The sequence below is a fragment of the Talaromyces rugulosus genome, chromosome V (genome assembly GCF_013368755.1).
Source record: "Talaromyces rugulosus chromosome V, complete sequence".
Classification (NCBI taxonomy): domain Eukaryota; kingdom Fungi; phylum Ascomycota; class Eurotiomycetes; order Eurotiales; family Trichocomaceae; genus Talaromyces; species Talaromyces rugulosus.
This window is the reverse complement of record NC_049565.1, coordinates 1903575-2877326: the sequence shown is the minus strand read 5'-3', so window position 1 is coordinate 2877326 and position 973752 is coordinate 1903575. Positions and strand designations below refer to the sequence as shown.

General features: G+C 47.2%; 333 protein-coding genes and 2 non-coding genes across 335 annotated transcripts; 174 read left to right on the top strand and 161 right to left on the bottom strand.

The window, feature by feature from the left end:
* Positions 1-4832: 4832 nt before the first annotated feature.
* TRUGW13939_09540 (uncharacterized protein) lies at positions 4833-6499 on the top strand (the record flags this gene model as incomplete). The annotated part of the gene is made up of 2 exons (XM_035492662.1): positions 4833-5206; positions 5266-6499. The coding sequence occupies 2 exons, from the start codon at positions 4833-4835 to the stop codon at positions 6497-6499; spliced, it is 1608 nt and encodes a 535-aa protein (XP_035348555.1).
* A 2543-nt stretch (positions 6500-9042) lies between these two features.
* TRUGW13939_09539 (uncharacterized protein) lies at positions 9043-10517 on the bottom strand (the record flags this gene model as incomplete). The annotated part of the gene is made up of 2 exons (XM_035492661.1): positions 9043-9455; positions 9512-10517. 2 exons carry the CDS (start codon positions 10515-10517, stop codon positions 9043-9045), a joined length of 1419 nt encoding a protein of 472 aa, XP_035348554.1.
* A 2472-nt stretch (positions 10518-12989) lies between these two features.
* TRUGW13939_09538 (uncharacterized protein) lies at positions 12990-22627 on the bottom strand (the record flags this gene model as incomplete). Its single annotated transcript, XM_035492660.1, has 7 exons — positions 12990-13736; positions 13804-14889; positions 14957-17568; positions 17650-17737; positions 18390-20934; positions 20997-21874; positions 21938-22627. 7 exons carry the CDS (start codon positions 22625-22627, stop codon positions 12990-12992), a joined length of 8646 nt encoding a protein of 2881 aa, XP_035348553.1.
* A 2454-nt stretch (positions 22628-25081) lies between these two features.
* On the top strand, positions 25082-28744 carry TRUGW13939_09537 (uncharacterized protein; the record flags this gene model as incomplete). Its single annotated transcript, XM_035492659.1, has 6 exons — positions 25082-25182; positions 25247-26119; positions 26316-26331; positions 26652-26693; positions 26778-27603; positions 27660-28744. 6 exons carry the CDS (start codon positions 25082-25084, stop codon positions 28742-28744), a joined length of 2943 nt encoding a protein of 980 aa, XP_035348552.1.
* A 218-nt stretch (positions 28745-28962) lies between these two features.
* On the bottom strand, positions 28963-29614 carry TRUGW13939_09536 (uncharacterized protein; the record flags this gene model as incomplete). Its single annotated transcript, XM_035492658.1, has 4 exons — positions 28963-29023; positions 29105-29240; positions 29395-29481; positions 29596-29614. The coding sequence occupies 4 exons, from the start codon at positions 29612-29614 to the stop codon at positions 28963-28965; spliced, it is 303 nt and encodes a 100-aa protein (XP_035348551.1).
* A 2295-nt stretch (positions 29615-31909) lies between these two features.
* Positions 31910-33237, bottom strand: TRUGW13939_09535 (uncharacterized protein; the record flags this gene model as incomplete). Its single annotated transcript, XM_035492657.1, has 3 exons — positions 31910-32033; positions 32093-32847; positions 32911-33237. 3 exons carry the CDS (start codon positions 33235-33237, stop codon positions 31910-31912), a joined length of 1206 nt encoding a protein of 401 aa, XP_035348550.1.
* An 895-nt stretch (positions 33238-34132) lies between these two features.
* TRUGW13939_09534 (uncharacterized protein) lies at positions 34133-36606 on the top strand (the record flags this gene model as incomplete). Its single annotated transcript, XM_035492656.1, has 3 exons — positions 34133-34180; positions 34232-34398; positions 34455-36606. 3 exons carry the CDS (start codon positions 34133-34135, stop codon positions 36604-36606), a joined length of 2367 nt encoding a protein of 788 aa, XP_035348549.1.
* A 438-nt stretch (positions 36607-37044) lies between these two features.
* On the bottom strand, positions 37045-38781 carry TRUGW13939_09533 (uncharacterized protein; the record flags this gene model as incomplete). Its single annotated transcript, XM_035492655.1, has 1 exon — positions 37045-38781. The coding sequence occupies one exon, from the start codon at positions 38779-38781 to the stop codon at positions 37045-37047; it is 1737 nt and encodes a 578-aa protein (XP_035348548.1).
* A 1057-nt stretch (positions 38782-39838) lies between these two features.
* TRUGW13939_09532 (uncharacterized protein) lies at positions 39839-40603 on the top strand (the record flags this gene model as incomplete). The annotated part of the gene is made up of 1 exon (XM_035492654.1): positions 39839-40603. One exon carries the CDS (start codon positions 39839-39841, stop codon positions 40601-40603), a length of 765 nt encoding a protein of 254 aa, XP_035348547.1.
* Positions 40604-41424: 821 nt separating this feature from the next.
* TRUGW13939_09531 (uncharacterized protein) lies at positions 41425-43904 on the top strand (the record flags this gene model as incomplete). The annotated part of the gene is made up of 5 exons (XM_035492653.1): positions 41425-41499; positions 41621-41652; positions 41734-43186; positions 43239-43547; positions 43605-43904. The coding sequence occupies 5 exons, from the start codon at positions 41425-41427 to the stop codon at positions 43902-43904; spliced, it is 2169 nt and encodes a 722-aa protein (XP_035348546.1).
* A 1044-nt stretch (positions 43905-44948) lies between these two features.
* On the top strand, positions 44949-45476 carry TRUGW13939_09530 (uncharacterized protein; the record flags this gene model as incomplete). The annotated part of the gene is made up of 1 exon (XM_035492652.1): positions 44949-45476. One exon carries the CDS (start codon positions 44949-44951, stop codon positions 45474-45476), a length of 528 nt encoding a protein of 175 aa, XP_035348545.1.
* Positions 45477-46846: 1370 nt separating this feature from the next.
* On the top strand, positions 46847-48861 carry TRUGW13939_09529 (uncharacterized protein; the record flags this gene model as incomplete). Its single annotated transcript, XM_035492651.1, has 5 exons — positions 46847-46991; positions 47057-47137; positions 47226-47555; positions 47622-48327; positions 48384-48861. The coding sequence occupies 5 exons, from the start codon at positions 46847-46849 to the stop codon at positions 48859-48861; spliced, it is 1740 nt and encodes a 579-aa protein (XP_035348544.1).
* An 860-nt stretch (positions 48862-49721) lies between these two features.
* On the top strand, positions 49722-51151 carry TRUGW13939_09528 (uncharacterized protein; the record flags this gene model as incomplete). Its single annotated transcript, XM_035492650.1, has 4 exons — positions 49722-49789; positions 49848-50028; positions 50090-50663; positions 50724-51151. 4 exons carry the CDS (start codon positions 49722-49724, stop codon positions 51149-51151), a joined length of 1251 nt encoding a protein of 416 aa, XP_035348543.1.
* Positions 51152-51273: 122 nt separating this feature from the next.
* On the bottom strand, positions 51274-52353 carry TRUGW13939_09527 (uncharacterized protein; the record flags this gene model as incomplete). The annotated part of the gene is made up of 1 exon (XM_035492649.1): positions 51274-52353. The coding sequence occupies one exon, from the start codon at positions 52351-52353 to the stop codon at positions 51274-51276; it is 1080 nt and encodes a 359-aa protein (XP_035348542.1).
* Positions 52354-52755: 402 nt separating this feature from the next.
* On the bottom strand, positions 52756-53709 carry TRUGW13939_09526 (uncharacterized protein; the record flags this gene model as incomplete). Its single annotated transcript, XM_035492648.1, has 3 exons — positions 52756-52801; positions 52859-53289; positions 53362-53709. The coding sequence occupies 3 exons, from the start codon at positions 53707-53709 to the stop codon at positions 52756-52758; spliced, it is 825 nt and encodes a 274-aa protein (XP_035348541.1).
* Positions 53710-54925: 1216 nt separating this feature from the next.
* TRUGW13939_09525 (uncharacterized protein) lies at positions 54926-56090 on the bottom strand (the record flags this gene model as incomplete). The annotated part of the gene is made up of 2 exons (XM_035492647.1): positions 54926-55935; positions 56069-56090. The coding sequence occupies 2 exons, from the start codon at positions 56088-56090 to the stop codon at positions 54926-54928; spliced, it is 1032 nt and encodes a 343-aa protein (XP_035348540.1).
* A 389-nt stretch (positions 56091-56479) lies between these two features.
* Positions 56480-58153, top strand: TRUGW13939_09524 (uncharacterized protein; the record flags this gene model as incomplete). Its single annotated transcript, XM_035492646.1, has 4 exons — positions 56480-56561; positions 56631-56737; positions 56821-57886; positions 57939-58153. The coding sequence occupies 4 exons, from the start codon at positions 56480-56482 to the stop codon at positions 58151-58153; spliced, it is 1470 nt and encodes a 489-aa protein (XP_035348539.1).
* A 704-nt stretch (positions 58154-58857) lies between these two features.
* On the bottom strand, positions 58858-62603 carry TRUGW13939_09523 (uncharacterized protein; the record flags this gene model as incomplete). The annotated part of the gene is made up of 6 exons (XM_035492645.1): positions 58858-59342; positions 59405-59500; positions 59557-61773; positions 61841-62371; positions 62428-62458; positions 62526-62603. 6 exons carry the CDS (start codon positions 62601-62603, stop codon positions 58858-58860), a joined length of 3438 nt encoding a protein of 1145 aa, XP_035348538.1.
* A 2919-nt stretch (positions 62604-65522) lies between these two features.
* On the bottom strand, positions 65523-69370 carry TRUGW13939_09522 (uncharacterized protein; the record flags this gene model as incomplete). The annotated part of the gene is made up of 4 exons (XM_035492644.1): positions 65523-67596; positions 67649-68438; positions 68492-68736; positions 68796-69370. 4 exons carry the CDS (start codon positions 69368-69370, stop codon positions 65523-65525), a joined length of 3684 nt encoding a protein of 1227 aa, XP_035348537.1.
* Positions 69371-71235: 1865 nt separating this feature from the next.
* TRUGW13939_09521 (uncharacterized protein) lies at positions 71236-73942 on the top strand (the record flags this gene model as incomplete). The annotated part of the gene is made up of 4 exons (XM_035492643.1): positions 71236-72757; positions 73221-73350; positions 73477-73764; positions 73840-73942. The coding sequence occupies 4 exons, from the start codon at positions 71236-71238 to the stop codon at positions 73940-73942; spliced, it is 2043 nt and encodes a 680-aa protein (XP_035348536.1).
* Positions 73943-74811: 869 nt separating this feature from the next.
* On the bottom strand, positions 74812-76440 carry TRUGW13939_09520 (uncharacterized protein; the record flags this gene model as incomplete). Its single annotated transcript, XM_035492642.1, has 5 exons — positions 74812-75200; positions 75269-75350; positions 75377-75644; positions 76237-76259; positions 76327-76440. The coding sequence occupies 5 exons, from the start codon at positions 76438-76440 to the stop codon at positions 74812-74814; spliced, it is 876 nt and encodes a 291-aa protein (XP_035348535.1).
* A 5874-nt stretch (positions 76441-82314) lies between these two features.
* TRUGW13939_09519 (uncharacterized protein) lies at positions 82315-82905 on the bottom strand (the record flags this gene model as incomplete). The annotated part of the gene is made up of 1 exon (XM_035492641.1): positions 82315-82905. The coding sequence occupies one exon, from the start codon at positions 82903-82905 to the stop codon at positions 82315-82317; it is 591 nt and encodes a 196-aa protein (XP_035348534.1).
* Positions 82906-85670: 2765 nt separating this feature from the next.
* On the bottom strand, positions 85671-87891 carry TRUGW13939_09518 (uncharacterized protein; the record flags this gene model as incomplete). The annotated part of the gene is made up of 2 exons (XM_035492640.1): positions 85671-87521; positions 87574-87891. The coding sequence occupies 2 exons, from the start codon at positions 87889-87891 to the stop codon at positions 85671-85673; spliced, it is 2169 nt and encodes a 722-aa protein (XP_035348533.1).
* A 409-nt stretch (positions 87892-88300) lies between these two features.
* TRUGW13939_09517 (uncharacterized protein) lies at positions 88301-90111 on the top strand (the record flags this gene model as incomplete). The annotated part of the gene is made up of 3 exons (XM_035492639.1): positions 88301-89274; positions 89347-89720; positions 89783-90111. The coding sequence occupies 3 exons, from the start codon at positions 88301-88303 to the stop codon at positions 90109-90111; spliced, it is 1677 nt and encodes a 558-aa protein (XP_035348532.1).
* Positions 90112-93395: 3284 nt separating this feature from the next.
* TRUGW13939_09516 (uncharacterized protein) lies at positions 93396-101526 on the bottom strand (the record flags this gene model as incomplete). The annotated part of the gene is made up of 11 exons (XM_035492638.1): positions 93396-94910; positions 95007-95538; positions 95592-96769; positions 96940-98107; positions 98286-99448; positions 99486-99758; positions 99853-100095; positions 100145-100255; positions 100332-100429; positions 100582-101313; positions 101421-101526. 11 exons carry the CDS (start codon positions 101524-101526, stop codon positions 93396-93398), a joined length of 7119 nt encoding a protein of 2372 aa, XP_035348531.1.
* Positions 101527-102771: 1245 nt separating this feature from the next.
* On the top strand, positions 102772-109071 carry TRUGW13939_09515 (uncharacterized protein; the record flags this gene model as incomplete). Its single annotated transcript, XM_035492637.1, has 1 exon — positions 102772-109071. The coding sequence occupies one exon, from the start codon at positions 102772-102774 to the stop codon at positions 109069-109071; it is 6300 nt and encodes a 2099-aa protein (XP_035348530.1).
* Positions 109072-110475: 1404 nt separating this feature from the next.
* Positions 110476-111333, top strand: TRUGW13939_09514 (uncharacterized protein; the record flags this gene model as incomplete). The annotated part of the gene is made up of 1 exon (XM_035492636.1): positions 110476-111333. One exon carries the CDS (start codon positions 110476-110478, stop codon positions 111331-111333), a length of 858 nt encoding a protein of 285 aa, XP_035348529.1.
* Positions 111334-111623: 290 nt separating this feature from the next.
* Positions 111624-112838, bottom strand: TRUGW13939_09513 (uncharacterized protein; the record flags this gene model as incomplete). Its single annotated transcript, XM_035492635.1, has 1 exon — positions 111624-112838. One exon carries the CDS (start codon positions 112836-112838, stop codon positions 111624-111626), a length of 1215 nt encoding a protein of 404 aa, XP_035348528.1.
* Positions 112839-113163: 325 nt separating this feature from the next.
* Positions 113164-113577, top strand: TRUGW13939_09512 (uncharacterized protein; the record flags this gene model as incomplete). The annotated part of the gene is made up of 3 exons (XM_035492634.1): positions 113164-113186; positions 113265-113447; positions 113517-113577. 3 exons carry the CDS (start codon positions 113164-113166, stop codon positions 113575-113577), a joined length of 267 nt encoding a protein of 88 aa, XP_035348527.1.
* A 125-nt stretch (positions 113578-113702) lies between these two features.
* Positions 113703-115024, bottom strand: TRUGW13939_09511 (uncharacterized protein; the record flags this gene model as incomplete). The annotated part of the gene is made up of 3 exons (XM_035492633.1): positions 113703-114562; positions 114615-114875; positions 114955-115024. The coding sequence occupies 3 exons, from the start codon at positions 115022-115024 to the stop codon at positions 113703-113705; spliced, it is 1191 nt and encodes a 396-aa protein (XP_035348526.1).
* A 573-nt stretch (positions 115025-115597) lies between these two features.
* On the top strand, positions 115598-117393 carry TRUGW13939_09510 (uncharacterized protein; the record flags this gene model as incomplete). Its single annotated transcript, XM_035492632.1, has 4 exons — positions 115598-115644; positions 115720-115972; positions 116045-116346; positions 116397-117393. 4 exons carry the CDS (start codon positions 115598-115600, stop codon positions 117391-117393), a joined length of 1599 nt encoding a protein of 532 aa, XP_035348525.1.
* Positions 117394-117864: 471 nt separating this feature from the next.
* Positions 117865-120479, bottom strand: TRUGW13939_09509 (uncharacterized protein; the record flags this gene model as incomplete). The annotated part of the gene is made up of 2 exons (XM_035492631.1): positions 117865-120096; positions 120201-120479. 2 exons carry the CDS (start codon positions 120477-120479, stop codon positions 117865-117867), a joined length of 2511 nt encoding a protein of 836 aa, XP_035348524.1.
* A 1184-nt stretch (positions 120480-121663) lies between these two features.
* TRUGW13939_09508 (uncharacterized protein) lies at positions 121664-129606 on the bottom strand (the record flags this gene model as incomplete). Its single annotated transcript, XM_035492630.1, has 6 exons — positions 121664-122512; positions 122613-122933; positions 122993-127563; positions 127636-129078; positions 129150-129207; positions 129274-129606. Coding segments are annotated over 6 exons (7575 nt in total), but the record flags the coding sequence as incomplete, so codon positions are not given.
* Positions 129607-130080: 474 nt separating this feature from the next.
* TRUGW13939_09507 (uncharacterized protein) lies at positions 130081-131568 on the top strand (the record flags this gene model as incomplete). Its single annotated transcript, XM_035492629.1, has 1 exon — positions 130081-131568. The coding sequence occupies one exon, from the start codon at positions 130081-130083 to the stop codon at positions 131566-131568; it is 1488 nt and encodes a 495-aa protein (XP_035348522.1).
* A 1383-nt stretch (positions 131569-132951) lies between these two features.
* On the top strand, positions 132952-134919 carry TRUGW13939_09506 (uncharacterized protein; the record flags this gene model as incomplete). The annotated part of the gene is made up of 6 exons (XM_035492628.1): positions 132952-133087; positions 133239-133448; positions 133506-133924; positions 134005-134173; positions 134238-134655; positions 134721-134919. 6 exons carry the CDS (start codon positions 132952-132954, stop codon positions 134917-134919), a joined length of 1551 nt encoding a protein of 516 aa, XP_035348521.1.
* Positions 134920-136566: 1647 nt separating this feature from the next.
* TRUGW13939_09505 (uncharacterized protein) lies at positions 136567-137366 on the top strand (the record flags this gene model as incomplete). Its single annotated transcript, XM_035492627.1, has 2 exons — positions 136567-137015; positions 137063-137366. 2 exons carry the CDS (start codon positions 136567-136569, stop codon positions 137364-137366), a joined length of 753 nt encoding a protein of 250 aa, XP_035348520.1.
* Positions 137367-138084: 718 nt separating this feature from the next.
* Positions 138085-139874, bottom strand: TRUGW13939_09504 (uncharacterized protein; the record flags this gene model as incomplete). Its single annotated transcript, XM_035492626.1, has 2 exons — positions 138085-139552; positions 139612-139874. The coding sequence occupies 2 exons, from the start codon at positions 139872-139874 to the stop codon at positions 138085-138087; spliced, it is 1731 nt and encodes a 576-aa protein (XP_035348519.1).
* Positions 139875-140564: 690 nt separating this feature from the next.
* On the bottom strand, positions 140565-141520 carry TRUGW13939_09503 (uncharacterized protein; the record flags this gene model as incomplete). Its single annotated transcript, XM_035492625.1, has 2 exons — positions 140565-141370; positions 141439-141520. The coding sequence occupies 2 exons, from the start codon at positions 141518-141520 to the stop codon at positions 140565-140567; spliced, it is 888 nt and encodes a 295-aa protein (XP_035348518.1).
* Positions 141521-143411: 1891 nt separating this feature from the next.
* Positions 143412-144447, bottom strand: TRUGW13939_09502 (uncharacterized protein; the record flags this gene model as incomplete). Its single annotated transcript, XM_035492624.1, has 3 exons — positions 143412-144046; positions 144122-144278; positions 144331-144447. 3 exons carry the CDS (start codon positions 144445-144447, stop codon positions 143412-143414), a joined length of 909 nt encoding a protein of 302 aa, XP_035348517.1.
* A 598-nt stretch (positions 144448-145045) lies between these two features.
* On the top strand, positions 145046-152731 carry TRUGW13939_09501 (uncharacterized protein; the record flags this gene model as incomplete). The annotated part of the gene is made up of 5 exons (XM_035492623.1): positions 145046-146110; positions 146202-146325; positions 146385-150751; positions 150827-151311; positions 151375-152731. 5 exons carry the CDS (start codon positions 145046-145048, stop codon positions 152729-152731), a joined length of 7398 nt encoding a protein of 2465 aa, XP_035348516.1.
* A 552-nt stretch (positions 152732-153283) lies between these two features.
* On the bottom strand, positions 153284-154606 carry TRUGW13939_09500 (uncharacterized protein; the record flags this gene model as incomplete). The annotated part of the gene is made up of 3 exons (XM_035492622.1): positions 153284-153701; positions 153781-154289; positions 154373-154606. The coding sequence occupies 3 exons, from the start codon at positions 154604-154606 to the stop codon at positions 153284-153286; spliced, it is 1161 nt and encodes a 386-aa protein (XP_035348515.1).
* A 420-nt stretch (positions 154607-155026) lies between these two features.
* TRUGW13939_09499 (uncharacterized protein) lies at positions 155027-155767 on the top strand (the record flags this gene model as incomplete). Its single annotated transcript, XM_035492621.1, has 2 exons — positions 155027-155147; positions 155223-155767. 2 exons carry the CDS (start codon positions 155027-155029, stop codon positions 155765-155767), a joined length of 666 nt encoding a protein of 221 aa, XP_035348514.1.
* A 185-nt stretch (positions 155768-155952) lies between these two features.
* TRUGW13939_09498 (uncharacterized protein) lies at positions 155953-159075 on the bottom strand (the record flags this gene model as incomplete). The annotated part of the gene is made up of 2 exons (XM_035492620.1): positions 155953-156669; positions 156727-159075. The coding sequence occupies 2 exons, from the start codon at positions 159073-159075 to the stop codon at positions 155953-155955; spliced, it is 3066 nt and encodes a 1021-aa protein (XP_035348513.1).
* A 469-nt stretch (positions 159076-159544) lies between these two features.
* On the top strand, positions 159545-161087 carry TRUGW13939_09497 (uncharacterized protein; the record flags this gene model as incomplete). Its single annotated transcript, XM_035492619.1, has 6 exons — positions 159545-159634; positions 159713-159778; positions 159878-159964; positions 160023-160145; positions 160216-160935; positions 161016-161087. 6 exons carry the CDS (start codon positions 159545-159547, stop codon positions 161085-161087), a joined length of 1158 nt encoding a protein of 385 aa, XP_035348512.1.
* Positions 161088-161506: 419 nt separating this feature from the next.
* TRUGW13939_09496 (uncharacterized protein) lies at positions 161507-162588 on the bottom strand (the record flags this gene model as incomplete). The annotated part of the gene is made up of 4 exons (XM_035492618.1): positions 161507-161862; positions 161921-162107; positions 162177-162322; positions 162393-162588. 4 exons carry the CDS (start codon positions 162586-162588, stop codon positions 161507-161509), a joined length of 885 nt encoding a protein of 294 aa, XP_035348511.1.
* A 300-nt stretch (positions 162589-162888) lies between these two features.
* On the top strand, positions 162889-165815 carry TRUGW13939_09495 (uncharacterized protein; the record flags this gene model as incomplete). The annotated part of the gene is made up of 2 exons (XM_035492617.1): positions 162889-163009; positions 163072-165815. The coding sequence occupies 2 exons, from the start codon at positions 162889-162891 to the stop codon at positions 165813-165815; spliced, it is 2865 nt and encodes a 954-aa protein (XP_035348510.1).
* A 188-nt stretch (positions 165816-166003) lies between these two features.
* Positions 166004-169054, bottom strand: TRUGW13939_09494 (uncharacterized protein; the record flags this gene model as incomplete). The annotated part of the gene is made up of 7 exons (XM_035492616.1): positions 166004-166896; positions 166968-167606; positions 167665-167888; positions 167943-168178; positions 168237-168495; positions 168565-168664; positions 168745-169054. The coding sequence occupies 7 exons, from the start codon at positions 169052-169054 to the stop codon at positions 166004-166006; spliced, it is 2661 nt and encodes an 886-aa protein (XP_035348509.1).
* Positions 169055-170056: 1002 nt separating this feature from the next.
* Positions 170057-173771, top strand: TRUGW13939_09493 (uncharacterized protein; the record flags this gene model as incomplete). The annotated part of the gene is made up of 8 exons (XM_035492615.1): positions 170057-170256; positions 170306-170456; positions 170512-171051; positions 171119-171738; positions 171790-171992; positions 172042-172514; positions 172564-172721; positions 172772-173771. 8 exons carry the CDS (start codon positions 170057-170059, stop codon positions 173769-173771), a joined length of 3345 nt encoding a protein of 1114 aa, XP_035348508.1.
* Positions 173772-174973: 1202 nt separating this feature from the next.
* Positions 174974-178803, top strand: TRUGW13939_09492 (uncharacterized protein; the record flags this gene model as incomplete). The annotated part of the gene is made up of 8 exons (XM_035492614.1): positions 174974-175147; positions 175220-175299; positions 175359-175634; positions 175713-176503; positions 176570-176700; positions 177193-177712; positions 177806-177930; positions 177985-178803. 8 exons carry the CDS (start codon positions 174974-174976, stop codon positions 178801-178803), a joined length of 2916 nt encoding a protein of 971 aa, XP_035348507.1.
* A 187-nt stretch (positions 178804-178990) lies between these two features.
* On the bottom strand, positions 178991-180459 carry TRUGW13939_09491 (uncharacterized protein; the record flags this gene model as incomplete). Its single annotated transcript, XM_035492613.1, has 6 exons — positions 178991-179329; positions 179393-179626; positions 179704-179800; positions 179860-179985; positions 180047-180190; positions 180260-180459. The coding sequence occupies 6 exons, from the start codon at positions 180457-180459 to the stop codon at positions 178991-178993; spliced, it is 1140 nt and encodes a 379-aa protein (XP_035348506.1).
* Positions 180460-181474: 1015 nt separating this feature from the next.
* TRUGW13939_09490 (uncharacterized protein) lies at positions 181475-182596 on the bottom strand (the record flags this gene model as incomplete). The annotated part of the gene is made up of 2 exons (XM_035492612.1): positions 181475-182214; positions 182278-182596. The coding sequence occupies 2 exons, from the start codon at positions 182594-182596 to the stop codon at positions 181475-181477; spliced, it is 1059 nt and encodes a 352-aa protein (XP_035348505.1).
* Positions 182597-183558: 962 nt separating this feature from the next.
* Positions 183559-184657, bottom strand: TRUGW13939_09489 (uncharacterized protein; the record flags this gene model as incomplete). Its single annotated transcript, XM_035492611.1, has 5 exons — positions 183559-183611; positions 183850-183977; positions 184039-184128; positions 184182-184569; positions 184630-184657. The coding sequence occupies 5 exons, from the start codon at positions 184655-184657 to the stop codon at positions 183559-183561; spliced, it is 687 nt and encodes a 228-aa protein (XP_035348504.1).
* A 1713-nt stretch (positions 184658-186370) lies between these two features.
* Positions 186371-186794, top strand: TRUGW13939_09488 (uncharacterized protein; the record flags this gene model as incomplete). The annotated part of the gene is made up of 2 exons (XM_035492610.1): positions 186371-186494; positions 186571-186794. The coding sequence occupies 2 exons, from the start codon at positions 186371-186373 to the stop codon at positions 186792-186794; spliced, it is 348 nt and encodes a 115-aa protein (XP_035348503.1).
* Positions 186795-187136: 342 nt separating this feature from the next.
* TRUGW13939_09487 (uncharacterized protein) lies at positions 187137-189522 on the bottom strand (the record flags this gene model as incomplete). The annotated part of the gene is made up of 7 exons (XM_035492609.1): positions 187137-187594; positions 187659-187719; positions 187779-188391; positions 188656-188955; positions 189012-189074; positions 189126-189294; positions 189360-189522. 7 exons carry the CDS (start codon positions 189520-189522, stop codon positions 187137-187139), a joined length of 1827 nt encoding a protein of 608 aa, XP_035348502.1.
* Positions 189523-191696: 2174 nt separating this feature from the next.
* Positions 191697-192932, bottom strand: TRUGW13939_09486 (uncharacterized protein; the record flags this gene model as incomplete). Its single annotated transcript, XM_035492608.1, has 4 exons — positions 191697-192199; positions 192250-192387; positions 192447-192797; positions 192857-192932. The coding sequence occupies 4 exons, from the start codon at positions 192930-192932 to the stop codon at positions 191697-191699; spliced, it is 1068 nt and encodes a 355-aa protein (XP_035348501.1).
* A 370-nt stretch (positions 192933-193302) lies between these two features.
* Positions 193303-195174, bottom strand: TRUGW13939_09485 (uncharacterized protein; the record flags this gene model as incomplete). The annotated part of the gene is made up of 3 exons (XM_035492607.1): positions 193303-194119; positions 194202-194577; positions 194631-195174. The coding sequence occupies 3 exons, from the start codon at positions 195172-195174 to the stop codon at positions 193303-193305; spliced, it is 1737 nt and encodes a 578-aa protein (XP_035348500.1).
* A 941-nt stretch (positions 195175-196115) lies between these two features.
* On the top strand, positions 196116-196960 carry TRUGW13939_09484 (uncharacterized protein; the record flags this gene model as incomplete). The annotated part of the gene is made up of 2 exons (XM_035492606.1): positions 196116-196169; positions 196220-196960. 2 exons carry the CDS (start codon positions 196116-196118, stop codon positions 196958-196960), a joined length of 795 nt encoding a protein of 264 aa, XP_035348499.1.
* Positions 196961-197729: 769 nt separating this feature from the next.
* TRUGW13939_09483 (uncharacterized protein) lies at positions 197730-200285 on the top strand (the record flags this gene model as incomplete). The annotated part of the gene is made up of 7 exons (XM_035492605.1): positions 197730-197996; positions 198081-198686; positions 198901-198932; positions 199005-199098; positions 199265-199302; positions 199363-199477; positions 199539-200285. The coding sequence occupies 7 exons, from the start codon at positions 197730-197732 to the stop codon at positions 200283-200285; spliced, it is 1899 nt and encodes a 632-aa protein (XP_035348498.1).
* A 1660-nt stretch (positions 200286-201945) lies between these two features.
* On the top strand, positions 201946-205614 carry TRUGW13939_09482 (uncharacterized protein; the record flags this gene model as incomplete). The annotated part of the gene is made up of 3 exons (XM_035492604.1): positions 201946-201997; positions 202070-204931; positions 204992-205614. The coding sequence occupies 3 exons, from the start codon at positions 201946-201948 to the stop codon at positions 205612-205614; spliced, it is 3537 nt and encodes a 1178-aa protein (XP_035348497.1).
* An 894-nt stretch (positions 205615-206508) lies between these two features.
* Positions 206509-208814, top strand: TRUGW13939_09481 (uncharacterized protein; the record flags this gene model as incomplete). Its single annotated transcript, XM_035492603.1, has 4 exons — positions 206509-207042; positions 207105-207741; positions 207792-208689; positions 208739-208814. The coding sequence occupies 4 exons, from the start codon at positions 206509-206511 to the stop codon at positions 208812-208814; spliced, it is 2145 nt and encodes a 714-aa protein (XP_035348496.1).
* Positions 208815-209300: 486 nt separating this feature from the next.
* Positions 209301-210427, top strand: TRUGW13939_09480 (uncharacterized protein; the record flags this gene model as incomplete). The annotated part of the gene is made up of 2 exons (XM_035492602.1): positions 209301-209830; positions 209893-210427. The coding sequence occupies 2 exons, from the start codon at positions 209301-209303 to the stop codon at positions 210425-210427; spliced, it is 1065 nt and encodes a 354-aa protein (XP_035348495.1).
* Positions 210428-212477: 2050 nt separating this feature from the next.
* Positions 212478-215538, bottom strand: TRUGW13939_09479 (uncharacterized protein; the record flags this gene model as incomplete). Its single annotated transcript, XM_035492601.1, has 10 exons — positions 212478-214004; positions 214062-214199; positions 214251-214291; positions 214349-214520; positions 214571-214650; positions 214703-214766; positions 214819-214846; positions 214950-215195; positions 215261-215365; positions 215477-215538. The coding sequence occupies 10 exons, from the start codon at positions 215536-215538 to the stop codon at positions 212478-212480; spliced, it is 2463 nt and encodes an 820-aa protein (XP_035348494.1).
* A 767-nt stretch (positions 215539-216305) lies between these two features.
* Positions 216306-217921, bottom strand: TRUGW13939_09478 (uncharacterized protein; the record flags this gene model as incomplete). The annotated part of the gene is made up of 9 exons (XM_035492600.1): positions 216306-216408; positions 216466-216649; positions 216706-216784; positions 216839-217195; positions 217251-217350; positions 217411-217454; positions 217506-217635; positions 217702-217749; positions 217866-217921. 9 exons carry the CDS (start codon positions 217919-217921, stop codon positions 216306-216308), a joined length of 1101 nt encoding a protein of 366 aa, XP_035348493.1.
* A 3105-nt stretch (positions 217922-221026) lies between these two features.
* Positions 221027-222404, top strand: TRUGW13939_09477 (uncharacterized protein; the record flags this gene model as incomplete). Its single annotated transcript, XM_035492599.1, has 6 exons — positions 221027-221153; positions 221245-221590; positions 221646-221774; positions 221830-221959; positions 222013-222251; positions 222305-222404. The coding sequence occupies 6 exons, from the start codon at positions 221027-221029 to the stop codon at positions 222402-222404; spliced, it is 1071 nt and encodes a 356-aa protein (XP_035348492.1).
* Positions 222405-224083: 1679 nt separating this feature from the next.
* On the top strand, positions 224084-227142 carry TRUGW13939_09476 (uncharacterized protein; the record flags this gene model as incomplete). Its single annotated transcript, XM_035492598.1, has 8 exons — positions 224084-224259; positions 224327-224339; positions 224401-224436; positions 224492-224553; positions 224620-224723; positions 224786-224863; positions 224918-226683; positions 226738-227142. The coding sequence occupies 8 exons, from the start codon at positions 224084-224086 to the stop codon at positions 227140-227142; spliced, it is 2640 nt and encodes an 879-aa protein (XP_035348491.1).
* A 470-nt stretch (positions 227143-227612) lies between these two features.
* On the top strand, positions 227613-228429 carry TRUGW13939_09475 (uncharacterized protein; the record flags this gene model as incomplete). Its single annotated transcript, XM_035492597.1, has 2 exons — positions 227613-228147; positions 228227-228429. 2 exons carry the CDS (start codon positions 227613-227615, stop codon positions 228427-228429), a joined length of 738 nt encoding a protein of 245 aa, XP_035348490.1.
* A 2745-nt stretch (positions 228430-231174) lies between these two features.
* Positions 231175-233847, bottom strand: TRUGW13939_09474 (uncharacterized protein; the record flags this gene model as incomplete). The annotated part of the gene is made up of 4 exons (XM_035492596.1): positions 231175-231363; positions 231416-233450; positions 233502-233518; positions 233590-233847. 4 exons carry the CDS (start codon positions 233845-233847, stop codon positions 231175-231177), a joined length of 2499 nt encoding a protein of 832 aa, XP_035348489.1.
* A 1380-nt stretch (positions 233848-235227) lies between these two features.
* Positions 235228-235761, top strand: TRUGW13939_09473 (uncharacterized protein; the record flags this gene model as incomplete). The annotated part of the gene is made up of 1 exon (XM_035492595.1): positions 235228-235761. One exon carries the CDS (start codon positions 235228-235230, stop codon positions 235759-235761), a length of 534 nt encoding a protein of 177 aa, XP_035348488.1.
* A 460-nt stretch (positions 235762-236221) lies between these two features.
* TRUGW13939_09472 (uncharacterized protein) lies at positions 236222-236656 on the top strand (the record flags this gene model as incomplete). Its single annotated transcript, XM_035492594.1, has 1 exon — positions 236222-236656. One exon carries the CDS (start codon positions 236222-236224, stop codon positions 236654-236656), a length of 435 nt encoding a protein of 144 aa, XP_035348487.1.
* A 192-nt stretch (positions 236657-236848) lies between these two features.
* On the bottom strand, positions 236849-238022 carry TRUGW13939_09471 (uncharacterized protein; the record flags this gene model as incomplete). Its single annotated transcript, XM_035492593.1, has 2 exons — positions 236849-237741; positions 237812-238022. 2 exons carry the CDS (start codon positions 238020-238022, stop codon positions 236849-236851), a joined length of 1104 nt encoding a protein of 367 aa, XP_035348486.1.
* Positions 238023-238551: 529 nt separating this feature from the next.
* TRUGW13939_09470 (uncharacterized protein) lies at positions 238552-240793 on the top strand (the record flags this gene model as incomplete). The annotated part of the gene is made up of 5 exons (XM_035492592.1): positions 238552-238994; positions 239057-239112; positions 239170-239473; positions 239811-239973; positions 240023-240793. 5 exons carry the CDS (start codon positions 238552-238554, stop codon positions 240791-240793), a joined length of 1737 nt encoding a protein of 578 aa, XP_035348485.1.
* A 100-nt stretch (positions 240794-240893) lies between these two features.
* TRUGW13939_09469 (uncharacterized protein) lies at positions 240894-241938 on the bottom strand (the record flags this gene model as incomplete). The annotated part of the gene is made up of 3 exons (XM_035492591.1): positions 240894-241292; positions 241377-241616; positions 241678-241938. 3 exons carry the CDS (start codon positions 241936-241938, stop codon positions 240894-240896), a joined length of 900 nt encoding a protein of 299 aa, XP_035348484.1.
* A 719-nt stretch (positions 241939-242657) lies between these two features.
* Positions 242658-244313, top strand: TRUGW13939_09468 (uncharacterized protein; the record flags this gene model as incomplete). Its single annotated transcript, XM_035492590.1, has 3 exons — positions 242658-242692; positions 242749-242909; positions 242971-244313. 3 exons carry the CDS (start codon positions 242658-242660, stop codon positions 244311-244313), a joined length of 1539 nt encoding a protein of 512 aa, XP_035348483.1.
* Positions 244314-244782: 469 nt separating this feature from the next.
* On the bottom strand, positions 244783-245274 carry TRUGW13939_09467 (uncharacterized protein; the record flags this gene model as incomplete). Its single annotated transcript, XM_035492589.1, has 3 exons — positions 244783-244841; positions 244910-245060; positions 245200-245274. The coding sequence occupies 3 exons, from the start codon at positions 245272-245274 to the stop codon at positions 244783-244785; spliced, it is 285 nt and encodes a 94-aa protein (XP_035348482.1).
* A 360-nt stretch (positions 245275-245634) lies between these two features.
* On the top strand, positions 245635-250190 carry TRUGW13939_09466 (uncharacterized protein; the record flags this gene model as incomplete). The annotated part of the gene is made up of 3 exons (XM_035492588.1): positions 245635-245652; positions 245712-246524; positions 246576-250190. 3 exons carry the CDS (start codon positions 245635-245637, stop codon positions 250188-250190), a joined length of 4446 nt encoding a protein of 1481 aa, XP_035348481.1.
* A 1052-nt stretch (positions 250191-251242) lies between these two features.
* TRUGW13939_09465 (uncharacterized protein) lies at positions 251243-254813 on the top strand (the record flags this gene model as incomplete). The annotated part of the gene is made up of 8 exons (XM_035492587.1): positions 251243-251339; positions 251399-251469; positions 251529-251759; positions 251823-251856; positions 251907-253127; positions 253598-253939; positions 253997-254349; positions 254397-254813. The coding sequence occupies 8 exons, from the start codon at positions 251243-251245 to the stop codon at positions 254811-254813; spliced, it is 2766 nt and encodes a 921-aa protein (XP_035348480.1).
* A 564-nt stretch (positions 254814-255377) lies between these two features.
* On the top strand, positions 255378-258167 carry TRUGW13939_09464 (uncharacterized protein; the record flags this gene model as incomplete). Its single annotated transcript, XM_035492586.1, has 1 exon — positions 255378-258167. The coding sequence occupies one exon, from the start codon at positions 255378-255380 to the stop codon at positions 258165-258167; it is 2790 nt and encodes a 929-aa protein (XP_035348479.1).
* A 583-nt stretch (positions 258168-258750) lies between these two features.
* TRUGW13939_09463 (uncharacterized protein) lies at positions 258751-259695 on the top strand (the record flags this gene model as incomplete). Its single annotated transcript, XM_035492585.1, has 2 exons — positions 258751-258778; positions 258833-259695. The coding sequence occupies 2 exons, from the start codon at positions 258751-258753 to the stop codon at positions 259693-259695; spliced, it is 891 nt and encodes a 296-aa protein (XP_035348478.1).
* A 2003-nt stretch (positions 259696-261698) lies between these two features.
* TRUGW13939_09462 (uncharacterized protein) lies at positions 261699-263644 on the top strand (the record flags this gene model as incomplete). The annotated part of the gene is made up of 4 exons (XM_035492584.1): positions 261699-261944; positions 262012-262315; positions 262375-262664; positions 262718-263644. 4 exons carry the CDS (start codon positions 261699-261701, stop codon positions 263642-263644), a joined length of 1767 nt encoding a protein of 588 aa, XP_035348477.1.
* Positions 263645-263867: 223 nt separating this feature from the next.
* TRUGW13939_09461 (uncharacterized protein) lies at positions 263868-265140 on the bottom strand (the record flags this gene model as incomplete). The annotated part of the gene is made up of 4 exons (XM_035492583.1): positions 263868-264050; positions 264108-264819; positions 264876-265018; positions 265084-265140. 4 exons carry the CDS (start codon positions 265138-265140, stop codon positions 263868-263870), a joined length of 1095 nt encoding a protein of 364 aa, XP_035348476.1.
* Positions 265141-266460: 1320 nt separating this feature from the next.
* TRUGW13939_09460 (uncharacterized protein) lies at positions 266461-267323 on the top strand (the record flags this gene model as incomplete). Its single annotated transcript, XM_035492582.1, has 2 exons — positions 266461-266720; positions 266783-267323. The coding sequence occupies 2 exons, from the start codon at positions 266461-266463 to the stop codon at positions 267321-267323; spliced, it is 801 nt and encodes a 266-aa protein (XP_035348475.1).
* Positions 267324-270352: 3029 nt separating this feature from the next.
* On the top strand, positions 270353-271327 carry TRUGW13939_09459 (uncharacterized protein; the record flags this gene model as incomplete). The annotated part of the gene is made up of 1 exon (XM_035492581.1): positions 270353-271327. The coding sequence occupies one exon, from the start codon at positions 270353-270355 to the stop codon at positions 271325-271327; it is 975 nt and encodes a 324-aa protein (XP_035348474.1).
* A 696-nt stretch (positions 271328-272023) lies between these two features.
* On the top strand, positions 272024-274170 carry TRUGW13939_09458 (uncharacterized protein; the record flags this gene model as incomplete). The annotated part of the gene is made up of 2 exons (XM_035492580.1): positions 272024-272557; positions 272623-274170. The coding sequence occupies 2 exons, from the start codon at positions 272024-272026 to the stop codon at positions 274168-274170; spliced, it is 2082 nt and encodes a 693-aa protein (XP_035348473.1).
* A 749-nt stretch (positions 274171-274919) lies between these two features.
* TRUGW13939_09457 (uncharacterized protein) lies at positions 274920-277800 on the top strand (the record flags this gene model as incomplete). The annotated part of the gene is made up of 3 exons (XM_035492579.1): positions 274920-275270; positions 275327-276148; positions 276196-277800. The coding sequence occupies 3 exons, from the start codon at positions 274920-274922 to the stop codon at positions 277798-277800; spliced, it is 2778 nt and encodes a 925-aa protein (XP_035348472.1).
* Positions 277801-278059: 259 nt separating this feature from the next.
* Positions 278060-279395, bottom strand: TRUGW13939_09456 (uncharacterized protein; the record flags this gene model as incomplete). Its single annotated transcript, XM_035492578.1, has 3 exons — positions 278060-278808; positions 278868-279102; positions 279159-279395. 3 exons carry the CDS (start codon positions 279393-279395, stop codon positions 278060-278062), a joined length of 1221 nt encoding a protein of 406 aa, XP_035348471.1.
* Positions 279396-279640: 245 nt separating this feature from the next.
* On the bottom strand, positions 279641-281293 carry TRUGW13939_09455 (uncharacterized protein; the record flags this gene model as incomplete). Its single annotated transcript, XM_035492577.1, has 6 exons — positions 279641-279692; positions 279745-279827; positions 279881-280223; positions 280277-280636; positions 280776-280859; positions 280923-281293. 6 exons carry the CDS (start codon positions 281291-281293, stop codon positions 279641-279643), a joined length of 1293 nt encoding a protein of 430 aa, XP_035348470.1.
* A 973-nt stretch (positions 281294-282266) lies between these two features.
* Positions 282267-288506, top strand: TRUGW13939_09454 (uncharacterized protein; the record flags this gene model as incomplete). The annotated part of the gene is made up of 8 exons (XM_035492576.1): positions 282267-282330; positions 282390-282703; positions 282911-283054; positions 283119-283199; positions 283813-284809; positions 284944-286499; positions 286550-288436; positions 288504-288506. 8 exons carry the CDS (start codon positions 282267-282269, stop codon positions 288504-288506), a joined length of 5046 nt encoding a protein of 1681 aa, XP_035348469.1.
* Positions 288507-290593: 2087 nt separating this feature from the next.
* TRUGW13939_09453 (uncharacterized protein) lies at positions 290594-292325 on the bottom strand (the record flags this gene model as incomplete). Its single annotated transcript, XM_035492575.1, has 3 exons — positions 290594-291576; positions 292113-292219; positions 292273-292325. The coding sequence occupies 3 exons, from the start codon at positions 292323-292325 to the stop codon at positions 290594-290596; spliced, it is 1143 nt and encodes a 380-aa protein (XP_035348468.1).
* A 1684-nt stretch (positions 292326-294009) lies between these two features.
* TRUGW13939_09452 (uncharacterized protein) lies at positions 294010-295566 on the top strand (the record flags this gene model as incomplete). Its single annotated transcript, XM_035492574.1, has 3 exons — positions 294010-294141; positions 294205-295345; positions 295424-295566. 3 exons carry the CDS (start codon positions 294010-294012, stop codon positions 295564-295566), a joined length of 1416 nt encoding a protein of 471 aa, XP_035348467.1.
* Positions 295567-297117: 1551 nt separating this feature from the next.
* Positions 297118-297999, top strand: TRUGW13939_09451 (uncharacterized protein; the record flags this gene model as incomplete). The annotated part of the gene is made up of 4 exons (XM_035492573.1): positions 297118-297185; positions 297257-297449; positions 297568-297742; positions 297947-297999. The coding sequence occupies 4 exons, from the start codon at positions 297118-297120 to the stop codon at positions 297997-297999; spliced, it is 489 nt and encodes a 162-aa protein (XP_035348466.1).
* Positions 298000-299539: 1540 nt separating this feature from the next.
* On the top strand, positions 299540-300118 carry TRUGW13939_09450 (uncharacterized protein; the record flags this gene model as incomplete). The annotated part of the gene is made up of 3 exons (XM_035492572.1): positions 299540-299720; positions 299788-300014; positions 300080-300118. 3 exons carry the CDS (start codon positions 299540-299542, stop codon positions 300116-300118), a joined length of 447 nt encoding a protein of 148 aa, XP_035348465.1.
* A 155-nt stretch (positions 300119-300273) lies between these two features.
* Positions 300274-301338, bottom strand: TRUGW13939_09449 (uncharacterized protein; the record flags this gene model as incomplete). The annotated part of the gene is made up of 1 exon (XM_035492571.1): positions 300274-301338. The coding sequence occupies one exon, from the start codon at positions 301336-301338 to the stop codon at positions 300274-300276; it is 1065 nt and encodes a 354-aa protein (XP_035348464.1).
* A 1455-nt stretch (positions 301339-302793) lies between these two features.
* On the bottom strand, positions 302794-304443 carry TRUGW13939_09448 (uncharacterized protein; the record flags this gene model as incomplete). Its single annotated transcript, XM_035492570.1, has 3 exons — positions 302794-303233; positions 303293-303824; positions 303880-304443. 3 exons carry the CDS (start codon positions 304441-304443, stop codon positions 302794-302796), a joined length of 1536 nt encoding a protein of 511 aa, XP_035348463.1.
* A 2289-nt stretch (positions 304444-306732) lies between these two features.
* TRUGW13939_09447 (uncharacterized protein) lies at positions 306733-308163 on the top strand (the record flags this gene model as incomplete). The annotated part of the gene is made up of 7 exons (XM_035492569.1): positions 306733-306906; positions 306955-306991; positions 307053-307156; positions 307216-307542; positions 307598-307665; positions 307717-307799; positions 307856-308163. 7 exons carry the CDS (start codon positions 306733-306735, stop codon positions 308161-308163), a joined length of 1101 nt encoding a protein of 366 aa, XP_035348462.1.
* A 599-nt stretch (positions 308164-308762) lies between these two features.
* On the bottom strand, positions 308763-309122 carry TRUGW13939_09446 (uncharacterized protein; the record flags this gene model as incomplete). Its single annotated transcript, XM_035492568.1, has 1 exon — positions 308763-309122. One exon carries the CDS (start codon positions 309120-309122, stop codon positions 308763-308765), a length of 360 nt encoding a protein of 119 aa, XP_035348461.1.
* Positions 309123-310152: 1030 nt separating this feature from the next.
* TRUGW13939_09445 (uncharacterized protein) lies at positions 310153-310527 on the top strand (the record flags this gene model as incomplete). Its single annotated transcript, XM_035492567.1, has 1 exon — positions 310153-310527. The coding sequence occupies one exon, from the start codon at positions 310153-310155 to the stop codon at positions 310525-310527; it is 375 nt and encodes a 124-aa protein (XP_035348460.1).
* Positions 310528-311327: 800 nt separating this feature from the next.
* TRUGW13939_09444 (uncharacterized protein) lies at positions 311328-314649 on the top strand (the record flags this gene model as incomplete). The annotated part of the gene is made up of 5 exons (XM_035492566.1): positions 311328-311739; positions 311817-312440; positions 312504-312554; positions 312610-313372; positions 313428-314649. Coding segments are annotated over 5 exons (3072 nt in total), but the record flags the coding sequence as incomplete, so codon positions are not given.
* Positions 314650-315903: 1254 nt separating this feature from the next.
* Positions 315904-317223, bottom strand: TRUGW13939_09443 (uncharacterized protein; the record flags this gene model as incomplete). The annotated part of the gene is made up of 4 exons (XM_035492565.1): positions 315904-316665; positions 316754-316914; positions 316978-317079; positions 317136-317223. 4 exons carry the CDS (start codon positions 317221-317223, stop codon positions 315904-315906), a joined length of 1113 nt encoding a protein of 370 aa, XP_035348458.1.
* An 826-nt stretch (positions 317224-318049) lies between these two features.
* On the top strand, positions 318050-320150 carry TRUGW13939_09442 (uncharacterized protein; the record flags this gene model as incomplete). The annotated part of the gene is made up of 9 exons (XM_035492564.1): positions 318050-318343; positions 318394-318495; positions 318550-318714; positions 318812-318899; positions 318955-319048; positions 319101-319168; positions 319228-319456; positions 319524-319763; positions 319835-320150. 9 exons carry the CDS (start codon positions 318050-318052, stop codon positions 320148-320150), a joined length of 1596 nt encoding a protein of 531 aa, XP_035348457.1.
* A 455-nt stretch (positions 320151-320605) lies between these two features.
* TRUGW13939_09441 (uncharacterized protein) lies at positions 320606-322351 on the top strand (the record flags this gene model as incomplete). The annotated part of the gene is made up of 1 exon (XM_035492563.1): positions 320606-322351. One exon carries the CDS (start codon positions 320606-320608, stop codon positions 322349-322351), a length of 1746 nt encoding a protein of 581 aa, XP_035348456.1.
* Positions 322352-322458: 107 nt separating this feature from the next.
* Positions 322459-323612, bottom strand: TRUGW13939_09440 (uncharacterized protein; the record flags this gene model as incomplete). Its single annotated transcript, XM_035492562.1, has 2 exons — positions 322459-323513; positions 323570-323612. The coding sequence occupies 2 exons, from the start codon at positions 323610-323612 to the stop codon at positions 322459-322461; spliced, it is 1098 nt and encodes a 365-aa protein (XP_035348455.1).
* A 453-nt stretch (positions 323613-324065) lies between these two features.
* Positions 324066-325649, top strand: TRUGW13939_09439 (uncharacterized protein; the record flags this gene model as incomplete). Its single annotated transcript, XM_035492561.1, has 1 exon — positions 324066-325649. One exon carries the CDS (start codon positions 324066-324068, stop codon positions 325647-325649), a length of 1584 nt encoding a protein of 527 aa, XP_035348454.1.
* A 632-nt stretch (positions 325650-326281) lies between these two features.
* TRUGW13939_09438 (uncharacterized protein) lies at positions 326282-328572 on the top strand (the record flags this gene model as incomplete). The annotated part of the gene is made up of 2 exons (XM_035492560.1): positions 326282-326548; positions 326611-328572. The coding sequence occupies 2 exons, from the start codon at positions 326282-326284 to the stop codon at positions 328570-328572; spliced, it is 2229 nt and encodes a 742-aa protein (XP_035348453.1).
* Positions 328573-329535: 963 nt separating this feature from the next.
* TRUGW13939_09437 (uncharacterized protein) lies at positions 329536-330538 on the top strand (the record flags this gene model as incomplete). The annotated part of the gene is made up of 2 exons (XM_035492559.1): positions 329536-329880; positions 329978-330538. 2 exons carry the CDS (start codon positions 329536-329538, stop codon positions 330536-330538), a joined length of 906 nt encoding a protein of 301 aa, XP_035348452.1.
* A 450-nt stretch (positions 330539-330988) lies between these two features.
* TRUGW13939_09436 (uncharacterized protein) lies at positions 330989-331934 on the bottom strand (the record flags this gene model as incomplete). Its single annotated transcript, XM_035492558.1, has 2 exons — positions 330989-331614; positions 331679-331934. 2 exons carry the CDS (start codon positions 331932-331934, stop codon positions 330989-330991), a joined length of 882 nt encoding a protein of 293 aa, XP_035348451.1.
* An 830-nt stretch (positions 331935-332764) lies between these two features.
* Positions 332765-334017, top strand: TRUGW13939_09435 (uncharacterized protein; the record flags this gene model as incomplete). The annotated part of the gene is made up of 3 exons (XM_035492557.1): positions 332765-333171; positions 333227-333553; positions 333606-334017. The coding sequence occupies 3 exons, from the start codon at positions 332765-332767 to the stop codon at positions 334015-334017; spliced, it is 1146 nt and encodes a 381-aa protein (XP_035348450.1).
* Positions 334018-334214: 197 nt separating this feature from the next.
* TRUGW13939_09434 (uncharacterized protein) lies at positions 334215-334697 on the bottom strand (the record flags this gene model as incomplete). Its single annotated transcript, XM_035492556.1, has 1 exon — positions 334215-334697. One exon carries the CDS (start codon positions 334695-334697, stop codon positions 334215-334217), a length of 483 nt encoding a protein of 160 aa, XP_035348449.1.
* A 355-nt stretch (positions 334698-335052) lies between these two features.
* TRUGW13939_09433 (uncharacterized protein) lies at positions 335053-336014 on the bottom strand (the record flags this gene model as incomplete). Its single annotated transcript, XM_035492555.1, has 4 exons — positions 335053-335431; positions 335492-335742; positions 335803-335903; positions 335981-336014. The coding sequence occupies 4 exons, from the start codon at positions 336012-336014 to the stop codon at positions 335053-335055; spliced, it is 765 nt and encodes a 254-aa protein (XP_035348448.1).
* Positions 336015-338912: 2898 nt separating this feature from the next.
* Positions 338913-339554, top strand: TRUGW13939_09432 (uncharacterized protein; the record flags this gene model as incomplete). Its single annotated transcript, XM_035492554.1, has 1 exon — positions 338913-339554. The coding sequence occupies one exon, from the start codon at positions 338913-338915 to the stop codon at positions 339552-339554; it is 642 nt and encodes a 213-aa protein (XP_035348447.1).
* Positions 339555-340314: 760 nt separating this feature from the next.
* Positions 340315-341449, top strand: TRUGW13939_09431 (uncharacterized protein; the record flags this gene model as incomplete). Its single annotated transcript, XM_035492553.1, has 2 exons — positions 340315-340530; positions 340613-341449. 2 exons carry the CDS (start codon positions 340315-340317, stop codon positions 341447-341449), a joined length of 1053 nt encoding a protein of 350 aa, XP_035348446.1.
* A 515-nt stretch (positions 341450-341964) lies between these two features.
* Positions 341965-343189, bottom strand: TRUGW13939_09430 (uncharacterized protein; the record flags this gene model as incomplete). The annotated part of the gene is made up of 4 exons (XM_035492552.1): positions 341965-342008; positions 342061-342617; positions 342675-343017; positions 343072-343189. The coding sequence occupies 4 exons, from the start codon at positions 343187-343189 to the stop codon at positions 341965-341967; spliced, it is 1062 nt and encodes a 353-aa protein (XP_035348445.1).
* A 2902-nt stretch (positions 343190-346091) lies between these two features.
* On the bottom strand, positions 346092-351733 carry TRUGW13939_09429 (uncharacterized protein; the record flags this gene model as incomplete). Its single annotated transcript, XM_035492551.1, has 4 exons — positions 346092-347450; positions 347505-350615; positions 350667-351618; positions 351666-351733. The coding sequence occupies 4 exons, from the start codon at positions 351731-351733 to the stop codon at positions 346092-346094; spliced, it is 5490 nt and encodes a 1829-aa protein (XP_035348444.1).
* A 576-nt stretch (positions 351734-352309) lies between these two features.
* Positions 352310-354642, top strand: TRUGW13939_09428 (uncharacterized protein; the record flags this gene model as incomplete). The annotated part of the gene is made up of 2 exons (XM_035492550.1): positions 352310-352871; positions 352931-354642. 2 exons carry the CDS (start codon positions 352310-352312, stop codon positions 354640-354642), a joined length of 2274 nt encoding a protein of 757 aa, XP_035348443.1.
* A 704-nt stretch (positions 354643-355346) lies between these two features.
* Positions 355347-356376, top strand: TRUGW13939_09427 (uncharacterized protein; the record flags this gene model as incomplete). The annotated part of the gene is made up of 4 exons (XM_035492549.1): positions 355347-355518; positions 355597-355821; positions 355876-355991; positions 356056-356376. The coding sequence occupies 4 exons, from the start codon at positions 355347-355349 to the stop codon at positions 356374-356376; spliced, it is 834 nt and encodes a 277-aa protein (XP_035348442.1).
* A 308-nt stretch (positions 356377-356684) lies between these two features.
* TRUGW13939_09426 (uncharacterized protein) lies at positions 356685-357745 on the bottom strand (the record flags this gene model as incomplete). The annotated part of the gene is made up of 3 exons (XM_035492548.1): positions 356685-357529; positions 357592-357634; positions 357740-357745. 3 exons carry the CDS (start codon positions 357743-357745, stop codon positions 356685-356687), a joined length of 894 nt encoding a protein of 297 aa, XP_035348441.1.
* Positions 357746-358357: 612 nt separating this feature from the next.
* TRUGW13939_09425 (uncharacterized protein) lies at positions 358358-361700 on the top strand (the record flags this gene model as incomplete). Its single annotated transcript, XM_035492547.1, has 2 exons — positions 358358-358626; positions 358682-361700. The coding sequence occupies 2 exons, from the start codon at positions 358358-358360 to the stop codon at positions 361698-361700; spliced, it is 3288 nt and encodes a 1095-aa protein (XP_035348440.1).
* An 856-nt stretch (positions 361701-362556) lies between these two features.
* Positions 362557-363677, bottom strand: TRUGW13939_09424 (uncharacterized protein; the record flags this gene model as incomplete). Its single annotated transcript, XM_035492546.1, has 2 exons — positions 362557-362989; positions 363055-363677. 2 exons carry the CDS (start codon positions 363675-363677, stop codon positions 362557-362559), a joined length of 1056 nt encoding a protein of 351 aa, XP_035348439.1.
* A 680-nt stretch (positions 363678-364357) lies between these two features.
* TRUGW13939_09423 (uncharacterized protein) lies at positions 364358-365481 on the top strand (the record flags this gene model as incomplete). Its single annotated transcript, XM_035492545.1, has 5 exons — positions 364358-364382; positions 364457-364835; positions 364883-365018; positions 365074-365312; positions 365373-365481. The coding sequence occupies 5 exons, from the start codon at positions 364358-364360 to the stop codon at positions 365479-365481; spliced, it is 888 nt and encodes a 295-aa protein (XP_035348438.1).
* A 357-nt stretch (positions 365482-365838) lies between these two features.
* Positions 365839-367675, bottom strand: TRUGW13939_09422 (uncharacterized protein; the record flags this gene model as incomplete). The annotated part of the gene is made up of 4 exons (XM_035492544.1): positions 365839-366198; positions 366276-366632; positions 366693-367394; positions 367457-367675. 4 exons carry the CDS (start codon positions 367673-367675, stop codon positions 365839-365841), a joined length of 1638 nt encoding a protein of 545 aa, XP_035348437.1.
* A 367-nt stretch (positions 367676-368042) lies between these two features.
* Positions 368043-369218, top strand: TRUGW13939_09421 (uncharacterized protein; the record flags this gene model as incomplete). Its single annotated transcript, XM_035492543.1, has 1 exon — positions 368043-369218. The coding sequence occupies one exon, from the start codon at positions 368043-368045 to the stop codon at positions 369216-369218; it is 1176 nt and encodes a 391-aa protein (XP_035348436.1).
* Positions 369219-369400: 182 nt separating this feature from the next.
* Positions 369401-370603, bottom strand: TRUGW13939_09420 (uncharacterized protein; the record flags this gene model as incomplete). Its single annotated transcript, XM_035492542.1, has 2 exons — positions 369401-369700; positions 369992-370603. The coding sequence occupies 2 exons, from the start codon at positions 370601-370603 to the stop codon at positions 369401-369403; spliced, it is 912 nt and encodes a 303-aa protein (XP_035348435.1).
* A 21-nt stretch (positions 370604-370624) lies between these two features.
* Positions 370625-370933, bottom strand: TRUGW13939_09419 (uncharacterized protein; the record flags this gene model as incomplete). Its single annotated transcript, XM_035492541.1, has 1 exon — positions 370625-370933. The coding sequence occupies one exon, from the start codon at positions 370931-370933 to the stop codon at positions 370625-370627; it is 309 nt and encodes a 102-aa protein (XP_035348434.1).
* Positions 370934-372243: 1310 nt separating this feature from the next.
* Positions 372244-373263, top strand: TRUGW13939_09418 (uncharacterized protein; the record flags this gene model as incomplete). The annotated part of the gene is made up of 1 exon (XM_035492540.1): positions 372244-373263. The coding sequence occupies one exon, from the start codon at positions 372244-372246 to the stop codon at positions 373261-373263; it is 1020 nt and encodes a 339-aa protein (XP_035348433.1).
* Positions 373264-374065: 802 nt separating this feature from the next.
* TRUGW13939_09417 (uncharacterized protein) lies at positions 374066-375320 on the top strand (the record flags this gene model as incomplete). The annotated part of the gene is made up of 3 exons (XM_035492539.1): positions 374066-374156; positions 374218-374498; positions 374598-375320. The coding sequence occupies 3 exons, from the start codon at positions 374066-374068 to the stop codon at positions 375318-375320; spliced, it is 1095 nt and encodes a 364-aa protein (XP_035348432.1).
* Positions 375321-376311: 991 nt separating this feature from the next.
* On the bottom strand, positions 376312-379845 carry TRUGW13939_09416 (uncharacterized protein; the record flags this gene model as incomplete). The annotated part of the gene is made up of 1 exon (XM_035492538.1): positions 376312-379845. One exon carries the CDS (start codon positions 379843-379845, stop codon positions 376312-376314), a length of 3534 nt encoding a protein of 1177 aa, XP_035348431.1.
* A 7999-nt stretch (positions 379846-387844) lies between these two features.
* On the bottom strand, positions 387845-389473 carry TRUGW13939_09415 (uncharacterized protein; the record flags this gene model as incomplete). Its single annotated transcript, XM_035492537.1, has 5 exons — positions 387845-388836; positions 388894-389131; positions 389190-389281; positions 389343-389363; positions 389443-389473. 5 exons carry the CDS (start codon positions 389471-389473, stop codon positions 387845-387847), a joined length of 1374 nt encoding a protein of 457 aa, XP_035348430.1.
* A 574-nt stretch (positions 389474-390047) lies between these two features.
* Positions 390048-393079, top strand: TRUGW13939_09414 (uncharacterized protein; the record flags this gene model as incomplete). Its single annotated transcript, XM_035492536.1, has 5 exons — positions 390048-390234; positions 390340-390862; positions 390932-391202; positions 391705-392997; positions 393050-393079. The coding sequence occupies 5 exons, from the start codon at positions 390048-390050 to the stop codon at positions 393077-393079; spliced, it is 2304 nt and encodes a 767-aa protein (XP_035348429.1).
* Positions 393080-393326: 247 nt separating this feature from the next.
* TRUGW13939_09413 (uncharacterized protein) lies at positions 393327-393719 on the bottom strand (the record flags this gene model as incomplete). Its single annotated transcript, XM_035492535.1, has 2 exons — positions 393327-393551; positions 393627-393719. The coding sequence occupies 2 exons, from the start codon at positions 393717-393719 to the stop codon at positions 393327-393329; spliced, it is 318 nt and encodes a 105-aa protein (XP_035348428.1).
* A 1485-nt stretch (positions 393720-395204) lies between these two features.
* Positions 395205-396835, top strand: TRUGW13939_09412 (uncharacterized protein; the record flags this gene model as incomplete). Its single annotated transcript, XM_035492534.1, has 2 exons — positions 395205-395736; positions 395799-396835. The coding sequence occupies 2 exons, from the start codon at positions 395205-395207 to the stop codon at positions 396833-396835; spliced, it is 1569 nt and encodes a 522-aa protein (XP_035348427.1).
* Positions 396836-397491: 656 nt separating this feature from the next.
* TRUGW13939_09411 (uncharacterized protein) lies at positions 397492-398624 on the top strand (the record flags this gene model as incomplete). The annotated part of the gene is made up of 4 exons (XM_035492533.1): positions 397492-397515; positions 397568-397756; positions 397815-398290; positions 398360-398624. The coding sequence occupies 4 exons, from the start codon at positions 397492-397494 to the stop codon at positions 398622-398624; spliced, it is 954 nt and encodes a 317-aa protein (XP_035348426.1).
* A 198-nt stretch (positions 398625-398822) lies between these two features.
* TRUGW13939_09410 (uncharacterized protein) lies at positions 398823-400491 on the bottom strand (the record flags this gene model as incomplete). Its single annotated transcript, XM_035492532.1, has 8 exons — positions 398823-398912; positions 398983-399060; positions 399120-399685; positions 399759-399863; positions 399913-400033; positions 400109-400255; positions 400335-400381; positions 400473-400491. The coding sequence occupies 8 exons, from the start codon at positions 400489-400491 to the stop codon at positions 398823-398825; spliced, it is 1173 nt and encodes a 390-aa protein (XP_035348425.1).
* A 656-nt stretch (positions 400492-401147) lies between these two features.
* Positions 401148-402656, bottom strand: TRUGW13939_09409 (uncharacterized protein; the record flags this gene model as incomplete). Its single annotated transcript, XM_035492531.1, has 4 exons — positions 401148-401407; positions 401466-402199; positions 402251-402618; positions 402651-402656. The coding sequence occupies 4 exons, from the start codon at positions 402654-402656 to the stop codon at positions 401148-401150; spliced, it is 1368 nt and encodes a 455-aa protein (XP_035348424.1).
* A 1387-nt stretch (positions 402657-404043) lies between these two features.
* On the top strand, positions 404044-404856 carry TRUGW13939_09408 (uncharacterized protein; the record flags this gene model as incomplete). Its single annotated transcript, XM_035492530.1, has 1 exon — positions 404044-404856. The coding sequence occupies one exon, from the start codon at positions 404044-404046 to the stop codon at positions 404854-404856; it is 813 nt and encodes a 270-aa protein (XP_035348423.1).
* A 554-nt stretch (positions 404857-405410) lies between these two features.
* TRUGW13939_09407 (uncharacterized protein) lies at positions 405411-405994 on the top strand (the record flags this gene model as incomplete). The annotated part of the gene is made up of 3 exons (XM_035492529.1): positions 405411-405746; positions 405794-405912; positions 405973-405994. 3 exons carry the CDS (start codon positions 405411-405413, stop codon positions 405992-405994), a joined length of 477 nt encoding a protein of 158 aa, XP_035348422.1.
* Positions 405995-406847: 853 nt separating this feature from the next.
* Positions 406848-407852, top strand: TRUGW13939_09406 (uncharacterized protein; the record flags this gene model as incomplete). The annotated part of the gene is made up of 1 exon (XM_035492528.1): positions 406848-407852. The coding sequence occupies one exon, from the start codon at positions 406848-406850 to the stop codon at positions 407850-407852; it is 1005 nt and encodes a 334-aa protein (XP_035348421.1).
* Positions 407853-408241: 389 nt separating this feature from the next.
* TRUGW13939_09404 (uncharacterized protein) lies at positions 408242-408845 on the top strand (the record flags this gene model as incomplete). The annotated part of the gene is made up of 2 exons (XM_035492526.1): positions 408242-408590; positions 408673-408845. 2 exons carry the CDS (start codon positions 408242-408244, stop codon positions 408843-408845), a joined length of 522 nt encoding a protein of 173 aa, XP_035348419.1.
* Positions 408358-408576, bottom strand: TRUGW13939_09405 (uncharacterized protein; the record flags this gene model as incomplete). Its single annotated transcript, XM_035492527.1, has 1 exon — positions 408358-408576. The coding sequence occupies one exon, from the start codon at positions 408574-408576 to the stop codon at positions 408358-408360; it is 219 nt and encodes a 72-aa protein (XP_035348420.1).
* Positions 408846-409894: 1049 nt separating the features above from the next.
* On the bottom strand, positions 409895-411136 carry TRUGW13939_09403 (uncharacterized protein; the record flags this gene model as incomplete). The annotated part of the gene is made up of 1 exon (XM_035492525.1): positions 409895-411136. One exon carries the CDS (start codon positions 411134-411136, stop codon positions 409895-409897), a length of 1242 nt encoding a protein of 413 aa, XP_035348418.1.
* A 418-nt stretch (positions 411137-411554) lies between these two features.
* Positions 411555-412608, top strand: TRUGW13939_09402 (uncharacterized protein; the record flags this gene model as incomplete). Its single annotated transcript, XM_035492524.1, has 2 exons — positions 411555-412071; positions 412130-412608. 2 exons carry the CDS (start codon positions 411555-411557, stop codon positions 412606-412608), a joined length of 996 nt encoding a protein of 331 aa, XP_035348417.1.
* Positions 412609-412895: 287 nt separating this feature from the next.
* TRUGW13939_09401 (uncharacterized protein) lies at positions 412896-417299 on the bottom strand (the record flags this gene model as incomplete). The annotated part of the gene is made up of 9 exons (XM_035492523.1): positions 412896-413570; positions 413633-413923; positions 413977-414159; positions 414208-414261; positions 414315-414427; positions 414519-414559; positions 414943-415821; positions 416234-416702; positions 416765-417299. 9 exons carry the CDS (start codon positions 417297-417299, stop codon positions 412896-412898), a joined length of 3240 nt encoding a protein of 1079 aa, XP_035348416.1.
* Positions 417300-421276: 3977 nt separating this feature from the next.
* TRUGW13939_09400 (uncharacterized protein) lies at positions 421277-423979 on the top strand (the record flags this gene model as incomplete). The annotated part of the gene is made up of 1 exon (XM_035492522.1): positions 421277-423979. One exon carries the CDS (start codon positions 421277-421279, stop codon positions 423977-423979), a length of 2703 nt encoding a protein of 900 aa, XP_035348415.1.
* A 1372-nt stretch (positions 423980-425351) lies between these two features.
* Positions 425352-426866, bottom strand: TRUGW13939_09399 (uncharacterized protein; the record flags this gene model as incomplete). The annotated part of the gene is made up of 5 exons (XM_035492521.1): positions 425352-425533; positions 425875-426147; positions 426198-426529; positions 426590-426802; positions 426859-426866. 5 exons carry the CDS (start codon positions 426864-426866, stop codon positions 425352-425354), a joined length of 1008 nt encoding a protein of 335 aa, XP_035348414.1.
* Positions 426867-427737: 871 nt separating this feature from the next.
* TRUGW13939_09398 (uncharacterized protein) lies at positions 427738-429037 on the bottom strand (the record flags this gene model as incomplete). Its single annotated transcript, XM_035492520.1, has 4 exons — positions 427738-428047; positions 428126-428221; positions 428281-428663; positions 428726-429037. 4 exons carry the CDS (start codon positions 429035-429037, stop codon positions 427738-427740), a joined length of 1101 nt encoding a protein of 366 aa, XP_035348413.1.
* A 2883-nt stretch (positions 429038-431920) lies between these two features.
* TRUGW13939_09397 (uncharacterized protein) lies at positions 431921-432331 on the top strand (the record flags this gene model as incomplete). The annotated part of the gene is made up of 1 exon (XM_035492519.1): positions 431921-432331. The coding sequence occupies one exon, from the start codon at positions 431921-431923 to the stop codon at positions 432329-432331; it is 411 nt and encodes a 136-aa protein (XP_035348412.1).
* A 28-nt stretch (positions 432332-432359) lies between these two features.
* TRUGW13939_09396 (uncharacterized protein) lies at positions 432360-433725 on the top strand (the record flags this gene model as incomplete). The annotated part of the gene is made up of 3 exons (XM_035492518.1): positions 432360-432412; positions 432483-432859; positions 432911-433725. The coding sequence occupies 3 exons, from the start codon at positions 432360-432362 to the stop codon at positions 433723-433725; spliced, it is 1245 nt and encodes a 414-aa protein (XP_035348411.1).
* A 441-nt stretch (positions 433726-434166) lies between these two features.
* Positions 434167-435979, top strand: TRUGW13939_09395 (uncharacterized protein; the record flags this gene model as incomplete). The annotated part of the gene is made up of 2 exons (XM_035492517.1): positions 434167-434184; positions 434240-435979. 2 exons carry the CDS (start codon positions 434167-434169, stop codon positions 435977-435979), a joined length of 1758 nt encoding a protein of 585 aa, XP_035348410.1.
* A 481-nt stretch (positions 435980-436460) lies between these two features.
* Positions 436461-437792, top strand: TRUGW13939_09394 (uncharacterized protein; the record flags this gene model as incomplete). The annotated part of the gene is made up of 1 exon (XM_035492516.1): positions 436461-437792. The coding sequence occupies one exon, from the start codon at positions 436461-436463 to the stop codon at positions 437790-437792; it is 1332 nt and encodes a 443-aa protein (XP_035348409.1).
* Positions 437793-437903: 111 nt separating this feature from the next.
* Positions 437904-438794, bottom strand: TRUGW13939_09393 (uncharacterized protein; the record flags this gene model as incomplete). The annotated part of the gene is made up of 2 exons (XM_035492515.1): positions 437904-438422; positions 438477-438794. 2 exons carry the CDS (start codon positions 438792-438794, stop codon positions 437904-437906), a joined length of 837 nt encoding a protein of 278 aa, XP_035348408.1.
* Positions 438795-439103: 309 nt separating this feature from the next.
* Positions 439104-441239, top strand: TRUGW13939_09392 (uncharacterized protein; the record flags this gene model as incomplete). The annotated part of the gene is made up of 8 exons (XM_035492514.1): positions 439104-439135; positions 439190-439215; positions 439282-439462; positions 439932-440047; positions 440154-440334; positions 440407-440554; positions 440605-440845; positions 440962-441239. 8 exons carry the CDS (start codon positions 439104-439106, stop codon positions 441237-441239), a joined length of 1203 nt encoding a protein of 400 aa, XP_035348407.1.
* A 593-nt stretch (positions 441240-441832) lies between these two features.
* On the top strand, positions 441833-442802 carry TRUGW13939_09391 (uncharacterized protein; the record flags this gene model as incomplete). Its single annotated transcript, XM_035492513.1, has 2 exons — positions 441833-442084; positions 442149-442802. 2 exons carry the CDS (start codon positions 441833-441835, stop codon positions 442800-442802), a joined length of 906 nt encoding a protein of 301 aa, XP_035348406.1.
* A 563-nt stretch (positions 442803-443365) lies between these two features.
* TRUGW13939_09390 (uncharacterized protein) lies at positions 443366-445322 on the bottom strand (the record flags this gene model as incomplete). The annotated part of the gene is made up of 9 exons (XM_035492512.1): positions 443366-443449; positions 443497-443653; positions 443699-444068; positions 444126-444374; positions 444422-444557; positions 444624-444678; positions 444740-445081; positions 445140-445230; positions 445289-445322. The coding sequence occupies 9 exons, from the start codon at positions 445320-445322 to the stop codon at positions 443366-443368; spliced, it is 1518 nt and encodes a 505-aa protein (XP_035348405.1).
* Positions 445323-445759: 437 nt separating this feature from the next.
* TRUGW13939_09389 (uncharacterized protein) lies at positions 445760-446651 on the top strand (the record flags this gene model as incomplete). Its single annotated transcript, XM_035492511.1, has 3 exons — positions 445760-445945; positions 446320-446402; positions 446459-446651. 3 exons carry the CDS (start codon positions 445760-445762, stop codon positions 446649-446651), a joined length of 462 nt encoding a protein of 153 aa, XP_035348404.1.
* A 352-nt stretch (positions 446652-447003) lies between these two features.
* On the bottom strand, positions 447004-449105 carry TRUGW13939_09388 (uncharacterized protein; the record flags this gene model as incomplete). The annotated part of the gene is made up of 6 exons (XM_035492510.1): positions 447004-447725; positions 447787-447919; positions 447984-448088; positions 448142-448645; positions 448719-449004; positions 449077-449105. The coding sequence occupies 6 exons, from the start codon at positions 449103-449105 to the stop codon at positions 447004-447006; spliced, it is 1779 nt and encodes a 592-aa protein (XP_035348403.1).
* A 671-nt stretch (positions 449106-449776) lies between these two features.
* Positions 449777-451824, top strand: TRUGW13939_09387 (uncharacterized protein; the record flags this gene model as incomplete). The annotated part of the gene is made up of 8 exons (XM_035492509.1): positions 449777-449842; positions 449905-450016; positions 450067-450279; positions 450343-450570; positions 450649-450909; positions 450984-451403; positions 451466-451554; positions 451618-451824. 8 exons carry the CDS (start codon positions 449777-449779, stop codon positions 451822-451824), a joined length of 1596 nt encoding a protein of 531 aa, XP_035348402.1.
* A 1212-nt stretch (positions 451825-453036) lies between these two features.
* Positions 453037-455685, bottom strand: TRUGW13939_09386 (uncharacterized protein; the record flags this gene model as incomplete). The annotated part of the gene is made up of 5 exons (XM_035492508.1): positions 453037-453080; positions 453152-453400; positions 453470-453734; positions 453800-454564; positions 454621-455685. 5 exons carry the CDS (start codon positions 455683-455685, stop codon positions 453037-453039), a joined length of 2388 nt encoding a protein of 795 aa, XP_035348401.1.
* A 1441-nt stretch (positions 455686-457126) lies between these two features.
* On the bottom strand, positions 457127-459709 carry TRUGW13939_09385 (uncharacterized protein; the record flags this gene model as incomplete). Its single annotated transcript, XM_035492507.1, has 7 exons — positions 457127-457240; positions 457300-458663; positions 458721-459015; positions 459077-459161; positions 459217-459331; positions 459393-459420; positions 459656-459709. The coding sequence occupies 7 exons, from the start codon at positions 459707-459709 to the stop codon at positions 457127-457129; spliced, it is 2055 nt and encodes a 684-aa protein (XP_035348400.1).
* Positions 459710-461256: 1547 nt separating this feature from the next.
* Positions 461257-464038, bottom strand: TRUGW13939_09384 (uncharacterized protein; the record flags this gene model as incomplete). The annotated part of the gene is made up of 4 exons (XM_035492506.1): positions 461257-462411; positions 462463-462820; positions 462874-463154; positions 463220-464038. 4 exons carry the CDS (start codon positions 464036-464038, stop codon positions 461257-461259), a joined length of 2613 nt encoding a protein of 870 aa, XP_035348399.1.
* Positions 464039-465615: 1577 nt separating this feature from the next.
* On the bottom strand, positions 465616-471798 carry TRUGW13939_09383 (uncharacterized protein; the record flags this gene model as incomplete). Its single annotated transcript, XM_035492505.1, has 17 exons — positions 471661-471798; positions 471558-471598; positions 471295-471336; positions 471173-471239; positions 471065-471105; positions 470459-471005; positions 470270-470396; positions 469388-469593; positions 468769-469326; positions 468378-468704; positions 468303-468328; positions 468160-468244; positions 467929-468095; positions 467044-467329; positions 466445-466959; positions 465773-466385; positions 465616-465693 (listed from the first exon to the last, which is right to left on the bottom strand). The coding sequence occupies exons 4-17, from the start codon at positions 471230-471232 to the stop codon at positions 465616-465618; spliced, it is 3636 nt and encodes a 1211-aa protein (XP_035348398.1). The 5' UTR covers positions 471233-471239; positions 471295-471336; positions 471558-471598; positions 471661-471798.
* Positions 471799-475190: 3392 nt separating this feature from the next.
* On the top strand, positions 475191-475742 carry TRUGW13939_09382 (uncharacterized protein; the record flags this gene model as incomplete). The annotated part of the gene is made up of 2 exons (XM_035492504.1): positions 475191-475625; positions 475731-475742. 2 exons carry the CDS (start codon positions 475191-475193, stop codon positions 475740-475742), a joined length of 447 nt encoding a protein of 148 aa, XP_035348397.1.
* Positions 475743-478153: 2411 nt separating this feature from the next.
* On the bottom strand, positions 478154-480013 carry TRUGW13939_09381 (uncharacterized protein; the record flags this gene model as incomplete). Its single annotated transcript, XM_035492503.1, has 5 exons — positions 478154-478205; positions 478270-479048; positions 479110-479469; positions 479540-479684; positions 479745-480013. Coding segments are annotated over 5 exons (1605 nt in total), but the record flags the coding sequence as incomplete, so codon positions are not given.
* A 495-nt stretch (positions 480014-480508) lies between these two features.
* Positions 480509-481772, top strand: TRUGW13939_09380 (uncharacterized protein; the record flags this gene model as incomplete). The annotated part of the gene is made up of 2 exons (XM_035492502.1): positions 480509-480854; positions 480910-481772. 2 exons carry the CDS (start codon positions 480509-480511, stop codon positions 481770-481772), a joined length of 1209 nt encoding a protein of 402 aa, XP_035348395.1.
* A 371-nt stretch (positions 481773-482143) lies between these two features.
* On the bottom strand, positions 482144-483351 carry TRUGW13939_09379 (uncharacterized protein; the record flags this gene model as incomplete). Its single annotated transcript, XM_035492501.1, has 3 exons — positions 482144-482633; positions 482705-483276; positions 483343-483351. The coding sequence occupies 3 exons, from the start codon at positions 483349-483351 to the stop codon at positions 482144-482146; spliced, it is 1071 nt and encodes a 356-aa protein (XP_035348394.1).
* A 1066-nt stretch (positions 483352-484417) lies between these two features.
* TRUGW13939_09378 (uncharacterized protein) lies at positions 484418-486674 on the top strand (the record flags this gene model as incomplete). The annotated part of the gene is made up of 2 exons (XM_035492500.1): positions 484418-485070; positions 485126-486674. 2 exons carry the CDS (start codon positions 484418-484420, stop codon positions 486672-486674), a joined length of 2202 nt encoding a protein of 733 aa, XP_035348393.1.
* A 110-nt stretch (positions 486675-486784) lies between these two features.
* TRUGW13939_09377 (uncharacterized protein) lies at positions 486785-487403 on the bottom strand (the record flags this gene model as incomplete). Its single annotated transcript, XM_035492499.1, has 2 exons — positions 486785-487015; positions 487080-487403. 2 exons carry the CDS (start codon positions 487401-487403, stop codon positions 486785-486787), a joined length of 555 nt encoding a protein of 184 aa, XP_035348392.1.
* A 533-nt stretch (positions 487404-487936) lies between these two features.
* On the top strand, positions 487937-488684 carry TRUGW13939_09376 (uncharacterized protein; the record flags this gene model as incomplete). The annotated part of the gene is made up of 2 exons (XM_035492498.1): positions 487937-488006; positions 488062-488684. The coding sequence occupies 2 exons, from the start codon at positions 487937-487939 to the stop codon at positions 488682-488684; spliced, it is 693 nt and encodes a 230-aa protein (XP_035348391.1).
* Positions 488685-488849: 165 nt separating this feature from the next.
* On the bottom strand, positions 488850-492308 carry TRUGW13939_09375 (uncharacterized protein; the record flags this gene model as incomplete). The annotated part of the gene is made up of 8 exons (XM_035492497.1): positions 488850-488861; positions 489110-490266; positions 490757-490821; positions 490894-490922; positions 490994-491675; positions 491736-491835; positions 491905-492175; positions 492258-492308. 8 exons carry the CDS (start codon positions 492306-492308, stop codon positions 488850-488852), a joined length of 2367 nt encoding a protein of 788 aa, XP_035348390.1.
* A 772-nt stretch (positions 492309-493080) lies between these two features.
* TRUGW13939_09374 (uncharacterized protein) lies at positions 493081-493548 on the bottom strand (the record flags this gene model as incomplete). Its single annotated transcript, XM_035492496.1, has 1 exon — positions 493081-493548. One exon carries the CDS (start codon positions 493546-493548, stop codon positions 493081-493083), a length of 468 nt encoding a protein of 155 aa, XP_035348389.1.
* A 1076-nt stretch (positions 493549-494624) lies between these two features.
* TRUGW13939_09373 (uncharacterized protein) lies at positions 494625-495629 on the bottom strand (the record flags this gene model as incomplete). The annotated part of the gene is made up of 1 exon (XM_035492495.1): positions 494625-495629. The coding sequence occupies one exon, from the start codon at positions 495627-495629 to the stop codon at positions 494625-494627; it is 1005 nt and encodes a 334-aa protein (XP_035348388.1).
* Positions 495630-496750: 1121 nt separating this feature from the next.
* On the top strand, positions 496751-497230 carry TRUGW13939_09372 (uncharacterized protein; the record flags this gene model as incomplete). The annotated part of the gene is made up of 2 exons (XM_035492494.1): positions 496751-496861; positions 496916-497230. 2 exons carry the CDS (start codon positions 496751-496753, stop codon positions 497228-497230), a joined length of 426 nt encoding a protein of 141 aa, XP_035348387.1.
* A 565-nt stretch (positions 497231-497795) lies between these two features.
* Positions 497796-498590, top strand: TRUGW13939_09371 (uncharacterized protein; the record flags this gene model as incomplete). Its single annotated transcript, XM_035492493.1, has 2 exons — positions 497796-497843; positions 497901-498590. The coding sequence occupies 2 exons, from the start codon at positions 497796-497798 to the stop codon at positions 498588-498590; spliced, it is 738 nt and encodes a 245-aa protein (XP_035348386.1).
* Positions 498591-500026: 1436 nt separating this feature from the next.
* On the top strand, positions 500027-500978 carry TRUGW13939_09370 (uncharacterized protein; the record flags this gene model as incomplete). The annotated part of the gene is made up of 2 exons (XM_035492492.1): positions 500027-500086; positions 500157-500978. The coding sequence occupies 2 exons, from the start codon at positions 500027-500029 to the stop codon at positions 500976-500978; spliced, it is 882 nt and encodes a 293-aa protein (XP_035348385.1).
* Positions 500979-501856: 878 nt separating this feature from the next.
* On the top strand, positions 501857-503242 carry TRUGW13939_09369 (uncharacterized protein; the record flags this gene model as incomplete). Its single annotated transcript, XM_035492491.1, has 1 exon — positions 501857-503242. The coding sequence occupies one exon, from the start codon at positions 501857-501859 to the stop codon at positions 503240-503242; it is 1386 nt and encodes a 461-aa protein (XP_035348384.1).
* Positions 503243-503609: 367 nt separating this feature from the next.
* TRUGW13939_09368 (uncharacterized protein) lies at positions 503610-504404 on the top strand (the record flags this gene model as incomplete). The annotated part of the gene is made up of 6 exons (XM_035492490.1): positions 503610-503618; positions 503685-503801; positions 503861-503909; positions 503973-504022; positions 504250-504284; positions 504344-504404. The coding sequence occupies 6 exons, from the start codon at positions 503610-503612 to the stop codon at positions 504402-504404; spliced, it is 321 nt and encodes a 106-aa protein (XP_035348383.1).
* A 643-nt stretch (positions 504405-505047) lies between these two features.
* Positions 505048-505792, bottom strand: TRUGW13939_09367 (uncharacterized protein; the record flags this gene model as incomplete). Its single annotated transcript, XM_035492489.1, has 2 exons — positions 505048-505430; positions 505489-505792. 2 exons carry the CDS (start codon positions 505790-505792, stop codon positions 505048-505050), a joined length of 687 nt encoding a protein of 228 aa, XP_035348382.1.
* Positions 505793-506176: 384 nt separating this feature from the next.
* On the top strand, positions 506177-508443 carry TRUGW13939_09366 (uncharacterized protein; the record flags this gene model as incomplete). The annotated part of the gene is made up of 3 exons (XM_035492488.1): positions 506177-506234; positions 506305-506456; positions 506530-508443. 3 exons carry the CDS (start codon positions 506177-506179, stop codon positions 508441-508443), a joined length of 2124 nt encoding a protein of 707 aa, XP_035348381.1.
* Positions 508444-509096: 653 nt separating this feature from the next.
* Positions 509097-512167, bottom strand: TRUGW13939_09365 (uncharacterized protein; the record flags this gene model as incomplete). Its single annotated transcript, XM_035492487.1, has 8 exons — positions 509097-510272; positions 510327-510432; positions 510487-510566; positions 510621-511009; positions 511065-511762; positions 511815-511900; positions 511970-512062; positions 512132-512167. The coding sequence occupies 8 exons, from the start codon at positions 512165-512167 to the stop codon at positions 509097-509099; spliced, it is 2664 nt and encodes an 887-aa protein (XP_035348380.1).
* Positions 512168-512797: 630 nt separating this feature from the next.
* Positions 512798-514205, top strand: TRUGW13939_09364 (uncharacterized protein; the record flags this gene model as incomplete). The annotated part of the gene is made up of 5 exons (XM_035492486.1): positions 512798-512800; positions 512861-513028; positions 513081-513911; positions 513967-514122; positions 514176-514205. 5 exons carry the CDS (start codon positions 512798-512800, stop codon positions 514203-514205), a joined length of 1188 nt encoding a protein of 395 aa, XP_035348379.1.
* Positions 514206-515361: 1156 nt separating this feature from the next.
* On the top strand, positions 515362-517387 carry TRUGW13939_09363 (uncharacterized protein; the record flags this gene model as incomplete). Its single annotated transcript, XM_035492485.1, has 2 exons — positions 515362-516795; positions 516851-517387. The coding sequence occupies 2 exons, from the start codon at positions 515362-515364 to the stop codon at positions 517385-517387; spliced, it is 1971 nt and encodes a 656-aa protein (XP_035348378.1).
* A 585-nt stretch (positions 517388-517972) lies between these two features.
* TRUGW13939_09362 (uncharacterized protein) lies at positions 517973-520418 on the bottom strand (the record flags this gene model as incomplete). The annotated part of the gene is made up of 2 exons (XM_035492484.1): positions 517973-519535; positions 519588-520418. 2 exons carry the CDS (start codon positions 520416-520418, stop codon positions 517973-517975), a joined length of 2394 nt encoding a protein of 797 aa, XP_035348377.1.
* Positions 520419-521945: 1527 nt separating this feature from the next.
* TRUGW13939_09361 (uncharacterized protein) lies at positions 521946-523020 on the bottom strand (the record flags this gene model as incomplete). Its single annotated transcript, XM_035492483.1, has 2 exons — positions 521946-522442; positions 522504-523020. 2 exons carry the CDS (start codon positions 523018-523020, stop codon positions 521946-521948), a joined length of 1014 nt encoding a protein of 337 aa, XP_035348376.1.
* Positions 523021-524181: 1161 nt separating this feature from the next.
* Positions 524182-524903, top strand: TRUGW13939_09360 (uncharacterized protein; the record flags this gene model as incomplete). The annotated part of the gene is made up of 2 exons (XM_035492482.1): positions 524182-524184; positions 524235-524903. 2 exons carry the CDS (start codon positions 524182-524184, stop codon positions 524901-524903), a joined length of 672 nt encoding a protein of 223 aa, XP_035348375.1.
* A 416-nt stretch (positions 524904-525319) lies between these two features.
* On the bottom strand, positions 525320-529632 carry TRUGW13939_09359 (uncharacterized protein; the record flags this gene model as incomplete). Its single annotated transcript, XM_035492481.1, has 7 exons — positions 525320-525814; positions 525867-526117; positions 526165-526411; positions 526467-526898; positions 526952-529222; positions 529282-529470; positions 529552-529632. 7 exons carry the CDS (start codon positions 529630-529632, stop codon positions 525320-525322), a joined length of 3966 nt encoding a protein of 1321 aa, XP_035348374.1.
* A 909-nt stretch (positions 529633-530541) lies between these two features.
* Positions 530542-533829, bottom strand: TRUGW13939_09358 (uncharacterized protein; the record flags this gene model as incomplete). The annotated part of the gene is made up of 2 exons (XM_035492480.1): positions 530542-533687; positions 533766-533829. 2 exons carry the CDS (start codon positions 533827-533829, stop codon positions 530542-530544), a joined length of 3210 nt encoding a protein of 1069 aa, XP_035348373.1.
* Positions 533830-533905: 76 nt separating this feature from the next.
* Positions 533906-534574, top strand: TRUGW13939_09357 (uncharacterized protein; the record flags this gene model as incomplete). Its single annotated transcript, XM_035492479.1, has 4 exons — positions 533906-533913; positions 534007-534349; positions 534408-534503; positions 534554-534574. The coding sequence occupies 4 exons, from the start codon at positions 533906-533908 to the stop codon at positions 534572-534574; spliced, it is 468 nt and encodes a 155-aa protein (XP_035348372.1).
* Positions 534575-534696: 122 nt separating this feature from the next.
* On the bottom strand, positions 534697-541808 carry TRUGW13939_09356 (uncharacterized protein; the record flags this gene model as incomplete). Its single annotated transcript, XM_035492478.1, has 11 exons — positions 534697-536258; positions 536307-537746; positions 537802-537862; positions 537936-538006; positions 538068-538175; positions 538323-538335; positions 538620-540602; positions 540655-541115; positions 541173-541368; positions 541426-541476; positions 541533-541808. 11 exons carry the CDS (start codon positions 541806-541808, stop codon positions 534697-534699), a joined length of 6222 nt encoding a protein of 2073 aa, XP_035348371.1.
* Positions 541809-542272: 464 nt separating this feature from the next.
* Positions 542273-545672, top strand: TRUGW13939_09355 (uncharacterized protein; the record flags this gene model as incomplete). The annotated part of the gene is made up of 6 exons (XM_035492477.1): positions 542273-542579; positions 542646-542832; positions 542886-542985; positions 543041-543166; positions 543222-545029; positions 545084-545672. 6 exons carry the CDS (start codon positions 542273-542275, stop codon positions 545670-545672), a joined length of 3117 nt encoding a protein of 1038 aa, XP_035348370.1.
* Positions 545673-546410: 738 nt separating this feature from the next.
* TRUGW13939_09354 (uncharacterized protein) lies at positions 546411-551190 on the top strand (the record flags this gene model as incomplete). Its single annotated transcript, XM_035492476.1, has 2 exons — positions 546411-551102; positions 551164-551190. The coding sequence occupies 2 exons, from the start codon at positions 546411-546413 to the stop codon at positions 551188-551190; spliced, it is 4719 nt and encodes a 1572-aa protein (XP_035348369.1).
* A 2244-nt stretch (positions 551191-553434) lies between these two features.
* On the bottom strand, positions 553435-555678 carry TRUGW13939_09353 (uncharacterized protein; the record flags this gene model as incomplete). The annotated part of the gene is made up of 1 exon (XM_035492475.1): positions 553435-555678. The coding sequence occupies one exon, from the start codon at positions 555676-555678 to the stop codon at positions 553435-553437; it is 2244 nt and encodes a 747-aa protein (XP_035348368.1).
* Positions 555679-560567: 4889 nt separating this feature from the next.
* TRUGW13939_09352 (uncharacterized protein) lies at positions 560568-561743 on the top strand (the record flags this gene model as incomplete). Its single annotated transcript, XM_035492474.1, has 1 exon — positions 560568-561743. The coding sequence occupies one exon, from the start codon at positions 560568-560570 to the stop codon at positions 561741-561743; it is 1176 nt and encodes a 391-aa protein (XP_035348367.1).
* Positions 561744-563314: 1571 nt separating this feature from the next.
* TRUGW13939_09351 (uncharacterized protein) lies at positions 563315-563677 on the bottom strand (the record flags this gene model as incomplete). The annotated part of the gene is made up of 2 exons (XM_035492473.1): positions 563315-563340; positions 563392-563677. The coding sequence occupies 2 exons, from the start codon at positions 563675-563677 to the stop codon at positions 563315-563317; spliced, it is 312 nt and encodes a 103-aa protein (XP_035348366.1).
* Positions 563678-563873: 196 nt separating this feature from the next.
* Positions 563874-564874, top strand: TRUGW13939_09350 (uncharacterized protein; the record flags this gene model as incomplete). The annotated part of the gene is made up of 4 exons (XM_035492472.1): positions 563874-564084; positions 564163-564354; positions 564418-564525; positions 564597-564874. The coding sequence occupies 4 exons, from the start codon at positions 563874-563876 to the stop codon at positions 564872-564874; spliced, it is 789 nt and encodes a 262-aa protein (XP_035348365.1).
* A 565-nt stretch (positions 564875-565439) lies between these two features.
* Positions 565440-566449, bottom strand: TRUGW13939_09349 (uncharacterized protein; the record flags this gene model as incomplete). The annotated part of the gene is made up of 3 exons (XM_035492471.1): positions 565440-565625; positions 565686-566248; positions 566302-566449. 3 exons carry the CDS (start codon positions 566447-566449, stop codon positions 565440-565442), a joined length of 897 nt encoding a protein of 298 aa, XP_035348364.1.
* A 490-nt stretch (positions 566450-566939) lies between these two features.
* TRUGW13939_09348 (uncharacterized protein) lies at positions 566940-568600 on the top strand (the record flags this gene model as incomplete). The annotated part of the gene is made up of 3 exons (XM_035492470.1): positions 566940-566999; positions 567052-567555; positions 567608-568600. 3 exons carry the CDS (start codon positions 566940-566942, stop codon positions 568598-568600), a joined length of 1557 nt encoding a protein of 518 aa, XP_035348363.1.
* Positions 568601-569793: 1193 nt separating this feature from the next.
* Positions 569794-571644, top strand: TRUGW13939_09347 (uncharacterized protein; the record flags this gene model as incomplete). The annotated part of the gene is made up of 1 exon (XM_035492469.1): positions 569794-571644. One exon carries the CDS (start codon positions 569794-569796, stop codon positions 571642-571644), a length of 1851 nt encoding a protein of 616 aa, XP_035348362.1.
* A 294-nt stretch (positions 571645-571938) lies between these two features.
* TRUGW13939_09346 lies at positions 571939-572031 on the bottom strand. Its single transcript has one exon. It is a non-coding gene; the product is annotated as a tRNA-Trp (tRNA).
* A 388-nt stretch (positions 572032-572419) lies between these two features.
* Positions 572420-573486, top strand: TRUGW13939_09345 (uncharacterized protein; the record flags this gene model as incomplete). Its single annotated transcript, XM_035492468.1, has 2 exons — positions 572420-573006; positions 573069-573486. The coding sequence occupies 2 exons, from the start codon at positions 572420-572422 to the stop codon at positions 573484-573486; spliced, it is 1005 nt and encodes a 334-aa protein (XP_035348361.1).
* Positions 573487-574264: 778 nt separating this feature from the next.
* On the top strand, positions 574265-574690 carry TRUGW13939_09344 (uncharacterized protein; the record flags this gene model as incomplete). The annotated part of the gene is made up of 1 exon (XM_035492467.1): positions 574265-574690. One exon carries the CDS (start codon positions 574265-574267, stop codon positions 574688-574690), a length of 426 nt encoding a protein of 141 aa, XP_035348360.1.
* Positions 574691-575104: 414 nt separating this feature from the next.
* On the top strand, positions 575105-577026 carry TRUGW13939_09343 (uncharacterized protein; the record flags this gene model as incomplete). Its single annotated transcript, XM_035492466.1, has 2 exons — positions 575105-575486; positions 575558-577026. 2 exons carry the CDS (start codon positions 575105-575107, stop codon positions 577024-577026), a joined length of 1851 nt encoding a protein of 616 aa, XP_035348359.1.
* A 127-nt stretch (positions 577027-577153) lies between these two features.
* On the bottom strand, positions 577154-578672 carry TRUGW13939_09342 (uncharacterized protein; the record flags this gene model as incomplete). Its single annotated transcript, XM_035492465.1, has 5 exons — positions 577154-577919; positions 577974-578097; positions 578162-578214; positions 578267-578369; positions 578438-578672. The coding sequence occupies 5 exons, from the start codon at positions 578670-578672 to the stop codon at positions 577154-577156; spliced, it is 1281 nt and encodes a 426-aa protein (XP_035348358.1).
* Positions 578673-579141: 469 nt separating this feature from the next.
* Positions 579142-581093, bottom strand: TRUGW13939_09341 (uncharacterized protein; the record flags this gene model as incomplete). Its single annotated transcript, XM_035492464.1, has 4 exons — positions 579142-579390; positions 579450-580247; positions 580295-580961; positions 581032-581093. 4 exons carry the CDS (start codon positions 581091-581093, stop codon positions 579142-579144), a joined length of 1776 nt encoding a protein of 591 aa, XP_035348357.1.
* A 203-nt stretch (positions 581094-581296) lies between these two features.
* Positions 581297-583213, top strand: TRUGW13939_09340 (uncharacterized protein; the record flags this gene model as incomplete). The annotated part of the gene is made up of 1 exon (XM_035492463.1): positions 581297-583213. One exon carries the CDS (start codon positions 581297-581299, stop codon positions 583211-583213), a length of 1917 nt encoding a protein of 638 aa, XP_035348356.1.
* A 347-nt stretch (positions 583214-583560) lies between these two features.
* Positions 583561-585288, bottom strand: TRUGW13939_09339 (uncharacterized protein; the record flags this gene model as incomplete). Its single annotated transcript, XM_035492462.1, has 1 exon — positions 583561-585288. One exon carries the CDS (start codon positions 585286-585288, stop codon positions 583561-583563), a length of 1728 nt encoding a protein of 575 aa, XP_035348355.1.
* Positions 585289-585695: 407 nt separating this feature from the next.
* Positions 585696-591016, top strand: TRUGW13939_09338 (uncharacterized protein; the record flags this gene model as incomplete). Its single annotated transcript, XM_035492461.1, has 5 exons — positions 585696-585880; positions 585962-586435; positions 586492-589261; positions 589321-589511; positions 589567-591016. 5 exons carry the CDS (start codon positions 585696-585698, stop codon positions 591014-591016), a joined length of 5070 nt encoding a protein of 1689 aa, XP_035348354.1.
* A 1072-nt stretch (positions 591017-592088) lies between these two features.
* On the bottom strand, positions 592089-593483 carry TRUGW13939_09337 (uncharacterized protein; the record flags this gene model as incomplete). The annotated part of the gene is made up of 1 exon (XM_035492460.1): positions 592089-593483. One exon carries the CDS (start codon positions 593481-593483, stop codon positions 592089-592091), a length of 1395 nt encoding a protein of 464 aa, XP_035348353.1.
* Positions 593484-594004: 521 nt separating this feature from the next.
* TRUGW13939_09336 (uncharacterized protein) lies at positions 594005-595495 on the bottom strand (the record flags this gene model as incomplete). The annotated part of the gene is made up of 3 exons (XM_035492459.1): positions 594005-594601; positions 594660-594866; positions 594920-595495. 3 exons carry the CDS (start codon positions 595493-595495, stop codon positions 594005-594007), a joined length of 1380 nt encoding a protein of 459 aa, XP_035348352.1.
* A 730-nt stretch (positions 595496-596225) lies between these two features.
* TRUGW13939_09335 (uncharacterized protein) lies at positions 596226-596495 on the bottom strand (the record flags this gene model as incomplete). The annotated part of the gene is made up of 1 exon (XM_035492458.1): positions 596226-596495. The coding sequence occupies one exon, from the start codon at positions 596493-596495 to the stop codon at positions 596226-596228; it is 270 nt and encodes an 89-aa protein (XP_035348351.1).
* A 696-nt stretch (positions 596496-597191) lies between these two features.
* TRUGW13939_09334 (uncharacterized protein) lies at positions 597192-598501 on the bottom strand (the record flags this gene model as incomplete). Its single annotated transcript, XM_035492457.1, has 5 exons — positions 597192-597300; positions 597357-597488; positions 597573-598103; positions 598173-598224; positions 598279-598501. The coding sequence occupies 5 exons, from the start codon at positions 598499-598501 to the stop codon at positions 597192-597194; spliced, it is 1047 nt and encodes a 348-aa protein (XP_035348350.1).
* A 2673-nt stretch (positions 598502-601174) lies between these two features.
* TRUGW13939_09333 (uncharacterized protein) lies at positions 601175-602460 on the bottom strand (the record flags this gene model as incomplete). The annotated part of the gene is made up of 7 exons (XM_035492456.1): positions 601175-601212; positions 601383-601533; positions 601601-601764; positions 601821-601885; positions 601936-602069; positions 602136-602386; positions 602445-602460. 7 exons carry the CDS (start codon positions 602458-602460, stop codon positions 601175-601177), a joined length of 819 nt encoding a protein of 272 aa, XP_035348349.1.
* Positions 602461-603681: 1221 nt separating this feature from the next.
* TRUGW13939_09332 (uncharacterized protein) lies at positions 603682-611347 on the bottom strand (the record flags this gene model as incomplete). The annotated part of the gene is made up of 12 exons (XM_035492455.1): positions 603682-603842; positions 603909-604013; positions 604071-604359; positions 604577-605442; positions 605505-605850; positions 606117-606626; positions 606678-606974; positions 607030-607400; positions 607456-608747; positions 608813-610532; positions 610585-610978; positions 611036-611347. 12 exons carry the CDS (start codon positions 611345-611347, stop codon positions 603682-603684), a joined length of 6663 nt encoding a protein of 2220 aa, XP_035348348.1.
* Positions 611348-612347: 1000 nt separating this feature from the next.
* On the top strand, positions 612348-614969 carry TRUGW13939_09331 (uncharacterized protein; the record flags this gene model as incomplete). Its single annotated transcript, XM_035492454.1, has 10 exons — positions 612348-612554; positions 612608-612724; positions 612784-612894; positions 612951-612988; positions 613044-613249; positions 613297-613722; positions 613775-614180; positions 614236-614256; positions 614314-614477; positions 614539-614969. The coding sequence occupies 10 exons, from the start codon at positions 612348-612350 to the stop codon at positions 614967-614969; spliced, it is 2127 nt and encodes a 708-aa protein (XP_035348347.1).
* A 1093-nt stretch (positions 614970-616062) lies between these two features.
* Positions 616063-616414, bottom strand: TRUGW13939_09330 (uncharacterized protein; the record flags this gene model as incomplete). The annotated part of the gene is made up of 2 exons (XM_035492453.1): positions 616063-616156; positions 616209-616414. 2 exons carry the CDS (start codon positions 616412-616414, stop codon positions 616063-616065), a joined length of 300 nt encoding a protein of 99 aa, XP_035348346.1.
* Positions 616415-618596: 2182 nt separating this feature from the next.
* Positions 618597-623355, top strand: TRUGW13939_09329 (uncharacterized protein; the record flags this gene model as incomplete). Its single annotated transcript, XM_035492452.1, has 14 exons — positions 618597-618865; positions 618917-619018; positions 619066-619749; positions 619810-619979; positions 620295-620476; positions 620544-620626; positions 620717-620835; positions 620896-621574; positions 621634-621826; positions 621888-621978; positions 622036-622123; positions 622189-622295; positions 622391-622764; positions 622849-623355. Coding segments are annotated over 13 exons (2769 nt in total). The 3' UTR covers positions 622393-622764; positions 622849-623355.
* Positions 623356-623762: 407 nt separating this feature from the next.
* On the bottom strand, positions 623763-624386 carry TRUGW13939_09328 (uncharacterized protein; the record flags this gene model as incomplete). Its single annotated transcript, XM_035492451.1, has 4 exons — positions 623763-623785; positions 623841-624050; positions 624244-624301; positions 624384-624386. The coding sequence occupies 4 exons, from the start codon at positions 624384-624386 to the stop codon at positions 623763-623765; spliced, it is 294 nt and encodes a 97-aa protein (XP_035348344.1).
* Positions 624387-624872: 486 nt separating this feature from the next.
* Positions 624873-625903, bottom strand: TRUGW13939_09327 (uncharacterized protein; the record flags this gene model as incomplete). The annotated part of the gene is made up of 3 exons (XM_035492450.1): positions 624873-625311; positions 625369-625804; positions 625858-625903. 3 exons carry the CDS (start codon positions 625901-625903, stop codon positions 624873-624875), a joined length of 921 nt encoding a protein of 306 aa, XP_035348343.1.
* A 502-nt stretch (positions 625904-626405) lies between these two features.
* TRUGW13939_09326 (uncharacterized protein) lies at positions 626406-627900 on the top strand (the record flags this gene model as incomplete). The annotated part of the gene is made up of 4 exons (XM_035492449.1): positions 626406-626640; positions 626718-626986; positions 627047-627168; positions 627231-627900. 4 exons carry the CDS (start codon positions 626406-626408, stop codon positions 627898-627900), a joined length of 1296 nt encoding a protein of 431 aa, XP_035348342.1.
* A 155-nt stretch (positions 627901-628055) lies between these two features.
* On the bottom strand, positions 628056-629683 carry TRUGW13939_09325 (uncharacterized protein; the record flags this gene model as incomplete). Its single annotated transcript, XM_035492448.1, has 3 exons — positions 628056-628682; positions 628735-629600; positions 629659-629683. The coding sequence occupies 3 exons, from the start codon at positions 629681-629683 to the stop codon at positions 628056-628058; spliced, it is 1518 nt and encodes a 505-aa protein (XP_035348341.1).
* Positions 629684-630041: 358 nt separating this feature from the next.
* On the top strand, positions 630042-631708 carry TRUGW13939_09324 (uncharacterized protein; the record flags this gene model as incomplete). The annotated part of the gene is made up of 2 exons (XM_035492447.1): positions 630042-630173; positions 630236-631708. The coding sequence occupies 2 exons, from the start codon at positions 630042-630044 to the stop codon at positions 631706-631708; spliced, it is 1605 nt and encodes a 534-aa protein (XP_035348340.1).
* Positions 631709-632382: 674 nt separating this feature from the next.
* TRUGW13939_09323 (uncharacterized protein) lies at positions 632383-633468 on the top strand (the record flags this gene model as incomplete). Its single annotated transcript, XM_035492446.1, has 3 exons — positions 632383-632720; positions 632784-632944; positions 632996-633468. 3 exons carry the CDS (start codon positions 632383-632385, stop codon positions 633466-633468), a joined length of 972 nt encoding a protein of 323 aa, XP_035348339.1.
* A 360-nt stretch (positions 633469-633828) lies between these two features.
* TRUGW13939_09322 (uncharacterized protein) lies at positions 633829-636972 on the bottom strand (the record flags this gene model as incomplete). Its single annotated transcript, XM_035492445.1, has 8 exons — positions 633829-634766; positions 634859-635193; positions 635248-635425; positions 635486-635501; positions 635562-635596; positions 635661-635673; positions 635735-635988; positions 636033-636972. 8 exons carry the CDS (start codon positions 636970-636972, stop codon positions 633829-633831), a joined length of 2709 nt encoding a protein of 902 aa, XP_035348338.1.
* A 475-nt stretch (positions 636973-637447) lies between these two features.
* On the top strand, positions 637448-638237 carry TRUGW13939_09321 (uncharacterized protein; the record flags this gene model as incomplete). Its single annotated transcript, XM_035492444.1, has 2 exons — positions 637448-637492; positions 637545-638237. 2 exons carry the CDS (start codon positions 637448-637450, stop codon positions 638235-638237), a joined length of 738 nt encoding a protein of 245 aa, XP_035348337.1.
* A 227-nt stretch (positions 638238-638464) lies between these two features.
* On the bottom strand, positions 638465-644484 carry TRUGW13939_09320 (uncharacterized protein; the record flags this gene model as incomplete). Its single annotated transcript, XM_035492443.1, has 2 exons — positions 638465-642014; positions 642617-644484. The coding sequence occupies 2 exons, from the start codon at positions 644482-644484 to the stop codon at positions 638465-638467; spliced, it is 5418 nt and encodes a 1805-aa protein (XP_035348336.1).
* A 2959-nt stretch (positions 644485-647443) lies between these two features.
* Positions 647444-649021, bottom strand: TRUGW13939_09318 (uncharacterized protein; the record flags this gene model as incomplete). Its single annotated transcript, XM_035492442.1, has 4 exons — positions 647444-647816; positions 648212-648301; positions 648501-648596; positions 648660-649021. The coding sequence occupies 4 exons, from the start codon at positions 649019-649021 to the stop codon at positions 647444-647446; spliced, it is 921 nt and encodes a 306-aa protein (XP_035348335.1).
* A 2618-nt stretch (positions 649022-651639) lies between these two features.
* Positions 651640-652359, top strand: TRUGW13939_09317 (uncharacterized protein; the record flags this gene model as incomplete). The annotated part of the gene is made up of 1 exon (XM_035492441.1): positions 651640-652359. The coding sequence occupies one exon, from the start codon at positions 651640-651642 to the stop codon at positions 652357-652359; it is 720 nt and encodes a 239-aa protein (XP_035348334.1).
* A 1135-nt stretch (positions 652360-653494) lies between these two features.
* TRUGW13939_09316 (uncharacterized protein) lies at positions 653495-654532 on the top strand (the record flags this gene model as incomplete). The annotated part of the gene is made up of 2 exons (XM_035492440.1): positions 653495-653804; positions 653868-654532. The coding sequence occupies 2 exons, from the start codon at positions 653495-653497 to the stop codon at positions 654530-654532; spliced, it is 975 nt and encodes a 324-aa protein (XP_035348333.1).
* Positions 654533-654675: 143 nt separating this feature from the next.
* TRUGW13939_09315 (uncharacterized protein) lies at positions 654676-656884 on the bottom strand (the record flags this gene model as incomplete). The annotated part of the gene is made up of 2 exons (XM_035492439.1): positions 654676-655382; positions 655561-656884. 2 exons carry the CDS (start codon positions 656882-656884, stop codon positions 654676-654678), a joined length of 2031 nt encoding a protein of 676 aa, XP_035348332.1.
* Positions 656885-657190: 306 nt separating this feature from the next.
* Positions 657191-659770, bottom strand: TRUGW13939_09314 (uncharacterized protein; the record flags this gene model as incomplete). The annotated part of the gene is made up of 6 exons (XM_035492438.1): positions 657191-657568; positions 657630-658727; positions 658783-659078; positions 659132-659359; positions 659433-659628; positions 659690-659770. The coding sequence occupies 6 exons, from the start codon at positions 659768-659770 to the stop codon at positions 657191-657193; spliced, it is 2277 nt and encodes a 758-aa protein (XP_035348331.1).
* A 489-nt stretch (positions 659771-660259) lies between these two features.
* TRUGW13939_09313 (uncharacterized protein) lies at positions 660260-660907 on the bottom strand (the record flags this gene model as incomplete). The annotated part of the gene is made up of 1 exon (XM_035492437.1): positions 660260-660907. The coding sequence occupies one exon, from the start codon at positions 660905-660907 to the stop codon at positions 660260-660262; it is 648 nt and encodes a 215-aa protein (XP_035348330.1).
* Positions 660908-663080: 2173 nt separating this feature from the next.
* On the bottom strand, positions 663081-664649 carry TRUGW13939_09312 (uncharacterized protein; the record flags this gene model as incomplete). Its single annotated transcript, XM_035492436.1, has 2 exons — positions 663081-664206; positions 664285-664649. The coding sequence occupies 2 exons, from the start codon at positions 664647-664649 to the stop codon at positions 663081-663083; spliced, it is 1491 nt and encodes a 496-aa protein (XP_035348329.1).
* A 2418-nt stretch (positions 664650-667067) lies between these two features.
* TRUGW13939_09311 (uncharacterized protein) lies at positions 667068-669051 on the top strand (the record flags this gene model as incomplete). Its single annotated transcript, XM_035492435.1, has 3 exons — positions 667068-667248; positions 667309-667885; positions 667941-669051. 3 exons carry the CDS (start codon positions 667068-667070, stop codon positions 669049-669051), a joined length of 1869 nt encoding a protein of 622 aa, XP_035348328.1.
* A 667-nt stretch (positions 669052-669718) lies between these two features.
* TRUGW13939_09310 (uncharacterized protein) lies at positions 669719-671669 on the top strand (the record flags this gene model as incomplete). The annotated part of the gene is made up of 3 exons (XM_035492434.1): positions 669719-670703; positions 671435-671563; positions 671623-671669. 3 exons carry the CDS (start codon positions 669719-669721, stop codon positions 671667-671669), a joined length of 1161 nt encoding a protein of 386 aa, XP_035348327.1.
* A 15091-nt stretch (positions 671670-686760) lies between these two features.
* On the top strand, positions 686761-687780 carry TRUGW13939_09309 (uncharacterized protein; the record flags this gene model as incomplete). The annotated part of the gene is made up of 1 exon (XM_035492433.1): positions 686761-687780. One exon carries the CDS (start codon positions 686761-686763, stop codon positions 687778-687780), a length of 1020 nt encoding a protein of 339 aa, XP_035348326.1.
* A 1371-nt stretch (positions 687781-689151) lies between these two features.
* Positions 689152-690558, top strand: TRUGW13939_09308 (uncharacterized protein; the record flags this gene model as incomplete). The annotated part of the gene is made up of 1 exon (XM_035492432.1): positions 689152-690558. One exon carries the CDS (start codon positions 689152-689154, stop codon positions 690556-690558), a length of 1407 nt encoding a protein of 468 aa, XP_035348325.1.
* Positions 690559-690939: 381 nt separating this feature from the next.
* On the bottom strand, positions 690940-692673 carry TRUGW13939_09307 (uncharacterized protein; the record flags this gene model as incomplete). Its single annotated transcript, XM_035492431.1, has 2 exons — positions 690940-692447; positions 692547-692673. 2 exons carry the CDS (start codon positions 692671-692673, stop codon positions 690940-690942), a joined length of 1635 nt encoding a protein of 544 aa, XP_035348324.1.
* A 2040-nt stretch (positions 692674-694713) lies between these two features.
* On the top strand, positions 694714-697041 carry TRUGW13939_09306 (uncharacterized protein; the record flags this gene model as incomplete). The annotated part of the gene is made up of 4 exons (XM_035492430.1): positions 694714-694803; positions 694921-695092; positions 695146-696234; positions 696293-697041. 4 exons carry the CDS (start codon positions 694714-694716, stop codon positions 697039-697041), a joined length of 2100 nt encoding a protein of 699 aa, XP_035348323.1.
* A 168-nt stretch (positions 697042-697209) lies between these two features.
* On the bottom strand, positions 697210-698386 carry TRUGW13939_09305 (uncharacterized protein; the record flags this gene model as incomplete). Its single annotated transcript, XM_035492429.1, has 2 exons — positions 697210-697950; positions 698060-698386. 2 exons carry the CDS (start codon positions 698384-698386, stop codon positions 697210-697212), a joined length of 1068 nt encoding a protein of 355 aa, XP_035348322.1.
* A 654-nt stretch (positions 698387-699040) lies between these two features.
* Positions 699041-701266, top strand: TRUGW13939_09304 (uncharacterized protein; the record flags this gene model as incomplete). The annotated part of the gene is made up of 1 exon (XM_035492428.1): positions 699041-701266. The coding sequence occupies one exon, from the start codon at positions 699041-699043 to the stop codon at positions 701264-701266; it is 2226 nt and encodes a 741-aa protein (XP_035348321.1).
* Positions 701267-704021: 2755 nt separating this feature from the next.
* TRUGW13939_09303 (uncharacterized protein) lies at positions 704022-705433 on the top strand (the record flags this gene model as incomplete). The annotated part of the gene is made up of 3 exons (XM_035492427.1): positions 704022-704159; positions 704225-704325; positions 704383-705433. The coding sequence occupies 3 exons, from the start codon at positions 704022-704024 to the stop codon at positions 705431-705433; spliced, it is 1290 nt and encodes a 429-aa protein (XP_035348320.1).
* Positions 705434-706068: 635 nt separating this feature from the next.
* TRUGW13939_09302 (uncharacterized protein) lies at positions 706069-708307 on the bottom strand (the record flags this gene model as incomplete). Its single annotated transcript, XM_035492426.1, has 4 exons — positions 706069-706933; positions 706994-707122; positions 707179-708047; positions 708107-708307. Coding segments are annotated over 4 exons (2064 nt in total), but the record flags the coding sequence as incomplete, so codon positions are not given.
* Positions 708308-709089: 782 nt separating this feature from the next.
* Positions 709090-711390, bottom strand: TRUGW13939_09301 (uncharacterized protein; the record flags this gene model as incomplete). The annotated part of the gene is made up of 1 exon (XM_035492425.1): positions 709090-711390. One exon carries the CDS (start codon positions 711388-711390, stop codon positions 709090-709092), a length of 2301 nt encoding a protein of 766 aa, XP_035348318.1.
* A 240-nt stretch (positions 711391-711630) lies between these two features.
* Positions 711631-714040, top strand: TRUGW13939_09300 (uncharacterized protein; the record flags this gene model as incomplete). The annotated part of the gene is made up of 5 exons (XM_035492424.1): positions 711631-712002; positions 712060-712415; positions 712802-712896; positions 712978-713235; positions 713292-714040. The coding sequence occupies 5 exons, from the start codon at positions 711631-711633 to the stop codon at positions 714038-714040; spliced, it is 1830 nt and encodes a 609-aa protein (XP_035348317.1).
* Positions 714041-714192: 152 nt separating this feature from the next.
* TRUGW13939_09299 (uncharacterized protein) lies at positions 714193-716950 on the bottom strand (the record flags this gene model as incomplete). The annotated part of the gene is made up of 4 exons (XM_035492423.1): positions 714193-714407; positions 714518-714658; positions 714722-715136; positions 715187-716950. Coding segments are annotated over 4 exons (2535 nt in total), but the record flags the coding sequence as incomplete, so codon positions are not given.
* Positions 716951-717535: 585 nt separating this feature from the next.
* Positions 717536-718251, top strand: TRUGW13939_09298 (uncharacterized protein; the record flags this gene model as incomplete). Its single annotated transcript, XM_035492422.1, has 2 exons — positions 717536-717736; positions 717808-718251. 2 exons carry the CDS (start codon positions 717536-717538, stop codon positions 718249-718251), a joined length of 645 nt encoding a protein of 214 aa, XP_035348315.1.
* A 17-nt stretch (positions 718252-718268) lies between these two features.
* On the bottom strand, positions 718269-720509 carry TRUGW13939_09297 (uncharacterized protein; the record flags this gene model as incomplete). Its single annotated transcript, XM_035492421.1, has 1 exon — positions 718269-720509. The coding sequence occupies one exon, from the start codon at positions 720507-720509 to the stop codon at positions 718269-718271; it is 2241 nt and encodes a 746-aa protein (XP_035348314.1).
* Positions 720510-721087: 578 nt separating this feature from the next.
* Positions 721088-721884, bottom strand: TRUGW13939_09296 (uncharacterized protein; the record flags this gene model as incomplete). The annotated part of the gene is made up of 3 exons (XM_035492420.1): positions 721088-721334; positions 721401-721485; positions 721629-721884. 3 exons carry the CDS (start codon positions 721882-721884, stop codon positions 721088-721090), a joined length of 588 nt encoding a protein of 195 aa, XP_035348313.1.
* Positions 721885-724953: 3069 nt separating this feature from the next.
* Positions 724954-726268, bottom strand: TRUGW13939_09295 (uncharacterized protein; the record flags this gene model as incomplete). The annotated part of the gene is made up of 3 exons (XM_035492419.1): positions 724954-725596; positions 725667-726098; positions 726165-726268. 3 exons carry the CDS (start codon positions 726266-726268, stop codon positions 724954-724956), a joined length of 1179 nt encoding a protein of 392 aa, XP_035348312.1.
* Positions 726269-727463: 1195 nt separating this feature from the next.
* On the top strand, positions 727464-727879 carry TRUGW13939_09294 (uncharacterized protein; the record flags this gene model as incomplete). The annotated part of the gene is made up of 3 exons (XM_035492418.1): positions 727464-727536; positions 727586-727751; positions 727807-727879. The coding sequence occupies 3 exons, from the start codon at positions 727464-727466 to the stop codon at positions 727877-727879; spliced, it is 312 nt and encodes a 103-aa protein (XP_035348311.1).
* A 241-nt stretch (positions 727880-728120) lies between these two features.
* On the bottom strand, positions 728121-729035 carry TRUGW13939_09293 (uncharacterized protein; the record flags this gene model as incomplete). The annotated part of the gene is made up of 3 exons (XM_035492417.1): positions 728121-728630; positions 728682-728925; positions 728998-729035. The coding sequence occupies 3 exons, from the start codon at positions 729033-729035 to the stop codon at positions 728121-728123; spliced, it is 792 nt and encodes a 263-aa protein (XP_035348310.1).
* A 178-nt stretch (positions 729036-729213) lies between these two features.
* On the bottom strand, positions 729214-731472 carry TRUGW13939_09292 (uncharacterized protein; the record flags this gene model as incomplete). Its single annotated transcript, XM_035492416.1, has 3 exons — positions 729214-730293; positions 730345-730908; positions 730966-731472. 3 exons carry the CDS (start codon positions 731470-731472, stop codon positions 729214-729216), a joined length of 2151 nt encoding a protein of 716 aa, XP_035348309.1.
* A 448-nt stretch (positions 731473-731920) lies between these two features.
* Positions 731921-733509, bottom strand: TRUGW13939_09291 (uncharacterized protein; the record flags this gene model as incomplete). Its single annotated transcript, XM_035492415.1, has 2 exons — positions 731921-732231; positions 732309-733509. 2 exons carry the CDS (start codon positions 733507-733509, stop codon positions 731921-731923), a joined length of 1512 nt encoding a protein of 503 aa, XP_035348308.1.
* Positions 733510-733937: 428 nt separating this feature from the next.
* TRUGW13939_09290 (uncharacterized protein) lies at positions 733938-738040 on the top strand (the record flags this gene model as incomplete). Its single annotated transcript, XM_035492414.1, has 7 exons — positions 733938-734198; positions 734262-734355; positions 734415-735036; positions 735109-735951; positions 736384-736627; positions 736700-737110; positions 737186-738040. 7 exons carry the CDS (start codon positions 733938-733940, stop codon positions 738038-738040), a joined length of 3330 nt encoding a protein of 1109 aa, XP_035348307.1.
* Positions 738041-739683: 1643 nt separating this feature from the next.
* Positions 739684-740972, top strand: TRUGW13939_09289 (uncharacterized protein; the record flags this gene model as incomplete). The annotated part of the gene is made up of 2 exons (XM_035492413.1): positions 739684-739783; positions 739837-740972. 2 exons carry the CDS (start codon positions 739684-739686, stop codon positions 740970-740972), a joined length of 1236 nt encoding a protein of 411 aa, XP_035348306.1.
* Positions 740973-741505: 533 nt separating this feature from the next.
* Positions 741506-742906, top strand: TRUGW13939_09288 (uncharacterized protein; the record flags this gene model as incomplete). The annotated part of the gene is made up of 2 exons (XM_035492412.1): positions 741506-742538; positions 742611-742906. The coding sequence occupies 2 exons, from the start codon at positions 741506-741508 to the stop codon at positions 742904-742906; spliced, it is 1329 nt and encodes a 442-aa protein (XP_035348305.1).
* Positions 742907-743068: 162 nt separating this feature from the next.
* TRUGW13939_09287 lies at positions 743069-743154 on the bottom strand. Its single transcript has one exon. It is a non-coding gene; the product is annotated as a tRNA-Arg (tRNA).
* A 2618-nt stretch (positions 743155-745772) lies between these two features.
* Positions 745773-747010, top strand: TRUGW13939_09286 (uncharacterized protein; the record flags this gene model as incomplete). Its single annotated transcript, XM_035492411.1, has 2 exons — positions 745773-745942; positions 746011-747010. The coding sequence occupies 2 exons, from the start codon at positions 745773-745775 to the stop codon at positions 747008-747010; spliced, it is 1170 nt and encodes a 389-aa protein (XP_035348304.1).
* A 666-nt stretch (positions 747011-747676) lies between these two features.
* On the top strand, positions 747677-751582 carry TRUGW13939_09285 (uncharacterized protein; the record flags this gene model as incomplete). Its single annotated transcript, XM_035492410.1, has 7 exons — positions 747677-747854; positions 747914-748541; positions 748603-748839; positions 748891-749658; positions 749714-750368; positions 750422-750560; positions 750621-751582. 7 exons carry the CDS (start codon positions 747677-747679, stop codon positions 751580-751582), a joined length of 3567 nt encoding a protein of 1188 aa, XP_035348303.1.
* A 328-nt stretch (positions 751583-751910) lies between these two features.
* On the top strand, positions 751911-754653 carry TRUGW13939_09284 (uncharacterized protein; the record flags this gene model as incomplete). The annotated part of the gene is made up of 6 exons (XM_035492409.1): positions 751911-752115; positions 752199-752269; positions 752881-753301; positions 753375-753581; positions 753643-754391; positions 754462-754653. The coding sequence occupies 6 exons, from the start codon at positions 751911-751913 to the stop codon at positions 754651-754653; spliced, it is 1845 nt and encodes a 614-aa protein (XP_035348302.1).
* A 64-nt stretch (positions 754654-754717) lies between these two features.
* Positions 754718-755617, bottom strand: TRUGW13939_09283 (uncharacterized protein; the record flags this gene model as incomplete). Its single annotated transcript, XM_035492408.1, has 1 exon — positions 754718-755617. One exon carries the CDS (start codon positions 755615-755617, stop codon positions 754718-754720), a length of 900 nt encoding a protein of 299 aa, XP_035348301.1.
* Positions 755618-757766: 2149 nt separating this feature from the next.
* Positions 757767-759900, top strand: TRUGW13939_09282 (uncharacterized protein; the record flags this gene model as incomplete). Its single annotated transcript, XM_035492407.1, has 8 exons — positions 757767-758239; positions 758294-758347; positions 758406-758715; positions 758788-758931; positions 758987-759172; positions 759226-759361; positions 759419-759713; positions 759774-759900. 8 exons carry the CDS (start codon positions 757767-757769, stop codon positions 759898-759900), a joined length of 1725 nt encoding a protein of 574 aa, XP_035348300.1.
* Positions 759901-760287: 387 nt separating this feature from the next.
* Positions 760288-761131, bottom strand: TRUGW13939_09281 (uncharacterized protein; the record flags this gene model as incomplete). The annotated part of the gene is made up of 3 exons (XM_035492406.1): positions 760288-760575; positions 760649-760853; positions 760905-761131. The coding sequence occupies 3 exons, from the start codon at positions 761129-761131 to the stop codon at positions 760288-760290; spliced, it is 720 nt and encodes a 239-aa protein (XP_035348299.1).
* A 1245-nt stretch (positions 761132-762376) lies between these two features.
* Positions 762377-764424, top strand: TRUGW13939_09280 (uncharacterized protein; the record flags this gene model as incomplete). Its single annotated transcript, XM_035492405.1, has 2 exons — positions 762377-763083; positions 763140-764424. The coding sequence occupies 2 exons, from the start codon at positions 762377-762379 to the stop codon at positions 764422-764424; spliced, it is 1992 nt and encodes a 663-aa protein (XP_035348298.1).
* A 1501-nt stretch (positions 764425-765925) lies between these two features.
* On the top strand, positions 765926-766690 carry TRUGW13939_09279 (uncharacterized protein; the record flags this gene model as incomplete). Its single annotated transcript, XM_035492404.1, has 1 exon — positions 765926-766690. The coding sequence occupies one exon, from the start codon at positions 765926-765928 to the stop codon at positions 766688-766690; it is 765 nt and encodes a 254-aa protein (XP_035348297.1).
* Positions 766691-767955: 1265 nt separating this feature from the next.
* TRUGW13939_09278 (uncharacterized protein) lies at positions 767956-769743 on the top strand (the record flags this gene model as incomplete). The annotated part of the gene is made up of 2 exons (XM_035492403.1): positions 767956-768509; positions 768567-769743. 2 exons carry the CDS (start codon positions 767956-767958, stop codon positions 769741-769743), a joined length of 1731 nt encoding a protein of 576 aa, XP_035348296.1.
* Positions 769744-770064: 321 nt separating this feature from the next.
* Positions 770065-771269, bottom strand: TRUGW13939_09277 (uncharacterized protein; the record flags this gene model as incomplete). The annotated part of the gene is made up of 3 exons (XM_035492402.1): positions 770065-770283; positions 770359-770997; positions 771120-771269. 3 exons carry the CDS (start codon positions 771267-771269, stop codon positions 770065-770067), a joined length of 1008 nt encoding a protein of 335 aa, XP_035348295.1.
* Positions 771270-771895: 626 nt separating this feature from the next.
* On the bottom strand, positions 771896-773448 carry TRUGW13939_09276 (uncharacterized protein; the record flags this gene model as incomplete). The annotated part of the gene is made up of 2 exons (XM_035492401.1): positions 771896-773316; positions 773388-773448. 2 exons carry the CDS (start codon positions 773446-773448, stop codon positions 771896-771898), a joined length of 1482 nt encoding a protein of 493 aa, XP_035348294.1.
* Positions 773449-774531: 1083 nt separating this feature from the next.
* TRUGW13939_09275 (uncharacterized protein) lies at positions 774532-777297 on the top strand (the record flags this gene model as incomplete). Its single annotated transcript, XM_035492400.1, has 6 exons — positions 774532-774707; positions 774772-774968; positions 775049-775118; positions 775173-775729; positions 776210-776784; positions 776851-777297. The coding sequence occupies 6 exons, from the start codon at positions 774532-774534 to the stop codon at positions 777295-777297; spliced, it is 2022 nt and encodes a 673-aa protein (XP_035348293.1).
* Positions 777298-777591: 294 nt separating this feature from the next.
* On the bottom strand, positions 777592-780236 carry TRUGW13939_09274 (uncharacterized protein; the record flags this gene model as incomplete). Its single annotated transcript, XM_035492399.1, has 8 exons — positions 777592-778091; positions 778139-778458; positions 778513-778825; positions 778883-779356; positions 779414-779495; positions 779552-779957; positions 780018-780088; positions 780156-780236. The coding sequence occupies 8 exons, from the start codon at positions 780234-780236 to the stop codon at positions 777592-777594; spliced, it is 2247 nt and encodes a 748-aa protein (XP_035348292.1).
* Positions 780237-782010: 1774 nt separating this feature from the next.
* On the bottom strand, positions 782011-783666 carry TRUGW13939_09273 (uncharacterized protein; the record flags this gene model as incomplete). Its single annotated transcript, XM_035492398.1, has 1 exon — positions 782011-783666. The coding sequence occupies one exon, from the start codon at positions 783664-783666 to the stop codon at positions 782011-782013; it is 1656 nt and encodes a 551-aa protein (XP_035348291.1).
* A 395-nt stretch (positions 783667-784061) lies between these two features.
* Positions 784062-785555, top strand: TRUGW13939_09272 (uncharacterized protein; the record flags this gene model as incomplete). Its single annotated transcript, XM_035492397.1, has 1 exon — positions 784062-785555. One exon carries the CDS (start codon positions 784062-784064, stop codon positions 785553-785555), a length of 1494 nt encoding a protein of 497 aa, XP_035348290.1.
* A 327-nt stretch (positions 785556-785882) lies between these two features.
* Positions 785883-786742, bottom strand: TRUGW13939_09271 (uncharacterized protein; the record flags this gene model as incomplete). The annotated part of the gene is made up of 3 exons (XM_035492396.1): positions 785883-786220; positions 786273-786519; positions 786563-786742. The coding sequence occupies 3 exons, from the start codon at positions 786740-786742 to the stop codon at positions 785883-785885; spliced, it is 765 nt and encodes a 254-aa protein (XP_035348289.1).
* A 1455-nt stretch (positions 786743-788197) lies between these two features.
* On the bottom strand, positions 788198-789212 carry TRUGW13939_09270 (uncharacterized protein; the record flags this gene model as incomplete). The annotated part of the gene is made up of 4 exons (XM_035492395.1): positions 788198-788238; positions 788297-788428; positions 788488-788506; positions 788565-789212. The coding sequence occupies 4 exons, from the start codon at positions 789210-789212 to the stop codon at positions 788198-788200; spliced, it is 840 nt and encodes a 279-aa protein (XP_035348288.1).
* A 486-nt stretch (positions 789213-789698) lies between these two features.
* On the bottom strand, positions 789699-790957 carry TRUGW13939_09269 (uncharacterized protein; the record flags this gene model as incomplete). The annotated part of the gene is made up of 4 exons (XM_035492394.1): positions 789699-789932; positions 789993-790554; positions 790609-790892; positions 790946-790957. The coding sequence occupies 4 exons, from the start codon at positions 790955-790957 to the stop codon at positions 789699-789701; spliced, it is 1092 nt and encodes a 363-aa protein (XP_035348287.1).
* A 448-nt stretch (positions 790958-791405) lies between these two features.
* TRUGW13939_09268 (uncharacterized protein) lies at positions 791406-792182 on the top strand (the record flags this gene model as incomplete). The annotated part of the gene is made up of 1 exon (XM_035492393.1): positions 791406-792182. One exon carries the CDS (start codon positions 791406-791408, stop codon positions 792180-792182), a length of 777 nt encoding a protein of 258 aa, XP_035348286.1.
* A 568-nt stretch (positions 792183-792750) lies between these two features.
* On the top strand, positions 792751-793717 carry TRUGW13939_09267 (uncharacterized protein; the record flags this gene model as incomplete). The annotated part of the gene is made up of 3 exons (XM_035492392.1): positions 792751-792915; positions 792975-793373; positions 793457-793717. 3 exons carry the CDS (start codon positions 792751-792753, stop codon positions 793715-793717), a joined length of 825 nt encoding a protein of 274 aa, XP_035348285.1.
* Positions 793718-794773: 1056 nt separating this feature from the next.
* TRUGW13939_09266 (uncharacterized protein) lies at positions 794774-796963 on the top strand (the record flags this gene model as incomplete). Its single annotated transcript, XM_035492391.1, has 3 exons — positions 794774-795868; positions 795928-796394; positions 796444-796963. 3 exons carry the CDS (start codon positions 794774-794776, stop codon positions 796961-796963), a joined length of 2082 nt encoding a protein of 693 aa, XP_035348284.1.
* A 120-nt stretch (positions 796964-797083) lies between these two features.
* On the bottom strand, positions 797084-797789 carry TRUGW13939_09265 (uncharacterized protein; the record flags this gene model as incomplete). The annotated part of the gene is made up of 2 exons (XM_035492390.1): positions 797084-797419; positions 797478-797789. 2 exons carry the CDS (start codon positions 797787-797789, stop codon positions 797084-797086), a joined length of 648 nt encoding a protein of 215 aa, XP_035348283.1.
* Positions 797790-798980: 1191 nt separating this feature from the next.
* On the top strand, positions 798981-799325 carry TRUGW13939_09264 (uncharacterized protein; the record flags this gene model as incomplete). Its single annotated transcript, XM_035492389.1, has 2 exons — positions 798981-799117; positions 799172-799325. The coding sequence occupies 2 exons, from the start codon at positions 798981-798983 to the stop codon at positions 799323-799325; spliced, it is 291 nt and encodes a 96-aa protein (XP_035348282.1).
* An 871-nt stretch (positions 799326-800196) lies between these two features.
* Positions 800197-801467, top strand: TRUGW13939_09263 (uncharacterized protein; the record flags this gene model as incomplete). Its single annotated transcript, XM_035492388.1, has 5 exons — positions 800197-800372; positions 800426-800541; positions 800593-800760; positions 800811-800942; positions 801016-801467. The coding sequence occupies 5 exons, from the start codon at positions 800197-800199 to the stop codon at positions 801465-801467; spliced, it is 1044 nt and encodes a 347-aa protein (XP_035348281.1).
* A 525-nt stretch (positions 801468-801992) lies between these two features.
* Positions 801993-803113, top strand: TRUGW13939_09262 (uncharacterized protein; the record flags this gene model as incomplete). Its single annotated transcript, XM_035492387.1, has 3 exons — positions 801993-802422; positions 802487-802947; positions 803003-803113. The coding sequence occupies 3 exons, from the start codon at positions 801993-801995 to the stop codon at positions 803111-803113; spliced, it is 1002 nt and encodes a 333-aa protein (XP_035348280.1).
* A 724-nt stretch (positions 803114-803837) lies between these two features.
* Positions 803838-805181, bottom strand: TRUGW13939_09261 (uncharacterized protein; the record flags this gene model as incomplete). Its single annotated transcript, XM_035492386.1, has 1 exon — positions 803838-805181. The coding sequence occupies one exon, from the start codon at positions 805179-805181 to the stop codon at positions 803838-803840; it is 1344 nt and encodes a 447-aa protein (XP_035348279.1).
* Positions 805182-808199: 3018 nt separating this feature from the next.
* TRUGW13939_09260 (uncharacterized protein) lies at positions 808200-808828 on the top strand (the record flags this gene model as incomplete). Its single annotated transcript, XM_035492385.1, has 2 exons — positions 808200-808397; positions 808445-808828. The coding sequence occupies 2 exons, from the start codon at positions 808200-808202 to the stop codon at positions 808826-808828; spliced, it is 582 nt and encodes a 193-aa protein (XP_035348278.1).
* A 111-nt stretch (positions 808829-808939) lies between these two features.
* On the bottom strand, positions 808940-810340 carry TRUGW13939_09259 (uncharacterized protein; the record flags this gene model as incomplete). The annotated part of the gene is made up of 8 exons (XM_035492384.1): positions 808940-809079; positions 809134-809447; positions 809499-809611; positions 809680-809782; positions 809843-809994; positions 810046-810086; positions 810139-810159; positions 810226-810340. The coding sequence occupies 8 exons, from the start codon at positions 810338-810340 to the stop codon at positions 808940-808942; spliced, it is 999 nt and encodes a 332-aa protein (XP_035348277.1).
* A 664-nt stretch (positions 810341-811004) lies between these two features.
* On the top strand, positions 811005-811472 carry TRUGW13939_09258 (uncharacterized protein; the record flags this gene model as incomplete). The annotated part of the gene is made up of 3 exons (XM_035492383.1): positions 811005-811028; positions 811089-811249; positions 811304-811472. 3 exons carry the CDS (start codon positions 811005-811007, stop codon positions 811470-811472), a joined length of 354 nt encoding a protein of 117 aa, XP_035348276.1.
* Positions 811473-811583: 111 nt separating this feature from the next.
* Positions 811584-812000, bottom strand: TRUGW13939_09257 (uncharacterized protein; the record flags this gene model as incomplete). The annotated part of the gene is made up of 1 exon (XM_035492382.1): positions 811584-812000. A coding segment is annotated over one exon (417 nt), but the record flags the coding sequence as incomplete, so codon positions are not given.
* An 83-nt stretch (positions 812001-812083) lies between these two features.
* Positions 812084-812667, top strand: TRUGW13939_09256 (uncharacterized protein; the record flags this gene model as incomplete). The annotated part of the gene is made up of 3 exons (XM_035492381.1): positions 812084-812275; positions 812350-812522; positions 812583-812667. The coding sequence occupies 3 exons, from the start codon at positions 812084-812086 to the stop codon at positions 812665-812667; spliced, it is 450 nt and encodes a 149-aa protein (XP_035348274.1).
* Positions 812668-813612: 945 nt separating this feature from the next.
* On the bottom strand, positions 813613-815337 carry TRUGW13939_09255 (uncharacterized protein; the record flags this gene model as incomplete). Its single annotated transcript, XM_035492380.1, has 3 exons — positions 813613-814572; positions 814635-814826; positions 814957-815337. 3 exons carry the CDS (start codon positions 815335-815337, stop codon positions 813613-813615), a joined length of 1533 nt encoding a protein of 510 aa, XP_035348273.1.
* A 1162-nt stretch (positions 815338-816499) lies between these two features.
* Positions 816500-817720, bottom strand: TRUGW13939_09254 (uncharacterized protein; the record flags this gene model as incomplete). The annotated part of the gene is made up of 1 exon (XM_035492379.1): positions 816500-817720. One exon carries the CDS (start codon positions 817718-817720, stop codon positions 816500-816502), a length of 1221 nt encoding a protein of 406 aa, XP_035348272.1.
* A 1417-nt stretch (positions 817721-819137) lies between these two features.
* TRUGW13939_09253 (uncharacterized protein) lies at positions 819138-823759 on the top strand (the record flags this gene model as incomplete). Its single annotated transcript, XM_035492378.1, has 6 exons — positions 819138-820507; positions 820978-822453; positions 822508-822602; positions 822945-822966; positions 823023-823132; positions 823242-823759. The coding sequence occupies 6 exons, from the start codon at positions 819138-819140 to the stop codon at positions 823757-823759; spliced, it is 3591 nt and encodes a 1196-aa protein (XP_035348271.1).
* A 717-nt stretch (positions 823760-824476) lies between these two features.
* On the top strand, positions 824477-825433 carry TRUGW13939_09252 (uncharacterized protein; the record flags this gene model as incomplete). Its single annotated transcript, XM_035492377.1, has 1 exon — positions 824477-825433. One exon carries the CDS (start codon positions 824477-824479, stop codon positions 825431-825433), a length of 957 nt encoding a protein of 318 aa, XP_035348270.1.
* Positions 825434-825801: 368 nt separating this feature from the next.
* TRUGW13939_09250 (uncharacterized protein) lies at positions 825802-829978 on the bottom strand (the record flags this gene model as incomplete). Its single annotated transcript, XM_035492375.1, has 9 exons — positions 825802-825882; positions 825950-826404; positions 826475-826752; positions 826803-826978; positions 827032-827057; positions 827111-827187; positions 827452-827879; positions 828932-829230; positions 829288-829978. 9 exons carry the CDS (start codon positions 829976-829978, stop codon positions 825802-825804), a joined length of 2511 nt encoding a protein of 836 aa, XP_035348268.1.
* On the top strand, positions 827472-828653 carry TRUGW13939_09251 (uncharacterized protein; the record flags this gene model as incomplete). The annotated part of the gene is made up of 1 exon (XM_035492376.1): positions 827472-828653. The coding sequence occupies one exon, from the start codon at positions 827472-827474 to the stop codon at positions 828651-828653; it is 1182 nt and encodes a 393-aa protein (XP_035348269.1).
* A 467-nt stretch (positions 829979-830445) lies between the features above and the next one.
* On the top strand, positions 830446-831590 carry TRUGW13939_09249 (uncharacterized protein; the record flags this gene model as incomplete). The annotated part of the gene is made up of 2 exons (XM_035492374.1): positions 830446-831142; positions 831211-831590. 2 exons carry the CDS (start codon positions 830446-830448, stop codon positions 831588-831590), a joined length of 1077 nt encoding a protein of 358 aa, XP_035348267.1.
* A 421-nt stretch (positions 831591-832011) lies between these two features.
* Positions 832012-832962, top strand: TRUGW13939_09248 (uncharacterized protein; the record flags this gene model as incomplete). Its single annotated transcript, XM_035492373.1, has 1 exon — positions 832012-832962. The coding sequence occupies one exon, from the start codon at positions 832012-832014 to the stop codon at positions 832960-832962; it is 951 nt and encodes a 316-aa protein (XP_035348266.1).
* A 162-nt stretch (positions 832963-833124) lies between these two features.
* Positions 833125-837173, bottom strand: TRUGW13939_09247 (uncharacterized protein; the record flags this gene model as incomplete). The annotated part of the gene is made up of 9 exons (XM_035492372.1): positions 833125-833743; positions 833816-834031; positions 834082-834505; positions 834569-834790; positions 834952-835001; positions 835301-835311; positions 835380-835798; positions 835856-836697; positions 836752-837173. The coding sequence occupies 9 exons, from the start codon at positions 837171-837173 to the stop codon at positions 833125-833127; spliced, it is 3225 nt and encodes a 1074-aa protein (XP_035348265.1).
* Positions 837174-837898: 725 nt separating this feature from the next.
* TRUGW13939_09246 (uncharacterized protein) lies at positions 837899-839870 on the bottom strand (the record flags this gene model as incomplete). The annotated part of the gene is made up of 2 exons (XM_035492371.1): positions 837899-838282; positions 838338-839870. 2 exons carry the CDS (start codon positions 839868-839870, stop codon positions 837899-837901), a joined length of 1917 nt encoding a protein of 638 aa, XP_035348264.1.
* A 1808-nt stretch (positions 839871-841678) lies between these two features.
* On the top strand, positions 841679-843616 carry TRUGW13939_09245 (uncharacterized protein; the record flags this gene model as incomplete). Its single annotated transcript, XM_035492370.1, has 4 exons — positions 841679-841934; positions 841985-842151; positions 842206-843479; positions 843544-843616. The coding sequence occupies 4 exons, from the start codon at positions 841679-841681 to the stop codon at positions 843614-843616; spliced, it is 1770 nt and encodes a 589-aa protein (XP_035348263.1).
* A 317-nt stretch (positions 843617-843933) lies between these two features.
* TRUGW13939_09244 (uncharacterized protein) lies at positions 843934-846215 on the bottom strand (the record flags this gene model as incomplete). The annotated part of the gene is made up of 6 exons (XM_035492369.1): positions 843934-844302; positions 844355-844769; positions 844817-845026; positions 845080-845237; positions 845285-845757; positions 845813-846215. The coding sequence occupies 6 exons, from the start codon at positions 846213-846215 to the stop codon at positions 843934-843936; spliced, it is 2028 nt and encodes a 675-aa protein (XP_035348262.1).
* Positions 846216-846829: 614 nt separating this feature from the next.
* TRUGW13939_09243 (uncharacterized protein) lies at positions 846830-847360 on the top strand (the record flags this gene model as incomplete). The annotated part of the gene is made up of 2 exons (XM_035492368.1): positions 846830-847252; positions 847319-847360. The coding sequence occupies 2 exons, from the start codon at positions 846830-846832 to the stop codon at positions 847358-847360; spliced, it is 465 nt and encodes a 154-aa protein (XP_035348261.1).
* Positions 847361-847951: 591 nt separating this feature from the next.
* On the top strand, positions 847952-848669 carry TRUGW13939_09242 (uncharacterized protein; the record flags this gene model as incomplete). Its single annotated transcript, XM_035492367.1, has 3 exons — positions 847952-847957; positions 848009-848273; positions 848572-848669. The coding sequence occupies 3 exons, from the start codon at positions 847952-847954 to the stop codon at positions 848667-848669; spliced, it is 369 nt and encodes a 122-aa protein (XP_035348260.1).
* An 840-nt stretch (positions 848670-849509) lies between these two features.
* On the top strand, positions 849510-851694 carry TRUGW13939_09241 (uncharacterized protein; the record flags this gene model as incomplete). The annotated part of the gene is made up of 6 exons (XM_035492366.1): positions 849510-849629; positions 849685-849767; positions 849818-850209; positions 850264-850662; positions 850723-851036; positions 851092-851694. The coding sequence occupies 6 exons, from the start codon at positions 849510-849512 to the stop codon at positions 851692-851694; spliced, it is 1911 nt and encodes a 636-aa protein (XP_035348259.1).
* Positions 851695-852490: 796 nt separating this feature from the next.
* Positions 852491-854983, top strand: TRUGW13939_09240 (uncharacterized protein; the record flags this gene model as incomplete). The annotated part of the gene is made up of 4 exons (XM_035492365.1): positions 852491-852545; positions 852712-853603; positions 853656-854166; positions 854219-854983. The coding sequence occupies 4 exons, from the start codon at positions 852491-852493 to the stop codon at positions 854981-854983; spliced, it is 2223 nt and encodes a 740-aa protein (XP_035348258.1).
* Positions 854984-855832: 849 nt separating this feature from the next.
* TRUGW13939_09239 (uncharacterized protein) lies at positions 855833-860672 on the top strand (the record flags this gene model as incomplete). The annotated part of the gene is made up of 14 exons (XM_035492364.1): positions 855833-855989; positions 856050-856274; positions 856331-856468; positions 857639-857817; positions 857882-858703; positions 858764-859256; positions 859305-859426; positions 859473-859566; positions 859619-859667; positions 859720-859811; positions 859866-860098; positions 860161-860203; positions 860258-860586; positions 860646-860672. Coding segments are annotated over 14 exons (3003 nt in total), but the record flags the coding sequence as incomplete, so codon positions are not given.
* A 781-nt stretch (positions 860673-861453) lies between these two features.
* Positions 861454-862269, top strand: TRUGW13939_09238 (uncharacterized protein; the record flags this gene model as incomplete). The annotated part of the gene is made up of 1 exon (XM_035492363.1): positions 861454-862269. The coding sequence occupies one exon, from the start codon at positions 861454-861456 to the stop codon at positions 862267-862269; it is 816 nt and encodes a 271-aa protein (XP_035348256.1).
* A 538-nt stretch (positions 862270-862807) lies between these two features.
* On the bottom strand, positions 862808-863887 carry TRUGW13939_09237 (uncharacterized protein; the record flags this gene model as incomplete). The annotated part of the gene is made up of 3 exons (XM_035492362.1): positions 862808-863624; positions 863690-863784; positions 863846-863887. 3 exons carry the CDS (start codon positions 863885-863887, stop codon positions 862808-862810), a joined length of 954 nt encoding a protein of 317 aa, XP_035348255.1.
* An 826-nt stretch (positions 863888-864713) lies between these two features.
* On the bottom strand, positions 864714-866535 carry TRUGW13939_09236 (uncharacterized protein; the record flags this gene model as incomplete). Its single annotated transcript, XM_035492361.1, has 3 exons — positions 864714-866001; positions 866066-866368; positions 866426-866535. The coding sequence occupies 3 exons, from the start codon at positions 866533-866535 to the stop codon at positions 864714-864716; spliced, it is 1701 nt and encodes a 566-aa protein (XP_035348254.1).
* A 6984-nt stretch (positions 866536-873519) lies between these two features.
* TRUGW13939_09235 (uncharacterized protein) lies at positions 873520-874937 on the bottom strand (the record flags this gene model as incomplete). The annotated part of the gene is made up of 4 exons (XM_035492360.1): positions 873520-873929; positions 873984-874275; positions 874341-874477; positions 874544-874937. The coding sequence occupies 4 exons, from the start codon at positions 874935-874937 to the stop codon at positions 873520-873522; spliced, it is 1233 nt and encodes a 410-aa protein (XP_035348253.1).
* Positions 874938-876218: 1281 nt separating this feature from the next.
* Positions 876219-879148, bottom strand: TRUGW13939_09234 (uncharacterized protein; the record flags this gene model as incomplete). The annotated part of the gene is made up of 3 exons (XM_035492359.1): positions 876219-876320; positions 876382-878970; positions 879047-879148. The coding sequence occupies 3 exons, from the start codon at positions 879146-879148 to the stop codon at positions 876219-876221; spliced, it is 2793 nt and encodes a 930-aa protein (XP_035348252.1).
* Positions 879149-880012: 864 nt separating this feature from the next.
* TRUGW13939_09233 (uncharacterized protein) lies at positions 880013-883083 on the bottom strand (the record flags this gene model as incomplete). The annotated part of the gene is made up of 3 exons (XM_035492358.1): positions 880013-881950; positions 882003-882772; positions 882867-883083. The coding sequence occupies 3 exons, from the start codon at positions 883081-883083 to the stop codon at positions 880013-880015; spliced, it is 2925 nt and encodes a 974-aa protein (XP_035348251.1).
* Positions 883084-884077: 994 nt separating this feature from the next.
* TRUGW13939_09232 (uncharacterized protein) lies at positions 884078-885727 on the bottom strand (the record flags this gene model as incomplete). Its single annotated transcript, XM_035492357.1, has 8 exons — positions 884078-884558; positions 884621-884912; positions 884966-885126; positions 885188-885278; positions 885339-885429; positions 885522-885547; positions 885604-885647; positions 885714-885727. 8 exons carry the CDS (start codon positions 885725-885727, stop codon positions 884078-884080), a joined length of 1200 nt encoding a protein of 399 aa, XP_035348250.1.
* A 1483-nt stretch (positions 885728-887210) lies between these two features.
* TRUGW13939_09231 (uncharacterized protein) lies at positions 887211-889806 on the bottom strand (the record flags this gene model as incomplete). Its single annotated transcript, XM_035492356.1, has 2 exons — positions 887211-888701; positions 888754-889806. The coding sequence occupies 2 exons, from the start codon at positions 889804-889806 to the stop codon at positions 887211-887213; spliced, it is 2544 nt and encodes an 847-aa protein (XP_035348249.1).
* Positions 889807-890274: 468 nt separating this feature from the next.
* TRUGW13939_09230 (uncharacterized protein) lies at positions 890275-891985 on the top strand (the record flags this gene model as incomplete). The annotated part of the gene is made up of 4 exons (XM_035492355.1): positions 890275-890277; positions 890336-890779; positions 890830-891026; positions 891082-891985. The coding sequence occupies 4 exons, from the start codon at positions 890275-890277 to the stop codon at positions 891983-891985; spliced, it is 1548 nt and encodes a 515-aa protein (XP_035348248.1).
* A 2004-nt stretch (positions 891986-893989) lies between these two features.
* TRUGW13939_09229 (uncharacterized protein) lies at positions 893990-896782 on the top strand (the record flags this gene model as incomplete). Its single annotated transcript, XM_035492354.1, has 5 exons — positions 893990-894085; positions 894142-894395; positions 894445-894556; positions 894605-895344; positions 895414-896782. 5 exons carry the CDS (start codon positions 893990-893992, stop codon positions 896780-896782), a joined length of 2571 nt encoding a protein of 856 aa, XP_035348247.1.
* A 1140-nt stretch (positions 896783-897922) lies between these two features.
* Positions 897923-899697, bottom strand: TRUGW13939_09228 (uncharacterized protein; the record flags this gene model as incomplete). Its single annotated transcript, XM_035492353.1, has 2 exons — positions 897923-898761; positions 898815-899697. The coding sequence occupies 2 exons, from the start codon at positions 899695-899697 to the stop codon at positions 897923-897925; spliced, it is 1722 nt and encodes a 573-aa protein (XP_035348246.1).
* Positions 899698-900344: 647 nt separating this feature from the next.
* TRUGW13939_09227 (uncharacterized protein) lies at positions 900345-901658 on the bottom strand (the record flags this gene model as incomplete). Its single annotated transcript, XM_035492352.1, has 1 exon — positions 900345-901658. One exon carries the CDS (start codon positions 901656-901658, stop codon positions 900345-900347), a length of 1314 nt encoding a protein of 437 aa, XP_035348245.1.
* Positions 901659-906279: 4621 nt separating this feature from the next.
* TRUGW13939_09226 (uncharacterized protein) lies at positions 906280-907320 on the top strand (the record flags this gene model as incomplete). The annotated part of the gene is made up of 1 exon (XM_035492351.1): positions 906280-907320. One exon carries the CDS (start codon positions 906280-906282, stop codon positions 907318-907320), a length of 1041 nt encoding a protein of 346 aa, XP_035348244.1.
* Positions 907321-908045: 725 nt separating this feature from the next.
* Positions 908046-909286, top strand: TRUGW13939_09225 (uncharacterized protein; the record flags this gene model as incomplete). The annotated part of the gene is made up of 3 exons (XM_035492350.1): positions 908046-908764; positions 908818-909066; positions 909133-909286. The coding sequence occupies 3 exons, from the start codon at positions 908046-908048 to the stop codon at positions 909284-909286; spliced, it is 1122 nt and encodes a 373-aa protein (XP_035348243.1).
* A 763-nt stretch (positions 909287-910049) lies between these two features.
* TRUGW13939_09224 (uncharacterized protein) lies at positions 910050-911932 on the top strand (the record flags this gene model as incomplete). The annotated part of the gene is made up of 4 exons (XM_035492349.1): positions 910050-910726; positions 910779-911087; positions 911139-911621; positions 911674-911932. The coding sequence occupies 4 exons, from the start codon at positions 910050-910052 to the stop codon at positions 911930-911932; spliced, it is 1728 nt and encodes a 575-aa protein (XP_035348242.1).
* Positions 911933-913862: 1930 nt separating this feature from the next.
* On the top strand, positions 913863-915587 carry TRUGW13939_09223 (uncharacterized protein; the record flags this gene model as incomplete). Its single annotated transcript, XM_035492348.1, has 2 exons — positions 913863-915021; positions 915082-915587. 2 exons carry the CDS (start codon positions 913863-913865, stop codon positions 915585-915587), a joined length of 1665 nt encoding a protein of 554 aa, XP_035348241.1.
* A 647-nt stretch (positions 915588-916234) lies between these two features.
* TRUGW13939_09222 (uncharacterized protein) lies at positions 916235-917932 on the top strand (the record flags this gene model as incomplete). Its single annotated transcript, XM_035492347.1, has 1 exon — positions 916235-917932. The coding sequence occupies one exon, from the start codon at positions 916235-916237 to the stop codon at positions 917930-917932; it is 1698 nt and encodes a 565-aa protein (XP_035348240.1).
* An 821-nt stretch (positions 917933-918753) lies between these two features.
* TRUGW13939_09221 (uncharacterized protein) lies at positions 918754-919833 on the top strand (the record flags this gene model as incomplete). The annotated part of the gene is made up of 3 exons (XM_035492346.1): positions 918754-918931; positions 919026-919402; positions 919453-919833. 3 exons carry the CDS (start codon positions 918754-918756, stop codon positions 919831-919833), a joined length of 936 nt encoding a protein of 311 aa, XP_035348239.1.
* A 500-nt stretch (positions 919834-920333) lies between these two features.
* Positions 920334-921729, top strand: TRUGW13939_09220 (uncharacterized protein; the record flags this gene model as incomplete). The annotated part of the gene is made up of 6 exons (XM_035492345.1): positions 920334-920384; positions 920452-920472; positions 920528-920596; positions 920649-920744; positions 920806-921433; positions 921497-921729. The coding sequence occupies 6 exons, from the start codon at positions 920334-920336 to the stop codon at positions 921727-921729; spliced, it is 1098 nt and encodes a 365-aa protein (XP_035348238.1).
* A 201-nt stretch (positions 921730-921930) lies between these two features.
* Positions 921931-925210, bottom strand: TRUGW13939_09219 (uncharacterized protein; the record flags this gene model as incomplete). The annotated part of the gene is made up of 4 exons (XM_035492344.1): positions 921931-922721; positions 922780-923366; positions 923438-923466; positions 923642-925210. Coding segments are annotated over 4 exons (2976 nt in total), but the record flags the coding sequence as incomplete, so codon positions are not given.
* Positions 925211-925772: 562 nt separating this feature from the next.
* TRUGW13939_09218 (uncharacterized protein) lies at positions 925773-927676 on the top strand (the record flags this gene model as incomplete). Its single annotated transcript, XM_035492343.1, has 2 exons — positions 925773-926036; positions 926096-927676. The coding sequence occupies 2 exons, from the start codon at positions 925773-925775 to the stop codon at positions 927674-927676; spliced, it is 1845 nt and encodes a 614-aa protein (XP_035348236.1).
* A 436-nt stretch (positions 927677-928112) lies between these two features.
* On the bottom strand, positions 928113-929266 carry TRUGW13939_09217 (uncharacterized protein; the record flags this gene model as incomplete). The annotated part of the gene is made up of 4 exons (XM_035492342.1): positions 928113-928185; positions 928243-928812; positions 928882-929171; positions 929231-929266. The coding sequence occupies 4 exons, from the start codon at positions 929264-929266 to the stop codon at positions 928113-928115; spliced, it is 969 nt and encodes a 322-aa protein (XP_035348235.1).
* Positions 929267-929717: 451 nt separating this feature from the next.
* Positions 929718-930465, bottom strand: TRUGW13939_09216 (uncharacterized protein; the record flags this gene model as incomplete). The annotated part of the gene is made up of 3 exons (XM_035492341.1): positions 929718-929907; positions 929967-930036; positions 930333-930465. The coding sequence occupies 3 exons, from the start codon at positions 930463-930465 to the stop codon at positions 929718-929720; spliced, it is 393 nt and encodes a 130-aa protein (XP_035348234.1).
* Positions 930466-931889: 1424 nt separating this feature from the next.
* Positions 931890-934899, bottom strand: TRUGW13939_09215 (uncharacterized protein; the record flags this gene model as incomplete). Its single annotated transcript, XM_035492340.1, has 8 exons — positions 931890-932076; positions 932127-932482; positions 932538-932867; positions 932912-933128; positions 933182-933804; positions 933865-934671; positions 934739-934797; positions 934860-934899. The coding sequence occupies 8 exons, from the start codon at positions 934897-934899 to the stop codon at positions 931890-931892; spliced, it is 2619 nt and encodes an 872-aa protein (XP_035348233.1).
* A 1478-nt stretch (positions 934900-936377) lies between these two features.
* Positions 936378-939361, bottom strand: TRUGW13939_09214 (uncharacterized protein; the record flags this gene model as incomplete). Its single annotated transcript, XM_035492339.1, has 7 exons — positions 936378-936877; positions 936951-937396; positions 937452-937706; positions 937758-937869; positions 937920-938936; positions 938993-939103; positions 939166-939361. 7 exons carry the CDS (start codon positions 939359-939361, stop codon positions 936378-936380), a joined length of 2637 nt encoding a protein of 878 aa, XP_035348232.1.
* Positions 939362-939838: 477 nt separating this feature from the next.
* On the top strand, positions 939839-943654 carry TRUGW13939_09213 (uncharacterized protein; the record flags this gene model as incomplete). The annotated part of the gene is made up of 12 exons (XM_035492338.1): positions 939839-940480; positions 940542-940922; positions 940986-941119; positions 941176-941283; positions 941356-941573; positions 941625-941655; positions 941906-942892; positions 942951-943136; positions 943200-943247; positions 943313-943415; positions 943481-943579; positions 943628-943654. 12 exons carry the CDS (start codon positions 939839-939841, stop codon positions 943652-943654), a joined length of 2964 nt encoding a protein of 987 aa, XP_035348231.1.
* An 816-nt stretch (positions 943655-944470) lies between these two features.
* On the top strand, positions 944471-948767 carry TRUGW13939_09212 (uncharacterized protein; the record flags this gene model as incomplete). The annotated part of the gene is made up of 3 exons (XM_035492337.1): positions 944471-944534; positions 944607-945780; positions 945833-948767. 3 exons carry the CDS (start codon positions 944471-944473, stop codon positions 948765-948767), a joined length of 4173 nt encoding a protein of 1390 aa, XP_035348230.1.
* A 311-nt stretch (positions 948768-949078) lies between these two features.
* On the bottom strand, positions 949079-951856 carry TRUGW13939_09211 (uncharacterized protein; the record flags this gene model as incomplete). Its single annotated transcript, XM_035492336.1, has 6 exons — positions 949079-949434; positions 949483-949632; positions 949683-950496; positions 950551-951124; positions 951188-951536; positions 951598-951856. 6 exons carry the CDS (start codon positions 951854-951856, stop codon positions 949079-949081), a joined length of 2502 nt encoding a protein of 833 aa, XP_035348229.1.
* Positions 951857-954350: 2494 nt separating this feature from the next.
* On the top strand, positions 954351-955400 carry TRUGW13939_09210 (uncharacterized protein; the record flags this gene model as incomplete). The annotated part of the gene is made up of 5 exons (XM_035492335.1): positions 954351-954428; positions 954492-954656; positions 954729-954810; positions 954868-955169; positions 955230-955400. 5 exons carry the CDS (start codon positions 954351-954353, stop codon positions 955398-955400), a joined length of 798 nt encoding a protein of 265 aa, XP_035348228.1.
* Positions 955401-955465: 65 nt separating this feature from the next.
* TRUGW13939_09209 (uncharacterized protein) lies at positions 955466-956085 on the bottom strand (the record flags this gene model as incomplete). Its single annotated transcript, XM_035492334.1, has 3 exons — positions 955466-955761; positions 955817-955916; positions 955981-956085. The coding sequence occupies 3 exons, from the start codon at positions 956083-956085 to the stop codon at positions 955466-955468; spliced, it is 501 nt and encodes a 166-aa protein (XP_035348227.1).
* A 120-nt stretch (positions 956086-956205) lies between these two features.
* Positions 956206-956725, bottom strand: TRUGW13939_09208 (uncharacterized protein; the record flags this gene model as incomplete). Its single annotated transcript, XM_035492333.1, has 2 exons — positions 956206-956391; positions 956459-956725. The coding sequence occupies 2 exons, from the start codon at positions 956723-956725 to the stop codon at positions 956206-956208; spliced, it is 453 nt and encodes a 150-aa protein (XP_035348226.1).
* Positions 956726-957471: 746 nt separating this feature from the next.
* TRUGW13939_09207 (uncharacterized protein) lies at positions 957472-958572 on the bottom strand (the record flags this gene model as incomplete). The annotated part of the gene is made up of 2 exons (XM_035492332.1): positions 957472-958109; positions 958191-958572. The coding sequence occupies 2 exons, from the start codon at positions 958570-958572 to the stop codon at positions 957472-957474; spliced, it is 1020 nt and encodes a 339-aa protein (XP_035348225.1).
* Positions 958573-959078: 506 nt separating this feature from the next.
* Positions 959079-961027, bottom strand: TRUGW13939_09206 (uncharacterized protein; the record flags this gene model as incomplete). Its single annotated transcript, XM_035492331.1, has 3 exons — positions 959079-960683; positions 960737-960947; positions 960996-961027. 3 exons carry the CDS (start codon positions 961025-961027, stop codon positions 959079-959081), a joined length of 1848 nt encoding a protein of 615 aa, XP_035348224.1.
* Positions 961028-966209: 5182 nt separating this feature from the next.
* On the bottom strand, positions 966210-968163 carry TRUGW13939_09205 (uncharacterized protein; the record flags this gene model as incomplete). Its single annotated transcript, XM_035492330.1, has 3 exons — positions 966210-966256; positions 966319-966447; positions 967179-968163. 3 exons carry the CDS (start codon positions 968161-968163, stop codon positions 966210-966212), a joined length of 1161 nt encoding a protein of 386 aa, XP_035348223.1.
* Between the last annotated feature and the right edge of the window lie 5589 nt (positions 968164-973752).

Sequence of the window (973752 nt, the reverse complement as noted above, 5' to 3'; positions counted from 1 at the left end):
TGAGTTGCGAGGATCAGGATGGCAATGTTCCAGAACAAAAAAAAGATCGCGACGAACCAGTACTATTGGAACCCCCACAGGTACCCGTAACGATATGCATGCACCTGCATGCACTGTGACAATGCCCTTGGCATTTTCCTTCTTTGTTAAAGGACTGTGGCGTACGGGGTATGGAGTATATATTATTGTAGTTTGCCGATGCGGCATTATTATAAAATTATTAAAATAGGTCGACTGAATACAGAGTACACAGTATGGATGAAACTATGATCACACCGCCAGGATATTCATTCAGGATTTAAATGGATCTTGCCCCACCGACGGAAACCAGGTCTGTTTGCCGTATCGGTGCAAGCGGTCGATCTTCTCCGTCGTTACAGCAAGAAATCCATTCAGTTTTACAGAGTTTATTATTTGGGTACTGTTGTCGCCTAATTAATTTACAGGGTACTGGCTTAACAAAAAGAAGTTGCGATCATTTAGATAGTAGATACTATTATTCTGCATTATTGTACAGATATCCGTGCTTAATTATTAATACGCAGTTCAACCCGCGTAGATAACCACCAATAAGCAGAGAGAGTTGGCCCCAAACCCCATTTTTTGAGTAACAGCCTAATACAGCCTAGCGTATACGATCCGATCGGGAGGCACTTTGCCTATTTTGGAATAACAGCTCTCTTTTTTCTTCGGATTCGGATCTACGAACTCGGTCGCTTATTCTTATTAGTCGTAGGTTTGAGCTAATTATGCTTTTTGAAAAAAAGGCCAAGACCGGAAGGGGTAATCGATGCGGGCACCCCGTGCGACCAAGGTTTTTGCTCGTATTTGATCCACTCGATGTTAAAAAACGGGTAGATCATGTTGAGAAGTTGGAAGGGGTTACATTGGTATTTTTTTACTGGACAGATGACATCTTGCAGTACGCAATCATGAACAATAATCATAATAACAATAATGAACAGCATTAATATTATTATTGTCCTGCTGAGTAACTAGTTCGTTGGTAGTCAGGAGTGTATGCACCCGCTGCATTAGCCGACCGCCAGTCCGGAGTACGTACCTAGGTACATATTTAATATTACTATTGATGCGTTAGAGACCGCCCTGCATGTCTACAGAGTCTACGGAGTATACAAAATGAACATGCGATTATTGTTTATTGGTAATTAAACTCTACTGTGCATGCCAATGAATGTGTCGGTTTGGCAGCCAATCACAAGCCGGCGATCACTTGACTACTTTTGAACAACGTCGACGTTTCCGCGCGTCGACTTCAAGTTTCTTGCTGCAATTCAGATTCGCTTTATAGCCCGTGCATCAGCAGACAGCTCTATGCACCGCTCTATTCTCGTTGAAATCGAATAGCATGGCGCTCTGCACCAGGATAAGCTCAGGGGTCAGAGACAAGTCCTATACAAACATGCGCGAGTCAAATCCGAAGGACCACGTTGGTCCAATCTCCGCCTATCAAGGGTCAATGTCACCTGGTATCCGGTTATCCTTGCTTGCGGCAGGTTGAAAGCTTGTGATCATCTTTAACGGTGGATCAACGGTCCCGGTTGCTCGTCACCAGCCTCCATCGGAATCCAAGGGTCATTATTGCTATTCAAACAAAAAGCGCAAGACCCACGTTCAGCATAATCAAAAAAGGAGCTCGAGCTTTTCTGAAAGCTAAATGAAAGATACCGAGGTTTCGAGAGGAAACGGTCGAGAGCTCCAGCTCCACCCCTTGAGTCAGTTCACAACGGCCAAGCTCCATGAGGGAAGATTATGTATCACCCCTGGAAGATATGTACGGCATAGCTCTCGACCCATCTTGCCACGACTCACTACGCGTAGCCAGGAACTTGGTCATCTTCCAAGTCCGGCTTGAGTCTTGACAATATTACTTTCGCCACAGCAAGGGTATCACACTAACTCGTCCAATAGAGTCATGGACCCTATGGACCCCTATGTGGATAGCCTCTTAAAACGGCCAACCTTAATCAATTGTGTGGACACTGGCGGCCACAACGGTCGGGGTTTGCTAAATATGCGCCAATAATACCTATCATCCTCGTTGGAATGCGACCACGTTTGCGGCCTACTCGAGAAGTGGGGAGACAAGAAAATTGATCCATCGCAAAACCAACTCTGCATTCCCCGCGGCACAACGGCGGAACCTCGTGGTCCGACCGCAACAGTTTCGTGTTTTGCTCTGCCAATTTAATATTATATCAAACTTTACAAGAGTGATCAGAAAAAAGGCAGATCCCGTGTATTTGTTCCTTGTCCCCGCAGAGGGATTTTCGACTTGATCGGCGATGGCAAAGAAGACTTGGTCTCGAACAATGCAACGATATACATGCGCTGCAGAGTCCAAACTGCAGGCTGCACTACCCAGTCTATGCACTGCCCGCCTCGCGCCGGCATGCATTGTACGTGCTTTGTGATCTATGTAAATTCTCGCCAGAACTCGAGAAATGACAGGCCTATCAGAAATTCTCCGACAGCTTCAATAACTAGACGCCTCTAAAAGTCCAAGAACCGGGTGGTTGGATATACGTAGTTGGACATATGGGTACGTGCGAGCTGGGTTTGTGTCTGCGTCTGCGGCTCAGGACTTGCCACCTCGGTTTTTTACTTGGACAGCTTGGACATTAGACAAGCTAGAAAGAAAATCTTGTGTCGAGCTGTAGTGTACGAGTCATGCTCAGAGCGAACTGTTGTGACCCGAGTAATGAAGGACAGCGCGCAATCTCCTTTCTTTTTTTCTACACATCATGTCGCACTGTCACACTCACACTCGCACACACAGACAGACACACACACAATGTTCAAGCTAGACACACTAAGTGGCAGGCAGAGCGAACCCGATGATCCTACGACAGGGGTACTTATGTCCGAATCCGGCTCGACCGGCAGATTCATCCTTGCCGGTTCTTATCGACAGCTTTTAAGGCTATAACATTCGATAGTTACGAGTCAGCATTCTACGGATATAGTGGCCAAGTGTTGGTTTTTAAAACCAGTCAACTATTAATCCTCGCGACCGTTAGACCGTTGAGATTCTAATTTAACAGCGGGCCATCCCTAGCCTGGTTGGAAATAATGGTACAATAACAAATCGGAGCAGCTAACCCCCCGCCGTTCTAGGCTATCGTTTCAAAAAGATTGCTTTTTCACGAGTCAGTCTCGCCGCACTTGGAAGTTAGGGCTCGCGAGTCGCTGGCCGCCCCAATCACGAACTCGACTATGCAGTCTATGCTAACATCAGGGTTACGTATTCAGTCAGGGATTTTGCGGATCTTCTTTTCTTTTTTTTGCTAGTTAGTTCTTTTTTTTTTAGAGTCGTCATGCTAGTTCTACGGCTTTGAGTTGTGCCGCGTTCAAACTGTTACAATAATCATCATATAGTCTGGGTATAATAGTACTATTACTATATCGTCCCCGCGGAACACGCCCCCTCTTCCAATTGGTCGTCTCACTTGATACAAGCAATTCGCCGATTATTGTTATTGTTATTATTATTATTATTATTATCTTAGCAGGATATAGCTAAATGCAAATTATCCCAGCAATAATGAATGCTCGGCCGTTTTCTCGGTCTCCGGAATGAACGCTATTTACCAATATCCTGGCAAATATCCAGCCCTAGATATTTTTATTTATTGATTACGTACGCATTATTTATTTTCTTTTTTTTGTGGTTTACCGCAGCAGGCGCTGAAAAAAAGAAAAATCTCTAGAAACATGTCAAAGAAGGAATGTTTCAAACTTTGCTAGTACTTCGGAATGCCAGATTACATTTCCACCGTATTGGTTCGGGTCTGAGAGAAGAAGTCTATTTTATGGAGAAAAATTCCTGGCAGTAATTAGCTTATAGTGTGTATGCATTCTGCGAGGGATAATGGTGAATGTCAGTTGTCAATGATCAAGTCGATCATGCCATGTGCCCTTTGCTTTTTGTCTTGGTCGAGCTATGTCTTCGGTAGCCGAGATTTATACACATATATCCCTTAGATATTATTCTATGCAATAATAATGTGCTAAGAGTTGTGCTCATTGACTACGTACATACATAGTAAAAACCAATTTATCATGCACCCCTTGCAGTCAAAATCCGAGGTTCGTTTTTTTTTTTTTTGGGAAGGAGCTTCCAATCGGTCGAAACTCAATTCCGATTTATTGTACACGTGATGTATGATATATTGGATCAATGGATTGGTTTTACTGTCTGGCATCTCTCCTCGTGCACTTCTTGACCGCCAGGAACTGTCAGTCGGACATGGATTGTGTCTGGGCGATGGAAGCAAGGGGTTCGTGATGTATCTATCGATAGGAGTGGAAGTGATGAGTATGGTGAACACCTACATGTACATGTAGATCGTCGTGTAGGTTGTGGTCATGTGTTTGCTTGGTTATGCGGTTCGTCGATTGATGTATATGTCAAAGTAGTACATGTAGTTGATGTGTGATATCAATTAATCAATTGATCATGGCCATATCTTATCAGTGTATGCATGCTAGTCATATCAGTGCTATGTATATAAATTTTTATATATCAAGTGATACAACCACCAAAACGTAATTGCAGAGACACAAACCAACAACAATTAAAACAAAATCACAAAGTAAAGAATAATATAAACATAAATACATTTAAATACATAATTAATTGACACTTTAAGAGAGAAAAAAAACAACAAAAACTTCCAGATGCTATCTAGTGTAGACGCGCTGATTGGCGACGCGGCGCGCGTCCCGCCAACTGACGTATTACCCTCCACTCTCTCTCCTCCCCAGTGCTCAGATTAAGTTGATGTTGATGTTCAAGATCGAAGAAATATATGGATCTCTTATCAGTCCTCCCCGATTTTTCCACAAAATCATACACGCACATCCTACCCCCGCTCGAACGCAAACACATCTCGACCGTCGATCTTATCACCCTCGACACGCTCGAAATCGCAAAGCGCGCGCATGTGCCGCCGGCCGATGTGCGCCGGTTAAGTGCGGACGTTGTCGTCGCGCTGCATGCTTCTTTGGGGTGGAGGACACATAAAGAAACAGAGACAGAGACAGAGACAGAGGCAGAGAGGACAAACAGAAATCAGCTGGATCTGTCGCGATGGAACACCATCAGCACGCTGGACGCGACGCTCGACGAGCTGCTTGGCGGTGGGATACCGACTGGTTATCTGACCGAAATCACTGGCGAGAGGTATATTAGCCCCTCAATTGATACGTATCTCTAGTATCTAAACTGACTGACTATTCCAGTGGAAGCGGTAAAACGCAGTTCCTGCTCAACCTCCTCCTCGCAGCGCAACTCGCGCCGCCGCACGGAATTGGCAAAACAGCCATCTACATATCCACCGAGGCACCACTATCGACACGGCGGCTCTCGCAGCTCCTCCAGAAACATCCATACTTGTCAAACCTTGAAAAGAAGCCCTCGCTGGGCAATGTGTTGTCCATCACCGCCGTGGACTTGGAAACCCAGGACCATATTCTCAACTACCAGCTGCCCGTGGCGATATCGCGGTTTAATGTTGGTCTTGTGGTGATTGATTCAATTACTGCGAATTACCGCGCCGAGCATGCTTCGAATAGTATGCAGGCTCTGTCGGCACGGTCCGGCGAGTTGGCCAAGTTGGGCCATATGCTGCGGAACCTCGCTGCGAGTGAGGATGTTGCTATTGTTGTTGCCAATCAAGTCTCGGATAGGTTTGATTCGCTTGATGGTCAGCAACAACAGCAGCAGCAAGGGCGATTACTATCAACCCCGAATAGATCACTACCAAAAAACCGACTCGTCGAGGACATGCCATCGTCCTCCCCGGCAACGCAGTCTTCTCAGCTAGTCGAAGACGATGCCTTTGACGGGGGGTACTTGATTGGACACCCCGTGCGCAACGAGACTCTGACTCTGGCGTACCAGGAAAAGTTCTTTACGGGATGGGGAGATGACAATAACTCCGGCGTGTCTGATTACTTTGTTTCTGAAGTGCAGAAAACGCCGGCTCTCGGCCTTGTCTGGTCAACACAGATAGCCTGTCGGATAGTCTTGAAAAAGGACGACGAGACGGACCAGGATCGTGTAGCAGCGGCAGCAGCAGCATTTGCGTCTTCTCAGCCAGTGCAGCCAGTGCATTCTGGTATCTCGACAGCGAGGAATATACCCTCGCCACTAAATAATTCACACAATTCACCCAGCAAAGAGCCTCAAAAAGGAGAAACCGACAAAAAGGAAGCAACTCCCCGCGAACCATCTCTCTCACAACCGGCTCCTTCTACATCTACACCTACTTCTACATCTACTACTGCCCCTGCAACAGCCACCTCAAACACGAAACGAAAAGTGAAACGACGCATGAAACTCGTCTTTGCGCCGTGGGCATCTGGCATAGTCAAGGATCCTGTTGATGACAGGAATAACAGCGACGAGGTTGAATTTGAGATTTGGGAGGGTGGGATAAAAAGTGTAGCTAGAGATGAGGTGGGAAATGTATGAAATGATGATTGTTGTAGATATGCATAGAACTGAATATTCAAATGTTAATACGATGGTGACATCATGCCAATATAGACTAGAGTGACAAACTAATATCATGAGACTTGGGAGCCCGCCCGAACATCAATTGCTACAAACCGCCCTGTTTCCTTGACGCGACCGAGACACTGTTATTTTATCAGATTGTCTGAATATGTCTGTATCTCTACCAGATGTCTACGTCTACCCAGAGGAACTTGCGAGTGGCCCTCGTCATTACTCGATGATGATATACTGCAGCGCCTGCGGAGCACTGATTGGCGGTGATGGGGTGGGCGAAGGTAGTATTCATTCAACACTCCTGAAAAGATTGTATCCATAGTAGTATAATCCGAAATAGCGAAAAAAGTTGATTCGCTGTGAAGCCAAGGAGGTAGAGAATACAGCCTTTGACGAACGTCCATGGGCATGGGAATCTATGTATCGGCTGAGTAAGTCTAGAGACTTCTTTTTTTTTGGGAGGCACAGATATCACCAATTATATTTGTCTAGTTGTCAAGGATTATGACAATGGTGATGGCCAAGGAAAATGTCAATACTGGCTTTCAGGGATAGGTTCTCTCGATGATAGTAGATCAATAGCCTCATTCGTCGTCCCACAAGACCGAAACGCTGCCCCTTTTGCATGGAAGTGGTATGAGGATATACAAGAGGGCCTTGACTATGTCTACTTGGCCGAATACCTGCAGCAAACCTCGTACTACCATTCTGCAAAAGAAATGGCCTCGCCGCGCAAACGACAAAAACACGGAAATACCCTGCATGCACGCTGCTGGAGCTTGATTGAGCAATTCATTTGTCGCAAAGAAGCAGAGGCAAACCTGGAAACTCTTTTGGAAGCTCTACGTCAACAGTTTCAAAAACAGATACTCGAACCACCTTGGTATATGGACGAGTGGGACGAGCCTAAAATTTGTCCAGAGTATGACGTTTCCAGTGGGTTGAAAGCCGGGCTTGAGTATGATTATGATCCCGAGACCTGGTACATGATGCGAAGTGACGAGACTTGGTGCAAGATGCAAGGTAACGAGACACGATATCTCTCGAGAGATCCAGTACGGATTTCGGAGGTGGAGCGTCTATTAAAGGGTGCATCGTTATCATCACCTGTTTCTGAGAAAAAAGCCATAAACAAGAATAAGTACCCAGGCCCTTTTTCTGTTGTCATTGGCCTCGCGCTGGAAATCCAGTATCTGATTTTGGACCACCTCGATCGCCACGACATTACCATGTTACACGCAGCCTTTTCAGGCCGATTCGAATAGCGTGTGTCGGATTCATACTGGATTCAGCGGGCGCCTCGAAAGTTGATTTATGAGATTCAGGATTTTATAACCAATCTAGAAGGGATGCCAGAGGTTGTTGTTGATTGGGAGGCTCTGTGTCTACAGGCGGAACAGCTTGTGCAGACATCAGAGCAATTGAGGAATCGACAGCGAATTTTGGATATTTTGGAAGGGACCAGGGATATCTTTTATGAGATGATTCATAAGGACTGAGCTATACTTTGAAAACTCAATTATGGGGGGGTTTTTTTTTTGCTTGTCATGTCCTTTTGTTGATTCTTAAAGTTGTGCTAATTCTTGATATTTTTATAATAATAATCGCTTCACCAGTTATGTTTCAAAAAAAAAAAAAAAAAGACAAGAAGCATAAATGCCCTTTATATTGTGAGAAGCTAATAATATTACTACAATCTAGCCTCACTGCAAGCTCTATACGTATATTATCAACCCCTTCCTAAAAAGAGGAAGAGGGAGGTTGGCGATATAGTCAGGGGGATTACGTAGCAAGACCTGTACATACGATATAATTGATGTACTTAAGGACGATTGGGATTCTAAACTACGTTCTATGTCCCCCCTGGCGTTTATGCACCGCTAAACTTTTAATTAATAAAATGAACGTTTCCCCCTAATAACCTAGGAAAAAAAAACAAAGTCAATATAAATAACCATACAATATAAAAGACTCCACCAATCGAGACAAGCCGATTTCCAAGACATCCGGAACGAGCGGATGCTACACACGTAACAAGCCTACAACAGCGTCGTATAAGACCTTTTTCCCCCACATTTTAATCAAGGTTTGTTTAGTTTTACGTATATATTCCTAACATATTCTTTTTATTTTATAAATATTATTCATGATGATGTCAACTTGACAGGAGAAAAATTTTTAATCAATTTTATCAACACTGTGAACCGTCAAACTGTCTGTCAAAAGGACTAATCTCATGACGAATCTATTAATGTCTATTATCTTCTCTCGTCTCATCGCAGCGTTCTATGGCACCGGTCTAAGAGACAAATCATAGCACGCCCGTACGCCTCGAGGGTAGCGCATATCTACAAGTGCGGACCCGGCAAAAGAAAGACATGTGTGTAAGTAAAAATCAGAAAAAAAAAAAAAACACGACACAATAAAAATACCAAACACAACTTTAACAGTATACTCTTCAATAGGTCGTGAAACGCTGCCTGCCTCAAAAAAGGTTCGCCCGATTATGACGCCTGGACAAGCTTGGCTGGAGGAGCGCCGAGGCCGTTGCGGTTGCGGTAGAACATGACGCCCTTGCTCTCACCCTGGGCGTTTTCGTTGGGTTCGATCCACTGGCACATGCGCGCGTTGGTCCACATGGCCGACAAAAAGCCCAGAGAGCCGCCCTCGGTGTTGCTGCGGTAGTGCTTGCCCATGACCTTCTTGATGGCCTCGGTGGCCTCGTCGGCGTGGTAGAAGGGGATGGTGCTGACATAGTGGTGGAGTACGTGGGTTTCGATGATTCCGTGGAGCAGCTGGCGACCAACGAAGCCAAACTCACGGTCGATGGTGGCGGCGGCACCGCGGGTGAAGTTCCAGACCTCGTTTTGATAGTGAGGCAGAGAGGGGTCGGTGTGCTGTAAGAAGGTGATGGCAACTGCAGATCTATTAGCACGGTTTCAAAAAAGTGAAGAAAGGAAAAAAAAAACTTACCAAGCCAGTGGTTGACCCAAAGGTAGGGAATGCCGTACCACACAAGCAAGTTCATCCAGCCAAAGTTGGTACCCAAATAGTACAGAGCAGCACCGACAATGGCCAGTCCCAGATCACTCAGGAGGATGAGCTTGGCGTCCTTGGCCTCGTACAGGGGGCTGCTCATGACGAAGTGGTTCACGCCTCCAAAAAAGCCATTCTGCTTGCCCTTGCCACGGCCCTCGTGTTGACGCTCGTGGTTGTTGTGTCCGGTGACGTTGGTCAAGATGTACAATGGCCATCCAAACAATTGCTGACCAACAAGGTGCAAAATAGTGGCGATGGGGGTCTCCTCCACCAACTCGTTGATTTCATGGATAGTCTTGCCGAGGCCGGAAGCGAATTGCTCGCGTGTCTTGGGAATCCACACCATGTCACGGCTGAGGTTTCCGGTAGCCTTGTGGTGCTTTCCGTGAGAAATCTTCCACGAAAAGTAAGGCACAAGTAGGAGCGAGTGGCAGACCCATCCCACGGTATCGTTGAGCACCTTGGACGGCGAGAACGACTGGTGACCGCACTCGTGAGCCAACACCCACAATCCAGTACCGAAAAGACCCTGCAAAACGGTATACAGAGTCCACAGTCCCGTACGAGCATACACGTCAGGCACCGTCTCCGGAGTCACGTAATTGTGGAACAGATAAAAGGTGGTGCCGAGGAGGACCAAATCGCGAAAGACATAGTACAAGCCAGTGGCACCGGAGCGCTCATAGCAGTGGGCGGGGATGGCGTCGCGAATCTGCTTGATGGTATAATCGGGGAGGGCGAATTCGTTTCCGAGAGTGTCGGTCATCTTGGAGCCCTTGGTCGCCTCCTGGTCCGAGGCGAGCGACGACAAAGAGGTGGTCGAGGGCGACTGGCGCGGGCTTTCCATGGGAGAGACCGAGGCCGAGCTGGCCACCGACGACTCGGTGGGCAGGTTGCGCTTCAGCGCAACAGGCTTCTTTGGGACGGCGGTAGAAGACATTTTCGTCTGTTATTTTCACGCAATGCACGCTGGGAAGAGGATAAACTGCGCATTGTTATTAGCGATTGCCCGAGACAACAACCAACTCAGAGTTGCTCACCAGAAGTACGGTCGATCACCAGTGACGAACAAAGTCGAACAAGTTAGATCGGCCTGTATAGCTTTCCTGAAGCTGTGAACAAGAACTCTTCTCAGGGGCGCGGTGAAAGAAGGGGTGAGATCTCGGACGGAGGGCGAGCGGAGTGATAAAAGTGAAGAAAGCCGGAGAAGAAATTACAATGGGGACGTATTTGTGGTAAGGAATAATGGTAATTCGGTACGGGGGTGATTACTGTAATTTTTCTCCTTCCCAAAAGAAAAAATGGTTTTTTTTTCTTCCCCAGTTCCGCGGTTGCGCTCAACAAAGTTGATTCGAAGCATGTGCGTGGTAATTGCGGTAATTTTCGACAGGGCGGACCAAAGTTACAGACGGTACGGTACCGGGCGGTGATTTGTCGGCCCGTGCGTGGGCGGCCGAGCCATGTGGACAGGACCCACTAATAGCCACGTCCGGCATCCGACTGGCTGGAGCCCGGACAATCAGGGCGGCGGCCAACTAGCCATAACCTTTTTTTCACCATTAACTCTTTACTAGTATCGTCGTCTACTCTGATATAGTCTGTAGATCTTCACTTTGTGGCGACTGCACTGTACAGAGTACAGAGTGTTCTTCTCCTGCAGGATGGCATACCAGTCTCCCAGATCACCCCCCAGCAAATCTCACCGACAAGAAACTAGAGCAAGTACTGCATGCGTTCGGGCAGCCCGTGGTTCGTCCATGTCATCAGATGCTCAAGCCTCATGCAGGATAACAGATCTCGGGCCGCCCCCCTCAAAAGAAGGCGCGTGAGCCTATTATTTGATATGTGCGAAGTAGTACTTAGAGCTACGAACCATGCAGACCAAAGCTGAAAATTCAGACGCAGGTTGCGGCGAGCCAACCAGAAGAGCGCCAATCCATGCATGTAGGCGAGATGCAGGCGAGATGGCTGGCTGACTACTCCAAATTTTTTTACTGCATATCAACTGGGTAGCAGGATTCGATATTCTCTGACCCTGACAAGAGTTTTTTTTAACTGAAAGTTCTGCTGAAACTCGACCGTTTTCATGGTTCCATTTTCCAAGTTTGTTGGTTATTATTACCAGTACGGTATAATACCAGGAACACTCGCTGGTAGCCAATCAGCATGCTGACATTTGCCACAAAGGGTTCTCCGCGTTAGGAAGCAGTTCTAACTTCTTAAGAGAAAAATTAATATATTATATATTGTTACATGTAACTGATTATTACTATTATGATTAAATAATACGCCGACTCGTCCATCGGCAATTTCCAGAGAGATTCTCCCCATCACATGCAAATTCGCCTTTGTGCGCGCCGTGATTGGCCCGCAAGGGAAGTGGCAATGTCTGTAACAAAACATTACTGGAATTTATTAAATCGAGTCAGTTTACTTGAGTACTTACATTCTGATCATCCTACTTGGCGACGCCGAGAATTATCAGGAGACACGAAAAAAAAAAGTTAATTGCACATGATTCGGCTCCGACTGCTAACTATTTGTTACAGAGTAGAAAGTCTGCTCGGCCCCGACTAGACCCGAAGCTTAACTAGCACATGCCCACCCAATTAATTCTTATTCATCCGTACAGAAACAAATACTACAGAGTACTGAAACTTGTCCTCCAGTGCTGGCATGTGATAACTCGACTGCGTGATCCTTTTCTCTCTCTCTGTGTACCGTATACGCAAGGGGATTTGCTACAGTAGTATTGTTCCATAACTAGGGGTTAGCAGTAGACTATACAGAGGAAAAAGGCGGTAAGCCTGATGATATCCATAGAGATGCAAAGTCACTCTGTACCAAGTATGGACTATGGAGATCAATGTGCAAGTAGTAACCGAACAAGTGTATACTACTGTATAGTAGTATTATGTACGGTCAATACGAGCGTATTTATTAAATAAAATCTTCCCCTCACGACGATTCTCACATGGAATTTTGTATCAATGAAATATAAACATTAGAACACATTGATAAACATTGTATTTAATATTTATTTGTTAACAATACTACCTTAACATCTTATATTAATATTTACGTTAAACAATCAAATACTACATACCTTCTTCGTTCACCTGCATAGTAAATACATAGTAGGTTCCGTTGGGGAAGCCTGTTTTGTTGAGGAACGGGGACATTCCGTTTTCTTTCGCCCCTCCCCCTTTGGCCTTGGCGTGCGTGGCAATAATACATAGTCCGTGCACCACCACCACAACAATGTACATGAAGAACTTCATGTATGAGATTGATCATAATAATAATATATATAGATGTGTTGTTCATTCCACTATATCATATCGATCGTCGACATGTATTTACATAATCATATAATCATATCATTATTACAACAAGAAGAGACAAAAAATAATCAAACAGCCAGTCGCGCCTCCGACTCAATCAGTCCCGGGCTGCCAGACTCTAGACTCACTGTCGTCTTTTTCAGGTCTGGCAACACCAGCAGCGTTTCGCCGTGGTTCTTGTAGTCGACTTCGCTAGGTACTGGGCGTCGCTGTGGCTGTGCGGACCAGGGCGAAGGCGAAGGCGACGCAGGACTGTTGGTCTGTCCATTGTTGCTGTTGTTATTAGCAGCATTATTAGTATTACCAACGGTCAATGATGCTGATGTCGTCGTCGTCGTCGTCGTCGTCGTCGCCCCGTCTGACAGATATGCCTTGATCTCAATCGACGGTAGCAGCAAATTACCCGCTTTCTGCGGAAGCAGCATCAACGCAAACTTGGTGTCTTCTCCCTCCTGCGCTGTAAAGTGGCCTCGTCGCCGTCCACCGATCAGCCATAGATCTGGATTGACGTGCATTTCATATGCGAATTCCAATTGCTGGCCGCCGCTGCTGCCGTTGGCCTCTTCGATTTCTGTCCTCTTACTGCACCATCGTCGCGTGTGTCGTAGAACAAGCTCTGCCGGAATCATGTGTCCAACAGCGGCGTATGCAGCAGCATGCAGCTGTTGTCTCTCCCCGTGCCCGGCAAGATTCTCTGTACACAGTCGCAGTTCAGCCGTGTGGACGACCTGAATCTCGGGTACCTCTACGGGAATGACGATTTGTCGAGCCAGCAAGGCTGGGTCAGGGTCTCCCAAGGTGAATATTGTGTTTGACTGCTTTTCATCAGCCATTGCTCAAATTGAATGTTCGCTCCATATCGATGTGTTAGTAGTCCCTTACCTGATGCCACTCCACAAGCCAGTCTCGGACTTCCTTTCTGAATGGCTCCCGTAGACCGCTCAAGACCGCTTCCCAGTGCACCTGATTATACGACAGAGCTTCCACCTCTCTTACCAGACCAATAGTCTCCATATCTGACGTCGACAATTGTGTTCGAAAAGCCTCGACGATATGAGGCGTCAACAGACGCACCAATGCCGTGAATTTGCTGTCGGTGATCGCCGCCACAAACTTCTGCTTGATCAGCAGCAGACACTCTTCGTCCAGACAAGTAAATTGCACTGTAAGCCGCAATGACCGCTTGGGATCATCCGACAGACGCGCCCCGCTCCCTCGTAACCGGATTTTGTAGAGTACAGAAGCCGGCTGTTTAGGAAACACGTCAAAGGCCACCGGACCTTGTACGCCGCCGTCGACTTGGTATGACGTAGACTCTGGAATATTGCACCCAAGAACCCGCAGCGGGATCAACATTGCTGGACTCACAGTAAACCGTGAGAACAAGACATCGTCCTTGAAGACATCTTGCACGTTGACACTGATAGGCAGCGTCGAAATGATCGAGCTTGTAGAAACGTAGGTGAATCGCCCGCCATCTGTTTCGTACACAACCTCCAACCTCGTAGATAGCATCGTATGCTCTTCGTCGACACTATAAGGTATGCGCAACCGAATCGACGACTCGGAGGAAAAATTTGTAAACTCCAAACTGCCGGATTCTGGATTCGGTGTCATGCTGATGTCTCCATCCACTACAGAAGCCTCTGCAATCCGCAACCGAAGGCCTGCTGTAGCAGGTCGTACGCGCACCACTCCACTAGAAATCTCATTACGCCCGCTGTCTATCTCAACCTCGACTGTCCTTAATTCCTCTAGGTTGATGTAATGTGGCGTTGCGAGCCTGGCGTCGAGCCCGCTCGCAGCGGGGTAACACCATATATATGGTTTTGTTGCTTCTTCAGACTCTTCAGGTTCTCTGAAGCCTGGCGGAAGAGCGGAGGAATGACTGCCTCCCCCATACGTAAACGCAAGATTCTTGGCTCGCATTTCGATGCGGTCAACAATGTACTTTCCTTGCAAAGTAGACTGCTTGAATTAGTAAAGTAATCAAAAATAAAAGTTACGAGAATGGAAAATAGAAAATAGTACTAACCGCTGAGCCAACCAGCAATTTCGAGGCCGATGACTTGATCACCACTTCTTCTGTACGTTCCAGCCAGACTTCGTGAGAAAGCAAGCCGCTTGCATTGACAAGCCTCACTTTAACCGACTCGATATTGATAACATCGCCCAGCAAGAATCGTAATTTAAGTTGCATCTGAAAGCCGTCCCGGTCGCTATAGTGCTTGATCTCAGGATCCACGTCAATGTCACCAAAAAAGCTTGAAAGGGGCATGTTCAGCTCCTTTGTTAGTTTCGCCGAGGCATCGAAGAGTTCTTCAAGATACCCATGCGCATTACTCTGGACGACCAGGTCCGACGAAGCAAGTGAGGATTTCTGCCGGGTGGACAGACCAGACTGTATATAAGACGCGTATTGAGACAACAGCCTCAACAATATACGCACAAAGTCATCGGTTTGCCCCAGCCTTTTCAAACACCGAGTATATAGCTCCAGGATTGTACCCTCCAACGTTGGCCATTGGCAGTTTTCATAAAAGGGCGCAATTTTGCGGAAAAAGACTGCCGCTGTTTCGAAATCTTCTTGACGAAACTTTAGCACAGCGATCTCTGCTAATGCGGTTTCTGCAGACCTCGTCCGGCTGGCAGCATCGTAATGGCGGAACATCTGGTCCGTACATTCCTCGATCAAAAGGTAGAACTGTTCTTTCGCTCGAAGCACGTCGCTCAGTACGGGCAAATCAACACCCGCCATTCTCAAAGCTGGGGGCAGATCTTGCGGTTCGCTTTGGGGTTCTTGACTTGACGGGGTTTCATCATCGAGAGAAACCTCCTCCATGCCCTCTTCTAGAACAGAAGTAGGCTTGTCGAACAGTACATCAAAGTCGCTCCACTTTTGGACCCAGCCACGACGTTCACCAATCTCTTCCAGAACCCCCCTGGCTAATTGACAGAGCTCGCCTCTTCCGGACGACAGGTCGGAACTTCCAGCCTTGGCAATCGGTGGTTTGTGAGTGCCGTCCGATTCTCCGTGAGACGTAATCAGAGAACTTGACCGCTTGGGAACATTGGTCCTGGTATCGGCCACTGCAGATGGTTCCTTGGAGCCTTTCGCTTGTTGTAGTGGTGACTCAGGCAATACCAGCGATGGCGACGTTGTTTGGAACAAGACCTGGCAAACTGCTGCATATGTCCATGACGAGACTAGGTTATTTATCACAGCTGTTTTCTTCACCACATCGGCCGCCGCCTCAGTAACGTCTGAAAGGGCGCATTCAATGTCATATCGAAGAGTCCGAGCAGCCGTGCTGATGAATTCCATTGCTCGCTCGCAGATTTCGGCTAGAAGAATGAGGTCTTCTCCTTTGTTGCTGCTCGACGCTCTACCTTGGTTTGAATTCCGCTTGTTCTGTAAGCACGGCGCTCTGGCGGCTTTGAGTAGTATATTCAATTGTCGAGAAAAGACATAGGTGCGGAAATCGAAGATGGATATGTTGTTTGCCAAAATCATTTCCCTGTATGGCTTTTTGGCTGAGTCTAGGGGGAAATGCTCCTCATCTAGGTCAAGTGTAGGTTTTTTGGCGATGTTGCTTCCTTTGTCACTCTCATCATTTTCTGTCGTGTCTGCCAATTTCTGTTTTTCAATGGCATCAATCGCTGCAACTGCCTTTTCTTTTCTATCAGTGCTAAAGTCGAGAAAACCGCCGCCGTGCTGATCACCAGTGCCGGATAGGTAACTTGTCACGGCACTTTCCAACCCGGCTGCGAGTTCGTCATATCCAACGAGTGCATCCTCTAACAACCCAACGTTTTCAAACCCTCTTGCCAGGCCTTCCTTGAGAATGAAAAAGGTACAGAAATTCCACCCAGGCAAGCTTCTCTGAGAGTCCTTTTCCTTGATATCTTCCTCGTACTGAGCGACCCGCAGATCAAACGAAGTCAGAATGGCGTGTTTAATCTTGTCCACCAAATCATTGAGCTGATCTATCAAATCCGACTGATCTTGACTCTGTTGTGCCTGTGTTTGTGTTTGTTGCCCTTCCTTGGGGGGTAGTCGAATCTGAGCTACCCGGTCCACAGCGCCCTTGGACGACCCATTGAAATCAGCCTTGACCTTTTCCAGAATCGAAGTCGAGCCGCGACCAGGCCATTTGGAAGCCGCTTTTTCAGGAGCATCGCCGTCTTGCAAGACATGCAAGATCAGCCACTCGCACGCATCGTGATTCCCTTGTCCTGCGCCGCTCGTCTGCTGCGACGCCGAGTGTGCTTTGATCCATTCGCGCAGCAGTTTTCTGGCTGATGTCTTGTACGTTTCGTTATCGTCACAGCGCAGCAGGTATATTCTTAAATACGGAGTTTGGCGCAATCCGGGGATCTGATGGCGTCGAAGAGGCGCTGCGGGACTCGATGTTGTTGTTGTTGTTGTCGTCGCTGCTGCTCCTGCTCCTGCTCCTGCTGCTGCTGCTGTGTCATTGGATACTCGTTTCTCTTCGGCGGCTTGGGATACGGCTAGGTCGACATTTAGGGACTCGATGGAGCGCGCTGGCCGTGTTGGCGATTTCCAGTGTAGGTTCTTTAACGGAAGTCTCTTTGAAAGAATCGATTGAACGCCTGGAAACAGACCGGACGGATCCGTGCATTCAACTAAAACCGCAAAAACCTTCTATTAGAGCCAAGGGCTTTTTTTTGGGAGGGGGGGAAGGTCAGGGAGGAGGGTGTGTTTACCAGTGACCTTGTTTAAACCGGTTGCAATTGACGGGTCCATCATGATCCCAACGAGGCCCGGAAAATAAAAGACACCATGCCGCTTCTCCTAATCAGAGGCCAAAAAGACAGAAGAGCAGTGCTGGGAAGCTGTCTGGGCGCAATGTCCTGTCTTGGGGCAGCTATAAGTAATGTGTGAGGCCAGCGTTGCCCGCGCGGCAATTACTCCAATGCCGCGCACGGGCCACATCCATGCTCTAACACTTACTACATACACTGATTGATGGAATAGAAATATTTGCTAAGACTCTGATTATAGACATGAAAGTGCTAGTATATACATGGACAAAACTCTCAGAAATTCTCGGGAATCATCGTGCATCTGCGCTAGACAAAACAAAAAGAAAAACAATAATAACCTTAGACCGTTATACCGTATACCCTTGTGACCAAGACCTGTAAAGCTCCCCAAACCAAGAACAAATCTATACAAAGTATTACATTGAAAATAAAAGGAGGGGGGGGGGAGAAGAAAAAAATTCAAGAAAAGACAAAAGATAGGACTATCATGTTGCTGCACCAACTGCACGGTGCATGTAACGATTCTTCATAAACTCATATCCATCCGAGACTCCTCGCCACAAGCCCGGCACGAAATTTCGTAACCACAGGCCTAAGAAGAGAAGCAACATTGGAATCTGCAAGAAAATTACAAAGTTAGCGTAGTACGAGAGAACAATTTGGAGTGTTAATTTGCTTACCCAGAAAAAGTACAGATTCTTATCTTTCCTAAGCCCTTTCATCTTGAGGGCTTGTTGTTGTCGTAGTTTTTCTTGCTGTTCGCGGGAGATGATAGTCTTGCGGCCTATCCTAATATCGGTGATCTCGTCCTTGGACATGGTCGAGGTCGAAGATGAAGAGGACTGTTTTGCCTCGAAGTGATCATCGAGAGCTGCTTCAGCTACTGCGCGAATCGCCGAGTGTTTCTTGAGCTCTTGGTCTCGGTCTTCATCTGCTTCTTGGTGTGGATAGAGTTCTTCATAAGCAGGCGGTCCTTGAGTAGTGGTCGCTGGAGGAGTGGAATTGCCTCCTCTTAGCAAGTCCCACCATCCATCCCTCGACGACCACGAAGAGCCTGGTCTGTTAGGAACCAAATTGGTAATCCGACGCATCATAGGATATGCTTGGTAGTCGGGCAAAGCAGGCATCGGAGGAAGAGCAGGAAGGTTGGGGAAAGCCCTTCCAACGCTCTGTTGGAACTGATTAATTTGAGTGGCTAGCTGATTGCGCCATGCCACCAAAGCTGCCTGTGTAGTGGCGCTTTCTGCCTTGACGTCGTGTTCTACTGAAGCACTCACACCGTCAACATGCACACTTCCTTCTCTGGATCGGGTGTAATAAAGCGAAGATGTTGCATCATGGTGCATACTCGACCTGCGAGAGGAGGAAAAGTAGCCCTCGACATCTTCTTCATCAGAGTCTGTCTCCTGGTCGTCTTCTGATTCCTCTTGAGCATAGTTGAATGAGCCAGATGCAGAAGAAGTCTCCCAGTGCGAGCTCAAAGAAACGGAACTACTATGGCGACGGCGGAGAGAAGGTGACGAGCCGGCACTGCGAGACCGGTAATTACTGGCAGGAATCAGAGCAGCTTGGTGAGCAGGAAGAGTAATGGCAATATCAGCAGGAGTAAAGCCCCTGACACTTCTGGTTCCGGCATTAGCACCAGCAAGTCGGAGGCGATGGACGATGTGAGCATGTCCACTCAAGGCTGCAAAATGCATCGCTGTGTGACCGTTTTTATCTTGGATATCGGGGGTTGCGCCTCTGGCAAGAAGTCCAGCAACAAATCTTGTCAAACCCAAGGAGGACGCAAAGTGTAGCAGCGTTAGGCCTGTGGCAGACCGTGAGTTGTACCTTGGAGCACGAGGGCTATCATCCAGATCGATAAACTCCAGGTAAGTAAGCATTTTAGAGTCCAAGTCACTCGTTTGGTTTTGGGCATTGTAGTTCGGGACCTGTCGTTGCCCGTTACTGCCTCCTTGCATGTCATTTTGCAAGTTCCACAACGCAGCCTGGTCACCGCCCATAATGCGTTGAGCAGTTTGGAATGCATCGGTGGGGCTTCGTAATTTCTGGCCCAGAATTTGGAGAGCCAGTCTGTACATTTGAAGCTCTCGATCATCTACATAGCGGAAAAAGTGCTGTTGTTTTGGAAGGATTGGCTGAGTCTGAGGAACCTGGCCAAAAGTTGGATGCTCGTGTTTAAAGACAACAGGGACGAGACCAGGTTGGAGTGCCGGCGGCGTGAGACAGTTCAAGCACTTGTCACCCCAAAAGGTCGTTGTTGTGGCAAGAGTGTCTCCAAAGACAACTTCCATTCCTGGATAGAATCCACTGCCCAGAAGAGTGACCTCGGTACCACCGGTTGTCGAGCCTTCAGCTGGAACTAACTTGTGGATGATTGTCGGTAGACGATTTCCAGCATTTGTTATATGTGGCCAGGCTTGGTTGACTGGACTGGGACCCATAGACAAGCCGTGAGCTGGCTCACCAAAGGTGTGACGTGAGTTCAAACCAGGCGAATTCGGGCGACTCGGGTGAGCAGAACCAGGGGCTGATATAGCTTGAGCCAGTTCGTCTATACTCTGAGTTTGCTGCAAATTGCTAAGGTAGGGATTGGTGTCCGTGCCGTTTGGAGTAGGTGGTCCATTTCCAAAGGGCCCAGAGACGCCAATTGGTGTAGCAAAAGGACGCTCACTCGGCGAGACAAATCCTCGAGAACTAGACGCAAACTGTCCGTTGACGGCAGATGAATTCGGGGAAGATGTTGACTGAGAGCCCTCTAGTTTTGTCATGGTTAGGCCCGTAGGTAGCTTCCCAGAGCTGCTGTGCTTTCGACGCTTGTTTGAAGGTCCTGGCTGGTCAATTGGTGATGCCTGCCTGGATAAGTTGCGAGGTGTGGCGGAGGACGACGATGACCCAGTAGGTTGAGGAATGGCAAAGGCACCTGGCGTTATTTGGTATTGAGATGCGAATTGCTGTAGGTTCTGCAGATCTGTAGTGGAAGCCGCCCGGAAGTTTTGTTGAGCAACAGCTGAAGCTTTTGCTGCGTCTTGACTGGATCCCGGAACGAAAACACCAGCACCGGGGAGTTGAGTACCGTCTGGAAGTGCAGAGCTAGGTGCTGTGGCTGTAACAGCGGCCGAAGATGCCGAGTGCGTCTTATGATCGTCTGTGATCATAATAGAATTGGTGATTGCTTGGGCGACCACATTGTCTAAATGGTCTTTGATTGTGAGAATAACCCTAAAATAATAGTTAGTCATCGTTTTCAGGTAGTAGCTAGATATTAAGGGATTTAGACTTACTGAAAGCCAAGCTTTTCATTCTGATGCCGACAATAGCACGCTATGCGCATTGGCAACTCAACCTGCATGGCGCCAGGCGGAGTGAAGGACATGGACGAGTCTTTGGGTGGTTCAACCCAATCTTTGATTTCGTGGGTGTTGAAAACAATCACTCTCTTATCTTCATCCTTTTGAAAAAGTTCATCCTCGTCGGGTTTTCTCTGTTTCTTTCTTGAGGCCCGCTTCCGTTCTCGCTGGATGCATCCCTGGCATATTTTCACGTCGCCACCATCTAACGGTTTGTCCTCATCGTCTCCTTCCATGGCCGATGAAGCGTTAGAGGCCCTTTTGACTGCTTCGCCACGAGCCCTTGCGAAAGCCCTTTCCAACTTTGCCTTGTCCTGCATTGCACTTGTGCATACAAGACTGGTATATAGCTCGAGAATCTCCGGCGTTGGGCCGATTTCGGGTTTTGCAAGAAATTTGGGTTTGGAAATAGTGTGTGTAGGTAGGCGCAGTTTTTGTACACCGGTAGGGAGCGGAAACAGGGTAAGTCGAATCGGAATTTGGGTTTCAACTCGAGACTTGAGCGATGTCGGGTGGACGTGCAAGATAGGACGTGTTCGACCTCGCGAAGCGGAATTGGGTATAGAATAATCTGTTGCTCCAAATTGCATTCCATTGGGGACAAAGTTTAGATTTGGCGGAGACAATGTCCCATTGAAGGGGGATGCGGTGTTCACAGAAACATTCCCAAAGTTATCGTCTAAATTGGAGGACGGCGAACGGCCGCTCCATTGCGAGGAGCCCGACCGCGCATGAGGGGGGAGTTTCGACGTCATTGGCGATGCCTCTCTTGAGCTAACAGAATAGAAAGGGGAACCGGAGGAATTTTGGCTCTGTTGAACGCAAGGAAACATCAGCTTTGTAGTGGACTTTATCAATACATAAGGTGAACTTACCATGCTCGGAGCTTTGTACTGATTATGGTGATTTGTAGCAGCGGCTGAAGCGCGCGCCTTCTTTTTAGAGGTTCCCGAGAAGAATATTCCCTCTGTAGAAAATGGAGTAGGACTGCTCGCGGCGCTTTCAAAATCAAATGCCGAGTCCATTACTCGATTACTGGACTCGATATCGGCGAAATGCGGGTTAAAGCCATCCATGGAGGTATCCAAGCCAAACAGGTTGTCTTGTCTATCAGAAAAGGCTTGAGGGTTCAGCCATCCGTCTGCATCGAAATTAATGGCGCTTTCGCTGTGAATTGCCGAGCCAACAGACGAATTCCGGCCGTGATCTCTGGGCGAGTCTGACGATGAACCGGGGCTTGAATTGTCTCCCGGGGAATCCGACGACGAGTCTAGAGCAAGTGTATGAGGTCTCTTCAAAGACCCGGGGCCCTGTGTTGGCAGTTTTTTGCCGTTAAACCCAGCTGGAGATGCGGACGATTCGACGCTGTTCCCGTTCCGGGACTCCGCCGCGGGAGGAAAGAATCCATCCAAATCTCTACCGGAGCCATTGGAGGCATGTTGGTAATCGCCGTTGTTCAAGAATTCCATGTCGCCATCGTGGTACAGACTGTTCATATCGACATCCAGCACAATGGGATCCAAGTGAGGAAATGCAGGAGACGACGCGGTCTCCTGCGGCCTCATCCTGGCAACCTGCTAACTCCGAGGGCCTGTCGCACACTATAATTGATTGTTTGCGGGATGGCGAATAATGAAATGCGATTGTTCTGTCGTGGGTAATCACGCGGGGACCCTCAATCCAGGCACCAACAAACAAAAAGGGATCGATCTGCTTCAGTCAGGGCTTTAATAGATCATGTCGCCCTTTAGGTTGTATAGATTTCCGTCCGGACGTAGGAACTGGCACTAAATTGATGATCGGAGAGACAGCAAGTCAGTTTGGTGATGGCATTGAAGTCGAGCGGAAGTCTCGGTGGGAGGCGTGTCGGTGAGGATGAGAACGGACAGGGGCGCTGTATTTGAGCCGGGCACGTTCAGCGACGGTCACGATGAGTCGAGTGTATTTGTATAGCGAGTGCTGCCAGATGCCACGAGAGGAGAGAAAGGCACACGATCAACAGCTCGCAACGACAACTGCAGTTGCCTAAGGACGACTTTGGTTGAGCGACTCCAGGAGGACTAAATTCGTGACTTGCCCCGGGCGGGCCTAGCGCGCCGCCAGGGGATTTCTGCCTGAGGCCGCCACTCACACCGCCCCGTCAGGCCCACAAACATTCTGGAGATTCAAGACACTGCGTCTGGCCCAGACCAATTACGATTACTACTCTTTTTGTTATTGCTTTTGCTACTGCCATCATTATTACTGTCGCACGGATTGGCGTCTGCCGGCTCAAAATGCGGTCTGGTGCTATTTGTCTTTTGCAATACAGGTGTTCATCGTGTCCTTCGTGTCCAACGCCGACGCCCGAGACAGCCACATCGAACGGATTCTGGTCAGCCTCTCAACAAAATACGTAGCTACTTAGGGCGAAAATCCGGGACGATGTTTGTATTCCGGAAGGATCGGGATCCCTGCCGGCTCGTGGTAGCTGCCCATAGTCAGGATGTACAGAGTATATACTCGACCAGCAACAAACATCTCACGAGACCAGTTTTCGAGACAAGTTGCGTGCGCTCTTTTGTGATATGGATGGTGATTAACAAAATACGGCCATCGCCATGGGAAATCGCTGTACCGGGGACATGAAATATAATACATGTATCCTGCTTCTCTCCATACAAGACTGGAGCCGAAAGGATCCCACTATCCACCTTTGAATACGCAATGGTTTACTTGATGTCGATGGCTGGGGCTTCTCCAGTTTATAAGATACTCAGGGAATGGAAATCGGCACCGGCTGTACAAAATGCCGGGCTATTGAATGTTCCGAGTTGATCTAGGCTCTAGGGACACCCACTTCCTCACTGATTCATTTGCTCCCTGTTTACTGTCGAAGTCGTCACCTGGCACCTGATCACCGTGACGCGCGGAGTATCTGAGATGCGCAAAAACACATTATACCGTTGTGATATTGACTGATGAAACAACAGCCCACAGCCCAGAACCACACCTCGGAGTCTCGGGCCAAATGATGCCAATAAATCGAGGCGATATACATCGACATGCTAATTCCAACCTGGCTTAATTTAAGTCAAACAGGTGGATTAAGTGTGTGTGTGTGTGTGTGTGTGTCAAAAGAATTAATAATGAACAGTGTAAGCTGCATACATACTCGGATGGCGTACATCCCGTTGGCAAAAAAAAAGGCACCATCATGCTAGCCACAAGTCACAATGTAATGCAAAGGCAGCTGATCATGTACTATTTAAACTGGTTCACAGATGGTTCCATCCGATAAACCGCATTCACGCGTAGTGTCGGATAAGCTAAGCAGCAGCTTTCTGTTGCATCATGCACTAAACTATACCAATTTACACTGTGCTAGTGAGACGATTCGAGTCTTGGCATTGACGGAGGTAAATTGAAGCAAGGTGTGCTATGCTATTATTAAGAACAATTATCATCTAGCCCAGCGGGGCCTGTTTCACGACTCGGATTTAGTATTATCAACACAACAAACCCGGCCGCTGTCGCCCAATCACGCCCGCAAACCGTTGCCGCCGAGAGCCACCGGCCTGAAACGACATGATAGCTGTATGTTAGATCGGTTTCTTCAGCCTGGACATTTTCAACCACTCATCAATATTCAAGTCGGTGCTAGTCACCATATGGCCGTCTTTCCGCTGCCGATTCAAGGTAGCTTAGTCGAAACACTGGCTGGCAATAGAGCACCGATTTATGCTATGCATCTTGACCAATTTGTTTGTCCCTTGATTTATTCCTCGGCGAAATGACAGGACCGATGGCTGCAGTCTTGGACAGGCCTCAAATTGTAGTGCTCGCTCGTGGGGTATAAAATATGGACGATTCCCCGACTTGCCAGTGTCGAAAGGAGCCCACAGCATCAATCAAATACCTCTGCTTCTTTCCTTACATCTTCTTGCTTTGTCGACCAAAGCCTTTTCCTTCCTTTGCATATTGACTGTGTCTTGATTTTATCAACTTGTTCATTTATTATTCTTAAACAATTTAACAAGATGCCGGTTGCTGGGATTACCTCGCTCTTTGGCGTCTTAGGGCTGGCCTCGACTGTTGCTGCTCATGGCTATGTACAGGGCATTGTTATCGGGGATGAATTGTAAGTGAAGTAGCCTGGGCAAAAAAAGTCAAGAGGATGTCATGGCTAATCTGGTGTATATCAGCTACACGGGTTATCTCGTGGATAAGTTCTCGTATGAGTCGGACCCTCCAGCAGTAATTGGATGGACCACCACTGCCACAGACCTGGGCTTCGTCGACCCCACCCAATACACTGAACCAGACATCATCTGTCACAGGAACGCCACTCCAGGAGCACTGTCGGCCTCCGTTGCTGCTGGCGGCACCGTCGAGCTCCAGTGGACTGTGTGGCCGGACAGCCACCACGGCCCTGTGATTGATTACCTGGCCAACTGCAACGGCAACTGCTCCACGGTCGACAAGACGACGCTGGAATTCGTCAAGATTGATCAAGCCGGCCTGATCGACGACACCGATGTTCCCGGAACCTGGGCTTCGGACCAACTGATTGCCAATAACAACAGCTGGACTGTGACGATTCCAACCTCCATCGAGCCTGGCAACTACGTGCTACGCCATGAAATCATTGCTCTCCACTCTGCCGGCAACGAGGACGGCGCGCAAAACTACCCTCAATGCATCAACTTGGAAATCACGGGCTCTGGGACCGACAGTCCCTCGGGGACCGCGGGCGAAAGCCTCTACACCCCTACCGATCCGGGTATTCTGGTCAACATCTATGAATCTCTGTCGACGTATGATATTCCCGGACCGGCACTGTACGGTGCTACATCGCCCGTTTCACCCAGCAGCTCTGCCGCTGTGGCCCACGCAGCTGCTACCACCGCAGCTACTACTAGTCCTGCTGCTGTGGTTTCGTCTCTTGCGCCTTCTTTAAGCAACCCAGCTGATCCTACAACTCTGGTCACTAGGACTGCGCCTGCTCCAGGCAGCAGCACTCAGACTCCTAGGCCAGGCCAGGGTGGACACCATAACAATGAAGGATGCCAGGCTTAGTGAGTCATAGTCATCACTAACCGATAGCATCCCAAACAAGTGCAGAAAATCTGGATGTGTTGTGCCGTGTGTCTCTAACTCCAGGTTTATGCCTCAATTCTGAAATTTTGCAATACTTTGTTTTCAGTTTCAACTCTTTGCATTTTGTGTGAGCAACTTTCATTTTTCTCATCAATGTCAATTAGCAAAATGAAGCATTATTCTACGCACGGTAAATCCGAATCAACCCGCCCTAAATGTAAAGTAAAAATGAGTCATTATTAATAAACAACCACAAGTAAGATCGACTCATCCGCGGTCATCAAAATGATGTATGATAACGTAGTGGCAAATGCGGAGTAAGCTAAATCCAAGCGCCCGTCGTCTTATTTATATGAAAGAAAGAAAGCATGTGGAGAGCTTCATTCGCATCGATCTGCGCCTTGCCTTTCAACAAAAACCTCGCGCATTTCGATCGCGCCCCTGTCCCTTTTTTCGACGCGACGGTCTGTCTCTTCCTTGAGTGTTTACTTTACTTCTTTATCTCGTCAGATATTCTCAGCGCGATTCAAAATGTTCAAGAAAAAGCCAACGGTGAATAATTTCATGCTACCAGCCCCGCAGTACCCCTCATATCTTCAAAGACTCATTTCTGACTCTTTTTTTTTGGAACAATAGATCAAAACGCTCTCACCTCTTCGATCCTCCGACCGACGCAAAATCGCCGATCAGATCATCAAAGACTACAAAATCGCCATCCCCGCAGCAGCTCCGGCAGAAGAAAACAACGACAACAACAACAATGACGACACACCAGCGAAAGAAACAGCCAGCAATCTGACGACGATAAGAAACGCCATTTTACCAGAAAACTCGCTCTCTGCTCGGTTCACTACCACGGCGGGTCCACAATTGCGAGAAGTGCAGGGCACAGTCTATGTCGGATCGCATCCCGAGTTTGCTGGCGAAGAGAGGATTCTATGGTTCAAGCTCGAGCAAGGGCCAGGCGCCGATGGACGGATTTATCCGACTGTGTACTCGCTATGGCATAGCCCTCGTCTGGTGCCGTTATTGTATACCCCCGGATTTGTCATGGGCAAGCTCTTTGGAGGCGCCGATTTGATGACTCCCGGTCTGGCCAACGATCCACCCTTTCCAAGCGGTGCAGTCAAGGGGTCGACAGTGGCAGTTTCGAGTTTGAACAGTCCGACAGTGCCGCAGTTTGTGGGTGTTTGTGAAATTGATGTTGCGTCGCTGGGCGATGTTCAGGGAAGTAAAGGTCATGCTGTCCGTGGCCTTCATTGGGAAGGTGACGAGTTGTGGTCATGGAGCTCGTCTTCAAGGCCGGGCCAGCCTGCGCCAGAGTTCCTCGAAGGATGGGACGAGGAGACTCGAGACGTGGAAGAAGCTCTCGAGGAATTGAAATTGGAAAACAAAGGCGGAGAAGAAGGACAGACGGTTGAAGACGAGCCAGAGGAGCCTGAAAAGGAGCCAACAGTCAAAGGTGAGCACAGTTTTCCGTCTGGCTCATTCTTCGTAATGTACTAACATGGAACCAAGAAATCGAGGAAGCCTTTGTGAAAGCTTTTATATACTCGCTATATCGGCTGAAAAAAGATAATCCGCATGCGCTAAACCACGGACTCGCACTCCCTATCCAACCATCAGCATTAATATCTAGTCACGTCACACCACACCTCCCCGTCTACTCGACACAACAAGCCCAATTCTTTCAAATCAAGAGAACGAGCTGGAAAAATGTCAAAAAATTCATCAAACACCTGGACAAAGAACGATTGGTCAAGTCCAAGGATCGAAATGGCCAAGAGACGGTCATTCTTGACGTTGATTTCAACGACTACAGAATAGCCCAGTTTATTCCCTACAGACTACCTACCAGGAACATTGTCGAAAGCTCCGGGAAAGCAGTATCTAGCCAGAAAACAGCAGATGATGGCACCGATCCATCTGTTGGACAAACACTTACTGTGCATGTCCTCTACAGGCCCACGCAGAAACTCACACCGACCCTTTTCCCTGCGCGTCAACCATCAGACCCCAAAATCTACTACAAATACTCAGAAGTATCGAGCCACTTGGATCAATATTTGTCGTCTCAACACCCGCCGCTAGTCTCCCCGACCAACAAACGGATCATAAAACTGAACCCCTTTCTGGCAAATACCATATACGCATCGTCGTCATCCTCCGGCGACGACCGAGCTGCCATTGCGCGAGGAGAAGTGACACGAGACGGCCTCCTCAAGCGAATTGTGTCAGACCATTCTCTCGTCGCGCCATATCATGCAATCCTGAAAGCAGGACAAACCTTGGAAGAGATCAAACCCAAATCGGGGGCTCCGCCCAAAGTCACCGTGACGATTGAGCGTCGGGGATCCAACAAAACGGTCAGCAAGGTTTCCGGAATCGAGGTGTTTGGGATTATTCCGTCTTTCTTGGCAGAAGAGCTGTCGAAGAAATGCGCGTCGAGCACCAGTGTTACTCAAGCTACGGGTGCGGTCAAGGGGGTACTGGAGATTCTCGTGCAGGGAGATCAACGAAAAGCCATTGAGACAGCTCTCGAACGGCGAGGAGTCAAGTCGCAGTGGGTGGATGTGGTGGACAAGACAAAGAAGAAGAAATAGATAAAAAAGCCAGTGGTGGGTTTAAATCTAGCCTACGAAAGGGACTCTAAATGGATTCAACTTTTTTTTTTGTTTGTTTCAACAAAGGAAAAATATCCTGAATGTTTCATTCAAATTGTTATTTACCACCGACTTTTAAATCGATGTGTGTACATGACGTTTCATTATTTATACCGTTAACGATTTGCACTCTATAACTTGGTCATATCATCAAAGCTCTAGTAGGACAAGTCGTAGACGAGGGTCGAGTCGACCAACTCCTCACGCCACTTCTGGGCACTAAATTGGGTCAAAAAAAATATTAGCCTGGGCCTTTTTAGGAGGGGAGGGGGGGGCGCGTTAAATGGGGCCAAAACTTACGTAGCACCGTTGCTCTTCTCATTGTAGGCAGCGAGAGCGGCCTCGTCCTCGAGAACAGCGACAATACCGGCGTTGTAGCCCTGGGCGGCGGCGGCGGAGGAAGGAAGGGGCTTGTTGGCCTCGAGGGAGGTGAGACCTGTTGAATAGCAGATTAGAATTTTGAGTTTTGATTTTTTTTTTTTTTGCATATGTATATGTAGGTTTGATGTATGTATGCATGTGCGGGGAGAGGAGGGGCTGGAAAAAGGGGCCGAGGCTGAAGAAAACAATAACAACAACATTGAACATACCAGGAACACGGCCAATGAGACCCTTGGCGGTAGCGACGAGCTCCTTGAGCTGGTCGTTGGACACACCGTCCTTGAGCTTGAAGAGAACTATCCAGATTGTCAGTTATTGTTGTTGTTGTTGTTGTCGAGCAGTAAGTAGCTCCGGGTGTCGATCTTGTATAGAGAGTATATACCCTCTATACAAGCGTAGTCAGGACTCACCAACGTGGTAAATGGCCATTGTGAAGGATGTGTAGAAGTCAATTGAATTAATTGAATTAAAAAGAAGTTTTTTTAAAGATGATGATCAATCCTCAAAAACAATGGTCAAGCACCTGGGTTTAAATAGTTTCATCAGAGAGCTTTAGCTACATACCCCGCAATGGTCATCACAACACCGATAAAGAGAGAGGAGGGGCAAGTTTTGTCGGAAACGGAGTCAACGCAATTCCCTCCGAGCTGAAAGATTACAGAAAGAGGGGTTTCATCGCTTCATCTGGCGGTGAAGCTGGATGGTGGTTCAGCTGCTGGGTCGTCTCTGGCCATACAGAAGAGGACAATGCATCGCAACATGTTAGTTCCTAAGGGTACGGAGGCGGAAACGGGGTGGATAAGGCTTATAACCCCGTTTGCTATTTAACTATTGACGCCATTCGCTCGCAAGGACGCGCAACATCTGGGCCATTTTTTTGGGTAAGAGACTAAATGCTGATTACTTGGCTCTCCTTGGCCTTCCTTAATGATCCTAGTCTATACTAACAGTAATACTCGCCAGCATGCAGCTCGCCCGTTGTAGCTTGCTGATAGTAGATACTACTCAGGGTATACCTCTTTCTTAACCTTATTTGAGGAGGGGTTCAGTCTAAATAGGCCTAGTGGGTTATCATTAGCACGAGTTGTTTACACTAGTAGCAAGTCTGTGAATTGTCTTATTATTGTAGATTTGATGCAATTGTTGTCTGCATCATAGATACTTGGGTATAGAGTGTATGACGCCGAGAAGCATCAGTTGATACCAGTTGACGTAGGCAGCAATGCCATGCAAATTCAAAATGCCGATTCTCTACGTTTGTCACTTACATCTTATTTATATCTACTCAACTAGCAATCATGAAGCTCAAATTCTCTAGGAAACAATCCCGCCCCATCTTATTATTCTCCCAGCCAAGCTCTTCATACATCACGCAGCGAGTTCCGCTTGAAATTCTGGACATAATCCTCGAATTTCTCCCAGCGCCGGACCAAGCTTGCTTTGCCTTGACTTGCAAACCTCTCTATGCTTACTTTCTCTCATTCATCAGAACCCAGGTCCCCCATAAACCGGCCTTGTGGCGGCTTCGTCTTCGTTTTCTTCTTCCACGGGAAACAGCACGACCAATCATTTGCCGCGATATCGAGGTTATCGATCAAGAAACAGAACAACCTAGGGTCCAGTTACTCCATAGACTTGAGGATAGTCGCTGGAAATTTTGTCGAGGATGTTGGAATCTTCATCGACACTCTGCCTGGCAACCACCACAACGGTTTTCATTCCGATCTTTTCTTACTACTAGTAGGAAAAAGCGCTGCAAGCCGTATGCTGGCAATATTGAGATCTGTCCCTGCTGGTCCATTCCTGTTCATCGGAAGCGCGAGTTTAAACAATTCATAACGACGACGGGAGAAAAATACAGTGGTGCGCGAGAATATTATCACAACAAACTTTTGTATCACTGGGATTCTCACGCCCCCTTACACCTACCTGACGGGACTATGGGACATGACTGCGTTTTTCAAGGCCATCCTTTTGCAGAGCTTCGGATCTATTGTGGCTTGATTTTCGGCCCGTTTCCTAAAGACTTTCAACAGCAGAGTCTGTACAAGTTTGAAATATCACTAAAGGAATTTCGGGAGGCGCAATCAGCGCATACGTATTTGGGTATACGGACTCCCTTGATTTGTCCACACGACGACCCCGAGGAATGGCTTCGCCGGTTTTTTGAAGAAGCAGGGTCGGATTTCTCTGCTTGGAAAGGGAGTCAGATATCAAGTGAAGAGGTGTGCTTTTGCGCCCAATCCACGGAACGGGAGAAATGGCATGTTAGTATTATTGTTGTAAGTGTTTTGGGGAGGTGAAAAAAAATTATGGCCGGCATAAACTAGACGTAACAAACCTTGATTGCACGGATCCATGAAAGATTGCGCTGGTGGGGGGTTTGATTGAAAAGTAATCTGGAATTGCTATTGACATAGGCCTATGTATATTTAAGCCAAAAAAAAGGGGCTACTAGTACTTAGTGCTGTGACGCGAGGCTAACTTGTGTGTACGTGTGTCTGCCTTGTTCGTAGCCTAGTAGAAGTTTTCTACAAAGAGAATGAAGAAAAAATTGTCGTTGACAATGAGAATGGGAATAGACACGGTAGCCAAATATAGAACATAACCATGACCCTCAACAAGAACGCCGAAGAATGAAGAAAAAACTCTTATGAAAAAACTCGGATGAAGACTCTTTTTTGAGCACCATGCTCTTTTTCCCCCTGTACGATAGCAAACAGCTCATTCAGTTTCCTTGGCGTCAACCTTCTTGGCAGGATGAGAGCCGTTGGATCCGTCCTCGTCGCGAGCTCGCTTTTGTCCAGATGACTTGTCATCGGCGCTGCTCTTGATGACGGGAACGCCACTGGATGGGATGTTAGTTGGGAGTAGCATATGATTAAAAAAAAAGACAAAGTAACGTACCGAGAATCTTTCTGGACAGGGTTTCTAGGGGGCGAGGCATCACGGCCGCCGCGTCCACGACCCCGACCACCACCCCGGTTGTTACGGAATCCCCTCCTCTGATCCTCATCACGTCGGTCTCGCCAGTCACGCTTGTCATCGCCGTGACGGCCACCTCGACCACGGCCCCGGCCACGACCACCAGCCTTGATCTTGCCAGACTGAATATCTTGGACCTTCTCGTCGCAGTACTCCTTCTTGCTTTTGATCAGCAGATCCTGGCCATTCCACTTGGGCTTGGGGTCCAATGCAAGAAATTTCTTCTGGGTCTCCTCAGTGTCAAACTCGACAAAGACGCTTCCTTTGAAAGTCTTGTCGTAGGCTCGACGAAGGCGGATCGCGTTGGTGCGGCCGAATTCGGAAAAGAATTTCTCGATTTCAAGCTGAGTGGATGGGCCTTCTTCGCCAAATCCTTTGGCATAGATGCTGCGGCCCATGGCTTCGTTTTCAAACACCTTGACCACATTGGGGTCGAGGAAGTCGTTGACAGTTTCGGGCAATGGGACTTTGCGACGGATCTTGGTGTCGTTCTCGATGAGGTCCAAGGTCTCGGAAGACTTTAGGGCTTCGACGATGGCGCTGAAAGGCTGGAAACGACGCATGCGCTTGAAAGCGTGAAGAACCTCAAGTTCCACGGCTTCGTTGGCGCTACCACCAACCTTCTTGAGGAGGAAGTTGTCCATGGGAAGATTGGAGTCGGAGAAGTAGAACTCGACCTAGAATCGCAAGTCAAAAAAAAATTGGCCTCGTGATATGTCACGCGATAGAACACCACAAACCTGCTTCCTGATCTCGTTGGGGTCGTCGGTTGTTTCCTGCGAAGTCAAGTCTGATTTGATGTTGTCGCGATAGTTACGGTGTTTGCGATCACCCTGGTGTCTGCCCTTCACCTCAGGCTTAGACTCCTTCGAGGCAGACTCTTGGCCAAGTTTGCTGGCGGCGGCAATGATGCGAGCTTCCTCGTCGTCAGCGGCTGCTTCGGGCTTCGATTCTTGCTCGGGCTTTTCGCCTTCGCCTTTCAACTCGGAGAGGAGGTTCTGCACGTCCTTCTCGGCATCGGTGTTGCCATTGGCAGGCGCCTCGGTGGCTTTGACTTCACCAGACATGGCGACTCACTTGCGCCGAAGAAGTCAATGGGGGTTATATTGAAATTGACTATGGAAGATCCAAGCGGCGACAAAGCACAAGAGTCCAAGACAAGTGCGCGCAAAGTAAGTCACGGTTGGAGGGAAGAAAGAAGATAAGAAACTGCGCGGCGGGGAAAAAATTGAGACCCAGGTGGAGCTACAAATGCGGTTTAGCGCGGATCAAGCTGCCCGCGGGTCCAGTCTTGGCATCTCATTGGCTGCGCGCACAGTTATACATGTACATTTAAACTTGAGCTATTATTTACTAGTGATTATACGTTTTGCGGCAAATAAATTCTATTGTAGTTTTCTTTCTCTTTGCTTGACTGGAGAATTTGTGGCGGTGGCGGCTCAAACAATGACCGCCAAGACTTGCGGATACGGAGATCAATTAGGGCTTGCAAGGTGAAAATAGATTTGAATATGTCCTTGGAATAATAGTCTTGCTGATTTAGTATGAATCTGGCACAAAATTGATAGCTCTTACTCAGAGACTGGCAAATTTCCTGCAGTCGAGCATATCACCAACACTCACTCTTACTCCCCCAGGAGAAAGAACAAAGTCAGAACAGAATGATGTGCTCAAAGATTAAGAATAAAGGACCCAACATGTCCGTATTTAGCAAAACCCAAGGCGGTAGGGCTGAGTCGCCGCATGGGGAAAGGCTGCGTACGCCTGGCCTGCTGCTGGGCTCTTTCTCTGCCTCCTCCGCCTGCCTTCCGCGCTTCCTGCACACCGACCAAACTTCATCTTCAGCAGATCTTACTGTCTCGACGACTTCATTAGCATCTACTTATTTCGCCCTGTTTGCTCAAAGTTTGCAGTCTCAAATGAGCGACGAGTCGGGTCAACCATTAGCAGCAACTTCCCACGATGGATCCCAGGGACGTGCCAATCAAGGGCCCCTGGCCTATTGAAGATGTGCGTCAAACAGAATAGAGTATTGAGACCATCGTGCTCACAAACCTTCAGATTGTCTACGTTTGCTTGGTCGCCCCGCTGATACTGGCTGCCTTTCTTGAATGGATACTTTGGCTCGGCGCCTTCTTGTTTGCCCTGTGTAAAGTGTATCAGAAAGCAGAACACTGGAGCACACAAGTGATTGCAGTCATTATGATGATTCTATTCACAGTTCTTCGGTCAGCATCAAACATGTCCTTTCTAACTGTCGCTGACCTTTTTTCCTTTTGTCTAGGGGCATCTTCCTCCCTGTTATGATAGTCACTCTGCCTCTACCCGCCAGGATAACACAGTACTTCCCCCAGAGCTTGGTCATGTTTTTACAGTGGTTCGCGTTCTACACTTTTTCCGTCCTCTTGCTGGTTCCGTGGATACTCTGCCTTTATAGGCTGACGACGAACGACATTGGACGGTCCAAGCGGATAAAAGAAGAGTTACATGCTAGCATTGCTCCCAAAGTCGTCGTGGTGATGCCGGTGTATAACGAAGAGCCTGGAGTGTTGATCAAAGCAATTAATTCTGTGGTACAGAGCGACTACCCGCCCTCATGCATCCATGTTTTTCTTTCCTTTGATGGGGAGCCAAGTGACAGTCTGTGGAACCCGATTGCCGATCAACTTGGAATTCCCAGATTTTTCAGGAGGAAAGCAAAGAGTATTGATGTTGTCTACGATTCTGTCCGCATCACCGCCAGCCGATTTCCTCATGGTGGAAAGCGGCATTGCCAAAAGAAGACATTCAAACTAATTGACAGGATATACACCGAGTACCTGGTACGAAACGATGACCTCTTTATCCTCTTCATTGACTCCGACTGCATTCTTGACAAAGTCTGTATTCAGAATTTCATGTTTGATATGGAACTGAAGCCGGGAAGTCAGCATGACATGCTTGCCATGACAGGGATCATCACGTCCACCACCGAAACCAACTCTATCATAACCATCCTGCAGGATATGGAATATATACACGGACAATTATTTGAGCGTTCGGTCGAGTCGTGTTGCGGCGCGGTAACCTGTTTGCCGGGAGCCCTGACCATGTTGCGATTCTCTGCATTCCGAAAAATGGCCAAATACTACTTTGAGGATCAAATTGACAAAATCGACGACTTCTTTGACTACCTCAAATGTCATTTAGGAGAGGACCGCTGGCTTACTCACCTGTTCATGGTCAGTACAGTGAGGCGTTATCAAATTCAGTTATGCACGGGTGCTTTCTGCAAGACCGAAGCAGTGCAGACCATGAACAGCCTGATTAAGCAGCGTCGTCGCTGGTTTTTGGGATTTATTTCTAACGAGGCTTGTATGCTGACCGATGTACGCATATGGAGAAGGTATACTTTGCTCTGTATCATTCGCTTCATGCAGAACACGATACGGACTACGGCTCTCCTATTTTTTATCATGGTTTTATCCGTGTCGACCACATCCAACAAATTTGCTAACCTACCGGTTGGTTTTGTTGCTTTATCATTGGGACTGAATTACGCCTTGATGCTTTATTTCGGATACATACTACGAAGGTTCAAAGCGTGGCTCTACCCATTGATGTTCTTACTCAACCCATTTTTCAACTGGTTGTATTTGGTGTACGGATGTTGCACTGCAGGTAAACGCACCTGGGGAGGGCCTAGAACGGATGCTACCAAAGCAGACGAATATACTTCGCCTCGAGAAGCGGCAGAGCAAGCTGCGGCCCAGGGTGACGATTTGAACGTTGATGTTTCCACCTTTCGCGAATACGGTAACGCGGCCGAAAGCATTCCACTTCATCCAACAGAGAGTATTGAAAGCAGACTGGATCCAACTCGCCATACACCTTATGATAGCCTTAATGACTCTGAGCTAGCACTCATGCGACATACCCGGGTGTCCATGCCGGGTATGCCTTTGAACTCACGAACCTCACTCGATTCCGCTGTGACGAGTAACTATTCAATCTTGCTTCCACGCCGTGTGGAGAGTCTGATGGATGAAGAAGAGCAGAGGAAGCTTCAAATACTTCGTGAATCCAAGCGAAGTCTCTCGGCGGTAGAAGAAAAAGATGGAGCACCATCGCCGGAAACATCTAATCCTCCTATAGACCGACTTGGCTGGTCGCCGCAGCCATCTCCAAGACTAACTGGAATTCCGCATGTCGATGGTCTCGGCGATGCTTCCGATCCGTATACAGAAACCAACACCGACCCATTGAAACAGCTTCCGCCGTTGCAGCTTCCTCCTAGCCCGCTAAGTCGAGGTAACCATCAGGGTGAGCTTCCCGAGGACGACAATCAAGAGCAAACCCCAGACTCTCCTCTGACTGGTTATTCTGAGAGGTCTTCCTTGAAACGAAAACGGAAGCTTCGAGGGTTGCTTTTTGGTAAAAAGCAAAGCGAACACTAAACTTTCAAACCGAGAAGCTTTGCGGGCTGTTTGGATACAGCATTGATTGCAGGTGGAGACATGGCCACCAGAATTCAGAGTAGATTAGCATTACTGCCTATGGTCCTTCATTTCATACAGATAGATCAGTGTCCACTTTCTTTGGGTCTATGGTTTATTGGGTTATCAGTATCAGTTTATCAAAGCAGTCGTTTGAAGCGCACAAGCCTGTACCTAGTTCTGAATTTTGCATTCTTTTTAAAAACCTGTCAATTATTCTAAACTATCCAACAGCAAGTAAGCATTTGCACCCAAAACCACCTGCAATAAACGACATTCTAAAACATTAAAGGCGATTCCTCACTGTATAATCATAACCCCCAGTATTTCCAGCCCAACTGAAAGAAAGTTTTCTGCAGTCTAAATGGTCTATAGTGACGCATGCAATAACCAACACATCTATCCAAACAATTTCTCCCTCTTCATAGCCACCCCACTCACCACAATCATCGCCCCAGCCACAATAACCAAAATAAAAGAAGTCTGAATCGCCTTTGTAATACCCGCTATCACCTGCGTCTTGAGCTCACCACTCAATTTCTCAAAAAGCACACTGCGTGTGCCCGCCACCGCGGCCCGGATCTGGTCTTCTGAGAACCCTTGGCCAGCCAGAACGCTGTCAACATTGCGGACCGCGGCAGATTCAAAAATCAAAACGGCCATGATTAGACAGATTGTCGTGCCCCCGATTTGGCTCACGTTTTGCACACTGAGCGAGTTTGTGACGTCTTCCGGGGAAACTTTGAGTGTGGCTACAGCGTATCCGATCTGCATGGTCAAGCCCGTGCCGATAGCGAGCACGACGCTGATGCCGTAAATGGCAGACGTTGACGTCTCCGGTTTGAGAAAAATGTACATGAGGGATCCGCCGATTGTGATTAGGATGCCCGAGACAATGTATATCGGCATGTAGTATTTGATTTTTGACAAGAAATAGCCACTTGCGAGATTAAACGCCACGGTCACGAGCAGGAATGGAAGAAGACGCACTGCTGCGTCTAGCGCGGTGTCGTTTTGCACGAATTGGAAGTATATGGGGATGAAATACGTGGGCACGTTGAGGCCGACAAAGCTTGCTGCCGAACAGACGGCGGTTAGAACCTGTGTTCGCGATTTGAGTAGATGAATCGGGAATGAGCGTGTCGAGGGTGTCGTGAAAATGGCAAAGTATTGTTGTAGTGCGTATGCGATAGTGAGAACGCCAAAGACTGTGATGGTAGTAATGGTGCGTCCGTCATGCCAGCTCCAGACTCCGCCGGCAAAGACAAACGAGAGCGCAAAGGACACCCACATTCCAGCGCTGAGGAGGCTGCCGACGTAGTCGATGTTTCTGATTCGCTGCCATACAGATATACCAACAGAAGAAGAAGATGGGTGGATGTTTGGTAGGTTGAAGATGTAGATGGGTGATGTAGCTGCACCGATCACAAGGTTGATATAGAACCCCCAGCGCCATGTAGCCGAAGAATCGGAAAAGGCGCCGCCGACCACAGGGCCCAAGCACGCTCCGACACCCCAAACAAACCCGATTCCGTTGATATATGTGCCTCTTTCTTCTCGTGTTGTCAGGGCTGAGAGGTGGTTGAGAACGCCGAGATACATGCCCGTTCCCCCAACACCGGCAATCACTCGGCCAACAATAAGAGCGCTCATGGACGGCGCCGCGCCGCAAAGTACAGAGCCCGTTTCAAAGAGGATTATTCCCGCAATATACAAGTATTTCAGAGAGAACTTGTCGTACAGCGCGCCATACGGCAGGATCACTGCGGCGGAACCCAGAGTAAACCCAGCACCAAGCCAGGCGAGCTGGCTGATACTGCCAAAGGTTTCGATGACTGCGCCCTGGACATCGGCTGCAATGGTTGTGTCGAGACCATACAGCAATGCTGTAGTGTAGAGAGCAGTGCAGAGGAGGAACCATTTAACTCCTGTAATCTTCCGCACGTTGTCGCGTGTGGACGTGGGATCATCGTTGCTTCTTTCTGAAGACCGTTGGCGCAAGCCCTTTTCGACTTGTGCCTCGCTAATCTGTCGTGCGAGTTGGTTCTCGTGTATACCGAAAGAAGATGCTGCTGTGTTGGTGTCGGTCTTCTCCATTGTAGGAGAGGACGAGAGATTGGACTCTGGGGTTGCCATTGACATGGATTTTTGATCTGAATATCAAAGTCTATACAAAACTCATCTCTATTTCAAGATCTCTAAAAAATATTTGAGCAAGGAGGTTAATTTAATAGATAGGGGGTCTTGTAGTTAAAAAATAATAATAAAGATTATATCATCACTGATGATTACTGAACTTGGCAATTTATAAGCCACGCTTTCTAAACAATGACACATCAATGATAATAGAAACACCGAGTAAAAGCTACCGGAATCTAGCATTGCAATTCTTGCATTATTGCATATGTCGCTTACCAGTTGACGACGTGTTGCATGCATCTCTTTCACTTGATTACATGTAGGAAACCGAGCTAAGCAAAAATGGCAACACCCTGCCTATTCTGGAAATACCTACCAGATAGCTCTTTTTCGAAACACGGCTGATATGGCAAATTAAAAACAGCGATTTTTTAAACCAGAATTTGTATTATTTACTAAGGAAACTAGGAGCTGGTTTTGGGATCCGATAGGGCATGTCTATGTCATTGCATCTCGTACAAAAATGTTATCACTGAAAGGACACATGCATACATTTTATCATTTAATATCAATATCAATTGATTATAACAACTTGAAATTGATAATTATGGCGTGCGCTGACAACATTGATATTTTTGGACTGGCCATGGTTGATTGGATCACAAGCTGTTAACCCTAACCTTTTACTAATCCAAATGTCAATTCCCAACAAATGGTAACCGGAATCTCTAACACGAAACAAAGAATAAGATTATAAATTAATATTATCCATATTATTCATATTATCAGCGGAAATAGAAAACGCCCTGTGACAACGTGTTTTGTTGTAAAGGGAGAAAAGAGAGGAAATCACTTTACCCCTTTTGGGCTAGATCCCTGATGTTTTCTGATGTGATAGGTCATATTGAATGACAATGCTCCAAAGCATGAATAAGCACAAGGCTTTTATTTTTCTACTTTTGTTATAAGGGTATTTCTCCCTTTACTTCATCTCTGCCGATTGTCAATTGTCAAAATCGTGGGTTTAAAAAATAAATTAAAAAAAAGGTTCGTCATGACCTCCCTAGAAGAAACCGCCCAGCTGTTCAAGCAGCTACACAAACCGGGCCAACCTTTGGTGCTTACAAACGTGTACGATGGAATATCTGCTCAGACTGTTGCAAAATTACCGACATCTAAAGCATTGGCCACGGCCAGCTACGCCGTGGCGCAAGCACACAACTTGGCAGACGACGACCTAGATCTCGAGACAAATCTGCGCGCATGCAAAATAATTGCAGACGTGGCTCGTGAGTTTAAAAAGCCGCTGACTGTTGATCTCCAAGATGGATACGGCGATCGGCTCGAAGAAGCTGTTTCTCAACTAGTCAAGATGGGAGTCGTTGGAATCAACCTTGAAGATTACAACAATGCAACAGGCGAGATTTATAGCGCGGAGACGGCCACGACGCGAATCAAGCGAGCACTAGCAGCAGCAGCAGATCAAGGGGTGAAGAACTTTGTGGTTAATGCTAGATGTGATGGGCTGCTCTATGGCTGGGATCTGAATGAGGTGATCAGCCGGGGAAAGGCTTACCTAGAGGCCGGGGCAACAACAGTCTTTGTCTGGGGAAGATCCAGGGGTGTAGCCCGACAAGAGGTAGAGACGCTCGTCGAAGCCTTTGGAGGAAAACTGAATGTCAAGTTCAAGGAAGACGGCCTCAGCATCAAGCAACTGGCTGAGATTGGGGTGGCTCGTATCAGCATCGGACCGACTTTGCAGCTCAAGGCGATGGCTCTGTATGGAAGTGAGGCGGATAAACTTTTGAGCCAAGTATAGTGTTTTAAAAGTTGTTCAAGGAAACCTCTTCTTCGCTGAGAGCTTGAAAGGCGATAAAATAAACTTTTCCGTGTTGCCAAGGGCGACCTTGGGTCAGCATTGCTAGGGTATTTCTGCTGGATAAAAAGATTCTGGACAGATATTTTAACAGCAGTATATCGAGTTTGATCTTGAATAATGTTGAATATGAAGTCATCGTATCCTCGACAGGCGGTGTGCCGGATTCTGCCGGCAAAAGCAGGCGGTGGGGCGGGATGGAAGCGTCCATGAGGAGCCAGAAGATTCGATCGCAGACAATGACTGGATGCCTCGTTATAAGTAGCAGTCACGACACGTATCAGCCTGTAAGACGTGGCAGAATTCATAACATAATAATAATATCGCCTGGCTTGTGATTATTACTGAGACGCTGCTGCGAACGAGTCAGAACTTGGACGTCGCAATTTTCTGGCGACTTGTCTGTCCCATTTGGATTTCCGCCGCCACCGATAATTTCGCAGTGCGATTTTTCTTCTTCAACTTCGTTCCCTTGTATTTTCTATCTATCCAAATTTAGAAAGTGAAACTGCTGTGCTGTTATTCTTGGCTCCAGTTAAATCTAGCTGACCGCCTGACGAACGGGGAACACAAAAAAAAAAAAAAGAAGAGAATCACTTACCTCACTGGCTCCACCTGCAAATTCTCCCTCCTCCACTTTTATCAAGTCAAAAGTCCCGCGCTTCCTCGCTTCCTTTCTCCAGCGTGGACTTGCATTCTCCCTTCTCTCTTGTATTCCTTCTCGAACCGGTTGATTTCGCACATCTCGCCTCGGTTTTTCCACTATGAGTGTCATCGGTATTGATCTCGGTGCGCAGAGCACCAAAGTCGGTGTGGCCCGCAATAAGGGTATCGATATCGTACGTCGCTGCCCCTCCGCCCCTCATTTCTGCGCATATCTTTCTCCGCCTGGCTTCGTCCCCTATCGTGCGCGCAATGCGTGAAGAAAGTGACTGAATACTGACTTGCGACTTTCTACAGCTTACAAATGAAGTCTCCAACAGATCTACGCCGTAAGTGTGCGATCCATTGTGCCGTTTTCGCTTGGCAGAAAGAAGAGAGAAAAAAAACTAACGCGGATTTTCCCCCCATAGATCCCTCGTCGGATTTGGTCCCAAGAGCAGATACTTGGGAGAAGCTGCCAAGACGCAGGAGGTCTCCAACCTCAAGAACACCGTCGGCAGCCTGAAGCGTCTTATCGGTCGCACCGCCTCGGATCCCGATGTCCTGGCCGAGCAGGAATATAACACCGTCGCTTTCTGCGATGTAGAGGGCCAAGCCGGTGTCGAGGTTTCGTACCTGGGCAAGAAGGAGAAGTTCAGCGCTACCCAGCTGGTGGCCATGTACCTCAACAAGATCAAGCACACCGCCTCCCATGAAATCAAGCTGGGCGTGTCCGATGTCGTTATCAGTGTCCCCGCCTGGTTCACAGATGTGCAGCGAAGGGCCATGCTGGATGCTGCCGATATTGCCGGCCTCAAGGCGCTCAGATTGATCAACGATACGACGGCGATCGCCCTGGGTTATGGTATCACCAAGCTGGATCTCCCCGGTCCCGAGGAGAAGCCCCGCAGAGTCGCCTTTGTCGACATCGGCGCCAGCAACTACACCGTTTCTATCGTCGAATTCCGGAAAGGAGAGCTGAATGTCAAGGCCACTGCCTGGGACCGTCACTTTGGTGGTCGCAACTTTGACAAGGCCCTCACCGAACACTTTGCCGACGAATTCAAGGAGAAGTTCAAGATCGACATCCGCACCAACCCCAAGGCTTGGGCTCGTACCCTCGCTGCCGCAGAGAAGCTGAAGAAGGTGCTGTCGGCCAATGCCCAAGCCCCCCTGAGCATCGAATCTTTGATGGACGATATCGACGTTCGCGCCATGGTCAAGCGAGAGGAGATGCAGGATATGGTCAAGCCTCTCTTGGACCGCATCTCCGTTCCCCTTGAACAGGCTCTTGCCGAGGCCAAGCTGAAGGTAGAGGATATCGACCACATCGAAATGGTTGGTGGCTGCACACGTGTGCCCGTCATCAAGGAGACCGTGGCCAACTTCTTCGGAAAGCCCCTCTCTTTCACTCTGAACCAAGACGAGGCCATTGCTCGTGGCTGCACATTCAGCTGTGCCATCCTGTCCCCAGTTTTCCGCGTGCGCGACTTTGCCGTCCACGACATCGTCAACTACCCGATCGAGTTCACCTGGGAACAATCTCCAGAAATCCCCGACGAGGACACAAGCCTGACTGTTTTCAACAAGGGCAACGTCCTTCCTTCAACCAAGATCCTCACCTTTTACCGAAGACAGCCTTTTGATTTGGAGGCTCGCTACGTGAAGCCCGAGGCCCTCCCTGGCAAGGTCAACCCTTGGATCGGCAGATTCTCCGTCAAGGGAGTCCAAGCTCAGGAAAACAACGAGTTTATGATCTGCAAGCTCAAGGCCCGTCTTAACTTGCACGGTATTCTCAATGTCGAGTCTGGCTACTATGTAGAAGACGTCGAGGTTGAAGAGCCTATCGAGGAGCCTAAAGAGGGCGACAAGAAGGATTCTGATGTAAGTTTTTCTCTTTTTTTCTCTCTATATTTCCAGTTACTAACTATACCAGGCCATGGACACAGATGCCGCCAACGGCGACGGTGAAAAGAAGACTCGCAAGGTCAAGAAACAGGTTCGCAAGGGCGAACTTCCCATCTCTAGCGGCACTGGCGCCCTCGAAGAGGTCACCAAGAACGCTTGGGGCGAGAAGGAAAATGCCATGATCATGGAAGACAAGCTTGTTGCCGATACCGACGAGAAGAAGAACGAACTCGAAGCGTACATTTACGAACTGCGTGACAAGGTTGAGACGACCTATGCCGAGTTTTCCAGCGAGGAAGAGAAGGAAAAGCTTCGCGCTAAGCTGACTGACTCTGAGGTAAGAATCTTTCGTTTTTCTTTGACTCACTACACAAATTGCTAACTCTTGTATCAGGATTGGCTGTACGAGGAAGGTGAAGACACCACCAAGGCCATCTACGTCTCCAAGATGGAAGAGATCCGATTCATCGCCGGCCCCATCATCCAGCGATACATGGACAAGATCGAAGCCGAGCGCCAGGCTGCCCTTCAGGCTCAACAGGAAGCAGTAGCCAAGAAGCGCGCCGAACAAGAGGCCAAGCGCAAGGCCGAAGAAGACGCCAAAAAGCCCGCCGAAGCCGCGAAGCCCGAAGGCGCAGATGCAGAAATGAAAGACGCGCCAGCCGCTGAGGGCGAGGTCGCCGACAAGGAGTAGATTACTCCTTTTTAGCATCTTGACCTTGACCTTTTTTTTTGGCGGGGATGAACGATCTTTTCTTTCTCTTTTACTTTTTTTCTTTTTTAAAAATAATGACACATGATATTGATTGCGATAGTGTAATGCCCCTTCTTCTTTTTTTCTCTCTTCTATTTGGCTGACAGCCATGGTGACTGACATGTGGCTTGGATCATTGCGAATGAAGTGGCTGATGGTAATGAAGTAACGCCTTGCTACAAAAAAAAAAAAAAAACAGAAGGAGAAATAAAGGCTTAAGGGCGTGCAAGGGATGGACGGGACTGTTCATTTAGTTATGAAATTAGACTAGACCTTTTATACAAAATATTTCTGCTATGCATTTGAATTTGTGACTGTAGATTGTTTACTTGGTATGAACCTAGGCTGGGAGATTTTGTATGAAGAAGCACGGAGCCCTAAGGAACTGTCACAGGGCTTTCTTGACAAAAAGTTCAAGACAGCTTATAGCCGACTAGAATAAAGATCGTTCCCTGTTTTTGGTAGTGTGGTGTTTGTCATATCCGCCAGGTGAGACTAGAGCTTGTGAAGACTCCCAATGCAAAAAAAGAAAAAGGAAAAAGTATGCATCCTGGAATTTAGAGTCAGAAAAACGAGGTATGATTAAAAAGGTGACAGACGATTGCGAAGGGAGGGTGACAAGAGGATCTTGCTCGGTATTTTATATGCTTAGATGGCGATTGTTAGGGATATCTTCCACATCCCGCTTGCTATGGCCCTCCTGACAACTTCAACTCACCGGCATCTCTCCTCACTTGGTTTCCTTTTCCTTCATCACCCCTTTCATTGCTCTCTAGGTAGAGTTACCTGCAGGTGTCTTCACATTCCTCACATATGAGAGTCAATTACTGAAGTGTGTGCATCCTCTTCCTTCTTCAGCGCTCAGTTCACACAATTTCTGACGGCATTCTTTGTGCCAACCTTGCAGTGACCAGTTGAGCCCCTCAAGCCCTGATATAAACATGGGCGAGCAAGAAAAGAAAAAAAGTCTCGACAGCAGCAAGCATGGAAGGAATCTCCGACGATGCTCACAGTCGTCGCCAATGTTTTTCCAATTTTCACCCACAGGCGGCCAATACGAGTGGTCCCTTTGATACCTGGGTTGAGGGTGAGGTCGACAAGATCCACAAAAGCATCGAGGGCAGTCTGCGTGATCTTGAGATGCAAATCAAGTCGGCCGTAGAAAAATTGGCGATCCTCTCCCACGCGAACTACGACATAGCTAAGGCCTTTGAGTTTCTAAGCGATGATGCTTGCCCAGGCGAAAAAGTGTACGTGAGCGAAACCATGGGTACACCGATACAAATATTGCTGTACAACCGCGTCAAACACTGGCTATGGCGAAAGGCAGAGAGAGCCAAGGTTGTCTCTTTCTGGGTATCACAAAAGGTCAAATTAGGCGACATATGTAAAAGTCGTATCTGCACGTTGGATAAACTAGCCGAGGCCTATAATGCAGTGCAGCACGAGATCAATATGATGGAAAAGGTGCTGGGCATGGCTATCACGACTGGTCCCCTCATAAAGAAGTAAGTCCGCGCGAAGAAGATCTTACTACTTCACAAACTTACTCGGAAACACCACAGCAGGAGCCTCTTGGGAGATGCATGGTGTTTAGAAAAGCCATGGTGACAGTACCGACTAGCATACAGGACTCGTTTCAGGCTTCTTTGTCTCGCTGGTTCAAAAGACTGGTAACACGACGTGATGATGATATCCCTGCAAAACTGGTTCCCAAAAACAATCGGAAGTTATTTCCATAGCGAGAATTGGATATTCAAGGAATTCAAGAAATCGTTCAACATGAATACAATGACAATTAACACGTGCGCAGGCAGCAGCCCAGCCAAGAGTCAGCACTCCTGTCCGAAATGCCTCTAGTCCGAAATAGGAAATCCATCAGAGGAGAGTAGTACTTGCACAGAAAGTCTTTTAATCTTTAGTTGTTATTCTTTTCTTTTTATGGCGCCTGTGATATGATATCCATGGACTCTCTGTCCGTTCAGCGATATTAACTTATTTTAACAGGGTAATTTAATGAGAGAGTCATTTTCCATTGAATTTTGACACCCAGGCACTAAATACATGCAAGCCCGCAATTTTAAGTTGGCAGGCCCTCGAGGTAAAAGAAAAGGAGGCGTAACTAATACTTTTTTTTTGGTTAGTTCTGCAAAGTATGTTCAGCGGTGCCCCTGGTCCAACCAGGAGTTAAGTACTCGGTACCTAACACCCCGAAATTAAATCTTTTCGTTCGTCCGTCGTACACAGGTGGCTTGACTAGTTACACTAAATTATTTCGCACTACTGTACTTACTTTATACCGCACTTCTCTACTCTCATTATACAAACAACTAACTATGTAGTAACTAGGGTGCAGACGAACAACACCAAAAATCAATCAGAGCCCTACATCTTTGATTTTTGGTGTTCAAGTTGATGTCGGGTCAGATTTGTGTCGTATCGGCGAGTACTGATATTGTGCCAAGGAACTATATACGTGTTCAGCCCAAGATAGAACTTGCCAATGAGCGCAGTGCTCGAGACATTACGTAGCAACTTCCAGTCGCTCAGCCGCACTAAGGTGCAATCTTCTCCAGCCATCTACTGTCCAGTGCCCAGATACTAGTGGTAGATAGTGTGCATGCTAACTTGCCAAACGCTCACAAGATCCACCCTCCAGGGACCAAGGCTGCAGACTAGGCGTTCCCGCCATGGCATTACCCGCTGGTGGGATTTTTTTTGGTCTTTTCCAGTTTATAAAAAGATCATTTGACATTTAGGGCGCTTCTTGTACACATTGCTGAGTCAGTTGCCACTTGACTGGTCGCCCATGCTCAATTCAAATCTTTTTCTCTCTTCTGTTTTATAACTTGTGCTATCCCAAGGCGCCGATTTCCCTCGCAATGAGGCTCTCACTCCTCTCCATAGCCTGCTTCGCGGCGTCATCATCACAGGCCCTTTCGATACCATCGCCTCATTCTCTTTCCGCTAGACAGGTCCCCAGTAACATTGATAGTTCGATTTTCCTGAGGAGGGGATATCATGCTTGTGAGGAAACCTCGCTTCTACGGACACGAAATGGTGTCTATTGTCAATGCTAATGTTTCTTGCAGCTGCCGTGCTGAATGGAACGGTCTATATTGATGGAGGGGAGTTTTCATATACAGCTGGAGGTAGCAATGTATACCAAGTTTGTGAGTTCCCTCCCAAAAAAAAAAATCACAGCCAGCCCGATCGATATTTTTCCTTTTGAAACGACTTGTCTAATGACCGAACCTATAGCATCAACCTTGATCGCGATCAGTCTCGCCGATGACTGGACCAACGAAACAGTGTCTCTCGAATCGATATCGAAGCCGAGCGGCGTCCCGAATCTCTCCGGCGGTGGTATATGGGTTGACAGTGAGAATAGCGTGCTATATACAGGCTTTGCTGGGCGCGTGTCCAGTTTTGGCGAAAGAACGTCCCAGCCGAATGGCCTCTGGAGGTTTTCTCCGACTAGTGGCTCATGGGCAAACCTGAATAGCACGGCGGATGCGTTTACGAATAACTACATACGGCCATATAATGGTCTGGTAGCGAGCGGAAACGGAAAAGGGTACGCTCTTGGTGGTGAGTAGTTTCTGGTCCAGAAAGAGAGAACTCTAGCTGACATGTATTTGCAAAAAAAAAAAAAAGGTTTTATCAATGGTTTCAATACCAGCGGGCTTCTAACCTACAATTTCACCTCCAACGAACTGACCAACACCACCGTCACCTCGGCAGCGACAGATGGCGGTATTGTGCAGATGGGCCGCATGATATTTGTGCCAAATTTCGGCCCTTCAGGCATTCTGGTATCCGTTGGGGGTGACCAGTACGAAAAAGTGAAAGCTGCAACAGACGACTTCATACCCATGGACACTGTGCAGATATTCGATCCAGCAAGCGGACACTGGTATGACCAGCCTACGACGGGCGATACGCCACCAAAGCGAAAGGAGTATTGCCTGGCCGGTGTCGCTTCGGACAACAGTACCTATGAGATATTTCTATACGCTGGCTGGGACGGTAAGCTCGGTGGCGGAGAGCTGCAATACGACTCGGTATATGTGCTTACGCTGCCCGGATTCCACTGGGTCCAAGCTGATTACCCAGAACATCACCCCCGACATGGCTTAACTTGCGAATCAATCGGGGGCGGGCAAATGCTTACCATTGGCGGTATAGATACGACTCAAATCGATAAAGCGAACCTGTATGAAGGACCCTTTGAGACGAGCGACCCTTTTACAAAAGGTCTCGGCATATTTGATATCAGCACTTTATCTTGGAAGACCTCTTATTCGTCCAGTCAAACCGTATACACACCGTCCAGCGATATCCTGGACTTTTACAAGACAAAGTAAGGACTTTTCTCCGAGCCAGTATGTGTGTGGAAATATGCTTACAAACCCACAGTGGTCGACTCTCAGCCTTGAACAGCACCAGTCTCAAAAGTCTATTCTCAACGACGAACTTTACCGGAGTCCCCACGAGCACATCAGGCTCTCCAGCATCATCGACACCATCATCATCATCATCATCATCATCATCACCATCACCATCACCATCACCATCATCATCCTCCGACACCAATTCCACGCACACAGGCGCCATTGCTGGTGGTGTAGTCGGTGGTGTGGCTGGAGTAGCGCTTATCGCCGCTGTTATCTTTTACTTCCTTCGACGAAGGAAACAGCAGCAAAACTCGTCCGAAAGTGCTAGTGTTGGAAGACCTGGCTACGGCGAATTTTACAAGGTTCCCGGTCGTGAACCTCATGGATATGAGTCACCGCGAGAACTTGCTAATACTGGTCTTGTTGAAGCTAGTGCTGGTAGTGTTGTACCCAGCGTTGAGTTGCCAGCATACAAAACGCGTGTACATGAACTTGGTTAATTGTAGTTGACCGGATCCTTTAAATCCGGAATACATGTTTTTTTTGGAAAAGGTAGTATATATATAAACTTACATATGAATAATAATAAATTACAATATTTTATGGCTCTGATCAGACCAGATCCGTCATCTTTTATGCATGCCAAAATGTCGACAAGGCTGACTACGGAAATATGACTACATTACCAAAAATCCCCCACAAGGGGTCCATTTTTGGTCAGCCGGTAAAAAGTTGACAGGTTAATCCTCGACTGTCGTCAGCTTCATTTTTTTTATCGTTCGAAGAGGGAGTTTGAAGTGAACAAGGAAGAAAGATGTTCAGTTGCGTGAGGCTCAAGTATGTATGTCACGGGCTAACCGTTTATAGACAAGCGCAACACGCGCAATAGAGGAATAATATTGTACCTACGGGAGTGCTCCTGCATATCATTTTGCTTACTTTCTACACTGTACCTGAACATAGAGGTGCTTGCTCTAGTTCATCTTGAAATCTACTTATCGTACGATGAGAAGTCACGTGGTTTATGCCACGTGACCGCCGGCGGAAAGCCCGTACGTACTATAATAACGGCGTTCCCTCTACCTCGGCATACGGGGTTGCTCGGCCCAAGGTCTTTTGTCTTATAAATCCTGCAGTCGCCACGACCTCACCGTTTGATTTTCGGTTGCACTGCTTGAGCTTTGGAACATTAATATAATACTCGGGAAATAATATTTTTATCCCTCCTGAAGAATATCAGAAACTAGGTACTACGCAATCCCAGGCTCTCGTCGGGGTTTCCCCGCATTTCAGTCTGCATCTGCTAACGTGCCTTTCTCACCAGCTCTGATCTAGTTGTAAATCATATAAACACAACACTATGGCCGTCGAACGTTTATCTTCAATCTTCAACCAGCTGAAGCCGGGCAGCTCTGCCGTGTCGGCAATGTAAGCAGGGTCTCCTTGTTTGTCACTTGCAGGCGCAATCTAACGAGACATTTTGCAGCACGCAAAAGAACCCTGACGATGTCGTTGTCACGCTCGCGATCCGCACTCCTTTGACCAAGGCTGCCAAGGGTGGATTCAAGGACACTGGGCTTGATTATATTGTGTACTCGGTACTGAAGGAGCTCGTCCAACGCTCGAATCTGGACCCGGCGCTTATTGAGGATGTTTGCCTCGGAAATGTCAGTTTTCTGATATATTTCTTCTGGCATCAGAATATAATAGCTGACTATTCATGACTAGGTCAACGACGGCAAAGCCGCCTATCTCGGCCGAGCCGCCTCTCTCGCAGCCGGAATCCCTCACACAGCCGGCGCATCGTCGGCCAACCGCTTCTGCGCTTCGGGACTCAAAGCCATCCAAGACATTGCCAACCAGATCCGCCTAGGCGCAATCGACGTTGGCGTGGCTGTTGGTGCGGAATCCATGTCGACCAGCGACCGCGGTCCGAACCCGTTCCACGAGGAAATCATAAAGAACCAAGAAGCCGCCGATTGCCTGCAGCCCATGGGCCAGACGTCTGAGAATGTTGGAAATGACTTTGGAATCTCCCGCGAACAGCAGGATACCTTTGCAGTCGAGTCCTTCCGGCGCGCAGAGGTTGCGCAAAAGGCGGGCTGGTTTGATGATGAGATTGTGCCTATTACCACCAAGGTCAAGGATCCCAAGACAGGCGAGGAAAAGACTGTCACGCTGACCCGGGACGAGGGTCCTCGGTATGGAACTACCTTGGAAGGATTGAGCAAGATTCGTCCTGCTTTCCCTCAGTTTGGAAACAAGACCACTGGCGGTAACGCCAGCCAGGTGACAGACGGAGGTTCGTATTGACCTTTAGGAAAGAGAGAATGAATGGATAGCTAATTTGACTTCGTCTTAGCCGCCGCCGTCCTTCTGATGCGCCGATCCAAGGCCGTCGAGCTGAACCAGCCCATCTTGGCCAAATTCTGCGGCGCCACCGTCGCCGGCGTGCCCCCTCGCGTGATGGGCATCGGCCCAACTGCAGCAATCCCCAAACTGCTCGGCCAATTCAACCTGACGATCGAAGACATTGAAATTTTCGAGATCAACGAGGCCTTTGCCTCGATGGCGGTCTACTGCTTGAAGACTCTGGGTATTGACCACGAGAAACTGAACCCGCGCGGTGGTGCTATTGCGCTGGGACATCCTCTGGGGGCTACCGGTGCTCGTCAGGTTTGCACGGTTCTGAGCGAGGCACGGCGTACGAAGAAGAAGGTTTTGGTTACGAGTATGTGCATTGGGACGGGCCAGGGTATGGCTGGTCTGTGGGTGAACGAGCAGGTTTAGCTGTCTGCTATATAGGTGTTTTAAAATATATGTACAAATCGTGAAACAAAAATCAACATAGTGATCATTTCGTCGTGTAAATATTTATATACTCATTTATATACTCTAGTAGATAGTATTCATTATTGCCTTTCGGCATTATCAGGACCTTTCCCCCTCTGCTGGTCTCTCTTTGCACGGTCCTCTGCAGCTCGAGCTAGGATTTCCCTACGAGTCAACGCCGATCCACCTTGATTTGGTGGTGATGGTGATGATGATGATAAGGATGACCCCAAAACAAACTCCCCTCCAGTCCAACCGCCATGGTCCACCCACTCATCATCACTCCGCTGGCCCTCCGTCTCCCAGTCCTGCGGATTATAAAACTCATTCTCCGACAGCCGCTGCCCGCCTCTCGTCCAATCCCCCTTTTCCACTTCATTTTCAATCTGCTTTGTCAAATCCCAAAACTTGCGATCATGCTCACTGTGCACGCAATGCGCCAGCTCATGACACAGTGTTTTGCGAATCGTTCTGTAATCCCTGTATCCATCGTATGCATCTGTGCGTAGCCGTAGCTCAATAACCTCGCCTTTGTTTCGATTCAGACCTAGCGTGCGCGATTCGTGCGTCGTGTGCTCGGCCGGGTTCATTTCTGTGAGTAAAGGGACTGAGAAGCGGTGCTTGGCCATGGCGAATTTTATGCCGGCGTCGTCGCGCAGCCGTTCCAGGAATTTCAGACTTCGTTCGGGGTTGGGGAGGTATGTTAATGGCTCGCAGCGACCGAATGTATATGTCGATGAAGACGGGGATGAGAGCGTGTGTATACCAGCCGGTGGCCGCCGCGTCACCGGCGGAGCACGGTATTCTCTCTGCGCGGCTCTGCGTGCTGCTAAACGCTGGTTGTTGCTGTCGATGGTGTCGTTGAGAGACTGTATCTCTTGCGGTTTTGATCCGAGAAGTGTGATTTTGAGTTTGGGAGAGTCGAGTGGTAGTGGTAGTAACTCGGTTAGCGAGCGTGAGTTGTCAAAGGGTGGCTTTTGTAGGCCGAGTTTTGGTGCGACTAGGAGTTTTTGGTTTGCTGGGGGGATTTGTTGGAGCGATGGCGAGGAGGAGATGGCGAGCGAGAGGTCTGCGAAAGTTGCGGATGCGGGGAGTGTCACGGTGTGTGGTGAGCCGTGGTGGTGCACGGTGAGGGATATGGTGTCGTCTTGTTGCTCCATTTTTGATGGTTGTCTGTATGTTATGTGCAGGGGAGATATATTACAGATTTGCAGAGAGAAACAGAGAAACAGAGAAAGAAAGAAGTGAAGATGTTATCTAATCGCCGAGATACGTAATCCTTCCGCGGCCTTCGAGAACCGCTGACAAATTGCCAAGACATGACAGCATTAAAGATTATCACACTGAGGTGCTCAAATACCAGCTCAAAATCACTATATACATCAAGCCAAATCATTATATACAGGTGAAGTGGCGAGGGTATCAAACAGAATGCGTATTGCTCCAAAAACCCAAACAGACTCCAAATCTAGGGAACCGCTTTCATATATGCATATATGCATATATGCAAATATGCGGTATCTGTGGTATTCTTCCAGGTACTGTAATCAATCATCATAACATCATCCGTCAAAAACCCACTGGCCCTGTTCGGGGTACCATGTATGGCTAGAAAAATCACATGTTAGCGGCATTCAAGGTAGAAAAAAAAAAGGGTGGTGTTACTTTTCATAGTTGGTCCGCGTAAGCGACTTGAGAGAGTACTCTTCCAGCAACATCTCCTGATACTTGTACGGCACCATGGAAACGACACCTTCAAACGAGCTCTCGCGCAAGGGAAACAAATCCTCGGTCTTGTACTTGTGGTAATTCTTGCACTCCAACAGGTCTGGCTTGCTCCTCGGATCAAAGGCGCTCAGCGCGGTGATGTCAATGTACAGTCCATTGGTGGTGTCTATCCAGCGCGCGTCGATGATGTTGTGCCCTGGACCGTTGTCGCGAAAGTACGCCCATGGGTTGATGTCCAGCATGTATTCTCGTTCGTATTTCTTGTCGGTGGAGACGTAGTGTGATATGGTCTGGTTGAACTCGTTGGCCAAGCGCACGAGGGTTGTGTCGAGTACCTGGGTATCGACATCCCAGTCCCACGGGAGGAGCTGTGAAACCATCAAATAAACATCAGCACTCATTTCTTATCGCAGAGAGTGAAAAAAGAGAAAGTGTCGTACCTTGCTATTCCACCACCATCCCAAAAGCGTGCCGTGCGCAATCCACGTCTCCAGTTTATTCTCTCTGAAAAAATCCAGATACGCCCTGACCATATGGTGCAGCGTTTCCACCCTCTCTTTGTCCGTCACCATCCCATGAAAATATCGCGTGTCGTAGTGGCCCAGTCTGTCGTCGGCGCCCTTTTCGTGGCCCACCGGTTCGTGAAAGTATTTTCCTTCGAGTTTGCGGTCCAGCTTCAGATGGTCCATGCCGGGGAGCACGGGGGCAGGGATGCTGATGGGCGCGCCGGCGACGGCGGGCGACAGCAGGCTTGCCAACACGCCCATGGCTATCCAGGAATGTATCATCTTGTCTTTTTTTGTCTTTGTGCGACTAGGCGCATTGCTTGATCGGATGATGGTGGTAGAAACGATGTAGGTAGGGGTCGATCGGCGGGGAGTTAGGGGAGAAAGCGGAAAGCAAAATGAAGGGAGAAGGGGAATAAAAAAAAGACCACGAGAGTTTGCAAACGACCAGCCTCGTCTGTGTTTGTTTTATCGGGCGTTAAGCATGGGATTAAAAAAAGCCACCAGTGATGAATGGGCGATAGCAGCGTCGCGCAGATATGCCAAGCCTTGTTCTCGGATTCTTGGGCTTTTAATCAATGAAGGAATCGGGGGAGAAGTGAGGATAATGGTCACACAGGTTGCAAGAGAAGAATCACCAGCAGCTAGTTACGGATTTTAGTCCCATGACTAGCGAGAAACCATGCTAGTACTCTGTACTCGGAGCATATTCTTGTCGTATTTGACGATTCAGCCGCAAGCGAAAAGAAATAAGGGATTCATGGATATTAACACGGGTGGAGCAAATTGATCAAGAGGGCGGCGCCCATTGGGCACAATTCTAAGACAGTAAGAAGACTAGGAAACTACTAACTAGGTCTATGGGGCGTTTTTTCTTGTTAAATGTTGGCGTTTTGTCTTCTCCGCACTTTTCGTTGGCGCAGCGCGTGCCTTCTTTCCGGAAACGGACTAGCGCGCCGTGGCTCGGCAACGGGGGCTTCCGGTCAGCTTTTAACTAGTATTTATGAGATACGAGAATAGTAATATTAATAATAATGGATGACGACAGGACTTTCAATGAGCTAAACCACTGAGGTACACTCACCAAAGAACTGTTCCCTTTGAGCAACATGCAAGACCCAGTTGCGCAATTAGCGTATGTAGTATATGCAATATGTGTTTGCGCGATGCTTTATTATTGATCGGCGACGTCATTCTTTGGCTGTGCTCCACCATAGCATGATTGGTTTGTCCTTATCAATCGGTATTACTCTGTAACCTAGATGAAAAGACAACTACGATTCTCGTATATACAGATATCAAAGCAAACCTTGCATACGCTACTAAAACCAAAAGACAATATACGCCTACCAGCATCCAAACCCGTGTCCAACCATACGTGTCGCTTACCTGACCTAGGAATATCTTCCATAAAACCCATTAACTCCGTCTTCCAAGCAATACCTCAATAAATAGAATCTATATGTTCTGCCAGCCCTTAAGATTGCTGACCACTGCTTTATTGATGATGTCCATCATCGCTGCTGACGACGCTGCCAACTTCCGACCAGCTGGCAGGAGTCGCCACGCCGTCAGTAGCATGGTCCCATTCGCTCATGGTGCCGTCGGAAGAGACTTCATCTTGAACATGGCTCAGGCTGCCAGGCACAGATGACGCAGTCGATATATTGTAATCCTGGAACGGATCTTCAGGGTGCGATGGCTCGGGAGAATGGACACTAGGCTCACTTGGGTGAGCATAGTAATACTCAGAAGGCCGAGTCTCTGCCTCGTTTTGGGCCTCTGGAACGGACGTGATTGAAAAGTACTCGGATTGGTTCATTTGGCCGCCACGAGCAGAAGAAACCGCAGAAGCACCAAGATCCGTGTCAGGAAATTCAGAAGTTGGCGTGAGATCAACCAATGACTCTGACGGATGATGCGACGAGGCTTCAGAAGCAGGCATTGCTAGACGAAGACGATCCTGCTCCATGGCCTCCATCAACTCCCGCTGTGCCTGGAGACGACCCTCTGTCAGAGGCTCCGATGATGATAATGATGATGAAGACTGCACAGCTCGGCGTTGAACCATTTCTGTTTCATCGGCCTTTTCAACTGCCGTCGACTGGGCAGTGCTACTACTAGCAGTATTCACAGCCTCGTTGTCGCGCTCTGCTGCTTCTGACCGCAGTCGGCCTTCCCGGTCCACCAAGCTATCGAAGCTGACGGCAGTAGTACTGCTGCTGCTGCTACTCGATTGCGTTCGTCGACGGGTTTCCATAAACTCGCGGCGCCGCAGGAGTTCTTCTCGAGCTTTGTTGCGTCGTTCTGCTGCGGCTTCACCGGGGTCTTCGGTCATGGATATATCTTGGAGGACTGACGATGATTCGGATGGAGAGATTTCATCCCCTAGGTTATACAGAGCCAAGGCGATCTTGCGGCGTGAATTTTGCACCCATCGTTGGAACTGCGGGCTTTCGTACACGGCAATCCCAGCAGCTACGATGACGGAGACGCCGATGATGATTCCTAGACAAATGAACAACCAGGTATTAGCTACTAAATAACAGCAAAAAGTTGACCATAAATAAAGTGATAGAAAGCCAGAATTGAGCTCGCATTGATGATAACTCCAATGCAGCCTTGGCTGCCTAGTACATACCTTTCGCCACTGGAGCCGGCATGACGACACTATCAATGTGACTCAAAAGTCAGTTAGAGCAGTTAACAAAGGTTCCAAAGTCTGAACTAATTCGAGAAAGTAGAAGCAGGAACCAGAAGAAGAGGTTCCAGGCCTTATTAGCACGCGGTCGAGATAAAAGCAGAGAAGAAGGCAAGAAAGCAAGAACTAGGCTGCTGCCAATGACCATCGTCCTTAACGCCGAAACACCCGAAGCTTGACGCTTATTTCCCCCGCACAGCCCCACCACGTGATCCCCGCCAGCCCTTATCCTCCGGAGCCCTAAAACGCGTCTCCCTTTCTCGGCATCTTCCCGCCATCAACAAGCAACGACCATAAACAACGACGTATTCAATTCCAGTTCTTAAACGCTGCATGGATTAGCTCTTCACCATGTCGGGATCTGCGCAGCGGAATTTGACGCTCACCGAGGAGCTGGAGAAGCTGGAACAATCCATCACTTTGACACTGCAAGGTAAACAAACGAACCCCCGAAAGCAAGCAGTATATAGAAGAAACATTTTAAACTAATTATTACTCGCAGAAATCGATAGCAACTTTTCTCGAGCCCACCGAATCGTCACAACCAGTATTTTGCCTGTGGTCGAGCAGTATGCAGAGCAATCAAAGGATGTTTGGGAAGGAGCCAAAGTAAAAAAAAACCCCCCCACCAAAGTTACAACGAATGTAAATCATAATCAGCAGCTAACCTTTTCTTTCCCCGAAACAAATAGTTTTGGAAACAATTCTTCGAATCAAGCGCGAATGTATCGCTGTCGGGGTACGAGGAGCAACCAAACGAGGACACCGAACACGAGCAGACAGTCACAGAAGATTCGACAATAGCAGACACTACCACGCATACTACAGCTGAAGAGGGAGAAGAAGGAGACGAAGAAGGCGCTTCATATGAGACTCCATCATCGGCACAACACCTTGATATTGGCGAGCACAACAACGAGCTCGACTTTTCGTCGCTGACGATATCTCCGTCGCATAGCACGCCGCGACCGACAAGCTATCATAAGGGGAAGAACGCACCTTATAATACTGGAGTCGACGAATCGCCGTCGCTGGTTGCATATCCCTCGCTATACCACCACGGTGCCGACAATGGAGATGACGTTTCAGCTCTTCCAGAGGAGAATACACCAGTAACACCCGGAAGATATACCAGCAAATACCACCAGCAAAATACCCCAATGTCGTCTCCCTTCATCCCTCCTTCTTCACACAAGCCGTCAACTGCGAAAAGAACAAACAATAACAAAAAACCAACCGACCCTGTCCTACACCATGTCCTCGACAAGACCTATCGCGTACAAGCAACACCACTATCCAAGAGCAGCAGCAGCTACAAACCCACAAAATTCACCGTTTCCACGCCCAAGGACAAAACCCCTCGCTACACATTCGACGACTCCCCCATTTCCAGTCCCGAATTAGAGGCTCCCAAACTCCACGAAGAAATCTTCTCATCTCCACTAAAGGGGATCATGTCAAATACACCGGGAACTGGCGGCCGCAGCAGAACGCGTCGACGCGGCAGCAGCACCGCCAGCCCTAACAAACGCACAACTCCCAGACCCGGTGTCAGCGTACTTACACCTGGTAAACCCAAAACGACAGCAACAGCAACAATAGCCAAAGACAGCTGGAACAGCGACGACGACGACGACGACGATGATGGCTTTGGAAAATATACTACCGATGACGACGACACGGGCGCCCCTTACGAAATGAGTCCGCCGAAAACAATGCAATTTCATATTCCGCAAAGCCGTCTAATGAAAACACCAGGTAAGCTCCTATCTTCCTTTTATTTTTTTCCGTGTTTTTAACATCTTTCCAGCCAAAGAAGCATCCAAACGTATTGTATCAGATCTTCTCGCCACAGCCGGCGGCGGCGGCAGTAATGAAGATGACGACGACGACGACGACGAGAACTATGCCGACCAAAGCTATGCAAAGCATCAATACTATCAAACCCCCGGTGGTGGCGACGATGAAGGGTATAGTCCGACTCTAGTGCGCAGTGGGGCTCGTATAGAAGATGATACTTTTTAAAGAGGCCTTTCTCAACCGGGGTATTTTTTTTTTTTTTTTAAGAAAAAAGAGTACTACCTCCATAGATATATTTATCATGTTATTTAAATTTCAAATCATCAAAGCGCTACCCGTTCCAAACAGAGCCACAAGGGGGACGCCTTTACATTTAACAAATCATAAAGTACAGCCGGAGGAACCCAAATTCTTTTCTCATATGAAGGCTTTCAGTCTTTGAACACAATACAACAAACAGGCAGATATAAAAAGGTGAAGGAAAAGGGGGAACAACACAAACACGATGGACCAGACAAGCAAGGGAAACCTCTCGATAGCAAAGAGAACGACCCGCGCTCCATCTTGCTTTCAACCATGCAATAAAAAAAAAAATGTAAAAATGAAAAAAAAACTAAGACCAGGAGAATAAAAATGGGTATAATCGTGCATGAACACAAATCAAGAGAAGACAAGATGATGGGCTGCGCTGAATCGGTCATAGAAGAAAATGGGTTTCCGGTAATCAATTGGTTGGTTTCATGTCAATCATTTCTGATCCAAAAAGAGGGCAAGGGGGGAAGTGAAATATGACCGTAAAAGGACAAGAAGGGTATTGTAAACAAAACTCAAAGTCAAGGTAGAAAGCGTGGACACCACGCGAACATCGCCTCGATTCAGTCGATAACAACTAGCCAAGAACTGAGAGGGTGAAAACTGCTGGTTCAATCTTACATGAAGATTTCCTGACAGTTCTCCACAATGAATCTCAGTGCTTCGTTCTTCCTTTGCACGTCGGTCATCTCACGAGCAATGTCTTGAGGCCACATGATAGTAGGGGCAAAGACAACCGCCACGTTCTGGCTGGTCATCAGGTTCTGCTTCTCATGTTCCACGACACGCTTGAGGTGGAAAACAAGAAATTCTAGCACGTCACGATGCACACGAGGAAGCGTGTCGAGAGCGGCGCGCACCGCCTCGATCCGGCTAGGCTGCGGCGTGACCTCGTTCGTTTCAAGCACTTGATCGTACGAGTCCCAAGTGATCAGCGGCGTGGGCAGTTTGCGGAAGTACTGCTTAAGAGCCGATGTCACTGCATGAATGTCAAGATCGGGGTCAGAGATATCGTAGTCGTTTGCACCCTCGAATCCTTCTCTGATAATCTGGGTGACAGATGCAGCACCGGATTTACGGTAGATGCCTTCTTCATCCATGCCTATAAAATTAGGTGTTAGTAAAAGACTAATACAAAAGAGCCTTTTATGAGTCGAAGTATACCTCGAAGTTCAACCTCCTGAATGCAACGTGTGACCACAGCAGGAATGATGCTCTTTTCCTGTTCCAAGCGTTGTTCCAACTCGATACCAAAGAGAGCTAGGGAATAAACCGTTAGCGAATATAAATGTATCAATACACAAATAAAAACTTACTTTCGCTCTGGCCAGCAGCGGCATCAGACAGACCCTGGGAGCTTCCATTCTGATTAGTCTTCCATGCAGCCTGTCGTTTCTGGTTTCCGAAAAAGCCAAATCTTGGCTCTTGCGTCTGCGAGCGCGGCATCTGGACAGTCCCATCGACATGTTGTACAGTTCCATCTGGTCCGAATTCTTTTTCGCTAGAGAATGCACCTTTGAGACCCTTTGTAACTCCCTTAGCAACGGTCTGGCCACCCCTTTTCCAGTTGAACTTGCGCGGCTGGCCTTTACGAATGCTCACAACTTGAGGCCCAGGTACAATAGTGGCTGGCTCAGCTTCATCATGGATGGTCATAGTGGACACAGAAGTGGCAAGGTCGCCATGTCTATTAGCATCAATCGAGCTAGTTGACTTGTCTTTGTTATGCGAGTAAATACCAAGTCCATTCGTAGAACGGGATGAATCCACTGCTGAATTGGCGTTGTAGATTCCCTGTATCTGGTGGACGAGCTGGTTGTTGAGTTCCGCCAGCTGGGCGTTTTTGGATGAGAGTTGCTCGAATTCCTGAAAGCTCTTTTCTTTCATTCGGGACAGGTTTGCTATCTCAGTAGCAAGCGTTGCCCGTTGTTGCATAAACCCTTCAATCTGAGGGGCAAAGGAATCCTTGAGGCCCTGGAGTTTTTCAGCAAAACTGCGCACAACATTGTTTGTCAATTTTGCCAGATCCATTGGTGCACCGCCATGTTTTTCCTTTTCTAGGTGTTCAGTAATGGACGCCAGTTCGCGCAGCACCACCTCTTTCCTAGTATCCAAGTCCACCATTGTTGAACGTTTCTCTCGCAGTTCGCTATCAGCTTGTTTGACATCAGCGTGGGCATTCAATGCTTTTTCAAGCTCGGCAATCCTTTGGTCCTTTTCAATCATTCGTTGGCGTTCTCTACGCAGCTCGCTCTTCAGCGCGCTAACGTCCTCACGTTGCTCAGGAGAGCTTGCACCGGGGCTTTCTGGGGGGAATGCTCCCCCGTTGGCTGGTGATTTCGGCCACTTGGAGTCTCTAGACAGCCGCGAGCCTTTATCACTAAAGCTGCGTCCATGACGCACCGAGTTTGAAACCCGCTTCATGAATGACTCGGAAGGCTCCTGCTGGTTAAGAGCTTCAGACCCTAGAATTCTAAGTAAATCTTCGTCCATGGAAAAATCGGCACCACCACCACTATAGCGTAGCAAGGCGGGGCCAGTAAGGTCCGCTCGCGATATCTCTGACTGGAAAGTTGCAACGGAATCATTGCGAATGCGACGTTCGTCTGGCGCGAAAGTCTTTGTCATATCCGTAAGCTCATCTTTATTAGGCTGGGCAGAGGGGCGGTCTGGCGGGTGACTCAAAGGGGGCAGCATCTCAGCTGGGGCCTGTGACTCCTCGTTCTTCTCTGGACCCGGCACCTCTCCATTCGCCATTTTCTCATTCTGAACAGCAGCTTTCGGGGCAGACCCAACACCCTTGCGCTGGATTTGACTTGTAACGTAGTGTTCCAACGAGTCACCTCGTTTCGGAGGAAATGGGATTGTGCCTGCGGCAACAGGTCTGCTCGGATCGGTAGGTCCATTCTGAGGCGGTTCGCGAAATTCATGAGATGTGCGCTCTGGTGGTGTCGAGGTTGAAGTTGGCATGGGTGTGAGTTTCTGAGACGCGATATGGGGGACCTTTGATGGCTCTGGCGGACTTGCAACGACAGCGCTGGGCGAGCTTGTGGATGACAGAGACGTACTCTCTTTGGTCGCATTGACGTCGGACTTGAAGCTGTCCGTCGAACTCGATTTTCTGCCCTTGGGAGCCTCCTGCAATTTGAAGTTGTCCTTGCTCTCGCTCTTGACATGGGCCGTTTTAGGAGGAGGGTCTTGCCGCCATTGACTCGAGTCCGATGACACCGGCTGACGACCCTTCTCCTGGAAGGCAATGTGGACAGCCGATTGCTGCGGCGTCCCCGAGCGCTCGCTCGACACCTGGCGAGACTCCTCGGAGGGCTTCACGTCGCCAAAGTAATCTCGGGGCGGCACATATGTTTCCTCCGGAACGTTTACATGGGGCGATGGGCGCTCATCGGGAGTAGGGTCAAAGGCGACCGGGATCAAGAATTCATCGCCAGCGTCAACCTCGGACCTAGTAGTAGATATAGTAGAGTGGCGATTGTGGGAAGAGGGACGATAGGCGCTCGATGGGAGAATGAGATTGTCTACCAAAAACGAAACCAGTCAGTCCGACGTGTCTAATAAGTGACTAGAGAAGAGCATGTAACTCACCTTGATTCTGCGGCTGCTCCGGCTGTGGAGCAGGTGAAGCCGCATCCACGCGACTGTAAATCGAAACCCGTTGCTCTGCAGAACGGCTGTGGGAAACATCCGGGGAGGCAGAATACTCCCTTAATGGCGGAGTCTCAACCTCCGCAGAATTGCCATCCTCTTCAAAGTTGGGCGGCAGGGAAGGCAAAGACTTGTCAAAGTTGAGTTTCTTCGCAGCGGTCTTCTTCTTGCGCCGCCGCTGCATCAGCGACTCGTGACAGTCCATACAAAAAATACCCTGAGAGGTCCTGGCGTAACGGAGATTTTCAATTCTCCTCTTGCAATTCCGGCATTTAAAACAGTTGGCGCAAAAGGCCTGGTCGCCGGTCAGGATTGCCAAGTCCTCGATTTTGTTTCCGCAGGAGCTGCAGCTGTATGTACAGTTGCTGCAGATCAACGAGCCATCGCCTAGGAGGAGCAAATGCGCATCCGAGTCGAGCAGGGTGTTGCAGGTGTTGCATCGGAAGCAATCGATATGCCATCTGTTGCCAGCTGGAAATAACAAAAATCAGCAGGCTGGTCGCAACAAAGAATCCACGCCGACTTACCTAATTCAAAGGCCTTTCCTTCCTCGAGAATCTGTCAAAAACAAAGACGCAGTCAGCACAGGTACACGACGGAGGCGAATCCGGAGAATAAAACATACTTCTCCACAGCCCTTGCAAGGGTACGGGATGTCTTCCTGGTCCATTGGGGACTCGGGGTTAGCTGCAGGGGATTCCATCTCGGGATATAGCAGCCGGTCTTGAGGCTAAGCTATTGTGTTGTGTGTATGTGTGTGTGTGTGTGTGTGTGTGTGTGTGTGTTTCTCCTCAGGCCGACACTCAAACACAGAGCGATTGTAGGCGGTCGCGCATGGAAGGACGGTCTAGACGAGGAATAGGCGACGAGTTATCGGGGAGGCGATTCTAGCAAGAACAGAACAATAGTCAGCCGCAAACTGTCGGAAGATAAAATGACGCATCCAGCACGCATAGGGCGATCAGGATTTATTCGCATGAAGGCAAAACAGGTGAGAGCGCGCCACGGAACTTGCGCAGCGGAAAGTTTGCGAGCAAGTCGGAACACATACCCAAGTAGTCGGTCTCTCTGCAGCGAATATAGCAGAGGGACAAATACAATAGTAAAGAAGAAGAGAAGGAAAAAAAAAGAAGAAAATAATAAAAAATAAAAAGTTCGAGGTTTGCTCCGTATGTGCAAAAGCTCACATCCGCTGGTGGATTGAACGAACCCCCTCCCCGAATCCTGTTCGCAAGGAATACTTGGACAGCGGCGCCCCCAAGTAACACGGGGGAAAAACAGAGACAAGACCGACGACGACGACTTGCCAGGACGAGAAGAAGAAAAAAGAAGAAGAATGAGAATGGCGATAGGCGAGAGAGTTGGGGGGTTCCTGGTGGTTGACAGGGAGGAGGAGGAGGAGAGAGCGGCAGAAGCGATGAATTGGCTCAGGCAGTGGACAACGTGCTGCTTCTTTGGGCCGGGGCCGCCGCGGAGAGAGGAGAGACAGAGGAGAGAGAGAGAGGGGGGGCCGCCAAGCTGCGTGCCTCCTTCCGTCTGTGCTTGTTCCGCTCTACTTCTTCTTTTTTCACTTTCTATTCTTACTGTGTTTTTACTTCTTCTTCTTCTTCTTTTTCTTCTGCTTCTTCTTCCGACATTACACGCCTATTCAACTCTCCTATTCTCCAGCACATCCTCCCTCCCGAACAAGTGGACAGCCTGGCAAGGGACGTGTGGCACGCCAACTAGTCGCCCAGCTAGAGAGGAACTACGGAGGGACTAAGTTATGTGGACGCACGGTGTTTCATGCCCATTTCAGCTGCGCTGCAGATAGCCGCCAGTCTGGGCTCTCACAAAGTCATTCTTTCGCTCTGACAAAGAAACAACAGAAGAAAAAGAAGAAGGATCTTTGTCAATGTCGCCAAGCCGCGGCTGATGGAGGTGGCGCAATACAACCCAGTGCGATGAGTGGTCAATTGGTTATAATAATGCTCACCTGTCAATAATAATACTAACGATGATAATAAATAGTCATGGGTAATGCGACTACTAGTGTAGTCTATGAGAGAGATTGGTCCGAGCGTGGGCGACGTAGCACTTGCACGTTGGCCTAATCATCGTCTACTAGACGACGCAACATATACAGTACGGAATACGGAGTACGAAATAATAATAATGCGACAGCTGTCACAACTCACCGGAAGAATGAATCCACCCTACTAGTGGTAACTACCTACCACTAATTAGGACAGATACAGGCCATGATGAATGCCAGTGGCTATGTCTTGTGGGGCAAAGAATGCGAGGCATAAAATCATCGACCATGGCCAAACGGGTTTAGCTGTGGCCGTGATGGAGATTGGAGACGCTCAGGGGCTGGCGATCATATCTTAGATTAAGTGCAGATACAGAGAGGGTAGTTACCGAATACGAAGGGAAGTACCGACCGAGTACGACGTACACAGTCAATGTTACTATCTAGTTATCGTCGATTGCGAATCTAATACCTGTAGAGTATGTACTCCGTAGAGTGTAGTTACAGGATCGGATCTACAGTATGCTGACTGTGACGGTGAATATGCCCGCTCCCGAGTCAATAATTAACCTGTGAAACAATCGCATCCATGGTTCGCGAACCCCCCTCTTAAATTGATCTCCACGAGGTAATAAGGTATACTCCGTAGTTGTTGTTCTCCTTAATAATTAATTTCAATTTTACGAACCGCTCCTTCTTAGTACTACTGCGAACGGAGTACATCCGACATGGGCATGTCGCTATAGACAAAAAAAAAAAAAAAAAGTCATGTCTGTCTGATCGACAAAAGCACGTTGCCGGATCCACAATCCACTTATCCAATTGTATAGTAGTATACACATATGGAGTGTATCTCTGTAGGGACAGTCCCCTGTCATGTGTGCCGAAACAAATAAGAATCCGGCTTATAACAGGTGGCTGGCTGTAATAAGCATGGGTCGGTCGTGTGTGGCTAATTACATGTTTCACATTGACATGCATATAAGTGCAGCAACTATCATTATTATAGTCTAGACCTCTAGACTCGATATTTTTATTTATTTTAATATTAATTTCTTTTGCTAATATATATGCCGTAAATCTATAGAATCTAGCCCGCATGCTGACAGGACGGCATGATTCATGCGTCATTCCCGTATCAGGCTTAGTCTCAGGAACATGAAACAATGTCCCCTCGTGCATTGATGTTTCACTTTTAGGCGCGTCAACAAGCGGTGTGTATGAGCTTTTTTTTCAATTAAAATTATTATTGACATGACTAGTAAGAATTATTGACTCTTTAGCCTGTAAGTGATTATTACTATGTATTTAGTAAGTTGAATTGGATGAATGGAAATAATATTCATCAACTCCTCCTATATTCTCACATATGGCAAGTTGCAACTCCAGGCTCTGATACTGTCCGAAACAAGATTAAGAGTAAAAGCATAGTACAGTGAAAGAGAAACTCAACCAACTAGCAGTATAACCAGTAGTTCTGTATTAGAAAAAAATAGGTTTGAGAAAAAAAAATATACAATCCCATGTACAAAAGACTTCAACAACCAACGCCCCCCCACCCCCCCAAAAAAAAGAACTCTCAAGTATTGAAGAGAAAGAAGAAAAAAATCAAGCACGAACCGCTGCCCCCTCAGATGACTTTTTCGCAATAAAATACGTCAACAGATTACGATGGTCATTACCCGTCGAGTTGATCATGCGCCAAAACGCCTCCTCGTCGTGCATCATCTCATGCAACTCGACACAAAACTCCGTCACGGCGCGCCTCACATCCGGTTGCGGCTGAGACAGACTCGTGTTTCCGAACTGGCCCAGTCGGGAAATCTCTGCGTCGCCGAGTTTCTTCTGATATTTGTTGAGTCGCCGCAGCAGGCCGGAGAGCACGTAAATGCCCATTGTAATTGCCCGGTAGCCCTCGTCGTCGTTTTGCTCGGCTTCGACCAGATCGAGCACCGCGGTCATGACTTCTTGTGGCTGGCAGGAGGATACGATGTCTTCTGCTGTCTCTTCAAGGCCGCTGACAATGTGGTTCGTCGTCAGTTCGTATTGTTTGCGCGTATTGAGAAGCGAGGTCATCACGCGCGGGTAGTACGCTGCAAAGTATGTCTCGTTGTGCGCAAACATCAGCCGGATCGTCACCAGAATCTGGGCCTTGAGATCCATAGACCGGCTTGCCGATGACCGCTTCTCATCGCTGGCGGCCGTCTCCAGAGCGTCCAGAAGCGCCACCAGCATCTCGTTGTATTTGGACTGGTCCGCGAAGAGCGCCCCGTGGTACTTGATCAGTCCTTGCAGCTTGCGGTACCCGTGCACATCCAAAGCCTTTGCCCGAATGCGTGAAATCCCTTTGTCAATCATGTCTTTTGCTTTTGTGAGGTCTTTGGATCTCGGGCTAATGCTTCTACGCCTCTCGCCCGCTCCGACTTTACCCCACGCTCGATGGCCATTCTCTGAACCGTCTGGTGGAAGCGCATTATCAACATGCTGCGCGCTCGGGCTGAGTGTCGTTTGTTTGTCATCGCGTGGCGCAGGTGTGTTGGGCTCATTCACCTGTATCTCCTCCAGCACCGGGTGATGATTGTCAGTCAACACCGGCTCTTCAGTTTGAGAGACCGTCTCGTCGACAGACTTTTGTGCGTCGGGGTCTTCGTAGACTCTAAGACCAACAAGTCTCGCCTCGGTGTGATTGACAGACCTAGGAGTCACGGGATTTGGTATCTTGCTGTTCTGGTCTTCGCTATTGTGTCGCGAGTGACGTGCATTCGGCGAGGCGATGACTGAAGACACACCCCTCGACTCAAGGCTAGTTTCTCGTGAGTGTGATATTTGCATTCTGGAAGGCGTGCCCTCCTGGCTGGCTGCGTTTATTAATGGTTCGCTTTCAACCGGTGCAGTCACAGTTTCCGTAGTAGCAGCAGGGATGGGCTCAGGTACAAAGTCACTTGTATCAACAATTGTACCCTCCACTGCCTGAGTGCCCTCATGTGAATGAGGTACAAATGGTTCGTCCACAATCAATGGCGCTTGTGCAATGTCCTCGGGGTCACTCTTTGGCCCAGCGATGGCCCTCGGGTCATTGGATTTCAGACCTGCAATGTCTAATCGTTTAGGTTTGCTCCTAGCAGTAGTACTCACTGGAGCGCCTCCAGCTCTCGACTTGGGCCGTCCAGGTGATTTTACAGTTGGCGTCTTTGCTCGGGTCCTGACCGGACTGACGTCTGGACTAAAAGTCTTGTTATGAGAAGCTGCACTTGGTGGTCTCCTGTCCGAGTATGGATCCGCAGTAGCAGGTCGTGGTATCTCCGGACGTCGCGCCTTGGCTCCTGGTCGCATTGGCGCCGATGACAGCGACGACAGATGCGTACCCGTGGGAACCGTCCGCGTGGTGCTGCCCGTAGGCTTGGAAGCCTGTGCCCGAGACGGAGGACGTGTAGGTTTAGCTTCAGCATATGTAGATTGTGCAGATTCAGGCCGTGGAGGAGCGCTCTTAGTGGCGCTCTTTGCCGCCGCCGCTCTCTTCTGGGCTGCGATGGTCTCTTTGAGGGTGAGACGATGACTTGCGGCAGAGACACTATTGGACAATCCAGGTCGAGAGCGGCTGTCTGAGGAATTGGTACCATTCGGGTTATTTGGGTCCTTCTCTAGCAATGACTTTGACTTTGTATCCAGTGTGGACATGATTCTGCAAAGCGCGTTAGCCTCCTCAACTCACAAACCGAAAAGGGCCTACATACTCATCGGCTTGGTCAGGCCATGACTGGTTAAAAGTCCAATAAGTCTCCCGCATGCTTTCTCTGACACCAGGATTGGCGTCTGCGAGACCTCTTTTGATGCATTTCTCGACCACGTCAAGGCCGCCGCCGTGCTCAATAGCGCTTTTGTGTCGAGCTTGTTTGCTGAGAAGAGTCTTCAACCAACCAGTCGCATATTGGCGCGGCTGGGTATTTTTATCCTGACAAGCAAACCAAATATGCTGAAGAATACGAGGCGCATAAGTGGCGTTCTGTATGATTATATCAACAGTAGCGTTGGCATTCTGCGCACTGATTTTCTTCATTCCGGCGCATAGCTTAATCATGTTTTGTAGCAGCATCTCCACCATGGGATCAATCCCCGGGCCACATATTCTAGCAAGGTCTTGGATAAAAAGACAGCCAGCTGTCGATAAAGTGGTTCGCAATGAGTTGGCAACTTTCAGGATTCCATCAAGAATGTTCTTGATGCCTGCAAAGAAATGCTGTGGGAATGAGTGAGGGGCATTTCCCCGGACAAGCTTCCGCAACGTCTCAATCGACTTTTCACGAGGGATCCAGTTTTGTTCGGATTCCCGGCCTTCAAAGTGATACGACATGTTTCGTAACATGTCATCAATATCGCGGTTTGAGTCCACGTCAAGAGGTTCGATGTTTTCATCTTCTGCAGCGGCCGCGGCAGAAGCAGCTAGAGAATCGGTACTGATGCTATGAGACAGGCCAGCTGAAAATTTATCCACTTTCAGGGTCGCATGAGGGGCGGGGCCGGAGTCTTGGGGAGCATGTCAGAATTATTCCCTTGAAAAATAGAAGAACCAATCTTACCTTCTCGAGAATTTCCGACGCGGCTTTGGGGGCGAGTAGAGAGCACTGAATTGGGTCTAGGAGGATCATCACGATGGCGAGAAACCGCCAAGCTGCTCGCCGGACGACGTGTTTCTGAGCGACTGCTCGACATATCATGATCCGAGAGGCCAAGGCTGGAGAGAATCGCCGAGACAATCGATTTCCGAACACCATTTTCGGAGAGTTGCCTTTTCAGGTCTGATTTGGCTCGGGAGGGAGCAGATCTAGTGTTCTAGATTAGCCTTGTGTGTTGAAGACGTTTCATCAGGTTTAGCATGCTTACTGAAATATTTCAATAACGGTGGTTTTTGCGGCTTCTCGCACGCCACTATCAGCATCCTCCAAAGCAGTAACGAGGGAGGGCACATGGGCGCGGAACAGTATGTTGTGCTCTCTGGTCATAGTTGCCAGCCATATCATGCTCGTCTCTTTTGCTCGTGGATTCTTTCCCACCATAGCAGTTCCAAGGACATGCTGCTCGACATCTTGGGGCGCTGCGGGCCAAAGATCGGTAAAGGCTTGGGCAGCCAGGCTGCGAGGGCGTTCCTTGTGATCACCTAGACGCTCGAGACAAATAGGGTACAACTGACGAGCATGAAAGGCGATCAAGTTGTGGAACTCTTGGATATACAATCGTTTCAGCAAATGACCCAGGGTAGAGAAACCGGCAGACGACAGAGAAGAGTGCTGCGCAGAGATGGCAAGTCGTAGGATGTCGAATATTGGGGGAACAGCCGCCTCGGGGACGTTCTTCTGTTTAATGTCGGATTTTAGGTTCGTGACGGCGGCGACCTTTGTGTCAACCGAGGTGTTTGGGTTTTTCAGGGTGACCAAGACCTCAGAGGCTCTGGAATCCATCTTTCATATATTTATTCACGCGGAGAATGACCACGCGGAAACGTTCATCGAGGGCTAACGTAGTCGCAATGCGGTTTTTTTTGAGCGCGACGTCGACGGCCCGGTACGTACGTAGAAAGGAGGTTGACAGGCGTGCGGTAGGACGAAATCGACGATCTTCCTAACTAGATCTATCAGAAACCGTATCAGCAAGGGTTGCGCTTCACGACAGCAAAAGATCCTCTATAAGTCAACGTGGGGCAGTCACCCCAGAGGGCTGTTTTGCGCTGCAGCAGGATGGACAGGCGGATTCGGGGGGGCGGCTTACTGGAAACGCGCTTGGCCCTGGACCTTCTGGTGATCGCCCGGTGTAAAATGAACACTGCGACACGTATCGATGATGATTGATTAATCGTTCAGGCGATACTGAGAAATCTCAAAAGGCGCTGGCGGTGGTGAGAGGAAGGAGGCGCGATGGACACGAACAGGGTGATTGATGTGCCTGACCCAAGTAACTAGTGTCGCTTTAGCCGCAGTTGGACCACGGTAGTAGTCGTAGTACTGTAGTAGCGCGACAAGACAAACGTGGATTTCCGTAGAACTCAAAATTTAATAAGTTGCGATGGGAATTCAGATGTCGAGGGGCGACAAGAAGGACAGACATGAGAGATTTGCAGCGGGCCTATGAAACAATGGCAGGTGTCGTTGCCTGGTGGGGTCGCTGCCCGGTTGTTTGTTGACGTCCTTCTCAATCGAGCTGCATGACTGATCTAGTTGAATTCAGGCGTTGCTGACGCTAATGCGCCTTTTGGGCATAATCTTTCTTGATTTCCTTTTATTAAGTGACGTATATTGCAAGTGGGTATTTTGGTTTCTTATCGCGATACTAGTTATACTTGTAATTATATAGTCGTAATTATATAGTCTTATCGCGACGGAGTATTTTTGATACAAGACTGTGAAATAGCTTCGTGCATTATTGTTCGATTATTATTCCAATGTCATCTGTCGTCTGCATGTTCCACTGTTCACTGTTTAAATGTTTTCAAACGTTCAATCTATATGTATTTCTCTTTTTCTATTGTTGATTCCCTCCTACAAACGCATAAGCGCACGACCGGCAGTATAGGGCATTGGAATTTAATTTTCCTATTCGAAGAAATATATACTTTCTTTTAAAATTCAGTACACTTCAGGGTCGGTTACTTCTATTCTATTGAGATTCGACAAGAGTTGTAACCTTCCTTATACACCACCCCCCAAACCCACGAGTTGCTGTCCTTCCAAATGAACTTGAATATAGCAGTTCACACCCAATCACTGTACTTTTTCGAAAAAACACATTCTCATTTCCTGAGGATCCTGCTTTGGCAACGCTTGGTATTGCACCTCTCCCAATTTTAGTACTCTCGAACAATCACCGTTTACAGTATAGGCGTTGTGGTGGAAGATGACAGCATGATTGGTCCTTTTTTTTTAATCTTTTTTTTAAAAAAAAGAAAAGAAAAGAAAAACGTTCTTCTTACTGTAGGAGGTGAGTGAATTTGCATCCAAAGCCCCATGTCCGATGTTATCTTATAGGCATACCGGACAAGTTGCTCCTCAGAACCGCTCGAGCAGCTAGTAATCAATTCTTTTGATCACGCATTAATTAGATCAAGCAAATCACAGGTTTTAGGAACGATTTTGCACACCAGAAAAATATGCCAATGAGAAGAAAAGATGAGGTCACCGGTACATTCAACTTGCCGAGGCGACATTTATTTGATTATTCATCGGCTACTCAAGAGGTTAATTCTACGACATCAAACAATACATACCTTCCAACAAATACACAATTTTAAATGCGCATTTACGCTTGACAACTTCCACTAAAATTCAAACAAATGTCAGGATCTGCGGGCATCCAGTTTGATCCTGTGCTTTCAGATGTTTTGTCTGCACGTTCATATCTAGAATTAGCGCACGAGGGTTTCCCTTCAACTCATGAGAAAAGTGCCAGTGTGTCGCGAGACAACCATGAGCCTCTCGTTTTGGAGGAGTCGATGGAGATTGATATAACTTGTGAAACACACCTACAACCGCAATTCGGAATATCATTGCAAATGGAAACGCCGAAAAAGCCGCAGACTCAGCCCGAGGTTAAGGAGACGCAACCTTTGGAGCGACCTGTGCGAAAACGAGGCCGTCCAAGGCTTAGTACGGCTAAAGATAATACTGCTATCGAGGTAATAGTCGGTGACCTGAAATTAAGCTTTACTACAACTGACACTTTCCAAAAGGGACGACGATTGCAAATCCGTCGCGCGCAACAAACTTATAGACAAAAGAAAGAAGCCACTATCCAGGCACTGAAGACCCGCGTAGAAACTCTCGAACAGACGCTTTGGAACGTTTCAAGCATACTTTCCGATGTCAATCGCGATGAGCCAAATGCTCTCAGTGCCATTGAGTCCGAAAAAGACAAACTTGCTCGTGCTAGACATATGGCGCTGGCAGAAATTCTCGGAACAGAGATTTCTGATAGAGACAGCCAAGAGAGTGAAAACTTTAATATCTTGAAATCTTTATCTTCGCGAGCAATCGACGAGAATGATGACTCTGGGAAGCAAAAGCCAAGTCCACACCAGCAAACAACATATTCACATGAACAATGGTCCTCTAATCTACTCAATCGTCTTTTCCCGTCAACGAATATCTATACGTACAGCCACCAAGAATCTAATTTTTCCCGGTGGCTACAGCGTTTATGTCTGGAACAAGTCTGTCACATGTTGACCGACTCTCACACTGACCCAAATACCATGAGCCGGGTCTTTGGGCTTTTCCCGTGCCTACAGGATATGCCTGGTGTTCGACGCAACTCTCTGCGACTTTTGAACTCCGAAAGGGATGGCCCGCTAGAAACGACAAATAAACTGCCATTCTACACTCTCGGTGGTGCGAGCACACACTATCCAAGGACCGGATCAGATGGTCAGCCGATTTATCCTGAAAATCGACGTAGACCCGGTAGGATTTTGCGGCGAATGGTGAGCATCCGACGCCGGGGTGGAATTCAGGATTGGGACGAGGATTGGACTTTGGATGTGGAACCAGAGTTTGACATGGAAGAGAGAAAGCCAAGTGAGCAGGAACTTTTACGTTCTTTTGATCTGGAAGGCGAATGGTATGACTGCCATGATGTGCAAGGATATCTTGAGCATTGCGGCATCGTACTAGATGGATCGCCGCTATGGCCGGAGGTTCCGGCCACAACTGTAAAGATCTTGCCCAGTCTCTCGCCCAAACAATCGCCATACCAGTCTTATGTTCCTATGGACGAAAAATCACCAGTGGACAGAAGCGGGTCGCAATTTCTGAGTAGCGAGTCGACCTATGTTCTGGACACTGAATGCTTCTTTGAATGTGAGTGGCTCTTCATTATTACTTTGATGCTTTGCATTATTTTGACATCCCTGACAGTGCTTCTGGCCAATTTTCGATTTCTTGGCAGAGCTCCTGGGTTTCACTTTCGGGATATTAATGATGCTTTACAGGCGGCTGTTCACCGGCGACTAGGAGACTGATCTCTCCTGGGGAGGGGAAGCTAGACATCTGCCTGGATAATTGAATGCATCTTAGGGGAAACCTTTCAATAGACATCAAATTTATTATTATAGGTTTTTTGGGCCTGTTACCTCTTTTTAAGGCTCAAGTGGCTAGTTTCTATCGAGGTGAGAATAGCGGGTGATAAATGATCTACAAATTTATTTATTTTACTATTAAACGAATATACACAGAGGTAAAAAAGCCAATATTAAAACGGATCAATAATCGAGATTCCGTAAATGACCGAAGGTCGAGAGTAAAGCAAAATGCTCGCTTCCAGTCTCTCAGATGCGAGATCCAGGAGGAACCCTGGCACTCGCCATGTTCAACTGTACCAAACCCATAATTGTGGCATACAACGGTCTTTCTGTTGGGATTGGCATGACGCCTACACTGGCCGCCACTATACGGTAAGCATATCATAGGTATAGATCTTATGTTAGGATGTTAATCTGACGCTTTCTCAACATCGCGTATCGAGAGGCCGAATTCGGCTTTCCATTTTCCCGGATCGGTCTTATTATGGAGTCATGTAGCTCGGTTTTCCTACCGCGTATGGCTGGCTATAGCAACGCAACATATCTTCTAGCCACAGGCAAACGATTCCCTGCGCAATCTGCAGTTTTGAACGGTATCTTTGCAGAGATCTTGGACGAAGCCAAGGACGTCATGCCTCGTGCGATTGAACTTGCGCAGGATATCATGACCAACATAAGCACGATGGCTTTGTATTTGAATCGACAGCTCATTTGGCGGAATCCTGATAGCGCGGAAGGGGCTCACCTGGTAGACAGCCCGCTACTTTATGATATGTTTGGTGGAAAGTGAGTGCCTTCGATGAGTTTTTGTTTTCTTTCTCAATAAGTGAATGTAAGTGAATGGAACTGATTTCTCCCTAGGGGCCATATGGAGTTTAGGGCTTCTTTCTTTGAAAAGCGCAAGCCCACGTTCACCGATGTTCTGTCTAAAAAAAGCCCCACGAACATACCCTTGTTGGAATGAACTGTCTGTACAGAGCAGGGCTCAGTCGCAGACTAGCCACGAGAAACTTTAACTGGATCCTGGAAACTATTCATTGTGCCACAGGTGAGTCTTTGTTACTACGCTATTATTGTTCTCGTATTGGGAAAATACCACCTCGAATTCGTTTTTCTGGACAGTAAAAGTTTTAATGAGCAGATAAAACTAATCTGAAAAGGTGTTGCGTATAAGGTATAGATGTGTTCGTATTCTTGAAATACCGAATAGATGAAGGTAAGAGTAGTGTACTTCTGAGCCGTGTTTGTGGTCTATTCTCTAAAGGTTCCCAATTTTACATAACTTTAAGGGCATGATAAAATCGCAAAATTATGACAGGACTTTTTGCACGGCGAACAGGATTTTCGTGTACCGTCCATCAAAACCTGCCTACATGAATCTTATTATCGTGACGAGTTATCACATATTACTCCGTTCAGTGAAAAGATGGTGTAAACCCGGTAGATAATGAGATTGGTAGATCCAGTCTGTAACAAACGTATCCCCAGTCTTCACTGTGCAATTTCTTTATTCTTGAGCAACCCAATAAGACGTGGACAACCATTTCTTTCACGCCCACATTCTCATTCTCGTCCTCTTTTTGAGTCATAATTGATTGCAAAAACGGTGCACATCTCTACATTCTTCGATTGTCCGTGTTATTCAAGGGATGCTAAACTAGATTTATGATTACTCCGAAGTCTCTTGTTTCAAATTTTCGTTACGGTGGTAGTTAAACTATCGAATATCGGCGTGGTATGGCAGGTATCGTATCCGCCACCGATATTCGATCGAGTAATATCCGCCTCGGCGGATATCGTCAACACCCCCTAATATCACTCTGGTTTCCCTCACTACTTATTCAAGACTCCAAGGGTCTTTAGAAAGATCTCACTCCACCTGCTGGCGGTGTTTACACTCACCCACTCCCACAGTCGCTTCCATCTGTGGGCCCTCTCTGCCTTGCTCATTTTTAATTGGTATATAGCCCCTGCAAACTCGTCCACATTCCATAGATTAAACTGCAAGCTGTCCTGAAGAAATTCTGCTGAACCAGCAAATTCAGATAAAAGGAGGACACCATGCCTTTCTTGCTGGCAGGCGATGTGTCCGAAATAAACAAGGTTGAGGCCGTCCCGAGTAGACGATATGATACAGGCGTCGGAGATAGCGTAGAGGGCTGCGAGCTCAGGTTTAGAGACGCCACTGAAGAGCGATTGAATCGGTGTGATATCGACTTCACCTGGATAGAGAGAAGAGGTTTGAAATTAAAACGGATAAAGAGCGAACAGCTGGGGCAGTATGACTTACCATATTTTCCGTTTACTCGTGAAACACTCTCATCGATCTGGGTGTGTAACAATTGATAGCTTTCCACGTCTTCCCGGCTGGGCTGGGGATCAGAATTTGTAAAAGTACAACCTTCCCAACACATTCCGCGTGCTTGGTAAGAAGAGCATCGATAGCAGATATCCGCAGTGGGATACCCTTGATGTAATCGAGACGGTCAACTGAGATGATCAGCTGAACATCCTTGAACCTCTCTTTAAGAACTTCCATCCGTTCTGTGGCGGCAGGCTCGGAGAGAGTTTTGGGAAACTCGCTAAGGTCAGTGCCGATCGGGCAGGTGAGAACGTCGACGGCTATTTCCTGAAACAGAACCTGAGACCCTCGAGTATCGAGACCCCTGTTTTCTACGTATTAGTTTACTACTTCCGTTTAATCGTGTAGGGAAAGTCATGTACATGATTTGACGGCAAGATTGCAAAAAGTTATCTGTATGACTCTGGATATGGAAACCAGCTAGATCACAGCTGAGAAATCCTGCGAGGATATCTTTTCTGACTGGTAGGAATCGGAAGAAATCGCTGGACGGGATAACTGTGTGCAGAAACAACCCGAGTTTAATCCTTTTTTTTATCCAATTGGAGTACCTCGCGGAGGTGTGATGGAAGTAGTAACAGGTGGTAGTCATGTATCCAGACGGTATCACCATCTTGCAGTTCGGATAGCAGAGACCGAGCAAAGATGTGATTGACTTCTTGGTAGGCCTCCCAATCTGGGTTGATCATGTGAATCTCGTGCATCTGGTAATGCAAAAGAGGCCAGAGAATCTTGTCTATATAGGTAGGGATTAAAAATTGCCGGCGAATGACGGTTAACAAGGACAAAAAAAAAAGGGATATATTGAGCGTACTTGAGAAGCCATTGTAGTGTTTATATGCAAGTTCCTTAAGGAAAACTGGAATAGCCTTGTTTTTAGCTAACTGCTTCCTCACTCTTTACTGATCTTCGTCAGGCACTTCAAGACCAGGTCAGCCGTACTAAAAGAAATTGGTGGAGTCAGATAGACTTCGAAGGGCGCTCACAAGACCTCCGCTGGAAGATGAGGTCTCATATTTTACGTCTTCTGTTCGCTCCAGAGTCACAGGAAGACGGTTTGAAATAACGAATACTGCAGGCTCACGGACTGTAAGTGGCATCTTTTGATTCAATCTACATCAGGCCACTGTACCGTCAGGTGTTGGGACTTCTTGCAAGGGTTTCTGCTGCCCTATAATAAGATTCCAAGGGTATGCCATCTTTTATATAAAATCCGGGCCCAATCTCCAAAAGCCGACCGCTGACGTAAATGCCATATAAGCATCTTTCGTTATATGCTTTTTTAGTGTGCGGTCATTAACTATGACATAACTAATAACGCAATTCACACTTAAGCCGCCATCTGTCAGGATCTCGATTTACTTACCTAATTCGGTTAAGATTAACTCTTCTAGATTAGCGGCTTGGCTATATATCACATCTGACCTCGGAATTATTAATGGGTGCTGATTTATCTCAGCACAGACGGTTCTAGTTTAGCGCCTTTTTTCTGCTGCCCCACTTGACTAACTGTTTGAGGTGTACGTGCCTGATTTACGTGGCCTGGTGAGATGTTTAAAGAACTTGTAATTTTGATAGCTTTTTCTGATATATAAAGTGTGAGGATTATTCTTAGAGAGTAGGCAAACATTCGGAATAATAGTAAATGTATAGTCCTATACAGTACTAAACTATCTACTAAATCTTTATATAACTCTCCAAAGATGCTATAGTATATATAGCCTAAGATAGTAGTACCTGTGAGGCCGTGAGACCTTCGGGACGCACCAGATGCCGCACCTCGCTACACTAGCCTCACAGAGGGTTGCCAAGCCACTAATGAAGCGGCATATATATTCTGACCTTCGCACAGGGGTTGCCGAAGGTCAGCAATCAGTTTGACTACCTAGCGAACCATAGCTTTACTATCGAATCCAACTCTTGCCTGCTCTCTATATAATATCCTCACAGTACCTTAGTAAGAATTATAACTCTATAAAGCTAGTATATCTATAGTAGCACGGTCTAGAATTAGTAGTTTATACCTATTAGCTGTACAATTTTGCTATTAAATGATTCACATTATTGTGACGTGCCTTTTCCAAAGATATTCGATTCCTATCTAGGGGTGCGATTCTCTAAAACAACAAGCATGGGAAAGGAATCTAACTACCAGGACCTGCGGGAAGGTTTTATCTTGTGTGCTTAGGTAACCAGCTTGACCCCTTATGGCCCCGGGGTGAGGCTATCCCCAGATCTGGCACCGCGGGTTAGGGTTGATGCCCTTCCTGCCTGAGGCCTCTCATCCGGCCATGAGGCCGCTCCTACCTTTAGAGATAGCCTCAGGCTCAGCTATCACATCACCTCTCCCTTCGGAAACACTTGCCCTCAAGTGTTGGTTGCTGGTCTGTCATCATCTGTATGCTCTTCAACAAATCAATCTTCCTCCATAGCTTTCATCCACGCATCCAACTGACGCGGTGGACCTAGCTTCTTAGGGTTAGCATCATGGAACGATTTCAGCGCCAGTAGAATATTCGAAAAGTATCCTACTGGATACTATACTAGATCTAGGTCCCTGCCTAGCCAGCTTATTTAATAGCACAGCTTCTTCCAGCGCATTTGGGAGTCTAGGATCCTATCAACTTCCCATTCCGAATTTCTGTTGACCTGAAGCTTAGGACATTCCTTTTTTAGTTGATCAGTAAGAGGCTCAGTCGAAACAGCACGGTGGAGCTTGTCCAGGGAAAAGATATAGTGTACTCATACGCCCTGCGGTAAATCCAATTCAAAGGCATATTCTATTTTATATAGTATCTTATATGGCTTTTTGGACTGATGGCCTAGCTTTCTGTCTAGTCATCCTGTATCCCATCCTTTGTTACTAATATAAATGTGGTCACTAACTCTGAAGTCTATCTCCTGTCTATACTTATTTGCTTGCCATTACTGTCTATTTTATGCTTCTGTAATATTATTATAGACATAGTTCTATATACGCTCTAAATGCTGTATCTATACTTAGGCTTCTTTCTTATTCAGTATGTAGCTTCTAAGTAGTATTAGTGGTGCCTAATCAAATGACATCTGAGAAGCATAACCTTTTTCTATCTTAAATGGGGATATCCCTGTAGATTTCTGTGGTAGTGACGTAGCTGTAAAGTTGATGATTGATAGATACTCCAACTAGTTGTCTATTACAAAGTTAATATATAGCCGTAGCTGCTACTGAAAATACTGATTTGTTATCTTTGTTTATCTATCTATCTAGGTATGCCATACTGTTGATAGCTTTATCTTGATGTGAAGAATTTGGCACGCCTCTCTCCAGAACTCAGAGATGAACTGGCTTCTTTAGTCTGATATAATGCTGTCTAGCAGGCCTATCTATAGAAAGATATACTAAATCTATAACTTTACTATATCTCTAGCTGTTACCTCTTTATAGCACAGTATAAAGACCGGTCTTTTAGTTAAGTGGTCAACAATAATAAAAATGTTATCAAATCCCTATTTATTCTGGGGCAGCTCCATGAAGTCTATCGATAAATACTGCCAAAGTCGTACTGGGATAAATAACGGTTGGAGGAGTCTAGGGGCCTTGTCCCTACACGTGTTCATCTTCTTACATGTCTTGTAATTGTCTATATACTAGTTCATATCATTGTTCTATGCCTCCTAGTAGAACCGTTCTTAGACTAGCTTCAGCATCTTTGTATGTCCTAAGTGCGCTATTACAGGTTGTTAATATACTTTGTCTAGCAGTTATATTTATAAATCGTCCTTCTTAGAAACATAGAGTCGTTTATTAAAGAAAAGTTGTCCTTTAATTACTCTATAGCTCTTCTCTTTCCTTGAGAATAAGACTTCAGCACCTTTCTCGGCCATATATTCCTTGTTGGCTGCCAATACCTTGGTAACAATATCATCCTCTACAGTTAGGGTGACTAGTTCTGCATATACTATCTTAAGTGCGATCTTATCATCAATTTTATACTGTGGCAGTAGCGTTCGGTTCTGGTGGTCAAGGTTTTTTGCCTTTTCATCTTCTCTCTAGGTGAGGGTGTCCGCCAATATATTCACTTTTCCTGGTTGGTATCTGAGTATAAAGTGGTATTCCTCTAAGAACTCGCATCATTGGGCTTGTTGGGTGTTCAGAGCTTTAGTAGTTATAAAGTACTTAAGAGCCTGGTGATCTGATAGAATATCAAAGGACTTCTGTCCTCTCAGTCTGACTAATTCGGACTTCTATTCTTTTAGAGCCTTTATTACTGCCAGTAGTTTCTTGTTATAGATGTTGTAATTATGTTTGGCTGGGGTTATTGATGTGGAGTAGTACGCGACCGGATGCTATTCCTTATCTTTATATAGTTGAGATAGGACTATAGCCACTACTCTGTCTGACGCGTCTGTTTCCACGTGGGTTTGGTGATTGGGGTCGTAATGGGCTAGTACTGGGGCTTTTAATAATTTCTTTTTCAGACTTTCAAATACTTCTTCGTACTCTTTACTCTATATAAATGGAACGTCAGTTCGAATGAGGTAATGCAATGGCCTTGCAGTTTGGCTGTAGGCCTTTATGAACTTCTAATAGAAGTTGCAGAAACCAAGGAATGACTGTACTTCTAAAACTGTTATTGGCGTCTTCCAGGAAAGGATAACCTTAATCTTTGCTAGGTCGACCTCTATCCCCTCTGAGGTAATGATAAAGTCTAGATACTTGGTCAATATGATATGGAACTCGCATTTTTTGATACTGGCTTGCAGTCCTGTCTCTTGGAGTCTCTCTAACATCTATTGCATATGCATCTTATGCTCTAGCTCATTCTTGCTGTATATCAATAGATTGTTGATGAATGCAATTATGAACTGGTCAAGATAGTCCATAAAGATATCGTTGATCAGTCGTTGAAACATCGCTGGTCTATTGGTGAGGCTAAACGGCATTACCTCATACTTAAAAGTGCCATACCGACAACGGAAGATAGTCAGATCTGTGGAGTCTGAGTGCATTCAGATTCGGTGGAACCCCTGCCTAATGTCTAGCTTAGTGAAGATCTTTGCCTTACTCAAGTGCTCAAAAACTTTCTTGATAAATAGCAGTGGATATTAGTCCTTTTTAATTAAAGTATTCAGCTTGTAGTAATCAATATAGAAGCAGAATCTACCATCAGCTTTCTTAGCTATAAGGATTGGAGACGTGAATAGTATATTGCTAGAGACAATAAATCCTTTATCTAGATTATTAATAATATAGTCTTAGGCTGTTTAGAGCTGTTCCTCTGATATTTGATATAAAGGACTATAACTTAACTCTAGGTCCTGATTTAACTTGATCTTGTGGTTATACTTCTAGTGAACTGGTAACTCGTCTGAGCAGATCTTTGAGAAGATATTGGTGAACTCACAATACTGATTTAGTAGCTGCTGCTTAATCTCTTTACTTTCAGTCAACTTAGTTATTCTTTCCTTCTTAGTTTCTAGCGCCTGCTCTATCTTACAAAAATTAGTTATAAAGACATCTGTAGTCTTACTTTTCATATAATAATAGAATCTGGCAGCTCCAATGATTACTATATCCATTCCATATGTTCTTCTTTCTAAGCGTTAGCGATGTGGGTTTCTCATCAGACTGACAACTGGTAATGCTTCTTTGGTACTGTCAAAGGGTCCTGTGACATTCTCTGATTATAAGACTTTCTCCATTTTCTACAGTTCTATCCTTGATTACATCCTTTACGTTCTTCCTATAACTATAGGCGCTTTCCTTTAAGGTTCTAGTTATAGGAGTAGAACAGGTTCTTTCATTAACTAATCTTGGCGCTCCATATCAGCTTAGTGCTCAAGATTGACTAGTCCATTTCTTCTTAGTATTGTCTTTAGTATGCGGATGAACTGTTCTCTCTCTATTTAATCTTTAAGAGATACATCCTCCGGCTATAAAAAGCGATGGTTTCTGTAATCTATCAACACATTGTACTTCTCTAGCCATATATAACCCAAAATGATATTGTGATGGCCTAATCATATTAAGAGAAAAGGTAGATGTCATTATATCCAGCTATCAACAATCAGTGTTAAGATTATAAGATGCGTGACCGGTTCCACTGTCTTCCTATCATATCCTCTCACCCCACAGGGTTCAGAAATGGGTACTGTGTATGTCTGAAAATGTCATGCAAGCTTCTCCGCTAAAAATATATCTAAAAAGGCAAATCTGTTGGCTCTAGTATTGGCCAAAGCTTTAGTACAAATTAAATATCCATTCTTAGCTAGCTGAATAAATACAGTTATACTATCCTTCTTTCTCTCTATCAGCTATGAGAGATCCAAAGCTTCGTTGTCTATACTTGATGCGCCTAAGAAGGAGACTTCTCCTAGGCATAGGTGTTTTCCGACTCTTTGCCTATGTTATCCTCCAAGGCCTTTAGATCTGGAGCCTTCTTCTTGAGGGGGCACTTGTCAGTATAGTGACCGCTCAGTTTATAATTGAAGCACTTGTCCTCGCTCATTAGCTTCTTTTTTTTTTCCCAGGAGAGCTGTAGTTGAGGAGCTTTATTCTTCGGCTTCGATCCTTCGGAAGTATTTGACTGGTGGCCTTTCTGGCTATGGCCTTTACTGCTCCTAATCCTATAGCTGTGGACGCGTCATTCCCCTTCAGCGATCTGCTCGAGGCAGTTGGCAGTAGTATAGCATCCTTGTACAAAGGTCTGGTATAACACTATTAGGTCGGTACTTTCTTTAATTATAGCGTGCTGTATATCGAACAAGAGTTTATAATAGAGTTCCTCCTTCCATTCTAATAAGGCGAGGCCAGTTTCCTGGGTAAGAAGCGTAAATTTTGACAAAAAGATCTGAAACTTCGAATCTCTCATTACTAGGCGACGGAGTTCCATCTTTGCATTGATCACGCGGTTCTCATCCATGTAGATTGTTCTCAGATACTCGAAGATATCACCGACATCCTGGTAACATTGTGTTGAGTCCTTCCAGAATCATAGGAGCAAGTGGTTGGCCGCTTCTCCCTTACACATTCCCTTCACGTACGCCATACGGGCCAGGGCTATTGGGTAATGGTCAGCGTTGGCTTCCAACTTATTCTTAATATCGATCTCCCATAATTCGTACTTGGGATCAATTCCATCTGATAGCAGCTGGCCATCTGGTAGCTTAGTGGTTTTCTTCTTGTGGTCTCCCCCGGCTAGAGAGGTATTGGCGATTGCGGCATCACGCTCTGTGATCAGTTCAGATATAGCCTGGCGATGGTCGGCCAGGTTGCTCTTGAGGTTCTGAATCTCCTCTCTCATAGAGTCGATTTCCTCTGTGTCGTTGTTGCTAGACTCAGCGAAAGCCTCTTCTAGTCGTTTCTCCTGTATGGAGAGGTGTTGGAATAAATCTTCAAACAGGCTTCCAGGGTCGCTTCTGCAAAGCTCAAGGAATTCATCCTTATTGAGTGGTCCTTCAGGAACATCTCCAAGCTTCAGTTCTTCGAGGTTAACGGTCAAGCAGCGACTGGGCTCTCCCACATTGTCGTTGCTGGCGCTCTTGCCATGCTGACGTCCGTCAGCGGTACTTGGTCTTGCCATCGTGCTGGCTCACAAGATTTCCAGGTTTCGAATGAAGGTAAATGAAGGTTCAGGGTCAGAGCGCTGATAAGGCGTTTGTCGTGGCTGTACGGACTGTGCTGAACACAAAGAGGTTGAGATAAAGAAAAGTCTACCCTCAACCAGAGCGCTGACTGCAGCTAAGTACTGGCTGTGCTAGTCATGAGAAAGATAAAGATAAAGTATAATGATACTTGTTGTAATGTGACGTGCCTTTTCCAAAAATATTCGATTCCTATCTAGGGGTGTGATTCTCTAAAACAATAAGCATGGGAAAGAAATCTAACTACCAGGACCTACAGGAAGGTTTTATCTTGTGTGCTTAGGTAACCAGCTTGACCCCTTATGGCCCCGGGGTGAGGCTATCCCCAGATCTGGCACCGCGGGTTAGGGTTGATGCCCTTCCTGCCTGAGGCCTCCCATCCGGCCACGAGGCCGCTCCTACCCTTGGGGATAGCCTCAGGCTCAGCCGTCACATTATGATTTTCTATCTTGTGGATAGTAGCAATGCTATATAGATAAAGATTATAAATAAATGCACTTTATCTAGCTGTATTTAATAGATATAATAAGGTCATATGCAGGCTAGTGATAGATAGTAAAAACATAATCAATTATTAAGATAGTATAAGTATGACTATACTATAACGTATTTTATAAGCACCGCGGGCCACATAAGCGTGCCGGGCCACCCTTCCGATAAAATCGACTTACATTGACCAAAATGTAATGATTTATCCTATTTACTATATAATTTCTATACCAAATTGTTTGGACAGTACGTGCGAATATGACCAACCTGGTTACAATTAGAACAGGTCCGCGGCGCGTGCCTGCGTGCCCCCAAAGCGACTTCTAGATTAGGCAATTGTAAAGCTTCCTGGGCTGTCAATGCTGCTGCAGCAATCTCACGGCTTTCGGAAACTGTTAAAATCCTAGGCCTGTTTATAGGCCTACCCTGGGTTGTACGCTTTTGTTTCTAGTGATTGTTTGCTGCTCGTAGATTGTGGTTTTCTTGTGCAAGAATAGTAGTAGAATTCATCGTTAAAGAGTAATCTTTTATTAACTGGTCTAACGCGCGCTTGGTGGGCGAATTTGGATTGGTTGAATGATGTCTTATAAGTTGCTCTATTGTTTTTGTTTGGCGGGTCAGGTTTTTGATATTATTTGGTGTTTTTGGTGACCAATTTGTAGAGGAATGACTTGTGCTTGGGGGGGTAGGTGTTCGCAATTAAATGTCAAGCTTAGATAGCACACGTTCTTGGTTAAATGGAGAAATGCCAGTCGCTGTAAAGCTGCTCTTAATATTTTGTATGGTATAGGCTTTATTCTGAATTTCTGAATATATTGTGAGAAAATTGTCTTTATTAATATAGTTGACACCGCAGCGCATTTGATTCTCAACTATCTGCCTATATAAGCGCTTAAGAACCGTGAAAATATCTACATCAAGTGGCTGAAGTAGGTGCGACGAGTGCGGCGGCATGTATATAGGAATAATGTTATTCATAGTGTAGTACTGATCGAATTTGGGTGTAAGATGGCTGCTATGCCTATTAAGAACTAGAACACGGTATTTTCCAACTGTAAACAGTCTTATATAAGGGTTAAATATTTTTTAAAGCTATTCAATCCCGAGTTCGTCAGATGTCTAACCGTTTGGAGACTTAGTAATTAACTAATTAGGGGGTAAGTAGGGTAAATTATACCAGTCAAGCAGCTTATTGACTAACTTTAATATAATAAGTAAAGGCAACACGATCCTACGCGTACTTATATATTCTACAGCTGTGACCCATTCCTGATTTCTAGGCTACAGCAGATGAGGTTTCTCTTTGCGATCAGAGCTGCATACAACTTTTGTAGTAGATATGATACCCATAGAGAACCCAATCTTGTTAAAATTCTAAATATCTTCTTCCTGGATTCTGTACTCGGCAAAAACACGCTCAAGATTATTAAAAAAGCTATTAATTATTGTTGGATCCTCGCATAAAGCGCGCTCATAATTATACTTGTGAATGTAGTGAGTCTGGAGATTATGCTGATGTTTTAAATAATTGGTCACTCAGCATTTACTAATGGTAGATGGTAAAGTAATGGAATTGCGTTTTGTAAGTAAGCAATTAGCTATTTGTTTAATCATTGACGGTCTGATAGGGCAGCCTTGCTTATCCATGGAAAGAATCCATTCGCGAAGCGCGATTTCTTCGGTTTCTGACAATTTGGTGTTGTTTGGACGTTTATATGAGCGGTGCAAGCGACCCTTGACTCTGGCTTGAAGCGTCGATCTTGGTACGCCAAAAGCACGCGCTGCTTCGTGTATACTGGTAATTTGTTCTTTTTTCAACGCGTTCATAGCAAGCTGAATTCTTCCTTCATTGTTTGATGGGATTTTTGCAGCGTTCTGAGACATATTGGTGTGGTGGCGCGATTTTCAAAATTATGTTGGGTTGAAACTGGGAGGAAATTGAGAGGGTGGCCCGGCACGCTTATGTGGCCCGCGGTGCTTATAAAATACGTTAATGGGCATCTCTGTGTGGACATTACAAGGGTGCACAGATATTACTAGAAAGTGGAGCCGATATCAACGCTCATGGTGGGTTTCATGGCAATGCTCTTTATGCTGCGTCAGTGGGAGGACATCTGGAGGCTGTGCAACGACTACTAGCGAAGGGAGCCGATGTCAACGCTCAAGGGATCACTAGATATAGCTAATTACAGCTTATTACGCCTTTGACTACGGGCTACTTGACTCCACTCCAGTCCACCTGGCACATCGTCTCCGGAGCCCAGCCTCTCATTAGGTTCTCGAAAAAAGCCATGTCGACGCCCTGGAGGGCCCACTGCTCTCCTCCAGCTGCCAATCCAGGGTAATAATCCTCATATGGCCAAAGAGAATCAGGTAGCTGCCCCAATTGCGCAGCCTCGTCCGCGCCAGCTGGGATGGATCGCGTGTTACCTGGCTGCGGCTGGGTGGGTGCATTGGTACCCGACATGGTCGGAAACATGTCGTTGCTAGCATCAACTGGTGTCAACACCTCTTCATCTGGTGTCTCGCTCGGCTGCGTCTGCGGAGACGGGCGCGTCGCAGGCTCTACAGCCGTCTTCGCTGGTGGCTTGGGTATCTCTTTGTTGATGCCTTCGCGGGCAATCTTGATGACGCCAAAGTAGGGAATATGTACGCTGACAACGACGCTCTCATCCAGATCTATGGCCGCCGTCTCAGCCCCTGCTGCCTGCACGCTGACCCTCCTAAAATCTTGTCGATCTCTGTCGGCCGTTTCCACGTCGATGGAGAGCAGCTGGCGCAATAATGCGGCACTTCGCTCGCTCAGTGCATCCGAACTAAGACGATTCGTCTCTTCCATATTCTTCTGCACTTGCTCAATCATAGCACGATCGCTGTGATATTGGTGCGCGAGGAGATTCTCGCTGTCGCCGCCTTTGCTGTTAAGGTGTGCTAGGAGCAAGGTCATAGCCGCCATAAGGGCGAGAAAGTCAACCGTGCGACAACTATAGGCGGCGCCGGTAGAGCTACGCAGCGTAAGGAAGCGTGAGAGCACCTCTCGGGAGGCGTTGACGCAGGTGATGTGCGCGTACTCGGACCGGCGATCGCCCGTCAACGATGACGACGTGCACAGCATGTACGGGAGATGTAGCTGGTTGAGGAGGTTATAGTGTAGCACTTGTGCGAATATGCGCCGTGTATTCCAAAAGCGCTCCTGCTTGTCTGCCACTGTTGCCACATCCAGGGGCGGGGTCAGCCACCAGGAACTGGGCAGGCTCCGTGCTGCGCTCTGCAATTCTGCATCTAGCTTCCGCGTCAAGGCAACTTCTTCCGCTGCGCTCATGTTCAGTTCGTTGCGTTCGAGGATGCGTGACGCGATAACGCAGTGGAGGCGCTCGAGCCGTCCCATAGGAGTGTCGCTAGCAAGCAACGCCTCGGACGCCATGCTGTGGTCAGAACAGCCCTGCGAGACGCCTAGAATTAGACAGAGATAGCGGTCAAGAAAGACGATACGAAACCACATCAATTGCGGGTGATATGATGTGCGCGGGTTTAGGATTGTGTACTGGGTTTGGTTATGCGGCCGGTTCAGGCCCATCAACTGGGCGATGCTCATGGCACGTCGTCCGGAGAGCCAACTGCGACGCAAGTTGCCAATATTTGCCTGGAGCACACTCTCAATCATGACACACTCAAGGCTCTCGATGCTACCGAGGAACTTGTCATTTGTTGTCACAGAACCAACAGCCCGATCGACCAGGCGTTCCATGATAACGCGCGGCAATTCCGACAGGCCGCTGATATCCTTGTGCAAAGTCGGGTGAAGATACTGGAGGAAAGAGGCGAGCAGCAGCATATAGCGCGCGATGAGCACGGGATGCGCATCCGGTTCCGGGATATCAAGCAGGACGGCCGGTGTCTTCAGGCCGATCTCGTCGAGCGTTGAATACGGCAGCGTCATGACCTCGTGGGCAAGAACCGACGGGTGGTGGCTAGCCTTGCAGATCTTCTCAATGTCGTCGCGTGGAGGCAACGACGCATGTAAGAAGCGTGACAGGCTCGGGTGCCTGGGGTGAGAAGATTGCTGCTGCGAGAGAGTTAACACTTTTTATGACATCACGTGGCGGAGGTGGACAAACCCCTCGCAACGGCTCAAAGCCAGTCGTCGATACGACATGGTCCGATCGGTGGTAGGCCGTGGAAATGCCGCTGGAGAATGGATGGGATATATGTGTATGGGTTTCTCGAGCATTATAGCTATGATTATTGTTCACGCTGCTCCGCATCTGGAAATGCGCCAGCTCTTCTGGGAATTCCTGGCGAACACACCGTGAGCCCCGGCGCAGACAGCCAACGCACAGGGCCTCGTTGCGGGGATCGGAGACACAGCGCATCTTCCGCCGCTTGCACTCCCAGCAACTGTGCGTCCCCTTGCGCAACCGTCGCTTGACATCCATTTTTTCGATGGATATGTTCCAATGTAGAGTAGTAACCTGTGCCAAAGAAAGAAAGCAAGGAGGCAAGGCTGCCGTTGAACACGGAGGAGGAGAAGATCAGGGAACGCGGCGGGTCGATAATAAGTAACTAATGTGTTCGACCGCCGAGCGCTATTCCAAAAATAGCTAGTCGCATGTCCATCAAGCACGTGACACGGCGGATGGAGATGGCCGGCGGAACAAAATGCGGCGGACGAATAGAGTAGAGTAGTACAATAAAGGCTGCGGCGGTCAAATTAATAATAATCAATAATGGATAATGTAATCTTTGTTATTGCAATTCGATCTTTGCATGTTTGCTTGAGAATTAAAAGAGCAACTCTGCTCATTCTCTGTTCTCCCCAAAGCACAGCAACGCAAAACGCCGAACATGTCGTTCCAAAATGCAGACTCCGAGGAAGGGAAGAGCGCCGAGGACGACTCCCAGCAGCCAGTTGAGCAGTCAGACAAGCTAGCCCCTGAATCTGATGATGCGAACAAGGACGCCGATGACCCCGAGTACGCAACAGGCTTACGCCTGTTTCTCGTCATTTTCACCATGAACATGAGCGGTCTCCTCACAGCCCTGGAGATTGGTATTATCGCAACTGCCATTCCCTCCATCACCGACACATTCCATGCACTTGACGATACAGGATGGTATGGAAGCGCAACTTTCCTCGTTACCGCTGCCACTTCAGGAGTATGGGGCAAGGCGTACAAGTACTTCCACGTCAAATATGTGTACCTTGCCGCTATTGCAATATTCTTAATTGGGAGCATTGTAGTTGCAACAGCTCCGAATAGTATTGCCGTCATTATTGGCCGGGCTATCCAAGGACTCGGTATCACCGGTGCAATGAACGGATCTATCATTGTCATCAACTACATCTCCCACCCTTCGAAGCACCCTATGTTGATTGGGATCTGGATGGGCATCTTTATGGTATCAACTGTTCTCGGGCCTATAATCGGCGGCGCCTTAACAAGCGGCGTCTCCTGGCGGTGGTGTTTCTATATCAACTTACCACTTGGTGTCCCTATCGTCGTGTTGTTACTGCTCTTTTTGCACATACCAAAACACATCAAACCTGAACCTGCGACCTGGAAAGAGATCTTCTTACAATTAGACCTTCCGGGTTTCAGCATCATCCTTACTTCGCTTGTATGCCTCACCTTGGCCCTGCAGTGGGGCGGCCAGAGTAAAGCATGGAATAATGGCTCTGTCATTGCCACCTTGGTCGTTTGGATTATACTCACGATCGCCTTCGTCATCGTTGAGAAGTTCCAAACTGCACGTGCTATGGTTCCTATCAGGCTCATAAAACCACGTGTGGTGTGGGCTAATGCCTTGTGGTCCTTTATGTAAGTCATCATCGATTGCCTTTGATTGTTGATCGGGGTTGTCTCTTGAGAAAAGGCTAACTGTTTGCAAAGCACCACCGCTGCTTTTTACCAGGTCATGTTCTATCTTCCGATTTTCATGCAATCCATTCACGGCCAGTCGGCCATTATAGGTGGCGTCAACACCCTTCCGTTCTTGGTGTTTTTTGGCGTGGGAACCATGGTCAGTGGTAAAGTCGTTGAGAAAACACGCTACCTGCAGCCTTTTCAGGTTCTCAGTGCGCTCTTGATGACTGCTGGCATGGCGCTGCTATACACTCTGGAGATCGACTCATCCAAAGCTCGGTACATCGGTCCTCAGGTTCTCTTTGGGTTTGGGGTTGGCTTTGGTAACCAGATCCCTATGATGGCAGCGCAAGGCTTATCTAAGCAGGAGGACGTGCCGAGCATCACTGGAATCATGTTTAGTAAGTATATAATAACAATTTCCCGTCGCAATAATAAATGTGTCCACTAACCACAAGACCAGTGGCACTATCGAGCAGCGCTGTCTATTTCATCGTAGCAGGGCAGTCTATCTTTAACAACCGCCTAGTACAGACTCTTGCAACTATTGCCCCTAATCTCGACGCTGCCCAGGTTCTAAGCACAGGCGCATCCGACATCCACAAAGTCTACAGCGGCGAAGTTCTAGAGGATGTGCTCAGGGCTTATATGACAGGAATCAAGGACGTTTTTGCCTGTGGTTTGGCTGTATCAGTAGCTGCTGTTCCCCTGGCCATGTTGATCCCATTCCTGAGACTGGGGGAACATAAAGGTGATGATCAAAAGACAGAAGAGAAGGCGCCAGCCGTTTAAACCTGTCAAAGGACCCGAGCAGCTGGTGATTGAAAAGACAGGGAGAATACTCGAGTCCGGCCAATAAAATGAATTGTATGATAGAATAGGAAGGCTGAGGTTCGGATTGCTTAGCGCATAATTAATTTATAACCCCTGTCGGCCACCCAAGCCAGCCCAACCACCCTCTCAATTTTCTTCCACTTTCCACTCTACATAAATTTAAAAATTGTATTAATACATTAATATATCTCAGTGTGGGCTGGCTTAGAAAGCCAGGAAACGTTGCCTTTTCAGGCGGATACACAGTTCTACTGGTACTTCTGTGTCCATAGAAAAGTGTATTGAATTGTCTGTCTCCCCTAAACAGGTGGCCCGGCCAGCGGGTTCTTATAACCCGCTGGTTAGTGGGTCACGTGCCTCGGGGGTCGGAGCCGGGTAGGAGCCTTGCAGGCCCCTATCCGGCAGGTTCGACTGCAACCATCCCAACACTCAGAATATTATAAAAATTCTGTTAAATAATAAAGAACTAAATTACCAGTATATAAAAAATAATATATCTTTTTAATATTCTAAAATTAATATAATAATTACTAATTATGTATATCTTAATATTAAGTGAACGCGCGCGCATGGATGATACTTTTTTAGAAGGGATTGTGTTAGGGTCCTAGTGTCACGGACCACAGGGCCGGGCCGAGGTGGCTCCGTTGCCACACAAAGCCACACCGCCGGAGCCGCATTATTTGTCCCCACTTCGGGATCCACCTGTCAACTAGCGCCAAGCGGTATAAAGCCGCAGTGGCAAACAACCCTTTGTTACTGGAAATTCCCAGATCTTTTAGTGCTCGCAGGCTATTATAAATAGAGGCCTGCTCCCCCCTGTAACTTAGTTATCTTAGTCGGTTGTCATCCTAGTTAAATTCATGACTAAGCTTTCTGTTTACCTTTCCGCTTCCACGCCGTAACACCTAGCAGGAACCCCCTCAGAGCCTAGTAGGTTCCAACACCCTCATATATAGTCCTTCCAGACACCACCTGTTTTACAATTAGTTAAAGATTGTAAGCATGTGTTGTTTTATAAGTTCCATTGCTGAGAGGCAACAGCTACTAGTTGAGTGGTGGTCATATAAGATAGAAGCACACTCTGTCCAATGTATATATAGTATATGGGTGTTAGCATCAGTAGTCGTGTCTAGTACTCTGTATGATCTAGCCTCTGTGGCTGAAATAGTGCGTCTACATAATGACGTGTACTGAATGGGTGAGCTACTGGACGGTGCTATTGCGTGGCCAAATTTAAGTTATGTTTGTTTTATTCGTTGCTATAGCATGGGCTGATATTTATATGTGCTTGCTATAACTGAATTAATCGCTTATATGTAATTAAACTTATACAGGAGAGGTATATCTAACTATAACATATGATTAGTTAAGGTGAACTCTACCCCTTCTAAAATGTGGATGTGTGGAGTATGGGTAATTATAAAAATGCTCTTACTCTGGTATGTGTGCATGGACCAGAATAGTCGTATTATGATATAACCTGGATGAGCCTTCTATTACTAGTTACATGTTTAGACCAGCCACTTATGTATTATTAGACGCTAGCTGTTCACTTGCTGCCGTTATTAAAAATAGGTTAAATTAAAATCTTGTATTACACGCCATCTCCTAGTTATAGAATGGATGGTAATTGTTTCAATCTCGGCAGAGATACATTAGTGAGGCGTTGTAACCGGACACCAAGACTTTATAGAGTACATCCCCTTCTCTTTGGTGGAAGGGTCGTGATGCAATCCACTCGACGGCGCTAGTTCTGTAGTGGCATCCGGCAGGGAAGGCAAAGCTGTTACTTGGCCTTCCAAATTGACGGGATTCTAAGACTCAGTCAGCTACTTCAACGCTGCGATAGGTAGTCGTAACCCACCCCAGTATTAGAATTGGGAGAAAAGGGTGAGGGCGGTTGTTGTGCTTTGGTCTGCTCTTCTTGCTCTCTCTTCAGTGATCCTAAGAGGGTGCTTAAATCACAAAACAAGTAAAGTCAGCACCTCAATACAAACCCTGTACAAGTCATCATTCTCCTTGTACCCTCACGGATGAGCTCCGTCTTACCCACGGTCGATAAAATGGGCACCGTGATTTTGCCAGCGAGACAATTTTTAAAACTGGCCGATGACGTATACTTTCTCAAGCAACGAGTCAGGCACAGCGCATAGAGCGATGATATCTTAAATGTATGAGCATATCCTCTATGAAGTTATTCGAAGACAAGTACGAAGGACAGGCAAAATGACGAGTAACAAAGGATGTCATGGTAAAGAATTACTTCTGAATTTGCCGTCACCCTCCTTCCGAAATAATGAAGCCATAGCATGACCAATAATATTGCTCGACGTAAGATAAACTTGCTTTACCTTCTTGGCTTTCTCTTGTACAGGATATGGCCAATATTCTTATCTCAACGTACAGATCAACAGATTGGTAAAAATTGGGTTTATGGACTTATTCAACGTCGCTCAGAGCTCAAATCACGATTTTCACGGAGATATAACTATGAGCGTGCTAAATATGAAGATCAGAAGATAATTCAAGAGTATTTTGACTCTGTACATAAGGCTATATTACAATATGGAATCTCACCGGAAGCTACAATTTTGATGAGACTGGCTTTGCTATGGGATTCTGTGCGACTGTAAATGTTATAACAGGAAGCGATCAATATAGCCGACCATCGAGAATGGATCATAGCAATTGAAGCAGTCAAATTTACTGGATGGGCTTTACCCTCATATGTGATTTTCAAAGCAAAGAAATATTATCAAGAAGGCTGGCTCGAGACTCTTCCATATGACTGGAAATTTAATATCAGTGATGATGGATGGACCACTGATAAGATTGGAATGGATGGCTTAAAAATCACTTCATTCCTCATACTAATTGGTCGTACAAAAGGAAGATATCAAATGCTTATTCTTGATGGCTATGGAAGTCATTTGACCCCTGAATTTGACCGAGCCTGCACTGAGAATAATAGTATTCCAATCTGTATGCTATCTCATTCTTCACATCTGTTGCAGCCTCTTGATGTCAGCTGTTTTGCAGCTTTAAAGTGACATTATAGGCAGCTTGTTGAACAGCGGATGAAGCTTGGATTTAATCGTATTGACAAACATGACTTTCTTACTAACTGCCTTCTTATCTCTTAATTAATCCTAGCTAACAAGGATCAACTTCTATCAACTCTCATTTCTATGTCTATTCACAAATTCTGTTCTTTCTGACCTCGATTCATAACAATCTACCTACGATTTTGAATCCATGATCAGCTTGCTCTTTTTGGCAATATTACCAGCAAATGTTTTGATCGGCACCGCTGCTAAAATCTCCAAGAGTGCGATATTCGCCTTCATTTCCCGAGTGATCCAATTTCTTATTTCCAAGGCCACCAGTGAGTCGACTCCATAGCGATACATGGGCCGGCCTGGATCAACCTCAGAAGATGGCATTTGCAGGATCTCTGCTATCTTCTTCACCAGGGCTTCAGTGATGATCTCAATGGCCTGCTCCTTGCTACCAGCTTCGGCTAGGCGAGACTCGAGCGATGCAGCTCCCCCTTGTTCAAAAGAGCTTGAGCCTGACTGGACTGCTACGCTTGTCGCAGCCAAGGGTCCGAATCGAGCATCGTTGAACCAGTAGGGGCGGGCCACACCATGAGTGGCGATAAGGTCTCCAGCTCCCAGACCAGTGCATACCTGAGCGGGACACGTATTATCTCCGTCTTGCTGGCGGATGATCAAGCTCTTCATAAGGGCATGGAAGGCAGGCTCGCGGATGCCCAAGACGTCTTCCCACTGTTGCACATTACCAGATCCCTGTTCGGCCAGTACGCCAACGTCACGCATAATCCCAAGGTTGACAGTCACAGCCCTCAACCCATGGGCACGACGGTAGTGCGCCAGTGCATCCTGATACGTGTTGCCAGCTGCGTACTGCGCCTGGCTAGCATTACCGAAGATGCCAGAGAGTGACGAGCAGATGATGAAGAAATCCAGCGGTCGATCATGGTCAAAGAAACGGTGTAGATTCCACGTGCCATGCACTTTGGGCCGTAGGGGGATGGTCCAATCCTCGTACGACATCTTTTCGAACACGATGTCGCGTAGCACCATAGCCATTTGGATCACTCCCTTAATTGCAGGCATCTCTCTCAAACATTGATCCATGGCAGCGAGGAATGACTTCTCGTCGCCCACGTCTCCACGGTAGGCCTTTATGTGTGCACCGAGTTCACAAAGCTCATCTATAGTCGCCCTGGCTTCGGCATTTGTATCGCCAGACCGTGAGATGAAAGCGATATTCCTCGCTCCACATTCAATAAACTCGCGTGCGAGACTGCGACCTAGCCCTCCAAGGCCCCCGACCAAGAGATAAGTGGCCTTGGGGTCAAGTCGGAGAGTATCCCTGGCCTTGCGCAAGACAGGAGCCTGGGCATCGTTTGCGAGTGACAGCACTAATTTTCCACGATGCTTCCCTTGTTGCATTACGCGGAAGGCCGTCTCGATCTCACCCACGGGGTATACGGTCATGGGGCTCGGCGTGGTGAGAATTCCCTGGTGGACGTGTTTAAAGACGTCCTCCATGGTCTTGCCCACGGCATCCAGGTCTTCAGTGAAAAAGTTGGCTATATTGATGAATGCAAACGTGGTACTCTTGCTGAACGGACGCATGTCCAGGCGCATGTTATTCGTGATGTCACGGAGCCCGATCTCGACGAAGGTTCCAAACGTTGCGAGACATGACCAGGAAGCACGCAGGAGCTGTTCGACGTCGAGTGGTCAGTAATAATCACCAATAATGAGAACCCAAGAGAAAAAGAGATGGAAATATCAAATAGGAAACTCGACGCTACCTACCTCACCCGATAGCGAGTTCAGAACGCAGTCTACGCCACGCCCCCCTGTTACTCGCTTCATAGCTTTGACAAAACTGGCATCCCGCGAGTAGAAGATCTGCGACTCAGGAACATTGTATTTGTCCATCACTAGTTTTCGCTTGTCCTCGCTGCCTACTGTCGCATAGACCTTCAGATTCAGTTGTGCAGCCAGCTGCAACGCTGCTTGTCCGACTCCGCCAGCAGCTGCGTGAATCAATACAGACTGGCCCGCTCGAAGCCTGGCAATGTTAACGAGAGCGTGGTATGCTGTTACGTGCACCATCGGTAGGGCTGCTGCTTCTTCAAAGGACATGCTGTCGGGAATCATCGCAGTTAGGCGATGGTCGATTCGGAGCTTGGTTGCGTGCATCCCATCTCCGAGCAGAATAACGCGGTCCCCAGGCTTGAACCGTTTAGAAGCTATAATGCCCGCCTTTACGACAATCCCACTTGCTTCCTGGCCTATCAGGGAGACTTCGACAAGACCCATGGACGCCATGACATCTTTGAAGCTGCAAAAATGGTGTTAGTCAAAACACTCATATCTAACAAAGGATAAACCTACTTGACCCCTGTTGCTTTCACTTCGACCTCGACTTCCGTTTCCCCAAGCGGAACCTCCATGCGGTCGTCATTGATGAAAGTTAGCGTATCCAAGAGACCAGGCTTGCCAATCGTAAGTCTGAGGCCATCCTGGTGGGTCAGAGACTGGGTGCGAACGGTATCCTCAAGGCAATCGCGAACCCTTTCGTTTCCTTCCAAACTGTTGAATATGCGAGAGACTTGGAGAAGGCCGCCTCGCTCTTGAAACTCGCTATCCGCAGTATCCGAAGTCACGATGCGAGCTGCGAGAGATGGCCCATGTTGTAATGCCGCCTCCCAGCCACTGAGATGCAACACCTGAAACTTGATGCTTGCAAGCTCACTCCTCATTGTTCGCGCAAGGCCGTCGATTACGGCCATGGCCGGGTCGTCGCCACAGTTTATCCAGAGGAGGCGCTCGCAATTCAGAATGAGCTTTCTGATACTGTGAAAGTCTGACTCAGATAGATTATACAACATCGCCTGCTCGAGCTCTAGAAGAGATATGAATGTCTTGCCATCGATCTCATTGGCGGCTCTGGTACTAATTTCACCCCACGTCGTGGTTGATACACCGTAGCCTTGGTCACTGAGAGCCTTACGTAGCACGCCGGAGAAGGATTGGATTCCGCTGGAAGATGTTGATGGCTCAATTACGACAAAGTCGCGTTTGTCCGATGTGCCGTTAGTATGCCCAATCTGGTGTCGCTTGTACAATGCCACGGAATTTTCAGAGCCTTCAACTTCAAAGATGCGACGGAATTCCCTGGCCTCTAGGACAGATGCTGCTTCTTTCAGATTGCTTTTGACATCGAGGACAACAGCTGTATCACCTTTGATCAGGCCAGATAAACGATCTAATACTGTTGCTAAATCCCCGAGAGTGCCGAAAAACTGAGGAATGACCAGCAAATCAGCTGGAGGGATGTCTGCAGGCAAAGGGTCATCCAAGCTACCCAGTGCAAATGCGGCTCCAACTATGTTTAAGTTTTCATTCTTTTTCACATCCTTGTTGCTGCCTGTCACAGCATACTTGATATGGCTTGGTAGAATGATCCCACTGGGTAGCAGCGACATGGTCGTTTGTGCAAGCATCTCATAATCTGACACGAGCTCGATCACAGTAGCCGCCGAGTTATCGTGGAGGTACATGCGGATAAGCTGCAGCGCTTGTTAGCGATTTCTCTGTTCAAAATGCAATCAGAAGCTGTAGGAGGTTCAGACGAAAGTCCAATGTTTGGAGCATATGTAGAGTAAGTCAAAAGAACAAGGGTATAATGGTGACCATTCAGAAGTTTAAAAGCGAGGGGTGAATTTGGTATTGAAATTACCTCAGCAGCCCTATTTTCTTGCGAAGCTACAGATATGACCTTGCTGATTTCTTCTGGCTTCATGACTTGAAGGCCGTAGTTCCAGCGGATTTCAGAGGTGATCTCGGCAGGGTCAACCTCAACCTGCGGGCCAACTTGCTTGCCTGCGCTGTCTTCCAGCTCCGAAAGCCGGAAGTTGGTGACGGACAAGTAGACCTTGGAAAGCGAATCATCGAATGTGAAGATATTTGAGGACAATCCGTTGAAGCTGTGCTTCTTAGATACGCACACGCTTGGCAAGATATAGCCAACATCCGAGGGAATGTCGAGGGATATCTCCAGCTCTCCGATGAAAGTGGGTAAGAGTGGCTTGGTGAACTCGAACCTTCGATGCTTGTAAGTGCTGCCAATACTACCCTGGAGGATAGAATCAAGTGCTGCCCCATGAATAAGGAATGGGCGGTCTGACTGGCCTTTGCTGAATGTCTCGCCAATGTCGACCAGCTTCACGTCATATGTTGTCTGGCCATCGCCAAGATGTGCTCTTTCAACACCCTGGAAGGGTTCGCCGTACCGCCAGCCCGTCTTTGCGAATTGATTGTAGAAGTCTCCTTTGTATATAGTATCAGAGGGCTCCTTGCTGACGCGGTGGTAGTCAGCAATCCTAGCGGCATCAAAATTGGCGTTCTCGTCGGCCATTTGGTCACTAGTGGTCTCAATGTAGTCAATGGCTATCAAGCCGCGGCAGTTATCTCTCAATTGATCCGTGCCCACACATGATGATATGGTGAACTCCCACCAGGAGGCTGGTGTTGAACCTGATGTTGCAATAAGATGCGGCCGCATGTGCATGATGACCTCCGTCGATACATCCTCAGGAAGTGCCATAGCGGCAAAGAATGAGACTTCCCGAAGCCTGAGGGATCGGGCTCTCTTGCCTGGCTCCACCAGCTGCTGTGCTCCCTCGAGTGCCATGCTCACCAGTCCGGCCCCAGGTAACAGTACGGTACTGCCAACCATGTGGCCGCGAAGCCAAGGCTCATCAGCAAGCTGGATGAAGTTACGCCATACGTGTTGGCTCTCATCCATCATCGGGACCTTGGCGCCAATAAGGCTTTTGGTTGGAAATTGGCGAGTCATGAGCTCCTTCTGAATGCGAGTCTCGTGATGGAAAGCCTTGGAATGGTTCCTATCAAAATCTCGGAGTCAGCGTAACTCCATCAGAAAGGGGAGCAAGAGGAGAAGCAGATAGTTTCAAAAAGCTTCTTCGAGCATTTAAATCCTCGAATTTCTTTGAACATTCTTGAGAATATTTACTCCTCCTCGGAGGTGCCAAAAACCTGATAGACCCCCAGAAGCTGACTCACCATTGGTATGGGGGAAGGTCCATTAGGCGGCGAGTATGCAAGTCGCCGTTAACCTTTGAAATGTGAAGCGTTATACGCGCGAGAAACAGCTCTGCTGCAAGCTCCAGACTCGTGTCAAGTGCGCTTTTTCCGCGCGTAAGCATGGACTTATAAGCAACATTCTCGATGCCATGATGATCGAGAATCTGCTGTACAGGCCCCCCAAGGGCACTGTGGGGACCTATTTCAATCAGAATGTCTACTGACTTGTTGCTAATATTATGTTTGGCATCATATTCAGCTGGGGAGACAAGCTCCTTCAGTGCATCTGAAAATAGGACGGGTGAAACCAAGTTGCGAACCCAATAATATGGCCCTAGAAGCTCAGGTTCTACCTCCTGGCCAGTAACACTGGACACCATGATTTGCGTCCGGCTACTATTCTCTTCACCTTCACCTTGGTTTTGTTGACATTGTCTGGGCTCAATGTCGGAAATGGATGCAGCGTAACTGCTGAAGACCCTGTTCATATGACTACTGTGGTAAGCCATTTCCACCTTAAGTCGCCGGGCGAACACTTTGCGCTCCTCAAAGATAGTCTGGAGCTGTTCAAGTGCATCGACATCACCCGAAAGGGTAACGCTCGAAGGTGAGTTGACGCAGGCAACGGTAGCACCATCGAGCTTAGACTGGGAAATCACACTGTCTGCTTCGTCTCGCGAACAGCCCACAGCCATCATGCCACCCTTGATATGTGGTGCATTAACCCGAAGATAGGCAGATGCCACACCCCTGAAGTAAGCTGCTGCAATGGCGTCCCTGTGGCTCAAAGCTCCTATGCTGTACGCCGCTGCGATTTCACCACTAGAATGCCCGACCACTTTTGAAGGCGTTACCCCCCATGATTTTAATTCATCTACCAGAGCAATCTGGAGCATTGAGCATATAGGCTGGCTAATCTCGGGCTGGGCCAGGCGGGAGTCATGTGTCTTGTTAAGTTCAGTGATGGGATCCCAGGGGCAACCCATATCTCGAAGGAAGTTGGCAGATTGGTCAACCGAGTCCCTAAAGACAGGGCGTTCTAGCATCTCCACCGCCCATACGAGCCCACTGAGCACCTTGTCCTGTGAAGACGAAACCGATTCGTTGATCTTTGTCACTGGCATTCCTGGTTGCATTTTCGTCTGGCTTGGAGGTTAAATAATCACAGAGCTCTGTTACAGTCTCTGCAGAAAAAGTTGCTCTCCATGAGAGACTTGATCTCGCCCCTGAGAGGGTATGGGCCAGATTGGCAAGATACAGCGGACTCATTGCTGCTGGACCAAGGCTATTCAGATGTTCAACCAGCGCATCGGCATTTCGTTTGAAGCCGGCGCGGTCATGGCTACTGAAGACGAAGAGTCTTTTCGCGCTGCGGTGCTTCTCGGTTATGGCAAAGCCGTTGAGGTTCACATGTCCGTTGACCGAGGGGGCGGCGTTGTACGCCTCCAGGACCTATATGACGGAGTCAGTATTACTAGGTTAGGGAGAAGTGAACAGACGAAAGAGACGAAAGAGGTGAAAAGTTCATAGAATCTCTAGTTCTTACCGCATGTCCGTTGGTTCCACCCATGCCAAACCCGCTGATACTCATCCGCTTGGTATGGGCAACAGGCCAAGGCATCAACTTGACTGGGACAGCAACATTCCATTCGTCGAAAGGAATAGCAGGATTGGGCTTCGAGAAGTGGATGTTTGGTGGGATAAGACCGTGCTCTATGGATAGAATGCCTTTAATGATTCCTGCTATACCAGCAGCTGATTCGAGATGGCCGATCTGATTTGCGTTGGCCTAGTTAGCATCATAAAACATGATGTTACCATCAATACTTAAGACTAACGTTAGGTTTTACGCTTCCTATCCACAACTTGCGCGGTTTGGACGCCCCCTTCCCGATAGTGCTATAAATTGCTTTTGCTTCGATTGGATCTCCGGCTTTGGTTCCGGTACCCTAAGACGGTCGTTAGCATCTGAAACGGGTCAGAGGTAAACTTATATGTGTGATAAGTATCAAGTCTTTCACATACATGAGCCTCAACGTATTGAGTCGAGTTATAGTCCAACCCGTTGGACTCGTAAACATACTTAATGAGAGCTGCCTGGGCTTCTAGAGACGGCATTGTCACTGCAAGAACAAGAGTCAGGAATTACCTCTTTTCTTCCAATTTCTAGATAATCAGAGATAGGGTCTACGTAAAGCGTGAAGGGAAAAAAGAAAAGAAAAAGAAAAGAGCCCTAGATAAAATGATAAAGAATGTCGATGCAACATTTGCTTACCTCCCTGTGTGAACCCGTCTGAGTTGGCACCGGTGCCCCGTATAATGGCGCGGATGGTATCTCCATCTTGAATTGCCTTGTCAAGGCGCTTCAAGATGATGATTCCGGCACCCTCGCCCCGACCATACCCGCCCGCAGTCTCGTCAAATGTCTTTGAATGGCCCGCGGGGTTGAGAAAAGACAAGTTACTGAGATGTGTGGTAAAGTCAGGAGTCAAGATAAGGCTCACGCCTCCCGTGATGGCCATCTCTGACTCTCCGGACCTAATGCTTTGGCAAGCCAGGTGGGTAGCTACAAGACTTGACGAGCAGGCAGTCTGGACTGTTGCACTAGGGCCATGAATGTTGAAGAAGTGAGAGATGCGATTGGAAATCATCTCCTCGCTTGTCCCGAGGAGATGATATTTTGGAGAGTGCATGAAGTCACGCTCGACCGCTCCTCGATAGTCGGACATACCCGAACCGATATAGCAGGCAGTCTGGGTGCCTGAAACATGTTGAAGAGACATGCCCGCGTTCTCAAACGCCTCATATGCAAGTTCCATTGCCATTCTTTGTTTCGGATCTAATGCGGCGGCCTCCGTAGCTGTTATGTTGAAAAAAGCCGCATCGAACACATAAGGGTCTTGCTTCAGAAAATGCCCCCCTTTGGTGGGTAGGGTGTTCAAACGGGAGCTGTTTGCGTGGTAGAAAGCGTCAGAGTTCCATCTGCTTGAATTTGGCGAGTAGGCGTCTTGGTTGGATCTTGTTAGCCAACTCTCAAGAAAATCACATATAGGGGATTTCAAGACACAGATCCATCAGAGAGGATTGACTGAATCATGTTCTTGACTCACTCACCTCCTCCATTCTTCAGCAACTCCCAGAACTTTGATGGGGAGCTAGCATCACCGGGAAAACGACATGCCAAACCCACAACGGCGACTGCTGTGCTTGCAGAAGGCATCTTCGAATCTTGATAACCCCCAGGCTAAGTTTCTAGCTTTTCAAAAGGAGTCTCGAATGTGATAACAAGTTATCTGTGTAAAGGACCTATTTCCAATCGGGCCCTAGCCTTCAATTTATCAAGAACTGCCACCTCAGCTCCCCCCGAGGATCTCGTTGCACTATAATAGTATTATGATACGAAAGTCGCCGGTTAACTCCAGCTCGACTCCGGCTTAGGGGATATTTTTAGCCCACCGGGTGCCGTAGTTGGCCGTACGTACACACTAATGTAGTCTTAGAAAGTAGGGTGGGCTTATCAAGGTGAAAATTGGGGACAGTGGGTTCATATCCCGCGGTTGGTAAATGGCAGGGGAGGATGTATTGCGTTAAGGGTGCCACTAGGTTTTCCCAAAGCGTTTTCCTAGTGGTGAGATAATCATGAGAGGATGCTTGAACCATAATGTAACCAGTGTAGTGATTAGTCCGCAGCAAAAGTAGTGAAGGGAGACTGGAGTATAGCCCGGCGCAAGAGACTTTCATTGCTGATATATCTTTAGCAACTAATGTATGACGAATAGCATCTAAGAAGACCGTTGGAATATCACAATTCCGGCTAGCCGCGATTATCGTACTGTTGGCCCGCTAATATAATATCATTGCTAGACTCGGCGGAGCAAGATCGATGCAAGGACCGGCGTAGTAAGACGGCGGAGAAGAGACTTTTAGCAGCAGCCCCCAAGAAGAGATACCGTTGAAAACCATCTATAACGAATCAATTTTGGCCACGGCCTCTATTCAGAACTTGAATGGCATGAAGGTGTGCTTCGAAAATTCGTAATACCCCGCAGTCTTCCGGCTTTACGACATGAGACACTAACAAAATAATTACGGGAGCTCCTGCATATAATTACGATATTACATCCGCTTACGTTGCGAACTCTGATTACGGCCCCCAGCTGAATATCTATGCAAACAAATGTGCCCCAAGCTCTGCATTTTTCTCCGCCGAAAGATAGGCTAGGATGTAAGAGTTGGGCTAGGTATTGTGCTTTCGTAATATGGGTAACAAACATATCCACAGTCATCAATTGATAAGTTCAACAATGGCCGGACCTTTTTTTGTATCATTCATATATACATACATACATATATAAGTAGTTAAGGAGGTTGAGGAAGCATTCCTATTTCTGCTTTCATCTTTAAAAGTCAACCAGTGACAACTTACAAGTAAACAGTGACTGTTACAAAGACATTACCATAGTCAATGGCCACGACTATTCTCCTCTTTGGAGACCAGACAGACCCGTGGGTTGCTGGCATTGAGCAGCTCCAGAAGGCCGCTAGCTCAACACCATGGTTACAATTATTCTTAGACGAGCTAGCCGACGTTATCAAAACGGAAGTTAAGGCTACTACCATCGATGCCAAACTACAACATGCCCTAGGCAATTTCTCGAGCCTTCAAGAACTCGGCGAAAAATACCGCAACATTACCGATGAACTGGGCGTGGTGCGAACTCTCCTGCTTCATACCGTAAGAACGGGATTCCTGCTCCAGTGGGTAAAACGAGAGCCAGATCTCCTCAACCCCAATAGACGAGCCGAGTGGCTGGGCTTATCAGGGGGTCTAATCAGTCTTGCGGCCTTAGCCATCTCCAGAGATTTTGATTCCCTATACGATGCATGTCTCGAGGTGACCCGGGTGCTTGTGAGGTTTTGCAAGTTCACCTCAGTGAGATCTAGGGCTGTGGAGGACGGTCCCGGTAACTGGGGCTGGGCAGTACTGGGAATCCCGAAAGATGACCTCGCGAAGACTCTGGACCAATTCCAACAGAGTATGGGCATTCAATCGATGAAAAGAGCTAAGGTGGGAGTGACGGGAGCTGGGTGGAGCACCATCATCGGCCCTCCGTCAGTTTTGGAGCTGTTCATCAAGCAATGCCCGACCGTAAAGAGTCTTGCAAAGAATCCGTTGGATATCCATGCCCTCCAACACACCCTCAACATTTCGCAGGAAGACCTTGATTACATGGTTGGAAACAACTCGACCTTTTTAAGCAAACCGCTTGCTTGCTCAAACCATCGCATCTGGGGCCTGGACGATCCTGAAGCCACTTACACCAACTGGGGAGATCTACTTAGAGCAGTCTGCTCCCAAGTCTTATCCCGTCCTTTGGACATTACACAAGTTTTTAGCAAACTCAACGCCAAGCTTGCTGGGAATGATGTTGTCAGAGTGATCCAAATGGGGTCCAGCAGTCACGCAAGTTACTTGGCTGCTACTTTGAAGGCAGCGCGAAGGGATGTTCTGGTCCAAGATGAACGGCTTCTTCTACATGGGGATGATGGGGAAGTGTTGTCACCACCGGCTGGCCGCATTGCCATTGTCGGAATGGCTGGGCGAGGGCCAGGATGCGACAACGTCGACGAATTCTGGGACCTCATCATATCCAAACAAGACCTCTGCCAAGAAGTTCCTAAGGATCGCTTTGACATAGACGATTACTTTTGTCCAGAGCACAAGAATGATGACAGAAAGTGCACTATGACTGGAAAATTCGGTTGCTTTATGAACAAGCCGGGTAATTTCGACTCTCGTTTCTTCCACATATCGCCCAGAGAAGCAATACAGATGGATCCAGGCCATAGGCAATTTCTCATGAGTACCTACGAGGCCTTGGAAATGGCCGGCTACTCAGACGGCCAAACCAGGACGACAGATCCCCACCGCATTGCTGCGTTCTACGGCCAGTGTAATGATGACTGGCACGAGACTGCACACGCCGCTCTCGGATGCGATGCGTATACATTGCAAGGGATTCAGCGTGCATTTGGTCCTGGACGTCTTGCATGGCAATTCAAGTGGGAGGGCCCGACCTACTCGCTCGACTCTGCATGCGCATCAACCACGTCCGCCATCCACCTAGCCTGTATGAGCCTGTTGTCAAAGGATATCGACATGGCCGTTTCGGGCGCTGGCAACATTCTGAGTACCCCTCACTCCTTCACCTGTTGCAGCAAGGCGGGAATATTGTCTGATACAGGCAACTGCAAGACTTACCGTGATGATGCAGACGGCTATGCGCGAGGGGACTTTGCTGGCGCTGTGGTGCTCAAACGCCTTGAAGATGCCGTAGCACATAATGACAACATACTAGCAGTGATAGCTTCTAGCGGAAGGAATCATTCTGGGAACGCGACGTCAATTACAAATTCTGACCCCGGGGCCCAGGAACGGCTGTTTCGAAAGGTCATGCGTAAGGCACACGTCTCTCCAGATGACATTTCTTATGTGGAAATGCATGGAACAGGCACGCAAACTGGGGACCCCGCCGAGATGAGTGCCGTCACAAATATTTTCAAGCACAGGCAGCTCGTTGATGAGCCTGTGGCTGTAGGAAGTTGCAAGGCAAACGTGGGTCATAGTGAAGCCGCTGCTGGCATGGCTGAACTGTTGAAATGCATTTCCATGTTCCAGAAGGACACTATACCACCACAAGCCGGAATGCCACATGCGCTCAACCCAAAGTTTCCCTCCCTCTCGGAGCAGAACATTATCATTCCATCGGAGGCTATGCGCTTCCACAAGAAGCAGGAGCCTAGACGTATTCTTCTCAACAATTTCGACGCGGCAGGAGGCAATGCTTGCATGATCCTGGAAGACTACGTCTCCATTGATAAGAAGCATGCCGTGGATCCTCGGTCTTGCCATGTTATTGCAACCTCGGCCAGAACACAGGCGTCTCACCGTGCAAACCAACGGAAATTGGTCGAGTGGTTGCGGGAAAACCCAGCTTCCAAGATTGAAGACGTTGCCTACACAACCACTGCGAGGAGGATGCATCACCCCTTCAGATCCGCCTACGCCGCATCTACTGTTCAAGAACTGATCACCAAACTGAATGCTGAAATTGAAACATCAGACACGACGTCATCAGCCTTACCATCGTCGCAGAGTTCGCCCATCGTGTTCGTTTTCACTGGACAGGGATCTCACTATGCAGGAATGGGGTGCGAGTTATATAATACCAGCCCTGCGTTCCACGAGACTGTCAACCTATGCGTGAGCATTTGTGAACAATACGGCTTCCCTCCTTTTCTCAGCCTTATTGCCAGCACCAATGTGGACATGTCAACCATGTCCACAGCACAGACCCAACTAGCTGTGCTGACACTAGAGATTGGCCTTGCCGCTTTCTGGAAATCGATTGGCCTGCAAGCATCCACGGTCATGGGACATTCATTGGGCGAGTATGCCGCTCTACACGTTGCCGGCGTTCTATCGCTAGCAGACGTCTTGTATCTGGTTGGCCAGCGAGCTCTTCTGCTTCTTGAGCGATATGAGGAGGGTTCCTGTGCCATGCTTGCCGTGTCCTTGTCTGTGACAGCGGTACAAGACTTCCTAAAATCTCGGTCACAATATTCCTCTTGCACTGTGGCCTGTATCAACAGCTCAAATGCCACTGTCATAAGCGGCACCGCCGATCAAATTGACGAGCTCCGGGGAGAGTTAACGGCCCCTTCAAAGGTGCTTTCAGTACCTTTTGCCTTTCATTCCATGCAAATGGACCCAATATTGGCCGAATACATTTCTCTTGCAGAGGGCGTAACGTACTCAGCCCCTAAAATTCCGGTGGCATCGACCCTGCTTGGATCCATTGTTGACACAGCCGGAACCTTTAATGGACAATACCTCGGACAGCAAACGCGGCAGGCAGTTAACTTTGTTGGCGCCCTTAATGCAGTCAAGGTGGAGTTTTCTGACCCTCTTTGGGTCGAACTCGGCCCTAACCAGGTGTGCAGCTCTTTTATCCGAGCTACCTTTCCCACGTCATCGTCATCTAAAAATATCATGTCGACCCTCGAGGCTCCGGGGGTTTCTGGCGGGGCTTGGGGCTCTATATCCAAATGCATTACTGCAGCGTACACGCATGGCATTGGGGTTGACTGGCTGGCCTTTCATGAACCTTACGAAAGATGCTTGAACATGTTGACATTGCCATCATACGCATGGGACATGAAAGAATACTGGATCAGCTACGTTGAGCCAAATAAAGGCACCCATCCATCGCTACACCCTGCCGTCCAGCCTGCCAAAACAGAAATCATCTCGACCTGCGCGCAATATGTTGTTCAAGAATCTTTACCTCCCAACAAAGTCCAGGTGACTTTCAGCGCTTCACTTGCAGAACCGGGCTTCAACACCCTAATTGACGGCCATCGGATGGAACAAATACCAATCGTTGCTGGAAGTGTCTTCTGCGAAGCAGCCTTTGCAGCTGTCACGTATACCTTGAAGTCTCTTGGTCGAGAAGAGGATGCTAATATCGTGAAGCTGGCCCTTCTAAGCCCAACACTATCACGACCATTGACCAAAAATCTCGTTGGCTCTGATGGAGAACTTCTCACAACTGTTGTCATGGAGGGCCCTTCCAGCGATAACATCCGAGTCTCGTGGAAAGCCGCCCCTAGTTTATCTTCATCAGAACATCGTACCTCCTACGATATCGGTAGCTGTACAGTGGTGGTTTGTAACAATTTAAATGGTCTACAAGCTAGCTGGGACCGAGTGTCTTATTTTGTCAAAACCAGGATGGACGAAATTATACAGACTGCCAAAGAGGGTCATGGCCATAGATTCCACCCCGATATCTTCTACTCTATTTTCTCCCACACGGTCGACTATGGTCCTACTTATAAGTCTGTCAAAGAGGCTTATATATCCAATGATTTTTCGGAGGCTGCTGCAGAAGTTGTGCTTCCGGAAAACCCATTTGGCACTAAATTTATATTCTCTCCCTACTGGGGTGATAGTATTGTGCATCTAGCAGGCTTTACGGTTAATTCAGATCCACGATATAACCAGACTGCAGCTGGGACAAGTTTCATAAACAGTGGCTTTGAGAAGTTCGAGCAGACAGCTGCTCTCGAGGCTGGTAAAACGTATTATACATTCGTCCGCGTCCTGAAAACTGGCAAGGATACCAGAATATGTGAGGTTTATGTCTTTAATTCGGACTATATGCTAGTCGCCCAGTGTTTTGGCCTTCGTTTTCACCAGATCAACAATGGTACATTGAGACAAACCCTTTCTGTGGGGAAATTAAAACCACCAAGCCCACCCAACAATAATGATGCACCTAAGGTGATCCAGAAGAAAGAACCTGCCACGGTACTACAGAAGACTATAGAGCCGCAGAAACAACAAGACGCCGAAGAAATTACAGCTACTCCTGGGATCGTTCGAATCGTGCTGGAAAGCATTGCCGAAGAGACGGGTGTTGAAATGTCGGAGCTAACCGATGAAACTGCAGTGGCTGACCTCGGTGTCGACTCTATCATGGCCATTGAGGTAACCTCTAGAGTGACCAATGCCACAGGTATGGACCTCCTTCCGTCATTCCTGATGGAGCATCCTACAATTGGCGACATACGTCGCGCGTTTGGTACAGCATCGCCGTCCACGCCCAATTCCGAGTCCGGCTCACTTAACGATGACACACCGGAATCTTCGATCAGCTCAGAAGATGCTACGGAGCTTGTTAATAATGACTTGAAAGTGGAGAAGCTCGACGTACCGGTTGGTCCAGAGGAGATCCGCGAGACCTCAATAGTGACGTCCCAGAAAAAGGATCGTGATGATGACTCTTCTCCTGCCCCCAGAGTCAGAATCACGTTGCTACATGGCCGTCCAGCTAAGAATCGTCAAGGTCAACACGCCCCGCCGCCATTTTATATGATTGCTGACGGCACGGGCACAATTGCGAGTTACATCCATATTCCTGCATTCATCAATTCTCAGATGCCATTTTACGGAATCGACTCACCTTTCCTCCATTGTCCGAGTAGACTAACAGTCGAGGTGGGCATTTCGGGCATTGCCAAGCTTATTGTGAAGGCGATGGTCGATAAACAGGCTAAAGGAGTACCCTTTTGGGTTGGAGGGTTTTCCGGTGGAGCCATGATTGCTTACGAGGTTTGCCGCCAATTGTCCGCAGCTGGACACGTTGTCGAAGGTCTTCTGCTCATCGATATGTGCTCTCCGCGTTCTACGAAAGTGCATGACAACATCGATCTCGGGTTGGTCATGTTCGACTCTATATCCAGCAAAGATGATAGTGGCATCTGGAACTCAACCAACAGAACCCATCAACACCTCAACGCGGTGTTTGCCTGCGTCGCTGAATACAATCCGACGCCTCTACAGGCCGGAGAGCGACCGCCAGCGGAATACACGTCCGTCATCTGGGCGCAGAAGGGCCACCTTGAACGAGCCCACAATCCTCGACTTTTGCAGTTGATGGCCGATCAGGGTATCCCTACTGAGGCCTATCCTGGGTTCATGGAGGATCCTAAAATGGGCGCTGTTGCGTGGAGTCTGCTCAACAAGACCAGTGCAGACCTCGGGCCTAATGGCTGGGAAAGATATGTCGGGAAGGAAAAGCTCTTGTGCCTGTCTATTCTAGCCGACCACCTCCAGATGCCCACTCCCGGTTATGTGCACTTGCTTGGTGAGGCTATGGAGCAATCTTTTTCATACTTCAGACAAGCAGCGAAACAATAGACTTAGAAGTAGAATGATATTTGAAGATTCTTCATTAGTAACAGGCTTCTCTCATAGAATAGATCTATCATCTACCTAGGTAAAGACTGAGTTTATACGTACATAAATTTTTGATATACTAATTTATTATTTAATATTTAACAATCTAGTATATATTGGGTTAACTATGTATATGTCAAGGTTTGGACAACGGACGCTTTAAGGCACGGCTTAACCACGTGGCATATTCCGCCTTTTGCTGCTTATAGGCTTATAGCTCTCTTCGGGTGACATTGGTAAATTAGGGTCAGAACTCGAACTGTACTTACGGCGGACGATTAGAGATATTAGACAAAACTTGTTATTTTACATTTGCTACATAAGGCCATATATTTTTTATTTTAACCTCATATATATTACTTACCTAATTCTATAATAATAAATTAATCTAATAAGATAATTATAGGATATTTTCTATATTTTTCAATATATTACAATAAATAATCATAATAGTAAAGATCTAGAACACTTTGATTCGCCTTAACAAAGCTAATGTGTTTCTCAAAGCCCAATCAGAGCACCACAATTTTATGAATGGCATTATAGCGATCTTCTGATGGATGTTAGAATAGTTCAAAGAGATTATATTTCTATAAATATATATTCAAGTTATTACTTCAAAACTGCTCCCCAAAGTTACTATCATTCTTGGGGATACGAACTTCTTTGCTGACATCACGCAAAAACATCGAGAGCTGACTTCAAAATTTTTTTCGACGAGACTAAGTCAAGCTTTATGGGATGGGGCGGGCCCTGCAAAGTGGATGCATCACTATTACCTTGTGATTTCAAGGAAGAGAAGAAGACAGACGGCAGATTGCACGTTCTTGAAATAACTGTCGTGCGCAATTTTGGGAGCGGAAAATGGACTGATACAAAGTGGAAAGCGAATCGTTGCAGGGGATGGAAGCGGCAGCAAATACCAACTGTACCGAGCGTTCAGGACTTTTCTAGAGAGAAAGAAACGAATCTTGTGACAATTCGCCAACCTCAATCCTGAGCATCTCGAACTTGATTGAGGAAGAGCGAATGGCATGGTCCTGCTTGTAAACTGAGAAAGCTACATGTGAACTACAATATCTTCAAGGCTTTTATGCTTATACTGGGCACCCCCCGCCTCGCCCTCTGTTATCAAGGTATTTTAATGTTGAAGTTGATAGATAGCTTTGTTGTATATATTTGATAATGTAAAATAAAATACACGTAACGGGACAGAGGCTCCACTCCAAAGCTTAGCGTCAACTTGACTTAAACATCCAGGCATCAACAGTCAACCCCACAACAACATTGGATGTATATAAACCAGCATCCAACGAGAGAACTCATTACTACAATCTCTACTTACTCTGGCAATCCTGTTGCAAGATGTCCAACGTATCCGCCACTCCCTCACCTCTTCCGGTTCACATAAAGTCGCATCCAGATACCAGCAACAACTCCAATAAAAAAGAGGACATAACTGCTCCTCCCCCCAAACCAAAGCTACGACTTCATTTGCAAGACGCTCGTCATGCTGCAACTGCATCATTTTTTCGGTTCATCCCAGACCTCCAAGCCGTGCTAGACTCCGGTCTCGCGGCGATAGTCGAGCAACTCTACACCACGCCTTCATCTTCCAGCAAGACGCCGACATCATTCACACCAGAAATTCCTCCTACTCGCTCCGTGACAGTCATCCTGCAAGACTTTTCCGGCGTCGCCTATACCAATGGCACAGATCTAGACGACGACCACAAGGAAATCCATTTCTCGCTATCATACATCGATCACGTGTGCAACAACAACGCCGACCCTCTCAGCGAACTCAAGGGCGTACTTACCCACGAACTAGTCCATTGCTACCAGCATACCACTCCTCCTAATTCAAAAGATGTTCCTGGCCCTCCAGGCGGTCTGGTCGAAGGCATTGCCGACTTTGTGCGCCTCAAGGCCGGCTTCGTGCCCCCGCACTGGCAAAAGCCGAAATCTGCCAGGGATCGTCCATCAAAATGGGACGAGGGCTATCAGCATACTGCGTTTTTCCTGGCGTGGCTGGAAGATGAGCGTATCGGCCGTGGGGCAGTTGGATTGCTCAATGATCGATTGTTGCGGCTGGGGTATCTCGGTGAAGCTACTGAGGAAACAAGGCAGCACGAATCAAGCTTCTGGAAGGGGTTGTTTGGGGTTGAAGTGTCGCAGCTTTGGGAAGAGTACGGGAAATACCTGGACAAACGTAGTTCCTAAAAAAAGCGCTGGTGATCGTACTTATAAATGAGGGATATTAATGATCTGATGATATTCGCATTCATGCTCTAAATGCTGCCTTGTAGAGATTCAATAGTATACAGTACATTGCGGTAATAGCCCGTTCCCATACAGCCCATACCAAAATATGCAATTAACACAGAAGGAAAGAAAAAAAAAAATGAAAAGAAAAAGAGACCACAGCACCGGTAGATCCAGGCACCATAATAACAACAATAACGAAGATGTGAGAACCTTCCAAATAGGCCGATCAAGAGTCTTTAATAATCTTATACAAACACTTCACCCCAATCAACATATACAGGCTTCCAGGGCTTGGCGTCTTCATCCTCCGTGGAGCTGGGCATTTGCACATCCAGCGGACTATAAAGATACCAGCCCTTCAGTGCCGCAACAGCCGCTCGAGTTCGAGCTTCGATAAGACTGGCCCCGGAGCCCTCGCCCAGTTTGTCTTTGCCAGAAAAGATTCCTACTACAAACACGGGGGCTCTGCTGTGCCGACCGGTTTCAGTGATAACCTTGGCGACAGGAGCCTGGAAGCTCTCGCGGGCGCATAACTTGGCCAAATCGCGGGTTGGCTGGGTAAACGCAAACAACTTAGAAAGATCGAGATGCCGAGAGAGAATGTGTTCTTCGAAGAACCGCTTAGCAGCAGCGCGGCCACCATGCAAATAAATAGCTCCCACCACGGCCTGGACAAATGTTGATGTAGCCTTTTCAGCCGTCACACCTTGGATGCTTTCGGGATCGGGGAGTTTCGCGTCGATTTTTTTCGGGTGAACAGTCGTGAGAACTGGTTCGCCAAAGGAATCGCCATAGACGATACTGGATGTGATTCTTGTCTTAATCTTCCTGTGTTTTCGTGTAGTCTTTGAAGGATCTATGGCGATTTCGGTGCCTGGTTCCAATCTTTTGAATTGAAGCAGACCAGGATCCACCTCAAGACCAGGGGCGGCAGCCAATTCGATACCCCATTCGTGTGCTATGGCCGCAAGAGTCTTCGGGCCCATGAATGCATACATGGCAGCAAACAAGACGGTCGAGGGGAGTCGGGGAAAGGTACAGATCAGGTGTTCGGAGGTGTAGTATGAGAGGAGGTCAGACCCAAGCACCGACAACGAGTCATTGTTGAAGCTGGGATGAGGTTCAGCTGAACTGTCCATCAACGCCCGCGCCAGTGTTTCAACGGGAAGCTTCTTGGGGAGGGCAAGTCGCGCATGGAGAGCGAAGAGTTTCGGCGAAGTGCGAGGCAGCGTTTTTCTAGGATATGCAGGGTGAGGGTAATCTGGCTTGTGTTGAGGTTTGGGCGGAAGCGTCTCTGAGGACGTGTTTCCAATTGGGCGATCTGCTTTCGTCCGAGCAGCTGCTGATGCCGTTGACTGCCACCGTAACCTGGTATTGACCTGCCGATATAATAAATCACCCGGAGTGGTCCGCGGCGACAGGACCGAGCGGCTCCATCGCTGGGGCTGCAATCTTTTCATGGGGCGTCCTGAGCACCTGGCGGATACCTAGCACCGAACAAAGGAAATCGGAGAAGAGGAATGGCTCGTGGAGAGGGAGGACTGTCGCGGGTTGCGGAGGCGTGATGCGAACAACAATGGGAAGAAAAATGTCAAGCTTGCCGGGGAAGTCACGGGGTCTGCCCGAAGAGAAAAAAAGGATGCTGGCCGCTAGTCCTGTTGTGGCCTAGCGCGCAAGTCACGGGCGCCGCTGACCCCGACGTTACCAGCGTCAAATGAACGTCGCCCGATTTCAATCGAACTCCTGCTACACCACCACCTTGCTGAATCAATTCCATTCGCCACGATGGGAGGCGGTCCAAAGATCCCGTGCGTGTCTTCCTGACTATCCGGTCCCATGATTTGCAACCCCGGAATCGCTGACCAATGCGCGTTGCGTTGTAATAGGTACCCGAAGGAAGTCTGGTCTCCAGCTGGAGGCTGGTACGCACAGCCAGGCAACTGGAAGGCCAACACAGCCATCATGTTCGCGACCATTTTCGGAATTGCTGCAGCTACCTGGAGCCTCAGTGCGGAGCGCGAGCACCGTGACCGCATGCCAGAGCCGGGCAGATTCTTTCCCAGCCGAAAGTTAGTAGTGCATTGAGTGATATCATCTACATATACGTGCAACCTTTTGCTGACCTTTGCTGGGCTTAGCTGGAGCAAGCAAATCATCGAACACGAAAAACAACAGAACGCCGCGAAGAACGAGTCATAACGGAAAGGAGACATATACAAGCTGCAGGACTGCCATTTTCGATTTGTTTTTTTTTATTTAGAAGTTTTGCGCAGTGTGCGCTTTCCATAGATCACCTCAATTCACCGCGAACAATGAGGGATGAATTAGTCTTCCAGCCAGTCATGGTCTGAGGAAGACTGTTCGAGCGTTTTACATAATCGCTGTGTATAAATACGGAGTCGTTCTGTGAATTCAGTCCCGTTCCATGTCTCTCTTCCATCCTCTGCCATTGATACAGTAGGCACGCCAATTTGCTCCACAACAAATCCCGCAGCTACAGTAGCACAGATCACGGCCTTTGGCACTTGGCCGTCATTGCCCCATCTGGTCTTGATTTTATCCCATGGGCTGGAAGCTGCCAAAGTTGTTTCAATAATTTGGTGCCCTTGTCGCCCTTCACTAATCATACCTTGAGCTAATGCTCCAAGGAACGAATTTCCAGCACCAGTCGGGTCGATCACTTTGGAGGCCTGGTCAGCCTGCGTTTCGTGGTATGCTGGAAGCCAGGTTCCTTTTCGACCTAATGAATAAGAGTAGCTTCCATCTTTCCCTGCTCTAATGACCAGAGTGCCCTGCTTGTCGAAGCCAATTCCCGAATGTAAAATCTTTTGAACTAGCTTGCGATCTTCCGGGTCTGCTTCATTCCAGCCCGGGCGTCCAAACATCATTCCCAGCTCGAGCTCGTTGGGACTGACTATATCGACCATGCGGGAGGCAGCCAGGAACTTGTCTTGGTCTTCGGGTGTACATCGATCTGGAACAGGTTCCCAGACGAATATTGGTTTTGTCACAGATTGAATTGACGTGCTGTGGTTCTGCAACTCTTCCCTCTTGTGAAGGATTTCCTCTACGATATGGATACATCGCTCAGAGGAGCAAACCATATGGAAAGTTTTCGAGAATATCTGCGCTTGTGAGAGCATGAACGGCTCTAGTCGTAGTTTCGGAGTTAGGTATTTGAAATCTGAAAATGTCAGATGCCACGCACTTGTATATGCGACTTGCCTTGTTCTCACCTCTTTTCTCGTTTGCGCCGTATCCATTCCATGCTCGAGTTGTCAGACGGCTTTTATCCTCTCTAATGACACAGCCCGTGTCCCATGTTTGAATGGTGTTTATCACGTCTGCAGGAAAATCCGATCCAACATCGACAATCCAGCTCACGGCCTTCCCGTACTGCTTGCCAGCAACCATGCGGGCTCCTAGGACAGCGAAAGACCCTGCTCCTCCGAGAATGCCATAAACTGGCGGTCGGGAACCCTCGAAGTGAATTTCATCTACAAGAAATGCAAGTCAGATGGTTTGTTCTCGGAGAGAGATCCTGATGTGGATTTCGCCAAAAAGCCGAGTTCGTACCTATAATGAGCATTCCTAAAGTACAGAAATCAACATTATCCTGCTCCTTGATTGTGCCATCATCCGACATGGTGGATAGTGCTCTTCTGCCTTTCTACCCCTCTTCTTTATACCGTTTATTTTCTGTAGTGAATGGGAAGAGTAGATGATGACTGGATGATGACTGGATGATGAACCGCACCCAAAATACTCGACCAGCAGGGTTATCTAAATGCAAAAAACAGTCGAGTCTATCGAAAAAGTCGACTCAGCAGTGGACGCCCTCTGGGTCCTTGGTAGAAATGCATGTCTTCTTTATCGGACCCACTGGGATGTTATCGCGCCTCAGCTCTTGGCTGTTCCTGGCCGAGACTTGGAGGCGGAAAGCTATTTTGCCGTCATCGTCGTTAACGCTAGGCTGGCCGTTTCGGAGCTCCTTCTAGCAACCAACCTCCTATTTGCGTTGGAGACACCTCACATATTACACTCTTTATTCCTGCGTTGGGTTCGTTCGAATTTTAGGATTCAGTACATGGTGACAGGATACGGGCGTTTTGACCTTCACCTGGCGCCGCAGACTATATACGCACCTCCTAGTCGGGCTGCCTAACTCAGCTGTGTCAACCTCACGAAACCGTTTACTTTATCCAAAACATTTGCGAAAATGGCGGCCGGAAATCAGATGCATAATATGACGACCCTCCTCAAGAGGTATGTTCCTGTGCATCTTGACATGTGTTTTTACCTAGGCATGTGAGCAGAAAAGCTAACGGGCTACGATACCAGGCTGGAGGCTGCAACCTCTCGCCTCGAGGATATGGCCGTATCCTTTGACGGAACAAGCCCTACGACTCATGGCAACGTCCCAGTGCCTATTCAACCTGCAGCGCCTGAGCCACCCAAACAAGTCGTCCCACCACCAGCACCCGCCCCTGAACCAGAGCCGGCGCAAATCCAGGACTTTGACGAGCTCATCAAGACCGACGTGCAGGCCTTTGTCGATCTTGGAAAGAAAATCGGGGGCGTGGTTGGTGAACAGGTATGCGATGGGCGAAAGAAGTATTTTTTTTTTGGAAAGGGGAAGGGCTAACAATCAAAATCTTCTTACTAGGCTGAAGCAGTCTTGCAAGCGTTCCGAGCTGAACGTACCTTCATCCTCGTCACGACCAAGGCACAGAAGCCCGATTCATTGCCGCCGGCGCTCATCACCGAACTCCACAAAGCCTCCGATACCGCCAACATGCTTAAGGAATCCAATAGACCTTCTCCGTACTTCAACCACCTGAGCACCATTGCCGAGGGAATCTTCGCCCTCGGATGGTTTTCCGAGCCCGAACCTGCGGAAGTCGTCAAGAGCATGATTGGAGGTATTGAATATTACGGAAACATGGTTCTCAAACAGTACAAAGACAAGTATGGCTGTTTATTCTTGTTAGGTTGATCAATGCTGACCCGTTGCGCAGAGATCCGTTGCATGTTCAGTACATCCAGGCCTACTATAAAGTTTTCAAGTCCCTTGCTACATACCTCAATAAGCACTACAAGAAGGGCTTAACATGGAACAACCAAAGTGGCACTTCTGCATTGGATGCGCTCAAGCAAATTCAGTCCGGCTCATCCAAATTTGCCCCAGCCCCCGTTCCAGCTCCAGCTCCAGCAGCAGGCGCACCTCCTCCTCCTCCACCACCACCTCCGCCACCTCCTCCACCGCCTCCCCCTGCCGCGGACCCAAGCTCGTCTGGCGAAGGAGCAGACATGTCTGCAGTATTCGCCGAGTTAAACCAAGGCGACTCTGTAACGTCGGGCCTCCGCAAAGTCGACAAGTCTCAAATGACGCACAAGAACCCAACCCTCCGCGCAAGCTCCGTTGTTCCGCAACGATCAGACTCAACTAGCAGCTTGGGATCACCCATCAACCGAGGTAAATCCCCCGCACCAGGCAAAAAGCCCAAACCCGAGAGCATGCGCTCCAAGAAGCCTCCTCGCAAGGACCTTGAGGGCAGCAAGTGGCTCGTGGAGCATTTCGAGGGCGTCCCCGAACTCGTTGAGATCACCGCACAGCAGAACCAGTCCATTCTGATTTCGCGCTGTAACAAAACGGTCATCAAGATCAATGGCAAGGCCAACGCCATCTCCATCGACAACTGCACGGGACTTTCGGTTATAGTGGACTCGCTGGTTAGCAGTCTGGATGTCATCAAATCCAACAAGTTTGCTCTGCAAGTCGACGGTGTGGTGCCCACTTTGTTGCTGGACCAAGTCGACGGCGCAACCGTCTATCTGACCCCTGCAAGCATGAACCTGGAGGTGTTTAGCAGCAAGACTTCCAGCGTCAATATCCTGCTTCCGCCAAAGGAGAACACCGACGATGATACCAAGGAATGCCCGCTGCCTGAGCAGATTAAGAGCTATATCAAAGACGGCGTCTTGGTCAACGAGATTGTCGAACATGCCGGTTAGCTTAATGTTTCTGAAAATGATTACAGAGGCTTTTGGAATGTAATGAACATTGGTTACCGAATTTAACTCTCTCTCTTCGAATGTTGATGTTTGTGTGTGAGTGTGTGTGTTGGAAATAAGTTCTTGTCTGTTTGTCTGGCTTGGTACTTGTTTTTTTTTTTGTTTTTTTTTGTATTACTATCATGTAATTTTGAGATATTAGAATATATGCTAGTAAGACAAAAATGTCCTTCCTATGTAAATCTTTTTACCAATCGAAGTTTTAAGTTAAAAATATGTATTGATATTGATTTGTTTAAATATTGATATTAATGTCGACGCCGAGACGTCAAATGTTGATAGACTTGACTTGCTCCTCGATAGAGTTATTATATGGATGGATATGGATACAAAAAAAAAAAATAATACCCAGCTCGCTGAGCCTTCCAAGCCTCCCAAAAAATGGAGAGGAGGAAAAAAAAAATTATTCACTTATTGTGTACGAGTCCAATCCTTCAGCTTCTGCGCCAATAGACTTTCTCCGCTTTCTGATGATGATGGTTCCACCAAAGAGCCAAAGAAACCTCCGTAGCCAACGTCTCCCTTTTGGAGTTTGTTGTATAGATCGCTGGTTTTTTTAGCATCGGCATCGGCATCGATATCGGTATTAGTATCATGTTGTTGCAGACTCGTTGGCGAGTGAGGAGGGACTGTTGTGGACTCAGGAGCTATTGATGAGGAAGAGGAGGAGCGGCCGGAGAACGGAGATGGTGTCTTGTGATAAAATGGGTCGTCGCCGGGTAGGGTTGGCTGTTCCTGCCAGGGGCTGCCAAAAGGTGCTGTTGCTGTTATTGTTGATGAGCCAGCATCATGTATAAGCAAAGTCCGCCTGGGATTCGGGGTGGATAATTTGAATGGGAGAGTAGCCGCTGTGTTTGTTGGTGATGCAGGCGGTGATTGTTTCGCATAAGGGGAGGAGGTATGAGGGGGAAGGTGGAGGGTGTTATTGCTGTCGTGGAATTGAGAATCTGGGAGTCCGGCTACCGTACTGCGTCGCCTGAATGAATTCTCGGCAGGTTGACGAGAATTGGCATTGGATAAATCCTTGACCGGCCTATAGGGACTGTAGCGGGGCTCTGGATACTGAATCTCATTGCGCAATTTCTCCTTGCCATCGGGGACTCGGTTGGCAAACACAACTCTGATAGTCGAGTAAAGGTAGAAGCGGCCCTTGGATGTGCAACAGATATTCAAATGAATGAGATATCGCAAAGTAGGCTTGTCCTTGGGATCGCCAGTGGAATTCAAAGAAGCTTCAGGGCGATCAGTGCCGAAATTTTTACGCGCTGTCAAGGGCATGTCGATGATGGGGCCTGCTGAATAGCTTCGTTGCCGAATAAATGTTTTCGATCCAGGTTCCATACCATCTAAATCATATGGCACAAGGAAAAGTTTGACGGCAGTCTTGTTGGGATTTTTTATTACAATCTGTAGCTGGCCGCGCTGAGGAATACGATAGGAACCCCCTGGAGGCGTTTTCAATCCTTCAGATCGGCTCGAACGCTTTTCTCGCTTGCGAGGTTGAGCGGACTCGTTTAACGAAGCTGCCAGCACGTGCGAATCTTTGTTTTCCATCGGTAGATGCTCGTAGGAGTGCTTCTTTCTCTCTTGGCGAGCGGTGCTTTGTGAGATTGCGTGCTCAAGATCGATCAACCCTACATATGGACTAGGATTATCATCTGATATAGATCGGCCAGCTCCCGAGGTCGGATAACTATAAAAGACCGCTGGAAACGGTACTGCAATATGGGGCGGGCATTTCAAATTTGCTTTGCATTTGCCTTTTCCCAATACCCCGATCTGAGCGGTGAAATCCAGAGGTTTTGAAGGACTGGTCGACATCCTTCCACGTAGAATAGACTCTTCGTATGATCCAACCATTGAGGCGTGTATACGAGGAGACAAATCCGACGCAAATGATGGCCGTCGGGGCCGGAATTGGGCATGCGGCGATGACGCAAGTTGAAGGCTGAACGCCGAGGACCTTCGGGGCTGATGAGCCTGAGAAGGCAGGCTTTCTTCCCTTTGGAGGGATGCGAACGATTTCCCGAAACCAGCGTTTCGCGATTGCGACGGTGGCGATCCCCGATACTGCGCAAAGGTCTCTGGAGGCAGTGTTCGACGGCGGTTGCTCTTTTCAAAAGTCGACAAGTCTGGTGCATCGACCTTTGGTGAAAAATCGAGATCGGCATTATTTGCCTGATGTACTAGCGGGCTGGTAGGCGCTTTGAGAATGTAGCTTGAGGAAAATGATCCCAACGAAGGGGCGCGCGATCTCGATCCCGGTACGATGGCCCGTCCGGCCAGCGGGCTTGTTTCAGGGTCCTTGGCTAGTGGATGTGCCGGGAAAGAATGAAGATACCATGGTGTCGTAGGAGACGTGCTGAACCGATGACCAACGACATGCTCGTATTGAATATTGTTAAAGCGCTGGTGGCCGGGATGCTCGGGAGTTCGATTTTGTAGGCCTTCTGTGAAATCGCCAGAGTGCAGGGCCGAGCGAGGTCGCTCGATTACGGGGAAGGGAACAGCAAAGTCTTTCTCTTCCACGCCAGACATATCCTGTACGGCGACGTGTGGTGGCGAGTATGCTGTGTCGTGTTGAATTCCCAAGGGTTTAGTGTAAGAGGGGTGGTGGTGTTCTAGATAAGCATGCTTTTCCGGCTGTCAAATCAAAGTTAATCTCTTATCGATGAGTTGAAAGTGAAATGAATAATGAAGAAAAATTGAAAAGGAGAGTTTTCTAAAAAGCGCGAAGAGGATCATACCGAGAAGGGTGATTTCCAGCGAGGAGCCTGCCTACGCTTGAGAGACTGGATGTACTCATTTCGCCCATTATGGTGACCGCGAAGGTGGGCTGAGTGATAGTGATCGGGGTGGCAGTTTGTCGGCGAGGTCCCCGTCATCTCGACATCGGCAAGGCCATCGTCCCTCCATTGCTGAGACCACGAGGGACTGCGAAGGTGGTCATCATTGTCGCTGGCAGGCGACTCCGGCGGCGGAGCAAACGATGATATCACTCTGTCCGGATCCTGGAATATTGGCATTATGAGCCGGGCACAGGGAGGGCTCTGCAGGGAAATCGGGACCGCGCGAATATCATCGAAACACAGGCGCAGGAAAGAAGCCGGAAGGTCAGTAATGGAGTAATGAAGTAATGACTCAAGGAGTCAGTCACGATTTGAGGCGGTGGCGGCAAAAAGGTCGGGATTCAAGCCGGAAGTAGTTGTGGAGATTCCGTTGCGCAAATTTGGAAGGAAAAAGGAGACAGACAGACAGACAAACAAACAAAGCGGCAGTATGGGTATCACGCAAACCGGACAGGACAAGAAAGAAGCAGGGATACAAGAAGACAAAAAGAAGTCGCTCGCACGGACACGGGCGATACTATATGCATTGGCCTGAGAAGATTAATCCTGAGGGTCGGGAAGCGACTGCCCGAAATAGCGCGTAATGACGGATGGCGCCGGTGGGGCCTGACGTATCGCCGATCGCCCTACGCGTTAGTCAGCCGCGCTAGCCGGGCACCGCGGCGAGGGCAGCCAATTGCCGGCCGCGCACCCCACCGGCCGTTGTAATAGAATACGTACTATTAAATACGACTACGTACTATGTATCTATGTAGATGTACAGGTGGACAGGTCATACCTGCAACTGTGAACGCGCCGCTGCCCAGCGCTCGCTAATAGACTCGCAAGCCAGCCCTAAACAGTCGATACTAAATTGCTACAAAAAATACGGAGTACTACATACTAACGAATACTAACCAGTCCTAGCGAGACTAGCAAACGGCCTGCTGGTACAAAGTTACAACTATTGAGGACCCACGTAAATGAACACTCTCAGCCAATAATAGCTGTTCCCCGTGACGGAAGACAAGATGACGCTTAGCCCATTGCGGCTAGTCCATAAAACGGGGCCGCTTCCCGCCGTCTCGCATGACCAACACATCGTTATGTATGTATGTATGTTTGACCAACATCTCCTTGCGTATATTGCCTTCTAGATGAACACGTCAAATTATTTAGTCTATCTTATTGTCTAGCTGGACGCCCCATCTAGCCTTGAAGAATTCAGGCATCTGATGTTTCAGACACGCATAGATTTTACAATCCGTTTACGCAACTGTTTATTGCCACGACTACGACGTAGTTATTCCAGGCCAAATCACGGATTAGCAAGTTTCAGTGCGGCCTAACCATTTGCATTTGCACTCTCGAATCCTTGAAACTTAGGACAACTCGGCCCTCGCCAGTGTTAAAGATGCTATCTCGTGTAACGAACTGGCATGTAGTATCTCAAAGATCGATAGCTTGGCGCGGCTCGTTGCAGCCAGCCAATTCCGCAGCTCGACTGCGACAAGTGAATCGACACCGTGAATCGCCAAGGCCTGGTTCAAGTCAATAGTCTCATCGTTGATATTGAAAATAGTAGCGAGCCGCGCAGCGATTGCTCTTGCTACCTCCCCGTTTGCGAGTCCGTCTTCGCCCTTGGTAGCATTACCGAGCGCCTGGACGAGCATCGCTGTTGGACTGAGGATTTCTGTTTCCAAATTTCCTGCCCCAAGGGCTGACATGTTACGCTGTTGGCCCGATGACCGTAGTGTCCCAAAGCGTTTGTCCCGACGTACAATGCTATCGTCTGCCAGCTCCCTCCATGGCTGTAAACCAACAACCACTTGGGCTTCCCCTGGAGTGACCTCTCCCCGGCTAAGGGCCTTATCCAGCAGTGTAAGAACACTTTCAATAGGAATCGATGTCGAACCAAGTGCGTCAATGCGTGCCTTTGCAGCGTCATTATCGGCAGCGGCAATATATCCCACGCCGCTTACGGCGCTGAGGTCGATGCTAATGGTGAATTGGCCCTTTGCCGCTCGATGGCGGGCGAATGCATCTTGGAAAGTATTACCGGCAGAGTAGTTGGCCTGCGAGACGTGGCCCGCCACTCCAGTCAACGAAGATAAAAGAACAAAGAAGGAAAGGTTAGGTGATAGATGCCTGTCCAAGTTCGTGGTACCGGCAACCTTGGGCAATACAGCTCGTTTCCACTGGTCAAACGTCATGCTCTCGAAAACCGAGTCCTACAAAGCTCCATCAGACAGATAGCTCAAAAATTTAACGCAAAAGTAAGGAAAAAAAAAAAAAAAAAAGGAAATTTTAAACAGCAAAGGGAACTCTTACCTCAAGAACCATAGCCGCGTCAACGACGCCTCGGATAGGCGGCAAGGAATCGCCAACATCCTCAAGGAGAGCGACAAGGCTTTCCTCAGATGACACATCACAGTTATGTATCTGAAGATTACGGGACTCATTCTTGGCTCTCCGCAGGAGTATAGCCGCATCAGGATGCTTTTCGGCATTGCGAGACACGATGAGCAAATTCCGAGCACCATTGTCCATCATCCAGGATGCTATAGCTCGACCGATTCCACCTAATCCGCCGACAATCAAGTATGTGGCATCCTTAGCGTCGAATGAAAGCGGCTTTAGTGAGGAGGTAACCTAACAGCAACATTCCAATCAACGCTAAATCATGTTATCAAAAATAAAGCAAAACTTACGTTTACCACATCTTCCTGCTGGATAACAACTAGAACTTTGGCGGTATTGCCTTTCTGCCCTTGCTGTCGAACCGCTTCGTCTAATTGCGAAACTGGATATTGAACAAAGGGCAAGGAAGTAGACATGCCGCGACCCATTTTGTTCCATATTTCAACTCCGGCCACTATTGCCTCTTGGAAAGCGCGGCCGTCATATTCGGCCAACTCCATTATATCAACATTGGCATATGTGGCGGAACTCTCCAATATTTCCTGGCTCAATGGTCGTCGACCTTGCTTTGCACCAATCCCCCCAGTCTGGATGAAACGCCCGAAGCGAGTAAGGAAATTCCCCAAAGAGTTATTGGATCGACTGGCTGGCGAAGTGAGAATGACATTCATGCCGTTTCTCTTGCTCTGAGTGTTGAAAGATATCGTATTGCTAACATCTTGAGTAGAGAAGATACGATGTGACACCACATGATACTTGTCTTTCAAAATACTGCGCTCCGTTTCCTTATCAAAAGTCGCGAACACATCAGCGCCAATATTCTGGGCTATGACAATTGCTGCTTGGCCGACATCGCTCATGCCAGGATGTACCAGTACCGACTCTCCTTGTCGAAGCTTTGCGACAATAATCAATGCGTGGTATGCCGCGGCATATGCGACCGGAATAGACGCTGCTTCCACAAAGGACATGCCTGGGACCTTGACAACACTAGTCATATGTGTCTGCGCGATATTTGTGAAACGGCCTTTTGTCAAGCCACCCACCCTATCACCGACGTGAAATCCACTTGCTTCTGCATCGGCCCCAACTCTAGTGACAACACCACCTAAATGATATGCCGCTATTTCCTCGCCATCATTTGGTACGGTTCGAAGATCGACATCAAAAGCCTTAACTTCAATTTCCAACATGTCGCTGGGAATGTTGGACTTTACTTGACCATTTTTGATGAATATCTTGTCTGAAGGCTCCCATACTAGTGTCTGACCCCGCTGGTAGAACGGTTGTTGCTCAAGTATAGGCTCTGGGACTTTCAAATTTCCTGGAAAGAACCTGGGAACATGAAGCATGGAGTCTTTGATGGCGTACTCCCAGTCGGAGTTTACATGATCCTCAGCCATGGCATGCGTTAGTACATGGATAATGTGATCAATTTTATCACCAGTCCAGGGTCCGCCATTAGTCTGCTCAAAGTCCAAATGAATCAGCGGTTTTGTAGTGTCCTCCTGCCGCAAAGTTCGCAATAAGCCATAGGTCTGAGCATATAACGGGGCCTGCTCGTCAACAGAGCCTCCAGAACTCAGCCACAATATTCCACGACTTCGAGCAATCAGTTGCTGTAACTTCTCATAGGAAGTCTTATCTATATTGTCCAGAAAGGGAGCGGTCATATCGCCGGTAAAAATATAGACTTTGTTCTCAGGCTGTACGTCATCCCAAATTTTATAATTTATAGCAGTACCGCTCTTTTCCAGGCTCCTGTCGACAAGTTGCCTGTTCCATGCTTCGGGTACCGGAACTGTGTACACGACAGTCACAGTCGGCGGCAGAGTAGGCGTTCTGGTAGCAGTCGAGAGAATTACACTCGAACACTGAAATTGCCGCTGCTCGCAATCCCCGATTTCAAAGTCCACACCAGTGAAACCTGTCCTACGAAGCACCTCGTTCCAAGTCTCTCTGTCGACATTGGGACTCATGGTACGAGTCGGCTCTTCACTCAACCACCACCCTGGCAGGGTTCCAAAAATGAGCTGCATGTCGAGCTTGTCCTGTGTTGTCTCAACTAGGAGAAGCTTGCCTCCTGGCTTGAGCAACTTACGCACGTTCCTCATCGTTCGATCCAGACTTTTAGTGGCATGAAGCACCATGGATGCAACTATGAGGTCAAATTTTCCGGATGTGAAGACATCGGACTGTTCAATAGGGTTCGTCTCTATATCCAGTTTCTGGAAGTCAATCAATCCATCCCACGCAGCAAATTTCTGGCGGGCGGCCTCGAAAAATCCGGAAGATACATCAGTGAATGTATAATGGCCGAGGAGAGTACCTGCACCACTAGTTCGAGCGCCAAAACCCTCGAGGATAACCTGTGTTGCGCCACCAGTGCCGCCTCCGATTTCAAGTACCTGGGCACCAGGGTGCTTCACGGCGAAGAGCTCAACCATTCGAGCTACATGTTTGTAGCTGCGAGATTTGAGCTTGGGTAAATCCATATAGTATCTGTTTAACAGATCTCCTTCCATCATTAGCTCTAGCGGTGTGATTCGTCCGCGGAGGATGTCGGTCAGCTTTGCCCCAACCCGTGCGGTGAGTTGACAAGAAGCATCTCCACGGGCTAGTTCGTCGAACACCACTTGCTTCATACCTCTGCTTGCCCGAGACCATTTAGTGCTCCCTACACCAAAGGCGCCTTTCTTTCCCAGCTCGACCACAGTCACCATCCAGCGGAACATGATCTTGTGGTGCCATTCCCAATTTTCTTGGCTCTCCTTCTCGATTTGGGACAACGCATCACAAATGTAGTAGTACGATGCCCGAAGCATCTGCTTCTCAAAAGCAACCTCGTCATCAGTCAAGTTGATGCGCATGGAATCTTTGATTGCCTTGGGAACATTGTGGAGCACATCTAGTTCCCAAAGGCTCTTGCATTGTGATATTTCTGGTTCTTTATCGCCATCTACGCTTTCAACTCCACGAGGGACTGCCTGACAGAAGAGCTTTTCTATTCGAAGATGGGTTACTGAAGCGTTTTCAACTCCAGCATGCCCAACTCCTACTTCAGAAGTGAACCCCTTCTTTTGCACTTTCTGCAATTCGCTAAGTACTTGCAGCTTATCCCCTGTTTTTCCAAGTATTTGACTTGAAATGAACACACTCTGGATAGATCTCGGAAGGACCATTGATCCCTGATCTGAGCTATCGGGTAAACTGATGTAGGTGGATTGGATGATGCAATCCAGCGTGGTGGGATGAACGAGATAACTATGGGAATCGGATGCAACGTCAGCAATACGCAGATCTGTGATGGACCTGTTGGCTGCCGTGCGCCCAGCGATCAAATTTCGGAACGCTGGTCCGTAGTTGATGCCCATGTTGGATGTGCGTGCTAGTAGTCTTGATATATCAACATCTCGACCTTTTTCACCATTATCGAAAAACGAGTCAGGGCCAAGAAGACAGTTGGTCTGGCCGCCTAGGTCTTCTAATACTGAGATTTGGCCACGGCAATTTTCCACCCATACATCATCCGATTGCCCGATGGAGCAAACCTCAAAGTCGTACCAGCCCGCCGAGTCAATCTCTTTCAGGCGCAGGCGTATCTCAATTACTGAAGATTCTGGGACAGTGAGAGCACTTAAGAAGTCGATATAGCGGAGCCCATACCCATGCGGAGTTTTTGCCGAGTCCTCTGTTATTATAAGGCGCGCTGCCTCGACCGCCATTGAGATGTACGCAGCTCCAGGAAGGACAACCTGAGAGTCTACCTGGTGGTCTACCAGCCATGGCACATCTGATAGCCGCAAGAAGTTCCGCCACTCGGCTGCTTGTGGTGAGGCTCCTGAGATTGGCAGGCCAAGGAGCTCATGAGGTGGGAATCTCTTTTGCCGAATGTCCCTATTCACCCGTGATTCCACCCAATAGCTTGAGGTGTGATTCCAAGGATATAGAGGCAAACCTGGCACAAATTTTTGATGTTGAGGTGAGCCAGCAGCATTGACAGCTCCGACGAGTACAGGATATCCAGTGTGAAGGAGATCGCATGCAACGTCTTGCATAGTCTCGACAGCGTCAACCGTTCGTTTCAAACACGATACGTAAGGAATTGTCTTGCCTTTGAGTATTTGACGGATAGGCCCGGAGAGCGTACTATGAGGACCAATTTCAAGTACCATATCCACGCTTTCGTTGATGGCTTTGAATGCATCGCTAAATAGAACCGGGCTGGTAAGATTTCGAGCCCAATGCTCAGGTGTCAGAAAACCTGGCGAATCTACTATGGTGCCAGTTACGGGGGATGCAAATTGAATACCATCCATCCAAGAACGGTTTGCCGGCAGTATTTGACGAAGCATCTCGACGTATTCCTCTGACATAGGCAACATATGGTGCGAGTGATAAGCCATAGGCACCTTTAGCTTTCGTGAGAATACACCATCAAGCTCCAGTTTCATTGCGACCTCGTTGAGGTCGTCGATGTCTCCAGAAAGCGTGACACTTTTTGGGCTGTTGACGCAAGCTACCACAACCTGCCCTCCTGCCGACGTATTGGTTATATACCTCTGGGCTTCACTAGCACTAATACCTGCTGCAAGCATTCCACCTTCCTTTGTTAAAAGTTTCTTATACTTGCGCGAGAGCTCCCCGCGGTAGTAAGCTATGCCGAGTGCTTCGGAGAAAGAAAGCGCTCCGACAGTGAAGGCTGCCGCGATCTCTCCACTAGAATGGCTTACAACCGCTGAGGGGTGAATGTTCCACGACTGCAACAGCTTGACAAGGCATAGCTGTAGTGCTACTGTGATAGGTTGGCTGATACTTATTTCTGATACGCGGGTAGATTGGGCATCTCTCAACAATTCCTCTGCGCTGTTGTATTAGCTTGGGGGGATTCCTAACACATGCACTAATACTGGGCGAAGAATTTCATTCATACCTTGCAATGACCAGTCTGCGCCGTAGCTGCGGAGGACAGAATCTGCCTCTCTAGCAGCAGAACCAAATATGGGGTAGGTATCTAATAGCTCACGGCCCATGGCATGCCATTGTGCGCCTTGACCGTTGAAGACGAATCCTAGCCTCGGTTTCTTGTTGCTTGTCTGGGAGAATTTGAGCAAAGGGCTTTCCAATTGACCAGCAAGTTGGACTAAAGTCCTGGATTTCACCAAAGAGATACACCCCAGACGTGATCGCCGCTCTGCTAACGTGTAGGCTAGATCGCCGGGCGACAACTCATCTCCACGGTTTATACAATCTCTTATGTGAGCGGCAAGGTTCTTGGCCATGGTCTGAGTGGTATTGGTGTCTCTGGCGCTGACAATGAAAACACGTGAAACTTCCTCATCTCTCTTTTTATATTGCATGTTTTGTCCCGTCCCATTCGCACTGGCACATCCTGGTGGTGCAGCTTCGAGAATAACGTGCGCGTTCGCTCCGCCATAGCCAAAGTTGTTAATTGAAGCCCGCAATGGCTTGTTTATTGGCCATGCCATCAGGTTTGTTGGCACTCTTAAATTCCAATCTTCTAGCTTGATCTTGGGGTTTGAAGTCTCGTAGTTAAGGTTCGCAGGTACCTGCCTGTTCTTCATGGCGAGTGCTGTTTTGATGATGGCTGCGAGACCACTCACCGGCTCTGTGTGGCCAATGTTTGTCTTGACCGAGCCGACCAGGACCGGATCACTATTACTCGCTGCCATCTGACTAGCAGCGCCAAACGTCTGTGCTAAAGCTTTGGCCTCAGCCAGGTCGCCGACTTGGGTGCCCGTCATGTGCGCCTCGACGTATCCGGTGTCGGCTGGGTCGAGTCCTGCGTACCGGTAACAGCCATTTATGAGTTTTACCTGTGCATCAACAGATGGTGATGTTATGCTCTGCGTTTTGCCATCTTGATTCAAGCCGGTAGCTTTAATGACGGCGTGGACGTGATCACCATCTTGGAGCGCAGCATCGAGGCCCTTCAACACCAATGCCGCAACGCCTTCACCACGGCCATAACCCTCAGCGCGCGCATCCCAGGCGTAGCATCTTCCATTTGCACCGACCATTCCCAGCGTAGACATGGCAACGAACAAATCCGGATTGAGAATAGTGCTTGACGCGCCGACAATCGAGACATTGGACTCCCCGGTGCGGATAGTCTGACACCCTTGGTGTAGACAGGCCAGCCCAGAAGAGCAGCCAGTGTCGATAGACATACTTGCACCTTGAAGATCGTAAAAGTGGCTGATTCGATTCGAAATCATCGCTGTGCCATTACCCGTCAAAAAAGAAGCAGGCATGGCTTCGGGATCTCGCGATTGGAGATCATGGTAATCTTTCCCGTAGCAACCTGAAAAGACGGACGTGTTGGTCCCTGCAAGTGTTTCTAGAGGGATACCGGCTTTTTTATTTTATATAAAAAGTCAGTTGTTCCTCAGTCTCTATTAGATGGGGTCATGTCCGTGAACGCACCATCCTCCGTCGCCTCGTATACGATTTCTAAAAGGAGGCGAATCTGAGGATCCATAGCCTGCAATTTTCCTGAGTTTCAGTTTCATTCGTCTCTCAATGCAAGGACTGCATTTTTTTAACTTACATTTGCAACGTCGGCAGAAAAGTTAAAAAATGCCGCGTCGAAGCTGGATACATCTTCACTCATAAAATAGCCACCAACGGCGTGGTTTCTACCGGGCTTTACGCTGTCGGTATGGTATAGCGTTTTCACATCAAATCTCTCCTTAGGAATGGGTGACCAGCCGTCGTGGCCATCAGCACACAATTTCCATAGTTCAGATGGGCTGGTGACATTGCCTGCGAAACGGCATGCCATGCCAACGACGGCAATAGGGACTGGTGTGGCCGTATTGTCGGCATTTTCAATGTGACGATTGGGTTCGACAACAGGCTTTCCAGCCGGTCTTGTAGTCTCCTGTGAATGAGTCATGTTAATTGATTTCAGGAAGACTTGCTATTGTATGGCTATGATGTAGAGGAAGCATTCGCAAAACGTCAACGCGCCTCAATTGAAAAAAGCACATAGGCCACAATGTGAATACCAGGATCGAGACTAGTAAACATCTGAGAGCTGTATACTTACATACAAATTGGACCCCCTCCTGTTGTTGTTAGAATCCAGATGGTAAGTAAGCAAGGCGCGGCTATAACCATGCTCTACCCCACACAGTAATCATGCAGCATCTTGCTAGGGTCCTCCTAAATAGCATCGCTTACCGCCATTACTATTGCTTACTTGCCTTATTTCTTGGGATTACAGTGGGTCGACTTTGCTTTGTGTAATCTAAGATCGCCCACATGCCCTTTTGAATTTATGGCCGCCTTCCGGATGCCACTACCAGGCACATTCATGGCCGAAGGTTGAGAGAGCTGCGACCTTTGAATCAGGATGATCGCATCAACGACGACACGGATTTCGCTCAATCCGCTAGACCACTTCCCTCCAAGTAATTACACTTTCTTTTGTACTTATCTCCCTTTAAAAGATGGCACGAACCCCGAAAAGGCATTCGAGGTGTTACAGAAAGGGCTTCGGCGTACCTTCAAGCAACTACCCTGGCTGAGCGGAAAAGTCTGTGTGCAGTCCAGGGCGACCACAGGTTGCCGCCCGGGTCAGCTCGAGATACAATACGATGAAGCTGACTTCGAGGGAGATGGGCCGCTGCGTCAGCTTCATCTCAATCGTCTTGACCCCGAAGAGATTGGGGTGGGCTATGAAGACCTTCAAGAGAGTGGTTTTCCGCTAGATGGGTTTGAAGATGAGCAACTCACCACGGCTGAAATATTGCCTAAACTGGCGAATAGCCCTGATTGTTTCAGCGCCCAGGCCAACTTCTTGCCCGGCGCGTGTTTGCTTGTTGCTGGAACGCAGCACGCCGCTTGTGACGGTACGTCGTATTTCGACGTGTGGAGAATATGGGCTGGTAATTGCGATGCTCTACAGCAGCCAGGAGCTCCGTTTACTGCATCACCACCGACAGAGAGCTCAGACCGTGCCATTTTGGACCGCATATGGGAGAATGAGGGTACAGGCACGCCGATGCCGCTCGTGAAGCCTGAGTCATGGAGCTTGTTAGATATCCAGCGCCCAGGCGCTCCAAAGCTTGAAGCAGCTGAGTCGCTGAAGATTTTGTCTGATGATGCCATGCAAGCAGCAGTATTTTACATATCGTCTGAGAACTTCTCCGCTCTACAAAAGCATTGCAACGAAGACTCTTCAGTGCGCATTTCTGGGAACGATGCTCTGAGCGCGCTAATCTGGAGATGTATGCTGAAAGCAAAACGCAAGGCCGCCTTGGATGGAGGCCGAGCTTCAACAACAGAAGCCAGTCTATCCTCCATCCAAGGAAGGTTATTCATGACACTCGACGCTAGGCCGGATATCTCGCAGAACTTACCACTCATGTATCTGGGAAACTTGTCGGTCATCAACGTCTGCTCAGAGCCGCTCAGCAGGTTGACTGCACCAAATACAAGTCTTGGAACAGTCGCGCAGACCATCCGTTCTGTTGTTGACAAGGCTACTAGAGAAGCGCTGATGGATGCATATACCCTCGCTCGGGAAATTGATGACTTGAACAAGATCAGGTTAAACCGGGGACACACGCCGAACTCGTTTGACATGGTGCTTTCATCATTACTGATGTACCCAGTGGAGGGCGTAAGCTGGGGAGGAGAGGTCTTTGCAAACGGGGGCAGGCCTGAGGCTGTACGGCCCCTAATGCGACGGTTCAACCGTGCGTCGCAGGTGTGCTTCGTCATGCCACGCAAGGCGCATGGCGGGGTGGAATTTGTTTTAAACCTGTTCGAAGAGGAAATGGGGCTTTTATTGGACGATGAAGAATTTGGTAGATGGGCTATGCACTATTCATACTAACACGTGCGCAAAGAGACTGTTCAGACAGAGTCATCGGGTGTATTTGAGCGCTTTGTAACCTGACACTGTGGGCTTGTTGAATAGACTTAAAACGAGCGCTTGGGCTCTTTCCTACTCCAGGCTAAATTATATTCGAAATGTCTAGAGTGTCACAGCCTGAGGTTGAGGGCATTAGAAATTGACCGAATTCCCAGCATCGACATGAATCCTTTATCATAACAGCAAAGTCCTGAGACAAAGGAAACTTCGACCCAAGCCGCAACCATACATTCTATGATGTTTTATGGATCTGGTTCACCATTAAAACTAAAGACCATAGTGAGAGTCGGCGTTTTTCAATGCAATGAAACTCGATAATGGAGAAGTCCATTTCAATACGATAGGTAATCCCACGTAGATGCTTACAAAACCAAGTATAATGAGCAGCATAGTTGATTTGACTACCGTCCAGGACACCAGAATATGTATATTTAGCTTCACGTAGAAAACGAAAGAGGTTGAGAGATAAGTTCAATGTTCTTGAACATATAGATTTAACCAGGAGCCGGGGTGGTCTATACATTGGCTAAAGGGGCCCTAGTCTTCGCGCGAAGAGGATTTTGTTGAGATGACATGTAATTTTTCTACTGTCTTTCATTTTTGACCCACTATCCAGGCAAATACTCCTTTACACTAGTTACTGTATACTATAATTTGCAATGTGATCTGGCCCGGATGATATTTTCTAAAACTTGCGCAACAAGTGAGGACACGATACTAGTAAAGACCGATGATTTCCATAGTATTGTTTGTAATTTAGGTGACAGTTAAAATACAGGCTAACCTTACAAAGATTAGAGTGAATCAGGATAGCGAGACCTAAATGAAATAGAATATATTAAACAATAAGGCAGGTGTCGAATATCTCTATATGGCTAATAAATATTACTGGACTCTATTCCTCCAGTTAAATCCCCAATCGCTTGCCATTATTATTATTATGTAATCATATTTAACGTCTATACCGATCGCTTACAATGATCGATAATCACTAATTTTTGCTCATTCGGTCAGGGGTCGTCCATGCATCCGGCTCTTGATTTCTAGAAAATTGTGTGCGTTCTCGTACTTCAGATAGAGACTTGAGATAGAGACTTGAGTACCGCTATTGGACAGACGTATATGTATGATTACAACTTACTCTGCTGCCCAATTACGGCTTAATTTTATGCGTGATTACATCGTGAGATCACCAGTAAGCATAAGCTAGTAGTTAAGTATAAGCTGGGCTGACTAGTGCGGACGTCACGTTCCCCAGATACGCAGATGAGCTTTATCATGGCTACAAAGATTAGCAAATCGAATCTTTAAGCGAGCGCTAACCAAGACAAAAATTTATCAATTATGCTTGATTTCTCACAATCCCAGTTTGAATGGTGGCGGGGGCTTCGATATGGTTTTACACAACCGTGGTATTTGGCAGTCTATGGCTTGTTTGCCATACCCCTTATATACTGGATATGTTATGGCATCTATCAAGGTGTGTATAACCACATTTTCCAGCCTGGTGCACAATCTGACTTATATCACATTGTACTTTTCGCCTCTGTCCAAAATACCAGGTCCAAAACTAGCCGGTTGGAAACTCGCTTCCTATGCAACATGTTTAAAATATTTCTAATATTGCGTAGCCTTCACCTACCTTTATGAAGGATACTATGAAGCCTGGCTTGGTGGAAAGTACTTCCTTCGCGTGGCGGAAATACACAAGCAGTACGGTCCAATCGTGAGAATCAGTCCCCACGAGGTGCATTTTTCCGATCCGGAGTTTCTCGATACTGTATATCCAGCAGGAGGAAGAAAAACAGACAAGCCATCATGGTTTGCTCTGTTGACGGGAAGTGAGCACGCGGGTCATATCTAAGTCTCCCTATTATTGATAAACTGACGGTTAACAGCTCCTTATTCCGTCGTGTCTACAGTCCACCACGACCTTCATAGGCAGCGCCGCAACGCCCTCAGCTCATTTTTCTCCACGGCTAGCATCCACAGGTTTGAGACCGTGATGAAAGAGCACTTGGGTAAGCTTCTCTCGCGGCTCGACGCATCGGCGGAGTCAAACGAAGTCGTCAAGATCCACGAAGTCTTCAAGGCCGCCGCAAGCGACACCATTACCAAGTACGCCTTTAATGACTCCTTCAATTTTCTTGACATGGCCGACTATGGAAAATCTTATTTTGAATCCACTGATAACTTCTTTCTCCTAACCCACATATGCTTTGTACTTCCATGGTTGTACCCATTAATCCAGAACTCGCCTGACTGGCTTCTTCGATTCCTGTTTCCTGGGCTAAGTGAGGTCCGGAACAGGCAAAATGTGAGTATTTGAAGCTTCTTTTCATTATGCTCCCCCTTGTTGGTCAATATTGAGTAACTAAATTTCCTGCCATAATAAAGTGGTGGATTGATCAAGTCCGCAGTATTCGAAAGTCATCCGATGCCCAAGTTTTGAAGCAGACCATTTTTGGGGGCATTCTGAGTAGCAAGCTACCGGACGAAGAAAAAACCGATATCCGGCTAGCTAGTGAGGCGCAACTGGTAGTATTTGCAGGGGAAGGCACGACTGGTTTGTTTAAAACCCGTCTCTTTGACTCTCGGTAATTTTACTGATACAAAGAGTCCGCATCTAGCATGGGGTCTCAATGCCGCTCTGTACGAGCTACTCGCCAACCCTGATGAGATCCGTAAGCTTAAAGCCGAACTGTCGGAGCTTGAGCTTGACCCGGACGGCATACCTAGCCTTTCGCAGGTGGAAGGTCTACCATATCTCGGTGCTATCATTCAAGAGGCTTTGCGAGTACACCCTGGAGTCTTGACCCGGCAGATGCGTGTCTCCCCCGAAGTGCCGGTTGAGTATTTCGACAAGAATGAAGGTATATCATACGTAATTGCACCTGGTTTTATTACGAGTATGTCGCCACTTATTACGCATCGGGACCCTGAAGCGTTCAACAACCCGTACGAGTTCTGCCCACAGCGATGGATAGATAATCCAAAATTAGCTCGGTACTTTCATGGATTTGCGCGCGGTGCAAGAAATTGTGTTGGGTATGTTTAGAGCGGTATCCGATTTGATTCCTATTTATAATGCTGACTCATTGATATTACGATAGTATGACCCTTGCTAGGCGCGAAATGGCTCTCATACTGGCTACTGTTGTCCTAAAGTATGACTTGTATACTGGCCAAAAGGGCCCAACCATGGAGCTGTATGACACAGAGCGAGCTCGAGATGTCGATGCGCACAGTGATTACATTATTCCTGTTCCTGCTAAAGGAAGTCCGGGAGTACGTGTCAAATTTAGAGCCTGAGGAGTGAACATTGAATGACTTCAATGTTGATTCTGACTCGGCTGCCCAGAATGTACGTAGTCCATACCTATTACGATGTAAATGTGGAAGTTCCTGCCCTCTTGTCAGCACAATTTGTCAAGGGTCATATATATATTCATGGCTCAATTCCAACATTGAAGTGGATACATATGTATTGGATGACTACTCTCACTTCTCACCATAGCAAAGCCAAATAATTTAGGATAAAGCCAGTACCCCTAACACTCAAACCTGGAATGTCAAAATTTAAGTGTGACTGGAACTATTGATACAATATCTATAATCAGTAGATAAGTTGTGATCAAAATTTCTAGCGCTAAAGGTCTCACCTCGTCGGCCTGGTTGCCGTTTTGGTCACTGTTTGCTGCCATTTGTACTAAAACCATGTTCCTCTCATATGCTCATAGAGGTAGTAGTGACTTACAAAACTTTTACATTTAACAATATTCAACATTAAACGATGTAAGCCGCAGTTTGAATATACGTGTGATTAGGGTTCCATCCTAGGCTGCAAGCTACACAGGTACTACGTGCAGTTAACAGAACCACTCGATAGTAGATGTAGGTTCTTGGTTACCATATTTATTAGACGGGACCGAATTTTACAATTATTCTCGACTGTAAACTCCTGTTAATCTCGGATGATGGTTTCTTTTGATCCAATATAATATGACTAGGTACTCTGTCATCCTTATTTTGCAGCCTGTGCAAATATGTTGACCCTACTGCTTTCTGGTCTATTGGTAGCTATACCTTGCAATAGGTGCGTGTCAGTAATAACGTATTGTGGAAGTCCTAATTGGAGCAAATGATTATGTGTAGAGCCACAATATTACATGTCCCCGTGGATGTTGGAAAATCCCATGAAACTCCAAAATGAGTATGACGTCTATTAGACAAGGCTCGGAATCATCACCCCGAAGTTCATTTTGGAATCAGGTTAGGAGACACTAAGAGTTTGTGTGTGATGTCGCATTATTACAATGTTCAGTTACGGAACAAGGATTATAAACACTAGGGAAGAAAATTCCATTTAAGCGCAATTTTTTGAAGGGTGATAATTTATAATCTCTTATAAATCTAATAGAAAATATTAGCAGGTGCTGACAAATGTATATTAGAAATACCTTTTGACTTTTAATCATATTACCATACATAATGCGATTACAAGCAGGGATGGGGGGTTAGATGGAGGTATTGAGCTGTAATACTAACACTAGCACGGTCACAGCCAATCACGACATATTTAAAATTGGAGGACCATGAACCCCCTCCCTGTGGCGCAATGTAATCAAGCAGCGTTGTATCTAGACCCCCGGTATATTACCCGAGGTGGGTGGTTAATAGGACAAGCAGTTGCTGCGTTATGTGTTGGTGCCAGCGTTTAACTTGGTTCGGTATACTAGCAGGCTGTGGTTTACGCTTTTGATTGTCCCATCATGGACCGCAGGCGATCTACAACAAAGAAATACCACAGTCGAAGGTTTACATCTGGACTGTTGTTCTACGTCTATATATAGGTATGTACCTTTCCTACCCTCTCGTCCTCTGTCTATCCATTCCTATCGAGCGTCAGTCTAATCCAAACCACATACCCCGAACCTTTTTCAGTCTACTCTTAACAAAATGTCTACGGTCGTTCTTATTAGCGGCGCTAACCGTGGCATCGGCAAAGGCCTCCTTGAGCGTTATCTGAAGCTTGAGAATCACATTGTCATCGCGGCCAACCGTAATCCGGAACATGCGACCTCCAAGGACCTTTTGAAGCTCCCCAAGGCGGAAAGCACCAAGCTGATAGTTGTCAAGCTTGACGCTAGCATATGGCAGGATGCCTTTGATGCTGTGAAATCACTCGAGAGCCAGGGCATCGACCACATAGATATTGTCATCGCTAATGCTGGTGTGGCGTATATTTGGCCAACTGTCGCTGAAGTCAAGCTTGAAGACATTGTCGCCCACGTCGAGCCTAATTTTTACGGTGTCGTGTCATTGTATCAGGCTGTGCGATCGCTGCTACAGAAGTCAAAGAGAGAGCCGATATTTTCAATCATGGGCACGACGGCTGGTAGTCTTAAGTGAGGTCATAGCCTTATCGATACTTACTGATGCTAACAAATTACAGCACCCAACCCCCGCTTCCGAATGCCTGTTATGGCCCGTCAAAGGGAGCATCAGCATGGTGCAGCATTCGTATTAATCAGGAGGAGAGCTGGTTGCACTCATTCTCTTTGGGGCCCGGCTGGGTGCATAGTGACCTGGGCGATGCTGGGGCGGTAGCCCTTGGCCTCGACAAGGCGACACAGGATCACCTTATGATCGGCTTGGATGAGTCATGTGACGGCATGATGAAGGTGCTTGACGAAACCACGAAGGAGAAACACGGCGGAAAGCTGGTGTTGTATAATGGAGAAACCATGGCTTGGTAGATTGCTACCTCAATACAGACCACGCCTGGCAAGCTCTTGGAATGGAGATGTACCTCTTGAGGAAACCGCTCTAGATGTATTTCATTTATATGTCAGCTTCAACGCTAGCGTTATCTTTGGAAGAAGACTTCTATAGATTGCAAATCATATCACTAAAAATTGGTAGTGTTAGTATTAGACCGTCAATCTGCGGGGTAGTTCTAGACATTGATTGCACCAGTCCGCCATCAGAATAGGAAATAAGCGCTAAGTTTATAGCATTAACCCAGAAGGATCCGCTCCTCAGTTTTGGGCCCCTTGCTTACTTAGCGTATCATGTGCTTATAGAGATGCTTACTCCGTGTAAAGGCGCCTGTAAAGGTGCTTATCAGGGTACTTGGGTTATATTAATCCCCCCCCCCCCCCCCCCCCCCCCCCCCCCCCCCCCCCCCCCCCCCCCCCCCCCCCCCCCCCCCACCAAAAAAACCAGAGTCAGACACTAAGATCTTACCCAACAATCAAATTATCTGTTGGCAAGTCACAACCGCTAGAAAGCCTTCATATGAAAGATAGTACTAGAAAGAAATAACTCAGGGAGTGAAATTCACCCCACTACTCTGTTATTTGAATCAATAAAATAGTTTTGGCCATATTTCCCCGTCGTCCACCGTACATTCATCTTCGCCTTTCTATTCCGGAATAAAATAAGAAATAAAAACAAATCCAATAATGAGTTCTATTACACTTTACACAAATGTCCATCCGGCTGCTCTTCGTACTCATCGCTGCCTACGCCCGGGTGGACATATAGCACAAATTCCGGGTCATACTTTCTCTTGATAGTTCTTAGACGATCATAAGTGCCGCCAAAGTAGTCGATCTTCCACTGAGGGTCATTGTATGTTCCCTCATTTATATAAGCACCTCCACCCGGAGTTAATGTCCGCAATTTATCTTGCCATCTGTTCATTAGACTCATGTCAGAGCTCATCGTGGACCATCCTGCGTCGTTGCTTGCAGGAGTGGCAATGTTAATCAAGAAGAGTGAGTCCCGCCACGCAGGTGTAACGGAATTAAACCCAGTCGGAAGCCCTACACGCTTGTTCGAAACATTGTAGCCCAGAAGATAGAGAACCGTATTTTCAGAGGCCACTATATCGCGGAAAGTTTCTGTCAGTTGAGACAGGCGACTGGTGTCATGAACGAGAGAACGGGGAATCAGGCGCCCGCCAACAGTAAGATTACGCGTGAACGGGGTGCCTTCCCCTATATAGGTATCATAATGCTCGAGGTAATTTTTTTGTACGGCTGTCTCATTGATGACTGCCGTTATGTTGAGTTGTGAGAGAGTCTGATAGAAGGGAGCCAAGGCTTCTTTCATAGTGGTCTCGGTACCGTTGGGTAAAGTGGCTATAACGATGGAGAAGGTATCTTTAGTAATAAGTGCCTCGGATGCGAAGCCTGGGATGGTATCCAGCACGAGGAGATGTTTCATCCAGGCTTCAACTGCAACCCAAAAGGAGTTGCCGTAGATATTTGGGAATGTCAACGTAGACCCTGCAACCGGTCCGTCCTTGTGCGCCTTGACGATGGCTGAGATGACAACAGCATAGGTGCCAGCACCGCCGCCGCTGAGAGCCCAGTAGAGGTCAGAGTTCTCCTGTGGAGAGGCTGTAAGCTTCTTGCCGTCGACTGTCACAACTTCAAATTCTAGAGAGTTGTCTGCACCAAGACCGTAGGACGAGGCGAGAGGACCGTGGCCGCCGTTTAGTCGCCAACCGCCGGCAGCACCAACCGTGGGACAGCTTCCTCCTACAACACGCAGTCCGTTCTTGGCAGTTATGTTATACAAGTCCACGAATTGAACACCAGCGCCGATCTTAACGGCAGGACCGCTGTAGACTGAACTGCTATAGTTCGTCATGATTGTGACCTCCTTGAGGTTGTGGGTCCACAAGGCAAGGGCTCCTTTTCCAGCAGAGCCACCAAGATAGTCGTGGCCCGTGTTCTTTACAACAAGGCGGATATTATTTTCACGAGCGAACTTGATGCCTGCCACTGCTGTCTCAGCGTTCGAGACGTTGATAGCGTATGAAGCCATATTCCCTAGTTCACAGGATGAGAGACTGTTATTGGCTAAGCCAACGAATGGGTTGCACGAATTGTTTCCGAAGTACGGGGAAACGACATTGACGGGATCGCTTAGACTTTTGGTAGAGTACTATCAGCTTTCTTCCTTGTAGTAGCGCCTGAGATTGTATCTTACAAAGGGTTCACCAGCCCCCAGTTGTTCTGGAGTGTCGAACAGGTTATTTCATCAGCCTGAGGGCCGTAGCACGATTGGGCTACAGGGACACCCTTAATCAATCGACCACCAACTGTACGATTTAAGGAGTCCCACGAAGCATCACTAGGCCAATCACTGTCACCTGGAAGCTTTCGACAAGTCCGTGTCGTTTCTGGTGCTGGTGCCGTTAACGTCGGCGATATCGAAGCAGCGAGAACCGCTAATATACATAATAGCATCATGTGGTTGATATCTTTAAGCCGAGACTCAATTGACGATCTCAAGTAGGTATGAGAATGAATGAATGAATGAAATGTGACTGCACTATGAGAGCACCTGAAATCCGAGGAGTTTCGTGGGATTACCGGGTACTTATAGCAGTTTTAGGGCAATCGTGCCAACACGAGCCCTTCTTCGGGAGGTTTGCTCAGGGGACGAATCGATCCAGGTCGGATTACTCTACTAGAAGATTACTATATAAAGCTTTATATTAGTGGCTTGTGGAAAAGAATACTCAAAGAACACCCTAAATCTTCGAAAGCACACAGCTGACTGGCCCCCAACACGCTTTTCCCTACCTGTAATATACGAAATAGTCCGAGTTGTGTTGGGTGGGTGAAGAAGCACTGGTCTGTCCGCCTTACACAACTGGGTTCGAGTTTTGCACAGACTAGGCCCTTCAGCTAATCGTTCGAGCGGTGCTGATATTACCTACAAATGCACACATACCCAACAAATAACGAAGAGGAGGGCCAAACAACAACAAGCTTTTTCTAAGCTTGCCACGTTCATGTGTGTTGTCTCCAGCTCGCGGATTTTCATACTTTCAAACCATCATTTCATACCTTTAACAATGAAAACACAGTTTCGCTGACTCTAGTATCTCTATTTCTAAAGTCTGCGATTATCCTCATGGTTTGTATTAAATGTATTTAAGTTTTTGCCGATATTGATATTTTTCGAGCCCGAAGGGACACATTAGCCCCGTAGCGCAATAATAATCGAACACCCTCATCAAAACCAATCTCAATTGCAATATGCAGTGGCGTGCGCCCATTCACATTGTAGCTATTCACTGCTGAACCAAGACCATGGCAATTTTCCAGTAATTGCTGCAATATTGCCTCGTGGCGGTGTATAACGGCTAAATGCAACGACGACTGTCCTCGAGCATCTTTCTCATCTACGTGCGCGCCGTGTCGCAATAGAGACCATACTACTTCTTCAAAGCCTCCCTCAACAGCGCGCATCAATGGCGTGACACCATCGCTGTCTTTTTCGTTGCTGTTTGAATTATGCTGTATCAGCAACTGCACTATCTTGTCATTTCCCTTAGTTGCGGCGATGTGCAAAGGACTTAACCAGCCTGACTCCTCGGTGCACTGTTCTTCTATTTCACCTCGCAATTGACCAGTCCTATAGACCAGGTCTGGTGGTGCATATGAGGGTGAAAATTCTCCTACTATACTAGACTCCTTCATGAGATGTTCCTGCAGCTGTTGATCCGTTGCATCTTCGGCCGTATCCGGCCCGGAATTCACTCTTGAGATGACACGACTTGTCGGATCCGCGTTGGATAATAGCACGTTGTCGATATACATGTCCATACTTTCGGTAGCATTGAGAAATCCCAAGGGCATTGGTTCGGTTGGGGATAACCCACCGTGCGGCAGTGTCTCTGAGTTGATCAGAGTCACCGCGCTAAACGCTGCCGCCTTAGTTTGATTGTTGTGCCTTTCTATCGTCAGTTAGTCCCCTAAATATGTGGCATGGGAACTAGTAGAATGGGTTAAACACCACACATACCACGGAATCTGCGCTGAGCCAGGCGGTTCTGCTCACGACGCCGTTCGAGATTTTTATCCTGGTTCTCTGAGGCGTGATCCATTGTCTTGGAGCAATAGGGCACAAAATCTCTGCCGACTGTGTGTGTGGGCGAGGCTGAGGTCGGTTATCGATCTCTATATGCGTGGCAGGCTAACCCAAAGGGCCGCACCAACACATTGTTTGGTTTAGATTGCCGTTGGGCAAAGGTCTCACTATTACCTATCAAAGCTCCAACTGCTCAGCTGGTGCACGAGGGCTAGTGAGCCTTAGTACAAGTCAGACTGGATATCTTCGGACTTCGGGGAATATAAGTCCATGTACTAGCAGGGATATGTAATAAAAATAGATACTGTTTCGTATTCTTGTGTACTACGTAGTATCCATCTGTCTATAGAGATACTGTTTCATATTCTTTCGTACTACATAGTAACTATCTATCTGTCTATAATTCCACGCATTAATCACGTATTTAACTGTGCAGCCGAAAAGGAATCCGCTAGCAGAGCCCTGATCTAGTTGACCAATGCGTAGATGATGCAATTTTAGTGAAAATTTAGAGTATCGTCTTTCGGCAGATCCATCATGTGTATTATATAGAATTCGAAACTATTACAATCAGTGTCGTAGAGTTTAAGGGGCGTGGTGCAGACACACCTAGCTCGCTCCACCACAGTACCGCGTTCAAATTGATAACTTCAAATTGATAACGCGCACACTCTTCATCACCCTTCACAGCAGTGCGCTTACGACCATTACAACTCTAGCGATTCCAACGACGCAAGCAAACGGTGGGGCAGATAGTGGCGCACGGTAGGGCGTGTGGTGGTCCATAAACCATGGTAAGCTGCAGCTGTTGAAGCCAACATTCTTAGGACTGGGCTAAGCGAGGCTGCCAACCCCCAAATGTCAACCATGTCGACGTCGCACTCGGGAATCATTTGTTAACGATGTTGGTAAGGAACAGGACGCTTTTGCTTTTTTTCCCCCTGCTCGAAATCTAATAAGATGACTCCACTGCTGCCGTGTTTGACGGTTGACCAATGGACATGTTTATAGTGGCGCCGTGATGTGCCGGCCCTTCTCACTAGCTAGTTGGTTGGCTGTACTCATTCTGACATGCATCCCTTCGCTTGCAGTTGGTATTTGACGCGTGGACCGAGCCATGCTTACACGATTAATTAACCTCTGACGGCAGAATACTGCCTGTAATTGTATAAGAAAGACCAAGAGAAGTTACCCCCACTAAGGGGCGGTAATTTAAGGTCGACAACCTCTTTGGGTAAGTAATCTGTTTGGGTATCAAAAGGTCTTGATTCTTCTCATTATATACTACATGTAGTTTATATACATGTATAATTTACTAGGGACTACATGTAACTAATCATCACTAAAGCCATACTAACTAATTCTTAATATTTTTATATTATTAGTATTATCTAGTGTTTACCTAATCTAAAGATTCTTTTATTAATAGTTTCTAAATATTAGTTTAGCTGATTATTATACTTGTCTAAAGATAATATTCTTAATAAAATTTTGCTTTTCTCTTATTATCACCACATGAGCACCAACATTTGAAGTCATTACATACGTGTGTGAATTTTGCTTCGGGTCGAAACCAGAGAGAGAAAGAACCATTAACTAATAGATTCATAGTTATTTGTCACATAGTCTCAAAGCTACATGTATTTTACTCAGGACTTTTCGTAGTGGAAGGTCAGCAAAATACTACCCCTACTATTAGTACTTATAATGACCATAATGCCGGTTACATATAACTCGTACTTTCTTTCTATTCCCGGACTTGACGCTGGGCTATATCATTGAGAAGAATACTTTGGAATTCTTGACTCGCACACCATCATATAATTCTGGGCCGATGATGTATATCTATTTTCTCGAGCTCTGAAATTAGGCACATGAACACAGGTATTGCCATGGTTCTGAACTCTTTATTGTTTGAGGACGTCTTGGATGAACTCGTCTGTTAGCTTGACTAAGTCTGCACCCCCTTCTCCCGTGGCTACATTTAGATGACCCTTCCCAAGCGCGAAATGCAGTTTTGATCTTGGAGCCGTGATCTTTTCGAATGCGTCCTTTTGCTCCTCTGGGTCTGAAATGAAATCTAACTCAGGCACGACCATGAAGACCGGAGCCTTAATCATGTCAAGATATTCCAAGGGTCGGAAAAAAGCCAGTTTGTGATATGTCTGTAAAACGATTCGATCTCTGAAACCAGCCGCTCCTTTTTCTTTGGCCAGACGCATAAATGCATAGGATTCATGTCCGCCTGGTCCTCCAGATCCTGCCATGCCGATAGGGTTTTCGCCTCGTGGAGTAAAAGGCGCTATTTCGTGAGCCGGGTTACCACGCAGCTGCGAAACGCGGTCCTGTATAACTTTGACGAAGGCTTTATCGCGCTTTTCGGCCTTCACGAAGCTGAATAAAGGACAAACCATGACTACAGCTTTAGGACGACGGTCCACAGCCGCGTTGCAGGCGCTGATAACAGCGCCGACGGAAAGACCCCAGAGTATGATATTGGAAGGGTCCACAGACGGGAGCCGCGATACGTATGTGAATATATCTGCGTGAGACAGTTCACTGTGAGCTTTGGTTTCCCATCTCAACACCGATTCAGAAAGTCTAGATCAATATTCACCGGATAAATCCTCTGCCATTTGTAGCGGATCTATGAGGTTGCGTGGATGGCCTTGACTGCCACCTACGCTGCGAGCATCATAGAAGAACACATTATAGCCTAGCAAATGGAAACCCTCCGCTACTTCTGGGAGAGCCATTTCTTTCACGCAATTGAACTTGATTTCTTTTAGAACTGAGAACATTCCGCATCAAGGATAGATCACCTACACCGTGCGACATGATAATGGCCGGTGCCGGCCCATCAGCTTCATAGAGCCATGCTGAAATGGTTGTTCCATCAATTGTCTTACACTCGACCGATCGATGGTGAGCATTGACGGTCATGATCTCAGCTTGTTTTTGGTGCTGAAAAAAAATCTAATGATTGGCGATGGCCACAAAACCTAATTGTTCTGTCATCACAACCTTTCATGAAGGATAGCAGGACTAACTCCTATACTAGAAACAAAAACAAATGATAGTAAGGGTCTCAAACGTGCAAACAGATAAGATTATGCTAGTCTTCAATGCACAGAGATTTCCGGCCCATAAGCTTGCATGGTTCATTGAGGGATATATTATGATTACGCTGACTCCAAGTACGTAGTATATTATATGCTGCTTACAACAGCGTAATCATGCGTGTGTAAGGCTATAAGCGTGTCAACTGGTGTCTAACGATATACAGTTGGTTCATATGTCACCCGGCATTTTCTTAGTTAGCGATATGATTACGAGCTAAGAAGCGGGTTTGCATGTATATTGTCAAGGCTACCAGTGCTTTAAGGTATGAAATGTTAAAGACACCATACCCATTATCTACGGAAATAATTGTATTGTGGTTGCGGATGTACTTTTTATTTCTAATGAAACAATAAAGTAGAAGCGCAAGGGGAAAGAGCATAGAACATTTGGAGTCGCATTTCCGAAATATTAGAAAAAAATGGCCATCTCACAATACGAGCAAGAGCCCATGGCCATCGTGGGGTTTGGATGCCGACTCCCCGGTGGCAACAACTCGCCCCATAAACTCTGGCAGTTCCTCGAGGACGGCGGCATCGCACCAAACGTGGTACCAAAATCGCGCTTTAACTTCTCAGGTCATTGGGACGGGTCACACAAGCCTGGGACCATGCGACCCGCGGGTGGCATGTTCCTCTCGGATGACATCGACCTCGCGCGATTCGATGCTGGTTTCTTCGAGGTGTCGGGAGCTGATGCCACAGCCATGGATCCCAACCAGCGGCAGATGCTCGAGGTAGTGTACGAAGGACTCGAGAATGCGGGCATTCCGCTCGAAAAGCTTGATGGGCAGCCAGTAGCCTGCTTTGTAGGCTCCTACTCAACCGATTACCTTGATATGCTGCAACGAGACGCTGAGGACCGTGCTCCGGGGTTTCTGATCGGTACGGGCCGTGCCGTCATGGCCAATCGTATTAGTTACTTCCTTAATATCAAAGGGCCCAGTGTTACCCTTGATACTGCTTGTTCTGGGAGCCTTGTAGGGCTGGATCTAGCGTGCCGGTCATTACAAGCTGGCGAGGTTAACATGGCCATCGTCGCGGCAAGTAACTTATACCTCAATCCGGACCACGTCATGGATATGGGGAGCGTCGGACAAGCACACTCTCCTACGGCCCTATGCCATACTTTCGACGCCGATGCCGACGGTTACTGCAAGGCTGAGGCCGTGGGCTGTCTCATAGTCAAGAGGCTACCAGACGCCCTGCGAGATCGGGATCCGATTCGGGCTATCGTCCGTGGAACGGCTTCAAATAGTAATGGGCGAACCCGAGGAACTGGAGGCATTGCCCAGCCAAGCGGTGAGATGCAGGCTGCGGCCATGCGAGCCGCTTATACTAATGCTGGTATCACCAACTTTAACGATACCGCTTTTCTGGAATGCCACGGGACAGGCACGCCGGCGGGGGACCCAGAGGAAGTGAATGGAGCCGCGTCTGTATTCTCGCCAACACGTGAAGAACAGCGGCCTCTCATAATTGGCTCGGTAAGTTTGTTTTCGAGTCTTATCCTTCCTACTTCTTCATCTCGTGTCGAGCATTAAATGTAACATGCTGACGCCTTTTGTCCACATCTAGATTAAGAGCAATATCGGGCATTCCGAGCCAGCGGCAGGGATCTCAGGTTTGATCAAGATCATCCTAGCTATGGAAAATGGTGTGATTCCTGGCAATCCCACATTCATAAAACCGTCTCCAAAGAGTAAGTAAGCGGTCCTGAGCCTTGATACATGAAGTTGATGTTAACCCTTGACATCGTAGTCGACTTTACTGGAAACAAAGTCAAGGCCACACGAGTAGCCATTCCATGGCCTGATCAGGGCTATCCCGTACGTCGGGCAAGTATCAACTGCTTCGGGTTCGGCGGTTCCAACGCGCATGCTGTCATTGATCAGCCCGACGAGTCCATTCGCAGCAGCCACATGTCATCGTATCTAGGCGATACCGAAGATGAAGAAAACAACGAGGACACTGACCCCGAGGCACGAGAGCCAGTGCGGCCTTACCTACTAGTCCTCTCCGCGAACGACGCCGTGGCGCTCAAAGCGAACGTTTCCGTTCTGTGCAATCATATGGCTAACCTTGGCGTAGATGCCCCTCTGGCTGATCTTGCGTACACATTGTCGGAGAGGCGCAGCCAGCTCTGGCATCGGGCAATTTTAACCACAGATACCACAAATAACCTAGACGACAGAGCCTTTTCGCTTGGTAAAAAATTAGCACACACGCCAAAAGTATGTCTTGTCTTTACAGGCCAGGGCGCTCAGTGGCCTCAGATGGGCAAGGAACTACTGGCTAAGTTTCCACAAACGCGGGATATACTTACAGAACTCGATGCCGTATTACAAGCCCAGCCTGATCCGCCTACATGGTCACTTGAGGTAGAGCTAAGCCAACCACGCTCGCCTGAACATCTCCGTCTGCCCGAGTTCTCTCAGCCATTGGTGACAGCGCTACAGCTTTGCATTCTGTCCCTCTTAGAGTCGTGGGGCGTCAAACCAAGTGCCGTAGTGGGCCACTCGTCGGGAGAAATTGCCGCTGCATATGCGGCCGGCTTCCTGGATCGTGCTAGTGCAATAAAGGCAGCGTTTTATCGTGGTCATGCCGCCGTCAGACGCCAAGCAGATACAGATTCCAACGTGGGCATGTTGGCTGTAGGTCTCGGTCCTGAGCAGACCCAACCGTTCCTAGACAAGCACTCCGGTGCGTGGATTGCATGTTACAACAGTCCCAGCAGTGTGACTATCTCAGGGTATAGGAATACGCTGGAGGCCCTGGAAAAAGATATCAAGGCGACTGGTCACTTTGCCCGTTTACTCCAAGTTGATCTGGCCTATCACTCACCGCTTATGGACATTGTTTCGGACGAGTATGGAAACCTGCTGCGCGGCGATGGCAAATTCCGAGCTATAAACAAAGATAACGCAGCACCCGAAGTGAACATGTATTCGTCCGTCACTGCTAGTAAGATGAACATGCCGGCGGATGTCGAATACTGGACCGCTAATATGGTCTCCCCCGTCCGCTTTTCTGAAGTATTGAGGGATCTCATCGTCAGCGAGACGCCGGACATGCTGATCGAAGTTGGTCCGTCAGGCGCTTTAGCCGGCCCTGTGGCCCAAGTGTTGAAGGACAAGAACCTTCCAGGCAGCAAAGACGTGTCATATCATACGACCTGGGCGCGAGGAGATGGTGCATTGCAGGCTCTATTAAACGTAGCGGGCCGCCTCTTCATGGCCGGCGCACCTATTGACATAGCAGCTGTCAACGGCGGCTACACAGATCGACGTGCAATTGTCGATTTACCAAATTATCAGTGGAACTATACTTCTCGCTACTGGCACGAAAACGCGGCGAGCGTCGACTGGCGTACCAAGCGCTACATAACACACGACCTCTTGGGTAGTAAGATTCCTGGGACATCCTGGAAGGCGCCAACGTGGCGTAAGAAGCTAGACCTTGCCGATGTTCCGTGGCTCAAAGACCACCGGATGGGACCTGATGTGCTGGTGCCTGGTATGGCATTTGCTGCCATGGCGCTCGAGGCCATGTACCAGAAATTTTGTGCCTTGTATCCAGAAGAAACAAGTAGCGTTCAAAGCCCCGGTGACCTCGCCTACCGCTTCCGCAACATCAAATTCGACCGCGCTGTTGTTCTAGAGGAGGGCAAACCAGCCAAGCTGTTGTTGAGCCTGATGGACGTGCCAGGCAGTAAGGACTGGCATCAGTTCCGGGTCTTTACGGTTGCATCGGATAACCAGGAAGTCATATATGAGCATTGCGCCGGCTTGATTCGAGTCCAGGAACCTTTGGGTGATGATCACCAACTGTCCGGGGCTGACCTTGCTCCGTTACGTTATCCACAGTCTGCAGCGCCGTGGTATAAACTGCAGCGCGAGATGGGTAGCCATTTTGGCCCGTCGTTCAGCAAGATCAAGCAATGGGAGACGGTCAGCGGTCAACAAACTTGCCGTTCTACGTTGTCACTAGAGCCACCGCCATCTAAGTGGGATCCCCAGTCATATTATCCCATACACCCTGCAGTACTCGATGTCTGCCAACAGACAGCGACGGCCGCCTTCTTGGCCGGCGAGCGCAGCACTCTAAATGATGTTATTATCCTCTCGCAGATCGACGATATGGTGATAAACCGCTTGCCAGACCAGGTAAAAAACGGCTTGTCAGTCGCTGAGGCCGAGTGGACTGGCCGTGGGCGCAAAAGCCATGTACAGAGCTGGTCAACCAATGTAGCCATCCATGACCCAAACAGCGGCGCTCTGTACGTTCGATTCCGAGGCCTGAAGTACGTAAGTCTGGATGTTGACCGGAAGCCGGATCCTCACTCGTTTAATTCCGTCAATTGGAGGCCTGACATATTCCACATGACACAAGATCAGCTTCTCTACTTCAGTTCGACAGCGAGCAGTAAGTTCAATGAGGCGGTAGACCTCATTGCACACAAGACACCACGACTGAGTGTCCTCGAAATAAATTTCAATGACACAGAATCGAGCGGCAACTTGAGCCTCTGGCTGCAGAATGGCAATTCTGCGTCAAGATCAGCCCGTGCTGCATTCTCGCACTATACCTTTGCGTCACCTAACGCTCAAGCGTTAGTGGCCACCGAATCTGCTAATGGGGGAAAAGGTGGCGATATCAACTTTCATCTCCTGGCTCTGAATCAAGAAAATTGGGGTTTACCTTCTGAGAAAATGTTATATGATTTAGTCATTATCAACGCTAGCGAAGCTGACTTGGACCGTATTCTCACCAAGTCGAAGGAACTAATGAAGCCTGAAGCCTTCACGCTCATCGTTGTTGCGGATCCAGTGACAAAGCTCGGGGTCCCCAAATCTTCATCTCCCGGTGAATTCGCTGATATTTGCGACGCGAATATAGAGAGCGACAGCGACGGAATGAGCGTTCCTAGTAGCGGCATGGATTCCCCCGCAAACTTGACCAGCTCCAGCTCGACTGTAACGATACCCGACTTAAAGTTTTCAGGAAACGATATATCCCAGCCCCTATTAAACGATGCTTGGAGCTCGGGTGATATTTTGTGCGTTGGGGGTAATCCTCCCACATACCTGTATAAGAACAGCCTGAAAGGCAACAGGGAAAGCTGCCAGGGACGAAAAATCGCTCTGGTACGTTTCGGCGAAACCATTCTGCGAAGCTCGCCCAATTTGCATCTCATGGTGGAGGGATTAGGCTGTACTGTAAAAGAGACGTCCATTGAAGGGTTTGAAGGGGAAAATACTGCATCAGTGGATATTGTGCTAATCATAGACGAGCTCGCCCAACCTGTATTGCCCAGTATCTCGGAAAGGCATTGGGAAGCTCTCAAGGCTCTTGTTGCTTTGGGCAAGCCAATTCTCTGGGTTACCAAGGGCGCACAGACAGAACGTGTGAGCGATCCCGAGAATGCCATGGTGCAAGGGCTGTTCCGTGTCATCCATCGTGAGGATCCAGGTGCCCGGCTAATCACCCTAGACGTCGAGAGCCCGGCTAGCCCAGCTGCATACTGGGCCATGGACCAGGTACTAAAAAAGATACTTTCCGGCGGTGTTTTGGAGACCGAATACGCTGAGCGTGGTGGGATGCTCCTCGTGCCACGCATCATGCCAGATGAGAGTCTCAACAGATTCAAGAACGCTGAGGTGGGAGCCGGTCTTGATCTTGTCACCAAGGCATTCCACGCCAACGAGGCCCAAGTGCGTCTCCAGGCTGACAAGAAAGGCTCGTTGGAGAGCCTAACCTGGTGTGAGACGACTGTGGGTGATGTTGCTGTTGAAACAAGGAACGTTGAAATCCAGGTCATGGCCATGGGCGTCAACTTCAAGGATGTAGCTACTACAATGGGAATTGTACCAGAGAATGAGCACATGATCGGGTGCGAGTGCGCGGGCTATATTCGCCGGCTCGGCCCAGGAGTGACTGGCTTCAAGATTGGCGACCGAGTCGTGGCCCAGACGAACGGAACCTATGTCAACCACCTGCAGGTTGTTACTGATCGGGTTCACGCTATCCCAGATTGGATGAGCTTTCAAGATGCTGCTACTATCCCTTTGGTGTATTTGACGGCCATATATTCCCTCTATCATCTCGCTAATCTACAGGAAGGCCAGGTAAGAACGATTCGAGAGTCTTTTTTTTCTTCTTCATAAGTGATCAACATACTTATCATTTTACAACTCACGCAGACAGTCCTAATCCATTCCGCCGCTGGAGGGGTGGGCATGGCGGCGATTCAGTTGGCTCAATACAAGAAGTGTGATGTATGCATCGATTCTGTTTATTCTTCTACCAAAACTAAGATTATCAACTTACAAATAAAACCCACACAGATATATGTCACGGTCAGCACTGACGAGAAACGTAAGCTGCTAGCCTCCCAGTTCAACATACCGGCAAATCGCATGTTTTCATCGCGCAATTCCAAGTTTGCTGAGGAAATACGGCGCGAAACCAACGGCCGCGGTATTGCCGTCATCCTCAACTCTCTGGTTGGCGAGCTGTTGGACGAGTCGTGGAGGCTGACCGCTGACGGCGGTATCATGGTGGAGATTGGAAAGCGCGACATCGTTGACCGTAACACATTAGCCATGGAGCCGTTTGATAGGAACTGCTCTTTCCGCGCTGTTGATCTTTCGTACGTCAGACATTTTGGTGATGAACTTACCGCAAGGTGTGTATATCTGTTCCGGTCTGGTGAAAATAGAAAAAAGAGAACATACTGACATGTAAACAGGCTGCTGAAAGAGGTTTTTGGACTGGTAAACAATGGTCATGTCGGGCCAATTCGCCCCGTTGTCACATTTCCCGTTGACCAAGTCATACCAGCACTGTCCTATATTCGACGCGGCCAACACATGGGCAAGGTTGTTATAGCTAGTGAAGACCAAGGCTTGGAGCTACCCACCCGTGGCGCAATCCGCAGACTCGAACTGAAAGCAGATGTTTCGTATCTGATTGTTGGAGGGCTCAAGGGTCTTTGTGGGAGTCTCGCTGTGGATATGGCACGCCATGGAGCACGCCACATTATTGCCATGAGCAGGAGTGGAATCAACGATGAAGCATCGGCCCGTGTAGTCAGAAACTGCGCCTCGTACGGGTGCGAAGTGAGGGAGGCAAGGGGTGATGTGAGCGACGCAGACTTTGTGAGAAGCGTGTTTCGAACGGAGAATATTGCCGGCGTTATTCAGGCTGCAATGGTGTTGAGGGACAAGCCGTACGAGATGATGACACACGACGACTACCAAACGGCCATCAAGGCAAAGTTGGCCGGAACATGGAACCTCCACAATGGCGCGCAACAGGAGCAACAGCGGCTCGACTTCTTCACTATGCTGTCCAGTATCTCGGGCGTGGTTGGCAACAAAGGCCAGGCCAACTACGCAGCCGCCAATGCGTTCTTAGATGCCTTCGCCTTCTACCGTCGAGGGCAGGGACTTCCGGCACATACAGTCGATCTTGGATTAATACAAGACGTCGGATATGTGGCCGAGGTGGGTGGAGCGACGCTTGAGGCGCGCTTCGATAAGCGCGAGTGGACTCCTATCAACGAAGGCATGTTGCGCCGTATCCTCGGATACTCGATCATGCAGCAGGAGATTCTCAGTGGGCAGGCGCCTCTTAGCACTGCCAGCGCCGCACAGATGGTTACAGGCATCGCCTATCCACTCCCCACTGGTCAATCCGATCTGACCGACAATCCCCGGTTCGGCTACCTCTTCACCTCCACCACAGTTGAGAACGAAGACCCAAGCTCTGGAAGTGATCTGGCTGACCAGGCAATCCGTGCGTTTCGACTCATATGTACGGCCAGCGAACCTGACCCAGCAGTGCTAGCCAACGCCGCCGTACCTCTGCTTCAAGCCCAGATCACGAAGCTTCTGCGCCTCGAAACCGAGGTGGACCCGGGCAGGCCACTCATGGCGTATGGCCTCGACTCGTTGTCAGCCGTGGAGCTCCGTGGCTGGGTGCGCCAGAAACTGGGTGGCGAGCTTAGTACCCTCGACATCACCAACGCGAGCTCGTTGATTGCACTGGCCGAAAAGTTGGTCTCCAAGTTGCCCAAGCCGGAAGGAGGGGCGTTGGCCTCCTAAACTTTATTGTCGTTTTTAGCAATCAGATTTTGGATCAAGTTTCTGGAAGTGTAGGTACCTGAGAGCTGTTTCATGTGAACCTGATGAGAGTGTTGTAGACAGCTTCAAAGGCTGAAATCCAGAGTGAGAGTAAGTGTGTACAAAGCGCCAGTATATTTGATTGGCCCATATACATATAGCCCCACAGATCCCGGCGCCTGCCAATCATCGATTGCGATTAAAAATATCTTCATTATTAATTGTTCGTAATCACTGCATCGACCTTCCAATCTTTTTTTCTATAAGAAAGGATCTGGTTTCCACGTCTAATTATAATTTCAGATAGGATAATATATCAATAATAACCCCAGGCACATACATGCGCTGTTGCATTGAGCCAGCGAGCGATCCGTGAGCGATCCACGCCAGGCTGAGTATAAAGCAACGATAACGCTGAGCCTGCTAGCATCGCACATATTTGTTATATAGGTATCGTTTGCAACCCGGGCTGGGGTATATGACACATTCTTTGACTGCACATGTGATATATCAGAATATTGACAGATACATCTTCTAACCAAACAAACAAACCAGAGGGCTGCTCTCAAACCATGCACGGTCCTTTTCCCACGCCTTGACAATAAAGTCTGTCCCTGTGCGGATAGCACCTTTGATCAGTTCCGGATCCTCCAAAAAGGGGGCTGTTGGATTCCGTCTGATGTACCAGCAGATCAAATGAACCCCGGCATGGATGGCAGCCCGAAAGGCCATCGCATCGCTTAGAGGGCCATACCCAGCAACAAACCCCTGGATCACCCAGAGGGCGCTGTCCACATTTAGGAAATGCATTCGCTCGTACAGGTCCCCAATTATTTGGCCGACATCGTACTCCCTTCGACCGAATTGAGCGAGCTCCCAGTCGATGATGTAGAGATTCATTCCTTTTGCTTGCTGCCGTTTGTCCAGCGATGGGGTGTTTGGGATGAGGACACTATTTTGGTTTCGTTTTCAATTTTTATATCTCAGTTGACGAGATTGTCTGCTCGGAACAGACAGGGAGGGCGACTTACTTGCCGGTCCAAAAATCACCATGAATGACGCTCCAATCTCCAGCCCCTTCATCGCGTATAGATTTGGCATATTCCCTGGCCGCCATATCCTGCACCTGCTTCAGTGCGCTTCCATGCTGGTCCCATATCTCGGGAAACTTTTGCACGACATCAGTAAACGCGCCGTAGCTGATTTGGTACCTTAGTTTCCGCATGGGTTCATTGGCAGCCATCTTTTTGGTTAGTTCTACCTGTGCTGGATGCGCTGCCCACGAGTGAAATTCCTGAAGCCAGGCGCCAACAGCGTGGCCGATGGAGATGGATATGGGCTGCGGCAGAAGGTTGACCCGAACATCAGGGGACGACACAATGGCAGTTTTCAGATCAATTGTGCCGGATAGATCTTGTAAGATTTGCGTGCTTTGCTCTCGGTCAAAGTGATATAGATGAGGTGTTTGGAGAGAGATATTGTTGGTCGTGATGCGTGGAAGGCTTTCTTCTAATGCATTGAGCATGGTCTCTTCGAAGAGCTATCGAACACTATATATTAACTTTTGTTTTTTAAAAAAAAATTTTCTCGAATAACAAAGGAAAGAGGAAGAAAAACACGCACGCAGCGAGACACCTCCAGAGAGAAATTGCGGTTCGCAGCGACAAACTCCTTGGAGTGCTTCACCACCACCGTCTGGGTCCCATCAGGCAGCGGATGAGCCAGGATCCCACGGAATATGAAGTTGGCTGTTCCACCGCTGAGCTGGGTTAAGGACAAACACGCATATGGAGTGTGTGATAGCTCCTGTACAAGTTGTGCGGCTAGCTGGTCTTTTTCTTCTTGCTGAAATGCCATTTTATATATATATATTATTGAGGATTGATCGACTTGCATTAAGAGAAGTTTTTATAACATCGTCACATCCCATTGTATATGTAAGTATATATGACCATGTATTTCCTAACAAGCCTGTTGCGTGCTTTTAAAACTACAGCACGTCGTTCTTCGAATACTAATAATGAGTAATACCTTCCCAGTCGTTTCTTAAATCTAGATACCAGTCTAGCCTAGTACGGTTAGCCTCGAAAGCGGATCCTGACCCGCATCCAATTTTTTTTTTTTTTTTTTTTTTCTCGCATGACTAGCTAACAAGCTGAAAAAGACGTGTTGGGAAATTCGAATTGCGACAATAACCAGCTAGTCAAATTTCTCTCTCATCCAGGGGCAATCATAGCAACAACGTCTCGCTGCATCCCAGTCCTCTGCTCAGCAGCAATGTCCTCCAAACGCTCCCGCGACGCCGACGATGCCACCAGCCAGGCGCCCAAGAAACAGAAGAAGAAAGGCTTCTCAGTCGGACCGGACAATTTGCCCGATGGCACATATCGTCGAAAGAGTATGTTTTAACACATTGTATAGAAATACAACAATCTCTTTTGAAACTAACATTTATGACCTCTCTTCTCACCAGCACAAAAAATCAAAAACGACTTGATCCAAAAAGCCAAAGTGAAAAAGGCCTATGCAAAAATCAAAGCAGCAGAAGAGGAATCCACGCCCGCACGGTCGAGTTATTATAGCTATGCCGACGAGCCGAGTGCAAGAAACGATAATGACGATGGTGCAGCCAACGATTCAGCGCAGCCCGCCGCTGCCAGCTTGGAACTGCATCCCGATCGTATTGCCATGCTGAATACCGAGGAGCCTGCAGAAACAGACAACAACAACAACAACAATACCACAAGAAGAAGAGGAAGGGATAGGGATGGCGCCAACCAGACCGAACTGCATGGTCGTCGAAAGCGGCGGCCGAAGCCCTCGGCGTTTGCCAAGGAAATCGACATTGCCGAAAAGCGCAGACAGGCCGCAGAAGCCCGTCAGAAAGAGAGGGAATTAAAGGCCAAAGAACGCGAAGTGATGGTTAGGGCAAAGAAGCCCGACCAGTTTGGCAATCGAAGGCTTGGACGAGAGAGCAAGGCGCTCTTGAGCAAGGTTCAACGAATCGTTGGACAGTAGGGCCGCCAGCTGTTCTCGAAGTTGTGGTCCGAAAAAAAAGAAATGTATAAGCATCTTGTTTGGATTTCTTTTGATTGATTGTTTATATGATACCCTTTGAAAATTACTATTTTTTTTAACCATTTCTGTCATTGCGCGAGATACAGCGTATTCACAAGTCATTCGACAATATATATTCATGACACTCATGCACTTCCCTTTGAACCACCACCCGTCGGCCTCATTTTTCGAAAGCACGTAAACTCGCCCTTTGTTCGTTCGCGTAATCTCTTCAAGATACCTCGCATTTCTCCAAGTTCTGCCTGCAGCTTGGTACGCGCTTCGTTGTTTGTCCGCCGATCCAACTCTAGGTAAATCTGACTTTGAATCTGCGATGCCTCCTCCGTGACGTATTGCGACATGGTTTGCGCTATAAACTCAGTGTCTAGTGTCGCCTGCATCAGTGCCGCCAGGCTGTATTTTGAGCGGGATTGAAACGCTGTCAGAAGCGACGTGGAGATTTTGGTGACGAGGTGGTTGAGAACTCCCGTCAACAGCGGATGTGCGACAGAAGATGGCGCAGTCGAGGAGATAGGGATTGTAGTAGTAATTTCCGTATGCACTAGGACCAGCGCGAGCATTGTGCTGTACACATATGGCCGAACTTGGTCGGGTCGGTTGGTTGTGGGCTCCCAATCCGCCGACTTGATGCCATTTTTAATGGTCGCGTCGAGGGCCACGATGGTCGGCGTAGTATAGGACTGGAACAGCCTGTCGTCAATCTGACCAAGAACATCGCGAATTGTCTTGGCTTCGTCGGTCAATTTGACCGAGAAAGCCGTCTCAAAGTTGGATATCAGTTGAGGAACAAAGTCGGTCTGAAACGCTTTGAGATTGGAAAGCGTGAGGAGCATTCGGATATTCTGTATTCAGATCAATATTTACCCGTGGCGACAAGAAAGAAAAAAAAAAAAACTTACCCTGTTTTTAGCATCAATACTCTCGCTTGTTGCCATAATAGGCGCGCTATCCATGCTTTTCGTTGCGTTACTGGGCTCAGCGAGAATCCACGAATCCTCCTCATTTGACACGACCGGTCGCTCTGCATTTTCCACCAAGCCACTCAGCGCCTTGTAGACACTGGTGACAAACTGAGTCCGCACCATTTGCAATATTTTGGCTGGTGGTGGCGTCACAACGTCGACAGAGCCAGCCTTGCTCATCGCTTCCGAGATATACAGTATCTTCTGCATGCCTGCCAGCACGGTGCTCTCAAAAGCAACAAAGAGCCCCGGCATGGTGGTCAGTTCTCGCCTTTCGGGATCGCGAGTCCAATCCTCTAGCATCTTGCAGTTTTCCGCATCCCTGTTCCAAGTTGCACACGCCACCCGTACAGATCTTTCGCGGGCGACGCTGACAAGGCTTTTGAGTTGGTCATGCGAACTGCTTCCGGTCGTTATTGGAGACAGGGCAGCCATTTCACTGGCCGCAGTGCCAATAAGAACTAAGAATTTACTGAGATAGTGAACTCCACTCAACGAGTTGGAGTACGGCGGCCAAAATGCGTACTCCTCTCCTACCTCTCCGCGAACGGGCGAAGGCGGGGGCATGTTCTTGGGGTCGAGTTTGAAACGCGATTCGGTCGGTGTGATATGATTGAAAGGAGTGCCGGGGGTTTGAGGAGCGGGCGAGAAGAGGAGCGAGACATCCTCGATGGGAGGTTCCGTGAACAGGGCGAGTACATTTTGTCGAATCAAATCGACAAGCTCGACGATGCCTTCTTGAAGCTCTCTCACACCGTCGCTAGGCAGCCGATGGTGCTTGCGACTCTCCCCTTCAAACCCAGCAGGAAGCATTTTCTGTTTACTACCATTGATGAACGATTGCGCGGTCTCCCAGAACTCAATAATTTCGCCTAGTAACCCGGTCTGAACAGACAAGAGTTTCGTCAAAAAGGCATGAATACATTCCCACAGCTCTATAGTTTGTTCTGTATCGATTTTATCTTTTGGGTCTGCTCCTTCACGCAACGATGCCCGGAGCAACGCTGTCATAACTTGGGGGCGTGGTTTTTCGTTAGCGGCTAGTCGACGCCGTAGGACCTCAATCTCAACAATTGAGCGTTCGCAAAAAGCCGTAAGTTTTGTTTTGAGTAGTTGGTAACTACTGATAAGCCACACCCATACGGGGTTGTCTTCGACACCCAGTTCTAGGAGGGCCCCGATCAATTCCATATGTTCTTCCACAGGTCCTGCTGCCGTCAGATGGGAAGACGGCGTATGCACATTGCTCAAGCGGCGCCATAGGTCACGTTTGAATGCATCAACTTGCTGTTGTACATCAGTCCACATCCGCCCCGTGCCTATCATGGTGTGACTTTCGGCATCGGTCAACTCTCTCTTTTCCGTGGCGGCACGGTCGGTAATCGATCTGGCTTCATTGGTGAGGGTTTTGGCTCGGCGGTATTCTTCAAAGATTCGATCAAAGTCCTGTTGCTTGATCGCCTTTGAAATGTTGCCTCCAATTTCAAACACTGAGCGATTCCGCTCCACATTGCTCACAACTGCATATAGATCCTGCTCACGCTCTCGACCACTCAGAGCAGGTCCCCACAGCTCTTCGGCCTTGACCGATGCTTCGACCAAAGGAGCCCGGATACCTTTTACACCGTACTCGCTTTCCTTGACGAGCGCGGTTTTATTCGCGGATTGGCTTGCTTGGGGTGGCGGAGCATTTCCAACAAGTGAATAGCGATACTGTCCACTTGCACGGTGTGACGGAGGGCGAGATTTCGCGGCGCCATGATATCTCATCTCTGTGTAGACACTGTCTATGGTTGCCTTGGCACGTACGAAACGTTCAAAATTGGCTTCGACAAGCTCCTTCAGCGAAGCTGATTTCTGGTCGATTGAGCGTGACAGGAACTGGAGGCCTTCGATAAGGTCCTCGGCGGATGCATTCTGATGCGCCTGAGACAAGAACAGGGCGGGCGAGAAGGATGTCGAGGATAGTAGAAACCGGTTTCGTAAACGCATGTCATCGTCGACAGGTATGCCTCGCTTCTTGAGAATGTACATCACACTGTCAGAGGACCCCAACGGATCGGATTCATCTTTCTTTGCGACATTATCTCCTGCTCGAGATGAGCCTCCTGCTAAGCTTGAGGTGCGTCCCAGGGCCGAGTATCGTGTGGATCTTCGTTTCGCGTTGGCGCCTGCTGAGTACTGCTCGCTTTCGGACACATCGCTCTCGTCCAACTCGGCGGGCCAGGTCTCGGGGAAGGCGGTTTGTATACCATAATGGTTGGCGACATCAATGTCCTCGGCCATCTTGCGCAGCGTCTATGAGATGGATGCCACGAGTTGACTCTTTGGGGAGAAGGATCCACGGACTCGCGGAGGCACCAGTCACAGTCAAACTGGCACTGCGCGGCTATTCTCCAATTGGAGGAGAGCCGGTCCACAGTCAGACGCCAAACAAAAGTAATTCAGGTCGAATAATACGCAGCGGATGCTAAGTCGCATTCGCACCGCAAAGCCGAGTGCTTGATGTCACCCTGTGGATGGTTGCCGATGGAAAGCTCCGAAACGCGGAAGTTAAGGCAAGAGGTGGTGCCGGACCGTCCACCACAAGCAACGGGAATCGGATCTTGCTTGGACTAGCTGGATAAACTCTTTCACTCCTACCACCTTTCACCTTTTATTTTGCCTCTCTCTATCCACGCAACGCCTTAGCACCCGTGTGAAAATTACAGAGGTGGGATTTTGGTATAGACATTTCTCTTCGATTCATTTCACAATGATCTCCGCGCGTGCTTTCGTTGCGCCTTCGCGCCAATGCTTGCGGGGCTTGCGAGTCGCTCCCACCCAAGCATCCCCATTTTCACAGGTTTGCTCGCCCCCGGGCTACGCCGGAAAGAAATTTCTATATCTCAATGGCAGGTCTCTGACAATTATCTTTCTATAGTTTCGCGGATATGCCGCCGCTGCCAAGGGCAAAGTCGGCGCGTTCAAGGGAACCAAGGGCCCTGATGTAAACCACCCTGTCGCATATTCCGTTTTCCCCGTTGATTCCGCCAATTTCGCAGTCACGTCGCGTCTGGAAGACATGAACTAAATATAATTGGGATAGGGCAACTACACAGTGACTCTCATTGAGGGTGACGGAATTGGGCCCGAGATCTCTCAGTCCATCAAGGATATCTTCTCCGCCGCAAAGGTATGGGAAACATGGCTAGTTGGAAGACGAAGCGCAGCAAGAGCTTACCTCGTTTTAGGTTCCTATCAAGTGGGAGCCCGTTGATGTTACGCCAATTCTGAAGGACGGACGCACCACAATCCCCGAGTACGCTATCAATAGTGTCCGCAAGAACTACGTTGCTCTGAAGGGCCCCCTCGCTGTTCGTTGACCCTTTTCACGATTGCAGTTGAAGCGATACTTATATATAAATGTTTTTTTTTTTTTCACAGACTCCCATTGGCAAGGGACACGTTTCTCTCAACCTTACTCTTCGCCGTACCTTCAACCTCTTCGCTAACCTTCGTCCTTGCCGCTCCGTTGCCGGATACAAGACCCCATACGACAACGTCGACACTGTCTTGATTCGTGAGAACACTGAGGGTGAATACTCTGGTATCGAGCACGTTGTTGTTGATGGCGTTGTCCAGAGCATCAAGCTTATTACACGCGAGGCATCCGAACGTGTTCTCCGCTTCGCTTTCCAACATGCTGAGGCTTCTGGCAAGAACAAGGTCCGTGTTGTGCACAAGGCTACTATTATGAAGATGTCCGATGGTCTTTTCCTCAACACTGCCCGGGAAGTTGCCAAGGAGTTCCCGAATATCGAGTTTGATGCCGAGCTCCTCGACAACACCTGCTTGAAGATGGTCACTGACCCCACGCCATACAACGACAAAGTCCTTGTCATGCCCAACTTGTACGGTGACATTCTCTCGGACATGTGCGCCGGTCTCATTGGCGGTCTCGGTCTTACACCGTCCGGAAACATTGGTGACGAGTGCTCTATCTTCGAAGCTGTGCACGGTTCTGCTCCGGACATTGCCGGCAAGGCCCTTGCTAACCCCACTGCGCTCTTGCTCAGCAGTATCATGATGCTGCAGCACATGGGCCTCAACGAGTACGCTACTCGTATCCAGAAGGCCGCCTTTGACACCCTGGCTGAGGGCAAGGTAAGCATATCTTTTTTTTGGATTTTTCAAACTATTTCCCCGCTATTTATCTAACATACTGATTTTCTTCTTCTCGTTAGACCCTCACCGGTGACCTTGGTGGATCTTCCAAGACCCACGAATATGCCGGAGCTATCATCAAACGCCTATAAACAAAAAGTTACCGACCTGAATCCCGACCACTTTGTATTATTTACCACTTATATCCGACCTCTTGAACTGCAAACCTTCTTCTCAACTGCTTGTGAAATAGCAGCCATGAGACATGATTTCTCTACTTGTACTTAGATGGCTGGTATACCTGAGATAGATCACAATTAGTTTTTTATGTTTCATTGAGATCACATGCAAATGATTAGACATTTCTTGGCATCACTTGGTCTGTAGCTCTATAGCTGCAGGGATGCGCAATGACGGTAGGCGGGTTTGAAATAATTGCACGGTATTAGACGTTGAACATTTGAAAGCTAAGAAGAGGTATTTTTTGTTTTAGCCACTGACCGACCCTATACATATGCGCCAAGCTTCTTCTATATCTTATCATACATAAAGACACCCGTAAAATAACCAATCAACGCCGCCTTCCAGTGCGCCTCGTTGTAGCGCCGGCTGCTGTATTTGCACCTTTCTTGTCCTTTTTGTTAGATTTTGTCGTCTGAGTGCGAGTGTTGCGTGCTGCTGGGGAGCTGGGAGTCTCTGCGTCTTGTTCCTCTTCCTCGTTGTCCTCCCCACCGTCCGTATTCTCATCACCTTCTTCGTCGTCGCCTTCGTTGGCATCCGCGTCTTCCATTTCCTCGTCCTCGCTGGCATGGCTTGGCGATGGCTTCTCGACTTCTACTTGTAATCTCGTCGTGCGCGTACCGCGGGTGGATGATCGTGTTGATTTGCCTCGACGGCCTCGTGACGGTGCGGGGGATGAGTTGGGTTCTGGACACGGAGGTTTTAGCTGTATTGTACGAAAAAGAAATGGACTTAGTAGTCTTACCATCGGTATCGGCGACTGTACTGCCTCTCCTAGACTCCGGGTGTGTAGACGTGTCGGCCGATTCTGATCGTCGGGATGCCAGCCGTCTGGCAAACATCATTTCACCGTATTCGTGGTCGGGCAGTTCAAAAGGACAGTACTCAGACTCATCCGACTCTTCAGCGTCCGGTGTAATGACTGAATCTTCCTAGAAGTCATAAATTTTATAAGTTTCCGAGAAAATAAAAATATATCTCCATTCGTCCCCGGCACATACCATTTCGTCAAGTGCAGAAAGATTATAGAGCGAATCGAGTTTTTTCCATATCCCTGGGATGCGCGTATGCTCTTCATTCACTGGCGCATAACCCTGGCTCTTCATATATTCAGAAATGGCGATCATTCGAAAATGTTTGTGTATTCCTGTGCCAAAGAGAAAACTACTGGTTAGTTTTACAAAGCCGATAAGCAGACACATGAGGATGCGACGAACCAACAGGCTTCCATCTGACCAGGCCCTTTAGCAGCGCAGTTTCTTGCTCATCTGTCCACGGGTCATTGACCAAGTCGTATTCCGTATCTGACTTTTGCGCGCTGTCTCTTGCGCTGGCTGTCGAAGCCGACTGCTTTGAGTCCTCTGGTTGCGGCGTGTCGGGAGCTGCGCGTCTTTGCTTCTTCCTAGGAGGCATTATGGCTGACAGTTTGGATGATTTATGCCGTTGTGTTGGGATGTGCCGAGCACCAATGTCACTTTTTTTTTTTGCGTTGTTCTGAGAATGTGAGCTGGTGAACTTGCGAGATGGAGTTCTGCGACTCTCAACGCGGAATTGGAGGGCGGAATAAGCGGTGGTCCGTGCATCGCTACAGCCCAATCGGAACGGGCTGCAGCATCGCGGCTTCCCAAGTTTCAACTGACGCGCATCGCGTGGCCGCAGCCAGGACTCTATACCTGATTGACGGCGGCATGTCTGCTGTGCTGCTCTTGAAAGATGGATCTGGAGGATGACATCGACGACCCGTTCAAGGTCAAGGATCTGTGGCAGCCGTCGAGGTTTGCACTTCCTGCACTGGAGCCCCTCGAACCGGTACCATTGGAATATACCCCTCCTGGTCTGTTTATCCTCTTTCGTCCTTTGATTTCTGGACGGCCAATGCTGATATACAACATGCAGAACTCCCGAAAAGCATATTCGATAGCCCTCTTCATGTATTCGACAATAATGACTCGCTTCTGTACCAACTCAATGTCTTTGGCACCGATCACACCGAGCACTCTACATCGGATCCCGAGCCTTGCGACGACGAATCCTTGGAAGCCACGACCAACGATACCGCAGAATCAGAATCGCCTTTGCTGGAGTTAGATAATATATGGGTGCTAGAGTCTCTGCAGAGCTCCTCAACTTGTCAACCCAATCTCGAGTCGTGGGATTCATTTCTGGACGAAAATTTCCAAGAGCCGGCATCTGCCTACTTGAGTGAGTTTGGCAATAAAGGCTTTGACGCGGCATTGTCACATCAGGCGACTGTGAATGGACTTGAAAATGCTGGTCGTCTACTTCGCCCTTCTGTCTTCCTGAACTCGCTGTTTCGTCTCGGATTGGGATGGAACTCTATACTTTTCCATTACAATGAGCAAGATAGGATTTTTGAAAAAAGCATACGTGATATTCGCATCACCGGTATTGGACTTATGACGCTGGATGGCATGTTAAGGGATATTTTGAAGTGCGGAACAGACATGCAAAGAATCCGAAGATTTGTACGAAAGAATCCATCACTTGCCGAACAACCATCTGTTCTCACCGGCTTGGCGAGCGCGGCATCTGTCTTGATTTACAGCCTTGAAAAACAGTTGACAAAACATATAAACCCCGATATTTCCTTGATCCAGATTCAGTCCCTGTTCCGAAATTGTGGTGATTTGGTGAGCACACTTGCTGAAATAATCACTGCGGTTGAAGGGTCAGGAAACGAAAGTGACATCATCTCAATTCTTCTGGACAAATGCGAAAATAATGAGCAAAGATTCCCTTGGATGGCCGACATTTTGCATGAGATTCTGCAAAAGTGCATCAAACCGTGGCTGACCCTGGTGGAGTCGTGGATTGGACTACGCAGCGAGAAGCTTCTATTAGCTGAAGAGCATACTACGAGGAAGAGATTTGTTGAGTGGCAAGGATTTAGTCCTGCGGTAGAAGACTATATCTATCACTCCGAAATGATGCCGTCATCCTTACCAACCGAGCAGGCACATCTGATTTTCGAAACCGGAAAAGCACTTCGCTTGCTTAAACAGAACCAACCAGATCACCCTATCTCAAAAGACGATGTTGTCGAGAAGTCTCAACCACCTAGTTTCTCCTGTGCTTTTTCTTGGGCACATATAGAGCAGATTCAACAAAAGGCGGCTGATTACGAAAGTCGACTCCGCCAAGAAATTCTTAGGTATCACAATGGTGACCACTCAATCTCTCGGCCTGTTACACAATCTGGTGAGATGCATCTTGCTGGGGACGAGACAGGTGAAACGAGTAGATTTAATGAGTTTGAACTCATCGATCTCGACAATGAACCGCAGACGAGTGGAATATTGGCAAGCAATTCATATATGGAAGCCGACAAATTGTATAAACACGCCGAAGAGAGCGATTTACTGAATCCAGACTCTGCCAACTTTGCTGAGACAGCCTTTGGACCTCCTCTTGGGTCAGTCCTGTATCTTTCGCTAGCCCCGATTTTGGCAGTGCAAGCGGAACTTATTGATTTTTCATGCCTTCACCTTCTCTTCAAGCGGCACAAGTTACGGCGTCACCTGAATTTACAATGGCGATTTCAACTTTTGGGTGATGGCATATTCGCTTCTCGCCTATCTCACTCCTTGTTTGATCCGGAGTTGACGAGTGGCGAACGAAAATCCGGGGTGGCCCGTGGAGGGTTCCACACAGGTTTACGGCTTGGGAGTCGAGATACATGGCCCCCAGCAAGTTCCGAATTGCGCCTTGTTCTCATGGGACTGTTGACCGAATGCCATGCTGCAATTGAGAATGAAACAGCATTGTCCATTCAGCCAGATGCAAAAGAAAGAGAACTTCCAGGAGGCCTCAGTTTCTCTATTCGCGAATTGAGCGGTGCAGAACTTATCAAGTGCAAGGATCCAAATGCAATTGAAGCATTGGATTTCCTTCGTTTACAATATAAACCTCCCGAAATTCTTGAAAGTGTCATCACAACGCAATCACTAGAAAAATACGATCGTTTGTTCAAACACTTGCTACGACTGATAAGAATGGTATCTGTCACCAATAGCCTCATCCGGGATTCCACTGCCCGGACCTCTCTATCAGGTGACGCGCACAACGTCTTCCAAAAGTTCCGAGTCGACTCGCAACATTTCATCGGCGCCCTAAACGACTATTTCTTCCAAATTGGAATCGGGACTAATTGGGGTCGCTTCGAAAACACCCTCTCCAAAATCGAATCCTGCCTCGACAAGGGCGACATTGACGAAACAATCGAAATCGCCGGCTCCCTACACCGTTTGCGACAATACCACGATGCCGTTCTCGACCAAATCCTATTCTCACTGTTTCTGAGCAAGCGCCATGAACAGGTAAATACACTACTAGAAGAGATTTTCGGCACGATTTTGGCATTTGCGCCGCTTTCGAGGTTTGATGGCAGTCATGGAATACGGAACCAAAACGAAAAGACGGTGCATCGATTGTATGCCACGTTCCGAAAGCAGGTGGGTGCGTTTGTGCGCTTTCTGCGAGGGTTGGATGGTGGCAAGATGTCTTCCTCCAAGTCGGCGAGTAGTCAATCTGGTGGTGGTAGCAGTGGCATGTCTGCGAAAGCTTCGTCGAGTATTTTTGAATATCTACTTGTGAGGCTGGATCTAAGGAAATATTATTAGATACATAGTTGTGCTTTCTAATAATTGATAACTCATCTATATTCAGAATTGTCTATAAATCATGAGCTCATCAAAATGGGGTTCATCTAAGGACATCAGCTATCCAGAAGCTGTCACATGTATGCAGTCTTATAAGTCCAGTGTCGTATACAACAATGCTAGTTTGAAACGCCTTGACCAAAATGTAATTAAAAGAAGACGAGATCATTTTCATCCCATCCCTGTGCCAACAGAATCTGCTTTGCAGAACTCTCCATCGCCGGTGGTCCGCAAATCAGCGCCAAGCTCTGTTCACTCGGTGCTGCGTATTGTTTGAGCAGGTCCTCTGATATACGACCTGTCAAGCCCTTCCAATCCTTGGAAGGTTTTGTCAAGGTATGCACAATTTTGCAGCGCGGGTCTCCCGTAGAGGTAAATGCGTCGAGCTCCTCTCGACATAAAATGTCCTCTTCCAGTCTATTACCATCGAGAACGACGCATTCTGTTGGGTCTGTGGGGTCCTGGATCACTCCTCGCAGGACTTGGAAAATAGGTGTGATGCCACTTCCGCCGCAAATCATGCGGAATGACTTCACGATTCGCTCTTTGTCGTTCAATAGGACGCGGCCGTTGCCAACGTAGGTCAACTTTCCAATTGGTCCTTTAATGTCGACTTTGTCGCCAATAGCCAGTTTGTCAAGGGCCATGGTCATCTTGCCACCTTTGGAGGTCTCGGTTTGGAAATAGATCTTGATAAGTATATCAAGAGTGCCTATTTGATTTGTTTGCGAGATAGGGGTGTATGAGCGGATAATGGATTCGGAAGAGGCGTCTTTCAGTTTCACCATCAAATGCTGGCCTGTAGGAAGACCAAGGCTCTGAGACTCGTGTTCCAGTTTGAATGTGAAGATGCGAGTGTCCCATGAAACCGACTTTTTCACGCACAGCTCAGCCTTCTTCCACACTTTTGGTTGAAGGAATTTCTCATCTGGGCTTTGCGAAGTAGAAGAATTTTGCGAGTCATTTTTTAAAAATTCCCTGGCTTTCTCATCAAGAGTCCCAATGTGGTAGTCGGGCATCATCGCTTTGGCCGTTTCACTGTCTAAACGCTCAAGTCAGCACAGATTCCTTGGTAAAAAAAAAAATTAAAATCAAATAAACTATTCAACTTACGAATAGCAAGAAATTCTTCTGATGCATCTGTGGCAGCTGCTGATATGATGCTTTGGGCACCACCAGGATGGCCCTCCAAGAACTTCGTCCCATCATAAACCTCTCCATTCACGACAAACCAGGGCTCTGTAGGCAAATCGTGGGCCTTTAGTTCCTCGATGCTGATGCTTCGGTTGATGCCTTCTTTCTTCATGGAAATTTCTTCAGTAGGCTTTTGATTTTCGGCCGCAGAGTCAACATCATCACTCGGTTTTTCACCCCAGTTGCCATTTGCCAGGTCTCCTCCGGCCTTTTTAACCCGCTCCATCCAGCCACCGGGCATAAGAGCGGGCTGCGTTGGGTGCTCAAACCGAAGCACATCATCTCCTTCTTTGATGATTGCAACCCTGAACCAGGGATTATTCATCATTCCCAGAACAGACCAATACATGTCTCGCGGTTGGATATTGAGAGATTCATCCATAGCTCGAATCAATATTGCGTCACTCTCCTTCAAATCGGCGATAGCAATGTCGAGGTTCCAGAAACACCAGCAGAAAGATGCCTCGCGCCAATACATGTCTACCCGGCCGCCAAATAAATTTGATTCGAAATTACGATATTTATCTTCCGGGTAGTCTATGTTTGCCAGTCGCCAGGCTACATGATGATATTAGTTCACGCGCTGATGCTGTTCCGGTGGGGCTTCATGACTTACATCGGCCTTTGTCTAGTGAAATCTCTACTTGATTGATGCGTCTTCCACCTCCACCATAGGCATAACCTCTAACTGGGTATGTAGCACCAGCGGTAGACAAACGTAGTTCTTCATCATGTTGTGGATATGCAGCGGCTGAATTCACATTTAAATCATATATAGCGTATCGGTCATCGGTCCACCATTTAGGCTCCTGGGCCGATTGTTCAGGAGTGATCATCGTTCTGGGCTGATTAGGAAATTTACACAAAAGGTGAAAATGGCAGGGGTACACTCACGGTAAAACTCGATTGTCATAAATATGATACCAATTATCACTCGGCTTGTCGGTGATAATCAGTTTTTTCAGCCACTTCACACTTCGTCCGCCGATCTGTCCAGGCACTACCGCTCGCAATGGGCGGCCATGATCCGGAGTAAGACTCTCGCCGTTCATTTTATGAGCCAGCATAATTCCTCGGTTAACGTCCAGAACCCAGTTCAGTTTGACCGACGTTCCATAATATCCGTTTGGCTATTGGGAAAACGAGATAAGAATTTTAAATGGAAATGTATTTGAAGATGGGCCATACCAGTTTATCAGCCCCTTCCATACAAACAAACTTTGCTTTTCTCAAAGGTTTCGCTCGTTTTATAATATCAGCCATCATTGGACCCGTGAAGAGCGCAGTGGAAACACCGGCAGCGCCCCAGGAGAATCCCTTGGATTTCCGAACTTGGTTCTGCTCCTTGCGCCTGTTCCCAGCGCAAACCATAGTGACAGGAGCAGTAATTTGATCAAATTCTGATAGGACCTGTTTGAAACTTAAAACGATGGGGTTTTCAACTAGCCTGTGTGAGAGTATCAACTGTTAGTACACATTGAAATCCATGTAATGGAATTTCAAACACGCTACTCACCCTTCTATACTGATGTCCCACGACGGAATGTCCTCGTCGCGCACTTCAGGCACTGGGCCGTGGTTCCGAACATAAAATAGCTCGGGAGGTGTCAAAAACCCTGGGAGCAACAACAAAATTAGGATTAGCCTCTATTTTCCGGATGTCATAATCAAAGTGTGATGGAATGGCAACTCTTACCTTCATTAAAGAGGGCTGTCAGCGGCGGTTCAACATTAAAAGGATGCACGCCAGTCAGTCTAATCAGTCGTGGATCTCGTGGTACATGATGGTCCGGCGTATTCTTATCGATGCTTAGGACTTCTGTAGGAACCTTTGATGGCGGAGGTAGTGGGATATCGGGTAACGGCTCGGCCTTGACTGGTGTATTGGTATTCCCATCTTCTTCGATCTCCGTGGTTGTGATCAAAGGTGATATAGTTGGATACAGCTTGTTTTCATTACTGAGTAAGCGCTCATACTTGGTGATACTCTGAGTTATCGTGGCCATCTTCCGATATTGACTTGCGTTTAATCACCTGTGGTCGCAAAAACTATGTGAATGAAACATATGAGACGCAAAGTGAGATGTAAGAGAGGTAGTGCAGGACTAAAAAGATCGCATTGTACTATATTTTGACTATGAAATCATTGCTCGAGTCCGTGCTGACGAGAGTACATTACAGCCGTTGGCCATTCCGGAACAAAAATAGTATACCTGATAGACAACTCATGCCTAGATGCCAGTCTCCGCGGGAAATATCCACATCGGAGGGCTATCGTAAGGATTGCTATTATTCGCTGTCATAATTCGCTGGAATAATGCCCTGCGCCGTTATCCTCGCCAAGGATAACGAAAGGGGCAAGCGTCTCGAGGCGGTAAAGTGGGGAGAAGGTCTCCGGGGAGAAGCTGGAAAGTACAGCGCAGGTAGTAGTAATCGAAATTAGTCGTTCTATAACAGGCTGCAAAGACTGAAGTTCACGCACAATATTGTAAGACTTGCCGGATGTGGTAGCTGAGCGGGCCCGTGATTGGCCGAGCCCGTACCGTGGTGCAGATTCCTTATCTCCCGCTAATGAGAATGGGCTTCAGATCCACTGTTCCGCGGAGATCGCTTTTTGCACGAGCCACATTGATTGACATGATACTATTATTGAGTGATCGGTGTTATCTTCATGCTTCGTCGGCAGCTTCGGTAATGGGTGCGCAGGAGGCCAGCATGTATGGCATTGCCTATTGGTGATACAAGCTCCAAAGCAATAGACCTGGCCTGCTACAGACCTATCACAAGCCTGCGGATGCGTAGCTGTGCTTGGCGATATGCAATCGTAGAACCTTGATTTGCCAGGCCTGTATGGTAGAAGATGAAAAGGCGACTAAATCTTAATTGTGGTTGAACGAGTAGAGTGGGGGACTGGATGCAGTTATTGTCTTCCCAGTTTTCGAGTTCTTCCTGATTCTCTTCCTTTCATGTCACACACACAAAGCAGAGGTGAAGCACCAGACTTGAAGATGATGCAACTAGAGAAGCCAGTGGATGTGCCTCAGCCATCTACTCATGGCATTCTCTTGGAGAACACAAACGACTGTGGTCCTCAAATGAACCAGCATTTAAGTTCAATAGAGATGACGGCCTCGAAAAATGAGGAGCGGTTGAGCGGACGGAAGAGAATCGTCATTGTCGGGCTGGGGATGGTCGCAATATCTTTCATGTATAGAAATCCCCATGGTCGAGAGAGCCAATATGCTAATATGATCCAGTGAGAAAATAATGAAACATGATGCCGAACGACAACAATACGAACTGGTCGTCCTTGGTGAAGAACCCCATCTGGCGTATAACCGAGTTGGGCTGTCGACTTTCTTTGAACACCGCAAGGTTGAGGAATTGTATCTGAATCCTCAAGAGTGGGTGAGTTGACGATTAATTGCCCCAACCAGTTGGGTGCCATGCTGACCCGGAGCAGTACTCGTCGTTTGCAGATGGCTCACTGCGTTACCACCTCGACACCCGTGTCACAGACCTAGATCCGGTCAAGAAACAAGTGCATACTTCGACAGGTCACTGGATCTCCTATGACTTGCTCGTTTTGGCCACGGGCTCCGATGCCGTTCTGCCAGAACACACGCCTGGCTACAACGCAAAAGGCGTCTTTGTGTACAGGACGATTTCTGACCTGGAGAACCTGATCAACTTTGCAGCACACCACAAAGGCGAAACCGGCGTCACGGTCGGTGGCGGTCTGCTGGGCCTTGAGGCGGCCAAAGCCATGACAGATCTGGAAGAATTTGGCAGCGTGAAGCTGGTCGACAGGAACAAATACGTGCTTGCGAGGCAGTTGGATGCGGACGCCGGCAACCTAGTCACCGAGAAGATTCGCGAGCTAGGACTCGATGTCATGCACCAGAAGAGAGTCGCACAGATCGAGACTGACGAAGAGAACAACGTGCGAGGAATCGTGTTTGAAGATGGCGAGAAGTTGGATTGCTGTTGTGTCTGTTTCGCGGTAGGTGGAGGTGGACTGGACTCTGTTGCGGAAGGAAATCACGAGGAAGGAGCTGACCGTGTCGCAGATTGGAGTGCGCCCGCGTGACGAGCTGGGAACCAAAGCCGACATCCAGTGCGCTTCACGAGGAGGCTTTGTTATCAACGAACTGCTTCAAACGTCGGTCCCAGATGTCTACGCTGTTGGTGAATGCGCCAGTTGGGAGAACCAGACTTTTGGGATCATCGCCCCAGGAATCGAGATGGCCGATGTGCTGGCCTTCAACCTCACGCACCCCGAAAACGAGATCAAACACTTCAATCGCCCTGACCTGAGCACCAAGCTCAAGCTGCTCGGTGTCGACGTAGCCAGCTTCGGCGACTTCTTCGCAGACAGAGACGGCCCTAAATTTTTGCCTGGCCGCCGTGCTTCTACGCAGAAAGTTATGGCATTTGATGCTTCTGGAACGCCTGCACACGACACACGAAAGGTGAAGGCATTGACCTACAAAGACCCCTTTGGGGCTGTTTACAAGAAGTATCTTTTCACATTGGATGGAAAATATCTACTGGGTGGAATGATGATCGGAGATACAAAGGACTACGCCAAATTGAATCAAATTGTGAAAGGCCAGAAGGAATTGGATGCTCCACCAAGTCAATTCATCCTAGGGGCCCAGAATGATGGAGAAGAAAATGCGGACGACCTGTAAGTTTCTGTTCCAAGGATTACATTTGGTTTGGTTACTGACTTGATTAGTGACGATGATACGCAGATCTGCTCTTGCCATAATACCTCTAAAGGCGACTTAGTCGAGAACATCAAGAATGGAAGCTGCACAACAATCGCACAAGTGAAATCTTGCACGAAAGCCGGAACAGGTTGTGGCGGCTGCATGCCATTAGTACAATCCATCTTCAACAAGACCATGCTTGACATGGGCCAAGAAGTCTCTAACCATTGTGAGTAATGCACTTTTGGTAAACTAAAACGACACTAATCTTTTTTTAGTGTGCTCTCATATCCCCTATTCAAGGGCAGACTTATACAACGTGGTTGCAATCAAGCAGTTGAAATCCTTCGATGATATTATGCAAGCTTGCGGCAAAAACCCTTATTCCCTGGGGTGCGAACTGTGCAAGCCGGCAATTGGCTCAATCCTGTCAAGTCTTTTCAACCCTCACCTTATGGACAAGCCGGTCCATGAACTTCAGGACACTAACGATAGGTTCCTCGCCAACATCCAACGGAACGGAACCTTTTCCGTTGTTCCCCGTGTCGCTGGAGGAGAAATCACAGCGGATAAGCTTATTGTTATTGGTCAGGTTGCGAAGAAATACAACTTATATTGCAAGATCACTGGTGGTCAGCGAATTGATATGTTTGGTGCGAAGAAGCAAGATCTTCTCGCCATCTGGACTGAGTTGGTGGAGGGAGGAATGGAGAGTGGTCATGCGTATGCGAAGTCACTTCGGACTGTCAAGGTATGTAAGAGTCTAAATCCCTCTATGCCTTTACTAACACGTCACAAAGAGTTGCGTTGGGACCACCTGGTGTCGATTTGGTGTAGGCGACAGTGTTGGTATGGCTGTTCGTATCGAAGAGCGGTACAAAAGTATTAGAGCACCTCACAAATTTAAAGGTGGCGTCTCTGGTTGCGTCCGAGAGTGTGCAGAAGCACAGAGCAAAGAGTAAGCCGCATGAAAATTTCAAACTCCCGGCAGAAACTGACTTTTAATAGCTTTGGTCTCATCGCTACAGACAAGGGCTTTAACATTTTCGTTGGAGGCAACGGAGGAGCTAAGCCCCGACATGCAGAGCTTCTAGCCAAGGACGTTCCACCAGAACAGGTTATCCCTATCCTGGATCGCTTTGTCATATTTTACATTCGAACGGCAGACAAGTTACAGCGCACGGCACGTTGGATGGAAAATCTCCCAGGCGGGCTCAAGTATCTACAAGAGGTTATTCTTGACGACAAACTAGGCATCTGTGCGGACATGGAACGGCAGATGGAAGAACTAGTCGAGAGTTACTATTGCGAATGGAAGGAGACGATCGAGAATCCAGAGAGGAGGAAATACTTTGAGCAATTCGGCAACACTTCGGAAACCGTTGAGACAGTGGAGGTTATCAAAGAGCGCGACCAAAGTCGACCAACTTATTGGCCTGAGGAATCGGCATCTGAAGACTTCAAGGGCCATCAATGGACTACGACAACATGGCAACCAATTATCAAAGCTAGCCATTTCTCAGAAAGCAAGCCGCAAATCTCTTCGACGAATATCAAACGCGGCGATACGCAGCTGGCTATTTTCAAGATCAAGGGGAAATACTACGCAACGCAGCAGATGTGCCCCCACAAACGCGCATTTGTACTTTCAGATGGTCTGATCGGTGATGATGACGCTGGCAAGTTTTGGGTGTCGTGTCCGTATCATAAACGGAACTTCGACCTCAATGGCGAACAAGCCGGTCGATGTTCAAACGACGACGCTATGAACATTGCCACTTTCCCAGTCGAGGAACGTGAGGACGGTTGGGTTTATTTAAAGCTGCCGCCAATTGATGAGCTGGATTCTATTCTTGGTACCGAGAAGTGGAAGGTCAAGAAAAGTGAATCGACGGACCCCTTTGATAAAGTGGACAAGATTTACAAAGGAGGGAAGGGGAAAAAGTTGCAAGACTTCAAAACCAAGATTGCACAGGTCCCTGCTGGAGGAAATGGTATCGATTGGTGATTCAAATGTTTGATATTGAATGACACGAAATGATGATTTTGTTTTTTCTTTAGTAATAATTAGACCGAAGATATCAATTGACATGGTTTGCTTTTTCATGTTAAGAATTGGTTATACCAGTGTAAAGCTGGTTCACGCGCAATTTTAAACTTATATATATCTCCAGCAACAATAAAAATATACGAATAATAAATAACTAGTATGAATAGTTCCCAAATCAATCTAACAAAAGGTGTCTCGAGTATAGGGCTACATGAATCACGTGACTTCTGAACCAGAAATTCCCTTATCAGTGGATCCTCTCTAGTTCAACTCCGTCTCCACCACGATATCAGTACGCTTCAGAAGAAAATTATTAATCGCGAATAGTTTTGGGCTGATTTCCAATTCCCGGAGAATTGTTCCGCGGGACGTCTTTTTTTAAACGTGCTGTCATTATTGTTGCCACGAAAGAACTGAAAGGACTCATTCCTCATTGTTCCGGCCGGAAAAGGCAACAGGCGCTTAGACCAAGGCTAGATACCACCCATCACAGTCCATCCAATGGCGTTTTGTATGGTTATCACCTACTACTCTGATCTCTCGACACGCTCTCTTTCGGTAATGCGTCAGATCCGTTTCGAGTCTTTAGATGGGCAAATAGGGATTTCGTTTTCTGGGCGCCCTTGTCGCCCTCCCACGCGCTCCTAGGACTTTCTTTCAGGTTAACCTGCACATGCCTTATCAGCATAGCCAGCCTCCAATCCGGGGGCCCCTTGGCTACTTGGCTCCTCGTGGGCTCACCCAGTGTTTTCTTAACGCTGAGCCTAAGATGCCCGCGGAAATGCTTTCTCCTTGATAAAAGATAGAATGTTGATCGTTCCGGGCCAATTACAAGGCTCAAACACCAACGTCTATCGTCCCTGGGCATGGGGAATTTAACCCACGCACGATTCCTATACTTTTCCTGTCGATTATTACAGCGGATCGTCAATACTGCCAGGCCCAGGCTGATATGACATCAAACTCCGCGGGACACAACCACCGTTGCTCTACATATAGCATGAGATTATTCCTATCTGAGGGTAGGATTCATTCACAGACAGAGACAGAATCGAATACTTGGAACTGAGGCTGGATACTCAGAAAAGACTATTGAACTTCTCAAGTCCTACTCTCGCACATCTCTATAGCGCCTTATATTGCCTACTAGCAACGGCATAATGACCAACAACGCTTTTACCCGCCTTTATGCGGCTCCTGAGGTCAACCCTCTGACATACAAGGCATTGTCCGTGCCTATTTTCAACCCGTTCAATCAATATGGACGGGTGTTTTTATTTTCCTGGCTTGGCTTCTTCGTGGCCTTTTTGTCATGGTTCGCTTTTCCACCCTTGGTGAGTTTGACCCCGCGAAGTTTCGTGAAAACAACCGAAGATTTCTCACCGTGCTGACCCCTTGCTTGACAGCTGACCGACACCATTAAAAAAGACCTGAACATGACACAGGCGGATGTTGCCAACTCCAATATTGTAGCCCTTTCGGCAACGTACGTTGAATGAAAATTTGAAACACGACAAGGTTGAATACTCATGTGTGTTGATTTAGTTTGCTTGTACGATTTATATCCGGACCCCTGTGCGATCGATTTGGCCCTCGCTTGGTGTTTATTGGGTTGTTGCTCTCCGGCTCCATTCCAACTGCTATGGCCGGTTTGGTTACTACTCCCTCTGGCCTGATCGCGCTTCGATTCTTTGTTGGTATTCTTGGCGCCAGTTTTGTTCCGTGCCAGGTGTGGACGACGGGGTTTTTCGATAAGAGTGTTGTTGGCTCTGCTAATGCGTTGACCGCTGGCTTGGGAAATGCTGGAGGTGGTGTCACATAGTAAGGACTTTCCTTTTATCGTGCTCATTTGGCGAGCCTTTCTTGGTTTTTTTTTGCCCTTTGCTAATTGATCTGTAGCTTTGCAATTCCAGCAGTCTACAACTCCCTCGTGGCCCGCGGCCTTACTGAGCACAAGGCATGGAGGGTCACGTATATCGTGCCATTTATTATCATTGTCGCAATAGCACTCTGTATGATGTTCACTTGTCCGGATACACCAACAGGCAAATGGTCGGAGCGACACTTGAATGGCGTAGATACGCCACTTACTATGGGGAAGCCAGAGCTCGGCTCTCCTGAGATAATCCCCTCTGGCATGGCCACCCCGAATTCAATCCTAAAGGCAGATGCAAAGGTCCAAGGCACCCCGGACCCGGAGTCACAGATTGACAGCTCCAAGGGACAGGTCTTGCAAGAACTTGTAGTAGCACCTACCTGGCGCGAGACGATGCAAGTGATGCTCAGCCTTCCGACGCTGTCCCTTGCCATGCTGTATGCCTGCACGTTTGGAGTCGAACTCGCATTAGATGCTGTACTGGGTAGCTACTACGCGCACAATTTTCCTTCGCTGGGCCAGACAAAGTCGGGTGAATGGGCAGCCATGTTTGGTTTGTTGAATGTGGTCTTTCGTCCTCTGGGAGGATATGTTTCGGACATCATCTACCGCCGCACCAATTCGCTCTGGGGTAAGAAAATCTGGCTGTCGTTTTTGAGCGTCGTGACTGGGGCGTTTTTGCTTGCAATTGGCTTGTCTGACCCAAAGAGTGAATCTACCATGTTTGGACTGGTGGCTGGCATGTCGTTCTTCCTTGAAGCTGCCAACGGGGCGAACTTTGCCCTCGTACCCCATGTGTACCCTTTTGCAAATGGTAAGTTACTTGATCTCCTATCCATGTCAGAATCGATGAAACACGATTGCTAACTGTTACTTACAGGGATCGTGTCCGGTATTGTCGGTGCGTCTGGTAATTTAGGCGGTATAATCTTCAACATCATTCTCCGGTACAATGGCACGCGATATGATCGATCAATCTGGATAATGGGTGTCATCTGCATAGTAGTTGGCGTACTCCAATCATGGATTCGGCCGGCGCCCAAGAGTGCATAATGTATCTGGCAGCGATATAAATAAAAGATTCTTAATGAAAACGTCTCTTTTTTTCCCTCTTCATACTTGAATTAGATACAAAGTGACGTGGAGCTAAGCTAAATCTGGCAAGGCACATCAAAACAGCCTCCACTCCGTGATTGGCCACGGCCCACGCGTCAGATCTTATGCGGGGAAACAACATTGAACAATTCACATGCTTTTGTAAATTATCCCTCTGATTCAAATGAACTTGACCCGTCATCCCAGCCAAGCGGAACCCCCCGGAGCAGAAGCGTAAGACAAATGACAGGCGACAATGATAATGCAGGCGCCGGAAATCCGAGGTCGAGGGTGTTCCGCCCGTGTCTGACTTGTCGTCGCCGAAAGATCAGTGTTCGTGTTAACTGCTCTTTTTCATTCTTTTTCGGCTTGGATTTTGAATGAAACTGACCGTGCAAGTTCGTCTAGTGCGACAAGACCAAGCCAGTCTGCAAAAGATGTAGCCAGACCGGATACCAGTGCGAGGGCTATGGCGAAGAGCGGAGTTTCGTCTATGTCATCCCCACCAGAACACCTCAGTCTCACAATTCCGATGGGAAAACAACAGAGGAAAATCTAAAACAAGTCACGCTCAAGTCGTCCCGGCAGCTTCCCCAGCCGCAGCCTACCAACTCAATTAATTCGAGCGCTGCCAATCGAGTCCAGGTTCTGTCCTATTTTCTCGACCATTATCTTCCGAGTCGGCCGGCTAACCAGCGGGAAAGCCAGACGGCTTTAACTTGGATCAGGAGTCTTCCGGCGAGTCTTGGGAAATGGAATTATTTGGATATGGCATTGTCGGCATTGTCTCTGGCCTATATTGGAGACATGCATCAGAACCAATCGGTTCTTCGACAGGGGGAGCGTTGTTACGACTCGGCTTTGATGCGTATGAGGGCTCGTCTATCTCAGAATTCGGTCGATGAGGGGGTGCTTGCAGCTTGTATGTGTATGTCGATATACGAGGTAGGTTGGATCCCTTTGGGTCTCTGAGCTCATCGTGCTAATGCCAGTGTCAACCCGAAGCTGTTTCATACTACAGACGGAGGTACACAAGGATGGATGTTTCATGTAAAAGGCGCTTGCTGGCTGCTAAAGCTTCGAGGGCCGCCGTCGGAAAAGTCGCCTCTTGACATGAATCTTTACCGTCGAATTCGAGCTGCAGCGGTAAGAACCCGAGTCCTGCTCGCTCTGGTCTGATGACTGAGTGTTTTGTGGTAGCTGTGGGACTCTTATGGAAGTGGCAAACCGACATTCCTTGCCAAACCCGAATGGCGTGGCCTGTCGGACGCGCCATATGACCGATTACTTGACATCCTAGTTCGTCTGCCTTCATTGCTGGCCAAAGCGGACCAGATCGAATCGACTACGGGTCCTGAAAGTCTTGACATGTCGACTGCCCAGAGACTCCTTAAAAAATGCCATGCACTGCGAGACGAGCTAATTTTCTGGTATGCAGAATTTCAATCCACGGAAGCAAGCCCTCTATTTTACCTAGAGCCGGAAGAGCAACATCCGTACCTTGAACCGGGCTCGGATTTGCAGGATGTATTCCCAGAAAGCGTCACGTTCCAAAACACTTACATAGCTCAGATACTACTTCTATACTGGTACGGCGAAGTGGTGGTGCACTGCGTGATGTCGCATATGCAGAAATATATCCGAGAAGGGCTTCAAAATACTGCAGTCAAGAGCGAGGATACAGCAGCATCAGCATCACAGCAGGAGAGTTCTCATGATGCCATAGCCAACGTCGAAGCAGTTGGTGATTATTTTGCTTCCAAAGTTTGCCAAGCAATGGCAGGCTGTGGACGGAATTCTCTCCAAGGCTACGGATTTCAGATCGCAATGGTCCCGTTATGGGCTGCTCAACAATTCTTCTTGACACGCTCGACGCGCAAGTACATTTGGTGCCAGACAGTTCTCGTGAATTTTAGCACGAAAGGGTTTGTTCTGGCACAGTCATTGGGATCTTTACCGCTGAGGCAATATCCGGGAAGATATGTCGAAACAGTTTCCTCAGCTGATGAAATTGTCTAATAATATATCAACTATCTGTTTCAACCTACAACTAACTAGTATGGTTGTTACACTCGATGCGATGTCTGAATGTAGGCAAATACGATTGTTAATAGACAAGTTCCATTGGAAAACTGGATACAACAAATTGAACGGTAAGGCCCCCATAAGAAATATTTTAATAAACGAGTGTTAGTGGCTCACATCTTTAAAGATTGCCCTGCCCAGCGCCTGATGGCACTGAGCTTTGCACATCAGTATACGCCGAGGCCGACGCGATATTCTTACCCTCAAAATCGGAAAGGAAAGAACTATCTGTCTGGTCAAAAGTACCAGAGCTGCCGAATCCATTGACAACGCAAGCGCGTCCCAAATACGTTTCGCAGACGGCATTTTCGCTCGTCGATGGAGAGGTAAATAGCTGCCCGTCAACCGGCGATTCCACGATTGTGCCGACGTTTTGGAAAACGTTTCCCTCTGCGAGAACGTACCCTCCAGAACCAATCTCAAAAGCGTGACCACTGGAGTCGTACCAGTAGTTGTTGACCTGGCAGTTGGATATATGTCAGTCAGGGGATACTTTTGGTAGGAGGAGGCTATGCTTTCTCACCGCATGGAGAAGGGTATTGCCCTGGACCTTGGGGGCGCGACCACTGAAATGGTATATGTAGTTGCCCTTGAGAGTGACAAGGTCACTAGAGCCATCTAGGTAGATGACCCAGTAGTGATATCCATCACATGTCGCGCTATAGTCGCTGACTCCGTCAAAATAGGAATTTGAGACTGTCACTCTATTGTCTGCTTCCGTTCCAAGTACCAAATGTTGCCGACCGATACGGGCAGTCTGAGGCAAGCAGAAAGCTGATCAGCCATCACGAGCCCCAAAATCATTGAAGAAAACGAGTGCGTGGAGTCACTCACGGTTACGTGGTCGATCCAGACCAGGTCAGCATCGTTGAGAGTGATAGCATCACCTCCCCAGACGTACTTAGGGTTTATGTCTGTAATAGCAATATTCCTAGATGAAGGATGTTAATTTTGATTGACGCTGGTGAAAGCTGGATTGATTTCACCTACTGGATGATAATGTTGCTTGCACCGCTGACAATCCTCAACCCTTTACCTTTGATGACACCACTTGATCCTGATCCCAAGAGTGTCTTGTCTGATGCAACTGTGATACCGAGCTGTCCAGCATTATCACTGCACCCATGTCAGCTTCTTCAAGACGAGTGCAAACGGACTCTGCTTTTTGGGGACGCACTATGTAACAGATACAGAGGCGGCATCCGGTTCGTAATTAGTGCACCAGTCGTTCTGGTTAATAGCAACCTGACAAGCAGATGCGGTGCCCCAAGGAGCACATCCAGTGGAAGTCGTGGTACCTTCGGTGCCCGTGAAATCGAAACTATCAGCATAATCAGTGATGGCTCTTCAATATTGAATACCAAAGAAAAAGAAAAAGAGGAAAACCAACGTCTGGTCCAAAACAATCACGCGAGCTTCCGAGTCTCCCAGGTACGAAACAAGCTCATCGGTGGTGGTTGGATACACTGCAGTAGCGCTTCCACCTCCTGTAACGCCTTTGGCGAATCCCTCAGCAGCACCAGAAACACTCACAGCTGCTACGCCGTGAATAATCGCAGACGCAACACCAAGGATGACAGTGCTATACATGTGTTGTTTCATGATGGGTGGTAAATAGGCAGCAAAGTCAGATGGCCCGTCTACATTATGCAATTAGTGAAGCTAGGATACTTTCCCTGCTTATATAAATATCCCACCAGGGATTCTCCAACAGATATTTCTACATTAAATCAAGGCAATTAATATTCCGGTGGCTTTGCCAAGCTTCTTGGGTTTGTGGAGATGTATCATATTGATTGGTGGAATCCAACTGGCCTTATATTGTGGATCCTGTCGGCCTTACGGCAAGGGAGTAGAATTAGGAATTGGCATAGAAGCTAAAATTCCTCCGGCTGACGATAATCGGTGGATTCTACCAACCCCGCCTCTTTCTTATTCACATATATTATTAGAATGACCCGTGAGCAAGGAGGAGAGGGAATACGGCGAGGTTCCGCGGTGAAATGACAAAAAACTCGTATTTAAAAAAAAAATTTGGCATTCTCCACCAGTCTCGTATTATTAATAACCATAGCTTGAAAACATTGATATTGAATGAGTGGATATGTACGTAACTAAAGTGAAACATCTACTACGTGGTACGCAATTGGGGGGGATTTCCCGATGATCCTGGTTAGTATTTACACGGTTTAAGTTTTTAGCATGCCGGCACTTGTTTAGATGATTATGCAATCATCTGCTGCTTCTTTTAGTAACCGTGACTGGTTCATGTAGAGTTGCTTGTTTGCATATCGGTTTTCAGTCAGTCATAGTAGATGGTCCTTTTTTACTCAAGCTGGGTCTCATCTATACCCAGCTTGACTCCATGGTTTTATTCTTGCATTATTCGCTTGCATCTTCGGTATTGACTACGTCTTGTTTCAATATAGCATATCAATCGATACTATACGCGAGTGACGTAAGAAACAAAAGCCCTGCCGCAAATTAATTTCCTAATTAGGTAACTCTCCGTCACCCAAAGCACTCCATGAATGGTAGGGCCCGTTGGAGTTTTTTTTTTTTTTTTAACTTTTTTTCATTAGCTATTCAAGTATAATTACAATAATTACAATTTACTCGACGCCTGGTCCTTGATCATATGCGCGTTCACCGGCGTCAAAGCCTTGCCGTTGGAAAAGAAGCTGAGAATATTATCCATCGCCAGCTTCTCAAACCCGATATGCGTATCCACCGTCCCACCAGCATTATGCGACATGGCCATCACGCGTGGGTGTCGAACAAGACGAGGATGAACTGAGGGTTCTGCCGCGTGGACATCCAGACCAGCAGCAACCAAATGCCCACTTTCCAGGCTGGCGAGAAGTGCCTCCTCATCCACAAGCGAACCCCGCGCAATGTTGATAAACCGTGACTGCTTCTTGAATTTCTGCAAGCGTTCCGCCGTGATCAGTTTCCGGCCTGCGAACGGGGTTGCGATCACCACGCAGTCCGAGTTGCCGAGCAGGTCATCCAGGTTGGCGAAATAGGTGGCTTCGACGCTGGCTTCTTGCTCCTTGCTTTTGCGGAACAGATCGTTGTATTGAATCTTCATTCCGAGTCCGGCGTACACCTTTTTGGCGATGGTGTAGCCGATTTGGCCCATGCCCACAATTCCCAGGGTTCGTCCACGAGGGTTATAAGCAGACAACGGAGAGTTTGTGTGGGCATCGTGAAAGAGCTGTGGGCTTAATGAATATGCCGCTTGGTGCGACCAGGCCAGGTTTCTGAATACGGCCAAGATCAAGAAAAGCGCCATGTCGGCGACGGATTCCGACGACGCGGCGGCTCCGTTGCAATACAGGATCCCTTTTCACCATTTGTTAGTTCAATTGCGTTTTTACAAACGTATATGATGTGTAATAATCTTACCTCTCTTTGCGAAAACATCAACATCTACCCAGTCATATCCCGCGCCAGCCGATGTGCTGATTTTGACCGAGTCCGGGAGTAGAGAGATCAGCTCCGCGTCCCAACGGCCCATCTCGCCGCCACTGTTCCAGAAAGGTCTGAATATCGCGTGGAAATTGCCCCATCGCTTTTCTTTGAGAGCGCGAATAAACTCTGGTCTTTCTCTTTCCTCTGCCGATGGCTGGATTATGTCGAAAACTGACGAGAATTGCCCGTACACGTCGTGGTTGTACTTGATATCGTCCCCGAGATAGAGGACAACATACTTTGAGGCACCCATTGTGTGATTTTTTACTTTTATTTTGAACAAGTTAAAAATAAGAAATACTCAGAAATAAAATGCGAAAGAGTTATTCTTATGTTATTTCTTGATTTCCCCAGACTATTCGATCTACATGCTCCATCAAGTTCCCAATTGCCGACAATCCCGAACAATTGCTGTCAATACCCGTTGCACACATCGGAAACTGAAACCCGGCAGCATCCGTCAAATATCAGTCTGCAAGTCCGGTATAAGAGTGAGGCGATTTACCCATATTTAATATTCTAAGAGTGGAATACAATTTAGGGTAGTCTGTACCTCGTAACCGAAGAAGGTAAAACGGGGCAATTGCCGCTATTCAAATACCCATTTTCGAGGATCTCACGCATCTGGATCCGGGGTAAAACCGGATATATTGTTTATTATAAAGACCGACCACCCCCCGATTGGTTGTTAATATGCTAAGATGCATTATCTAAAATGCCCTTGTGGAACATGCGTTTGCGCTCTCCGCCCACACGTACGCACGCTTCTTCCGTTGTGAGACGCAGTCAGTTGCTAGCTAATAAAGAATAGTCTTTTACTTTTGTATTAGGTTTCTACGAACTGAACCAGATATCCCGATCCCCAATTTGTAATACTTGAGATGAGTTGCTAAAGGAGCTAAAATTTAAGGCGGGAAACACAATATAGAAAATTTACTGGACCTCGATGACCGTAGACGGAATTCCATCAAAGACAATGATAAGGAAACTGTTATTTCAGCTACAAGTGGATCATCCCCATAGTTGACGGGTCCTTGACTATCACCTTTTTCTTCAGCGGGCGAACAAAGATTGGCTCTATTTTATGCGTTCTTTCTCGCGTGTCTTGTTTGCCCACTGAATTTCTCGCAATGTCCAACGATTTGATAGATCCGTCACAAGGGTTTTTTATAACCAATCTATTTTTCCCCTGACCTGGTATAACAAATTTTGGCATTATGTCATCTGAAGCAGACTGTGTCTCAGAAGCTGCTGGTCTAGTGAATATCCTGATAGAACCGTCAATTGGACTTTTGATTGGAAGTGCCCTACAAGGCGGATTTTTTTCGAACTGCACGGCTTCGATAGAGGAATATGTATGAATGGATGAGCTTGAATTTGTCAGACTTGGGATGAACCACGGCGAATGGTCAACGAAGCTTTCCGCTAGCAAATGGTTATCTCTCGCTGAAGAAATTTCTGTGAGGCTATTGTTTTATCATAATAGGTTGATTTATATGAACTTACTCTCTTGAATATTTGTTGTAGACTGGGCTAGGCTATTATGTACTTCGTTACTATCATAATATGGTTCCAACCGCATTATGTGTGAAGCCTCCTCATGTTCAATGGTAGGATCTGGATGACTCGATGTGCTTCATATTGGTCAGCCAAGTTAGTTCAATCTTTGATTAAAATATTTCTTGAGCCACATACTGCGGTATGTGCATGGAAGCTCGATTTTGAGCACCGCAGGGTTGGCATTGCTGCTGCTTCTGTAAAGCGAGCCGATCATTTTCCATCTTCCTAAGAAACACTTAAAATGCTATCGCAACCACATTCAGGAATTTACTTCATACAATGTAATCCGTTGACCAATACCCATGAGGATGGTATTATGAAGGATCAAGTTTGTTTTCAGCTCCTCGACGAGACTCTTAGCTGAAGACCACTCCATTCTGCGGAAGGCAACAGACATCCTCTTAGCGAATCCAGGGGAGTCAAAGCTGAGCTTTTTGTCGAATTGCTCGATTTTCGACATGAAGTTTTTCGCCGATTGGTCTATGTTTATTACAACTTTATGGTAAAGTTGGAGGTCTTTCGGATCGGCTTCTTCTAGCTGTAGCGATGGACAGTGTAAAAGAGGTTCTAGGTCTCGAATTATTGAGACCAACGAATTGTATTCATCAGACGCTCTGGAACAATCACTAGCGGCATCTTTAAGATCTTTCACTAAACCGATACCCGCTATGTCGACCAATATAATTAGAAAATAACATGACATAATGCTGCTGCAATTTCCCTTACCAATAACGTCGCTGACAATACCAAACATTGTCATTTCTGCAACGTTGATTTTAAATTATTGATACTTTCATCAGGAGATAAATCGATGGAAGGCGATGTGTGCGTCGCGGCTTGAGGAATAGAGAAGTCAAGATCTCAGGGGATGCAGCGAGAATTTAGAGGCATGAGGCTGAGACTGACGTATCCTGTCCGAACTGCGCAGCCGAGCAAGAACCATCTATAGCGCAAGGCTGCCGGACATCCAAGCCACTGCACATGCATGAGGGCTATAGAACGGCGTCTTCCTTGTTTCGACGAAATCAAAGACTTTGTCAACGCTGCCACGGACATTTTAAATCAGTATATAATGAAGTCTGTAACTCACTATTCTTCTGTCCAGAACGATCCGAGTATAAGTAGACCTCGGACTATCTCAGGATACAAGGCTATATGAATAGGGTATCCAGAAAGTAGCCAAAAGGCACCTATTCAGCGTGATGCTCCCTAGCTGGTCTTTCAGACATGTGCTGGCGCTGCTGGGGCGAAGCAAAATTGCACTCTTTTACTGCGGCTAGTCTTTCTAGGGACCTACACTATTCATTGTGATATCTGACCGACCAGTGATTTTTGAGATCATCAAGCTTTATTCCTAAACAAGTCAAGTGGTATGTAGAAGTCCAAACAGACGTGTCAGGTTTACTGCATTTTCGACAGATCACATTTCTCATCAACGCCAAGCCTACCTGTTGCAGACGCTTCTCAGCCATTCATTGAGAGAAGGCGCCTGACACGCAACGTGCGTGTTGCGCAAACAACTACTTGGCCCAAAAAGGGACTTCCTGAGAGGGGGTTTGGGTATTTTTGGATTTTTGGATTTTTCATGCTTGACACAAGGTATCAGGCGAAATATGTGGGGTTGCGCCAATATCTGCTAATCGGCAATAATTTGCAAATACTTGGAATCAACCAACCCCTTCCTACGGGGAAAACGGCGATACGAGGCGAGTAGTGCGTTGATTATGGAAGAGGAAAATTTGTTGCAACGTCAGATGAGGAGGTTAGCCACGACCAAAGGTATAGTCAGCCCTAGCACCGCATCTGATGATACGTGGCGGTGGCCATATTCCACAGCAAGGGCATCAATTGATGATGGCAGTGCTCTGTGCGAGATGTTGTATCAATATGAGTTTATGAGCCTCAGGTATCCGCCTACCGCTCCTACCAGTTGACACCATATATAATAGCCTTCCTACCAGAGTCTCTGGCTTCGGAGAATCTACATACATATATATACTTCCTATACCACATGCACGTGCAGACACACATGCTTGTGCGCTCGTTGATCATCTAATATTTGTATCCTGCAGCTAATATGAAATTTTATTGTAAGCAAGGAGTCACATGATTCAAGTATACTAAAAAAAAAATGATAATCAGGGGTTGATAATGATAGAGATCAGTAGAGGGTCTGGTGGTGAGGCATAAAGCAGCGACCCGCTCGCGGAAACTGGCCACCACCAATTATCGTTTTCTTACATGTATGTATATATATGTATAGAAGAACATGTAAACATGTCAGTTGGGGTAGCTTTGATGCTCGGTACAAAACATCCCGAAAGTGGAGTATATTTCCCCTCCGGGGATTATTCAAATAGGCTATTTATCTTTTATCCAAACATTCAATATTATTTATTTGACTCTATTTTGATGTCATTGATATTATTCAGTCCAACTTTCTTCAACGTTCAGTCAGTCAAAAACCATGGCCCGCAGAATCGCACAAATTGTCCATCTCAAACCATCTGCAGTCGCAGCGTACAAGGACTGTCACGCCAATGTCTGGCCGGAGATTTTACAGCAGATCCACGACTGTAATATCCGAGATTGTAAGAATCACTTTTACTACCTTTTTTCCTCTTGTTTCCTTCTCTTTTTGTTTTAAGAGGCGTTAATAATCTCTAGACTCGATTTTCTTCGACAACGACAAGACCCTCTTCGCCACATTCAAATACATTGGCAACGACTTTGAGGCTGATATGCTCAAGATGAGGGCCAACCCCAAAGTGCAGGAATGGTGGATGATGACTGATGGAATGCAAGAGAGCCCGAATCCCGGCTCCACAGGCAGCATGGACCAAGAAACGTCGTGGTGGAAGCCGTTGGAGGAGGTTTTTTATACCGTGTGATTCTTAACATTTGAATACGACATTACTTTCTAACGTCATGATTGTACATTTGAAATTCTTCATTTGTTATGACTCGAAATCATGATGAGCCAAGCCAATTGATTTGAAACTTCTTAGTGATACATGCAAAATTATAAACAATGATGGTATCGTTTTTTATCGTAGTAAGAAAATCTTAGCCACGTCGCAAGCTGCGCCATAGAACGCCCAATCCCCCAAAACAGAGACGCCTTTGCCATGATAGGTTAAAATATTCACAAGAGAAAAGGAAAGATCATCACAATGCACCCAAAATATTCGAGATTTTGCTGTACATCATACCCGCTGATGTCGGAATTGAATTTATTCTTCACCCGAAGGAAGATCCTTGAGGAACTCGTAACCCGTTTCCTCTTCAGGCTTCTCAGGCTCAAGACCAATGGCTGAACGAAGAGCGCGGACCTCGCTCTGGAGGCCTTGCACAATGCGGGTAGGCGCTACGTCCTCCTCACAACGTAAGCGGTATGCAGTGCGTAACATCTCTGCAAGACGAATTGTCTGGGCATGCCAATGGTCACGGTCCAAGCGGCTGTCGAGGTGGGCGTCACGTTCGGCTTGCAGGAGAGAGTTGTAGTCCTTCTTTTGCGCAAGAAAGTACATGTTGTTGTCCTGGCAATAGTTGCGAATTTGCTCAACGACGATACCCAAGGTCGATTCAAAATCGCCAATCAGTTTTGTGTTCTCGACTTGCTCGCGCCTCAGAATTTCCACGGTGTGCCGTTCTTTGGCCAAGGCACGCTCTAGCTCTGCAATGCGGGCAGCTATATCGACCCATCAATACCGTCATCGGCAACGGGTAGCGAAAGGAAGGGGGGGCAAACTAACCAGAAATTTCGCCTCCAATCTGTTGGATATCGGGACTGGCACCTTCGGCAGTTGAACGTCGCTGAAGATTATTTTTAGTACCGTTTTTTTTACGGATTGGAACGACTGAACAAAACGCACCATGAGCTCTTCAGCGCTAGCAACAATGCCACGGGTCATCTCGCGGTTGTGCTTGAGGACATCACTGAACTCAATGACCATCTCGTAGAGATTGTTGAGATCCATCTGGTGCCCGGCATTCATGGGGAGGCCAGCCATCATGTTGTTGCCGACCGCGCCGCCGCCGTTGACCTGGGGAACTGCATGCTGAGCAGCGGGAGATTGAGGCTGGCGAGCCATGTTGGCCATGTTTACATTCGGCGAATTCTCCACAAAGTTTCCCATCGAGGCTCCGTTTGCCGTCATGCTCCCAAGGGCGAGGTCGTCCTGCGCAAAGACCGCGAAGCTTCGAGAGACCGGGCGCGATGGGAGGCTCGGAGCTTGGGGGAGCGGTGCTTCGACAGCCGCGGCCTGCTGCTGCTGACTGCGTTGGTCCGACACGGTGTCGGATGGGATGTTGTTATTGTTGTTGTTTTTTCGGTTAGTGACTTCCCAGCTGCTGTGGACAGACTTGTCTGCGTTGGCGAAACCGACGTCAGACTCAGTGTCGTCCGAGAAGCGCGATGCTTCGTCTCCGCTGGTCGATGGGCGCGCCATGGGCTGTAGTGGCGGAACTTTGATTCTCCGGTTGAAGCTAAACTGCCCAGTCACATGACTCTGTGTGTTTACTCGCTTTTGATTGGCTCTTTGCTGATTATTGTGAATTCATTATCTTGATAAAATATAATAATGTCATATTGTATATTGGTTTAGTCACAAGAAGTCATGTCTCATAAATATTACTTAAAAAGAACTTATATAACCATGGGAGCATTCTAATCTACATTTAGGGGTATTCTTTGCTCATATATTGCACTGCCGTTCGTATAAATAGAATATCCCCTCAGATCAGGTCAACTCTAGCAGCGCTGCAAGTTTATCGTCTGGATCTGCCGCTGATATCGTGCTCGACTCAGTCCCCAGCTGGGACGAAGGGGTTTTGCGAACTCGTCCACCCACCCTTGCCACCAGCATTCTCATCTTGTCAATCTCTTGAATAAGCTCGCCGTCTCGCGTGATCAGGTTCGGCTGGATATTCTCTTGTGGATTTTTCAGTGGCTCGAGAAGGGCTTCCAGTTGCCTGTATTGAGCCAGTCGTTTCTGCTGTACCTGTCGCCGGCTGTCCAGCGCCACTAGTCGTTGGTATAAACTTTCGTACCTAGCGATTTTGTCAGTGACTGTGTAAATTGGGTCTGTCGTATGGAGTAGAGTTACCTGATTCTATCTTCTTCTGAAATATCTTCGCCCGCATATTGTTCAGGGAGTTTCTCAATCACGCTAACTCTGTATCAGTATAAAACCCCATTTCAAACAAGAAAGCCATCTTACTGATGATTCGACAAGTCCGAGCCCAGCTCGACTCCACTCAACTCTTTAGCCGGGCCGATGGCTTCTTTCTTGACTGACTCCCAATACAAGCTCTCAATCTGACGGGCAACATGTTGAATGGCCTGATTGGAGTAAACAACGCGATTGTGCTGCTTCAACGTGCTGTTTACTACAAAGTTGTTACTTGTCAGCGATTCAGGCTAAATTTTGTGAGATGATCATCAGAAAACAAACATTTTTGTAAAACTTCCTCTACTGTTTTCTCGCTCAGGTTGTCTTCCGTCTCGGGCGCGTAGTCGCGCCATCCCTCCTGCGGCGCAATCGAGGCAGAAAGGGTGCGGACCTGGTTTCTGATAAACAAAGTCTTTAATTCTGATATCGTTCGCAAATTCTCCATGATTGAAAGTTACAGGATAAGATTGACGGATTGTACGCGTGTAAATTATGTACGGGCTGGTTGTTGTTTCTCGTGCGATACCGCTAGTCTAGAAACAGACAAGCGTCCCCCACGTTTGTCAACGATTCCATTGTCCAGAGACTGACTGTGTCTTATATTTAAAATGGGTACTTTCGGATTGTGGAATCTCCTCTTTCGAGGTAATATGTTATAACCTGTACCTTAAATTTTGTCTAACAGCTGAAAGGAAAATGGTATCGTTGTCATGCTCCTCTAAATGGACAGGCTACTAGTAGCTCTCCAGAAGAACCACGAACATTACAAAATCTGAGGACCGCCTTGCGTTCTTTGAATGATCTGAGAAATTGGGAGTTGATTCCTTTCCCAAGTCCACTTCACATCAACCTGGATTATATCTATACTGTTGATGTAGATGCGGGGACTTTCAGAGCCACGCGATGGAAGGTAGACGGTGAAATACTACGGCCTTTTACCTCGCAAATATTATTGTCCAGTATAGATGAAATTCACGAATCAATAAAGAGTTGGGGAGATTGGGTAGTTGCAGAAGCGCCGCTGCATTCCGACGATGAGCTTCTGACGGCCGCCGACATAGTCATCTCCGAAGAAGAACTAGATATCCGAATATATCCCCCATCAACTCTCAACGAACTTCAATTCCGCCTTTGTGTTGACTTCATTTTTCCATGGCGGTTTTACCTCGATAATCCTAACACTTGGAAATATCCGTCGCCGTGTTTTAGTACATTTGCTATCGCTTTTCTTCGTCTGGCAGCGTGGGACCTTGAGATATCTGCCGATACAAAATGTCCGGCTGAGTTCCCAATAAATAACTTGGATATCCCTCGCTGGGGAAGACCAAAATCAGAGGTTTTTTGGTTCCACGGTTTTCTTATTGTTTTACATGGGAGGATCGACACTAAAGCTTCAATGGCGAGCGCTATCGCCAAAGCAAAAGGCCATTTGAGTCCCTTTCCTCAACAGGATAATGTACTCCTAATCACTATATCGCTTCAACATGTTGCTTTTGTTGAATTTTCTTCTGTTTCTGGGGAGGCGATTTGCTCCAGACCCATTCCTTTAATCGTTAACTCGTCGGGCTTACAGTGCTCTCCTGGGTTTCGACTTCTAACCCATGTTCTAACCTCATCATGTTGGAAAAAATCACTGGCTCTTAGAGAAAAATGGGGTAACGCCTTTCCTATGGAAATTTTGGACATGGTGCTTAATCATATGAGCTCAAGAGACATCATCCAAATGTCTCGAGCTTCATTCATTGCTCAAGAACGATATTATTCCACCATTCCTCAGTTTGAGTGTCTTTTTTTAAGGAGCTTCAAACATTCTGTTCCATGCTGTGGCAAAAGGCAAAACCTTGAAAAGAAAGGTGTCTATTGCCCTTGTTGTTTTGTCTGGAGACACCGGGAATGCGCCACATCCAACCATAAGGTATCGGACTCTCAAGACCTCTGTTCTAATTGCCTCGATGGCAAAACTGTTTTGAAATTCGATTATGGAGGGATTAATCATATGAGCAAAAGGTTGTACCGAAGACTTCAAGGGTGTGAGGTCGAACTTAAAGGTTCACCTAAGATTTTGCAAGCAAGAACTGTCAAGCCTGCACATCTTCGTCCGGAGTTGCGTTTGCTTGGGAATCTCAAATCTATTTCGCCTACTACGATTGATTACTCAATATGGTTTGGTGGTGCCTTCTCAGGCGTAGTGTATGGATTTGATAGTGTTTGAGGACCGGAATATATGCTTCACGATGTACCTATATCAATTGATATGTTTATGTGTACTTTTTGTATTACATAAGTTGCACACATCTAATAGTAATAGTGGTGACATTTTTAATTCAAAATTGAAAATTTACCATGATGGAGATTGCCTTTAACACTTGTGAATAGGCGCGTATGAGAGTCATGACGGATCAAGAGAGAGCAACATATGCCAACAACAAAAACTTATCATTGTGTAACAGACTGAATTTTTATTCAACTTTGTTGGTAATTCGCAGTTTCCACCAAGAACGTCGACGAAGTAGTCGGTATTGCCCAAGACAGTACTTTCAGAATTATTGCTTTTGGCAACAGTTTCCGAACCGCAAAAAGGCGAGTCCTAATGATCTAAACATGATTAAACATGCTATTTCAATGACCGTGACTCGGATGTTCTGCGCCGGACTGCTCGGATCGTAGATCTTCCAAATTCTTCAAGACCGGCTTTGGCCTGCCCTGATAATTCACCTTGTACATCCACTCCTCCAGACTCTTTATCCTACCCGGAAAAATCTCAGTCAACAGCTCAAAATCTCTCGTCGCAGCGATGCCTTCAGACCAGTATCGCCACCACGCGGTAAAATTCTCGCGCCAGGTCATGTTGGATTCATCGTCGATTTTGTTTTTGCCCCCCAGGTAGTTGACCGGTGCGTTTGGGTAGGGCTCTGCTTTGGCCATGTATTCGTCTATGGGTAAGGGCACATGGATAGCTGGCTTTCCGGTGACTTTGGTGAAAATCTCGGCAATGTCCTTGAACGAGACTTGGTCGGTAGCCACTTCGAGATCCATGCCGGCAGACCGTTTGATATTGTCGAAGATCCACAGCACGTATTCTCCGACGTCGAGGAGAGAAATCAGCGGTATCTTTCCATTACCTATTACCACTAGTAAGCATTTGAGCATAGAGAGAGAGAGAAAAGCATACTGGCCGGATTCGCCCAGACAATAGTTCCATCACTGCGTTCTTGGGGTACAAACATGCCATCGAAAAGCATTTCCATGTACGGTCCCGTAGTAAATAGGGTACTTTTAATACGATTCTGCCCCTGCGCCAGAATAAAGTCTAGAACAATTGTTTCAGTGAGCTGACTTTTAAAAGTTATTTGAGTTCTCTGTCCTCACCGCCAACTCTCCCCTTTGCATCACCATGCCCGTAGTGATACTTTTCATCCCACCCAGCCTTGCGCAACGCATAATCGATATTCGCCCACACATAATGCGTCACGCCCTCGGAAATGGCAATTTCGTACGCCCGCATCGCATAGAATAATTCGTTCTTCTCGCCCAGAGTGAAGCCATCGATGTTGACCCATGCTCCGTAAACGCCACGGAAAGCAGCGTGAAGGGCTTCCTGGCTGGTCACGCTGCCTTGCTGTAGAGTCACATTTGGAAGGGCGCTGAGTTCTTGGGCGCGACCGGATTGTGGGTTGCGGGTTAAGAGGCGGACTGCGTATCGACCGCTGTTGGCGAGGGCTGTTTATTCGTGTTAGAAGAATATGCCAATAACATCAAAGGTGAGTGTGGATATGTACCTTCTACCACAGGCTTTCCTTGGGCCCCTGTGCCACCGATGACGAGGATTTCAGGTAGTTTGGGTGGAGTAGCCATTTTTCTTGTTACTAGTGTTGACTATTTTATTTAATTATGTCAATATTGGATGTCCTTGTGGGCTGCAATGAATTTGAGCATTTGCTCCAGATGTCGTTTGACCCGGCCATTTTATAACTAAACATTCTTGCAAACACCAACTGGTTGTACAGTTTCCAAGATTTGTCACGATTTCAAATATTCCTGACGTCAATTGGTGGTGCATTGAGCCCTCGGAAGTGATGATTAAACATGATTACTTATCAAATAGTTTGGATAGGTAGCACAAGGCTGTAGTATGAGCACTGCTTAAAAAAGTATTATTTTTGTATTTGAAATGATGATTAATCGATTAAAGTAATTAAATAAAGTAACCCAACTTTTTTTTAGACTATTTCTTTTGAAGCGTCAGCTTTAGTGCTGGAATATCAACACTAACGACTTTGCCTGTGGTATCCAGCGAGAAAATAAATTCATCCAACCCTCGCCCACCATATTGGAAAACGTCCAAACTCATCCACGATACACAAGTCGGGGTATCAAAATCCTCAGGCGCGTCCATATCCTGCAAAACGGCTCTAAACGCCTGTTTGGAACCAGAAGCACCGTCATCCTCGATCAGTTGAGTCGGGTACAATCGAATACTCAGATTCGTTGAATTTGTCACACCGATCAATTCGCCCAGTGAATTCCGCATGTCAGCCCCATTGCTGTAAAAGTCTCCAATATAGAGGCCCGGCAGTGCGTCGTACAGAACCGTAATAGTAGATGAATTCGAAGTACTATTGGAAGCGGCGTATTTGCCACCAAAGTTCCCGGCGGCCTGCACTAAGGACGATTTTATCGCGCCTTCCAGCACAGTTGCCGTGTAGTCTGCATGCACGTTGAGGTCGGCGGGTGATATTGTGTCAGCGGACAGAATCGCATAGCCTACGCCGTAGTCCGGTACCAGGCCGATATATGAGCTGTACAAACCCTCACCCACGCCTTCATTGCTGAGAAGAGTATAGACGTCTACCAGCGGAGTGGTTGGGTAATTCCCGCTGCTGTAGACGGTCCATGGTGCACCAATGGAATTGGCTGGGTTGGAGGTGTGCGAGAAGGGCTTTAGCCAGCGTCTTGTTTGACTGGAAGAGAGGAGTGTCGAATTCATAATAGCCTTTCCGGCGAGAGCGAGATCTCTTACGCTAGAGAACATTGATGTTGATCTGTAAATCGTGTTAGTTATGTACGTTTCTACACGCGCGCGTTTATATCAATTATAAAGCCCGGAGAGCTAGTGTTTCTCACGCTTCGGATCCCTTGGTGCGTTGTGACCAGCCACTGGCTTGCACATCGACAGGAATGACGTCTATCGAAGAGCTCTCAGGCGCAAAGATAGTGGTCGCATTCATTCCAAGCGGATCGAAGATGTTATTCTGAACAATCTCACTAAAATCCAAACCGGTTTTCTTCTCCAAAATGTATCCCAACAGCTGATATCCCATGTTGGAGTAGCTCGGAGTTACACCAGCCGGCGCAACGGGTGGCCTGGTTGCCAAGCTCTGAAGGAATTCGCTAGTAGTGCATTGTGAGCTGTTTCCACAGCAGGGAAGCTCGAATGCTGGGATATCTGGGAATCCTGCTAATTTGAAATTTTTCTGGGAGGACAGGTCATGGCCGCAATCTTGGAGAGAGTTAGAAATAACTGCAAATAGATTCTGTACAGGAAAAACTCACAGTCACGGGCAATTCCGCTCATATGGCTTGCAAGCTGGCCGACAGTGACATCGTCCCATTGAACGCTACCAATTCCATTATCTTCTGAGGCCGAGGCGAGCTCCGGAAGATACTCAGTGACGGGTTCGCTGAGGATTCGGTCTCCTTGCGTAATGAGAAGACTCCATATGGTGAAAACCTCGGTCAGTCCATCAATGCGATAAATACTATTTTCAGTGACATTTTCAGAAGATCCTGACGATTCTTTCAAGGCAGGAGACGTATAATGATATTGCCAAAAGAACGGATCATCCTGGGCGTCGCCTTTATCTGTAGAGAAGAGTACTATACTGAAAGTAGTATTGGGCGAGACATCTCCATTTGGACCGGAGAATGTTTTTGTTAGTTCGTCAAAATCCTGAGTGAGATTTTGCAAAGAGCTTGCAATAATTTCGTCCTTAAGATCAAGGCTGAAAGGAGGATAAGCTGGCCCAAGCAATGGACAGGGTGTGAATGAGAGCCCTGAGGAAAGGAAGAGAAAGAGAGGAATTGCGTGAGAAATCATTTTTTTTTTGTCTCTCTTCAGCACATCGATTTGACATTAACATTAAGTTGACAGTCGTAAAACATGGATTATAAGTAGCTGCAGAAATGATAGTATTCGGGGAATCAATAGACCGGTATTTGATTATTCTTCTTGTTGGTTATTGCATTGAGTGGAGCCGCCAAGGTGGAGATCTTTGCGCTATGTGCACTAGTTAGTAGTTATGTTGGACACGGAGCAACGAACATAGTGGGCACACCAACACTTCACAGCCAGAGCACTGGGCACGGAGGCACCCGTAACTGGACATAGACCCCGGCCGCATTGCGATTATTTTGTATAAATTACGTAGATGCTACTCCGTAGTAGCACTCGCGTAGTTGCCAGAAGATCGCTTGGCTGTTGTCTGTTGGATCTATGCGACATGACTAGGACCAATATAGGTAGTGTATACGTGCCCAAGACATTTTAATTGATCAGTTGCTGATTTAGTACAAAGAGTAGTATTATTGGGTTTTATATATTATTTCAAATGGTGTTATTTTGTGATCAGGAGGCAATTTCAAGAACGATCGAAAGGAATACTACAAATGGATATAGTATGAGTATGGAGCCGATCACACTATCCCCAATATGGCTAGACTGCTGATGTAATTGACATTTTTTTCTGCATTTTATTCAGTGTTAACACAGTCTCTGATTAGCAGTATAAATTGTATATAAAAATAAAACAGAATTTAAATCTACTTCGCAATAAATGTAATTGGCCAGCTATATTTGGTCGGCTGTAAATATGTAGAGTGTAGACTGCTACTCGTACCTTGCAAGCCCCTCAAATCTAACCCGACATTGTGCCTCGGCAATCCTCCGACTTGCCGACATACCAACCACGCATTGTATCATCCATCAGCGATGCACTGCATTCTTTTTACCTGTATATAAAATTATAGATTTCGACCAAAATGGAACCGTCAACGAGGCCCCGGGTGCTGCTATTCGACGTTGGGGGAGTGTGTGTAAGCACATACAGCCAACCCATAATTGTACAGATCTAACAAGATGCCAGGTGGTGTCGCCCTTTCAAGCAATCCTAAACTACGAGATTGCAAACAAGATCCCTCCCGGATGGGTCAATTTCAGCATCTCCCGCACATCGCCCAATGGAAGCTGGCACAAGCTCGAACGTGGCGAGATCAAGCTCGATGCCGACTTTTTCAAGGGATTCAGCCAAGACTTGCAACAAGCCTCGCTCTGGGAAGAGTTTCATGGGCGGCTGCGATCAAAAAAGAATGGCACAGCATCAGATATTACTCTCCCGGCCTCCTTGCCCCAGCTCGACGCAGAGTACTTGTTCTGGGAGATGATGCGCATCTCGCGCGACCCGGATCCGTTCATGTTCCCAGCACTAAGAAAATTGAAAGCATCGGGCCAATTCCTGATGGGAGCTTTGTCAAATACAGTTATATTTCCGTCTGATCACCCCTACGCAGCTGATACTATCGGGCTGCGAGACCAGTTCCATTTCTTCGTCTCTTCCGCGCATACTGGCCTTCGGAAGCCGGATCCCAGGATATACGCTCATGCGCTTGAGAAGATGAACGAGTTATCAGCTTCCAGGGGCGAGGCCAAAATTAGGCCGTCGGACGTCTTGTTTCTCGACGACATTGGCGAGAACTTGAAGGCTGCCAAGCGGGCGGGCTTTGGGACGCTGAAAGTCGTCCTTGGCCAGACGCAGGACGCAGTCAAAGAATTGGAAAATGCTACGGGATTGCGACTCCTGGACGATGGAGTGGCGCCTAAATTATAGTGAATAATATATGTCAAGCTGGAAAGGGAAATCCGGCTGAATTGTGGAAAGAAGTAGAAGGAGTATTTATATAGTATATTATAAAATAACTATATATATAATCTATCTATCTAATAGTTTAAATATAGGCAATATATTTCTTTTACATAGATTTTTTAATATTATAAAGTCATTTTTGAATTTTCGAATTTTGTGGTTAATAGTTCAAATGTTGAAGCCCCTAACGGCACCGACTGCCAAGCCTGGTGCCTATCTTGACAGACTAGTGTCCTGCCAAAATCCTAACGAACGTGAATGAAAATCTAAACATAACTCTTACAGTCTATTCAGATACCTGCTAAATGACATTATTTCGTCCCAGTTTCAAACGCCATAAAATTGTCCACAAGAACAGGCTTTGCTGTGATGCACAATGGAGAAGGCCTTTATATTTCGATTACCAGATGAGCTTCTAGATGACATTATTTGCAGGGCGACCCATCTTCCTGAAAATACTCCTGGTATGCGTAGTTTTGGATACAGCCATTCTGAACTTTACGAAACGCTAGCTGCTCTCTGTCTAGTTTGCCAACGACTCAATCGTCTTGCCAAGCCATACCTTTACGCAGACTCCATGGTCTACTGTTACCCACCACATAAACCCCAGTTGCAGGGGGCTACAAGGCTCATACACCGTAGCTGCAGAGAAAACATATTTCTTTGGCCCTTATGCAAGCGCTTGATAATCCACTATCAAGAGCATCGGAAGAACCGTTGTCTCTATGCTGCGATGGATTTTGCTACCTGGTTTACTGCTGCAAAGTCCTTGGTTATTTTTGGAATGGGGGAAGATGAGAGAGCATGGATCCTCCTTCGATCCGCGCTTGAACACATGACGGGCTTGACTTTGCTATCCCTTCGGGGTGGTTTCAGCTACAACCTAAGTATACCCCGGGTGGTAGAAATACTGTCCGACTTCAAGCTTGAAGATATTCGAACCCTTCACCTCGAGGGTATATCTATGAGTGATGACACTCTATCGTGGAGAAATCTGCAGGTAAGCGGCTACCACGCACGATCTGAGCAGCAATCTCTAACACTAGCTTCTTAATCCTTTGCACGTGGCTAACTACTGGTATAGGAAAAGGCGGGAACTGCTAAATTTACTGCACTAGAACTACGAAGTTTTCTCCAGACGCCAGATGTTCTGAAGGACCTCGTCAGGTGGCCAGCCCACCTGGAAAAGTTCACTCTCGAACACACATATGGAGCATGCTACGGTGTAGTTGGCTTATATATGGATTGGAGCTTGGCCATATTGCGGCCCATCTTAGCCATTCATCAATCCACCCTCCGCTCTATTAGTATCAAGTGTATAAACGTGGCTGGCCTGGACGGATTTGATCTACGCGAGTTTGAGAACCTGGAAGAACTAAGTCTGTCATACCAATCTACAAAGGGGACTGTCGATATCCATTTGATCCCAAACTTGCTTGCTCCGCAGCTTCGTGTTTTCCACTGGGACCTGACGCTCGAGGACCAGCAGAGCAATGAGAGCTTGGGGGATTTTCAGCAGAAAGAAGAAAATTGGCTGCGTAGGCTGGCGCTTTCAGCCGTCACACAAAGGTGTCCACTGCGTAGGATTGAGATTACATTCACACCCCTATACACGTATTACTTTGACGGTGTATACCCGTGGGACCTGATGGATGCTCTTGGACGGGAGCTGCAACCCCATGGAATCCAGGTCTGCTATAACACCCCGTGTACCAGTCGCGAAGAATACATGGAAATTTGGAACAGGACTAAGGCGCGAGACAAGGACGCTGGGACGACTGGTCTCAGTCCGGCTCTGGTCGACGAGACCGGGTTAAGATGATGAAAGAAGAGAATGATTAAAATATATGGGGAGCTATAATTTGTTTGTAAATGTTCTGTTCTAATCACTTGTTGAAAATAAGGTGTCGGTCGTCGCCAACCCTGGTAGTAAGTAGTAAGTCAAGTCGTGGCCGACCTTGCTGTGCGCGCAACTTTGAGATGGGCGACGGCGCTAAGCGAAAAGCAGCCGCACAAAAGCATCCCGCCGCACACTGAACTTTTTCCTCCCCTCGCCAACCACAACAGTCGACAAAAATCATTCCTCGACAACCGTCAAGATGGTGAGTGTTGCCGAACTGCCGTGCAGCTGAATATACATCTACATCTCTGTGGTTGTATTTGTATATTCGCTGCGGCTTTCCCAAGTCCTCCGAAATCGATAGGGTCCTTGCAAGATGCTTCGGATAGGAGGATGTCTGAAGCGCAAATTGCTGACTCGCCTCGTAGGCTTTCCACAAGGTCGTTAAGAACAGCGCGTACTACAGGTGAGTCAATTCTTTTTTTTGCCATGTTTCTTTAATTCTCCGTTTCTAACGCCAATGCAGCCGCTTCCAAACCAAGTACAAGCGCAGGAGGGAAGGAAAGACCGACTACTATGCTCGCAAGCGCCTGATCACCCAGGCCAAGAACAAGTACTCGTCCAAGAAGTACCGTCTTGTGGTAAGCAGTAGCAAAAGAAACTGGGTCTTTTGTGGAATTGCAATAATAACCCGGCATCCAGGTCCGCTTCACCAACCGCGACATCATCACCCAGATCGTCTACTCCGAGATCACCGGTGACAAGGTCATCGCTGCCGCCTACTCCCACGAGCTGAAGCGCTATGGAATCGAGCACGGTCTGACCAACTGGTCTGCTGCCTACGCCACCGGTCTGCTCCTCGCCCGCCGTCTGCTCAAGAAGCTCGAGCTTGACGAAACCTTTGAAGGTGTTGAGGAGGCCGACGGTGAATTCACCCTGACCGAGGCCGCCGAGACCGACGACGGTACCCGCCGTCCCTTCAAGGTCTTCTTGGACGTTGGTCTCGTCCGCACCTCCACCGGTGCCCGTGTCTTCGGTGCCCTCAAGGGTGCCTCTGACGGTGGCCTGTTCGTCCCTCACTCCGAGAGCCGATTCCCCGGTTACGACATTGAATCCAAGGAGCTTGATGCCGAGACCCTCCGCAAGTACATCACCGGTGGCCACGTTGCCGAGTACATGGAGGCTCTTGCCGACGACGATGAGGAGCGCTACAAGAGTCAGTTCAGCGAGTACATTGACGATGAGGTTGATGCCGGTGACCTCGAGGACGTCTACCTGGAGGCCCACAAGGCCATCCGCGAGGACCCCCTCAAGAAGGATGAGGACGAGGGCCCCAAGAAGACCAAGGAGGAGTGGAAGGCCGAGAGCCAGAAGTACCGCACCAAGAAGCTCACCTACGCCGAGAAGCAGGCCCGCATCCAAGAGAAGATCCGCGAGCTTGCTGCTTAAGCTGGTTCGGTCTGTGGCATGTACGAATGAAAAGTTACCAAAATGGCCATGTAACATGTGTGTTGCAAGGTTTTTATGACAACTCAAAAAATGCCTTCATTTTTCTCTTACTCTTCTTCTTTTTTTTTATACCAGCGTTAGGATTCACGGATGAGATTCATGTCATGATTTTATTGGAGCAAATAGGTCGGGGGTATACTCCGGGGGAACCAATTCTTCTAATTCTCATTCCTGATTCCTGACCTGTAGTAGGCTGTAGAAACGAGGTCTAAAAGTCTTTCTCTCGATTCCACTAAGTTTAGTGCCCATGGACCAGTCCATGTATGTAGCAGAGCAGTATCTCTTATTATTGTGTGCCGAAAAACCGCCGGGCAAAGCCGACTGGACGATGGGGTGCATGAATACTGGTAAATAAATCGCGCAAATTTTTTTTTTCTCATACAGTACGTTACTACGTAATACTAGGTACCTATATGCAGTACTTATTAATTACGATATTAAAAACTAGTATGCATATGCATCCGTCATGTTTCTTTGCATATAGGCGTCGGTGGCTGTGGCTTTTGGTTGACATTGGAATGCCCTGTTGGTTGCTGCAAGGGCCTTGCGTGATGATCACCGTGGCATGCTTCTTTGGACAGTACTAATGACATTGCTCGACCGTTTCTCGGCGTTAGTTAGTTATATCGTGGCTTAGTTGTAGACTTATAGTCAGTCAATGGTATAGTTATACTCAATTGTTGGACAACGGGGTCTCGTGACTGGCACCACCGGGCTAAACCGCATCGAGCTGCATCCACATCCTGCTACACACACCAAACTCCGCCACCCACACCGAACTCCGCCACCCACACCGAACGAGGACATTCGCCCCTCTCAAGTAATAACCATTGCAGCTTATGAAACAGCGTGGTTAGCTGCCTGTTCCTTGGTCAAGTGACAGCGTTGAACGATGCTTGCATAATAACAATAATAATATTCTGACTGTTGGTTGATCAGTGTCTCCCGGCCAAGCACTGCTTTCTCCACGTCACTCCACAGCAGCTATACGTACTGTGCACTCTTCCAGAAACCCAGTCTTCAACATTATTTATCTTCCTCATTCCTCTCTCCGATGACGGCCTGGTCTTGCTAGCCTCTGCAGGCATTCGCCAATGATCATCGCATCCCGAGTTTTTCAGACGGCTTCGACCGGCTCGCCCTAGAGTCTAGAGAGTGCTGGAAGACCCACTCGCCCGCCATACTGCGAGCAGTGCGTGCGACTGACTGACCTACGACTTCTCGTTATTATTAACCACCGCCGTGTGTCTCCCTTCCCATTAAACCGACTCGTTTGGGCCTCTGGAGAGAGAAAAAAGATCCTCGCCTATTCTTCTCTTTTCCCCCCTCTTCGTTTTTGACATTTGCTTCCTCCCCCATTTTTGCTTGCTTCATTCCTTCTAGCCACCGTCGCTCATGGGTGCGGAGGATGTACATCGGTGAAGGATTAACGTGACATCATTACACAAACGATCTGCAACCCCGGCCAACAGACACCCTTTTTTGAATCTCGCGCGCGTCTCTTGACCTGGAAATAATACTTTATAATTTTGCTCGGCCGACCGTTGTTTTAGCGGTTCGTTGGAGCTGTTATCTATATATATATATTTTTTCTGGCAAGATGGACGGGGTTGAGACAGTCGATGTGAGCTGGCTCCATCATTCGCATCGAGGTATGCATTTTCTTTATTACTCTCCAGTCATTACGAATCTGTGCTAAAATGACGTGTCTACTCTTGTGACAGATCAAACGCTGCGGAACAAAGTCGCCGCGCCTGCGACCGAGGAAAAGACAAATGGAGAGACTGCGTCGGCCTCACGGCGCAAATCCTCGGTGGATAAGTCCAACGGAAATACGAAACCCCAGCAGCAGCACCAGCACCAGCAGCAACAAGAACAACAAGAACAACAAACCAACAGTCAAGGAGACCAGTCGCGTGAAGCAAATGGAACAACTGCGCCGGAGAAGCCGTCGGACCCAAAGTCGAAAAACCCTCCGAATACCCCAGTCAAGGGAAGCGCGCCCAAGACTGTTCCCGGCAGACGCAATTCATGGATTTCCTCCATAAGCTCCAAGTTTTCTACGGGCAGCACTCCGCCAGCGCAAAGTACCATAAGGGAAAATGTCAGCACCCCTCCCAAACCGAGTCCTCCAGCTGCGAAACAGGAACTCAATCCTTTCGGGGCTTCGTTTTCTCCCAAGGACAAGGACGAGCGAAACAGCGATCCAAATAACCCCTTCACTTCGACCTCTCCCAAGAACCCATCATTTATCCAAAATGCTATCCGAAAGCTTTCTTCCGGCACGAGCGGAATGGGCAAGACGCCACAGCAAACAACCCCATGCCAGCGACGGGTGATGAATGTTGATGCCAACAGAGACCGATGCAAAGTCCCAGAGTTGAATCAAGGAAAGCTAAAACGAGTTGCTTTTTGCGTCGATGTGGAAATAGCCGGCTTCTCGCCTCGCGAAGAGGATGAAACGACACAACCCGAAACCAGTGGCCCGCCTCGCAGCAACGTTGCCAAGACAAAGGGAAAGGAAAAAGGTGAGGCGGCGGCATTGAAAAACCCAGAGACTATCGCCAAGGCCAAGGAGAATGAAAAGGCTGAAGATGCCAACGATAGCAGCGATAAGCTATCGACGTCCCCAAGCCCTGACGGCGAAACCAAGGTCGACGGCCAAACGAAAGAGCCCACAAGGAAACAGGAGAAGAAGAAGCGATCGGAAGAAGAGAGAAAGGAGCGCAAAGAACGCAGGAGAAAACAAGCAGAAGCCAACGGTTCCGTACCGTTGCAGCTCAAGGCAGACGAGGATGAAGAAGATAGCTCAAGGTCCTCAACACCCGGTTCTTCGCGCCCCCGAGCACAAAACCATCCCACCACAGACCCCGTGCGCATATATCGTCGTTGCTGTCAATTGCGCGAAACCCCAGTTCTGAAGAGGCTTGTGGAGCGCATGACTTCGCCGTCGTCGACCCTGGCCGAAGCTCCCGGTACTGTTGCGGTATTAGACCTGACGGATTTCCCCATGACCCTGCCGGATATCGTCACTTTTAGCGATTGGCTTGCAATTGTTCCGGTGCGGAAAATAATTCTTGAAAACTGCTCGCTCACAGACGAAGCAGTTCGCTCAATCTTGGCAGGACTCTTGTCTACCAAAACCATGCAGCAAGCTCGGAATAATCGTCGATCCGGGAGACAATCGTCTGGTTCCGTGCAACGACTTTTCGGTATCGTCGAGAAACTTTCCTTGAAAAACAATCCAAAGATCGGGCCAGAAGGCTGGCGTCACATCTGTCTGTTTATCCACCTTTCCAAATCTCTCAAAGCGATCGATCTCTCTGGCGTTCCTTTCCCGAAGAAGCTGGCCAAGTCAAATGAATCTGTACGAGTGCAGAAACCTTCAATTGATATTGGCACAACACTTTCGGCATCTTTGACAACACGCTTTGGCGGTGATCACCTTGAGGAATTGCTTCTAAGCGAATGCCAGCCTTCTACAGAAGACATTGCAAAATTGTGTGATGCAGCAGTCTTTATTGGACTGCGACGCCTTGGTTTGGCTAACAACAACTTGACTCGAGAAGGGTTGGAGCATGTTGTGCGATACTTCCACTCGGGTAAATGCGAAGGACTCGATCTCGGTGGAAACGACTTGAAAGACCATCTGGACGTCCTTGTGCCCGCAATCAATGCATCCAATCAAGCCATGGCGCTCAGCTTTGCAGATTGCTCCCTAACGCCGGCCTCGATATTTCCTCTACTTCAAGCGTTCCCCTCAATGCCGTGTTTCCGATTTGTTGACTTTTCGCATAATCCGGAACTGTTTGCGAACCAGCCAGACTCGTTATCAATGCTTAGGCGATTCCTTCCTAAGATGTCACACATGAAACGAATTCATCTGGCAGATGTTGACCTGTCGCCGGATCATGCGATTGCGCTTGCGGAAATTCTTCCGGAATGCCCTAGCCTGTGTCACCTCAACATCTTGGAGAATCCAAAGATTGTCAGTCTTGCTTCTTCTAGCGACCCCGCTAGTCAGGAAGAAGCCTGTGCAGTGTATGCTTCTCTCATGGCTGCTGTTCGTGTCTCGCAGACCTTGATTGCTGTAGACATTGAAATTCCTGGTGCTGAGAGCAGTGAAGTTGTCAAGGCCTTGGCCTCACAGATTGTCGCTTATTCGTTGAGAAACCTGGGCGCTATCGAGGAGATTGACGGAGCAGATCAGGCCCCACGACCAGGAGTTCAAATTCCCGAAGTTCTTCAGCACATCGTGGGTCATGATATCGGCGATGCCATCAGTCTTGCTGGAGATGAGCCTGTTGCTCCAGACGAAGATTATGTGATTGGAGGAACTGGGGTTGTCAAAGCTCTTGGTGTATGTCTTGGAAACGTTGACCGCCACCATTCTGAAACTGGAAGCGGGTCGCGGCCTGGCAGTGGTTATTCAACTCCTGTCAGCCGTGTTTCTACGTCGGTCAGCAGTGCTACTAAGAGACCGCGGGATATGTCCAAGAACTTGCTTGGGTCTGCGCGCAATATCAAAGCCCGGATCCAGCTGGCTCTTGTTCGGGAGGATCAAGCAGGTAACGATAACAACTACAGTAAGTTTCAAAGTATTCTGGTTCTTTTTTCTGGATAAGTCACTGACAGTATTTGGTTAGGACGATTACAATTCCTTGATCACACTCTGCAAAAGATGATCAAGCGGTTTGAAGAAGAATATCCCGAATGTCGCATCCCAGCCGCTGCAGAGGATGAAACATCCTCTTTGGAGTCTACTGAAGATGGCCAAGAAGCAACTACAGTACCCGCCAGCTTACCTACAGATATACCCGAAGGCGCCGGTGTGGAGGACGAGGAAGCAGATCCGTTTGCCATCCGGCTCTCGCGCAGGGGCTCCAACACTTCTCTACATTCACGAGCACTCACCTCGGAAGAAGGACGTCTCCACCGCATTGGGCAGAACCTGAGGAGAGACTTTCTCGAACCGTCTCTCAGCTCGTCAGATCAAGGTCTGCCCCTTTCTGACGACGAATCGCACGTCCACGCGCTCAGAGAGAAACTCAAGGGACTCAAGGGAGACGAAATCCGGTCTCGTGTGGAGAGCGTGGGAGCCGACAAGGCCCTCCAGGAACTGGGATCCACGGTTGAAGAACTGTGGATTATCCAGCAGCAAGACCAAGACGCATTCCAGCGATTTAAACAGAGCCAGATTGCGGCCCAGATCAATGCCGGCCTGCGACCGCCTTCATCTCAAGGCGAAAAGAAGCCTCCGTCGGCTTAAATTTGTCTGTTGCTTGCGCATCTGTTACTTGAATCGGCCAAGCAACTCTATTTTTTTTTATATATTATATTATGTTTTGAACACGATTTCATTTGTTATGTTTAGTTTTTTCTTTCTGTTTGTTTTATGTTGAATGATGAGGCATGACTAGCGTGGTGTATTGGGGCGTTTGTCTCTGTCGATTATATTCATTTCGCGAGTTCGGTCAAGAGCTCTGCGCATATACCATATTTTCTATTACTTTTAGGCATTTGTTTTAGTGCATAGTTTTTGAAGTTTGGCCAGGTAGCCAATGTATTTATCACAACTTGAAGGGAGTGTTTGTTTGAATTAATACAAATTATTTACATAAATTCTGCTGCTGGAGAGTAACAATTCCGATGACGTCATATCTTGCTTAGTATGGTGGGATAGGAGAATGCTAGACAGAACAAACTCACAAAAGCTACATTCTAAATACATATATATATATATATATTAATATAGCCAGTAAATATCTCTATTGATATTATTAAAGTTATATATACAATGGAATGAAATAGAGTATCATCATGTATGTATGGGGTATGTACTGAGCCAGCCACATCCTCGGCAGGCGCGGGCCCGATTCACATGTCAGACGACTCGACGACTCGTCCGGGGAAGTCTCCATTATTTCCATTCATTCCTAGCTCGTGACAACCCACGTCGACTTACGAACCACGAATCCACCCAGTCTCGAATGAAATCGAATCGTCGGATCGGATATGGATTTTCGCTATTGATATAGCGTTGTTGTTATTCCGACGAGAGAGCCCCAGATCGACTTTCACCAGTGTATCACTGTTCACACACCTTGATTGAAACAGGTCCGGTCCCAGAGCAGGCGCCAGATGACCGACTGGTAAAGAAATTATGGCTGCGCTGTCCAAGATACTCCCTGAGCGCTCCATCGGGCAAATCGCCTCGCATCTGACCGGTCTATACGTAAAACATCGCACGCGCATCTCGCGCGCCGTCTATCTCGCGCTTTTGCTTGCCCTGGCCAAGCGCATTCACAATGCGGTCGGAGAACAAAAAGCCGCGTCACGCCGGCAGGCTGAGATGAGGTCTCGGCCGGGGACGAGCGGGCTGGACAATAATAATAATACGCCGGAAAAGAAGAGTGAAGGTCCCGGGGGCAAAAAACGGGTTGAGCTCAACCGCGAGTTCTTCAAGAGTCTGTTGCGGTTACTGCGAATTGTGATTCCGGGGTGGCGAAGCAAGGAGTTTCGGTTGTTGGTCAGTCATAGTATGTTTTTGGTGCTGCGGACGATGCTCAGTATCTACGTGGCCGAGTTGGATGGGCGGTTGGTGAGTAATTTGGTGCGAGGCAAGGCAAAGGAGTTTTTGTCGGGGCTTGCGTGGTGGATGACGGTTGCGATTCCGGCGACTTTTACGAATTCTATGGTGAGATTCTTTTTTCCCTTTCTTTCTATTATTTTAATAAAAGAGGGGGGGCTAATTGTTAGCTTTCTTATCATCAATGTCGACTGGCTCTGCAATATCGGAAACGACTCACGGATCACGTCCACGACCAGTACTTATCCAACATGACATTTTACGCGCTTTCGGCATTGGACGACCGCATCAAGAACCCGGATCAGATGGTCACGGTAGACATTTCGAGATTCTCCGACAGCTTGGCCGAGCTATACTCGAACTTGGCGAAACCCGTGCTGGACATGGTTCTCTACAACTACCAACTGTCAAAGAATGTGGGTATGGAAGGTCTATTCTTGATGAGTCTGCTGGTCCAGCTCTCAGCCAATGTGATGCGCATGTTGACTCCTCCGTTTGGCAAATACGTCGCCGACGAGGCTCGACTAGAAGGCGAATTCAGGTTCCAGCATACGAGGTTGATCGACTACAGCGAGGAAGTGGCGCTGTACCATGGCCACGAAGCTGAAAAGGATAGCTTGGACAAGGGATATTTTACTCTTATTAAACACGTCAATCGTATCCTCCGGCGGCGACTCTATCACGGGTTTATGGAGGATTTTGTCATTAAATACTTCTGGGGTGCCCTTGGGCTTGTGCTTTGCAGTGTTCCAGTGTTTTTCAAGATCCCTGGTCAGATCAGCCAGACGATGGGAGATCGGACAGAGAGTAAGTTTGCAATGAATTTTAAAGTCTACAGATACTAATGATCATTATAGGTTTCGTCACCAATCGACGGCTACTCCTTTCTTCTTCTGACGCTTTTGGTCGTATTATGTTTTCTTATAAAGAGGTCTCTGAACTCGCCGGTCACACGTCCCGTGTCGCCTCTCTGCTCGACGTCATGGAAGACGTCGCCGCCGGACGCTTCGAGAAGAAGCTTGTATCCTCGGCATCCACGGACGAAAATGCAGCCGTACTTTCTGGCCGAGGAACGATCACCGAAAGCCCATCTATCGAATTCACCGACGTCCCCATCGTGTCACCAAATGGGGATGTTCTTGTCAAAAAGCTGTCTTTTACCGTCCATCCGGGCGACCACCTCCTAATCGTCGGACCCAACGGGTGTGGAAAATCATCGCTCTTCCGCATCCTCGGCGGCCTGTGGCCTGTCTATGGCGGTTCAGTAAAAAAACCGACTTTTGAAGACATTTTCTACATCCCGCAACGGCCCTACCTATCCCGGGGCACCCTGCGCCAGCAAATTATTTATCCGGACGGTCTCAAGGAGATGCGCCACCGGGGCGTCACCGACGCCGATCTGTTTGAGATTCTGTCGATCCTGGAAATCTCCAACGTCGTCGACCGCACCGACGGCTGGGATGCCGAGGAAGAATGGCGCGACGTTTTGTCCGGCGGTCTGCAGCAGCGCATCGCCATGGCGCGTCTGTTTTATCACAAACCGAAATTCGCAATCCTAGACGAGTGCACGTCTTCGGTCACGCTGGAGATTGAGAAAGTCATGTACGAGATTGCAAAGAAGTTGGGAATTACCCTGATGACTGTGTCACATAGGCGGAGTTTGTGGCAGTATCATAAAAAGATTTTGCAGTTTGATGGTCAGGGTGGGTACATTTTCACGGGATTGGATTGGGAGAAGAGGCTGAAACTGGAAGAGTGAGTTTTTTTCCCCTCCATTTCGTACATAACTAACAACTGCGTGCAGTGAGAAGGAAGAACTCGATCTACAACTCCGTGCCGTCCCTGAGATCCAGAAACGCATCGCGGAGCTTTCATCATAGAGCAATAACTAGATTTGAGATGATACGTTGAACAACATTTGAAGTTGTGACGATTGGGCCACAATGGTATTGATATCGACCCACCTGCCCTGACTTGGACGCCCATGTACATATATACCAACATTGAAGGATAGGCGCTATGTAGTTGGCATATTGGGAATTATGTGCATCAATGGAGTGGCGTGTATTTGAAGAGTATAAGTGAATAGCACATTCATATGTAATCTATATTATACAGACCTACGTCGTCCCTGTATTAATTAGCTGATGTTAAAGCCGAATTATTAAGTCTCAATTCCTGGTCAATAAGAGTGCAACAGACCAGACCAGAGATGTTGGCTGACCTATTATTAATACTGCACTGTCTATCCCACTCGGCAGCGGGAGTCACCACTATAAGTAGGCAAACATTGATACTTATAAAACACCACAGCCAACTAAAAAAACACTCTATTAAAAACCGAGAAGAAGAAAAAAAAAACAACCATGAAAGCCCTCGTCTGGAACGGCACCCACGCCACCGTCACAACTTCTCACCCCATCCCCAAGCTCCCACCAGACTACCTCCTCATCCAAACCATCGCCATAGCCCTAAACCCCACAGACGCCAAAGCCATTGCCCAGGGCCGTGCCTCTCCCGACAATGGGTTACTAGGTAGCGATTTCGCCGGAATCGTTCGTGACGTCGGTCCGCTCGTACGCAAGCCCTGGAAACCCGGTGACCGCGTCTGCGGTGTTACGCACGGTGGGAATAATGCCAGGCCCGAGGATGGCGCGTTTGCAGAGTATATTGTTGCAAAGGGGGATACGTGTATACGGATTCCGGCGCATATGGGGTTTGAGGAGGCGGCCACAATAGGTGTGAGTGCGATTACCGATGGACAGGGAATGTTTCAGGCAATGGGGCTTGATTTGCCTGTAGTAGAGAATCAGGTGCAGCAGAAAAAGGGAGAGTTTTTGTTGGTATATGGTGGGAGTTCGTCGACGGGGACGTTGGCGATTCAGTTTGGCAAGCTGTATGTTTCTTTTTTATCGTTGAGGATATCAATGGGATAGCTGACAAGGTTTTAAAACACAGAGCTGGGTATACCGTTCTTACAACCTGTGACCCCAAGAATTTTGACCTGGTCACCTCGCGCGGCGCCGAGATGGCATTCAACTACAAGGATCCTACATGCGGTCAACAGATATACGACTACACCCACGGCCAACTCAAACTCATCTTCGACACAATCGGCAACCCATCCAGCATCAGCATCTGCGAAACGGCATTCTCAAAGCAGCCAACATGTCGATACGGTACTTTGTTACTCAACGATTTCTCGCCACAGCGCCGGCCCGATGTGGTTTGTTCGAGTAGTGTGCTGATGACTTTTCGTGGCGAGGCATTTGATCTCTTTGGTAGACATTTCCCTGCAAGCAAAGAAGATTTTGAGTTTGCGAGTATGTTTGCGGGCATTACGGAGCGTCTTTTGGATGAGGGATTGTTGGTGCCTCATCCGGTGGTGTTGAAGAGTGGAGGGCTCGGGGGTGTGGTGGATGGGTTGGAGTTGGTGAGGGATGGAAAGGTGAGTGGAGGGAAGTTGGTGTATCGCGTTGCTGATACTGCCTAGACTGGTTCGCTCCTGTGCTTCGTATTGTTGGTCTTGTAGTCTTTGAGTCAAATATAAACACCATCATGATGGGTATAAATAATTGATAGATCTTTAAGGATATGAGAGACCTAGAACTCTAATATAGAGTCAAAGGTATATAGATCATGGCACCAATAGGCCGACAACAATCAATAACTACTTGGTTTCTTTTTGAATAGAGTGGGCTGAGAAAGTAAATGCGTGCAATGATTGATTTGGGGTATCAATAGCACTAAAAGAAGACACACAATATATCTTAAGAATATAGGCTCTGCCAATTGTGTTGTGGAATCAGGTCACCTGACCGCGCTTCTCCTGAAGAAGCACCGCTTGCGCACAAAAGAAATTTCCCCTGGATAGCTTCAAGTCTTTTAAGTAATTCAATAATAATATTCGTTCCTATTCTGAAGCTTTAGGCAACCTCTGGTCTGCCGTTGTCGACATATTGATGGGCAAACATGACTAACTTCAATATGTTGGCTAAGAACAATAAGTCAGTTTATCTATTCTTCGCTTTCGTATATCAATATTTCCAATCTTCTTGGTGTTACGTTCTCTATGCCTAACTTCTTATAATCAATATTTCACGAGTTTTTAAGATCTTAACAAAGTCGGCTTGTTACGTTCAAGTATTCAATATTATTACTTTACTATTTTGAGGCTGGTCTTCAGAATGGCCACGAAAGCAAAATATCTCTGATCTTCAGCAAGCCGCGATCGACGCCTTTTTACAAGACACGATTATTCGCGAAGAACCACTGGCAAAGACCCCTGGGGGGGCTATCAGACGAGTCTGATGGTGAGGAACCACCCCCCCCGCTGTGTTGGGAAAAAGAAGCGTAGTCGGTGTGTTGCAGTACGTATAGTCTCTTGATTGCTATGGATTGTTTTCTGACTAGTCCCACAGATTCCCCCTGAGCAATTAGGCAGGCCTGTCACACACGCGACCCAGCAGTCCTCTCATGAGGTCCGTTTGTGCGGCCTCACAATGCTCCTGAAAATAATCAAGCGGAGAGTTTTTCCATAAGAACGCAAGACAATCCTTTGCAAGCGCCCATCGACAATGTGACGATGAACATCTGCGCTTGTTACTTTCCTACAGATCGATTTATCACTGAATCACAATTATACCCTGGCGACCCTACATCAAAGAAGGGTAGAAAACAAATGTCACAGTATCAGTTTATTATCAATTTCATTATCCAAGGATCCAAAAAAGCGTTCATTATTGAAGCGAAGCGATTTCCGAGACCAAAAAGGTAGCTTTTACAGCAGTGGTGGGCAGATAAAAAGCATTGGGAAGCTCCATTCTTTCAGCTTCAAAGCTATATCCTAAAAGCTCGAGCTCAGGACAAATATCCAAGAACAATGTATGGAATGTTGGTCATGGTACGCTTCTACCAGATGGCGCCCAACTCCACAGACATGATTCGCTGCGCCTTAATCGGTTCGCCCAAAAGTGAGATACGACATTGCCAATCATGGCGATAGTTTTATAGTTGAAGCATGCGCGAAGGAGATTCGAGACTCGTTGCTTGCTGCGCAGTAAAAATCTCAGTTAACAGTTTACAAAGCGCCAAAGTTTCTCTGGGGCCTTTTGGGGCAAAATGAAATGAGGTTTTATGGAATCGAGTTTGGTTGTATTTATTGTTGGATAATAAGGACTGACCAAATAGCCAAAGGCTTTATGGTTAGATCTGTTGCAACGTTCAAATGTTGCAGAACAGTATCCGCGTTCCCCCAAAAGCCGGTATTGTCTAGTAAATCCCTAGATACCTTAATACTAAATTCAAGAGATCTTCCAAGATTAAATATTGAATATGCTACTAATATAATAATAAAAGGAATAGGTATATTCATAGTACTAGAGATAGACTTGGACTAATGACTTTGTGCTCAAACAATTATAAACACGCGGTTTCATACATATGTAATGCCCTTCTTTTTTTCATGTACATCATCAATGAGGGGATATAGGGATATAGAGATATAATATAGAGATATAGATATATGCAACATTATTTTTCTGTCATGTGCGCCGTGGGTGTTCGGATGGTTTATCGGCAGGTGCTTCTTGCTCAGGGCTGGATTGAGCATTCTCAGGTAATTGTTCAGTCGAGTCTTTCGAGTCTGTCTCGTCGTTTTTCTCGGTATTGCTTGGTTTCTCCTCCTCAACCTCATCCTTGACAGGTAATGATGGCTCCGGCAACTTTTCCGTGCCACCCTTTGTGAGATTCTCTACCTCACTCTTTGATGAGTCTGCATCATTTGTTGACAAGGTTGACAAGCTCTCTGCCTGAGCCAGCGGCGATTTCGGCAACGAAGATTCAACAGCTTGCACATCCACGCTGCCCCTTCTACCGCTAGTACCCAACGACGGCGATGACGAACCCGCATCAAGATCCTTTTTCAGTAGCACGCTACTCCACCTCTTCCTCCGACTGACACTCCTCCCCAGAGCAGGTACATCCTCGCTCTTTCTCTGATGCTGAAACGAGTCCCGCCGGTTGCTACTATTTTCGGGCTCCGCTGCTGTTTCGGTGACGCTCGGCAGGGTTTGTGTTGATGGTGACGTTAAAGGAGGAGGAGTACCAGGAGGAGGAGGAGTACCAGGAGCTATTGACGGTGGTGGCGATGTGGTCGAGCTGCTGTTGCTTCGTCGATCTTGCCATTCCTTGCGCCGTTCGCTGGCCCATGAGCCCCAGGAACTGAAATACGCGCCGGCCTTTTGGCCTGCTGTGTTGACCGAGGCTTGGGTCTGAGTTAGATCGACGGACGGTGCCCGTCGAGGTCCGAACCACGACGACGTCGCTTGAGTTGTTGTTGGTGTTGTCGACGAGGATTCCGACTGTCCAACCTCGTTGCTGTTCGAAACCTTCTCATCACCACGCTCCGCCGAACGCTCTTCATTCTTTTTGCGTTGTGCTTCCCGCATAGCCTCGATATCTGCCCAGAAATTGTTAAAAGCGCTGGAAACTTTCTTCTGGCCCGTCACAAAGGTCTTGTTGAGCGCCTCCCGCCCTTCGCGGACGCGGTCGTCTAGATGAAGTTCGGATACCTGCTGCGCTAGTCTTCGCTGGATATCATCTATGGTGAGTCCGCCGGCGCACGGGTGCCGCGGCTCGACAATGGAGAAGAGCAGTGCGTCAGAGGTGAGTCGGTGGAACAGAGCATAGTTTGGCGTTGTCTGCCATTGTGTGATAAACTCTGTGCTGAATTCCAGTGTCGGGTCCCCGTCGATATTATTATCCGTCGAGCGAGTCTTATTGTTGCTGTCCTTGCTCGTCGCCTCGCTAGACTTGGCCGGAACAGACGGTCCGACGTGTTCTCGATGGTTCACGCTGGACAGCAAAGCAAGCAGATATTCCTCAAATTGCAGACGAATAAACTCCTCTGAGCCAACATATCCGTGTGTCTTGGGCTGCTCCGGGTGCGCTTCGTCCCACGTCTCGTTGACGGTTTGCACCAAGAAATCAATCCACCGTCTATCTGCGGCGGTCAACGTCAAAGCAGCTCGTAACGATGGCGAAGTCACGTTGACTGTGCCTTCATCCAGCTACATGGCCTTTATTAGCGGTGATGGCCATGCGGAAGTAGTTGTGGGGGATCGTACATTGATTAAAACGTCACTATAACGATCCTTTTGCTGGAGGAGTAACGAATTCGTCGATCCCACCACATACGATTTGGTCCCATGATCGGCGAGCAAGTCCAGTTGCTGCAACGGTGTATACGGCCCAAACATGCTTCCCTGTATGTGTTAGAATTATTTTAATCCCGCAAAACGCAAAACGTGACTTACTTTGCCAAAAATTTGCAATGGCAAGCCCATATATGCAAGTACTACGTCTCGATTAGTTGGTTATAACAAAAAACCGACTGCCAGGGGTCATCTCATACAAGAATTTCGCTCGCTCGTCTTGAGCGAGCTAGGCTTCTCAGCCCTTTCGGAATATGAATCAAACGCTGGATCGGCGCAATCTTGTAAATTATTGATTAAACCGGGTATCAGAGAGAGCAAGGAAAATTGTATCATGCATAAACGCTCGCATCGGGAACCGAAAAAAAGCATCTATTCCGTTAGTTTAGTTTTGAGTAGTATTGTTACTAGAGAAAGAATACCTTTGGCTGTAAAAGGAGCCCCTTGAATAAAACGAGGGTCTGGGATTTAAATTGATGAATCATTTCTCGCAGAGAAAGGCCTGTTGATTAACCAATTAGTCAAACGACCTGAAAAACAGACAAGGATCTTACCAAGATAGGCATGTTTTTGGGCATCATCGTTCAGTAAACTGGCAATCAAGCTTTCCCGAAATTTCTAAACTCTCGTGAGCCAGACTGGCCATGTCACAGGAAAAGAGGTAAGATACCTTTAAAATATCAACGTCCGAAAAGTCTCTATAGCTGCATATTAGCAAATTGACGAATCACATTTCCATTCATGCACAATGCATGTATGTACGTTGCAGATATGCATGCATGCAGGGGGACTCTCTCATACCGCTGCGCAAACCAAGCCAACGTAACCATGGACAACTTTTCCCTCAATGTCCCAAAATGCTGCGGCCGATCCGTCACCACCACGACTGCCTTTTGTACTGTAGATCTGGTCACATCCGGAGAGCGATTGAGTAACTGGCTAGACGCGATCTGCCGCGTACACGCGATGCCGAATAGAGATGTTGCTTCCTTTTGTGTCGGTGTTGCTTCGCGGCGGAGGGAAAAGTATGAAAAGTCTTCGGTTGACCTATAGAGAGAAGTTATGGTGAGAAGAGACTCCTCCGAGGAGAGAGACGTGTGAAAAAGACATACGCATGTGCTCCGTCAGACAATGCCATGAATGGCAAAAGCGACCAGTCATTGTCCACCGGCGGATTTGTTCCTTCTTCAGCGAAACATAGCTCGATCTCAGGGCCTCTATATATATAAAAAGCAATCGTGAGTTAGACAATGCCCCGCATCAGAACACTTGTAACATGGCCGAAACGCGCAGCGGTTCCGACTCAATTTAGAAGTAGACAAACTAACCTAGCATGGTGAAAATCTATAACCAGGACAATAGGATCCTGACGCGCAATCGGTTCTGCCATACCTGGCTATATCCCGATGTCTTTCTCGGGACGCGATACGACCAGACGACACAAAGAATCGAACTGGATTGATTGTGAACAGAAGGGGGGAGTTATTGGACTGTCGCTTTTCCACCCTTTCCCGACAGCCCCCCATAAAGCGAATACAATTATGCGCCACAAAAAATAAGACAGAGGGAAAACGGGAGGCTCTTTATTGAAAAAATGCGCGCCGTGGAAGGTGAAGATTTACTGATCGTCCAGTGTCGCGCAAGCTTTCCTTTTGTTGATTCTTTAAGCCTACCGACTTGAGCGATTTGATTGGGTGAAATGAAAGGCGGTGAGCGAGTCGCGGGGTTGCGCCAATGACGATGACGATCTACGATCTACGATTATTTCAGGATTTCATTCACATAGTGTATGTATTCAATCATCCAATGCAATAATATTATTTCAATAAACCATTTCTGTTTCTAACATGCATTCCATGCCAAGGTCTCTGTTTAAGGCGTGATAACGTGCTCCGAATAAGTTGCGTCTTCTTCCTGTCAATGTCTCAAATGTCACAGGATGGATTGTAATAGGGTGGTAATAGAGCAAAAACTGGAACAAAAAAAAAAAAAAAAAAGGCAAGGAAACAAACGGCCAGTCATGTACATGCCACTTGTCCGCAACACCAGTCAAGATATTACGCCGAATCATTCATGGACTAAATCATTCAGGGTTCTGGAACCCTGAGCTGTCTGTAACAGCTGCGCACAACTGTAATGTGCGGTGTCTTCATTCCCTCAAACTTGTTGTGGAACCACGCCCCCTGAGGCTTGTTGCAGCGTAAACTGGGCAATTTCAGAACCCTGGTCGATGTTGTGGTAGTCCAATATTTCCGAGTACCTATAAGAAAGATTGGCGATTAGATAGATGTAAAGGATGGCAGAGACGGGGACATACATCATGATTTTCCACGTATCCACCGGCAAATCGGCATCATTGAACGACCAGTCAAACTTTTCGTCGGCAACGGGCTCGTCTGTGGGGTCGTGGTAGGGTGCTAGATATTCGTGGGCAAGGGCATCTCCGGCCCTGATACGCTTCCTCGGGTCAAAAACAAGCATGTTTTCGAGCAAGTCAATAGCTGCAAAACATTAGCACTGTCTTTTTTTCTTTCTCTTTTCCCCCCAGAAAACATACCCGCAGGCTCAGCATTCTTGAACTTGCTAGCCAATGGCTGCCGTTCACGTTTTGGTAGCGATTGGACAAATCGAAGTGTCTGGATCGAACAAAGTCAGTCTCCAAAGCTAGAATGTACAAGGTAAAAACACACGTTTTCGCTGCAAATGGTTTCAATCACGTCATCTGGAGGAGTCCCCAGAAGCTCAGTAATAATAGAGAACTGGTTGACATGGTCCTTTCCAGGGAACAAGGGCTTCCCGTCCAGCATTTCGGCAAATATACATCCGGCACTCCAAATATCGACCTCGACATCGTACTTTTGCCATGTGAGCATAATTTCGGGGGCGCGGTAATATCTCGTCGACACATAGCCAGTCATCTGTGGGTCCTGGACACGGGCTAGACCAAAGTCGCATATTTTGAGATCGCAATTCTCGTTAATAAGGATGTTGCTGGGTTTAAGATCACGGTGGACGACACCGGCGGAATGGACGTATTTCAGTCCTCGCTGCGACTTGTGAGTACAGACCGAGTGATTTTCGCGCGGGAGAGCGGCGGCATACCAAAATTTGATAGAGAAAGTACTGGATGAATTGCTTTTCGAGAGGGCGCGAGGTGAGAAGTCGGTGCAAGTCAGTGCCTAGTAGTTCGGTGACAAAGTAACTAATCCAAGAGATGATTTAGCAAATGATCGCGCAGCGAGTATGCGACGGATATACGTACATGTCCTCGAGCGGGGAAATGAAAATGTCGCTCAAGCTGATGACCTGGGATGTGTAAGTATTGTGTCTAGATGTTCGTTTTCAAGGACAGCGCACATTTTCATGCCTCAAATGCTTGAGGAGTTTGAGTTCGCGGTATGTACGTTTCGATAGAACCGGGGTACTGAAGGGTTTCATAATCTTCTTCACAGCGACGGGCTGGCCGGTCAATTGGTCTCTCGCGGAGCTTTGCGACACAGACGGTCAGTTTCACAGATCTCAATCGCAGTGACTGGCGACGATGGTAACTTACCAGACAAGACCAAAAGCGCCCATTCCCACCGGCTGGAGATCCGTATATCTGGCGGTGAATTAGCAGCTGTTTCTTTTCTCCCTTCCTTTTTTTTTCCTCCCCTCTTTTTATTTCTCCCCCTCTGCTTCCACAATACAAACAGCGAAAGAAAAGAAAAGTCCTACCGGCTGGTGATCTCAAAGGTCGTGCCAAAGATCTGGGCACGCACGAATTCCGCCATACTGGGCGGGCAAAGCAGTAGACCGTCCCGAACAAATGGACCAAGGCTAAACACAGAAGCGCGGGCGCGTGTAGGAGTTGTTGATGCTCGGAACGAGAGAAGTGATTGGGATTTGTCGGCGGGGGTATGATGCGACCGAAAGAGAGAGAGAGAGAGGTGAGAAGCAAAAACGAGAGAGTTTGCAAACACAGCCAGCAGCACGTTGTGGGGGAAGAGAGGTGGCGTGGGTGCGCGAGCTTGTGGTTGGCGGGTCGCAGCCGGAAATGGGCAGGTCGCCGACGACGTCAAATGCCTGACAAGCCGTACCGGGCACTTGGAGTGTTCTTTAACTTGCTTGTTTGCGATTTATCGATTAGGTACAATTAATTCCTTACTTGGGTGCGATTCCTTGGCTTGCTGGCGCTGGCCCAGATGTCCACGAGAACTGGGATAGTGGGCGGACTGATCCAGATAAAGGAATTAGAGGGGGGTTAAGGGAGAAGGGATTTTTCAAGACAATTATTGTATATTGTACAAACTGTTACGGGCGCATCAAATAAGCCAGTTTGTGAATAAAGACTACTGATAATAATAATAATAAATCCAGGGAAGAGACAAGAATGACGTTGTTGGCCCAGAACGGACTAGCGTGTCGTCCCGCGGGGCAGCCAGCCGGTTCGCGGGCGGTGATTGGCTGAAAGTGCCAGGTCTCGACCTGGGCTTCATCGATGGAATGACGCTATCTTCCTTGTTATTCGATATGATTATGAGACTCGCTTCAGACTTCCGGCATATCAGAGGACCGCGGTGGTTCAACTGAGATATTTATATGCAAGATAGGTCATGTGACTGTCTAGCAGTCCACCGCCAGTTTCATCTCGGTTGGTGCGTTGTTTGTGATCGACAAATTGTTCATATATAATTAGGTTATTTGACTTATTTAAATGGACGTGTTTAGATACATACATATACATACATCCATATATATATTAATACATATATATATATATATATAAATGTATGTATATGTATATACATGCAATCAGAGTGTGGTCGGGAAAACATATTCCGTACCATCACGTGATAGAGTGCAACACTAACCCGATCCAGGCAGTGTACCGTACCACCTCAGCCGAGGGCCGCCGAAAATAGTAACAAAAAACATGCAAAGCGAAAAAGTGTAAAAAAAGAAAAAAAAGGCGCCCAGGCAGCGGGCCGAAACGTTTCATGTGCAAGTGTTTCATTCTTCATTATTATTATAATTATTATTAGCATTCGTGAGGCTGTGACAGTAGCATGCGATGAGACGCGGCTAATCCTCGGACAAACCAACGTGGCATTATTATACTTTCAAGTTTTCAATTCCTTTACATACTCCGTGCAAAGGGGGCTGCACAATAATTCGTCACCCCCTGAAGGGGCAGGTTGGATCGGCCTCACAGACCAACAGATCGGCAGCCCACGGGGTGACTCAGCACCCGGAGCCGGCCAATGACAGCCGGCGCTGCGGCTGACTAAGGGCTCGCTAGTTGGGCTCATCACAGCTATCACAATTAATCACACTTTATCTTTTTTCTCTCTTACTTACTCTTTGTACCACTGGAAATACTTGAATGCATGGGCAACACGTGCATTGGCGGCCCCAACTGGCGGCACACAGAAAAGGCAGCGAGGGAATACCAAGCGGCGTTAGCGAGCGCCAAGGCGTGCTGATTGGCTTCTCCGGGGCTGGGGGGCCCACCCCCCACGTGAAGCGGTGGCTGTCGCTCTCCAGTCTCCAGTCTCCAGTCTCCACACTGGCTGCGACTGTCCAGTCCACACACTGGCCAAGGGCCGATCACTTAGCAGGCTTACGACTGACACGCCGCCGCCAATTGTCCTGCACGTTGGAGACGATAATCGTACCGAGTGCGTACCATGGCTTGAGCGGAAAACACCACCGGAGACCGCCTGCCGTCTTAAACAGGCATACGAAGTACGGACATAAAATACATGCGCCTCGTACATGGTAGAACAGCCGGACTCCGCCCACCGCACCCGATCTGCATCACTGCCTCGCAGTCGCAGATCACCACAGGTAGCTGGTCAATAATATACTTGACTCAGTGCGTATTAGCAATAGTACTTCGCTAAGTATGCATTCAACCGCCGTGACGCTTGGACCGGCTCCGACGTGGCCGTGGTGTTTAGTATTTTATTACCGTGTCAAAACGGCGGTGCCGGCGGGTCCTGCAGCCGCGCTGTGCGGTTGGCCCCGCCGGACTCGTGACTCGCATGAAAATTACGGTCACGGCAATACGGCGGATAGGGAACGACATCTGGCACACGCACCCCCCCAAAGCGACGGCCGCTACTACCACCTCTTGTTTCGCTGCATCCACTCGGCGCACCCACCCGTGTATTTCCTTTCATTCACTCACGCTCACTCACCTCAAACCTCACTCAGCCTTCAAACCTCACCCTCCCTCCTCCCTCAGGTCTGCCTTGCCCTCGCTGTGCTCTGCCCGCCTCGCCTGGTCTTGATGCCTTCGACTACACCGCTCCGCTCCTCGCATCAACATCCGCTTTAGGCCCGACGAGCGAGCCCCAGCCTATCAATCACCTGACGAACGGACCTGCCGCCCGCCATAGCCACCCGAACACAACCACCTCAGCTCCGCTCAGCTCAAAACATCGCGATAACTCGTGCTCTCGCAGCCCCGGAAAAAATCGCTTCCTTTGCCTGTCAAAGTCGCCATCATTTCGGTAGGGACATTGCGAAAACGTCTGGAAAGGAAAAAGAAGGAAAATTTTCTCGTCACTGTCGTTCTCCCATTGTGTCGACAGCTCGGTGTCTGTGGACAGCGCTGGAACTGCGGCCACCACCAGCCTCGCCGGTCGCTTCAACGATCAATAAACTCGTCGCTCAGGATTATTGGTATTTCCTCTCGACCAAGCAGCATTCGTCCCTTCTCAACAACAACGCTATCGTTGCGGCCTCGAGCCTCGGCGGCTAGCCTTGCGTTCACACGTTAACAGCGACAAAAAACACCCCTTGTTGGGTTGGAGCAGCTCTTTGCTTCCCTCCGAATCGTTATCTATAACACATTTTCTAATAGCTAGAAAAATACACCCCAATCCAGCAAGATGGGTGGTTGTGTCAGCTCTGAGAGCAATGCCGACCTCGAGCAAAAAAAGAAAAGCCAAGCGATCGACCGAAAACTAGAGGAAGACTCACGGCGTTTACGACGAGAATGCAAAATTCTACTACTAGGTACGTTATATTAACGACAAGCTTGGTTTTGTTTTTTTTTTTGTTTTTTTCGCTGCCGGTCGGTCCATTCTTGGCTAACTGGATTGCTTAGGTTCCGGCGAAAGCGGAAAATCAACCATCGTCAAACAGATGAAAATTATTCACCAAAATGGATACAGTGTCGAAGAGCTCGCGCTTTATCGCTTGACTGTTTACAAGAATCTTCTCGACTGTGCCAAGGCCCTCATCCAGGCGTACGGCCACTTCGACGTCGAGCCGACCAGCCAACGAGTCCGCGATTTTCTCACATACATCATGGAATACAACATAGACCCGGACCCAAACATACCCTTGGATCCAAAGGTCGGAGATGCGGTGACTTACATCTGGAATGACCCGTGTACCGCCAGCGTTTTGGAACACCAGAGTGAATTCTACCTGATGGACTCGGCGCCATAGTACGTTCTCTTTTCTCATGTTTGTTTTTGTTTTCAACTAACAAATCTGAAACAGTTTCTTTGAGCACGCGAAACGAATATCAGCCGCAGACTACATCCCCAACGAAGCAGACGTGCTACGCGCCCGAACAAAGACAACTGGTATCTATGAAACACGCTTCACAATGGGTCAGCTCAGCATGCAGTATGTTTCCATTCCATAACTTGCTTTTTTCTAGTGATGCTGACACACCTCTTAGCATGTTCGACGTCGGTGGCCAGCGTAGTGAACGCAAAAAGTGGATCCATTGTTTCGAGAACGTCACATCCATCATCTTCTGTGTCGCTTTGAGTGAATACGACCAGGTGCTATTGGAGGAAAGCAATCAGGTATGAGGTTCCCCTTCCACTGACAAATGCGGCCATGCTGACTCCCCAAAAAGAACCGTATGATGGAGAGCTTGGTGCTTTTCGACTCGGTCGTCAATTCTCGATGGTTCATGCGCACGAGTATCATTCTGTTCCTCAACAAGGTCGATCTGTTCCGCCAAAAACTCGGCCGGTCGCCTTTGAGCAACTATTTCCCCGACTATTCCGGAGGCAACGATGTCAACCGGGCGGCCAAATATCTCCTCTGGCGATTCAACCAGGTCAACCGAGCCCATCTCAATTTGTACCCTCAGTAAGAAGACCCAATCACAGACTGTATTTGGGCAATGCTAACTTTTAAATTAGTCTGACACAAGCTACCGATACCACTAACATTCGTCTCGTGTTCGCCGCCGTGAAAGAAACCATCCTTCAAAATGCTCTAAAGGACTCGGGTATTCTATAATCTCGGGTCGATGAACAGAATTGTTTCTATTTTTTACCTGATGTCCAGAATAATAATCACCACGCACCCATCTACGACTCGACTTTACTGAATCTCCTACATAACTCTTTTATTTTCGCTTTTCACTTACGGCCTTAAAATGGCGTTTCGGCGGCGGGTTTGGTCTTTTTTTTATATTTCGTCTTTCGACTTGGCGCTGTGATGTGGCATCTATCCGGTTATCCAGCAAGACTATTGTCTGCTTTCGCGACATATAATTTCTTATGTTTTTTTGTTTCATCTGAGCCTTGTTCTATGGCGACCAACAACGGTCGTTCATGTCGCCTTTTCGCATTCGCCTGGTTTCCGGCGATTTCGAGCGGTGCTCTAGTTTGGGGAGTGTTGGTGGTCTTGACGACTATTGCTTTTGCCCTTTTTCCATATATCCCTCGGCAACGATACTTGTTTTATTCCCTTTTATTTTCTTCTTTCTTCAAGCGTTTGCGAGCATTCGACCGGACGGTTTAGCAAATAACCAGACATCAACGTTCTCTCTCTTTCTTTCTTTCTCCTCTTTTTTTTATTCTCCTCGAGAGCTGGGCTTGCTGGTCTTGTATCCATTTCCGTACAATGAATTTCTATAATGAATTCATGTGTTTTCTTTACTACTTTGGGGGAGCTCGGAGGGTCCTGCATGCATGTCTCTTGAGCAATCTTAGATTATTTTTTTTCTTCCGTTTGCAGATATCCAATCCAGTATACAGGATTAGTCTTTGGTAACATTGAATTTTGATACTTGTTCGATTAAGCTCATTGACTGGCTAGTGTGTTGTAATAATGTCTGTGGAAACCATGACCCCCACCGGTTGACGTCACCAAGATAAATATCATTTTACTCTGTGTCAAAACATACAATATCAATGATGTCTCGTTTATCAAGTGCCTTAAAGTAGATAGTACATAATAGTACGTAGTCGTGTGATCCGCACATTATCCCTTGTAGCCTCCTGACCCACCAACGTGCATCAATTGATGCAAGACGATGCACCTGATTATATAGTATGTTGATGTAGACCAAGCTCAGACACCACCAATAACACCACGCTCTTGCAAGCCACATGCGACCTGTCGCAAAAGGCTAATCACGTAGCCAAAATTCTTTTTTAAAAAAAATACTGTATTATTGACAGCAACAATACAGTATCAATGGATGCTGCATGCGTGCCAAATCCGGGGGGAGGGCCGGTCTCGATCTAGACCTGCCGTTTGTGGTCTTCCCCGCCAGCGCTTTCCTTTGCTGTCGTCGACCAGTTAACTCTCCATGAGGCTGATTGCGTTCAATTTATAAGGGAGAATATGTCTCTCTCTTCCTCTTTTGCCTTTCCCCTCCTCTGTGCAATGCTGCCCCTGCACAACGAGAACGCTCTGACCCAACTCCTTTCGTGAATTGTCACTCTGCGACCTTCTATATACTCGACATCTGCAGAAATACGTGTCCGTGTCTGTGTTTCTCTGATCCAAGCCCACATCCCTCAAACGAGCATTGGCATTGTCGCGGGACCCGGTCAAACGACATACGCGTGCAACCCGAGTTGCATTTGCTACATCATATAACAAACAGCCCGCACTCACTCCGTTCATCTATCTTATTCCATTCTGCGACAACCATCTTTCTTTTAAATAGAAGGACAATTCAAAGAATGTCGGCAAAACCATTGGCTCGCGAGCGCAAGCCTTCTATCGGCGCCCATGTCGCAGACTTGCGGCCCGTGGGACCGGGCTTCAGTCGGCCCAAGCATAAAAGAACGTTTACTGGGTTGGGACCGTCTGAGATCAAGGCTGTTGAAGCGAGTATCCCGGAGTCGCTTAGGGAGACGTGAGTCTATTTTGTTCTTCTTCTTTTTTTGTAGCGCCGTCTTTGCCTCTTTTGCTGACTAGTGTAGATGGAGAAAACACGTAGGAAAACCTCTTAGGCTTCTACTTCAAACCCTGAAAGAAATTACTAACGGCATCACAGTCGGCGCAGGGTTTCGTGGACAAAGATGGATTTGAGGTTCGACAGCTCGAAAAAGGAAAATGGAAGTTTCAGTAACTAATCAAACTATCAGCGAGAATTCGTCCAGCATATTGAAACCACCCTTGCGCGCTCTTTATACAATTGTGATGAACTGTAAGTTTACTCACTCACGTGTACGCACGCATACCAAAATGATATTCTCACACTTAAAAATTCCAGAGCGGCGTACTCTGGCACTGCGCTGGCGTTTCGAGACAAACTGATCATCGAGTGGAACAAAACTCAGCAGCGTCAGACTTTTGTCGACCAGAAGCGCGTGTACTGTAAGCAATTAAATGACTGTAGGGGTCACTGGTTTATGATTATTAATTCGGTTCGGTTATAGATTTGTCTCTGGAGTTCCTGATGGGCAGAGCGCTCGACAATGCCATGTTGAATATCGACAAGAAGGAAGCTGCCAGAGGTATGATCCACCAGTTACCAAACAAATAACAGCTCTAACAAAATCTGTTGATAGATGGCCTGGGAGAGCTTGGTTTCCGCATTGAAGATATCATCAACCAGGAGCACGATGCCGCCCTGGGAAATGGAGGCCTAGGACGTCTGGCTGCCTGTTTACTCGACAGTATGGCTACTCTGAATTATCCAGCCTGGGGCTATGGTCTTCGCTACCGGTATGGTATATTCAAGCAAGAGATCATCGACGGGTATCAGGTCGAAGTCCCCGACTACTGGCTCGACTTTAATCCATGGGAGTTCCCACGACATGATGTCACCGTCGATATTCAATTCTATGGCCAGTCTATCAGACATCAGGATGAAAATGGTAAAGTCAAGTACGACTGGGTCGGTGGAGAGATAGTACAAGCAGTAGCATATGATGTCCCAATCCCCGGCTATGGGACCAAGACGACAAATAACCTGCGTCTGTGGTCCAGCAAGGCGAGCAGTGGCGAATTCGATTTCCAAAAGTTCAATGCAGGCGAGTACGAAAGCGCCGTATCTGATCAACAACGGGCAGAGGCCATCTCTGCCGTGCTGTACCCAAACGACAATTTGGACCGCGGTAAAGAGCTCCGCCTGAAGCAGCAGTACTTTTGGTGTGCTGCTTCTCTTTGGGACATTGTACGGCGGTTCAAAAAGACTAAGCGCGCTTGGTCCGAGTTCCCTGAACAAGTCGCAATTCAATTGAACGACACCCACCCCACTCTTGCAATCGTCGAGCTACAGCGCATTCTAGTTGACCAGGAGGGTCTAGAATGGGACGAGGCCTGGAGGATTGTCGTTGGCACCTTTGGTTATACCAACCATACTGTTTTACCGGAAGCTCTGGAGAAGTGGTCTGTCCCTCTGATGCAGAATCTGTTACCGCGGCACATACAGATCATTTATGACATCAATCTGTTTTTCCTACAGTATGTTGAAAAGAAGTTCCCTCGCGACAGGGACTTACTAAGCCAGGTCTCTGTTATTGAGGAATCACAACCCAAGATGGTCCGTATGGCGTATCTGGCAATTATTGGCTCTCACAAAGTCAACGGAGTGGCAGAGTTGCACTCTGACCTGATCCAAACCACCATTTTCAAGAACTTTGTCAAGATCTACGGCCCTGACAAGTTTACCAACGTGACAAACGGAATCACGCCTCGACGCTGGCTCCACCAAGCTAACCCCAGACTCTCTGATCTGATCGCTTCAAAACTAGGTGGCTATGATTTCCTCAAGGATTTGACACTACTGAGTGGAATCGAGCGTTACGTGGACGATGCAGATTTCTGCAAGGAATGGTCAGAGATCAAGACTGCAAATAAGGTCCGTCTCGCCAGGCACATCAAGGAAACCACGGGATACACAGTTCCCCCAACAGCTCTCTTTGATATTCAAGTTAAGCGAATTCACGAATACAAAAGACAGCAGCTAAATATTTTCGGTGTTATTCACCGCTACCTGAAAATCAAATCTATGACACCAGAAGAACGAAAAAAATTGGTTCCTCGGGTGTTAATTTTTGGAGGCAAAGCCGCACCGGGGTACTGGATGGCAAAGACAATCATCCATCTGATCAACAGTGTAGGAAAGGTGGTGAACAATGACAGCGACATTGGCGACCTTCTCAAAGTTATCTTCATCGAAGACTACAACGTGAGCAAAGCCGAAATCATCATTCCTGCTTCGGATATCAGCGAGCACATCTCGACTGCTGGCACGGAGGCCAGTGGTACAAGTAATATGAAGTTCGTACTGAACGGGGGGTTGATTATCGGAACCCTTGATGGTGCCAATGTAAGGACTACTAGGAAACTTTGACAAAAGAAAACATGGCTAAATCTATTGCAGATCGAAATCACACGAGAAATCACCGAATCCAACGTCTTCCTTTTTGGTAATTTGGCCGAAGACGTCGAAGAACTCCGCCAAAGCCACCGATACGCAGGTTTTACCCTGGACGACAACCTCGCCAAAGTCTTTGACGCTATCCAATCCAACACCTTTGGCGATGCCGGATCCTTTGAGCACCTGATTGCCTCGATCGCAGACCATGGCGATTATTATTTGGTGTCTGACGATTTTGATTCGTATATCAAGACACAGGAGATAGTTGACAGAGATTTTAAGAAGCGGGACGAATGGATTGCAAAGTCCATTACTAGTGTTGCGCGCATGGGCTTTTTTTCGACGGATCGCGTGATCGATGAGTATGCGGAGAGTATTTGGAATGTTGAGCCGTTGGTTGTTGAGTAGTCTTGTATAAAGACTGGTTCTAGGTTACCTCTTTTTGGTACTGACTATTGAATCTTTTGTAGGGTCTTTTATTGTTTATGGATAATGACATGTTTCTTCTTACCTGCATACTTACTAGTACTATTGGTCCCAGAAAGGAAGTATTACGTATACTCGGGGATAATAATCGTACTAGTATACATGTAGTGGATCCTTGCCTGCATTAAAGTTATCTAATCAGATGATCTTTCGGGCAAATTTGACGTCCCCTCCCCAAATCACCAGCGCGAAATTATTAGGCCTAGTTTTTTTCCGAGGTAACACAGAAAATACGAGATACAAGCTGCATTAGCAAGGACAACCTTGTGGTAATTAGTCATCGGATACGTGGCCCCTACCTACATAAATACGAACTTTGCCTGGTTTCTTTCTCTCGGTTCTGGTAGCACCCCGCGTCTTTTTAGTTGTTAGAAAAGAGAAGAGAAGAAAAAATGACTACTCCGAATGGAAAACCATCATCACCCTTGCGTGCTCCTCCACACATCTTAGCACTTCTGGAGCGCCTCCACACCCTCTCCCTCGCCCAAGAACCAGAAACAAACCAGGCCATATCCGGACTCCTCGAACTCCGCAAACGGGACCCAGCCGAAGGCACTCGGGCTCTCAACAAGCTCATGTCCGATAAATTCGTCGCGCTTGACAAGGAAAAATGCGAGTTTGTCTATCAACTGATACTTTCCACTGGTGCAAAGAATGTTGTCGAGGCCGGTACGAGTTATGGGGTTAGCACTATTTATCTTGCTCTCGCCGTGGGGCAGAATTTTCCCGGAGGAGAAGGAGGAGGAGGAGAAGAAGACCAGGGGAAAGTTATTGCGACTGAGAATGAGCCTGAGAAGATTTCAAGGGCTAAAGGGTATTGGCAAGAAGCTGGCGAGGCTGTGACGAGGCATGTGGAGCTTAGGGAGGGAGATTTGTTGACGACACTACAGAAAGATCTTCCCGAGATTGATCTTTTGCTTTTGGACAGTATGATATTTTCATTTTTGAAATCTGTATTAAAAAAAAATTTTATTGCTGACTTTGGAAAAAAAAAAAAAAATCATAGTCTGGACGCCACTAGCCCTGCCGACGTTGAAATTGGTACAGCCTCATATGAGACGGGGCACGGTTGTTGTTACTGATAACACGGTTTCAGCGGGGCCGCTGTATGAAGATTTTTTACAGTACGTGAATGATCCAGATGGGCCTTTTAGGTCATTGACTTTGCCGTATTCTGGTGGGTTGGAGTTGTCTGTGTTTATGCCTTGACAGTATGTATAATACATCTCAAATATACGGTGAAGTTAAGACTGTCGTTGAGAAAGTAAACAGGAAAAAAGCAAATACAATGACACGAGAAATAAATAAAAAAGGGTAGCTAGCTAGTTAAGCACAAGGTTGAGTCGAAGTTATCAACGTAGTACAAACCCTCAATACATCAACAAACGTCCAGAATTTTTCAGATAATGACAGTATAACTTAGTGTATTCAACCCTTTTCCAAAATAAAGGATAAATCTTATACCCTATATTACCCACGTAAACACCTCCCCATCCCAACGACTTGATATTGTCTTTGTCTAACCTCTAGTTTTCTGAAACAATAAATTCGTGTCTTGAATTCAGCTTTGCTACTCTTTTCCAGGCATCCACGACCGCTGAATCCAGCTCCAGGCCCCAGGTGTCGCACCATATTAGTGTGGTTAGGCCTGCTGTAGACTGGTATCTGAAGACGCAGGCATTCCTTTTCCATTCGCTCCAAATTTCCATTGTTTCAAGAGAGGGCATTTGAAGGGCAGCAGCACCTGCTTCCACTAGCATCTCATTGATTCTAGCAAGGGAGGGCGTTTGGAGACAATCGTCACCCGATACCACAAGTGTCTCAGCAGATGCCAAAGACGATGTAGAGACATGTGCTAATAGCTGAGATGTCAAAGTTAGCGATTTTAGATTGTGCCAGATCCACTCTGGCTGGCGAGCTTTGAAGAAGTCTTCCGCTTCAACAACGAAATACGCAGCTAATTTCTCAAGGCGCAGGCTTCTCCAAGCTATGGTAGCACCCGCTGATGAACATGAAGTTCTTACAGGCTCTGGAGGTGGCGGCTTTTCGATAAAATCAATATGGGAACGCCATATAACATCTTCAAAGAGGTTTAACGTCTTTAGGGTGTCTGGTAGCGACCTTATAAATAGGTTCCAATAGTCTGAGTCTCGATAGTATTCTGACAGTATATTAAACACTTTGAGATCTCGGGTAGATTCTAGCCATGAGTCATAGTTGATTGACACTAGGTTTGGAAGGCTCTTGAAAAGTACCTGTAAAGAATGTGATGAGAGATTGGACAGAAAATGACGAGGGATGATGAAGTGTGTGACAACATCTACCACTGGTTGTGAAGGGTTAAATCTTTCTTGATAAAAATCTTGTCGCAAGCGGTCCCATAAATGGCATGAATCGTGACTAGTCTCAGGTGAGTCAATTACGATCTCCAACACTAACTGATTGGTTGTGGAAACTTGATCTCTATCCCACTGGTTGAGTATTGAAAACAGTACCACGATAGCCCTTCCAGTAAAAACGCCGCTGGCCCCTTTAGATACCCAATCTGAACAGTCTCTGTAGTCTGCAGGTTCATATCGTGGCATTCCAATATGAAAACAAATATGCTCTATAAGAGCCTTTTGGCGGCCTTTAACTTTTTGAAAGGCGTCAAGAGATGACCAAGAGAGTTCCAGGTGACGATAAAGTCTCGGTTCAAAGTAAGCTTGCCACTCTTTTGAAACAACAGAGTATTCAGTAAATCCAATTTTCAAATTGAAGGTCCTGCAGGCGTACTCTTCGCCGTCGTGTAAACGTTTCGCTAATATCTCAAAGACCATCAATTTGATTTCTCGGGGAAATCGGTTCGATTATCCGCCGCAGTGATGCTGAATTTGACATCGGCCCAATCCCATGATTAGGAGGTCCATTTTCAACCGCAGCCGAACATTTCAAGGCATGGGCATCCAAAACAAAACTCCCCTTATCTGATAGTAAGATAAAGGAAAGTATGGAGAACAGCGGCGGCCCTGTAGATGAAGTTCTACGGTCAATCAGTGACTTTCCGTGTGCTCTTGCTGATCGAGCCGACAAGTTATCTACAACTAAATATGGTTGTTCGTTCCCGCTCTATCATCCTGATTTGTATCATAGCAACATCATAGTGGACGAAGACTTCAGATTCCTTGCTGTTATCGACTGGGAAGGTACTTCTACTGTTCCATGGGAGGTCGTGGGGCTCTAGCCTCCTTTATTCCTAGTGAGGCTTCCTGCGATTATGCATAACTTGAATCCGACCGACGAGAAATCTTCAGAGCACTATGAATATATTAATATCGTGGAACAGAGAGAACGAGATCTGGGCGCAGACCAGACATTATCCAAGATTCTACGAGACTCTGATGTACAAAGCCTAGCCCATGAAATCAAGGTATACCATGATCCGGGAAAACTGGGCTTCTACTGCGAAATCCTTAGGCCGTTTGACAGAGACGTCGTAATAAAAATCTAGTATATCGATTGGCATTACCTGCTCCACTCAAATCTTCAAGGAATTTTGATCTTTGTAATCTTCACGGAATTAAAATCGGAATATAACATGTGTAACATATCAATTGATGTAGAGACTAAATACCTCTGAATTGATAGTCTTCAGAGTTATCTATGGACCTTAAGTGCTGCATGCGTCTACCACTTATCTGAATTGATCTCAAATGAATTGATTTAACATAGACGGAACAATATCCATCTACCACTTATTGGCCTTATAAAAGAGATTGAAAAGATAGAAAAAATAGAGAGAGAGAGAGAGAGAGCAATGCAATTAAATCACCCATCCATACGACCAACCAACCCGACCATCCCAATTAAAGAAAGAAAAAGAAACACGTTGCTAGTCATGATAGTTGTGTGGCATGAGACATGACGGAAATGAAACTCGCTTCCGAAAGAAAAAAAAAAAGACAGCAAAATGTTTTATGCAATATAGGCTAGTTCATCGTTGTCCAGTCGTTCAATATAATCCTTTTCCATGAGGGCCTCAATGTTCTTTTTGATATCAGGGATTTTGGGCGGGAAGCGGGCTTTGACTTGTTGGATGACTTCTTGGACCAGTTGCACGTGCTTCATCTGTTTGCGAGACTTCATGATACGGACGATGGAGGACTAGGAAATGTTAGCATTGTTTTTTTAAAATAATAAAAGGGAAGAGACATACCTGAAGAAGGAGCTTGCGATCCTCCTCAATCGTTTTATGCGTGTCGTCAGCTTCGTTCTTCTGCTCCGACTTGATCTGCAGGTTCAAGTTGACCTTGACTTTCTTGTGCTTAAAGTTTTGGTTCAGGACAAAGGACACGCCTGGTGCAGGTTTGGATCCCTCGGGTCTAGCAAGAAGCACCTTTGCCTTGAGCAAAAGACCCATGTTCGGCTCCAGAGCCTCATTGGCCAATTTGGTTGCCTTTTGGATGTCTGCATAGTCGAGCGTGTCGCTCTCGTTGTAGAGGAGTAAAATGCCCATTTGGTAGGTTGACACCTGGAATGTGTACGGGACCTTGGTGTTCTTGATGTAGTTGGCTTTGATCTCTCCCTTGCAAAGCTGCCATAACCATGTCAATTTGCGACCGTTGTGCTTGTCGAAATAAAAGTGTTGGAAACGCTCTGCGGTTTTGACAATCTCTGTTGGCGGGATGAATTCCGTTGATGGTGGGTTCAACGGCCAGAATCCTGTACCAAGAATCTGGAAGTGAGGATCCACCAGTTTACGTCGGTCTTCGTCGTCCAGAATCTTCTCCTGGTAATCACGGTAGTTCGCGTTAAGGTCCTTGGAAATCTGGATATCCTGGAACATGCGCTGTAGCTTGTTGGTGTACTCGAAACCACATGCTTCTTTCAATTTGCTGATCATACTGGTCTCGGCATCATCTGAAACAGAGCTGACGTGAACCAGGCGCTTGGCAAGCATCTTGGAGTAGAATTTTTGGAAAACATCCTTGTCCTCAATGTACTTGAAGACAGTCATGATTTGAACCAGCATATCTTCCAACTCCACCTCCTCCGTAGCCCTAGAGCCCTTCTTGAGCAGCGAATCGGTGTATCTTGCCAGCAACTCGGGAGATTTGGACGAGCTGGTCTTGCAGATCGAGTTTCGGTTCACAAAGTCACGGCAAGCGTTATCAAGGGAGCGCACAAATTCGGATTCGCCGGCAAAGGCGGCGACGACCAAGGTCTGGTATCTCGAGTGAACCTGCAACAAGGCATCGACATACATCTTAGGGTCGAAATTCTCGCCTTCAGCAGCCACCTTGTCAATGGTGGCAAGGCCGGCGTTACGGACATGCTTTTCGAATCGAGTGCGCAACGGATCGAGCCCATCCTTGATTCGCGAAAGTAGCCGGTACATCCGAGCCAAATCGTCTTGTCGGTCGTTATCGAGGAGCACTTGGAATTCGTCGCGCAAAAGACCCGAATGGGCAGTGACCAGCACCTCCAGACACGTCTCTGTCAAGCGTTTTGCAATGTCAGTATGCAGATAAAGCCCGACTCGGGCCTTTTCTTCCTCCAGCCGAGATTCTGCCTTCTTCATGTACTCGACGACACTGTTCTCTGAAACAAACTGGCGAGATTCATTCTCGTAGTAGACGCGAGTGGCATCGATAAAAGGCTTCTCAAAGTAGAGGCGATATACTTCTAGAGTCGACTTGGTGCTGTCGTTCTCGTCCAGGCCCAGGGATACAAACGAATCTACGATGCTCTTAATCTGGGACTGTTCGATCGTTTCACCGTTTCGTTGTTTCTCAACCAGGTTGAGAACAGCGTTCATCACCTTTTCTTGAACACTCTTGAAAAAGTCTTCCCGCCATTTGACGAGATGGAGCGTATAAACATCGTAGATGTTCTTCTTTCCCTCGTCAATCTCCCGCTTAACCCAGTGGCGGTTCAGGTATTTAAAAAGGTGGTTAATGTACTTCGCAGCAGTGGTGTACCGATTCCATTCCCGAATGTAAAAGCCCAGCAGAGCCTCTTCACTGTGGGTCTCCGAGGTCGCATACACATCTCCGAGGTGCCTAGTCAGATACTGGCCAAGGAGGCTGTAGAGTTCTTCTCCCAAGAGATGTGCTAATTGTGTGCGATCGTCAGCCCAGAATAATGTAGGAAGAGGAGTGGGAGGAGTGGACAACGAACCGCCCCTGTGAGCTTGAAGCCCACCCGTATTTCCAACGGCTTTCTGTGACGTGCAAAAGTTGTGGACGGCACTATAGTAGATTAGCATTTATAACAAACTCACTCGGTGAAATGAAACTAACGTGTAAAGTGCCATATACTAGATAAGGGTAAAAGGTCAGCATCAGCCATATATCAACGACAAAAAAAAAAGAATTGTGAAATGCGTACTTGTTTCATGTCCACACCATCCTCCAGCTTCACCATCACACCGTTGATGCCATGTTCCAAGAAGGCCCAGCTACGAAAGAGGACACCGTTAGTCGACATGTCAATCCAAGTTGTGGGAGATGGTAAAACCAACGTATCCTGGATATCTTCCTTCGGGGGAAGCGTCGCGGGAGGCATGATAGACTTGTTTCGTTGAAGTCGATTCGAGCGGCGAAGGGAAACAGCAGGAGCTGTTCGAGCTGCAGTGGACAAACCCATGATGTATTAGCGGACAACCCGACAAGGAAATAAAAGAAAATAAATGATCTGGGCAGGCGAGGCGCGAAGTGCAGTGCACGAAAAAGAAAAAGCGGCGGAGAGGTAACGAGGTTTCTCTTGATGTCGAGCGGTCACACATGATGGTTAGCGCGGTACGCTGCCTGGGAGACCATAAGGCTTGTCGTCGTCGTCCAAAGCTCGTCGGCTCTACCATGGAGTCATCGTTGACGGGGTATTTGATAATACACTTTTTGCGCGAGGGGTAGGCAACTGTGGTTAGGAGACATGGCAAAACGCGGCAACCATGGAAAGGACAAGTTCGACACAAGGAAACAGTGATCTGGCAAGAGAGAAATATACACATACCGTAGAATCACGCAGCAGCAACGTCGCCAGGTCGGGAGTGAGCCCACGAAGCGATGCGGTCAGGAAGCACGCAATACAAGAGTTCGGTAGAAATGCGAGGGCGCGATGGCGATGCAGGCACAGAAAAAGGACGACAGTCTACAGGAAAAGAAGAAGGAGGAGTAAAAAGGCCACAGAGTCGTAGGGCCTGGAGGGAGGTAATGAGAAAGCAGAGTAGAGCTGAAGTTGGGACGGAGAACGAAAGGCAAGAACGGCTCTTTGGGCGGGAAGTTGCCTCAGTCTGGGCCAGCTGAGCCCCGGGGCCCGCTGATTGGCCCGGCCGCCGTTTTGGGTGTGGAAAGCGGGGCCGCTGTGATCTGCGGCGAACTCTCGTCTCTATCTTTATATCTTTTTATCTTTATACATTTGGTTTCTCTATATCTTTGATATCTTTGATATTCCCTTTTATTTCCTTTTGTTCTTCCCTGGAGAGTGGCAAAAAAGAGGTGTCCAGTCATGAACCTAGCTAGACCCACGCTGTTTCATTCTGCCTCGCACCACTTTTGGTATTCGTTTAATTTAAAACCGAATATCACGTCGTTTCAGAGAGTACATGTACATGTGCATCTTACGTACTGACAGTAGAAAAAGTCAGACCAAAGTTGAGGGGGAAGAAAGACAGAATAAAGAAACCGCTGGTAAAAGGGAAAAAAAATATAGGGCCCGCCCCCGCAAGGCTGACTCGGTCTGCACAACATCAAACAGCTGCGAATCTGCATGCATGACACCAGGAGACTCGGCTGACTAGGCCTTTGTCGGCAAACTACATGAACACGTGCAACAATAGCAGCAAACATGGCCAAATTTCTATACAAAAGAGCTAGTGATACATTAGAGACGGGCACATGACGTCATTTCCGCATTCCCGAGCCTAGATCTATATAAATACATCCACGTGCAGTATGCATATATACGCACGGCATTCAATGTTTTCCAAAACACACTTCTTTGTCCAGAAGGATTTCCAAATAAAGCATGTCTTTTCGGCCACCATCCGAAATAAAAGTCTCTCAACACCAAATCCCCGCCTGGGGCCGCACTCCCAACACCTCGATTCAGAACAAACCGTTGTTAATCTACCACTCTGCGTTCACGGCGTCGCCGTCGCAGCTCTCTACGCACTTGAAGGAGATCAACGTGGTTGTTCCGCATTGGCAGTATACCATGTATAGCCAGAGCCACTTCCATTCAACGAGCCACGAAGTCCTGGGCATTGTTTCTGGGCGCGCGCGCCTGTGTTTCGGGGGCGAAGCGAACCCGGCTCGCGTTGAGCCCGTTGTGCAGTCTGGCGATTTGATCGTTGTTCCGGCTGGCGTTTCTCATCGGTTGTTGGAGGATCTGGATGGTCATTTTGGGTTGCTTGGCTCTTATCCAGCGGGTAAAGACTGGGACATGTGCTACGGGGTCGAGAGTGAGGATGACGATCAGATTACAAAAGATATTTCACAGCAGGCTTGGTTTGACCGGGATCCTCTGTATGGAGATGATGGACCTGCTATACATGTGTAGATATGAGTTGGTTGCATGAAAAGTATTTGCATCATTCGTCAGCTGGTGTATACAACGTTCAAGCCAACTAGTAAGTAAAAGTACCCCTAATCTTATAATACATATGTGGACAGAGGAGCATCGTTTTATAGTAAGGTAAATTAAAATAGCTAGTAAAAAGACTATAAAATTCATCCCTGTTATGTACTTTTAAGGTTTAGATCATATCATATACTCTCCGGAAAGGCTCTCCCATGGGACGAACCAACACGATACAATCAAGTCAGCGTTGCCTAGACTAGGGCACGCACGCATGACGAGTACATATCGAGTCTGTGATAGCCACTGAATATTGAAAGATAAATAAAGTACACACTCAGAAACGTTAATAAACTACATACCTACATCCACAAGTTGACGCCGTTTCCATCAAACCAACTTGCCCAAAAAAGAGACAACAACACTGAAAAAAAAAAAAAAAATGGCATCTTTAACAAAACAACCCAAACCAGTGCTCTATGATGACCATAGCCTGGAAATTCTCCGAGCACAAAAAGGAACAGCCGCCATCTCAATGAGCGTTATGTGGCTCACAGCAACCACCGTCCTCGCCCTCGTCAACTCGAATAATTTGACCGTAATTAACCCGTCGGGGCAAGAAGTAGCAAGCACAGCCGCAGTTGTTATATTTGGTGTGACGCCTTTTGTCTGGGCCGGCTCGTTTTTGACATGGACATTGAACCTGGGTGATATATCGTGTGCTAGGCGGAATAACTCGCTTTTGGGGGGCACTGTTGTCCCTAGTATCGTGTTGATGTATATCATACTGGCGGTGCCGGAGCCGTCGTTTCGAGAGTATGTGTGGTATACGTTTTGGCCGACGCATGCTGGCTTGGGGCTTGGGGCTTTGCTATAATGATACTAGGTTACTCGCTCGGTGGAGGAATTTCAAGATCGCTTCCTGTACAACTCTACTCTTTCGCTATTGTTCTAGTACCAAGAACGTTTAAACAAGACAGTCAAATCCTTTTAAGACCTTTTTGTATCTCTTTAAAAACAAAACAAAACAAAAACACCACGCTAAACCAAAAACCTTCCAAAGATAAAATCATTTCGAAACCCTCTCCACCAGCCGAAACACACTGATACAAAAGGTCAATAACCACGCTATCAGCGCAACTAGCAAAACCGAGGCCAACGCTGCCTGCCGCTGGCAGATAGCGTCGTTCTTCTCGTCTTGTTTGTCGTTGACGATGGCGTCGGTGCATGGGCCCCGGATGTCACTCAATCCTGCAAAGGCGAGACTCAGGTTCGCTGCATCGAAAACAATAAAAAACAAATCCAGCAGGATCAGTCTCATTTTGGCCTTGGGAGAGCGCAGGCCAAGGGGTTTGCCCGCATACTCGTCATATGTAATATAGACCAAGTAAACCAAAGCCACAGCATCCACGGTAATAGCCATATCGGCCGAAGGTCCCTGGACTTGACGGTCGCGATGCCCTAGATGATTAATAGCTCCTCCAAGAGCTAGAGCACACAGTGAGAAAATCCACACAGTGAGCCGCAATATCAGCGGCACAACGGGGCTGCGCAGTAGATGGATCTGCAACCGCTCAATCCAGGTCCGTCGTCGCGCCCTCCACGTCGATCGACCATGCTCTGCTTCAGATCCAGAGCTGCTGACACCCCAAGGCTGCGAGTAGTCTCCCATGTTATTATTCAGCCATTCAAACGACACGCGCTTCTCTTCTACGTCCGTGTCCACGTGCGGATATGCGACGGAGCGCGTGAATCGTGTCCATCGGGACTCGCGCAGTCCTGTGTTCGGGTCTGGCTTGCCTATGTCGAATCCTGCTGTATCTTTTCCGGGGTTGGACTTGTCGTAGGGAGTGTGGTTGTGCTGTGCGACTACCGCATCGTCGATTCTCGAGGGGAGCAAGCTGGCGGCAGCATCTTGCTGCTCGTCATCATCATCAGGAGCATCGACTGACCTAACCCAGGCTTTAAAAAAAGGTCAGACTTGCATCATAAAAAGAATAAATCGTGAGTGTGAGTATAGTTTGACTCGTACCTGGTAAGGTGCGTATGGGGTGGAATGTCCAGTTCTTGTTCAAAGTAGATTCCTCCGTAAATATAGACGGCCGCGCAGACAGCGCGCGACTCGCTGTAGAAGCAATTGTAATGCTGCGCGGGCGTCCTGCGCTGCGAGTGTCTGGTTCGAGAAAGTTGCCTGTGCGGGTTGCTGGGGAGGTGAGACTCGAGTCCCGCGCATCTTGGGCCATTGCATGCGAGCAAATCGCATGGCACGAGGTAATTGTATCAGAAATTAGGTACTCGACAAGACGTCGACAGGCCACAACCGAGTGCGGGGGGATATAAGTTTGGTCAAGGCGCAGAGTGAGGGTGAAGTGAAGGAAGTGAAGGAATCACCGACGCGGGACGCTTACGGACGGCGCGGAAACCAGGGCTGCCCGCCCGATGCCGCGGTTTCTCTCCCTTACTGAATCACTGTAAAACAAGTGTCAGCGCCGAGAACCCACGTCAGACCGGCACAATAATAATCGCTGCCAAAAATTTGCTCGCAGTCGACTTGTCTCGCCGGTGGAGCGTACTTTACGTGGTGCTGATTGGGAAGCACTGGCCAGTGGTATGACGTCTCCGGCACATGTGGATTTCTTTTCTGATTATTTACTCCTGTCTGTCTAGCCTCCCGCTACAGCTCCGACAACTTGCAATTCCTTCCCTGGCAAAGCATGCCATCGATCTCGAGGTCTTTACATTGTTGCGCGCGATAGAGAAACGCCCGCTGCTATGCGTCTTTTCCTCGTCCCCATCTCGACTAGACGAGCCTTCGTTTACTGCCGCCCGTCGCAGACCGCGCTGAAGACGGGGGGTTACCTCGACCGCATCACAAACAAGGCAGCAGAAACATGGTCGAATTTCGAGGCCGCTGAAAATGGCTGGAAGAAGAAACTCGTCACATATGGACACGTCGTGCTGCAGCGAATCCCGTATGAAGAATGGGGTCTGAAAAGCATTCCGCCGCTGAACGCGCAACGTCAGCTTGAGGAGGAGTCTTTGAAGGCGAAACAGCAGCCTGTGGATGTCATGTTCCCGGTGAATGCCATCAAACAGGATAGTGTGTTGAGTGTGCTGAGGACGCTGGGCACGGAGCGACAGGATTTGCATCGGAGGAAGATGTGGTGGTGTCTTGGGATTGCTCCTCTGACTGCTCCAGTTGCAATCCTTCCAGTGTATGCCTATCTTTTTTTTTTTTTTTTTTCCCTCTATTTTGCTGACTTGTTTTTACTGGAAGAATTCCGAATATTCCCTTTTTCTACCTTGCCTACCGAGGCTGGTCACACTGGCGAGGTTAGCGGATACTTTTCCTCCTATATCATTTTTATATAGATAACTGATAATCCTCAGCATGGAGTGGCTCCAAGCACCTCATCCACCTGCTCGATAACAACATCGCCCGACCGCACGCATCCTCAGAGCTCGAAAGATTCTACGCATCGCGTCTACTACGCGACAAGGAACAAGGAAAAATCGAATTCCAACCCGGATCAACACCCAAAGAACGAGACGGCCCCAAAGGTCGAGAGCGACTTCTCCTCGAGGCCGAGGATGGAAAAGAACTGGGCGAGATCCTTGGTGCGCCGGGAATTGCTATTGAAGTCGAGCGTGCTGTCTTCCAAATCAAGCAGAGATTGGACGCCGAAGAGCAAAAGTCTAAAAGTGGACAGACACAGGACAAGAAGAAAGAATCTTGAATTCCTTTTTTTTTTTAAATCTCACAAGGGTGGATGGTTGTATATTTTATGAGAGGATGCCTGTTCTAGGGATCGTGGATTATATCAATTGATAGATGGCCGGCGCACGGATAGATGGGCAGGTGGGAGAGGTATGGGTTGAAATATGTATGATATGTATAGAGCAATGATCTAATTCATTTCAATGTTAAAAATCAATACTGATTTTTATTTCCCACTTGTGGCTCATTTGATTGGGTTCTAAGTTGAATACGAAGTGTAGCGTATGACTCATTCCATAATTCCCTTTTAAAGCTGGGGCAACAACCCCAGCATCAATTTACACTTCCAGATGCCATATACTGCAAACATTGAAAGCACAACCATGTCTCAACCACAGACAATCCAGTCCAGCCTTCCAAGTGACCCCAATGTCCGCTATATAGATACCGTGCACGCCTACGACCAATGGGCCAATGTGAGTACAACCACCCCCGCTCTGCATTCTATACTGATCCGAAGAAAAGGTCTACGACGGAGATGGCAACTTCCTTCAAGCCCTCGACACCATTGAAATGTGCTCTCTGCTCCCGGAGTTTCTCTCCCTTGTAGAAATCAGCCTACAAAGCAGGCAAAAAGAAAATGATACCGCAGTCAAGCTGATTGACCTGGGCTGTGGCACGGGGAGAAACACGGTGCAGCTGTTACAAACAATCGGCTCAAGAACCGACAACGATGAGAATGTTTTCCAGAATGCCGAGATCATCGGGCTAGACGCATCGAATGGCATGCTCGATGTTGCGCGAAAGGCAGTTACTTTTTTCTTAGGAACAATAGTAGGAGGAAACAAAAAGCCAAACGTGACGCTCTCCCAATTCGACCTTCTTGAGGAAGATGATAGTACTCCTACTACTAAAGCAGACGGAATGATATCCACCCTCGTCCTCGAACACGTCCCCCTCAACACATACTTTTCCATCGCCGCCAAATTACTTCACCCCGGAGCATACTTTCTCGTCTCAAACATGCATGCCGACATGGGCAAGCTGAGCCAGGCCGGATTTGTTGATCCTGCCACAAAAACAAAAATCCGTCCAATGCGTAGCTATGCGCATGAGATTGGTGATGTTTTGAGCGAGGCGGCGAGGGCTGGGTTTGAGGTTGTGCCGTTAAGTAATAGCAGTACAGGGGTTGTTGAGAGGGCTGTTACGGAGGATATCCTTGGGGTTCTGGGACAGAGAGCGTCCAAGTACGTGGGCGTTACGGTCTGGTTTGGGGTATGTTTTAGGAAGAAATAATTGAAGAGAGAAGAAAAAAATTGCAACCCATTAACCGCATTTTACATATATAATACATGTCTATATCGATGTTAATAAACCCGTAATCTCAGATTCCCCCCTAAAAGTACTTTTCAAATAGTTTCTGTTGATGCTGCACCAGGTTTTTGTGTTGCGACAAGAGAATCGCCAGCGGGTTAGACTTCCACTTCAAATTTTCTTCCAGGATCAAATGCGTATAGGCAAAAACACTAGCGTCGAACAAGCCGGGCTGGTCACGCCCAAAGAAAAACTCGCCGTCGCCCAGAAGATTCGACAGAGCTTGGAAGGCATCGCCGGCATCGGCTTCGAGATCGCTCACGTTGATAAAGTCCGACTGTTTGAGCAGTTCGTCTCGCGCGGCGTGTTGGAGCTGCAAGGCTAGGGCGGTCTGCACGGCCGAGTTTGTCGTGGAGGGATCAATGTATCGTTTTCGCGCGACTTCTGTAAAATTTCGCTCGTTCAAGTAGAGTTGGTATAGCTGTTATTTCTATTAGCGACCTCACATACACAACATAGATGCTTGAGACAAATGTTGCTCAAGAGATGCTCAAGATATGCTCACCCAAGCAGTGCGTATCCGATGCTCGAGTAACGACATGTACACATCAAAGCGCATATTCAGCTGCTGCTCTTCTTCACAGTGCACCTGCTCAATAGCCCATTTTTGTATTTTATTTGACGGAATCGGGTCCAGACTTGCAGCTGGGAGAGCCGGATGAAGAAAGGGAAGAGCGCCCGTCGGGGATGCATGGTTGTTCGAGGAGACGAGGTCAAAGTCAATGCCAACGAATTTGAGATACGACTATAGCAGAAGGTCAGTATCTCCAAGCATTTGGGTCCCATCTTTTCAATTGGCCACCTACCTGCCACTTCAAGCATTGCGGGTTGAACGACGGCGCCCCCTTCTTAGCATCGGCTGGATCGATAAAGACAAACAGCCTATTCCGCTCGGAGCGGCCCGTTCGACTTAAAGGCACATCCTCGGACTGATATGTGACAAGGGGAAAGCGATCAAAGACGCTTTTTATCGGCGCTGGCACTGCGAATAGTTTCGATGATGTGGAAGCCGGTTGAGCATCGTGTTGGGCCGGCGCAGAACCGTCTGCGACACTTTTGGGGGGCATAGGCAGCGGAGCCAGCTCCTGGGTATCGAATGGGCGAGAGGCGTATGCGGCCAGTGGAACAGAAATTGGAGAGCTTTGAAGAAAGTCGGTCACTTCGTCCCTTGGATGTTTACAGAGATGACGGGGTTGACAGCTCTCACCGCCCGGGAGAACTGTCCAATGGGCGTCTCGGCAAGTACGAAGAGCCGGCTGCTCTCATTGGTCCTTGGCCACATCTCTGGTCAGGATGCAGTAGACATGTCGCTGATATTGATACAAGTTGCAGGAAAATGCAGGAGCTTCTGTTATACTAGAATGCATAATGTTAAAGCCAAAAAGAGACATTTCCGGGGTTGCGACAGAACAAAGAGATAAACAATAGTTACTTGCAAGTACGTACTGCTTACAAAGATCTAGCGCACCGAGGTGACCCTAGTCCTTTTCAGGAAATTGCGGCCTCAGGCTCCCGCTCTGCCGCCCCCGAAGCCTTTCGTATTGCTTCTTGTGACTGATCATTCCCCAACCCCGCCATTCACAGTCGCAGTCGCAGTCGCAGTCTGTCCTGCTGATCGGATGCAGTATCCCCGGTCCTCCCAATGGTCTCTGCTCTCGCTGCGCTGTGAATTATCTCATCTCTCTCTCTTCTGTCTCTCCGGTTCGGGCAAACTTCGGCCGCGCTCGTCATAATTTGCGTGACGCTTAACCGATACACAACTTTCACGGCAGACAAAACAATCATCATGCCCCTCGACGAAGAAGGAGCAAAATGGTCATGGTGAGTGGCAGTCTACCTTGTTCCCGGAGCAGCCATTAACAACTCTGCCACTTCAGCGAGCCATGCATTCGCGGTCACCGCTCCTCCAAATGTCAGCATTTTGACCGTCTCATGATGAAGGTCCCCAAAGCAGGCCGTCCCCTGGCAAAATGTCCGCATCCAAAGGGCTCGTGTAGCTGTCAGCGGGTGTATGCATTCATGGTGCGGATTCCCAAGGGTAAGCGAAACCAGATCGAATCCTTGTTAAAGAGGCATTCCTTTACTAATTCTTGTCATAGGATCAAGCTGTGTGTGTAGACCATTGTATCAAGTTCCTGCCGATTCCGCAGAAGCATCCTCAGCATCCTCAGCATCCGCGACGCCAGGGACGCCGTCAACTACATCAAACCCGGGCAGGATCCAGAAGCCGTCAAGGAAGCAGAGCAATCTCCAAGCCGCCCCAAATAATATTGCCAAGGCATTGAAAATAGAGCCCCAGCAGGCCGACATCGATTTCAACGTGACCTCGTTGCCGAAACACTCTAGTTTCGACATGCGCAGCCCAGAAAAGCCGTTGGTACCAGAGCACGCACCCCAGCCACATATCGAAGCCTCTACAGCAGTGCCCAAGACCGGTGGATGTTGCTCGCAAAATCCAGCACCCGCTGCTCCGGCCCCATCTCGGTCCTGTTGCTCGTCGAAAGAGTCTCCAAAACCAAAAGAAAAGGCAGTGGATTCCGCTTACGCATCCTGGGCAGCACCGTCTCATATGGAGCCTCTTCTGTGGAATTCTTCGCTTCAAAATGGGCATTACTCCTCTGAAGCCCCAGGCTATACCGGTCTTACTCAACCATCTTCATCCTATGTCAGCCATTCTGACTCAAACTCTCCCATCGTGTCTCAACCGCATTACATGCCTAATATGCAAATCGGCAACAGTTTTGACGCTATTTCATTGAATCAACTATCATTCAACCATGCGGGGTACCCCCCTCTCAATCTACCCTCTACGTTCGCCGTGGACAAAAATCATGATTGTTCTTGCGGAGAGACATGTCAATGTCTCGGGTGCGCCAGCCATCCATACAACGAAACGACTAGACAACATGTACAAAAAATGGGATTCATGATGAGCATTGACGAAGACAACGCAATACCGAATAAACCGACATCATTCATAGGCCCGGATAGCTCGCCGCTAACCATGTCTCCAAACGGGACAACACACACATCGACCTTTGCCGATAATACCATGTTCACATCACCAAACTTTGATAACAATATGTCTTCTGGCGGCAATGCATTTGCGACAGACCAATTCATGCAGCCATCCGAGTATTACGAAATTGAGTACTCCGTTGGCCTTAGCTTGTGTTCAAACGTGAGTGGAACATGCCAGTGCGGAAACGACTGCAACTGTGTCGGATGCCTCACACATGATGGCCATAATGGAGTTGCTCTACAGCCTTCGCCAAGTGAGCAGCACCAACATCAGCAGCAGCAGCAGCAACACGTTACTCGTGAGATTGCGCCACAGCGATTGAATGAATATACCGGCTATACCACCAATATACCTCACACCCTCGATCAATATTCGCCCTCGGCACTGAGTCCGCAGATAGTTGAGGCGCCATTTGTTTGAAATATTTTTCTGAAGGATAGAAAGTGCATGAATGATTTACGAAACAAGATACCCTGAATGAGCTCTGGTAATGGATGCCTAAATACTATAGAATTCGCAATATAACATACCCTACTTTATTGAATGGATTTATCTCGATGATTAGTAAAATATTGTCCACAAAAGAAACAAGCGCGTTTATGACGAGTAGTAAAAGGTAATAGGAGTAATAGGTAAAATGTGACATCTAGATCCAAACAAGTGCTTTCAAAAGTTCCTTTCTGCTTGTCTTTCTTCCACTTGATCCATGTCTCCTGTACAAATGTTATTGTACATGCAAAGGAAACGGTCTATCGATACGTAACAGGTTTAAAAAGTGAGAAATCCCCTTTCCCTTTGGAAATAATTCTATACCCCCCTTCCTAATCGGGGCCTGTGGATCTGACACCGAATTGGTTCAAATAGTTGTTCAAAAACAAAGTTGCATTTCTCACGATCTAGCGTGGCGCAGAGCGTCCGTGACTGGGTTATCGCCTCGTCGGAAGGCAGCTATTGAAAGAAAAGCATTAGCATTCTTTTTTTCTCCAACAGCACTTAAGCCATAAGGTAGAACTCACTGTCGGCTTCTTCATACGCACGCCCAGCGCCGAAACCAAGACCAACCCAAGCAGGCCAGGCTCTCCGCTTGAAGAGCAAGACCGAGAGAACAACACCAAATCCGAGGCCGACCGACGAGCGGACAATCAGGGAGGAGATGGCGTGGTCCCACTGTAAGCAAAAGCAAGTAGTAGTCAATTAGTTACCGTTACCACCAACAAACAAACGCAGGAAAAGGCGGGCGCAAAGAATGAATCAATTGTTGACAAGTCGATTCGAAGTGCATAGAAATAGGTATCGTCTAACTTACCTTCTCATTAAGGAGAGCTTCGCTGACGGGTTTAGTGGCGCGCGCAACGGGCTTCAACTCGGTGGACTCGGCCATTGTGAAGGGATCTGCAGGGCAATCAAATCACACAATTAGAAAGACAATCATATAAGGGATCTCCGTCTTGTTCACTTGGTACTTACACACGTGGGGAAATTGCTAAAAAAAAGGGCAGACTGGGCGAGAACAACGGAGGAGAATGGCCGGGCGGAGGTTGCGAGGTGCGTCAAGCTCTCTCCCTCGCCGGGCGGTCGGAAAAACTAGGCGGGTCGCAGTCCATCGGGTTGATCGTTAGTGGAGCTTCCTGCCTGCTAATCGGACTGATAGCGATTCGACGGGTTTTTTTTTATCGAGAGCAACAAAAAATATATCTAGACTCGACATAATTCTCGACATCGCACGCGCGCCTCGTTGGCCATGGCTCCTATCAAGGATGTAAGTGTACAATTATGAGAAAATTAATCCTGACCATGGCTGATTTATTTTGTTCCCAGGCTGTCGGACCATCGCAAGAAGCGCTCTTGAATCTGGAAAAAAGCACTGCGAGCCCTGACGCCCAACTCGACCAAGCTGCGCATATTCTCCGGCTGGACTTGTCGATCGACACTTTTACAGGATCTGCTGATCATCTGAACAAAATCTCGGATCCCACGCGCCCTGCACCCAAAGAGCAGTGGGTGCTGCGATGGCTGCTCAAGCGCCTGAAAACCAAGCCCTACCGACTTCACCCGCGCTCTTTTCTTCTGCTACAGAACCTCGTCCAGCGTCTTCCTCGCAAGGCCATTGCGGTGGTACTCGCCGATTACAAATTTCCGCAGCTGTTGAAGGATATCGTTGAAGACTTGGACGGTGCCGTTGTCCAGTCCCTTCAACAAGATACGGCGGCGCCGTCGGACTCTGAAACCAGCGCCACGCTCGACCGATCACCTGTCCGGCCCAAGAAAAGAAAGAGAGACAGTGACGTAGGGAATGAAGCTAGTCAGAATCTGCCCCAGCCTGCAGTCGTTGTTGCGGCCTATGTCAGTTTCTTGGACAGTCTTTATACCCTCACGGCTTTGGCCAAGGGTCGTGAAAATAATGCGGATATATCGCAAATACATCTGAGGCAGTCGCTGCGAACAGAGCCCATGGTTATCGCTCCAATACTCGGCAAATTGCTCAGACTGTCTGCTCGTCTAGTGGCCAAGTTCGCTAGGGAGAAGAATGCTTCGGAATTACAACATTTGCTCAAGGTCACAACATCTGCATTTACGTTGTGGGATTTCAAGAAGCAGAATGTTGGTGGTAATGAAAAGAATGACGTTAATGTAAGCAAGATCGCAATACATGATTGGGTAGACAGCTAATTACTATCTTAGGTTTCGTTTTCGGAACATTGTTTCCTGGAAGCTTTGAGGCTCTACCGCCTCGTACTTTGCGTTGGGGACATGTCTGAGAGCGCAGAGTTCATTGTGCACTCTGTCGAAAAGCTGATCGCTCTCCATGTTGTCATTCCAGCACGATCAGCTTTTATCAGCCGTGGGGGCTCCGGAATTGACTATTCAAAAGACGACGATCCCGACTGGAGCGCTGTCCAACCGGTGACAGCTACATTCAAACCCCTCCTGGAAGACAAGTCAAGTCAAAGCGTTGATTGCAGCGGAATCGAAGCTTCGCCTCAGTCCGAGAAAAACGTCTGCATATTTGCTCCAACCTGGCGACCAGCTGAGCTTGTCCCGACATTATTTAACATTATCGCCCGCTCTGTGCCGAGAAACTCATTTCGTCGCCAGGCAGGCGAGGCTTCGTGGCTGGAAACCGCCTTTGTGGCACTCGCTGAGCTGGCTTATTCGATGACGAAGCCTATCAGCCGCAGCACGTCCGAGTTTATACCCTTGTTGGAGCAACTGTTTATCGTTGTTCGCACTCGTAAGATCAAGCTATCGCTGCACACGTTTCTTACACATGCTGCATATACCAGTCTGCTAAAGGGCAAAGACAAACCACAAGACGTGCACTGGAATCTAACAGCACTGCTTGTGGAACTTGGAGTTGACATCTTTCTGCCGAATTCGGGGCTCAAAGACTCGCAACGCTTGCTCGATGCTCTTCTGCACACGCTCAGCCAAATCCGGAGCCGTCAGACAGGGCAAGGACAGTACCAATTGATCAAAAGTGGGGTAGTCATTCCTCTACTTCGTGCTTTTGCTGCCGCGAGAGATCTTCCTTTTTTCATTCAGCAGTGGCACGGGCAGCTGCGTGAGGTTGAGGCTTCGCGCGAGTCTACGTTGCCCTTTGAAGACGCATATTCTGTCTGGGAAGATGAAGACGTAGCCACCGCATTCCGAGAAGTGATGAAGACTTCTTTGAGCGAGTCGCAGCTTGGGTCGATAATACAGGGAGCTATTAATACTGTCGCTTCGACTACAGAAACATTGGCAACTTCACCTGAATCATATGCTTCTATCGTCTTGTTAGAAATCACCTCGGACATCTGGGGCCACCATGGCATCCCTGGCCTACAAATCGAGCTTGTGGCAGCTCTGGCAAAGGCAAATAGTAAGACTGTTTTGCTGCAGAACACAACACACTGGAAATGGCGTTTATGGAGGCTGGCACGGAAACTGCTTCCTATTACTCTGAAGGATTCTCGCAATGGCCCCAATGATTTGGCTCAGACGTTAGAGCGCGGCGCATTAGAGGTGACACAGAGTGTACAACCACTTGCAGATGCTGAATCTAATAGCTTGCGAGAGTCCCTCGAGGCTTGTCGGTTTTTACTGCAAGCCACGAAAGATCTGGAGCACGGCTCTTCTGAAGGAGAAGAAATCGTGCAGTCTCTACTCGGTAACATCACGAAACTATTCCAAACATTGCTCGCATCAAAGGAGAAACACATGTCCCGCTGGAATGGCCGTATCGAAGACCTCACCTCTTTGGGTCAGCTCGGAGCAGCTTATATTGTGTGCATGATGGAGTTTCCTGGTACATGGCACCGGGTTCCTGTCAAGGCTTTGGAAGAATTTGTCGACTGCTTTTTACTTTTAGCTTCGCGAACGAAGGAGTCTGAAACTTCTTCAAAGGGTGCATCTGTTTACCAATTGTGGGAAGTTGTTGTCTCGTATGACTACCTGCTCGATGTTGCACCGCTCTGCTCAGCACTCGCCCAAGTGCTCTTCCGACACCTAGAGAGTGATTCCGGTCAGCGACTTTTTGTTCTTGGTTTCTTGCCCAGGATCCCTGTACGCCTACATGGGGTCAACGGGGCCAAGGATGCCATGACATCGCTAATGAAGGGAAACTTCTGCTCTGCGCAAGCAATTCCAGACGCGATATCGCTGGTCAGTAAATGGTGCCGCGAATCCACAACCATTGATACAGCAGCAAAGGACTGGATTATTTCAGCATTGCCACTACAAGGATCAAGCGACGATATTTATACACTTCAAGCTTTTCGAACACTAGCTGAAAGTGTTTTTCAGCGCGAGTTTCAAGAATGCAGTCCTGCTGAGTTGCCCAAACTCTTGAAAAAGTACTGCAAGATCGCGTCTCGGGGTGTGTCTGCAGTCGAGGAGCAGAATAAAAAGCTCTCTCTGGGTCCGGTACTCACGGCAGTTTTGTTACGGAATTTATGGGAGCGTCGTGAGGAGGCTCAGGATGCGAAGTTGGAGAAAGATATTGCTCACCAAAGACAAAAACTGCTTCAGTGTGTTCTCGATGGCCTTGACGCTGGCAAGCAGCTTTTGCAGGACGACGAAGAAGAAGAAGAAGAAGAAGAAGAAGAATTGGATACTCGCGCGGCAATCGCGCTTGTGGTGACATTTTACATGCTAAAAGAGCTTCAAGATCTGGTGCTAGAGAATCGAAAAGCTGGCAAACGAGTGACGGAAATCTACAAAATCGTCCAAGGAACATCCTTACGCTCTGGACATTTTCTACACAAAGCCGTCAGACAGCAGCTGCTGGTCGAATTTTCAAATGAGGATGGTCTCGTTCTGGACGATGCCAGACTTGTGCAGGCTGTTGACTTGCAGCAGCTGTACGCGGACGAACAAGAACAGTTTGTACGAGACACTACGGCCAAACTCGAGGCTATGAGCAACGCGGAACGCCTCCAGACGATTCGCAAGCTACAAGACCATGGGTTCGATGGCCCAACCGGACCATGTCGACTCCTGATGGGTGGGTTGGCTGTTTCTACGCTGGATGAAATCCCCGAGCGAGGCGGTGAAGAAGCACAAACCCTCTCGTCTCTGTGTACGGCTGTTACCAATGTCATACAGGATAGTCAGACCGTCGAGCAGTTCTCCTTTGCTGCCGAGTGTCTCGACGTTATCCTCCGTTTACACCCGCGTGGTGTTTCGCAGTACAATATTGACAAGTGCTTGTCCGCTGTTTCGACAACGATATCCAACATCTCCTCGACAGAGTTTCCCGGCAAGGTATCTGCGGAATTCGCCAGCACGATATACACGCGGTTATGTCGACTCCTGGGCACGCTATTTGGCCTGTATCGGCAGCAGCTGGGCGGACGATTCCACGTTCTGGTGCCGGCGCTGCAATGCCTCCTCCAAGCACTGTTTATCCCAAGCCGGAAACGCAAACGCAACGCCACACTGACATTAGCCCTGGGCGTCCCCCACGCAGTCATGTTTTCGCGCCTGCTCAGCTCGCTCTGCGACCCGACAGTCTCTGCCGTATCACGACCGGGCGGCGGACACGACGGTCTCGTCGACCAGACGAAAAAGGCCAAGCTGATTGCCGGACAGCATCTGCGGATCGTGATCGAAAGCTACACAGCCAACATGCTCGACGGGCCGATCAGCGCAGAGACAAAAGCGGCGCTGGCTCCAGGGCTGTATGCCGTGCTCGATGCAATGTCGACAGATACGAAAAGGGCGCTGAACGCGAGTCTGGACGTGTCGTCGCGGGCGATTTTCAAGACGCTGCATGATGATTATGTCAAGTTTGGCAAGTGGAATAACAAGGGATAAGAATATACTGCATAGTTAGTTTGACACAGAAATAAAAATAAAGTTTGAAGTTAGCCAGTCGATCTCACATGGAAAGGCACGAGGCACGGAGGATGAAAGGCACGTAGATAAATAAAAAAACAATTACTCGATCAGATCGAGTCAGTTCAATGTTATCGCGCTGCAGCCTTATCAGTAGCACCAGAGATAAGCAGCGCACTAAACCCACGCTAAACCCACGCACTAGGCCGGTGGAGACGTGGAGGTCTTGGCAGCCGTTTGCATATACGGACACACATATACACACACATATATGTGTATATATTATATATAAGTATATGTAATATTAATTGTCTTTACATCAGTCATGTGAAAGCATTAATTGAATATCATATATACTTATTGCCACACACATTGGCGAGAATACGGTCAGCGGACCCACCGGCGGGAAGGCTTCAGCCTTTAGCTTCTTCTTCTTCTTCTTCTTCTGCTCCTTTTCCTCTTCTTTTCTCCTTTAGGCTCAGCTTCATCCACCTGATATGTATGCATCGCCGATGAGGAGCTGCCAACCAGCTGTTTATTATTTCCTGGCATATAGCAACTAAAAACACCGCAATGCCATCGTCATCGGCTGTTTCTGGCCGCCTCCCATTCGACGCCAACCTGCGATCACCGGCACTAGACGTCATGATAAGCGGGCCCCGGTTTTAATCCTCTTTGCAAACCCCCGGATTCATTCACCTCTTATCAGCATGTGCGAGATAACGAGAACGCCGTGACTGGCTGCGGGCCGCCAATCCTTTGAGCCTAGATGGCCCTCGAAGGTATCATCCCGGTGTAGCGTCTCCACGCGGCGTGTGTTCGTGCTACAGCACATATATCATTGTGCCATGCCCTCGTCGAGGGTGGACGCCATGTTTCTTCGGGTTGTCTTGTGTATCGCTGCTTGTCGCTGTCCATGGGAGTTTAAGCTTGCGCTGTCGATAGGAGCTTATTACGACCCGGAAGCGAGCTGATCTATTGCAGTCGACTTTTTTTTTTTTTTTTTTGGTTCTCGACTACGTCTATTCATCATGGCCGTCTCGGATATCGTCAACAAACTGGCCGTCTCCAGCGAGCCCGGTCTGACCAATGCCCAGCTCATGTTAACCAACCATGACTTGCGCCCAGGTGAGCCAGCTAGCTGTCACTGGTACCACCACACTGCGCAATATTCTGATCGCTTCCAGTCGAGCCCGAGCGCAGGAAATGGGGATGGTGGAACTTTGTCGCCTTTTGGATTGCCGATTCCGCCAACATTGTACGCTCTTCGTCTGACAAAGTTGTGGCGTATACACATACTGATTTACGTTGCTGCAGAACACATGGATGATTGCCTCGTCAATGATTGTCGGGAGTAACGGCCAGATTCTCCTGTCGTGGTGGCAGGCCTGGATCTGTGTCTGGATCGGATACTTTATTGCCGCGTGCTTTATCTGTGCCACCGGTCGCATTGGCGCTCAGTATCACATTTCTTTCCCCGTGGTCGCGAGGGCTTCATTCGGCATCTGGGGCTCCCTGTGGCCTGTTTTCAACCGTGCTGCCATGGCTGTATGTTCTGTCTAGCGTTTTTTTTTTTTTTTTTTAAGAGCTCGCCGCTGATGTACAATATAGTGTATCTGGTATGGTGTTCAGGGATGGATTGGAGGTTAGTTACACCTACTATGTGGTATAACGAACGAAAAACTGACTAGCCAGGCGAATGTGTGACCGTCATGATCACTGCCATCTGGCCCAGCTATGCCAACGTCCCCAACCATATCCCGAGTTCTGGCACCACAACCAAAGACTTTGTCAGCTTCTTCCTGTTCTGGCTCTGCAGTCTTCCGGCCATCTGGTTCCCCGTCCACCAGATCCGCCATCTCTTCACCGTCAAGTCAATTTTCACCCCGATCGCCATGATTGCCTTTTTCGCCTGGTCCATCCACCGCGCCAACGGCATCGGTCCGATCGTGGACCAGCCCACTTCTCTGTCAGGCGGCGCCCTCGGCTGGGCAGTTATCAAGGGCATCATGTCGTCGATTGCCAACTTTGCCACGCTGATTGTCAACGATCCTGACTTTTCCCGTTTCGCAAAGACCCCCCGAAGCGCGCTGTGGTCGCAGCTGTTTTCAATTCCCATCGGATTTGCTATTACCTCTTTTATCGGCATTATCGCTTCGTCCTCGTCCAAGGTCATCTTTGGCACCGCCATCTGGGACCCGTTGCAGCTCCTGTCTCAGTTTTTGGTCGGTGCCAGCTCTGGAGAACGCTTCGGCATTTTCATTATTGCGACGGGGTTCGCACTTGCCCAACTAGGAACCAACATTGCTGCCAACTCGGTCTCGGCTGGTACAGACATGACGGCGCTAATGCCCCGGTTCATCAACATCCGCCGAGGAGGCTACGTGTGCGCCATTGTCGGCCTGGCCATGTGCCCGTGGAAGCTGCTCTCATCAAGTAACAACTTCACCACATACCTGTCTGCCTACTCGGTGTTCCTGTCGTCGATTGCCGCAGTCCTCCTCACCGACTACTACGTGGTCCGAAAGGGCAACCTGCAAATTAAAGAATTGTACAGCGCCCGCAGGCGATCTATGTACTACTACACCTACGGCTTCTCCTGGCGAGGGTTTGTCGCCTACATCTCGGGGATTCTGGTCAACATTGTCGGGTTCGCCGGCGCCGTCGGACGCACAGTGCCCATTGGCGCGCAGTATATTTACAACGTCAACTACTTTGCGGGCTTTATCGTCTCGTCGGCTATTTACTACCTCCTGTGCCGCCTGTTCCCCGTTCCTGGTGCGAGCCAGATCTGGAATGAGCTCGATATCGATGTTGACAATCTCACGGTAGCGTATGGCGAGTCGTTATCAGATGAAGAGGCTACGAGCATTCCTGATCTGGAGGAGGCTTTGACGGATAATAAAAAGGATAAGAGTCGGGGTTATGCTACTTTTTAATGTATCTATAGACTAGTTTGTTTCTTTTTAAATCGTTAAATATGACTGATGGGTAGATGTCGGAGTCTGAAAGGACTATACACTGGCACTACAGTGAGTCAATGGCTATAGTGAGTCAGTGACTATATCCATCAGCCATCATCCATCAAGCCCTGACATGATGCACCGTAAACCTACAATCCATTCATACTACTAGTAGTTGAACTTACCTAGATCTATTTACGAACCATGAGCGAATCTAACAGATACTCAAGCGAGGACGAGCAGTTCGCGCTTGTACAGTTCCTCAAGACCATCGACTTGAAGGAGCTGTGCGTAGTCGCATCTAGCCATCGCGATAACATACCATGCTCCTTGGCGAGCCATATCATGGGAGGCAAGCTTACCCTCGCATGTCATATGGACGAACATACATGTAACATTCAATACTAATATAAACTTTTGCAGGATACAACGTCGTGCTCCAGTTATTATTCTCCGATGGTATCAGCTGGCTCGCTCGCATCCCGAATCCAGACAGTTGCTTCCAACCCGACGAAATCTCGGATTCGTATGCTGCGACGCTTAAATATCTCAAGAAGCATAGTAACATTCCTGTTCCAGAAGTGTATGCATATGCGGCCAAGTCAGCTCCAGACAACAAGGTTAAGGCGGCGTATATTCTAATGGAATATCTTTCCGGGCATCCGCTGCCGACGCTGAAGGGGAAGACGCTCAAGGCCAGCGATAAAGAGATTGCAGTGGTAAAAAAGGTGCATACTCAGTTGACGGATATTATTTTGGAATTAGGTATATTCATTCGATGTGTGTGTATGTGTAACGTCGAGCTGACTCATATGTTGCTAGCATCTCTGAAATTCGACAAAATCGGCTCCTTGCTCGAAGACTCAAACGGAAACTTTTTCATCGGGCCATATACAGAGACTAATGCAACCGCGTATCCACAGCACAAGGCTGTGGCGTACAGCCAACTTGATGCTCAGCACAAGGGCCCCTTTTCGTCCACCACAGACTGGTACAATGCAATGGCTGAGCTCAATCTCAAGTACGCCGTGGGGAATCCCGAAGTAGGAGACAGGAGCAAAGAAGTGGCTAGTTACGAGCTTTTCGCGGAGCTGGCTGGTCATTTTATAGTTCCAGAGTTTAAGGATGGGCCTTTTGTGATTAATCATAACGATCTCACTGTTCAGAATATCCTGGTAAGTTAGTATCCAAGTGGCTGTTGGTCCCAGGCTGACAGGTCCAGGTTGATGACGACTTCAACATCACCGGTATTCTCGACTTCCCCGGCACGGTCGTCCCCTTGCCCTCACTCTGCCTGTACCCATGGCTATTCGGCGACAAAGTCAGCGGCCTAGTCACTGACCGAGCCCGCTTCCTCGAAACCTTTTTGGCTCGCGAGTGCCGATTCCAGTCTTCTAGTTTACGCTGCCGAAACCTCCGAAAGGACCTAATGAACACCGCAGAGTCCCGGCGGCAGTTTGAGATGGGACTAATGGAGCCATATACGTATCTTTTTCTTCAAACTTTGTACGAAGAGATATATGGATGTCCGTTTGAGCCAGAAGTGGAGTATAAGCGTGTTGTGGAGACTAGGGGTTTGTTTGATACGCTTGTGCCAAGGGGAGAGGATGGGTTGCATTCGTGGGAGAGATGTGATTAGATTTCTTTTTTTAACTGGCATTTTCTTGGTTTCCAATATCATCTTGACTTTATTCTACTTGATATTATTCAGAAGCTCGTATAGATCGGTACAAACGAGTATGATTTTGATAATCAACCGGCAAACTCTGACACCCACCATACTATTCCAAAAGTAGAAACAAAAACAAAGAAAGCATCAACACTGCCAGGCCAAACTAGAATGAAATAAAAAATTAAATAAAAAATTAATACCGTACCGTGATGTAGGGCTCCGAATCGAGCATAAGCGCCCCACCGGCGGCGAGCAAACAAGGCAAAGCGCCGACTCGCCCGGTAGGCAGAGAGAGACACATCAAACAAACAACGCAAGAAAATCAAAGCCAGCAAAACCAAACATTCAAAACAAGTTTCTGCATGTCTGCCTAGCCACAGAATTTGGGATATTTAAAGCCCCTCCAGGGCCCGGTGTCTTGCCACCATGCATCAATCTCTCCTGCGTGGTCGATGCTTGTGCTCTCACGCTCGTACTCGCCTGCTCAACACATCAACCTCATTTCATCGCTCTTTTCTCCATTCAGGAACAATGGCTTCCACTCGTGGTGCTCTCCCACTGACCCTCAAATCCATCAGCTCTACCAAAGTCGACGAGCTTTACAAGCAACGCGAGCTGTTCGAAAGCCGCAAGGCTGAGATCCTCAAGGCAGCCAATGCCGCCCCAGACCACAGAGAGAAAGCCCGCGTGCTACTCGAGGGTGTCACGCGGTTGATGGGATACCCCAAGGATGCCTTTGACGAGGATGACGATATCGACAAGGATGTCGTCACTGGGCAGCAACGGAGCAACCGTCTTCCGTCGACACAATCAGTTTACTCGAATACAGATTGGCTGCGGAGTGAGAATATTAACATGCGCCGTTTTCTGCTGCAGAGTAGGCATGATGCTTCTGTTTCGGATGAGGTTGTGCGGGAATGGATTGCTCGTCTTGAGGACAGCCTGCGCTATCACACTGTCAAGTATGAGCATGCCAAGTTCTACAGTGACTTGGTTTCTGAATGGCTTGTGGATCTTGAGGAAAAGCCTGGCGAGAAGAGCCTCGACAAGTCAACCTTTGAACAAGTTGGACGACAGGAAATGCATGACCAGCGAGCCACATGGGAAAGCCTCGTTTTCTCGCCAGCCGACGTAGACTCGCAAGCAGTGGTGGCATACTTGGATAAGCTCTTCAATCAGACAAAGCTCTCGCAACAGGCGCTCAAGGAGCTTCGCGAGAAGGTCCGAGACTTTGGCACTAGCTTGCGGTCAAACACAAAGGCATTTGACATTACCATGCTCAAGACCATAAGCTCGTCACTGCTTAGAAGCGATCTCTTGACTCCTGAAAAGACCTCAATTCTGAAAGAGTTCCTCAAAAACAACGAAGTTGCTCAGGAAGTAGCAGACGTCTTGAACCTACGGTTTGCTTCTATCGATCGTTGGGACTGGGATTCGAAAGGCATCCCCGTCGAGATGCGCCGCCATCTGAATGGGAAATACCGCGTCTTTATGGATGGAGACCTCATCGAAACTATTCTTCTCCATTACATTGGCCTGAAATGGTCCGTGGAATTCCGCGACGCATTTGTTTCCTTCTTGAAGTCTCCTGCGTGGAAATCCAATTCGCAAAAAGTCCCCAAGGAGGTCACCAATCGACGGAAGCATTTCATTACACAAGAACCCCGAGAGAGAGAGACAGTCGACAACTTCCGAAAGGAGACATACGAGACCGACTACTTCATGACCCAACTTCCTCGGTCTCTCGACGAAGGCAAGAGAAGCTATGATGACCACGGCGACGATGATGCAGTCCTACCAGGGGATGATGACCGAATGTCACCGATCGAGACCAAACAGTCATTGCTGCATCTTTTAATCACCGAATCCATCATTCACAACCGACTTCATGGCGAGTTCACAGTGGTTCGATCTGATTTCAAATGGTTTGGGCCTTCTCTCCCACACGGCACGATCCTAGCCGTTTTGCACTTTTTCGGTGTTCAAGACGACTGGTTGCAGTTTTTCAAAAGGTTCCTAGAGTGCCCTCTCAAATTTGTCCACGACGGCTCCGAGGCACAAGTCCACATCCGACAGCGTGGTGTGCCCATGAGTCATTCGATCTCAGAGTTCCTCGGAGAGTCACTCCTTTTCTGCATGGACTATGCCGTTAACCAACATGCGAATGGCTCGTTCCTCTACCGGCTGCATGATGATTTCTGGTTTTGGGGAAAGGAAAAGTCCTGCCAAGAGGCATGGAAGGCAATGAGTGAATTTACAAAAGTTACCGGTCTTCAGTTAAATGAGGAGAAAACCGGGACCGTTCGTCTGGGGGAGAAGAAAGAGGTTTCGGAAACCCCTACTGCCGATCATTCGAGTTCCGAACTGGGTTCTGACTCGGAAATGTCGTCGGATGATGCCAATGCTTTTGCTTTACCACAAGGCGACATTCGGTGGGGATTCCTCAAGCTGGACCCTGAGCAGCGTCGGTTCCTCATTGACCAGGACCAAGTGGATATCCATATCGAAGAGCTCAAACGCCAACTGTCCGCTTGCAAGAGCATATTCGCCTGGATCCAGGCGTGGAACAGCTACTTTGCGAGGTTCTTTAGCAACTTCTTCGCCAAGCCTTCTGTGGCTATCGGACGAGAACACATCGACATGGTGATCAGCACGTTGAGCCGAATTGAACGCGAAGTCTTCGCCGCGAGTGGCTTGGAAAACGGCAACGTTGCGTATTATCTACGCAAAGTCATTGCGGAGCGCTTCGACGTGGACAATCTCCCCGACGGATTCTTCTTCTTCCCCATCGAACTCGGCGGTCTCGAGATCCATAACCCCTTCATCGGGTTCCTCGCGATGCGGGAAGACGTTCGCAAAACACCCCGACGCATTATAGAGAAAGTGTTCATTTCAGAGGAAGCCAACTACGAAATCGCCAAGCGGAAATGGCAAAAGGGGGATGGCTACTCTAGTACTTTGCGGTTCTTGGACGGACCCAAGTCATTCTTTTCTCTCGAAGAATACACTGCGCACCTCGAGTCTACCAGCTCGGAGCTATATTGGGCATACCGCGAGTTGCTCCGAGTTCCCGAGGAGCAGGAGATCGGCCCGACGACGGAGCTGAGTCGACACCAGATGATGCTGGATCGGTCAAGCAAGCACGGGGACCGCATTGCGCATGATTGGAACTCTATGAACGCGTACTGGCGATGGGTGACGGTGCTTTACCATAGCGGTATGGTCAAGAAGTACGGTAGTCTGTCGGCTGTTGATCGCGCGCTGATGCCGCTTGGGGTTGTCAAGGTACTGCGCCAGGGAAAGGTGCGGTGGCAGGGATAGTTTTTTTACTATTCTTCTCTTGTATTGGTATTATCTTCTCTCCTCCTGTATGATTAACGATATCTATTCTGTATACTAGATTAACGAATCTCCACGATATAATCACTTCTCTGAGAATCTTCTCTCTGATGTCCGGAGCATTAAAAAAGTGGGCCTTGAAGTGCGTGATAGATCCCTCTGGTTCCTTGGTGTTCTTATGCTGTTATTATAACTTGATATCCAACAAATCGGGAATCATCAAGCTCCTTTCTACGTAAAGGTGAATCTCCACATAGTTATGCAGCATCCCGGTATTAAGGTGCTTATCACCGTAAACCCGGTTTGTCGTAGTATTGTATGAACGAATTTGTCATTCGGTCGGCTATATTTCAAATTCCGGGTTGAGTTTGGAGTATATAAAATGGATGTCATAAAGACTGTAGACTACATGTAGGAGCTTCCAGATGTCAATGTTGCATATATGTATACTCGAGACTTCAATTAGACGTTGAATTCAGCCGCTCAGGTGCTCGGAACAACAGTCAATATCCTTCACCATCGTAACTGTACCACCTTGCGTTAATAGTAAGGAAACTCAGAAAAAATGGATTTCACGTCGAAGGCTGCTTCAGGTAAGCAATCCGACTCCTCGCGTAAAAAAGCCCTTTGTGCTTACAAAAAGTAAGACGCCTTCTCTGTAGCAAGGAGCTTCACCGAAGAAAGTCACAACGACACATACCCAGCCATATCTTCCAACAATGACAGCCACATAGGCCGAGCCGTTTTCATCAGCGGAGCTTCTAAAGGCATCGGACGTGCAACAGCAATTTCCTACGCTCGCGCCGGCGCCTCCCACATCGCCATCGCTGCACGCTCATCGCTAGACGAGGTCGAAAAAAGCATGCGTGCTGTGTCTACACAAACGCTTACCATCCTAAAGCTTAGTCTGGACGTTACCGATACAAACGCGGTAAAGGAGGCAGCTAGAAAAACGCTAGAGGCGTTTGATGGCCGTCTTGATGTTCTTATTAACAACGCCGGAGCCCTAGAAAATTGGGTCAAAGTTGACAAGGGCGACCCAATAGCATGGTGGTCTGTCTGGGAGGCAAATCTCAAGGGAGTGTACCTGCTTACTCGCGAGTTTTTGCCTGCTCTGCTCAAGTCAGATCTCAAGTGGGTTCTCAACGTGTCGTCCGCTGGTGCTCTGTTGACGGTACCGGGAGCCTCGGGTTATCAAGGGTCGAAATTCGCGATTTTGAGATTCACCGAGTTTTTGGCAGTGGAATACGGGGCTGAGGGGCTGACAGTAGTTGCGGTTAATCCCGGTGCTGTTCGTACGGACCTGGCACTGGGACTGCCTGAATGGATGCACGATTTTTTGAATGACACCCCCGAGCTGGCGGCTGACACGTTTGCGTGGCTGACGCAAAAGGGACGTCCCTGGCTGGGTGGACGGTATGTGAGCGCCAGTTGGCATATGCCGGAATTGGAATCGAGGAAGAATGAGATTGTAGAGGGAGACAAACTGAAGATGAGATTGGTTGTTTGATATCCAGATGTCTGACTTGTGATCCAGAATTGGAACACCCAGTCTTTATAGGCTATATACTACATGTATTGGTAGATTAAAATAATGGAAGCTCTCCATATACTACAGTAAGTTGGTTAGTTTAGAAGACAAATAATGGTTCTGAAGTGAAGTACAGAACATTGTTCAAGTCTGGATAGGCTGTATCACCAACCGCAGTGATTCACTACAGTTGCTTCTTATCGTGGGCTACATGTCCGATTGGGCGCGTGACTATCACAGGTTGTGCTTAATGAGCTGAGAATATTAGCATTTCCGGAGACATACAGCCTTTCTCCCTTTGCAGATACAGAAATATTCTCTTCCGGAGGCACCCAGTCACCTTCGAGCATTTCAGATCTGGAACCATGGTGCCATATAAAACCTAATAGGTTATTCCAAAGGCACCAAATGTCTTCAGACCACCTTTATATCTCAATAGACGGAGAACCAAAGAGAATGAATCATGCAACATTTCATACATTTGATATGCGTTAGTGAATAAATGAAATTCCTTCAGAAAACAAGGACGACCCTTGGATTTTCTGAATTACTCACAATTCTGAACAGTGAGTCGAGAACCACGACACTCTACGCTGCACCTTCACACGTCGACACAGATTTCATAAAACCATAACCCTTCTCTGACTAGATAGACCATATCAATTGAATATATTGAAACTACTCGAATATTTATTTTGTCCGATGTGAGATTTGGAACAGAGAAAAGACTTGTTTTTTTCACTAATTTGGAAAATTTAAGAGACTGATTCTACCACTATATCCACGAGAATTATTGCCACCTAATGCCTTTAAGATTAGTTTTAATTATCAATTAATACGTCTAGTGTACTGGGACGAAGTTAATTTGGTCATACATTTAAAGGAGTATTTAGTGAGTTAGACATGTCGGAATCGACCAATAACCAAATATAGACTCTATATGCATCTACAGCCACGTATATCAATTAATATCAACATTGTCCCGACAAAGCTGCGTTGGTGTTACCCTCTTAGAATTTATCAGCATGTTGATCGTCAACTAAATGATCATTTGCAGGTTGATCAGTTCTTCCTTAATATCCAAATTTGAACAGAATACATCGACTAAAGAGTCAGCTGGTTCCTTGAAGTAGGTAAATGGGACAGGAATGAGGTGCGAGAATAATAGGGGAGTCGATTATAAAATTCAAGAACTGTAAAGAAAATAAGTTTAGTTACATGGATGAATGATGGAGAAAAGGCTGAATGACTGGCTTGGCTGGGCGCTCAATCAAAAACCTCGGGGCTTATTTTGTTCTGGGCCCCTTCGACTCGCATGTCGGGGGAGTCTAAAGCAACACCGCACACATTTGTCAATACTATTGTCATACAAGTCGTTGTATAATAATTGTGTACAGTAAACGCGGCAATCCCAGAAAGGCAAGTGGGTCGTCCGATTAGCCCTAAAACGTTCCCAAAAGTCGCCGGCCTCAGTACCGGCCTTATTGATAGCTTTCTCATGTGATCAATTATTTTCTCTATTGATGACTCTTTTTCTATACAAATGGCATTGTTAGTCATTTGTGAGTCACCCCAACGGCGGTACCCTGATTATCTTGGGCGAGAGCCGGCGGAGACTGGAGCGTTTGTTCTCAAGTGCTCCGTTTGTTTCTTTTCTTTTTCCTTTTTCTTCCCCTTCTTTTTCTTCTCTCTCTTTCTTTCTTTGTCGACTTAAAAATAGTTGTTCTATTTAAATTTCTACTTTTTTTCAACAACGAAAAAGAGAGAGAAAACCTCGCTTGTGTCTAATTTTCAGGAAATAACCGACGTCCAGTGTACTAAATACACGGTTAAAAAGCCAGTGACTACCCCTGACTATTTACTCCTTCTTCACTTCACATTCAAACATTTTCTTTTCTTATTACACCTACTTCCAAACTCCGCAGTGAGCTATTTATAATTTTTTTTTTTTTTAAAAAAAAGAGAAAAAGAAAGCAGACAAAATGTTTGATGAACGTGAACTCGCTGGTCTTACTGACCAACTTAGCGACTACATCCTAACTAGTCAACATCATCGTGATGGCCAGGATAAACTGGTCAATAACTTCCAGCAGCTGATTACCGACTATCGGCAGCTGCGAAGCGACTACGAAGAGGAGAAAGAGTCACGCGAGAAGTACAAGCAACTGGCCCGTGGTCAGGAGCGGGATCCTTTCGTGCTGGTTCTGGTCGACGGAGATAGTTATATCGTGAGTGCCCTCCTTAAAATTTTTTTTGTTTATTCATACAAGGGGAAAAACAGCTAACAGCTTCAAGTTCCGCGACCAATACATCAAAGCCGGTACCAGCGGTGGCGTAAGCGCTGCCCAGGCCCTGAACAACGGCATCAAGGAGATGCTGCACTCACGCATGTCTCCCGACGAAGCTGACCAGTGTCGAGTCATGGTCCGCATCTATGCCAACCTGGCCGGACTTTCCAAGGCCCTGGCCAAAGCAGGACTCGCCGGACAGGAGGCTCGATCGCTGGCACCATTTACGTCCAGCTTTACGCGAGCTGGGGAGTTGTTCGACTTTGTAGACGCGGGCGACAAAAAGGACGCCGCGGACTTCAAAGTTCGAGGTGAGTTTTCCAAATGAAAGTTATCTTTTGAACAAGAACAGAGAAGCTAACTAAAGTAGAAATGTTCCGCCTTTTCGCCGACAACAGCCAGTGCAAGCATATCTTCTTTGCAGGCTGCCACGATGTCGGCTATCTCTCGGTGCTCACCCCATACCGGGGCAAATCCGATCGAGTCACCCTGCTCAAGGCAGGAGCTTTCCACTCCGAGTTCTCCAGCCTGGATCTACCGGTTAGGGAGCTACGGACCTGTTTCCGGTCGACGCCTCTGCCGGGCATCGTTTCTACTTCTCCTCCAAAGACCCTTGGCGCTACTCCTGGTGTGAAGAAGTCCTGCGCATATTATCCAAAGGTATGATTTCTCATGTCTCTCTAAAAGATGCACTCGCTGACTAAAACTTATAGGGCTCCTGCAAGTACGGGGATAGCTGCTTGAACGAGCATGCCGCAAACCCGGCCAACCCCGAAAACCAGGAGAACTCGGAGAAGCCGGAGAAGGTGGAGAAGCTGGAGAAACTGGAGAAGCTCGAGAAGCTCGAGAAGCCAGAAAAGCCAGAGAAGTCTGAGAAGTCTGAGAAGCGACTGACTGGTTTAAAGCTTCTCGACAAGTACCCGGCCCTCTCACTCCGCTCGACTTCCGGAACCCTCGCCATCTCCAAGCCCTCGGCCGTGCTCCCCAAGACCCGGCCCATCGACGCTTCTATCCAGGGAAAGATTATCCCCGTCAATAAGAACGGCGATCGGCTTGAAATATTTTTGGAGAAGCCCAGCATAGAGGCATGGAAGGCCTACAACTTGCGCAAGGAAGAGCACAAGGTGTGCAACAGCTACCACCTGTCGGGACACTGCGAGATCGGTCCGGACTGTGAGCTAGACCACCGTGAGCTCAGCCCGCTGGCCCTGATGACACTGCAGCACATTCTGAAGAAGAACCCCTGCGTTGTGGGTTCCGCATGCCGTCACCCGACCTGCTATGTCGGACACGTCTGCCAGATTGATGACTGCCAGGGGGGTTCTGGCTGCCGCTTTAAAGCGGATAGGCATATACAGAACTTCGACTTTAAGGTAGCCAAGTGGGTAGAGCCGGAAGCTACTCCTGCTCCTCCTCCTGCTGCTGCTGTCCCTCCTTCTACTGTCCCCTCTGCTGCTGTCTCTCTTGTTGCTGATGCCCCCCCTGCTGCGATTGCTCCTGCTACGGCTGAGTCCGGTGTAAATAACAGCCCCGGCGCCATTATTCTACAGGAAAACGTACCTGGAGTGCCCGCGGCCAATGTACGCCGCCCTACCCGTTGTATTCTAGACGAGGATATGATCGACATTCAGAGTTTCTGAATGGAACGAGAAAAGGGTACTTGAAGAAGGGGGGGTTATATAGATTGAATGAATTGTGGATTATTTTTGCAATTACAATAAATGTATTCTGAACGAATACACATGTAACCGATTACTGGGTGAAACAGTTACAAAAGTTAAGAATAATCGTAAATGACCTCTGAATATATTCAGAAGAAACTCAATATAACTTGTTATTGTTTATTTACTACAGACTATGTATCTACCCCTTAATGTAATTCTCTAACAGATGCCACAGACGATTCTTTTCGTGCTCACCCCCGAAAATCGAACCCACGCCTCTTTTACAAAGAGCTACCAAATCGCTACATCCAAGACCAAAATGTTTCGACGCCAGGTAATACTCGTTCGAGACGGGGCTACAGAAAAAACCCACATCGTCGGTCTGTCCATGTGAGAAAAGTTCGGTAATGGGGGTTTAGAGAGAGAAAAAAAAGCTTACACATAAAGTCACAGGACAGTTCTTCATCCACCAATACCCAAAATGATGATCTTCAAAACTGCCATCAATCATCTTGGCATGGACATTACACGACAAGCACAACTCAAGTCCTAGACCCTTGTCGGCAATCTTCTCCTTGATTCCATCTGGTACGTGGATAACATGCCCCAGCCGGTCCGGGTCAAACGACAACAAGGTCTCTAGCTCTTTCGGGTCCCCCGACGATGCAGTCTCGGCGAAATGCAGAGTTATTTTCAGATCATGTGCCTTTGCATGAGCGAATGCACGTCCAAAGATCGATACGTCGCCTTTGGTCGGATTCCCGCAGAGGTCGATGCCGACAATTGCCAGCTGGTTGTTTTTGATATTGCGGTGCTTGATGGCAAGATCGACTACTTCCATGGCCGAAGCAGACGTGTCTCTGGCGCGGTCGATGGAGAGGATGAGATAGACGGACATTCTGTCGACCTCGTCGATCTGGCTTTGGCGTTTTCGGAAGGTGTCGATCGCATCTAGAACTGTCAGAATGTAATATTCTTTTGATACAGTGATGTTTCCCCGATCATCGTGGATCTCTCTGGGCGTAGTTCGTAGTTCCAGGTATCGCACACCGTCATTTTGAAAGTCATTCAGAACTGAAGTCGTAGCGTAGGAAATGCTGTCCAAGTCGTTGCACAGATGATATATTGATTTTGAAAAGACGTCAAAAAATCTACCCCGGTCAGCCAGTCCAAAGTCGTTTTAAAAAGAAGAGAGGAAAAACAGTACATATTCAGCCCGTAGTCTACCTTTCCCGGCGGCATCAAGACGCATGGGTCGTCAACTGCGAGTTGCGGATTCTGGGATATCTTTCGAACCCATATCTCATGGAGACATTCCCGGGTGATGCTGCCGCTGAGATGGGCATGCAGCTAGTCATACAAATCAATATTTTGTGTGTCAGCTAGCTAGCCGGGGACTAGATGTGTACTAGTACCTCTATTTTTGGGAGGTGTTTGGTAAATGCTTCGCTGACTGGTGGCAAGATAGTCATTTTTGGTTGTTTACATGTAGGTAGATGTAAATTTACATGGTTGTAGTTTATGCACCAGCTGACAACAGGTGATACATCAGGATACATACCCCACTCTCGGGTTCTGCCTTCGTTGCTACGTAGTTAGTTTCAAATATATCGATATCTACGAAAATCTAAAGAGGCAACGGCAGGCAGCTCAGCATACGCACCAAGTATGACTCACCGACCCAGCCTAGCATCGTAGGCGCCTAACCCTGCCTACCAACAGCTGGCGATCCACCTGCAAGTGTCTGACATTTGCAAGTGGATCACACTCCCCGATCAACCTCTGGAGAATGGCCTCGACCAGTCCTCACCCGGTACGTGGTATAGCGCCCTCGGTAGAGTATCGCAAGGCGACAAGACAGGTAGGCGGCAAGTCGGTGACAGTAGCATCGTCGGAGCAAGGTCGAGCTGGCTTTGTGATAGGCGACGGAGAAGAAGAGCACTGTAATGGCCCGCTGTGGTCCGCAAACGACGTGGCATAGAAAATGAAAGTCGGCTACACAATAAATAATCCGTCAGCTCTCGCCGGGTTGTTTTTTGCCCCTTCCCTCTTGCTGAACATGACTGTTTTTCGAAGATTTGAAGAGAGGAGAAACGGCCGAGAGATTCGCCCAGACAGGCAGCCGCAGTGCACGTGACGACGATCGAGTGTGGCGGTGTGGCGTCGCTTGGGCGGATCGTGCCTAAAACAACCAGCATCATCCATCATTCATTAATAGTCGATAGTCGTCATCACCAACTCATCTCTGCTTCTTGTTCGGCCGTGACTCATACTGGCACGCTAACCCGGCAACGTTCATTACACGCGCCCGACATCCTAGTCAACTGGAACGATCGCGGTACCTGCCTTGCTGCCTTGGGTGGAGTCATCGCCAGGTCACACGACGTGTGGGCTGTTTCGCTTGCTGTGCTCGCCGCAAATACTTCAAAACTCGCCATCGTATCCATCTTTCTCCATATAGCCTCCGCCCCAAATCTTGCGTGGCTTGAGACAAATCCCTCGACGCGGCGGTGCGCCTGAAAATTCAGGTGGCAATTTCTTTCCCCCCCAATCGCCGAGCCGAAAGCCTCCTTCGCGGATGCCTGAATGCTGCTCTAATAACTAGCCACCACCACGTCCCTCCAGTCGACCCACATTGACCTTTGCCATTTACACCGCTCTCTCTCGACTACTGTTGCCCTTCCAGAAACACATCCTTTCCCGAATAATAATACGCAATTCTCCATTCGGCGCGAAACCAAGTCCGACTCGACGTGCTGCTAGCCAGACCTTTTTCTCTCATGTCCGCTGTCATGGGCGACGGTACAGACTATCCCAGTCCAAGAAGTGAAGGGCCGAGCGGACCGAGCGCTATCCTCATTGCTGCTCCCGAATCGCTTTCGCCTCCAAAAATGACCGACTCTATTTCAAACCCTGCGACAGATGGAACGCGCCCGAGGCTGTCGGTGCGCCGGTCGCGCGATCCCCCCAAGAACGAGGTCAACCAGATCTACTGCGACCATACCGACTGCCAGTCGAATCCGCCCACATTTCGCCGCCCGTGTGAATGGAAGTGAGTCATTCTCCCTTTTCAAACTAAAAAAAAAAAAAGATTTGCATACTGACTATCTGTAGTAAACACATGGACAAGCACGATCGGCCTTACAAATGCATGGAACCAGGATGTGACAAAATTCAGGGATTTACATACTCGGGTGGCCTTCTCCGACACCAACGCGAAGTGCACAAGAAAAATGCGACCGCCAAAAAGTTGCTCATGTGTCCGTACGGCGACTGTAACCGCAGCAAAGGCGATGGTTTTACCAGGCAAGAAAATCTGAAGGAGCACCTGCGACGCCGCCATATGCACACGGATACGGGATCTTCTTCGGAGCTTTCAGCACTTGCGGTTGCCGAGGTCGAAGGACTCAAGTCGACGTTCTTGGAGCAAAGCCCGAATAGTCTAAAGCGCAAACACGATGCTACCGAGTCGCCACTAGACGTTCTGGAAGGAGATGGGGACGATTCAGTGGACCTTCACGACGAGGTGAAGCGCCTGCGGCGTGAAGTCGAGGAGAAGGACCGACGCTTGGAGGAACTGGAGAGGATAGTCGCTGGTCTGCAGCAATCGATTCCTCAACCCGGCTTGTCGGTAGTTGCTACTAGCGAAGTTTGACCGCTGTCCGATCCCGCCCTCTCTTCTTCCTGAGTTTGTTTTTCAGCATTTCCGAGGCGTTTTCTCTGCCACTCTCATCTTACGACAACACTGCGATGTGTTTGCATGCCCAACGGGTGTTTTTGAGTTCTTGATTTTTTTTTGTTTTGTTTTTTGGAAACGGTTTACTGGTGACGAAACTGTGTTTTACGTGCTGTCGAGAGATCAGGCGTTTTGGTCTTGGACCTGGAAATTCCGCAAAGCGAGCTCTTGTGCAGCTCCTCCTTTGCAGTGGGCGTTGTTCTTTTTCACAAATTCGCATATCTCATTAAACAAATATACCCTGTCTCCTGCCTGATGTTGTCTTGCTTGCCACCATCACTACTCATCTGTTCTCCTCTACTCCTCTTTCCTCTCTCTTTCTCTGTCGCGTTTACGCTATCAATATCAGCTATCAATATGTGTTTTATCTACTTATGAAGTGCGTCTTCAAGATGCCAACTAAATGAAATGAATTTTTGGAATCGCGAAGCTAAAACCTTGAAACTCTAGACTACATGTAGACCACGTAATGGCACGAGCAGAAATGCAAGGAGTTGTGGTTAACATTTAACTCAGCCGACTTGCCAAGTCCAGCTCAGCCTTGCGCGTGTAATTTATGCATGGTGATCACATCTCATATAAGCATTCCCGAAATAGATTGATCGCCGGTGCCTTAGGCAGCAACAACATTACGTTGACAGTAGGAGAATGGGCCACTATGCACAATGTTTCCCCTGGGGAAACATTGTGCATCCTTGTCAATAGCTTTCAGTGCCAAGCAAGGTCAAATTCTGCACTGTGCAGAATTTGACCATCCTTCTCAGCCATGTCTCTCTCCTTCTACTCCTTCTGCCACTGCTGGTCGGATCAAATTGGAGTACATGGATTAAATGGGATAAAATTGTAGTTTTTAGACCTTGGCCCAGCTTTATTAGTATCTGTACAAAGAAGGAGTTTGCCAAACAGTTCGACAAACTCCTTCCTAATACGGGCTTTCGAGTTGCATAGCCAGGTAATGGCTAGTGAGGTAACAATAGGCACCATGCAAAGCGATCAAATCTTCACACAGAAACGTTGACAACAAGAGAATGCATTATGGATTATGGTCAATGTTTGGACAGCGCAAATATTGACCATACAGAGCTCTCTCTCTCTCTCTCTCCGTTTTCTATTGAAACATTGGCGAGACCTACTAAGAATCGTCATCTGACGTTTTTAGACCAGGGCTCGAATATTTGCCAGTAAACTGGGGTCGACAACATTACGTGAGAGAGGAAGGGGGGGAGGAAAGAGAAGGGAAAAAAAAAACGTCCAAACCAGTAATAAAATACTCTAAATTCGGCATGGGGTTAATTAGTTACGTGACAAGGGGAAACTGACGGGAAACTGACGGGAAACTGACGCGAGCGATGTTCGGGCTAGGCCGGCCTGGCCCATTATCTGTCGTCAGATCACTTTACTGAGCTTGGTAAATCAACAAACATAATAACTTATTTCCAAGTTACCAAGATCTGTTTTTATTATCGCACATAGCATGAATACAGCGATAGATAAATTGTAAATATGCAAATCGAAATTTATCACGTATTGTGCCTGGTTGGAATATCCATCATAATGATATTACATGTAGCAATCCTATATTTTCTAGTATTCCATGTAGTACTAAAGTATATATTGAAGTCCACGGTTTTAATTATAAACACGATGTTAATGCCATCATATTGATGTGAACTAATTATGGTGGTCATGGTTTTTACTAGAACACGATTAACGTCAACACCCTGTCTGTCATAGCCTAGGGCTCGGTATAGACATTAAATATGAATAAATAATAATAACGTCAACCCCATAACGTTGGCTTGTTCTTAGATGTTGGCCCACTTTTATTAACTATATAATCTGTTTTCCCCCTCGATGGATAGATAGATATCCCTAACAGCCTATTCAAGAAAAATAAACATGCCTTTAACTATCACCACAATTTTCACTACCACTATGCCTCCCTGGTGGCCTGGATGGCCCAAGATTTCATGGTTGTACCGTGCGCCCGGTGGTTTATTACGCCCTCGAATGGTCAGCTTCGTCAATTACACTTGCTGGTTAATTTTCCTTGTTAATCCTTCTGATTAGGCTTTCTGGCTATTCGTATTCAGACAGCCCGATTATGTCGCCAATACCGACAATAACAAAATCTGTCTTGGTTTTGTGTACCAATCCGGTCTGGGTTGGTAACGTATCGTTCATATTACGCACTGGTAATATATAACGTGACATTGCGGTGGAATTAACCGACATATGCTGTGTATCAAAGGAGTTACAGTCATGATACCTTTGTTTTGTTATTTACTTTTGTATGAATATTACCACCAGTGTCCATGTTCCTGAATCCACATTCCTACAACTGATAAACCCTAATTCTACAACGCACCAACTGATGTATAAATATGTATTACATGATACAGAGGTAAAAAGTACGTGCTCATTAAAGTGTATAGCTTTCTACCGATGGACACGTGTGTTATTCAGCCAACTAGAGCACCTTGGGCGAGATACATATGTGATTTTCGACCATCATTTCGAGTAAAATCCGAGTGACACTTGTGTATATGTTTCCCCATTCCTTTCACTCATATTTTGCGTAAATTCTGCGTGAGCAATGATGAGCAGACTCGTAGGCTGCTACTGCCCACGGGCCAATCACCGCGGCGGAACCACAGCCGCAATCGCCCTAGTCCAAATTTGGGCAACTCTGATCTTCTCGTCAGCATCTGGCGAACAAAGAATTGTTTTGTTCCCTTCAACCATCCACGTTACTCTTCTTTGTATCCAATTGTCGCTGGCATAGATTGGTCAGCTGAATATCGGCACTGGAGAAGGACAAACCCGCACCGTAATACGTTGGCTGAGTCATAAATAGTCATCACCTCTCATTTCAAGCTTTTCGTCTTCATTCTTCTTCTATCACTTAACGGAGGCTGATTAATCTCAATTCCGACTTTTTCTCCGCTATGGCGAGCAACCACCTTGTCGACAGTGCCTACGCCCCAGCACATACCTACCACACCTCGATTCCTCAGGGATCTCACACCTTGATGGTTCCCCCAGCCTCACTTGGAGACCGGCAAGCAAAGGCCTTTTCCCTCACACCGCCTACTGACCATGAATTTGAAGTGGGCGAGTTTGTCAGCCCAGGCTTCTTCACCCAAGTTGACCCGGCCTGCTTCTCGCACCAGTCGTTAGGTGGCACATGGGTGTACGCTATGCGGCGAGAAGCTCAGCAGATTCTGTCCTTCCTGTACCTTGGTCCATCAGTGGCATGCAAAGACAAGGAGTTTTTGAAAAGGGAAGGTATAACTTTGTTGCTGTCTATCCGAGACAAAAGATCAGTCCTTGCCCGCTTGATGTCCGGCGCCAAAGTCGCTGAAGATTTGGGGATTCAGTCTGACTCGATTGATGTCGACGGCGATTGGGACCTAATTGCACACCTTCCTCGAGCGATTCGTCGCATAAACGAGCATCTCGTCTCTGGCGCCTCGGCCCAGCCAGGACTGCCACCAAAAGTGATCGTGTTCTGCGAAGCAGGTAATGAAAAGTCTGCCACTGTTGCCATGGCGTATTTGATGGTCATGTTCAATCTCGACATGGCAAATGCAATGTGGAGTGTACAACACCGGCGGTTCTGCATTAATGTCGATGAGGCTGTGCAGACCATGCTCCTCTCATTTGGGGCAATCCTAGACGCGAAGAGACAAGTCACAAAGGCTCGTCGAGAGGAAAAAAATAATGCCGGTCCAGATACGGCGCGATTGCTTCCAGAAGACCAGGCCGCAAGAATAAAACAGAAACGCAGTTTTGCTGACCGCGACGATGTCTCTGGGGTTGATGCTAATGGGGACATGGTCATGGGTAGTGATACAGCCACTGAGAACAATTTGGGGCATGTCAAACAAAAGCCAGCTCCTTTCATAGACCGCATGAATTGATGGATATTTCATAGAAGGCTCGTTTGGGTTGTTTTGTTGTTTGACGAGAGTTCTTTTGCTACTTGGGAGATCAATAGATCGCACCAGCCAGGCGTTAAGAGGTGGGTAATACCCTTGTGTACATTTTGAAGCGCATACTACAATTGAAGAATCCGCGTTTTTTTTTATTAGCCTATATTTTTTGAAACAACAACAATAATAATAATAAAAATAATCACTCAGTTTCAATGTTTGCTGTTTACTTGTCTTAGAATCTGTATAGTCAGTACCTTCACTGTTTGCCAGAGCTCTCACAACTGTGTGTGTGTGCAAACAAGGATCCTTTGATATGGGCGGTCATCAAAGAGACAAGCCCTCAAATTATTTTTTTCACTCCTCTTTGTCTTTTGTCCTCAACAACCCGATTGTCCGCATTTTTTCATCTTGTTTGTTTCAGCCTCATGTGTTTGTTTATTACTCTCAATGTCATTAACCATATCCAATTTCACATCATTTTTATGTCTGCGTCTTTGGATATAAGTAGACAGGTATCTTCGCCTGATGTGTTTTCATGTCAACAATAACAACAAAACAACAGCAACAAAAGTTTTTCTGCTTACTCTTACGATATAACTTTTTTCATACTTTTTTTTCTCAACGCGAGACCTACAACTTTTGGAAAACTACGCAATCAACACCTTCGAACACGTTTTAACCATGAGGCTCAGATCAGTGATCAAAGCTCCAAGGAGGTACGAGGATGAAATGGAGGGAAGCACTGCCAGGGAACAACGAGTATCACGAGAACCACAAGAACCGCGAGAATTGCGATACTCGCGGAGGCGTACTGCGCCAATTAATTACGTCGAATTCAATCCAAATCTTCCACCGGCCGCGTTTCCCACTTTGGACCATCCACGACCGCCCGGTAAACAAAACTGCAGCCGCAGCGCGGTGAACAAGGGGAGAGAAGAGGAAGACAAAGATGACGAAGATGATGATGATGATGATGATGATGATGATGATGATGATGATGATGATGATGGTGTGTATACAGTTCCAAGAACGGAATATGGGGAGGACTATTCTTGTGTGTCTCTTCGAGATTTTGATAATTTCGTAGCAAGCAACGGGCCCCAGAACCCCCAGTATGCGGCGAATATGTTGGTTATGAGTCAAACGAGCATTTCAGACCTGTCTGTAAGTGACACTGATGATGGAGAAACGATTGTTCCGGAGCCGCGGCCTGAGGTGAGTGGTCGTTTTGAGTGATATAGAAACATGGCTGATTCTTATTTTTTTTTTTTTGTTTAAAGGAGGACCCAACATGGTGCGACCTAGCTCTCGGCCTGCAGATTGAAATCGCGGATAATATGCTTCTCCGCTGGCATATGGGAAAAATCCAGAAAGTGCTAAGTCTCAGTAACAAAGAAGTCGTCGAGTTGCAACGGAATCTTAACAAACGAGATCAAGATATCGAATACGAGAACAAAATCCTAGAAGAAATGCGAGCCACGCAGATGCGCGCTATCCTGGGTCTGGACTACTCGCAGTTGCAAAAGTATTCGATCCCAGAGCAGATGATCATGTCGCGAAAGTCGTGGGCTCGCTGCCACAAGGTTATAAAAAACAACTCCAAGATGAAGTATCTTCTGTGCGAGCTCGGTGATCTTCGACTGGCTAGAAAATTTCTCGCGAAGCGGGGTTTGCCGCTTTCAGATGCTGGCGACTGGGATAATGACTATGTCGCGACTCCCACGATATCTAACGATTTTGAGGAATTGAATACGTTCGCCTGGAAAGAACCCGGACAAATGCAGCCAGACACACTGAACGAGCTAACCGATGGGACGATCACACCAGATTTCCAGCCTGGCACGTCCACGACTATCGACCCTAGGCTTCTCTCGCAGCTGCCCCGAAATAGCGCGCAGCAAGAATACAACGAAGACCCCGAGAGTTCGACGGCAGCATCATGGGGCAAGGGGGAGGCACGGAATACGAGCGGAAACATGCCACCGTACATGCCTGCTTCTTTCTCATCTGAATCGGCCTCTGACTTGCCTCTTGTCCCCAGACTCGTTTCTCGGTCGGACAGTGCGACCATTCAGCAACAGTGGCCAGCTCAGGGCATGCCTCCTGGTTATGAGGTTCTGGGTACACAAGAACAACAAGCCACAATACGACGGATGGATAGGGAAGGTCAGGTAATTGGTGGGCAACCTGGTTGGAATGTGGGCTTGGCTGAATTTTCCACAGCGCCGGCGATGAGGACCCCCATGATGCAACTTCCTGTTGAAGCTTCGTCTTCTGCACAGATGTCGGTATGGAACGATCTACGCACATATGTTGATATGGAGGACGAGAGACGACTACATGAAGCAATGCTAACCTTTACCAACTCAGAGGCTTACCCCCAAGAGCCCGATAAATCGGACGAGACCCCGAGCCAGGAAAACCCGTGGGGTGAACTTTTGAAAGAAGCCGGTACATGGGCGGCCGGGGATGTCGTCGCGGAGCCAGCAGTGCAGACCCCCCAACGCCACCAAGTTGCTCTGCCAGGAGGGCAAAGCTATATAACCCCTGCTCCACAACGATCTCCGGTTCCTGTAGAGGAAGAAATCGAGGTCACTGAAGGCGGGGGAAAGAGCGAGACGCCAGGGCCACCAATCTCACGTTACCCGAAAACCGTCGGCATCGCTCGCAGCATCGGAAGAGGGAATCCAGTGACTTGGGAGTTGAGTCGCCTTCAAATAAACGTTCTCGGTCGACTCACTCTAGCACCGGCGGGTACAATCTCCGGCCACGTGCTGAAAAGCCTGCCAAGAAGAAGTAGGACAGGCAATGACTATACGAAGAAATGAAGTGAACGACGTGTACGAGTTAATGAGCTGTTATGTTTGGATACTTATATGCATTCTGTGGTTTTATCGGTGGATGTAATGTTAGAAAAAGCATCGATGTGTTTTCTTTGGGGTTTTGTTCATTCTTGTTCTCCATTGGCATGGTTGATAGACTGACGGTTGAGCAAAGGAGTTTGGGTTCTTTCTTGGTGTTTTGATTTAGTCTTGTAAATATTCCTGTATCGAAAATAATATGAATGTCGAAGAAGATCTTGGAGAAGTTGAATTTCATTCTTTGTTTAGGCACGTTGAAACAAGGTTTGTTTCGTGCTGTTTCTATAATTATGTCCAATCAACATTGAATGTGATGCATGATGTCACTAAATAAAGCGCACACTTTGAAGGAATCATTATTCGATCATCATCATCATCATCATCGTCAATAATGCTAGAACTCACCACATACGAAGAACTCCGTACATCAAGGCGTAGAATCATTTCCGGCCCCGAATAAGATCGTCGAGGAGACGACAAAAACCACTTAATTGCGCACGTGACCACGCGCCGTCCGATCGCGTTTTTACCGCCCCTGCCGTGTTTGGCGACGGTCGAGTTACTCCAGACGACAGTTGATGGACACAATCGGGTCAACTTGGGTCTTTCCTTACTTGATTATTCAATCTTTGTTTTTTTAATGACTGTCTTGCATTTCGCCTCGAGTTGACTTGATCTATGTGTTGACCCTCCTACTTGCGAATTGAATAGAAAGAATGGGCTCTCGCATCTTCAACTTCATCGCCAACAAATGGACCAACAGTCCGGGAAAAAAGACGACGTCTGAAGTGGATCATTCGTCGGGCACGAGCACCCCTGCTGCCACTACCACCACCTCTACTACGGCTACTTCAGTGCACGAGGAATCGTCGTCCCCGCCATCATCCGTGGACGAGTCGGGTGCGGTCGCTGACGAGGTGAAAATGGAGACTGAAAAGGAAGATGGTACAAACATGGAGCTCGAAAGCGAAGTACAGCAACAGGAGGAGAAGGAGGAAGACGAAGATGATACCGAGGGAATGGATATGAAAGCCAGGGCATTGACAAAACTGCTCCAGACAAGCTCAGTAGGTTCTATCTAGATACATATATGTATGTGTGTGTGCATATACTAATTGTCTAGGTTTTCGTCGCTATCATGGCCGATAAGATGAAAGAACAACAGAAACAGCAACAAGACGCAGCTAGGAGAAAAGCCGCAAAACGACACGCAGAACCAACCAAGGAAACATCAACTCCTGCACACGGCCGTCGCAGCACTCGCTTCAAGGGCAATGAAGAAATAAAACCCGAACCTGCAGCCGCAGGAAAAGGTGGCAAACCTGAACCGAAGAAATCCGCTGCGAAAAAGGGTGCAGCCAAGAAGGGTGTTCAGAGTAACAACATCTCAAGCTACTTCCAAAAAGCAGATGTAGAGATGAAAGGGGATAATCCTACAGTTCAAGAGGCGCTGGCCCAGGCGGCAGACGAGTTTGAGGCAAAACCCACTGCGATCGGTGAGCAAGAGGGCCTGGTTGCAACCGAACAACCTAGTCTTGTCTCGGGTGGAAAGATGAGAGAGTACCAATTAGAAGGCCTAGAATGGATGAAGTCACTGTGGATGAATGGGCTGTGTGGTATCCTTGCGGACGAAATGGGACTCGGCAAGACCGTCCAGGCAATATCATTAATCGCGTTTTTCAAAGAGAACAACATCTCTGGCCCTTTCTTAATTGCAGCACCTTTAAGTACGGTTAGCAATTGGGTGGATGAGTTTCAGAGATGGACACCCGAAATCAACACGATCTTATATCACGGCTCTAAGGATGACCGAGCTGAGCTTCGGCAGCAGATGAAGCTAAAAGATCAGAAGTCTATGGACTTTCCTGTTATTTGCACTTCGTACGAGATTTGCATGAACGACCGCGCTTTCCTGTCTCAGTTTCAATGGAGATACATTGTCGTGGTAAGTGGTACCAATTACATAGAGGAACTTGCTCTGACATATACCAGGACGAGGGTCACCGACTGAAAAACATGAACTGCAAATTGATCAAAGAGCTTCTTTCCTACAATTCTGCCAACCGTCTGCTCATTACTGGAACACCATTGCAAAACAACATTTCCGAGCTGTGGTCTCTCTTGCATTTCCTGCTGCCTGAGATTTTCAACGATTTGGAAAGCTTCGAGGGCTGGTTCGATTTTTCGTCCGTTCTCGATCGAAATGGCCAAAGGGACGTTGTTGAAAAGCGCAAGCGAAATCTTGTGACTACTATGCACTCCATCCTCAAACCGTTTCTTTTGCGGCGTATCAAGACCGACGTCGAGACCGATCTTCCCAAAAAGCGAGAGTACATTCTTTACGCACCACTTACGGCGGAACAGAAGGATCTTTATCGAGAGATATTAAGTGGCACTGGGCGCCAATACTTGGAGAACAAGGCAATTGAACGCATCGAAGCTAAGAGTGGACGGCCATCTCGTTCGGCCAGCGTGAAGAGAAAGGCAGAAGACAGTGGAGACAGCACTCCGGCTAAAAGTACACGGACGAATCGCTCATCTACTCCAGGCAGTATCAGTGGTCGCACCCGAAAGGGGCGTCAGAGCTATAGAGAAATTGGCGATCGAGAATTCAATGCTCAGCTCCGACGATTGGAAGATGGCATTGAGGACCAAGAAGAGAATGAAGAAAGCCCCGGCGAAACCGAGCAGGAAGAGATGGAGCGGGCCAAGACGATTAAACTAGCAAAGAAGGAAATCAGCAATAAGAAACTTCAGAACCCGGTCATGCAAGCTCGACTAGCCTGCAATTCTCCGCATAACTTTTATTGGCCATGGGGCGAGGATTCCTCGACCGTGGATGAGACGCTTGTAACGGCATCCGGCAAGATGCTGCTTCTCGACCGCTTGGTCCCGTGTCTGATGCGCAAGGGTCACAAGCTTTTGATATTCTCTCAGTTCAAGACACAGCTCGACCTGATACAAGACTGGGCCACGCTCCGCAAGTGGAATTGCTGCCGTATCGACGGTGGCGTCAGCCAAGTTGACCGCCGAGATCAGATCAAGGCCTTCAACACGAACAAAAATTACAAAATCTTCTTGCTCAGCACCCGCGCTGGGGGCCAGGGAATCAATCTGACAGCTGCTGACACGGTTATTCTGTACGACTCGGATTGGAATCCTCAACAAGACCTGCAAGCACAAGACCGCGCCCATCGTATCGGCCAAACCCGACCAGTCATAGTCTACCGTCTTGCTACAAAAGGAACCGTGGAACAGACACTGCTAGAGAAAGCAGACTCGAAACGCAGATTAGAGCGTCTCGTGATTCAAAAGGGAAAGTTCAAAAGTCTTCTTGATAACAATAACGGCACTACCATTCACAACGAAGTCGAAGAGCTACGCAAGGCCCTTGGCGAGGATGAGTTTGAGCAATTCCATATCAGCAGTGACGATCCAAAGTCTATTCTTTCTGACGAAGATCTTGCCATTCTTACGGATCGAAGTGAGGAAGCCTATGTTCGCGCCGAGAAGGGCTTGGAAAGGACGGGCCGCGCTTTCCAGGCTGTGGAGACCAAGGAAGACCAGGGGATTATGGCGGAGCTTACTGTGCGTTGATTTTGTGATATTGGGTTGTTGGGATGGAATGTTGGTGTTGTGAAATTGTTTGAACCTGTTCTTCGTAGGATAACAGGCGTTGAGAGCAGGTGGAATCTGTCCGAATTCTCGTTTTTTATCTGTATAATTAATAATACGAATGCTCCTAATTATTACTTGATATCTATTACCAAAATGTAGCCATTTGACATCAACAGCGATTTTCCATAATACTATATCTACATACGCGCAACTTATTGATATAAAAGAAAAGCCCAGCCTATCGACTGGCCTTTTCATCTTCAACTTGCCGCCGTAAATCAGCTAGAACTTCATTCCGTTTGTCTAGGTGACTCCTCAGCCCATCGACCTGGTCGGCCACCGTCTTGATATCCTCACGCAACCGGTCCAGATCCTGGCCATCTTTCGTGCGACCAGTGCCTTCTCTCATTTCGCGTAGCTCGCGCTCTTTGTACTCCAGCAGCTGGAGAGCTTCTTTCTTGATAAGCGTCCAATTCGGCCGTCCGTCCTCTCGCGACCTATTGCCTCCGTCACGTCTTTCGTCCGACGCCCGATTTGCAGCTTCAAGTTTACCCTGTAGCTCAGCCAATTCACGACGCAAACGGACTTTTTCCCATTCTTCATCTTGAATCGTAGTACTGAAATCCGTCCCCTGCGGGCGGTAGCTCGACTTGACGCCCAGACGACCGAGATAGGTATCGCCAAACTTAGCTTTGCGGCCCGTGGCAGTCTCGGTGTCGCCATCGGCGCCCCATCTCTGGGCTGGGCGGCTGCGCGCGTTATCGACTTGGTAGTCAATCTTATTCGACTCAAACGAGGCGCGCAGCGACGGCGGTACGGTGCGCGGAATACGGTAGCCTTCGTGGCGGAAGTTGAGGATGTGGAGGAAAGCGAGAGTAGCGTCTTTGTTGATGGCAGCGCCGGCGGATGGGTTCACGAGATTCCAGGCTGAGCGCACGTCGGTGTCGGGCACGTCTAGCGAGTCGTAGAGGGGTTGTAATGATTCGACTTTGATCAAGTTAGCATGCCCTTCTCTTTCCTGTATAAAATTATGTGGGTTACTGTACATGTCACATCGCCGCGGTGGTTCTTATTTGCGCTGAAAATCTCCTCGTATTTGGCCTTGTCGTTGGGACTCATGTACCACTCGAAACCATCCTTGAGTCCCGGCGTATCGTCTTCGTCTTCTATCCGCTCGAATTGCTCTTGACGGCCTGTCAGCGCCGCACTGGCCTGCACCAGATGGGCTTTGGATTCCGGGATTAGCCACTCTGGAAGCGCTTGGGGGACTTCTTGGTATTCCTATATATCCGTTAGGCATCACTGTCCGGTGGTGTGGTATAGTGTGGTATGCGCACCCCATTAACAAGATCAAAAATCAACCGCATCGCAACACAAAACTCCTCAAAATCCAATTCCCCATCGCCATCGACGTCGGCCAGATCCCACACCCGTTCAAGTTGCTCATCACGCAGCCGACTGTTGCGGAGAACGCTTGCCGCTTGCGAGTTGTTGAGGCGCGGCTGTCCGTTGGCCAGCGACGAGAAGATTTCCCAGTATCGCTCAATTTCCCATCGCTCAATTTTCTTGGACATTCTTCCTTTGTACCCTGGCCGTGTGGGAGGGTGTTGGATTGGGGGGAGTAGTCAATCGTGGTGGCCAAGAAGAGAGAGCTGCTGCGCTGAGTCGATGCGCACGAGGTGATACGGGGAGAGTGGGGCATCGCCTCACAACCGCATTGGCTGGATGCTATAAATATACATCCACGATACACATACAAACTATCGATCTTTAATGTATGTTTTTATTGGATATCTTTGTATTATAAAGAGACCCTTACTTATCCTAGATATTGAGCAGTCATTGAAGGAATAAAAGCTCCATTGACAGGACTGTGAGTTGTGTGAATATGTATCAAGTCATTTAGATATCCATCTTACGCACCTTTTTTGGGGCTTTTCACCAATAACTCGTGTTGCCTTCGAATAATTATTCATACAATCAAATAGGTCCCTGATATAGAATTCCTAGAAAAATTTAGCCATCAGGGACTGGCCCGAGTAACTAGATAGCTACTAACGGGTGCGGTATCTGCGTTCACCCCAAAACTCTCATGGGGGTCCCAGCCGCATGGAATCCTGTTCGGGATGGTTGGATGCTCGTTGACCACATGCTGTAGGAGATCTTCTTGATTTTTGAAACATCGACTAATAAGCTGTATTCGGCGGAACTTTTTGAGGTTTGTTAATAAATCATCGTCTTCGTCTTCTTCGCCTCTTTTCCTCTTTCTCGGTGTACTGGATAGCCCAATAACCGGATTTTCAGGAGTGTCTCTGGTATCTACCCCTCTACTAGAAGGGCTCGCGGTTTGTGTGTTTTCGATTAGCTCCTGAATACGACGGAAAACGGTACCGCAAGTAGTGCTATACAGATTAGCACAGTAAGGACACCAGATCAATACTAGTTTTGAACTCACCATGTGATCTGCATGCTGGTGGACTCCTCATGATCTTTGCCACATCTCGGACACGAAGAGTTGCTAGATTTTGTTTGATGTTGCTGCTTGAATATCATGCTCATAGCAACTCTTTGTCCGGGATAAAAGCAGGTCTCCCATGGACCTGCGAGGTCAATTGAGCTTTGTGTTCCCAGCTCCTCAATCACAAACTGGCCCCGGTCAATAATAGCTGGACCGCAGCCGGACTTTTTGAGATTGACTTTAAGTACGGCTAGAAGCGCCTCTGACGATCTCACAAATTCGAGATGGAACGGTGTCTCCATATTAAACGGGTCAATTAGGTATATAGGTTGTTGGCGCTGAACCTGGCTTGGAATCCTGATAATGGATGAATGAAGGTCATGTACGGCCTAGAATATTCGGAGGTTGGTATGGGTTATTTGTGCGCTTGTTTCAATCAATTGCTTCCCTTGCTGAACACTCTGCGCAATGCCACTAGTAATAGTATTTAGCATACTCATGACTTGAAACGAGAAGTCCTGCATCCTGCCGGCGATTCTTTTGTTCTGTAAGTCCTGCTTGCGTGAACTTGTTGTCGTAGCTTCCATTTGCATCGTCAGCAATAAGATCTCAATACTGCTCGTATGTCCCCTGATCTCCGCACGAAATGCCTCCAAATCCCTCTTTCCTGAATACGGTCCACTTTACCGCCGCCCACGCATCCTTGAGCCGCGAATTCGAACAGCCTTGTTGCAGATGAGGCTGGTTCTTTCGCACTACATTCTCGTAGAACCCGCCAATTGTCCGCTGGCACTGCGATGTGACTTGTTGCAACGCAGCTTTTTCAACTCCATCAATGTCCGAAAGTAAGCGCTTAACTCGGAGAAGCGCTGTCTCCAGCGCGTACAACTCATTGATCAAAGCGTGGAACCATGAGCTCGAGTGGGGGCTTTCGCGAAGGGCATCGATCACGGTGTCGACAAGCTTGAGGACGGCGAAAAAGTCGCCAACGGAGAAACTGAACCCAGCAGGCATGATCTCGTGCCACTTCAATATATCATCACTCTTTTTGTTTTGTTTTCGCTTTTTTTCTAATATTTTAGGACTCGAGCGAAGGGGTTTCTATCACGCTCAGCCTTGCGCGATTTTCATACGGGACCATGCATGTAACCAGGCTTTGTGGGCAGTTACACGTGACATAGGAAAGATGAAAAACCACCCATGTGGCTTTTAGATGGACATTATAGTCTATCTAAAAAAAAATAGTAGTAGTCGTAGTTCACTGACGCGGTTTCCTTTCTATCAATACCTTTCTTCATGTGCTTGACTTGGACTTCGCTCTCGGTCATCACCAATATTGGCACCTATATCTAGTTAAGACTAGATGGTAATATCTTGAGCTAGACAATTTGACCTCAATGCTACGCTCTAATATTTTAGCATAATGGAGATCCAGAAAGAGGCTCTCGGCTGACAAACGGCAGGCTAAATCTATGCTAACGACAAAAGTTCTTTTATTAAAAAAAGCTACAAAATGTTCACATATCTGCCTCAGGCCAGTAACCAGTCACGTGGGAACAAAGGAAGCGAATTTATTACATATAAGCGAAACCCACACCAATTGTCTACTTGAATTTTATACACACAAGATTCAATTCGAGAGGTATCGTGGCCAGACAGGTTACATTTACGGCTGACTTATTTTGAGGACATTGGTTTCTTGATCGTAAATATCCCGAACCGCCAACATGAAGAAACCCATACCAACTTCGCTATAGATTGATTGCACAAGGAACCTTTAGTCTTAATGCAGAGGTCAATATCGATTATGATAAAAAAGATTCGAAGGGGGGGGGGAAGAAAAAAAAACGAACATATGCCCTATACGAATATTTCAATAAAAAGCTCTGGTGGGATCTTTGAGTCGAGTGATGCACCGAGCAAGGTTCGTGGGCTTACGTCCTTATGAGAACAGTTGCGAGGTAAACACAGCCTATCTACACTAAAAATGGCATTTCTTACAGAAGAATTTTGCGCAATGACTGCATCAACCGCGTCCGATCGGACTATAGGTGGGCCTTTCAAGTAAAGGAATATAAGTGACATACACACTGACATAAACTAAACATAGAAAATGAAGACCTAGCCCGTGCATCATGTCGCCACTCACAGATAAACGCCATTGTGCGCAGTGCTCAACAATTGGTCACAGCTTTAGCTAATTTGTACAACTTCGAAAGACCAAGGTCGACGAACTCCTTCATTGGTGTAGCGTCAATTATGGCTGCATGTATCAGAACTTTGGCTTTGAACCTGCTATTCACAACCATCAATGGTGAAAACACCACAGACGGTGGAATCAGTGATATCAGCAATAAATGTAATGACACTACGGAGGAAGACGGAGATAATGACGTGCAATCATTTGTCTCAGGGGATTCTACTGTACAGCACAACGGTTAGGGATTTCTACCAATCTTCCATTTTATACTAGTGTTATGCTAGATAGAAACCTTGGCACCCGAGGCCGCGTTGTTTCCGGAGATTATGTCCACATATCCCTAGAATTTCGAATCCAAGTGGCCACTAACAAGTGCGGAACGAATTGTAGAGCTAGACAAGCTATCGTGGCGCTGCTACAAGATCCTATAGAAAGAATATGTGAAGCGGGCCAAGGCGTACCGTGCGGGATTCCCGCCTGACCAGGTCATTCCGACCAAAAACGTTCGTCTCCAGAATGGAGAGGTGGTCGAGGGATCGGACATTGACTTGGAAAAAGGTGTCGTGTGGAACAAAGTAAGTAGTAAAGGTGTTGTTTTTATGGTGATTCTACTAGGGTCCGCCTGACGTCGATTTATAGAACGGCGAAATCCCGTGTCTGAAGAACGAGATTGCACGAAAGTCTAAATTGGAGATATTACCGACTGACGACCAGTGCGAAGTCAGTATGGGTCATGAACTAAAACGAAACAGAAACAAAACGTCTATTTGGCCCATGTTTGCCCTACTTACCCTAAACTCGGTTTGCTTGACCTTAGGGTGTACTGGACACACTGGACAAGAGACTAAGAAAACTGATGACATGTTTTCCCACTGTACCAAAAAAGAGATATTCCTGGTAACTGCCATGTACCTTTGTTTGTCAAAACCCTTCTAATGGTTTTTTAGTCTAATAAAAAATTGACTTGCTATCCGCCTTCCCAACCAGGAAACTCTTTAGTCGTGGATTCTTTTGGTACCCGAGTCGTCTAGGATCGGAATGTTTTATAACATATTGATCTTAGATGCAAAAGTTCTCTTGCCTTGCTTGCGATAGTGTCAAATTGGCGTAATCCAGAGCGGGGTAATCTATCAAACTAGCAAACAGGACTGCAGAATTAGCGGCAAAATTCTACTTCTGTCCTTTTCCCGCTCTTCATAATGATTTCACGCCTCAAAAAAATCAGTATTTCATATTTTGACGTTCTACTCTGGAACCAGCGAGACGCAAGTTAATAATGGCGGATCATAAAGGGAAAACATCACGCGAGCTGATAACTATGCCGTTAAGACAGCCTTCATCTGCTGTTCAGACAACCACCGACGAGGACGAGTTCGATTACGACGCACTTAAGGAGATACCTTCCGAACATATCACGATAGCGATATTCTGTGCGCTACCCTATGAGAGTGTGGCGGTAAAGTATAGTCTAGACGAGGAATTCTCATGCCGTTCAAAAGCCTTAGGGCCACAGAGATACATATATTCTTTTGGTCGTATCAGAAATCACAATATTGTGATAGCTCGGCCTCATCAAATGGGAACTGTGAAGGCCGCCCAATGTGCTTCAACCGTCAGCCAGCAGTTTCCCAATATCCGATTTGCGTTGATAGTTGGCATTGGAGCCGGTATACCCAACCTTCCAGAACATGATATTCGACTAGGCGATGTCGCTATTAGTATTCCCCAAGAAAATCATCCCGGCGTCATCCAATATGACTTTGGGAAATATGAGAAAAATACATTCGTTCTTAAAGGATCTCTTGATAAGCCTCCACCAATTTTGATCAGTGCAGATGGATCACTGGTGGAAGATGAAACAATGAAACGGAGTCCTTTAAAAAGAATCCTGAAAATTATCGAAAAGAAATCCGGGTTTTCACGACCAAACACAGCCGATGTTCTGTTCGAACAGGATTTCCATCACGTCAAGGAGAGCGGTGATTGCAGTAGTTGCGAGACTTCTAGGGAAAAGAAAGTTGTTTATCGTCAATCTCGCGATAACAGGTACCCTGTGGTCCATCGAGGTCTTATTCTCTCCGGGAGTGGTGTTATAAAGAACCCATTGGATCGCGAACGGCTACGCCGAGGTCACAAAGATGCAATCTGCTATGAAATGGAAGCAGCCGGCATTATGGATGAAATCCCTTGCCTCGTTATTCGAGGGATATGCGACTACGCAGATACCCACAAACAGGATGGGTGGCATCACTATGCGGCGGCTGTTGCAGCAGCCTACTGCAAAGCTATTATCAGCAAGGTAGACCATCAAGACGTCGAACAGACGAGTAGTATGCAATACCTGCTCGATAAATCAATGATGACAATTCAACAAAATCAAAGGCAGGTTGGATCAACAAATTCGCTAGTTAATCCAAAAATTAACCATGAAAAAGTATTATTCAAGGCGCAGTTGATTCCATAGACCTGAAAATTGACTTGACGAAACTACCAATTGCTGAGGGGGCTTCTTTCGGCTCTTTTGACAACCAGCATGAAGAAGAATGCCTTCCTGGAACACGGGTTGAACTTCTCCAGTATATTTCTGAATGGGTTGACGACTTGCAGGGCAAAGGTATTTTCTGGTTAAAGGGGATGGCAGGGACGGGAAAATCGACAATATCACGTACAGTGGCTAGGTCTCTGCAAAATAAAGCGTTACTTGGCGCAAGCTTCTTCTTCAAGAGGGGCGAGGGTGATCGAGGTGACGCAAGGAAATTTTTTCCGACAATCATTAGACAATTAGTGATCAAAATTCCTCAACTGATACCCGGTGTCAAGAAGGTACTTGAGGGTAATCCAATTATTGCAACGCAATCTTTAACGGAACAATTTGATAAATTGATTCTTCAACCACTATCGGACATTAAATCGGCCGATCATCAGCCATCTACTATTATAATAGTTATTGACGCACTAGACGAGTGCAAGCGAGAAGATGATATTCGTGTCATTCTTCGACTCCTGGCACGAGCACAGGTGCTAAACTCCTCTACACGGCTCCGATTCTTTTTAACAAGCAGACCTGAAACGCCAGTTCGTCTAGGTTTTCAGAGACTAGCAGATAATAATCGTCAAGATCTGATCCTTCACGAAATTCCTAAGCCGGTCATACAGCATGACATAGGCTTATATCTGAAGCACAGGCTGTCAGAAATCAGAGAGAGCCGATTCCTTCCTCCTGGCTGGCCTGGAGAGATTCACATACAGACTCTGATTACAATGTCAGTTCCATTATTCATCTCTGCCGCTACGATATGTCGTATACTAGGAGATCTTAATTGGGACCCGATTGACAGTCTCTCTGAGATTCTTACACATCAACACGAAGAATCTTGGTTAGGCGGAACTTACCTGCCTGTGTTAAATCGACTTCTCACGAACCAAATCGATGCAAAGAAACAGCAGCTGGTCGCCCAATTTCGAGAAATAGTTGGTACTATTATCTTGCTATACTCCCCACTTCCAATAAGCCCACTTTCGGAGCTTACTGGCATCTCAAAGGACTTAGTTATAATCCGACTTGGTCCACTTCACTCAGTCCTTAGCGTGCCAAATGACGACACTACGCCAGTGAAGCTCTTTCATCTCTCGTTTCGAGATTTTCTTCTAGACTCAAAAACTCGTGAGAAGACGCCATTTTGGATAGACGAGAAAGAAATACACCATAAGCTCTTCATGCAATGTCTGAAGATCATGGACCGCTATTTAAAAAGGAATATCTGTTTCGTACTAGAAGAGGGTACACAACGTACTGAAATAGATGATCATTCTATTAATCAGTATCTCCCATTCGAATTGGAGTACTCATGTCGTTATTGGGCATATCATTTGACTCAAAGCAAGAATCCAGTCCATGAATTAAATGATGCTTTTCAATTTCTTGAAACCCATTTTCTTCATTGGGTGGAAGCAATGAGTATTTTGAATATTATTTCTGAAGTCGTCGCAGCAATAGATATTTTACACTCAATTACACAAGTAAGTTCGGGCCAATAATAATATTAATAAATCACTAATACGTATAAAAGGATATAAAATCTAAAATACCACAATTTCTACATGATGCGAAACGGTTCATTCTTCGAAATCTACAAATAGTCGATAGTTCACCACTTCAACTATACTCTTCGGCACTCATGTTCGCTCCAGAAAACTCGATAGTTAGGCAGAAATTCATCAAGGATCGACCCGATTGGGTACGCGGGCTACCAAAGGTAGACGAATCCTGGAGCGCAGAATTACAAACTCTTGAGGGCCATTCAGATAGAGTCGGCTCTGTAGCATTCTCACCAGATGGTCTGCTGCTAGCTTCAGGCTCTGATGATAGCACAATCAAAATTTGGAATACCACAGGAACTCTACAACAGACTCTCGAAGGCCATTCAGATAAAGTCAACTCTGTAGTATTCTCACCAGATGGTCTGCTGCTAGCGTCAGGCTCTAATGATAGCACAATCAAAATTTGGGATACTACGGGAGCTCTGCAACACACTTTTGAATCCCTAATAAAACGAATTATGTCTGTATTATTTCTACCAGATAATCGCTTGCTAGCATCTGGCTATACTGGCGGTATAATTGAACTTTGGGACACTACCACAAGATATCCACTGACTCTTGGCTACCTACCTGACGTGTATCCTTTGTCTATGGCATTTTCCATCGATGGCCGGCTGCTAGCGTTAGGTTGCACAAATGGGATACTCCAACTCTGGGATACTATCTCAGGAACTCTACATTATGCTCTTAACGGTCACTCAGATTCAGTTTTTACCGTGGAATTCTCACCAGATGGCCAGCTGCTAGCAGCAGGCTCCAGAGATAACACTTTTACGCTTTGGGATACTGTCACAGGATCTCTAAAGAAGACTTTTAAATGTGCAGCCACGGTTGGGTCTGTGACATTCTCGTCGGATGGACTGCTACTGGCGTTCGGCAACTCTTCGTCGAACATTCACCTTTGGAATACTGTTACGGAAGATTATCAACAACTTTCTGAAGCCAATTTTGGTGGAGTCACTTCCATAAAATTCTCACCAAATCGCCAGCTGCTAGCATCAGGTTCTGCTGGCAATACAGTCAGGCTTTGGGATACTTCTATATCAGTTTTGCAACAGGCTTCTGAAAATCACTTAGGTCCTGTGCAATGTATAGCAGTGTCGCCAAATGGCCAGTTATTCGCATCAGGTTCTAATGATAGAACAATAAAAATCTGGGATTATACTACAGGAGTCTTACAAAAGACTCTTAAAGGGCATTTATCTATCATTGAGTCTGTAATATTTTCACCAGATACCCGGCTACTAGCATCATGTTCTGATGATAATACAATAAAGCTCTGGGACACTGCTACAGGAACTCTGGAAAACACTCTTGAAGGACATTTAGAAGAAGTGTATTCTGTGACATTCTCCTCGGATGGCAAGTTGCTAGCCTCAGGCAGCCAAGATGGAACTGTTAGGATCTGGCAGGTTGTTACAGGAGCTCTGCAGATGACTTTTGAAGGCCATTTAGATGGGGTACTTTCTGTGGCTTTCTCTTTAGATAACCGACTGCTGGCATCAGGCTCTTTTGATAACACAATCATGATCTGGGATGTGGCTACAGGAGCCCTGAAAAATACTCTAAAAGACCATTTAGAAGGTGTTTTTTCTGTGGCATTGTCACCAGATGGCAAGCTGCTAGCATCAGGATCTTATGATAATGAAGCCAAGCTCTGGAATATTTCCACGGGAACTCTGCACCAGAGTCTAACCCTTGATGGTGGGGTTACTGATCTCAATTTTACTGAAGACAGCTGTTATCTGAACACCAATTTGGGAACCATCAACATTCAGACTTCGTATAATAATGGCACCTGGTTCAACTTATTATCTGGAACTAAAGTTGGTCTATTTATACAAAAAGATCACTGGGTAACACTTCGGGGTAAAAGGTTACTATGGCTTCCTTCCGGTTATCGACCAACCGATTCATATGTAGTAATTGGAAATGATGGGACACTAATTCTTGGACATAGTTCTGGGAGGGTTTCTTTCCTAAAGTTTCATTTATAGGTGTCAATTGTTAAGATATGCCATAGCTTTTGCTCGCTCCAAAATACTGTAGTGAATACTAGATGTGGCAAGACTGTCTATGTATCTTGTAAATTAAGTTAATAATATTACCTGTATCGCCACATGAGCTGTATGTCGGATCCGGAAGGAGCCGGTTAACCAATCTCTCATACGTATTCAAAGGTTATGAAAGTCAAGACGCGAAGGTAATGAATTCTTCCTTTGTCATCTCCCCATTATCCACAGATGCTTTAGCAACCTCTATCCTCGTTGGATTTGTCATACTGTTCCAACTTGATGCACTGTTCGTTCTACAAAAATTTCTCTGTTCCTATCAAGTTCGCGCTCACAATTTTCCCAATCTGTTCCTGTGCACTTTCGTAGTTCTGTAAATGGAAATGTGTGGTGCCGTTGCACCCAGATGAGCTTAGCATATGGAACCACATAACTCCTGGAGTCTCAGATCACGCAACTAGTTTGGAGAGCTTCTTGTTTTGAATTACTATCAGTACTTCTTCCTCTCCTAGGAAACGCTTAAACTTTTGTAGGTGTTTAAGATACCGAGCACCCATTTCAGGTAGTCTATCGTCATCATCGCAGTGCTAGTTCGTTGGTCGGTCTTGAAGCAGCCACCATGGTTCTGAACCATATATTTGTACGAAGAATCCTCTGATAGCAGAAATGAATCTGATGGAACTGGCTGAAATATACGATTCACTTCCAGAGCCAGATGTGACCGATCAACTTGGACACTTTTGTGTAGCTGTTGGCTTATCCCGTGTTCATTGGTACGGAGAAAATCGGGTAACGCCAATGGAAACCTAAGACACTACCTCTCGCAGATAGGTATAATTATTTTGTTGAAGGCTGTTTCGACTTTGCGTTTCTTTATCTCTTGGATATCCAGCCACCAAGATACAATGTTCCCGGAATTGGGATATACTTCTTCAAAAGAGCTTTGTAACGAAACAAGATAGTCGTTTCTCAAATCTTTCTTTGTATATAGTGAAGATTACATGTTTAACCCGACTATCCACTGAATTAGAAGCTCTTTGGAGTACTTGTAGAGGTTTGATACGGTCACGCTTGGATAAATGACTAATATGAGAATTCTTGTTGCATTTGGACTGCCACATAAAAACCAGCAAGCTTTCCATCGCTGTTAGTAGTATAGTACTTTACCTTTGAGTTCTACATGCTGTAGCAACCCATTGAAAAGCGTAGGGTAAACTCGAGTCATTACGAGCCCCATCCAAAAACCATTGATATTTGTCACGGTAAATGATCTGATATCGTCCCGGCCAATGGAAAAGCTTAACGCGTTCTAATATACTGTTGTCGGCCAATTCACCAGCTCCCTTTCTGTCTAGCCAACTACGAGCTACTGCAACAGCAAGTGAACAGTTTTTTAGTTGGAATTCTGTTGTGACCGGCAATTGATAGTCTTTATCAACAAATGCTATCGGCATACCTTTTTCAGACGCTTCCCGCTGGAGGACTTTAGCAACAGCCTGCTCTTGGATACTCGAAAAAGCCACCGCACCCTGCTTAATGATACCTGATTTATGCCAGAAATGGTTTAATATCTAGACCAAGATACTAGATATGATCTCTTGCAACATGTGTGACTGCTGTTATTACGGGCGAGGGTATGATATTCGTTGCAACATACCTTCCACCCATATGGGTTTCGTAAACTGCCACATCTACCCCTTCTTTCAAAAAAAAAAAAAAAAAAAGGAAAGAAGAGTGTTTCCTGCAGTATGATACTGATACAATTTACTGGTTGATTATATGTCCAAAACAACTACATGTGTTGTTAACATTGAAATTTCCGGTCAAGGTGAAGAGATTTCCAATGGACTTGTATATTGTAGCAAAATGATTACATACATGCTGGTACCTTCCTTCCGTTGTTGATATCCAGAATATACATGTGCGATCACATTGTAAAGGATCCCCGTACACTACATTTCATATTGTGATAGTACATGACGGAATTAATGCAATATCATATTAAAGGAGACCTAACAGTTTAAGGAGTCTATGTAGTTTTCCACTTGCGGCACTTGTATCTATTTCTTCAATTGGGTCGCTTTCATGGTTCTCCTCTTTTGAAATTTCCATCAAAAGATGAAAAGTCTCAATAAACACCATATTCTCATTAAAAGTACCGAGGTCCTGCTGCGCTACCGTTTGCAAGGCTGACAGAATTTTGCGTTGTAAAGCCCAGTCACGAGGTTGTGCCAGTCGGAGATATAGGTGGGAAACTGCGCCTGGTCTGAATAAAAATTTGGGTTGATCCGAGCTCAGCCGATCACTGGGAATATCACAGACGAAGTTTGATTTGAGGGAAGAAAATACATCGTCGACAGCGGTTTTAATGTTGATCGCGTTTCCCGGAAAGTTTCCTTTAACCAAAAGAGACAGCATCCATTGTTGAGAAGCCAGGAGCACGATGTGCCCTTTGACGAACATGGGTGTTGGGGCTCGTATATTGAACGCTTCGTTAATGATCGTACTGAAGCGTAATGGCCAAGATGAGATTTGCCTTCCAAGCTCAGTTTCTTCCAAGTTAAAAGCAGCAGACTTGCCAAGGTCGGTTGATATCAGACGTTGGAATAGCCGACCCTGCATCGTCTCAAGTGCTATCTGGGCCTCGATAACTGTTTTGAAGGTATTTGGATACCATGGGCCATCTTCAGCTTTGCTTTGACTAACGGAAAATTCAGTCAAGGGCATGAATGGGGGCAAACTATCGTCGAACATTGCGGCTTGGGCATGCATCAGAGAGAAGACCTCAACCATCCCTTCAAATCTATCCATAAGATTCTTTCCATTGGAGGATTTCTGTCGATGTTGTCCTGCCATACAATTCTTCAAGATATTCAGACCTGCGCGTAAATGGGCACTCGCGTCAGAGTACTTCTCTATTGCGCATGCTACACAGTAGAGGAGGATACATGACATGAGGACTGTCATTCGCATATTGCAGGGTGCTGTAGAGGAAATGTATTGCCTCAGCAATCGAAGAGCCTTGTTATATTCTCTTATTGTTTCGGAGGAGTCTCTAGCAATAGCCGCCTCCTTTGCTGATAATAAACCGAAAGATCGGTGACTAGAGCAGACAGCAACCAGAGATTGCCGTATAGTTTGCTCCTCAGCACTCCATTGAAGCACAGTATGGGTCCAGAAGGGATTTGATGGATATTTGGCCAATTCAGTCGTCATGTAGATACAATAATAGTGTTGTGCTTCATGCTCTTTACTGCTGGCACCAGGAATCCTGAATGGGGTGGTGAGGATCGAGGGAGTTTTGAATGCAGCGTGGCTCCTCGGTCTTTTAACGTATGATATGTCTGAGTAGTTAACAGGAATTACTGGGATGTCAGGCGTGCTTTCGAGAGAATTATTGCCCTGGGTGATTCGCCCACGAAACGACCGGGACACTAAAGAGCTCTCGGGAAATGAACATTGGGGATTGCCAAATTGGTTCGATCCCCTTCGAGAATCTTTCCTCATTTTTGATTCATACGAAGAGCTGGTTTCCAGCCGAAACTGCGTTTCTGCTTCATCTCGATATCCTGGACAAGGTTGTCCTTTGCGTTGGCACTGCGTGCATTCCGGACGTAGCAGATCGCACTACTTACAAACGTCAGCAAAAAGAAAGTGGCCCGGAAATTAATTTAAACTACCTTGCAACGTCGTTTTCGACAGCTGTGACAATCGCGGCTGGGCCGGCCAACATTAGGCATATTGTTAGGCACTGATAGTGGCTCGGTGGCCGCAATTATTGAGTGTATCAGTGATATCAAAGATACTCTCTACACAGACCCGGGTTTACACCGCCTGCCCTGTCCCACGAGGTAGTTTGGTAGTCTCAACCTTCAGGGTGCTTACTAACAAATCGGTCCTAATTCGTCACTAGGCAGCTTATCCTGCTTGGAAGTGCAAACCGCTGATCCCCCTGAAATATTTGGAATTATATGGATTTATGCGATTGGATCAAACTACCGAGGAAACACCTATATAAACCGATCCAATTGCCATGTGAATTAGAATCCCATGCTCGTAGATTTGACCAATTTGACACATATTTTTACCCCTAATTTGCACCGGTTCCGCCATATTATTAAGCAAGTGCCAAGATCCCGAAGCTCGACAGGTCAGAATCGGCCCCGCTGGAACTTTATTCCGGTTGCGACAGCTGACCTGTGCGTTAATAGTTTACAATATTTCATTGAAAATTTCAGGAATATTTCAATGTATAATATAAATTTATATAATAAACTAAAATACTGCATAAATAATTTTTGTATAATTTCAATTTTCTATATAATTTATATAGTAAGTAAGAATACATAAATAATTTTTTAATAAAAAAGCAAAAAATTATTTATGTATTCTTACTTACTATATAAATTATATAGGAAATTAAAATATTACTGAAATGATTTTACAAGTATTATTTAAAATCCGCAATCCACAGACCTCTTGGTGGGATGGCCGGTGGAATAATAATCTGGTTCCAACACTTGGTCCGTGTATAGTCGCTGACAACTATATGCTCCCCTGTCGGGCTCAGGAGGCTCACATGTTATTAACTTACATTTATTGGATGATAGACAAGGCCAATTTTTAGTGTACGAAACCCAGATAGCTCGGGTAATTATTTGGAATTAGTATTTGGAATTATGCGATTGGATCAAACCACTGAGAAAACGCCTATATAAACCGATCCGATTGCCATGTAACTAGTATCTCATGCTCATAGATTTTACCAATTTGCACCGTCTCCGTGATATTGTTAAGCAAGTGTCAAGATCCTAAAGTTTGATAGCCAGGTCCCGCTTCGGGTGCGCGCACCAGCTCAATGCAAATGTCAGCTCAACGCAAACTTTTTTTTAATATAACTTCTCAATCTCTATATTAATCCGTATAAAATTTACGACATAGAATAAATAAATATTTTATTATATTTAAAATTAAATATTAAAAACTATTAAGGTACATAAATCTCGATGTTGGGGGCTTTTTTAAAAACTAATTAAGTCCTAGAAATTACTTGATACCATATCCGCAGCCCAGTCGCCAAGAATGCACCGCAAAAGGCAAACTTATACGAAGTTCGAACCTGCTGTCACTTTTCTATTACCTATAGCCTTCTATCCTCGAATCTAAGGTCGACTCGACCCTCTACTTCTCCGTCCTACCTCCATGGTCAGCTTCTGAACGAAGATCTAGGCCCGATCGACAGGAGTAGATGCCAGATCGCCGTAGCCACTCCTAGTGCTCGTGACTCACCAGGTTCGCATGAGATCATTGCATGGTATATATACTGCCATATAATGCGGTTAATGTCTGACGTACGACATAGCGTTTAAATTATCGTATTCATATTAGTTACTATTTCGTTTGTTGATTCAGCATAGATGTCTGCAATTAGCAAATCACTCGTTCAGAAGCTGAAGGCGGCGTTTCCGGAACTACATATCGTGACGCCAGATTCACCGGACTATGCAAAAAGCATAGAGCGTAACATAAAAAACACCCAGAAGCCTGCGGTACCTGTTCCTTTTGCCAATTCTATTATGACACAGATTTATTATAGAGCTAAGATTTGATAGGGCGTTGTGGTCTATGCAACATCCACAAAAGATGTTGCCTCCCTGGTTGAGTTTACAGGAGCCAATTCTCTTGACGTAGCAGTCTGTGGAGCAGGTCATTCACGCATTGGGGCGTCATCTACGAATGGAGGAGTGTGCATTGATCTATCCAAAATGCAAGCTATATCTGTTGATACCAACACAAACCACATCACGGTACAAGGAGGTGCAGTTTTGCAAGATGTTTACATGGCCGTTGAAAAGTATGGGCTTGCACTTGTAGGTGGACTCTGTAGCAATGTTGGTATTGGTGGTTTTGCATTGATGGGAGGCTATGGGTGGTTGACGGGGGCGCATGGCCTTGCAGTTGACAATATCGTCCGGGCGGAAATAGTTCTAGCAGACGGTAGTGTTGTTATAGCATCTAGATCTGAGAATCCAGATCTATATTGGGCGATTAGAGGTGCTGGGCCATGCTTTGGAATTGCTACATCTATTGTCTTCCAAGGATTTGTCCAAGGCCCAGTTTGGAGCGGCGAACTCACATTTTCACCAGCTGCTCTTGGAGCGCTTGTGGAATTCGCAAATCACGTTCTCAATGTCTCGAAGGGCGAAAGTTCCATGGTCATGATACAGGGCCAGCTGCCGGGCTCAACTGAACCTCTCGTTGTGGTCGAGGTATTCTACAATGGAACAGAGGACGAGGCTAAGGGATTCTTTGCTCCACTGCTCAAACTTGGCCCCATTAAAGATAGCACGAAGATGATGCCCTTCTCCCAAACGACAGGAGGCGGTGATGATATACCACCTGGCTTTGGGAAGGGGACAGGTGGGGGAATAATGGAACCAATTGATGCAGACTTCGTTGAAAGTCTTTACGAAGACTATTTGACGTTTATCAAGAACGTTCCTGATGCTTCTGAAAGTTTGATCGCTTATGAAATTCACCCAACTTATGGGACATTGCTTCACTCACAGAACGAAACGGCATTTCCAAATCGGGGCACGTTTGGCAATGTTGTCATCTATGCGGCATATACGAAAGATGAGAGCGCTCCTGCTTGTGAAGAATGGTGTCGCAAAATGCATGATAAAATCCACAATGATTTTGAGCGTCGAAAAGAAGTTGACGGCGTTGATGACACTACGAAGACCGGAGTGGGTGAGTATATCAACTACGACGGTGAGCCCTACCTCCTCTTTCATACTAGTATGAACGCTATGTGCTAATTTTCAATAGGTCTTGGTGAGAGCCCGAAGCGTTTGTATGGAGTCAACTACGAGAGGCTTGTCAGGATCAAGAGGATATATGATCCTCAAAATGTATTCAACAAATGCGTAGATTTGTTGAAAGAATCCGAGGAATCTAGCATAATACAATAGATAGTTGTAACCATGAGCAAAACCCGATATTGTTTTGGGTGTGCAAGCTGGGTTTGGTTCAAAGGTGTCGGCATTTGCATAGCAGAATACATACACACACACTTGTTTGCTTCTTAAACCCACTTCAATATGCACTGCCCACTACCTTATATTCTCCATGAATCACTTGGCGCCGCCCTGCCTAATCTCCCCTCGTCACAAAGCTAACCCACATCTTATAGGAGAGCATCAATGGCATTGTATATTCCTCCTATTGACTCTCCGTGTATCCGGTGCTCGTCATCTGTGGTAAATTCACCCTGCCAAATATCTGGGAATGGAGTCGCTGTTCCTCATGGCATGGCCGATTTTCATGATATTTTTCATCTATCGATGAGGGATAAGCTAGTTCAAAAACTGCTCATGTGATCAATCGCAACGTTGTAAGATCGTTGGGGAAATCCGTCAAGATATCAATCTCGCCACCTCGGGTTCCTGCGTCTAGTTGTGTCTCTTATCTAAGTCGTTTCTCTCTCTTTTCTGACATATGTGAACATAAAGATTATCGTTTTTCAATCTTGTCAAACGCCATCAAAGCAGCATATCCAGATATGATCATCTTATCTTCTTTCTGGTCTGGCTACTTCACAGACCCTGATCTCTCTCACGGGACCTTGCAAGATCTGCATGATTATCTTTCTGCCTCAAACATGGTATCCAAAATTAATGGTTACGACAATGCACACCGCAATTATCTAGTACTTGTAGCTGAATATGCTGCTATATATGAAGATTAATACATAAGCCCTAGTTAACCAACTCGATAACCTAACCCTACGGTCTGCAACTTCCGGGCAGTTTATCTCTCGGGCTTGGAATGGAACTCAGATGTTGTTGTTGGATTTTTATACGGTGCACTTATCAAGAGTTAGTATTATGAGCTAGATAACGTGGCCATGATTGAACACTCTGATGACCAGAGCTTTCCTACATTACCGGGCGCTACATGTACTTATTCGTCACGTTGGCCTTTTGTGAAGCTGGACGGGTATCCCCCATGGCAGATCTAGTTGACAGAAACATACTTACTACACAGGAGAACAAAACTAGTTGTGTCACTTATGGATGCCTGTATGTAATGCTGGTGCCTGATCTTGTCGGTGTCTTGTAGAGCTCGTCGAAGCAAAGATAATTCGGCGGCCACCTTCCATTGAAAGAGCGAGAAGGATTCCTTCGCAGTGGGGTAGAGTAAATGTAGCGTGCAGAGACAAAAGACAAATTCACATTATTATTAATGAGCCTAGGCAACTACCAGCGCTTCTTAACTACATGTGTATGCAGTTGTTGCGATTCAAAGCGGAAGGCAGGGCGAGGCGATCCCGCTTTCCGGGAGGAAGTTTTAGCCGCATACAACGAATCCTCTCGATCACCAATAATTTGCGAGCATCCATCTAGTTATAGTTTTATGTCTAGAGTGGCCGTCTCCCCGAACGGTGCATATAAAGAGATCAACGGCCCTCCCATGGCTCTCCTGAACCACAATTTTCTCATATAGTTGTATACAAGCACAAGATGTCTTCTTCAATCGACCTTAGCAACCCTGGCCGCAGTATCCACGTCGGCGTTATTCTCTTGAACTCGTACGTTTCTTTTCGATGCTTCCCATTTTCCGAGTTATATATCATCAGGATCTGAATGTTTCCGGTATTAGTGTGACTGAGCTCCTCGACCTTGCGCCAGTGGGCTTCTTTTCCACCATTAGCTACAACTTCCTGAAGAATTTACCTCCCCTCCTGGTTTCTGACGATGTAAAGGCTAAGGCTCTGGATATTCAATTTCACTGGGTGACAGAGAATGGCCAAAGTCTTGCCCATCTCACTGGCAACCTCCATGTCTCTCCCACGGTACGTCCAATTTTCGTATTACATCTTCGCTTAATAGAACATCACCTCTGGAGTCGCCAAGCCAACAAAAAAAATCGAAAAAAAAGAGAGAGAGATTTTAACAAAACTTTCAACACAGGACTCTTTTGCAACTTGCCCACCATTGGACATTGTCGTCCTCGGTGCCAACCAAGTTGGGTATCAGGCAAGCGATATCGAGAAAGAATTCCTTCGCAAGTGCCATGCTGAATGCACCGCATTTCTCTGTATATGTGGCGGGTTCGAGCCTGCTCTCTATGCTGGGCTTCTTGAGGGTAAGACCGCGACGGCGCCCTCGCGTCTCATTCCTATGATGCAGCAGATGGCACCCGGGACGAAGTGGGTACAAAAGCGATGGGTGCGTGATGAGAAGATCTGGACGACAGGGACACTTTTGAATGGGTTTGATATGCTTGCGGCCTTTGCCAAAGACACCTGGGGCGAGGAGAACATTGTGGTCAATGATGTACTCATAGAAGGGGCTTGGCCGGATAGAGATGTCGACTACGCGGATGTGGTCCCCATGGCGTAGAGAGATATTTTCTTTATTTAACAGAAACGATCTCCGCCCAAACTTCTACCTGGAAGAGCTATTTAGGCCACAAGCATAACTTTTTATGTTGACAATCTGACTTTATTTTTAAATAAGCCTTTGACCACTGCCCGCACTTTACTAACCTGATGTTTCTCTCCGTCAGATCTTCCATCCGTATTTCAGCCTTGCTTCTACTCCCCATCTGCCTTCTCCACCCTTTACACTGCCGTACTTCTCAGACACTACTCAGGAACTACTAGTAGACGAACGGTCACGTTCATATTGACAGCCACGGCCTCAAATTACAATGTGCATGGAGGACATGGACTTCTTTTGTCCGCACCTAAGAAACGAAAAAGCGTGCGACAAATTCGGTCGCGCAAGATTCCATGTCTTCTTGATATGAAACGTTGTAAAGGAGAGACCTGCCGAAGTCATAGTACGCATGGGTAGTTTTATAACGCGGGATTTATTAAGTCTTCCTTCAAACCTCGAATTGGAGTTTTAACAAGAAGCTAGATGCGCAAAGCTCGGATTCCAATGTACGTTTATATCTTCCCAAGCTCCCAGGTGGCATGCGAGATGGTCTTTATACGAAGTGGCCAACCCTTTATGTTCCTTGAACGGCGTATTTAAGATCATAAAACGAATAGAAACAGCGAGATTGACCAGAAATTTGAGCACAAAATACTGAAAAAGGACGTTATTGGGAAGAAACGTATGCCCACTATACTTCCAAAGATTGTTATCAAGACAAATTCACTGACGAATGCTCAGTTGAGCGAGGCAAACGTGCTGAATTTAAATACAATATTCATTCTGGCTTAGTACCATTGAATAGAGATCTTGAATTATCCCATGGAGGGGTTACGGCAAGAGTGATTCATGATCTATATCAAGCATTTTTACTAGAATTAGTTCAACCTGAAGGTATATTAGTACACAATAATACTCCAGTACATACTGTTTATACTATACGTGATCTATTTGAGGTGGGGGTTTGAGATTATGGTTTGGTGAACTTATTCTCCTGATCTCAATCCTATTGAGAGTCTCAGGGCATTGATGAGGCTAATTGAAGCTGAAAAGGAGACCTGACAGGCTACATATTGCTGAGCGCATTCTTCGACATTGATGTGAGGTAATGCCCAATCTAGTACGAGCAGTTTTAGCTACGGATAGGTTTATATGAGTGTATAATAATAGTACGGCGGTGTTACTAGTGCCTGCTTTCCAAAAGGGGGTATACTGATGTCACTGTCGGAATTAGTAATCTCGGCCTTACACTCCAAGCGACGAGTGCTAGCTTACAAACCCCCCATTAATTCAATGTAAGATCTATAACCACGTGGCATTTATTTTGAATTACATATTCTCTTCGTTGAGGAATACAGAAGAAGTCTAGTATATATAGTTGCCATGCCCAGTATGCTGTATGTTGACACCCACATATGCACTAGTTCTCTTCTCACAATCCCACAAATAAATTGATCGATACAGGAATCTAAAATTCATTCAACGTCTTATATCTCAAGATATGTCTACTAAAACGGAATGGCCGTCTACTCCGGTTCCTCAGCCAGTTAAAGATCTCATCGCCAAGTTCATGGATATTGGTGATACCAAATCTGAAGAGGCTGGCCAGCGACTTGGCTATGAAGTTTTTACTTCTGATGGACAAATTATTGTCAACAAACGGTCCATTAATGGTGGGGCGGGTATGTCTGCTCTTTTTATCTTTATTAATAGCATTGGAAATACGCTCATATTAATTTTCTATAATAGAAATAGCAGCAACGCACAAAGACCAGATGGCTTCTATCAAAGGCCGTCGTCACCGGGTCGATAAAGTCTATACATGCAATGACAAAGCAGATGACTTGCTGCTAATTGGCAGCGTAGAGCGGTATTTGTATAACGGGCAAACACTTGAAACCGATTGGGCTGCCAGGCTTGTTATTGACAATGCTAGCTCTGAGCATCCCCGATTGAAACTGTTTAATGCCTGGTCGGTAAGTACATTGAGACTTCACTTTCGACGTTTTAACGGGTGTAATTAACGGTCTCATTGTTTCAGGACTTCTCAGAATTTGTAGCCGCTTTGAACAGCAATTGATCTTCGTCGAGGCAAGATCACGGAAGAAAATGTGACATTCACAAGTATATGTATGTGTAGATATATACACAGACAGCAAGGAATTCATACGTTATTCGATTATGTACCTCTTGTCTTATTTATATTTCAGCCTCTATCCCTCTAAGTCCATTCCACTAAATCCCATTCCATGTAAAGTCATCTTCAACCCTGAATTCCACCTCACCGACAATCTCCGCTGCAGAAAATCCAACGAGCAATTTATACGTGCCCCTTAGTACTTGCCAACAAGTGCCCGTTTCATTATAGAAACTAACAGCATAGCGATCAAGCTCAACAGAGACATTTCTACTCTCGCCAGGTTGCAACAGAACTTTCTCAAACGCTTTGAGTTCCTTGATCGGACGGGCCGAGTTCGATTCTGACAGTCTGTTGCCAACAGACGGTAATACAAAGCCGACTGGTGTTGGAGACTGTACGTAGAACTGTAGAACCACCTTTCCAGCGCAAGCGCCCGTGTTGGCTACGAGGCCAGAAACGGTGATTTTACCGTCCACATCGCTTAAGATCTCCGGTGCAGCAATGCTAGTACTACGAACTTCGAAGTTCGTATAGGATAGACCGAAGCCAAAAGGGAATAAAGGCTCTGGGGCGTTGGGGAGGTCGTAATGTCGATATCCAACAAATGTTCCCTCTTCGTAGCGGATAACATCATCAACGGCGGGGAAATTTCCGTATGAAGGATTATCTTCAATCCGCTTTGGCCAGGACATAGGGAGGTGGCCACAGGGGTTGATCTCACCCGTGAGCAGCGACGCGATGGAACGGCCATATTCTTGACCCGGAAACCATGCTTGAAGAATTGCTTCAGTGCCACTGTCATGAGCCACGAAGGGAATCATGTTCACCGGCGCACCCGAATAGTTGATCACCACGGTACCGCGTTTTGGCTTTGCCGCGCTGACTGCTGCGACAAGTTGGTATTGTTCGCGTGTAAGGTCTAGTGTGTCTCGGTCGTAGCCTTCGGATTCAAACTCTGCAGTTGTCCCAGTGAATACGATGACTACATCTGCGTTGGCAGCTGAGTTTGCTGCAGATGCGATCCGTGCCTCTATGTCCACATGTTCAAAGAAGCCGACACCGGAGCCTTGGATCGCTAGACCTCCAATTGATTTGGCTAGTGCTTCGGGCGTCGCGGCCCACGATTCTAGCACGAAGGTGTAAGTTTGGTCTACTTGCATAGTATAAGAGAAGCGCCGTTCAAAAATTCCAATTTCACTGGTGTTTCTGACTGCCTCGCTTCGTGAATGTTTTTTGGAGCCCGATTCTCTGAAGAATGAACCGTCATTACTTCCGCAGCGTTGACTTTGGAAAGGATAGATGGTGATGGTAAGGGGATAGCTGCAAATACAGGTACTCCCGGCTCATATTTAAATTCACACCCCGCACTCTCAAGGCCAGCTAGGGGTAAAAGTCTATCTATGAGTTGAGGAAAGGGGTATCTTTTTTTGGAAGAGGGGACAATCGGCAACCTATGCCGTATTTGATTCTATAAAAACACCGATACAGTTAATAAATTGGCAACGTATCAATAATGTAACTTTAGTAATACCGCTTTCTAATTAAATCCGGTTGTATGGCCGTTACCAAGCCTGTCAACATTGCCGCGACATTGCTAAACAGTATCCCCATTCCCCAAAAACCAGTGTTGTAAACTACATGTAGTACTCTTACCGTAATTAAAATCTAATATTATCTAAAATTTAGTGCTTCTTTACTTTAAACTATTTTTGTCTACTCTCTTTCATTTTTATACTTCTTTTATCTGAAGTCTTAATACTTTAATTATTAGCTTTATATACTTATTTGTGAGGCCGTGATCCCTTAACTTAGGCTGCCCTACTTACCCTAAGTAGTCAATAAGTTTTCAGGTTATAACCTAACCTATGAGCATCTCTAAGTGAGAACCAGTGAGCCTCTGAAAGGAGAAAAGTGGTGAGAGGCTAAGTCACATGTATTATCGACGGCGTGGCCTGTTAGGGATCAACAACCTTATTTGTTTACAACATTAGTAATGCGGTTCGAGAATCACTTCATTGGAGTTGGAAGGACGTTCCCAGACGGTTCCAGATGCAGCATGGGCGGAAGCTTCCCAGATTTGTGCGTACTAAGTTTAGATAGTTACTCAATTGAAAATTCAATGCAATAGAATATGTTGAAGTTTATGTTTTGGGAAGGACATTCGACATTTAATTCTCTATATCTTTTGCATACTTCCTGTTGAACCTGGCACACTACGCTGCACCTCACTTGCCCACAACGACAGGCGTTTCTCGGCATGTTAGCTACTAACCAGAAAGCCTTCGGCTGTTCGGTCAGTGTTAGTCCAATGTTATTATCCAACAGCGTTGTCATCCTTTTCCACCACAATAGTTAAAATGTTTAAAAGACCATCTTAGCGTTTTACCAGAAAGCGATTTTTAGACTAGTGTATTACTAATATTTGGTTTTTTTAACCTCCCAATACCAAAAAGAAAAACGAAAAAAATGAAAAAGGAAAACTTTTCAATGTCCAAAATTGCCATTTCTGTAAGTATTCAAAAACAACAATGCTAGCGGTAGCCGTATGTCTTGTAAGGGTATGGTTAGATTTATTATTAAAGTGAAGCGCACTTCAAGGTCTATGGCACTAGCTCTCATGAAGCATCTTCCAGTATTAAACCAACCAAAACCCCATTTCGACTCTCCGTGGTCAATTTACTCAGTTCCACAAACTCCATCACTGGATCATGATTCTCCAGACTTTTGAATTGTCGCATCAACCGGGCAATCACATAGGCATTTTCAGCCAGCGTAAGATCTTTACCAGGACAAATGCGCTTGCCGATTGAAAATGGCATGTAGAATGAACTCAGTTCCTCGGCGCTTCCTTCTAACCATCGCTCTGGGCGGAATTTGTCGGCGTCAGGACCCCAGATTTCTTGATCATAGTGCATCGCGCCCATGACTACTTCGATGCCGTCACCCTTGGATACGAAAACGGGGGATTTGCCGTCGCGGCCGCCGCCTGTAGGGAGGACACAGTCTTGGGTACACCGTCGTCGGTTTCCAGCGGCAGGGGAATTGAGCCGGAGACCTAATCGGAGTTAACACCTAAAGAAAGAAAAAAAAGCGGTGCAGTAAGGCCAAACTTACTCTCGTTTAAGACAGCCTGCATATATGGCAAAGACAGAAGAGCCTGGCGAGTCAGAGGTCCCTGGATAGAGAGTACCTCGGCCCTCAATTTATTCCACACATCAGGATGCCGCGCTAAATGGAATAAACAGGCACTCAGCCCAACAGCTGCCGCATCACGAGCAGGTAGGAAAATATTCACAAGTTGGTCGCGAACTTCTTCACGGATACCGGATATTGCGAGAAGTGAATCGACTATACTACGCTGGTATGGATCAGGCTGGCCCAAAGGATTTTCTCGCCGCCGCCGTCGTCGTTCAATTGCTTCGTCAATATATTTGTCAATTACAGCATGTATCCGCCGTGCAAGGGCTTCGTATGCCTTGTCCCAGGCATTGAAAATCCACAGACGACCGAGAAGAATACGCAGACCAAGTCGTGATACTGCCGCTGAGTACGTTTCTAGCAGTTCACTAGAAGACTCATCAAGGGTCTTTTGCAGAAGAATGTCTGTCGACTTTCCAAAGATCATGGCCGTCGAGTGATCTAAATACTACATCCGTTAAGTACTACGGCTGGTTCTATTTCATTGGATAGGGTTGGCATACCATAAACTTCAACAAGCTCTGCAGTTCAATCGTTGACCCATCCCTCGGCAGCCGTTTCAGCATGCGGTCCACATGCACGTCGAAGGCTTCGAAATCGGAAATAAATGGGTTGACAGAGAAGGCCGGTTTGATCATCTTACGCGAGATGGCCCAATACCGCCCATCTGTCGAAAAGACTCCCGGTCCAAGAAAGGGCATCCCGACTGAGAGCCGCATTTCCTGCACGCCAAACTTGTCAAAGGAGGTAACTAGCACTTCGTGGATATTCTGCGGATCCATTGTCTGAATGGTGCGAGTACCCCACGAATTCACCTCGTACGTGTGGCCCAAACGCGCAAAACGGTCGCGTTGGCCTGCCAGCGAGTTGCCCTCTTTACGCTCTTTCATTTGAGTCATGAAATAATCCAGTCCGAGGATCGGGTCCTTGTGTGGATACCGCGCAGGCGCCTTGCAGCCATTGCGTCGAGAGCGGGCGCTGAAGCTGACGAACGACAACAGCTTTCTGCTGAGCACAAGAGTGATGACGGCGACAAGGATGGAGGTGGCCCATGAGAAGTCCGCCATGTCTACTGTCTTTCCCAACAGTGTTGTCCTTTTGTGATCAGGATACAGTTAGGCAGGACAAACCGATCATGGGGCAGCTTTACCACCTATAGGCGTGTTTGCATGTTTTGCATACTTGCCTAGTTAAATATAGCGTTGATCGTATACGACAACGGGATCGACGTCCCCACTCCAGCCCTAACTTTATCTTTACGATGCGATTGGCGTCTCGGCCTATATTTCTCAGCTCCTTGTGCGACTGCAGTATTTTTGCGATGCTATTGGTGTCACAGCCCGTATTTCGTAGGGCATGCGTTACACAAGCATGATTATCCCTGTATAATTAGCCCCGAGGGCTGAGGCTGGCGCCAGTCGCCGTTCAGCTTCGCGATCTACTAATATCAACGAAGAGATACGCCTCATCCATCAATTGATAGTATGGACAGACACGACAACTCGTTATTTTTATAGGGTTAATTGAAAACGACTCGTTTGCAAACACACTGAGATCTCGAGTGACACACGATCCTATAGCGATTATCCGAACCCATCCATCCGAAATGCGCGTCCAGCTCATTTCCCTGCTACTTGCCACCCTGGTCTCCATCGGTGTACAAGCCCATGCGATTCGTAGTACGTCAAAAATAAAATCCCCTTGAATTATATATGAAGATGAAAATAACGAGACGATGGATGATAGGAGAAAACGAGGGTGGCCCTCCATCACCAGATGTCTGGTTTAAACGTGAAGATCCCGAGGAGGGACCGCCGCCCCCTGTTAGATGGTTCAAAAACTAGATCCTAGTGTCATCTAGAAGGATATTTGGTGGCAGAAGACCACATGAGAAGTGAGAGAGTATTCTGGACAGGACGCAATTAATTGCGGTTTTCGCATTCTATTTTCATGTTCTGCTCTCAAATCCAAATTCTTTCAGTATAGCAACGCCTATTTGATTTAATTTGTCATTGATTTCTGTCACCACAAATTATGTTTTTTTGACCATCTGTTTGATTCAACTGTACATATCTATGATATTGTCGCAATGAATATTGTCCGACACTGAATCGTAATACCAAATGAACCCGGGGGGAAGAAAAAAGACATCTACGACGTTGCTTCTGTTATGTTATTTACGTCTTGAGAGCAAAACTTGAATTCCTCAAGATTGGATTTCCCGTCCTTCTCCAGTTCTAGAATATAATGCCAGCACGCCGTATGTTGCTATGCCCATACCTCTAAACGACTCCAATCCCGACATTGGCGCACTTAGCCAGTGCCCGATCTCCCCTGGCCCTGAAAGCCCGTATACCTCGGCGTATCGTCTACATAGCATTCGACATCTTGTCTCAATGCGTCTAGACAATGGAGCATATGGTGCGCAGGTTGGTCTGTTGGAAGGCCCTGGTCGACTTGACGGGTGTAGGCTCGAATAGTTTTCTGTCCATTCCCGTCAATGGGGGGTAATTATTGGTGAGAAAAACCAATTTTTCATACTAAGCAATGCATGCTATGGTACCCATTCAGTAAATAAATTCCTTTGGAACGATCCAGCGGAAATTCTTGAGCCCGCGGTAACCCCATTTCATCAGTATATGCAGGGCTTAGGGAGATAGAGCCACTGTCGATACTGATCGCATCCCAAGCACGGTCAATCTCTTCGTCAGTGCCTTCGCCAAAGTATGGTGACTTGGATACCCATGGGACAGACAATTCGGGGGTGAGCCTAGCTTTGTCGCATCAGACATTTACTCCGAAGGTCAGGGATAAGGGCCATACCAAACGCGCTGTACTCCGATCTCGCGAGCGACGAACATGTTATAAGAAACACGTTAAGCAACAGGGACAAAGTCAAGATGCAGATCGCCGCTAACCAGTGCTATGCAACGATCCTATACCACGGCCGCCTGGCTCCTTTCTCGACCACATCTTTCGTCTCCGGCAAGAGCGATTTGTTTTCCTCTAGTTCGATCATCACGATGGTGACAAGGCCGACAATATTTCCCAGGAATTTAGACGTGAATCGTGCAAGAGATCTACTCCTGTTAAAGGAGATTCGATAATGTCTTGACGCTGGCCCGAATACAAATACTACCCGAGCATAATCCATGCGCAGGTTATTATTGGCATGGCTGAACTTGGTACATATTTGTAGGTAATTGGTCAGAGTTTAAATCTAAACGTAATTGGCCACAAACATTTGTCTGTGCTCCCATACCGGCGTTACAAGCAGTACAATTATAATACAACTACAACATCGGGGGTCTCACCTTGCCATCATCTCTATAGTATTGCTTTTCATAGCAACCACTATGGCCACCCAAACCAGCGAGCTCAGTGTCCCGTATGCTACCGCTGATGATGTGTATGCCGCCGCGATTGTTCTACCAGTGCTGGGAACTGTCTTCTTAGCGCTGCGATGGCAACAAAGGCGCAACCAACGCGAAGGCATCGGCATCGATGACTGGCTTACGGTTCCCTCCCTGGTATGTGCATTAGTAGCCTTGCGTTTGTCCGCCTGCTAATATCTGTAGGTTTTTACGATCGGTATGGGGATCGCGTTGGTTATCGGTAATTAAAAGAAAAATCCTCACTTTCACTACTTCCTTCACAGCTAACTGACAGGTGATAGGTGTCCATGGAAAGGCCATTGGCTACCCCACGCCATCTCAGTCTAGTCTGACCTCCGAGGAGCAAATGAATACAGTCAGCGCAATTACAAAGCTGAAGGGAACGGTATGGACATGCCTATTTTCATGTCAACGGTCAAAAACTGATCCGTCCTACATGAGCAGGTGCAATTCGCCGTCATTATTCTTTTGATTCTTGCCGCCGGTTTTCTCAAATTAAGCATCATATTCCTTTATCGCCGCCTTTTCGTCGTCGTTCTATATGGGTCACCTTTCGATTTTGTTACCATCGCTGCCATAGCCATTAGTGCCGCATGGACAATCACATTTGTTGTCGTGGTTACTTTATCCTGCGGCACCCATGTCTCGGCACAATGGGGCAGCCCAACTGTCAAGGCCGTATACTGTGGTCGGAGCTTAGATATGGAAAATGCCTTTGTTGTGAGTGATGCGGTGACAAATGCTTTGATTTGGTTGATGCCGATGCCAATTGTATGTATTATCACTAAGAAGTTTTACGTCAGAGCACTAGCTAACTGAGAACTAGATTTGGGCCATGCACATGAGATGGCCAAAAAAGTTGGCAGTTACAGGAATTCTCCTAATCGGCTCCATGTATGTAATCACAAAAAAACGCACTTAGGCGATTTTTCTGACTCCGCCTAGTTCCGTTATTGCGTCTATCATCAAGATTATCATCTCATTCCAAATATCCGGTGGTGGGTACAGGGCCAACGTGGACCCTAATTGTACGTCCCCGGTATTCTTTCTATGTGTGCCCCTCCCTTTTAACATATTTAATTAGTGACTGTGGGCACAATCCTGTACTGGTGTATGATTGAAGCCGGTCTAGCCAATATCGCCTCTAACCTCCCTCTTTTCCGCGGTTTATTTGACAATATCTCGTTGGCCACTATCATTCGCAGTGTCCGAAGTACCATCAGCCTCGATTCAATGACTCCGTCCGGTAGAGGCGGTCGGTCGCAGAGAACAACTCAGGATGATACCGAAGTCTTGAGGTCTACTAGTCGCCCCCTTGATGAGGAATCAAAGTTGGTGGATAACAAAAATCATCCGTTGCCGATGAAAAATCGCGGTTTAGAACAGAGCTGATGAATTCAATATATTCATACATTGATAAGAACCAGCCCAGGATTAAAGAAGTCCTTAAGCAGTTTAGTTTATATAACAATATAATCTACTAATGCCTTATATGTTATGATGTCTCACAGTACCAAGTCACCTTCTAGTCGACACCTAGTAGGTTCCATAAAAATCATTTACATACGTAGTCATCCTAGACACCAACCGGAATCCCTTCACAAAATATCTCTACTAACATAGATAATAAAACTATGCAAAATATACAAATTACAATTTTTAAAAAAGGTACTCTTACATAATATAAGATTTGTGAGAAATAATAATGTTGGTGGTAGCTGTGTGTCTTGTAAGGGTATGACTAGACTAGAAATGCCAGCTAGATACAAATGAGCGAATAGGGACTCTGAGCCCTAACAAAACAACCAAGATAGGCATGATATCCGGGATATTTTCCCAGAGCTGGGCAAATATCCGCTTCCCTTTTCCTCCTTCCATCTCCTAGGGTCGCCCCGTCATATATTACGAGAAACCGAACCGTGTCGTGCCAGCTCTATTCCCCGTTAATTACTTGTTCCCGTTATAGTGGGCTAACAAACTCTAACATACCTTTAAATCACAATCTCAGACTCGAGCGAGATACTGACGGCGAACTGCTCCCCATTCGGCGAATGACCGTCGAGATTGTAGCATTGGTGTGAATGGAAATAATCTCCATCATAGGCCCATGTATCATACAGGAATCCCGCTTCATCGCAACCAGTCTTACTATAAAACGCAATTCGCTCTTCGTGAGGACCCCATCCATTTTCCCTGTAAGACTGGAATCGAGGCACCGCGCCTAAGCAACCAGACAAGATGGTGTATTCTTGTACTTGGCCTGTGCAATCAGGACCAGTGTAGGTCAAAATTCCGGTTGAAAGGCCACCTTGGATAAAGGCAGAGGTGACAAGGATCTTGGAATAATGCATTTTCAAGGTTGAAACAATTGATATAAACGGAATGGCGAAATGTTTGAATTTGGTGAATTGAGAGATGCTCCAGGTTGAGATGTAGGAATTGGTCTTTATATGTACAGCGAGTGACACTTCTAGCTCATATACAAGTTTATAGGAAATATAGTGTCTGTTCCCTACGTAATACGATGACTAGAGCGTACTGCGTATTACCAATGCTATCAACGATTGCGTATTACTCTGCATGTCGTATTTCACATTCACCCCCATCAAGTACCTACTCAGTTGATGTATACAGCCACCAACGCCATTGATTTCAAATTTCTACCTACTAGCCCTGTTACGGGATTTCTATCTTTTATTCCCAATTTGAAATTATTCAGTGTATCTTAGAATGGCGCGTCTGATTGGTCTATAGGCTGGTGTATCTGGCTCCACCGGGAGGCTAGTTCCATCCATGGTTCATCTCTAAGGACTAATTTCAATACGCTAGTTGTCAGGTAGGTCTTCAAACTTTATCTATTGTTGGTATATAGCTACGGAGCAGATGAGAGGTTCAGCTGGGGTGAGCTGACCTTAGGGCTGACCCGCTTGCTTATGTGACCCACTTATAAAATACGTTAGTATACTCCCCACACAACATAATAAAGCGTATTACGTATCAAATGTATTGCGTTTTATTAATGCTATGTGTGTCTCACTGTTGTGTACTACATGGTAATTTGTCCATGGGCAAGGCATTAGACCAACTCTGAGCGTGGTCAGTGTCAAGTGTATTGCGGGATGGGGTGGAAAGTATACAGCCACCCGTGGCGAGGAGGAATACGCTTACAGCCCAAGCCCATAATAAAAACAAACGACATGCAATAGCGGATTGGCGGCCAGGTATCGTATTATATAAGCTGTATCATTAACTATATATCCTATAATCACATATAAAATGGCTTCTATATCCTCATTCAAGACATACTTTACATTACTACAGTCATTCTTCATATTTACATAACTATATTGTCCTTCCAATCAGAACCTTATACTTCCCACAATGCATTACTCTACAATCCTTCTTACCTCTGCCGCCTTGATTCAAGGTGCCCTTTCACTCGGGGTCTCAACTTTTACTGGCCCTGACTGCACGGGCGATCAGTACAATGTCTACCTTGCGAACATCGATACCAAAGAAAACCTCCCTCCGTTCCGTTCTTATAGAGAGAATGGATGGGGTTCCAAGTTGTATCGAATTGGATTCTACGAGTCAACGGATTGTGTTGATAACTTTCTGTATGACACATGGGCTTACGATGGGGACTATTTTAAGTCTAAGCAATGCTACAATCTCGCGGATCATGCGTCTGAGTTGGGATCTCCTTTCAATACCGCTCGTTGCGTTAAGGATACCTTGGGCGACAATGATAGCTAGGCCTCGGAATGGTGCGGTTCTGAGGTTCTGGGACTTTTGAACTGCACCGCACCGCAGAACCGTGGGGTTTCAGATGCCGTTCAAACCACATAGAACCACAGATGCATTATTCTGTCAAGAAAGGATTTTGGGATGGATAAAAATGCCGACTAGTCCTGGAATTTTACCGTTATTAAATATTGTTTTGGTCTTGTAACAGGCGCACCCTGTAAATCTGTATTTAGATTTTTCTACATTTACTTTGTCAAAGTTCACTAAAACCAAGTCTCGGATTAAGTCCATGCTCTAATTCAAGATATCATCTGACTCAATAAGCGCTCTCATTTAATATGGCTCGAACTGGGCATCCTTACCTTAATAACGCAGAACACCCAGGCTTAAGGCAACAAAAGATTCTTTTTAACACTCAAGCAGAAAATAAAAAATAAAAATATGCAACAGCGATAAGTACGTTTGTACTCTCTATGATTGAAATATGTACGTACTGCCGTTTTGAATTCTTCAACAGGCCCCCAACGATAGTTCATCTTTCTGGTTGGCTTGCGACGTGGGCCGCTAATGTAGGCAGCAGAGCTCATTAATTATTGCGCAGTCCATCTTTATGCATACTCAGCCACAATTAAATTAATGTCATGTGATATTGGCCATTACTAAGATCCCTCATGCCTTAAAATGCTATTGACCGCCGCGTCACAAAAATTCCTATCCTTTTAGTATCTCGTTGACAGGGCCACTTCGACGCGCTAAAGAGCCCGCCAATATCGCATTTATATTTTCATTCTGTTGAATTAATTCTGAAAATGAACAACAAAAGAGAATACGAGTCTGATATTGCAGATCAGCGAATAACAAAGCGGACTCGACTCACGGAGGAACTTTTGACACAGGATAACTATACAGTAGGATGGATATGTGCTCTTCCAATCGAACTAACAGCAGCCAAAGGAATGCTCGATGCTATCCATCCCAGGATTCCACAAAATAATAACGACACGAACTCTTATACTCTGGGAAGAATAGGTAACCACAATGTGGTTATCACGTGCGGAGCGACCGGGAGGGCTTCTGCATCAACAGCAGCAAAGGATATGCTCCGAAGCTTTTGTTCTATTCGTTTCTGTTTGATGGTTGGCATCGGGGGCGGCGTACCAAGTTCTAAACAAGATATCCGTCTTGGTGATGTTGTAGTTAGCCACGCGGAAAGTACCCATGGTCAGTTCTCCTTGATTGGTTTTTGTTTCCTTGAAAGACCGAATTCGACTTTCGATTAAATTTTAACAGATTCACAGGAGGTGTTATTCAATATGACCGTGGAAAAATAAATAATAATGGTAAATTTGTGCGGACTGGATCATTGAACAAACCACCACGTATTCTCAGGAATGCAGTCTCCGACCTTCAGTCGTCACATTTGGAACGTGATAACGCCATTAACAAATTTGTGTCCAAAATGCTTGAAGATAAACCAAAATTGCGGGAAAAGTTCCAATACCCTGGTGCCGCCAACGATATTCTCTTTTACGCGACATACGATTGCGAGAGCTTCAATGGAGACTGTTCTAAATGTGATGTAAAACGAGTTGTGAATCGCAAATTACGAAACTCTCTTGATCCGGTTGTTTATTATGGCTTGATTGGCTCTGCGGATTGCGTTATCAAACATGGCGCTACAAGAGAACGACTGAAAAAAGACAACGACATCTTGTGCTTTGAAATGGAAGCTGCTGGCCTTATGGATGATTTTCCATGTCTTGTTATCAGAGGAATCTCCGACTATTCGGACGCCCACAAAAACGACATCTGGCAAGGTTATGCTGCGGCAACCTCTGCTGCATATGCCAAAGAACTTCTCCTTGATATAACTCCTCAAAAACTGAGCTCAAGCGAAAGAGCGATGGATATTACGAAGAACTGTGAGTAGTAAACTATAAAATTAGAAGGACACAATTTACGGAGCACTCATTGTACTTGTGAAGTACAGGAAGACATTTCCAGACTGGATCAAAATCTCCATCATTTACTGATTGGTGCGTTGAATTGCATGGATTTCTCCCGAGTAATATGTCTAATACCTATTGCTAGAAGCTGACACGTCAAAACGTCAAAAAATCCTTGATTGGTTATCGTCTGTTGAAGATTACGCAAGCCATTCTATTGCCATTGAAAAGCAGCAACCAGGAACGGGGAGCTGGTTTATTATGTCTCTCGAATTCAGAACGTGGCTGGAAAGTGAAGTAGGAACTCTCCTTTGCCAGGGAATTCCTGGCTCCGGAAAGACCGTTATGGCGTCAATGGTCATAAAAGTATTAAAAGAAGCCCAGAAGTCCGGTGACATCGCATGCGTCTTTGTATATTGCGAGCACAATCGACGGTTACAACAGACAGTAAAGGGAATTCTGTCATCCTTTCTCAGACAGATAGCGGAGAGTTTTGAACGTATTCCTCCGCTTCTAGAGAGAATTTACGCAGAATTCAATATTACCAAATCTACACCCTCTGTTAAAGAAGTTGAGGATGCAATTATCGAACTTAGCTCTCACTTCGGAAGGGTGTTTTTCGTTTTAGATGGTCTTGACGAGTGCTCAGAAAAGGTTCAGAGCAAGTTGGTAAATTCTCTTCAACGCTTACAAAGGGAAGCTGATATTAGTTTACTAATCACATGCCGTCCAACTGGGCTTTCGGATTATGGGTTCGAAAGGTGTATTCGATTAGAAATTCGTGCGGATCCTGGCGACATAGAACTTTACATAAATGAGTGTCTTACATGCTTTCCGTCATTTGTGAAGCGAAATCATGGATTGCAGGAAAAAATCAAAGACCACATTATGCTTGTAACAGATGGCATGTAAGTTTTACAACTGTGTCACAAGTTTGAGCTCTGACTGATTTCTGACTCTTAGGTTCTTGCCAGCTACACTTCACCTTAACCTGTTAGAACACAAAAGAACAGAATTGGATGTTATTAAAACCTTAAAGGAACTCCAAGACGGCTCAGATGCGCTATCTCGAGCATATTTAATGACCATGGAGAGAATTGATTCCCAAAACGAAGATGACCGTGACTGGGCGCACAGAATTATTTCATGGGTTGTTCATGCAAAACGAGCATTGACTACTGTGGAACTTCAACATGCTCTCTCAGTAAAACTCAATCAGATGGATTTACAAGAGAATTGTTTTCCATGCATTGAAGAGCTTTTGACTCTTTGTGCAGGGCTAGTTACCCTCAATCGATACAACAATACTGTGCAGATAGTGCACTTCACCACCCAAAAGTTTTTCGAATATTTACAAGCAATGTGGATAGATTGCGCGCATTTAGAGATATCAAAGTGCTGCTTGACATATCTCAGCTTTACTCCCTTTACCACCGGCCTTTGTGTGAATAAAGACGCGTTTGTTGCGAGATCAAACAGATATGTCTTCCTTGATTACGCAGCTCTCTACTGGGGAGAGCATGCACGGGGAGTTCAACGACAAATCGAACAGTTTGCACAAAAATTTTTTGATAACACATCACTTATCGCCAGTTCCGTTCAAGCTATGCACAGCTCAGTCAAATGGAGTGTAGAAACGGAAACCAGAAACTGGTCAGGCATACATCTAGCTACCTATTTTGGGCTGAACTTTCTGCTATCCAATTTACTAAGCAGGTCACCACATGATTTGGCAACCACAGTGAATACCCCAGATGCTAAATCACAAACACTGCTCTGGATTGCAGCATTTAGAGATCAAGGGGATACTATAGCACTGCTTCTTGGGCAAGGAGCAGATCCTAATCTTCAATTTAAAGAGGGCGGAAACACCTTTGAGATTGCAATCGAGTTAAACCACGTAAATGTGGTAAAGCAATTAGTTGAAGCTAAGGCGGACGTCAACATTGAAGGCGGGTATTATGGAAGACCACTTTTCGCTGCCATAGCATGCCAGCGAGAAGAGTTAGTTACATACCTCCTACAAGCCGGTGCTGACCTCAATCTTGGAGGTGGTGAGTATGGAAATGCATTTTATGCTGCTGCAGTAGGAGGAAACTTGGAGATTGTTCGACGGCTCCTTGATAATGGAACGGATGTGAACTTGCCTGGCACTGGTGAGTACGGTAGCGCTTTGCAGGCTGCGGTGCGTTACGGTAACACCGAAGTCGTCAGGCTCTTGCTAGAGCGCGGAGCAAATGATTTTGAGACTTCTTTACTTGAAGCAGCCTGGATGACCGGTGAAGTGGAAGATATAAAACTTCTTCTGAAATATGGAGCCACAAATATTGATTGCGCCCTTCAGGTTGCGGCTGGTAATGGCCACATTGAAGCCGTGGAGTTTCTTCTAGGGGCAGGTGCAGATCTAAACTCATTTTCAGAGAACTACGGCACTCCCTTGGAAGAAGCAGAAAGGGGTGAGGATGCTGAGATGGTTGAGGTGCTGCTTAGTTTGGGAGCCAGGAGAAGGGCAGGTAGTCATGAAGTGGATCCATGATTCTTATTGGTCTCATTTAAAAATTTGGAACATTTTATAATCATTAATTTGATAAGAAACATCTGTCTACTTTCACTTGAATTTACTTCAACGAATTATTCGTAGATAATACTTCTATGATAACTAGGCGTTAATTCATACTTAATATCAAGCATCACGAGTAGTTGGCTGCACATCGGTATCTATTCCCAAATACAATGCAGTTATGTCAAGTAGATTATGCATACAAAACATGCCTTAGAGCTATTGCGATATTATATCCTGTAAATGTTTAATCACGCGCTTTGTCCTTACGACATTAACAAAAAGAGCAATGCAATTCGATGTAATACATGAGAAGTAAATGATGATGAAAAACAACAAATCCTTTATCTTTTCCAAATATAGAATAATATTCGGCGATTAGGCTCCTTTTAATACATCGGTTCATAAGGTTTCTTCTTCGCTTACTGTCAACGCCAACCTTGATTTTTTGACGAATGCTGGTTGGTGACAGGTCCTCAGGTAAAACCTTCTCATTTCACAGAAAGTCGGCCAATATCGAGCTCTCTCGACTTCAGGATTCTAACGCCAAAGCTTTTATGTTGATGCTAGTGATCACAATTGTGACAGGTTCGTCCATCATTGGTCATTCACTACCACCGCAGAATGGCAACTATCCCGACCCGAATTCACGGAGGCTCCCCCAGAATTCAGGCAAACGAAGCAAGAAGTTAAAAAATAAGAAAACAAAAAAAGAAAATTTACATACAACAGCAGGGATTCGCTGGTGGTCACCCACCCAACTACTAACCAGCCGGCGTGTGGCTTAAGTACGGCTGAGCGGACGGGAAGCCCTGTTTTCCACACCCTATGGTCGTATGTATTGGGATCAGGAATGTAATGGTTTGTATAGAAAGTATATTAGTCGTAATACTTGGCTACCACACCACCGATAATAGGCTGGTCTCCAATTTCACTCCGTGCCACACCTTTGTCGACTCCCTTGGCCACTCGAGCCTTCACCCATTCACCAGCAGTGATGCCAACAGCACTGTTATCAGTTGTCTTATCATATCCCAAGCGATGCAGTACTTCGCTCGCCACCGGCCGCAGCTCGAGGTTATCTTCTGGCCGGACAAAGTACAAAACACCGAGGCGGTCAATGTCTCTCTGATCTGATGGGGGCGCCACGACACGGTGTATACTGCTCTTGAGAAAGCCATTGGTGAGGAAATGAAGTGAATCAGCAAGATTCACCGTGATGCTGCCTGGATACGGCTTCACCCACTTCCACTCGCCCTCCGGGGTGCGAACCTGCAGTGCGGCAACAGGCTGGCGGAACAGCAACGTTAAGCTGCCAAAGTCGGTATGGCCCTTGGACCAGACGCCCCCGGCTTTCTCGTTCTCTTCGTCAGAGCGGCGGTGGTACTTCATGTACCGCAAGTGACAGTCACTCTTCTCCTCGTAGCGGTGTACTTTGAGGAAGTAGTCCTCGGGCAGCTCAAGGATGATGGCGAAGAGTGTGAGAAGTTTGCCCACGATTTCGTTATGAATATGACGTGCAAAGCCCTCGATAACAGGACGATTCTGATTCACAATTTCCGGTTGATCACGTTCAAGGGCGGGAATGAATTTTGGAATGTTGTAGATTTCCGTCTTGTCAAACACTCCTGGACTTATTTCCTGATATAAGGGTTAGAGATGTGTTTTTTTTTTTTTTTTTTTTTTTTGCCCTTCTCTTTTTTTCAACAACACATAGATTTCGACTTACCCGGAGACCCATTGGCTTGTAGCCATTGTAGCCACCTTTCTCAAGCTCGGCACGATACTTGAGTTTCTCCTCGAGTGGGAGCTTGAAAATCTCCTTTCCAATAGAGAATTGACGGTCAACTTCTTCCTGCGAGAGGCCGAAGTTGATGATATAAAAGAAGCCTAGATGAAGATAAGTATTGCAAGCATAAATGTAAGATAGGGGTAGAATCATGTACTACTCACCTATTTTTTGGATGGCGTCGAAAAGTTGTTTGGCCAACTGCTCCTTACCGCCGGGATGGTCAAACTGAGATAAATCCAAGGTGGCGAGGTCCGCCCAGTCCACTACCAGCAAATCAAACATTAGCCATGAAGTCTCAAATCTCGGCGTCTGGACGAACAATCATAAGACGTCTCTGGGACTTGGTAGTAGGTCGGGATATCAGAGCCTGACGGGACTGCGGCCGGAGGTTGAGCCAAAGCTGCCATGGCGAAGTATCAAAATAAAATATACAAAATCAATATAATTAATCACGATCATCAACAAGACAGCAACTGTGGAGATCGGATTGCGGTGTTACTGGGAGATTCAGGAGGGTGTATCAAACATTTGAAATAGCATTTGAAATATCGACATCTGTAGATTCACCATTGACAGACGATCTTATTCTCGACTGCATTCCAATCGGGCTTTTTTATTTTTTTTGTTTTATTTCTAATGGCTCTGTTCTATTCCCGACAAAGGTTAATATGGCCGTTGGCGCGAGGCCATGTGGATCCCCGCTTTGCCCTAGATCTCACCATAATATCCTCCGTTTGCGTGACCAGAACGCGTGTAATCTTCAACTTTCAACGTTGAACTCTTTAGAGATTGCTATATGATATTGAAAGTAGCTAGAAAATAACCAAAATCAAGGTCATATTTTTATCTATTGACCACACGACGACTTAATTGAATTTCCACTGCGAGAAAATTATACGCAAAAAATATAACCGGCGGCATGGTTCAGATGGATCTCTAGGTTAAAATTCCATAAAATGTAGTCCCCATGTAATAATAATGCGACGATCAAAAAAAGGTAATTCTATGTATATATTGATTGCGCAGTATGGTCTAAGCTTAATTAGTAGTCGCAATACTTGTGGATTATGATACAAAGTGTCATGCTAGCCTAGGGCTTAATATTAGCTTGGGACAAGCTCCTGTCATGCTTTTCTGGACTATTAAAACCTAGTTGCAGCTGTTTGCATTCAACCAGACCTGTCAACAGCAAGATTCTTGACATCGTCTTGTCGGACCGACAACACCACAACCATGGCAGGCAAAGAAAACGAGGCCAAGGTCGTGGGTAGTAGCACGGCTACTGATATTGTCTCCACCAGTGAGAGCGATGGCAGCCACGAGCTACTCCATTTTGCCAGACGCGGCCAGGCTCTCACAGAAGCCTCATTGACTCAGGAAAGCATTGATGGCTACGATCCGGAATTGATGAGTGGGAGGACACTGCTCACGGCAGAAGAGGAGAAGAAGCTGCTACGCAAGATTGACTGGCGGTTGATGACGCTTTGCTCACTCATTTTTATGTTCAAGAATCTGGACAGCAACAATGTGAGTATAATTCTAAGTCAGTCAAGTGTTGGGGGTTAATAGCTTTGCAGGCATCCAATGCTCGAATAATGAATGAGGGAACAAATCAGAACATAATGACACAGCTCGGAATCACATCGGACGAGTACAACCTCGTGACTGTCCTTTACTATGTAAGATATCGACAGAGAACTTGACCTGGACATCTCGCTAATCATGCATGTCAGGTCCCATACATTGTTTTAGAAGCACCCTCGAATTTACTACTCAAGAGATTTTCTCCTTCAAAATGGCAGTCGAGAATTATGATCAGCTGGGGTATCGCTCTTATGTGCAATGCTGCCGTGAAGAATAAAGGCGGTTTATATACAACGCGATTCTTACTAGGCCTGGTACGTTTGTTGATTTTGATTTTTTGTTTTGTCAATATGTGGCATGATTTAAAAAAAAAAACATCTATATGTGAACTCAATACTTACACCAGTATAGGCCGAGGCTGGACAGTTTCCCGGTGTCATTCTCCAGATGACTTACTGGTATCGCCCAGACGAAATGTCTTTACGGCTGCTCTACTTTTGTGGGTTACGTTCGATTTATTCTCAAATTATCTCTTACTGACTCATTATTTACAGATATCTGCGGAAACGTCTCGGGTATCTTCAGTGGCCTTCTTGCTTATGCATTTGACACTGTATCTGGCGCAGGAGGGCTTTCCGGATGGCAATGGTAGCACACTTTTTAACCCACTCTTCTTATTTCCACACTAAACTTATTCCAGGTTATTTCTCACGGAAGGCATTGCAACTGTGATTTTCGGTGCTGCCATCTGGTTCCTGCTCCCAGACTGTACGACCTATCCCTGCAGAGACTTTTACATACGTACTAGCTGCTAATATGCAATTCAGTCCCCGAGACAGCGAAATGGTTGACCGAGAGAGAGAAGAAGTTTATCCAAGCGCGACTACCATCCAATGCTCCTCGTGCTAGCGAGCAAAACTTTAACCTCCGTGAAGTAGTTCAGTCCCTGAAAGACGTGAGGCTGTGGCTGTTCACGTTAATTTGGGCTACTTTTACTGTTGGAACCAACGGCGTCACTTTTTACCAGTCAACCGTCATTGCTGACCTCGGTTATACGTAAGTTTTGAATACTACTTTTTCGAGTCCATGAGCATGACTGACTTTTTTTTTTTTTTTTTTTCAGGAGCATTGCTCAAGCTCAATTGCTCAATCTCCCTATCACGGCCTGCGGTCTCCTGTTCATTGCCATTACAGGTATCATGGCAGACCGCAGCCGGATACCTCGGCCGCTATATCCACTCACTTTCCTAGTCATCATCATGATCTGTTACGGTCTTTTTGTTGCCTATCCGAGCGTAGGTGGAGTATATGCCGTAACGCTGATCGGAAATGCCTTTACTGCAGGATGGTACCCTGTCATGTGGTACGTTCTTTATACCATAAACTGGCATCTAACATATCAATTGATATATGGCTAACTATTGTGATAACAAGGCCATGGAGAGTACAAACCACCTCGCGAGCCACGGGCTCCGCCTTCTCTATCGGCTTCGTCAATAGCTACGGACAGATCGGGGGTGCCATCGGTCCACAAATGTTCAAAAGCAAATATTCACCACGCTACATCGTGCCCTTTTCCGTTGCTATGGGCCTAGTAGGCCTGTGCATGATCTTGACGCTGGTGGCGTGGTGGGTGACTTGGGACACGGAGCGTGACACGAGACGACTAAAGCTTGCCAAACTCGCGGCGGAGAGGAGAGGAGAGACGATCTTGGAAGATGTTGTGGACAATGATTTGAAGAAAGCTTAAAACAAGCCTAGAATAGTATACAAGTTAGATCATAGCCAAAAACCCAATCATACCCACCTTTATGAAACATTTATAAATAAGACCTATGATATGAAAACTTCGATAAATCACGACATTGATAAACTTTTATAAATTGAGACATTATTAATTATCGAACTATGAATTGATTATGAATTGATGGCGATGCTGCTTGGTGGTCTCCAAATACTCCGCAGCCATGCCCTAACAAAAAAAAAATATCCGAAAAACCTCCGGCTCCATAGATACCCCTCACAACTCGTGGGGCCCTTTTAGCTTCGAAATTCCTCCTCCACGTGCAAACTAAGCTCAGTGTGGACAATGATGTCTGATTAAATAATGAATTAAAAAATATTTCTCCATGTCATTGGTAGCAGAAAAGTTTCCTACACAGCACAATTGGTACCCCGGCTGATATAGCGACAGCTTGGAGAACAATGAACCCAAGAAGAGCTTCTAGCGAGCCCTACTTCGATCTAGGGACATTTGGTCGCAAAGTCAGTACCAATTCAGCAGAAGCTCAGATATGGTTCAACCGGGCCCTTACGTGGACGTATTGCTTCAACCACGATGAAGCAATTACCTGCTACAAGCAGGCAATCGCGCACGATGAGGACTGCGCAATGGCCTACTGGGGGGTATCATTCTGCTCTGGCTCGAACTACAACAAGACATGGGCATTGTTCGACGAAAGGGATCGGGTCAATGCAATCAAACAGTGCCATATATTTTCTCAAGAAGCTCTCAAGCGAGCCCAAAACGCTTCAGATTGGGAGCTGGCAATCATTAAGGCTCTCGCGAAACGGTATCCCGACGACGATCCGAATAAAGACCTTCTTGGGTGTAGCAAGGAATACGCCGAATCGATGAGAGAGGTGTATACGAATCTCGGCCGCGAAGATGATTTTGACCTCATCACGCTCCTAGCAGATGCATTGATGAATTGTGCTCCACGGAAGTTATATGACGCCTCTACGGGGCTCCCCATCGCATCTTCCCCAGTATTTGAAGTAAAAGACCTGCTTGAACGGGCTTTGAAAACCCCCGGGGTTGAACAGCATCCAGGTCCTGCACACATGTATATCCATCTGATGGAAATGTCGTTAACCCCCGAGGCTGCTCTCCCCGCAGCAGACATGATCCGCGAGATATTTCCTGATACCGGACATACCTTCCACATGCCTGCCCATATCGATGTCCTCGTTGGTGATTACCGGCGCGCAGTGGAATACAATTTCAAGGCGACTGTCGCCGACGACAAGTATTTCCAGCAGAACGGCGGTCTGACTTTTTACAGCTACTATCGCCTCCACGACTACCACTCTCTCATATACGCCGCGATGCTGGGCGGGAAATCAAAGGCAGCATTGTCGGCAACAGACCGGATGGAGGCGACTATTACGGAAGAAATTCTTCGTGTCGAGACGCCTGCACTGGCAAACTGGATGGAATTTTTCAAGGCCGTCCGAGTCCATGTGCTGATTCGCTTCGGCATGTGGGAAGAACTCAAGAAGCTCGATCCACTTGAAGATAAGGAGCTATACTGTGTCACCAATGTAATGCGACACTATGGCAAAAGCATCGCATACGCAGCCACGTCACAGCTACAGGAAGCCGACAACGAGCGAGAGCTTTTCAAAGCCGCTTCCAGACTTGTCCCTCCCACGCGACTCGACTTCCCTAATAAAATCACTGATATTCTCAAAGTAGCGTCTGCCATGCTGGATGGCGAGATTGAGTATAGACGGGGCGATTACGAAACTTCATTCCGCAGATTACGCGACGCAATTGCTCTGGAAGACGCGCTGCCTTTTGCAGAACCTTGGGGCTGGATGCTTCCAGCACGACATGCATATGCTGCGCTCTCACTCGAGCAAGGGCGTGTTGAACAAGCTGCTCAAGCATATGCTGAAGATTTAGGGCTGTTCCCGACGCCCAACCGTTCACATCAACATCCAAATAATGTTTGGGCGCTACATGGCTATCACGAGTGCTTAGAGCTTTTGGGTCGTCATGCCGAGGAAAATATTATCAAGAAACAGCTTTCGCTTGCTCTGGCGGAGGCAGATGTGAAAATTACATCTTCATGCTTTTGTAGGCTTGGGGACGTTCAACCTTTATCCGGAAAGTCCAAAATGAATGGTTCAAGTTGTCACAGTGTGGGATCCAAATGTCACGGCTAGGTTTGTGGTTGTTTTAAAAAGTAATAAATTACATGTACAGAGACACGATATGTAGTAATAGGCATGTTTCAATGCTAAGCAAAAAAAAAAATTCACGGGTATTATAATCATACAACAGCATCTACAACTTCTTTGATCATCCCTCGAACCTCATCAACGATACGGAAACAAGGCCACAACTTAGGCGCCAAAGGATTCTGTGGACAGAGATCAAGCGGATCGTGATCAGCTCCATTGCTCTCCTTTTTCAGACAGCGCCCTTCAGAATCACCGGAGCAAGCTTCGTGGCCAACTATATGGCGATTGCGTTGCCGTTGCGCAAACTTTTCGCCCAGCGCCAAAAGCCGTTCGGCATCGGTCTGGAGCAGGCCGTGCAGGACAAGGTCTCTGAACTTGTCGCCGCTGATTTGTAAATTTAGCAGTTCTGAGGGCATCCCATACCCAGAATCAAGATAGATGGGTTCCCTCTCGTTTCTGATATCGAGTTCAGTACAGTGGGTCTTCAACCAGCGTAGATACTTTTGGTAGCCGGATGTTATTTCAGACATGAGATGGCCGATAAGAAGAACATTTTGAACCGTCACTCGAGGTGGTTTGGACACATCGTAGCAGATGGGACAAGTCAGTAGCCTCTCTGTGAGAGATATTCCGGTGCGAAGCATCTGGATGATAGAGTGCGACATGTCTGCACGGCCCAGGTTCCGGATGGTAGTGGAAACCTCCTCGTCGCATTTACAATACTGTGATAGTGACACGGGAGAGAGGTTTGCATCCAAGGGTATTGGAGCTATCTCGGGATTACTCAATCCGTTCTGATGCGGTGCCGGCCATAACTCCACGGGAAAGGAACGAATATCGCCGCTTCCAAGCGTCTCCCAGTCAAAGGAATCGAATCCGCAGTTTCCAGGCAGCTCGCATGGCAATGAGGGCCCCATTAACACATTGATGGCCTCCTGAGAGCCCAAAGCCGTTTGAGGGGCGACAGATGCTAAAGATCCAGTTCGCTCCTCTCTGTTCGGCAAATCCCGGTCTTGATACTCTTGTCGTAGACGCTTTTTCGGCCTTCCAGGATTCCCTTTGTCTTTGAATCTACAAGCCAACGACAAGCCCCGGCAGCGGGAGCAACCGCTCTTTTCGCCTGAGCATCTGAGCTTCCGTTGCCCTGTTATCGTCTATCGTCAGCTTCGTCCGGTCCACATCTGGGAGGTAGAGGCTTACTGCAGGCTTCGCAAGACTTTCGCTCTTGTCGAGTGGAATTCATGCTAGTTTATTAATTTAAAGTGCCATTCGGATTGTCTAGCAAGAAAGGCTCCTCTGCGAAGTTGATGTGGATACTGTTTGGTTGGTATGTGGTCATCCTGCGCTGAAATGGCGAGCTTTGAGCGGGGTCGTCCAGCTAGTGGGATCTGCCTCTTGGGCAAAAGATTCCATCCTGCGTGAGTACAAAACCAGTGTATCGGTCTGCAACAATGTCTTATGCAGGTACAGAATTCATATTTTGAAGTTCAATTCACGTACGCCGCCATGTTTTAAGCCCGATGGACCCAGGTCGTCTGGATATAGTAAGAAATACTGCGTAGTCCGAAATCGTTTTGCGAGTCAGTTTCCCCACTAGATAAAAAACATCCGAGCAGACTGTATAGCTCTACTTGCCTCAAATATTATTATATCCGGGGTGTTTCCTTTCTCTTTTAGACAATTTTTCTGAGCGAAAATGGCCAAATCTATAGCCGCATGGAAGTTGCGCCAGCATTGGGTAAATCGCCATGAAATTGCCCTCCTCGACGTCCGCGAAGAAGGCCCATATGCCGAGTCCCATCCTCTATTCGCATTAAGTGTGCCTGTATCGGAGATTGAGAAGAAATTGCCTCCGCTGGTTCCTCGATTGTCAGCCCCAATTGTTGTCTACGACGATGGCGAGGGTTATACTGATCGCGCCGTGGCCCGGATATTAGCCCTGGGATATCGGGATGTTGCTATCCTGGAAGGCGGGCTTTCTGGATATGCCCGTATTGGCGAAGTTTATCGCGATGTCAATGTGCCGTCCAAGGCATTTGGCGAGCTCGTCGAATCTATCAATCACACTCCATCCTTGGCTGCGCGGGACGTCAAGGATCTTCTTGATAGTAGTGACAGTGATGTGGTTGTTTTGGATGCCAGGCGTTTCGAGGAGTATAATACAATGAGCATACCCCGTGGCCGCAGCTGCCCGGGAGGCGAACTGTTGTATCGCGTTCTTGAGGCCGTACCCTCTCCAAAGACTACAGTCATCGTCAATTGTGCCGGTCGAACACGAAGCATTGTTGGGACACAGTCTTTGATTAATTCCAGGATCCCAAATAAAGTAGCTGCACTCCGAAATGGAACTATCGGCTGGACATTGGAAGGTTTAGAGCTGGAGGCCAAAAAGACACAGCGAGTTCCACACCCTTCAGCTGAAGCATCGCAAAAGGCTCGGCAATACGCCGAATCTTGGGCCGACCATGTTGGTGTCTCTTGTATTGATAGTGATCAGCTCCGTCAATTTTCTGAGGACTCGGAAAACCGAACTCTATACTTGCTAGACGTGAGAGACCCGGAGGAGTATGCGGTTGGTCACCCGGCGGGCTTCTCCAATGCTCCTGGTGGTCAATTAGTACAAGCCACCGACGAATGGGTCGGTGTTCGAGGGGCTCGCATTGTGTTATATGATACAGACGGTGTGCGAGCACGCATGACAGCCAGCTGGCTCTTACAACTCGGATGGGAGGTGTATGTCTTCGAGGAGCGGTCTCCAGTGCTGGATGACCTTCAACTGCCTAAAACCGTTTCATGGCATTCTTCAACATCTGCTGCTGTTACGATTGACGGCCTTCAAGCTCTCACAGGAGCCACAGTAGTTGATCTCGCCCGAAGCCCGTCGTATCGCAAGGGTCACATTCCCGGTGCATGGTTTGCTTCTGGACCCGAACTTGCGCGAGATTTGAGGCTTATTCCCGGTGACGGTGCAATCGTGTTGACCTCACCTGATGGTAGTGTTGCCGCCATGAATGTCGAGGATGCACGAAAATCAGTCTCGCGAGAAGTCTTGTATTTGACGGGAGGGACAGCGGCTTGGGTAGTAGCTGGCCATGCACTCGAGACTGAGTCACGTTGGCTTTCTCAGCCGATCGATGTGTATAAAAGGCCGTACGAGGGGACAAGCAACGCCCGCAAGGATATGCAAGGATATCTCGACTGGGAGTATGGGCTTGTAGCGCAACTGGCGAACGACGGGGTCGCTTGTTTTCACGTTGTGCGAGACCAGCGAGCAGTGTGATCAGAAGTAGTCAGCTTTCCATCACTATGTAGATATAATGAGAAGATCTGGTTCAGCGAATACAAGAAGCTTCCCCGTCAATAGATATCTCTGTGAAGTTGCCCTAGGTCAATGTTGACATTGGGAAACATTGAAGCTCCTGGAGGAAAAGTGTTCCTTCCTCTGTCGCACCGTCTGACGACCCCGTGACTTCAATGTTCCCTCAACCACTTGATATTAATGGATATATATGCTGTAAATACCTTTATTATTTCAAATGCCGTTAAGGCACAGAAACGAAATATACTAATTAGTCAACTGGTAGTACTACTACTATTATAAATATATAACAAGACAGCATGAATTATATTGAACTAAGTAGAAGTCTGAGCTCTAGAATAGAGCATGCCAAAACGACCTGGAAGTAACGGTGTAGTAGTAATATAAAAATATAATTAAAGAGTACATGTAATAAGCCGGTCATGAAGATCTCAAGTGCTGGGTTGTGTGTTGAGATCGAGATCTTGAAGCCATCCACTTTTTACGGCCTAGCCTACATGTATAGACGCTGACGTGCATATTGACAAGGCGGTGTTTCCCTTTTCACTCCAACTCTCGAAACCGAAGCATTCAAATGTTTCAACTGCAAGAAGATGGCTAATCTCACAGCTGCTACCAAGGCCGAGTTGGCTCTTGTTCTGCCCAGCTTGCTGGTCGTGAGTCACCTGGAACGAAATGGAAAGCTTCCCTCGAGCTGGCTGCCACTATCCAAGACGTACCGTCGAGCCGCCCACCTTGGTAACGGGAAATCCGTCGAACTTACTTCCCCTGACGGTGAAGGGAAAGTGTGGAGTGATAGAGATATTATCGAGCACTTGGTGGTATCTAAATCGAAGGGACCGTCCCTACGGAGTGCCTTGGTAAGTGCTTATCTCTCTAACTAGCTATCGCCTTGTCGTTCTAATTATTATCTCCCGGCCAGGTCGAAGAATGGGTACGACGTAGCCACGATTTTGCTCTAAGAAATGCTCTGAGACTTAATCAGTCACTGCGAGAGCTAGAGTCCCACCTTACCTTGCGTACATACATTTCAGGAAGTTACAAGATATCCGTCGCCGACGTTGCTGTGTGGGCAACCATTAGAGGCAACCCTATTGCCCTATCCCTCGTCAAGACGGTCTGCTGCAATGTTTTACAGTGGTATAGCTTTATCGAAGCCTCGAATCCGTGGATCACGGAGGCGATTGAGGAGCTCACCTCTGCCGAAATTATAGAACGCGCTCGAGAGAAGGCCGCTCGCTCTGCTGCTGGTTCCAGCTTCGATGTGGTAGCCTTACCGAGAGTTGATGGTCTTATGGTCACTAGGTTTCCTCCTGAGCCTTCCGGCTATCTTCATATCGGGCACGCCAAAGCAGCGCTTCTTAATGTTTATTTTGCCCACCAGAAACCTGGCGGTGTTCTCATCTGCCGATTTGATGACACTAACCCATCCAAGGAATCCATGGATTTTCAAAGTTCGATTGCCGAGGATTTGGCCTTGATAGGCATCGTTCCTGACAAGACGAGCTATTCTAGTGACTACTTCGAGCAGATGCATGACTTGGCCATCCAGTTGATCAAGGACGGCAAGGCATTTGCCGACGACTCAGAGTTAGGCAAAGGCGATGACAACAGGAAGAACCGCCTTCCCTCTAATCACCGAGACATGGGCATTGAAGAGACACTGGAGCGTTTCCGCGAGATGAAAACCGGGTCCACCGAGGGTCAAAGATGGTGTCTCCGTGCTCGCATTGCATACGATAGCCCTAACGGCACCCTACGTGATCCCGTCATCTACCGCGGTAACCTCGCCAAGCACCATCGCACAGGTACTAGCTGGAAGGTGTATCCGACATATGACTTTTGTGCGCCTGTCCTGGACTCCATCGAAGGCATCACTCTAGCCCTACGAACTAACGAGTACCGCGACCGCAACGCCCAGTACGAGTGGATCCAGAACGCTCTCGGTCTGCGCCCAGTGCCTATCTGGGATTTCAGTCGACTGAACTTTGTCCGCACTGTTCTCTCTAAGCGGAAACTGGCGCGTATCGTGAATGAAGGCAAGGTCTGGGACTGGGGTGACCCGCGAATGCCGACTATCAGAGGCATCATCCGCCGTGGTGTCGCCGTGCCCGTCCTCCGCGAGTTCATTTTGAAGCAAAGCCCCAGTCGTAACATCCTGAATTTGGAGTGGGGTACTTTCTGGGCCGGTAACAAAAAGTACATTGATGCGGTGGCCCCCCGGCATGTTGCTATCGCGGCGGGCCACTCTGTGTATTGTGATGTGATCGACCGAAACAACGACGGTTCGCCTCCCGATGCTGCGGTTCTTGACGTGCCAAAGTATGTTAAGAACCCGGGCCTAGGTACTAGGAAGATCCCAACGGGCAAGACTGTTATCATCGAGCAGGCCGATGCGCAGAGTTTTGAAATCGGGGAGATGGTCACGCTGATGAACTGGGGTAACGCTATCGTACGCGATATCTCTACGACCCAGAGTGATACTGACGCCGCCGACACAGCTGCTTCAGGCAGCAATGACAAGAGTAATATCGTCGTGAAACATCTGGTCCTAGAATTAGACCTCGGCTCGCGTGACTTCAAGAAGACCAAGAAGATAACCTGGCTAGCAGCTGTGGAAGAAAATATGATCCCGGTGGAATTGATGGCCTTTGATCATCTCATTACTAAAGACAAGCTAGAGCCTTCGGACGTGCTCGAGGAGTGCCTCACGCCAGTAACACAGTTTATAACCCATGCCTTTGCGGATTGTAACGTTGTGGGCCTAAAACAAGACGCTGTGATACAGTTTGAGCGGAAGGCATACTACCGACTAGACGTGTCTTATCAGGGCCGTGACTCGTCGCCAATGGTATTTTTCGAGATCCCCTCTGGTGGAAAGTAGGTGTGTGTTTAATAGAGCAGGGGAAAAGTGATGGGACGAAAATTATATGTAATGTGCCTATGATTGGGTTATCACATGGTTCCTAGTCTCGTAGGAAGTTACTTCGACTACTACTACTGAAATAAGTCAAATACAAGGCTATTCCGAACAAGGCGGTCCGCATTAATAGTGTGATTGGACAAGCTGTGTTTTTTTAGGGCTTAACCTTACCGTCTCGGCTTAGTTCATGTAATATGATGAGCCTTGTTTAATATCAATTAACGTCTCAAGTTGTCAACTCTCAAGGCTCAGAACTTAGAAACTCAGCTGAAGAGACTTTTAGTGTTGGTTGCGCGATAGTTGCGAGCGCAAGACTCCACGGCACGTATTTAATTGGAGGCGTCAAAGTCATCAGCCAACAACAACAAGAAAAAGACTGGGTCGGTGGGTTCACAGGTTGTACATGGGGAAAGTAGCAGGACGATCAATTTTCTTTCGGAGATAGAATGCACATGCAAGTTGGCAAGATTTCAGCCCAAAGGAGACGTAATACATGCGACAGAGTACAGGGTGCTCTGTACGGAGTACAGTACGTACTACTACTCAATAGATATGTCGCCGACAGCCCTATAGTGTAGTTCCAGGACCACCAAATATATGTGTATAGCCCTGACTGCGGCTGACACCTGATAGGATCCATAGTGTATCCGCAGTAGTAATAATTTACCCTCCCCTGAGGGGGCTGAACACACACTAGGAAAAGAAAGCTTGGAGGAAAACCCAGGACCCAGAGCCAGTCAAGGCTTACCTACTGGCTTCGTCGTGGCAGTCGGTCTTGAACCGGCCTTTTCCTCTTCACGCTCTGTATTTTGTTTTGTACATTTGTACTCCGTAACCGGCGTCAATAGGTTATGACCTTGTCCAGCAGACGGTGACTGAAAAAAAAAAAAAAAGATCGCTAGAGTCCCCCTCCTCCCATTCACTATGCGCAGTCTCAATCTCCTCTTCCTAGCAGCAGTGCCTCTGGCAGCCGCCGTATGCTACTATCCATCCGGATACAGCGAAGCCAGCCTCGAATACCAGCCATGCAACCAGTACACCGGCGCCAGTATGTGCTGTGGCACAAACCGCAACAACCCGTCTGGTAACAGCAGAGACAATGGAAACGGAAACACTCAAGACAAGTGCTTGAAGAACGGACTGTGCTCGAACGAGTGGGAGACGACCGATGACAGCGGCGCAACGGTCGAAAACATAGCATATTTCCGTGATCAATGCACGTCGACGAACTGGCAGGATGATTGCTTGAATATCTGCACGCAGGAGACGGTGCGTCCTTTTCTCTTCTCTCTCTCTCTCTCTCTCTCTCATCCTGAAATGATTAGCGAGTCATGTAGATTTGAGTGTTTTGCTGACGTGCTTCAAGAATCCAGGGGTAGGAAGCTCAAGCGATGTGGTGTTGGTGATTCCATGCGATGGGACGGCAACCTCGAACACCTGGTGCTGTGGCAACAGCACTGACTGCTGCGACAAGTCTCCTATCACCATCGCACAGGTCTTTGCTCCGGATGCCACAACCTCGGCCAGCAGCAGCAGCAGCACGTCGACCCAACACACCACCGCCACTTCCGCGCCAACCTCGACGCCATCCGCAACTTCATATTCGTCGCTGTCACCGTCATCATCGTCAGGGCTGTCAAGCGGCGCAAAGGCCGGAATCAGTGTGGGCGTGGTCCTGGGCGTTCTCGCGATTCTTACTCTTGGGTTGTTTTTCTTGCGGAGACGCAAGTCGGGAAACGCGGGCAGGACGGATTACGTGCCAGCCCCGTCGCCGCAAGAGCTCAGCGAGTATCAGCAGCAACAGCAGCAACAAAGCTATTACAAGCCCCCGGCTGCGAATGCTCTCGAAAAGTCCGCAAACCCGGGAGATCAGAGATACGAAAAGCCTGCTGACCACGAGTCCCAGCGGTACGAGATGCCGAGTTGAATCAAGTTGGGAGAGTAATAAAGGAAAGAGAGTCAAGGGTTTTGTCATGTTAGCATCAGCATGTGTATAGGGGTTTGGTGCATTGGACGGAGAACAATTCATGTAGTATTATTAATCCTACTATACTACGAAAACGTTTTTTTTTGAGAAAACTTTAATTAGAGAGCTTCGCATTATACAGTCATTGCATTCAATCGTTACTACTAAATATGATACATATCGACTAACCGTCGATCGTGACTAAACAAACAAGAATCGTAACATAAACCGTAGGGCAGGCAGAGCAAAAGTGAAAGGTATCGCTAAGGAAAAGAGAGTCAATCTGAAGGTGGGAAAAAAGAAAAACGCTAGGAAATCTCAAAATATAGCGTCAACAATCGTCCAGGCATTGAAATGGCATGAACTTGTATGAACTTGCATGTTCGTTGACGTATTAATATCGTGGCGGGTCTAGTATACCGTGCTCCCAAATGGAGCGGTTTCTTTTAGGTCTTCAACCAAATCCTCGACGTTGCTCAGATATCGACCGAGCAGCTTTTGCTTCTCTTCCGTGCTGCGTGTGTCGCGCTCCGCACGAGTCTCGCTAGCCGAGTTGACGCTGCGCGCAAAGGCTCCGGACAGCTTGCTAGGACTGCGATGCAATCCTCCGGTTACTGCGGTGTTTGGCGCGCTAGCCGCGACAATAGGCATATTTGGTGTTTCCGGCATGAGGTAAAAGTAGAGAAACTCGACGAGCTTGAGCTTGACTTCTCGCGACGTCGATCGCATCTTGAAGAGCGAGGTCACCGTCAAAAGCCCATCCAACAGCTCAAATGTGCGCGTGTTGGCGGGCTGGTCGAGGAGCGCAGTCACCAGAGTGAGGAGGGTGGATGACTGGATGGCCGGGCAGTTCACCGGGTCCAACAGGTCGAGAAGAATGTTCATGTAGATTTCTCGCGCAAACAGGGACCGTGATGGCGGGTGCAGGAGGAGCACTCCCTGGATCAAGTCGAGTGTGGATATGATGAGAAGATCGTTTGTGCCGTTGCTTCCCCGTCCAAGCAGATGTTCGAGACAGCAGACCAGTCGCAGAGAAACTAGACAGGGGGTTAAAATTAGATCGATCCATACTAAAGCAATTGCAAGAATATCTTGACGTACCATTCCACTGAAAACCTTCCTGCAGTTTGAAAAACTCTCTGAAGGCAGGGTCGTCTGCGAGCTCGCCCAGTTCTTTTGGTGCTGGCTGTTCCTGACCCAAGGGAATCATTGATCTTCTTTTCTCAGCTGGCGATTGCTTGGCCCGCGAAAGACATATTTGCGCCAGCAAGCCTTCAACCTGACGCAGGCCCTTGCGAATCTTGTTGGGCTCGTACGAGGAGAGGTAGTCAAAGGAGTGCGCCAGCAAGGCCTCCATGGTTATTTCAGGTAGTCGTCGTCGTAGTCGTAATCGTAAAAGACAGGAAAAGAAAAAAGGATAGACACAGATAATTAACAAACAATTAATTAGCAGTCTGGAGCTCAGACCGAGAACAGGGCTGAGCTGAAAAGAGGACTAGTTGTAAGTAGTGTATCGCAGAGTTACTATCAAGGGTAAACAAAGCCGCGTTGCTGGGTGAACGGTTCTGCCACCGCCCGCCGTCTCCACACCAGCTCATGACTTGCATCTTTTCATATTCTTATTTGCTAGTACTAGTAATATGAACTAGTTAGCTACTATTTTAATACGGAGGAGCCAGCAAGACGATTGTAATTCAGTCTAGATCCCGGTCTACTCCACAGTCACGCAAGGCTGTAGCAGATGATCTATAGACGTCACCAGGTGGTATTCCCTACATGAGAGCAGATCAGATGACGATCCATGTCATTCATATACAGTAGAATATACCGTTACTGTATTACCGGCTATTATAATGATGATAATACTCCATAGTCATGTTGAGTGTTGAAGGCAAATCGGACGCCGGGCCAATGACATCAGCCTGCCGCGCTCCACCATCACATGCGCGTCGTCTTGCTCTTTCTCCCCGCCTGCAAGGCTGCAGCATACTTCGTCTTCATTTAACTGCTGCTGCTGCTCTCCCGTTTTCTTATTGAATATCTATCTCCAGTCGTATCCAGCCAGCACTAGTAACTGCATCGTCTATACGATTATACAAAAAAGCGGTGGGGCTCCCTCGTGCGCGTTTTTCTGCCCCGCCAAAGAATTCAATACTATTTTGATACCAGCTTCATACCTTCATTATAATGACTTCAGAACACCTCCCAAGCCAGCCACTGCAGTCTCCAACCGCTATCCCACCACGGACAAGCTCGACCGGGGTCGTGAGCGGCGGCAGCGCGATAAAACAGCCGAACCTGGGATCCCTTTCCGAGTCAGAATGGATGTCGTCTTTGAAAAAAAAACAGCTGAGCACTACGAGCAAGCACGGCCGGAATCGATCGAGTTTTGACTGGACCATGGCCAAGGACAGCCTGTGGTCGCAGGAGAAGGATCATATTCTTATGGGCCCGTACGATTATCTCACTCAGCAACCGGGCAAGGATATCCGGAAACAAATGATCACCGCATTTAACGCTTTGCTCAACGTGCCTGAAGCGAGTTTGGCTATCATTACCAAAGTAGTGACTATGTTGCATACTGCTTCACTACTGTGACTCCCTCCTCTTCTTTCCTTAAACTTGTTTCTATTCTGACCCAGCCCCTAGAGTCGACGACGTCGAAGACTCATCGGTCCTGCGAAGAGGCGTGCCTGTAGCCCACAGCATATTCGGCACAGCCCAGACGATCAACTCGGCCAACTATGTCTATTTTCTAGCACTGCAAGAACTGCAAAAATTGAATAACCCCGCCGCCATCGATATCTACACCGAAGAGCTTCTGAATTTGCACCGTGGCCAAGGGCTGGACCTATTCTGGCGCGATACCTTGACCTGCCCAACAGAAGATGAGTACTTAGAGATGGTGGACAATAAGACCGGGGGTCTGTTCCGATTAGCAGTCAAGCTAATGCAGGCCGAGAGCGATACTCACAGGTAGGCATCTTCCAGTAATCACACTACACACTGGTTAACATGTGCCAATCAGGAATTATGTACCATTGGTCAACGTCTTGGGGCTGATATTCCAGGTCTGCGACGATTACCTCAACTTGTCGGACACCACGTATAGCAAGAACAAGGGACTCTGCGAGGACCTAACAGAGGGCAAATTTTCATTCCCTATAATCCACAGCATCCGCGCCAACCCGTCCAATGTGCAGTTGGTCAATATACTGAAACAAAGAACAAAGGACGACGAGGTCAAACTATACGCCGTCAAATACATGGAAAGCACCGGCAGCTTTTCTTATACCCGCAAGGTCGTCGCCCTGCTTCGGGACAAGGCTTACAGTATAATTGATGAAATCGATGGCGACGCTGAAGAAAACAAAAACGGGCAATTAGTCCGGGCTATTGTGGAAAAAATTGTTGAACTTACGTTGAAGGACCCGCAGTAGTAAGCCCTACTGTTCTCTTCACCTTGTATTGTGTATGCATTACGGTTTATGGCATGGCTAGTGGAACTATACCCTTATGGCATTGCATCTCGCATTCCCTTTTATTTTAGCCTAGGATTATGATTAAAATGATCGATATAAATTGACGATTGGAATGACAGTATATTATGATTATCTCATGTTCGGAACTTTTTTTTTCAGTTGCTAGTATAGATTTGCACTTCCAGCACCTTCTTCTCTAACCTCACCAAGGGATCCGTATTTGCATCTTCGACGTTATTATTCACATTCAAAATGTTTTGAACATCCTTGGCTCGTACCCTCCTCGACCCGATTTTCAGTGGCACCGGCAGCAAAGCCCCATCATCGTCATCGGTTTCTATGTTGTGCTGCTGCTGCAGTTGGGTTTCAGACAGCGGGTCATAGTCCAACTGCTCATCGAGCTTTCGCATTTCGCGTTTGAGAATATGGTGCTGCAGCCTGTCCAACTTTTTTCTAATTAGGGCCTGTAAGGTGTTTGTGTCTGGTGAAGACGAAGGAGAGGAAGAAAGGGTGCTGTGGTCTCGCGCATGGCACAGGCTCTGAATTTCGAGGATTAGGGTTGTGATGCTTACGTCGGCGTGGTGATTGGCATTTTTGGCGAGGGGGGCGGTATTTGTTGGGGATATGGTTTGGGGCATTTTGGATTCAGTGATTTGGATTCAGTGATTTGGACTCAGTGACTTGGATTCAGTGATCAATTCGTGTGTGTGCACATGACCTTAAGGAAGAGGTCTGTTGCCAATATTTATACTTAATCATGTTCATTGTTGAAGAATATTGAACAAGGTCTATTGTATGTTGGATATCAACTCGATAATGAGATGAAAGATTCTTTGAAAACAAAGCCATGTCCACATCGGATAAATGGGTATGGGTATATGCAACATCCTTTTTGCCGAGGACAAAAGATTGTCTTGGGATTAAAACAAAAAAAAAACTCGATGAATCCATTCATAAAGAACATGACAAAGAAAGCAAGCAGCAACAAACAACCTACATGACAATACAGCAATCTCCAAGCTTGCGAAGTACCTTGGGAAGCACCTTTTCGACAAGCTTCTGCACCTCGTCTTCTTGGCCACCTTGTTGCTGTTGCTGTTGGCCCTGGCTGTACTGTTGTTGTCCGGGATATCCCGACGGTTGCTGGTACCCACCACCTCCATAGTGAGGTTGTTGCGGCTGTTGGTGTGGTTGTTGGTGTCCTCCGCCGTGATGGGCAGGCATCTCGGCCGCGCCACCAGTGAGATTGACGTACATGCGTCCAGCGTTTTCCTCAGTCGCGTACTGCAGACCAAGCTCGCGACAGACTTGCTCCACACGCGGCTTGATTTTTTGGACGTGGTTTGCTGAGTGATTCCCTTTTCCAACGATCCTAACCTTGACTCAGTCCATATCCCCCTTTTTTTTTGTCTTCTTCAAAGGGTATACTCACACATGCAAATGCGTCTGCCCATGCTCTCGCGCATACTTGATGCGCTCCTCCAAAATATCCTCGGCCTCCTCGACGAACTGCCCGTGCAGATCAATCGTATCGTCTGCGACACGGCCCGGCGCATTGTTTTCACGGAAAATGAATTCAGAGGCTTGCTTGTTGTACTGCTCCATCTGTCGGCCGTGCGATTTGCCTTCCTCGGAGAGCTGTTTTGCGCCTGCGCCATCGCCGTGTTCGTATGCTTGTTTGGACTGTTCTAGTTTTTTAATTTTGAACAAAGAAAGATTTCGAGAGTGGAATAGGAAAAGTACCCTTTCGAAGCAGTGATTACGCTGGTTAGCTTCCTGACGAGCTAGCCCGCGCAACCGATCGAATTCTTCTTCAGCATGGCTGGACTGTTCATGATTAAAGGCTGTGTGTTGCAGGATCATTAGCCAAAGTCGCAAAACCTCCCCCCCTCCTAAAAAATGAAAGGGACGACGAGCTTACCGCGAGCGCCAATGTGGCCCATTTCATAAGACATTGTGAAAATAAATAGATAGAAAAAGGGTACTATATACAAAGTACGTAGTAAATGGCAATGGCAGTTGGAGGGAATAATTGCGAGGTGAAAGCGACGCTCGAGAGAAAGTGAAGTCGATTCATCAGGACCCGCTTTTCAGATGGACCAATCGCGACGCGGCCCTGAGATCTGGAGATCGACAGGGCTGGAGCCGAGATCGGGATTTCATGTTTATTGGCCTGGCTTCAGATCAATTGCTGTTTCATGAACTGGTAATTTGGGCATTGCTGATATGGAGGCATGTCAGATGGTGGAATTGTGTAAACTTTGAACTCCGCATAAAAACTCAATTCGAGGACTGGTTCTCAGATATAAAATATGTCTACAATTAGACCAAACGGTCAAGCATGAAGAAAATTTTTATGTATAAAATTTGGACGACAGCCGGCATTTCTCTCAAAAATGCTTCCACTTGGCCTATCGTCTACGAAAAGGCGGTCACGACAGTGCTCTGGTGTTTCCAAGGTCTGCGGTGTGCCGTGGTTGCAAAGATCGACCAAGGAACCATTCGCCACTAGAACAAATTTCTAACCGAGTGGCAATAGATCCAGTACTGTAAACCCAAATTGATCCTGCGTTGCTAATTTCGCTGTTTGACATGTCATTCCTTTCATTCTCGATCTAGAGAACACAAAAGAGATCAAATTCGACCATCTCAGTCCAGTTTCTCCACCGTAAAAATAGATTCGCGTCCGAGCACGCCCATCGAGATCGCTGTCAGACATATTGCCACCTCGGTGTAGGAATGTGAAGCAAGACGTATGTGTGCCGCCACTAAATGCTAGTCAGCTAGACGGTGATCTAGAGCATCTCCGCAAGGGAGAGGGTTCGACTGATGTGCTGTCGCCTTGGATTCAATGCCAGAGGTGACCGGTCTCTTCTCGGCGTCTTTCTGTCCTCCCGGGGACCTTTTCGGGATTCCCTGATGTCGCAACATGACGCCACAGATATGGAGGTTAAGACTCTGTTTCTATATGGGATTGGTGCGCATCCAGCGGGTCAAGAGGTCAAAAGCAAGACCAAGTTATTAGGCCATGCAAGTCTATAGCGCCATGCAAACATTCGGCGGACGGGAGAATCACATTCCTCGCTATAGGTCAGCGGGCCCGATAGGACGTGTGGAAATTTCGCCGCGATGTTGAATTTGCCATCCTCGTTGTTCTCGGCCCAGGCGTGCTCCAAAAGTAGCTGGACCGGGATTAGCACGGAGAGCAGTGAATAGAGCCGGTGTAGAGCAAAGTCGAGTGTATGATAATTCTGCTGCCTGCGAGAGCAAAAAAAAGACCTGGAGCGGCGACAGCGAGAGAATAAAAACAAGCGAGGAAGGCACGTTGACGGACTGCGCCACAGTTGAGGACGGGGATCGCCACAAGTGCTTGCGCCACAGCCCGCGCAGCCAGTCACGGGACTGCGATCTCTCGGGCCCCGCTCTCTCGAGTCTTTAGTCTTTTCTCTCTAGTCTTTCTCCTTTCTCTCTAGTGTCCCCTCGTGTCTCCCCGACTCCCCCACTTCGTTGTGGTGTACAAGGTACATGGAACACACATAGTCACATACTACTATTAAGACCACAGGCGCGCTTCGGGGAGTGTGTCGATCTGGCTGCATCCAGGCGCAGCTGAACCAGGCCAGCCCTGGCAGCCCCTCCGCCTCCTGATTGGCGTTGCTTTCCCCAGGACTACGCACCGCAGCCCATTCAACGACCGGCGATCCTCCTATGTGGGACCAGCTACTAGATCGCGTGCAGCCGATTTGGAATTGGCTTTGGCTGAGCTGAAAAACACTAACAAAATGAGCATAGAAGGGTCGAAGCTCTATTAGCCCTGGCCGCGCTTCGTCTGCTACCTTGTCTCGCCAAGTGATGGAGACGATACTTTCTGACATTATAGCGCTGCATACCAGATCAATCCTTCCCCCACCATGAGTGCTCTAGCCCTCCAGCACTATCCATGCCCCTCAATAGACGACGAGCCCTGCTGTTTCAGCAGCATGGTGATGACAATGCAGGGTGGCTACGGCTTACAGAGCTCTCAGTAGCTGCCGCTTTCGGAACCTGGCTCTGGCGACCCCGCGCCACCTGCTCTCGCCGCGTCTCTTGCTGCTCGCCTTGTTTCCGGCTCTCTGGTTCACCTCATGTTTTAGTCCAACTTTAACATGAGATCTACCGACATGCATGCGCACAACATGTGGACACGGACCCAGCATCATCCTTCAAGGCGGCAGTGGCGCTCAATGCCATAGCTGAACAGACAGAAACCGCTGACTGCGTTTATCAGGTGATTCTGTCATCCAGAAGGCCTTTAAAACCACAGCGTGCCCCCGCTGCCTTGGAGCTGTAAAAGACATGGTGGCCGCGATTCCTGCGTCCTAGGAAGAGACTAATTGGGTCTGGTTGTATTCAGTGGACATATAAGTGGACATACAAGTGGACATATTGTTTTGGAAACTCCGACTCATATCGTGACGAGACTACCATCGCTTGGCTATCCCTTTGCCTTTCTTTTTTCGTCCGTCCTCCAGTCGTTCTCGCCGATTACCGATTACTAGGTCTAGCCCGGAGACCGTGGAAGTGTTTCTACTCAAACCCGACATTCGAGATTTTCAAGCTTCAAGAACTGTCCTTCGAACAAACCGGCCTGTCTCATAACAATGCATATGACGTGTCTTGCTCGTACTTGCTAGATAGCAGCAAGCATTTGGATGGCAGGCTCATCGAAATGAGCTCTATATTTCTTCCAGGGTGTGTGATATTGTCCATTTCCAAATTCAACCTCTTTCATTCGTATTACTAACACGTTCTCCATCAGATCCTAAATATAATAGCAAACGCATAATTTACTATTCTTCAATACAAACCACACCATGGGCGATTCTTCGACATCTTCGACATCTTCACGACGGCGGCGCGCCGGTGATGCGCAAAGGGAAGACACAGATGCAGACGCAGGAGCTGTGCAAACACCAAATTTAGGACCCGCAACATCCGCATATGACTTGCTGCATCCGCTGTCTTCAGGCTCATCCCCTGTGCCGAATAGTGGGTCTCTTGCATCGTTAGCGAGACAGCAATTGCAGCAGCAAATAGTAGCAACACCACCACGGATCTCAGCAACACGCGAGGAATCTCTCCAATCGGATTCGGGCACCGGCGCCACAGGCGAATCGTTTGACCAGGAAAACATAAGCCCACCAACGGCTTCGGCGTCTGCAAGGCTACAACAAGAGCCAAATCAGAGCACACCCACCTCGACATCATCATCGCCGAAAATGTCAGCAGACGAATATAACCAGCCGCCGCAGCATATCCCACCTTCTCCATACGCCTCGATTTTCTCAGAAGGAACCGACACTATCTCCCCCCTGGTACTGCGCCGGTGCGATGAACATGATGATAATACAAATGACGACCCAGTGCGAAAGTACAGCGAGTCCCTGCAGCTATTTCGGAGAAGCGAAGAGGACCAGGGAAAGACATGGAAACGACGGGTTGTTGAATACAGATAAAACCCTACTTTTTATGACAAGTTGATGATTTACGACACCTTTTGCATTTTTAATGTCCTCTACCATGTCATAGATACTGGGTGGATGATCTGATTTTTCTGTCTTTTTGTTTTTTGGAATTTAATGTTTATTCTTGAGGATTGCACGAACTTGCATGTGCATGGACTAATGCAATTAATTATCTACGGGACAAAAGAAACCGACGGTCCCCCTCGTAGTCTCATGCGAGCCTGTTAAACCAAGCCAGTCACGTTTAACGATTACAGCACCGACCTGCAGAAGGCCAATTGTCGATCTTCCTAGAAAAGCGGGAAACTCGGAAAGCATTTTGTTTAACTTCTTTAAAAGTCCGGAGATATTTTCTTTTTTTTTGCTTTTTTTTTCTTTTCTTTCCCGTCCCTGCGTGTGTACTACGTTATATGTAAGCCTTTTTTTTTTTTTCGGGGTTGTTCGGAGAAATAATATGAACCGGACTGATAGTTTATTTACCATTAGAGTCGAATTTTGCAGAAAAATTAGAGGCAGTATAATTGTACATTTTCCCTTTTTCAAGACAAACTTGGAGGCGTTTACTCTCACTGAACGATAGGCGAGGATTCTTATTGGCTGAGAGTTATGGGGCGGAGGACCTTGGATTCTGCTAAGCCGCGGAGATGACATCTGTATACGTAAGTTACGTACCTTTTGTTCCTCTTCTTGCGAAACAACAGAAAAGAATGAAATAATACACATCGAAAGGAATTTTTAAAAAAATACAAACATGGCAGCAGCTGTAGCAACAAGACCGCTACCACCACCGACAACAACACGAGCAATGTCCAGTCCTGTCGATGATGATGCCACAACAACAACTTACACCGTCGACATTGTCAACCTGAACAACCTCCTTTCTCGTCTTGAGCACAACATTTTCTCGTCCGCGTTGGATTTGAGACTTGTTCAACAGTCGCATTTGCATCGTACGCGAGTTGGCGCTGTACGCTTTTTTCTCCCCTTCTGTTCGTTTACACATTTCGTTGTGGTTAATCTAATGACGTTTTTTTTTTTTTTTTGGACAGAATGTCGAGTATGCGAATACACTATTCACAAAAATTGAACGCTCGCTACCATCCATAAAATCCCCGGAAACACGACATCAGCGAACGACCGATTTGGCAAATAAGCGTGCGCGACTGGCGAGGTTGAGAGAGCGGTTTGATGAGATCAAGACCGAGGATTATAACTTGGAGGAGCAGGATGAAGAGGAAGGAGAAGGGGAAGATTTGCTCGCGGGGGTGGAACCTGTAGAGGAAAAAGAGGAAAAACTGGAAGATGAGGAAAGGGGTACAGAACAAGCTGGCAAAGATGAAGCAGACGCAGAAGCAGAAGCAGAAACAGCAGCAGCAGCAGCAGCAGTAAGCTCGACATTACGACAGCGACGGCCAGATATTTCTTCCACGTCAATCGCAGAATCGTCTACAACTCCAGCACAATCATCCTCCCTCTATCCTTCTTCTACCACCACCACCACCACCACCACCGGCTTCAAACCCTCGCCGACCACCGCCACCACAGCTACAACAACTTCAGCAACCACCGAAACAACACTCTCCACGCACCGCGCCGAACAAGAATCCCTCACAGACAGCCTCATCAACCTGGCCAGCCAACTCAAAACATCCTCCCAGGCCTTTCAATCCTCTCTCGAAAACGAAAAGTCCATCCTGGACAGAGCCGTCGAAGGGCTCGATCGAAATGTGACGGGTTTAGGGACAGCGGGTCAACGGATGGGCGTGTTGAGGCGTATGAGTGAAGGTAGGGGATGGTTGGGACGTATGTTGATGTATGCGTGGATTTTTGGGTTGTGGCTGGTTGCAATTGCGATTGTCTATCTGGGACCCAAGTTGCGCTTTTAATTCCACGATTGTTCTACAATGAATGCTACATGTATGTACGAAATAATACAATATGATGTCATTTCTTCTTATGCATACGTGTCATGCCATCGCCCAACTGAATCAATCACCCAGCGCATGTAAATGTTAATTACACACGGTGGTATGCGGCAATTGGGATACTTCCGCACAAAGCGAAGGAAAAAAGGAGAGTTTTTAAGAGACGTCAAAAAAACAATTGTGTACACCCAGGTGACATTGTGGATGGAAACAGAAATATTTGGAAAAAAAGACGGGTGAAAAATTACAGAAGAAGCCGAGAAGCTCAGGGTAAAAAGTGTAAACGAACAAGCTCAAAAGTATGTCTCAACGCCAGATTTTGATGACGGAATACAAATTGTAAAAAGAAAAAAGAAACAAGAAACCGATGTGGTATTGAAAATCCAAAATCAAAAAGAAAAATCCACGGCAAATGATTAATCTCGTGTAGACAATAATCTAAAGCATTCGACGTTGACAAAGGAGTCGTCTGTTCATTAAATGAGACCGCACAGACGAAGGTTCTCTTGGATGATGATATCTATGATGAATTAGTATATAGTCAAGAAAGCAAGAAAAAAGAAATCACATACCGTTGACAGCAGCCATAACGAATCGGATCTGGGTTGTGTCTGTGGCGCACGTAAAGTGTGTGTAGATCTGCTTCTGCTCGGCTTGGTTGAGCGAGACGAAGCGGTTCAGGATATAATCGCAAGCAGCGGCGTAGTCGGATCCCCCTTCGTAGTCGGGGAAGTAGTTCTTCATCGGGCTCACGGGAAGCTTCTCCTTGAAGCGGTCAATCTTGTTGAGGAACAGAATGATCGACGTCTTAATGAACCAGCGCGAGTTGCAGATGGAGTCGAACAGAGTCAAGGCCTCCTGCATACGGTTCACCGTCTCATCTTCAAACAGAAGTTGGTCATATTCTGAAATGGCGACCAAGAAGAGGATGGTGGTCACGTTCTCGAAACAGTGGATCCACTTCTTACGTTCGGAACGTTGTCCACCGACGTCGAACATACGGTAGGTCAAGTCGCCAATAATAAAGGTAGTCTCAGTGATACCGGTGGTCTTGACACGCGAGCGGAGCACATCCTGGTCGCTGGGCATGTAGTCGGGCTGGGCGATACGCTCAACCGAGTCAAAGTAGCTAAGCAAGTCTGTTAGATCTGTGCAGAGAGGAAGAGGAAGAAGAAAAAGAACATACTATTTAGCGGAATCATTGAGCTGGTATTCACGAGAGCGGCGGAAACACTCCTGGACACCAGCATCGCGCCACAAGGCCTGGATAGCGCTGCCAACCTCCGGAGGCAGGCTGTCGCCTTCGATCTGGGCGGGTTGCATAAAGATGGTCTGCACGTGGTACTCGGCACGTGGGTCTTCGAGAGGAAGCTCGAGCGACTCCATGGCTTCGAGGATGACACGCATTGACTGGACGGTATTGCTGTAGATGATTTCCTTGAATGATTCTCGCTCATCGCGGGAGTAGCCGCCTTCGTTGATGAGTTTCATCTGCTTGAGAATTGTGGATTTACCCGACTCTCCAGCACCTGCAATCGATGGTTAGCACAGTATCAAGACATGATAACAAAAAGAAAACTCACCGAGCAGCAACATCTTGATTTCATTGCGTTGCATCATCTTGTCATGCTTCAGCTGGTTCTCGATCTCCTCGTTGCGGGCCTTGCCCTCCTTATCTTCGGTACTCATTCCGCAACCCATGTTGGCGGTGTTTCGTTGAATTCGTGAATATAACCTCGAGTTGTGAAATGTATAACAATCAGACTAGGCAGAACTGCATGCGGTTAGCGTTGGTTGTCCCCATCAATTCATCTGAAATCATGATTCATGCGCGGATATACCCGTGGAAACAGGAATTGGGCATGATTTTGGTTCTTTCTCGGGCGCGTGGTGGTGGAAAAGGCCAGCGATAAAAGCTTGCGGCTTATGGTGATACGAGGCCTTTTTCCCTCGCAACCCCCTGGACGATGGGCCGTTCTCGAACAAGTAGAACACAGAAAACCCAAGGTAGACCGAAAAAAAGCGTAGGGAAATGAAAGAGCGTAGACGGATCGCACTTACAATCCTGTTTTCTGCAGCGGGTTGGATACAGATGAGGGGGGGGGAAATTCGGAGTCGCAGAGGTGTGAATTGATTAATAAGAATAATTAGCCCCCCTGACAGAATCGAATGGCTGGCGGACTTGAACGGCAAGCGATGGCAGCGACAAGTCGACGACGTAATGGACAGCAATTCGGAGGGGGGGAACAAGGACGGCGACGCGACAGAAGCGAAGAGAGGAAGCCCCGAATGGCGAACGACTGGACGGCGTGGGGAGAGGGAAAAGGCGAGGTTGTAGAGACAGAGAGCGAGCGAGGGCGAGGAGGAGGGAAGGAGAGGAGGAGAGCGCCGCCGCCTAGGGAAATGAAGCCGCCCGCCATTGGCTGCTTGGGCCGCGCTAGGCTTTAGGACAGCCAGGGGGGGCTACATAGTTACTACGCTGTATAACTACTATACAACTTCAGCTTTTATGAGCAGATATTTACTAGTTAAGTACTTGAAGCATGCTTTGTCTTGCTGTTATTACTATTGTTATTATTATTATATGTATGCCACTGTCGTCCTTCTGTGTCCTCGCCGGGAGCGTATGTGTACTACGACCATGTAACCCTTTCCACTTGACTCGGAAGAATGGCTGGTCAGTCCGTCTCCGACCAAGACAACCATTATTGTCATGCGTAACATGATTATTCACAACAATCATGGATTATTATGCTTACTGCGTATGATTGTTAGTACGGAGTACGGAGTACAACTACAGACACTACTGGCTCGAGCCCTTAAGGGGCGAGCGGGTCCCGGTCTCCACTGCCACGGGTGTGATTGGCCCGCATAAGCACTATGCTATAAGGGGCTAGCGTGCCAAGCTAGTGTGCGGCCCCCATCAGACGAACGCTTCGTTAGCCCGCGGCCTTTTCTGCTCTCTCTCCCGTGTCAAGTTTCAATAGCTGCATCAGGCATAATTTGATAAAAATACGTACGTACACAGTTTTGCCGCATGACATCAAAGCTGCGGGCTCACTTCCCTTGTCCACCCTGGTTGGCCGACTTGAAGGGTGGCCCCACAATTTGCCACTTCTTCATGACAATAGCACGTTTTATGCCATTGTTGTGAAGAGTCAATAACACGATGTATCAGATTGAAAGCCTACTATTATTCTCGTAGTAATACTATTCAGTTTAAACTACTCCATACCGACCATTCATGCACAATAATAATCAAAGGTTTGATCCCCATATTCAAAGACAGTTACGGAGTAGTACTAGTATTATTATTGGCGCCGTACCTCCTCCACATTTCCCTTTCCGAAATAGGAAATTTGAAGATCACCTTATTTTGTCGTTCCCTCCCAGTCTTCGGTGCGGAACACCTCTTAAAAATATAATTATTCATTAATTGATTATGAATTTTGGTATCCTCACCGACATCTGCAATCATCGGGCAAAGGTAACCCTAACACCATCACGTTCATTATCAACGTGCCTGCTGTGGAGCAGAGAATGTTCTCAAAAACCGTTTAGACGTGCATATGCCGGACCAACCAAAGCAATCCATGGAATCTAAATAGATCAAATAGAACAAGTGAGGTGGTATCTACTATCAGACCAGAAAAATATTACCATTAAATAGACAAGATTTTACCCATCTCCACGCATTCCTCTTTGTCACCGCTGGCACGCCGTACTCCGTAGACCTTGTATCATGTATAGATAGAACAAAAAAAAAAACCATCAACTCCCCAGGGGTCAAGGCCTCTACAATAATAATAATAATGGGGTTCACTGTCATTTCCTGCATAGCGCCTATGTAGATACCCCGTCGATAAACCACACTATCAATCGATAGCGCCCGTTGGGGGCCTATCTACGTGTACTTTTATTTCCCACATTGGCAACATACATTACGGAACACTCCGTTAAAGGCTTAAAGCAGCAGTGGCTCATTCTTGAGAAATCTCCGCTGCTTCTAGCGTCAAACACTATTGCTTTTCTTGCAGACCCGCAGCCCACCCTAAATAAATTCTATTTTTTTTTTTTTTTTTTTTTTTGTTCACCCTGCTGTCATGCATGACACTGGATGTTGGTGGCGCGGCTGAGTCAGGGGGGAAATGTTTGGGGGCTAGGAGGATTATACTAATTAACTCTTGGGTTCACTTTTAAAATTTGATCTACAGGTCGCGTTTGAATAATAATAAAGTTTTTGGGTTTGGCTTGCTTATGGTAGTAGTTAATTATAATGACCACGTCAACTACATGAGTAGTCATCAATTGATGTACATATAGAAATCGGTATTGTTCTATCGGATTTCCCATGTTTGTCATTGAATAAACCTAATCGTCTTTGGTACCTCCTACCTGTTGAATTGATTATCAATCGATAAAAACAACCACTATCAATTCATTCACGTAGATAAGTACATAAATTTCTTTCCACTTTTGTCTGTAAACAAGCATCAACCAACAACCAACGTCTGAGCCAACCCTATTTCCATTAAAAAAAGGCCATACATCTTGCCAAAAAACTACGCACCCCGCTTGCCCATTGTTTTTAAAAAAAGGAAAATCATGCCTCCTCCCCTCCAGACAGACAGATCAGTGCCGCCGTCAAGTCCTTCGTAATCTTTTCTTCAAGCCGATTCTCCGCTCCGGACGCTGCATCAAGAGGCTTCTGACGGGCGAGCTCCAGCTCCTTCTCGCTGGTGGCGACGATGCGCGCTCGAAGATTCGTTCGGCGACTGAGAAGTTCCTCAATGTCCTCCTTGAGTTGGGACTTGTCCCACTTGAGCTCCTGGATCGCCTGGCTATCGACACCGGCACTCGGACCCGCCGCCCGATATTGTTCGAGGATAAACGAAACAAGGGCTAGCGAGTATGCCTCTGATGCCATGGACAGACATATCCTCCTCTGAGTCTGCGGATTGGCCGCCGTGGCATGGACATTCGAAAACAATTCTGCCGCGCCAACTAAACGTCCCTCAAATTGATTCAAAAACGCTGCCACTTCCGGCGCCGCGCGCGTGACGTGGAATAGCAAATTGAGACACAATGGTAGCATCCCCTCAGTCCAGATTGCATACAGCCGCGGTACGGATTCAAATGGCCCGAACCCTTTGCCCTGGCGGAGAATGCGTGTCAATCGACTCGTCGAAAGTTTCATAAACACTGCTTCCACTGCCAGATACTCGGCCAGCATTGGGATGGCTGACAGCTCCACCAGGAAGATAACGCTCAGCTCTCCGTAGACCGGATCACCTTCAACGGTCAATTGGTCCGCCCACGAGAACAAAGTCGTGGCATATCGCGCTGTATCGTTGTCTTCGATGTGGAAGACAAGTTGCTCGTAAAGTCGTTCGACATGCTTCACTCGCAACGCAGTTTGGAGGATAGCCGTAATGATGGCAAAATCTTTCGGTGAGCATCGTTGCGGCTCATCGTGCAGATATGTCGTAAGAGACCGGAAGCCTTGGGCTATCACCACTTTGATTACTTCCAACACAATCGACAAGTCTGGTGAGATATCAGGTTTCTTCTCGATAGGCTCTGGTCGAGCCGACCGGGAGACATGGAATTGTAGAGCAAGGAAAAGGACATTCAGGAGGCTGCGGTAGTATTCGGTATCGTCATGAATCAACGCATTCTCATACGTAGTACCACGAGCGCGCATGGTGTCCCAAACAACAGATAGCAACGCGAGTAGTTCCGGGCCCTCTGCGCCGACTTCAACTAGTTTCTGAAGCATTGACAGCGCAAAATCAATCCGAGATTGCTGTAACTTGGTAAAAATAGGCTCCTCAGGCGTAGGACGTGTGTTTGCAAGTAAACAATTTCGCACAACTAGAGCCATGGATTTCTGGATTTCCTTATCTGGCGTGAAATCCGTGGAATGCTCAATGGCAAAGAATTTCCAGCTATTAAAGAGATTCTAATTTCATCGTTAGTATTTTACGTCCAACTTCCAAATATGATCGTCACTTACCACTTGCGCCTCCACGAGCGACAGGTTAAGATTTGCTCGTTCAAATTCGTCAGCAAATCCCTGACCCTTCTTTCCCCTCCAAGAAAAGCCGAATGATAGAACTTTGTCAGAAAGAGACAGGTCATAGTAGTAGTCCCTTCCTAGTGGCCGTGACTCTAGGCTTGTTCGTTTGAATTGTGGAAGGCGACATCCGCTGTATTTCATCTCAAAGTTCTTCTTCAAGTTGGCATGGAGTGATGCGTTATAGCTCGACACATCCACAGCGTTTTCAGCGTACCAAAAAACCAACGGTATCAGCATTTTGGTAAACGTTTGATCTCTAGCCTCCTTTGCCGAATGCAGGTAGATGGCACAGAGATTGGCGGTTATAGCAGCAATCTGCGTTAAACTTATTTGGTTTGTTATTGGCTGTTTTTCAAGTTTCAAGTGTGCAACATGGTTGATGACCGAGCTGAAAAAGTTCGTGTGGTTGCCCAGTTGAACGGTGGCCCACGGCCAGTGTTCTTGTGAGCACGAAATAAACTCAAGGAGGGCCAAAGAGACTGAGGGATCAATCTGGTCGATATTTTCCAAAGTGTCAAGTGCTGTCTTGAGGAAAGGGGTACTTCTCATCCTCGGGGCCTTTTCGCTAGATGTACTTAGTTTTAACGAATCCCGAGGCGAGCTTCCTGTCAGAAGGTAAATAGCAAGCCATTGCTGCCGTTTACTAACAAAGGCAGACAGAAGGCGCCATATAGAAACAAATAGTGTTTTGTCGCTCAAAGGGTTATCGAACTGGCCGAGTACATCGAGAAACAGGCACGTCGATTCAGATCCCAGGTGGCCAACAAGTGATGGTGGTTCGTTTTCAGAATCTGCTGCTGCCTTTGATATTAACAACTCCAGCAGGATGGCAACTGGTAGTCGGTACCGATGGTGAGAGCTATATAACTTTACCAAAACAGAAGATGCTTTGAATAGCTGGTCTTCAAGCAAGGAAGAAGGGGATTGAAGTAAATGCGCTGTCTGGGTTAATTTGATGGCCAAATTCAACGTAGCAATCAGCTGCCCCTCGATTAGCCGGCTTTGACGGAGATAAATGGTGGTCGACGGTGTTTGAAGCCCGTCAATGATGATACGTAGGACGGGGTTGAAGGGTAGTTCGTCGTTCGACTGCGGTCGTAAAACGTCGAGAATGTAGGTAGCGGGTTCGTAGAAGACTCCGGAAATCTTTGATTGGCCATTTTCCGTACCATCAATTCCGTAAGTGTAGTAAATTACTTTCTCCAAGTTTTTGGCCAATAAAGTCTCAATTTGCAGCTTGCGCTCCACTTGCTTGAATCGCCAGTTTCCAGTGCTGTTGTACACCCCAACCATTGAGCGCACAAAACTGGACAGTACTTTGCTGATGATATGAGACGGAACACCCGCACTCCTCTCAGAGAAATCGCCCGCTCTGGAAATTTCACGAGATGTCACTTTTCGCACCGCGGAATTTGAAATGGCATCCTCTATCACAGCCTCGAAGAGTTCGACAAAACTGAGGAGAAATGGATAGTCCCCAGAAGTCACTTCAGCGGCGGAAACAATGGCGGACCAACGACCTCCCTGGCCATTGGTATCTAACATGCTGGTTCGAGACAAAAATGGCCATATCCGATTTGGGAGAATAGGGACAAGGACACGAACGAATCGCACGCAGGCAACAACTAGCTCTACTGAGCCGCGAATGCCTGAGGGCCCTCCAGAATCCTGCAAATTCCGTTCCAGGATATCATATATCACAGACACGATATCGCTGCAGTTGCTCAAACCCTCGCTTGCGATTTCCAGAATCTTTCTCGGCCCAGAGTCGTCATCTTGTGAATCGGCTCCACGGAAGGCAGCCAGAAGGTCGGTGAGTAGCGATATAATCTCGGCGATAGTCTCCTCGTCCGTGCCAGGTACATCTCCGCCATTGGTTGACCACGCCTCCAGCCAACTACCAAGAAAGCTAATGCACGAATACCCATGGTACCACATTACAACAGCAGGTTTCGATTCAGAAACAACCTGACCAGTTGTCGCTGGCTGAAGCTGCGATGAGCCTGTGGCAACAAGAGCAGCTTCCGCCTGAGTGTTTCCTTTGGACTTCCTCGGTTGGGATGCCAACATGGATATTGGTTGCACAAGAGACACAAAGTTGGCATTTTCGTCTTCGCGTATCGTTTCATAGCCCTGGAAGTCTAAAGGAACCACCTGAGTAAATGTTTCCATGGACTCCAGCTGATTTCGAACAAAAGCAGCACCATGGCTATCGATCCCATCTTTACCAATCAATGCCCGACACAGGCGAAGGAACGGAATAGATTCATATGGAAACCGAGAGCGAGAAACGTAGAATATCCTTTCCATGAGTATTTCATCGTTCAAGAACACGTATCGCGGATCACTAGGAACGGGAGCCGAGTCGTCATGGCCCCGAACATCATCAGGAGAGCCCTCCAAAATCGATAGCGTGGCGGTCAAAATCTCCGGGGAATAATCCATTATATGCACACTCACTTGCAGAATGCCCAGCAATGAGCCGCGAATCCAGAAAGCGGTCACGGCATCATCGATAGCTGACAATGTGCCCACAGTGGAGGCAATGTTAGTGACGACGTTGAATAGTTGGCCATTTTCAGCAGAGCCGATAGTCAAAATATCCACAAAATTATCCCCGTAAGCAGGAACCCGGACGACATCTATCAGTTCCTCATAAAATGTTTGTTCAGAGGTACGAATCGGAGATGCCGCAGGGGTATTTGATTGAAAAGAATCAACTGCAGTCTTTAACAGTTCCATTTCTCGCGAGTTTTTCGCCGTATGAGCTATGTCTCGCATCGTTAATAGAACAGCTCCCCATGCGAAGGCTGCAGGGCTGGCGCTCAAAATCCCCGCGTTGACTGTGTTCAGGAAAATCTCGTTTATCTCTGTAATGTGTTGACGAGAAAGAAAATACGGTTTAGAGTGAGACAGGGCATCGGCTTGAGAGAGACGAGAGTTTTTCATCACTAGTTCCAAAGAATCGGGGAGCTTCAGCAAAGCAAGAGTTGTTGCAGATGCTAGGACTTGCAAAGATAATCTGAGGACCAACGGGTCTTCGCATGGCTAAACACAGTGTTAGAGCAAATAATGATCAGATGTCCTAATTGTACTTACTGGGGTGATGGGTTCCATGAAATTGAATTCTACCATGAGTTTTAGCCAAGCTAGAACCACGTCACCGCTGGGAATGGTACGTAGAGATTGAACATGCAATAGAATTATTTGTATCGTGTGCACAGTCTCGTCAATGAGTGTTGTTCTCCATGAGGCGTCAGTCTCCATGTCGCTCTCGGAAATCGACAGCCAGCCGCCTTCGGATTGAAAATCGGCCAAGCGTTTCTGGATACCCTTGATTGCACCTAGCAAGAAGCGACTACTCTCAGCTTCACCCTTCTTGCCATCGAATAGTTGCTCTCCGAGACTCGATAGTTTATCATTTACCGCCGCGCCAGGAAGAGTGTCTGGACGCGGAACCACACCGGCATCGGCTGGGACTGTATCATGCAGCGAAAGCCCCAATAGTTTTCGAGACGTTTTGAGAATATGACTCCGTTCATCCAGGTAAATGTTTTGTAGCCGTTTCCGTCTTGATTTTTCGGTCGAGAATCCGGCATCTGAGCCTCCATTGACCCGCCTGAGTACTTCCTTCAGTTGGGGACCAGCCAAGGACACCCGGAAATTATCCACGCTGGTCGCATCTTGTAGGCTCGTCGCCTCTTCCTCAGAGAACCTGCCGACTAAGCGAGATTTGGGCCTATCTTGCCATTCCAGAACGGTAATTCGAAGGGCCGATACCTCATCTATCCCCGCCTTTTGACTCAGCCATAGCGCGTCGGATTTGATTTCGTCGATTTTATAAGAAGCTTGAGGGGATGCATCGACATGGATTGCTGCAGTTTTGGAGTCGAATTCAGATTTCGATTTCGCAGACGGTGGCTCGAACGGCGCCAGACAGTTTGTAAGTAGTCGAGTGCTCTCTGGCTGCGACAGAAAAGCCGCAACGCTTTTGGAAACAGTTGCCTCGCTGGCTGATTCGCAAAGAGAAAGAAAAAGTTCTTTCCAAGACCTAGTGACGTTAGCACAATCTCAATCTGGGGCGTGATTCTTCCATACAGAAGCTGAGCGTCCCCAGAAAAACATTTGTCCAGGGACGCGAAGTAGGCTTCCGGGACCGGAGCCATTACAGGCGCAGCTATCTCATTATCCGGGCCTCACTGAGATTGTGAAAGCGAAGCGGAGGTGGCAGTGCCTATGAAGCCCTCCGCTGAGAATTTGGTAGAGATGGTTTGACGGTGGGAGCTCTGTTGATAGCTCAAAGAAGACTTGGAGCTTGCGCCTGCAAGTTTCAAAGCGGACCACGACAATCCCATATGGGACTAGTGGCCGCACGGGCCATTCGGCTTTTCGACATCGACGAAGAGCGCCGACAGATTTCAGTCATGGTTCGTTGTTCGGACGATTTTCTGGTCTATGGTTACTTCCTGACAACGGTTTGCTGGTGAATCCGAGTGCTGAACATCTCCTCACCTTTTTGTTCCATGTGTGTTGCTCAGCAACATCTGCGATAGCTGTTTTATACGTCCGTTGCCCCTCACCGCATTCCTCTGACTCACCACCTCGTTGCGCCTGCAGTCAACCGCCTTGGCCACGTTCCTTTTATTATTCCTCGCTGTCCAACCTACTGGAGAGAATATACCCATCTTACTTATTTACCTGAACCGAAATTTCTCGCAGCAGGAACGCTGTTTGAAGGCATAATGGAGAACGACCTAGTCGACTATTCCCCGCGCAATCCAACAAAGATCGAAAAGCTCGACTCGGCGTCCAATGTCATTCTTATCGACAACTACGATTCTTTCACTTGGAATGTCTATCAATACCTAGCACTCGAAGGTGCTGCAGTCACGGTCTACCGCAATGATCAGGTCACGCTGGAGGAGCTGATTGCCAAGAAGCCCACGCAATTGGTGATCAGTCCTGGCCCTGGCCATCCGGACACCGATGCAGGAATCAGCAAAGCCGCGGTCAAACATTTTAGTGGGAAAATACCTGTATTTGGGGTTTGCATGGGTCATCAATGCATTATCTCTGTTTTTGGTGGCAAGGTTGACGTGACGGGTGAAATCTTGCACGGAAAAACTTCGGTCTTGAAGCACGATGGAAAGGGTGTGTATCATGGGCTGCCGACTTCATTGGATGTTACCAGATATCATTCCCTTGCAGGCACACATCCCACCCTTCCAGACTCGCTCGAGTTGTCTTCTTCGGCCAATCTAGAAGCCGGTGCTAAACCAATCATCATGGGATGCAGACATAAAGGTGAGCTACTCGGCTCTTCTTGTTCTAGGAAAAAGACCAGGTCTAACATATATCTGCAGAATTCACAACAGAGGGAGTGCAGTTTCACCCAGAAAGTATCCTTACCGAACATGGACGGACGATGTTCCGCAATTTTCTAAAATTACGGGGTGGTACTTGGAAAGAAAATGAGAATCAAGGGGCAGCTGGGTCGGCCTTTACTGTAGCAAACGGCGAAGGCAAGCCACAAAAGAAGGTTTCCATACTTGAAACCATTTATGCCCACCGAAAGGCCGCAGTGGCAGCTCAAAAATTGATACCTTCCCAAACTCCCGAAGATCTCCAAGCCACTTACAATCTTGGAATTGCACCGCCACAAATATCGCTCCCTGATCGACTAAGAAAATCCCCATATAACTTGTCTCTTATGGCGGAAATCAAAAGAGCATCTCCGTCCAAAGGAACCATTGCCGCGTCAGTCTGTGCACCTGCACAAGCTCGCAAGTATGCCGGCGCTGGGGCCAGTGTTATATCTGTCTTGACAGAGCCAGAATGGTTTAAAGGATCTTTAGAAGACATGCGTGCCGTGCGCCAAAGTCTTGAAGGACTGCCAAACCGTCCCGCCGTTCTCCGAAAGGAATTTATATTTGATGAATATCAAATCCTTGAGGCCCGGTTGGCTGGGGCAGACACTGTGCTACTCATCGTCAAGATGCTTAGCATTGAATTGCTCACAAGACTTTACAACTTTTCCAGAAGCCTAGGTATGGAGCCACTAGTCGAAGTGAACACACCCGAAGAAATGAAGATTGCTGTCGACCTTGGCTCACAGGTGATTGGGGTAAACAATCGTGATCTCACAAGTTTCGAAGTTGACCTGGGAACCACGAGTCGCCTCATGGACCAAGTTCCAGATACCACGATCGTGTGTGCCTTGAGCGGTATTTCCGGGCCTAAGGACGTTGAAGCCTACAAAAAGGATGGCGTGAAAGCTATCCTTGTTGGCGAGGCATTGATGCGGGCTAAGGATACAGCAGCATTTATATCTGAGCTACTTGGAGGAAGCATCAAGAGTAACAGTGCTGCCTCGCGTTTAGTCAAGATCTGCGGGACCCGCACTCCAGAAGCTGCTCGTGTGGCTATTGAAGCTGGTGCCGACTTGATTGGCATCATTCAGGTTGAAGGCCGCAAAAGAACGGTGTCCGACGAGATCGCTCTGCAAATATCAAAAGTCATCAAATCCACGCCACGTCCATCCGCAATTCCTACCAATGCCCAGACCAGCTCACCGGATTACTTTGAACACTCGACAAATCTGCTGCGACACCCTACCCGTGCTCTCCTTGTCGGGGTATTTGCCGGTCAACCTCTCTCTTATATAATCGAGCAACAGCGAAAATTAGAGCTTGACGTTGTGCAGCTCCATGGTGACGAACCCCTTGAATGGTCCAGCTTGATTCCTGTCCCTGTGATTCGGAAGTTCAGCCCCGGCCAACCGGGTCTCGCTCGTCGAGGCTACCACGCGCTCCCTCTTTTTGATTCTGGCAATGGTGGGTCTGGAGAAATGTTAAATCTGTCGTCGGTGGCCAAAGAACTCGATAGTAATACTGGCATTGCTGTACTTTTTGCTGGTGGGTTGAACCCTCAGAACGTGGTCGAGACGCTAGCCAATCTGGGTCAATCTGGGTCTAAGGTAGCTGGTGTCGACGTAAGCAGCGGCGTGGAGACAGATGGCGTTCAAGATCTTGAGAAAATTCGTGCTTTTATTTCAGCAGTGAAGGGAAATTTATAGAATATCCCCCCCTACACGTTTAAAATGGAAATGAATGGTAGATGACATACCTTTGAAGACTAAATTACTTGTGATATATAACCAATTGGTCAAACTTCAATTTTATATTTCTTCTCTCAAATACTCACACCACTTGCCCCATCCCTAGGTGCCATTTTAGCTTCACTCGTACCTCGATCCCCTCTCCCTTGTCCCTCTCGTCGATAGAGAAAAGGTAGCTTTTACAAATACTTATGACTCGCCTCGGTGCCATTCTAAGCCTCACTTGTACCTCCACACCAAACCTCTCCCTTCTCTCTACTTTATGTGAATTCTTCTTTCTATCATCAGCTTCAATCTCTATCGACCCCAGATGTCGTGTGAGATTTATTCCTCTCTGACCTTTTTATCTTAACGAGCTACCAGTCAACTGATCGCATTTCCATTTACTCTCTCAAACTCACGCAGACGACTTGCCCCAGCCCCATCCTCAGCCTCGCTTGTATCTCGGCCACCCCCTCCCCTCTCTCTTCTCCAAACGATAGAGACAAGACATCTTCTTACTCTACGCAAGCTCTTTCTTTTGTCGCCAGCATACAACTTCTGTGATTTCTTTATTCATCTTCTTCATACCTCAACCAACTACCAGCTCCAATATCAACTCGCTCTTGTCACTCTCGAGTACCACTGCCACTCACAACTCTCAAAAATTCAACCTACTAGCCATGGGTAAAGGGTTCAAAGACATTCACATCTCCTTTGTCGGTAGTCACGAATATAGTGACAAAATACCGCAATGGGTCAAGGCCCATGGAGGAACGTTCTCTCGAGAAATGAATGAGAATGTCACCCATCTAATTGCGAGTGAAACTGCCGTTAAGAAAAATGTACACGCCGGTATGTATCTCTTTTTACAATGTTTTGTTTAAGAGGTATATGTCATTTTCACTAACAGTTGTGATTTATATATTACAGTACGGCAAGCCAGAGATCTGCACATCAACCTCGTGAACTACGACTGGCTCGAAGACTCGCTACTAGCCAAGCCAGTTAGACCAATACGAGTCGGTCCGTATCTCTGGGATCGGATCCAGAAAGAAAAACCCGAGAAAGCCGAGAAGCTCGAGAAGCAAAAAGGCAAACCGGGGAGGAAGCCCGGCCAGAAAAACGCGCCTAAACAAGGAGGAGAGGTAGATGCCGGTACGGGTTTGAGAATGCTCATTTCAGTATTATCAATGGACTAATAATAACTAGAAGAAGTGGGATACCACTTGTACGTTGACGACACAAGCGGATCAACATACGATGCAACTCTTGTTCGTTCCTACCTCGCTAAAACTCGTATTTTCAAAGAAACTTTCGTCATAGCAGTAAGTCTTGTCCAGATTCAGGCTTGTGTGCCTATTATATTCAGCTTTTAATCAACAATTCCAGGTTTACGAGACCAACGACGTGCCCAAGAAATATACAACATTCGTCAAGCACAGCCGCGCCAGAGCATCGCACAAGGATATCTTGGCTCCCCGTGGAAGCACCCTCGCATTCGCGACGTTCACATTTGAAAAGTTTTTCAAAATGAAAACAGGTCTGGAATGGAAGGACCGTTTTGACGATTCAAAAGTGCCGCCTGAAGCTGGCACTGTGGGTGATGGAGGCCCAATTAAACCCGAAGGAGGGTGGTTTGTGTTCAAGAGGCCGGGTGGAATTATGGGCAGTTTGAATGTCGATGCCGAGAGAAAAGTGTCAACTGAATGAGGACGCCGCTTCCAGCAGAACAAGAGGAATGTTACAAGACAGTTCGATGCCACCGAGGCAGCGTCCATGGATTGAGAATCTTGGACCTCGTCTTCAATTTTCTATTAACGGTAATTTGAGTCTACTCTCCGGTTTTATTTAGTCTTTAATGGCCTTGAGTTGTCATATCCGTTTAGGGTATTGCACATAGCTCTTGAAACATATCAAAATACATATAGCTTTTGAAATTCATCCAACATTGAAACTCCAATAACGCCACATTCTCCATGCATGATATATGCTCATAGCAACGAGTTCTGTTACACCGCTCAGAGATAGTCTTTCTTCCGACTCGTCCTTGTGTATTGGGTCAAGGCCCACTCTACATCGCCTCCTGCATTCTTTTCCAGCGTTCCACCTCGGATCTCGAAAAGCCTCATGGTCATTCGTGGCCCCACTTCTGCGAGTTCCACGTCTTGATACCCTGTTCGGACAAAGACATGATGACGGACCTCGATAGCATCTTCTGTATTCCGGAAGGTGACCACTCGGTTTCCGAGTTTCTCGCCGCCTTCTCGGGGTGGAAAAAGGTGTTGGAGAATGCGCACGACACGCTTTCCTAGTTTCGTGGTGAAGCCTTCGAAGATCAAGTGTGGGTAGCTTTCCGAGACAGTGCCTCTCGAGGAGTTGGGAATATCCGCTCGTAACATCACATTATGCAAGGAAAAGCTGGCGGTTGGGCCGTGAGGTAGATGCGATATGGTAATAGCAGTCGGGGTACCACGATGCTCGTGAAGGAGGATCATATCGCTAAGCGCAGCACCATTGGCGCTGGAAACTAGGTCGGGCAAAATCAGATTACCTCGATTCAGGCGAATAGAGGTAGGAAGAAGCAGGCGAATTTCCTTGGCAAATGTACTCAGACGGGCCGAGGGAGACCGCGAGGTTGTGACGAGTGGGCGTGGATCCACGAGGCCAGAGGTGAGGGCATATTCATCGTCGACATCAATCACATCATCGTCCTTTCCACCCGATGGCAGAGATTCGTCGTACTTGAAATCTTCTCGGAGGCGTTTGTCGTTGGCAACAGCCGAGTTGAGCGGCTTCCCAGATGCCAGGGAAGACTTGAGCTGCGCGCGCTTTTCCGCGATCGCAGCATCCCGGAGCGATAGAGCTAAAGAGTAGTTAGAATGAAACGAGTACGACCGGCTAGGTTGGGGGGCATTCAAGACGAACCTTTCCGGTAGAGATAGTCCCGTCGCTCTCGTGCTTGTCGGCGCTGTGAAGAGGGTGGTTAGTGGGTTTTCGTGGATTGTATGGCATTGAACATGCAAGAAATATCAAGAAATACAACGGATAGCTGAATAGGAGAGCTGCAACTTACAATCATGGCTGCGTTGGGTCGACTGCTGAGAACAACTTGGCGGAGTCAAGATAAACATTTTTTTTATTCTGCCGATAAAGAGCTGCGCTTCTGGTCTGCGCGGCCCGGCGGAGAGTGGGGAGTGACCCACATCGGAGCCCACTGCGGGTGCTAATTGGCCGCAGTAGAACCGCTGGGCGACTACCGCCTTTTGCGGAGAGCTTTTCTTCGCCGCCACACATACTCGGCGTCCCTGCTGTCTTTGTCTCTCTCTCTGCACGCCGAGGATCCTTGTTATGACGGCTGCTTCCTGTCGCTCTATCCCCCTTGCTCCCGGCGAATTCCATCTCCCCAAGGCTCATTGTTAGCCGGCGAAGTCCTTCCTCCTCTGGTCGGGTACCCCCGCTCGTCGCACACTGGGCTCCTTGTGCCGCATCTTGGCGCATTTAATCTGGGCGAGAATAGTTTCATGACTCCAGTTTGACCCTGTGTAGTCCTCCCTTGACGTGCTTCACTCTCGTGGCCAGTGCCTCCAGCCACATTGACTGGATGATCCCTCTTTCCTGAGTTTCGATTCGGCATCCCACCTGCCTCCTACCTACCGCGGCACCTGACAAACTTTTGTGATACGCAGCAGGGATGGACGCCTTTACAAACATGGGAAACCATTTGGTTTCTGACTCGGCATCGACAATCAATGCAGACGATGGTTACTCCGCTGTCGACCCGGACGAGAGCATTTTGGGCCTGACCGGCGGTGCCCGACGACGCAGACACGACGATGAAGACGACGGATCCGATATTCTTGATGACGATGACATGGAGAGTGTTGCAAGCGTCCCCGTCGGTGGCCACGCACGGAAGCAGAAAATTGAAGAAGAAAAAGAACTTCCCCCTCATGCTTGCGCGTAAGTGAAGCGTGTCTCCTCCCTCGCTAGGTATTTCGTGCTTACTATTCCCCAGGTACTGTGGCATTCACAATCCAAGCAGTGTGGTAAAGTGTCTCTCCTGCAACAAGTGGTTTTGCAGTGCCCGAGGCAATACCTCGTCTTCGCATATCGTAAACCACCTCGTCCGCGCACGGCATAAAGAAGTTCAACTGCACCCGAGTTCATCCCTTGGCGATACCATACTGGAGTGCTACAACTGCGGAACTAAAAATGTCTTTCTTTTGGGCTTCATTCCTGCCAAGTCAGACACAGTCGTCGTTCTCCTTTGCCGCCAACCATGTGCCGCCATGCCATCTTCGAAAGACATGAATTGGGATACATCTCGCTGGCAGCCGTTGATCGAAGACCGCTCCTTTTTACCTTGGCTAGTTTCGACACCATCCGACCAAGAACAGCTACGAGCACGCCATCTAAGCCCACAAATGATTGCCAAGCTTGAGGAAATGTGGAAAGACAACTCGAATGCTACTATCGCCGACTTGGAAACGGCTAACAGCGTCGATGACGAGCCCGCCCCCGTCCTGCTGCGCTATGATGATGCCTACCAGTACCAAAACGTTTTTGGTCCGTTGGTGAAAATCGAGGCCGACTACGACCGCAAGTTAAAAGAATCACAGTCCCAAGATGGGCTCATTGTTCGGTGGGACCTTGGTCTCAACAACAAACACCTGGCAAGCTTCGTACTTCCAAAGCTGGAATTAGGCGATGTGAAATTGGCTGTGGGCGACGAGATGCGTTTGAAATATACCGGAGAGCTTCGTCCCAAGTGGGAAGGAGTGGGATACGTGATCAAAATCCCCAACAACCAGTCCGACGAAGTGACTATCGAGTTGCGTGCCAAGGGCGATCACAAGTCCGTTCCCACCGAATGCACTCATAACTTCACTGCCGATTATGTTTGGAAGGCTACCTCGTTTGATCGCATGCAATATGCCATGAAAACCTTTGCTGTTGACGAGATGAGTCTCTCAGGTTATCTGTTCCATCGTCTCTTAGGCCACGAAGTTGCGGCTGCCCCAATGAAAACCCAAATGCCAAAGAAATTTAGCGTTCCCGGTCTACCTGAACTCAACGGTAGTCAAATCAATGCCGTGAAAAGTGTCCTCCAAAAGCCTCTCAGTTTGATTCAGGGTCCTCCAGGAACAGGTAAAACAGTCACTTCCGCCACGATCATTTACCACCTTGCAAAGATCAACGGAGGTCAAGTCTTAGTTTGTGCCCCTTCCAACGTTGCTGTTGATCAACTATGCGAGCGTATTCACCGGACCGGTCTGAAGACTGTTCGTGTCACCGCAAAGTCTCGTGAGGATGTAGAATCACCTGTGCGGTTCCTCTCATTGCATGAACAAGTTCGAATGAACGACAGCAACATCGAACTCGCCAAGCTCAACCAACTCAAGTCAGAATTAGGAGAATTGTCCAGTCAAGATGAGAAGAAATTTAAACAACTTACCCGTGCTGCCGAGCGCGAAATCCTCACCAACGCTGACGTTATCTGCTGTACTTGTGTTGGTGCTGGCGATCCTCGCCTGGCTAAGTTCAAATTTCGCACAGTTCTCATTGACGAGTCTACACAGTCAGCAGAGCCTGAATGCATGATTCCCCTTGTCCTAGGTTGTAAACAGGTCGTCCTTGTTGGAGATCACCAACAGCTCGGTCCTGTCATCATGAACAAAAAGGCAGCCAAGGCTGGCTTGAACCAGTCACTCTTTGAACGGCTTGTTATCCTAGGCTGCTCTCCAATTCGACTGAACGTCCAATACCGTATGCATCCTTGCCTTTCCGAATTTCCTTCCAATATGTTCTACGAAGGCTCTCTGCAGAACGGTATTTCGGTGGAGCACCGTCTTCTCCCGGATGTGGATTTCCCCTGGCCGGTTGCACAGAACCCAATGATGTTCTGGTCAAACCTTGGAAACGAAGAAATTTCGGCCTCTGGCACCTCCTACTTGAATCGGACCGAAGCTGCTAATGTGGAAAAGATCGTGACTCGTTTCTTCAAGGCGGGTGTTCGACCGGGAGCTATCGGTATCATTACTCCGTACGAGGGCCAGCGCAGCTACGTTGTGTCGTCCATGCAAACAAATGGGACTTTCAAGAAGGAGAACTACAAGGAAATTGAGGTTGCATCAGTAGACGCGTTCCAAGGACGAGAGAAAGATTTCATTGTTCTCTCCTGTGTTCGTTCAAATGATCACCAAGGAATTGGTTTCTTGAGTGATCCTCGCCGTCTCAACGTCGCACTTACGCGTGCCAAGTACGGTTTGGTCATCCTGGGGAACCCTAAGGTTTTGTCGAAACATCCTCTATGGAACTACCTCCTTCTTCACTTCAAGGAACGAAAATGTTTAGTCGAAGGACCCTTGTCCAATCTCCAGGAATCTCTTGTTCAATTCAGTCGCCCGAAACAGGCCTACCGGGGCCCTCAGCGATTCCAGATGGCCTACAACCATGCTTCTAGCATGGCTAGTGGTATGTCTAATGGCAGAAATGGAACCCGCCCCGAGTATCACGATTCTGGTTCTGTGGTTGGTTACATCCCAGATGATGTTTCCTCTGTTCATGGTTCTGCTATCGGAGGCGTTGGGATTTCTTCAGGCTATCCGCCCATGTTTCAAAACTTTACCGACACTTGGCCGACGCTGTCAGGCGGTCGTCGGGCTAATGGCATGCGTGCAAAGGGAGCTCCCAGCGTTGCAGGCGAGTCAGTAGCTGCCACCGAGTCTGACATAACTGGAAGTGTCATTGACGGCAAGAGCGGTGGAGGACAAGGTGGAGTTAGCTTGGCCGGTTTAAGCATCAACGACATGACCAAGCAGACCAGTCTCAGCCAATCTGATAGACTTAAGCGTTACGTTGAGTCTGGGGGCCGTGATGGATACAAGCCCGGTGTCAATGACAGCGGCAGCATCTTTGGCGGTAGCACAGCCAGCATTCGAGTACCTCGTGTGCCTGGACATGTTCAGGATGACGATGATGCTCGTAGTGTGTCGACAGCATTTGCTAGTCAGGTGGGCGGCAACTATGACTGAGTATGATGAGAAGTGTTAGCATGGTTGCTATTTCTTGCCAACCGACCTAAGCACCGTATAGTCGGAGCTACTTAGCACTCCAATCTATCCATACGACGACGGTCATACGTGGAGGATCGCACATCTCTATCGCCATTCTCTACAAGACGATATTGCAGTCTTGTCGCTCTCAGGAGGGCAGCTCTCTGGACCGCAAGTGTCACAGCCTTTCCGGCGATACTTGGGTCTCTGGAAGAGGGTTTATTTCTTTGTATTGACATGACCTGCATATTGAACGAAAGGAGCAGTGGCCATATGACGCGGAACAACATACGCACTGAAAGACATCCCTATTTCTTTTTGGGGCGAGCCTCACGCAATGAAACTCACTACAATACTCTAGCGAGAATTTTTACCCTGCGAGAAACACTGTAGGAGGCTCATATTCTGTCTTAATTGTTTTGCCAATTCACATCTCAACGAGCGGAATCCTGACTAGCTTGGTGACAAGAGAAGACACAAAATTTGTATGGGAAGTTTTCTGAAGAGTTCTACCATTTGACAGGTCAAGCCCCTGGTGAACTCGATAGTAATATGCGAGGCCCTATGGCAAATGATAAAACCCATTTTTCTCCCCTTTCAAACTTTGAAAATAAAACCAGCTTAGCAGGCTGTCCTGTCCGTCTTGGCTGCAATGTCATGTTTCTTATTTTGGTACTGATTTATGTTCAACTTCGCTCATTAATAAACTAGAAAACAATCAATAAAAGCTCTAGTATAGTGCATTTGTTTAGGAAAAGTAGAGTTTGGAGGTCTCCCAATATAGACTATGAACAAAATATTATATATACACGCCTTGTAGTTAAAAATGTATGCCTCAATACTCCCATGGATTAGATGCTGGCGGCGATGGCGCCATTCGGTATTCCGCAATATCATCAATCGTGACCCAACCATTGCGTTTATTAACGATGGACCATCGAAGCACATCCCTCCACTCCTCCCACCACGTCTCTTCAGTTTGAGCAACACATGAGCGTCCAGCAGCAGCAGCATTGGCTCCAGGCGGGAGGGAGGCGTAGGGCCACACGGCGCGGATTATCTCAAAGCGTCTCTTTTCCAGCAAAGGGGAAACTAGCGTGGTAAAGAAGCTTTGGCTACTTTTGGGCGGGTAGACTACTACTTTTGCGTATTTGACGGGGAATGTCACTGTAACGGGCTGGTCATAGCCCGTGGAGGCAATGAGGCTGCGGATCTGGCCTTCGATATATGTGCTGTTCCAGTTGGAGAGTTGTCGTGTGAGAGTGAACCTGCATGGCTCTATTAGATTATTCCCAGAAAGAAAGCCCCAAAAATATTTCCAGGAGACACGTACGATTTCAGAGTCGACGTCTCTTTGCAAAACCTCTTGGCCCATTCGTCAAGTCCCCCCTTGGCTGTAGGAAGGGTACTCGGATTATGTTTGCCACGATAAGCAGACTCCTCGTCTCCGACTAATTTGACATAATTCCACTGATTGCTCTGATTATTTTCTTGCGCTAGAAACAGCGAAAGCATGTTTATCTTGATATCAAAGTCTCGCTGCGGCTGAAGGTCTCTTTTGGCGCCAGCGATATGGATATAAGGTAGTGGTGGAAGTCTGGCCTGTTCCTGCACGAAGCGGATAAGCGTAGACGGATTGGATGTGAATGAAGGGTGGTAAGTTGAGACCGTTGAGCCATCTTTGGAAAGTGAGGCTTCTGGGATTGAGTATTTGGAAAAATCGATGCCTGGCAGCGCCGTTGATAGTCTTGAAGGACTCCTTGTCGCTATCGAAATGCTGTTATTATGTACTGGAGTAACACTCGAGTATGGAGGAGGCTCTGATGTGAACGTCTGGTCGAAGATGATTTCGTTGTTATTGGCATTGCCTCGTTGATTCGCATTGATATCAATCGCATTCTGAGTGGTGGATGCGGATTGGCGGGGCCCCGATAGCGATGCTGCCTTTTTCGACATTGTGTTCACGCAAAACTTCACTATGTGAGAGTTTATGTTATGACAAAGAGCCTGGTCAAAGTCGCAAATTTTCAAGATCTCGAGGTGTCTACAGAAGAAGAAGAAGGAGAAAAGACGAGGAAGGCATCAGCTCGTTCTCGCAGGTTGCTTCCAATCGTGCAATAGCGTCGCTTCCCCACTTTTTGTGGCGCAGTAGTCCACCGTGGCTGTGCCCCAGGTCGTTAACATATGTAGCATTATTGGATGACTTCACGATACGGTGTGGTATACACTACTATAGAGGTCTTTTAAAGATACTTAGGGAAGTAGTAAAGATTGGGAGGGTCCTAAATGTAGAGCTAGAGAAGGCCCAGCTATTGCCTACTCTAGTTACAACGAATCAAAAAATCAAGACCATGTATGTATCATTTTAAAATGAGTCGTCTAAAGTAGCACTAGGATGTACTACCCAGCATTCTTATAAACAAGAGTGTCTAAGTGTGGATACATTGAAAGAAAACAAATGTAAAAGACATAGTTAGCGACTGCTTATTGGCTGCCCGCGGACCAAGCTTGGCGCTCGGCCAACCTTCCGCGGCATCGAAGTTGGGAATCTGGCGAGATCAATTACTGACATCAACAACCACCTTGACATCCAGCATAAATAGCCACCCGAACTAGCGACATTGACAATTCTAGCCATGGATCCATTCTCTGCAGAAGGAGGTATTTAACAGCAAATCCCTCTCCAGCCATCAATTCCATACCCCTGTTGTCTAACTTGTTCTCCCCCCCCGCAGAGCTCGTCAACATCCACAATGCCTTCCACCAAGGCCAATACCAGAATGTGATCGACTTCGACACATCGTCATTCTCCCCCGAGAACGCATTGCCCACGCGTGTGCTGCAGCTCCGAGCCAAGATTGCCCTGGGCCAGACGGAAGAAGTGCTTGCAGACGTCGAGGGCGAAGAGGACACCCCCGACCTGGCCGCGGTCAAGGCGCTGGCGCAAAACACCGCGGGCGATGCAGACTCGGCGCTCACCCTGGCCCAAAAGCTTGCCGAAGAGCAAAGCGAAAATAACACTGTCCAGCTGCTTGCTGGAACTGTGTTGCATGTGCAAGGGAAAACAGACGAGGCCCTGTCTCTGCTCAGCAAGCACCAGGGGAACCTGGAGGCGTACGTTTGTTCCTGTGGTATATGTTACTTAGTCTGACTATTTGCAGTGTTGCTCTCTCGGTTCAAATTTACCTCCAAACGAACCGCATCGACCTCGCTCTTAAAGAAATCTCGGGCGCGAAACGCTTCGCACAGGATTCTCTATTGTTCAACATCGCAGAGTCGTGGGTGGGATTGAGAGTGGTATGATAATAGAATAACACCACTGCAGTATCAATAAATTAACAGGGAATGACAGGGCGGCGAGAAATACCAATCGGCATACTACGTCTACGAAGAGTTGGCGTCGAATCCCAACTCCACTGCACCCCTGTCCATAGTCGGACAGGCAATTGCGGAATTGCACCTGGGCCGTCTACCAGAAGCCGAGGCAGCGCTGTCCGAGGCTATTCAGAAATACCCAGAGGATGCTCAGTTGATTGCCAACACGATTGTTCTCAATGTTCTCAGCGGCAAGGACTATACCGAGTTGACCTCGTATGTCGCCTTCTTTTCGCTTTTGATCGGCTTGAATTGTGGCTAATATTTTACTCATAGGAAATTGAAGTCGGTTGAACCCAACCATATTCTTCTCACTGATTTGGAGGAAAAGAGCTCCTTCTTCGACACGGCGGCAGCCAAGTTTGCTCCCAAGGTATCTTCGTGAGCGCAAAAAATGTTAGGGCTTATGGTTTTATTTGGTATGACAAGGACTTGGTGTATATTTTGAAGATAGTAGATGAGGTAGAATCTAATGAAATAACGTATTTCTAATTTGGCACTTGCCATGTTCTTCGATCAAGTATATTTATCTTTAGACGGTCTGGCCAGGAATTGGAGGGTATTATTATGTCAACTGAAATTAAGTATACCTCAACATTACATGTAGTCTCACGGGCATCTAAAGGCATAATCAATGTTTCATATGACGTGAGAAGATCATATAAATAGCCATATTCATTATAGCATGTCCGTTCTTATATTTCCACATGATCAATTGGTTCAACAACTTCTTCTACCCACCTTACGCAGATTCAACATGAGCCACCTGTGAGTGGTCCTTATTGTTACTAACCTCATTCTCCTCATCATCCTGTAGCTTATCTGTAATAACACCCGCCCTGACGGTTTCTTCCTTGGTTGGGTATGCATGCTTCCACATGGTCCACAACGGCCGCTGGAACAGATCGTCCATACTCTCAATGGAGCGGCCCTTCATCTCCGGCAGACAAAAGTAGATGAAAACGACGCCAGTGTAGGTGAGCATGGCATACAACAGGAATACGCCCCAGCCCATTTCGGTGATCATGTTGGGTGTAGCTCTAGTGATGCCGTAGTCAACGATCCAATTGATGAAGAAACAGAATGCCATACAAACAGAACGCTGTAAAATCCCACCCATCAGCACATATTATTACACTAACTTATCAATTTAAAAAAAAATTGAGGGGAAAGACTCACAATTCTGGTTGGGAAAATTTCCGCCGCAACCACGTAACAAGCAACACTATGACCAAAGGACCAGCCAAACGCATAGATGTATATCCATACGATTCCGACAATACCTCCAGCAGACGTACCACCAACGCTATCACTAGTAGTCGGGGAGAAGCGGAGGTACAAAGCGAGATAAAGCATTGCAGTTGCCTGCAAAAGTGCGCCCACGATCAACGGACGACGCCGGCCGATTCGGTCAACGAGATATGCAACATAGAAGATGGTTGTGACCAGCTTGACCACACCATAAACACCCGTATCTAACAAGGTCGAATTGTTGCCGTTGACGCCAATGAGGGCGAAGATTTCCGGTGCATAGTACTGTGGAACATTAGCTCGGAGCCTTTTCCTCTTTTTTTTGGAACTTCAAAGTATACTTACGTTAAGAGAGTCGGTTCCTGTGAACTTGTGGAAGACAAATAGCATGACGGCCAAAATTAAGCGTTGCAAGTTGCTCTTGATCAGAAAAATATCCTTGATCACAACCCAATAGCTGTGTCCCTGATAGCACTCTTGTTCAAACCTCACCTGCGCCTCGATCTCCTGGTACTCAATCTGTACATATGGATGATCGGCAGGGAGTTTTCGAAGTTTGCAGATAGTCTCCAGTCCCTTTTCTGATTTGCCGTGATTGATCAGATAACGAGATGTCTCTGGGACGAACGGGATTGTCAGACACATCAATACTCCAGGAATCAGCTGAATGCCCATGGCGGTCCGCCACTGTCTATCGCCGCTGTCGGTCGGCCAGAGCGAGACACCATAGTTGACCCAGAAAGCAAGCATAAGCGACAGGATAATCAATAGATTGTAGGATGCCGTCACCGAGCCTCGGATAGATTTAGGGGAGCTTTCAGCGAGAAACTGTGGACTAAGCATCGAACTGGCTCCGACACCCAAACCGCCAATAAAGCGTCCAGCAAGCAGGACGTCGTAGTTGGCTATCATTTGCAGAGCAGCACCAACCACAAAGATCAAGCCCCAGAGGAATACGGACCATTTACGGCCAAGGAAATCAGAGGTTGGGGCTGCGAGGAGCGCTCCGGCTGAGCCACCTGCGGCGACCATTGCGGTGATGGTTCCCTAATCATTGACATACTCATTAGTCTTTGTTCATTAAGGCTGGTATACTGTGAAGAATGTACCTTGCGATTGTCAAGTTCAGCTTGTGGGATATCATTCAAGCCAAAGGCTTTTTGGAACGATGACAGCGTCAGGATGCCACCGATGTTCCCGGTATCAAAGCCATAGAAACAGCCCGCCCAGGAGAGGGTAATGACCAAGAAGAGGAGCCGAAGATTGAATATCTGTTTCGGATCTGATTTGGCATCCTTGCTCACCCAAATGCTTGTGCCTCCTGCCATGCTTGCCTTGTAATATTGACTTGTACGAGTGGGTTTGGTGGTGCGATGGTGAATAGTACTCCAGACAAGGCGGCAGGCACTCTCCAAAACAAACCTGGCCATCAGGATGGCACATCATGGCGATTTAAGACTACATGCCCATCCCCATGGGGTTGTCTAGCGCGAGCATAGACAGCAGTGGGGAAACCCCGGACCTCGTCGGACTGTCCACCGATGCTCATCGGGCCAGAGCCGACAACGCCGATAATGATGATTGTCAATGCGGGGGTGTATGGATTGGAAAGGAAATTGATAAATCGTCATTTACGTGTGTAAAGCGTTGTTCAACTTGTGCCATTCTTTTACCTCTTTTTTCAAAGACATCAGAATGGCCGTCTCACAGGATATCGTGTCCAGCCTCTCCGACGGGACAGTCCGTCAAGCATCAAAGCCCTATTTCCAACAAGAAGCATATTTACGACCAGCAACAATCCAGTGTCACGCCTCGAATTTGTTGCATCTTCCAAATGGAGACCTTTTATGCGCCTGGTTTGGAGGCAACATGGAGGGAAAACCCGATATCAGTATTTACCTTTCTCGTCTAGTCTCAGGCAAACAAAACTGGACCGAGGCCGTGAGAGTTACTCATGACAATACGCGCAGCGAGCAGAACCCATTGCTCTTCAGGGAGCCTTCTTCCGGGAAACTCTGGCTTCTGTATACGTCTCAAAAGGGAGGCGACCAGGACTCCGCAGTCGTGAAACGGGTCATCTCTGATGATGATGGAAACACCTGGAAAGACCCTCAGATCCTCTTCCCTGAACCAGGCACTTTTATCCGGCAGCCCATCACCGTGTTGGACAGCGGAGCATTTGTAGTCCCTACTTTCAAATGCCGGGTTGACCCGGGCCAAAAATGGCTGGGAAGCGACGACATCTCGGCCATTCGCACATCGAATGATCAGGGCAAGACATGGTCTGAGACGGCAGTCCCGGATAGCACGGGATGCGTGCATATGGAGATTCAGAGACTGCGAGATGGCTCATACCTCGGTTTGTACCGCAGTCGATGGGCGGACTTTATCTATTCCTCAACCTCACCAGATGGACTCTCGTGGAGCGCGCCACAACCTACTTCCTTGCCGAACCCGAACGCAGGAATCTGCTTCGATGTCCTTCCTTCTGGTCGAGTTGTGGTAGTATACAACCACTCCTCAAAGCAGAACGCAAAGGGACGTCGGACGGGATTGTACGATGATATTGGCGACGAAGACGACAAGCGTCAAAACCAAATCGCCAAGCATGCTGGGAAAGAAGCATTTTGGGGTGCGCCTCGAGCTCCGCTGTGCGTTGCCTGGAGTGACGACAATGGAAAGAGTTTTAAGCATAGAGTGCTCGAGGATGGAGATGGATTTTGTCTGACGAATAACAGTGAAGACAAACTAAATCGGGAGCTATCTTACCCCAGTATGGTGGTTGGTGGTGATGGAACGATTCATATTGCATTTACATTGTGGCGGCAGACGATTAAATACGTGCAGATTAAAGATGATTTTTTTGAGTAACGGTAGTATATAGGAAATTGACATATTATCATGATAGAGTAGAGTAGTTCATATCAATCATTACATATTATATGTAGTCTAGAACTACCACGGAAAGTATCAAGAATGAGTTAGGGTTAGGTAGGGTTAGGGTTATATCCACAACTAGAAAATCGGCTCAGCAACCCTCCCAAGCAACCATTTCACAGCGTTGGCAAAGAAAACCCATTCAAAACTTCCAGGACCTCTGTCAGCTTTGGTCGACGCAAATAGTCCAGAAGCTCAATGTCGGATTCTTGAGCCAAGTTCGTGGCGTAAGCAATTTGTGCCCAAGCAAACCTTTCCGCTTTCTCCATTTCCCCTCGCCAGAACGATTTGATCGCCTGCTTGGTTTCTTCCAGAGTGGCAGTAGGTTCACAGTTGACACCTGAACGACCGAGCGGGAACACTCGACCTCCACGCCGCACAATTCCGATAGGTTCCATCTTTCCACTCTCGCGCACCTGCAGTGCAATTTTTTATAAAATTGCGAATTGGTTCGGGTGTGGTGGTGAATTGAGGGAACCGTTGGTCAGCCTCTATCATGAAGGAACGGTCCAATATGATGTCTGTATCTCCTTCGCCTTCGAAGATACACCACACAAAGCTTTCCCCAGACAGTAGACCATGTGAGACTTTCGGTTGGATGGTGAGCTAAACAACCACGGAAAATATCATCCATTGGGTGGGTTGTCATACTTCCGCTGTTCGATCAGGACTGGTGATTGCCCTCTGGAGAAGACATGGAGATATACGTGGAACAGAAAGGCATGTTTTTCGTAAGCAGCGTGTTCGACCAGCCCAGAGCGCGCAACCTCTTCGTCGCCAAGCTCAACTATCCACTCAATGTAGTAGACCTCTGGTGGTGCCCAGTTGTAAAAATTGCGACTTTGTTCAAGGTCAGCTAGGACCGCTTTTAGCTTCCCATTCTCGTCATGTGCCAAAAGAACGTTGTCCATTTTCAAGTCCGAATAGAAGAGAGCTGGTGAGGAATGGATATATTTCAGAGCGGCCGTCAATTGTTTAGACCAACGGAGTTGGTCCTGTAACTTTAATTCACCCTGCAATCTGAGCCGAGGAAGTGCTTCTTGCATAGCTCCCTTATCATAGTAGGGCAACAAAAATCCACAGACCCGGGCTTCACTCATGGCATCGGTTTGGGTTGTCACCAGCTTTACTGGTCGCTCAATGATATTTGGATGCCGATCAATGGACAGCAGCATTTTTATCTCATGATAGAGTGCGTTGGGCGTCGGTCGCCCTTTGAAAATATACTGCTGTCCGGTATCCGCAATGGTAACAAGGCCGATGGAAGTCTGAATCTGTCTTTCGTAGTGAAGCTCTTCAATAGGAAGCGCCTCTGGCATCTGCTCGAATCCCCACATTGATTAGAGCTCCTTTACGGTCAGAAGAAGCTCATCGAGATTCTCTTTAGGAAGATATTGGAACTCCATATCCTCGGGTTTCATTTTGATTTCTGAACATCTTATGTTGGAGCCAAAGGGGAGTTTTTGGTACGTTTTCTGGGCTTCGGGGTCTCGTTCCCACCATGAGTTCAGGGCACGCGTGAGATGCTCGGTGATACCCAAGGATTTGATTCGCTCATCTGACATTTGAGCGCTACCGCGGGCACCTAATGACTCCCAGAGGTCTGGCGGCCATGCTGTCTGGTCGGGAATCCTCAGGTGGATGTTCATTGGAGGCAAAGGGTGCGTTGACACTGCAGGAAAGACATAGTGCTGCCTTAGGATATTGGAATTGTTTATTGTGTTTGCTAGAATCCGAAGGAAAGGAGACGTCTTAACAGTATGGCCATAAGTTCTCAAAGCTCGTGAAAGTATCCACGAGGAGTGGGTGTAGCTACCTTGGTTAGGTGTCAACTATATAGAGGATAGGGTATTAAATAATAAGATTTTTTTAATAAATAATATATATAGAAATACAAGATAGTTTCCACGCCGTGCTCGGCGCGACGACGATAGAAAGAAGTTAGCTCAAATACTAACAAATTACATAGTAAAAGGCTCAAAGATATTATTATTTGGCGGCGATGCGGCGCGGTGAAAAGTAATTGATCCTTAACCCCCTATCCCAGCTAGCTCTTGGCCAATTAGATCGCGAAAACCACAACTTTTTGACACTATTTCCAAATTAACGGTGGTGGAAATATATATATTGACTAAACTATTTATAAACCTCTAGAATATTTTACTTTATTTGTGTAACTAGTTGACGGCCGGAACTGCTCTCGGTGTCAAATGGATGCATCGATCGGGTAACACATAGGTAACATTGAAAGTAAAAGAGCTATTGTTAATAAAAAACCATCGGCATGGAAGGCTCCAAATTTAATCTTCAAAACAGCAGAATACATGTATCTATAGGCCACTCATGGTCCGTCTCCAAACACACAAGGGAAAAGAGATACTAGTACCCCGTTTGAAAGTTACCAATATCTCAAAAATACATTAACATTGACATCTGGAGTCTGCCCCAAACAACCACGGCCGACGGCCGATATCAAATAACGGTTAGCACCCCGATCTAAAGTGATGATGAATCAACACAACTTAAATATTAGTTAATTATTCTCCGGTGAGAGCAAGTCGTCCAATCTAAATTACTTATTCACCCACATTGTGCACCACTGAATGCGGGGCATGAAGCTTAAAGAGCCTTACGGATAGAAAGCCGTGCGGGGAAGGTCTGGGGTGTCTTTGGAAAGCGATTCATTGGCGTTTGAGTTTAACAGGGGTTTTATGGAAGAATGCTATTGGGTAATGGTTCTGCGCATGTGAGTACTTTAAATTAACAGGAGTTGGACCATGCACGACATTGTTCATCACGGAGACCAGCCCGAAAGGACAACACCGTCAACCGCTTGAAGTTATACAAGCAGAACTCATGTCAATCATATGATCCATGTATGTAGAACACTTCTTTTCATAATAGCCATATTTCTTTTGACAACTAATCCGAAAGAATAGCATCCAATATGAAGTACCAAATGGAGTACCAAAGACTAGGGAAAAGTTCCCTCAAAGTATCCAAGGTCATTCTAGGATGTATGACATTCGGAAACCCGTCGTGGAAAGGCAGTCCATGGGTTCTGTCAGAGGAAGAATCGCTACCTTTATTGAAACGAGCATATGACTGCGGAATCAACACGTGGGACACGGCCAACACGTATTCCAACGGACAGTCAGAAGTGATTGTTGGCAAGGCATTGAAAAAATACGCCATCCCCCGCAGCAGGGTAGTTATAATGACCAAGCTCTTCTACCCGGTCATGGACATCGACTCCAACGCTCGACCCAATCCAGCAGTGAACGACGGACCATTGGTAAACCAGATGGGTCTCAGTCGAAAACACATATTCGACGCGGTTGAAGCTTCTTTGGAGCGATTGAACACGACATATATCGACGTTCTTCAGTTACATCGCGTTGACGAGACAGTACGCACGAACCCAGAGGAGCTCATGAAAGCTCTGCACGATCTGGTGCAGATGGGCAAGGTGCACTATCTAGGGGCGTCAAGCATGCATTGCTGGCAGCTAGCCCGACTGCACTATACAGCCAAGATGAACGGCTGGACGGGATTCAGCAGTATGCAAAACTTGTACAATCTACTTTACCGAGAAGAAGAGCGCGACATCAACCCGTTTTGCGAGGTGGAAGGGGTCGGCCTGATTCCCTGGAGCCCTCTGGCGCGCGGACTACTGACGCGGCCATTTGACGTACAAACAGAGCGTTCAAAACAGGACGTCAAAACTGCCAAGTGGTTTTCGAGTGAGCAGAATGAGAAGATTGTGGCAAACTTGACAAGTGTGGCAGAGAAGAGGGAGTGTAGTATGAGCGCCGTTGCCATGGCATGGCTCTTGAGCAAATCGGCGTGTCCGATTGTTGGATTAAATAGCTTAGAAAGAATAGAAAGTGCAGGGGAGGCTTTAAGCATTCACCTCAGTGAGGACGAGATCCGGCTGCTGGAAGAGCCGTATCGACCAGTGGAGGTCCAGGCAATTTAGCTACAATAACCATGTACTGCTATAGCAAACTATGATGTGGTATCTACTATATAGAATGAGAATAACCTGATATTCACAATCAGGCTTCATATTCGTACGCATTACGTGGCGGGCAGGTAGGGTTAGGGTTAGGGTTAGCACTGCAAGAAACCGAAAACAGCATCAGCTAGTAATTACCGAGTGACAAGTGCAATTCTTAGACAGAAAAAAGCAATTAATTAATAAAACTGAACATAATAATAATGTGACAACCCAAAGAAATCCAAATAGGAAAAAAGGTGACTCGGTGGAGACAACGACATGACGCGGCTTTACATCGCGGCCTTTAGGGTTAGGGTTAAGGCCGCGCAAGACGCCTGCGCAAGCCCCGGACGACGCGCCCTCAGTCTTTAGCAACTCAACCATACAAGCTTTTTTGGGCTACAGTCAATTTTTAATAGCTGCTTGTTCGTGCCCCGCCGTGATACCCGTTGATCCGATCGTTTGCGCATCTAGTCGTACTAGTCTAAGACCAAGCGGTATTACTAGGTATTACGAACTTGGGTGACCTGCGCCAACTCAGCCATGACGAAGCCTAGCCATGGTCTCACTTTGCGTACTTATAGCTCTGTCAGTAGTTTGTGCTAATAATAGCTGGCTGTCGTGGCTAATAGGAGAGTTGTCGTGGCTAATGATAAGGACTGTTCCATCTCATGTTGAACTTGGAGTTGTTCCTGTTACCTCCTCACGTTCGTCCTGTTCACTCGTTTACTCTATCTAGCATTTTTCAATTCTTGAATTGCTTTATTTATTTGTGTTGAAAATGCCATTCTTTCCAAAACTGGCCGTGGCGGCCCTTGCTGCTGCGTCGCTTGTCGCAGGTCAAACGTATACCGACTGCGACCCCCTGAACAGTAAGGCACATCCATTTTCATGCCAACCACAAGCCCCAGACAACTAACCAAAACAAACTAGAAACCTGCCCCTCTGATTCTGGCCTGTCAAGCTATAGCTTCTTCTCCGACTTCACCAGCGGCGACTCTGCCTTTGACAGTTGGAACACCACTGCCGGCACGGTCAACAGCACTTCTCAGGGAGCGGCCTTTATCATCAACGAAAAGGGCGATGCACCGACCATTGAGAGCAACTTTTACTTTTTTTTCGGCTATGTCGAAGTCAAGATGAAGATTGCCAGTGGCACTGGTATTATTAGTAGCATTGTGTTTGAGTCTGACGACCTCGACGAGATTGACTGGGTGCGTAATATTTCTTTTTCTTCTTTTTTTTTTTTTTTTTTTTTTTTTTTTTTTTTTGGTTTAGAATCCGAATAAAAAAAATACTGATTATCAATACAGGAAGGAATTGGCACGTACAACTACGAGATCGAAACCAACTACTTTGGCAAAGACAACACCACCCTGTACAACCGCGCCACCTACCCCAACGTCACCACGCCCAGCGACACCTTCCACACGTACGCCGTCAACTGGACCTCCAGCTCAATCGAGTGGTTCATCGACGATGTGTTGGTGCGCACCTTGTACTACGAGGATGCCCTCGACGGCAAGAATTTCCCGCAGACACCCATGACCCTACGCATCGGCATCTGGGCTGGCGGAGACTCGGATAACGGTGAGGGTACGATTGAATGGGCCGGTGGTGAGACAGACTATACAGAGGGACCTTTTACTATGTATGTTGAGTCGGTCAAGATTATCAACTATAATCCTGCCGATTCGTACACTTATGGCGATACCACCGGTGACTATACCAGTATTGAGCAGTCCAATTCGACCAGCAGTTCTAGCTCCAGCTCCAGCTCGAGCAGCAGCAGCAGCACTAGTACCAGTATCAGTTCCGGCACTCCTTCATCCGGAGGCTCAACGAATGCGGTTGGCACTGCCACTACAACTCCTACTCCAGCGACGACTCCGACATCTTCGAATTATACTACCACGTCTGCTGCCTCTGCATCTGCCAGTTCTACCACTTTTACTGCGGCTGCAGCGGGCATGTTTGGGTCTGCTGTGAGCCCTGCTGTGGTCTTGATGAGTGCTGCGCTGGTGTTCTTCATGTAAGACATTGCTTAACAGAAGAAGGGCGTACGTTATACTTGAAAGTATTGGGTTCTAGCGAGAAGGCTTCAATATACTTTTAATACGGCTTAGCCTGAATGTTGTCTATCCTGTATCACTACTCTCAATAACTGAATTGTCTATACTATATATACTCGTGCTATACTGCCCCGGTGTTGTAAAGCTACTCACAACATTGAAGTCATCTTGACATTATTGTCGAACTGGACAAGTAGGTTAGATAATTTAGCCATGTAACTTAGATTTATTCACAAATCCGGGTTTACAATTCAATGTTGCATTTGAAGAAACTTGACACAACAATCCAGACCTGGATGCTTCCAGATGTCATATTAAATTACAAGGGAATGCTAACATGACCATATCTAATAATGCAATTGAAATGAAAAATCAAATATCATTCAGAATTCAGTCTTCTGACTTTCATACATGCCTCATTTGATATACTCCATACATGAAAAAAAAAAAGGTACACTTCTCGATTCAATGCAAAGCAGCTAGCTATAAACTCAAAATCATGGGTATCTATATATGAACAAAAAAATAAAATAACAATTTCGCTCGTGGTACAAGGCATGTCGTAAATGAGAAGAGAGTTTGAGGACACAAAAAAAAATAAACAGAGAAAAAAAAGAAAGAAGTGGATGAATAAATCAACCAGCTCACGGATGCAACGACTCGGCACCCAATGCAGTCAGTCAGCCATGCGTAAAATACCGAAAGTGAGATGCCACCTGCAACCTGTAAAACTTGGTGTCGAACTGTCGCCAGCGAGTTCGTTTGCCAATACTGGTTGATGCTCATAAATGCTGTTATGCCATGATAGAGAAAAAAACAAAAAAAAAAACACATCTGACATAACGCCGATCCTTGTAACTCGCAATAATGACATCACAACAACAAATGTAAAGGAAAATATTCAAGTCTCAAATTCAGACAAGAAAAAAAAAGAGAGAGAAGCCAGTCAATTCGGTCAAAACATATTCAATGGAGGAATAGTAGGAGACGTCGAAAGAACTGGAGCAAGAGACGGTGAATCTTTACTTCGAACAGATTCCACCTCAAAACGCTCGGCTTTGGACCGATCGTGGCCTCGTTCGGTGGACAAGGCTCGCTTGAACACCGTCTGGCCAATCTGTCGGAAGATTCCCGTTCGCTCTGCCTTGAGTTCGTCCAGATCAAGTCGTTGGACGGGAACCGGGGTCTCTTTAGTAATTTTGCAGAACAGAGTAGAAAAAAGATACTGGTCACCGCTGGTATCGTACAAGGGCAGATAACGGTATCCTTCCGACAGGCTAGTAAGTTTGGCAGTAAACGTAGCAAGCTCAACGGGATTGCTGCCACCCGCACTGCGTCCGTCTGGCGAATTCAAAACCCTCCAGCGGACAAAGACAAGATCAGGGTACTTGGTTTCCACTGCCAACCGAAATTGGTCGTTGAAAACCGGGCTGAATCCATTGCTAGCCTCGGTTTTGGTTCGTCGGCGATGGGCAAGCCCCAGGTTAGTGCCGTTGCGAGACAAGACATTTTGTCCGCCTTCTCCAAAAGCAATGCACTGGCCGCGGTCATCCGCTATGTACATTTCAATCTCGACATATGGGTTGATGCTCTCGTCGGGTCCCATACCCCGTGGTCGTGGAAGCTGCTGAGCCGAAATCATGTTGACCGACAATCGTACGAGCACCCGCTCCGTGGTAGCCGGCTTTTTGCTGACAATAGACTCCAGTGGTGAAGCCGGGCGGCGCATGGACTCGGGCTTGAGGATGTACCCAGTTCGGTCAGTTCCAGCGGCAAACATTGCCTGGTTCATCTGCATCCCGATATCATATGTTTGCCAGTTCAGAGCCACCATTTGGACACCACTTCTCCAGAATGAGGTTGGGTCAAAATTGGTAGATTTGATGCGAGTCGGAGCAGGATAAACACGGGTGAGGAAACGCTTGTTGTGTGTTTCGAAAAGGGCCTTGTTCTCTACGTCGCGAGTCGCGCTTTCGTAACCTTTTTCCGCAAAGGAAAACACATGGTTGTACGATTTGCTCTCAGGGGCACCGAAGCTACGCCATTTGTAGCCCCGGGTGTATACTCCAAGGTCCGACAGCGGCTTTGTAATTTTGCTCCGCTTTGGTTGTTTTCTTGAGGCCTTGGAGGATGTCATAAGAGCACTGTCGCTGTCCTCGGTAGCACTGCTCATGCTAGTAGTCGTTCCGGACCGCCGTCCTGGGGTGATAAAAGGCATCGGCATTGCTGTGTCTGATGAGGGTCCGATGGTTGGGGGGCTAGAGAGAGATATTTCGCCGATACTGCCACTCTCATAACCAGAACTGCGGAGAAATGGCGTACTCGAGCTGCGTTTGCGCCCATGGAAGCTTGGGGTGTTAAGTGTAGTTTCAGAAGGAAAGACCTGCTGGGGCTCATCGCAAGTCTTGACTTTGATCAGGATGCGATTCTTCAGTTCTTCAGGCGACGGAAGAATAGCACAGTTCTTGAGCAACGGCTCCAAAATTAGCTGTTCTAGAAACGTGTCCTTCATGATTTTAACCATGGCAAGCTGCTGCTCAGGATTGCAATGAACCTCGAGCGAGAGAATGAGAGGGAAGTCGGTCGAAATAAAGGCATATCGATTGATTACAGTAATGCAATCGGCAAATAAGACGCTGGTTGTCCACGTTCTTCCATGAGAAACGATGGGGCGTCCATCAGAGCCATCCCAGCAGTCAATCTCGAGACACCGACACCCTTGCTGCAAAGCACTGATATAGGCCTCAGTACTAGAAGCACCAGCAACCTGGCGTCCTACGAGGTAGGTGTTGTGCGAACTCGAAATGAAATACTCGTTGAGTGGTCGATCAAAGCGGGATTCTGGAGCGTGAGAAGCGTAAATTCCATTGGCTTCAGATAGAAGAAATGACGACAAGGCATCGAGACTCATTCGTGGCAGATGGTACTCGCTCTGCTCATTGAGACTCGGAGTCCTGCTTCGGGAGCGACGCACAACCCTATCAAAGTGTGACACCCAATAATCCCGCTCGTGCGCGACATCTTCCTTTTGGACATGTTCCAGAAAGTCAAGGAACTCTTCAAGACTGAGACCCTCTTCAGGTTTTCCAACGGCCAGATCTTTATAGATGCGTCGAATATCCTTTCGTTCTTTCAAACCGGAGATGAAGCGTTTGAACTGGGAATAATTGAGCTTGCCACTGCAATCAACGTCGGCCTTGACAAACTGTGTGTAGAGCGCTTTCTTGGAGCAATTGATGTGTAAGCTTTGACAGACAGACTCAATGGCAGCCAGGTCGAGGGACTCTTTCTCTGCTGGCTGAGAGGACCCGGCCGGAAAGAGTCTTGAAATCCCCCGTTGCCAGTGTGCGCGTAGAACAGCATCACTCTGAGCTGGCCCGGCAAGGCCGGCCATGAGACCAATGCGGTACCGCGAGATGTGCTCGAGAGTTGCCGTCCAGAGTTCCAGGGTGTAATCATCGGGAGTAATCAAATGCATAGTCTTGACAGGGCGACCCTTGGATCGATCGGGGTCGGCAAAAACGATGGTGATCCACCGATTTTCCGCTTCGGCGCCAATTTGGTATTCTTCGCGATAGTTCCGAGCATCGGGACCTACTCGGATTTCTTTGATGTCGTCAATGTAGAATCGCTTGGCTGGGTTGGTCAAGTCCCAGCGGACCTTGGCCGCGTCGAGATCCAAGAAGAAGCGAACTTGTTTGCTTTTCTTCTTGGTGACCTTGGTCAACAAAGTGCCGCGCTGGAGTGCAGAGTCAACTTTAGGCGCAACCGCACCGACCTCAGAGGGGGCAGGTGTCAGTTCGCCGTTGATATGATTAGTAGATTCGGAGCCACCCCAGGCGCCAAGCGATTCGTAGACTTCCGTTTCTTCATCGTCAAAACTCGAGTCCATGATGCTTTCACGTCCATTTCGGGGGTGGGCTTTGCCGTCACTTCGCCGTCGCATAATCACTGGACCGGAGCTGTGGTCGCGTGTATCGCGCTGTGTAGAGGATTGACGTCGCCTGGTGAGCTTGTTTGCAGCACCTCGAGAAATTCTTCGCATGAGTCCAGGGCCACTCGTGGTGGTAGTGGGTGCAGTGCTACCTTTGTAGCTAGCAAAAGCCTGTTCACTGGGGAGACTAGCGGCAATGGCCATGTTGTCGGCGGTCTCATCTAACTCGAGAGGGACAGGCGATGACAAGGCGTAGGGAAAGTAGCGGCCACGGGCACTGTCGGCAGCGAGGATAAAAGGGGTTCCGGCCGGACTGGATGCGTTGGAGAAGCTGTTTCGAGGGCCGGTCGTAGGACTGGAGTTGGCAGTTGGGATGTTGACTGAAGTTGTGGCAGTTGAAGGAATAGAAGAGAAGGGCGAAGGATTAGTGCCAGTGGGCGCGGCCGACACGGCATTTTGAGATTTAGGTAATCGAACCAGCGAGGATGCATGTAGCTTGGAAGAGGAATTGATTTCGCCATTCAAGGCCGAAGGTGAGGAAGTCGCGGAGGTCATTGCGGGTAAGAAAGAGCTGAAGGTGATGCTAGACAGTCAAGAGTCACCTGGACCTGCCTAGGGACGAATGAGCAGACGAGGCTGCTTAGAAGATGCTGTCTGTGCGGAGAAGAAAAGAAGCAAGTCGATGCTATAATTAGGCGATGAGAGTAAAGAACTAGGTCTCAGAGCGAATGCGAGGTCAGCGGTTAGCTATCTGCATCTTGGAATTTCTGCAGTAATGCGCAGTAAGCTCTTCCCGAGAGCGCCGAACAGAGAAACAGACGGCGGTAATAATAGCTGTACGAGGGATGGGGACAAAACAGCTTGCTGTAATGACGTATTAATGGATTTTCGTTCTTCTTCTTCTCCGTCGTCGTGCACCCGTTCCGATGGTGTCGTTGCTAGATCACCGACTCGTGCGGACCTTATTTATCTTCTTTTTCGATTGTTGCGTTACGTATCAGTTCCTCAAATGGCAGGCGTTGTATGGAAATTCCTTGTTGTCGATCAGCCGGAGCGGAGCAGCAGCGCACTATCGCCTGCAGGCAATGACAAGACGAGACGCGCAGTTAAGCCAATTGAGTCAGCTAGCTCACCCAGGAGGGGGACGAGCACTCTAGTTGCGGCTTTTATGCACGTAACCAAGTCAACGTGCAGTTCCTAGTCCGTCGACGACTGACGAGAGATAGCCCTGTGAGTCAACGCAGCGGACCGCGCCGGGGTAGGGATTGATTGATGGAACGACGTGTGGGTGTGGGGGCGCCAAAGAAGAGGGGGGGCGTCAATTCGATAGCCCTAGTTTTTTTTTTTCCTTCTTTTTTAGCAGACGTGCGTCCGATAGGCAGTGGAGGAGAGCGGAAAGAGTAAAAGGTTGCCCTTCCCAAAGTGGACAAAGTGGACAGGCAATGGGCTGTAGCAATCGGCGCTGCCAACACAGCAACGAAGATATGCAGGTGAGCCAAAGCGGAAAGACTGAACTAAGTAGTTGGCAGCGATCGCGCGGCGGGTAGTGCAAGTTGTGCGTCGCGTGCTGGGTTGTCAAGTCCCTAGTTTTCTTGTTTCCTTTTTATAATTGTGCTTTTTCCGGGCGAGGGGGGGTCGTTGCAGGGTTGTTTGTTGGTGATGTCGATGCAAGGTTAGCCTCACAGGAAGAGCGTGGTCTTGTCCTGCAAGGTCAACGCGGTCGATTTAATACGCGGGGAAAAACGAGACAGGATGCTGGGATATTCCCCAATGAGACCAAAGCGCCGTGTATACGATTGGCAGGGGCAAGAGAGCCAGAAAAGGGTCGAACAAGTGCGTCGCATGCAACTTGGGAGGGGCGACAAAGGATACAACTTGGGCGTAACAAAGAGAGCCAAGAACAGCGCGGGCCGGGTTAGATGCAGAAATCGGCGGCGGAGGATATCGAGGAGCACAAACTGGCGAGATGGGAGATGAGGTTTTCGGGTCGTGCGAGAGAGTAATGTAGTAAAAGTAAAGGTCGCAGGGGTGGTGGGAAGAAGTATAGAGTAACAACGGGAAGCGGCGACGGCGCGGCAGGAGCTAGTCGAGGGCGGCGGGCGATAGTGGATGGAGCAGGGCTCCTAATTGATTTTCAGTGATCGATGGTGGAGAGCGTCAGAGCAGCGCTGTCGCATCCGACAGACAATAACAGCTGAGCAGCGACAGATTGACAAAAAAAAAAAGAAAGAAAGAAAACTAGAGACTGCAGCTAATTGCAGGGGGGCGGCGGGCACGAAACTTTCTCAGTGGCCGTTGTTTCCTGCAGAGTCGATTTAGACGGTACCCGACACTGCGGTCCTGTAATACGCCGATACGGGACGGTATTGGTAATGGTATTGGTATCGGTACTGGTACTGGTACAACTAATACCACGCAACTCAGGCTGGCCTGGCGTGCTACGTTCCCTGGTTGAGTACTGATGAATAATACTACTATTGTGGTGGTGGTGGTGGTAATGATGTTAGGAAAAGGCGTGATATATGACCCAAACAAGGTGGGCTCTTTATCAATATGAGTTGGAGAGAGAAAAAAATAACTAAAAAAAAAAAATCTCAAACAGCGCGGTCGGGCTCTTTAAATTAACATGGCCGAGGAAAGGGATGGAGATGAGGCCAAAGAATCCATCGTAGTCAGGTCGTTTAATTATTCCTCCCTTGGGGTCAATCTCAATCTGGTGTGGGTTGGCGGCCCGGTGGTCAATCGTGATGGCTGTGGAACAAGCACGTCGACCGCGATTGGGGGGAGACCAGACAAAAGGAGGATGGAAATAATCATAATAGGCGGACAACACATCAACAAGGCGATGCCCAATCTTGCCCTTTTTTTTTTTTTTTTTTTCCCCTTCTTCCAAGATCCTCCTCTTCTTCCTATTATTCTCTCCCAACCGGCCAGTATAATAATAATCATAACACCCCTTTGTTATCAAGGTAATAATTACGTATTACACGTTACACGTTACACCAGATTACGTGATTCTACGTGCGGCGAGTGGGTCCTGATTGGCCGATCGGATTCTGGGGAATGTTGCAGACGCCAGCCAATCAGTGATGGCCGCGGGCGATCATGCTCGACGATGGAATCCGGCCTGAACATCCTCATTAATTTTTTTTTCCTCCTTGTTGGTAGTACATTATTATGCTTTTTTTTCTTTTAAAATGACGTTGCTACTAGCGGCGAGGCGGTTTCATGTTCCTGGCGGCCCCTGACTGCGCCCTGCCTGTCTCTTTGTGTCGGGGCAGAAATCGTCCAAATAACCAGAGATGAAAGAGAGAGAGAGAAAAAAAGACAAATAAAATGCACCGATTCGTCAACCAGCCAAGCCGGTGACTCGGAGGACAAAGAAGACGATCTCTTGCTGCGTAATTATTGGTACTGCTGGTACTGCTGGTAGTAGTAGTGCGTAGTACGTAGTGACGTTCCCACTGGAACGGGACGCTGAAATGAAATTAATCGTCAATCAATAAGAATAGCACGGTGGACCCATCCCTTTTTTGTGCCCGTCCCTAATATTCTGCGACTGGCAAAAACAAAACCGGGGAGAGAGGCCTAAGCATGAGAATTCATTGCCGATCAATATTCGGACACCAACTGATACATGCTAGCCTGCGATTAGACCGTTTCAAACCGCTCGGCACATGATTCCGTTGCAACCGGACTTGGTACTATACCATCAATTATTAATATCTAGGTGCGCTGATGTGCTGCAAGCCGGGAGTGCCGGTACGTATGTAACACAGGCAGCAGAATATTGGTTATTATGGCTCATGCCGCCGCAACCGGTCATGCTGCAGGATTCCCAACTAGACCGACAAGGCAGGTTTCGAGAAGGGCAGACGGCGGACGCCCTATGCAAGATGCAGCAGCAGCCCTATCATCGCGCCACGCTCGTCGCAATGCGGGGAACATAGATGAGTTCTAGTATAGTCATCTACGTAGCACGTAGTCATAAAAACCGTACTTGACCAGTTGCGAACTTGGGAACAGGCTGTGCCCCGTCATTGCCCCTCTTTTTTCACCATCACCCGGGCACAAAAAATGGTCGACGATGACTAGGTAGGAAAGAGTTCATCCCTATCGTAAAGTTCCGAGGGTCGACATGCCCAATCACGTTGCAAATGCTGCTCGATAAGCACGGAGACGCGCTCTGGGTGGAGCCAGTCCCAATTGACACCGCTCCTTCTGAATTTCTGAAAAGCCTGTGTTTATCATATGAACCTGTTCAGATCTTCACATTTTGCAAGTAGCGGTCAGCAAGTGGGCGACAGCATTCCTTGCCGCTTCCTTTACGATTCCTGAAGGGAGTATGGAGGAAGTAACACCAGTGAAGCGCGCACGAGGCGGAGGGGACGATATCGGAAGTTGGAACTGAGCCACAATCGGACGTTGCGTTGTTTCGTTCTTTCTTTTTTAAAATCATTATTCCTTCCCTGCACGTCAAACACGCCCTCGCCCTTGTCAGCACGAGTTATCAGGCTGAGCCGCGGGGCCTGCATGGGCGAACCCCTCCATGAGTGGGCCAATCCAATCGGGCAGCACTAGCAGCACTTTTTTTTTTCTCGAGTGGGTTGCTGCGGCACCAGTCACAGTCACTGTCACTGTGACAGTGATTTATTCCTTTTCATTTGCTGCAAATAGAAAGCACACCGCTCAGCGTCATGAGGTGATGGGATGGTGAGATGAGATGGGAGGAGAGACAAGCCAGTCGTGGCGCGCAGGAGGCAAGAGCGAAACGGCCGGCAACCGGCAGTTGCGGGCTTGGCTCGGGCCGCGAGCGCGTGACTCGCTCTTATTCTAACCATTAATCAATTACTATGACTATTATATGCTGCATTGAAACGGCAAGGCTGGCTCTGAGTATCAGCTCTGCCACATCATGCCCAACCCTATCATAATACTGCGTGGGTATTATACATGCAGCATGCTGGACCGCACCGCCACGGTCAGCAAGGCTGATCGGAGTAAGCCGACGAGCTGACGACGGCGGGCGCCGAATAAGGTTGAGTTTTGCAGTTTGCCTCATTGGCGGTGTCGCTGTTCCTGGACTGACAATTCTGTACTACTACCGTATTCAAGCATCAATATGGACTCTGATCCTGCCATTATTATTGCTATGGAACGGTACGGAGTAACATAATAACACGTACTCTTGTGTTATCGGAACACAAAAAAATTGGCCGATGACATCATGGACTGCCCTGCCCCACTTCGCCGTTTCCTCCGCGTTTTGATCTGTCGTGTCACGTATCTTTACAGCGTAATTCTCCGTAATTTTGAACCAAGCTGACCTTGGCTTGTCTCTCCTTTCCCCCCGCTAAAAACAACGTCCCCACTGCCAAGCCGCGTAAAATTACCCGGTGGCATACGGCGCCCGTACTTCTTACTCGTACCGCACGTATTCGTATTATCATTCGCTTTCTGTTGGTTTTCCTTCTTTCTTCGCCCTATTTGCCTGTTTGGGCCTAATGTCCCTAGGCCTCCAAGTTATTGAACCCATATCTCGTTCTTATACTCCGTACTCCGGTAGATATTATTAAATTTATTATGATCATGCTATTGATATTATTAACATATACACTTGGCGCTTCTATTTTTATCAACCATTGACGTCTCCCTGTCGCCTCAGGCCAACCGTCCACGGAACAACGGCCGACCAGTCTTTACCACATCCGGCCATTTTTGGCTCTGGGCATTTGCTCATGCACTCATAAACATGACGACAGCCTTGTTTTTTATTTCATGATCTCCTGAGTCGTTGTTGATTTATCATCACAGTACCGGGTTATTCAGCCGATCCTTGCGTGGTCTGATCGTTTTCAAAACTGGAAAGAGAAAAAAAGCCAAGAAACTTACGAGTAGTTGGTTGACTTGGTTGACCCGAATACGCGGCAGTGGCATGTAATAATAATAATAATAATATTCTCTTGATATTATTATTATTATTATTAGCTAGCACCTCGTGACTTGAATTGTTGCGGACGGCCACGACCCCTCCCTCTCTTAGGGTTAGGGTTACCCCTCAGTTTATGCAGCCTACGGGCCCTACATGTAATAATCTCGCTTTATTAACCTGGTGGAAACATGTTTCTCGGCTATGCTATGCTAATGCTCCTTTCTTTTTGTAGTAATAACTTATTTATTAATAAGAGGGGCTTGGCTGTTATTTGTTATCTTCATGCAAACTTGCTTGCGACCAAGTTAACTATGCATGCAGGCATGCAGTAGCATCAGCAATCCCCCAGGTGATCTGTGATCTATCTAATAACATCTCCTCGGAAACTATCCGGTCATTTTCCCCCTCGTTTTGTCATCTTTGTTGCTATTCTTGACTAATCTATATCTATATTCTATCTATCTATATATATATATATATTGCGGCGTAGATAAGTGGCTTAGCTTCAAATGTTGGTCATGCTGCGCGCAGTCTGAGCGCGCTTTGAATGTTACCTGCATTTCTTCGTCGGCTATCTCGTTAGAGAGATATCAACTAGTATTAATGACAGTTATCGTATATATGTACGTATCAATAAGAATACATATTTGATAGGCTCAATGTTCTGGTCCAAGTGCGGGGAAACCACAACACTGGAAGAGACATGCATCGATGCGATTCAAATGTTTGTCTTTTTTTTTTTTTTTTTTTGAAAAAGAGTAACCAGTCAAGACACTTGCAGAAGATGACGTTTCTTTCTTTTTTTGTTCTCTCTTCTGACTCGGCATGGTGCATGTCTGCATGTCTCTCTACGTATCTATTTTTCTTTTTTGTATGATTGAATAGTTGCCTATCTCGGCAATAGACGGCGGCCCGCCACGAGCTCTGTCCCATAGATTATGTGCTATGATTTCATTTTTTGTACAACTCGGTGAATGAAAACCCGTTTTTTGGCATTTCGAAGAATCGGGCTAACGGTCCAAAAAAAAAAAAAAAAAAAACCTGCGATTTCACCCACGTTGCACCCTGGTCGTCGTGTACGATTTCCGGAGCCAACAAAACGGCCGTCAGTGAGCCGGGGTCATGTGTTGATGTCCTTCGTTTGTCGTTTGTCCCTTTTTGCTGCTGCTGCGCTTCGGTCTTTTCGCCAGCTGTCAATAATCAGCACTAGAAGAACAGGATTATACTGCGCAGGGCAGTGTATGTATGTATGTATCTGAGAGCTGAGGCTGTTTACAACCATGAATCATGTTGATAATAATAATACCGGATCAAAACGACACGAAAATTAATAACCGAAAGAAACCAACTACTAATAATAGCGTTGAATTTACCCAACATTGCGTGTCCGCGCGACTAAATGAAAAAAACAAGACCGGACACTCTTGGAATCTTGTCTAGTTTCTGTTTTTGCCCCGTTGCGGCGCCAATTCTAAGACATTTTTTTTTTGTCCTTCCCTCTTATTTCTTATTCATTCGAGTAGTCTTGATGGTCCACGGTTCCAACGTTACATCAATTGATTTTGCTTGCCGGAGCATAAATTAAACTACCGAACGATAATAATTAATTAATTATAATGCGTACGTATACTCCTCCGTACGGATCCGTCATTTAATTGCTTGGTTTTCGTGCCCCATGGATATGGATTAAACAACATCCAATAATCCTTCAAATCTTTACGTTACATGTTGCATATCCTGCAGCTTGCCAAGAAAATCACCATTTTCAGCATGTAATCAATGACTTTTATCAGCCCAGGGTCGAAAACTGATACCATTTTTGGAAATTTTTAATTTTTTTTTTTTCCTTTCACATTTCTTACATCACCATCACCAGATATCTTCTTTTAATTTCTGCAGGGTTCTGAATGCTCCCCAACTTCAGCCGCGGCAAACCGAGATAACCATCTCTGTCTTGCTTGTGCAAGACTTGCACTGCAAGGTAATAATTAATTACTACTGTAGCATCAACCGGCAGCAAACCAGCAGCAAACCAGGCCCAGTGGTTGCGAACATGCATGCATGCATGCGTAAGATTTTGTAGCGGGTCTCTTTTTTTTTTTTCCCTTCGTTGTCTGGATATGTCTCAACTTTTTTTTTTCGTCTCTAAACCACAGTGACTAGTTTAGTAGCACGGCAAAATCCGGACAACTCACCCCCCTATGACGCAGTCTCCTTTTTTTTTTTGCCCAAGGCTAAATAATTATTAAATGGATGTAGTATAAAATTTTAAAATAAGACAAGGTGACATCAGCGCGACAATCTCTTCCCGTGTTTCTTTCTTTTGGGGAGGGATGAGCCGCCAGTCGCGTCGATCAGAAGCCAGTTTCGTCCGATCCTTCGCGTTAATATTGTTGTTATAGTATTGAGAGATTGTTTAGTGTAATTATTACATGTATATTTGCATATGTCAGATCATTATTGATTCAGGGGTCTCTCACGGGCAGTAGATATTCGACTTTGAGTAGTACATGTAGTTATACAATTGATTGAATAATACCGCTTTTCATTTATCATATGTCTACATGTAAAAAAAATCCAATTTAATACTTTTGCTTATAGTTTGTTCCCACGATCCTCTAGTCAATGCCCATTCGGCATATCCTCCTTTCCAGTCAACTCGCAAAAGGCCTTGAACGTTGTAAACGTTCCGTCCTCTTCTTCACTCTCCAGTATACACTCAGCATCAGCACCCACAAAAAACACGTAGCCCTCTTTGACTTGCTCTGTTTTGGCAGGCCCCACGCTGATTTTGCCTGTTCCGCGTGTGCAAATAACGATGCTGGGTCCGGGGATAGGGTCAAATGTCGCTTTCGCGCCCGTCCGGTTCAGGTCCGTCTTGACCACGGCGAATTCCTCAATGGGCGGGTCGTACAGCAGCGTAGATGAGCCGCTGGTGTATGCGGTTGTGTTGAGCAACGCATAGGGGTATTCCGTAGGCTCCATTTTTTGTTCCTCAATGGGTGCGTATGAGTATGTCAGCATGGATTTTAGGGTTGAGACGTCCTTGAACTTGGGCGTGAATCCGGCGCGGACCACGTTGTCGGACGAGGCCATGCACTCGATTATATCCCCCGAAATGTATGCGTGGATGTCGTCGGCTTTGAGGAACATTGCCTCGCCGGGAGACAGCTGCACAAAGTTCAAGAAGAAGAGGACAAAAAGCCCAATGTCGTTGGGGAACTCCCCGTTCAGGCGCACTACCAGCTCGGCCAGATTCGACGCGCCGTTCGGGTTTGTTTCTGATGCCGGGTCGATGGCAAAGCTGTTGGGTGCGTTCTCTGCCTCGGCGACAAGTTCTTTGGCGGCTTCGGCGATTTGCTCGGGAGACGACTCCATCAGCGAGGTGAAGATGGCTTTCAGCGCGTCCTTGTTTCGATCCGTGGTGGCAATGTCTTCTGCATCTTCTGATCCCTTGACAATCTCCTCAAACTGCGCTGCGGCTTGTTGGCCGACCAGCGTGCGCAGGGGTTTGACTCTGTTGAGGAAGTGGACGATTTCAGCCAGAGGTCGGAAACCGCAGAGCCCTTCGAACGGGGTGATGGCAATTGTCATCTCTGGCTTGTGGTTGTCGTCTAAGAAAAATAATCAACAAATTTCTTGTTTCAAAATTTGGGTGTGCTGTCTCCTACCAGGATAGTTCCTTGGATCTCTCGCATGCAATTGCTCAGCAAGCTTCTTGTTGGGGTGCGCCTGGATGCTGAGCGCCTTTTGGATCGACAAGACTTTGAAAAGAAAAGGGAGCTTGTTGCCATATCTCTTTGCAATCTCGCGTCCCACCAGTGCTTGGTTGTCTTGTACTAGGTCTAGCAAGGTCCGTTGCGTTTCGACGTCTTTTGAAGGTAGCGAAGGATGCGTTCCCATCCACAGCTGGCGTCCAAACCAGTTAATAAAATTCCTGGAGTCAATCACACAAAAATGAAATTACCTCTGCGTAGGGCTTTTCAGCCTCAATGGAAAAATCCGAGGCAGCTGTGGCCGCAGCGTATTTGGCGGCGGCGGACTGCTGGCCGACCTTGCCTGGGCAATTGTTTTAGCATTTGATCGTGTGTAGTATTTTATCTAGACAAGAGAAGCTTACCCCAGTCATAGCTATTGACGCCTAGATATTTCACACAAAAAGTCAGTCTGCAATTGGGAGCTTTTTGTATCTATCTCCTGGCGCATTTCAGAAAACTTACCGCATTGTAAACGGAGGAGCGGAATCTGCATGTTGACGGTTTCTGGCACACACAGGCTAGCGCAGTAATTCTTAGAGGATGAGTTTAGCTCACTCGGACACTTTTCGTATTTAATATTGCAAGCAAAAAAAAGAGTCGATAACTTGAAGTGATGTTGTTGTACATTCCATTCATCCCACCTGCTCCCCGCCAGACTAGACCAATCGCAGACACCGGCTAAACCCCGGAAGGCTTGAAGGCTGAAGCACTATGCAATCCCGTGACTTGTGGCTGAGCCCTGACTTGTCGGAATAGTGGCGCAGCAGCCCGTCAAACCAGGCAGGCGGTGAAGGGCCGACAAACATCAGACGCAACAACAAGCGGACAACAAGCTCTCATCCCAAGACGCGCAAAAACAAAAACAAGTCGCGGAGAGAAGAAAGAGAAGGACTTGTTGTACCTGGCTGGTCGGGATTTATTGGTGTCCACAGTTTGAGAAGAGCTCAAAGTAACAACAAGAGAGAGAGGGAGAGCAGCCCCCAACCGTCCTCTAGGGCTATATAGATGAACCAGACATAAGACATAGGACGAGGGCAGCTTGACCACACAAGACGAGACTTGGAACCATGTCGCGCAACCGTCCTCGCGGTCCCCCGACAAACCGGGACAATGGCATTGCTGCAAATGAAGAAACCGACATGTGGAACAAAATCATCCAGGAAGTGCGGCGTGCCAAGGAAAAGAATGACAAGCAGAAAGCTCTCGCTGAACAGATTGCCTCTTTGAACGAGAAGATTGGACGAGAAGGGAACAGTAAGTCTTTGCGTTTTCTCTCACTAGCAATAACCTATATTCCTGTCTATTGGAAGTTTCATTTTTGAGACCGTTGCATGTTTGATTTAGCTAACCAACGTGCAGAACCAACGCTTGCAGAAATCGGCCAGCTCGACGGCTGGTACCGCCAGATTGTCAAGCTAAGCGATGAAGAAAAAGCGATCTTGCAAGAAGATCCCAGCGACGTAATCAAGAACCTGGGTCTACTGACAGCGCTGCGGTCGGCATCGGAAGCCGAGACAACGGCCAGTCGGGCAGCGTCTCTTCCCAAGTCCAGTAAGCCAAGCATTGTTGCCAGGGATGGCGCTGCTGTCCATGCTGCCGCAGCATCTAATTCTGCTCTGTCAGACAAGCTCAACCGAGTCAAAGGCAGCACACAGCGGAGTTCCAGCGTGTCGAGTTCCGGCCATGCCCGCGAGTCCCGCGATGCAGTCTCAGTCAAGGTCGAAGAGGGCGCCGAGGGGGTCAAGGGAACCGTCGCCGAACGCAGTGGTCAATTTGTCGTCGGCGCAGAGGTTGTCTATAAACACAGAAACAAGCAGGGTGTCGAGGGCGAGGGCATCCAATGCATTATCAAGAGCATCTCGGGGGATGGGACCAAGAAGCGGTATTCCAATGTCTAGCTTCATATATCTTTTCCGTCTACTGGTTAACTAATGTTGACTCCTCCGATTAGGTACGACGTCCAGGACCCAGAGCCTAATGAGAACGGCGAGCCAGGGGCCATATACAAGTCATCGGCAAGCTACTTGATCCCAATCCCGCAGATAGGCTCACCGCTACCGTCTTTCACCGTTGGAAAGCAGGTCCTCGCGCGGTACCCCGACACAACGACGTTTTACCGTGCAGAAGTCAAGGGCACAGCAAAGAAGGAGACCTACCGCTTGAGGTTTGAAGGCGAAGAAGACGAGAAGGAAATGGACGTGGACCGACGATTTGTCCTCGACGTCCCGATCCGGTAATAGGTTCCTCTATATGGACTTTTTTTGACAGGGTTTGCTCAGGAGTTGGCACTTCTTTTTTGAGGGATTGGATTGGATCTAGCGTCTGGGAGTATTAATTATTATTGGGAACTATGGTGTCTCGGGTATATACATGCATGCGCAGAGGGCACGACACCACACTATACTACACACTGTGGAGGGCCTCTGGTATAGCTAGCGCTCCTATAAATTGGATTATGCATCAAACAAGAGGGTTTTTAACAATTCTTCATTGTCATCTCGTATAACTAATGATTAGTCAGGGATTAGTAGCTGGCCCTCGGCATCTGCACTGCGGGTCTCGCTGATTCAGCACCGAAACCGCTTCGATGTGGTTCCCCGCATACAGTCGTGGAATTATTTCCACATTGTTTCCAGTCCTCTACAATACTTTGCAATACTCTGCAAATTTCGTCGTCATCTGCTGGTTATTTATTTATTTTTGTTACAGCGCTACATCCTATAGACCACCGCTTCAATTGACCCGTCTCTTTTGCTCTCCATCGTTGCCGACTCGGCCATTATGGCGGGGAAATCGTCTCCGTTCATTGCGCCGCAACCTCTGCGATCCAGCGCGCCGATTGACAACTTCGGTCTGGACAACACAGCAGTAGACAAGGCGCCTTCTTCTGCGGCAGAATCAGATTCACACCGGATTTCAGACCATCGCGATATTCTGCGCAGGACGCTGGATAATAATAATGACACCAACAACGCCACCACCACGCCGGCACTCCCGGAATCCATTATATCGCCGGCCTTCACGCCGCCATCCACACCGGGAGGAACGGTTATCGTGCCAGAACAACGACAACTAAATGCGCAAGATGTGTCGCAGAAGATTTCGCACGCAACAAAGGGACCTAAATTACTACAGAAGCTGCCACATGTAGAATGTGTTGTTCGCGCACGCATCCCCACGACGACCGGTGCGGAGATGTTTTTGCATCTGTACCAAAACGATGCCGACAACAAAGAGCATCTGGCGATTGTGTTTGGGAACCATATTCGATCAACGAGTCTGGACCGCGTGCAGGAAGGCGAGACCGAGATGGATCGCATGATTCGGGGCGCGTATGTGGGAAGATTACATCCGGGGCGAGTCAGCAGTCGACTCGATGAAGGTACCTCTTCGCCAAATGCCTCAAATGATTTGTTGGGTGGAGGACAGCGACAGGCGCCTCTTGTTCGGATTCATTCTGAATGCTACACGGGCGAAACCGCCTGGTCGGCACGATGCGACTGTGGCGAGCAGCTCGATGAGGCTGCGCGGCTAATGTCCATGGCGTCAGAACCTGTGCCTGAGCAGCTTCATGGTGAAGATGAAGAAGAGGTGGTGGTAGTAGAAGAAGGAGGCCCTGTCTCTCCAGACCATGTTTCCGACGACGGGCCCGGCGGCGTGATCATCTACCTGCGCCAAGAGGGCCGCGGTATCGGCCTGGGGGAAAAGCTCAAGGCATACAACCTGCAGGACCTGGGGTCTGACACGGTAGAAGCCAACCTGCTGCTACGACATCCGGCTGATGCGCGGAGCTATGGACTGGCCACGGCCATGCTCGCAGATCTCGGCCTGGGCGTGGACGCATATCCGGAGGGAATCCGCTTGCTCACCAACAACCCAGACAAGGTTCGTGCAGTCGAGGGCCCCAACCGCGAGGTCCGTGTCAAGGAGCGGGTTGCCATGGTGCCGATTGCCTGGCGAACTGGCGGACAAAAAGGTATTCGAAGTACGGAAATCGAGGGTTATTTGCAGACAAAGGTCAGTACTCTTTATTTTCTCTCTTTTTTTGTCAGGTCTAACAATACAACAGATTGGAAAGATGGGCCACATGATCCGATAGCAGTTGTGTCAGATATATATGTACAAAGGATGTAAATGGCGTTCTGAGCTTGCTTGGAAGTAATGTGACGACGATTTGGTTTATGGTTGTACGTTAAGCATGTTTTATTCCGTGGTTTGCCAAATACTATCAAGACATCATTGGATATAACATTGAACATTGAACATTGACGCAATTGACAATTAGCAATCGGCAATTGCTCACATCAATGTTGTAATGCAAAAATCATATCATCCATGTCTTAAACTTAGAGAAAGGCACTGATCTCATGAGTGAACCACTTTCCAGCACTGGTGCAGTCTCCCGGCGCAAGTGTTACTCCCTCCGTCCCGTGGCAGTTTGGATCAGAGTCGAGTCCGGCCAAGAAGAAATAGGTACCCTCGAAGCGGCAGTATTCGAAAGTAGAATCAAAACGGGCGCATCCATCGCCGGATGTCAAAGTTCCACTGGCAGCCTCAGTGGTGCTGTCACACTGGAAAAACAAGAAGAAAAAGGACATGGTCAGTAATAGTTTCATGAATGGCATGGAATCAGTATCACAACTTACAGAAGAGCCACAGTACAGGGTCCAATTGCCGGTGACAGGCGTGTCCGCTACAGCGACCGCAATTATAGAGGCGAGAACAGCGAGGTACTTCATTTTGAATGCTGTTGATGTAATTGAGGTTGAAATGAGAAGAATTGATTCCAATAGTATTGTGAAAAAGTTGACAGTAATAAAAAGATCTACTTTTCCAAAACCCAAAAAAAAAAAACAATGGAAGAACATATCCCAATATTTATAAACAAATCTTGAAGCAAAGACTACAGGCATAGGGGTTGCCTACCGTTTCATAGACGTTGTTCTAGCAGATATCTACGAGCGCGGTTGATTGTACGACGTTACGAACCCTAGACTAGGACGTACGTAGATCATGGATTCAATAACAATACTCATAATGAGTAATGCATTACTTGAGCAGCGTATTCATTTGAGTCACATTGAGAACCAACAGAAAGCATGATGACCGGTGATTTGTCTTGTTGTAGTTAGTAAGCGTTGCTTTGGCTGGTTGGTCATTGTTGGAACCTGCCGGGCTATCCTAAATTTGTGTAGCACTCCAGAATACGCAGTTATTTATTCTTACTATCTCACAATCTAATCTCTGCCTGGCCGTTTATCCTGTTGGAATGATATGCATCCTGAGGATGCAAACAATACAAATATAGAATGATATTGGACACAAAACACCATGACTATATTCGGGACATTATTTAATGTAGAGCTTTATTTTGTTCCAATCAACCAATTGATATAATCAGCATAATCACCCCCTGCCAATCCTACATAAAGCCTATTGTTTAATAGTTAATTAAATAGTCTCAAAATATAGAAGCTTATAGTTGAGGAGTTTTTAAGCTTTAAACTTTAAAGAAAAGATCGTTTAATTTTCGTATTAGAAAAAAGGGGCCTAATTCCTCAGGCACCAGCCAACAGGATCAATCATGACTGCACACTGGACAGTGGACATGGACCATTCTGTTAATCCATGCTAGTTGCTGGACTAGTCGCTGTGACTGTGGAGGTTCCTAGGCTGGCTCTGGCTAGACAGCGTGGACGCTACTCCGTACGCAGTAAGTAATAATTAACGATAGAAGGCTGTAACAGGTGTCAAAACTGCAGGGTGCATGGGGATGGAGAATAATAATATTAATGATAATAAGTATGGCTTGAATAATAAGCACCTTCTCTCCGCGTTTTTTCTCCTGTCATCTCCTGTCGGCCGTACATGATGAAAGCCACCACCACCGTGGAAAATCACCCTCAACCCCAGGATTATTAGCAGACAACTCAATTTCTCTCGCACGGTATCTGATCGATAAACGATTAGATTTAGGCGCGGACAAGCCTCGGCCCAGGAAAGGCAGGGAAGGGGCCCACCAGCCAAATCCCGAACGACCTCTTGTCGGCATCATCGTCAGCTCGTATTATTATTTCTTATTTTCCTCCCCCCAAAAAGTCAAACGCCGCCGCCCCTGGATGATAATCGTTCTCGAGAATCGACGCTCGCCCACAATCTCTGCTCGACTAATCATAACGATTTCTCTATTGTTGATGCGCGGCTCATGTCAGCGATGAAGTGGGATGGACGTGCCAGTGGACGACGCTCCGGGCCATGACGGCGCCACCAGAACCGCCGCCTCGACCTTTGCCTTCGTCGTACCAACAGCATCCCCTCCCCCTAACAACAACAACAACAACAACAACAACAACAACAACAACAATCCCTCTTCTATTCATGTCCAGCCCGAAAACACCACGTCTCCTGCTGCCTCGTCCATGTCGGGCGCGTTCGACGACTCGGCTGCGTCGCTCGCTGGCAGGAAGCGCAAGGCCGCCAGTAGCGCCAGCTTGCGCGGCGTCGCAAATCTAACCCCGGACCAGCTCGCCAGGAAACGCGCAAACGACCGCCAGGCCCAACGCGCAATTCGCGAGCGCACAAAGACGCAGATTGAAGCATTGGAAAGCCGCGTTCGCGAACTGTCCTCGCAGCAGCCCTACCAGGACCTGCAGAAGCTGGTGGCGGAAAAGGACAGGATACTGGCTGAGAACGAGGATATCAGACGCCGTCTGTCGACTGTCTTGGGTATTTTGCAGCCGCTAGTGGACAAGCCTAGTAAGAAGATACAGAGCAAGGGAGTGACTTGAAACAGAGCTAAATGTTGAACCTCTATACAGCGAGCAAACCGCCATCGAGCAGCACCCCGTCCGCTCAGCCAGAAGCAGCGCATCCATCACCCTTCACCGACCGAAGCCATGATACCCCTATTAGCGTCGAGTCGGCGCCATTGGACGCGCAGGACTCAACTCTCAACGCCGCCTCTCCCACTCAAGGCGTTATTCAAGGCTGGCAGAGACTGGATGCCGCAAGCCTTGTGAATTCGAGCACGACACAGCCGCGTCTTCCATACAATGGGTTCGGCGAAAAGTTGATTATGAACTTTCTAGTTGATAACCCACACCAGATCCCAAAGATTGATGACCTCCGCAAAATCTCCGAGGCGCCTCACAGCTCCATCGACCCCCCTTCATCCATGGATTTTTCCACCATGACCGACCAACCTCTAGCACATACGATTCCGATCCGCAACGTACCCCCTACTTGTCCGCTGGACACCATCTTTCTAGATTTTTTGCGGCGCGAAACTCCCGACGGCTCTCGGCAGCGCCTGGCCTATCCAAGCGTATCCTCGCTTTTGAACCCGGCCGGAGACAGTCCGTATTCGTACTCGATATCCAAAGTGTTCAGTGACATCCTCCGCACATTCCCCGACATTTCCTCTCTGCCCGAGCAGGTGGGCACTCTGTACATTATGTTCCAGCTGATGCGCTGGCAAATGTACCCAACACAGCAAAACTACGATCGCATGCCAGAATGGCTAACCCCGCGACCTGCACAACTATTCACGCCTCATCCAGCCTGGATAGACTATATTATGTGGCCTCGCGCTCGCGACCGACTGGTATACTCATATCGCAACTATCCCTTTGAAAACTGGTTCGTTCCATACACTCGAACCATTTCCTGCAACTGGCCATACGAGGCCACGGACTGCCTTATGCACAACACGGCCTCGGACGAACTGCTGATAAATCCGGTCTTTGAGCGCCATGTACGCGATCTGAGAAATTGGAGTCTTGGGACCGAATTCGCAGAGACGTTTCCAGCCTTGGTTGACGTTGTGAGGATTAAACCCGATAAACGGTCGTCATAACGTTGCGATAAATATGGCACTAATCTTGATCCCTTTTTTTTTTTTTTTTTCTTCAAACTTTTTTATATTCAAAGTATGGGAAATGTTTATTATGGAGGGGGGCGTTGGATTGTGATACTTTTTAGAAAGGTGTTTTCGGTGGCACATTTGAGCAATTAGTGGTACGTACTACATGTACATGTACTATTTTTGGGATGTATTTTGGTTTAAAACTTTTTGTTTCACTACATATACTACATAATTATACCAGTTGACTCCACAATACAACAACATTAAAGTAGTAGAGGTGATTCATATATGTACTCAGCCATACATGATACATATATTGATGCCACGTCTACTCTGTATCAAATCTAATTAGACAAAGGATAAACAAAACATGAACAAATTAATTGCGTATGTAGTTGACATGGCGCATTGTTGATAAATTGATAAAGCTTATCTCTATCGGCCGACATGATAAGGAGCGCCGCGGGAAAGCTTCGCCTGCGGCCAACTCTAGCGGGAAAGCACTTGATATATTGAACTGCTACCACGCTGTTTCTTTAAACTGTGGTCAATTGTGCTGGGACTGTTAACTGTTGACTGATAACTTTATATTTAAAAGTATACACACACAATCGCTACGTCTCGTGGGCTTCTGGTTCAACGACATTATGGCTACATCACAAATCGGCTGGGTAAGTTCTCCATATATTGATAGCAAGCGATAATGTCTAACATACACTCTAGTATGGCCTTGGCTCAATGGGCCTCGCCATGGCAAGCAATCTCCAGCGCCATTTAGCTGCAACAAAAGCGCTGAGCCTAGTATATTCCAACCGCACGCTTTCTCGCGGCGACGCGCTGCAGAAGCTCGGCGGCGTGCCTGAGCAGAGTTTTGGAGATGTAGTGAAGAAAGCAAGCATTATTTTCACCATGGTGAGTATTCCTTTACTAGTCTTATTGGTCTTTTTTTGGGTTGTAACAAATTCAATAGGTATCAAACGATTCCGTGCTGGAATCCCTCATCACAAACACCATCAACTCCGGCACTCCTCTCGCCCAAAAGATCTTTATAGACTGTTCGACCGTCCACCCAGACACCATCTCATCCATCTCCGCACAGCTCTCCGCCCACAAGGCTTCGTTTCTATGCGCCCCCGTATTTGGCGGAAACCCCGTCGCAACAGCCGGAAAACTCGTCTTTGCCCTTGCCGGAAGCACACCAGATGTGCGGGCTAGTATTGTCAAACCACTGATTCAAGATATCATGGGCCGCAAGGTTATCGACTGTGGCTCCGATCCGTCCAAGTCTTCCCTGCTCAAGATCGCGGGCAATATTGTGACCGTGTCGCTCATGGAAACCGTTGGCGAAGCACAAGTGTTTGCCGAGAAGACGGGGCTGGGCACAGATGCGATGGAGGATCTGATTACCGAGGCGTTTGGGCCGATTGCTGGCGGATACTCGAAACGGTGAGACCCTTTTTTTTTTTTTCCCCTAAAACATTTTCCCTTCTAGGAAACTTGCTGAATCAAAAACAGATTGACAACAGGTGCATACGCACCTCCGCTCGACACGCGCCCTGGCTTTGGCGTCTCGCTCTCTATCAAAGACGCCAATCATGCACTCAACATTGCGCAGGACAAGGGCGTCGACCTGCCGTCTGTCGAGCTTGCGCACAAGAACATGTCTGCTGCGCGAGACTACGGCGGCGAGTGTCTAGACAGTTCGTCCATGTACGGAATACTGCGGCAAAAGGCCGGATTGGCGTTTTGGAATGAGAAGAGTCGGCAGGGTGGGAAGTAGACTGGAAAGACCCCTTCTCTGATATACATGTATGAAACTTAATAGAATAGACGGATATACTACATATACTTATAAACAATCAATTGATGTCTTTTGGCGCTACATACTTCATCTAGACAATAGTATCACAATCTCTTGCAACTAGTCATCCATTGAGCTTACGCTATAAACAGAAAGAATTGGACAAAGAAAGTTTTTCTACGATCGTGGACCTAATTTGTCCAGAGCGCGGATACCCTGCTCTTCCCACTCGGCCTTGGTTACCCACATGTCCTCCTTGTCGGCAATCTAGAACGTGTATTAGTATGATTGAGATGAAGTGAGGAAGAAAAAAAAAAAAAAAAAAAAAAAAACTCACCAGGTTGGCCAGTACAGCACCACCGAGGAAAACCATGTGTCTCCGTCGTGGCGGATCTTCGATACGGACCTTGAATTTCTATAGTTGATTGTTTAGTATTGGAAAAATATATCGACTGTTTCAAAATCATCACTCACATTCAATCGCTCTGGGTCTCCATGGAGCACCTTTGTCAGCCAGAGCTGCTTTATTTCCTTCTCCAAGCGAGAGGGCAACCCGGGGTACATGGAGCTTCCGCCACTAAGCACAATGGCTTTGTACAGACTGCTGCGCACATCCAAGTCGGTTCCCTGGATCGTGTTGAAGAGAAGCTCTGCAAGACCGGGCTGATCGACATCGACAAGGTGAGGCTGGAACAGACACTCGGGCGCCTCGAAGCGCTCGCTGCCGACTCTAATAACACGTCCGTCCGGCAAAGTGTACGACTCAACGAGCACTGTTGTGTCTTCGGACAGCCGTTGGTCCAGTTCCAAGTCATATGAGACATAGCACAGCTTCTCCTTTATTTGGCGCACGGTTTCAAAATCGGCCGTTCGGTTCAAGGCATAGCCCCGGCGAAGCAGCAGAGCGATCAGGTTCCTTGTGACATCTCGCCCGGCAACATCCAATCGACGGATATGGTGGTTGAGGACGGTCGATTCGAAAACGGGGACAACGTGGGTGACACCATCGCCAGAGTCGACAACAACACCGCTGCTAAGACCTGTGGCAAAATATCAGTATTCAATTTTGCTGGTGCTAGTCACCCGAAAAAAAAACCCCCTAAGTCCGCCTACCTTGAGCATATAGAGCCAGCACTGCCTGAATCGCAACGTAGACACCGCCAAAGTTGTAGCCCTCCAGCATGACCTCAGCCATAGTCTGTCGGTTCTTCAGAGGATCTGGGCAACTGTTAGAAATGAACGATCTGGTCTCCGAGAGTCTACACACTCATAGGTGGTTCTGTCAAGAGAATCTTGCGGCCTTCAGGGTCGATTTTCATCTTATCGTAAAATGTATAGTTCCACAGGTGCTGCATGTCATCCCATTTCTTGACGATACCGTTTTCCATCTGCAATTAGACACCCCCCCAAATGTAATTAGTCTCTAGAGACGTGCGTGTATTTGCCGGCGGTTCTCAACGTACAGGATAACTAATCTGAAGCATTGATCGAGCAGCGGCTGCTTCATCTCCGCACATGACATCCTTGAGGACAACATCGCTCTCGCCCTGCTCCTCCGACCGGAGAATTGGTCGTCCCACTATACTTGGAAATTGATGCTCGGGGAAGTTCTAAAGAGCGGGGTTGTTTGTCAGTGACATTCGATCGTTTTTGCAATAATGGAAAGAAAAAAAAGGAAGGAAACGTTACCTGCGCAGCATATCCAACCTTGAGGAAACCGGTACCTCCATCGAGAACTGCACGGTTGGTCGTCAGTATAGGTTCTTTGCTGGCTTGTAGTGTGCGCTGGGAGATTAAGACCAACAACACACTCTCCTCCTCACTCACCTATGGGCGCGTCGGCCATGGTGGGATGAATTGGGGCGTGGTAGTCGAGGCCAACGGTTTCAGATATGCACGGATGAATTCAAAGAAATGCAGCGGGTTTGCCCTGGGGCCTGTGAGTTTGGGACGTTGGCGGGGGTTGAGCTGTTCTTGACTGTCCGTGATGCCGGCGAGCGGCCGTTGTGACGATGCGCCCGCCCAATGAGGCTTAGCCGACAGTGTACTTGCTCCACAGCCAAGGCATCTGCATTGCATTTAATTGCCATTATTGTTCACAGGTCCATACTGCAGTACATAAGTGGCATTATTATGGTTTTTGCACTGAAACTATACAAGAACTAGGACTAGTATACATAGAAAGAAGAAAGAAAAAAAACGACTAGCGTCTAGCCACCCAACAAAAAGACCGAATCAACACAAACACAGGGCCACAACCAATGTCTATAAATAGATGACGTATGTGTAGATATGTATAATATACAAATATGAAATACAAAAACAAATTACCTCATGGCACGACAAAAAAAAGCGCCAGAGCCCCGGAACACAACATGCCGAAAATACTTATGTACAGCCGCCGCAGCAGCAAAACCGCATTGTTCGTAAATGAAGAACAAAAACCCCGGAAAACTCCAGACCATATGCAATGCAAACAAATAATGACGGAATTGAATGCAACTATTCGTCGCTGTCCGAATCCGGGCCTTCGTCCAACAGGCGCCGCTTTCGCTCCTCGTCCAACTCGCGATACGTGCTGTAGCTCAGCAGCAGGAAAGCAACGATAATGAGGACGCCGCCGACAATGGCTGCTCCTGACAGGGGCTTGCCCGTCACCATCCAGTCAACAATTGCAACGAGGAAGATGGTCAGGAGCGCCGCAACAGACGACAAAACGGGCGAGGTCAACGAAATCAAGACCAGGAACGAACCGGAGAAGGCTAGATACCAGTTAGCTCAGTGTTACATACAACACATTGAAATCAAAGGTGCACTTACTAGCATTGGCGAGGACGGAAATAAGAAGCATCCACGCAGCCTCGCCTGTAGGCCAAGCGAATGTCTCGAGACCCGTCCAGTGCAAAATCGGCAAAGGAATCCATAAAACAAACAAAGTAAAACACCCAATCAAGGTGCCCACAAGATTGGCAAAGATCATGCTTCGTCCAGGGCTTGTGCCCTCTGGCGGACATGCCAGCTTCTTATATAGCACTTCATACAACCCATACAGGATGCTACCAAGGCCAATAACGAGGTTTCCTAGCATGCGATTGTCGGCACTGCCCTTGCCCTCACCTTCTACTGGGCCAGAATCGCCGTAAGCCACCACCAGCACACCAACAATGGCTACAACCACCGAAAATATCTTATCAAAACGCAGTTGATCGTTCAAAAGAGGAACCGAAAAGGCATATGCAAAGAAAGCAGAGCAGTTGTATATAGCCGTCAAGTCGCTGGCGGTAGTCATATTAACTGCCACGTACCAGGAGCCACCGGCGATAGTTAGAGCGCTTGTGATGATAGCGGTTGTTTTCACCATGTATGGTACGGGCGATCGGTGATCGTCTCGACTGTGCAAGTGGAGGTCTTGTCTCTCGACCATTTGAGCAGTTGTTCGTATAAGGAGCACATGTCGTCGCCAAAATGCGTCCCAAGACAATTTTCGTTTCTGGATGCGGAGGATGAGGAGCTGGACCGGCCAGAGCAGAGACCAAGAACCGTGTGTCAAGTACCTAAACGCTGTTAGAAAAATAAGTTATTCGTAGTATTCCGGACAAACCTACAGCATGCAGTACGGCTTGTTCCAGTGCAGTTCATGCTGAATGTACACCGCGGTTTCGGTCTGCACAACAAAGCTGATCAAGCTCAAAAGCAAGAATCCAGATGCAATGATATATTTCTTCCGGGTCACATTTTTCTCCTCCAAGTCCGGTGTTCGACTGCGAAAAGTCGACCGGCGAGAGTTGGGCGGCCTCGTCGGTTGGCCATCCAGCGCATCGGGGAATGTATTCGAGTCCCTGCCTCGGCCATCCTCCTTCAACAACGGCTGGTGAGAATGCCCTTCCTCCGAGGCGTGAAACGGCGCACGGAGAGGCATGTTTTCGGCGTCGTGTTCGTTGTCGTTGTCGTCCCAGTCGTCGGCGTGGTGATCCTGGTGTTTTAGTAAAATATCTCGAGCGTCACCCTCATCGCTAGGCCTAGACAGGCGTGGGTCTTCTGCGTTTGAAGCCACAACGGCGGTTGAGAGGAAATAATGTCGACTGAGGACAAAGAATGGAGTGGGTTTATGATAAGGCCACGCACAATGCAAGGTGGCTGATTTGGCGCCGGGGCTAAACGCGGATGGCGAAGATAAGAACCACACTCCTGACAGGGCCACGCAGCAAATAAAAAAAACAAAGAGTCAACGATTCAACACCAATAAGCAAAGCGAATGTGTTCCAACATCCAACTGTGGGGGGGCTGAGTGCTGAAGCTGACGCAGGACGGGGTAATCCGTGATTTGGCCACGAGTACAGTCCACGCTGACCAGCACGCGGCGTGACCAAAGGAGCAAGACGGAATCAACACGCGGATCGCACGGACAGAGCGAGTTCTCGAGGAATCAGAGCGACGGCCAATTGATCAGGATAGGTTGTAGAAGAAATAAAAGGGACAGACAGGAACGAGGTTGACGGCCCTTACCCCAGACGCCGCGTTGGGCGGTGCTGGCCGCAATCGGGGCCATGCGCCACGTGACGTCTTGTCGATCTTAATAAGATCTTGCTTTCATCCTCCCAAATATTTGCTATATTATTTTGTATGAAAAATAGCTAAGACTGGACATGTCGAGCCATATGATATATATTCTACTCTACAGCATTTCCGGAAATCGGTGTCACCCCCTACAGTCTTTCATTGTTCAGATACACTAGACCTTATTAAGCAAGAAATAAAAACACCAATTTTCCAGTTTTTTACAAATAATAAATACAGATACTTAAGGAGTTAAGTTACATACTATATGCTTATACGTGTATGGCAGATAGATACGAGTAATTGATATTGCTGGAGCAATGCAAACAGTTCAAACAACTCCAGCAGCGCTGGATCTTGCCATCGTCTCCATCCATGCACCGACTCGCAATCCTAGAAACTTTTGCAAACCCACAATCTACCAAACTTCTCCGACTGACAGAAGACCAATGTTGTTCCTGCTAATCTTCCGTGGTCCGGATGCTGGCACAGCATTGCCTCGATCGGCGACACAGCCGCAGATCCACTGAGCGCCAGATGATTCCCGTTTAGGAAAAGGCGCAGCAAACCACTCAATGCAGCACGAAACATGCCATCATATTGAGCATCGCAAAATAATACACACATGCGCGTATATATCTAGGGGATATATATATAAGTGCAGGGAAATCCACAAATTCAATCGGCACTCCATCAAAAGTCACACTTATTATTTTACCAAGCTTTTATTCCGCGACACTTAAATATTCAAACAACACAACCAAATCCCAAGCTTCAGGAACCAAGCACAATGGGTATATTTACATGTTCACGAAAGTCAAGAGCGATCCCTTCCAATTCAATGGGTGACTGGAAGTCCCAGTCTCCCCCTGACTACAAGGAGGTTATTGCATCCGACTACGCTAGCAGCCAATCCTCCCTCCCCGACGGCTTTCTTGCCACAAGCGTGCTTCAGGTAGAAGCTATTGGATACGACACCAACCAGGCACTCAGCGGCAGCAAAACGCTGGAGAATATTTCCGTCTACAGCGTGGAATCCGGAGCAGCAAAGTACACATCTGTCCGCCTAAAGAGGAGTTCCAACTCGTGCGCGTTGGTACGCTCATCCGACCCACGCCAGAATGCTCTCATTTCAACCATTTATCGTTGGGGCCCGGGGAGACACCCCAGAATGCGCATTCTACCCCGCGATGCCAGTGTTTCGGTTGAGCAGGCCATAGACAACGATAAGTTGTGTGGCGGAGAATTGGTCGACGTCCAAAGCCGGTCGATGGTTAGCCATACGCAGGTTTTCGACACGTCGCTTGGAAAATTCGAGTGGCGCTACGGTAGTCGGCAAGAAAGAAAAGCTTGTAACGCAGATTCGCTGCTTATTCTGGAGCGCATGGATCGCATTATATTAGCGGACGGCACAAAGACTAAGAGCAGCGCCAGAGTCGCTCAGCTTATTCGAAACGACCAATTCCGTACCCCCGGCTCGGTTAGGTACTCTGGCGGTAATGGTGGTCGCTTGGTGATAGATCTGCGCACGTGGAAGGATGAGAAGCACACCGACGCTGACAGTGTAGAGGCTTTCGTTGTGGCGAGTTGTATCTTAATGCTGAAGAGAGAGGCGGATCGTTTCATCGAAAATAACATCGCTGCCGTGGTATAAAGGTGACAGGCCTTTCTGTGAGGCTCATTTGGTTTGGAGTTGAAGCGTGCAATGATTTGCTTTCTGTACAATGTATATATGGTGGCTTGATACGAATATTAATTTAATGTTTCTCTAAACATCAATGATTCAATGATTACACAACTGTGCCAAGAACGTCTGTAGATGGATTCTTATACTCATATAGAACCAAGACATCGCTTACAACATTGATCACAGCAGATATGATACTAAGAGGTACATGTATGTAGTCAATATTCAGACCTGAATGACATCATCTATGCTCTACCGGCACTGCGATATTGACGTGACAGCACCACCACCTGTCTATTCATAATATAGATATATATTACAACTAATCAAGTATAAACAATACCAAATCTCATCACTACAGCACAAACAAACAGAAATGCCAATTTTTGATAAGAAATCACGTGACCATTACCCAAACAGGACCCAGCCCGGCCAATCACATGCTCTCCCTCGCAACCATCATCCATCACAAGTCACAACCCGCCTTGAACAGTCTTTGACAGTTCTGCTCGTCAACCACCATGGCCGGCGACGAGTACTCAACCGCCGGTGGCGGCGGCGGCAAACTCAAACTCAAGGGCTCCAAAATCAAAGACGGCCGGGTCGACAAGAAAAAGAAGAAACAGCAAAAGGAAAAGGACAAGGACAGCCTAAAGCCAACAACAACTGGTGGCGACGACGCGCAGATATCAAAAGAAAGCCACAGCGAAGATAACAACAATAATAATCAAATCGCAACTGCAAAAGAAAGAGCAGACGACGAGAATGCTTCGGGCCAAGAAGAGGGATCCGACGAGAAGAGGGTATTTTTCAAGACCGAGGCGGAGAGGCGATATGAAGAGCAACGGAAGAAAAAGGTATGTATATTATAATAAAACTCGAGATCTCTCTCTCTCTTTTCTAGGTCATGCTAACTCGCGACAAGCTCAACGACCGTCTTCGCCGCGAAGGTGTCAAGACTCATAAAGAACGAGTCGAGGAGCTCAATCGGTACCTGAGCACGTTGAGCGAGCACCACGACATGTATGTTTTTTTTTTTTTGTTTCTGCCTTGAAATTTCCACAAGCTGACTCACTATGCTAGGCCCAAAATCGGACCAGGGTAACATTTGTTGTGTATACAGTTTGCAGTGCTTTACTTTTTTTTATATTCAAATGGGACATGTGATTTTATCTTCTTACCAAAAAGTGCCATCGCCTAGTGATATCTATTTTACCGACAATCATATCATCAATCTTTAGATATTATTGGCTCGAATAGCAACCGGACTGCCATGGATAGGTGATCGTACCGTGTTTGGTATATGCAATGAAGATCTATCTGTAAATGAGGTGAGACAGGAAATCGGTTAAAACGCATTTCTCCGGGGTAGAGATTAAGAATCACCAATTACCCATTATAGTTAATATTATTGGGAGACTTGATGTAGTCCGCTCCGCAGGAATGTTGCCTTTTCTGGGGTAAGAAAAAAAAAAGCGGGGAGCAAACATTAGCTACATAAGAGTATCTACATAAAATTAAGCATAACAAAACTAAGCACAGTAACCAAATTAACCGTCGGTTATATCACAGAACGTATTCATCTACTTGAACCATTCCTAGTTCCATACATATTACCGACCCCGTGGGGAACCCCGTTCGTGATGGTCTTGATTCCACTAATCATGATAAAAGTACCTTGCATATTCTTAAAAAGCGCCGTCCAATGCAACGCCCCAAGACATGGCGTGCATAAGATCGAAAAGATCCTTGCTACCGCGGTTATAATGTTCGTCATCCGAAGACTGGAGAAGAAGCCAGTAGGTTAATATAAAGGACGATCTTACTGGATTCGACAAAGTGAACAAGACCACATACACATGTCCAAAATCTATAAGAAGAGGGATTCTCCTCCAGATATCTATAATCATTAAGCTTCTCGTCATCATTGAATAATTTCAAATCTCGAAAAGACCAAAATGCTGTCCTCTGTACTGGCTTTAGGCCTAGCGGCCACTCTTGTCACTGCTGGGCCCTGTGATATCTATGCCTCTGGCGATACACCCTGCGTCGCCGCACACAGCACCACTCGCGCTCTATACAGTGATTACACCGGATCTCTATACCAAGTACAACGCAGCTCCGACAGCACCACCACCGACATCGGCCCCGTGTCTGCCGGCGGAATCGCAGACTCGGCGACGCAAGACTCCTTTTGTGACGGCACAGACTGCTATATCAGCATCATCTACGACCAATCCGGCAATGGCAACGACCTCACACAGGCCCCCGCCGGTGGGTTCGACGGTCCCGGGACCAACGGTGCTGATAACCTGGCCAGCGCAACGGGGGCGCCAGTAACACTCAATGGAGAAACAGTCTATGGCGTCCTAGTTACGCCCGGAACTGGCTATCGCAACGACGTCGCCACAGGCACCGCAACAGGCGACGCCGCAGAAGGCATGTACGCCGTGCTAGACGGCACCAACTACAACGACCAATGCTGTTTTGATTACGGCAACGCCGAGACGAGCAACACCGACACTGGTTCGGGCCACATGGAAGCCATCTATTTCGGAAACTGCACGGTCTGGGGCTCTGGTGCTGGCGACGGGCCGTGGATCATGGCCGATCTCGAAAACGGGCTTTTCTCGGGCGAAAGCGCGGCCAATAATGCAGACGATCCGAGCATCACTGCGCGCTTTGTCACGGCTGTGATTAAAGGTGAGCCGAATCAGTGGGCGATTCGTGGCGGTGATGCGACGGCGGATGGTGCGTTGTCGACGTACTATAGCGGTGCGCGGCCCTCTGGGTATAATCCGATGATCAAGGAGGGTGCTATCATTCTGGGCATTGGTGGTGACAACAGCAACGGTGCGCAGGGCACGTTCTATGAGGGTGTCATGACCTCGGGCTATCCTTCGGACGAGACTGAGGACTCGGTGCAGGCAGATATTGTTGCTGCTGGATATGGGACGTCTTGATCTGTAGTCCTTGGTATTTACTTACTCGTCTACTGTATGTACCTTTAGGAATGTAGCTGACCACAGCTACATTCCTGCAAAGTATCTACTAGTATGCATTTTCACAGAAGAATGATACCAAGTAATGTAAGTTATAAGCTGCTGGCCGAACCAGTTCCGAGATCCGATAGAGCACTACAATCTGAAGCACTACAATTCATAGTCATCTTGATGTGTTCAAGTATTCCATATATTCAAATATATCCAACCTGCATCTATTCTAAATCTCCAATAGATAACATACTATGTACGAGATATATTGTCCCAGAGACGGTGGAAGATGAAGATGCCAATCCCCCAGAAAAAATCCCCCAAACTGAGGTATAAAGGTATAAACGCCGTACAACGCCATGCAAAAACGCAGCATAGTTGTAAAAAGGTCTCGCCAAGCTCGACGGGGTGGAATCGAAAGTGGCGAAGAAAAGAACCGAACCGAGAGAAACCAAGAAGAAACGTCGTTTGAGGACTACACCCCCTTGATGACAGTCGTTCGCTCGCTGTTGAGCTTGTCTGCGTTTCGGGCGTGCGACTCCTTCTTGCAGTCCTCTAGCCCGCTGCACGAGTGCGACTCGAGCATGCGGTGTTTCTCGCAAAAGTGGCCATTGCAAAAGGTGCAGTCTCCGATGAAGCGCTGGGCGGCGTTTTTGCACTCTTTGAAGTTGCAGCGAGGCTTGCGGACAGCCATGTTGGCAAGTTGGGGTGAGTCACGTAGGTAGGTAGTGGCGATAAGAGGTCCGGAGATAGCGACTGCGGAGTGAGGAGAGAGGAGTGAGGAGAATAGCAAGCCGGACAAGAGTCGAGCGAGAGTGGGAGAGGCAGAAACAGCGAGAGCGAGAGTTTGGCAAGTACAGAAGGGAGAGAGGAGAGAAAGAGAAAGAGGAAGAGGAAGAGGAAGAAGAAGAAGAAGAAGAAGAAGGGGCCCAGATAAAGGGACGACAGCGTGACCCCGGCTAGTGCTCCGTTCTCCGGCCTGTGACGGGCGGACACGAGCGCTGGCCCAGAGTGGACGAGGCGAACGGCGATCCTGTCTGACTATTGGGAGCAATCATTCATTAGTCAGGCAACGGGGTTTTGACTTTGACTTTGATACTAATATGATATAAGTTTCTTCCAGTTTCTTCCGCCACCCGCATCCGGCTGTTCGCGTTCCTGGTCTGCTCTCTTTGGTTCTTGTATCTCTGGTTCTGGTGGCGTCCATTAATAACAAAGTCTAATCGATCCAGTCCTCGGAGTCGGGAATCGCCGTTACATCTTTTTATCTGTACAGAAGCTGAGAGTCCAATGTTCGCTCGCTGAGAATGCCGACACCTTGCATCCCCAACAAAACCATGGATAGCCCCCGTTTCAGACCTTGCCGCCAGACCTGCTAATTCTTTTAATAACTAACTAAAGAGAGGAAAGAAGAAACATGTGTAAAACCCTCCTGTTTCAGTTTCGGAACGACGACCATAAAGAAGCAATTATTATTAACGCTGGTGGCTGTAGCAACGAGACCGTGCGGACAACATTCACTAGTAGTAGTGAGTAGTGATGACTCCCTGATGAGTCGCAACTTGATAGCTCATTTCCGCCTGCCTGCATGCAGCTTTAGTGTGTCATTTAGCTGCGTACGTACGTACGTATTATTATTAATTTATTAATTTTTTTTGGATTTAATATTTCCATTTGGGCGACCGTGCGTGCGCCGTGCTGTCGTGTCTTGATCGTCGGCGACTTGGGCTGCGTGATAAGCCCGTAAACCAACTCCTACGTGCTATCAATTGTACCACTGTTGGGAGACCCTAGTGTCATGTGAGATGGTACAAGGTACAATTAGTATTTGCTCTGTCCACTTGCGCCATGCGCTATCAAATGATCCCATTCTATAATAAGACAAGCCCGTCCGTAGTATTATTAATAAAATGCCTAATGTGAGCGATCCCTTCTAGCCAACTGAGGTTACGCCGCGTGGGCGGTGGCTCCACAGCGAACTCGCTCAAGCTACGTCGTATCAAAAGTATATATCAGTCGAATGGTATTGGCCGCAGCCCCGTTCCCCCCGTTCGCTTGCGCATCTCCTCGCCTGCCGCAATCGTGCTGGGTACCTTGATGCCACAGCAGTCCCCCCAGAAATCATTTTCATGGTTGTGTTCGTGACTATGCCCCTCTGCCTGCGTTTCCGATTCCTGCCCCATCGCCGCCGTGGCCGGCACCAGGCTGCCGAACAAAAAGTGCTGCATAATCGGCAGTTTGCCGAGAACCTCGCGGACAAACATCTTCTTCATCCCACTCTCGATCTTGATCCAGTTCTTGGCGCCCGAGATGTCGTCTAGCATGGGACTGTGCCACCGCAGGCCCTTGACCGTCTTGACACTATCCACCCATCGCACCTGATCCAGATATAAATATTTATCGCCTTCCTCGTCCAGCACCGCACTATTGTGCACCGCGCGCGGCGTAATATACGGGTGTTCAACCAGCTGCGACGCCCCAAAGAGAAACGGCAGGAAATGGTAGTCGTCAAGACCCCACACCCCGTGCGAGCCGGCCGGTTCGAGGTAATACGTCGTCTGAACGCGCCGCATCAGATGCATATAGCTGTAGTACACCTTGAAGACAAGCATCGGGAAGTCCGCGGCCGAGACCAGCTTCAGCTCGTATAAACACAACAGCCACATCATAAAATTCAGCTCGTGTCCCGATCCGTAGTCCAGCCGGTCTCGAGACCCGAGCGAGTGTATCAAGTACGTCGCCACTTCATTGACCGCGGCAGGATCTTGAATGCCCAAAATCTCGCGGTGCCATGCAGGGCTCTGGGAGGCCGTCTCGTCGAAAAGCGAGCGAAAGGCCGGGTTGCCGAAACGGGAGCCCCCTTGGTCAAGGGCAGGGTTGCTCTCGACCAGCTTTTCTAGCAGGGCGACTATCTGCAGTATCTTTTGGACATTCTCTGGGGCTGGCTCTGACTCGTCCTTGAAGTCCGTGACAGCCCGCCCGCGGACTGTGTCTGACAAGCCGAATATAAACGCAAGGATCAAGACGTACGCCGGCGAAGTGGAGAAAGCGTCCAAGTCTTTTTGCGAGAGAATGCGGCGGGCTGGCGGCGAGTACGTATGCGAGGAGAGATCGAGGGGTGCAGGAAGCGCAGGCGTTGCAGGTGGCGGGTCTCGGCTGTCGGCGGCGCGCTTCTTGCTGCCGGCGCGCAGCTCAGCCAGCTTCTTGGACAGGTCAGGCTTGTTATGTGCGGGGGGAGACTGAACGTCGGCCATGTCGGATGTCTCGTAGAGTCTGGTTGTGGTGTTGTTGTTGATGTTGAATATGATTATTCATCTATGAATGCGATGAATCATGGCAGGCGGCAGAATCTGACCGCCCACGCAGGGCAGGCGCTGGCCCCACTCGGCATGCTCCGTGCGTGACTGCGATCGGCAGCTCTGATTGGCCAATCGTGACTGTGGGGAAATTTGCCGCTAAGCCGCATCGCGACGCACACGTGAACTCGTTCTTTCTTCGCCTTCAGCCTTTGAACAGCAGACTCTCTGGGCCAAGAATGCGTCCAGTGCGCTCTGCTCCAGCCTGAAATACAGGACGCCCCTCGCAGACGTCGTGGTTACTTACTTAAAACGCCCAGAAAAAAACGCCATAGTCCGAAACTACATTGCTCATCCCGCCTCAGAGCACGCCATCATGCCCGCGCCAGATAACAGCAATAACATTAACGCCCAGGCTGTCGATATCAGCCCGAGGAATCGCCAGTCCGAGGATAGCACGTCGCAGAACTCGCTGACTCGGACCGTTTCGTGGTCGAGCAATCTTCCTACCCCGCAGAACAGTCCGTCCCGCGGGAGAGAAAACAACAGCCCCTACAGCAGAAGAAACAACATGACGGCTGTGAATGAGGAGACGCCTATAGTAAACAATAACTCGCCGATTGTACGGGACTACCAGTCGACAGACAACCTGTCGAGGGATACGACGAGTAACGCAGCTCAAAGCGGGCAGCAAAATGGGCAACAAACCGGACAACTGAGTCGACGACGGTCACGACCGGACAGCACTCTAACCAGACAAGATACCGCCAATGATGACGATGGTGAAGATGATGATGGCCCACAGCAGTCGTGGCATCGACGCTTCGCCGACAAGTACGGGGCGTTGGAGCTGGACAATAAAGGCAGTGTCGCACGCGACCATCTTGCATTGGGTGAGTAATCCTTTTCAGCAGTATACTGGTTATAACTATTGCTAACCTGTTCAATCAGAACGAACATTCCTCGCCTGGCTACGCACGTCACTCGCCTTTGCATCCATTGGCATTGCCGTAACCCAACTATTCCGTCTCAACAGCTCCATCACACCCAAACCCGACCACCAAACCTCATCCGACTCACTAAACCCCAACGCCGACGTCAACCCTATTCTACCCATCGATCAGGGCTCTTCATCCTCGCTCCTCGAACTCCTCCTCCTCACTCCTTCTGCTACCGACAGCAGCGGCGGACCCAACGACACCCGCCTACGCAACGTCGGCAAACCGCTCGGCGCGACCTTCATTGCCATTGCCATTTTGATCCTTTTGATTGGTTTCCACCGCTATTTTCAGGCTCAATACTGGATTGTGCGCGGCAAGTTCCCGGCGAGTCGTGGCAGTGTTGCGCTTGTCACGTTTGTTGCCGCGGGGTTGATTGTGTCCAGTCTAGTAGTGATCCTTGCGATTGCGCCGACGTCTTTGGAGCGATAGTCTCGATTCTATCGACAGGTATCGTGCTGTATATATATATACACATATATTCTTATTCTTATTCTTATTCTTATATAAGCGACTTAAGCATTGGTCACGGGCGTTATATTGAATTCTATGAATGCTGTTATGATATAAATATAAAAATCGATTCATCAAGCAATAATCTACCAGACACCTATCTCATATATTTCCTCAACAAACTAACGCCATTTATTCCAGCAAGGAAGGTATCACAGGGAGAGGACCGGAATGCAAAAAAAAAAACAAAAAGAGAGAGAGAGAAACTATGCAATGACTTCTTTCTGTCCAGCGTCCGGATCCAAATAATTCTCCTTCTCGGCTGCCTCGTACTCCTTGATCAAATCCACCACTACGGCTTTTGCTTCATCAAACTCACCCAGCCCGTCGGCAAAGGGGGCTTCCTTTTTGTACTGATCGATAAACGCGTTTCGTTTGCGTAGTCGGTCGTACTGTTGCACAATGCGCTTGAACAGGGTCGCCACCGAGGTGTGGTTGGCAAGCATGAGGCCACTGACGCGGTGCGTATGTTGCAAGTATGGCGATTTCTTGGTAAGCGCTACCTGAATGCTAGCGGGTCCCCAGGGGATAAACGAGGCGAGCCGGCGCTCGCGGATGCGCAGTAGCGATTTGTGCACGTCGGTCGGGTCGGCTTCGCCCTGGATGATGTTCAGGATGCTGATGTAGCAGCTGGATTTGCTGGGTGTGACCGAGACCATGCGGTTTTTGGGCTGTAGGAGACGGCGCATTACGTCCAGGACTGTGGTTTTCCGGACCGTGCGTGCTTGTTCGATGTTGTCGCTAGTAAAGGGCGTGTAGGATGTGACGAGGAAGTGCGCGCGTGGTGTCGGGATTAGGGAAGCGATGATGCCGACGAGGTCGTTGTGCATGTATCCGGGATAGCGGAGGGTTGTTGTTGACGCGGACATTACAGTCGATACCTTGAAATTTATTTTTTTAGCAATGCTTCCACCAATATACCTCAAGAAAGTGGAAAACTTACCAACTGGTTCGTCTGTTGAAACGACGGCTCCGCGACGTGCATTCTGTCTGCAACAATCCGTGACAGAGCGCCATTGTCCAGCACCACCACCGAGTCTGCATTCTGCGTCAACCGGCGCATCGTCAAAAGACTGTTGTACGGATTCACAACAACATCGGCCGCCCCGGCATCCGGAAACACCGAGTACGTTTGGATGAGTTTCTTGGGGAATCGGTCATTCATGCGTTCGAGCATGTAGCTTCCCAGCCCGGAGCCTGTGCCTCCCGCGATGGAGTGCAGAAGCATAAAGCCCTGTCCATTTCTTTTTAAGCCATTATACTTGATAGTTATATGGATTGACTCACCTCTAGAGAGTCACTACCATCGGCCTCGCGGTCAATCATATCGAAAATTTCTTCCTGTACCTGGTCGCCCTGCGCATAGCCCGACGCCCAATTGTTTCCTGCACCGCTGCCTTGTGAATCTATAAAAAAGTTTTCGGGGTTGTAGATGTTTCGGTACGGTCCGGTTTGGATGCCATTGATCACCTGTTATGTCAAAACAAAATGAATTATTATTTAAAAATTGTAACTCACCCTAGGCTCGAGATCGAGTAGAATAGCCCGAGGGATATATCGTGTATCGTCACTCTGTTTACAGCCATCAGCAACCAACCTCTTTGTTTCCTGTAGTAAAAACACACCTGGTAGAAAAAAACATCCTTGCGGTCTCCGCCCTCGGTCGCAAAGTCTTCCAGATTCCCATCCTGATTAATTCCATGCTCTTGGCAGAGCTGCTGCCAGAATTGGCTTCCAACTATCACCGCGACAAGTCAATTTTGGTCCTCTTTTCATCTGTTGTTTTTGGGGTTTCGTTGACCGCGCGGGGGAGGTTTGTGTGGACGCACCGTTATTGCCGCATTGGCCGGCTTGGATGGTTATTATTTCTCTGTAAATGACGGTCAGTAAATAGATATAAATTTCAACAGGATCAAAAGGTAAACATGCCTCGGCATTTTATTGTGTGGGCATCGTCAGTCGACGCAGTTTGGGGAGACGTGGACGCGTGGGTTGGCGGAGTCTACGCGTTGAGGTTGGGCCGATAACTAGGCGATAGGCAGCTGCCGATAAGGCGGGGAATAGATTATGCTTCATACAGCATTGCTTCATTACACAGACAAAATTTTATATTTAACTTAATTAATATGTACAAGTATATAAATAACAGCAAAATAACAGAACGACCCCGTAAATGCATAAATCAGTATCATCAGTCGTCAACTTACCCACCACCCTTTTCAAAATTGAGCTTTGCAAGCGTTCACCACCAACCCAACCCCCGCCACAACTCCATCGACAATATGCACACTTTCCCCTTCAGCCTGACCGTATGCTTGGATACATCCAGCGCGCACGGCTTCGCCCATACCCGCCATGCCTGCACAGCCCAGACACACGGCGCGAACAGGCCGCGATGTGTTTTTGAGCAGTCTGGCCGTGGCATCGCTCATGCGTTTGCGCACTTCATCGGCCGGTGTGTCGTGTAGTTCGCCTGCGGTCAGACCAGTCGTCTCGACACCTGCGAAGCGAGGCACTGAGGAGGATCCTTCAGAAACAATAGCAGATTTGTCGTCTGGCCCATTGAGCATCGCGGTCACGGCTGTAGTGAGTTCGGGCTTCCAAACCGCGCCCGTCGAGACAATACCAAACGTATCCTGCGCCTGCACCTTGTGCAGACTCCAGTCTCCTTGTAAATGAAACGCACTAATCAGCATCAACGAGCTGGACACGCTGGCTTCAAAGATGCCCGTCACGTATCTCCGTGTCTTGACCGAGAACTCGCCACCCAGCACGGACAGCGTCTCTGATTGTTCCTGTCGCGCTTTCGCTTCCAATCCTGCAATAGTAGCCCTGAGCATACCTACCAGCGGATGTGCAGAGTAACAAGCTACAAGAAACGCGTCGTATTGCGGAATCAGCGGCTCGACAAAGGGCCGGCAATGGTGCGCGGATTTAACAGAGTCTTCGCCAGAGTTTATGCTGGGGATGCCATCGATGACTCGTCCATCGGGCAGAGTCACGGACTGGGGTGGTGCGGTGAAGTAGTCAAAGTGGATGTCGGTGTAGTTGAGTTGTTCGATAATCGGCTTGAGAGCGTCGGTCATGTGTGTGGATGTGTTGGGGTTGACGACGAGGATTTTGAAGCGTTTGCTGGATTCTTCGGCCATTGTGTAGTATATATAAGTTGAATTTTCTTATTCTTCTTCTTCTTTTTTTGGTGTACAGTGTTAAGGCTTGGATGGTCGAGCGTAAATGTCAACGGCTGGTTGCGGATGTGGGATGTAAGTAGAGGGGAAGTACACATGCATCTCGGGAGGTTTCTTATGTAGTGGAGCACATCTCCAGCCATCACAAGTAAATTCAAAATAAGAAGCAAACATTCTATTGTCTTTGAAGCAGTAAATATGTATCAAATATATAACTGCACCAATTATGACATCCCATAAAGCTATATTACAACATATATCGGCTATGTTCAAACAGCTAGAATAATGCCATGCCGTATTCACAGCATTGACGTTGTTATACCTTGAAAAGCGCAGCCTGCGTATTGTACGTGTACTTTAAATCAAGATGCCAGTAATTCGTCGTCCTCGCCTTTGACACCAGCCACGCCTCATCCAACGCATCAACCACATCCTGTGGCAACGGACCCTTTTCCAGATCCGCGAGATTACTCTTGAGCTGATCAAGACTGCTGACACCAACGAGAACCCCATCATTGCCACCATTCTGGATCTTCAGCGCCGAGTGATGTGCCGTCCATCGCAGCGCAACCTCGGGCAGCGTCAGGCTGTGCTTGGCAGCGGCGGTTTCGATTATCTGCAGAGCCTTGAATATTTCTTCTTTGAAGTAGCGGTCTCGATAGCGCTGGCCCGAAACGGTTTTGTCGCTGAAGCGGCCGTCCTCCGGGGTGATGTCCTTGCTTTTGATCTTGCCAGACAATAAACCGCCGGCAAGAGGGTTGTAGACAACAATGTCGATGCCGTACCGGCGACACGCGTGGACGAGCTCTGTCTCGATTGCTCGTGCTGTAGTTTATCGTTTTAGCAAGACTGTCTTAGGGAAAAAAAATCTTTAAGAGTAAACGCACTGATAGCATTGTACATGGCCTGGTAAATCGTCGGCCGCACCCAGCCACGCTCAGCACAGAGCGTCACAATCTCCGCAACCTCAAAAGCCGTGTAGTTGCTCAGACCCAGCTCCACAAACTTGCCCTCCTTGTGCAGCTTGTTAACCTCTTCCAGCGTCTCAGCAAATGGGACCGACCGATCCGGAGCATGCAAATAGAATATATCCACCTGGTCGGTGCCCAATTCCTTGAGCGAGGTCTCGATATCGCTGCGCAGGTTTTCCGGCTTGTGTTTGCCTGGTTGTGTTGGGTAGGCCTTGGTGGCTAGCTTCAGGCCGCGCTCCTTCCAGCGAGCCTGGCGCGTAAAGGCTTCTTGTTGGCCGGCGATGTAGATGCGGGCAGTGTCGATTTCGTTGTAACCTTGCGACTGGAAGTAGTCTAGGTGCTGGTTGAACTCGTCTAGAGACGTGATGCGGGCGCCTGTGCTGGTGTCTAGGCCGTAGGTCATCAGGCCCAGGATGGCCCTAGGCTTGCCGGTGGATGCTACAAGAGGCATTGTCTGGTAAATTTTTCTCTACTGGGAATTTGAAAGAAAGAAAGAAAAGGAATGAAAGAAAAATAAGGAGAAAAAAAAGAAAGAAAGGGAAGAAATAGCAAGGAGAGAAGAGTCGTGAAGAGGGGCTTTGAGCGGGGAGTATCGCGATAAAGCGTCGTTGCGTCATTCGGCACCATTGTTAAGCTTTGGCTAACAGCCAATAAGCTATCAGTTCTGGACTCGTAATCTCCGGGATTATTTTGCCAGATTAATAATTCAATTTATTAACGAGAAGCGTTGAGGTAAGTTTTAGTATTAAATCTATGTAGCACTTGGGGGGTGATTTGGCCAAGAAAGAAATTGAGTTCTGACTAAGTCTTGTTAGATAAGCAGCGTGCAACTCTATATTCGCAACTGATGGCATCAATTGATATTATTTGTATATTTAATGGGGTTATAGTAAATTAGGTAGTCCAGGTTCGTACTACATATGTACATGTATGCCGTACAAGATCACTGTCAGCTGGTCTCTTGATGTATTGATATCAAGCACATTTTAAAGAACCAATTGATTAATGAATCGATATCAAATGATTGCTCTTGCAGGCCAACATTCGAACTGAAGCATATATGCACTAGTCGACATGTAATAGTTATACTGGAGATTTATCAATAATGCTATCAAGCTATTTCGTATAACATATGGAATGGCCTTATAGTAGCCTGCATTGACTAGCTTCGTATACATTCATTCAACAAAGAGCATCTACATATACTTGTTGCATATACGAACATGACCGTACATGCATGTGCTAGATTGGACACGTCGACAACCACACAGGATCTTAAAAACTAGGCCACCTTTCGTATTCAAGATAAAATAACAGAGCCCCCAAATGTCATCCAAGAACTTAAACAAAGAAAGAGTGTCGGCCGATGGGGCCGAGTGATGGTTATTAGTATATGCGGAGTGATATCTGCAGTCACTGGGTCCAAAACTCTAAAGCAGTTCGTATATACGTAGCGACATGATAGGGGCGGAATTCTAGACTGGAGATCTCACGGGGAATAAATACCGACCCCAAAAAAGGAGATCATAGCAATAATCCATGCTATAATCCATGCCATAATACGGTGTGGGATAGTAATAGTAATAAACATGAAGCACATAGCGCCTGTCATGATGATCGACATTCTAATTAGACGGGCTAACCATCCCCTTTTTATGCGGGGATTTGCGGTGACATTGCATGTCGATCCCGATCAAACGGCACCTTGTACTCTGCACAATAGTCCAATAATCCATAATACTAACATAATATCCAGAGGTGTAGAGGCAGTGCAGCCGTGGCTGTGTAAGCCGAGGTCGTCAGCGTCTGGATCGGGTGGGGCCACGCCAGCCAATAATTGGCCGCGCGCATGGGGGAGGCTCCACTGCAATATCACGAGTAGCGGCGCTAAGCCTACTTGGGAGAATGCGGGGAGCTTAATCTACTATGTATGTACTAAAAGTACTCCCGTACGTATCCGTCTATGAGTGATTTATTTCAAATTATTTGTTCTTTTTTCTTTGTTATTATTGGCATAAGTGTGCTCCTATTGAGCACGTCAAATTCGACCCAGAGTGGCAAATTGGCTATAGTATTAGTAGTAGTAATTGTACACGTCGCCCGAGCCAGCGCGGCCAATCACACCGAAACGATACGGCGATGAAGTGTCATCCCGTTCTAGAGCATCATGTACGTACCTTAGTTGCGTAGTCGCTAAATTGTCGATCGGCTTCGAGGCGCTCGCCGAACATTTTAATCTGGTCCAAACCAGACGCTCGGAGAACAAATCAGCTGCAAGGCCGGGTGGTTGCCAAGGCAATCAATACTGCTTATCTTACCTTTTTTTTCTCCTTTCGATCTCTCGGAAAGATTACTTCAATGTTGGAATTTACGACGACGTGTCTAATAGTATTGCAGACTACTCCGTACTACGTATATTAATTTTTTTAGCGGACATTATTATTTCTCCTGTGACTTGCATGACGATCGTGACTACGCGGACCTCTGCTTCTGACTGGCTGCGGCAACAAAACGCCCGGTGGGGCCTGCATATGCATCGAGCAAGGGAATCAAAGACACTTGCAACACGAGTTAAATAATAATATTCACTATTGGAACAATAATAATAATGACTGGAATGAATGACAGAGCAGGGAAACAAGGGATGGTCCTTTTGCAGAGTCCAGACTCTGCAGCCATTATTTGGATCTCGGTGACCCCGGACTCTCAGCCTCGGGCTTACATACTGATTGGAACAAAATTTTGTTCAGCTGAACTCGTTCAAAAGGGAAGTTTTTTTTCTTGTGGCGAGAAAAGAGTGCAACTTTTGAGTTTGGAAAAATAGTTTTTGGAGCCGACAGAACCAATCGGGCTGCTCTTCCGGACAGAAGATGAAAACGATAGATACGATCTCTGGATCATGACGTCTACTAGTTCACCACAAAATGTTGGCATTATTATTATTTTCGTCGGTCTAGCTCATTAACTTTTAACTAGTTACGTGTTGGCTGTGCGACCACACAGCCAGCCTGGTCTGGTCTTACTGTGCTAGGGCTAGGGGCCTCTGTTAAATAATTGATCGTCTGACCATGGTCGGTTCGTCAGAAACAATAATAATAATATTAATAAGATTTAACTCTGCAAATCAATGCGACGAACCGATGGCACCGTCGGAAAACGGGCAACGCAAAGCGAAGCGACCTGTATGCTACGGTCTCACCTGGCTAGCCAACTCTAAATTACCCAACCTGGCTCACGTAGGCAGGCAGTAATAGTCTGGCAAATCATGGAAATAATAACAAGAATAATAAGGGTATCGTCACCGCCGAGCAAACCTGATAGTGGTGATACGGACAAGATGCTAATAATAATAATAAAATAATATTATTGTCGGACACACGCCCGAGACCGAGACAATGCAAAGGCTGACTAGCGCCAGCAGCCTTACCCGGAAGGAACATGGCGGCTGGGCTGGCGGCCCCGCAGCGGGTCTTCAACAAGCCAATTAGCAGCCGCTTGTCCCTGAAGGGCAATCCTTATTCCCCAATCAGGCCGGCGGACGGGCTGCAGCCGGCCGACTTGGGCCCAACTCGGCCTCATTCGGGTGGGCCGTGGCCGAATCTGGCAAGACCATCCCCAGCCGGCCCCTCATAGGACCGCTCGGCCCTGCACGCCCCACTTGCACGATCTGGGCCTCCGTGATTGGTCTGAGCCATGCAGTGGTCCCACTTGACGCCGCCATGGCCGCTGCTGGTTGGCTGTGCTCCGGCCCCACCCCCCAAAACAATCATACTCATGTCCCCTATGCTTTTTCCGCAGCCTGCCTCTCGACTCCCGTCGCCCTTGCCCATCCGCCGCCGCCTATCCCCAACGCCTACCAAAGGGCTTCCTTCTTTTTTCCCTTGTGTTGTTGCAACGTCCTTTCTTTCTTTTGATTTTTTTTTCTCTCTTCCTTTTCCCTTCTTGCTCCTCCTTGACGGAATTGGCCCTCGTCTCCCAAGTTGGCTGTCGACACGCCCCTTAACCTCCCCCGGCTTCCCTTCCACCCGTCTGGCCCATTCTGGTGGCCGTCCGTTCCTTACAGACACCAACGCCCTTTCGATCTCTCTCTCTCACGAATCGCACTGATACGCCCTCTTCGTACCGCGCTGTCGCCTCTATATAGCTATCCCGACTGCGCCTTGGGCTTGTCCTCTTCCACCCCGGATTCATTCGTGACTGGCTCCGAGTTCCGTGCGACGCCCCCCATCGTCTCTTGATGCTTTCTTCCCAACCATAACGGCCTCCAGTCAGGTTAGACTTTCTCCCACGGCAACCTAGAAAGTCTCTCGGCAGCCTGGGGGCCTATACCGCGAGAGTGGCCAAGAGGAAATCCAACTCGTCACTTGTCGGGTCGTACTCGGTCAACAAAATACCCAGGAATCAATCGCTCAGGCCAGGCGGACCAGGATGGCTTCGACAGCTACAACAGTTCATGCCCCAGAGTCGGCGTATCGCCCGGATCCGCCCCTCGGCACCATGGATTTCAATATGGACGACCTGAACGAGCCAACAACCCGTCCAAACCCACCACCCTTTGTGTTTCCTAGACGACCATCCGATGCAGACAACGACAACGACCCACCACCTCTACCGACATTCTCGTTCAACCCCGGCAATCTACATGCTCCCAGCCCGTCAACATCGGCGGTGCCGGTGCCTCGGCCGGGCGGCCATCGTCGACGACCCAGTGAACTCATCGGTGGTGAAGGGCCTCCAAGCCCTCGCATCTTGAGTTCCAGTCCAGGGAAGTCGGAGATGGACGTGCCTGGGATGCCGCTTCCTGCCCCTGCCCCTGCTCCGGGAGGGCCTCCTCGCGGCCCTGGTCGACGGGGCCATGCTCATCGCCGCTCCCAGGCCATGTCAAGCATGGACTTGTCCGCAATGACCAAGGCCTTTCCTCCCGCACTGACAGTTGGCAGCGCTCCCACAAGCCCTGCTGATATGAACCATGCATTCCAAGATAACATCATGCAGCCAATGTCTCGCTCAGCAGTCAGTTTGCTGCATCACCCAACACCCCCAGAATCGCCCGGGGACCGGCCGGACGAACACAACCCCGACATCACAAACACCATTGCCGTTCCAGCACAGAGGCCCCGTCCGGTATCCCTGATTTCGAATGAAACTTCCAGCACTTTATCTACTGTGCGCCCAAGTCATTCCCGTGTCAACAGCGCCACTCCTATCGCTACTCCTACGAAAGCAGACAACCAGTATTCACAAAAACCCAAGGTTCGACCAAAGACTGCAGACGCCGCCTCGTTAATGGCTCCTCAGCCCATGGATCATATGCCTCTTCCGGATTTACCGCTTTTTCGGAGGTCGTCGCTCGGAAACAGGCTTAGCGAACCATATCGGTTGTCGTCCGAGTCTGTAGACACAGCTTCTACCAAATCCAAGACCAAGAAAAAGTCTTCGAAGAAGCACCGGAAGAAAGCCTCTGATCGTGATGGCAAGGATGGTTCCACAGGCAAAATGCCAGGCGCTACCGATATGGCTCGTGAATTGTCCAGCGATAGGTGGGAATCAGCATCCAGCACATTATCGCGAGAAGACTCGGCGCGCAAAATGCGCAGGTCTGCTAAAAGAGACAAACGAGAACAAAAAGTGCGCTCGTGGGCTGGTGCTATATTTCCGATCAAGAGCAAGCGAACTCAGGTGAGGAAGATATCGCGACGAAGTCCAACTCCACCACCTATTTTGACCCGGACCAATTCCGACATGGGGTCTATTGAAGTGGATTTCGATACCGATAACACGGTCATCATTAGAACGCCCACCAATCCCAATGCGCCTGTCTCGATGAACCCGGACATAGAACCAGCGTCCGAGACCGGTACTACGTTTGAGGCTGCTTGGAAACCACGCAGTTTTTACGAACAAAATGCACCTGATGATACTTTTAGCCCAGTGATTGACCTTGATGCCGCCCTGGGCCCTTTCAACACACCAGAAATGAACTCTGGTGGCCAGGTAGCCGGCAGTGCATTTTCCCAGGCAACCAAACGTATGTACAGTGGTGGCCGGCGAGGCGAATTTGTTGGACCCGAGATGCGATATCACCGTCGTGCCGAAAGTGCCCCCGAAATGCCTCCTATCGATCGCAACGCTCTCGGATTCCCTAGGCTGGGTAGCGATACAACCATGGCCCATGCAGATGTCTTTTATGAAGAAGAGGAAGATGCATTCTTGGCTGAACATGAGGACGACTATGAATCGACATCCGAAGACGCCGATACTTCCGTCTCAAGCGCCGCTGAAGACGAAATACAGCCCTCGAGTAGTGATACACTCCGCGTCCCCACGCAAGACAGAACAGTGCCAGCTCCCCCATTCGATGATGGACTTGGCATTCATGTAGCCAAGAGGCCCGTTGCGGACCCTGTTCTCGAAGATGGGCCGGGTGACGCTATCATTGAGGATACCCACCCGAACATTGCCATTCGCACTTCGTCGTATCAAGAAATGGCATCGAAGAAATCTGTTGAGATATTTGAACCAGATCAATGGTTGCCTCCCCGTGCTCAATATGTCGGAAGTCCAGATGTCTCTCCACACATGTTGACATTTGAAAAACGCCCATGCTCTTCGCCTATTGATTTCAGCGGGAGTCTCCCGCAATTATCGTTTCCTTCCCGAAAGCCTTCGAGCTCTGCATTCCCATCTCCTGACCCATCAAACATGTCTTTTGAAGGGCCCCACTCTGCAACGGCCTCGTCAATGACCGACCAGACCACATTCAACCACCCCGCTCAGTATTCCGCCGAGGATATTCCATCCCTGAGTAGCAGTGCTTCGACCAAGACAAATTCCCGTGGAAGGTTTTCATCTGGCTTTTACGCACGAACGTCGGGAGAACGGCCAATGTCATTTTCTAATCATAATATGGTACCTCCTCGATCAAGCCATTCAATGTCGGCGAAGCGAGCTAGCCTTGTGAGTTTGTCCAGGCTTGTGAGCGGGTCATACGGCGAAAAGAGCAAACTTCGACACGAGGAGAAGCCTCCGGCGGACGAAACCGAGGTGAACCAGAAGAAAAACAATCGCATGAGCCGTCTTATGTTTTGGAAAACGAGGGACAAGCAAAAATCTCGGGGAGACGGCAACTAAATATCACAATCATCATATCATTATCATCAGCGCAAACTTCATTCGGTCTTTTTCCACGGTTATATACAGGCGCAGTGTGGAGGCTACGAACAATGTCCAACGTCTTTTTAACGGACTCGGGGGTATCAACGGCGTAACTCTTTTTTTTAATACTTTTCTTGTGGATATTCAACGTGTCTATGTCGGTGTTTGTGAAAGTTCCAGCGTGTACAGCTGTTCTGGACGGATTCTTTTTATGGCTGTGGGAGTTTTATGTCCCACTTTTTATTTTGCTCTGGATTTGGCTTTGGCTTTGTGAAGCGGACCATCTTTGCCGACATCTTTTCTCGGCAAGCATTATTTTCTGTCTCTCTCTATTCTTCCGATCTTTGATTCCTTTTCTTTTCTTTTCTTGCATTGGGTCATGAGCATGTGCCCTTTTTTTGAAGCTACTTATTATTGTCTACTCTATCTATCTCCTTTTTTAGAGACTTTATGATCCTTCATGAACAGCGATTGTCATTGCATCGATGTTCCTTTACACTGTCTTTTACCTTTTTTCTTTTCTTTTTTAGCGCGGTTGGTTTCTTTTCTGGGAGCTTTGCCCATACATACACACATACCCTTGAGTTTTCTCATTGGTTCATTTCATTTCATTTTTTTATAAAAAACATGTCTATGAATATATGTAGAGGAAGCGCCTTGTGTTGGGGGTTTCTAGGGTAGATTCAGCGTGATTGAACGAGTAGCCAATTTTTTTCTCTCTCTTTCTTTCTACTTTTCTAAGTAATAAGACTCTAATACCGGTTTTTGGGGGAACGGGAATACCGTTCAGCAACGTTGGATGGCCTATAGGCCACCCTGCAAGCTGAGTACGTCGTTAACCCCCCTTTATATGGCCTCAGCAACCGACTTGTAGGCTTCGCCGCAGTCTATCCTGCAAGCTTCTTGCAAGCTTTCTTAGTACGTTGTTAACCTCTTCTCTACATGGTCTTACTAACTGGCTCGCAGGCTTCTCAGGTGCTTTAAACTGGTGTGTGCAGGCCTGCAGGCCTCGCTGCAGCTTCTCAATTTGTAATTAGAATGCCAAAAATACAGGCGACTTCTATTTTAATTGTAATTCAATATGCAATGTATCAAGAAATATAGATATATTGATTTTCTGCAACGTATTAGATTTCCGTAAGTTATAGATAGTTTGTAATTTATAAACGGTTTACAACTGTTCACATTTTGCAATGTTACTGCGACGTTACAATATTGCTGATATATCGCAGAAAGTCACTACGCTCATAAAATTATCTATGTAGTAAATTTGGTAACGGTAAGGTATGTGTAGACTTTTTGCAACGTTGCAGAACGGTATCCGTGTTCCCCCAAAAACCGGTGTTGTCTAGAGTTTCTTGCCCGTAAGCCAGGGATCTTGCAAGAGCTTCTTTGCCGTTGCTCTCTTCTCGGGCATCCAAGTTAGGCTTCTTCGAAGGAACCGGAGGAATTCCGTCTTGTTCTCTAGTTGAGTTTCGAGAGTCTCTATGGTCCGATTATCCGGAATGGGTGCAAGGCTCAACCAGTTTCCTGTTGGCCACGAGAGTTAGTTTTTGCGTTCTCTAAATGAAGAAAGTGAAAGCGTGGATTTAAAAAAAAAAAAAAAAAAAAAAAAAAAAACTTGCCTTGTTCATCCCAAAAATCAGCCTTTCTCTCCGAGTTTTTTGCGAGAAATTCAGCCGGAGGAGGCCCCAATGCAGCTATCAGCTGGGCGAGATGGGCAGCGTCGTAAAGGTCGCCATCCTCATCGCGTGCTGTGAAGAGTCTTTTCGGTTCGAGAAGGTCCCAGGCCTGTTTACCAAATTTTTTTTTTTAGTTTTTCGTCGGAAAGAAAGCAGCTCAGAATAGACAAATAAGAAAGAAGCACAAACCGTCAAGCCAACACTCCAAATATCCACGGGATAGCTCCATCCCACATAAAGTAATGTCTCTGGCGTGAGGTCCTGGGCCAATCCTGACCTCGCCGAAATCTGATAGGAGCATGGGGCCTTCCTTGGGACGCATAAGACGCGAGAGATAAATTGTCCGTGATGACGATTCAGAAATTGGCTTACGAGGCACTGGGGACGAGAATTCTTTTTCTTCGAGGGCTTTTAGTAGGTTGTTGTCCTGAACTCCCAGTAGCATGTTTCCAGGGTGTATATCTATCAAATATCAGTGGATAAGCGAGCGAGTGATAGTCAAGTGAAAATACCCGTATGTACAACTTCCCCATGTGAATGAAGAAAGTCCACGGCCTGAAGAAGCTCAGTAATCGCACCCCTGACAAAATCCTCGTCAAACCCATCTGGTCGAAACACCAGTTTCATATCGCGCAGGCTCATTTGTGCAGGTTCAAAGACAAGAATGACATGTTTGCCATGTGGACCCACGACATCAAAGGAATCCAACATCCTCCGGATATTTTCCTGTCCTTTATGCGAATTGCCATTTGCAATACGCGGGGCAATATGATGGTAAAATGGAAGTTCACGATGAACCAACGAGGTATGAACATACACCTTGAGCGCGACATACCGATGAGCTCTACAAGAAGTTGTTAGCCCAGAATTCCTAAACGAGAAATGTAATCTTCCGGCATTTTACCCCAAATCTCGAGCTAGCCAAGTAGTCGATGAAGAGCCGTAACCAAGCTTTGCGAGTATCTGGTAACGATTTTGGAACACCTCACCCAGTCGAACAGGATAGAATCGATCAGCTTGGTAGTCTGGTAACTCCTCCTCTTCAACTAGTTGATCGGCATTGATCGTTGGGAACCCGCTAACTGGAAGCGATAGTGGCTTTTCGAGCGTATGCGATCTGGATTTTCCATTTTGTGACAAGGTTGAGGATGATTTAAACGAAGAGGTGCTCACTCTAGCATACGCAAGCAACACCAGTGGAAATATAGTCCTAGTCCCAACTGTGCTTAATCGTCTTGGAATGGCTCGTCCTAGCAAGGTGGCCATAGCCTCATAGCATTCTTTTATGCAAATAGTAGTATTATATGCCGATGGTATCTTAACTTTTGAGACTTGCGGGCCAGTGCCATTGAACTAAGCTTTAGCTCGCGCTAGACTAACTCTGAATTGATTGTGATGAAGGTCAGTCATTGGACGAAACGGATAGGGGTACTATACGTACAGCCTTGCCAAAATTCGGTTTGTTACTGTTCCTTTGTTTTTACCACATTTAGTATGGGTAAATCCTAATATTAACTAGTCTTATTTTTTCTAAATAGAAATATTTTTTAAAGCAGTTAGTATAGACCATTTTTCTATAGCGAGGAACTTTTCAGAAAACTTGTATGATACAACCCTTGCTTATCCGAACAAACATAGATTGCATAAGCTGCATAGAACGCCCAATATGCTTAGAAAACGGTGTATGAGAAAGGATAATGAATGTTTTCAGATGACAATTTACATGGAAGAATTACAAAATAACACATACCAAGCTCTGTTTAATGGTGGGAATTTAAGTTGAATCTCGAATAAAGTATAATTGGGCCACATCGGTAATGGATTTTGTCGCTATCGTGTATCGGGATATTTCATATAAATTTTATTGAACTGGTGAACAGCATCCAGTACACTTAACACGATAGTAACTATGTAGGTCACAGTTTTGTACTTGTAAATTATTAAAATTAAGATAATACGAAGATATTTCTTCAAAAGAAGCCTTTGACCCAGTTTTGTATTATTATTATTATATCTGTCCAACCATCCACAAAAGAAAAGTCAAAGGTATCCTTATGCCAGGTCAGATTTTGTTTCAATACGGATAGTTTTGGTGATATCTCCCGTATTGTGATTCCCACCAGCGGAATCATGTATCTGGCGATAACTGTTTCGGTCACCAGATTTCTTGAGTGAAAATCGCTTTCCATTGGTGCTACTCAAAACAACACTCTGACCCTGCTCTTGCCCAGACACGTTGTAATTTGACCGGGTCAAGGACGATTGTCCTTGACCGGACCTCACCTGATCTTTGACGTATTTGACAAACCCTGGTAGCATCGGGAATGAACTCGCGATAATGATGCTGGCAATTTCGGCGACACTACAGGGGTCCATAGTCGTTAGCACGGCCTGTAGCAAAATATGACATTTATAAATGGGTAGTGGTAAGATTGCTTACGCCCACAGCCCAATTGGCATTATTCCCCAGGTGAAGTCCTCGGTGTGAGTTAATTTCACTCCATATATCAGTCTGAAGGTGCTTGATATGCTGGCTCTAATGGAAATAGTCAGCTACACCGTTATGCACTATAATTTATTGGGACCTTGACATACAAGACTGTTGTCCCAAATGTCGCACTGAGCATTATTTTGATTTTGCGAGGAAGCTGAAGTTGTTTCACCACCCACAGCGGGAGAAGAAGCATGGCAACATCGGAGAGCACGTTGAGAACAGACGAAGCGATGAGAATGCTGCTGGACGATATGCACCTCCCCGGAACTGTTGGCTCCCACAACTTGTTTCGGGGAATGCAGGTACAGATGAAACTCAACATCAGGGCAAAGTAGCATGCCACATTGGTCCATAGTAGGATTTCGTGTAGCCAGTATATCTTCCCGCGGTTGCTAACCACGAAGAATCGCCGTGTCTGCAATACCATTGCGGTTTTTGCGCCGAGGATAGTAGGGCAGTATATGATTTCTATTATGTTTGCGAGCTAAGTGACATTTCCAAGTCAGCTATGATAAAAATTATTTCTCAGGGTTCTGAAAAGAGTACCTCAATAATCCGTTGAACATTCGCAATGGAGATGTTCCATTGATGGGTTCCTTGTCCAACCTGCACCGCATAAATCATCAGGCCCGTGAAAGCGAAATTTCCGAGTTGGCATATCATTAAGATGTATTCCTCGAATTGCACGCTTCGTGTCACCCGGGCTTTGGTATATACCCGAAGAAGGACTGCAGCGGTTGAAAGAACCAGCGCCACGGGCGCTGTAATATACATGTAAACGCGGAGAGAGTATGGATCGTGAAGATTGCTGACTTCCCCGGGAGGCGGCTCCAGGGCTGGGGTTGTGTTGGGATCCATGCTTGCCTTTTCCACGCTGGCAGCTGTTGGATGAATTCTGGAAATGGAATGAAGTCATGTGTGAGAGTCAAAATCATAGCACTCAACCATTTATATGTAAAAATGCTAGACCCTGGATTTTCCCAATTTTCAGGCTAATGTGCCAAGTGCCCAACATCAAAGCACCGAGGTATTACTAGTGTTTTCACGTGGCGTCACTGTACGAGTTATTTGACGGTACATATATTCCACACGTGAGATCATTGGTATTAAAATTCAACTAGTAAATATACTTGGGAACGGAGAACGCTCCTGGAACTCAGTTCAAGTTGCCACCCCATAATCACGAGCCGTATATAGTAATAGTGGCCGTTTAGTCTGAAGTAAACCGGCATTTGAAAGGCAAGTTCCACATAGACAGCTACTCCACATACACGGCATGTGGGAATGTTAGTAAGAAGTAGGGGGGTAATACGAGTTTTAAGGTTGTTCGCAAATTGGCACGCACGTATTTACCGGTTTATTTCGCTTGTAGTCTTGCGCATGCTTTGGACCTCATGGTGGGAAGATAATATAATATAATCGTTCAGTATGGCCTACATGTAATAGACTAAGAAAATATGTGCTCGGTATATTGGAGACTAGTAAACTGTTCCATTTAGTCAAAATAAATATTTAATACTGAATATACTGTTAAACCCCTAATATAGATTTGCCGTTTTTGCATGTGAACAGCACAGCGGATACTTTTTAAAGGCTATAATTTTTACTCCGGCGAAAAGTCAAAAGAAAGAGAGAGAAGACTGGTTGAAGTACGAGTAATTTGTTATGGACAAGACGAAGGACAATGTGAATCCTTCTGTTATTATTCTATCTTTCCCTAGACAAACAGGGTAATTTGCCGCGAAATATTTCCCGGCTTTCAGCTGAAAGTCTAGAAGTCTGCCGAGACAACGATTAATTGGACAATGTCGAGGAAGACTATTGGAGGCTACTGATGGTTCCGCTGCCCTAACCCCGGATTTGAAATTAAAGCGATCTGTGCCACTATCATCTAGCCCTGTTAAAGACGCCTCAACCGAGTAGCCCTTGAGCTAGTGCTACTATTAGATGATATGAAAATTAGGATCTGGCTATAAGATGGGGGTTTTGCGAACACAAACTACTCTACGGAGTACATTTCCGGTCTATAAAAACATTTTCAAAGCAACACGTAATTCACTGATCAACAAGCCTAACGAAACTTAATAATACGATCGATCCTTGCTCAGCTCTTGGGCTCTCCTGACAAGGATCGACGACCCACTTTGCTCGGCAGAGGAACGATTTTGCGGTTCGCTTCTACTTGATATTATGAAATATTTGAAGCAAAGAAAAACATCCAAAATTAATATTATTGTTGGTTTGAGACTCCTCATACCCGACGGCTACTACAGCTATAGAGAGGGTGGCTCGAACGGCAAGGTCGTACATCACCAGCCAAGATGCTTTTGAATAAGACTAAAAGATAGTACAGCCTCCCCCAGGTGTACAGAATATGGGCTGTCTACTGAACGCAATTGCTTGGTCCACAGCTGTCTGAGACAATTCTCTGAGTCCCAGTTCGGTTACGGACGAGCATTCAAAATATGCATAGGCACCAATTTTCTTTTGGATTTTTTTGGCCTGTAAAACCAAGTTAAGTAAATATAAATTTGATAAAGAAGAGCCTGACTGATCTTTCTCTTTGTAACAAGGTCTGGTGGGCGCGATTTTGTTGGATTGTCACGCAAGTCTGCTTTACATCCGACCAGTATTATGGGGTTCCCCTGACAAAATTGCATTGCTTCAGGTGCCCACTATTATTAATTATCCATGTTGGCAAATCAATTGTATCCAATGAAAAAATTGTGGGATAGGAGGTACTTGGTCCCTAATATTCCGGAGTGATTGGGGCGAATCAACTGCAAAACATAGAAAGACAAGATATGTGTCCGGGTATATTAGTGGTCTGAAGCGGTTATCATCCCAGATATGGTCCACGATTTTACACCCAAATTCGACATTGGAGTGTCTAGGGTTCACTTTCATATTCATTGTTGGATATGGATCTGCTTCATATTGTATAACGGACGGGACCTTCTATAGACTCGGATTATGCTTAGCCATGCCCTACCTAAGGGTCTCAAGACTGACATGAATGTTGTTTATTGCTCTGTCAAAATCAGTTAGCTAAAGTATGTATAAAGAAAAGATTAACCATCTATTGGCGACCTTAGCAACGAGCTTTTTCCACAACCTGGATCTCCTAACACTATAACTTTCCAGGGTTTCAGTTCCATAGTGTATTTGCCCGGCAGTATGCCTTTTCATCAACGTTAGATACTGGTTGCACCACGGGTCTGGGATTATGAAATCGGTCTTAGGAATTAGCGGCGGATATGTGTCATGGATATAGGGAGAGAACAAGTGGAGCCCTATGATGGAAAGGTAAAATGCGAAGGTATATCTTTATGAATTGGATTGTCAATCGCTGTCTATTACGACCAGAAGTGAGTTTACTATTGAGACGCGGAACGTAGCAGTATTAGTCCGGTGGAGGGGTCTAAAAGCAACCATTTATATAAGCTGACTCCTCGCTATAAGCAACTTGCGACATATCAAAATTGCTTAAAATCTCTTTATTAGCCAATTACTTGTTTTTTTTTTGACCCCTTCCCATACAAATTTCCTTATAGAAAGGGAATATTTTACGAAAAAAGAACCATTTTTGAGAAAAATTAATAGATTTAGAGGATCCTACAGTAATATACACATATATGTATTTACAAGCCACCAAACCAATTTGTCGCCAATTTGATGCTCGCGTGATTGAGTGCTACGGGCTTGCCTGGAAAGTGAGCATTATCAGAGGCAGTTAATGAAATGTGCCGAACCTCATCCGCGCGTCTTTGGTGCAACAACATTCAAAGTATAAGAACAAACTCGAAGCAACACTGCCGCTCAATTTTCAATGCTCCAAAACCATATTACGATCACTGTACCGCCAGCCTGGGCTCTTCTCAACCAGGTAAACATGGCCACCTGAACGAGATTCAAGCGCATGACTCATCTACATTAGACTGGAATTCTAACGATGAGTTTTTCAAATTTACACGTGGCCGTTTTGTTGTTGATGAGGCAGAGAATCTTCGAAAGCGAGAGATCAGATTCGATCTGAATAGGCTCGCAAGTGTCGCGGCAGACTCTGTCGGCGCCGCACAATGCATCTCTATCAAGAAGTTCCCCGACGGCATGTTCAATAAATCGTTCCTCATGTCGATGGATGATGGCTAGGAAGTGGTGGCCAAGGTGCCTAATCCGAATGCTGGCGTTCCGCACTTTACTACTGCCAGTGAAGTCGCTACGATGGACTTTGTACGTTCATCATCCTGCACATCAAACGCCGAGTCCTTTTGATAATGCGACTGATTTTGTGTGAGGCCAGAAAAGTTCTCGACACACCAGCACCTCGTGTCTACTCATGGAACTCGCGAGCAGAATCGCACCCTGTTGGGGCTGAATTTATCATCATGGACAAAATCGAGGGTGTTCCATTGTCTCAAGTCTGGGGCAACATGAAACTGCCCCAGAAGCTCCAAGTACTTCTTGCCATGACACGTCTCCAGAAGCAGTGGTTGAGCATTTCATTCTCGCATTATGGCAGCTTATACTACGCGGGAGATGTGCAGCCAGCAACAGTAGGCAGCCACTACGTTAAGGATGGCAAGGCTGTCAAAGATTCGGAGTTTGCCATTGGCCCGACTACAGGTCGCGATTGGTTCGACGGGGGCCGATCAATATTAGATACTGAAAGAGGGCCATGTATGTTGGAGCTCGTGTCATTTTTCTGTGTAATCACTGACAAATCTACAGGGGCTTCTCTAACGGAGTACCTTCAAGCAGTCGGAACGCGAGAGATGAAGGCAACCCAGACCTTGAAACCCCCAAAACAGATGGCCTTATTCTGTGGCCCTAAGCTCTACCGACCAGACACTGAAAAGAAACTTACTGCTTTAGCATGGTATCGACAAATCGTCAACTCTCTTATTCCGAAGGACACCACCATCACCAATCCGTGCCTCTGGCATAATGATCTGCACGATGATAACATCTTCGTTGACCCGCACAATCCCGAAAAGATCACAGGTATTATCGACTGGCAGTCTTGCAATATTGCGCCTCTATTCAACCACAGCCCTGACCCAGCCTTTCTCGATTGGGATAATGGCCTTGAGCCTGAAACACTCGACCTGGCACCAAAGCCGAAACTCTCTCAGCTTTCTTCCCCTGAAGAAAAGTCCGCGGCTTTGCGCGAATATACCGTTCAAAACGTGTTCATCGCATGGCGGAAACTCATGCATGCCAAAAACCCAGACTTGTATCGAGTAGTCGAATTTCGAAAGACGGCTGCGTATGGACTGATATTTCTCGCCCACCGCATGTTTGAATATGGCGAGGCGCACTTCCAATCGCTTCTGGTCGATCTGAAGGACACGTGGGCGGACTTACCTGCCGTAGTAACCGACGACACCCCATTCCCGTTCGACTTTTCAGAGGTGGATTTCGAGCGTATCAAACTGGATAGTGACGGTGCAGTAGCAGGAACCGAGCTTGTTGCAGAAGTCAAGGAGACAATGGGCGATTTGTGGCCCGACAAGGGCTTCATCGAGCACGAGCGATACGAATGATTGCAAAGCTGCCCTCCGTCAAGTTAAAGATCAGATATTCGAGCAATTGGCCGAGACTGACGAGGAAAAAGCTGAGTACCAGCAGTATTGGCCATTTGAATGATCCCTGGTATATCATCCTAGAAGCGAGATTTCCTCTAGCAGAAGAAAAAGTACAAAAGGATAATCAGAAATGAGTATTTTGTGAATAAATTAAAATAAGTCAGAGATATCATTAATTGATGTGGCTTAGACTCTAGATCTTGGAAATGTAAGTCTGTGTTACTTGAATTAACCGAATTAGGAAATATCAAACGAGCACTGACAAATAGGCTGCGCCGGAGCAATTGGCAAAAAAAAGCTTCGCATGTCACTACGTCTATAATTCGACCTCACCACTATTTTTTTAAGAAAAACTTTGGTTATGTAAAATTGTCTGGACTAACTGGAATACCTCAGACTATGGCTTTAAGCAACGAGGTACGTCTTTACCAAGTAATCGTATTGTCCCAAGATAGCTTAACGCAATCCCCAGGCCATTCTCACCGAATGCCCCAACCCAAACTCCCTCGTCTTCAGCGCAACGTGGTATCACCCCACCGACTGCGCCAAGTTCACCATCTGCTCAAGATGTTTCGAGGACCATATTCGCCAAACACCATTTGCCTCTCGGTTCCCGGCGGAGCGACTCGAGCCAAGGCCGGACCGGGCTTGTCTGTTTAATACGGAGAGAATGCGTATATTGTGGTCTTCTTTGAATACAAATGGATGGGATTCTGTGCATCAGTATATGCTTCACCGGGACACGATTCCCAATTGTCAAAAGAAAGAAGGCGTCAAGGCTGGAGTTCCTGGGTCTGATCAATGGTATAAACTCCGGAATGGCGAAATCCCAGACTTTGCATGCTGTGTAGCGTGCTACGAAGATGTCGTTTGTGCAACTCCTTTTGCTGATAGGTTTGTGTTATCTCCGAGTGATCTAGAAGGCAATAACAATCAAGGGCAGGTGGTGATGATATGTGACCTGTCAGTCAAGTTCATCTACCGCGCACTCATTGAACAGGCGTCACGCCACGACTGGAACACATTCACAACCTGGGCAGCCGCAAGACTCAGACTTCCCGCGTGCGAGAGTTTGAGGTCGCTGAAGTGCTCCTCGACGATCTGGTACATGCCCAATCCGCCGTTGTATGGAGTTTTCGTCTGCGGCGCATGTTTCCACGACGGAGCAGACTTGACCCCAATGGCGGGCGGTTTCTTGCAAGCTCAAATCCCGCTTGAGAAAGCTGATGAGGTATGGGAATGTGTCAATTCGGCGTCTGTCTTGCCCATGGCGGTGGCTTGGTCTGCGGCGTGTAATCGGAAGAATCTTTCGCTCTGGTATAATGCAGCCCGGGAAATTTCAAACTATCCGCCTTGCACAAAAGATGGGATTCAGAATGGGATTTGGTATTCCATGTCCGGATGTCCAGAATTCAAAATTTGCGGTCGTTGTTTTGTAGGAATCATCCATAGTCAAGGCGATGTGCTAGCCCGGCATTTCCATCAACAACCAGCCACAGATGGCTCGGCATATGTCTGCGATTTCTTCATAAACAAGACAAAAAGAACTCTACGCTACTTTGAAAAACTCGACGAGGCCGTCACGCTGGCCAAGGGGCAAATATTCCACGACTTCATCGCGCGCGTCTCGCCGCAACCACCCTGTCCAACCGACGGCACCAGTCGAAATCGGCGCTGGTACTGCAGCATCAGCGACGAAGACGACGGCGGAGCCACCATCTGCGAGAGCTGCTACGAAGAAGCCATTCGCGGAACGACGCTGGCCAACAGACTCACTCTGCGCGAGCGTGCCGATGAGTGTTTCTGCGACGCTTACTCGCCACGCATGCGCGGTATCTGGGGCCAGGCGTGCGCCAGCAATGATATGACGGTGTTTGGGCGCGCGTTGAAGGAGCGAATGCAGGTGTATGCCATGACCGTACCGCGCATGCGCACCATTCTGGAAGTGGCAAAGATGCGTATGAATACGCAGAGTACCCTGATGCTGTCGTCGGTTATGCTTCAGGGCGCGGACAATCTTGTTTCGGCGTCGAGGCCCGTGGGAATGCAGCATGATATGTATGGCAACTCGCAGATTGGATATCACTGGGAAACGGCGGCAGGGGCTCAGGGTGAGATGCAGTTTCGCCAGGCGACGAGTATGGGGATTGCGCAGACCGGGGATATGGCAGAGATGGCACAGTTGGGGGCGCTGTGGAGGCAGTATGAGTAATTGGACAATATTTTAAAACATTTACCATAGAAGAGCGCAAGAATCAGATATAACATTGATATGTCTAGACAAGCTGTACTCGAAATAGTAAGAAGTTGAACATTGGAAGCTAGAATCCCGATCTAAATGGCTAGCAGGTTTACTACTCAAGTTAATTAATCCAAGTCAATTGACAAAAAAAAAAAAAAAACTAAGATTTAATGATGTAAAGTTCCAGATTTGTGAGAACACAATGTATAACCGTTACGATGTAGTTCCAGGGTACGGTGTCTTACAAAGTTACAGCCTGTAGTTAGGTGTGATTTATCCATATTCTAGGTATTTTACCGTCACATAACCGTATGACTGGCCCGACACCGAAGAACCCCATACAACGGTAACAACTTGTCGATTGCAATAACAATTAAACCTTTCACACTAAATATACCACCAGTTGACAGCCCAGACAAGACATCACAAAAACATTTATATGTTCCACAAGATGGGCCCCAAAAGAAACCCTCCAGGCAAACAACCCACATCAAACCCCAAAGGGAAAAAATCAGACCCGAAAAGAAAAACTGCACCGTCGGCCCCTCGCAGGCTGCTCGCAGAGCAACAGCAAAACGCAACAGCAGCTTCAAAAAAAGAAAATCCACAAGATGTCGAAATTAGCTTGTCCGAGGCAATAGCATCAATCCCGTTGTCGCTGCAGCAGCTGTTACTGAATGTATTCAGAACCGCGCTTCTACCTGACACTAGGGAGTCGGATGATGACCAAAAAGAAGATGATCTGCACACACAGATCCAGACGCTAAAGGCACATCTGTATAACAGAGATTTTGTGTCGGCGTTTGCCGATGCGAGCCCCGAGCTGCTGAGAGCGTATGCCCTGAGGTGGTCGGCATCGAGGTGTCTGGCATATGTGGGTATTTTCAAGGGCGTTGTGCCTGCTATTTTGGCTAGTTTGGGTCGCAACCCAGATCAAGATGAAAGTAACAGCGAGAACAAGAATGAAAATGGCATGCATGTGCTGTGTATAGGAGGCGGTGCCGGGGCGGAGATCGTGGCTCTGGCAGGCGTCTGGAGGGCTCTTCTCGATGAATATAGTGATGCTTCTTCAAAGAATGCGAAGCAGACGGACGAGACGGAAGAGAGCATGGACTCTGGCTTGGCAAAATTATCTTTGACAGCCAAGGATGCACTTCTACCAAAACTATCCATCACAGCCGTCGACGTTGCTGCTTGGTCAAATGTCGTCGACAGCCTTAGCAAAGGCATACACTCTACTTCAGTTCCCGGACCAAAAGCATGTACCTCACCACTTCTTGAAGATTCTTCCCCAGTGGATATCTCATTCCGGCACTTGGATGTGCTCTCCCTTTCAGAACCAGACTTCTCATCTTTACTATCACCGCACGACGCACCCAAAACAAACCTAGTTTCGCTCATGTTCACTCTCAACGAGCTATTTTCTACTTCCATGCCCAAGACGACGCAGCTCCTTTTGCGTATCACAGACGAGACGGATCCGGGCACGATACTGCTCATTGTCGACAGTCCCGGAAGCTATTCTACATTATCCCTCGGCGGTAGCACCGAGCCTGCCAAACAGAGGCAATATCCAATGAAATTCCTGCTAGAGCATACACTATTAACGGTTGCGGAAGGGAAGTGGGAGAAAATGCTCTCGCAGGATTCGAGGTGGTTCCGAAGAGAGGCGAGCAAGCTGGCATACAGCGTAAATCTGGAGGGTGGTGACGGTCTAGTCAAGCTGGAGGATATGAGATATCAAATACATGTATATCGGAGGTTATCGGCGGAAGTAAAGTGAAGATGTCCTATTGCTACAATAATGGTGATGAAGTGATGAATGACGAGGGAAGACTAATACACAGAGCTAAGTTCATTATATGACGAAATTTTTTTCTTCTCTTCTCCCAAATTAACTTCTCAAACCCAAAAGCATACTCGTGCCTTTGCCTCCCTCTTTGCCCTCACCACCGGGAATATAAGTAACGTTGGGGTTGGCGGCCAGCGTGGCGGCAATCTCTTTGCTGGCATCAATGCGACGGATTTCAATCAGACCAGTACCGGCCTTGGCAACAGCTTTGCTGATGATATCGGCACTCTCGGCTTCACCTTCTGCGCGGATAACGTTGGCTTGACGCTCCTGCTCAGCGCGCTCGACGATAAAGCGGGCTCGCTCGGCATCTTGCTGGGCAATCTGTTTCTGCTCAACGGCGCGGGTGAATTCCTTGCCGAAAGTCATGTGAGTGATGGATACATCCTCGAGGGCGATGTTGAACTGTTCAGCGCGGCGCATGAGATCGGTGCGGATGCGGTTCGACACGGCCTCTCGTTGGGTGATGAGCTCGGCGGCGTCGAACTGGGCGACGATGGCCTTGAGGACTTCGTTTCCGATGGAGGGGAGCACACGTTCATCGTAATCAGTACCGTAAGACTATTCCTTTATATTAGCAAAGTGACGGGGAAAAAAACTGGCGGAAAACCGTACCTGGTAGATCTTGGGCAGGTTCGGGACCTCGGGACGGTGCAGCACACGCAGCGTCAGGCTGACCATCTGCAAATCCTTGGAGCCGGTCGTCGTGGAGATATTCCTGGGCTTGGTTCGCACGTCGTAGATGATGCTCCTCTGCAGCCAGGGAATCAGGAAATGCGTTCCCTCGCCGACCACCTTTTCCTGCACACCAGTCAAGCGGTCGAAGATGACGGCGCGCGAGCCGCCCTTGACGTCGTAAATAGAGGCATCAACAGCGAGAGCACCGGCGATGGGCAGGGCGAACCATCTGAGGAGAGCGTTTGGCGACGCCATTATTGTGATTAGCGATGACAGAGAGAGTCTTGGTTGTTGCTTGAGCGTTATGGAGTGTGGAGAGCTTTCTGGAGGTCAGCGAATTGGCTACGGCTTTCTGCCGCCTGCCGCCGCCCTCGCATTCCCATAGCTGTATTGGGCTTAGCGCGTGGTATTTTCGTACATTCCTATTTAGGAAAGTCTGGCTGTGTGTGATCCAATGACAGCGTCATCGCTTTTGCAATTGCAGAAAAGCGTCGCGCTAGGCCGCCAACTGCAATTGTCACTTTTTGCGCTTTACATCTACTCGCCAGCAAATTTGTAGTCGATATGGTTGCTGCTGCAAACCCCAAGGTTGGACAGTAAGGTATATGGCAGATCATTGAAGGCACATTCTGATCGTATATACTATCTAGCTGGGCCGGACCATTCGGTGATCCTGGTATGTATGCCACTCCATGTCGTCGCCTTCTATACCATTGCATGAAAACTTATGCTGAGAGTCCAGGAACCCCCATACCCCAGAAAGGCATCGCCTTCTACGCTCTGTCACCGAACCGCCAGCGAGTCTTTGCCGGCGCGGCCAGCGCTGCAGTGTTCAACACATTTCGCCGGTTTCGCCATCAGGTGCTCTACGTTGCTCCCCCGTTTATGATTGCCTACGGCTCTATGAACTGGGCCATTGAGAGGTACTGATTGACCTAGCTGACTGTGTCTTTTTGAACTGGTTTGTGCCTGTGAATGGACGACTGACAATAGCTGGTAGAAACGAGTACCTGAACTCGAAGCCTGGCCGGGAAGCGGAGGGGAGTCTAGAATAGCTGTCAAACCATGAGCAGGCGCAGAGTGAGCTATTTAATAGCGAGAGATTTAATCAATTGATTCTTAATTTTTTTTGAAATAAAAAAAACACACTGATGTCATCTTAAAATTCTGACCTGCGCGCGGAGGCTGCTGTCAGTGGGCCCGGGCAACCCCGCCGCGTCCAATTGACTAGTTGGGCAGAAGCACCCGGGGACTGTATAGGTTTTTTTTTTTTTTTTTGCCTTCTTTTCTCTCCAACCCCCCGGACAACTAACTCTGTATGATACCCGCTTCCTTTTTATACCCTTCCTTATCTGCTGCTCGATCTTCTGCTAGCTTAGTCCTTCCTACAAGGACACTGTTCAGCTGCTTCAATTCTTCTCGCAAACGCATTACTACCCCTCCTTCGAGTCTTCGTTGTCGCGCGACTCTCTCCACAATGTCTGAAATCGTTCACCCCACTATCAAAGGTATGTGTTCACCGTGCTTTACTGGTTTTATTTGGTTGGGAAAATGCCAATCGGCTTGTATCTTTTGAAAAAGAAAACAAATGCTAACAAGTCTCCCCGCGTTCAGATGGCTGGTTCAGCGAGACCTCCGAAATGTGGCCCGGCCAGGCCATGACCCTGAAGGTCAAGGAAGTCCTTCACCACGAAAAGTCAAAATACCAGGACGTGCTCGTATTCGAGAGCTCCGACCACGGCACCGTCTTGGTCCTCGACAATGTCATCCAATGCACCGAGCGTGACGAATTCTCGTATGCCAATAATATCTCCGCGAAAATTTTCCGAAACCAAGACAGCAGCTAACCACGATTGCGGTGGAATAGGTACCAGGAGATGATCACTCACCTTGCCATGAACTCACACCCTAACCCGAAGAAGGTCCTCGTCATTGGTGGTGGTGACGGCGGTGTGCTGCGTGAGGTCGTCAAGCACGAGACTGTCGAGGAGGCCATCCTGTGCGACATTGACGAGGTATGGACTATGTCTTGATCTCTGAATGGTTCGTTTTCTGACTGGAATAGGCTGTCATCCGTGTGTCCAAGAAATACCTTCCCGGCATGAGCATTGGTTTCGAACACCCCAACGTCAAGGTCCACATTGGCGACGGCTTCAAGTTTCTGGCTGACTACAAGAACGAGTTCGATGTGATCATCACCGACAGCTCTGACCCCGAAGGCCCTGCCGAGTCCTTGTTCCAGAAGCCTTACTTTGAACTGTTGAACGGAGCTTTGCGCGAAGGAGGCGTGATCACTACCCAAGGTTGTTCGTGGCCTTTCATTATTTCATGTCATTCATTTTTTTTTCCTGCTCTTTCTTCTCCACTTTCTTCATATTTGTTTCTTCCTCAATAAGTGAATCAACAAGCTAACTCCTTCTAGCCGAGAACCAATGGCTCCACCTCCAGCTCATCACCGACCTCAAGAAGTCGTGCAAGGAGGTCTTCCCCGTCGCTGAATACGCCTACACCACCATCCCCACCTACCCCTCCGGCCAGATCGGATTCATGGTCTGCTGCAAGGATGCAACGCGCAACGTCAAGGAGCCCCTGCGCCAGTGGTCGCGCGAGGAAGAGGAGCGTTTGTGCCGCTACTACAACGCCGATATCCACCGTGCCAGCTTCATCCTGCCCAACTTTGCTCGCAAGGCTCTTGAGTAGGAAGTGGGAATGTAAAAGGGGGGAAAAAAAATAAAATAAAAGTAGGATAACTACATTATACCATTGAACTAGAAAAAAGAGATGTCATGGTGGGTTTGTTTGTTTTTTCCCTAAAAAACAGTTCCGTTAAAAAAACTTCCAAGCCGTTTACGTTGACACGATGAAACGTTTATTTTGTATTCTCATTCTTCTTCTTTTTAAACCGGTTAAGATAAATACACCGGGGTTTCAATGTAAAGAGTCGTGACATTAATTCGAATCCAATATACCACCGTGTTTTTCATGCACCTAAATTTCAATCTAACATTGATTGCTCAGCTCGGGATTGAGGTCAACCCCGAAACGCAAATGATGATGTAACGGCACAACAAAAAAGCATGGCTTATTCTATTCCATTCTATGCTTATTTTTAATTATTTTGAACTCTTAAGATTGCGATCGATCGCTTTTGCTTGTGAAAAAAATTTGCCACCACAAGTATATAATCAGGATAACAACCCCCCCCCCCGATGATTCATACATATATACCTTAAGAACTATCAACGCTTTGCAACATACTTCCACCAGCCCTTGAATACAACAGATCATACAACATGACGGCCGTACTTGTCACTGGTGCGACAGGGAAGCAGGGTGGCTCGCTTATCAAGAGTCTCGTCGCCAGGAAAGCTCCGTTCGAGATCCTCGCCGTCACGCGCAATTCTCAATCCTCCTCGGCTCAGCGACTGACGCAGTTGTCGTCAAACATCAAACTGGTACAAGGGAATTTAGATGATCCCGCAGGCATCTTTCAGAATGCACAAAAAGTCACGAAAACCCCTGTTTGGGGTGTCTTCAGTGTCCAGGTATGTACGACCCCCAAAATATTGATACCATGTACATTCGAACTATGCTCAGAATATAAAGCAGGTGGCCATTGGCAATGGAGCGTTAGAGGAGACACAAGGCAAAGCTTTGGTTGATGAGGCCGTGAAACAAAATGTGAAATTCTTCATCTACAGCTCTGTCGACCGGGGCGGAGAGGCAAGATCTCCTAAAAATCCAACCAATATCCCGCATTTTATCCACAAACACAACATCGAGCAGCACTTGATGGAAAAGAGCAAGAATACTGGGATGCAGTGGTTCATTCTCCGCCCAACTGCATTCTTCGAAAACCTTGTACCCGGATTTTTCGGTAAGGTTTTTGCGACTTCCTACAGATTGGCTCTGAAGGAAAAACCATTGCAACTGGTGGCAACCAGCGATATTGGGTTCTTTGGTGCCGAGGGCTTCCTTCACCCAGAGAAATATGCAGGCAAGGGTCTCTCGTTAGCCGGCGACGAGTTAACCTATGACCAATTTGAGAAAATATTCCAGCGGAAAACAGGGCAATCAGTTCCTGCTACTTTCGGATTTCTTGCTTCCATCATCATGATTTCCATGAAGGATTTCGGATACATGCTCAAGTGGTTCCACGATGAAGGTTACAAGGCGGATATTCCAGAGCTGAAAAGAATGAACCCTGACCTGAAGGATTTTGAGACGTGGTTGGAAAAGGAGAGCGAATTCAAGCAACGTTGACGTTGTTGGATTCATATCGAGGATCTGGTTGCACTTGTCGTTATACTTTTGCTTTTTCCTTGTTGTTAATTTTCTCGGGCTCTTGGATGTACATATTTAAGTTGTATCTTATCCCTGATAATTTAGAATAATAAGCTCATCTAATCGTTACCAGAGTTCAACCATAAATGTAAGATTTATGAAAAAAGGTCCAGTGTGGATGACCAATCAGCAGACTAGCCCCTTATGTCACTTATTCATTTCTAGGTGGACAAGTTGATGGAAACATTTGAACGATGTATATTTCGATCCAAGGTTAAACTTCGTGTACAGTGGATTTTCTCATCTTCATAATCCATCATGTCTCCCAGCTCCCAAGGCAAATGCAGGTTGTCCAAACGCAGTTGCACCCGATGCAACCTCGAGGCACCGAAGCACGAGCTGGAGGGTCGGTACTCGCATATGAACATTCATAAATACATTGCACGTTGAAAATGGTCACTTGCGGTGTAAAATTTTGGTACAGTCTTCCCTTTCTGACACATCGCTACCTAAGGCCTAGTTACCTTGGTAACATCTGACGGCTATAGTTTAAAACCAGGAGCAGCCATGTTGATATTGACATGAATGCTCTTGACCTGACAGTAATTCTCTAGAGCATAAGCTCCCTATAAGATAGTTAGATGAGTACTCGATAGCACGAAATCAGACTTACCAGTTCCCTTCCTATTCCACTGAGTTTGTATCCACCAAATGGCATTTGGGGGTGGACTCGGTTGTAGAAATTCATGTAAACAGATCCAGCTTCGAGGCCTTTAGCAGCTTTCCAAGCCTGCTTCATGTCTTTTGAGTGTACTCCGGCTGCAAGGCCACTATTGATCATTAGTTTTGGTAGGATGGAACCCCGAATGACTTACAATGGAGTGGCATTTCCAAGATCGATGACTTCTTCCAGACTCTCAAATTTTGCGATAACGACGACTGGGCCAAAGATCTCTTCTTGCACCACCTTCATGTCCTTGTGTCCATTTGTAATCACTGTTGGGTTGATGAAGTATCCTTTATTCCCAAATCGTTGACCCCCCACTTCGATTGTTGCACCTTCATCCCGAGCAGATTGAATATAGCCCATAATTTTATCAAACTGTTCTTGAGAGATTTGCGGTCCTTGATATGTACCTTGCCCGAAGGGGTCGCCGACTTTAATCTGCTGCATCTGCTCTTTGAATAGAGAAATAAATTGATCATATACCCCAGACTGGACATATATCCTCGATCCTGCAGCACCTATATAAAAGGTCAGTGGACTGGTTAATGTTTATGACTGAGGGTCAATCTCATTACAATTCTGTCCGTGATTGGCAAAACTTCCTTCAACAGCCCATTTCGCTGCATCTTCCAAGTCTGCATCATCAAAAATGATCTGCGGTGATTTACCGCCGAGCTCCAGTGTTGTCTTCTTCAGATTCGACGACGCAGCAGCATGGAGGATGGAACGACCAGTGGCTGTTGATCCAGTAAAGGCTATTTTATCCACCTGCTCCCGAGTCAGTCTTGGTCCTATCAATGATGCTTTGGGGCCATAATAATTGCCTGCATATGGTTCGCAATCGCAGCGCCAGCGATTCTGCCAAACCCACTGATAATATTGACAACTCCTTTGTCAAAACCAGCTTTCACGACTAGTTCTGCGAAGATCAAAGCGGAAAGCGGAGTTTGTTCTGCAGTTTTCATGACAATAGTACAGCCGCATGCTATAGCTGGTGCGACTTTCCACTGATTGGATCAAAATTTTTTTTTTAGCAGACTTGTCATGCAAATACGTAGATAGAGGTAGCTTACCGATAGCATTAGCAAGGGGAAGTTCCACGGGATAATTTGGCCGCAAACGCCGATCCTAGCAAAAAAAGTTAACGAGATTTTGTTCATCCACGAAGAGAAAAAAAATTCAGTCTTACGGCTCATATATAGTGCATCCCATTCGATCATTACTGATATCCATCGTTTGACCGAGAATTTTATCTGTCCACCCTGCATAATACCGGAAAACATCGGCCGAAGCTTGAACATCACCTTTTGAAAAGGGCAAGGCTTTCCCACAGTCAAGACTCTCTACGTTTGCCAGCACATCTGCATTATCCTCCATGAGATCGGCTAGTTTAAAGAGGAGCCTTCCACGTTCTTGAGGCGTTCTTTGACGCCATGGAGAGTCACGTTGAAAAGCTTTGCGGGCTGCATTTACAGCAATATCGACATCGTTTACATCGGCTTCTTGAACCGAGCAAATCGGGGTTTCGGTGCTACATGTCCAAGGTATTATTAGCAGAGTACAAAAGTTCAATGGCCTGGTTATCTCACGCTGGATTGAGAGTCTCAAATGTGCGTCTACTGGCTGCAGTAACAAATTCATTATTGATAAATAAACCCGTTGGTTGGAAGTACTTTTTGCCTAATGGGTTCCATAATTAATAACTTGTGTCTCTGTATTGGTATATGAATCGATTTACCTGTTGGTAGGGTGACCTCTGTAATGTTCGACATGGTTAATTGAAGCTGTAGAACTTGTTCACAATAGTCTCTCAATAGAAGGAATAAATGAGTCAATAACTATGTAACTGTCGATATCAATAGAATTATATTTATGCGGTTATAAGTTTGGACAGAGCAACATTCCATAACAGTGCCTCACATTTGCTCCGGATACACTCCAAAATCCCCACCATCCCCCAACATTGAGATAGTTCTCCAAAAAAAAGAAGAAGAAAAAAGAAGGTAAAAAAAGAGCGGAGTTCCTTTTTACCCCAACTTTAGCGTCTTTAAAATACCTTCTCCAAACTGTAAAATAATGATACCTAACTTCATGTCTCCAAAGGCCCTTAAATAATGCTATTCGCTGTTTTAAATACCTGGTCTTTATCAAAAGAGATAACCGCTGAGTACTAATAGAACAAAAAACAAATAATAATACTTGGATCACGATGAGCGATAAAAAACTCGCAGGCCAAGTTGCTCTGATTACAGGAGCCGGTGGAGGTTTCGGAGAGTCCTTTGCCCGGCGATTTGTAGGGGAAGGCGCCCAGGTTGTTATTGCGGAGATCAACACATCTGCAGGGAAACGGGTCGAACAAGATCTCAAATCGACTTACGGCGACAACATCTTATTTGTACAGACGGATGTAACGAGTAGAAGCTCTTGGGATGCGGCTTTGCAAGCTACTCTGCAGAAATTCGGGAAACTCGATATCGTTCTGAACAATGCTGGAACCACACATCCGAAGAAACCGTCACATGAGGTCACAGAGGATGAGTGGTCCAGAGTCATTGATATTAACATGAAGTCGATTTATCTCAGCTTCGCCGCAGTCATTCCATATTTCCAGACGCAGAAGAAAGGGGTGGTTCTCAATATCTCCTCTATTGGAGGCCTTCGGGCGAAAGATCAACTTGTCTATTACGGTGCTAGCAAGGCTTTTGTAAACAAAGTAGGTTCTGATGTGGAAATGCTATCCTGGACCTTGTGTGGCTCACCTATCAACAGATTACCGAAGGCCTTGCTTCGGAATACGGCCCAGATGGAATACGAGTGAACTCAATATGCCCTCTACTTGGCTACACTGGCCTGTAAGCTGTGCTTCAAACCGTCATTGTTGTCCTTTTACTAATATTTGACCCTTTAGAACCGAAACTTTCACTGGTGTAAAAGACACTCCAGAATTCCGTGCCAAATTTGCCGCCACAATTCCCATGAGAAGAGGTCTTGAGCATGATGATCTTGCAAATGCAGCAGTATATCTCTGTTCCAGCGACTCTTCGTTCGTAACGGGAGTGAATTTACCAGTAGATGGAGGAAGCACCACTGTTGTGGACTGAATTATGCCGTTTAGGATAAGGATCGATAGATTGTGTCATGCTATATGATATCAGAAAATATCTTCAAATGCTGATTTATCTTACTTCCTATAAGTTATTCTCTGGTATGAAGAACAGAAGCTATTGATGTGCGTAACTCAAGAGATGTCCGGAGAAAGCTTTGATGACTGTTGTTCAATCTTAACATAATACTACAATCGGCTACTTGGAGCTCCGTAACACTATGTACATTCTCGAGGTCGTAGATTATATCATAATGTGATATCAGAAAATATCTTCAAATGTTGATTTATCTTTCTTTCTAAACTATACTCTGATATAAACAAAACAAAAGCTATTTTATGTGCGCAACTCAAAGCAGGGAGGTGGCTATAAATGTATCCTTCTTTCTTAGATCCTTCCAGTCATCCTTAATCATATCTGCGCATTTTTCTCCAATAGCATATGCGACCGCTTGAGGATGGCCGTTGTTCAGCTTCGGCATGATACTACAATCTGCCACCCGGAGCCCTTGCACACCACGTACCCTCAAACGCGCATCAACCACCGCACCAGGATCAGAAGTTGGGCCCATCTTGCATGTACTAGATGGATGGAAACATGTCGTGGCATTCTTTCTAACGTAGTCTTCCCACTGAGAAAGTTCCGTAAATTGATGGTGCTTATCTTCAGTAGGCCAAGATCCCAAGATCAAATCCTTTGTTCCTTTACCTTCCAAGATGGTTTGAGAACCCAGTTTGCATGCTTCTGCAAGAACTAGAACATCCAATGGATTCGAGAGGTAGTTGTGTTGAATATTTGGTTTATCTCGAGGATTCCTGCTCCTGATCTTCAAATATCCTCGTGACAGCGAACCGAGTCCCATGATAATGAGACCAAACGCGCTGCGACCAGTTGGGGGTGGATTATTGTAGTGCTTGGGCGCAGCGTATCTTTCCGTTGTGAAGTACTCTACTTGCGCTTGTGTAGATGTCAAACCTAACGGATCCCGACCAGGTTTGGCTTTGGCCTTTGCTTTTTGCCACGACTCGTGCTTGCTCAATCTATCATCCATACGTGTAAACGCGAAAGAACCTAGTGTTGGTTAGCTACTCCATATATTTGTGTATATCTTGTATGCGGATTTCGAACATACCAAAATGCGATCGACATAGTGTACCGCCTCGCGTTGTGCGCCACTCTTCTCGAGACTTCTCCCATACTCCTTCTCCGTGGAGTAAATGATCAGTGGTAAATCCTTGAGGAACTTCATAAAAGAGAAACACAGTCTACAGTGTCCACGGTTAGAAGATTTTCATTGATTGCACTATGAAAAGGTTGCGCTTCTCTTACCAAATGATCCTCTAAGTTTTTTCCAACTCCAGGGAGGTCCACACGTGGCTGCACTCCGACTTCACGAAGTTCTTCTTTAGGCCCGATGCCAGAAAGTAGAAGTGTCTGCCACTAAATTAGTATGCAATCATAGTAGAAATTCACCAGGACAACATTACTTGTGGACTGCCATAGCTCCCCATGCTAAGGATTACCTCGCGACGACACTTGACTGTGACGGTCTCGTTGGAGAGGCCCTTGATAACTTCCACACCTTTGACTTGGTTCTTGCTGTCCAGGATTACTCTAGTAACCTGACAGCCAAAAGCCACATGGAGATTGTTGGATCTGGCTAGTCTCAAGTCGCCAATTGAACTCCGGATATATTCTCCTCCCGTCATTCTCATTCCTTTCCACACCGATCTTGTACAATGCCCACAACCATGCGCACGTGTTCCGCTAACGAACATATCATCGTCCATGGGGAATCCTTTATCTATGAAAGACTCGTATACGCGGTTTGATATGGGCGCGTAAGGATGAACGGTGGTGTGAATGGGGCCAGTCTTCCCATGTGAGGAGACATCCTCCTTAAACCCCTCCTGAGAGTGAAAAGTCTCACTTTTGTTGAAATAATACCACATCTGCTCTGCTCCCCATCCCGTGTTTCCCATGGATTCCCACTATATTCGTAACTCTCATTTAGCTAAAAGTAAAAGAAAGCATACAACGAAGCGAATGTCTTATTGTACTTACATCGTCATAATCTTGCTTGGCACCTCTCACCATCAACGTGCCGTTCACCGCCGAACTTCCCCCCAGAAACTTGCCCCGAGAGAGTTTAATCTCACGGTTTGCAGCAGCTGCATTCGGTTCCGAAACGAAATTCCAGTCATTCTCGGTGTCGAAGTTTTGCGACCACCCGCCAACCATGTGTGTGTTCTCGAGAGCAATATTGTCTGGTCCAGCCTCGATCAGGAGCACCGTGACTGATGGATCTTCACTTAAACGAGCAGCAACAACTGGACCGGCGGTCCCGGCACTAGGGATGTCAGATGATGATTCTTTAAACTGAAAGTCATAGGAGAGGAGATGGGGATATTTGAAAACTTACCCGCAAACAATATAATCATAGGAGTCCATGTTTGCACACAAAATAGGTGATATCTTACCAGTATCTCCTCTGATAGATCACTGATTACCGTGTCCTTCGAATGAGACGAGGATAAAAAAGGTTGAAAATATCTATAAATTGATGATTGTCCGAGGTAGGAGCCAGACACTAACGAAGCTAGATTTACAATCCCCCCAACTTTTCCATTCGTCAAGCATATTGGGGAATTGCTATGTTCACTCTGTTTAGGAAAAGTTAAGTTCTATCGTAGTTGTGCTAATAGGCCTAGGCCTGTATGTATCTCTTGTGGGGAAAATCAACAAGCTTTATGGGGAAACATTGGAGGTATTGTGGGGAAAGGAGATCTTATGGGGAAAGGAGATCTTATGGGGAAATTTCGGAGACATTATGGAACCTTTGGAGAAAACAAAGTTTGGACGTGGAAATTATGAGACAAATGTTTTCGAATGACATCTCAACAATACTACGTAGTAGTACTCCAGCCAAAACCCGTCCAAACTCCCTCCACAATTTCTTTACTCCGTATCCTATGGAGTCCTGTGGGGGTCCTGTGGGGACCTGTACCCCAGGATTCCAAGAATAATATAGCTCGGGATAATATTTTAATAACATAAAATGACTCGTTTCCACACTTTACCACAATATCTTTTGGTAGATATCTACAGTGTACCGTATCAACATGGGTGGAAGTAGGAATCGATATGCGACCGCTGTCGCCCTCTTCGCAGCGTTGGGCTCCATCACTGTAAGTCGATATGTAGTCTTCGTTTATGCTTGAGTTTTTTGATATAACTGATTATTCCATAGTATGGCTATGGTGCAGCAATCATTGCCCAGACAATTGGGCAACCGCAATTTTATAAATCATTCCATCTTGCGCAGGAAGGCCCTGGTGTTTCTCATACAAACACCGTAACGGGTAAATGTCGTTTCCTAAGAGAGCTTCATTTATATGTTAATGCAACACAGGACTTATGAATGGGTTGTTTTCTACGGGTGGTGCGCTGGGTTCTCTGTCGACGGCATATACGGCAGAGGTATTTGGACGGCTTCGAACTATCCAACTTGCCTGCGTAGTCTGCATCCTAGGCGCTGCCCTGATGACCGGGGCTGTTAATGTTGCCATGTTCCTTGCCAGCAGATTCATCATGGGCTGGGGGGTTGGTCAAGTTGTGTGCGCTGGTAAGTCGATCCAAATATCCATTATAGGTGGATTCTTCCCGTATACTTACCGGTCTCGACCAGTGCCGTTGTACCAGGCGGAGCTATCCACGCCAAAGCATCGTGGCCTGCATGTCGGCTTTCACGGGATTGCCCTTGCTTCTGGCTACGCTCTCACTGGTTTCGTGGGGTTTGGATGCTTCTATGCTTCGACCTCATCCTTCCAGTGGCGGTTCCCATTCGCCGTTCAATTAATCCCGGTCCTTGTCTTGCTCGCCGGCAGCTGGGCGTTGCCCGAAAGCCCTCGATGGCGTAAGCCACTACTGCCTGCCTACTATTTATGGTCGATATATTGAGAAAGTTATACTAACGCGTGAATTCTTCCAATAGTTCTAAGTAAAGGCAAGAAGTACTCTGCGTGGACAAATCTGCAGAAGCTGCATCATGATACTCAGGATTCTGAGGATACCTTTGCGCGCAAGGAGTTCTATCAAATGACGCAGCAGTACGCTCTAGAGCTGCAACGGCGCTCACAGATGAATATATCCCATTGGTGGGATTTCTTCAAACGAGCCAGTTTCCGCAAGAGACTCGTCGTTGGTATGGGAGCTCAGATGATCAATGTTTTTACTGGCAATCTTGTCGTGAACAGTATGTTATTATTTCTCTATTATTCATATTTCTATTTCGAAAACAGAAAGTAACTTGCTAACCGTGAATGACAGACTATCAAGTCCAACTGTACCAGCAACTAGGTGTCAAGGGAGGCATCCCCATCCTTCTGATCGCCTGCTGGAACATGGTGGGAATCTGCGGCAACTCAACCTCTGCATTCCTACTGATGGACCGATTCGGCCGCAAAAAGTTCTACATGGTGGGCATCGCTGGAACCGCCGTGTCTCTTTGCTTCGAGGCCGCACTCACCAAGTATTACGTGCAAACGGGGTCCAGCAATCGGGTCGGACTTGGGTTCGGTGTCTTCTTCATCTTCTTCTATGTCGTATTTTACGCTACCTGTATGGATAACCAGCAGTACGTCATGGTGACCGAAACTTTTGCTATGGAATCGCGAAGTTTAGGAGTTGCGATGTCGTTGTTTGCCCAATTTGCTGGAACAGCGCTCTTTGTTGGTGTTTCTCCAATAAGTAAGTCAAGATGCAAAATTTGATGAACAAAGTTTTAACATGAGGCTAATATATTTTTTTAGGTTTCGCATCTATTGGCTGGAAATTTTATCTCGTCTTCATCTGCTTAGACGTGTTTTCCTTCATTTTGGTGTGGAAAGTATTTCCAGAGGTGAGTCACTATCTTAGTATTTCTATATTGTTTCACAGCACTAAACATGGTTTTTTATTGTAGACGAAGGGTCTCTCACTTGAGGAAATCGATGAATTATATGGCGATCCCGTTGCTGTCCATTTGGAGGATTCTTCGGAACACAAAGGAGAAGAGCTTGAGATGCAAATTCGCACGATGAGATTGCCAACGAAAGATGATGACCCGGCGTCGCCCCCCAGCTCTTCGAATACACCACAGAATGAGATATTTGAGGCCAGCACCAAATAAGAGACCCCTAGTACGAAGTCAATTGCAACCGCATTAGTAGATAAGGTGCACACAATCAAGCAGTGGACTGTGTACGATTTTATAGCGAACAATATACCTCATTTTCCCAAAGCAGGAAATAGTTTCATCGTTTCAGATATGATTTAACTTGGAGATTTTATTCCATAATTTTATTCTTCACGTAAAGATAGATGTTTGAAGTTTGAACAACGTATCCAGTGTATCATCTGGATCCTTTTCACGAAGATTACGATTGCCTGGCATATTATTTTAAATGTCAAGTATTTATTTGGTCAGACTCACTGAATAGACCCTATATTCTAACAGTTCCATCTCAAGGGATCAGACCTTGTTGGATTGCGACTTCTTTCCCAAAGTTCTCACATATCTATGAAGGGTCACCTTAGTGATCTTTGAACATACGGTGGAAACTTTGATGCGTCTTGGTGGAGGACCTCAGAATATGGGTTCAGTTCCTTCAGTTTCTTCGAAGCAATCAACCACTGCCAGCCCATCAACTCCCAAACCACACCGCCAGCAACTCCTTTTTCAACTTTGGGCAACAGCAAAGTCTCAAACAACCCCTTTCCCAGTCTAATGCCCAGATCAGCACCTCCACCGTCAACAAGGAACAACTTCATGTATATTCCTTACATAAGCAAGGGAAGTGTAAATATGAGTAGGTTACAGAACGAGCGCTATAGGTTCGATGGATTTGCGAGTTTGAGTACAAGATTTGTCTGGTTTGGCTTAGTTTGTCTTGGCAGCAATTTTTGGTAGACTTGATGTTGAAACTGGGACATGTACTGCGTTATGTATATATAGAATTACATCTCGTTTTGCATACTGTGTAGACCTTGGGTATTGAGTGGTGCATGTAGCAACTTGAGAACTATTGACTCCTACTCGGTGTTCTAGCTAGTTTAAATGATGTTTGACTTACACTATCCCTGAAATAGTTGGGATAAATAGTGCCTTTTCGAGGGCAAATTGGCTTGTAGACACATCAAAAACGTATATTCAGATAACATGTGCCGCTGAGTGGGCAAAGGAGTGACAAATAGAAAGTGCGAAAAATTGACAAACAAAACCAGAAACCAGCCTTAGTCTGCGTGTAATAAGAACCTCAGGCCTACAATACATACTGATAAATGAAAGAGGTGAATCTTGCCATAAAGTATATGTTCAAACATATGATAAACCGCGGTACGTTTAAAGCTCCGAAGCCATGGTTGAGGTCCTTGTTGGTGGGGGATCTGTTAACATCAGTGAGTCATTAATAACTCCAATGTCCATCTGGATGACAATATCAATTGATACAACGTACATGCATTATTTCCGAAAAACGAAACGGACCCACTGGTACGCACTGGGTTTTCGCTAGTGAAAGAGAAAGTACTGTTGGTGCCTGATGGATTTGTGTTGTTATGTGGTCTAAAGGAAAATGTTGGAGAGGGTTTCTCGTTCGATTTCACCGAAGTGTCTTTCTGATGGTCGAATAATCCGTTGGGCACTCTAGGCGGTTGGAAGACGCTCTGGCCTCCAGAAGAGGAAGCAAAGTTTGATCCTTGCTTATCTGCAACGGGCATTACACTTAGAAAATCTGACAGAACTAGTATAAAGAAGACTAAAATTGATTACATACCAGAGGCGGCAGGGCGGATAGGATGTGCTCGCCCTGCCCCGCCGAAGCGATTAAGTATCCGACGTCCATTTTCCAGCTGGTCAATTTCGCGAGACAGTCTCTCACGCTCGCTCTGGACGAAATCTGGCTCCGCAGCGAGTTTTTCGATCTCGGAATCACTCATGTCATTGATGGTTTGCCCAGTGAATATTTCATTCAATGGATCGAGAAGACAATTCTCAATTCCAAGTGTCACAACGTTGTTGATAAAGATCAAAATGGCATCCTGGTCATGTTATCTATAAGAAGGTTGCCAAACTTTTGTCGCTGTCAAGAAAATACCGCACTTACATGATAGTATGCTTCCATCTGGTCAATGATATCAGCCGCAGCAAACTCATCTCGCGAAGTTTGTATGTTGGAGAAGACTTTTTGAAGACGAATTGGATCAATCCCTGATTCAGGATCCTGCCGTACCCCCGCTGCGTTTAGTTGTTGGTGAAGTTGTGCCGAATCACGAGAGATTCTGGCCTGTTGGACTCGTCCAAGGAAATTATTTCCCACAGGCAGTGGATGGCCACGTTTGATTTGATATATGAGCTCTTCAAGCTTCTTCAACACGTTGTTCTTCATTCTCTCCAACTCGGGTTCGAGTACAAGGCCACATATGAGGGGATATGTATGCTCATCTGTTAGATGATCCAAAACGAGTGATACGAAGTAGTCCACAGCACCCCATGCTGCCATGAGATGTTTTCGGGCCAATTCTTCCCATGGCTGCGACTGATTCCGAAACCAGTATCCAACTTCCACTTGATTAGGGTTACCTGGAAGCTCAATACCTCGGTTTCTCCGCGCGTGGTCTGCAACCTCGATTTCAAAATTTTTGCGAGTTACGTAATCTGCAGACCAGTCCTGGAGATATTCATTGGACTTGGCATTGTTATAAGCCGATCCTGTCAATTTTTGATCCTCGTTCTTGATAACTATACGGCCAAAACCGCCAATAGCCATCGCATCTAAAAACCGCTCGTTCGATTCACGAATCACAGCTCGAAGTCGTGAAGAATCCACAGAATCCCCGCCGGCGCTATCGAGGCTGCCGAAGAACGAATTCTTGTACATTCCATCCAGTGCAGCGTTAGTGATTTTGTTAAAATCACTGCTGATACCAATGAGATACCCTCTCTGCTCTTGGATAGTTGAACGAGAATCTCAAGTTTTACGAGTGATTGTTGGCGCTCAGCAATTTTTTCTTTAATCTCAGCAACCATTTCTGGCAGATGGCGTCGGATGTGGTTGAGCAGGATTTTGCTTAACCGGTGGCGGAGGCTGTCGATACCCACGCGGTCACGAGGAATACTGGCCCATCGTCCTTTCTTGAAGAAGTCCTCTTCCAGCTGGTCGCGATCTTCGTCGGAGGCTCCTCGCGTCCCGTGTGAACGGTTACGAAGAACATGCCATCCTAATTTGAGGCGAACCTTTTCATTCTGTATGAACCTCAAGTAGTTGTCCTCTAGTCCCGATCGTTCTTCCAAAGTATCCGGATGCGTGATGACCCCCAATGTTCTCTCGAGTGAAAAATCGAATTTCTTTGCGATATCCAATATTTCCTGTAGGTGATAGTCCGCTTTGGCACTAATGACTGCCAGAATGATGCTCCGAGAATTCTGCATGTATTTCTCCGTAAGGTCGCGAACAATGGCAATGCCCTCCTGCCCCTGATCTTGACTGGTGGAGCTATATAGCCCAGGCAAATCTACCAGCGTCAATTCTGGTTTATCTGGCCCAGAAATCTCGACGACGAGGACATCATCACTGAATCCCATATGAGCCGAGTCATCAATACCCATGCACTCTTTGGCCTTTTCGATAATTGCTGGTAGGTCGTCTCCATCATGAAACTCGGCGTGTTGAAAGCCACGAAGTCTTCTAAGCTCCTGCTCATTATGCTGCCTCGACGGCCCCGGTTTGATAGAGACTTTGTTGGTGGAAGTAGGCGTTCGGCGGAGAACAACTTCTGTTGCGAAACGCGTGCATACGTTATCCTTTGCTGGGAATCGCACACGTGAAATAGCTTCAAGCACAGAGCTTTTCCCGCTTGATTGACTGCCACATACTATCAGCTGAGGCAGCTCGACGATGCCCCCGACTCCAATGGTTCGGAGTTCGTCGATTTTATCCAGCAGTCCACCTTGCTCTGCTTGCAGCTGGCTTGAAGCTATGTCTTCTTTCATTTTTTTTTTCTTTTCTGCTTTCTTTCCGGATAAAAATAATAATAATAATAACAAATTCAGTGTAAAATCGGCAACTAGCAAGAAATGGAAGTAGTCAAACAAAAATAACTCAAGGACTCATAAACCGCTGGAGAGTTCGTCCTCATTTTATCCCCTTTCGTGCGACACTTGTAAAAACTAGCGTCTTTGGTATCCTCCCCCTCTCTTCTCTACTGCTATTGAGTGGTTGGTTTCCTTGTCACCCTCGGTCGGTTTTGTATGTATTAGGCAAAAATTTTGCGGCGCTGTGCATTAGGGGCCCTCAAGATCCATAGCAATCTCTGCCACGAAGCACATTCTACTTTCTATTCGTTAAGAGCATGAAATACAACGTCGCTAATACGCATTTTTATGTCCAATAACCAATAAATGGTAGCGAGTGTTAGGAACAACAGCCCCAACTTGTTCTGCGTAACGATGCAGCAATTTCCGACCTTTTCCGTCTCTCTTTTAGTTTCATTGGATATCGTGGCGCGAAAAATGGTTTCTCGGGGGGGGGGGGGGGGGGGGAAACAGTTTCAGATGCGTTTCGGCCTGTGGCGTTATCAAAAGAATTGTGATAGTTCTTTCCATGTTCACACGAGCAGCTAGTCGATATTTCTCAACCATTGGACCAAAATCTATCAAAGTATGTATGCACGGGGGCTCGTTATACCCAATATACTCGATACTACTGTTTTAGGAAAGGGATCGGCCGCCCCCAACCAACGAAGCCACCGGTGCTAGCTTGGCGGTTATTTTCGTTTTTATTTATAAGTCCTGTGTAAATCAAAGCTAGGTATGCATGTCCAAGGAGGTTATTATCATTTATTATCATCAAAAAGGTGCTCAAAGGGCTAAAGCCTTCTTCTTTTTGAGGTGTATGTTTTAGCCCCTTGACATATTTTAAACAGAAACTGTTGTGCTGGGCATGTGTTTTCCTTTGGCTCGTAGTAACTAATTGATTACTCTTTATGTGTCGTTCAAGATTAATAAAAAAAAAGTAATACGTTTTTGCAACACAAACTCTAAAAAAACTGGAAGAGTAGCAGTACTAGTAGTAGTGGGAAAAAGGCGTACGGAGAGGGTTGAAGTTTGTGACAATAAAAAAAACCAAGGAAAATCAAAAATAAAACAAGGTAAAAATAAAGAAAAAGAAAAGCCTGTGAAGTATTCAATGTTATAAGTGCATAATTCTGGCTAAATGATGTAACAAGTTATCATTTCAGCAGAATTCCTCTGGTGTTGCATGACAGCTCCAGTCTAGATGATATCAATTTGGTATTGATGACCAGAAATACATGTAAACATCGAGTACTAAACTACGTTGTATTAATTATCCTCACGATACATTGAAGTATGTTCATTCCACATCATCATTTTTAAGTCTACCTAAACGCAAAAAATTCTTTGACACACAAATTTAAATAAGCTGTTGGAAAGCGCGGTTAATAGGAGAACGAGGCTTGAGGCCCTTGTAAAAGTCAATGGTCGCGAGAGCACGCTTGCTGATTCCCTCAGGGGTGAACTCGAATTTCTATAATCCGGAATTAGCATGTTGGTCATATTGAAAGAAAACAAAAAACAAAAGCTTACCGCGTAGACCTCCTTGTATGGTCCAGAAGCACCGAATCGGTTGAGACCGAATTGCTCGTGCGAGTAGCGCTCCCAGCCCATGGTGGTAGCAGCCTCGACGGAAAGAACGGGGATGCCGTCAGGGAGAACGGACAGACGGTATTCCTTGGTCTGAGCGTCAAACACCTCGAAGCAAGGAATAGACACAACGCGAGCAGCGACGTTGTGCTTGTCCTTGAGGTATTGGGCAGCGTCAATGGCAATGCTGACCTCGGAACCAGTGGAGACGATGGTAACAGCGGCATTGTCGGCGTCGACGGCGACGTAACCACCCTTGAGACCAGCCTCGATGGACGAGTTCTGGAGCTGAGGAAGGTTCTGACGGGTGAGGGCGAGGATGCTGGAGGTGTGGACGGAGGTGAGAGCCGAGTAGTAGGCAGCGCTAGTCTCGTTACCGTCGGCAGGACGCCAGACCATGATGTTAGGGAGAGCACGGAAGTGTGCCAGGGTCTCAACAGGCTGGTGAGTAGGACCGTCCTCACCAAGACCAATCGAGTCGTGAGTGGCAACCCAGATGGTGCGAACCCGAGACAAGGCGGACAGACGGACGGCACCGGCAGCATACGAGACAAAGTTTAGGAAAGTACCAGCAGCAGGGATGACGGTACCGTAGGCAGCGAGACCGTTCATTATGGCACCCATACCGTGCTCACGCACACCGTAGCGAAGGTAACGGCCAGAGTATTCACCAATGCCGTACTCGGGAGGCTGGAAGTCAACAGCGTTCTTCCAGCGAGTGTTGTTAGAGCCGGTCAAATCAGCAGATCCGGACAACAACTCGGGGATAACACTGTGGATCTTCTCCAAAACAGCCTCGGACAATTTACGAGAGGCAATAGCAGCATCGGTTGGCTTGTAAGTGGGGAGGCTCTTCTCCCAGCCCTCGGGAAGCTTGCCGGACAGACGACGGGTCAAGTCAGCGTGCTCAGCCTTGAACTCGGAGGCGTACTTTTGAAGGAGGCTGTTCCACTCCTGCTCCTTGGCGGCACCCTCGGCAGCCTTCTTGTTGTATAGGTCATAGACTGACTGGGGAACAACGAAGCTCTGAGCGGGGTCGAAGCCAAAGGCCTTCTTGACACTCTCGGCATCGTCGGCCTTGAGGGGGTTACCGTGAACACCGCCGGTACCCTGGAGCTTGGAACCGAAACCGATGGTGGTAGTCACCTTGATGACGGTGGGCTTGTCTGTGACCTCCTTGGCCTTGCGGATGGCATCCTCAATACCCTGGAGGTCGTGGTCACCGTCCTTGACGTCGAGAGTGTGCCAGCCGTAGGCCTCGAAACGCTTCAAGACATCCTCGGTGAAAGAGACCTTGGTGTCACCATCTACATATTATTAGTTCTAAAACCCCCTCCAAGTAAAAATTTCAGAGGGTCACCCACCGATAGAAATGTGGTTGTCATCGTAGATTGCGATGAGGTTGCCGAGCTTCAAGTGACCGGCAGCGCTGGCAGCTTCACTGGCGACACCTTCCTGGGCGCAACCATCACCGAAGATGCAGTATGTGTAGTTGTTGAGCAGCTCGTATCCTGGCTTGTTGAACACGGCACCGGAGTGAGCCTGGGCGATGGCAAGACCAACGGCGTTGGCGATACCCTGGCCGAGAGGGCCGGTGGTGACTTCGATACCGGGGGTGTCATGGGCCTCGGGGTGACCAGGGGTGATACTGCCGATTTGCTAATGAAAATTAGCTTTTTTTTTCTTTCTTTTGTGTTATTAGTGACGGGTAAGTACATACACGGAAGGCCTTGAGGTCATCGAGGGTGACGGCATATCCGTAGAGGTGGAGCAGAGCGTATTGCAGCATGCATCCGTGACCGTTCCTAGTGCTGTTAGACTGATAACATGCACACGTACAGGCTGGCAATAGGCACTTACGAGAGGACGAATCGATCCCGGTTAGCCCAGTTGGGGTTCTTGGGGTTGAAGTTCAGGAATTTGTTGAACAGCACGTGGGCGGCGGGGGCCAAGCCCATAGGAGCACCGGGGTGACCTTGACTCTGTTCAGTGTGTGGACATAGATATATGATAGGGGGGTGAGAGATGGGAATTACCGGAGTTGGCCTTGGAGGTGGCATCGATCTATAGGAGGCAACCCATTAGCATCACAGGAAACCATCATTGGCAAACTTTTCCGCCGCAACGACAGCAATAATAACATATCAGTCCTCTTGGGACCTGAGATATTGCGTTATCGACAGAAAAAGGCCGCAGCGGACACTGCTCCGAAGCCCTTCCCGGCCACGAACGGCTCGAACCGGAAGAGCCTGGAACAAGGGCGGAACGAATGTAAACATAGACAGTGTTAAAAACATACCGCGAGAACACGGATCGTGTTGATGGCCAACTGGTCAACGTCGGTGTAGCCCATGATTGCGAATTCTGTTTCAATCCAGTGGTTGTCAGCACGCGGCTCTTCTTTTTTGCCCTTAGCGGACAACGAGGGGTTGGAAAAGTGTTGGGGGAGGGGATAGCTAGTTGGTAGCTAAGGTGTGTGAGGGGCAAAAACAAGCACACATACAATTGCAGCAGGACGAGGTGAAATTGATCTTGCTCCAAACGTAAGAGCAGCAGCGTTTAGAGACAAAAGAAGACTGGGGATATCAGGGAGGAAGCAGAGAAGAAGCAGATCAGAAAAGGCGGACGAGAAGAACCTTTTTCTACGGAGCGCAGTTGAGCGAGCAGGAAGAAGAAGAGCGCGTGGCGGGGCAGCGGGGCGTGTCGGGCCTGGTGGGGGGGAATGAGGCCATCGGGCAGTAGCCGGCGGGCTGATGCGTACATGTATGGATCTATTTCTTTTATATTATATGTATTTATATTTATATTTAGAGCATTTGTACATCTTGTTTATATCTATTTATTTCCGGTCGCTATTCTCTGTTGGCATATTAATACAATCATCCACCACCCATCGAACAGTGGCCGACCCAAGCCGCTGGGCATCCCTTACGTCATGATTAACTTGTACCTTGAACAGCTCTCTCACCACCTTGGCCACTGATTTTTGCCCGTATCAATTGAGACTACAGAAAAATTTAGCAAGTCACAAGAACATCAATTCCACCGCTTACATTGGCAGGGGGCCAGGGGCCACGGAAAAAGGGAAAAAAAGGGCATCATTCATCCGCATCCCACGCCAGAGATCTAGATCTAGCCTGCTTACATCATGACTACAAAGCGCTTACAACAATATTAATAACACTAGTTTATTCTTTATAATTTTTTTTTTTTTTTTTTTTTTTTTCAATGGTCAAATCTTATTAGCCTAATTGGTTAATATCCTACGTAGCAGCAATATTGCCGACACAGCAAAAGAAGGAATGGCGGAAATGCCATGTCGGTAACCGGTGAGCAAGCCGGACGGACTTCTCTGAGCCGCCGTGCGCAGCGGAAAATCAGTAGCCGATTTTCTTTTTTTTTTCTGTTCCGCGGAGGTTGTTACGTTGTTGGGTTATACATCGATCGGTCAGGTCAGACCTTGGGGCCCTTTTTTTTTTTTTTTTTTTTTTCCCCTTCTATCTTTCCGTTGAAAGGTTGTTCAGGAAAGAAAGAAGAGTTCATAGTAATGATCGCGGATCCGCCGATCCCGGCAGCCCGGGTTGCCCGAATAGGTCCATCCCGACCGGTCAGCTGACCCGTCTGGTACGTACTACGTAGAGACCATCATGGTAGAGAACATCCGTTGTCAAGGCTCCAGCTATGTACATAGAAGTGAATATCAATATAAGTACACAAACATCACGCAATCCATCCCAAACTAATCACGCCAGATCATATCCAATTCAAGTCATATCCAAACCAAAAACAAAAATGATAGGTATCATTAAAACAGCCAATATTCCCAGCCACATATCCATGTCATATCCAAATAAATCCACTGCGAAGCAACCCAAGACATAAAAACATCAAAAGAAAACATCAGGCCATGGCCATCTGCTGCTCCCATCCATCGAGAAACCCAAGATCGATAAACTCGTCGTCAATACTAGGGATCACGATCCCCTTGAGCGAGTTTCCCATGTTGATGCCGCCGGCTTGTTGCATGCCGATACCCTCGGTTGCAAGCAGGTCTTCTGTGCTCCCAAGACCATCTTCCGACCGGCTATGCACGCTCTGACTGGACCCATCATAAGCATGCGACAGATCGCCACTATCGGGCGACCACGTGTTTGGAGACAGCTCCTGAGACGCAGGCCGGGCAGATTCGGTCGTTGCATACGAGGTAGCGTAGCTTGGATATCCAGAAAGCACCGCGTCAAAATGGCTCGGCCCAGATCCGCACTCCCGTCCGCCATAAATACCATTGAATATGTTGGAGTGCCCGCGGTCTAGGTCGCCAAGGATCAATTCCCAATCCGCCGTAGACAACGGCATATTGGATGAATCAGCGCATGTCATACCCGTCCCACCATCAACATCCACGGGGTAAAAGTCTAGATTGGTGTCGGCCGATAGGTCGTCCACTGTTCGACGTTTGCCAAACGATTGTTGGAAGCTGTGTTGGTGAGATGCATGTCGCATTTGGCGATGGCCATTCTCGTCTCGTCTCGATTCCGGCAATGCTCCACTACCGGCTACTGTGTTCCTTCTCGACATCCCTTGCCCTTTCACGTCTCCTGTATTGGAAGCTGGCGAAAAACGGGACTGCAGAGACTGAAGTGCTTTCTTGGGTGATAGGGATTGGACTTTTAAGGATGGCGATGACTGTCGATCACCATTAGAGCCTGTGATGATGTTTGTCAAAGCTCGGAACTCGGCCGCAGCCACCTTGGACTCAGGCTCCAATTGCTTCCTGGTCGCCAATAAAGTCCTCTGAGTCTCCTTTGCGAGCTTGCTGTCCCGCTTCAAACCAAGACTTTGCAAGAGAAGTCCGAGACCGGCCGAATAGACAATTTCAAGGCGGTTAACAGCGAGAGAAAGAGATAGGCATCTTTCATCCAGCAACTCGAGAATCTGGACTATGTGCTTGCTGGAGTCGGAAATCGCCAGGATAGATGCACTAGCGAGTCTAGAGTTTCCAAAGCAGGCTGCTGGACGATGGATCAAAACCCGAATATAGTAATAGACCAAAGACTGAAACCCAGTTAGAATGCATACTTTACAAAGAGAGAAGAATATACTAACAATGAGCGGTGATCGACTGCCGGTGACATTGGTGCTGGGTTTGTCTTGGGAGAAAATAAGCTTCAGATGAGATGGAAGATTCGCATGCCATGTATCCAATTCCTCAGACAAGCCGCGTAGTTTTGACATGGAAATTTCGTAGGCTGCTGTGGAGGGGTATAGAGCCCCAAGGACTTTTCCCAGAATCTTGGAAGCCTCTAGCAAAGCCAATGCAGTTGAGAGGCGAGTCGATTCGCCAGGCACAGATGGGACGAATCCGGTCTCGGTCACATTCTCGTCGTCCACATCTGCCGGAAGCTCGATGTCAATATCGTTTTCGCGAAGCATAACAGGCAATCCAGTTGCAGCGGCCGTAAAACTAACACGGATTTGTTAGAGCAAGTCATAAAATACGGGTTTCGCACGTCTTACCGATCCAAAATGAATTGGCACCAAAAGACCTTCTTGCGAGTCTCAGTGGCCAATGGATCCAGGGCAAATCGTGTTTGGCTTTGATAGAGGCCTAGGACCTGCGCCATGCCAATTGCAAGGCCGCGGTAACGTGATAGAGACTGATAGTCTCCTTTGATTAAACAGTACATTTGAGCCAAAACTAGGCATTGCATAGAAGAAATTGATGTTTCACCAGACAATGATTCTACCATGGGGTACCAGGTTTTCTCAAAGATAGCGGGGTTTTGGTTGGTTCTCGACTGGAGACGATTATTAGCACAACAAGCCACAAAACAAAAAGAAAGAAAGGAAAAGAACCACAAACCTTTGAAGACAATGCGGCAATGCCGAAAATCAGATTGAGCTGAGCCACGAGATGGGGCTCACCCTGCAGGGATTTTGATTTGGTCACATATGTGTCGTACGCTTTGAGGATCGCAGGTCGATGAACCACAGGGTAAAGAGGCGCCCATTCTTGGAAATAAATGCTGATCAATTGATCCGACACCATTCTGGGTGGCAATGCCGGCGTTTGGTGAGGCGACTGAAAAGTTTTGGGCGCAACTGAGGTCAGCGATTTAGTTGGTATGGATGATGAAGGAGTGCCGCGTTCAACAACTTTCGTTGTCAATGTACTCGAGAAAGCCCTGACGCTAGAGGGGCCGGTAAAAGGTGTGTTTGACGTCGGTTTCGTCGACGGCGAAGAGCCGGTCTGTACATAAATTGTGCCTTCTGCATCGGAAGCAGTTGATTTTGATGACTCCGGGGGCGTTACTGGGCCAGGTGCGGCTGTCGAGGGGGAAGCATAGCGCGATTTCTGGGACGGCGAACCAAAGGAATGGATGCGTGAAAGCAGTTCAATTTTTTCATCCTTTTCGTCCAAAAGATTCTTGAGATCGCGCACCTCCGACTCCAGTGATCGGACTCGCTCCTCCAACGACTCGGTGTATCCTCGAGGAAACGCGCGTCGACTCAACTTGTCGCTGGTCTTGCACTCGAACCCGACGGCGGAACACTGGCTGCAGCACGGCCGGATGCCGTCGCATCTGATTTTTTTGCTCCGACATCGATCGCAGGCCTGGGCAATGCGGCTCTGAGGGTTGTTGCCCACCTTGATCACTTTCATAGGTAGGATGCCTGGCATGGTGGCGGCTTGGGGGGGGGGGGGGAGGATCGTATGCCGGAATCAAGCAAGTACGGTGTTTTCAAGGCCAATGGGCCGAATACCACTGATGAGGCGAACGATCGGACGAGAAAGAAGGGGCACGGCGTCCAAGTCGATATAGCTGTGGGTGTTTTCGAGAAAGGGGGAGTCGTATAGGAGGACTATTCGGATGAAGAAAGGCGATAGATGAGATTGGAGGCCAAGGAGCGTGAGACTGCGACTGACTCCGTGTGGAGGAAGGAAGGGACCATTATTGTTCCGGCAGCGACGGCCAACGTTGCTTACGGCGGGCGCGGGGTGCCCCAGTCTCGCTAGCCCCGTTCGGGCCTAGCGCGGCAAGCGTTCCACCACGGACCAAGGGAACTTAGGGAAGCCCACGCGCGCGATGCACCAATCACAGCTCGCTGATTGCCTATGGCCCCACTCGAAATGCAATTACCACGGGAAAAATTACACAGCCTGCGGGAAACATCCACCGCGGAGCCCTTCCGTATGCAGGTGACCGTTATTTACAGGCCTCTTGCCCCTCAAAAAACCAACGCGATCGCTGATCAGTGCTCCCTGGCCCAGCCTGTTCTGTACGAAGCATTTTTCAAGAAACTACCAAATACCAAACATGATGTTCCTTACCGCCGATCTATCCCGTCTCCTAGCTCTCGCTGGCTCTTCTCTAAGTTCTGGCTGCTGACGGCGATTCCGAGAACTCCCGCGAGCATCGCATCACCAACTCGAACTATAGTGGCGACCCCTTAATAATATACGCCCATCAGCAGGGAATGCCACCCTTATGCAAGAACGCGCCGCGCCGCACGTTATTACTGCCAGGTAATACGCCGTAGTAGTAATGGCAGTGCTTTACTATTATTTTAGCCGATCACACTGCGTCCTGTTCTCGAAAACAGCGAGTGGAGTCTTGGCTGTGCCACATACTGCCGTGAAATCTTGTTCTGAACGCTCCTTTACTGGGAATAATGATACAATAATAAGTCATCGCCCGTAAAAAGCCGCCCGCTTTCATGATTTCTTCCCCAGATTTCGCCTGACATGCAAACGCGCACGTTCCCATGGTTCCGCTGCAGCCTCTTTTCATCCCCGGAACTCACAGGTAGATATTCGGCCAGGGCCGGGTTCTCATCTTCTTAAATGTTGGAACGCCAAGTTGCATGATTGGACACGTATCCAGCTAGTGTGGATAACTAGGTGAAAAAAACAGAATTACAGAGAGCAAATCCCGAGTTTTAAACTTTAGCCCGGCGTCATTGATCTGGGGTTGTTCCAGGTTGGGCTATTAGTATTTGCGGAGGAACGGCCCATTTCCCGATCGAGCTATACTCGGGTGCCAGCTAATTAGCTCTAAACAATACACGGCGAGTTTTTCTCGGGCTGTTTCTATTCTATCCAGAATCTCGACTACATCTTTAGGAAGACTGAAATTTTGGCCGTCACGATACACGTGCCACCTGGCCTATGGAGAAGGCGAACATTACACAAAGGGACCAATCATCTATCGTAGATTCGTATCATCGTTATCGCTGACAGGTTAAGGCATTCAATAGTCAAGAAAAGTCTTCAGGCTCATCGCTTTGCTGCATGAGATACTGCGCAACTGTTTCTGACGCCATCAAATCCTCAATCTAAACCGGGTCTGGTTAGAAAACAAAAACCGAAAAAAAAAATGTGTTTAAAGCCGGGGATAGAAAAAAAAAGGCTTACCGTTTTGGCAAAATCTTCCAGTCCGTTTCTCAAAAGCCCAATTTCCAATATCCTCAACCGTCGGATTGTTGCATACACGTGGCTGCGCACGCCGGTTTGTGTCCCGTCGGTATCGTGATCGACTTCTTCAAACGCTGCTTCCATTTCACCTGTCAGCATACTCAATTGAGACTGTAAACGTTGCTGCACCAGTACAACAGCCCGTAGCTGAAAGATCTCCCAGCGGGCATCCGTCGACAGCACGTTGCGCAGCGGTTTCAGTTCCTTGGATATCCCCGGTACGATATGTCCGATCTCTTCCCCCTTCCACAACGCTCGTATCCCCGGCGGTCCATCTTGGGTTGTTTGGATCAAGTCAAAGGCGAGACCATCTTCTTCGTTTACGCAAGACCAGTACACAAAATCGCTTTCCCACTTTACCTTCCCATCGTCTTCAACCCATAGGCGTAAACCCGGCGCGGTATTTTCCGCACATATACTCCTTTTAGCATGTTTCAAGGGATCCTCGTCGGGAATATCAAGTGACAGAAATATCTGGCGTGCATTATTGGCCGACTGCTCGAGGAAACCATATGAGAATATCATTTCTGATGCGCCCTTCTCGTCACCATAGCTATTGCGTTTATTCGTTAGACACCAAACAAACAACACTCTCACCAAAGACCGACATACGTAATGGTGACTTCGTCGCCTTGACAAAGCTTCTTGTTCCACCGTAGCTGTAGGACGGCATTGCCAGCTGTGTCAGTTTCGTACAACGCAACAGTGTCTTCCCCAGAGGCATGATTGGCCATGTCTACACAAGGCACCATCGCGTGGCCTGTACCCGGCAAATCCAGCGCTCGCGAGCGGTACATTGCATCGACTGCTTTCCAATCCTCGAAGTCCAGTTTTCCAGTTTCGACACCCCACCATTCCCGGTTACACCAGGGAATAGATTCGGTCGCGGTGCGTAGCCGTTCGAATTCCAACTCAAGTGACGAATGTTTGTGCTCCACGGCATCTCTGAGCGACGTTCCATATAGCAATGCCGCTTCGTCTTCCGTCCATAGCGTGGGGAGAGGGATTTCTCTCGGAAGGAATTGGATATACTCTGACCATGGGTTAACTACCCCGACTTTTTCCTTGGTATTACTCAGATATGTGATATGGCAGAGCAGGAACACAAGGATGGCGCCTCTAGCGGTCTATGCAATGTCAGAATTTTGTTTCAACTAGCATAGCCAAAGCTAATGAATTATTATATCAGCCCAGGTGAATGAATCTCATACTCGTCCGAAATCGTCAAGCGCCTCCAAGACCTCCCTGAGGTACCGGTCCGACTTGGTATAGCCATGTACAGTTTCCAAAGACAAGACCATATCGGGAGGTACTGTCATTAGGATCCGGGCCTGCGACCCGGAATTTTCCTGATCTTCTGTTGCAGCAATACCGGTTCCATTTTCAAATTTGGCGAATTTGACGCCGTGCAATTGAATGCCACTCAAGCTAGCCCATGCTGGCAGCTCTTCAATCGAGAGAAAGGACCGAGTGAGCATCTCGTAGCTAAAATTTTTGCTTTTTTACTGCGCGTTTCAGAAGTATTATAGTACTTGATTATGGCCCGTAGATCCATAAATAGAAGTTGGTGAGGAGTGGTGATAGTCATGACAAAATGGATATCAGCGTCGATCCGGTTTAGTGTGTCTTTCCATATGGGTACTAGTCTACGCACGGGCCATATGCTTACATACTAGATTTTTTGATGTGCATGTACATTTTACTTTTTATCTATTCTGAATATTTTTTAAAAAAAGGTCATTCATTAAAAAGAGATAATTCGTTCTCAATTATTGACGGGATATTAGCAATCCAGTTTCGATTACCATTGCAATAAAAACTCAGACAGCCTGTCTAAACTCAAATTTATTATTCGTCTCCGGATGGTAAGACGAAAAGTAATCATCGTATAGCAGTTCCTCGCGAGATTTGCGGTCTGTTGTCAGGTTGGTAAAATGGCGGAAAATCCTACCTAGAGTAACGTATAATTCGCAATATGCCAGTCTAAAATGAGACAGCCACAGCAATTAGCGACAATTTCGTAGTGACTAAGTTAAAAGAGGAAAGAGATAGCAGGGGCCAGGTATTTGTATTTTTGTATAAAAGTCGTCACTTACGGCATACCAACACACTGTCTTGATCCCTTGCCGAAAGAGACGATATAGCGGTCCAGTTTCCTCTCTGCAGCAGAAGATTCTATCCATCGTGAAGGATTGAATGTCTTGGGCTCAGGGAACAAGTCTTCATTATGATGCATTGTCCAGGAACTCATACTGACAATTGCCTGTAAAAACGCTTTTTTTCAGTATCAAAATTGCGCATCAACTCTACAGATTATCGAGACATACCCCGGCAGGGACATGGTACCCGTGAAATTCGGCTCCAGGTTCAGGGACAACTCTTGGAAGACGTCCAATTACCCCACAAGATAATCTAGATTTATTGTCAGAGAGAAGCAATCAAGTTGTATTTAGGCTTTGGGGAAACAAACCGGAGTGCCTCCTTAATAACAGCCGTCTGTCCTAGCATTAGTCCAAGAAGCCGCAGAATATGATAAGACACTTACAAGATATGGCAGTTTTTGAAGAGTGACAAAGTCTGGATCAGCAGCAGAGTCTGGAAATGCTTCTTCCAACTCTGTGGTTAATGTTCGATAGATTTCCTGGTTCAGAACCACATTATAAGCAGCTATGGTCAGTGCATTGCCGGTAGTATCGGCAGCCGCGGCAACAATGATATATGCTTCATCTTTGAGCTCGTCCACTGTGGGCACAATATAGCCAGCGGCAGCATTGGGGCTGAGTAAACGATGGAATATTGTTTGTCGTGATTTTGGGCTGTATTCGCCAGAGTCAATCTCCCTCTTGACACTAAGAATATGCTCACGGCTGCTCTAAAAGATACGTTATTAAAAACCCACATAGATACACATCAAATTGAAACAACAATATTCATACATTTTGTAACATCGTCATCCTTTTCAACGGACCACCAATGATCTTGACGAGCCAGAATGGGAGGCCAAACGCAATGGGTTGCAACGCTGGAAATTGCTGGAAAAACCAGAACCCAGGGCCAAAGTCGCGAATCATATTAAAGAACTCGACACCAAAGTCTGCCTCGTCCAGGAATTCATAGGGTTTATTGAAGGCATAATCCGTAATAACGTCGACTGAGATCGCTCGGAAGCCATGATGTAGGTCAATGTGTCCCTCCTTGCTCAGAGCAGACCGGATTCGCGATTCCAACTTGGTCACATTCGACTGTACCACCTCTTCCAACTCTAAAACCCTTTTCTGAGAGAAGAATGGGTTGAGTGCGGCTCGTTTTACACGGTGTACTTCATTTCTCGCAGTGGTAAAAGTCGACTTGTCAGTTCCAAAGGCATGGTAAAAAGCAGGGCTTTTCCAATATTTGGAACCGATGTAGTATATTTTTTCATAATTCTCCGGATCCGAAAGGTGGATTTCATCAGGAGTAATGCGGATAATAGGCCCTACAGAAAGGAGCGGAATCTGTAAGATAAAGAATCCACTTTCTCTGACACGTGTGATATGAGAAAAGAAACCACTGAACTATCTCTCTCTTACCGTGTATTTTGTGTAGCTCTTCTATTTTCATGTAGAATCTACCACCGCACAAGCAGTTGTAGTAGAAAGAATACAGATAAGTGATTTTGGCGAAAAGAGGTCCTGGAATATTCGCTAATGGGTGAAAATAAAGGCGATAAACGATGCTTCCTACATAGTTGATTATGGCAACGGCAAAAACAGCGGTGAAAACTAGGGTTAGTGGTGCTGGAAGCACATTTCTGATAAAATCGCCAGCCGAATTGATCATATTGCTATATCGATATGTTTGACCCCTGCTGTCATTCGGTTATTATTTAAGCTGACTTTACTTATCACTCTAGACATACTGAATCAAGTTTTTCAGTAACCGAGTTTATTCTCCGAAGCAAGAAAAGCACGAAAACCCGAAACCAGCTGCCACGAACTAAAAATTTGTCGGTTCTTGAGTCTTTTCTAGTATCTTCTATATTGGAGGTCTACAACCCCTCATTAGCACGTGGCAATTTCCAATTGGTCAATGTACACATATTTATTATTTGAATGGACACCCTTGTAAAGTTAGACAACATTTAATACTATCAATTGATCAATTTGATAATGTCTCTACATGTAGATAACGCAGTACTATTCTATATTAACCCTCCGCACCATTACGGCATAAAACTAATAACTTTTTCGATCTGACAAGGGACGGAAAAGAGAAAAAAAAAAGAAAGAAAAATTTAATCGAACAGATTTGCAGGGACGAAGGGGCTAATCTTATTCCGTTCGTGTGCCTAAACGCAAAAGAAATCGTTGTGCCAAACGATGCCGGATTGGTGATATTAGCCTGGTGCCTCCTCAGGTGCAGCTTTTTGGCCGTAGACGCAGACACTAGAATAGTTACAACTTATTAGTAAGAGAGAGAAATATAGAAGACCATAGACGAACACATCATAATACGCGTGGGTATCTGGGTCTCGAAGCCCTTTCCTCATCTGTGCTAGGAAAACTTGGACTTCCTCGTAGGACCACTGTTCGAATTTAGTATTCAAAAATGCAAAATCAAACGAGCTTTATTGCAATTTTGTCTTACACCCATCACTCTAGTTAAGAGGGCCATTGCCCATCCTTCAATTCCTTCCTCACAGTGCAAAAGATTCCATCTGCCCATTACTCTGAAATGTTTGTCAGAACTCCAGCCGCCGATAGGAAGCTCATATCTCGTCTCCACTATATTAGTAAATCCCGCATCTTGGAGATATCCCTTGGAAAGGTCTGCGATACGGAATGTCTTGCCGAATCGTTCGCCGGCTTCGATGAAGGTTTTCGACCACACATTAAGCACGTGGTCGTCTGTTATCGACCCATTGTGTGATTTAAATTGAATGGACATCTCTAGCTGGTCGAACCAGCCACCCGGCTTGAGATGTTTGAGAACAGTTCTGTAAAAGGCTGGCCAATCCGCAACAGCTCCATAGAGTGACCGCACGTGGATCAGATCAAAGAAGTTTTCCGGGTAGGTCCAATCACTACAAGCATCGTCAATCTCAAAACGTAAATTCGGAGGAACAAAAGATGGCTGAATTGGGGAGAGGTCGGTCCCGATGACTTCGGCAGAGGGGTATTCATCGGCAAAATCACTATCAAGTATTAGACTCGGCCGCAATATGAAAGAGAGGGTGGAATAGAGGCAACATACATAGCCCATATGCCCGTTCCAGTCCCAACGTCAAGTACTTTCTATAGCATTCATTATTTCATTAGAATGTGTTCAGTAGTTTATGTCTGTTATAGGAATTTGCCTCACTTGAATATGCGGGTCGATTGGAGCCAGTAATAGTTTGTTCTCTAACAATAATGAGAACATATGATGGCTATTGCACCTCGATTAGCTAGTCTTCAACGAGGTACAACTGTTTTAACACATACGCAATGTCAAGTTGTTCATTTTGCTTTTCGTCGTTGGGTCCCCTACTAAATGTTAGGCCTGGACTTGTGTAGTGTCTTTTTTTTTCGACTTAACATGCCAGTATTCCCCTTCTCGATAAGCATGGTAGCGTCTCCCGTTTTCAAATCGGTGTGAGTAGATCTCACTTTTTATGGATGTGGTATCGCTAGCACTGTGCAAAAGAACAAAGGTAGATCAATATAACAGAATTGAATCGTCTAAACCGAATTGCAACAGGACTCACTAGTCTTCTTCATAATCTGAATCACCCCCAACAAAGTCATCCTATACATTTATAAATTAAATCTAAGAAAACAACGTGAATAAGTAAAAATCTGGTATTTTACATTCATATCCACAGGCTGCTCAGGGATCCCCGGTGGAACCGGATTCGCAGCCTGGTTACTTGGTCCTCCTGGCGGAGACGGAGGCGGATCAGTCTGCACTCCTATATCCCGTGTTACCATTGTAGGGTCAGTGGGTGGATCTTAAATCCGACAAAAATAAGATATATTCTTAGTGATCACAGCATTCTACGCTGGCAGAAGCTTTGATGGGGACCGGGTTGAGGGAGCAAAGAAGGATAGAAAGCTGTCGCAAAGTTAAATAAGAGTTATGTGATCTATCACATTATTCAGTTCATGCACGGCAGGGATTATCTGTCCGAATATCATATGATGCAGCTACGGGCATCGGCTTATCTATCTCACAACGTGTTGCCTTGTTAAATAAATGATTTAGAATATGCTTATCTCAACTGAAGAATTTTTTAATTATCTGCAATCGGCATCCTTACAGCTGCCCACCATGATGCTAAAAGGGGAGTAGACCCGTTCTGAATAAATGGGCTCCGTGCGACACTTGAGAGGTTATGTTATGCAGGCTGCTCTTTCTGGAATGACTAGCCGCACAAGTGGTGTGATGTATCTAAATTGGCTAGTTAATGCCGCGTTGAAAAATCAGCCGTCAGATGATTCGACAGTAGTGTTTAAAAATATTAATAATGTCCAAAAATCTATTCGTATACTGTACTAATTGTTTACACATCATTGATGCATGGTGTTTAACATTGAAGACCCACCCCATACTATTGAATATCCATGCTCTCCAGTATAAACAAGAATTGCTGTACATATCTATTTTTAAACTACTATGGAGACTTTCACATTGACCCTTAGAGAAATCCAGCCGTGAATTATTTTTTTTTGAACACTATTGACATCCTACAGCTACAAATCTGTGCTATAATCTAGTACCTGGATGTTTGAACACCGCAGAGACGCTGCAGAACTGCGGGGCAAGCTAGCAATGGATTTTTAAACAGTGTGGAGACAAAGTTTTAAAAGCTGTGCTCCACCGTGATTGAGAAAGATTTTATAAACAATGATAATTCCATTGTAGCTCTTCGAACCTGTCGTGAACGGAATCATGAAAGGTACTCAAGAGTACCCTTACTATGTGGTAGCTTCTAGGTCTGCACGGCCTTGTAGAGTCGGCAAGATGTAAATCTGGGCGAGACGAGAGACAGTCTTTGCGGAGGACATTTGTACCTCGGCGTTCTCCGCTATGTGCTATCTGGGGATTATGATATGGTCAGCGAGCTTACTCTCAACACGGAATAGATGAGGAAAAATACTATAACGTATAACAGGGCGGTGCTTTCAGAAATATGGTTTGCCTTTGGGAAAAAATTCTGGCCTGGGGTTGAACAACAGAGGGACCAATGTCGATATACAAGGTTAAACTTGCCTTGTTTGAATATTCATTTTCGTCATACCACGAAGACAACTCCAGGTACCCATTATCGTTGTTATCTGTAAGCGCTGGTCGTCGATGATGCTGGATATTCCCGCAGTCCTGTTTCCTGCATATAATTTTTTAGTCAAGCAATGGTCGTAATATTAAAGAAGAAGCAAAGTGAAAGATGACAAACCGATTATCAAACCAACTGCAATTCCTGTTCTCTTGCTTGCCGGAAGCGAATCGACAGACCGTGTGGTCTCGTGTTATTGCTTTTGGAACGTATATTTTTATCCACATCCAGAGCGCAGTCTCTTATGTCCTAAGTTAGGTGGTAACACCCTTGGCACAAAGGCGAGTTGCGAGCCAGGCCAAGGCTAGGATATTGGCAAGACAGAAGACAGAAAATATGGGGGGAAGGAGAAAGAATCGACGGATTTCGAATTGAGGTACCTCTTATCAAAAAGTTCGTCAATGTAGTTGTAAAGGTTTGCCAATCTGTGACACAATTCCGGCTGAATTGAAACAAGAAGCCGTTGACCAACAGAGAGAAAGTCTGGTATGATCTGGTATCTCGGCACATGCCATTGCATTTCCGATCATCTTGTCATAAAGACAATGGATGAGGACATTGATGTGAACAGAAAGCCGCATGTTGAGCTCGTGGGTATACCTGTGACCAAAGCTTGGCTTGGAACGGATCGTCGTTGTTGTCGATATTGTCGATATCATACTCCCTCAAGAGACTTCCCTGCTCGAGCCCAGACGTTCTTCAGCTGCGGCAGCTCACTCACTCGTGCCTCTGCTATCATCATACGTTGAAGGAGATACTTCAAGTATGAACCCGGTACCCAATTAGAACGGGAGTCACATCTTGTGACTGGGTTGCGATATTGCTGGATTGTCACATAAGCCAAATCCCAGAGAAGATACGACTCTGCGCTACTTCATATGCGTCTTCAGATAGCACATGTACTCTTCAGGTCTCTCATAAAACTAGCTCCTGCACCACGAAGACGACTGCCACAAAAGGTGTTTGTTTTCTGCGCAGCAGGGCGCCCACATCTAGGAACATTCGGAGAGGCGTTATGCGGTTTCGTAGCGTTTAGTGGACGATTGTGAGACAGTAATTGTTCTGTAACACTAGGAGGCGATAAAAGAGGTATATCAGATAAATATACGTGATTTAAGAGGCTCTGGTTAGCCTCCAAAGGTCATCTGTTGAATGTGGTGTCTGAAAGTGTCGTCGTAGTTTCGATAATGGCAATTTCAAGCTCGTTAAACCATCCGCAATATGGACCATGTAAAGCTGGAGACGGACAAGTCATTGTAGCATGATCTTCTCAGTGGGGACCCTCGTAGACGCAAAGAGACAAATGATCGCCACTGGTAAAATAAGAGCGGAGTTAGTAGATGTCAATAAAAAGGGAATGGTCCCTGAGGATGATGCTCACTTCCTTCGGCTCAGGACCATAAAAGGGTCATCTAGCACTATCATAGATCTGACGTATAACCAGGATTCCTCGCTCGAGGAATATTTCGGATTTGCACTGGCTTCCTAGAAAGACCATTGCACAGTCAATTTTTCAGAGCTTGACAACCGCCCGACGAGCCAGCCATGAAGTTCGATCACGGAACCCGGCCTCCTTTCGAAATGTTGTTGGTGATGTTTTGCGATGCTTTGGTGACGTGGTTTTGGGGAATACTAATTGATGTATAAGAAACTCCGACCAGTAGTCTCAGGATAAACCGGGACAGTCTAAAGGCCCCGGTTATCCTACCTCATGGTGATGTGAAAGGAAGAGAAAATTTTCAGGAGGGAACGGTCAATTTATCAATTTGCAAACGGGGCCCATGCATCAGGTGATCTTGATTGCTGCCCAATACTGACGAGTACAATTGCATTGTTATTCTTCGGAATACGAGTATAGTATGTCGCGAGGGGATCATGTGATTAGGGTTGTCAACAAAACAAACGCATCCGGGATGGCCGCATCACGACGTCATGACCCGAATGGCATATCAACGACTGTAATCTCCCAGCTGAACCATGTCTAGATTATCTCAATGGCATCAAAAGATATTGTTAACACTTTTCTCATCTTTTAACTAATTTGGATTCCCCCACCGAACAGCAATGCCTAGAACCACCGCAATCCTATACCCGCTAATTCCCCATCTGCCTCGGCCATACGTCTTCCCCCTCCAAGCGATATCGCAGCCGTTTTCCTTTCCAACACCGAATAGCGTTCGCGCCAGGTTCAAGGGAGGAGACAGTGCAGCAGCAGGCAGTACAAGTTCCGGTGTCAAGGGCCATCCGTTTCAGGACTGGAAGGGCACCTCTACACAGGACCACGCGGTCAATAGGGTTAGACGAAACGACATCACCGATCCGGAGACTGCGGCCGCGCAGAAAGGCGAGGAAGAGCGTTCTGAAAATGAGGGAATTGCGGATGCAACTAAGAGCGGAGCAACGACTGAGAGAGACTTGCGTCAGAGCACCAAAAGGGCGAAAAACGAGCACCCGCACGCTCCGGAACCAATTATTGGTATGAATGATGAGAAGGGCGGGGTAAGCTATCTTTGCTTTTTCTTTTTTTTTTTTTTTTGTCACTGGCAATTTAATTCTACCTTGTTACAAAATCGTCGGAGAGTGACTGATTCTCGTGGACTATAGAAGGGTGTTTAACGTCGCCTCTAGTGCAGTCGGAGGCTGGTTCGTGTCGAATATCTCTCTTTGTGAATCATGAAGAATACTTCTATCGTCATCTCTCGGTATATAATAAATTGTGGCTACCGGCCAACTCTGAATGACAATACCTAAATCCCCAGTCAGCAATCAAACTCGTGGACAGATACTTCAACTTCACTTACATCGTATTTTCCAACTGCAACAATTTCATCTTCAGAGACCCGCGTGCCTCCGGATCCTTCGACGTAGGCGATAGGGACGTCACCCATGACCTTCCGTGCTACATCACCGACAGTGCTGTTTCTAAGATGTGTCAATGATAGCTATATTCGACAGGGTTCTTAGTTGAACTCACTTCTTGACAAGAACACAATCTCGAAATACAGCGGTAGAGCCGGCCCCTGATGCATATGTGTGGATGTTGCGCACTGGGAAAATCGGTACCAGCCCTAGAACCTCTGCAGCTCGTGACAAACATTGCACGACTCCCGTAGACCCAAATCTATAAAGCACCATATCCTTCAAGTTTTCGACGCGTCTAAAGAGAGTTAGTAAAGCTTCAGACATAGACAGAACGTGAAGAGACATACGTTTTGAGCTTCTCGTCCATTTCCTTCAGACCTCCTCCATCCGGCTCGCCCATCTCTAATAAATCTTCTCGGGTGTCTACAAACTCGCTTCCCTCAATGTACTTGACATACCCCTGTTTCGCCAGTCTCCTCAGGAAAACCTCTGAGATTGCCGAGCAGAGAATAATGGTCTGCGGATCTTGCATTCGAGCGATTTTACTAATGTTCTGAGTCGCAATAAGTCAGCCGTTGCCTGAATTACTGTGAAGGTATTTTTTCTCATCTCACCTTGTCTGCGTCTGGGTGGTCGATTTTGTTCAGTGCGAAAACCGTTGGGAATTTTTCATCGATAAAGGTGTTCACAACCTTCTCTATAGTTTCGTTGGACCATTCTTCAAGTGGTTCTTTCATGTTGAGACGGTCTAGACATCGAGCGACCGTCTGCTGTGTACTTCCATAACCAGAGAATTGATTCTGCAACGTCTCCACGGGTGACGCCTCTGTAAAAGGTATTAGCGACAGCTAAAGACAAAGAAGCGGAGGCTTTTGTATCGTACTTAGAGCGACGTGTCTTCGTTTGATCGAGCCCCTTGTCAAATTAGCAATTGAAAAAAGTTTTTCTCAGACAAGGAAGAAAAAGTACCATTTCTCCATCAAATTCCCTTGTACCCATCGAACAATTTCCGACCTGAGCCAGACAATATCCTGCGATGGATCATATCCCCTAGTCTCTTTCCCTAATATTTTTCCCCCATTCAGCACATGTGCGCACCTATGCTCAATCGTAGTAGCATCCCCTACCTTCAGCATCCGTCGTACCACTCACATCCACGACGTGGATCAGAGCGTCTGCATGTCTCAAATCGTCCAAGAATTTATTCCCCAGCCCTTTTCCCTCGTGCGCGCCCGGAACCAGCCCGGCGACATCAAGCAGCTCAATTGGAACAGATCTCCGTCCGTCGGTACAACCGCCGTAGTTGGGCTTGCATTTGTCTGATACGTTGAATCGTTTGCATGCGCAGTCTATTTGCAGGTATCCGATCGCTCTTTGGGGGTCAATGGTTGTGAATCTGGGATCGTATTGCGATTAGTGAATTTGTTTCATCAAATATGCGGACAGTTGAGTTTGGCGAAAGAAGAAGAAGAAGAGGGAGGGGCATACGGGAAATTTCCTATACAGCACAGTCGATAAAGAGTCAGCAATATCCGTTTTCTCCAATCAGGCTAGATAAACAGCGCGTCTAATAACTCACCGACTTTGGAAGAAGCATCCGTCAGACTATTCAGCGTTGTCGACTTTCCACTGGAAGGCTTCAACAGATATATCAATCCTGGTCAGCGCGCGGAGCTAGAGAGGTGCGGGGTGCTCATATTTTTTTGTAAAAAATCACCTTTCCAACCAACCCTATTAAGGGATCGCGAGGCATTCTTTCTGCGTTTTGGAGTATGCCAGCAGAATTTTATAGCTTCCTGTTTTTTCCCCCGCAAAGATCAATTTCAAGCTGATGAGGTAGCAGAGCTTAAACATGCGACTTTTTTTTAAACGGTAATCTTGCGATAACCAAATCGGTACGGCGGGCGATTCGGACAAAGCTGAAGGAATGATTGATCGACTTCTAGAAATTCCATCGGATTTCTAGTGTCCTGTTATTTACATGCTAGAGGGATATGATTGGCCAAATGCATCAATTTGTATATAACTTGTTGTGTTGCGCCTTAATGGTTTATTCGATTATGATTTAGGTCATATTAATGCAATATTGGTCTACTCTTGTAGGCAGTAAAAACCACCGTCTCAAATATTGCGTTGAAATTGTGACTAGTATACCGTGTATGACTTTACAGAGAATAGACAAACTCGGGGTTTTCTCGATCCGTCAAATCACGCCAGCTAAATAATGAAACAAGTCAGTAACACAACGATAAAACATCAGAATCAATAGATAATAACTCACCCTTGGTTTTCCAGACGCACATAATCAGGTCTAGCCCTAATAACTGCCTTGCGCCTGTTCTCGCGTCGACACCACCAGTTGATAAACAAAAGATCGACAATACACAGACCAAAGCACACGAGAATCGTGACCTCGGCGGAGACGTAGCGAGGCGCATCTGAAGGCCGGAATGTCTGCGGTCCGATGATATTACCGGTGCAATACCCAATCAGATAGAGAGCTGCGACTGTGGTCTTCTTCGTGTATCCTGCAATATTGCTCGAGATAAGAGACAAAACTGTGGCACCTGTCGCTGGAAGCGCCTGTGTCATGTAATACCCAACCAAACGGCCAGTATCGTTCGAAATTGGCAAGGCAATAATCAGAAGCATTCCGATACTTGCACACAGCATGGGCAGGCACGCCACAAGCGTCCGCTGTTGGAAGTAGTCGCCAGCCAACCCATTCGATACACAGGCAACAATCACCACAGCACCGCCGGGTGTGCCATAGAGCAGACTCTCTTGTGCACTGTACCCAAAGTTTTCGATCAACTGACTGAAAAAGTTGGTTATTCCACCATTGGGAATATCCGAAAGCACGCCGTACGCGAACAGAGCCCAGTTCAGAGGATCTAGCAGGGCCTCGCGAAATTGGTACCATTTAAATTTCGTATTACCAATGCCCTGCTCGTTCTCACGGACTCTTTCGAGTGCCAATAGGCGGTCCCTTTCGTTTAGCCATCGGCAATTTAGTTGATTGTCTGGGATGACGTAAAAGAATAGAAGCCCGACTAGGGTCTAGGTACGACTCAAAATTAGCGTCAACATTATAATAGTATCTATGCTGAAATAGGCTTACCGTAAAACAGCCAATTGCAATGAAGATGATCTTCCATCCTGCGAGAGCAGCTCCCTGCTCACTGACACTTCTCGAGATGCCATACGCAACCAGCCCGCCTACAATCTGTCCCCATCCATTGGAACTGATCCAAATACCGGTACGGGAGTTGTGTTCCTTGACTGTATACCATTGTGATGACAAGAGAGCAAACCCGGGCATGCTGGCAGCTTCAAACATCCCCAGGAAAAACCTGATAGCCATGCCTCCCGAGAAGTTGGTCAGGGTAGCAGAGAGCGCGAGAACTCCTCCCCATGCAGTAACACAAAACGCAGAGTACTTGGCAAGTGGCAGAACCTGGAGAAGGCGATTCGTAGGATACTAGATAATTCAAGCAAGTAAGCAAAAGCCCGAGGTTCGGAGTATTCTTAGAGAAAGTCCTAAGACGAACCTCCCAAATTAAAAAGCCCAAGTAAAAAATTGATCCTAGCCATTGGTAATTATCTTTAACCAGATGGATGTCCTCCTTGATTCCCATGACGCTGGCATACGAAAGGGTGGTTTTGTCCAGGTAATTGAGCCCGAATACAAGACATCTATCAAACCTCTCAGTACTCGCACTTCCTCTCTCCACTTCAAAGCTCGAGCTAACTTACAGAACGGGCATGAGATGCCAGTCAATCGTTCGAAGCAATCGCTTGTTGGTTGCTTCATCCAAAACCAACGGGGGGCCTTGGTATCTGGCAAATGCCTTCATGGCCTCGTCGTCATCATTAGAGTATTTCTGGACGGTATCCTCCGTCACAACTGCAGCGTCTTCGATCTCCATCGGGGTGATCTTTTCCACGGGTGGCTGGGTGGCCGCATTGCCATGATCTGAACCCATCTCGACCTCCTCGACTTCCCTTGCAACGAGAGTCATGTCCTAGAGAGCCTTGAGAAAAGGCATAACAAGGGTAGCTACGGCAGCAACCATCAGAGAGAACGGGCAAGGAGGTAGATATATCGCCGTCCATCACGTGGAATCTGCAGCCCCGGGATGCGCTAAAGGCAAAGCTGGGGAAGGAGCAGCCCCGTAGAGGCCGGACCTGCCCCGACGGGCTCGACCGCGCTGAGGCCGACCATCACCGACCATCGCCGGTCGTGGGGGAAAAAGTCTCGCGACAACAAGAAGTCTTTTTTTCGTCTCGCCAATAGAAATTACTAGGCTGGTCTGCAGACGATTTGCCGAGATGGTTATGCATTCTGCCGACGATTGTTTCTCCGCATTCCAGCCAGTCGGTGCGGGCAGTCTGAAACCCCTCATCTATAAAGAGGACATTTGCGAATTGCTGTTGAGTTAACTAATCATTGAACACACAGAAGCTCTGTCTACCTTATCCAGATTCAATCTCGCTTTTGCTGCGACCATCTTCACACCATGGCTAACCCAGTGGGAATGGGAACTCTCAATCCTCCGCCACCGTCGAACAACACTGTTCGCGTGCGCATGGTAGACACTACCTCAGTTATGTCTCTGCACGCCGAAGCCTTTTTGAAACCGGTCATGCCCGGACACGAGATCATGAGCGTGACGACCATGGCCTTTCTGATTGAAAACGAGAAACTTGGAAAGAAGGCGATGTTTGATCTGGGGACACGAAAAGACTACTGGAACTCTCCGCCGATGACGCTGCAGCGCATCAAAGATGCTATTCCCGGTGTCCGGATTGACAAGGATGTTACTGAGATTCTGCAAGAAAAAGGAATGTCGCTGGGTGAAATTGGTACGTACCACCAGTTCGTTGTCTTTCGTTTTCGCTGCTAACTGTTATACCTCAGACGATATTATCTGGTCGCACAGTCACTGGGACCACATGGGCAGTCCTAATCTATTTCCTCACTCGACGAATCTCTGCTACGGAAAGGGAACCGGCGTTTTCCCTGGCTACCCTCACAACCCGACTTCCAACCTGAACGCGGAGGACTTTGAGGGAAGGAAGTGCGTAGAGATTGACTGCAAGGACCTGCACATTGGACCATTTCCGGCGCATGACTTCTATGGTGACGGCTCTCTATATCTACTTGACACTCCCGGCCACTGGCCAGGCCATCTGTGCGCTCTCGCCCGCACCACGCCCAACACTTTTCTCTTCCTCGGTGGAGATATCTGTCACTTCTCTGGAGACTTCCGGCCGAGCGAATGGATTCCTTTCCCCAAAACCGTTCCAGAGGCAGCCTTGCGTGGACATGCCAGAAAATACCCCATGCCCTGTCCGTGTGCCTTTTTCAGCGACCACCATCCTCAATTGCACGATGAAGAGATTGATCCATCCACAGTCGACAAGGAGAAGACAGCCTTCTACCGTCTTTCGACCCATAAGCATTCATCTTACAAAGACCCTGCGTTGGCAACGATAACAACTGCCAAGATGCAGCAGTACTTTGACTCGGACCCGAATGTGCTAGTCTGCTTGTCTCACGACACTTCGTTAGTCGATCTTCTGCCGACCTTCAACGATAGCCCAGAGAAAGACCTCAACAAATGGAAGGAGCAGGGTCTGAAGGAGAAATGTCACTGGGGCTGGCTTGGAGAATTGCCGCGGTACGACAACGACGGCAATGTCATCGGCCAAGGGTACCGGGAGATTCCCGTTGTGGAGGGCTTGTGGAAGGAAGGTCGTCGGGTTGAGTCATTTGACTAATAGTGGACTGAGTTTGTTCAATATAGATGGCGTCGGTGTAGAGTGCTTATATGTAGGAGTAGAATAGACCAATTTGAATTTTTGAAATTTTTTTTTCCACCTGTCCATATTCAAATGTTCACATGCGTGTCTCATTCTATAAAAATACGTACATATCTAAATTTTACGCGTAATGATATGAAAGCCATATTGATCTATTCATAAACAGATGCCAATACACTGCATGTGGCAAGCCAGCATAAAACAGATATCTTGCCCCGACTTCTGATCGTAATCACATAACATTGAAAGTCTAAGAATGCTCTAACCATCAATGCGTCTACCAAATGAAAAAAAATACACATAAAAATCTATACAAAAACACAAAAACTCTAAACAGTCACAGCAGCAACCTCCACCTGATTCACGTTAGCCTTGACAGGAATCTGAACACTCGCTGCCTTGGCATTGTCTCTGGCCACCTTTTGAGTAGCAACCGTAATAGCGATATCCAGCGCATTCTGGCTGCTCTTGACACTCGCAATGTTCTTCCCGGCAATATCAAACGCAGTGCCATGCGCCGGAGTCGCAATCACAACGGGCAAACCACCCTGCACGGTGACACCGCCGTCAAACCCAATAACCTTGAGCGCAATCTGTCCTTGGTCGTGGTACATGGTCACGATGCCATCGTAATTGGCGCGGCCGACGAAGATGGTATCGGATGGGAAGGGGCCTTTGGCATCTATTCCCAGTTCCTGTGCCATGGCCACTCCAGGGCGGATCTCGTCGATTTCTTCGCGGCCAAAGAGCCCGTTTTCGCCGTTGTGTGGGTTTAGAGCGCAGACGCCAATGCGCGGGTTCTGAATGCCAGAGTCGGAGCTTTTTTTTTTTTTTTGCTGTTAGACTGGAGTTTTCTTTTTTTTTCCCTCGGGCGGGCAAGGATCACTTACAGCAGGCTGTGTAGTAGATTAATAGCTTCTTTGACCCCGTTCTTGTTGATACGCCCTGAAACGTCTTTGATGCCGACATGGCTGGTAACACGCGACGTCCACAGGCCTGGGATGATGTTGATCTCACTGGTCACACCCTCGTGGCCCATATGCATGGCAAACCAGCGCAGTTCGTCCTCCTCATGCATACCGGCCATATGCAATGAGGTCTTGTTCAATGGGGTAAAGACAATAGCATCCGCTTCACCCTGGTTAACAAGAGCCACCGCACGCCGCAATTGATACAACGTCCTTTGTCCAGCCTCAATCGAAATCTTGCCGCGCGCAATCGGCGTTGTCGGAGCAGTGCCATCGTCTAGCACCTTGACGCTCTGTGGCCCCGCAGCATCTGCGATGGGGATGTTTACTTGGGCGACTGCGGCGGCGGCTTCGACTTCGCTTTTGTCGGCCAGCACAATAAGGTCTGCGCGCGCTCGATTTTGGGGATCGGCTAGGAGCTTGGCTGCCAGTTCAGGACCGACACCGGCTGGGTCACCCAAGGTGACGGCGATGCGAGGCCGGGAGACTGTGTTCTGTATAGCGATTCAGCTCTATACAGGGTTGGGACAACAACAGATTGTACTTTAAGAGAGACATACCGGAGACATTGTGAATTTTTGTATCAAATATTGCCAACTCTCTTACTGCGGTGGTTTTAATGTATAGTCGAGAAAGCTATCAACATGGATGGATGATATATTGAAATGCCGGTGCTCGGGCTTTCTCCAAGAGCAAAATAGAGTTATGCAGTTAACCACCTCGCGGGGCACACTTGTTATTTCAAAGCCATCGGCACGTATGCCCTGCGGCCTGCTGCAGACTCAGCTGGCATTTACCGGCATAGTCGATCCCCTCTAACCAGGAGAAATCATCAGCCGGTCAAGTTCCCCGACAAGAAAAGCGAGTCGGCCACATGCCGACTGAGGCCGACGGGTGTTGACCGTACCACGCCGGGTTCTCCGCGGTTTGGCTGCGGGGCTCATTGTCGGACGTTCCGCCGAGTGTAATGACTCGTGATGGATTAAAGAGTCTGTTTATCACATGGGAAGGGAAATTAATATCTGTAGGAAGAGTTTATAATGTCTGGGTGGGAATCGGGGTGGCCAATTACTGGGTGGCATTGACAAAAAAGGGCTAGAAGAGCCTGAGTACATGCAATGCATTTCACCGTGTATATCGAGAGCTTTCTTTAGGGCGTCATCAAGGCTATATATTTTCTAAAAAACAATTATTTCTCTTGCTTGGTGGAAACAGCTCCATAAGGTAACAATTTACATGTGTAAACGCCATTGATAAATCCTCTCTTTATCTGCCGATGTCTCTTATATTTCCTCAAAGAAATGAGTGACGAGAATATACTACATACTCTAACTAGCACCCCGTTTCATATCAAGGTACCGAAGTTAAACCCAGTAGCAATGTCTTCAATACAATCTTCAACATGCGTATCATTGCTCAGAATGTCATCTAGATCTGAATGTCTATTATTGGCCAGTCTATCAAGGTGGGCCTAGAAGTTCCCCGGACTTTAGACCGAAACTAGCCCTTTTAGAATAGACCGAAATTCGTGGACGCGATTGCCCACCTGCTCTGCACGAATAACTTCCAATTATCTTGTTGAGGGGAATGCATTTCGAATTTTAAAAGCCCGTCGGTTTTCCTGTATCCGACGACATGGAGAAAGCCGACTTTGCAGAGCCAGCAGCTCCCCCCACGGCCGACGCTTCCAGCCCGCCAACAAAACGACAGCGGAGAGCAAGCTCCCCAGGCGCAACACCTACCACCGCCACCATCCAACCATCACGAAAGGGCCGAGCATGCTCCACATGCCGCAAGCTGAAAATAAAATGCGACTCTGCCGACCGCGACATGCGCAGCTGCTCGCGCTGCGTGCGCCTCGGTCTGCAATGTATTCGCAAGCGGCCGTGGGTAGCAGTCGGCGGCGATGTCGGCGGAGAAGGATGGCAGCAGCAGACAAACATTACCATTTTCAAAATCGAGCGCGCCGTGGAGGATATGTTGGAAAAGCTTAACATGCCCGCCCTAGACCTATATGCGCAAACGCCCATTGTCGAGCCAGTGCAGTCACCGCGGTCCACGCGACAGAATTCGCAGGATCCGGGCTCTGGGATCGAGAAAAGGGGCGAGCAGCGAGATGTATCACCAGGACCGATGCATAGTTTGATTGAAGCCACTCGACTCAACGGGCTTTGTAGTCAGCTACGGAGCGTGAAGCAGCGGCGAAAGGGCGGCATGAGACGGATGGACACGGATCTGATTTCGGAAAAGGTTATCACGTATGAGCAGGCCGAGGAGATGTTCGAACTGTATGTCTGGGATGTTATCAGGGCTTTATATTGATTGGTCTAACGCATTGCATAGATTCAAAACACTCCTGTCGCCGCATCTTTTCTCTGCCTCCATCCCGCCCGATGCCAGTTTGGAAACAGTGCGTACCTCATCGACCGTGCTGTTTACGGCCATTATGCTGGTCAGTGCTCTCCATATCTCTGGGTACGAGAAGATCCACGAGGCCTGTCACGGCCGTTTCCTGGGACTTGTATCGTCTGCCATTTTTGATCGATTCCACACATTGGACGACATCCGCGGGCTCTGCGTGGCTGCTCTCTGGCAGCCCGACCTAAGCTGGAAACTGAGTGGTCTGAGTATCCGAATGGCTACCGAGCTCAATCTCCACCATGCCTTTTACGAAGCCTTCCACACTCCGGAAATTAGCGACGATGTACGACGAGAGTGTCTTGAAAAGGCAAGACTGTGGTATCTTCTTTTTGTCCTCGACCACCAGTCCAGTATTGCGTACGGACGGCCTCCCGTTATGGCGGAACTACGGCCCATCAAGGATTACGAAGTGCTTTTAAAGTCACCCTGGTGCACGGCACAAGACCGGGCTCTTATCGCCCAGGTCACCGGCTTCGTGATTCTGAGCAAGGCATTCGAAACATTTGGCCTCGAGCCCAAGCGAACAATGGGCGGCGACGATGCCTCCGTCATGACGCATTTACGGTTCACCGAAGACGTGCGCATGTGGAAAGAACGCTGGAAAACGCCGCAGTCCTTTGAATCGTTTGGTCTACCATTGGGGGAAGTCGATTTGCATTATCACTTTAGCAACTTAGTGCTCCACTCGCTCGTTCTACGCGGCCGGCCGTTGGAGAATCTCCAGGATTTGCCGACTAGCCTACGGCCGCTGACGCTGCGAGCCATCGAGGCGTCTCATGCGCTGCTTCGGTATTTTATCGAAGAACCAGGATCTCGTGAAGGGCTTGTGGGCATGCCACTGTACCTGCACTCGATGATCGCCTTTGCAGTAGTCTTTCTCATGAAAATGGCTCATCGGTGGCACGTCATTGGCATCACCATAGACCCCACAGAAACAACACGGCCACTGATTGAGGGCATCATCAAGTTACTGCGGAGCTGCAAAGCTGGTGCAAATCATATGGTGTTTAGCATGGCCAATGGATTCGACCGCATACTCAAGCAGGCTTCGCGGGCTGATCAGAAAAAAGTGTACCAGCTGGATACTGCTTCTGCACAGGGGAATTCGCAGTTACAGTGGAACAACAGGGCCTTGGAAATGGATCGCAATCGACCTTCTTCGTCCACTTGGATGATGATGTCCCCGAATCAGCAAACAGCCACATCTTCATACATGCTAGAGAACCAGCAGCAGCAGCAGCAGCCGCCGCCACAACAGCAGGGAATCGTTTTTGATGCAGATACCCCGTCGAATTCAAACTATACATACCCGTTGCAGCCCATATCGGATATGTCCTCGTCGTACGAGAATTGGGATTTTCAAGACGAAGAGCTGTGGACTCTGGGTATGGGCTACGACCTGCTTGCGCCTAGCGGAGAGGGGCTAGCGAATACGGATTTTCCTTTTTTCTTGTCGGATCAACGGCGGTAATACGTTCAATTTATTTGGTGTAATACTATTCACGGCATATCTATATAACAAACATGTACGATCAGCTCCGCAATAGCGAGGAACCAAGGACGGGGAAATCAATACGAAACCTATTTAGAGTGTATTGCGTCTACACCCTTTACGACATTCTTCAAATCGCTCGAGAACTCAGGAACTAGGGCTGGGTTTTTCGGCACAGCTTGATAGGATTTGTGTGTCGGTATTCCAAACACAAATTCCACGAGCCATTTGAAGAAGCTCGAGTACGCTCCGTAGCTAGGCCCGTGGAGATCCTGACAATGAACGATCTTGCCCTCGGCGTCGAATGTAATCATATCGAGCTATATGAAAGTCTTCTTGTCAGTCCAAATTCTGCTACTTACAGGAAGTTCAGAAGCAACCTACGCTATTGGTAGATCCAAATGGCGTGTTCTTCGTACTATAAACCCAGCACTGTCCGCCCTTGGCCCCGTCCTCGAATACCTCCGCAACGACATGTTTTACCTCGACACTGGCATGTCCCTTGGCAAGCTTCAACCTTTGTCCTAGCTTGGTCAAAAACGCGTCGCGGCCTCCTTCAGAAGGAGGGAGATCGGCATGCTGTACTGCGAACTCGGTGGCGAGAAGACCAACGATTTTATCAGAGGTCGTGTCATGTTCGTTGCCGAGCAAGTTCACAAAATCGAGACTTTTTTGCTTGATGCTCAATATATCAAGAGTACAAGCCATGACTAACCACTAGAAGAGTTTATCTAATGAGGACTTTCGATAAATAGCTTGTATATGTTTATTGAAGTAAAATGGATTTTTTTCCGCTAGTTAAATACCAACTTAGGCGTGAGTTGCGTAGCCTACTTCGTGTTCAGGATTTCAGGACTGCTCCAATCCCGGTTATTCAATGCGAGACTATAATGTCGCTTTGGGAGAGTTTATAGATCAGCCAGCACTCTTCTCTTAAGTTTCGCTTTATACTGACATTCGGATGCTCTCTAAGCGTTCTGGTTGGCTATAAAGAGGTAAGCCATAGTAAGCCAGATGCGGAACGCCGGAATTAGGTTGAATATCGAATCCCGCCGGTCCTGACGCAACTATGCGATAACAAGTACAATAACTAATTGTAGGTATTATTATTGACTCTAGCAATTTGCGTGACAGAAAAAAAAATAGGATTGTTCTATTACAAATCCGTTGGCTATTAAAATTCAGTCTTCCGCTCATCCATTGTGCATTATAATTTAGAGTCGACAAACTATCAAGGCGAAATGCATCTCTTCATTCTGGGAGCGACAGGGCGAACCGGCGTCTACGGTTATAAGTATGCACTAGAACAAGGTTGGTCCATTTTCATCAAAATTAGTAAAATACGGTTGCTAATCTCTCGCTTCAGGCTTCTTGGTCACTATTCTTGTCCGTAAAGCCCAAGGGATAGAGCCGCATGCTGCAGTCACCATCGTCGAAGGCTCTTGTCTATCAGACGAGGATGTGCAACGGGCTTTCGAAGCTGCCGGTGTTGCCGTTGATGCAGTTCTCGTATTCCTCAGTGCCCAGCGCGTTGGTCAAAACCCCTGGGGGAAATTCATTGGACCACCACGCCTACTCGCAGACTCAACCGCCAATGCCACGCGGGCTCTACGCACGCAGAAACAGCAGCCAGTGGGCAGGCCTCGCTTGGTTGTGATGAGCGCCCTCGGTGTTGGCGAAAGCTACTCAGTCACGCCTTACCTATTTCGATTCATGATGAAGTACAGCAATATTTCTAAATCTTATGTGGATCACAATGAGGTTAACGATGAGATCGAGGCAAACTGTGCAAGTGAAATCTCGTGGACTCTTGCACTGCCCGTGGGACTCAAAGATTGTGGCCAAAAGCCTGTGAAAACCTTTGACAGCACCGAGTCAGGAGCTAGCTTGTTTATCACTCGCGAAAGCTGTGCCAGGTGGATGATAGATGTAGCATCGGGGAAGGAAGGCGATAAGTTCAGCAACAAGAGGGTCATTGTATCAAATTAATGTGTACTTGGAAGTTTCTGTCCGTATTAATTCACTAGTCTAGTTAAACCCTTTTTATCGACTAACATTTTTCTAAGCCGAAATTGACATAAGTCTTGTATTACTGACGCAATGAACTCGTTGCGTAAAAATATAAACCCGGACTTCATTTCAAATCGTAACATTCTAATACCATATCTATTCATAATATTGAAACAGTAACAAGAAAAGAAAAACAAATGAAACTCGTCAACCAACACAGAAAACAAGAAAATCGAAAAGAAGACGTAGAGTGGGAGCCGGTACTCTTCTTTATCTTCATTTCATTTTCGTATTATCGTTGTTGCGTGAAAAAGAAACAAGGCATTCAAAAGACTCCCAATTCCCATCCATATACGTAAACTAGGTACGTATAAAAATGCATAACATAAGCAGAACAAAGTTACCCAAGGAATAGTCCGTTGGTTATGCTTCACCCGAAGATAGCATTGGTCGACTACGGGCCATCTCTTGGCCAGGTAGTGACAGGATTTTTCCAATAGTGTAGGATTGAGGAGACCCTTCCAACGCAAATGTAAACTGCCATGCGTAGCTTTGCGGTAGGGATCTATTTCCATTTGCCGTTTAAACCAGTTCTCCCAAAATTCGTTTAAGTCGCCATTTTTGTTGTATGGCATGTGCTGTGTGGACCAAGTTATCCATTTGTCGCGCACTTCATCGGCATGCTTCGCTTCGATATGGAACCATTCTGTTTTTCCACTCTCAATTTTCTGTCTTGGGGAGCCGGTTATCGTTTCTCCTCTATCAGTGTGCTCATATGTTTGCGCGCCCAACTTATCCTTGAACATTGACACCTTTCTCTGGTTGTGCAATTCAATTTGAATTACCTTTTCAACCAGCTGGAAATAAGTGGACATTGCTGATACTGTGTATTTAAGTGTTCCAAACCGTTTCCTAGGACTAATTCGGGCTATCCTCGTACCGACATCATGCCCAGTTGATCCGATCTTGATGTATCCCGGAGTTTCTTCTCGCAATACGCAATAAACATGACCAAGTGATGCTGGATATTTCAGTGATTTCGGTCCCTCGACGAGCCGCCTATAAATTTTGCTGTCAATTTCGCCCTCTTCTATTGAGTCTTTGTAGGCGATGTATTGATTGTCCTTCGTCGTCGTCGAATTGTTGCGGGGCTGGCGGGATAGGCGGGATGATGGAGTCGGAGTGGGTGGGCACGAGTTGTCGTCATCGTTGGTCAAATCAATCAGTGATACACTTGGTATACTATATGGTGACAACTGGCCAGGAGTGTTCGATCGTGAAGTAACACTCGTTGAGTCATTCTGCACGAAAGGCCCTCCTCTTGGTAGCGTTGGATATGACACTTGCGAAGAAGAACGCAAAGGCGGGGGAGTAGAAGATGAGTTCTCGACGGACGGCGAAGGGGAAGAAGGTGTAGAAGTTGATTTGTTCATGGACGAAAGTGGATTGTTGGGGCGCTTTGTAAGCGTGGTTTTGAGAATATTCTTGCCCGTCTTCTCGCGTCGGCGGCTTCGAGCTCTAGACCGATTTTTGTTTTTGTGACTATTCTTCCGCGAGAACCCTTTCCATTTGGAAGTAATTCTTTTGTAGCAAACCATCGGGTAACGAGTATGGGTATCCTGGGAATTTGGCGTATAAGTATTGTACTTGGAAAATTAGGTGTCGTATGTATGGTATGTACTTTCATCTCAATACCCGTCAGGCGTTCCAGCCTTCTTTTAACAAAAATGCGGCGCAGACGACTTGTCCTCCCCCTTCGCTTCAGCCTCGTGGCTATGCGAACTAGTTCGTCTCATAAGGGAGTAGATGCTGTATAATTAATTGGCTGGCGGGGGCTAGCGGCGGTCCGGTCCGTGCACTAGTTTGGCAACTAACCAATAGAAACACAGTTTCCCCTTCTTAGGGTGGGGGCCGCCACAATGCCGGCTGATTCAAACAATACAAACATAAATTGATCATAGATTGGGACTGAATACAGGATAGCAAGAGGAAACAAGATTGTTTAATCCGAGAGAGGTTTTCTTCCATATATTTCTGCAAACATAACTCACCTAGACAGCGATCTATATTACCATTGGCAGCTTCTCCTCCTACGCATATCGCGGCGTTGAATGTTCTGAGCAGTGGAATGGTTAGGAAAATCGAATTTATCAAACTCAAGTCGATTAGCCTGGGAATATAGTCTCACCTCAATGCTTTTTGACTTTCCATGATACTCTAAATCGACCTTTGCGTTAACCAAAACCTCCTCTCTAGAGCTAAGTAAACAGGGTCGACAACGTACCTACTATGAGTCGAGCACCTTGCAGAAGAGACGACGCCAGCAAGATCAAAGCGACCACCTGGCCGAATCCCCAATAGTTCTCAGAGTCTCCATCCAGAAGCTTGTCGTTTCCTTCTCTCAATGCGATCAACATGTAGGTATGTAGTGGATATTGAACCAGCGCAAGTAGCAGAACGCTGAATTTATTGTCTGTCACCACATAATTGAGTTGTTTGACACTCTCCACGAAAAGGTCGCACAGTTGTCGTAGCTTTGGGGGTAGTTTAGTTGATAGCACATTGATGACACCTATAACGAACAACAATCCCACGTCAGTGGAAGAAAGCTGTTTATTCTCCTGGAAGATTCCAAGATCTGCTGAAATATCTTTTCCGGTTTTCGTCAATATATCATGTGATGGTAACATGGGGACTTGTAAACAGAGTCCCATGCTAACAACAAAATATAGGCAGGTCAACGAAAGGTATATGTTGTCCACGTAAGGATGCGAGGATGTCGAATCCGAAATTCGGTCAGCATTATAGCACTGTCCAGGAATATCATCATCCCATGTTTTTAACTTCATGCCGAACATGATGACAAAAGCGAGATATAAGAATAGGAAGACGACCAATAAAAGGGAACGATCCAAAATAGAAGTTTTCTTATGCCCAAACACATTCACGAGCGAAGCACAAACTGAAATTCTGTCAAGACGGTTAATTCAATTCCAGTAAGATGCAGTGAGCCCAGTTTATACTACTTACCCGGTTAAGCTGGCTATGTCATAAATAATGTGATAATGGTACAAGTTTAAAGTAGCGTGTTGAGCCATAGCTCCAATCAAGAGTGAGATCCCTTCAGGCACTTTCTATCAGTGTATAATAACGTAATTTCAGCTGTATCTTTTTGGTGTTTTTTTTTTTTCCAACCTACCATTCAATGTCTGCACATCACTGATGATAGCTAGCAATTGGTCGATGTACCACTTTTTCAACCGGCGTGAAATTAATCGAACATTGGATTTCCTTTCATTGAGAACATGGCATTTCTCAATATCGTCACGGTCTGATCGAGGAAAGAAGACTGTCATTAACTTTTGCGAGATCTTCGGAAGCCTCACTTCTGCAAATCTGGTGTCCAAACCAGCAGAATATATAGACAACGCAAACGACAAACCACCTTGGATGACAAATGAAAGAATAATCTGCGCTCAACAGCATGTTAGCCTTTGAAACTTAATGCAAACTGATGAGAATATGGGAAATATTTCTTTTCTCTCGCCTTACCCCTAGCCCTGCGATATCAGGGTTTGAGCTTCCAACATTCGCGCAGGCCATGTTTTGGCAAAAACTGTATGAGAAGATGACAAGGTGTATATCACAAGCGTAAAGACGTTATTAAACACTGAATAAAATAGAAAAAAGTCACACGCCAGTTTTGCATATTGGAAGTACTAATCTGAGGCTGAGTGACGTGGCAGTACATAAAAACTAGCCCCGCTCCCCGCAAGGCAGATTTACAAGGCTGATCGTTGAAGAAAATGCAGATTACTACACAATCATCTAAATAAGGAACTCCCATTTAGTTTTAATATTCTTTGTTTCATGTAATGCAATTCTATCACATATCTTGAAGTTCCATTTTAGTGAAGGTCTAAATCAACTGATCTTTTTGTTAAGCATTCTGTGCTAGGGCTTCGAAACGAATAATATAAACAACTCTGATTTTTATAAATATTAAGTTTATGTCTAGACCTTATTAGAAACTATTTCTTACTAACCTATAATAACTTTAAATAACGAACTATTAAGAGTTAAATTAGGCATTGTGTGGGTCTATGGCTACAGTTAATTAATATGCCCATCACCCGAGCCTAAGAAGCTTAAACTATTGAGCGGAGATCAGACTATTTAACAACGCTTTACTTACTTCTCAAATGGATGCAGAATCAATTTAGTTGAAATTAATATGAAACTTTTTTTGAACCTTACTAACGTAAGAGTTGAGTACACAAATGTCCGAGGGTATAATAGATCAAGGTTAAACCACAGAGACACCAACACTTTTCTATTTCAATATTTGAAGATAGAAAAAAAAATATCAAGTAGGTCAACAAGCGACCTGTTCTGCTGTCCCAATGCCGTCTCCTGAGGTAGTGAAGAAAGCAGCGGCAGCTCCCGTGTCGCTGCACAGATCAAAATGAATCTCCCCTCCGTACTGATTCGGTACATCACAGATTGGATTACCGTCTATGGGGCAGAGGTTGTTCACAACAACCTTGATCGTATTCTCAGTCACAGAATTGCCACTCGTGTCGGTTTGGATGGTCAATTGGTAGCAAGTTCCGCACGCGGGCCCAGCACCCTCATTGGGGCCAACACCAAACTGTTTTTGGCTGAGGGCGGCCGTATAAGGCGTTGAGTACTGAGAAGGATCGCCACAGGCATTTACTGCTGTGGCACAGTTTGGTGACCCGTTTTGGTCACCAGAGCCATAGTGAGTGAAAGTGGCTTTGGTTTGTGCCTGCACTGCGCTGATGCTTGCAGCCATGAGGAAAACCGTGTTAAGATTCTTCATACTGGAGTTTAAAATCGTTGGAGTTTCAAGGAACTGGAGATGAATTGATAAGTAATCGAGCGGTTCCAAGAGAAGAGCATGTATTAATTGAGAGTATACTGAAAAGAGCTTGTAGACGTATAGGAAATACTAGCTATTTAATAAGACAACTCTTCGTTAGGACTGAAAAGCACTCATATCTCGAATTCTTCTTGCCGATAATCCGCTGTTTTAGATTTGACACCCACAAGTGTTCATTGCTCGAGGATAAACACGGCCCTCTAAATGCAACACAGACTTTGTTTAGTCCCGCAGTAGCGAGTAATCATCGGCGGTTTAGCGCCAATGAGACTTCAATGTTGGCCTAGGTACGAGAAACAGGAAAGTTGAAACACCGAGAGTTTAATATAGCTCGTCTGCGACATTTTTGTCCTTCAAAATGAAGATCTTCGGGCAATCGCCTGAGGGCGTTTAGACGACATCTTTTTCTTTCCAAAGTGACATAGTGCATTAAATAAATATAGCCGGATAGCCAGTTAGTTTAGCGGAGATTACGATCTTTTTTTTTTAGTTCAAAAGGGATTTATGCTTATAATTGTATTCATAATTTCATAATGATGTACAAAAGTTGTGCGCATGGGTGTTGTTAATACCCTGATCTACCGGTAAAGAGGCTGCAATGTAAAACATTTCCTCATTTGATAACGCTCAACGATCAGAATTTTTTGTTTTGTGAGAAGAATAAAACCACGTATAAATATAGTTTTTTTGAAATTTTGTAGACATGCGGACCGAAAAGAGAAAATTTTGGGAGTGTATAATTCTGTTGGATACAGGCTCATTTTCATTAGGGCCCTGGCTTCCTTTCGTGATCTATTGGCGTGATTCGTAGCCGTGAATGGGAGACTGGTTCTTGCGCTATGAGGCGCGGATAATACTCGGATTTATTTGGCATCTCTCCACTGGTAAGTTCGCCCCGGATATCAGCAAAATACTGAAATGGATCTTGATCTGGGTATGTGCTTTTAATAACTTCAAGTACATCGGCTGGCGTAGCGACTTTCTCTATAACCATGCTATCAGCATTCATTTTCTTTTCAAACCAGGAGCTCCCATTCAAAAGCACTTTCTATAAATTTCTGCGTACCTATTGCGGGATTTTTATATCCAAGCAATTCTTTCGCGACACCGGCGGCAGCGGCGGCGGCATAACGCTGCCATAGGTCGTTCTTATGTGAATCGGCGTAGTTGGATATCCCCCTAATAACGATACACCTAAACTCGTTCATTAGGCCAGCAGCTTCCATTTCAAAACATAGTGCGTCATCAAGAGATTCGCTAATTTTTTCTCGTTCGGATGCATTTTTTATGACTTGATCTCCTGAGGCAATGAGACCATAGTGTAGCTGGGGAACATTGGATTCTTCACGTGTAGGACGTTCAACAGTCTGATATTTACCGCAGTCTTTGCAAGTGATTTCCCGGGATTCATGATGGTAATTTGAATTGAACAAAAGGTCTGTTGAATCTGGCGGTCGTGAGTATTCAGACATTTGTGGATATCTATCCAGCATTTCGCTAATGAACTGGGTAACATTTGAGCCATGAAGCCTGTGATCGGATTGCATCTGGGGCAGCACTGTTAACCATTCAGTTGGCGGAGGATACAAGTAACCCTTTCTCTGAAATCCTGTAATTGTGCTCTTCCCTAGGTCGTATTCAACAACCCCGCTTTTATCACCAGATGGAATACTAATCACAACATCCCCGAGCCTGATATTGTTTCTTGTACTCGGAATACCGCCGGCTGTACCAACAAGCAAGCGAAGACTAATCGACGGAAACGATTCCGAAATTCTGTTTGCGACGTGTGCTGCTGAAACCTTGCCCTGGTGGCCTACTGGCAAAGACGCAACAACAACATTGTGTCCAGAGAGCTGTCCGAGTGTATAAATCTTGAAGTCGCCGGTCACAGAAGGGAGTTGCTCGTGTTCTTCATCCATCATGCCTCTGATGGCACTCCGCTCTACTTCCAAAGGGCAGAGGATCGCTACGCTGTAGGAATTTCGGTTTAAAGGACTCATTTTGGTAGTAGTCGCCATCGCCGAAGTAGCTCTAGCACGCAACGTGGAAAAAAAAGTACCCCTTTTTAAAATCAGAAGTAATGGAAAATTATAGTCTCAATTGAAGTGTATGGAAGAAAGGAAAACAGAAACAAGGCTGGGCTGGGTAGAAATCAACCAGTGCAAATCGACAACATGTGCTAATTGGCTCGTCTTCGGCTAGTCATGCAAGATGCATCACACCACGAAGCAATTTAATAGGCCGCCATAGTGAAATGAGGGGAGCCAGTTTTCTAATTTTTCTCTCATTTGTGGGATTAGCAGTAACTGTATCGAAATTATGTTCAAGAACTACGCCAATGATTATCAATGTACAAACAACCTACCAAACTCATTATATTTAATTACAACTCGATCTTTACGGGGCACATAGCACTTGACTCTGGCTTGAATTAGCCTGAAAACCTCCAACCATACAATCCATGTCGGCTAACTGACAGGCAATTTAGGGTTTCGTGGAACAAACCCCCCCACAGTTTTTAGATATAACAGAGTCGTTCCTCTCTTGAAATTTTTCGTCGATGATCATTGTCTGTCTGTCTCTCATTTCTCCCTCGACATAAAGTTGCAGTATTTTTCACAAATAGCCCTCAAGGAATGTAGCTTCCAAGGCTGTGATCTTACCCATAGTCACATACACAACCATATCTTGGATAAGAGCTGATACTCTTGGCACTACATTGTGACGATTCCATTCGCTGTCGATCGCGTTATTATAAAATAATTATGTCAAGCTGCATCCATCCAGAATCTTCTTTCTGGTCGTTCTAGACTGACGTCGAAGGATCTGTGGATACTGAGTTTGAAAACTTAGTGGGGCCACGGAGCGTTCTAGGAAGGACTGATGTAATGAACCAGGATAGCATTGTTATTGAATCATAAAGATCATCAATTTGTTGCAGTAGTAGTATCAGTACAGAGTACAGAGCGGTGGTGGAGCCAGATACGTCATAATGGAGGCACATACCACAACGTCACTGCTTTCTGCGGCGATATAAGACTGCACTTTCTCGTCAACTCTTCCTGGTGACTATTAATTCCTCAACAACAAACAAAAGTACACACCGATACACATCTACACAGCCTAAACAATCTACATCATGTCTGAAGCCACTTTCCACACCACCAAAGAGGACATCCGCAAGCCCGAGTCCGGCACAGCCAAAGCTCGTGGCGGTGTCCCAGCCAACTCAAGCATTTCTGCCATGAAGGTAACTACCAAAACTAACCCTCTTTTTATGTTCAAAATTTAACACAAAATACAGTCCATCATCGACTCCAATACCAACAAACCCGAGCAAATCAACCAGGCCAAATCCAACCTCCCTCTGCCCGACCAGCCGCCGACCTCCAGCGACTGGAACTCATTCGACCAACGTACTGTCAACGTCGGCTCTGGTCGCCTTGAGACCGGCATCTCTGGCGAGGGCAACAGCGCCTTGCGGGGACCGGCCGCCGCAGAGAGCAGTGTGCGTATTGATGGTTCGGAGTATCACAAGCTCACGCAGCCGACGGGCAATGTTGGTAGACAGGGCCAGGAGGGGTTGAGCGATTTGCCCAAGGATGCGCTTTTGCGATAGGTTTTGGAACATGTAAAGTTTGAAAATTGTACATTATTGATTAGCCAATAAAGCCATGATCATTGTTCTAAATCTCATATACTAGGGGGTGTTTGTATAAGTGTATGCAATCGTAGCCATAGGTAGTTACAGCCATCTACCAGAATATCCACAGGTTAATTCGTTAAGCCCCAATTTTTAATCTCGAGCCAAGCCAAAATGAATATGTAGAGTGATGTATAGACCTCCTCAGGAATGATGTCATAGCCCTAACCCGGCCGTCAGCACGAAAACGACAGACCAACAAAAACACCAAAACAATGAACTGAATCGAAAAGAAACAAGACAACACATCCACAGCAGTTCCACTGATCGCCAAAGAATGCCCGAAATGGGAATTTCGGGCAAACATTTGACGTTATCGGACCCAGTTGCCCAGATCTGCCTTCGTTGTAACACTGACATCATCGCGACCAGAACCAACGTCTACCTCTACTTATATTTCGAGTCGCCGCTGGACAAAAATACTGCTCTTCATACACAATTGTAAATCAAATTTACCATATTTTTTTCAGATATCGACACCATGGATCTCCAAGGAACTCCCATCGGAAAGCCCAGCAAGGGTACCAAGGTTGGCCGCGGCGGGCTTCCAGTTCAGATAGAACTCACTAACTCTTGTATACTATAGGTCACAACCGACCCCTCGAGCTACAACCCAGTACAAGAAGGACCAGGTCCCATTACCAACGACTCGCTTGCTGCCGAATCCGTCCGACAAGGCGGCACATTCGCTAAAAACCCAGATAGCCAGCCGCTCGGCGTATCGGGACGCCAGTCGACTTTCAACAACACGGACACTTCCGGCGCAACCACACTCTCATCAGCCCAGCAATCCGGCGACCGCGAGAACCTCAATCGCCAGGAGCGATACCCTGATGCGCTTGGCGGCCAAGGCGATTATCCCGGCGCTCACCTGCCCGAGTCTGGATACGCTGGCGGACCGACGCGGGCCAAGAAGGATTTGGGCATTGGCACTCACCAGTACAACACTCAGGAGCGACAGGCTGCAGCAGCTGGAGGCAGTGGCAGTAGCGCTTACAACGACGGTACTGCTCCCTCATATGTGGCGCCCGTCACCGAGAATCTAGGCAGCGTCAAGCCGCACGGCAGCAATATCCGCGAGGGCGGCTTTTTCGATACCGACCGCAAGAACGCCAGCTTCAATTCTGAGATTGGCAGCGATAAGGATCCTGGCCGGCTCGCTGAGAACAAGATTCAGCGCACCAATGCCGAAAGCGGTGCCAATGCGGCGTACCCTAATCCTACCGTCGATGACACTCAACCCTACGGGGTGCTTGGAAGTGACCAGCGGGCGTGAGAAATTGATGTTGAGTAATCACGTACTACTACTATAGCCAGCGAGTTGTTTTTTAAACTTTTTAAAAATGTTATGGATTTAAGGTTTTTCAAATAAAACGTAGTGAACAAGGGGTATCGGCAAGGAATGGTCTCTTTCCCTTGCATGGCCGTTGACCAGTTGAGTCTTGACCGCTACTGGATGGAGGCTTATATTAAGGACCGAAAAAACAAAACTCAACCAGTTAAACTTCTCTGATTCTTGAAAGAACATCCTTTCAACCTCCGGAGCGGCGAATATCCAGTGTTTTACCTGATACACGATCAGCTCGTGCTACACACATATAATTACAAGTGCGGCACAAAGAGTCGAGGAAGCGAATCACAGACAGCATGCTGCCGTAGGGGGACGCTAATCCTCGTACAAAGCAAGGGTCTGCAGTGAACCAAGTGGGAGAAAAGTAGTTTAGCTAGTACAACAATAATTCAAGCCTTTTAAATAGTAGGTTGTCTCACTATAGAAGAAGAATAGTGCTCACTAAGAGTTTGCATGAGTAATAAATAGTAATTCAACATTGTTTCTAAGACAAGACGATCTCCACTCCGCATCCCAAAGCGGAACTAGCGCCAAACAAGCTTTTTAGTTTCGCCCAATACGGAATAGCGCACGGGAAAACAGTCCCGATTGGGCTCTCCTTATTTTTAGCCGAAACAAAACCTTTTTTGCGGCTGAAATCTTTTTACGTACAGTACAGTACGGAGGGCTAGTACACCGGTGTCTGACTGCATTATTGGAAAAAAGGGCTCTCTTTTGCGGCTCATGGGCTTATTACTGCTCAGCCCGGTGCGACGTAAAAGCGTAAACACATGTACGGAGTGCAGAGTAATATAAGACACCGCGGACCCTTGGCAGATGGCTTGATTGGCCCAAAATTACGCTGTTCGTTGGAGTCTCGACCAGGCAGCAACATTTTAACTTCGGAATTTTCCATTACCGGCTAGTAGTAGTTTGTAGTACAGTACGGTAGTTACCGTACTAAAGCATACTGCGAGCGGTTCACAACTTGGTACTTGGTCTCCTTGCGTATTATCAATTGATGTTGTGCGTACCGAGCCGGACAAAGACGAAACCCACCTGAATAAGCTATTAATAATTTCCAAGACAAGCCTTTTTAAGCACGGCTGCGCATGGCTAAAAAGGAAAATAATGTGAGACCTGATAGTTGCTGGTCGTACAAGCCCCGTGGAGCGTGAGCCTCTAGAAATACCGCGCCTTCCCCGCCCTAGTGACCATCTTTGTTGTCATCCCGAAACTCACTCTCTCTCTCTCTCTCTCTCTGCTTCTTCCTCTTCCCTCTGTATTTCCATTTGAGTATTCCTGGGCATATCCTCCTCCCTCTTGCTTCTCAGTTTTGTTTTCCATCAAAATCGTCGTCGGGTTCACCTCGGCCCTCGTCCATGGCGCCCATCTGTTTGGATAACCACGTTGGTGGTCGCCCAAATCCCTTGTACAACAAGGTATGACTCACTCTTTTTTTTTTCCTCCTTCTTTTTTTCACTCTCAAACAGCGCTAAATAGAGAAAACAGGGCTCTTTGATACGACTGTTCACTTTCCAGCACGATGATAATGCCCAAGACGAGGCTATCCGTGCTGGACACCAAAAGTATCCTCAAGTAGAGGCCCCAAAAAGTACCATTTCTCTGAAATGCGACGCCGCCTTGGGCTGTGGCACGCTGGAGTCGCGCTCTTATAAAGCACGAACATGGGCACGTGCAGTTGAATCGTCATTCGAGACAGATGCATCCAAAACCAGCAAGCAGAAGCAAGAGCCATCACACATGGATGACAGCACGCGCCTAGAAGAGTACTACGACGAGGACATATCTCCATTTGAAAGAGACCGTCGCATCCATGCATCAAAAAAGAACAAGAACAAGCAAGAGCTATCGCACACCATATACCAAGAAAACAACGAATACGAGAAAGAGAACGAGGACGAGGAGGTCGTCTCCCGAGTGTGCCAGTACAGCACGGGCAGTCGCTATGGCTATCTCATCGACCACTGTCCAGAATTCCAGCAGTCTGCTCCACCGCACCCGCATTTCGTCTCCCGTGCTCGCCATATCCAAACCTATCCTGAAACCTCCCACGGTGTTCGTGTCGATCTCACTCTGGGGACTATAACCCTAATCATGGTGTTCCTCCTGCTCATTGCCATCATGCTTGTTGAGATTGTCGACATCGTTTTCGACTCCAGAAGAACATCGTCCCCTGAAGGCGGGCGCAGAGGACGAAGCCGAACACGACGTGCTCTCGCCCGGGCATTTGGCGTGCCACGAAAGGTGTTTGTCGACAATCCGGAAAATGAGAAGGAAACCACTGGACTTGGGGTCTCGCTGGAACGATAGTCAGGTTTTTTTGGTTTGGTTCTTGGTTGATTGGGCGTTTGTACTTGTACACTGGAAGTTGTACCATATTGTTTTCCTTTCTTTGTCATTTCTTTTCCTATTGGTGTTATTTCGGTATCCTCCATGGTTCCCACCCACCGAGTAGACCCCGGATTATCGAGTCGAGTCGATACTGCTTTTGCCATTGTCTATATATCGGCAGTGCTACATGCAAGAATCAGTACACATGTATGAATCCATGAATTGTACCACGGTCATTATTTAAAAATTTTATCACTCCATGGTAGTACAGGATAATAACGATGATCAGCCATTAATTATATTTCCAAGAAACAGGCCAATTGAGGGAAATCTGTCCCTCAGAAACATCCGACATGGTGGAGTTGACATTCGCAGCAAAGGGTCCGCTGGTAAGGATGGAAGATCCATAATCTAACGTTCTACATTATCACCTTATATATCACTAGTGGTATAATATTCCCCGAACTACTTGAATAATCCCCGTTTTCAATGAATAAATACAGTCTATTTCTTGATTAGAAATATTAACGTTCAATATTCAATACTTGATTCATATGTATATCCGGAGACATAACATTTAAAAGTCTCCGTCATGCAGCTTCTAATACTGGTGGGCTCAGTGGGGTAATTTTTGGAGAATAAGGACTGACCATATAGCCGAAGGCTTCTTGGTTAGCAGCTAGCATGCTGAGAGTAATGTACAAACCTTGGGATATTAATAATGGTGAATGCTTACTAATTCCATGGCAACAGCAACAACGCAATAATTAATATAAATAATTCAAAATCTCGAGTGCGACGGTTACTACTACCCCTCAGTCGACATCTAGAACACTGAAAATTGCCCCTCTACAGTCATGGGCTCTATACATGAATCCAAAGCTGCTGTCGTCCCAGCACAGGGACTCCCATACTTCACCCCAGCAAACCATGACTCCGGCGCTGCAAAAGAAAGCTCTACTGCTTCCATCCCAACCATCTTTCAACCGCTCACCATCCGCAATGTGACACTGAAAAACCGCATCGTGGTTTCACCCATGTGCATGTACTCTGCCGAAAGCAACCCGTCGTCGCCTGCCCTGGGCGCAATGTCAGACTATCATCTCGCGCACCTGGGCCACCTTGCCCTCAAGGGCGCCGGTCTCGTCTTTACCGAGGCAATGGCTGTCCAGCCCAACGGCCGCATTTCGCCCAACGATTTGGGGCTCTGGCAGCACGACGAAGGATCCGAGTCTGTCCAGTTCAAGGAACTCAAACGCGTCGTCGATTTTGCGCATTCCCAGGGTGCTCGTATAGGCGTACAACTGGGTCACGCTGGTCGCAAGTCGAGTATGGCTGCACCATGGCTCGCTGCTGCCAGTGGAACGACGAATTTGCGAGCTGATGCTGATGTGTACGGATGGCCGGACAATGTGGTTGCGCCGACTGGTGGTGCTGAGATGATCTGGAAGCGCCCGAGCACGGAAAATGGCCTTGATGGATTCCATACGCCTCGCACGTTGAGTGTGTCTGAAATCAAAGACCTCGTATCGGCATTCGCAGCATCAGCGGCCACCGCCGTCAAAGCTGGTGTGGACGTGCTCGAGATCCACGCTGCGCATGGCTACCTCTTGAACCAGTTCCTCAGCCCCGTAACAAACAGACGCACGGATGAGTACGGCGGCTCGTACGAAAACCGAACTCGTGTGTTGCGTGAGACCATCTCGGCCGTGCGCGGCGCTATTCCGGACAGTGTGCCCTTGTTCCTGCGCGTCAGTGGCACCGAATGGCTCGACGAATCCGCAGTTGCCCAGCAAGTCGGCGGTAGCTGGGGTGTGGACTCGACGGTACGACTGGCAAAGGAGCTTCAAGACCTGGGTGTTGATTTGATTGATGTCAGCTCAGGCGGGAACCACGAAACGCAGAAGATCAAGTTCTCCAAGACATATCAGACCGCCATTGCCGCACAGGTTCGCAAGGAGCTGCGTGCCGCCGGTCGAAAGACTCTGGTTGGTGCAGTGGGATTCATCACAGAGCCCTCGCAGGCGAAGGACCTGGTTCAGGGCGCTGAGCAGAGCGATGATGTTGTTGATGTAAAAGCGGAAGCCAAGGCTGTCGAGGGCTTGGTCAGTGGGCCTGAGCCTGATGCAGACTGTGTCTTTGTGGCGCGTGAGTTCCTCAGAGATCCGGCCTGGGTGTTCACTGTCGCCAAGGAGCTGGGAGTCAAGATTACTTATCCAATCCAGTTTGCGCGGGCTTTTTAGACTGTAATATACTACGTTAGTATAGACTATTGGTCATTTGTGGTGGTTTAGATGATAACGAATTACTTGGTAATCCTACTACTTATGATTTTTTTTTCAATTTTAATAGCCTCCACTTCCATATCCAACAGTTATTATGATCGTCACCATCTTATTATTGCTGCGTACTGCATACATTTTATAGATATATCGCGCTAATCCCCTTTCGCATAACGACTCCTTAGTCAGCAGCCCTCGGCTAGCGCACTTTGTCGCCCACACAACTTTTTCGCGGCTGCCGAGGACGATCGACTCTGGAATTTCGACAACCGACAAATCGCCCATTCACCGTCCGACCAAAAAAAAAAAAGAAGCTCAATAATTCACAATGGCCAAGGTATTATTACTCACTATTCAAGAAGATATATATATTTTTCCCCTCGTCTCTAACTCCCATGTGCAGACTAAGAAATCCGGTGACACCATCTCGAGCCGTCTGGCTCTCGTCATGAAGAGTGGAAAGGTCACCATGGGCCAAAAGTCCACTCTCAAGTCGCTCCGATCTGGCAAGGCCAAGCTGGTTAGTCACTGGAATATTTTTGTGTTTTGAAAAGGAAAGGGTTTTAACCGTTGGCACAGATCCTGATCGCTGGAAACTGCCCCCCTCTCCGCAAGTCTGAGCTTGAGTGTAAGCGACCCAGAAACAAAAAAAAAACAAAACTCCGGGCATGGACTGACAATTGAAAAAAAGACTACGCTATGCTCGCCAAGACCCCTGTCCACCACTACAGCGGCAACAACGTGAGTTGAAAACTCTTTTCCCTGCAAATTTAGACCCCGAGATACCTACCACTGGTTGTCGACTTCGGAGGCAATCTCCGTTGCTCAGAGAAGAGGTCTCCCCATCGTTTCTAATATATGAATGAGGAGGAGACCTTGGAGAGCGGATTTTGCTCGGAGAAGGGATCACCTTTGTCTTGCGACGAAGGGATTCTGGAGAGCTTTTTGACTGACAGATAACCTTGCAGATTGAACTTGGAACTGCCTGCGGTAAACTCTTCCGGTACGTTTTTTTTTTTTTTTTCGAAATTATATATACAATGGTGCTAATTTTTTCTTCAGCTGCTCCACCATGGCCATCCTTGACCAGGGTGACTCCGACATCCTCTCCCAGGAGGCTTAAATTCTCGTTTGAAAGACTGTACTGTACGTCTTGTGAAGGGCATCTTCGAGGGAAATCCATCAGGTTTCGGATCTGATGTGAATGCATATCCGGCTTGATGTATAAGCTTCCCGGGGTGAAAAAGTTTTCTCTAGCTACCATGATACCACGATCAAAAAGAACGAGTTATTGAGCTTCAAATTTTCTTCACCTCCTCTTCGCTTCTGTAGAGGTAGAATTGTGTTTGGAAGGGCCTTATTATTTTTCTGTTTTCTACTTTTGAGATAACCTCTGTAATTACGCGCGGTCAGGGTTTGGAGTTATGATTAGCGATTTTTCTATCAAATCCATTTATTGAAATCTCAACATGTTCCGTACTATTAATGTGCCAATATGAAAAGAGTTGTCACAATTCAATGGTGAAATTGAAAATAGTTGATTGTCATTCCTAATTCCCGCCTTTTATACACCGCTAAGAAAAAAAACGCCGAGAGATGAATCAAATGATATCCCCACAAAGCTGACAAGGACTGCGTCCTTTTTCTGCCGTTCAATACAACAAAAAGAAACAGGAAAAATATACAGCGATTGTAGATGAGTCCCTCACATAACATTAAGAAAGAATAGCAAAGCAAAGCAGAGAGAGAAGAAAATTGGCTTACGTTCAAATCTTGATCTTTTCTTGCTCTTTCTGAGCCAGCTTCACAAGATCCGCAAACGCCTTGCCAAAGTCTTCATCATCTCCCTCGCTGTCCTTCTTCTTGCTCTTGCCGCTCGATTTGGGAGTCACCATGACCACGCTGGTTGGGCGCTTCGTGGCGCCGGCCGCACCGAGCTCTGCCCTCGACGTTACGAAAACATAAGGGACACCGTGCTCTTCGCACAGCACGGGGATATGGCTAATGACGTCTGGCGGCGAAATGTCGGCAGCGAGAATGACCACTCCAATGGGCTCTGTGTTGGGCGCGTTGGCGGCTGGAATGGGGCTTTTGCGAAGGGCCTTGACGACCTCTTTGACACCACGCTTGAGGGATTTGTTGACAGCGGCTGGCGATCAGTTAGCTAGGAACATTGAAAGACACGGGGGGGGTTCGTAATTGGGTACCTTTCTTCACAGTCTTGAATACCTTCTTCGAGGTCTTGTCCTCCACCAGAGGGTCGGCAAATGGCACAAGAGCGCCAACCAGTTTCTCCGTGACGTCGGTCATTTCAACATTGTCATTGACTTCAACATCTTCGACCTTGTCCAATCCTTCTAGCACCTTCTCAGTGATTTCCTTCTCGGCGACGTCGGAGAGCTTCTTTTCCTTCTTTTTCTCTTTCTTTTGCTTGTGCACGCCGTCGCTTTCGGAGCGCTTCTTTTCCTTCTTCTCCTTCTTGTCTTTCTTTTCTGACTTGTCTTTACCCATTTTGTATTTTCGGACGCCTTGTCGATTGAATTGGAAAGTAAAAGCGAACGTGGGGAATTGCGAAGAAAGTTGTTTGGCAAATTCAAAAGTTTGAGGGAAAAAATTAGAAAAATCGGTCTAAAATTTTAGTTCTCCGCAGAGAGATTTCGGCGCTAAGTCGGATTGGGTTCCAAGCTTTCGTTTCCCGAGCGGCGCCTGCTTTCGTCAACCAAACAACAAAGCAAAGAAGACCTCGCGTCTTTGGGTTCCTTGTAACAGACTCTCGATCGTCTATGTGTGTGGCGGGGTTTGTTTTGTTTATTTTTTGTTTTTTTCTGGTTTAATGTGACTTTTTTTTGAGTTGTGGTCTTTTTATGGTCTGTTGGCTCGTCTACCTCCTTCGCAATGGCGTCCAGTGAAACGTTCCGGCAGTCTGTCCGGCCGTCGCAACCAGTCAAAAACAGTCAGTATTGCATAATGAATGCTCCTCGGGGATATGGAAAGTGTCGATCTAATATCATGCCTTTATATAGATGCCGAGAACGAGGAACTACGTGTTCAGGTGAACACGCTGCGCTACGAGTTGGATAACCTCAAACAAGAGCGGGACTTGATGGAACTACGACATGAAAAAGACCTTCGCGACCTCCAACTCAAGGCAGACTCTGATTTCCGAAAGGCACAGGTTCGTGTTCGCCCCTGCTTCTAGGTATTATATTGTTATCTTTTTTTCTAAATGGAGATGGATTATTCTACAGGGAGCCGAAGCCTCGAGCAGCCGCGCAAACCAGAAATGCGAAGCGCTCGCAAAGGAACTGAAAGAAACCCAAGAATCGGCATTGAACGACAAAGCAAATTCTGAGCGGCGCATCCGCACGCTACAAGACCAGAATCAATCTCTACAAGAAGACTTGACCGATGTGGAGGCACGGCTGTCGGATCAAGAGCGACAGTATAAATATCAAATAAAAGAGCTTGAAACTATTCGCGCCTCGCTGGAAAGGACGGTCGAGGAAGTACAGAGGGATCTGCAAGCAACAAGAGACCATGGGACCTCAATCCAAGAGCGTCTGTCGCAGCGCGAAACAGAGGTTACAACGTTAGAGACGGAGAACTTGCGCCTCAAGGCTGATGGCGGAGGATCCGAAGAAATGGTCGTTCTCAAGAGAGAGCTTTCGGAGCAAGTCGCACATATCAAAAAGCTGGAATCGGCAAACCGGGAGCAAACGTCTGAGCTGGGCCATCTACGAAAAATACAAAGAAACGTCGAGGTGGTCGAAGAACAAAAGAAGTCGCTCGAAAATCAGCTGCAACTCATGAGAAACATCGAAACCGAGCTAGGAAATGCACAGATTCAGAAACAAGTTTTGGAAGACGAGCGGAGGTCATGGACAAGTCTTATTCAATCGAATGAGGACCTGGAAAATCTCGACTCCCCAGAGGCAGTGGTCAAGGCCCTTGTTGAGGAACGGATTGGAAAGCTTACTTTGATCGACAAGTTAGGAACTGTTGAGCCTCAATTAATGGAAAAGGACGAAATTATCCAGGGACTGGAAAGCGAGAAACGCCAGTTTAAGCAAGAGATTGAAAAACTGCGAAATGCTGCGTCTGCACCCGGTGGAGCCAGCGATGCTCGTGCCAAGTTCAGACTAGAGCGCCAGCGAGCGTTGGCCGTGAAGGAAGTTGAATACTTGCGTGCCCAGCTAAAGACGTTTGACATGGAGGAGTTGACGATGCACGAGGAGGACAACCGCTACGACGAACACAAAAACCAACAGATTGCGCAACTCGAGCAACTCGTTGATGAATATCGCGTGGAATTACACAAAATCCATGAGCAGTTATCAGCTCGAGAGACATCGCAAGAGGAAGAAGCGCCCCGAGGAGTGAAACGGCCCCTATCCCCTGCTGATAGCGACGTCGAGTCAGAACGCGTTTCTGTATTGTCTCGCAAAAACCGTACATTGCAAGACGCCCTCTCAAAATCCGAGCAGGACACCAAAGTCTTGCGTCACGAGTTGGACGCAACCAAATCCCATCTCACGACTCTACAGGAGCAATCCCGTACTCGTGTTCTCCAACTGCGTGCGAACCCGACATCTGAAGCCGAGAATCTGAAAATGTCCACATTACGCGCTTTGCAAGCAGAGAACCGCGATCTCCTCACGCAATTGCAAAGCGACCACGCCCAAGTCCGGGTTGTCCCCGTTAGCACGCTCGACAGTCTCAAACTCGAGATGCAAGACATGGAACGCACCGTCGCCGAAAAGGAGAAACGCATGCGCCGCCTCAAGGAAATCTGGACGGCCAAATCCTCCGAGTTCCGTGAAGCTGTCGCGTCTGTGCTGGGTTACAAACTCGATTTCCTGCCCAATGGTCGCGTGCGCGTTACATCCATGTTTCATCTTTCACCAGCATATCGACACGGCGATCGCAATGCTGGACCTGACGCCCGCGGTCCCGGAAGTATGGGCGACGGCGAGGAGAATTCGATTGTGTTTGATGGTGAAAATGGGACCATGAAGATCTCCGGTGGACCCAACAGTCTGTTTGCGCTAGAGATCAAACATCTGATCAAGTTCTGGGTGGAAGAGAGGAAGGATATTCCTTGCTTCCTTGCTGCCATGACTCTTGAGTACTACGACAAGACGACTCGCGCTGCGAGGGTATGATTTTTTTGGGGAAACAAAGAAGAAGGAGAAGAAAAAGTACATTTAGATACCCGGTATAGTTCGCTGATTTGGTTTTTTGTGTATATTCGAATCGGGCATTTCTGTATGGACTGGCGGTTGGAGTTGGGTTTTTTTTTTTTAAGGTTATATTATTGGGTATTGTTGACATGTCATTGGAACACGTTATGTAGCATTTGAGTGGTCTTTTTTTTTGACAATTTCAATATATCTTCACATCTTCCATGATTAACTCACACACAACATTGGAACATACATGTATGCTTTTCTCATTTGGAGAACACGGTAGAGCAAATATCTACTGTATTTGGTATTGTGAGGCTGGTAATCGCTGGGATGAAAATAACTATTCCAAAAAACAATATGTTCATATAGATAAGGGGAAACAAACAAAGGCTAGTAGTGATAAGAGGCGGTGGTGGATGGGATGACATAGACATAGTACATGGACAAAAGCCAAGAAAAGAATACTAAACAAGAGAAGTGAATGTTACGCCAAAAATAAAACAGAGAGGATTAAAAAAAAGAGTAAAGAGCAGTCAGCAGTCGATAATTGATCGACAGGTAGGTAGCTAAGTATAATCCAAAAAGGCAAAAAAAAAAAAAAAGGGCCATCTAGCATTTTGAAACTCCTCTCATGAGGAGACGTATTTACCAGCTACTAATTTCCGAACGGTGCGGACTTCTTTCCACGTCGGAGAGACTGGTGTCGGTGTAGAGTTGCCACCGTTGCTTTCGTCTGCAAACGGATCTTTAGCAGTCTGCCCCTTGTCGGCAACGCTGATACCAAGACGCGATGTGGCGTCGGTGGTGTGGTACTCGAACTTGGTGTCGACTTTTCCCTTGCGTGGCCAGCTCACGGCGGTCGTGAACCGGACGAGCAATTTGTTCTCTGCGTCTGGTTTAACTTCGAGTTCGGGCAGCTTCCATACAACTGCGGATTGCTTGCGCCGGAACGCGGCACCAGTGTTGGGATACATGACTGCGGCGGTCGCTCGTGCAACTTCACGCGGTTGTTTAGTGACTTCGTCTTCTGGAGAAAGATCCAGGTTGACGGTGATCACGACATTTTTCAGAATGATCGACCCTGTTGGTTCGCCAGCCGTAAAGGCTGGGTTGACCTTGTAGGGGATAATGGCGCTTGCCTGGAATTCTTCAAGATTCCAAGCTGGTGTAAAAATGATTGGAGAATATGATGACACGCTTGTAGATGGAAGGTGAACTTGGTATTTGAACGCTACCGTGGGGATGGAGCGAGCAATCTTCGCCAGAGACACGGCGTACTCTCCTCTTTTCTCGTCGTCGGTGTTGGACACCTCGGCCACAAAATGCGGATTCGCAGCCACCTTTTCAAGCAAGGCGAAATTGTCTAAACGTATGGTGCTATTTTCCGGGGTCGTGCCTGGGACAGCATTGTATGCCAGTGCCAGCTCACCAACGACAAACGACTTGCTCACGCTGCCGCCTTCAAACCAACTGTTCACCGTTTCGACTACGGACGCATTCAGACCTGGGTCATGCAGTTCTGGGTGTGACACAGGACCCGAGATACTATGCAAAGTGTGCGAAGAGTGAATAGATGTTGTGTCGGACATGGCTCTGTCTTCCTGGCTCAGTGGTGCTGGAGCAACAGGAGCAGGTGGAAGAGGAGACTTTGCCAGGGGTTCCGGGGGAGGTGCTAAGCTTGCAGCGGGCGATATGGCTGGTCCTGGTTCAGGGCTCGCTGATGATGCGACGAACATGGTGTTTCGCACATCGCGTCGGCCACGAATGGTTCCGGCGTTTCGTCTAATGCCGGATTGAAGTCCTTGCTGCTCAACGTTAATATATGTATACATATTTTGAGGGTTGCAAATTTTATTTACCATGCGCAGGGTATTCGCGATGTCATCCATTGCTTGCTTAGCTTGTTCTTCATCTTCGTGTATGGGCTGATCCCGGATTGTGAGATTCAATCCAGATTCCTCCAAGCTGTCAAGGCATGGTTAGCCACTATCAATCGCCGAAACTTGTAGGTCAACTTACCCGGCAGCTTCTCTTTGGGCTCTTGTGATCTCATCGACAGTAGACGGCTTCTCAGTAAAGCCTTCCGAGTCGACCGGCGGCTATAGAAAACGGGGTTAGAAATATAAGGTGATTAATCTGGGTGGTGGAAGTACCTGGGCTGCCGCTGTCTGAGCTTGCTGGCTATCAGCAAGATTGGCAGCAGTCCCGTTCGTGATCACAGGGGCTTCTGTCGCTTCCCGGATGGGCGTAATACCGGTAGATTCTTCGAAAATGGGAGGGTCTCGTAATGAAACAGTAGTAGGGGGACTGGCTGTGGAATCACCGGCAATACTGGGTGAATCCCGGCCTGGCGGAGTAGACGGAAGTTGTGTGTGCACATCTCGAGACGAATCACCTCTGCGGAATGAAAATCCTGTACGACTCTTCTTTTCCTGGCCAGAAATTGAAGTTCCAGAACCCAGCGCAACACTTTTCCGGCGGTTCATGACCGTTCCCAATCTACGCAACCCGCCCATTTTTGGTGTCTGCCTAGGCTCCGGTACTGTTCTCGAGTCAATTTCTCCGCATATTAACAAAACAAGAACGAGCCTTCTCACCTGGAGGGCCTTCTCGACCAATACGGCCGGATCGATTAGAGTATTGACTTGCAGCATCATCTTGAATACGGGGTGGCGGAGGCAGATCGACAGGCGGAGGAGTATTCACAGGAGCAGTTGGCACAGGGGCTGGCGGCGGCGGCTGCGGCGGAGGAGCAGCAGCCGAACTGCTTCTCCTCAACGGTGCCGATTCTCTCCCTCCGCCGATCTTGGCGGCAAATGTCTTGATCTCATCAGCTGTTTGCACGTTAAGCAAGGCATTCAAACAGCTTTCGGCGGTTTGTCGACTCCGTTCTACTTGGTCGGCTTCATGCGTTTGGAGCTGCGTGAGTACATCGCGAAGATGGTTCAGTCTGCTCTCATCAACAGACTGCAGCTGCTCAAATACGAACGGCGCGCGTGATTCCCATTGTTGAGTAGCTTCGGCCAAGGAAGACGAGGCTGCGATTGCCTTGTCCGCGCCCTTTGAGCGTTTTTCTTTAGCCTTCTGTAACCTTTTCTGGGCCGCATCCAGGCTCTTTGCCAAGTTCACCAGGTCATTGTGAATGGATGGCATTGAGCTCAAGTCTCGGTTCTTGGACCCATACTCTCTCAGCGGTCTTTCCACATCTTGTTCGATTTTCGACGCAAGGGTCTCGTGAGAGGCAGCAAGTGATTCGGTGGCGGTAACTATTCGCTTCCAGGGCAATTGAAAGATGCTAGTATCGTGTTTTAGCGCTCGTCACGACTGCCTTCGCGAGACTGTCTTACCCCAAGGTGGCACTATCATCCGGCAGCGGCCTCCGGGCAAGCTTCCGGAGGCCTTGGACATAGAGCTCCTCTACACGTCTCCGCTCCTAAACCGGGCATGAGCGTCAGTATTGTCCAGCCAGCTGCTCGTCTGCATTTCGATGGCCTGCACGTACCTGCAACCAATCGGCGATGTCGACATTGACTTTGTTGATCACGCGAATGCGGTCATTCAGAACAGCTGCGGCCTGTGGAGGCTGCAGTGACGTCTAATAGCGGTAGCAAGTTAGCAATATGCGTAAGAATTGGATGGGAGCTGTGGGAACGAGCGCACGCACCAACAATGCTGGGTATTCCTGTCGTGCTAGATCCATGGCTGCAGCTCCTATGTTCGTGAGGAGGACATAATAAGGCGACGGGACAACGGTGGAACAATGGCAAAGGCCCGCGGGCTAATGAATGAAAACGAGCCGTATAATAAAGGATGGTAACAATAGGCGGGGGCTCGCGATGGGCTGTGGACTGTACAGAGGAGCTCTGGACGAGATGCGACAAGAGAGAGACGGAGCCACCGAAGCCATTTCTTCGGGCCAAACGTCAGGCGAGGGCGGAGAAAAGACCCGCAGTTTGCTGGTTTCTGGCAGTCTGATTGGCCAGTTCTGCCGGCTGCTCTCGGCTAGGCCGTTTGCGGCTAGAATGGCCGTCTGGACCAATCACCTCTATGGAAACATTATGTTGCTTGTCTGGAGGGATCCTTCGTACATATATAAGGCTGGCTCCCTGGCAGTCGGTTTCTAGAGACAAAATAGGCGGCGACGACGACGTCCGCCTGCACTGCGGCCTCGCTGTGCAACCTGCGACCTGGCTGAGAACAGCCCTGCCGGCGTTACGTCAGAGGGGAGAGACCATGTCTTGGCGCTCCGGCGGCTCAACCGCTTCGGCTGCGCTCGAGACGTCAACACCAACAACATCATCATCATCGTCAACACCATCAAAACTAGATCATGGTTGATGCAACATGCCGGACGAATGGAGAGCCGCGCTAGGCTTTACCGACAGGCTAACAGCAATCCAGTCCATGTGAGCGCATCTTCAGTCGATTTGCATCCGATAGCTGTTTACTGTCAATTAGCACGTCTGCGTATCGCAAGGCCGACCCGTCTGCCAGTTTTGCAGAAGCCCAGTCGCACGCGAAACGGTATGAGAGCGAAGCATATAGCAAGGCTGCTTCAAAGGTGTGTTTGCATGCCTTCTATTCTGGTTGATAAATGCTCACGTGCCTCATAGGCAGAATATGATCAATTGTTGCAGCAAGTGATTGATGAAGCTCAAGCACAGCATTCGGCAGCTCCGGTGATTGATAGCCCAGAACTCAATCCAAACTATGAGGAAGAACAATTCCAGAAAGATGCAATCACGATTGGTAAATACCAGCATTGCCACCACCATGACGATGGGCTACTTTCTACCATATATCGGGCCAAAAATGACGATGGCGAACTCGTCGCTCTCAAGGTCACTACACCGCACCTGATGGGCCCACCCCACGATTCTAAACGCGAGGTCCGACTTTTGAAGGAGACTGCAAGCAAGCATGTCATCCCACTATTTGAAGCATTCGATCTCGCCGGTGGTCGGTTGATATTGGTTTTTCCGTACATGCAGTTCAACCTAAACGAGCTCCTCCAAGAGGATATATTAACTCCCTCCCAAGTTAAATCTCACCTTCGCGATATGTTTACTGCTCTGGAATTCGTGCATAGTCTGGGTATTATTCACCGCGACGTGAAGCCATCCAATATACTGTTGAAGTCTCCTGCAGGGCCGGCATATCTGTCAGACTTTGGCATCGCATGGAAAGACGGCGATGCAGGCTCGGAACCGAGCACACAAAAAATCACTGATGTCGGCACAACCTCCTATCGACCTCCAGAGATTCTTTTTGGCTCCAAGGATTATAACACGACGTTGGATCTGTGGGCAGCTGGATGTGTGGTAGCAGAGGTCTTGGATGTATACCACAGCCAGCTTTTCGATGCGGGACCTCTCGGCAGCGAACTTGCCCTGATCCAATCTATCTTCACAAAACTGGGTACACCCGATACAACAGTGTGGCCGGTAGTTATTTTTTTTTTCCTTGCAAGCAAAGAAAGGGCCACTGACAAGTCCGCAGGAATCGTCGAGATTGCCGGATTGGGGAAAGTTTGAGTTTCACAAATACCCTGCCAAGCCGTGGGAGGAAGTCATCAAGGGGGCATCCTCACAGGGTCGTGACTTGGTCAGCCAACTGGTTCGCTACGAGAGCGCTTCGCGATTGACTGCAACGAGGGTATATAACCGGAATTGCTTTTGATCTTCTTGATTGGTACTAACCCTCGGCAGGCTCTCGAGCATCCGTTTCTCTCTTTGTGAAGTTGAATTGCCTAGGCAAATAGGTCTTTGTAGCTTCACCTCGTCATCTCTTTTACGACACGACGAACAAAGAAATTAGAGACTGGATATGGGTTTTCATTGTTTACAAAAATTTTAAGGGTTAGTTATCTACTTCAACATCCATATCCGTTTGTCAGTCCTTGGGAGAGAATTCCATGATCTGCCAGTTGGAGAATGAAATCATGAAAGCAATACAATGTTAATTTACATGCCCATTCTCTTGGAGTACATAATAATAATAACGTAGGGCTTGGCATCACATCTGGATTAAATTAATTACTATTGTCAGCGGGTCCGTGTAAAATGAGGGCTGGGCCGAGGACAATGGAGAAAAGCGCCGCTCCATTCCTACAGGCGGCTCACCGCCCAGTGGCTGACCACTATCACTGATAGGGCCTAGTGTGTATTTCTCACATTGGGGCTAGCCGGATGCGGAAAGGCGAGGCTCCGAGACATCCGGTCATCGTGCTGTGATTGGCCCGCGCCGTCTCGGTTCCTGAAAAGGCGTTCAATACGGGCCCGTGTTCGGCTGGCCGTGCGGGGTCTCGAGTCCGTCTTTTTACCGTACCGTTACCAGGAACACGGCATCCCATCCAATGGAAGCGCCAGAAAGCCCTGGCTGCAGCCTCCATACGGTCTGGGCCGGGACATCCAGAACAATACCGTACACACTGCGACCTCAGCCGGCCCCTCGAGCAATAACAGTCATCAATGTCACCTCATGGCAGGATCAGTCCGCAGCCTTTCCTCCTCCTCCTCCCTCGTGGCTCCTGAGGCGTTCCGTTCCCCATCGCCAACAACATTCCTTCACGTGGTGCAGAATCGTCTACCGTGACGCTTGTCACATATCTAGACCATATTGACTGGATCAGAGGCTGGACCAGTCTCACTTTCGTTCTCTTTCTCTCTTTTTGGCGCTGGACGACTCCCCCTACATTCTTTACCGGATCGCCGCCATATCACTCTCTACGCGCGTTTTTTTTCCGAAACACTTCGCGACAGCCCGTGCCCTGATCCTTACTTTGGACACCGTCGACCGTTTTTGTTGGTGGCTTCCTCCGATCTGGAAGCCATCGGAGAACCTGTCTCTTATTCGACTTGATTTGTGTGAATAATAACAACACCAATAATCACCATGGTACACGACCACCACCATCATCACACCCGCCGTGATTGGCTTTCCGATATAGACAGCTGGTTAGGAATCGACGATGGGGATGATGGCAATTCACGCGGTGGTCATCAAGCGACTGAGCAACCTGAGTCCGCCGTTTCCACTATTGTTATGACGGCGGACCCTACTACCATCACTAAAAAGCCAGAGACAACTGTGCCTGCAGGACTGGGCCCTCCCGTACAACAGACACATGCGACTGAAACCACCCACACCACCAAACCCAAGGAAACTACCACCACGACGCACACGACAAGTACGAGTACTACGAAGAAAAGTACAAGCACAAGCACGAGCACGAGCACCAGTACCAGTACCAGTACCAGCACGACAAAGACAACTAGTACCACCGATTCTACTTCGACCAGTTCTACGTCAACAACTAGCACAACAAGGGACCCTCGCACAACCACTTTCTCAACAGCCACTACGGCAACTGCCGCTCTTTCTACCACGACAGCTCTAACTGCTGCTTTGGACCAGGCCTCTTCTACCTCTACTCCCTCTGCCTCGGCCTCCGCTGCAGCATCTAGTTCTGGCGGCATTTCTGGCGGAGCAAAGGCCGGGATTGCCATTGGGATTTTGCTAGGATTGGCTGCCATTGCGGGAATAGTCCTCTTCTGGCTGCACAGGCAGAAGAAGCGAAAGCGAGAAGAGGAGGCAGCCGAAGCTGCTGCTATCGATAGAGAGAAGTCGTTTGCTCCCGCTCCTACTTCTCAGCCCGCGAGGAATTATAACTCGAACTCGACTGCTCCTACACCTCCCTTCGGCGCGCGCCCAGCTAATCAATTCAATCCCGCATATGGTCAGTCAGCAGCGGTAGGTGCAGGGGTTGGTGCAGGAATCGCTGGTGCTGCTGCTGCCGGCGCTGCATCCAACGCTTCGCGAGGAAATCAAGGTCCTTGGTCGGCGAATTCGACCTCGCGTTCAACTCGCCAGGATCCATTCACCGATCCTGAGAATCCTTTCGATGCTAGTGCTCGGTCGTCACCACCAACACCTCTCGCTAAAGATGGCTCTGTACAATCCTCTCAAGTCAGGGAGCTGACCCCCTCGCCGACCGGAAGCGGTTCGGCGGTTCCCAGTTCTCTCACCGCTGGCAAACCCCCCACGCCTTCAGGAGAAGCGGTTGCTGCTGGTGTCGCTGCTGGAGCCCTTGGCGGAGCAGCCATCGCAGCAGCAGCAGGCAACCGCACACCGTCCCCTGAATACCGGGAAGGAAGCCCCGAAAACGGTTACAGCTCTCGTCCTCAATCTCCAGCTATGGGTGGTGGCGCGCCGCTCGCTAGCAATGTTCATCGTGTCCAGATGGGCTTCACACCGTCCTTGGCGGACGAGATGGAATTGCGAGCTGGTCAATTAGTGAGAATACTGAAGGCCTATGATGACGGATGGGTAAGTTGGCAATCTACATTTTTCAGTCGTGTTATAATACTAATGTGAAAACCAGACACAATGCTCCAGTATGGATGGATCAGTACAAGGTATCGCACCACGCAGCTGTCTTTCGGCGCGACCTTTGCAGCCACGCAGACCACCTGGTCCTGGCCAAGGACCTCCTCGTGGTGGTCCCCCAATCATGGGACCAAATGGTAGACCAATGTCTCCTGCTGGTGCTCGTCCTCCCAACGGAGGAGGTCCACCACGTTTCTACCAGGACGGTCGCCCAATGACTCCTACCCAACCCTTCCCTGCTCCTCCTACCGGCTCGCGTTCGATGTCTCCAGGACCTAGCGAGATGCCGCGCCCCTTGACTCCTGGAGGATCCTCGCGTCCTTCGAGCCCAAGCACAAGCAATAACAACAACACCGGACGAGCACGAAGCAACAGTTCTAACCTTGCGCAAAATAATCGGCCAATCGTTCAAGCGGGTCCCAGTCCTCTGGCTCCGCCAACAGGTCCCTTGCCCAGTACTCCCGTGCAAGCCAACGATCAGTTACAGGCATCAGCATCTATTGGCAGAAAGCCAGTTCCTGGTCAAGAATAGCCAGAAAGACTTGTTCTGATTTAACATTCATGAGAACCTGATCAAACAGTTTTTTTGTTTTTTTTTTACGTCTGTCTACACATGTCTATTACCCCCTACTGAGCTTTTGTCTAAAATTATCCTTACTGAAAATACCTTTTTTTTCGCTATTCTTGATTTTCTTGGTTTTTATCATTCCCCTTCTGATCATATCCCATATATGTTTATTAGAGCGGCATCTTTCCTGATACTTTGGTCCGATCTTATTTCATACGTTCATACTTCTCTTTGGGGTCCCCTTTTTACTTTCTCAGCATATTGTATATGTGAATGTATCTATTTAGCCTTTTTTTTTCCTGCATTTACTATTATCTTACTCTCTTTGCTAGAGAAGTGTGGATGTAATAGTCCTCGTGAACAAATAAATGCGTTTGTTTCACCTCAAATGCCAATTTACATATAGAGTTGTTTTGTGTTCAGAAGATATTGTCTATATATGCTCTTTATATCGTCTTAAATCTAAAACAGAATCTCTTGCTCGCTGAGATGATAATCTTCAAAAGAAAAAAAAGGCCGAAAAGTAATAAAAGTTCGTTATCAAATCAATCATAAATGTGGAACACCCATGCTAGCCAGAATCAGGTTGAGAATGCTCAATACTCCTTCTCCGAGAATCAGTCCGGATGCTAGCACGACGACGGTAGAGGACGACTCGTCTTCTACTTCGGCTGCTGATGGGAGGGGTGGCTGTTGCTGTTGGATAATAAGTGGGTGATCTTCTGCTCCTTGGCGCTCGTTATCTTCTTCTTCTTCTTCTTCTGCCTCGTCTGTGGATGGTGGTTGTTCTACCGCGGTAGATGTTTGGTTTAGATCAACAACTGACACAGCAGTGTTCTCGTATGCGTTTCGGCTTCGTCGAGCCCACCACCAAGCTATCACTCCTCCAATAGCACGTGCCAGGGTAAAGGAAGGGACGTTGAACATCCCCACAGCGACGGCAATGCCGCCGGGTACGAAAGAAACCCATGGAGATGGGGAATAACCAAAAGGTTTCCTATAAGTACTCATGATTTTCAGGGCCGTCGTCGCCACGAATATAGCCCCAAAGATGACTGCTGCTTGCCACGCCATTGGCGGAAGACCCTGGCCCGTGACCAGTCTCGCGGTGAAGATCCAGACAAAAGCTGTGGGTATCTGGAACTGGTCGCCTGGAACTGGGTATACGCTAGCATACATCTTGTATACGGCTGTGGAAACGACTGCACCAAAGAGACTGCCGATTACTTGACCGTAGAACTGAGCTTTGGGGCTTGCACCAACGAGATGGCCAGTTTTGAGATCTTGCATCATGTCGCCTGCTTGAAGCGCACCGGCCTCTGATACGGCGCCGGCGAGAAGGTTGGTAACAATGGCCGATCGACGAGTGTGCATTGATGAGGGAGTGGCAAGGGAAAATATCAGTTGGGTGAGTTTACTGATGCCCGATACAGGATTCAGGTCTGTTTCGCCGAGGGCTCGAACGCCCATTATCGAGAGGAGAACCGCTAGCAAAGTAGCAAGGGTGGATAGGAATGGAGTGATAATGTCCCCAAATGCTATGTGCATGCACACCACGTTCAAAACTAGGGCGAGTGGAAGGAGAACCGCAACAGTGCGGTTTGAGATTAGTTCAGACGGTGGCGCATCATTCAAGTCGCCTTCCTCCTCATGAATGGCCGCCGTGTCAGAGTGTAGGCCGAGTGTGGAATATCTAACATCGGAATGAAGAGGTGTGCCAGGTCTTTGAGATCCATTCCGTCGTATTGATTTTAGTTTCGATGCCAGGCGTGGATAAGACTCATATGCGGTACGGACAATGAGCCAGCCCAGGTTTATAATGGAATCAGCAAGCATGATAGCCAGCGATACCCAGATAATCCAGCCTTTGCTTCCAACTTCCCAGTCGCCAACGGGACCTGGTGCCCATCCTTTGTGCTTGGCGAGAGGAGACAGAATTGCCCATCCTAATACTGCGCCAAAAAGCATATGCATCGAAGTTGCAGGGCCCATGATGATTCCCTGGCCGACATATGCAGGAGAGGGGTTCAAAGTCCAGAGCCAGTCTTGAGCAAGAGTAAGTCCGAAGATAGGAAGATCCCTGACCTGAGGAATGAAGTAAGAAAATATTGTCTGTCGCTATTAGTACCTGTCATTCTCGGAAACACCGTATTTCTGTACTCACATAAAGTGCGGAAACCGCAAAGGCACCAATAAGTAGGCGAATCTTTGATTTCCAACTCTTCCGTGTGTCATCCTTGGGATTTGCCATGGATTCCAATTCTGAAGAAATACGAGTGTCTGAATTGTCTGGGTTTGTGGTATTTCGGCTCGTTACTTTCTGACCATCTTGGGCTTTTTCGTCGTTAGAGCCCCCATGCAGCATCTTGATCATCAATGCCGTTGCAGTACCGCTTGGAAATCTTAATTTCTCGCGTATAATGACTTCCTTGCGCAACGGCACAGCGAATATTGCCCCAAACAAACACACCCCGAGACTCCATATTACCAATTTCCAGAAACCCACATTGAGCGGACCGCCCTCGCCTGTCCCTCCATCTCCTGATTTTCCATCTGGACCGTCCCTCAAAAGAAACTCTAATGCCGGTATCACGCCCACAAAACCGCACCCTAGAGGCATCGTGCCAACAGCGCCGGCAACTGTCTGAATGAGAACGTTCTCGACTGGGGTGAAGGGGAAAGAGAGGTGTTTGGAAAGGCTCTTAAAGACGGCAAACCCAATCAGCGAAGACGGCATAGTCATGAGACTCATCCAGCCAGTCTGCAGACCAAAGTATGTGTTCGAGAAGATGATCAAGGTTCCGATGATGAGGCCGACAGCCAGCGAACGCGGCGTGAAGCTCTGCGCGGAGGTGCCGGGCGCTTTTGCGGACGAAGAGTCATAGATTTCTTCCGTAATATTGTTTTCATCTTCTTCGCGAAACCCGATATCTGCAGCTGTGTCGGTGCCCTCGCCGAGAGCTCGAGCGTTCGGAGGGCTGCTCGGGGAAGCCATCGTCTGGTAATTCATTGGGCTTTTGGACAGTTCACTGTCCAGACGGCACGTAGATCAAATAACTATAAATCAAATAGCTTTGTCAGATCATGATTGCATATATATACAAAGGCTCAAGCGAAGCAGAAGACGAGAAGTCGTCAAATGCGGAGAGAGCACAGCTCCATTACTAAGAAAAGTGGGGCGTCGACATCGGTCTACAAAACATTTGCTTCACATTATTATTATTATTCTCGAAATTCACTGCGTGCGTGTCATTTTCTTCGACTTGTTAATACATCACTAGAGACAAAAAGAAAGAAAGAAACCAAAGACAACAGCAAGAAGAAAATAAGAGAGAGACGAGAATTACGGATTTGTATCCATTTTGGTCATCTTCTAAATGATCTCAAGATGTTAAACTACTAACCAAAAAGCCTTCGGCTGTTTTAGTCAGTCCTCATTATCCAACAAATAATACCTTTGGTATCCATGGACAGGCCGCTGCTTGAATGGAATGACCAACTTTCCATACATCGTACCGTCATACCGGTCCTGAACTCTAGCTTTGTCCATGTACATTTCAAGCTGCTCCAAATGCGGTTCCCAATATTTGTCTGTAAATACCCTGACAAGCAAACACCACACTTGTTTGTCTCTTTAGAATACCTACCGGGATTCGCTCGATCTCCAAATCGTGTACTATATTTTAGAACAATTTATTAGCCATTAATAACAAAATCAAGCGTATGATCAGGCAACGTTACCTCCGAGTTTATGTTGATTTTTATAAAGTGGAAGTCAAAGCTATCGGTGGCAATTCCGAAAACAATTGTGTTGTGATGCCCTAAATTTTTCCTCTCCTGGTGGACGATTCCTGTTATAAATATTAAACGTTAGCATCCTATAATCAAACATAAAAAATAAGTCTAACCAGCATATGCAAGGCACTGTGTAACGCCCTCGGCAACTTTCTCCTCCCTTTTTGCCTCTACCACAATCAAATTGGTATTCATTTTTCCATCGGCATACCAGATAGCGTAACGGCAGCTATTTAACAGACGTTCACCATCAAAGTCGACCTCGATTGGCCTCTGTGGTCATCCATATCAAATACGGATGGTCCCAAAAGACTTTCAGTCTCTTTGGTAGTCAATCTATGGTTTATCCTCGGACGCCAACGGCTTTCAGGCGGGGATTCTCCCAGAGAAGCAAATGTTGCATAATAGAATTGATGTATCATCTCCATTTTCGGGATAGCATGATCGCACAGACTTTGGTGATAAGGAGATCTTGGTTGGCGGCAGGGGATGAGGGATGGGAAGGAGAGAAAGAAAGGAGGATTATTCCAAACATAAACAAAGGACCGCCCATAATGATGTCACTGTGGCATAATCTTTCAGACCTCAAAGTAATCTTAAATACATCTCTGGTTTGCACCTGTACGATTTGCTAGTTAGTTGGGGCAGGCGAAAGAGAATTCCAGCGTGGTTATCTAATCTCTAACTTTCTATTACGATGAAAATGAAAGGATACATGAACACAAATCTAAACCAAGTTCGTCGGCTTTCCCAAGAGAAAGTTGTGCACATTCGACGGAGATATCGTCAAATAATTCTTCATCGTTTTGTTGGCATACCATGCCAAATGGGGGCTTGTTGTCAAATTCAAGTTTCTCGTGTCTTCAGCAAGTAAAGGCGATGTCGCAGCAGATGCTGGTTCAGTTTCAAAAACATCTGTCGCCGCGCCGAATATGGATTTCTCCTTGAGCGCTTGCAAAAGAGCCGCCTCATCCACGATGCCTCCACGGGAAATATTAATCAGAACGGTGTCCGCTGACATGGCTTGAAATTCGGCGGTCGAGATCAGGTTCATCGTCTCGGGCACTCGAGGTACAGCGATTATCAAAACGGTACTGCGCTTGAGAACGTCTTCAAATGGGGTCCGTTCTATATCCCCCTTTTTTGTGGTTTCATTCTGCCCCTTCCGGCCTGCTATCAAGACTTTCATGCCTAAACCCTTGGATAGCTGTGCTACTTTCTTGCCTATTGTGATGTTGTTTGTGATTAGCAACAGCAGGCACTCTTAAGATCAGAGAACATTTACCAACAGATCCAAACCCGATGATTCCCACAGTTTCTTCCTCAGAGGTCAAGCCCAAGCCCTGGTTGCTGTCTTTCATCCTCAGAGCCACCGAAGGCCCCTCCTTGTGCCAGACACCGTCTTTAACCACACGGTCCATTTGGACCACATTTCTTCTCGCAGCAAAATACAAAGCCATTGCATGGTTCGATACCGACTCAACATTTGCTGCAGGACAGTTGCTGACCAAAATTCCACGTCTTTGACATGTCGCCAAATCCACACTGTCTGTGCCCACAGCGGTGACGGCAATAAATTTCAGATTTGGTGTGACCGCCTCGGACAGTGCCACTGAGTCGAGACGTGTCCAACACGATACGATTATGCTGGCTTTATGAATGCGTTCATGAAGCTGGTCGGGTGTTATGTCTTTGAAATGCTCCTGCGTAAGCTTTATCCCCGGCGGAGCTGTGAACTGAATAGGCGGCGAAAACACGCCGGCTTGGGTTACAACCAGGTGGTGATTTGTGGTTGTTGACATTGTTTTAGTATGCTTGCCTTCAATTAGGTTAACATTGGGCGCCTCTCTTCCAAATTTCGTGCCGGAGTACGTACATGCTAACGAATTGATTCGTTTTAGTTGACCTGTACCGAGTTTTCTAGCAGTAGATAACCCGTACACAAGCATTTTTGAAGCTGGAAACTTTCTTCCAAACCAAGAAGAGGTGCATGTCTGTCTTTATGTTGTTGCGCCCTAGGACATGACTAAAATCAAGGCCGCGTTATCAATGGTGGGTCTAACAGTCTCCAAACCATTCATCGTACCGAGTATTAAACATTATTTGCAATTTTGATGTTAATTTGAATTAGACTAAATTCTTGAATTTCACTACCATGGAATACATGGCAAAACCTCTCTTCCCATGAGTATTAAAGACGATCCAAATGTTGCCTTGTTATGAACTTGCCCAATCACAGCCAGACTGCTGTTGGTTTACTCTGATTGGTTGGCGGCTTTTATAGTTATCACCATATTACTCCATATAACATTACCAATCACTATTGACCTCTGCAATTCTCTCCTGGATATGCATGTTTATAAAAGCTGCTAGTTAACTTGCTAGACGTATTAGTCTATGACCTAATGGCAACTGACTAGTGCCGTAGAACGACTAGCCGCTAAAAAGATATTCATTCTTAGGCTGTTGACAAAGGAGGTAGTCAATGGATCAATCAAGATAAAATGTTTCAAACCTTCTATGGAAGCCTCTAAACTCAAATTATTTAGACATGGCAGTCCCACAATACCAGCTGACTCCAGTTTCAGCGACGCGAAGGAATGCTCTCGACGTGTTTCTCTGGAATGTGGCAGGCAAATTCCCCGACGCGCATGCACATCAACATCAACAATTAATTGGTCCCTTGCTACATTAGTGTAGCTTATTCTAATAAACCTCCATTCTTTCTATGAGCTTGTAACATAACTCTAACGTAATGGGCGCTCTGATAATGTCATGCGCGCCATAGATGGGCACGCCAATATGTGGCTGGTTGTGTGTAGCCGTTTAGTATTTAATACTGCTAAATGATCGTCCTGTTGCTCGTTGTAAAGTTACTTGGAGTATCCTAAACTGTTCTTATACAATACAGAAAACAATTACCTCTATCAGTGATTAGCTATTCAGAACATCGAATCTGCAATATGGTACGTTCACTTCTTGTTTTACACTGAGCTTTATCTAACAACCAGAACAGCTTTTTTCAATATTGTCTCTTTTATTGCTCTGCTCACTGCCCGCATATGCCATCACAGGAGGCGAGGCGTGGGTAAGCTTCTACCGAACATGTCCAGATGACGCCTTCACCACCGACGATCTTGCCGACATAATATCCGCGACCCAGCATTCAGCAAACGCAGTGCCTGCTAGGTCAGCTTCTGCTCGAACTTTCCACTCCACCCCCGCTATTTCCAGTCCCTCTGCAACAGCACATGCTGCGCCGTCGGTGTTCAGTAGCAAAAAATCGCTATTCCGAGCCCTACTCGCTGCTGCCCAGCCAGACTCGACAAAAGAAACGCGAACAGCTCCTTTCAATATTACCCAGGGCCAATGCAAGGCCGTTCCCATTGTGACCGAGACTCATGCCGATTCAAACTCGGTCTCTGTTGAGCTGGAACTGGTCACTGTCACGCCGTTTCAACAGTGCAATATGACTCTGCACGAAGTCGCTGGTTGCATCGATGAACCGCTTCTAACGGCGCCAGTAAAAGACCGTCATGCAAAGAGTGAATGCACAGAGCGAAACTTTGGTGCCTGGAGCGATGTATGGGTCCAGCTCGATTGTGAGGAAGCTGGCACTGGGAAATCTGGCGAGAACAGAAGAAACACCATGACAAGGACACGACCTGAGCGACTTCCGGCTTGAAATTGAGGGACGTTGACCGGTGGTATACTGGTTAAACAATTTTTTTTTGGCTTTGATGAATTTGCACGTTTGTACATGCAGTGTTATGGTATAATAGTATGATGGTACGATGGTTATGAATCACAGCAGTTTATGAAAACCTATTTAACAAGTACTTGCATTATCCCACCTATAGAACTGCCAGTCTCCTTTTCAAATTATTAGTTACATGTAAAAGGATTAGAAATCTAATAGTCTAGAATTTATAATTAAAGAGTAATTGATTCTGGATCACCCTATGCGCGCACATGTCAGGTACATGAATAGGAAAAATAGAACTAGAGACGGTATCGACATTATTCATTTATGGTTCTTGCAATCTGCTTCATTGACACTAAAAGTACATGTATAGCTACATTGCTTGTACACTCCTTCACTTAAAACCCAAAACTGTCCAGTAAAGAATTAGCGTCTGGTTCCGCAAACGTCGTTGGTTTCGGCTTCGGTTTCTGGGCTTGTGTAGTCTGGCTTGTGGCAGTATCATCGCGAGACGTGCGAGCTGGCAAGTCCGCAACGACCAGGCTGCTCCGTCTCCGTAGGTACTTGCGATAGTCCGTCTCGGTGTCGGTGAATGTGTTCAGAGTACGCGGCGGAGGTGCTTGTAGGAATTCCCAGTGGGCCACGATATCGAGAGCTAGCAAGTCGCAACCCATACGATCGTAGAGTCGTGCATTACGCAGTACAAATGCCCATTCCGCATCGGGCGGAATCTGTGCTGCGCCCTTCAAAGTCTGGAGAGTCTTTTCGCGTATCTGCTTGTAGAGGACCACTAGTGCAGGATCGTTCGACAGGTAAGATCTCGCTTGTAGGGAGATCATGCCCGGACTTCCGGGAGACGATGGCGTTGGTGGTATGAGGGCATCGACTGGGGACTGCAGGCTGTGTCAGCTTCGTCACTTTGCAACATTTGAACTGAGTACTCACGATTAAAGATCGCACCGCTGAGCTTCTACGGTTCAGCATCCAAAAGGCCCAGGATGCCATCCACCGGTTACCTTCGGATGCAGCCTCGGTAAGAATTTTGCCCTCCAAGATCTCTTTGAGGACTGGCCCATCATCGCCTTCATATGCTCTTGTGATAGCGATAGCCAGTTGGATGTCCCCGATCTGGTTGATACACACATTTGCAGCCTCACGTAAATGATCAGCTAGCAAAAAGAAAGCAGCGGCATATTCTATCGAAGTTAGAAGAATTCACGTAATGTGCAGAATAAAATCTTACCAAATCGGCGCTTTCCAAGTAACGTATATGCGTTTTTCAATGCCGCTGTTCTCCATCTTGTTTCTTCAAAGTTATTTGCTAGTAGTCGTTGAGTGGGTGCTTGTTCGCGATTCCAGTGCGCCATACGCCACAGGCCTTGAAGGATGTTCTTCTTTCGCAGGGCTAAGTAGTATAGTGAACAGTCAATCGGGTTCTTCTCTTCAGTCTTCGTATATTCGTTGCGAGCCACAATCTCTAGTTGTGCCCTCTGCATGGTATTAGTGTTTTTCAACGTTTTTAAAAAAAAAAGTTACTCAACATACCAAGCCCGTGAGGTCTGACAACCACATGAAAATACCACTTTCTCTGGCTGATTTCCATAACATCTTTCCACTGAATTGTTTGGAAACCAAATCCGTGATTATATCTTGGCTGCCGCTATGCAGAGCCCACACGATTTCTCGCCAGGAAACGGTGTCTTTGTTCGCAACTCCCTGGGTTCTTCGGAGCATATGCTGCCGGAAAAAAAGTAGATATCGGGCAGCATTGGCATCCATGGACCTTCGATGCTTCTCAACCGTAGCAACACATTCGATCGTATCAACTAGACGGAATTGCTCCTGACTTGAAAGTTGCGGGAGCGTAACTCGAGTAAGGTTCTCATTCAGCACCGCCGCTACATTCTCATCCAAGACTTGCGGCTCGTGATCGTAGTCATCAGATGAACGGAAGCCATGCCATGATCCTTCCAGGCCCTACTTGAAAATTAGCCTGTGACACGATAAAACTTGGGGGGCAAACTTCGTACCTCGCTATCTTTATAAAACTCTTCGATGGGTATCTCGAGAAAAGTGTCAATACCGTCCCCTTCTGTATAAAACTTCAATTTCTTATGTAGGTTTAAAAGAATAAGATGTACCAAGCTCATTTTCCCCGACAAAATGCATTGGGCGAGGAACTGAGGATGGTAGACGGGTAAAGGCCCATTGAGTCTGCTGACAACGTCGAAAATATCTACAAACGAGCTGCCTCGGGCCGGTATGCGAAGTTCAGAAACCAATTGACTGTGCGCTTCGATTTCTTTGTCGTATACGAAAAGTTGATTTCCTGTACCAACGACGAGATTGCCACTGCCCAACCAGCACGAGTCGCCAATTGGATGTGGAGTCAAGTCCCGAATACGGATCTCTCGCACTGGAGTCCATGAAGGACCAGCATCCAGGTAGTCATATCTGAGCTGCGAGAACAAAATGACTTTGTGGGAAAATCCGACTGCTAAAATTGATTGTTGGTCTGGCGTGGAGGTCCAATCGAGATCTCGAATCATGTCATGATCTGGAAATTGCTCGTCGAATTCTAGTTGAGCGCCGCTAGTATCCCATATAGAAAGATGTGTGCGCTCTTGGTCGACCAGTGCTGCTTTGCGAATAGAACTTCCACTCGCCAGGGATGGATTTGCTATGCCAGTTTCAACCGAAGATGTGAGCAGCCAGTCCAATTTAGAGTTCTTTTTGTCGACTTTAGCTGCCCAGGTGTGGATGGTCCCTTTCTCGGTGTATGACAGGGCGATATCTGCAGCAAAAAGGTCCAAGGATCCTGAACTTCGAACCATCTGGCCAGCTGGGTCAACAGCCAAAACATAAGCAACGTCGTCGTCTAGCCCCATATCAAATGTACAAAACTGTCGCAGAACAGTAGTGGATTTATTTTTTGTTGTATCCCTGTCAGCATTTGCGTCGAACAAGTCGACTTCCCAAGCGATACCCTTCATATCTGCACTTATTGTGGCAATGTACACTACATTATCGGATGGGTCAGGATTCGGCACCATCAAAACGCAGAGGGGCTTGCTAGCGATAGAGAAATCACGAGAATCCAACATGACAGCAGGAGAAGATCGAATATCCCATAGAGACAGACCATCATGATGGAGATTGACTAGAAAATAGCCGTCCCCAATCACACACGTCCGATGTATGTGCTCCGGCGATGAAAGCGAACTTTGACTGGTCATAATAGAACCCGAGTTTCGAACCCTTTGTCGCCAAATCATTGCATTGTTGTCATCGGTTCGTGACACAAGGACATGACCCCGTGCACTGCGGACGATCTTCTTGATAGGCTCTGTATGGCCAGACCAAGTGCCTCGCGATGTCAATCGGGTTTTCCGCGGTGTCGGATCGAAAAGTACGTCCACCTGGGAATCAAACCATTCTATCCTTCCGTCGAAGTAGTGAACCAGTATTGATAATGAGTCTTCCGCTGTGGAAGCGCCGAAGGAATAAAACTGCGCATAGTCCTGCTCTGGGGGGACTGTGTGAAGAAAAGAGAAATGCAAGCCCTCTATGTGAAGGATGTTGAAAACGTCGGTTGCAGACTTGGTTTTACCTCCAATGTTTTCTAGAGCCCACGCACACATATGACCATAATCGTCAAGAACAACACAAACATCGGGACTCTTGTTTGCTACCTCAACAAGATGTTCCAAGGCTAGATTATCCTTTTGAGTGTTTCGCTGAACAGCTCGCTCGGTAGCAGCTCTGAAGTCTCGACCGTCGACTATAAATGCATAACGACGACTGGTTTCATGTGACCGATCTCGGGGTTGAATGGATGTATTCATATCAATCTCCGTCCAAAGATGCATCACAGAGAGAGATTGGTGCTCCGACATAGCCCATACCCTGACCTTGCCATCGGTGCACATTGTATATAACACATTGTCGAGTGATTGTTCCCGATGGAATGGTTTGCGCCAGTGTATTTTTGTAACAGCGGCCGGATGGGGCAGATAGATCACCTCAAATCGGACGTCATCCGCGCCAAACGACAGTCTTCTCCATATTTTAACAAGTCGGTCATATTTTCCGGTCGTAGCTACTAATTCGGCATCCGGGGAAAACTCTGCGAATTTTGCTGGGCTGGCCAATTTCTTTTTCCACACCAAACGGGGCGCGCCGTTTAGGAACCACACAGACAGGCTAGAGTTCGCGACCAAGAGTTCTTCAGAAGAACCCCATGATAGTGTGGTCACATCTTCCTTATCGTCTTCGGAGGCAAACGTATATACAAGCGACCACTGATGCGAAAAGAAACCGTTAGCTTCTGCAGTCGGCGATGTTGCGTGTGGACTCGTACCTTTAATGACTCGCCCTTGAAGCCATTAGGGCGATAAATAAAGATATCCGACCCTCCACTGACGGCGATATGTCCCGAAGCTTCATCAATCGATATCGTCTCAAGTTGCTCTGTATCGTCAACGTATATAGTCTGGAGGAGCGTCTGGGCCCCGGTCAAGATAACGAGCGCATTGCCGGAGATGTATGCCTATAATCGCAAACGGACTATCAGAAATTGGACATCGCAGTATTGCAGGCGCATAGAAATAATTGCGATTCAAGGCCTTACAACAATCCGAATCCCATCCCACAGCGCGGTGCTGAGAGCTTGGAGCTTCGTTTGAGGCTTCCCTGGCAGAACCGCCCGCATAGGGAGGGTGATGGTGCTTCTGGTCCACGAGGAGTCACTGTGTCGCGTTGCGTTAAACCATCGCCAGATTTCCGGAGGAGAGGCGAATTAATCTGCTGCCTTAGCAACTGGTAATTATGAGAAATGCGCGTTTCTGGGTGTTGGTTTCTGGCGCGGGTTGAACTTGGGTGTTGTCAGTGAAGCTCTCTGTGCTTGCCGGATGGGATGATCGACGTCAGTCGCGGCCGGGATGGGGGCCCTTACGCCGCCGTGTGACCTCCGCACCTGATCAGTGTTTCTTGGAATATCAACCCACCATGAAGGGAATATCGCAAATCTATTGGTGATTTTAATTTTTTTGAAGCCGGCCTGTTCATTGTAAACTTGCTTTTTCGCAGCGAAAACGTGTTCTTGGCTTCATCGGGTAGCGGAAAGCCATAATGAATACATGCTTCTAGCCTTTTCGTGTCCACGAACAATTGATACAAAGGGGTATTCGAATAATTCAATCAAGCGAATAATTTAAACAAGATGCTCTAAGCTATAGCAGTATATTTGGCTGCGTTATAAGCCACAGGAGTTCTGCGCGTACATCTAATAGTCAAACTACGCAGGAACAATGAGTGTCAACACCAGCTCAAGTTTATATCCAAGCTGAACGGATTTCATGGGTCATCTAACGCATAATTCGTAATTTAGATATATCAACAAGAAAAATACCAAGGTAACATAACATATCAGACCACCGCCAACGCAGTAGCCCTTCATACCAACACCGCGTATGCAATAGTGGGGGTATCATCACAAAATATCACAAGTCTCTGGGAAACGCACAGTCGACGACTGTACAACAAGTACAATTATATGTCGATCAAATTATGTTCAAATGTCCAAGAGAGAGAAAGAGGAAAGTGGAAGGCGAAAAATTCGTCACTCCCTTCTTGTAGACCTTCGGCCTTCGCTTGGAGACTCGGGCTCTTCGATAGCAAAACGGACCATAGTTCCAACGGAGCTGCGGCCCTGGAACTTGCTACTGGAGCTACCTTTATCACTGTCCATGGCCGCTCGGAGACGAGTAGCGAAAGGTGTAAAGATCGGGGTGGCAGGAGTTGTAGACATTTGAGCGAGCATCCGCGCCCGCGCGGCTCGCCTTGAAGGAGAGGCCAAGTATCCGGGCGTAGCAATAGGGGTTGTCGAGGTCAATTGATGTTCTGGTATGGACAAGAGATCGCTGAAATTTAAGGTATGTTCTGATTCGGGGGGGATCGTGGAGCCAACTGTCGTGGCTGGGGTGGCAGGCTCTTGATCTGTAGGTTCAGCGATCGCCGGCGCCGACGCATCGCGAGCTTCACGCTGATAGTTGCTTCTATGGTTCCAATGCCGGAACATGTTTCTGTGATGTTTTCTCAAAATTCGATCGTGCATGGCATCTGCTGTCTCGAAAGTGCTTTGAACTTGGAATAAACGAAGACTCAGTTTGCGCAGCTGTGCAGAGGCTAGTCCGGAGACGTATACTGAGTCTAGCCCGTCAGCTTGTTCCTCCATGCCCTGGATTCTCTCATGTCCATCAATCCAGCGAGTAAGCATGTGGTAAGCAAGTTGTCGATGATAGTATACATCAGCGTCTTGCACATCCTGCGTCACCTTCAAAGTTTGTTGCTGCCATCGTTGCACCAGTTCGGCGGATTGTTGTTGAAGCTTTTCTTGGTTGATTTGCTCGGCTTGGCGATTTAGGTCTACCGCATGTTGCGATTTCTCATACCAAACACCCAAGACACTGGAAGCTAGATTCATCTTGATTTTTCGTCGAACTTTCATATACGCTTCCTGGCGGCGTCTCTTTGATGCTTCCACAGTGGCACTTTGCCACTGCTTAAGAGCCTTTTTAGCAGTAAAATAGAAACGCGCTTCAATTGCCCATTTTTCGATTTTCTGTGTGTGGCTGCGCCTGGACTTCCAGATGACAAGTGCTTCTTGTTCAATTCGAGGTATATAGAACTCCGTAGCTGCAATCTCTCTCCTATATTGAATTTCAAGTTTATCTTTCCAACGCCGCAGGTGAGACCGAAGAGAATCGCGGTTCCGTTGCTGTACATATTCTTCTTCGCGCTGTATCAATTCTCTTGACATGTTCCGCGCAGTGAGTATGAAGTCCGTAAATATCTCCCGCTGGATGCGCTGGTTTCGAATTCGCTCGGCAAGGCGACATCTTTCTGCAAGAACCCATTTATAAATTGTCTCTATTTTCAAACGCTCTTCAATCCGCGCATTCAGTGCATAGCAGCGCAAGCGGTCATTCCAAGTCGTCCATGCGTTATGTATGAGTCTTTTGTTGTTAAAATCATCAGCTTGATGGGTGTGGCTAGTACGCAATCTCCATTGGCCAAGAACAGATTTCATCAACCGCTTGTCCACTCTAGAAGCGACTCGAGTCGCTGCTGACTGTACTCGAGTATGAGCATGCCATATTTCAATGTCGTTTTTGAGTATTCCTTTGTTATATGACGTGTCTGCTTCGTGTTGAGCAGTCATCACTACCCGCAATCGTTGTGACCATGTTTGAAAGACAGATTGAAGAAGCTCATGTCGGTTAACATGATCTATCTCGGTTTCGCGCTCTCTCTGCGTTCTGCAAGCCCGAATCCAAGAAAGAAGGGATGACTTTGTTAGACGATAATCATTCCATTCAGGTGCCCGTTGTTCAAAATAAAGTGTCCAATGTAGAGTTTTCATATATTTCCGTTTTATGTTGGTAGCATGTACAATATCGGCGGCTTCTTCGCTATCTTTGATCTGCTTCATCTTCTTTTTCCAGAAATGCAGCGGCTTCCCAGAGGCGAACCGTTGAGCCTTGAGCTCGTTCACGGCCGTTATCTCCCGCCAAGCATTGAAGTACTTGAGACGCAGGATATGTTCACGAGCATCTGATGTCTTAGAGACCTCATCCGAAGTCAGCTGTGCCCAATGGGTGAAAGCCTTTGTCATCAGGTATAAGTCCCTGGCTTTGGCCGCCCGTCTCTCCAAGTGCCGAAAGAACCGCTCAGTTTGAGTAACCTGACGCTTCTTCTGGAGTTCTGCTCGCCAGAGCTCAAAGGCTTGGCGAATCAGAGTCACTCGGTCTTTGTTCAAGGCCAAGGTCTCCATATCCCGATGGGTTTTCTGAGCACCAACGGCTTTTTCCAACCACTGAAGAAGAGCTTTTCTCGCTACCGCTCTTTTGCGATACATAGCGAATGTTGATGAATCGCGCAGAAGGTCAGACAGACTAGGCTTGGGTCCAATTTCATCTTCAACTATATTCATATCTTCAACATTTACGCCTGCATCCAAATCAAGAGAAGAATCCCTGCTTGAAGAGGAGCTTTCTGAGCGACTTCGAGGATGTGAGCTCAGCGAAGATGAACTTTTCTGGTGATTTGGATGTGGCCGGGGTGTGTGGTTGTGAGGAAGTTCGGTAGTCTCTCTCAATGGGTCCAATCCGCCCATTAGCCGACGGCCCATCTCCAAGAATCGGGCCAGCAGTTCATGTTTGTCAGACGATCTTGCCAGGCCGACGGCATGCGGTTCGTCTTCGTATCCCAGGTTGTCAAGTTCGGGGAAATTTGACTTTCCAACTTCCAAGCGCGACATTGACGATCGTGAGCTCGGTCGATTTGTGTGCCTCTGAGCTGTATCTTCGCCAGCATCATAGATAGAGTTGAAAGAAGCCCTTCTTCGAATTGATCTTTGAGTCGTGTCCTCGGCGATTCCCTCTGTGTTTTGCTCGTCGTAGATTGGGCCTGTTAATGTTGGATTCTGCCCGTGGGCTTGACTTTTACTAGGCTTGTCGTCGTCGAAAGAAAGCACGATACCCCTTTGCTGCAAGAGATCTTCGAATCGGTCAAAGATAGGCTGGCCGCCAAAGCCCTTCGCGCCCATTTTAAACAAGAAGCGCATGCATGTTTGTTCCGGATCGGCGTCCGCGCCATGCTCGGCGAGAACTTCATCGTAAGCCGCAAATAGCGCTCTGAAAGGTAGAAATTCTACATCGGGGTTTTGCTCGGCGCGGCTGATGATCTGATAAAGAAGTCCGACATCTGTTGATCACGAATGTCAGACGAAGGCAGCTCTTAAGTTTAAAATAAAAATTAAAAGCTAAATCAGCATTCACAAACCTTGGTCGGACAAAGACCGATTCTCATCTAGTAGAGTCGGGCGTTGAGCAGGTATTGGAGGCATCGGAAGAGTGTCAACCTATGGAGCATTTCTCTGAAGCTGCGCCCAAGATCATCGCGACGATCGAGTTCATACAAAAATGGTGAGGTAAGTGAAGAAAGCGCTGTCAATATATCATTCCAAGAGCTGCAAGTGACCAGTCTCGGCGCAAACCTATCCAAAACCGAGGGTCTTCAATAGAGGCAGTGTTGTGTTGTTGTTGTCATGGCTATTTTTGACCGCTTCGAGTCGCGACAAAACATTCCGGGCAGGCGGAGCCGCTGCGATGCGCGCCGCCCTGTGGACCCGCCCGATTAGAGTGCAGCCAATCTCCGGTTTTACGTCACGTGTGCCGTCCAAAAGTCTTGGCGCTTGCTTTAGTCGGCGGTTTGACATGGCGAACATGTGCATTATTGTTGCATACATCAAGAACGAATCTGTCAATAACAACAGCCTGTATCAAGGCTGCCGGTTTGCAATCATGTCCGGCAGAGCTCGGCCCATCGAGAAGTTTGCTCAAGCCGCCGCGCAGTGCTCCACCGAGGTACGATCTTTTTTTCTAGTTTTGTCTCGTCGAATCTCTACTAAAGTTGTACGTACAGGCCGCAGCGTATGGCAAATGTGTCGTTGCCGACTACAATGCCGTTCAGAAAGACATGTGTGCTAAGGAATTTATGAGACTAAAGGATTGTTTCTTGGTAGGATAATCCTCTACGGCTCTAGAGTGTTGAACTAATATGGGCTGTAGGCCGCCTCCAAAAAGAAATAAAAGGATACATAGAACAGAGAAAAATCACAGATCAGTTGGGTCTCTAAACACTAGGCTAGACATTACAGAAACTTTTTTTTTTCCGATTTTAATTGACATAGGCGGAGTAAGTCTCCGTTCAATCATAGCTTCAATAGTCTAAGCAAGAAGGTCGCTTTTTGGATCTCCTGTTCTTCCTCCAAAATGAGCCCAGCCTCCTCTTCCTTTGGAATTTCGCCCTCGATATGTGTCACCACATGCTTGTCAATTGGTCGACGCAGCACTTTCTCCATCGCTACCGCTTGCGTATGGAATACATTGTTTAGTCCAATATCATCGGGGTCTGAAAGGACTTTGTACTCCATTTTGACATCGTCCGTAGCAAGTAGACCGGCCTTCTTTCGTAGTCTTTGAACGCGACTAACGACTTCTCGTCCCAGACCCTCATCTGCCAGCTCGGGGTAGACATTAGCGTCCAGAATTGTCAAAACGTCATTGTCGGTGTTGGGCTCCATGTTTTGTGACGCCTCATCTTCGGCTAGATCGCGTCTAACCACCAAATCCCCTTCAACAAGCTCAATGCCATCAACAACGATCTTTTTCTCCGCCACAAATCGTTTGACATCATCGCTTGTCAAGGACGGCAGAGCTTTTTTGACCTTTTGAACATCCTTCTTGAGCTTCTTGCCAAGCGTAGGCCAGTCTGCTGTGACACGGTATTGCACATTGTATTTCTTTTCATCTGAAGACAGAACAAGGTCTCGCAAGTTCAGTTCCTCAGTGATGTATGTCTGAAGAGATTTGACATCGTCCAGGTATTGCTGATCCTGATGAATGACGACCAACGTCTTCAGAGGCGTTCTCAGCGCCAGATTCTTCCGCTCACGAGAAGTTCTAGCGAGTTCAATGACTTTCTGCATCCTCGACACACGTCTTTCAACCTCCTCATCAAAGAGTTCTTCGCGGACTTGAGGGTAGGGCTGGAAGTGAACACTGCGATCGTCTTCTCCGCGTAGATCCTGGGGTATATGGGGAAGAAGTCGCAGGTAGATATTGTCCGTCAAGAACGGAGTGAATGGAGCAAGGCCACGGACAATTGTGTATAAAACCTCAAATAGAGTGTTGAGCGCATGCTGGGTATCATCAACACCATACTCACCCTTGAGGCGCTTTCGGTTGAATCTAATGTACCAGTTTGTGGTGTTGTCAATGAGTTCGAGCAGCCTGGGAACAACAGTATAGAGGCGGTAGCTGTTCATCTCTTGGTTGACAAATTTGAGAAGACTTTGGCAACTAGCCAAGATCCACCGATCCATGACATTGGTATTATTCACCTCGGCCTTCGGGTCAAAAATGTAGTCAATGTTCTCGATTTTCTTCAGCAAGGCTACTTGTCCCTCAAAGAACTTGTAGCTATTCCACAAAGGCAGGAGAACTTTAGAGATAATGTCCTTCACGCCAGACTCCTTAAACCTCAACGTTTCGGCTCGAACGACGGGAGAATTGATCAAATAGAGTCGCAGAGCATCTGAGCCATACCGATCCATTACCAAAGTCGGGTCAGGGTAATTCTTCAATCGCTTGGACATCTTCTTGCCGTCTTCAGCCAACACAATACCATTGACAATGACATTCTGGTAAGGCAGTTTTCCGAATAAATGGCAGCCTAGGACGGACAGGGTATAAAACCAGCCACGGGTTTGGTCTATCAACAAATCAGCGTTGGACGGGAACAGAAGAACAATTTACTTACCAAGACCCTCTGCAATGAACTGGGCCGGAAAGGAGTCTTGGAACTCCGATTCCCGTTCAAATGGATAGTGTGAGGCTCCGTATGGCATAGATCCACTCTCAAACCAGCAATCGAAAACTTCAGGGATACGACGAAGCTGGCCCTTCCCTTGCTTGCTAGGAATGGTGATGTGATCGATAGAATCCCGATGTAAGTCGGTAAGATCTCCCTCGTAGCCGCTTAATTCCTTCAACTCTGCGACACTGCCGATGGCAACGAGCTCTTTGAAATCATCGCTGGCCCAAAGTGGAATGGGGGTTCCCCAGTATCGATTTCTGGCGATATTCCAGTCTCTGGCATTCTGGATCCAGTTGGCGAAGCGCTTTTCCTTGACGAAAGACGGCACCCAGTGAGACTTTTCAATGCCCTCAAGCATTGTTGGGATGACCGGTCCAACCTTCACAAACCATGCCGGAACAGCCCTGTAAATTAAAGGAGTGTCAGACCGCCAACAGAATGGATAACTGTGAGTAATCTGCCCATCGACGATCAATCGGCCTGTTCCTTTGAGATGCTTGATGATAGGTCTGTCTGCGGCTTTGACGTGCTGTCCAGAGAAATCCCGAACTTCGGATGTAAAGTTTCCATTTTGGTCCACTGGGTTGGGAGGAAGTCTGACATCGGTAACGACCCCATTTTCAACAGCAATTCTGTAATCATCTTCACCAAATGCAGGGGCCTGATGGACAATTCCTGTACCTGCGTCAGATGTGACGTATCCGTCCAACCAGACGCGGAACCCAGAATCTTTAAATTCCTCTTGGAAATAATCGAAGAGTGGCTCATATCTCCAACCTTTCATGGTTGAACCTTGGAAACGTTCGACCACCTTGTATTTTGCCTTCTTTGGGTCTTTGTAGAGTGTGCGCAGAAGAGTTTCCATGAGAATGTAGTGCTTTCCTGACGCCTCGTCGAGAATCTTCACGTATTCGAAGTCTGGGTTCACACAAAGGCCAGTATTGGATGGAAGTGTCCATGGTGTCGTAGTCCATGCCAGGAGGTTCACATTCGGGTCGTCGGCCAGAGGAAACGAAACCACAACAGCCGGGTCTGTCACATCACGATAATTTTGACTAGCCTCGAAGTTGCTAAGAGGGGTGTTCAACGCAGTAGAATACGGCATCACCCGATATCCACGATATACTAGGTCCTTGTCCGCTAATTGCTTGAAAACCCACCAGACAGATTCCATGAAAGTGAAATCTAATGTGCGATACGGATTGTCGAAATCGATCCAACGACCTAGCCTTTCAATGGTCTGCCGCCATTCACCGGCAAATCTCATGACAATTGCGCGACATTCGGCATTGTATTGAGCAATACCAATTTTCTCAACGGCTTGCGAACCAGACATCCCTAGCTTCTTGTCTATCTCGTGTTCGATCGGAACGCCATGGGTGTCTTTTTTTCTTCGTCAGTGAAAGTCTCGTCGCATTGGAAAAAAGGTGCCAAATACCCCAGCCAAATCTTCGCTCACAGTAGTGGCCCGTCATGGAAAAGTATCGGGGGATGATATCCTAAACAGAGCAAGTTAGTATCGAATCAAGAGCTATAGTAGTCAAATCGAAACTATGATAACAAGATAATTACCTTGATGGTACTGGCGAGCAGGTGACCGTAATGGGGAAGCCCGGTCGCGAAAGGAGGGCCATCGTAAAAAGCTGTTATTTTACACCATGAGCGATTGTTCACTTCTGAAGGCCTCTTTGAAAGGTGACTCACTGTACGGCTTCTTGCCCTTGGAAAGTTCTACCTGTCGCCGAAAGGCATCAATTTCCCTCCACCGCTTGAGGATGGCCTCCTCTTCGGCGGGAAAATCAACAGACATGACTGGCACGATATTCAAAAACGGCCTCACTGTCAGTTGGTTGCAGAAGGGTGTGTGGTGTGCAAAGATGAAAAGTTTCGACACAACGGAAAAAGATAGCGGGGTGAGTCACGGAGTGCCCTCATCCCCCGCCGCTTATTTCAACGCACCTGGTCCGAGCGTCTATTTACAGCCACAGCAAATAAATCGTTCATTGTAATCATTTTCCCAGCTATATTATGGACGATACTAAATGCAGTATGCGATCCTCTATTTACTCGATAGATGGGTATTCTCACAGGCTCCTGAATATTGACATTAGGTTCAATCCACATCGTCGCCCTCGTCTTCATCTTCATCTTCGTTTTCGTCTTCCTCGTCTTCAGACACTTCTTCTCCAAGTTCTTTAAGTCGGTTCTGTAAAGTTCGTTAGGTCTTGCATCTTCAAAACAGTCAGGTTTACGTACTTTTTCCGCCTTTCTTTTGGTTTCGAGGTCGCCAAATACAATAAGCAGGTCTTCCAATTCACCCTGGGCTTCTTTCTTGGCCTTCTCTGCTCCCTCGAGATCGCTCTGGGCTGCTTGCGTCGTGTCTCTAGCTTCTTCAAGTTCTTTCTGTAATGCCCGGCTTTTTTCTTGGGCCTTTTGAAGTTCCCTTTCTACCGTTTGAATCTTATCTTTGGCGTCTTTGAGCTCTTTGCCTCCACCTTGAGTCTCCTCCTTGACCCTTTGAAGCTCTTCTGCCCCTCGTTGAGCTTTCTTTTCAGCCTCCTCGGCTCGCTTCTCGGCTTCCTTGATCCGACTTTCCATGGTAGAGGCTCTGCCCGAGTATTCTTCTTCGACAGCTTTCTGGGCTCGGGTATGATCCTCGGTTGCTTTGTGGAGATCTGCTTCTAGAGCAGCGATGGACTTCTTAAGGTCCGCCACTTCATCCTCATGGCGCTGCCGCAATTTTGCGCTTTTCTTCTCGTAATCTGCAGTAGTTTCTTTCAACTGACTATCGATGGCTCGCAACTGCTCACCATGTTGTTTAAGCAAATCGTTTCGGTTTTGCCTGTGCTGTTCTTCCAGCTTTGACAGTTCCGCTTCGTGATCCTTCTGTAGGGTTTGATGCATTTGCGTGTGCTGTTCTCCCAGCTTTGATAGTTCTGCTTCATGGTCTTTCTGTAGGTTTTGGTGTATTTGCTTGTACTGCCCTTCGAGCTTCGATCCTTCCATTTCGTGAGTCTTTTGCAAACTCTCGTTGATTTGCTTTATCCGAGATACCTCGTGATTGGTTGATTCCCTAGTGCGCCGGTGGTCAAGTTGCTCCTGCTCAAGCTTCTGTTGTAGATTCAACAAATCCGTTTCCAATTTCTGGATTAACTGGCTTCGGTCTTCCACTTGTGCCCGGAGGGAATCGACCAACTCTCTTGAAATCCCTTTTTGAATCCCGTTTGTGATGATTGGGATTTCCAGTCCTGGTTCACGATCGATTGCTCGTATCAGGCGATGGAAGTTGTCCTTGATGAACTCAATGAAGGTCCCGTCAAAGAAAATATCAGGCAATCCACCATCGTGATCACCTCGACTCGTTCGTGGCAGGACCTCAAAATCTCGAATGAATGGGTCTTCCCGAAGCTTGGTGATCTTGTCAATGTACTGTTCTCTACCAAGCCTGCTAGTTAGTACGTTGTGAATAGTCTCGCGTGGGATAGGCGAATCTTTTGTCGAAAACTCGTAGATGATGCCTAACAGGACAGAGCAAAGACCAGAGACTAGGACGTTGCCGACACCACTCTGCTTGATTTCTTGGACAAGACTTTGAATAATGCTGCCTTCACCGAGGAAATCATTAACAGCATCAGGATCCTCAAACAACCAACCAGACAAAAGCATCAAATACCCAATAGATATTCGCTCATCGTCGCCACGCTGCATACCTGTCGTTAGGTTTCCAGCGATTGTTTGGATGCAAGTAACAACTTCTTCGCCTTTTTCCGCGTTTCCTTCTGTGACTTTCATGGCGAGGGCTTTAGCCTCTGGGTCTTCAAAGACAAGGTGGAACATTAGAACAGAGCCGATCCAATTGCGATATGGGTCAATGTTCGCTCGAGACTCTGGGGCTTCGAGCAACACACTCAATATATTTGGAATTTGGTCGTTTCCGCTTACGTGCCCATCGATAGCTCTCCGCAGAACATGTAGCCGAATTCCAGTATGTTTAGCGAAGAAAGCCTTGATGCATTCGCCTGCTGCAAGGCGTGCGTTCAAGGCGAAAACGGGAGCAGGCTCCAGTGCTAGCTTGAGTAAAGCTTCGATAACGTTAATTCGAACAGACGTTTTTGCCTTGGGAGTACCATTCGGTGTGTCAGATGTGTTAGGATCGGTTTTCCAAGAAACTTCAATATCTGCAAACTTTTCTTGAAGTGTCGAGTTTCCGCGGATCAAACCAGCACATGTCTCTAGGGCCTTGAAAGCGAATTAGTATACAAATTCACGTGCAGAAGGCAAGAATACTAACCATGGCTATGATATGTATCCCAAAGTCTTTGCTAAAAGCTATCAGAAGCACCTGCTCCATGACTCCAGCTTGCCAAAATGCAGTTTGGTTGATTTTCTGGATCCCCCCTCTAACAAGAAACAATTGGATGATAGCCAGTAAGCCCCAGATATTTTTGTCTCGCCGAGCGATAGACCATGGTGGTAGCTCTTCTTGCTCTTCCTTGGGTACTGTTATTTCGCTTAAAAGTGCCGCAAGCTTCTTGACACACCCAGTCTCTCTGAAGTAGGACTGGTTGGAAACATTTAATCGAAGTAGGTTTGCCAACAAAGATAGGCAGTCCTCGACAACTTCAGATCCATGAGATAGCGAACCCTCGGCTTCAATCAATTCGAAAGCTCGGTCAAAGGCATTTTCGAATGCAACAAGTTTCTGTAGTTCGGCCGACGAGGGAGTGAGGGCAATCAAAAGGACCAGCGCCTCTATTTAGAAAAGCGGTGTTAGCAGGTTAATACAAGCGCAGTATCTTCGAAACATACCATTTCGAACAGGCTCCCTAGCATCGGAAAGCACATTGACTAATCTGGAGATACCCAGAGGCGCGGTGAAAATGCATTCTTGTGTACGGTCTGGTCGTGCGGAAGATATTGACGAGATCAATTGCAACGAGTAAAGCCGGGAATAGAAGTCTCGTGTTTCAAGGAGGTCAAGCAGAGCTGTAATATTGTCTTGGCGCTATACATACGGTCAAATTGCAAATCCATTGAGTTGTTTGTTTGTGAATTCCCTCACCTGCGTGAACTCGTCCGCAAGCCATAAAACAATCTCTTCTGAAGCTTCAGGCTTTATATATAATTAGCCGCCAATAATCAAGCCCACTCTCAGATAAGACAACTAACGCTTTTTTCGTCCGGAGAGAACAACATTAACAAGGTCTCCAAGACCACTTTGATCGTATCAACATCTTCGGCATCTTTGCTAATGCTAGAAATCAAGTCTCGCAACGAACCAGATGCGACGCTTGCGGGGTATGTCTTTGCGAAGCTTCTCAGTCCAAGAATTGCAGCTCTTCGGTCCTCTAGCAATGTTGCGCTCTGGAGTCTACCAGAGAGTGTGGTGATCGCATCCGTAGCGGTCTGTTTGGCCGGCGCCTGGGATTCGAGTATGCGGAACATTCTGAATGCTGATCATGGTCATCTAGACCACAATCCGTAGCTAATACATCTGAGCAGAAAATATAAGCTGGCGTCCTTCGAAGTGGTTTGTTATTTTCAATGACTCTGAGGCCAAGTAACTGATTGCCGCATGCGCACCGGTGTTTAAGCTTTTCCTGTTCCGGATTAGACCCTACTCTAAGCCTTAAACCTAAACCGGAAAAACTTAGTGCCGAGCCTTCCGTCGCATTGTAGTCCTTCGAAGAAGCGCATCTTTCTGTTAACCAGGTTCAGCTTCCACGCTGAATCAGAGTCTTTTTTGCCGCTTATTGTTGCGCCATATCCTCCAAGTGCAGTTCGATTTTTAGTCGCGTCGTCGTTTCGGGTTTACTTGCGATCATATTCCAGGCCCGACTGTCGTCGATGGGCAATCACTCGGTCGAGGAAACAATCAAGAAAAAGTCGAATTATTGCGACTTGCAGCCATGGGTGTCCCCGCACTTTTCCGTTGGCTTTCCAACAAGTATCCGAAGATCATCTCTCCGGTGATCGAGGAACAGCCATATGAAGTCGATGGCGAAGTTATTCCGGTTGACACGACTAGGCCGAACCCAAATGGCGAAGAAATGGATAACCTCTATTTGGACATGAATGGTATCGTCCATCCATGTACTCATCCAGAAGGAAAGCCACCTCCAGCAAATGAACAGGAAATGATGCTCGAGATTTTCAAGTACACCGACAGAGTGGTGAACATGGTTCGCCCGAGGAAGCTATTGCTGATCGCAGTTGGTATGATGATCTCGACCATTTGTAGCCTCTTTTTTTTATTTGATTTCTAATGTTTTCTTTACGCAGATGGCGTTGCACCCCGAGCGAAAATGAATCAACAACGTTCCCGACGGTTCCGTTCGGCTCAGGAGGCAAGGGAAAACGACGAGAAGAAAGAAGAATTTCAGAAATTGCTGGACCGACAAAACGCCGCCAAGGGAATCAAACAGGATGAAGGGATACAAGAGAGTGTGATAACGAAGACCTGGGATAGGTAAGGCAATTATTGGATACATCCAATTATGGCATTCACTAAATTTTGTCTAGCAATGTGATTACACCCGGCACACCATTCATGGATATTCTTGCTGCATCCCTCAGGTTTTGGATAGCTTATAAACTGAACACGGATCCGGCATGGGAGAAGGTTTGTTGAGTTCATGTCTATGGTCCCTGGAATGGTTTACTAATATTGTTTGAAGATGAAAATCGTCATTAGTGATGCTACCGTGCCAGGAGAGGGCGAACACAAAGTTATGAATTTCATTCGCTCTCAGCGTCAAGATCCAAACCATGACCCTAACACGCGGCATGTTCTATACGGACTGGTCTGTAATAACCATCATTCGTTTTCATTTCAAAACTCACTAACTCCACGAATAGGATGCCGATTTGATCATGTTGGGTCTTGCGACTCACGAGCCACATTTCCGAGTCTTGCGAGAGGATGTCTTCTTTCAAGAGTCCAGGCCTAGAACCTGTCGTCTCTGTGGCCAGACAGGTCATAAAGCAGAAGAATGCCGGGGTCAGGCTAAAGAAAAGAGCGGCGAGTTTGATGAAAAACACAAAGCTACATCTTTGAAGCCATTCATCTGGCTGAACGTATCTGTCCTTCGAGAATATCTTGCTGTGGAGTTAAACGTGCCTCAACAGCGCTTTCCCTTTGACCTGGAACGAGCTCTGGATGACTGGGTTTTCATGTGTTTCTTTGTTGGCAACGATTTCTTGCCGCATCTTCCTTCATTGGACATTAGAGAAAATGCAATTGATACGTTGATATCTCTATGGCGCGAAAACATCCCGCTCATGGACGGATACGTGACCCAAGATGGAATTGTCAACCTCAAGCATGCACAGTTGATTTTGACTGGCTTAGGGAAACAAGAAAAGTCAATCTTCCAAAGGAGAAAGCAAGCTGATGACAGAAAAGCTGCCAATGAACGGCGCAGGAAGGAAGAAGACAAAATGCGCAAAGACGAACAATCTCGAAAACGTCGCAGAAGCTCCCCGAACTATGGAAATGCCGATCCTCAACCCACCTCACCCAACACAAAGTCTCGCAAATCAGGAGACGGTTTTATCGCCTCGACCGAGGTTGAACTGATAACCCCGACTCGAGGACATTTGTCCAAGCAAGATAGACAGCTAACGCAAAGTCTGGTTGTCAACCGCGGAGCCGTATACAAAGCGAACATGGCAAATAAGAGTGCCGCTGCTGCTCTTAAAAGCCAGCTCCTGAAAGATAAAACTGGCACTCCTGACACCGCAGAATCCTCTGACGGCGCTGCAGGTGAAACAGAAGCTGCTCCAGAAGATTCCGAGCAGGCCTCGCCATCAGTCCTAGGGAAGAGAAAGGCAGAAGACACAGCAGAAGATGTGGAAGCTGGGACCCCCGGGCGAGACTCGCCCACAGTGCCACCTCCAACGAAAGAAAACGATGAACCTCCCCCTGATACAGTCCGGCTGTGGGAGGACGGTTATACTGAGAGATACTACGAACAGAAATTCCACGTTGACCCTAGTGACGTGGGCTTCAGGCACAAGGTTGCAAGAGCCTATGCCGAAGGATTGCAATGGGTTCTCCTTTATTACATGCAAGGATGTCCGTCCTGGACTTGGTATTATCCGTATCATTATGCTCCCTTTGCAACCGATTTCGTTGACTTGGGAGATATGGACATAAAATTTGACAAGGGGAAACCGTTCCGACCTTATGAGCAGTTGATGGGAGTTTTGCCGGCCTCCTCGAATCATGCTATTCCTGAAATCTTCCATGACTTGATGTCGGATCCCAACAGTGAAATCATCGACTTTTACCCTGAAGATTTCCCCGTCGACTTAAATGGCAAGAAATTTGCCTGGCAAGGAGTTGTTTTACTACCTTTCATAGATGAAGGCCGTCTGCTAGCAGCAATGAACAAGAAGTATCCGCTGTTGAGTCCGGAAGAACAGGCACGTAACACCATGGGGAAAGACGTGCTGCTTCTTTGCGACCAACACCCTCTGTACCAGGAGCTGGCTACCAATTTCTTTTCAAAGAAGCAAGGTGCTACAGAGTACGCACTCAACATGCGTGTCAGTGGAGGACTAGCTGGGAAAGTGGAGCGTGACGACAATTATATTCCCCATAGCTCGCTAAATCCACCCTATGATGTTGATATGCCTGCTGTTGAGGAGGATAGGTCTATTATGTGAGTGATATTCTCTTTTTTGACTTTCATTCTTCTTTTACTAACTTATATCAGGGTCAATTACGAAATTCCAAAGTCAACTCACCTTCATAAGTCGATGCTTCTTCGGGGAGTACAGTTTGCCGTCCCAGCATTGGACCAGGGAGATATCAGCGCCGTAAAGGCGAAGTCGCGTTCCGGTGGCCGCTTTGGTGGAAGAGGTGGCAATGGAAACGGTCGAGGAGGATACATGAACCATAATGCTGGGCGGCCTCCCACGAATGATCGAGCCAATCCATTTGCTGCTCACTTGGATCCGTCATTTGTTCCGCCACCTATGGGCGGTGCTGGAGGATGGGCTCCTCCTTCGACAGGCCCTGGAGGCTATTCGCGTGGCCCTCCACCTCCTCCTCGAGTCGGCGGTGGTGGTGCATATTATCCTCCTCCTCCACCACCTCATGGGTATAACAATGGTTATTCCTACGGTCAAGGAAGCGCTCATGGCTACCCCCCTCAAGGCCAACAGGGTCATTACAATAATCCTGCCCAGTACAATCAACGCGACCACTACGATGGCTCGCAAGGTGGCTACCGGCCGAACAGTAATTCGCGCGGCGGCTATTCTGGACAGAGGCGAGACAACTATCCTCGCGGTCGTTACTAAGGACAAATCTTTTGTATATTCAGGCCATGTTGAGTCCTGGGTTGTTGATAGATGCTAGGGGTTCAGGGTCTTATGCTTTCATAGTTCACTGTGTTTGTATTACTATACCCATTGTCCAAATTGTCCAAAAACCGTTGCCTTCAGCGTCGTAGTTCTCGGACTTGTCCAGTAAAAGTGACTTTTTTTTTTCCCCTTTTTTCTCCTCTTTTCGTGTTTCTTCCTTTATTTATTTGTTTTGTTTCGGTTCTCCCCGTGTCGTTTTATGAGATAAAAATCAAATACAGTCAGCAATACGCTGAAACCAACGAACTTGCCTCAAGTAGAAGTCGTAGGGCCAATCACAAAGGCGGGCGGTAAAACGCTGTTGCGGGATCGGAGAAATGAAGCCCCGCAGAATTTCCAGTATCGGGATAAGCTCTGAACACGAGGTTGACTCACCGGGCTTACTCTGGTGCTTATCTCACGCTGGGGGCCGTAATGCGCAATTCTTATTAATTATTGAACACTAAGCACGCTTTCATCCAACGGTGTACAGACTGTTTTCCTCTTGCCTTTTGCCCTGGCACGATTCTGTCAACTCAATCTCTGGTTGGTAAACTGTTCCGTGTGAAAATTGGAATGATCAATTGACCGTGAGGTATAGGTTATCTGCGTCATGAATTAAAAAGTCACCTCTGAACTATATCGACGATTAAGGCTTTGCAATCCGCTATTTTTGCCAGAGGGCCTTGAGCGCAAATGGCTGAGCCAACTAAGATCCCGATCCTCGGCCGCGAGAGCATCATCGCGGACTATGGGATCTGGGGCAACTATATCGTACAGGATCTTCTTTTGAATCTACCATCGAGCACGTATTTGCTTGTCACCGATACCAATCTCGGGCCAATCTACAATGAGTCCTTCGCAAAAGCTTTTGGCGCCGCCGCCAACGCCGTATCCCCAACCCCGCGTCTCCTAGTTAAAGAAATTCCTCCGGGCGAGAGCTCCAAGTCCCGCCAAGGAAAGGCCGATATTGAGGACTGGATGCTTCAAAACCTTTGTGGACGGGATACTGTGATCATCGCTCTGGGCGGAGGTGTCATTGGCGATCTCCTGGGTTTCGTTGCTGCCACCTACATGCGGGGTGTCAAATTCGTCCAGGTCCCAACAACACTGCTGGCAATGGTTGACTCGTCCATTGGAGGCAAGACTGCCATTGATACACCATTGGGAAAGAATTTGGTCGGAGCAATCTGGCAGCCCACCCGGATCTACATCGACCTCAATTTTCTGAACACTCTTCCCGAGAGAGAATTTATCAACGGCATGGCAGAGGTCATTAAAACCGCAGCGATCTCGGACGAGAAAGAATTCGCCTCTCTAGAGAATGATGCCGAGGGAATTCTGGCAGCTGCTCGTAGCAAACCCAGAGCCGGGCGATTCGATGAAGTCAAAACTGTTTTGAAGCAGCACATTGTTGCGTCTGCGCGACACAAGGCATACGTCGTGACCGCAGATGAACGTGAGGGTGGCCTCCGAAATCTTCTTAACCTGGGCCACTCGATTGGTCACGCGATCGAAGCAATCTTGACTCCTCAGGTCCTTCACGGTGAATGTGTCGCTATTGGTATGGTCAAGGAATTAGAACTTTCAAGATACTTGGGTATTTTGAAGGGCGTTGCCGTATCCCGGATGGTAAAATGCCTCTCCAGCTACGGGTTGCCAACGTCGTTGAAAGATCAGCGCGTGAGGAAACTCACAGCTGGCAAGTACTGCTCTCTTGACCAGATCATGGCAAACATGGCTCTGGATAAGAAGAACGACGGTCCCAAGAAAAAGATTGTCCTTCTCTCGGCCATTGGACAGACTTATGAGCCCAAAGCCAGTGTCGTCGCAAACGAAGACATCAGGGCGGTCCTAGCCCCTAGCATTGAGGTTGTGCCAGGTGTTCCCAAGTCACTCAACGTCGTGTGTGCTCCTCCGGGCTCCAAGAGTATTTCCAACAGAGCGCTCGTCATGGCGGCTCTTGGATCCGGAACAGTTCGAGTCAAAAACTTGCTGCACTCTGACGACACTGAAGTCATGCTCAACGCCTTGGAACGACTGGGCGCTGCAACTTTTGCCTGGGAAGACGAGGGAGAAGTGCTGGTAGTGAATGGCAATGGAGGCAAGTTGCAAGCAACCCCTACCCAGCTTTACTTGGGAAATGCCGGCACCGCATCAAGATTCCTTACCACTGTTGCAACCCTCGCAAACAAGGGGTCTGTGGACCACAACATTCTTACTGGCAACAACCGTATGAAGCAGCGGCCCATTGGTGATTTGGTTGACGCACTCACTGTCAATGGTGCTGGAATCGAATACGTCGAAAAGACTGGCAGTCTACCTCTGAAGATCGCTGCTTCAGGTGGATTCAAGGGCGGCAGCATCAACCTTGCTGCCAAAGTTTCGTCTCAATATGTGTCTTCGCTCTTGATGTGTGCACCTTATGCAAAGGAGCCAGTGACTTTGAAATTGGTTGGAGGCAAACCCATCTCCCAACCATACATTGACATGACAACGGCCATGATGCGCTCCTTTGGCATCAATGTTGAGAAATCTACAACTGAAGAGCACACCTACCATATTCCACAGGGAGCGTATGTCAACCCTGCCGAGTATGTCGTAGAGAGTGATGCTAGCTCTGCTACTTACCCTCTTTCAATTGCTGCTATTACCGGTACCACGTGCACCGTCCCCAATATTGGGTCTGCAAGTTTGCAGGGCGACGCACGCTTCGCAGTCGAAGTCTTGCGGCCTATGGGCTGCACGGTTGAACAATCTGCCACTTCTACAACCGTTACCGGTCCAGCAGATGGTGTCCTGCGTCCTCTCCCCAATGTCGATATGGAGCCAATGACAGATGCGTTCTTGGGTGCGTCTGTTCTTGCTGCAGTTGCTCAAGGAGAAGGATCAAACCACACCACTCGCATCTATGGAATCGCCAACCAGCGTGTCAAGGAGTGCAACCGTATCGAGGCAATGAGAGTGGAATTAGCCAAGTTCGGCGTGGTCTGCCGTGAGCACGAAGATGGTCTCGAGATTGACGGTATCGATCGGTCGGCTCTCCGACATCCTTCTGGCGGTGTCTTTTGCTACGATGACCACCGTGTCGCATTCAGCTTCAGTGTTTTGTCTCTTGTGACTCCAGAGCCCACCCTCATTCTTGAGAAGGAATGTGTAGGCAAGACATGGCCAACGTACTGGGATGCACTAAAACAGAAATTCGGCGTGCAGCTTAGTGGGAAAGAACTCGAGGAGACTGGACTCGTCGAACAGGCTCGTGCTGATCGGTCCTCTGCGTCCATTGTCATCATCGGTATGCGTGGGGCTGGAAAGACTACGAGCGGTCGCTGGGTTGCGAAGGCACTTAAACGCCCCTTTGTGGACCTTGATATCGAGTTGGAAAAGAACGAAGGCAAAACAATTCCGGAAATCATCAAGGAACGTGGCTGGCAGGGCTTCCGTGAGGCCGAGTTGACCTTGTTCAAGCGTGCTCTTACTGAACGCCCTACTGGTTACGTTTTTGCTTGCGGTGGAGGAATCGTCGAGTCTGCAGAGGCAAGAAAGATTCTTATCGACTACCACAAGGTCAAGGGACATGTGCTCCTCGTCATGCGGGATATCAAGAAGGTCATGGAGTTCCTCAACATCGACAAGTCGCGGCCTGCTTATATTGAAGACATGATGAGCGTCTGGCTTCGCCGGAAGCCTTGGTTCCAGGAGTGCAGTAATGTACAGTACTACAGCCAGCACAATAAATCGAGCGAAATGACCCTGGCCTCGGAAGACTTTAGCCGATTCCTTCATTTTGTCACTGGAAGGGTCAACCCTCTAGCTGCCATTAGGAAGAGAGATCTTTCTTTCTTTGTGTCGCTGACGCTCCCTGATTTACGCACCACTGGTGATCTGTTGCGCCGTGTTTCTTCTGGATCAGACGCAGTTGAATTGCGTGTTGATTTGTTAGAGGATCCTGCGTCAAGCAATGAAATACCTACGCCCGAGTACGTTGCCGAACAAATTTCCTTCTATCGCACCCAGGTATCCCTCCCTATTGTATTTACGATACGCACGAAGAGCCAGGGAGGAAGGTTCCCCGATGATGCTCATGAGGCTGCATATGAGTTGATCAAACTTGCGATCCGTACCGGCTGCGAATTTGTGGATGTTGAAGTCACCTTCCCTGAAGAGTTGGTGCGCAACGTTACAGAGATCAAGGGCCATACGAAGATTATTGCGTCTCATCACGATCCGCAAGGCAAACTTAACTGGACCAATGGATCGTGGATCCAGTTCTACAACAAGGCTCTACAATTCGGTGATATCATTAAACTGGTAGGCGTTGCAAGCGGATTGAATGACAATACTGCATTGAAGGAGTTTAAAGACTGGGCAGAAAAGGCCCACGACGTGCCTGTCATTGCTATCAACATGGGTGACAAGGGCCAGCTGAGCCGCATTCTCAACCGCTTCATGACCCCAGTGTCTCATCCCGACCTCCCCTTCAAAGCAGCACCTGGACAACTGTCGGCCACGGAGATTCGCCGGGGACTTGCGCTCATGGGTGAAATCCAGCCCAAGAAGTTTGCGCTTTTCGGCAAACCAATCGCTGCGTCGCGCTCACCTGCTCTGCACAACACGCTTTTCCAAATCGCGGGATTGCCTCATGAGTACACGCGGGTCGAAACGGACAAGGCCCAAGACGTCAAGGATTTTATCCGGTCGCCCGATTTCGGAGGCGCCTCTGTCACGATTCCTCTGAAGCTGGACATCATCCCGCTGATTGACGAAGTGCTGAATGAGGCAGAAGTCATTGGTGCAGTCAACACCATCGTTCCTGTCAAGGGCGCCGATGGCTCCACGCGTCTCGTTGGCCGCAACACAGATTGGCAGGGGATGATGCACTGCCTGCGCGAGGCCGGCGCATATAGCGGAGATGACGGTAATTCCAGTGCTCTGGTTGTCGGAGGCGGTGGCACCGCACGCGCGGCCATCTACGCCCTGCACAACATGGGCTTCTCCCCGGTGTACTTGTTGGGACGATCACCAGAGAAAATCCAAAACATGGCGTCGACTTTCCCCACTGGGTTTGACATCCGCATCGTCTCGGACGCCGCAGACCTCGAGACTGTCCCCACCGTCATGATTGGAACGATTCCGGGGGACAAGCCAATTGAAAGCGGCATGCGCGAAGTACTCTGCACCCTACTCGAGCGCGGCCAGCAAGCCAACCAAGAGGCAAAAAAGCGAGTGCTGCTCGAGATGGCTTACAAGCCCTCGGTGACTCCGTTGATGCAGCTCGCCTCTGACGCGGGCTGGGTGACGATTGCTGGGTTGGAGGCGCTGGTTGGCCAGGGATTCTACCAATTCCAGTACTGGACTGGGATCTCACCTGTGTATGAGGATGCCCGTGTAAGTTTTTCTGTCTGATTCGTTATTATACTGTGGAAACTAATGTGGTTCTTTGTTTTAGAATGCTGTTCTCGGCCCGGCGGAATAGTAAAACTGTAGAAGTGATTGGTTAGAAGTTCTATTGGCTTTTTGTTAGTTAGATTTTAACTTGAATTAGACAGTTTATACGTTTCATTAACGAACGGCACCTACTTAGTCCAACAGTCTGACATATGGTCGGCGACCTTGATATCCAGATCAGGCTTGCCACTGCCACATATTCAGCTGTCTTGAAAGGCAGCCTTACCTTGCAGTAGCTTCGATTAAAACATTAATTCCGATACTCGGGTTTTTGTATTTACTATACAAGTTCTATTACATTACTGATATTTGAAAGAAAGAGAAATTTTCATCAAACTGTAGTATAACCTGCAAAATGAGGTGTGGTGTCATGTTGCATAAACAGTGCAATTTAAAGTCTGTCATAAATAGAAACACCCCTTCAACCAATCACAGCCCATCCTGTTTGCACAGCCACAACAAATAAAAACCCAAATCAACGCCAAATATCACAACGGCTATAACTGACAATTTTATTATTTCAGGGGTATAATCCGATATTTTTTTTTTTTTTGAATACTACTAGTAATAAACTAGGACAAATGAGTCAGGGGTCAATTTAGCTTTTTTTTCTCCTTTCTTTTTTTTGTCGGCGAAAGTAACCACTTATCTTCGCCGATGTCCTAAAATATTTGAATAAAACTAGCCATCACATGTAAATTCGAGACTCTGAAATGCACTTCTTCAGCTGGACAATGGAAACAATTTGCCATCTAATGTTGTTAACGCATGCGTGTTTTGGCCATGCCACGTTTTTTTGAGCCACATTTTGTTTACAAAGCATTCTTAGCCTAGGCAGAAGAATATTCTATATTTATTATGTATGAGTAAACAATTACTAATCTATATCGAACATTATAAAAAACAAGCCACGATTACAAAGCACACTGCCTCTTTGAACTCCAGTCGAGTTTGCTTAAAAAAAAAATTCTGCATATTATTATTATTAATCTACAACATAGTAAATACGGATATAAATTGGTAAGAAAAATAAATAAATTACACGGGAAGATCGTGGGACAGTGGACCAAACCCGGCCGCCGATCAGGCCCCACTTGATCGTCTCCACGGAGGAGCACACTTGAGGTAGGTAGTCCACACCCGTTGCACGGTTCATATGCTTTGTCATGTGGCAGCAAATTTTACAATATGTAAAATTCGATGGGTTTCTAAGGGGATCTTGAATATTCTGCGTGTTTCTAAAAATGGCAATTGGGTAAGCCAATTGGTTTGAATTCATGTGAAAACCCTATTCTATACTATACTACATGGATATGAGCAGAAACATGTGGCTTTGTGGGGCCAGTAACCTCACAAGACACACAAATAATAACAAGGAGAATACTACCGACCGAGTCAATTGCAAATCAATGGTCACGAGGGCATTGACACTGAAGGAACCCAATCCTTGCCTGAATTGCTGCGGCGGGCTTTTGTAAGTACGAAGTAGTAGTTGGTACTAGGATTGGGATCGGCCAAGCCACCAACTCAAACTGTCATCTGTTTTGGAATATTCAATTTAAGAGCAGGAAAGACCATTGAGTAGTAATTTGGAATGTATATTCAAAACTTTTGTCAGTGTACAGTCTCTATCAGCTATGATACAATAATATAGTACAACGATAGGTCTCTCATCAATATATACCCTCAAAAGAAAAAGGAAAACACACCTCCCATATGCAAATCGTCGGACAGTATAAAATCTTTCATAACATGGCAAGCATGATAACCATAGCCATAAGCATAAACATAAGCATAAACATAACAATCGTAACATGACAGGATCATAAATAATTAATAATGTGCTCCGCTCAGAAACAAAAATAAAAACCAAAAAAACGCTGTATCAAAAGTACAAAAGATTATGTAAATCAATAGCCGTCATGGCAAAACCATCTAGTAACAATGGAATGCTGATCATAAAATGAAACAGTGGAGACGAGCAAGGGGGGGGGCATCGCTGGTGACGAAATCAATTCGAGTTGAAGTCATCGCGGCGTGAGTGATGCGTTGAAGAAGGAAAGGAGCAGAGGCCGATGACGTCAAGGGCTTGCGCCGGGAAGTGTCGATGATCGCGCTAACCCACATGCGGAAGCCGGCCCGCCGATCCGAGTGAGGTGATGTTCCCGATCGGGAATAGCCGATGACGTCGACGAGAAGCCCCGCCGTCATTGTGATCCAGGACGATTGTTCCGTTTGGAGAACGTAGACACACAGAGAAAGAGAGAAGAGATTACTCTCGGCTCTTGCGGCGCTGCTTCCCCGGCCAGTCGACCTCTGGGTGCACGACGCGCATGTGTCGCGTGAGCGCATCGTTGCGCGAAAAGGTCTTCTCGTCGGTGCACAGATGGCATCGCACTTTCTGCTTGCGGTTGTTGTGAATCGTGTCCTCATGCCGAGTCAGATCGTACGGCCGCGAGAAAATAGAGTTGCATGGCTTGCCCGTCGAAGGATTGATCCGCTCGCACCGGTGGGGGCCGGCCTGCGAGTTGCGCAGGGCCAACGAGGTGTTGCTGTGCTCGCGCGCGGTCACCATAGGCTGACCAGTCACGGTCTGGCGATGGGCTTCGCGCTTGTGCTTTTGGAGCTTGGACGGCGTCTCAAACCGTAGTGTACAGCCATGGTACGTGCAGGTGTACGTGCCCGAATCAGACGAGGTATTGCCAGGGCGCTTCATGTCGATCGATGTTGATTCGCTCTTCGTAGAGTCCATCGTAGTCAATGACGCTGGGAAGTCCGGTGTTTGCTGCATAAGGCCCTCGTTGCTGCGGTGAGTCGGCGCTTGCTGCAAGTAATTGAGTTGCTGTGGCAGACCGCCCGCCTGACTAACGTATTGATTCGGAAACGGCTCCATCTGTGAGTAAGGTAGAGTAGGCTGGAAAGTGCTAGCACTGGATCGGCGAGACACCAGGTTGCTGCCGTTCATAGCAAAGTCATTAGTCGGGAAAAGGGATGGGAGGCCATCGGTAGCCGACTCGTCTGGTCCCTCGTGGTACTCCAAAACAGCATCCTTGGGCGAGATGGTCTTAACTTCGGCGGCGGCATTGTCCTGGCCCATGTTGATGCCGCTGGTAGCAGGTAGCTGTAGTGTAGAGCCGAGCGCAGGGCCCTGGAGACGCGCACCGCGAAAGTCGGGTGCCAATGGCGATCCCTGGCGGAAAGGCGATCGGTCTCTATTGATGGAGCCGTTGACTGGCGACTGCGATCGCGCCGAGAGATGGCCCTGGTTGGCAGCATTAAGGCGATCGGCAAACAGATTGCGGTAGGGCGCAGAGAGCATCTGCTGGTTCGCGTTGTTGGCGGGATTGCGAATCTGGGATGTGGGAATCACAGCCGCGTTGTAGAGCTCGTCCTGATAGACATCAGAGATGGTGCGGTTTAGCTTTGGCACCCCGACGGGCATCGCCGTTGCGCCTTGGCTGTTAAAGTCTGGAAGCGCATCGAAGTGTAAGTAATCATCCATCCAGCGGTCAAAGTCAAGAATTCGGTCCTCACCATGGACTGCCGCTTTCGATCCGTCATCGAACTCGTCATATGTAGTTTGAGGGGTCACGGGAGAGTTCTGGTGACTCAGGCTAGACACCGACGGGGCCAGAGAGTAGTGGAAAGAGGCGTCGTCCTCTGCTGCAGCTTGCTTGCGTTGATGTTGTTCCATGACTGCCTGTCTCATTGCCTGCTCAACAGCCACATTGTCGCTGTGCTGGCTCGAAGGGTCGTAGTTCTGGAAGGCCGGTGCCAAAAAAGAACCCTGGAGGTTCTGGAGGTTCTGGACGGGTGTCTGGACAGGAGTAGGCAGCGACTTTTTGAAGGATTCTGCGCCACCAGCCGAAGAGCTGCGGTGGTTGGAAACTTCCGCGGACTGTGGCGAATTTGAACCTGCCTTGCCGGAGGATCCCGATGCAGCACGCTTGTGTGCGTTTTGAAAGCCAGTCCGCCGGGCGAGGCCGTTCTGTGCATGTGCTGGGCTCAGGAGCTGGATGTTGGCCGAGTCGCTGTCCCAGCCGTGTGGATTGGTGACAATTCCCTGCTGTGCCAGCATGGAGGCGTCTGTGTGGAAGGGCGGTGCCGGGTACTGTGCCGGTGTGTAGCTCTGAAAGGATGGGTTGTAGGATGAAGCCAGGCTCATTGGCTGTGCTTCAAACAAGCCTCCTTCGGTGGGAGCAGGAAAGTCGCCCGAAACCGTGGTGACTGGCGACCGCGAGGTCGAGAAGACAGGCGATGAAAAGGTGGGCGAGGTCGAACGCGACGAGGGCGAGAAATGCGCGCGCGCTGGCGAGTGGAAAGGCGAGTCGAGAGTGTTCTGGTACTGCTGCAGATAGTTGGGCGGAAGCTGCTGGTCTTGTAGTTGCAGCTCGTGGGAGGGGAAGTCGAGGTAGTCGTCAGAGCAGGAGTAGTTGTAGTTGTAGTTGTAGTTGTGGTTGTTGTCGGACCAAGGAGTGATAAAATCCTTACGTACGGTAGTCGGGTGGATGAGCATAGTTTGGTCGGGAGACGTCAAGGCGGTTGCCACCCGGGGGGAGCGAGGCTTATATAGGCGGGAAGGTTTTCCTGCAGTGCGGTGAACCATGGAATTAGCCGGCAGTTTTGGCTGGGAACAGACGAGGATTGACTTACTGTGGCCGTGCACAATGCCAATCAATCAATGGATATCTTGCGGATCCGAAGACGATGGAAGATTTCCGGCGGGCGAACCTGGTTGCCGGGATGATGGGCAAGATTAAATCCGGTCGGCCGGCTGACCCAAGGATGAGTCAAAAGTGAGTCGATCGATTAATTACAGAATCAGTCGAAGCGATGCCTGGAGTATAGAGCGAGCGCTAGTTGATCGGTGCGGGTAGGCGCGGAGCAGGCAGAGGGTTGATTATTAGGTACCAGTTAACTGATGGTTGCCTGTCGAAACCAAAGTCAAGATGAGGATGACTGGAGGTGTATTAATTGTGTGTGGTGTGTGGTGTGAAAGTGTGAGCGATGTGTGAGAGTGTGAGAGTGTGAGGGTGGAAAAAAACAGCGCCGGGCATCGCTATTATAGCCATCATGACGTGTAAATACTAAATAGTAGCAGCAGTCTTCAAGTATGCGACACAGACGGCAGGCAGGGATGTGCCCCACCTGCCGTCGGTAACGCCGGTACGCTGTCTGGTATTGATTGTATTGAATACGCTGCTGATACGCCCGGCGCTGGTTGGCCGTGGCAGCCTCGGCCTTGGCGCTCGGGAACCAGCACACTAGCCAATCAGCGCGCCCCACGACGGTCCCCGCTGGACGGTTCCGGCAGGTTCGATGGTGGCTGACTCACTAGCCACGTCTGCTTTCTCAGCATCGGCCGCCCCCGATGGCCCCCAACTGTGGCTCGTGCCCCCGCTGATCCTCGCGGTTCCAAACACCCGGGACCAATCACTCCCCGTCCCCGAGCACAGCCACAACCTTGTCGATCTCAGATCTCTATCGATCGGCTGCCAGGTCCCTGCTGAACATTCTTCTGCACTTCCCCAGTTTTTTTTTTCTCGTGTGGGCAGGCAACTGGATTGTTTTTTTCGTACTTTTTTTCCCGTCTTGTGTACCTTTCCGCAGTCTAACATTGGCACGCGTCAGCTGACCCCCAAGCCAGCGGATATTGACAAAGCCGCCATGCCAAGCAAGAGTCACGATGAGTGTTGCCGACGTTGGCCGAGATCAGCTGACCATGTCTCGCTTATAGAGCATGCCTTGGTATTTACATTATTTACACAGCTAGTACTACGTAAGTACGTAGAAGCGCCGATGAGTCACATGGATGAGCAGAACAGGAAACATGGAATTCCATCTAAATCCGGTAGTACTATGCCTCCGTAAGTCCGGGGGTGGGCCGGAGAATGCTCGGACGGAAGCCCCCCGGCAGGAGACCTCGGCACTGCTCGCCAATCGCTAGGACATACTTTGGTACAGTATGTATTAGAATGATTGCTGCTACATTTTTCACCTCCATCTGGAAGTCTTACCGGCGTTGTGATCAAATAGAAAGAAAGAGAGAGAGAAAAGGACAGCTTGACATGAGGCTGTGCGGGCCACATGGCGGGAGCCTGAGCCACCCCCGGTTTAGTCTATTCTTCTAACAGGCTGGCATGTGATTATGCCTGCATTTCATTATGCAATATGCACCCCTTAGGCACCTACTTACTACATTAATATTCGGCGTACGTGACTAGGCTACTAGCCAAGTCAAGTGGTGGTGAGCCCGATTCAGGCCCGTCTCGGCCAGCCGGTCGCCGGCTAGCCGTTCGGCGTGTGGGTCGGTGGTTTGTCAGGCTTGATCCGTGCGATCGCTACATACATTCTCCGGCGTACGTACTGCTAACGTACTACCAGTACGTAGTCCCATTTCAAGCTGCCAGCCATTATTTCCCCAGGTCTGCCAGTCATGGCTAGCGAACGGCTCGCCACTCTTAGGAGTCTATTTAACTGGCGTGTCCTCACCCTTGGGACTTGCCCATGTTTGGAGTATTTACCCGATATCAGCTCATGTCTTTGACAACATCCCATCAATCGTATGCCAGTGTCTCATGTGAACCACTCTTTAGCTGATCGTAGTAACTATTCAGTTCTATCCGTTGACTCGTGCCGCGAGCCGACCGACCGACCGACATAGTATAGACTCGGAAAAAAACTCTTTCCACCTGCATGAAAACCAACAAGCATAACATAGCCTAAACACGCTACAAGAAAGAATGTTTATCCTGAATTCATCCGGTTTGTTTGTAAAAAATAAAAATATATAATTCCATACGATACGCGGTTATTTCGGTAACCCGCTAGTCCGCACTAACCAAGGCTAACGAGGGGGCTCAGCCCGATCTACGCTAATTTTAACTAAATTTTTTAACGCTAGTGGAAAGAAATTTTCTTCCTCCATGCTTCTAGAAGACTAAAAGCCCTACTACTAGTGTAGGGTGACACAACACCTGCGTCCATGCGCATGCAACCCATGCAGGGGAAGAGAAAAAAAATAAGAGCGTTTATCGGAAAATTCCGCGTGGATGTTTGATTTTTTATTTTTTTTCCTATGCATTCCACCGATTATCGGAACGAATACAAACGTAGTTTGTGCTTGGACATTGTTCACAGAGACAGACACTGTTACCCAAGACTCGCTCAGCCTGTTAGTTTGGACGAACCGGACACGCGGCCATCCAAAAAAAAAAAAAGGGTTGATGGGATGCTAAGAAAATTATAAAAAAATTAACCCTCCAATAATACATGCCCAACGTTTCCACATATTCCGACCGTGGTAGATTTACGGGGGTACGTACTCCGTACTCCATACGAAGGGCGCTAAAACTTTGATGCCGTTAAGGTTAGCTGACAGGAAAAAATTTCATCTTCATAGTAATCATTATCAAAATTATGGACTCTGTAAAGAGTAATCGGGAAATTATTATTGGCTGGTGGGGTTTATACTAGTGTACGATAAGATAGAGGGTGACCCAGGGACAATGCCAGCTGAAACTGACACTAACAGCGTTGACAGGTTGTTGAGGGTTACGGTAGTACTTCGTGTCCCTTTTTTTTTTTTTTCAACTGCAACGATTCCTCTAAAATAAGCGCAATACACCTCCAAGAGCGCTATAGCCCTCGCTTAAATTCCGTACGAAGAGGGTGAAAAAAAAACCCACGCTAAAATAGAATGTTATCGATAAACGAAGCGGACTTCCCGCATTGTGGCTTGGGCCGGGAAGTCGGCACCACTGGCATTTGCCGGGCGCCGGTCGGCAATTTGGACCGGGCGAGACTAAAGTTATTAATAGTACTTCCGTCGAACGCATTATTACTATAGTCCCGCCGAGATTCGCTTGTATAGTTCTGGTGACAAATGAGGATGGGAAGGAAAAATAAAATGGGTAAATTAATACGAAGGAAAGAATCGGAAAGAAAAAGGGAAAGAATCGGAAAGAGAAAAAAAAGAAGAAAGAGAAAGAGAAAGATTTGGGTTTAGTGTCCACCGTCCACGACTACCAAGAATTTAATTGCCTAGTTCGGCAATAGCTGCCATCCTATAGAGTTGTCTTGGACTCGTCGCGTGTTCCCGGTGAACAATTCTTGGATATCGCTCTTGGCTATAATGCGATACGTTAATAAATTTAATAATAATTATCCCGCTGAGACTGTCTCTTATCTTTATTGGTTGCACTAATGTCTCAGACCGCATCCAAGGACATGGTCTCTGTATTCCAAGAATACAATATACCCTGTCCATCTAGTCAGTAGTGCCGCCTTGCCAGGCTGAACTATATGGTTGGTACAAAGTGGTTGGCACACCAGACCACTTGTGTGTCACAGTGGCAAACTGCGCTTAGGAAATAGTGACGCTAATACATTATCTCAGCTTGAATAATACGGTTCTAGGCGGCTCGGCCTGGTTTGCCTCTTCGGGTTAATATTTGCTCATAGTTGTCTTTTGGTCATCAGTTGGGATTACCTAGCTTTGAATCATGGCTGTTTTGACGTGTCTAAATCGGTGAGCTCTTGGGATGCGATTTTCCCGGTGAGTGTTGACTGCTTGTCTTCCACTTTTAAGTGTTAGTATATGGAGCAACAAGGTGGTACCCGCTCATATTTAATACATTGGATCGTTGTTTTTCAGTGGAGATTGTAGAAATAAACTCAAGGTTGACGGCGAGTGGACCAGACCTAGTAGATTAAAATGTCCCTTTTGAGTTTTCGACGGCTGACTGTTTTGTCACGGATTCCTGGTTTTCTCTGTGTATACTGAATCAATCAACAGTTGCTTCGACAACCGTACGGTGTATGTTATTCAACTTGAGCGACCTCGGTCGCTACTATTTCCAACTTACGAGGCCCACCCTGGTCATATACGATAACAATTGTATTGGTGCACCAACTACAATAGGCAACTAACTCTGCCTCTCCTTTGATCTCATTCGAGCAATCCAGTTGGAATATAAATAAAAATCAACCCTAACGAATACCTAGATAATCTATAAAGGATGTTATTATACAGTAGGTATACCTTTGCTAACTAAATTCCAGTCAAATCTATATGTGGAAACGGTGTGCAAGATTATTATTGCCAAACGAGTTACCACTCATTTTTATTACAAAATAATGCATAAATAATTAACAATGAGTGATTATGAGTCTTTACGGTCCGGCTATCTGATTCGGCGATCGCAATCGCACTTGGTTATCTACCCAATGGGGGCGCAACAGAACCAACACATGTGGATCTTCAAGATAGATAAAAGGTTTACGCACACAAATATATAAGATTTCTACGATATACTCGATCTTTATGAGCTCGTCACAGACGAATATCCCATTCCTCATTATTACTAGCAGTTTATCGCAGGGCTATTCTAAAGCGTCAAAAACATGGGCGGCGCCGAGGAATATCTCCCCGAATCCTTGGAGGCCAAAGACATCCAAACTCTTCTGGACACCCTCTCCCTCGGACAGCCCACAGCCATCACCCCACTAAAAGTGTGCGCTGCATTCCACGCCATCTATATCCTCACCTACGACGCCAAGGACCTGCCAGGGTGTGTCAAAGACCCCTCGCTGCCATCCGTCGATCTTGTACTTCGCGTCTCTGGCGACCACATTCCCAACATCAAGACACGCAACGAAGCAGCCACGCTCGCCTGGATATCGCAAAACACAAGCGTCCCTGTGCCGTCTGTAATTCGGTACGATGCAACAACCAACAACCCGCTCAGCCGCGAGTTTATTATCCTGAGCCGATGCCCTGGGGTGACATTGTCGGATGTCTACGACTCCCTGACGCAAGAGCAGCTAGACGATATTTGCAAACAATTAATAAAGTTTCTTGCCGACATTCACCGGCATCCTTTTACTCACATTGGCGGGTTGGTACAATCCGATACTGGTAGTATTATACCCGGTCCATATCTAGACGAGCATTTCTGGTTTACACCAGACGTCAAGCGGTATTTCGACACTGAAGATAGCCTTGAAACTCTCAATGCTGGCGGTCCATTCACATCGTACACGGATTTTATTATTGCCCTGATGGAAAAGTACATCCACGTCGCCAGTGTCCAAAAAGATCTCACATTTATGCTAGAACACATCCCGCGTCTTCGTGCCTTTTGCAAAGTACTACCCGATTTCGCCGCGCAGCTAGACAAAACACAAATCCGTCTCGCGCATAGAGATTTGCATTTTGCAAACATACTATACAACCAATCCACCGGCCAGATCACCGGCATTCTAGACTGGGAATTTGCATCCGCAGTACCCTTTCAAATTTGGGATCCCGTGCGCGCTTTTCTGGGTAACACACAGCCAGGCGATGAGGCATATAAAGAAAAATACCGGTTGCGCGATCGCTTCGCTGAGCTTTGCAATGAGGAAGGTGTCGCGTTTCTCGGTGATGCCGATTTTACGAGTGAGATTCAAGAGAAAATGCACGGTGTTTCGAATATGATGCGAATTATTGTGACGCTGATACCGCGGGGCCAGTTTGTAGATCGAGCGCCGGAGTTTGTAGAGAGTCTTCTCAAGGATTTGGAGGTGTTTGGTGTATGATTGTGGACGAATTGAGCCGGACCTTTGTGCATGTGTGGATGGAATTGGTTCTATACGTCGGTTTGACATTACTGGCTTTTTAGTCATGGTATTAAATGTCATGAACGAGAAAATGGCTATGAAGAGTAGCATATAGTTAAATATATATCCGCTGTAGCAAATCACGAGCGACTAACCCACTCAACACTCGTATACATTTTCCACGTAAAATCAAAGTCATCGGAAATAATACCCTAAAAATGATAGGAAACAGTCACTAAAGCCCACAAGACCACAGCAGAGTGCGCTGAATGGTGCATTCGTTGTCGCACGGATTTTGTCGGTGCCTTGCTGCCTGACGGAGCCGCCGAGGTCACGGGGACGCAGGCTATTCTATTTATGGCCTAGAGTTTCTGCTTGATATTCGTGGTGCCGTCGTTATAATTGCTGATTACTCATGATCCCGATATTTTTAATCCATGAGACGACGCATGCAAATTTTTCACTTTTAAAGATTCTCATAAAAAGATTTTATTGTAAAATTTAATGGCTTTTGGCACAACATATTTCGATTTCTGACTCAACCCCGGTGAAATCGTGTATACTTCGGCGCCTCCGTGTCTCACCGCCTTTGTTGGCAACTCTCGAGGAAGAAGGAAAATATACTTTTCTGGGCGACCATTTGATTTTTGTGTTAAAGGTATCAATTTGGCATGATATTCTAGTTTTCTTCGGCCGATTGGAATAATTTTCAGTGTCTCGATATGGTTGGTGTTGCGAGGATCACAAGATTGGCGCGTTGCATTCTGCCATCATCGTGGATATATATATATCGTATAGAGTATATATGTATACCGTATAAGAACAACTACCAAATCATATCTATTGACAAATCACATTCACACGAAAAATTTGAATCCAATGCTGGTTCATGAACAGATAATTACGAACAAGGATCGCAAACCACTGAAATAGATAGAATATAGTATGCGATGAATTTAATAGTATGTCAAAACGTAGGGTATAGCCAGCAAGGCGCTACCACACGCGTCGGCACTGCGCAATGCACCAGTCGAGAGCATACAAACCAAACACTACACATGCAAATGCATTGATACCAACACTACGTATTCGGACTACACTCGGACAAGACGCGCAAGAAAAATAACATGAACAGTCGCTTGCGCCAATCAAGACGTGAACGAGCAAGACACCATGCCAAGCCCACGCGCGCACAACGCGGACCAAAACAAACACATACGCGTCAGAACAGACTACACAGAGAACAGTTTAAGCACAAGAAAAGTTCAGGTGATATCATTTCATTCATCGACGCGTCCTTCGAGCGCGACAAGCCCACCTGCTAAGCGGCCGCTATGATACAAAGTGAGCCCTTGGGCCACAAGCCGACCAGTGTAGACGAGGTATAGCTGTATAACAGTAATAGTAAAATGCAGAAACAATCCCAGACCCATAAAGACATAAACACCCGACGACCCTGTCATACCGAAACCAACCCGAAAAAGCAACTCGGCGACCACACGCGTCGAGCGCGCACAGGAAGGCCAAGAGAAAAAAAGAAGAGAAAACGCTTAACCACCGAAACCGTAAAGGGTGCCTGAAAAAGGAATGTTAGATGTGAAAGAGAGAAGACAAGAGAAGAACGTACGGCCTTGACGCTTAAGAGCGTAGACAACATCGAGAGATGTGACGGTCTTTCGCTTGGCGTGCTCAGTGTATGTGACGGCATCACGGATGACACCCTCGAGGAAGGTCTTGAGGACACCGCGGGTCTCCTCGTAGATCATGGCGGAGATACGCTTGACACCACCACGGCGAGCGAGACGGCGGATAGCGGGCTTGGTGATACCCTGGATGTTGTCGCGCAAGATCTTGCGATGACGCTTGGCGCCACCCTTTCCAAGACCCTTTCCACCCTTGCCACGGCCAGTCATCTTGATAGATTGAAGATAGAGTGTTGGTATTTAAAGAATTAAAGTTGGTGGATAAAACCTGAAGACGAGACTTGGAGAGATGTGATGGAGGAAGGAAAGGAGTAAAGAGGGGAAGAGGCCGGCCTATTTCTATCGGGTGCGCGCTACCGGCTGCCCGCGTCGGATCACGCGCTAGTGGCCGCATCCGCCAATCAGGATGCGGGCCGTGATCTGGCTGATCCGGCTGCCTCAGTGTGATCCTGGCCTGCGCGCAGTCTGCAAGGCAGCGCGCAACCTGCAGAGAACGCGCGCTGGGATCAAGGGCAAATGCGCAATGCTGCCAGCCAGGCGCTGGCAGTGGCAGGCGCAGTGGAGGTTGGGATCACTGGCATTTGCGCTGCGGCATCCAGGGCCATTGATCCTGCAGCGTGATTGGCCGGCGGCAAGTCTCGCTTAGCGGCAACGACAAAGTCTTGGCGCTGGCGCAAGTCTGATCTTGTTCGCAGGTCACTGGATCACAGGTCACTGGATCACCCGCCCGCCCACTACAAATACTCTCCCCCACCCGCGTCTCCTTCCCGTCTTCCTCCCTCTTTCATCCATCCACTCAACGACAACCCTCGGTGATCTTTATCGACTACATCACTTTCCCATCGGATTACCATCATCTACAATGGCTCGCACAAAGCAGACTGCCCGTGAGTTTACCTATCTTCACTTTGACTTCACTTCGAGTCACTTTACTGACCTTCACTTAACAGGTAAGTCCACTGGTGGCAAGGCCCCCCGTAAGCAGCTTGCTTCCAAGGCTGCCCGCAAGGCCGCCCCCTCTACCGGAGGTGTCAAGAAGCCTCACCGCTACAAGCCTGGTAAGTTTTTATCCATCGACGCGTCTTTTCGCGCCCGATCGCGCCCGATCACGTCACTAATAACATCACAGGTACCGTCGCTCTCCGTGAAATCCGTCGCTACCAGAAGTCCACCGAGCTGCTCATCCGCAAGCTCCCCTTCCAGCGTCTGGTTCGTGAGATCGCCCAGGACTTCAAGTCGGACCTCCGCTTCCAGTCTTCTGCCATCGGCGCTCTCCAGGAGTCCGTCGAGGCCTACCTCGTCTCCCTCTTTGAGGACACCAACTTGTGCGCCATCCACGCCAAGCGTGTCACCATCCAGTCCAAGGACATCCAGCTTGCCCGCCGTCTCCGTGGCGAGCGCTCTTAGATCTTTCTCTGTTCTTGAAACTTGACAACATCATGGGTCATCATCGGGTTTAATTCTTTCGCGGTGACTTGTGGTTAATTGGGTTGGCGATATCGGGCTTTTTTTCTTATTATTTTATCATGACTACTGGCGAGAAATGACGGGTTCTGTTTTATGGGATAACTGGGTTGTTCGCTTTTTTCTTTAGCAGCTTTTAAATAGCAATGGTCATTGGGCGCCGACCGCACGGTCAGTCCATCGGAATGTATATTATCAAGACCACTTCATGACAATAGACGTCCGTCTGCCTGTAGTCTGGCGCCTGCCTTTAGCTAGAAGCAATACGTTATGCACTGCAATGACTTGTATTCGCGTAGCCTTTGTTATGATGACGCGTTTCATCTTGTCGAAAACAGTTAGTCTAGTTTTTACTGCACTCGACGCGATGTACTATGGAAGCGCTGTAGCTATTGTAAATTGTATCGTCTATTCAGAATCTAGTATACTGCTGTGGCACTAAACACCAAAAAAGCAAACCGTTACCAAGAACATCAAAGTAGTAAATGACAAAAAAAAACAAACAAAATCACCGCGCATGCTTGGGTAGCCGGAACCCAAGATAGGGCAGATACTTGGCCGGATGAAACAACACAAACAGCGCAAAGCATGGGAGAATCACCAGTGCATCAAAGATGTAGATGCACCATTCGTGCTCATTGACGTAGCCCTTGTTGCCTTCGGTGAATTCGACCAGGCGGTAGATAGTTCGAACCTTTCAAAAAATAAAATCAGCGGGCGTTGTTCGTAGCAATTTAGAAGCACGAGGGCATACCAGAACCAAGATAGTAGCAATATTAACAACACGCAGCAGCGCCCGCCAGTTTGTGTCCCCCGTCTCGCGCTCCATCTGCAGCGTATGCTCATCAGCAGTATTATATCTACTGTCGTTGTTATACTCCTGATACACCGATTTCTCAAACCGCTTCGACGTGAAATTAAACCGCACCGCCACAAACGTAAACAGGCCAAACGCCGCCAGCTGCACAATCGTCCCGATCAAAGCAATGTCCTTGCCACGGTTGATCTTGTCCTGCGCATTTGCATCTGTGGCATCCGTCGATGTGAGCATGACAGCACCAATCAACTGCAAGAACAGGGCCAGAATATCGAAAAACACAAAAATCGGCGTCACGAAGCGAGGAGGAACCCAGATTACTTTCCAAGTACGGGATTCGCGCGGGATGACTAGGTAGGTGAGACGTCCGAAGAGGATGTAGCAAAAGGCAGCCACTAGCAGTGGTGCGAGCACGGTGAGTGAGAACTGTAGTACGTAGATGGATTGGTTTTGCTGGTTTTGGGTTGAGATGCAGCGGGCGATATATCCGACGGATTCCACTAAATACCAAATCAGTTGTGTCTTATTATACAGTCAGTTTGAGATAATGTACTCGCTGAAGCCACCACCATGATCAGGCACACCCAGGCCCGGTGCTTTAGCCATAGATACGTAGTCCAGATGAAGCACACGCCATACAGCGCTGCAAAGATGGCAGCGGCGGCCAGTGAGGGGTCATAGTCATAGAAGGATACCTTCATTTTTTCTAGATGAATAGAAAAGATAATGAACACGAAGACAAAATAGAGAAATTCGACTCCTTAAATCAAACAGCAAAGCCCCATACTTCCATTTGTGGTAATAAGAGCGAAACTTCCTAATACGGCATCGCTGGCCTTGGCGCTAAGCCTCAATTTGTTAATACGGAGTATACGGGGTATACGGAATATACAAAGTACGGAGTATACGATTATGTCATACTCCATCTGGATTTTGCATAGCCCTTTGAACGGGGACGTCAGCTTATATATTATTATTACTATATACTAATATCGTATAAGCTGATCTGAGCCTTGCCATAAATAAAGTTGAAGCGAACTGCATACCGCAAATGGCTTAGCGCGGTCGCGTTATCTCAGCTCTTGCCCCCATCTCGTTGTTCCTCTTCCTCATCCTTGAATTATGAAGCTCCTTGCTCGCTGAAACTACACTACTGTACCATACCAGCGAGGTATATACCCAAACGAGAACATGGTCTATTGCTGCCGTCCCAGCAAGAACTGTCTCGGCTGCCGCCAGCGGCGAATCAAAGTGAGTTTACAAGAGAGTCAATGTCTAATATATTGCTCACTGCCTCCTCTAGTGCGACCTTCGCCTGCCCGACTGCTCGCAATGCAAGCGCGCGGGCATAAAATGCTCTGGCTATCGCGATCTGGTATCGCTCTTGTTCCGCGACGAGAATGCAAAGACCCAGCAGCGCTCCGCCGCGACCAAAGACAGGTCCCGCAGTCAGAAACAAGACCGGCTTGTCCTGACTACGTGGCCATCCTCCTCTGTGGATGATCGCGGTCTCCGCTTTTTTCTCGATCGCTTCACCAACTGCTCTCACTGGATCAAGAGTAATGGCCAGACGTCGACGGTCCATCCCTATATCAGGGAGTTGATGGACAGCCAGCCATCCCGTGAATCTCTCATGGCTGTGGGTCTGGCTGCATTGGCGAATACTACCGATGACAAGGCCTGTCACACTGCGGCCTTGCAAAAGTATGTCGCCTCGATTAACTTCATTCGACAGACCCTACAAGACCCGGTCAACGCCAGTCTAGATAGCACTCTGAAACTCCTCATGGCACTGAGTATCTATGAGGTAGGTGTGCTCCTCCTTTATTTTCTCAGTCGTCCCCATCTGACAAGTGCAGTTTGTCAACAACCGCCCCGGATCACTCTATTACTGGAAGGTTCATGTCGAAGGCGCTCTCGCTTTTATCCGTCAAAAGCACAAGCCTTCAATGCCGGAGCGACCGAAAGATATGCCGGAATTGCAGTCTTACCTTTTTGTCATCATGAAATACTTTAGTTCCGGCGGAAAAATCCCAGGGGAGCTCCTCGCCTGGACTCCTGCCAAGCGTGCCACGCCTCTCCTAGACTCGGCCTCGTCTCTCATCGACATTCTCGTCCGCTTCGTTCGCGTGTCTGATTATTGGAGACATGGCCACACGGATGCAGAGGAAATCTTCCACGCAGCCCTACTTCTCGACAAGGAGCTGGAGGACTGGGAAGCCAATCTTGATGGCGACGAATGGTCCTTTGTTACCAAGGTGTCTAAACATATTTCTGGGCTGTATCAAGGCAAATACCATGTGTACTCAAACCTATGGGCCCATCGAATTCTCAACCACTACCGCTGGAGTCGTATCCTTGTGAATGAGATCCTCTATCTACACATACTGAAGCTGGCGACTCCCACTGATGTCCAAATCATGCAACAACAAACTGCGCTGGCCACAACCTCTCGACTGGCAGCCGACATTTGCTTTTCGGTCCCCAGTCAGACCAACCTAGTGCGCCAGGAGGTCGGCAAAGAGGCCGATACGCCGCCCATCAACGGAGTCTTCGTTCTGGTCCTCCCTCTCATGATCGCCGGAAGCGCCTGTGGCGTATCTGACGAGCTGCATGACTGGGTTGTTATGATGCTGGGAGTGATTGGGTCGTATATAGGCATCCGGTTCGCATCCGAATCGATCCCCGGGCTGAAAAAGATGCGAGAAGCAAAGAAAGCAGGCGGGTCTGCCTCTTGGGTGTGTCCCTTGGATTTCAGTGGTGTAATGCGGGTGACAAGCCTGGATAGAGACTCAGACGAGCCCTCACCTGATAGATTATACAAAAATTGGCCTGGAGACCGGCCATCTTGACCGTTGATATTGACACCTGACAGCCCAACAAGCGCAGGCGAATCGGAAATGGTCCCCAATCCAATAAAATGCATAAAAAGTATGCTAGGATAAGGGTTCTTACTAATTGCTTTGTGCCTGCCTTACACAACCGAGTGGTGGACACTATGCACCTGACTAATTATTATCCACGGACTTGTTTGCCAGGTTGGCGGACTCTTGGCAGTCATTATTTGAATCAGGCAGCCATTCAGAACCAACATGCCACATGGAAGCCCCTTCGGGATGCCCGTGATGGAAGACGGCCCGAGATCGAAGGGTCCAAGTCCACAATGGCACAACCGGTCTACGCAGCAAGGGTTCTAGTGTCTTCTATACTACTGAACACAGTACGGAGTGCGGACTGTACATACGGAGTATTTCTTCTATAGAAAACCGAGGCATCGGTAGCTTTTCCACATCGGGACTAGTGCCGCAGGGCGTGCCCCGCTTGTGCGTGGATTAAAAGTAATGCGCGCGGCTTATGCATCTCTCTCAGCCGAAACTCGGTAATCGGCATCTGGCTCAGACCCTGAACACGGCAAAACAAGCAGACAAACCTTGATTATTACTATTATTATTTCACGGATTAATAATGGTCAAATGCGACTAGGACTTTCCTCCGTTTTTGTCCATATTATGCGCCGTTGAAAGAGTCAGAAACTGTCAGGCTCGGCCGAAATCTACTACTGGAAGGCAAGATTAATGATAAGAATAAAAATAATGCACTACTTCGTATGCACACTGGATGAGTCATGACGCCATCTCCACCCAGTACCAAATCTCGACCTCGCATTAAGCCTTTACATTGTTGGTTGCTGCTGACAGAACACTGTCCCGATTGTTGGTTAGACCAGCAGTAAATAATAATACTAATAATTATGCAAGATGCAGCAGCTATGGTGGGGGGGGGGGGGGGTGGTTTACTATTCGCCCGTTGACACCAACCCAGGGAAAAAAAAAATAGTACGTAGTTAACTTAAAAGAGCTTTGCCCCCGAGGTTGGCTGTTTTCGGCTGCTTTCTCTTGCTCTTGCTCACGAACGACCTTACTTCTGGCTCCTCTTCCCTTCAACCAGTTACTATTATTATCTTTGTGTTATCTTTGTGTAGTCACTCCGAGCGCATAGACCGTGATCTTGTCCTGCATCCAAGTCCTATTGCGCAACCGCCGATATGGCGCAGCCCACAAATGGCAACCCCGAAAAGAGCCAACAGGCAGAGGAACCTGTCAAGTCCTCGCGCATCCCATACTGGCGCAAGGTGTATGACCAGGCCGGTGTCACGCCCGAAGTCGCCAACTATCCGTATCCAGGCTCCGGAACCGAGGAGGACCCTTATATCATCTCATGGATCCCCAACGACCCTCGCAACCCGATGCTGTTCAGCCCCTTCACCAAGTGGTTCATTACCGGAGTGATGGCCTGGGCTACCCTGGCCGTCTCGCTGGTGTCGTCTGCCTACAGCGGCGGCATGGTCCAGATCATGCTCCAGTTCGGTATTGTCGAGGAAGTCGCCACACTGGGAATCTCGCTCTTTGTGATGGGCTTTGCCGTTGGACCACTGATGTGGGCGCCGCTCAGTGAACTATTTGGTCGACAGATACTTTTCATCGCCACATACGCCCTTTTGACGGCTTTCAACGCTGGTTGTGCCGGTGCCCAGAACTCGTGGACTCTGATTATCCTCCGTTTTTTCGCCGGCGCTTTTGGGTCGTCTCCGCTCACCAATGCGGGTGGTGTGATTGCTGACATGTTTGTTGCGTCTCAGCGAGGTGTCGCCATGAGTTTCTTTGCTGCTGCGCCTTTCCTCGGCCCTGTCCTCGGCCCCATTGTTGGTGGTTTCCTCGGCGAGGCTGCCGGATGGCGCTGGGTCATGGGCTTGTTGGCTGCTTTCTCCGGCGCCCTGTGGATTATCGGTGCTCTTTTAATCCCGGAAACCTATGCGCCAGTGCTGCTGCGTCGGCGCTCGGAAAAGCTGTCCAAGATGACCGGCAAGGTTTATATTACTCGCATGGAGGCTGACCGCGGCCACGTGTCGCTCGCCCAGGCTTTCAAGACGTCCCTCTCCCGACCATGGGTTTTGCTTCTGCGTGAGCCCATTGTCTTCCTCCTCTCCATCTACATGGCCATCATCTACGGAACGCTTTACATGCTCTTTGGCGCTTTCCCCATCGTCTACGCTGAGAACCGCGGCTGGAGCCAGGGTATCTCCGGTCTGGCCTTTTTGGGTATCATGGTTGGAATGATATTTGCCGTGGCATACAACATCTGGGACAACAAACGGTACATGAGGGCCGAGCAGGCAAATGGTGGATTTGCACCCCCCGAGGCTCGTTTACCGCCGACACTCGTCGGCAGTATCGCGCTTCCTATCGGCCTCTTTTGGTTTGCATGGACCAACTATCCTTCCATCCACTGGATGGCTAGTATCGCCGCGGGCGTTCCCTTTGGATTTGGCATGGTGCTCGTCTTCCTCAGTGTGATGAGCTATCTTATCGACGCCTACACCATCTTCGCCGCCTCTGTTCTCGCCGCCAACGCCGTTTTCCGTTCCCTGTTCGGTGCTGCCTTCCCTCTCTTCACCACCTACATGTACGGCCGCCTGGGTATTCACTGGGCATCGACCATCCCAGCCTTTTTGGCACTTGCCTGCGTACCTTTTCCTTTCCTCTTTTACAAATACGGCGCATCCATCCGTGAAAGATGCAAATACGCCGGCGAGTCTGCCGCATTTGTCCGCAAACTGCAAGAATCCATCCCGTCCGCAACAGACGAGAGCGAAAAGGAGGAGGAGACCTTTGATCGCACCGAAGCCGCGCCCCCGCACGAGATCAGCTCGAGCTCAGACGAAGAAGAAACAGCCGAGCCTCGACTGGAGCATGCCCAGCGCACGCAATCGCTCGCGTCGACGCGCACCGGTGGCAGTATCCAGCGCGTGCACACCGAGTATGACGGCAATCCTTATGATATTGACCGTGTGAATACGAAGGATTCGGATTTTAGTATTGTTGCGCGGAAAAAATAATCCTTTTTACTTTCTTTTGGTATGTATTGATATCTATAAATAACTATGCACATAATCTGCATTACGACTGGCTTTGTTGCCGAGTCACGGCGTTTGGGAGGCTTTTGTTTTACGAAAATACCTGTTTATAGACTTACATAACGAATTTCAATAATGTATAACTTGGCTTTTACATTGAGTGACAATAAATATAACGGTAGTTAGTGTTAGGACTTTGGGGTGATGTCTTCTATATTATTGACGCTAAAAAAACATTTTATAGAGGTTGAAATAACAAAAACAGCGTAAAAACGATGACCACACTAGGACTCGAACCTAGGATCCCCTGGAATCTCTTGCCCATTAGGCATCTGGAATCAGGAATTCTAACCGCTGAACTATGTGGCCATATTGAACTACGTCGTATTCGGGTAAGCAAAGAAAAGTTCTGTTTATCACTTTCATTGATCGAATCAACTTTGTCCTTGGAGCAGACCACGTGCCGCAACCAACTCCCAACCAACTTATATCCTAATACCTCTCCGCCATCATTCTCTTGTTATAGTGTAGACTGTTTCTTTTATTCCCTTTTTTATTTCTTCCTTCTGTTTATTCCTTTTCTCGTTGGCATATACCATAGACCACACACTATACACCGCCGTCGATAAGCGACAAAGCATTACTAATACCCGATATAACCGATATACCCGATACCGTCAAACGACGCCCTATAACAAAATCTTCGGGCCATTCGTTCCTTGAATGATTCTCGAAAGACACCAAGTACATACCGACAATGCGCCGATTAATATTAGACCTGGGCTCCATTGGAGGACGACGCTCAGGAAGCAACGCCTCGGCCCTGAAATATAGAACACAGCGGACTTTTCAGCAGCAGCGGAAACATTCTACCGAGAGCAGCAGCAACGCCAACACCAACACCAACAGTAATAATAATAATATCACGAAACATCTTGACTCGAAAACTACAACACCCCCCGGCACTACCGCCTCGTCCGCCGGCGCGCCCATCCCGCCCTTGACAACAACAACAACAATAACAACAACCGCCGGCCCTCGAAATCGCTCTGTCCTGGAAGCGATCAAGGCAGGCCCGCTCGGCCGTTTTGGATCATGGTATTCGCGCACCCAGGACCGGCGGCCATATGTCACGCAGATGGCCAGTTCGTTTGTGATCTACCTGTGTGGAGATCTCGGTGCGCAGCTGCTGTTTCCGAGTGAAGCGAAGCCCGCGGATGATACTGCTGGTGGTGGTGATGATAATGATAAGGATAAAAAGCCGGTGATGGTTGGATATGATCCGTTGCGCACGCTGCGACATTTGACAATTGGCTTGACGACGAGTATTCCGCAATATAAATGGTGAGCAACCCACACCATGCACACAGAGACGGAAAAAATAGGGAAGTGCTAATTCCATAAAGGTTCATGTTCCTCCACCACAACTTTAACTACTCCTCCAAAGCCCTCTCAATCTTCACCAAAGTCTGCGTCCAACAAGCCGTCTTCGCTCCCGTCTTCAATAGCTATTTCTTCAGCGTGCAGTCCCTACTCGTCGGCGACTCTATTGACGAAACATGGCAGCGGCTGAAACGTGCACTGCCGAGCAGTTTGTGGAACAGCGTCAAGCTGTGGCCCGCCGTGGTCACGTTTAGCTTTTTGTATGTTCCGCCGCAGTTTAGGTCTGTGTTTGGTGGGGTTATTGCAATTGGGTGGCAGACGTATCTGAGTTGGTTGAATCAGAGGGCTGCGCGTGAGGTTGCGGCGCGTGAGGCGGAGGCGGCGGCGATGGCTGTTGCTGGGGGATTGGATGCCGTGCCTATTGCGTCGCCGGCGGTTTGATACAAGCATACAGGGTAGGTTTTTGTTTTTTCGTAACTATTCAACATACGCGATATATCTGCATTGGCGTTGGGTCTTGACGCTACAGCATGGATATAGATTATAGACATTTACATATGAACTACATAGAACACGTGCAGGATTTAGCAGGCTACCTGCACGAGCATAGATTGGGTTTATCTTAATAGATTCTTGATTGGAGTAATATTTGTCTAAAGGCGTTAACGTATTTTATAACCTTCGCGGGCCACCAAGCCAGTCGGGCCACCTGTAATCCCATACGAAAGGCCATTTTTTGTGGTTGAAAACATCACCATTTTTATTGAAATACTGTGTTTAAAAATCAAGTGTGTTATTCTATATATAAAACTCTATATGTATATCAACTTTTATTAAGTAATTATTTATTTTTAGGAAAATCACAGTTGTATATAGTGTATTTTTTTGGTTTTATTAAATAAAGGTGTGATTTTTCTTAGTATAGCCTTGTCGAATTTTTAATCTTAAAAATCAGTTGTTTATGGCATATTTTATATAATATTTGATATATATATGTGGTTGCTTCTAAATCCTAGAAAAAGGTCATTTTATATGGCATTACAGGTGGCCCGTCTGGCTTGTGTGGCCCGCGGGGGTTATAAACAAGACCCACTAGTGGTCATGGATAACATGTCTGTACTCATGAATTGAAAGCTCAAAGGTTATAAATATCAGATACATCCTTGTACCTACTGAAACATACACAATATTCGTCCACAAGTATTCAATAAATCCAAAAATGCCCATCGGCGAAACAGACCTCCCAGCACTCCTGCGCACTCTCGAGCCAGTCCTCCACACAGAAACATACGTCTTCAGCACAACCACCCAACCCTTATCTTCCCTCCCACTGGCCACTCTGCACCCAGACCTCATTTTCCAAGAAGTCGAAGGTCTCACCCTCATACTCACCAAACAAGCCGCCGAATCGCATGGCCTCGAGTATACATACCCGAGCAAGAAGATCTCACTGAAAGTGCACTCCAGCCTGGAGGCTGTGGGGTTAATGGCGGTGATTTCAAACAAGCTTGCCTCCCGGGGCATTAGTGCGAATGTTGTTAGTGGGTATTTTCATGATCATGTTTTTGTTCCAGAGGGGAAAGGGGGGGATGCAATGCAGGCTTTGGAGGAGTTGAGTAGGGGGGGTAGGAGTCAAGTTGAGTAAGACATGCATTCTTGTATCATATTTACAGGGGAGACTTTTTGTGTATCATTCAAGTATTGATCAGTTGATAGGAACTGGTACAAATGATGGATTTGAAAGTATACATACCACATGGTAATGATCTGTTGGATATATATAATTACACAGCTCCAGATAGTACATATACATTAGATGTAGAGAACCAACTACATCTATAATTAAATGAGCCCTATTGATATGAAAACACTCGAATGAATGATATCCTCCAAATAAATAAAAGGGCAATGATATTAATACAAGTTCTTATATAATAGAGATGTGAGGTCGGGAACGCGGGCCGGCGCGTCATGCCATCTCAACATCAAGCACAACAACATTTCTGTCCATCTCTTTCCATTACAACCAGCATTGCCATGATTCGCCAACCAAGACGAGATGCAAATCGGACAGGAAAAAGACCAGGAGGATAGCAGCGACTACGGATCCGACTTTACGCCCGACGAGGAGGTGCTGTTAACCCAGCTGCTTGAACGCGCGGACCACCACCAGCAGACCCAACCTGCGACTCCTCCCCGACAAACAACTCTAGCTGATTCGGCGGCGGCGCAGCTGAGTGATCTCAAGGAACCTCTGCTGGTCACCGATATTGAAGATAATGAGATACCCCATTCTGCGCGTATCCCAAAGGTGCTGGGTCGCGAGACATGGAGTCCTGCGGCCAAGCGGCGGCAGCAGCAACAGCAGCAGCAACTACAACATTCAAAACTGCTATCGAGTCCTTCAAAGGCTCCAGAGCACGAGCTCCCTCCGATCAGTGGTATGTGGACAAAAATCCATTTGATTTATCGTATTTTTGAAGAGCTGACGGCCTGACGAGCTAGCGTCTAGTTGAACACCCGACATCCACAGAAGGCAGACATCGTGACCTAGAGAGACAGCAGACGCGGGAAAAACAGTGGACGGCGGAAGAACAGGCCAAGACAGTTACGCAGATAACTCAAAATAATCCCGCCGAGAAAACGCCCCTGCAGCGATTTCGCAAACCGCCGAACAAGGCCCTCTCGGTCTCGGACTTGATCGCCCCGGCCTGGTGCGAGTTGCAGTACTGGTACACCCTTACAAAATTTGGACGGAAACGGAGGACGCCAGCAATGAAACAGGGCACCGCTGTGCACAAAGTCCTGGAGGAAGAGGTGCACGTCACAGTGCCCGTCGAGATCACGACCAAGGAGGATGGCTGGGCGCTGAGGATATGGAATATCATCCAGGGTCTTCGAACCCTCCGCGAATATGGCATGACTCGAGAACTGGAGATTTGGGGATGCATCGATGGTGAGATCGTGACGGGCATTATTGATCAGCTCTCTTATATCTGCCCGGACTCGGAATTGGAGGCATCTGCCGATGTATTCTATGCAGACGCGGATGCGGCGAAGGCGGCTTTGCCGGAATATCAAATGTCCATCACGGACTACCTTTTGTCGCCGTCTCGGGGTGGGAAGAGATTAGATGACATGGGGTGGAGCCAAGTCGTTGAACCTGTGGAAAAAGAGGATGAAGAACCGACCGATCTCGAGTCCTCATATGTCGACGTTCCGAGAATCTACCTCACAGACATCAAAACGCGTGCCAGTCGATCAGTCCCAACAGTCTCCAGCACCTCTTTTCGCCCAACACACCTGCAGTTGCAGCTATACTACCACATGCTCAACCGGCTGGTGACGAGCGACGACGTGACGATCGAAACAATAGCCCAGCGTTACGACTTGGACACGGAGCGCGTATTTACCGATGGATTTCTTGCCGAAGTTGGAGGACTGAATGATCAATTTTTCGACGCTTTGTCTTCGCAAGAGTCAGACCCGGATTATGTGCCTGGCGCAAGCCAGGATTCAATGAGCATTTTGCTTTCCCATAATAATCTAGCTAGCCTCTGGAAGCTAATGAAACGACAACTTCGCTACACGTTCCTCCCCGCCAAGGAAAATCAAAACATCGCCCCCTCTGTACCTGCGCAGTCGCAGCCAAAGTTCCTCGAGTCTTATCCCACGGTGATTTCCCCAGTTCTGACGGCCAAATACCTTTCTTCGACGCAAGCAGAGGATGGCGTACCGACTGAGCTGGGCAGCCGTTCTTTTCTCTTTGACCCGTCCGACCTAACATCTTACTCGTCCGACCAGTTGAACTGGTGGCGAGGCGAACGCGCGCCGCGCGGAGTCGAGGTGACAGATGCTTGGAAATGTCGAATCTGTGAGTTCCGCGACGAATGCGACTGGCGCAAGAGCAAAGAGCGTGAGCTGGCTACGCGGCGAAGACGATTGCAGAAGACTAGCATAGATACGCTGGGTGCAGCGTGAATAGCTCAGCTGCCTTTGGATTTATTTGCTTGGGCGTCTAGGTATGGATATTGGAGCATCGGCAATGCATATGTACAGAATACATGAGCGATTATACACCATTTACAACATTTGAAGCATTATACTATTAATATGGATATCCGCGCACTTCATCTTCATTCTCCAGCTCCAGCCCATTGGCCACTTGCTCCTCATGCTTCTTGTCGAGGTACTCCAGCAGCACCTCTTCATACTTCTCCTTGCCTTTATACCTCGACACATCATCCCCCCACGATCGAACCGCAGAAGCCAGCCTCCCCGGCACATACGGCTCCTTGGCAATTTCAGTCACAGGCTCAAAATACGTGCGAATAGTGAACACCACCGCCCCAGAGCGCGGCAGCCGTCTCAGCGACTGTCTCTCCGACCTGAAATAGTGATGCTCAATCGCGCGATTCTTCTCTGCCGTGTTCCACGAAATCCCATCGGAATCTTCCGACCCGATGCTGTTCGACCAAGCTAGATCGTCATCGACTTGTAAGAAGTAATTGTTTCGCAACACGGGGTCCTCCGGCTTGATTCGGCGGAAGAAATTCATCATCCCTTTTTCGAGCTTTTCGCGGAACTGGGGTACGTCAGCAGAGCTGTGGATTTCGCTGAGTGGCATGCCGAATTTGTCTTGCAGGCGCCAGAACCCTGCGAGCAGGATCGCGCCCGCGAGGAGATAGTACTGTCCGTCGGGCTTTTCAAACATGAGTGCCAAGTCATCCTGGATCAGACGCGATGAGATGATCATGGGGTCTTCGGCAAGAGGGCGTTGGACAATGTTGAAGCTTTCCCCGGTGAACAGGTTGTCGACACCGACAGCGGTTTTGCGGAACATGTTTGGGTAGCGAGCGGGGAGGTATGATGCTCTGCTCAATATATTAGCTCTAGCTGAGTTTTTTGAAGAAGGGGTAATTCCGTACAATTCTTCGAGGAGCTCGATGGCACCCTCCATGGCTTCTGGAGCAGTCTTGCAGCATTTTGAGCCGCGTTCTGTGATGCGGCGGGCCTTGTCGGCGTGAAACCGCGAATAATGATTGTCCAGTTCTGAATATCTGTTAGACATAGTCTGGCAATGGGCGACACTAAGACGAATAGAATAAAAACCGACCAATCCACTCATCCCAATTCATGCTCCTCAGTCCCATGGTCACAAAATATTTGCTATTGCAAGTTAGTAGTCGTTATAGCACCAAAAGAAGAAATAATGGCTTACGGTCCATAGCGAAAAGGCCGATAGGGAATAGGCTGTGATGTCTCTACGTCCCATTCTGGATAAGGAACTGGCTCTGGTCTTTTGAATGAAGACGGTGTCCATTCTGTATCATTATAAAATATATCAGCCTAAGAATACTTTTCTATTTTTCGGTATAGAAAGCAAGCACACCGCCAAATTTCCTAGTAGGCTTCTTCAGTCTATCTTGCTCGAGATCCGGCGTCGATGGTCTTTTGGTTTTTTGTTTCTGGGTATTGCTCAAATTGCGAAGCAGAAAGAAGAAAGACCATGATAATGCAGTGATTATTGCAATCCCGACTGCTATATCAAAAGGTTGCAGCTGGCCGTCAAGCAGATGGTACTTCGGAATGTTGAGCGTCGTCGTAACTCGATTCATTATCCCCATGGTGATGTCACCAAGATAATCAAGAAGTGTACAAACAAAATTTAAATAGATGTATTTAACTGATATATACAAATAACTTTTGGAAATATCCAAAAGCCCCGCCAACCCAAAAGGGCTGCCTAGACCGACGGAAAATGGTACTGAATGATGTCCGTGTTAACAAGGTTAACAACACTCCCACCAAGACATTTATCTGCACTTGATACAGCGTCCGACAAGTGAGGGGAAACGCCTGAGCTTATCGGTGCATCGTCAGTCCCAAAACGGACGGGATTCTTTTTCCCGATTGGGAAAGGCCATACGACGACTCAATCGGGTTCCCATAATCGCTTTGATCACCGCTTTGCTAATCTATTTATGTGTAGAGAATCCTGGGTTTCCATCCGCGGCCACAATATTTATTATTAGTGATGGACCATTTCAAAAAGTAGATTTGAGAGATATGCGGATGAATGGAAGTTCTATGGATCTATGAATCTTGCCTTCGTCGCAGCAAGCAGTACTCTCCCCATTGCCGCCGATAAGGCGTAGGGATAAACGGCAGGTCGGGAATCCAGGCTACCCGGCCCAGAATCGACGTGTTTGAGGCGTCTAGGAACTTCTTACAGGTTATCTGTTCCCAATTATCAGTGTCGTGAACGTAGTCAGGCTCTAACTCGGTGGGTGGAGCGCTAGGGAAGGAAGAGTCCACGAGAAAGGAGCACTGTGAGATGTCAACCTGCCGAGAAGACAACTGATCAGTACTGAGTTACAGGAGAATCGGGGGTAGAAACTCACGTATTTTGATGGATCTTCTTCATTGCGATCATTCATCCCGGATGGAATTGCAGCTGCACCAGAGAGCAAGGCTTTGATAGTGCTGCCATTGGGAAATTCACCTGGCAATAGCCCGGAAAATTCACTGCGGATGAATTTCGCTTGCATCGAGTCTGGGAGGAAAAAGGAAGATGGGAAACGGTACCACTCCTTTCCTAGGCAAAGGGAATCGCCTTCCTTCGCGATACCAGGCTTTTCAAGTGCACCGTACACACCTAGTGGCGCATTGTAAGCAGTTGCCATACCGACAGATCTCAGAAGCCCCGCATTGATGGATACAAGAATGAATGCTGTGACAGCAGCCAATTTAAGTTTTCCGGGGATCAGTCCCATCAACGTGCCGGGCTTGTTGGTGCCAACATATTCGAGAATCAGGTGGAGAGCAAGAGCCGCATTCAGTGCCAAAAACGGATACGCAGGATACATGAATCGCTCTTCCTTGTGAGGTTGAACAGTGAATATGGCAAGCCAGAGGTAGAATGGCGAACTGTAGGCTAATAGCCGTAGAATTGTTTGATTCGAGCTCGATGCCCGAGACCCGAACAAGGCTCGTAAAATGAGCAAAGGCGCAACGGAAATGGCCAGAATGACCCAGACATTAAAGTTCAACAGCAAGTTCCGAATGTAGAATGTCCAAGGCTCGGTGCCAAAGATGTTGGGGCCTCTTCCCTCGCCACCAAACACATTGTACGAGACAATATTCCAAGGTACGATTGCAGGTTTCTGGAAGAAAAGGGAATCCACGCCGATTTCAAGTCCCTGTTCATGTTAGTCAAGTTGCGTAACAGCGTGGGAACAGTCCATACCAGAATGGCAAAGCATCTGAGAGCCCCATTGATCACCCCCCAAACAGCATCTTGAACATCGCCGGTGGAGATTGCTGAGAGAAGCTCACTGCCAATAAGCGGCAGAAGCAATGCACCAGAGAAAGGCCAGCCGACAATAGCGCCCACACCAAACCACATAATACCTTCGGCAATCTTGTTCTTGCCTCGGTTGAGGAAAGCCGCGAGACCGAGCATCGAAGTGTACATGGCGAAACTAGATGGCAGAAATGATGTCGAAGCATGGAAAAATCCAGGGCTGAACGCAACGATCATCGCGAAAAGAAGGCCAATAGCAGCGTTGAGTCTTCGACATATCGCCGAATAGAGACGGGTCTCGCATGCGGCGCAAAAGAATGCGAGAGAACCCCGAATGGCATAAAAATGTATTACTTTTCGAGGACTCCAAATAGCGCTCGTCTTGCCAACTGCGGCGTGTAATGTGATGTAGAGCCAGCTTCTGATGGAGTATTCTGGAGAGTATTCCCACGTCTGTAACCCATAGCCATGATCGACGTAGTGGGTTGGCTCCCAGTAATTGAAGATTTCGTCACAGTCCTGAATTGGCGCATAGGCAGCCGATAGAAAATTGGAGATAGCAAAGATGTAGAGGGCAGCTTTCAATGGCAGATAGAACTGGGGAGGGCCTCTGACAGCGGTTTTCCTCTGTTAGTAGGTTTGGTTTGGGGGAATTGAGAGAATTGAAGTGTATGACGCACTTTGGGACCCTGCGAGGCGCACCATGCGCCTCGCTGGAATGCTCATCTTCAGAGGAAGACATTCTACTATTGTGATCCTCATAAGCCTAGATGGATGTTGAAGCGTCATAAAACGTGTCGACAGCGCTTATCGATAAGCCGTACGGAAGCCCCAGCGGCCAATGACGCAGCTCCGCAAAAAAAATATCCGCCACCTTCGTCTGGTCTGCACTTGCCTCACAACACAGTGACTTTTGTTTCGCGTGTTTCTAGGCCATTTCATAAAATGGAGGACCAGACGAAACAACAAAATGCGCCAGAAGAGCAGCAGCAACCCTCAGCAGACACTTCGACTTCTCTTTCGGTTCCTCCACCAATCGAGAACGGCAGCGACTTCTACAATACGCCTTTGACTGGGCATACGCCAGTTCATTTTGCTGCGCACAACTCCAATGCCAACAGCGTGCCTTCTACGCCTCAGCAACCTGCATCTGAAATCCCCGGACTTTCGTTTTTGAACAACAGCGTTCAAGCCCAACAGCCTGAGACTGATGTCGAGAACAAGATCGCATCCTCAAATGACGACCAAGTTATGGTAAATGCGCCCGAGGCGCAAGAACTATCGCACCCAACAAGTCAAAACACGGAGAGCTCTCACGCCGGAGTCCAAAACGGAAATATTGAGACGGGAGATATGATGGAAACTGAAGCCACAGCAAGCGGCCAAACCGAAACAGCAGAGGAGGAACATCCAGAGTGGGAGGCTGACTCGTCGCCCTATGAATCATCCACGGATAGCTCTACGGATTCTTCTGATGATAGCGACGATGACGACGAAGAAGACTACCCAATTTTAACCGCAGAAGAAACAGCCCGCATTCTGATGCGCGCCGAAGGCGGCTCGGACGATGAAGGAGAAGGGAAACCTGGTGGCGGAGCCCACATAAAAACCGCAAACGAAAAGCAAGAGGAGGTTGCGCCTATTCCTGATATAACTGTCACACCAGATATGAAAATCGTGCTACTTGGTCAGGTGGAATCTGCCGTTGAGAACATTATCCTCATCAGGGCTAATGTAACCGGTGACTACCAAGTGCTCGAATCCAACTCACTGCTATGTCTCGAGGATCGCACTGTCATTGGGGTTGTAGTAGACACCTTGGGACGGGTAGAAGAGCCTTTGTATACAGTGCGTTTCCGAGACTCAGCAAAGATCAAGGAATTTGGCTTGACATCTGCGAAACCTGTTTATTACGTGGAGAGTCATTCCACTTTTGTTTTCACACAAGCCCTCAAGGGAATCAAGGGCAGCGATGCGTCCAACTTCCACGACGAAGAAGTCGCCGAAGACGAGATTGAATTTTCGGACGACGAAGCAGAAGCGGAATACAAGCGGAGATTGAAACAGAAAAAGAAGGAAAAGAGAGAAGGGAAAACCGAGGGTCCCGGTGGAAAAGGAAGAAAAGAGCCTCCCGGCCCATCACGCCTTCGCCAGAGTGAGCTGAACTATGACGACGAAGATGGTGGAGTGACAACAGAGGATGGATACACGCCGCTTGCTCGACCTAGAAATTACCACGAAATGATGGGCCCTCAAGAAACACTAGTGGAGGGACCTCAGAGCTTTCGCGGTCGTGGCAATTTCCGCGGTAGAGGACGAGGAACACGAGGCTTTGACCGAGGATCTGGGCGAGGTGGTCGTGGACGGGGTGGTTGGGATTCTTCGAGTCAAGGTCGTCGACAAGACTTTTCTCGCGAGAACTCTGCTCCTAACCAATACCAAAACTTTCCTCAAACCACCGCTTCGCCTACATCACAATATCCGCAGTATCCTTATCCTCAGCAGTTTCAGCAAGCACCTCAGAACCCTACATTCGGTCAATCTCTACCGCCAAATATGCCCCAATTCCCATTTCAAATGCCACAAATGCCAGCCCAGCAGAATCAATATGGACAATTCCCGGCAGGAGCACATATTAACCCAGCTTTCTTTGCTGCCCTGCAACAGCACCACCAGCAACAACAGCAACAACAACAGCAACAACAGCAACAGCAGCAAACCCAGACTCCGTTTTCAGCACCGGGTGCCCAAGGTCAAATTCCACAGAACCAGACGGCTTTCAATCAAGTTCAAGCACAGTTGGATATATTACGCCAGTTAACTGGTAACGGTAATGCCCCGGGTGGCAACCCTCCTATGTAGAAAAGCGTTTTTCACATATAATCGTTATGACAGCACTTGAGACTTGTTTAATGCATTTGCAAGGAGTTTTTTTAAGAGTTGATGTGCTCAGGCTCAAAGGTTGTTTTGGCTACTAAAAGTTGTGTCGGTTATTGTTTGGGCCAAAAATCCGTTGCTTTGGGATGAAATCAATGAATCTAACGTTATTTACCCCTATTGCAATATTGGAATAGTATACTCGTGCATATATGCAAATTAATTATAAAAATGTAGCTCATACTATTTAAACATTGAATGCTTCCTCAAATTCATCCTCGGACTGGTACCCGGTATGTCTCAAGCAGCCAAGGATAGACTATACGTAGTATTCACGCAATAGCTTGCTTTGAACTCTTAGCCAAAGTCCAAAAGTTTTCCATCTTGGCTCTGGACAAAGTCTTCATGGCAGAGGCATCGGTTTCGCAAATTCGCGCTCCCAGCCATTTGCGGAATGCTCTCGTCCTTTGCTGACCTTCCCAAAGCAGAGTACAAGTGTTAGAGCCGAGATCTCGTAATTCACCCTTTTCATCTTCAGGGTTCAGCCACGAGGCGGCCGCTTCCCGGTTTCCTTCCCGTTGAGGAGCTGGACCAGAGTTCTCGGTCCAGTCAATGCGGTTAAGCATCAACTTCTTGTAGGCGTTTACTGAGTGAGAGCCACCCTCGACGATGACCAGATTGAGCTTCGGATGCATGACACATACACCCGTCAACGCCATTTGTTCTGCATTTTTACCAATCTTGAATCGATGGCGACCATTTGCAAGGTTGTCGATTCTGTAGACGCTCACGTATATTCCTTTTTCGGCATCTTTTTCTTGCTGAGCAGCAAGCTTCTCCCGCCGCTCTTCTTGGGTAAGCTTGCGTTCTTGGTTTGCATGCTCGTGAGTGTCGCGTCGCTCTATAATTTCGCGATTCACACGGGCTTCTACAGCCGTAGGATCTTTGACAGCCTCTTCACCCAGAACACGCATGAGGTTGGACTTCTTGACCTTTGGTGGCGGAGCAGGTTCCAGGCCTAATCTGATTTTCGCTTGTTGTTCCTTTAGGTCTGCCATGCGCCGCTGCCGGCGAATCTTGGCTTGTTCTTTGGATGTGAGATACATCGGTTTTTGCGCTGGAACCAATTTTTCCTGAGGGGCTGATAGCAAAACGGGATGCTGAATATAAATCGTGACTAGCGAGTCTTCTGTACCGACTTTGATGTTCTTGGGATCGTCGATCGCAGCGTAATTGTCTCCATTAACCAGACCTTCGTCCCACCATTCGAGTGCCGGAGGTTCGGGAACTTCGAAAGCTCTTTCAGCACCCATATCCTCATCTGTTTGTCGCGTCATTTCGGCAATCCGTTTCTTCAACTCTTCCCGCTGTGCTTGGCTGCGTAGAGCCGCGGCCTGGGCGATGTATTTCCCTTTTTGATTGAAAATGAGCTGCTTTGCAAAGCGAGGCTTCGAAGTAGCATGGAGAGTGTTATCGAAATACGGATTTTGTCGAATTTCTTCCAGCGATGGCCCAGAAAGATCCAACCCGGGCTTCCCTTTTCCAATTTTCGACTCTGTTCGGCGGTTCGCCGTGGTAGAAAAACCGGGCTGTACTGCATTGCGGCCCTTTGCGCCTTGGCTGGAGTCTGCTAGAAGTGCTGGATGAAGACCTACTCCCAGTCCGCCCCGTGCCTTTGACAGATCGTCTTCATAGCGAATTGGTGGTTGAGGGGTGGCTGTTTTTTGCTGGGTGGTGGCGCCGAGTTTTTTAGTCGCAGCTGCTACTCTTGCTTTCATCTGTTCAAGCTTAGACATTGCGCTGTTGGCGCCGGTAGCAGCAGCAGGAGGCGCTGGACTAGGCGTAGATGGCCCAGAGGCATCTCCTCTTGCGGCTTGCAGCCTGGCTCGAGTCTGCTCAGCCCTGGCTCTGGCCTCGGCGACCATACGGTCGATGTCGACCTTGCCTCCACCAGAGCCAGGGGCGGCTGGCATAGGAGAGCCATTGTTGGAGCGCGATCTCTTCTGTGCGTTTGGTTCTTCTTCCTCCGGGTGAGGCCTTTTCAGCGACACATCGGCCATGACGGAGGCGAGAGATTTCCACTCACCCGCGAGAACTGATTCAGGATTCCGGGATATCGAGGATGGATGCGAGCGCCGTAAAAAGACAGCCGCTTTAGCTGTAATAGGATGAAATGAGGTTTTCTGTTGAAGGTGGTCGAAGACAATAAGAATGCAGTGACGTGCCTGCAGACGCGCACAAAGTTCCCGATTTTAGCGCCCAACTGAAGCCCGCTGTGGATTGGTGGATGGTGAGGGCGGTGGCAGCCGACAGAAAAAGAGTCTCCAAAAAAAGTTTCTCGACAAGCGTCCCGCCTGCTCGAATTACTCCGCTCGGCGACCTTTTGAAGGCAATTGCAGAGTCCAACACACAGCCCTTCATACGCCAATTGGCATGGGTGCTCTGCTCTCATAAGGGCCCTTTCAGAATGTCATCTTTCGCTCGTCCTGTCCCAAGCACGCTTGCGGCAGTCGACTTTTCAATCTATTCATCAGATGATATCAAGAAGATATCAGTCAAGCGCATTTTCAACACCCCCTCGTTGGACTCTCTGAATAATCCTGTGCCATCTTCATTATACGATCCAGCTCTAGGAGCATGGGGTGACCATATGTAAGCTGACATGACTCAACTCCGCTTGAAATTTGAGGAACGTATTCAGTCGATAAGATCGCTAATTCCACACGCCTACAGTTGCACAACTTGCCGCGCAAGCTCATGGTCATGTCCAGGACATCCAGGTCACATAGAATTGCCAGTAAATGTTTACAATGTCACGTTTTTTGATCAAATGTTTCGCTTGCTACGAGCAAAATGTGATTTCTGCCATCGACTGCGTCTGCCTCGAACAGAGACCAACCTCTATGCCTGTAAACTCCGACTTTTACAGCATGGCTTAGTTGAACAGGTCGCAGAAGTTGATTCAATCGGAGAAGAAGGAGACGAAGCCATCGATGCCGACGAGGATGGACATATCGACCCCCAGACAAAGATGGAAAGGAGGAACAAATTCGTCAAAAAATGCATTCGCGAAGTCCAGAAACAGAACGAACAAGAAGGCTTCTATCCCGAGGAAAAGAATGCTGTTGCCACAGACCGGCGGCGTGAGTTGATCAAGGAGTTTATGAAAGACATCGCAGCTGCGAAGAAGTGTGCGACCTGCCATTAGTAAGTCTTACTTCTTGCATTGCTACTTGCTGGAAAATTACCTAACCTTAATATAGCATTTCTCCTGGTTACCGTAAAGATCGCTACTCGAAAATTTTCCGAAAAGCTCTGCCTGAGAAAGCAAAGATGGCCATGAAAATGGCCGGCATGACCGCCCCCAACCCTCTCATCGTGTTGCAAGAAGAAAACAAAATTTTCTCTAAGTCCAAAGAAACAGAGAAGCCAACCGCCAACGCCATAGGCAAAGTAACGGAACTTCATGGAGCCGAGGAAGAAGTAGTGCGTGCCCATGCTGCTGCTGAACTAGCTCAAGGTGCCAAATCTTCCAGCCAAGGCGACCCCGAAGCTTCCCAGCAGTTTGTTCCGTCTCCGGAAGTCTATGCAGCCATCTGCCTTCTGTTTGAACGAGAGCGTGATATTTTGAACCTCGTCTATAGCTCCCGCGCGGGAATCAAGATTTCACCGGACATGTTGTTTATCAAGAGCCTTCTTGTTCCGCCAAACAGATTCCGACCGCCTGCAATGCAAGGCGGAGAAATCATGGAGGCCCAGCAAAATACACCATTGACACAGATCTTGAAGACCTGTGATCTGATTAACTACATTAGTCACCAGAGGCAAACGGCCGAGTCCGTCGGCGCTGCGTCTCGGGAATATCGTGACCTGCTCCAGGCAATTGTCACCCTTCAAGAACAAGTCAATGGGCTCATTGATAGTGATCGTGGTCCCCAAAGTTTTGCTGCAGTTCGTTCAGCAAACGGTGTCAAGCAGCTTCTTGAAAAGAAAGAAGGTCTTTTCAGGAAGAACATGATGGGAAAGCGTGTTAACTACGCCGCGCGCAGTGTCATCTCTCCTGATCCTAGTCTTGAGACTCACGAAGTTGGCGTTCCTATGGTATTTGCAAAGAAATTGACATTTCCCGAGCCAGTCACGTCTTTCAACTTCCATGAACTGAGGGAAGCTGTGATGAATGGTCCAGACAAATACCCAGGAGCTTCAGCAATCGAAAATGAATGGGGCCAAGTTGTGAACTTGAAATTCAAGACCTTGGACGAGCGTACTGCTCTTGCTAACCAGCTACTGGCACCATCCAATGTCAAAATGAAAGGCAATCGCAACAAGAAGGTTTACCGTCATCTTACCACTGGTGACTATGTCGTTATGAACCGTCAGCCAACACTTCACAAACCATCCATGATGGGACACCGCGCACGTGTACTGCCGAATGAACGAGTCCTACGGCTGCCTTATCCAAACACTAGTTCGTACAATGCAGACTACGACGGTGATGAGATGAATATGCATTTCCCACAAAACACACTAGCACGAGCGGAGCTCTCCATGATTGCAGATGCCGATCACCAGTACATATCCTCTACCGACGGGAAGCCTCTCAGAGGTCTTATTCAAGATCACATCACGGTGTCTACCTTTTTGACATGCCGAGATACATTCTTCGACAAAGAAGAATATCAGCAACTTCTCTATAGCTGTCTGCGACCCGAAAATGCCAACACTGTCACCGACCGAATACAGCTTGTTGAGCCAGCTATGCTACGCCCCCGACGTCTTTGGACCGGAAAACAAGTCATTTCTACTGTTCTGAAAAATATTACCCCGTCAAATAGACGGGGTCTCAACCTTCACGGAAAGTCATCTACTCCGGGCGATAGATGGGGAGAGGACAGTGAAGAAGGCAAGGTCATTTTCAAAGATGGAGAGCTACTTTGCGGTATCTTGGATAAAAAGCAAATTGGTGCATCTGGTGGTGGTTTTATTGATGCCATCCATGAGATCTACGGCAACACTATTGCAGGTAGCTTGCTGAGTATTCTTGGTCGACTCCTTACTAGGTTCCTCAACATGCGAGCCTTTAGTTGTGGTATCGAGGATCTTCGATTGACACCCGACGGTGATCGTAAACGTCGGGACATCCTTGAGAAGGCTACCGCGCTCGGACGCGACGTTGCCTTGAAATATGTTACGCTCGATCAAAATCCTGCGCCCAATCAGAATGCGGAACTTCAACGTCGCTTGGAGGATGTTTTGCGCGACGACGAGAAACAGTCTGGCCTGGACAGTGTCTTCAACTCTCGCACCAAGACGCTTACATCCGAGATCACATCCGAGTGTCTTCCGCATGGCCTTGTAAAACAATTTCCCTCGAATCAAATGCAGCTGATGACAACAACCGGTGCGAAAGGATCAGGTGTCAATGCCAATTTGATTTCATGCAATCTTGGCCAGCAGGTTCTTGAAGGTCGCCGTGTACCACTTATGGTCAGCGGAAAGACTTTGCCGTCATACAAAGCATTCGAGACCCATCCACAGGCTGGAGGCTATGTCTGCGGACGCTTCCTGACGGGTATAAAACCTCAAGAATACTACTTCCATACCATGGCAGGACGTGAGGGTTTGATTGATACCGCCGTCAAAACAGCTAAATCCGGATACTTGCAACGATGTCTTGTCAAGGGTATGGAGGCGGTTAAGGTTGAATATGATTCATCTGTCCGAGATACAGCCAATGGAGGGTCAATGATTCAGTTCATCTATGGAGAAGACGGCCTCGATGTTGGAAAGCAAGTTCATTTACAGAGTTTCAGCTTCTTGGCTCAAAATTACGTATCTGCAATGGCCCAGTTGAACATGACGCAAGACTTCCACATGCTCGAAAAACCAGAGGTTTCCCAATGGCATAAAGACGCTATGAAGCAAGTCAAAAAGGCGAGTAAAGTCGCAGTCAAAGACCCTGTCTTATCTGTATACCACCCTGGTGGACATTATGGCAGTGTCTCTGAGGCCTTTTCAAAGGCGTTGAAGGAGGTAGGTTCATGGATAGATACACTTCGCTTTGCTCCGAAATTGGCTAATGGTATGTTTAGTATGAAGACGAAAACCCGGACCAGGTCCTCAAGGACAAGAAAAAGAATGTTTCCGGTGTTTTGAGCAAGAAATCTTTCGAAAGTGTCATGCTCATGAAATACTTGAATAGCGTCATTGATCCCGGAGATGCTGTCGGTATCGTTGCTAGTCAGTCTATTGGCTCGCAGACAACACAGATGACATTGAACACGTAAGGCCTCTCGATGACAGTTGAATTGCACTTTTTATTAACATTATTCTCTCAGGTTCCACTTGGCAGGTCACAGTGCTCGTAACGTCACCCTTGGTGTCCCTCGACTTCGCGAAATTGTTATGACTGCTAGCCAAAAGCCTACAACGCCAACTATGTCAGTTGAGGTCATTCAGGAGCTGAGCGAGGAAGCTGGAAAGTCCTTTGCGAAGGGTATCAGTAGACTGAGCATCGCCGAGGTCATTGATAAGCTTCAAGTCAGGGAAAGTACAACTGCCGGCAAAGACTCGACGAAGGCCAAAATTTATGACATTAAACTTGCATTTTTCGAGGCAAAGGAATATGCTGAAGAATATGCTATCACCAAAAAAGACCTTCTTCGTGCACTCCAAGACGAGTTTTTACCGAAGTTCATAAAGCTAATTAAGACCGAGTTGAAGAGGCGTCAAGACGAGAAGGACCTCAAGGTTTATTCTGCCGCCCAACCTGACATTGGAGTTTCGATTGGCAACAGCGATTCTTTCGATGGCACTGCTCGCCCGGCTGAGACGGCAGGAGGCGGGGATGATGCAGATGATGAGGATAATGAGGATGACGAAGATGACGCTAAACGTGGCCAGAGTGGCAGCAACCGTAACAACCAAGTCAGCTACGAAGGACCTGATGATGAGGAGGAAGAGATCAGAAGAGCTCAGATCGACTCTGACTCGGAATCCGATGGTGACGAGGGCGTTGGTAACGCGGGTAGCCGCAAGAAAGCTCGCCGCGACGACATGGATACTGCTGATGATGAGGATGAGCTGCCTGAAGACATGAAAGCCGACATCAGAGACGCAAAAATGCGCGAGGAGGAAGTTTTAGATAAGTACGACGAAATCAGTTCATTCAAATTCGACCCGAAGAAGGGCAACTCGTGCTCTATTCGCTTAGAATATTCTATCGATACACCGAAGCTTTTGGTTCTTCCGCTTGTTGAGGATGCAGCTCGTCGTGCAGTGATCCAGGCAGTCCGTGGTCTTGGCGCATGTCTATACACCAAAGCTGATTCAGCAAAGGGGGAACCTGCACACATCGATATCGAAGGTGTGAACTTGCTCGCCATGCGTGATTACCAGGGTTACATCAACCCACACACCATCCGAACCAACTCGGTCTACGATATGCTCCTGTTCTACGGAGTCGAGGCGGCTCGCTCCTCAATCATCCGTGAAATGTCCGACGTTTTCACTGGTCACAGCATCACTGTCGACAACCGCCACCTGAACCTGATTGGTGATGTCATGACGCACAGTGGTGGTTTCAAGGCTTTTAGCCGTAATGGGCTCATTAAAGAAAGTAACTCTCCGTTCTCAAAGAGTTCATTTGAGACTAGTTTGGGATTTATGAGAGAAGCTGTTCTTGAGCGTGACTTTGACGATTTCAAGAGCCCCAGTAGCCGGATCGTGGCTGGTCGTCTCAACGTTGTTGGCACAGGTGCATTTGATGTCCTGGCTCCTGTGGCATAAGCCTGTACAAAAAATCCATCTTTTTCGATCCGAGTTAGCTATATTCCTGTGTTTTCTATGATTGTATCTACTGGAGTTGGTTAAAGAGTTTCTCTGCATCCATGATAAGCGATTATTGTCTGGCAATATGAACCACAAAAGTTTCATTTTTGAATAGTTGTTGATACATCATTGGCTTTTTCTTTGGAGAATAGTGTCAAAAAGAATCTAGAAATCAGTGTACACAAGCCTGCGAACCGACTTGGCCTGCGACGACGATGATGATGACTATCGCTCTCGTTGGCCATGATTTCAACCACCAACACGGTCTTATGCAAAATCAGAAACATATGATGCCCGCCAATAAAGACGGCTGGTCAACAAACAGTATGGCAACCGTATCACGAATATCTAGACACATGTTTTGATTCCAAGTCTACTGCAAGCTGCTTTTGTGTGTCTCTAGCTCCCTCCCTGTCGCTATGTACTAGGGCGTAATCGGCGTTGCCCTTCAAAAACAGGTCTTGCTTTTTATACCGGACTTTCATTCCTAATGATGGTTCTGTTGTAATCCAAAATCCTGAATCGCTTGTTGAGGGCTATCTAGCCTCTTTTGCAGCCTGAGCGCATTTTGCGAGAATTAAATCAATTCTCATTCGCATCGAGGACTCGTTAGCCTCCTTTGTTTTATACCTAGCTGCTTCAGATGCTAGGATAAAGTCCAGATTGGCCAAAATTTTCACTATTATCAATGATAAGCTTCTCTTTGTCCTTTAACTAATAATAGATGCCATTACATCGTGATCAGATGTTTGCTTGGAATTGATTGAATCAAACAAAAGAGGAATTGTATTATTAGCTAAGACTCTATTACATCTTTGAATTACATCTTTAAGTGCACATGTAACGATAAGCTATATCAAGCTGTTTCTAATATTGAATTATTTTGGAATTTGCAAAGCTAGTAAATCAAATTATCCTTTACTGCAACTTCAAAAAGAAGTGCATCTAGTACTACAGGAATAAACTAAATATAACCGAGGTTTCTCCCTCAGTTCCCATGCTTAAATCAAAAGAGAACTGCATGCCTTGCCTATGGTGAAATACAATAGCCCTGTTCTGCAACTTCATCGCTTGCCACGAAACAGCCCCAGTTCATCAATGCTCCTTGTGTAATTGCAAAATTGAAAAATCCAAGCACCTTGCCATCTGCATCCCAGATTACTGAGCCGTACAACCCATCCACAAGTTCTTTGACGAAATCCTGGCCCAGGTAAAACCATCTGGTCTTGATCCATCGCATGTCGGTCGCATTTTGGGCATCGCTGGGAATTCGTGTAATTGAATAAGCGCCAACCATGCCCCGAGAATATCCTGTAAATGGGTTGTTCATATAAACAAGTTGAGCCATAAATGGCTCAGTGAATGGTAAAAAGTCTTGTAGTTTTGTTGCTGGAACGTCATCAACTGGACTTTCGAAAGTTTCATTTGTGAAAGTCTCGGTGTCGTCAAGCTGGACCAACGCAACATCAGTATGGTCGAATTTCTTGATAATCTTTCCGATCTGTCTGCCATTGGCGCTTGGATGGAAGACTTTACCGCCATTGGGGAATCCATGCGAGGCGATGGTCATGTAAACTTCGCCAGTACAGTCTCGAATCAGTGTACCAGATGAGGTTAGGAGTTCGGCGCCACTTTCGTTCAGCCAACCTGAGCTGACCATGATGCCTGGACGTAATATTTCATACGTACTATCGTCTTTCACGGTGTCTCTTGGCTCTTTCATGCGGCGGGCAGAATATGAATTTATATCCGGTCGATGGATTTCCCATTCAAAAAGATAAAAACATAGGCATTTGGCAAATTGACACGGGACATTTTTCAAATCGGTATTGCGGTCCTCGAGCACAACGACGAAGAAGTGTTCCCAATACTGGATCTCAGTAACAGCGATATCGAGTTTGCCAAAGGCACTTGATACAAGCTCAAGGAATTCATCAATCTCCTGTGGGAGCAGGTCATTGGCATCCCTTTCACTGTACAAATGCAGCTTGGGTTGTTTGCTCTGGCGATTGAGAAAAGGGGAAAGGGGGCCGTTGTTGTTAGAATCGGTCGTGAAATAAGGCAAAGCCCCGGCGATTGTTTTTGGCCATGGCTTTGGTGGCAATGTGCTAAAAAGAAAAACTAAGCTGTATCCATCAAAAGACACAGATATCAGATGCGGAAAAAGATTCAAAAGGATGTTGAGATTGGGGTTGGAAAATCCTTTCTTATCCTTAGACAGATCGAAGGGCATGACTATGTGTCGGCAGAGTGGTGGAACAACGACAGAATTCACGGTCGCTGGGTGAGCATGAGATAGTGGCTCTGGGGACAGAATCACGCGTTTGTTTGAAGGGAACGATTCAGGCGACGGTGTGAGTTTTCTTTTGAATGGAGACCCCAGAGGGCTTGCTTTCGAGGGGGTAAGTATCAGGATTTCTGTCATGTTTGTGGTTCGAGTATGATTTCGAGTGTGGTGTGACGTGAATAGTGGTAATAACAATCATAAAAGCGAGTCGCTTGTAGAGGTGGTTGACCAGGCAGCAGTGCAGGGTGAAGGTAGATGAGGTCAAGTGGTTTATAGCTAGCAGATTCATATGTGATGTCCCGCCGCAACGCCATCACAATGATTGTCCTCTTCTGTCATATGACCAATAATAAATTTATATATGCCTTCGCCCGGGATTTTCCTGCTTCAACACTCTTTCTCGCCTCATAGTAGATCTGCACATCAGTATTAGCTGGTTAGTTGCTTAGCAAGACTAGATTATGCTGGTCGATGTGGTATAAACCATATATTGACCGAGGACAAATCGGGATTATTGAAACGACTTTTGCCTAAGAAACTGGAAAATCGTCGGGCGAGGTTTCTGCATCACGTGTGCTTCCTATTCTAGAAATATCCAGGACTACCGCCTACCCTATCGAGTTGCGGTTTAATCAACTTTTTGATTTCTCCCCCCCATCTCACTCAAACCCAAGAATTGCATTTGCAGTCTGAACTGCTTCTCCCTGTCCTACTGTTGCCTGAGACCCCGGCTCAAACCGCTCCAGCCCCATGGCTCTTCTGCCTGCTCCTGGGGAAATGTCCTCACTCCCACCTCTCTGTACATGTTGACTCTCGCCCACGCCACCAGGGAAGTCAAGCGGGGGAAGGCCCTGCAGAAAGATATCCCTTTGGTTCTTCACATACTTGCTATTCACTTCACACAATGGCACCGAAGGGATGTACAGGACGCTGGAATCGCTGTTTCCACGATGCTCTGCTTCGACCATGTGCGCAACATCGCAGTGCCAAAACACTGCATCGCCAGGGCGCACGCGTGGGATTGATACGAAACCGTGAGGGTTGAGATGAGGGTGGTCTGTTGCAGTGAGTTCCTGGCCCTTGCCCATTGCTGCTCCATGGAAAGTTGGGCTGTCCAGATCGATGGTCCAATCAGTTCCATTGGTATCCGGTTTGACAAAAGGACGGAGGACCGTGTAAGCTGTGGATGCAGTCAAGTCTGGCATTACACGGAGCGTGCCAGAGCCAGCGACACAGTCGGAGAGGGAAAGCCACCCCTGGCCAAGTCAATATACCTCAAGAATATCAAAAAATGACCAACACAGGAATGCGTACCTGGTATGAGCGGAACACGGAGCATCCACCCGGGCCTTTGTACATGTCGACAATTGCTTTCAGACGATGGGTCACGTCAAAGGGGTCGTGGTTTTCCCAATCGCCACGGAGGATGTTGGAATAACATTTGACGTACTCGGTGTCTTCCCAGCGCTCGAGCGAGCCACCGTCAAGATGTGGCCCAAGGTTGAACGATTTGTCGCCGGGCTAAAAATCATCAGCTCTGGTGGTACATCAAATGAGATTAGACGAGTACACACCGTTCTCATACGCAGTCGGTCGCAATACGTGAGCGGAACCTCAAGATCAACTGGATCTTGAGGCTTTGCTGCCCACACACGATTCAGTGCAATCTGAGTCAAAAGCATGTTTGCATGCGATCTGGCCTCCAGCTGCGCTTTGGACCAATACAGCTCATAAACCTGGAGATTGCCGGCCGGGAACCCTTTTGTCTGCGGGTTAGCTTGGACATAATCCCGGATCTGTTGTTTCCAGGCCAAAGCCTGGTTCTCATCCACCAAGCCTCTCACAATAATCGTGCCGCACTTTCGAAGTTCCTGTTCAACGTCCTTTGGAAGCCGTCCGCCATTCTGGAGGATAGTTGCAAACTCAACCTCTGGGATGGCGGACGAATCGATTTTGTCGAGTCTATCAGAGGCCAATCGTCGCTGTAGAAGCCGGTTCCATCCCGCCAAAACGGCTTCTTCGTGGCCTTTGATTAGATTGCGCTTGAGATCTACAAATCTTGGGGGTAGGGTGGAATCTGCAGCTGAAAGGGACGCAAATGCTGTTGCAATGGAGCTAGAGCCTTCACCTCTGTTGCTTGTTGCAGCCATGTCGTTATCTTTATTGGTTCTTGTTGGGTGATGGAAGTAAAAAAAATAGAAAATGTGTGTCTACATATAGGCAAGTTGTAAGTGGATTCGACCTGGAGATTGTTGTCGCTTTAAAGGAATTTCTGGCGAGTTACATATAGCTAGAGTATGGTAGATCATAGTTGGTCTCCCCTATAAGCATCTAACTAGTGGGTCGCCTAGCGGCGTGGTTACTGTCTTTTACATGACGAGAAAATAAGCAACCGTTTCAAGCGGTGCATAAGTTGCCTTGTTAGTGTACGGATGGCAGGGCAGCGCGGGGTGGTGCAACGTTACATGTTATTTTTGACTTCTAGGGCACAAGGTAGAACCAATTACGGTGTTCTTGATTAAACTATATAATTATATTAGTATTGAAAATATTGTCATTGGCTTTTTACGGGACTAGCAAAAAAGTATATTATACTTTGACCTCAAATACTACTCGAGTCCGGGCCGGGGTTGGCCGGTGATTATTAACAACACAAAGTAAATAATCTCGGAGGAACAGGTTAACCAATAGCTATGTGTGATTAGAAAAAAAACTACTATATTTAGTCAAATCTTTGACATCTAGAAACCCCTTCAATGCAGAAAACGATTGTATCATTGTTCGAGCTCATACTTCATAGCAATACATCATCACGTAAATATCAATTTCCATGCAATAACCCCCATAATACCAGTCAGAAAAGTTCAGTGTCAGACCCATTTAATGATCACCATGATCACTAAAATCATCCAGGCTTGCTCCCACCATATCCTGCTCAGGGTCAAAATGGACTGGGTCCGGCACCAGGTTGCCCGATTTGTCGTAATCAGTCTCGAATTGCTTTTCTACTGGTAGTGAGGAAATATCTTTGGGTTTTTGGCTGTCAGACTTTTTTTGTCCCTGTGATGATGAGGGTGTTTGCTTGGAGGGAGTGTCCTGCTGGCTGTCAGGCTTGAGGGTGTTGAGAGTACGTTTGACTTTTTCGGCCATTGTGGTTTCTTTTCGAGAGTTGTTTTCTTTTTAATTGGTCTTGGGGGACTTGGAATGTTCAGTGGTTTGTTCCTTGTAGTGTGTAAATATCAATAAGACTTGGAAAATCAGTCGCAACCGAATGATTTCGCATCTTTTATGTGCAAAGAAAAAGCTCTGACGCAAGCCGACATCATATCAGGACGCAGTGAGTCATAGACCCTTGAGCTCTCGAATCATAGTTCGCAAGGGCCTCTGGAAATACTTGGGTCGTGGATCAATGACCTAGAGCGTTATATTCCCCATGGGGAGACTGTCATATGACGGTATGTTGCCACTGGCTTTGCTGTTGGTTAGCTATGGGGTTTATACTAGGCTTATTTTATTTAATTGGTAACATGTATTGATATTTTTTGCAATAAATATATTGCATTCAAGAGACAACTATTCCCTATTTACAAATATAAGTTCAATATTGATATCAATTGACCTTGGCCGCATTGCCTTCATCCGAAAAGTCATATTGTCGTCGCGCATGACAAACACTCACCTTCGGCCGCTTGAAATAGCCCATGTACATAAAATGATTAAAAACCATAATCTATATGCTGCATTAAAGTGATGGCTGGATGACATCACCTGGTGGCGAAAGTAGAAGCCTTTCACCATCCCCCCACATCACAGCTCTCCTCCATATATCTAGATGTATATACAAAACTAAGCACCCGGTCTGATGTAATCGAGTTGTTTGACGCGTTTCCATACTTCGCGCACAGCGCGCTCTTGTGATTGTCGACCTGTTTCTGTCGCCGACGGGCCGGCTGGTCTGTTTCATCTCAATTAGAAGATGCAAAGAAGAAAGACGAAAAAAAAGAGACATACCTTATAGCCAGGTATAGCCGGCTTCCGAGTCTCACATCTTCAATGGGCGCTGTCTCTGGGTCTTCTGGCGGATTTGCCGTTGTCATCAGTCCTCCGGCTTCTAACAAAATCGCAACTCCGGCCGCGACATCCCTGGACGCTTTGCATTAGCTCAAAACTGATCAAAAAAGCATCTGACAGAAACAGAATAGAGAACGAATATCGAAAAATACACACCATTCCCAACAGCCCCCCTCCCACCAAATATCGACCGACCCCATAGCCGTGTACGCCAGATCCAGAGTCGCACTTCCCAGACTCCTCACGCCATGTACCATGCCTCCTAACCCATCCCGACCACCTCTCTCAGCAGCCATATTAACGAAACTGTCTATTTTCTTATGCATATTCCCTCCGGGAGAGTCCCTCCGGTCCTTGCCCCATTCACATGAGAACACACATTTCCCCGGCGCATTCGCGGGCATCGGCGGAATACTGGGGTTCCGAATCAAGGGCAGCGGAGTAGTCTCATTAAGCCAGGCACCGCGCCCGACACACGACGAGAATGTTTGATTGAGCATGGGAGCGTTGATGACTCCGATAACGGGCTGGCCGTCGAGCAGGAAGGCGATGCTGACGCAGAACATAGGGAACAAATGTGTGTAGTTGACGGTGCCATCCAGGGGATCGACGCACCATGTAGGATGGTCTGGGGTGATGAGGTAGTCTCGTGCGGACGATTTCGAATACGTTTCTTCGCCGATGAACCTAGGAAGAAGAAGGTGTTAGCCGGAGCATATAATATGAGATAGATAAGGGGTTAAAAGGTCAGCCCACTTGTGTGTTGGATATTTCGTCTCGATAGCTGTGTGTATAAACCGTTCCACGTCTGTTTTATAATACTCAGCAAAATAAATTTATGGTGCGTCTGTAGAGAACTAACCTTCATCAACCTGAGTCACGATATCAACCGCGTTATCTTTCTCTGTAAACGCCAGGTTGTTGCTCGTATTTGCGTCGGCTGTTTGGAGTATATCATTTCCGGTGATTCGCGAATGCATTCCATCGAGCAGCTTCTGTCCGGCCTTTTTACCCAGGTCGATTGCAAATTGGTAGATCTCGTCGAGTTGCTCGGCGGTCATCCCGCCGGGCAGTGAGGCTGACATTGTTTGACGCCGGGTATTTGAAAACAAGCTTGGTATAACAAGACTGTGATGCGGATTATACGTTTTGCTGTGTTAACTAGATAAAAACCACGATATAAATTGTTTATAGAGAAAGAAGAGCTCTTCGAATGTTGTCTGACCAAAGTCTTCTGCAGTGGGGTTTCTGTTTTTTATCCTGAGATAGCCGGGACTGCCCGCCCGCAGAGCCGTCAAGCGGCAGAGCGAATACCCGATACTTTTATATTGCTAGTAACGATAACAATTGGATAAATAAAGCAAAAGAGAAAATTAATATTGTAAAACCAATTTGCGACATATCTAGGCACATACATGTGGCGGTGAATCCTCGTCTAGGCTTATTTGGCATTAGACTGGCGAAGAAGATGGTACGAACCGGTGGATCGATAAGACCATTCTGGGCCGAGGGCTGAAGCAGAACAACATTATTATTGGTAGTAATGCTGAGACGGCTGGTGCTAGGGAACATTGGAAACATTTAGGAATATTGAGGAAAATAGCAGGGAAAGGGATAACCCCCACTTTCTGTCGTAACGCCGGTACGCTGTCATGTATTGAATACGCTGCTGGTTGGTAAACATTTACTTTGATGTTACTTGAAAAGATGTTATTATTAGGCTAAAAGTGCTTAATATAGTTGAGATGCAAAGTGGTGAATTAAGAGAAGGAGTGCACCTTGATTTACGACTCTATATACTGCCAACCAACCGTTTTAATATTATACGAAAACTACACTTAAATATCATTAACTCAAGCTATTTGAATGGTTGTAATCTAGATATCAGTGTCCTGTGAGCTAGCATGAAGTCTAGATTTCGAACAGGTACTAATTAAGTTAGATGAAGTGGTTAGTCCCTGTAACGTGCTTTTCTGAGGAAGGGGAAAATTTGCCCGGTGCATCTCATAGTAAAGTGCTGTTGCGAGGGGGAAAATCTGCCCGGTGCACGTTATAGTAAAGTGCTATTGCGAGGGGGAAAATTTGCCAGGTGGATCCTACAGTAAAGTACTGTTGCGAGGGGGAAAATTTGCCTGGTGCATGTTATAGTAAAGTGATATAGCGAGGGGGAAAATTTGCCCTGTGCATCTCATTGTAAAGTGGTAAAGTGCTGCTGTGAAGGGGAAAATTTGCCCTGTGCATCTTATAGTAAAGTGCTATTGCGAGGGGGAAAGTTTGCCCTGTGCATCTTATAGTAAAGTGCTGTTGCGAGGGGGAAAATTTGCCTGGTGCTTACTTAGATCAACAGCCGCATTGCCAAAAACGCACTTGGTAATATTTAAGTAGGTTTAGCCCACACAGCTGCGACATGTAATAATGACATGTAATAATGTACCACAATGGCAAGCGAAGAAGACCCTGGAAATAGAAGAGAAAGTTTTGCCATGTCGACCAGGAATATACTGCACACAGGTAGGCTGAATCTCCCTGTAAGGCAGCAAAGCACTAACTGGCGACACGCAAAAACACCCCCACTGTACAATCCAGGAACCGGGGCCAGGCTCAGCCAGGCCGATCGGCCATCCATATCGACCATGCATATTTTAAATTTAGTGACTGCTTTCTTGGACCCACTTTTTGCGGTGTTTCTGACGGCATACTCTTACAACACACTAATCCCCATTATTACAAGGCCTCATCATTTGAGTCCTCCTCATTCGTTAGCGCTTTTTGTGCATTCTAACTGCCAGTTCCATTTTCCTGCACTGTGTTGCATAGAATATAAGTTGATACTATTATAAAAGATGTCCACGCCCCTTGCAAAAATCAATCCCCTACCCAAATACCCAAAAAACACTGTCGTTCTTCCACACCAGATGAGTCTTTCAACTGAAACTGTCATTGCCCTAGTGACACTATTAGTCATGTGTCTTTGTATCCCGGGCCTGTGGTCTTTTATCCGTCGGCGCCGTCTCTTGCAGCAAGCCAGTAAGGTTACTTTTTTTTGGGTTCTTTTTCTTCTAAACTATCTCCAAATTCAAAACTCTAATCTAATTACATGAAATAGAGGACGCCGTAGTCATGCTCTTCCGAAACAACGAAAGTCCTCCTCCCATACTCCCATTGCATACTCGTCCAGGCATTGTTGACGACTACTCATTGCATCGTCCCCCACAAAGACGGTTCGGTGCACGGTTCGGCGCTGGCGGGTCATTTTTCATTAGACAAACGGTCGGTTCTCTTGTTTCATTAGTTTGAATAAGCGGCCAGCTAAACTTTTTGAGTGTGTATAGTCCGAAATCCAAGTATACACAGCACCACCGTGGTCCGAGATTATTACCTCGATGCCAGAGGAAGGTTGATGCCAAGCTCTTTATCTGATCAGCTTTTTGTACGAATACGGGAAAATACAGGGCCCATCGTTTGGGAATTTGGAACAAAGTCTAGATTTGTTATTAAATATCAATTAAGCTCGTCCCCAAGATCGTCCCCCTACGTCATCGGCGCCGCGTCTAACCGCGGCAAGACAAGCGGGGATAGTGACGCTTTATACTATCATCTAATACGTGAAAATTATGGCCAAGAGTTAGTCAATCTCGAGAGAAATTCACAATCAATAAAAAAAATCGTTACATGCTATATTTCATCTACAATACCTCTAAAAGTATCAATTATTTGCATTTCGTCATCGTCAATTCGCAATTATAAAATACTATACGCTACCAAATCTTAGGAAAGCAAGCCAAACATTGCAAGTCTATGAAAACATATCCCAATTTCACCTTCAACCACGATACCCTCCGTTGGGAACGTTGGGGATTTCCGAAAAGTCAAGTTGTTCCGTCGATGTCAATTCCGGGTTTTGCGCGCTCTTGGTCAAAATCCCATTCCTCCGTTCCTTGCGACTGGGGAGGTTGCCACCTCTACCAGGCATGACGACGCCGGGGTGGATGATGTTGAACGAAACCAGAGCGACGAGCATCGGAAGGGAGTCGAGCAGGTATTGGTAGATTTCGTGGGAGACCGTGGGGCTCTTTGCGCCTTCGGCATATTCGCAAAGACGGAAGATGACGCGAATCTAGATAAAGTCTCTCGTCAGAGGAAAATGATTACTGACAGAAAAAGTGAACATAATTTGGACATACCGTAATGCACAACAAAGACAGGTACAAGGTGTACAGCAGTGCGTATGCCATCTTAGGCTTGCCTCCTTCGTGGTTCATGATTCTGTGGAAAGAGAGTGCAAAAATGAAGAAGATGATGATGAATAACTGTTGAATGGCGATACCAGCCATGTAGATGTGGAAACCTAGCAGACGATCAATACATTGAATAACATTTCCAGGGACGAACTGGCATGCTCACCTGCTTCCGTAGAACCTTTGGGGTTGGCTGCCTTGATGCCTCCAATAATTTGGACAAAAAACGACCTTTGAATTTGTTAGTAGACCTTTCCAATATACCCATTGGCCACACTTACAGGATATCCAAGAGGACAAAAATAAGGCCTAGCCTCCAAGGTCTCACGCCGCCAATTTTAGCCTTGGAGGTGAAGTTCCAGGTCATCCTTCCCATAACCATGTAAACAAACGCATTTGTGAATATCGGTGCAATCTATTGAAGCTAATTAGCAAAAAAGAAAGCAAGGGGCTGGTTTGTTGGTGCAGAGGAATCTCATACCAAAATCAACACCAACGAAATGGCATAAAACCCTAAGCTGGTTGGATTTTCAATGCTGAGAATGCGCATGATGTAACTCAACGTCTGTAGAATTCCTGCGATGATGATGACCACGGTGTATGGCTTCCTGTGAATGAATGCTTGCGCAATATGGGCGACGGTTGTCAAAGCAAAAACAATAGTCATTACATAGGCGCCTGCCTTTGAAGGACAGTAGATCCATAGCTGTTGGTCCTCTGGGACATCGACAGCTATGCAATGGCTTATTAGCTTCAATTGTAGCAACTTGAACTTTTGGAAGATGCTTACCTGGGCAATGAGCCATTATGCTTACCTGCAAAGCTAGTATCTCTTGAAGAACAGGCCCAAGTCTAAGAGTCTTCTTTGAGGAAAGAAGTAGCAGCTAGAGAAGAGCTTGTTCTGTTGTTATTGTTTGTCAGAAACTAAATAAAAAAGGAAGGGTCTTGGGGCCAATTTATACACGAGGGTTTCTCGACTGGCGAATACAGCAGTTCTAACAGGGAATATCTTTGCCGTAAACCATGCATATACTGTCAAACTTTATGAGTTGGCAATTTGGAAATAACTAAAAATAAACCGAATTAACTCCACTAATACTGGCTCCATGTCCCTTGGCTTCGTGTAGGATGCAGGTCCGAGGAGCGTAGGGCTAGCTACGAAAGAGAGTACATATTCGGTTAGTAGCAAAACCCATCTGGCTCCGGATTATTTGGACAAGCTTCTGGATATAAAGCCAATCACTTCTTATTTCGGTTTAGTACTCTGTTCTACCTTGTTCTGCCTTGGCTCTATTGGGCCACAGCTAGTTCTAAAATTAGCTAGACCGTCTGCCGTGTTGACAAGTCACTACTATTTAAAACTTTAATGATAAGGTCTCAAGCCCCTTTCAGAAAAGATTTTTCGATTTGTTTACTCCATATTTATATTATTTGACCCGTTTTGTTCGCTAATTACCCAACCGGCCCAGCCCCCAATATGAAACTATACCCCAAAGCGGCAGTCGAATCGTGGTGAGGTGGTTCAGCCGCAACGGGGCAGTTATTCGTTCACTAGGAAACTACTTAGCTCTCGTATTTCTTCGCTAAATCTTAAATTTGATTGGAGTTCTAGATTCTTAATTATCAAGTTAAGAAACTAATCAGGCTTTTTAGCGGCAGCGAGTTGCTATTTTTGCGTTAATAATGGCAGAGGAATTAAGCTCTGTATTTGGAATGGGTAAAATGAGGGCCACGAGCCTCTTTGTTGAGGACCGAGCCAGTATGAGACATGTGAGCTGTAGCTTAACCGAAGACTCTGGTTTTTGTTGAATTGATCTATCCAAAGTTCGCTTTTCAAAGAGGGGACATGGGGTTGCTAAGAGTATCCTCATAGTCGCGTGTACGTCAAAAATTAACCATATTATTTGAACTAAATACAAAATCACCCTTTCCCTATGCCAACGATTTGTGATACTAACTCCCCATATTTCGCTGTCTTTCGGCCTACCATCGCCTAGAGCGTTAGACCGAGTTCATAGGCGGAATAATCAAAACATCTTATTCCACACGTTATCTTCCTTATCAAGGCTGTCCGCTTCCTTTCGTAGCACGTCTGCTCGAAATTTGCGAAACGCTTTCTCAACCCTCTTTTTCGTTTCCGGGTCTTTGGTGATACTGCGGCTTGCGCTGGCTGATCCACCCAAGAGGCCTAGGCAGATTCAATATGATCAGTATATACTATCCGCTCAGAAAAAAAAAGCGTCCTGTCACGTACCGAGCTCGCCGCCCAAGAACAGACCCCCGGCAGAGGCGAAGAAATAGGTCGCAATGTCACCCAATGTGGATGGCCTGAGAAGGGGTGTGATATCGGGAATAGACTCTGAATGCCATTAGCAATTGAGTGACAATATCCTCTTGAAATAATGGGCCATCTTACCAGCTCTCCCATCCGCAAAGACAACGCTCACAGGCTTCTCCTGCGCTTTGAATACCTCAAACACTTGCTTGCGCGTGCTCCTCAGGCGGAATGCAACGTAAAACCCAAGGCCAATACCCAAGGCAGAGCCAACCACTGTCCACGTCGAGACTTTTTTTGCTGCTGCTTTCAAGGCATCGCGATCGGCCGGTTGGAGGTCATGTTGCAAGTGTTCGTCTGCAAGCTTTGACAGCTCGTCGCGACGCTGTCTGCGGAGTGCGGCAATGGATTCGGCCATTTTTTTTTGAAACTGCTTTGGTTTTTTAAATACTGGTATATTAGAAAATATCTGGCGAAAGAGAAATTTGAAGTTGTGCGGGGGGGGGACAAGAAGAGAGCTCCAAACTGGTGACGTCACCGAGGTTCGCCATCGCTTGCGGCACTTTCAGCCGAGAACATATGCCCAATAAAATATTTATTGTTTATTAGGCTTCAGACTGTCAGGATCCTGCCTCCTGGGTATGTACATCGCCCCAAGTCTCAAACGCTCCCCGCCAGCCCCAAGCTATGCAATAATGCTGCGCCAGTAGTTTCCACTCCTCAATCTCGTCCAGCATTTCCAATCCAGCAACCCGCTCTTTCTCTGGCATGCTAATCCATCTGTCCCAGATGAAATCGATGTCAGCAGCCCCTTGTCCATCTGTAAAGCCATGCTCTCGCAATCGTTTCTGCTGTGCTGCTAATGATGAATACTTGTGTAGAGTTTGCAATTGGATCCCCCTTGCTGCGAGATTGGACACCATCGTCTTTCCGAAAGGGTCGTCCGGGCGAATTGGTTCGTAAATAATCATGCCTAGAGTTGTTGTAGACGGGAAGATTGTTTTGGCAAAATAGTCGACCACCGCGTCTGCGTCGTGAGGGGATAGGTATATGAGGCAGCACTCGGAGATGAGAAGTGTCGGGAGAGAGGTATCTATTCCTGGGAGCAGTGGTGATTGAGCCTCTGTCTGTGAGTTCGGTTTAGATGCTTCGGTAGTAAGAGTCCTCAGATCGACGGGATGTATATGATATGATGGCGAGTGCAGAGCGTCTCCAGCGATAGATATTGTAGCTCCGCCGTTTTCTTCTCCTGAAGTAGTATCAATATGGATTGTCTTCTGCAAAGACGGGTTCGAACGTATGGCCTTTATTTTCGCAGAAGTATTCACAGCAAAGTCGATTTCATGATAGACAATCGGCGCAGCAGACTGGCGCTTGGAAAAAATTCGAAATACCCGTGTATCTGACCCTGCGCCCAGCGATATGATTTGTTTCTTCGTTGTGCTCTGCTCATCAGCAGAGTCGAGAAAACGATCCACCAATTTGTCAATAGCAGCCGTTCGCACATATGTACCTGCCATAAACAGTCACCAATTAGTCATAGTTCTTCAGAAGTTGTGTTTTTATCAGCAATACCTCGATTAATAATAGGGAACCTGCGTGAACCCGGCCCTCCCCCTGATGGTGTCAAACTTCGCGCAAACGGATCATTTAAATACCCCAAATCTACTGCACTGAGTCTGGATACGCTCGCATCATTATCCGTGTTCTGGACAATCTGATCCTTCTCCGCGGCATTCTTCGCATCGTTGTTGTCCTCTTGAGAGGTCGAGGAGTCGTCGCCTGCACCACCGGATGATGATCCCCCGCGCCCGCGACCTCGCAGGCGACCACGAAGACCCCCGCCGCCTCGTCGGAGAGTATTCAGATTTGGGATTTGAGGAGCCGACATGGCTGACTCTTGGGAAAGAGTACGCGAAGTCTTTTTCTCCTCGTAGATTTAGAGGGTTTTGCCAAAATTCAAAATATGATGTCAACATCAGTTTTCCCGCTGCTGCGCGCTTCGGTGGGGTTCAATAGATAATAGCGCCGCACGACTTGATAAGATAAAAGGGCTTGGTTTGACAATTTAACATATGATGTTGATTGATATTCTTTGAGGCGACTTTTATTTGTTCTAAGTATCGCTAATATCTATAATAAATATATACTATACACGAAAAAAAAAAGTCCCAATCAGACATATACAAAGTTGTTCCGGCAAAGTGGACATGTGCTCTGGTTGCTGCTCTTGAACCACCGGAAGAGACACACTGAATGGAATGTGTTTTTACACGTAGCGCAACGTTTGTTAGGAGTCTGCATGTCGGTCGAAATAACTGAATAGCAAATGGCACATTCGCTCTGCCCTTTCAGGGCACCCTGGACGTTCTTTCGGAACGCAAGCAAGCCATCCACAAGGCTACCGTTGGAGAACATAATCACGCCTTGGATTATGAGCAGCCAGCTGCGCCATTTCTTCTCGTCGACAAGAACACGGCTTCTACCCGTGACAATTGCTGGTTGTAGCGGATAGGCAGGCGGAAGAGAAATGGCCATTGCGACAGGAGGAGAATCCTCGTCTACTGGAATGCTGGCAACGAGTTCACCAGTGCGTTGAGATACCTTGACAGAAAGCTGTCGTTCCTCATTTTGATCTTGAGTTTCAATCCATCTCGAGATACCAATCAACGCGTCTTCAATGATGAATGGCGATATCTGCAACTGTGTAAGCACCAACAAAAAATAACAAGATCATGAAGGACTTACGTATTTTTCCGTCCATGTCTCGACGGGGCCTTTAATTCTCTTTTTGCTGTCGAGCCACCAGTTCTTTACCAGAATGCCGACGTGTTTCAATGATAGATAGTATAAATGGATGAGAAGCCACTGCGTGTCTTTTTCACTAGGCTCGGCGTGTGGTTCCCACAACCGAACATCAAAAGTCGAAGCATTGACCAGTTTTCCCTGTGATTTCTGAAGGAATTCAAATGTGAATTCAAGAAGAGGGTCTAGCAATTGGTTCTCTTTAATGTTTGCTGCATAATTCTCCTGGACGGGGAGCGACTAGAATAACATTAATTAGCAAAGTGTCAAATATCAAATACGCCAATACACCTACAGAGTTCGAAAAGTGATCAAACACTATTTTCCAGCTCAGCAGATATGACCGAAGACTGAGCCACGCTTTCTCGTCGTCAATTGCCGTTATCACATCTGCCTTGGGAGGCTCTAGTAAAAGAGACAGTAATTCATCAGGAAGATTGACGGTTGTTTTCGACAATGCGACGTCGAAGGACACCTGCTCTTGAGCTTGGGGGATAGATCGATGGAGAATCTCATACGCAGCTCGTTGAATGTCCTTACATTGAACTGCCAATAAGGAGAAAATGTCTTTTCTGCCCACGAGAGAGTTAACCGGGACATCTACAAGTTCGCGGCGTAGGAGGTTAGCTGTTATATCCCGAGGCTGATAGGCCGTACTGGAAGCATCTGTCGTTTGTTAGACACAAATTGTTCGACATTTGAACAAAAGGGAGGGCCGTACCTAGTTTGTGCAAGATTGAAACAATGCTCTCAAATATCTCGTTTTTAGATTCGGTCCAAGAATCGATCAGATCGTCATTGCCATCCGCTTGTACAAGACGCTTTATCACGGAGAAAAATCTAAAAGACGAATGAAGCACAGGCAGTGCCGCATCACCTCCGCTAGTCTCCTTCCAAGTCGTACGCAACATTTCTATGGAATCGGCCCAATGCGATCCGTAAATCTCATTGAGGGGACGTAAAACGGCTCTGAGAAGCTTGAATACTTCGCTTTTGACATCCAAGAAATCCGGGTTTTCTTGAGCAACCTGAATCATGTTTTTCACAAGAAAGACTAGTCGCTGTGTTGGTATCGAGTCAACAATACTCTCCATACTCTGTATCAAAATATTGGCAAAGACAATGTTTTTCAAACCTAGTTCCGTAAGCGATAGTTTGGAAGAGGTCATTGTGCACTTACCCTCTCGGTTTTTCAGGGGGTTGAAGCCGGTAGCTTCTGCAATAAGCTCGTTACATAGTCTTGTACCAGCTGGCGAATATGAAAGAGACGGCCCCCATATTGCGATTACAGCTGCAGCTCGGATTGGATTAATCTTTCGAATCTCTCTCGCAAGAGAGAGAAGTTCATCCGAAGTTTTTGTCGTCTCTTTTTCGAACATGAGCTTCACATAAGCTTCGCCAATCCGATAGCTCTCGGGTGAGACATCGCTAACAGCTTCGATCTTTCGGTTCCAGAAATCGTGTAGTTCTTTCGATATAGAGTCTTGGCTATCGCTTAGAGGCGCATCAGAGCGAATCCATGCGCTAACAATGGACCGGCCACTGCTTGTAATCTCTAATACTTGATCGTAGTCTTCGGAGAGCTGAAGGCCGATCAGTCCTATCGAACCCTCAATGCTTATATCATCCTCGATCAATTGAAGAGCTAGCGGTAAATAATGGAATAAACTTTCACGTTGCTCTGCTGTAAGAGATTCAAAGACATTGTCCAGCGATAGAAGCCTTGTCACATATACAGTCAGACGAAAAGCCAATGATTCTCCGCTGGAATCCCGGGGTACATTCTCTAATTTTGCCCAGAATGAAGCAGACAGCTCATTGCTAACGAGATGGGCCGTACCACCCAAAGGACTCGTGATAGATGTCGAAGGCCTAGGTGGCAGGCCCAAAAATGGCTCCAAAGATGTTTTCCATATTTGGTTTGATGGGAAGACGTCGGCTAATATACTCTGGTAATCCTTTGGTTCTAAACGCTGAAGGAGATCTTCTGCAATCCTGACCAAAGCATCGATACTAAGACTAGTTAGATCAATGTCAAAAATGAAAAGGGAAAGAAACAGCGTGAAATATTGACTTACGACAGTGATTCTTGTCCCACGTCTTCGACTCCGTGTTTTAGTATTTCCACACTGGACTCTGAAGTTGTTTCTGCGGGTACAACATCTTTCATTTTTTTCTCAAGCAATTCTGCCTTTTGAGAAATCTCGTCCACAGGTGATTCAGTAAGATACAACAGCTTTGAAAGAAATTTGGATCCATGGGTTCCTTTTCGAAAGCGTTGCAGAATTTTAGGGTTTTGAGAGAGCGATAACAATCCTGAAAGTGTTTCAGAGATGTTTTCGTCATCTGAAGACAACCCTTGTAACAAGACCAATACCAGTTTATCGATTATTTCGTTGGGCAACGTAGGGTTCTGTATGACTGAAAGGACCAGCGACCATTCTGATTTCTTTCCAAGGGTTGCACTCTGGGTACGATTCGTCACGATGGAATCAAAATGGGAGATGTCTTGTACTTGTTCAAAATCCACTGTCGACAGTAACCTTTCAAGAGCTACTGCACTAGAATCTCCTGGTTTCGTATCCGCTACTTGTTGAACTGACGCATCTAACACAGCGTCAAATCCATCCCAGTCACAACAAAGAAGGATAGTAGACATTATTCTGTCGGCAGATGGAGTCGATAATAGCTTAGGAATGTCGGTCTTCAAGGTATCCACCAAAGAACTTGAACCTTGAATAAATTGCGGAACATGGCGAACCGCTTCTTCCAAGATTGCAGCAGCACCGTAAGGTTTTCCATTCCGGTCTTCTAATACCTGAATTGATCCTTCAAGCAACTGCAAAGTCTGTTCTTGGAACAAAGTTGAGATGGGGCTCGATTCCGACGATAGTCTCGATAGAATGTCAGCTTCTAGTTTGAAAAACCTCGCAGCTCGGGCACATATTCCGTCCTGCGAAGGTCGAAAATCTTTTGATTGCTCTGGAAGAGACAGCTTCACTGCCTGCAAGAAGTTTTGGGTGAGTGAGCCCCACGCTGATCCCAACTCTGCGGTATATCCATGATCAGCAAGCCTCAGAAATGTTGAGGTACAGATATTATTTGCACTATTCTTAGGCAGTGCCCACTGAGTATCCGTCCGATCGTTCACGTATGGGTCGAAAACCTGCGCCAGTCGCTCCTGGACAAATTTCCCCCTCGCCTTCTCGTCTATTAATGTTGACAGCCAAATTCCTGTGTCGACATACGCCGCCCAAGCCGTCTTGAGGTTGTGCCGAGGTTCATCTCTGGATGATAAACCTTCCAAAAAGTCTTCCATAAGAGCTGTGGCTTGCAAAATCCCGAATTCGGATGTTTCCTCTGTCTTGACTCCATATCCCTTAATGACTTCCTGGGGCAGGTTTTTCAATAAGTTCGTGAGGTTTGACCAATACGATTCCGAAGCACCCTGTGATCCCTTTTTGATATATTGGCGTAGCCTTTTACTAGCAGATGACTTACCCTTGAAATCTGTAGTCCATAATTGCGGGCGTACCTGGGAAGTTTGCAGAAGCGTCTCTGAAAAATCTGTTGCAGATCCAAGTTGCGAGATGGGAAGAGACTGTGAAATGAGACTATTGCTTATAATTTGCCAGTCGTTACCCTCTATTCCCTGCGCCAAAGATGACAAAAGAAGGTTATAGATACAACGGCGAACAAATGGGTCTTCATTATGGGTGAAAGACCAAAGATTCTTGCTGCTGAGAAGTTGGTGGACCAGAGATACATCCTTGGCTAATTGCTGTTGCGAAGCAGTGCCTAAAATCTTTATTAGTGATTCTTCATATTAATGAGGGTGCCGTCTTCATACTCAATATACGATTGAATAGGAGAATTGCTGTAGCTGATACCCTTGCAAACTTGGCTTCAGCATCATCAGCCTTGACGACTCGTTCGTCGCTCAGTGTGCGAACAGTTTGATGTAGAATAACATCAGCCACGAACTCCAGGATTGGAGTTTGGTACACTTTCCAGAGATTATTTCTTTTTTCGTCAGTGGAGAATACACTTGTGATCGATTCGACCACGGAGCGAGAAACAAGTTTGTCATTATCATAAAGCCCCGCAAGCCAAGCGCCGATGACTTTAGGCAGGTGGCGAGCAATTCGCTTGCCAGCAAGAGACGCAAGCAACCCCTGGATTGAATGCGCAAGTTGCCGAATTCTCCTGGCATTTTCTATAGAAGTGCGTGGGAACACTTTCGTCTGCAAAATGTGTTACTATCATACTAAGATACGAGCTTGTCTCGCGGTTCATCATACCCAAGCCTCCAGGACACCTTCCTCGAGTTCATTACTACGGTTTCCGAGCTTCACAACTGTGTCTTTGATTTCTTCCAAAGCCTTGGTTTTGGTCGTATCATCTTTCTTTGATAGATTCTTGAATGCAACCACCAGATTCGGCTCCGAGATGCGAGTTAGATCCGGGGGTTCTGCCACATATGACAGTGATGACGTGGCCTGTGGATTTGATGTAGACGCAGTCGAAAATCCTCCAAAAGTACTCGGAAATCCGCCAAAGCCTCCAGCAGCTGCACGACTGCTTGAGGCCTGCGACTTGAACTTTTTGCTCATGGTGTGGGGTACCGGATAATGAAAGTATGGCGATTCCAACTCATGCAAAGAAATGAAACAGAGAGTGGAGCAGTAGGACGTCGAGACCGGGCAGAATGGCAGCTCCAGGAATGCCGAATATTGTTGTATCTGCTCGACTTTCACCTCATCAAACAAAAAATCGTCATCTTGTTCCAGCTCCCCGCATCGGGCTCCCACTTTGGAAAGCGCTTTAGTCATCAGATTTCACGTGATCTGGCGTTGGCCGACGCGCGCGGCTATTCTTAAAGCGGCTAGAGCGGAGATCGGACGGGCTATCGATAAGTTTAAGTGAAGGAAAGCTGCAGCTTTCCATCTTCGTCATCCTACAACCTCCGGGTTGATTCTTCACCAACTAATCACTGCGGATTCGGAGGGCCATTTCTGCGACTGTTCTTTCTTTGTCGTTTTATTTCTCAATACCCCGCTCACCTTATAGCCCGGACGCCCCAAAGTCCGCCGGGGCTTTGGGCTATCTTCAGAGCTTTCCTTCATCATGAAGTTTATGATAGAGTTAGATTCACAATGTCATGATTTACCCAAAAAGGCACTGGCTAATCTGTGGCCGTCTAGTGAGCTGGAGGTGCTCTTCCCGTATCCAAAGATATACCCAGAGCAATGGTGCGCCTTCAAAGTCTTATTTGTAACTTACTCACCCAGTCTCTGACTCGTCGCCAGGAAATACATGTGCGACCTGAAGAAGGCATTAGATGCTGGTGGTCATTGCCTACTTGAAATGCCTTCGGGTACAGGTAGGAGTTCTCTTGGCGCAGAGTAATACACTTTCCTGACGGTACCTGAAGGGAAAACTGTCACTTTGTTGTCGTTAATCATCGCCTACCAACAACGCCATGGCGACTCCAGAAAACTGATATATTGCTCACGGACAATGAGTGAAATTGGTGATGCATTCGACTCGAGATTTTAGCATTTGGAGATTAACATTTAACCAGACAAGGCACTTCATGAATTAAAAGCCTTAATGAATTATCGATCGTCACAGTTGGGTTATACAGAGGACTTTCGGGGTCTGGGTCTCTCCAGTCGAAAAAACTTATGTCTGCACCCATCAGTCAAGCGCGAAAAAAGTGGCACAGTTGTCGACGCCCGATGCAGAAGTCTAACGGCATCCTTTGTCGCGCAGAAGAGAGAACGTGGCGAGGAAGTAGAAGGCTGCACATATCATGATGTGAGAATCTTCATTTATCTGATTGAAAAGCATACTGACGAATCATTTGTTAGAATCTGGATTTATTAGAGCCGCATAACTTGATTGAACCTGGTGTTTTCACATTTGGTGATCTTCTTAAATACTGCCAAGAAAAAGTCACCTGTCCCTACTTCACTGTGAGACGCATGGTATGTAATGCTATTTCCTTCATGGGCTCTGAATTGTAGTTCTAACATTTGCCCTGCAGTTGCCTTATTGCAATGTCATCATCTACAGTTATCATTATCTTCTAGACCCCAAGATTGCAGAACGAGTATCCAGGGAGCTATCAAAAGACTGCATCGTTGTTTTTGATGAGGTTTGTAACCATCCACGCTCTATTTTGGAAAATCTTGTCTCACTGGGATCCTTTAGGCTCATAACATTGATAACGTAGCCATCGAGTCGCTCAGGTTTGTTCACTACCGCTTTGTCAAATCGAGGGCCTACGCTTACATATTGTGTCAGCATTGACTTAACTGAAGACTCCTTGCGAAAGGCATCTCGTGGTGCAAAAAATCTCGAGAAAAAAATTGATGAGTTGAAGTCATCGGATGCTGAGAAACTACAGTCAGAGTATACCAAGCTTGTCGAGGGCTTGAAAGCTACTGAAGAAGCACGAGACGAGGACTTGATTATGTCAAACCCCGTGTTACCACAAGACTTGCTAACCGGTGCGTGCTTCACTACTTTGAAAGGATATCACCTAACAAAACCACAGAGGCTGTTCCGGGAAATATACGACGTGCTGAGCATTTCATCGCTTTTCTACAGAGGTTCATACAATATCTTATGACAAGGATGAAAGTTACGCACACCATCAGTGAAACAACACCGAGTTTTTTACAGCATCTTCGTGAACTGGTTTTCATTGAGGCCAAACCTCTCAAATTCTGTTCTGAACGGCTAACTTCTCTCGTTCGTACGCTCGAGCTAATGAATATCGAAGACTATCAACCCCTCCAAGAGGTTGCTATGTTTGCAACCCTAGTTAGCACTTATGACCGTGGGTTTCTGTTGATTCTAGAGCCATTTGAATCAGAAGCTGCTACGGTTCCCAACCCTGTCTTACACCTTGCATGTCTAGATGCGGCAATCGCGTTTCGACCTGTCGTTGAACGCTTTTCATCAATAGTTGTCACATCTGGTAGGGTTTGGTCTATTCCTTTCATCCAAAACAGAGTTAATTAGATTTCTAGGTACTCTTACTCCCTTAGATATGTTCCCAAAGATGCTCAACTTCACGCCAGTCTTACAAGAATCATATACAATGACTCTTGCCCGACGTTCCTTTTTACCCATGATAGTCACCCGAGGATCAGACCAAGCACAAATTTCATCTTCTTTTCAAACAAGAAATGACCCAAGCAATCTACGAAATTTTGGCACACTGCTAGTTGACTTTGCGAAAATTGTTCCTGACGGAATTGTGGTTTTCTTTCCGTCATACTTATACATGGAGTCGACATTGCATGTCTGGTCCGGCATGGGTATCTTGGATATGATCTGGAATTACAAGCTTATTTTGGTCGAAACTCCAGATGCGCAAGAATCGTCCCTTGCTCTGGAAACCTACAGAACGGCTTGCTGTAATGGTCGTGGAGCGTAAGTACTTCTTTGCATCGCCCTTATAAATAATTTACTAACTTCGTCTTGATAGTATATTAATGTCTGTTGCAAGGTTAGTGCAGCCAATGAAACTGATAAAATAAAACGCATATACTGACTTTGGTAATAGAGGGAAAGTCGCAGAAGGAGTCGATTTTGACCATCAATACGGCCGCGCCGTCATCTGCATTGGCGTTCCCTTTCAGTATACCGAGTCACGTATATTGAGAGCACGTCTTGAATTCCTTCGAGAAAACTACAGCATTCGGGAAAATGACTTTTTGTCTTTCGATGGTAAGATGCCCATTCAAAATATTGCCACGTGTAATATACGCTCTGACAGAAATTAAAATAGCTATGAGACATGCCTCGCAATGTCTTGGTCGTGTCATTCGTGGCAAGGATGACTATGGTATTATGGTTCTTGCAGACAGGCGTTTTGCACGCAAGAGAAACCAACTTCCGAAATGGATCAATCAAACAATCCTAGAGAGCGAAGTGAACCTGAGTACGGACATGGCCGTCGCCACGGCGAAGAACTTTTTACGGACGATGGCGCAACCCTTCAAGGCCAAAGACCACGAAGGTATTTCCAGCTGGACGCCAGCACAGCTCCAAGAGCAAATCGACAAACAGAAACTAGACGTGGATCAACACATGGTAGACATGCAAACTGATGGCCAAGCGGGGGTTATTGACGGAAACAGACTGCACCCTGTTGCTGAAAAAGATGAATACGATGATGATATCGACGAGGACTTGATGATGAAGTTAGATGCGGACTGATCTTTCCACGGCAATCGTATTTGTTTATCTTGTTGATTTTGGGGGTAAAGGGGACCGGCAACCGTGAATATCTGCACGTAAGCCTGCGGACGGCGCTTGGCTTTCCTTGTCTTACTTTATTCTCCTAATTCAGTTATTAAAATGTCTCATGCATCATATTAGTAGCAGAAGCGATTTAATTGAACGTAAAAGAGCGGGGATAGACCTCAACCCCAACTGTAAATATGCTTTCGTAAGAAAATGAATTTGCTGCATGTTAAACCATTGACTCTGTTGGCATACATGCCTCAGGTCACAATGCACCAGGCCAATTTCAACCACCAGGGAGCACTTGTTTACTAAAATCTGGCGGCCTCTACATATAGTGGGCCCCGATTGTGAGGAAGTTGTTTTATAGACTGTCTTCGCTTGGACGGTGCCAAGGACAAGCGAGCCAAAGCCCAAACTCAGGAAGATTTCAATATTCAAGGGAAGATACTATTGGTTAAAAGTGATTCTGGTAGTGTTGGTCTCAATTTTCAAGCTGCATCCATTGTTATCCAGTGTGAAATATGGTGGAATGAAAATTCCGAAAAACAAGCCTATGCCAGATCCTCTGCAATTCTTCAGCATTTGCAGAGCCCAAGGGAACTACACCAACTATGATGGAATCGGCTTCATTACGCTAAACATCAGCCGGCACGGATTCGGTGTTCGTATGGAACGTTGCTGGGTAGGCATTCGTCCCGATAGTCTCCAAACAGGTTTTCCAGGATATTGATGACGGCCTCTTCGCTGTAACGAAAGAAGACACAGGTCGTTGTGTATACACCTCCTCTAGATGATATGTATAACCTTTCAGAGAGAAGGTATAATATTCTATCTGCTCGCGTGGCCCCCTAGTCATGATGTTGGTCTGAAACATAGGAGGGGAAGGTGATTTTGGTGGAAGAGAGAAAGAGTGTGTATCGTGTGACGTGTGACGTGTAGACAGTGTAAATTTTGTTATTGAAATAATTAATGCTTTGGACCAAGCTTCGACTTCATCCTCTGGCCAAAAGAGCTCCAGATAAATCCAAATATTTGAGCAACTAGCATTCTGTCGACATCCTTGTCATGGCTCATTGAGAAGAAATAGGTATGAGCTCCATTCAGAACGGCGGGATGGTGATGTGTGTGACTGTACAGGCCCTGTCACAGTTTGCAGCCTTTAAGAATGTCAGCATTTGATTAGTAAAATGATAGAGACATTCAACTTACTGTTTCTCCAACTTTTTCATCCCTTGAAATCGGCCAAACTTTCCACTGGCACTTGAAGAAGTTCCATTTCTTGGGAGGAGAGGTGTTGCTATACTAAAAGGCGATGAAGCTTGGTGAGTAGTCTTATCTCCTGGGCGTAGAGGCATTGCTGTGTGCAAAGGAGATAATATTTGAGGTGTGGTCTCTTCTCTTTGGGGTTGAGGCATTGGTGTAGCTAGAGGCAATGAATGCTGCTGGCGCCTGTGATAAACCAGCTGGCATGAATTCGGCATTCTAATCAAATGCCGCTGGACAGGCGTTCGTACCGGTCATTTTTAGGCGGGCTTTCCAGACGTTAACGAAAAAAAGAACAGATCTTTGGATGTACAGCTCCTCTAGCTGATAGGCATCTCCTCAGAGAGAAAGCATGATCTGAAATCTGTTTTCCGGGCTCGTAGCCATCTTATCATTCCCAAGTTAGATGCCAGGGTTTACGAATAGCCTCAGGATTGGGAATAGCTTCAAGAATTGGGAATGGCCTCACACCGAGGCTTGAGAAACCGACTTAATTGACTGTGTAAGGATAAGTTTAGGCTTTGTGGGAGGATCGCCTATGGAAACTGTTTTCTTTGTTCGCTTCCACGTGACTCTATATCGGCCTGAGGCATATATGCCAACATACATGAGGTCATTCGTGATGCTTTTTAACTATGAATATGGGCTATATCTAGATTGTTTCGACCTCCATAGCTTCGCAAATGCCTGCAATTCTGCATGTTAATACATGATATGATCATGATGGATAATCTACTGGGTGAGAAGGAATAGGAACAGTCGCTGTTAGATTAAACAAACGTATTAAATATTGTCGTCGCTCGCTCGCTCCTGCCGCCGGGACTGAACGTGGCTTCCCGCCCACCTCAATGTTCTTCCCCCACACCGCATCTTCTTCTTTCCAGCACTCGCGCTGATGCTTCATTTTGCTTGTATCGATCAGTCCTCTTCCTTCTCGTTGGCATTGGCATCTGCTGGTTGGTTTGCGAGCGAGGCCGGTGTTGGGGTCGCTTCACTCTATCGACACTGATCGACAAGACGACGATATACTCAGGACCGAGACGAGAGAAAGAAAAAAGATCAGAATTCCGATCGGAGCATCAGCGTAATTTACGCCCTTACTTTTCTGGTGCTACTGTCGCTGCAGATCGCGCAACAAACCAACCGCATTGGCTGGATATAGAGCCAAACGAGCTAGTCGGTATCCACCAAACAACATTATTTCGTGCCGTGACGTTTCCTGACTCCTCCATCCACTGTCCGGAACTGCTGCTATCAGCAACGACTCTAACGAGTCCCTTCCAATCACTAACCAACCCCGGCCACTTTCGTCGCGCCAACACCAATGACAGGCGATCCGAATAGGCTGAAAATTCGTTACACAATACGCTGATTATTCTCCTGCGCGATTTACCAATTAAATGACCAGCGGTGCATCCAGCCTCCCGCACTCTGTAGCCGCATCCCGGCTTATCGACAACCACACACCGGAGAGTGTATGGGACTCGTCCACGCCTTGAGAGAGAGAATACCGTAGCTGCGGCATTTAATCAGCGGTCGGTTTATTTTTGCCTCCCAATCAACATACCGCTCGACGGATATTATTCTTTACTGGACCGCCCATTCTGGGTCTTCCGTAAGCTTGGTTAGCGACGCCGGTGCGGAGATATCTGTATAGCTCATCCAATTTGTCAGTGCCCCCCCAAAACCGCTCCTTCGTCTGGAAACTGCCCAATCAGCCGATGAAGCAATGTAAACAAAAAATTACTCTACTAATATCATTCGTCTAGCATGTCTTGAACCTTGTTCCCTGTCTTTTTTTTGTGGGTTCGACTAGGAAGGAAACAGCGCATCCTGTCCCCGAGATCGAAGTGAAAGTACAGTTGTACTGGCAAATCATCATGGCTGTGAGTGACCGCCCCTTTCTTCGCCACCATCGAGTCCGGCATATCCCGTCTGTGTGTCTTGGGTTGCTTTTTGTATGCCCTTGATTCTTGATTTATAATTACCTTGCCTGGCCCTGCATGATATTTTCCTTCGTCATCTTTACCACCGCCGGGATGTCATGTTTTCCAGGTTTTGTTGTTGATATTTGCGATCGCGATGGGGTTATTTTTTTTCGAAGGCATCTTGTTCTGTCGCATTACTATACGACTCCGAACAGAGCTCCGATGACTGATTCCGCACGCGACATGACACATTATTGATGTGTGAAAATCTGTCATCACCTAGCTCATGCATTTCTCTTCCCTCTCGGTATCGTGAAAGATGACTATCATTTTGAACCATCATTCCTCGTTGAGATTACCCCCTTTCGTGTTTGGACCTGACCCTGCTTCTTGTTGATATTTCAAAATGGGAGACGAGTACTCGGTGGTCCCTCGTCCTTTAAAATGGCCAAATGTACCCCCAGGGCAAGACAGACTCATATTTTCGGATACCGATGTCTTGCACGGGAAACGCGCCCAAATCAAGACGCCAGCCCAGCTAAACTTGGAAACTCATTCACAGACTCCCCAGCCCACGAAGCCAGCCCCGATGGCTGGCCAAATCAAACCCGGAAACCCAAACGATAACAAATTCCGCGACGCAAAACCTCGCCTGATGCTGATGGGACTACGTCGGTATGCTTCCCTCTTCTTCTGTTACGGGGTATGCTAACCGGAACAAAATAGAAGCGGCAAATCCTCTATATCTAGCGTCGTCTTCCACAAAATGCCCCCAAACGAGACGTTGTTCTTGGAATCGACTACGCGAATTCAGAAAGATTCGGTCCAGTGAGTAACCGGGTGCCTTTGTACTCAGATTGTGACTAATTTCCTAGCTCTTTCATGGACTTCCAAGTCTGGGACTTTCCTGGACAGTTGGAACTCCTTGGCCCATCCTTCGACTTAGAAGAAGTCTTTGGATCTCTCGGCGCTGTTGTATGGGTCATCGATGCTCAAGACGATTATGTGGAGTCTGTAGTGCGCCTCAACCGCACTATTTTGACTATCATGCAGTATTACCCAAACATTAACATTGAAGTCTTCATCCACAAGGTCGACGCCCTAGCTGATGAATACCGGACGGAAGTGTTTCAGGATATTGTACAGCGCATTTCGGATGATCTCAGCGATGCTGGCTACGAAAATGCACCTGTGCATTACTATCTTACGTCCATCTACGACTATTCCGTCTTCGAAGCTTTTAGCAAGGTGATTCAAAAATTGATTCCACAGCTCCCGACTCTCGAGAACCTGATCAACATTCTCTGCAATAACTGTGGGTTTGACAAGTGTTATCTCTTTGACGTACTCAGCAAGATCTACATTGCATCCGACACTCGCCCTGTTGATATGTCCTGTTACGAGATGTGCTCCGACTACATCGACGTGATTGTCGACATCTCCGAGCTTTTCTCGTGGGAGCATCCGGATCGCAAGCCCAAAGGGGACCAGATGCGCGAGGCCGAGTCTCATGTCGTACTGCAAAACGCAAGCATGATCCATCTGATGGAAATGAACAAGTGTGTATACCTTTTTCTCGTAAAGCTAGAAGATGAATTGCTGACTTTTTCGTTTTCAAGGTATCTTTGCCTTGTCTCGGTGATCCACAACCCCGACGCGAATGAGAAGAAGGGGCTGATCGACATGAACTGCCGGGTCTTTCAAGACGCGCTCAATGATATTTTTTCGCGGTCATGGGACCAGTCGACCGAGGAGCAACCTGCTGAAGGGGAAACTTCTGAAGAGGCTAGTGCAAACTAAATCCTATTTTGAACCTTTCTAGATCTAGGACACCGAATCATGTATGCCCAAGTGATAGGAATGATTTAATGTACGATTTTTTCTCAAAGAAAACAAACAACCAAGTAGTATAAACGTCGTATAAAAAGATTACGCCATTGCTACAGTCATCGGGCATGGCGGGGCCTCAAGGCGGAGCTTCTGCGGTGACCGATTGACCAATAGGCGCGAGACCGCGGCCGTGGGGTTCATCCATAATTATTTATCTGATTGACTCACTTCTTCTTCTTTTTCTGCTTTTTGTCGCAACAGCTGCTTCAATTAGCTTCAATTTTGCCCCAACTTATTTATCTGGTTAACGCTGGGTTGACTCTATCCTTCTTCTTCTTGTTCTTTGCCTTTCGTCGCAACGTCAAGACTCTAGGTGTTTCAATTAGCTTCAAATCTTCCCCGACAAGACAAACTGATATATACATCTTCACAATGAAGAGAGAGGACGTCGTCTATGTATGTTCCCCCCTAGAAAAAAATCTTGTTTATATTCAAGAGATAATGCTGAGATGAGTAACAAAAGTTCGGCGCCGGCCCGGCATATTTGCCTACAGACGTGCTTGCAACAGCGGCTGCTGCGCTGCAAAACTATCAAGACACTGGATTGTAAGCTTGCTACTTTTATGTTGCCAAAGGGTTGATGAGAGAACAATGTTCTTCGCAATTGACGGAAACTGACACTTATACTTCTTCCAGGGGCGTGGCAGAACACAGCCACCGTAGTCAATTGGCTGCAGACATCGTCAATAACATGAAAGCCGACCTTGTCAACTTCCTCGAGGTCCCTCCTTCGCACGAGGTCTTGATCATGCAAGGTTCCTCAGCCCCAGAAAACCCTTTCTTATAGCATATCGACTGACAAACAAAACAAATAGGCGGCGGATCAGGTCAGTTCGATGCAACTTTGTACAACACCATCTCGATCTGGGTCGAACAACAGAAGCAACAGATTCTTCAGAGTAAAGCAGAAGCCAGCGAGGCGGAAGTGCTGGAGCAACTGCAGCAAAAGGTCAAGTCAGAACTGAAAATAGACTACCTGGTCACTGGCTCGTGGTCATTGAAAGCGAGTCAGGAGGCTGTCCGACTCCTGGGCCCGGACTATGTCAATGTCGCATCTGACGCGCGCAAGTCCAATGACGGCAAATTCGGCAAGATTCCTGAGGAGTCGACCTGGAAACTGAGCGAGAAACCGGCCATGGTTTATCTGTGCGAAAACGAGACGGTTGATGGCGTCGAATTCCCCAGCTTCCCCAAGGTGCTTGAATCAAAGGCATCAAATGGTGGTACCATCGTCGTTGGCGACTTTTCTTCTACGATTCTGTCGCGCAGAATCCCATTCGAGTACTTCTCCATCGTCTTCTTTGGAGCGCAGAAGAACCTGGGCTCAACAGGAATCACACCAGTGATTGTCAGAAAGGATCTTGTCTCGCTTCTGACGGGCAAGAATACGCCCGAGCTTATCCGCAAACTTGGCTTGCCTGTTTCGCCCACGACTCTGGATTATTCCGTGATTGCGAAGAATAACAGTCTCTACAATACCTTGAGCATATTCGAGTACGTTTTCTCTCTCCTGAGATGAATTGAATCCACACATTAATTGACTCATGATGTAGTGTCTTCGTGGCTGGCCAAGTCCTTAAGAAGCTTCTTGCTTCGTTCCCCGACAAGGTCCATGGTCAGGAGGTTGTTGCCGGCAGGAAATCAGCCCTCCTCTACGATGCCCTCGATGCGTATCCAGAGGTATACAAAGTCGTTCCAGACAAGAATGCACGCTCGAGAATGAACATTTGCTTCCGAGTGACCAAGGTACACCTTCCGATTCATTTTGGTCTTGGAAATAAAACAAACTGACCCGAACGCAAAACAGGGCGGCAATATCGACGAAGCCGAAAAGGCTTTCTTGAAAGGCGCAACTGACCGAGGACTGCTGGGTCTGAAGGGCCATCGAAGCGTTGGTGGTGAGTTTACATATCCTCCTATTTCTGGTTCATTTTGATGTTGACTGAACGATCAAGGTATTCGGGCATCCAATTACAATGCTGTTCCGGAATCAGGCGTGGAGAAACTGGTTGCATTTGTCAAGGAGTTTGCAACGGCTGCATAGTGGACGCCACTGTTAAAAAAAATAAATCATGTAGTTATGTTTACATTTTTCAGTAATGATGAAGTGAAATTGGAGACCTTCAAGTGGAAGCGCCGGCCCGCGACGGACAATTGACAATTGATTCGTCGGCTCCGCCCGCTGCTTCCCGTTCCATACAACGAAGACCAGATTGTCAGCCCGTGTTTCCTCCGAACACGTTTTAAGACCTCTACTTTTATCTGTCTTTAAACCACAATTTCCTCATATATATCTAAAAAACGCCATAGAAATGCCACCGACCCTCCGCAGCCGCAGAAACAACAACGCCGACTCGGCCCCCCCACGAGTCGTCGAGGTCGACACCGACGAAGAAGTCGAAATCACGCGAGCCACAGCCCAGGAGCAGGAACGCAACAAAGCGGAGAAATCAGGCACAGCAAAGGGCGGCAAAAAGGCCAAAGTTTACAAGAGCGATGCTGATGACGAGGGCGACGATGATGAACGCTTTATTTCCGTGCTCGACGTGATCCGGGTCCTTGTCACACTGGTGCTGCTATCTGTTGGACTGAGTTATTATGTGACTGCTGGGGAGAGTTATACATGGGGGTTTGAGAAGGATCGACCATGGTGGATGCGGTATAATGATGTTAAGCAGTTTATTGTGCGTCGTCCATTCTTTCCCTCTTTTTCGTTTCTCTTCATCCTGGACATTTCTTGAATTCTAACCTGAGACGAACAAATATAGAAAGGCCCAATTAACCTGACCCCCTCGGAACTCGCACTCTACAATGGCTCTGATTCTTCTCTGCCAATCTACCTTGCCATCAACGGCACTATCATCGACGTGTCGGCAAACCCGCGCGTCTACGGACCCGGCGGCGGCTACCACTTTTTCGTCGGCCGCGATGCCTCACGAGCCTTTGTGACGGGTTGCTTCCAAGAAGATCTTACACACGACATGCGAGGCGCTGAAGAGATGTACATCCCCATCGAAGACGACGATACCTCGCACCGCGAGCAGAGGTTGACCAAGGGCGAGAAGCAGCGCCGCCACGAGAGAGAGCTTGTAGAAGCCCAAGAGAAAGTGAACGCGCAGTTGAACCATTGGCTGAACTTTTTTTCGAACCATAAAAAGTACTTTGCGGTTGGCAATGTGATCCTCGAGGATCACGAGCAGCTGGAAAAGAGAGTCTTGTGTGAAGGCGCACAGCACAATCGGCCTAGGCGAAGTGAGCTGAATGAACAGCTTTAAAGAAAAGGGAGTGAAAATGTATGATTGTATAGGAGATTATAAGTAGGAGATGTATGAATGGTCTGTGACTAGTAGTCTGTGATCAGTATAGCGAGACATGTATGCATTACTGGGCGTTGGTTTTTGTTTTTGTTTTTACAGATGCTTGTTTTACGGAAGAATAATGCACGTATTGTAAGGATTTTTCGAGTCCGATATATTGAATAATCTCGTCCCGTTTTTATTTGACAAGTCCAGCCATAACAATATCCGTCCGAACTGCCATAGTCGTTTCCTTAACCACCGACCATGATGTGGTATCCCGCCCTGAGGGGAAAAAGAGGTATTTAAATCGTCGTCATAGATAAAACAAAAACACCGTTAATTTGTATGGAAAACAAAAACCGAAACCGAATAGGAAAAACCGTTTACTCGGCGGTGACGGCACGGGCTAGATTTGCAATTAGAATTTTGGGTTTAACACAGCAGAAAGCAAGTAGACATACTGTAGATGTTCATCTTCGAGTGGCCAACGACCTTCTTGATCAAACCCTTCTCCTCCAAGTCGGAAAGAGCCTGGCGGGCCAAGCTGCCGTTGATCTTGAGACGGTCAACAAGGGTAGCGACGGTAATCAGGCGGTAGGACTGGACATCCTTGTAGAGCTTCTCGGAGGTGGTCTTGTCGAGGACGACGGCGTGTTGGGCCTTGTCCTTGACTATAATAAGCTGTCAGCTGATGTTCCTGTATAACAAGTTTCGACGATTCCGGTTCATCGGCAATTCGCAACAGTTCGTTTCATGGCATAAAAATTTAAGGCTTCGTGTGCACAAAGAGTCTCCAAAACAAAACCGTGGATTGTTGCCGATGAAATCTCCGAGAGGGGTTTTTTTTTGGCTGTATTCACGTACCCTTGCCCTTGGACCACTTCTTCTTCTGCTTCTTGCCACCGGTGGATGCTGCTGGCGCCTGTAAAACGGAGTAATAATCAGCTGGGGTTGCTCGAGTAAAATAATATCGATGCCGAAGGGAGGGATATTCTTTAACGCACCATTTTGTCGGTTGTGTGATACTTCAACAGGAAGAGAGAAGAAGCGGCGAGACGGGCGGCTTGTCATGTCCCAGTGCGAAATTTGAGTGGGGGATGACTAAGCCCACTTCTGCCCTAAGCGACTCGTCACGTGTTTTGTCTGCATCGGGAATTTCGGGAGCCAATCATATCCGTTCCTAATTGCACAACATGAAATTGCATGAAATTGCATGAACAGTCATATTGTAATTGGAATAAGCATGAAAACTTCTTTAACTATACGCGTGATCGTGTTGTACGAATAAACGATATGAGGAAAGTCGCCGTCCAGCTGTCCAGCTGACTAGCTACTTGGCTCTCTAGAATTCAAGTTCTTTTTGAACTACTACTTGTCGACTATGCAACAAGACAACATTTGAAGATGGCATATTTACACCTCTCTTTGCAATCTCAAGCTCACACAACAAAAACCACGCCGATTTCCTAAGTAACTAAGATACAGTTTTCCGTCTACTTGCCAACTCGTGACAGATCTGCACCACCTCCCGGTGAACATGACTCGGCTTCGGTCTTCCAAATTCCTATCTCCTGCAGCGAATCTTCGAACTCTTGCTTTAAACCTTGGACTGAATCCGAGCCCATGGGTAGTCTAATGGGCAGCGGCTTGTCATACTTTCCGGTGACCGTGTCAAAAAGCAACTGGGCGCAGATTTTTGGATCACACCAAGCATCGGCTATTCCCGGCATTTTGAGGTAACCCAATATCTGCGTCAGTGGGTGAGAAGGTGAATCATAGGCAGGGTGTCGAGGGAAAATCTTCATGCCGGCGTTAGGAGAGCCAGCAAAGTTCGTGTGAACGCCGCCGGGGGCCGCAATCAGGAATCTAATATTCCATTCTGGCTTCATTTCTTGGGCAATTGATTTGGTGAACCCTTCTAGCGCAAATTTACTATTCAAATATGCCATCAGAATTTCTCTTTGAGTAAGTGAATATTGCTGAACTTACCCTGCATGATAGAAGGAATTTCCGGCGACGGTCATAGAGCCACCCACGGAACTCATATTGATGACCGTTCCGCCCTGTTGAGGGTTGACCTCTCGAAACACTCGGACAACCTCCTGCATAAGGAACACTGGTCCCCAGAAAAGCGTTTCTAGCAGAGTGCGTGAATCCGCCTCCGGTATCACTTCAGTATCACCCATAATGGTGTATCCGGCGTTGTTGACTGCCACGTCCAGACGACCAAATTTCGCGACAGCATCGCCAACGGCTTTGACAATGGAATCTTTTGATGTGACATCGAGCTTGAGTTTGAGCACTCTTGGCTCATCGGGGAGGTAAGACAATGCGTCTACATTGCGAGCAGTTGCTACCACGTGGTGCCCAGCATTGTAGGCAGTCTCTGCAATAGCTTTGCCGAGCCCAGAAGAACAGCCAGTGACTGTATATAGTTAGCTTCAAGTCTGGTACCAGAGAAGAATATTTTTCACTTACTTAACCATACAGTGCTCGAGTCCAACTTTGGGGAAGGAGTAGACATTGTTTTAATTCAAGTATAATACCAGCTAAGAGGGAGAGAGAAAAAAAATGAAGAATAGATATACAGTGGTGATATATCTTGAGGAGACCTGGCCCTTCTTATAGACGTCTAATGAGTGCGCCGACTAAGACATTCCTCTGTCTTTGTAACTATTTCCCATCAACCGTCCCAATCGGGCAATTGTAAAATCGGGTTAGGGCCTGCTGAGAAGGCTAATCCTAATGAGGAATTTGTACTAAATACTGCTCCATATAAATTGACCAATAGGCATCCTCCAGTCTTCTCCAGGCCCCACTGGCCCCAGTCTTCTTCCTTTGTATCTAAATGTCACTCAGCTCATGAACTGCAGAATCTTGATTGTTTTTTCTTTTGCTCTTTCAATCATCTCCCTGCTTAGATGAAAACAAAAGGAAAATTTGTGGGGAGATATAACACCGCTATTTTTATTCCAGCAACCGTGAAGTAACATATTCTTGGAAGTACTACCGTTACTATCCACGCAATGAAGGGAAACATTCAAGACTCCTCGTTTGTGGTCACCACGGGTCCACCGCAACAAGACAAGCGTCAGAGAATCAGTCATGTGCGTTCGTATATTAGGAAGTCTCGTCTCCAGCAGGAACAAAAGCTGGCCCGGCGTCGATCGGCGATGAGACCCCCAGAGCGCCCGCTGAAAAAGGAAATGGATCTCTCTTGGCTGCCGGTTTCTGATGCTGTTCGCGTTAGACTGAGAACCTGTAAGCCATTTACAAACTTGAAACGTGAGGCGATCAGGTCTCGTAATGTTTGAACTAATATATTTTTTGCCGTCAAGTTCTCCATCACTACATCGAGGCAAGCGCAGAAATACACCCATTCTTCTACTCTGTAGTTCCTGCTGTGGACTTCCATGTACCACTAATGAGTGCCAAGCTTGTGAACGCATCTGCATGGGATGATCTTAATACAAATGGCGAAATTGGTAATTTGACTTTCTTTCAGCGGAGCATTGCGGATGAAATAATGTCAGATTACCTGGCGGAATCGCAATTGGGAAACAGTGATGCCAATCTCCTCGCATTTCTCACGCTACTAGCGTTTGAGGTATTTTTTTTTTTTAGAATACTATGAACCAAGTTTAGGTTTTTATACTGATGTTTATAGATTATTAACGATGATCGAAAGGCTTATAACCGAATTAAAAACAAAGCTTATCAACTCGTTAGTATGCGTGGCGGACTGGACAAGCTGGGCTTTGGTGGCAGTCTAAAAATTAGTCTCTTATTGTAAGCTATAATTACCTACTTCTGCCTAGTGCTCTACTCAACAGTTACTCACCTATGGCCAGAATGGATCAACTTGAAAGGGTTGTTTTACACTTTCCTCCGGAGGAGACTACACCTCGCTGGGAACACCGCGCATCAGAATTGCTTTTGCTGCAACCCCCTGACTTCAAGATATTCACAATCCACCCATGCCAAAAGGATTCATGGTCGGGAATTTCTACAATCAGGCTTCTGAGTGACTTTTATCAATTGGTCACTTTTCCGATAAGATACCGACTCTTGTCTGATGACCTGACTTGTCAGAAGCACATATTATCTGAGTGGTATATCCTTCGCGATAGACTATTAATGGCATTAAAGACGAATTCCTTCTCTCATGAGACAAAATTCGATGGGATCTTGCAGAAAGCTATCCTTTTATTCATCTCAGATGAACTCGATTCGCACTCGCGCCACAGACACGTGATTGAATTTCGACATCTTCTTTGTGAGTTCAGAATAGAGATTTACAGTGGCCCTTTACTTGGTGCTCTGATTTGGTGTTTGGCTATTGGGTCCCGACATACCTCTCCTGGGAGCATTCGCAAATGGTTTATGATGCAACTCATGAGGGTCGCATGCCCGTTGTCTTTGGATTATTATGATGAAGTGTCGAATAACCTCAACATTATACTCACAGGACTGGATGCAGTGATAACCTTGGGAAATGTCGAGCGAAAAGTTGACTCATGAGAGCATAATTTGTTTCAAGTAGACATACTTCAATATAAACTCATAGGAGGCAAATATCAATTGATGCACCTGATTTGAATAAACAACATAGAAGTACTTTTATTTCATGGAAACATTATTGGCTAGCTATCAATACACAGCATTGCAAAGTGCCCCTATGCTTGATAATTGCCTGCTATATTCGCCATCAAATCACCTTTACTGACAGAATGCAGCATATTAAAATAGCCATGTCCATCATTACCCACCGTAACATGACCAAGAACAGCATCATCAGGGGTGCAGAACCAGAATGTCTCTGGTTCATCGCGAGCAGTCGCTATAACCCACGTAACATCGTATCTACCTGCTTCGCTTCGCCCAACTGGAATTCCTGCAATGACTGGATTGCGGTCCAGTGACCACACATGAGCGACAGCAAAAGTACCATTAGAAGTTGTTATTAGAAGCTCTTGCGCTCGTGGATGCCAAGATATGTTTCGGACATTGTGATCGTGGACCAATGCGGATTCTAGAGTGATGGGGTTGCCCAAAGACCATATCCATACGATATTCGGCCGGGTTTGGTCTATTGTAGCGAGAAATTCGCCATTGTGTGAGAAATTCAGCGTAGAAACCCCACGGGGTAAGTTGGACGAGTCAGAACTGGCTGTAGTAAATGCAGACGAGGAAGACGCCTCTGCATATTCAAGTTTTCCCTCGGGCGACATGCGTTCGCGCCAGATCATAGGTGACTGAGTGTCGATCTGAAAGGTGTGTGATAGTGTCGTAGAACATGTGAACTTAGAGGAAGTTAGTAACAATGTACCTACGAAAAGAGCAAACAAGACGTACTGTCCGAGTATTGAGTAACTCTACCGTTCCATCATATTTGCCAACAACTAATAGTTCAGAGTTAGGGTTTCGGCGTGTCAGAGGTGCCCATTCGATGCATTTGATGCCAAGGTCGTGGACACTTTCCATCTCTTTAGGTCCGGAGTATGTACGAAAAAGCTGGCCATCAGCTGTGTAAATGAGTATTTTGGTACCATTGCTGGGGACATCCCAGACGGCAATCCATCTGCCATCAGGACTCCATTTTAAGCCCTGGGCATCGACTGTAGGTAAAACCACTTTAGTGATAACTTCATAAGAATAGGCTTCGTGGATAGTCAGCAAGTCAGTTGCCTCTGGTTTCAGTAGAATAGCAAGCTGCCTCGTCCGTGGGCGATAACCGTGTCCTTGGCTGCTTGGGTTGCAGAATTTGGGCGATTTGATGACCAGACTCCGTGCCGAGTCAAGGTTAAAAATAGTCGCCTTGGAACTCCAGGCGTGAAACAAAAGGACCTCGTCATCCCTTGCTCCAAAATCAACCGACGTGACACTCGGCTCGATATTCTCGATATTTGCATGCCATTCGAGCGAATTGATCTGCCACACGGAGATGCGGTTTTCACTTCCACAAATAACACGCTGTTGTGAAGTAAGCTCTAAAGGATATTCATCGCCGCCATTGTCGTTGCCCTTGTTCTCGGATTCTTCTGATACATCAGGCTGCGAGATTTTGACGAATTTAAGCTGTGTTGCTAATGGTTCGCTGAGTTTGCTAGATTGGAGGAAGCGAGTTCCCTCAATTGGAATTGCGGAATGTACTGCTATTTCCTTGTCACGAATCCGCACAACGTAATCACCACTGCGCGAAATAGATATCAATGTGGAGCCTAATTGTGTGGTTAGAGAAGTCGAAAATCGGGATGCTAAAGAGAATAAGCCCCTTACCGCCATTACGCGTTTGTGAAGCCATCAGACTGCGTCGCTCTTTGAAGCGTCTGTCCAAGAGCTAGATATAGAGTAAAATCATGAAGTAAGCCAGTCACTCATCGAGGCATCGTGAAATAGTTGCCCGCCCAAGATGGCTCCATAGTATAAATAAATAGCGTTCTTGCGATAAGATAAGAACCCCGGATTAACGTTGTTCCGCGGGGAACGGAAGACAACTTTTTGCCAAATTTATCGTTTCTCGACTCTTCATGCTGCTTTAATGGGAACCGGCGAACCACCGCTACTAGTTATCCATAATTTTCAAGATAGGGCTGTTCCAGTTTACAGCCCCCAGCCGGGGCCCGAGTTTCTTCACACGACGATTTCGCTCAACCTTGAGGATGGCGCAGAAACCCGTTGAATCGCCCTCTCCCGCGGGGCCAACTCGGCCAAAGTTGACCGGCCGGGAATTCTACAAGAGCATTGGAAGCCCTAAACTTATCGTTGCACCTATGGTAGATCGTTCTGAGTTTGTGAGTGCCATCCCTTCCTTTTACTGTTGTGTTTATAACCTAACAAGCCTTCTTCTGTATAGGCATGGCGGATGCTCACTCGGTCCTTCATGAAACAAGACGAGCCTAACCCTGTCCTCGCATATTCACCCATGTTTCATGCTCGATTGTTTCAGACGGATAAAAACGTTCGCGCTCAACACTTTCAGCCAATACGATCGACGGACGAGAACACTGAGGAGCTATTTCTCGACGGCAACCCGGCCATCGATCGGCCGCTCTTTGTACAGTTTTGCTCAAACGACCCAGATGACTTTATAGAAGCTGCGCGCCATGTGGCTCCGTATTGCGATGCTGTTGACCTCAACCTTGGGTGTCCGCAGGGAATTGCGAGAAGGGGAAACTACGGCGCATTTCTGCAGGAGAATTGGGATCTGATCTACAAATTGATCAATAGGCTGCACACAGAACTTTCCATTCCCGTCACCGCCAAATTTCGTATACAGGAAACAAAGGAAAAGACTCTGGAATACGCAAAGATGATTTTATCGGCCGGTGCTAGTATAATCACCGTTCACGGTAGACAGAGAGAGCAAAAGGGCCACAACACTGGTGTCGCAGACTGGAGCTACATCAAATATCTGAGAGACAACCTCCCGCCCGAGACTGTCATATTCGCCAATGGCAACGTTTTGAACCACGGAGATATTGAACCCTGTTTAGAAGCCACCGGCGCAGATGGTATCATGAGCGCAGAAGGCAACCTCTCAGACCCTACCGTTTTCAGTGAAGCGCCTCCAATCGGCAGCGAAGGACGAGAATACTGGCGTGGCCGCAACGGGAAGGGCGGATATCGCATGGATGCAGTATTCCGTCGATACTTGGACATCATCCACAAATATGTCCTGCGTGAACCCGTGCCTGAACGAAAGCCACTTTTTCTTCCATCTGACCCTGTGGAAGAGCATGCTGAGATCTCGGAAGCAACAGAAGAACAACAGAAGGATCTAGAAAAAGAAGACCAGGAAGACGAGCCACCTAGGAAAAAGCAAAAACGCGCTCAAACTAAAAGCAGAAAGAAAAAGGTTCATGAACCAAATTTGATTGCCATGCAAGGCCATTTGTTCCAGCTTCTTCGTTCCATGGTTTCGAAACAGACGCATATTCGGGATGCTCTAGCCCAAACAGTTTCAGGCGATATCGCTGGTTTCGAGAAAGTTCTGAGTATGGTTGAAAAGGCGGTTAAAGAAGGTATACAGGAATATGAGGAAAATCCAGAGAAATTCGATGATCAGTACAAAGATCAGAAACTAGAGGGGTCCAAGGCTGTGATTGCAGAGTATGGACGGCCATGGTGGATTTGCCAGCCGCATATTCGGCCCTTGCCGGAAGAAGCTATCGCAAACGGTGCCTTGAAGCCTAGCAAGAAAGCTCAGAACAAGAGTGAGCAGCAAGAAAACGGGGACGAAAAGAATGCTTCGGCTGAAGCTGCAAAGGTGGTAGCTGCCACTGAAAAAATGGTTGACTCTAAAGTGGAGCCATTGGTGCAGGGATGATTTTCGCCGTATACCCAGTCCGTCTCAAAAGTACATATATCCTCGAGAAGGACTCGCATAATTAGGCGTCAACTGTTTTATCAGACAATAGAATATACATAGTTTTTATGCAACGCACATACTGCATGGCAGGAACCATTATTGCTCTATGTACCGAACAGAATATCTTAGTATTGGTGACTTGCAAGCTATTCCTAGTAAGAGTATATCTCCAAAAATGGTAAAGTATTGTGTTCAACCTCTTTCTTTTCGTTTTCTCCTTGCTTCTTTGAATTATTTTCTTTTGCTAAACATGTAACTTCGCTTGTTAAGATTGCTTGCAATTGCGTTACTCAAGATGGCCAATGTTCTGAGACAAGTAGTACAGTCGAAATGGGATTTTGTACGGGGTGCATCCGTTGATGGAGAAGAGCAACACAGTGCGGGTACTTGCATATTCTAGTATGTTCATGTTGCATTTACTATTTTTTTTTTCCGTACCAAAAGAAGACGCATTTCAAGTTGCGTAGGTCGTTGAGGGACACGATAATGTCTATCTTGTTGTCTATAAAAGGCCTGTGCCTCATCTTGAAATCTCATCTTGAAATCTCATCTTGAGAATATGCATTCTGATTCTACTTCTCTGTATCGTTTTGTCTATTGTCTACTCAACTAATTTGTGATCATTTTACAATATGTTCTTCTCCAAGATCCTTGTTCAGTGCCTCCTTCTAGGTGCAACTACTGCTTTTTTCATCCCGAAGCGGTCCGAAGAGAGCATCTCTCTTGGAAAAGATCGTGAAATTGTGGATGGAAACTATATAGCCGATGAGAATGTATGGCTGATTCCAACTGCCACCATGCCTATCTCCAAGATCTCTCGATCCAATATCGCTGATGCCCCCTCGCCGACTCAATCGGGATTAATATCGACCTGCGATGCGTACTACTTTGTCGAATCAGGAGACTATTGTTCTGGAATAGGTTCCAAATTCGGCAATTTCACGGCCACACAGTTCTACAACTGGAACCCGTATGCCTCTTTTTTTTCTCTGCCGCTGAAAAAAGAAACCAACTAATTCCGTTACACAATTAGAGCCGTGAAATCGGACTGTTCGGCCCTACTGGCCGGGTACTACGTCTGCATTGGGGTTGCAGGTACATCTACTCCTTCTACAACAGATACTATTGTACTCACTGTTACCAATACTCTAGCTCCGGCTCCCTCCCCAACGCAAACCGGTATCGCGAGCAACTGTATGTAATATTCTAAAGATCACCCGGAGAAAAGAGAACTAATCAATTTAGGCAACGATTACTACAAGGTCCTATCGGGAGACACATGTGTAGGCATCTCTGACAGCAACAACATCACTCTCACCGACTTCTACGACTGGAATCCCGCCGTGGGCGCTAGCTGTCAGACTCTGATTGCCGGGTTTTACGTCTGTGTGGGAATTAGTGGTGAGCAGGACTCTCCTTTTACAGAAAAGAGAAATACGGGTGCCCTACTGAAACAAGTAGACTCGTCGCCCATCACCACCGCAACGGTTACCACTACTGCCACAGCCACTGCAATCGCAGTACCCTCGCCTATTCAGACTGGTATTGTGTCTGGTTGTACCAAATACTACCAGGCCCAGAAGGGAGACACTTGCGTCACCATTGTGAATGATCATTATCCCAGTCTGACTGTTGCCCAGTTTGAGAGCTGGAATCCGGCTGTTGGGACAAGCTGTAACAGCCTCTTGGCCGGTTACTATTATTGCGTGGCGACTTAGCCTAAGGTGGGCAGCTGTCGTTGACAGTGTACATGGGACTGTACTGGGTGAGCAGGCGATATACGCACCAGAGAATGTTGGGTACGGCATCGGGAAATGCCATCGTGGTGCAGTTAACATTTGAATAGTTTGCGTATACTGCATGTGGATTTTAACATGTACTATTTGAAGTGTTTGTGGAGTAATTGCTAAGTCCAATTGAAAAGTCTATGTAAGATTGAAAATAAATTTAAACACCGCGGTATCTTAGCTGCAGTGAACCCTGTAATGCTCTATATGTCCCGAAAAAAAAATAAAAAAATAGAGAAATCTGCGCATAGCTAACAAGCTGTGGCTTATATTTAGCACCAGAAAACCCAATTAGTACCCAGAAGTGGACTTGTCTGCATTGTCCTTTCCGAACATGCCTTCATTGACATTGTCCAGACACTCCGACTTCCACTGCTTAGGTGTGTACTTGTCGACAATCTCTTTGAAAGCTTCCAGCGTACAGAACGAGTCATCCCCAGGGAGATGATTACTACTCTTGGAAACGCAGCCAGGAACTCTCATGACTCGATCATTGTACCGCAGTCGGACATAGTACTGGCGCAGTGCCTTTCTCTGTGTATCGTCCATCTCGGAAAGAGGGACACGCGCAATATCCGAGAGAGTCGAAAATGACGAAGCTGACTGTTTGGAAGAATCAGGTCTTTTCTTGAGGAAGGAGAGAATACCTGGAGAAGAAGACTTGTTTCCATCTGATGGTTGCGCGAACTCCTCGAGAATGGTGCCAGAAGCACCGCCAGCTTGGTGTTCTTCATTTGGAGCGAACAATTCAATGGCGATGGATGATGTAAAGGGCGGCCATTCCGCGCTGTTGAATGCACCCAAACTAAATAGAATTGCGGCAAGGGTAGTATCGTGACAGCCAGTCAAAGCGAATTTAATGGGCACTTGGGAACCCGTGGAACGTGAAGAAGCCACTTCACTATACCAGCTCCCTCCGACAGCGACGTTTGCCATGCGGTCCACAATATCTCCCATGAGGCTGCCAATTCCGAGTTTGCGGTATTCCACGTTCTCATTGTAGCCGGCGAACCATTCCTCCACAGAAATCTTTTGGATTATGTCCTGAGCTTTCTGGTCATAAAACTGCGGTGGAAGCCTCGTAGCCGGGCCATGTGCCCGACTGGCATTGATGGAATCCATGATACCAGACAAACGCGGATGAGAATCCACGGCAACTCTGGGCGTGTCTACTGGCATCCACTTTGACCACAGCTTGTTCAAGTACTCCATATCATCCGAATTGTTCCCTAATTGTGTGAAAGCGATGTCAGACCATGTCCAATCAAACCCATGCGTTGGAGAACCAAATTTTCTATTAAAAAAAAAAGGCAATACTGACATCTTTGCGCAGCCCTATCGGCAAACAGCCGAGAAAGCTGCCTGAACCGTCGGCAGCTGGCGTCATTCGGGAACGCGGTTTCGTCGGCCACGGACCTGGTAACAATTGCTGGAGCTGCAAAATTTGCCGTCCGGGAACCGGCAGGGTACATCCCCATGAAGGCTTGTTGCAGCGACTCTATGGCACGCGGCATGTGGGTTGAGCGGAGGTATATATCCTCGGCATCCGATTTTATCTTTGGCATGAAGCCTAGTTGATCAACATACAGAGTCCGGAGACGCTGGCCTAGTTGAAAAGTAGTTTGACGCCCCTTGTCGGTAAGCTCGCCGGCTTGGCTGTTGTTCCAAGCACATCTTCTGTTAGCTGCCTGGATGCATCTCGAATTTCACACGAAGACTTGCCAAATCGCCTCGGTCTCTCCACCCGGGCCACGCGTGGAAACTGCCTCGTCGTCATGGCCGAATGTCTCGATCTGTCGCCGCCATTGCAGCGCATCCCATGAAGAGAGGTCGTTACTGGTAGCGACCATGGAGGTCATGCGCCGAGCCACGGAGCAATACGGCCAGTCTAAATCAGCATGCGTTAGTGGCTATAATGTGGCTGCATTGATGCAAGGGGGTCAGGTACATGTCGGCAGGCCGGCCTGTGAGTCAACGAGTTAGCTACCAGGGTTCCAATCAGGGCGGCTGGATCGGATGCATACGTTCTGGAAACGAGCCGAAACGGGGGTTCGTTCGCCTGGTCATGAATTAGTATTATTGCTAGACAGGGTTTTTGTGACGTATATAGCAGAGGACAGTACCATGTCGGAGAAACTAGACGATTAACAAACCGTCAGCGAATGAGTTCAGGAATGTCAAGCTGCAGATCACGTACCACCTGGACCAGTTGAAGCTTTAAATGGGCGGGATAGAGCTTCTTGAGCTCTTCCTTGGAGTAAGGATCTCTGAAATTAATGCTGGTCATTGTGCATCTGGTATCGCTCGTTATGCAATGCAGGAAGAAGAGGAAAAGGTTTCCTGGAGTTGGGGGAAATGTGCGGAGATGACTCGCTGTCACACGCGGGGGAAGGCCCGCCCGGTGACGTTTGCGGGAGGCGGTGAGCAAAGATCTTTTTTGGAGATATTTTTCTTTGATGATGATGCATTAATATTATTACATTAAAGTTATTTACTCTTTTGTGCCTGGTCGAGAACATCCTGCCGCAGCTTGCGAAGTTCCTTTGCCGCCCCCCTCTGGATGGTCTTCTGCGACATGACATCAAGCACCAGGCCCCGGAGACGATGCGACCAGTACCCCCAGACAGAAAGCCTGCCACAGCCAACGCGATCCAGAGAAGCGCTGGCCATGGCCTGGGCACTGGGCACAAAGAAACTCTCATTGACCTGAAGCCCGGCCGTCGACACGCTGCCCACAATGACTCCGAGCACGTCGACGTCGTGCTGGTCAGCGCGCATCTCCGCACTGAGCGCATCACCTAACGCGAGTACAAAGGCCTTGGTGGCGGAATATGGCACCAACCACGGAAAACCGAGCTTAGCGATGGACGAGATATTCATAACCAGGGCTGGCTGCGATCTCATGAGCCGTGGAAGCAGGATGCGCGTCAGATGAGCCGTGAAATTGGCATTGACGTCGAGCACAGTCTGCATATCGCTAAACGAGAAATCGTGCAGCTTGACATACGGCGACGGTTTGATCATGGCCATGCCACCGACATTGTTCACAAGCACCGTCAATCGCGCCTCAGCGACGGCACCTAGGATCGCGTCGTCGATATCCTCAGTGATCTGCGAAGCATCGTACACGACGATTTCGGTCTTTCGTGTCGGGTAGAGCGTTTGGAGCTCGTCTTGTACGCGACTTAGTTTCTCGCGATTGCGCCCATGGAGAAAGACATTGAATCCGCGTTTGCAGAGCTCATGCGCAAACCCAAGGCCGATGCCATCGCTCGCGCCGCTCACGAATGCCCACGATTCTGAGTTCTCGTCGCGCGACAGGTAGCGTGGTAGGGATGACGGCCGGACGAATATGAATGCTTCTTGTAGCAGTCGTGTTAGGGCGAGTCCAGAGACTGCGACCCCGACAGACGCAAAGAACGTTTGCAGTTGCATGGCTGATTGATTATCTAGATGTAGTTTCAGTTCATCTTCTGGACGACGATCGATCCACCAGGTAAACTAGCCCCACTTATGCCATGTCTCGGCTGCTCTGATTCGTTGGTGTGGGTACTCTGTATGATTTACAATACGAAAAGTATTCCACGCAATAATATAGACAGTTTATCTCTATTTTCTATATCTTATTTTTACATGTTATATTATTACAACCAGGTCAACTTCAGTGGTGGACCTCAGAGGAACATTCTTGTATTCTCATTTCCAGTAAATTACAAGATCTGCACCATATTATGTAACGGTTTAATACACGTTACAATCGATACCCGATACTACTCCTCCATCCTCTGCCTTCTGCAGGCAGCTGCATAACAGTTCAGCTTGAGTATAAAGATCTTCTCTGCCATATTTCATGCCAATAAAAACATCTTCCAATTCTTAGCCCTGAAAAAGAAAAAGGAAAATAAACAACATGACTGTCATCCACATTGATATAATCTCCGACATAGTCTGCGCTGTAAGCATTTCCCTATCTCTCCTTTCTTTGCAGTCCTAAACGTCTTTCTCAGTGGTGCTACATTGGCAAAAAGACCCTCGAAAAGGCCATCTCTCTCTACCAAAAAACCTATCCAGGCGGCAAAAATGACATTTTCAAAATCACCTGGCGGCCTTATTACCTCGACTACCACCACCAGCACAATACCAGTCTCGTCAGCGACGGTTCCAGTAGCAGTGTTGACAAGAGCGAAGTCGCCAAAGTCAAACTGGCACATATGAGCCCCGAGCGACTGGAGGCACTGAAACAGCGCATGGATCGCATCGGACGCTCCGTGGGCATTATTTTCAAACCCGGCGGTAAAATAGGCAGTACGCGGGCAGCGCATCATTTGATTAATCTCTGCCAGGCGACGCAGACAGGAAATTCTGTCGAGGTGCGTGATGCACTCGTCACCAGATTGTTTGAGGCGTATCATGAGCTCGAGCAGGATATCTCATCGAGAACAGTGCTGCGCGAGATTGCCGTCGAGGCGGGGATGGATGCTGCCCAGGTAGACGAATTTCTGGATTCTTTTTCTTCTCCGGAAGTTTTACAAGAGAGCGAGGTGGATAGAGAAGCTCGTCAAAATAAAGAAGCCACGAATACAGGAGTGCCCCTGTTCATTGTCCAGGATGTGCATCGTGTTGATGGTGCCCAGGACTTGATGGAGTTTGTTGAGATATTTGGGAAAATCAGAGAAGAGGAAGGGCAGGCAGAGGCGTGAGGTACATTTGAATTAGATTTTTAATTTATATCCTCCACGTATTAAACATGTGGCTCTTTTGAACCTAATGCGAATTTTGTACATTGCTAAAATACATGTGGTGGTAGAGCAACTTACGCTAAATACCAAGGGCAACCCAAGAATAGAACATTGAGAATGATAATATACAGGGGGGAGTTATAAAGATGATTAGAAAAGAAGAAAAACCAAACGCCTCACGAATGCACCTATTTGCTGGCAACGTCTTCGTTCTCGCTCTCGCTCGCAGACCAGCCGCTCTCCGACTCGCTGGCACTCCAAGCAGATGGCTTTCTGGCCTCAGTGGTCTCGACAGACTCAGCAGGCTTAGTAGGCTCGGGCGATGGAGTCTTTTCCTTGTCTGCCTTTTCCTTGGATTTCCTGGCAAACGCCTTCTTTCTCGATTCACTGGCCTTCTTTTTCTCCTTGTTAAGCTGCCTGCTCAGTTCATCGGCTGCCTTTTTCTTCTCCTCGTCTTCAACCGCAGCCTGGTCAATACGCTGTACCAGTTTCTCAAAGGCTGGCGAAAACATTTGTGCAATAGGTATGTCGCGAATTTTGACCTTCATGTAATCATATGCTATGCATACTGGCATTTCGTAATCATCGGCTGTAGATAAATCACCAGGTCCGCCCATTGCTGGCTCATCGATTGGCAAATCTTCGCTGTCCGCGACATCAAGATGTCTCGGGACTGCGAATGTTCTTTCAGGCTTTTGGAATGAGTTGTTGGATTCCGACCCGGCTTTGGAGATTTTGGCATATCTTTGACTAAAGTGCGTCAAAAGTGTCATGCGTGCATTCATCCGTCGGCCAACACGGATGGCCTCAGAGGTGGTAGAGTGCTTCTTTGCAATGGCAGAGCCTGCCATGTCGTCCTGGAACGTAGCTTCGTGTATGAGCAACGTGGAACCTTGTCCAATTTGGGCAAACTCCGACGACGGTCGGCAGTCCCCAGAATATGATACCTTGAGTTTGTGATCCCACGTAAAGGAAACCGCCATAGAGCCCTTGCAGTGGTTCACCCAGACCGCACTGAGTTTGGCAAGGCCTGTAGCCTCCTGTAAAAGCTTGGAATATTCGGAAGAACCCTCGCCCTCAAAAGATAGGTTTGTACTAGCAGGACCATCTTCAGGGTACGATCCATCCGCACGACAGTGTCGATAAGAAAACCCCGTCATCAGCTTTTCTTTTGGGTGAACTGAGAGGGGCAAAATTGCACCGAACCCATAATCTTCCACTCCAGCGTACTCCTCCAGCCATTGGATGAATGAAACTTCGCCGAGCACGCAGAGTCTCTTTTTCTGCAACATTTCTGTCAGGGTTATTTCGCCTTTCATTACACTACTACCAATCGATGAATCAACGGTGCGGTTCACCTTGTACCACTCTTTAATGACACTGGCAGTGCCGAGATGGTGGTCTGCATGCAAATGACTGATCCATATCATGCGAAGGTTTTTCATCACATGGTGCAGTTGCTCAGGGTTAAACATCCTTTTCAACTGTCCTAGCGTGTTCTCGCCAGCATCAAGCAAATAGTATCCCTTTTCGGGAACATGAAGCAAAGTAGCGGAGACATTGCGGTACTTGGAGGGAGAAGAGGAGCCAGTGCCCAACGTGAAGACTTCAGTTTCTCCTGCCACATCCGAAATGCTATAGCGCATATCCATAATTTTGTCGATAAAATATGGCTTCTGAAGTTGCTTTTGGATTTTCTCCAGGCGCTGCTGGACTGCCCTTGGCATCCTGCTGATGTGGTGAAGTGGGTTGAAAGTGGTTACTACCTCGGATCTGTTGATTTTAAAGTCTGGTTCTATATCCAGGACCAGGCCAGGCTGTGAAGGAATCCACGGTGGGTTTTTAGATCGGATGCTTGAACCCTCGGGACTCGTTCCCGGTTGAGGAAGGGTGATATTGTCGTGATAGGGGACAATGAAATTATCTTTGTTGATGCTCGCCAAGCGAAGGGCGGACTTGGCCGCAGTTTGCATGGCGATCTGGTTGGGGCAATAATCGGTGCTTGACATAACATGCTTGCAATGACTCATGTTGCTAATGAAATTGCGAATGCGCTGGTCTTCTCCAATGTTAGGACCTAAGATCCAAACAAAGACGCTCAGGCTAGAAGTCACGGCCGGGGAATTCCACTCAGCACGCGATATGAAATTTTCAATAAAGTCTGAGGATGGTATCTCAACAAAGGCAACGCCTCGTCCAGGACGAGATGGTCCAAGAACCATGTCCGGGGTGATCACTTTGCCTTCCTCGTTAGTGTAATTTTCGCCTTTGGCGAGTGCTGCAAAAGCAGGGCCCGTGGGTACGCCCAGCGCGATCGCCTTCTCGCGATCAAACTTTCCCCTTTGGTCATGGCCCCGAACGACATAGCACAAAGATTCTACCGCCGGGGTTGTATGCGGAAGTCTTTCGATGAGCGCACCAGGCCAGGGCTTCCGAACAAGGACATTTATGTCAGGAATAGGCTCAGAACCTCCTGGAAGAGGTCCATCGTATTTTTCAATGTCCTTGGTGACGGGGTTGCGAACGAAAATGGCGCCGGGGTGCTTTTTAATATCGGCCAACTTTATTTCATGTAGCGTATCAATCCTCCATTTGCTTTCGAACATGTCTTTTACAATAGCATCTCGTAACATCCTATCTTTGACTGCGGGATCCAGTGTTGTGGATTGCACTTCCTCGAAGTCATCCAGACTTCGCTTGAGCGGACTCTTGGAACCAAATCTAGGAAAGGCGGTTGACTTGAATGACTTGGAATAATCAAGAACAGATTGCAAAGGGATTGCCCACACGTTGATATTTTCATCCGACCAGGTGGGCTTTTCGAAAGGATCTGCTTTATTTTCGTCGCTCACAAGAAAATCGGACTCATACTCTTTCACCCGAATAGGTGTTTTTTTTCTAAAAATAAACCTGCGCGCAGTTCCAAATGTATGGGTGATGTTCTTGCCGCCGTGAATGGTCACAGTTTCAGATCGGTCCTCGGAGACTTCTTCTGACCCAGATTTATTTGGAGGTGCCGCATTTGCGTGTTGCTGTTGGCGGACTCGCTTTTCCTCTCTGTCAAGGGCTAACGATGTGGCCGAGTTGGCACGCGCATCTGCAATCGTCAAGAGCATGCCCAATAAGCCGCCGATATTATCCCAGCCCGTCTTTCCGGTAATAAAGAATTCCGTCAGGTTCGTAAACGACTGGGAGCGTTCGGTGAATGTTCGCTGCAGGCCTTCAGATGCATGGCCAAATACATATTTTCGGTTCGGATAGCAAAGAATGAACGTCGATCCCGGGGTGTCAGCGGTCGGGGCGCTGAGCGCCTGGTACCAGTATTTCATTGGCTTGGGATCGAAGGTAGACGGGCGTCTATAGATACTTTCGGTGGTACCAATGCGATTATTCCTGCCTCTAACAATGTAATATTTGAGAAACGGTTCGGTCGAGCTCCTCGGTGCTGGTAAGAGATGGCCTTTTCCCAAGACCTGGACGAACTCGTCCAAGGGAGGTGCTGATTCGCGGTTCGAGGCAGGGGATGACAAGGGACCGTGACGGCCGTTTGATCCAGATGAAAAAGTGCGAACACTCAGACGAAGTCGATGCTGGAGAGAGCCAACTCTGACTGCTGAAGCTGAAGCCGAAGCACGCGGTATTCGGAGAGGTGTTCCGTGGAAGGCAAACCTTCCAGGTCCTTGCAAGAGCGCCAACTTGACAGAACCCGAATAACCACGGGGGATCGAAAGCGAAAATCTAATACAGGCGGGCAAGCATGTCAAACCAGCCAAAATGGAGAGTGGTAGTGATGGATGCTTTGCCGGTTGATTATTTTATTTTTATTTTTTTGCCCCCCTTGGGAAGGACCCACCCTGGAGCGTGCGCTAGCCTATCCTGGAACTAACAGTGGAGGTCAATCAAATTCTATTTAGAGATCACAGAAGATTGTACGAGACGTAGTTCCGAACAGGCTTGCTTTGGAAGCGTTGTTCTTAGAGAATAACAAAGTAACTAAATACATCGACACCAGTATAGACACGAACAACACCCAATAGACAAATAGACAATACAAATAAAGATTGTTTACGTCCGCTTTCCCAGCGCTAACTTATTTACCAAAACACCTTGAAAATCACCGAGATATGTGAAACCTGTCCCGAGAGAATGAGGGACGAACTGGGCCCAGAACTCCCGAGCCGCAAACGCCGTGTGTGGCGGAAAAATCTATACTATTCAATCCAAAGAAAGGAAAAAGGGGGCGAGAGAGAGGGTGAGAGAGTGAGGCTAAAAAGTAAGGAATCATCAAAATGTGCATGATTTATTCCAAGTGCCCTGTCAGCAATGATACACGTTCAAACGCTGCGTCCATGCTTGTACACAATCGTTCAAATGTGCGAACTGAGGCGGCAGTGGCATCGGTTGATTCATCACCTTCAACAACAATCAAGTAGTGGGAGGGCTTTTCCAACACAATGCCTTCAAAACGGACTTCAGAAGGAGTCGATGATGAGGAAACCAAGGCGTCGTCCATGAAGAGAGCAAGAGATGGGTCAGATTCGTCAATCTCGATGGTGGAGTCCGAAGTGGACTCCGTGGAGACTCCAGAGACTACGTCCTCAATAACCGGGGGGCGATCAAGCTGAGGAACCTCGGCCTTGGACGAAGACAGGTCTGATGACACATGAACTGGGCTAGATGATTTCCCAGATAGCATCTCAGCATCAAGGGCGGGGCCTTCTGGCACCTCTAGGACGGCAAAAATGGAGGGGTTGTAATTCATGTCGATACCCGAGTTCCAACCAGAAGCATACATGTCCATACGTTGGTCAGGCACCATCACCATTCCTACTTGGAAATTTTGCTGTTGCTGGGTGGGAAATTCTTGTCCACGCATACGCGAATTGGTTTCGTTGTGGACATTTGAAGGTACTGAGGCCTGGGAGACTGGCATTTGTTGCTGTTGCTGATGCTGCTGGTGCTGGTGCTGTGGTTGTTGTTGCTGCGGTCTAGGTGTCTGTTGAGAGGATTGGAGTTGTGCAGGTAGTCCGTTAGTGGAGAGGTCGTTGAGGAAGTCGGAGAAATGAGGGGATGAGAGAAGTAGGCGAGTGAGGTCGGTGAGACGGTTGTTTTCCTCGAGGAGCGCACGATTCTGCAGGCGAAGTTCGTTGGCTTCGGTAGTTTTGACAGCCACCTCGCCCTCGAGCTGGCCGATGTATTCTTTACGGCGGGAACGGAATGCGCGAGCAGAGACCTTGTTACGCAACTGTCGTCTCTCCTTGCTGGTAAGCTTTTTGCCTTCCTCGCTCGCAAGCAAGCGTTCATCATCATCCATATCATCTTCGTCCTTCTTTGGTCTGGACATATGCGGCATTGACGACGGGGTGTTGGCGCTATCCCCGCCAGTGGAGTTTTGGCGCATTTGTTGTAAAAGACGGGAGATGCGCTCTTCGACCATGGGATCTACATTGCGTACCGGACGGTTTTGTGCAGGCTGGGGTGTGGGAGTAGCGACTTGTTGGGCAGTTTGCTGTCGCATATGCTGTTGCTGGCGCATAATTTCCGTTTGTTGTCTTTGTTGCTGTTGGGCAGCACGGGCGGCCATGGCTGCTTGTTGTTGGTGCATACCGGGGTACATCCGACCGGCCTGCGGTGCGGAAGCAGCTGTTGGGGGGCCCATGGGCGAAGCAAAATCGTTACCGCCGAGAACGTGAGGGTCCACGAACTGCTGGGCCCTGGCATTGGCCGGGGCGCTAGGGGTCATGTAGGACATGTTGTGGGGAGTGTCGCTCTCGAGATCCATTTCCGAATGGCTACGCGAAGGCACAGTGCCAAAGTCGATGGCCGTCTCCTCCTGTTTCATGCGAGCGACTGGGTCCTCTGCCATGTGGAATCCGGGGTGGACGGCACCAAAGGAGCGCATCGAATTATCGTTGAATGTCATGGCATGGGCAATGGCGCCGGGAGGCAGACCTGTCTGCTGTTGGTGATCTCCGTACTGATGGCTGGGGGCGGAAAAGGGCTGGCCAAAGTCGCTGACACTGGCGTCTGATGTGGACATGGAAGGTTGAGAGATCATAGACGGGTTCGTTTTCATCGACTCGGATGTAGGGAAGACGGACTGGGTCTGATCGAGGTTGAGAAAGGAGTCGAAGTCGGGATCGTAGGACGTGTTGAGATTGGGAAGCGGCGAAGCAGTTGTTGCCGGCAGTTCCCCCAGAGCAGCCATGGCTGCCAGTTTGACCGTGTCGTTGGGAGCAGAGCAATTCTCGTGCACAGATGAGCGAAAGTGATGCAGAGAGCGTTGTCGAATCCAAGCAATCAATCAATCAATCAATGGCAAGGATAGAAGGGTCGAAACGATTGGCGATGGCTGGTAAAACGAAGGAATCCGGAAGGTGAGCGAATGTTAGTTCGGGGAAAAGGCGTAAAGGGCGATGGATTATAAGAATAATGAAGACAAAAGAGGCAGGCTGGTGGCGAGCGGACAATGAATAGGCGAGACAGAAGGAGAAGGAGAGAGAGAGAGAGAGGGCGAGCGAGGGCGAGAGGGCCGCTGTGGCTTAGTCTGGGCCGGGCTGGCGCGCTAGGCCCGACCAGGCGGCGGTGGGCGGGGCTAGTCCGGGCAAGGCTCCCAGAATAGCCCGAGAACGCGCGTCTTGCCTGCCGGCTCTGTGTTTACCCGCCGCTACCGATTGGCTTCCTATACCATCCTCATAGTATTCTTCTTGATTAGGGCTATGGCCGGGCCTACGTACTAGTACGTACTCAATTTCGAAGTTTTAACATGCTTACGCACCGCGCTAGGTTCGTCCCATACAGTTTGTGTCCTTTTTTATCTCCTGGCTATGGCTGAGTTGGCCCAGCCCATTCGTGTTTCTGTGGCACAGTTTGAGCAAATTTTTTTTCTTCTCCTTGTACAGTTAGGGCTATCCACTCTCGTTCAAGGTTTCAAACATTAGCATCAGTACAGCGTTTTGGATTTCCTAGCTGGGTTTGGCATTGATTCTCAAACACATGGTTGCCCGAAAAATGGGATTTTTTTTTAACTCTATCCTTTGCAGTATCCAAACCCTGTTCCCCCCGTGTTGATGTCTATAATAGGGGTATTCGCAGTGGCCCCGTGCTTGCGCGTACCTGCAATATGCTCCATATCTTCCGTATTGTCCGCCAGTCCATATTCGGTATGATGTTCCTTTCGAAGCTCGACATGCTTTTCCAAGCAAACGCAAATGAAGCCGAGGCATGACACTGGCGCGACAATCAGCCAGACAACTCGCAATGCCTTGACATAGACATCAACAACCCGATGCCGAGTCGCAGCAGGCAAACATGTAATAAAGCCTCCACTCGCGTACGAGTATGCCTTTCCGTCTGCCAATGCCGCCCGTATCGCCGCTGGGTCACCACCGCCGTCTGTCGCGGTGATGGACCCTAGATGGGTGTCTATCTGGCTGTTGAATGCAACGGATGCTATGGTGGCGCCTCAAACCAAGCCAAATGAACGGATAAAAGAGTATGTCCCCGTTGCAACTGCAACATCTGACTCTGCCAACGGAGCTAATGTAGATGGCAAAGTAGCTGTGAAGAGCATACCCGTGCCGCCGGATACTAGGATTTGGTAGCCGACCAAAGCACCCCGACTAGATGACTCGTCGAGCTTTGAAAGAAGACCGGCTCCAGTGGCGCTGAGGACAAAACCAAGCCAGTGGATAGGGATATACAGCCCTGTTTTGGACATGAATACTCCCGTCAGACCACCAAAGGGGATAATGGCGAGAGCAAACGGCAGAAAGTAGACTCCAGACATCAGCGGCGAAGCACCCTTGACAGCCTGGAAGTAGGTTGGCAGGAAATACGAGATTGCTTGGAAAATTATCGCTGCCAGAAAGATGATGATGTAGCCAGCGGCAGAGGTGCGGTGTTTGAAAAGTCGTGGCGGTGTACTGGCTTCTTTGCAGACGGCTGACGGCGACGATGCTTGATGAAGAGCAAAGATCACACAGCCTACCACTCCCAGAACTAAAGGAACAATAATGTACCATGAGCTCCAGGAAAACTGGGCCTCTCCCATGATCAGGCCAAAGAAAATTGCAATCATAGAGGGAATGAAAATCAGATTCCCCAAAATGTCGACACGCAAAAGGGCATGCCGCCAAGTCGGGCTGCGGTTATCATGCTTCAGTCTGAGGAGGAAGTTAATCGCCAGCAGTCCAAGGACTGTTACAGGCAAGTTGATCCAGAAAATCCAACGCCATTGAGGCTCGGCTAGGGCGCCTCCAATAATGGGTCCAATCGTTGTTCCGATGGCAGCGGTTGATAACACGGCACTCAAATAGGGGCATCTATGTCGAGCCGGCACCAGATCGCAGATGATTATATCTGCTGCCCCGAGTCCCTAGATTGTGCGCCCAGCAATGAGCGTCCCAGCGCTCGTCGCACTGCCAGATATGCCGCTGCCCAACGCGAAAAGCGAAATGGCAACTAGAATCGGATGGCGACGGCCAAATATGTTCGCTATCTGTCCATAGAACGGCTGTGGAACAGTAGTAGCAAGCATAAAGGCATTCATCACCCAGGCGCACTGCTATTGACCGCCGATTTCTCGAGTGATTGTTTGCAGAGACGTGGTCACGATGGTTGCGTCGATAGCGGACATAAAAGACAAGAGACAGAGTACAACAAACACACACCAAACTCGCCAGGATAGGCGGAACTCGGGTGTGTCTTCCTGGGTGCGTTGGGAGGTATCTGCTGCTTCCCCTCCTTCTTTGGGGTGCCGGACCATGGCTTTTGCGTATAATTCACGTTTTGGAAGATGAATGTGTAAGAGAAGGTTCTTTCCAGATCAGCTATTGTCACATAGGAGTATATGACTACGGATTGTACTACCTTTGATTCCGTCATTTTCATCTCGTTATTTTTCTCCGGTCTCTTAAAATATTTTCGCATAGTAAAAGGAATTATGCATTTCGAATTTCGGCGAATAATTAGGTAGACAAGGCTACAAAATAAGAACAAGGGCCCGCCAATCACATCCCCGTCCCAACCTCTTTGCTTTTTGCTTTTTTTTTTTTTTGGCTCTGGGAGACTACTGGTGCTTGTTACACATGTATTAAATACCGGATCATATAACAAGAGGCTGGCGGCCGAGTTGGAAATCGACAAGCCGAGATGAATAGGTAGCATCATGCGGTACTCGTCAGGCCAAACCAGCCCCATGCAGCAATTGCCAGGCCAGAAGCTGTACGGAAAACAGCCTTGTTGGGTACATCCTCTCTCAGGCAGACATAGCCGTCCACCAGGCCGACGTAGGCACCCAAGATGGTCAGGACGGTATCAAATTCGACCAACTTCCCCTGGAAATAAAAGGCAAAGAGACACAGGCCGATAGCGGTTATGCGCCCAGAGCTCAGAATCATCACCGACTGGGCCGGTTTGGAACTTGCGATGCGTTGGGGAAGGCCGAACTCGAGAATAGCATATTCGGCGTTGAAGAAAGGTATCAACCCGCCAAATGTTGTAGCAGTGGCAACGAAGAGGGGTGGCACATGAAACAAGCTGAAGTGTTCAAACATTGTCGTAGTCCAAAATTTTAATTGGTGTAATAAGCAATGGAAGACGCGGAAGTGATTGATGGTAGCAGTTGTGGTTGAAACGGTTGAAGATGATGCTGACGATGTTGAAGAGGGTGGGGAGGAGAGGAGCACGTGCCCCTGCCTGCCCTTTGTTCCTCGTCACCACCTCAGATAACTATCGAATTGTTTTTAACTATCTCGTTACAGTGAGAAAATAAAGTCCGAATTTCATGGTCAAACTCGTTCTTCTAATTTGCTGTCACGCGCTTCTACTACATACTAGTGCATTGCTACTTTTTGTGTACCACCGGGCCAGTCTCATTGCCAAAAAATTGCAATCGGCCCATCTATCCGGAAGAAACCAATAGGTCTTCCTACCGCTTATGGTCTTTCATCTGCAGATGTTCGAAACTGTTGAAGCGATGCCCATGCTCCTGGCTGCGCTCATTGGACTTGACGATGTTCGACCTTGATTTCCAGCCATTCGATGCCGACAGTTTTGATTGAAGATTCATATAAAATCGCCTTTGTGTGACGTATTTTAACCAAAATGAGTACATTGCCGGCGCGCAGCTGACGATGACAGTCCCAAAAGTTTCGGCAAGTCCAAGATGTCCCATGAATCGTTAGTACGAGTTAGTCTCAATGGAATATATTCTCAACTTACGTTGAAATTGCAAGGCTAGTGCCAGTCCATATAGGATCATACTCGAGAAATATGCGGACTCGAAAGACCAGTGAAACGATGCTAGTGATGACCGTTCTATGCCAGGGTAAAATAAATCAATCAGCCCCCAGACATGATAATTCCATAAAAAAAACTTACAGCAGTCCCGCCGAGAACACGACGCCCAGTCCAATTTTCCTTTGCCGACTAAGTCGCAGCCGAAAGATGATGGGCAAAGGTAGCGCAAAGATGATAAGATCGGCCACCACAGTAAAAACACCAATGACGACAGTCGATGACACCGGGCTGGCACATCTTGTGAACACAGTATTGTCCCATACCTCTCCGTTCGTAGGAAGGCAGTATGCAGCGGCAATGACAATGTTTGATCCATAGAAGAAGTAAAGAACGACAATGAGGACCCATGAAGTGACGCGTATCCATCGCACAATTCCAAAGTTTCGAAGATAAAGTGCCAGCACCGTGCCCTTGGTTGCCCATAGTGTCGGAGCAATAAGCATTTTCTGGACAAATTGTCTCTTCTTGATGTCAGCTGGCCTATCTACTTCAAAAGGTACCTTGGATTTTTACCTTGATAAATGACTTCGTTACAATGCTGGCAGGAACATCCCAAGTATGTCTTCCTGCTCCATCTTTTGTGACTGTTGTTCGAACTGACTATTAGACGGACACTTCGTTATCAACAGAGAATAGAATTCTCACGGCTATATATTATGACCCAATAGCCAATACTTGTTATTTCTCCGAAAACACAAAGATCTAAAGAAAATTCAGTACTTGAATGTCATTTGCAAAGAGGAAAGGAGAGCCATACAGTCATCGATGGCTAGCTTCCCCGTATCTTTCTATGTCGAAGCTAAACGTATTAGAATGAAAACAGCGCTGATGGCAATAAAAACAACTCCAACTACAAGTATAGTGTGTTCTAGAGATGGAGGGTCAGCAAAATTAGGGGGGCTGCCATCTGGATTGACTGCAAGCGGCACGTTTGATAAATCAGCCATTGTGAAGGTAGAATGAATGACCACAATGTTTGATTTTGTGTTTGACCTGCTTATTTCTTATTGAATTTTCTTTTTAAATACCAAGTCTGTGTGTCATTTAATAAGCGAAAGATGCCTGGTCACACTGTGTCTAAAAAGGGGAGGTGGTTCAACATACGTAATACGTATATTCAAATATGGACTGAGGCGAGGTACATGTACATTGATGCATGTACTATCCGAGTAATAATTCAGAGAGTATGTTATTCAATTCGCTCAGTTGAAAAATTAAAAATTGTAAAACCGAGACTTTAATATTACTTGATGTTTGAATGTTGACTTGGGGTAATCTCTTTTCCCGGTAACTAACATCCCAGGTAACACATTCAATGTTTTAAATATACTAATTGATACAATTGCTTGAGTGACTGATATCAGTAAGTATTCAAATGTTACTATTATATATTGCTAGATACGACATCCTCCGGATGTCTTCAGCCTGATAAGTTCGGGGCTGTCTGCGGAGATATTTTAGCTGTTTCTGTTAGTATTGTTTCATGCCGATAACTCGATTAAACTCTGTTCTGAGTGGCTGGCTCCTGTCTTTGACTTTTTCCCCTTATACTAGTGTTTCTTGTCTTGGCACATGCACCAATGGTGATTTATAAACCCGAGCAGATCGGTGGTTAAAGACATGTCGTCTGAAGCCTGATTTCTGATGGAAGGCGAGTATTTTTGGAATTTTCAGCTTAACATGACTGAGGCATTTTAAACATCTGAGTATAGCCTTGTTAAAATAAATGGGAACCAATTGTCGCTGTTATTATATGGAAAGTATATAAAAGGGAAAGATTTGTTTATCATGCCCAATCTTTCAAAACAGTTGACATTGGAACATTTAGTTATCATAAACTGAAATCAACTTTAATAAATCAATATTTTTGTTACTCCATCAACAGAGATACTCACTATGCTGTCACTCATAATATCTGCCGATCCATTGGCTTGTGTCTTGATGTGCACCTCCGCTATAGCTCTGTATGCGCTTTTTTGTTAAAGACCTACGCTTGAAAACCACTTCGCTTCTATTACGTCCGTTTTACAGTCTCAAAAGATACTGGGAAACATGGATGCTGCTGGTAAAGAAGCCTAGCATAATCCAAGAGGGATACGACAAGGTAACTTTACATATACCTTAGTATCAATTGATATACCAGTAACAAAGGAATTAAAGGCACGCCTTTTGAAATTCTCGCCCCAGACGCTCTCTATGTCTTTATCTCGTCAGCTAAACATATCAAAGCAATCGATGCCGCTTCGAACTCTGTTCTATCACTCCAGGCCGAGTATGATGTTCAACTCTCAAAGCCCGAGGAATCTCGCTGGCTTAGCTGGCGGACATTCATCTACCCGAGTTAAAAAATTTTAATTTTAGCCAAACACAACTGTTGTCCTACGTCTTCGCGTGTAGCATTGAAGCTTTAGGGGCCTTTAGCTGAATCTGGCATAAATTGGATGTTGACAATGATTGTATTGATAGAATTTTGGCTATAGAAGATATTATTGGACGGTGGCTATACATAGTCCTGACCAATCATAATACAATTTCAGACGACAGGGGATACTAGTTTCCTATTGGTCAATAAGGGTAAATGTGGGGCATCACTTTGTTTGCTGTCGACATCAATTGATCATTTTAGCCCTCAATAACGACATTGACGGCGCATATACCCTCGCAGAAAGGGTTTATCTATCATTATTTTAGTTGTCAATCATTTGTTCATTATGACAAATCCAATAACGAGTTTGGGTAATTCATGTGCACCATAATTTACAGTTCTTATGGAATATATGTTTCCCTTTCCAGATGCCAACATTTCAACACGCTACTTAGGTTAAGTTTCTAGATATCATTATACATTTATTAGCCACCAACTGTTTCAATACTCAAACAATGTTGTGCAAGGGTGTCATCATTTCACGTGAAAATATCTCATTATGTGGGGTGGAAATAATGAGTCACCGGCTAGCGAAATAATCATCCCGCACAACGTGGAATAACCTTATATACGCCCACTCGAGTGCTAATTTTCAATCAGATGATAACACCATTTGAAACTACCTGACACAAAGCAATGGCAAATACACGCCGCATGCTCGGCGCTCTAGTCTCAGGCGCCACGCATGCCCTGTCGCCGTCTCGTGTCACCCTCCAGGGCAAAGCCGTCGCCTTGGAGCCTCTTGAGGAATCACACACCGAGGCTCTCTACCAGCACATTGGCAGTGCCGAGAACGGATGGATCTGGGATTACATGTTCCACGACCCCCCCACGGATGTCGAGCAGCTGAGGTCTCGCGTTGCGACCTGGGCCAAGTCCGAAGACACTTTCTGGACCATCCGAGTCAAGACCGGCCCAACCCAAGGCATCGTCGGCTACATCAGCTTTCTGCACATTGAGCCAGAGCACCGAACTATTGAAATCGGGCATGTCATGTATTCGCCGGCCCTGCAGCGGACGACAGCAGCCACGGAGGCGGTCTATCTGCTGGCACGGTACGCGTTTCGCGATCTCGGCTATCGGCGTCTCGAGTGGAAGTGCAACAATCTGAACGAGCCGTCGAAGAAAGCAGCGACCCGCTATGGGTTTGTCTTTGAGGGTTTGTTCCGGCAGCACTATATAGTCAAGGGGCGCAACCGGGACACCGCATGGTTTGCCATGCTGGATTCCGAGTGGGTGGACGGTGGCCTCGAGAAGGCCTTTGAGCAGTGGCTGGATGCGAGCAATTTCGACGAGAATGGACAACAGAAAAAGAGGCTAGAGGAGTTTCGCGCTGCTGAGTCGAACCAGACGTAGCAATAATGTAGGGTGAATAATTGTTGATAGATCTAAAAAATACATATCGATGACGATACCGGACTAAACCCAAACGGGAAATCCAAGAGAGACCGCACGTGATCAGCCGTATGCAAATTGTTCGATAAACCGCCAAGATTGAGCTGAAATGCAGCAAAATAGTCCAACGACAATTGCCCTCAGCCCATGCTAGCCCTAACTAGCCCTGATAGCACTGACTAGCAACCTGATGCTGTACTGACTGTACTCGACAGTGCCAACACTGGCTTATCTCTTGGCGCTTGGCACCTGCGGAGAAGCGTGCTAGTGTGACGTAAACACCACAGGTCAACACGAGCAAGATATCGCGCATAGTATCCAGTCTGCCGTCAATCTCAACATTATAACATATAACACCTTTCCCTGCTATGGTTTCTGCCAGGGAACCGATTTCCAGCTCGTCCTGGAGAAAATACACCACCGCGAGGACAGCCATGGCCGCGCTGCATGCACAACCGCCACAGCGCGCGACGGCTGCAGCTCTAGAGGCGCGCGGTCGTTCTCTGCCCTGCCTAGCCTCGCCTTGTGTGGCCAGTTCTCCGCTTGGCCAAGAAATACTCAACAGGGCTTTGACTTGTCATTTGCCTGCTTGCTGAAGCCTGCCCCGCGCTGGAGGACGCACCGCCTCCCCCCCGCTCGGGTCTCTGCCTGCGCGCTGCTATCCTGGCCGGGTGGTGTGGCTCCTTTGTGGTTAATATTATGAGGATGATGGATTAATTGCCTTAGTATTGCGGTCGACGGGCGTCTGGGTCCGATGCCATGTCATGGCTTGTCATTATTATTAATAGTCCAGTCTTTGGTTTCTGGTCTCTTTCTCTGCCACCGCCTGCGGGGAAACACTGGCCAAAACACCAGCTCTTCACTGCTGCCCTCGTATCATCTTACCATCTTGAAATTCAAGAGAAGAAAACACAACAGGAGAACAAGCAAGCAGGATAGCGTCTGCTGGCTGGAGCTGCGGCATTTTCCGGTGGCCCGGTGATTGGCAGAACAGTCCCCTCTCTCCTCCCCTCGCCCGGCTCCTGATCTACTCCGTCGCAGTACGTCTCCCACTCCATTCCATCTTCCTCTCCCCCAATGACACGCCCACAACAACATGGCATTGACAGATGACTACTTAGAGCGGCCTCGAGGAGCCATCGCCGACATGTGGGGGCGCTACCTGGAGAGCGGCGAGTATTCCGACTTTCTCATCAGCTGCAGCGGCCGCGACTTTCACGTCCACCGGCTGGTGATCTGCCCCAAGTCGAGCTATTTCCGCGTCCTGTGCAAGGAAAACTTTAAAGAGGGCATCTCCCAGAAGCTGGATCTCGTCGATGAGGACCCAGATGTGTTCCAGTCCGTGCTAGCCTTTCTGTACACCGGCATCTACGAGACTGATAAGATTGCGGGGTCGCCAGCAGACGGTTGGTCTCTTTAATCTCGAGTCATTATCTCGAGTCTCATACGATTTTTCATACTGATAATAGCCTCGATAGAAAGCGCCCCAGCTGCAGAGGGAAGCTGTGACTCGTCGGTCGACTCTGAAAATGACGATGAGAGCCGCCGCCAGGGCCGTCCAGCCACGACCGACGACATCCTCGCCCACGTCCAGCTCTACGCGGCCGGCGACAAGTTCGATATCCGCGACCTGAAAGAAGTATCGTCCAAGATGTTTCGCAACCAGCTGCACCGCACTCCCGTCGAAAATCTGGACATTCCCCTGATTGTCCAGATTGTGTACACGTGCACCCCCAACAACGAGGCCTCGCTACGCCCTGTGCTGATTGACTACTGCGTCCAGAACCTCAACGCGCTCCTCGTGCAGCCCGAAATGGCCCTGGTGCTCGCTGAAATGGGCCAATGCGCCTTTGAACTGCTGCGCGCGTACAAGGAGGAAGCCGACCTGCGCTCCCGCAAAGCAGTCGAAGACCAGCGGACCGCCGTGCTCGAGATTAAAAAGGCAGAGTCGCAGCAGCTGCGGGAGTCGTTGGCCAAACTGCAGAAGCGTGACACGCATCTGATGGAGAGCCTGGCTTCGCACCACAACTGTCGTAATTGTGGAAAGGTATTTGGGGCTGGACCGCAGGTGTATGGTCCGATGAGTGACCGGGTGATGCTGAGGTGCAAGGGCTGCTATACCAAGCATTCTTAGGCCTTTTCTTTTTCTATTTTTGCGTTCTATTTGATTTTCACCTAATTATATTCACGGGGACGTGACGGTGCTGGAGTTATGCTGTTTCTGTTTAGTCTAGCACTCATGCATTGCGCGGAGTCTTTTTATTTACCATTAGTTAATTACAGAATGCTATTATCTTCTCTCTTCCACAACCCGCTCTTCCCTCCCATTTTCTCGAGCAGTTTCACTCCCCCGATGACAATCCCCTTGTCGTTGGCCTTGCACATATCATACACCGTCAATGCAGCCCCCATCACCGCAGTCATGGCCTCCATCTCGACTCCGGTGCGCCCTTCACTTGTAACCGTCGCGACGACCTCGACAGCACCATATTTCATACTACTACTATCATTCTGACCCCCCACAAGAACAACATCGATGCTCACACTATCAATGCCAATACTCGGATGACACAACGGCACAATATCCGGCGTCCTCTTCGCTGCCATAATCCCTGCCATTCTTGCCGCCGCAAACACATCCCCCTTGGCCAGAGTATATGCTTCTCCCGTGCCCTTTAGCGCAGCATATGTCTTTGCGTTGGTAAACTGGACGACACAAGTGGCGCGCGCGTACCGCTGTGTAATGGGTTTGGAGCCGACGTTGGTCATGTGCATTTCGCCTTTTGTGTTGAGATGTGGCAGATCTCGGTGGTTGATTTTGGTGGTTTCGTCTTCGGGGGGTTTGTTGCTGGTGGATTTGGTTTTGTATTTCCGTGATTGCAGGTACGATGAGGGATTGGCGAGAGGGAGGGTGTGCAGTGGAATACTAGACCACGGTCTTGGGCGAGATGATGATACCGGACTGACAAAATGTGAAGATTTATCTACGCGATTTCTCTTGTCAGTCTTTACGCCATTGAGAGCGAGAACCAAAATAAAAGCCAGGAGATGAAGACAAATATGCAAGTCATATATTCACACAACAGGTATCATCATATATACGCCAATACCCCCCGCACGCATGCTAGTCATAAATAAAAAGAGATTGATAGAACTACCCACCAATCAATATCATAGGCCGATTTTTCATATTCTCCAACTGTCCGATGCCTGCGTGTTTGGCCTTTTTCCGTTTGACTGCCATGCCAATAACATTGAGCAGTTCGCGCTCGCGCTCGTTGATGACCACACCGCCGTCGTCGTGGATTTGGGCTGCTCGGCGGCCTGATTCGAGTAGGTCGAGGGCGTGCATCGCTTGTTCGTCGATTGGAAGATTGTTGTTTTCTTTCCGGATGAGGTCTCTCAGGGAGACTTCTGCATTGCCGTGCAGACACACCTTGAGATTACCGTCTGATGTAATCCGCAGGCGATTGCAGGTGCCGCAGAAATTGTGTGTCATGCTTGTGATGAACCCGACTTTTCCCTCAAAGCCAGGTACACGGTACGTCTTGCTCGTGTCATTTTTGTGATCGTCTACTTTTTCCAGCGTGGGATACTTTTCTCGAATGGTGGTGAGCATTTCCTGATAAGGGACCATCTTCCCTTTACTCCACTTGTTGCCGTCAAATGGCATATATTCAATAAACCGCACTTCTATCGCCTTTTCACGGCCCATCTCTACAAACGGGATGATCTCGCGTTCGTTGAGGCCGCGCATCACGACGCAGTTGATTTTGAGCTTGATGCTAGCCCCATACTTGTTCATCTCCTCAATCCGAGTGATGCTCTTCATAACTGCATCGAATCCCTTGCGGCGCGTCATGATCTGGAACTGGAATGGGTCTAGGGTGTCTAGGCTGAGGTTAACACCCGTCAGTCCCGCCTCGGCCATGGCGTCCAGTTTCCGGTGCAGCGTTAACCCATTTGTAGTCAGACACAACTCCCGTAGACCATCTCGTCGGGTATTACCAATCGCCTGCATCATGGGAAGTATATCCTTGCGAATCGTGGGCTCGCCGCCCGTCAGCCGGATTTTGGTGACTCCCTGTGAAACGAACAGCGACGCCAGGTATACAATTTCCGGGGTTGTTAACATATGCGCCGGCGGCGACAGCGGGACTCCTTCTTCCGGCATACAGTACAGACAACGCAAGTTGCACTTCTCGGTAATGCTGATGCGGAGATAGTCATGCTGGCGGTCAAATGTATCCGTAAGGAACTCGGAGAACGGTTTCGCAGACTTGAGAGCGGCTTTTTGTGACGGCGGCGAGGAATCGGCAGGTGGGTATGTATGTGAAGAAACAGTGTGTTCTGTGGCAGCTTCTGCTGTCGAGCTGTGTCGTCGAGTCTGCGAGAATGTCGTCGTCGTGCCACAGACTGCTGTACCCCGCAGACTCCGAGTCCGGAGGAGGCGAAACGCCCGCCTTTGCAAGGCTGGTGCAGCCATGGTTCGCAATAAGAGTGCTATAAAAGAGTCGATGCGGTCATATCGTCATTATCGACGGTCAGGTTGAAGTTGAAGAGCGAACATTCTCGGCGCGAACTGACGACGACTGCTTCTTCCCCACCTACGCCCGGCTGCAGCCAATGACCAGCGACGTATTGGATATCACCGATAAGAGGTTCCACTATACAACTCGCTGCATATTAACTTGCAATCTACCACTTTACACTCTACGACTAGAATGATATGATGGGTGATATCTGCAAATTAATCGACACTGTTCAACATACAGATTGCCAGTGGCCGTGGCTATCTGTCAGCCAGCATCTTCTGGACGCGCTTTTCTAAGCTGTTCTCGAATTGCGCCACCCCGTCACCCTGTTCAACCAGTTTCCCTGTCTTCAAGACATACACCACCCTTCGCCTTGGCCCTTGGTCATTGTCTTCTTGATCATCGTCGTCCTCGGCTTCAAAGTCATCGTTCAGCTTTGCTTCTGCGTCCCGCTTTCCTTCCACCACAGACCTCACCAGGAAGCGGTCGTGCGAGACTATTAAGATGGCGCCATTGAACGTCGACAGCGCAGATGCGAGTGCTGTGACCGTGTGGAAATCAAGATGGGTGGTAACTTCATCTAGCACTAGCAGGTGAGGCGGATTCCAAAGGATTTTTGCCATCGCCAGCCGAACCTAAGAGAATCATCCAGTCAGAGAGATCTGTGACGTGGTTGATTTATGAGGGGTTACATACCAGTTGCCCTCCAGATAAGCGAAAAACAGGCACATCAGATGCAATTCGACCAGGCAGACCCAAAGAGGCCAACAGCCCTCTGACCTCGCCTTCATTGCATTGGCCGTCAACTTCACGTATCATCGTGGAAAGCGCTGTCAACGCCGGGTCTGCGTGGCCCTCTTTCTGCAGATCGCCCACCGAGTTTTGCGCGTAGTATCCAATCTTCAGCCTCGGATGGCGCGTGACCTTTCCGACACTGCCTGGCTCCCTCTGCCCCGTCAGCAGCTGCAGAAGCGTGGACTTGCCACAGCCGTTGAGACCCATTATGCCCACCCGGTCACCGAGGTGAATGGTGAGATTGATATCGTTGAGGACCACCGGGGTAGTACGCTTGTACCTAAAAGTGATATTTTCAAGCGAGATCAGGGGTCCCGGGAATCTCAAATCCGGCGCATCTGGTAAGTGAATAAATATGCCCTTTTCGTCCTTGGGCACTTCAATTTCTGCTCTCGCGTTATCGTGCCACCCTACCATGTCTCGATTCAATTTGAATCGGCCACCATTAGCGCTTACTTGCACGCCCATTCGATCATCAATCTTTTTCTGACGAGATTTGGCCATCCGCAGCTTATTATCATCTCCCGTTTTCTTGCCGATCTTTGTATTCTCGCGGATGGTGGCCTCCATATGCGCCACCTGCTTTTCCTGTGCTTCTTTCATTCGACCCCAGTAAAGTTTTTGGTATTCAAAATTCTCCTCGTACGCTGCGAGATTGCCCTTGAAATAGGTCAGGCTTTGGTCACGTAGAATAACCAGCTCTTCGCAGACTGCATTAATGAACGCTCGATCGTGAGACACAAGAACCAAGGTTGTGCTCGATGATTCTCGAATCTGTTTGAGGTAATTTTCAAGCCACATCACCCCAAGCAGGTCGAGGAAATTGGTCGGCTCGTCCAGAATCATTATATCTGGATTTTGAATAAGAATCCCAGCTAGCATGCACCGCATTCGCCAGCCACCGGATAGCGTCCCAAATGGCTTGCTAAGACTTGCTTCTTTGAACCCCAAGCCGAACAGTACTTTGCGGGCTTGTTGCTCTATATCGACTACTTTGATCTACATCATATATCAGCGGGAAACCTGTACTTTTGTTGCCATGGGATCAACTGACTGTATCATACTGAGATTGAAGTTCCTCCATTAGATCAACTGCAGCTTTGGTGTCGATTGTAATAGTTTCGGCATCGATGGACGTTGGATCTTGGTCTAGCAAGTTTTGCGAGATAGCGACTTTAGCCTCAATAGCTTTAAGCTCCTTTCTGGCCTGTAGGCCCCTTGAACCACTTCTCAAGTGTGCATTTTTTTGCGCTAGAAAAAGTTGCTTTTGTAACTGCTCGTGGCGGAGCTTTCTTATTGCCAACACAGGTGCCAAGGAGTCTTCTTCATTCTCTACACTTCTCGAGAGAACTGCAAGACATTGTCAATAAGCCTTTTATCAAGTTGGATGGAAGGATACTCACTGTCAACCTTCCTTTTAGTCTCGTTCCTCAAATCGTCACAAGCCATAACCTGTTCCAAAACAGTCTTTCCCTTGTCACTGTCGGATATGGACAATTTATCCCTCGTAGTATCGCTAATACCACTGGGATCTTCATCTTTGATTTCAGCATCTGTCTGTTGCAAGATAGCAATCCTGGTCAGATATGATATTCCTGGAATAAGCTTCTCAGCCATTGCCCTGAGGATAGCTATAAATTGTAATTAGTTGAGAAGTCATCTTTTTTTATATTTATTCTCATGTTTAGGAACTTCCAAGCTTACTAGATTTTCCGGTCCCATTTCGCCCAACCAGGCCATAATGAACGCCAGCCTTGAGTCTGAGATCTGCATTTGAAATAAGTTCTAGCCCGTCGGACTTTGATTTTGATTTGGACGCCTTGGGCTTTTTGTCTGTGGTATTAGTGTCGCTGGCTTGGTGAGAGGATCGGACGACGATGTTGAGACCCTGAATGTCGACCTGGCACGGTAATGTCTGTTAGGAATTGAAATACATCAATCTATAAGAATGCACGACATACCTCCTGCGATGGTCTGTCGTCGAGGAGGTGGAATCGTGTTTGCTTGCATGTCGCAATAATAGTGGGTCCGGAGTCGGTCATGTTCTCTTTTATATTCGGATGTTTCCCTTTGCTATGGATGGGTATTTCACCAGATTTCAATGTTGAGTTGGACTTATAATTAAGAAAGATGATAAATAGTAGGACCGTTGAACTTATAGTAACATGTGAGGGAAGAATCATTGATCCCTTCGTAGTGAAATATGTTGTCCTCGCATACACCCGGTGAATTGGCCAATCACCAAAGGTCAAAGTGAGTCATTCTTGGTCAACTCAACAGAAAATAAAGAGAAGAAAAAAAAACTCAATGATTAATTAAAATTAAGCAATCTAACTAAATTTATGGATATAGATACATAGGAGATCCGAGTCAATCGGAAATATGTGTTTTATGTAGACTGGCGACCCCTAAGGACAAGGCAGGATCTCACCACCATCAGTACCGGATTTTAACAAGAAACTAGAAAATAGTATGGAAAGAAGGAAGGTATATAATATTGAGGAAACCTGAGGCACTCAATATTCCCGATATCAATTAGCCAATGAATAGTCCGTCACTGGCATCTCCATATAGTTGATAGTCGTAGGTGGTATGTTTCCACCTCGTTCCACCTCATAACAATGAGGCATTTTGTCGGGGCTTCCTATGAATGCAGCGTGCAATGCAGACCCAGTTTTGTACCTGTAACAAGTAACCTGTGGGAAGCCGAATTTCTCCTGCAATGCTTGTCCGAGTGTCAGGTAGACTTCATGATACCCGTCATCGAGCTCGTCGAGCTCTCGCGCGGCAAAGATCATGCTAAATCCACCCCCAAATTCCTTTTCGCTAGTAACATTTATGCCGGTAATTTTCTCGAGCTCTTTCACGAAGAAATCGACCCAGAATGGCACTTGATTGAGTGTACTGGAGTAATGCTCAATGCGGTACAGTGCCACGAGACTTTCTTGGATGATCATGACCACGTACTGCTTGCTGATTGAAGAAGTAGTTGCTATTGCTTGGCATTGCAGACTCGCATCTCTCAAACGCAGCATAATTTTGGATTCTTCTACCACACCAAGGGAGACTAATGAGTGGACCTCAGTGAGCGTTTTGGTTTTGTTAAAGGATGCTGGGAGGCCAGAGGCCTCATAAACATCGGCACCTTTTGTATTAGAGGGATTGACAGTGGAAGACATGCTTATAGTCTAGTAGGTTGTCCTTTAATGGAGGAGTGCGCGTGTTGGTGACTGTATAACATACTTGTCAGCGTATCGGATATTGAAAGACAGGACTGTATAAAAGATGGCTTGCAACGTTTTAATAATAATAGAAATACATACAGTATTATTTTAGATCCATAACCGACATCCGGAGCAGTTTAAAAGGAAGAACAAAATGGAAAGGGAGAGACATAGTTATAACTCTTACCACAGCATCAGAGAGGCCATCTAATGCTTTAGCTACGAGTATGACTCGTTATTTTCCTTATTCTTCTCCTTCTCCTTCTGACTCATGAGATGTTTCACCCGGTGTATTTACCGCTTGGGTCATCTTGTGTAATGTATGACAAGTCCGCGGCGTACCTTCTTTTCAGCATCGTCCAAAACTCCGGCGGATGCCACGTGGAATGATTCATCTTATATGAATGATAATTCGGGGTCATAGCCGTGCTACGTTTAAATAATTCATTTTCTAATGTTGTCCAAAGCACAAACGTCAATGATCTTGAATTTCAGTTGGGGAAATATCAGATGATGACTAGTCACTACGCTGTAGATGGAACTGTTAAATTACTATTAATTGATATTAATTCACACTTTTAATAAATAAATTCATTGCATAAAAGGGATGAACGTGTCTACTGGTAAGTTCCAATACTACATAGATAACATCGTGCGAGATAGAGGTTGCCTGTCCCGATCTAGTTCGTGCGGCTTGCCGCCCTGAGGAGCGGTAGGGTGCAGCTAGAAAAGATATCTTGCGTTCAGCTGTCTGTATGGCTCTTCTTAATTAGATTCTATAAAATTATGGTTCAGCAAATCCTACCTATATAAATTGTATTATTGTTACAAATTGTCTTTTATTATTCTATTTAGCGAAAAGTCTCTTAATAGAATATTATCTATGAAGAGCTAAGTATCTTAGCATAAAGTTAGTAAACATAATACTTTCCTACTAGAACTATCTCACTTCTTTAATTATTTAGTATTATTTAATTTATTAGACCTTAATAGTATAACTGAGTTATATTGTCTGTGCTACTATTGCCACTAATGCGGGGCGATACTAGATAGAAGCAGAAGAACGAGCTATAAAGAATAAAAGTAATAACAATCTTTAATCCTACAAGAAATTACTTAAGTATAATGTCTAACTCTAATGATTCTGAACGTTCTATATGCTAGTTAACCCTGGTCTTCCATATTAATCCAAGAGGTCAGTCCGCTCTAAAAAGATAAACCTGGATTGTGTACACAAGTATTTTTAAAAGTTGACTGGAAATATTTAGGTGAGTCTTAATATGTTATCTTTTATGCTTATAAGTGCACCGCTTATTCTACTCTTTATTTTATTTTTATTTTTGATTAAGACACTGTGTTGTATATCTACTTATTAGTCTCTTCAAGATGGGGCTCATAAAAAGCATTCTTGTTTTGGTGAGGGGGGGGGGTTGGCGGAAATACTCCCATTCCATCTCAACCGCAGAGATTAAAAAATATGGGTGTTTTTACTAGCTTGCTGATTCGACAAAGACGGCAGCTACGAGATTGACGCAGCCAAACACTTCTTAAAAAAGCGTACGAAATGAATTACCTTAATAATACCGACATCTTTGCTGGCATCAAATCTCGAGACACGGGACGGGTTAAGACCTTCTGTGCGGATAAAACAGGCATTTGGTCTTCGTGTATCTCGCATCTTGTAAGGAATTCTCTCCTCCCTCAACTAAACTGACGAAGGTAGGATTCGCACTTTCTCATTCCTGATCGAAAAATACCTGATGATCTTGTCATAAAAGATAAGAATTTAATTAAAAGATTGGACGGAATCCATGGCAGCTAACAGCCTGAAGAATTAAACAATCAAACCCTTCTAGATATCTGTTTAGTCTCAGACGGTCACTTTATTATGAAATTTGATTTTACTCGATCGCACTTGTGAAATAGAAGGAAACTCTGTTATATATTAATAAATTCTGAATACCTCTATATGACCTAGTTTTACCTTGTAGTCTATTATAATAATATATAGTTGGTGGTATAAAAGCTAAATTGAGACTAGAAGGTGTACAACATAATATTGAACTCCTTTCGGTAAGATAAGGTTTTCTTGTAATCAGCCAGCACTTCCTATTCTTTGATTTGATCCTCATTCTGTGACCTTGTCGAACCAAATCAAGCCTTGCAAATCCGGCTCCAGATCAAGTCCCATCTTTACCACATGGTCGCCCTCAAAGACAAAAATGGCTTTCAAAGGATCATCCCCGCCTTCCTGCCAGTCACTCAAATGGGCGATGTACTCTGTTTGATTGGCAATATGCTCAAATGTAAGCGTAAACCCCATTGAGCGTTCGGTAGCATTGACGAAGAGGCTACCGTCCTTGATTTCGACAACCATTTCATGATACCCCTGGTTTGAGTATTTGCCTACATACGTCCCGATAGGGGTTTCCTGTGGCAGTGGTGTGCTTGCTGGAGGCTCGTCTTTGCTTTCGGTTCTATTTAGAACAAGGGCGTGCGCCAATTGCCAGTCCATAGTATTTCGTTCTGATGACTTTGCGTCTACAACCTCATGGACTAGTTCTTTGGCCAAATAAGCAGAAAGGGGATATGCTCCATCTGAATTTCCAAAAATCACAGCGCCAAAGTGCAAGTCAGGAACGAAGAAGAAGTAGCTGCCCCAGCCATTGTCATGGCCGTCATGGTCCACCACGGCGTATCCCTTGTAGTAATAGATTTCCAACCCGGCAGTGTAAAATGTAGTAGACGTATAAGGATCTAGATTCTCCGATCCCGGGTTTGAAAAGGTACGCATTTCCAAAAGACCTCGGTACATATTGTCATTAATAGGAACGCCCGGGTGATTCATCAAAGCCTCGACCCACTTGATGAAATCATTCACACTCGTGAAAATTCCACCCGCACCTTGCGCCTCGGGGTCTTCTGCAGTGTAAATGCTCAGGTATTCCGACTTCTCTTCATCCCAATAGTATGACATCGCAAGACGGTCCTCTAGATTCTTGGCTCTGGCGCCGCTCGGTTGGTAGGCGGTCGATTGCATATCGAGGGGGCCGAAGAAATACTTGTCTAGAAAATCAGACCAGCCGAGTTTGCTTTTGACTTCTACAAGGTATGATAATACGGTGTACATAATATTGCAGTAGATATATGTGGAGCGAACTGGGGCAGCGACGGGCAGATTTCTCAGGTTCCTTGTAATAGAACGAGCGTCGTCTGGGTGTGTTGCTCGTGGGCTCATGTAAGAATAGTCATGACTAGGTTTATCGTATCAGTAATGTATTTCGCTCTTGGTCTTTTCTAGTAATAAATAAAGAAATAGCCTGACAACTCACCCGGGCAGGCCGCTGCGGTGGCCCAAGAGATCGGCCACGGTGACATTTTTCGTGTATTCAGGATCCGACATGACAAAGTCGTCTGGAAGTAAGCTAGACATGGTGCTTTCGTATTGCACTTCAGGGAAATTAGCATTGTCGTCGACCAGCAAGGCAACTGATGCTGCAGTAAACGACTTTGAAGATGATGCAATCTCGAACACTGTGTCTGCTGTACATGGTGTCAACGGAGAGAGCGATGCGTTTCCAAAGCCTTTTGATGACACTGATCCGTTATTCACAATCGCAATAGCGAGACCAGGTACATGATATTCATGCATCAGGGCGCCCACATGAGTAGCCCATCCAGTAGAATGTAGGTCCATGATTAAGCCTGTAAGATGCTTGTCTAATTTCAGATAGGTTTCGTCTTCTGCTTGGCTTTCTCCTTTTTCTTCGTTTCCTCTTCATCTATAGCATTTATGTAGGAGAATATTAAAATTGCTGCCTGCCCTGCCAAGCTTTAAAACCCCACAGTAGGACAGACTAACCTGTGGATCATCAGCGTCGGCGGGTTTTAGTCTCTTTGGCATCGCGCAGCTCAGCTTGCCGAACCCTTCATCCTCGGATCCGCAATGCTGCGATCCGAGAAACCCTTGGACAGGAATGGGCTGAGAATCTTTACTCTGTGTACGGAGTATTTAGTTACGTAAAAATACCACCTCTAAAAGTTGAACATGGCCTGAAGAGAAATTTTGACGGGGTCTGATTTAAGTTTAGTCTTATTTCAACCCACCACCCTGAGGTATTTGTTTCGGTCAGACCATCGACTAATTTCTCACCACGTCCAACTGCAAGGCCTCGGTAACGATCCTCTTTTTCCAGTTTAGAACTTTTATATGACAAATAGACGGAACATGGGGACCTGAAATAGGAACAAAACATACCAAAAATAGGAAAAAGTGATATCCATCCTCTGGGATATTGTAGATAGTTCTCGCTATCAGTATCTGGAATACTCATATGAATGTTACAAGGGAGCCAGCATGATGTTGTGTACGGCTGTGGTGTATCATCACCTTTGTGTTTCTCTTTGGTGCTCCGCTCGCAGTCTACGAAGCTGTTGTACAATTTCGTCAGTTTTGAATAGCACATGATGGGATACTGGTTCCATAATTAGTCAAAATATTGGCTTTAGAAGCCTTTCTGTAGTAAAACTTTGTGCGCTAGACCCACCAAAAAGAGCCTATCATTGTTGGCAGATGATTACAAGAGCAGTATAAGAGGCTGCCATCGCCCGTGAAGTAATTAGAACTGTGTCACTTACAGTGAATGCTTCATGCCATTGTGGAATAGTTCAATTGTTTTACTTTTCTATCCGTTGCTAGCTCCCTGCTTACGGCGGACGGTTAGAGAAATTTGGACAAAACTCCGTCACACACTAGTAACCACTACCCCCACTAAATTTTTCTCATTGCCACAATAATACTAAATAAAGATAAAAATAAATATTTCATATAACTTTTTAACCCTTAAATTAATTCTTATAAAAATTTAAATATAGAATAAATAGATTATTTATTATAGATTTTTTTATTTTTTATTTTCTAAAAATTATTATATTATAAAAATCTAATATTGAGATATTTAGAAATTAAGAGAGGTTTTTGGGGAGAATAAATTCTGCTAGTGTGAGGAAGTGTTTTAGAGGGCAAGCAAATGGATTTCTTGTGTAAAGCTATAGGTCGCTATAGAATTAAACTGATTACTGAGTTCTGTTAGTTCTTAACCCTCTGTGCGAAGATAAGTCTCTGCACTGTAGTTCTATGGTTCAATCTAGGGTTATTGCCCTGTTCCACGTGGGAATTGGTGTAGCCCTAGGTCTGAGCAATAGGTGTTGGCCCTGGTGGTGCATGTGACGTGCTTTTTCCCAAGATGTTGATTTCTATCTAGGGGTGCGGTTCTCTAAAACAACAAGCATGGGGAAGGAATCTAACTACCAGGATCTGCAGGAAGGTTTTACCTTGTGTGCTTAGGTAACCAGCTTGACCTCTTATGGCCCCGGGGTGAGGCTATTCCCACATCTGGCACTGCGGGTTAGGGTTGATGCCCTTCCTGCCTGAGGCCGCTTTCTGCCTGAGGCTTCCACCCGGCTCCGAGGTAGTTCCTACCCTTGGGGATAGCCTCAGCCTCAGCCCCAGCCGTCACAGTGCACCAGTTCTCACACTAGCTATTACCGTTTAAGCTCTGCAGGCTTATATTTTCTATGAAAAGACTTCTAGTTTTAGATTTTATTATTTTCTTATATAATTTAATATATAAATATAATTATATTTAAAAATCAATATTAATTTATTATTATTAAAGGAAATAAATAATATAAATATATAGAGGATGTGTAGTTTAAAATAAAAAACATGTGGGCCTATGTAACAATTGTAAAATACCGAGTTTTGTCCAAATTTCTCTAACCGTCCGCCGTACTGCTACACACGTCGAGCTTTGATGGCGCTAACTAAATGTTGAAGGGGGCATGTATACCGTTGCATTGACAAGGCAGCAATGTTTCATCGGCATTTTTCAACCAATCAGCTGCAATTAGATATCAAAGGCTCCTAGAAAAGGATGTTGGAGCCTAATTTCTTCTTTGTATTGGGGCCATTTTATTGACCTTGATACTGAAGGAACAGACAGGTTTGAAACTTCCTTTACCTTTTTACACACTTTCTTTTTCTTTCTGGCCCACTATCCAGTCTGTATCTATTTTATTGTGTATGCAAAATTGCCCTGTAACACCGTCTAGAATGACTTCCACAACACAAAGCCAGATGCTTCACAAGAAGCTATGCCCTGGTGACTGCTCGACTCAAAGGCAAGAAGAGTTGAAAAGAGAACAAATCCCAACTTTAGGTTCCTGGTTTCTTGCAGAAAAGTGCACGCAAGATTGGATAAATTGTCACCCACTGTTATGGGCATACGGTCCTTGTATGTGAGATGATAGGTAATTTCATGGATTATTAATTCCAGCACTAATGTGGAAGACAGCTGCAACCGGGAAAACATTCATTAGTTCCCTCTTAGTCGAGCACATTCGGTCAGCTCCAAGCGTTGCAAGTCAAAACATAGCGACAGCGGTGTTCTATTTTCAGAGCCACCTCGACAGACAGCACAATGTTGCCGATTTTGGTTATGCATTATCTTCTATTGCTAGGCAGCTTGTTGCACAGTTGTCCGAATATGCGCTCAAAGCTCTTCTACTCGAGAAAGAACTCACTGCCTGGGGCATTGATCCTGAATTGCTAAGAAGAATCATTTCATCATTCGAGTCTATTTTTATTATTTTTGATGGTGTTGATACCTCTGCCAGGGCATTTCAGGATTTGCTTGTGGATATTTTCAAGCTACCCACGGAGCAATTGAATTTACACATATTCATAACAAGCCGATACCCACCGCCTCGTTTCCTCATTGATCAATTTCAAGCGTCCGCCGCGGAAATACGGGCTCCGGATGAGGACTTGACAAAATACATTTTGCAAGGAACTGAGGGCATAGTGGCGCCTGAGCAACAGCAAGAATTTTCCGACGCTGTTTCTAATCTTGCTAAACTGCTAGATGGCTGGTGAGTTTTCCCTCGTATCTCCATATTAATAGCACGACTGACTAAGGCTCGCTAGCTATCCCCCTTCAATCTCACAACTTTTTCTCCTGCATGAAGAGGCTGCACCGCTAGATATATTGGCTGAATTAGTAGATGCTTTTACAATAACACCAGCGTCAGCTAAAGTTGAGATTCTTTGTGAGTTTGCGATTATCCAGATTAAAAAGTCAAGGCATGGACGGCTACTTTACATGGTGTACAAACTCGTTGCCAAAATAGAGCAATTCGGGTATACCCCTACGAGACATATAATTGGGGAGATGCTAGAGGCTCTTGCCATTCAGAGTGAATTTGAACAATCGTATTCAATGGATAAAGGCCAGGAGCATGCAGCATTTATAATGTTTAGCGGCAGGGGTCAGATATTGCGGAGTCAGTCTCCTCTTCTTAGAGATCATTTGGCGAAAGAGAAGTCTCGTGAATTTGAAGAGGAATTATTTCAGGCTTCCCTGCGTTACCTGTCTCTAAAAGAATTTTCTGGTGGTCCTTGTCCATCTTCAATGAGCTTGAAAGAAAGATTTCAGAGACACCCTTTTCTACCGTATGCGGCGCGCATATTTTCAACTTCTGCTTCGAGATTTCGAAACCTACCAAACAGCATCGAATTATTTACCAACTTTTCATCCTGCCATGGTTCAGTAGAATCATACCTACAAGCAAGGAGTGCCTGGCCGTATCTAGTTGATGCGACTTACGATGAGCTTGAAGACGCTGAGGAGCGATGGAGGTTCTACCCGCTTGGCTATAGACCACTTCATTTGGCTTGTGATATAATAGGTGGAAAATATTTGATTGAGGCACTGCTACACCGGGGGGAAGATATACAAGCCCGCACAGAGAATGGACAGACAGCACTACATCTTGCTGCGGAAATCGAAAGCGATTCAAACACACTCGCTGCTCTTCTCGAGAATGGCGCTGATGTTTCTGCTACTGATAATGACGGAGAAACGCCGTTGTCTATGGCGGTTGTTCATGGGTGCCTCGATTCCGTGAAACTGCTTCTTCAATATGGCGCTGATATCGGCACTATTCACTGTAACGTTCTTCTCGAGTGTACCCAAGAGCGTCCCGAAATTGCTGAGTACCTGAATATTAGGGGACTTCTATCTAAAATATGTGTTTAATCTAGACTGTTATAGAAATTCAAGGCGCTAAGCCAAATCACGCTTGAGGACTTTTAACGAAGTGTTTAAACGTAACACACGGGGCCAGTTCTTGGTCGCCAAGGCTGCGCACAGGTATCTTAAACATGGTAGACATCTAATTCTTATATCATTTATACTGCTGGAATATGTATTCCCAACAATGCTTTATATGCTAGTAGCATATCTATTATTGAGAGCTATGCATACTGCTTATCTGTAGTTAAATAATAATTAGTTTTATTATCTAAGATACTATTATATGTGACGGTCCTGACCCAGGCCTCGGGAACCAGCAGTGGCGGCCTGAGGCACCACCAGGGAAAGGGAACCGAGAGCGGTACTGAGATGGGAATAACCTCATGCGGAACCATAAAGGGAATAGACTGACGCACACAAAGGAATATTTCTCATGTAACTAGCGGGGGAGGTTCTTTCTCTTCCTCTTTCCCTTCTCATGTTTGGTTTTCTCGTTGCAGAGTACTCTTAGAGGATAGGAATCGACTCGTCGTCACATAAAACCAAACATCACTTCCTTTATCTTTTACTCAAGACTGCAAAGCTTGTACAGCAGTGTCAGCAATCTGACTATCGCTCAAGCTACGTCTTGATCCTTTTATTGTATCACCGCTGAGCCTGGAAGACCAAGATGGTACGACCAGTAAGCATGGGTGAGGATCGCCAAGGGCCAGTGCAAGAGGCACAGGCAGACCCGATGGGGGCAAACGAGTCGAGCGAAGCACCGGGACGTCGTTTGACCTTTGGTCTGGAGGACCTTGAGCTGGATGAACATCTGTCGCCTACACAGATGAACGAACAAGAATTTTTGTCGCTTTGCCGCACTGATCCCCAGAGGTTGTTCGACCGGATGTACGAACAGCAGGACAAGAGTGCACAGCAAGCAGAGGATCTGAGGATCCAGAACGAGAAAGAACAGCAGAGCCTGATGGTCGAAGTCGCCAACCTCAAGCAGACCATCCGTGACCAGACAGCTGCTATGAGGGAGCTCATTGAGGAGCGCGACACCGCTCAGGATAGAGCCGACAGGACTGGGTGGGGTACTCCAGCTCCAGAAGGGAAGCACACCAAGAGTACCAAGTTGCCAGATGGGCAGGTGCTGGTGGATGGGAAGGACCCTAAGTTTGAGTCGTGGCTTATCGATGTCGAAGGGAAGCTCGAAGCCAACGCTGACCACTATCCTACTGCCCAGGCACGCATGGCCTATGTGAAGAGCATGTGCAAAGGAGAAGCAGCGAATCACCTGCTTGCTCGCATGAGAAAGGACTCGCCTGATCGATATCATGATGTGGACGACATCTTTGACCACCTTCGTACCCTGTACCAGGACGCCAATAGGGTCATCAACGCCAAGATGGAACTGCGACGCCTCATGATGAGAGACACCAAGTTCCAGCCTTTTCTCTCGCAATTCGTACTGCTTGCTCAGGATGCAGGCTTGGCCACTAGCGAGTGGAAAGAGGACCTGTTCTACAAGTTGTCCTTTGAGTTGCAGCGCGCAATGATCAAAGAGAGTAACGACCCACGCGTCTCGTACCAGGAATTCGTCAAGGAATGCAGCACCACTGCCAATCGTCTCGAGCAGATCAACACCAGCGAGAAGCGTGCACGCCCACGTAAGACCGATACATACCCTAGACCTGGCGAGAGCTACCCAAATCCAGCAACTCCGAAAGCGAAGAATGGATCAGAAGGCCTACCGTGGTTGGAACGAAAGAAGCTGATGGAGGAGAACAAGTGCTTTAACTGCAAGTTGCCAGGGCACAGAGCATTTGATTGCCCTCTGAAGAAGAAAGCACCAGAGCTGAAGAATCTTGAGGAAGTCAGCCCACCGGAGAGTCAGTCGGAAAACGACCATGCCTAGGGAAAGACTCCTCTCTAGGCATTGCGAGTGTTGATTTATCATCTTTGGACCTTTCCCAGTTATTGGGGAGAGAGCAGGATAGTCTAGTCTCACCTATTCGATTAGCTAAGAATGGACTTTCTATTGCCACCAAAGCGTTAATGGACACTGGAGCAAATGGTTACGCTTTCCTTGATATTTTTCTTGCCGAGAAGCTCGCACGCCATTTCCAAACTCACGTAATCCCCTTGGAACAACCCTGTGCAGTGAAAGGGTATGACGGCAAGACAGCCGCACCGATTACACACCTAATACGCCTGACTTTGAAGATACAAGGACGAGTACAGCAGCATCTTCCTTTCCTGATAGTAGAGCTAGGGAAACATGATGTCATCCTTGGACGAATGTGGATGGCAGAGCACGGTGTCTTGATAGACTGTCGCCATCATCGGTTACTCTGGCCAGAAGAGGTTTCCCTGAAGGATGAGCTGTTGTCCAAGCAAGACCTCTTTATCCCCAAAGCAATCCTCTCCCGACCGAAGAAAGTTTCCACAGAGCATCAGAAGGATGCCGATCGACGAGATGGTCTCTTTAATGAAGAAATCAGACAGGAGGCTACTGGTGAAGCACTATGTGAGACTACACCTGTGGATACTATCAGATCACGTTGGACCAGCCACCGAAAGGAACAGCTCGTGGCGTTGGCAAAGATGAACCAACAGTTGAGCAGCGCGCGTAATGACCTCTCCGAGGAAAAGGCAAATCCAGTACACCGCCAGAAACAAGCCAAGCCTGCGAAACCGAAGCCTGAGGTGCAGATAGCACTTATTGGGGCCACAGGATTCGTGAGGTGCTTGAAGGATAAGAATACAACCACCTTCATGACGAGCTTCCATGAAATCGAAAAGGTCATACAGGATAAACAGGAAGACCACCTAGGAATTGAGGAGCTTGCTGAGATTAGGCAGAAACTACCCGAGAGGTATCAGGAATACGCGGATGTATTCTCTAAACGGGAATCAGACAAGCTTCCAGATCATAAAGGCTACGATCATCGGATTGAGCTAACCAGCGAGCAAGAGCTAGGTTACAGCCCCTTATACCGAATGAACCTGAAAGAGCTTGAGGCTGCGCGAGAATATATCCTGGACAATCTGAATAAAGGTTTTATTGTGCCTAGCAACGCACCCTTCGCATCGCCAATTCTCATGGCATCCAAGCCAGATGGAGGACTTCGATTCTGCGTGGATTACCGGAAGCTGAACGCTCTGACCAAGAAAGACCGATATCCACTGCCGCTAATTGAAGAAGTCTTTGAGCGGCTGAGCAAGGCAAAGATATTCACCAAATTGGACATACGGCAAGGTTTCCATCGCATCAGAATGAGCTCGGAGTCAGAGGACTTGACAACCTTCCGATGTCGATATGGAACATACAAGTACAAGGTGATGCCTTTTGGGTTGACAAATGGACCAGCAACTTTTCAGCGACTGGTGAATGACATCTTTATGGACTGTCTTGACAAGTTTCTAGTAGCGTTCGTCGACGACCTACTGATTTACAGTGAGAATGAGCTTGAGCATCAGGCACATGTGAAATTCGTGCTGGAAAGACTGAGAGCAGCTGGGCTGCAGGCTGCAATCCATAAATGCGAATTCCATGTCAAAACCACACGGTATCTAGGATTCATCGTCACGCCAGAAGGAATCAAGGTTGACCCGACTAAGATCGATACTATCCTGAAATGGATGGCCCCAGGAACTGTGCGAGGAGTGCAATCGTTTCTAGGGTTCTGCAACTTCTACCGGAAGTTTATACGGGAATATAGTCGGATAGCCAAACCCCTGAACCGCCTAACTCGGGTAGATGTCCCCTTTGTCTGGGACAGCGACTGCGAACTGGCATTTGAGAAGCTAAAGGAGTTGTTAACCGAGGCTCCAGTGTTATGCCACTACCAACCAGAGCGATCGACACGGGTAGAAACAGATGCCTCTGATGGGGTGGTCGCAGCGGTCTTGTCGCAGTGTTGCGAGGATAACAAGTGGCATCCGGTAGCGTTCTACTCGGCAACAATGATGCCAGCTGAGAGGAACTACGACATTCATGATAAGGAGATGCTCGCGATCATCAAGGCCCTGAAAGAATGGAGACCCGAGTTGATAGGGCTCCAAGGGGAGGAGCGGTTTGAGATCCTATCCGACCACCGAGCTCTTGAATACTTCATGTCCACAAAGTCATTAAACGCCCGACAGGCGAGATGGTGCGAATTCTTGCATGAGTTTCACTTCACTCTAAAGTATCGACCGGGCAAGGCCAACGTACTCGCGGACACCTTGACCCGACGACATGGTAATGAGGCAGGCAATCTGGACCATCGGAAGAGGATTCTACTCCCAGAAGAAGTCTTAGATAGCAGAATCATTGAGGAGCTGAACTGCGGAAAGTATCCACAGGCCGATAACCTGGGAGCAGAAGTCCACGTGGTCATGGCTGGGACCGATCTGGTGCCTCGCGCCATAATGGCTAATAAGCAATATGCTGCCACAGCTGAAGCAAAGGAACGAGTAGAGCACTCGGGAGAGGACTGGCAAATTATCAACGAGACGGTACTATTCAAAGGCCGCTTATACGTTCCTGAGGAAGGAGACCTGCGCACACGTTTGTTGGATGAGATCCATCGCCAACCATCTACTGCCCATCCTGGAAGGACAAAGACTCGGAGCTTGGTTAAAGAACGCTATTATTGGGAGTCATGGAGTAAGGATGTGAACCGTTACCTGGACAACTGCATGGTGTGCAAGCGGACGAATACTTGGAGGGACCTGCCTCCCGGACTGCTGAACCCGTTGCCTATCCCAGATCGACCTTGGCAACATATCTCAATGGATTTCATGACTTACCCGCAGGACCGCAAAGGATACAACACAGTATTCGTGATTGTGGACCGACTTAGCAAAGCACCAGTGTCAATACCTTGTCAGAAAGAGACCACGGCCAAGGGAATGGCCCGGTTGTGGTTGGAGAATGTGTTCCGCTGGACAGGACCCCCTGACTCTATTGTATCAGACAGGGGTGGTCAATTCGTGTCAGAATTCTGGTCGGAGGTGTGCCGCTGCCTTGGAATCAAGCTGAAGCTGTCAACTGCCCACCACCCTCAGACCGACGGACAGACAGAGATCGCCAACCAGTACTTATCACAGAAGCTGAGAGCATTTGTGAACCACGCGCAGGACGACTGGTCAGACTGGTTGCCGATGATGGATTACGCAGCAGCAACCCTACCTCAAGAGTCGATTGGACTGTCGCCATTCATGGTCGAGAGGGGATACCAGCCACGCACCTCATTCGATTGGAAGTCACCTGAACCACCAAGGAAACTAACCCTGAACGAAGAGGATGCCAAGTCATGGCTAGGTCGAATGCATAGCGCCTGGGAAGTGGCGAGGACGAACCTCCAGAAGAGTCAGGAGCGACAGCAGTTGACGGCCAACAGGAAGCGCCGACCACTCAACTTCGATGTAGGTGATCATGTCATGGTTACCACGAAGCACTGGGAAACGGGGCGGCCTAGTAGGAAGCTGGACATCCAGGCAAATGGTCCATACCGAATCAAGAAGCGAATTGGCAACTCTTTCGAACTGGAATTGCCGGACGGGATCAACGTGCATCCTGTATTCTCACCGGAGAAACTGAGGCGAGCGGCAACCACAGAACCATTACCAGGACAGCTGGAAGAGCCGGCAGAGCCTATCGAGGTGAATGGACAGGATGAGTGGGTGGTTGAAAAAGTATTGGACGCCCGGGTACGCTGGAAAAAGCTTTATTACCGGATAAAATGGTTAGGTCATGACATCGATATGGAGTGGTACCCAGCCGGAAATTTCAAGAACGCTCCTGTCATGTTGAAGGAGTACCATGACTGCTACCCAGAGAAGCCAGGACCACCGAAACACCTCCAGGAATGGTTGAAGGCAGCGGAGGAGGACAGATTCGTGCCAGACGGGGGAGATGACAGCATGCTTGAGGGCAAGCATGGCCTAGAAGGGGGGGTAGTGTGACGGTCCTGACCCAGGCCTCGGGAACCAGCAGTGGCGGCCTGAGGCACCACCAGGGAAAGGGAACCGAGAGCGGTACTGAGATGGGAATAACCTCATGCGGAACCATAAAGGGAATAGACTGACGCACACAAAGGAATATTTCTCATGTAACTAGCGGGGGAGGTTCTTTCTCTTCCTCTTTCCCTTCTCATGTTTGGTTTTCTCGTTGCAGAGTACTCTTAGAGGATAGGAATCGACTCGTCGTCACATTATAGATAAGTTCTTAAAACAGCAAGGCTTTTCTTAAAAATAAAGAAACCTTATTAAAGAGGCTAATTAGCAGTATTAAGATGCTACTAGCAGTGCTTACCCCTAATTAGCTTTCTTGCTATTCTGTACGACTAGAGCTATATAAATCAATATATATTATAAAAATTGACTACAATCAACTAAGTTAGGTTCTAAAAGAAAGAGCCAAATCGCTTTACCCTTATAAGATCCTTTTATCCTGTTTTTTTTTTTTTTTTGTACAGGGGCCTAGGTTCCAAGGCCGTCAGCGTGCCACCCTCTACTATGTAAAGTTGTCGATTCCTGTGTTTCAGCAGTCGCTCTCTGAGAGCCAACGACCAGGTGCCTGGATGGTTGATTGCCTCGAAAAGACGAACGATTGGCGGGGCGGAAATAGAAGCGGTGGGCGGACGTGGAAGAGGCTGGTAAGGATAGGGAGCGGTGGTAGTGAGGCATAGGGCGGCGAGCTAATCCGGAAATTTCCTCCCCCAATCTCGCCAGAACTACATGTGACGTGCCTTTTCCAAAGATATTCGATTCCTATCTAGGGGTGCGATTCTCTAAAACAACAAGCATGGGAAAGGAATCTAACTACCAGGACCTGCGGGAAGGTTTTATCTTGTGTGCTTAGGTAACCAGCTTGACCCCTTATGGCCCCGGGGTGAGGCTATCCCCAGATCTGGCACCGCGGGTTAGGGTTGATGCCCTTCCTGCCTGAGGTCTCCCATCCGGCCACGAGGCTGCTTCTACCCTTGGGGATAGCCTTAGGCTCAGCCGTCACATCACCCCCTCTTTTGGAAACGCTTGCCCTTAAGCGTTGGTTGTCAGTCTATTATTATCTACATGCTCTTCAACAAATCGATCTTTCTCCATAGCTTTCATCCACATATCTAATTGGCGCGGTGGACCTGGCTTCTTGAGGTTGGTATTATAGAATGATTTCAGCGCTAGTAGAGCGTTTGAAAAGTACCTTACTGGATATCATACTAGATCTAGGTCCCTGCCTAGCCAGTTTACTTAATAGCACAGCTTCTTCCAGCGCATCCAGGAGTCTAGGATCCTATTAACTTCCTATTCCAAATTTCCATTAACCTAGAGCTCAGGACATTCCTTCTCTAGTTAACTAGCAAAGGGCTCGGTTAAAGCGGCGCGGCAGAGCTTGTCCAGGGAAAAGATATAATATACTTATACGCCTTGCAGTAAATCTAATTTAAAGGCATGTCCTATCTTATATAGTATCTTGTATAGTCTTTTAGATTAATGGCTTAGCTTCCTGCCTGGTTGTTCTGTATCCTATCCTTTATTATTGATGTAGATGTGGTCACCAACTCCAAAATCTATCTCCTGTCTGTGTTTGTTTGCTTGCCATTACTATCTGCCTTATACTTCCACAATATTATTACAGGTGTAGTCCTATATACGCTCTAAACACTATATCTATACTTAGGCTTTTTTCTCGTTCAGTGTGTAGCTTTTAGACGGCATTGATAGCACCTAATCAAATGATATCTAAGGAGCATAATCTTTTTCTATCTTAAATAAGGACATCCCTATAGATTCCTATGGCAGTGACGCAGCTGCAAAGTCAATGATTAGTAGGTACTCTGATCAGTTATTCATTACAAAGTTAATATATAGCTGTAGCCACTGTTAAAGATACTAATTTGCTATCTCTGTTTATCTATCTGTCTAGGCATACTATGCTATTGACAGCTTTATCTTGATGTAAAGGATTCGGCACACCTCTCTCTAGAATTTAAAGATAAACTAGCTTTTTTAGTCTAATACAATGCTGTCTGGCAGGCCTATCCATAGGAAGATATACCGAATCTATAACTTTGCTATATCTCTAGCTGTCATCTTCTTGTGGCACGGTATGGAGACCGGTCTTTTGGTCAAGCGGTTGATGGTGACAAAAACATTATTAAATCCCTGTTTGTCCTGGGGCAGCTCTATGAAGTCTATCAATAAATGCTGCTAAGGTCATACTGGGATAGGTAATGGTTGGAGGAGTCTAGGGGCCCTATCTCTATACGTGTTTGTCCTCTTGTATATCTTGTAATTATCTATATACTGGTTCACATCATTGCTCCATGCCTCCCAGTAGAACTGTTCTTAGACTAGCTTCAGTATCTTTATATATCCTGAGTGCGCTGTTACAGGTTGTTAATATACTTCATCTAGCAGTTGTACTCGTAAATCGTCCTTTTTAGGAATATAGAGTTGTTTATTAAAGAAAAGTCGTCCTTTAATTATCCTATGGCTTTCCCCTTTCCCTGAGAGTAAGACTTCAGCATCTTTCTCGGCCATATATTCCTCGTTGGCCGCCAATACCTTGGTGACAATATTATTTTCTATAGTTAAGGTGATCAGTTCTATATATATCATCTCAAGTGCAATTTTATTATTGATTTTATACTGCGGCAGTAGTGTTTAGTTCCAGTGGTTAAGGTTTTTCGCCTTTTTATCTTCTCTCTGGGTGAAGATATCCGCTAATATATTCGCTTTTCCTGGTTAGTATCTAAGTATAAAGTGGTATTCCTCTAAGAACTCACACCATTAGGCTTGTCAGATGTTCAGAGCTTTAATAGTTATAAAGTACTTAAGAGCCTAGTGATCTAATAAGACATCAAAAGACTCCTATTCTCTTAGTCTAACTAATTCAGACTTTCATTCTTTTAGAGTCTTTATTACTGCCAGTAATTCCTTGTCATAGATATTATAATTATACTTAGCTAGGGTTATCAATATAGAGTAGTATATGACTAGATACCATTCCTTATCTTTACATAGTTAAGATAAGACTATAGCCACTACTCTGTCTGACGCGTCTGTTTCCACACAGGTTTAGTAATTGGGGTTGTAATAGGCTAGTATTGAGACTTCTAATAATTTCTTTTTCAGATTTTCAAATGCTTCTTCGCACTCCTTACTCTATATAAATAGAATATCAGTTCAAGTAAGGTAATGCAATAGCCTTATAGTTCAGCTGTAGGCCTTTATAAACTTCCAATAGAAGTTGTAGAAACCAAGGAATAACTATACTTCTAAAACTATTATTAGCATCTTCCAGAAAAGGATAACCTTAATCTTTACTAGGTCGACCTCTATCCCTTCTAAGGTAATAATAAAGTCTAGATACTTGGTTAATGTGACATAGAACTCATATTTTTTGATACTGGCTTGCAGTCCTGCCTCTTGGAGTCTTTTTAATATCTGTTGCATATGTATCTCATGCTCTAGCTTGTTCTCGCTGTATATCAATAGATCATTGATGAACGTAATCACGAACTGGTCAAGGTAGTCCATGAAGATATTGTTGATCAGTCGTTGAAACGTCGCTGGTCTATTAGTGAGGCCAAACGGCATTACCTTATACTTAAAAGTGCCATACCGACAATAGAAGATGGTCAGATCTGTGGAGTCTGGGTGTATTTAGATTTAGTAGAACCTCTGTCTAATGTCTAGCTTAGTGAAGATCTTTGCTTTACTCAAGCGCTTAAAGACTTTCTTGATAAGTGGCAGTGGATATCGGTCCTTTCTGGTTAAAGCGTTCAGCTTGTGGTAATCAATATAGAAGCGGAATCTGCCATCGGCTTTCTTGGCTATGAGGATTGGAGACGTGAATAGTGCATTGCTAGGGACGATAAATTTTTTATCTAGGTTATCAATAATATAGTTTCGGGCTGCTTGGAGCTGTTCCTCTAATATTTGATATAAAGGACTATAATCTAACTCTAGGTCTTGATTTAACTTGATCTTGTGGTTATACTTCTGGTGAACTGGTAACTCGTCTGAGTGGATCTTTGAGAAGATGTTGGCGAACTTATGATACTGATCTGGTAGCTGCTGTTTGATCTTCTCATTTTTAGTCAACTTGGCCGTTCTTTCTTTCTTAGTTTCTAGTGCCTATTTTATTTCACAAAGACTAGTCATAAAGACATCTATAGTTTTGCTTTTCATATAATAATGGAATCCAGCAGCTTTAATAATTGCTATATCTATTCTATACGTCCTTCTTTCTGAGCATTGGCGATATAGGTTTCTCATCAAATTAATAACTAGTGATGCTTCCTTAGTACTGCTAAAGGGTCCTATGGCGTTCTCTGATTATAAGGCTTTCTCTATTTTCTGCAGTTCTATCCTTGATTATATTCTTTATGTTTTTTCTGTAACTGCAGGCACTTTCCTTTAGGGTTCTGGTTATAGAAGTAGGACAGGTTCTTCTATCAACCAATCTTAGCGCTCTATATCAGCTTGGTACTTAAGATTGACTAGTCTATTTCTCCTTAGTATTGTCTTTGGCATATAGATGAACTACTCTCTCTCTATTTAATCTTTAAAAGACACATCCTCTGGCCATAAAAGACAACAGTTTCTATAATCCACTAATATATTGTACTTCTCCAGCCATATACAACCCAAAATGACATTATAACAGCCTAATCACATTAAAAGAAAGGGTAGATGCCACTGCATCTAGCTATTAACAATCAGTATTAAGATTATAAGGTATATAACTAGTTCTACTGTCTTCCCATCATACCCTCTTACCCTACAGGGTTCAGAAATAGGTACTGTGTATGTCTAAAAGTGTCGTGCAAGCTTCTCCACTAAAAATACATCTAAAAAGGCAAATCCATTGGCTTCAGTATCAGCCAAAGCTTTAATACAAATTGAATATCCATTCTTAGCTAGCTAAATAGATACAATCATGCTATCCTTCTCTCTCCCCATCAGCTATGAGAGATCCAAAGCTTCGTTGTCCGTACTTGATGCGCCTAAGAAGGAGACTTCTCCTAGGTATGGGCGTTTTCTGACTCCTTGCCTGTGTTATCCTCTAAGGCCTTCAGATCCGGAGCCTTCTTCTTGAGGGGGCACTTGTCAGCATAGTGACCACTCAGTTTGTAATTGAAGCACTTGTCTTCGCTTATTAGCTTTTTCTTTTCTTCCCAGAAGAGCTGTGGTTAAAGGGCTTTATTCTTTAACTTTAATCCTCCAGAGGTATTCAACTAGTGGCCTTCTTGGCTGTGGCCTTTGCTACTCCCAATTCTATGGCTATAGGCGCGTCATTCCCCTTTAGTGATCTGCTCGAGGCAGTTGGCAGTAGTATAGCATCCTTGTACAAAGGTCTGGTATAATACCATTGGATTAATGCTTTCCTTGATCATGGCGCGCTGTATATTGAACAAAAGTTTATAGTAGAGTTCTTTCTTCTATTCTGATAGGGCGAGGCCAGCTTTCTGGGTAAGAAACGTGAATTTCGATAAAAAGATCTGAAACTTTGAATCTCTTATTACTAGACGATGGAGTTCTATCTTCGCATTGATCACGCGGTTCTTGTCTATGTAGATTATTCTTAGATGCTTGAAGATGTCACTGATATCCTAGTAATATTGTGCTAAGTCCTTCCAGAATTGTAGGAGTAAGTGGTTAGCTGCTTCTTCCTTACACATCCCCTTCACGTACGCCATACAGGCCAGGGCTGTTAGGTAATGGTCGGTGTTGGCTTCCAACTTGTTCTTGATATTGATCTCCCATGATTCATACTTGGGATTGATTCCATCTGATAGCAGCTGGCTATTTAGTAGCTTAGTAGTTTTCTTTTTATAGTCTTCCCCGGCTGGAGAGGTATTGGTGATTATGGCATTACACTCCGTGATCAGTTCGGACATGGTCTAGCGATGGTCGGTTAGGTTGCTCTTGAGGTTCTAAATCTCCTCTCTCATAGAGTCGATTTTCTCTGTATCATTGTTGCTAGACTTAGTAAGAGCCTCTTCTAGTCGTTTCTCCTACATAGAGAGGTGTTAGAATAAACCTTTAAACAGGCCTCCAGGGTCACTTTTACAAAGCTTAAGGAATTCATCCTTATTAAATAGTCCCTCAGGAACATCTCCAAGCTTCAGTTCTTCGAGGTTAACAGTCAAGCAGCAACTGGGCTCTTCCACATCATCATTACTGGCGCTTTTGCCATGCTGACGTCTGTTAGTGGTACTTAATCTTACCATTATACTAGCTCACAAGATTTCTAGGTTTCAAATAAAGATAAATAAAGATTTAAAGTCAGAGCACTAACAAGGCGTTTGTCATGACTATACAGACTATACTAAACATAAAAAGGTTAAGATAAAGAAAAATCTACCCCTAACCAGAGTACTAACTGCAGCTAAGTGCTGGCTGTGCTAGTTGTAAGAAAGATAAAGATAAAATATAGCAATGCTTGTTGTAATATAACATGCCTTTTCCAAAGATATTCAATTCCTATCTAGGGGTGCGATTCTCTAAAACAACAAGCATGGGAAAGGAATCTAACTACTAGGACCTGCAGGAAGGTTTTATCTTGTGTGCTTAGGTAACCAGCTTGACCCCTTATGGCCCTGGGGTGAGGCTATCCCCAGATCTGGCACCGCGGGTTAGGGTTGATGCCCTTCCTGCCTGAGGCCTCCCATCCGGCCACGAGGCCGCTCCTACCCTTGGGGATAGCCTCAGGCTCAGCCGTCACACTACACATGTAGGTGTGGTGGAAAGGATATAACCTAATATTTGTATAAAATTTAAAGTTTTTATACTATATTATAGATTAACATGGACCTTTAAAGAGACTAGAGAAATAGCTAGAAAGTTGGGAGTTAGGATAGAAGCTTTAGGATGTCCTAGATAACAACTTGTCCCTATAGTGTAAGTAGGAAGATTTATTGGTTTTTAGGACATGTGGGAGAAATTCTTAATTTATAATCCTCCTCTCTATCCTATTGTATAAATAATATCTCCCCTAAACTAGCTCCATATTTCTTGAAGTAATCTAATAATTCAAGTCATTCGTTCCTGAAGCTTTATGCATCCTCTGATCTTTCATCATCGACAACACCAGGGCTAGCGTTAGCGCTGATATATATATTTGGCTTTTATGTAGCAGTTGCATGCACAATCAGACGCCCTTTCAAATTCCCCGGACTGTGACGGCTGAGCCTGAGGCTATCCCCAAGGGTAGGAGCGGCCTCGTGGCCGGATGGGAGGCCTCAGGCAGGAAGGGCATCAACCCTAACCCGCGGTGCCAGATCTGGGGATAGCCTCACCCCGGGGCCATAAGGGGTCAAGCTGGTTACCTAAGCACACAAGATAAAACCTTCCCGCAGGTCCTGGTAGTTAGATTCCTTTCCCATGCTTGTTGTTTTAGAGAATCGCACCCCTAGATAGGAATCGAATATCTTTGGAAAAGGCACGTCACACGGACGACTGTGAGCGTAACATTAAAGAGATTTGTTCTGAGAACGGTAAGGCTTCTATTGCTTATTCAAAAAGAGATGATCTAGACATCTGGAATGTTCTTTTTAGGTAAAATAGTGCCATAACCCCCCTATAGCGAGAACTTAAGCGTTAGAAGTCATCGACGAACAGGCATCGCCTAATAATTTGCTCTTTGGCTAGCCGTTTAAAGCTGGAAGATTCTGCCCAGATAATCATTCAACGAGTTCATCACGTTTGTATTTTTGTGTTAACTTTAGGCTCTTTCACGTGCGCCGACAAGGAGAAGCCGAATTAGGAAACTTGCACGACGTCCGAGGAAAATATGACACTGTTGTACCACCACAACGCATACCGTTTGAGTTTCCCCCCTGTGGAGATCAAAGAACCCCCTTACCCCGCTTTCTATGTTTGTCTACGCCGGGCTTTAAGAAAGGGCCATACTACGGCCGAGTACTTCAAAGATGTTATTGATATTGTCAAATAGCCTGTATCAGCACTACCAAATTAAATGCTGGGAAAGGACCGTGTCTGGTATGGGTAAGTGAGCTTAGGAGGTTCTAGCAACGGAGACCTGAAGAACCCTACGAAGTAGAAAAAGAAAAAGTCAGGTTTGTGAGTTACGAGTTGATGGTCACATGTCTACCCAGAGTCAACACACTTGTAGTTGATATGTTATGGAGGCATTGCTTGTGCCCAGAGAGAACCGATTGTCAAAGTGCGTCCGCTGTGAAAACAGGGGGCATGTGTGTGACCCGATCCCAAAATTCTTTCGTGATTGTTGCAATGGCACATCTTCAAAATCTTCTAACATGAACCAGTCCAGTGGATCGACCATCACTGCGGACAAAAAAAGATGGAGAGAACTGGACGTGGCTGGCAACTTGGCGTTTTGATCAAAGCTGTTGAGTGCAACACCAATGCAGTCCAGCAGGTGAGATCGCTTCTCACTTCATAAGTCCTCGCAAGTTTATTCTAATCCGAGCCTAGATCAACAAGACACCCATCGATTGTTCGGAGAAGGATAGAAATGACAATAATTCTGAGTATTATGGAGGAACGACTTTGGATTTGTAGGAGGAATAAGGATACCTGGAGGAATACTATTTCCATTAGCTGAAGTATTCTGTTGAAACGTGCAACATTGAACTTACCGACTATGAGCCACAGCGTTATGACCCAGCCTATGGCAAATGTATCATCAGACGAAACCAGACCAAGCTTTCAGGAGCTCCCAACGCAGCACATAGTTCCTCGATTCTTCAATTCGAACAAATCCGCTCAAAAAAAAAGAAAAAAGAAAAAAGGCTAACGCGGAAGTTTCGTGTTTTCCGAAATGGTTAACTGAACAGTGAATAGTTCATTGATGATTCTATATTTGTTAGCGAATCATCAAATGTAGTCTTACCTCACCCTGGAACATCAATTGACAAGCTTCAAAAGGCGTCCCTAGGGGGTAGGCTATATATGATTCGGAATGGTCGAACCAACACGTAGCATCGCTTGTCTAGTGCCTACGCCTTAGGGAAATCGTACTCTTAGTACTATTAAGACAGACGCCACCGATCTACAGTGCTGAAATGGAATAGCCTCCGTTATGCTGCCTGCGTATTGGTTATTGATCTGTTTTAAACTGTCACCATTAACTCTGAATGGCTGGAATAGGCAAGGAAACTACTACTAAATTATGCGTTGGACAGTTTCTAGAAAAGTCCTAGAAGTTTGGGGCGGCCCCTTGAATGGCTTCTGCATTGTCAGTACGTATGGAGTACTGAATAAGGAAATAAATGAGAAAAAAGAAGCGTGATGATGACATCTAAAAATAGTGGAGCGGCGAGGCTAAACTGCTAGCCCTAAGCTAGCCCTTTGGGGCGGTTTGGCGCGCAAGCCGTATAATAATACTCCATTATTATTATCGTTATTATCACTATTATTATTATCGTGGGATGAGTTGAGTTTGGCTATCTCAAACTCAGATTAAGGGTTGCTATTTTTACATTTCCTACAATAATAGTAGTAGTCCTCTGTACGTATCCACAAGATTTGGTGTACGTACTATGTACGTACCATCCCCGGCTCCGGATATCCGACCCGACGCAACATCAATGGCGTTGCAGCTTGCTCTTTTCCCTCTGAATGTGTAATAATTCGCAAGGGTTCTGCGATAGTCAATAATCGGTTCTTGGTTAATGAGACTGTGACCGGAAGAAGTTTCTTGCATGCATCTACGTATCAGAGACAATGTTAATCACAGTATTAATCCTACGGTACACATCTGATGGCACATGCACGGATAGAGTACGACATACGTACGACTGCGAGTCTGCGACTACTACATGCGTAATCGTACATCGTCCCATGTTCTCCGGCCGGTGTTGATTGCCGATCTCGAGGATACGTACGGAGCAGCTTGGACGCGAACTGCAACGCGAAACGGGAGCCATCTCCACTTCGTGATCCTGATGGGGGTTGTTTTCTGACTGGCGGCGCCGATCAGGGACGGCCGGCACTTGCAGCTGTAGCGTCATTGGCCTGACGGGATATATTCCATGAGTTAGCCAGGGTCGGTAGTCGATACGTGGGCCGCACACGCTCGGTGCTTCGAGTCTCCCACTGATATGTATCTCGATTCTCGAGGCCGAAGCCTCCTCTCAGGGGCAGACGGACTCGCAGTCACGTGAATTGACGACCCCAGAAAGGATGAGGCGATCGTCTGGAAGCTGTTGGTCATGCGTTTTAAGCGGCGGCCCTAGATGACAAGCTAATCCCAGGGTCCATCAGCGCATGCGGTGCGTATGGAGTATAATTGCGCATTATTCTCCTGCAATTATTTGCGTTCTGGAGAACGTGGTCATGGAAGCGGGGTCGCGTGATGAGGCTACCCACACTCGGCCTGCGTTGTAAGTTGTAAGTAGTGCTGGCTAGCGACGAGGCCATAGCAGTAGTAGCAAGGACAAAATAATTAGAAGTTAGAACGAGTGGTGGACGATGAAACACACGTGCGGCAGAGCCCCATGGACGGTGTGGACGGACGGTGTTGAGGTGTGGATTGCAGTCGAAGCACGGCATGGACAGCGCTAGCCCGATACGGCGTAGGGCTCAACCCTAGGCCTGAAACGGAACAAAGTTGCCACCGTGACATTGGCCTTGCCCGAACAGGAAATTCCTGGCCACTTTTCTTGTCATCCCGAAGAAACTAACGGTTCCTGCGACCAGGAGCCGATCTCAGCAGCCTCACATGCGATCTTTCAAGGTATCCCAAGATACAGACAGACCGCGAGCAGAGAGCCTGTCCAGAAACCAGGATACTTAATGAATATGTACGCGCGTGCTCATTCCCGTTGACGTCAGCATGCCGCAGAGCCGTTGATCGCCTGCGGCTGCCAGCCTACGAGAGACATATCACATTTTTTGATACCCCGCAGATCGAAACATTAGTGTGAAACTGCCTCTTCTACGAGCCCGGCTGACTCTGCCGTCCCATGGCTAGGCCCCAAGGCGGTATCGCGAGGCCACCCTGCTGCACGTACGTAATTCTGGGTTGGCTTATGGGCTCTCGCGGCCTCGTGCATATGTGCTTCGAGTATCCGGGCGTGACTTAAGCATTCTGGGCACTGGAGCCTGGAGATACGGGCCGGCTACGACCAACTGTGGCTTTATGTCAAACCGGGGGGCCGGGAAGCTCTAGTCAGGAACGTTGCATTTCCTTGCTTGATCAGTGGCTGCAACCTTTGCGCCCATCGCCCACTCGGCTTGGTGGCTGCCATGCGACAGAAGCTGTCTGCTATCTCGGTCTCCACTACCCGCGCTTGATGACCGCCCATGTCACTTCGCCGTGACCAGTGCCGCAGCACCCAGCTGTTGGCCGATAGCACTGGGGCCAATAGTAGCAATGGGACCATGACCCCCAAGAGGCCGTCGTCGATGGAACGGTCATCACTATGGATGTTCTAGTCCGCTTGGTTGCAATGATCTACATACGCCCATTCCACACAGTTACCATTGATACCACAAGACCGGGGGGGTATGACCCAGCTCCCATGCATAAATAGACCAGAGAGCTCCCATCTAGCTTGGTCTTTTCTTTCTTTCTCTTTTCATCACCAACTTCACCTTCCTTCCGACTCGACAGTCATTTTCTCAAAGGTCCTTGACGGATCTGTCCATTCTCTTTTCAGACATTCCTTGACAACTAGCACCGATCGACCTCGGTTTTAACACTCCTTCTAGAAAGTTCAATCTTGACAACAATATCTAACAATGCATTTCTCCACAATTGCTGGTCTCGGCCTCATGGCCACCACTGCCATGGCCTACCCTACAGTCCCCAAGCACTCCTTCAGCCGCCGCCAGAACGGTACTGCCAGCGCTGAGACTGTTGTCTACTGGGGCCAGAACGGTGGCGGCGTTGTTGAGAACAACGACCTCTCCAGCTACTGCGGTGCTGACTCTGGTATCGACATTCTTGTTCTGTCCTTCCTCTACCAATGGGGTAACGGTGTCACCACCCCCGCTGGTACCATCGGCCAGTCTTGCTCCATCGACACCACTGGTGCGGGCACTGGCTGCGACGACCTCGCCACCGCCATCACCACCTGCCAGGGCAACGGCAAGAAGATCATCCTCTCCCTTGGTGGTGCCTCTGGTGCCTACTCCCTCCAGGGCCAGTCTGATGCCGAGGCCATCGGCCAGTCTCTCTGGGACTCCTACGGAAAGAAGGGCAGCGGCAGTGCCCCTCGCCCCTTCGGTGACGCCTTCGTCAACGGCTGGGACTTTGATCTTGAGGCCAACAGCGGTAACGACAACTACCAGTACTTGATCGCCAAGCTCCGTGAAAACTTCGCCAGCGACTCCTCCAACACATACTACATTACCGGTGCTCCTCAATGCCCTATCCCTGAGCCCAACATGCAGGCCATCATCACCAGCAGCCAGTTTGACTACCTCTGGGTTCAGTTCTACAACAACGAGGGCTGCTCCACTGACACTGGCACCAACTACGCTGACTGGGTCTCCAACATTGCCAACACTCCTTCTTCCGGCGCTAAGATCGTCATCGGTGTCCCTGCCTCTGAGCTCGGTGCCACTGGTACTGACTCTGGTGCCAAGTACTACCTTGCTCCCGCCGACCTCGCCACCCTTGTCACCAAGTACAAGGATGACTCTGCCTTCGGTGGTGTCATGATGTGGGCTGCTGGTTTCTCTGACGACAACGTCAACAACGGTTGCACCTACGCCCAGGAGGCTCACAGCATCCTGACCACCGGCAGCGCCTGCTAAGCGCTCGCTTGTCGGATCTTGAAATGAATCCTTCGTTGTATATAACTCTTGTTTTTCGCTGCCACTTTCATTGATTGTTGTGGTGGCAGCTTCTAAATGGCTTTGCATTTTCGCGCCATGTTTATATGCTTGATTTGCATTTTTGTCGGTCGCTTCGATTACAGGTGAATTAACATTAGAATTGATTTTCTACAATCTCTTCCATTATGATCAAAAGTAGTAATAAAAAGTAGCATCTCTTGTAGCAAACGCTAGGTCGGTAGTACTCTGGAATTCGCCGCTTCAAGGTGTCTACCACTCTAATAGCGTTCTTGACCTCACACCCAACCACGCACCCTCGAGACTACCAAAATAATATAATAATAAATAAACAAATATCGCCCGTTGCCAACATGACACATTCTTGAGTTCATCCATCCCTTGCAGTGCGCCCCACACCAACGAGAAACAAGCATCAAGCCACCCGAACCGGCCGTCGGTATGGCACGTTTTGCTATCTATGGAATCCACAAAATTAGCTAGCGCATCATGTGGTGCATGCCTCGATGCCCATCTCTATCAAAATCTATCTTTAGGATCATCATGCTGGCATGTGCGTGACTTACGCACGTTACTCACTCATGCCTTGCAGTGTGCATCACGTGTTCTATATAACCCTTAACACGTATGCCTCACCAGGGAAGTGGGCACTTTGGAATGGATCAACTACCGGGAAAGAATTTACTATTTTTTAAAGACGCATAATGATTCTTTGTCAATCTCACGGCATAATTGGATATCATGTGGCTGGCTGGTGTTCATCAGTTGAGCTAGTGAGTAGAAGGCGCTATATATTATGTAGGGCGTAAAAACATATGAAATTTCTTTGGCAATCTTTATCCCTCACTTTACTAGATACAAACGTGAGAATCTTATTTTTTTTTGTATAGGCTTGGATGGGTTTAAATAGTAACTGGTGGACTTTACCAGATACACTCGTACACAAGCAGCCCTAGACCGTATCTGGAAAGGCTTCGGATACGCCACTTCGACGACAATTCCTATAAGTTAATCGAGGTGACAATATAATTTGCCATTATAATCACGACACGACCATGTTTAAAATTAAAATATAAGAAGCACTAACATATCTATCAAAGGAAGAGGATACAGTCGCACGAGAAGGTATTAAGAAGCGAATTCGGACATCATGCCATTTCCAAGTTTAGGCTGTGAAACGTGCAAAACCCGGCGAATCAAGGTTAGTTAATCAGCGAACAATGGGTTAATAGGGATTTGCCATAGGTATTATGACTGATAATATAACTGCAGTGTGACGAGACGAAGCCGATCTGCCGCAAATGCATCAAGTCCCGGCGAGTCTGTCGCGGCATGACAGGCGTCGCTCAACACTCATACTATAGTGAGAACTCTTTCGCCAGCGGTCAGACCAAACGCCCTCGTGGACCACGGCCGAAGCGCAAGTCCCAAGACGCCGAGGACGTGGCTTCGCAACAGCGTTCGCTAGCGGAGGACCTGAAAGCACAGGCTATTGCCGAGTATTTGAATAACCATCTGACTATACCCAAAGAACAACCGAGTCTACTACGGGCAACAGACAGTGACTTATTGCCTCTATGGACGGCTAAAGGCGAATATCCGATTCTAGATCATGCCGTATCTGCTATGGCTCTTGTTCTGTACTCGCGAATTCACAATTGTCCGCCGGCAGCCACTGAAGCTTGCCTGGAATACGAGCAGCTATTACAAATAGTTCGAAAATCGACGCCTGAACTAAACGAAAGCTCTATTGATTCGTACCTGCTTGCTATATTTTTTATGGCCCGGTACGAAGATGCAGTGCACCCCTCTGACAATGATACCCCGGAAAGGATTTTTTCAGGCGTCCAATACACGAGCTTTGAGCACCACGATGGGGCCCTTGCGGCCCTAGCGCTGTGGAAAGAAAAGCTTAGCGATGTCAAGCGACCTTCTACTATTATGAAGCATACACGGCGAGGGCTAATTAGGTCTGCTTTGCTTCGCAAGACCGCATTGCCGGATTTTTTGCTAGATGGGGCGGCATATGGCGAGCAGGGTATAGATTTTGAATATGACAACATTGTCGTGCGAATTGTACATATCCGTGAACGACTGGCAGAGTTACTCAAACTCCAGCAAGGCGTTGATATTGATTGTCATGCGCGACATGCCACTTTAGAGGCCCTCGAAAAAGAGGCACAAACAATCGACAAGGATTTACACGATCTACCTACCCGGTTTCCTAGTGCGTGGGCATATAAAAGACACACTACGCCAGAAAGTTTTTCTACCTCCTCTTATCCGACACCGGAATTTTTACGCCCAATAGTCTACACGTGCTCAAGTGTGGAGTACGCAGGAGTCTGGGCCTTATATTTCGCCACGAGAATTCTGGTCAACGAAACACGCCTGGAAACACTTGACGCGGCCAAATTTCTTCCTTACGAGCTCAGTTTAGGCTGTCACTCCATATTGAAGACGACGGCCGACGATCTAGCGTCCATCCTACCGTTTTGCCTAGGAAACATCAAGCTCGTTCAACACAAAAATATACCGGAATCCATTGAAGTGCTGCCTAAAGAAGATTTTTTATTTAGCGATATCCGTTTATTGGTCTGGCCTTTGAGTCTTGCTGTTGGCTTCGATCATCTAGATCGCGAGCAGCGGTCGTGGTTTGGGGCGTTGCTCGTTCGGATTGGGAAGGCATTTGGATTTGGAATACTTGAGTCGGCTGGGTCTTCTGTGAATGAAGTTTGATTTGGTAATGATTGTTAGATCTAAAAAAAAAAACTAGTTGACACATTAATTATATGATATTGACGGTTTTTCCCCCAAAAAGGTTGACTAAATTTCTACGCAGCTACTTATACGCCGCGGCTTTGTTTTAGATACCTAATCATTGATATTTATCTATATTTATAGAGGTTATAAGTCTACTTCTTTTTTTATCAGTTGATAAACTTAGTTGAAATATCAGCCGTTAAATACAAAACATTATAACTTCAGCTTCTTGTCAGGTTAATCAACCAGTTGATCAAGCTTGGGTCAGGGTATAAACATCAATCGTCGCAAATATTCTTTCTTCCTGCATGCAGTGTTCAAAAGTGCATCATCAACAATACAACACATTTCAATATACTAAGCCGTAACTCTCTGTCGTCGCCAAATTTTGACAGGCATGTCGCCAAGCAGCCAATTCATGCCCTCACGTCGTTCAATCTCCCAGCCAGGATGAGGCAACGCGAATTCATACCTACGGAGCACAGAAGCTAGAACAACAGCTTGTTCCAGGTAAGAAATGTTCCGGCCTATGCAGCCCCGAGCACCGGCCGAGAAAGCAAGGAAGTACGGCTGGTTGTTTTTGCCTTCTTCCCCAAGCCAGCGCTCCGGGATAAATTTGTGCGGTTCTGGGAAAACTTCTTCGTTCCAGTGCACTGCCAAGGCAGTCATGCCAACTGAAACACCACCGGGTATGTAATCACCCAGAATATTTGCTCCTTCTGGTGGGGTTTGTCTTCCAAGATTATGAGGAGTAGGCGGGAACAACCGCAGAGACTCATCCAGGCATGCTCGCATATATGGAAGATGCTTCACACGGTCATATGAAACAACTGCGGCGAATGGATCTTCGCTAGCATCATCATCCTCATCCTCGTTTTCGTCATCCAGGGCCGCATCAAGTTCTTCAACAAGCTTCTTCTTGATTTCGGGATTTTTCAACAGCTGATAAATAATGTTTGTCATTGCAACCGCTGTAGTCACACTACCGGCATTCATCATGATGCTCACTTCCGCAACAATTTCACCCATTTCAAGGTTATTGGGATTGCCGTTCTTGTCTTCCATAAGAGCTTGGAAGAAGTCGTCAAGCTTCTCCCCGGCGCGATATCGCTCGAGGCGACGGTATGAAAGATCGAGAGGAACGCCGTCCCATTTCGCGCCCAACTTGCCCAATCTGCCATAGAATGGGATTAGGTTAGCGAGCTTGTCGATGACTTTGTAGTAATCATATGACCATAGTAAGAGTGACTGTTTCCGGTTGCTGGCATACAGACACTCTCGGAGGTTGCATTCATAGCGGGTACCATCTGTCTTGCGGCCCATGACTTCGTCACTGCCCCTATCGAGGAAGCCGAGCTTCTCGGAGAGTCCGATATCTGCAATGGCGTCTAACGTGAAAAAGTTCATCCACTTCCGATAGTCCAAATTGACGTCCTCCTTGGCAGGAATGGCTCTATTGCTGGCTAACGGGGCTGTGCAGCACTTGTCAAAGTGCCGGATGGCTCGAGCAGTCTTGTCGGCGACCTTGTGCTCCCAGCCTTCGAGGTTTTTCAAAGCATATGCAGACGACAGAACCTTGCGCTTCCTTGCATGGTCGCTCTTGTCGACGACATCTGCAAGGTGGTAATGGGAGCCTGCGCCGACTACATAAGAGCCGTCCTTGGTGCATTTGGTACCATGTCCATAGATATCTTTGATCGCACGAGGATCCGTATAAGACAAAGTATTCGGACCAGTGCGTAGGACGGGGCGCTTCTTGTGAATCTTAATAAGCTCTCTCGATCTGGCGCCTGTGTGGGCCAAAATCATGAATGGAATATCTGAGATCCCGGAAAATAAGGTCATATTGGGGTACTTCCGAAGACCTACAAAACCATTTGTTAGTCAGGCATTTAATGAAAATAAGTGGGATTTTGTAGCATTCTTTACAGATGTGTTTCTTCTACATTCTTTGTTAGACATACCTTTCGGATCCTGATAGTACTTGATAATGGGATAAGCCACAAGATAAAACACACAACATGCCCCAAAAATGAATGCACTAGGGCTGTGCGATATGGTATCCATCACATAATTCGTGTTTGTATCCATATTATGGAAAAAGAAAAAGAAAGGCTATACAAGAAAAGAAGAGAGAAGATGGAAGAGGTGACTTTCTGTTGTCTATTTTTTCTTGGAACAGAAGAGCAACGGCCACGAATAAACCTTGGTGGTCGGTCTGGTTCGAGGTATCTATATAACCATCAGTCTTCTAAGAATAATACCCCCATTGACATCATGATCGATCATCTGTCTAAAACAGCAATTCGCCCCCATAGGGCCAAATTTTCTTGATAAAGTGGTTTGCGGGGTGTATTTCCTAAAACCCCCCTCCATCTGCGGTGTGGATTTCTTAATCTGGCAATCTGCGGGAATGATTTCCAAGCCAGGAACCTTTTTTAAAGGACGTGTGGAGTAATGCATGCATAAGTAGCGCTTCTAGATTGTCCACGCAATTGTGCCTCCGGCGAAACATTTCCTTGTTTGGCGAATAGGGTTTAGCGCCGGAAAGTGATTTCTCTTCTAGATATCTATTCGGAAGCATGCGAAACCATCTCTACATTCTGCTCAGTGTGTCGGGTACTGTACAGCGATAATTGCCCAATTTCATGAGGTCATGTGATCAATCGGTTTTAGCTGTGTGGACAAAGTGACCAGTTTACCCTCTGGAAGGGTCATCTTTGTCATAGGCCCGGGGAATGTAATCAACATCATGGTTTCTGGGAATAATCAAGCCCGGGAGCAACTATGTGCTTGCTAAATATGTGCATATATATGAATGCGTGCATTTATTCCGTCTTTTGTAGCTTATCCGGAAAGTGTTCTACTCAAAGAAATGTACCCAGAGGCCTGGGTTTCACATGGGAAGTACGAACATTAAACCTTCCAACTATCTTATGACTTGCCATGGACATGAAATGAAAGAAGCCACACAAGGAGACACAAGAAAGTCAAGTTTTATTGTCTGAACACCCGAGCAAGGTGCACTCCCTGACACCAAAAAGGAGCGTATTACCACACGTTGTGGATACACTCTAGATAACGATGAAACAAAGTATAGAGGGTAATTACCAATGTTGTTTTATTCTTAAAACTCTAACCTAAGCGACATGATAAAGCAAATACCTAGATAGTGTATTGCTTTTTTTATCGGTGCGGGCATGGCCATCCTGATAGCCTCCATGAAAGACCCGCGTTTCAGAACATGTCCTGCTGTGAGTCTTAACTGAGGCTATTACTTGTGGAATGACGCTAGCTCAGTTGATTCATGAGTTTAGCTCAAGTGAGTTCAAGCCTTTTGGTGACTATGAACGGATGCATGATTTATGTGCTTTGGTTCACTGTTTGCCGATATTCTTGATTGCCAATGCTCATATATCTCATGATAGAAACCGCTTTTCGATACTTCGAGCTGAAAACGATTGAATTGACCAGGGAGCTACCATTGCTACCTAGTTGCTTTCTACGCTGCGGGCCTCGTGCGCGTTACATGGTATTAAAGCAGACAAATCTCTCCCAGTTGAAGTGCGAGCCTTCGGTACTACTTTAATGAGCTTGCTCGTGAGAGGAACAATATCGCGTTGATTTCGTCAATCAAGGCATAAATCTTGCAGCATCAATAATAAGGGTACCAATGGGTCGCCAAAATTTACACTCATTTTTCATCGGCTACTGTTACTATATTAAGAACTTACCCCATGCCCAGAGAGATGCTCTAAAAAATGACAAACCAAAAGTCGAAGGTCTGATATTATTACCCCCTAGATACTACAAATAAACTACTATCCGTCGTGCTATACACAAAGGAGGAAAAACATTCCTACGCATTGGATTTCCAGACTATCTAGATGGCCTAGAACTCTCTTCCCGAACTTCATACTGAGGATGCTTGGTTTTCGCAGGCAGATATTGTCTTGTATTGGTACGGCAATTAAGTTGGGGGATCGGCAATTGAAACCCCCATTTGCCAGCCACTTATGTGGGGAAGAACTTCCCCGCACCAAATCCCTATCAATCTCTCCGCACTGATTCCCCCTCGATGCGTATGCAGTACTCGCCGCTTCATCTACTCTTCTCCACTAGTCCATGAAAATGGTTGAGTCCGCCGAAGACAACGATCAGGAAGCGAATGACCCTCAAAACGCCAACGATGACAGCCCTCGCAATAGCGAATCCAGAAGGGTCGGCCGCAGTGGCTCCAAACGAAAGCGGAAAGCCACATGTGATAATTGCAAATAAGTCTCAAATTGACATAGTGCAGAGCCTTGCTGACTTGTTGCTGGGCTGAATACGAATAAGCATGCAAAATGTGTGCCTGTCGCTCGAGTTGATCTCCACGCCGAGGCCCCAACTTGCACACAATGCCAAAAGGACAGCATACCATGCACTCGCACTTTAGCTCCATTCAAGTTTAGTCTTGTTTCCAGCGATATGTTTGGTGGTCCGCCGCGGAAGTCTCTGAAGATACCGAGTGAGCTCTATGCCCTTCACTCTTGCTTTTACTCGTGTCTAATATGTTGCAAGAGAAACTAGTATATGTAGACGAAACAGCAGAGTTGGCGGCTTGCTACAGTCATGACGACAATGAGGACATGCATGACCCTGCAATATTATCTTCACCTCATCCTTCTACCTGGTCTGAAATTGGCCAAGATGCGATGAACAGTTTGAACCTGGAACATGACCGCGAATTGTCAATAGCATCTGGATTCTTCCAGCACAACACCGACTTTTCCCACAGTAACTCCGACCTCTCTCCAAATAATAACACAAAATTAAGGCGATGGTCGACTAGACAAGAAACATATGACGGCGGAAATGACGATCACAATGATCCTGGTGAAGATGCCACTAGCGCCCTGGCAACTGACACCGATGTCTCTCGCCCACGCGCCGGCTCCAGGGCATCCGACATTTCATTTCTTTCACCAAACCTAGCGAATCAGAACGAGACCCCGAAGTTTGTTTCTCCATTGAGTTCAACTAGCTCGTTGATGAGCGGAGTTGTAAAACTACCTTCTTCAGGTTGTTCATCCAACGGGGTAATATCATCTCTCGGCCATAATACGTTGGAATACTTACTATTTCGTTATTTTATCGATCACTTATCCCTATGGTTTGATATTTGTGACCCAGAGAGACAATTTGAAATAATCGTCCCTCAACGAGCAAAACGATGCCAAGCGTTGATGAATGCTATCCTGGCAACTTCTGCACGCCACCTAACCAGAGTACCAAGGTATAGAAAGGCAGCTGGCACAATTGAATACAACGGAAGGGTCCTGCATGACCTGACAGACGAGACTGCATTGCATTATCATAGCAAATGTATCAATGACCTCTTGATACTGGGGGCGGATCCGGAACAAAATCGGAATGAAGACCTTTTGGCAGCCGGGGTTATTTTACGGTTGTATGAAGAGTTTGATTATCCGTTCCGGGACGAACAAAAAGATAACGAGCTTTTTTTACAAATGCTTAACGCGTTCATCGAGGCACAAATTCCAAATTACGCAGCACCGTCCGTATCTCGGGTGGATTCTTCTGTGACAATCAGCAGCCCTAATACCGTTGAAAACACAAACAGCAATACTCAGAGCGAACCTCCCCAAAGTATGGCACAACTCTCACATCTAGAAATTTTTTCGGCTTAGTCGCTAACATGATACAGAGCTTCGCCAGGCAGTATTCTTAATTGCCTTTCGACAAGAACTCTACTCGGCTTTCCTTAAGCAGCGCCCCTTTAACATGTCCATGTCAAGATGTGAAGTATTTCGGACATTCGAGCCGGCAGAAGATGCTATATGGACGACTCGGCTGGTCATTTTCTGCGCTGACGTGCTCAACTTTTGTTACGGCAATAACAGCCCCAGTGAAAAAACCGGCCCTTTGCGAGATACAGAACTAGGAAAAGAGAAATGGCTCGAACTTAAAGAACTCGAAAGGATGTGGGTAACAAGTTTGCCCTCGACATTCGAGCCAATTTACTACCGGGAGCCAGAACGCCAAAAGGGAGAAGTATTTCCAGAAATCTGTTACTTGACAAGCCTTCATGCGGCCGGCGTGCAGCACGTTGAACTCGCTCGAATTCTACTCTATGTTAACGATCCAACGCAACCGAAATTGGGGTTTGGACAAGTCGCCCGAATGCGTATTCTCAACCAAAAATTGAAAGACGCCGTGCTTAGGCTATGTGGCATTGCCGTAAATAGTAAGAGAAACCCCCCTGCTTTCACCACCGCGATGCTTAGCATTGCGGCGTGCGGGGAGCTTTTTGAGGATAAATTAGAGCACCGTGCACTCTTTTCTATCCTGGACGAGTTGGAGTATAATCTTGGATGGCCGTTCGGCAATTTGAGAGAAAAGCTGCAACAAGCATGGCAATATGGCGGCCATTGGGAATCTGACCTTCTGAAATGAAAAAAAAAACTACCTTACGACTTTATAAATCATGTAAATATACTTTTAGCCTGACAATGAAACTAATAACTACATATGTAGGCTTAAATTCTATTTTCTATTCTTTTTCTAAATTGCTTCAACATAACAACCTCCCTAGTTTCAGTTTATACCACAGAGTGAAAACGTCTAAATCTTAGAAACTTCGACTCTTCTGCCAGTCTCATCAAACTTCAGCGACCGTCCGGTAACCAAAGCCTCCTGTAGCCAGGCACCAATTTGTACAGCTTTGACAGCATTGCTCAGCTTAAAGGGCAGAGGAGTGTCGTCGAGGCAGGCATCCACAAACTCGTTTGTCTCTCGCACAAAGGCCTGTTCAAAGCGGCCCCAGTAATGAGGAGGAACCTCGCGAGTGATTCCACCAGCGTGATAGTAATTGACCAGGTTACTTTGCGGGTTCAGGTTCACGGAAAGTTTGCCTTCTGTGCCAATAATCTCGGTAACATCTTCTTGTCCATGTGCCATCATTCGCGAACAGTAATAATAAGCGATTTTTCCATTGTAGAATTCGACGATTCCCACCGCATTGTCAAAGTCTTTGTGTTTCCTGAGGTCAGGCTGGACTGCGGTAACACCATAAGCAGAGATTGACTTCGGGGTCACATCATCGCCGAAGAACCAGAGGGTAAGGTCAATATCATGCACTGCCATATCAACGAATACTCCTCCAGACCAGGCTGCGTATTCGACGAAGAAACCAGAAGGATCATGCTTGTCGCACGTCTGGCTGCGAAGGATGGTTGGACGGCCAATGCCTCCGTTCGATGCATTGTCGTAGGCTGCGCGGTACGAGTCATCAAACCGGCGTGAGAAGCCACACATTACTTTGAGGTGAGGTCGCTGTTTAGCTGCTGTGACGACGTCATTGCACTGAATCCACAAATATTAACTCATATACTCGACGATGAAGATGATAAAAGATAAACTGCCTTGTGCGAATGTGGCACCATATGGCATATTGAGACAAGACATCACTTACAATTGCGATACTAGTCGAAAGCGGTTTCTCACAAAGAACGTGCAGGTTCTTTTCCATGGCTTTAATAGCCTCTTCCGCGTGGACTGAAGTAGCAGTCCCAATAACAACGGCCTGGAGACCAGGCTGCTGGATCATCTCATCGTAATCGGTGTACAGGGTCACGCCATACGGCTCAAGATGAACCTTAGCCCATTGAATCTCCTCTGGATCAGGAGAGAATGCGGCAACAAGCTGTGATCGAGGGGCACGATTGAGAAAGTTCAAGGCGTGTCGCTTTCCCATGCGGCCGAGTCCTGCTGCTGCAACCTGGAGCTTTTTGGGAGCCATTATGGAACGGAAATTTCGTAAAATATTTCGAGAGCAAAGTTATTATCTCAGTGAATGGGATCTCTCTGTGGCTTTGGAAAAAATATATAGAAAAAGTCGAACATTTTGAAATCAGTCGCCTTAAATAGCTTTTCACAAACACTGCTGTGCAGCTGACAGCCATTCCACAGCATACAATTACATTTTGATCGTCAAGAATCGTCGAAAAGAGAGATTATTCCCTTTCGCGTGAAGCTCTGTAGAGTCCAATATGTATCCAAATGTAGAAGCGGTAGCTAGTTGTCTGTGCGGGGAAGCTTATCGGCGCGCGGGGTGTTTTTCCTAAAGAAGACGACGATTTTTCCCACGCTGGCGGTAAATTTTTTCCCCTTTCGGCATTTATGGCTATGGTTTCCGCCAACCCTAATCCATCTACTCGCCATTCTTGTTAACCATCCCCGGTCTACCATAAGAAGAATGGGGAAATTCGGTCATCCCCCATATACATACAGAGATATATGCGGGGACAATTATGTCAATCAATTGACGTACCCCGTTGATGGTTTTAAATAGGCCACCCACTGCGCCGCACCGATCATTGCGACAAGTTTCCCTGAAAGTGTGAGGAAAGACTGATTTTTCCCTCTTATTCGTATCTTGTATATGCCTTCAATCATGGGCTCCGGCCAAGATGTTCCTACCTTTTTTAAAGGAATGGAACACATTTCCAAAATCTTAGGTCCAGCCTCAAAGGCTTCAATTCCCGACATCATAGCCATGGTTATTATTGGGATTGTTGCGTCGATATACCTATCGAGAGGCATCTTCTGGGACAAGCCGGATCCTTACTCTTATACGCTTTTCGAGAGACCACAACAGCAAGAAGGAGCCGGGAATGCGAAGGCTATGTCCGACGCTCAAAAGCGCGACGAACGAAACATCGCTAAAAAGATGACAGAAGCAGGCAAGACTCTTGTCATATTCTGGGGATCTCAGTCGGGCACGGCGGAAAGACTGGCAACTCAACTCGCAAAGGAATGTCAATTGAGATTCGGTGTTGGCACGATTTGCGCGGATCTTTCTGACTATGACCCGGAATCGATTTCTGACCTGAGCAGTAACCATATTGCTATTTTCATTTTGTCGACCTACGGAGAGGGCGATCCGAGTGACAATGCTACTGGCCTCTGGGATTGGATGCAAAGCACTACTGCCACTCCGACCAGTAGTTCGGACACAGGGCCACGGCTAGCAAATCTTCGCTATGGTGCCTTTGGTCTTGGAAACAGCAACTACAAAAACTACAACCGGGTCATCGACGTAACAGTTGACTTTCTCGATAACTCTGGCGCGAAATCATTCATTACGGTAGGAAAAGCCGACGATGCAGAGAGATCTACCGAGGAAGACTTCCTGTCGTGGAAAGATAGCCTTTTCTCCGCGTTTCGTACCGATTTCCAGTATATCGAAAAAGCGGTCGAGTTTCAACCAACAATAGCTGTGATCGAGGACGAGTCTCTTGAGCCTATCGACCTACATCATGGAGAGCCTACGCATCCAGCAGATAATAACAAAAAAGGAGCGGCGGCTTGTTCTCGGATTCAAACACTAGGCATCAAGAACGCAAGAGAGCTTTTCATTTCAACGGATCGTCACTGTGTTCATATGGAACTCGACCTGTCCGAATTTCCGGAGATGAATTACAAGACAGGAGACCACCTAGCACTTTGGCCCTCTAGTCCCAATAACGAGGTTGAATTGCTTATCCGATCACTCGGCCTTCAAAACAAGCTGGATACTCCGTTACTTCTCAGGTCTCTTGACCCAAGTAACATCAAGATAGAGCTTCCAAGCCCGACGACAATTCGAGCTCTCTTCACCCGCTACCTGGAAATTGGTGCACCAGTATCTAGAAGCACTATCGAGGGACTTGCCCAATTTGCCCCAAATCCTGAAGCAAAGGCCTTTATTCTCAAGCTTGGTCAAGATAAACTGGAATATTCAACTTACCTCACCCACACACACGTTACTTTGGGACGCCTTCTCATCCTTGCAGGCAACGCAACTTCGAGTTGGTCAAAGCTGCCACTTGAATTCGTGATTGAGTCGTTGCCTCGTATGCAACCACGATATTACTCAATTTCTTCCAGCAGTGTTTTGAACCCGCGACGAGTAGCAATAACAGCTCTCGTAGCAGCGGATCCATTACCAAAAAACCCACACGCTGCAATCAACGGAGTGGCTTCGAATTACCTGCTAGCTCTCATGAAAGCGCAAGTTTTGTCACACAGCCCAGCTGTAACAAACACAGGCATAATCGCTCCGGAATACGATCTTGCAGGTCCGAGTGATTCATTGCTACAGGGTCAAAAGCTCTACGCTCACATCCGGAGAAGCAAATTTAGACTTCCAACGCAAAGCACGTGCCCGATTATTATGATTGCAGCGGGAACCGGAATTGCTCCCTTCCGTGCTTTTATCGCCGAGCGGGCCAAACTTCACAATGTAGGAAAACCTGTCGGTCAGATGCTTCTGTTCTTTGGCTGCCGGAGATCAGAAGAGGACTTTATTTATCAAAATGAGTTGTTGCAAACACAGAAGGGTCTTGATAATGGAAAAGAGAGTCTTTTTAAGATTATGACAGCATTCTCTAGAGAGCAAAATGGCCAAAAGGTTTACGTGCAGCAACGGGTGAAAGAATACGGGGCCGAGGTTGTTCGTTTGATGGAGGAAGAAGGTGCCAATCTCTACATTTGTGGCCGCGCTACAATGGCTAGAGAAGTTAGTGGCACCTTGGGCGAGTTTTTGATCCAGACAAGGGGATGGAACGATAGCCAAGCCCAAAATTGGACTCAAGATTTTAGGAAGAGAGGAAAATGGAGAGAAGACGTTTGGGGATAGATAGACTATATTTTAAGACAGATTTCACTACTTCAATGCTACCTATTATATAAAAAATACCTACTCTACTCACTGTGACCTGCAATGCCTCGTCCATTGGACCTACATAAAAAGCAGGAACACTAAATGGTTGTCGTCTCTAAAATTTAGACTGATAGGCATTGACCAGTTGAGTATTAGGAACGTCTATAGTAAAGGAGTATGTAACAATCATAATAAATTAAAATTTCCAGTTGAGAATTCTATTTACAGATGATTTCCATGTTTGGCACTCATTCCTCTTCCGAGATGTGCCCTCCTCGTTTCATTTCCTTTATCATTTCCTTCATCTCATTGCTCCCAAAAAGTCAATAAAATATCACCTTTTATTCACTTAGTTTGGTCCCGACCCGTCACAGCCGTAGTTGCAAACGACGCAGCAGTTGCAAGAATCACACTGTTACGAAAGGTTAGTAAATTTGGTGGGTTCATTTTTCGTGGAACATATGTCTGGTGTCTACATACCCAACGGAATCCGTTGGCACAGTTGGCACTACCGCAGGTAGCATCTTCTGCTGCAATGACAGATGATGCAAACAGCGCAGTGGCAGCGATAAGAATAGCAGTGAACTTCATTTTGAAAGGCTTGTTTTATCTTTTCTTTTTTTATGAAAGAGGAGTTTGCAGAATTGTTGGATGTGGTTTGTTGTAGTGTAATGATCTTGAAGAGGATTTTTATGCTTATTTATACCTTTTTATAATACCAGTTAACATTACTTCTCTCCACTGTAGTGAAAATATACATTCCCCGAGCCATTATCTGGTTACATTTAGAAAATTATAGCGATTGGTTGTTATTTTTCGAGTATACGCTCGAGACGGTTAGGCTGACTCGTTTGAGACACCTTTTTATCCACACTATAAGCTATCTCGATAGGCTGCACGGAAGGTGAGAAAACTCACTTATTCTAGCAGTTACCAGCTGGTATAAAGACTACTGTAAAAGATAATTAATTAACTATATCCATGTTGTATATTTACTCAAGATGCTAGTTATCTCAATGCTGAAGCTCAAATAGGAAATTATGCTATTCAAGGGACAAGATTATCTTTAAGAGGATTCGGTGACATCTGGATGTTCCCGCCGAGATCCGTTGAAGCCAAGCTTATGACCGCAAACTAGTACTACGCTGACCATGTGTGGCTTTCATTTTTTTATCTAGATAGTGGATACATATTTAAGTCAGAGGCTACCGCCACTTAATGCAAAGATCCAACCAACAATCTGTTCTCATTTATTTCAAACCACCTCAAACTCCGATAGAAAGAAATCGATTTTGTGCCAAGCGCGGAACTACAATATGAGTTGGGTAGTTAGACTCGCCACTACCAATTAAATTCCAACATTATTGAATTGGTTGGGGTGAAAGATTGTTTTTGGGCAAGACTTATTTGATGATATTTTTAATAGTAATTATTAGTGAGAAATACTTGGCAAAGGGAACTAGTAATGAAGATGGCGTGTTTTAATTTTAACATTCCTTTCTTTCACTAGTGAACTGCCGGAATGAGCCTCAGGGTTAAAAAGTTTATAAACTTGCTTTAGTATGTTGGAAAAATAAGGTTGCACACTACATGACTGTATATTTAGAATGGTATATTTTTTAACGACTTTAACGGCTAGAAATTTGTGGAGTAAAGAGCATCCATCCTACACATCTCAATAGTTTGGATGGCTTCTGGAAATATGATGACTCTTGATAATAATATTAGAAAAGCAAGCAGTGCTTAACTATATTTATTTTTTATTAAGAATAGCGTATGCCAATTCAAAAACAATAGACACCGGCCATTCGGGTTCCAAAAAAATACGCAGGGTTGTATTCCTGGAATTTTCGCTGAATAGTCGATGCGTAATAAAACAAACAACGCCTAAAGTTAGTTCCGCTTTGTCCCTGGACCCTAGAGAAGCAGAACCAACATGAGTGGCGGTATTATTATGTGATTAACTAACTTTGTAACTCGTCACTACCGTACTGTACTAACGTTGTTGGTTGTGGATATTAAACGTTGGTTTTAATGTCTAACCTCGAAGCGTAAAATAATACTGTCTAGACCCCAGAGGACTCTCGGTAAATCAATTATTGATACGTACCTAGATCCGCATTTCTTAAAAATAGAGATTAGATCATTTTTCATTAAAGCAAGTTGGCTAGTAGTCATAATCTACGTATACATTCAAACTCATGTTTTGACCCTCGCGATCAAGTATGGCATCCTCGGGATAGTTCGATTTCGATTCAATCTCTTTAGTATTTACCAACTCCAACCTTTGTCACTCTTTTCTTCTCTCGTCGTTATTATTAGCGAGAAAAAGATAAAAGGGTAGCTAGTAGCACAGTGGCCGCGGTGGAGCGTCTACGTTGCAGATGCTGAGGGTTACATGCGCCTAGCGAAAGCTGACTACACTAGAATGGCTAGTCTTCTACAACAGCTTTACGGTGTAACTGCACCAACAGGGTGTGCTTCCAAGAATAAATTATTTTTATTTGCACGAGATAGTTAGCGTGAAACCTAGTACGCCAATTAGATCTGCACGTCAATGTAAATGTTGTCAGACCAAAGCATGGACTATTCAGCCTCGAGTAATCACAGGGGCCAAGATACCACATCGGTCAATTTATTAAAGAAACCACAGTTGTCTCGAGCACAAGTTCTAAAATCCGGATGTCCTTCACCCTGTTTTTGAGCACTCTGAGGCTGTCGCTCTTACAACATGCATTTCCTAGGCCTTCTTTCAACGTTATCAGTCTTTACCGTAGCCTCGGCAAGTGTCATTGATCACAAGCATCATATACGCAGGGATTCATCAAAATCAAACTCGACCCGAAATGTGGCATATTATAGTAACTGGGTTGGTACATAACAATGCATACCGTTCAAGAAAGCACCATTAACGCTCTGGATGTTTACATATAGGACATTTATTCAGCGAAATATCTAGTCACAGACATTCCAGCAAGCGATCTCACGCACCTGATATACGCTTTTGCTAACATCAACTCAACGACCGGCGAGGTGTAAGTCCTCTGTGATACTACATCCGAACACTCAACCAAGAGTCTAATGTCACATAGTACTTTGAGTGATGAGTACGCAGATTTGCAATATCAATATCCTGGGGACGATGCTTCACTCCCCGGAACAAACGTCTATGGAAACATTAAGCAGCTCTTTCTCTTAAAAAAGAAGCAAAGAAATTTGAAGACGATGATTTCTATTGGCGGTGGTACATACTCCAAAAATATGGTTCCCGTTTTAGCTTCCGAGTCTTTGCGAGAAACATTTGCCAAGTCAGCCGTTGATATCGTATCGAATCTTGGTTTCGACGGTATAGATATCGACTACGAATCTATAAGTAGCTCTACCCAAATGGAGCAATTCCTCGACCTCCTAAATAAAACTCGGACAAAGTTGGATACCTTCACGGCAAACATAAGTGCATCTCCATTCTCTCTTTCATTCGCTGCACCTATGGGATCTTCAAACTACGACCTTCTCGATTTCCCTAACATGGATAAATATCTTGACTTTTGGAACTTGATGGGTTACGCTTATACCGGATCTTGGAATACTGAGTCTGGTCACCAGGCTAGCCTGTTCAATTCTTCCACAGACCCATTGTCTACTCCAGTTGACTCAAACACGTCAATTCATTATTACATAGCTCACGGTGCAACCCCGAGCAAGTTAGTTTTAGGTTGCCCCTTGTATGGAGCCGCCTTCAACAACACGTCTGGTCCTGGAAAGCCTTTTGATGGCCTCGGCACCGAGGGTTCATTTGGGCAAGCAGGAATTTGGAACTACAACCAGCTTCCTGCTCCAGGGTTCAATGCTACAACGGTTGAACTTCCAGAGATTGGTGCTAGCTATAGCTACGACGCACAGAAGAAATATATGATCAGTTATGATACGCCCAACATCGCAGCAGTCAAAGCAGAATATACCAAAAAGATGGGATTGGGCGGTTTGATGTGGTGGGAAGTCAGTATGGACAAAACCGGAATTTCCAGCTTGATTAGCACGGCAGCCAAGAAATTTGGTGGTGCGAGTGCCTTGGATCAAAGCTTGAACAACTTGAACTACCCAACAAGTGTATATGACAACCTGAGAGCCGGGTTCGCTTAGGAGTGACAACCCTTATAGTTGTTTAACAGAAGCCACCAATATTTCACGATAACTACGTGTCATCCAAGGTTTTATTTAAAGAAGCAAGTGCTTCTTGTTACATGAAGGGAAATGTATTGTCTCTTTACCCGAGTATTTTCATCCAGCAATCATGATCTAGAAGGTAGAAAGCCTTAGAAGACCATGGAAAACCCTATTTAAATCGCAGGCGATTTCATAGTTTTATACATGGGACGCGGGCTGCTGTAAGGCATGTTAATAGATGCCTAACACTTTGAAGCCTACTTGCAAATTTCCTTTTTAAGTTACTCTTGCCGTTTCTGGTGTGACCTCCACGACATCACACAGTCCTCATAAAGATGCAATAGAAAGCTGAACAGGCATTACATTACGATTACTCGATTTTTTTTCTCCCCTTGCTAGAAAATACATACAAGGCAACTGCATCGGTGTTGGTATCTGCGTGGCCGATAGCCACCAGCTATATTTCTCAATCGGTATCGAGTACTCTAATTTCCATAAATTTATCAGGCAAATCATTCAAAACGACGCATTTTATATTTTTTTCAACGTAGAAAAATCAAAACATTCTATTGTAAATGCAACCCGTCCCCACTCTCGGTATCTCATCAAAATCACACAATTTCCATTCCTCTTGGACCGCCATGTGCCCTGTTCCACGTCTTTGAACGCTCCAACCGCAATGCCGCGTCCTCTTCTTCAGCCCAAGCTAGCGACTCGTCCGGTAGCATAATAGCCTTGTCAATAGCAACTGGAAGTCCACGATGGCGTCCACGTAGCATGACAGCGACCAAGATGAGTTTGCTAATGACATTCCAGCTACCCGAAAACGAATAGTTCTGGTCCGGCAGGCCCACGGTGAGACCCACGCATCCGTAGGCCGAAACGACCTCGAAGATAATATTGAATGTGGAGAAAGTTACCGGGTCTCTCGAGTATGAAGGCCCCTCTGCAATGCTGATAAATAGTACCCCAAGACAAATCCACCAGATATCATGGCTCAGTTGTGATCGTAGTTGTTGACGGACAAAGTAGCTGCGCGAGGCCTTGTTCTCGTCATCTTGCCTGGCATTTCCCCCCCTTTGGTCACTGCCGAATGACGTAAATAGACTCTTGACGTGACCAAAGATGGTGCCTAATGAAGCGTGGTGCCGTTGGTCCTCAGCGAGATGATCGTCCGCGTAGATGCCTAGAGAGCGTTCCTCATAGACATTGGTGTTTCGAATACTTAGCAGTACAGGGAGTGCCGAGATATACATCATCAGCACATAAAGAACCAGTAACCCCTGGTGCAAATTGGCAATTGTGACGACATAAAAACCACCGGATCGCACGGCGAAGGCTTGGAACAGTCCGTCTATAACGCGATAGGCACCTAGATTTCGGATGCTCGTGTTTCCGATGGAGAGCAATTCAAACCCCGCCCAGTCGATTCCATTCAGTAATATAACTGTAGCAAGCAAGTACCAGGTATGCCGACTGGGAAAGATATGTGTATATACCCTTCGTGGGTGATCGAGAATGAAGTCAAGCACACACCTCCACTCTTCAAACCATAACGTTGTGGGAAGCAGACGTCTAATTGCCCAGATGGAAAGACGAAGAAAACAAGGATAGAGTGTATTTCCCGCAAGGATAAGGAATCCCATCGTCAGAAGAACATAGACACTAGACAAGGTCAACACAATACTAGCTTATTTTTTTTTATATAAATAACTTCATACCTGGTCTGCAGGGCAGTCATATTGACGTCTAGAAGAGACATTCCGTTATTCCCGAATGCAGAAACGGCAAAAAAGGCCCCGGTCCAGAATGGGTTCAAGCCATTGACACGCGCAACAGCGGGTCGGTAAGCAGTTATCCATGCCCCGATTCCTACAGCACCGAGAATGTTGAACAATAAAAAGTACAAGGGGACGACGACGGACAAGAACGAGATGGCTTTATACTCCACGCCACCCAGTTTTTCACGATCAGAGACAGTGAGACCATGGAATTGAGAGTTGCGTGATATGAAGCCCCTCGAGAGAAAATATTTTTGAGTGCCTCGGATGGCATTTTTGATGAGTGATGGACGCCGTTCATCGTCAATAAATGAACTAGGAACTGCATCTTTGGGGTCTTTTGCATCTGGGTGCGCACCAATGCCAGCCATCGGGAAGACGCGATGCCTGTTCCTTTCACGGGCAGTGGTGCTGATAGTGATTTGATCATCATCGACCCACCCAATTGTATCGGGATCCTGACACGGAGTTTCAGAAGACACATCTTTATTCGCTACTTTGAGCCGGAGGACTGCCAGATGATGTTGTGCCCCGGTGCCTTTTTGGTGTGACTCAGGTGTGTTCTGTTTAGAGTCAGACGTATTGAAATCTTTCGCTTCGTGTTTCTTTTTCCCAATGCGAGGTAGATGAATAGAATGTTGGAGTGATAAACATCTCTGTGCATGCTCCTCGGCAATCCCACGAAATTTTGTTTCGAAAGCGCGTTTGCGTACAAAAAGGACGGTGCTTGAGATCAAAATGGGATGACCGAGTAGTATCAAGCAGAACAGGACAACCTGCTGGAATGTATTTAGGGTGGAAAGGTTGACCTGCATATGTCAGCCCAAATAATAATGATGAAATGTATCCTAGATCATTCAGGACGTACAGTATTCAAGCCGGCTCCGGTCATAGCACTGAGGCTCAAGAATAGCGAATCAGTATAGGTGATGGTCTTAGCTGGTTCGGAAGAGGCCCAAAATATAAGGCTCCATAGCAAGCCCATGATAATGAAATATAGATAATGGAGAGTAAGAAAGTTAAGCGGCGGAAGGAGGCTACGCATCCTCCTAACGACTCGTTTCTCGTTGACTAACATCATCAATCAGTTATCAACATAATCTCCCATAAACGAATAGCATACAGAATATGAAGGTGAAGAAACCTACCTCTCATATTTATAGACTCAGAGTAAGGCGGGTCTAATTACAACAGATGACTTCAAGGTGACAGGAAGAGTCCTCGGGACAATAGGCACCTGTAACGGAAATTTTGTTCTCCCCTAAAGCGGGAGAAACGGTATATAAAACGCGTATGCTAGGCCTTTAAGAACTACCCGTAAGACCCTATTTTTTTCGAATCCCAGATTATATCTGCTAAAGACATTGCCGTCAAAAAGAAAAGCTGGCGTAGCAAAAAGGCGCGTGGTTTGTATGACCCTTTGTTAGAGAACAAACACAACGGCGAAGACCATTGGGACTTGGAAAATAACGAAAAAGAGGCTGCGTAGAGAGGGTGTTCAAAAGATGGATATTGACTATACGAATTGCCAGTTCTCTCTGCTGCGAAGATTGCGTAGTGGGAGTGAGGGGAAAAGAAAAAAATTGATGATGGAGAGAGAGGAAGGCGGTGAGAATCGCTGGCCGGGAAATTTGTTCCCCGCCGGGTAGAAGAATCGCCGACTGCTATTATTAAATTTTTATTAAGCATGCTGCATATGCAGATTGATAAACACGTGCGCATCAACTACTCCCTACAGAGGATGTGGCGGAATTAGCTGAAAAGAAAGGCTTCATTTACTAAGCTTGGCCCATACACAAAACATTATACATGCATAGAAAATAGCATCGAATAAACAGACGCTGGTGGGATCTACTCTTCTTCCTCCTCCTCCTCCTCCTCCTCTTCTTCATCGTCATCATCATCAGCTGAGACCTCGGCATCCTCCATCAACTCATCGTTGCTGCCATTTTCGCGTTCTTTCTGTCGCTGCCTTTCCTCCTCCTGTCGGCCCTGTTCAAGAAGGGCAGCTTTCTCCTCACGAAGCTTCCGCTGGGTCTTTACAAACGCACCCAGAGGGGTGGATTCCCATTCGGTCTCTTTGAGGAAGCCTTCTACCTCGGCGCGATCTTTAGGAGCAAATGTAACCTTGGCACGGCGTTCCTCGATCCATCGCGAGTTGAGCTCGAGTTTTTGTACAAGCAGTAAAATCATCTGGTTGATCTTAGTGTTCTTATTGCCTCCCGTGCGGGATCCAGCTTCCTTAAGCCAGCGCTTCAGCATCACCACGACGGGCAGGGCCAGCTCGGGAAACGCGATGTTCTTCGTCCAGAGGATGAAAAACTCGGATAATAATTCAGCAACCTGTTCTCCAACGCCGTCTTGGTAGACACGGGTGCGCAGATATGATTTGGCAGCCCTAATGGACGTGGTGAAATCCGGGGCCTTCAGCGTGCTTGACTTGGGCGGCTTGCGCATTTCGTTCGAGTTGAGAACCTCCAAGAGCATTGGGCCTAATGGGATATAAGTCCCAGTAGCACGAGAGATACGCAAAAGAGCCCGGATGAGTTGAAAACGGAGTGGGAAGTATTGAGGAGTTGGGATCAAACGCATAGCACCCAGGGTTATCTGCACCACCGGGTAAATCAAAGGCCGCAGCGCCGATTGTTTACCAGCCTCTGCTTCAACAAGACCATTACAATGCTGGGAGAGCACACGCGACCAAAAGTCGAGAGAGTGCACGTATTGCCAGTTGTAAATTGTTTTGTACGATTCCTTGCTGTTGTTCGTAATGCTGCCACGGAGATGAATTGCAAGCTGGCGTATAAAGCTGAAGCCTGCAGTGTAGGACACATTTTGGTCAATACCCCAGATTTCAGCCGCCGAGTTCTTGGTCAAGTTGACACCGGCAAGTGTGTGGACAGTGGTGTTCCGACTACCTTTGACGACACCTTCGTATGTCGCCTTCAGGACAGCTTCGCGGATGCCTGCGTCGCCAATTTTCATCAAGCGCCGCATAGTGAGAAAACCAGTGACACGAACAGCCTCAACACTCGAGTTATCGGACCATATTCCAACAACAGTCTTCACGAGAACCTTCAAGAGCTTTCTGAACTGCAACAGATACGGCAGCATTGGTTCAACAGAAGAGAGAGTGAGTTTGAGAGTAGATGGGTCCGTAAGATTGACCAAGAGCTGGTGGACTGAAGAGGTGTACGACTTGATCAACGGGGTGAGTGTTTTGAACTTTTTTGACTCCATGCTCAATTTGAGCTTCCCACCAGCAGTCTCCTTGACTGGCAAGTGGTGGGAAAGCACTTTTGGTACCCACTCGAGAGAAGTGACGAGAACTTGATGGTAGACACCCGAGTCTGAAATCGAATATTTTGTATTTTGGCCCTCTTCCTCGTTCATGTATGCAGCTGAGCGGAAGGCCAGAACTGTCTGCCGTAGTGCCTTCATGGAATGTTGTTCCTGCATAAGATTTTGCCACTTTTTAACCATGGCTATTGTAAGTTGGGTTTCGCTTGCATCGTCATCTTCGGCGTCTTTCTTGGACTTTTTCTTCTTCTTTGCCGGGGGGTCTTCGCTCTCGCTCAACTCGTCAACTTCAGCCAGGTCACCCTGGTCGTCAAAATCAAGAAGATCGGCATCGTTATCCTTGAGATATTTGTAGAACTCTGGATCCTTATCTTTGAGGGCCTCCAATTGCCCTTTGTGGGCTTCAAAATCCCCAACACTGCTAGCATCATCAGAAACTTGATCATCGCCATCAGAGTCTCCGTCCACCTCTGCGTCGCTCTCAGCGCTGCCAGAGGCAGATCCGCCGTCTTCGATACCCTCATCTATGCGTTTCCGTTTGCCGATCTTAGGGGTTGTGTCTTTCTTGGCGGCCTTTGAGCCTTTGCCCTTGGATTGTTCAGGAATATCGAACCCTCCAGCGAAGAAATCATCGACATTCATTTCCGCAAATGCATTTTCCTTGGCTTGCTCCTTGGGATTGACCACCTTCTCTGCATCTTCCTTTTCCCGGCGTTCAGCATTCTTAGCCTTTCTCTTGTCGTTTAGCTGATGCCTCTGCTTGATCTTCGAAAACTCCTTTCGTCTCTCGAGGACATCGCCTAGTCGCCGTTGGTTGAACTTTTTCGTCGACTTCTTGGCTTTGAGCGCCATCTTGACTGATCTGAGAACAGCGAAGCGAAATTTTCGCTGCGTGTACAAAATCGACAATGGGTGCTTGTGTTATCTCGGAGAAGTCACTTTTTCGCGGAACTAAAAAAAAAAATCGATCTGCCCGGCAGAAAAGACGCGCACGGACCAGGTCGCTGTTCCCCGCCTTTGGATGGTCGCGGCTGCCCTTGAAGTCAGTCTTCAGATCGGGCAAGCGCTCAGGAATCATTCCCAACGGCCAAAATGGATTTCCAACGCCCTTTATCATACGCTCCAACGCCCTACAGCTATACGCCAAATCCTGCCCTGTCGTCTTCGATCAATCTCGATGAAGTAAGTCCGCGATCCCTCATTTCCGACCCGACTAACCCCGGCAAGGAAGTGAAGCTTGCATCTAGCTCTACCGAGCGCGATCTTTACGAATCGCTCGCCGAGATTTATAGCATAATCATCACGCTGGATGGACTCGAAAAGGCCTACATTAGAGATGCGATACCGGAAGCAGAATATACTGAAACATGCGCTCGTTTACTGAAACAGTACAAATCGACATTAGGTGACGACACTGTTGCACGGGAGTTTGTGGACCTGGAAACGTTCAAACGCACGTGGGATGTATGTTATGTTCCTTGTCAAGCCATCGTGACTGAAAGAAGACTTATATGAAAGCAGCTTGAATGTCCTAGAGCAACCGAACGTCTACGAATTGGTCTCCCGGCCACCGTTGAGCAAGCTCCCCACGGTGCTCATACTCCAAGCAGTGGTGCGCCCACCAACGCGCCTGTTGGTGGTGCATCTGGCAGTCTTATTCTCACAGCGACGGAAAACTTCATCACCTTTTTAGACGCCTTGAAATTGAATATGGTCTCGAAGGATGCGCTACACCCGTTACTATCTGAAGTCATTCAGTCGGTAAACAAGGTCACTGACCGAGACTTCGAATCCCGGGGAAAGATCATCCAGTGGCTCATCGCGCTGAACCAGATGCGAGCGACAGAAGAGCTAAGCGATGATCAGGCTCGCGAGCTGTCATTCGATATTGAGCAGGCATACCTTGGATTCAAAGCGACGCTGAATTAACGAAACAACGACTCTCTGTGAGTGCCGGCAATACACATACTGTTTTTGTCAAGAGACGGCATACAAATAATTTACTGGGTTGGACGATGTTATCCAAATGTTGTGTTATTTTCTGACGTTATTCGGATAATGCCCGTTTGACCGCCTTTTGCGCCGGACCCATACTCCGACCCTCGGAGCGAATCCCAAGCCACAAAAGACCCACGATGGATCTACTTTTCCCGTTTGGGAAATGGCGACTTTTTTTTGCCTCCCCGTGAGATAAGACTTTCGTCCGCGATAAATTCCGTCTTACATCTCAGCATTCAGCCTTATCAGAGACTCTTCTGGCCAGACCGGTGCACGCCCGGTCACCTGGGCTGCACTTTTCTGTAGTCGTCGTCCCTTCTCTCACAATGATTACCGCAGACAATGACGAGCCTCTTCACGGTAGAGTTCCCGCCCCAGAAATTTACCCCTCGTTAGGTTCCAAGCAGACATGATAAGCTGATAACCCTCGGGCATGACCAGTGCTCGATTTGCCCCAACTTTATACCAAACCGTCTGCCAAAGATATCCTAGATACCCTCGATTTGCTCGCCGTTCAACCGAAATCCTTTGGAAGTGCCGCGCGGGACGTGGTAAAGCCGGCCATACAGCCAACCGATGTAGCAAAATACCTCACTTCCATCATATCGAGTCCTTTGGCATGGCTGGAGTCTGATGAACTGAGAGAAACTATATGGGATGCGACGGCAGTGAGACTCAGTGAGCGGGCTGGTAGAACTGGTAAAAAAAATCACCCAGCCTTTAGCTGGCTTCTTCTTGGTACTAACTTGTTGTAGCCATGCCAGCGCTTTCTCGTGTATTCGAAATCCCAACTTCTTCAAATGAGGAATTTACCCTCACCCTCCATGAGCCGTCTCTGACGTCCGATAACTTAGGAATGAAGACATGGGTATCGTCTTACCTGCTATCGCATCGTCTCCATTCCATTTTCGACTCCGTGCCGAATCTAGTCCACCCCGTTTTAAACAATGATAAGTCGGTCAAAAAGACCTCCCCCATCAGGGCATTAGAGTTAGGTTCCGGCACCGGGCTTGTCGGCCTATCCTTCGCAATTCTCCGCGGCCCCCTGGCCTCAATCCACCTCACCGATTTGCCAGCCATTGTTCCCAATTTAGCACACAATGTGACACTCAATTCCGAGCTTTTGGAACAAACCAGCGCCGAGGTTACCACAGGTGTGCTTGATTGGTCTGTGACCCCGGAGTCGACTCCAACTAGGGATGAGCAATATAATGTTATCTTGGCTGCCGATCCGCTTTACTCTCCTGATCATCCCAAGCTGCTGGTCCAGACTATTGAAATATGGTTAAGCCGGGACTTAGATGCACGCGTCGTCGTAGAATTGCCTCTTCGAGATGCCTATCTCCCTCAGGTCAAAGAACTTCGCCAGAGAATGCAAGATGTCGGTTTGGTAATTGTCGAGGAAGGTAACGAAAGTGGATATGATGACTGGGAAGGGGCAAATGGAGACTCTGTCGAGGTTCATTGCTGGTGGTCAGTGTGGGGATGGAGCGAAAGGCTGTAGCTTGGACTTGTCTCTTCTTTTTTCCTTTTCATAATTGCATGATAGACGTATCGTGAAGTATATGGTCAATAGACTAGATAGATTAGACTAGTATAAGAACTGGAACTGGAACTGGAACTTAGAATAACGATAGGCTCATTCTTCAGGTGTTACTAATTCCAAACCGAAACCCATTGCTTTGTTCCCTTTGCATATTGCTCATCCCACTCTTTTCTCTTGGTAATCTCGGCTATGGCTTGTTCGCTCATTTTTTCAAGTCTTGATCTCCACAGGGGCTTATTCCAATACAGGTATGCATATTCATTATCCCACTGTTCGCGGCGAGTGAGCTCTGTAAGCAATCCCGAGTCGGTCTCTGGACAAGAGGCTGCTTGCTGTTAGATACTGCCTCCAAAAAATAGAATACGGCCGGCGTGGAGGAGGGGGTAGTGAATGGCCCCCGATATTTGGTTCTTAGTAAGACGTATATTTACGCACCTGTCTTTACACCTTCAAAGTCATCATCCGGCTTAGAGCCAAAGCAGTACATTAGTTGGGGTTCTAGGTGACTGAGGCTCATCACTCGAACAAGTGACGGGTTGAGAAACGTGCATGTTGCACGAGCGTCCTGAAGGGGCACTGTATCGCAGATATCAGCTGGCGTTAATAAACATTGACTTCTCTGGGATATTGTAAACAAACCAGCACTTTCTCGAAACTTGCAAAGATCATCAGGGTTCAAGATAAAATGGCACGACGATGATAATGTTCCAATATCGGACGTTTCGGCTACTGACGACAGCTCGAATCTAGCTTGTACAACGTATACCTGCAAACCAGTCCATCTTTTGGTGATATTGAAGTCGGTCCATGTGCCGTGGATGTACCCCAGGACAGGAATAGGTGACCCATCCGATGCAGTAAGTTTCGGTTGACGCTCAGGTGGACAGGTGTGTAGCACGAAACGGCACCAGTCAGTCCATTCGGCTGAGACTATATTGAAGCCGTTCGCAATGCGAGTGTTATCTATGGCAGCAATATCGCCGGGTGTGTTGTTGAAGAAACCCTGGGTCGTCTCGGAACTCGGGACTGATAGAGCTTTGAGAAATTCTGGTTTCTGTGGAGGGTCAGTTTCTTGATGTAATTTATTTTAGCAAATCAACTTACCTCAGGATCCTTCGGGGGGGATTCCTCGTCTAACGCAATCAATTTCCCACCCGCTTTATCATACAAATGCTTTTCGATGCTACTTGTCCCGGAACTGACAAGCACAGACGTGCTAACAGGCTCGTGCGGGAGAAAGGTGAAGTACTCCCCAGATTCATAGACAAAGTGAAAATAATGACCACTTAACTCCTTGTCTTCTTCTTTCCACTTGGTCAAAACTGGATGAGTGGCTGATCCTTTGCGGTAAACTGCATATGTACACCCAACTCGATAAGCCTCTGAGCCCTTAAAATGTTTGTATGTGATGTACGGTAAGTTAAGTACCATAAGATTGTCCTCTGGCTCTTGGAATACCTGTGCTTCGTAACCTCCAGGCAAACCAGGAATCCAGTGGATAGAAGCTAGCCGAGACATTTGGCCGATAGGTAATTTTTCTAGCATTGGATGCCATTTTATCATCTTTTCCTGGTCAGATGGTTCAATAGGTTTTGGCAAAATCTGATCAATCTTAAAAATGGCGGTTTCCAGACTACTATAGTTGAAATCTGAAAATAAACCGAAACCCTCCACATCATAGATTGCGTTAAAGAGTGGGGTTCGTTTTATCACACCAACGAAGGGCGCAAAGAATTCTGCATAAAGCTGCAGTTTTTTATCCTGGGTAAATCTCCAAAGTAGCGCTCGCGCCTCGTTGTCTTGCCCATGGTTTTTGTAAAACTGAGCCAAGGCCGGGGCAACACGTTCTCTCAGAAGCTCTATGTTAACCTTGTCCTCTTGCAGAGCACCATTGAGGAAGTCTTCATAAAGTCCTTGAACCCCCTTCACTCTACCCCCCTTCCCTTTGGATAGATAGTATCGGTGCATCCACTCGGTGGCCTTGTCGAGATGAAAATTTCCCAGTTGTTCCGTCAGACGCCATGTTATAGGGTGATATTTGCCATGAATATCTCTCGCCAGTTTCACTGCATCGTTTAATAATTTACCGGCTTCTTCGATATTCACATGTGAAGCCAACTTTGAGCGTATGTTGATCATATATCCGCTCTCTTCAATTCCTTTCGGGTTATCCGCACTTTTCACTGACTTGATAATTCTGAAGCACATGCGGTGCAGTCTACCATCTCTCCAATTGCCGAATTCACTTCTCGATGTTCTCATATGCGGCACAAGCGCACCAATCTCAGTGATCACATTTTCCAGTTTCGAATCAGAGAAAGAGGATATGCCTTCGAGCGCTTGCTCCAATGGGTCCTTTTCAAATGTCCTTTTAGAATCACATTCTGTATATCTTCCATAAAAGCTCCACAGTATCTGTCCAATGAAATAATTAACGTCAAGCTTTACATCATAACCACTTCCTTGGTGATTCAGAATATAGTCGGCGGCTATATCAACGATTTGCTTGTATAGGTCTGCAGATTGTTTCTTCTTCATTTTCTGTTGCTGCTTTCTCAAAGCGAGAATCTTCTCTGCAGAGACAAGAAATCGCTCAAACCTTTCTGGCTCTTCATCATACAATCGCCGCTTTCCAATGTAAGAACATAGCCAGACAAGCATGCGTTTTCGTTGGATTGAGAAGCAATTGACGAGCTCTCGGGGAGAGGATAGTAGCTTCTCATACCGATCGCATTGGTCCTTGGTTAAAGGGGGTTCCCCAGGTTTTGGGTGGCCGTATTTGTCTCGCATAGCTGGGTCATCAGCATGGTTGACTTCCATGCTAGATTCTCTCGTTGTCACGGAAGCAAGCTTCTCATTCATATCGTCCTTTTTGATTTGCCTTGTTCTTTCTTCTCTAACGCGACTTAAAAGTCGGGGACACGATGGCTATGAAAAGGAGAAAGGGCATCCCCGAAGCCAAGGAAGGCATTGCATTCGGCTAAGCCATTTGTAACGTAGTCAGCCCAAGGCTGACATGGGCGGACACGCTGCGTGCTACCACATCTTTAAGTCGAAGCAATTGCATTATTAAAAATAGTGAATATATAGATTTTAGTTGAACACCATATAAAAGGAGCGCAACATTCGTTGTGTGGGTACAAAAAACAATTTCTTGAAAGTGCGACTTTCCTAACAACTTGCAAAATCCTCTCGTGAGGTTTACAGATCATGTGATACTCCTATTTTAGCTTAGCACAATACTTACCGCTTACTACAGGTGGACTAAGCCTGTTTACCGCCTCAGAATAGCCCGGCAGAAAGAGATCTTTGGTTATGACGTCGGCGGTCGCGACCAACCATAAAAATGCTTGTACAGACAAATAATAACTTTACCATAACATTTACGCCCATCTCAGCACTTAAATTTTACACATTCCTTTTTTTTATCCCGTCAACTTACAACAAAGCAACATGGTGATAGGCCTTCTAGCCATAGCGGCCATTCCCACTGTCACGGGCGTGTCGCTCGGAATTTCCGAAGAACGCAAGCAAAAAGCACGCATGGAAGATGAAAGACGCATGGCCAAGTTCTACATGGATGTGTTTTGCGAAGGGAACTCTGAGAAAGCCAAGAGCCTAGATGGAGGTCGTGTTGTATTACGAGATAATAAAGTATATTGGCTCTCTTTTCCATAATGATATTTACATGGCAGATCTGCTGACATTCACTCTGTGACGATTAGGTCTATATTGATCACGTAGATCCCAATCGTCGGAAAAAGCCGGCACACACTGCAGCTGCATTCTATATTGGATATCCAGACGATGACGAAAAGCGAGGAGACGGCCTCGTTAGCACGGTGTCAGTTGATCCACCTATGCTAAATTGGATATATGCCGACAAGAATACTATGGAATTGAAATATGGAAACCGCACGCAGAGCATAGAGCATATTGTCGGCCACTGGGATTGGACCGAGGATGAAACTGGCGTCATACTGGCAGAAAAAGACCTATGGGCTGCTGTCGAGGAGGAAGATGGTGTCTGGGCGGTGTATTATGACATAAACGACAATGGGTTGGCAGGCTTTGTCGATTCGGCGAGAACAGTGGTCGAAATCAGTATCGACAGGAATATCATAGACAAGCCAACAGATAGCAACACCAATAATAAGAATAAAACGTGAAAAAAGACGTGCACCGTCTACTCCTCAATCCCCTCCCAGTCGCCACCATTCTCCGGTGCAGCAGTCGCAGGTACCTGTGACCTCTTAAGGCTCGCAGATATAGTGCTTTTCTTTTTGTTCTCCATTTTCCGATCATAGCCACTCTTTGTGCTAATTCGTGACTTTCGTACTTCCTTGCCATCAGATCTCAATTTGGCGGATGCTGCTCGAGCCTTGACTCCGTGTCTCTTCAATTCTTGCTTATCTTTCTTGCTCAGGTCTGGAAGAGCATCTAGGAGCCATTTTTGGACGGATTTTTCATCGGTGCCGCCTTGTAATTTTTCACTTGTGTGGATGAGATTGGCGATGCTTTTCACATAGGGTATGTCTTCTTTCGTATAGAAAGTCACCGCAACACCGCCTTCACGACCGGCTCTGCCAGTTCGCCCAACACGATGAACGTATGCCGCGCTAGAAGTAGGAATATCGTAGTTCACAACACCGTTGATTCCACGGAAATCAACACCACGTGCCAACAGATCCGTCGTGATGATGATCCAGATCTCGCCTTTGCGGAAGCCTTTCATAATATCAGACCGACGTGTTTCAGATAAGTCTGAGTGAAGCACGGCAATACGAGACGAGCCGCCAGCTTCGGGAGGGATGTCATAGAGCAACTCCGAATGTAATGCAACCGCTCGCGGGATTGTCTGCGTGAAAACCAGAAACGGTGGTCGTAACCGGGCTTCGTTGGGAGCGATCGCTGCGGTGGGTCGGAGCAATTGTCGCAACCCAAGTAATTTTCCTTGCTCAGTGGCGGCGTACACAAGTTTGTGTTTGATGTTCGGAACAGCCGAATCTTTGAGCCCTATCACGACTCTAAGAAGAGGTGTTGTCGACACAGCATCAACAGCCAGAGACTCGTGGCGCTCTTTGATAGTCGTCTTGGTAAGCTCTTCAATATTAGAACCCATTGTAGCGGACCAAAGTGATATGCGAAGTTGCGGGTTGGTGCAGGCATTCCAGACACCTGAGGTTTGTTCGCGGAACAAGGGATCCAACAGAACATCTGCCTCGTCGAGAACAAGACGCTGTACTGAAGGCATTGGCGAAACACCTTTTTTCTTTTTTCCAGATAGTGCATTGACGAGAGCAAGGGGAGTTGTGACAAGAATATCACTTTTCGTTACAGTCGTATTGGCTGTTTTATCTTTCGATTTTGAAGCCGCATCTTTCTCGTCAACACTTTCAGATTCGGACCCAGAATTGGATGAATTTTCTTCGTCAGGCAAGTCCTCCTCCTCGTCATCACCACCGATGCTGTCCACAACCCGCATACCCTTCTTCATTGCGGTGATCTTCACTCCCGTTCCAACGGCCAGTTTCCGTCCTTCATTGACAATCTGACCCACAAGCTCTTTCGTAGGTGCCACAACCACGGAGTGAATCTCACGCTGGCCCGGATGGTCATGATGGTACTGGACAGTGTCATTGATCAATGGAATCAAAAATGCAAGTGTTTTCCCACTTCCTGTCGGAGCCACCACGAGCAAATCTACATCTTGCTTCGGAGTTGATGACTCCTTTGAGGCCGAAGAGTTTCCTAATAGCAGAGGCAAGCTTCCCATCTGCACTTCAGTTGGCATAGAGAAACCTTGTTCGGTAATATTCGCGGCCAGGCGCTTTGAGATGCGGTATTTTTTGTGCAAGTCTTGAAATGAAGTCAACGGCTCGGGATAAAGTCGCCGAGCCTCTTTTTGCTTCTTCTTGCTGAGAACTGGTTCTTTCCTTTTCTTCTTCTTTTTTTGCTTTTTCTTGTCAGAGTCCTCGCCTGTTTTGCCAGCTTGGATCTCCTCCAAGTCTCGGAGGTCAGAGATCTTAATCTTGTGCGTTTTCATGATTGAACGCCGCTCCGACTCTTCCATCTCAGTAACTGGCTCTTCTCGATCCGAGTTCGACTCATCTCCAGCAATCTCAGTGCTAGAACGTTGCTTACTTTTCGCTTTCTTCGACTTTTTTGACTCTTTTGATGATGTATCTTTGGCGGATGCAGTAGGTTTGGTACCGAAGAGTGCGAGCTGCGTGGCATCAAAGTCATTATCGGACTCCTGGCCTACATCCTCATAATCCTCATCCCTTTTCCGTTTTCTTGAGTCATGGTCTTCCTGTGCAGATCGAAAAAGCTGCGGGTTTGCCGCCTTCCCTGCAGAAGGTAGACGGTTGGATGCAGCCGTCGTTTTCAGCTTGGTTGAACGAGTCAACAGCTTGAAGGCGTCCATCTTAAATAACAAGCTTAGTGTTGAACACTTCTATGCTACTTCATTCCAAATATCTCTTTGCCATAAAATGTGGCGCGTTTGCAAGTTTTGGGAAATATAGCGATGGATGATGAATAAGTCAAATCCGAAAAAAAAAGTTGCGCTCCGATATTTTGCCCACGGGCCAATCAGAAGCTAGAGGTCAACGCACGGAACATCGAAAGATCCTCACAATAATAACTTTTAGATCTCTTTTGAATTTCTAGGCGAGGATTCATTCAAGGGAATTACTGAGTATTTTAAGTATGTTGTGAATTATTCCTTTGGCTCATGTGTCTTTTTGGTTTTTAACACTACAAGAAATCTCCAGACTCTATTTCTCCATCTTCACCTTGCAATGCTCAAACACAACATTTGTGCCAGGATCTTTCAAAAGAACTATAACGGAATGCAGCTAATATTCCATCGTCTATCATACAATAGTACAAATCGCTGCCGTGAGGAACACAGGAAACAAAGGAAATCGGGGGCTATAGGTTAGAGGAAATGCAAAGTAATATGAATCGAATGTAAACAAAGAGAGAGAGAAAAAAGTCTATTTAGTGGCCCTCATGGGCAGGCTCTCCTTGATATCCAACGATTTGACGGCGGCCAATGATCTCGCCGACAGTGAAGAAACCGATGATTTCGGCAGTGGTGACACCAACCAAAGCCCACTCCTTGGTGCTAAGCCCGCGTGCCCGGCCGAGGATACCTTGGGGAGAAAAGCTAAGGTTCTTGAGGGTCGAAGGGTTGCGAACGGCGTTGATCAAGGGCTGGAAGTACGACTGGAAGGTGGCGATGCTTCTGTTTCAATTGTAAGAGAGGAGCCGACAGGGAGAAACCTCGACAGGTGAGTGATTTGGCACTTACGGAGGGTACATGTTCTGGCCACGGAAGATAAGCTTGGCGAGCTCGAGACCGACGCGGCTGTAGTAGACGGTGGGAGGTATTGAGCCTGTTAACAAAAAAAAATACAAATTAGCCATCCATGTCAAAATTTTGTGATACAATTGCCCAATTGACTGTACTCGTGGCTTTGAGCAGCACAGAATGGCATTCAAAAGGAAAAATATATCCAAAGAAAGAGATTGTCCTCACGCTCAATAAATCCAACGACCTTGGCCGTAGGGCCACCGAGCTTGCGCAGGGTGTTGCCAACGTTTTGTGCAGCACCGGTAATGGCCGGGCCAGCGCTGGAAGAGACCTTGGACAGGCCCTCTGAGGCCTTGGAGGTCGCCTGGTTGACAGTTTCCTTGGCCTTGTTTGCGGCGTCGCTCGAGTTATGTCTGACGGCGGTCCTGCGGATCAGAAACTGCGATTGCCGGAACACGGTGCGGCTTGCCGTGGGAGACATTGTGTTGTGGTTTTGGGGATCGACCGACAAGGAACGAAACGAAGCGACGAGGACAGAAGTGGCTGTCGACAAGACAAGATCCAATGGAGCCGATCGGTATGGTACAAGCAACTCGTCGTCCTGTCAGGTACGGGTTCGAAGGGCCAAACTGAGCGGCTCGGAAAATCTAGGGGAAAACTTTGGCCGGCCGGTCATCACGTGACCTCCGTACACAAGTGACCACTTCTGAATTTCTTTTCTGAAATATCTCTACTTAAATCGTTTTTTCTTTGGAAATTTGGTTACAGATATATTTATCTACTGTTTTTAAAACGACTCCGCGTATTTTTCACTGATATATCAATGATATTGATCAATTGAACTATAAGTGGTACTTTTCAATGTTGGTAACATCAATTTATATATATCTGCATAGGCCATACATGTTCGATGTTAACTGCAACATTTTACATATGTACAATTGATATGTAACATTGTATATGGACATCAATCTAGCATTTAATATGTTCTACATTTGTACATAGTCAATTGACTTCAATTGACTCATAATTTCAATTTTGATTGAATGCACATGTGTCGTGATATCAAATTATTCAAGACATCTTCACCAAACATTCAAGAGGTTAAGAATTGATAGCATCGCATCATATTAGGCATCAATTGATGTTGCCTTGGCGAGATATGTCAATATATATATACATATCGGCAGCATCAATTGATTTTAAACCTGTTCAGCATTATTGCGTAGCCTACAAAGAATGTTAATGAAATTTGATATTAGGAGACTCTGGTCACACATTGGGAACATTGAGGTTACACTTGGTCAATAAGCGCCTTTCAAAATCTCTATTTATACCAATCATGTTCGAAATTAGAAATTAAAACTGAGGCTCAACATTAATGGGGATTGTTATCATGCCATATATTACAAAATAATAAAACTTTCTACAAACTCAAATGCTATTCGTCGATTCCAAATTATCTCGGCAATCGGCAATCGGAACTTTGTGATAAAACGACATTATCTCATAACGTATTTTATAAGCACCCCGGGACACATAACTAAGCGTCCCGGGACACCCTCTCAATTTCCTCCCACTTTCAACCAACCATACATTTGAAAATCGCATAACCACACCAATATGCCTCAGAACGCTGCAAAAACCCCTTCAAACAATGAAGGAAGACTTCTGCTTGCTATGAACGCGTTAAAAAAAGGTCAAATAACCAGTGTGCGCGAAGCAGCACGTGTTTACTGCATACCAAAGTCGACGCTTCACACGCGAATGCAGGGTCGCGCGCACCACTCATATAAGCGCCCCAAAAACACCAAATTGTCAGAAACTGAGGAAATTACACTGCGCGATTAGATTCTCTCAATGGATAAGCGTGGCTGCCCTGTCAGGCCCTCAATGGTAGAGCAAATGGCCAATTGCTTGCTTGCAAAACGCGATTCCATTACCTCACCACCAACCGTTGGTAAGTGCTGGGTGAGCAATTATTTAAAGCGCCAGCAAGACCTGCAGACCCATTACATTCGCAAATATAATTATGAACGCGCTTTATGTGAAGATCTAACAATTATTGGCGGCTTTTTTGATGATCTTGAGCGCGTTTTTACCGAGTACGGGATCGCTGAGGAAGACGTTTGGAATTTTGATGAGACTGGGTTCGCTATGGGCATCATTTCTACTGTAAAAGTTGTATGCAGCTCTGATTGTAAAGGGAAACCTCGTCTACTGTAGCCTGGAAATCGAGAATGGGTCACAGCTGTGGAATGTATAAGTGCGAGGGGGATTGCTGTGTCTTTGCTTATTATATTGAAATCAGTCAATAAGCTTTTTGATTGGTATAATCTGCCTGGTTTATCACCTAACTAGACAATTACTGAATTACCAAATGGTTAGACATCTGACAAATTAGGCCTTGAATAGCTTCAAAAAATTTTTGACCCTTAGACGAAGCCTTATACAGTTGGCCGGTACCGTCTTCTGATTCTTGATGGGCATAGTAGTCATCTTACATCTTTATTCGATTAGCACTATGTTGCAAATGTCATTATTACTGTATGTATACTGCCACATTCGTCACACCTGCTTCAACTGCTTGATGTGGGTGTTTTTGTGGTTCTAAAGCGCTTATATGGGCACGCAGTTGAGAACCGGATGCGCTACGGTGTCAACTATATTGATAAAGACAATTTTCTCACAATATATGCGGATATTCAGGATAAAGCCTATACCATACAAAATATTAAAAGCGGCTTTTTATCAACCGGTATCTCGCTATTTGACCAAGAATATGTGCTATCTAAGCTTGACATTCAATTGCGGACACCTACCCCCCCGAGTACGAGTCATTCTTCTGCAAATTGGTCCCCAAAAACACCAAATAATATAAAAAACCTGATTCGTCAAACAAACACCATAAATCAGCTTATAAATCAACGTCTTACCCATCCAAGTTCGCCTACTAAACACGCGTTAGACCAGTTGATAAAAGGTTGCTCGTTGGCCATGAATTCCGCCACTATATTAGCGCAGGAAAATCAGGAATTAAAAGCAGCGAACCATCACTAGAAGCAAAAAAGGACAACCCGTGGTAGGCCTATTGACCATTAAGGAATTTTGACAGTTTCTGAAGGTCGCGAGATAGCTGCAGCAGCGTTGACAGCCCAGGAAGCTTTACAATTGCCTAATCCGGAAGTGGCTTCGGGGGCACGCAGGCGCGCGCCACGGACCTGTTCTAATTGTAAACAAATCGGGCATATTCGCACGTACTGCCCGAACAATTCTATATAGAAATTATATAGTAATTCGGTTTATTCGTTACGTTATGGTCATTTTCTATGATTTCTTAGCGCGGGTGTCCCGGGACGCTTATGTGTCCCGGGGTGCTTATAAAATACGTTATTGGGCTTAGTATCTGACTAGGCTGTATTTTATTCCGACTATTCAAGAAGTATTTTATTTCACATGTCCATCTGATATCTAGAATGAAACCGATCCCTCTAGACACTAACGGTCTGAATACCCTACATTTGCGCAAGCTGCAGTAGCATCGGAAAAACTAGGCAACCCACTTTGGCTGACCTGGAGGCAACTTTGCATTGCTTCGCCGATAGTAAGCCCACAAACCGAGGGCTAGGATGGAGGCTAAGAATTGACTGGCGGCATTTACTCCATGCCCAGTCTGATAGCGAGGAGCTTCTTGACCTAAATAAATCCACACCCCAATTATTTGCCCTGGTCCGGTGAAGGCTATATTGAGTCCACTTGCCAGAGACGCGGCTGTAGTGGTATGCACATTATCAGAAACCCACGCGCAAAGAGACGGAAGAGACCCAAACACGGAACATGTACAAAGCACTAGCATGGCATATCGGAGGTGAAGCGATGGGCTCGGGACGCATGCTTGTATCAGAAAGGTTACCACGCCGCACAAGCAGAATACAGCAGCGACGAGTCCTCGACATTGCCATTTGTCAGATATGTATGCGGCTCCAAGAGTCACCACATATGCACATGCATATGGAGGGATGGTGAAGAGCTGTGCGGATAGCCCAGTATACCCGATGGCTTCCACAATTGTGGGCGCAAAAAGGGATAAAGAAGAGACACCAATTCCGACACAGAGATAGATTGCGTAGTGCACCCAGAGTCTAAATTCTTTCAGGGTTGCTTTTGCGTCTTGCCAGTTGAGCTTTGCATCACTAAATAATGATAAAAATTGATAAGTCCACTAAGTTCTAAATGAAGAAGGCTGGATGATGCGTATCTTACCCACTGAAAACGTTGCCACCAAACGAATTATTTAGGATACTTTTCTCCTCCTCGGTGAGCCACTTGGCCCTTTCCGGGTAACTCGGTAGAAAGAAAAAAATGGCGACTGCGAGAGCAATGCACGGCAAACCTTCGAGGATGAAGAGCCAGCGCCATGCACTCAAACCACCGGCTTTGTTCATATTACCTACTCCATAGGCGATCGCACCTCCAAAAGCTCCTGCTAAGGTTGCGCTGCAAAGAAAAACTGCGATTCTGATTGCTCGTTGACGAGGGGCGTACCAAAAAGTGAGATAGAAAATCATCCCGGGATAGACACCAGCTTCTGCTGCTCCTAAAAGGAACCGAAGCGCCATAAGTGTCTGCACATTCTTTGAACCTCCAATTCCGGCGCATAAGGAGCCAAAACATGCTATAAGGAATGATAACCATCTGATGACAAGTCATATTAGCAACAACAGTCTCCGATAGTTGGCGTTCTCGGGCTGTGAGTCTTACACGGGAGGAGAGAAGATCTTCATTGCCAGATTACTTGGTGCTTCGAATAATGAGTATGACACAAGGAATAGCATCAGTCCCACACGGTACTGCTCATCAGACATATTGAGGGAATGCATGAGATCGTCGGAAGTATCTGAATCCAAGACTTTTGCATTTCCTGTACTTCCTTAGCTTCCAAGTCAAAAAGGCATTATTGAAAGTATAACTCTACCAATGTTGGATCGATCAAGGTAGCATAGTAGATAAGTCAACGACACAAAGGGTAGAATCCGCCGGTCAATTTTCCGGTAAATACTGATAGAGAGCAGGAAATTAGTCCTTCCTTGGTAAGTGACAAGATATTAATACTTTGCCAGTTGTATTTTATCGTCCTGAGCATGCATCTCGTCAGTTTTCTCTAGATGTTGGGAATTGCCATCAAGAGGCTTTTCTGTGTCTTGTAACTCCGACATTGATCAAGTAAAAACACTGAAGCTCTTTAGATATAAGAATGCTGCAAGTAAAATGACATTCGAATAAAAAAGAAAGGCCAAGTGACGTACGTAGCCCTTAGTATTAATACTAGCTACTACGTAGTTTGGTAACGTCTATTCACCTCTTCAACTTCCCCGCAATTCCGGGGTCATAGAAACACTGCATTAAATGCTCACCCGAGCTGGGTTTATAGTGTGGGGAAATGGTCGGGTATATTGATGAAGTCGGCTCGGGTACAGAGATCTTGTAACGACTTTACCTTCAGTCTTGAATATAGCGTGGTATAAATGCTATTAGCATCACAATTGCACAATTTGTGTTTTAGGTTATGAAAATCGATTTTGTATGTCATTGATTTCTGGTATTTCTTAAAATGACAAGAGCTATGAAGAAGGTCGGGATGCCTATTCTGCTGTAGGTAGTCGGCGGCGCTCAGCACCACCCATTGTTCAGCAGTGGTATTAATGACTATCAGGGTATGCGATATGCAGCCAAGATTCCAGTCCATCATTCATAAATTTGATCTAGTGTGCGGGCTCTTGTCCTTGGTCTCTGCGTAAGAGCTAATGGAACCGCTACAGGGAGAAATCTATTTGTCTTGTTTGCGACATCAGTAAGACATAGACGGAACTTTCATTGTAAAATATTCATATTGACTTTGAACCAGCGAAGCTTCTGGCTATTCCTGTCGTTGTAACTACTCAAACAGCTGCAAAGTTTGGCCCATGCATTTCGAGCATCAAATCACGTTTACCAGAGACCACACCGCAATTTGATAAATCAAAATTTTCGATGTTGAGTTCAGAAACCTTGAGTATCATAATGCAAGAGAACCGAAAAGAGGTGGTCCTCGTAGGGATCGAGACTCACATTTGCGTGTCTCAGACTGCTTTAGGTAGGTGACATCACGATGCTAAAACACTTGGTGTTAATATGGATGTTAGAGTTGAAAGACCATGGCTATAATGTTGTAGTTCTTGCAGACGCAGTTTCGTCGTCATCTCCGCAAGAGCGAGTTTTAGCATTACAACGGATGTCAAGTTCTGGCATAACCATCAATAGTGTCGAAGGCTGGGTTTTCGAAACTTTAGAGTCTGCCGAGCACCCCTCGTATGTAACTACCAATCCACTGTTGAAGAAAATGAAACTCACGATTTGGCCAAAGATTCAGACAGGTTAGTAGTCTGTTGAAACAGACAGCGAATACAAGAACTCAAACGGTCCAAGCTCTGTTGTAGGTACAACGGAACCGTGAAGTACAGCGTATATCAGATTAAATGTCTTGTAGATAGGTAAATATACTGTTGTTGGATTTTCTTTTCAAAAATCTGACACGTTCCCGGATAATGTATGTACTAGTATGTGATGAAACGTACGGGTGGCCGTTTCCACTCAGCAAAGGATCAATGCCAAATTCTACTAAAAAAAAAACCCTAAAGTAAAATTGAAACATATAGACGATAGTGTGTTTGGTTCGAATTAGAACTTGGCTGGCAGTCTCGTTGCTCCGTCGAGCCTCAAACAGCATCCGTTCAGCATGCGATTCCGGAATATCTCCGCCACCAAACCTGCAAACTCTTCTGGTTTTCCAGCCCTTTTGGGCCATTCAAAATAACGTTCAATTGCCTGGCGCGCCTTTTCAGGCATTGTTCCTCTTGCTGTCATTCCAGTGGCGAACATGTTTGGAGCAATGGAGACGGCTCTAATTCCGAATCGGCTCAAATCCCGAGCTAGAGGCAATGTCAGGGACCTAATAGCCCCTTTGGTAGCCGAGTAAGACACCTGACCTGGCTGCCCATCGTATGCTGCAGCCGAAGATACCATAATAACGACACCTCGCTCGGACTCGCCTTTCGGATCTATCGGTTCGGGTAACTGAGCGAGATGCGAGACCACCAGTCGGACAATATCCAAAGTTCCGACGAGATTGACATCAATAGCGCTTCGGATCTTTGACAATAAAAGAGGTTCGAAATTGGAGTTGATGATCTGGAAAACAGTTGGCTTTTGCGTAGCGGGGTGTTCCTATGTTTTCCTTACCTTTCCTGGTGCAAGCACACCAGCACAACACACAACGCCCCCTAACGGTGAGTCTGTTTCCTTGCTCCACGAAATAGTATTTTGCACTGCGTCATGTACATCCTTTTCAGATGTAACGTTTACTTTGTAAAATTTCACCCTGTCTAACAATGAGTCGCCCACGGGCTCGGTGAGGTCGAAAATGGCCACATAAGCCCCGGAGAGTGCCAAATTTTGAACTGCTGCTTGACCAAGTCCGGATGATCTGTAAATCAACATTAGATTACATATTTCCAGTGAATGCAGAAGGCAATCAATTCCGCAAGTCTGTACTTACCCCCCAGAGACTATGAATGTCCTGCCTTGGACTCGCATTTTCTTTCTTTCTCTTTTTTGACTATCCTATACTGATAGTAGTTCGGGCTGAAGGCTGTAGTCTATGTTTGAAAAAGCTATTCCCAATTATACTTCTTAACCTAGTATATGCAAGGCGAGCTCGGCTATATTTGTCCAACTTAATGAAACTGGATTGTTACACATGTGTTAAAACAAACTATAGTATTGGAAACATGAACCCAAATAGCTCAAGTGAACAATATCGTACATCCACCCGACCACCTCTCTCTCTTTGCCGGTCAACCACCTCCTGCAGCAAGCGAGCAGCTTTGGCAGCATGAATGCTCGCATATTCCCCACCTGAGCCGAAGTTCTGCTTAACCTGACTCAGTTGCCGAAGCTTTGAGATACACCATGCCACCTTTGCCGAGTCCGAGCATTCAGTAGCGAAGGTGAAGAGAGCCCACATCGCAGCACTGTTTAGTAGCGGCTCGTTACCGACTCGGATATTGCTTTCGTAACCCCCAGAAATTTCAACTGGTTGATCGACGCTTCCCCGCAATGCTCTCCATGTTTGGTCTGCCGCTGATTTTTCATCATCGTGAGGAGACTCGTCCCACCATGCTGCTCGATAAAGGTAACAAAAGTTCGACCAAAAGCACGCCTGGAAGATACAAACTAGTCGATAAATGTCCCTCGCCAAGTCAACGTTCAAAGAGACTTGGAGATCTACAAAGGTAGTATCTAAAATAACGGGTCGCTCATTCCAGAGCCGGTGCAGGTCGTTTATGAGTAGTCCTGCTGCAGCGCTGACTTCCATCTCATCTTGATGAGACCCCCGAGGCCGACGGTGGCGATCCAACATGGCAATTTTCCGGAGAAATTGCTGAGATCGATGATGGAAGTAAACGGCATCCCGAAGAATGCTTTCCTTCAAAGTCGATACCATACTGAGACCCGAGAATTCAGGGCGACTGATATCTGTAGGGGATTTATGTAATCGATCTGCAGGAGGCGATAGAAGATCTCCAGAGACAGTAGAATGAAAATTAGAATTCCTCGGTCTGTCCGTTCCTTCATCACTTCGCGGGGTCGTATTGTTGCTCAGCAAGGTGTGAATTGGCGGCGGACGGCGTGGTAGAATCCCATTTCCCCCAAAGATAACTAGTTTTACGTCGCAAAGAAGAAGCCAGCGGATGATCTGTTGCGTTGTAAAATCCTTCTCGTCCAATTCCATTAAAAGAAATTCTGCCCATTCAATTTGATGGGCACGATGGATATCATCTTTATCTATTAACTGTTATGAGTCAGTACGTGCTGGTTGTATTGTACAAGAGTGTATAACTACCTCGAAGCATGTTAGAAGAAAGAGACCCGTGAAAAGTTCCAAACGAAGAGATTTGGACATTTTCTCCCTTAGTAGATCTAGTCCGTTGATCAGCCTCTCCTTTGCGAATATGTATAGATACTGTGCTAGAGTTTTCCCATTCCGCAGCCCTGGCGAGCCTCTACGGTGGCCCCCGTTCAAAGAAAACATGACAAAATGTAGTTGAGAAAGGGCAACCACTGCGTTTGAAATAATGGAGCTACTGCGCGCCATGGTCAATATTTGGCAGCATAAAGCCCGCCATGAAGGAACATCGACTGTTGTTACTCCCGGAACAAAGACGCTTTCCTGGAAATAAGTGCCCAGAGCCTCTGAGCGACGATTGAGGCTCTTGTCTATTCCGGCATCGTTGGACGAGTATGGTGCAAGTGCAATATTTGTGGCCATGCGTTTGAAGTTTGGAACAACGTCTTGTAAAAGATCGGCTTCTATAGTATGACAGGTGCTCTCATGGACTTGGTTAGTTGTACCTCTTATGCCTTCGTGGTCCTGCACTGAGGATACATAATTATGTGCTATTTGTTCCTACTCATATTAGTCCATGAAGCATGAATAAAGAATGAAAAACTGTCGCTTGCTTACGGAAAACTCATGGTCTGCATATGAAGCGAAATCAGCAGCACCACCATGCCCGGCGATTTCCATCGCGTCAATTGCATCGGAATCTGGGAGTTCTGGGTGCTGCAGTTCTGGAAACGCAGTCGATGGAGAACACCAGAGATCCAAGACATTCCGCGAGAAGTCGTCGAAATTAAAGAATAGAGAGTTGTTTTCGGGACCAAGAGTTGTGTTTTCGAGACCCAAGGGGACACCGGAATTTTGATCTATGGTAGGATCATCCTCTGGCATGTCATATTGCTGTTGGCCTGGGTGTGATCTAGCGGCTGTCGACTCTCCTCGTCGCGATGGTCGTTGTTGATACACACACTCGGTGTCTAGTCTGGCACAGTTGGCGCAAACAGGCCGTGTTTCGTCACATCTCACTTTCCGTCTCTTGCAGGTGACGCAGCCACTTCGTGATCGGGGCCCTGATCGGCCGATGCGATTTTTGCTACTAGCCAGGCCACCGAAAGTTTTGCGTGAGTTCATTGTGGCTGCTTGTAGGTGAGGTTGATAGAAGGTGTCCTCGGAACTCTCCAGTGAGCAATATGAGCAGAAACATGGGGAAATGCGGGGTTCGTATGACCAGTTTTAATTTAGTTTCCGTAGGTATGTATTGCTCAATTATTACTTGTTGGAACATAGAAAGCTACTAACAATGAATGGGTTATGTTACATGAACAGCGACGGCGAGAAGGCCGAATTACCGTCAATACAGGATGCTCATCACGTATGTTTTACTTTCCAAGTGAAAATAATACAAATTTTTAATAAATCGTTCTTTTTATTTTTTTTTTGCAAAATTTAGTTGATATTTCACGCATGTGAATTGCTGCAACAATAGTTCCATTATACTTAAAGATTGACTATTCAGTTCCTCGGCAAACCTCAACACTGCTAGAAATAATATCCGTAGCCATCCAAAGTCACGTTAGCTTTATAGGTTAGACCCCCGCGTTGCTTTCAAAGGCTCAAAAGTTTCTGCAGCCCACTGGGTGAACGCCTTTTGGGATCGGACTGCCTGGAAGTCTTGTTCACGTACTTCTCGCGCTTCTAGTGCCGGATTGTACCCTAGTCGCCGGCGCCCATCAACCACTTCCTCAATGCTGGCCGCTGAGGGGGCTATCTGATTGTCGGCACGACCTAGGATTGTCACAACCGTTGCACCTCCGAGGCCCATGTTGTGCTGAAGGCAATGTTTTGTTCCAGGTACACACCGATTCGCCGCCCAGCCACGCAGATGCCACACTACATCGATGGTCAGTACGCCTGGATTCAACGAAATTGTACGCATAGAAGAAAATAGGAAGAAGATTTGTACATACCCAGTTCAGCTGTCTGTGCTAAACCCGTGGCACCGAGAGGATGTCCTTTGGAAATCAACCCGCCACTAGGGTTGATGACCCATCCTGGAGAGATCCTTTTCGTGGTTGGATCAGGAGGATAAGTAATTCCTCCGCCCTGAACCAATTTCCACCCTTCTCCATATTTAGCCAGTCCCAAATCCTCTATTGCGCACATCTCATTTGTTGTGAAGCAATCGTGTAGCTCGACCACTTGTATATCATCGGGCGAGAGTGACGCTTGTTTGTAGGCTCTCACGGATGCTCGGCGAGTCATATTAGAGCCAATGAGCTCAATGGCGCTGGCAGGTTGATAAAGCTCTCGTGAATCTGTGGCAAGGGCTTGGCCCTTGATAAGAACTGCGCTTTCCTTTAGGTACGGATGGCTATTCAGGAAACGCTCTGATACCAAGACAGCAGCAGCAGCTCCGGTCTGGATCTCTGTTAGGTGATTTTGGAACTTTTGGTGGGGTTTAAAGGGAAAACCAACGGAAGAAGGGCAGCATTGAAGCCGAGTAATAGATCCAGCTACTACCGGACTGGATCCAACGTCATCAGCCGTTACAGCCTGGCGCAACTGGCTGTATGGATTGTTTATGCCATGAGTTCGATTGATCGAAGCAATAGAAGCAAAGTGTTCTGCCCTTGCCCCGTTACCTCCATATTTTTCTAGATACTCAGCCTGAGCATTCGCATACAGCTGAGGAGTCCATCCCGCAGAGGCAGTTTGACCCTCTGGTATAAACTTCTTGGACAACTCGAGAATCCTACCCAGGGGGTTCTCGCGGTCGTTGTAAATGCGAGGAAGAGCACCCGGGTACATTTTATCAAATCCGACGACAAGAACGCAGTCGGCTGCGCCAGCTTGAATGAATTGATTAGCCATGTAAAGCCCCGTGCTTCCAGCGCTGCAATAATTGTGAACGTTGTAGATGGGGATTCCAGTCATTCCGAGCGTATAAAACACGCGTTGGGCGCCTGCCGAGTCACCAAAGACATAACATCCCACTCCTTGGTCTACATCGTCATAAGTTATTCCGGCGTCTAGCAATGCCTTTACGCATGCCGAGACGGCTTGGTTAAAGTAATCGCCTTCTGGGTTGGAAGATCCAGCGGCAGACTTCTTTGGTGACATGAATGGTGTCATGCCAACGCCGGCAATGTACACCGGTTGTTGGGACATGGTGTTTGTCTTGTGTGGTAGGGGTAAAAGAAAAAAAAAGGTAAAGAGGCCTTCAATATCCTCAGTCTGATCGTCTTCCTTGCCTTCCAAGAATGGCGGAACGTACATATACTATTAGAATGTCTCTTATCCCCCTTGAAGATATAGAGAAGGCAAAAACAAACCACTCGGAGTATAACGGCGCATTGAAAATTCATATTATTCGAGATCGGAAACTGTGTCGCATCGAGAACGTATCTGCATGTATGGTCGATGCTCGGCTGTCGGGTGACCTGGTACGACTCGGGTAAATAACAAGATGCGATACCGCAACATGACGTTTAATACAGACATAACCTACCACTTTTTTTTATGAAGTTATTAATTGACATGTCTTTCTTTTGCTTTTAAATATTATAGATGCTTTTTCGTTCAATAAGCATTTCCTCATGGCTCCAGATCAGCCTTCTATAATTCATGGCCCGTCAGCTCCGATCCCCGTGTCAATGACATTTGGACAATTGATTTCCCACCATGCACGAGACAAACCGAATAGTTATGCTGTGATTTCACATCATCAAGGAATTAAATTGACCTACAAAGAACTTGATGACAACAGCACTGCCCTTGCAAAGTCATTTCGAGGATACAATGTTGGGAAAGGGGATATGGTTGCTATTATGCTGGGTAGTAGGACGGAATACCTCGAGGTAGGAATCTAGTGTGAGACACGTGATTTATCAATTGATATATATGTTTAAAAAAACAACCAGGCATTTTTTGCATGTGCCAAAATTGGAGCAGCAATTGTCCTCCTCAACTATGCCTTTACTTTTGACGAGATTGTGGCAACCTTGGGTCCTGTCGGTATGCCGCCGGAGATCCTGGATCGTAAAGCACCATCCTTTACTAATATTCAGTTTTAGCACCGAAGCTCTTCATTGTCGCACGTAGTGTTGGCAAATTCGAGTATGGAAACTTCCTTTCTCGACTACCTAGCAAGCTACCCTCCCTGCAAGCATTGGTTATCGTGAATTACCACAAGACCCAGAAAGAACTGGGACCAAAAATGGTCGCATATGAAACCCTCAAAACGCAGAACCAAACAGCAGATTTGGGCAGTCTCGATGTTTCTCCTCATGATATTGTCAACATCCAATTTACCTCTGGCAGCACTGGGACCCCCAAAGCAGCGGCTCTTAGTCACTACAACATTATGAATTGTGGACAATATATTGGGCAGCAACTTACAATGATGGATTCAGACCGAGTTTGCTTGCCTGTTCCGCTGTTTCATAGTTTCGGTCTTATTATCGGTAGCCTTTTTTTGTTCTTTCTTGTTACTCCATCTCTGATTTCTTTACTAGGTATATGCACGAGCATGTGGAAGGGATCATGCCTTGTCTTTCCGGCAGAAGTATTCAACGCCAGTGCCACCGTCGAATGTATTGAAAAGTACCGATGTACTGGTATATACGGGGTCACGACGATGTTTATCGAGGAGATGAACAGTGCCAACTTTCGCAAGACTGACCGGTCATCTCTAAAGTAAGAGCGGCTCTCCTTCTCCTCTCTCCCTCTTTTGAAAAAGATTCTTCGAGTAATTTTATACCTTTTCAGGTTTGGAATAATGGCCGGATCTGCCATGCCTCCCGACCTACTACAAAAAGTCACCACCAGCTTCCCCGTTCCTCGCCTGTACACAAACTGGGGCATGACCGAGCTTTCATCCATCACCACAATGACACACCACACGGATCCCATGAGCAAACGCATACACTCTGCTGGGCGCCTTTTCCCTCACTTTAGCGCAAAGATCGTGCAGCCGGGCACAGGGCGTGTTCTTCCCTGGGGTCAAAAGGGGGAAATTGTAGTTTCCGGGTACGGAGTCATGCGCGGCGGTTATCTTCACAACGCGTCAAAGACAGCTGAGACGTTGAAACACCACCCAGAAGATTTGGAGCTGAATGGTATAGGACCCATTGGTAATGCCAATGGTGGTGGTGATGATGGTGGGTACTTAAGAACATGGCTACATACCGGCGACGAAGGCTTCTTCGACGACGAGGGTTACTTTGTAATCACGGGTCGGATCAAGGATATCATAATCCGCGGCGGGGAAAATATTTCTCCAGTTGAGATTGAAGAGCGACTCTTTGCGCATCCAGCTATCGTGCAGGCTTCTGTTATTGGCGTGCCCAGCGCAAGGCTTGGAGAGGAACTGGCTGCCTTTGTGGAGTTGGAAAGGGGTCATGCGATGCCGACGGACGCGGAGCTTCAGGAATGGGTACGAGCGACGCTGAGCCGGTTCAAAGCGCCGAGATATTTTTGGTGGATAGGCGGTAGTCAACAGGGTGTTCCGCGTGAATGGCCAAAGACGGCATCTGGGAAGCTGAGGAAGCCGGATTTGCGTGTGGTTGGAAATAGTAAGTGTATTCTTTATCCGGTTTGGGATATTTTGGGGTAACAGAGATTATAGGTCTTGTTAAAGAAAACGTCTCAAGGGCTTCTCGTCTATAGAATAATCAGAAATATCATATGATGAGTAGATGTCATTATCTTCCTATTCTAGTAATTTATCCAACCCTAGGGTTATTAGGGTTAGGGTTAGTTATTGTCCCACATAATCTCCGTTAATTGGCCAACAGGGAATACGAGCTCTTGGCATAAATACTATATCCAGACTAGCCTCCCTCGTATTTCTATGGCGATGACGACACTGCCACAATTTTGGCAATGAATATTAATTATAACTTGCTCTGAGAAGTCAAGAGAGAGCGAAAGAGAGAGTAATACTGAATATACTCATTGTTCTAAATCATTTTCGCGTGGTATCAACTTACGAAAAAGAAAGACAAAAATGCCATCCCTAATCGGCCCAAACCTGGCAACCAGACCCAAGAAACAGCAACAGCCGGCAGCACAGTTTCAGGGTGTCTTCCGAATCAAACAGAATAAGAATACAAATAATAAACAACATGACACGATAAAGCATGCACAGCAGACAAATTTCCAGCTTACGCAGTCTGCTACGCCTGCGTCTTCGTCTATGACGGAGGAAGAACATGTCTTTCATTCGCGACGGAGTCATCGGAAATCGCGACTAGGGTGTGGGAACTGCAAGAAGAGGAGAGTCAAGGTAATTTTTATTTTTCCTCGTAATATATATATTTCCAAAAGAATAAAAGTAGTATATTGACTTCATGATCAGTGCGACGAGACAAAACCAGAATGTACACGCTGTTTAAAATACGGAGTTACATGTGATTTCTCGTCTGATGCATCTATTTCAAATTCGAGCTCGAGTTCGTCAGACTCGGACGGTACTATTAGTTCACCGGAGGATCTCCAGATGGTATTATTGAGCAACAGCTCGCCGGATATGGCAGCTAGCAGCATGTCACTTACAATTGTTGAGCGCTCGATAGCGCAGATTGTTGGCCTTGATAATGAACAGCTGGGCTATGGTGACAGAATGTACCTACTCGGGGTTGGTGATCTGTCCTCGCAGCTGATGAATTTGAGCGTATTGCACAATTTTATCACGCGAAGCACAGAGGCTATTCCGGATGCTAAGATGAAAAATACTATGAAGACGGGCCTGATTCGGACTGCGTTTGGAGTGGGTTACCCTTTTTCCCCTCTTTTTTTTTTTTTTTTTTTTTGTGAAGAATATAAGACTGATAAAGGTAAATAGAACGCACATCTGATGCATACGGTGTTGGCGGCATCGTATCTCCACTTGAATCACACTCGGGCGGGCAACAAGTATCGGCGCGTGCAAGAAGCTTTCCACTGGCAGCGCGCTATCCAGCTGTACCAAGGCGAGATTCAGACAGTGATTGGACCGCATAATACAGACGCGCTCCTGGGCAGCTGCATCCTGATGGGCATGAATACACTGTTGCCTGTGGGGTTTAAGCCACAGGATTCGTGGGTGTTCACGCGCAACCCAGCGGACCTGAACTGGCTGGCGCTGCAAGGGGGTCTGCGCTGTCTGATTCAATTGACGCGGCCATTCATCGCAGGCAGTATTTGGGGAGAACCGTTCCAAGAATCGGGCGATCAACTCAAGCCATTCCAAACAGAAGTGGCCGGTCGTGTCGACATGCACGAGGCGCTGGCTGATTTGTGCGAAATCGACGACAGCACGACCCCGGAAACAAATCCATACCACTGGCACATCCAGCTGCTGAGCCGCATGCTGACCCTCGAGCCCTTTGACCAGCTAGCCAACTACAACATCTTCGTGTCGTGGATGGGCCAGATTCTGCCCGAGTTCATCACGCTGTTGCGCGTCAACGACGAACGTGCGCTGCTCATTTTGAGCTGGTGGATGGCGCTCATGTGCGCGACGGCATCGTACCAGGTGTGGATTCATGCGCGCATTGTGCCCGAGTGCCAGGCGATTTGCATGTATCTGGAAGAGAACAGCAGCAACCGTGAGATTCTGCGGCTGCTGCAGTGGCCGGCCGCAGCGTGCGGATATCGGGACTGGACGACGGAGGCGCTAGAGCGGGTGACTATAAGCGAGCGTTTTGAGTGGACGTGAGGTTATATCTAGAGAGACATGTCTGAAACCATTATTAATAAATGCTTGGCTTGGCTTGGGTCGGAGTCCTGTTTCTGGGGCAATGGCGGTCAGCGCGACAATCAGCTCAACTGGTCGGGCTGGGGTGAGACCGCGTCAGACAAATGCAAAAATAAACCCAGTGCTGCGGCGCCACACGCAGCGCGACCGTTGGCCATGAGACATACGGAGTAGAACCAGCCTTTCAATAATAAAGACATTGTTTCGGCATTGGTAGCGAGACACCGACGCGGGGGCACTGATTGGCTGGTGCTGGCGCTCCCCTCGCTTGGCAGCTTTGCTGGGCTCGCATCCGAGGCTCTCGCTAGGCCCAAACCGTGGTTAAGCCGCAAGCTAAGGAGAAACAAGGCTTGAAGCTATTGAGAACTAGCTGCAGCGCTTGCTGCTGGCCTGAGTCGTTCAGCTGGCCAAGAGCACAATGCCGAGCGCGCAAACTGCGGTGGGCGCTGGTTGCCTTGAGCGACGCGGATAAGCGGCGACAACTTGCAAAGGTGGATGGAGGTGGAGGTGAGGTGGTCGATCAAAATGTGAAACACTGGGCCGGTGACTTCATGGACGACAATGATCGCCATGTTATCGCAGTGCTATCGGCCGATGACTGGCCCCCGTCGTTCGCGCCAGCACTGACACACAACATTGTGACAGGCAGCGGAGGAGGTGCAACCTGGTGACGGCGCCGCTGCAACCTGTGGGCGCGGCCGGCTTGGCGCCGTGTCAGCGTGGGCCCCACAGCTGCCCGTGCCATTGGCCCGGCAGCCGAGGGCCACGCGTTGGACAGCGGTGATTGGCCGCGATAACAGGGTGGCCCCGCAGTCGAGCCCATGAGTCCAGTGAGACATTGGAGAGTATCTATTAGGTACTATACTTACGAAGCATAGCCAGTGGTTACGTACTAATTAATACTATTGCTATTGCTATTGCTATTGCTATTGCTATTGTCTCATATTTTTTTTTTTTGAATATTCCGTACAGATAGTAGAATAGAATGGCCGGTGTGTCTCTACTCTGCAAGGACTGCCTGGTGGCTGGAGGGCAAAAAAGCAACTCCCCTGAAAATCGGCCCGAGCAAAAATAGAAGCGCACTAGCGTGATCGATGCTAGGCCCAGAACGCGCTAGCGCGGCGGGCCCCCCTGGCCTCCACTGCCCAAAACGGAAAGACCCCACCGGCGCAGCAGAGCGTTGCCACGCTCCTTCCTGCTCTGGATTGAAATTCTGCTGTGCCTGTTTCGCGTCCAGTCATCATCCAACAGCCTGCAAGAACCAGCCGAACTAACGGGGCAGGTGCGCTGGTGGTTGGTGGTTGGTGGTTGGGGCCCGCCTGCCCTGTGGGGAGTCAGCCTCTCTCTCTCGCCGTCTCTCTCTTGCCCGCGCGATATAAACTCCGCTTCCCACTGTCTCTCTGACTTGCATCTCCTCCTCCTCTTCCTCCTTCTTCTCCCACTGTGTGCCACATCATCCTCACTGTCGCTTGTACTGGTTTTGTGTTGTTTACCGTTCTATACTGCCATAGAACTCTTGTGACGTTATCCGATTTCTCCCTCGCTATACAGATATCGGACTTGCTTTCGCTCGCGGAATTCACCGAACAAGGATCATTCCCAAGATGCATTCCACTCTCATCAAGTCGGCAGCCGTGCTGCTCGCCGCAGCCATGCCCATGGTCTCTGCCCAGACCTCCACCACCTGCAACCCGCTTGAAAAGAGTAAGTTGATACTGTGCCTTCTGTCGCCGATCAAGCCCACTGACCTGATGCAGCCTGCCCCGAGGACTCTGGCATGGGTGCTACCTTGAGCTCCGACTTCACTGCCGGTGCTTCCGACGACTGGACCGTTACCAACGGTGAGATCACCTACAACGACCAGGGCGCTGGCTTCACCGTTGCCAAGCACGGTGATTCCCCAACCATCCAGACCAAGGACTACTTCTTCTTCGGCACTGCCGAGGTCAAGATGCAGGCCGCTCCCGGTACCGGCATTGTCAGCAGCATTGTGCTCGAGTCTGATGACTTGGACGAAATCGACTGGGAGGCCCTTGGTGGTCAGACTACCACCATTGAGACCAACTACTTTGGCAAAGGAAACACCGAGACTTACGACCGTGCTACCTACCCCAACGTCGACTCGCCCCAGACCCAGACTCACACCTACACCATCGACTGGCAAAAGGACGCCATCACCTGGTCCGTTGATGGCAGCGTTGTTCGCACCCTCACCGCCGCCGCTGCTGGTGACTACTTCCCTCAGACTCCCATGACCCTGAGAATCGGTATCTGGGCTGGTGGTGACCCTACCGAGCCCGAGGGCACTATCGAATGGGCTGGCGGTGTCACCGACTTCACCAAGGGTCCCTTCACCATGTACATTGAGTCTGTCACCATCAAGAACGCCAACCCTGGATCTTCCTACACCTACGGTGACAACAGCGGTTCCGCCGACAGCATCAAGATTAGCGGTGCTGGCTCTCCCGACACCACTACTACCTCTGCTCACCACACTACCACTACTGTTCCTCACACCACCACCACCAGTGTGCACACTACCACCACCGAGCCTGGCACCACTACCAAGCCCACCACTACCACCGGCGCCGGCAGCACTGGCACTGAAACTGGAACTGGAACTGCCACTGGCACTCCCACTGGCACTGCTACCGCCCCTGGTGGCGGTTCTACCGGCGGCTCGACCTCCACCTTTACCACTGCTGTTACCACTCCCAGCTCTACTGCTGTTCCCGGTGGCCCTACTACTCCTGGTGCCTCTGGCACCCCGGGCACCCCGACCAGCTCCACTGCCCCAGCTCCCACCAACGGTGCCGTCTCTAGCATCAGCACCTCTGGCTCCGTCGTCGCCCTTTACGGCTTCGTCGCTGCCATTGTTGCTTACGTTCTGTAGATTATCTCATAGCGTTCTTCTTTTATAAAAATATGTACATATATCAGGCGCGTCTGATGCATTCTACGTGATTGAATGTCTTCTCGGTTCTATCCGTACACTTTCCTTGGCGGTCTGTTCATAATAATATTGCAAATCATACTAGATGTATATCTGATGCGATGCGGAGCAAGGGAACTGGGTTATTTTGGCTGTTTATTCGCTAGCGTTGAGTTTTTTTTAGTCATATATGGCAACAATAATAATAGAAGCTATTGAATTAAATATCAAGTTTAGTGGGATTTTTCAATTATTAATTAGAATCCATGTTTCACAATTTGTGCATACACCGTTCAAAATGTTGAAATAGCCCAATTTGAGTTAGCGCTTGTACATGTAGTACATGTCAACTAGTAGTACAAAGAACATCCATCTATCTTCCCCTTTCTTCAACCGTATAAGGTTTCTGAGTTTATTCTCCGTTCGTGCCAGAGGATACACTGTAGATTGATGGACTGAAAGTCCTTTGCTGCAACTGTCAATATTTTCCAATAATGGAACCCATCCTCCCAGCTTCGCGCATGAAATTCGACGACGTCGCATGGGACCGAAGCGACGCCATCTACGCCGCCTGGAAAAAGAAGCTCTTCAACAAAGACGTATTTCGAAAAATCGGAGACTTTATCGTCAAACACAGGCGTGGCCCTCCCGATGAACTTTTCAGTCCACAAAAAGGGGCATTTAATCTGATATTCCGCATGAAGTTTCGCGATGGAGGCTCTGCGATCATACGTTTCCCCATTCCGGGAATTTCAGTGTTTGCTGAAGAAAAAGTCAAGAGAGAGGTCTCTGTTATGCGGTTTATTGAACGTCATACTAGTATACGTGTCCCGCATGTGCTGCATTATGGAATGACTGAAGAAAGTCTAGCGGGGCTTGGTCCATTCATTGTGATGGAGTATATCGAGAATGACGCTGATATGGGCGATGCTCTCAACACCCCTAGTCTGAGCGTGGAAGAGCGGTGTGTTCTAGACCCAGATATTGATGAAGACCGGCTTCGATCAGTGTACAGCGACATGGCCGATATCCTTCTCCAATTTTCGAGAAAATCATTTGACCAAATCGGCAGCATCACAAACAATGAAGAGGGCGATTTCGATGATGAATGGGTCGCCAGCCACCGTCCTCTAACCATAAACATGAACGAACTCGTCCAACTAGCCGATTTCCCGGCGCATCTTCTACCGCAGACGACGTTCAAGACTGCATCGGCGTATTTCCTAGCCCTGGCAGAAATGAACATGACTCATTTATCTATCCAACGCAATGACGCTATTGACTCCGCTGAAGATTGTCGACGCAAATACATTGCGCGATGCTTATTCCGCAAACTAGCACGCGAAAACCGGTTGTGCTCGTACGACAACGGGCCTTTCAAACTCGTCTGTGATGATTTCCGGCCCACGAACGTTCTCGCAAATTCGGAATATGGGTACAAAGTTGTGGGCGCGATTGATTGGGAGTTTGCGTATACTGCGCCAGCAGAGTTTGCGTATAGTCCTCCGGCATGGCTACTGCTCGAGCGTCCGGAGTACTGAGAAGCGGGCCTGGATGACTGGACACGGGTGTACGAGAAACGCCTGACAGTGTTTCTAGAAGAAATAGAAAAGCGCGAGACAGAGTCCATAAAACGCGGAATTATGTCTGAAGATGACTGTCTTTCGCAGCGTATGCGCGAGAGCTGGCAGACGGGGGACTTTTGGGTGTGCTATGCCGCGAGAAGGAGTTGGGCTTTTGATATGCTGTATTGGGCGAAGATTGATAGGCGGTTTTTTGGGGAGGGGGACTTGGAAGATAGGTTTCAGCTTCTGACTGAGGAGGAGAGAAATGGTATTGATGAGTTTGTGCACAGGAAGATGGCAGAGAAGGAGGAGCGGAGATTAAGAGAGTGATTTCTCATTTCTATCTATACAGCAGTCTGTTCATACTCTTCTTTTTCGGGAAGTTCTTAACTAGCCATTGCTATGAAATATATCGGAAAATTTATTTAAAAAAAAGACAACATGAACTATTAAAATGTTCTATAATGTGTATAGCCGCAGCAAAAAAAAGAACGACCCTGTAGGGGCTCGAACCCTAGATCTTCAGCAGACAATAATCACTACCGGAGGCTGACGTGCTACCACTACACCACAGGGCCATACATAGCACGGGAAAGTGAAAAATTGTCACTTTGAGCAATTCTGCCGGCTGGCCGGAAATATACATACTTCCCAGCGTCAATTGATTATCGCATACCCTTAAATATGGATATTTTGAAGGATATTATCCGCGGGAAGATCATTATATCCGCTAGTGATACTGTACATTATTATGAGCCTGTCACTGGTGGGCCATTATTCCACGGTCTTGGAGCGCCACCCAGTTGGTGGACTGCGTACACCTGATTTCCTGAAACTGAAGGAAATTGTTCTTGCTCTACAGTCTACTTTTGAGTGTTTTTATAGGTGTTTCAATCTTTCTTATGTGTTTGAATAGGAACGTAGCACTAGAAGTCTCATGAAACAGTTTTGACATGGCAATTTTCCCAAATAATTGAATGCCATTCGGGAGGTTGACGTCCGGCGGCACGGTTGTATTGACTAGGAGTGTTTCGATAATGTCCAGCATGTTTAGCATTGAGATACTAATATTTATCAGCATATATACTAGTGGCTATTGACATACCATAAAATCTTTAGGCCTAGAGCGAAATAGGTATTACCTTGCAACCTCACCAGGTAAGTAGATGCCATTGGCGGAAAAATCCAGAAGAGGAAAGTCGACATTGATTATTACTGATCCTCCGACTGTGCCAAAGCTGAATCCGGTTATACTCTTATGATCCGTGACCCTTGTCAAACTAGGGGAGGAATTTATTCTGCCGTTTGGACTTGACAGTTGGACGCGTTGTAGATAGATGGGTTTTCATTAACGTTGCGTAACGAGTCAAGTCGTAGGCTTCTAGTAAGTATGTATTAGTCATTTCTTCTATACATGTTGCAGATAGAATAAGTAATATAACGCGAGCTACGCGTGATATACCTGGAAAAATGACCAGTTATAGACATGTGTTTCGCCGTCTCGAGTCATCTCAAGGCGGCGCTAGGACTTCAGACTTTTATGTCCGCAGCACCCGTTACTGTCTTCAATTTTGGAAGAGGCGCATTTGGCAGAGTCGAAAGAGAGAAATCTATATTAGTTCCAACAGACTATAGACCAGGAAGGTCAATCGAGCCCTGTGTAGAGAGTGATTTCCAGCTGTAGGATCCAAAATCGCCGGTGATGTTTCGGATGTTGGGGAAATTGAAAGAGCTGTTGTGGTCGGGTACTATGAGGATGCTTCCGTTTACGACTGTCCACGGCGCTGCGAGACACATGCAGTCGAGCACTGCCTGACTACTCATATTTCACACACCATCTTGCGGGGTACAAGTTGCGTAATAGCTTTTGTCAATTAATGTTCTGTTAGTGGTAGTAACACCCGAGAGAATAAAAATACAAAATCAGGAGCCGTACCAGCCGGGAGGATCCCCCAAAGCAATGTTTTTAATAGGCCGATAATGTATAACTGATCACAACACAGCATACTGCCTGCAGTTGACCTCGAAAAGATGGCTAGGATGAAAAGGAGGCAGACTGTTCTTATCGTAGGCACGAGGCTGACAACCCCAGTTGAGGCTTGTGGCGCCATAGCGCAGCCCAGAGCTTGGCACGGAAGAATCCATTCGCTAAGAGACTATATTTTCTCACTAGCTATGACCTGGTTATTTGTAGCCATTTCCTGATTATTCTCAGTCGACCATTGTTGTTTACGGATGGTTGCTCGAAACAGGACCACTCCATGGTGCTGCTGGGCCGATATCCGGCAACGTAAGCGTCCCGGGCCTCGCTGTCTATGCTTATATAGTTAGGAGGGCCTGAGACTTGATCGACACGCCGTTGCGGATAAGATGCATTATTATTAATAGATCATGTACATTAAAATGATTATCATGTTACTAACTATTCGTTTAGTATTATTGTACAGATCATGCCCGGCCAATCAGACCGCAGCCGCTAGGCCCACCGGAATTTAACCGAACCGGCTCAACTCAACCGAGCGTCCTCGACGTCGCCCACGCTTTCTCGCTTCCAGTTTCGCGCCTCAAAAGTTCCAAGGCCCATCGAGCCCCCGTCTTGCGGGCCATGTCCAGCCGTGCCTCATTTTACCGGCCATCTAATCGATAGATGCGCTGGCAGTGCGGCGTGTCAAGTGACACACGGCGGCGCTGCCCCGCGATCAGCATGCAACCAGCCAGGCTGTTCGTGAAGACCAGACGAGGAGACAAAAGATCAAGAGACACAGCGAAATAGAGACAAGCAAGAATGATGTATTTTATGCATCAATTTGCATCAGTCAATTTACCCGACCAGGAACACACAAAGGTGGCGGCCCCAGCCAGGGCTCCACGGGGAGAAGCAATTTTTCTTTCCCCGCGCTGCGGCGGTTAAAAAGAAAACATCCCACTATGGATGCATTGGACTGCCCTCTTGGGTGGGCTGGACCCTCTTCCAGACGCTGCTGAGGCCAATCAAGACATTGTCACGGTGCTACTGCTTGTCCAGATGATGTACCAGCTCCACCAATCGCCCGCGCTGGAGTGTCGCAGTTTGATAGTGGTAGTATTTATTCAAGTCCGCTCCTCGCCCATCTCTCTCGCCTTTGCAACCATAGCGCATTTCTCCCAGTCGCCTTTTTTGTCTTCGCAGCACGTCTTGCTACCCTGACCAGCGACCATGGCTACAGAGACCATCGCCCCGTCCAAGCCTAACATTGGCGTCTACACCAACCCCAACCATGATTTGTGGTTGGCCGACGCAAAGCCGACCGTAGAGGAGGTCCAGAAGGGCGACGGTCTCAAGCCCGGCGAGGTGACCGTGGAGATTAGAAGCACCGGTATCTGCGGGTATGCCTTTATCTCCCGTCTAGAAATTTTACGGTGTTGATACTAACTTGCTACTTGCGCAATCCCAGATCTGATGTCCATTTCTGGCACGCCGGCTGCATCGGCCCTATGATCGTAACGGGAGATCACATCCTTGGCCACGAGTCCGCTGGTGTCGTGCTCGCCGTCGCCCCAGATGTCAAGACGTTGAATGTTGGAGACCGGGTCGCCATTGAGCCCAATATCATCTGCAACAAGTGCGAACCTTGTTTGACCGGACGCTACAACGGTTGCGAGGCCGTCGAGTTCTTGTCGACTCCTCCTGTTGACGGACTCCTCCGTCGCTACGTCAACCACCCGGCTATTTGGTGCCACAAGATCGGCGACATGAGCTTCGAGAACGGCGCGTTGCTGGAACCACTCAGTGTCGCCCTCGCCGGCCTTGAACGTGCCAACGTGCGTCTGGGTGACCCCGTGCTTGTGACCGGAGCTGGTCCTATTGGTTTGGTGACCTTGGCCTGTGTCCAGGCTGCTGGTGCGTCGCCCATTGTCATTACCGACATTGACGAGGGCCGATTGAAATTTGCCAAGGAGCTGGCTCCTAATGTTCGCACCTACAAGGTGCAAATCGGCAAGACCCCAGAAGAGAACGCGGCTGGCATCTTGGATGCCCTGAACGATGGCAAGGCTGACGCCGTGGATGCCATCCGTCCCCGCCTTGCCGTGGAATGCACTGGTGTCGAGAGCAGTGTCGCCTCGGCCATCTGGAGTGTCAAATTCGGCGGCAAGGTGTTTGTCATCGGTGTGGGCAAGAACGAAATGACGATGCCCTTTATGCGCCTCAGTACCTGGGAGATCGACCTCCAGTACCAGTACCGCTACGCCAACCAGTGGCCCAAGGCCATCCGGCTGGTCAAGAACGGAGTCATTGACCTGCAGAAGCTGGTCACTCATCGCTTCGCCATCGACGATGCCCTCAAGGCGTTTGAGACGGCAGCAAACCCAAAGACCGGTGCGATCAAAGTACAGATCATGAGTTCTGAAGAGGAAGTCCAGGCGGCCAACGCTGCCAGTGGCAAGCAGTCATGATAGATATCCTTGTTTTTATATCGGCGCTTGCATAAATGTCCAGAGTATTAGTACTCTTACGAGAGTTATTGCGGGCATGTTGTATAGACCCTTCTTGCACATATAAATAATTCAATTAGCGACAATGAACACCAAGATCTTTTTTGTCTTCTCAGACAGATATCGTAACTATCTCAACTAGATTTAGACCAGTCATTCCCTAGACCTTATTCTCGGAATGTTCCAGACTGGGGAATAGCCACCAAGACCAACACTAGGAAAATAATGAATCTGCCTAAAATTCGCAGCTAAACACAATAAGATTAATTTATTATTACCAAGACTGATAGTTCTGACAGTCCCCGCCCAGCAGCAGCGATTGGCCGAATTCACGGTGTCGGATCGGCGATGCCGTCATAGCTCTTGTTTTGCTCTGGCGACTCCTCTTATCGACTAGAAGCCACGAGTAGAAAGTGAAACGGCCCATCAATAATCTGCAGCTGCAATCGCCCCTGCTCAGCCACAGAGGATTTATTTATTCGTTCTTGGCAGCTTGCACGTGAGGAACCCTTCTTTTTTTTGGGTGCTATTAATCTGCTCTTTTCTTGCCCCTCCACGCTTATCTCGATAGGAACGAGCTAGACATGATTGACTAAAATATCTCCTCTTGAACAGCCGAATATCTTCATGGCTGCACAAAACTCATCGGGGCTGCATCCCGAGGGGGCGCCAGACGATGAATTGTCTCGCCAGCCCACACAAGACGACCTCTCTATCGGCGAAGTGCCTCGCCCCGCGTTCAGCAATGTGTACGGGCAAATGGACCTGACCGGAGCCGGTCTGAATACACAAGCAGCCATTACTGGTGAGTATCGTGTTTGTTCTCTCTCTTATGCGACTGTGTTCTGACAAACCCTGTTCCAGCCGACGGACGAGTCAGCGTCGACATCAACGAGCGTACCCCGTGGCTGCACTCTATCTTCAAACTCCCAGCCCTTAAATGCCCCAAACACGAGGAACCGCCGCCATATGTTCCCCTGTCGTTGGAAAGAGAACGCGATCAGAGACTGCCGCGCCTGAATATCGTCATACATGTGGTTGGGTCCCGGGGCGATGTCCAGCCGTTCATTGCGTTGGGCCAGGTTCTCAAACGTGTTCATGGTCATAGAGTACGCCTTGCGACGCATCCGGTTTTTGAACAGTTTGTGCGGGAAAATGGGCTTGAGTTCTTCAGCATTGGTGGCGATCCGGCAAAGTTGATGGCTTTCATGGTCAAAAACCCCGGCCTCATGCCCGGAATGGACGCCCTCAAAAGCGGTGATATTCGCCAACGTCGTTTCGAAATTGCAGAAATTATTTCCGGCTGCTGGAGGTCATGCTTTGAAGCGGGAGATGGTACTGGCGTGCCCGTCTCCGACGCAGATGTCGATCTACGCAATTTCCATGGCGCGTCGCCGCCGTTTGTTGCAGACGCAATCATTGCCAACCCGCCTAGCTTTGCTCATATTCATTGCGCTGAGAAACTAGGAATTCCCTTGCACATGATGTTCACGTATGTTGTTATTCGTCGTCTAGAAATTTGAAGTAAAGTGTGCTGATTTACGTGAATATAGCATGCCGTGGTCACCTACGCAGGCCTTTCCGCATCCCCTCGCTAGCATCAGTCGGTCGAATGCCGATGTCGGTATCAGCAATTACGTGACTTACGCTCTGGTGGAGATGTTGACTTGGCAAGGATTGGGTGATATCATCAATCGATTCCGCGAGAAAAGCTTGGGATTGGAGCCGATTAGTATTCTGTGGGCGCCTTCAATGATTCCGCGCATGCGGGTTCCGTACACATATTGCTGGTACGTGTGAGCCCTGGGTGTCTAGCTTCCAGTGTATACTAATCCCTTTAGGTCCCCCGCGCTGATTCCCAAGCCAAATGACTGGAGCGACCACATTGACATATCTGGGTTCTACTTCCTGTCTCTTGCTTCCGACTACACTCCTCCAGCAGACTTGGAAGAATTCCTTAATGCCGGGCCACCACCAATATACATCGGATTTGGATCCATTGTAGTCGATGACCCGAACGAGATGACACGGATGATTTTTGATACCGTCCGTCTTACTGGTCAGAGGGCCCTGGTGTCGAAAGGATGGGGCGGTCTTGGTGCTGAAGAGCTTGGTATACCCGAAAGCGTTTACATGATCGGGAACTGTCCTCATGACTGGTTGTTCCAGCGTGTTTCGTGTGTTGTTCACCATGGAGGAGCCGGTACAACTGCCGCTGGTATAGCCTTGGGTCGTCCCACTGCAGTCATTCCCTTTTTTGGTGATCAACCGTTCTGGGGCGCAATGATTGCTAAAGCAGGTGCAGGGCCTGATCCCATTCCATACAAGCAACTGAACGCCGAAAAACTAGCTGCTGCCATCAACATGGCCTTGGAGCCGACGACATTGGAAAAGGCAGCAGAGTTGGGTGCTAAGATTAGAGGCGAGCAAGGAACTGAAGAGGGCGCCCTGTCATTCCAGCGACAGCTGAAGACTGACGTGATGCGTTGCTCGTTAGCCCCTGACCGAGTTGCCGTGTTTCGCCTCAAACGGACCAGAATTAAACTGAGCGCTCTGGCTTTCAATGTCCTTAACACAGAGGGTCTTGTTGAGTTGGAAGATGTAAAGCTGTAAGAGTCGAGCCCCTTTTATGCTCCATTGTACTTGATTCTAACTTTGATATAGATACCGACCGAAAGAGTATATGACTGAAGCTGACCCGGGTGACCCGGTCATCGGAGGAGGTGTGGCTCTGCTCGGTAACATTGAAGGGCTCATTATGGGCTTCGCAGATCTATCGCACGATATCAAACGTGGTTTCAACTTAGGGAATCCCCGCCCTGGAACTCCCAAAAGTAGTAGCAAGCGCAACAGTCGAGCAGCCTCCCCTGCTTCAAATACCGAAGAAGTCGTGGAAGATGAGAAGTCCACAAAGTTGGTCGCTGAATCTAGCTCCCAGGTCATTCAACGGTCCACGTTGGGTGCGTCACGGAAAGGCTCAGACGCTTCTGACAAAACATCTGAGAAAACGTCTTTGCGTGGTCGATCGATGACGACGAGTTCGCAAACACCCAGTACTTGTACAACTGCCACTAGTAACACGGCCGCCACGACCGCCACGACCGAAACACGTCCGGCCCAGAAAATGGATATGGATTCGGTTATCTCTGCCGGAAAGTCGGCGGCAAAAGTCTTCAATATGGGCTTCAGAGCCCCTGCTGATTTTACCATGGCTGTAGCCAAGGGTTTCCACAATGCGCCTTTGATGTACAACGATGATACTGTGCGTGAATCACCCAAGGTGACAGGTTTTAAAAGCGGAATAAAGGCAGCTGGGAGGGTAAGTTTTTCTTCATTTGATTACTGGTATGTGTAGATGCTCAAATGATATAGCAATTCGGATACGGATTTTACGATGGAATTTCCGGTCTCGCGACACAGCCAATGCAGGGTGCGAAGAAAGAGGGCGCTGCGGGGGCCATTAAAGGTTTCAGCAAAGGAATAGGTGGCTTAATACTAAAGCCGGCCAGTGGTATGTTCCCTAGAATACTATCTGCACTAAGGGAAAGATAATTCTGACACATTTTTCAAGGTATTTGGGGATTGACTGGCTACACGTTGAGCGGCATCTACAAGGAAGTCCAAAAGCGGTTTGGCGAGAGTGTAGAAAACTACATCATGGCTTCACGATGCGCTCAAGGAGTGTGTGACGCAGCCTCTTCTACTGTTGAAGAGAGGGAAAGTGTTTTCCGAAACTGGAAATATTTCGAAACCGAGTTTGTGAAGAAGAAAACTGCACGGCACAGTCAAAGCAAGTTTAATGACCGTACTGCTGGTCCGCGAGCCACGACAACGGTGTCGGAATCAGCGTCAGCAGAAATGCAGCCCAGAGAAGTAGACAAAGGCCAAGAAACAGGACGAACAGCAGCAGATAGAGCCCGGCGCCGACAAGCACTGAGCGGCTTGTTCCGCGGTCGTGCCAATTCTTCACCGTCGCGGTTGGCGAAACCCAGCTCAGCGGCCCTCCCGCCTGCGTATGAAGAGGCAATTCTGCACTCAGTGCACGAAACATCCAATGGAGACGCCACAGAGGACCAAATGATTGAACGAGCACTGCGGGCGAGCATGGTTGAATTGCAGGCTGCCGAGGATGGAGGCGAGGAAGAACAACGAGCATACGAACGCGCTTTAGATGCCAGTATCCGCGAAGCTAGACGAGTGCTAGCAGAAAACGAAAAGTCAATGTTAGATTCCCCTTCAGAAAGCAGCTCGCACATCAAATCTCCTTCTGCGGCAGATGGGTTCGATCAGGTGGAAAAGCGACCTCAACCTCCAGCATTGCCGCCACGCGCAACGGAGGCCGACGCCACTGCGGATCCTGATTTGCAAGCTGCGCTAGCACAGTCTCAAGCGAGCTATATCGAAAACCTCCAGCGAGATAAATCCGAATTAGACATGGTGATGGAGTACGTCAAGCGACAGAGTTTGGCAGAGTTGGAATATGAACGGCAGAGGCGTGAGAAGCGTGAGGACACGACTAATGATTTACGATAAGAGTACATGATGACTTTGATACCTCATCCCGTTTTCTTTTCTTTTTCTTCCTTTTTTTCTTTCGTTTTCTTTTATTTTGTGGCGCTCCTTTCTCCCCCTTGAGTGATTACGGGGGCAGACAGGGCTGGTCCGAAACATAGCAAGAAAAATCCACATTCTAACTATATAATCTAATCACGCGTTAACGCGAACAAGGGATAGAAAGGAAATAAAAATTGATATTAAACGGCCGTTGCTTTCTCGATATCAATCTTCCAATTTTATTTTTAACTTGATAGACAATTTTCTTTTCCCTTGTCATACCTGTAAAAAGAAAAGTCTTTCAAAAATGTACTTCCGAACCACACTCCTCACAGGCCTCCTTCTCGCCATAACCTCAAGCCATGCTCAAAGCAAACCCGCGCCAAAATTAGGCCCATGGCATTGCTCACTCGCAGCCGATGGCTCGGGTCTTCCGCAACAGGCATACTGCTGTGACGAGAAAGAAATTGATCGGACTTTCGACGAGGGGAAGCTTATAGAGGCGGCCAATTGTCAGTTCATTCCTCCCCCCCCCTCTCTCTCTCTATTTTCGTTGAAAGACGCATAGGCTAACGCGAGCTTTTGATTAATATAGGCACGGCAGTCCCTCCAAACCAGAATGTGGAATGCAAGTATGCAGCCGATGTCTGGTGCTGCTATACACCGGTATGTACTGAACTTTTACTGATCCTGATTTTTTGCACATTTTATCCGTATATGGAAGAAAATTATGCTAATTGCCGAGTTTCGGTACAGAAAAAAAAAGATCCCACTCTTCCAGACGCATGGATGTGCACAAGCGTCGCCAAGTGGCAGCCTTCATAGTTGAATTATATCATAGTACTCTGTTTTCTCTTTGTTCTTCTAGGATCATACTTCTTTGTGTTTTATTAGTACCCGATCTATTTTATTCTCCAATTACAACCTTGGGGGCGCTATGCGCCATTAAAAAGGAAAGTAGAATAAAGTAAACCAAATTCAAACCGGCTGTTTTATAAGAGAAAAGACAATGGATAACAACTAGGATCATAAAAACTTTCTACTTAATGTTCAACAGCTAATCAGCTGGATTTTTTAACCTCGCAAAACAGCCGGCTTAAAAAAAGCTTTATTGCGTTCCGTAAAGTATGACCCCGGATGTGATGTTAGTTCGCGGGGTCGGAAGGAGATGGATCAACGGTGATAGGCTTGAACAATGAACGGACCCAAAGGTTGTTTCTGTCACACATATGACGGCAGTCACCATCGGCTTTTACTTTGACTGAGAAATCATATAGGAAGAGGACATGACCAGGTTGAGCATTTCCCACCCCAGATCGAAAGCTCCCAACATGTACGCCTGGCTACAAATAACCACCATCCTTCTAGCAGTTCGGTTGCTGTTTTTCGTCTATCAAAAGTGGGCATCGCCTCTGCGCCGTGTGCCAGGTCCCTTCTGGGCTCGGTTTTCGCGAGCTTGGTATTTCTACCGGGTCTGGCGAGGCCATTTCGAGTGGGACAATATCAACTTGCACGACAAGTATGACAGCGCAGTGGTTCGGCTTGCGCCAAACTGGTATAGTTGTACGGGTTCTGAATCTATGAGGAAGATATATGCGCCTGGTTCCAAGTTTGCCAAGTCGGATTGGTATGATGGATGGGCGCATCCTGACCCAAGTCAGTGGACGCTGTTCCCTGATAGGAATATGAAACGACATGGTATATTTTGGATCTATCTGTAATACATCACTTGATGTATACTATAAGTTAAACAGCTGATAACTGAATGTAGCGGAAACAAAGAAGCGCTTTGCAGCGATGTTCTCGCTGAGCTCGCTAGTTAGCTACGAACCGTTTGTCGAGCGATGCGTGGATCTGTTCATTAACAGACTCGATGAGTTTGCGCAAGGCGAGGGAAGAGAAGATATAGATTTGGTTTATTGGTTTCAATGCTATGCTTTTGACGTTATCGGATGTATTACCTATGGAGAGCGCTTTGGTATGTTTTGCCGAGGTTGATGCTATGTATCCTGAATTCCTATACTGATGTTTTATTGTAGGCTTCCTCGATAGCGGTGAAGATATCGAAGACGCTATAAAGTCCGTTGGCTCGATTTCTGGATACTCAACGCTAGCAGGGATATATTCAGAATGGCATCCATTACTCTACAAAATCACGAGTCATCTTGGTGGCTCCGGGTCCAATGGCCGTAACTTTGTTCGCCAATTTGCCCTTACAAAGATTACCAAGCACAAAGAACAAAAAGTCGACTTGGAGCTATCCCAAGAACCGTTCATGACCAAGATGATCCGGGCGCACCGACAAGATCCAGACAAAGTGGGTGATCACCACTTGTTTATGATGGCGCAGAGCAATGTGATTGCCGGGTTTGATACAACTGCTATAAGCCTGTCGGCAACCATCTATCTACTTATGAAGAATCCACGTGTGTTACAGAAATTGCGGCTTGAAATTGATAATGCCACACGCAATGGTGGCCCTGGGGAAAGTCACAATTATGAAACAATTACCTTTCAGCAAAGTCAAGGGTTGCCGTACTTACAAGCGGTTATTAAAGAATCACTGCGCATGCATTCTGCTACAGGCTTGCCTCTTTGGCGTGTGGTCCCAGAAGGTGGTGTCGAACTAGAAGGACTTCATTTTCCGGGTGGCACTATTGTTGGCACAAACAGCTGGGTTGTGCACCACGACCCAAACATTTTCACTAACCCGAACGAGTTTGTGCCTGAAAGGTGGCTCGATGAAGATGAGGCTAAACTTCGTATAATGAATGAAATGTCGATGCCGGTAAGTCATATCCGTAACCATCAATGATATTATCACTTGTGGAATGTATATCTGATGAAACCCTGGCTAGTTCGGACTCGGTGCCCGTACTTGCATTGGAAGACACATATCTGCACTGGAGATGGCCAAGGTGATCCCAGTGCTTGTTCGGGATTTTGATTTTGAGTTTACATCGGCAAGTAAAGAATGGGAGACGGAGAATTATTGGTTTGTGAAGCCGAAGAATTTCCGGGTTCATGTATACAAAAGGGCCGTTTATTGATCATTGAGGTTACTGGTGATGAATATAAGCATTTTTTAAGCTACTAATTATTTCATACACGACTCTATATAATATCATCATCTACACAATCCAACAGCAACATGTGTCCCGGCATATGCCCCATCGAAATGCCTTCTAGTCCTGCCCTCATAACAGCCTCTTGAGGTGTGACACCACATCCCCAGAATACGGGGATCACCGTGTCCGATCCAACTAAGCTTGCCAAGGGTCTGCCATCCTGGGTAACCGGACTATCTCCCCAGTCTTGTTTGCCAATGTCTTTGATCCCGAGTTTTTCTAACGAATCCCACCCCCACGCAATGGGCTCTCCATGTGTTGCATGGTACTTTGCCGTGATATCTCGTACTTTCGCTAAGTCGGTTGAGTTATAAGCTCTCAGTGAGACCACATACGTTGACCCGGTGAAGACGCCCGCTGGACACAGCGGGATGGTGGTTCGGTACATAGGCACATTGCTGTTTGCGCTGATATGCGGAGGTGTGAGTCCGGCATTAAGCAAAGCTGTTTCAAAACTGTATGAACAGCCAATCAAGAAAGCAACATGGTCGTCGGTCCATTCGTCGCAAATATCGAGACAGGCGGTCTTGGTGGGTTTGCCGTCGCGATAGACCATATACCGTCCGACATCTCGACGGAGATCAAGATCCTTTGTCTGAATCACCGATACGGGCTCATTCTTGGATGATGATGATAAAGAAGATAGAGAGGATTTTACAGCATCGTATTGTCCAATAGACAATGATTCTCCGATGAGTGGGCAGGGAACAGGATTGCGTGCACAGAGACTGCGAAAGTCGGCGGCATAGCGTGAGGGTAAGACGATCATGTTTGCTTGTAGATAGCCCTGGGCAAGCCCCGCGGTTGGCACTATGCAGTCGTTTCTACGTGCTGCAAGGCGAACATCGTGGCCGGTCACCAGTGGTGGTGTACTCAAGGAGCCCATTTTGATAGTTCTGTATAGTTAATTCTGGAGGATATAAAGCGATATGTATTGTCAATTGTATATATATATATATACACATGAAGTATAAGTGTTTCTTCAACCAGACTGGTTGAAGATTAATGCTTTATATGATCGCGATCGGCATTGTAAGTGACTTGCCGGTTTATCATCGGCCGATCTCCACCTCGGCCGGCTATATCGAGATGCCTCCGGAAACTCCAGTGTGGATTGATGTCCCAGCCTATAACGTTGAATTAGCTATTTATTGATTTTGCCGACCACAAGATTCCACTGTTTTATATGATGTCGATTATGCTTTTGAAAGAACATCCAATGATATTTCAGATGTACCATATGAAATCCACGGGGAATTACCCACATGTATACAGAATAGCTCTTGGCAGGGCATTTTCATACCTCTAATCAGCTTGACGTGGTAGCATAAGCTCGTGCTTTGTAAAAACAAAGTAATGTTTAATATTCACGAAGTGACTGTCATGAGCGATTCTCGAGTGCCTAATTTGGAGTGATGGATGTACGTCAACCAATTGATGTGGACAATGGAGTAATTACCAAGTATATATTGAGACAATTTCACCATAAGTTCTAGATAACAATATTGTTGCCGTATAAATTCACTAGTGTTTGCGTCTTTATGTCGGAACCGGCAGGCTCTTGCCAATTCTTTAGAACAGATCTAAATGGTGACATCTTCTTCCATGGACGATTGCTGGAAAAAAGTAATTGACTGTCGACGTGACGCCCATGCAAGATTAGTGCATTAAATAATAATGTTAATGAAAGCTCACTTATGTTGTATTGTTGCGTTGTATCGTACCGACCGAGCTCTCCTCAGCGCTGACCGTCCGCGTATGCTGCGCGGGGTTGCGACCAATTGCAACTCGCTATGCCCATGGCTTTTTGTTATTTTATTTTATTTTATTGCTCTCATTTTGGTTCTTGTTGGATTTTTCCGGATTTATCTTAGTTTCAACTGCTCCTAAATCATGCACCCCGCTGTTCTCGGGACTCTCGGAAACCAACCGCGGATAAAAAGCCTCATATCAGGGGGTTTCTTGACGTGTACCACGGTCGTTGAGCTGAACCTTGCTGGTTCAAGGAGCCAGGCAAATGCTTAACTAGCGTACAAAAAGCTTAATCTTGCAACTTGGAGAAACGAAAAGTTTTTGAATCCCCACAAACACATGTATAGAAATATCCAGAGCAGTTCACTCACTCGCTGGCCCTAAATAATCGGTAATTACCATTACAGTGTTATGTTCGGAGTTCTGCAGACATAATGAAATGTTCAAAACTGTACTCAATGTCACACGAGAATGCCCTAGACTTGGCTTTTAAACTGCATATGGAGGCGTTCTTGTAATAGCTCCCAAGACTAGTACCCTTCAAAATGTTGCAATCCGGACCACAGCACTCGAATCGAGTGGAATTGATGCTAGCGGATATAGTACGTGGACTAATAAGCTGAAGTTTTCAAATCAAGATGGAATCCAGCCAGTCTTGATTAAGGCATGATCTGCGGTTATTACAGCCACAAGGCACAAACTATTCGAGGTCATGCAGTGTGAATTAGCAGCATCCACGCACGCACAGCACTGGAGTGTACCGTACTAGAGCTGGTGCACGTATACAGATGTAGTTGCCATGGAAATGAACATAATCGTTCTAGATGTGTTGTTACCCATAAAATAAATAGCTCTCTGGAGAGAGACTAGCCAGCACGAAGAGAAGCAACCCTAGCCCAAGGCCCGAAATAAGCTAATTCAAAAGGAATCAGGAACAAAAGCTTATCAAAGCTTAGCGGGTTGGTGTCTGCTGTGGTTGGCACTGGTTGCCTTGCGCAAATGTAACTATAGAAGCGCTAATTTAGAAACTGGCCGATCTGCGGGGAACAATCCTTTGAATATAGGAGAACTCCGCCGTGTTATTGATAACAATGACAGGCACGTATGCGCGGTCTTCAAATGCTCCGATTCGCCGTGATTAAAGTGGTGATCAGCTTGCATATATAGTCGCGTGTACCTAGTAGTAGTACCATCCGTGTTTATGTTCCTTTGGTCCCGATACGCTCTCACACTGCGTCCACTGATTGCTTTCTCTTGTCTATAATCCTGGCAGACTGTTGACAATGGTACGCTATCTGAGCACAGCTGGCCTGGCCATTCTGGCCGTCTCCGGCCTCAGTGCCGCTACCCCAACTGCTGCTGGGCCTGGCTCCTCAGCGGCACCGTTGGTAGAGCCTCTCCGTGCTGGGCCAAAGCAAAGCGTGTCTTCCGGACCGCATTCGTCCTTTTCCTGGCCTCCAGCTGAGACTAAAATCGCCGCTGCGACTTGTAAAAAAGTCCAGTACGATTTCCCGGCCGGCACAAACTCGAACACGTCACGAGCCGATGCGGTTCGTGACCTGTATCGGCGGTCTTGGGAGCAGTACGCCCAGTACTGTTTTGGTTCCGATGAGTTATTGACCTTGAACAACTCCTGTGTCAATGATCTCTTTGGCTGGGGTGCCTCAATCGTAGACGGCATTGATACGGCCATTATTATGAACTTGACCGACATTGTTGGCACACAACTGGAATTCATTGCCCAGACAGATTACACGTACGACCTTGTTCGTTCGTAATTAGCATTTCACTGCTGACTTGGAATGCATAGCACATCGGAATCTATTGTCGATGGATTCGACGCCATTATTCGTTATTTGGCAGGGTATTACGAACCAAATCCTATTATTACAGCATAGATCAACTAACGCGATGCCGACCAGATTGCTTTCAGCCTACGATTTGCTTACCAGTGGATATGTTCCCGAGGGAACTTACAACAGTGACCACGTCAAGGCGCTCTTATCTCAGGCAAAGGTCCTTGGTAATAAGCTGAAAGTGCAATTCGACACTCCCAGTGGGCTGCCAGCTGCCAATATTAATTTCACAAGCAACACACCAATCAATTCGCAATTTATTAACCCACTGAACAATGTGACCTACAACGCCACGAATCTTGCAGTTGCCGGAACCCTCATTTTGGAGTTCACTCGGCTCTCAGACTTAACTGGTGACCAGTCTTTCCGCGAGCTTGTAAGTTTATATTGATAGCCCATCAATCATAAAATTAGCCAAGTTATACTCATAATCAATGATTGATATTAGGCTCTTGGTGCTCAGGGAAATCTTATTTACCCTGACCCAGCTCCAATCTGGCCTGGCTTGGTTGGCAGTGAATTGGATACCGAGACTGGAAAATATCTTACCTACGACTATGGATGGAAGGCTGGAATTGACAGCTTCCTCGAGGTTAGCTGAGACAGCTCCTTCAGATGCATACATGGATTCTAACACGATTGTTCAGTATCTTATTAAACAGTACTATTACAACCCAGGTAATGCGGCAAACACCGTTATGAAGGACTTCTGGGTCAGCACCGTTCAATCTACGATCGAGCACATTGCTCTACACCCTTACGACCACCCGGAATTGACTTACCTCAGTCAAGGTGATGTATCGGGTAACCTCGAATGGCAAATGGATGACTATGTTAGTATTGATAATTATTCAAGAGAATTGTCTTTGCTAACCAAATTGATTAGGCTTGCTTTGCAGGCGGAAACCTTTTGCTGGGAGGTGTTCTCCTCGACAAGCCAGAAATTACCAAACTCGGAGTCGACGTCACAGATTCATGCCATTACTTCTACAACACGACCTGGACTGGCCTCGGACCACTGTGTAAGCTGAACATCTTAAATGAAAACATTGCGACATGATACTGATTTATGTTCATAGCCTGGGGTTGGTATAACGAGTCAAATGAAGCATACGACCCATCATGGAACGACGACAGAGCCTATCGCCAGCAAGCCTCGGAATTCGGCTATTTCATCACCAGCCCCGAATGGGACTCTTTCCCGGAGTCTCTCGAGAGTATCTTCTATGCTTACCGAATCACTGGCGAAACTAGATTCCAAGACTACAACTGGGAAATTGTTAAGAGCATCGAACGACAAAGCACAGCCACAACTCCATCTGAACCAGTTTCCGATGTCAATAAGCCCAAGAGTTTTATCTCTGACCTACCTGCGTACGAGAACCCTTGCCTATTGACTTTATGTTTACTAGAGCTAACATGTTTTCGTCATAGTTATTACTTTGCCGAAGTACTGAAGTACCTGTATCTTTCCTTCACTGATCCTGAGATTATCAATCTTGATGATTGGGTGTTCAACACGGAAAGCCACCCATTCCGCCGTAACGCACAAGGATGTTGATTGTCATTAGAAGGGTAACTTCTTGATCGAACAATTGCTCGCGCAAGTAATAGACAGATGATAGCGCAATGACAATTAACCAATATGTGTGTTTTGAGTAAAATCTCTACTGTTAACACTTCCGTAAATGTAATTTGTTGTATTGAACACAAACCTCGTCAGTATGGATTTACCGGAGAGAGCTAAAAGTAGACATGGATTTCAAAATGTGAAAGAATTTGCTGAAGAATGGTATCATTTTTACTGCCAAAATGACACAGTCCGTATGAACTAGGTTTATTGTTGGTTAGAAGTCTTAGGAAATACCAACAGGTGCTATATCTTGATTTAAATGTTCCTTGTTTTGCTTTATTTAAGACTACTTGGGAGAATAATGAAAAAGGTCCATCATAGGTAATCTTCCTCCTTCAACACTCGTTTCCCAATAGTAGCCAGCTCGTCGCTCCACAGCGGATCCTTGGTGATACCATTCTGGCACTGATCAATCATCGCAGCTGCCAACTCAGACACATGCACACGGGGAGTGTAGCCAAACATGTTGAAAAGCGATTTAAGCATAGCATCAGATGTCTCCTTGACGCTGGGCGCGTCTATAGCACCGGGCTTAGTCACGGTGACTTGCACGTTTGGTGAGTTTTCTTTTGCAATATCTAGGAGACAATTTTCGGTGCGGCCCTGATTTTAGTGGAGTGAATTGTCGGCAATCAAAAGAAAGAGCGAGAAAGAGATGGTAGAAAGAGGAACTGACTCGTAAGTGACGATACTCTCCCAAACTCGGCAAAACCTTGCTCTGATCACGTTCGGTTAAGACGCCGGAAACATAAACGAATCGGAACGGCTTATTGGCAGCCTTGATCATGTTCTGGATACCATTGATAGTATAGTCATGACAGATAGTGGTAACCTGTGCAAAGTCCATTGATCTGGACTGAGAAGGTGTCACTGCGAGGCTCCTAGCAAACTGTAAGCAGAAGTCACTTGTTGAAATACATGAATAAATATACCAGATGCATGCATCTGCACCTTTTATGTGCTCTATTAAAGAATCCGGATAATCTGATGTCCAGTCGTCCAGCACAAAGGACTTTAACTTTGAAGCATCTTCATTTGGCGGCACTGGAACAGCCTTGCGCGCAATGACAGCTACCGATGTCACAAAAGGGTTGCGCAGAGCTTGCCGAACAACTTCCGAGCCGACAAAACCAGTAGCGCCAGTGACTATGAGCTTCATGTTGTATGTATGTGTTTGCAACTAAATCTTATTTGAAGGGTGAAGGGTGAAGGGTGAAGGGTGACGGCACATGGGTTTAACTGGTGAAGGGGGTTAACGGAGTTAGGGGATAAGTATAGATCGCCCACCCAACACTGTTAGCTCCCCGTAATTTTCTTTGTCCACTACAATTGTATGTTTATTTGAATATGAATTAGATCAAGAGCACTTGCATGGATAGATGCCCCCTGCTTTTCATAAATTGCAGTTAAGTGGTGCATGTAAATAAATACTGGCTTGTGGCCTCAACTTTGTGTATTAAACATTCAATGAATTTCTGCCGACATACTGAGTCTATATAATTTATATTCAATCTATTTGTCTCCTCGCCATGACTATCTAGGACACACACACTCTTGTATAAAATGGGAAGCTTAGGCGAAACAGACAATATTGTTATATAGGAACAGGCACGCTGGATGGACAGTATTGGTCGAGCGGGTTGAGGGACTAAAGCCTAAGATGAAGATCGCTCTGGTTTGGATGCTGTATACATGATTGTCGCGGCTGAGTGTGAAAAGGGTGAGATGTCGTTAAAACTTAAAAGGAGATATATGCACAGAAGTGTAAAACCTCAGCGGAAGCTACTTACATAAACATAGACAAGGTAGGTGAAAACTTGGATTGTTTACTACGTAGTATGACTAGTAGTGCGGTGGGCCACCCAATCACCAACTATGCATGTATGTCATAGCGCGCTATCGCACCATTTCGATAACGTCGGTGGCTTCTTTCAAGTCTGGATCAAAGGAAGCGGCGACAGATTGATATATATATACAAATCGCACTTTCAAATTCGAACTTTCTGGACCAAATAATTATGAATAGCGACAAACTTCCTTTAGCTCGTCTCAACGTCCCAAGCCAGCATCGTGAGAGACAGAGAAGAGTCGCTCAAGCCTGCGATGGCTGTCGACAACGCAAGACCAGGTGCGATGCGGGAAAACCTACTTGCACACAATGTCAGGTACTAGAAATTACATGCTTTTACTCGGATAACAAACGTACACGAGATCAGATACAGCTCTCAGAAGCCCGTTCGAAGGTGGCGCGCTATGAGAAATTTCTACAAGAACTCTCACACAGCGTGAACAAGTGGAACAAGAAAAGAATTTTAGCAATATTACAAGTTTGCAACCCCTTCTTCATTATCGAGATGAACCAATTAATAACATTGATATGCCACCATAGGGATCGTCGAAATATATGTCCAAGGAAACCGAGGCCGATGCACAAACGGTATCATCCAGTTCGTCATTGTCATCCATTGGATCATTAGAAGCGATAGATGTGGTGGAAGAAGACTTGAATAGGAATACCGAGTCCCGCGCTACAGGTTATATGGGCAAAAACTCCGAAGTTTCCTGGTTACACCGATTGGATGAGGCTGAAAATTCAAAAGAAAGAGGAGAGAGCGATAAGCATTCACAAACAGCCGCGAAGGGGAAGGCAGCAGAAGGGCTGAGTACATTCTCTCTCTCGTCATTTAGCTACCATCTGGATAATGTGCATCTATCGCACATTGGAGAATCTTCCACGGAGCCATTCCTTTTACCCGCGAAAGAAGTGGCGGAAAAGCTCTTGCAAGTTTATCTGGAATCAGTGCAAACCTTTTTTCCCATCATTAGAAAGCAATTGTTTGTGCAGCAATTTGAAAACCTGTACTCCCGATCAGCGGGTCACCCAGGGGAACGCTGGCTGGCCATTCTCAACTTGATCTTTGCCATTAGCAGCAACTACTGGCGATTAACTCAGCCCAACCTTCCACAAGAACTACATTCTGAGGTCTTTTTTTCCCGCGCCAAGGCTTTGAGCATTGGAGAAAACGTTATCTATGAGCATGCAGATCTCCAGCAGGTACAGGCAGAGTCGCTAATGGCATTTTACTTCTTATCATCAGGTCAAATCAATAGGTACCGTATTCTTTTTCACCTTCTTTAATCTGTCCTTGTACTGACATACTGTGTAGAGGGTGGAAAATGATAGGAATTGCTTCACGCTCTGGGATTTCATTGGGGCTCCATTTGCGTAACACTTCGCGTATCGAATTATCCTCTACAAAAACTCGCTGCCGCGTTTGGTGGTCGATATTCTATCTAGAACATCGGCTAAGTGTTATAACAAGTCGGCCATCGTGCATACCTGACAATACATCCAGTGTTTACCCGCCGGTCCCGGTTGAAGAGAAAGATTACGACTTACCACACATCCGACTATTACTTGAAGACCACAGATACCGCGAGCGTCATCTGCACTGGACTCTGGGTCGAAACGATACGAGTTCAACCAGACAGCAGTTACTACACAGCGCTGGTTTATCTTCGGCTGTGTATTTTTTCCATCAGACAGACCTGGCTAAGATTACCCATGCGATCACTAACGGGGTTTATAATATAGATGTTCTCATGCACGGGTGGGAGCGCATCGCAGGTCGAATAGATTTGTATTCGGCCAAATTGGATGATTGGTTATCCTCGCTAGTGCCGCCTTTGCGCTTCACAGATGAGAGAAGGAGGAAATTTCCTTCCTTAACCAACTCTTATCAAATCTCCCTAGCGCTGCACTTTTACAGCACCCGCATTGTCCTCGGTCGGCCATGTCTCACTCGACCAGGCACTGACACTGACACTGGTATTATATACCCACGGTCTGGGTTTGACAATGATATTAGTTTAATTTGCCTTCAATCAGCTCTGGATCTGATCTCTATTTTTCCAGATGAACCGAATCCCGTCTGGCTTTTCAAGTCTACTCCATGGTGGTGTGTCCTGCATTTTATAATGCAGAGTGTTAGTGTTCTTCTTGTCCACTTGTCTATTGGCCCTGTGAATATGAGAACCAACAATGATAAGGAAGTCTCAGGGGAAGGCGCTAGTGGCGAAGAGGAATCGCCTGAAATCGTTTTGAAGGCAATCAAGAAGATCTGCTCGTGGCTACATTCACTGAGTGAGTACGACCATTCCGCACAACGCGCGTTCGACATTTGTAATAAGATGTTCCATCGTGTTGCAAGTAGCCAAGGATTTACCACGGGTGAGATCGTGTCGGAGACTGTGAGCAATGAAAACCTTGAACGACCGGGGCCAGGTCGGTTTGATCGGCAAGCAGGCATGTCGAAGGAAGAGCGTGACAGTGGCCCAGATTCGGGCGCATACGGGCAATTTTCTTTCGAAAGCTATGATCCTCTTGCAGATTTGGGCCTTGGGATAGATCTGGACATTTCGCCGATGCTTGACATCAACTATGAATTATAGTTAGCGTTTCGGTGGAGATATCGTAATCACCGAACGGTTATATGTTTGAGCCCAGCAGTTAGTTTTTCGGTGTATGAATCCCACCTATCGAAGAGTTGAGTTGGTACTATACAAGTGTGTGGCGAGAGAGAAGCCTATATACTGGAGCGCAAATTACCTAGCAATTCTACGGAATCTCACAGAATCAGAATGTATGCGGACACCAGTTGACCTCGATTGTCTTCAGTGTACATGCAGCGGAGAACAACAGGAACCTAGGTAATAAAGCCATGGGTCTATATAATATGCATCCCATTCACGCTCCTATTGTCTCCCACTCGCTTTTCATCCCCAAAAAAATAAAAATAAAATAACACGAAATACGAATTACAGCAAACCCGGTCTTTCCTTTCTTTCTCAGCTGCCATGCCCGATGATTTCTCGCAGAAGATAGCCCGTTTGGCTTGTTGGTGTTTGAAGAGAAGGCAACCTATTGCTTCGTTTCCCGCTCCATGGGAACAATCCCCGCTACATTATGGTGATTGGTCAGTCGCCCTAGCCAGAACTAAGTGCCTAAAGCGGTTTGGGTAATACAGTGATGGCGTCATGATGGTCTCTGATGTGTGGGAATTTTTCGTATCGGCGTTGTATCACGAATGGCATCGCGAGGACCCAAAAAGGCCGATATAGGAAAAAGCAGTCTCACTAATAAATATTAGTCCCTAAAATGTAAATATAGTGTTTTAAAGATGCCAATCGATGCGAAACGAGGAACTACTAATAAAAGATGGCACCTATATTCTTATTGCATGACTAGTAATGAAATGCTATGTATAATACTGTATTTTATGCGCTTTATTGTGGAGCAAGCTCGTGGCTTTCTCTATTATAAGGCTATAATGACGTATAGAGGGGTCGAACTTTAGAAATGGCCACTGTGCCTATTCTTCTTTCTCGCACAAGCTAAGAGGCAATATTTCCGACATCGTGGAAATTATGTCTGAGATACTCGTGTTGCTAATATCAACCTATCTAGACGTTCGTTTCACTATTCCAACCCAGACGAGCCAGATTTGCAAGCTAAAGATAAGAAAGTTACCTCAACAAGATCTAGCCCGTCTATGTCGTGTGTCCCGCGATTTGAACCTTCTAGCTACCTCATATCTGTACCGGACCGTGCGGTTTCATTTCGGAGGGCACATCAGCGATGACGAGCCACTTATGCAGAAACTGGACTTATTCGGACATCCTCAATTCACTCCGTTGATACATACTCGAAAAGTACTCATCACAGGATCCTGGTATGACATGTATCGGGAAATAGAATCCAACCTCGGACCATCACGTCTTCTTTCTCCAGCCGTACGAATGTTCTGCAATATTATGACTTCGTGTATCGTTAGGATGCCCAATCTACAGGATTTCATGTAGGAAGATACCTTTTTCCCCCCTCTAATTATGATTACTTAATGGAATGACTAATTATTTTGCTAGTTGGGACTTACAAATCTCCATGACACAGATGCTCATCACAACTATCTTTTTACACCCGGGATTAAGATCTCTACAACTCCGTCTTGGAACTAACGGCACACCTAAGCCATATTTTCACCCAGTATTACAGTTCCAGTCACCCATCAGCTTATATAGTATGAGACTTGTTCAAATCGATAATGAATCTGTTCTTGAATCTTTATCCACGGCTATTTTACATACAAGATCCCTTCGTGAGTTAACCATATGGGCAGATGCAGATAGCAATTTGGCTCTTGATATCTTATTTAGAGGCTGGGAAGATCACGCCACGCTTGAGCTGAACATCCTTGAGCTTAGAGGCTTTACCAGTTTAGGGCAGTTTCCTAATTTTCTTTGGGAGAAGATACCCCCGACAAAACTACGCGAGTTGATTCTCGAGGTTGGATCTCATTTTGACGTGACTGAATGCCTCGGATTCTGGAAGGCTGCCACTAAGGCTGGCCTGCGACCCACAGTTCTATCGACAAATCTTGGGGCAGGAGGTCTGAAAGAATTCGTTGATACTTTCAGTGGCTTGGAAGTATTCAACATCCTTCCATCCGCCTCATCTCGTCCCCTGGAACCCCTCGCCCCTCTCATCAAATGTTTACAAGGCCAACATTCAGCAACTATAAAGGTGTTTGCAATCAGATCTCAGAATTCTATAGAGAACTACACTCTTGGTCCGGATCAAGTCACTCAACTAGTTAGAGGGTTTCCTGAAGTCAAGGAATTTCAATTTGAAGTTGCGAACGTTAGCGAAGTAAGATAACCGTGTTTCAGCATTGTGTAATCTGAGTGGTTGCTTATGTCTTCCTAATAGGAAATTTTGCGTGCAGCTTTGGGATACCGCAGAATTACGGTCCTTCATATACTAGGAGCCAGTAATTATGCCTCGACAAATATTCTGGATTTCATACAAGATCGGTTACATGAAGGATCAGCCACGGAGCTGCACTACATCACTCTCGATGAAGGACCGGTTTACGAGGTGCTTCGAAACCCAGTCCGTGTGCTGCCGAGAAGAAATCCAATAGGATACATAGAAGGTACGTGGATCTTGACGGAAAAGATGTTCAGCTGGGTTAGTTATAAAAGTCTGAGATGACAAAACTTCTTCCGTGCCAAGAGTTTATCCAAAAACGCCAGTATCTTGGCACGCGCTTACTAACCACACTTAATAGCACATATTAAAGATCAAATATACTTATAAGTCAATAATCTTAAAGTATAAGGTTTCAATTAACATAGCTCCTTCTATCAATGAGTCAGACGTATTAAACTAGTGCGTACAGGCTTTGTTACAGGCTTCACGGATAAGCTTCTTAGGATTAGGTGTAGGAACGTTATACATATCTAAATAAAATATATTGTTAAAATGGGCCTAAAATATGTCGAAACAGTGTTTTGGCGGGATCTGGGAACCCCCATATTGTACCAACTGATACATGTATATGTAGCACTAAAGCGAACATATCCTATGCATATGGAAGCCGACATCTAGTCCCCTAACCCTGACCTCGAGGGAAAAACTGATATAAATTGACCCTCATCTGAAGGAACTATTGGATGACTTTACAAGATACATAAAAAATGATCATTGGTGAAAATAAATTAATGAATGTTATAATTTTGTACCAGCAAGTTCTGCGTAGTATGATTGGCTGGTATTATGTTGTGAGTTCCCCGCAGGCTTTTCGGGCACACCCCCGGATACATGACCAAGAACTTCACTATGTGCATGTCCACACGGCCCAACTCAACATGGAAAATGACCAGTCAACCTTGAAAATAGTGCCTTATAATAATGACTTACGAGGCAATACTTCTCGGAAACGAGCACGGCAATCGATTAATGAGAAGCGGCCAATAGCAACCCCATCTAAGATTAGAAATGCATGCATGGCCTGCAGGGAGTGAGTACTTTGAACCCGAGAACAATATCCATGGTATTAAGAAATGAAAAGGAAGAAAACTCGGTGTTCAGGGCATAGACCTTGCATCCGGTGCCAACAACATAGTCAAACTTGCCAGTACATGCCAACGACATCGTATAGCTCTATCAAAGCTCCTTCGTCCAGTTTCACAAATCATCCAACTCCTCAACCTGCTGGTTCCTCATATATAAATACCAATTCTCCAATACCGGATGACTCAAACAGGACCGAGGAACCGATAAATTCGTCCCGACAGGACACGCCAGAGGAGCCGCCGCAAAAAGACCAATATGGCCACTTCCACGGGAGTGCTTCCGGGTTTGTCTTTTTACAATTTGCCAAAGACCGGCTTGCACGATTGCCGTCTATGTCCCTTAATTTTTCCGACTATCCTCTCACCTATTCAGGGAAACTTCCAGGTATTCTACCACCAAAGTCCATTGCGGATAATCTGATCCGTAATTACTTCGATTTCGGGATTGCAACGTCTCGTTTTGTGCACGAGCCCAGTCTATTTGCATCATACAAGCTGCTTTACAGTAATCTAGAATGTCAAGAACCGTGTCAAGATGATTTGGCACTCGTCTATATGGTAATGGCAACGGGGTCTCACTACTCCATAACCAATACTATCTTTTTGGGCTTCTCAGCAAGGTACCTTTTTATTTTACAAGAAGATTTATGGGATGGTAACAGCTGATTATGATGCAGCGTTCGGTTTTTCGACATGGCTCAGATAGAGCTACAAAAAGAATCGAGCAAGATTACACTTAGCTCACTCCAAGCCAGGCTTCTGGTTATCCACTATCTTCTCAACCACTCCAGAATGCATGACGCGTGGTCTTCTTTCGGCATTGTTGTCCGCCATGCACAGGCACTTGGGCTTCACCGCCGATCCATGGCTCCCTGTACAAACTATATCGACCACGAATACCGCAAACGCTTGTTTTGGTGTATTTATTCTTATGATAGAATACTAAGTAGCATATTTGGCCGTCCATGCGCTCTTCATGACGATGATATCGACCAGGAAGAATGTGCCCTCGCTGATGACGACGATATCACAGTTTCCAGCTGTCGAGCGAGAGGTGACGTGTCGTTTTGTTCTGCCGCTGCTTTGATTCACCATTCTCGATTAACCCGACTACTTGGATGGGTCCTGCGAGAGTTTTACAGCCCAATGCGAAGACGGCATAGCCTCCGCAGCCTTCAAAGCACCGCTCTGGAACTTGAGACTTCTTTGAAAAACTGGCAAGATAGTCTTCCAGTATATCTGAATTATATGACTCTACCACCCTCCGCAATGTCAATTATGATCCAACGGCAAATGTGTATGCTGAAGTTAACCTTTGCTCATACGACTCTTTTGCTATATCGTCCCTTTATTCTATATTCAATCAGAGCGAACGCTAGAATACCATCTGAACTTCAACAATGGTTTCAACATTGTGGTGAAAAGTCAGTTGAAGCTGCAAACATGGTTGTTTCTGAGTGCCGCTACCTCTTCGAACGTGGGCTTTTTTCAAGGATATTTTGGCTTGTCAACTACGCGCAGTTTGCCGCTGTGGGAACTTTGTACATGTATTCCTACCTATGGCCCACGTCGCCGGGGATTCGGGATGTCGCCGATGAGGCAATGGCAGAATTCCCTGTGGGCGTGAAAGGAGATCTTGTTGGTCAGCGGTATCTTGAAATACTTAAGGAATTACAAGAGGTCACTGCGAATTTCAACATACCGGGTATCGAGCGTGGTACCATGGAAGGTTCTGATATTACCTCGATGGATGATTTGTCTATCTTTGATGATACACTTATGAACTACGGTGACCCCTGGGGTGTAGCGCTCCTCGACACGACGGTGATAAACGAATATTTTGGAGGTGATTGACACATACTAGATGCTACTTTAGCTTCTGGTTGAAAATATGGCCCGCTTTTTAGATAAAGCCTACATCCTGGCTTCTCCTGGTACCTTTGTTCAATTGTCTATCCAAATCCAAGTCTTCAAATTATCTCAAAGGTCTATCGTTTAATAATCCAATCGCTTGGCAGAAAACATCAACGCCTACTTTAGGGAAAACTTACGGAAAGCTTCATATCCGTTCTCTTATATAATTATTAATTGACGAAATGGAAAAGTCTTCCTAATTTATTTATGACCAATACAGCCATTCCATACAAAGGATGTGTTAACACTCAAGCCGTGCCATCATGCATCTTTTCCCATCTTTTTTGGCAACTTCCGTGCCAGATTGGGATCCTCATCACTGAAGGCGGTAATGGTCCATCGCTGATCAAAGGGCTTTGATTTGTCCACGAATCGGAGATCTGTCGATACGCGTATGTGATCTTTTGCAGATTCATTAATGGCGCTCGCGTGGATCGTATACGGATGGTGGAACACGACATCACCAGCTTCATATCCCCCCTACAAACCAGTTTAGTAAGTTGTGAAAAAAATAAAAAATGTAACAGTAAAAGGAACAAGGAGAGCTAGACTCACCACAAGCCAGTCTCGACCCCAGTTCTTGCCAAACTGTGTCGAATCTCTATCTAACCAACCACCTTTATTCATGTTTCGATTGACTGCGGAAATTTTCTCTTCGTCACTGAAAGATTCGCTCAATTTTGAGAAATCTTCTTCATATTTCCGACCGATATCATGAGACTTGTGAAGATAGATCAGGCCTCCGCCTTTCACCTCAATGTCCCCGACAGGCACCCAGGCAGTGACACTTGTCGGTGGCCCAGCCCTGAGATAGATTTGATCATAGTGAACTGGTGTCCCCTCAGATCCTGGTACAGAAGATCGTAGCAGAGAGCGTGGCAGGCACCAAGGGTCTTCAAAGTTAAAAAGCTTCCCAACGAATGACTCCATCTCTTTTGCCACTTGGTCTTTAAAATCGATATACCAAGGAGCAACATGGCTCTTGACAGAGTTCTCAACAAAAGGGCCTTCGTCTTCGAGGCCCATAGCGAGACGAACGGCGCCTGGTAAGACATAGTTCCGCCAATCGTTTCCCGAAAAGATTCCTTCGACGGGGTCAGTGTTGGGTTTTAACATTTCAGAACCTTGATCGACAAAGGATAAATAGTCGCCACGGAACTTTTTAACTGTATCACGGTTGAGGAGGCCTTTGACCTAAAGATTTCCCAAATGTTAGCATTTGTATTGTATGGGTTTGGAATGATTTGACACGAGTATTTGGGGAAAAGAAAGAAAAAAAAAACCAAACAAATCATTCACAGAAACGAAGAACGTACCCAAAGAACTCCATCTTCATTAAACCGGGCCCGAAGCTTCTCCACAGGAGTATCAACAGAAAACGGGGTTAAATGCTTGACATTTTCGATTGTGCCTCCATATCCACGGAGATTTAAGGTCTCTTGGGTAATGGTTATGGTTGACGACATAGTGTTAAGAACTTATATTTGATGAGAAAGTCAGATGGAGAAGTATTTGTAACTTATGAAGTAGGTCATCTGTGTTTTTTTCTCTTCCACCAACCGTTCATGTTCATCATTTATATACTACAATGCGGGGGAGTATATTCTCGGGGAACGATGCGATTTCCGAAAAAGGAAATTCACATATTCCCCGGCGCTAGTCCATTCAGGACATAGCAGATCAAAAGCAACCATTCACGCTGCATTATTATTAATAATAAACATTATTATTTCAAGATTGTGACATCATAGAACATTGAAGGAGGGTCGGGGTTTCAATTTTAAGACCATTGGAACCTATTTGTGCCACGGGGAGTACGAACGAATCAACGATTGACTCCCTCCAAAGGGGGATTGATGATTCATGCTTCAAGTGAAAATGAGAATATGTAGATTGGTCTTAGATTTTGAGATTCTAAACATGGGAAGCTTCAATATTATTGGATTTTCATTAGTAAGTATGTAATTGTTATTATTAAATATTAAATCATCTAAGATCCTTGCCCTTCTTCCGTCATTGTAAAGTTCGGAAGATTCTATAACATTGCATACCATGCAATCACAGAGATGTAAAAATGAGATGTGCCTTGAAATCAGCCCAAATTATCAAAGCTACCTTTGATATTGTCGCAAATTTTGTCAACAAAATCCGCCTCCCTGATTTTGGGTTCTACATCTAAGGCTCCGGCCTGCCAGGTAATAGCAATCACCAGCGGCCCATTAGCAACGCTCACAATGTTGAACGACAATGGAGCCCCAGTGGCATCGGCAGGTTGTGCAAATACCATTCCAACAATAGAGCACCCTGGTCCATCCTCCGAGGCACTCGAGGCTCCCGGCTGAGGTCGGAAACTGAGCAGGTTGCTAACTTCGTATGAGGCGTCTCGTCGTTCACCAATTTTGGCTTTAGTCCAAGAATGCATATTGTTTAAATAGCGCAGAAGACCAACAGCATGGTCTTGGCGTCTGCTAACAGCGGCTGCTAACTTTTGTGTTGTCAGTTTTGCCGCCTCCCACAAAGCCTCTGCTCCCTGGTCGGTCTTTTGTGGAGCTTGTAGGATTTGCTTTTCCCCGGAAACATAAAGACCCATCTCTTCCTTCGACGTATTAACTAGCTGTCGCATGTCAATCGCCGTTTGCGCGGCGAGGTTATCATATTTTTGAGGGTCTGGAAAGCTTTCAAATAGAGCAACGACGATAAATTGGTGAATAAGGCCGGTAAGCTTCACTCCGTTGGCTCGGCATGTCTTCAAGGCGCGGTCAACAGCCACTACGTCGATAGACAAGATGCGAGCATTGGTTTTAAACGTTTCTGGCGAGTAAAACATGGATGACCCAGTCCATGTTTTAGATGTAATCGGGTTGATATGAGATTTAAAACCAAGGGACGAAGGTAGAAACATAGCTAGCAATGGTGCTAAGAGAAAGGACCAACTTATGGGAAGATTCTGAGCGGTGTCAAATGGTGGGCTTAGTGGTAGCTTTTTTGGTGTGTGTATCATGGTGTCTTTCGCCTGAATTTGCGATTCAGACACAGTCTGTTGTACTAGAGCATTGATAAATGTGTTGTGGAAAGCCAAGCCCGAAGTTCCATCGGCCAGCGAATGCGAAAAGGAGAAGCTGATGAAGCACCTGGTTTTCGAAAACGGAAGGACAACAACCTTCCACGGCGGAAGGTCGGAAGGCCATTTTGAATCAAGGATTTGTGGGAGAACTCTTTCTATGATTTGGCCCTCTGTTTCCTTTGTCACGTCCGATTCATCCGCCTGTAAAACCTGAATATGATGGTTTAGGTCGACCCGTGGACAAAAGTGGAAAGATGGCGATTCCGTTTGGGCATTGGCCACAGTTATGCTAAGATGCGCGTGGTTATCTATACACTGTCGCACAGCAGGCGTGAATGTTGCAATTGATGATGTATCTACCGGAGAGCTGAATTCGTAGACACCACCAATAAGCAGGGCACGGTAAAAGTCCAGCGATTCGCGAACAATGCATCGTCGCTCATTAGGACCTATGAAAGTAATCGTAAGAACAGTAACAATAGAATAGCAATGGCTGGCTAGAAGAGGGAGGAAATCTCACTTGCTGCACGCAAATAGTTTTCGTGGACAACGGGAAGCTTTGATGGAAACAACCACGACATGTTGGCTTTACTTGGCCAAGCGTTCCAATTACTCGGATAACTTGAATAATAGCGATTGACTTTCGTTCCTGAAGTCAATTGCAAGGTTTCAATCAGGAGTCTGCAACTTTTTTGTTGCAGCCTAGGATTGGTAACGATGGAATAAGGCGAAGTCAGATCTCGGTTTGGTGCTTACTGTCGGCTAGATCCAATTGGCTAGAAAAGGTGGATTCATGCAGTTATAGAGATATATAATTGGCGGCACGTTTACAGTGTATCGGAAGAAACTTTTATTGGTCAGATTTGAAAGGTGTCTCCACTATCTCCGTTTTACTTGACGCTATTTGGACAATTACCAGCATGCTCACTACATACAAGGTAAGCCGGACAGTCTGTGTCATTCGAAGAACAGAGAGCTTACAATTACTGTTGAATATACGCGAGCACCTTTCTCCATGCTAGAAATCTAATCGTTGGTGAATCGAAGGCGTTTGTCACGGCATCAACTGATATCAAGGGAACTAACCCAATGACTAGATAGTCCAATATATGACGCTACATTCATTTGGTATAAGGCATAACGTCTTTAGCTTGCTATAGCAAAATGACGAGGTACAAAGCAAAATCGGAGACATGATAGAACTTCTCCTTCGTCACTTTACACCCACCTCTCTACTACTTGATGACAACCTGCCTTCTTGTCTGTCCCAGAAAAGCTGCAGATATCATGAATAAAATGGCAGAAAATGTTTATGCTCACAAATCTGGAGTTATGCATCTAGAAGACGCTTGCAATGATACCTTTGACGTCATGTTCCTTGGATTCGGCGGACTTAACGGCGGACTTTGCGGCGGAATTGTTTCGTGGTACAGTTAGTATTGGTATTTACCTTCAATACATACATTTTCCATATTGTATGGCAGGTTTGAATATGTGCTTAACTGTGCCAAGACATCGAAGGCTATCTGATAAGGAATGTCTATATAAACACGCTTCTTCCGACATCTTAGAAGCTGAGATCGCGGCTATTGTCCACGTCTCCTGACTACTCGCAAACCACTATTACTCATCCCCAACAACATTCGAGTTATTTCTCAAATAAAATGTCTCTCAGAGCTCCCCTCCGTACGCTGGGCAAGAATGGCCCGAGCGTACCACCTCTTGGCTTCGGCTTGATGGGGTTGTCTGGGTTCTATGGTACACCCCCTAATGACGAAGAGCGATTCCAACTTTTGGATCGTGCCGTCGAGCTAGGAGAAACATTTTGGGATACTTCCAAGTAACATGACACGTCAATTCTTTTGCGTTTAAGGGAGGACAAGACTAATTGTTGACTTCCCTAGCATCTACGGCGACAACGAAGAACTGCTCTGCAAGTGGTTCAAGCGTACTGGAAAGCGAAATGAAATCTTTCTCGCAACAAAATTTGGAATAGCTATGGAAAATGGAAAATTCACGGGTGTTAATAGCTCTGCCGAGTATTGCAAAACTGCATGCGCCGAGAGCCTGAAGAGACTTGGGGTTGACTATGTTGATCTGTGTAAGTCTCCCATTACTTAGTATTCCTTATTAGTACATGTAGTATTCCTTAATAGATTAATCAGTACTTACATTTTTTAGACTATGTTCATCGTGTCGACTCTGAAACACCGATTGAAGAAACCATGCGTGCCATGGCTGATTTGCAAGCGTAAGCTAACCTTTAGTATTGACAAAACTATACATGTAACTAAAACTCTTTTAGCGAAGGGAAAATAAAGTACATTGGCCTATCGGAAGTAAGCTCGACGACGCTTCGCCGCGCCTGCAAGATTGCTCCGGTTTCTGTCGTCCAGATGGAATACTCGCCCTTCGTGCTTGACATTGAGAAAGCCCGTGGTACTAACCTACTTCAAACCTGCCGCAAGCTAGGTGTCGCTGTGGTTTGTTACTCTCCATTGGGGAGAGGCATTCTCACTAGTTCGTTCACCAGCAGAGACGCTTTTAAGGGCGAAGGCGATATGCGTGCTATTACCTTTCCTCGATTCAGTGAAGAAAACTTTGATGCAAATGCTAAACTCGTGAGCCAATTCGGCGCTCTTGCAGCTAAAAAGGACTGCACAGTATCGCAGCTGGCTCTTGCATGGCTCCTCAAACAGGGCGATGACATTTTCCCCATTCCGGGAACCAAGAAAATTACATATTTGGAGCAAAATTGGGCATCAAAGGACGTCAAGCTGACAGATAGTGAGGAACAAGAAATTAGAGGCTTTGTAGAGAAGGCTGAATTGGCTTTGTCGGGCTATCGTTCTATGCCTCAAGGTATGACCCACGCTTTTGTCGATACAAAGCAGGAAGTCTAGGCCAACCTACAGTCACGTGGAAGCAAACAAAGAAAACAGTTTTTATTTGCGAACCTCACACAAATCCTGTACTTATCTTTACACACAGTCAATTCAGTTATTTTCATCAAGCAAAGCTGTCTCGTGCGATCCAGAGCCGCAATATCTAACCTGCTTCGTCCAGTTCGACATATTTTTCAAGTCTGTTTTCCTTTCTTGTTTGTCATGTTTGAAAATAGTTTTTAAGATGGGACTGGGGGAGGTAACACCATGGCATTCCTTCACTATATTCTGTAACGTCACACAGTACTTCCCGGCACAAGTGGGATACATTACAAATACATGTACCCAGGATGAACCTGGATTATTTGTAAGCCCAACAATATAAAAGCCATTGAAATATCCCTGAATCCTAATGAGATAACAATAAAGCAAAAAAATCCATCTGACTAGTTAACAGGCCGAGCAACAATCAGCAGTATGGACGCGCCTCTCATAGTAGTCGTCGGTGCTCTAGGAGCGCAAGGTGGCAGCGTCGTGTCAGCCTACCTCGCTTCACAAAAATCAGAGAATTTTCGAATCCGGGCTTTGACATCCAACTCATCCAGTGATGCTGCTCTCAGCTTGGCAACAAAACCGCGCGTCACTGTTGTCGGCGTTGACCTCGATTCACCAGAAAGCCTGGCCGCTGCTTTTCAAGACGCAAACTTCATCTTTGCCAACACCATATTCCCTCCCGAAACGCTTATTACAAAAGGAGGAGTTGCTGCTCAGGAATTGGAGGCGAGACGCGGATTGAATGTTGCCCAGGCAACGTCCAAAATTCCTTCGCTGCAGCATTTGGTTTGGTCTACGCTTCCGGATGCCCTCAGGATTACGAACGGCAAATATGCGATACCGCATTTTCAGTCGAAAATCCCCGCTGAGCTGTATTTGAGCGATCCAAAGAATGGTATGGATTCAAAAACGACGTATCTTCATGTTGGCTTGTACGGCTCAAATCTCGAAAGGCCTCCTTACCTTCCAATCTATACCGTGAGTTGTTCCATACCGTATATCAAACATTCAATGGACGTCGCAAATATTCTAACGATAATCTAGCCTGTTGCAAATAAATACGTCATAACGCTTCCGTGTTCTCCCAACGCTATCATTCCATTCATTGGAGACGAAAAACTCAATGTTGGTCTAATAGTAGAAGCAATCTTTAGTCAGCCCGAGAAAACTCGCGGTCAGTCTGTGGTAGGAGCTTCTGAATACATCAGCGGCGCAGACTGGGCTTTGGCATTGTCCAAAGCACTACATTGGAAGAAAACCCCTACGACAGAAGCAGTTTTCGTCGAGACCACCCAAGAATCTTACAAGGCTTTGTGGGGTGACCATATTGGGGCAGAAATTGGTATCATGTTTGCATATTTCGACGAGTTGCAAGAGAAAAGCTTTGGGTCTTCATCCGTCATGACTCCAGCTGATCTAGGAATACAGGAATCATTGAGATCTACGGAGCAACGGTTGAAAGACATCAACTGGGAGACCATCCTAGCTTAGAACTTATCTATAGCTGTTCCCTGGTTAGTGCATCTAAATAGTGAACTAGTAAACATGCAATTTCTTAAAAATGTATATCAATTGATACATGTGTAGTTAAAAAAAATATTGATACATTTAGCAGACGTAGAATATCCAAGCTAGGTCGTCTTCACATTATATAGCGTTATGGTATATATACACACAGTATGGCCATATCTCCATAGGTCATCCCAATCGAAGGGTCAACGCTTGAACAGAAAGACATCAATGTATTAAATGGGGATCAGGCAATTAATAGAAAAAGGAGAAATATTATTGAGTACCACCTGTACCGGTGTTCATTGTCCACGTGGTTGGATCGTATGGAGCTGGCGCCATGCTAGGGTTCATGGGCTCGACAAACGAAAATGCCTCATAGATGTCAGAATGGAGTTCGTATCGCATAGAAGAACCATCCTGATTGAGGACTATTCCAGGTGGCATCGGGCCGGTATGATGCTGGGGTGCGGCAAGGTCAGGAACAAAAGCAACTTGGGAAGCAGGGTCATAGACAGGCAGCTGATTTTGAAAATGGTGGTAATTTAGTATAGGTGGTGTGCTCGTCGAGGTACTGGGTGGAGGCATTTGAAGGGAATTGGGAGTTGATATGGCTGGTGATACATGTCGACTGGGTATAGGGTTAGATTGTGGCGAGTTTGTTGTGGATTGGGTGTTGGGTGAGGGTCGGTCCATGTTGAGAGGTATCGGTATCGGTATGTCGACTTGGAGCTTTTGCAGCTCTTGATAAATGAGGCCGAGGCCAGTAGTAATGACTACGTGAATTAGCCCCATTTGGAAGACTGGATTATAGAGAACATACCGTTATTTGCGCCTTTTACCCTCTCTAGGGCGAAAACACAAAACTTGACCTTTTCAACCGTGGCCCCTGCAGCATACTTTAATGCTTTGATTTCCAGCAAAAAGATTGATGTTGCCGTATATAGACTATATGCCAAAGACAGCACAACGTGTCGATCACCAAATGTCCGTCGGTACAAGTCAAACAATGCGAGAATACTTGTGGCCGAGCTCATACATTGTACGAGGTGATTCATGTCTGGACGGCTGCCGTTTGCTGCAAGTGGCCTACCGCACATAATTGGGCGATGGAGTAGAATATTGACAGTGTGGTATAGACAGCTGCAGAAGAAATAATCAGCAAAAGCTAGTGTCAAGATGTGGAGGTAAACTCACTTCAGGGTTACGATATGGCTTGGCGGGCAATAGGGAGGAAGCTCGCCTGCCACAAGCCGTAGGAAGTCAGGAAGCTCGTCCCACCATTGGCTGAGATTTTTTTCTTGCTGGATGATGCAATTTCTAAACTCTGAATCGCTTGTTTGTCGAAGGGGGTCGTAAATGTGAACGAGAATCTGGTTGAGAATCTCGGCCAATCCGCACATTTTCACAAAACAGGACGTCGAATGGGCCTGCATTGGTGGGTATTCAGCACCTTGGGGAAATGTGACCCCATGAGGATACCAGATTTCAGATTCAGCGGTATCGTCCACTAAGATTGGTTAGCTTTAGCTGGGTGGGGATAATTGCTTGGGGATGTATCACGTACACAATACTCGTGGCGGACTGACTCGAGAATTCTGAATGCTAGGTGATCGGCCAAAATAGAGGCATATGAGTTTGTCCCAGAAATAGCAACTCCAAAATAAACGATTGCGAATCTCAATGTCTTCGTCACTGAAGGATACGGATCGCGAATATTTCCGACTATCTATTGAGATGCCCAAATCTTCCACCAAACGAAAGGCCATGCCGCTATAGAGCCAGGCCTGGGCGCGATGCCCTCTGCCAGATTCCTGGGCGCTTAATAGAAGTAGCGTTTGCACGGTTGGAATTGTGGGAAAGCCGACTCTCAGGGTGTCGAAGGTGCCCGAAACAGCGGCTTGAAAGAACCGCGCACCTCCTTCGAATGATTTAATCAAGGGTTGGACTTTGGCGTCTCGCATACACCAGCGTATTGAGTGCGATAACATTGCGTTTAGTAGGTTGTCTGAGTAGTACGGCCCCGCTACCTTCATATCGCCTAGAACATATGTGTGTTATTACCAAAATGTGGCCGAGGCAGGGCGACGCAACTCACGAGTGAAGGCAGGCCGATATATAAAGTTGAATAGCGGTTGGATCCAACACCAATGAAAGTCAACCAGGTGTTGAAACGGTTCCTATAGCGAAATGGTTAGTGGAAAGATGGGGTGATATGTGTAACAGTGGAGCTCACAGGCATCCCAGATAATTGCTCTATCGCCCTTTCGCGCCAAGCGTTGTTGACGAGGCGCTCTTTGCGAGCTTCCACTTCCAAGGCCTGGTGACGCGATGACGCCGCATCGTTGACCGTGTCATTCGGGAGAAGATGGAATAGACTGGTGGGACCATGGAAAGACACACGGCCATCGTATTCTATCGTGAGGCCGTCAAACTCGTTGGCGAGCTCCTGAGGTGCGCTTCCATCGTCTTGCTCGGGCGTCTGGGCCGCGCTGCTTGAATATTCTCCGGATGAGCCATGGGGACTGGGTTTGGATGGCTTGTCGATGTCGCCGGCTCGATCGCCCTGTGCGCTGGCGAGCTTCGCCTCTAAATCCGCGATTTTGGTTTCTAGGGTCTTGGTGTAGGATAGAGTCGGTGCTCTAGCACAGGCTGATATTAACACAGGGACTCAATGGCCAAGCTGCGACGCGAAGACTCACAGGCTGTAGACACACACATCGCCACGGGCTGAGCACCGGGAACACGACGGACTGGCGCCGTTGCATTTGACCTGCAAATAACAAAACAGTCAGACAAACAACTGGCGATAGACAGAGCGACAACGGAGAAAGACAGACCTTTCGTTTGCGACAGGCCTCGCAGGAAAAGGCGCTCTTGCGCTGAAGCGTCGAGAGTTTGGAGGAAGCCGACTCGGGCATGGCGACGCGCGCGAGGAAGGAACGACCCCGATGCGATTACCACGAAGACCGCGCATCTACGACCTGCGCGGCCATCAGTCCCTCCTTCAAAGTTGTCGCCGGATAAACACCGTCTGAAATTGTCTCTATCTTGTTTTGATCGCTCAAACCGAGAGAAATTGTCTGTCGCCCGCGGGCCGTGGTCCGGCCTGGTGCGGGGAACAGCAGCAAAAGACCGACTTTCCACGCAGCGGACGGATCGGGTTGTGTGAGACGATGAGAGTCGAAAACGCTCGAGATGGTGAAGCCGGCGATGAGAGAGAGCGAAAAAGGACCGCGACAGCACGATAAGGACGCAGGTTGACAGACTACCAAACTTTTTGTATAGGCATAGCGCACCCCGTTTTATGCCGTTGATCCTCGATCCCCATTTTTAGTATGTATTGATATCCCTCGCCATCCCGTATCCACATTCGACCAGACCACAGAGCTGGGTTTGCCCAGCAAGTCGATGACGAACAAGAAGCCCAAACCGGTGCTGAATTCCGCTCTTGGCCTAGTTGTGGACACTAATGTCCATGCGATTGCCAATAATGGGTACGCTTTAAATCGCTGTCATGATGGGAATGACTTGATACTGAAAACTATGAAGTATGGCAGGACAAAGTGGAATACGTATTTCCTTCATGTGAAGCATTCCCCATCATCGCCTATCGCTTTGTTGAGCTCACTCAGTGTTTGCTCAAGCCTCTAACAGCTCTGGCCTCCGATTCCCGATTGCGGTTTCTCTCTTCTCGCCTTCTTCTATCGGCTTTTTCACCCTGCCAGGCTTTGAGAACCCTCAAAGGCCCTCTATTAAGGAACTTGCCAGCCCCTTATCCCCAGAACCGTGTCACCGATCGTCATCTCGTGGCCTTCCGTGAACTTTGAAGCGATGCTTCGACCCACTTGGCGTTCTAAACCTGAAACTTCAGCGTTAGCTGCATCAGCCGGCTGAACTTCTAAGTTCGGCGGCAATTAAACACCCCACGAAGGTTGCGAAACAGGCAAACCAAGCGAATAGGTGAAGCCGCAACCTGTTGGTCTCCAGCAATTTTCCTAGCTCGGCCGCCTGTCCGCAGACCTCGACGATACTACGTACTTAGTGAGGCACCGTTTGAAGTACAGGCTAGGAGTAGCGCGTCGGTTATTCCTCCTGTTCCGATTTGGGAATCGAGCGAGAAATTCACCGTGGACCCATGCGAGAGAACGCTACTGCGCTTCTGGAATAATGCCTAGGCTCAACTAACTTCTATTATTGTCCATCTTGATTGTCAACATGTTTAATTGGGCTGAGCGGGCGAGCCCGACACAAGACCCTCTCGCTGACCTGGGTTATCATCCTTGGTGCAAAAGGTAAATTATTATTGCCAAGTAAAGGAGAAATTTTACCGTGTTCCTGGCCGTTCGGAGCACATGGTTCGTCACGTCAATCGACGAGTTCTCGACGCTCATTACCTAAATAAGCCATCGCCCACCGAGGAATAACTCAGGAGAGCCCATGCGCTGACTTAGTTGCGCGCGGCCAAGAATACGGAGCAAAAACCCCAAGTCATGGGAACCTTAAAAGGGACTGGTTGTTGGGGGTTGGGAGTCATACAGCTAGAAGCTGAAATTGGAACTCGAATTATTGTCAAATCTAATTAAGCCAGGAGGCCGCTTGTTGGGTATATGCATTATATTACATCTAGACTTCTTAATGGTACAGGATTTTAGTTTGTCAGGGTTGGAGAAACGCTTTGATCACACCATGGCCTCATAGAAAATGTTTCTCCAGCTGAGCGAGCAAGGGATGCACGTCCTCGATTCTCATCTTCATAGACCGGCCATTCTCTGTAGAGGAGCCAGCGCCAACTCCGGCCAGTAAACCACGGAGTTTTGCCGCTCCCCCGTCGTCACTGCTTTTGAGTTGGCCATCGATATCAACTTCGATGCTCTGGTCGGCCAGGTTCTTCTGCCCCACGACAAAGATCAAGTTGTATTTCGATTTCTTGGCGCGAGCAACCTTCTTTCCCAAAGAGTCGCTGCTATTGTCGATATCAACGAGAAATGTTGGATCCGTCGAGGCCAACGGCGTGGGAGGCTGGGATTCCCGGTCGGACCCAAAGGTAGGTAACAATGCTCGAAATCCAGATAATTTAGCAGCCGCCTGTTCAGCCAAATCAAGCACCTCCTGGTTCTGATGAACCGTGAGTATGATGCATTGTCGGGGCGAGAGCCAAAACGGCCAACGTCCAGCATATCGCTCGATCAATATGGCGAGAAAGCGCTCTAGTGAGCCGAACACAGCCCTGTGAATCATGACCGGTGTAGCCTTTCCAGGATTCCGCAGGTCGAACTCTTCCTCGCCTTCTCCGACCTGATACTCGAGCCCGAACCTTTGCGGAAGGTTCAGGTCCAGTTGGATGGTCGACAACTGGTAGTATTTGCCATTTGCATCTTGCAACTGGATGTCTATTTTGGGCCCGTAAAAGGCGCCATCGCCTTCGTTGAGCTCCCATTCACGACCACTGTTTTCTAGCGCATCTCGCAACTGTGATTCGGCACTATCCCATAGCTCCAAGCTACCGATGAAGTCTTTTTCGGGCCGCGTAGAAAGCAGTAGGCGGTAGGAGCCTAGTTTGAATGTCTTCATCACCATGTCGACAAATCCCAATGCAAGAGAGATCTCTTGCTTGATTTGTTGCGGTCGACAGAAGATATGGCCATCGTCCTGGTGGAAACGTCGCACACGAGTCAATCCACTGAGCGATCCCGAAATCTCATTGCGATGCAGAGGACTGAAATCGGCGTAGCGCACTGGGAGCTGGCGGTAGGAGTGTTTCTGCGATTTGAAGAGTAGACAGTGACCGGGGCAATTCATCGGCTTCAGCCCGTAAGACTCGTCTTCGCCTACCTCTCCTTCAGTTTCGCCGGTGGCTCCGCGACCACGCACCTCGTACATGTCCTCTTTGTAGTTTTGCCAATGTCCGGATATCTCCCATAGCGACTTCTTGTATATGTTCGGCGTGATAACCTCTTGAAACCCATATTGCCGGTACTGCGCTCGAAGAAAGTCGAGCAGTTTGTTCACAACATGCGTCCCGTTCGGCAGGAACAACGGAGATCCAGGGCTGTACAGCGACGATGTAAAGAGCTCCTGCTCGGTGCCCAGAGCTCTGTGATCGACAGGAGAAGGGTTCAACTGGTTCTTTGACGCAGAACCACTGGCGTTGCGCCGCCATAACGACGAAGATGCGGAGACGGGCGGAGGAGCTGTTGGCTGCGCTGGCTTGGTGGACTGCCTGACGGGGCCGGCGTGGCAGGAGCAGAATCGAGCAGAAGCAGAGAGCCTATTGAACGTTCGCCATGATGGTGTACTGTTGACGCGTTGCTGCTGCCTGCGACACAGCAAAAGGGCTGTTGAGCGCATGGCGTTTTTGTTCGTTGCTGGATTGAGTCACGTTTGGTTGCTCTGCCCGGTCGCGCCCAAGGATCCCCGCAGGGCCAATCAGCTGCCGGAGGGTCAACAACAACAACACTGCATGCGACGGCGGCATGTGATCTTCGCTGCTCTTCTGGATAGCATCGCCATCCCATGCACTTGGCTCTTGTCGCTGCCTTCTGATCAGCTTGCGAGTCATCGAAGAAGACTATCTTTTGCATGTGCTCCATATTGCCTCTAAGAAATATCGGCCCCTCGCTGTGATGAAACAAGATACTACTATTTTGATCGCAAACAGTCTCTCTCGGGTCCCTGCTTTGATACATGCCACCATCAGCTCTTTGTTTCGTCTACACGGCTTGAGGGCCTCATAAACTGACAAAATGGCCACCGAAAACTCGTCTCTTCCTACAACCGCACTGGGAGATTCGTGGGTTATCCCCGGCTTAGGCGAAACAAATAGCCAGGAACGTCGCAATAATTCGTTACACATCGACAACAGTTCCCAAGAGGTCATCTCCCTTTCACAAGAGCCACCTCTGACACCTCTTTCTTCCTTCTCAGAGAGCGAATTCCTCGCCGACTACGAGGACCCCGCCCCGGTCACCTCGCAGCCCGATATCTCAGACTCAACCGCATCAATAGCATCATCCGGGCCGGAGCTTGTAATGCCGTCCATCATGTTTGAAAGCAAATCTACAAATAATGGCTCTTGGGTAATTCCCAAGAAGCGTAGCAAACAAAGACTATACGAAAGTCGCAAAGCGCCTAAAATGCCAAAACATCGCTCCCCATCGCCCGACGAACAACCATCAGCGGCTGTCGGTGAGGCAGCGCCGGTTCCCCGTCCAGCCAGTGGTGTGAAACAACAGCTCAGCCAAGTGAAGCGCCACTTGGATCAGAAGCTAAACCAAAACAGCGTTTTCAGGATCTTGCTCAACTCATTCTTCCTATTCATGACGTTGCACCTACTCGTTGTTCCGGAACTCCTTTACCAGGTTCCCTCGCTCTGTCAGGTCTCTGCTGCCTCCAAGCTATATAGCAAACAGTGCTCAAGATTCAACGAGACCTCGTCGACCATTCCCGGTATACCGACAAAATTCCAGTCGGCCCTTCGGACGCAAAATCAACTGCATGACTATCTTAACCACACAATCCAAGCAATTACGCCCTTGGAAAAACCTTTGAAAGAGAGTGAGGTTGTTCTCCGTCAGCTATACACCAGTGTTCGGACAGAATACTCTGGGGCACGTAATGAAATTGATCTTGAATTTCAAGGCATCTGGGTCGTTTCACGCTCCATATCACGGGATTTCATGACTCTCAAAGTTGACGTGGAAGGATTCATCAATAACATCCAGTCTCAAAAAACACTATCTGATCACCAGCGCCTCGCAAGGGATACCGCGAACCCAAAGACGCATTTCCTCTGGCGATTGTTTTTTTCATCACGAGATATCCCCGAGGCCGAAAAACAAGAAGAAAACGGCCTCGCTTTGACCAACCAGTTCATTCGTCTCAACCAAGATCTAGATACAACAATCGCTCGTCTGAGTCAGAAAGCCGAATCGTTTCTTTTACATTTGGCAAAAGTGGACGACCATCTCGAATCAATGAAGGCTGTACTGGTCCGCGAGCAACAACGCCTCATTCAAGACTCCCAGGATTTCAACCAACTAGATGGTGTCTGGGATACTCTGAGGGGGATTTGGCCTGGATCGAGTGACTCTGCTGGAGGAAAGCCCACGTTAGATGACAACAAAAACCTGAGTGAACTAGAGCGCATATCCTCTTACCATGGACTAATAGCTGATATCATCGGCAAACTTGATAAAGAGTTGAAAGCCTTGCAAAAAATCCGCTCCATCCAGGCTTAATACCGACTCAAAAACGGGACTCTAGTTCCACCCTACTCGACCAAAAATACCTTCCTTTGGCGTTGTAGGTAACGAATTTATTGATAATAACGCATTTTGATATCTACGAAGACATGCAGCGAGTTTTTCTTTTCTTGTTTTTATGCAATCATACCCAATGTATTTCGGTGAATGCAGTGAGTGGTGCTAGTCTTGTACCATAAAATTTGTCAATATTCATATAAGATAATACAATCATTTTAGTAAAGTACACAGAGTTATACACGAACTACCTCTCGATGCTCCGTTTGTTCGAGTACTTTTTCAACTTTGCCATCGTCCTTCTCATCAAAGCGGGTCGTACAATACGCAGCCGTGCGTCCAGTGAAACATTGGTGTGCTAAGATAAGTCTGGCAAATCTCGCGAAACAAGGCAGCGATAGATGAAGAATCTGGATTGCCGTTGGTGATGGCTTTTGTCGAGAGGGCGATTCCGCTGTTAGGGTTTCTCAAGTCCAGCCCTACCATGGTCAAGGGCACGCCAGACCGGAAAACTATGTCCGCCGCCGGAGCATCAAAGTAAATATTACATTCGGCTATCGGCGTGATATTGCCGCGCCCATATGTCGGGTCGAGCCCAGCAGCACGCCGACGGCCATGACGGGCAGACATCGTAAGAGAGTCGTCTATGGCAGCACAGAACTAATGAACGCATCGGACTTTTTGGAAGGCCGCCACCCATGAAGACGATCGAGTGCAGCCAGCTGGACAGGCGCGGCTCCTTGAGGAGCGCCATCGCCACGTTTGTCTGGGGACCGATCGCAACGATGGTGAGCTGGTGCATGTTCTCACGCGCTAATCGTATGATAAAGTCCACTGCATGTTCTTTGACAGCTGCCTCTTCGGCAGAGGGCAGCGGGATGGCGCCCTCCTTTCCACGAGGGTCGGATCGGGTGTAGAGTGCCATCCAGCCGAGTCGCCATTCCTGCAGCAACGGGAATTTCCGGCCGCCCTGCTGCAGCGAGGACTTTGGCTGCTCCTCGCGCCCCAAGGGCCGGCGGAGTGTTGCCGAATATCGTTGTGACTGCTAGCAACTCCAGGCGCGGATCGCCTAGGGCTAGCAGCAGTGCCAAAGGGTCGTCGGCATCAGTGCCGGGGATGCCGACTCCAGGGTCTGTGTCAAGAATGATCCTGCGTCGTGAAGCCATTGGGTAGTATGCGTGAACTGGTTAGTTCCTGAAAGAGGGCCTTTTTATACGTGAACCTTTTTATTGCGGTTTTGAAAGGAAATCGAGGTATAATTCAATGAGTGATGCCGTGTACCATCATGGCCCGCTGCCCTGCAATAATATGGGCCACAAAATGGTTTAACCTAATCTAACTCGTTTCATGGAACTTTATCAGTTTACATCAAGGGTGACAGGGGACCGTTCCATCTTCGAGGAGAAATTTTCGGTCTCTGTTGCTGTCGATTTTGAAAGAAAATATGCGAAAAAAAAACAAAAATCAATTTAGTAAAAATGAATCAACTAGAATAGTTCCCTTTCCAGGAGATGTATCATCGTATAAATTGATACAATCAGCATGTATTATCCCATCAGTTCAATGGCGATCTAGATGCATGTCGGCGCTATTCAAATGATTCCGGGGAAATGCGGGGAAGCTCCGGCAACATGCCGGGAGGAAGTCCGAAATATGCCGAGTGCACTAGTATGGGAGTCTTAATTTCTACCTCGATTGCAGTGACGAAATGGATACGACTTTCGAGGTTTATCGGCTCATGGAAAGGGCGTACATCAATGTCACAAACTGAATATCATCTGTGGCATAGCTGTAGCTCTTCTATTCCATGTCATTTTAGACAATCATCAATAATCGAACCCTTGAAGTCCGCACCAGCATATAATCATTTTATTGTTCTTGATGACGACAACATTGTCATCATTCATTTATTTTGGTGAAAGAGCAGTGGTTCTACTCCTTTCTCGGGTTTAGTTAGGGCTAAATGGGCGCTCAGTAGAGCTCGATGCGGAGTTCTTAGTTGTCAAGAGAAACCGTCCATACCGACCCACTAGCACCATCAATAAAATGTTATTTCGCTTTCTTTCAGCAGTGATCATCACACTTCCAATAGCCGTAGCACAAAATTTTTAACAGTGGAATGCCTGAACCATAGTCAATGCTTCGCATTGGTGAATTGGGCTCTAGAATGGTGACCATCTTCGGTACACATATTCCGGAGGGTGCTCATAACCAGCTGTGGGCTGCTGCTGGAGCTAAGGAAGAAGAACTTTCAAACGGGTGTTACTACGTGCCGGTTGGGAACCATAAAACTGACAATAACTTCGCAAAAAATGAACGCGTGGGCAGGAGTTTGTGGGAATGGTCTAAAGCCAAGCTCAAGAAATTCGAGGCTCGCCCAGTATCTTGAGCTCTCAGACAGTCACGTTTATTATTTCATTATCCATTGTTACACAGGTGACGACGTATCCTAATTAGTAATGTATAGTAAGGCGAGCAGCATTTCTTTAATATCTCGTGCATATTTTTCAATGCTACATTTGTTGGTGGGTGATCAAGATTACTGAGGCCTAAAACGTTGAATTGCATATAAGGCTAGTTGTATTCTTAAAAATTCCTAATTTCATTCATGCTGCACCTTTTCATGGCAAAGTGTATCCTCCGTCAATGATAAGGTCCGCACCTGAGCATCACATGCGAAATTAGCCAGTCACAAATTAAAATCCGGAGAACGCAAATACCTGTCATGTAACTACTTGCATCGCTGGCAAGATAAACATAAGAACCTTTCAGCTCGGCTGCTTTGCAAAGCCTACGGCCAGGTATCATAGAGAACCACTGCTTCCTCCATTCTTCAGGGTGAACTGAAAGCACTATTTGGATAGATCATTAGTTTTTATTCTTCAACATTTTTCTTTCATAAAATACTCACTTTCGGTATCAATAAAACCCTATGTATTAAATCAGTACCTTTTCTCGACGAGCTTTTGTAAAAGTAGCAAAACTTACTGGAGAAACGCAGTTAACCCGGGCAAAGTCCACCCACTCTACGGAAAGTGACTTGGACAAATGAACCAAGCCGGCTTTGCTCGCATTGTAAGCTGCCTGTTTCTGTGGTATATTCACTAGTGTTGCCGACACCGAAGCTGTGAATATGATTGATCCTCGATGAGGGTTTGCCTCGCCGCCAGCCTTCCACTGCCTTTCAAAGATATTTGCCGCGGCTTGCGCGGTCCAGAACGCACCATTCACATTGACATCAAACATATCTCGAAATTTGTCCTCCGGATAGTCTTTTGCAGGGATGTGGTCTGCTATTCCGGCGTTTGCAACGACAATGTCAAGTGTGCCGCCTCCAAGCTCTTTGGTGGCTGCTTCCAAGATTGCTTGCACCTCGACTTTAGATCTCACATTGCACTTGTATGCTTTGACGGACCGACCGCTGTTTTCGGACGAGATAGCTGCTGCCGTTGCCTCAGCCTCTGCAACAGGCGTGCTGCTGTATGTAATGGCTACCTTTGCGCCAGCCTCACAAAGGCCTCGCGCCACCTCAAGACCGATACCTCGAGATCCTCCGGTGACAATTCCAGTTTTCCCCGAAAGATCGAAGTGGCTGAGGACAGGTTTTGTCGGGTCTGGATGCGGTGCGAGAACCATATTGGCGATGCTGATTGAACTCAAGTCGTTAATTTGGGTATTTTTACAAAATTATAGTCAATAGTGTTATCTATGGCTTTTTTATGATTAATATGAACTACGGCCAACCAAGGAAATATTTGCCCTAGCTATCGCTGGTGATGCGGAGACACATACCCCTATGCCGTTCAGCTTCTCCACTAGAAAGATACGGACGACAGTCAACCTTTGTTGACCCACCCCGCAGTCATGAGAGGCATCTTAGAAAAAAAAATTAAGAATGAAAACACAGGAAAAAGATCTAGATCTATTAGGTTAGTTCGGGGTAGACGATTTTTTGCTACGCGTTATTCCACGTATTCGTTCGTGTGCAGGAGTTTTATAAATAGTAGTTTAAAATCGTGTTTATAATTACATGTAAGGTAAAGAATATGCGGAAACATATGAAATTCTAACATTGAATTATGGTTGGTAAAATCATTACATTAGAAGTAATTATCTACACATCTAAACTACACCCTGGATAACGACTTTAAGAGTGTCTTCTTGGGCCTTCTTGACCAACTCGAATGCCTCTAGAGCATCTTCGAATTTGAACCTATGCGTGATAAGGCTCCTCGGGTTTACCTTTCCAGAAGCAACCAGGTCGACAGCTGCTGGGTAGCAACCAGTTGTGTATCGGATAGATCCTTTGACGTTCAAAGCTCTGATGCAGGCTGTTGTGATAGGGAAAACAACATTCTAGATAGCGTTAGTAATCGTAGCCTCTTATTTCTATTTCTCCCCAGTAGAAAGTCTTACCTCTTTGCCCATTCCAGCCTGCACATAGGTACCACCTTTCCTTGCAGCAAAAATGCCAGCCTGGATGCAAGGTTCCGCACCAGTACACTCAAGAACAACATCTGCGCCTTCTCCAAGACCAAACTCCGCAACTATCTTCTCTGCCATTGCGCGTGATGCTTCAACCGGATCCGCGGGAGGGTTTGAATCACGTTGTGGGACATAAACCCCATCTGCGGCGAAGTTTTTGGCAAAGTCTGCCCTCGACTGGGAAATGTCGACACCGATAACCTTCTTTGCACCGTATGCCTTTGCAACTGCTTGAGCCAATGCGCCTATTGGCCCACATCCAAATACAAGAACAGTCTGCCCAGCACGCAAATCCGCAACCTTGCAGATCTGAACGGCGACGGCAACGGGCTCGACAAGTGCACCATCTTCGGCATTCATGTGAGAAGGAATCGGGTAGCAGTAGTCACTTGCGACGATGTAGTATTTCTGCAACGTGCCGTCCCATGGAGGAGTAGCTGCAAATACGGTATCGGCACACAGGTTATAAGATCCCGAACGACAGTAGTCGCAGCTGTGAAGTTGGTAAGAACGAACACTCCATGTCTCTTAAATGTATGCGACTTACTGTCTGCAAGGCACACCGGGTTCAATTGCGACTCTGTCTCCAACTTTGACATTCTTCACTTTGCTGCCCACTTCGACAACGGTGCCACTGCTTTCGTGTCCCAAAACAATCGGACTTGTGAGAATAAAGTCACCAATGCGGCCACGCTGCCAGTAGTGTACGTCGCTGCCGCAAATACCAGTTTGTTCTATATGAACTCGTACATCGTGGCCGTCACGAAGTTTTGGGATGTCTCTGTTCTCAAAAGAGACATTCTTGATCGATTGCAGGACAAACGCTGGGTTCTGAAATGTTCAGCCCAGATCGGCAACGCGAGTAACGTTCAAAGAGCACTCACCACCTCTGTCATTTTGATGCTGCTTTTAAATGAATCCCACAAATGTATGTTGGAAGCTCCAAGCTGTAAACTGACGGTATAAAATTGAAGAAGCTAATATGCGGGGTTCAGTCACTATTATCAGCTCTTCATCTAACGCTAGCTTCTCTGTCCGTCTTTGCTATTTGAACGGAGCACGGGAATAAGAAGGCTACTTCTTGTGTGGCCGAAGTATGCGTGTCCAACTATGTGTAGCTAGATTTTTCTTCAAGATCTACCTTACAGCTCCCCTCACGTAGGTCGACTGTCATCCGATGTGGAGATGCCTCATTCCCCGCAGCACTCGGACTGTGTCAGCCTCGTTCGTGAGAAATCAGACGACAAAATATAATGTCGGCCACGGAAAATTTGAAAGAATGTGTGCAAAATCTCGCAGTTTCACACCGTCTATTCTTTTTTTCTGAGATTTTGTCTACCGTCCATGGAGTCTACCTACAAAACCCTAGCGGAGCACATAGTCCGTTTGTACCAAAAACGGCAAAACGAATATTTGCCCCATTCAGGCAATGTCCCGACGATACCCCGCAATAATAATAATAACACCGGCTTAAACAAATCTAGTGCGACCAATGGTGATGTTCGCATTTTAATCGCCCTTGCCGGTCCGCCTGGTTCGGGCAAGTCGACAATCGCAGAACAAGTTGTCCAAACTCTCGGGGCTATACCTTTTGCTCCAAAAACAGTCTCCGTCTCCATTGACGGGTTTCATTTACCCCTGGCGACACTGCATGCAATGCCGAATGCTGCAGAGGCTATAGCGCGGCGGGGTGCTCCTTGGACATTTGATGCAGACGGTGCCGTTGCCCTGGTAAAGGACTTGGGAAGCAGCTTCGGCGTACGAGATATTGCAGTGCCGACATTCGATCACGCAATCAAAGATCCAGTGGCTGGTGGACAGATTGTAAAGGCAGATGTGCAGGTCTGCATCTTGGAAGGGAACTATCTTCTATCGGACGAGGGCTCTTGGTCAGAGATTGCAGATCTAGTAGATCAACGATGGCTCGTCAAGGTAGATCCGCTTCTAGCTCGAACAAGAGTTGCTACTAGACATTTAGCCGCGGGTATTGAACCATCTATGGATTTGGCTTTGGCCCGTACAGAGTACAATGATATACCTAATGGGGAGTATGTAGCTCAACACAGCCAGGGCAGATATGATCTTTTGATAGAGAGTATAGAAGAGCCACGGAACGATTAACGGACGACCCCCCAAAAGGCCTCGCTGCATCTCCTCAATTTATAATTAGAATACCAAGAAAACAAACGATTCCTATATAAATTGTAATTTAATTTGCAAAGTATCAAATTTCTGTTACTATTCATGGTATGTCTCGCAAGATTGTAAGGTAATACCTACTTTATTCTAGGTTTAAGTGTGTTCATAGCCACAGTGTATATGTGTCAATAAATATTGGCATCCTAAAATTGAATGCCCAACATTCTTACAGTGCGGCAAGTCGTTGATGATTTCTACCTTGACAGATTTTTAACAATGTAGCATGTCTGCACAGCGAAGCCTATGTCGCTCGCTGATCACCGGTCTGAATCTTCAAAGAGGGTGACACTGTCCGTCCGCTCCTTGAGCAGTGAAGGTGGCTCACAACCAGCCTATTGACATTAGGTTGATGACCAATTACTTATGTGTGGGTACCTTGTGAACGCTTCGCGTCTCACAGTTTAAAAAGCCGTGTGTCCCTTAGCTTCAAAATCCAGAAACACTGGTGGTAAAGCCAAGTTTGAATCTCTACAAACACACAACAGAAAAGATGGGCGACACTTCAACAAGAAAATCCATTCGGGCTCCCAACCCGCCGGTGCAAGATAGCGTCTTCAAACAATTCCGGTTAGATGGCCGAACAGTTATTATCACTGGAGGTGCCGGTGGTATTGGATATGAAATCGGAAGGGGACTCGCTGAAGCTGGCGCAAATGTTTGAACACATTCGAATGTTCTTGGATGCGATCATATGCTAATAATAATTTTACATAGATTGCAATCTGGTATCACAAGTCTTCGAATGCTGCCAAACTTGCCGAAACCATAAGCAATGACTATGGCGTTCAAACAAAAACATACCAAATAGACGTACAAGATTACCAGGCTGTCGAAGCTACCGTCAGCCAAGTTGTCAAGGACTTTGGAAGGCTGGACGTCATGATCGCCAATGCCGGCGTACCTTCGAAGGCTGGGGGACTGGATGACAAGGTCGAGGACTGGAACAGAGTTCGTGCCATTGATTTTGATGGTGCTTATTATTGCCTACGTGCTGCGGGGCTCGTCTTCCGCGAGCAGGGACATGGCGTCGGAATTGCGACTGCCTCTATGAGTGGACATGCAGCAAATGTTCCTCAGGAACAGACCTGCTATAATGCATGCAAAGCTGGTGTGGTATGTCAGGCTTGTGCTACTCTGGTTGCTTTCGTTTGTTATTGCTCGCGAAAATGAAGCAGCTAACATGAAATTTTTCCTAGATCCACCTCGCTAAATCTCTCGCCGTCGAATGGGCAAAATGGGGAGGACGAGTCAACTCTGTCTCGCCTGGTTACATTGATACTGCTATCTCAGGTGATTGTCCATTTGAAATGAAGGAAGAGTGGTACAGTCTCACGCCCTTGAGGCGAGACGCTGATCCTCGCGAGTTGAAGGGAATCTACCTCTACTTGGCCAGTGATGCCAGCTCCTACACAACTGGCGCAGACTTTAGTATCGATGGAGGTTACACTGCTCGGTGACCTTGTTCATCAATGACTTCTTTGTTCTCGCTGTCCAGTCCCATCGTACCTGAAAGTTAGCATAGTCAGTGATTGGGGTTGGGGTTGTTAGGGTTAGGGTTAGGGTTGTGCTTCAGCGCTCAGGGCCCACAAGGGTGACAGTCGTCCGTCTCGGGGCTGGCTCCGAGGCGCGGCACCGCAGTCCGGGGTAGATTCCGATACTATGGGCGGAGTCGCAATGACAGACAGTATGGAAGTGAATGGCACCTCGCATTCGGTATCAAATGTCCAATGCTGTTTACATTTACGAAGATATGTCTAAATTTATTTTTAGAAAATGAATCAATGATTGACCTCAAACCATTGAACTCTTTTTTCTGTATGTCTCCGCAGGTATACCATACCGACTCCTTATCTCCAGTATTCATTGCTTTAAAAGACAAGGGCTATTTGATGAACCTTGTCGTCATGTGCCTCTCTTCTTGTGGATATCGACCGAAGATCCACCCCAATTTGCGGATTGGAACCGTACCAGATCTAACGCGCATTTTTTTCTTCTTCAATTTTCTGGCAATGACATGTTCATGCTTGGGTATGATGCTGCACATCGTTAACGGGCTCACTTGCATCGATGGTAATCGATTTATTCACTATGTAATCGCAAACTAATTGATCAAAGACAACAAACATATCTTTCTAAAATAACAAGAAAAGAAAATAACATCGCGCGAACTCCGCATTTGTTGCCCCCGCAATTAGCTCTATCCCCGCGGTCTACCAGCAGTGAAATGACGACGACACAAGAAACCGACCTTGACTTGAGGTTAAGGCCAGCCGAACAAAGTTGCAAGGAATGCCGCAGGCGTAAGGCAAGATGCAATCGGGGGATACCGACTTGTGGTCTGTGTCTACGATACGGAAGGCATTGTCTTTATGAGAAGCATTCTCGGACACCTTTGACGCGCAGGCAAGGCTACCAACATTTTGCGTTTTGTTTAATTGTACTAATTTTGTTTCGATAGGCATCTAACTGAAGTTGAGGAGAAGCTGGAGAGAGCGGAATCACTGATAAGACAAATGCGCCGTTCCCAACCAACACAAAACCAAGTCGACGCCGGCAGTACTACTCCGATTCTTAATATAACTCCCTCGCACTCAAGTGACGCTTTTGCCGCCTTTTGTGATCTTGATGACCGGCAAACAACCGAGGATGATAGGTCGTTTTTGAACGCCCAGGAAGACCTTGATATTACACGATTTCCGTCATCGCCGGAAAAAGTGAAATATACACAACGAAATAGCACCACGCCCACAACAAACTCTGGCCAAAGCTCGAATGGTATTCTTGAAACTCCACCAAAAGATGAATTTGAGTGGGATGAGCAAAATGTGATACAGAATCCCTCCCCAGAGGCCAATGCAATAGCCGAAGATGGGGAAGAGGAACAAGTTGCGGACGGAATGGCATCTTTAACCGTAAATGAGAAAGAAGCCGGATATTTGGGTGTTGCTTCAGGTGCCGCAGTTCTCCGTATTCTCGGATCGAATGTGAAATTTCGAACTTCGCGAACAGAATCAGCTACCAGTTCACATTATGCGCCGTTGGTGATTCAGCCAGATGCGAATCGACATGTTGCGGACGCCATGATTGACTCTTATTTTCGAGTATACCATGTCAGTTACCCGATAATTCACGAGCCTACATTTCGCGCACAGTATTCCGAGGTTATTCCTCAGCCTCATGGTGCGTCCTGGCATATCCTTGTCTATATTGTTGCCACAATCGGGGTATATACTTCATCTTCTAATCTTAATGATCTTGACCTTGCCCTATTCTCCCATGCTAAATCAATGCTTTCCTTTGATTATCTTGAGGTCGGCAACATTACACTTGTGCAGGCTCTTACATTAATCTCCAATTATCAACAAAAGCGCGACAAGCCCAACTCGGGTTACAACTATCTTGGCCTTGCTGTACGAATGGCTACTGGTCTTGGTCTACACAAAGAATTTCCGGGGTGGAACATTTCACCTCTGAAAATGGAGATTCGTCGTCGGATTTGGTGGGCTTTGTGTGTCTTTGACGTAGGCGCAACCATTACCTTTAGTCGGCCGATGGTGTGGCCGTATGAAGGCGTCGAAGTGGCTTTCCCTCTTAATGTTACTGATAGGGTATGTTTTATAACATTCTATTTTAGTGGTTTCTGTAAATGGGCTTACTAGTTTCATAGGATCTGACGGCCAACTCCAAGACTTACCCTCCGGAGAGAAACGAAGTGACTCCATATACAGCAGTCAGCACACAGGCTCACTTCCATGTCTCCACAAACGATATATACTCCCGTGTCATATCGAAGCCTTTCCCAACCGCTGAGGAACTTCTCAACTTGGATACTCAGTTACTTCAACCATGGGTAGCCGGCCTCCCTACCTATTTCAAAGACGACAGCGTTGTTGACCCCAGATTTGCTCTCCCACACGCGGTTATGCAATGGCGGTATCGAAATTTTCGGATTATTATGTACCGTCCCACTGTTATACGCATGGCGCTTAATGCGCGAAATGGACGGGACGAATCTTCCCCTGCAAATATCCAGGCTTATCATCGATGCCTCGATGACGCAGAATTTACGATCAGATCAATAAACGAATATTGGTCGAGAAATGAGCACAATAGATTGGCTTCTTGGTACGCCCTGTAAGTTATCCCTTGATTGCAAATGTTTTTTTGATGTTCCACATGCTAGAGCAGCTGGACGTATCTACATCGCTGACCTCGTGGGCTTCAATAGGTATTTCCTCTTCCAAGCCTCCCTCATTCCCTGCACATGCCTTCGAAACTGTCCTTCTGCTCTGGAGGCTACAGCCTGGTGTGAACAAGTGTCAATGACATTAGAAACAATCCGCGCAATGGCCACCACAAATACGAGCTCTGGCCGATGTTATCGCATCATCATCGATCTTTGCGGCCAGTACCTGACGAACGCAAAACAATTTGAAGAGCCAATAGATCATTCGCTACAGGCTCAGGCTCTACCAGCCAATATAAATGAAGACTTTCCTGCTGCTATGGACGATGTTCACCCCACAGGACATCCTCTAGAACAGCCCGAGCCTATTGACGAAAGCCCGCAGACACAGATCAGTCATCTCTTCCCAATGATGTGGCCGAATGTGACAGCGCTGGAAGCCGCTGACGAAGTGATTGGTGACGATGCGTGGCTGGAATTCCTTAGAGCTGGATCTGGGGAAGAATATTCGGTATGATACATAGCAAACATTCATAGTTATAAAAATCGATATCTATCGAGATAAATACTGCGTGTTTATAAAGGTCCTGTAAATAGCTATTCCCCGTCACGGTTAAGGCTGTATAAATATCATGAGTTATTGCTCAAACCAAGGATCATTCAAAATGTCCTTGACCGAGGCTCTAGAAGAAGGCTCAAACCGAAGCAACCTTCCAATAATTTGCCCTAAATTAACAATGTCTTCCTTAGTCAGATCTTCTTTGCGTTCGCCGTCAAAATACATTTCTTCCAGCCATTCTTGTAACGTGGATCCCGAAGGTTCTGCGGTAAATTCACCGTCAAAAATATCCGTCGAGTCTCTCCATCTCTCGGGGATCGTATCGCTTGCCATATCTTGCATTTGACCAACAAGAATTTTTGGTGTTATCAAAAAACTGTCAAATGGCGGTTGACCCACGAAAAGTTCAAAAAGCTATCGCACCTGTTAGAAAAGTTCTTAATAGGTTCGAGATCTCGGCTATTTCACCTACCATACAGCCTAAGCTCCATAAATCCACACGATGATCTAGATGATCTCTAAATATTATTTCAGGTGCCCGAACTGGTAGCGGAGTGTGAAGGGTCTGTGGAGGAGAGCTCTGAAAAAATGATTCCCCGAAATCGACAATCTTGATACTGGGGAGCGATGGGAAAGGTTTTGGCCAATATACAGCAGGTCTAACAATATATTCCGGTACACCTGGGCCTAGTGCTTTTCCATCGCTCCTTTGGACATAGCCAATTTCTGGCTTCCCTAATTTCGCAGAAACTTCGTCCTCGGGTAAATCGTCTATGCAAGGCATGGTAAAGGCCAAGTTGCGTGTGTGAAGATCTAAACCTAATAAGCACTATTGTGAAGTATGATGGAACACGAAAATGTTTGAATCTCACCGCCATGGCAAATTTTGTGTTGGTGTAAAGCGTCAAGTCCAATGAGAGCTTGTTTCGCAATGGACTTAGCAAGCTTTCCCGGGAGCCTACCATCTGTAAAGCGTGCGTCAATTACGTCTGTGACGCTAGGTCCCAGGAGTTCAAAGACGAGGCATTTATGAGTCCCATTTGGGCCCTCTAATTGAAAATCGTCAAGAATGCACATCACGTGTTGAGGACTAGGGCGAATCGACGATAATGTTTTCATAATATAGGTTTCTCGGTTTCCACTATCCTTCTCACTCTCTGAAACAGAGATTTTGACCGCAACATAGGTGCCATTGCTGAATATTATTTATCAGTTTCCCTTGGCCAGGTAGGGTAGCCAATACAACCTTCGATCTCTCGCAGCCCACACTGTTGAATAACCCCCCCATCCCAACTTATGCAGTACCTTGTACCTTCCTTCCCTTAAGATACTCCCTAAGGTAACGGGATGATACCCTCCTTTTCGATAGCGATGAAGGGGCTCAGCGTCAACGGGAGAGAAATACAAGGTCGGACCTATTCCAGAAGACATTGAAAAAGTTGACGCGAAACGACACGTGACACAAGCCTGAAAAACAACGGGACATTTGAAAACCATTGAATGGGACACCCTAAACATAACGTATGTCATGCTTGAGGAAAATTTAGTTTTGAAGGAATATCGAGCATCGAGGAGAGGAGGCACGGGAGCAAGTCACAATAGACTGGGAAGACCGGCCCAATCACATGCTTATAATACGCGCCATCAATATTCTCCACTTTTTGGGCCGAGCAACGATTGGCAGCGCCTCCCCGAAAACATAATTGGATGGGCGCGTATGGGTTCAATCCTAACGCAAAGGGTGCATATGGCGAAAAAAGAAAATTAGCGAATGAAGCGATGAGATACCGGGTGAAAGCACATTTGTGACTATATGTTACCAAATATTAGCGAGGATAGGGGTACATAAATTGGGCCTTTCCCTCCAGGAGGATAGTGTTGGTTTCTGTGAAGCTACATATACATATTTGTTCCAATCATCAATTGATACGTGTACACACGCAACCATTGATACCTCAAAAGACAACATTGAAAAATGTCCCCTATTCCTCGAAACCTTGTCAAATTTACACAAAGAATCCACAATCCTGCCCTGCGAAATCTCACCCTGACTCTTATCGAAGAGGCTACTCGGAAGCCTGACCTCGCCCATTTCACAATTGCGACTCTCAAGTAAGCAGTGACCATACCTCTAATCTAGCGATTCTATGACGCTTATCAACTTAGAAACACGGATCCTGGGCCGCATAGTACAGTTTTACTGGCAACCGAGGAGCAGTTTCAAAACAATAAGGGCCAAACCGTTCATATTTACCACGATGATCAAGGTCACTATGACGGCCATACGCTTTCAGGAAAGAGAGAACAAATCCTCAGATGAGTGAAATATTTTTCGAAATGAAAGTATAGAACGTTGGAGTGCGACACATGCCTATCAACTTTCTACGCCTCTCTCGCTGATAAAGTATTTGGAAATCGGGCAGCAAACATTGATATTTCTTGGGGTAAACTATTTCTACTGTAGCTATTTATAACGAGTTTGGTTTTGGCTGTATTAGCCAAGAATTTCTCACAACAGTCCCTTTACACAAGTTTCCGCTGCTTCTTTTAATGGTAAACCTCCAAATGGCCCGTCAACTCTATTGATGTAGACCAAAGAGTATGGGTACCTATGTCAGTAACAAATAGAAAAGTGACGCTGGATATGCGAGAACATGTGATGTATGAGAAATGAAGCACACGAGGCAAGTGTTTTGAAGCACATATTGGCTTCCCTAATAAGTTGTCGCTCGTTCAATTAATCGTAAAATTTCGGTAATGCCTTAGCGAGGCATGTACGTTGGTATTTCGGGGTTAAGTATTGTGCATTAGCTTCGATAATGTCCTCCAAGGATCTAAACATGAGACAAGAGTATACCCATAATTAAGCGATGTACGACCAAAACGAGAAGCTGTATGTTCATGGTTACTGGATTCGCGCTAATCTGGCTACGACAAAGCGGGCGCGAAGATGCATCATCCATCGACCTATCAACGTGCTTACCCCTATTATCCACAGCTAAGGATCTTTTCGGAATGTTAATTAAGATATGATGATTGGACGCTGAAAGTTTTGATTAGCCGCCAACGGCCTCATCCCTTGGTGTCAGATGATGCGCCGAATTATAATCGCTTGGCATCGCAACTTCAATCATATTAAACAACCGAGTGCATTTGAATCGACACCACCCACACAGTATCAAAGAGACACAATGCAGTCAATTCACATAAATACATACTCGGAGCCAAGCGGCTACCAGCTGGGCGAGCTGGCCAAGCCCGTCATCGAGGACGATCGCGATGTGCTTATCAAGGTGCACGCGGGGAGCGTGAATCCGGTCGACGTCAAAATGGCAGTCGGTGTCCTGAAAATGGTCACCCCGCTGCAGTACGGCCTAACTCACTTAAATTATCAAAGTATTTACTAACTAATTTGGAAAGGTTCCCATACAAGATTGGCTATGATTGCGCGGGCACGGTCAGCGAAGTCGGCTCGGCAGTGTCGCGATTCAAGGTCGGCGATGAAGTCTATACTCGACTTCCCGGATCACACCGCGGTATACAACTCCCTATTAGATGAATAACCGGGCTTTACTGAACAATAACAGGTGCATGGAGTGAGTACGCAAAGGCACCAGAGAATTTTTTTGCACTCAAGCCGACCAATTTATCGTTTGATGATGCGGCATCAATTCCTCTAGCTGCGGTGACGGCATTCCAGGCATTACAGTCCGCTGGAGATCTCAACGGAAAGACGGTTTTTATTCCTGCGGGATGTGAGTAGATATTCCTATATAAATAAGAGATTCTGCTGATAGAAAAATAGTGAGCGGGACAGGTGCATATTGCTGTCAGTTAGCGAAGAACGTCTTCAAAGCCGGCAAAGTTATCACCACAGTGTCAACATCCAAAGTGCCAAAAGTGAAAGAGTTGCTTGGTGAAGGAGTCGTCGATGAGAGTAGGCCGCCATCCCTCCTTGATTCGATATGAATACCCCCAAAAAAAATATATCTAACAACTACAACCAATAGTTATCGACTACACAAAAGAAGACCCAAAAACTACTATCCCATTAGGCTCTGTCGACTTTATGTTTGACACTGTCGGCATGGCCATGCCTTATCTATGTTTATTACGTCCAAAGACAGGTCTAGTCATATCTATCTCGCTGATTCCATCCGGAGATAAGCTTGCGGCCTCTGGCGAAGTGCCAGTTCCATTCATCCTTCGAAAAATTCTCAATTTAGTCGATGCAATTAACAGATGGCGAGCTTCACGCTGGGATGTTACCTACCAGTACTTGTTCATGGACCCGAACGGAAAGGACCTGGAAGAAATCAAAGAATCAGTTGAGCAGGGGAAGCTGAGAGCCGTGGTTGGCACGAAGGTTCATTATAAGGACATTGACGCCGTTAGGGAGGCCTGTGGCGTCGTATTCAACGGTAAAGGAGGAATCGGAAAGACGGTTATCTCGTTTGATTAAATCATGATGCATTTAATGCTTTGTTTTCGGGCGCTTTCAACGTTATTTTTGAACACACTATCAAAGTTGTAACTCTAATTAATATACAATCTATAGCTTCAGTATTGAGCCTTTTCACTCACAAAAAACTAGCGTCCAACCAAAAAATATTGATCGATATCAGATTGGAAGAACAAAAGACTTACTCACATAATGAAGCGCTCCCCAACCATAGCCTTTTAACAATTTTTACAATAACAAGTGCGAATATGAAGCTGAGAGCTCGTTACCTCATCTGGACTAGCGCGCTACGCGGGGACGAACCTGTCATTCTTAAAATATTTTTCACCTCAGCGCGTCATTCACTTGTAACACGGCAAATTATCTGAGTTAGGAGATATCTTTCTTCACAATATAATCTCTTTCGACGTGGGGATATCGCGATAATTGCAGTTTTCTTCCCAAAAAAGTCCCCATTGTTGGAAAACCGCCCGGTCTCAAGTGACGTCAACATCATCCCTCGGCTCCAAATCCTACCGCGTCAACATGGGCTCATCCTCATATGACCGCGACAAAGTCGTTTCTTCAGTTTCAAACCTGTACAAGCTTTTAACTAAGCTCCCCTATGTTGACCCTGAAGCCCTTGTCTATCCACCAACCGTTGAAAACAAAAACGGCTGGACCGGAATCAACGAGACGGAGCTCCGCAAGCGTGGAAAAACCGACAGGATCGTCGACTTACTACGCCATTTACCATACCTAAGGCAACCCAAAGGCAATAATGAAGCTGATAACCATACGGCGGGAGACCATAAATGGATGATTAGCCCAGGTACCGTCACAATCGCTTACTGCGATGGAGACGTGTACGATGAAAAGATGGACCAAATACAGCCCACACCGGATCACTGTATTTGGCTTACAGACCTTGCAGGTGGTGATGATGGGACGGCATTGCTGTTAGATTCGCATATCGGTTAGTATTTCATGAAAAATCGTCTTTCTAAAAGGAAACAAACTCATAAAACTATGGGCTACAGGCACGATAACCGAATACTCGAAACTGGGGCAAAATATTGTGATAAGCCCCTCAGACTACCAAGAATTACCACTAGAGGACCGGTGGATGGCTCATACAACAATAGACGTGGTAGAATTCTTTCACATGTGGGAGAGAAAATATGATATCCTGGACTGGATGGCAGTATATCATGAGAAAGGCAAAGCTGGCACGGCTTTGTGGTATTGTGATATGAATACCAACTTATACGAAGATTCAGCGGAGTCTGATGATGATAGCTATGTCCCGGATTCAGAGGAAGACTACTCTTCGAGTGATGACAATGAATACGAATGGGATAGCGAGTACGAAAGTGAAACTGAGTACAACATTTCAGATGGAGAAGATTCTTCTGAATATCAGGGCTCGAAGGGTGACCTACAGTGGTTCAAGAGTCATGCCCAACAGGAAGATAGCAGTATGCTTAGGGAACAAACATCGGTAAGTGTCCACCTGATATTCAGTTTACTTTAAATTCTAATTCATAAATCCAAAGGCGGTCTTCGGCATTCATGTAATGAGTGGCTGGCCAGCCAATTTCGACAGAGAAATGTGTCAGAAGCAGTTGGCAGAATATGTGGACCGCACCGAGAATCTGGCACGATGATGTACCGAGTACTTATCCGCCTAGGAAATGGTTTTTTAGGCCACTGTCTATCCTTTTCGCAGTACGGTCCCGGGGAGTTCTGGTAATGGAGAACTCGAAAAACGATCATTAGCTATTTGCTAAGAAGGCTAACGTTGAATATAATGGAAATTCCAAGTGGCATGTCGTGGCTAAATATTCGCCACCCCATTTTTTCGCTCCTAGGGTTTCCCTAATGTCGGAAAATCTCCATTTTAGCCATTCCCATCCGAAGATTAGCTGACAGTAATATTGCGAGCGTTGAAAAGTAGTGTGGTCTCCGAAATAATAAACATGCCTACAACGGTACTACCATAAAACCCAAGTCCAACTCCACAGTCGGAAATTTTTTTCATTGGATAATATCAAGTAGTATACTTTAGGTGAACCAAGATTTTCATCCTGTCATTGCGCTATGTGGTTAGGTCCAAATAGAGGGGTTCTCACAGTAGGTCAAAACTGCATTTACGTTTCGTCTACCATCAAAAGTATCGTGGATATAACGAACAATTTCATTCGTAACCTTAAATCTTAACTCATTGTTCAATGTTTGGCTGAAAGCCAAGAAACAAGCGCGAGGGTGTATAATATTCCTGGTTGAAAGAATCTATGTACAACGTGGGCTTCTTCTATGTATAATGTAAATTTTCTACGAAAACAAAGACCAAAGTGAGTTCGGATATTTGAATCAGCAATCAGTCTTTCTTTAGGTAGAGGGTCCGCCAACGGTGATAGTCAGTGTCTTGGGGTTGCTTGATGAGACCACTCCAGACTCATTTTCACCAGCCGGATTGACGTCGTCATAAGAGAATGCATACCCTTTTCCGTCAATCTCGTGTTCGTGCACAAACTTACTGTAGTAGTTACTTGGTGGCGATGAATAGTAAGAAGTCGCCGGTGGACCAGGCTGGACGTTTCCGCCACTGAGCAAAAACGTAGCACGATTGAAAGCAGCACAGAGACGAGGTACCACCGCATAATGAGTGGGATTGTCGCTTTTTTGCAGAGCAAATGTTCCGGTATTGCAGCTGAAAATATCCCCTGCAGAGGGTTTCGGATAGTCGCGGTTATCACCATCGCAGGTCAGGCTGTCTCCACTTGTTGTGCAAGAGACGCTGTCAGAGGAGCCCTGGGTATTGACAGTGAGCGAGCCATTGCCACCGCCACCGCCAAAGTTCGAGTAGACTGTGTCGATATAGCTGGTGAAATAGTCGGAAAATGCCTCTTTGTTGCCATTCTCGATATATTGATATGGAGATAGGACACGAAGATAGTTTGAACTGTTATCCGACATGCAAAGGCTACTCCAAGGATAGCCGTCCTGTGAGCTTTGGGAATCGAGGCTCGAACAGATGCTTGATACAGCATCTGGCTGAAGGCCGAGTGCAGTCTGAACGGATCCGTTCGTAGTCACCAGTGACATACCCAAGATCAAACCAACAAAGTCAACGTAGCTTATGTTGGCGTATATACCCCCCTTAGCGGTGTTTGTCAGCTCAACAAATCCCCAATTGACATCCGCGTTGGGGTCAGCTGGGTTAACAGGGGAGGGCTCAGCGAGAACAGAGCCGCTAGAGCCGTCATTCACGACGAAGAATTGAAGTTTTCCAGAAGCAAGATATACTCGTCCTGACGAAACATATCCAGGTAGGGTCACATTTGTGGTGCTTCCCTGTGCGCTGAGAGGGATGGCAATATCTGCATCAACGGGCGTTGGTTCGGTGGACGATGCAGCAGGCGGATAAAACCATGAACCATCGGATGCGAGCATAACGACATTGTCGTTGCTGTCACGACCAGTAACATAGGCACTTATATCACCCTCGCCCGCTCCAGCCATATTATTCACGATGGCCAAAGGAAGCTGCCCCCCAGAATCCGTAGGAGTAGAATTGGTTGCGCCACCGGAGATGAAAGAGCCGCTGAGAGTGTTTAGTTCACCCAAAACAACATCTTTGGCACTTCCGGCATAGATTTTCGTTGGACCAGCAAACGATTGTTCTGCCATCAAGGCAGCAATAGCGCATGCCCACTTGGAAAGGCGACACATGATTGATATCAGGTATTCGTAAATGAATGTATGAGAAGGACTCGCTGTAAAATCGTAGCAGAGGTTTTCTTCACCGATGGACTCATTAAATGAGCTGGACAAGGATCTCGAAGAAAGAACAGATGGAAGAATAAAATGTTCCGACTGCAGGTACCGTTTGCTTTATAGCCCATTCCCCCGGTTTCGAAACATCTTCTATTCTTCTCGCCTTGTAATTCTCCTATTGGCGCTTAAGTATCTCAAATTGGTCTTCATTATTTGGTAGTTCGAATTAAAAAATACAAAATAGTGGATTTCACCTTTCCAGGGTCACATGGCCGATACTTATTTGGAAAGATGGCTATGTGAATGGGTACCATCTTGGTGGGAGGTCGAAGAATTTTCCCATGACAGTCAACTAGACTTGTAGTTGGCAGAAGAGCATGAAAAATTCTGGGAAACCCCTTGACAAAGGCCTCGAGGATCCCCATCCTTCTCCATGAGGCATTATTTTCTGCTATGTGAACAGTTGATTGGAGTGCTACATTTCTGGGGTATTCTAAAGCTCCACTCTGAAAAAAGGCTCATCACCGGCGTCTCTTACTATTTTGTCCAGAAACTCCAGGTACTAGCCATGAATATTGGGCAGGAGGACAGAAGTACTAAAAGTATGGCAATTCCCCGAAGTAGCCCCAGTCCTCAATGCACCGCTGGCTCAACGTTGGTCATGAACCATAGATTAAAGTATGGATTAGCGTCTCTATGGCACAGGTTTTAAATAAGCTAGTTTTGTTATCCTATCACACCTTTGCCCACGTTACTACACTGAGCTAGGGGAAAACGCCACCAATGTGCCTAGACGAAGTTATACCGATGTGCGGTTGGGCCAGCCAGTGGCCATGGTATGAGTAGCGCCACTGCGTGATAGTCTAGACATTATTGTATATAATAGATAATAAACGTCACGGGAAAAGAGACGAATGCCGGGGATATGTTCTTATAGCCATCACAAATCTGGCTAAGCTAGCCGTTAACTACGGTGCGTTGCTACTTCACCTATTTGGGTTGAAGTGGCGATTTTCATTGTCATTTATACGAATACGTTGTCTAGAATCGTAAATAAAGAATTAATTAATAGACTAGATAGTATGCATATTAATGTAGACTAGTGTCTTTAAATTACCCAGCTTCTTCGGGAAATATTTAATCTACACCAGACCATAACCCACGTACACTCAGCGCTACACTTAGCCCTCCAAGTATCATCAACGTAATTTCAAATTATCAAGTTACAGCTCGAACCAGTGCATTTAAAAAAAAAAAAAAAAGAAATTTAAAGCATTCATTAGAAACTAGTAATATATTTGTGAAATCGTCCGGCCATCAAAAAGCAGCCTAATCCCGTGCGCCGGGATGGCATCTAGATCACCCGACGTACGCGGTAACGCGGGATATACGTCTTCCGGGTTACACACGCACCATTTCCGGTAATCAGAAGCACGGATGGCGCAAAACTTTATAAAAATTTTAATTCTACAGTATGGCGAGATTTGGAAAAAGAGTAGGTTAAGAAATGCCTTCGAAACACCCGACATCCGGAGCACTTCTAACCTCGCATGACATGTACAGAGTAAGCAAAAAAAGCAAATCGGTATTGTTTACATGCGATGCCACTATCACCATATTCGGTAAAACTAGGTGCAATCAGGACGCGACTGGTGCTAAAAGTTCGCCTCGCGACGGGCTGTGCTCTGTCACGATGCGTTGGCGCCAATCCTGGCCACAAATCGTTACACGGTTTTCGTGAGGCTCAAGGCTGAGTCTGCCTGACGGCGAATTTATCTATAGCTGTTCCCTTTATTTTGCTCTTGATTTTAATTTTGTGACAAAACACAAATGTCTACTTTGTATATTCCAAGTACATGATAGACGGAGGCACAAATGGCACATATGATACGCGCCCAAACAGTGCCTGGCGGAGCAGGGGCCAGCCAAGTATTTCTGCATCCTCCCAATAGCGATATTGATGTTAAATATCTTGAAGAGAACGGTTTGCCACTTTCCAATGTTCTTTCCTCTATTGGGGTATTTCTCACTGTCTTGCAGACCGCAAACAGTATCCGTCGCGCTCAGGCAGTTTAAACCAGGCGATAAGAGAATATGTATGTTACTTCACCGACTCCCACGAAAATTTCCAATATATTAATCTATCCATATATACAGGGCCGAAAAAAATCTCGAAGAATCGTCATGTTTGTTTTCACTCCGTTATCTTCTTATTTTTTTTCTTTCGGGCCTGTTTGATCTAACCTTATTTATGTCAACTAGTTTTGCTCAGAAGGATGCGTTTAATGGGTATCAAGATAACGCATTTCTTCCTCCTCGCTTCCGGTCTGTCATTGACGAGGACTTGAACGGCATGTTTGGCTTATATCATCACGATGATGATTTCACGAATTCCGAGGATGCCAGTTACGGTGTGTATTCGACTCATTCATCGCTCTTGCTTGTTTTGGGACTATATCCTGATACGCTGTGTTAGATACGTGGAGTACTTTTAAAGTGAAACATACATATCAAGGAGATAATTATCTTACAATCGATTATCATTGGTCCCAGATCTCAGTACTGGTACGGCAGTCTAAGAACAGACAGTTCGTCTTGTTTGTTGACTGTCCGTCCTCGGTGGCTAAAAACATAACCGAGAATCTCTCCCGAGGCGCGAAAGAATTAAAACATATTGATGATCCCTTTATTTGGCATACGACATTGGTTGAAGAACTAAGAGATGTGTATGACAATGCAGTTTGGGAGATGAGACACGTCATCAGAAACCGAGAAAAGGTCTTTTATCCCGCGTTTAATATTCGACCTACAACTAACAAAGCATAGAACCGGGATTATAGTTGGGTTCTTGGCAACCAAAAAACCGCGGCGTCGTTGTATAAACCCGATATTACGTACCTGAAGGAAGTTGCACGCCACCTAATACATATCAACGAGGCATTTCTGGTAGCAGGTGACACGTTGGAAAGCATAATGCATCACCACGTCAACTATCTTCGAGAATGCGAGAGGGTAGAAGCTACTACTGCTGTTGCTCCCGAGTTAGCAGCAGATCGCCAAAAACTGCATTCTCGGATTCAAGAGAGGCTATATATTGCCAACAAGGAAATAAGAGCTATAAAAGTACGGGCCTCGACTTTAAGTGAAAGACTGGACAACGAGATTGATCTTGTAAGTGCGATAATAAAAATTAGAAATATAGTACTTATGCTCAACAGTACAATCATCAACTGTCTATTGCCATTGCCGAAAGCACCCGTCGTGATAACGCGACAATGCAGGCTATGACGCTGATCGGCGTGTTATACCTACCAGGGACATTCATTTCTGGGATCTTTGGTAGCAACTTTTTCGACTACAGTCCCGGCAGTAACGGTCCTGACTGGAACATGTCTAGCAAATTTTGGGTATATTGGGCAGTAACGATCCCGCTTACAATATTGACATTTCTGAGTTGGGCTGTACCAGGCTACATGGTCAAGCTATGGAAGCAGGCGGTGATAAGAATTAAGTCACCAAATATCTGGGCTAGAATTTCGCCCACCATGTCTTCTTCGAGGAAAGCAAGTGATCATACAGAGGAAAAGATACCTCAAGTGTGAAGATTTTGGTTTCCTGACCTAATCTCATATTTTTTACTATTAAATATGTGGATATGTGTGACTTCATTTCGGGCTTATAAATGTCAAATTTCGGTTTTTATTCCTAGACATCTATTTCTTTGTAAATTCCGCTTCAAGTTTCAGTAGTTCTCCAAGGGATATCATAAATGCTTCGCCTTCTGACTCCTTTAGTGGAAGTAGTGGTTTTCTCGGCGCGGCACCATATCCGTGAATTTTATTCAAAGCATATTCTCGGGCAGGTTAGTAGATGATCTATGTAAAGGGACAAAAGGAAAATGGCTTACTCATTGCACGAATGCCACCAGGAACTGCAGCAACATCTACCCTGGATAAAATTGCTTGTAACCTTGTGGCTTCTTTTGTCTCTTTCATGGTCAAAGATGGTTTATTGAGTAAATCCCATAACCTCATAGAGGCTACTGGTGCGAAGTTTGGAATGCCGCTAACTGTTCTATGACCACCACATTGCATCCATGGTGTCAAATCTGCAATTAGTCCATCGAGTAATAAGAATGGAAATGATCGACTACTGTTTATGACAGGATTATCTTGAATCTCAGACGTGAGACGGACCAATTTCCCGATGCTACCGCCGCATCTATTGTCACACTAGTCAGTTGGGTATTTTTGAGGAGTTCTTAACTACTACGTTAATTTGACACCACATAAATTCGGTGCTCGGTTCATGGCCTCAGTAATTACCGCAGAAGGCATATCTTGGCCGCCAGCGTTTGCTGGAAAGTTGTACAATAAGAGTGGTATCTTGAATTGGCTGTTAATAACATTCAATAGCTGCAGCATTCAGTACAAGTAAAAATCTCTGAACCTACCGGTGATCCTTCACATATATCGATATAATATTGGACAACTTGTTCTAGATCAGTGTTTAGGCTTGCAGCGTAATATGCAGGCAAGATGACCATCCCCGCATCTCTACAATATCATAAGCATGAAACGTGATAGAGTAAAGAAAATAGACTAAAGAAAACGTACGCTCCGGCGTCCGCCGCTGCTTGTGCAAGTTTAATTGTTTCTCTTGTACTTAAACCTCCAACACCGGCTACAATTGGTGTTGCTTCGAGTTTCGCTTCGTCCAATGTGGACCTAATGAATCTGATCAAAGCCGTCAGTTCATCAAAGCTCTTCTAAAAATTAGATTTTCTGTCTCTGGAACTATGGATATATGGAATATTTACCAAGTGCACGGCCTCTCCAAGTGAACCAGCGCCTACAGGGACTTGGGCAACATGTAAGCTCGTTTCAATACGCTGCCGATATGAAGAACTCACCCATGCCCTTGCATGCTAGATCTATGAAAAATTGTTAGAAAACATTGTAATTGTACGAAATGAAAAACAGTAATGGCGATGACTCACTAAGGAGATGCTTTTTGTAGCTATCATAATCGAGTTCTTGATGCTCATCGAAGAAAGTCGGTAGTGGTGCGTAGACGCCTGGTCTCAGACGTCGTTTGGTACCAGAATATGCCATTTTCAAAAATTATTTTGTGAAAAATAATTCATCCGCTGTGTTTCCTTCATATATATGATAAATAGTAGATAGACTGTTAATAATCGCTGGTGTCGGGCGCATCGACCTTGATCCGTTCATTTCTAGGGCACTTGATAAGAACAGCGGCAAGTTGCCGATGTACCGATGGACCGTCTTACTTATCAAACACCAAAGGTCTGTTATCATGATAAGGTTTCGAGGCAGACCCGCATTTGGTATGGTATTAAACTGCTGCGATTATTCGCGTTCAAGCATGGGGTTTACGGCATTAAATACGATCCTAATAACCCCCTCTTGAGGAGTCCTTCCACTACGGACCCGTCGTGGTGGAAAAACAGCTTCGACCGATTATGATTCCGGAAGAGGTAAAAATGCTATGGCCTGTTCTCACACCAGAAGGACAGCATTGCGCTCCGAGGCGATGACACACCTGTCTTCGTAGGTAGTGTCGTGGAAAACTATGAGATCTTACTTCAAGATCATGGTCTAAAACGGCAACTAAAGGTAATACCCATTCAATATTGAAGTGGTCATGATATATTTATTCAATTGAGCTAACATTCTAAACATAGCCGTGTGATATGTACGATAGAGCAAATATGAAGTGACTAATGTTAGGATTCTGACAAACCCGTGAAGTCAGATGATTGCCCTTGGTGGAGTTAATGTAAGTAATCTTGTTTTCCGGATAATTTGTATTATTTCTCGCTAATAGTAGCTTTAACAGGTAAATCAGAGTCCGTTGGGTTATCGGTCTAATGTTGCATATGTCCTATACGCACCTCGTGTGTTGAAGTATCAATTGATATCAATTGATGTTGAGAACTCAATGAATTTCAATGTTATCTCCAAGTCAATCATGGCAGAAAAATGGGGCTCACAAGAATTGTGTGTTTACTCAATTGAGCCTCATCTTTATTTCAATCAACTAACCAAGTCTAGCTATGATGAGGAGCAGCCTTCGAATAAGGCTCGTCGTGTTGCTCGTGCATGTTTACAGGTCCGTCCAAACTTGTTGAGTGTTGGTGGATTAACACCCGACTTAAATATTAAAAACAAATCAGTGCCGTGCGCGGAAACAACGCTGCTTACCTTCATCAGAGGCAGTTAACCTAAGGGTATGATAATCGCCTAAAGTTTCCCTGAGTTGATTCTTCTAAATTGACGGATCCTGATTTGAAAAATGTTAATCCTTTACAAATCTTTTTCTTCCAGCCAAAACTCACGTTTCATCATCTGCAATTTCGAATACAACATCCTGAGCCCCTTTCCATAAAACTAACTCCCCAAGCGACCGCAGATTTTCCTGTCCCTCTGTTATGGTCAAGAAATGGTTCGCCGCCAATGGGCCCATCTTGCTTGCAAATGAGACGCCTCCATAACAAAACAAGAATTCTGTTTCCGAGATACCACCGGGGTATAACAGTATTTGACCCGCTGCCGGATGGGCTGTATGGTTTTCAAAAGGAACCCCGAAATCTGTCTCGCCCAGTGGAATCCATAACCCTTCACCACTCCATCGTACGTGAATCAATTTTTGTCGATATGGGAGCAAGGCACGGAATAAGGACACAGTCTTTAAAGTGGCCGATGTCTCTAGACGGGCGAGAAATCGGTAGGGACCTGCAGTAATCAGGATAATGATACATAAACGTAGAATATATGGAGTGTGGAAGAAGGAAATACATTTTGCCTTGCGTGAACTCTCTTCGACGCCTCAAAATGTCGTTATCTCACATCCACATTCGGACATACGAAAACACCTGTCCAACGAATAAGAGCAGTAGACCCGATGCCATTCAAGATGGACTACTCACTTTTAAGCCTGTGTTTCAAAGCTGCGATTCAACCTTCGGTGCTGAAGTATCAGGGGTAAATTGGAGCGAACTGATCCCCAAGGAGATAGTGGCGCAGGTGAGAACACAAATAATCCTATGGTTAGATTAACAACATAGGAGGAAATTATATTCTAATCTACCATCGTACAGTTAGTTATATTGCAAGATAAGTATGGGGTCTTAATATTTCGTCAAACTGGTCTAGATAATAGCCGTCATATCGCCTTCTCTCAGCAATTGGGTGAGAAGCTAGAAATCAACCCCTTCTTTTACGGACGTGAGAATGACAGGCTGGGTGAGCCATTGTTGTTCGACGTTGGAAAGTGTGTTCACATCTCCTTTTCTCTTTCTTTTGTACCCAGCTAATTAGTTGTGATCAAAAGTATTGAATTGGACGGCTCATTAGTGAAACGCGATAGCCGTAGGTGGCATCATAGTCTAGGGAACGCCCTGTGGCACACGGTTTGAATATTTCAAGTCTCAAACACTTCCTGTGGCGTTATTGACGTCTCATAAAGGACTCATCATATCATCAACAACGCTCCGAATATTCCGCTCCAAATATTCCATACTTTTGTCTCGTGGAAATCCGGTAAAGGGCGGATCTTGGACTCATTTTGCTGATATGCGCCGAGCATACTCCCATCTCCCGCAAGAGAAGAAAGAGTTGCTCGAGAATCTAATTGTAGAACATGAGTAAGTACATATTTTGGTTTTAACGCAACCGAAAAACTTCATCTAACCGACTCGTCAAGCTTATGGCACTCAAGAAAACTGGCTTCGCCGCTCGTCTAAGGAAATCCTCTACCACATGAGCTAGCAGCGAAGCCCCCCGCATATCATAAACTGGTACAGACTGCTCCCGACGACCGAAAGACAATGTATCTTGCTGCTCATGCAAAGAGAATTGTGGGTTACTCCTTGGAAGAGAGTCAAAAATTGATTTGGGAATTGATTGACTATTGCACGCAACCAAAGGTAGGACGATGTTTCTTTAATTTCCCCATGTTCCAAGATCTAATTTTCATGTGTATCATTCAGTATGTGTTTAGTATGGAATGGATATTCGGTGGAGACATGGTTTGGTGGGATAATAGACAATCCATGCACAGAGCAAACCCATACACTGAGGCAATAACAGCGAGAGATGTGCGTCGATCGACGATTATTGATGATGGCCCATTATCATACGGGGTTACAGAAGCCGAAAGGCTGGCTGCAGGGTCGACTTCTCCAATGGCAGCATAGAAAACCCTGAGTGTCTTTAGAATAAAAAGGTACCATCTACTATTGTTCTTTTACAAGACAAATGGATATAAATTTAACGACCTATGCCTGACTATTTAGCCTCAAAGCCTAGACTCAAGGCAAACTCGACGTCAATGCTAATGGTTGAAAATTTCCCCCGTGATTCTATCTCGCAGTCTCCACCAAGAAATTTAGATCTGGCCACGGAATATTTATCTCCTTCTTGGCGGACGGTCCAATCGTCAAGGAAATCTTCTTTTTAACCATGTCAATTTTCGGAAACGCATAATTAAGACGGACAGAATCAGGGACTTCGGAGCTTTTCGTAATCGTGTTTCGCTCCTGTTCTACTTTTGATCCAGTGATAATAGAGTCATAGTCCAGAGAATTTCCGGAGGCAGCAGCTTCTTCAATTTCGATGGCTTTCTCAGCTGCCATTGCAAGGAGATGACTGTTGAACACTCCTTCTTGGCGGGGAGCCGAACGCAGGATGCTTACTGCTTTTCGGCGAATAATTGGATCGCGACACAGGGTAGCGACTTCATAGAGCGGCAGTAATGCACCATTATCAAGACAGAAGGATGGCTGTATTTCATTGTCTTGTTTCATAGAATCAAAGGACCCAGAGGCACAACCAGACAATGGCATCTGGGTAGCAGAAGTCGTTTTAATCACTAAGCCCGCCAAAGAGACTATTTCAGCGAATATGTCATTGTATTCGTCCCAGGAAAAAGACGAAGTTTCATTCTTATATAAAGCCAGTTCGCTCGCCTTGGCGTATTCGTAATATATCATAAAATGCAGCCGATGAATCTTGATTAATTTGAAACCTAATAACTCTCTAGAATAGCCAAGGGATTCTTCGAAGTGGGAGAAAGCGGCGCACCATCGGGGAAATGAGAGTCTCATTTGCTCGAATAAGTATTTAGGCATTTCATAGGTTTTTCCAACCGATACAGAATGCATGATGTTGCGACAGTGTATCACGTAGCTGCCCTTTAGTGTATCGAGGCTGTTACCTGCCTCCGCTATGGAGATAAAGGATTCCGGGAATTCTGATGGAAAGCAGGGGACCTCAGGCATTTGGAGAGGGCCATGTGCTGGGAAATTTCCCTCGTCACGTGTCTACTTGTTGGTGAATACTTCATATCTTCAAAATGGAGAGCATGGACTGAATATAGACTTACTAAGGTTGCCATTTGGGAGTGTAAGTAAGCAAAAATTTTGCGTATACTTTCTATTTCCAAGTTTGACACTGTAGATGGAAGCAAGTAAGGATGTCGAAATGTGCCACAGCGGGCATCGTAATAGACCTCTCGTAGGATTTTGATACCACTTCGAACGTGATTGACGGCGGAGGCATAGTGGCCAGAGAGAATCTAAACTAATGAGCTGGAGTATCCCAAGCATTTTTCTAGAGGGGGTATACAAAGTAGTTCAATACGCTACAGAAATATGAGAGGGACCTACTTCAAAACATGTAAACAATATGCAAGATATCAAGCATACATCTAAAGTGACGTTTCCAAAACTGCCACAATCCGGAGTACTGTATATGGGGTTGTTGTTCGTCATACCTGATGGTTTTAGAAGGGACCTGATTGCTATCAAGTATTCATGAATGGTAAACGCATCTTGTCCATGACGCAGTAAATCGACTCCAATAGGACCCTGTCCGTTCTCAAAATTTTCGTGCAGCGATCCCACAGCAATCATGGCATGCCAGATTGATTTTTCGCGCTGGCTCGCTTGTAACACAAATGGACTCCAAAATATAGATCCGGAGTAGCCTGCCAAGGCTGGTGCTGTTCTTTCGTAGAAGTACTGGAAGCACCGTGTTTCACGGTCATTCTCAGAGAAGCCAAATGCTGATGGTGAGAATGTTGTCATACAACGACGACGGTAATTCTCTGGGGGACTCGAAGATCCATAGCCATCGCATTTGCGACCTGTAGAGGAACATCGCGTGCAATTTGGTCGAGTCTCGTCACATTTGATTCGCCGCTCTAACGGGTTTTATAAACGCAGATTAGAAATTCATTTCAGATTTCGTTATAGCAACCAATCAACGAATACTAACATACTTCTAAAAAAAATCATGTCGTCAACATTTAACACATCCGAGGCTTTCGGACATAACGCCAACCATTCAGCCAAGCAAGGGAATGACGCAGTTGACTGACTTACTTGCACGTCAAACAGCCCGTCTTGGACTTAGCTCTGTTTCTGTATGTCCCAGGCCCGTCCGACAGGGAATTGCCCGCCATTGTGGTCACTTCCAGCCACCTATTGCAATAGACGGTCTCGGCTTTCGGTGGGGAAACAAACTATCGATTGTAAGGTATTTGTGGATGAGAGACCCTCAGCTTAATGAATAGCCTAGCGATGTTTAATTTTAGTTAGGACATCTCATCCTCTCTGATATATATGGTAAATTGTACGTGATCCCTAGAAGCCTGGCAGTCTCAATCCACGGAACCGCGATCATCCGTCTTTTCTGCACTAGTCCAAAGTTATACAGTCAGCACCACGGTGTGGGGGTCATACGGTTCCACTTATTGGTCAAAAAGTCAATATCAATGATCAATATTTCTACCGTCTGATATGTCTCGTATATATACTATGTAATCATATTGAGATAAGATGAGGTCCGTATCAATATTGTTATGCGTAAGTGCTAGTAAGTACATGGTTTCTACTGAAAGACTTTAATTGGCTGTTTTATACTTCTAATTTGACCATACTTATGTAGTAACACTGAATACCCGGAGTTAATGTATTCACCAGGAATCATTAATCTAAACAATTCACCCGATCTTCACATTGATATATTTCACAATAGTCGCATTGGATGTACTAATAAACTCCAAGACCAAGCCATGCACTGGACGGTTGCATCAAACGCCGTAACTCCAAGTCATACGCCCAGCTGAAAGAAAGCAGAACAAGACTTATTCCTATAGTACGTATAGTAATACCGCTAGGGTATATGGACCGAAGCAAATCTATCACCTCTAAGATAAAGCAAATTCAGCCGAAAGGGCCATGGAACTTATTGCAGAGCTATAGGCGCCAGCGCAGCGAGCTCTACGGCTTCTTCTTCCTTTTTCCGCTTTTCGTCTTCTTCTTTGGCACGAATTTCACTGTAGGCGGCCTCTCTAGCTTCTTTCATGGCAATCTGGCGGATCTGCTCGTCCTTGGGTAGTTCATCAAAGTTCTTGACGTCCTCGTCCCAGGCTCGGATACAATCGCTGTTCCAGTTGCATCGTTCGACTTCGCCGTACATTGGGTGATTGTACCTCGGATGTGTACTGGGCCACATCGAAGCGTGGTAGTGGTGCTTTACCAGCGCTGTACGCGCATCGTGGTTCCCCGAATCCGAGTGGCCCTGGCCCGCTGCGAAGGCTTCTACTGTCAGCACTAGAATTCCTCCCACAAGCTTGGACTCAGCTAGATTGTGGAAGGACTCCCACGTCACTTGCTGGCCACTTCGCGCACTCATCTCGGCCAAAACAGCCTCAGTGAAAGCAGAAGGCCCTGTCCCGCTGATAACCTCATCAAAGTCTAGCTGGATATTAGAAATCGACACTTTTTGCTTGCGCGATATCTCTTCGAGCCATTGGAGAATCCCGTTTATCAACCTCATCATTACTGGCAACCCTGGCTTGGCCATGAAAGTCCATTGACAGAATGACCGGGATTTAGACCCCAGAATTGGATGGTCGTACCATCCGGGCTCATCGATCTCCACGCCAATGACGAGATCGACATCTTTTGCATCGTAGCGGTCTGGGATGAAGCGATCAATTGGTCGCAGAGCTTCAACGTCAATATCAGTGTACACACCACCTTCGACGTACATGACAAGGTACCGAAGGAGATCCGCTTTAATAATCCTTGCAGTGAGCGATCGGTACACATTAACGATGTCCGGGCGATTCAGACCCATTGGGCCAAAGTGAGTTTCAACGTAGTAAAGGTCATTTCCGTCTGTTAGCACCTCGTACCGATGCCCTGGGTTTTTCTGGATCCATGTTCGAGCTACCGAGAGATCGCGCTCTTCAAAGGCTAGTGGGTCAACTTTCCAGGTCTGCCAGACTTTCCGTGGAAACTGGCCTGTCACTAAGCTGGTTTCATAGGCAAGATTTCCTTCAGCTCCATCCAACGATCCGGAGCCTGACAGATACACGATGCACAGAATACACGCGATGCATAGCGGGTACATCTTGCGAATATGCTTCATCTTCGTCTCGCCACCGAGGACAACAGACATGTTTCCAGTGTCAACACTAGGACCACAAAGTATCTGAAAAGAAAGGGACAGGCAATCGTGCCAAGTGGTAGCATCTCAAGAAACAAAAAGATGTTGTAATGGGGAAAAAGTCTTTAGATTGTCTTGTTGACATGAGCTAGTCGCAAATGTTCTAATGAAGGACTGGGCGGGTTACACAGAGGGATAAGGCCCGGCAACACTACAGTATGGTCGGAGCAAGCTTACTGCGGATATAGTTGTAGAGAGAAATCCACCCAGACGGTACATGTACTCATCATAGCCAGGACACGATCGACTGATCTCCTGCTCGCCCGCAGCACCTCCGTGATAAGCAAAGGGGCTGGCAGCTGTAACCTCAAATCCGAAGCAAGTGGTTATGGGTGGCTGCAGTTGTGCAACCTCTTTCCCATTCCGCGAGTAGCTATATCCACCAGGTGAAAACTCCTGTGTATCGTCCCATCTCTAGAGTATTCGCGTCCAATACATCCGGGAGGAATGCGTGTCTCTGGTTATTTCTCCTCGCGGATTGGATGGGTCCTTCAGGGGTGATATTATTGCATTTAGTGGAAAATATATTCGGAGATGAAGTGCTTCAATCTTTGTATGCAGTGTCACCCAGCCGGACAGCCACAGTGCCAGTCTAATTGAAGTATTGGCAGCTTCATTGCCACGTCTCCTCACCTGCTCGGGCGGCTCCGACTAGAAGACTTCTCCGTTTTGCTCAATTTACCAGTAAGGGTAATCATATTTCATGGTCGATGCAGCTAAAGAGGACTCAGGGTGGCTGTGATGTCCTTGTGTCCAGGAAAATAACGGAGGTGGTGGACAAGAGTGGCAGGGTTCGCCAGCCGCGACTCAGGCTTATTCAACTGCGCCTGTCGGTTGTGTCGAAAATTTCGGACCAGCATTACACCATAATAACCCTGCTGTACAACTCGGGCACTATCCACCATTGTGTCCCGTCTTTCGCGCTTTCTCACGTGTGACAAGGCCAATAACCCATTGTGATGCGATATCCGGCGGCTTCGCGCATGACGGGGTAGGAGGAAGATACAAGTTCAGGCCACAAATTCGTCTGCCCTCGGAACAACCGGTCAATGAAACCGAATTATTAATCAACATGGTCTACTGGTCGTTGTGAAATCCCTCAACGTTACTATTCCGGCGGTGACCCATTATTTATATCCAACTCGAAATCCAACTCTCAGCCGCAGCAGCAAAGTTATTTTACTTGTCTGTCTAATCAACTGTTGTTACCCAGTGCTTTTGCCAGACTCTTGATTAAATAACCTACATTCACTAGGTCGTTGATATTGAGAGAACCCTTTCTCTAGATAGCCGATCATATACGATGCATGCAAGAAGATTCCGTTCCTATCAATTTTTCTCTGTTACAAAATCCAGTACATCAATCTCAATGGCGACAGATATCAATGGAATTCTAGCCAACGAAAAGCCGGGGCAGAACGCGTCCACTGGCGGCCATGGCTTGAGAAACTCTCTCTTCCCTCGCACTCTCTGCAGTCTTGTTGAGGTTTTCACGCCCACATACTGGGCCACAAGCAGCATTATTGGCAGAAAACTTTCAAGGACGGCATATCTAGACGGTTTGCGCGGATTTGCAGCCTTTATGGTTTACTGGCTGCATCATCAGTTATGGGCGCACGAAGACAGCCAAATGAACAACGCATTCGAAAATGGTTTCGGATGGAACGGGCACCACTATTTTGCCGCGCTTCCAGGTGTTCGTATCTTTTTCTCCGGGGGGCATTTCGCCGTGACCGTCTTTTTCGTGATTTCAGGCTATGTGCTCTCAGTCAAACCACTTTCCCTGATCCATGCCGGTGAATTCGCCATGTTGGGGGAAAATGTTGGATCCGCTCTATTTCGTCGATGGCTGCGACTTTTCCTACCGGTTATTGCCACTACTTTTATTTTCATGACTTTGCTTCACCTATTCGATGTCAAGACATCTATAGTGGATAAAGCGCCGACATATCGTGAAGAGGTTTGGAACTGGTACAAGGAATTCAACAATTTTGCCTTCGTGTTTCGATCCGGCGGTGAGCCATGGTTTAGCTACAACTTCCACGCGTGGTCGATTCCTACTGAGTTTCGTGGCTCAATATTGATATACACTTCCCTCATGGCATTCTCCCGCTGTACTCGGAACGCACGACTGCTGTGCCAACTCGGCTTAATCTCGTACTTTATCTGGATTGCAGACGGCTGGTTTTGCGCGCTATTCTCCTCTGGCATGCTCCTATGCGACCTTGATTTACTTGCCGCGAGTGGCAACTTGCCTCGCTTTTTTTATGCACTAGAACCTTACAAACAGACTATTTTTTATTGCATGTTCGCCGCTTCCATCTATCTCGGTGGTGTACCCAGCCGAGACGCTGATATCTCTAAACTGTGTGGTTCATACGGATGGAAATACCTATCATATCTCAAACCACAGGCAATGTGGGACTACAAATGGTTCTTTTTGATTTGGGCCTCATCCTTCCTTGTCTCTTCTGTGCCGCGAATCTCCTGGCTCAAGGCCTTTTTCGAGACACACTTCTGCCAGTATCTCGGTCGTATCTCGTTTGCCTTCTACCTTGTTCACGGGCCAGTACTCTGGCTCGTGGCCGATAGGTTGTATGCTGCAGTTGGGTGGTCACGCGAATGGCATCAAGCCAACACACCCGGCTGGGTCAACTGCTTTCCTTTGCCAAAAAGCGGGCCCTTGGGGCTGGAGCCGAGTTTTTTGCTTATACATCTAAGTGTGCTACCCATGACGTTGTGGGTGGCAGAGATTGTGACGCGGGTGTTTGATGAGCCTAGCAACAATGTATCGCGGTGGTTGTACAATAAGACGCTTCTCCTGAGATAGCTGTGATGTCCCAGCTTTTTTTGTCTGTTTTTTTTTTAAGTTTTCTAGGGGCTTATATTTGTGGGTACGCCCGAAATTTCCGAGAATGACAACCGGGAGTATAAACCATGCCGCATAGGGAAAACTGTGTAGTCTGGCACCGAAATCCGATGTAACAGAGACCGCTAGACAATTTTATTTACCTTCAGATTTTTCAATACCTAATTCCGGGGCTGTGCTATGTTAACCGGCGTCATAAGGGGGGTTACTATTGGAGGATGGCGCAGGGCTTCTGGGTAACGTTGCTTGACCAGGTCAAAGTTTTCCGTAGCACACAGTCCGACAGCGGCTCATTTTAAGCTTCCACGTCCTGCCATTGACGTCGCCTCAAGGGAAACAGACATAAAACAAAAAGGCCAGTCAATGAAAATCTCGTTCTTCCAAATGTTGATAACCAGATTCAAAATTCTCCCAGCATGTTAGTCAGGGGAACAGTCCGGCTTCTCCCTCTAATTTCTCTGGCATTGGTCATCTTCTTTGCGATTGAGGGGTACAAACGTCATGCGTTGCTAAAGTCATGGTCGTTTGGATACGGCCAATGGGCCAAAGAGGTAGTGGTTCCATTGGAGATCTCAACGGAAGAGAGCCCGTCGCCAGGGCCTTCGCAGATTTGGAACCAAAATCCCACTGGCAGCAACGAGGATGGTCATATCGACTTGAGCAAGATCACTCTGCCACTACCCGAGCAAGATTCAGGTTTGTCGACCATTGATAAGACTCACAACGAAATATTTTCTCTCTCGACATCCTCGGGCCGATATTTTCCCATTTCGTTTGGTGAATACGAAACCCTTAATCCAAATATTATCCCTCACCCTTCGTCGGACAGTAAGTGGATTATTGTTGCACAACAGAAGACCCAGGATGACGTACCCGCCTATTCGAGAATCAGTGTCCAGCTAGTCTGTGACGCACTATTCCGTCCATCAGATGACGATTACGACTACAATAATCGTGATAACAACTACTTCATTAATGCTGGCGGCAAAAATGGCAACGAAAAATCACTAACATGTGTTACGACACCTAATATCCTCCCCATTGCTGCAACAAACTCTGGAAACCGATGCCAGGGCCGCTGGGAACCCTTGACTCTTAATGTCGGTCCCCACGACGCTCGTCTTTTCTACGGGCCACAGATTCCGTACGTGATCTATGGGTCAAATTCACGATATACCTGTTTTGGCCAGTGGATACATGATTTCCGCATGCTGTTTGACTGGATCCCGTCCCTCAAAGAGGGGGTTACAGGTATTGATGAAAGTGGCGATGTCTTTCGTACGCCGACGGAACTGTATCGCCCGGCCCCATATGGTGAGGTTGAGAAGAACTGGTTCATCTTCTGGGACACTAATGGCGATGCCTACGTGCATTATGACGTATGGCCGCAACGCTCGTTTGCGAAGGTTGAAAATCAAAAGAAAAGTCGTCTTCTCGGAGAACGGTTTCCAGATAATAGTATTGTCGGACCAGACCTAGCCATTCTGTCGAGTACGGCAGATTCAAGTTGCATGAACAAATATATGCCGGAGATACAAGATTTCAGCAACGAATTCATCCACCAAGCGACTAACTCTCTGTCAATCACTTTGTGCAAACGCTCTGAACTAATCTGCCAACCTTCTGATTTTAACACTTTTATATTTACAATTTTTCAGAAGAAGGTTCATGTTGGGGGAGCTAGGAGCTCTTACGAGCCTTACGCGATGCTCTTTCGCCGCACTGCTCCATTTGAGTTGCACGGTATCTCGACCAAACCATTTTGGATCCATGGCCGAAAAACGCTGCAGCAGGAAGCAGGTGCTCGTGAGATGGTGTACGTGACTTCAATGAGTTGGATGAACCATAGCCAGAAATACCATGGCTATAGCGATGACACCTTGTTCCTTGCATTTGGAATCGATGATTCTCGGACAGCAGGAATCGATGTTCAAGCAGGCGATCTGTTAAAGGATATGGGAATTTGTTTGAATAGTTGATTTTTTGTTTTGTTGGATAACTCCATACTTGTTCTGGACACGGCCGACGGGGGCAGATAACCCTAAAAGGCGGCAGGTTGCCGTAAATGGTAATTTTCCCGACACTTATAAACATTTCTGTATGCAATGATTTCGTCTATTTCGTCTATTTCTTTACACCTCTAAGAAGTAGTAAATATTAATCCATACTACATACACCATGCCTTCTGAGATACATTGGTTTTCTGGACTGTTGCTGGATTTTGACGGTACAATTATTGACTCAACCGAAGGTGAGCGACCATCGAGCGAAAGCATGTTAATATCCACACTAACGTTGATGCCACAGCGATTGAAAAAAATTGGAAACAGTAATTACTTTCCCAGTCTTTTTGCATGCTTGTTACATGTGACTGATTATACATAGGATCGGCGAAGATATCGGCGTAGACCCAGATGTGATTTTGGCGACATCTCACGGACGCAGAAGTATTGATGTCTTCGCAGAGCTTGATCCTTCCAAGTCTAACTGGGATTGTAAGTAGACACAAAAAGGATATGCCTTTTTCTTCTTTCTTTCCTTCTTTTTTTAATTTTTTATTGTTGCCGTCATTGTCGACTGCTGCTAACAGTCTATACTGTTTAGATATCTGCCAAATGGAAGGACAAATTCCTCACCTGTACGGCCAATCCGCCATTGAGATTCCTGGTGGACGACAGCTTCTTATCTCACTTGAGGATATGAATATCCCTCACTGTATTGTTACATCCGGGACAAATGCTCTCGTGACCGGTTGGCTGGAGATCCTCAAACTACCACGACCTAATCACCTAGTAGTGGCTGAAGATGTATCCAAAGGCAAACCCGACCCTACATGCTATTTAAAGGGCCAATTAAGGCTGTCAGGGATCAAAGCTGTCAACGATAAAGATTTCTTGGTTGTGGAAGATGCGCCAGCAGGAATCAGGGCTGGGCGGGCTGCTGGCTTCAAAGTCGTGGCGCTGACCACGACGCACACTGTCGAGCAAGTAAAGAACGCTGGCGCAGACTGGATAATAGACGATCTTCGAGACTTGAAAGTTTTTGATCGGGACGAAAACAATAGAGTTAGGATTGGTTTTGACAATGTGCGATTTTGCAAGAATAAGTCGGATATCATTTGACATAGCCACAATATATTTGCAACCATACGGGTTTTTGCGGCAACGCGGATGATGTCGCGGCAACGTTGTTGGATAAATAAACACAACTAGCGTCGCGGCATTTATACATTTCGGGAAATGACCTTTTATTCCTATTAGGTCAATCAAGATATATAATTCATCGCGCGGGAATTACGGGTATTATTTAGCGTATCCCCCTCAAGCTATCCTTGTAGGTGATTTTTCGGAGCATATATGAACCAATGGGAGTGTTTACGCCAGTAGATCATTCTAGCGACAGTCAGCTACGTACATAAACATGAAGATCCTATATAAATCGGGTCCTTTTTTGTTTATATTTAGATCAATTGCTAATTATAACTTGTCAATTCGAGGTAATAACCGTAACTACCCAAAGATATTCGCCTTTCGGGCAATGCAACCCCAACTATCCTACTACATGTATCACTAGTAATCACTATATCGCCTAATCGAAATATTTAAACAAATAAAACTGCTTCATGTTCTTTTCACGTGACCGGATTCCAACATCTTTTGCCAACGAAAATTGACGTCTCTCGTTGGCCCCTCTTTTCCTGCTGACGGCGCCGAGACGAGGCTGAAACGCTATAATAATCAAGTACCCTCGTGTCTACCGTATTTCTCTTATATTTTGACTCATATTCGTCAAACTCAAGTAACTTTTTTTGCTCTTGTAAATCTCACCTATACACAAAAATGGCGGCTCTCGAGCACTATCTTGCGTCGCGCGGAACAGCAACATCATCAGCCCTAGGACCCGGCGCCGTTATTACCATCATCCTCTATTTAATTGCTGCCGTGTTGGTGCAATATGTCTATGGCCAAGTCTTCACTATGCTTGCTGCTGTCGAAGACCCTAGTCCGAATATCTACATGCACGCTAGCATTAACGCCGTTGAGAATTCCATCGACAAAAGGCCCATAACCAGCTCCCCTAGCAGCATAATCAAACATCTCAAGGCCCATGGCGGTCGTCTATCTTGTTTTCGTGGCTTCTGGTTATACCTGCTGATTAGTGTTACCGGAGGTATCATCGTGTCTCTATTTTGTCTTTTAGGTTCAGTGGGTTATCACTTAGGGTCATTCATGGCTACACCCATTGTATCCGCCCTTCAAGTTGGCTGGATTCATCTTGTCATTTCGAAGCCATCAACAAAGACACTTTGGTCTCGCATCCCGCCCTTTCGCTGGATCTGGTGGTCCAGGATTGCTTCAGCTGCTTTCCTGCGCTCCATTGCTGTTCAACTTGTCGCGTGGGTTATTGCTCCCATCGCGTCCACCATGAGCACCGGCCTAATTCCCAACCGTGACAATATATATCAATATGTATTTGGAAAGGTCGGTCTACTGAGTCTTGGTCTGATACTCTATGTCCTTATCCAAATGCCCGCTGAAGCTACATTTATTCGCGTGGCTGCATCTATGCTACCAGACGATGACGAGACTATTGTTCCCTTTGATCGCTCCTTTGGTGGCAAAGTAACCCCTAAAATTGTTGGAGGCTCAGGCAGAATTGGTATTCTTGACGCGTGGCGTTCCTTCAACAGAGAGTCGCAGGTGCTTGTTGTCAAGGCTGTTGGTTGGAACTTTGGCCTTCAGATAGCTCTGCTGTTCGCGTTTGCCATTGTTTTTATCTTACAGACCTTGATTTGATAGATAGGTATTTATGTTTCTACGAGCAGTCACTGATCGAGACTGGATCTAGTTGTCGTCTTGCAATTTTTCGGTGATATGAAGCATTGAATTGTTGTAGCTCTAATGTCTAGGGATATATTTGTCTCTACAACTGATGTAAATACTTCGTCTAGGAGATGTAGTGAATTTCGGGAATGAGAACATTGAAAATAAAATAGAAGGGAATGAAATTTCAAACCGGACAGGAATAACAACTATAAATCTGTTTTTTTGTGCAGAATCTAGGATGGGCCAGGAAAATTTGGGATATATGTATAATTCCATCCTACTTTAATGAAAACAAGTACAACGGGCCAGGCCAAGTACGAATCAGGTTTCAGTTTCCATTATTTCCCCTGTTCCACCGTCTGATGCTTGCAAGGTAGAGGTGTCCCTTCTTGTTCGCCGCTGCGTAGGATGAGTTCGATCTAACAAGTTTTCTGTTAATATAATATAACACAGGTTTTCCATCTTTTGAGTATGCTAGAAGCTTACCAATTCGAGGTCTGCCAAAGCAGCCTCGGGATCTTGCTCTGGTCGGACAATCCCAGAAGCAAGACTTTCTCCCCAAGCCCTAATTTCAGGGGGGACCCCCGTTCTTTCGTTTGGAATGGTTTTCACTTCTTCCTGACCATCACGAGAAATGGTCACCTTGTCCTCTTGGATCTGAATCCAACCCTTCTCACAAGCAATGGTCCAGTCGTTTGCACGCAATGTAGTGCCTCGAGATATTTGGAAAACGCCAGTGACGCCAGACTTTGTCCGGAGAATAACATCAGCGGTATCAACCGGAGGAAGATATTCTTGAAGCTGGTTAGTGAAAGCAGACACCTTGGCAATCTCATTTCCAGGATGCGAGTCAAGGAGAAGTCGGAGTCCTGCCATATGATGCACACCGCCATCAAGAATATAGCCGCCTTGGTGTGTTGGAGTTCTCCGCCACTCGGTCACTAATAATGCAAAAGCATGGAAGTCAGAAATGATTAAAAATTGCCGATGCAAAAATGAGAGGTAACCTACGGTTGAACTTCCAATTCAGCGTAATAAATCCTTGCTGACGTCCCTGGAAACCAGTAATTTTTCCAAGTGTCTTGATCTGCTCAGCTGCAAACCGATAACTAGCTAGGAAGCGCCAATTCTCCGCGATCGTCCAGGTTGGTCCCTTGATCTCTGAGCGATACCATTTAATCAATTCCTCGGCTTCCTTGACATTTTCTGCCACTGGCTTTTCGGATAGAACGTGCTTTCCGGCCAAAAGTGCAGACTTGATATAAGGCGGTTGGTTTGCGATTGGCAATCTGGCATCAGTCAATGTCATGACTAATATCACAGGAGCCTTAAGACGTACGATACAACGATAGCCTGGATATCCGTGCGCTTCAACAGTCCATTAAATCCTTCACCCGATTCGTCTGAATAGAGCTCGACAGGGGTGGTAACCGCGTCGGCGATGGACTGGGCAGACTTGACAGTCCGTGAGAAGACGGCCTTTAAAACGATGTTTCCGGCAGCTTCAATAGCAGGCTATCAAGATATTGTCAGACAGTTGACGAAACACGTGTTTTAAAATAGCTTACAGCATGCTCTTCTCTAGCCCAGATCCCTGAAAACATGTTAACCAGGCACCAGACACAACGGGCTATGTCCCAAACTCACCTCCACCGACAAGTGCGACTCCGATTGACATATTAGCGATAGTTGTGTATACAGCGTTATCAGCGATTGAAGGGTTTCTAATGCAAGATATAGATACGGTCGATATTATATGAACTTCCAGCGGAGAAGGAGAGAATACCGACGCGGGGCGCAAGACGCGATGCTGAAAGTATAAATCCCGGCCCAGTCTCCGCACGCAATTGATACCCCGCATCTCCAGCAAAAGCTTCATGGCGGGACCTTTGCAATCGCCGCCTTTGGCTTGGACAGGGCAAAAAGTAAAAATCTACCAGCTGCCCTGTTATATAGAAATAAAAATGCAGTGGATTTATTCCACAAACTGCATCAGCAGTCTCCAGTCATGGCCCAAAAAACCCTTCAAGTAGGGGTTATCGGCGGCGGCGACGTTGCTCAAATAGTACATCTGCCAACCTTCATGTTTCTGTCGAGCTACTACAAAGTCACGAAAATCTGTGATGTATCTAGAAAAACAGCAGACCACTGTGCTACCAAGTTTGGCATTCCTCACGCAACCACCAATCCCGCAGACATTTTCAACGATGCCAACATCGACGTCGTAGTGGTGCTCACATCGGACGAGTACCATGCCCCTTATACCATTGAAGCTCTTCAGAAAGGGAAAACCGTACTTGTCGAGAAACCCATTACGCTGAGTTTGCAAGCTGCTCAGGAGATCATTGATGCAGAACGTTCTGCACCCAACGGAGCACGAGTCTTTGTCGGATATATGCGTCGGTATGCGCCGAGTCTGCAGGCATTCAAACGCGAAGTAGCTTCTATCGAAAGTATCAAGTATGCTCGCGTTCGGGACATTATCGGGCCCAATTCTTATTTTATCTCGCAGTCGGGGACAGAGCCAAAGAAATATTATGACGACATTGATCCTGCGGCCTCCCAAGACAGGAAAACACGCCTGGAAAAGTTGCTTGAACAGGCATGGGGGGTTCCATTTGCGGATCTCAGTGCAGAGCAAATGGACTATTGCTGTCTTTTGGCCAATCTTGGAAGCCATGGGCTTAGTGTGATGAGAGAAGTTCTAGGCGGGCTCCCCGAAGAAGTATTAGCCTCCACCGATAATTCCAGATGGTATACGACAATGTTTGAGTTCAAAAATCAAAAATCTCCACATGACAGATTTACCTGTTTGTATGAGACTGGAATCGATTCTGTGCCACGATTTGACTCTCACGTTGCCGTCTTTGGGGAAAGGAAGAGTGTGAAGATTTGCTATGATACACCTTTTGTCAAGGGCCTTGGGATCACAGTGGAAGTTGAGGAATTAAATGAACACGGGGAAAAGTGTCACAGGTCCATCCAAACATCATATGAGGATGCGTATACAGCAGAGCTGAAAGAGCTGTATTGGTGCGTAGTTGACGGAAAGCCGATCAAAACCAACGCACTGGATGCCTTGGATGATTTAAAGTTATTCAAGATGATGATGTGCAAATACCCAGAGTATAAAAGAGGTTTACATGGAAAAGGCTCCAATCAAACTGGCTTTTTGCCATCTGGTCCTTGAGGGGGGGGGGGGGGGGGTTCTTACGGGTGATATGCATCTTATATCAATTGGTAGTTTGGTCTACCTCAATGCAAGAATTATATTTGGCGTTTTTTTTTATTGGGTCCATGCTAAACTCAGTATATAAATCTACAAGGCTTTCTTTGTACTTTGACCGTTTTATACTTCACTTGAACACATGTATTAAGCGTGCTGTTTTTAAATGTTACTCGAGCATGCACGAATATTCAACCTCGTAATTACTTCTTTTTTTCGGAAAACAAATTCTAGTTTCAAACCTCCACAAGCTCCATTTTAAGGACCCTCGCAATCTCTCTCTTGAGTTTCTCGGGGCGAAGACAACTAGTGCAGGGTACTACTTTGAAGTCTGAAGCGACGTGTTCAATCGTGTCGATAGAACAGTTGTATAGAACCCTTCTCCTCTTCGCATCATATATTTTCCAGGACCAAAGACGCTTGTAGAACCTTTCCAATGGGTCGTGAAAGCACGATTCACAGCAGCCGACTTCCTGTACAGCCCTGAGGAGCCTGGTCACAAGTCGACGGGTGGCTTTCACTCTAAGACAGTCGATCTCGGCTAAGCACCATATTAGTTTCTTCCTTTTTTCGCGTGTATGATTATAAAATATCTTACCGATTAAGTGCTTGGTGCCTGGTAGGAAAGGAGTAACGGGACGCTCTCTCATTGTTCTGATACTGTTTTGCTTAAAAAAGTCGGCCCCATATTGGTGTCCGAGCAAACGAAAAACCCAAAGGGCCTGGAGATTATTACTAAAAGACAGATAATTCTTCTCCTCGCCTTGAATGATGTGTTTCGTCCAAATCTCCGTGTATGGAGAACAGATTTCGGCACACTCGAAATAGTCCATAATGACGGCGAATAGGACGAGCTTTTCGATGCTCATAGCCCTTGTCACCTTATTGCCATGTCCATGGATGATATTCATCAGTGTTACCATGGAATTGACATCATATTTTTGGACTTCATGCTGCATTACTTGCCCAGGCTGCCGTGGGCCACGCCATTTTTCACTCAGAGCTGCCTTCCAGTAACGGGATGCCAAGGTAAGATGTTTTGAAGACACCCTCATCAGGATTTCTTCTTCTTTTTCTTTTTCTTCCACGTCTTCATGATATGATGGATCGTTATCCCGGTTCACTTCATATGACTCCCTATAAACCCCCAGTTGCGGTCCATCTGGAGACCGAACCTGTTGACGTCGCCTTGGTATGTAGTCACAGCCCAATATGGTATAAGGATCATCGGAATTTCTCAAAAGAAGCAGAGTGTCTCCTTCTGGGTCAAAGATATATTTGCTGTTCATGGTGGGCCTTCTGTCGTCGTCGAGAGAAAGATTCGCACATGCACCAATTTAGGTATATAGAAAAGCAATTTACAGCGATTTTTTTTAAAAAAACATTTTTTAAATCAGTACCAATGGCAAATTTGACATTCCAATGTTTTTTGGGAGATACTTAGAAAGATAAATAGATCTATTAACCGGCGCCTTAAGTAGGGAAATTACCAGCAACAGTTGAAGTAGCACAATGGGCGGTGACATCCTGGGCTCACCGGTTGTCGGTCTGGCCATTGTCTGTCTTAAGCTTCAGTGGCAAACAGCATGTAACATTTTAAACAAAAAAGATGAAAGATGAAAGAAAAATGAGTCTTTCACAGGATCAATTGATTATGCCAGCTAAGCGGTTTCTCTCAATGACATTGTATATTTATAGCCTCTACCCATTTTCCTCCTAAAAATTCCACTTCAGCTTTGCATCCCTCATCAGCAACATGTTGAATAATTTTGTTAGAGTCTCTCTATCCGAGCTGTATAGCACTGAAGTCGACTACGACCTCACCCATATGGGAGAGAGTCTGATCGTCTTGCAGAATCCTTGCACTGAGTTTGCTTCGGGGTCGCCTTCCAGACCTGCAAGCATCGAAGCGTTGGAGGGTGATACTAGACAAGTTGTATATCGCGTTTCACTACACTGTCTGGCCCAGGCCTCTTCTTGCGTTAGAAGTATCTTTTATCGTGTGAGCGATCCTTTTACATATGATGGCCAGTCGGGAGCCCGTCTTGACATATCGCAGGAGTGGGATCCTGCTGCCCTGTTGGTTATTCTTCGAATAGCCCATTTTCGATTCGACGATATTCCAGTCGTCATACCTGATGTGTATTTCTTGGGCAAGCTCGTGGTGATTGCCGACTACCTTGACTGTTTGGAAATACTGACTCCGTTCGCTGAGAGGTGGATACTTTATTTGAAAGGGCCGTGGAACTTGGGTTCGGCCACTCTTCCTGATGATTACCACATCCCCCGCCACTTTGCCGATGCTACAAGCGTACGGGAAGCGACTATTTGGGTGTATATGTGTTGGAGGTTGGCATTAGATGAACCATTGAAAAAGGCCACAATTTCTCTCGTTGCCAATGCCAAGGGTCGTATCGACAATCTGGGATTACCTTTTAAGGCTAGCTTACTAGGTACATTACTATATATTCTTTTCCCTTTGCAATTATATGCAAGTGACACTAACAACAGACCTTTCTAGACAAGTTGGATAACGCGCGAGAGGAGCGACTCCAACAATTCTTCGGCCAAATAGACAAGACTCTCTCAAATCTCGATAACTTCCAAGACGACGAGGCACGAGACAACCAAGGGAGACAATTTCACCGTGCGTTTCTTTTCCACATTGCCTGGAAGGACTATGTATGGCGCTGTCCGGGGCAGCGGCCGTATCGTGGCGAGAGCCTCAAAGAGAATTTGCTCTCTTTTTGGGCAAAACGGAAAGAAATGATGACCGATGCTCAAATGGAAAGCCTGCCCCTTTCAGACGAGGTTGAAGACTATCTTCTCGACATGTATGCGTCTGTGGATGGTCTTGGCGACTTTGAAGGATTGGATATTTGGGAGTGTATTTCAGTATAGAAACTATAAATATTACTTGCCGCAGTGTATTAGTATTACTCTTTTTAATGGCGTCTTTTACCAATTTTATGCGGATTCATTGCAGGCTGCCATAAATTTCCTCTTTGGGACATCGCCCACGTGACGGCTCCTTCCCCGCAGTTCCGAGGCCGCCCTCCCTCGGTCCGCGCTAATATTCTCCGCCAACACCGGCAATGTGCCTGACCGTCTCTTGTATCTGATCTGTCCATCAATTATAAGGCCCGAGTGTTGCCCGCTGTCTTCTGCAGAAGATGGACCTCTTCTACGTCTACATCCCGCTGTGTATCTGCCTGGTGTCGTTTGCCGTCATCGTCTATCTCAACTAAATAATACGCTGTGTGCTGGTTGTCAGCGCCAGTGTTACGTGTCCACCTATTCTATATCGAAGTCGTTCGCCAAAATGTCAGAATCCCCAGATCTGCCATCCTCCTACGCCGCCCTTCCTACCAAACACATCAAACTCTCTCACGTTCCGGCCGACTCACCGACCCCGACCAAGGTCATCCTCGTGACCCTATATCGACCAGAGAAACACAATGCGTGGATCGCAGAAATGGCACGGGAGCTGGAGGCGGTGTACAAGCAATTCGACATTGACGACCGAGTCCGCGCCGTCGTGCTGACCGGCTCCGGCAAGATGTTCTGCGCCGGGGCCGATCTCGAAGTCGGATTTCTCACTGGCAAGGCCGCAAAGGACATTGCCGACCCCGGCGGCGCCAGGGATCACCGCGACAGTGCCGGCTGGGTAACTCTGGCCATGCACAACTGTCGCAAGCCGACGGTGGTCGCTATCAACGGCTCTGCAGTCGGCGTGGGCATCACCAGCACGCTGCCCGCAGCCATCCGCGTCGCGCACAAGGATGCAAAGATTGGATTCGTGTTTGGCCGGCGCGGACTGATCATGGAAGGTGCATCGGCCTTTTTCCTGCCCAAGTTGATTGGACACTCGCGTGCTCTGCATCTTGTCACGACCGGCGGTGTCTATCCCGCCTCGCATCCGCTGCTGTCAAACCTGTTTTCAGAACTACTCCCCACGCCCGAAGCCACCGTGGCTCGCGCGCTGGAACTTGCCAGCGACGTTGCCGAGAACACCTCGGTCGTGGCTGGCGCGGTTATGCGAGATCTGATATGGCGAACGCCGGGAAGTGCGGAGGAGACGCACTTGCTGAATTCGCGGCTGATTTTTGATATGTTTGGAGGCACAGACAATGCCGAAGGGGTGGTCAGTTTCTTGGAGAAACGCAAGGCAGATTTTACAGGCAGTTTCAATCGGCCAGAAGATGTGCCACCTGCGTGGCCGTGGTGGACGCCAGTGGGCGTGGGGAAGTGGCCGCGCAAGTCGCATTTGTGATGTATCAAATTATCAGTTGCTAATAGTATATATTATTCATATCTGTGTGCTTTTGGTCTTCATACCATATATAAACCAAGTAAATGGCTTCAATGTACGTGCTACCAGATATGACAGCCACAGTACATGCCAACTATATAGGAAAACATACATATATATACACTAATACAAATACTTAAAGTCAACCTCGCCATCACCCGTCTTCACTCTCCTATTATCCTGCTCTCCCGACGACGCAATCTTGTTCTTCACCGCCATTTCCTTGCGCAGATACAGCATCTTTCCGACAACAATCACCTGCGAAACACATATCGCACCCAGCGAGAACGAGTTGCCGAGTACATACGGCGATTTACGGTAGATCTGGCCTGCCACGATACCCGCAGTATTTCCAATTGTCTGCTGCAGTCCCACGGCAACGGCACGACGGTGATGCGGCGCGACATTCACATTCAGCCAGGCGAGATTCAGGCCCGGACCCAAATACACGGCAACGGCGCAGAGATAGGTGGCAAAGTACTTGACAGCATTGTTGGACACGGCGATTAGCAGAATGTACCCAACAATCGAGAAAATATTTGCGCAGAATAGGAAGACGGCAAAGTGCGAGGTGCGGTCCGCGAAAAAGGCGACAATGGTAAAGACAATCGCCGAGAAGATGTAGACGGGCACAGTCAAGGCATTGCTGTGTAAGGTGTCGTATCCCATAGAGCTAAGAATCGAGGGGAGAAAAGTGCTGAAGCCGTAGAGCAGGATATCCTGGCAGAATTGGATTGCGCCGCTGGTAAAAAGTCAGTCAGTCACCTTAAGCCCATCATCTTTTTTTTTTGTTTAAAGTAAAGAGTAGACTCACCTAAAGTACAGCTTTGGATCGCGGATCTCGATCCAGAACTCGTCCCAAGTGAACTTCTCAGCGCCCATGTAGTGGCGTCGCTGCTCGTTGCGCACTTGCATCATCCACTTTTCTTCCTCGTTGAGAAAGTATGCATTGCTGGGGTCATTTGGCAGTCCGAACCAGATCCACACGGCGATGAGCATGCTGAAGCAGCCTTCGATGATGTACACCCATCTACAATGGTCAGTAACACACTACAACAAGAAAAAGAAAACGAGAAATACCTCCAGCCAGCCTTGCCCGCCACGCCATCCATCTGCAGCAACCCATAGGCCAACAAACCACCGACTGCTCCAGAGATAGCAGCACAATTCATAAGATACGACACCCTCTTCGCCTGTTCCTCGCGGCGATACACCATTGTGAGGTACAGATTCAGACAGGGAAAGAGCCCGGCCTCGCAGGCACCGAGAATCAGGCGCGTTGCATACAACCCGCCAATGTTTTGAATGAAGCCCGTGAAAATAGTCGTCAGCGACCAGACGATACACAGCGCCGTGAGCAAGTTGCGCGGCGTGATCTTTTTCATTAGCATGGCCAATGGCGTCTCAAAGGTCACATAAGTAGCATAGAAAATAGACACGGCGGCGGCGAATTCAGCTGTCGAAGCTCCAATATCTTGCGGCATGCCGGCGATTTTGACGTTTCCTGAAACTGTTGTTAGTTTTGTCTGCAATACAGGTATATATGATGAGGTGAATAAAGACGTACCAATGTTGCTCCTATCCAAGAAGCACGACAGATACGAAAACATAATCACAGGCACAAAGGCCAAATCGAGCTTGGCCAGCAGCTTCTTCTCCTTGGCCGGGTCGAGCTGGACGTTGGTCAGGTCAGAGCCGCATTCGACGCTGACGCCGACGTCGGCGTCAGGCGTCTTTTCGTGCTTGTCGTCGTTCAGGTCGGACATTTTGATATGTATAGACAACAATGCTTCATGGGTAGGCAAACGGTCGACTCAATGGGACCGAACACATTGGCATTTGACAGCGGCGCGTGCATCGCAATATATACAGACAGATGCTACGTCCTAACGTTGATAGGGGATTTCCCCACACTTCGAGCCGGCATCCTTATCAATGCACATTGCACACACGCGCAGTCCCACTGATATGCACGCGAGATATCCGGAACAGCGATAAACCTAGTTACGGGTCAACGTCCGATAGCGAGTCGAACAGGCCTGAGAGCGCGCTCGGCCGGCCAAGTGAGATACCGACGACCTAGTCTTACATGAATCGGACTAACTCCGTCGCTGTCGGCTTGTCGCCCACCGAGCCGGCGTCAGTATCTAATAGTATTAATTACTACTTACGAACTCAAATGGTCCATGACTCAATGGTTTAAACTTCAAACTCAATGTCTTTATTATTCTTGACTAGATGGCCTCCAGGTATATTCCAAACATGGCTGTCTGTCGGTTCGGTCGGTCGATATATTTACCGCATCGTCACCTGTTCACACACAGTGTTAGCAAACCTTGAATCAGATTAAATCAATGCCATATTATTGTGTAACTCACCAGTTCCTCAGCGCTGGTCGGGTGAATCGCCACGCAGCTATCAAAGTCCTGCTTGGTCGCGCCCATCTTGATAGCAACGCCGAAGCCCTGCAGCATCTCGCCAACGCCCAGTCCCAAAATGTGCAGTCCAACCACTTTTTCTTCCGGGCCCGCACAGATAATCTTCATTTGCGTCGGGTTCTGCTTCTTTTCCTCCACAGGGAAAACGTCGTAGAACATGTTTGTGAAGCGCGTCTTGTACACCTTGATCTTGTCGTCGCCGTAGCGCTCGCGCGCCTGGGGCTCGGTCAGGCCGATCGTGCCGATTTCTGGGTGCGAAAAGACCACAGTGGGGATGTTTTCGTATGACAGCTTGGCTGATTTGAGCTCGGGTGGGCCAAAGAGACGACTGCTAAGCTGCCGACCGGCGGCAATGGCGACTTGTACTTGTCAGTAACTTTTCTTTCTAAGAATACTAAATAGAAAGGGCTTCTTACCTGGCGTCAGCTCTGCCTGGCCTGTAACGTCTCCCAGCGCGTAGACACCCTCGACACTGGTGTTTTGGAAATCGTCCACAATGACATGTCCGGTGTGAGTCTGCTTGATGCCGGGGACCTCCAGGTTCAGATTCTCAACTTCGGGGGCCCGGCCAATAGCCCACAGAACCTCATTCACCTCGTGCTCTTCGCCATCGACGCCGACCAGTTTGAGCAGCTTGTCGGCACCTTTACCATCCTTGAGCAGCTGCACTTCCTTGAACCCCTTGTGCTGCTTGTGCACCTTGATGCCGACGGCTTCGTAGCGCTCGGTCATGGTCTGCTGGATCATCGGATCAAACTTGCGCAAGAAAGTGTCGCCGCGGATGAACATGTGCGTCTCGACTCCAACGGAAGCCAGCACCCCAGCCAGTTCAACGGCGATATAGCCCGCGCCCACCACAGCCCATTTCTTGGGGAGTTCCTCAATCTCAAAGAACCCATCGCTGGTAATACCGTGCTCGGCGCCCTGCACGTTCTTCGGGATAATCGGGTGCCCACCGACGGCGATCAGGATGTGCTTGGCCGTGTACCGCGTCTTTTCAGAACCGTCCGGACCCGTGCTGACCTCAATAGTCTTGGGCTCGACGAAGCGCGCATGGCCATGCACCAGATCAATGCCCTCCCGGTTCCAGTTGTTCTCGTAGGCGCCGTTCAGACGTTTGATGGTCGCATCACGGATATTCTTGAAGTGGGCGTAGTCGATGCCGATGTTCTCGGGGATCGCGTAGCCGTAGTGTCGCCCCGCGTGGATATTTTCGTTGATCGAGGCAAAGTTCCATGTCATTTTTTTGGGCACGCATCTGCAATCCGTTAGTTTTTAGTTCTTGTTCTTTGGGTCAGGTGTGTTTATATACCCAACATTCACGCATGTCCCGCCCGAGCGTTGGCTTTCGACAATCAGCGTCTTCGCGCCATACCACCCGGCAGCCCGGCGAGCACTCCCACTGCCACCGCTACCACCCCCAATGACAATATAGTCGTACGTCTTGGTCTCGACTGGCGCCATTGTAGAATACTGTGATCGAGCAGAACGAAGAAACGACGGCGACGAAGCAGAAAGCTGGCTAGACAACGAAGCGAGACGCGGAGCTGCGGAGGAGGAGGAGGTTATCGGATCCAGAATTGCGCCCGTTCCGGGTACGGCGGATGCAAACTCTTTTCTTCTAGGAGCGCGTGTCGTTAGCCAGCGCGCGGACACAGGTCGAATTGCAAGTCTGGACGTGGTGGTGGTCGCAGTCGTGGTGATGCAAGTCAGAGGGGAGCAGCGCGCGAGCATGCCGCCGACAACGGGAGGGGCAAGTTGGCGATGGATATATACGGGGGGGACTGGCACGTGAGGGGAGGAGCGAGCGAAAGATCAACACCACAGTGGTAGCACGACAGTACGTAGTAGTAATCAAGTTGGAGGGGCTTGCAGGGCTCAAGTCATGGAGGTGGACTCAGTGGAGAGCAAATCCTTTTCCCCTTCGCTACAAACAGTTAGCTCGGGCTTCCGCGGACGTCTAGAGCTGCCCATTATTAATGGCCAGCAGTAGATTTCTCCATTATTGATTACTAGATTTGCACGCTGACAAAACCGATAACCTCGTTAGTTGGCGGTTATTCATCGGCTTACATATGGAGTGATCCTGCAGGCTGGCGGGGTAAACGCCATCCAGCACGCACATTGCATGATAGTGCGACTCGTTAATAGTTAGTTACCACTTCTATGCCTCTATGCACGGATCAAAAACAGAAAGAAAATCGTCGTGTTCCCGCTTGTGTATCTATCCATGCAACTAATATATACAGTACTCCATACAAAATCAATATAACCATGACCAGCCATAAGATATCGACACCAATGTGGAATATGTAGACAGCACATGTCCGCTAGGACACAACCAAAATGCAAAATGTAAATGTAAATGCCAGCTTATCAGGCTCTAATATGATGTCCGCAAGAGACATATGATAGGTAGCGATTCCATGAATGGGAGAAGAAAAAAAGAAACTTCGTATCTAATCATGCGGTGACAGAGACGTGGGCTCTTCAATTAGAGGGCTCCCCCCAACAGCATCAAGCGGAGCAGCATGCAACGCTGGCCTCTCATCCGAGCCCGATGTACCTGCTAGACGGCGCTCCAGAGCTTCCGTCACCCATGCCGCTACCTCGGCATCGTCGGTCGCATCGGGCGAGAGCTGAGATGAAGGCTCTTGGGGGGCATCGGCGTCTCCATTCGTCGCCGTCGGGGGTACCATCAAGGACGTAAGCCACGGGTGGCGGAGAAGCTGCTTGTAGCTAGGGCGATTGCTTGGGTTTTTGTCAAGACATGCTCGAACAAATGCATGGGCATCGTCCGAAAAGTCATCCGGCAAGGTAGGTGGCTCGCCGTTGACAATTTCCTGTATAATCATTTAAATTAGCCGTAAATCCTAATTTCAACGAGGCTGCACTCACGTGTAATTGACTGAAGATGTTGTTGTACGTCTCCGGAGGGTACGGATATCGCCCCCGGGCACACTCAATCACCGACAAGCCCAAGCTCCAGATATCGCTCTGGACACTATAAGTTCCTCCACTCGTCCCCCCCGACTGCTGCATGCCGCCGCCAGCAATGCGTTCGGGGGCCATGTAGCTCTGGCATCCAATGTTGGTCTTGGCAATGCTCGCAACCAGGTTGCCGCTCACTCCAAAGTCGCAGATTTTGACCTGCCCCCGGCTGTTGGCGAGGATATTGGTGGGTTTGACGTCCCGATGGATGATGTTGTGGTCGTCCTTCAATGTCTTGAGACCCATGACTGTCGAAAGAGCCACTTTGCGCAGGATGTTCTCGGGCATTCCGCCCTTGTATAGTCGATCGACAGATCCGCCGTCCATGTACTCGACACAGATGTAGACAGCGCCTTCTTGGAAGAAGGCGCCATAGAAATCAATGATAAAAGGCGATACGCATCGGTGTAGAATGTCTAGTTCCATGATGATTTGGGCAAACTTTTTCTCGTCCAGCTCTAACCTGATCTCTTTCATTGCCATTACGACCCCGCTGAGATTGTCCTGTGGATTTTTTGAGTTTGGTGAAAGAACATCTTCCAGCCCCGCTGGCCGGCTGACAATTCCAGACAGGCCAAGACCTGGTCTTCGCAGGTGAGGCCGACTATGTCGTACTTTATACACGGTTCCGTAATTGCCCTTGCCCAGCTCTTCGAGCCGATCAACCTCGTCTAGGGATATGTTGAAACTTTGTCCGGACGAGAACTCGATGCCTCCGCCGTGGATGACGGCCTGGTCCTTGAAGTGCAGTGTGCCGGACTTGGTGTCGAGGAATTCAGAGTATTTGCTAAAGGCCGAATCGGTTGGGTCGTCGTGGGTGGGCTGGGCGGGTTGCTGGGTATCTGGGGCTGGAGGAGGCGGCCCTTGGGCATCAGACAACTTGAGACCTGGCTTGAGCCGCTTGGCGGCCAAACCACCTGTTTTCTGGCGCGGTGGTATCGACGGAGCCGACGCCATAGACGGTGGAAGCGGGGGTCGTGCAATAGGCCCTCTTCCGGGCAAACCTCCGGCGATTGGGAAGGGGATCGCATGCGGAGAGGCCGTTCCGGCGGCTGCTGGGGATGCATGTGCTTGATTTGACGAGGGAATTGCCCCCGTCGAAGAAGCGTGTGTGAGGCTGGCGGGAGTTCCCTGTCTTGACAAGGAGAATTCCTTCATTCGAGCCATGAGGTCCTGGTTCAGCCCTGCTGATTGTCCGCCAATGGAAGCTACTGGGCGCGGAGGCGGCACGCCTCCTCTCCGAGCAGCATTCAATTGGCCTAGAGGGTTTGTTGATTCACTCAGTTTCGCAGGTGCTCCCGGTCGTAGCGAGGGAACGGTGGTCGGCGATTTCGTGGCAGGTGGTGCTGATGCCGGCGAGGGAGGAGTCTTTGGTTCATTATCGGAGCCCGGGGAGATGGCGAAATCTTCCACGATCGGGGCTTTCTGTTCGGCTTCCATGGCGAGTGTTGAGGGCCAAGTCACACAGCAGCGCTTCTCGGAAGAATTCGCAGTTTGCGATGCTGGATGCGTCCCCGGGAGGGCGCAACGCAACAATCCGGCCACACGTCTTTTCTTGAATGCGACGTGGTCAGCAAGAGCCCCGAAGCAAGACGGACAAGTAGTCGTGTATTCTAATAGCGAGCAAAAGCGATATTATCGCAGCCAGTTGGCGACTGACAGGGGGAAAAAATAATCGATGCGGGGCTACAGCTGGTGTGTCGTGAATGATGAAAGCGCGCAGACTCGGGGTAAACTAGGGGTCGATTGGGGCGCAGACAGCTGCAGGGAGACTCGGTATCAGCAGTATCAGTCTTGCAGGCGACAACAACAAGAAAATGCACAGGCGAATGGTGTATGACTGTATGTAGTAGACCGCAGCGGCGGGGAACCGGAAGGAAGGCGAATGCAAAAAACCGACAATAGTGAGCGATAAGAAGCAGCGGAGCAGGTGCAGGAAAAGAGAGCAGAATGCACGCAGCGCAGGAAAAGACGGAGAAACGGGCAATCCAGGAGAGAGAGAGATAGTTGGATGGAGTCGAGGGGCAGAAGTGGAATACGCTTGCGAGTTGGGAGCAGGAGCACGGATGGCGGCGAGCGGGGAGGCGACGATTCGCGATTAGGCCCGGCGCGGGAGAAGGTACCAGCGGGCCCTGTGGCTGCGGGAACCACTCTTTTTATCATTTTTTGATCTTTTTTTAATCTCTTTTTTAAAAAAATATGTGTGTATACTTATTGTAATTATGTTTACTATGTTTATTATGTTTCTGCCTGCCAGCAGTTGGGCTGAAACTGCAGGTTATACAGGAGTCAGCCTGTTAGGGTTGGGCTATAAGGCTATGCTAGTATGCTAAGTTAGTTAGTTAGCACTAGCACTAGCATTGTGGCTATCGAAGTGTGGCGAAGTTGGGGGAAAAATGAAAAACTAATTATCGTTAGCAGCCAGTAGGAAGAAGCTGCTAGTTGATCGAGCGCAGCAATCGTGATCGGTGGCATATCTAATTCCAGCTAGTTTCAAGATGCATGGTGTTGCCACTTGATTCCGTATTTGAGAATAACAGTAATATACTCTTGCCATATTTTATTACTCCTCTGGTTGGCGGGCCGCGGCCCGCCAACCTGACCCAACGACTATCCTTGGACATAGTACTTGTTTTCGAGTAAAGAGCCTGTTTCCCACTGTCGATCCCAGTGAATGACGTGTGCAGTCGCAGCGCGCCTTGCCTTGTCATTGCTCGCATAAATCATCCGAGTAGTGCGACAATCCGGAATCGTCACATCCCTGATAGTGACTGTAGGGTTGTATTGCTGTATTATTGCTATACTGGATAATACAAGTATTGACATCATGCACTCGCTGGCGGCTGCGATTGGCCACAGCGGCGTCAATTGGCGCCAAATGCAGCTGCAGATGCTGCGCCACACGGCCAATCACATTGCATTGGCGCGCGTGTGGATCCCGCAAATCCTGCTATACACGTCTCCAATTGGCTGCCTGGCTGTTTTATTGAGCTTGGCCACCAGCTTGGCGGCCAATCACACAGGCAGAAATGGGGCTGGACCCATAGCGTCAGATAAGGGTTCTGATGATAACATTACTTGGCAGTCTGGCACCACGCAACGTAAGGAAGGAAGCTGCAGTCTTTGGCTTCATCGCCTCTGCTTTGCTCTGCTCTGCTCTGCTCTGCAGCTCAGGCTCCCTCCACGCCATCTCCTCCTGTTTCCCTCTTCCATCACGGTCAAGTCAAGTCGCGTTGACCCCGAAAACAATGCCCATCTTCGCCTCGCCCACCTCGGTGCGCGCTCTGAACGAGTATTTCTCGCCCGCCCAGGTCGTCGCGAGCGCCGCCCCCCATGCCAGCCATCCGAGCTTCTTCCATCTCGTCCTGCTCGTCTTCGAGGCCGTCCTCGAGGTCATCTGCGTCAGCTTGCCCGGCTACATTGCCGCTCGCCAGGGCATGTTTGACGGCGAGGCCCAGAAGCTGGTCGCCAATCTCAACGTCATGCTCTTTACGCCATGTCTAGGTACTTCTACTTCATGTGCTTTGGTGGGAACTTGAAACTGATGATAATAGTCTTTACCAAGCTGGCCTCCCAGCTCACCGCCGAGAAGCTGACCGACCTCGCCATCATCCCGCTCATTTTCGTCGTCATGACCTGCGTCTCCTACCTCTGTTCTTCTCTCGTCTCCCGTCTATTTCGATTCAAAAAGCGGCAGGCCAATTTTGTCACCGCAATGGGGGTAAGAATGTCATCATGCTAGTCTCAAATCAAAGCTAACATGATTGCGCTTCAGGTGTTTGGGAATTCCAACTCTCTCCCTATTTCCCTCGTCATCTCCCTGTCGCAAACTCTAAAGGGCCTACATTGGGCTCGCGTGCAAAATGACAATGATGACGAAGTGGCCGCTCGCGGTATTCTTTATCTGCTGATATTCCAGCAACTTGGCCAGCTGGTCCGCTGGAGTTGGGGCTATCACGTCTTACTCGCGCCCAAGGAGCGCTATATCGAGGAGGGCGACAGGCACTCGATCCGGAGCGGCCAACAACATTATACCGACAACCCCAACCAGACTGATCCAGACGAGCCTCTGATCCGGACTAAACCGTCGATGGAAAACGGCCTGACTTCGACTACAACTTACTCGGCTTACTTTGAGTCCGGCACTCAGACCCCTGTTACCGATCGCGCCCTCTCTTATAACAAGCTGCCTGGTCTGGATGGTTCCCACTCGCGTAGTGCAAGCGATTTGGACCACGATGAAGACGACTCTTCCTCTTCCTCGGATGAAGATGCTCCATTGTCTATTATCGGACCGCCACCGACAGGCCCATTCCTTCCTCGACAAAGCTCTGCTGGCAACATCCTGACTTTTCCCGATGTCGAGGTTCGTCGACCAGATGGAGCCGCTGCGTCTGGAATCAAGGGAGTCTGGTACAGATACAAACGATCTGCGGGCAAATCCTATGCCCGTCTGACCAAGGGTGCCGACAACAAAAAGAACAGGGTCTATGAATTGCTTCCACCGTCGGTGCAAAAGGGTCTCACTCTGTCGAGCTCCTGGACAGGACGATTCGTTCGGGGGCTGTGGGACTTCATGAACCCGCCCTTGTGGGCAATGCTCGCCGCAATCTTCGTAGCCTCCATCCCCGCCCTGCAACGCCTCTTCTTCGACGACGGCACCTTTGTACGCAATTCCATCACTCGCGCCATCGACCAAAACGGGCAGGTCGCCGTGCCTCTAATCCTCGTCGTCCTCGGTGCCAACCTCGCACGCAACACTTTACCGGAAGAAGCGCTAGATGAGGAATACGATGCCAAAGAGGAACGGAACCTCATCATCGCCTCGCTGATTGCCCGCATGCTGCTGCCCACTTTGGTCATGGCGCCCTTTCTGGCTCTTTTGGCCAAATACGCTCCGATTAGTATCCTCGACGACCCGATTTTTATTATTGTCTGCTTCTTGCTCACGGGCGCGCCGTCGGCTCTGCAGCTGGCGCAGATCTGCCAGATCAATAATGTGTATATGGGTGCCATGTCAAAACTGCTTTTCCAAAGCTACGTCGTTTGGTGGGTCCTTTTTTTTTTTTTTTTTTTTTTTCTCTCTCTTCTGAAATATACTAATTATCAGCAGGATCCTGCCATCAACGCTGATTCTGGTCATGTGCGCCCTCGAAGTCGTCGAATGGGCCACTGCCACCACCTAACCTATTATCAAGCAAAAAACAAAAAGCGAAGCCTCCACCTTTTTCGGTCTTTCTCTGTCTGTGTTATTTTTTTTTTCCTTCTCTTATTATGTTCGATATCGGTAGCATGAGCGTGGAGTTCCCTCTTTTCTTTATTTTTTATGCGTTGCATTTTTAGGATACTGTAGTGTGATACCTAAGCCATGGTTTTATAAACAAGGAAGAAGAGATGGCGTTTATATATTACTTTACAACGTTGAACTTGACGCGACATTCATGACGTGAGCATCTAGATCTATTTTCCATTGTAATTGTTTCTTTAACCAAACAAAAAAAAACTAAACACTACATTTCAACTCCTCCGTTGCCGATAGCCAGGGCTGATGCGCCGTAGAGTCGTCTGCGCTCATCACATCCACAATCATAGCCATACCACCAGCCAAATGCCACATGACATGACAATGAAACAACCACACACCAGCATTATCCGCGCGAAACCGGAGAACTGCGTATCCGCGTCGCGGGATCTGGACAGTGTCGCGGAGCACTGCCTGGCTGAGGTCGTACGGGTCTGCATTGTGGTTGTTGTCTTTGGGATTGTTGTCCGTGGGAAAAAAAGCGAGGCGTGATTTTTCGTCCCAGGGGTTATATGAGCCCCAGCCATATGTCGATTCGTGCAGTGCGAGAATGTAGAAATTGTGGCCGTGCTGTAGGAAGAATTAGTACAGGTTCGGGAAAAATAAGGGCACGGATACGAACAAGATGGAATGGATGGGCCCCTTCGTCGAGATTGTTTACAACCAAATCCACCCATACTGGCTCTGGCCCTGTCGCAACAGTAAGCTGATGGTTATCCCATTGCTTGCGCGCAAGACCAGCGAGGGGATACGGTGGGTCGCTCTGCGCTTTCCATGTTGTGCGGTTGAAGAAGCCATGTGGGATATTGGCTAGTCGGGAGAGTTTCTCGACTTTGGTGTAAACGAGATGCGTTTGCTGTGCTTTGGGGGGTATCATTGCCCGAACAGAGCTCGCCGAGGGGACTTTTTCAATGTTGATGTGTCGATCGTTGTCGGAGTCGGTCGTGACCACGGATGTTCTATCGACATGCTTTGGCGACTTTAGCACAGGAAACGATTGCCGTGGTTGCAGAGATGGGTTGCCGATTTTAAAGTCTCTGTTCCATTATTAGATATACCTTGGAGACTCACAATCTCAACTCACGATTCATCCAATTCCACAGTCACCAAGGAAGGCTCCATTGAATTCTCCCCTTTCACTGGGCGTAAAATAACATCCATGCGTTGACCTGGGAATAATATTCCTGCAGACGATTTGTGTTCGTCCGACTGTGTTTCCACAGGTATCCCGCCGTCAAGCGTAATAACTTTGAGTGCTTCTTTTGCAAAGCTAACCGTAATCCCGGCAAGAGACCTGAGATAAATCAGTATATGTACGCCGGTAACTGAATTGTTGTGTTTCTCTACCCCGTGTTCACAATCCTCAATCTATACGAGCCTTTCCCATTCAAAACCATCGGTGGCATGTCATTGGCGTCTCCAATGCAATCAACAGGCCGACCCGGCATTGCCATGGAACAATTAAATCGACCAGCACCATTTACCAGTATGGAATCTGGAACTGGCTGCCCAGAATTAGAAAACCTGCATCCTTAAAAAGCTATCCACTCACCTCGAATCCCATAGACCCCCACCACAGGTACCAGCTGGCCACGTCCCGGGCCGGGCGATGATACCAGTCTCCAATCAGCAATAGCAGTTCTTCACCGTAGTTATACTTGGAGCGGTCTGCCAGGGCGTCATTTCTTTGCTCCTTGGTTCGTCCAAATCTATCGAGAGACAGTGTGGTAGCAGGCTTGTGCACAATCAATCCCCCATACAGCCCATCGACTCTTTGCACGCTGGAATGCGCATGGTACCAGAATGTGCCACTTTGGTCGGGAGAAATGGTGAAATTATACCAAAAGGATTGGCCGGGCGGGATGCCGCACTGGGTGACTCCAATACTGCCATCCATGGAGTTTGCGTCTCTCATCTCGAGGCCGTGCCAGTGCATAGATATCTCCTCGTCTTTCACGTCATTGTGCACGAGAATGTTGAAGGTATCCCCTGATCGAGCCTCGATGGTCGGGCCAGGAAACAAGTCTGAGAATACGGTCAAATTGATATCGCCATACGTATTAGACGAGAAAAAACAAACCGTTGATCAAAAAGACTTTTTTCAAAACACCATCCGGACGTCGCTGTTCAGTGGCGACCCGCAAGTCTAGGGTCTGCGTCGTAGCTGCACGATAGGCATGTTCCTCCGGATGTAACAATCCATTCTGCTGGATTCGATTGTCGATATCTAACCACGCCTCGCTTGGCTCTGGATGGCGACGTGCTACTGGGAGGAGGAGCAGCTCAGTCGAGGTGAAGAAGAGGCGCGCAAAGAGCCCGAGGATGGCCAGAAACGGCAGGAGCGACAGCAGCACCGACCGCGGCAATAATAAGAATGGGAGAGCAAAACGCCGCTTGTTTGTTCTCTGCGTCTCGTCGCGCTCAGGCTCTGCGATGTCCAGCGGCACCGACACATGCCGTTGGCGAATCTCTTTGCCTTCCATGGATCGTTTGCTCCATGAGACAGATGTGAAGTCGTCAATTTCAACTTCAATGTTAGGCCGTCCCCGCTTGCCATTTGAATGGTCCCCGCAAGGGCGTGACTCTACGTTGCAACCGGATAGGTTGGTTTGTTTTATACAACGGAGAGTTGATACAACAGAGAGAGTTTATAATAAATAACAAACGAGAAAAGCAGGGAATTTAAGAAAGAGAAAATGGTGGTAGAGATTCTATGCTAATAAGAGCTATTTACATGACTTTCTTTCTATGAAGTTACCATCCACGCAACCCTTAAATCAATTAATTAAGTAAATAATTAACATTATACAGACTTGATATAGCCTCTTGTATTAATTTATTATTCATATTTGCCCTCCAATCCTTGACCAATCAGAGCTCACAGAGAGCGCAAGTCACGTGCCGAGCCAGAAAAAAAAAAGTCGTCCGGCCGGGCTTATCTCGAGTCTCCGCGTCACTCCACGGGCTTGCTGCCATCCACCGACCTTCACGACCTTAAACTTTGCGCGTCTTCCAGCTGGTGTCTCCTAGTGATCCGCCTTTTCTTCTCGTCGACTTTATATACCCCCCGTCGCCTTCTATATTCTCACAACACACCATGGATCACTCGCGCGATCCCTGCCCCTGGGTTGCCCTGAGCGACTTTGGCGGCGCTTTCAGTATGGGAGCCATCGGTGGTGCTGTCTGGCACGGTGTGAAGGGTTACCGCAACAGCCCCTACGGTGAACGCCGGATAGGAGCCATCACAGCCATCAAGGCGCGCGCCCCCGTCCTTGGCGGAAACTTTGGCACCTGGGGAGGTCTTTTCAGCATCTTTGACTGCTCGATCAAGGGGATCCGAAAGAAGGAGGATCCGTACAATGCGATTATTGCTGGTTTCTTGACCGGTGGTTCCCTCGCTATTCGTGGTGGATACAAGGCCGCCCGCAACTCTGCTATTATGTGTGGTGTCTTCCTCGCGGTGATCGAGGGTGTCGGTATTGGCTTCCAGCGCATGATGGCCGATAACACAAAGCTTGAGGTATGAGAATATCGGCAATAATAAAAAAAAGAAGAAGAAGAAGAAGCTAACTTGGCCTAAAAACAGCTTCCTCCCCCTCCTCCTTCCGACCAGAAAGCTCTCGCATAGACCTTTTCTCTTTATTCACCAACATCGACATATCTTTCTTCGATCTCTGTCTTCATAACAACAAATGTCTCTTCCTCGGTGTTTGGTTTGGGTCATCATTCTTAAACGACATAGCATAGAGGTTCCTGTTTTATTTACTCGCCTTATTTTCCCTCATACCGCCTGTGTTTCTGGAGCATTGTATTATTTTTTTTCGTGGACGACGGGTTCTCCAAGACCGGCGTGTCTTTTTTTTACCCTAATAGCCGGGTGGCTAAACAAAAGAATTTTCTCTACTCATCCTACAGAAAAAAGCGTTGAAGGCGGACGGGACTGGTGGATTCTTGTACATTACTGCATAGCTGACAAGCATAATACGTATTTTGCATATATTATTCTTTAATAATGTTATAGGGTTATATGTATATCACTTATCACTCGGCCTCAATCCCAGAGATTCCAACTTCTTACTCAACTATGGATGTACAGCCTCGCCACACGTTTCTCGTTACTCAACTGACAGTCAGGACTAGCCGGTTATCTCCGACATTTTGAGCGGTACCTACCCCGAATAGTGCTAACTATTCTAGGTTAGCGCCACATATAATTCATATGAGTGTATGTTTCTTTCATGACCTTTGGCAACTTACAATCTTCAACTCGACATAGTCATGCTTTCCCGTCTGGCAAATATACTCCACCGTCCCTTCTGTGCTGCTTGTTATAGACAGGTTTGGTGCCACAATCCGCGTTCTTCATCTCCTACCCGAGAACAGCACCGTCATCGAACGCTTCAGCTCCACATCTTCAACCATCACCTTCCGCTATGGCAAAGTCAGAGAGCAGACGCGCGAGCAGATTGGCACGGTGACGCTTGATGTTGGAGATGGCGAAACCGCCGAGAGCTTCCTCGACGACGTTGCGACACGAATCCGTAAGCTACGGGATACTAACTGCCCAAGGCAGACGGCAGGCAGTAGTAGTGGTAGTAGTAGACTCGCCTAGTGCAGGATATCCTTCAGCCCGCGGCGCTCGATGCGATTCACGAAAGAGAGGACCGAGGTTGTCGCTCTATGAACGCGACGCAGACGTTTCCTGTTTTTGTTGTTTACATCGCCCGCCCGAAGCCAGGGAGGATCCTGAGTACTGAGCCCACGAGTTTTCCTAAATGAAGTTTGCATGAGTTCTTGCTTCACAACTTTTGATTAATTAGAGCTCACGGTTGTGGCTAGCTGCCTGCCTAAGAGCTAAGGCTGCCTTAGGCGTCCCCGACCGAACGCCAGCGCTGAATAATGCGCCCAGCAATGCTTACACCGCCAACGCCTACTAATAATGCCTATATAAAGAGTCTTGATCCTTCATGTATTTTATATACATACAAGTGCTCACTGAGGCACGCTGGCTGATTTAGCGTCACACATATCATTTATACGCAAACCTTGATGTAACATTGAACATTTCAATAATATATAAGGGTCTAGACCCACTTCGATTCTTTCGTCTTATTAGTGAGTCACTTGATGTCCTAACCCCCCCCCCCCCAAACATACGCATGCGTCGCTCCTTGCTTGGCACTTCTTTGTCTTCAAATGTTGCTATATACCGGTCTTTTCTACCGCACTAATGCATGATGAAATAAACATACACGTCGCAGTAATCTTTGTTAAAAAAAAACTAAAAAAAAATCAACGTTTAAAAACCGGCTCATCGGTCGGTCAAAGCGTCATACCAAGCATTAAAGCATCATCTTAGCGTCAACCCTAGCGATCTAGTTCGCCAATTTTGCGCCTTTACGCCTTCACGGCTTCAACCACAGAGCATATCCCACCCCATCACGTGCATATCCTTATCTCTATCACTCGACCGGCGTGCATTAGTACTTTACTCCGCACGCGGAGTGTAACGTAGTGGTAGTAGTAATAGAAACCAAGACTCATGGCGATATTATTCCAAGCTGTTTAGTATTGCCCTTGCAGGCATTGGACTACCCCGCCAGGGTCGTCGTTGCTAATCTCGGTGCCGGTACGGAGACCGGCATCAATAATATTGTTTTCTTTCTCACCTTTTTATTTTTTTTATTTTTTCTATTTTTTTTTCTCCCTCGAGTAGTATCAAAACACTCTAGCAGCGTAGGTTTGACGTACTAAATTCATACTTACTACTGCCCATCATGGCATTCACCCTGGGCGTCGCTCTGGCTTTGGCATTCGGAGCCAGTCCAGTCAGCGCCGGGCTGGAAGAGATTGACCATGTCGTGCTCTTCATGCAAGAAAACAGAGCTTTCAACCATGTAGGGACAATATTCTTCCCTCTGAAGTGATTACCAGACTCATCTCCGTGCATAGTATTTCGGAACTATGGCCGGCGTGAGGGGATTCAATGATCCTAATGTTCAAGTCAATGCGGATGGACGGTCCGTATGGTATCAGTCAGTCCATCTATTCCCTAAAGAAGTAATCTTGTTAACATCCAGACCAGGGAGGTTAACCAAGACCTGACCAACACAACAGATTATCTACTCCCATGGTATCTGAATTACCTAGGCGGAAACTGGTCGGATGCGACACAATGCATGGTAGCCGGCGACAACGGTTACGAGTCGAACCAGGCCTCTCTCAACGGCGATCTGAACAACCACTGGGCGACGAATAACACGCCGTGGAGCTGGGGTTACTTTAAAAGAGACGATCTCCCGGTCCATTTTGCCATGGCCGAGGGTTATACCCTCAACGACATGTATCAGGAAGGTCAAATCACTGCGACAAATGCAAACCGCGCGACGTGGGTTAGTGGTACCATCAATGCCCCTGGCAGTCCGACCAACCCAAATGGGACAGTTGGAGCCTACATCGATAACAACGAGACCCCTGGTATGGCATGAAAACTCTTGTTATCGTGAAATGGATAACTGATAGTAAGCACAGGCTGTGAAACGGGCCTAGGTGGCGATTACTCCTGCTATCCGCTGACCTGGGAAACGATCTTTGAGGTGTACGAACGCATTGGGGTAAGTTGGCAGGTGTGGCAAGACACAGACAACTTCGATGACAACCCAAACGCCTGGTTCAAACAATACCAAGATGCAGGCCCTGGTTCTGCGTTGTATGAGCACGGCAATTCGTTTCTGTACACACTAGACGACTTCACTGCCGCCGCCGCCAACGGATCGCTCCCCATGGTCAGCGTTATCGTTGGACAAAATGAGCTGGCAGAACATCCTCCATGGATGCCAAAGGACGGGGCCTGGCTACAGCAACAGATCTTCAACGCAGTTACTAGCAGTCCAAAGTACAATTCCACTGCGTTGATTGTTTCGTATGACGGTAGGCAGTATTCCCCTGTGTTGTCATTCCGGAACTTGTTGACCTGACTTTTTCTATCAGAAACTGGCGGTTTCGGCGATGCTGTGACTCCTTTCCACTCCCCGGCCGGCACAACTGGCGAGTGGATGGAAGATCCTTTGGGTACCTTTGGCCAAGTATACACAGGCCCCGGATTTCGCGTCCCAGCCTGGATCGTATCGCCATGGACCCGTGGTGGACGAGTTTTCAGTGAGCGGTGCGACCATAACTCTCAGATTCTGTTTATAGAAAAGTGGCTCGAGGCCAAAGGATACCGCGACTATGAGCTGGCGGGCATGGGTCCTTGGCGTCGCCAGCATATGTGCGACTATGTCAACGCTTTTGATTTTTCTAGCGTGAGTATCATCGCTGACTTTTCGGGAACACCGAAGCTAATAGATTCATAATCAGCCCAACTACAGCATCCCCGAGGTCCCCGTTGCCGATAAACCTCACCAAGACGCAAGCGGTAATTTCGATGGAACATCTCTCTGTCTCGCGACCTACACCGAACAACGGCCAGCGGTTCCATATGGAGAGCAGACGCTAGAAGACGCACTCTTCTTTGAGGACGGGTTCAAGGAGGTCATTGGTTATTTGACCGAGGGCAGATACCTGACCTTTGAGATGAATGATTTCGCTCTCACCAACCCATCTGCGAATGCGAACAGCAGCGGATTCGTCTCGATCAGCCCCGCGACTTCGGATCACAAGAGCAAAAACCAGCGCTGGGTCATTCACTACTCTCAGGGCAGCGAAAGCGGGGTCTTCCGCATCTCGAGCGGGCTGGACGGCCGCTGGATCACCCTGGGAGGAATCCTCGTGCCAGCTGAAAAGGAGAGCCTGGCAGCCGACTTCAAGATTTCCTATCTCGGAAACGGCAAGGGATACACTGTGCAGTATGCGCTCCCGAAAAAAAAGAGCTATCTAAGCATTGGGACGGACGGGGATCTAAAGAACGGCACCAGCAGCGCCAGCGGGTTCAAGGTCTATAGTGTCTCGTATCACAATTAGCCTCGGCAACGCAACAGTTAGTCAATTAGGGTATGTAGATAATACAGCGCATGCGCATACACATACATCATTTCCCTGTATAAAAGAGGATCTGATCTGTTGATGTCTGATGATGTCTGACGTCGATCTGCCAAGGCCGATCGAGCAGGGGCGTAGCCAACCAGCGTCCTGATCGCCTGTGGATGGCGCTGTTGCTGGCTGTCGCTACATGCCGTAATTTGCCCTGTGTGCTGTCCGCTGCATATGCATGTCCAGTGGCGGCTCATATGTGTATATAAATGCGTATATGTATCAACGAGATACACACACTGCTCCTCTGGCGATAACTCGGCCGGATGCGGTGGGGCCCATTAAAACACCTGAGCGAGTTTCTCGGCAACGGCAACGGTGGACGCGGTACACTGAACACTGGAACCTTGATTAGAGGCAAAAATAAAATGTCTTGTGCCCACTCAGAATCCATACCCAAAAACTAAAAATCCAGAGCCGACCCAGTTTTGACTCTTTTCTTCCCCCTTCTCTGGATCCTTTCAATTTTGGGTCTGGTTGCGCTTATCAGTATTTGATGTGCGCGCCTTATCTCTTGTTTGCTGCCTGGTCGCTCGTTCGCCCCCCTTTCATCTATCTGATTTCGCTATCATCGCACAACGTTGGGCGTCGTCAAGCGTCTCCGTGAAGCAGCTCGATTTGAGTGTATCCTTTTCCAAGTGATTCATGGGTCTTCGCTGGGAGCGTTTGCCACTGCAAAGAACGTGTTGAGGCGACGACAGCAGCGCAGAACAGGAAGGAAGAAAGGATGCCGCCTTCCGCCCAGGGTGATCGCGGAGGTCACGAGACCACCACCCATTCCGGTACGTGATTTGTTCTTCTATTTTTGTCTTCTTATTTATTCTCTTCTGCAATGCTCCCCTGCATACGCTGTGTTTAGCCTGTGTATCACTGTAGCTAAAAGTGATTGGCGCCTGCGGCTCTGTTCTTCTGTCACATGTCACACGTCACATATCTAACTCCGTCTAGAGGATCGCACACCTGATCTCTCAGCTTCGCAAGTCTCTCTTCAGAGTAACGGAGACCAGGGAGCTGCAGCAACTTCGAAGGAGGCCACCACCACAAAGCAGTACAGAGCCCCCGTTGCCAGGCGAATATCTGCCAGGTCTCCGATATTGCAGCCGTCGCCAGTCTATTCTCTTCGCAGTCAAATTTCCACTCTGCGTCTAGATTCTCAGGATGACGACGAGGACACCCAGAGTACTGGCAAGTCCGAGCAAGTCTTGTTCAGCCAGGTCTTAGACTGGTTGCGCCAGGAACAGGGCAAGCGCACTGCTGCTGATACTGGTACTAGCGCCGCCAGAAGCGACAGCAGTTTCTCTCTGGACGAAATGCAGCAGCATTCTTTTGGCCCGGAAAAGGGACTGGCGTTGGACCAGTTAGAGAAGATTCTACATCATTATGCAACGACTTCAAAGGATCAGGGAAACGCTCTCACTCGTCACCCGTCAAGACGACATCACCATAGCCGCTCCAAAGGACTTAGGCGTGGCTCTGGGTCTGATTCGGACTATTATGACGAGACTGGCGTTCCCAGCGTCGATGCTATTCTAGATAACACGAAGACGTTGGCATACAACGGGGGAGCCTCGTCAGAAAACCTCCTGTCCGGTTCTGATCAGCAGACTCGGGCGTCAAAGGAAACCAATCACTGGTTGACCTTCAAAGCAGAGATTCTTCGCCTTGCCCATACCCTTCGCCTAAAAGGGTGGCGGAGAGTTGGTATGGACAGCTGTGGTGATATTGAAGTTACTCGTCTGAGCGGTGCCCTGACAAACGCCGTCTATGTGGTGAAGCCTCCGAAGCTCGCGCGCCAGAATTCAGAAAGGATTCACAAGCTGATGCCGAATCGACCACCTCCGTGAGCATGCCCAGATGCGCAAGTGTCTTTACGGTGAACTGACAAAATACAGAAAACTACTTCTTCGTATATATGGTCCACAGGTAGAGCATCTGATTGACCGCGAAGGGGAACTACAGATACTACGTCGACTAGGGCGACAGAACATTGGACCGCGTGTTTTGGGTACATTCAATAACGGGCGGTTTGAAGAGTATTTCAACGCACATCCACTGACTCCTAGAGAGTTACGAGTCCCCGAAACCTCACGACAAATAGCCAAGCGAATGAGAGAGCTTCATGACGGGATTGAACTGCTAGAACACGAACGCCAGGCCGGTCCATTTGTGTTTCGCAACTGGGACAAATGGGTAGATCGCTGCGAGCAGGTCATCTCCTGGCTCGATGGGGAGATCCTGTCGGGCCAGACAGGCCGGCCGGAAGCCTGGCGCCAACGGGGATTCGTGTGTGGTGTGCCCTGGGCAACGTTCCGAAAGGCTGTTGAGAACTACCGGATCTGGCTTGCCGATCACATGGGGGGCATGAAGGAGATCAAGCGGCAGCTCGTGTTTGCCCACAACGATGTAAGCTACTACACCGTGTATCAGAAAGGAGGTTTTATTGACTTGATTTTAGACCCAGTACGGCAATCTCCTTCGCCTTGAACCCGAGGAAGAATCGCCCTTGCTTCTGCCGGCCAACTCGCACAAACAGCTCGTTGTCATCGACTTTGAATACTCGTCAGCTAACACTCGTGGCCTTGAGTTTGCTAATCACTTTACCGAATGGTGCTACAATTACCATGATGCGGAAAGGTCGTGGGCATGCAATACACGCGCCTATCCAACCCCCGAAGAACAGCACCGGTTTATCTCTGCTTACATCTCCCACCACTCGCAAGTTGGCCCTGGATATTCTCCACTTGTTACTCCAGATATCGCCCCTGCGTCCATTAGTACTCCCCGCCTAGCCGCTTTTTCTTTGGATGCACCTGCCATCGCCACGGCCAATTTATACTCTGAGCCCGATCGTTTGCATCATGAAGACTCCTTCGAAACCGAAATCCAGCATCTCATGCGGCAAACTCGGCTATGGCGAGTCGCCAACTCGGCACAATGGGTTGCCTGGGGTATCGTACAAGCCAAGATCCCAGCAATGGAGGAACCAGAACACCCATCAACACTACTCAATAATAACCATGATATTAACCAAACCGACAACAACAATCATACCGAGGCCGCACAAGAGAACCAGGAAAGCGACGAATTCGACTATCTTGCCTACTCCCAAGACCGGGCTCTGTTCTTCTGGGCCGATGTCTTGGCTATGGGCCTAGTTCGAGAGGATGAGCTTCCTGGGGAACTTTTGGAAGTGATCAAATCGAAGATTGTGAATTATTAGTATTTTTCCATTCTTTTTATTTTTATTTCTATCATATGTGTATACGATTCGTGGTGGCATAGCGATAGTTATTGTATTGCTTCTTTATTTTTGTCCCTTGTGGCTTTTTCTATTTTCATTGCATGGCGGATATCCAGTATGTGATCTTCTTACTGTGACATGTTGCAGAAATTGCATATATCTGTAAGTTTTTGTTCTAAATAGGGAACTTACATCACTTTTCCTACTCTTGACAATCCAGGGGTCAAAGAAATCCGTAATTTTATAGTTTATTTTTATAAACTATAGGACATCGATGCTCTAAACAACTGACAAGGCCTTTTCTATCATTGTTAAAACGATTTCTTAACAACGGTTGGCATTAACTTAATTAGTGCTAGGGCGAAGGGTTACGCTTTATATGATCGAGGATCGTCGCTCTTATCCCTATCCTTGTTTATCAATTGATTGTTTCAAATCCCGATATTCCGCATATACTCGAAAGCTATGAAAGATAATAATTGATTATCAACACTAAGTGAGGTAGCATTCTTGTAAGCTTTGGTTCATTTTATTTTTTATTATACGTTCCTATTGGCTCTGAGAATAGGTGCATTTCAATTTAAATTTAATGTGACACTTGAACCTGACATTGCAGGCCCAGAGACGGGCAAATGAAATTTTACTCATTTTGAATCAATATGAAACATGATACAAAGCCACTATATCTATCACATATTATTTAAAATCACTACCTAGAGAGTGGCAAGTATATGAGCTTATTCATTTCCACAATTGTTGATTAGAGCTCAGCACCGCGACAGCGTCCTGCTTTTCTTGACATCGTTAGAGCAATCCAATAAAGCCACCATGGTGCTTCCAATCCTAGGGTTGATACTTCTGTCAAGCGGTATTGCTTTCGGGGCTCCAGCATCCCCGGCAGCGACGCCAATATTCCATGCTTCACAAATTCGATCCGTCAGCGACCCTATAGTTCATTACTACCTGCAGACGGATCCCAATGACTGTAAGTAACCTAAATTATTCTGTATGTCAAATACTTACAACCAATTAACACCTTTATCAGCAACCAAGCCTGTCCTTGGTCCCGAAGATGGTGCCGAATATTATACCATTTATTCAGATGGCACCATGCAATCGGCCAACACGTCTGCGTGGGTGAATATTGCTCCATTGAATAGCACGACATCTTCGTACAAGCCCCTTGTGCTCGGTCAGACATCGAACTCATCGGCCTGGGGTTTAGAGGGAGATACCGTTGAGACTATAGAGACTAGCCAATGGGGAAGGCGTGAGTGTTCTTCATTTTTTTTATATGAGGGCAATGTACTGACAGGTGATAACCAGAGTTAAACTTTGTGGCTTGTTCCCTACAAAGCAATGGGTCGTCATCCTCGAGCGATTATTGGGAAGTGTGGTTGCAGGAGGGAAGTGATGAGCCGACTGGGAGGAATTGCACCAATTATCAGACACTGCATTTCCCTTGTCTCTGCTAATAGGACTGGATGTTTAACTTCATCTAAATGCATCAAAGGGATAGTATATCCTTCCATTATATATCAGAGTTACCGTTCCACCATGGCAGTATTGAGATGGCCATCGGGCATACGCTGATAAGAACCTCAAGTGACAAGAACTTGGCCTTTCATTTTCTGTTAGATTTCGAAAGTCTAGACTGTCTAACTTTCGACCCCGATATATGCACTTAGCATTGGCTCAACAGTATAAAACTGGGGAAACAAATTGATTACTAAAAGTGCCAGCCGAATTCCTCATCTTTTGAAACACGACACTATGGATCTATGCGGCATCGCATATTCGGAATGTCGGCAATAGTAGAAACCGCACGTGCCTTTTTGTTTTATGTTGTAGCAGTAGCAGTACTAGTAATCATATTTATTGTCCATATGCAGCCTAAGGTTGTGATAGACATGTTCGCTAGAGGCCCAATCTATTATACATGAGTGGCCTTCTCAGGGTTACATTTGTTCAAATATTCTCAGATGAGAAGAGGGGAGCCTTGCACCCCAGCCGGGCTCACATGCACCATTAGATCACCAGAGCCCTCAGTGAATTAGTCTTAAAGCTTGCTAGATCCTCCCTAGATACTCATATCTCTATTTTATAATAGAGACCTTCAGGGTTGCATTGCCAACTGCACCACCCGGTCCCTTTTTTTGTTTTATGTAGCCTCGGGGCTGTTTCACTAATTATCGGCAAGCAATTATTCCAGGAATTAGCTCCGCAATTTAGTTAATTGGTAGATCTGTTTTTCAAAGTGTTTGTTTAATGTCACGATGTACTGTTATTATTCGCGCTATAATTTTGAGGCTTGAGCTGCCCGGTTTTAAATTGATTAGGCCGTAACATTAAAATTGGTCCGACGGATTCGTGTGGTGCATTTTCCGTAGCAGTGTATGGAATAAACTAGTTATTTACATTGTTCACCCCCGGCCGTAAGCCTGTCTTTCCAAGAAATTACTCCTTAACGTAACGATGTCATAGTATGCATAGAGTCTTGGCCAAGATGATGATCTTCGATAATCTAGTGCAGACGCTTATTGCCGCATTACCACGTACAAATAAGCTTTCTCTCCTTCTCTAGCTGCTGCGAGATGATCTTGACAATTTACTGACCTTACAAATAAACACCAGTCATTGAATTATGTCTGGCCCAAAGTTCCACAGCAACGGTCTACGAAGACCCTGGGACCGGGATCACTTTCGATACCTGGCCGGTTCCCTCCAGCTCGACGCAAGGTGGCATGACATTTGGTCTCACTCTTCCGAGTGACGCGTTGACAACGGATGCAACCGAATTCATTGGATATCTTGTCAGTGTTTCTGAACTCATCTAGGAAAAAGGTTGAAAATGTCACTTACTTTGATCGGCTCAAGCAATGCTCGTCGACCAATTCGACATCTGCAGGATGGTGCGGAATTTCTCTGGGAGGCTCGATGGTCAACAACTTGCTGTTGATGGCTTATCCGTACAACGGGACCATTTTAACATCCTTCCGATTTGCTGGTGGTTATGTGATGCCCGATCTGTACACAGGCAATGCAACGCTCACCCAGATTTCGTCAACCATTACCGATACGGACTATACTTTGATCTTCCGGTGCCAAAACTGTTTTTCGTGGAATCAAACCGGCACGACAGGTGCTGTATCTACCAGCAAAGGCAATTTAGTTCTTGCATGGGCCCAGGCAATTGCATCACCCACCAATCCCTCTTGTCCGAACAATGTTTCATTAGTGCAGCATGACGCCCAGGACATCTGGGTTGCAACTCTAGACAGTAATGCTGCTAATTCGTCTTATGATGACTGGGCTGCCCTTGCCACGAAGACTGTGACCGGAGACTGTGGAGGTGGCGGCGGTTCATCAACACCCACACCGGTTCCAGTACCCAGCGGCTCTGTTTTTGACTATATTGTGGTTGGTGGTGGAGCAGGAGGTATCCCAATCGCCGATAAACTCAGTGAGAGTGGGAAGAGTGTTTTGCTTATCGAAAAGGGCCCGCCGTCCTCTGGGCGTTGGGGTGGTACCATGAAACCCGACTGGCTGGATGGCACAAATTTGACACGCTTTGACGTCCCTGGTCTTTGCAATCAGATCTGGCACGACTCTGATGGCATCGCATGCACGGACACGGATCAGATGGAAGGTTGTGTCTTGGGCGGGGGAACGGCGGTTAATGCAGGACTTTGGTGGAAGGTGAGTGGACAGAGTATCTTAGGTGAATTTTTCTAGTGGAACTCACATAGCCCGGTTTAGCCATATTCGCTGGATTGGGATTATAATTTCCCCACTGGTTGGCAGTCCGCCGATATGCAGAGTGCCACGGATAGGGTGTTCTCTCGTATACCTGGAACCGATCACCCTTCGACTGACGGGCAGTTATACTTGCAACAAGGGTTCGACATAATATCAAGCGGGTTGGCAGCTTCAGGCTGGCAGTCCATAACCGTCAATGATCAACCTGAGCTGAAGAATCACACGTACGGACATACTGAGTATATGTTCTCCCACGGTGAACGTGGTGGGCCAATGGCCACATATCTAGAGACTGCGAGTGCTCGAAGCAACTTTCAGCTCTGGATGAACACAACTGTCAAGAGAGTGACCAGAACCGGAGGCCATGTCACGGGAGTGGAGGTGGAAGCATACTTAGATGGGGGCTATGAAGGAACCGTGAACTTGACCTCGGTCACAGGAAGAGTCATTCTATCAGCCGGAACATTTGGCACCGCGAAGATCCTTATGCGAAGTAAGAAAGACATGTCTTTCTTAGTTATGATTTTTCTGACTATAATAGGTGGTATTGGACCCACGGACCAGTTGCAAATAGTTCAATCGTCGACTGATGGTCCAACAATGATATCGAACACCTCATGGATTGATCTTCCCGTGGGTTATAATTTGGATGATCATGTTAATGTGGGTACTCGTTCTATTTGCTTCTTAAATTCACTAATGAGGGAAGACCGATACCGTCATTACCCACCCAGATGTGGTATTTTATGACTTCTACGCGGCATACACCGATCCGAACGAGACTGACGCCGCGAATTACTTGAGTAAGTAAAATAGTCGCTCTTGAAATATAATAGACTCGTTGACAACATTTAGACAGCCGGACTGGTATCTTGACGCAAGCGGCACCGAACATTGGACCAATGTACGTCTAACCATGCATTTCTCATCTAACGTGGAGTTAATCATAAATGCAGGTTCTGGGACGAGATTGAAGGCGCTGATGGTATTGTTCGTCAACTACAATGGACGTCCCGCGTTGAAGGGTCGGATGGAACCGCTGACGGTAGTATGTCGGTTTTCTATAATATCGACAATAAGACCTGCTGATAAAAGTCCTCAGATGCAATGACCATGAGCCAGTACCTCGGCAGGGGAGCAACTTCGCGTGGCCGAATGACAATTACGGCTGGTTTGAATACAGTTGTGTCGACACTACCGTACTTACAAGATGAAAATGATATCCAGGCGGTCATTCAAGGCATTGTCAATCTGCAAAGTGCGCTGGAAAACGTGGCTAATCTCACCTGGACATACCCACCTGCTAATGAGTCCGTGACCGATTTTGTCAATGATGTATGTCTTCTGCATCATATTATGATCATATTGAATCGCATCCTTACTAAGTTTGACATTAGATGACGGTGTCATACACGAACAGACGTTCGAACCATTGGCTAGGTATAATTGTTTCCTCTGCAAAGCCACCACAAGTCTAATCTCAACTTTTAATAGGGACTTGCAAAATCGGCACCGACGATGGCCGTCTTAATGGGTCTGCCGTTGTAGATCTTAACACCCTCGTATACGGCACTGACAATCTCTTTGTTGTTGATGCCAGTATTTTCCCGGGAATGCCGACCACGAACCCGTCGTCATATGTAGTAGTCGTGGCAGAGCATGCGTCAGAGAATATTCTTGCTCTAGCAGCTCCTACAGCTGTGGACCATTATGGACAGTGCGGAGGATTGAACTGGACGGGAAGTTTTTTCTGTGCTTCACCGTATACGTGCACATATCAGACCAGTTACTACTGGCAGGTAGGTCGACCATTTCAATGTTTGGTACATTAATGTCTTTCTAAAGCTTTGTCCGGCTAACGAAAGTGATATAGTGTCTCTAGTCTTGGCTTTCATCCTTGTCGTTGGATTGTACGTATTTCTTTATGAGGTGGTATTCTTCCTACATATGAGGCATACACGCCAAACAACACTGGAACATGTATGCGATTTGAATACAGTACATAATAGAACTGACTGCATCTATAATTCTTTTCCTTCTCTTTCTTCTACTTTACTATTCTGATGTAGTTTAGCCTAGGCCGGCGTCGCCACGGCCCATGGGTATCTCCATCTGAATTTACGGTGATAGAGCAGGGCATGAGAAGAATGTTCGCCAAATGAAGGCCCTATGTGAGAATATGTACAATATCAATTGGAAATTGAACAGTTCGATGCCTATGCGGTGCCCCAAACATTGAGATCTACTAAGGATAGCATGTAACCTTTACTAACACCAATCAGCCACAAAAAGGCAAGGCACAGCAACAACTAAAAGAATAGTCAGAAAGATTTAATTAAAGGATATTAGAGGTAAAAGAATAATATAGGATAACTCATAACCATTATAGAATTCATGTAGGCAGTAATGGTAAGATGTCTTGTCTTACACGGACAAACAGAGACTCCGATGTGATATCACTATCGGCACCATTACTGTAAAAATAGGCATAATCCATGTGCAGTGATCGCCTCCATAACACCGTTCTCCCGTCTTGGCGAGGTCTACTTGCAAGTTGTGATACCTCATAGCGACACGTGACCAAAACTATCCCTTGGTCTTATTTTGGTGGGCATATGTATATCTCTTTTCTCTCTCCTTGGATCCCTCTCGAAAACTCAGTCTTATGTCCTACAAATTTTATCCTACAAATGGATTCCTTTTCCAGCTTGAGCCGAGCCGATTCCTTCATTGCGGCCGGTACAGTCTCGGTAATCTACGCTGTTGACGAAAATACCGTCATCAAAGCCCGTCCTTTGACAGGGGATTACGAACGTCAAGTTTACGATATTGAAATTCGCGCTTATGAGCGGCTTGGACACCATGAACGCATTGCATCTTGTGAAGTGACTAAGGACGGCCTCCTATTGGAACGTGGAACTTGTCTTCGGGCCATACTCCAAAGTTCTCCCCCCATTCCTTGGGCCATGAAACTTCAATGGGCGCTGGAAGCCGCAGATGGTCTTGCATATATCCATAGCAAAGGGATTATTCATGCAGACGTTGGCTGTCACAACATCATCGTGGATAATGCCAATCACATCAAGTTTATTGACTTCGCTGGCTCCGGTATCGACGGTGAAGACCCCTTGGTCTGCTATGAATGGTGTAGCTTTCAGCCTGGAAATGAAATCGGCATCTGCACAGATATATTTGCTTTCGGGTCAATGCTTTTCGAGATTGAAACAGGGCACGCCCCTTACAGCGAGCTGGAAAGGACTCTCGAAATGGGAAAGCTGGTGACGGTTGTTGAGGGATTGTTCTCACAGCAGAAATTCCCGCCCGTGGAGACCCTGGCCGTTGGGTCCGTCATTTCTGGTTGCTGGAATGGCAAATACAATTCAATGGAGGAAGTCCATCGAGATATTGCACGTTGTTGTGAGAAGTATTCGGAGGGGAGGTTGGATCAGGCAACATTGGGTGCTGCCAAGAAACCCTTGAGTGCAAAGATATCATCGAGAGCATGATTATTTCCTATGCAGGAGAAGTAGTACAAATGCAATTTTGAAATTTCAGTCAATCAAAAGTATTGACCAAATGGGTCAACTGCATGCTCGCTAGAAATCCAAGGACGAGAGATCATTCGTTGTATAAAGGGTTCCCATGCTTGGGAAAAACTCTTTATTGATTGTTGTCAGAAAAAATATTAAGTTGTTAATATTTAAAATAACTTATAATAGAAATTTTTTTAAAAAAGATTCTATAAAATTATTCCATGATAAAGTTAATAAGAAATCCTTGCGTAGTTTAGTCGCGAGTTGCAAGTTGAGTCGCTTGCACACCCTCCCTACTCTAGCTAGATCATAAGTTTCTTTAATACAGTTGAAAAGTGAAAATATTACGTCGAATTCCTGAACCTCTCTTTCAGCTCATCATCTGAGAAACATATCAATTGTCAAAACAATGCTCGTGGTATCATCATATCAAACTTTCACACACAAAATACTGGAAAGGAATTGTACAGTCATGATCTGCTTTTGTTTGAAGATAATAATACTCTTTTTTTCAAAGCCCCTTCCTCGCCTCTGCTCTCCGTAGAGTCTCCTTCTTCGCAGTCTCAACCCATTCATCGTACTTCCCCTGCTGCACTTTTTGGTCGACAACCCCCTTGAGCGTCTCGCCAATAAAGCCGACAAAATTGCACCGTCGCAGCGAATTCTCCCATGCCCAGGCTCTTCTCTTGGAATTCTCTCGCTCGAGTAACTCCATATCGCCAATCTCTTGTGCCCGATGTCTGAGGTCGCGCACAGCCGCCATCAGGTTAAAGCGTACTTCGCCGGGGGGATACCGCGCGATTCGTCGCTGTAGCACTTCGATGACTTTTTCCGGGAAATTGTCGCTGTCACAGTCCCCATGGCTGATTGGGAAAGGCTGGAGGCCGTCAAGCTCATACAGTTTCCCATTCACAGGCGTGTATGCAATGAAATGGTACACATCGCCGTCCTCATCCTGCGATGTGCGCTGCGTCTCGTCGACAAAGGGACTTGCACGCGCAAAGGCATTGTGTGCGGTGCGGATGGCTTCCGAGTTGGACAGTGCCTCGCCGAGCAAGTCCGCGGGAAACCCCTGTGTGAAGGCTTTGAAAGAGGAGAGCTCGTTTCCGATCTCGATGGGTACTGGCGTACCCGACGCCGGTGAATCGTGGTTTAGGATGACGGAGAGAATCGCCTGTGTACCGCATGCGTTCTGGATCGTTTGCGCGGCGAAGAAGAGGCCGTTGTCTGTGGCGGCTTGTTGGTCGTAAGTTCCATCGGCCGGCGTTGAGCTGTCGCGCGACTGGCCGCCGATCCATTTGAAGAGGAAGATGACGCCGTAGACGGGGCTATTGTTAACACATTATTTAGTGGGCTGGTCGATAAGGAAGAGGAAAAGGGAAAAAAGTCTAACCCCAACGAGCGTATCGTGTCGGCATCGAGTGATATGAGCTCCTCAAACTGCACGCCCTTGACGCCGATGTTCTCGATCAGAGATGTGAACACGCCCTATTGTAAAAAGAAGTCTGGTTAGCATGCGCCAACATTTTTCTTGTAGATAGAATCATACTTCATCAGACTCGATGGTGCTCCAGCCTCCACCGTCGGCCATATTGTTGTGTGTGGGTTCTTGTGTCCAGCAGGTACTGCGTAATCAATCCGACGCCAGGTAGCAATGCTAGTGAGAAGCCGTCAAAAAAAGAGAGGGAAATTATCGAAATAAACACCCGAAGCACGTAATATCATCAGCAGGTCAACTGACTTCCGACTTCTCCACAGATGGCGATGCAGATTAATTGTCAACAAGATGATGACGCTGTCTTGGGCCGTTTTTAGCTCGCGCGGCCTAGACCTAAATAGGCAATATTGAGCTTCGTGTTCGGCAAACATTGCAAACAAGCTCTATACTACTCATCATAGAAATATAATACTACAGTCCTTCATTAGGCTAGATCGACAGGTTCACGCTATCTCATGCAAATCACGATTCAAGATTAAGTACGAGTAAGAATTTCCAAGGTCAGCAAATGAACTAGACCCCACGTGCGTCCATCGTAACAATGCATGCACCACTGTTACATGATGATCGGCTGCTTTGACGTCATTTCAAAACCATCTGCTATATTGAGCTGCAATTAATGGAAAGTCTTAAAGAAATCAAGTCAAGATGAAAAGCTCATAGTCAAAGTTTCATGTTTATATCAAATAATTACATTGCTCGAAGCATAAGTTGAGAAAAAACAGGTATCGTCACCTCTTCTAGGTTAAAAACAAACTTGAGTCCCATCGCCAAACACTTGTAACCCCAAATTCCAAACCCCATAAATAACACGAAACTAGAAATTCCCGCAAATTGGTATATATATATACATATGTATTTATTTTTGAAATTAAATCCACAATCCGAAATGATAAAAGAAGAGTCATAAATAGAAACATCACGTCCAAAGCTCGGGAGCAACTGCCCCTATTGGCATAATGGGCGACTCATGAATAAGACCAATATTATTCAAGGCTGCAGATGCGTCAGTGGTAGGCAGTTGATGATGCAGCTCCTCGTTGTAAGGTGAAGAGAATGCCGGAGAGTGCTCCAGCCCCCCTTGTCGGCTATAATCTGACAAAGACTCGTCCCCGCCTTCAGAGGATAGTGGAGAGCTCACATAAACAGCTGACAAGTTAGGGTGCGAACCGTACATGTGCTGGGCGTGAAAAGGAGGAGTTGGGATTGCAAAAGTCGGCGGAGAATGGATGGATGGAGTATATGGTGCTGTCGTCTCATAGGATATGTCGTGAAATTGGTGGTAGGGGCTCGGAGGTGTCGTTACAAAGTGATTCATTGGCTGCACAGGCTGCGACCATTGAATACAGCTCTTGTAGTCGGTCATAATGTGGCGTGGAAATTCCATCAGGGTGGCGGCTAGCTGCGCACCAGGAGTATATGGAATTGACGATTTGCGCGCCAACAAGATTGCATCGATATTTTCAATTGGTGTTATCGCCATGCAGCCCAAATATGAGCCTTCAATCTCGGGGAACAGGGGCTCGAGGGCCAGTGCCGTTGAATAAAACTGGGCCAATATAGACAAAGCGCCCAGGTCTCTCTCCCCTCCTGTCAGCATCTTTGTCGGTAGCCAGAATAACCAGGTGCGCAAAGGCTGAAGTCTTTCAAAGGCTTTCTCAGGCGACGGAATCGGCATGTCGTTGCGCAGTTTCTTGACAAAGGTAAGAAGCTCGTGTATCCTTTCATAATACTCGGGAATGTGTTGGACTTGTTTTTGGATTATTTGTAGGTCCGCGATGGATGTATCGATGCGCTCGAGGTCGTCGCCTTGATATCGCGTGGCGCCAGATAGATATGTGGAGTTGAGGTTCATGTTGAATGAGCGGAGAGCCCTTTGACCCTCAAGAAATTGTGCAATATCCGACGTCTCCTTCCAATATGGGTGCATGGAATCAAGCACCGATGACATGCCCCTCTGCAAGGATGCGAGGGACGCCCAGTCAGTGGCTTGCCATGATAAAAGGATAGAGGCGGCTAGTATAGAGTTGCAGTTTGCCTTTGAAAAGGTTCCGATTGCATTCTGCAAGCCTTTAAATGCCACTCCTCGGTGGCGATATGATAAATTTTCGGTTTCTTTGCTACCTGTCAAGTAGGCTAGGTGTGAGGCGGAGAACGCAAGGACGGCGCTCATGACAAAGTCACTTGAAACAGCGATTGCGAGAATACTAGTGTTCGTCAGATGTTAGCTAAGTCTACCTCACTGAAAAAAGGATGTAGGAAGGCGCATACGATGGCATTTTCGGAGCCCAAACGGTAGTTTCACTTAGACCCCGACGGTGGAAATCAATTGAAAGACCGGCAATGTGGTGGATGAGTCGGAGGTCGGTCTTCGAGAAGCGATACCAGTCATTGCGAGGGCATTGTGATAGTTCGGGGAATGGAGGAACGCCGTTGAACTGCCAGCTTTCGATTTCGGCCTCGATCTCAGGGGTCATCAGTAGATTAGGGACACCTGGACTGCGGGGAGCCTCGTCACGGACAGCCTGCGTGTCCATGTAGTCGCACCGGCAATTGTGTTTGGTGCAGTTGCGACTGAACCTTGGTTAGTAAAGAACGGACCCTCCAGTGCGGAAAAAAAGGATGACATACCACTGAGGGAAAGTCTCGTCGCATCGAATATGCCTTCGCTTACAGGTTTTGCAACCATTGCGCGACTTGGTGTGGCTTCTGCGGGGTGGACCACCTCCGGGACCAGGCATCTTGTCTTCTTGGCAGGTGGTATGCAACAGACAAACAGAGACAAGGTCCGTGGAAGGAAGAAGGTGACGGTCAGGTCGAGTAGGTGTTTGGTATCTTGTTGGAGTCCGGTTGCGATGGGCGAGGTAGTTGTATATAAAGTTGGGAAAAGGCGGGGTGGGGAGGCCGAAGATCTCCTTATGTATTTCCCCTCTGTCGCAGCACTCACACCTTATATGGACATGCACGATTGTTTAATATGATGCCACGGGGATTCAGATTGGAACAAGGTTCCTCAGCAGGCGCAGCGTTCTGCTTGAATATAACGTCGAGGGGCAGCCTGCAAGGGTCCAGGCAAACACGTGTTTGACGAATACGAGAAGATTACTTCTCGAAGGGGAGTTAAATAAGTCGCAAACAGGGCCCTTTTTCAGATGGTTTCCGTTTTGAGAAACTAAGCCAGGTCATCAAAGCTTTGGCTTCAGGTGTATTCAGCTGGCGACTGCTTTGAAGAAGGGGCAGTGTTGTCGATTTGAAGAAGGAGGGGAAATAAAAAGACCGACCAGGATGGCAGCCTCATAATAATAATAGACTGGGCGAGACCCGCACAGCAAGAATGGGGTCACGGCCCAGTGATGCTATGCTGCCGCTTTGTTTCTAGCGGATCAACAAAGTAACGAGACCTCACCGGGTTAGGTGGACAGACTCGATGGATCTTTAGCCGAAGCCATAGCTTGTTGGCTAGCGATCATACTTTTTTTTTGTTTTTTCTGTGTTTTGTTTTGCGCTTTGCATACCGATCCACTCGAACCCCTAGGCGAGAGAGGGGGCTATTCTGGGCGTTTGCATTTTCAGCTACCCATCGACCATGTGGCCTGTGTGAGATGGGGCCGCTGCTGGGTGGGTGGGAGACCCATGGCCGCCATGGAGCCGATCCGTGTCTGGACCAGTAGATCCTATCCCTGGATACTGCAGGCTTTGAATTGACAAACGACGAGCAGGCAAACAGGCAAACAGAGAGGGGCAACGACAACCGGATCGGGTGAGGCGACAGTCGACCGCATCCGGCGGCGTATGACTTGCCAGGCCCTCGGCTCCAGACAAGCGAGATTGGCCGGGAGGATGTCCCAGCAGGATGCCAAGTCACATATGGAAATGGGCGGAGGACGCCGCGCCGGCGAGAAGGCTTGCATCTTGCGCTTGATCATCGACACTGGAGTGGTGGCAGTGGTGGCAGGCGGCAGAGACCGATGGGGTGGACGCCATCTGCTTGGCGCGACATGAAGCGTCAACAAAGTTATCCTGCGCTTGTCTGTTTTAGGTTAGTGGCTTGGCTCCAACCGCCTCCGCGGGATGTGATAGTGTAATCAGATCGCATACATCATTCTGCGCATTCTTGCTGTTGCTGCGTGGAGTACTATCACCATTAGGTCGCCAATGACACGGCACTCACTAGCGTTTCAAGATGAAGACAGCATGCTGACCAGGCAGCGTGGGTTAATTCATTAGATCATCCCATTAATGCTATTACTACCAAGACGGAAGGATACCGCGAGTACTACTGTCAGTGCGAATGTATACTCTGACTAGTTTCAGCATGGGTATGTGACTGAAAACTGGGAGTGTGACTTAATCTTACCAGCTATAGCACTATAGCCCTACAGGCCCCAAAACACCACACGGTGATTGTAACACAATCGGTTGTTGAGGAACATCGGAGTATGTTCTACTCCGTACGACTCTGTAACATGTAGCGGGAGCAAGGGGCTAGGCAAAAGGTTCAGCTGGTGATGGACCGACCTGCCGAAAACAGCACGCGCTAGTGGTGGCACTAGACACGAAATGGAAAGTGAGAGACGACTAGTGCTCGCTTAAACCGCGTCGAAAAGCCTAAATGGTAAAGGGCGATGTGGCCCCACCCGCTTCGCTTGTATTAGGCCAAAAAGAGGCTGTGACGTGCCGCCAGATTCAGAAGGCATGGCCCAGTATGGGGCCCAACTTGGGCGGCACCAATCAAGACGGCTCTGGGGTAGCTCTCGCTGCTTGAACCTCGTCTAGGCTTAGCCCGCCTTTCCGTGGTTCGCAGTGGGGGCGACCCTCCCTGCTAGTGCGTAGCTTAAATTGGCTGCCGTCCAGGATGGCCTTGAGTTGTAGCACTCGTCACATTCCAGAACACCACCACCACCACCACCACCCCGTGCATGACCACGGGATCCTGCAGTCATCTCTTCTGGGACAGCAGGCTGAAGAACTCCTTTCTTTTTCTCTGTCTTCCCCCTTATTTTGCTTTTGACTGCGCCCTAATGAAGCCTATTTGGCACTTGGAGCCTAATAAATTATAATAAATTACGACCAATTAAATATCATTACCTCAAAACTTTAATAATAGGAAGATCCAAGGCAGACAGCGGAAAATCATTTCAACCCATGGTACGGAGTACCGGCCAACGGCTAGCAGGCTACCAGACCCCGATATACTCCGTATACCAAACGATCTCGAGCGCGAATCAACTTAACTCAAGAGATTGCCCTCGCTAAAGCAGAAGGCTAAGTAATCTAAAAAAACTTAAACCGTCATTGGGTACAAATCGGTAGGCTGGCCGATCACTGTCAGGTGATGAACCGAAAAAAAAAAAAAAAAAAAAAGACAAGAATAAATTAAAAAGACGATCCAGATCCACCAGTCAACCACGTTGAACGGAAATGTGTTGGCCAATCACTACCCAGAAGGCAGCTGCCGAATCCGGAAAGGACTATCTCCACTAAGCCTCTTCCAATCACCGGGTTTCCTACAGAGTATACTCCGTACAATGTAGTAATATAACACGATATACATACAGTATTTGACCCAAGCATTATTGCTTCATGTTTGCATTCTATAACCACACATCATTCTTGTAGCCGAACCATTGGTACTACTGACAATAACCAGGAAGATCAAATGAAGAGCAAAGCTGAATGGCGGTGACTTAGCCCATTTCCATCAGGCTGCGCTCTTGGCACGACATCAAGTCTGGTAAAAAGGTGCGGCTCGTTACCAAAGTCTTTAATGTCCATGAGATCATTTCCGGTCTTGGCAGTTTTGGGGTCATTCTGGACGAGGGTACCGTACCCGACGGGACTAGATCAGCCCCACCTGACATAGCGGCTTCCTTGTCATTATCATTTCTCCTTTTATTATATTACCCTGGTTTTAATTCTCTATCCATTATTCATTGAACCAAACATTCCTAGTCGATCCATACAAGTTGACCCAATAATGGACCGAACTAGGGATTTCACTACCGGACGATCAATAATAGAACCATTTCGGCCCCTGGACCTTGAAGAATTTTCAATAGGCATCAATTGATAGGTTTATCTGATTGAAATTGCTGGGATGTGAGCTGAAAAAAAAAAGCCTCATGACATTGATCTGAAGTCATAATCCATGTATAGATTCAGCTGTCATGTAATGATGCTTCACATGTCTGGCTGCCTAGACTATATCCAATCCCCGAGTGCCGAGTATATACTAAACTTACCCAAAGGCAACGATAATTACGGATCGCCAGTGAGTCACATAGTACTCTCTGCGCACGGAGTACGAATTATAGATATGTCTGACCCAAAATAATAATGCCAAGCTTATAAACAGACAAGGAGAATCAGTAGCAGCAGATCGTGATAAGATGGATACTAATTAATGAATAATACCTAGTAAATGACTCACTATTAACTATTACCATATTATTGGGGCACGAATAATATCAGAGCTACGATGAAAGTAAAACAAAGATCGGAATCCGGAGTACATACTGGCTAAAAGGTTCAATTTGGACGTCACTAGACGCTTTGCCCAAAATGGAATGTTATCGGGGGAAGCGACCAGGCTGGCACTCATTTTCTGATCACCGATCCGCGAAGACAAGGTGACACCCCCTCAAGATCCACCAATGGAAACGAATGGGATAAGCCCAGGTGGGAATTGAATGGAAAGAGCCTCAAAAAAGGGGTCCTCTCTTCCGTAGTTAGGAGTGCGTACTCGGTAGTACGGACCTACGGAGTACGGAATGCTACTACGTACCGATGGTGTAACTGTAACTTGTAAGAATCATAATCTCAGACACACGTGGGCGCATCAACTTTAAGGGGCTGGGGCCGTTGGAGGTATTCAGCCGGCTCGTGGCACGATCTGGGCTGAGGAAAAGGGCGAAGCCTTTACGAAGTACATGGCACACAAAATAAACATTCAAAGCCACGATGCCATAGCTAACGCATGTAACGTGGTATACAATGATACGTACACGTTCCTATTATTACAACTTTTCCTTTGGAACTTGGTAGCGGAGCGGAAACTAGTGGCTAGTCTGCCAAGATAATGGATACCTGGCACGCCTGACGAATCGTGGCCCGGGAATTATACACGCTAGCCCAAATCCAGGCTAGCCAAACGCTAGTAGCAAATCACGATACGGCCCGAGCCCCAATCCGTACTACCATTGGCCAGTCCGACATGCTGCCCCACTGTATCCTCTGTCCAAGCCGTTTTTACGCAACAAAATCATCAAACATACTTCTTGGTACTTCGCTCAATCTTAATCTGCAGCTACGTACGGAGTATACTGCGAGGTTGACTTTTCGCCTTGTGCTCTCCCGAGTCCCTTACAGTTACGCAGCCTATTTGGCCCGTAGTCTGTACGTATCAATGCTGACTGTCGATCAAATCAACAAAGCCTCCCGCTTTACTTCTAGTCTGAACTGCAACAGCCATAGTATCAAACACCCAAAACTACTACGATCATTACAAAGTAATTACTCTAGATTGATCTATTGAAACCCTTGGTCGTCGACCCCCACGACAATTTAGTTTCGGAAATGTGATGCCCGAAAGAAGCAAAATTAGTGTCCTTCTGTAAGTGTAAACATTCTGACAATCCCCCACCCCATCATGCCGCTCACTAGCGGCAGGCCAATTACAACAGGATCGAACCGAGCAAGAAGCGCCTCCTCAAGGGGAGACTGAAGAATATCGGTCGGGGCGCAACGGCGAAAATCTCCGTATCGAGTCAAGGCGCATCATATTTGGATATTAGTACATCGGAAGATACGTAGTCGATGCTATACTTAGGGTTGCCGCAGTAGAGTAACTAGAGACTAGAGTTAAGCATAACCGCCGCGGAAATACGAGAAAACGGGAGCACATCACAGCTGAAAACAAACAACTTTAAAGGCAAGAAATGCGACTAGCAAACTCAAAACGGTGAAAAAAAGGGCAGAACGTGCACCCACTGCACATGGCTTTGACCCAGCCGTGTGGTGACGATCTCCTGCAGCCGGCCTGGAACCACAGCAATCCAATATACGCTACGCCAAGGGGTCCCTTTTTTTTCTACTTTCCACAAAAGGTAGTCAATCTGCTGCTCCTTTTTTGCTAACCGTGCTTTGCTTTTTCAACTTCCCTCCATGCATGCGGATCACTCATCAATCCTGTTGGACCAACCGTTTGCTATACCTAGAAGAGGAAAGTCTCGTACTCGCTTGCTTTCTGGGCTCGAGCCATCGATGGACTGTTTCTTACTGGTTGGTCTCTAATGGCTTTATCGAGTACCTATCCAAAAGTATCTTTGTTGAGAATGGGGCGAGTCTAGATTAGAGGGTTGGGATTTGAAGAATTTGAAACAAGACTATTATTATAGCTTGACTTTGTATGTTTTTACTGGTTAATGAAACTATTGAGTGAAAAGCGGTGCTCAGAAGAAAATAGATCCAACCGGTGCGATATTAATTATTGATTAACAGGGTCACGTGTTTATACATGATATTTGAAGCGTATTTTCAATGTTATCAAGACGAGCGCTTTTCTTTGATACCTCCTAGTGGACAGTTGCAATACTGAAATACCATTTTTCAAAACCGGACTATGAGAAAGAACATGAAGTTACTCAGAATCATAATGTCTACTGAGTCATTAACGTAGATCATATTTATTTCACCAATCTAGGACTTATCAAGAAATTTTTACAAATAACCTACGCCTATTCACAAAAATAACAATCATCTCATCCAATCCATTCCACTATCAATTCATGTAATTTATTTGAGACTCCATTTGCTTGTTTCCTAGTGCATTCAAGATTCAGAGGCTTACTCCCAGCATTCCGGAATTTGCGGTTCGAGAATGGCCAAAAGATTGGTAATATAGTAGATATGTATACTAAGGCCCCAATCAGATATAACAGGGAAAAAGGTTGTTTTTTAAGAGCGTTCTGAGGCTTCTGAAGGCTTCGATTTCAGTTATATATATATATATATGTAGAAGGATGGTGTCGAGATATATTAATATACTTCCGCGTCAAGTTAACGTCGACTGCACATATCAATATATCAATTGAGACTGGAAGTATTCACAAAATTAATTCCAGAGAAACATTTGGATTATATCATTGTAGAATGATTATAAACTTTAATGTACTGTAGAAATGTAAGACTCCAGAATATCCACATGCATTGATGGAAACACCATTAAACTTTGAGAAAATTACATGTAGATTCTAGAGCATGATTACAGCAAAAACCGTTCCTTAGGGGAAAAAAAGAATTCCAAAACCAGGTAGAACTCCGCTGGTTAAATACATGTTTCAAACTCCATACAAAGTAATTACTAAGATATTCACAACATGAAATGCCGGGATCCCACCTTGACAAGAAATCTGAATAGGAACATCATAAAACTTACCAAGTACTGATAATTGTGTATAATAGTAAGAAAAGACGTCTTTATATATAAACATCTTGAAAAGAAGATGTTTGAGACCTTTAATGCTTTGTAAAACATTGAACATTCTATGTATAATTTTCCCCCTAGTTACAGGCACCCAGTCCAACCCAGAGAAACAACTTTCGAATACTGATTGATAGCCTTGGTGTAAAAGCAATCCTGCAAGCGTCAAATTCCTAATCCAGTCATTAATCGATGGTGAATATGTTCCTTGAGTAAAACATCCAAAAGATCTAGACAACTTCCCCTAAGTCAATGCCGCATAAACCGTAGCTTCCAACTGTGCCGACAACATTGTCGCATCCATATCCCCAAGTGGCAGGATCTGAGTGGCAATTATGCCTCCAACTTCCTTTTCACGATCTGCCCACCAGAATACATTCGCCAGTCCGGCCCACCCAGCGGTTCCATCGGACCGACCTGTTACACCGCCGGTAATCATAAACGATAGCCCATGGCCCTGGGGCTTGTTATTGTTTGGATAAATGTCTCCGCTGGGGTTAGCTAGAAGTGGCTTTGCACCAGCAACAGGTTGACGACCAAAGTTGGGGAACTGAGGAATTTGGTTTGTGAACATTTGGTCGACAGTCTCCTTTTGCAAGATTTGGCGGTTCGTGTCCGGAGATATTCCATCGTTGAGGAGCGTGGATATTATTTCTTGTTATGAAATTAGAAACCAAAGCGTATATGGTGTGAATTGAATGATCTTACTGGCAAATCCCCGCGGTTGAGCAAATAACCCCGAGCCTCCGGAGTGAAACAGCGCCTTTGCATCATCCTCCGACTGAAGACGTAACGACCTATTAAGCAAGTGGTCTCTTCCAGACAGCGTCCCATCAACTGCTCGCTGGTTCATATACGCCAGTTTTGATTTCATCTGCTCTGACGGGGCAAATGAGATTTCTGTGATGCCAAGCGGTTCAAAAATGTTTTTCTGCATGTAGTCGCCAAGTTTTAGGCTCGTGGCGCGCTCGAGGAGGATTCCTGCCCAGTCGACTCCAACCTGATACCTAACTATTAATATAGGGTTTTTATATGCTCGTTTTGAGGATCATGCTAGTGACGTACCCCGTATCGCCAAGCTTCGCTAGGTTGATGCACAAGGGGTTGCGAAATGCCTGATATATGCCCGCTAAATTCATCGTATCCTGCTGGATAACTATAGTCCCTCAGTCCTTCATGGGAGAAAGTATAACCAAAGCCGGCTGCATGTATACTGTCAGAATCTGTATACTTGAAAAAAAAAGAGAGAGAGGGGGAGAAACACATACAGGTATGAGACAGCAACATCCTCAACGTAATCCTGTTCGTTTTCTCAACCAATTGTCCACCCCCCTGCAAAACCTTGACATCTTTCAACTCCGGCGCCAGCCTCTCAACCTGATCCGCATCATCCAGACGAAGCACTTTTTGCTCAACAAGCTGCATGCACGCTATCCCCGTTACCAACTGGGTGCAAGAAAGAATGGAAAAGACCGAGTCGAGTGTCATGGGCTCATTGCTTGCAACTCCTCGTTTGCCGCTTGCATGCGCAAATCTCTCGCCATTCTTATCGACTGCTACAAACACAGCGCCGGGAATGCCGGGTTTGTTGGGGATATTACATAGTGTGTCGATCTTTGATTTAAGGGTAGACACTACCGATGCGGGGAGCGGGGGGATCATGTTCTCCTTTTAAATGTCAACTGATCTGCACTTGATGAAGAAGTAGGATAGTTGAGATTTTTTGTTTTGTTTTGGTGTTTGTGTTATTCTTATAGAGTACCTGGTGTCATCAATTGACGGAGAAAAGCTGCGTGAGGGGAATTAATATTGCGCTTCCATCTCACTGCATATATCCTTGTCCAACATCAGCCCGCTGTTATTGGCATATATCCCCGTCGAAGATCCGTCCTTACACGGAATAATATGCAAAAAATAAGCAACCAATCTACCAATTAGGCATTCTTTCGGCGTATGTTTATTTTTGCGACTTGGTCTAGTCCTACCTCGGTATTATCCATGACAATCACGGAGATCATCTCGGGGCTGAATATTGTATAAAGCCGATATCAAAAGAAAAAAAAAGAGAAGGAAAAAAAAAATCGCCCCGGTGGATAAAATCTGATCTAATAGCTGAAGTTTCAAAATATTGGTTCAGTGGATAATAATATTTCGCTAGTAGGCACAGTTTATTACTAAAACAGGAAGGCAAGTTCCCAATCGAGAAATATCAATTCCTTCAAACCTTAGGTATTGTTAACTGCTATATAGTTCTAATGCTCAAGTGGTATGGTCCAAATATTGTCAGCAAACTCTCAAAAAATTCTCATTTTGGAGTAGTTCAAATAAAATTATAGATATCAATATTAGACATGGGATTCGGTAGAGACGAAAAAAAAAGGTAACGGCATAAAAAAAACTACCCCCTATTGAGGAAGTCATTATCTAATCTATCTAATATCGCTCGGGAAAAAAAAACGTAATAGCGATGGTAAGCGGGTAAAACGGCCGTGAATGAAACAAGTGTCATGTCCGTCCTCCTTCAAAAGAAGCAAAACGAAGGAAAAAACAAGGAAGGAGAAGCCGGACACAGGCAATCTCCATGCATGAAACAGTAGATGAAGTCATGAAGATGCAACATTACCCACCTCACCATAAGTGCCAAAAAAATGAGACAAAAGAAACTTCCACCCCTCATTATCATTCCTCATAAAATTCAATCACTTTTCAAGCCCGAGTACCAATCCTAGACGAGTAAAAATCGGTATTTTTGCTAGAGAAAAGGAATGGGTATTGAATCAAGGAGACAGAACAGTTCGTTGCGTAGGTAAAAAAATAAGAATGTAGGAACGTGGTGACATTCAATATATTTTCCACAAGAATAAGAGATAGGGATTCAGGGAATACGCCGCTAAATGAAAAGACAACAGAATAAAAAGAGCGACACAGGAATCGATCTAGATACTAGATCTGATAGGCGTTTTTGAGTTTCTGGGTCGCATGTGGAGACAGCTGGGAAAGAAATGAATCAAAGCTGGGTATCAATTTTTGGTATCCCTGAAGAACCTATTGAAGGGTTAGCCAAACCATCTATTTTAAAAGGGGAGAAATATTTCTCGAAACTAACCTGCTGGAAAGATTGCTGGAGGTCGCGGTACTCTTCCTGGTTTAGAGACTTCTGAGGGAATGAGGAGATTGTGGTGAAATAATCCGCAAGACACGATTCCATTGCTTGAGGGTTGTTCATGATGACTCGGTTAAATCCGAGGAAAGCAGTAGCCTTTTCACGAGAAAAGTCAACCTTCGACATGGACTTGAGAAAGTCTTGGGCGAACTGTTGTAGATGAGGTCCAAGCAATTGTGAGTTCGCCGTTCCAAGGCGACCCAACGCTACCGCAGCATTTTCGTTGACTGAGTCGACAACCATCTCGTTCGAGATGATATTTAACAATGCTGGATAGAGTTCTTCAAGCCACGCTGCCAGATCAGCATTCTCATTCAGGGCTATTTCACCGAGGGACCAGCAAGCATTGTTGAGTACGCTGAATGCAGTATCGTCGACGATCAAGTCAAGATCCAGTTGCTTGATGAGAAGAGGCATGAGGTTTGGTATGTATGGTTGGAACTGAGAGAAAATATGGATCGCACAATCGCCAAGAAGAGCATAGGATGATTGGCGAACTTCATTGTTCGAGTCACTAACGCAGTAGCATAGAAGATCGAAGAACTTGGGTTGTGTCGTGGCGACGAGTTCTGCGCTGCGCTCCGACGGAATAGCCTGTATGATAGCACTCATCAAGTCCAGGCTTGTGATGAGGAAATCCCTGTCTGGCTGCTCTTCGGCGCCATTTTGTCCTACATTGATAGACTGCTGGATATTCTCATAAACAATCTTCACGCATCGTTGGAAGATTGGCTGTGCAAATTGCGTAAAGACATCTCCGTAGGCGGCAGCAACATAGCCAAGACACTCGAGAAGAGAAAACAATTCCTGCGACGTATCTGGGATTTTGTTGTATCGCTCAAGCAGTGCTGGCATAAGGAGTTCTACCAGGTGAGGCTTGGCGAGCTCGCCCATAACACATTCGGCCAAGGTCTGCACACAGTCATAAAGAATGTACATGTTGCGATCCTTGTATTTTTGGAAGCACTGCACAAACTGTCGCAGAATCGGCTCACAGTACGGAATTAAGCTTGCATCCGATTTTTCTTCAAGGCTGGCAAAAGCTGACGCCGCAGCTTCCTGGACCTTTTTATTGTTATCAAGCATTCGGTGAAGAATGCCTTCCATCATCGGCTCAAAGAATTGAGCCGACTGGTCTCGGCTTTCCAGATGAGCGGCCCATTCCGAGTATCTACCCAGACACCAGCAGGTGATCTTTCGAACGACGGGTTGAGGATCCTCCAGCAGGGAAATCAGGTAGGGAATCAGCTCAGGCAAGTGAGGAGTCACGGCGTCCATGCAGCCATCGGCAACGGCGCCAAGGGTAAGAACAGCTGCTTCGCGGTTCGGCCACTGTTCGTGCCGCAAAGTCTCTTTCAAATACGGCAAAATAAGTTCGAATACGGGCGAGTGGTATACGTTGGAGAAGATATCAAGAGCGGCCGCAGAGCACTTGCGTAGTGTCCAAGCATCCTCGGGGTCATCATCCTCGAACTCAGACCCCTCTTCGCTGATTTCTCCATCTTCTCGCTCTTCCACGTTTTCGGCAGGTGCGTTTGGATCCGTGGAACCCTCAAGTCGAGACGCCTTGGCCTTTGCGAATCGAGGCTTAAGGTCCTCGGCGCGATCTTCCTCTTCGGCATCCTCATTCTCAGCAGCCAACATCTCTGCTTCATCTTCATCGTAAATCATACTCCTAAGAAGTAAGGGGGTGATCTTTGGAAGGTGCGGTGTGAGTGGTTGCTGTAACTTTGGCTGTTCACCAGCTGTCAACCAGAATTCGGCGGCGTCGAGAGCAAGCTCCGGGTCTTCGTTCGTATTCTGCTGTTGGATCATATAATCCACCAAGCCACCCAAGTGAGGGATAAGCTGCTCCGGTGCAACCTCTGCCAATTGGCCGAACGCTTGGCAGACAGTTCTGCGGACATCCGTGGAGGTATCTGTAGCGAGCCGGAAGAGGTTCGACATGAAAGTGTCAAAGTTTGTGATCAACGCCTGAGGTTTCATCGAAAGGAAAACCTGGATTGTGCTTAGGGAGGTTGACCGGATGATAGGGCTGCTGCTGCCGGTGAATTCCAGCAGCCGCGGGATGATCACTTCGAGTGGGCGCTGTCCGCCATAGTCCTTGTCCAGAATCTTGCGGTTGTCTTCGCACACCTTGGCTAACGCGGACATGGAAGCCTCTTGAGTACTGATCTGGACATCGCCAGAGCCATTTCCGACCAACGCGAGAAGTTCCTGGAGAACTTCGGGCCAGGCCAGCAGCCCACCTCTCTGCAGGAGTTCAGTGATAATGCTTCCGGCTTGGTTACGGATCGGTAAATCACTGTCTCTTAGCCCGATAAGCACTGCTCGGCGAACAAAAACCAGACTAGCTTGCGGGATGGTGCTGTAGGCCACTCGAATTTTGGTCTTGAGGTTGAGCGCAGCGGAGAGACGGACGACATCGTAGGTGCTTTTATCCATGGACACGGCCGGCGGAGGTTCCGACGTGCAGAATAGGAAAGTGAGATAGTTGACAAAATCTGCATTGGCCGTGGCTTGGATAAGCATCTAAGAGAAGCAAAATGTTAGCGTTTACTTTTACTTCTCATCTAGGTCAACTCTGGCAGGAGCCCATTATACGTACCATCTCTGCATTCTTCTGGAGGTTTCTATCGTACGAATTGAGCGAGTCTCTGAGGTAGCCGGCAAGCTGCCTCAATGGCTCTTCTTCAGGCTGCCACTCCATCTTGGGCAAACGGATCGATCCCGCCGCGAAAGAAAAACGGAATGAATTGGTTTATTTTACCACGCGCAAACACCAACGATAGATAAAGCGGTGTCTCCCGTAGTAAAAGCGCAGATTCTCACAGAGAAAATCAAGCAGAAGCCAGGATTGCGCGCAAATCACTTCGGGGGGGAGGTGGGATATAGCGGGGAAGTGGAATTTTTTGGGATAGCCACTTCGAACTAGTGACAAGACCACAGGATAGTGCCGAAGAAGGAATGGATATGCAGACCGATGCACTTCAGACTTGGGGCATATATAACGACAGTCATAAAAAAGGAAAATGAGAAAGCTTGTGCGCATCCAGAAATGGGCCGTACAAGCATCAGCGAGCCCTTTCCGATAGGGTTGTGTGATTTCTTGATTCTCACAGCTGAATCGGTGCAGCGCAGGATTGCTTGGGGCAGGGGAGCCTGGTGGGGCGCTCACCGCCTGGGCGTTTGGGGTCTTCTGATTCGCTGGCGGTGGATGCCCCAGGCATCAACAGAAAACCTGATATAAAAGTATGAAGCAAGTCGGTCTATCTTCTACACTGGCGAGACAATATTTGAAGCTGTTGGTGTTTTGTTTTATCCTGGGTGTATTTGAGACATGGCATTTGTTGTGGGCGAGTACAAGTTTCTGCTCTGCTGTGCTTTCTTCCAAGGTACTTGTTTAAAATATCAATACATATCAACATTTGAACTACAATATTTAGGCATTGGGTAGATGGAAGACCAAGGCTGTGCAATAGATTCTTCCTAAATACAAGTCTAATGAATATCTTAAAAACATATATACGATATACGCAAAATCTGTACATCGCTAGCGTCAGTATGTGCAACCTCATGCCCACACCAACTTCTTCACGTCGTAGACCAGCTGCTCGAGATAGCCAGTTCTCTTCTTTGCTTCGGCCAGTGAGATAATCTCACTCTCCTCGACGATAGATTGGACATCCTCACCCCCTTCATCTCCACTCTTCAAAGCGCGCTCGATTTCCTGGCATACTGATCTGATGGCAGCAATCTCACTGATAGACGCGCCGCCCAGTGACAGATTGGTGCTGCTTCTCGCCGACGTCGAGACCGGAAGAGCCTTGAACGCCATAAACCGAGGAGTCGCCCTCTTGGACCCAGTCAGCCAGGACGACAAATCCCACTCTTCGCGAGTTTTCTCAGTGTTATCTTGCGCATCCTGCGTGAAGCTGCTCTGTAGGCTTCTGGTGTTGACTCGCAGGGCATTGGCGTCGCCGTCGCGGTATACTATTACAACGCCAACATTCCGCTGCTCGTCTGTTTGCGCGTCTGTCAGGACGGATGTTATATAGGTTCCGTAGCGGATGCGACTGATGGAGCGTAAATCGACACGCTCAAAGGACAGCACCTTATCCACGTTCCAGTCGAGCCGACAACTGTAGATTGCAGCATCGGTTAGTAAGAGGATAGTCTCCTCAAAAGGTAGTGTGCGTAGTGTGTTGGATTGCCGCGGACTAAGCATCGCCCAGCCTCCAAGAAGTTCTTCTTTCTGATCGTCTACGACAAGCCGGCTGCAGGTGTCGATAGCGTTTTGGCGCAGTTTCGATGCCGAGATGCCAGGATCGATAGTTTGTAGGTGGTCTTGGAACTCTGAGAACACTTGCATGGACACATTTCCTAAGAGATAGTCGACGCATGCCTGAGAGAAATAATCGCTGACGAGGTTATTGTAGTATCGCGATAACGTCAAGCCAAAGTCGTTGAGAGCGCCTCGATAGTTGCGTTTCCTGGTGCGGGTATAGTCACCCTTGAGTGCTGCTGTGGATGAGTATTGTTTGGAGATGGCATCTCCATTGTCCGCCCATAAGATATTGAACCACTGAGTAGAAGAGTCCCCTCGGAGATCAATAGCGTACCCCTCCCTTTTCAGCTGTTCCTCCAACGCTCTCTGCCCAAAGGCACATTGGGTAACCCCCGTGCGATCTAAACAATCCATGCAATTGGTGCGCACAATTCCAGACTGCTCCTTCAATACGGTATTGTCCTGGATGACAGTCTCGCCAAAATCCTCCAGCGTTTTCTCTAGTTTGTTCACAACGCCTCGGACGTTTTCAAACTTCATGCCGCGACATTCATGATGGAAATCAAACCATTCAAAACCGAGTGTAGAGCCATCTAGACGCTGCTCCTCATTGAAAGCTCGCGCGTAAGCCTCGTACGCCTCGCCAAGTTTGACTTCCACCCCATGCTTATCAAGCAAAGACACTATTTGTATCTTTCCGTATTTTCTATTGAAATCGCGAAAGTGCCTGCCAAATGCAATTTGGTTCGTTTCATTCGAATGATGGAGCACAGGCGTCGGCTTGAGCGAGTACGGCGACTGAGAAAAGTAGAGCGGTATCGAGCCGCGAACTTGAAGGAGCGAATATGCATTTCGGGATGATTCCCAGGTCGGAGTGGACAGTATTTGTTCCGTTTCCACGGTGTTGGCCGTGTTTCCCTCGTCGTCAACACCGCGCCGGAGGTATCTCAAACCCGGGCGTTGAGTTGATCGGCGAGAAATCAGCGTGAGAAGAAAGTCTTGCTCGTCTCGGTCGTTTGATTCTGGTAATGTATCTTCTCGATCGCCGGTACTAGGCTCAACCACGGCCATTGCTGTGCTTGAAGTGTCCTCGGATTGGTTTTTAACTGACGCAACCGTAAACTCTCGCTGGCCAACAAAGCCCTGTATCAAGGGCAGGACGAACGGATCCGAACAATTTCCGCTGTCTATAAGGGGCTGCGCCAGGTGTTTATTCCAAAAGTACTGCAAAACGTCAGTTGGTGTTTTTTCCGATAAGATTAAAGGCTTCCCGTACTAGAGAGTCTGCCAGCCCATGGGGGGGTAGATGTGCATTTCTAGAGTCCTGAACCGAGTATCTTCGGGTCAAGTCATAGTCATAAGAAAAGAAAAAGTTCCTTGACGAGAATATTAACTTTGTATACCTCAAAAGCTTCGGCATGAGATCAATAGCCCTGTTAGGAGGTGTGACCTCTTTTTCTTCTTCTTGAGCGTCAGCGTCATGCAACGCCTCGTCCATAACATCTGTGCCCTCTGCTTCCGCAGGTTCTGTAGGTATGGCGGAAATCGGTATTTTGGGCGCATCTTCAGCCTTGCTTTCCTCATCTACAACTTCAGTTTCTTTGGGCTTGGGCAGGATGGGTCCTATAGGCCCCCAACGCTTTCTCAAAAACCAGTTGTTGAGAGAGAATCTCCCGTAGCGACCTCGGTTCTCGATGACATCCTGTGCAACACTACTTTGCGTCACCGGTTCATCTCTATTATTATTGTCGGGGGTATTCGCCGCGGGAGTTGGCACAGCGACCTCCTCCTCCTCCTCGCAGGTATCGGACTCGGCCTCAGCTTCGCTGCTCGAGATATCATCCCCACCGATGTCGCTAGGAACCTTGTCCTTTCGCGCTAGGTTCTTTTGCGCTTGCAGGATTGCATGGCTTGCATCTGCTTGACTGGATAGTGGGATGACCGCAACATTGGTGACTGCATATATAGGCTTCCCAAGAATCTGAGCGACCTGTTCGCGCTGGGTGATGGAAATGAGAAACGAGTAGGACGCGATATTGAGCAGACCTATACAAATTAGAAGTTAGATTCTCGCATCCAACGAGAAAACCAACAGGAAAATGAACAACAACAAAAAAAGAGAACCACGAGACGAACATACCAACAAGGCCATGCGATTCTAGACTCGAACTTCGCTCCCACGTCGAATTGGCCTGTGCCTGAGACAGAGAAGTAATTTTCTGTGTCTTGTACGCAATCCGAAGCGGCGGAAACCCGTTGCTGCTGCTGCCTCCATTTCGAGAACCGTTCCCACTAGGTTGTAATATGAGACCGTCAACCGCGGCGATAATCACCAGCTTTCTGACCAAGCCGGGCATATTTGTTTGCGCCCCCGGCGGCGTATAGTATATTCTTTCTTATCGGACTGATAATTGAGTTTTTGCGGGCGCGGCGTTGCCGTCCTTGGAGGTTAGGTTAGTCGAAGCTCAGCGACCGCAAGCAAAAAGCATATAGGAAGCGTGTATTATATGTCGAGAGAACAGCGACTGAGGGACTGGCACTGCATCGCGCATCACCATCATGTTTCGCCTGACCGCGATCACTTGCCTCGGAGAGACATCACGGCGCAATCATCAGCGTTCCTTTATCAGATGTGCACGTGGGGCCCGATGGCCGCGGGAGTGGAATGACGTCGTCTTGGCATACGCTTAAGTAGATAGTTCGTAGTACTAGTATATCAAAGTATGAAAACGTCACTGAAAAATCAAGTGAATAAAATCATGAGCAATCATTTGCAAAAAAAAAATAAAATAAAATAAACTGTTTAAAACAAATGTCCCAATACACTAGAATACAATGTGGTGGAGGCTATATACACCCGTTCGGAAACTGTCCTTTTATCGACAGCTTGGCACGATATCTTTGATTATATCGACTTGCGCACTCAAATTGCGATAAGAAATGAACCAGAACACAGTTTACTCCATACCGCATTGAGAGCACATCCTTCGCCGCAAGAAAAAAAAAAAAAATCCAACCATTAACACCTTTCGCTCCAGCGAACAAACCCATGGCCATGCCATGCAATACATCGCAATTCTGTATCTTTAATGGCCTTCCTCAGTATAAGCATCAAGTCACAATGGAAAAAAATAACATAAAGACGAATCCGTGAAACCGTAGTGTCGATCAGAGGTCGTCGCATCAAATCATGCGTGAGAGGGGGGGGGGGGGGGGGGGGGGGGGGGGGGGGGGGGGGGGGGGGGGGGGGGGGGGGGGGGGGGGGGGGGGGGGGGGGGGGGGGGGGGGGTGATGAAGCAAAAAAAAAGTTCCGCTCCGATATCGTTATGAGGATACAAGAGTATCATTTGGCTATCGCTGCTCGTCTTTGGGCTGATATGGCGGCGCACTACCGTCCTCACTATATTTGTGTGTAGGACCGGGTTCGCCGTCGTCTTCCCTCAGCTCCGTCAGACCAATGACACCGCTTTCGGCATCATAGGAGTGCATTAAGCCTTCCCTGTCTCCCGACCCATTCAGATATGCGCTGGAAGAGCTTCGACGGTGAGGATCTGTGCTCCTGCGCGCTTGCATCGAACGTCGAGTCGAGAAGCTTGCAATTCCATCGGTGGGTACGCCGTCATCATCGTCGTCTTCTTTCAAAGGCACCAGCTTTCGTCCGTCTGGGTCATGTCGAGAAAGGTTCAAGAGATATACGCCGGAGAAGATCACTAGGAAACCGCACAACAACGAGATGGTGTTAACCGCATCGGTGGTGTTGAAGCCTTTGAAAAGAATAAACGAAGCGCATAGAGTCGCCGTGGTGAAGGTCACGTAGTACAACGGGTTAACGCTATAAAAAAGGGAACATGAGTACACGCCACACAGCAAAACATCGAGAATGCATCAACTTACATATTCGTCGAAAACTCAGTCAACGCTTTGTTAAAGTAGTTCATTTGGGTCAAAATGCAGAAAACCGTGACAATGGCGAAGACATAGGTCGAAGCGTGTGTAAATTGGTTGTTCCCACCTAGGGTCAGCTTCAACGCAATTCCAAACGCTTTGATGGACATGACAGAAACCGAGCCAACAGTTGAGCAAATGGAAATGAAGATAAGCGGGTTCTTTTTTCCGTGTACCGGCGCAACGCGATAGATCATGGCTGTGGAGAAGATGGCCACGGCCAAGCAATAGAGAAGGAACCCTGTTTCAATCAGCATTCAAAAATATGGCTCAAATTCATAGTACCCTACGTACCTGGAGTTAATGCATAACTCAGGATTTCATCGATCGTTTCCACGGGTTTATCCGGAGGCGCGTGAAGCACAATGACAACCGAGCCGAGAAGACACATGGCGCATCCCAGCTTGCCAAGGGTTCCTAGTCGCTCATCAAGGAAGTAAGAGCCCAAAACGGCTCTGCGCGCGCAAGTCAGTTGAGTCATTCAGTTTGGTGTTGCAAGATGACTGTTTCACGCACCCGATCAAAACACTCAGAGCACCTAACGGGGTGACCAAAATTGCTGGCGCAAATGCGTATGCGGCGAAGTTGGCAACTTCTCCAACCGCCACTGCAGACAAAAACCATTAGCTTCATTTTCGTGTCAACAAAAATAACATTGTAGACGCACATGTGCTTATTCCCCCCCACCATATTGGACTCCGGAGATATGAAAACCCCTCGCCTTCGAAACCGTGCCGTTCCGATGCATGTAATAACCCCTACTCAACCGATCAGTCAGGCCTTCGGGTAGGCAGGATAATACACGTAGGACTCGAGGACAATGCGCCGTAACTGGGAGGTGAGGACGAACCTTTTTAGTAATGACAAAACTCGTTCCTGAGACCGTTAGCGACACAGTAAAGGTGGGGAAAGTGTTGTTCTTGTAAACGAACCGATTGCTAGTGTGGAAACAATGGCCAAAGTCAAGCCAATGTACCTAAAGAACGTTCAAATCAGACCCGGTTGGATAGAACGTAGGAATAAATATATATATTTGTCGTACTTGTCTGAAACCATGATGGAATGCGATCAAGGAGCCTGTGCCCCGGCTGGTCGAAAGCCGCCCTGTCTCAAACAGGGAATCGAGTCAACACCGAGAAGCCGGAAATAAAAACAGTCAAGGACATGCGACAGTGGACTTGAAAAGCAACTGCCACCAGGTCCTTGTAGACAGCCGGATCGAGAATTTCTCTTGTTTATGCGACCGGGATGCCAAGCAGGCGAGGTTGTTGTACGGAAGATGAACCAGCCACGTTCCGCAACGAGCTTCGGAATTGGCGTGTGCACAATGTACACTGGCCGAATAGAGGATAGGCAGTGATGGAGGCAAAGCGCTTGCCTTGGTCGGCTCTGTGGGTGGAGATTATTGTCTCGGTGGACGCGTGTTTCAAACGAGTGACAGAAAGTATGGGCCGCACACAGACCAGCGCAGCCGAGAGGGAAAAGAGACCACGTAGGGCGATAGGTTGGGAGAAGAGGACACTGGGGTGGGAAAGACGCGAGAGAGAGAGAGAGAGAGAGAAAGAAAGAGATAGTCAGACACGGGCGATGGAGATTTGCTCTCTCGGTTGGTCACGCAAGTCGTCAGTAGTAACTAGTTAGACAGGAAGAGACACAGAGATGAGTCGAGTGTGGCTCAGTGCGGCCGGGCTTGGCACGCTCCAAAGAAGCCAGGCGGGCATTTCGGCCCTGCGACGCTCAGGGGCAGATCAGCAGCGATCGGCCTGTGACGCGGCTCGCTGTGTATGAACCTTGGAGCCAGAGTGTCATTGACTCGTTGATCGTCTCTGCCCCGTCGCACTGTGTTCATAATGGAGCGCTAATCGCTTTGTGCATGGGACCGCGTGTTTCATGCATCTATTTTTTACGGCGATGCGCTAAGGAGATTCCCACTATCAAATACTAATAATACTAATGATAATAATAATATGATAATTACAACATTCAAGTCGCAACTTGCAAGCAAGAGGCTGCAAGTTCTGGTAGTAGACTAGAAGTACGAACACAATGATGGTATCCCACATACCCAATGAACACATAACACCGACAATCTCCAGCCCAGGGGAAAAAAGCTTTTACAAGACCGAACACCGTCACCCAATGCAACCAAAGTGCAAACTAAAACGATATAGAGCCTATCTCGCCACAGGAGAGCGAGACGATAAAAGAAGAAAAAGACAAAAAAGGGTATACCCGAACAAACATAACACACAAACTCAAGACAACTACCTCGCTGAAGCGATAAATGACAAGGTCAAGGATGACGTACCTATATTGTAGCGATATGTCGCCCCGGTGTTTCCAAAAGCCTCATGTTTGTTGGCGACCTGGTGATATCAATGCTCCCCAAGTCGTGACAATGGAGTGCGCCCAAAACACTGAGCTGGCCTGTCGATATAGGCTGCATGCTTTACATTTACAAGTTAGTATCAATATGCTGCGGGAGGTGAAAAGTAAGTGGGTATAAGTCGGACGATAATGCGAGTGAACAGAGTGCATCTCAGGAGGATCGAGACCGTTTTGCATCTGGCGTGGACGTTTCGACAGACTCGGACTCTTCATCTTCTGGTCCACGAGATCGCTTCCCAGTGCTGCTGTTTTGACGCTGCAGCGGAGTATTCGCAGAACCGCCGTCTGTGGCGACTTCGGTCTCGCCCGCTTCGTCAAAGGCTTCAAAGTCGATCACATCGATATCGTTTTCATGTGCGTCGTCTTGGCCATTTCCACTAGGATGCTCGTCCTTAGCGGGCTGCCCGGGGTCTTCGGCTTCGGCAAATATATCTTCTTCCAAGCCCAGCAGGTCATCTGTGAGCTCTGCAGTCAGTCCGGTACTCTTGTCATGGGCTTCGATTTCTGTTTCCCGTGTCTCGGAGGCACCGAGAGAGTCATCTGGTAGCCCATCGTCTTCACCCAAAGCATCCAAAGAGCTAGGTTCGGCCTCACTGGGCTCTACTGGGACGTCCTGGCCATCGACCTGGCCGGGTTGAATTCCAGATTCGTTATTCGTGCCTTGATGCTCCTCTGCGTAATATTCCTCATCCTCGTAGTATTCTTCATCAACCTCTTGGTGATTTTCCTCTTCACCGGCATCTTCCTCAAAATTATCTTCGCCGGTGTAACCCTCGTAGACCTCAGTAGCTGCATTCTCTTGATCATCCACCTCGCCAGTGGCATCGGTGTTATTTACCTCCACAGCATTTGAGCGTAGGTCTTCGTCCGGATCGGCCTCATCATTTTCTCGGATGTCCTGGCCTGTATTTTCTGCCGCTTCTCCACCAAAGGTCAAGCCCTCGTTTTCATAGTCTTCGAATCTTGTATGATCTACATCATCGTAGACTTGCTGATGACTCGCCGAGTCCTCAGGCTGTTGATCTTCAGACTGAACCAATGGGGCTTGTGTCAAAGTCTCACTAGAGTCACTATGTCTTTCAAAGTCGTACTGAGTGTTACTATGACCCTCAGGTGCCACTGATTCGTATTCGGCGGCACCGCTTTCAAGTGCATCCGCCTCAGCCTTAGAGTTCTCCTCGAGACCAGTTAATTCCGAATTTGTCGGTACTCTTTGGTTAGGAAGGGCCACATCAACGTCTTCATTCTCTCCTTCTTCCTCTTCTTCACGATACTGCCCATCGTTTTCATCGTCTGGCTGCCGAATACTTGCTGAAGAGGCCTCAGCCTCGATGTGAACTTGGTCATCATGCTCAACATCCTCGTGCTTTTCGACGTGCGACTCAGACGGTAATGGATGGTCGGGATCCTCGGCATTTTCTGCATCTTCCTGTTCATACTCCTCTTCCCACGTCTGAATCTCTGATATTCCTTTGCCCTCCGCTGCCGTGTTCAACAGAGTGGAAAGTTCAGTGGATAGATTTGGTCTTGTGGTAAGGGTGAGATATAGAGGTTCTGGTTTTTCGACACCTTCGTTTCGGCAGAGGTGCACATAGACATCTACGAGTTGGGATAGTGTCACTTTGGGGTTAAAAATATTATCCTGTGATTCTGTTAGCCCTGTAAGCAGAAGTTTCAAAAAGCTTTTCACATACCTCGCTTAGTTGTATTCCTAAGGAATCTATATCGAATACCAAAGAGTCTGAATCAGAGGCATGTTCTCCAAGAATAGTGCGACATTCTTTGAAAAGGTGATCGACGGTTTCATACGCTAGGCCTTCGTCCTGAAGGAAATAGGTCTCGGAGGCGTCACCCTCACGAGGAGGGAACATCGAAATTTCGCTGCCTTGGTATAGAACTTTGACCGAATGCAGAATAGCACTGGTGTCCTTGACGTCCGAAGCCTGTTTCTCTTCTGAAGGTTCTAGGGCTGCTTCGTGGGGCTGGTCTGTCAGATGATCTTGTTCCGTGGCATCTGCAATGTTGTCTGGATGATCCGGGGAATGAGATTCTGCTTCTTTTTCGTCCGTTGTAATATCGGCATTAACTTGCTCTGTTTCGGCGACATCATTTTTTGTATCCGGCTGGCCCTCTAGATTACGTTCTTCTTCTTTTTCTTCTTCATCATCTTCTCCAGTCGGCTGTTGAGGGTATAATTCTTCACGTTGTACATCTGATTCTTGTGCAGTGGTGGATATTTGTTCACCAACCTCCTCGGTCTTTGAGTCGTTTACCAGGTTCGTATCTGTCTGATCCTCTGCCGGTTTGGATGGTTCAACCAGCCCTGCCGGATCATTTTCAGCGGGTGCAATCTCGACAGGCAGAGTCTCGGTGTCTGCAATAGAGGCATCGCCGTCTTCCTCATACTCTTCATCCGCCATTTCTGACTCATATGTCTCTTGGGCGGGATAGAATGTGTCATTGCTTTGCATGTGCGGCTGCGTCTCATGGTGCGATGTATCGGTAACAGCGACCTCTGGTACGTCGTCCATCATATCGGCATCAGGCAGTGCTTCCCCTGTCGCGTTTGCAGGAGAAGCATCCTGAAGATCAAAGTCGTTGTCCACATTTCCAGGTTGGTCATCCATAATATCAATGTCAATCTCAAAGTCGTCCACATGGCCCGCAAACGGAGACGCCATCTCCATCGTGTCTGCAAAAGGATCTTCCATAGCTGCGGGAAAGAGGAGGGATGATGGTGCACTCATTGCCTACACCGGGGATGGCTTTGCCGTCGGGGAAAAAAGGGCGGGTGGCGCGTTCAAGAGCGCGTTGTCGATGGGCTTGCCCCTTGTAGAAAGAGCGGCTCGCAAGGAGAAGTGCATGCGAAGGCGATGTAGAGAAGACGCACTCGCGTTGCAGTCGACGTGATGATGGAGCGTTGGAAAAGGTGAGGTTGGAGAAGAGGCAACAACTTAGGGAGGACTCAGGAAGGAGCAGAAGCAGCAAAAAGCAGGCGCGACCCGGGCCTTCGCCGAAAGGAGTAAGCGAGAGCCTAGTGGGGCGGGCGGCCCAATCAGCAGCCGCCGTTGCTGAGAACAACAAAGCGGGATGAAGCAAGCACCGGCATCCAACTCCAAAAGCCTCGCTGGCCTTGACGCTCTCTCCACCACCACTGCGCTGCGGCTCTGCGAAGATTTCCCTCACTTTTTAAAGTACCATTGATCAAATCAACCATGGTGCGTTCCTTGCCGGTGTCCCGGGCCCCCCCGCGGCTGCTAATTGCTTCACACACAGGTCGTCCTCGCGGCTTCAATATGCACCCGTGGCGGCAAGGCCGTCCTGTCCCGCCAGTTCAGAGAGATTGCTCGTTCACGAATTGAAGCTCTCTTGGCCTCGCTCCCCAAACTCGCAGACTCGGGCACGCAGCACACCACCGTCGAGCAGGACAATGTGCGCTTCGTCTACCAACCCCTGGACGAACTTTACATCGTTCTCATCACCAACCGGCAATCGAACATCCTGCAAGATATCGACAGCCTCCACTTGTTCGCACAGGTCACTACAAGCATCTGCAAGAGTCTGGATGAGCGCGAGATCGTGCGGAATGCCTTCGAGCTGCTGAGCGCCTTTGATGAGCTGGTGACTCTCGGGTACCGGGAGAATCTCTCCCTCAGCCAGATCAAGACATTCTTGGAAATGGAAAGTCACGAGGAGCGGATCCAGGAGATTATTGAGAGGGTTTGTCGTCTCAGACTTACCAGACGGCTTAATATACTGACTGTCTCTAGAACAAAGAATTGGAAGCTACCGAAGAAAGGAAGAGGAAAGCCAAGCAACTGGAACTCCAGCGCAAAGAGGCCGCCCGCAGCGGTCATGGAATGGCACCCCGGACGCCTTCATATCCAGTGTATACGCCCCCGGCTCGTCCCGCTGTGCCTCAGACGTTTGACACTTATGAAGCCGAGAAGAACAAGACCTTCGCCAAGTATGCACCGCTATCTCTCCTCTGGTTACCTCTTGAATACTAAAACGTGTGGCAGACCCCTTCCCAGCCGTGGCAAAGGTATGCAGCTTGGCAAGAAGTCCAAGACAACAGACATATACGAAAAGGTTCGCGAGGACCTAGGTCCAGAAGCGGAGGAATCGACTCCCCTGGTTCCTCAAGCAGCCACCCCTGTCGCACCAGCTTCGGATGCTCGCCCCTCACTTTCTGCCGACCGAGAAGCAGTCCACATCACAGTTGCGGAAACCATCTCAGCCAAGCTCACTCGCGAGGGTGCTCTCAAATCTTTTGAAGTCAAGGGCGATCTTCAACTTCGAATCTCCGACCCAGCCTTTACTAAGATCAAGCTAGACCTACAATCTGGTCCAAGCCACGGTGCTCAGTTCCGGACGCATCCCAATGTGGACAAGGCCTTGTTCACCAACTCGAATATCATCCAACTCAAGGACACCACCAAGCGCTTCCCAGCGAATAACGCAATTGGCGTATTACGATGGCGCGTCGCCAGCTCCGGCTCAGACAATGACATTCTCCCTATCACCTTCACCGTGTGGGTAAACAAGGGATCCGACTCGACCACGGTGACTGTTGAATATGAGCTCACGGGCGCAGACAGCCTGCGAGACGTTGCCGTCACTATCCCATATGGAGCCACAGAGCCAATGGTTTCCAGCTTCGATGCCGTATATGAAGTGTCTGGTGATAGCTTGGATTGGAACATTGGCACAATCGACTCGGATACTGGCTCGGGCAGCTTTGAGTTTGAGGTTGTTGACGCCGATGCCGATGAGAACGAGTTCTTCCCCATGTCCGTTCGCTTTTCCAAGACAACGCCTGTTGTCGACGTCGATGTATCTAGCGTATCGTTACTCGATATGGACCAAGATGTTGGCTTCTCCAAGGATGTGAAGAGTGTCGCGGAGGGTTTCTTGATCGAGTGATTGGGGTCGGTTTGACAAATAGAAAATTGTTGTCTTATGAATATTTTATCCCATCTTTTCACTGGTTGTCTCTCGGGGAGAAGTTGTGCAGTATCAACTGACAAGTAGACATCTAATTTATGAAGTGCGCTGGCACAGGAACGACAGTTGACGGAGTTGTCGGTTATGTAGAGTAACTAGTTTTGTTCACTCTGTTTGGATCTTCGCGTTTACATACTTTTTCACAATATTTGAACCTCCAAACGGTTATTCCAGTAATAAAATGCCACTTGATAAAGACTATAATTATCGATTTGGTACATTGTCAACGGTATATTCATATCTACAATTTGATCACCCCTCTGCTACTTGTGAATAATAATTCAATATTATCGCTCCATTTCAAATTGATAATAAATCTTCTACATATTCCAGCCTTTTCGACATCACCGACTGAACTTTGGCCCAGTCTATACTTACATCTTTGCCATGGAAAACCGGTCTTTCGTCCTCTCTTAATGAACTTCCATTTACGGAAATGCAGCAGGTACATTTTCTTAGCTGAAAACCTCACCCAGTAAAATTAATCGAATTTAAGATTTGCATCAAAAATCAATTGCTCAGACCACCGGGACGCCCGTCAATGACAGTTCAAGACGTCAACATCATGAGCTAATGAACCATCGCTCCACTTCGGAGTGGTCGGGTGTCATGTATTGGAAAAATTCGCCAAGGGTGCTTGTCCATGGAACTGATGCAAGGCTTTACAGGGGACATTTCTCGGTCAATTCGGTGTGACCAAATACGCTGTTTGTACAGCAAACACAGAGGGTTTTTGATGTGCTCAAAATTTTACAGAAATAGGGGTAGTTTATAGCTCAAAAAGGCCATGTTTCTAGAATACTACTGCTAGAACTGCTTCTTAAGAACTATTTTTTAAGCCACTTGTCAATAACGTAATAAATAGAACCAAGGAAGGTATTCACCAAACCATAAGATCATACTTATTTACAAAGAGACTTTAGTTGGAACTATACAAGCCCTTTTAAGCGTACATTTAGAATCTATACTGAATTGACTTCTGTTTACTAACCTTTTCAGGCAAATGAAACAAGCTAGGATAAATAACCTCCCCCTTTAACCGGGTACAAGATTTGATATCTTAAAAATGCGCACAATCGGCGTTCAATCAATCCCCGGGTTCCCCGAGAGTAGTTGACCTGGTACCAGAATAAAACAAAAAACAGAGAATAACCAAACCTAATGACATACTACCAATTCATTTCCTGACATACTGATCAAAAAAGAACGGGAAAAGACAGCATTGGGGAGGCGAGGTGTACAAATTGCAAATCCCTTTCGAGAAACCAATCCCCTTGGGCATCTCAGATATGACTTTTTATTCTTGCCACACCAGTTTGCCTCCTTGATCATATCCTCGAGAACGATTGATCGGACGGAGGTGTGCTCCGGCTGTTGTTTCCAAATCGGAATCGGTCTAGCCCCAAGTCTTTACCATCAGAGGAAGTTTAGGATTGACGAATGTAATACTGCGAATTCTAAAATAAAGCACTACCAGACAGTTAATGTCCTCCACTCGCAGCTGTTTTCCGGTTTTTCGCCGCCAGATAGGTGTGTTCCGTTTTGGGAAGGACTATTGTGCGTATTGCCACGCTATAAGATGCCCTGGGGTCTTCATATAACCAACACTGGGTATGACGCTCTGTCATATATTGTTATTTTAGAAAGAAAATGATACATCTCTCTTGAATACCTTTTTAATGCATATCATATCATTTTATTCTTAGATCTTATCAAACGCCTTTTGAACCCCAAACAGACTCTCTCTGTTACCACCGGAACCGGTCCTAGAATACCTCATCCAGACAGACAGACAGTAATTTGCTCCTGGATATCGATGCTGGATCTTCAATGCCCGAAGATTGAATCTCAAATGTCCGCCAATGTCTACTTGATACAGGAACTACCCTATTTTTCTAGATTTGTGACCACGCCAGTACCAACATGAATGCAATGAGCTTCCAGGGATGGACAATGCAGCCAGGCGGCTATGCGCTCCCTTATCAGGAAGTAGAGCTATTTAGTCCCCCGTCAGCTACAGTGCGTGCAATTCTTTTTCTAAGCTACAACTTGAAGCTAAAAACACGTCTTAATAGGATGACCGAGGCTCACCTCAGAAAGAGCCAGACATCAAAGGCTCGAAAAAGATGGCCATTCCTCGCCTGCCCGAGGGCTCCGAGGCATCACTGAGCTCTATCGGACGCTTTCATCGCCGTCATGTTCGCAGAGCTTGTGAATCCTGCCGCCAGAGAAAGACAAAGTGCACGGGTGATAAATCCGGATGCAGAAACTGCAGAGAAGCTGGGATAATCTGCTGCTACACTGATGGCAAGAGAGAAAAGTCGAAGCGGTATGTACCCTCTCAAAATGATATACTAGTGACTGATTAAAAGAAAAAGTCAACTTGCTACCCTGTCGGCCAAAGTTCAGACGTATGAAGAGGTCATACGAAAAATGAGTCTACGTTTTGGGGTCTCGGATGAGCAGTTGATGAGCAATGCCATGACATGCGTAGGTCCTACCTGCATTGGTGACTTTTTATCAGCCTGACAGTAGCAGGATTCACATCAATCAGTGCTGGCCGAGCAATCCGAAACTACCTCAGCCTTCTCAAGAGGTCGTTCTCTATTTGCCAATGACAACTCGGACCACAAGTCCAGGTCACCCTCCGCCGTATCCCACGCTGGAACGGATCGGGTGCAGGAAGATTTCAACAAGGACGATTCTACTCGTGCAACTGGGTATATTGGTGAAAGTTCCGAAGTATCTTGGCTGCAGAAGCTGCGCAAAAGGGTCAGCGAGGATACTCCAGATATCAAACAGTCCTCTCCTCCTCCAACACCAGGGGAAAATGACGACAACCTGGTTACTTCGAACAATTTCTACGAGGACAACAAGAACGTTGATTTTATAATAGACGGTGTGCAATCTCATGCAATGCCGCGCCAAAAAGTTGCCGAATTGCTTCTTAGGGCTTACTTTAAATCAGTCCACCCGTCGTTTCCGATCATTGGAATGTCGACTTTCATATCTCAATATCAGCTTTTCTTCAGCCAGCCAACTGTCAAACCCGGCAACAAGTGGCTGGCTATTTTGAACCTTATATTTGCCATTGCCACTGTGTATGCTCATTTGATCTCGGCAGATTGGAAGTCAGACCTCGAAGATCACTCTGTCTACTTTTCTAGAGCACGGGCTCTCAGTTTGCAAGACACACTGCTCGATCATCCTGATTTGCAACAGCTACAGATCGAAGGTCTGACATCTTTCTATCTTCTGGCTACAGGCCAAATTAATCGGTAGGCAAGAAACCCGGCTTTCCCTCGATGAACCCTTTTTTTTGTTTTGTCTGACAATTGAATAAACAGATCATGGAAGCTGTGTGGATGTGCGGTTCGGGGAGCAATAGCCTTGGGACTTCATCTTCGAAATGTAGACCCCAGCACCTCGGATACCTCAAAAGAGATTCGATATCGAGTCTGGTGGGCTTTGTACTCTATGGATCACTTGCTCAACGTGATCACCGGCCGGCCTTGCTGCATTTCCGATGGAGCGTGCACGACACCAGTCCCCATCCCTTACGACGAGAGCGATTTTCAAAAACAAGAGGCTGCCCAGATGCTGAGCAACCATTCGAGAAGAGGACTCTGGGTCCATGATTGGACCCCTGTCTCCTCGGCCCTGGCGAGCCCGCCCCAGGTGGAAGATTCTAATTCTAACACCGAGATGGCTGGAGCCAAATCCGACGCGAGTGAGACTACTGACTGGTTGAAATCTCTACCATCCAGCATGTCGCTATACTTCTTCCACCTCGCGACTCTCACTTCGATCGCCAAGCGGGCTAATATGAAACTGTACAGTGCTGAAGCTGTTCAGGCGCCATGGCCCAGTCTGGAGTTTACTATTCAGAGTCTCACTCTGGAAGCCAATGCATGGCTGGCCCACCTTCCAGAGTCGTATGACTTTAAACTCTTGCCCACCACGCAGACCATGATTACTCAGAAAACCAGTCTTGCGTTTTCTTACTATAGTACCAAGATTTCCATCACGCGGCCGTGTCTCTGCCGGCTCGAGAAACACTGCCAAACAGATGGCACATATGAATTCTGTTGTAAGACGGCAGCGGACTGCGTCGAGGCAGCTACGGGGATTATAAATCTCTTGCCTGATAATCTTGAGGCATCGCTGTTGCACAAAATCTCGCCGTGGTGGTGCCTGCTGCACTATCTGATGCAAGCCACCACAGTGCTCCTCTTGGAACTGTCATTCCGGGCAGAGCATGTGCCTGAAAGGGCCGTGGAAGTGTCCCAAGCGGCGAAAAAGTCCGTCAAATGGCTTCACGAGCTATCTCACTCGAGTTCTCCCGCGCATCGGGCGTGGAAACGTTGCAACGATCTTCTTCACAGCCTCGCACAGCCCCTAAATCTAGACATCAGCGATCTCCCCAGTGACGAGATCATGGTCGACCCGCCGCCTGACAGTTTTGTCTCTGTGCTGGAAAGTTCTCTGTTAGAACAGCAGATTCCGACTCCGCTGCCATATTTGGAACCAGACGCCCTGGATTTTCTAGACAAACACCAGGCCCAGAGTGAATCCCAGTCCTCCTCACGAAGCAACATTTTCGATGAGTACCTTCCATATGATCCAAATACCGGTCAGATTACGGGCTCTTTCTTCCCAGAAGCGAGTAATCTCGATCTAGATTTCGGCTATATGCTGGACAGCTCCGTGTATTAAATTGACCTTTGGGTTAATCTCGCCTGGTCAAAAAAGATTTTCGTTCTGAATAAAAGCAAAAGTCGAGGGATATATTTTTCTATTTTTTTTCTTTTGTTCAAATTGTACATGCTACGACGGTGTCTATATGGTTTATTATTATTTATTTTTTCTTCATCCTCTTACCTTCGTTTGTACAGACAGGCATGAGGGTTTCTATTGTATGGCGAACTTGACATACATTGCTGGAAAGATCTCTAAGAGAATGTGTCGTTCTTTTCTTACTGCTACTACTGCTTCTTCTTCTTCTTCTTCTTCTTTTTTCGGATCAGACTACGTTTAGAAAACTGCAACGCAAAATAAAAGAAAAGGCACTATTTCGATATTGTATAAACCCACATTTTGAAAGTCAACATTATTCGGTTTACCATCGACAAGAACCATATTTCCTTATAATTTTTAATCAATTGACAATACACTCAAACCATAACATGTACCTGGTCACGCGAGGATCTGCCAAAAACTCTGATTAAGTTTTCGTCTTCGCAAAGCTAAACACTGGAAAAGCACCGAAACAAACGTCACTCTGATACCCAAACCCATGGGAAACAGAGCAACGGCTAGACCGATCTAGCTACATTCTAGACTTGTTTCTATTTTTTATTTATTGTTTATTTATCGCCTCCTCACACGATATTCGTAAACATTTGGAAAGAAAAGGTAGGTGCCGACAAAAAAGGGGCAAATGTGGACTTCCTAAAGCAGCAATAAATTTCTGCTCTACCGTCTACATATAGAAATTACTAACTACTAACCAACCAAGGAAAGCGTTAGTATTAATATATTAGTCTATGACGAGTTTTTCAAATGTGTAAATTTTCGTAAGAGGTTTCCCCTGGTAATTTCGTACATATAGTTGTCTATTTGACGTCAGGATTATTCTATTGTTGAGCAGTGTATCGTCAACGTGGCGAATGGGAATGAGCCACCCCGGTGTGAGAAACATGGTAGAACATGAGCATGTGGCACTGGGTTGCATCCTTGGTTTGTATCTAGGGGTTTAGAGTGTTTGTAGTGCGTAATCATCTCGGGGAATGCCTGGATTTGCTGATTCTGAAGTTGGGAAACCCATGTGATGGGATAAAAAATGGGAGAGACAAGTCAACTCTCCCAGCTCCTCTTCCTCGCGGTAAACAGTACCCTAGCCTCTGCCTCGGGAGAGCCTCTCAAGGATGATATTGGCCACGACTGTGACAACGGTTCTATCGCCCCTGGCTTATTGCCCACTGCAGACGACTTCTTCCCCACAGCCTTCTGCCGACCAGTCCGTACCCCCACAATCTTCGAAGCATGAATATCGACCATCTCGACCGGCGGTCGCCCACTGTCCTTCCATGAATCAGGATTGTTGTGTCTGTGGTAGGCGTCGTCAGAGGAGGTGGAGCCCCGTTTCCAGCACCTAATCTCCTTCAAGCCAACGGGCGCTCGCCGGTGGCCAATAAAGCCGTCAATGCAGTCGAGTGCTGGGAGTAGACGCCGACGGATTCCGCATCCCGTGTGGTTTGGGTCGATTTGATAATCGGGGATTTGGCGGAGTGAGGCGGTGATGGAGGGGATGTCGGTTGAAGCTATACTAGGACTACTAGTGGTATTGTCTTCGAGTTCTTCCTCGTCGTCGTCGTCCTCATTTTCTTCGTCTACATCGACCTCGTTTTGCGGATCAATCAATGTAGATCCCAGGAAGATTGTTTTGGATCTTAGTGAGAAGAACCGGACCATTTCCCCCAGGTGGAACGAATCACACGCCCTTGAGTTGCTAAATCCCCAGCGGCATTGAATTGGGCGTGTATTTGATACTACTGCCGTGGTGGGGATATTGGTTTTGGAATAAGCTGTTTGACGCTCGGTATCGTCTTCCAACGCGCCAAAGGCCCGCAGGAAATGAGCTTGTAGGTCTGTAACTGTATTCAATATACATTGTCGTCTGTAGTATAGCTCCTCTATCGTATTCAGTTAGCAGATTGTTAAGAGTCAAACAATAGTAGATTTTTACCCTCGATGCCATTCGGGAAATACGCCCATCTATGGCTACCATGCTTCCCAACCCCAAGCCCGTCTATCCAATTTGTCGATCCAAGTAATATGAGAGTATGAGACAAAACTTGAAACACAGCTTGGTTCTCCAGAACCAATGCAACGTAAAGAATCTGCCGGATTCGGTCTTCGCTCAACTTGAGCAAAGACGAGCTGAATGATAACAAGGATATTTTGCCCTTGAGCGAGGGCACATAGCCCGCCCGCTTCAACGTGTCATGTATAATGCTTGAGGAGCTGAACAGGTCTGCAATCTCCAGTACGCCGGCAACGACCGATATGGGCTGCTGGCCTACTTCTTCCGCCAGCCGTGCATTTTGGTATTCGTCACCATCCGAAGACTGTATCACTTTTAGGAACAACTCCAGAATCTCTATACGATGCTTGCCCGTCAGTCGAGTCACGTTCAAGCCGACTAGAGGGAGTCCTTCTGTTTGATCGGCGGTTTGCTCGGCTGAAGACTGCTGCTGCTGTGGCTGCTGCTTTACTCGAACTGCCTTTACCTGAAACAGCCTCCCCTCGGCAAACTTATTCGGGTCTAAAAGGGCAGCAAAGAAGGGGCTATTGCGTCTCAGACTGTCGCTGGACACCTGCCAGCGATACCGGGTAGTGGCTGTGTCCACATACTCGAGAACGGCATCGCCGTCCCGCGAGAGGATTTTATACACGGTTTTGGAGCCATTGGGAGCTACTTCCATTCCGCGAAATTGTTGATCTACGGAAGAACTGGATATCGCAGCATTATCATTAGTATTTTGCCGGGGCAGCTGGGGGTCCGCTGCTGCTTGGTTTGGTCGTAGTGAGAGGCGTCTGGAGGGGAGCGGAGGATACTCCGACTCCATAGTGGTGGTGTGTGTGTTCAGGCTCTCTATCTGAGAGAGACATATATCGACAGCCTTCCTTGTTAAACTTGATAGTATCCCCAAACGTCACAATCTCAGACAAGTGGCGGTGCTGATGCGTCCGACTCGGCACTGGGACAATTCGGCATGTCGAACGAAGTTGGGGGAGTAACAAATAGGAAAAAAGAAGTTCAAGGCATTATGTGTAGTAGTTGAGGGCAAGAAATTGTTCTGATCGCGACATGAAGTGTTGTTGTTGTCAAGTGTTGAAGTCGAAAACATTTAAAGCAAACGTCGTCGCCACATGGTCCGTGCGGGGTGTATCTAATGCTCGGCCAATAAGGGCCGCGCACATATACCTATGTAAGTGAGAATCAGAAGAATTAGTAATACTTAAAACATCAATGATGGTATAGTATTGCATTCAAATCGTAAAACATATTTTTAATGCCAATGTAGCTCATAAATCGACATGCATGACTAATCAACGGTATAAACATTGCCACTATCTGTACTCCAGCCCCTCTATCCCATATGTCTTCCATTCATATACTCTTTCGTCCGGGCTCTGTGTTTGCATTGCCCATAGACCCTGCCATATGTCCAGACTGCTTGTTGACAGTTGAAAGACACTCATAATGATCTCATTATCCCAGTGTAATAACCGGTACGTGCAACAATTCCGTGTCGGAACGTGGTTGATTGTTATCGCCTTCTTCATCCTCATGGATAGAGTTCATAGCCTGGTCCATTATAGTATGGAGCAACTTGGCTTCAATGTTAGCGCCCTCTGGGTCCTCTAAATCGGCGTCGTCGTCATAAGTATTGAAATGCGATGCCCGAATTTGTCGCCAGTCAAAGGGCAGCCGTGAGAAAATAACAAACGATTGGTCCTTCTCTTTATCGCTTTTAGGGAGTTGTCTCTCCGGCGAGGGTGGTGCGCTGGGCGTTAGCAGCTCGGGCTCACGTGAGACTTCGAGGAAGGACTCTAGGCAGAAAAACCCAACGACAAAGTCGCGGTTGGCGCGGCCAGCTGCGAGACAGCTATCTCTATACCAGACGGAGGCGAACGATGAGCTGCCGCGTTGCGGCAAGCCCAGAATTAAGCCGCGCGCAAGTTGCGGGGGCTCGAGCGACTTCCAGGACCATTCGGCGTCTTGGATGAAGTTGGCGTCGTCTTCGACGCTAGTACTTTCGTGGGCAGTGAATTTCGGCGATGGGTCGGATCGCTGGACAATGGAGTGGGTGAGTGAAATGGTAGAAGTGCGCCGGATCGGTGGCTCCAGCGAGCTTGTAGAAAGGTCGGCTGGCGGCGGCAATAGGGTCGAGTCAATAGCGACGCCGTTCTCTTCGTCGTCGTCGTCGTCGTCGTCATCTTGGTCATCTTGGTTTCTGGATTTGCTGTCGACGGTGATTTCTGTGCGAATGACTTGGGCGACTCTTGTGACGGTCTCGCGGGCTGCGTGACGCAATGCTGAAATGGCAATATCGCTTTCCTGCAGATGGGCCTCGGCACTCGAAGGCCACAGGGTTGCCAGACTGGCCCACGAAGCGATGCTAACGACACCTCGTGTGTATAGCTGCTTGATAACGTCGATCTGCTCACGATTTCGCCGCCGGCGGTCCAGCAGCATCTGGGTCGAGACGGCGTTGCCCATCAGCAGCAGCTGGCGGCCGCCCTCCCATAAAATAAAACTGTGCTTTCTCGACGTGGCTATCAGCGCAGCCATGGTCTCGGGCGACCAGTCGTCGATGATATCGGCCTGCACGCACAGCACGGCGATATGCGGCCCAACCAGGTTGGCGATGCGGAGCAGCCCCGCGGTGGTGGTGATGGCGGACGCCGGCGACACACAAATCAACTGGCCATGGGGCAGGCCGGTCTTCTTTTCTTTTAATAGTCGCAGATAGGTCACTATCGGGTTGACGGGAAACGACGACTCGGCGGTTTTGGAATCCATCTTTGTTTGTTTTCTCTCTGGCCAGGCTGTAAGGGGGTGGTGGTTGTTGTTGTTGTTGTTGTTGGTCGCACAAAACGGACACGCTGTCGCTTTGAGATCAGACCAGGTATCCCAGGGATATTTCGAATACGACAATGCGCTACAATGTAATTGATCGATGGAAGAGAGACAGAAGGAGGAGTGAGTGAGCGAGGCCTGCGAAGTTACTCCACACTTTGGCTGGCTGGTGGTGGTGATCTTGTTGGCGGGTACTCCGTGCCTCGGGCAATCCTTCACACTTTTGGCTGAAGAACCAGTAATTACTGTATCCAGTGCATCCAGTGCATCCACAGGGCCACAAACACCGAGTCGACTGCAGCTGGGCTGGGTTAGCGAGACGGCGCTGCCGATCGCACAAAGTAATGAGCAGCAATGCCACCCAAGCCAGCGACGATCCGGGCGGGACGAGAGTTACCGGAGGCCTGGACTGGACCCGCGCTCGGGGGCGGGCCGCTAGTGCTATCATAAGCTGGGATAATTTATACGGGGGTGTATTCTTCAGGATGTAGTATTATTACTATTATTATTATATTACTGTTATTATTTGGAATATTTCTGTTTACTTAATACCTGTTTAATAGCATGTCCAGATCTGCCAAGACATCCTGAAAATGCATGTGATTGCTGGCTCGGGTGCTAGGACTGCCACTGTAGATCCTATGGAGTGGCATTCCTGCCTGAGGCACCAATTGATCATTCTATCCTAGACATCTATTTTGAGTCGTCTTATGATTGTTGTTGTTGTTATTATTTTCCTTTACTTTTTGTCTTCTATCTCTTTTCTCCTATTTCCCTTACTACGCTGCCTGCCATGTCACGTGCCACCCCCGCCATGTAGTATCAATTAATGTACTCGGATTCTTCCACCACCACATCCTTCCATCTACACATCATCATATATGTACCAGTCATGTCGTTTTAAATATACCAGAATGGCGTTATCACGGCCACCATTGATAGAACCCAGCCTACCCTGGATAAGACTATCCAGACTCTCTACAATCAAACCATTAACGACCCATCCAGTTTAACCAATGTAGAACGAAGAATAATCACCTACTATCCATCACCAAACAAAAAAGATGCTCTCTACTATACTATCTGTAGAATAAACTTCTTTGACCTAGTCACCAAAACCATTAAAAATCATAGATTCGCTCACATTCAACAGGGCCCACCTCATAACAGCCGGCATAGTCCCAAAACAAAATAGAAAACTATTCATCAAACTCACAGCCCTCAACCATAAAAATCAAGATCTTATCCACAAAAAAAATTCAGCTACCACAACAGAAAAGCTAAAAACCGCCAGAGTAAATACCCAGACCATCAACAACAAACTCATCACTACCCGAACCGCCATCCTACAATCCTACACCAGTAATAATATACACAGTCTCCAGTATACCCTACAAGTACCATGGCAGCAACACATCCTAAACCTCACCAAAACATCTGTTTATAGACTAGTCATTTATTTCCTAAAAAATCCAGAAACAAATATATTTAAAAAACAGATTAAAACTACTATTTACCATAGTTTATATTTTAAACCACAATTAATAAACAAAGCCACAGTAGACAAGTTCACCCTCCACTAGATAGCATATTCTAATAATCCTACTACTCTTTCAAGTCAGTTTTTGCCCTCTAAACAGGACAGAAACAAGTTCCCCTCTAATCTACAACAGGATTCATTTCTTTATATCAACCAAGAGTCACTAGATTCACACAATACAACACAACCATTTATCTAATAACAGGAAGCCCAACAAAGCCACAAAGCCACTCAAGATGGATTTCAAACATCTTTCCTCAACACTATTTGCACGCCTTACTCAACAAGACCTTGCCACAGACAGAGCAAAGACTTGGCCATATCGCCACACATCAGAGTTGGAGGCTCTTCACAGAGCAGCAAGTTACTTGAAAGACGCAAATGGAGAACATGATGGGATATAACCACCTCCTGCTCGCTGCATGTAACCCAAAAGTGCTCCTTCAGTTTATGGTATTTTCCGAAGGAGACATAAAATTGTATACATACAAATTACGCCCACCTTATGAGGTACCTTTTTTATGGAGCTATATCGGTCGTAGTCACATTCATCTAGTCTGTGGAGCCGACAGTGTAAAATCTACATACGATAAGATCCATATAGGAGGAGTCGAAGGGACCATCTTACGAATGCAGACTTGATCAGCACTAGTGAGCTAACATGTTATAGAGATAATAATATCTAAGAAGATCCCAACTAGGATCATACAGCGTCCTGCATTCTGTCCAACCAACTGCAGATAGATCATTGCCATATCACATCAACCCAATCAGCTCCTTAAGATCCCAGGATACTCAATACAGAGATATCATACAATTTCAGTTTAGTCAAACACAACTCTAGCAATATCTATATCCAAATCAACTACTCCAATAGTATAGATTACTGAAAGTCAATTATACAAAAAGACTCCATTACCAAGAAAAGGCGAACTACAACACCCCTGAATAAACATTTCTACAGCTCATCTACATCAGACTAAAAATTAAAATTCAACAATATCAGCAAGGTCAATAATACTCCTCCAATCAGCTTAGACCAAGGATCACTGAGAAAGACCTCCTTTAACGTCCTGCTCAGCGAGGAGAGCCTCAAAAAAAATGCTCAGGTAGCACTGGGGACGATGGGTACTTGAAAATAGATATATCCGGGTCACTAGCGAAAATCTCGAGTTTTGATATAGTTCCGTTGGAACTATCTGGCCCACATTCGATAATGGTTTCTCTCCATCCCAACAGGTATAGCAGGAGCAAATCTCTCAGCAGCCCTGTCAGTGCCTGGGGCTTCTCGCACCCAGGGATCTGAGACTTTGGACTATAGGTCAATATCGATATGTAAATAACACAAAAGGCGGAGATTAATAGCAACTTCACAGCTAGCTTCATTCTTGAAAATGATAGTGTTGCTGCGGATAGTCTGCTAATATCTACAGGGAGCTATTCAGAAATTATTAATAATTCTTTACTAATAGATTTCTTTCCTAGAGTTCTGACACTACTATCCTTATCTGCCAAAAAATGATAGTCTAGCGAAGAATATAGGACCTTATTTATTCTAAAGTTCCTAATCATGTTGTAGATAAAGTTAGATCTTAATTTTTTACAGTTCTAAAGAAATTGCTGCTGGCGTTGAGTTTAACCAGAGCTTGAGCAGCTACCTTAGAATCAACAGACAATCGGACGGCACCCAACGGATGGTCTTCCAGATACCAGTGACACCGTCTACATAACCAATCTATTGATATCTGCATTTACAATTTTTCTATTTGCTGTGGAAAAATGTTGACTACATTAATTAATGTCATCCGACCATACCAGTGCCGGTAGTAAATATGTTATACGTCCATGTGAGACGATGCAACGCGTTTATCACGCTTTCAAGGACCGGATTATTAAGAACACAAGGAGATCAAGTGCATGTCTGATTACGACGCTACCATTCCGCGTCAGGAAAGGATCAAAGTAACATGCCTCGTACGGTCACATTTAAGAGTCATTTACTAATGCGGGCCGCCCAATCAGAGTGCCCCATATGACAATCATGGACTGAGGACAACTCAAGTCAGCATTATTAAATATAGTGACAAATTACCTGGGGAGTTATATTCAAGTAAGATGATAATATTATTAAAAACCGTGAGGTGATTCCATGCAGCCATACTGCGTGAAAGGCGAAAAAACCCCTGGTGGGCTTTAGGTGTAGCGTTGATGATCTTTAGGTTATGGCCCAATCAAGATTAAACCATGTTTAATAAACAGTTGATTGGCTATTTAGCCAACATCCACGCAGATCTTTGCCTTGTACTAATAGTAGAGATGACCTGCAGGATGATTTAATGATAATGTCCCTTCACGAACCGTTGTCGCATAAATCAAGGCTGAAACTCTCAATTGTCATATTATTACATGTTAGTAAAACACACACTACAAAGACCGCATGCGGCCACTGTCATTTAATATTTCTCCGGTCAGTGGCCCCCATTAAGCTTCAAGCCACTTATGACAATGCATCTAAAAAAAGGGCTATCTCCCGGAGCGTCGCATCCAAGATGAAACGCCCGCGTACCTGGATCTAAGGACCCCTAGTACGTCTCTAGGGCCCTGGTGGCTTCAGCCCCGGTTTATCGCAGCCGGTTCTACACCGAATCTACGGGCTGGTTGCACCCTTCAAATACACTGGAATGACTGCTTTCTTACCCTAGAAGAGCCTAGCTGCTGCTACACCAGCAGCTAGTCTCTTGTCCAACGCTACACCCCCGCGTGATTCGTATCCCATGTATGTAACATGTGCCGATAGTGATATGGTCAAGCTTTTTGAGATGAAACCTTGAGTACCAGTCTTGCTCAGCAAGTCGATCAGTACAAGTACGCCACGGTCCTCTCGTGTTCTTTTTTCCTTCTTTTTTCCTTCCTGTCAACGCTCCCTTGCTCCAGACGTACGCTGCCAGAAGATCCTTGACGGATCTCGTTCATTCCTTCATTGTATATATATATATAGCCCATCTTGTCAATCTCTATTCCAACATGCATCTTTCCAAGATCGCGACCGGCCTCGGTCTGATGGCTGGCATTGCTTCGGCAGTCCCCCACCGCACACTTTCGGCTCGCGCAAACTCGACGTCGAGCAGCCAGACCGTTGTATACTGGGGCCAAAACGGCAGCGGGGCCACGGAGAACGAAGATTTGAGCTCATACTGCACAGCAGACTCTGGCGTCGATGTTATCGTCCTCTCTTTCCTGTACCAGTTCGGAAGCGGAGTGACCACCCCATCAGGCGTCATCGGCGAGTCCTGCTTCATCAGCACCACTGGCGAGCCCCAGTTGTGCGACGATGTCGCCTCGTCCATCACCAAGTGCCAGGCCGCTGGTGTCAAGATCATTGTGTCTCTAGGAGGCGCCTCTGCCTCTTACGCTCTGACTTCCCAGGAGGAAGCTGAGACTATCGGCCAGTACCTCTGGGAATCGTATGGTGGTTCCGGAAACACCTCTGTGCCTCATCCCTTTGGCAATGCCACCGTGGACGGCTGGGACTTTGATATCGAGAGCAACCAAGGTAACCAGTACTTCCAGTACATGATTTCTAAGCTGCGCTCCAACTTTGCTTCCGACACGAGCAAGACCTACTACATCACCGGTGCTCCTCAGTGCCCTATCCCTGAACCCAACATGGGAGAGATCATCAGCAACTCGACCTTTGATTACCTCTGGGTTCAGTTCTATAACAACAACGGATACGCACCCGACCCTTGCTCCCTGGGATTCAACGGCGGTGCTCCCTTCAACTACAATGAATGGGCCAAATACCTTGCCGGCACTCCATCCAAGGACGCCAAAATCTTTGTCGGTGTGCCCGCCTCGACCCTGGGCGCCAACGGTAACAGTGGCGGCGCAGAGTACTACATCACCCCGGCCGACTTGGCCAGCCTCGTTGCTGATACCAAGGGCAACTCGACCTTTGGTGGTGTGATGATGTGGGATGCTGGCTACTCCGACTCCAACGTCGTCGACGGCTGCACTTATGCCCAGCAAAGCCACAGCATTCTGACGACCGGCTCTCCTTGCTGATTGTAGGAATATTTTTGTCTGAAATGACAGAGCGTGGTTGTATTGATCTGCGTATATAGCAGGATTGAATGTACATAGAAACACCCGAGCCAGTAAATATCATGAGCTGATTCAAACGATGTAATGAAACTCGACAAGACTCAAGCTGTTTTGCTTGCATTATTATTATTATGCGCCAATTCTCACCGTAGAGCTTGGTGTAGCATCCGACTCCCGAGTTGTGCAATAATCGTTAATCGGGTCTCGGCGATCGGAATAGCTGGATAGCTGCATACCCCTAGTCCCAGTGCGGCTTAGCGCTCCTGCCCCTGAGGCCTGAAGCAAATGTTTTTTTCGGAAGGAGCGATTGGCCACTCCCGTGTCACGTGGCCGCAAATATCGCCGTCCGATCGTACGACGAGCTCTGACACTCTTCCGAATCGCCGCTCTCTTCGTGCTCAGGGAATAATAATCATCTGAGCTGGCTTGAGAAAATCGGTCTCGGTCTGACAGCTTGGTATTGCAGTCAGTTGATCAGCTGCCCTGCTATTATATTAGTATACGGCTCACGCCATTCGACACCCTTCGGAACCTTCACCCCGCGTGGCACACCCCTTGACTACTATTTCTTCGCGCATCTATCACCTTTACGTTGTCTAGGATATTTTCATTTCCTGCTAGTCTACCAGACCTGACCGTTTGTCGACATCCGCGCTCATCCGCCGCCGAGCTCTTCGATATTCATCATGCCGGGCAAAATTTTGCCAACGTTTACCGAGGCCGAGGTGCAGTCGCACACCTCGACCAAATCCTGTTATGTCGTGCTGGATTCGAAAGTGTACGATATAACCGAGTTTCTATACGACCATCCAGGTGGCGAGGACTTGATTCTGGAATACGCCGGAAAGGATATCAAAGAAATTTTGCAGGATTTATCGTCCCACGAACATTCCGATTCCGCCTACGAGATTCTTGAGGAATACCACATTGGCTTTGTTTCAAACGGAAAAGGACAGGCTAAATCGAGTGATGGAGCACAGAGTAATGGAACGACACGTGCGGTTTATGAAACTACTGGCATGTCGAACGAGGAAGACCTTTCCGTTGAGACCGACTATGCCTCCGATTACAGCAAGCACAAGTTCTTGGATTTGAGGAAGCCCATGTTCCCGCAGCTGTGGTTTGGAGGCTTCTCAAAAGATTTCTACCTGGAACAAGTCCATCGGCCCCGACATTACAAAGGTGGAGAATCCGCCCCGTTGTTTGGGAACATTTTGGAGCCTTTATCGAAAACTCCATGGTATGTTGTGCCTATGATCTGGGTGCCGTGTGTGGCGTACGGCACCTACGTCGGTGCTGCCGGATATGACTTTGGGCTTAACGCTGCGGGGTATTGGGTATTGGGTTTGTGTGTCTGGACTTTGATCGAATACGGAATGCACCGTTGCCTTTTCCACATTGATAAGTACGATCTGTCTTGCGCCCATACCACCTGAAACTATGCTGACAATTCTCAAGATGGCTACCGGATAACCGGGTGGGAATTAGTCTACACTTCTTGCTGCATGGTATCCATCATTACTTGCCCATGGATAGATACCGTCTAGTCATGCCTCCGACTCTCTTTGTCCTGCTCGCCGCTCCGTTCTGGAAATTCGCGCATTTTGTTCTCTTCCACAACTGGTACGCTGGACTGCTAGGATATTGCGGTGGCGTCTTCGGTTATATCTGCTACGATCTGACCCACTACTTCCTCCACCATCGCAAGTAAGTTTCTTCACATATCGTCAACACGTATGTGAGCCTTGGGACTAATTTTTTATTTCTTCCCAGCCTACCTCTCTACTACAAACAGCTCAAGAAATATCACCTGCAACATCACTTTGCCGATTATGAGAACGGCTTTGGCGTCACCAGTCGTTTCTGGGACCGTATCTTCGGCACTGAGCTGGAGATCCCACCTCCCAAGGTCTTGAAGGCAGAGTAAACCTGCCTGTGTTTTCACCAACCGTGTTTACTTCATATACCCGAGATTCAGCTTCGATCGATCACGTTTCACCCGCCTCGATTATCTGGAAAACTGACGACGAAAGCTGTATGGATCTAGGGTTCAGCGTTCGAGGGAACCATCATGTTTCATTCTACCTTTTTTTTCCTCTTCATAATGATTGTCAAGTACTGGCAAGCCCAAAATATGCGATACTGTTGATAATCGCCGCCCCTAATACATAATAGTTTACGTTGCATTTGTACGAAGAGTGATGAACAATTGATTTTTAATATTTAATGATATGTATTATAATATTAATGTGAGGCCTAAGTGAGCAATTCATTGTATATTACTGCTTTGGGTGGCGATAAGCAAATGCGGAGCCCGCCCCGTGTGGGGCTCTACTGCACCTGTGATTGAATCATTGGGGCTGAAACGCTCACGTGACACTAGAATTTGCTGCTGCCCGTTTTTGACCGCCCAACAGGCCCGGATTGGCAACTGCACCCAACCCATCACGACTCACTATCATCTACTACTAGCTTTTCCAAAATCTCTCCTGTCAACGCCGTACTCAACATAAATATCGGAAATTGCTCCGGGAAGTGCTTGGAGACCGTCTAACAGAAGGGTTTGCAACACCACGCCATATCTCGCTCTTCCTCTCTAACAGCACGAAAAAGTGATCAATATCCTTTCCTCCTCCAGTCTAGTTGCGTGTGTTTGATCAAAAAGGAGATATCTCAACATATCCGTCGGAATGTCAGGTCTTGACGTTGAAGCTCTGCTTGAGTCCACTGCCGCCTCTGTCAACGAAGTGTCCGATAGAGACCGCGATGACCGCTCGAAAACCGAGACAGGCGATCGCCGCGATCGTTCGCGCGACCGAGACCGCAAACGCAGAGGAGATCGCAGCCGCGATCGTCGACGGGACGACAAGGATGAAGAAATGAAAAGTCCGCGGAGCGAGCATGGCAGTGCTAACGGAAGCCATAGAAGCAGCAGAAGGAGAAGCCGCAGTCGCGACAGTGACCGACGCCGTCGTCGCGGCGATGACTATCGCTCCGGTGGTGGCGCTGGTGCTGGTGGTGACTACTACCGCGGCGGTGGACGGGCTCGCTCGAGATCACGCTCCCCTTATGATGACAGCAGATACTATCGCCCCAATGGCGGCGGCCGTGCCCGACGGGATGACCGTGACGATGATCGCCCTCCTCGACGAGAACGGGAGGGGAGAAGGCGCAGCCGTAGTGCCAAACGCGCCAGCGCGGCTCCTGATGAAGAGTTGAACGAGGATGAACGGGACAAGCGTACTGTTTTTGTTCAGCAACTCGCCGCTCGTTTGAGAACAAAAGAACTCATCGCGTTCTTTGAAAAGGTGGGGCCAGTTAAGGAAGCTCAGATCGTCAAGGATCGCGTCAGTGGCAGATCAAAGGGGTATGTTTTCCACCATGTGATGAGAGATTCAAGGCGCTAACCTGGAATTCAGCGTGGGCTATGTCGAATTCAAGGACGAATCATCTGTTCCACTTGCGATTCAGCTCACCGGCCAGAAGCTTTTAGGAATCCCCATCATTGCTCAATTGACCGAAGCCGAGAAAAACCGACAAGCCCGTAATCCGGAATCAAGCGGCCAGCACTCGACCTCTGCGCCGTTTCATAGGTTGTATGTTGGTAACATTCATTTCAGTATTACTGAAAATGATCTCCAGAATGTGTTTGAACCATTTGGCGAACTCGAATTTGTTCAACTCCAAAAAGACGAAACTGCTCGCAGCCGAGGCTATGGATTTGTACAGTAAGTTTGGTGCTCATTATATCCTGTATCGTGTATTAACTAGTTTCACAGGTTTCGCGATCCCAACCAGGCAAGAGACGCACTTGAAAAGATGAACGGTTTCGACCTTGCTGGTAGACCTATCCGAGTTGGCCTTGGCAATGATAAGTTTACCCCTGAATCAACGGCGAATCTTCTACAACGTTTCCAAGGCCAAGGCAACCCACAATTCCAAGGCTCTTCTTTCTCAGGGCAAGGCGGCCGTGGCGTCCAGGCTGGCGGCGCTAGCAATTTCGACCGTGCCGGTGGCCGAGATAACGAGAAAGGAACAGGTGGAGCAAGTGCTCTGGATGATACAGACGTTGCCGGTGTGAACTTCAACAACTATAGCAGAGATGCATTGATGAGGAAACTTGCGAGAACAGATGAACCTGAGCCTTCTGCAGACGAGAAGATCCAGATGCTTCGACCCAAAGCCGAGCCAAAGCCGCTGCCGGTCAACGTGAACATGGCAAGCCGCTGCGTTTTGCTTCGGAATATGTTTGATCCTAACGAGTAAGTGTTGAATATATAAACAGGAGAAGAAGCAGGACTAACAATGCAACAGGGAAGAGGGCGAGGTGTGGATAAAAGAATTGGAAGACGACGTCCGCGCCGAGTGCGAGGAAAAATACGGACATGTTGTTCACATTGCTCTAGACCCGAATTCGCAAGGAGATATCTATCTCAAGTTCGACCGCGTCCAAGGCGGCGAGAACGCCATCAAAGGCCTGAACGGACGATTCTTTGGCGGCAAGCAAATCAGCGCCCAGCCCGTCGTCGACGCCGTCTACAGCAGTCTCTTTTCCCGCACCAAAGCGATTTAAAATAATACCTGACGCCAGTCACCACTTAAACCACGACAGCACCGCCCGGACTGTTTGGTAGGTTTCCTATTCTAACTGTCGATAGGGGAACCTTTTTTGTTCACAGCCATTGCTGTTTGTTTCCCTATCCCTAGTTCAAATGTTGTCTTTGAAACAGGCTGGAACGATGCTACCCTCGGTAGGTGCTACTCCAGACGACTTTCACTTACTCATGTGAACTACTATCTGGTAGCTACTCTTTTTTTATTCTCTTCTAGGGGCGTGGGTCGTACTTTGGCTTTATTTGTACATGAGGTAGTAATAGTATATTCCTAGTTATTCGTATTCAGTTTTTAAGAAGTGATCTACCGGTGTTAGTAGTGCTGTTTGAAAATAATATTAAACTAGCACCATCGATTTGAAGGTGTCGATGCAATGTTCTCTAGAGCAAGGAGAATTTAGACTTTGATGCATGTAAGAAACTTGACATGCCCCACTCATACCAACTGAGCCTGCAGTAAATGTGTACTATATGTGATATCAACTGATACATGTAGCTTTCAATTACTAAAGAGGCTGATGTGGCATTTCGAAGACGAGGGATTTTATGAGTTTGTGGCAAGCTTAAAGCTGGTATATCCTGTTTTCCATTTTATGTTCAGCCGATTCTGTGTTATATCTTGACATATTAGTGGTGTGTATGGTTGTGTGTAATCAATTTGCCAATTGTGCAAGTAAGTTTCCGCTGAGGTGCTGTCAGGGATGACAAATAGTAATTAGTTGGTGACATTAGTGGCGACTAAACACTGAAAGAAAAGAGCAAACAGTGAAAATCAATGTATTCAAATGTTATATGTGCAAAGAAGCAGATGACTGTGCATATGATATGATGGTATAGAAAGCCAGTGAGTGCTCCAATTCACATGAAAGGGAAATACAGACAACTTCTATGTTCAAAAATACTCATTAATTAGCTTTATCTCTCATGTGGGTGGCCTGCTCTATCACTCTGAAAGAACTACCACCATCATTCCCACTCAGGGGTAATTTGACAAGCAAGAACAAGTTTAATGGTTTGAATTTACTTCTATCTGGTGAGTGTTTGAAGCATGTGAAAGCAACAGTCTCTGTTGCCTAGAAACGGACTGGGGACTGAAAGATCAGAAAATATTGCAAGATAACTTGCATTACAAATCATTGGTGGGATATCAGAAGAAAGAACCTGGAATATAAACAGTGTGATACATTCAGCTAAACCATGATAGTGACTTTGTGTAGTTATTGATGCTGCAAATCCATCCTAATGCCTGGAATCTACCATGTTTTCTTCAGATACACGTGTATTAGATAGCAATGAATCACCACAAGCGCGGAGTGTAAATTTCATAAAACTTTCGGAGTTATCCAGTTCACAGACCCTGTATTCTTTCCGATATGTTAATGGCTTGCCAAATCACACCAAGATGAATGGAAAACCCACTTAGGGTCATCTGCGGCTCAAAAGTGATTTTTTTCACAACAAGATCACGTTCCCTCCCATCCATTTTAGGAATCGCGCCTGCCTGTGAACTACGCGTATAAGAAGGGCCTTTTGTTTACTTCTTCTTGCTTCTCCTTTACCCTGGAAACTAGGCAGTTATCTCTTTACTTTGCAAACATACATCACACCCACATTTGGTCTTTGGTGAGTATTGTAACTTTAACAACCAGCATCAAGCCTTGTTTTACACTGGTCGTTTTTGATATCTTTGCTTCTAAATCTTTACTGAGGTGTTTTTAACATTAAAGTCTTCTTCTTCGCATCTATCTCTGACTTTTAGATATTCTTGGTTGTGAGTTAGTACTTTTCACTCACTCCTCATTTACATACTTCACATTTCTTTACTGACACTCTCACTGACGCTTTCTGTGCATTAGTCGTCAAGCTTATCTTAGCCTGTCTACCACCACCATGTCAAACCACACGCACCCCCTTCCCAACCCTTCAACCCCTGGGAGCACACGGAGCGCCCCTCGCAGTCCCCATGTCATGAGGTTCCGTATCTCTGAAGCGGACGATCAGATCCATGCACTCGAAGAAGAGCTGATCACTGCGAGAGAAGCAATTCGATCAAAAAATGAAGAGATCGCAGCCTTGAATGAACAGGTTGACGCGCTACATCGCCAAGTCGAGGCATTGCAGGCTCGTGCGAGCAGACAAGAAATCACCATCAGAAACCAATCGAGGACTATTCAGGATCCCAGATCGTTGCGTTCTCGTCGTCTCTCAGTAGAGGCCACACCACCGCAGCCACCGGGTCTACCAACCGTGCAGTCTCCTCAGCCTTATTACATGAGTTTTCGGGACTATCCCAGTTATCCCACCCCCTCGCCATTCATGGCTCAGCAGCAATCACTCAGGGGCTCTCCTCATATGCAGGATCTCTCTGTTCAAGTACAACAACCGCCCCAACAGATGCCAATGGCTCCGTCTCTGTTCACTCAGACGACCAGACGCTCTCCATGGTCTGGTAATCCGCCACAACTCCAGCAGCTCTCCCATCGCGGCACGTTTCGTTTCCCAGCCAATGGCACCTATGCAGGGGCTAATCGGCCTGACTTGGACGGGACTGGTGCAGGAGAGCGGCTCCAGGGCCTGTTTATGCCGATGGCTCAGCTGCGGGAGCCAAATCTACAAACGATCAACGCCCAGCGTCCTCTGCACGAGGCAATCACGAACGCAGATGAGCAAGCCATGATTGCAGCTAGTTTGAGACAAGATCCGTCGTATGCTGGCATCGAGTTCGAAAAGAATGCTGCTAACTTTGCGGGCCACTTTCGGGCACTATGGATCAAGTCAGACCAGTTTGCAAAGAGTCATGCACTTGGCGGGGACGTGACTATTCTTCCTGAGCAGCTGACGTCACGTTTGAAGGACTACATGATGGTTCACCCCAGCACGGATATAGCCACTAGGTTTTTAAACAGCCCAGCGATGAAGCAGCTCTATGTGTCAAAGGTGGTCAACTTTTATCTGTGCAAACAGATTCTGAAGTACACAGAAGTTGTCCGGGGCTGTGACCCGTCTGTTGATAGTGAAATCATGGGCCATAAAAAGAGGACCACTCATGGTAAGTTTCTGTTCCAATTCTATAAGATTTATCATAATGTGCTAACTGCTTCTGATACAGAGATGGCACCTGCGACTAAGCATTTTGTCTTGAGCGCAATCTCCAAATGCGTGGTCCGCGCCACGGAGAAGCCTGACTTTCAGAACTTCTGTCGTCGCTATCAAGAAAGCCACACCGACACCCTAAAGGCATTGCTTGAACCTCTGTTGTCCTCTGGAGGAACGAGTGTTGCGGTACAAAAGTCGCTCGAGGAAATTGTCGGCGATGCTCACAAACTCGGGTTAGAACTCTACTCCATGCCGTACGACGCTAGGTGCCACTTCCCAGAAATCGACGAAATGTACGACCCTACCGTAATGATGAACATGGACAATGATTTTGACATGGCTCTCGTCAACAATGCAAAGGTCAAGATGTCAGTAACACCCGTTATTCGCCTTGGTCAGAACGAGTTCCAGCCAGTACGAGTTCGCAATGTGAGCTTAGCAAAAGTGTTCACAGGTCTGCCCGGCAGCAAGGAGGATAAGGCAACTGGCCGTACTCCTGGACGGGGTGCAAGGCGTTGAGGAATCTTTGGTTCAGCAAGCATTCTTTCAAAGGTGTTTTGGGTGGAATACTGGTCTCTCGGGGGTGTTGGTTTGGTGATGGTGTTTTAAGAATGTTGTTTCTTGTACAAGTTTTCTAGATTCTTTTCGTTTTTTCTTCTCTCTTTTGTCACAGTCTCTAATTGACTTGGTCGAGCAGCTTTTGAGGCATGATCAGTGTTGGGAGGGGACATTTCATCGCTCATGATTCGCCAGTGTTTTGAATGCTAATCCGGAAAAAGAATATCGTTGCACAATCCAATTGATACTTTAGACCATAGCAATGCAAAAAAATAAGATCCATCAAACCAAGCGTAGAGATAGAAAGAGATGTTGTCATTTATAATGCTGAGGGATTGACCATCGCACTTACCATGTTGGGCCTAGCCCGGCGCAACGACATCATCGGCTCATTCGTTTGCAAGTCTTCAGGAACTCTCCTCTTCCCACCCCTGTTGACTATGAACTGCCTGTGAGTCTGCGAGGTTCTATACTATCTGCCATCTATAATCCGCCATTCGATGCCATTGCCCATGCTTGCGACTCTTAACAGGCAGACTTGGAGCCTGCGACGACACTAGGCGCCCCTCCCCGCCGACATACCAGCACAGCACAGTACGCAGCGCCCCATGTCAAGCAAAGGCCTCATCGCTACATTCGCACGTCAATGCAGCAATGAGCAGGTAGCTCGCCCCGCGACAGCCGGTGCACGGCGGTATCTGCATGACTACTTTGTCACCCATCTGCCGTCCTCGTCGCTGCATCCTGATTCCCACGGCCCGACGTCGTTTCATAAACTCCCGCGCTCTGCGTCGACACCGCATACTGGTGGAACCGATCTCTCTTCGCCAGCGACTATCCAGACGCCCCCGGGCATTGCCCGTGACACGACGGTCGTGCGGATCCCGTTACGTAGTGCCAAGCATCATTTCGGAGCTTCTGCCTCTCGTGGGTCTCGAGCATACAATGAGGATACCTACCAGGCTGGCGTGATTGCGCTACCGGCATTTGCGCGACGATCGCCATTGTCGTTGACAATTCGTCGTGCATCCGGTGCCGAGACGGTTGCTGCGCCCTCGGCGGTGGACAGCACGAGTGGCGACCCCCAAGTGTTCTACTTTGGCGTTTTTGACGGCCATGGGGGCTCCGAGTGCAGTGACTTTCTGCGCGATCGACTGCACCAGTATCTTGAAGAAAGCGCGGCTGAATTCCAAGTTCAGTCCAGCTTGAAAACCAAGCTTACGGCTGCCCAGGAGAAACGAGAACGAAGCGAGCGGCCGGCATCATACCGGTTCGACCTGAACCGGGCGAGCTTGCCCATCCTTCAAAATGCGAATACAGAAAAAGTCGCGGAACGGGAATCCAGATTGCTCGAGTCGTGGAGAAACCTTGTTGGCGGGTACTTTAAGCGATTCAAGCCGCCTCATTTCTCGTGCATCCAATCCGAAGGAGCATCGACAAACCTTTCACGCAACCTGGGGGTCAACCCGAGCAGAAGAGAGCCAGCAAAGGGGATTCTGATGGAGGAGGTGGTCGAGTACGCCTTTCTCAAGGCCGACTTTGACTTTGTATCGGCACAGGCAGCGAAAAAGGACGACGACCTTGTTCAGTCTGACCAGCCACTGAACGAACATGATATTCTTCACAGCCCGAGCCAATCACCCCCTGGGCTGATTGGAGGCCCCAAGAGATTTATTGGCGGGAGCACATGCAGCGTGGTCATGATCTCCACGCCCACGCCTACACCATTCTGGCACCCAGCGGCGCCGTCTTCCATGCTGATATCGCATGTCGGCGACACTAGGATCCTCCTCTGCGACACAAACACGGGGGCTGCTATTCCTGTCACCAACGACCACCACCCATCCTCTCCGATAGAAGCAAACCGCCTGCGACGGTACGCGGCGACGTTTGTAACGGATTCGTTCGGAGAAGAACGCATGAGCGGACTGGCCAACACGCGAGCCTTTGGCGACATTCACTCGAAGCGCATTGGAGTGTCGGCGGAACCAGACATGCATCGAATTGACCTGGCGCCGGCCGAGTTCTCGTTTCTCGTGCTCATGACGGACGGCATCAGCGGCACTCTCCGCGACCAGGAGATCGTGGACATTGTCAAGGAGGCCCGGACGCCGGAACAAGGCGCGCAGGACGTGGTAAACTTTGCGACCGAAGTCAGCAAGGAGGGCGACAACGCAACGTGCCTGGTGGTGCGTCTTGGTGGTTGGGAGCGCCGACTTGAGGGCGGCCTGGGCAGTATGGGCAGCAAAGAAGCGCGCGACTTTCGCCGACAAGAAGCCACGGATCCGCGCAGGTCGCGTACTTGAATATCTTTTTTTTTTGTTGCGTAGAATCTTGACCTGTAAATAAGGCATTAAATATACATTATTACTATATCTAGATACTTGGCATATCAATTGATGCATTGCATGGTAGCTGGCGGGCCGACGGAACCTTTTCTGTACGTGCATGAAGCTCTATCTTATAACTGTATACTAACTGGCACCACTTGAATACACTTGATACTGAATATACTTGATACTGAAAACTTCTGACACTGAATACATTTGACACTGAATACATTGATACTGCATGTTTCGGGCTAGGGCCGAGGCTCAAGGCCGCGATCGCCGGCTGCCTAAGGCCGAAGCAGCCTAGTTCCCTTGCCAGCTCGATGGTTTATTATTAAGGGAGAGAGATAACAGACAGACACTCCAAACCACCTGCAATCACCCGACTACCTGCCCACGCTCCTTATCTCGCTGCATCTAGCTTTAGCCTTATCACGCTCACTACCTCGTCTGCCTCCTTACCGCTCGCGTTTGCAGTCCCTCGTGCTGCCGTGTCCGACTTTTTTCTCCTATCGCCGGCTGTCCCGGAGAACAAGTTGCAGAAATTCCTTGGGCAGTGGGAACTTGTCGTTTTTGAGTGACAGTACGTTTTTGGACAATGCCTTTGATTGTTTTTACGGTTGACTGTCGGCTGTTACCTGCTATTTGTTATGTGTTGGCCTGGAGCTGATGATTAATGTGTTGCGGCCAGGAATTCCAAGCGTCACCGACAAACACTGCGCTCGTTTACCTTTCTTTTCGCATACCCTTAAACTCTCTGCGATTAATTGAATAATCGACCACCAATAGTATTCACCATGAACACCCGAAGCAGGAAACAAAAGGCCACCGAGACCGCCGTGGTCGAGGACAAGCCAGCCCCAGCTCCAGCTCCGGCGACGACGAGCAATGGAGTCTCACAAAAGAAGGCAGACGACAAGAGCACAACCCCCGAACGTCATGAGAACATATTCTTGTTCTGGCCAAATCTGGTTGGTGAGTGTACACTGTTCAATGCGCGTGGCAGTGCCGCACTGCAAGCGGGCTGCTAAGACGACAACAAAAACTCACACACATATCATATATACAGGCTACGTACGAGTTGTTCTGGCAGTGGCATCTTTATACTACATGCCCCTCCACCCCCGCACATGCTCGTTTCTCTACAGTATCTCGTGTCTGCTCGATGCGTTGGATGGATACCTGGCACGACTCTTCCACCAGTCCACTACCTTTGGCGGCGTGCTCGACATGGTCACGGATCGATGCACAACCGCGTGTCTTTTGGTCTTTTTGAGCTCGGCCTGGCCGCGGTGGTCTATTCTCTTCCAGGGCTTGATTAGTCTGGATCTGGCCAGCCACTACATGCACATGTACGCTACGTTGAGCATGGGTGGCTCGTCGCAGAGCCACAAGAAGGTCGACTCGAGCCGCAGCTGGGTCTTGCACAAGTATTACACAAGCAGGGTATGTCGTCTCTCCCTTTTTTCCCCCTCCAGGAGATTAATAGCTTCTAGACCGTGCTGTTCGTGTTCTGTGCTCTGAACGAGCTCTTCTTCATCGGCCTGTACCTGCTGTCCTTCTCGTCGCCCATCCTGTCGCCCTCTTTGCTGCAGCCTGTCCCCAATACGCAGCCCCTGTCACCACAGCCCGGAAACCCGGCACACCAAGCCCCGTCGACGTTGTTTGCGAGCCCCTGGAGTGCCGGCGCCCTGGAAATGGCTCGCGCGAACAAGCTGGACAGTACCATACCGTGGATTATCACTGCGGTATCGGCGCCCGTCATGGCTGCCAAGCAGTTTATCAATGTCGTGCAGCTGATCAAGGCAAGCAACTGGCTGGCCGAGGGCGACCTTGCCAAACGCCGAGCTGACCGAGCTGCCGGAACATTGGCTTGATCAATTCGCTTGGGATCGGGGTGGAATTTATGGACCGTGGACAGATAGTTGTTCTGATAATACTGGGAGCTGCCACTACTTGGCATGCGTTGGCTAATGGGGGGTGACTGGGAGGATTGTGTATATGATGGTCATTTGATGGTGCTGGCGTCGCTGGAAATGTTACCAACAGGGCTAGATTTCGTGTTTATTCTGTTATTCTTCTGTTTTATTATTATTCTAGTATCGTTAGTAATATTTATCTTGGTTTTAATGAAGTCGACATAGACCAGCTGACATGTATATCTATATCAATGATGTGTTTCTGCCGGCCGACATCGGATGCCCGGCTGCCCCGCCCTGCAAGAACATTCGCTCGACAGCTGTCAGGAGCAATCAAATACTCGCCGAGCCTCACGCTGCTTCTTTCTCTTTCTCTTCTCTTTCTCTTTCTTTGCTATACCCGCGTGAATACTATTAGTTTAGCTTCTGTCTATTCCAGCTTTGATTTTCCTGTCAGAATGGCTCCCTACAACATTGTGGTGTTCGGCGGCGACCATTGTGGGCCAGAGGTACGTCGCAGCTGTGGAAAATAAAAATAAAACAGAATTAAAGATGGACTGACACCGTGTTCTGTAGGTCACGACCGAGGCGCTGAAGGTATTTTTCTAATCTATCTATCCGTTTCATTGAAATCCAACGCTAACTGGAACAGATCCTTCGAGTCATCGAAAAGTACCGCGACGATATCCAGTTCAACTTTCAAGAACACCCTCTTGGCGGCGTTAGTACTAGTAGTTGACGTGCTAGAGAAAATAGCTAACACACCAGATCAGGCCTCGATAGACGCCCATGGCGAGCCATTGACGGACGCCGCTCTCTCCGCCGCGAAGAGCGCTGATGCCGTTATCCTCGGTGCTATTGGTGGACCAGTACGTTTCTTCAAATATATATATATATATATTAGGAGGAGAATATACTGACATCCTTTAGAAATGGGGCACCGGCGCCGTCCGCCCCGAACAAGGCCTGCTTAAACTACGCAAAGAACTGGGCACTTTTGGCAACCTCCGACCTTGCTACTTTGCAGCACCTTCTCTCGTCGACATCTCACCACTCAAGGCCGAGGTGTGCCGCGACGTCAACTTCAACATCATCCGCGAACTGACGGGCGGCATCTACTTTGGCGAGCGCAAGGAGGACAACGGCGACGGCTTCGCTTTCGACACGGAACCGTACTCGCGCGCCGAGATTGAGCGTATCACGCGTCTTGCGGGCCATCTCGCGCTGCAGAATGATCCTCCGCTGCCCGTGTGGAGTCTGGACAAGGCCAATGTGCTCGCGACCAGCAGGTTGTGGCGCAAGGTTGTCACGGAGATCATGACCAACGAGTTCCCGCAGCTGCAGCTGGGTCACCATCTGATCGACTCGGCGGCCATGCTCATGGTCAAGGACCCGCGTAAGCTGAATGGTATTGTCGTCACGAGCAATCTGTTTGGAGATATCATCTCGGATGAGGCCAGTGTCATCCCCGGTTCGTTGGGCCTGTTGCCCAGTGCCAGTTTGACTGGTGTGCCAGATGGCAAGACTAAGGTCAATGGTATCTATGAACCTATCCACGGTAAGCCAGCTCACTACAAAAAAAGAATACCCATGTGCTTTCAGTAAACTAATTGTATTCAAGGTTCTGCGCCAGACATTGCCGGAAAAGGCATCGTCAACCCCGTGGCAGCCGTCCTTTCCATGGCCATGTTGCTCCAGTACTCGCTTTCTCGCCCCGCCGAAGCGCGTCTCGTTGAAACTGCTGTTAAAAACGCCATCGAAGCTGGTGTCCGGACAGCTGATATTGGAGGCAAATCGACGACTAGTGAGGTCGGAGACGCCATTGCGGCCGAGCTGGAAAAATTGCTTCAGTAGGATTTGTTGTGCTGTTATGAATGAATGAGATAAAACAAATATATAAGTTTACGGTATATGTGAAATGAATATACTGGATATTATCATACCATTTGAGAGCTATTCCTGGGTATCTTAAACTACAACGCCTCGAAAAATGAACAACCCCAGTCAACGCCGTTCCGCTAAGAAAGAGGAAAATAAAATCAAGTGTCGTAGAGTCTACCGAATAACAGGCTCGCCCATCCAGTCTGGTTCATCGAGGCCGTGTATCTGCCCGTCTGTAGCATCTAGTTCACCGTGAGAATTCTTCCGAATTGATTTGCGCATGCCCTGTGAATTTTGCCCCTGTTGGCCTGCTGCAGCTGCAGCTGCCGCCGCCGCAGCGACTCGTCGTCTGTCCTCATCGTATGCAAAGACTTGGAATCCGCGGACATGCGTGTCTTTACCGTTCTGGTGATTCTCGCAGATGCGCACTTGGATGACCATAGCTTTGAGCACGTTTCCGTCAAAGGGGTCATCTGGGTCGACATCATCTTCGAGACTATCACTCTCGTCTTCCACGATATACTCATTCCCCAAAGCGCCATTGGCGTGGCGACGATGGCGATGACGACGACGGCGAGGAATCGGCGAGTCTCTCGTACTCTTCCTGTGTCGACCACCCACGCCCTCGAGTGAAATATCAACCCATCCACAGGGTGTCTCTCCCTCCCAGCCGGCAAATTCTACGAGATCATTCCCTCCCATACCAGCCAGAAAGACCATCTTTGTGGGTGTATAGCTCTCGTCGAGGTCAAAGTCGAGATACACTCGGAGCTTTACAATCGCAACGCGTTTGAAGAAATTGAGTGTCAGTGTGTGTGGCTGCGGTCCGTCCGACTGCCAGAATTGTTCTGGAGTCGGGGCTCGCAGTGCTGCAACGCCGCAGCCTGGCTTATGTGTTGAGACGGTCCATGACGCCAGCGACGATATCTCGCGCAGCTCGGGTGGAGGCGGGGATGGCGATCGACCTGTAGAGTTAAAGAATTAGCTGCAAGATACCAAGTTGTTTGAATATAAGTGGCCTACCCCGGTCGTGCATCTCTTCATCTTCTTCGTCTAGCTCTTCGTCTTCTTCTTCCTCTTCCTCTTCCTCCTCCTCCTCCTCCTCGTCGCCTTCATCTATTACACCCCCTTCGTCCCCGTCGCCATGCTGGATAACGCCGTTGAACTCGACCTCGCGAGCAAAGTTGTTGTTCTCATCGCCTTCTGTGGTCTCTCCAAAGTCTGACATGTGGCTGCCTTCTCGTCTTCCTTCGACAGCTGCAGTCAGCGCGTCCAAGCGTGCCTGCTGTCGTTGCGGTGGTGGTGGTTGCAATTGCCAGGCCGGCAGAGCTCCAACAAGAGTCTCGACGCCTCGCCGCGGATGAACGGCATCTGGAGGGAACTGGAAGCCCGGGGGTGTCTCAAAAACGGGGGCACCGGCGGTGGCAGTGCTGCGTATTGGTGGAGGTTGACGTTGGCGATGTTGTTGATGTTGTTGTTGTTGCGGTGCGCCTGTGACGGGCGTCGAGGGGTCGACCGGCGTGCGACGAGGGACTTGTCGCGGCATTGTGAGGAGGGAACGAAGGACAGAACAAGCAAATAAACAAAGAAAACAAAGAAAAAACAAAAGGCTTTTTTGTTATATACCTTAGGAAGCAAAGGTCTTTTAGATGGCGAGAGCCGCTGCGGAGAAGTTGTTTACCTCCGGCATTTTTTGTTGCCGCTTCCCCACTATTTATCTAGCTAGCTATCATGAAGTACTACTGTAGAGGTCATTGTAACATCTGAAATGCTAGAGTCAACAAATTATATAAATCAGTACTGTACACGAATAGTATTCTGCCACATCAACAACAATAGATATCTGCTACGTCTCAACCTGCCCCAGGGGCTGGCCGACCCTGACCGTCTGCCCGTTGTCAATCTTCCACTTCCAACCACCTTCACGCCCACTACCCCAGCCCTCATCGAAGCTCTTGCGCACCCCCATGGGCGCCTCAAACACTAGCACAACCGTGCTTCCGAGCTGGAACCCTCCCATTTCCTCGCCACGCTGCAGCGGGTGGCCGCGCAGCGCCGGGCTGGCCTTGTAATACGTTGCCTCCGCAAACCCCGAGTACGCCTCGCCTCGCTTGGCTGCTTCGGCGGCGGCTTTGTCGGCTTCGGTATCTGTGGTCAGGCTGTTGGTTCGCAGCTCGGCGTCAAAGTTGAGCTTGACCGAGCCGACGTTGGTTGCGCCAACGGGGATGTAGCTGAAGAAGCCCCAGCGCCAGCGGCCCAGTAGCACAACTCGTTCGTTGAGCACAAAGAGTCCGGGGAGCGTTCTTTGAAGATAAGGTGACACCGAGTAGAGCTCCCCGGCAAAGTGGCGGCGGCTTTCGACAACCCAGGAAATCGGAGAGTGGAAGCGATGGTAGTCGCCTGGAGCAAGATAGATCACGCAGTAGTATAGAGCATTGTGTGATGCTTTCGGTGCATACCATGGTCGGCCGTCTCCCAAGGCTAGATCAGCCTTGACCTTGGCTTCTGTCCCCTCTTGAGAAGCTGTCGATGCATCCATCGCCGTCTTCTTTTTCGCTTGGTCTTTGGAACCAGACAGCAAGTGAGGCAAAGTATAAGAGATGCCGTTTACTCTGGCAAATTCCTCGTCCATCGCCATGCTGCTGCCGTGACTTTCCAGCGAGTCGGCAGCCTCGATTCCATGGCTCTCAAGGGCCTCTCGAGATGGGCTTGCTCCTCCCAGCAAGGCCTCCAAGCTATATGTCATGCCTTTGACTTGCTCGACCTCGCCGCGCTCAATCATACCAAACGAAAGTACCTTTCCATCAGAAGGCGACACAATGGCATTTGGATCCTGGTCTATTGGTCGTGCTCCGGGCTTAAGTTCGCGGTAGAAGAATGATGCCAGGTTCGGATACGTGCGGAGATCAGGCTCGGCCATTTCGTCGAGATTGGCTCCAAAAATCCACGCATATAGTTTGAAGCCAGGAATGCGAAGAGGGCCGGGTAAATCGAGTTCGTTGAACCGCCCCCATAGCCGTGACAGAGCCTTTAAGGGCAGTGTAGACATAACCTGTACCTGCCAGGGCCCGGAAGGCCGTATTCTCTTCCGGCGAGGTGGGTTATCACCCTCTAGTTCTTCTTTTCGAAGGCGTTCAGCGTCTCTCTGGTTTCGGTACAGCTGTAACAGTCCAAGGAACGCGATGCCGAGACCGATAGGAATCGGGCGCCATTCGATTTTCGTGTTCCTCCATGCTTTCCCCGCCTTCGAAGCAAACGATTCGTCGTCCTTTTTGGAATTGGAGTTTGGATTTCGCAAATGCCTCGAGGATGTGAACTGACGTGCTCTGGTTGTGGGTCGAGATGCAGGAGTCGGTCTCTTATAGAGTCCTCGAGCTGTCCGGAGACCACCCCGGCGGACAGCGGCAGTAGAAGGAGTGTTCATGCATGCCAACATGGTGTATATGGCCTGGCATCTAACAGGAATAGACTGGCCATTCACATATACAAAGATGCAGCATTCATCTTTTCACACGCAGTAGTGGTGAGGTTGTTGTGTGTTCCTGAACATGAGGTCATTGCAAAAGTGAATCCTCACCGCCTGGCAGAAAGAGCAACACCGCCCGGCACTACAATGTTCCGCCATGCACACCTAAGCACCAGACAGCTGTTTACCTCCATTGTTTGGGAGTGACTTTGTCTCTGCTGTGGCTCTTTCAGCATTAATACATGCTTTTCACACCCCTCTAGACAGATCCTTTTGGTGTTGCAGTCTCATGCTACCACACTCATCTGCACCAAGCTTGACACTGCGGGGCGAAAGAGGCCAGATTCCATGCTAAGACAAGCTATCAACAAGCATCATTATCACACATAGCTGTATTGGTGAGCTTCCATCGCTGGCCGAGTCCAGCCAGGTGATTTTAGATAGCTTTATTTCTGATAAATTTCCCAAGTCTTGCATTGATATCTAGTTGCATGAGAATGGAGCTGCACTGATTCCGAATCAACCCGCTCAACGTCTTTGCGATTTCGCCATGGACAGCTCGAACAACTCCCTTCCTGGCGAAGGCGAGTCTCCTGTGTCCGTATCCTTACGAGTCCTATCTCCGTCGTTTGAATCGAACGAGAAAATATTACTGCACAGTCTTCCGCTCTCTACGACCCTTCATGATGTCAAGACCCATCTTACGCCTCTTGTGCCGAGTCATCCTGCTCCAGAACAACAGCGACTCATTTACCGCGGAAAACCTTTGATGAACCCGAATGCCACGTTGGAGGCCTGCTTGGAACCGCCTTTTGTGAGTAATGTGTAATATTTGCGTTTTGATGACTGTAACAAACCCTAACAAACGCCTAGGATTCAGTACACACCTTGCATCTTGTCCTACCCCCTGCACCTGAAGCTGTGAGCAATGGCTTTGCAGCCCCCGACAGTACTCTGCGCTACAGAAATACCTCGGGCCAAACTCCAAATCCGACTGTTCAAAACCAGAATGGTGGGCAGGCTCTTTTTGCTACAGGCGCCCAAGCTCCTCGAGAGAATGGCGCAATCCCAGTACAGCCAGCAACAAGCCGGCCTCCAGACCAACCTTCACATTTCGCCCGGCTCCAGGATACTCTGAACCGCATCGAACAGATTCAGCCACAGACAGAAGCGCTCAACCAGGCCGCAGATAGAGCCCGCAGTGTACTCAATGCACATGCTATACGCATGCGGCTTCTAAATGCAAACAATGCACCAAACACCGACAGCAACAACCAACTTCCACAGCAGCCGAGGGTTAATTTGTCTGAATCAACCGCACCACCAGTCAATACACAGCAGCAGTCCTGGAACACCGCAGCACCTCAGAACTTGCTGTTGGCTCGGATAGCATCCCAGATAATCGGCTTGGAGCTGGAGATACAGCGAGGGAATGCTCCACCCCTTGATGCCATCGCAAGGGCACGGGCTTCGCTCCATGCTATGCTTGATGCTCGCTATCGCCAACCCAGCATAGGTATTAGCAGTGAGGCGGAAGGACTGCTTTTGCGTTTACAGAATGTTTACACGCGAGGCTACCAAATTCGCCAGATAGAGCACATGCGCCAGATTCCTGCAGCAACTGCTAGCTACCCCGGTGGACCAACTCAGGTTGCTCAGACTTCAGGGCTCTACATGGTTACCGGACCTGGCGGAGAGCAAATGATCATCAGCGCACCGAATACGCCTCAACAACCGCCGCCAAACATTCCAACTTTCCCACTCTTCCCAGATGCAGCCCAACCTCCCATCAACGACCCCCTTGCTGCCGCAGCTGCTGCTGACGGTGCAATGCAGAACATGGTCCGACAGGCTGTTCTCAACCAGCGCGATGCAGCCGCAGCAGCACCAGGCAATGGAAACCGCAATGATAACGGTAATGACAATGACCATGTTGCTCAAAATATCCGCCGTTTCTGGCTGTTTCTGCGTCTTTACTTTTTCTGCTTCCTCTTCACGGACTCGGGGACATGGGAACGCTTTTACTTCGTCCTAGCCGCTTTTATTATTTCTTTCTTCTCCGAGTCTCCAATACTCCGCCGCGTTTTTGGGATGGTCGTTGAGCCTGTCCAGCGCCATCTCGAGGGCTTGATTCACGGTCAACCGCCAGTTCCAGCTCAGCAGGATGGTAATACCAACACAAACACAAACAATAACAACAACATCCCCGAGCAGCGTCCTGCAGCTGCAGGCGGTGCGGATCATGGACTGCGTCGCATTGAACGCGCCTTTGCCTTGTTCATTGCCAGTTTGATCCCGGGTGTCGGCGAACGCCAAGTCGAAGTACGCAACGCCGCTGAAGAGGCCGCTCGCAATGCTCAGGAGCAACAAGCCCGCGAAGCAGAAGAACGAGCCCGCGATGAAGCCCAAAACCGTGACAACACCGATGGACAAGTTGTCAACAATGCCAACTAAGATGGCCAATAGACGATTCTGTCTCTTAAGACCTCGCTAGAATTTCTTCACCTTCATCTGGCCCAATTCTTTTATCGTCTTTTCCCTTCTTTTTTCAATCTTTTTTTCAGGTTCACTTTCTTTCTGAGGCCTTGTGTCGTGAACACAGACCGGGCGTAAATATTACATTGTATGTGTATATCTGCTGTTTCTCATTTTATCTTTTTTTCCCCTAGAGCGTTCGTGCATGAGTACCCAATTTGTTTCTACTTTTTTATTACGGGAGAAGTGCTATGCGTCTTCATGTTACTCCCGATGTATGATAATTCCAGCATCATCAATGAAGAATCAGATACCAGATGACAATATCAAGTGGTTGTATATCTCAGATGTCGAATTGTAATATCAACGCAAGTTGAGGGTATATACTCTATTCATAATATTTACCCGTCGAGTCTCATAGCTTCGCGGTCTCTTCATTACCATCAGTCATTGGGCCCGTGTCAAATGACTCCTCACCATTGAAATGCCTAGAAATCAGGTTAGAGTGGAAACCCTCCAAACCAGGATTATAGTATCAAACTTACCACCCCCTCTCCTCTCCTCCGCTCAAGAAACTGCAATCGCCATTACTCACACAATCCCACCCCCCACCGACGCCTTTACCGTCTTTCCAGTCGGGTACTTGCACCTCATTCTCAGGAACCAGCTTCGTCCCAGCGGCAAGTAGTGACCTTTCCCCGACTGTCTCACCTGCAGCAGGGTTACTTTGTCGTCGAACAAACGTACTCAACCCAGTCGTGTAGACATAAAAGTCCTCCGTATTCACATCGTCAGGCACATTCCCCGTCAACGCTCTCCCCATAGCAATCAGTGGAGCTGCATGAGAACAAATGAGGATTGCTTTGCTACTACTATTCCCTGTCCGAGCTTCTTCGGCTTGTATCTGAGAATCAACATCGGATATAATCGCTGCGAGCGCCGTGGCAACGCGATTGTGCAGTTGCGGAATCGTCTCGCCGTTAGACGACGGGATCACATGCGCCTTGTGCTGGTGCTCTGTCGCAGCGGTGATGATGGTTGGAAAGTAAGTGCGTAACTGCGATGGGGATGCTGGAGGGGGATGCTCGAAATAAGTCGACGCACCGAACCATTCCCTGTACTCATTACTGTTATTCTCGTGTGTTTCGTTTAAAACCATTAGCTCACAAAAAGCATACACATACCCTAGACCGTTCTCAATCCTAACGCCCCTATGCTCTTTCCCCTCAGCCTCGTGCAGCTTGTTCAGCCCGTCAATGCTCGGCTGTATCGTCTGTAAACATCGGTAGAATGGACTCGAGTATGTGACCCATGGCTTGGGCGCGAATTTGTCAGAAGTGACGTGCGCCGCGAGCTCGTGCGATTGTCGGACGCCATGGGCGGTCAGCGAGGGATCGGCTGGATTGCCGGTCGCTGTTGGGAATGCGCTGTGGTAGGTGCCGGTGGAATAGTCTATTGTCCAGTTCATGCGATGCTAGAAATGGTGTTAATGGTTTGTATTGAGAGAAGGAAGAGAGGGAGAACTCGGCATACCCCATGGCGGGTCAGGTATATCGTATCGAGCGGCATGTGGTGTTGGTAAACTGTAATCAATTTGAGTTCTCGAAGACAAAAGTATATTTAATGCAGAGAAAGGTAAAGAGGAAGAGTATCGAAGAGTCTATCTCATGTACAAGAAAGAGTTGAGAGAGATAAATTGTGGGGAAGTGCAAAGTGCGGGCAGCTTATTCTCACGAAGCTACTCCCGGACCTCGGTTCTTGCCCAAACTACGTATTATATGGTATACCGAATATGGGCCGAAGATGACAATGGATTAAACGGTCTTCAACTTTCAAGCTGTCTAGGCGCCATCAATCAAATAGCACATGCATGGTATCATTATTAACATCGCCCAAAGACGCCGTCATACAAGGAGCAGAACCCGCTCAAAGATAAAATCTGCCTCTCATGATCGTCCCAAAAAAATCAATAAACTTTTTTTTCTGTTTTGCTCTCCACAGCATTTTTAGTCAACGGCATCTAGTAGAAGAAACCAATGATCTTGCCAGCAACGTGCTTGCGACGGGCCTCCTCGTGGTCCATGATACCAGCACTGGTGGTCAGGACAACGTAGCCGAACTGACGAGAGGGCAGCAGCTTGACAACCCACTTCTCGAGGTCACGGAGCTGGACGTTGTAGCGGGGGGAGATGACACCGGTCTTGTTGAGGCTGTTTGTTTGCTGTCAGTTATTGTACTCATTCATCGAACATAGATATCAAGAACTAACCGTCCGTTGAGCTGGACAACGATCTTGCCAGAGCGGTGGTCATCGATCTCCTCGAATTCACCAATGTAACCTGTTGAGAAAAAAGAGTCAGAAATGTCACGGAAATATAAACGTTAACAAGCACAAAGCAAGTCCGGAAAACGTGTAAGATCTCCGCCCGAGAATAAATTCTTATCAATATCTCGGATATTTAAAGGGCAGACGTCGTGGTGTGGGTTTAAAATCGAGATCGCTGCCTAGTTATCAACCCGAATTTTTCTTTTTTTTCTTTTTTTTCTTTTTTTCTTTTTCTTTCTGTATTCTCGTCGAATTCCATCTTACACGTTTTCCAGACAAGCCGAGAATGAAAAAAAAGTTGCAACATACCGTGCTTCTGCATGACGGTAAGGAACTTGATGATGACCTTGGACGAAGGACGGATCAAGACCTGGCGACGGCCAGCCTTTTCGGCGTTGTTGATCGCATTGAGAGCGTCGTTGAGAACGGAAGTGCGGACCATCTTGACGGTATTGATGAGTTTTTTAAGAAGAGATTCTCAAATCGGGCGGAATGCGTGGAAATGAGGTATCTATTAGCAAAAATAGGAACCTCTTCAAAAATCAACCCAGTGATGGGGAAGATTTTTGTTGCGAGGTTCACTCTACGTTAGCCTCATTGTAGCCCCTTGAGCGTAAAGAGTGCCCTCTTGACATTAAAGAAGGGTTCTTCAGCCCGTGCCGCGGATTGAGAGAAGACGTATCATCTTTGATTTAAATCAAGTGATTGTCTTTCTCGGGCTAGCTGAGGGATCTGAAGAAGGGAGCATAATCGTGTAATACGTACCTCTTGTTGGTGCTGAATGCTGGCTGGTGGACGAGAAGAACTTGTCTGGCTGTGAAGTCAACACTTTTCGGCGTCGGGCGGCCCGTTTTTTCCGGTGTGGGCTCCAGGGTTTCTTCCCGACAAGCCCTAATTGGTCACGTGACTGACATCCGTGAGTAGTACTCAACATTGGCCAATCCCGTGTAGGTATGCTATTGGTGAACAGCGCTGGCAATTTACTGGAAGTAGGCAATTTACTTTTAATTCTACAGATTATAATTCATCCAGAAATTTATAAGTATGAATGTCAATTGGGAGGGAACAAAACTCTCAAGACAAATTACGGGGGAAATCAACCGCCTCTGTATCTGCTGCCCATACTCCTTCAGGCAGCGAGACGCAGGCAGTAACAAGGTAGAGATGAGAAGCATCTCTGAAGAGTTGGGCCACACATTTCTTTTCAATCCATCCCCTTGGTCAACCGCTCGTAATGCAAAACAGTAGGAAATATTCGTGATCCTTGTATCATCAGGAAATTACATGATTCTTGGGCATACATGATTGTGAAGGGAAATGGTCTTGGTCTAATTAAAACAAAGAGTATTGGTGCATGGTTCGGGGGTTTATATGGTGTATATTCAGTCGCCTGATAGATTAGGGACCTGAACAGTGGAAATGGTAGTAAGAAGATGTCCGAGGTCTGAGGCATAGGGTTCTGGTGCAGGGAGGGGGCTCGATATGATGTAGGGGAGGGAAGGGGGAGGGAATGGGGAGGAAGTGAGCTGGGAATGGGGAGGAAGTGAGCTGGGAATGGGGAGGAAGTGAGCTGGGAAAGGGAAAGGGAAAGGGAAAGGGGGAGGGCTAGGCAGTGCTTGGGACAGTAATAGTGACAGTGTTCCGAAGAAAGGGGGAATTTTGGGAGAATACTCATAACTGCAGGCAGGATCTCAAAGATTTCTCCTTGGAGTCATTGCAATTAGAGAGTTTTGGTATTGTCGACAACCGCTTGAGTAATTTGTGATTGCCAAGGCAAAGGTGCAAGAATTGTAGACAACTTCGTAGGTGCCGACTACCTTGCAAATATCGAGATGCAGGCGATGCTTTTAACGCTCGAGTAGCATCTTATGACATAGCAGCGGCAGTTGCCAGGCCGATCTGTCGCTTGACTTGCTCACGCGCCCAGCGAGCGGTGTCGAGCGTTCGCGAGCCATAATGAGGGCTCGTTCTAACCTCCCGAACGAAAGATGTTACCCAATCGTTGCGGAAGAAAGAAGCAAACTCGCCGTTGGGGAAAGAGTCCGCAATGTCACTACGACTTGGTTAGCAAAAAAATGGAAGTTGCACATCGAACAAACTCACCCAAGGACGCCCATGCTTGAGCGCATGAGACCTTCGCTGCGCTGAGCCTCTTGGGACACAAGGTGTAGCATCTGGAAGATAGGTTCCACATATGGCTGAAGGGTAGCGATTTGAGGGCTCCCCTTGTAGGCCAAGAGGATCCCGCCCCAAGCATCCATGATACCTTCGCGGAGAGAAATGACGTATTGCACAGTGTCGGCGTCAACATCGTTAGCGAGAGTGACACTGGATGCCTGTTGAAGGACCTGAGCGACGACCGACAGATAAGTTTCAAACTGCGGGCCGATAGCCTGGGCAATATCTCCAAAAGTAACAAGCACGGACGGCTTGAGCGTATCCCGGAGACCGCTGTTAGTCTATGTAAAAAGTTAGTATGGGAGAATTTTATATAGGCGTAAATTTGCCACTTACCAGGATGCTAAGCATGTGGTTCATGAATGTGTCGCAGAAAGGCTGAACCTTGTCGTTCAATGCACGGGTAATGTCACCAACCAGCCCAACTCCAAGGGCGCAAAGACCAGGCTCTTCGTGGTTCTCGAGAGCCTTGTAGAGGAAAGGCGAGAATGATTCCATGTACTTCAGGAAATCATCTTCAAGAGCGCTTGCCATGGCACCCACAGCAGCGAAAACGATATCAGGAACACTGGACTTGGGGGGCAAGGTCGACAGAACTTGGAGTAAAACGTGCATGATACGGTCTGCCTGTGGCTTGATCTCTCCTTCGAGACGTTGGATAATAGCCTAGTTCAATTAGCAAAGAGAAGAGAAGAGAAGAAGAGACTCACCAAAAGCACAACGGTTAAGCTGGACTGCATCTCTTCGAGAGCAATGCGATCTTCAACGCTGACCACTTGTTGCTGGAAAGGTACAGTCTGTTCAAGGCGCTGGAGAATGACGTCGGAGAGACTAGCAACCATTTGAAGGCTGTCGTTGGCTGCGGTGATGACCCATGCGTTAAGAACTTCGTACGCAGCAGTTCGAAGTTGGTTTTCAGTGTCATGTCTGGAGATGCAAGTTAGCAAGACGATTCTTTCTCAATTTGTTAATACACATACCTCTCAGTAAGGGCAAGCAAGTTCTTGACGCTCTCCTGGAAGAACTTTGACAATGGGTTTGTCTGAGCATCCCCTTGCAAAGAAAAGTTTTCAGCAGTGCTGATAAGTGCCCAGCAGCAGGAGCTAGCAATCTTGGGGCTGCTCGCCAACCCGTTGAAGAGAGCGGTAATCAAAGGTTGGAGATGAACACTCGTATCAACGCCAGTAGGGCAAGCTTCGCAGATTTTGCCAAGTGCAAACGCGGTGGAATCACGGACGATGAGAGATTGATCTTCCATCATACCAAGGAGTACAGGAAGAGCGCCCTTGACGAGCGGTTCCAGAACTTCCATATCTGGGCCATCCATGATAGCACCGAAAGAGGCAACTGCGGCATCACGGTGATGCCAGTCCTCACTTTTGATGTTCTGTTCGACAAATGTCAGGACAGGCTGGATAATATCTCCCTCAACACACTGAGCATAGAGCTGCAAAGCTTGGTAGGCAGCACGAGAGACATTGTATTCGTCATCGGTAGCGTCTTCATCTTGTTTGGTCAGTAGTTGCAGGAGAACCGGTACTACTTCACGGCAGGCGATTCTGGCGAAGTTAAAGAATGGTCGGAACATTGTCGAATCGGTAGCCTAGATAGATAGTGTGTTATTATAGATATTACAACTGAATGGGAAAATGTTATCACGAACCCCGGCATTGTCGTCTTCGATAGTAATTTCCTCTTCGCACACCGTGCACCAGAACTCGATGGCAAGCTTGGCGACATCTTCCTCATCATGCTTCATACCCATAATAGTGAGACCAAAGAGGGCCTTTTCCATGTAGAAACGCATTTTATCATAATAGGTTGCCATGATACGGTTAAGGCATCCGAAAGCACCTGCCTGGATGCGTGTGTCATCCGCTTGAGTAGCTTCGCAGACTACCTGCATGATGTAGTTGCGTTCGCCCTCGTTGCCCATATTGCTGCCGATGAAATCCGTAGCATCTGCCAAAGCTTGAAGGGCGGCGTGTCGCACATCGGGATTTGCTTCATCCCGACGAGCGCCTTGAACGACAGCAGTGAGGATGGCGTTCGAGTGTAACGAGAGGGCAGTGCGCATATCAGCATCCTTTTCCTCACAAATGAACCCCAATGTTGCCAAAGAGGACTGTTTGAGAGCATCTGACCCGCTTCCGACATTCTGAACCAGGGTAGGCATCAACTCGGGCCACTCGTTGCGAGGAAGCTCGATTGAGGCGATAGCGGTGATAACCTGTGCGGCGGAGTGGCCAGCACGAACATCTTTCGCATTCAATGTTTGCGTAGAAAGCGCCTTCACTTGGGTTTTTGTCGGCTGAGGAACCTGTTGTGCCCACCGGACTTGAACTTCCTGCAGCCTTGCAGCATCTCGGAATGTGAGCGAGTTTTTCAAAGCGAGGCCGGCAGCAATACGGATAGAGCTCGGTGACTCTTCGTTCGCGAGGCCCTCGGAGAGTGTGATGAGGTATGTGGGCTACACAGAACGAGCAAAATTAGCACCAAGTGATATCATACTGGACGGACAAGGGTTGTGAACATACAAAATCCACTTCAGCGGCGTGGAGCAGCTGTTGCTCAGCATTTTGACGCGTGGTCGCATCTGGCGCAGTTAGAGTCGGTTAGAACTGGAAACAAAATCAAAAGGAACAATGCTATCCATACCTGGCGACAGGGTGCCCTCCAACACCTGAGTAACGTTCATCTTGCGTGTACCAAATTCTGGAAAATGCGGGGGACGGCTGAACTGGGTGGAAGAACACTCTCTCCCGCGGCGAACTCGAGTATTTCGTGGAGCGGAGAGAAACAGTCCGGTCGTCGTAGCTTATGGACGGCGATCAAAGGAAGAGACAGGTAGACGTTGTTAGGGATGATGTTGAGGGCGTGCCCCAAGGGCCCTGGCGGTTGTTTTGTTTGTGTGGGAGCAAAAGAATTAAATTGCAATGAGGGACTGAAAAGGGGGAAGGCAAGACAAAGAAAGCGAAAGCCTGGCGGTGACGGATGCTTCTTTTCTTTGCGAGTCTCCAAGAGGATTTTGCTTTGAGACAGGAGAAGTTTTGCAAGGTACAACAACAACAACAAAATACTAGCTAAGGATTATCGCGAAGGGACGACGGAGGAGCAGGGCGGGCGAGGGAGTTGCTAGCCCGCCGCCGCTCCGCCAATCAGGGCCCGAGCACGTGAGCGTGTCGACCTACCCCTCGTGTCTTGCTCTTTTTTCTCAGAGCATTCGAACAATCTGGAAATATTTTATTTATTTTACGGCTGATATATGTCTATATGTCTAGTTGGGGTCTGATGAAGCTTTTTTTTTGACTCATCGCGGTGCCTCGACGGTTGCTACCCGTACACATATATATGCAGCTAGCATCCGTGAATCATTACTAAAAAGAAGATCTAACATTGAACATTGAATGATTATATTGATGTATCTTTTAAAATTTTTAGAGTCGTTATTTATTTATTTCGTAGTTTATATTAATATATAGCTGTTTTACTTCTATATACTAAGCTAGTATAAATTATCATTCAGCAAATTATATGTTAGTAGAACTAATTTGCTTATTTGGTATATTCAGGCCATGACTTTCGCGTAGGTGTATATCTAATTTCATCCAGTTATCACATATATGACGACACAAAGCACAGTGCCACGTCCATAATGTGACACCTGATAGTTGAAGTGATTGAAGTGAATTCTGTAGTTCATTCAGGTCTTTATAAACGCCAAGATCGATGCCATTTACCAAAATCGCATACTGGCCTGTCCCGTTTGAAATCACTTCCACTATATTCGAAGGCAATTTTCCTGTAGACATTTCTGCAGGATTTGGCATCAAGAACCCACTTTGTGGCCCGATATTTGGGTTAGGGAGTTTCCAAAATTCTTCGTTGTGAGAAGAGGATGCAGTAGACACCCTCGGAGGCTGAGAACCATGAACCCTGCCCCCCTGGGACATATAACTCTTGCCTCGAGTTTCATATGACGAATGGGGAAAGCCTTCTGGGGCCGTGCTTTTATCTTGTAAAATGGTATTATCGGCAAACAAAGGGGGGTTTGGCCATACGGTAGATAAAATAGGCTGTTGACTAATGCCGTTAGTCGAATGGTTAATGGTATTGTCAGGATCGGAATGTCTAGGTCCTGGAAATGGATACGGATCCCAAGTAGTGTTTATATTCTCATTGGTCCATCGACCGCCGTATTGCATCCACCCACAGGTCATCATAAAAACAATTTTCATCAGTCGGAGCGTAAACAGCGTATGTCGAAACAGCACTATTATCAAATGCGGGCTGTAGGCCGACTAGAGCATTCGTCTTGCGTATTCTCTTTCTGCCATTTCCTGCATCATGGCAGTTGGCTTCGTGGCTTTTCAACGCTCGTACCGAACGAAATGGGGGGTATTGACAGTCAGGGAAGGGGCATTTGAGACATGGTGCATGGCTAGCTTCGTGTTTCAGTCGCAATTCATCGTTTTCGAATCCGACCGTGGCTCGAGGACAGGATGATAAACGGCAAGTAAAGGCGCTGGTGCTATGTTCTCGCTGAAAATGCTCTAGCTCCTCTGTTGTTATGGTAGGAAAGTCGCGCAGCGCGAGAAGAGATCGGACAGTCGCTTGATAGTTCCTCATGGTGTCACCAAGGTCCATTATTGGCTGCAATTCAGGCGACGAAGAGTCTATAAGTTGGCATTAGCAAGACTAAATTCCTAAGTGGGTAATCATATGAGAAGAAAAACCCAGGCGAGGCACCGTCTTGGACCGTCACACCACTTAATGTCTTCCGATCTCGTGCTTGCAATGCCATTTTGGCATTCTTATACAATACTGGATACTCTTTAATCAAATCAAGAACGCCCCCTGAGAGTGTCGGTTCGTTCTCTGTGTTTTTAGAGGCAGATGAGACCCCCAAGCTTGCTAATATATCGGAAAGCTTTGCCAATTTCGCCAACAGATCAGGGGCCTGTTGCCTGTCTCTTGACGTAAGAATATCCAAAACATAATCAATCCAATTTTCGTTGGCATAGACATGAAAGCCATGTAAGCCTTTCAATACTCTAGTGTTGCGGTCATGGTCTGAGAAGCCTGGGTTGAATACATCCAACCCGGACTCAAGACAAGTAACAGATGCAATACCATGTTCGTAAACTGCTTTGTCTCGGACAATGGGCAACTTGCTGTTGGACATTTGTAGATAACTATGATTCTCATGAGAACTGTGAAATATCTACGCATTTTTCGGAAGAAACCTACTCTTTGACAGAAACATGTATAAACGCGAGGGTCGAGTCAAGGCGCTCCTCGATAAGTGGTACACCCATATCGAAAATGTAAAGGGGAACAGGGTCCTCTACTGTCGGATCACCGGCACTAAATGACAGTGCCGACCTTAACTCGAATTTACGAAGGGGTCGCTTCGCAAATGCTATCCATCCGAATATGCTCCTCATTCGATCCACAGATCGGCTATCAAAATTGGACATCATTTGCACCAACACCCGCTCATAGCTGTAGATAAGTTTAGATAGGTTCACCTAAGAGATAGAATAAGCAACATACAAGTCAGCCAACTTGCGGGGCAGGGTCCCGATTGCGTCCCAAATTTCTCGACTGCTATAGAACATGTTGTTTGAGAGATAATCAAGAACAAGACGAGCCCAAAGAAACATGCCTTGGAATCAGGTCAGTTCGATCCTAGATGTGCTTGGTTGAAATACATACCATCCGCTCTAGTGGCTATACTTTGTCCGATCTCTGTGAAATGAGGGTCTTGAAGACCAAGCTGCGATAGCCGATAAGCTTGTGCCTTCAATCTCTGTTCGGCATATGCTCGGATTGCCTGTTCAAGACTATCCTTTTCGTCGCTTAATGAAACCATCGATTTATTTGGAAATCCCTTTTTCGGAAGTTGCGAGCTCCGGGAAGAGAAAAGAACCTTGAGGACTGCGCCACGTAAAGGTTGAGCCTTCAGTATTTGATTCATCAATTTAATGATACGGCGTTGCTTCTCTGCATCCATCTCGTCCAGCCCATCGATGAGCATGTGTATCGTATGCGGATGACCACGATCCTCTAGTAGCGCGGTTATAGCTGTCTGAAGCAGCTTCTCTAGCAGAGGAATGCTAGCTGATTTCCTTTCAACCACATATCCCCCATATATATGCGCAACCGCATCGCTATTCGCACTGAGCAGTTGAAAAAGTAACGATTTGAGAATCTCATCATACTGGGTTGACGATGCGTACGAGTACGTGCAAAAGTGAGACACGACAAATGACGTGGGAGAATTGTTCAAAAACTTGACTAACTGTCCAACAATGACACTTTTTCCACTTCCGGGTTTGCCCTGGAGCCAAATAAGAGGCGCATCCGACTGGTCGCCTCGAAGCCAGGCCGATATCTTTGAATTTGTTGTAATCCACGAACACGTTCCCGGATATTTTGATCCTTCATTTGATATCCGGTCAAAGATGGGTGATTGGTCGGTCTCGTTTTTCTTTAGCCAACTGGAAATGGCCTCAAGTTGTCTAGCGGTCTGCTCTTCCTCGTTATGCTTGACTTTAGAAAGGCTTTCTCGTCTCCATTCCTCTAAAGCTTTTCTCATGTTTCTTGCCTCGGAAATGTTATAGGCATTAGCCTCCTTGTCAATCTGCTGCTCGTGTCTTTCCAAGTCTTCAAGAATCCCGTCAAACCTTCGTTGAAACCGACCCCAGGAAGTTAGAAAGAAGACTTTCCATCCTGTATTTGCACTATTAGCAATTAGGGATTTTTCCTTGAGAATAGATCTACCTTACCGCTTCGCCGAACAAACTTGTACGCTTGCTTGTGAAATTGCAGAATATCGACGTAAAATACTGCAAAGGTCTGCTGGAACTCGGTGTTTTGACTGAAGGTCTCACTTAGAACTTTGAATCTTGTCAAGGATTCGCCTATTCGCAGCCCAATCCAGAGAATAGGGGTGTAAGACGACGCATATTGCGCAAGCACTGCCTTGCTGCGAGCTCATTCTCGATATCTAGTGCCACTTTCTGGACGTTCTGCAGACTAGTTGTTTCGAAATCTCCCGAGTCAGCTGGTGATATGGCTTTTTCTAGATCATCAAATGCTTCTCGAACCATTCGTTGAGCAGCCATCAAGGCGGGATCTCTTCTTTTTAATGGCATACTCGATAATGGTTAGACGAATGCCAACGTTCGCGGAAGCGTGTTTCGTTTCGGTGGTATGGCTTTCACGGCTTTCTAAGTCGACATAGTTGGCATGAAAGAATTATTTGATAATAGCCAGGGTACTGTTGTATTTGAAGCCTGACAGTGAATGGAATTTAAGCGATCATTCAAGAGGTTTGAGGCTATGCTGGCAAATTCTAGCATAGCCTTGTGATACATCATCCTGCAACTATGAGCCAATCAATCCCGAAGCATGACGGGGTGGAGTGTTCAGCCTTGCGGCGAGTACACAGGCTATTTTCTTTCGAAAATGCGTGGAGTTTTTTTTTCTTCCCTCCTGTAGAAGGGGCGAGTATTTTGCCCTCGTGCCTTCAAATATTTTCACGGGCTAGTAACGACGCGGCAAGTTTCTATAACCGTTTATCTCAAATTGACGGAAGTCTAGTAGAGACAGCGCGTAATTTCTGTCAGACCATGGATTCTGGTCTACCTCAGGCTCCCAATAAACGGCGGCGTCTGGACGCTTCGGTCCCGTCACTACTGAACCCAACATCCATCGTGGTGCCGGATTATACAGACCGAATCATCGCGGAAGATGTCAACCAAAATAATGAAGTGACAGGGAATTTTCCAACTCCATTCAATTCTTATCAGGCCGGCGTCGGGAATATTGCACAGATACCTCATACCGGACTTCCTACAGGGTTTTCTTCATCATTACCGCAAAGCCATTTCGAGAACATTTCAAGAAATGAAAGGTTTGGGGGATTTCCCACTGGTTTCGAGAACCACACGCCAGATACAGTGAATCAAAACTATCAACTTGAAGTCGCCCAAGGAACAGCAAGCCAATTTCAAAATTGCAATCTACAATACGAATCCTACTATCCTAAAGAGCTTCCTCCTTTAGTGGGCAACTCCATTGGCAGCCAGCGCCAGCCCTCGTCAATGTTGACTCTCAATCCAGTTGCGACGGAAATCCCAAGTAAAATGTCGGTATCATCTCTGTTCCAAACTGCCATAACAGAGACTTCAGCTCCAACTCTAAGTTCCATTTATAAAGATTATCATACGCATCCTGGGGGAACTGTCATAAATACTGTTTGTTTTGGTATGGTTAGTTTATCGATATTCCCAAACCAAATAATTGTGACGTGCTCACCATCAACATCTACAGTTTTCAGGTGTTACCGGAGAATTTGAGGTTTCTTTCAGACATGGTGAAGAGCTACTACCTTCCCCCCTTCCGGTACATTTAGAGACAGCTGGCAGTTTTACGTGCGATACCGTTGCTGAACTAAAGGGAACCGTCTCAACTCAGCACACGCAACTATTGCAGGCAATACTGGACGAGTCGTCCATCCGAATTCAAGCCACCTGCACTTGGGATGAAAAAGGCATTGAGGCTCAATGTCTTAATAGCATTCTACCTAAACTAATTCCTTGTTCACTTTCCTTCACTCTCTACGGGCCGATGGAACTATGTGAAGAACTAGGAACCTTCTTCCAAGATCACGAAATTTATTTACAGGATCCTTTAAATTGCGATGTGAACGTGGTATATTGCAATCCCCATCGTCTTTCATCGATAGACATAGGGTCATGCCCGATGACTTTTAAGTTGCAAACCGACATCCTTGAGGTCTTTGACGTGCAGGGCATACCCCATCAATCATACCTTCTTGAAATTCTGGATCAGCAAGAAGATCTTCCTGAAGCTTCGCAACCTTCGATAATTCAAGCACAGCTTGAAAGGTAACCACAAATGGACACTTGAAACAATGGGCTAGTATCGCTAACTTATCTTGAAGACACCAGAAACAGGCCATGAGCTTCATGTTACGACGAGAACAAGGATGGGCTTTTGATTCAAGCAGTGGAGACCTCTGGGGCTGGAAGAAGACTGGCCAGGGCCGATTGTATGTTATCTCTACCTCCCTCTGACAACCGATCAAAATACTTTTTTGCGGTACTAAATTCGGACGAATTAGCTTTATCAATATGATTTCAGGAGACCATCAGCGGGAAGAACCCAAGCAATTCTTCGGGGGCATAATTGCGGATCCTATGGGCCTTGGGAAAACTTTAACCATGATTTCTCTTGTTGCAGCAGATCTGGAAAGAGAAAATACTAAAAATGGAGCCTTTGATATGTGCACTTACAGTTTTGAGAGCAATGATGCAACATTAATTGTTGTGCCCCCTGCCCGTAAGTTTACATTCCTCATCCAGGGGGTATTGTCTCTAACAAGTCCCTTAGTTCTAGACACCTGGGAGGAGCAACTATCTCAGTAAGTAATCTTAAACCTCTGTTTACTTTCTAGGTATCTGAATCCTAGCAACCCAGACATGTCGTGCCGGGTGGTCTAGCGTGGTATCGACACCATGGCAAGGCACGCTTAGTAGATGCAGTTGAGTTGCAGAAACTAAACATAATATTGACCACTTACCATACGATATCTGCCGAATGGAAGCATTTTAGCCAGTCACACCAATCGATTTTGTTCACTACTCGATGGAGGCGCTTGATTCTCGATGAAGGCAAGCCCAGACTAGATATCTCCCTCCTGCGTTGGCCATGTACTTACTTCATATAGCACACTTCATTCGCAATAGCAGTTCACAAATGGCTAAATCCGTTTGCAACATTCAGGCATCCGCGCGATGGGCAGTGACAGGTACCCCGATTCAAAATAGACTTGGAGATCTAGCCGCGCTTTTCAAAGTCCTTGACGTTTATCCATACGGCGATATCAAACATTTCGATGCCCATATTACCCATTTATGGAAAACCGGTGAATCTGAAAAGGCCATGGAGAGGCTTAAAAGATTATCCAGATGCCTTACTCTCAGAAGACCCAAGACCACAATTAACCTCCCCACAAGAACAGATCTCCGATGTTTGGTGAATTTCACACCCGACGAAAGGGCATTGTATGAGAAGACCAAAAGCCAGGCAATTGCACATTTTACAGAAGCTGCAACGCATGAAGGAGCTGACCATTTGCCATCCATCACATTTGTCAACATTATCCAGCAAATCAATGCGCTGCGCATGGTTTGTGATATGGGAATGCACTACTATTCCCGATACGATGTCAAGCCAGCGGAATACAACACTCCATCCGAACCTACGGATTGGACTAGTGTTGCGCAACAGACATTTAATTTCCAGTGTGAAATCACATCTATTGCTTGCCAACTGTGCAAGTCAACGCTTGACATAACAGAACGACTATTTAGCGATTCAAACAACCACCTGGCAAACCCTCTTTTCTTTCAGTGCCGGAAATTTGTCTGTCCAGATTGCGTCCAACATTCACGTGAAGGCCACACTAAAGACTTTCTATGCGGCCATAGTCCCCCTCATATATTTGCTGAAGTTTCATTAAACCGAGACATTCTAGAGGATAGCATCCTCATGCCAGCACACTCTGTTCCCCGACGCAAAGTTCTGCCGAACGGGCTTCCCTCTAAGGTAACCTCCTTATTAAGGAGACTAAAGGACCAGGCGCCTAATACAAAAAGGTTGGACCTAAAATATCTAGAGAAAGAGTCATTATTGCTAATATGTGTATATATCTAGCGTGGTATTCTCCACCTGGAGAATGACCCTGGACGTTGTCGAATCGGGCCTTGAAAAAGCTAAGATCCAGTTCCTCCGGTATGATGGCAAGGTCCCACAAAAGGAGAGACATCACATCCTTGATAGATTTCGGCGAGACCCTTCTATCTCTGTTTTACTTTTGACCCTGTCGTGTGGTGCGGTCGGGTAAGTTGCAATACATATGTATCGATTGATCATTCTTGCAGTCTGGCCTAAACGGATATATAGTTTAACCCTTACCGAGGCATCGTATGCTTATCTCATGGAGCCCCATTGGTAATTAACATCCAGATGTCCCCACTGTTGAAGCCGGCTAATATACTAACTTTGAAACCCCCCAGGAACCCCACAGTAGAAGAGCAGGCACTTGCTCGAATCCACCGATTGGGCCAAAAGAAGGAAGTGACAACAGTCCGGTTTTATGTCAAGGACACGTTTGAAGAGGTCAGTCATTTAAAAAACTATGAAGCCATTTGTAACCAGAAAAATAACTAATAGCTCTTTCAAAGCGTGTAATGGAAGTCCAAAGATCCAAAGAGGATTTGGCAGGGATGCTTTTTTCATCCGACAACAGCAATAGTCAATCTGGGAACAAGGCGCGTTTGGAGGTGAGTTATTTTCATCATCTAACAGCTTTCGAAAGAGGACTTTTATAGCTCATTGACTTGATAGCGCCTTTGTAGTCTCTTATAATGCTAGTAAGGCGGGTGGAGGGGCTTCGTGATAAACGTCGGATGAGGTTGTACAATGAATGCCAAATTTCGAGATTTCTTTAAATATGAGCTGAACTAACAAGCCGGTTATGGGATTTACATAAAATAAAATATATACGTATCATTGAGTACATGTACTAGTCATCTGAGAAGGTCCTGCCACGAGGTGATCTTTGAGGTGAGCAACAACAAGAAGCAACATAACGACTGCAGACTGGGGACAACCACACCGTGCAGTTAAGGCGACGGAATTTTCACTAGAAAAGGATTCATGAGCAAGTAAACGTGAAATGACAACCTATTTATCTTTCAAAAGACCGTATCCTTGCAGAGACCGGTAACTAACGAAAGCAGGGACTTTCAATATACCCTGGCATTTTTCTATGACCCGTGACACATTGCGCTGAACAAGGGGTATCACTCTCACGGAAGCCTAGGATACGGTTACGAGGCGTACACAGACTTACGATACCATTTTAATTACGACTGACACCAATCTGCGAGTTCGGACTTATTCCTCCTCGAAGACTGGTTCGATCTCGACCTCAGCCTTGCATATGGTGGCAGATAAACAGCAATACTAGTGGACAAACATCACGAACAATTAGCGCTAGTTCAATGCGGCATGTATTAACTGTTCGTTCTAAAAGACTAGCTCCTCATAGCTTGGGGCCAAGGTAACACCCTACTTTCAAGCTACGCAACACAGCCTTGTGAGAATAGGAGTTATGCTCGAGTGTGCGAACTCTCTCTTGCCATGCCCTCAGAGGCACATCATCGGACACGATGTCGATCACATTTCTAAATCTTCCCGACAAAAATGATGACAAGTTTGTCAACTTACTCCATCGTAAGCTCCCATCGCAATCTATCATCTAGGCCTATTTGCAGAAGATTGACAGTGTCAACCCCCACCATACAGCCCCACGATCGCCTACAGCGAACCTCTCATATACCGGTGTCAATCTACAATCTGATGGAGACCAGCAACCGAGAGAATGGTCTGCGAAGCGCCATGCTTCCTACGCATCATTTGGTGATCGAGGGACCACAGCGAGTGCAGGCATATACGGGTCCCTTATGAGAATCTGCCAGTACATCAAACGTGAACCAAATGATTTTAGCTCGCGAATGATTGGCCTCGAATTTACGGAGGGTGTGGGTGCGTGGTACGTGTACTGGCGAGCAGCAAAATTCCTGGACAAGGCGCAGGACGCTGTAAGTGGCTTCGGGCTCAGACTACAAGATGTAACAACCCATATGTCACCGACCCTGGAGTTCTTAGCGGACCGATGGCCGGTCATAACGTACAAAGATGAAAGATACGAAGTTAAGGTCACGCTATGGTGCCAGCAGGGCGTTGTCGTGCAACAGATGCGGATCACGAGGCTAGAGGCCCTATCGAAAGAAATACAACTCGCTCTGAGCCCAAATTTCGCCATTCAAGATTTGAATTACTTAGAAAAGAAGAAGAATCTTCCGATCAAATATCAGAGGGCGCCACACGGATTTGGAATCATCGCTCTAGAAGATCAATCCGACTTCCAAATAGATCAAGAACGAGTTTGTGTACTTATTGGATTATTCAAAGACGGCATTGCACAAGAGCTGCCACTTGGAGATTTCAACACAAAACTGCAAAACGGATCGGAGATCATGATTCCTGTGAAGCATGAATTTGAGGAAAATACAAAATCAGTCGAGTTCACTGCAACTTTCAAATTGCAACTAACAACACTGGAGGAAGACTGGAAGTATTTCATACTTTCTAGCGCCAAGTTGAATTGCGATACCCAGAGCTCTATTATGACAGCACCTTTCCCTGGAGATCTGCAGTTGAGTTGGCATCTTTGTCGTAACCTAGAACATATCATGTCAGTCTGCAGCGTTCCACTTGAGATGCCTGCGGCGGAAGGCACTCTATTATCAACACCAGGGAAACAGTTAAACGGAAGAAGCCCCATGATCATCTTGAATACACCTGACAATGGGAACCACACGATTTTTGAGAATCAATCGCCGAAAGATAAAACGGTTCCAGTGGCCTTGACGTGTGGAGACTTTGGTGACCATCGAGTGTCTGTGTCTGGTAGTTAGTAGGTCACCTCTTCTTGTAGCTATTCTGCATTCACTCAATTGATTAAACAGTTTTGCATTCATGTTCATGCTAGAAATGCACGATCGCCTTTCCAGTACCCCAGTCGTACGCCAAAGAATCCACGATATCTGCAAAGGCCATCTTCAATGGGTGAAACAACTGAATCTCCAAGAAGCTTTATCTGCAAATCTCCGGGTGGATGGCCGACTTATGGCCGACTCAACGTTGACGGATCTCCCGCCCAATAGTCCTATAAGTATACCGAGTCACATCATCAAAGCAACACAATATCTAAAGGTATTTAACCAAATGGCGGACTTTGAATTTGTTTGCAGTTGGCTAGACGATCTCATCACAAATTGGCTCAAACACCTTATGCAAACCAAGAACCGCCTAACACCAACGTGGCAGCACTCGACCGACTCAGAGATCCCGAAGTATCGCCTAAGCGATCAAGTGTGGATATGGAAAGCATTGAAGGATATCGAAGAACTAATTGAGAACATTGAACGAAACCAAGATATAATGGCTCAGGGTACGCTACAAACATTTCTCAGAATCAAATCTCATCTTCCTAGCAGGAGTACCCGGAAATCAAATATCGGCCGGATTCTGGATTTCACAGCAGAGGAAATGCGGAAACAAAACCTGCGACGCTTCACTATTGAAAATGACATACTAAAGAAGAGAATGCTCAGTGTTACCCGTTCTACGCGAGAAACTCGCTTCCTACTGCACTCGCGCGACACCGTCCTGTATTATGGGATGGAATGGGGATTCTTTCCAGGAGAAGAAGCAATGTGGCAACAATTGATAAACGTACAAATCCAGCATGATGAGGATAGTAATGACGAAGCACAGTGGGATAATCCACTACGTTACGGACTGGCATTGGAGATGGCAGGTTACAACCATCAGCTCGATCGTAATTTTCTGCCGCTAGAGATGGTCACTCACGCCAAACAGGTTATTATCGATTCATCATCAGAGAATGGGCTCTTTCCAGGCCAATTGGACGCTTTCAGCAAGGGGCCAGTACTATTTGACCGTGAACTGTTTCGGGACTTTTACTTCCACGTTGGATTTGAGGTTCCTTATATTCTACTCCGAACAGCAAAAAAGACCGCGGTAGTGAAATTAGATTCGGAAACGATAATGGAGAATGCCCCGGGAAGCCCAATCAGAAGTCAGTCTCAGCAAGACGAAGTGCATCTAAGAGGTGGTGTTCGAGTACCACGCCTACAGAATTGGGCGCGCGACCAATCCCCAAACTTCAACGCAGCACCTGATGGTGCCACACAAGGTTATATTAGTCTTCAGCCAGACGGAAGAGCTTTCGTCGTTCAGAGAACTTTGAAGCGACAAAACCCTTATGGTAGACTGATGGATCTTAATAACATAGTCGACATTCCTGAAGAATGGTTATATGGGTATCCTGACTTTTTGGACTTCAAGCCACCAAAAACCCTAGCAGAGGTCAATCAAACCTTAGGGAAAGCTCCAGTAAGAATGAATAACAGCAGTTTTGGGTTGGTTGTGGAAGGAAAATACCTTCCTAGCGACAGTTGTTACGTGATTATCGAAGACGTTCGCAAGGGGAGAAAGTATCGAAAATGGGACTCTGAGGAAAAATCCTGGAGTCAACAATGCTTTACATACACCGACCTTTGGCATCGGCTTCAAGAAAAACGCATGACAGACTTGAGCAAGAAACGGTTACTTTATCTGACATCCGTTGACTACACACTGGCTGCAATGTTTTATGTCGCGTCTCCCGAGGCTGAACGAATGCACATGGCTCGATTTTTTGATCGGCATGCCAAAGTTGATGCAAATTATTTGTACGACGATACCACTGCTAGTCTGAATACATGGGTGACAGAGGTTCATTTTCGATTCTTTCAAGCCAGGAATAGCGAGGCTCCAGAGCTGAACCAACAGCGTGTGCGACAGCTCAAATTCCAGCCATGCCGTATATTCGGCCGTGACGCATACTTGGTAGATGCTGTCATTAGCTTTCGGATTGTAGGGGATTACTTCGACCGGTATTGGACATGTCACCTCATTCAAGAAACCCAAGACGGATGGAAGGCTACGTTGGATGTAAAAGAATACAAGGAGGATACGCACTGGCAGCAGAGAAAAATCCTCGAGCTATTACTTTTCAATAGAATACTGGAGGAAGTGTGTAGTAGCCTGGACAACATCTTGAAACACATTGAAAGGCCACGGTCCAGCAGTTCCGATGCGACAGAGCGGTACTTTTCAAAGGACAGATTCGAAGACAGAAAGCCAGAAGACCTTCGAGAGTCCTTTCAAATCCTAGTTATTTTGAAAAATAACGTTACACGCCTTCAATCATTAATCGAACAATGGACCTGCCGAGAGAGCTCACAGGGGCGAGAACGGCCGCGCTGGACACCAAATGACGAACAAAAGTATCGAAAATCAATCAAACAGAAACAGGCCCAGCTAGAAGACCATATACGGGAAATAAAGGCTAGGAATGCACGCATCGAATTTCTGATCACGCTGGTGACCAACGCCGAGGACACAATTCGGTCGAAGAAATCCCTGAAAGAGGCGGAAAACATTACTCTGTTTACCTATGTTACTGTCTTCTTTTTACCCGTGGGACTGGCAGTCAGCGTTTTCAGTATGAATGGTGTTCCTGATCACAACGTTATCACCTATATGGTTATTACTGCCGCAGTGGCTTTCCTGATAACGGCCAGTATCCTGTGGTGTATGCTCAGTCACTTGATAGCTACTCGTGCGAGTAACATCTTGGACTACATCCGTGGCCAGAGTCTTCCGCAGACAGCTAGAGACCAAGTTTCCACAGACCAGCATTTCAACGCAAGGCCTTTATCACCATTACCAAACATACAGCCAACAAAATCTCTACCGCTATTCAAACGACGACGAAAATCGAGATTGCGATTAGAGGATCTTGAAGACCAGAAATTGTATATCGAGGAATAATATGGAACTAACCTGCTCAGATTCTACATATGTTTGTTTTCACAACCGTTCTTCCATGTCGGAGTCCCGGCGAGCTTCAAATGTTAATTTATACCTTGATATTCAATGGATTACTTGTTATTTTCGGTTTATAAATTGGTCACTCGAATTTAAAATGATGCTCCTTTTCAGGCTGGTCCCCGCGATAATTAGATGTAATGTAGTAATACATGATGCATAACAAACCAAACACCCAGAGTATGCCAACATAAAATAGTCGATAACTGTAACAGTGAAAAAAGACCTATAACCGCCATAACGCTACTCTAAACCTATTCCTCCATCGTCTCGTCCTCGTCATGAGCCTGATTATCAATATCAAGAACTTCATACTGAATCTGATCTGCATAAAGCACACAGACAGCCCTCCTGTCCTTACGACGGCCATTAACGCTTAAACGAATTGGCCGTGATTTTGACCCTGACAGAGAGAAAGAATGGAGTACTAGTCCTGCTTCGTCACCACCAAGGTCGACTTTCAGTGGTTCTGGAAGAATTGGTGTACTATTAGACGGGGTTTTGTAAGATTCATATCGAGGATGAAATTGGTTCGAGTTGGCTTCCTCTTCGGTGTTTGTCTCTGCCCGAGAGGGGCTTATGGAAAAGTTTAAGAGGTGCGATTTGTTTGCTAGGATAGTTAGTTTGGTAATGGAAATGAGTGAAAAGGGAAACGTACCATCGTCTGTATGGAGAACGGCAATGGTGCCGTCTTCTAAGAATTGCACTTGCTTAACTTCGCCGCCTGATAAGCTTGTGGAAGACACTTGAATGTCTTTCGGCGAGCTAACACCGTTGGTTATTTCAAGTGAAGCGCGGTATATAAGTACTAGCCAAGTTAGCAACACTTTTGAAATCACGCCAGAAACATCATCTTACGTGTGTGCGGAGAAGTCTTTAACCTGGAAGCCACATATATGAAAAACAACTCTTTGCCATTGACAACCTCGTGTTGCATAATTGTGTCAACCACGTCTCGATCACAGTCGGGATGAAGTTCGAGAAAATAGTGGTGGAGAATACTCCGTTTTTGCGTCAGAGCAATTTGCCCAAAAACTTTGTCACACTGGCTAGTAAGCCGGTCAATGAGATTGTTCAGCTTTGGAAGATTTTCTTGAGAACCCTCTTTTTTATCTAGATGCTGTAGTTGTTGATCTTCCTTTACTTGAAGTGATAACGTGTGTCTGTACGTTTCGTAAAAAGAACCCTGGTGTTCTTCCCCCGAGTCCCACCACTTCTTCGGTCCAGTCGGAGGACTAGGAGTCGAAGGGATAAACAGACAGAGGGCGCTATTTGTCAAGGCACCCTGGATATAATCCAGCACGACGGCGTGGTCAATATCATCACTCTTTTCCAACAACTCAGACAACGTTTGTGACATGGGCTCTGCCGTCTGAATGTCAATCTCATGGCGGAGCCACCTAGCAAACTCGAAGAACTGGGCTAGTTCGGTGCTAGTTTTGGTTAGCATAGTGTGGGAGAGTAGATGAAGAGAGTCGGCCGTCTCTACGATGTCCTGTAGATCTCGGGTCTCAAGGCCGAGGATATGATTGAGTTTGTGAAATTTGGATATTCCAATAAGCCGGCTAAGTAGTACTTCGCATCTTTCTAGTGCCGGTAGAAGACATTCGTGAATTAGTCTGCGAAGACTTTCGTAGCCTGCAGAAACTGTCTTGTCCCAGCGCTTGTGTCCCTGGTTTTCAATCAGCTTACACTAGCAAAGGAATGAAAGATAGAAATTAAATACCCGTTCGCCAACAATATCAATTAAAAACTCTTTAACCGGCGGGAAACAATTGCCTGTCACTACAAGATGGTACAAAGCAGTAACAAAATCGCAATGGCACTTGTCCTGCAAGTCATCGGCAATACTCCTGATGAATCGGGCTGGAAGCTCAGAAATATTTTTCCATTCACTCATAATCTGTCGTTGAGTTTGACTGATATATCTGAGAAGATTCTGCAGCTGGGTTGTCTTAGAGGCGAGGAGGGATAGATAACGCCCACATTTGACAATGAATCGGAGGTCGAGCGTGACGACTTTTAGACTGGGAGAAGAAGCGGTTTCAGCCTGTTCTGAAATCAACACTGCATGTGTTGAGCTCATTGGATGCGACGTGTGCACCAATGGTTCAGCCGGCTTCGTTGGGTTGATGCTTGACGTCAGAGAAAAATTGCCGATTTCAAAGCAATTGAAAATTCTAAGGTGTGCTCCTCCGTCGTTAAAGCCAACAAAAAGCACGTCTACCGAATCGTTGGAGCTCTTTTGAGGTGAGTGGAAAATAGCGTCAATTGAAGCACGGCTGCTGAAGACGTCTTCGCTGTTGAAGTTTTAGTCTTAATGAATTCGTGACAACTTAAATACGGTTTCTAGGCAAACTTACTCATTCCCACTTCCTGATAGCGTGCTTAATTTAGGCAGCGAACTTTCCACATCCAAAAGTGCCAGTTCACGAGGCAGATCTGCCTTGAGCAGCATCGCGGCTCTGACAGGGTCGGTATCAGGGACCAGCAGGTCCTCGGCCGTCAGCTGTCCGTTGGAATCTTGTAAATAAGCCCGGGTGGTCTTGAAATCGGTAAAATTCACGCCCCAGTTCATACAGGTCACTCTGGGGGCGTTGTCGTTTTCTCTATTGTCCTCAGAACAGGTTGAGAAGTTGTGCACTGTCTTGCCACTAAATGAGCTGATAATGCGAAGCTTGTTCTCAGCATCGGCAACTGCTAGAAGCTGACCTGTAGATATTTATCAACACAGCTAAAAAAAAAACAAGCGGGAAGAGAAGTGATTTTTTACCGTCATATTTCCAGGCAATGCCGCGCACCTCTCCCTTCACTTCATCTAGATAGGGATCTCCCGCGAAATCAACATTGAGAACCTCCTGACCATTCAGCCGGAAAACATTAAACTGTTCATCCTCGGTGGCAAGGGCGACCAAGTCCATCGTTGGGCAATACGCGAGCAAACCAGGCTTGCATTTTGCTGGCAGCTTCTTTTCAGCAACTAGAGGCAGCTGCGGCGCAGACGCCTTGTTGTTTTTGTTTTGGCTGCTCATTATGTTATGTGATTTTCTGTTTGGCGATTGTTGGCCATACACGATAGGGGTATCGACATTTGGTTGTGCTGGTGGTGATTGTGATTGTTTGTGGAAGTTCAATGTTGTCGCGACTTGGCGTCGTGGGTCGTGCCGCTTTAAGGACTGCCGCTCTTAGCTCGCATCTTTATTTTACCTCGAAGTATTTAGGAAAGGGATACTAGATCTGTACATTCACTAATTTAGTATATGGAAAGATACTATATCTTCTAGATATTTGGCGAATTTTATCCCAAGTTGTTAGTTGATATGGTGGATTGGTTTTGCTTTGTATGATGTAGTTGAATAAAGCTTGTTTTTATCGCGAACTATGCAGACAATAAATTAACATATCAATCTTAAATATGTGACAAAAAAAAAAAAAAAAACAGTGCATTTGGAGGAAATAGCAGTATATATTATATATAGATATAATATATTTTCGACAATGTCGGAGATAAGGTGGGTTTAAGAGGTCGCGGTTAAGGATTAAAGCAACTTTAGTGAGTCATAAGTTCTCTTAGCTCCTATAACGTATTTTATAGACCTCCCGGACCACATAAGCCTGCCGGACCACCTCACCCGTAAAATCGACTTATTCTGACTAAAGTGTAATTATTTACCATATTTACTATATAATTTCTATACTAAACTGTTTGGACAGTACGTGCGAACATGACTAACCTGCTTACAATTAGAATAGGTCCGCGGCGCGCGCCTGCGTGCCCCCAAAGCGATTTCTGGATTAGGTAATTGTAGAGCTTCCTGGGCTGTTAACGCCGCTGCAGCGATCTCGTGGTCTTTGGAAACTGTCAAAATCCTAGGTCTGTTGATAGGCCTACCCCTAGTTGTACGCTTTTGCTTTTGGTGATTGTTTGCTGCTTGTAGATCGTGATTTTTTTGCGCGAGTATAGTAGTAGAATTTATTGCTAAAAAGCAATCTTTTATCAACTAGTTTAACGCACGCTTAGTAGGCGAATTTGGTTCGGTAAGACTCTGCCTTATAAGCTGCTCTATGGTGTTTGTCTGGCGACACAGATTTTTGATATTATAAGGTGTTTTTAGCAACCAATTTGCAGAGGAATGGCTTATGCTTAGTAGGATGGGTGTTTGTAATTGCACATTAAGCTTAGATAGCACATGTTCTAGATTAAATAGAGAAATCCCTGTTGCTATAAAGCCGCTCTTAATATTTTATATAGAATAGGCTTTATCCCGAATTTCCACATATATCATGAGAAAATCGTCTTTATTAATATGGTTGACACTGTAGCGCATCTGATTCTCAACTGCCTGCCCATATAAGCGCTTAAGAACTGTGAAAACATCTATATCAAGCGGCTGAAGCAGATGTAAGGAATGCGGCGGTATATATATAGGAATAATGTTATTCTCAATGCAGTATTAATCAAATTTAGGTGTAAGATGACTGCTATGTCTATTAAGCATAAGTATCCAGTACTTTCCAGTTATAAATAGCCTTAATAAAGGGTCAAAAATCTTTTAAAGCTATTTAAGTCTGAGTTTATTAGATATCTAACTATTTAATGACTCAGTAATTAACTAATTAGGTGATAATCTAGATAGATTATATTAATCGATAAGCTTATTGACTGATTTCAATATAATAAGTGAAAGTAATATGATTCTATGTACACTTACACATTCCACAGCTGTGACCTATTTCCAATTTCTAGGCTGTAGTAAATGAGATTTTTCCTTATAATCAGCGCTATATATAACTTTTGCTGTAGATATAATGTCTATAGCAAATCTAGTCTCGTTAAAATTCCAAATGTCTTCCTATGTGATCCTATACTTAGCAAAAGCACGCTTAAGATTCTTAAAAAAACCACTAATAACTATTAGATCCTTGTATAAAACGCGCTCATAATTGTATTTGTAGATGTAACGAATCTTAAGATCTTAGTGATGTTTTAAATAATTGCTTATCTAGTATTTACTAATAGTAAATGGTAAGATAATGGAATCGTGTTTTTTAAGTAAATAATTAGCTATTTGCGCTACTATAGATGGCTTGATAGAGCAGCTACACTTATCTATAGAAAGAATCCATTTATAAAGCATGATTTTCTTAGTTTTTGATAATTTAGTGTTGATTCTACACTTTTCTAGGCAGTGCAAGTGATCATGCTGCCTGCCTCGGAGCGTCGATCTTAGGATGTTAAAAACGCGTGTTGCTTCGCGCAGACTAGTAATTTGACCTTTATTTAACGTGTTAATAGCAAGCTGAATTCTTCCTTCATCACTTGATGCTTTTTTTGCAGCGTTCCGAGGCATATTGGCGTGGTTATTCGATTTTCAAATTTATGTTGGGTTGAAAGTGGGAGAAAATTGAGGGGGTGGTCCGGCAGGCTTATGTGGTCCGGGAGGTCTATAAAATACGTTAGTGTGGTATGGGTGTCAATGGGCGCTTCTATAGGTTAAAATTTGCCTCTATAGTTTATTAAAATCCATGGAGAATCACAGTAATCTCAATAGCCGACATCGGGCTATTCTATCTTGCTTGTCTTGTCACAAACACAAGAAACGGGTATGTTCTGCCTAGCATATGGAATGCATATTACTAGTATTGCAGCTGATAAAATGGTGGCAGTGCAATCGTGAGTGGCCATGCAATAACTGCTCCAAGCGAGAGTTTTCTTGCCAGTATCAAGAACACCAGGGCCCTGCAACACAAAGGATTACCGAACCTGGGAACCCAGAGCAGGAGCCTTTTCTCGATGTTCAAGCTTCGGACAACATCCATACCAATACGCTGGTGCGATTGCATTGATTTTGTTCCTGAGACTATTTTTTTAAAAAAAAATAGAAACTAACGAGACTAATACAGGCCCTGACATGGAAGCCCCCACAAGTACACTTAAGCCATTACTCTCAACTGTTCCCCAGAGATTTTCGTTTGATGGAACAATGTACGTATATATCCTTTTCTATACACAGTAAATTTTCTTACTTTCTGACTTGTGCAGTTGTTATTCATTTTAAACCCCGGCTTGACACGTTTCGTGAAGCTTCTGGGAACATCGAAAAAGACTGGCTGTTGGGAGTTACAAAACACCCTGCATCCTTCAATGCAATAATGTACTGTGGCGGAACTATTTATGCGAAAGAAGACCCAAAATTCTATAACGTGAGACGCGCTGAATGTGACTACTTAATGTACAAGCTAGCAGCGTTAAATACTATCAACGAGTATCTCCGTGGAGATTCCCTTGCGGCAGTTGCAGACGAAATTATGCTCGCTGTGCTGATTTTAATGCATGTCGATGGGGTGAGAAAAATCTAAACTGAAGCCCTTTTTGGAACCAAACCGGCTAATGTGTGATTCTAGAAAATGGAAGATCTATATGAATATAAAGTCCACCTTGATGGCCTTCATCAAATGATAACCCTTCGCGGAGGCCTGGGAAGACTAGGATACAATGGCTTGCTCAAAAACTGGTATAATTGGTGTGCCGCTATGTTTATGCATTTCGGAGATAGGAATCTGTTGTACAAGTAGAGATAACGAGGCGTGTAAATGTACGTCAAGGGATGAATGGTACTTGAATTGGACTACGCTCGTCCTTAAAGTCCTTCTGTAAGGCTAGTCGCCAGCTTCGTCCAACCCTTGCCATAAAAGCTCAACAACAACTCCTCGGCCCTTTTCGCAGGAATAATCTTGCCCAAGGCTCGACCTTCATTCTCCGGGGGGCTAACCAGCTGACTACACCTATCTTCTGGGAGTATTTTGTGCATCAGTTCGATAATTTGGGTCCAAGTATAGATGTCTGCAAAGGCAAAGATGCGCTCGGATTTAACCTCGATGCCTAGCAGCGCAATAACGTGGAGCTTGGCATTATCTTGGACATCGACATACCATTCTATAATTTTGAATCGTCAATTATGAAAAAGAAAGAATGAGTAAAAATAGCTTACGCGTCCATAGCATGTTCATAACCGCTGATTTACCCTGCAAAAGAGCCCGCGTAAGAGCCATAGAAGAACCGGCGATCCGTGGGTGTAAAATTCGTCCGAGCTGGGAAACATGATCAGCACTTTTTTTCTTCAATTTTTTGTCCCTGAGGTGGGGGGAAAAGCACATTAACATCTGGAAGGACTGTATTGAGGATGAAATCAGGCTTTTTCTCCTCCATAAACTTCCATGCCGTACGTTCCGCCTCTGTTTTTGAAGCACAGTGGAGCATACCCCCCTTGAGCTCCGCTGGAGTGTCGTTGTCTCGTGCAGCTTGGATAGCGGAATCATTCCAGGTATCTAGATAAAGTTCGATTTTGATGAGCAATCAATGAATCTTTTTTGGAAAGATCTACTTGCCTGTATCCACCACAACCGCCTTGTCAGGAAAGGGGATAAATGCAGCGGCAGATGAAGAAGTCAGAACAAATCGTCGGACAGACTTTTCTTTAGCCGCTGCGTTGAGAAGGTTCTCTGTGGCCGCAACCATCGTGGGGATGACACTGTCTGGGTCGTCACTGAAGGACACATCAGACGCCTAAAAACAAAGTCAACATTAATTTAATATTCGGTATGCCAGTTACAGAATGAAATTTTTGGTTTACCGCGTGGATAACTCCATCAACGCTCTTGAGAGACTCTTTGAAAGCGTCGACAACGTCGATTTTCGGAACAATGGCGGTCTCGAATTTCCCCTCGCCATACTTGTCGGTGAAGTACTCGTTCAGCCATGGTTTAGGCTGGCGGATAGTTCCTCGCACACGGTACCCCAACTGAAGTAGATGATCGACAATGTGCGAAGCAATATACCCATTGGACCCGGTCACAAGAACCAGGGAACCGCGAGGGAGTGCTAGGTCGTTTCGTTGCATGTTGATTGAGTTGAATGAGGGCTTATAGCAAAGTGATGATGTCAGCTGGTGGTTTGGATTATTATCTGAGGGGCGATGAGATTGGGCAAAGGGATCACGGAGCCTATTTATAATGAATAAGTTTCTGAAATATGGAACTTCTTCCAGCCATAACAGGTCACTCACCTGTATACAACGTTTGAAAGCCGAAAGTTAGGGTAGTACTAGTGCTTTACATATTGATACATGGCCAATTCAAATGTTTTATGGCGAAGGATGTGTTTTTATGTAATATGAAACTGCGACCTAACATATTTCTATATAAATTAATTTTCATTGTTCCCAAAATATAGAAACCTTACCACCCATTTCGCAACTACCCTAGGACTAGTGCTGCATGGTCTCCACTTATCGCCGATGGACGATACCGGAAACCAACATTATTGGCTGGCTCCCAGCCCTAACCGCAGCCTTATTTCAAGGTCGCCCCACTTATCGCCGCTGGCTCTACGTAGTAGTACTACGTATATTCATTCTGTCCGTATGGTTATGAGTATTTAGGACCGAGTTGTATTTGTAATTGCTTGTTAATATACTGTGGACCATTTCTCTTCAGAATTCCTGACTCGCATGTTTCCATTTTTCGCAACGCTAGTGGCAATTTCCTCATTAGGTAGTAGCATGCTTGAAGTCATGTTCAACTATAAATTGTTGGTAAGCATTTAATGATAACACAACATCAAAGACATGAATCATGCTAGAATAATCTACTCCAGTCCGACCATCTTCAAGCTCTCCTCCCACAGCCTCTTCGCCGCATCCTCATCGTAGGCATGCTTTGCATATCCCAGACTACCCTGCCCCTTGGCCTCATCAAACGGCTGACTCTCCTGCACATTCTCCAAAATTTTCCCACCAACACCTTCCCACGCCTTTGCCGTCGCTGCCCAAACTGTAGTCGCTGCACCCTGCGCCGCGGATTTGAGCGCCTTTCTAATCTCAGGCATCGTCCACACAACAGCAAGGTGCTCCGGTGGCACTTTGGAGTTTAACCCTGTTCCCATGATAAGTCCGGGGTTTACGGCAGTTGCATGAAGTCCCTGTGCCGCAAACCGGCGCTCGATCTCAGTCGCCATGTAGATATTGGCTAGCTTGGAGTGTCCGTATGCGAGAATACCGTCGTACTCTTCGGGTCGGTTGTCGAAGTGGTAATCCTCAAACCGGATTTGGGTTTGTCGGTGGCCCTGTGCGGATAGGATTACGGCCCTTGAGTTGTACTCGGGTGTAGAGGATGCGATCAGCGCGTCCTTGAGCTCGTGGAATAGAGCGAAATGACCAAGATGGTTAACTCCGAAATGATGCTCGAAACCGTCTTTTGTTTTGCCTTGAGGCCAGCCCCGGATTCCTACCATTATCACACTAATTAGCCTTGGAACTATTGTATTAAATTGGAAAAGAAAAAAAAAAACTTGTTGGTTGATCTCACCAGCATTCGTAATCAACACATTCAACTTCCCCCCCGTCAACTCCAAAAACTTCTTTGCAACGTCTCGCACGCTCTGCAAAGAATCAAGAGACATCTCCAAATACACAACTTTACCAGGCTTCCCATCAACGGTAATCGCCTTCACCGTCTCCTCCCCTCTCTCGCGGTTCTGCCCCGTGACATAGACATCTGCGCCCGTAACGTGGACTGCGCGCGCCGTCTCGACACCAATACCGTTTGTGCCGCCGCTAATAAAAAACACTTTCCCAGCAAGAGCACCGTCTAGCTTTTCATCGCGCACGATTTTGAGTGCGCTAGGTCGGGCGTCGCCGGGGCCGTTGGTATCCTCGTGGTCGGCGGCGTAGGGTGCGAGGTATGCCATTTCTTCTTTCTTTCTTTCTTTTCTCGTTTAAATAAATAATTTGAATATATTAATTAATCAATTTACTTATATGCTTTAAAAAAAATGACCTGGGTATGTACTGTTTTAAATAATTGTGCTCCGCCAATTATCTCCACGGGGATAACGGATTTTGGGGCTTGGTGTATTTATGTCCATCGGGGATATATCATCGCGAATAATGTCCGCAGTTATCAGTCTCGGCCATGGAGATAGGCAAACATCTGCATTATTTAGTATATCGCTAGGAATTAAGGATGCCTGATCTTTGTGTGAATGAGTGTTCAATGCTGTTGAGATAAACTTGCTATATCTGATCTATATACCGATACCCAGCAGGCGCGTAAGCTATCCGTGATGGTCGCTATAAAGGGCTTCAAAAACATGTAAAAAAAGACAAAAATAAAAAGTACAAAGCAATATTAAAAACAAACGCCGATAATGCAGAGCAGCCGCTCGAATTAACGCCAGTAATACACAAATGCAAATCATAAACCAGACGAAATCATATCCCCAAGATACCCGACTTCGTCCATTAGATCCCTCATTGCGGCCGACTCGGCCATGAAGTCCTGGCGCGGACCGGTCTTGAACCGCGGGGAAGCTGTTCGAGGAGTAGTAACGGGCAGAGAGGCCATCACCTCGGCGGGGAAGATCCCGGCAAATCGCTTAGGGTCTGATTCGCTGGTAGTATCATCATAATCATCGAAGCTCAAGGACGAGAAATCCAAGCCACTGGCCGAAAATCCGCCGGCGCCGGACGATGGTTCGCCTGTGCCGAGGAGAGGGGAATCAGAGGCGACCTTGGTAGGAGAAAGAATTTCCCCTACCCCGAGAATAGGAGTTGGCGGCCCGTTCGAAGCAGACACCGCCTCTAAGGCGTCTTCGCATGCAATAGGGTCATCGGAAAAGGAGTGGTGCGAAAAGTCGGCGTTGATAGTAGAGCAAGAAGTCATGGAGGCGGGCGAGACCAGCTCGGTATCGGCGCTCCATTCCGAAAATCGACTCTTTTCAACAGGCGATTCGACATAAATTTCAGATTCAACGCCAGATGTAAAATTAGAGAAATGACTGTGCAAAAACTCCATGTTCAACGGCTGGTTGAGCGCATCAATAGCACGAAGTTCCTCCTCCATAACCGATGACGGTGAGTTGGGTAGAGTGGGTAGTCGTTTCTCCCACAGGCCGCGGGAAGTTGGTGCGTTGGATGCCTTGAGAACTTTGGAGCGTTTTGTTGGCACGGGAGTATTCTGTTTAGATAAAACTTCTTCAAGAGGATCCAGTGACTGAAGGTGAGAAAATGACGGGCCTCCAACCTTTGTCTTCTGGCCTGGGGTGCTGGCTAAATCCAGACTGGCAAGAGGAGTATTTTCTCGACTGGATTTTGAAGCTCTCCGAACATGGATAGATGGTAGTGCCGAGCCCTTTTCTTGTTGATGGTGCGGCAGGCGGAACGGCAAGTTTCTGACAACCGAAGTATCAGTTGGACTGTTCGTTGGCGATGCTAGTCGTGAGCTATAATTTGAGCTTGGATTCGAGACAGGAACGCGCAGCATGGGCCCATCGCAACGCTCAGCATTGCGTTCCACCGACCTACTGCGGCTACCATCGCCCCGGTCACGGCTCGGAGAGCGGGCACTGGCAATGTTCAAGAATGCAGCCCGTAAGCCTCTCGTCAGCGGAGGAGATGCAGACCGGGAGACCTTCACTCTAGGTGCGAAGTGGCCCATCGGACTGTGAGCCGTGCTTGTGGGTTGAGATACGGATCGTTGCTCATCACCATTAGTTGACACATTAAGAAAAGACCCCGAGGATGCCGAGTGCTGATAAAGGGGAGGAGACGTCCTCAGGCGAGCCAGAGAAGGGCGCGGCTTAGGCGGTGTCCTTGGATTCATGTATTTGTCTTTGGGGTTCATAGTCCGGTGCTCAGACTTGGTGGAAGTGACGCTGTTGTCACGCCGATGCAGGGTGTGGGTGTCTGGTAGAATGACGGGCATATTGAGAATATTGACAGGCTGGCCGGGCAGCAGAGGACAGAGAGAGGTAATGGGCTCGACTTCGTTATAATATTCAATGTCTCCATCCAGACGGTACTAAAAAACCGGTGATGAGTGCAAGCCACGCATACCAAGGGGGCACTACTCACATAATACCAATAGGTTCCTCCCATCTTCAAGCCTCCGGTCCTGCCGGGTGACTGGCTTGGGGATGAACCGTCGAGGATGATGTCGGTAAAGGTATGGCAGCCTCGCCAGTGGCCAGAACCGGTGCGCTTGTCCTGTTCCATGGGATAGGATCGAGAGAAGTTATCCCATGATCCCAGCAGCTCGACTGATCTGACATTGGATGGGGTCCGGCTGTGGATGTTAGCCAAGCCAACGACAGAAATCGATCGGGTGACTTACACAAGGAACGTCATTAACGTGGTGGACGACATTGTTAGAGATCAAGGAAATGAGCCGGAAAAAAAAATAATAAAGAAAGGGAAAAGTAAGGCTCGTTGAAAAGGAAGGAAAAACGCAGTTGTAGCAAGAATGAGAGAATGCAAAAGACAAATGAACGACTGAACGCTATAAAAACAAGCAACGAGACATCAAAACGAGGGCGGATAGAGTGCTAAGGCAGACTGAGGCAGACTGCAAGGCAGGCCTCGGCGTCTTTATAATGGCACAGCAGGAAAAAGCGGCTGTTTCAGGTTGTTGTGATGTTTCTATTTCTGTTCGCTTGTTGTCGGAGAGTCTAGACAATGAGGCTAATATTAGACTTGACAATGCAACCAGACGGACGGCAGCGGGGCCATGACCAGCTGCGCAAGAAGATGAAACAGGAGCAAGCGTCTGTCTGATTCAGTCGTAGACGCGGCGCATCAGAGGGAGAGCAGAGGAGAGGGCGATTGGAGTTTCGGAGGCAGGAAGATCACAGGCCAATGACGCCTTTCCGGGATGTGACAGAGCAGGACTGATCAGCGAATGTCGGCGCTTAGATGCACGGCCAATGCAGGAACCAGGAACAGAGCGAGCTAGACCTGCAGGTTAATGCTCCTGGCGGCAGGAAACAGCAAGCAGAGGGGCAGGTTGAGCAGCTGCAGGGGTTATCTTGAGACGATGGTGAGTGATGTGATGTGCTGTGCTGGGGGCAAGGCAGGTTAAGAATAGCAGAAAAAGCTGGCCGGCGGACCAACGAGCGACCAGGACGCCTCCATGGCGAACACCTCCTGAGCGCGAGTTAGGCGAAGAGCAGTTAGTCTGCCCTGTTACTGACTAGTTGATTCGAGCGAGTCAAGTCGACGCAAAAGCGGACAAACAATAAACGGAGAAGCCAAAAAGCTCAGACGATTGCGGCAGATCGGATCGAGCACGGTGGGGCGGTTCTGGCCAATCACCGGCACGAGACGCCAGGGGGTCTTGGCACGCCAAACACGGGACCGCCCTAAGCCTCTTTGAGACGGCGTACCATGGATCGAAGTATTATTATTACATTACTATGTACTCCAATGTCCTCCGCAGTACTCTGTAGTACTAGTACTGTAGTACTCTGTAGTACCCCCATGTACATTGGCAGAGTAGCAGTTGATTCCCCTGATTATTATCCCGGAATAGCTTCTCGTTGCCGCCGTGGCTGCAGCAGTGCAGCACGACCCATCACAAAAGCAGCTGATTAGCTGCCCCACTGCGCCCCGCTGGTTTCATGCAAGCGCCTGGGAGCCTGAAAGCCTTGCTCGGCCACTCGCGCCCTGGCTTGGGCTGTCAGGGGCTGGAGTACTGGTACGAGAACAGAGTACGGAGTATCCGTACGGAGTGGTTACTAATGAGTATGTACTAACGTATTTTATAACCCCCGTCGGCCACATAAGCCATCTCGGCCACCCGCCCCACAAAAAATTATTATATCAACAAAAATGGAATAAATAATCAGAATTACTATATAATTTCTATATCAAATTATTCAGACAGTACGTGCAAATATGCCCGATTTGTTTATAATTAGAACAGGTCCACAGTGCGCACCTGCGTGCCCCCAAAGCTACTTCTGGATTAAGAAGTTGTAGAGCTTGTGACGACGAGTCGATTCCTATCCTCTAAGAGTACTCTGCAACGAGAAAACCAAACATGAGAAGGGAAAGAGGAAGAGAAAGAACCTCCCCCGCTAGTTACATGAGAAATATTCCTTTGTGTGCGTCAGTCTATTCCCTTTATGGTTCCGCATGAGGTTATTCCCATCTCAGTACCGCTCTCGGTTCCCTTTCCCTGGTGGTGCCTCAGGCCGCCACTGCTGGTTCCCGAGGCCTGGGTCAGGACCGTCACACTACCCCCCCTTCTAGGCCATGCTTGCCCTCAAGCATGCTGTCATCTCCCCCGTCTGGCACGAATCTGTCCTCCTCCGCTGCCTTCAACCATTCCTGGAGGTGTTTCGGTGGTCCTGGCTTCTCTGGGTAGCAGTCATGGTACTCCTTCAACATGACAGGAGCGTTCTTGAAATTTCCGGCTGGGTACCACTCCATATCGATGTCATGACCTAACCATTTTATCCGGTAATAAAGCTTTTTCCAGCGTACCCGGGCGTCCAATACTTTTTCAACCACCCACTCATCCTGTCCATTCACCTCGATAGGCTCTGCCGGCTCTTCCAGCTGTCCTGGTAATGGTTCTGTGGTTGCCGCTCGCCTCAGTTTCTCCGGTGAGAATACAGGATGCACGTTGATCCCGTCCGGCAATTCCAGTTCGAAAGAGTTGCCAATTCGCTTCTTGATTCGGTATGGACCATTTGCCTGGATGTCCAGCTTCCTACTAGGCCGCCCCGTTTCCCAGTGCTTCGTGGTAACCATGACATGATCACCTACATCGAAGTTGAGTGGTCGGCGCTTCCTGTTGGCCGTCAACTGCTGTCGCTCCTGACTCTTCTGGAGGTTCGTCCTCGCCACTTCCCAGGCGCTATGCATTCGACCTAGCCATGACTTGGCATCCTCTTCGTTCAGGGTTAGTTTCCTTGGTGGTTCAGGTGACTTCCAATCGAATGAGGTGCGTGGCTGGTATCCCCTCTCGACCATGAATGGCGACAGTCCAATCGACTCTTGAGGTAGGGTTGCTGCTGCGTAATCCATCATCGGCAACCAGTCTGACCAGTCGTCCTGCGCGTGGTTCACAAATGCTCTCAGCTTCTGTGATAAGTACTGGTTGGCGATCTCTGTCTGTCCGTCGGTCTGAGGGTGGTGGGCAGTTGACAGCTTCAGCTTGATTCCAAGGCAGCGGCACACCTCCGACCAGAATTCTGACACGAATTGACCACCCCTGTCTGATACAATAGAGTCAGGGGGTCCTGTCCAGCGGAACACATTCTCCAACCACAACCGGGCCATTCCCTTGGCCGTGGTCTCTTTCTGACAAGGTATTGACACTGGTGCTTTGCTAAGTCGGTCCACAATCACGAATACTGTGTTGTATCCTTTGCGGTCCTGCGGGTAAGTCATGAAATCCATTGAGATATGTTGCCAAGGTCGATCTGGGATAGGCAACGGGTTCAGCAGTCCGGGAGGCAGGTCCCTCCAAGTATTCGTCCGCTTGCACACCATGCAGTTGTCCAGGTAACGGTTCACATCCTTACTCCATGACTCCCAATAATAGCGTTCTTTAACCAAGCTCCGAGTCTTTGTCCTTCCAGGATGGGCAGTAGATGGTTGGCGATGGATCTCATCCAACAAACGTGTGCGCAGGTCTCCTTCCTCAGGAACGTATAAGCGGCCTTTGAATAGTACCGTCTCGTTGATAATTTGCCAGTCCTCTCCCGAGTGCTCTACTCGTTCCTTTGCTTCAGCTGTGGCAGCATATTGCTTATTAGCCATTATGGCGCGAGGCACCAGATCGGTCCCAGCCATGACCACGTGGACTTCTGCTCCCAGGTTATCGGCCTGTGGATACTTTCCGCAGTTCAGCTCCTCAATGATTCTGCTATCTAAGACTTCTTCTGGGAGTAGAATCCTCTTCCGATGGTCCAGATTGCCTGCCTCATTACCATGTCGTCGGGTCAAGGTGTCCGCGAGTACGTTGGCCTTGCCCGGTCGATACTTTAGAGTGAAGTGAAACTCATGCAAGAATTCGCACCATCTCGCCTGTCGGGCGTTTAATGACTTTGTGGACATGAAGTATTCAAGAGCTCGGTGGTCGGATAGGATCTCAAACCGCTCCTCCCCTTGGAGCCCTATCAACTCGGGTCTCCATTCTTTCAGGGCCTTGATGATCGCGAGCATCTCCTTATCATGAATGTCGTAGTTCCTCTCAGCTGGCATCATTGTTGCCGAGTAGAACGCTACCGGATGCCACTTGTTATCCTCGCAACACTGCGACAAGACCGCTGCGACCACCCCATCAGAGGCATCTGTTTCTACCCGTGTCGATCGCTCTGGTTGGTAGTGGCATAACACTGGAGCCTCGGTTAACAACTTCTTTAGCTTCTCAAATGCCAGTTCGCAGTCGCTGTCCCAGACAAAGGGGACATCTACCCGAGTTAGGCGGTTCAGGGGTTTGGCTATCCGACTATATTCCCGTATAAACTTCCGGTAGAAGTTGCAGAACCCTAGAAACGATTGCACTCCTCGCACAGTTCCTGGGGCCATCCATTTCAGGATAGTATCGATCTTAGTCGGGTCAACCTTGATTCCTTCTGGCGTGACGATGAATCCTAGATACCGTGTGGTTTTGACATGGAATTCGCATTTATGGATTGCAGCCTGCAGCCCAGCTGCTCTCAGTCTTTCCAGCACGAATTTCACATGTGCCTGATGCTCAAGCTCATTCTCACTGTAAATCAGTAGGTCGTCGACGAACGCTACTAGAAACTTGTCAAGACAGTCCATAAAGATGTCATTCACCAGTCGCTGAAAAGTTGCTGGTCCATTTGTCAACCCAAAAGGCATCACCTTGTACTTGTATGTTCCATATCGACATCGGAAGGTTGTCAAGTCCTCTGACTCCGAGCTCATTCTGATGCGATGGAAACCTTGCCGTATGTCCAATTTGGTGAATATCTTTGCCTTGCTCAGCCGCTCAAAGACTTCTTCAATTAGCGGCAGTGGATATCGGTCTTTCTTGGTCAGAGCGTTCAGCTTCCGGTAATCCACGCAGAATCGAAGTCCTCCATCTGGCTTGGATGCCATGAGAATTGGCGATGCGAAGGGTGCGTTGCTAGGCACAATAAAACCTTTATTCAGATTGTCCAGGATATATTCTCGCGCAGCCTCAAGCTCTTTCAGGTTCATTCGGTATAAGGGGCTGTAACCTAGCTCTTGCTCGCTGGTTAGCTCAATCCGATGATCGTAGCCTTTATGATCTGGAAGCTTGTCTGATTCCCGTTTAGAGAATACATCCGCGTATTCCTGATACCTCTCGGGTAGTTTCTGCCTAATCTCAGCAAGCTCCTCAATTCCTAGGTGGTCTTCCTGTTTATCCTGTATGACCTTTTCGATTTCATGGAAGCTCGTCATGAAGGTGGTTGTATTCTTATCCTTCAAGCACCTCACGAATCCTGTGGCCCCAATAAGTGCTATCTGCACCTCAGGCTTCGGTTTCGCAGGCTTGGCTTGTTTCTGGCGGTGTACTGGATTTGCCTTTTCCTCGGAGAGGTCATTACGCGCGCTGCTCAACTGTTGGTTCATCTTTGCCAACGCCACGAGCTGTTCCTTTCGGTGGCTGGTCCAACGTGATCTGGGGATAGTATCCACAGGTGTAGTCTCACATAGTGCTTCACCAGTAGCCTCCTGTCTGATTTCTTCATTAAAGAGACCATCTCGTCGATCGGCATCCTTCTGATGCTCTGTGGAAACTTTCTTCGATCGGGAGAGGATTGCTTTGGGGATAAAGAGGTCTTGCTTGGACAACAGCTCATCCTTCAAGGAAACCTCTTCTGGCCAGAGTAACCGATGATGGCGACAGTCTATCAAGACACCGTGCTCTGCCATCCACATTCGTCCAAGGATGACATCATGTTTCCCTAGCTCTAATATCAGGAAAGGAAGATGCTGCTGTACTCGTCCTTGTATCTTCAAAGTCAGGCGTATTAGGTGTGTAATCGGTGCGGCTGTCTTGCCGTCATACCCTTTCACTGCACAGGGTTGTTCCAAGGGGATTACGTGAGTTTGGAAATGGCGTGCGAGCTTCTCGGCAAGAAAAATATCAAGGAAAGCGTAACCATTTGCTCCAGTGTCCATTAACGCTTTGGTGGCAATAGAAAGTCCATTCTTAGCTAATCGAATAGGTGAGACTAGACTATCCTGCTCTCTCCCCAATAACTGGGAAAGGTCCAAAGATGATAAATCAACACTCGCAATGCCTAGAGAGGAGTCTTTCCCTAGGCATGGTCGTTTTCCGACTGACTCTCCGGTGGGCTGACTTCCTCAAGATTCTTCAGCTCTGGTGCTTTCTTCTTCAGAGGGCAATCAAATGCTCTGTGCCCTGGCAACTTGCAGTTAAAGCACTTGTTCTCCTCCATCAGCTTCTTTCGTTCCAACCACGGTAGGCCTTCTGATCCATTCTTCGCTTTCGGAGTTGCTGGATTTGGGTAGCTCTCGCCAGGTCTAGGGTATGTATCGGTCTTACGTGGGCGTGCACGCTTCTCGCTGGTGTTGATCTGCTCGAGACGATTGGCAGTGGTGCTGCATTCCTTGACGAATTCCTGGTACGAGACGCGTGGGTCGTTACTCTCTTTGATCATTGCGCGCTGCAACTCAAAGGACAACTTGTAGAACAGGTCCTCTTTCCACTCGCTAGTGGCCAAGCCTGCATCCTGAGCAAGCAGTACGAATTGCGAGAGAAAAGGCTGGAACTTGGTGTCTCTCATCATGAGGCGTCGCAGTTCCATCTTGGCGTTGATGACCCTATTGGCGTCCTGGTACAGGGTACGAAGGTGGTCAAAGATGTCGTCCACATCATGATATCGATCAGGCGAGTCCTTTCTCATGCGAGCAAGCAGGTGATTCGCTGCTTCTCCTTTGCACATGCTCTTCACATAGGCCATGCGTGCCTGGGCAGTAGGATAGTGGTCAGCGTTGGCTTCGAGCTTCCCTTCGACATCGATAAGCCACGACTCAAACTTAGGGTCCTTCCCATCCACCAGCACCTGCCCATCTGGCAACTTGGTACTCTTGGTGTGCTTCCCTTCTGGAGCTGGAGTACCCCACCCAGTCCTGTCGGCTCTATCCTGAGCGGTGTCGCGCTCCTCAATGAGCTCCCTCATAGCAGCTGTCTGGTCACGGATGGTCTGCTTGAGGTTGGCGACTTCGACCATCAGGCTCTGCTGTTCTTTCTCGTTCTGGATCCTCAGATCCTCTGCTTGCTGTGCACTCTTGTCCTGCTGTTCGTACATCCGGTCGAACAACCTCTGGGGATCAGTGCGGCAAAGCGACAAAAATTCTTGTTCGTTCATCTGTGTAGGCGACAGATGTTCATCCAGCTCAAGGTCCTCCAGACCAAAGGTCAAACGACGTCCCGGTGCTTCGCTCGACTCGTTTGCCCCCATCGGGTCTGCCTGTGCCTCTTGCACTGGCCCTTGGCGATCCTCACCCATGCTTACTGGTCGTACCATCTTGGTCTTCCAGGCTCAGCGGTGATACAATAAAAGGATCAAGACGTAGCTTGAGCGATAGTCAGATTGCTGACACTGCTGTACAAGCTTTGCAGTCTTGAGTAAAAGATAAAGGAAGTGATGTTTGGTTTTATGTGACGACGAGTCGATTCCTATCCTCTAAGAGTACTCTGCAACGAGAAAACCAAACATGAGAAGGGAAAGAGGAAGAGAAAGAACCTCCCCCGCTAGTTACATGAGAAATATTCCTTTGTGTGCGTCAGTCTATTCCCTTTATGGTTCCGCATGAGGTTATTCCCATCTCAGTACCGCTCTCGGTTCCCTTTCCCTGGTGGTGCCTCAGGCCGCCACTGCTGGTTCCCGAGGCCTGGGTCAGGACCGTCACAGAGCTTCCTGGGCTATTAATGCTACTGTAGCGATTTCACGACCCTTAGAGACCATCAAAATTCCTAATCAGTTAATTAGACAACCTCTTATTGTATATTTTTGCTTCTGGTGATGGTTCGCTGCTCATAGATTATGGTTTTCTTGTGCCAGAATAGTAGCAGTGTGATGTGCCTTTTCCAAAGATATTCGATTCCTATCTAGGGGTGCGATTCTCTAAAACAACAAGCATGGGAAAGGAATCTAACTACCAGGACCTACAGGAAGGTTTTATCTTATATGCTTAGATAACCAGCTTAACCCCTTATAGCCCCGGGGTAAGGCTATTCCCAGATCTGGCACCACAGGTTAGGGTTGATACCCTTCCTACCTAAGACCTCCTATCCAGCTATAAGACTGCTCCTACTCTTAAAGATAGCCTTAGGCTTAGCCATCACATCATCTTCTTCTTTAGAAACACTTGCTCTTAAGTGTTGATTGCTAGTTTATTATTATCTATATACTCTTTAACAAATTAATCCTCCTCTATAGCTTTTATCTATATATTTAATTAGTGCGACAGACCTAGCTTCTCAGAATTAGCATCATAGAATGATTTCAGTGTTAGTAAAACATTTAAAAAGTATCTTATTGGATACTATACTAGATCTAGATCTCTATCTAGCTAGCTTACTTAATAGTACAGCTTCTTTTAGTATATCTAGAAGTCTAGGATCCTATTGACTTCCTATTCTAAATTTCTATTGATCTAGAGCTTAGGATATTCCTTCTCTAATTAATCAGTAAGAAGCTTAGTTAAAGTAACACAATAGAGCTTGTCTAAAGAAAAGATATAATATACTTATATACTTTATAACAAATCTAATTTAAAGGTATATCCTATCTTATATAATATCTTATATAGTTTTTTAGACTAATAGCCTAGCTTTTTATTTAGTTGTTCTATATCCTATCCTTTATTATTAACATAGATGTAGTCACTAATTCTGAAGTCTATCTCCTATCTATGCTTGTTTACTTGCTATTACTATCTACTTTATATTTCTGTAATATTATTATAAATATAGTTCTATATATGCTTTAAATACTATATCTATATTTAAGCTTTTTTCTTATTTAGTGTATAGCTTCTAGATAGTATTAATAGTGTCTAATTAAATAATATCTAAGAAATATAATCTTTTTCTATCTTAAATAAAGATATTCCTATAGATTTCTATAGCAGTAATATAGCTGTAAAATTAATAATTAATAGATACTCTAATCAGTTATTTATTATAAAGTTAATATATAGCTATAGCCGCTGCTGAAAATACTGATTTATTATCTTTATTTATCTATCTGTCTAGGTATGCCATACTATTAATAGCTTTATTTTAATATAAAGGATTCAGCATGTCTCTCTCTAGAACTTAAAGATAAACTAGCCTTTTTAGTCTAATATAATACTGTCTAGCAGGCCTATCCATAAGAAGATATACTAAATCTATAACTTTGCTATATCTCTAGCTGTTATTCCCTTATAGCATAATATAGAGACCAGTTTTTTGGTCAAGTGGTCAATAGTAACAAAAATATTATCAAATCCCTGTTTGTTCTAGGGCAGTTTTATGAAGTCTATTAATAAATACTATTAAAGTTGTATTGGAATAGATAATGGTTAGAGAAGTTTAGAGACTCTGTCTCTATATATATTTATTCTTTTGTATGTTTTGTAATTATCTATATACTGGTTTATATTATTATTCTATACCTCTTAGTAGAACTATTTTTAGACTAGCTTCAGTATCTTTATATATTCTAGATATATTATTATAGATTATTGATATACTTTATTTAGTAGTTATACTTGTAAATTATCTTTTTTAGAAATATAGAGTTATTTATTAAAGAAAAATTATTTTTTAATTATTCTATAGCTTTCTTCTTTCTCTAAGAATAAGACTTTAGCATCTTTCTTAGCTATATATTCCTTGTTAGCCGCTAATACCTTAGTGACAATATCATCCTCTACAGTTAGAATAACCAGTTCTGTATATGCCATCTTAAGTGTGATTTTATTATTAGTTTTATACTGCGGCAGTAATGTTTAGTTCTAATAATTAAAATTTTTTACTTTTTTATCTTTTCTTTAAATAAAGATATCTGTTAATACATTTACTTTTCCTGGTTAGTATCTAAGTATAAAATAATATTCCTCTAAAAACTCACACTATTAAGCTTATTAAACATTCAGAGCTTTAATAGTTATAAAGTACTTAAGAGCCTGGTAATCTAATAAGATATCAAAAGACTTCTGTCCTCTCAGTCCAATTAATTCAGACTTTTATTCCTTTAGAGCCTTTATTACTGCCAATAATTCCTTATTATAAATATCATAATTATACTTAGCTAGGGTCATTAATATAGAGTAGTACACAACTAGATGCCATTTCTTATCCTCATATAGTTAAGATAAGACTACAGCCACTACTCTATCTGATATATCTATTTCCACACAGATTTAGTAATTAGAGTTATAATAAGCTAGCACTAGAACTTCTAATAATTTCTTTTTCAGACTTTCAAATATTTCTTCGCACTCCTTACTCTATATAAATAGAATATTAGTTCGAGTAAAATAATACAATAGCCTTGCAGTTCAGCTATAGGCCTTTATAAACTTCCAATAGAAGTTACAGAAATCAAGGAATGACTGTATTCCTAAAACTATTATTGATATCTTCTAGAAAAGGATAATCTTAATCTTTACTGGGTCGACCTCTATCCCCTCTAAGATAATGATAAAGCCTAGATACTTGGTTGATGTGATATGGAACTTATATTTTTTGATACTAGCTTGCAGTCCTGTTTTTTGGAGTCTTTTCAATACCTGTCGCATATATATCTCATACTCTAGCTTGTTCTCGCTATATATTAATAGATCGTTAATAAATATAATCACGAACTGGTCAAGATAGTCTATAAAGATATTGTTGATTAGTTATTGAAACGTCACTAGTCTATTAGTAAGGCTAAATAATATTACCTCATACTTAAAAGTGCTATATCGATAATAGAAGATAATTAGATCTATAGAGTCTAGATGTATTTAGATTCAGTAGAACCCCTGCCTAATATCCAGCTTAGTAAAGATCTTTGTCTTACTTAAGTGCTCAAAGACTTTCTCAATAAATAGCAGTAGATATCAGTCTTTTCTAGTCAAAGTGTTTAGCTTGCGGTAATTAACATAAAAATAGAATCTACTATCAGTTTTCTTGGCTATAAGGATTAAAGACGTGAATAGTGCATTACTAAAGATAATAAATCCTTTATCCAGGTTATTAATAATATAGTCTTAGGCTATTTAGAGCTATTCCTCTGACATTTAATATAAAGGACTATAACCTAATTCTAGATCCTGATTCAACTCAATCTTATAGTTATACTTCTAGTAAACTGGCAACTCATCTAAACAGATCTTTGAAAAGATGTTAATAAACTTATAATATTAATCCAGCAGCTGTTGCTTAATCTTCTTATTTTTAATTAACTTAGCTATTCTTTTCTTCTTAGTTTCTAGCGCCTGCTTTATCTTGCAAAGACTAGTCATAAAGATATCTATTGTGACGTGCCTTTTCCAAAGATATTCGATTCCTATCTAGGGGTGCGATTCTCTAAAACAACAAGCATAGGAAAGGAATCTAACTACCAGGACCTGCGGGAAGGTTTTATCTTATATACTTAGGTAACCAGCTTAACCCCTTATAACCCCAGAGTAAGGCTATCCCCAGATCTGGCACCGCAGGTTAGGGTTAATACCCTTCCTGCTTAAAGCCTCCCATCCGGCCACAAAACCATTTCTACCCTTGGGGATAGTCTTAGACTTAGCCGTCACATTACCCCCTCCTTTAGAAACACTTGTCTTTAAGTATTGGTTGCTAGTCTATTATTATCTATATACTCTTCAATAAATTAATTCTTCTCTATAGCTTTTATCTATACATCCAACTAGTACGGTAGACCTAGCTTCTTAGGATTAATATCATAAAATGATTTCAGTACCAGTAGAGCGTTTGAAAAGTACTCTACTAGATATCATATTAGATCTAGGTCCCTGCCTAGCCAGCTTACTTAATAATACAGCTTTTTCCAGCGCATCTAAGAGTCCAGGATCCTGTCAATTTCCCATTCCGAATTTCTATTAACCTAGAGCTCAGAACATTCCTTCTCTAGTTGACTAGTGAGGGGCTCGGTTAAAGCGGCGCGGTAGAGTTTATCTAAAGAAAAGATACAGTGTATTTATACACCCTATAATAAATCTAATTTAAAGGTATGTCCTATCTTATATAGTATCTTGTATAGTTTTTTAGATTAATAACCTAGTTTTCTATCTGGTCGTCTTATATCCTATTCTTTATTACTGATATAGATATGGTCATTAATTCCAAAATCTATCTCCTGTCTATATTTATTCATTTGCTATTACTGTCTATTTTATACTTTTATAATATTATTATAGATATAGTTCTATATATGCTTTAAATACTATATCTATACTTAGACTTCCTTCTTATTCAATATATAGCTTCTAAGCGGTATTAATAGTATCTAATTAAATAATATCTAAGAAGTATAACCTTTTTCTATCTTAAATAAGAATATCTCTATAGATTCCTATAATAGTAACACAGCTATAAAGTCAATAATTAATAAATATTCTAATCAGTCATTTATTATAAAGTTAATATATAGCTACAACCATTATTAAAAATATTAATTCACTATTTCTATTTATCTATCTGTCTAGGCATACTATGCTATTAATAGCTTTACTTTAATATAAAGAATTCAGCATGCTTCTCTCTAGAACTTAAAAATAAACTAGCCTTCTCAGTCTAATACAATACTATCTAACAAGCCTATCCACAAGAAAATATACTAAATCCATAACTTTGCCATGTCTCTAGCTGTCATCCCCTTATAGCATAGTATAGAGACCAGTCTTTTAGTCAAATAGTCGATAGTAATAAAAACATTATTAAATCCTTATTTATCCTAGGGCAGCTCCATAAAATCTATTAATAAATACTACCAAGGTCGTACTAAGATAGATAATAGTTGAAGGAGTCTAAAAGCCCTGTCCCTATATATGTTTATCCTCTTATATATCTTGTAATTGTCTATATACCAGTTTATATCATTACTCTATGCCTTCTAATAGAA